Below are 1153433 nucleotides of genomic sequence, written 5' to 3'. Positions count from 1 at the left end.
TATTGGATGAGTTTGAGGAACCACCTGTACAATCTAGAGTAAGCCACCCTATAATAATAGTGAATATGTTGGGTATCAATGTATGTTGTCTCTTAGACAGTGGAAGTGAGGTGAGTGCAATATCTCAGTCCTTCTTTGATGCATTACCTGGTAAAGACAAGCTTACAGTAATGAGGGTATCAGGACTAAGAATAATTGGTGCTACTGGCAAGGTGTCAAAAATGGTAAAACAAGAAGCTTTGCTGCCCTTTAACATTAATGGTAATTTAATTGATCATCCATGCTTCATTGTAAACAATCTCAGTATTGAGGTTTTAATTGGCATAGATTTCTTGTCAAAATATCAGAGTGTTGTTGACTTTGAAAGAAGCCAGTTAAAAATGGTCTTGCCGATAACCGGAGTAATTACGGTACCTTTTATTGATAAACATGTAGTAACTAATGATGAAACTTGGGGACTGCCTATACAAGTTCTGAAAAATAGGAGATATTGGGATGAAGGTGTCAATCTTAGTAAAAGTAAGCTAAACACAGAAGAAGAAGAAGCAATTATTTTGGACAAAATAGAAGCTAAATTGCAGGAAATCGATAAATATCAGCTAATCAGAAGAAAGAACTGAGACAGGTTTTAAAAGGGCATCATAAGGTATTTTCAAATCGACCTGGCGTGGTCAAAGGTTATGAATGAATTCTGTAGGGAGGAGGTTGTTCTGTAACCTCTACACAGTGTGGCAGCTGTACAGTCCCAGCTGTGTTAGATCTTCTTTCCTTTTCAGGTCTCACACATTCTTCATCTTTCCTATCTACAAAAATTTCAATCCCTTCTTTCCAATACGAAAATTTTCTGAAACTAATGAGTTCTGTAGGGAGGAGGTTGTTCTGTAACCTCTACACAGTGTGGCAGCTGTGCAGTCCCAGCTGTGTGAGATCTTCTTTCCTTTTCAGGTCTCACTCACTCTTCATCTTTTCTACCCACCTAAAATTTCAACCTCTTCTTTCCAAAACATTAAATTTTCCATAATGGTTATTAAGCCAATAATAAACTAATGAATTCTGTAGGGAGGAGATTGTTCTGTAACCTCTACACAGTGTGGCAGCTGTGCAGTCCCAGCTGTGTGAGATCTTCTTTCCTTTTCAGGTCTCACTCATTCTTTCCTATCCACCAAAATTTCGGCTCTTACACTCAAATACTAAATTTTCCGTTATGGTTATCAAGCCATGAGTTCTGTAACCATTCTATCCACCAATTAGTGGAAAAAAAAAACCTAATGTGACAAACCTAACAGTGACATAAACAACAGAGAAGTATGACGTAATTAAGATACAAATGTATTTGAGTAACAATTATGTATAGAACCCTGGTAATATTGTAAGTACAAAGTGTTGTTTTAATGGAAATGGTCCAACAATAATATTTAAAAAAAAAAAAAAAAGATATACAAATTCATGTACAAGCAGGATCTGAAGTGGCAGTCAAACCTATTATATGCTGTAGAGCTAACTAATTAATAGTAAAAGAGAGTGCTTAGTGTTATGAAAAATATGCAGATAAGTTGTAAGAATGAATTCACCTTGTGTAGCAAGGAATGGCAGTGTAATAGAATTGAACAGTGTTTGTGGTTGAGACGTGAAGGACATGTCCTTGAAATATTTATAAGGTTGGAGCTGGCCGTTATTTGGCATAGTGTGTGACAGGACACACCTACATGTATTGAGGTTATGAGTTGGAGGCATGAATGCGACCGTAGGTACCCTTATGTTAGATGAGTCAGAGTAGCTCATGGTGTCCTATAGGTTTAAGGAATTTAGCATTACGCTCATCCATAATTACTTAATGCACTTTAGTGGTAGGTCGAGAGAGACTACCTGTGGTTTCAGCGTCCGATCGAGTGGAAATGGATTGCCACGTGAGCTAACTGATCAGCTGCAATACACTACAGATATGAAATAAATGTGCTATCCTGTGCTTTAACGCGCAACATAGGACAGTAAAAATATATAGGCACGCTGCAGCGGCTAAGTCAGTCGTAACTGAAAATGCCCACCCACCATCCCCACGCCTTAACCACCCTATGCAGTTGCCTCAGAAGCCTCTATAAGCCTATTTTATTCACCCTGAGTAGGAGACCTCACTTACCGTGAGGCCATTTTCTAGGATGGCCTACGGCTGTGCGTCTGAGAAGGACTTTGAGGTTTTTAATTCATTGAGGCTCTATTAAGATCTACCTTAAGTGCCTACTTAAGCCTAAAAATGATTTAAGTGCAACAGAGTCCTAGTAATACTAGGTCCTCTGTTGCTGCACTTGAATAAATGATATTCCTTGATACTCTCTTATCTATCAAGCACTTCCGGTAAAACTCCATAAGACTAATACAGCATTGCGCAATCAGCAACTTGATTTTCGTGCAACATAGGACAGTAAAAATATATAGGCACGCTGCAGCGGCTAAGTCAGTCGCTGCAGCGTGCCTATATATTTTTACTGTCCTATGTTGCGCGAAAATCAAGTTGCTGATTGCGCAATGCTGTATTAGTCTTATGGAGTTTTACCGGAAGTGCTTGATAGATAAGAGAGTATCAAGGAATATCATTTATTCAAGTGCAGCAACAGAGGACCTAGTATTACTAGGACTCTGTTGCACTTAAATCATTTTTAGGCTTAAGTAGGCACTTAAGGTAGATCTTAATAGAGCCTCAATGAATTAAAAACCTCAAAGTCCTTCTCAGACGCACAGCCATAGGCCATCCTAGAAAATGGCCTCACGGTAAGTGAGGTCTCCTACTCAGGGTGAATAAAATAGGCTTATAGAGGCTTCTGAGGCAACTGCATAGGGTGGTTAAGGCGTGGGGATGGTGGGTGGGCATTTTCAGTTACGACTGACTTAGCCGCTGCAGCGTGCCTATATATTTTTATATAAATGCCCCCTGCCGCCGTTGGATAAGCAGCTGCAGCAGCAAGTCGTATACTCCTAGCTCACTCATTTGTTACATAGTTTAATTCTTAATTTCTTTGCGTGTTTTTGGTACTTGCATTGTTTAATTCATAAATTTCGGGCGTATTATAGTATTTGAGAGTTGTAGCATCACGTTTTAGTACTCGAATAGTGTTAAATCGCGTAGTCTCCTTCCGCTGCCGAGCAGTGTGTCAGCAGTGCACAAGTGGCAGCATTACTGCATTTACTAGGCAATCTTGTATTTTAATAACCGCTTCAATTTTGTGTCGTTTTGTTTGCGCTCTCTGTAGATTAGTTCAGACGTTCTTTGCACAAGTTTTTAGCATGGATAGGGACTGCAACTGCTGTGTTCAGATGCAGGCTGAGTTGGCATCCCTTCGCTCCCAGCTTCAGGCAGTGTTGGCTTCGGTCACACAGCTTGAGGCTGTTGCCAATGGGCATCACTGTGGGGGTCCGGATGGGGGTTTGTCGGGGACGGCCAGCTCGTCCCACGCATCCCCCGATCGGACTACGACTGTGGTTGCCCGGGATACTGCCCGCATTGAGGCTGATCCCTCACCTGTGGTAGAGTGGGAGGTCGTCTCAAGGTGTGGCAGGGGGCGAAAGACATTCCGGAGGGCTGAACGGAAGGCCTCTCCAGTTTGTCTGACGAACCGGTTTCAGGCTCTGTCTCAGGCTGATACTGATCTTCAGCCTGACATGGCTGCTTGTCCTGTTCCAGAGGTTGCCCCTCAGTCTGCAAGATCCGGGCAGTCACAGAGGGTGGGCTTACTGGTAGTTGGGAGCTCCAACGTCAGGCGCGTAATGGGGCCCCTTAGGGATATGGCAGCAAGGGAGGGGAAGAAAACCAAAGTGCACTCCGTGTGCATACCGGGGGGAGTCATTCCAGATGTGGAAAGGGTCCTTCCGGATGCCATGAAGGGTACAGGGTGCACCCATCTGCAGGTGGTCGCTCATGTCGGCACCAATGATGTGTGTCGCTATGGATCGGAGGAAATCCTCTCTGGCTTCCGGCGGCTATCTGATTTGGTGAAGACTGCCAGTCTCGCTAGCGGGATGAAAGCAGAGCTCACCATCTGCAGCATCGTCGACAGGACTGACTGCGGACCTTTGGTACAGAGCCGAGTGGAGGGTCTGAATCAGAGGTTGAGACGGTTCTGCGACCATGTGGGCTGCAGATTCCTCGACTTGCGCCATAGGGTGGTGGGGTTTCGGGTTCCGCTGGATAGGTCAGGAGTCCACTACACGCAACAAGCGGCTACACGGGTAGCAGGGGTTGTGTGGCGTGGGCTGGGCGGTTTTTTAGGTTAGATGGCCTCGGGCAAGTGCAGAAAGGGCAACAGCCTCAACGGGTGCGGGGCAAAGTCAGGACATGCGGGGACCAAGCAGCAATCGGTATTGTAATTGTAAACTGTCGAAGCTGCATTGGTAAAGTACGGGAACTTCAAGCGCTGATAGAAAGCACCGAAGCTGAAATCGTTATAGGTACAGAAAGCTGGCTGAAGCCAGAGATAAATTCTGCCGAAATTTTTACAAAGGCACAGACGGTGTTTAGAAAGGATAGATTGCATGCAACCGGTGGTGGAGTGTTCGTCGCTGTTAGTAGTAGTTTATCCTGTAGTGAAGTAGAAGTGGATAGTTCCTGTGAATTATTATGGGTGGAGGTTACACTCAACAACCGAGCTAGGTTAATAATTGGCTCCTTTTACCGACCCCCCGACTCAGCAGCATTAGTGGCAGAACAACTGAGAGAAAATTTGGAATACATTTCACATAAATTTTCTCAGCATGTTATGGTCTTAGGTGGAGATTTCAATTTACCAGATATAGACTGGGACACTCAGATGTTTAGGACGGGTGGTAGGGACAGAGCATCGAGTGACATTATACTGAGTGCACTATCCAAAAATTACCTCGAGCAATTAAACAGAGAACCGACTCGTGGAGATAACATCTTGGACCTACTGATAACAAACAGACCCGAACTTTTCGACTCTGTAAGTGCAGAACAGGGAATCAGTGATCATAAGGCCGTTGCAGCATCCCTGAATATGGAAGTTAATAGGAATATAAAAAAAGGGAGGAAGGTTTATCTGTTTACCAAGAGTAATAGAAGGCAGATTTCAGACTACCTAACAGATCAAAACGAAAATTTCTGTTCCGACACTGACAATGTTGAGTGTTTATGGAAAAAGTTCAAGGCAATCGTAAAATGCGTTTTAGACAGGTACGTGCCGAGCAAATCTGTGAGGGACGGGAAAAACCCACCGTGGTACAACAACAAAGTTAGGAAACTACTGCGAAAGCAAAGAGAGCTTCACTCCAAGTTTAAACGAAGCCAAAACCTCTCAGACAAACAGAAGCTAAACGATGTCAAAGTTAGCGTAAGGAGGGCTATGCGTGAAGCGTTCAGTGAATTCGAAAGTAAAATACTAGGTACCGACTTCACAGAAAATCCTAGGAAGTTCTGGTCTTACGTTAAATCAGTAAGTGGCTCGAAACATCATGTCCAGACACTCCGGGATGATGATGGCATTGAAACAGAGGATGACAAGCGTAAAGCTGAAATACTAAACACCTTTTTCCAAAGCTGTTTCACAGAGGAAGACCGCACTGCAGTTCCTTCTCTAAATCCTCGCACCAACGAAAAAATGGCTGACATTGAAATAAGTGTCCAAGGAATAGAAAAGCAACTGGAATCACTCAACAGAGGAAAGTCCACTGGACCTGACGGGATACCAATTCGATTCTACACAGAGTACGCGAAAGAACTTGCCCCCCTTCTAACAGCCGTGTACCGCAAGTCTCTAGAGGAACAGAAGGTTCCAAATGATTGGAAAAGAGCACAGGTAGTCCCAGTCTTCAAGAAGGGTCGTCGAGCAGATGCGCAAAACTATAGACCTATCTCTCTGACGTCGATCTGTTGTAGAATTTTAGAACATGTCTTTTGCTCGAGTATCATGTCGTTTTTGGAAACTCAGAATCTACTATGTAGGAATCAACATGGATTCCGGAAACAGCGATTGTGTGAAACCCAACTCGCTTTATTTGTTCATGAGACCCAGAAAATATTAGATACAGGCTCCCAGGTAGATGCCATTTTCCTTGACTTCCGGAAAGCGTTCGATACAGTTCCGCACTGTCGCCTGATAAACAAAGTAAGAGCCTACGGAATATCAGACCAGCTGTGTGGCTGGATTGAAGAGTTTTTAGCAAACAGAACACAGCATGTTGTTCTCAATGGAGAGACATCTACAGACGTTAAAGTAACCTCTGGCGTGCCACAGGGGAGTGTTATGGGACCATTGCTTTTCACAATATATATAAATGACCTAGTAGATAGTGTCGGAAGTTCCATGCGGCTTTTCGCGGATGATGCTGTAGTATACAGAGAAGTTGCAGCATTAGAAAATTGTAGCGAAATGCAGGAAGATCTGCAGCGGATAGGCACTTGGTGCAGGGAGTGGCAACTGACCCTTAACAAAGACAAATGTAATGTATTGCGAATACATAGAAAGAAGGATCCTTTATTGTATGATTATATGATAGCGGAACAAACACTGGTAGCAGTTACTTCTGTAAAATATCTGGGAGTATGCGTGCGGAACGATTTGAAGTGGAATGATCATATAAAATTAATTGTTGGTAAGGCGGGTACCAGGTTGAGATTCATTGGGAGAGTCCTTAGAAAATGTAGTCCATCAACAAAGGAGGTGGCTTACAAAACACTCGTTCGACCTTTACTTGAGTATTGCTCATCAGTGTGGGATCCGTACCAGATCGGGTTGACGGAGGAGATAGAGAAGATCCAAAGAAGAGCGGCGCGTTTCGTCACAGGGTTATTTGGTAACCGTGATAGCGTTACGGAGATGTTTAACAAACTCAAGTGGCAGACTCTGCAAGAGAGGCGCTCTGCATCGCGGTGTAGCTTGCTCGCCAGGTTTCGAGAGGGTGCGTTTCTGGATGAGGTATCGAATATATTGCTTCCCCCTACTTATACCTCCCGAGGAGATCACGAATGTAAAATTAGAGAGATTAGAGCGCGCACAGAGGCTTTCAGACAGTCGTTCTTCCCGCGAACCATACGCGACTGGAACAGGAAAGGGAGATAATGACAGTGGCACGTAAAGTGCCCTCCGCCACACACCGTTGGGTGGCTTGCGGAGTATAAATGTAGATGTAGATGTAGATGTAATGGAGTGAGTATTACTTAAGTTCATACACTAGCAAAGTAAGTAAGTACATAATGGCAGACGTGAAACATTATTTAGAGCTCAGCATAAATACACTTCGATGAAGTAAGTACATAATTGCAGATGTGGAACTGACATAGCAGCAGAGGACCAATAAGTGGATTTTGTAGCCAACTAAACGTAGTGTGTTTTGAACACTCAGAACTGTACTATTATCACAAGTTACATGTACAAAGGAGCTGAGAAGACAACTACTAATCAAATATACTCATACTATCTCTAAGAATAAGGTAATCAAAGATGAGTCAGTTAAGTAAATAAAATACAGATTTGTCAGGAATGTACCGAGCATTGGTTCAGTGTTCCGGCCCAGAAATAATAAATTGAGATTAAATAGAATTCATGATTGTATGCCTAGAGCATAAATTTTCTCTAGTACGTGACTAACAGCGTTTTGAGCCATTTGTTTACCGATTTTATGACAGTTAAGTAACCGCGAGAGTAATATTGAAAAAGTTCTGTTAACTTTGTTCCAGCAACATATTGAAAGATAAAATGTGTATATCCCCATTTCATTGTGACCCACCTTTAGATATTAAGTGAACAGAGTCTGAGGCACACTTTTTGTTTGTTCTACAGGACAAACCAGATAATGGCAGCCTGGTAGCTGCGTGAAAGTGTGGAGTGACTTGGACACAACTCACTGTGACCCCTACCCTTTCCCCATGTAATTTAGAGTGAACATGAAGGATGCACACCATAGCAACTTCCCCTCCTCTACCCTTGTGAATGGAAGTGTAGAACGCCAGCCAAAGTGGCTACAACCACGTGTGTAAAAATGAAATTGTCATGATTTGTGATATTTTCTTTCAGGTTTAGAAAAGACTGCTAAGATATAATTATCTGTTTATGTATCATAAATAACTGTGTTATTTTCTTTGAATTTGTGTATGTAAAAATGTATTTAATGGATTTAAGATTTTCATAATTTTACATATTTTATGTGTTTGTCTGTCTACGGCAATATGGATGCCAAAGTGTTTCATTGATTCTGCTTAAATTTTAAGTGATAATGTTGCTTATTAAGCAGTAAACATGCCAGCAATTTAAATAATTGAAGTAGGTAATCAGTTTTCTTCTTAATATTTCTATATGTTTACATTAAATTTTTTTTTTCATAGGGAGTTAATCTGTACTCTTGCTTCCCTTTTGTAATTAAATTTTTTTTCCTTTCCCATGTACATTAAAAAAAAAAGAAAAATGTTAAGTAGAGGGTGATGTAGGGAAGCAGCCTACTCACGCCGTATAAAATTCACATCATCAGTCTTTCCATTGTGTGCCAGCCAGTCCACTGTAACTAGCTCTGACGTCATAAATGTTGCGCAATACTTTAAAAATCAAGTAAATAACCTGAAACGTTTCTAGCATGTCAGCAGTAATACTAAATCAATATGTGTTGAATATCAGTTCAATAACTTTAACCATTTACGAAATTTGGATGTTTTTCTGTAAAAATCATTGGCGCAACAGAAAAGAGCTAGAAACTTAAAAATTTATATTTAGATTCGTTTTGTATAATAATTTAGTAGAAACAGTATTCTGGATCTCACAAATTAAAAGTTTCGTTGAAATTCATGATTTTCTGGGTTTTGTCTTAAAAATTAAGGAAGCTATATAGATTAAGTAGGTGAATAAATAAGGCTAGGATGTTTAAATTTAAGTAGAAGGGAGATCCGCTATAATCATAACGATGTGAGAAGTTTCAATTGAATAACTATAAAACTATAGTGATAGCGTATCTCCAAAGGGCAAGTTCAGAGCTCGTCTACTGCGTGTAGTGTAATTAAATTAATTCTCTTGCTTAAAATATTTGACTTAGCCACGTCAGACTTTTATTATGATTACTTACCTATGTGCTGAATGCACACTTAAATTGAGAGCTTCATCGGCCATCAGCAATGGAAGTGATGATTTATTCAATAACTTAAAGTGGTGCATAACTAGCCCAGCGGCTAGTCGGGAGAGCGGAATTGATCAGGCGTTCCCTTAGCCGTCCACACCGCGGCTTTATATATAAGAATGCTGTGTGAGAGAAAAAAGGCCCCAGTTCTCTCCAGACGCTAAATAGCACACCACCTGTGCCGGGAGTCGCGTCGCATTGGTATCATTGCTATAAACAGCCTCGGATGCCGTAATAAGTTACTCGGGATACGCGTAACCATGAAATCGTTTTTGAGTGAAGTGTTACTTCGGGGATGACTTAAATGATCTATCTTCAGTTTCCGTATGTCGTATTTTCATGTGCCGTCGCAGGACAGACATTCTACCATTATTTAGCGTGGCGTTTGATGGACATTATCAGCAAATTATGGCGAGCATTCACTTAAACATTTATTTTGAACAGTTATAGTTGTATCAGCGCATTAGACTCTGAACTGCTCTGTTAGTTGGATTGTGTGAATTCTTTTTGGTCTGTGACTTTCAGAATATAGTGAACACTTTTAGAGAATCGTTTTTGATTATGAATCCCAGACAATCTCCTAATTCCTCAGAGCTATAAGCTGTAGCTATAAGTGTATTTCTAAGATGAAGTGGGCACTAGGAATTCTAATTATAGGCTTCACGTTTTGCTAATCACTTTCTGGTTGCCAATATTGTAGTTAGAGAGCCAGTGTTGAGAATGGCAAAAGACTGCATAAATAATAGGAACCTTTTTATAACAATTAATTCCACCCACTGCCCCACATATGGTGCTAATCGGCTGGGAAATGCATCTTTTCTACATTACATTCTATTTAAAAAGCCAAATAATTCCACCCACCGCCCCACAGGCTCTTTACTTGTCTCGTTTCAATTATGAAATTCATTTCCAGCCGACAGCTCAACATGCGAATGCTGATACACAGTCTTGCCTTCCCATGGGTCTTGATCTGGCATTTGATACGGACGAACTTTTGTGTTTCCACCTGGATGTTGTCGAGCAGCGGGTTGTGGATGGGTTCCCCATCACCATGGACTGGCTGGTGGCTGCTACGGGTTCTGACCCTACCCTCTCCCGGGTTTTACACTGTATTCAGAGGGGTTGGCCAGATCGTCCATCTGCTAAGACTTCTGATCCATTGCGGAACTACTACGCTTTGCGCTACGGCTAGGGATGGTGTTATCATCCTTTCCACCAACAATGCTTCAACGCGTGTTGTGGTACCTGCATCTTTGCGTGCATCAGTATTGCGCCTCCTTCACCAAGGGCACTGGGGTGTCTCTCACACTAAATCTCTGGCGTGCTGTCATGTGTACTGGCCCGGCATTGACTCTGAAATCGCACACTTGGTCGCTGTCTGCAGCCCTTGTGCGTCACAGGCCACCATCCCAAAGTCATCTTTGCCACCGTGGCCTTCACTTGAGAAGCCCTGGGAGCATATTCGTGCTGACTTTGCGGGACCTTTTTTAGGTACTTATTGGCTACTCATAATTGAAGCCTACTCTAATTTTCCTTTCATTGTCCATTGCACGTCGCCTACCACTGCGGCATCCACAAATGCTCTAGCTCACATTTTCTCTTTGGAAGGCCTTCCCTCTACTCTTGTCACTGATAATGGTCAGCAATTTGCCTCTTGCGAATTTGTAGATTTTTGTGCCTGTCACGGCTTCATGCTTGAAATGGCTCCTCTCTTCCATCCACAGGCCAATGGTGAGGCTGAACGACTGGTCCACACATTTAAGGCTCAGATGAGGAAACTCCTGACTTCTTCTGCTGCTGCTGATGATGATGCACTTCTCCAATTTCTGGCTTCATACCGTTTCACCCCCATGGGCGACCACAGCCCGGCTGAGCTCTTACATGGCCGACAGCCCCACATGCTACTTCACCTTCTGCGGCCTTCCACCTCACGGCCGCAGGTGCCTTCACTTGGCTGCTTCACCGCCGTCAACCTTGTATGGGTACGGGGATATAGCAGGCAGCCAAAATGGAGTCCTGGCTGCATCTTACAACACCGTGGCTGATGCCTGTATGAAATCCAGATGGACGCGGGTGTTGCAGTGCGTCATTCGGACCAGCTTCAGCCTTATGTGCTGGCATCGCTTTTTCCGAATCCTGCTACACCACCTTCAGCTCTACCTGACGCTCAGGATCTTGGCATCTCTCATTACTCACAAACCAGCTCTGTCACCATCATCTTGGTGGCAGTACAAGAACAGATGCCACCAGGAGACACGCCCATGCAGGAACCAGATGACCATCATCTGTCGGAGCAACTCTACTCGCCTCCTTCTCCTACGGACGCCGACACATCGCCCATGTCTCCCGTTATAACAACCGGACTTACTGCAGTGGACAGATTGGTGCACGGGGCCCCAGCAGACTCGACCCCTATGTCTCCTGTCATCTCAACCCATTATCATTGGGGACACTTCCGTCCGTATGGGAAGCCTCCTCCTCGAGACTTTATGGCTAGTCAAACAATGCCTATGGATGTTAGCAATCTACAGGCTACCTCCATCAAGACCAGTGCAAAAATTTCAAAGGGGGAAAAGTGTTGTGACTCGCTGATCATTCAAAATGCCGCCGCGCAATTACGCGTGTCCTCTGCATGCAGCGCTGTCTGCCAGCCATGCAGCAGCCATACCACCTAAGCGGCCAGCCAGCCAGCAGCCACTAGACTTGGACTCAGTGCTAATTTGAATGTTACTGTGTTCACATGATTTGCTTGGTCGACTTGCTCTGTGACTTACATGTGTTGTGTCATTTTGAAATATATGTGTTTAACTTGACGTTATAACAAGGTAATGGATCCCAAGCTATTGACCTTATGTAACATAACTGAATGTAAGTTTTATTGGTATAAATGCTAAATTCCGGTACAGAATAAATATAAGACCTAAGTACATTACACATGTGATATAAATATGTACCCATTTTATAGATTCTTATACATGTATCTCTTCTTATAAATGCCTAATATGTATCAAATGACCTGTCCTATATCATGATGTGCATTTCTGTACAATGTATGACTCAGAGGATCAAAACAAATAAATAAATAAAAGAAATAAATGGAGGGGAACTGCTTATGACAAGGTCAAAGATAAGACAAAGGTGTATCATATTACATATCCAGTGTTGGGTTACAACTAAGGCAATTTGGTGAGTAAAATTCCAGGTCACCTCCTCATCTCATACCTTTCCCCCCTGTCCCCTCCCCCTCCACTCCCCCCTTTTCTCTCTGGATAAATGAGAATATTCAAGAACAGTGGAAAACCCATGAACAAATAGGAGTCAAGTTCCCTCTCCCCTTCCCTTTTTTGTTATAAAAAAATCCAACTGTATGAGTGGCATCATTTCAGGTCTGACACAGTAATTAAAGGCTCATCATGAAGTGCTCGCAGAGATCAGCTACTGCCTCTAGCCAGAATAAGAAGACGCAGACAACCAGATTGAAAAGTAAGTGTTTGTCCATCAATTATTATTGAAATAATTGTTATTATTCATTTATTGATATAGTCATATTTACTCACTTTTTGTTATTTCCTTTTTTACCAGCAGCACAATGCACACCTAGTTAAGAGAGGATTATGACAGGGTGAAGTGCTCTCCACTATTCTGCTTAACATCACCTTGGAGAGGGTAATGCAAAAGACACAAAGTGGCAACCCTGGGGGAACACTGTTCAATGAAGTGCTGCAGGTTCTTCTATATGCAGATGATATTGATTTGTTATCCAGGAGGAAGCAGGACCTGGAAGAAAAGCTTGAGAAATTAGAAAGATATGGAATGGAGGTGGGACTGAAAATTAATCAGTCAAAGATGAAGTATATGTTAACATCTAGGAAAAGGTATAATAAAAGAGAAAGGAGCATGACTTTGGACAGGAAAGAATTTGAGTGCTGTGAGAGCTACAAATGTCTTGGTTCACTGGTAACTGCGAATAATGATATCAGAGAAGATTACAGCTGGTAACAGGAGCTAATTCACACTGATTAAAGTATTTAAAGCAAGAAGCCTAACTAGGACTCTCAAGCTGACAGTGTATTGTACAATAGTGAGACCTGTGGTGATGTATGGTTCAGAGACTTGGACAATGATGCAAAATGATGAGGAGTTGTTGCAGAGATGGAAAGGAAGATACTTAAAAAAAATCTTCGGGCTAGTGAATGATAGGAGATTTTGGCAAATGAGAAATAATAAGGAGATTAGAGAGTTGTACAACAAACCAGCTATCATGACAGAAATAAAGAGTAATAGACTACACTGGTTGCAGTATGTAGAAAGAATGGTGGAGAGCAGCACAGTCAACAAAGTTTCCAAAAGAAAACCAGGTGGAAACCATATAAGGGGGCAGACCAAGGACCAGATGGCTAGACAATATGGATAATGACTTGAGAAGAATAAGAATTAGAAGACTGAGAGCTAAGGTAGACAGCAGAGAAGAATGGGTGGAGATCGTCCAGGAGGTCAAGGCCCTACACAGGCTGTAGTGACAAGGAGTAAGTACAATGCTCACCTGAGCTGGCACTAGCAGAACTGCTGGACCAGGACAGTCGTGTGTTGGACATACTATTGTCTGTGCCACAACCAGCAGCAGCGTGGTGTTCCTGATTTATCAGAGCTGCCACTCTACTATGAATTGTAATGACAACTGCAACAGCTGCCAGAAATACTTCATCTCATTGAGCCTCAGTTAAGTGCCAGCAGAATACTACTGCCCACAAACACGTACAATTTGACTAATGGTGTATCTAAATGTGTGAATTTAAACCTAGTGCCCTGCAATGCCTCTGATCTAGTAACGTAAACAGAAAATGTTCAACACTTTGGGGCAGTATTTGTGGTACAAATGGGACCATCTGTGCATCATTATAACATACACAGAGAAGAAGATAACTACCCATCCCACATAGCAACTGACATCCATGTAGTTGGAAGGAAAGTTTAAACAGTCAATATGCATGGGAATACTGTGTTAGAATTAACCCCAGCAGATGTGTGGACCTGCATAAAACACTGCAGTGTTGTGAAGTAGTGTGATCTATACTGTGCACTGGTGGCTGGTACAGAATTACTGACTGTATGTCAGAGGTGCATCCTATGACATTGTGAGCTATTTGCATTAATATAGTGTAAATATGAAGCAATTAGAACTTTGTATAAATGCTTGTTTTCTCTCCGTGCCAAAGTGTAAAACTGTAGGTCATGAAGGTAACATGGCTTTAGAAGCTGAATTCATGGAAAGTATACCAATATATGGTGCTGCACTCTGTAATTCAGTAGAGACAATAATATAATAAGAAATGTAGGAAACCAATGTGTATCAATATTTTCAGTTTGACAAGAATAATTTTGATATGTACACATTCATAAAAACGAGTTATTCTGTACTTAAATATTTATATCCTGCACATTTAAATTAATGTTCAAGCATCTGATCTGAACTGATGTAAATCTGCATTATTAATTGTTTCAAAGTTGTACCAGTGATTATTATTGATAATGCTATAAACAAACTTCTTGGCAGATTAAAACTGTGTGCCAGATTAAGACTTGAACTTGGGACATTTGCAAAGTGAGGTGCAGAAACTTGGTAGGAATGTTTTGTCCAATGGATCCTCTTGGCAGAAGAGTTATTGAAAAAGAAAATTGATAAGAAAAGACAACGTTACAAATAAAATACCACTGTTTTTTCTTGTGGTCCATACATTATGATGGACAGTTGGACTGGTATAGTTTCCAGTTACTGAAGGACCTTTTGTTTCTCTTCTTCTTCTTCTTCTTCTTCTTGTCCTGCATTGTTGTCTATTTTGTAAATAACATGTGGTTGCTCATGACTATATTCAAGCATATTGCTTAACCACAAACCACTTTCATCACCCATGTACTTAAATAAATCTGTAACATATTTTTCTTTTTCTGGTTTCACTGGATTAACTCATTGTCTTGTATAGCCGGCTCACAGCCAGCTGCAGTTTTCCCACTGTGAGACAGACCAAGCAGCTATAGCTACTTCTTAATGTTTTTCTCTGTTAATAGATGGCATGACATTATATACCACTGGAAAGCTGAGAAATTGATCTGTTCAGTGGTGTATAACACACACTGTTTCTTTTGATATTTTGTAAGTTATAAGCAATTGTTTTCAGGTTTTGTGAGGTTTATCTCCCCTCAATCCCATCAAGAAAACACCATCCAGAAAGTGTGTAGTGTGCAAAGCAAGGAAGAAGAAAAAATGTTACATGGTATGACTGCACGAAATGTCTAGTGCTGTTGTACGTGCCTGTATTTCTCAGGTATACCACACTGACAAAAGGTTTTAAAACAGTATTATCTTCATTCCTCATCACTTCAATAAATAGTAAGGATAGATTTATGAAGAATTCATATCAAAAAAGTATATAATTTTGAGAAAAGTGTGTTAAGACAAAATATGCTTATTTTCCGAAATTCAAATAGTAAATATAGAGTCAATTATGAGGAAAAATATTAGTAAGTCAATGTGTTAAATACCACTGTCGATAATCTCAGGTTTTTCAGTACCTCATTAGTGTATTTCTGTTTCCAAATCCAGAATGATGTATATGGATCTTCACATGTCATAGCCTTGTACTGAACAATATGCTTCGTATTTCAGAACAAAATACTTCTGAAATTTAGATGTAGTTCCCTTGGCAACATGTTTCTTGAGGTTAACCTCCACACAAGCACTCACTACATTAAACTGAATGAGAAAAACTGCATGCACACACATCAAGAAAATGCTGCCCTGACTTCTAGCATTGAGATAATGGAACAAAACCTAGGTAGAATATTCTCCACAATCCGCTGATTAATTTTAAATAATTTCCCAAAAAAGGGCACACAGATCTATGGACCCTCCTTTTGGGAAATGTCTGAATTACATTGTACAAAGAAATTGCGATAACTTCAAGTTCTACAAATATATTTCAAGGAAGACGCAATACATGAAAGTCACAGATTAAGTAAACAGAGTAAGACATATGTACACTTTAATAGTCAAATCATAAGTGAGCCCAAGTCTAGCAGCCACTGGCTGGCTGGCCGCTTAGGTGGTGTTGCTACTGCACGGCTGGCAGACAGCGCTACATGTAGAGGATGCACGTAACTGCGCGGCGGCACTTTGAAAGATCAGCGAGTCACAGCACTTTTCTGCTTTGAATTTTTTTGCACAGGTCATGATGGAGGTGGCCTGTAGATTGCTAACGTCCATAGGTGTTGTTTCACTGGCCGTAAAGTCTCGAGGAGGAGGCTTCCCGTACAGACGGAAGTGTCCCCGATGATAACGGTTTGAGATGACAGGAGACGTGGGGGACGAATCTGCTGGGGCCCCATCCACCAATCTGCCCATTGTGGCAAGTCCGGTTGTTATAACAGGAGACATAGGTGATGTGTCCGCGTCCGTAGGAGAAGGATGCGAGTAGAGCTGCTCCGACAAATTATAGTCATCTGGTTCCTGCATGGGAACGTCTCCTGGTGGTGTCAGTTCTTGTGCTGGCACCAATATGATGGTGAGAGGACTGCGTTGTGAGTAATGAGAGATGCCAAGATCATGAGCATCTGGTAGAGTCGAAGGTGGTGTAGCAGCATCCGGAACAGGCGTTGCCGGCACAAGAGGATGAAGCTGGTCCAAATGATGCACCCGTGACCATCTGGATTTCATACAGGCATCGGCCACGGTGTCATAAGATGCGGCCAGGACTCCATTTTGGCTGCCTGCCATATCCCCATACCCATACAAGGTCGCCGGTGGTGAACCGAGCAAACGAAGGCACCCGCGGCCATGAGGTGGTAGGCCGCAGAAGATGAAGTAGCGTGCAGAGTTGTCGGCCATGTAAGAGCGATTTCAGAATTGGTGCTGGGCCAGTACACATGACGACACACCAGAGATTTTGTGTGAGAGACACCCCAGTGCCCTTGGTGAAGGAGGCGCAAGACTTAAGCACGCAAAGATGCAGTGAAGCATTGTCGGTGGAAAGGAGGATAACAGCATCCCTAGCCGTGAGGCGGTAACCCAAAGCATAGTAGTTCCGCAATGGATCAGAAGTCCTAGCAGATGGATGATCTGGCTAACCCTTTTGAATACAGCATAAAACCCGGGAGAGGGTAAGGTCAGAACTCGTAGCAACCGCCAGCCAGTCCACGGTGATGGGGAACCCATCCACAACCCGCTGCTCAGCAACATCCAGGTGGAAACACAAAAGTTCGTCCCTATCAAATGCCAGATCAGGACCCATGGGAAGACGAGACAGTGCATCAGCATTCGCATGTTGAGCCGTCGGCCGGAAATGAATCTCATAATTGAAACGAGACAAGTAAAGAGCCCAATGCTGGAAGTGGTGTGCAGTATTGTCGGGAAGTGACATTGATGGATGAAACAAGGAAACAAGTGGTTTGTGATCCGTAACAAGATGAAATTTGGATCCATAGAATAAAACACCAAACTTATGAAGATCATAAATAATGGCCAAAGCTTCTTTTTCAATTTGAGAATACTTTTGTTGGGCATCCATGTGCATTTTAGAGGCATTAGAAATGGGTTGTTCAGAACTCTCAGAAAAACGGTGAGCAAGGACTGCACCAACCCCGTATTGAGAGGTGTCAGTGGCAAGAACAAAACGTTGGCCAGGTCGATAAGTAGCCAGGCATGGGGCCTGTTTCAGCATAGTCTTCAATTTCTGGAAAGCCACCTCGCATGACGTGGACCAATGAAAAGGCATGTTTTTATGCAACAGGCGATGCAACGGCTGAGCCACTGAAGCAGCAGATGGTAAAAACTTGTGATAGTATGCTATTTTCCCCAAGAAGGCCTGCAGTTCCTTAACACATGTAGGGTGAGAAAGGGCATCAATGACAGTGACAGATTGCTGAAGCGTACGAATACCATCCCAAGAGATTTGAAACCCCAAGTACATGATACATGCCTGAAAAAATTTTGATTTCTGAAGATTACACTTAAGACCGGCAGTCTGTAAGACATGAAAAAGTGGGCGGAGATTCTGAAGATGTTCATCAGTGGTGGAGCTAGTGACAACAATGTCGTCCTGGTAATTTATACACCCAGGGGCAGTGAACAATAATTGTTCCAAGAATTGCTGAAAGAGAGCAGGGGCACTAGCAACCCCGAATGGCAATCGTTGGTAGTGATCGAGGCCGAAAGGCGTTTTAAGGACCAGAAACTGCCAGGAAGCAGCTTTGAGAGGAAGTTGATGATAAGCTTCTGACAGGTCAAGTTTAGAAAAATTCTGGCCTCCCTAAAGTTTAGTGAACAATAATTCTTCAGGTCGAGGCATAGGGTAAATTTCGATAAGGCATTGAACATTTACAGTGGATTTGAAACCGCTACAAAGATGAATATCACCATTTGGCTTAGCAATGATAATGGCAGGAGAGGACCACTCACTGGAAGTGACAGGAAACAAGACCCCTGAAGCAGTGAGACAATCCAGCTCCCGTTTGACCTGATCACGAAGGGCCACAGGAATGGGCCGAGCCCAAAAAAACTTCGCCCGAGCAGTGGGTTTGAGCATGATATGAGCTTCAAAGTCGTTTGCATGGCCTAACCCAGGAGAAAAAAAAGAGACGAAAATGTCGTCAACAAGGAATCCAGTTGAGCATAAGGAATAGCATCAGAGACGATATTGACAGTCATCTATGGAGAACCCAAAAATGTGAAAGGCATCAGAACCAAAAAGATTCTCTATGTTACTGTGGTCGACCACAAATATGGGAACAGTGCGAACGACAGATTTGTAAGATACCTCAGCATCAAATTGTCCCAACAGAGAAATCTTCTGTTTATCGTAAGTCCGTAATTGCCTAGTGACAGATGACAGGATTGGAGAACCCAAGTGAAGATACGTCTGAGAATCGATGATAGTGGCAGCAGAACCAGTATCCACATGCATGCGTACATCTTGACCAAGTATTTGGACAGTGAGGAATAACTTCTCTGAAAGGGAAGAAGTACAATTGACAGACAACACAGAATCAGAATCAACTCCATGTTCATCAACATCATGTATGCGGTTGGATTTGCAAACGGATGACACATGACCCTTTTTGTTGCATTTGTGACACACAGGCCAATGTTTTGGACAATCCTCTCATGAATGTTTCGTAAAACACCGTGGACATGAATGAAGTTGCCATGGGTTTTGCTGCAGTTTCTTAGAGGTTTCTTTACGGTTAGGCTGAGGCTGCGCTTGGAAGTGTACTCTGGCCACGTCGGCTGACAGGGACACACCTCATGCTTCGTCAACAGTGCACATAGGTTATATTTCACCAACGTTACCCCATGCCTCTATTTGCACTCCAGCGGCGCTAGAAATTTCAAAAGACTGAGCAATGGATAGGACTTCATCTAGAGTCGGATTTGCCAACTGAAGGGCACGTTGCCAAACTTCTTTGTCGGGTACCGATCAGATAATAGCATCCCGTACCATGGAATTGGCATAGAATTCTTTGTGAACTTCAGTAACAAATTGACACTTTCTACTGAGTCTGTGAAGTTGAGCAGCCCAAGTGCAATAGGATTGATTTGGTTGTTTTTGACAATAATAAAAGGCAACACAAGAGGCTACCACATGCGTTTGCTTTTGAAAATAGACAGACAGAAGTGGGCACATTTCAGCAAAGGACAAAGACACAGGATCTTTCAAAGGACCCAATTGCGACAACAACCAATACATTTGAGGTGAAATCCATGAAAGGAACAGAGACTTACATGTTTGGTTGTCCACGACATGAAATGCCAAGAAGTGCTGTCGAGGACGTTTTTTGTATTCAGACCAGTCTTCTGCCGTCTCATCGTAAGGAGAAAAAGGAGGTAGAGACAACGATGAGAGACGCCCCATATTTCATGCCGCAACGTAATCATGAATCGCATTTGTGAGAAGTGTTTGCTGTTCTATCAGATCTTGCAATAGTTTCTCGAAAGTAGCCATGGAAACATGTGGGTCAACAATGGAGAAGATAAATCCCATCCTCATTGCCACTTGTGATAACTTCAAGTTCAACAAACATATTTTAAGGATGACGCAATACATGAAAGTCACAGGTCAAATAAACAGAGTAAGACGGGTGTACACTTTAACAGTCAAATCATAACTGAGTCCAAGTCTAGCGGCCACTGGCTGGCTGGCCGCTTAGGTGGCACTGCTGCTGCATGGCTGGCAGACAGTGCCGCATGTAGAGGACGCGCGTAACTGCACGGCGGCACTTTGAAAGATCGGCAAGTCACAAAATAAATATTACCCAGACTTATTTTTGAGAAAAGTTAAATGTGGAGGGAAACTAAAATTTACCAAGAATGCAAAAGCCAAAGAAATAGAAAAGAAATGGAGGAACAGTCAAGACCTGTGAACAATAGGACTGGAGAATGAAGAACGTAATGGTCATACAGCACCAGAAGTTAAGTACACGATTCTAGCTTTTCCTTTAATCATCCTGGTAGAGAAAAGATTGTGACAGGTAAGTTATTATTTGTGACATTGGTTTCTTTGCATGTGAAGTAATTTGCTAACATACTTTCTTAGACACATTTTCAAAATGGCACTAAAGAAAGAGAAAAGTGGCTCAGTTCAGGGCATTGATGAGAAAGATGATTTAACGTTAGGAATTCAGGATCCAAGTTTGAAAGATTTGATAGATTCAAGAAACAAATCATCATTAGAATAATTCATGAGAGAATGACCACAGCTATAAAGGATTTAGCACAAAACAGTACCCCTCACAGCAAACAAAATTCTGATATCTGTGAGACATTGAACAATTTAATTTCTGAAACAAATAATTTATTGACAACAGTGAAGCTATGAAAATCAAGTTAAGAAATAACATTGATGAAAAAAAGAAAGTTTACACTCTGCAGTGGAGTGTGTGGTGGTGTGAAACTTTGTGGCAAACTAAAACTGCATGCCGGACTAAGACTCTAACTCAGGACCTTTGCCTTTTGCAGGCATGTGCTTTACTTATTGGGCTACGTAAGCATGAATCGTGACCCATCCTCACAGATTTACATCCACCAGTTCCTCATCTCACACCTCCCAAACAATAACAGAAAATTATTACTTGTGACATTATTTTTTTTGCATTTGATATTCTTGCAAGTTTTCAGGAGAGCTTCTGTGATGTTTGCAAGGTCTGAGATGAGAAATGGGTGGAAGTAAATCTGTGAGGTGGGTTGAGAGTCACGCTCATGTAGCTCAGTCAGTAGAGCACTTGCCTGTGAATGGCAAAGCTCCTGAGCTCACGTCTCAGCCCAGCACACCGTTTTAATCTGCCAGGGAGTTTCAAGATTGCTGAAAGTTGCGATTCTGTAATGGAGGTAGGAAATCATATTCTGGCATTCAGAGGCAAAATAAGTAGACAGATAGAAATTAAAAATTCAAAAATCATAGAATTAAATGTCAGAGTCACAAACACAGAATCCAGTGTTCAGTTTGTTAATCATAAAGTAACTGATCTGAAACTAAATTTGTGAGTTGAAATTTCAGAAGTAGAGTGTTATTTTAATAATGACATTTTAATAATGACAGAGACTTACATGTTTGGTTGTCCACGACATGAAATGCCAAGAAGTTCTGTCGAGGACGTTTTTTGTATTCGGACCAGTCTTCCGCCGTCTCATCGTAAGGAGGAAAAGGAGGTAGAGACAATGATGAGAGATGCGTTTGATGCATTTGATGAAGTTTACAGGAATATGCGTGTACAAAAACATTTTAACACAAATTGTAATAGATTTTTTTACTATGCCAGTAAAAAGTTTTCTTGGAGATAGTAGTTTGGATCTTTCTGATTTCTCACCAGGGCACTTCTCTTTATAGGTGTGGTGCAGCAGACACTCACTCTCATATTGTGTTCATACTTATTGTCAGCAACTGCTTGTATCAGTATCTGGATTGTTTTTATGTTTGTGTCTATGTTCTCAACTGTTGTTAACTTTTATGTGGAAAAACTTGGTTAATTGTTGCTATGGTGTTGTTTGTGTCTTACAGTAAGCTACACTAAAAACTTTAACTATGAGTTAGAGGAAGGTGATTTAGAAAACTTTTATGAAGTTGACACAGGAGAAAATCTGAATGAGACTGCTTGTGATAGTTTAAATATTTGTGTGACCTTTTCTGAATGAGAAAAAGTAGTAGAAAGTAGTAGACCATGAGCGGAGTAGAAACATATGGTAGATTAAAATGCAATTGATGTTTGTGATGTTGATGAGGGAGGAATTAAGGGCAATGAAAATTAAAATATTGCTTATTTTGTTGGATTTAAGGATTATTTGTTAGACGAGAAGGAATAAGAGTCTATATTATTTATCAAGTTGACTGAGGAATGACAAATTGCAAATTAAGAGTCTGAATCTGTTATATGTGTCATTATCAATTATGCTTATGACTTAGTCACTGAAAGCATCCAGAATAAATCTGTATGTGAGATGCCTAATGAGTTTAATTCTAAAACCTGAAGTTAGTGATAAAAATTTTCTGTGCACATTTTGGGTAAATGTTGTGGAAGAGATATTTAGTAACACACTTTGGAAAAAATTAGCAATGTTGTGCAGAAGATGCAGTAAAAATTATCCTGACTGGTGGGAAGTTAGCAGAGATATGTTCCAATCAACTGAAAAGGACTTATTGGATAAAGACACTGAAAGAAAGACAAGTGATGAAACAAATATTATTCTCGGGTTTCCCATTGGATCATATTGTCCCAATCACACAATTTTTATCAGTACAGCTATTGAACATCTTCCGGTGGTGGTAGCTGTTGCTGTCACTGCTAAAAGGCGTGACTGATAATAGGCATGCAGCGGCATTGAAATTCTGTGTGTGTGTGTGTGTGTGTGTGTGTGTGTGTGTGTGTGTGTATGTGTGTGTGTGTGTGTGTGTAAGTTGCTTGCAGTTGGAGGAAAGTGCCCCCTGTTGGGAATCATAGAAAGGCCTTTCATGCATTTGCTGTGGGCAGTGATTATGCTGTGAGATGCTTCTGTGTTTAAAAGCTGAATTAAATCTCAGCAGTACACTGCATTGAATCATGAATCAAAAGTTCTTGTTTCTTCTGTTTTGATTTAAAGGCAGCCAGTGCTGGATTCCAGGTGGCACTTAATTAGAAACTTGCCTCCCTGTTGCTAAGATTGTCTACTGTATGGATATGTATGGCCTCCTTAAAAACACAGTCCCAGAAATATGATAATGAGGATAAAACTTCAGTCTTCTCATAAAACATAAAATGCACCATGTCCAGCCACTGTTCTGCTACTGCTGATTTCTCAGGTTGAGCCAGGCTTGTATGTGTTCAACATAACATTCTTGCATGGTTCAACATGTCTGCCCAATATAAGATTTCCCACACTGGCATGGGGTCTTGTATAAGCCATGTTCCTTAAGGTTGAGGTCATATTTGACCAAGCACAATAAATTTCTCAATTTCATTTATGTGGTGTCCCTTCTTTTAGGCAAGTTTGAAAGGACAGACATCATTTCAATCCAGCAGACAGTATGAATTAAGAGACAAAGTAATTGCAGACAGTGGCTGCAAGTGTGCATTGATTTAAATCGATAGGAAAAGTCGAAAATTTGTTCTGGACTGGGATTCAAACTGAGGTCTCCTACTTACTAGGCAGATGCTCTGACCATTAATCTCTCCAGACACAGTGGTCATCACAACTGCACACCTCCCATCAGACCCAAATCCTCAACTTATCCACACATTACTAATGTAGCATCCCTTGCCCATTATCCTCATTACTCATGGCATTTCATTGATTTCCACGAGAGATCACTGGCCATCTTTGCCTTAATTATATGTATGTGGTGTCTGTTCATGTCCAAAAGAAGTCTTCCACTGTCTCAATATTCTTTATTGAGTTAACTTCTCACAAAAAACTGAACTGTTTTGTCTCCTGTACCCTGCCTCAGTTGATCAGAAGTTTCCACGTTACACTTCACCTCTCCTATCAAATGCAACTTTACAATCTGAAATAACTATTTGTCTGACCAATCACCTATGTCAGCTGATGACTGAAGATCCTCTACAAGCACTAACAATCACAGTTGCCCTTCAAGAGAAAGGAGAAACAAGGTTAGCAACAGCTGGGTTCACTCCTAAATTTTGTGATTGCAGTATCTCCAGTTCATTACATTTCTCTACCAAAATATTGTGTAAAGTTACTTAATCTGCTGTCAGCTGAAGTACTGGATTCACTAATAATTCCATAGCCTCATCCCTGTGTGCATCAGATTTTGCCATTACCTTGCCATTACTCATTTTTATAACTCATAAAAACCAGGGGAAATAACAAAAATTAGTACAGATAGTAGACTCTGCAGCCACTCGTTCTACTGTCCTACCTGCTCTGCCTGATCACGAGCCACCTGGGCTCTCAAAATGCCTAGCTGTGTGCCCAAAATGATTACAAGTACCGTAAAACAGTTCACTACTACTGATTCAGCACAAAGGGGAGAATGACAAAGTAAATTACACTGGGTACAATGCACAGTCACCAACCATTCATTCCTAGCATTACCCATAAACTGTAAAAAAAAATCTGCTGGTTCCTCTGGTTTCACAAAGGTAGCTGTTGTGACTCGCTGATCTTTCAATGTGCCGCCATGCAGTTACGCGTGTCCTCTACATGTGGCGCTGTCTGCCAGCCATGCCAGCTATGCAGCAGCAGCACCACGTAAGTGGCCAGCCAGCCAGTGGCCACGAGACTCAGGCACAGTTTATGACTTGACTGTTAAGGGGATACACGTCTTACTCTGTTTACTTGATCTGTGACCTTCATGTATTGTGTCGTCCTTGAAATATATTTGTTCAACTTCAAGTTATAACAATTGGCGACGAAGTAGTGAATTTTTCTTTTTCATCGTTGACCCACGTGTTTCCATGGCTACTTTAGAGCAACTATTGCAAGGTCTCATAGAACAGCAAATGCTTCTCACAAATGCGATTCGTGATTTTTCGTGGCATCAACTGTGGGGCGTCTCTCGTCATTGTCTCTACCTGCTTTTCCTCCTTACAACGAGACGGCAGAAGACTGGTCTGATTATAAAAAATGTCTTCGACAGCACTTATTGGCATTTCATGTCGCGGACAACCAAACATGTAAGTCTCTGTTCCTTTCATGTTGTCGCAATTGGCTCCTTTGAAAGATCCTGCGTCTTGGTCCTTTGCTGAAATGTGCTCACTTCTGTCCATCTATTTTCAAAAGCAAACGCATATGGTAGCCTCTCATGTTGCCTTTTATTGTTGTCAAAAACAACCAAATCAATCCTATCGCACTTGGGCTGGTCAACTTCACGGACTCAGTAGAAAGTGTCAATTTGCTACTGAAGTTCACAAAAAATCCTATGCCGATTCCATCATACGGGATGCTATTATCTGATTGGCGCCCAACAAAGAAGTTAGGCAACATGTCCTTCAGTTGGCAAATCTGACTCTAGATGAAGTCCTATCCATTGCTCAGTCTTTTGAAATTTCTCACATCGCTGGAGCACAAATAGAGGCATGGGGCAACGTCGGTGAAATACAACCTCTGTACGCTGTTGACGAAGCATGTGGTGTGTCCCCACCGGCCAGCGTGGCCGGAGCACACTTCCAAGCGCAGCCTCGGCCTAACTGTAAAGAAACCTCTAAGAAACTGCAGCAAAACCCATCGCAACTTCCTTCATGCCCGCGGTGTTTTACGAAACATTCACAAGAGGATTCTCCACAACATTGGGCCGTGTGTCACAAATGCAACAAAAAGGGTCATGCGTCATCCATTTGCAAATCTGACCGCATACATGATGTTCATGAACATGGAGTTGATTCTGATTCTGTGTTGTCTGTCAATTGTACTTCTTCCCTTTCAGAGAAGTTATTCCTCACTGTCCAAATACTTGGTCGAGATGTTCGCATGCAGGTGGATACTAGTTCTGCTGCCACTATCATCAATTCTCAGACGTATCTTCACTTGGGTTCTCCAATCCTGTCACCTGTCACTAGGCAATTACAGACTTATGATAAACAGAAGATTTCTCTGTTGGGACAATTTGATGCTAAGGTATGTTACAAATCTGTCGTTCGCACTGTTCCCATATTTGTGGTTGACCACAGTAACATGGAGAATCTTTTTGGTTCCGATGCATTTTGCATTTTTGGGTTCTCCATAGATGACTCAGTCAATATCGTCTCTGATGCTATTCCTTATGCTCAACTGGATTTCTTGTCAATGACATTTTCATCCCTTTTTCTCCTGGGTTAGGCCGTGCAAATGACTTTGAAGCTCATATCACTCTCAAAACCACTGCTCGGCCTAAGTTTTTTCGGGCTCGGCCCATTTCTGTGGCCCTTCGTGATCAGGTCAAACAGGAGCTGGATCGTCTCACTGCTTCAGGGGCCTTGCTTCCTGTCACTTCCAGTGAGTGGTCCTCTCCTGTCATTGTCGTTGCTAAGCCAAATGATGATATTCATCTCTGTAGCGATTTCAAAGCCACTGTAAATGCTCAATGCCTTATCGACACTTACCCTATGCTTCAACCTAAAGAATTGTTCATTAAACTTGCTGGAGGCCAGAATTTTTCTAAACTTGACCTGTCAGAAGCTTATCATCAACTTCCTCTCAACGCTGCTTCCTGGCAGTTTCTGGTCCTTAACACGCCTTTTGGCCTCAATCAATACCAATTATTGCCTTTCGGGGTTGCCAGCGCCCCTGTTGTCTTGCAGCAATTCTTGGAACAATTATTGCTCACTGTCCCTGGGTGTATAAATTACCAGGACGACATTGTTGTCACTTGCTCCACCACTGATGAACATCTTCAGAATCTCTGCACACTTTTTCATGTCTTACAGACTGCCGGTCTTAAGTGTAATCTTCAGAAATCAAAATTTTGTCAGGCATGTATCATGTACTTGGGGTTTCAACTCTCTCGGGTGGTAATTCGTCCACTTCAGCAAACCGTCGCTGCTATCGATGCCCTTCCTTGCCCTACACCTGTAAAGGAACTGCAGGCCTTCTTGGGGAAAATAGCATACTGTCACAGGTTTTTACCGTCTGCTGCTTCAGTGGCTCAGCCGTTGCATCGCCTGTTGCATAAAAATCTGCCTTTCTACTGGTCCGTGTCATGCGATGCGGCTTTCCAGAAATTGAAGACTATGCTGAAACAGGCCCCATGCTTGGCTACTTATCGACCTGGCCAACATCTTATTCTTGCCATGGACACCTCTCAATATGGGATTGGTGCAGTCCTTGTGCACCATTTTTCAGACGGTTCTGAAAAACCCATTGCTTATGCCTCCAAAACGCTCACGGATGCCCAACAAAAGTATTCTCAAATTGAAAAAGAAGCTTTGGTTGTTATTTATGCTCTTCATAAGTTTGGTGTTTTTCTCTGTGGATCCAAATTTCATCTTGTTATGGATCACAAACCACTTGTTTCCTTGTTTCATCCATCAACGTCACTACCCGACAATGCTGCACACCGCCTCCAGCATTGGGCCTTTTACTTGTCTCGTTTCAATTATGAGATTCATTTCCAGCCGACAGCTCAACATGTGAATGCTGATGCACTGTCTCGTCTTCCCATGGGTCCTGATCTGGCATTCGATAGGGACGAACTTTTGTGTTTCCACCTGGATGTTGCCGAGCTGCGGGTTGTGGATGGGTTCCCCATCACCGTGGACCGGCTGGCGGCTGCTACGTGTTCTGACCCTACCCTCTCCCGGGTTTTACGCTGTATTCAGAAGGGTTGGCCAGATAGTTTATCCTCTAAGACTTCTGATCTGTTGTGGAACTAGTATGCTTTGTGTTACCGCCTCATGGCTAGGGATGGTGTTATACTTCTTTCAACCGACAATGCATCGCCGCGTGTTGTGGTACCTGCGTCTTTGCATGCTTTGGTCTTGCGTCTCCTTTACCAAGGGCACTAGGGTGTCTCTCGCACAAATTCTCTGGCACACCGTCATGTGTACTGGCCCGGCACCAACTCTGAAATCACACACATGGTCGCTGCCTGCGACCCTTGTGCATCACAGGCTGCACCGTGACCTTCGCCTGAGAAGCCCTTGGAGTGTATTCGTGCTGACTTCGCGGGACCTTTGTTAGGTACTTATTGGCTTCTCGTTATTGACACCTACTCTAACTTTCCTTCCATTGTCCATTGCATGTCGCCTACCAGTGCGGCAACGACCAATGCTCTAGCTCGCATTTTCTCTTTGGAAGGCTTTCCCTCTGCTCTTGTTACTGATAATGGTCCACAATTTGCCTCTTCCAATTTTGCACATTTTTGTTCCCGTCACGGCGTCATGCATGTCACAGCCTCTCCGTTCCATCCACAGTCAAATGGCGAGGCTCAACGACTGGTCTGCATATCTAAGGAAACTCCTGTCTTCTGCTGCTGATGATGCGGTTCTCCAATTACTGGCTTCTTACCGTTTCACCCCCATGTGTGACCACAGCCCGGCTGAGCTCTTACATGGGCGACAGCCCTGCACGTTACTTCATCTTCTGCGGCCTTCCACCTCATGGCCGCAGGTGCCTTCACTTGTTCGGTTCACCGCCGGCGACCTTGTATGGGTACAGGGATATGGCAGGCAGCCAAAATGGAGTCCTGGCCATATCTAACGACACCGTGGCCTATGCCTGTATGAAATCCAGATGGACACGGGTGTTGCAGTGCGTCATTCGGACCAGCTTCAGCCTTTTGTGCCGGCAACGCCTGTTCCGGTTGCCGCTGCACCACCTACGGCTCTACCTGATGCTCGGGATCCTGGAATCTCTCATTACTCACAGCGCAGTCCTCTCACCATCATATCGGTGCCAGCACAAAATGTTTTTTGGATGCACTTGGAAATTATAAAGGTTTTGTGCCTATAGAGATCAAGGAAAGAACATACAAATAGACAAGTTTTAAAGACAAAAGGGTCCATTATGTAAAGAAAGTGATTTCACCAGAACTTTGGGATAATGTTGTGAATCACACTGAAAGTTTTGCAGTTGTTTAATCCCACTATTGTCATTCTGGGACAACAGAAAAATTTCTAAGTCCATCAATTAATATAACACTTGTGTACTCCCTGTACAAATCCCTACGTACAGAAAATGTGAAGTGGCTAAACCTCGTATTTACAGGAACATATTTTCACAGACTTACAATCAAGGTTTTCAGTATCTCAAAAATGGCCAGTGTCATCTCTTAATGACCTACGTTAACCCTGGTGTCAGAAAAGATGAATATACACCTAATTATCTCACCCTTAAACAAAATATGTGGCTTGAGAGGAGAAGAAACAAAAAAAAAAAAAAAAAAAAAAAAAAAAAAAAAAAAAAAAAAAAAAAAAAATGAGAGAGCGCAAAGCTCAGATGGGAATTTGGTAAGGTGCAACTTTAATCTCAAGCAAGTTTTGGCACCAACTGATCCCTCCAACATTGCTTGAAAATGTTTAATTTTACAGTGGTTGACATAAGATGAAATCGAGGAGATTGTTTCACATGGTCAGAAATAGAGGGAAAACAAGGAAGCTGTGGGATAGCAAGTTGTTTGTACGAATATTTCAAATCCCTCACTGAAATGATAAACCACATTTCCTGTTTTTGCAATCACTGTTGAGGACAGAATCTAAACTAATTTGTTGCTGCAATATCCTTGACCACTGTTAAGGAAATATATATCCTCGAAAACATTGATTTAAATGCTTGGTTTTCGTTCATAGTGAAATGAAATTGACATGGTGCATTAGACAATCACTACAGAAAGAAAAATAGTCAGAAAAGTGTACTGGCCTACAGATTTGAAGACTGTTTGATTTGATTTAATATTTTATTGGTCCAGTTTTATTATATAGCACAAATTGTACAATTGATATTGGACAGGTCAAAGATAAGTTACAATAATACATAGTATTAGCAAAATAGTAGGGAAATTAAAAATAGGTACGTATTACAATTAATTTTGTTATGTATTCAGATTTCTCTGACAGAATAGAAACAGTGCTTTATTAGAAATGCCTTTAGTTTAGCTTTAAATATTGGATAAGTAGCATTTTGTTATTTCCTCTGGTATCTTATCATGTAGTATTACACCAATGTTAATTATGCTCCTCTGATTGAATTTCCATATAATTTCCAAAATGTAATGTCTTATGTGTTTAAGTGTCAAAGTTTGCCAGTAACAACACATTTCAAGCATTGCCTCTGACCACAGACAACCTAGGGGTTGACGGCCTTCACTTAATGGCTAAGATCAGCAGTGTTTTCCGAGAGTTGTAAGTGCTAACAGATAAGCAGTGCTGCACGAAATAACAATAGAAGTCAGTGTGGGACAATACAATGAATGTATCCATTAGTACAGTGTGGTGAAATCTGGTGTTAATGGGGCGTGGCAGCGGATGACAGCTAACAGCATGACATTGCCTGTAGCACCTGTCCTGGGCTCATGACCATATCGGTTGGACCCTAGACAATTGGGAAACAATGGCCTGGTCAGACGAGTCCTGATTTCATTTGGTAAGAGCTAATAGTATGGTTTGAGTGTGGCACAGACCTCAGGGAGCTATGGACCCAAGTTGTCAACAAGGCACTCTGCGAGCTTGTGGTGGCTCCGTAATGGTGTGGGCTGTGTTTACATGGAATGGACTGGGTCCTCTGGTCAAACTGAACCAATCATTTACTAGAAATGGTTATGTTCAGCTACTTGGAGACCATTTTCAGCTATTTATAGACTTCATGTTCCCAAATGACAATGAAATTTTTATGGATGACAATTGCCATGTCACCAGGCCACAGCTGTTCACAATTGGTTTGAAAAACATTCTGGGCAGTATGAGTGAATGATTTGGCCACACAGATCCTCTGATGTGAATACCATTGAACATTTATGGGACATAATTGAGAGCTCAGTTTGTGTACAAAATTCCTGCAGTGGCAACACTTCCACAATTGTGGATGGCTATAAAGGTCACATGGCTCAGTATTTCTGCAGGGAACTTCCAAAGACTTGTTGAGTCCATGCTGTGTCTAGTTACTGAAGTGCAATAGGCAAAAGGAGGTCCAACACAATATGTGGAGGTACCCCATGACCTCAGTGTAAAGAACACTTTTTGAGGAGTTTAGAGCTCTGGACTATAAAAAGAAAAATCAGCAGTATCTCATTATCAGCCACTGAACCTTTGTACATATATGTCCTGTCTATAACAAAAGGAAGGTTCAATGATCTGATGTCCTATTCAAGTCAGTGCATTTCCCCCACTAAGATCAGAACATTGGCCATTTTACAAAAACCTACACATTGAGGAGATTCAGAAGGATGTGAATCACTGTCTAAAAATACAGTGAATGACTTCTGACAGTGACAATTGTTTCTGAAATGTTGTGGTATTTTTGGAGGTGAACAAGTGAATGAAAAACAGCATATTAATGAAGATATGACAGTATAGTGTATGATTAAAATACTTGTTATGTCTCTCAGTATTATTATGGATTTCTTTACAAATAAATATGTTTATAGCGGTCGGTTTATTTTGGAAACCATATGGACCAGTGCAGCAAATATATATCTTCTTTTTAGTAAAAAGAAATCAATTTTGGAAGGAAAGTTAGTACAAGTACAAATCTTAAACTACTGATCTTTGCAAACAATAAAAGAGCTTATCAGATCAGAATTATTTGTAACACCTTGTGTACAGTCAAACTTTACATGTCCTAGAAATTCTTGAATATGCTTCTTGTTGCATTTCATCCTAGATTTTCCATTGTTTGATTGCTCCTTGCAATAACATTTATTTTAAGTTATCTAATAGTTGTACTAAGGCGATAATGATGTTATCATTCAATTTGAGAGGAAGTTCACAGTATGAAAAAACTGGTCTGACTCCATAACAAGAAGCTGAGGTGACCTTTGGAATGCCACTCTTATGCCATGGAAGGAGGTTGTAGAAAATAAGTAATTTATCCATCATTTCACAGACTCAGTACTTTACAGAATACGGATGTCGTTAATGTCAAAGGTTAAGAAGATACTAAGGAGTCAAACATCCATGCACTGTGTCCTTTGAAAGCTCAATATATTCCCTGAAGTTTAAGTTTGTATCTACTATAGCTGAAAGAAGTTAATGTAGTAAAAATGCATAAAGTGTGATTTGAAACAACATTTTCCGTACTTCCTTCACCTGAAAGTTTGACTATGTGTACCAAGCTCCTGTATCACTGATTAGTTATCTGCATGTTTTATGGTCATTACCTCTTGCCGGGACTTAGAACAAATCAGTTTTTTTAACACATGTAGTGATTTATAGTTAAGTATGCCATAATATATTAGTGAATGAGAATAGAAAAAAAGTAAGTTAATTTTAATCTCCAAAATCTTATATCTCTAACACAAAAGTTACAGAGCTCAGACATTCAGGAAGATCTGTAACATGTGAGTTTCAGTTCATGTTCTCATCAATATAAACACTTAAGAATTTTGAATATTCTATTTCATTTATGGATTTTTCCCTCATGCATTATATCTAATGATGCTGTCAGGTCTTTTCAGTGTGGAACTGTATGTATGACAGTCCATTTGCAGAGAACCAGTTATTAATTTTCAGTAACTGTTATTTCCATTTTCAAGTGTTGAAATTACTCCATAGGGATATACAATCCTGGAAATTGAAATAAGAACACCGTGAATTCATTGTCCCAGGAAGGGGAAACTTTATTGACACATTCCTGGGGTCAGATACATCACATGATCACACTGACAGAACCACAGGCACATAGACACAGGCAACAGAGCATGCACAATGTCGGCACTAGTACAGTGTATATCCACCTTTCGCAGCAATGCAGGCTGCTATTCTCCCATGGAGACGATCGTAGAGATGCTGGATGTAGTCCTGTGGAACGGCTTGCCATGCCATTTCCACCTGGCGCCTCAGTTGGACCAGCGTTCGTGCTGGACGTGCAGACCGCGTGAGACGACGCTTCATCCAGTCCCAAACATGCTCAATGGGGGACAGATCCGGAGATCTTGCTGGCCAGGGTAGTTGACTTACACCTTCTAGAGCACGTTGGGTGGCACGGGATACATGTGGACGTGCATTGTCCTGTTGGAACAGCAAGTTCCCTTGCCAGTCTAGGAATGGTAGAACGATGGGTTCGATGACGGTTTGGATGTACCGTGCACTATTCAGTGTCCCCTCGACGATCACCAATGGTGTACGCCCAGTGTAGGAGATCGCTCCCCACACCATGATGCCGGGTGTTGGCCCTGTGTGCCTCGGTCGTATGCAGTCCTGATTGTGGCGCTCACCTGCACGGCGCCAAACACGCATATGACCATCATTGGCACCAAGGCAGAAGCGACTCTCATCGCTGAAGATGACACGTCTCCATTCGTCCCTCCATTCACGCCTGTCGCGACACCACTGGAGGCGGGCTGCACGATGTTGGGGTGTGAGCGGAAGACGGCCTAACGGTGTGCGGGACCGTAGCCCAGCTTCATGGAGACGGTTGCGAATGGTCCTCGCCGATACCCCAGGAGCAACAGTGTCCCTAATTTGCTGGGAAGTGGCGGTGCGGTCCCCTACGGCACTGCGTAGGATCCTACGGTCTTGGCGTGCCTCCACAGCCTCTCTGCAACACAGTTGGCTCTGGCTCTGATCGTACATTGAGCTTTCCATGGACTAGCACGTGTTTTCAAACTTTGAACTTTTTCTCATCTGTCGCCCCCACGTTGGCTCCAGTCGAGCTTCCACTACTGTTCTCAGCACATCTCAGTGCCTCATCCACGTCGGTCTTCCACGACATGTCAATCCAAACACACCCGAAATGTGTTGAACTTCCGCAACTGCAATCGACACATTATGGTGTCTCACCCACGTCACCCTTCAGTGTCGCGATGGATCCCACTCAACCACAACGTGTCACCTTCACGCTGCCACCCAAACAGCTGTCGTTGTCACATCCCTTGCAGGCACACTCTCCTGGAATACTACAGCAACAACAGCTCGATTCAGGCAGTGCACTGACAATCTCAACTCAACCTGCTCTTCCGAACATTCTACAATGCTTACTAACGCTGCCGCCGTTTAATCCCAACAGAGCAACAACCTGGTTCAAAATTGTGGACAAAGTGTTTGGTCATTACAAACTCGACGAGTCAGCCAGGTTTCTGTGCCTCATCACCTACCTGCACGACCAGGAGGACTTGATTGCTGACCTCGTCGATGCCCCGGACTCATCTACCCAGTATACTCTAGCCAAAAAGACAGTTCTACGTCAGCTTGCACGCTCAACTGAGGCAGCAGTATGCAAGTGCTCCACGTCGAGCAACTAGGCAATGACAAACCTTCCCAGCTCTGGAGACAGCTACATGCCCTGGTCAGCGCTGATCTATTCTCTGACACAGCTCGCTTCTCCATCTGGTCAGATAAACTATCTCCTCACATCCGCTTTACTCTGGCTCAGAGGTCTCCCGAACCTGTCGAGCAAAGATTGACTATTGCTGACAAGCTACACGATGCATCACTGCTCTATTTCACCAGCCACTGCCTACCTGACAAGTCTCAGGTTCAGGTTCATCGTCCTGTGGCCGGACGTGGCCGGGGCCACACTGTGCTGACCATTCTGCTCGGTCCGGGAAGCAGTAAACAAGCTACTGGGATGTCACCGGCTCTGTCCATGGTCATGCCCCCTCCTGCAACCAAGCCTGCTGTGGCCACCGAACCTCAGCCACCACCACTGGCAATGAACGTTCCACAGGAAATGCAACTGCACTACTCGTACTGTTACTTCCACACACACTTTGGTGAGGTGGCATGGAACTGCAGACCACCCTGCTACTTCCCAAACGCCTGTGCACAACATGACAGGCACCTGCCAGTGCTCCATTCTGTCCAGGAATGACCGGATAATTGCGGACGACTTTACATTAAAGACATTTCATCGGGATACCTTTTGCTAGTGGACACAGGCGCCGATGTTTTGCTGCTGCCTACCTCCTTATCGTTGTCGAACATCTGCCCTCATCATACTACACTGCAGGCCATGAATTCATCTAAACTCCAATGCTCAGATTCAACCTCCCACATCGTCTCACTCTCCACAAACTGCAAACTCGAATGGACTATTTTAGTGTGCAATATTGAGGAACCTATACTAGGCATTGACTTCCTGCAACACCACAAACTTTCACCGGACCTAGTGCAAAGCACTGTTTTTCATCACCCATCCAAGGCTCACTTCCCCTGTGCTCCATCAAGCAAACCCGCCTACCACCAGATCCCCATGGCACCTGAAGATATCGAGAAGACAGCAATCACCACCCCAATCGGGTAATTTCAGTTTCGATTCTTGCCCTTTGGTCTGAAAAACGCAACCCAGACCTGGCAACGCTTTATCAACAAAGTGCTATTCGACCTAAAATTCTGCTTTGCTTATCTTGATGACATTCTTGTGTTCAGCTCCTCTGTCAAGGACAGCATTCGACATGTGCAAACTGTGATGAACACTCTCGCGGCAGCAGGCATCGAGACCAACTAGGACAAATTGCAGCTACATCAACCCACTGTAACTTTTCTTGGTTTTCGGGTCTCTGGCAACGGCATTTCACAACCCCCTGAGAAAGTACAGACAATACTAAACCTACCCAGACCTGCGTCATTCAAAGAACTCTGGTGCTTTCTGAGGACGGTTAATTATTATTGTCGACATCTACCTCAGACTGCGGAGATTCAAGCTCCACCGATGGACACCTTGGCAGGCACCCACACTTCTGGATCTCGGCCTGTTCCATGGACCCCTGCTATGACTGACTCTTTCACCGTCCTCAATAATCTTCTTGCCGAGGCCTGCACCATCGTGCATCCTCATCCCAATGCACAGCTTTTCATCGCCACAGGCGTGAGCGATACTGCCACCGGCGCTGTCCTTAGACAGACTATCAACAGCCAGACTTTGCCTCTGAAGTTCTTCTCGCACAAGCTCACCAATGCACAATGGAAATATTGCGCGGTTGACAGGGAGTTGCTCGCGGTCTACAAAGCGATCAAGCATTTTAAGACTGATGTTGAGGGTCGCCCTTTCTATGTTTTAACGGACCACAAACCCCTGGCTGCAGCCATTATAAACCCGCCAGCGAACCCGCCTCCCTGCCGCTTCAGCTACGTGGACTTTATATCTCAGTTCACCACCGATGTCAGACACATAAAGTGTGCTGATAATATAGTTGCTGATTTCCTTTCACGAGTCCGACACCGTTCATTCGCTGTTAGACCTCTCTGAACTGCCTAACCTCCAACCCACCGACGAGGACACACAAAACCTAATTTCAGAGTCTACCTCTTCATCTGCACCACCTTCCCTGGTATTTCTGGTGAGATCTGGTGCGACGACAGTACGGGCACATTACGCCCCCTCATCCCAACCACACTCCGTCGAGCTGTCTTAAACTCATTGCATAATTTAGCCCATCCTGGTGTTCGTGCATCCGCCCACCTCGTAGTGGAGTGCTTTGTGTGGAGAAATGTCAACAAGGATTGCTAGCAATGGGCACGCTCCTGCACCGCGTGCCAAAGATGCAAAGTACACAAGCACACTTCATCCCCCCCCCCCCCCCCCTCAGCATCTTTTCGATCCCTCCTGGGCGTTTCCAGCACATTCATATTGACATTGTCGGCCCTCTAGCCCCCACTAATGACTCTCGTTATGTTCTCTCGTCTATCGACTGAACAACTCGCTGGGTTGAGGTTGTACCCCTCCCCAATATTATGTGTTGCTCAAGCTTTCGTCGAGTCATGGGTACCGCGTTTCGGATGTCCAGCTATCATCAGAACTGACCAGGGCAGACAATTTGAGTCGGCCCTGTTCAATGAGATTTGTAACATTTGTGGCATCCGGTGCAGCCATACCACAGCATATCACCCGCAAAGTAACAGGCTAGTTGAGCACTGGCACCGCACTTTCAAGGCAGCCCTTCGATGCCACGACTCTCTTTGGACAAAGGCCCTTCTCTTTATGCTACTCGGCATTCATGCGATCTATAAGGAAGACCTCAAAGGCACAACAGCCGAGTTCATATACGGCCAGAACATTGCTCTCCCTGCCGAACTCGTGAGCCCTTCTGCTTCTCTCCCTCAGTCTGACTTACCTTCCTTCATGGACAGCGTCAGACGCCACTTCATCAACCTCCACACCACTCCGCCCGCCAGCCACTCCCGCCCTAAGGTTCATGTCCCAAAATCTCTGGACAATTGCAAGTACGTCATGCTCCGAGATGACACTGTCCGTGCTCCCCTCCAACCTCCTTATACCGGCCCGTACCGAGTTCTCCGGCACTCAGCCAACACCTATGACATCCAGATGAAAGATTCAGCTGTCACAGTCTCTATCAACAGACTTAAGCCTGCACATGTTGAGCCTTCTTCTACCCCCCTTCAGGCCATGACCATGCCACTCACTGTCGTGGCTCACGACGCTCTCACCACTCCCTTCAATCGAGTGACTTCCAGCTCCAATTGTCGAGCTCTCCTCCAACCTCGCCCCCTACCCCAGTCTCATGCACTCTGTCGAGTGATCACATGCTCCCCATGTTGAGCTTACCTACGATCACGCCCTCACTGCCGGGCCCTTCGCCGGACCCTTCAGCCTCTCCCCCGTTGCCTGTCTCGCCCTATTGAGGTTTCTCACGCCGCCCCCCCCCCCCCCCATCTTGAACGTGCCCTCACTCAAGGTGTTTGTGCCTGTTCCCCTGGACATAATCCACGACATCTTTATAATACTCCGCAATTATATACTGTTCATCGTGTGTTTCCCCTCATCCGGTGCTCATGCCACAACCTCCGCCATTCCCTGCCATCTGGTGACATGTGTTCCCCTCTCGCCCAACGTCGACCTGGACATGCTTCGTGTGGTTGCCACGCCCACCGGAGACATCATCGTCGTCGCTCCATTCCTCCTGCAATCCACTGGCCTACCTGTCGCTGCTCGACCAGCACGCGCAGTACGACGGCTGGCGCGCTTCAACGACTTCCAGGTTCGGTGGCCAGTCCTTCCTTCATGACATCTACCCACTCAGCTCCCCAACGACGCTGTCGAGCTGACCATGGTCCAGCTCCCGCAGACCACCCCTGCCGATGCCATAGTCAACCCCGCCTCCCCCCCTGGCCTCTCAAGAGTATTCCGTACTGCGTGGGGGGGGGGGGCTATGTGGCGCCGATGAGGTCGACACCAGTATCAATCTGAGTATCGTCTTTTAACTAAGCTAAACATTACCTTTGTGCAGTCCCGCCATCCAGTTCTTTGTAAGCCTTGCTTGTGTAAAGAGGTGAATAAATGAACTACTGCAAAATGGGAGTGTTGTTTGGTGTAACTGACCCGAACATCCTCCTCAACCCTCTGCAACCTGAAATATCATTGGACATAAATAGTAAGTTCTAAATGTTTATATCACACATACACCAGTCAAACTGATTTCTCAGTCATTTCAACTTCATGAAATGACGTAGTGCTACAGAATTTCTTTAGAAACCAAAGGCTTTGCCAGCTCTGTGACAGTCTTGGTTACAGATTTCTGGACTCCATTACTGGGTGGATGGTTGTACAATTCTTTTTGATAGCTCAGAGATGCACTACACAAAGGAAACAGCTACTCAGGTAGCAGAATACTTGTTGAGAGGACATAAGGGTTCTTTAGGCAAAGCAGCAGTTTGAGGTACTTTGATGAAAACTCACCAGCTGACATGCAGGTAGTGAAATCAGACCATGTTCAGAGTAAAGACACTTCAACTGTCAATATTTTATCAGTAAATTAGCAAAGTATTTGTGACAAATTTCTTGAAATTACTGCCCTCCAGGAAATTTGTCCTGCTCAAATTACCTCAGCGAGTCATGGAATGTGTATCAGAAAGAGAGAATAAACACCATAGGAGGGGGAGTTTTCATTGCAGTTGACAAAAATATTGCCCCTATTGGGTTCCAATTTGAATGTGACTGGACATGTAGTATAGGTGAAAACAAGCTAATTGCTGGATGATTTTACCAGTCACTCGGTTCTTCCATGACAGTTTTTAAGTCATTCAAAGAAAGTCTGTTCACTAGCGCAGAAATATCCACATCATGCATTAGTCAGAGATGACTTTAACCTACCAAGTATAGACTGTAATGTCTATGGATTCACTGCAGGGGTTATGGACAGGCAGTCTTGTGAAGTATTTTTGAACATATTGTCCAAAGACTGTCTAGGGATTAGGAATCAAGATGTCATAATAGTGATGATGGTTACTAAAGTTAAATTGATCAAAAAGGCTGCAAGAGTGTTTTTGCTAGAAAGAGTAGTTATGGAGTTGCTATTATCCAACTTAGACAATGAATGGACACCATTCAGTTCTAATATGATGGACACAGAGGAAGTGTGGGCAAAGTTTAAACAGACTGTATATAGCACTCTGTAGAAGTATGTGCTGAGTAAGTCTATTAAGGATGGAAAAGACCCACCATGGCTTAATAACAAAATTTGGAAAATGATGAGGAAGCAAAAACTGATGAAATTGGGAACAAGCAGAGGAAGCAAAGACGGCTACATTCTCAATTCAAAAACATGCATCTGTTAAAAGGTCGATGTGCAAACCATGCAACTACCACCAACATACCTTAGCAAAAGATCTTGTCAAGAACCTGAGAAAATTCTGGTCACATGTCAAATCATTGAATGGGTTGAGAGCTTCAATCCAGTCACTCATTTGCCAGTTTAATGTGGCAACAGAAGATAGCAAAAAAATTAAGAAATTGTTCATGCATATGAAGGATTGTGCAAACATACTGTCATTTGACAATCAGACAGCCTCCATTTGGAGGACACAGAAATAGGCATCCTTGGTGTAGAGAAGCAACTGAAAGAGTTGAAAACAAATAACTCACCAGAGCCAGATGGAATCCCAGTTTACCAAAAGTACTCTGTGGCATTAGCCTATTACTTAGCTTGTATTTATCGCAAATCTTTCACCTAGTGCAAAGTCCCAAGTGACTGGAAATAAGCACAGGTGATGCTCAAGGATTCTGCAGTAAACCAATGTCAAGGATATTGGTCTGTAATTTTGCGGGTCAGTTCTCTTATGTTTCTGGTATACAGTACCAGTTGGGATATAATTAATTTCCATGAGTCAGATAAGCTTTTATTCACAAATCAGCACAGATTTATAAAGCATTGCTTGTGCTAAACTCAGTTAGCATTTTTGTCACGGTACGTACTATGAAATCATGGATGAAGGGCAAAAGGCAGATTCCATATTCCTAGATTTCTGAAGAGCATTTGACATGGTGCACCACTGCAGTCTGTTAATGAAGGTATGAGCATTGGAATGGGTTTCCAGATATGTGAGTGACTTGAAGACTTCTTAAGTAATAGAACCCAGTACGTTGTCCTTGATGGCGAGTGTCCACCTAAGACAAGGGTATCATCAGGAGTGCCCCAGGAAAGTGTGATAGGACTGCTCTTATTCTCTATATATAAAAATGATCTGATAGACAGGGTGAACAACAATCCACAACTGTTTATCTGATAATACTGCAGTGTACAGAAGGGTGTCAGCAATGAGTGACTGTAGGAGGATGCAAGATGACTTAAACAAAATTTGTAGTTGGTGTGATGAATGGCAGCTAGGTCTAAATGTAGAAAAAATGAGTAGGAAAAACAATCCTGTAATGTTTGAACACAATTTTAGCAATGAGCTATTTGACAGTGACATCAGTTAAATATCAAGCTGCAACACTGCAAAGAGATACGAAATGGAATGAGCATTTAAGGATTGTACTAGTGAAAGTGAAGAGTTAGCTAAGGTTTAGTGAGAGAATTTTAGGAGCATGTCGGTCGTCTGTAAAGGCGGTTGCATATAGAACACTAGTGCAGCCCATTCTTGAGTACTGGTCAAGTGTCTGGGATTGCCACCAGTTTAGATTAAAGGAAGACATCAAAGCAATTCAGAGGCAGGCTGCTAGATTTGCTATGGCTATGTTCATTCAACACACAAGTATTACAGAGATGATTTGTGAACTCAAATGGGAATCCCTGGAGGGAAGGCAATGTTCTTTTTGAGGAACACTATTGAGAAAATTTAGAGAACCAGCATTTGAAGCTGACTACAGAACAGTCCTACTGCCATTAATGTACAGTTCATATAAGGACTACAAAGATAAGATAAGAAAATTAGGGCTCACATGGAGGCATATAGGCAAATGTTTTTGCCTCACTCTATTTGTGAATGGAACAGGAAAGGAAACGACTAGTGGCAGTACAAGGTACCCTCCACCATGCACCATATGGTGGCTTCTGGAGGATGTATTTGGATTTAGACTACCACCACATGCAACATGTAAATGTTGTACTTTAGAGGCCATAATGCTATTACCGACATACACTACTGGCAATTAAAATTGCTACACCACGAAGAAATGAAGATGATAAACGGGTATTCATTGGACAAATATATTATACTAGAACTGACATGTGATTGCATTTTCACGCAATTTGGGTGCATAGATCCTGAGAAATCAGTACCCAGAACCACCACCTCTGGCCGTAATAACGGCCTTGATACGCCTGGGCGTTGAGTCAAACACAGCTTGGGTGGCATGTACAGGTACAGCGCCATTCAGCTTCAACACGATACCATGATTCATCAAGAGTAGTGACTGGCGTATTGTGACGAGCCAGTTGCTCGGCCATCATTGACCAGACGTTTTCAATTGGTGAGAGATCTGGAGAATGTGCTGGCCAGGGCAGCAGTCGAACATTTTCTGTATCCAGAAAGGCCCGTACAGGACCTGCAACATGCGGTCGTGCATTATCCTGCTGAAATGTAGGGTTTCGCAGGGATCGAATAAAGGGTAGAGCCACGGGTCGTAACACATCTGAAATGTAACGTCCACTGTTCAAAGTGCCGTCAATGTGAACAAGAGGTGACTGAGACGTGTAACCAACGGCACCCCATACAATCATGCTGGGTGATACGCCAGTATGGCGATGACGAATACACGCTTCCAATGTGCGTTCACCGCATGTCGCCAAACATGGATGCAAACATCATGATGCTGTAAACAGAACCTGGATTCATTCGAAAAAATGACGTTTTGCCGTTCGTGCACCCAGGTTTGTCATTGAGTACATCATCGCAGGTGCTCCTGTCTGTGATGCAGCGTCAAGGGTAACTGCAGCCATGGTCTCCGAGCTGATAGTCCATGCTGCTGCAAACGTCGTTGAACTGTTCATGCAGATTGTTGTTGTCTTGCAAACGTCCTCATCTATTGACTCAGGGATCGAGATGTGGCTGCACAATCTGTTACAGCCATGCAGATAAGATGCCTGTTATCTCGACTGCTAGTGATACGAGGTCATTGGGATCAAGCACGGCATTCCGTATTACCCTCCTGAACCCACCGATTCCATATTCTGCTAACAGTCATTGGATCTCAACCAATGTGAGCAGCAATGTCGTGATACAATAAACCACAATCGCAATAGGCTAGAATCCAACCTTTATCAAAGTCAGAAATGTGATGGTAGGCATTACTCCTCCTTACAAGAGGCATCACAACAACGTTTCACCAGGCAACACCGGTCAACTGCTGTTTGTGTATGAGAAATCGGTTGGAAACCTTCCTCATGTCAGCACCTTGTAGGTGTCGCCACTGGTGCCAACCTTGTGTGAATGCTCCGAAAAGCTAATCATTTGCATATCAAAGCATCTTCTTCCTGTTGGTTAAATTTCGTGTCTGTAGCATGTCATCTTTGTGGTGTAGCAATCTTAATGGCCAGTAGTGTAGCAGTGTATATGAATGCCACTGTAGCCCGATTCAGTTTGAACCAGTCACCATTATCACATTGACTACAATCAGGCTGCCACTGGCCATAGCAGAGCCTTACACATAATGACACATGCCTGCCAGCAGCCACAGCGAAGGCTTATTCCCCACACCCTGGCCTGGCCTGGTGGTGAAACATCCATCACTACACACACAGTTGTCAACACGTTAAATAACTTACAGTAGTGATTCAGATCCCTTAGCATCAGCACAAGGCATAGCAACTACTGCAGAACTTGGAGGCTTAAGGGGGGAAACCATATTTGGAGGTTCAAAAAATTCAATTTTTTATTGCATAAATCGTTAGCTTAACTATCCAAGAATACACTGTCAAAATTTCGAAGCGAAATTCGCATTTGTTTAGATTTCATGAGCATATAACCGAGTAACATCAGGCAAATCAATAATGGCGACATACTACCATATGATTTCCATGGATGAAAATTCTCGACATGAGTATTGCCCAGAGGGAGAACACAGCTGGTGTGAGTGGCAGAAACGAACAGCCTTTGGAATGGAACATAGACTGTGCACTACTCCATTGCACCCCGACATACAGAAGGAAATCCTTCCAATATATGAAGATTTATCAAGGGATGAATTACTGGAGAGATGTTTAGATGGCCACACACAAAATGAGAATGAAAGTTTTAATTCCACTATTTAGTGATTAGCTCTTAAATACTTGCACTCTGGACTAAAAGTTGCTGAATTGGCATTGTATTTAGCCGCGGGCTTATTCAATGAAGGAAATTTACCCCTTCTGATGGTCACGAACGAGGCAGGAATTGTAGCAGGCACACAAAGCTTCAATTATGCCGAACAAATGGATAACCAGTGCGTGAGCCAACAGAATTGACGTTCATTGAAATCGAAGGAAGGTGGGAGAGCTAGGAAAGCACTGCTGCAAGTGCAAAACAAAGCCTATGAGGAAGAAGAGGGATAACTATATGGTGCTGGAATCACAGATTAATTGGTAAGCATTTTACATTATTGTTAACTTCCTTGAATTTCTAGTTTCCGAGAATTTATTTTTCAAACACTTTTATCTCGAAATGACCTTTTTCACATTTGCATGCAGTCTAACTCAAAAAGTATAGAACTGGTCATTATGAAAATTGATAGTATGGTTCTTTATAAAATTACAAATTATATGAACCAACTTGTGAGATGATATGATTTTAAGGGTATTTTTCTTTGCATAATTAGAGAAAAAAATTGTAAAAATCGAAGTAAATTGTTTCAGCACCAGCAAAATTTTTAATTTTCATTATTTTCACCTGCACCGAGGTTCATATTCTTAGAAAATAAGTTACTAATGTAAAATCAAAACCTTTTCGATTTCAGCTGAAAGTCAGAATGGCTACACTGCACACAACTGGAGAACTATACTGACAACCTTCAGCAGACAGCACAGCATAACTTTTTTTTTATTTTTGGCTGAAATTATTTAAAAAAAATTCACAAAAACTGATCAAAATGTGAATGAAGTGATGTTAAAATTTGATTAAATTCTAATTAATTCTTCCCACCCAAAAAAATCGGTGTGAAACAGCCTCCTAATGTGGTTTCCCCCTTAAGTGTGGTCTAGTTTTTATGAATGCATGACCCAGTCTTGTACCTAATTCTTCTACTTTTTGTCTTTGAGAAGGACAAGGGCATGTGAGGATAAGGCTAGAGATTGCAGGCACTGTAATATTGTGATGGAGCAGGTTGCTGCTTGTGAAAAGCTGGAAGGCATGTTGACCACTATCTACTGGATTCATACAGCCACTGCAAATCATGTTAGTGATGAGGTGACATGACTGTCTCCTTTTGCTGTGGGATCAGAAACCTTGTCACCTACTCTTGCTGCTGATTTGGTCCACAGAGAGCCCCAACATGGCTGTTGGAACATGCTCATATCCGGAGATTTTTCATAAGAAATATTGGATATGGTGAATGGATGAAATGCTAGCTCCATGCTAGTACTGAAGAGCTATGAAGCATTGCTTCCCACCATTAATGACACAGAGTCAGCAGGCCTTGCCTCTCCTGTTTGTGCAGCCGTCTCTCCCCTATCAGTGTCTGGGCACCTACAAAGTGAAAAGAGGGATGCTGTTAATTAAGGAAATTCCAATGATAGCCACGAGATGGCTTCTCTTAGGGAAACAGCATTATGGGAGGGAAATAAACCAAATGCACACTGTGTGCATCTTGGGAGGAATTGCTGCCAAGTGGAAGAAGCTATCCTAGGAGCAAATGAGAGAAGATACAGTGGTCAGCTGCTTATCATATCTCATAAGCAGAGATAACTTCTCGTTACTGGATTCTGAGTCTGGTAAATGTAGTGAAGACAGCTATCCTCACTTGTTATTCACACATATTGGTAATAAGAGTCAATCAAAGATAGCCTAAGTTTGATACAATGGAAACACTGCAAACATTCAGTAGTGGGATGCTATTACACATTTAGCAAATGCAGTATAATTGTGGTTACTTCTGAAAGACAATATATGAGGTCTGTTAGAAATTCCAAAAATTCTGGAACATTTGTAATTTCGCATCAATGGTGGGTTGGTGCGAAATGTTTGTACATGCCTGTGTTTAATGTTTCATTATTGTATATCTGTTAGTTATTGTTCAGTACTGTATTGGGTAGAACACTGCATTGCATAGTTTGCAAATCTGGAGATGGTAGAGTTAGAGGAGCAATGTGCCTGCATTAAATTTTGTATGAAACTCGAGAAAATCTTTACAGAGAGACACCAAATGATGCAGAAAGCCTATGGCGATGAGTGCTGAAGTCGTACTCTGCGTTACAAATGGTTCCTCATTTAGGATGCTCTTTGACATCTACTGACAATGTTCAAGTCAGAAATGTCAATGACATTATGTGTGCCAATCAAAGACTGACTGTCCAAGAGATCCAGGAGCATGTAACATTTCAGTTGGATCATGTCATGAAATCTTAATACAGCATCTTGGAATGCATAAAGTTGCTGTCAAGTTCATCCCACAGTTAACAAGTTAAGACCAGAAAGATCTTCGCCTTGCAATCAGTGGATCACACAAATGAGAATGAGACCTGGTGATGTTTTTTTTATTTCTGAAGCTGAAAAACCACGTTGAAAGGATGAAGACTTGTAGCAATAGATGAGATAAAAGAAAATTTGCACACAGTGCTTCATGCAATCCAGCAAGAGGTGTACCAAGACTGCTTCTGGACGTGGAAATGGCACTGGGAGTGGTGTATCAATTGTGGAGGAGAATGTTTCAAAGGAGATCATTCACAATCACTAAAAGGTAAGCATAGAAAAATTTTGTAGACAGAGGTTCAGAATTTTTTGAACAGGCCTCATAATCCACAGTCAAGATAGCAAGTAAATTAATAAAAGTGGGCAAAGAGCCATCTTGATTTCACTTACAGTTCAAAGAAATTTTGGAAAAATAGGAAAACTACTACACTTCCACTGCAAAAGAGATTACAAGGAAATCGACAGAAAATAACTCTTCTGCATCAATAATAACGGACCATTTGTTAAAGAGTTCATTCTAGTTAAAATCAACCAAGCTACCATGCTGGAGCTCGACATAACCAGTGGCCACAATCTAACCGTGGCCAGTGATGATGGCAGGTTGCAGCATGATCACGTGGCTGATTTGAATGAGAATGAGCCCCTCAGAATGTGCTTGTGACCCTGAAAATAGCAGCAAAGAAAGATGTAATACAAAAGAATTAAGTGTAGCTGTGGAACTGTTATTTTCAAATAAATCAGCTACAGACTTCAACATAAATTTTTTTCAAAATAATGAAGATCATGCCATGTGGCTCTGTCTGGTGTTGAAACTGAAGACACCTAGACCTACAGGATAAATATTAATTATTTATAAATGCATGTATTTATGAGGACATTACCACATCAATGCTCAACTGCCCCACAGACTTGCAAATTAGACACACTTATATTAGCACCCTTGATATTGAAATACAATTAAAGCTATTTTGGGTGAACAAGATTCCAGGACCTGGCAGAATTTCAGTTACATTTGTATCTGTATTTTATTCAACTTATAATATACATATTACAGATCATCTGATCGTATTGTATAGGAGACAAGTCAATTTTTTGATTATGATACACATAGTTATATAATTTCCCAACAATAATTTCACAATCATAGGTTTATGTCAAACACAATAATATTATTAAATTGTTTTTGTCATGATGTGCCAGTACTTAGTGTCTATATTTTCCATACGTTATTTTGTACTTGCAATATTATACACAATTAAATCCATCCTTTCCGAGGCCCGTTCTATTTTTGAAAGCAGAAATCATAATCCACTACTGACTTGCTGGGCCTATCGTAGCTTCACCAGAGCCCCGTTAGCTGTCACTTTTCTGGGTTCCTGTAGGACCTTCACAGCTACCACAGTGGTCCCGGGGCATACACAGTCCCCACTGTACCTCACTCCTACAGGCAATCCCCAACTTCATGCCGTTGCCCGTCTCCTTCAACTTGGGCGAGGGGTTGGACTTGTGGGAGACAAGAGTGTCACAAGTCTGATATGGAGAAAGGATGTACCGCAAATCAGTAAAAAGGTTACATACCAGTCATACTATGTCCCAATCCTGACATATGCATCAGAAACCTGGGTTATGAAAGGAAGAGAGAAAAGCAAAGTACAAGCTAGTGAGGTGAAATTCTTGAGAAACAGTATTGGAGTGACGAAGATAGACAGGTTAAGAAATGAGGGGATCAGAGAGTTAATGAAGGTGGAACCATTACAGGAGGAGATAGAGAAATCAAGGCTGAGATGGTATGGACACATTAAGAGATGGAGGAGAAGAGGATACCCAGGAGGATACATGAGATGAAACTGGAAGGAAAGAGACCAAAAGGAAGACCGAGAGACATATGGCTGAAAGGAGTAGAGGAACGTGTCTAGAAGAAAGGAGAAGACTGGACCAAGGTGAAGACGGAAAGATGGTGGCAAGACAGAATATGATGGAGAGGCCTATGTTCCATACAGACCCGGCCAGAGGCTGGAAAATGTCCAAGATGATGATGATGATGATGATGATGATGATGACGACAATGAATATTATACACAATACTTTATATTAAATAGTTACACTGTTCAAATGATCGTCTCATCGTTTTTAAATTCCTCAACTGAGTAGTAGCATTTTTTTCACCACGAAACAATATAGTTTTCACGTCATTCTCATGTACTTGGGTGTCTGTTGGTAGAGTATAGGCAATGTGTTGGAAGCATGAAACTTTCTTTGTTTTTAGTATTGTACATATGTTTGAAATGGTTTTCTACAGTTAGCTCAGGATTATCTTGTAAAAAGATGGTAATTTCAAATATGTACAGCACAGGATGAGTAACAGTTTTAGGTTCTTGAATAGCGGGCAACAGGATGTTCTTGGAGGGGCAGCACACATTCTTCTAACAATTCCTTTCTGAAGGAGCAGGATTTGTGACATGTGGCTTGAATTCTCCCCAAAAATTAAACCATATCTAATTATGGATTCAAAGTAACTATGGTACATGACTTTCCTTGTGTTTATGTCCACATCCTAAGCATGTCACATCTATGTATTTGGGAGTAATACTAAGAAGCTATACAAAATTGGACAATCACATAAAATCATTATTAGAGAAGGTGACTCAAAAGACATTTATTGGAAGGGTGTCTAAAGGAAATCACATATAAGGTGTTAGTGGCACCCATTCTAGAGGTTTTTTTTTCCAGAGCTTGTAGCACTTATCAGTATATTGGAGTATAGTGTAAAAATCTGAAGAAAAATGATCAAGAACTTTTCTACATTTTCTCCCAACAACATTTCTCTTTTATATAGTATAAATATATCTATATATCCTAAATATTAAAGAAATACATAACCTATGTCTGTCTGAAAGTTTGTTACAGTATTGTTTAAAAATCTGAAGAAAAATGCTCAAGAACTTGAAGTTTTTTGCCAACATTTTTCTCATGATGTAGCAATGCTTAGTACCTAAATTTTTTAAACATTATTTTATACATACAATATTATACACAATACTATGATATTAAATATATACATTGTTCAATACAATGTTTATTACAGTGTTGTGTAAAAATCTTAAGTAAATTGGTCAAGGACATTTTGAGATTTTCTGTAACAACATTAAACTACACCTTGCCCTCATATAGTAAGTATGGATAAATATGTATGTAATACACGAAGAGCAAAAAGGCAAAAAGTCACGAGAACTGTCAAAAACTTCTTGACAGATACACTTCAGAGGTTTATGTGTTTGTCTAATGAACATTCCCACGGACACAGAATATACATTTTTAATATATATAAAATGTAAATATATCATACATAATAGGGACACGTTGTTAGGAAAAATATTGCAAAGTTACTGACTGATTTACTTCAAAATTTTACACATTACTCTAATAAGCATCAGATGCACATAGATGTTTTTTTTTAATATATACCTGACAACGCTTCTCAGTTGCTAAATACATATGGAAATTGGATGTATGTCCTAATCTCTGTCTCCTCACCCCTCTCTTTGTCTGTCTGTCTCCTCCTCCTCCTCCTCCTCCTCCCCCCACATTCTCTGTCCATCACCTCCTCCTCCCTAACTTTGTCATTCTCCTCCTTCCACCTCTCTATTTTCATTTCCTCTCCCCACTCTCTGTAACTTGGAGCCCTGTGTATCAGTGTTGCAAAGGAAACCTTGACTGGAAATTGAAATCGCTTAAAATGAATGGGTAAATCAGTTGGGATCATCTGTATACGGGGTTTGAAGAAGAATTCTCCAGCTGCTGGATTTAGAAGAATAATAGTAGTTTCAATGAGAGCAAAATTAAAATTTAAAACAGTCTTGATCGCAATCTTGTTAAAATATTTTTTTATTCGAGTGAGTGGCGTGTTTTGACAAAGAGTCGTTTACAGACTCTGGAACAATGGGTGGACACTGCTAGATGAGTTCCGTTGACCCTCGACGGAACTGATCTAGCAGTGTCCATCCACCGCTCCAGAGTCTGAAGATGACTCTTTCATAGAGTTGAAACCGGTCACTCACTCCAATAAAAAAAATATTGTAACAAGATTGTGATCAAGACTGTTTTAAATTTAAATTTTAACCACTTTTAAGATCACTGAATATGTTTTCAAAAATTCAATGAGAGCATTTCGCATGGTTTTAACTGGCAAACAGGTAGGAGTAGAAAGTATTGGGTGAGTCAGATTCCATAATAGCATTTTAATCATAAGCAGATAAGCTGTAAGTACATCATTCCTATTTTCTGTTAAAACTGAATGTGAGGAATGAAACAAAACACCACATTGCTGTGTATACAAATTTTGTTTACAATTTTATAATAGGGGAAAGAATATATATAAAGCAGAAAACGAATTCTCTGATTGTTTAAATGTTCTGATATGGCAATTAAAATTGCCTGCAAGACAGAAAACTAAACCACACATTTTCACAGCACAGCTCTTTTTTTCTCGCATTTGGTTTTAACAGACTCCCTTTACAGTGTTGTTTAAAAAAACTGAAGAAATTGCAAAAAGGTGGGAATTTAAGGAGATGGGACCTGGATAAACTGAAAGAACCAGAGGTTGCACAGAGTTTCAGGGACAGCATAAGGGAACAATTGACAGGAATGGGGGAAAGAAATACAGTAGAGGAAGAATGGGTAGCTCTGAGGGATGAAATAGTGAAGGCAGCAGAGGATCAAGTAGGTAAAAAGACGAGGGCTAGTAGAAATCCTTGGGTAACAGAAGAAATATTAAATTTAATTGATGAAAAGAGAAAATATAAAAATGCAGTAAATGAAGCAGGCAAAAAGGAATACAAACGTCTCAAAAATGAGATCAACAGGAAGTGCAAAATGGCTAAGCAGGCATGGCTAGAGGACAAATGTAAGGAAGTAAAGGCTTATCTCACTAGGGGTAAGATAGATACAGCCTACAGGAAAATTAGAGAGACCTTTGGAGAAAAGAGAGCCACTTGTATGAATATCAAGAGCTCAGACGGAAACCCAGTTCTAAGCAAAGAGGGGAAAGCAGAAAGGTAGAAGGAGTACGTAGAGGGTCTATACAAGGGTGATGTACTTGAGGACAATATTATGGAAATGGGAGAGGATGTAGATGAAGATGAAATGGGAGATACAATATTGCGTGAAGAGTTTGACAGAGCACTGAAAGACCTGAGTCGAAACAAGGCCCCGGGAGTAGACAACATTCCATTAGAACTACTGACGGCTTTGGGAGAGCCAGTCCTGACAAAACTCTACCATCTGGTGAGCAAGATGTACGAGACAGGCGAAATACCCTCCGACTACAAGAAGAATATAATAATTCCAATCCCAAAGAAAGCAGGTGTTGACAGATGTGAAAACTACCAAACTATCAGTTTAATAAGTCACAGCTGCAAAATACTAACACGAATTATTTAGAGACGAATGGAAAATTGCCATGTATGGAAGTGAAACGTGGACAATAAATAGTTTGGACAAGAACAGAATAGAAGCTTTCGAAATGTGGTGCTACAGAAGAATGTTGAAGATTAGGTGGGTAGATCATGTAACTAATGAGGAGGTATTGAATAGGATTGGGGAGAAGAGAAGTTTGTGGCACAACTTGACTAGAAGAAGGGATTGGTTGGTAGACATGTCCTGAGGCATCAAGGGATCACAAATTTAGCATTGGAGGGCAGCGTGGAGGGTAAAAATCGTAGAGGGAGACCAAGAGATGAATACACTAAGCAGATTCAGAAGGATGTAGGCTGCAGTAGGTACTGGGAAATGAAGAAGCTTGCACAGGATAGATTAGCATGGAGAGCTGCATCAAACCAGTCTCAGGACTGAAAACCACAACAACAACAATAGCCTACGTCCATCTGAATATACGAGGGGTGGAACTTTAATAGTGGCAACTATTTATTTACACCTCGTACAAAATAGATACATGTTTCAAAGTTTTACTGTCCCTTCAAAGCAGTCACCTGAATTGTGTATTAGCCATTGCCAGCGATGTGGAAGTTGTAGGATACTCTTAGCAGTGCCAGTTGTGTTGACAGTTCGAGCAGCGTGGTCTATTGCCTGACGAATTTTTAGCAGTTCCAAATCGAATACCGTGAAGTGTTTCCTTCAGTTTAGAAATCGAGTTGAACTTACGAGGGCTTAAGTCAGGGGAGTGCAGTAGGTGGTACAGCACTTACCAGTCCCATCATCAAACAAATCAGTAACAGCTTGCAATGTACGTGCTTGAGCATTGTCCTGAAAAATGATGGTCAGGTCTTGCAGAAAGTGTCATCACTTCTGTCTCTAAGTTGGTCGTAGGTTGTGTTCCAAAAATGAACAACATAGAGACAGAAGTGATGACACTTTCTGCAGGACCTGACCATCATTTTGCAGGACAATGCTCAAGCATGTACAGTGCAAGCTGTTACTGATTTATTTGACTGATGGTGCTGCTAAGCGCTATACCACCTACTGCACTCCCCTGACTGAAGCCCTCATGAGTTCATCTTGATTTCTAAACTGAAGGAAACACTTCACAGCATTTGCTTCAGAACTGCTACAAATTCGTCAGGCAATAGACCACGCCGCTTGAACTGTCAACAAACTGGCACTGCTAAGAGTATCCTGCGACTCCCACATCTCTGGCAACAGGTTATACACAATGCTGCTGACTGCTTTGAAGGCCAGTAAAACTTTGAAACACGTATCCGTTTTGTACGAGCTGTAAATAAATAGTTGCCACTATTAAAGATGAACAACATAGAGACAGAAGTGATGACACTTTCTGCAGGACCTGACCATCATTTTGCAGGACAATGCTCAAGCATGTACAGTGCAAGCTGTTACTGATTTATTTGAAATATTTATTTGGAAATAAATGAAAGGTGCAGAAAAGCAGGGCAGTTCTACAAATGCATTAGGGGGCTTATTTGGAGCAAGGAGGTGCCACAGAAATCCAAGGGAATTATATACCGAACCTACTTTGTCCCCATATTGGCATACGGAAGTGAGACATGGGTAATGCACAAAAGCGACAAAAGTAGAATACAGGCTAGCGAAATGAAGTTCCAAAGGAGCAGGTTGGGTGTAACAAGACGAGACAGATTGCGAAATGTGTATGTGAGGGAAAGACTAAAGGAGGAACCAGTACAGGACAGGATAGAAAAATCAAGACTGCAGTGGTATGGACACATGAAGAGAATGGATGAGGGAAGAATTCCAAAGAGGATGTTTGATCTGCAACTGGAGGGGAAGAGGCCCAGAGGAAGACCAAGAGATAGATGGGTGAAGGGAGTGAAGGAATGTGTGACGAGAAGAGGAGAGAACTGGACGAAGGTGGAAGAGGGGGAATGGTGGAAAGACAGAACACGATGGAGAGGCTTGTGTTCCCGACAGACCCAGCCAGTGGCGGGAAACTGTCCAAGATGATGATGATGATTAAAGATCCAACTCTCGTATATTAGAATATTGTGCAAATGTCTGATGTAAATCAGTAAAGCACTTTTTGCTAACAACGTTTCTCCACATACCTCCTAATATTCTGTCTGATGCCTTTTTGCCTGGTATAGTGTAGCAACTTGACATGGTCTCAACAAGTTGATGGACATTCCCTGCCGAAATATTGAGCCATTATGCCTCTACAGCCATCCATAATTACCAATCTGTTGCTGGTGCAGGATTTTGTTCACAAAATGACCTCTCAATTATGTACCATAAATGTTCGATGGGATTAATGTCAGGCAATCTGGATGGCCAATTAACACTTGAAATATCAGTAATGTTCTTCAAACAACAACTGTGGACTGTGACATGGCGCATTGTCATCCATAAAAATTCATAGTATTGCTTGTCTGTTAGCACTGACAACTCTACGTAAATGTCGCTGCTCTTGGTCATTAAGTGAACGCCATTGGCCACTGCATAGTCCATTGTGAGAGGTAAAGCCTCAACACACTTTCAGCACTGTGGATCTTGGAATACCAAATTCCCTAACAATTTCCACTATGGAATGTCCCATGTGTAAAGCTCAAACTACCATTCCGCATTCAAAATCTGTTAATTCCAGTCGTCTGGTCATAACGAAAATGGAAATCTTTCCACATGATTGATTTAAGTACAAATGACAGCACCACCAATGCACTGCCCTTTTACACCTTGTTTATACGATACTACCACCATCTGTATATGTGCATACCACTATCCAATTTTATACATATAACATGTAGCCTACGTCCATCCGAACGTTTGTCAGAACACTGAGTAAAAGTTTGAAGTAAATCAGTCAAGAACTTTGATATTTTCAGTAACAACATTGAACTACAACTTGTTTATGTAGTACTATAGATAATAAATATTGGGGAAATTTTAGCAAAGATCTCTACCTCAAATTTTTACATGATACTCTAGCATACATTCAGATGAACAAGGGCTCAATACTTTCTTAAACGCCAATGTACAGGTTCCCTGTTTAGACAGACAGAGAAAGACAATGCTGTGCTGCTTTGCTGTTAAAATGTGGAGTTTTGTTTTCTTTCTCACAGTTAACTTTAAATACAGTAGTGGAGCACTTAAATCATTAAACACATTGTTTCTCCAATATATATATTCTCATTATATTTAAAACTGTATACACAACAATGCCCATTTTGTTTTCTCCCTAACAGTCTGTTTTCAAAGAAAACAGGAAAGTTGTATTTCTGGTTTACTGGCTTATGATTAGAATACTATTACAAAATCTGAATTTGCAATGATGATGAACAAAGCTCAAGGTCGGGAGGAGTGGCAAGACAGACAGGGATAGAGGAAATGGAGATATGAGGGGGAGGAGACGGACAGAGAGAGAGAGAGAGAGAGAGAGAGAGAGAGAGAGAGAGAGGATGAGGTTAGGACATATATCCAATTCCCATACATGTTTAGCAACTGCAAAGCATTGCCAGGTTCACAAGTTGCTTTATAAATGCTTCCCAAACACTTAGTTTAAATTTCACAAATTAATATAATCTATGGTTTGGCACACCACCATACAGCACATCATTAGTTCCAACTACCAAACATGAAGTAGTAAAGGTGATTAAAAGCCTAAAATTCTTCTTCTAATCTGTAGTTTTACAAATTGCAAAGCACTTGGCTCAAGTTGTGAATTTATCACTCACTGAGGGAGTGTTCCCTTAAAGATTAGAAACACCAAAAGTGGTACCTTCATTAAGGATGGAAATAGGCATGACATTGAAAATTATCAACCTATTTCAGTCCTCTTGGCATTCTCTGAAGTAACTGAGAGATTAATGGAACAATGAATTGATGAGTACTTAAGACAACCCAACCTGCCAAATAATAATCAGCATGGCTTTGGAATAGGCAGAAGTACAGAAATGGTAATAAATGATTACACTGGCAGATCATACATTGTGGAGCTCACATCAGCTCGTGTATCATAAAATCAGATTAGTATCAGCCAGGAAGGTCAACATAGGTGTACTACACGATAGTGTGTTAGGCCCCTATCTGTTCCTTATTTATGTAAATCACACGTACACCTAACGAACTGCAGCCAAGCTCATCTTTGCAGATGACAGTGTAATAGCGAGATATTGTGAGGACACACTGACCCTTAATATCAAGAAAACAGACTATGTACAACTTTGAAAGATGAATAAAAATCAATATCTCTATCTGGCACTGGGCACAAATGAGTGAGTTAGAAAGAGTACACTCCACAAAGCTGTTAGGAATGTGTGTTGATCAACATTTAAACTGGAAAGACCATGTAACCCAACAGTCAGAGATTCAGTTCTACACATATTGCTCTGAGAATTATTTCTAGAGTTTTCTCCTCAGATTTTGGTTCTTTCCAATCCCTTGTAGGTTATGGAATAGTTTTCTGGGGTAAAATGAAATTTTTATGAACACCCAAAGGCTATTCGAATCTCATCACACAGCTCTACTACCGTCAACTGCCAGCCGCTACTTACAAAATTGTCTTTGCTTAATGTACCCTCCTTTTACATATACAAATGTATATTCAAAATAAGAGCAAGACTGATCTGCAAATCAATTCCGATTACCACAGTTATAATACATGCAACTGTGGGTCCCTCATATAGATCAAGTTAGAACAATGTGTACCCAATAGACTAGTGAGACACTTAGGTGTTATTCCATGTAAGTACTGCCAACATACATAATGATGGAAATGGAAACAGATTTTAGAGCAGAGTTAAAAATCTTTTCTTGTTGAGAAGTGTTCCAACACAACTGAATACATTAGTTTACAGGGCTCCTACACTCATTTAATGTCTAGTTCTTTTGATTGTTACCTTATGTATCATCTTTGCTGCATGTGTGTTTGCAAAAGTGTGTTTCTGCTGTTTGGTTCCCATTTCTTCAATTTCAGATGCAGTGCAATACACCACCTCTGAGAAGGGATATGGAGCTGCGTAGCTGTGATGGATAGTATTGGCAGGTTGTGTGTGTTTTACTTTTTAGCAGTATCATGATGTGTTTGTGTTTTTATTTTTTCACAAGGTGTTTTATATCTAAGTTTCATGATTCAGCAACAGCATTGATTTCTTATACATGCTGCAATTTAGACTGTATTTGTGATCACTTCCAATAGTGTACCAAACAAGGTCGCTGTGCCAATGTTAATGTACTGGACTCCCATCATTCGGGAAAACTGGTGTTTATTCCCTTTATGGCCAACCTGACTTGGGTTTTTCCATGGTAGTTCCTTCGATAAGGCCATGGCCAACTTCCTGCCCTGTCCACAGTTACTGATATACTTTGTCAGTGGCTTTTTTTTATATATATATTATTTCTGTGATGCAGCTGACATGTCTGATACTATTGTACTAAATGGTCTCCCAATTATCAACACTATTATATTGTGGTTGATACACACTTGCTTTCCTCTGGATGGAAATCTAGCTAGTTATAAGGGTATGTGCAGTTTATAGGGATATCAGAACCACTGGAACCTTGCTTCTTACATACAAAAAAACATACAATTTCATATACTAAACATATACCATCAGCAGAAGTGGGCTTATTTTGAATTTAACACTTACCGTGCAGAAATGCTTGCCCTTAAAGTACAACAAAAAATATGAACTACGCATAAAGAAATTTTCAAGTCTGTTTTTAAAGACAAAAAGCTTTATTGGACAAGTGAAATATTCCTCACTTTACAAGATAAATGACAAAAATTATATAATTTTAATCTACAGCAGCATCATTTTCCTTGCTTCCTTTAAATAAATACCAATACTTACACACTAAACATGCAAAATGTAAACACGTCCTCACCAACATTACACTGCAATTCTTTAATGTGTTTTTTAACAAACCCATTGGAGGAAATTACTGACTCTTGTATGAGATGCTGAGACAGATTTCTATGCATAGCTTTTAACCCCTTACAACATTCATCCATAATAATCTAGCATTCAGATTTGTGTCAAGAATTAAAAATACAAAACTTGTGCTCTAAGTCCATTTTACACATTTCTGTGAGTGTACTCTTAACAGTATGAATTATATGAAGACTACTGTTTTGACAGTGTGGAACAGGTCACTGCTGTATATAATTTGCAATGCAAACATACAAAAGCTATGTAAAAAGAGGCAAATAAACAGCACTTACAAACATTCTTGGGAATGAAGAAAAGCACCACAAATGGAAACTTAGCCTATTATTATTATTTTGAGTGTATGACCTCAGTACATTGAGGCAAATACTCTCACTTAAAAAATGACATTGACCAATGTACAAAAACTAATCCCTCCAACAACTCGCTGCGAAAAAACCTCAAACATTTTGTAAATAAGTTCGATGTGGATAGAAAACACACACAAAAAATCCTCAAAAGAGTCAGAACCGTTAGATGCTAGAAATTTGAGAAAACATGTCTCGCATAGAACAGCCCTGAGCCCTTTAATGGAAACAGATGGAAAATTTTTCCATTTTCAGTACAGACTGTTCTAAACAAGGCAATGGGAGGCATACTAGGCAGCACATCTACATTTTACCAGTCTAAGATTTTTTTTTTGATGTGCAAATGCTCAGTAATTGTGAATGAGAATTGCTGACATGAAGTATACCTGTAAAATTTCAGTCTCATCACGAAACAAAAGTCCACTTTCACTTAAGTCCTACTACATGAGAGCATTTAATATGTCATGGAGGCATTTTTGTGTGGTATGACAAGTACCAGATGTCATTAATATATAGTTATGTTTATCAGCATAGTATGTACAAATTAAAGATCTGCAAAGGCATATTTGAAATGGAATACTGAAGGATAGCAACTACATATACATAAGACATTTTCAGAACAGCGTACTTCAACGAATGTCAGTATGAAATACTTTACATACACCAGGCATACTGTTTTAAGGAAACCAAGTTACCATCTCGTAAATATTTTTTTCATTAACATTATGTATTTCAGCCTTGGGTCACAAAATGACACTGCTGATTTTGACTTTTAGCAAATCACTGTAAGTGAAGTGAACAAATTACTATGTAACTCTTCGAAGGACAACTGAAACGCCACTCCTGGTCCATTTAATTGTACTTTGATATTACACGACACGTTCTTATCATTTAAAGATATGCTACAAAGCTGAAACCAATAATGGCAATGTGTGTCGCCTACGGTTAAAAGCTATAGTAAAATACTTCAACCGCTCTTCAAGTTCTCTATTTCAGTACTGACAACAGCCAATTAAACACACAACTGTGTTTTACCGGAAAGCATAAAACTGTGTGTCTGTTATTGGTCACTCCATTAAGTAAATCAAGTTACAAAATTTTGGGGCTGACCAAATAAACCACCTTGAATGTAATGAATGTTCTTTGGAACAACGTACACCACTAGTTTCCATAATACTGTAGCATTGTATACAACATGAGAACTAATCCAACAAAGTATGTTGATCTTCAAGAAGTGTGTGTGTGTGTGTGTGTGTGTGTGAGAGAGAGAGAGAGAGAGGGGGGGGGGGGGGCAGGGGCGGGCAGCACTGCTTAAATCTTGTGAACACAAGTAATGAAAGTTCACAAGGTAACAAACATTTATTCAATTTAGTGTTAATGGCTGACACTTCTGCTGCACCGAATACCTAAGTATTGTTTTTCATTTTAAGACTTAATGAGAGCTGTTGAAATCTAAGAATTTTGTATCAATTGAATTACATATGCAAGCAAAATATGTAAGTCCATGTTATGTAAAATAACTTTCACACAATTGTAGACAATCTGACCTATTAGGGTACGCATTACAGCACTTAGCACGTTTCTACAAACAATTTGCGAGAAAGATGAAAATTATAGATTTACATATTAATTTGCTTCATATGTATGCTTCTCACATCATAACTGTTTATATTGATGTGTAGACTGCAAAACAACAAGTTGACATTCAACTCTGTCATGATTCAAGCAAATATGGAGAAACTGATAAATGATTCTGCAATGAACATGTTATCAAAGACAGATTTATGAGAAGAATGTTCTAGGAATCAACAATCTTGCCAGCAATCTCAAACGAACAGTCTGTAACTGTTACATAAATGTCACCTCCCACTAACACTTAGTTGTACTAAGATGAGGAAAAATGATTTGATTTAATTATTTCAATCCCATTAAATAAAAATATTGCATTAGGGACTCATTTATTATTAAATTGTTTCCAGTCATACTATCACAAGTATAATTATTTTTAATACATGTACTGTCTCCACCATCACTAAAAATTTGTTCCACATCCTCCCTACCTTCCTTCCCATTACAAACCCTTAATGCCAACTACATACATACTATTTCATCGACACTGGTAATAACATTTGGATTGGTACGGGTACAAAGTTTCTGTAAGTTATTGGAATCGTTAAGAGTGTAATTTCTGACTGTGTAAGGCTGAAAACAAATTTAACAAACTTTATACTGGTGATTATTTCCAATTACGATACACAATGCCCCTCTGTAAAGTGAAGTAAGTACCCACAATCCATTATGCAATATACAGAAAGTAATTGTCTTCTGTTTTGACCCTATCCAGTTAATGCATTAGCACATTACTTTCATTTTGTTAGATACATAATACTGTGACTAAGTAAAAAATTAAAAACTTGTTCAAAACTTTATTTCAGTTGTCGAGTACATATTATTCACAAGACTTAGATTATAATTCATTCATATCAGAACTTGTGCTTGGAACACAAATACATGACTGGAATCCATATGATATAGGTAAAGGAAATTTTACTATGTTCACCAACTGCAACATACTGCACCACACAAGAGTCCACACTTCAAAGTCACAACTGTGCTATGATAGAGATAGATAGAGATTCAGAGAGAGAGAGAGAGAGAGAGAGAGAGAGAGAGAGAGAGAGAGAGAGAGAGAGAGAGAGAGAGAGAGATTGGGTAAGTTCAGATGGCAACCTGACCACCAGAATATACTGTTCTCAGCAAAAGGCTGAAGAACTTTTAAATGCTTTCATGGCTCAAATTTAATGCAGGATATGGTCCACTTATTTCAATGTCATTTTTGTATTCAAGTGTCATACTACTAAACAACCCGACACCAAAGGATAATGAAACCTGAAATTAAAGTAAACACATAATCCTAAACTACGATTTTTGGGCAGTTACATTGTTGTGCAATAAATGTGCACATCCCTGAGCATGTGCTGCAGTGTTTACTTTGAATTCAAGTAGGATTAAATATACTGTCACACCGACCCACATTGTATTGTTAAAAAGCGTAGTAAACCAAAAATTTTGTATATGGTTATGAAAATATCTATGTTCAAAGACAACAATTAAATGAGCTTTGCATTAACTATCACAGTTATGGAAGCAAAATACTTTCCACAAAACACATCACAGATGCAAAGAAATTTGTTGCAGTTCATTGAAAATTAATCACTTCAGATTATAAGCTTCTATTCCTGTAATGAGATACCATGTAATTATTGTAATATAGAAAAATTTTAGTACAAGTTTGTGAGACAGAAGAAGGATGCAAAAGATTTAATATGCTGTAGTATCTTTGCTTCAAAAATTAGGGTTACAACAAGGAAGATTTCTGTCAAACAATTTGGCAATTCACCTTGTCATTTATTTCCTGACAAGCTGATTACCGACTAAAGATTTCACAAAATATTTAACACTACTACTAATCAAAAGAATGAGAACTTAATTAGCAATGTACTGGATATGCTATCCAGAAATTTGAAGAGGCGACTGTTACAATACCCAGCCAACTCACTGCTCAAAATTTTAACACTAACTATATTGGGTTTTAAAGATTTATGAATTTCATAATGCAAAAGTCACATTATGCAATTAAACTACAGTGAATCCAGACACATCCTTCACAACATTACACAGTCATTAAGACAAAGTCCACTGGGACAGTTACAGTATGCTAAGCGTATGACATATGGGAACAGCAACTTTTAGAACTTTTTGTATTTCATAACTCTTGACTGCACACAAGACAATCAGAATTCGTTTATTTCTGCAGTGTAACCTGAGTGCCTTAAACAACACTGGTGTTACAATAACCTGAATATTCATTGTGCAAATTTTAGAACAATATTCTATTAAGACAGACAATTTGAGGAACCACACTATCAAACTGACAGGCAATATCTGTTGCATGCCCACAGCTTGTTTAAATAGTGTTAAAATTTAAGGTAGAAATTGCACCTCGAAAATATAGTAAAACTTTAGAATCTATATCTTATGTAAATGAAACCCTTATTTGGTGTTTTGAATGTTTCATGTCATCACACAAAGGAAGGTATACAAGTTGCATTTAAGTTGTATGTAACTTCATGGCCTCAACAGATGTTACCTTCATACAATACCAACTTCTGAAATGACAGCTGCATGCACTGTAAGGGATGCTCATACACACTCCCACCTAAATTTACTTAAATAATTTTGTGCAAACATCCAGTTAAACACTGGTCATGTTTTTTGTGCTGATACAACTATAAACTGAGTTACCATTACAAGTTCTCTGATGTAATCATGGGCAAATTAACAAAAAATATCAGAAAATATAAATTAAACTGCATGAAATTTAAAAAAATCTTACAGACATCTGGAACTCTCATGTGATCATTTCTGTCATTTTAAGTGTCACATAATGCTAATAATATTAGCAGTGCAGACAATCTATTAACTAATTCAGTAAATATCTCCTGCATACACCAACTAACATGCAAAACCAAGGTGAAGCAGAAGAAGAAGAAGAAGAAGAAGAAGAAGAAGAAGAAGAAGAAGAAGGAGAGAGAGAGAGAGAGAGAGAGAGAGATGCTTCGCAAGGTAATGACTGCAGTTTTATTACTTAGGTTTGTACATGCTTTCAATAATAAAATTCCAGTGAATTACACAGTAGATGTTACAAGCAGAAAGCAAATTAAACCATAGCATTCCTTCAAGCAGTACAGTTCATACACAAGTTGCCTAACAGTAATTATTACGCTTTAACATTATTTCCAAAGCACAACTTAGTGCTTTGACTTGACTCTGGTACTACAGTGTGCAGCATGCTTTTGTCATTTTGCACTTGCTGGCACGGAAACTTCATTATAAAGCAATCAAATTAGCTGTGACATGATTAAATTTATGTTCAGAAATATATTTAGCGCTCTTCTACATGTTGCCATGTTAGTAGGCTAAGCGTATTTTATCTTGCTATCACCATGAGGTTAACATTTGTAAATGCAGCTCATCATAGCTTCCATGACTGATTCAAACATACGTATTTCACTAATGTGACTCTGTACTGACTATGACCTACCATTCATTAAAGGTATTTCCATATTCAATATTATATTTACAAATTATCATGAAGCACCAAACTGGCAGTACTTTTGTCGTCTTGTTACAATGAAAATTTAGAATATTTAATATTGCTAAGTACAGGAAGATAAAGAGCAAACCTCTGACATGTAATGAACATGACAAGCAGAGGACATAAACTATGAGAACCAGTGACATTTATTCACTGACAGTGGTATTAAATAGCTATCTATACAAAGGATTTCCTCTAAATATTGGAACAGATGATTTACAGTTCAAAACCATCCCTAGCTTGAAGATACAACATCCAATACATTTACAATCAATACTGAAATGAGGTACCACTAATTACACAGATAAATATTTTTTGAAGAAATTTTTGTGGGACATACTATGTTGAAAGAAAGTTCACACCTATCAAATGTGAAATGAACCACATGAAATTAAATTTGCAACAGCAAGCAATATTTTAAGTGTTGCTAATTGTGCAGCTCACATAATTAATGCCCTTCTGATAAAGAGTAGAAAATTTTTTGAAATCTGGTTTGCAAAATAAACCATATTTTTAATTTATACACATCTTACTGACAGACACATTCTACAATAGAAGCCGAACATTTACACACATGCTCTCCATAACACCAAAAATGGTCTGGAGCTACCTGCGGACTACATTAACCACAGTACAAACAAATGAACTAAACACGACAAGAGTTCACTACATGCACCTTTGGATATACAACAGATGTACCAAAAAATATACTACTGCAGTAATGCATACGATCATAGTGACCTTGACTTTATGATGTAGTGTCAAAAATTGTCAGACATTTATAAACTGGCAGCACATACCAAAAGCCTCATGATGTATGTTGGGGCTGAGAGGGTGGGAGGGGATGGGGCAGTCGCAAAGATTTTTTACTAACTGTTTACAAGCTTACAAGCACTTCCATATACAGGAAGAGCATGATTTTCAGAAAATACAAGTCATTTCCAGTGACACAAATTATACTTTTACATTTATGCCACCCATATAGTATCCTAATTTAGCCTAAAGAATTATTCATATCAAATCCTGATTTTAAATATCTTTACATTGCCACAAAGCTTTGAAAATTCACAAGCTGCTTCTGCCTAACAGTAAATAAAATGCAACCTATTATTCTAAGCATAAGGGATACAAAAATTATGACAACACTGATAGCATCACCTGCCTAATGTGGAAAAGCAGTCTATATAATGTTAGTACATACAACTACATGAAACACTGAATGCCACTTCGGCACACACTGTGAACACACACTGACAGGGGAGGAAAGCTTCAGTGAGAAAACTAACATTTACATTTGGAAATACATTCTTTCTTCAAAATTCTCTTTGGTATTCATTCAATGCAGTTGTCGATCCAAGCTCTCATACAAAGCTGCAACCAGAACGTATTAACAGATTTACCTTTATTCTATACTCTATTTCAGTTAAATAATAATAATAATAATAATAATAATAATAATAATAACAGCGGTAGTAGTAAATTCAAATACAAGTGTACACAGTTGTCATGCATACATTTAACACGCCTAACCAAAGAAATCTCCCAACACTGGAGTCCCTCAGAATATTAATACACTTAAATGAGATTATTTGAAAGTAACATTCACAAAACACAGAGAAGTTATTTAAATATGTGCAACTTGCAAGATGCAGTACAATGGTCACTTTACATTGGTATAACTTAAGTTTAACATCCTATAAACAGTGTGCGCTCCTTTCCACACACACACACACACACACACACACACACACACACACACACACACACACACACACACACACACACAGATATACATACACACAAACAAACAACAAAATGCATTATTTCTTGCTTCTAGCACTACAAATCAAAAGCTGGTTTCCTTCCTACATGATTCTGTTCTTTTTATAACTGTCCTCTTTCTCCATGCAATTAATTTAAAAATGAATTACATGCCAATAACACATTAGAATGATTTCTCAATTTCTGCAGTGCAGCTTTAATTCCAAATTCGTAGAAAACTGTCCCATGACCCTGTTGCCACTGCCATTCCATCTTCTGTTACTCCTAGACAGCTAACTCTGTTGTCATGGCCAGCAAGGATACCTATAAAATAATTTTACCATAAATTACATCAGTTAATTTTAGAAGTAGACAATCATTTTTACACTCTGCATAATTAGTAACTCCTGTCCACTTCATTTTAATGGTCTTTATATGTACACAACAGACAGACTGTTTGAAACACTGGCTAACAATTCTACACTGCATGCACATAATATCTGAATATCTTTATTTTAGTTACCGCACAGCACAAGTATTAACAGAAAATATATCCAAGTGTCACGTAATGGAACTTAGCATAAATTACTATGGATTTTCAGTGCCCTACACCATAAATAATAATTTGAGGTCTTCAATTTCATCACTTTTCACTGATGGCTACTGATAGCTGACACACTACGCACTATTCACTTGACCAATGTACGTAACTTCCACGATTTGCCTTTCAGTTTTTATTAGTGCAACAGTTTCCAGAATTGCATTTAGTATTTTTTTTTTTTGATAGAGGCAAAATTTCCATTGCAAAACATCTAGATTGCAAAAGATTTAGATTATACTTAAGTGGTTTCTCTTGACAATTGGAACATACAAAGAAGGCTGAGTATCTACATTTCATTTCACTGTGAGCATAGCAAATTCAATTAACATACATTAATTTTAAAAGTAGTTATGAATGAGTGTACAAAACTGGGGAAAGTCTATCAGTTATGGTACATTAATGATACTTCTAAAGGTAACAACTGTCAATCAGAAAGGAGGAAAATTTAAATCAAGAAAAGCCTTTTCAGTACATCATGTATGATGTTAGGGGGAAACGAGTGTTTAACAACTGACACGATTCATGCTGACAAAACGTGAATGTTAAGCAGGAACATGGATACCAGGAACACATTTTGAATTAATAATTTGAAATTACAGTTATGGTTAATTTTCTCTGTGCAGATGAAAAACACACAACAAATGCATGCAAATGAATCTTATGTCAACAGTGTGAAGAAAGAACTTTGAATACCAGTATGGCCTAATGATAAGCTGGAAGTGAAAAATGAAGTGAAATGTGTTCTAATTGAGGATGTGAACTAAACTAATGCCAACTGTGTTGTTGCAATCAATATGGAAGTGTAGCAGAATAATTAATTTGTATGAAGTGCAAATACATAAATGTTGAAATTCTGGGCATTGACAAACAGAAGTGCAAATGTGTTTATAGATAACTGATACTACTCCCTGTTGCAAGAAATGTGGAATATACACAAAGCTGCCCACCAGCTGTACTTTTGACAGTTTTCAGAATTTATCTGGGGATTTAATCTTTTCAGAGCTACCAATATGTAAACACGTCTTATTTGGTAATCAGTAGTTCATACGAATAAATTCGTTACTATCATAAAACTGTTTTTACAATCCTGGAGCTGACTATGGGAAAAAAATTGCAGCTCTTCAGAAGTCCGAAGTTCTTGGGACATAAGGCTTAACGGAAGTGCTTTTACAGTACCTACTACAGCCTAATAACAGTGAGCCATTTTTGTTACCTACAGACTTTTCTTTCAATGTGCTTACAAAAACTAAGGCACAGTTCATAATTTTATAGAACAATTTTGGTGCACTGCACCTATTTATAGAAAATTCCATTTTCTACATCAAATAATTTGTGCAACGAAACACTTAATGTAGTAGTTGTAATGTCTTCTCTTATGGTTATACAAAACTTAACAAAAGCTACTGGAATTTTTAACAAATAAATCCACAAGAACAAAGCATAAGGTAGCATCACAGTCCGATTACAGTTACTCAATAGTTGACATCGGTCACTTGCAGCTACGGAGCTGCCCCATCCACTGCCAGATACTGCTCAGTTATAGACAACCCAGAAACAAGGTAGGTCACTTAACAAATGCTGTTAATGTTTAACGTGGAGCAAAGTTGAGACCGGCCATGCCAGGTATGATGGAAATCTGAGAGACATGGTTGAAAACTGATGGTAAGTGATCAATGCCTGAACTGTGGCAGACAATGGGTTTTGTAGCCCTGAACTGAAACCCTTGCCACACATCCCAGGGATCTGTGAACAATAATCTGCAGCCAAACTAAAATCACGATCCCTTCCTCGACAGCATATAAGGCTAACCTCTACGAGCCAACTCTAGACCAAAATGTCAGTTTCACCGTTAAAAGCAAACTAATTTCTCTATGTCATTCGTTACCTGAAACTATCCTCACAATAGCTACACGAACTGCCATGTTACCGGACGATGGCGAGTCATGCATGCAGATTACAGGCGACATACAGATTCGAAACGAAATATGCATGATAGGAAGGAAAAAAAACCAGCAGATAGGAAAGTCAATATGATGATGAAAACAACACTGCAAAGTATTAGAAATAAAAAATATGTAGAAACCACTTAATTGATAAGCATAATGAACTCCTTTGATTAGATTAAAAACTAATAAATTTCACTGCAGTTGACCGGATTTGAACCTAAGACCTTCTACCCATCAGTTTACTATGCTAACCACTAAATTACGCTATTACTCTGCAGATATTTCTTGTATTTCCGACTCTTATGACAGTCCCCAAGAAAGAATGCTGGACAAGGAAACCAACTAATTGTTGTGGCAGCTTGACAACAGTGAATGGTTTGGACATCATGATGCATGCTCTGACTGGAGGGAATCAGCTCCAGTGCGTGAAGGTCAACTATCATTTAACTTTAATCAGATTATAGCAAATAAACCGAAAAGAATAGTTGCTACTCACCATATAATAAAGATGCTGACTCACAGATAGATGCAACAAAAAACTGAGAAATTTTCTAATGCATTACTACACTCAGTGTCCATCGTCCTTTCTCTTCTTTCCTGTGTCTCCTGTTGCCTTACGAAGCGCACTTTCTAATAGTATTTTTGTAGCACCTATCTGCAACTCAGCATCTCTGTCATATTGTCATTTGAAACTAATGAGTGGAGCCGTGGAAACTGGAAATTGGGTGCTGAGTGGAGAAATCTGAATTTTTGTTACATCTTTCTGTTTGAGTTCAATAGGCATGTGACAGCAGCAGAGGCAGCCAGAAACATTTGCACCATGTAGGGGAATTGGTACCATTGCACAGAGCATTGCAAGAAAATGGTTCTCTCGCTTTAAGGACAACTATTTTCACATTAGATACTCTCCACATCCAGGAAAGAACTTTGGGGTTTGATAATCACTTAAACGCATTAATCCACGACGATCCACATCAGTGTCCTCGAGAGCTGGCAAATGGTATGAACTGATAATTCCAGCATCATGCGACACTTGCATACATGGGGAAGTTGTATGGGCACCACATGCTCTAAACTATAATCACAAAAATCAGTGAGTGGCCACGTGTGCACCTCTGCTGGCTCATCATCAATTGGCTTGTGAATGACACCAATCTCCCACCCTGTATACTTACTGGCGACTAGAAATGGTGTCTCTATGCTATCATAAGGGAAAGGAAGGAATGGTTGTCCCAAATAAAGCAGCACATCCCAGTACAAAGACCTGCACCCATCCACAGAAGATAACATGACGCATCTGGTGGAACAGTGATAGTGTGGTGCACTGCAAATTGCTCCCCACAAGATGTAACTACCACTGCTGACATTTACTGTATATAACAGTCATTTTGGAGATGCACTCCAAGAACAATGACCAAGATGACTGCATGAAGTGACGCTACTCTACGGTAACTCCCACCTGTATTCTGCTAAACTGACAAAAACACTATACAGGAGTTTAGCTGGGAAGTCATTCTGCACTCACCTTATCTGATTTCGTGCTCTCAGATTTTCACATTTTCCACTAACAATTTTCAAACAACTTCCTTCCCAGATAAAAATGCATCCCAAACACAGCTTGTCAAACCACATGATTTCTACAGTTGCAAACTAAAAGCTATCCCAGCATTGGCTGACTGTTGTAAATAGCCAAGGAGAATATATTATTGGCAACTATAGCCTATGTTATGTGTATCTGTTGCATTTATTAAACTTACGGGGAGTCACTATGAACCTATGCACCAACCCAATATATTTTACCAGTCAAAATTGTGCTGTTGGTTTTTCCTACGTTTTGCTGAAACACTAATATATGAAATAATTTATTAGAATAACACTTCGCACCATGTTATTTGCCTCTACAACCACACTGTTCTTTCTATACTGCTGCTAACCATTTCTCCCCCATACTGCCAATTACTTGCATCTGCAAGAACTACAAAAGCATTTTAGATATTGTAGTAACAGAATTATCCCACTTAATTTTGTTAAATTATTTTCTATTGCAGGTACAGAGTATGTACATTTGGTGAATGCCATTATACAAGCTATGAAAACACTGGCTTAAGTTTATGGAAGTAAATTCTTTTCAAATTTTACAGCAACCAATACCACAACAGAATATACTCCACAAGGCAAAACTTTTCTCTCAATATCAAATCTTCAATGATTTCTTACCTGCACGTTCCGTTTTCATTGAGTCCCAAACATTACAATTGAAGTCATCGTAACCAGCCAACAGTAAGCGACCAGACTTTGAAAATGCAACAGATGTAATCCCACAAATAATATTATCATGAGAATACATTGCTAATTCTTGATCTGCTCGAATGTCGAATAGACGGCATGTCGCATCATCACTGCCTGTTGCAAAGGCATAGCCATTTGGAAAGAACTGCAAAAAATAAAATATAAAAATTAAATCAAGCCTTGAGAAAAACTTACTATTACGCTCTTTGAATTTTTTGAAGTGCACGTATGCCTTGAGCCCTGTTTTGCTAAATGCGAGAGGCATACAACTACACATTAAGTTGCGTTCACTGGAGTGCTGCTATATCTGTACAATTTCTATAATTATCCATAATGAAATATTTAGGAAATAACAGACTTCACGAATAGGGTGGATAGCTCCAAATTTCAAGTATAAAAAACTGACAAAAATTTTGACTGCAAAGAAAAATGTTTCTCACCTTCTCGAAGCTTTGTTCAGAATCTCTGTTTGAATGGTTATTAGTTTGGGGAACAAATTAACAATGTCTTCTAGTATAATTTTCCAGAGTAATTATTCTAGCAGAAAGTTTTGATCACATAAAAGTGAGAAGTGAGAGTTGTATGTGATGTACACCCACAGTCTTCTTGTAGAGACTACTACACAGAGAGATTTATTTTAATTGCACCCTCACAATGCACACATTCATTAATGACATTAATAATAAATAATTATTGTGATTTTGATAAAAATTGTGTTCACAGCTAAAACACTGGAAGAAAACATATTAGTTACTTATTACTAAATCTGTTAGGGGAACATAAAATAATTCAGAATGCAGCTACAAAAGCCTTTTAGCAATTTCCCAATACTATGAAATGTCTGACAAATACAATGTGAATTTTCAAATTGATTTTCAGTTAATTCTTCTGGCCACCTTTGATTCCACAGACATGTTTAGTGAAAAATTAGTTGCAGGTATACTATACTACAAAAACATTTTAACTTTATTATCAAATCCGTTTTCCACTTTTAACGTGAGCAGTGACATTGCTATTAAGTTTACACCACTGAGATATTTAGAGCCAACTGTACAAACATCACTACCTGGAGATCAATTTTCACCTCAGTTCAGAAAGTCTGCTTTGACACTTAACTCTGAACCACTGAATGAGGTTCAGTATTGGTCTACATCAGAAAGAAACACATTTGGCACCACCACTAAAATCAGCTACTTACACGATTATCATGCTTCGACCACAGATATTAATCATACAACACTATCTTTACCACTGAATGTATCTTGTCTAGTACAAGAAAAGTAAGCAGAAAACTGCACAGTCTTTTAACTTCTCCCCAGCCAAAGAATGTTTATTGCTGGATCTCTTATTGGGTCAGTATAGAGACACAACAGAGGGCAAAAACCTGATTAAGTTACAATGATCAATGAAGGGTAGGTGTGGAAAGAGGATGCTGTTACGTAATTCACAGAACATAGGGACAAATCTTGACTGGACAAGTTTTAAAATGTTTTGCAACAATATCAAGAAATGCACAAAGAAAGCATTCACGCATGCCAACATATAATTTCAGCACACAATTATTAAATTTCATCTTCATGTAATTAGAAGTGCTAAGTAACCTATAGCAAAATTGTGTCAATTTTTTGAAGCTGAAATGCTGGAGGTGGTAATTTTGTGAGGCCTACTGTTATGGTAAGGGGGCGAAAGCTAATTTCAGCACTGAAGCTAGACTATTTCCATTTCCAGCCCCTTACAATGATGCAGATTTTCATCTCTAAGTTACGCATGTTTGTTTGTATGTATTTTAAAATCATCTGATGAATGTTGTGAAATAAATTTGCCATGTAAAAGGCAGTCTACAATATTATTCATTATGTTCCTATTCATTTCTTGTTCTGATATACATTCACACAACACTGAAGGCTGCAGATGATTCACAGCAACAGTAAACGAGGAGAAGACTAACTTCAAACGAAAATATTGTTCTACTCTAAGACACTAACAGGAGAGGATGTTTAAATTGAGCTGATAAGAATAATAGTTTAAGTTAAACTCTGCAGCAGAACACTGCATGTTTTTAACTGAAAAATCTAATTCTACGCAGATATGCAACCTGCAGGTCAGGATTCTGTTACAGAACCTACAGTGTCAGAATAAAATCCTGAAAACAAAAATGCAGAAAACTTTCTCTATGTGAAATGCCAATTTTTACACAAGAAGTAGAGTTCCTTGAAGTTAAGCATAAAATGAAAGTACAGCGCTTGTTCGTGGAACGTGAAATAATGGTAATACTAAGAGTAGATAAAAGAAACCAAAATAAATGAAAAGAGAATCATGTTTTCAAAAAATTTATTCCAATTTTGTAACCATTTTTACGTAAACACATTGACTGTAAATTCTGCCCTCATTGCACCACAACTCCAGTTACTGTAATTTATTGTTGTTAATGGAATGTCTTTGTAGACCCTTCTCCAAACAAAAGCAGTGTCGTCTGTTTTAGGCTCCTTATATAATGCAGTGACAGCTATATCATACTGTGCCTTACAACTTAGTTTTACTGAGTCGTGAACTTTAACAACTAGACATTCTGGACATTAGTAAAGATTTACAGAGATGAAAAGTGGTATGTGGAAGAAAATAACTTCCAAGAACAAACCTGGCATCAAATCTGAGATCCTATCTACTATTCCAGGACAACCACTGAGCTGATAGTTACCAACTAACACATGTGCTTTGATTTGATCAATAAATTACATCACACATTAAAAGGGAGGGAGGGGTCAACAAAAGTGCATCATCATGTGACAAGGATGGGTGGGGGTGGGGGGGGGGGGGGGTGGGGGAGTTGTAAGCTTTGTGATATTCCAAGTATGAAGTTTTGTTTTGCATTATGCCTTAAAAACATTACCAATTCTATCATCATCATTTACTAAGGTTTAAATCTGTCTGTGTACTTGCAAAAGGATGGGTGATATGGGAAAATTCCAGTTAGATTACATCATGGTCAGACAGAGATTCCAAAATCAGATTCTGGCTTGTAAGGCATACCCAGGAGCACCATAAACTCAGATCCCAATATAGTAGCAATGAAGAGTAGGCTGAAGTTTGAGACATTAGTCAGAGTCAATATGCAAATAAGTATGATACAGAAGTGCTAAGGAATGGCAAGATACTGTTGAAGTTCTCTAAGGCTATCGATACAGCAATAAGGAATGGTTCAGTAGGCAATACAGTTGAAGAGGAATTGACACTTCTAAAAAGGGCCATCACAAAAGCTGGGAAGGAAAACATAGGTACAAAGAATGTAACTATGAAGAAACCATGGGAACAGAAGAAATACTTGATAGATGAAAAGAGGAAGTACAAAAATGTTCCAGGAAACTCAGGTATAGAGAAATACAAGTTGCTGAGGAATGAAATAAATAAGAAGTGCAGGGAAGCTAAGATGAAATGGCTGCAGCAAAAATGTGAAGACATCAAAAAAGAAATGATTGCTGGAAGGACAGACTCAGCAAACAGGAAAGTCAAAACCACCTTTGGTTACATTAAAAGCAAGGGTGATAACATTAAGAGTGCAACAGGAATTCCCCAGTAAATGCAGAGGAGAGAGCATATAGGTGGAAAGAATACATTGAAAGCCACTATGAGGGTGAAGATTTGTCTGATGTGATAGAAGAACAGACAGGAGCCAATTTAAAAGAGATGGGGGATCCAGTATTAGAATCAGAATTTAGGAGAGCTTTGGAGGACTTAAGGTCAAATAAGGCAGAAGGGATAGATAACATTCCGTTAGAATTTCTGAAATCATTGGGGGAAGTGGCAACAAAGACTATTCATGTTGATGTGTAGGATGTACGAGTCCGGCAACATTCCATCTGACTTTACGAGAAGAGTCATCCACACAATTCCGAAGATGGTAAGAGCTCACAAGTGCGAGAATTACCACACAGTCAGCATAACAGCTCATGCATCCAAGTTGCTTACAAGAATAATATACAGAAGAATGAAAAAGAAAATTGAGGATGCGCTAGATGACGATCAGTTTGGCTTTAGGAAAGGTAAAGGCACCAGAGAGGCAATTCTGACATTGTGGTTAATAAAGGAAGCAAGACTAAAGAAAAATCAAGAGACGTTCATAGTATTTGTTGACCTGGAGAAACTGTTCGACAATATAAAATGGTGCAAGGTGTTTGAAATTCTGCAAAAAGTAGGTGTAAGATATAGGGAGAGACGGGTCATATACAATGTGTATGACAGCCAAGAGGGAATAATCAGAGTGGACGACCAAGAATGAAGTGCTCATATTAAAAAGGGTGTAAGAAAAGGATGTAGCCTTTTGCCCCTACTGTTCAATCTGTACACCAAGGAAGCAATGATGGAAATAAAAGAAAGGTTCAGGAGTGGAATTAAAATTCAAGGTGAAAGGTCAATGAGACAATTCACCGATGACATTGCTATCCCGAGTGAAAGTGAAGAAGAATTACATGATCTGCTGAACAGAATGAACAGTCTAAGGAGTACAGAGAATGGATTGAGGGTAAATCGAAGAAAGACAAAGGTAATGAGAAGTATTAGAAATAAGGACAGTGAGAAACTTATCAGGATTGATGACCACGAAGTAGATGAAGTTAAGGCATTCTGCTACCTAGGCAGTAAAATAATCAATGATGGATGGAGCAAGGAAGACATCAAAATCAGTCTAGCAATGGCAAAAAGGGCATTCCTGGCCAAGGGAAGTCCACTAATATCAAATAACGGCCTTAATTCGAGGAAGAAATTTCTGAGAATGTATGTCTGGAGTACAGCATTGTATGGCAGTGAAACATGGACTGTGGGAAAGCAAGAATAAAAGAGAATGGTGGTGCTACAGACAAATATTGAAAATTAGGTGGACTGATAAAGTAAGGAATGAGGAGGTACTGCGCAGAATCGAAGGGGAACGGAATGTGTGGAAACACTGATAAGGAGAAGGGACAGGATGGTAGGAAATCTGTTAAGACATGGAGCAAAGACTTCCACGGTACTACAGTGTGTAAACTTTTAGATGGCAGACCTCTCCCTAGTCCTGGATCAGTAGAAGTCTGTAAACGTCGGGAGGCTTCAGTAGGCACGCAGTTTCGACTGCTGCCAACATTACGTAGCTTACTGTGTTGTACAAGGTAGCCATTGTCGTCTGCTTCGTTATTGTTTTGCGCTGTACTGTTCTGCGAGTTTTTATTGTGCAGTTGTGCTAAACATTATCAAAATGAGTGAAGAGGCAGTTGCTGGCCCACCTCAGAAGTCGCCAACAACCCCTACTAGTAGGCCAACGGTTAGAAGGAAACCGGTATTACGTAGCAATGCTCGCAAAATTATATTTCGTGTTATTGAATGCTGCGAAAGGGAAAGGGCGCAGAAAAAATTGCTTCACCCCATTTACAAATCTTCAGTGAGAGCTGCTACATACACAGGACAAAGCATGCATAGCATTCGAAGATTCAAACAGTTTTCCAAGAATCATCCTGGTGTATCACCACAAATGCCTGGCAAGAAAAGGCGAGTTTCCATTTCAAATATTTTGTTCGCGATCACTTTGAAGGAGCCCCTTTTTCGTCCAAATTACCTTATATTTCATTTTTCCTTGCTACCGTATTGCTTTGTATGGAAACACCACTGGTTACTGTGTTATTTCGAAACACATTCATATTACAGTACATTTCCAAATTTAAAAAAATACATGCAGTGCAGAAGGCATTTTCTTATAAATCTTTCTCTCTCTTTTAACTTAGGAAAACAAGTGGAGAAATCGAAGTAATGATCTATGATTTCAACCAGCGCGTCATTCGCGACACGATAGTGGAATTTTATTCAGTGCGGAAGATTGTGCCGAGCCTGCGAACACTGCTTCCAGTTTTGTACGACAAAATAGACTGGAAGTGGAGTATTGTCTCACTGAGAAAAGTACTTTTGTCTATGGGATTCATATGACGTAAGGTGGAAAACAAGAGGAATGTGTTCTTAGACCGACCAGACATTGTGCACTGGCAATCTCGTTTCATGGTTTGTGAGCGCATAGTAAAAGCGAGTTTTACATCCAAGCCTTTCGTGTAAGCATGACGCGCAATTTGTAGTGCCAGCACTGCGACCGGTAGGCGTGCCTTGTCCCCCAACGGCTCCTCTTCCCTCCCCTCGCCAGTCAATGCTTGCTTTCTCTCTCCCCACACTCCCCTCAACTCCGCCGTCTTACAGTTAACACACTGTAGAGGGCAAAAACCGTACAGAACGACAGTGATTGGAATACATCCAGCAAATAATGTAAGACTTAGGTTGCAAGTACTACTCTGAGATGAAGAGGTTAGCACAGGAGAGGAATTCGTGGCGGGCCGCATCAAACCAGTCTGAAGACTGACAACATAAAAAAATCACTTTTTGACAAGGCACCCATGAAATGTGATTCTTGTTCATGCTGACTGCACCTATGATGTCACACGTCAGACTTTCATATGAACTGCCACTGCTCTGATTTCATTTCTGTCGAACTGTTTATACCATTCCATCAAAATTCTACTTTTGCTGAGTAATGGACATGCTTCTTTGGTTCTACTTTTTTGTGATTGTGACTGATTTATCTAATAAATTTAAAATGAGTAGAAAATGATTTCAGTTTTCTTTAGCGCAAACTATATGAAGTTTGCAGTGAAGTTTATGCTGACAAAAATAAAATCTACAAGACAAAGTCAATACCTTGTAGAGATGTTTGAAAAAGTGACAATGTTGAAGGTGAAGTGGTTCCCAAAATCAAAGAATTGCAAATAAAACTGAAGAAAGAAAGGACACTTTTTTTTAATTTCCGAGTCGTCAAAACTGCCGAACAACTATTGCCCGTGGGTGTAAAAGCAAGAGAGTTTTATATTTAACATTTTGTTCTGCACCACAAAAAATATGTTGTGTGTTATGTGGCAAATTGAAAAACAGAATAAGCCCATCAATTATGTTCAGTAATTGTTCACTACTTATAAAGCAAAATCAGCCACCGCATCTTTCTGCATGCTGGACGCAATCTCTGAAGGTACAAGGTCGTGTGCAAGATGCCCATACTCAACATTTTACATGTTTACGTTTGACTGCTGGAAGGAACCAACCAGGACATACCAGGAGAGACTGAAGATATAGGTAACAGGAAGCCTGTTACCTCGAACAGTACCAAAATCAACTCCCTTGTCAGAACGGAATAAAATTGTAGGACTAGAATCTGAGCTCAATAGCTTGCTTTTAGAATGCAATTCTGGCATGGCGGCAACAGATGAAGCAACAAAAGAATAACAGCATTCAATAAAGCTTTTCAACAGGAAAGAAACGTACCTAAGAGAAAGATCAGCACAGCCAAACGACAGACTAAAGTTTTAGTTCTAAAAACAAATTCTACGAATTTGTACAAGTAATTCCAACTTAGCAGCAACTCTTAAAATTTGAAATACTGTTTGTCAGCCTAGAGTAGAAGAGAATAAATCTGGTTTACTTTAAGTCCCAAAAGAAATGGCTCTGAGCACTATGGGACTTAACATCTATGGTCATCAGTCCCCTAGAACTTAGAACTACTTAAATCTAACTAACCTAAGGACATCACACAACACCCAGTCATCACGAGGCAGAGAAAATCCCTGACCCCACCGGGAATCGAACCCGGGCGTGGGAAACGAGAACGCTATTGCCACACCACAAGCTGCTAAGTCCCAAAAGAGATTGCAGTTTTTGGTGGTGCAGCTGATGACCGATTCTGCACTGAGGTTAAAAGGTGCTGCAAAACACTACGATTTACAAGCCAAAGCATGTAAAGAAGGCTTCCTCCTCTGATGAAACAACATGGGGGGGAGGGGGGGGGGGGGAAGTGGTAACTGTTCCAGTTAAACTGTACAAATGACACTTTGCTTCATGTAATGCATAAAGATGACAAATTCTTTACAGCTACTACAAGAAACCTTGAACCTTTAGCTTCAGTTTTGGGCCAAGGTCAAGTATTATTTTTATCTTTGGATGACAAAGCAGATGTGCCATTAGCTATTACAACAGTAAATGCTCAAGAGCCAATATTAAGGCACCTTGACTACTGTATAAAATTACCTGACTATAACTTTGCGGTCATTGAAAAATAAACTTTTTCCCTCAGTTTATGCAGTTATCTTAATAAAGGAAAGATGGACACACATTGGGCTTACATTTGTACAGATTTGTAGTGGAAAACATTCTTCCTCTAATGAACTCAATGTTTGCTTCCACTTGTGATAATGGTCCCAACAAAAATATATGAGTTACAGTTTCAGCTGTGCAACATAAAATATTTTAACTTTGATGCAATATACACTGCTACAAATGCTCCAGGAAGAAGTGCATTGAACACAGCAGAGTGACAAATGGTGTCTCTTAGTTGAGAACTTATCGGTGTTCTGTGCCAACAGATACCAGACACTATATTATACAGGCTAGGACATTGACAAATGATTGTACGTAGTATGCAAATCACCCATGTGAATCACAATATTTTTCACAATTTATAAAATGTGAGGTTATGTGTTGCAGTCTGACAAACTAGCTTGTGGCAGTTATTGAGATATGGGGTTTTTTCTGCCACCTGTTTGTATTAAACATACTTCAGACATGTATGTGTCCTGTAGGAAATGATGACCCCAATGGTAAATTTACTCCATTGTTACTATGTATCACATCTGAAGCAAGTTCTGTACCAACACATGCAAGAGCCAACAAGAGGTATTGCTCAGATTCATCCTCAAAAAATTGCAGGTAGACATGGCAGGGGAGTTCTTTATTTGATGAACGATCACAATGCTGTATTGTTGGATGAAAATGATGTGAATACCTATAATGTTCCCAACATTAACCAAATCGAGAACACAGTTAACTGCTATGCCAACAGTAAGTAATATAAAGAAATGGGATCAAAGTTCTTGGACACAAAATGATTAAATTTTGTATGTTATGTTTTACGAATTTTCTAAAACTTTTGATATATTCTTGATTTTATGACAAATGATTTTATACAGAAATGCACAATTCCGGAAGTGTTTAAATTTAATTATTTCTAAATTTAAAACTGCAAAATGTTTCTTCATACAAGGGGGTGGGTGGGGCAATCACGTGGCCACCTGAAACAAGGAGACGGCCCCTCCAAAAATCATGATATTTATGCGAGGTAATTTATGGATGGCACCATACTACTAGTTTTGTTTCTAACAGCTTAATAGAAATTGAATATTTACTGATAGTCTAGCCAGGAAAACATTGTTGTAAGATGCGTTCAATCATTACTGGCTGTGGTAGAACGCGTTGTACATCGTCTTTCATTGCAAATTTTTCTGGTTTCCCATTCTCACCCAGCCACTGAGTGCCTAGATCTTAAATTAATGATAATTGTGAACCGTCACCTAGAATTGTTATGAATTCAGTTGTTATCTGCACTCATTAGTTACACAGCTGATAATCAAAGTCCAAGCTTCAGTAATGTGAATGTGGTGTATTCATGCATTTACTTAATGTATTTTGTGTTTGTAACTCCTTTTAACTCTTACTTGCACAAAAAATGGTGTTGTTTTGTAATGTCACTAGGTTGAGAACTGGCTACTGCAGCTGAACTTTACTTGACCCACTAAATTTCGCATCAAAAGAACTGGTACCCTTGTCTAATATGGTCTACAGCACACAAAAGTGCCGCAACAAGATGTGGGATGGACTAGACTAATGTCTGAAGTAGTGCTGGAGGGAACTGACACCATGAATCCTATAGGGCTGTCCATAAATCCGTAAGAATGTACAAATGTGTGTGAAATCTTATGGGACTGCTAAGGTAATCTGTAAGAGCACAGTGGGGTGGATATCTCTTCTGAGCAGCATGTTGCAAGGCATCCCAGATATGCTCAATGATGTTCATTTCTAAGGAGTTTGGCAAGCAGCAGAAATGTTTAAGGTAAGATGAGAGTTTCTGGAGCCACTCTGTAGAAATGTGTGGGGTGTCCCATTGTCCTGCTGGAGTTGCCCAAGTCCATCAAAATGCACAATGGACAAGAATGGATGCAGGCGATCAGACAGAATGCTTATGTATGTGTCCCCAGTCAGAGCCATATCTAGATATATCAAGGGTCCCATATAACTAACTGCACACACCCCACACCATTACAGAGCCTCCACCAATTTGCACAGTCCCCTACTGACATGCAGGGTCCATGGATTCATGAGGTTGTCTCCATACCTCTACACATCCAGCTGATTGATATAATTTGAAACGAGACTCTTCTCACCAGACAACATGTCCCTAGTCATCAATTGTCCAATGTTCGTGTTGACACACCCAGGCGAGGTGTAAAGCTTTGTGTCTTGCAAACATCAAGGGTATAAGAGTGGGCCTTCGGCTCCAAAAGCCCATATCAATGATGTTTCGTTGAATGGTTCGCACACTGACACTTGCTGATGACCCAGCACTGAAATCAGCAGCAATTTGCAGAAGGGTTGCACTTTGTCACGTTGAACGATTCTCGTTACTTATCGTTGGTCCCATTCTTGCAGGATCTTTTTCCAGCTGCAGCGATGTCAGAGATTTGATGTTTTACCACATTCCTGATATGCTGTTTCATTTTCCAGCTTGTTCACTTACAACGGCCTATGCAATGATCCTTTTCATATTAATTCAAATTGTTGCACCCCTGTTATTTATGTGAGTTGACTGATTCCAACTGCAATGCACTAACACAGTCATAGGTAGTATGTTTGCCATTCTGTTATATACAGTTTAACATTCTTGAGCGTTTAACATAAGCTGCCAATCAACACCACTTTTAAAGCTTATGAAACCAAACTAAATGTATGTGCAGCATTTTTTTTTCTTTCTTTTTCGAGCACTTCACTACAGGTAACTGCATCATCTAATGCACCCCAATCTTCTGATGACAATACAGATTCTCACTATCAGCCCAGTAGACACAGTTCTGAAAAAGGGGTTGGGTTGATAACAGTGGAGTAACTTTAGTTTTCAGGTACATTTATGTATTATCCTTAGCATGAAAACCAAAGTTCTAGACCCTTCCCCCTTGTGAATTATTTGCCATCTCAAAAAAAGTGCTAAGAAATGCTACTTTTTCCAGTTTTTGATCAGTACATCGCTTACAGAGCATTTTTGGTAAAAATATGTGCTTACCAATTTTGAAGTGCGTTAAGTTTCCTGCAAGTTTCATATATAACGTGTTGGAAAATTCTGAACCGCTACTGAGACTTTTTTTTAGTTCAATGTTGTGCAAAATGCATAACAGCTAATTTTGTAAAGGATTTAATTTCCTCCAAGAGTCATACAAAATGTTTGTAATTACTCCCTATACAAACCAATAATGTTGCGTAACAATTTTAGTGAAAGTGGACTTTAAAATGAATATACCATCCTCAGTAAAAATAGTATTCCTGAATGTAATATCTTTAAGTAATTATTCATGCAATATATAGACTTAGTTCATGAGATTCGTGTAATTTCTACGGAATACATTCTCAAAGGAACAAAATCCACATTTTACTCTACCTTCACGCCATTACCAAGTGAAACAAAAATGGGAAAGAGCAAAGCTGATGATGTAGATGGTGGCTACCTCCTACACAGAGTTCAATGGTATCCGAGCGAACATTTTTCTACTATTTTTGAAAGTCTTGCAACTATGTACAGTGACATGATCAAAATACTGTGGTAGTCTTCGATGGGTATGCCACAGAACAAAATAAAAGGGATACTGAAACAGCTCATTGTTCAAGGCTACAATCTTCTGCAAAATTTCTCTTTGACAGTACCATGTTTCCACAGATGCCAAAGGATAAATTGTTTAAAAAAATTCCCCACTTCATCTCACTGCTTTAGAAGGAATTTCTGCAAGCACAAATGGTCACCAAGCAGGCAGAAGATACAGATCTATGGTTAGGAGTCTGTGTACAGTGCTGCTCATCTGTGGATGATGTTGCCGTTTTCTTTTCCTCCAGCAGTGTTGCAAACCACTGCCCTGAGGTACCCCATTCTCCTGCTAAAAATGATCCAACAGCATATTACCACCTTGGGACCTAAAACAGGATGTCAACAGCAAGGACTGTATGAAGATAGAAATAAGCAGTGGAAGTAAGTTGATAGAGGAGCAGGAACGTAACCCTTCAGGTGCAGTTACAATGTGCAAAGAAAGGAACTAGATAGGTTTGGGAGGGAAAAGGGTGGTGGGGAATGGGAACTGGCAGTTGACAAGAAGGCAGCTAGGAAGAGGAGGTATCTAGACAGTTATGCTTTTCGTATATTCAATGGATTTGACCAACTGTCAGAGTTGAGTGGAGAGGATCCTCGTGTAGCTGTAGATGTACGGACATGCAGCAGTCCTCAGCAGTTAGGAGGCATATGTCAGTTGTAAAGTCTAACAGAAAGAAGAGAGCTCTGATGCTAGGTAGTCCGCACGGTAGGGGTGTGGGCCAGCAGTTGCTGGAAGTGTTGGGAGTGAGTACCAGGTCACCAGCACTGTGAAGCCTAGTGCAGGGTTGGCTCAAGTGACTGACAGCATAGGGGAGTTATGTAGGAATTTTACAGAGGAGGATCAGGTAGTGATAGTGGGTGGAGCAGGGAACAGTCTTGATTGGGACGGGGAATATGATGTAAGTGGTGACCTAGTAAAGATAGCTACTCAAATTGGTGGCACTAATGTGCATTTCGTGCAACTGTTTCAGCATCATGATCGGCCTCATCTTAATGCGATGTTAGGCACGTTAAGATAGGGCTGGAGAGGGCGCTGAGGGCTGGGGTTACATCTCAGTGGTGCCAGTTGGGTCTATCAGTAGATTGGAATTCACTAGGCATGGCCTGCACCTCTAAGTATGGGAAGGGGAGGCTGGCAAAGCTTATAGGTGACCGTGTAGTGGGTGGTGGTATCACTCATGGAAAAATTCCTGTAGTAGGCATTAGAGCTGCACCTGTTTTAGATTGTAGTCAGCTGATAGGTATACCAGCTTAAAGGAAGTCCCTCTAACTAAGGGCTCCCCTTCAGAGGATGTTATGTTTCCAAGTAGGGAAGGAATTAGTATATTTCATCAAAATATAAGAGGTATTATTTAACAATTCAGAGGCTTCCTTTACCAGGATACAGATTAGCTGGTTGTTTTTCAAGTTGGGGTGGGGGAGTGGCTATATATGTAAGAAACAGTATTCCATTTGAGTCCATAGACTTACCACAGCACTGCACTGAACAGATATTTGAATGTGGTGCAGGGGCAGTTGAATTTAGTGTAACTAAACTTCTAATTGTTGTTGTTTATAGGTCCCCTAACTCTGCCTACAGAGCATTTCTGGTGAAGCTAGAGAGGGTTCTTGATTCACTTTGTAGGAAGTACCAGAAATTAGTTGTATGTGGTGACCACAATATTAATTTTGTATATGATGGTGCAAGATGAAGGATGTTGGTATATCTCAAATTCAAATGATCTGATGCAGACAGTGTTTTTCCAACTAAAGTGGAGGGGAACAGTAGCACAGCCATAGACAATATTTTTATTCATTCTTCATTACTAGATGGGCATTCTGTTAGTAAAAGGGTTAATGGCCTTTCAGGCCATGATGCACAAATTTTAACACTGAAAAGGCTTTAGTACTCAAACAAATGTCATATTTAATTACAAACTATGTAGGAAAGTTAATCCAACAGCAATAGAGAGTTTTTTAAACATTGTCAAGGAACAAGAGTGGCAGGATGTTTATAGTGCCGATGACATAGTTGACAAATATAATGCTTTCCATAACACATTTCTAATGCTCTTTGAGAGTTTATTTCCATTAGAGCATTCTAAACAGGGCACTAGCAGTAATAGGCAGCCTGGGTAGCTGACTAGTGGGGTAAGGAGATCACGTAGAACGAAGTGGGAGTTCTATCAAAATGTTAGAAGTAGTCACAATCAAGCTAGAGTAGCCCATTACAAACAGTATTGTAATATGCTTAAAAATGTTATTAGGAAGGCAAAGAGTATGTGGTATGCAAATAGAATCGCTAATTCACAGGATAAAATTAAAACCATATTGTCAGTTGTGAAGGAAGTGTCTAGTCAGCAGCACAAGATTGATGATATAAAGTCAGTTCATAGTAAAAATGTTTCTGTTGCTGATAAATCAGATGAATATACAGTATTTAACAGTCATTTTCTGAGCTTTGCTGGTGAATTAAATAAAAATTTACTTTCTACTGGGAATCCTATTACTTACTTGGCAAATGCCTTTCTGAGATTGATGCCTGAAATACTCCTCTGTGATACAGATAAGGGGGATATTGTGTCAATAATTAAATCACTGAAGACTAAGGACTCTCATGGTTATGATGGAGTGTCCAGCAGAATATTAAAGTACTGTGCTGCACATGTTAGCCCTGAATTTAGCCATATTTGTAATTTTTCCTTTACAAATGGTCAGTTTCCTTAACAATTAAAGTACCCAGTAGTAAAGCCACTTTTTAAAAAGGGAGAAAGGGATAATGTGGATAATTTCAGACATATTTCTATGCCATCAGTGTTTGCGTAAGTTATTGAAAAGGCTGTGTATGCAAGGATAATTGATCATTTTATATCCACAGTTTGCTATCAAATATACAGTTCGGCTTTAGAAGTCATTTCACAACTGATAATGCTATATTCTCTTTTCTCTGTGAGGTACTGGATAAGGTAAACAAAATATTTCGGAAGCTAGGTATATTTTTTGATTTAACTAAGGCATTTGATTGTGTGTATCACAAAATATTGCTCCAGAAGTCTTACCATTACAGAATATATTGAGTAGCTCACAACTGGTTCACCTCTTACTTTTGCAACACACAGCGAAAGGTCATTATTCACAATGTTGAGAATGGCTGTCATGTGGGGGTCTGAGTGGGGTACGGTCAAATGGGTGGTGCCCCAGCGATCAGTGTTGGGGCCACTCCTGTTCCTTATTTATATAAATATGCCCTCTAGTATTACATGTAACTCTAAGATACTTCTGTTTGCTGATGACACTAGCTTGGTGGTAAAGGAGGTTGTGTGCAACACTGGCTCAGTTTCAAATGGTGTAGTTCATGACCCAAGTTCGTGGCTTGTAGAAAATAAACTAACGCTAAATCACAGTTAAGTCTCAGTTTTTACAGTTCCTAACACACAATTCAACAAAATCTAACGTTTTTATTTCACAGAATGGGCATATGATTACTAAAACTGAACAGTTCAAATTTCTAGGTGTTCAGATAGATAGTAAGCTGTCGTGGAAAGCCCACGTTCAGGATCTTGTTCGAAGACTTAATCCTGCCATTTTTACTATTCGAACAGTACTTTGCTTATTTTCATTCATTCATGTCATATGGTATTATACTTTGGGGTAACTCTTCCCATTCTAAAAGGATATTTTTGGCTCAATTTTTGGGCAATATGTGGTGTAAGTCGCGAACCTCTTGTCGACCCCTGTTCACGAGTCTGGGTATTTTGACATAGACCTCTCAATATATCTATATCTACATCTACATCCATACTCCGCAAGGCACCTGACAGTGTGTGGCGGAGGGTACCTTGAGTACCTTTATCGGTTGTCCCTTCTATTCCAGTCTCATATTGTTTGTGGAAAGAAGGATTGTTGGTATGCCTCTGTGTGGGCTCTAATCTCTCTGATTTTATCCTCATGGTCTCTTCGCGAGATATACGTAGGAGGGAGCAATATACTGCTTGACTCCTCGGTGAAGGTATGTTCTCGAAACTTCAACAAAAGCCCATACCGAGCCAGTGAGCGTCTCTCCTGCAAAGTCTTCCACTGGAGTTTATCTATCATCTCTGTAATGCTTTCGCGATTAGTAAATGATCCTGTAACGAAGCACGCAGCTCTCCGTTGGATCTTTTATATCTCTTCTATCAACCCCATCTCGTACAGATCCCACACTGGTGAGCAATATTCAAGCAGTGGGCAAACAAGTGTACTGTAACCTACTTCCTTTGTTTTCGGATTGCATTTCCTTAGGATTCTTCCAATAAATCTCAGTCTGGCATCTCCTTTACTGACGATCAACTTTATATGATCATTCCACTTTAAATCACTCCTAATGCCTACTCCCAGATAATTTATGGAATTAACTGCTTCCAGTTGCTGACTACTGCAGCTAAATGATAAAGGATCTTTCTTTCTATGTATATATTCCTTACTGTCATTTCTTCGTAACAATATTAGCTTATTCCCAAGAATAAGCAGCTTTCACTCAGTTAATACTTGGCAGAAATCAAACCTGCATTTGGATTGTACTTCCTTAACTCTTGTGCAGAATGGTGTGCAGTATACTGCTTTACTAATTTTCAGTAAGCTATCACCTGAATTCAAAAATCTTAGCAGTAATCCACACACTTTCAAACCGAAACTGAAGAGTTTCTTCATGGGTTTGAGGAGTTTCTTGAAAAATTAAGCTGATTCTTCTTGTATTGTTAACTGCGTTTAAGTAAACTTATGGAGTGACTTTTTCGGGTTCATAAACATTTACTTTTACCTGTTATTACTTTTATGTTGTAATTTCATATGCTGACACGTTCCATGATCTGAGGTTAGCTCCTCAATTTGGTCCTGCGGAACTTGAAGTGTATGTAAAAAAATAAAAATAAAACATGAGGAACTCCAAGTTGTATTGTACACCTTGCTGATATCAAAGAATATAGTGGGACAGTGTGTTTACATAAGATAGCCTGCGTAACAGCCACCTGTAGTAGGATCAAGCTGGTGACAGTGGACTAAAATCTCTGGAATCCACACTGTGAGTGGCTATGAAGTTGCCTGGTCTCTAACAACCAGACCACACGATGGTTAATCATTCACTCCAGCACCTGGCCTACACAGCTAGTAAAGGCGACACTCCAGTAACTACTGGGACATGGTAAGTCCTTGGCTAGTTTGGGCAGAGGTATCAGAATTGCCTCCCTCCACAAGTTGGGCAAGTTACCTGTTTGCCATGTAGGAGTAAAACTTTCAAGCATTATTTCCTTGGAAACTGCTGGCTAATGTCTAAGCATGCAGTACAAGATTTGGTTGTGACTGGATGCTGTTCATGAGTCTCAGACAGTGCCAACTGCAGCTCCCACATGGAGAAAGGGCAGCTGTAAGACTCAGAACTGTGGGATCTGAAGTTCAACTTGTTCCACCTTTGCAGCTGCACTGAAGTGGTGAGATGCCAGATCCTGGCTGGCATTGGCAGTAGTTTTTGCAAAATGCTCTGGCAGTGTGAGAGTGATGTCTCTCGGCATTGTTTGGAGACACCCCTGTTTCAACACTGCTACTACTGGTAAGAGACTGTTGACCAGAAATCCTCCTAATAGTTTCCCATACTTATTGTGGATCAAGTGGAAAGGTCGATAGAGTCTGGAAACACTTACCATGACCTTTTTCTTGTACTTCTTAATTGCACATCAAGCGTTGGATGCTTTTAACCCAAGATGCTGTCAGGTTCGCCACTGTTGGGCAGAACTTTAACCACTGAAGAGCCACATGCCTGACCCTTATGCTGAGTGGCACTCAATGGTTGTAAGAACAACTGGTTGCTTCTTAAGACGACCTGAGGACTTTCGGATTGGTAAGTCAGCAGCACGACGGATTACTCGTTTGATGTGGTCCACCCATTCCTGAACACTTATGTTCAAACACAGCCAACGGGCTGAACAGCATCCAGTTAGCCCTGCTTAGCATCCACTGTGGTGGTTTCTCTTAAGGTAATGCTCCATCCAGTAAGTGAATGCTGAGTCGGTAGTGATCACTAGATGAAGGTCATCAATGACTTCCACTGAACAGTCTATGGCGGCAGCAGCAGAGCAGAAAGAGAGGTTGATGGCAAAGAATGGCCCAATAGTAGAACAGAAATGGGTGGGAGTACCTGTGTTGAGCAAGCACAGCTCACGAGACATGATGAGGCTCTCTAAAACCAAATTGTTTTTTGAAGTTATTTCATTTTGTATGGCAAATCCATGAGGGAAAAAGGACTCACTGGAATTTATGTAGACCCTTTCGAAAAAAATATTTGAGAAATACGAAGTGTGTGTCATTTCTCTTAACCCACGAATGCCCCCTCCTCAACTGACAGACATTTCCCAGAAGTCACCGAATCAACGGAGAAAAAGATCAATCCAACACTAGTATGCATAGTTTGCTCCAAGAAGCAAGAAGCATGTGGGAAGTGTGTCTGGAGAGGAAAGCGATACTACTGCCCCAGTGTCATGTCCCCCTTGTGCATCACATCACACTTCAGAATCTGTAATACAAAAACAGATTTCCAATACCATTCTAGTGTGACTGCCATATGTGTATCTTATCTATCGCCTGATTTTTATCTTTAACTCAAAAATGTCTATGTAATAAACATTGTGTTTTAATTAACATCTGTAGAGACTTGTTATGAGCCCAAGTTATCTAGGATAATACCTTTTATGCACTTCCATCTACAATATCTTCTTAGATTTTCGAGATGAACATATGAATGAGTTTCCAAAGCAATGTATTTTCAAAAAAGTAAAATACACAGAAAAAAGTTACAGTTTTGAAAGTTTTGAGACAGCAAGAGGTATGTTAGGAGGTCAAGTTACAAGTTCACCTCATTACAAAATCAAGCTGATACATAGATGGAAGGAGATGATATAAAGTTACTTCTACAGCAAAACATGCCGTAGGGATGAAGATATCTGAAGTAAATAAACTCTCAATTTAAACTATTGGGATGTGGTTTGAGAATGCAGGCATGACAATTACAGAACTTTGTTCTTAAATCACTGCAAGGAGAACTCAGAAACACTACCAACTTACTTGAAAATGTGTGCTTAACAGCACATATAGACACCAAAGGTAATACATGGTGATGAAATTTCATTCACAACAGAAACAAAGCAGCTATTGAAGAGAAGACGTTTAAGCAGTGCACGCTGGCACTCAAGAATAGCACATCGGAAACACGAAGAGGTGATATATCCCACTTGCCCACATCGCACAAACTGTTCAGCCAAGTAGCTGATTCACTTGGAAGTGTCAGTGATGTTTAAATAAGATACAAGGGATATTCTAATATGTTTGCTATCTAGTATCAAGTCACCAATACAAGAAACTATCAATTATACTCACTGTTCACTTAGAGTACATCACAGTGTCACAAGTATGTCCAGTCAGACAATATACTACCCCATTGCTACCTGCCAGTCAGAATGATTTGAAGGAAGTAAGCAAGCAGAGTTTAATGTCCTGTTAACTGCAAAGTCATTAGAGATGGAGCACAAGCTCAGATTATGAAAGGATGGGGAAGAAAATAGGACGTGCCCTTTTCAAATGGATCATTCCTCCATTTGCCTGGAGCAATTTAGGGACAATGTGGAAAGGCTAAATCTTCATGGCCAGATGGGAGTTTGAACTGCAGTCCTCCCAAATTCAAGTCCAGTGTGCTAACCATTGCGGCAAGTCCCTTGGTGGAGAATGGTTTGAGGGATATTACATAGATATGAGAGTTCTTGTGCGACTCTCCATATCAGCTGACTGTGCCCATCTGCGACGACAATAATCAAGCAACATGTGCTTGTCATTTAGTTGTCTGTGGCGGCTGACTGATCAGAGAAAATCTCAACCCTTATGGACAGGTTTCAGGGTTTAAGAGTATGATGGCGTATTGAACATGAACCAGAATTTAAATCTTACAGCTGTGGTTGTGAACAGAAATGTGTGCAACCTTGACGGGATGTTGCTGGGGATGTCTAGAATCACACTGTGATGCCACAGTTAGCAGGGTATGATCACTCAAGTGAGGCCACCAAGTGCAAAATTACTAAGTTTCTTGTGAAAGAAGGCCCCAAAACATCTGGAAATTTTGATGAGGCTCTGTGCAGTTTGGGGAAGAACCACTTTGAAAACCGAAGTGTATGAATGGTATTAAACATCTGTGGCAGGATGGGTAGCTGTGGGTGACATAACCACTGAAGATGACCCTGTGCAAGCATCACAGTGGATGACGTTCATGCCACACAGGACTTTATTGCAGAAGGGGCCAGACAAATCTTTCTGAAATTGCTTCAGTGGTAGGAATAAGCAATGGAAGTACTCAAGCCATCGTCACTGGTGATTGTTTTGCATGACACTGCTAGGCTGCAGTGTACTACTACAATGAAGGGAAAAAATTGAGTGAAGTCACTGGCAACTAACATCCACCTTACAGTCCAGATTCATGACCCTGTTCCTACCACATGTTTGGTCTGCTGAAAGAAGATTTTCTTGACACCAGTTTCCATGACAATGCAGCTGTATAGGAATCCACACAGTAGTGCGCGCGCGCGCAAGCAACTCTAATTCCCCCCCCCCCCCCCGTGTGTGTGTGTGCGCGCGCGCGCGCGCAATTAGAGTTGCTTGCGTGTCAAGCTAGATTTGGTGGCCAGGGAGCTTTTAAACCTTGACTTTGACATGGCCTCCCTGGCAGATCAAGATTGGAACTGGGTACAAAATGCCTCTTTGTCCCCAGCAGAGTGCACCAGGAAAAATGCCTCAGTGTGCCAGTCTGCGGTGTTTCAATTTACATTTAAGGAAGCACAGCAGATGGTGGGAGGATGCTCACTTATTAATCCACGTGGCATGCAGTATGATGACACTACCCTACAGGTAGGAATGTGCCTATTTTAAGTTTCATCATCAGTGCAATGGTGCAAGTAGCCAAAACTTCCACTGGATGTGACAGAACACATCTATAGGCAGACCTGCAGGGCACTCAAGACAAAAGCTCCAATATCTGACATTTCCAGTGGTGAGATGCTGACACTTAAAAAGCTCTAGAAGACTGCAGCATTGTAGTTTTGCCAGCAGACAAAGGAAACTATGTTCATTTTGCAGCAGAGGGATTATGATGAGAAAGTTGATTAACTTCTGGAGGATGCAGCATACATATCTTCACAATATGACCCTACGGACAGGCTGGACAAGACAACCACAGCTCTGAGGCAACAGCCATGCCTGCACAATTATTTTCTAACAACTATGGTCTAGAGCACCAGTTCAACATTAACTGTATGGACTGCCAAAAGTACACGAACAGGGCACGCCAACACACCCAATTGTCACCAGTTTCTTCAAATACTTACCTGGTGGGTACATTGATGTGCCAATGTCACTGAGCCCATATGTGGGCAAGTGGATTCACCACATCCACAATTGAGGACTTCTTTAGTGTCTTGAGCAACTACGTATCACAGAATCTCATGTAATTGTCAGTTTTGATGTGGTCTCCCTGTTTACCAAAGTACCACAGAAAAAACTCACTGGAATAGATAAATTTGATAATGCTCTAGTAGACCTGCTCAGACATACAGGGTGTTTCAGAAGTGATGGTCAATAATTCACATGTTGAATGTACATGCTAAAAGTAGCTAGAAAGCTCCAATAAACATTGGTGCACAAATCAACTATTGTTGTGATACAACACTTTCCGTTTCAGTTCATTAGCTTCTAGGAACACATGACATTTCTAAACGTTAAATTAGGTGCTTGAAATGTTGTCCGTGCATCTGAATGCAACACTGAATTCTTGTCTGAAATGAGTTGCACATCCTCTCTGGCAGTTCTGGAGAATTCTCTAAACCCTGGAAGGCTGCTTTGATCCACAAGTATAATTTCTTAAGAGAGTTGACCTCAGTAGCATAGATCAGGCTTTTGACATGCCCCTCACAACGAAGTCCATGGACTTTTAATCCAGCCCTTTGAGGCCAATGCATAGGCCCTGCTCTACCTAACCAATGTTGACTGTAAGTCCAAGTTAGAAGCCAGCACACTCATAAATAAAAATGTGAGGGAGCACAGTCGTGCATGAACCACATGTTCAGGTGTGTGTTCAGTGAGCCATCATCACGTGCATCTGGAAGTACAGTCCACAGGAACTACATGTACTTCTGTCCGGTTACTTTCTGTGGTAGAAAGTGTGATCCGATTATGCAGTCTTTGAGCAGTCCTGCCCTGACGTTCAACAAATAACGCTGCTGTTGTCATGAAATGTGTTGCATTAGGATTGACACTCGACGAAATGTGACAGTTATGTTAGTTGAGAAATACCGTCATAAGTAAATCCAGCCTCATTCGTGAGCAGAATACTTCTTACAAACAGGTGATTCAGGGTACACTTCTTTTGTACCCATTGGGAGAAACCCTCTCTAGGAGGGAGGTCTGCATCATTGAAGGCTTGCACTCGCTGGAGATATGGACAGAGTACTTGCCAATGTTAATTCCACCACACATTGTTATGACTCAGTAGGACACACACTTGGGTAGCAATCCTCCTCGAAGCACTCCGACGCTCATGTAGGCCTACACCATTTCCTCAACATCTGGTTTTATGGATCTGGGTCAAATGGTTCTGAGCACTATGGGACTTAACATCTGAGGTCATCAGTCCCCGAGAACTTAGAACTACTTAAACCTAACTAACCTAAGGACATCACACACATCCATGCCCGAGGCAGGATTTGAACCTGCGACCGTAGAGGTCTCACAGTTCCAGACTGTAGCACCTAGAACTGCTCGGTCACCCCAGCCGGCTGATCTTGGCCACCATTCTCATACCTGGTGTGCAAAACTCCCAGTTTCTCTATGGCACTGGTGCCTGTCACATTGCCTGCAGAGAGGAAAAGCTTCTTCATACAATCGTGCAGCCTCAAGAGCACTGCCACTTGCTGTGTCATACATAAAGGGCAACCTCTGTCCATGGTGCCTTCCCATTCATAACAGTGAGGCTGGTACTGCACAGTGCATGGAGGGGGAAAGGGAACTAGTTGTGCATGCATAAACAAAAGTCTATCTCAAACCTTGTGATACCAATACAAATACCATGGTATCCAGGGGCATTTACAGTTAGGAACTAACTTGAATTAATGCAATACATCAGCAACGGCTGATTTGTGGACCCGTGTTTATTGGAGCTTTTTAGCTACTTTTGGCCTGTACTTTCCATGTGCGAGTTATTGACCATCACTTCCGAAACACACTGTATATGGACTAACATATTTCTGTGTGGGGCCAATATTACAAGCAGACAGTAATGGCCATGGGCAGCCCTCTGTCTCGAGTGGTTGCCAATCTGTTCTTGGAGACATTTGAGGAGGAAGCATAGAGACAGCTAGAAACAAACTCGCAGGCTTATTCGGGTAAAGGGCATGACCTCATGATAGCAAAAGGCTCAATTAGATTTTACAACATCTTAACTCATGCTACCTGAATATAAAGTTCGCCACAGAACTGGAAAGTTACGGCCATCTGTCATTTTTGCATGTACTGGTCAAAAGGAGAGCAGATGGGTCATTTGGCCTAGCGTGTTATCAGAAACCAAAGCACACTGATTTATACCTGCAAGCTACGAACTGTCTTCACATAGCACATAATAATGGAGTCCTAAGGCACTGGTCCAGAGGGCAAACACCTTGTCACACCAGACATCAGAAACAGAGTTCTAGGCTCAGTCTTCTGCAAAAATGGATGCACAATCAGACAGATTCAGAGGCCTTTCAACTAGCCACTACACACATTAGAGAAGATCAAGATGAAGCAAAGGCCATAATTTACCTGCCCCATGCGCCTGAATTTCTGACAATATTTGCAAGATTCTCAGAAGCATTAATATCATTATAATAAGACTTCTGGGCATGTGGAAGCTGACCTTGGTTTATGAAGATCAGAAATTTATGATACATCTTTCCAATGTGACGTGTCGTACGTCGGCAAAATCACTAGGGGAGTGGACATCAGATGCCAAGTAACTAAATCAGCCATTGTTCAGCACTGTCTGGAATTTAATTGTATCACAATGTACACAAACATGAGGGCTTTGGCACAAATTTCCATATACTGGGACAGTGTTCTAGGAGTCAGTAGAGATACAGGTGGCAAAAGTAACCTCATTAATTATGACACAGAGTACCAACTCCACAAAGCTTGGTATCCTGCACTGGAGCTGCTAAAAATGCAATTTTTGCCGCAGCAGAACTCAACAAAAGGAACTGTGAATGCAGACATAGGGAACAAACCCCTACACAGAGCCCAACTTGCAGGAGGAATGTAACCTAGTGACATCTTTGACAATCATCAGTATTTCGACATATGCATAAAAAAAGAGACATGTATATCCAGGGCACAAATAGAAACCTCAACCTGCAGAAACTAATTGGAACTAATATGAGCTTCACACACTCTGAGAATATGAATTTTGACAACTACTCTCTCTCTTTGCCTAATCTGAAGATCATTGAATTAACTTCCCATCACTTTTGTCAAGTAATATTGATGCAATATAACCACATGAAGTTTTTGCACTGAAAGATTTCAATGGAGTCTATGGTACCATATACTCACCGTTACAGCATTGATGTCAGACTCGTGGCCAGGAAAGGTTTGCTTGCATGAACCCTCTCTGATGTCCCACAACTGCAACAGAAATAAAAGTTTACTGATAAATATTAATAAAAGGTACAATTAGTTAAGATACTCTGTCACATTTACATGAAGAGTCATTCAAACAATATTTCTAACAAATACACCAACCATCCATAAATTTCAGACGTATTATTCCAGGAAAATAAGCAGCACCACTGCAGTGACTATGGTGGCAGTTTGAACTATCAAGTGTATACAACATGTGGGCAGTCAACCAGTCAGTTGTGAGCAAGGATAAACCTAACTACTGGGTGTGTGGCCCCAATGTGTCAATGTTTTAATGCCACAAATTATAATGGAGCAATGTCTCAAACAAGAGTTCAAGACATTATCCAGACTGTTTTGAGAAAGAGAAAAGTGTGCAAAGTTCATTCCGTAGACCTCGACTCATTAATAGAAACGACACATGGACACCAGCTGCAACTTGATTGTAATGAAAAATGCAGTTAATTTTTTTCTGTAAATAATAATCACAAGCGACAAGACTTCGTGAATAATCTTTAGTGACAAGACTTCGTGAATAATCTTTAGTGACAAGACTTCGTGAATAATCTTTAGTGACAAGACTTTGTGAATAATCTTTAGTGACAAGACTTACATCAATCTATCACAAAATGACAAACTGCATAATGGGATCTTATGTTCCGCCGAGACATAGAAGGCACAAATGTCATGTGCGAGTTAAGCAATATCCCAAAGAAGGATTTTTCTGACAGTTTAACAAGGTCACATGAACATAGTGTACACTGTATTGAATTGGGTGGAGGGGGATGTCGAACACCAAGCTTTAAAACCACTGACTTTTCTCTAGTTTTTATTAATCCAGCACGCAAACTTTAGACTGACATGGTCTATTTAGGCACCTGTAGTTTGTGGTGCAGGGTGCCCAGCGAAGAAGCACTGTTTTAAAAATTAAATATCTCTAAAACAAAGATCAGCAAACCAGTGCAACAGATGGTATGTTCATTGTAAAAACTATGAAGATTTTATACAGAACTTTTGCAGTAGTCCAAAAAACTTCTCACAGATGGCACTGTACACTGTGCAGCTCAAAGTATTAGTGAGCATAATTAAACTTGCCCTCCACAAGAAGTCTTTGCAATCACATCACGATCTTTTTAAATTATCCACTATCTGCAGTACAGAGGTGGTGCAAACGAACAATGAAATTTGCTATGAATGAACAGAAATGGCTTCAGATACCACACAGATCGTCAATTCAAGCTTGTATAGCATGGTGGGATGGTTTATGTGGATGGTGTCCCTCACTGCTCTCCCACAAAGTACTCTAAGGAAGTCAGATCGGGTGAATATCCCTGTGCCAGCAAATGTGCAATAATCCAATGCAATGGCTATTCCCAAAGTAGTCACCAAGAAAGTGAAACACCTGTTCAATGTGATGTAGTCTGGCTCCATTTTCCATGAACCACTTGGTGCTTGGACAATCCTCCAATACTAGCTGTGTAGCAAATAACAACTCCAAAATTTTAATTTAACATTCACTAGTTATCTTTTCTTGCATGAAATAGGGTCAATGATGCTCCTGCAGCAAACTGCAACCCTAAGAGTAACTTTGGGAGAATACAGTGGTTTCGCTTTACACAAACTGATATTTTTTGGAACTCCAAAACTGCCGATTTATTTATTCATGACACCATTCAGGTCGAACATACTTCATCTGTGAACGAGATGCGGTCAACATCAAATTCTTAATTATAAATAATTGTGAGAATCTGGTTCACAAAGCCATCCCTAAGTCTCTCAGCTCATACATGCAAGGCCTGGTAGCTTTGCATTTTGAATAGAAACATGTCTCAGTATTTTCCGTGTGCTTTAATGTTTCAAACCAGTCTCTGCTACAATTCTTCAGACAGATTTTCTTGGACTTTGCTGAATAATTCCATAAACAGTGACGACAGTTTCAGGAGTAACTACAGTTTGCCTGGGAGGGGCCACGTTCCCCAATGTATCATCTACACAGCCTTTCCATTGAAACTTGGCAAAGAGCTTGGGCATGGCTTTCATATTGGGTCATTTTGGAACATTAAATCAAATACAGACACTGCACCTTTTTGCCATATAACTGTGCATTTTTCTGTGTATTTCTGTACCATAAAAACTTTTTGTTCATTGAAATACATGATTTCAAGCCTTTCCTTTGGTACTAACCTTCCACATCTCAATAGTGGAACTGATAGCTCTAAAATGTGTGTCACTATTTTTGGCAGTATGTATTGTGACTAGAGTACCATCTGTTAGCAGCTTTTCTAACTATTCTGAAACTTCTGTGAAAGTCTTACAGACTTTACAATAAACATACCCTTTGTTAAACTCATCTATCAATCTTAGTTTTCAAGATATTTAATTTCGAAATCAGCATCTCCACTGGGCACCCTGTATCACAAACTGTAGGTGCCTAAGTAAATCTATCCTGCAGTTGTTTTCATGACCACACATGTTACCATGTGCTGCTTATCAAATTGGGTCTGCAATATGTTAACATACAAATGCAATAGCAGTCTAGTCCATAGAATTTTTAAGTCTACTTTATTTCACTACAAAATGTTTACAAATAGTCATCCCTGGGTACTCTTTTCAGCACAAGTAACACTGTTTACTTCAGATTAAGTTAATACTTTAAGCATGATGATGATGACGCCCTCATGCTCATACACAATCAAGAGCCATATTATCATATGACATTAATGAAGACACTAGCAGTCCCATTAACCAACAATATGATGATATTACTTTAAGACTGACAAATATTTGCTATAGCTGGTAACAAGAGACTGCAAGAAAGGAGGTACTACAGAATTAGTTATTACCCTTTGTATATGTACAGTGCACACTTTACATGATGATGAAACAGGTTTTTCTTCAGTTCATTCTAAAGTGTTACTACTACAGTCAATTTTTTCAACTTTTGTAATCAGGTAACAAATCAAATGAAACTTAGTCTACGTAAAGTGCTGTCAGCATTCTTTTGCCTATAAAAAGTGGTCTTTTTAATGCACCCACGTAACAGTCATTTAGAGTTTGAAAATCCAGATACTTATCCTTTTACCTGTAGTGCACAAGGTGGCTGAACACTTAAATGGATGGATTTATGTTTATTAGCACAGAACCCTTTCATCAAGTAATTATTGAGAAATGTTTGTGTGCTAAAAAAAGGTAGGATGATAACAGATTCCTCCTAATGTGGCAGTTTATTAAGTAACCACCATTCACCACACTAGGTAACTGCCATTCAAACATTAATCTCCTTCACCACATTCTTTTTCTGAATAAAATGTGTCACAATTGTGACATTCACCATTACCTTGCCACAGACTGGTGCACAGTTGCCACCACCAATCTCTCAAACTCCCTAACATAAATAAGTTTTTTTTCTTTCTTTTCAAAACTGTCCTCTTTGCAAACCAAGGTCAAATATCGTTATATTTTATTCAACAGAGTTAATGTTTCCATCACAAAGAGAAATTTTATTTCTCTATTGCAATGTGTGGCAATATTTGTGGTGAAATAGGACCTGTGTCAACAGTAACAGTGCTTTATATCTCCAACCATGTTCTTTTCTCAGTTACGTTTCATTGATTTGTTCAACTTTCTTACAGTTTCAGAAAGCAAAGTAGTGGTAAATTGGGGGTACGTGGAGGAAGACATGTTTGGATACTTTGACTTCTCATTTTGTAAATAAAATGAGGTGTTAGGGAAATTAAACCAGTTGACTGAGGACCTGAACCATTAAGCCAATGAAAGATAACTGCTTACCTACTACACAAGTGATGCACCCAAGCCATCTGAGGATTATTTTTGCAATCATCTCTTATTAAATTTCCATCTGAGAATACTCATTTTACAAACTGCTCACAACAAACTTAAAAAGATAAGAACTTCATTACGAATCACAGAACTCTTTGTAACATTTAATTTCATTTGAAGGTTAATCTAGTTCTAACTTTATAGCCATCAAAGCAACAATAAGAAAATAAAGGGATTTCCAATATCTTTATTTTGTTTTTCCTCTTGTACACTCCTGGAAATGGAAAAAAGAACACATTGACACCGGTGTGTCAGACCCACCATACTTGCTCCGGACACTGCGAGAGGGCTGTACAAGCAATGATCACACGCACGGCACAGCGGACACACCAGGAACCGCGGTGTTGGCCGTCGAATGGCGCTAGCTGCGCAGCATTTGTGCACCGCCGCCGTCAGTGTCAGCCAGTTTGCCATGGCATACGGAGCTCCATCGCAGTCTTTAACAATGGTAGCATGCCGCGACAGCGTGGACGTGAACCGTATGTGCAGTTGACGGACTTTGAGCGAGGGCGTATAGTGGGCATGCGGGAGGCCGGGTGGACGTACCGCCGAATTGCTCAACACGTGGGGCGTGAGGTCTCCACAGTACATCGATGTTGTCGCCAGTGGTCGGCGGAAGGTGCACGTGCCCGTCGACCTGGGACCGGACCGCAGTGACGCACGGATGCACGCCAAGACCGTAGGATCCTACGCAGTGCCGTAGGGGACCGCACCGCCACTTCCCAGCAAATTAGGGACACTGTTGCTCCTGGGGTATCGGCGAGGACCATTCGCAACCGTCTCCATGAAGCTGGACTACCGTCCCGCACACCGTTAGGCCGTCTTCCGCTCACGCCCCAACATCGTGCAGCCCGCCTCCAGTGGTGTCGCGACAGGTGTGAATGGAGGGACGAATGGAGACGTGTCGTCTTCAGCGATGAGAGTCGCTTCTGCCTTGGTGCCAATGATGGTCGTATGCGTGTTTGGCGCCGTGCAGGTGAGCGCCACAATCAGGACTGCATACGACCGAGGCACACAGGGCCAACACCCGGCATCATGGTGTGGGGAGCGATCTCCTACACTGGCCGTACACCACTGGTGATCGTCGAGGGGACACTGAATAGTGCACGGTACATCCAAACCGTCATCGAACCCATCGTTCTACCATTCCTAGACCGGCAAGGGAACTTGCTGTTCCAACAGGACAATGCACGTCCGCATGTATCCCGTGCCACCCAACGTGCTCTAGAAGGTGTAAGTCAACTACCCTGGCCAGCAAGATCTCCGGATCTGTCCCCCATTGAGCAAGTTTGGGACTGGATGAAGCGTCGTCTCACGCGGTCTGCACGTCCAGCACGAACGCTGGTCTAACTGAGGCGCCAGGTGGAAATGGCATGGCAAGCCGTTCCACAGGACTACATCCAGCATCTCTACGATCGTCTCCATGGGAGACTAGCAGCCTGCATTGCTGCGAAAGGTGGATATACACTGTACTAGTGCCGACATTGTGCATGCTCTGTTGCCTGTGTCTATGTGCATGTGGTTCTGTCAGTGTGATCATGTGATGTATCTGACCCCAGGAATGTGTCAATAAAGTTTCCCCTTCCTGGGACAATGAATTCACGGTGTTCTTATTTCAATTTCCAGGAGTGTATATTTAATACTGTCTATAGCTGGAACTAGTAATCATTTCAAGTGAAGTGATGAAGACTGCAGAATGAGATTTTAACTCTCCAGTGAAGTGTGCACTGATATGGAACTTCCTGGCAGATTGAAACTGTGTGCCCGACCGAGACTCGAACTCGGGACCTTTGCCTTTCGCAGGCAAGTGGTAGAGCACTTGCCCGCGAAAGGCAAAAGTCCCGAGTTCAAGTCTCGGTCCGGCACACAGTTTTAATCTGCCAGGAAGTTTGATGAAGACTGAATTATTTTCTTAGATATCAAGGTCTCACATCATAACCAAGACATTTCAAGAATTCCATGACTTTTAAACATGAAATAACTAAATTCCTGAATGTAGGGATAAGAATTAAATGGAACTGAACATATAACAAAATTAATTTATAGGCATCCATTACTTTCACACAACTGTGTACTTATTTTGCAGTCAACTTCCCACATGTACCTTTGCAGCAGCAAGGCGGAAATAAACTAAATGTATACAATAAATATTGCAATGAAACCACATACATTTTGCAAGCTTTATGAACAACAGATTATTGAGAAACTACATTCACATGAATACCATGGTAGGAAGGATCGATGGATGATTGGGTATAATGTCCCATCGACATGAGGTCATTAAAGACGAAACAAGCTCGGTTAGTGTCAGAGATAATGAAGGAAAATGGCCATGCCCTTTTGAAGCAACCATCCCGGCATGTGACTGAAGTCATTTAGGGAAATCACGGAAAACCTAAATCAGGATGGCCGGACGTGGGTTTGAACCATCGTCCTTCCGAATCAGAGTCCAGTGTGCTAACCATTGCGTGAATGTTGTAGGAAATATAAATTTTGTGACAACTAGGAATACTGCATTCATTTTACAAGGTCATTCTTTATAAAGTTTTGATTTATTATCACTTTTCCTGATCTGTCAGCACTGCATCACATCAGACTTCAGTTTATATGAAGTAATCAAGTCAATAACAGTTCAAACAAAGTAGAGCTAAGTGCTCAGAAACTGTTACAAAAACACACTGTTGTAGAATATTACAGAACGCTTATTGTACTGCGTGCTGAATACACAATGCAAGTTTCAACTTTGGTATACCATCCAATTACCGTTCAACTACTTTTCCATTTTTTTCTAAATTTTGTTCGCAAGTACATCATATACTAACAACAAAACCCCAGAGCCACAGAACACGAGTGACTTGGTTTAACCCCGAGTCCCAATAACATGAAAAAGTTTAACTTCCAAAATTTTTTCATAAAATTACATATTTATAATCTTAGTAAACAATGAAGACAAGAAGAAATAGGCAAAAGTACACTTTTTTTCGAAGTTGTGTCAGTTTGGAACTACTGGGACACAGCTTTTAACCACACAACATTTCATGAGATATAGTTGAAAGTATACTCACATTTTACCTTAACACAATACATCTCAACTTCCATGAACTAAGCACCTAAAACAATTTACTCTTAAGCAACAGGCAAAAATGGGCCTAAAACTCAATAAATTCTGTATCAAAGCTGCATACTGCCCCAGTGGCATCATTTTGAAACCACCCATAAAAGCAATCGTATGCACTCAAATTACATTACAGTAACTTTCGATATGCATATATTCAGTGTCAATGGCAACCTCAATATGATAAAGCGTCACAGTCTCCCAGAATCAGATAGCACAACCTCTGCATAAAATGGCTTTGAACGCTGCTACAATGCATTACTTTCATAAAAGTAATTCATGGTTTTACCATATGTCTGTCTTCCAACAGCACTGGTTGTTTCATGCTGAAGACACTGGTACTTCAAAACAAAATTTGTGAATTTGTGGTTTCAGGCACTAACACTGACCCTGATTAGTTTACTTTTTATGTTTTTCACTATACTTCCAAATTTGCTTCATTACATCAAGATGGGTTAATTATTTTCAGTGTTTTTAAGGTATGATACCAACTAGCAGAACGAACTGACCAGGATTTTCAGAGATCCCAGTCATCATGTAACAATCTTTGTTTGACTTATGTATAAATAGAAACCCCATTTGTTAACACTACTGATGTGCAGTGAGTTTCTTGAAAATGTGAGAGATTTTGCTTCATATCTTTCTTTACAGCCTGTAGCATTTTTCATGATGTATACCACTTTTCTCACACACAATCTTACCTATTTCAAAATAGATTAACAAAGTACTTTTAGAAATGAGTTCATATATCAACCACCACCTCATGTTTTTTTAGCACATTCCACCTTTAAGCTCAATTTCTGTTTAGTAGCAGAGTAGGTGAGCATCAAACAACAAATTCAAATGTCCAAGAACCCAAATTACAATTGGTTTTAAGGAATTTTCTACCAGTAAAGTTTCAACATGATTTAGATTCTACATTAATCTGGACATCTATTTTTAACAAACACACAAATGTTTGGAAGGTAAGAACTTATCGTGTTCACAATAAAGCACTTAGAACTCAACCTTGCACAAATTGTTCTAAATATTCTTAATGATAGCTTAAAAGTATTGTTTTGCATATTTCATTTCCATTTTACCTGTTTCCAACCAACACTGTGCACAAACACCTTTAATTCAACAGGGGCAATGAACTATAACTAAAAGTTTGATTCATGGGAAAGGCAACAAACCCTGGATTCAGCACTTGACAAACCACATTTAATATCTGGTAAGTTCAATTACACTAGCACAACTTTACAAATATGCTGCACTGAGTTGTTAGCAACTACCTGCACATGCAGGAGAAAATAGCAGTAACATTGTCTAATTAACAAGAACATTCCTTGTGTGTAGAGACCTAAGTGGATGTACATTTGTTGTGCTCCATGTTTCATGTCTTTTGTGAGATATACTGCAGCTAGTGTTCATCTATGGCATATTATTGTAAAACGGGATGCAACATCAACTGAGTTGCGAAATCCATGTAATTAATGTTTATTTACTTAATGTATATAAGCCGACTTCCAATATTTCCTTTGTCTTCAAGTAAAATCATGTCGATCACCAATTCATTTGGTACACTTATGGTACAATTGATACTAAATTTAAACCGTTTTTCATGTTAATTTTATCAAAACTTGTGCAGGTGTCGTGATAAAATATGTAGCATTAAATTGTCAAACATAAACATAACCTGTGCTGCTGAGAAATTTTGGCCACACTATCCTTGTTCACAACAATTCCCATGCATCATTATCTAATTACTTGAAAAAAGGACAAATATTTTCATGAATTAAAAGTGTTTTGCATAACTTATTTCTTAATAAACTGGTGTTTGTGATTTACAGTTACTGTAAGTGGAATAGTGTATCACATTACCTCCCTCTGTTAAAAGGGATGTGCACTGTCTACATTTATTGTAAATTTGCACAAATGTCAAATATTTTTAATGATCATAAGGTGAAATACTTTTCAGAGAAACGGCAGAACTGTTATAAAGTTTTAGGCTAGCTGTAATATATGTAGAGAGAATCAGCAAAGCTTAGTATCAAGATATTTGTTTACTATTCCGTGAAACACTACATCAGGCATAAGATATTTGCTCACTGTTCTGTAAAATACTGCAACAAGCATAATGAAACCCCACTGTCTTTCCTGTTCTCTGACAGGGACACACTGGTTGCTATTCGTAAGCAGGTGGAAATCATCCTGACTACTTTCAAGTAATTAGAAGCTGCTGTGGATGAGTGTTTAGGGAGGGCTACCAAGATTTGTGTACCAGACAAACCAAATGTTCCTCAACTACTATTCTCTCTTGCCAGACAGACATGAATCATCATTGCTTTTCCATTAGATAGTGAGTGGCATGTCAATAGTTCATCTAGGTGTTCTAGACAGGGGAGACAGACCATGGAGAATGTTGGAATTGACGCCACCCAGCTAACCGATCAGTTCAAGGTGTTGTCTCCCACTGAAACCAAAACTGAGCCTGAGCCACTGACACACACGTCACCTTTTGGGAAAGGTGCTGTGTCCTGTAACAAGGTGCAGCAAACAAAAGGGTAGAGCTCTATTCATGAAGGATAATGGTCTATTAATTATTGGCAGTTTAAACATACAGTACCCTTTAAGAAAACAGCAACATAGTATGGGAAGAAACGTCAGGTGCACTCAATGTAATTCTTCATGCTTTCCCGGCGATCTGTTGACATCTTGGATATTCGGGAATCCAGCCGGATGTTCGCGTCATTCTCGCACGATATTTCAACAGCGTGCCTCGCTGTCTTCTTCAGGTGCTACCTGAAACTGGTCCTTGGGTCGATCGAGTCCAGTATTTATGCCTGGGAGGAGCTGGGCATTCCCTAATCGGTCCGCGCAGGGTCGAGTGTTCCATCTGTGGTCCGCGCCCGCCAGACTGCTTCAACGGACCCCTCCAGTCGCAGATGTTCCGACTGCCGTCGGCGCCCGTTCTGGCCGTCCTCAACGGATGTGGTTATCATCTGAGGTGTGTCAGACCCAGCCCGAGATGTTGAGTACTCTATCTCCTGACTGTTACTACGATTTCCACTTCTGTTACGTGGAGACCGAGAGAACAGCTGTGAGACAAGGTGTCTGACATTGGAGACCAGATCAGGCACACCCCAGATCATGAACTCGACTTCAGAAGACGGCCAGGCCGGGCGCGGACGGCGGAGGGAACACCAGCGACCAGAGAGGGCCAATGTAGCCGCGTCTGGCGGGCGCGGACCTCAGACGGAACACACAACGCGGCGCGGACCGATTAGGGAGCGCCCAGCTCCTCCCAGGCATAAATACTGGACTCTATCGACCCAAGGACCAGTCTCAGGTAGCACCTGAAGAAGACAGCGAGGCACGCTGTTGAAATATCGTGCAAGAACGACGCGAACATCCGGCTGGATTTCCGAATATCCAAGGTGCACTCAATGTTTACTCCTGTGGGCCTCATCCAGCACACTGAAGAGGCTATTCCAGTGGCCATTGAGAAAACAGGGCGCAGACAACTGAAGACTGTGGCACACAATGAAGCAAACGATGCCTGTCTGGGCTCCCATGTCACTTTGATCATTCCAGTGATGAGCAGAGAAGGTTGACAATGCCAGCCTCGCTCATGTTTCAACGACGCTCACAATCTGTAGCACTGTACCCAGGACAGATAGTGGCCCCATGGTCCTAAGTCAAGTGGAAGGCTTGAAGCAGATACTATGAAGGTCATGTGCCTCCCTAAACTTGCGCCACATGGTTGAAAGTTGTAGGGTCCCTTACATAGGTCAGGTGTGCACTACATATCAGAGGCAGCTACCAAAGTAGCTGACTGTATTTGGGGCCAAACATAAGGGTTCTTTAGATTAGGCAATTCAATCCAGATAATAGTAGCTGTAGGAAACCCAAAATTATCAGTGTAAGATGCAAAGTTAGTATGACTGTCAGGAGTGTGTCACACAAGTGTGTAAAAGAAATGAACTGCCAACTCCAAGACAAGACTGAAACTATCCTGAAAAAGTCTAACAATGTTCCAAGACCCAGCTTTATAAGACGACTCTGAATATATTAGAACCCTTACGTATCACTCCCATATGGATCACAAGAACAAAATTACACCATGCACAGAGGAATTTATACTATCACTCCTCTCGCGCACTAGACGTTAATGGAATAAGATAAACCATAATAAATGGTACAATGGGAAAATTTTTTGCCAGGCACTTCATAATGGTTCGTGGAGTACATATGTGAATGTATTTAAGTTAAACGCCTAATTACGGGCTCTATTGGCCTGACAAATTTCAACACCCACAATTTTACTTACATAGTTTCATGGTAAAAAGTAATTGGAACTGCAGGGTTTACAATGCCCTCCCCACCTTCAATTACTTTGTCATTTTTAATGCATTTTATTTAATAAATTAAATTCACCACTAGCAACATCCTGTTTTGTCATATTAGTTTGGAAATATTTTCATGAAAATCATTAAGATATTGTGTAATTATGGAAGCAGATCTTAAAATGATTTGTTTTTCAATAATTAGAACTTTATTCCATTAATACCAGTCTAATTTGTCTCTATAGCAACTATGAGAGGAAATTCATTTTAAGAAGAATGAAATGAATTATCCTAACTGCTTTCAGTTTCATTCTAATAAATGAATGCGCAATTCACTCCTTGCAGAACACTTTCTCCAATTTCATCTATAATAATTTTCGAGTTTTGAACTATACACATTTCTTCCCCATAGTTGGAAATTCTATCAGTTCAAAATAAGCAGAAAGCTTATTGATCATTTTGTCTCCCTCAACACAGCACTTTCATGCTAAATCTATGCATCTTCCATTGATCACATCAGCCCTCGAACTGTTAACTGTTCCTTTTATTTGTAACTAAATAGTGTTTCTGAAAAGGAAAAAGTTGGATTCTCCAAACCTTGCCTGCCAAACGCATTTTCTTAAATAGTAGATAAAAACTTGACTGTGTTAGCACACTTAACATACATTGTAGGCAGAGCTAGTATTACTTTACTGGTATATTATTTCAATGAGTTACACCACCACGAAGTTTTTAGTTTTAACTATCTTCATTCATACCTTTTATCTCTTCATGATATTAGTAACAGAAACCAGCTGATGTGTGAAAGCTAATTAGAAGTTCAGTTTTAATATATATGCTCCTGTGAAAGTGTTAGCAGATGTGCATTTGCAGTAATGTTAACTAGGGAACATTATGTTAATAATTGTTTTGCTTATAGATAAAGTGAGATACAAATTCCTGAAACAGCAAACTTGTGCCATACACAAAATTCTATTTCACATAAAAATACATATTCCCACAATATTTTGTGAGATTAAGTGCTATAAATAGTTTTATTAAAAACACATTGCACATTTTTCTTTGTTACAGTTTTTAAATCTGTCAAAAATGTGGGGAATCAGTAAATTTAGACCAGTGATCTGAAGTCTTGAAGCATTTATCAGGCAGTAAACACAGAATGGCCACTTATGTGCAACTCCTAAACCATTTCTTCTAAGTAGAAGATCTTCCTCTTCACACATCGTAGTTTCAAAACGGTCCAAGTATTGTGCAGATTTATGACACTCTTCTTTTATGTGATATTCCTTTACATAAACTGGAAGTCCAGGGTACAGAAACTTTTTTACAAAATACAGAAACTTTGAAATCCCAGAAGAATCAACATTAAGAAAATTTTATGTGCCTGACTATTATGAAGAAATGCTAAGAAAGATCAGAGCAGAACTTGAAGATAAGGATTGTGTAAGCACTCTCAGAGGATCAGACTCTAGCCCTAGGAAAGTGGGTTATCATGTGATAGGTGTGCTAGAAAATGATAAAATAATTTCCAAGTATTGTTTTCTATTAGCATGTAAAGAAATGTCATGCATCAAATCATTTAATAATGGCTCCCTTATTCAATGAATCTCTGCAATTATGGCTGAATGAGGTGACATTTGGTAGTGCTTTACTCTTTCTTAAGGATGTTGCTCCATATACGAAGACGGCAGCTAAATGCCTTCCTGTAAGCTAACCACCACTTGTGTAGAGATGGTTTGCATGGACTACGCGAGCAGCTATGTACATTGTACCCTAAAGTGGACACATTAACCTCAAACGGCAAAAACGTGTTAGTAAAAGTAACGATTTGATTTGATCAGAGCCAAAAATCTTTATCTTGCACTTCCACCTAGACACAGTTACTTGTTGGGGACCATGGTTGGATGCAGTCGTGTACTACACAAACAATTTTGAAATTTTTAAATCTGTGATTGACCAACTACATAAAGATAACACTTCGATTCAAATTCTTCAGAATTTAACAGTACACTAAAAAATGCATTACCTTACATATCAAAAAATTTAGAAACATCAACCTGTGTCGTAGTGGCACCTTATCAGTTAGAGAGCCTGCACAACAGAAACTAGGCGGACTGCTGACCTCCCTTCAAGAGCTGATATCAAAACATTGCCAGTGGATGTAAACATCAGACTTTCTTCATAAACATAGCACTACTTTGTGAAAAGCCATTTGACAGAGATCCAACAATTGGAACTAATGTGACTAAGAGTAGCACTCCACAGAATCGGTGTTATTAGCACGCCAGTAGTCAGACCGGCAGTGCGTATCTACAGCTAGGACAGCTAAGGCCGATACCTACACCGGCTCTAGCCCAGAAGACAGTCGCCATAGTCTTCAGTAGAAAGTTTTATCTTGTTGGGCGTAATGCCACTTTGTAATTATGTAGCATAATGTTTGGTTATTTGTTTCCATTGTCTTGTACTCTTATCTGGCTTTTGTCACCACAAAAATCGTTACATTTCTTGTTCTAGTGTTTGGAAATTAGTGCATGCCAAGAAGGCATTTTAGTTAAAGTGTGTTCAAACTTTATCATTAGTTCTTTCCTGCCGACCGCAGAACACTACAACCAGCTTGTAAACTAAGACAGTTAATGAAATGCATGACACTGAGGAAAAAAATAATTCACTGTAAGGTATAGAAGTGGAAGCTATTGAACAGAAATTTAAAACTGTTCCACAAAATCGTGTATTTTATACTGTGTGTAAAATTGCCAAGGTTTTTGAAGGGGAAGAAGATGGCGGTGAAATTTCAAGACTATCATGTAATGTTCAAAGATCCTTCTCCCAGTATTTTGAGTTGTTTTGAGACAACACACATCACTTTGTGACAGAAAACTTTGATAAAGTTTTCAGGGTGAGCAAGTTGTTTTGATTCATCACTGCGTCAGCATGATTGGCGAGCGATTTTTTTAACATAACCATTTACAGTTTTTTAATATTTGAACTAAATATTTTTTATATTTTTCCTACATATAAAATATGTTCAAGTTTAACACAAAAATCTGTTCCATAGTGATGACAGATGATGAACAACATGAAGTATTGTACTATTGTAGTCAACAATATTAAACAGTTTACATGAACCACTTACAAATTTTCAGTATTGGGGTACAGAACTAATTGCCGTAGTATATTTCACTGCAAAGATTCAATTTTTTATACTTTTGTAGCAAACAGCTGTACCTTATCTCTGTTATAGTGCCAGTTGTACTAGTTTCGTAACAATAATTTTCATCAGACTGATACTAACTCTTCCATAAAGTAAATATCTTGTGTATCATTTTAGCTTAAGTACAACAATGAAGAGTAGTATAACACTAATCATCATTTAAGAACTAACACTAAATAATCTGCTTACACTAAAATATTGTCACAATTAGCATGTGTGGAAACATTTGCAGACTAGTGATAAATGATTGTCAGTGGGAAACCTGCCTACAAGCTTCTTCTTCTTCTTCTTCTTCTTCTTCTTCTTCTAGGATGCTGAGAGACAACCTGCTTGAAATGAGATGTGGTTGGGTTTTGGCACTGTAGTAATAGGGCTTATTACTCCACAGTAATGAGAAGGAGCAGCTGATATGAAAAATCCCAAGACCATGTGGTGGGTAACACTAGTAGAATCATGACAGCTAAGAGCTGCAGATGACAGCAGTAAGGTTAATAATAAGGGACATTATGGTATTGTGTGATCACGCCTGCCAAACTTGGCAAGAGGTTTGAGATGCTACAAGTCTACTAGCTTCAAACTTAATGTCTTCAAAAGACTCAGGGCTAAGGGTACTGATGATTAAAGCAAGCAGACAACCCACAGAGTTTAACAACAGTAACAAGATTGGAGAAAATGTGAAAGTTGATGGTAATAGTAGACAGAAGGTTAAAGTGGCCAAGGTCCTCCTGCAAGGGAGGTTTCATGGGAGAGGAACATCTTAATTAGTATAGTAATTCTGGGTAGTAAATACCAAGCAACAATTTTTTGTGGGGAGGGGCCACCATGAAGTACTTCACCCATAACCTGAAGTACACAATAGGCTATTTTCCTGTGTTAAAAATATGGTTCATATAGTTGTTATTCTGGTTTATTACAACATCCAAATAATATTTATACTCAATATTCTTACAAAGTCTTATTTTATGCATTTATTTATTTATTTATTGTTCAGCTAATTCAATCTACACAAGATGTAGCCTCTTTAAGTTATTAAATGCAATTTTAAGAGGTTTTTCCACGCATCTCTGTCCACTGCTGTCTTCTGCCGGTTGAAGCCCACAACTTTCCTGAGTTCCTTATCCCAGCATTCAGGGGGTCTCCCTGGTAATCTTCGTTTTTTTCTGGGAATCCACTCTAAAACTGATTTTGTCCCTCTTTCCTCCGTCATGCAACATGTCCTGCCCACTGCCATTTTAGAGTCTTAACCTGTTCTATAATATCTTTTACTACTGTCATTGCTCGAAGGTCTTCACTTTTCTGTCGATCTTTCTTAGTGATACCAAACATTGACCTTTCCATAGCACCCAGAGCAGTTCTAAGTTTCCTTTTGAAATTTCATTTAAATTCCAAGTTTCCCACCCATACCTTAAAACCGGTAGGACACAATGATCAAAAAATGTCTTCTTTAAGTAGACTGGCATGTTAGACTTGAAAACTGTTTCATTCCTTCCATAAGACCTCCAACCCAATTTAATTAGATGAAAAATTTCAGGTTTCAAATCCCCTTTTGTGTCTTAATTCCCACACAAACTTATTCTGTAACATTGTTTATGATGTTGCCATTCAGTGTTGCTTGTCCTGCAGCTACTCACTTATTACACCTAAACTTAGTTTTAGAGTGATTTATTTTAAGTCCAACTTCCTGACAACGATCTGTTAAGTCTTTTTATAGAGGACTGCATTTCCATCTTACTGTTAGCTAGGACCACTATATCATCATGAGCAAATCTCAGGATGGTGAGCCTTTTACCATTTATCCTTATTCCTCTGTTGTTCCAAATAATTTTGGACATAGCCATCTAGAGAACTGCTATAAATAACTTCTGGGATATAGGATTGCTCTGCTTTACTAATTTTCCAATGGGAAATTCGCACTTGTTTGTTCCAATGTTGATAGATGCTACAGACGTGTCAGAAATGTTTTATATGTTTTGTTTCCACTCCTTGTTCAGCCAGTGCTTGTAAGACTGCAGTATGGCTGACAGAATCAAAGGCTTTTTCGAAGTCAATGAAGGCTATGCATAGTGGCATTTCATATCCAGTGGCTTGACTGATTACCTCATGCAGTGTGTTTATATGGTCAATTGTACTGAAACCACTGCGGAATCCAGTTTGTTCTTTGAGCTGTGCAGTCCCCACTACTATTTTAGTGTGACTTATTAGGATTTTAGTGAACACTTTATATATAAACAGAAAGTAAGCTAATGGGGCGGTAGTTCTTCAGATCATGAATACTTCCCTCCTTATGTAGTATGATTATGTTTGTTTGGATTGGGATGCTGCTATTCTGTATACAGGGTTATTACAAATGATTGAAGCGATTTCACAGCTCTACAATAACTTTATTATTTGAGATATTTTCACAATGCTTTGCACACACATACAAAAACTCAAAGAAGTTTTTTTAGGCATTCACAAATGTTCGATATGTGCCCCTTTAGTGATTCGGCAGACATCAAGCTGATAATCAAGTTCCTCCTACACTCGGCGCAGCATGTCCCCGTCAATGAGTTCAAAAGCATTGTTGATGCGAGCTCGCTGTTCTGGCACGTTTCTTGGTAGAGGAGGTTTAAACACTGAATCTTTCGCATAACCCCACAGAAAGAAATTGCATGGGGTTAAGTCGGGAGAGCTTGGAGGCCATGACATGAATTGCTGATCATGATCTCCACCACGACCGATCCATCGGTTTTCCAATCTCCTGTTTAAGAAATGCCGAACATCATGATGGAAATGCGGTGGAGCACCATCCTGTTGAAAGATGAAGTCGGCGCTGTCGGTCTCCAGTTGTGGCACGAGCCAATTTTCCGCGGGCTACGCGTGAAACTTGCCCGCACGCGTTCAACCGTTTCTTCGCTCACTGCAAGCCGACCCGTTGATTTCCCCTTACAGAGGCATCCAGAAGCTTTAAACTGAGCATACCATCGCCGAATGGAGTTAGCAGTTGGTGGATCTTTGTTGAAATTCGTCCTGAAGTGTCGTCGCACTGTTATGACTGACTGATGTGAGTCCATTTCAAGCACGACATACGCTTTCTCGACTCCTGTCGCCATTTTGTCTCACTGTGCTCTCGAGCGCTCTGGCGGCAGAAACCTGAAGTGCGGCTTTAGTCGAACAAAACTTTATGAGTTTTTCTACGTATCTGTAGTGTGTCGTGACCATATGTCAATGAATGGAGCTACAGTGAATTTATGAAATTGCTTCAATCATTTGTAATAAAGACTTTAGCCAGATGTTTTTCTGTTTCCTCCCCCATAAGCTTCAGTATGGCAATTGTCAGACCATTATGACCCCCTGCTGTGTAAGGTTTTCCTAATGGTTCGTATGTTCTTTCATAGAATTTACTACAGAAATTCTTTACATGCTTTAGAATTTCTTCCTTTTTGTTATGCACATTATCACCATCAATTGCTATGATTTCGTTTTTACCAATCATAAGCTTTTGTTTAGCTTCCTTGCAGCTCCTTTTATTCTCCAACATTAATTTGATGGTGTTTTCATTGTATTTTAGTAAGTCAGCTTTCATACTCTTCCTTATACACTTACACAGTTCTGAATATTCTATCTTGTGACAAGTTTTAACTTTCATCTCTTTTATGAGTAAAGGTTCAGTTTCCGCCCTAAAATTTCCTGGTTGTTTAGTAATTGTTGTCACAGTCCACCTATTTGTTTTGCAGTTTCCACTATCACTTCAGCTAGATTTTCTACAGTTGACTCTTCTAATCTCACTCGAAGGGCATACTGAAAATCCTTTTTCCTTTCGTTCAATTTATCCATATCTATAATTTCTTTTTTTTGTGATATTGGTTTTCTTCGTTCTTGTTGAGTACTAATGTTTATTTTCACTCTTACCAGTTTATGGTCACTAGCAGTATTAAATTTATTCAAAATCTAAAGATCTTTGATTATTTTGGTGTGATTTGAGATGATAAAATCTTTCATTGTGGGTCTCATGATTTGGGCTTCTCAATGGTCATTTTCTATTATGGTGTTTCTTAAAAAAAGGTGTTCATGATGTATAATTTATTTTCTTCCGCAAAATGAACTAGCCTTCCACCCCTTTCGTTCCTCTCATCGATTCCATGGCAGCCTACTGAGAAATCACCCTGGTTTTTGATACCAACCATGTCATTTAAGTCCCCAATTGCCAGTTTAAAGTGGCAGTCTCGTCCTTTGTTATGTGCATTTTTTACTTCTTCATAAAATTCTTCTACTTCATCATCCTAAAAGCTTGCTGTAGGAGCATATACTTGGACCATTTGTAGTTTTGTATCTTTTTGATATTTTAATAACAAGCCTTGCTACTCTACTTGATGTTCCTTATATTATTGATACTTTGTCTTTTACATCTTTATTTATTAGGAAACCCACACCCTTTGTTCTACCATCATCTCCGAAGTGATGAACATTAATTATGTAATTAAAGCTTAAAAATCATTAAATATCATGATTTGGTCATGTGGTCAAAAACACTTATTGGCTGCAGCTCTGTTGATGTCACAGGCTAGGTGTAAGAAAGCTATACGCATGTTTGCTAAAGTTACTAGGTTTCTGCGTACTACTTCTGCAAATAGCTTAGCTATTTAGTGACCATAAGCACAATTACAGGTTTTAAGAAACAGCAGAATGCTAATAGTGGAAACCTTCCGAAAATTAAAGCATTTATGCTCCACCCATTTATTGTGGCGATGTGCAACAACGGACATTCTTTCCCCTGCCCCCTGTAACATCATTAAACTCACTCAAAACTAAGGAATTTTTTTAAATTTTGCAAATGGATCCACATTTTAGAACTAGATTGTCAACTACCAGTTATGAAATACGACCCAAAGCATAATGGAATTATTATTGGCAAATCTTGCAAACCTATTTCCTCTATACAAGACACTGGGCAGAGGCACCACTCTGAGCAGTTGTTCTGCAGTGCAATGGATAGCGCATCTGACTGTAGGTAAAGATGACACTGGTTCAAACCCTGACCCAGGGTCATTTGTGTTTAGAAAATTTACACAAAATACGAAAATAGCATTAGCAAGAACTCACTGTAGCAGTTGTTTAAATGGTGGAATGTAATATACATAGCTTCACATTAACCTAGTCTAGCAATGGACAACTGAGGATAAATGCATTTACTTTCCTTCGTACAAACAATTCACTTTTTTAGAAAGCATTGCTAGTAGTGAAGATGTCGCCACATACCCACAGTACAAGAAGGTGTAGGTTAATGAGGTTTTGTATACGGAGAGAGATAAAGCATGTACAACATGCAGGTAACACAAACTTAAGGGCTGTGATGTTTGTCAGTGTAAGCTAACATCAGTGCGTGAAGCAGACTTACTTCATCTTTATGTAAGATGATGAAACTTCAGAAGTTTCAACAATAAGGTTCCTAGCTGAACTTAAAGATAAACACTGTTCCCAAAAAATATGTGATTGCATTAACCATAAGATATCTTTTTGAACATGACTTGTGAGAACAGCAATTGCAAATTAAGCACATGTAGATGGCAAACGAAAAACAATAATGCTCTGTTTCTGATAGGTGTGGCGAAGTTTTGTAATTGTCATTTAGTTGACATACAAGAGGACTGTCGAGTCTTAATACTAGTTAAAATATTCTTTCTGGCTGGATTCAAAGCAGTGATATATGGAAACCATCTATAATTGAACCGTCTACTGCTCTAACAACTATCCTTCCTCAACAGTCGGAAAGCATATCTCAGAGGCAAATTAATGTTAACTTCAGAATGCACGATATTTTCAATTAATCTAGAGAACTTTTTCATTGATGTGGTTGCAATTACGACGTGGCGACAATTTGCCAGTAATGTTCAACCACATTTTAGGCATCTTCTCATTCTTTGGAACACTCAAAAACATTTTAGGGGTTTTTATAGATGTATTTGAACAGTGTTGTACTAGACACCATCTGTAAACCATTTTCCAAAACTTACATTCCGTAACAAGCTATCACTGTAAATGAGCTTTACAATATTAGGAGCATCTATGTAGCCAGTGATGTCATAGCCATCATATGACTTAAACACAGTGTTTTAGTGGGGTTTCAAATTATTTGAATTTCATTACTGGTTTTTATAAAAGAATACTGAAATTCAAAAGGAAGAAACATGTTATGACATAATTGACCATTTAAGAGGATTTCCAGAACAGTCAAATACCCTATCAATGAGGGTTAAATCAGCCATCTTGATAGGAATGGCTTCACACTAATGTAAAGATTATAGCTAGGGAGCAAAAAGATTAGCATTTCACGATAAATACAAATACAGATGCCAATCTGCATTTTGCAGACTGATGTCTCAAGCAATCCTTGGAAGAGAGTTTCATCTACATCCGTGTCAGTTGTTTGGGCAATCTTGTGTCACATACCTGTTAGTTTCATGTAACAGCTCCGCTATAGGGCCCAGAAATGCGAGTTGGCAATATACTTAGGCATTGTATAGATCTTCTCACTTCTACTAATGACAGATCTGGCCTATATGACCAAATGTGCTTTTCTGACACTTATTTCATACCAGTTTGATGTCTGTTGACATACAGTATAATTTTGTACTCAACAGCCCAAGGCCGAAATCTGGATTGTATAACAAAATAAAAACTGTTACTCTCAAATGGTGCCAGTATCATTCAAAAAATTGATGACTGTGCCTCCAGCCAAAATAAAAATTATCAGTAGACATGTACTCAGTTCACAGCAGGAAAATACCACTGCTTCAACAGAACGATAATTTGAAGAAAGCTTAAATGCAGCAGAAAGAACAAAACATAGGGTCTTTCAGGAGGGGGAGAACCTCTGATTTTTGCAACAAACATTCCAGTCAGAAGTTCCCTAATCCTCCCCCCCTCCTCTTAAATAGCAAATTTTGAATCACACATGTAGTGTGGCAACCTTTTAGACTTGTGCATCTAATCATTTACAATCTAAGAAAAGTAGATGCGAACTTTGCTGCCAACAGATACTACATTTTCCAGTCCCTAATTATAGCACAATGGCCAAAATCTTAAGCACTGGATAAAGCATTCTGCCCAATGTTTAAATGTTGAGCCTATGAGTCACAAAGTAGAGTAATCACACATGGATAACTGATTAGCTACATCTTACAGTCACACCACACACTAAAGCACCAACATTTGGCAGTTTCCAGCAAGATTACCTGTACAGTTAATTTACAGAAGTGTTCAGCATAATCAGAGCACTATACGTTCAATCCTCATGATTTTAAATATTTTTCATTAGCACTTTAAGAATAATGTTCCTAACACCTAGTAGAAACAATCTAAGGAGAAATTAAAATGGCAGCTTGGTGTGCACAAAGGGTTACATCTGGACTTTTTAGCAAAGGGTAGAACATTAAAAATGCTTAATAAAAATGATTGTCCCATACACTACAGGTAACTGAAAAATTAATTTTATCCTTGTTTTTGGAGCTGTTGATGTTACCATCTTCAATGAATGTGACTGTGTTCAATGCATAGGTAGTATGAATAAAAACACTTCCAGTCACAATCTGGTCCTGTTCTATTGAATTGCACAATGCATTTCAGACCCCAGAGGCATTTTTAATCATACTACCTGTGAAAATGTAAAGTTACTTTTACATATGTGCTATGCACAACAATTGTTTTGAGGTCATAGTAATTTAAGAGATGCACATAGACAGCTAAAGCTCAATTGAAGGCACAATATACAGAAATGGTGGTTGGCTATATTAGAATGGAATGAAATCTCAAGCAATTAGCAAAAATGAGTATTTCCTTTAACAACTCTGCTAGTGTTGTACTTCAGCTGTGAACTCTCGAAATAGTAGTTGTGAATGGTGTACTTCCCCACCCCCCTTCACCACAGCAAATGTTTTAATACTTCATTAAGCAATTAGAGAATACACTAATAAAACATTCTAGAAGCAAGTGTAAAATCCTTTCAAGTTTATTTCAATACCACAAAAATAATGTTACAATTCTATCAAGTCCCTTTTTTATTTACTCCTAGTGATCAGTTTTGTCTTCACCTGGCCATCAAACATGTAAAAAAATCATGCACAATGCACAAAAAATCAAATTGTTAATTTTGCAAATCTGACCTGTGTCTAAGGTGCGTTACTGCAACATAAACTCTTCACCGGGAATAAAGAGAAAAAAAAAAAGCAACTTTAGACTATTTCAAGCTTAGTGTTTCATGATCAGTCATTGCAATTCCTTAGAAGCGTTGCCTAAAATTTCTGATCACATTTGTTCTTAATTATGCTTAGTTAAAAGCATGTTTTAACTTTTAGCTTCATCTGATGGCTTCTCAGTTGTCTCTTCCCAAAATGTCGATCTGCTTAGTTGCTTCTTGCATTCTGCTGACCACTGTTTTCCAGTGGTGTTTTAGCTTCCTTTGCAAATGTGTGATTTGCAACCCCTGATGGTACCTTCTGTGGCATTCATTTCTCTCAAGTCCTGCTTTACTATTTGTAACCAAGTAATTTTTACCTTTGAGTTTATCAAGTTTTTTCTGTTAATCTAGCACTGTCCATTTTGTAGATGTGACCACAGAACTTCAAGTATCTTCTATTTACTGCATCAGTAAACTCTTCTAGTGCTGCGTACAGATCCGTAGTTTCTTTTAATCCATGTGTCATTATGGTATTATTTTTCTTAGAATTTCTCTCTCTTCCTTTGCAATTTCACCAATTTTCGAATGGCATCCTAAAGATTTGTTTGGAGCATATAGTGCTGTCTCGTAACGCTGAAGAGTTGCATTATGAGATATCACTTGTTTATTTTAGTGATTCCATGCTATTCTGTCCACTTTCTGGAGTTTAGTGGCTCTTTCTAAATTGGCTTTGCTGTTTAGTCCAGACAATTTTCCCCAACTATTAACAAGAAGACGTATGAAATTTTCCCATATTCCATTTGTAGTGGGGCTCTTCTGATATTTTTATGCAGATTTCCCAATCAAACAATTTCTCAAACGATATTTTAAGGTATGTCTTTCAATACTATCTTGTGTAGCTTCTCTATGGCATCCTTCACTTCCTCATTAGTTTTAGTGAAGATAGATAGCGCATCGAGAAACACTAGGCAGTTTAATTCTCTGTCCCGATTATGTACTTCAAAAGGTTCAGAAATTTCACCCAGAAACTTGAGATGATGATGTCTGCAAGGATCTGGCAGATTATCATCTGGTCTTCCTGTCTAAGCTGAGTTGTTCTGAAGTGTGTAAAAGTGTGTCAACAGTCATATAAACAAGGCAAAAGGAATATACTTATGTACAAAGTGCACAAATAGATGTTAGTTGCTTGTTTGTGATGTATGTGCTTCTATGCCTACATTTAGCTGATCCGCGACACTACAGGTGAAACAGGGCTGCACACTGCTTATGAACTGCCAGGTGATGGTTTGGGATTTACAGCAGTATCTTTTATGTTTTGTTGGTACACGAAAATGCAAACAAAATACCTCACAGTGGCAATCTGTACACAAAAAGAAATACACTGATTACAAAATTTGTACACGAGCCCCATGTGACAGGTCAGCAATGTAATGGGTAATTTGGAGTTCTATTTAATGCACAAAATAGTCAGGACCAAACCATGGCAATTTTTTTATTAATCAGGAAACGAAAACTACGTAGGGCAAATTAGGTTCAACTGTCTGGTGCCAGTAACCAAAAATAAATTCAAACCCACTACCAAATTTAGTTCATTCTTAAAATTAACTAAAAACACAGGTACAAACGTTGACTACTGAAAGCAGACCCATTAAAATTACATACTCTACCAGGAGACACATTCAGTTTTTCCATCCGAACTGTTAGATCATAAGAAACTATTAAATCACTGAAAAGCATTAACTCTTCTAATCATGTTAGTATTGGAACCAAACTATTAAATACCTGCTCCTCGGGTGGAGTGTGTTTTGATAAAGGTGAGGGTTGTCTAAGTACAGCTATCAGTTCTCTTGTGTAAATACTACACTAAATCTGTAGGGAACACTATTTGAAGAAATTATGATTGGCACATGCATACCAATTATTTCTCAATCTACAGAGCAACCTACATAGATCTGGGAGAAGAACAAGTAGAATCAACAGCATTAAATTCCTGGGGTTTCACCAACTTTAATGTTTCGCCTGTAACCCAGTAACACAGTAGGGCAGGAGATACATCATAGTGGTTTTTTTTTTTATGACAGAATAGAAGTGCAAGTATCCAGAGTACACAAGAGTTCTTTGAAAACTTTGGTGGCTGCCCACCCTTTTATTAAACAATCACTAGGCAGATGCCAGACATGCAGAAGAAAATTGAATATGAAGGTTGTTCCAGTATTCTATTAAGTTTAACACTGTAAATTATATTTTCATGGAAGTACGAACACAAAAAAGCCACTGTTACAAGCCAGATTTCAACATGATCTACTTTGTTCAGCAACAACAGGATAGTTTGTGCAGGCAATCCACTGATGACCCAGCCATAATTGAAAACAGTTGCACCATGATGTTTATAGAATTTTACAGGGTGGTCTGATCTGCTCACCGAGAGGTATTACCACAGTAACATACCAGGTCAATATCTGCTGAAGTAGTTGGTGAACAGATATGAACTGGGAAAAGTGCAAAATCTGGCAAAATGTATGCAGTAAACCAGAGTGACATGTAGCTGTTACAGGGCAAATATCAATGTAAAGCACTAATGACATCACGTCTTGCACGAGTCACAGTTCCATCTATTTCAGTGATAGTAAGCATGGTTCTTGAAACATATGTACTGTTTTCTTGTCTGCAAAGGCTGTTAAGGGGGTGTTCCAACTAACATGAAAAAAAAAGAGAGAAAGAAAAGGAGTATGAAGACTGACAAGTTGCCACAATCCCTATCGATGTAGTGTGTTTCTAGGACACAGTTCCTATCCATGTCAGAAGTCCAAGTGTACTGCAATAAGTTGGTTGTTGATGCATGAAGGCATCTGACTCCCAGATTCTAATCACAGAAGGTGACTAACAGTAGATCTGGCTCATTTAAATCTGCAATAAAGTAGCGAGAGCAAATGTCTAGATTACAATCACCAAGAAAATAATCTTAATGATCTGCTCCAGTAGTTTACACCAAGTTGCTGATAAACTGATCTGACCAGAACTGCTGTTTTCGTGTCGATCTTTGTCAATTCTGCAGAAGTACCTCTGCCTCAATGCCCAGTCAAAGAGGCATTTTATATCAATGTTTCTTTGTTCAGAAGAGGTATTACACTCTACCCAAGTTCATGAATGCTGATGCTTGCATTTCTGCATGATAGTATTCACTAACTTCATGGACATGGATGACAGCATTGATAATTCCAGAATTTTGACTGGGGAGAATAATCCATTTAAGCACCTCAACCTGGCCCACACTTGAGATGCTAGACATAAGCTACTGCATCGAGTTACTTCTATCCGTAGAGACACCTTAATCAGCTGTACCATTATGTGGGATAAGTTTGGATGATTTCATGTAAAAAATATCCACCTTTACAGTGTGTACTCTAGCAAGTAGTCTCCTAAGGGCAACACACAGCCATGTCCACCCATCACTAAGTGTCTACTCTGGTTCTCATCAGGAGGTAACAGCTTAGGCATCAACTAAGTAAGTCCTGCATTGCCTCAGAATACAATCCGTACATAATATGATAACCTCAGCACAATTAAGGCTACCACAAAGGCTTTTCAGCCAGAGTAATTGCCCATTTATGAAGAAGCTTATTATCATTGCTAGGGAGCCATCTGATATGTCCTACTCCAAATGATTTGCAGTACTATTAAAGTCTGGAAAATGGTGAGTAAAACTCTAGAGCAGGGACATGCTGCCAAAACATGATTTCAATGAAAATGTATGTCAGAACTTACAGAATAACCTGAGCAGCACACACATTTAATCAAGGTATCAACACGTCAGAGGTGAGCTAGATAATCTGAGTACGGGGCAGATAGCGAGAGGGGGAAGGGGAAGTGGAGGAGGAGTGCATCGGAAAGATAGAGAAATGATACAATGGTTTAGTGATCCACACATGTCATGCACATACCCATGGGAGTCAAACCACCTGGGCGCACTGCAGGCTTACCATTAAACTAACACTACATGTACATATTTTCAAACAAAGAATATAAAATTATTGTTATTTCCCTGAACAAACAGTTCAAGCCAGAGACACCATGTAGTGCACTCAGCTGCAGAACTGCATGTCTTATTTACTTTTCCTCTCTTCACACCACAGGATCTGTCGGGTATCTTTGTGAATGCTACACATAGTGCCAAAAAGCTGTTGTACTTGTGATTAGCAGAGTGCAGTGGCTCACAACTGTCTGAACAAATGTAACATTTGGAACTTTCAAATGCTGTCGGATGACAAGTGCACTACAAATGAGCAAAATGTCAACTTCCATTATGTCAAATGGACTAAGCATCAGTAGTATCTAATAACAAAAATATGTGGATCATAAGCCAAAGTGTAATTTCTGAAGGACACCGCTGTTGCACAGCTTGATGACACTAAATTTGACAGATTACTAACAGGCAGACGTGCTGTGTCATCGATAGGCACACAAACAGAAGGTGTATGAAGCTTGGCTATCTTTCAGAATGCACTTCCTTTCTCTAGCTGTAGAAAATACACCCCCCCCCCCCCACCACAGTGAGTGAGTGAGTGAGTGAGTGAGTGTGTGTCTGGTGACTCGACATTTCCATTATATGCTGAGTAGAAATCTATCCCTTTCAAAACAATATTATTCCAGGCCATATTTTCCACTGTGATTGGAAATTCATTCCTTCCACATTAAACTGCAGTTTTGGCTAAGAGTCATTTTCAAACATCAAACATACAGATCTGCATCACAAATACAGATGACAGAGGTATATTTCTGATGCGTACTTTAGGATGCTTGGAACTGGCTTCCTAGCCGAAAGTGCAGTTTAGTAAGGAATAAATAGATGTTACATTATCAGCCAGTCATGGAATAATATTATCCTTCAGAAACATAATTGATAATTATCAGGAAGTTTATTTTGAAGACATGGGTAATTCTCCATTACACTAAACTTGTCATAATAGTAAATTTGTGTTACAATTTAAAAAGAAAGTGGAGCAAGCATATCTGACAATTTAGAAGCAGCAGTGTTGCAGCAACCCACTGCAGCTGCTTTTTAAAATAAAATTTCTAACCAAGAAATATCTGCCCTTTACGCCATTGCCACGAACAACACAGAGAAATGGCCCTTAAATGGGAAGCACCATGACAGCACTTACATCTAGCCAAATAGATAAACACGAGTGTAAAAGCTACCTCGTTTGAAGCTAACAGATTAGCATTAATAAGCAATCAAAATGCAAGACAGCTACAGTTGACAAAGATCTTAAGAACATACCTTTGCTGATGCATCGCAAGCTCCAGATACAAATGTACGCATATCTGGAGAAAGAGAGAGAGACATCACATCACCAGTGTGTCCAATAAATGACGTGCACTGCTGTCCTGTTTCGATGTCCCATAACGCACTGCAAAAACATTTACATAGACAAATGATTGAACCAAGTGGTTTTATTAATTTTTGTGTTAATAGATTGATCAAAATTTGAAGCAAATGTCTAATTTGATGTGGAAAGTCTCACCATGACATGTCTCCTGAACTTGTGACAATCTGATTATCGTCAAGAAATCTGCAACAGGACAAGTAGCCGGTGTGTCCTGGCAGTTCCCGACTTACACGTACATTTCCTTCTCTCGTTTTGAGACTGAAATTAGACCAGGAATTAGTCATTTGTAATTGTCGAGTTTCTACTTTCATACCAAGTAACTACGATTAAAGACTAATAATGTTACATCAAATTTAAATAACCCACATAAGGAAAGGCAAAGAACAGATTTGTTTATCTGTAGCAAAACATTTTGAAAGTTACATTGTGAATCCTTTTAGAAGTTATCTGAAAGAAAGAACACAAAGTACAGAAGGTACACCATCGACATAGTGGTTGCCTAGTCGAAAAATATATATCTGGCAACCATAAACTCCTCTAGGACACCTGGACTTAAAATATATCAAGGTATCCTAGAATTGTTCATCTCTTCTAACATTTTCACATTCTATCACATCAGCTAATAAAAAACATAGGTTTCAGTTACTACGAACTACGCAAAATTCTGCCCTAAACTGAAATCAATACAAAATGTTAAAATTTAACTTTTTTAAGTTTATTTCTAAACGTAGTATCACATACCTGTAGATCGAACAAATGTTATCCAGGCCACCACAGGCCACGTAACTCCCTGAAGGAGCATAGGCACATGTCATAACCCAACTTGAACGCAAAGGAATGGCATGCACCTTGTTTGTTGTGTAACTATCCCAAACTATTAACTTGCCATCCTGAGACGCCGACACTAGGTTCCTGCAAATACTAAACATTGATTATATCTGTTACTTTTGGATATGGCTATGAAGGGCTAACTTTTCAATGAATATGCCAAAAGCAGTAATGGGTCAAAACTCATGCAACCATTTTAAAATAAAAAAAACTTACTACTACTCCTGGGACCTAAAACTACAAGTTCCATTTATGGACTGGGTGTTTTGTTATAATAATAATAATAATAATAATAATAATAATAATAATAATAATAATAATAATAAAGGTCCAGTTATACTGCCTACCTACAGACTTTACTGCCAACATATATTACCTGTCCTAAAAAAAAAAACTGAATGACAATTACATATTACAGCTATATAACATGCAGTTCTAGCTCAAGCAGTAATGTGTCTAAGGGAAACTCATTGAGCGTGCAAGGATGGGTACAGAAGTACATCCAAAATACACTTATTTTGATATTTCTGCTTTAAGTACTTGACATATTCACCAATTAACCCTCCATTTTCTGCTCAAACAGCAAAACAGTTACATCAGAAACAAGCTTAGAGGGAAAAAAAAAAACCACACACACACACACACACACACACACACACACACACACACACACACACACACACACAGAGACAGACAGACAGAAAACAGTTCTTACCTAGAATCTGAGCCCCAATGCATTGCATAAATCTTTGCAAGATGTCCCCTAAGTGTTCGACGTGTGCGCATTTGAATTCGTCCGATGGGTTCCATATTGCTCGTTGCCTGAACGAGGCTTGTATCGCACGCGGCTTTCCTTGCATCCTGAAAAAAAAAAATGAAGGGAAGAAAAATCTACCTGCTACCACAGCACCAATTATAATAATAAAGTATTCTTTATTATCTGATATCAAAGATAAAAGTTATGGTGGCAAAAGTTTGGGTCAACAGATATGTCCAATTGCGGACACACACTAGTGAGGGACTACGTACCTGAATTGTTTGCGAGTGATGTTGGAGTAGGACTGAACCTAGTGTTACTCGACATTTCGGGAGTTTGTTTTTGTCTTGACAGTGAATTATCTTCATGTAGGTAGTTATTGGCTACTACTATTTTATGGTTTAAAATTGTTTGTTCATGTTGTTAATGGTTTGAAAGATTCTTTTGTACCAGGTATGGGTCTTACAATGACATTTACTAGTTGTTCTGTAATTTCCACTGTGACAGTCTGCAGCTGTGGCGAATGTTTTGAATGATTTCGCGATGCCTTGAGCTGCCATTCTCTTTAATTGATGAATGATTGTACAATTTCAGCCTTAGGCCATTTTCAAGTATCAAACTTAAGCATTATACACTGGATACATTAGTGGCATTTGTTATTTTGACATAGGAGTAAGTTATATCTGTAGATATACTAGACGCACTGTAACTTACGTTATGGATGATTATTTAGTAGTATATTATACCATGTCCATCCTTGCTTCTGTGACAGCACGTAATGTTCATAAAATAAAGGTTTTTCGCTATTTTAGGAGCACGTTACACGTTACTTTCAAGTAATTGTTGTAAAGCTCTCTTTTATAAGGTCCTTTTTTAATATGCTTAGCACTAGGAAGATTACAATTATTTTACAGAAGTTTGTTAATTAATCTACATGTGTAAATGTTATCAATTATATTTAATTATCGTTCATCATTAGTGCAAATATGACTATGTAATTCCTTTGAAGTAACTTAATTATTTGTTCTCTTATTATGGGAGAACGTCATTTTTAAATAGTTGTTACGAAGATCTTCTATGTAAATCTATCACAGTACTCTAATGAAACAGTACAGTAAACCACGAGATTCGAGTAATAACTGCTTTATGTATGCCTGATGTTTTGCATCAGTCATTTATTACTGAGTGCAGCAATAATTTTACATTCTATGATTATTTAATGCTTTGTTGTAGAACTGGTAGGAAGTTGTCTAAGAATTTCCCATTTTGCAGGATTTAATGGAAGAAATTTAAATTTACATCCATCTAATAGACCAGTCAGTTTTAAACTAGCAAAAAGACCGCAAAAATGGGAAATTCCTAGGCAACTTTTTAGCAGTTCTATGACAAAGCATTACAGAACCACAAAATGTAAAGTTATCACTACACTCATTACTAAATACGACTAATGTGAAACATTACAACCATAAACCAGTTATTACTCTACTCTTAGTTTATATGAGACATATTCCCACAGTAAGAGAACAAATAATTACACGTTAATTCACGGAAATTACATAATCATATTTACACCAATGATCAACAGAAACAAAATATAATTTTAAAAAATGGCATATGTAGGTTAATTTACAGATTTCTATAAAATAATTATAATAGTGTTAGGTGCATTAAAATGTTGATGTGTATAACAGCTTTGCAACAAATGGTCAAAAGTAACATGCTCTTAAAACAGTGAAAAGCCTCTATTATATGAGCATTACATGCAGTCATCAGAGCAAGGACATAGATAGCATAATATACCACTAAGATTCATCCATAAAGTAAGCTGTGTGTCTAGTGTATCTATAGATATCACTTCTTCCTATGTCAAAACTACAAGAGTCACTAACGCCATTTATGAACACCATGAAACAGTACTCAGCATCACCCACTCTTAATCTTGCTTCAACAAAAATTGTTATTTCCTGCAGTTTCCTTAGCAGCAATATCAGCTGAATCAGCTCTAGCTCATAAATGTTGTGTGAATATTCACGTAGTGTGATGCCAATAGGAAAACCTACAGGCCCCCCGTAACGAGAACTCGTCAAGTTCACCCATCTCTCACTGCAGATTTGCAAACAAACCCATAAATGTACAAATAAAAAAGGTTTTCAGTTTAAACTGTGAGTATGAAGCAGATGCTATTCGCATACTGACAGCATACTGAGAATGGCCACAAAAAACAGATGAAACAGTACTGGCACTGACTTTGACAATGTATCTGAAGCAGGAAATCTAGATGCTGGTTCAAGGAATGGTTTAAAATGAGAGAACTGTTCACATGAAAACCTGTTAATGAAAATGTTACACTCACAAACTGATTATTACATGTACTTTCTGCAAATAGACAGTGAAACCCATTAGTAACTTGTTTACAGTTCCTTCACCCTCACATTGAAAACGAAGACACAAGAATGCAAAAATTTATTCTCTTCTACTTGGTCCTCTAATGACAGTTTATTAAAATACTGTAATATGAGAACATATAGACAACATTACCTGCAGAAGAACCGGAGAACTTAAAAGTTTTGTATTTCATCGCTGTCCAACTTTTATGTTATGCATAAAATAACTATGTAATTTGTTACATCTTCCTGCATTATATACGGCTCAAAGATGTAGCACCTCTACCAATTTGGTAAATGCCAGTGCTGTTTCTTTTTATCCTTCATCGTAGTTTCTATAGTTGTGGGAACCGATGATAGTGAGAGATAAGATTTAATAAAACCTATTTTTCACTAAACTTATGTCTTGGGGGGGGGGGGGGGGGGAACCACAAACAATGGCCACCATCTTGTCAGACTTTCCGTTAATCAAAATTTCTCACTAACACAAGGTATGCTTGACACTCGCGTCAAACAACACTGTACCTGGTCAAATGTTTGGCAAACATACTGACAAGTTGATCGTGAATGGGGGCCTTAAATAATGGTGGCCAGTTGGGATCTATGACCTAATTCTTTCAACACTACCAATGGCACAATTATAAGAAGGCCAATTCATCAGTACTCTCACAAGCTTTGCTTAGCTTATAAAATTTGCCACTAGATGGTGCTAATGGGGTTAGTATTCATGCTCAACAAATTGATACACTAATATTTTTTCTGTGCTATTTTACTTTGAGTTAGTGTTTGCAATTGTCATTTTTTTAGTTCAAAAGCTGACACAAATAGAGGACTTACTGACAATGAAATTCATAAATTATTGGAATATATGAGTGATACACAGTACTTTATGAAAGTAGCAGTAGTTTAGAAAGAGACAAAGTTCTTGCTCACATGCTGAATGAAAGTAGAGAGAATGGAAGATGCACAAAACAGTGAAGTAAGATACTCTACAGCTGCTACCACATGCATTTCACTTGCTGCCTGGACCAAAGCATATGCTGCCAGTGGGATCTTCTGCAACTGATTATTTCAATCTATTTTTCATTGCAGTGTTACTTCAGCTGATTGCCACAGAAACACACTGCTTAGCAGAGCAGTTTATATTGAAACATGCTACTTTGTCCAGCCCATATAAAAAAGAAGATAGTCATAATAGCTGAGATATGAGGTTTTACAGAATTCTTGCTATGTATTGGACTGAACAAAAGATTTATACTGTTCTGTACTGGAGCACAAATCATCCTAATGCATGTCCAGATTTTGATAAAGTGTGTTCTGCTTCTAAACACACGTCAGGTGATACAGAATTGCACAAATTGGGCAGACTAATACTGTTTATTACAATTAGGCTATTATCTCTCTAAAAAATTTAAAAAATTCATTTTCTTACGTCACAACTCAGAAATTTGTATAGATTTCATGGAGAAGTCTGGCTTTCTTTAAATTAAGTGTACAGTTAATCATGTAGAAAAGTAACCAAATTTATACTATTATTTCAAAATACTTTTTTTGGTTACTCAATTTAAAGCAACATCTGACACTCCGGATGTAGCATGATAAACTACACACTTTTGTGGGTACAAAGTACCACTCAAAATTGAATGCAAAACGGTTAAATGAATTTTGCTACCACCTCCTATTACTCTGAAGAAATAATGGTGGATTGGGGGTCAACATTACACTGATTACTAGGCCATTATTGTCAGGACAAAACTATATATTATGAGAAGTAAATCTGATACTTACTTGTTAAAACGGACTCCATCTGCAGTCATAACACATCAGAAGGAAATGACTGACAATCTAAATTTGATGATGAAATGCAATTCAGATACTACCACTCATGAATATGAGCTCAATGTTTTAACCACTTTACACCTCCACCCTCTTTGTTTACCACTTGCAAATTATCCTGGTAAATAAGGTAGTGCCCAAACAATGATCCATTTTATTCATGCCAACTTTGTCAAACTTTATGGGACTAATTCCTACTGAGCGCTTAGAACACATACTTGAAGGAAATAAAAATGTAAAACTGTGGACCAAGATCTGTAGCCAATTAGCTAGAACAGTAGTCCAACACTACCAAAGTGTGTACTTGCTTTCTCATAACAATTTGTAGCTGCAGTTCATTTAACAACTTAGCATATCAGCATCAACAAATTTTAAAGGCCCACATAACTATATAGTGATTTTACAAGAAAGGTTTAACACTGTAAAGCCATTTTATCTCTCAACAACACCTCTGGAAATTGCATACTTACTCTAATAGCATTTTTCAATGTTTCAGCTTCTTGTCGCAAACTGTCTAGCTCATTCATACTTGCTCAGAACACACTGGACACAAATCTGTAAACAAATAATGCTTGATACACCATCATAAGATATTGAGCAAATTAAGTACACTAAACCAGTATCACTATATATACTACCTCATACATTAAATAAAAACATCCACATGACTTCAGTAATATCTTACAACCCCACACACACACACACACACACACACACACACACACACACACACACACACACACAGAGAGAGAGAGAGAGAGAGAGAGAGAGAGAGAGAGAGAGAGAGAGAGAGAACCTGCACATATCAAAATATAAGCTCCATATCTTCACACTCCACTGGTTTTGCTGACATAGGAAGAAATGGCTTTTCTTAAACATTCTCTTAATTTCACAGGATTCCCTCAAATTTCACTAACTATCCTGGGCAGCAGATAAGATACTTTGCTTTCACACTGTGTATTGTACTGGATTTCCCTTCCACATAGCTTAAGCATACAAAAATTAGATTTTTTCCCCTTTCCTTTAAGCTTACAATTCCTTTCACAATTTTTCACCCAAAACCTATATTTTTAAGACCAGCTTTGATGAACATTTCTGTAAACATTAAAGGAATATCTGGACTCAACTGAAGTAGGTGATCCACGGGCAAATGAATTACTATAGGTTATTAACAAATCCAACAGCATGACAAGTCGTACAATGTCTAGTAGTCCATGCTGTCACAGTACCTACTTGAAAACACAGAACATCCAAATGAGATTTTCTGTTCTTTGAACACAATAGTGTTAATCATAGTATTATAAAATTTAAAAACTCGTGTCAATTTTTATAAACCCACCAAATTCTTGGCTACTCGAAGTTTGTCATCAAACCAGTTTCCTTCTACAATGTTTTTAATACCGCATCATAAATAAATCAATAAATTAGACAACAAGAACCACTTTTACCATTGCCATTTATACATAACACTATTTGAATAGCACGCTAGTACATAAATGGTGACAGCACTCAATACCCCACATACTCTGTGCAGCATTGCACTGAACTCACTTAGTATTTACATTTGTCTCAAACTTTATTCCAGTACCCAAAAACATGGACAAATAGAAATATTTTAGTAAACATGAGGGCAAATATTTAGTAATTTGTAAATTTTAGTTTAAACTGGAATGTGCATAGGCAAATATGCAATCACTGCAATGTGCTATGACAACTATGATCGTGACAAAATTTAAAACTACAATAGCCTATGATATCAAAACTGTAAACTAAAATATTTCCCTTTCTGTTGTCATTAGCAAACCATCGTAGAAGCGTCAAATACGCTAATCTCCACAGTTTTTAAGACTAGAATGATAGTGCTAGATTTTAGGAATCCTGAATAGAGGTACATGGGAGGGCAGGAAATCCCAAAAAAATTACAGTTCCGTCTGTAGTCAGTAGAGGACCAATACCAATACCTGAAGTGGGAGTGGTCGAACATTTCACAAATTTAGGAACGGGCGCTATAATTGCGCAAAGACCCGTTTACACAATTACAACAAAACATGTTTAACTCAATATGCTATTCCAATCACTTCTGCTGCGCTTAAAAAACATACGGATAACAATTATTTTGAAGTACATTTGTACAAACTTTTTTCACGAACACCTGTATCACGTAAGCACCGCACAATTCCCCTAACACACAATAATCCTATGACGTTATCTTACAAACTTCACTTCTACACGCACTACCAATTACGAAAGGGAAGGTGCGGTTTTTGACATGAACGGCCATGATGGTAGAGTTGTACTTATTCCTCGCGATCATGAATCAATATTCCCCTCCACCACGCAAGAAGATCATAATTCGCACTTCGAAACAACTTCTTATGAATTACTACAACATATAACAACTGCTCTTACACGTACTTCCACGAAATATTGTGCTGCCCGCACCTCGAGTTACTTATACTACGTAACGGATTACAAACACAAAACACCGTAACCAATTTTTTTCTGACGAATTACGATACATACTTACAACTTAAAATGCCCCTGACGATTTCTCGTGGGTCAGGGAAACATACAATTCGCGTTATATCCGTTTTCAGCCACAAAACTGTCCTGTTCACAACACTTACTACACCAGGAACACGGTAGGGTGCGGCTTCCCTCTGCTAAACTTTGAAAGCCCCGTAGCTACATGACGTCACTCAGTCGATTTCTGAAATGAAACATGAAAAGCGAACATGCAGGAAAGCCATACTCTGAAAACAGACAAACGGGAGTTTCGATAATGTGTAATGGTGTTTATTTTGCTGTAAGGAGACTACTTCTGTAATTCATTAAAGCACTGTATTCGTAAGCAGAGTTGTACCATTTTCAGTTCCAGTTGTATAGCCCAGTTGCGTTTACAATAAAATGATATAAAATCTGTTATAAAATGCGTTTTACGTTAAGTTGTAATACGAGAACGCTCCTTGTCGTAAAAACTGCCACTGTAGTTCATCACTAATACATAATAAATTATTATTACCATCTGCAGAGATAAGTATATTTAGAAAGTATGATGACGGGAAACATCACTCAGTATCACGGCTGCAAACAGCATGTCACAGGCGTCTACTTATCAAATATGCAATATGAAATATTTCAAAATTTCTCCAAATGAGCGACATGCGTTGAAGATTATTCTTTCGAAGCTTTAGATTCTTATTCATTTACGACTGAAATCCTCAATGACCAGAGAGGAGAACTTACTCAACCCTAGAGCACAACAGCCACATAGTGAGGTACTAAAATACATTAGTGATAACTTAGTGCTCATGAATATATACAGGACAATATTACACATTAATTATTTGTTTACGAGCAATGTCATACAAAACTAGGACGTTTCCAACATTTCAAATCCGTGCTCATTCTTTTGCTGCCGATGAAAAAATTATTAGTAGATCCAGATGGTTTGGCAAGTTCCAATGCATGTGAGAATCTTACATTTTTCCAAGTACTGGTATTTATCTTTTGTTTACATATTGTCAATAATGAACAGTACTTAACCATTCGTTAGGCGTAAACTGAAGCAGTGGCTGTTGTTTTGTATAAGACATTGCTAGTGTTAAACCACTTACCCTATTTCTGCCAAATATACGAGATTTGCAGATAACTTACTCATAACGAAATATCAAACAAACTTCATGGTTAAATGATTTATGTTGATTGATTATGCTCTTGGATTGACAATAACGTTTTATGAAATGCGTAACAACATGAAATGTACCGTGATGGGTGTTCGTAGTTCCAGGCTTCAAAATAACGTTACAGCCACCTTTGCTAACCGTACGGATTCTATAGTCCATTACCGATTTTGTAACACCCCTGTGTAATATGAAGGGCAAACCGAGGAAAGAGAACGGTAAGTTGTCGATTCCAACTAGTTCTCATTGTTCTCGAGAAATGACGTCGGTTCTCGCTTTTCAGTTCTTTGTTTGTGGTGTCAATTGTTGACACAAACGTCTGTACTCCTGCCAGTGTCGGAATTGCAGGTAATGTGACTCTTATTTACTTTTAGTATCAATACGGTAAAGTTGATGCTGTTGTCCAAAGTAGTTTCGTTGCGCGGTAATTTAGATACATTGCTGATATGTTAAAAGTCTTGAGTTTGAGTCTTGTGAAACGCTTTATCCCGTTATGGCCTGGCTTTTTGTTCCTCAGCGTTGCCAACTCCCAATTTTTTAATTTAATTGTGGCAGGATAGAATTTGCTTTAGTAGAAAGTAAACTGGAGAAATATCTTTTTTTTTTTTTTAAATGGGCTGTCGTAATGGTCCAGTCATCGACCTGAGAACTGCTTTTGATAGAAACAATTAAAGCGCTTGGGGCTTTACAATGGTAAACCAAATTAAGTAAATTTTACAGGAGACACATTTGAAAATTGATAAAATTCCATAAATTGCGTGAGGAATATGTTTATAGTATTATAAGATGCTACATACGTTAAAGTATCGTCTCGTACGAAACAGCATTTTTAACTATTGCACTTTGCGAAAAACAATATTAAGTATAGGGTAAAACATAATTTTGTGGCTTGTCGTTGTATATCACCAAAGTTTCAGTGCCAACCTTTGGCTTCACTGATATCACAATTGCCGTCACTTCCAGCGTTGTCTAAAGCTGTGACACTAACCAAAACGGCCTTGCTGTGCTGGTACTGTGAACGGCTAAAAGCAAGGGGAAACTACGGCCGTAATTTTTCCCGAGGGCATGCAGCTTTACTGTATGGTTAAATGATAATGGCATCCTCTTGGGTAAAATATTCCGGAGGTAAAATAGTCCCCCATTCGGATCTCTGGGCAAGGACTACTCAGGAGGACGTCGTTATCAGGAGAAAGAAAACAGGCGTTCTACAGGTCGGGGCGTGGAATGTCAGAGCCCTTAATCGGGTTTGTAGGTTAGAAAATTTAAAAAGGGAAATGGATAGGTTAAAGTTAGATATAGTGAGAATTAGTGAAGTTTGGTGGCAGGAGGAACAAGACTTTTGGTCAGGTGAATACAGGGTTATAAATACAAAATCAATGCAGGAGTAGGTTTAATAATGAATAGAAAAATAGGAGTGCTGGTAAGCTACTACAAACAGCATAGTGAACGTATTATTGTGGCCAAAATAGACACGAAGCCCACGCCTACTACAGTAGTACAAGTTTATATGCCAACTAGCTCTGCAGATGATGAAGAAATTAATGAATGTATGATGAGATAAAATAAATTATTCAGGTAGTGAAGGGAGACGAAAATTTAATAGTCATGGGTGACTGGAATTCGAGAGTAGGAAAAGGGAGAGAAGGAAACATAGTAGGTGAATATGGATTGAGGGTAAGAAATGAAAGAGGAAGCTGTCTGTTAGAATTTTGCACATAGCATAAATTAATCATTGCTAACACTTGGTTCAAGAATCATAAAAGAAGGTTGTATACATGGAAGAACCCTGGAGATACTAAAAGTTATCAGATAGATTATATAATGGTAAGACAGAGATTTAGGAATCAGGTTTTAAATTGTAAGACATTTCCAGGGGTAGATGTGGACTCTGACCACAATCTATTGGTTATAAACTGTAGATTAAAACTGAAGAAACTGCAAAAAGGTGGGAATTTAAGGAGATGGGACTTTGATAAACTGACTAAACCAGAGGTTGTAGAGAGTTTCAGGGAGAGCATAAGGGAACAATTGACAGGAATGTGGGAAAGAAATACGGTAGAAGAAGAATGGATAGCTCTGAGGGATGAAGTTGTGAAGGCAGCAAATGATCAAGTAGGTAAAAAGACGAGGGCTGGTAGAAATCCTTGGGTAACAGAAGAAATATTGAATTTAATTGATGAAAGGAGAAAATATAAAAATGCAGCAAATGAAGCAGGCAAAAAGGAGTACAAACGTCTCAAAAACGAGATCGTTAGGAAGTGCAAAACTGCTAATCAGGGATGGCTAGAGGACAAAAGTAAGGATGTAGAGGCTTATCTCTCTAGGGGTAAGATAGATACTGCCTACAGGAAAATTAAAGAGACCTTTGGAGAAAAGAGAACCACTTGTATGAATATCAAGAGCTCAGATGGAAACCCAGTTCTAAGCAAAGAAGGGAAAGCAGAAAGGTGGAAGGAGTATATGGAGGGTCTATACAAGGGCGATGTACTTGAGGACAATATTATGGAAAATGTACTTGAGGACAATATTATGGAAATGGAAGAGGATGTAGATGAAGATGAAATGGGAGATAGGATACTGCGTGAAGAGTTTGACAGAGCGCTGAAAGACCTGAGTCGAAACAAGGCCTCGGCAGTAGACAACATTCCATTAGAACTACTGACGGCCTTGGGAGAGCCAGTCATGACAAAACTCTACCATCTGGTGAGCAAGATGTATGAGACAGGCGAAGTACCCTCAGACTTCAAGAAGAATATAATAATTCCAATCCCAAAGAAAGCAGGTGTTGACAGATGTGAAAATTACCGAACTATCAGTTTAATAAGTCACAGCTGCAAAATACTAACGCAAATCCTTTATAGACGAATGGAAAAACTAGTAGAAGCCGACCTCGGGGAAGATCAGTTTGGATTCCATAGAAATGTTGGAACACGTGAGGCAATACTGACCTTAGGCCTTATCTTAGAAGAGAGATTACGGAAAGGCAAACCTACATTTCTAGCATTTGTAGACTTAGAGAAAACTTTTGACAATGTTGACTGGAATACTCTCTTTCAAATTCTAAAGGTGGCAGGGGTAAAATACAGGGAGCGAAAGGCTATTTACAAAGTGTACAGAAACCAGATGGCAGTTATAAGAGTCGAGGAGCATGAAAGGGAAGCAGTGGTTGGTAAGAGAGTGAGACAGGGTTGTAGCCTCTCCCCAATGTTATTCAATCTGTATATTTAGCAAGCAGTAAAGGAAACAAAAGAAAAAATCGGAGTAGGTATTAAAATCCATGGAGAAGAAATAAAAATCCTGAGGTTCGCCGATGACATTGTAATTCTCTCAGAGACAGCAAAGGACTTGGAAGAGCAGTTGAACGGAATGGACAGTGTCTTGAAAGGAGGATATAAGATAAACATCAACGAAAGCAAAACGAGGATCATGGAATGTAGTCGAATTAAGTCGGGTGATGCTGAGGGCATTAGATTAGGAAATGAGAAGCTTAAAGTAGTAAATGAGTTTCGCTATTTGGGGAGCAAAATAACTGATGATGGTCGAAGTAGAGAGTATATAAAATGTAGACTGGCAATGGCAAGGAAAGCGTTTCTGAAGAAGATGAATTTGTTAACATCGAGTATAGATTTAAGTGTCAGGATGTCATTTCTGAAAGTATTTGTATGGAGTGTAGTCATGTATGGAAGTGAAACATGGACGATAAATAGTTTGGACAGGAAGAGAATATAAGCTTTCGAAATGTGGTGCTACAGAAGAATGCTGAAGATTAGATGGGTAGAACACGTAACTAATGAGGAGGTATTGAATGGAATAGGGGAGAAGAGGAGTTTGTGGCACAACTTGAAAAGAAGAAGGGACTGGTTGGTAGGGCATGTTCTGAGGCATCGATGGATCACAAATTTAGCATTGGAGGGCAGCGTGGAGGGTAAAAATCGTATAGGGAGACCAAGAGATGAATGCATTAAGCAGATTCAGAAGGATGTAGGTTGCAGTAAAGACTGGGAGATGAAGAAGCTTGCACAGGATAGAGTAGCATGGATAGCTGCATCAAACCAGTCTCAGGACTGAAGACCACAACAACAACAAACAACCCTATTCATGGCTGAAATGAGCCAGTAGAAGCCCACCCACACCGTTTGCGTTGTGAGTGCAGACTCCATTCTGCTGTACGGTAATTACTGTGCAACAGTGGGCAGAAGCAGTTCAGAGTCACTTGCATCATTTGTCACTAATGCCAGTGACAATTAATATGTAAAGTTATTCATTTTGTAATAAAAAATTAAAATAAAATACCATCTTTCATTGAATACAAGTTCATTTCTGCTTTTAGAGTAAAATTTAAATTTTAACAATTTTAGAAATTTACATTGTCCTTCTGATTAGGTTTAACCCAGTCGTAAAACATTATTTTCCTATATGTAACGATTTGGGTAACTGCAGGCAGTACCAAAAGAAAAACGAGTGTTAATAATAAGTAAAGACATAGAGTATTATTTCAGCATTCAAGATTCGCTTTGAAATGTCAAGATATTTGCAATGAATGACCTGCACCTTTGCAGCTGAATTCACTGTCATCAAATAAAGTTACCAAATAAAGTAATGCAGTTGGGTACTACAACAACCATTTCATAAAGCAAAAGGTACAGAGGCAGCTGTCATCAAATGCTCATAAAATAAAATTATGCTGTTTGGTATGCCAAGAACCATTTGAAACAAAAACAAGATGTTCAGAGATAGCTGACTGATAAAAGGTTGCCATGACAGTACTGATGAAAAATAGTTTGCTAGCATATGAAATGTTTTCATTTCAAGTCCAAAAAACGTGCAGTAATTTGGCATGTAAAAGTACAAAAATATTTATAGAGTTGGGACTGTAAATGCTATGGGCTCTATAAGTAGTTAAGTTAAAGTGCACAAACCAAAAATACATTCAGTGGCCAGAGAAAAACTTAATAATGAGAAAACAGTGTTTCACTCTCCTTTAAGAAATTACTTTTGAGCGTCTCACAGATAGCATGGCAGGTTTCAGGCACTATGACACTTAGTGCCTGTGGTGAAATTACAGACGTGTATTTGAGGTCTTCATAACTCCTTCCAGTCGCGAGAAATCGTAATGTTGCTGTTAGGCTTTCGTGTGGTGTTATAGCCTCCCCCATGACTGTATCCAGCTTCTTAATCAAAGGCGTCGCGAGGGACAAAAGATTCAAATACGTTTCATCATTCATCCTGAGGTAATTACGCCAATCCGGAGGATATATCTTCAATTCACTCAGTAAATTTGTATGAGAATACGATTTTCGTTCTTTAAGCCACTCTTTACTCCACATATCGCATCTCCTCTTTTGTTTTTTTCCGTAAAACAAGCAAAAAGGCTGCAACAGCAAGCGCATCGTCGTCTGTGCTCACATTTTCCAATGTAAACAAACTGATGCTTGTACGTGCGTGCATGAGTCGTGTGGAGGCGCGAGAAATGTGTGCACGCTTGAGCAAGCACGCTTGTACATCCATAGTTTTCGCTTGTAAAAAGCTGGACCAGCAGTATGGTTTGGAACAAGGACAAGCTGCAAGTCAACTGAGATGACCACGATATTGGAGCTGGTCTTGCCTCAGGAAATACCTGCTGTCATAGTAACCTGCATTGCCTCTGTTTTCCGGTGATATACTTTCTTTTCTTCTGCAGTCACCGACTTTTTGTTGGGCACTGAGTAGGTTGCAAGATTTAATCTCAGTATCAAGCTCGTTGCATACTTTACAAGTGACAGAAAAAGGCATCTTGAAGCCTATGTTTTATTCTGTGCAGAAAATAAGTCTGTACTTATATTCTGTAACAATGGAAATTTTCTTTTCCTCACAGTAGGGCAGATAATGATCCCTGTATAAAAAACTGATTGTCATCTCGAAGTCAAAATAAATCTTTCTGGGATCCCTGTGCCGCTGTAGTGACTTTGGTTAGTGGGTATGCTTCGTATATGCTTGTGAACACCTTCTGTCACTTCAGGTGGATATTTCCGGTGATTTTTGTGGTATCCCCTTTGATCTTGCTTTAAAAACTCTTTCCCACTACCAACTTTCTGTACGATGTTTTCCACTCTTTCTCACTTGGGTAGTCCATGAATGAAGAGAAAGGCCTTCTTACATACGTCGATGACTTCGCCTTGAATCTTAACAGAGTATGCAGCAGTGATCTTTCGAGAAGACTGTTCCTTTTTCCTTTTGTTCGAGTAGGAGTGTTTTGGAGGTGCCGTTGAGAAGGATGAAAAGATGTAGTTGTTGAGTGAATCAAAATTCCCAAAGTCCCAGAAGCCACGGAATATTGTGGAAACGGCTTCTCCTGTCTTCGTCATGCATTTCCGACGGTAGTCACATGGCGGTCCCATTTCTCTGGAAGGTACTTTTTTCTTGGTTGCATCACTCGTACACTCTTGACCCTTAAAAATAACAATGATTCGATGTTATTACAACTTGTTTATCCCAAAGAAAATAGGTGTTGGCAGGTGTGAAAATTACCGTAGTATCAGTTTAATAAGTCACGGTTGTAAAATACTAACTCGAATTCTTTACAGGCGAATGGAAAAACTGGTAGAAGCCGATCTGAGGGAAGATCAGCTTGGATTCCATAGAAATGTTGGAACACACTAGGCAATACTGAACCTACAGCTTATCTTGGAAGATAGGATAAGGAAAGGCAAATCTACGTTTCTAGTACTTGTAGACTTAAAGAAAGCTTTTGACAATGTTGACTGGAATACCCTCTTTCAAATTCTGAAGGTGGCAGGGGTAAAATACAGAGAGTGAGAAACTATTTACAATTTGTACAGAAACCAAATGCCAGTTAAAAGATGCGGGGGGAACGAAAGGGAAGCATTGATTGAGATGGGAGTGAGACAGGCTTGTAGCTTTTCCCTGATGCTAGTCAATCTGTATATTAAGCATGCAGTAAAGGAAACAAAAGAAATATATGGTGCAGGAATTAAAATCCATAGAGAACAATTAAAAACTTTGAGGTTTGCTAAACAAAATTGTAATTCTGTCAGAGACAGCAAAGGACCTCTAAGAGCAATTGAACGGAATGGACTGTGTCTTGAAAGTAAAAAAAAAAAAATGAAAAAGTGTAGTCGAATTAAATCAGGTGATGCTGAGGGGATTAGATTAGGAAATGAGACACTTAACTGATGATGGTCGAAGTAGAGAGGATATAAAATGCACAATGGCTATGGCAACGAAAGCGTTTCTGTAGAAAAGAAATTTGTTAAGATCAAGTATATATTTAAGTGTCAGAAAGTCCTTTCTGAAAGTATTTGTATCGAGTGTAGCTATGTATGGATGTGAAACATGGACGATAAATAGTTTAGGCAAGCAGAGAGCCGCACAGGATAGCCGCGTGGTCTGGTGCCTTGCCATGGTTTGCGCGGCTCCCCCCATTGGAGGTTCGAGTGCTCTCTCGAGCATGGGTGTGTGTGTGTGTGTGTGTGTGTGTGTGTGTGTGTGTCGTAAGTTAGATTGAGTAGTGTGTAAGCCTAGGGATCGATAACCTCAGCAGTTTGGTTCCCAAGAATCTACCACAAATTTCAAATTTCCAAGAAGAGAATGGAAGCTTTCGAAATGTGGTGTTACAGAAGAATGCTGAAGATTAGATGGGTGGATCGCGTAACTAATGAGGAGGTACTGAACGGAAATGCATAGAAGAGGAATTTGTGGCACAACCTGACTAGAAGAAGGGATCGGTTGGTAGGACGTGTTCTGAGGCATCACCAGTCTAGTATTGGAGGGAAGCGTTGAGGGTAAAAATTGAAGAGGGAGACCAATAGATAAACACATTAAGCAGATTCGGAAAGATGTAAGTTGCAGTAGTTACTCGGAGATGAAGAGGCCTCCGCGGGATAGAGGAGCATGGAGTGCTGCATTAAACCAGTCTCTGGACTACAGACCACAACAACAACATGAAAAAATCGTGTTACTTACAATAATATTAGTATAATATTATTCTCTGCTGGCTCTCAGAAATAACCATGTAAATAATTGGTATTATTTAAGTAAAATTATATCATTTTTCTAATATTCTTTGATTCTGTTTAATAGCTGTGTACATATCAGATTATACCAACGTTTATGTTTTGCTGTTTCACTCAACTCCGATATCCGCTGCCACCATCGTTGCCTTCCATCCTTACGAGGGAGACGGGCACTTCTAACTACAGGTGTGAAGTCTCCCTCCTTACGGAAGACAAAAAAATGCAAAAATTACTAACAGCATGAACCTACGTATCTACACTGAACAATACTGCAATTTAACACCTGTATAGTGGTAAGCCACAATAACCCCTAGAACAATACAGAAACCTAACAACTATATAATCACAAACCACAGTAACCCTTATAGCGAGCTCCTAGGTATGCCCATTGCATGTATGACAATCGTTTATGGTTAATGGCCACCATATAAATATCTTAGAAAGTGTCCCATAGTTCATGGTACAAGTAATCATTACTGTTAAGAAAGTTCAGCACTGACATGATAAGCCACTTTCCCACATGAGATAATACGGCATGTCACATAATTACAATTTGTGATGCGTAATTTTAATGATGCTGATATCAAATGCATCTGGCTGATAACCCACATCTACATCACTATCAGACTATGAAGGTTCACTCTCAAAACCATCTGCTTCTCTGTAGGTTCCACAATGTATTTTGTCATCCGAACAAGTCACACTGTTTCCTCTGCAGGTCGCCGTCTTGGCTGTGGCATACCATACTAAAGAAAAAAAAATGCAGTACTGTGTCTTGGGGCAATACAAAATAACAGAGAGTGTGCTGCCATTTCTTGGTTTCTTCAAATACTACTCCACCAGTGGCTTGCCATCCTCTAACAGATACGAAAAACGTAAAAATCTCCATTTCGCCCCGTCTGTGGCTTATCATTATCTAGCCCTGAGCGCCTCAATTTTTTCTCTCATTGACACATAATAACATTTTACATTGGGAACACTTTGAATGGATACCTGATTCTGTACTGTAAATAACATAGGTCTCACATTTTCAAAGATTAGCAATAAAGTCTGACCATGAGCTCCAAGATCTTCTGTTCAAATTTCATATGACAGCGAAAATCCTTTCTTTCTTCCTTTGATCTGAAAATAATTGGGTAGATATTTTTTGTTATAACTACCATCTTAAACCTGACTTTCTTCAGATACTGGAGAATTACCTACTATCTCCTTATCTACCAGTTTTCTTGCTATGGTCTGTCATGCAAGGATACGAAGTTATAGACCTGAAAGGACTATGTACAAAACATTTTATAAGTATATTTTCTAAAAGTTTTCGATACTTTGTGCTTCAAACAGTTATTATTATCATAATTAGATTTACCACGAAATTGGGAAAAAGTATGAGGGTCAGATTATCACAATAAACACTCAAAACTAAGCACAGAATGACCCACACCCAACTATATGTAACCGAATAGCATGAGCACTGCAAGTGCTGAGATTCAAACTGCTCTGGAGCTACCAATCACACATCTGTAAAAGTTCTGTGATATGTTAACAGCGTATCAAACTAAGAATAAATGGGGCATAACAGTCGTAACAGGCTCCGAACTAAAGACAAAGTTTATGTTTGTTGTTGTTGTTGTTGTTGCTGTTGTTGAAGTGGGACAAAAAAATGGTTCAAATGGCTCTGAGCACTATGGGACCCAACTGCTGAGGTCATTAGTCCCCTAGAACTTAGAACTAGTTAAACCTAACTAACCTAAGGACATCACAAACATCCATGCCCGAGGCAGGATTCGAACCTGCGACCGTAGCGGTCTTGCGGTTCCAGACTGCAGCGCCTTTAACCGCACGGCCACTGCGGCCGGCGAAGTGGGGTACATCTGATCATAAAATTTTAAAACTTTCATTTTTAAATCTTTATCTCAATTACTTTTATTATTAATTTTCCTCAATCAACTGGTTTAAATGTAATTTATTTCATTTCTAATACTTTAATATGTCATTTTAATCATTGTGTTAACTATTTTATTTTCTCTCGTTTCTTGTTTCTATCTTTCTTCTTTCATTTTGAATCTTTGTCCATGTGACTTTAATTATTTTCTATGTATTAAATTCGATTTAATTTCTTCCATTTCATCATTTTATAAAGGGTGGCTAGAAGCAGTGTGAAAAGTTTTAAAGGGTTTTGCATGGTGGATTGTGTTGATAAGTAACTGTTAAGAAAAAAATTCGATATGTTGCTCCGTTTCCTGGTTAATTAACACTAAAGTTAACAAGTCGGGCTGTTGCGCACGCAAATTCAAGCGGCCCGCTAGACACAGTCAGCCCCGGATCTACAATATTTCCAAACCGTGGCAAAAACGTGATAGTGCTACCAGACCTCCTTCCCCCTTGGCCTTAAGTGTGCCAAAGTGCAGTGCCACGTCTCTTTACACAGCATTCTTCTATCGTACGTCACTGTATTTCGCTCTGTGGAAGTCAAATTTATATATTTTGTAACTTATATTCAGGGTAGTGTTGCCTCTCTTGTTCCCAGTCGGCCGATTTGATGTCGTACCTAACCCCCCTAGCAGTTATTACTGGGTGGGATTATTCGTGACCGGGAGAATAAGAACTCTTCAGAAAATTTGCAGTTTTTTGGCGTATTAGCTAATAACTTTCTCTTTTTTGTGACATCACATTAAATATAGGGAACATAAAAGCAATGAAGACAAGAGACAAGCAAGACAGTACACATTTCGTCAGTGCTTCGGTCCCAGACTTTTTTTTCTCTCTAAGCTTGCGACAGCTTTACAGGGCGTGCTTTCCTTTCTGCGAAAGACTCTATTACCTCATCAAAGTTCGTCAAACGTTCTGCTACTTGAAAAATCAAAATGACGTTGACTAGCACAGAAAAAGCTGTTAATACGAGTAATACCCAAGACTGAAGTGGTTTCTCGATCTAATTACGTCTGTTTTGTCGCTTTCTGCTGGATAAAGCGAAATAGGCCTTTCCAATATTGCAGCAACTGTAACACACGCCAAATAAGCCAGACTGTTTTGGCACAAATGGTCATTTTTATCTATCTCATTTACACAAATAACACGACAGAATATAATTCACGAATTACCAATATCAAATGCCTATTAGGCCTACTGCAAGCAAAAAGTTTTATGGTAGGGAATAGTTTCACATTTCATTCCCATGGCCCAGTTTCTCAAGCATGACACTGAAAAGCGGTAGTAGTAAGAAATTATTATGGAAATCTGGAATCGTCATATTCTTCAATATACACTCCTGGAAATTGAAATAAGAACACCGTGAATTCATTGTCCCAGGAAGGGGAAACTTTATTGACACATTCCTGGGGTCAGATACATCACATGATCACACTGACAGAACCACAGGCACATAGACACAGGCAACAGAGCATGCACAATGTCGGCACTAGTACAGTGTATATCCACCTTTCGCAGCAATGCAGGCTGCTGTTCTCCCATGGAGACGATCGTAGAGATGCTGGATGTAGTCCTGTGGAACGGCTTGCCATGCCATTTCCACCTGGCGCCTCAGTTGGACCAGCGTTCGTGCTGGACGTGCAGACCGCGTGAGACGACGCTTCATCCAGTCCCAAACATGCTCAATGGGGGACAGATCCGGAGATCTTGCTGGCCAGGGTAGTTGACTTACACCTTCTAGAGCACGTTGGGTGGCACGGGATACATGCGGACGTGCATTGTCCTGTTGGAACAGCAAGTTCCCTTGCTGGTCTAGGAATGGTAGAACGATGGGTTCGATGACGGTTTGGATGTACCGTGCACTATTCAGTGTCCCCTCGACGATCACCAGTGGTGTACGGCCAGTGTAGGAGATCGCTCCCCACACCATGATGCCGGGTGTTGGCCCTGTGTGCCTCGGTCGTATGCAGTCCTGATTGTGGCGCTCACCTGCACGGCGCCAAACACGCATACGACCATCATTGGCACCAAGGCAGAAGCGACTCTCATCGCTGAAGACGACACGTCTCCATTCGTCCCTCCATTCACGCCTGTCGCGACACCACTGGAGGCGGGCTGCACGATGTTGGGGCGTGAGCGGAAGACGGCCTAACGGTGTGCGGGACCGTAGCCCAGCTTCATGGAGACGGTTGCGAATGGTCCTCGCCGATACCCCAGGAGCAACAGTGTCCCTAATTTGCTGGGAAGTGGCGGTGCGGTCCCCTACGGCTCTGCGTAGGATCCTACGGTCTTGGCGTGCATCCGTGCGTCGCTGCGGTCCGGTCCCAGGTCGACGGGCACGTGCACCTTCCGCCGACCACTGGCGACAATATCGATGTACTGTGGAGACCTCACGCCCCACGTGTTGAGCAATTCGGCGGTACGTCCACCCGGCCTCCCGCATGCCCACTATACGCCCTCGCTCAAAGTCCGTCAACTGCACATACGGTTCACGTCCACGCTGTCGCGGCATGCTACCAGTGTTAAAGACTGCGATGGAGCTCCGTATGCCACGGCAAACTGGCTGACACTGACGGCGGCGGTGCACAAATGCTGCGCAGCTAGCGCCATTCGACGGCCAACACCGCGGTTCCTGGTGTGTCCGCTGTGCCGTGCGTGTGATCATTGCTTGTACTTGTACAGCCCTCTCGCAGTGTCCGGAGCAAGTATGGTGGGTCTGACACACCGGTGTCAATGTGTTCTTTTTTCCATTTCCAGGAGTGTAATTTGTGTGATGTACCCATTTCTTCTCCTTCTTCGTTCTCACAAACAATCTTGTCACCTCTAATTCTGTAACTATTCCCGCCATGATCAAAAGTTATTCTCTGGTTAACTCCACTAACCCTGTCAGAAATCACCAGTTTAGTTATCCCGCGTTTATTCTCCGGTTAGACGCTACTCCGTATTCGTACAGTACGTTTTCGACGCTATTCCTAGAATAGAATTAAGAGGCTGATAACCAGGAACTGTACAACTGGCCCTTAGTAGTGCAATGATGTGGCAAAAATTTTCTCTCAGAATTTCTTTTTCTTGAATACACCGAGAAGATAATATGTAATCTTTCTTACCTGTTATTACTGTTAGCCGTTTATTTCCACTCTGGTAGTCTGAATCTATGGATTTCGCTAATAATTATAACAATGCTTATCATTCGCACACCCAATCAACCACGTAAACAAACAGCGATTGGCATTCACCCGTTCGGGTTTTTTCGGCTCTGGTCGTATAGCCCCGTCCCCTTTTCGCTTGCGGGAATGAGACGTAAGTTTTCGATTCTCGGACTCTTATTTGTGCCTGCTGACTTTTATTATAGGAACTGAGAAAACGTCATTGGCTTCTTCGTTTGTTAAACAAATTAGAATGTTGAATTGATATATCTCTTAAAAGATGCAATATATTTGCAACATCAAAGTCATAGAATTTCGGAAGGAAATGTCTCATTAACTTTCAAAAATGATTGTTAATATGCAAGTGGGTAAAATATTTTGCAAATAAGTTGTGATGAAAATAATGAACCGGCAACAACCTCTGTGGGCATCCCACAAATACAAGTAAAAACCGCTGGTAAACGTCAATGCGGTTGTGTCTCTCTAAGCCCAGGTGTCGAAATGCGATGCTGAGCAGCCGTTTGTGGCCTCAGGGTAGTGTCAGAGCCTTGTGTAGTGGAGGCCTTGGTTTGCATCTTTCAGGGGTGTGGATTCTAATGTGATGTTGCTGAGAACATAGCTTGTATGGCTCAGAACGATTGAGTCAACGATTAGATTTCTAGTAGATGTGGTCTTCGTACATGAAAGCCAGTTCTAACGGAAATAACACACGTAACATGTGATACATATGATTGAAATAATGAGCAAATTCAATTTAATCTGTGGAAGTATATTTCTGCTATCTCTGGAAGGCTTAGAAAATATTTAACAAGACTATGTACCATCTGAACAAAAGTACTATAATATTGTCCTAGAGGAGTTACTGAGAGCGATGGACTGGGCTGGCAGTAGGAAAACGCTGACGTGTGTCTAAAACGAGCGATATTAATGTCAAATCCACAATTTTTGGGGTCTCTAGGCGTTTAAAATGTACCACAACGAATTCTTGTCCTCATGGCCGTACACATACCGAATGGAGATTGTAGTAATGTCGCTTACCTTATGCCATAGACCTGAGATCGACAACAAAGACTTGTTTTTGGCACGATAATGTCCCACTGAAGCTTGTTGCACACACAAGATTGGAAGTGACCAGTTCCAGAACAAGACAGTACTGTTTTGTGTGATACCGTTTGCTGTCACTTTACGTTTTCTGTGACATTTTGTTTGTTCATTTAACGTACAAATCCGAGACAGCAGTGACTCTGATACTGAAACATAAAGTTACAGAAAATGGCGACACAAGCGGTCATGGAAAATATAACAAACTACAAGGATTGTTTGTGTTCATAGCCGCCCAGCTCGGGGAGGGTGAAAAGTAAAAGTTTGTCATGTAACATTTATTTCAGAACTAAGAAATTAGAAAATTCACAACGAAGGCAGAACGAGCATAAAATATTGTTGCGAGCTACGCTTTGGCAGTGTGGGGTAATGATTATTTGTCGCTGGCTTGTGTGCTGTTTGTCGCCAGTCCAAACCTAACCACCAGTAATCATTTTTTATTTAGTTTTTATCATTTATGGAAGGTTCCTGAAATATCGTATGTTTGTAATGTTTGTATATTCTGAAATATTCGATGTCCATATAAATATCAGCATTCTGGAATATTTTATGTTTGAATAAGTAATTACACTTTCTGTCCAGGAGTTCAGTTATGTTCTGTCTGTACAGTGGTGTTCGTAATAAACGTCCTTTCAGTGCTAAGTGTTAAATTTCATTGACGATCCTGCTTTCAAATATGGACTTGAGTATGCATACAATGTGGTGTTGTTTGTTGGAGACGCCAGGTATTTCAAAACCTCTACATCGTTGTGGCTCCAATTAAGCTATGTAAAACCTCCAACTACACGGACAAGAACAAGGATAGAAGCAGTACATCTTTCCTAAGACCCATATATTCACGAGACCAACGGATTCCGAGCCAGCAGTAAATCAGCTGCCCATCAGGCATCCACCAGTGTTCTCCAGAGATACTGTTCAGGACCCGACAAAATGGCTGAAAGGATTCGACTAAATCACCAAATAGAAAATGTAGGATGACATGGTTTGTTTGGCAAATGTGCAATTTTACTTGGACAGCACAGTCCAGCAGCAGTTCGAGAACTACGAGACTAGCTCAATAGCTAGGACAAATTCCTGACCAAACTGAAGGAAACGTTCAGAGACAATCAGCAGTAAGTCTGCTTAGCGGAAGAACAGGGTCCAAAGTCATGGAAAATTGATATAGCGCTACATACATAATGTTTTGGCACTAGATCACATTGTAAATCCATGACAGAAGCTGACAAAATCTCACAATTGGTGAAAGGTTTTGTAGAAGACACGTACCAAGGGCTTCTGGTGAAGTGTTACAGTGTAGAGTCAGCGCCAGCACGCCAGTCGGGAACGACAGAGAAGAGATGGCTGTGAGAAGACATCAACCAATCGCATGCTGACTGACCCGCCTCCAGGACGACAACACGACAGCAGCGGCCCCTAGGTGAAGACGACATAACCACCGCTCCCGAGTAGTGCCAACCGACTTCGATAGCAGCTTCATCGTTAGTCACTTCGTTAGGCGGTATATCGTAAACTCTTTCTTTAGCAGTCTCTAACAAGGGAACCTCCCCATCGCACCACCCCCCCCCCCTCAGATTTAGTTATAAGTTGGCACAGTGGATAGGCCTTGAAAAACTGAACACAGATCATTAGAGAAAACAGGAAGAAGTTGTGTGGAACTATGAAAAAAATAAGCAAAATATACAAACTGAGTAGTCCATGTGCAAGATAGGCAACATCAAGGATAACATGAGATTAGGAGCGCCGTGGTCCCGTGGTTAGCGTGAGCAATTGCGAAGTGAGAGGTATTTGGTTCAAGTATTCCCTCGTGTGAAAGTTTTTCTTCCTTTATTTTCGCAAAGTTATGATCTGTCCGTTCGTTCATTGACGTCTCTGTTCACTGTAATAAGTTTAGTGTCTATGTTTTGCGACCGCACCGCAAACTTACAGTTCGGAAAATATTCATTGACCTTGTTATTGAAGTCGCGAGCTATATTTGCTGGATTCATATTGCCCATGGAATACATCTCACGTATTCAATGCACTCCCGTCCAAAGTAGCGAACAGTCAACTGCCAGCCAGGGAGCCTCGTTAGCAGAATACTCTCTCTTCCGTGCGCTGTTGTCGACTGACGTCGTGTGTTTCGATGTTTGTTTAGGTGTAGCATCCTCATGCTACGGCGCAGTTACCTCGCATCGGACGGACAGATAATAACTGTCTGAAAATAAAAAAAGTAAACTCTTCACTCGAGGGAAGACTTGAACCAAGGACCTGTTACTGCGCAGCTGCTCACGCTGACCACGGGACCATGACGCTCCTGAGCTCACGTTATCCTTGATGTTGCCTATCTTGCACATGTACTACTCAGTTTGTATATTTTGCTGTTTTTTTCATAGTTCCACACAACTTCTTCCTGTTTTCTCGATTGATCTGTGTTCAGTTTTTCAAGGCCTATCCACTGTGCCAACTTGTAACTAAATCTGAGGGGGGGGAGTGCGATGGGGAGGTTCCCTTGTAAGTAGCACAGACTTGTATTTATCTGTTTATTTTGTATGTCGCCCTTTGCTTGCGACACATCTATCCAAGTCAAGTATTTGTACTTATCTTGTTATAATAGAACTCATTAATAAAAGTTATTTGTTTGTCTAGCGAACCGAGTATGCAGTATTCCTAGACACAACATGGCAACGAGATCTCCGAATAACGGTGCCAATGATATAGGAGCCATACTATAGCGACAACCTGTTAATGTTTCAAACCCAGAGCCACCAGCTGCCATAGATTATCTCTGTTTTGTTTTGTTGTGGGCTTTTGTGTTTTGCTGGCGCCTTAATTCTACCTTGTCTTTTCTTTGCAGGGGTCTGTTTACATGTTTTAACAGTGTCTCTTACTGTGTTTTTTCTATTCAGTGTTTTCAGTTGGGCGTTGCAGAAATTTTCTTTGCTTTTTTGCTTATTTTTATTGCTTGCACTGTCTGGTTATTGCATTGGCCTATTCCAAAATGAGCTACCCACCTCTCCCACCCCCTGCTCAGGCGCCTCAGCTGCAAGCGATAGACGCAACGCAGCTGACACAGTTGTTTCAGTTTCAGACGTAGCAGATTGTAGCCCTTATAAACACGGTGCAGCAGTTACTGGCCAACCCAGCAACAAATGCAGCGCAACCAACCGACCAACATGCAACAACTGTAATTCAAAGTGCCATACCGCCTTTTCGCCAGTTTAACGAAAAAGAACAGGAATGGCTCGAGTGGTTGCAACAGTAGGAAGTGCAGTCTTTCGCCTCGTTCAGAAATCGTTCCCTAACGCCACTGCAAGTGAACTTTCCTAGGACCAGGTTGTAGGTTCTCTAACTGTTATGACCAACAAGTGGAAGTGGTGGCAGCTAGGTACCAATTCTTTCGTTGCAAGAAAAGGTCAGAACACACATATGGCAAGTGGGTAACAGATTTTCAGGGTAAGACGAGGAAATGAAAATTCAAATGCGCTTGTCGTGCTTCATATTCAGATGTTACATTGCGTGATGCGATTGTGTACAGTGTAACTGTTGTCAAACTTACAGAACAGATTCTGAACCAGTCAGATCCATCATTTCATCATGTAGTCCAAATTCTAGATGAGTATGATTCAGGTGCCATAGCAGTTGACAAATTTGAGCATCCGCCAATTTGCCGGATTGCGTCGTCCCTTGCTCCAGACTGGCTCAGTAGGCAGTAACAGCACGTGTGTGCCAAGTCACGTAAACGGTTCTCTAAACAGCCAGCTACATTAGTGAATAGTCCGCCCCCGGTAGCTGAGTGGTCAGCGCGACAGACTGTCAATCCTACGGGCCCGGGTTCGATTCCTGACTGGGTCGGAGATTTTCTCCACTCAGGGACTGGATGTTGTGTTGTCCAATCATCATTTCATCCCCATCGACGCGCAAGCGCCGAAGTGGCGTCAAATCGAAAGACTTGCACCAGGCGAGCGGTCTACCCGACTGGGGGCCCTCGTCACACGACATTTAATTTAATTAATGAATAGAATTAAATCATGCCTTTATTGCTATTCACGGCACAAACGCCACGATTTCCCATCCTGACAAGCACAGCGTTATGCTTGTGGCAAGAAAGGTTACGTACAATCTGTATGTGTGCAACAGAACGAACATAAGAATTCCACCCTCTCACAAAAATCTAGTCTCAAGGCCCATGTAATCAATGCAGTGTTTTCAAAGCCTGCTGCCAGCAATAGCAACGCTACGCCAGTCCAACAAAATTGTTCAAATGGCTCTGAGCACTATGGGACTTAACTTCTATGGTCATTAGTCCCCTAGAACTTACGACTACGTAAACCTAACTAACATAAGGACATCACATACATCCATGCCCGAGGCAGGATTCGAACCTGCGACCGTAGCGGTCGCGCAGTTCCAGACTGTAGCGCCTAGAACCGCTCGGCCACTGCGGCCGGCCTCCAGTCCAACAAACTTTTTGTTCATTTGCATCTTAGTGGGAAACGTGTGAAATTTCAGTTGGACACGGGCGCCTCTGTTACATTGCTGAATCGTAACACACATGAACTGTTAGGGTCCTCGCGGCTATCTAAAACTAGCACGCACTTGACGGCTTCTAATAGACAATACATTCCCATTCTTGGAAAATGTACTTTGCCTGCCATGCATCGCTCACGTACATGAACTGTGACTTGCACTGTGCTACAATCACACGATTATAGAGAACATTTTTGGCCTCAATACGTTTGATTTGTTTGGCTTTCAAATTCAGGACAAAGTATTATCAGCGACTGCATTCAATGCCAACGACAGTGTAACTAGCTTGCTGAAAGAATCCTCTGAACTCTTTTTCTGAAGGTTTAGGCAAGGCTAACAATTTTGTTGCACGTATTACTGAGAAAGACAGTACTCAGTCAGAACTTTTCGCATGGCATTCCGGAACAAAGTGGGTGCTGAACTTACAATGTTCCAAGATAGCGGAGCTATTGCACCCTAACAAACTAGTCAGTGGGGAAGTTGTAACGTCGCGAGTCAATACGCAATAGCATTTATTGCACTACTTTGCAGTACGGCTCGTAGCTTTGGAGCCGTTGGCGGTGATAGAAACAGCCGCTTGTATCTTAGGGTCTCATTAGCACCTGTCGCTAGCCTAGCCGTGGGAAGCGGTACCTGTGTCAATTCGAGCGGCAGAATATTCAAGTCCCTAGAATCTAAATAAACTATATCAAATATTACCCAATTTAGTTAAAAGTCAATATACTGCCCTTTGTTATTAAAAAAAGATTGTGTAAAAATCTCACTTTTTAGCTGGCATACTTTCAAAGTTAGAGAAATTTATCTAAAGTACCCCAAACAGACACTTATAAGATGAAATTCAGTTAGGATTAATAACAGTTTGTCTTTTAGTATTATTTGGAATCATTACTGGAGTTCACAAAATGGCAGAACACTTTATTTGAATTAATCATAATTAAAAACGTTAACTATTTTTCATTTTCGTAATATAAAATTCAGAAAAGACCAGTATTTATTGTGTTGTGTGAGTAAATGAGAATGAGTCAGTGTGTATGTGGGACATATGAAAAAATTCAATATTATCTTATGTTATACATTACGTAACTATGTCATGGGAAAGTGTTAAGCAAGCAAGTTGCAATGAAAAATGTAGTTTCCCCACCGTGCTGATGTTGTATGTCCAACGGTACTTGCTTTTGTAAGAAGGCAGCCAGAATAGCCATTTGCAGAGTAATAATTTTCTACTTATTTCAAGATTAGTTTTCTTTTCGCTTGGTTTTCTTAAACATTTTATTAACATTTGCATGATGAAGTGACGTAAATGCATCTGTGAATGTTGATTGGCGTAAGACAGTTTTAGCGTGAGAAAGAACTCGAATTATTTGATTGGTCATTTTGAACAGCCAATCAGAGTTAAGCATTTCCTGCGCTTTGCAAGTAGTTATAGGCCCTGGAAGGAACGGCAGGTAGAGGAGTCGCTGGTTAGCTATCGGTCATGCAGGCAATGTTGGACGTGTCCGTCTACATTATGAGTAAAATAAAGATATTGGTTTCTTGCGTGCGGATTGTATTTCCGTGGCCGGCCGCGGTGGTCTAGCGGTTCTAGGCGCTCAGTCCGGAACCGCGAGATTGCTACGGTCGCAGGTTCGAAACCTGCCTCGGGCATGGATGTGTGTGATGTCCTTAGGTTAGTTAGGTTTAAGCAGTTCTAAGTTCTAGGGGACTGACGACCACAGATGTTAAGTCCCATAGTGCTCAGAGCCATTTGAACCATTTTGTATTGCCGTGAAAACAGTTGCATTTACGGACAGATTGTACCCTTGGACATACATCATCAGCACGGTGGGGAAATTACATTTTTCATTGCAACTTGCTTGCTTAACACTTTGTTAGAGAGAGTAACACGTGTGAACTTTCGGCCTTTGTAAAATTCCGTGTGGCATGTTTCATATTCGTCTATGAAATATTTGGCGAGCAGTTTCTTTATTAGAAATCTAATGAAAAAAAAAACCGAATGTGAAACTCGTATATTGTAGCAGAAGAATGACTTTAAATCGCGTAATAATTCGTGTCCGAGTTAAGTACATTTCTGACTGCCTTGTGTGTGTGTTTAGCCGGCCGAAGTGGCCGTGCGGTTAAAGGCGCTGCAGTCTGGAACTGCAAGACCACTACGGTCGCAGGTTCGAATCCTGCCTCGGGCATGGATGTTTGTGATGTCCTTAGGTTAGTTAGGTTTAACTAGTTCTAAGTTCTAGGGGACTAATGACCTCAGCAGTTGAGTCCCATAGTGCTCAGAGCCATTTGAACCATTTTTGTGTGTGTGTTTACTGGGTTGTATGAACTGTGAGCTGAGGACAGTGCTATTATTCGTTAATTAAATACGGGCTGATGGCAAGTGTTTAATTTTGAACCTAAAGAAGTAAAAGAACTCGTTGCAGACTTTTGCCATTTTTCTAAAGAGATGAAGCTATCGCCCTCCACCCGAAATTTGTTAAGATATTACTTACAGGATAGCTTGCTACCAGAGTTTACGCGGACTTTGCAAACATAAGTATTGACGGTGTTTTTCTTTAATGCTGCTTTTAACATCGTGTGGACAGTATCCACGTATGCAGAGAAACGGGCTGGTGATCAGACGCCGTACTGAGGTAGGTGGAACTTCTGTAGTGCCCAAGCCGCGCGGGATTAGCCGAGCGGCTTAAGGGGCTGCAGTCATAGACTGTGCTGCTGGTCTCGGCGGAGGTTCGAGTCCTCCGTCGGGCATGCGTGTGTGTGTGTTTCTCCTTAGGATAATTTAGGTAAAGTAGTGTTTAAGCTTAGGGACTGATGACCTTAGCAGTTAAGTCCCATAAGATTTCACATGCATTTGAAAACTTTTTGAACATTTTTGTAGTGCACAGTAAGACCAGAAACAATGAACAAACATTCACGCCCGCAAAAACGACAAGCCGGCCCCGCCGCAAAGTCCACTGGTTTTGCTCCCCAAACCTTCAGGTCGCATTCGCCTCTGTGTTGACTAAGTCTACAGTCAACCCACAGACTGTCATTGATACTTATCCATTGCCACGCCCAGAGGATCTCATGAACAGGTTAGGCACTGGTCGCTACTTTTCAAAAATTGATTTGCGCAACGCATATCTTCAAATACCACGAAATGAAGAATCCCAAACCGTGTGTGTTGTGAACACTCATTTGGGCTTGTTTAAATATTGCCTTTTGCCTTTTGGCAGTGCTTCCGCAGCCGCCGTTTTCCAATGGTATTTGGAACAGTTGACTGCTCAAGTACGAAACTGTTCAAACTATTTTAACGATGTTGTCATAGCATGTCGTACACCTGAAAAATACATTGCAAATTTGTGTGCTTTGTTTCATGTGTTATCTGATGCAGGACTAAAGTGCGGATTGGACAAGTGTGATTTTTTAAACTTGAGTTGTAGTGTCTTGGTCATGTCATAAACATTCAAGGTGTACATCCTATTCAGTCAAATTTGTTAGTCATACGTGACCTGCCAGTTCCTTGCAATGTCACATTTTGCAGTCAGTCTTAGGGAAAATGAACTATTATATTCGGTTCATACCAAATGCTGCACAAATCGCAGCTCCATTGCGTCGCAAGAACGTCCGCTTTGTTTGGACACATGAATGCGAAGAAGCTTCTCAAAAACTTAGTGGCACAGCTCAGTGATCGATGCTTGGTTCTCCTTGATCCTGACAAACCAATTGTGTTGCAAGTTGATACCTCTTCTTATGGAATCGGTGCAGTGTTTTCGCATAGATTTAGTGATGAAAAGACATATTGCTTCCGCATCAAAAGTGTTGTCCAAAGCTCAGTGTAACTATTCACAAATAGAGAAATAGGCCTTGGCTATAGGGTATGATGTGTCCAAATTCCACCACTATTCGTATGGAAGAAAATTCTACGTAGTAACGGATCACAAGCCATTGCAGCACTTGTTTCATCCGATGAAGGCGGTTCCTGTACGAACTGACCGAAAAATTACAAAGATGGAGTTTGTTGTTCTCCCAATACCAGTACCAGGTTGTGTATCGTCCGACAGCTCAACATGGTAATGCGGACGCGCTTTCACGTCTTACGATTGGCCCTGATATAAACTTTGATGCTTCTGCTGCATCTTGTTATCACATCGATGCTCAGGATTCTATTGCTTCGATCCTTTCCTCTGAACTATAGGAAAATTGCACAGGCCACGGAAGCTGATTCAGATTTGCAGCAAAAAATACACTCGCACATATTGACCTCGCTCATTGCATAGCATAAAGAACTCTGTAGTGCGCCGATACTTTCCACGTCGGCATAGCCTCACTATACAGCGATATGTGATTCTTGTGCATAATGACATTGGCAATCACGCGTGTTGGTCCTCACAGCTTTGCAAAAGGAAGTCTTGCAGTTACTTCACCATGGACACTGGGGAATTGTTCATACGAAATAGTTAGCTCGTCGACACTGTACTTGGCAGTGTATACACTCAAATAGAACAGATGACGTCACAGTAGCAAGCATATGGGGAAAATCAGTCTGCTCCGCCACAAAAGTTATCTGCTTGGCCTAAGTCGCAATCACCATAGCAATGTGTGCACATAGACTCTGCCGGTCCATTTCGGAACATTCGTCGGTTGATGGTGGTAGACCCTTACAGCAAGTTTCGTTTTGCTGTGCCAATGAACTAGACAACGTCACGTAGCACAATTCAGGCGTTGTCCTCTATTTTTTGCCTCGAAGGTTTGCCTGAAGTCAGTGTCCGACAACGGCCTTCAGTTCACGTCAAATGAACGTGAAACATTCTATGAACGCAGTGGCATACAGCATCTAACTAGTGCATTGTACCGTCCACAGTCAAACAGCGAAGCGGAACTTTTTGTCAGAACCTTCAAGCAGTAGATGGCCAAACTTCGCACTGCACACACCAGGGATCTCGCCTCCTATGGTCCGCACCCACGAGTTGGACCATCGCTGGCGGAATTGCTTCACGGCCGCCGCCATCGGACACTGTTCCACCTGCTTCACTCTCCTCAGCATTCGGCGCCAAAGGAAGGTCGCAAGTATCGCATCGCGCTACATGATATTGTTTTTCAGGGTTTTTAGCGACAGCCTCGGTGGGCGCGAGGCGAGATACTTTGACGACTTGGCGTATGCATGTATCTCATTTCAGGCCCAGACGGCTTGCAGCGCCGACATCACAATCAGATTCGCCACAGTCATGTGCACGGTGATCCTTCTGTATCTCTACCCCCAGATTCACGGATCCTGAGGACAGTGCTGCCACAGCAGCCACCAGACGGTGTCATCACGACCCTGTGGGACGCCCCCATGAAGACAGAGCCTTCGCCTCCTCTGCAGCCTCTCGTCCTACCGATGGAGCTGTACCCGCCCACGCCGCAGCGACCGGCACCTTCTACATCTTGGTATGGTCCTCAGGAGGAGGAAGCATACCATTCTGGGCATTCTCCGGGGGAGGTTTCCACGAGAGCGAAGGCCGGATCGCGGGGCAGGACCGGAAGTCTGACGTCCCCTGTAGCCACAGCTCCTGGTGCAACAGAGCATCCACGCACCTGCCCCCCCCCCCCCTCCCTCGTTGTCGTGCTCCATATATGACGACGGTCCATCGCTTTGGGGCGGAGGAATGTTATGGCGTAGAGTCATCGCCGCACGTCAGTTGGGAACGACAGAGAAAAGGTCAGCCAATCGCATGCTGACCTGCCTCCCTCCAGGACGACAATGTGACAGCAGCGTCCCCTAGGGGAAGACGACATAAGTGCCGTGTGTGACTGGTGGCAGCCCACTTCGATAGCAGATTCAATGTTAGCCACTTCGTTAGCTGCCGCATTGTAGCCTCTATCTTTAGCAATCTCTACCTAGCACAGTCTTGTATTTGTCTATTCTGAAGAAGACTGATTATTTTGTATGTCGCCCTTTGCTTGTGACAGATCTATCCAAGTTAAGTATTTGTATTTGTCTCGTTATAAAAAAACTCATTAATACGAGTTGTTTGGTTGTTTATCTAGCAAACCGAGTATGCAGGATTCCTAGACACAACATAAAAAAGTCCCATCAACTGAGGAATTCATAAAGAGGTGCCAGTGCATTGAGGGAATGCAACAGAAAAAAGTGTATGAAAAAAGTCTGACCCACTCCCGAATGTGGGCCCTATGGTAGATGCAGAAGGCCACTGTGACCTCGCCTCTCTCATCCACCACATTATAAGAGAATAGATACAGCATTTTATGGCAACTAGAACTGTCAGACCATGCAAGCAAGATACAGCTGCCATGAATGTTGACCTGGTACTCCAGAAGTTAACTGAGATTGTTTAAGAAGAGGTGTATCAATATTTATCACTGCTTTCAATCACCATCTGAATGCCCCAGGAAGAATGGACTTGGCCAGCTCAGACCACGCAGTCATCAAATGACAACCCAATACTCGACCAATGCAGGTCCAATCAACTCCAACAGCAAGTGCAAGAAGACACATCTAGAGGACACAGGACAACATGCAAGAGTGTTTCCACTGTAAGATGCCCTGGACGCATTGTATGTTGGTGCAGATAAAGAAGGCATGTTTTAGAAAACTATTGCACTTCAGGACGTCAGCCATCACAACAGTTTTATTGACACAGGCAACAGCAGACGACTGTAGTCGACCTGTCTGACAAAGCCCATCCCTGTACCCCAGACAAAGTCGCTTCCCAACACGCCCTAACCATTCCCTGATGCTGTACAGAGATACCAGCCGCTAGCCTAGCTGCCAACATCAGGAAAACTGTGCAAGGCGATCATCTGTGGTGGTGAGGCTACCACAGATGAAAATCCTCCATGGACGACAGTAACAAAGATGTCAGGAAATCTCTCTGAGGTCATCATCGATGGTCTGTCTGGGTGCTAGTCGACTCGGGGAGACTTCCTTTTCTGCACATTTGTATGCTTATCGTTGTCACCTGAAGCAGACAATGTCCTGTGATACCGCAGAGATTGTGTTAAAGGTCGCAAATGGGAAATACATCCAGCCAACAGGAAAATGTTTTGAAAGAATAACTATCAATGAAATAACACAGCCATTCAGTGTTGTCTGCTTAACTGAGTGTTGTCATAATAGTATTCTCGGATGGGGCGTCTTGCATGCATCACAAGGAGTCAAAGATTGTGGAAGATTAGTGCTTCAGACTGACAACGTTATTCCAGCAAGCACAAATAACGAAGATTGATCTGGGCGGCTGTTTTCGATTGAAGGTACTGTTATCTCGCCATCAAAGGGCGAGTTCCAGTTGCCAGTCGAGATGCTCAGTTAAACTGTGAAGTTTTCGTTGACTGCAAAACGCTACTCAGGCTCACAAAAGAAATATACATGCCAGCGATGATCATGAGCATTATAGTTGGTCAAGGAGAACTTTGGATCACTGACATGAGCGGCCACAGCTCATCCTTAAACGTATGTGCTTAGGACAGGAAGGGCAGCTTAGTGTCGCTGATGAAGAATCATACTCTATTACTAAGGACAACATAAGGAGGGAAGCTCATACGGAACTGCCTATAGGATCTGGTCTGATCGAGGAACAACATTGTGGACTGATGCCATTCTGCGGCTATTTTCTTTGCTTTCAGATCCGGAGTGGAGGAAAAACAGACCAAGCAGCCCACAGTAAAACACTGTATCAACATCAGGGATCATTCATACATTATGCAGCACTTATATAGTACGCCCCAGGCTGAACGACGGATAATCAGGGAGGAAGTCGAGGAGATACTGAAAGATTAAATCACTTACATTCAGGGAGTCCTTGGTCTTCTCTTGTGGTCCTCGCAGTGAAGGGCACATGGCGTTTCTCTATCGATTACCGACTGAAAAAAGTCTGCACATTAGTGATGTGAGAAGTTTTCTTGAAATGTGCTTGCACTACTGGAGATTCTTAAAGGACTTGTGTACCAAGGCGAGTCCCTTGCAAGAACTACTGCAGGGAGACGCGACATTTTCCACGAAGGAAGTGCAAGAAAGATTTTTTTCTCCTCATTAAGAAGGCACTGACATCTTCTCCAGTCCTATTGTTGTATGACAAGAATGATGAGAGAGAACTGCACGTCTGCACTAGCGGTTATAGGACAGGTGTAAATTCAGGAAAGTTCCGAAACGGTGATAGTTTATGCTTCCAAACGACTGTTCAAGTCCGAGATGAGCTACTCTGAAACATAAAAAAAAGTTACGTATTTGGTAAAACATTCTCTGTTGTGACTGACCACCATTGTGTGTGGTGACTGATTAGCCTGAACGATCCGTCAGGTTAATTGGTGAGATGGGCACTGAGGTTTCAGGAGCATGAAGTGACAGTAGTATACAAATGAGAACGTAAGGACAAGGATGCTGACCACTTTTCAAGGAATCCTTTGGTGTAACACAGCAGTGTGGATGAAATGTTAGTCACAGATGCAATAAATGAAATTGCTGCTAACAAGGGAACCTTCCCATCGCACCCCCCTCAGATTTAGTTATAAGTTGGCACAGGGATAGGCCTTGAAAAACTGAACACAGATCAATCGAGAAAACAGGAGGAAGTTGTGTGGAACTATGAAAAAATAAACAAAATATACAAACTGAGTAGTCCATGTGCAAGGTAGGCAACATCAAGGAACGTCTGAGCTTACGAGCGCCATGGTCCCGTGGTTAGCGTGAGCAGTTGCCAAACGAGAGGTCCTTGGTTCAAATCTTCTCTCGAGTGACAAGTTTAATTTTGTATTTTCAGACAATTATCAAAGTTCAGGCACTCACACATAATCAACTTCGCTCTCCAAAATTCCAGGACATGTTCAAATTTGCTTGGACATATGCAGGATTTGACGGTCTACACACGGAAACATTTGAAAACGTAAAAAAACATATGTTTTGACAGAGCACAGGAAAAACTGTGCGACTGTGAAACTGTTGCATTCATTTGTTGCAGTTTATGTGACAAACTCTTTATGTTTTCATCACTTTTTTGGGAGTGATTATCACATCCACAAGAAAACCTTAATCGGGCAAGGTAGAAGAATCTTTTTATCCATTCGCCAAGTGTGCAAGTTAGATGGGTCGACAACATATTCCTGTCATGTGACGCACATGCCGTCACCAGTGTCGTATACAATATATCAGACGTGTTTTCCTGTGGAGGAATCGTTTGACCTATGACCTTGCGATCAAATGTTTTCGGTTCCTATTGGAGAGGCACGTCCTTTCGTCTACTAATCGCACGGTTTTGCGGTGCGGTCGCAAAACACAGACACTAAACTTATTACAGTGAACAGAGACGTCAATGAATGAACGGACAGATCGTAATTTTTCCAAAATAAAGAAAGTAAAATTTTCACTCGAGGGAATACTCGAACCAAGGACTTCACGTTCCGCAGCTACTCACGCTAACCACGGGACCACGGCGCTCCTCGGCTCAGATTGTCCTTGATGTTGCATATCTTGCGCGTGGACTACTCAGTTTGTATATTTTGGTTATTTTTACGTAGTTCCACACAATTTCTTCCCGTTTTCTCGATTGATCTGTGTTCAGTTTTTCAAGGCCTATCCCTGTGCCAACTTACAACTAAATCTGAGGGGTGTGCGATGGGGAGGTTCCCTTGTAAGAAGAGGGAAGATCCAGCAATTGTAAAAACCATAGAAGCCTTGAAGGAGGAGGAGTCAACCAAAGGAGATCTCTAATTAAACAAACCAACATTGATTAAGAAAAACTATGATCCAGGAGGGCAGCGATGATTGCTAACCATCCCAACTCATCTACGGCTTGTTCTCCTGAAGGGTTTTTTCCATGATGCACCACCATCTGTTCAGCTCGGATTCGTGAAAACTAGAAATGCGTTAGGCTGGAAACAAAAGATGAATTGTGCTTGTAGTGAAGTATCGTAAATATTTCATTTCCATGTATTCATGAAAACGCCTTTGAAACTAAGAAAAATATTCGTACAAAGAAATATGCATGATTTATAAATGAATAATAACAGTATCCACATTAAGAAACATGATCCCAGACAGTTTGTGTACGCTGGGCGGAGCTGCTTCGCGTCTCTACAACGCGATTTAGTGATTATGTAAACGTCTCTATGGCAACACCTCCTCATAGCTCTACAGACAGCTATCGTTTCCACCTACAACCGTTTATGCTTCGCAGTTGAAAACTGCCAAAAGTGCTGCAAGGTGTCAGGGAATTCCTTCAGATGACTAGACTATTGGAGTGTTTTCGTAGTAAAGAATACATGTATTAAAACTTCATGAAAGATGTGGCACCTTTTCGCGTGTCTCAGTATTTATGACGTCATATCCCTTGAACTATGAGTCATACAATAATATATTTTTGTAGATACATTCGGCGGCCTGTGTGGATACTGCCTGAAAATGTGTCGCCAATACATGTACAGATCATGGTATTATCGCGTATATAAGGTATTAAACGGCAATACCTTGGAGGAGCTATCATTTGTACTCAAGTGAGTCACGTGAAAAGGTTTTCGACGTGATTATGGTCGCATGAAGGGAATTAACAGGCTTTGAACTCGAAATGGTAGTTGGAGCTAGACACAGGGGACATTGCATTTCGGAAATTGTTAGGCAATTAAATATTCCGCGATGCACCACGTCAAGAGTGTGCGAGAGTACCACATTTCAGGCCTTACCTCTCAACAAGGACAGCGCAGTGGTTGATGATCTTCACTTAACGACCGAGAGCGTTTGCGTACGGTTGTCAGCGCTAATACACAACACCGCGTGAAATAACTACAGAAATCTGTGTGGAATCTATTTTTCTTGACTTCCGGAAGGCGTTCGATACAGTTCCGCACTGTCGCCTGATAAACAAAGTAAGAGCCTACGGAATATCAGGCCAGCTGTGTGGCTGGATTGAAGAGTTTTTAGCAAACAGAACACAGCATGTTGTTATCCTCGGAGAGACGTCTACAGACGTTAAAGTAACCTCTGGCGTGCCACAGGGGAGTGTTATGGGACCATTGCTTTTCACAATATATATAAATGACCTAGTAGATAGTGTGGGAAGTTCCATGCGGCTTTTCGCGGATGATGCTGTAGTATACAGAGAAGTTGTAGCATTAGAAAATTGTAGCGAAATGCAGGAAGATCTGCAGTGGATAGGCACTTGGTGCAGGGAGTGGCAACTGACCCTTAACATAGACAAATGTAATGTATTGAGAATACATAGAAAGAAGGATCCTTTATTGTATGATTATATGATAGCGGAACAAACACTGGTAGCAGTTACTTCTGTAAAATATCTGGGAGTATGCGTGCGGAACGATTTTAAGTGGAATGATCATATAAAATTAATTGTTGGTAAGGCGGGTACCAGGTTGAGATTCATTGGGAGAGTCCTTAGAAAATGTAGTCCATCAACCAAGGAGGTGGCTTACAAAACACTCGTTCGACCTATACTTGAGTATTGCTCATCAGTGTGGGATCCGCACCAGATCGGGTTGACGGAGGAGATAGAGAAGATCCAAAGAAGAGCGGCGCGTTTCGTCACAGGGTTATTTGGTAACCGTGATAGCGTTACGGAGATGTTTAACAAACTCAAGTGGCAGACTCTGCAAGAGAGGCGCTCTGCATCGCGGTGTAGCTTGCTCGCCAGGTTTCGAGAGGGTGCGTTTCTGGATGAGGTATCGAATATATTGCTTCCCCCTACTTATACCTCCCGAGGAGATCACGAATGTAAAATTAGAGAGATTAGAGCGCGCACAGAGGCTTTCAGACAGTCGTTCTTCCCGCGAACCATACGCGACTGGAACAGGAAAGGGAGGTAATGACAGTGGCACGTAAAGTGCCCTCCGCCACACACCGTTGGGTGGCTTGCGGAGTATAAATGTAGATGTAGATGTAGAACGCATCCGTTAGGGCAGTGTGGCCAAATGTGACGTTAATGGGCTATGGCAGCAGGCGACCGACGCGAGTGCCTTTGCTAGCAGCATGACATCGCTTGCAGATCCTATGTTAGTGTGTGACGATATCGGTTGGACCCTAAATGACTGGAAACCCGTAACCTGGTCAGATGAGTCTCGATTTCAGATGGTAACAGTTGGTGGTAGGGTTAGTGTGACGCAGATACCACGAAGCATATAGAGACAGCATGGTTCAATATTTATTCAGGGGACTTCCAGTGTCCTGTTGAGTCCATGCCACGTCGAGTTGCTGCACGACGCTGTGGAAAAGGAAATCCGGCACGATATTAGGATCTTAGATGACTTTTGTCGCCTCAGTGTAGAATTAGTAGAAAAGAAGTAATGAATTTAAATGTCATAGACTGTGGCAGTTTTCACACATCTGTTATTACGGCATGATATCTCCTGAACTATGTGCGGTACCATGATATACTTTTGCAGATACATTTAGCGGCATATGTGGATACTGTCTGCGAAATTTATCACGATTACAGTCAGTAATACATTTAAATGTCAGCGTGATGCGACAGTTTTTCACGCATCTCATTGTTTATTACGTCATATATGATGAACTGTGACAGGTAGGTGGTTCTTACCTCACAGCGACTATTGCGTGACAGTAAGAAATATGTGCACCAAGTTCGGTTGAAATAGATAGCGTAGTTCAGGAGGAGATGAGGAACACACACTTATATACATACATTACATACATACATACATACAGACAATGAGGTGACAAGTCATTGGACACCACCTAATATCCTGTCGGACATGCTTTTGCCCAGCGTAGTGCAGAAACTCGACGTGACATGGACTCAACAAGTTGTTGGAAGTCCCCTGCAGAAATATTGAGCCGCGTTGCCTCTATAGCCACCCATAATTGCGACAGTGTTGCTGGTGCTGGATTTTGTGCACAAACTGACGTCTCGACTGTGTCCCATAAACGTTCGATGGAATTCATGTCTGGTGATATGGGTGGCCAAATCATTCGCCCGAAAAAAAACAAACAAAAATGGCTCTGAGCACTATGGGACTTAACTTCTGAGGTCATCAGTCCCCTAGAACTTAGAACTACTTAAACCTAACTAACCTAAGGACATCACACACATCCATGCCCGAGGCAGGATTCGAACCTGCGACTGTAGCGGTCGCGCGGTCCCGGACTGTAGCGCCTAGAACGGCTCGGCCACCACGGCCGGCCATATTCGCTCGAATTGTCCAGAATGTTCTTCAAACCAATCACAAGCAGTTGTGGTCCATTGACACGGAGCATATCGTCATCCATAACATGAAGTTCATGAATGACTGTAAATTGTCTCCATGTAGCCGAACATGACCATTTCCAGTCAATGATCGGGTCAGTTGGAACAGAAGATCCAGTCCAGTCCAGTCCATTCCATGTAAACACAGCCCTCACCGTTATGGAGCCACCATCAGCTTGCACAGTGCCTCGTTGACATCCTGGGTCCATGGCTTCATGGGATCTGCGCCACATTCGAATTCTACCATCAGCTCTTACCAATTGAAATCGGGACTCATTTGACCAGCTCACGATTTTCCAGTCGTCTAGGTTTCAACCAACATGGTCACGAGCCCAGGAGAGGTGCTGCAGATGTTGTGCTGTGTGCAAAGACAGTCACGTCTATATCTGCTGCCATAGACCACTAAAGCCCAGTTTCGTCGCACTGTCCTAACGGATATGTTCGTTGTCCGTCCCACATTGATTTCTGCAGTTATATCACACAGTGCTGCTTCTCCGTTAGCACTGACAACTCTATGCAAAAGTTGCTGCTCTCGATCGTTAAGTGAAGGCCGTCGACCATCGCGTTGTCCGTCGTGAGAGATAATGCCTGAAGTTTGGAATTCTCGGCACACTTTTGACACTGCGGATCTCGGAATATTGAATTTCCTAACGATTTCCGAAATGCGTCTAGCTCCATCTACCATTCCGCGTTCAGAGTCTGTTAATTCTCGTCGTGCAGCCATAATCACTTCAGAAACTTTTTCAAATGAATCACCTGAGTACACATGACAGCTCCGCCAATGCACCGCTCTTTTATACCTTGTTTAGCCGATACCACCACCATATGTATCTGTGCATATCGCTATCCTGTGACTTTTGTCACCTCAGTGCACATACTTTTTAATAATATGTATAGATTCACTCATCAATCCTGCAATAATTACATATGACTTTTCTTTTCCTTGTTTAGAATCTGATTGTGATTCAGTTCACCCCCTAACCGAAGTATCGATAGAGAAAATATCAGATACTCAGGCTACATGCGACGGCGCGCATGAAGCGCTGCAGCCGCGGCCAGGTCATCTGCATGTGTGTGTGCCGCCAAGTACTGTACTTCGCCCCGACTCGCTCCAGCTAGTATCTCAGGCTCTGTTCACAGTGTACGGTTTTTTCTGTAAGGTAAAAAATCGAACGGTGACCGACTTTCAGTGGAACGAAGAAGAGCATGACCGCTTATATATTACGCGGTGACGGCAAAATACCGTAATCGTGCCTAATAGGAGCCGTCCACTGTCAATAGTCACAGCGACCGATAACGTAGTGGTGTACGTGACCAAATATACACTTTCACATTTGACGGTTTTAAATCGAACGGTCAGCGGTTAGTTGCCATCGAAAGCGTGTAGTTGCATTTTCGTTGTGTATTATCTATTGTAGCTGTTTAAATAATGGAAAATATAGATGTAGAAGTTTTGTTTAACCTTGTGGTAGCCCGACCTGGTGCTGTGGGACAAATTTCTTGACATCTACGGAGATAGAAATGCTACGAAAGATGCCTGCCATGAAGTCGGCGTGTACAACTACTCCCAGAATTTGACACTCTTGATGTCAAGGACAAAAATGCATTTGGTAAACTCCAAGATGCTACTCCAGGCGGATGTAAAATGAATGTGCACAACGGAAAATAATAAACGTTAAAATGATGATTTGGCCCTGTCTGACTACCCCCTGAAGCAGATCTTAGGGTCTCTTAATTTTGTAAATTGCAATCTAAACATAAATGAATGATGAAGGCAACTCATACTACTAAATGATAAACGTTGTTGTTGAATATATTTATTTGTTATAGATTAAAATCCACCCTTTAAGTACAATTGTCTATATTTCCTAACTAAAATTATTAATCAATTGCCCAACTGTGCCCCTTATTATAACTGCGGGATCTAATATAAATCACGCGAAATGACTGACATAATCTACGTACCAACACTAGAAGACACTAATTTCAAAGATGATTTACGGTGATGTGGAACCTCAGTGGAAATAACCTAACATGATCACAGCTGTTTAGCTTTATAGCCCTAATAAGCCGAAGCAAGTTGCGATATCACCATATGTACTGCGTCCGGTGTGTCGAAGTGTTGGTTCTCGTACTCGTCTGTGATGATGGAAGAACTCCAGCCACAAATAAACTCTTTCAAACACTAGGACGGAAGAATATACTCTAATACTGTCTTCTCCCCCTTTGTTCTCCAGACGATAAACGTGAACTCCCAGACACAAGGACGGAGTTTACTTAACGTCCCAACGTAAGTATAGGCAGAAGAAGTGCTCTCACTTACTGAACGCTGCATACTCAACGACGACTTCCAACCCGGAGGTAAAGTCCAGAATCGTATAGGTTCGCGACAGTACAGTGCCTAAATATTCTAACCGTAAACTCCCCGAAGAGCAAAGACAGCAGGTCCGTCTGTACCAACAAAGCTGATACTGAGCGACCGTCACACACAGGCGCTGACAACGGAAGACCTCATCTCTCCACTGCTGGCTTCCCAGCAAGGCTCCCCCCCCCCCCCTTGTAATTCCGAAAACGAAACATATTCCCAAAACCAAGGAATATTCTCCCTCTCTACAGATTCTTCCAAACACCGACTAACCATATTTTAGTCTTTTGTCGTCCAACGCGGAAAGTTTGCGAGGAAATACCTTTACTCATACAATGGTATGCTTCTGAGTAAAAATCTGTGGAAATAACCGAAACTGTGTGATTTCCAAGGTGACGCTTCCTCGTTCCTCTCAGCTGCGTCCAAGATTTTCGTAGTTTCCGAAGTATAATCCTTCCCGTCCGGCTAAAACACTGGCCGGTCGCGACTCTATTGTGCCCCAGCACTCAGGTGTCCCAACGTCCGTCTTGCTACTTCCTGTGTTTATGCAGGACCAACTCACCTGTATGGGCCTTCCACCCAGGGCTTGAGTTCTGCCAGCCGTTTCATTTCCACTATCGTTCCAACCTCTACTAGTATAGGTAATCATTAATTACACCATTCTGATAATAAAGATACTTCGTCACCTTTCATGAAATAAGCGTTAACAGTTATGTACAAGGGGTACGTGACAATATCAGTCTCCTTTATGTAATCATATATACGTCCCATTTGTCTCGCCACACTTCTGACGTCAGAAACGACATATCTACACTGCAATCAAAACTATCCGGACACCCCCAAAACAATGCGTTGTTCATATTACGTGCATAGTGCTGCCACCTACTGCCAGGTACTCCATATAAGTGACCTCAGTAGTCATTATACATCGTGAGAGAGCAGAATGTGGCGCTCCGCAGAACTCACGGACTCCGAACGTGGTCAGGTGATTGGGTGTCACTTGTGCCACAAGTATGTATGCGAGATTTCCACACTCCTAAACATCCCTAGGTCCACTTTATCCGACGTGATAGTGAAGTGGAAACGCGAAGGGGCACGTACAGCACAAAAGCGTACAGGCCGACCTCGTCTGTTGACTGACAGAGACCACCGACAGTTGAAGAGGGTCGTAATGTGTAATAGGCAGACATCTATCCAGACCTCACACAGGAATTCCAAATTGCATCAGGATCTACTGCAGATAGTATGACAGTTAGACGGGAGGGGAGAGAACTTGGACTTCATGGTCGAGCGGCCGCTCATAAGCCGCACACCACGCCGGTAAATGCCAAACGACGCCTCGCCTGGTGTAAGGAGTGTTAACATTGGACGATTGAACAGTGGAAAAACATCGTGTGGAGTGACGAATCACGGTACACCATGTTTCGATCCGATGGCAGGGTGCGCGTATGGCGAATGCCCGGTGAACGTCAGCTTCCAGCGTGTGTAGTGTCAACAGTAAAATTTGGAGGCGGTGGTGTTATGTTGTGATCGTGTTTTTCATTGAAGTGGCTTGCACCCCTTGTTATTTTGCGTGGCACTATCACAGCACAGGCCTACATTGATGTTTGAAGCCCTTTCTTGCTTCCTGCTGCTGAAGAGCATTTCATGGATGGCGATTGCGTCTTTCAACACGATCGAGCACAAGTTCATAATTCACTGCCTCTAGCGGAGTGATTACACGACAATAACATCCCTGTGATGGACTGGCCTGCACAAAGTCCTGACCTGAATCCTATAGAACACCTTTGGGATGTTTTGGAACGCCGATTTCGTGCCAGACCTCACCGACCGACATCGATACCTCTCCTCAGTGCGGCACTCCGTGAAGAATGGGCTGCCATTCACCAAGAAACCTTCCAGCATCTGATTGAACGTATGCCTGCGAGAGTGGAAGCTGTCATCTAGGCTAAGGGTGGGCAAACACCATACCGATTTAGGGTGCAACGAACTTGTATGTCATTTTCAGCCACGTTTCCGGATACTTTTGATCACATAGTGTACAAAAAACCTTTCTCACGTCATTTGCTCTCGGTCCTCCTCTTATGGTTCTGTCTAGTGGCAACTCTTTCAAACCTGTGACAGACATTGCATCTATATCGCTATATCCGTCTCTATCATGAACAGAATTATGGAATACAATGTAAGCATTTACAATAACGACAGCATAGTCTGGTTGTACATTAATGGCCCTGTGAAATATGCGCCAGTTATTAGTGACAATACCAAAGGCGCACTCGATATATCTTCTGCTCCGCACAGCCAATAATTAAATATTCTTTCCTCCACTGTTAGATTTGTTCCTCTAAAGGGTCTCAGGAAATGATTATGTTATCCAAAAGCTTCATCCCGAGGGAGAAGTTACATTCGGGTTTTCCGTTCCTGGCAAACGTTTTTTTTTTCTGGTAGTTCTTGCTCTCTATTTTCTGTTGACTGTCTCAAACTGGAATGCTTAAATATTGACGAGTCGCAGTCCTTACCAGAACTTCCCACATCAACATACATAAATCCATATCTGGAATCTGGAACTGCCATTAGATCTAATGAATTATATCTTTACAGTTAAAATACATTGACACGGCGTTAAACAGGCAGGTAAGATGGATATGTTTCCACAGATTGCTCCTATGCAATGTTGAAAATTAGCTCTTGTTTCAAATCCAGAAGCAGTAGAGTTCCACATCATTAGCTTTAGCGCTGGAATACAGTCCTCTCTCATTATGGACTAAGCTGCTCGATATACATCTTGTACTGTTTTACTTGTCGTTGAAACTCCGATTCTGTCACAATTGTAGTGTAGAGCGGTAAAAGTACAACCACTTGCATAATACCTAGAAAATAAAAATTATACACGTAACGTTGAATTTTCACCTACAGTTACATATACCGCTTTATTATTGTTGCGTTTCAGGTAAAGAAGTAATAAGGAGATGGATTAATCTTCGGGAATTTTTTTTTTCGAAGCACAAGATCAAGGTCAACAAGACAAGAGCTGGAAAGCTGGAAAGTTGAAGAAATACGTATATAATGATTATCTGCAGTCCTTAGCTGAAATCTATGACAAGGGCGAGACTGTTGATAGTTTGGAACAGAGCAAGGAACAACAAAATGAGGGGGAAGAGGACATGGCAAGCTTCTGCTGATATTTGGGGTGTTTCTGCTCCAGTGACTAAAAGATCAACAAGTATATCACCAGTTAAAAACACAGGAAATCTGATGAGGTTGAACTGAGAATTTTAAAAGCAATAGAAGAGAGAAACCTTGAAGTAAAATGGCTTTCTTACAAAGTCTCATGCCTCATCTGAAAAACTTTGATGATGAGCAATTACTACAGCTTCAAATGGTAGTTTTGCAAGTCATAGGAAACAAAAAACACTGCACCCGCATCCACCTTATTAATTACCAGTCCTCCAGTTATCCCCAATTGCTTTTTCTGTAACCTCTAACCACAACTCAGTTTCAGTTCAGCAGTTTCTCAACACCCCTAATCAATCTCCTTTTCTTTTTACCGCCAACAATTAAACATGCATGGCCAAACTCCTTGAACTTACGCGCAACTACCCAAACCTCACCAATCTCAGCAGCGAGATTGAATGTGCTCTGTCTGCAGGAGCTATACTACCCTGCTGGACAAATCGCTTTCATGGCCGCCTCATGGCAAATTATTAGCATTGGAGAAGAGTTAAAGACCGCGCTAATTTTGACCAACAGACCATGAAGAGTCGCGATTTTATCACAATTATCGAAGAGCCAGTGTAACTTCGTAGAACTTCAATCACCTCTGGATGTGCGTTACCTAGTAAATATGTACTTTCAGCATGGAGGGAACATAAAGGAGCACTTGGACCATCTTATTAGCGTCATCACAGCTATGTGGGGGCGAAAAGTTATTGCGACATCAATGCGAAATCCCGCTTATGGTGGCAGTGGTACTCGGGCTAAGGCGGAAGAAGCAATTATGGCCTTGAAATTTGTGGTGGCTAACAGGCTGCGTAACACCCCCCCCCCCAACCTCCCCCCCCCCCCCCCCCCCCCCACGTACACTGGCGGAGGGGAGCGAGGCCACGAATGTCGATGTCACTTTGAGGAGCCCAGTGTTGCAGATAATGTTAAGAACTAAATGGACATGGTACATGATAGGGTCACCACAGGTGATCATAATTTGATTACATTCATGTCGAGTGACAGCGAGTGCCACTGTGGCACAGCGTGGGAGATGCAGCTTAACAGCTTAACCGCAACAACACTGATTGGGAATGCCTGGCAAGGAAGTGTGACATTCCAACATTGCCAGAAGATGATGACGACGTAGATGAAGTTGCCAAGGAGCTGGTAAGAGCACTTACCAAGGCAGTGAAGGCAGCTGTACCAACCAGGAGGAGAGCTGTAGCGACCTCTCCATTGCCATGGTCTACTGAACTAGGGCAGATGCGTCAGCCTGTCAGGAGAGCGAGGAGGTACTACTAACAAAGTGCCATCTGGGAGGAAAAACAGTACTGTCTTCAGCGATACCGAGAGGCCAAGGAGCTCTTCCACAAAGAGCAAAGTATAGTTACACTCCACTGCTGGGAGTGGGATGGGGACTGGATAACAGGGTCTTAGTGAGAAACTGCTGAGGTATTCTCCAGTCCTTGTTGCCTGATGATGATGAGCGAATGAACACAGATGAGCAGCGCCATATGAGAGCAGAGGATTGGGCTGATTATACTAGAAATACGTTGATATACACGTTTTCAGAAGAGGAGGTAGCTACCCAGATAAAATCCTTGAAGAGAGTTAAAGCTCCAGGGCCAGATGACATTGTAGTGCAGGTGATGTAGTTCCTTGCTCCCCAGCAACTTGCACCTCTCACAAGACTTTATAATGAGTGCCTTAGGCTTCGAAAATTTCCCACCATTTGGAAGAAGGCCAATGTAGTAATAATGATGAAAGATCTAGATAAGGACCTGGCAGAGGCTAAATCGTATAATCCAATCTGTTTATTAGGCCTACTGGGGAAGTTACTCGAAAAGTTGCTGGCTGACAGACTGGCGGTACACAGAGTGCTGTGTGGGATGAGTGACAGGCAGTTTGGCTTTCAGCTGGGACGATCGTCATCTGACGCTAAAGCCCTGGCAGCTGAGGTCTGTGATTCAGCTCCGACAAGTACATAGTCGACATCATAGCAGACATCAATGGTGCCTTTGATCCCCCTGTGGTGGCCCCCACTCTTCTCCTGTTTACTGGAGAAAGAGTGTCCAGGGCCATTATGTGGTTGTCTTAAAAGCTGCTGTGTGGGTTTGGCTATTGTGCCTAGTGGGCCAGTTCGTAAGAAGATAACAATGGAGTGTCCACAGGGCTCTATCTTGGGGCTGCTCTTCAGGGATATCAACATGGAGCCTTTGTTGGGCAGCTTACAACACAGCGACGATTTGCTAGAGGTGGTAGCCTATGAAGACGACCTCCTCCTGTTGGTTGGTAACCGTAGCCATGAGGATCTGGAGCATAAGGTTGAATGGGCCATGAGTTTACTAACAGAATGGTGCCACAAATAAAAAATGAAAACTGCCCCCAAGAAATCCATATACTTACTCCTAAAAGGACAATTAGTTAGGAACATGAATGTGAGGATTGATGGCTCACCATTTCTTTGCCGTTGCGAGGCACAATACTTGGGAGTTGTCATAGATGAGAAATGGAACTTTGCCACACACATTGAGACGGTAATGCAGAGATCGTCAGATGTGCTCAACAACCTTATTGGAATTGGGCACAAAAGATTCCATCTAAGAACAAACGTAATTGAACCATATCATAATAGCATTCTTACTTCTATAGTGGGTTATGGTTAAGAAGTCTGGACACACACGATCACCTGGGTCATGCCTGTCATGACCGTAAGAATAATGCAACGAAACATGTTAGTACGTTCTGTGGGGGGTTACAGGGACATGTCTGGGCGGGGCCTTGTTGGTGTTAATGGGGCTTTGTCCCCTTGACATCAAGATAAGGGAGCAAGCAGCTTGAGATTGGGTAAAAAAGGGCAAAATTGAGAGGACAGCTGCAATTCTGGGTGTTCAGGTGGGGAAGAGCTGCGGAAGGAATCCTGAGAGCCTGAAGAAACAGGCCATACGACCTATCAACTGCTGCCCGGAATTCACTTTCTCACGAGACGTGGACCACGTACCATATATTTTTGCCGGCTTTGGGAACGGATTACACCTTCGTGCGACTGTGGAGCGATGGAGGACACGCCTGACCACGTGGTCTAAGAGTGTCCCATACATGATGATGTGGCAGCCGAACTCACAGCAATTACCCAACCTGATACGACAACAAGAGACCTTTCAGACACTTAGTAACCTGGTAAACGAGGTATAAACTAAGACTCTACGGGAATTCCTGAGGGATAACAACGAACCGTAGGATATAAAAGGTGAAGGGCGATTGCGCCCATCCTATGCCGCCAGGTCGTGGACTGGCCGACCGCCGTTACGGTCGGAATCCGCCATGCCACGGAACAGGGGCCGGAGGGGGGGGGGGGGGGGGGGGGGGCATGGCCACACTTTCTGCGCAACTCACTTAGTTTTAGTTATAGAATCAGACTAGTTAATAGTAGGGAGCAGTTAACTGGTGATAGTAAATGTAGTAACAGACTGCAAGCAAGGTAAAAGTTTTTGGGCCAGAACAGTGCCAGGGGCAGACCTACTGCCCTTGGAGGGCATGGTCAACTTAGTAGGCTCATACATCTCCGGCACAACCTATAACGCTTCAGATAATGTAGTGGCAGTAGAATTTAAGTAGCTTCAGTAGAGTACAATAGTAAAAGGTAAAAGTAACTTGGCCATTGCGGACTTAACTGTAACTTCACTACTTGTTGATTAGCTGCACGTAAAATTAAAATCATACGAGGGTTGGAACTTATAGTGGCAACTATTTATTCACAACCGATACAAACAGTTACATGTTTGCAACTGTTACTGTCCTTCAAAGTAGTCACCAGCGTTGTGTAGAACCCGTTGCCAGTGATGTGGAAGGCGTAGTATACCGTTAGCAGAGCCCGTTCTGTTGATGTTGCGAATGGAGCGGTCTACTGCCTGTCGAATCCCTGGAACAGTTCTGAAGCGAATGCCATGAAGTGGTTCCTTCATCTTCGGAATAAAATCGAAGTCACAAGGACTTAAGTCCGGGGAGTATGGTGGATGGTACAGTATGTCCCAGTCCCATCGACCGAACAGAGCAGCCACAGCTTGCGCTGTATGCGCCCTCGCAATTGTCGTGCAAAATGATGGGGTGGGTTGCGCAGGAAGTGTGGCCGCTTCTTTCGCAAAGCTGGTCGCAGGTGATGCTCCAAAAACGAACAGTGATACTGTGCATTGACCGTCTGCTATGGATGAACGTAACGCGTTAGGATAACACCATCACTATCGTACACGAGAATCACCATTAATTTAGACCGCTCCATTTGCACCATCAACAGAACAGGCTGTGCTAACGGTATACTACGCCTTCCACATCGCTGGCAACTGGTTCTACACAACGCTGGTGACTACTTTGAAGCACAATAACAGGTGCAACCATGTAACTCTTTTGTATCGGTTGTGAATAAATAGTTGCCACTATTTAAGTTTCAACTTTCGTATAAGTAGGACCCATTAATTACTTAGTTGTTGGGCTATTATTGTATGATTATTGATAATAAGAATAAAGAATTAAAAAAAAAAAACAAGCACCCTTACGTCAAGAAATTTCTTATAGTTAACCAATTTCAGCCATCTACAATTAGAAATAAGCGCGACCAACTGTAACCAGTATCTCGTTATTTCAGGGACTTCACTTCTGCAGAAAGTGAGGGGAACAGCCTTTCCATAATTTCGGTAGCATCTTCAGTTGCAGACAGTATTGATGTTGGTACAAGTAACTTTGCATCAGTTCATTATTTAAAAAAATTATATGTTCTCTGCTTTGTATATATTTTATTTTGCAATGTTATATAGTTCAACAAAGGCATATTGAGATCATTTCTGTCGCTTTTTCTTTCAGTATCCAGCAGCTTAATAGCATGTTTCAAGAGTTCTAGGTTTCTAGGCGCTCCAGTCCGGAGCCGCGCTGCTGCTACGGTCGCAGGTTCGAATCCTGCCTCGGGCATGGATGTGTGTGATGTCCTTAGGTTAGTTAGGTTTAATTAGTTCTAAGTTCTAGGGGACTGATGACCACAGCAGTTGAGTCCCATAGTGCTCAGAGCCATTTGAACCATTTGAACCAAGAGTTCTAGTAAATGCAACTATACACAAACAAAGCATTTATTTATATCTACCTTAATGTAATGACCAACATCTCAGTTGCTTGTACACAGTTCCTAGTTTGTGTATTTTGGGGCTGAATGGCATTCTTGAGTTTTTCATCTAGTTCATCAAATGACGCAATTGAAATTCGAAGACTCAAGTCGCTGCAGCTAGGTACGAGTTTAATCAATGTGTTAAACAACGTAAGCTACCCTACCCAGCCTGGGTTGGTGACTTACAAGACTGGGTATGCAAGTGCGGTTTTCCTGTAAACAGTATGGCCCACGTATACTGACTCCTTAAACCGTGATATTATTGTCTGTCTAGCTCCTCGTGGAAAAATTAAAGCGATGGCTTTAGAGTTATTTGATCCCACCCTGAATGATGTCTTCAAACTTGCCAAAACTTATGAATAAACTGCGTCAAAGGTATGTCTCACGTTCTTAGCAGTATTAGTCGCTATTGTGCTCTGTGATCAACTGATGACTTCCAATCAACGACATCATCTGAATTACCGAGCACCCGTTAGTCCGATAGTTCGGTGACATGGGATTCACTAGTTAGTGCAATACTTAGCGATCCCCCACCCTCATCGTCGGCAGATGCACACGAACAGAAGCTCTTTGTTCGCTGTCAGTGTGTCCCAAAGCGATCGGTGGCTCATGCGTTTTCCACATCGTCATTGTCAAACGATTCCAAAAAAGGTCGTGCCGCCAAATCATGTGCAGATTGCGGCTCACGGCGTCAACAACGTCGCTTCCCTTCCATCATGACGTCACCTGCTTTGCATGTCGCAATCCGGCTCACCTCACGAGTGGCTGCCTCGGCCAGCGTACGTAAGCATCGGCCGTCAGCGTGCCACACGCTACCTTGACGGTGCCCATGGCGGCAACAGGCGGGATGCAGCGTCTCATGTTGTAATTGGACATTAATGGAACAACGGCGGATCTCTAGTTGGACACAGTCTCGGATTAAGGGGGATACATACCAGAGCACTGGTTTCCCGCAACTGTGGCCACCGCAGTGCAAATTGGTAATGTACAACGGCAAATCGATCCCGTTGCGCGATCACATCGTCGTTCAAGCTGAGTATAAAAATTCAGTTTAGCAACCTAACTTGCTAGCAGTCAACTCTCGGGTGACAACTAACATTTTTGGCTTAGACGCTTTTGCACTTTGCTGATTTCAAATTCAGGACCAGGTTAATCTAGTTTCAACTGCAATCCCATCACGCTATTTGATACATTGTGTGCGACAGTTTAAGCAGCTGTTTGAACCTACATTAGGCTGTGCAACAGTTTTCCAGGCCCACGTATCCTTCCGCCATGTGTAAGCAAGTTAAAGCAGAACTAACCCCAGTATTGTCTAGCCATTGGGCTATGTCCATGGTCATAGTTAACCAAATGGTTCACTTTGAATTTATAGTGATTTTTAAGTGTACAGTTAATGCTCAAGCAAATGTCGATTTCTTGAGGGTATTTTCATTCTGTAGTTGCAACCACAAAGAATGCATGTTTTTTTCTCCATACGCGTTTCGCTTTATTGAGGAAAAGCATCATCAGCAGTCTGTAATTACGTTATTTACATTGTGATTTACTTACGATCGAAAAACAGTTCGTTAACAATACAAGTATGATTGTTTTTACTTACGGTGATATTCGCTTGATTTCTCGCCTACATCAAGAAATGCCGGCATTTCCCGATGTAGGCAAGAAATCAAGTGGAAATCACCGTAGTTAAAAACGAGCATATTGTTAACGAACTGTTTTTCGATCTTAAGGTAAGTCAAAATGTAATAACTAAATTACAGATCAATGATGCTGCATTACCTCAATAAACCAAAACAAATGGTTCAAATGGCTCTGAGCACTATGGGACTTAACTGCTGTGCTCATCAGTCCCTTAGAACTTAGAACTACTTGAACCTAACTAACCTAAGGACATCACACACATCCATGCCCGAGGCGGGATTCGAACCTGCGACCGTAGCGGTCACGCGGCTCCAGACTGTAGCGCCTAGAACCGCACGGCCACTCCGGCCGGCTAAACCAAAACACGTATGGTAAAAAAAACACGGATTTTTTTGAGGATGCAATGACAGAACAAAAATACCCTCAAGAATTGTAAGGCAACTATGGACAATCTGGCCATGCAAATGAAGAATTCGATGTCTATTTGCATACCTATTCTGGGCCAGAGGAATTGTTGACTAAATTAGCTGGGCGCCATTACTTCTCAAAGACATCGCTGACACCTACTTTCAGTTGGCTGTAGATGATCAGATGAAAGAGTTTTTGGTGATTAACACGCCGTTCAGTATGTATCGCTACAACATGTTGCCATTTGAGATTGCAAGTGGTCCCGTGATATTCCAAAAATACCTTGAGAAATTCATTGAATGTATCCCCAAGAGTGTTAATTACTTAGATGACGTGCTCGCAACTGGGGCCACTTGGGAGCAGCACATGCCCAACATGAAAAAGTTGTTTGAGCGGCTCCAGGTTCATGGTCTGCATCGTCACCTCGACAAATGTAGTTTCTTCGAGCCAAGTGTCAAGTACTTAGGTCATATATTAAGTAAAGATGGGCACACACCCACAGAATCATGTGGATGCCATCACTAACTTACCAGCTCCTAAAAAAGAAAAAGAATTATGGTCTTTGCTTTGAAAAGTAAACTGTTATGCCATGTTCATTCCCACTGTGGCCCACATTTCGCATCCACTCAATCAGTTATTTTTAAACAATGTGTTAAATCTGGGTGGTCAGAGCCATACCAGAAGGCTTCCGTGAAACTTAAAAAGTGCCTTAGGTCAAACCTTTGTTTAGCAATGTTCCATCCCCGCATGTGTTTAACACTTGCCACTGATGCATCTGATTGTGGCGTTAGTGCTGTTCTGTCCCACATTTGTAGTGAACAGCCAAAACATTATCTAGTGGGAACTTCAGCCACCGAATGTAACAGTAACACCAGATGTAGCGGGAAGAGGTAGAAAGGCACCGTATTAAGACTCGTCTGAGCTTTCCAAGTGATTTATTGATTCCAACTACAGTGCCCCTATTTTTCTCCTTCTGTGTTACTGGGTTCTACAATGCTAAGGACACCACCTCGCTGTCTGCGAAACGGCTTGGCGTGGAATGACTGCCTCAGAGACCTGTGCACACACTGCTGTGTGTCGGCCTTGTACGGCAGCGGGGTTGCGGCGTCGTTAGGATGCCAGCAGTTGACTCAGCGGTCTGCGACCCTTCCAACTCAGCGCCGCTCAGTGTTGAGCCGCACGTAGCCAGCTGTGTGCTTCTCGCCAGCGTGGCTAAGATCCTGGCGACAACAAGCGCCAGCGATCCGGAGTCCGAATCTGCGGCCCTCGCCTCAACATGCCTCCGGCATGTGTTGGAAGCCAGGACGACTGTCCACGGTAGCGAGCCGTGGAGTGGCACGCCACTGGCTAGCTATGGACCCCGCGTCAGACTCAGAGGTTCGAACCAGCGACCCACCATGGACTGGAAAGTTGGAGCCCCATCTGCTGCTGCGTGTAGCTGGTGGTGTGACACGCCCCACCATCCAGGAGAGCTGCCACACTTGAATGAATCTCGTTAGAAACCTGCACCTATTTATATGGGGCTGTGCACCTCTGTTTTGCCATATACGCCACTTCATGTCACATACTCATAACACGCTAGGTTGGTCAGTGGACCCTTCTGCCTGTGATATGCAACATGCAAAACCACTACATATACTCTTTCAGCAATTTGACGCCCCTGTGGCCTCTATTCTACTCCACAACTGTTGGTATGTGTAACTCACTGCAATCCGGCCCGCACCTGGCTGTAAATTGTGCTCAGAATATTGTACAAAACTAACTTTCCCTATCCTATACGGTGGTACCACTACAATTATGACCACTGCTCACTGTGAAGCTGGATGTCGCCTGGTGGCATTGCGGGCATGTGACATGGTAAGAAAGGTATCTAAGTGGAGCAGAGAAAGATGGGGGTTCACCCTAGTGAAAATGTGGGCTGCAATGGGGAAATCCATTGAGATAAGCGACTCTGATAAAGAGCAAATTATTGTTGTGTAGAGCCTGTGAACGAGTGTCTCTGAAGCGATGAAGCTGGTCGAATGCTCACCTGCTACTGTCGTGAGCATTTACGGAAAGTGGAAGAAGAGTTAAACTCCACTAGGTGCTAAGTCGTTAGACGTCCAAGGCTCTTCACAGAAATTGGAGTTCTGAGGCTTCTCTGCTCTGTAAAGTAGGGTAGATGGTGATCTGTGGCATCTCTGCCTAAAGAGCCCAATTCTGGTGCATCAGATGTGCTTCGGAGCACACCATTCATTGTACATTGTGGAACATGAAGCTTTGCAGCAAACTATTCCTACGTGTTCACATGTTGACCCAACTACGTCGATAACTACGACTACAGTGGGCACGGGACCATCAGTATTGACCATCAGGATTCGACTGTGGATCATTGGAAACGCATCGGTTCTTTAGATTAATCATGTTTCTTGTTGCACTTGGTTGTTGGTCGTCTACACAAGTGCCATCACTGAGGTGGACAGTGCCTTGAAATGTGTAGTACACCATCGATGCAAGATGATGGGTGCAGTATTATGCTATGGATAACATTCACCTGCGCTTGAATGGGACCTGTAGTAGAAATCGAAGACATCATTTCAGCTGCAGACCATTTGCATCCGTTCATGCTTGCAGTCTTTGATGATGGTAATGTCATCTTTCAGCAGTATAATTGTCTGTGTCTTGCAGCCAGAATCGTGGTACAGTGGTTTGAAGTGTATGATAGTGAAATCATGTTGATGTCTTCGCCACCAAATTCGCCTGATGTGAATCCGATGGAACCCTTCTGGGTCGCTATCGGGCGCTATCACCACATACACAAATCAGTGGCCTGCTATTTATGGGAACTACATGACTTGTGTGTAGACACCTGATACCACATACATCCACAAACCTGCGAACAAATAGTAAAATTTATGGTATGCAGAACTGGTGCTGTATTGAGTTCCAAAGATGGACCACCAAACTGTTAAGCAGATGGTCATATTGGATAGCTCGTCAATGTATTCCAACAGCATAGAAACACCCATTGCATTTGCATTTAAAACATTAAATGCGGTGCAGAGAAATTTTTCGCAAATTGGAAAAGAAGCATTGGCTATCTTATATAGCGTCCGGAAGTTTCACATATAGTTCTGTGGTTCTAAGTTTCACCTGATTGCTGATCACAAGCCACTTATTTTGATGTTTGGTCCCTATTCAAAACCTCCCGATAAAATGGCACAGTGGCTGCAGTTGTGGGTATCATTCCTAAGTAACTAGCATTCTAACGTTGTCACACTTTCTAGCTTACTATGCGGCCCAGATGCCAACTCTGCTACGCATGAAGTGTTGTGTTTAGCCTTAGACGGAAATAAGTGACACACCCTTGATGGATATCCAATTACGGAAATTGATTCAGCAGTAGAAACGGGCCATGATTCACTCCTCTGCAGGATGTTGTCTGCTGTATGGCCGGGTTATTCAGAGCTCTTTCCTAAGGACATCAACCCAGAACAGCGCACTTTTTTTTCCTTACGGCACAAGCTTATCTTCACTGAGGGGCTTATTTTGTTAGATACGGACAATTCTGAATGCAGTGTGATAACTCCTCCTATGCTCCACTGCTGCACACTGAAACTCTCCCACACCGTACACTGGGGGATGTGCAGAATGAAGGCAATAGTATGGTGTCATATGTGTTAGCCTGGATTGACACCACCATCGAATGCACTGTCCAGAACTGCCATGCTTGAACCCACAACCAGTCGGCCTCATCACAATGTATCTCCCTGACCACCCCTGGCAAAGCGTATATGTTGATTTCGCCATGCATTCTGGGAAGCAATGTAATTGCTAGTTGTCAACACCCTCTGTAATTTTCTGTACGTCGCACAGTTGGCTACAACTACTTGGCAGCTTCTAGCTGTGTCTCGTCTGACATATGTGCAATAGAGGGGGCAACTTCAACCCTAGTTTCTGGCAATGGCCCCCAATTCACGGCATCTATGTTTTAGGATTTTTCTCAGTGAAATGGCACTGAACATCTGACCACCACTCCTTTCAATCCTGTATTCAGTTCAGTCAGGACATTCAAGACACAGACGTGCAACCAACTGTGGGGTAGCGCTCATCAGCTTTCTCGCCACCTACTGGTCCACCCCTGTAAATGGACGTAGCCTGGTCGAAATTTTACGTGCTTGTAGACCATGCACCCTATTTTACCTGCTGCCCCCAACTCAGTGGACCCATCTCCCCCCTGCGCAACCGTATTACCACACAGGCTCCCACATTTGGGCTCATACTTTCGGATGTAGACTTGGGTGGACCAAGAATGGCATCATAGAGAATAGGGGATGGCAGATGTTTGAGGTTTTGGCTGGTCAGGAGCAACTGGTCTGGCATCGGAATCACCTCCAGATACAATGTGGAAGACTATCCCCATTTGCCCTCAAAAGCTGACAGAACATTATCTCGACAACCACTCTAGGGGCGAGCCAGTCCACCAGCGTCTTTCTTGCCACTACAAGCTTCATTTTCATGTTAGGCATTAACAGGAAGTCTAAAATGACATGCGATGGGAGCCAATGGAGATGGAACCGCTTCCGACCCCTACACCACTTGTGGCTCTTACCCCTACCACCGGTGGCCCTGAACACTTTTGGACTGTCATGTGTCTGGATGCCGAACCATTGGTCGCATCTCCGCCACGTCTGCCACTCATTCCCCTGCTGGCAGGCGCAATGTGTACCGGAGACTCTGCCAATTGGTCGGGACTCAAGCAAATGGCACTGCCTTCTGACCCAGCCGATCATGTTGAGGACCTTTCGTGTAGGCCTCTACGGGGATTCTTGCATCTTCTTCTCCCCTTTCGCTGCACAGTCGGTACAGACCTAGTCATTTCTGGCCCTGTGCGTTGACTGACAATAGGTGGGTTTTAGAAGCCAACAGTGATCCAGTTTGTCCATCTAGCGCGAGTATCGATAGAGTAAACATGTGAACGATACTCAGGCTACATAGGATGCCGTAGTTTCTGCTCACATGAGGCAGCACAGCCGCTGCAAGCGCGTTGGGCGGTGCCTCCTCCTGACGTGTGTGTACCATAAGTAGCACGTTCCGGCTCGCCGCAGTTAGTCTCTTGCCAGTCTCTGAAGCCTTTTGTTATGTGCCATTGAATAGTAGAGTCGACCTTACCTGATTTACGTTTGTGATTTGGATTGCTCCCTCGACTGTTTTATACGCTTAAAATGGCTTTGCTACACTCAGGACTTGTTTTGATTATCTTCTCACTTCGTGAACTCTGCTGTCATTGACCTCAGGAGCCATCTGTTTGTTTCGCTGGTCTCTGCGTTTCCACAGTGCGAGTAATTACAAACTGTCTTCTGCCTACGCAGAGTAGGATAGCAAAGTGGCAGTCAGAACTTTCTCACCGTGCAGTTATTCCAGTGAAGCATTGGATACCGCGTTCACAAATTTGTGGTAGCATTTAAATGGGACACAGATGATTGCAGAGGTCATAATATCCCTCTAATAATGTAATTCTGATTAATAATATATTCAGTGTGTATATTGTACTAGGCTGCTAAACTAGCAGACTCAGCAAGCCATTGCAGCAACGGGCGTCCTCTTAGCCAGAGGCTGAACATCCCTAGGGACAGACTTTCTCGTGCTCTAAGAGCTGTGCTGCGGGCACAGGGCAGCTTCTCCATCCTCTAGGCCCAGGCCCAGCGATAGGCCGCCGCTCCTGTGACCGTTGTGCACTGGACTCCACATTGACGGAGCAGGCTGGCTTTTTTGGGAGATGGGGACGGGCATCTATCGCATTCACCGCGCAAAGTAGCTCCCAGCGTTATGAATTGAAGAAATAGGTGGAACTGTGGGAGACCTCTGTCTTTCTTTACACTGTGTCCTATTCTACCAAACAGCTCCCTGTAGTGTTTACTGGCCACAGGCCAGATGCGCGTCATAAAGGAATAGAGTGTGGGCGGCTGGAATGGCAGATAACATTTTCCAGGTCTACGGGAGCGCAAAACGTGAGGAATGTTTGGCCAGCTTTTGAAAAAAAGGCCTGTGTGACCTTCTGTGGACATGGTGACTGTTAACCCTAGTACTGACTTAGACAGCGAGACACATACTGATTGGACAGGGCCTAAAAAGTGGACAGAGTGGGAGACTGGCTGCACTTTTTCAAGAAATGGGAGCGTGTACGAGCTCGCACTGGTGTGAGCTATAACCTTTTTCGAGAATGGGAGTTTGCTACCAGATTGTTAGTATTTTGATTAACCTGGAGAAATTAGAGAACGGCTAGCGGGTAAATAAACTTTTCAGAGGAGAGAGGGCAAGGATTGCAACGAAGCACACCATTGGAAGCTCGTCTAACAAACTCTCTGATTGACAAACCGATGCTTTTCTGTGAAACCTCCACAGAGAACTCAGAGCAGCGTCGTTTCTCAACATTTCTTCTTCGAGTCGTTTTGGTGGCACTTCGTTCCATACTTCATTGAGGACTTCTTCACAAGGCTTCTACGCAAACTCTTCCGTTTGGGCTCCTGCACGAGAACGCAGCTCGTTGTCTGCGGCTACTTAGGTTGAAGAGACCTCGTTGTTGGCTCTTCTAGACTTCACTTAGGCGCGTCTTCATCTACAGTGGTTGCAGCCTACCTTTTCATAACACAGAACTATGGTAAGCTCACGCAACTTAAGTGAGTGCGGGATGAGACTGACGAGACAGTGGTAGGCACAGTTCTTTCTAAAGCTAAGGGGGCTCGTTAGGACTTTGTGTTCGATAGCTTACTGATGATTCTGATACTTGGGGTTCGTCTATGTGCTTTTCTTTCCCCAGAAAGATTCATAGAATCATCATGTCTGATACGGAATCGTTTGTTTGAGTTCGATGGCGTGCAGCTTAATTACTAAATTTTTTTTCTCTACCTCTTCCCCGCGAGCTTTGCCACTCACAGGTTGTGTTTAATTAAAGGTGTTGCATGAATTTAATGTGTCATTTTTCTCTTGTCTCCGTTGGTCTGGAGGAGGTACTGTTCAATATGTAGGGTGATTCAGCATAACAGTTAAAAACTTTCAAGGGAGGTAGAGTGCCCTAGGCGATGGAAAATCACATATAAAGTCACGATCGGAAACGCTTTCATGGCGCGGTAGTGACGGTACAAAACACAAGAAAGGAAGCACAGACACAGAGTGAGAAAAAGTGTTTATTATGCTTAGTACAGCAGAAACCAAGAAATAGGAACAAAAACAGGCATCATCAAAGGAAGTGTCCGAAATTGCGACGCCAGACTATGAAGCTGGCCTCACATCGGCACACCCGGAGATCTGCTGTTCTGGAAAATACCGGGAGTGTCCCTGGGGAAACGTCAAAACGCTGATGTACGAAACTGCCGCCAACGGTACTGAAGAACTTGTTGCACGCATCGTGGAAGCTGCTGGGAAAGTCCAGAACATCGGATCTTCCATGAGACGGAGATGTGATCCTTACATCACGGGCTGGTGTCGTAATTTCGAACACCCTCTTTGATGACGACCGTTGTCTGATTTTATCCTTATTTATTGGCTGCTGCTGTGCCATGTGTAATAAACATGTTTTCTCACCCTGTTCGTGTCCCGTTTCCGACCATGTATTGCTATGTGGTAGGCACAGTTCTTTCTAAAGCTAAGGGGGCTCGTTAGGACTTTGTGTTAGATAGCTTACTGATGATTCTGATACTTGGGGTTCGTCTATGTGTTTTTCTTTCCCCAGAAAAACACCATCGTCTAGGTGTACTCTATCTCCTCTGAAAGTTTTTGACCGCTCTGCTGAAACATCCTACATAAATCATATATTTGTTTACCTTTTGCATTTTTATCACAATAAACTACGATCAAAGTAAAGATATCTTGGATTTCAGTAGACAGATTAACTCATAATTCTATTTATTACGATTTTTTTGGCATGAACCACACCAACGTCTCATTTGTCAAGGCCATTAATTTCCAAATAGTTTCGTTGTGCACAGATTGTCACATCACATCTGAGACAGAGGGGGAGGGGGGACAACCTGCATATCAGTAAGTTTCATTCGATACAGCTCAGAGGCAATGTTCCCATTTAGCCATGGCCCACTCCATCGTATTGTACCGCACGTCTCTGAATAGCACTGACTATTGAATGGGTCTGTCATTGATTCATAGCAGGTTTTGTCGTGGGATATGTAAGTACGATACAGCAGAGCCACCTTATGGACAAGTAAAACAAACAAAACCTGCATCATGACTTCCTGGTAATCAGGCTCGTCCTCTATGTTTCCTTCCAGGAAAAATGAGAATCTATGTAAATAAACAGCCCAGTACGTGTAAACTTGTGTGCATGTAATTCCAGACAAAGCTGCAGAGAAGTTTACTTCTCCGGCCGCAGGTTCCCTATCTTAAATTGTTCAGTGGAGCATTCTCTAGGTCCTGTTACGTTTTTGCACTTTCTTACGGAAACACCCTGTATAACTATCAATATACATACGAAGGGAAGGGGCTTAACTAATAAATGGTTTCATGTTTCCAATGGTACCTATCACCTTCTTTGTGCCAGTATTGGGGTACGCAAGTATGTATGAGTGAGCACCTAAGATCTTGGCCACTCGGCAACGGCCGTCATATAATAGATAGAATTTGCAGATTTTCTTCTGTATCAAGTCTGACCGCAGATGTCTTCGGACTAATTGTGGATTTCCCTTTATGACAAAAGGTTTCCAGAAGGTGTGATAGTGCCTGTCTTTCCTCAAAGCTTCCTGCATCCAGATCCTTCTCAGGGCAACTCTTAATTTTGTTTCCATGTTAGGCGTAGAGGAAGGGGGTAAGCTCACCGCTTCTCTTACTGGCGTCATTGTGGGCTTGTCTAATAATGCTCGATATTCGAGTATCTGATTCTTAATGCTAGGAAGCTGCGGTCACTTGACTGATCAGGGGCTGTATGTCGGAGTTTTCGTTTCATCTTTGCATCATTCTCTATGTTTTTGATCCTACAAATGTCAAATTCTTTGCTATCAGGACGGTCCCGATCCCCGTCGGATATTCCAAGTGGAAGGCGGGATAATGCGTCTGGATCCACGTTGTCTTGCCGGGCACATAATGGACGGGTGTCTGAGTTCTTGAGGGAATAGTGCCCATAGCAGAAACCTTGCATTGATGTGCCGACTGCTATTCAGGGACGTTAGCGCCCAGTGGACGGTCGCTTCTCAACCTGGTGGCCTAGAGCGTACCATCGGAACCTATTCAGACTATAGACAGTGGTCAATAGCCCATTCTGTCTCAAAATGCACCAGAAGGTCTTCCGCGGCTTCTGGTGAGGCCTGTTCTGTGTTGAGAATCTGGTTTAGCCGATGAGCATCCAGAATTAAATGATTGCCGGCCCCTGGTTTGTTTAAAGCTAGTCCGGCTTTGCTAAATGTACTGTTCGATCTGCACATCACAATGCATCATCTGGTCAATCTGCTCTTCCACTGCCTTCAGTAGATAGGGAATAGAATAGGGAGAAGAAAAAAATTGTTACCCTTCCTTCATCTACATCTACATCTACATTTATACTCCGCAAGCCACCCAACGGTGTGTGGCGGAGGGCACTTTACGTGCCACTGTCATTACCTCCCTTTCCTGTTCCAGTCGCGTATGGTTCGCGGGAAGAACGACTGTCTGAAAGCCTCTGTGCGCGCTCTAATCTCTCTAATTTTACATTCGTAATCTCCTCGGGAGGTATAAGTAGGGGGAAGCAATATATTCGATACCTCATCCAGAAACGCACCCTCTCGAAACCTGGCGAGCAAGCTACACCGCGATGCAGAGCGCCTCTCTTGCAGAGTCTGCCACTTGAGTTTGTTAAACATCTCCGTAAGGCTATCACGGTTACCAAATAACCCTGTGACGAAACGCGCCGCTCTTCTTTGGATCTTCTCTATCTCCTCCGTCAACCCGATCTGGTACGGATCCCACACTGATGAGCAATACTCAAGTATAGGTCGACGAGTGTTTTGTAAGCCACCTCCTTTGTTGATGGACTACATTTTCTAAGGACTCTCCCAATGAATCTCAACCTGGTACCCGCCTTACCAACAATTAATTTTATATGATCATTCCACTTCAAATCGTTCCGCACGCATACTCCCAGATATTTTACAGAAGTAACTGCTACCAGTGTTTGTTCCGCTATCATATAATCATACAATAAAGGATCCTTCTTTCTATGTATTCGCAATACATTACATTTGTCTATGTTAAGGTTCAGTTGCCACTCCCTGCACCAAGTGCCTATCCGCTGCAGATCTTCCTGCATTTCGCTACAATTTTCTAATGCTGCAACTTCTCTGTATACTACAGCATCATCCGCGAAAAGCCGCATGGAACTTCCGACACTATCTACTAGGTCATTTATATATATTGTGAAAAGCAATGGTCCCATAACACTCCCCTGTGGCACGCCAGAGGTTACTTTAATGTCTGTAGACGTCTCTCCGTTGATAACAACATGCTGTGTTCTGTTTGCTAAAAACTCTTCAATCCAGCCACACAGCTGGTCTGATATTCCGTAGGCTCTTACTTTGTTTATCAGGCGACAGTGCGGAACTGTATCGAACGCCTTCCGGAAGTCAAGAAAAATAGCATCTACCTGGGAGCCTGTATCTAATATTTTCTGGGTCTCATGAACAAATAAAGCGAGTTGGGTTTCACACGATCGCTGTTTCCGGAATCCATGTTGATTCCTACATAGTAGATTCTGAGTTTCCAAAAACGACATGATACTCGAGCAAAACACATGTTCTAAAATTCTACAACAGATCGACGTCAGAGATATAGGTCTATAGTTTTGCGCATCTGCTCGACGACCCTTCTTGAAGACTGGGACTACCTGTGCTCTTTTCCAATCATTTGGAACCTTCTGTTTCTCTAGGGACTTGCGGTACACGGCTGTTAGAAGGGGGGCAAGTTCTTTCGCGTACTCTGTGTAGAATCGAATTGGTATCCCGTCAGGTCCAGTGGACTTTCCTCTGTTGAGTGATTCCAGTTGCTTTTCTATTCCTTGGACACTTATTTCGATGTCAGCCATTTTTTCGTTGGTGCGAGGATTTAGAGAAGGAACTGCAGTGCGGTCTTCCTCTGTGAAACAGCTTTGGAAAAAGGTGTTTAGTATTTCAGCTTTACGCTTGTCATCCTCTGTTTCAATGCCATCATCATCCCAGAGTGTCTGGACATGATGTTTCGAGCCACTTACTGATTTAACGTAAGACCAGAACTTCCTAGGATTTTCTGTCAAGTCGGTACCTAGTATTTTACTTTCGAATTCACCGAACGCTTCACGCATAGCCCTCCTTACGCTAACTTTGACATCGTTTAGCTTCTGTTTGTCTGAGAGGTTTTGGCTGCGTTTAAAATGGCTCTGAGTACTATGGGACTCAACATCTTAGGTCATAAGTCCCCTAGAACTTAGAACTACTTAAACCTAACTAACCTAAGGACATCACACACACCCATGCCCCAGGCAGGATTCGAACCCGCGACCGTAGCAGCCCCGCGGTTCCGGACTGCAGCGCCAGAACCGCTAGACCACCGCGGCCGGCTTGGCTGCGTTTAAACTTGGAGTGAAGCTCTCTTTGCTTTCGCAGTAGTTTCCTAACTTTGTTGTTGTACCACGGTGGGTTTTTCCCGTCCCTCACAGTTTTACTCGGCACGTACCTGTCTAAAACGCATTTTACGATTGCCTTGAACTTTTTCCATAAACACTCAACATTGTCAGTGTCGGAACAGAAATTTTCGTTTTGATCTGTTAGGTAGTCTGAAATCTGCCTTCTATTACTCTTGCTAAACAGATAAACCTTCCTCCCTTTTTTTTATATTCCTATGAACTTCCATATTCAGGGATGCTGCAACGGCCTTATGATCACTGATTCCCTGTTCTGCGCTTACAGAGTTGAAAAGTTCGGGTCTGTTTGTTATCAGTAGGTCCAAGATGTTATCTCCACGAGTCGGTTCTCTGTTTAATTGCTCGAGGTAATTTTCGGATAGTGCACTCAGTATAATGTCACTCGATGCTCTGTCCCTACCACCCGTCCTAAACATCTGAGTGTCCCAGTCTATATCTGGTAAATTGAAATCTCCACCTAAGACCATAACATGCTGAGAAAATTTATGTGAAATGTATTCCAAATTTTCTCTCAGTTGTTCTGCCACTAATGCTGCTGAGTCGGGGGGTCGGTAAAAGGAGCCAATTATTAACCTAGCTCGGTTGTTCAGTGTAACCTCCACCCATAATAATTCACAGGAACTATCCACTTCTACTTCACTACAGGATATACTACTACTAACAGCGACGAACACTCCACCACCGGTTGCATGGAATCTATCCTTTCTAAACACCATCTGTGCCTTTGTAAAAATTTCGGCAGAATTTATCTCTGGCTTCAGCCAGCTTTCTGTACCTATAACGATTTCAGCTTCGGTGCTTTCTATCAGCGCTTGAAGTTCCGGTACTTTACCAACGCAGCTTCGACAGTTTACAATTACAATACCGATTGCTGCTTGGTCCCCGCATGTCCTGACTTTGCCCCGCACCCGTTGAGGCTGTTGCCCTTTCTGCACTTGCCCGAGGCCATCTAACCAAAAAAACCGCCCAGCCCACGCCACACAACCCCTGCTACCCGTGTAGCCGCTTGTTGCGTGTAGTGGACTCCTGACCTATCCAGCGGAACCCGAAACCCCACCACCCTATGGCGCAAGTCGAGGAATCTGCAGCCCACACGGTCGCAGAACCGTCTCAGCCTCTGATTCAGACCCTCCACTCGGCTCTGTACCAAAGGTCCGCAGTCAGTCCTGTCGACGATGCTGCAGATGGTGAGCTCTGCTTTCATCCCGCTAGCGAGACTGGCAGTCTTCACCAAATCAGATAGCCGCCGGAAGCCAGAGAGGATTTCCTCCGATCCATAGCGACACACATCATTGGTGCCGACATGAGCGACCACCTGCAGATGGGTGCACCCTGTACCCTTCATGGCATCCGGAAGGACCCTTTCCACATCTGGAATGACTCCCCCCGGTATGCACACGGAGTGCACTTTGGTTTTCTTCCCCTCCCTTGCTGCCATATCCCTAAGGGGCCCCATTACGCGCCTGACGTTGGAGCTCCCAACTACCAGTAAGCCCACCCTCTGCGACTGCCCGGATCTTGCAGACTGAGGGGCAACCTCTGGAACAGGACAAGCAGCCATGTCAGGCCGAAGATCAGTATCAGCCTGAGACAGAGCCTGAAACCATCTGGAGGTGACAAGGACAGTGGTGTACCGTAAGTATGTGGCGCCCCTGGCAAGAATTTAAAATGGCGCCCTCTAAAGAACCCCCCCCCCCCCAGGAAGCAAAGAATGCACCCCCTTATCAATACAGGGACATTGATATTTACCCTTGTCCCAAGAAAATGTGAAGGCGTTTCTTGGCAAGTATATATATGCAGTATTGTTAATTTACAGAAATTTAGGACAGAACGAAACTAATTTACAGCCCAGAATCAAAGATGTTACGAAGGATTAAGAAACAGAAACGCACATTTAAATACAAAAACTCGTTATATTTTACAAAGTTTATTTCAAAATATATTGAGTTGCTAGGAATACCTATATCAAATTTAACTTAACGTTGTTATTAAGCTCAGTTAATCTACTTAAATGCTACTTTCCTGGCTTTGATTTTAGCAAAATTATCAATTAATTCCTCTAAGTTAAGTTTCGCTACCTCTTCATGTGCAATCGATAAAATGGCTAAATTTGACAAACGTTCGTGTCCCATGGATGATCTTAAATAATTCTTGATGAGCTTTATTTTACTGAAGCTTCGCTCACACGAGGCCACTGTAACAGGAAGTGTTAAGTAAATTCTAAGAGCTATTTGGATGTTCGGATGTATATCTTCTAAAGAAAGCTCTAGAATCTTTTAAGAATGTCAAGTGGTGTTGCTTTATCAACATCGTTAATGAGTTCTTTAGCTTGCATACGAAAAATTTCCAAGTCTTGTGACAGCTCAACTACATCTACATCATGTGAATATTTAATCCAAAAATCTGCAGCATGTTTAAGAAGAACATCAATTGGCTCTTTTTTTAGAGCTTCTCCCGTTAGAAAAATTCTGAAGATATTGAAGCCATTGCCTCATACCTCTTAGTGAGTTCTGTCAGGATTTGATCATAAAACAAATTTGTTTCCCTCTCTAACTCCTGTTCTGAGTCGAGATAGTCGTCATGCATTTGTTTGTTTGAATCTGAAAGACGTTGAATTATGATCTTCCGTCTTTTTTCAGCAAAATTATCATCGATAACGATGTCTTGCGCTTGCTTTGTTGCATAGTCGATTGCTGGACCAATACCTTCATCTCGTATTTCCTGAATCGTATTTGACAATCCCTTTATCATTTTGCTAGCCTTGTTGTCTGCAACAGTCTCTTTCTGAAGTGACTTGCTGATTTTATCAATCGAGACTAGAATCCTTTCCCACAGATGCAAAAGACATAGGAATTTGAAGTCGATTTGCTTGATGAGTCCTTGACCCCCCACTGACGTTTACAGGTTCCATTTGTCTTGGTTAATATCACTCATTTCGTCCAGACTTGCATACCGTTCGTTCAGTGTTCTTTTTAAAGCGGTGACTGCTCTTCGTTTGGTTGACCACCTAGTGCCACAATGACCCTTCAACGTAATGTCGAAGTTACTTAACACAGCTTGCCACCTTTCTGTAGAGCCACTGAAGAAAGTAAATATCTTTTGAACTGTTCCAAAAAAGTAATCATTAGAGGCGAAACAGCGGCAGCATGCGATTCGATAAGGCTTAAACTATGTGCAGCACATGGTACAAACTGAGCACTATCATTTTCTTTGAGGATCTGAGCTTGCACAGCGATATATTTTCCAGCCATATTGCTGCAATTATCAATACTTAGCCCATCTTTTTGGGCTTTTTAAGAATGTGCACTGAAATGCCTTCACCTGTTTTCTCATTGGTGTTGCCAAAGTCAATGAAACTTTCTTTAACTTGACACTTCCCATCTGACAAGTCAGCAAATCTAACAACATGGCTCATTTGCTCAATATGAGCAGTGTCTGGTGTGCAGTCAAAGATGATCGAAAAGTATTTTCCATTTTTGATTTGATTCAAGATTTCCTGCCTCACGTTACTTCCAATTAAAGTTATGAGCTCATTTTGGACTTTAGGGGAAAACTAACTGAGTGCATTTTATTTGATTTAACGTCTGCCATATGTTCTGCTAGTTTAGGATGACAGTGACTTATTAGTTCTAATGTTCTAAAAAAAACTCCACTACTTGACTCGCCAATGATTTCTTTCTTTGCTGTTCCTCGAAGTGGTAGATTATTCTTAGCACAAAACATAATTACATCTATGACTACTTTCAGTATGTTCCTCCACTTCTCTACCTCCTTCTGAATACTTTCTTAAATTGCATTATCTAGAGTTTTCTTTTGTTTTGGTCGGTTTTGCAAATTTTCCACTGCATGCAACACAACCTGTGGCTGGATGAGTTTTCGTGATTGTAAATGAGAAGGTTTAAGTGTTTCCAGCCATTGAAGCCTTTATTAAAATCTGAAAATGAAGATGACTTTCCACGATGATCCTTCCCAAGAGGAGACAGGGAAAACATAACAGAGAATCTTCCGACTGACTATAAAGTAACCATTGTCTTCGCACACGTTCGCCATTTGTGAGCTTTTTGTAAAACCACTTGCATCTAAAGTTGATGGTTGTGGTTGGTTGTCATCCTTTGTGTGTGGATGTGTTTCCGTATCATCAGATTCAAAATCGGCATTACTCTCATCTTGATCTGTTGCAATGTTACATGTGTCCACCTCCTTGTTGGGTTTTAGCCAATTTTTCAAGTCTCCTGAAAGGAAAACTGCAGTTCTTTCCTTTTCTTTTCTTAGTTTTTTAAAATTCACTTCCAGATAGTCTTTTAGGTCCCATCTCTTTGTTGTATGCAATGAAATATTTTAACCTGGAATGAAATATAAATGAAAATAAAATGAACCTATACACATAATAATAACAATAACATATGAATAAGTTATAATGGGCCACACACAAAAGAACCCTCTGGGCTCAAGTACCACCAATTCGCTCAAGTACCGGGTGATCAAAAAGTCAGTATAAATTTGAAAACTTAATAAACCAGGGAATAATGTAGATAGAGAGGTAAAAGATGACACACATGCTTGGAATGACATGGGGTTTTATTCGAAAAAAAAGAAAAAAAACAAAGTTCACAAAATGTCCGACAGAAGGTGCTGGACAGCAAAACGTCAGTGATTGCGCATGACAATCGTGTATAAAAGGAGCTGTAATGAGAGAGAGAATCAGATGCGCCAGCAGTCGCAGCATGTTGACGTTACCTGAAAAGGCGCTTTTAGTGAAGCTGTATTATCAGAATGGGGAATGTGCTAGTTCAGCGTTACGATCCTATCGCCATAGGAAGGGGATTCGAACGGGTAAAGGTCCGTTGACAAATGCAGCTGTGGCGAGAATGATTTCGAAGTTCGAAGCCACGGGTTGTTTAGACGATAGACGCCGTAGTGGCCGACCGAGCACAAGGCGTAATGCTGATGAGACAGTTCAGGAAGAAATGGAGACTGTAGCGGGTTCGTCTATGCACGGGGAAGTCAGCGCTCGTGCAGTCGCACGGCGCATCGGCGTTCCATACACTATTGTTTGGTTGGCACTTAGGCGTACCCTCCGATGCTATCCGTACAATATCCTTCGGCATCATGAACTGTTAGGTGGCGATTTAGTGAAGAGGAGGGCATTTGCGGTGTGGGCGTTTCAAAAGATGGCTGAAGATGACGATTGGTTGAGTAACGTGTTGTTGACCAACGAAGATCATTTCACACTCCGAGCGTCTGTCAACGGCCACAACTGCAGAATTTGAGCTACCGAAAATCCTAGAACTGTCGTGGAAACTCCATTGCACGACGAGAAAGTCACGGTATGGGTTGGATATACCACATCTACCGTTATCGGGCCTTTTTTCATCGAGGAAATGCGTGATTCTGGTTTTGTAACTGCTACCGTGACGGGTGAGTGGTATGCCGATATGTTACAGAATCGCATCATCCCCAGCCTGGCTGATAAACACCTGCTGGAACGTACGATGTTTATGCAGGATGGCGCTCCACCCCATATTGCTAGACGCGTGAAAGATTGTAAGTGGCGTGAATATAAGTAGCGTGAATATAAGGACGCTATGTGCAAGAAGCATGAAGCGCCCTTTGAATGTATCCTGATAGCTAAAAGAGCCACGCGCACTTTGAATAAGAAAATGCTACTTGACACTGAAATCAATATAAAAGATAGGGTCGCCACCAACTCTAGCCACACGACAAAGAAGAAGTAGCACTGAGTCGGAAAATTACTTAATTTATTAATAAGAAAAACTCACAAAAGAACATTCATTGTAAAGTCATTGATAAAGAATGGGATGTAGTTATTAATATGATCCAGGCATTCTTCCCGTGAATCAAATATTGAGTAAAGTAAAAAGGGCGTGAACACCATGCGTAAGTGCAGCCTGCAGCAAGATTCGTGAAAACACGATCTATTCCAGAGCATTTGTTTCAGATAAAAAAAGGGACACTAATCACTACACCTGTGCACATGGAAACACTATAGGTGGGCCAACAAGGAAAACTACGAGGTAAATGGCGAAGGTAATGGCGACGTAACATCGGTACACAAGATAAGATTGAAGGCAAAATTATTTATTCCTTAAAACATTGATGTAGTGCATCTATAGCCTGCTGTTGCATGCTAACTATGTACAATTGCTTGTGAAATACGACACGTTTCATAACATACTCGCGTGCCCACTCGGTCCGCGGAGACAATTTCTATGGACCGTGGCCAAATTTTAATCACATGAGACAAAGAAAATTCACAAATACACAAAATTTACCAAGATCTGGAAAAGATTAGAAGCATACACACACAGTTGTAGGCACATAAACATTCACACTGAACCGAGGGCACTTCAACATATGCAACTCCCTTGTGCTGCGTTCCTCTCACGGATCAAAGTCAAGACTGCATTGGGAATCAAACTGAAAATCTACAAAAGCCTTGCATTCCCTGCTGCAACCCAGCAAGTAAATCTTTATAAGATGAAATTCGAGACCAAAAGCTAAAAGCTCTCCTCTCTATGTGACAACGCGCCACGCGGTCAGTCCAACTCACCCTTCTTCGACTGGAGCACAGCTGTGTACGCTTCCCGTACCGGCGGCAGACTGCCCTCCGCTTCTCCAGCCTCTTCCACGCTCCGCGTGGACCGGAAAACCCCAGGATGCCATTTCCGCCACCAACCTAACGCAGGTGGATTTCTCCCAAGTAGCGGAAACCTCTTTGCCGACTTGACCACTACGAGAGTTGGCAATGAAAGGTGGCTACAGGACCCTTTCATCACCCCAAACGTCCCGGAGAAGACTGTGCCGCGAATTTTCTCGCCATCCTAGGAGATTCGCCAACAGTCTTCGAAACAAACATACCCTAACGAGTAACAATTGCAACAGTAAACAGCAGCACAAAGGAGTTGATTAATCTCTTATATCCAAGTGAGCTTTATCTGACCTTAGTCTATAATATTGACCTCATGCGGTCCGCAAAGCAAACAGAACAAATTAAATTAAGCGTGATATACTACGCTAACATCATGTCATCTGACCTACTACGACCACAACCATGAGATATTATTTTAAAATTGCTTTAACCAACTATCAAAAGTTAACATAGAGACATAGGTGAACAGGTACATAATATATATAAATATATAAACAAATACAATGATGCAAAATCATTATCACGAACCAAAGCAGTATCATCTGGTGCTGACATATATAAAAACATGCAAGTGAAAGTGCAAAATACAATATTCACAACAAATACAGTGATACAAAATCATTAATGAACCCAGTGGTATGACAGCTGGTAAATAATCACCTATGGAAAATAAGACATGAGTACAAAAACACATCCAGAAATCAACTCGTTGACACGCTGTCATTTTTCAGTTTCGCCACATGGTTGTTTCACTGGGTATTCTCTTTAGGTGCTGGGGAGGGCGTCTCTTATAAAGGCGACTTGGAGGATAAGCTACTAGGGGACCACAACACTGAACTGGGTAGTTCGCAGCGGCGTTGATTGTAACGTCCGTTGTAACCCAGGTTGTTCATCCTAGACAGCACCCCGCGACGTTGCCTCGTGCCCGTTTCCACCCTCTGCGTCCATACTGTGGAATGGTTCGGCGTTGCAGATTTGCAGGACATCGCCATTTGTGGGCCCTGCCTCATCATCGAGAAGGCGGCTTGGCGGTCGTCGTCCGTGTGTTGTGGAGGAATGTGTTTTACCGACACACGCCCCCGTCTCCTGTCGTGTCAATGGGGAGACACGCGCTCTTCTGCGTCGCACGAGGTCGACGTAAACTCGTGCGGGTGTCGGGCATGAGACCCGCTTATCACCTCTTTGCACCGTCTCAGCTGATGCGTCAGTGGTGGGACCCGCGTCCCTCCGGGCAGTGGGCGTTACCTCACCGCAGCAGCCGTCTGGACTAGCGGCGCTCAGGGATCGGCGGCCTCGCCTGGTGTGCATCATACTTTCCCTTTCGCTTGTCAGATGACTAGCGCATGGGGTGGAACGCCGGCCATCAGCTGGCGCTGCCGTCGTGACACGCCTGCGGACTCCGGTGTGAGCCTGCCCCTGGGGGGAAGACCAGCGTCCCCTCCCCTCTGACGGGGAAACAGCTGTGACCGCTCGCCGCATCACTGCTTCGCCGTTGATACCAGGGTTCGGCAACGCCTGCCGGTGGACCAAGCCCTGTGCTTTCTGATGCGGAGGCTCCCTAGGCGGCCTTGCACCCACTTAAAAACTGCACTCACAGGGATCGTTACAAAATATCATGTGTACAGATTACCACAAAATCTTCGGAGTTTCTCACTCTTGATCAATACATGGAATAGTGCCCAAAATTAACTTGACAAAAAGGGCCTTCTTAACATTACTAATAAAAAAACAATGAAGAAAATTAAATAACCAATATTCAAACAAACAAAAGATCCTTTTTATAAAATATAGTTCCAGCATTACATCTGCTGTCAATCATTCAGGGTAGATCTTGTACAAGGTTTGGTCAGGATTTGGATAGGATTTGGCGCCGCTGCTAGCTACAGACACAAAACTCTACCTGCTCCTAACTACGCTCTCACACACAATCTACACATCTCGTACTAGTCACCATCACCATATAGCCTGACTACAATTCCCACATATAAACAAAATATTCCTTTCAACACCAATACCCATATCGTTGTTCATTGACTGCTCCTCCATGGTTTGCAGAACATGTTTGCTGATCTGTGAAAAATTTCCGAGACTTCTTTTCTATGGACATTGCATAATAAAAGTTATGATTAATGAGACACAGAAGGCTCATTCAAGTCACATCTGGAATGGTAACTGTTTCAACATCTATTCATCAGACTAATGCAAAAGGTCAGTGGGCATAAAAATGAAAATAAAAATCATCCTATCCTATTAGCAACACATAAACACTGCGTCCTATAAGTACATAAAAAAATACTGTCAAAAGAAATCCATTGTCCAGGGCCATGAGTACCCAACTTACTGCTATCATAAGATACTCATAATGATTACACACTTACTCACCACATGTCCCCAGGGGTCCTCACCTACCGTCATGTTATTTTAGCTTGGAGGTAGTCGTATTGATTCTCTATTAAATATCAAGCTGCTTGAGTTTATAAGCTGTTTCCATATACATCTTCTGGGGTTTCACACCCTGGTGTCTTCAACCGTACCTAGTAGTATGTGACGGCAAGTTACACTTTCCAAATATCTTATAAGATGGCAACTCTGAAAATCAAACACTATTAATCTCCCTTCATACACAAGTCCTTCACCTACAAGTCACCAAGTTGCTTCATTAACATCGCAGTACATTTGAAAAGCCTCACTGAATCTTGCTCACCTAAGGGGAATAAGAACACTAAAACTGTAATTTATCATCAAGAATTACCTTACGACCATTGACTCGCCACGCCAACACACCCGATACCTTTTTAGTCATCAAAGAACGAAAGAACACACCCGATACCTTTTTAGTCATCAAAGAACGAAAGCCATCTTCCTGTAATAGGAAACGCTTCATATGAGCCTCATAATCATTCACATTCAGATGTTTTGAAACTGCACAACACTACTCCTTTCTGCTTACAAGAAGAAATAACTACACACATATTGGGGGACCCTTTACAATTCATAGAAAATATAAACTTTAATTTCAATCACACCAGAGTGAATCAAAACATAGGAAAATATACACTGTAATTTTACGAAACAGAGGCGACTGGGTTTACCGCGGGCACACCAATACTGTGGCCCTCTCTCAACAAATCCTCCCTAATATCGTCTTCCTTTATTCAAATGCACATCAATATCATCAATAGCACCGGTCCTCATTAAGTTTGACGCCAACCGAGCCAGCCAACAGTCATTGATCCCTTTGATTAGAGGCATTTGTCGGATTGTGCCGCGGGTTTGCGGGACGAATTTCAACACCCACTGGCAGACCACCCGTACTGTTTACGGCACCCCTGTTGTTGCTTGTTCGATAATTATTCTGGGGTCGGTCACGACTACCGTTCCTAGGTCCGCTGTAATTGCGCCTAAATCTCTGCTCATTACCATATCTTCTAAACTCCCAGGGGTGTCTTTGATTTCCTCTAGGCGCATGATGACCATTGGCATAGTTCGTTCTGCCCGCGTTCCGTGAGGAGTCGCGACGCTGCCAACGCTCGCGCATTCTGTAACTCTCAGGCGAGTCATTACGTCTGTATTGCCACCTGTCTCTACGGCTGCGGCTTCGCTTGCGCGGCCGCTGCTCGTAGGCGCTCTGACAGTAATTCTGCGTGGTGCCATTCGCATCGCACTCAAGCTCTAAAAGGAGACTGCGAAACCCCTCTACGTCATCCTTACATCGTCCTGCAAGGATAACGTGCCGCAACTGCATTGGAAACTTTCCCAGGCAAATACGAATAATTTCTGCAGGTCCATAAGGATCGTCAAGATGTTCATTCGCCTGCAGCATGTGCTCGAACATCTGCACAGGGCTGGAGAATTCTGACCTGTTTAACTCTGGTAGCATAATGAGTCCATGTTTTACACGACTTTGCGCCGCCACTGACCAATATATCGACAGGAAGTGCTGACGAAACTCCCCAACAGTGTAGCAATTGCGTGCAATTGACCCCATGCGCGCCGCTGGCTCACCTTCGAGGTAGCCGCACATATACTCTATTTTGTGCGCACTGGGCCACGTAGGAGGGAGGGAGAACTCGAACTGCTGTAACCAGCCCCGCGGGTGAATCCCCATAGCCGAGTTACGGAAGACTTCAAACTTCCTCGCGGTCAGAAAATGTTTAAAGTCAAATTCGTGAGTTTCCCTTGGCGAACGTTCCTGAGGGGATCCGCGCCGTTCCCACCTGGTACGAGATCCGTGATCATGACGATGATCAAATTCGCCATAGTTCCCGGAATCATCGTCGGAATAATGGCCCTTTCGTTCATTTCTTTCAACTTCATCGGCCTTTAACCCTTTTAGGTGAAGTTCTAAACGGGCAATGCGCTCACATATTCCCTCGGTAACCCCTCCTTGTTGTATGTTTATTTCACACTGTCCACGCGGACATTTCCTTATCGACCGTATTTCGTCTGCATCCGCCGATGACGAGGTAATCGTTTCCCTATTATTGTCAGACTTACGCGCCACTGCGTCTGAGATCCTGGCTATTTCTTCTCGCATCTCTCGGTGGGCCCTGTCTTGTTTTGTTTGTGTAAGCCCTTGCTCTCACTCGAGAGCTATTATCGCCTGGCTGAGGGTTTCTACCTGCGCGCTAAGGTGGACCGGGCACTTAGCCGCAGTGTCCTCTATTCGAGACACAAGAGCCGCGTGGTCACTCCGGCATTGTTCTGCTAATGCGCAGAGATCCCTGGCCGAATTTCGTCCTACTCGGGACTCAAGAGCCGCTTGTTCACTCTGGCATTGTTCTGCTAGTATACGTATATTCCCAGCGAACCTTTCTTCTTGTTCCATCACCTGCTTGCTAATGACTTGGTGCCCCTCTTCTAAGGCGGAGATGCGTTGTTCAATGATCGCCAGTTTCTCCCCAACACCCTGTACTATTTCACTACTGAATCTTTTATTTGCTTCCTCGATATCCCTTTTATTACTGTCTAGTAATTGCCGTAGCATAGTCTGTAATGAATTTGCATCTATCGACTGATTCGAAAACACTACAGCGGGCTCAGGATGGACAACACTTGTGCTTGCGTTTTCTGCGTTTCGTTCCTGGTCGGACTCGACGTTCTGATCTCGTCCTTGTTCAGAGTTGTTGTCTGACTGGTTTTTCCGATCGCGGCTCCCTGAACAGCTACGCGTCTCCATCATAAGAATAGTACCAAAGTCTCCTAATGGACTCACAGTCCCCACAAGGCAGCCAAAATTTACTATATTACACCGATACACGACACAGGACAAGAATCAACCCACACTTGTAGCACAATGGAATACTAAATCACAATGTCTATACAGTAATACATAAACAAAATAAAACATGGAAGAAAATGCACACCTATATCCTAAATTCAAACAAATTCTGTGGTGCAGAAAGACAATATACCAATTAGCACCTCCAACCGAAAATAACTAATCCTCACTGCGCATCAGAAGATTCCTGGTTTACCGAAATCCTGGCAGGGTCGCCATGTGTAAGTGGCGTGAATATAAGTAGCGTGAATATAAGGACGCTATGTGCAAGAAGCATGAAGCGCCCTTTGAATGTATCCTGATAGCTAAAAGAGCCACGCGCACTTTGAATAAGAAAATGCTACTTGACACTGAAATCAATATAAAAGATAGGGTCGCCACCAACTCTAGCCACACGACAAAGAAGAAGTAGCACTGAGTCGGAAAATTACTTAATTTATTAATAAGAAAAACTCACAAAAGAACATTCATTGTAAAGTCATTGATAAAGAATGGGATGTAGTTATTAATATGATCCAGGCATTCTTCCCGTGAATCAAATATTGAGTAAAGTAAAAAGGGCGTGAACACCATGCGTAAGTGCAGCCTGCAGCAAGATTCGTGAAAACACGATCTATTCCAGAGCATTTGTTTCAGATAAAAAAAGGGACACTAATCACTACACCTGTGCACATGGAAACACTATAGGTGGGCCAACAAGGAAAACTACGAGGTAAATGGCGAAGGTAATGGCGACGTAACATCGGTACACAAGATAAGATTGAAGGCAAAATTATTTATTCCTTAAAACATTGATGTAGTGCATCTATAGCCTGCTGTTGCATGCTAACTATGTACAATTGCTTGTGAAATACGACACGTTTCATAACATACTCGCGTGCCCACTCGGTCCGCGGAGACAATTTCTATGGACCGTGGCCAAATTTTAATCACATGAGACAAAGAAAATTCACAAATACACAAAATTTACCAAGATCTGGAAAAGATTAGAAGCATACACACACAGTTGTAGGCAAATAAACATTCACACTGAACCGAGGGCACTTCAACATATGCAACTCCCTTGTGCTGCGTTCCTCTCACGGATCAAAGTCAAGACTGCATTGGGAATCAAACTGAAAATCTACAAAAGCCTTGCATTCCCTGCTGCAACCCAGCAAGTAAATCTTTATAAGATGAAATTCGAGACCAAAAGCTAAAAGCTCTCCTCTCTATGTGACAACGCACCACGCGGTCAGTCCAACTCACCCTTCTTCGACTGGAGCACAGCTGTGTACGCTTCCCGTACCGGCGGCAGACTGCCCTCCGCTTCTCCAGCCTCTTCCACGCTCCGCGTGGACCGGAAAACCCCAGGATGCCATTTCCGCCACCAACCTAACGCAGGTGGATTTCTCCCAAGTAGCGGAAACCTCTTTGCCGACTTGACCACTACGAGAGTTGGCAATGAAAGGTGGCTACAGGACCCTTTCAAGATCTCTTGCGCGCGTCGTTTGGTGATGATCATGTGCTCAGCCGCCACTTTCGTCATGCTTGGCCTCCCAGGTCCCCAGAGCTCATTCCGTGCGATTATTGACTTTGGGGTTACCTGAAGTCGCAAGTGTATCGTGATCGACCGACATCTCTAGGGATGCTGAAAGACAACATCCGACGCCAATGCCTCACCATAACTCCGGACATGCTTTACAGTGCTGTTCACAACATTATTCCTCGACTACAGCTATTGTTGAGGAATGATGGTGGACATATTGAGCATTTCATGTAAAGAACATCATCTTTGCTTTGTCTTACTTTGTTATGCTAATAACTGCTATTCTGATCAGATGAAGCGCCAGCTGTCGGAAATTTTTTTAGCTTTTCTATTTTTTTGCTTCGAATAAAACCCCATGTCATTCCAAGCATGTGTGTCAATTTGTACCTCTATACCTACATTATTCCGTGATTTATTCAGTTTTCAAATTTATACTGACTTTTCGATCACCCGGTACTCTCCCCAGGTCAGGCCGAATCTAGACGAGATAATCAGACTTGTCATGTCGAAATTTGCCTTGATTTCTGCCACTTGTAGTTGACGTCACTTAAACCCACATGCCAAATTTCAGCTGCTGAGACACAGTGGAAGTTACCTAAGAGAAATCACGAAAGAATTTATTTAGTGTGTTGGCGCTTACAAGGAAAGGCCGGCCCACACGTTACGATTTGTCTGCACAGATACCTGCGCAAATGTGTGTGCACGCAAAAGATCACCGCAAATCAGATATTAGATTGTAGAGCGTACCCAGGAGCCTATATAGACTCAGATCACAATTTAGTAATCATGAAGAGCAGGCTTAAGTTTAAGAGAACCGTCCGAAAGAACCTGTCGGAGATTAAATGGGATACCAAAGCTCTGAGGAATGATGAGACGCGTTTGAAGATAGCGAAGGCTGTGGATACTGCGCGGTCGTGAATACCAGAGTAGGAAGTTCAAGTGAAGAATTGTGGACAACTCTGTAAACAGCAGCCACAGATGTTGGAATGATAAACATAGGAACGAGGAAGGTAAAAACGAAGAAGCCATGGGTAACAGAGGAAATACTTCATCTGATCGATGAAAGAAGGAAGTATAAAAATGTTCAGGGAAATGCAGGAATACAGAAATACAAGTCACTTACAAATGAAATAAATAGGAAATGCAGGGAAGCTAAGGCAAAGTGGCTGCAGGAAAAATGCGAAGAAATTGAAAATGAAATGATCGTCTGTAAGACTGATTCAGCACATAGAAAAGTGAAAACAACAGTCGGGGAAATTAAAAGCAACGGTGGTACCATCAAGAGTGCAGTGGGAATTCCACTGCTGAACGCAAAGGAGAGGGCGGATAGATGGGAAGAATACATTGATGGACTCTATTAGGGGGAAGACGTGTCAGATGGAGTGCTAGAAAAAGAGACGAGAGTTGACATGGAAGACATAGGGGATCCAGTATTAGAGGCAGAATTTAAGAGGGCCTTGGACGACTTGAAATCAAATAAGGCTGAGGGGATAGATAATATTCCATCGGAATTTCCGAAGCCATTGGGAGAAATAGCAACCAAACGACTGTTCAACTAGGTGAGTAGAATCTATGAGACTGACGACGTACCATCAGACTTTTGGAAAAATATCATGCACACAATTCCGAAGATAGCAAGGGCAGATAGATGTGAGAACTACCGGACAATCAGATTAACATCTCATGCATCGAAGATACTGACGAGAATAATATATGTTTGTTGTTGTTGTGGTCTTCAGTCCTGAGACTGGTTTGATGCAGCTCTCCATGCTACTCTATCCTGTGCAAGCTTCTTCATCTCCCAGTACCTACTGCAACCTACATCCTTCTGAATCTGCTTAGTGTATTGATCTCTTGGTCTCCCTCTACGATTTTTACCCTCCACGCTGCCCTCCAATGCTAAATTTGTGATCCCTCGATGCCTCAGAACATGTCCTACCAACCGATCCCTTCTTCTAGTCAAGTTGTGCCACAAACTTCTCTTCTCCCCAATCCTATTCAATACCTCCTCATTAGTTACGTGATCTACCCACCTTATCTTCAGCATTCTTCTGTAGCACCACATTTCGAAAGCTTCTATTCTCTTCTTGTCCAAACTAGTTATCGTCCATGTCTCACTTCCATACATGGCTACACTCCATACAAATACTTTCAGAAACGACTTCCTGACACCTAAATCTATATTCGATGTTAACAAATTTCTCTTCTTGAGAAACGCTTTCCTTGCCATTGCCAGTCTACATTTTATATCCTCTCTACTTCGACCATCATCGGTTATTTTACTCCCTAAATAGCAAAACTCCTTTACTACTTTAAGTGTCTCATTTCCTAATCTAATTCCCTCAGCATCACCCGACTTAATTTGACTACATTCCATTATCCTCGTTTTGCTTTTGTTGATGTTCATCTTATATCCTCCTTTCAAGACACTGTCCATTCCGTTCAACTGCTCTTCCAAGTCCTTTGCTGTCTCTGACAGAATTACAATGTCATCGGCGAACCTCAAAGTTTTTACTTCTTCTCCATGAATTTTAATACCTACTCCGAATTTTTCTTTTGTTTCCTTTACTGCTTGCTCAGTATACAGATTGAATAACATCGGGGAGAGGCTACAACCCTGTCTCACTCCTTTCCCAACCACTGCTTCCCTTTCATGCCCCTCGACTCTTATAACTGCCATCTGGTTTCTGTACAAATTGTAAATAGCCTTTCGCTCCCTGTATTTTACCCCTGCCACCTTCAGAATTTGAAAGAGAGTATTCCAGTCAACATTGTCAAAAGCTTTCTCTAAGTCTACAAATGCTAGAAACGTAGGTTTGCCTTTTCTTAATCTTTCTTCCAAGATAAGTCGTAAGGTCAGTATTGCCTCACGTGTTCCAACATTTCTACGGAATCCAAACTGATCTTCCCCGAGGTCGGCTTCTACCAGTTTTTCCATTCGTCTGTAAAGAATTCGCGTTAGTATTTTCCAGCTGTGACTTATTAAACTGATAGTTCGGTAACTTTCACATCTGTCAACAACTGCTTTCTTTGGGATTGGAATTATTATATTCTTCTTAAAGTCTGAGGGTATTTCGCCTGTCTCATACATCGTGCTCACCAGATGGTAGAGTTTTGTCATGACTGGCTCTCCTGAGGCCATCAGTAGTTCTAATGGAATGTTGTCTACTCCCGGGGCCTTGTTTTGACTCAGGTCTTTCAGTGCTCTGTCAAACTCTTCACGCAGTATCTTATCTCCCATTTCATCTTCATCTACATCCTCTTCCATTTCCATAATATTGTCCTCAAGTACATCGCCCTTGTATAAACCCTCTATATACTCCTTCCACCTTTCTGCTTTCCCTTCTTTGCTTAGAACTGGGTTGCCATCTGAGCTTTTGATATTCATACAAGTGGTTCTCTTCTCTCCAAAGGTCTCTTTAATTTTCCTGTAGGCAGTATCTATCTTACCCCTAGTGAGACAAGCCTCTACATCCTTACATTTGTCCTCTAGCCATCCCTGCTTAGCCATTTTGCACTTCCTGCCGATTTCATTTTTGAGACGTTTGTATTCCTTTTTGTCTGCTTCATTTACTGCATTTTTATATTTTCTCCTTTCATCAATTAAATTCAATATTTCTTCTGTTACCCAAGGATTTCTATTAGCCCGCGTCTTTTTACCTACTTGATCGTCTGCTGCCTTCACCACTTCATCTCTCAGAGCTACCCATTCTTCTTCTACTGTATTTCTTTCCCCCATTCCTGTCAATTGTTCCCTAATGCTCTCCCTGAAACTCTCTACAACCTCTGGTTCTTTCAGTTTATACAGGTCCCATCTCCTTAAATTCCCACCTTTTTGCAGTTTCTTCAGTTTCAATCTGCAGTTCATAACCAATAGATTGTGGTCAGAATCTACATCTGCCCCAGGAAATGTCTTACAATTTAAAACCTGGTTCCTAAATCTCTGTCTTACCATTATATAATCTATCTGAAACCTGTCAGTATCTCCAGGCTTCTTCCATGTATACAGCCTCCTTTCATGATTCTTGAACCAAGTGTTAGCTATGATTAAGTTATGCTCTGTGCAAAATTCTACAAGGCGGCTTCCTCTTTCATTCCTTCCCCCCAATCCATATTCACCTACTATGTTTCCTTCTCTCCCTTTTCCTACTGACGAATTCCAGTCACCCATCACTATTAAATTTTCGTCTCCCTTCACTACCTGAATAATTTCTTTTATCTCGTCATACATTTCGTCTATTTCTTCATCATCTGCAGAGCTAGTTGGCATATAAACTTGTACTACTGTAGTAGGCATGGGCTTTGTGTCTATCTTCGCCACAATAATGCGTTCACTATGCTGTTTGTAGTAGCTAACCCGCACTCCTATTTTTTTATTCATTATTAAACCTACTCCTGCATTACCCCTATTTGATTTTGTATTTATAACCCTGTAATCACCTGACCAAAAATCTTGTTCCTCCTGCCACCGAACTTCACTAATTCCCATTATATCTAACTTTAACCTATCCATCTCCCTTTTTAAATTTTCTAACCTACCTGCCCGATTAAGTGATCTGACATTCCACGCTCCGATCCGTAGAACGCCAGTTTTCTTTCTCCTGATAACGACGCCCTCTTGAGTAGTCCCCGCCCGGAGATCCGAATGGGGGACTATTTTACCTCCGGAATATTTTACCCAAGAGGACGCCATCATCATTTAATCATACAGTAGAGCTGCATGTCCTCGGGAAAAATTACGGCTGTAGTTTCCCCCTGCTTTCAGCCGTTCGCAGTACCAGCACAGCAAGGCCGTTTTGGTTATTGTTACAAGGCCAGATCAGTCAATCATCCAGACTGTTGCCCCTGCAACTACTGAAAAGGCTGCTGCCCCTCTTCAGGAACCACATGTTTGTCTGGCCTCTCAACAGATACCCCTCCGTTGTGGTTGCACCTACGGTACGGCCATCTGTATCGCTGAGGCACGCAAGCCTCCCCACCAACGGCAAGGTCCATGGTTCATGGGGGGGATAATAATATATGTAAGTATGAAAAAGAAAACTGAGGATGTGTTAGGTGACGATCAGCTTGGCTTGAAGGAAGGAAATGCACCAGAAAGGCTGTCACGACACTGCGACTGATAATGGATGCAAGACTGAAGAAAAATCGAGACACTTTCATAGGATTTGTCGACCTAGAAAAAGCGATCGACAATGTAAAATGGCTCAAAATGTTCGAAATTCTGAAGGGAATAGGAGTAAGCTATAGAGAAAGCTTATCCAGCGACTCTTTGATTTGGTCTGAATGTCAAATATAAAGGTAAAAAACCAAAGCAGCAAAACAATGTAGAGGTATATAAAAAATAACGGTGACAATAAATGCGTGACTTTCTAATATTTCTTTGAATTCAAACAAATTTTATTGCCAGGGAAACCACATTGCGCACACGATTTTGCTTTAGAGTACACAATACTAACGAGGTAAGAGCTAGAGAATTTAGAGTTAGCCTATTTGTTTCAAAAAAATTTCCCATAGAGAGATACAATGTGTATCGAGAAACATATTGCAACCAGATATGACTGAAACTGAAATGCTCAGAGCTTGTTTTACGAATGCAAATTGACTAGTGCGGCATCGCCAGTTTTAGTGAACATTGAATGCACAATAAACGTAGATCTGATATTAAAAAGGGAATGAGCGTTAGGACACTTTCAATCAAAGGTGAAAAATACAAAGGTGACTTTGCATTCAACGTCTGCTATTGACACTTTTTTACACAATAATGCCCGTTATTAATCTGGATGGTTCATTGTTACCTGTGTGAATGGACAAGAAACTTTGGTTCACGCCTGAAAATACCAGCTTTACATTCAGAAAAAATTGTAAAGGGATCATCGATGTCTGGAGGGGAAAAAAACTGTAAGAGAGAGAGAAATAAACATCTAGCATTTTTCACACGTCAGGCTTTATTTCCGTTTTAAAGAAAGTTGTTGTCGTTCTGTGCTCTGTATTCCATGCAAACGCTTTGAGAAATGCAAGATAATTCTGTTGGATTTCATTAACCCGGAGAGTCACAGTGGAATGCACGAAGGGACACTTCGTGCCTCATGTGGCAAAACAGCAGATAGTAGTACAGTGGAAAAAATTCAGAGATACTATCAATATCTCGTTTCTACTTGGCACGTACATCAAAGTTGCTTGTTTAACACTGCTTGCTTTTATCAAAAACATTCAGCTGAGATTACAATGAAATTAGCGTCACTTTGATATTTATCGAATTTGATGACATTTAGGATAAAACAACTGATTTCATCTTCAATACTTTTAAATCTTATGTGTAATTTTAACTGGTACGTCTGTTATAAACAATATGGCAAACAGCCATATCCTCTTAGACAGCATATCAAATGTTACTGAAACAAACAATAAAGGTGCTACAATTATCAAACACGAGCATTTTCATCTTTATTAATTTTAGTAAACGAACTGTAGTTGTGAGAAAGAAAAATTGTATGACTGGCATTGTAGATGAATGAGTTCATATTATTTTAAATTATCAAAAGTTAAACTCTGTTTTTTTATGAACTCGTTAACAACAAGACTGATAACTTTAGTATCTTCCCTAGGGACGCTTTTGGCAACACCTATGTCGATTGAAACGTATAGTGACATATGCATGACTTTCCACAGATTTTGATATGTATATATTGTTATAATGTAGTTTTGCCTACTTCTACGAATTTCAAATCAAAAAAATTGACAGTGAAAAAAAAATCAGTCCATAAATTACGCAGATATACGTAAGAAGCGTCAAATCATAAATAGTGCTTTTCTACTGCGAGGAAAACGGGGAAAATGTTTAACTGCCTGCAAAAACAAAATAAGAGTTTCATTCAAACATGAATGAATCGTAGCTGCTTATGAACCATGAGCATGAGCACAGGAAACATATTGCTATTACAGAACACATGACTCACCTTCCTTGATGTACGACCGAGCACTTCCTCTTGCTACACAGGCTACAGATGAACTGGTAACTGTTGAGTTTTGCAGGGCCGTGTAACTGTGAATGCAGCTTCGGTGAGCCTTTGAGGGGGACAATCAGCCTCACGGTGGACAGGATTAGCGTCGGCACCGAGGTCCTTCTTCGAATTGGCGACAGACAACACGGGGGTGCGTGTCTCGCCTGGGTTCCTTTCGCTCGCCAGCTAACACAAACACCTACCACTACGAAGGTGGATGGCGATTTTGAAACCTGATGGAAAGCGACCAGGATGGGGAGGTAGGCGAGTCGTCACTGCCAATGAACTTTCAAGTGCTTAATTAATTCTCAGTATGATAACCAGGTAATGCCGAAAGTGTACATGGTGCGTTCAGCATTACTTGTTCTACGCCGCTCTCGTAAGGCCTCGTGCTTCAAAATCCTCACCCCCAAACGTTTGGGCAAGTCGTAATTGCCCTGTCCTGGCGAGAGTACAATTAAGCCAAAAGGATCTATGTTCCTTAAAAACCTCAAATCTGCTAATAAATTGTCGACTCAGCGGAGATAAAAGAATAAGGTAAAAAGATTTGATATGGCAATTACCATAGCAAAATTAATGAGACCAGTAATATTAACAACGAATCTTGTTTATAGGTGTATGTGATAATTGTTATTAAACAGGACTAATATGGCTTTCTGGGTACTTTGTTAAGGTAATATTTTGCAACTGTTGCCATAAGCTAATATAACAAGTAAATAATATTTGCTTACCGTGAATATAGAGTATAAGTTTACTTGCGCAATTAAACAAGAAATATGTCAACTGGATCTGACCACAATCGCACTTTATGTATTTGCAGGAAGATGAAGATGTCAAAACTGGTTTCCAAGGTTATGTGCTCTCGTGCTCTGATAAAAAAGTTCATGGATTAAGGAGGTTCAGCTTGGGTAATATACATCAGCTGAGCACTACCAAAAAATCAAGAATAAATTAGTAGTAGTAGTATTTTTCAAAAGTTTATCTGAAAAGATAATACCGGCCGCGGTGCATAGTGTGTTTTAGCAGACTGCACATCTACGCCATAATCTGCGTTTCTTGGACTGGTCACTTGGAGTGACATAAGGAAAGTACCTCCCAGTAAAGCGAAGAGGATTCTCATCAGAGCGTCTTCCTTTACTATCTCTTCTCCGTTCTGTAGCAAATTTTTCCACAATTTCTCGTACCAGACTGGCTGCGGCGCAGCGTTATTTCTTCAGAGGGCGGCGCGGCGCTCCGTCACGTCATCGTCGGCGGCCTTTGGAATTTGCGCCCCCCTTGCTCTTGTGCCCCTGCCAACCCCTAGGTACACCCCTGGACAAGGATAGGTCGTAAGTCTTCAAGGTCTTTTTTGGAAAGCTTCAGCAAGGCAGCAGTTCAGTAAACAAACTCGCCTGTTATTCCCGAAAGAAACATTTTCCCTCTCGTATTCTTCTCTCCAGCGCGACCTCTGGCGGGCATGGGGAGGGGAGCACTTGTCCTTGAGTAAAAAGGCTAGTACCTGTCTGATTTCACGCTTTTCCCTTGCACCCTCGACGTCCGAGAAAGGCGGCACATACTTAACTGTCACGGAACCCCTCCTCCCATGGACTGTCAATGGTTTGCAGGATGGTAAAATTATTCACACTCCGTTCACACAGCTGCTAATCTCTTCCCTTTGACAACAGATTATGGCATTCGTGCACCTCTGTCAGTCACCCCTAAAATTATAGGTACACACATTTGACTTGGTATAAGTGCCAGCTGGTACCATGTTACAGCGGATAATGGTAGCTCTGTCAAAATTTATTTATTAATTGGTCTTGACCTGCGATGGTAGTGCGCATAATTCTCACAGCCATTATGTGGAAAATCCCTATTTTGCTGAGGTCTTTGAGGACGTCAAAAAACTCCTCGGAGATAGCCGAGATAATCGCGTCGGTATCGATAAGAGTCTTCTAGGTCGCACCAAAGCAATTTAATTCACTTCTTGGGCTCTGGTATGTCTGTTCAGAGAACTGGTATTCCTCTGCTAACAGATCTTGTAAGAGATTCTAAGCGCGGTTGGCGTCCCTTCCCAGATCACTACAAATAGCCAGCGGGAGTAACTTAGTTGTGGTTTCTAGTTTTCCGACGAGACTTCTCAGACTGATACAAAGGCTGTGACTGGTGCTCTCTCCTGCACTATTGGCGGGGGCGTGAGATGCCAGCGGTTAGCCTTAGTTTCCTGCCTCTAGTGTTTACAAAATGCACTGACATGATGTTTCTTTCGTTTGATTTACTTGTCCGTAATTACTGTTCTGATTACGTCCCGACTTATTATTCGGCCGTCCAGATGTGTTCTCTCCATGACCATTTGAAGCTCGTGACACACTAGGGGAACAACCTTGTCCTTCGCTATTGCAATTTTGGCGACTTCGCTCTTCTTAGAAGTCGTCTAACGTGGCGTGGATCTTTAAGAACGGTTGTATCCCGACAATGGGGATGGTTAACAGCTGACAACACACTCACTCTGATATGCAGTGCTCAAAATAAATGTTGCATATTGCTTTGTTGTTAATACTGAACATAGTAGATACAGTCACAAGAAAACAAAAATAAGGGGGATAAACACATTTCCACTTGACAAAACAAACAAAAAAACTAAAACAAAACCTTACAAAAGATTCCACTGCAAACACTAAAGTTTCTTTTCACTGTCATCTTGCGTAACACACCATTTACGAACCAATTGGCGCTCCTCTTAATTGGAGGCACTTTTGAATATTGTTAGGCATACACTTTGCCACATTGTCCAGATAAGCCTGTGGAATATTCTCGAACAATCCACGTGTGCACTGCCGGTCCATAGTCTCCAACGGGCATAATATTTCGGCGATCAGACATGTCGCCATCGTCAGGTGTGCTGACGAACTGAGCTCCTGAGTGGGGGTGGCCGTCTTAAATCCCCTCCCCTCGTGAGGCATTTCCCTCTGCGGTCCGCGCCCTCGCGTCAGCGGTCGGCGAGACGCTCTAGGGGACTGATTACCTCAGATGTTAAGTCGCATAGTGCTCAGAGCCATTTGAACCATTTTTTGAACCAAGATCCTGGTATGTTGGTAGTCCATTTCGTGGTTTTCGGACAAACAGTGCTCTGCGACCGCCGACATGTTGGGGTACCCAAGTCGAGTGTGCCTCTGATGTTCTCTGCAACACTGACACAGAATCCGGTATATGCCAGCCTTCCGCATACCGAATCGTCTTTGACACTTCCCAATAATGCTCGCGCTTTTTTTTTGGTGGGCAAAAGACAGTTCCTACTCAGTGTTTCCTCAATACTCGTCCTATTTTCCCCGATAGTGCGCCAGTGTACGGTATACAGGCAGTGGCTATCTCTTTTTCCGCGACTTCGTCCGTCTCTACACGCTGTACTGTAGGGGTGGGGCAAAGAGCGCTTTTGATCTGCCATTCTGAGTACCCGTTTTTCCGGAATACAGTTTTGAGGTGTTCCAGCTCTTGGGGCAGACTCTCTGCGTCAGAGATGGTGCGCGCCCTGTGCACCAATGTTTTTACACCCCATTCCTCCGCGCAGGGTGGTGGCAGCTATCCACCTGCAAATACAGGTCGGTGTGCATTTTCTGCCCGTATACCCCGTGGCCCAGGGAGCCATCCGCTCTTCTTTTGACCATGACGTCCAGGAATGGTAATCTTCCTTCTGCTTCGGTCTCCATAGTCAATTTGATGTTCGGATGTATAGAGTTCAGGTGTGTAAGGAAGTCTAGGAGTTTGTCCCTTCCTTGGGGCCAGATCACGAACTTATCATCCTCATAATGTAGAAAACAAGTAGGTTTCCATTTGGATGACGCCAAAGTTTCCTCCTCGAAGTACTCCATATAGAAATTCGCGACCACAGGCGAGAGTGGGCACCCTATTGCGACTCCTTCTGTTTGTTCATAGTACTCTCCATTAAAGAGAAAATACGTGGAGATCAGAACGTGCTTGAAAAGGTTGGTCGTCTTCTCGTCAAATTTCTGTGCAATTAGCTCAACTGAATCTCGAAGAGGCACCCTGGTGAATAATGAAACAACGTCAAAACTCACCAGGATATCTGAGTCTTTCAGATTGAAGTTGTCGAGACGTTTTACGAAATACACGGAATTACGAACATGATGGGTGCATTTACCCACATAAAGGCTTAGTAATTCTGCCAGGTATTTGACAAGCAAATATGTAGGTGCCCTAATGTTGCTGACACACCTGAACTCCATACATCCGAAAATCAAATTCAATACGGAGACCGAAGCAGAAGGAAGATTAGCATTTCTGGACGTCATGGTCAAAACAAAAGTGGATGGCACCCTGGGCCACGGGGTATACAGGAAGAAAACGCACACCGACCTGTAGTTGGAAGCAGATAACTGCCACTACTCTGCGCACAGGAAAGGGGTGCTAAAAACACTGGTGCACAGGGCGTGCACCATCTCCGACGCAGAGATTCAGCCCCAAGAGCTGGAACACCTCAAAACTGTATTCCGGAAGAACGGGTACTCAGAATGGCAGATCAGACGCGTTCTCCGCCCCACCTCTACAGTACAGTGTGTAGATACGGAAGAAGTCACGGAGAAAGAGAGAGCCACTGTCAATGTGGGAAGACTTATACTGGACAGACAGTGCACACCATCGAAAATCGTTGCCGAGAAGATCAGAGGCACACTCGACTTGGATACCCCAACAAGTCGACGCTCGCAGAGCACTGTTTGTCCGAAAATCACGAAATGGATTACCAACATACCAGGGTCTTGGCACAGACATCTAAATGCTGGGACAGCGTCGTTAGAGAGGCTATCGAAATTCGTACCAGGGACCGACTCATCAACCGGGAATGCGGCTACAACCTCAGAAAGGCATGGGAAGCAGCATTGTATCTAATTAAAAAGACGCTCAGCAAAGGAAACGAACGGGCGACTAGGGCGGACGAGGCAACTACACCGACGCCACCACAGACGCCGACACCAGCGTCTCACCGACCTCTGACGCGTGGGTGCGGATCATGGAGAGAACGCCTCGCGAGGGGAGGGGACTTAAGACGGCCGCCCGCCCTCAAGAGCTCAGTTCGTCAGCGCACCTGACGATGGCGATATGTCTGATCGCCGAAATATTTTTCCCGTTGGACACTATGGGAGCGGCAGTACACCCGTGTACTGTTGGAGCAAGAAATACGCCGGGAGAAACTGAAGAATCACACTGTGGAATATTGTCCCATTCCTCCACAGTGGCCTCTTTAATGAACTGTAAGATCTTCGGTGGGACAGAACGGTTGCGTGCCGCTCGCTTTAGAATGGCCCATGCATTCTCAATCCAGTTGTGGTCTCGAGAATATGGTGGCAAGTCTATCCGACTGATTCCCTGTTCCACTAGGAAGGATTCACAAGATTGTGACGATGGGAGCGCGCTTTGCCGTCCATCAGCATGAATCTCACACCAAATGGAGTGACAATGCGTGCATTCATGTCGTCCTAATATTTCACACCAGTCATCGTCCCATGTATTGGCACAAGGGGTGTTCTGCGGCCGTAGATGATTCTACCCCAAAGTATGACTGAACAGCATTGCTGAGGATGGCGGTCTACGATTCAGCTAGAGTGTAAAGGTTGTCCTCGTCGCCTCTACACACGAATATCAGTATTGTCAGGGTGGAGACTTATATGGGTCTCATCAGAAGAAAACGTTGTGTCCCACTGTTGCCTACTCCACAAAGACAGGTTTCGTGCCCATGCGACACAAGTTCCTCTCCGAATCTGATTTTGTGGAGGAACCTTGAGAGGTCTCCTGGCACGTAATCCCTGCTCATGGTGCCTGTTTTGTATAGTATGTGTTGACATCTGCATTCCTGTAGTTGTTTGAAACTGCCGCCATAGATGTGTAGCATTGTGTTGATTTCTGCACACCTGCTGTTTTCCTCCCGTGGCCACTTCTGTGACGGTACTCAACTTCTCCTGTCGATAGAAACTTGTTCCAGATTCTAGAGATATCATTTTGACTAACAGCAACATTCACTGCGACGTCCACCTTTCTCATTTCCTGTTCCATTAGAGCGATTATTCGGAGCCTCTAGTAGTAAGTTATTCTAAAGCAAGACCAGTCCCTTGATGACACACATCACCAGTACTGCAATGTTTACAAGTGACACTGTTGCCATAAACTGTACATATTGCCACCTCACGGTAGAAACATGGACTGTTTCAGCTAGAATTACGTGACAAACAAAGCAGTGTACTGATATCACAACATATTTCCGGATCACAAGGTTCATTATTAAAGCTTAGGCAATATACAACATTTATTTAGACCTCTGTGCGATAGGAATCATTTCCTCTGCGTCTACTAGTGGGTCCAGATGTCGTACCGCCGAAAGTTCACACAAAAAGAACTTTATTAGATTCCTTCCACCCGGAGTGTGCTCCCTGCCGCCGTTGGATAAGCAGCTGCAGCAGCAAGTCGTATACTCCTAGCTCACTAATTTGTTACATAGTTTAATTCTTAATTTCTTTGCGTGTTTTTGTTACTTGCATTGTTTAATTCATAAATTTCGGGCGTATTATAGTATTTGAGAGTTGTAGCATCGCGTTTTAGTACCTGAATAGTGTAAATTCGCGTAGTCTCCTTCCGCCGCCGAGCAGTGTGTCAGCAGTGCACAAGTGGCAGCATTACTGCATTTACTAGGCAATCTCGTATTTTAATAACCGTTTAAATTTTGTGTCGATTTGTTTGCGCTCTCTGTAGATTAGTTCAGACGTTCTTTGCACAACAGTTTTTAGCATGGATAGGGACTGCAACTGCTGTGTTCGGATGCAGGCTGAGTTGGCATCCCTTCGCTCCCAGCTTCAGGCAGTGTTGGCTTCGGTCACACAGCTTGAGGCTGTTGCCAATGGGCATCACTGTGAGGGTCCGGATGGGGGTTTGTCGGGGACGGCCAGCTCGTCCCACGCATCCCCCGATCGGGCTACAACTGTGGTTGCCCGGGATACTGCCCGCATTGAGGCTGATCCCTCACCTGTGGTAGAGTGGGAGGTCGTCTCAATGTGTGGCAGAGGGCGAAAGACATTCCGGAGGGCTGAACGGAAGGCCTCTCCAGTTTGTCTGACGAACCGGTTTCAGGCTCTGTCTCAGGCTGATACTGATCTTCGGCCTGACATGGCTGCCTGTCCTGTTCCAGAGGTTGCCCCTCAGTCTGCAAGATCCGGGCGGTCGCAGAGGGTGGGCTTACTGGTAGTTGGGAGCTCCAACGTCAGGCGCGTAATGGGGCCCCTTAGGGATATGGCAGCAAGGGAGGGGAAGAAGACCAAAGTGCACTCCGTGTGCACACCGGGGGGAGTCATTCCAGATGTGGAAAGGGTCCTTCCGGATGCCATGAAGGGTACAGGGTGCACCCATCTGCAGATGGTCGCTCATGTTGGCACCAATGATGTGTGTCGCTATGGATCGGAGGAAATCCTCTCTGGCTTCCGACGGCTATCTGATTTGGTGAAGACTGCCAGTCTCACTAGCGGGATGAAAGCAGAGCTCACCATCTGCAGCATCGTCGACAGGACTGACTGCGGACCTTTGGTACAGAGCCGAGTGGAGGGTCTGAACCAGAGGCTGAGACGGTTCTGCGACCTTGTGGGCTGCAGATTCCTCGACTTGCGCCATAGGGTGGTGGGGTTTCGGGTTCCGCTGGATAGGTCAGGAGTCCACTACACGCAACAAGCGGTACACGGGTAGCAGGGGTTGTGTGGCGTGGGCTGGGCGGTTTTTTTGGTTAGATGGCCTCGGGCAAGTACAGAAAGGGCAACAGCCTCAACGGGTGCGGGGCAAAGTCAGAACATGCGGGGACCAAGCAGCAATCGGTATTGTAATTGTAAACTGTCGAAGCTGCGTTGGTAAAGTACCGGAACTTCAAGCGCTGATAGAAAGCACTGAAGCTGAAATCGTTATAGGTACAGAAAGCTGGCTGAAGCCAGAGATAAATTCTGCCGAAATTTTTACAAAGGTACAGACGGTGTTTAGAAAGGATAGATTGCATGCAACCGGTGGTGGAGTGCTCGTCGCTGTTAGTAGTAGTTTATCCTGTAGTGAAGTAGAATTGGATAGTTCCTGTGAATTATTATGGGTGGAGGTTACACTCAACAACCGAGCTAGGTTAATAATTGGCTCCTTTTACCGACCCCCAGACTCAGCAGCATTAGTGGCAGAACAACTGAGAGAAAACTTGGAATACATTTCACATAAATTTTCTCAGCATGTTATAGTATTAGGTGGAGATTTCAATTTACCAGATATAGACTGGGACACTCAGATGTTTAGGACGGGTGGTAGGGACAGAGCATCGAGTGACATTATACTGAGTGCACTATCCGAAAATTACCTCGAGCAATTAAACAGAGAACCGACTCGTGGAGATAACATCTTGGACCTACTGGTAACAAACAGACCCGAACTTTTCGACTCTGTAAGTGCAGAACAGGGAATCAGTGATCATAAGGCCGTTGCAGCATCCCTGAATTTGGAAGTTAATAGGAATATAAAAAAAGGGCGGAAGGTTTATCTGTTTAGCAAGAGTAATAGAAGGCAGATTTCAGACTGCCTAACAGATCAAAACGAAAATTTCTGTTCCGACACTGACAATGTTGAGTGTTTATGGAAAAAGTTCAAGGCAATCGTAAAATGCGTTTTAGACAGGTACGTGCCGAGTAAAACTGTGAGGGACGGGAAAAACCCACCGTGGTACAACAACAAAGTTAGGAAACTATTGCGAAAGCAAAGAGAGCTTCACTGCAAGTTTAAACGCAGCCAAAACCTCTCAGACAAACAGAAGCTAAACGATGTCAAAGTTAGCGTAAGGAGGGCTATACGTGAAGCGTTCAGTGAATTCGAAAGTAAAATTTTATGTACCGACTTGACAGAAAATCCTAGGAAGTTCTGGTCTTACGTTGAATCAGTAAGTGGCTCGAAACAGCATATCCAGACACTCCGGGATGATGATGGCATTGAAACAGAGGATGACAAGCGTAAAGCTGAAATACTAAACACCTTTTTCCAAAGCTGTTTCACAGAGGAAGACCGCACTGCAGTTCCTTCTCTAAATCCTCGCACAAACGAAAAAATGGCTGACATCGAAATAAGTGTCCAAGGAATAGAAAAGCAACTGGAATCACTCAACAGAGGAAAGTCCACTGGACCTGACGGGATACCAATTCGATTCTACACAGAGTACGCGAAAGAACTTGCCCCCCTTCTAACAGCCGTGTACCGCAAGTCTCTAGAGGAACGGAAGGTTCCAAATGATTGGAAAAGAGCACAGGTAGTCCCAGTCTTCAAGAAGGGTCGTCGAGCAGATGCGCAAAACTATTGACCTATATCTCTGACGTCGATCTGTTGTAGAATTTTAGAACATGTTTTTTGCTCGAATATCATGTCGTTTTTGGAAACTCAGAATCTACTATGTAGGAATCAACATGAATCCCGGCAACAGCGATCGTGTGAGACCCAACTCGCTTTATTTGTTCATGAGACCCAGAAAATATTAGATACAGGCTCCCAGGTAGATGCTATTTTTCTTGACTTCCGGAAGGCGTTCGATACAGTTCCGCACTGTCGCCTGATAAACAAAGTAAGAGCCTACGGAATATCAGACCAGCTGTGTGGCTGGATTGAAGAGTTTTTAGCAAACAGAACACAGCATGTTGTTATCAACGGAGAGACGTCTACAGACGTTAAAGTAACCTCTGGTGTGCCACAGGGGAGTGTTATGGGACCATTGCTTTTCACAATATATATAAATGACCTAGTAGATAGTGTCGGAAGCTCCATGCGGCTTTTCGCGGATGATGCTGTAGTATACAGAGAAGTTGCAGCATTAGAAAATTGTAACGAAATGCAGGAAGATCCGCAGCGGATAGGCACTTGGTGCAGGGAGTGGCAACTGACCCTTAACATAGACAAATGTAATGTATTGCGAATACATAGAAAGAAGGATCCTTTATTGTATGATTATATGTTAGCGGAACAAACACTGGTAGCAGTTACTTCTGTAAAATATCTGGGAGTATGCGTGCGGAACGATTTGAAGTGGAATGATCATATAAAATTAATTGTTGGTAAGGCGGGTACCAGGTTGAGATTCATTGGGAGAGTCCTTAGAAAATGTAGTCCATCAACAAAGGAGGTGGCTTACAAAACACTCGTTCGACCTGTACTTGAGTGTTGCTCATCAGTGTGGGATCCGTACCAGATCGGGTTGACGGAGGAGGTAGAGAAGATTCAAAGAAGAGCGGCGCGTTTCGTCACAGGGTTATTTGGTAACCGTGATAGCGTTACGGAGATGTTTAACAAACTCAAGTGGCGGACTCTGCAAGAGAGGCGCTCCGCATCGCGGTGTAGCTTGCTCGCCAGGTTTCGAGAGGGTGCGTTTCTGGATGAGGTATCGAATATATTGCTTCCCCCTACTTATACCTCCCGAGGAGATCACGAATGTAAAATTAGAGAGATTAGAGCGCGCACAGAGGCTTTCAGACAGTCGTTCTTACCGCGAACCATACGCGACTGGAACAGGAAAGGGAGGTAATGACAGTGGCACGTAAAGTGCCCTCCGCCACACACCGTTGGGTGGCTTGCGGAGTATAAATGTAGTAGATGTAGACTGTACTGTGGGCCGGTCATTAAAGATTGTCTGACTCTTTGCTGACGTGCCCGACTTCAGTACTGAGCGAGAAGCTCTCGGCCTAACTGTGACAAATGGAAGCAGTGCCGCCATTTAATTTACTACCGTAGACCTCATTCTGAAACCAAGTGCTGACCAAATGCACTCAACAGCTGCCGTGGACTAATGCGGACTGTGTAAAACCAGTCGTTGAAATTCTGCACTGAATCTACCGGATAGATATTTGACGACGTACCACTAAACCTTTGCCAGTCAAGAGGGGTAAACGGTACCGTTAGGTGACAGGGAAAGTAATCAGCAATTAATTACGCGTAAACGGGACGTGTCCTCGCGAGCCGAATTTTCAGTGCCTGCACCGGTCGGAATGGTCATGGTAGGCTCCGTCGATGTGTGAAAGATATTCTTCTGTTTGTACTTTCTACTTCAGTGACCACTATTTGAAGTGGACGAGAGTTCAGAGGAACCGCAGCTGATGACAGTTGCGGCGGCGCAGTGCGACCGCCGGCGCCCAGCTCAGCAAATGCTTGTTGCCACACCAAGACGAGCCCACTTGGTCTGTGGCGGTTCGACTTTGAATTGCTTCCTCGTCTACGGAGCTTGCCTGTGGTTCAGCCAACAGTGACATGACCACACTCCTTTGATTAATCCGTCGTTCAGCCGCGACATTCAAAACTCCACAACTTATTTGTTACATATTTTTTCTACTTCTAAGCACTGCTCAGCAATCTATTCTTCACACTCGCTTCGAGTTCTTTCAACTGTTTTTCAGTTAAGAAACAATATCACATAGCAATACGGTGTGACCAGATATTACAGATTTTGTTACCCCCACGCTTTCGTTTAGTGAGTACGTTGGACATCTGATCATCAACCTGACTAGCTTTTCCACTGTACTATTCTCTGAAAGAACTGTGTCACATATCTCACCCCACTCCTTAAAGGCTAAGATCTGGGCTTCAATTTGACGCGACTTGGTTACAGCGGGCTTGGAGAACCACAGAAAAAGAGTTACTAAATGGTCCAAATGGCTCTAAGCACTATGGGACTTAAAATCTGAGGTCATCAGTCTCCTAGACTTAGAACTACTTAAACCTAACTAACCTAAGGACATCACACACTTCCATGCCAGAGGCAGGATTCGAACCTGCGACGGTATCAGCAGCGCGGTTCCGGACTGAAGCGCCTAGAACCGCTCGGCCACAGCGGCTGGCTGAAAGGGGTTACTAACACCTTCCATTTTCTGCTCAATCTCTGTAATTAATCCTGCAATCAGTTTTACACTTTGCTCATCTGACATTGATAAGTTGACATTTTGAGCTTCTAAACCTCGCGACAGTTCTCCCCTTATTTCTGTCATCAAGCGCCCACAGACAGTTTGCATCTCGATAGCAGCAACAGCTGCTTGCAAATAGATACTCCACTTTCGATGACCTCCGACTGCATCTGAGGTGTTGGTGACCGGGCGGTGTTCACACGTTGTCAGCGTGCTGTGACTCGTCGTTGTCGTTGGTGGCGGCGGTAATGTCGTCGACGTTGTTGGCGAAGTCGTCGAGGTCGGTGTCGGCGGAGCAGCAAAGGCATCTGGGGTGGCGGGTTCGGCTCGTGTCTTAACCACAGCTGGTGTGCCGGCCGGCGCATTGACGCTTCGAAAGGAGGCTGGCGTCGGCGGCGGGACCAGTTCTTCCGTACGCGGCGGGTGTAGAGAGCACGCCTTGGGGGGGGGGGGGGGGGGGGGCGGGTATCTGTCCTCTCTGCCACGCTGTTTTTCGAGCTGCCTATCCGATTATGCAAGCACTTCCTCATGGCTAACTTGTTGCAACAAGTAACGACTGGAAATTACTCTCTCTAGCGTGATAGGATAACAACAGAAAAATGATCGCCACCCAGAGTAGAGGAAGAGATTAGTGCGAAATGGATTGTTATCCTGTCATCACTAAGGGGTTGGCCAAGCGTGTCTAAAGTCGCACTAGGGGTGATCTTTCCGAAGTCTACTGGAATGACTTGTGATCCGGATTGTATTGCGAGCCTGCAATTAACGAAATCACTATCGGTCGTATCACGTTTCGGCAAGTTTGTAGCTTGTTTGTTTCTTTTCTCTTTGGGTGGATTGAAATTATAGGAATAAATGAGTTCTGCCTGTCACTGTCTTCCCTACAATCAGTTTAGATAGACCTGACCTGATGATCTGCAGCTCTCTGGACCATGATGGCATTGGATTATTCTACATGTACTGCAGGGATTTCGATTGCTTATTGAAACTAATTCGTTAATGAAGACGACAGGGGAGCCCACAGACAAGTAACAGACAGGTAATTACATTATTGTAGTATTTATTTATTTATTGTATGGATATACATGTAAAATTCACAGAAATATTTTGAAAATAAAGTAGAAAAGGAATAGGCAAGACCTCTAGTCTCAGTTGATCTTATAGAGTGACATCAAGAGAGTCTGTCGAACCCAAAGTTGTTGGAGAGGCACGGATGGTATCTTTCATGTCTCCAGTGAAACAACTCTTGTGACATTCGTCTACAGTGTGGTCAATGGTCTGCTCTGAAGCTTCTCAGTCTCACGTTGGGGAACCTGACAGCCCCCATTTGGACATGAAGGACTTAGTCTTCTGTGTTGACATCGAATTCTGTTTAGTTGACACCAGTTTCTCCTAGGCTGCTGCAAGCCTGATAGAACTATGGGGCCCTCGAGGCCATGAAAAGATGTGCTGGTGCTGTCTCATGACAAACCTCTGCAATCTGGACTGGTTGGATCTCACGAGCTGTGCAGAATGGTTTCCTTGAGTTGATATACAGGCTGGATGGACTGAGCACAATTTTCTGGAGAGGTAGTCTTTGGAAAAATTGTTTTTCCACTCACAGGTCACTGCTGCTTGTCGTCTTAAGTGTGACAGAGCAATGTTACTGTAGCAGACCAACCATATTTCGTAATACAGCAAATTTGCAGAGTTAGAAAGAGAACTGTAGCATCACCAGCCACAGGCGAGCGCAGGTGTTGTGCTTCACAAAATGTAACAATGTGTCGCACTTCTGCGAAGCAGGCCAACATGGTGCTGTGTGGAAATAATTAACGCATAAGTAATGAAGCAACGAGGTGTCACAAGCCTTTCCACACTGGTGGCTGCCGAAATGTTTAATGTATGAACCAAAATGCATTGCGCATACCAAACACGTGTATATTGGAAGAGTATGTATACCCAAACCACCTTACTAAATTCACTTCTGTCAGCACTACAGCTCAACCATTATAGGGAGAAGTGTCGCCTAGCCACTGTATGGGATGCTGATTGAGGACCACATTTCACATCCATGCTGGGGCAGCCCACACTGAAGCTGTACGGTCCTGCAGCCATCGCTACAGTGGGAAACTCTGGACCAGAGTAGCAGCTCAGTGGCTCACTCCCCACTGCATCACCAGTCCGCCAGTAGCGGAGCAACCTGCACATCACCCCACTCTCCATTGTTGCCAGATGTATCCAAGACGGTGGCGATGACGTCATCCAAGATGGCGGCGTGTAGACTTGGCAACAGTGCATGGCATCACCCAAGCTGGTGGCCATGACGTCATTTAAGATGGCTGATTTTGGCAGGAAGGTAGGTCAATTGGGCTACCTCCACTAACCCAACCCCCCCCTCCCCCAGAAAACGGTGGACAGTTCAAATTCCATTAGGACAATGCAATGCACCTAAGAAAATGGCGGGAATATAGGTGACATGGACTACCTCCACTAACCTAAATCGTCCGACCACCACCTCTTCCTAGGGAAGTTTGAATTTTGGAGGGAAGATAGGTCAGTTGGGCTATCTCCACAAACCTAAGAAAATGGCGGGAATGAAAGGGCAATTGCACTAACCTAAGTCATCCAACCGCCACCTGCTGCTAGAAAATGGTGGGGAGAGGACTCGACCTGTGCTGGACATAAGTCTTTATTATTTTTCATGCACTATTTATTTAAATAATTTGATGCCGTACAGCCATCCAGTGCGTTCTTCATGAGGTCTGGACTCCAACTGACCTAGTACACAGTACCACCAGCAGAGAGTGCACTCATATGTGATGTAATCCAAGATGGCGGTCATGACATCAGCTGATGACACAAGTACCATTACCCAAGATGGCAGGAAACAGTGTGTTCACCATGAGGTCAGGACCTAGTACACAGTTCTTCCGCCTAAGGGTGCTGTCGTCCGTTCCATTACGTAATCCAAGATGGAGGCCATGATATCAGCTGACGACGCAAGTACCGTTATCCAGGATGGTGGGAAATAGTGTGTTCACCATGAGATCCGGACCTAGTACACAGTACCACCACCAGAGAGCGCTGTCATCCCTTCCATACGTTTGACCACTTACTCTCTTTTGCGATTCTAATGGGACATGTCTGATGTGTATAGCCCATGCGCATACTAACATCACACCGTCTCACCCACATGCGCATACTGATGTCACAGTGTCTAGCCTGCAAGCACATACTGACGTCACAGTTCATGTTCTAGAAATATGCTAGTGATTATAATGGAACACGTGCAACATCTAGCTGACACTTTGCACATCTAACAAAGTTCTCAAGTCACATCACTATGTAAAAACAAGCACCAAGTCGAAATCATGGAAATTCTATAGTGTCCCACAAATATTTAACTTTCGCTTTCTTGATATCTTCATAGAAAACTTCCTGCCCTAACATAAGCTGTTTACCAAAATAGCCCAGAATTTCATCTTTTCTGCTGTACACCATTCCTAAATACTAACAAAATTCTCTATTTTACACTATTGGCCATTAAAATTGCTACACCACGAAGATGACGTGTTACAGACCCGAAATTTAACTGACAGGAAGAAGATGCTGTGATATGCAAATGATTAGCTTTTCAGAGCATTCACACAAGGTTGGCGTCAGTGGCGACACCTACAACGTGCTGACATGAGGAAAGTTTCCAACCGATTTCTCATACACAAACAGCAGTTGACCGGCGTTGCCTGGTGAAACGTTGTTGTGATGCCTCGTGTAAGGAGGAGAAATGTGTACCATCATGTTTATGACTCTGACAAAGGTCAGATTGTAGCCTATTGCGATTGCGGTTTATCGTATTGTGACATTGCTGCTCGCGTTGGACGAGATCCAATGACTGTTAGCAGAATATGGAATCAGTGGGTTCAGGAGGGTAATACGGAATGCCGTGCTGGATCCCAATGGCCTAGTATCACTAGCAGTCGAGATGACAGGCATCTTATCTGCATGGCTGTAATGGATCATGCAGCCACATCTCGATCCCTGAGTCAACAGATGGGGACATTTGCAAGACAACGACCATCTGCACGAACAGTTCAAAGACGTTTGCGGCAGTATGGACTATCAGCTCGGAGACCATGGCTGCAGTTACCGTTGATGCTGTGTCACAGACAGGAGCAACTGCGATGGTGTACTCAGCGACGAACCTGGGTGCATGAATGGCTAAATGTAATTTTTTCAGATGAATCCAGGTTCTGTTTACTGCATCATGATGGTCGCATCCGACTTTGGCGACATCGTGGTGAATGCACATTGGGAGCGTGTATTCATCATCGCCATACTGACGTATCACCTGGCGTGATGGTATGGGGTGCCATTGGTTACACGTCTCGGTCACCTCTTGTTCACATTGACGACACTTTCAACAGTGGACGTTACATTTCAGATGTGTTACAACCCGTGGCTCTACCCTTCATTTGATCCCTGCAAAACCCTACATTTCAGCAGGATAATGCACGACCGCATGTTGCAGGTCCTGTACGGGCCTTTCTGGATACAGAAAATGTTCGACTGCTGCCCTGGCCAGCACATTCTCCAGATCTCTCACCAATTGAAAACGTCTGGTCAATGGTGGCCAAGCAACTGGCTCATCACAATACGCCAGTCACTACTCTTGATGAACTGTGGTATCGTGTTGAAGCTGCATGGGCAGCTGTACCTGTACACACCATCCAAGCTCTGCTTGACTCAATGCCCAGGCGTCTCAAGGCCGTTATTACGGCCAGAGGTGGTTGTTCTGGGTACTGATTTCTCAGGATCTATGCACCCTAACTGCGTGAAAATGTAATCACATGTCAGTTCTATTATAATATATTTGTCCAATGAATACCCGTTTATCATCTGCATTTCTTCTTGGTGTTGCAAGACTTTCTAAATGATTTTCTTCAGCGTCTATGAAGCTAAATTAAATCTAACAAACAGTAGTCTTAATACCAGCAACCTAGTATTACACATAAATAGCATTCACGTTCGAAAAAATCACTAAGCTCACAGACCTTGAGCGAGATGCAATAAATCCTTGATCAAGAATATATCTAATTGCATTCTCTTCAGATGAGTTCGTAATATACACATAATGACTTCAGATTCAAAGGTTGTATTCTGTATCATCCAGTGTGTGTTCCAAATAGCATCTTCACTCATAGTACGAATTCTTTCGCTGTAAATCGAAAAAATTATCATAGACTCAGTTCTCCTCGAGGTACTGGAAGCATCTGGCTAGTTCAGCTTCCAGTCACTAGGACCGCTAGTGAGCTCACCCCTCACCCCCACCCCCCCATAACATTCAACACCCATTGGTTCATGCTGAGATCACGTGATACTACGTCAACATATCTGTATAAGGAATCGCTCACCAACAGTCTTTCTCACTCGTCCGTTGTTCGTCGCATCGTTTGTTTGTTCGTGTGTGTGTTCGCTGTTTCTTTTATCCCTGCAAAGATGAAGAGAGTTAACTCCAACAACAACACATCAGAGACTAGTGAGAAGAGACTTAGAGTCGAGGATACGGGATTGCAAAGTGAGTAAATAATTTCTATTTTTAGTGGGAATTTTCGTGTTTATGTTAAATTCGCCTTATTAATTCTGTGTCCTTGTTATAGTACAACTCGCTGATTTTGTCCTCGAGTGTGAGGAGCGGGCTGGACCGCAACAGGCTCTGGAAGTCCAGGTTCCTGTGTTTGATGCACAGTCGGAATTGCCTTGTGAGTATAATTTTCATTCTAATTTGTACTTCTTCTTCTATATTAGCCATTCAATTTTTTTTATTTCATACTTCTTATTTTTTTGTTTCTAGATCATCTGAAATAAATTCAGATTCAGGCAGAGCTGGGGGATGTTCGACGTAGCAATGCTGCAGTAGATAATTGTTTCAGATCCCAGCTGTAGACAACCGAGAACAGCACTCACGTTAGTATAGAGAAAAATATCGATGTGTGTGATATTTCAGTGTAACTAGGCATTCAAAATAAATAAAATTATCTCTCATCCTATTACAGGAACAGCTCTGGACGATCTGGATTTACTGGACAAGCAGCTGGAGGCTGTTCATCGGCAGATATAGGAGCAGCCTCCAGCAAATAATAATGACATGGCCCAGCAGCATACTTGTAAGTGAAAAAAAAGATTACCTATCTCTAATAGTGTTGCTAGTAGTAGTATAGGAACTTTTTTTCTCTAACAAATCGATTTATATATCTTCTTTGTCCTAGTCGAGGACCGACGAGATCAATCATATCTCTCGCTCCTGTATGACAGTTATGATGATTTTTTTGACGGTGTGTTGGAGTCACCTGATGAATTGTTTATGCCCTGGAGACAGAGCGGATAAGGTAATTACTTATTACCATATGATCGTTATAATTCATCCTTTCACCGCACCAGCAGCGGTAAACAATGTACTTAACTATTATTGTTTATTTTATCTCTACTTGTTCTTCTACAGCGGTCGCACCTCGACTCGGCATTGCACGCATACCGGCGGCAGCTAAACCATCCTCGTTATCATCAAAGCAGCAAAGCAGTGTCCGGAAAGTCATGCATCTCCTATAAGGGCGCCGCTAGTCTCCGTGCGGGAAGTGCACGCCTCAGCGGCCACGGCTGCTGCGCCTGGGGGCGGCCCTGTTCCGGGCCGCTCTCACTGGGAAGCGACTACTGCAGCCTACCCCGCCACCATCGCTGCAGCTTCCGCTACCCTAGCCGCTACATCATCACTCTGCTCTCCACGGGCCGCCATCTCACAGTGGCTCGATTCATCATCAACGTCTCCTCCTGCACCGTCACATGAGGTACAGAGCTCACGCCTATCCACCTCACTAACTCCGTCGAATAGTTCTAGTTATAGAGTTATAGTATTAGTGAAGATCCTGTGGCTAGTGGCAGTCCCCTCCCCAGTCCTTTTAGTGAAGGACATCAGGTCAGTGATACCACACCTCAGTTGTAGTACTCGGTGATTGTCGACGCCTTTGAGGAGCGAATGTCGTTCACCAGGATCGAAAACCGGCAGGGGGGTACCGCAATTCTGTTGGATTTCTAACCGCGTGCCTTCCTGTCATGGAAACGGAACTCCTCAAGGTATTCAATGATTCACGGTATCCCGCAATTAAATGCAGTGCTACAGTGCTACGCTTTGCACTGAATTATCGCAACCCCCCTCTCAAAAGTTGAGTCTGGCGTTGGAGAGACGAGTATTCATTATCTTTGGGGGGGGGGGGGATATGGCATGATAACGCTGAGCACATCAATCGCCGAGTGGTTTCGTAAATCCACCAAGTCAGATGAGGAAGACAAGCACATCGTTGTCCGCCCTGCCAATTTCTCAAAATTTGCCGCTGAGAGTGAGTTGCATGTAAACGTGCTGCTCTTCTCTGACGGTGATAATTATCACCATGTTTGGATCAAAGACATGTCCTGACTCCTTTCCTACCAACTATCAAGTGATCGTCGTGTAAAGCATATTTGCTTAAGGTGCCTCAATTATTTCTCCTCAGGCAAGTTAGTAGCTGTGCGTCTAGCAGACTGCACTTTCAAGGATGCCGTACGTGTTATTATGCCTACTGAGGACAACAAATTCATAAATTTTAAGATTGCTCACCACCAGGACTGATGCCCGTTTTTAGTGTATGCTGACATTGAACATCTCCTCGCTCCTGTGACCCGCTGTGAAGGCGACCCTACAACTTCACATGCCACCTTTACAGAGAAACAAGTACCATATGCGGCAGTGTACCAAATTGTATCGTCATATAATTCCAGTCTTAACTACAACAAATCATATGCTGGGGACAGCCCTGCGGTTTGGTTGCTCTCTGAACTCTAAAAATTTTCTCCGGAGGTTGATAAGCTTTACAGCGGCAATGTTCCCATGAACAAATCGAAGGAGAATGAAGATTTGTGTAATAACGCCACTGATTGTCATATTTGTGGGCTGCCTTTAGACAGAAAAGTGGAAAATCCTCGTAGGGAGCACTGTCATCTTACAGGGAAGTTCCGTGGCACAGCTCACAATGAATGAAATTTGAAGTAGCAGCTACCTAGACACATACCCATTTTCTTCCACAATTTAAGTTGATATGACGCTCACTTTCTAGTTGAGCGCTTGACTGATTTCGGCTTGGAGAACCAACAGGACAGTGTCCTACCTTAGAGCGTCGAGAAGTACACTCCTGGAAATGGAAAAAAGAACACATTGACACCGGTGTGTCAGACCCACCATACTTGCTCCGGACACTGCCAGAGGGCTGTACAAGCAATGATCACACGCACGGCACAGCGGACACACCAGGAACCGCGGTGTTGGCCGTCGAATGGCGCTAGCTGCGCAGCATTTGTGCACCGCCGCCGTCAGTGTCAGCCAGTTTGCCGTGGCATACGGAGCTCCATCGCAGTCTTTAACACTGGTAGCATACCGCGACAGCGTGGACGTGAACTGTATGTGCAGTTGACGGACTTTGAGCGAGGGCGTATAGTGGGCATGCGGGAGGCCGGGTGGACGTACCGCCGAATTGCTCAACACGTGGGGCGTGAGGTCTCCACAGTACATCGATGTTGTCGCCAGTGGTCGGCAGAAGGTGCACGTGCCCGTCGACCTGGGACCGGACCGCAGCGACGCACGGATGCACGCCAAGACCGTAGGATCCTACGCAGTGCCGTAGGGGACCGCACCGCCACTTCCCAGCAAATTAGGGACACTGTTGCTCCTGGGGTATCGGCGAGGACCATTCGCAACCGTCTCCATGAAGCTGGGCTACGGTCCCGCACACCGTTAGACCGTCTTCCGCTCACGCCCCAACATCGTGCAGCCCGCCTCCAGTGGTGTCGCGACAGGCGTGAATGGAGGGACGAATGGAGACGTGTCGTCTTCAGCGATGAGAGTCGCTTCTGCCTTGGTGCCAATGATGGTCGTATGCGTGTTTGGCGCCGTGCAGGTGAGCGCCACAATCAGGACTGCATACGACCGAGGCACACAGGGCCAACACCCGGCATCATGGTGTGGGGAGCGATCTCCTACACTGGCCGTACACCACTGGTGATCGTCGAGGGGACACTGAATAGTGCACGGTACATCCAAACCGTCATCGAACCCATCGTTCTACCATTCCTAGACCGGCAAGGGAACTTGCTGTTCCAACAGGACAATGCACGTCCGCATGTATCCCGTGCCACCCAACGTGCTCTAGAAGGTGTAAGTCAACTACCCTGGCCAGCAAGATCTCCGGATCTGTCCCCCATTGAGCATGTTTGGGACTGGATGAAGCGTCGTCTCACGCGGTCTGCACGTCCAGCACGAACGCTGGTCCAACTGAGGCGCCAGGTGGAAATGGCATGGCAAGCCGTTCCACAGGACTACATCCAGCATCTCTACGATCGTCTCCATGGGCGAATAGCAGCCTGCATTGCTGCGAAAGGTGGATATACACTGTACTAGTGCCGACATTGTGCATGCTCTGTTGCCTGTGTCTATGTGCCTGTGGTTCTGTCAGTGTGATCATGTGATGTATCTGACCCCAGGAATGTGTCAATAAAGTTTCCCCTTCCTGGGACAATGAATTCACGGTGTTCTTATTTCAATTTCCAGGAGTGTATATTTCATTCTCCAAATGAACGATGCCAAGAATTACGATCCGCTTCCTTGATACGCTACGTTTTCTGCAGGCACCACTCCAGAAACTTGTTGAAACTCTACCTCAGAGGGGATATGCATATCACTCGAGCTGTATATCCCACCGAGGAAAAGTATCAACTTGTCACTAGGTAGGGGGTTTTCCCATATGAGTATGTGGGTGGTATGGCGAAACTCAACGAAACCAGGCTACCCGACATAACTGCATTCTCCAGCAACCTCGAAGGCGATGCCATAACGAATGCAGAGTATGAGCATGCTGTGAATGTCTGGCAGGAATTCAATATTTACTTTAGGAGAGTATGCGCGGGTTTACATGGACACAGACATGCACTTGCTTGCGGACGTTTTCGAGAAGTTACGGAATCTATCTATGACCACATATTCTCTGGATCCCACCTTTTATTACATGGCACCTGGTTTGTCTTGGTACGCAGTGCTCAAGAAAGCGAAGTGCAGCATCGAATTATTGACTGATCCTGACATGCTTCTTTTCTTTGAGCGAGGGATCCGTGGGGGACTTTGCCAATGTGTCCATAGGCATGCGAAGACAAATAATCCATGGATGGGTGACAGGTTCAATGCATCACTTGATTTGAGTTATATAATGTACCTCGACGTGAATAACTTATACGGGCACCCCATGCAGCAATCACTGCCGATTGGCGAGTTTCTATGGGTGTCCAAAGATGAATGCAAGGGATTAGGTGGAAAAATCATGGGGGTATGGCTGCTGATTCTGATGCATGGTATGTGGTCGAGGCAGAGCTCACATACCAAATTAGTTTGCATGATGCGCATACCGATTTGTCACTGTGTCTAGAGAAACTAGTTCTGCGAGGAGGCTCCACACCAAAACTGATGACAATGCTGGGGGATAAGAGGATATACACTCCTGGAAATTGAAATAAGAACACCGTGAATTCATTGTCCCAGGAAGGGGAAACTTTATTGACACATTCCTGGGGTCAGATACATCACATGATCACACTGACAGAACCACAGGCACATAGACACAGGCAACAGAGCATGCACAATGTCGGCACTAGTACAGTGTATATCCACCTTTCGCAGCAATGCAGGCTGCTATTCTCCCATGGAGACGATCGTAGAGATGCTGGATGTAGTCCTGTGGAACGGCTTGCCATGCCATTTCCACCTGGCGCCTCAGTTGGACCAGCGTTCGTGCTGGACGTGCAGACCGCGTGAGACGACGCTTCATCCAGTCCCAAACATGCTCAATGGGGGACAGATCCGGAGATCTTGCTGGCCAGGGTAGTTGACTTACACCTTCTAGAGCACGTTGGGTGGCACGGGATACATGCGGACGTGCATTGTCCTGTTGGAACAGCAAGTTCCCTTGCCGGTCTAGGAATGGTAGAACGATGGGTTCGATGATGGTTTGGATGTACCGTGCACTATTCAGTGTCCCCTCGACGATCACCAGTGGTGTACGGCCAGTGTAGGAGATCGCTCCCCACACCATGATTCCGGGTGTTGGCCCTGTGTGCCTCGGTCGTATGCAGTCCTGATTGTGGCGCTCACCTGCACGGCGCCAAACACGCATACGACCATCATTGGCACCAAGGCAGAAGCGACTCTCATCGCTGAAGACGACACGTCTCCATTCGTCCCTCCATTCACGCCTGTCGCGACATCACTGGAGGCGGGCTGCACAATGTTGGGGCGTGAGCGGAAGACGGCCTAACGGTGTGCGGAACCGTAGCCCAGCTTCATGGAGACGGTTGCGAATGGTCCTCGCCGATATCCCAGGAGTAACAGTGTCCCTAATTTGCTGGGAAGTGGCGGTGCGGTCCCCTACGGCACTGCGTAGGATCCTACGGTCTTGGCGTGCATCCGTGCGTCGCTGCGGTCCGGTCCCAGGTCGACGGGCACGTGCACCTTCCGCCGACCACTGGCGACAACATCGATGTACTGTGGAGACCTCACGCCCCACGTGTTGAGCAATTCGGCGGTACGTCCACCCGGCCTCCCGCATGCCCACTATACGCCCTCGCTTAAAGTCCGTCAACTGCACATACGGTTCACGTCCACGCTGTCGCGGCATGCTACCAGTGTTAAAGACTGCGATGGAGCTCCGTATGCCACGGCAAACTGGCTGACACTGACGGCGGCGGTGCACAAATGCTGCGCAGCTAGCGCCATTCGACGGCCAACACCGCGGTTCCTGGTGTGTCCGCTGTGCCGTGCGTGTGATCATTTCTTGTACAGCCCTCTGGCAGTGTCCGGAGCAAGTATGGTGGGTCTGACACACCGGTGTCAATGTGTTCTTTTTTCCATTTCCAGGAGTGTATTTTATTCATTATCACAACCTCCAGCAATGCCTCAACTTGGGTATGGAACTGGTTAGAATCACCCAGGATATCTTCTTCAAGCAGTCCCCCTGGTTGAAGGAGAATATTGATTTCAATACGAGACAGTGAGTGTCCGCGACATATGACTTTGAGAAAGATTTTTATAAATTAACGAATACTTCAATTTTCCGTAAAACAATGGAGAATTTGAGGGACGAATGGGATGGGCGTTATGGCGTAAGAAAATGCATTGTCAAACCAAATTTTAAGTGGGTCGCCATATTCAATAAGAACTTTGTTGCTGTGGAGATGGCGAAGACTGCAATAGAGTTTACTAAACCTGTTTATGTGGGGATGTTCATACTAGACCTATCCAAACTCCACTTGTACCGCTTTCATTATGAGTTTGCGAAAACTCATTTCGCAGATCCTAAATTACTTTATATAGATACAGATAGCTTCACCTATTGGGTGAAGAACTGTGATCCATTTGAAGTAATTAGGTGCCATGGTAATGAATTCGACACGTCCTCATATGCGGCCGATAATTCTTATGCTATTATTCTACAGAACAAGAAGGTTATTGGTCTTATGAAGGATGAGTCGAATGGATAGCCGATTGTGGAGTTTGTAGGTCTACGCACAAAAATGTATGCCTATTGCACATTGGAAGGCGCCACCCAGAGGCGGGCTAAGGGTGTGCATCGCATGGCATCAAGAGCCCTCTCTATCAAAGACTATTTGCAGTGACTGTGCAGTGGCGTTCGTGGTGCTGCACTGCAGCCACTGCAAATGGTACGACAGACCAGTATTCGATCGAGAGGATACAAGGTGTACACTGTACTACAGTCTAAAATTGGTCTGTGGCCTTATGATGAAAAAAGGGTCATTTGTGATGATGGGATTGAAACTCACCCATACTCACACTACTCACTTGTAGCGAGAGAAGGGGTGGGGGACTCTGATTGAGTGATAGTGAGAGAGAGTGTGTATGTGTGTGTGTGTGTGTGTGTGTGTGTGTGTGAGAGAGAGAGAGAGAGAGAGAGAGAGAGAGAGAGAGTCTATAGAGTAGTAGTATGACCCTTTTATCATAGTGTAAGTATGTGATCACCAATTTAGTACTGGAGGGCAGCATGGAGGGTAAAAATCGTAGAGGGAGACCAATAGATGAATACACTAAGCAGATTCAGAAGGATGTAGACTGCAGTATATACACTCCTGGAAATTGAAATAAGAACACCGTGAATTCATTGCCCCAGGAAGGGGAAACTTTATTGACACATTCCTGGGGTCAGATACATCACATGATCACACTGACAGAACCACAGGCACATAGACACAGGCAACAGAGCATGCACAATGTCGGCACTAGTACAGTGTATATCCACCTTTCGCAGCAATGCAGGCTGCTATTCTCCCATGGAGACGATCGTAGAGATGCTGGATGTAGTCCTGTGGAACGGCTTGCCATGCCATTTCCACCTGGCGCCTCAGCTGGACCAGCGTTCGTGCTGGACGTGCAGACCGCGTGAGACGACGCTTCATCCAGTCCCAAACATGCTCAATGGGGGACAGATCCGGAGATCTTGCTGGCCAGGGTAGTTGACTTACACCTTCTAGAGCACGTTGGGTGGCACGGGATACATGCGGACGTGCATTGTCCTGTTGGAACAGCAAGTTCCCTTGCCGGTCTAGGAATGGTAGAATGATGGGTTCGATGACGGTTTGGATGTACCGTGCACTATTCAGTGTCCCCTCGACGATCACCAGTGGTGTACGGCCAGTGTAGGAGATCGCTCCCCACACCATGATGCCGGGTGTTGGCCCTGTGTGCCTCGGTCGTATGCAGTCCTGATTGTGGCGCTCACCTGCACGGCGCCAAACACGCATACGACCATCATTGGCACCAAGGCAGAAGCGACTCTCATCGCTGAAGACGACACGTCTCCATTCGTCCCTCCATTCACGCCTGTCGCAACACCACTGGAGGCGGGCTGCACGATGTTGGGGCGTGAGCGGAAGACGGCCTAACGGTGTGCGGGACCGTAGCCCAGCTTCATGGAGACTGTTGCGAATGGTCCTCGCCGATACCCCAGGAGCAACAGTGTCCCTAATTTGCTGGGAAGTGGCAGTGCGTTCCCCTACGGCACTGCGTAGGATCCTACGGTCTTGGCGTGCATCCGTGCGTCGCTGCGGTCCGGTCCCAGGTCGACGGGCACGTGCACCTTCCGCCGACCACTGGCGACAACATCGATGTACTGTGGAGACCTCACGCCCCACGTGTTGAGCAATTCGGCGGTACGTCCACCCGGCCTCCCGCATGCCCACTATACGCCCTCGCTCAAAGTCCGTCAACTGCACATACGGTTCACGTCCACGCTGTCGCGGCATGCTACCAGTGGTTAAAGACTGCGATGGAGCTCCGTATGCCACGGCAAACTGGCTGACACTGATGGCGGCGGTGCACAAATGCTGCGCAGCTAGCGCCATTCGACGGCCAACACCGCGGTTCCTGGTGTGTCCGCTGTGCCGTGCGTGTGATCATTGCTTGTACAGCCCTCTCGCAGTGTCCGGAGCAAGTATGGTGGGTCTGACACACCGGTGTCAATGTGTTCTTTTTTCCATTTCCAGGAGTGTATATATACATAGAGAGAGAGAGAGAGAGAGAGAGAATGTGTGTAATATTTTTGTGTAGTATGTACACGTGTATCATAGAGAGAGAATGTGTGGAAAAGAAAGGGTAAAACGGAAAAAAGAATAAAATTTTATGTTTATACAGGGTTTTACAAAAAGGTACATTCCTCACACATAAAGAAGGAAAATATGTTATGTGGACATGTGTCCGGAAACGCTTACTTTCCATGTTAGAGCCCATTTTATTACTTCTCTTCAAATCACATTAATCATGGAATGGCCGGCCATTGTGGCCGAGCGGTTCTAGGCGCTTCAGTCTGGAACCGCGCGATCGCTACGGTCGCAGGTTCGAATCCTGCCTCGAGCATGGATGTTTGTGGTGTCCTTAGGTTAGTTAGGTTTAAGTAGTTCTAAGTTCTAGAGGACTGATGACCTCAGATGTTAAGTCCCATAGTGCTCAGAGCCATTTGAACCATTTTGAATCATGGAATGGAAAACACACAGCAACAGAACGTACCAGCGTGACTTCAAACACTTTGTTACAGGAAATGTTCAAAATGTCCTCCGTTAGCGAGGATGCATGCATCCACCCTCCGTCGCATGGAATCCCTGATGCGCTGATTCAGTCCTGGAGAATGGCGTATTGTATCACAGCCGTCCAAAATATGAGCACGAAGAGTCTCTACATTCGCTACCGGGGTTGCGTAGACAAGAGCTTTCAAATGCCCCCATAAATGAAAGTCAAGAGGGTTGAGGTCAGGAGGGCGTGGTGGCCATGGAATTGGTCCGCCTCTACCAATCCATCGGTCACCGAATCTGTTGTTGAGAAGCGTACGAACACTTCGACTGAAATGTGCAGGAGCTCCATCGTGCATGAACCACATGTTGTGTCGTACTTGTAAAGGCACATGTTCTAGCAGCACAGGTAGAGTATCACGTATGAAATCATGATAACGCGCTCCATTGAGCGTAGGTGGAAGAACATGGGGCCCAATCAAGACATAACCAACAATGCCTGCCCAAACGTTCACAGAAAATCTGTGTTGGTGACGTGATTGCACAATTGCGTGCGAATTCTCGTCAGCCCACATATGTTGATTGTGAAAATTTACAATTTGATCACGTTGGAATGAAGCCTCATCCGTAAAGAGAACATTTGCAATGAAATGAGGATTGACACATTGTTGGATGAACCATTCGCAGAAGTGTACCCGTGGAGGCCAATCAGCTGCTGATAGTGCCTGCACACGCTGTACATGGTACGGAAACAACTGGTTCTCCCGTAGCACTCTCCATACAGTGACGTGGTCAACGTTACCTTGTACAGCAGCAACTTCTCTGACGCTGACATTACGGTTATCGTCAACTGCACGAAGAATTGCCTCGTCCATTGCAGGTGTCCTCGTCGTTCTAGGTATTCCCCAGTCGCGAGTCATAGGCTGGAATGTTCCGTGCTCCCTAAGACGCCGATCAATTGCTTCGAACGTCTTCCTGTCGGGACACCTTCGTTCTGGAAATCTGTCTCGATACAAACGTACCGCGCCACGGCTATTGCCCCGTGCTAATCCATACATCAAATGGGCATCTGCCAACTCCGCATTTGTAAACACTGCGCTGACTGCAAAACCACGTTCGTGATGAACACTAACCTGTTGATGCTACGTACTGATGTGCTTGATGATAGTACTGTAGAGCAATGAGTCGCATGTCAACACAAGCACCGAAGTCAACATTACCTTCCTTCAATTGGGCCAACTGGCGGTGAATCGAGGAAGTACAGTACATACTGACGAAACTAAAATGAGCTCTAACATGGAAATTAAGCGTTTCCGGACACATGTCCACATAACATCTTTTCTTTATTTGTGTGTGAGGAATGTTTCCTAAAAGTTTGGCCGTACCTTTTTGTAACACCCTGTATATGCACACCATGTGTGTGAAAAGAAAGAAAAAAAAGGACAAAAATATAAAAAAAAACAAAAATGGAAATAAAATTATATATTTATTTATTTGTTGAAATACAAAGTATTTCTAAACTGTAAAAAAAATATATCTATGAGCCATGTGTGTGTTTTTTTTAAATAGGATAGCTTTTACGTTTTTCACCTGCTGCTAGCCATACAAGTCAGAATAGTTTTTAAGTCTATATACATACCTCACAGACCATCATGATTCTTATCGTAAAAAAAAAAAAAAAAAAAAAAAAACCTTTGCCGTTTGTGGACTGTTGAAATTAGATTCTACGTGTGTGCAATCCATCAGAATTATTGCAAAAGCTATGCTACTGGGGCTGTCGAATTTAGTTGTAGTAAAGAAAGTATCTCCGCTTTAGTTTTTAGCATAGGTTTATAAAATAAATTCATACCACTGTTACTGTTGTAGCGTTTAAGTGAAAAGTATTTCTGCATTGGAACAGCAGATTCAATTTGTACCTCAAGAATACTATATTTTAACTGAAGAATACTATATTGTACCTCAACAATACTATGTTGTATTTATGTGAACTGAATAAAGCAAGAAAAATATTTAGTTACCATAAATCTTTCTTGTTGTTATTTACAAAAACCCTAACCCTATTGCATTATGTATGTATATGTACATATATAAAGCCTGTGCATGTTTCAAATGACATTAGTTTTTCTGAAGATGAGTGCTGTTAAGCAGGTGAAGTTTAACATGGATGATAACAAATTATATAGAATGGTTACATGGAATTATGCTTATCATACAACATGAACTGTGTTATGGGAACAGAAGGCATGTGACTATGTTCGCTTCCAAAGATATATAGCAGACATATCTAAAATTATACATTCTGTGCTTGAAGAAAAGCACAGACATAGCATGTGGTTGAAAAACTGTACAGTGTCAAAGTTGGAACAGGGTTGGAAAAAAGAACACATTTATTTCTCAGCCAACTCAAAAGTAATTTTACATTTTCATAAGCAGATACAGCAACACTTTTTGATACATGTTCTTGAGTCGATGGAGAGAAGGACACCCGTAGAATTCCAGGACTTAAATAGCGGCAAACTTATAGATTCGACGCATCCATGAGATCTTCTCCTTCCTCTTCACGTAGACAATGGTAGCCGTGTGATCGAATAATTTAAGTGCAGTCACCCTATCTTTATAGGGTATGACAGGATCATCCCAGTGAATTCCATGGTAGAAACGTGTCAACCACTTCGCACTCTTCCGTGTCTTAGTACACTTCACATACTTAAAAGACCTTGGTGATGCAGTGATTGCTGAGAATGTCTCTCTTATACCAGCATCTTGTGTGTATACTACAAACGCAATATCTTTAAATACGAACTGTCTACTATCACCATCATAGAAACCCTGAGCGTCCGCAATGATGTCCACACCCTGAGACGTCATTGTGAAATGCTCTAGGTATCGTGCAGCACCTATTCATTTATACAGCTCGTTGTGCAACACCGGTGAGCGGTCAGTAGTTGATCACATGGCCATGTAGAACTAGAGCATACACGGCAGTGCGTTCTGGGAAATTTGTCGATGATTCAAATTTTATTCGCACATCTATAGGTCTAGATTTAATTAAAAATGGTTCAAGTGACTCTGAGCACTATGGGACTTAACTTCTAAGGTCATCAGTCCCCTAGAACTTAGAACTACTTAAACCTAACTAACCTAAGGACATCACACACATCCATGCCCGAGGCAGGATTCGAACCTGCGACCGTAGCGGCCGCGCGGTTCCAGGCTGTAGCGCCTTTAACCGCTTGGCCACCGCGGCCGACACCTCTAGATTTAATTATCTCGTTCTGTTTCAAGCAGTCTATTACAATTATCTGTCAAAGCTCCTTGAACTTATGTGGACTGAGTAGACACCCTCCACCCTCTCATTCGGCTATTTCATAGTAAGAAGCACGAAACCTTGCATAAATGTGATAAGCTAGACTGTATACATTTTGATTCCGCTGCAGATGTAAATTGTCATATGGGTAGAACTCTAAATTGAGGTAGACTTTGGCATTAGTTAACTTACAGTTGACGAACATGATGGAATCATTTGTTATATTAGCTCTTCTATCAGTCTGAAACGCAAGTATGATGAATCTAGGTGTCTCTAGCTGCGAAGAGGTTTTAATGGCCCATGTTTGTCTGCTCTCAGTAGGTAACACTGGGTACTCGTATGTCTCCCATGAGCGAAATGTCAGTGACAGAAATGTACCAGAATTCAGGACTTTTAAACGCTTCAAACGCTCCTTGTCGGATACACTGTTGTGAGGCATTTTCCATGTTATCTTGCTGATTGTGATCATATTCTGCTCTTGAGCTCCTTGAATGTATGAGTTATTGTCCGTCGCACTCCATACCAGAATGAGTTCCTGTTTAACGTTCTTAATAATCTGTCTCATGTCCTCAAAGCACCCCATAAGCATTTTTAGAGGTATGCATGCAGTAAATCGCTTGTACTCTGCAACTGTTCTATCCTCTGGATCGTCTATGAACCAACCCGCATTTTCTAAACTATGCAAATCTGCGAGTGATGGAGAGACGTATGTTTTAAGGGTTGATGTTATGCTGACATTGCGTGTACAGTCGATCTCAGATCCATTGAGTTCATAGCGCATCTCTTGGAACAGGAATGCTAAAGCATTACATGTCAGCTTGGATCCCACTGTATCGCTGCCGTCGGTTTTCTTGAATGAGCCCTCTAGATATATAAAACTCTTGCATGGAAGCGTGATCCTGATTTCATAGTTCTTGTTAAATGTGGTTGAAGCGTAACGTTTATGGGAGAAGTATTCCTGACGTATAATTCTCTCATAATACTCTACTGGACTGGTTATAATGAGTGAGGACGTCATTGCGCGGTTTCAGGCCAACTGATTTAAGAATCTCGTAGTTTGCACGGGTTATCTCTTTGCTGTTCGGTAGCAAAGTGGCATGCCATGGATTGCGTGCACTTGTTTTATACCGTATGCCCATCCTGCCTAAGATGTAATCGTACAATGATTTCCTCACCATGAACGTCAGCAAGTTGATTATTCTGGTCCACAATACGCAGCTCCATATAGTCCAATGTCTGAGCTGTCACTGGAAGGTATACTGCATTGGCAGGGGTCTCAACAATCTTACAACCCGTTGCAACTGAGGGGAAGAATCCGTAAATACGTAGTATGAATCAGACTATCGTTGAGATAGGAGTTCGTTGCAATGTTACACTCGACTCGGATTGTGCTGATGGGAAGTGTGTCCACAGTCTGATCTGACTTGTAAAATTTACTTGTATCCTTCTTCAAAACCTGCCATTTTGTGAAACACAGCAGGTGCCCTATTGAACCGTTATGGTTAAAGTCAGTCGCTGCATTTACAGACTTTATTTCAGATTTAAGTGTATTGATGTTTGCACATAGTGGTATGCTGTTGTACGTCCCCAGTCCGATCAATGAAATATTCCATTCATCAACGTTCAAATCAATAATTGGCGGGAAGTAATTTGCATGCAATACAGATGATCGTTCTTTTAACATCAAAGTGTAAGACATTGCATCTTAACCTCAACTGATGAAGGCTAACCTAACCTAACCTAACCTAACCTAACCTAACCGTATGTTTAAAGCTCCTCCTTATATAGCATGCCTCTTCTTTTTATTTATGAATAGACCAAGCCCTTTCCTGTATGGTTTCAAGCATAGTCCTTTTCCAATGGCTGCGGCTTCCGTCATGCGGTTATGTCTTCTTGCCTCTTGTAACTGTGCTTGCGAGTTTTGCGCGTTCTTGACCGTTCGAGCGATAGCTGCAGCACCACCAGCGAGGGAACCTACCGCCAAGAGCACGGAAAGCGTGGGAATGAGAAATGGAATAAAACCGCCAGATGTCTTGGGTATTTGCAGAACTCGAGGTGCTTTAACCGATCGTCTTCTTCTTCTTCTTCCCGCACCTCTGTGCTCCAGGGCGATTTTAGCTGCATACATCGCTGTCAGGATACAGTTCTTCAAACAGCCCTGCTTCCCGCCCTTGTCCTTCTTGATTAGTGCAGAACGTGCAGCATTCATAACTCGCTCTAAATTCATCACTACTAAACCCAACTTAATTTTTCCTCGCATAGTTTTATCAATTGCAAATGCTGCGATGCATTGACCTATACCAATATCCTTTCTTCTCCATATCGCCTTAGCCTTATCAGCTAAAATCCTGTCTGCAATGTGACGACTTCATAGATCTTTATTTGCAGCGTATGCAGTGTCGTGTTCTATACACGCTTCGTCGAGCAGATTAACCTCCTTATCACCTCGTGCCAAGCGTTTCTGAAGCTTTGTCCCACGTCCACAGTAATTATACCCAAGGACGTGTAATTCCACTGGCAGTTTGTCTAGAATACCACCACCTCCTCTAATGCATCTCCTAGCACGCATGTTATGCTACTGCGGTGGTTGTGGACTATTTGCCCCCATTATACAGCTTATCTATTATATAGCTTTTCGTCGGCATCAATCCAACTGTTTTGTGTAGCAGGAAAACCAAGCCATTTGACTAGTGCTTTATTTCCCCGACGTCTTATGACTCTTTCCACGAGAAAAACACCCGGTTCTGAGCTTTTCTGCAACTCCTCGGTGTAGAAGCAGCCTGCAATTTCTTCGCCTTTACTATCTTTCAGTATATAAGCTCTAGGATTCGTTTTTTGCACCTTTGAAACTGTAAATATCTCAGTTGACCAGTTCGGTAGGTATGATTTCTCAAATGCCGTCTTTTGTTTTGAGATGCGCACCAAATCACCTACATTAAATTTCTGTCTGCGTGGATCCATCATTTGAATGCGACAGTACACCGTATCCATGAGTTCATTATCGCGAAAAGCGATTGGTCTCATTTTCATTGTGGTATGTTTGGTTCGATTATATTGAGCAATTATTTCTGTGAGCGTATCTGTCCATTTGTACGGTCCGCGATGATTAAAATGCATCTACATTCGACCTTTTATTGTTCTGTTCAGATGCTTCACGATACTTGCCTTCAGGTGAGTGAACGTTGAGTAATGATGTATTCCGTACCGCTGCATCACGGTCTTGAAGTACCTATTATAGAACTCCCCACCGTGATCGGTTTGGAGGTTGTCTGGGCATCGATTCGTTCCTGTCTGTAGGAAATGCTCAAAAACATCCGCAACATTTCTATCCGTTTTTGTTTTGACAGGTAATGGGCAACCAAATTTGGAGTATGTATCAATAACCATTAAAATATATTTGAATCCGTTAGTCTCATGTGAATATTCCCTCATATCTACAAGTTCAGCTTGCCATAAGTCATCCAAACCCTTAATCATAACATGCCTACGAGGGTATGTTTGCGTGCCGGTTTGTGCAGTTCTCGAACTACTGTTTCCATACTTATTCGATGATACCTCTCTCTCTAAGCTCAGAGATTACTGGAACAACCTCATTCGAATGAGCTGTATTACCTGCAGCAGCTGATGCCATGAGCAGCCGTAGTCGATCTATTAGCTCGTTAGGATCGTCATAACATATATATTGCGAGATTCGATTGTTCACTGCTTTATGCTCAATGTCAATAACATCACCGCTGCTGCTGCTGTTGTTGTTTTCACCTTCCAGTATTAGTTTTATAATGGTTTTATATTTCTTCTTGCTCAGGCTTTTCGTGATCTTATGTACACCAGTCATGTGCAGTATTTCATGGTACATTTCCCTATAATTAACTGAATAATTTATAGGTCTTTTGGTAGGTCTTAGGAAAATAAGATTCATTATGGCAGGTGTTCTCTCAAGCCGCCTATCACCAATCTGTATTGTGTCATCAGTTACAGTTATATGATGTGAACCCAACATGTACGGTCTTCCCCTGCTAAGGTCGAATGTTGTGTCTATCTGACCAGGGGTGTGACGGATAACGAATTCGTCAATGGAAACAACACCCTCGTTGTCTTTTTTTCTGAGAGCTGTCGTAATTTCTCACGAACAGGTTTTCCGCAATTGAATCACATTCTGCTTCGTCGACAGCTCGGTGTATACTAATCAGACATCTCCGCAACGTGAGGCTTTATATATTCGGTCTTTTTCTTGTTCCTCTTACTATCTACCTGCTCCCCCTTCTCAACAACAAGGAAATCTACATCTGTTTTACCCTCAATAGCCTCGACCTTTTCAGTTAAGTAGGCTACTTTCTTACCGACTTCATTAACTAACTCATTTAACACATTCACCATTCTCAAAGAGTCTTGTAATACGTCTCTAGTTCCTTGCGCATACCTCCAACTTCATGCACAATAGCCTGAATCTTCGCATACATCTACAGGTCAATGTTCTGTCTGTGTACACCCATTCTCTCGGGTTGAGAGCTAGACACGCGCACGGATTTGTCCATGGTGCAGCGTATACTGATTTACTAACCTCTCTTACCGTGCTATATTTGCAAAAACACTTGAAAGTTTCGCCTGTATCTACCATCACTCAGTTTTCTTATTTTATCAATAACGAGCAACCCATACTGTGAATGATTCCAGCAATCAGCACATATCTTTACAAAATCATTGAACGACATGTCAGTTCCGACATATGCCTAGTAAATGTGTTTTAAATTCAGATTGTCTTGTTTGAAGGCTATAATGAGGTTTGCATTATCCCTAACCAACTGTTTCGGGCTTCTGGAAAATGTTTGGCTTAGATAAAATACATCAGCACCCATATGACGACCAAAAGAGAAATATTTTCAAATTTGGTCTTGGTTTTCCACAGCAACATCGTCAAATATGAAGACAGTGTTTGGCTTTGCTTTATCTGGTGGAGGGATATCACCGCTTTCACTGAATGTCGTGTATGTAACACCATCTACATCGCGCAATATCTTCTGCTATAGCTGATACTTGGGTTGAAACGGCGTTTTTGAGAATACACAAACATGCTCAAATCCGCCTCCATCTACATGTGTTAGCAGCGTCATGAGGACATTATACTTCCACAATTGGATGGAATGGACCTACAATAATTGCTCGTATATTATCAGGAAGGTGAATTCCATTCTTCTTTTTCTCCTTCAGGTCTTCTTTTGCATCTTCACAGGACCAGTTTTCTCTGCCTCGTGATGACTGGGTGTTGTGTGACGTCCTTAGGTTAGTTAGGTTTAAGTAGTTCTAAGTTCTAGGGGACTGATGCCCATAGGTGTTAAGTCCCATAGTGCTCAGAGCCATTTGAACCATTTTGAACAGGACCAGTCACCTATAACAAAGTCCTTGTGATGAGGGTGTTTCACCCACCCTGCCATGATACTAACTACGCCAGGTACCGACAAGTAGTTGACATAATAGAAAGATACACTTGAAAGGATAATAATAGTATGTGTAGCCACTCTAGCTCCATCGCTTAACTGACTGAGCTATACTGACTACACAGAGAATACACACATATATATACAGGGTGTCCCAGCTATCTTGTCCACCCTAAATATCTCTGGAGCAATAACAGCTATTGGAAAACGACTTTCACCGGTATCAATGTAGGGCTGGGGCCCATGAATGTACATATTTGGAAACATTCTAAAACGAAAGCATATGTGTTTTTTAACACAAACTTATGTTTTTTTAAATGGACCTCCTATATTTTTTCTTCAGCAATCCATAGCATGACAAAGCACATACACAGTGGCGTTGATTGCATCGCAATATTCCCATTACATCCCGAGATATTGAGACGCGAAGTTGACGCTTGAAACACCCGACATGCGCTGCTAGCGCACGTCCTGAGGCTCAGGCGTGAACCCCATGCTGCCCTAAATCGCGATGTGATTGACATGTGTAATCACACCTCCATACTTATCAAGAGGTCCGAAACGAATAATACGGTCTGCTGCCATCAACTCGCATAAGCACGTAATGGTTTCCCTCTTGCACGTTTTACGTATCTACGTACAAAATATGAACCAGTACCGATCGGTGTAGACCCGTCAGGTTGTCTTATTTATCCTGCACACCCAAAATAAGGTTTATCTAATGCGTTATATGACCCATTGTGCCTGTCGCGCAGGGTCTGGCTCTACCTAGTCAAGTGTCCAACGTAGTTCCCACTACTGCCACAGTTACCACTTCGCCTTGTTTATGATTTGCGACCCATGCAAACTCCTGTACTCCACCACCCTCCGAGCATTCCATTTGTTGTTGCTTTGGCGTGCAGTACACCGCTTGCCAGTGTAGTCGTGCATCAGAGTAATCTAGTGACGGCACGGAGGTAGTACACATTGTGAATAAACGTTGTGTTACGGAACTTATACTGTACAGTATTATGTACACACATGAAGATATGGTAGAAATGCTGCTGATCTATGGAGAATGTACGTTGACGGGAAATACGTTATGAGATTGCTTGTTTGTTGATAGTACTGTTAGCGAACATTATGATTATTAAGTTAATATGTCTGTTTCTACCCTACTCTACATACCTGTACTGTACCCTGTTGTAGGTGGACGAAATGCTGTTCAGGCAGAACGACTGTACAGAAGACGATTCCCTGACAAGCCATCGCCTTCGCGCCGGATGTTTGGTCGTCTCACATCTCGTCTACGTAAAACGGGAAGCTTAAATCCAAGACCTCGACATCGTCCTAGAACACGCACAGATGAACGTGCTGAAGTTGCTGTGCTCGCTACCATAGCTGTGAATCCTCAAATCAGCACACGTCTAATTGAACGTGAAGTTGGTGTGTCGAAATCAAGTGCACAGCGTATTCTTAAACGTCATAAATTTCATCCTTACCATGTTCATTTACACCAGGATCTTCATGGAAATGACTTCCGCAATAGGGTAACATTTTGTCGGTGGGCTCAGCAAAAACTTCTGACTAATCCCAATTTTTTTGCAGATGTTCTCTTTACCGACGATGCATCATTCTGCAACAAAGGAATTGTCAATATGAGGAATATGCATTATTGGTCCACAGACAATCCAAAATGGCTCCGTCAGGTAGAGGACCAACGACCGTGGAAAGTTAATGTTTGGTGTGGGATTATTGGAGATACCATTATCGGACCTTTCTTTATAAATGGCATCCAAAATGGCAGACAATACTCCAGATTTATACGACACAATCTTCCTGTTCTCTTGGACACCGTACCTCTGAACCGCAGAATGGTCATGTGGTATCAGCATGACGGATGCCCTCCACATAACGCCTTAAGAGCACGACGACTTCTGAACCGTAAGTTCCCTGGTAGGTGGATTGGATGAGGTGGCCCAGTTAGGTGGCTTGCCCGATCTCCGGACCTTACACCGCTGGATTATTTTCTTTGGGGAGCAGTGAAGGATGCTGTTTACCAACATGAACCAACAACACCAGAGGACATGAAGCAACGCATTATTGATGCTTGTATAGCCATCAAAGAGGAAACAGTAGCACGAAGTAGGGCATCCTTCATCCACAGAGTGACCCTATGTATGCAAGCCAATGGGCATCACTTTGAGCATGAGATGTGAACGCTATGTTTAGTATGTAGTGCTGGTATCACAGTGGAAGTTTCTACAAAGGGCCATTTTACCCAGTGATGTTAAGAAACATTTGTTTGCAACAATTTGTCATTTAACGCATTAGATAAACATAACATTGATAATTATGTGATCATATAACTAATTGGTTAAACATGTTTACATTCATCTTCTATGTCCTACCTGAACTTCCCATATCAAAACATTTTTACCTAAACAACGGTAAAACTTTTAGTCCACTTGCTCGTTTCACTAAAACCATCAACATGAATTTTACTATTACGAGAGAATGATTAACTGTCACTTGCGCTAGATCTACAGTAAAGTAAAGTTTTAACGTTGAATGGCATTACCTTTTTAGTAACGGATTAACAATAAGCGAAGTTAACTTGTGACTAACGTTGCGGTACACAGATATGTTACAGAATCGCATCACCCCTAGCCTATGGGATAAATACCTGCTGGAATGTACGACGTTAATGCAGGATGGCAGCAGACCGTATTATTCGTTTCGGACCTCTTGATAAGTATGGAAGTGTGATTACGCATGTCAGTCAAATGGTTCCAATGGCTCTGAGCACTATGGGACTTAACTTCTAAGGTCATCAGTCCCCTAGAACTTAGAACTACTTAAACCTAACTAACCTAAGGACATCACACACATCCATGCCCGAGGCAGGATTCGAACCTGCGACCGTAGCGGCCGCGCGGTTCCAGACTGTAGCGCCTTTAACCGCTTGGCCACCACGGCCGGCCACGTCAGTCACATCGCGATTACGGGCAGCATGGGGTTCACAACTGAGCCTCAGGACGTGCGCTAGCAGCGCATGTCGGGTGTTTCAAGCGTCAACTTCGCGTCTTAATACCTCGGGATGTAATGGGAATATTGCGATGCAATCAACGCCATTGTGTATGTGCTTTGTCATGCTATGGATTGCTGAAGAAAAAATATAGGAGGTCCATTTAAAAAAAAAACATAAGTTTGTGTTAAAAAACACATATGTTTTGTCTTAGAATGTTTCCAAATATGTACATTCATGGGCTCCAGCCCTACATTGATACCGGTGAAAGTCGTTTTCCAATAGCTGTTATTGTTCCAGAGATATTTTGCGTGGACAAGATAGCTGGGACACCCTATATACACTCCTGGAAATGGAAAAAAGAACACATTGACACCGGTGTGTCAGACCCACCATACTTGCTCCGGACACTGCGAGAGGGCTGTACAAGCAATGATCACACGCACGGCACAGCGGACACACCAGGAACCGCGGTGTTGGCCGTCGAATGGCGCTAGCTGCGCAGCATTTGTGCACCGCCGCCGTCAGTGTCAGCCAGTTTGCCGTGGCATACGGAGCTCCATCGCAGTCTTTAACACTGGTAGCATGCCGCGACAGCGTGGACGTGAACCGTATGTGCAGTGGACGGACTTTGAGCGAGGGCGTATAGTGGGCATGCGGGAGGCCGGGTGGACGTACCGCCGAATTGCTCAACACGTGGGGCGTGAGGTCTCCACAATACATCGATGTTGTCGCCAGTGGTCGGCGGAAGGTGCACGTGCCCGTCGACCTGGGACCGGACCGCAGCGATGTACGGATGCACGCCAAGACCGCAGGATCCTACGCAGTGCCGTAGGGGACCGCACCGCCACTTCCCAGCAAATTAGGGACACTGTTGCTCCTGGGGTATCGGCGAGGACCATTCGCAACCGTCTCCATGAAGCTGGGCTACGGCCCCGCACACCGTTAGGTCGTCTTCCGCTCACGCCCCAACATCGTGCAGCCCGCCTCCATTGGTGTCGCGACAGGCGTGAATGGAGGGACGAATGGAGACGTGTCGTCTTCAGCGATGAGAGTCGCTTCTGCCTTGGTGCCAATGATGGTCGTATGCGTGTTTGGCGCCGTGCAGGTGAGCGCCACAATCAGGACTGCATACGACCGAGGCACACAGGGCCAACACCCGGCATCATGGTGTGGGGAGCGATCTCCTACACTGGCCGTACACCACTGGCGATCGTCGAGGGGACACTGAATAGTGCACGGTACATCCAAACCGTCATCGAACCCATCATTCTACCATTCCTAGACCGGCAAGGGAACTTGCTGTTCCAACAGGACAATGCACGTCTGCATGTATCCCGTGCCACCCAACGTGCTCTAGAAGGTATAAGTCAACTACCCTGGCCAGCAAGATCTCCGGATCTGTCCCCCATTGAGGATGTTTGGGACTGGATGAAGCGTCGTCTCACGCGGTCTGCATGTCCAGCACGAACGCTGGTCCAACTGAGGCGCCAGGTGGAAATGGCATGGCAAGCCGTTCCACAGGACTACATCCAGCATCTCTACGATCGTCTCCATGGGAGAATAGCAGCCTGCATTGCTGCGAAAGGTGGATATACACTGTACTAGTGCCGACATTGTGCATGCTCTGTTGCCTGTGTCTATGTGCCTGTGGTTCTGTCAGTGTGATCATGTGATGTATCTGACCCCAGGAATGTGTCAATAAAGTTTCCCCTTCCTGGGACAATGAATTCACGGTGTTCTTATTTCAATTTCCAGGAGTGTATATATATATATATATATATATATATATATATATATATATATGTGTGTGTGTGTGTGTGTGTTTGTGTGTGTGTGCGTGTGTGTGTGTGTGTGTGTGTGTGTCTGTGTGTGTGTGTGTATGTGTGTGTCTGTGTGTGTGTGTATTACCCATGTAACTTTATCATTCATTATGTGAATAACTGATATAGCATTGATAAAAGTATTAATAATTGTAATACTTTGATTGTAATGAGAGAGGTATGAGATAAAACACAAACACAGTTTGAGATTATATATGTACATAAATTATTTATTTATTTAAATATCATACGTAGGGTGTAGTACTTAAGGAATATCATTACACATTGTATGTGTCTTCTTCTTCGCACCTGTACAGTATTTGCCAAATAAAGCTTTCTGTCATGCAATAAATTAAGCAGGTATCTCACTCAAGCCAATAGATATTTCACAGTACTCAGGTTTTTCACACACACATTTAATCTGTTTCTCTTTAGGTTCAGCGTTCATGTGCAAACAAAGCTGCTGCTTCAGATCATAAACATGTACACTATGCACATGTAGGGAGTTTATAACTTCATTGTATGCACAGTCTATGCTAGGCAGCCAACGATTCAGTCTCTCCAATGCAAGATATAGCACAGTGTTCCGATCGTATAACTTCATAACTGGGGCATGTCTTAGATAAACACAGTTGTCACTCAATTTCACACATAATGCACAGTCTTCATACACAGTTGTAATAGAAAGCGTCATACCAGTAAGGCAAATGTCTGGGGGAGAACGAGTTGGGTAATACTCTGTAGTCATCTGCTGATTGATGTAGCACTCTGCACAACATATTTCGTCCCAGTTGAAGTCGGGAATTGGCACTTTATCACCTCTCGATACATTTTCAATTTCCATTCTTGCATGCAAGCCCCAGACATGATGTGCTTCTATACCAACGTTTTCACGTTTCATTCCGCTGAGAGTTAAATCGTTGGTGGAAGTGAATGGCATGGGTACACGTGATGCCTTCTTATCCACAGCATCTGCACTCTGTGGTTGCACTATCACAGGTATGTTCTGCTGGGAAGGGTCGTATGTCGGTGACCAATACTGTCCTCCATCTTGATGTTGTTTAGGACCACTAGCAGCAGAGTTTGATGTGTGTGTGGGGGGGCGGGGGGCGTAGATCGTATGTCCTTATCACACAAATTGTTGAGTGGGATGGACAACAGCAGCTCCTTGTCCTCCTCCAGCAATTGAGCTAAGTGTGATACAGGATTCCACATGGCCGCTACAGGTTCAGACATTCTGGAAGTTGTTGCTCCTGCAGCTCTAGAGGCAGCTGCAGGTCTTGAAAGGATAGCAGCCGAGGTTGCTACAGGTCTGGAAGTGGCAGAGATTGGTATACTGGCACTCGACCCTGTTGGCTTGGATGCATCAAGGGCTACTGCTGAACAAAGACGAGGAAGTATTGGACATGGACCAATAAGAGGAAACAATGAAGAATAATAGTAATAATAATAATGCTAATCACAGAGAAAGATGTGATATGGGATACTTACTTTTCCATTTCCTCCTGCATGGCTATGTTGGATTGCGACTGCTGTTGACACTTCATGGTTCTTCTTCTTCTTTTTCTGATGCTGCTGACTGACTGAGCAAGACTGAGGTCCCAGAGCTGCCGAGCCTCCCCTATACCCCCTCCAATGACGTCACCAGAAATCAACATCCTACTGGCTGAAATCTAACACGTGACTGGATTAAGGTTTCCCATTAGTTCCCGCCATTTCCCCCACCCCAGACAATAATCTAGGATTATGTCATGGATGAGGGCACCCTCTGGTGGTGGTACTGTATACTAGGCCTGGACGTCGTGGCGAATACACTGTTCGCCACCATCTTGGATAACGGTACTTGCATCATCAGCTGACGTCATAGCCACCACCTTGGATTACGTCACAGATGAGGGTGCTCTCTGCTGGTGGTACTGTGTACTAGGTCAGTTGGAGTCTGGACTTCGTGGAGAACACACTGGATGGCTGTACTGCATCAAATTGTTTAAATAAATAGTGCATGCAAAATAATAAAGACTTATGTCCAGCACAGGTTGAGTCCTCTCCCCGCCATTTCCTAGGACAAGGTGGTGGTCGGGTACTAACACTACTGGCCATTAAAATTGCTACACCATGAAGATGACATGCTACTGACGCAAAATTTAAGCGACTGGAAGAAGATGCTGTGATATGCAAATGATTAGCTTTTCAGAGCATTCACACAAGGTTGGGTGCAAGATTGGCAAAACGTCATTTTTTCGGATGAATCCAGGTTCTGTTAACAGCATCATGATGGTCGCATCCGAGTTTGGCGACATCGCGGTGAACGCAAATTGGAAGCATGTATTCGTCATCGCCATACTGGCGTATCACCCGTGTGATGGTATGGGGTGCCATTGGTTATACGTCTCTGTCACCTCTTTGTTTGTATTTTCGACAATTTGAACAGTGGACATTACATTTCAAACAATGGCACTATGGGACTTAACTACTGAGAACTTAGAACTACTTAAACCTAACTAACCTAAGGACATGACACACATCCATGCCCGAGGCAGGATTCGAACCTGCGACCATAGCAGTCGTGCGGTTCCAGATTGTAGCGCCTAGAGCCACTTGGCCAATCTGGCCGGCATTACATTTCAGATGTGTTACGACCCGTGGCTCTACCCTTCATTTGATCCCTGCAAAACCCTACATTTGAGCAGGATAATGCACAACTGCATGTTGCAGGTCCTGTACGGACCTTTCTGGATACACAAAATGTTCGACTGCTGCTCTGGCCAGCACTTTCTCCAGACTGGTCACCAATTGAAAACGTCTGGTCAATGGTGGCCGAGAAACTGCCCCATCACAATATGCCAGTCACTTCTCTTGATGAACTGTGGTGTTGCTTTGAAGCTACATGGGCAGCTGTACCTTTACACACCATCCAAGATCTGTTTGACTCAATGCCCAGGCGTATCAAGGCTGTTATTAAGGCCAGAGGTGGTTGTTCTGGATACTGATTTCTCATGATCTAAGCACCCAAATTGCCTGAAAATGTAATCACATGTCAGTTCTAGTATAATATACTTGTCCAATGAATACCCGTTTATCATCTGCATTTCTTCTTGGTGTAGCAATTTTATTGGCCACTAGTGTAGTTTAGTGGAATTCCCCTATTACTCCTGCTCTTTTCTTAGGTTAGTGGAGATAGCCCAATTGACCTATCTTCCCTCCAAAATTCAAACTTCCCACCAATCCCTAAGAAGAGCTGGCGGTTGGATGACTTAAGTTTGTGGAGGTAGCCCAAGTGAGCAATTTTCCCAATATTTTCTTAGGTGTGTTGCATTGTTCTGATGGAATTTGAACTTCCTACCATTTCCTGGGGGGGGGGGGGGTTAGGTTAGTGGAGGTAGCCCAATTGACCTATCTTCCCACCAACATCAGCCATCTTGAATGACGTCATGGGCGCCATCTTGGATGCTGTCATGCACTGTTGCCAAGTCTACAAGCCTCCAACTTGGATGTCGCCATCACCGTCATCTTGGATACCTCAGGCAACAATGGAGAATGGGGTGATATGCAGGTTGCTCCATTATTTCCACCGTCTTCTGACAACGTGCAATGGCTGGGCGAGGAGCACGCTGCTGTAGCACGAGAGCCTTGCCGGTCCTGCAGAGCATGGAGAAGTGCTGCTGGCAGAGGAGTTTGCATCACGAAGGACATAGCTCGCTACAACTTCACTCTGTCAGGAATCCTAGTTATCAACAATACCTGAGGCAGTGGAATTGTTGCAATCCTCTACTGGGCTGCGGTAAGATGAAATAATAAAGAGTATTGAGTATTTTCCAGATTGTTTCTCTGGAAATGCCAACCACATCCTACAGTGACATTCACAAAGGGGTGCCAGTAGTTGGTGCCCTCCACAAGTGGTGTCAGTTGCTAGCGTTGCCTTTTGAGCGTGACGTTCGAACCTACAGGCCATGGTGCAGCTAGTCAAGATATTTGATTGTTTATCGTGGAGAGTGTAAGTGTGATCGAGAGAAGGCTTGACTACAGGCTATGTGGAAAGTTAGTTTCGTTGAGAGTAAGTAATCTGTGAATGTATCAGGCGTTAAAGGTAATAGAAAACAGAATTCGTCAGTACCTGTCCGATGTACACGGTGTAATTTGCTAGGTCATTCAGCACAGTGCACAGACTTGGTAGATGTGATGTGTATCACATGCAAGCATGACGTGTACATTGCTTGACAGTGCCAGGAGTCCACGTGGTTAATGGTTAGGCGTAGGAATTAAGATGATATGCTTTCTTCTGTTGTAGTTATAATTTTCTTTTGTGCCAAAATGAGTAAGAATAATGGCTATGATAGGGCAGAGCAGGGATGCAAGGAATGTCACAGCCAGAGGGAATACGTATATTGTCAGAAAAGGCAGCACAATTTGCTGCAGTTAATATGAAGTTGCGTGGTCTAAGTGCAGTCGCCACAGCTAGGTATAGGGCTGTCAGACACAGGTCTAGTTGCTTCTTTTTTTGGTAAATCGACTGAGATTGAGCATCTTAAGAATTTGACAGAGATGGCGAGTTGGATGTATATGGAGCTTTTAGCAGTGGCAAAGCTAAGGTTGACAGGAGAAGCAAAATCTTATGCGGGATATATCGAAGCTCGTAAGGGAGCAGAGACATTTGAGGAGTTGAGAAGGGGTTGATGCGCAAGTATAGAAAAAAGAACAGCGCCAGATATTTCCAGATGCATTTAGGTATGGTAGTGAATATACATGGAACGTCTGTGGAAGAATTTGCAGATAGGGTAAGAAAAAACAGTTGATGTACACATGAGTTGGGACAGGGTGCAATAGTGAATGGAGTAATATTGCAAGAGGCTGAACGCAGGTCAGTTGACGCATTTTTAAGGGGATTGCCTTCAAAAATGTCAAAAAGATTCGAACAGGAGTTCCAATTGATTTGTATGCAACTCTTAGGATGGCATTAGAATGTGAGGAAAATTATGTGTCGACCGGATTAAAAGGCAGACGAGGAATATTGTCGCCTAGTATAAGGTGTTTAGGGTGTGGGCAGGCCGGCCAATGTGGCCGAGCGGTTCTAGGAGCATCAGTCCGGAACCGCGCTGTTGCTACGGTCGCAGGTTCGAATCTTGCCTCGCGCATGGATGTGTGTGATGTCCTTAGGTTAGCCAGGTTTAAGTAGTTATAAGTCTATGGGACTGATGACTTCAGATGTTAAGTCCCACAGTGCTTAGAGCCATTTTAGGGTGTGGGCAGATGGGACTTTTGTGGAGGTTCAAATGATTCAAATGGATCTGAGCACTAAAGGACTTAGCTTCTGAGGTCATCAGTCCCCTAGAACTTAGAACTACTTAAATCTAACTAACCTAAGGACAGTACACACATCCATGCCCGAGGCAGGATTCGAACCTGCGACTGTAGCGGTCGCGCGGTTCCAGACTATAGCGCCTAGAACCGCTAGGCCACTCCGACCGGCTTGTGTGGAGGCAATGACGCCAACCACAAAACAATGGAAGTAAGGTCAGAGGTCAGTATAATGGTAGCAGTTGTTGTTGTTGTTGTTGTTGTCTTCAGTCCTGAGACTGGTTTGATGCAGCTCTCCATGCTACTCTATCCTGTGCAAGCTTCTTCATCTCCCAGTACTTACTGCAACCTACATCCTTCTGAATCTGCTTAGTGTACTCATCTCTTGGTCTCCCTCTACGATTTTTATCCTCCACGCTGCCCTCCAATGCTAAATTTGTGATCCCCTGATGCCTCAGTACATGTCCTACCAACCGGTCCCTTCTTCTTGTCAAGTTGTGACACAAACTCCTCTTCTCCCCAATTCTATTCAATACCTCCTCATTAGTTAAGTGATCTACCCATCTAATCTTCAGCATTCTTCTGTAGCACCACATTTCGATAGCTTCTATTCTCTTTTTGTCCAAACTATTTATCGTACAGCTTCACGGATAGTGGATCATGGAAAAAACGACGTCGAACACAGAAGGGAACTCAAGGTCCATCTAAAGACGATTCCAGCAAAATCAGATGCTACAAAGGTGTATGCGGAGTTGAACTGTGCAATCGAAGGAGCAGTATGAGAGAAGAATTGCAGCATAGTATTGGACACAGGCGTGCATGTGTCAGTTGCCAGTAGGGATTTGGTGAAGCAGAAACAGAGGAACCCACCACTGTACAGGCTATGTGGAGTGGAGAATAGTGACGTCAGGTAATTGAAGTCAGTGATCATACATTTTTGTTTGGGTGAGGTTCAGTTCAGTGAATGTGTCGACATTGTGGTACATGTAAGTGAGGGATAGGACATGGTTCTGTGGTTAGTTTTCTTGCATCAGCATTGTGTAAAAATCTACCTTCGGCAACACACAGTGGAGCTGGATGGAATGATGTTTCAGTCAGGAGAAATTGTTGCCAGTATAGGACTGTCTCGAGAGGAATCTATCATTTGTGACAAACCAATTAAACAGTGAACAACTGTACTAAGGCTCGACTCACACTATTGTGTAACAGAGGGTACCAGTAAGTTGCTATGGATTAATGTTGAGTCTAACTTACCTACAAGAATGTCGTCTGTAGTAGGACAATTAGAAGCAAATGAAGTATTAGATACAGCCGGTTGTTTTGTGAAAAGAAATACTATGTCCATTATGATTATCCGGGGTGTTATGCTGTGGTCGATTGATGAATTTTGTCTCAATTCCCAACGTGTCGTCTCCGTCTGCGGAAGACATCTTCAAGGGGACGAAACGTTGGGAATTGAGACAAAATTCATCAACCGACCACGGCATAACAGTCCGGATAATCATAATGGACATGACATTTCCGGCCGTGAAAGTCTGCATTTTAGTAAAAGAAATACTGTACGGGTGCAAGTACAGTATCGGGAAAACTGTTACCTGTAATCGTAGATAGTTTTAGCTCCAAAGTTTTGAGGTTGACAGAATGGCTGTTAATCCCTAGTGTGGATATCCCGGATGAGGAAGCACGAGAAGCGTCGGGTGTCGGCCACGGGAAACCACCAGACGCCACTGAAACTGCATTATGAGGAAAAGAGAAGCATCTAAAGGGGAATGATGAGAAGCAGATGGGGAAGTTACTGTTGGAGTTTAAAAATGTGGTTATTCCAAGGGCGCCAATGCCAGCGACACATATTACGCAGCACTGCACACCGGTGGGGAGTGAATCACCAGTATACCGCAAACCATCTACAGTACCAAGATACTTACAGCCAGTTCTGGAGTAGTTCATTCATCAGAAGCTGAGGGATGGAAATGTTGAGGAAAGTAATAGCCCATGGTGTGCAGGGATTGTTATTGTTTTAAGAAAATCAGGTGGTGGACCATGAAAATAGAGATTTTGCCGTGAATATCGATACCTGAATGTACAGACTGTAACAGATGACAGCCCTTTGCAACACACAGCGGAAACTACAGACTATTTGGGCCAGTGCAAATATTTTTCGATTATGGGCTGAAAATTGGCTACCATTAGCTAGAAGTGGTTCTGGAAAACTGGCCATGGGGTCATTATCAGTTCAAGAGGATGCCTTTCGGACTGAAAAATGTACCTATGACGTTTCAGTGATTGTTGTGAGTTGTAAGAGGTTTAAAACCACATTAGTGTATGGTATATCTGGATGATATAATCATGTTTGCGAGTGATATGGAGACATTCCTTAAGGGAGGTAGCATATCTCTGCCACGCAATTAGTAAAGATAGCGTTAATATCGACCCAAGGTTAGTGAACACGTGTGCGAAGTGCCTGAACCAGAATCAGTGAAGGGACTGCAACTGTTGCTTGAACTCACAAATTACTAGGGGAGGTTCATGAAAGGATTTGCAGATATTGGCAGACACTTAACATAGTTACTGAAACAAGATTTGAAGTTCGTGTGTATGGGGGATTGTCAGCATATATCCGGGAAAATGAAAGAAATTTTTACAGAAAATCCAGTTTTGGTGTTTCCTAATTTCAACAAGGAGTTTATTCTTTTATGCGATGCGTCCAAACCTGAATTTGGTTGTGTGTTGAGTCAAGAAGTTGAGGGCATGGATCGCCGGCCGCGGTGGCCGAGCGGTTCTAGGCGCTTCAGTCCGGAACCGCGCGACTGCTACGGTCGCAGATTCGAATCCCGCTTCGGGCATGGATGCGTGTGATGTCCTTAGGTTAGTTAGGTTTAAGTAGTTCTAAGTTCTAGGGGAGTGATGACCTCAGATGTTAAATCCCATAGTGCTCAGAGCCATTTGAACCATTGAGGGCATGGGCCATCCAGTAGCCTATGCATCGAGACAGATGAATTCAGCGGAGAATAGTTACGTCACACCAGGAAAAGAAATTTTGAGTCTTATTTATGGAATCATCTACTTCAAGTGTTATCTCTATGGGAGGAAGTTTCAAGTCGTAATGGATCATGCAGCACTGAAATAGTTGCTGGGTTTGAAGGATCCATCGAGTACATTATCAAGATGGGTGATATGGAGTGAGTTCGATTATGAGGTGATACCTAGACCTAGAAAAAAGCATGGAAATGTAGACAGGTTAAATAGTAAAGTAGCGGTATTGCAGGTGTGAGGTAATAAACTTAAGGAGTGGCAAGCAGCACAGAGAGTGGATAAGGAATGTAAACAGTTTCGTAAGCATTCACTGTTCTGTGTACATGACTGGTAGTTGTGCAGAGAAATTAAGTTTGGGGACATGAATAGTGGTGCCAGCAAAGTTTAGAGGAAATGTAATGAAGGAGACAAGTGGATCATGTGTTGGTCGGTCATGGGGGGTGTAGACGTACCAACAGAAGAGTAGGAGAGAGGTACTAGTGGAGGAACAGAGAGACACACATGGATCAATACGTATGGAGTTGTACACAGTGTGCACAGAGGGCGGATTTGTGTTGAAAGAGAGTACAATTACAGAGATTATATGAAGCATTAGCACCATTTCAGTTACTTTGGATCGGTACCTTCGGCCCTATCAGCAAAACATCTGCAGGTAACAAGTATGTGCTCACAATTATAAATAATTTTTAGGCATATGTAGAAATGCTCACTATGCCATCTAGAGGGTAATAAAGCAAGCACAAGCGCTAGTTAACAATTGGGTACTGACGTTTGGAGTACCTGAGATGATTTTGACTGATCAGGGAGCCAACTTTGTGTCAGATATGTTAAAAGAATTGTCTCGGCTGTTGTGCGTAAAGAAACTGAGAACTAGTCCCCTACAGCCGCCAGCTAATGGAAGAATGGAGAGGGTCCGTGGAACAATAGTTTAGAGTACTATGTGGATGCACACCATAGCAATTACGAAGTAAATAAACACGCTGGCGCAGCATAACCTTCACACAAATACTGGTTGTCCACTTATGATGTAGTGTGTGATCATAAGATGCCATCACTGCTCGACCTAATAAAAACTAAGAAGAGTTAAACGGGGGAATCAGTTAAAGAATTCACAAGGGTGATAACAGAATTATGGAATAGGCACTGGAAAAGGAAGAGGAAGCAGTGAGCCACTCAGAAAGAATGCCACAGTACAAAGTGGACCAATGGGTCATGTTGTCAATCCCAAGGCTCCAGACGGAGAGATGAAAAAATTCATTATGATGTGTTAGGAACCATATTAGGTTGCAGAAACTACGTGGCCAGTAAACGTCAAGATCCAGTTACGTACAAGGTCTACAATTTCACGTGTGGGACGGTTAAATCCCTTTTGGGAGAGTCCATAGGTTATTCCAGGAGTTACGGAACTGGGACGAAAGAAGAAGGGGAAGGAAAGATGCAGAGGATCCAGCAGGGAGATATGGACAAGAAGAGGCGAGGACGCTCGTGTGCTACAAATAATTCAATACCTTCTATTGCTGAAAGTACGGGTAATGTAACGGATGATGATAAACAGAAGGCCGAAATTCAAAAGCTAGCTTTCAAAAACTCGTTTACGGTAGAGGACTGCAGCACCATTCCCCCTTTCAATTATCGAACAGACGCAAGGATGGCTGACATAGTGGTTAGTTTATCTGGGATTGTAAAACAGTTAAGATACTTAGACGCCAGGAAGGCATCTTGCCCAGACGGTATCCCCGTAAGATTATATGTTGACTATGCTACAAATGGTTCAAATGGCTCTGAGCACTATGGGACTTAACTTCTAAGGTCATCAGTCCCCTAGAATTTAGAACTACTTAAACCTAACTAACCTAAGGACATCACACACATCCATGCCAAAGGCAGGATTCGAACCTGCGACCGTACCGGTCACGCGGTTCCAGACTGTAGCGCCTTTAACCGCTTGGCCACACCGGCCGGCATGCTACAAATATAGCACCATTCTTATCCATCATCTATCAGAGATCATTGGAACAGCGGAAAGTTCCAAGGGGCTGGAAGAAGGCCCAGGTAATTGAAATCTATAAAAATGGTAGAAAATCGGATACACATAATTACCGACCAATTTCACTGACGTCGATTTGTTGTAGAATCATGGAACTTATTTTGTGTTCAGACATAATGCCCTTTCCAGACTCTGAGAAGCTCATCTGCAGAAACTAGCACGGTTTTAGGAAACAGCGGTCATGCGAGACACAACTCGCCCTCTTTGTGCATGATATACAACAGGCTCTAGATACCGGCTCCCAGCTTGATGCCATGTTTCTCGAGTTTCGAAAGGCGTTCGACTCAGTCGCACGGTACAGGTGCGGGACACCAGTTGCAGGAAGTCTTGGGGAGTGAGTACCAGGTCACCAGCATTGTGAAGCCTAGTGCCCGTTTGGCTCAGGTGACTGACAGCATAGGAGAGTTATATAGGAATTTTACGAAGGAGCAGCAGGTAGTGATAGTGGGTGGAGCAGAGAACAGTCTTGATAGGGACGGGGAATGTGATGTAGGTGGTTACCTGGTAAAGATAGCTAGTTAAATTGGTGGCACTAATGTGCATTTCGTGCAGCTGTTTCAGCATCATGATCGGCTTTGTCTTAATGCGGCTGTTAGCTGCGTTAACATCGGGCTGGATAAGGCACTGATGGCAGTGGGCATGGGTCACATTGCAGTGGTGCCAGTTGAGTCTATCAGTAGATCGGGTTTCACTAGGCATGGCCTGCACCTCAATAGGTATGGGAAGAGGAGGCTGTCAAAGCTTATAGGTGACAGTGTAGTGTGTGGTGGTGGTGGGACCACTCATGGAAAAATTCCTGTAGTAGTTGGTGTTAGAGCTGCATCATTTTTAGATTGAAGTCAGCTGACAGATATATTTGCTTAAAGGAAGCCCCCCTAAGTAAGGAATCACCATCAGAGGACGTCATGTTTCCAAGTAGAGAAGGAATTAGCATACTTCATCAAAATATAAGAGGACTTAGATATAAAGTTGGGGAATGGCTTATAGATGTTGACTCTGAATTTATTGGTATATCGGAGCACAATATAAGTAATTTGACAATTCAGAGGCTTCCTTTACCAGGATACAGATTAGTTGGCTGTTTTCCAAGGAGTTCTTTGCAGGGTGGCGGAGTGGTCATGTATGTAAAAAACAATATTCCATTTGGTGCATAGACGTATCACGGCACTGCATTTAAGAGATATTTGAATGCTGTGCTGGGCAGTTGAATTTAATGAAACTAAACTTCTAATTTTTGTTGTTTATTGGTCCCCTAATTCTGACTTCAGAGCATTTCTCCTCAAGCTAGAGAGGATTCTTGATTCCCTTTATCCGAAGTACAAGAAGTTAGTTACATGTGGTGACTTCAGTATTAATTTTGTACATGATCTGTGCAAGAAAAATTCATATGATCTGATGCAGATTGTGTTTTTTCCAACTAGGGTGCAGGGTAACATTATTACAACCATAGACAATATTTTTATTCATTCTTCATTACTAGATGGGCATTCTGTTAGTAAAAGGGTGGCTAGCCTTTCAGACCATGATGCAAAAATTTTAACACTAAAAGGCTTTTGTACTCAAGCAAACGTCACATATAATAAGAAACTATGTAGGACAACTAATTCAATGGCAACAGAGAGTTTTTCTAAACTCATCAAGGAACAAGAGTGGCAGGATGATTATAGTGCCGATAACAGGTGAAATCTACAATGCTTCACTTACTTTGACAGTTGTTTTCCATTAGAAAGTTCTAAATTTGGTGCTAGCAGTAAAAGGCAGCCTGGGTGGCTGACTAGTGGGATAAGGGAATCATGTAGAACAAAGCGGGGATTATATCAAAATGTTAGAAGTAGTCACAATCAAGCTACAGTTGCCCATTACAAACAGTATTGTAAGGTGCTTGAAATGTTAATAGGAAAGCAAAGAGTATGTGGTGCACAAGTAGAATAGCTAATTCACCTATATTTGTGCATCTATTCATGTGGATTGCTAGTAGAGTCGCACGGCGGCTAGGCGCAAGACGCACGGGTGTGACCGATGTCCCCAGTTATATAATAACTACAGTCAAGGAAGTACTAGGTATTAACAAAGGCAAGCGAATGCCAGACAAAGACCCAACCTGGTGGAAGAGACACTTAAAAAACAGCTTGCAACATAGAAAAGTGTTTCAAAGAGTGGCATTCGTCAAAAGCAGAATCCGATCGCCTTGCTTACATACCAGCCAACAACAGGCCAGGAGGATATTTACTATCTTGAAAGCAACAACCAATAATAGTATGAATAACCCACTCAGAATATCTGAAAAAATGAGAAAATTTTCAAAGTTGCTGAATTTAGAAGAAATAAGTTCCAAGATGACAATAAATACATTAAAAGATGACAATAAATACATTAAAAAAACTTTTGCAACACTGTTAACTTTCAATAAAGATATTAATGGAAGGTGGCAAGAAAACTGTTACAGAATGTTAAATGAAGACTTCTCCTAAGAAGCATCATATAATTTCTCAGCAGTTTCAGGCCCATTAGAAGTTATAACTTTGGAAGAAGTAAAAATCTCCCTTAAAAATGCAAAAAACGGTGAAGCAACTGGTCCAGACGAAGTACCAGCTGAAACTCTAAATATGTGTGGGGATTCCAGTACATTCTGGTTCACCAAACTGTTTAATCTTATCTTAAAAGCAGGAAGAATGCCTTATAACTGGAGAGGAAGTAATCTAATCCTGTTCTACAAAAACAAAGGCGATGTAGCCGGTTGTGGAAACTGTCGTGCAATAAAAGTAACAACCAAACATTGACGTGGGAAGCAGCGCTTGCAAACGAATTAAACAAGATGAAAAAGAACTATGTCCAATCAATGTGGTGTTATCAGCGGGGCAGGCACTGTAGACTCTTTTCATACTGATAAAATCATAATGGAAAAATACAAAACACAAGAAAGACTTCCATCTTATGTTTATTGACATCAAAAAAGCTCTCGATCGACTGTCAAGAAAGCTTACGCGGCATGCTCTTTGAGTGCAGTGTTTCTCAGAGTACTACATATCTGTTGTCAAGGACAGTATAAGAACACCAAGGCAAAAGTTGTGAGCCTCAGCGACGTCAGCGAAGAATTCTAGGTAAAAGATGGAGTCTCTCCTTTGAATTCACTGCTATACTCGTCGTGAACGGTGTCACAGAACATCTACAGAGGCCAGGTCATTGGGCAGTTTTATATACTGAAGACTTAGATCTAATAGCAGAATTCCTGCCAAAAATTCAAGACGACCGTCATGCTTGGTACACGGTGGTAGAACGTAGAGGACTTAGAGCAAACAGGACTAAAATGGAGTATATGTATTGTAGCTTCTCAAGAACGGCTACCAGTTCGAAAATTAAACGACATCTGGACAATGCTCTTATAACGTCAGACGATCAGTTCAGGTACCTCGAATCAGTAATAATTACCAAAGCTTGCATGGATAAAGACATTGAAAACAATGTAACAACTGTGTAGTTGATATGGAGGCCACTAACTGGAGTCATCTGCGATGCAAAAACACCTATTTAAGTAATTGAGAATGGATACAAACCAGTGATGAGACTAGCTATAACGTATAGTTTAGAATACTACGCTACGTGCATATTAGAAGAGCAGAAGTTCCAGTTTACAGAGACAAGGACACTCTGCTGGTCTGGAGGAGTGATTCTGCAAGACAGAGTAAGAAATGATGATATTCAAAGTTCGTTGAAGGTGGCAATCACGGCAGATGTCTAAAGATAATCAGCTAAAGATTATCACCTAATTTGCTGGGAGCAAAGACAAGAACAGTACTCTGCAAAAAAAGAACTGAAAAAAGGCCCTGAACACTCACCAAATGCATGGCATATCACCACAAGAAACAACCTGAAAACGATGGGACTGCACCCTGAAATGGTGCAAATATCTTCAGAATTGCGTAACAAGATTAAGAGGGCTGAACTCAAGAAGTAATGCACGGAAAATGAAGAAGAAGAAGATGAAAATGAAGAACAGAAGGAGGAGATTATGTGCTCAGTAACTGTATAAAAAGCTGACTCAGTAGGGTGACCCTTTTCAAATTCAGACTGTGACTGGTTAAGTATCCCATTAGTACCCAGATGGTTGACAACCCTTGAATACATTATCTTCTCAAAAATTTTAGAAAATGATACTGGGAGTGATACTGGGTGGTAATTATTAACATCTGCAGAGTCATTCTTTTTTACAGAGAGGCTTAACGACAACATATTTCAACCTGTCTGAGACGACACCAAAATTTAATGATGCGTTTCACAGTGACTAAGAAATTTGCACATTATAGGACTACAGCTATTTAGTACTGTATTGGCTATATTATCCACCACATATGAAATTTTCCTTTTTAGAGTCATGAAGCTTTTTCCAACTTCAATTGAGGATATTAGATTAATTTTTATTTCACTAAATACCCTCTGTATTGCTTCTCTGGCGTACTCTCTTACTTTCTCTTCTGAATAATTTGTAACAGTTTTACACCTACTTCTTAAAACTAAATATTAAAAATACCTGATACACATGAACAGGTTTTTACAAGCTGCTGTTCCCTTTAACATACCATCTTATATGTATAGCATGGCACCCTCTTGTATGACTCCGAAGGGGCAGGACCACACTAATGGGACTTGGCTGGCCGAGGATGGAGCTGAGTGGCGTGCCAGTGGGGCCAATTGCTAGGTTGCTGGTTGATAAAAACGCTTCATTACGTTTCAGTTAGACATTTCTCCATTGTCAATGTGAAGCAGATGCGCCCAATCTGGTGCAACCAGCTAGAGAGGGTCAGCAGAAGGCTGCCTAAACACCAGTGGGATGGTTCTTGCATTGGCACACTGCAGTGCTGATGTTAGGCTGGACAGCAAGCCACCAGCGGTCCATCAGTGGACTAAGGCGTAGACATCAATGAGGAGCTCTTCTTCTTACTGCACCTGCATTATAATTACTTTCATGTTTCTTTTAACTTAATACTTTAATAATTTTCGTCTTATTCATGTGAATTGCAAGAATATTTTCATTTTATATTGTGCTTCCTATGATATTTGGTTTTGCTACGAGTTTTTCACATGTATTTGCAACTGAAACTAAAATAAAGGGCTATTACAAATGATTGAAGCGATTTCATAAATTCACTGTAGCTCCTTTCATTAACATATGGTCACGACACACTACAGATACATAGAAAAACTCATACAGTTTTGTTCGGCTGAAGCCGCACTTCAGGTTTCTGCCACCAGAGCGCTCGAGACCACAATGAGACAAAATGGCGACAGGAGCCGAGAAAGCGTATGTCGTGTTTGAAATGCACTCACATCAGTCAGTCATAACAGTGCAACGACACTTCAGGACGGAGTTCAACAAAGATCCACCAACTGCTAACTCCATTCGACGATGGTATGCGCAGTTTAAAGCTTCTGGATGCCTCTGTAAGGGGAAATCAACGGGTCGGCCTGCAGTGAGTGAAGAAACGGTTGAACGCGGGCGGGCAAGTTTCACGCGTAGCCCGCGGAAGTCGACGAATAAAGCAAGCAGAGAGCAAAACGTACCACAGCCGACGGTTTGGAAAATCTTACGGAAAAGGCTAAAGCAGAAGCCTTACCATTTACAATTGTTACAAGCCCTGACACCCGATGAAAAAGTCAAACGCTTTGAATTTTCGGCGCGGTTGCAACAGCTCATGGAAGAGGATGCGTTCAGTGCGAAACTTGTTTTCAGTGATGAAGCAACTTTTTTTCTTAACGGTGAAGTGAACAGACACAATGTGCGAATCTGGGCGGTAGAGAATCCTCACGCATTCGTGCAGTAAATTCGCAATTCACCAAAAGTTAACGTGTTTTGTGCAATCTCACGGTTTAAAGTTTACGGCCCCTTTTTCTTCTGCGAAAAAAAACGTTACAGGACACGTGTATCTGGACACGCTGGAAAATTGGCTCATGCCACAACTGGAGACCGACAGCGCTGACTTCATCTTTCAACAGGATGGTGGTCCACCGCACTTCCATCATGATGTTCGGCATTTCTTAAACAGGAGATTGGAAAACCGATGGATCGGTCGTGGTGGAGATCATGATCAGCAATTCATGTCATGGCCTCCACGCTCTCCCGACTTAACCCCATGCGATTTCTTTCTGTGGGGTTATGTGAAAGATTCAGTGTTTAAACCTCCTCTACCAAGAAACGTGCCAGAACTGCGAGCTCGCATCAACGATGCTTTCGAACTCATTGATGGGGACATGCTGCGCTGAGTGTGGGAGGAACTTGATTATCGGCTTGATGTCTGACGAATCACTAAAGGGGCACATATCGAACATTTGTGAATGCCTAAAAAAACTTTTTGAGTTTTTGTATGTGTGTGCAAAGCATTGTGAAAATATCTCAAATAATAATGTTATTGTAGAGCTGTGAAATCGCTTCAGTCATTTGTAATAACCCTGTAATATCCACTCTATTTGCAATATTTTGCATCGTTTTTCCAAATACTGAGGTATTCATGAGCATGAAAAAATACTTTACAAAATCATCTGTTCCTTTAGTTCTTATTTTCGTATTTATATCAACATATTTTTGTAGTTAATTAGGTTGTTTAAATTCTAGTGCTCTATATATTTCTATCCCCCCCCCCACCCCACCCCAAGAACCATGGACCTTGCTGTTGGTGGGGAGGCTTGCGTGCCTCAGCGATACAGATAGCCATACCGTAGGTGCAACCACAACGGAGGGGTATCTGTTGAGAGGCCAGACAAACGTGTGGTTCCTGAAGAGGGGAAGCAGCCTTTTCAGTAGTTGCAGGGGCAACAGTCTGGATGACTGACTGATCTGGCCTTGTAACACTAACCAAAACGGCCTTTCTGTGCTGGTACTGCGAACGGCTGAAAGCAAAGGGAAACTACAGCCGTAATTTTTCCCAAGGGCATTCAGCTTTACTGTACGGTTAAATGATGATAGCGTCATCTTGGGTAAAATATTCCGGAGGTAAAATAGTCCCCCGTTCGGATCTCCAGCCGGGGACTACCTAGGAGGACGTTGTTATGAGGAGAAAGAAAACTGGCGTTCTACGGGTTGAAGCGTGGAGTGTCAGATCCCTTAATCGAGCAGGTAGGTTAGAGAATTTAAAAAGGGGAATGGATGGGTTAAAGTTAGATATAGTGTGAATTAGTGAAGTTCAGTGGCAAGAGGAACAAGACTTTTGGTCAGGCGAATACAGGGTTATAAATACAAAATCAAATAGGGGTAATGCAGGAGTAGGTTTAATAATGAATAAAAACATAGGAATGCGAGTAAGCTACTACAAACAGCATAGTGAACGCATTATTGTGGCCAAGATAGATACAACTCCCACGCCTACCACAGCCATTCAAGTTTATATTCCAACTAGCTCCGCAGAAGATGAAGAGATTGATGAAATGTATGATGAAATAAAAGAAATTATTCAGATAGGGAAGTGAGACGAAAATTTAATAGTCATGGGTGACTGGAATTCCATAGTAGGAAAAGGAAGAGAAGGAAACGTAGTAGGTGAATATGGAATGGGGGTAAGAAATGGAAGAAGAAGCTGCCTGGTAGAATTTTGGACAGAGCATAACTTAATCATAGCTAACACTTGGGTCAAGAATCATGAAAGAAGGTTGTATACATGGAAGAAACCTGTAAGTACTGGAAGGTTTTAGACAGATTATATAATGGTAAGACAGAGATTTAGGAACCATGTTTCCAACTGCAAGATATTTCCAGGGGCAGATGTGGACTCTGGCCACAATCTATTGGTTATGAAATGTAGATTAAAACTGAAGAAACTGCAAAATGGTGGTAATTTAAGGAGATGGGCCCTGGACAAACTAACAGAACCAGAGGTTGTAGTGAGTTTCAGGGAGAGCATTAGGGAACGATTGACAAGAATGGATGAAACAAATGCAGTAGGAGACACATGGGTAGCTTTGAGAGATGAAATAGTGAAGGCAGCAGAGGATCAAGTAGGTAAAAACACGTGGGCTAATAGAAATCCTTGGGTAACAGAAGATATATTGAATTTAACTGAAGAGAGGAGAAAATACAAAAATGCAGTAAATGAAGCAGGCAAAAAGGAATACAAACATCTCAAAAATGAGATCGACAGGAAGTGCAAAATGGCTTAGCAGGGATGACTAGAGGACAAATGTAAGGATGTAGAGGCGTATATCACTAGGGGTAAGATAGGTACTGCCTACAGGAAAATTAAAGAGACCTTTGCATAAAAGAAAACCACTTGCATGAATATCAAGAGCTCAGATCGAAACCCAGATCTAAGCAAAGAATGGAAAGCAAAAAGGTGGAAAGAGTATACAGAGGGTCTATACAAGGGCGATGTTCTTGAGGAAAATATTATGGAAATGCAAGAGAATGTAGATGAAGATGAAATGGGAGATAGGATACTGCGTGAAGAGTTTAACAGACCACTGAAAGACCTAAGTCGAAACAAGGCCCCAGGACTAGACAACATTCCATTAGAACTACTGATAGCTTTGGGAGAGCCAGCCCTGACAAAACTCCACCACCTGGTGAGCAAGATGTATGGGACAGGCGAAATACCCCCAGACTTCAAGAAGAATATAATAATTCCAATCCCAAAGAAAGCGGGTGTTGACAGATGTGAGAATTACCGAACTATCAGTTTAATAAGCCACAGCTGCAAAATACTAACACGAATTCTTTACAGACGAAGGGAAAAACTGGTAGAAGCCGACCTAGGGGAAGATCAGTTTGGATTCCATAGAAATGTTGGAACACATGAGGCAATACTGACCCTACGACTTATCTTAGAAAATAGATTAGGGAAAGGCAAACCTACGTTTCTAGCATTTGTAGACTTAGAGAAAGCTTTTGACAATGTTGACTGGAATACTCTCTTTCAAATTCTGAAGGTGGCAGGGGTAAAATACAGGGAGCAAAAGGCTATTTACAATTTGTACAGAAACCAGATGGCAGTTATAAGAGTGGCGGGGCATGCAAGCAGTGGTTCTGAGGGGAGTGAGACCGGGTTGTGGCCAATCCCTGATATTATTCAATCTGTATATTGAGCAAGCAGCAAAGGAAAAAAAAAGAAAAATTCACAGTAGGAAAATCCATGGAGGAGAAATAAAACTTTGAGGTTCGCCGATGACATTGTAATTCTGTCAGAGACAGCAAATGTCCTGGAAGAGCAGCTGAACGGAGTGGACATTGTCTTGAAAGGAGGATACAAGATGAACATCAACAAAAGCAAAACGAGGATAATGGAATCCAGTGGAATTAAATCGGGTGATGCTGGGGGAACTAGGTTAGGAACTGAGACGCTTAAGGTAGTAAATGAGTTGTGCTATTTGGGGAGCAAAATAACTGATGATAAAGAAGAAGAGAATAGAAGCTTTCGAAATGTGGTGCTACAGAAGAAGCTGAAGATTAGATGGGTAGATCACATAACTAATGAGGATGTACTGAATAGAATTGGCGAGAAGAGAAATTTCTGGCACAATTTGTCTAGAAGAAGGGATCGTAGAGGGAGACCAACAGATGAATACATTAAACAGATTCAGAAGTATGTAGGTTGCAGTAGTACTGGGAGATGAAGAAGCATGGAGAGCTGCACCAAAGTGCAGTTTGGAGTGAAGACCACAACAACAACAAATATTTCTGTTATCTTTATTCCTAGAGATATACAGGGTCTCCCAGCTATCTTGTCCACCTAAAATATCTCTGGAACAATAACAGCTATTGGAAAACGACTTTCACTGGTATCAATGTAGGGCTGGGGCCCATGAATGTACATATTTGGAAACATTCTAAAACGAAAGCATATGTGTTTTTTTACACAAATTTATGTTTTTTTAAATGGACCTCCTATATTTTTTCTTCAGCAATCCATAGCATGACAAAGCACATACACAATGGCGTTGATTGCAGCGCAATATTCCTATGACATCCCGAGATATTAAGACGCGAAGTTGACGCTTGACACACCCGACATGCGCTGCTAGCGCACGTCCTGAAGCTCAGGCGTGAACCCCATGTTGCTCGTAATCGCGATGTGATTGACATGTGTAATCACACCTCCATACTTATCAAGAGGTCCGAAACGAATAATACGGTCTGCTGCCATCCTGCATTAACTTCGTACATTCCAGCAGGTATTTATCCCATAGGCTAGGGGTGATGCGATTCTGTAACATATCTTCGCTTATCGTTATTCCGTTACTAAAAAGGTAATGCCGTTCAATGTCAAAACTTTACTTTACTGTAGATCTAAGGCAAGTGACAGTTAATCATTCTCTCGTAATAGTAAAATTCATGTTGATGGTTTTAGTGAAACGAGCAAGTGGACTAAAAGTTTTACTGTTGTTTAGGTAAAAATGTTTTGATTTGGGAAGTTCAGGTAGGACATAGAAGATGAATGTAAACATGTTTAACCAATTAGTTATATGATCACATAATTATCAATGTTATGTTTATCTAATGCGTTAAATGACAAATTGTTGCAAACAAATGTTTCTTAACATCACTGGGTAAAATGGCCCTTTGTAGAAACTTCCACTGTGATACCAGCACTACATACTAAACATAGCGTTCACATCTCATGCTCAAAGTGATGCCCATTGGCTTGCATACATAGGGTCACTCTGCGGATGAAGGATGCCCTACTTCGTGCTACTGCTTCCTCTTTGATGGCTGTACAAGCATCAATAATGCGTTGCTTCATGTCTTCTGGTGTTGTTGGTTCATGTTGGCTCTGAGCACTATGGGACTCGACAACTTAGGTCGTAAGTCCCCTAGAACTTAGAACTACTTAAACCTAACTAACCTAAGGACATCACACACACCCATGCCCGAGGCAGGATTCGAACCTGTGACCGTAGCAGTCCCGCAGTTCCGGACTGAAGCGCCAGAGGTTCATGTTGGTAAACAGCATCCTTCACTGCTCCCCAAAGAAATTAATCCAGCGGTGTAAGGTCCGGAGATCGGGCAGGCCACCTGATTGGGCCACCTCGTCCAATCCACCTACCAGGGAACTTACGGTTCAGAAGTCGTTGTGCTCGTAAGGCGTTATGTGGAGGGCATACGTCATGCTGATACCACTTGACCATTCTCCGGTTCAGAGGTACGGTGTTCAAGAGAACAGGAAGATTGTGTCGTATAAATCTGGAGTATTGTCTGCCAGTTTGGATGCCATTTATAAAGAAAGGTCCGGTAAGGGTATCTCCAATTATCCCACACCAAACATTAACTTTCCACGGACGTTGATGCTCTACCTGACGTAATCATTTTGGATTGTCTGCGGACCAATAATGCATATTCCTCATATTGACAATTCCTTTGTTGGAGAACGATGCCTCGTCGGTAAAGAGAACATCTGCAAAAAAATTGGGATTAGTCAGAAGTTTTTGCTGAGCCCACCGACAAAATGTTACCCTATTGCGGAAGTCATTTCCATGAAGATCCTGGTGTAAATGAACATGGTAAGGATGAAATTTATGACGTTTAAGAATACGCTGTGCACTTGATTTCGACATACCAACTTCACGTTCAATTAGATGTGTGCTGATTTGAGGATTCACAGCTATGGTAGCGAGCACAGAAACTTCAGCACGTTCATCTGTGCGTGTTCTAGGACGATGTCGAGATCTTGGATTCAAGCTTCCCGTTTCACGTAGACGAGATGTGAGACGACCAAACATCCGGCGCGAAGGCGATGGCTTGTCAGGGAATCGTCTTCTGTACAGTTGTTCTGCCTGAACAGCATTTCGTCCATCTACAACAGGGTACAGTACAGTTATGAAGAGTAGGGTAGAAAACAGACGTCACTAGATTACTCTGATGCACGACTACACTGGCAAGCGGTGTACTGCACGCCAAAGCAACAACAAATGGAATGCTCGGAGGGTGGTGGAGTACAGGAGTTTGCATGGGTCGCAAATCATAAACAAGGCGAAGTGGTAACTGTGGCAGTAGTGGGAACTACGTTGGACACTTGACTAGGTAGAGCCAGGCCCTGCGCGACAGGCACAATGGGTCATATAACGCATTAGATAAACCTTATTTTGGGTGTGCAGGATAAATAAGACAACCTGATGGGTGTACACCGATCGGTACTGGTTCATATTGTGTACGTAGATACGTAAAACGTGCAAGAGGGAAACCATTACATGCTTTTGAGAGTTGATGGCAGCAGAGCGTATAATTCGTTTCGGACCTCTTGATAAGTATGGAGGTCTGATTACACATGTCAATCACATCGCGATTACGGGCAGCATGGGGTTCACGCCTGAGCCTCAAGACGTGCGCTAGCAGTGCATGTCGGGTGTTTCAAGCGTCAACTTCGCGTCTCAATATCTCGGGATGTAATGGGAATATTGCGATGCAATCAACGCCACTGTGTATGTGCTTTGTCATGCTATGGATTGCTGAAGAAAAAATATAGGAGGTCCATTCAAAAAAACGTAAGTTTATGTAAAAAAACACATATGCTTTCGTTTTAGAATGTTTCCAAATATGTACATTCATGGGCCCCAGCCCTACATTGATACCGGTGGAAGTCGTTTTCCAATAGCTGTTGTTCCAGAGATATTTTGGGTGGACAAGATAGCTGGGACACCCTGTATATAGTTTAAAATTTCTATAATGAACTATATATATTTTTGCTATTCAGTGTTTGTAGTAACTTTTTTCTTTAGTGCCAGGCACAAAATTATTTTGAGGAGCTAATAAGAAATTTTTATGTTCGTCATGTAAATTTTTTAGATATTCTAAATCTACTTCAAACATATATATCATTGTTCTGAATTACCAGCTGTTTTCATCACGTTAGTATCTAAATTGTTGTCCAACTCATATTTCCCAAATCATAATAATTGACTCACAGCCCAGTCATAAATTATTTGCTTCTAAATATATTAAATATTTTGGTTTCGTATTTGAACAATAATTTTTCAGATATATATTGTTTGTTTTGACATATCTTTAACAACATTGAGATATTGCCTCTAATTCAATTTTCAACCATTAATAGAATACTATAATCATCTAATAGTTGTAATTTAACTTCAGTCATTTCCAACATCGAAACATAACTTATATCTGGAGCTATAAAATACCAAGACTGATGTAAATCGTGAGCTTTTATACAATTTTTTCTAAAATTTTCAAAAACATCAGATAACAACAAAACATGTCTTAAGATATAAAACATGATTCCAAGATATTTTATATTAAACTTTTCCCAAATTAAATTTGGATGTTTATTCTTATCATCACTAATATCATTCATTCAATTTATTACAGAATTTTTGGTTTGCTCAAAAATCTGGTTCTTCAGATTTTTTTCTTCAGCTATCCATATAATCATATGGATAAACAGCATTTTTGGTTACTCAGTGTACTAGACATTGTGGCAAAAATTTTCTAAAGTTTGTAGTTTGATTATCTCTTAAATTTGGTAACAGTTTATCAAGTGAAGATGATATCAATGTAAATGCATCAATGAATCTGGTTTTCAAAGTTAGTGTTTTTCTATCAAAACAAATAGATCCATCTTCATTATTTCTTATTGAATCAGTTTCTTATTCATCATAACTGAGTTCTTTTATGAACAACTGAGAATCATATCATCAGAGATTGTGTACATGAATAGATACAAAACTTGAATGTTTTCTTGCAAGTTACTTTTATTATGCAATGGATTTATCTATTTTCCAGTTAAATGGCCACGATTACAAACTTTTTGTTTTTGTCAGTAATGATATGTTTTTGATTAATTATACCTTTCTTGTTCTTCACGTATTAATGGCGTCATTTTCTCATTTTCGTAATAGACATTACCTATATTTTCAATTTCTTTTTCCATACCATTGATAAATTTTTATAATAATTTGTTCTTCGATATACAACTGGATTTTTGTAATGTCAGTCAGTAGATTTAATGTAACAACAAAATCTATTTGCTTTTACTTTTTGATATTTCACTGTATATGAGTTTTCTTGATCAGGTTGACAGTTATTCGTTTTTAAAAGTAAACTTTCAAACTCGATATAAATCACAAGAAAAACTCTCTTTTGTATGTTTGTAATTGTAAACTAATGTATTATCATTTATCCGGTAATTCTACTTTGAAGCGTTTGTTAACTGAAAATGTGGAATGTGATTGAGTTCCCTTTATTATTCAAATTTATTAAATGTATTACGGAAATAAATTTCGATTCCATAACTATTGATGTCTAAGCTGAAAAAAAGTGGAGATGAATCTTTAATTCAACAATAATGTGAGATATTTTTTCTTTCAAAATTATCGATTAATGTGCTTATCACATTCACATTTAGTTATTTTCGTTGTATGTACTTGTTAATTATTATCCAATAAATAAAGATGATTAGATACATTAATTTTTGTGTCTAATTTTGGAACAACTTCAAATGGAACCAGAAAATAAATTTTGTGTTAATTTGTCAAGCTTCTGATGAATTCTTAGCCATCAGTTATATATTTTTTAACTTACTCTATGTTTCAATCTCCAGGATATAGTGCTGATTTTTTTAGATCAGAGAAAAAATTCTTGTTCATTATTTTTTACATTAACTCAATTTTTTATTTTTTTATTTTTCTAGTCATTATATGAAAGATTAATCTCTTGATAGAATACATTTATTGATTGCTAATTTTAATCATGAAAGAAGGTTGTATACATGGAAGAACCCTGGAGATACTAAAAGGTATCAGATAGATTATATAATATATAGAGATTTAGGAACCAGGTTTTAAACTGTAAGACATTTCCAGGAGCAGATGCGCACTCTGACCACAATCTATTGGTTATGACCTCTAGATTAAAACTGAAGAAACTGCAAAAAGGTGGGAACGTAAGGAGATGGGACCTGGATAAACTGAAAGAACCAGAGGGTGTACAGAGTTTCAGGGAGAGCATAAGGGAACAATTGACAGGAATGGGGGAAAGAAATACAGTAGAAGAAGAATGGGTAGCTTTGAGGGATGAAGTAGTGAAGGCAGCAGAGGATCAAACGCAAAGAAACGGGTAAAAGAAACAGACGTTACAGTTGTACCGGTTTACGTTGAAGTAGGGCGGCTTTTCAATCGAGGCTACGACTTAGTAGCACCGTTACCATCATACAGAAATGCGAAACAATTGTTACATCGAATTAGGCGAAAATATCTGGGAACTACACACGATCCCACCGATTCTGGAGGAATGTTCTTCAAGAAATTGTGATAGAATACTGATGTTTGCCAGCGAAAAGAGAAAAGCGTGTTTATCATTCGTTGTGGATGGAATGTTCAAGAGTTCGAGCAAGCAGTTTGGACAGTTGTTTATACTACACGCCGTCATTAACAGTTCTTGGGAGGAAACAAGCACCATTCCAGTTGTTTACGCTCTGCTGCCAAATAAGAAGCAAGAAACATATGAACGTTTTTTAAAGCTATTATGACTAACGTGCCTAGATGGAACTCTGCATCTATGATGATGCGCTTCAAAATTGCCATCGTTGAAGCAGCTAACAGTTTGTTTCCTGGAATAGAGATTACTGGTTGCAATTATCATTTTAATCAATGTATGTGGTAAAAAGTTCAGTGCTGTGGCGTCGGTCCATACTACAAGAAAAACGAGGAAATACGTTGTCACATAAGAATGAATTCTGCTCTATCACATCTTCCCCTGGAAATTTTGGATGATGGCTGGCTATATATTCAAGAGAGTGCGCCTGAAAACCAAAAGATTCAGGACTTTTATGTGTATTTTGTGGACTAGTGGCTCGATATCAGACATATGCAAAGAGAGATGTGAAGCTGCAGTGGAAGACGCCATCGCACTGATAACGTCTCAGAAGGATGGAAGCAAAGAATATCATAAGTTCATCCAACTGTTTACTCAGTAGTGAAAAATCTTTGAGAAGGTGCAGAGTACCATAGCCATCAGTCTGCCCAAATAATTTTAAACTTTGATGGGAAAAAGAAAGAAAAAGTCAACAATGAATACTGACGCAACGACTGCAAAGGAAACTCCAATCTGATGGGAACTGAAAATCATTTCTGACTCGTGTGGTCTATGCAGACAAATTACAATGCCAAAGCAAACGTCAGAATCACAGAAAAATTTGTAAATACTGATATATTTCTGATAAAAATGTTGGCACTAAGCATAGAAATACAAAATTACGGTAAAATGGATTTTAACCTTACATCCAAAAATGAATGTTAGTACAAGACTAAAAAAAAACTATGCCCGAACAGGCTATGAAGGCCCAACGGTACTGCGGACCGCCTTGTCAATCTCAGCCCACAGGTGTCACTGGATGCGGATATGGAGGGGCATGTGGTCAGCACACCGCTCTCCCGACCGTATGTCAGTTTACGAGACCGGAGCCACTACTTCTCGGTCAAGTTGCTCCTCAGTTTGCCTCATAAGGGCTGAGTGCACCCCTCTTGCCAACAGCGCTCGGCAGACCGGATGGTCACCCATCCAAGTGGTAGCCCAGCCCGACAGCGCTTAACTTTGATGATCTGACGGGAACCGGTGTTACCACTGCAGCAAAGCTGTTGGCTTACTACAAGACACATACCCATTAAAATTCACCGGCACCATAACGTTTTCCCTTCCTGCTTATATGATATTTCTTCCTGTAATTTCAAGATCAGGGTAGCCATTTTCTTGCGTTTTCTGAATAAAAACCTACCCACAGTCTTCTTGAGGAGGTGCAAGGGTACGGATATCTGATTGCAAGCCAGTGCCTATTTCCTTGGAACTTGTTGATTGTACTGAAAAGGACTTCAATGTGTTCCCTAAATTTATATTTGCTTTCGCTGCAGTTTTCCTGTAAATCTTGCAACTTGTATTTCACAGTTTGAGTTGATGCCAAGTTCGGAGTAAAGATGGTTCTGTTTGATGGTGATAGAAAGCAGAAATTGTCTGAAATTGTCTTTGGCAACTTTCAGCGTGCCATAGCACATTACGCAGTCCGTATTTCAAACATTTCTTAGATGTACTTGTAATTTGAATGCAGCGAAATCATTTTGGGATCTAAGAGTAAACATTCCAAAGACGTGAAGTAGCCATTACATTTTTTGAAAAAAAAAAATTGAAGTTCTAGGCTGGAGTCTGCCCTTAAAATGTGGGGTATCTGTTTCTAAAGGGATTAGAAGTAGTGTGATGTTTGAGTTAGAAACTTCAATGCGGTCAGACGCATCAGCATCAACGTATCAGTGCCAGATGCCTAGTCTATAGGTTTATTGTATGCAATGGTATGTTATCTTGATGCACTTAGTGTTCTACTAATGTGCTTCAAAGCTTTGAACACAACCAAAAAATCCAGTTTACACAACTTACAGTAGACTCCAATCAAAAGATTATGGACACCTGGAAGGCAACAGAGAGGCGCTGATGTGAAAAAAAATCCGCTTTTAAGTTATATGATTGAAGAAATTATTCATCACAGAGGAGCAGAGAAATAAACGTCTCAATAATTTTGACTATGACAATACAGTTTTGTTTTCGGGAGGAACATTCAACAAATGAATCTGCAGCTAGATCAAGTTACCATACTGCTTTTCAGCTTGCAAATTACTTCGCAGTTTCACTGATTATGGGTTATGTTGACAGTGAGGAAACTCGGCTACAGCTATAATTTTACACCTACAGTGTGACGTCTGCGTGATTAGTTTCATAGCAAAATTAGTCACATAGACTTCGTTTCTTCAATGTAAAGTTTCACGACTTTACAAGTCTGTAGCTATGATTATGTCGATGTTTAGACTTCCATGTACATACTCCTTTTTTACGCAGTGAAGAGAACGGAATCCACCCTCAGAAGCTCACTGGCAGATGTTAACTTAAGAGCTTGTCTTCGAATTAGCATTAGTCGAAAATGGTACCAGACACTAATCCCTTAGTGAATAGGGAGCTAACTAATATTAATTGACATTCTGTATTTTTATGTTTAACTTTTAAATGAAATGGTAACGAAATGTAAATTTTTCAGTTTAAACTTCGTCCTAAAACGACATTCTTCATAAGGCTGCAACAGTCGTAAGAAACACCTTGTTTCTCATTTAGCTGGCCTCCGTTCTTTGCATCATCAAAATATTAAAAGATATGTTGAATTTAATCGACAGTTCTCACTATGGTGAATTTCATTACCAGTTCTCATTAATACGTCTTTGCCACGAAACACATTAATGAACCACCCTGAAGCGATTCATGGTTCCTCATTGCTGTGGTGTGAGCGAGAGCTACTATGCTGAACTGTCAGAATTTTTAGTTCCCCTGTACCGGTGAAAAGTCGGTTAGCCCAGCAACAGCCCCAGGTTCCGTGCAAATGTCACTCCGTGCAAATGTCCCAACCCCGATTTCTTCGCGTCGAAATAGGGTAATTTCTACCGTAGAGACGCTGAACAGCTTGTTGAACGTTGGGAAGCAGCTGGGAACAATAATAAAATACAGATATTGATTGATTTGTTGTTCATTTCCTGTTTATTTTTGTGGATACCTAAAATTTAATAAAAAAACGGCAGAACTTACCGGCAAACCCAATACAATAAGGAATAATGGTGAAAACAATATTTATTTATGGATACGATCACGAGCATTTTAAAACGTTATTACAGCGAAAAATTTAATATTTATAGCTCCTTGACGTTATTGGGATACTGCCTGTATTGGGGTGATACTGTATCTATCACAAAGACATGAGAAACACAGTACATGAAGTCCTTTTTCCACCATGCACATTTAATCTTTAATAATATTGGTGGAAAACGGCTCTCTTTAACATTTAAAAGAATAATCGTTCAAAAATATTTTAAGGCAAACTACGCTAAAAGAGCATGAGCCTATTTGTGGAAAACTAGGAAAGAAAATGACAAGACTCGAACGCAGTACGTACAGATTTTTATTCTGCCGCCTTAGACAGTTCTCGTAAGACTTTAAATTTCAGTTTCTGGAAAATGCTTGAGGAGCACATCGAACATGAGAAGCACTTATTATATCTACGTATGTAGTTCTATCGTGCCGAAGTTGCTGGAAATTCGTGACGTGCTGGGGTATACTTCCCCTGTGTGTGGTAGCATAGGCGTCCGCAAGGGGGCCAGGGTGGAAGTTGCCCCCCACCCCTGGAATTTGGTGTACAGAGTTTTTATTCATTGCAGAATTCATATACGCTTCTAGAAGAGTGTAGGTAACTGTCAATCCGCTGGGATATAATACTTTTTTGTGTCTGCTATGAAATTTAGTTCTTGTGGCGTGACACGTCCCGAAACTGACCCACTCATTTATTTAAAAAATGGCGCTTTTAGGGTCTTGCCTTCCTGGATAAGCTTATGCGGACGCCCATGTGTGGAAGCACTAGCGCCGATAACGGCATAGCGTGTGGTGCCCCCTTGTCCGAGACACGCCATGTGTAAGGGCACCGTGATCCCTGCTTGCCACGCACCTGTGCGTGCTAGCGTGTGAGTTCTCCACTCCCTTCGTCCCCCCCCCCCCCCCCCCCCCAATCCCGCCCTACCAACCAAGCATCCGCCCGCACTTCCGCTGCACTGCAGCTAAGACAGGAACACCTGCTCGTCGGATTCAGAGGGATCTTGTTGGAATGCAGGCACATGGGCACAAGTTACCATTGTAGAAGGGCGACAGTAAGGCAGACGTATGAGTAAAGTTATAGGCAAGAGAAGAAAGAGTCAGGAAACAGATGTGATACACACTACAAGACAAAGCGAGGCTCCCTGCCTTACGTGTTGTGGAAATAAAAGAAAAGGGAAGGAAGGAGATACCAGTCGACCACAGTATCCGTTAGAGATGTATGTTAACAGAAACAGTAGTTTCCCTGACAAACTTCTATTTAAAGACGATTATCGCATAAACAGCATCAGCAGTTCGTACATCGGTACGAACACGGCGTGCTTAGCAACCTATAACTGTCGTTTGTGTTACGATCATTTCTGCGTTTCGATGTATCGTGGCACTCCGTATATTCACTTATAGTGTTGGGGTAAGAGTGATAATGCTCAGTCGTATTTCTTATCTACATCTACGTGGTTACTCTGCAGTTCACAGTTAAGGGCATGGCAGATGGTTCATCAACCCACATTTGAGCTGTTTCCCTATTGTTCCTCTTTAGAACAGCACGTGGGAAAAAGGAACACTTAAATCTTCCCGTGTTAGCTCTGATTTCTCTTATTTTATTGTGATGATAATTTCACCCCAGACAGGTGGGCGCCAACAAAATATGTTCATACCCTGGGGAGAAAGTTGGTGACTGAAATTTCATGAGAACGGAAAACTCCTTTGTTTTAATGATTGTCACCCCAATTCGCGTTCATATCCGTGGTACTCTCTCCCCTATTTCGCGATAATACAAAACGAGCTGTTCTTTGAACTTTGATGTCCTCCATGAGTCCTATCTGATGCGATTCCATACTGCACAGCAATACACCAGAAGAGGGCGGACAAGCGTAGCGTCAGCCGTCGCTTTGGTAGACCTGGTGCATTTTCTAAGTGTCCTGCCAATAAATCGCAGTATTTGGTTTGCTTTAACCAAAAAGTTATCAATGTGATGGTTACGGTTTAAGTTATTCGTAACTGCAATCCCTAAATATTTAGTTGAATTTACAGCCTTTAGATCTGTGTGATTTATCGTGTAACATAAATTTAGCGGATTCCATTTAGTACTCATGTGGAAAACTTCACACTTTTCATAATTTAGATTCAATTGCCACTTTTCGCTTTGTAATTGGTTTTCATCATCTGATGACTTTACAAGACGGTCTATGACAGAATCATCTGCGAACAGTCTAAGAGAGCTGCTCATATTGTCTCCTAAAACGTTTATGTAACCGAGGAACAGCAGAGGGCCTATAACACTTTCTCATACAAGTTTAATGAAAGGGAAAGAGGTGGAGGAAATGAAGAGCAGTTTTTTAAAGTAAAATACAAAACTATTGAAAAACTGATTTTATTCATTACCAGTCATACATAGGTCTTACAATAAATAATGCTGCACAATGTTTTTCTCAAAACATTTTTGTTCTTATGAGTTAGAATATGGTGAATGTGTCAGTCAACACTTATTCTACATTTACCAATTTTCTACATTGTTTACATCACGTGCTATGACCTTACACAAGCGTTGCTAGGATCCATGGATTTCTCCCATCATCTACAAAGGCTACATAGAGAATATTTCATTCGTCCGAACAAGTTCCCATGTTCTGTGACTTACGTGTGCTTGTACATTATCGTATTGGAGGAAGACTTCTTCTGGATTCTTGTCAGACCGAACACTTCGACAACGGTTTTTGAGCTTCTTGAGAGTCTTCACATATGCCTCTTAGTGAATGGTTAATCCTTTAGGAAGCACAGTCTCGAGAATGACACCATCACTATCCCAAAACACTGTCATCTGGAATATTCCAGCAGTGGAAGATGCCTTGAATTTATACTTTTTTGGTGATTGTGGATGGTGCCACTCGAGTGACTGCCTTTTTCTTACCGTCTCAAAATGATGCACCCAGGTTTCGTCACTGAAATTATCTGTGACAGAAAGGACTATCCAGTTGCTTCAGATTGCTCCAAGAGGTCATATGAAGCGGCATGTCTTTCAATCTTGTGGTCTTTTGTGAGCATTTGTAGAACGTATCTTGAAAAAACCTCTGAATATGCGAGAGTGTTAATACTTTATGTCTTCCAATGACGGAATCTCAGTCATTTCACATGCACTTCCAATGCTCACGGATAGCTGTAGAACCAAGTGTTAAGTTACGATGCACCAATATGCACTAATAATGGTATCCATTATGTCGGGCGCAATGGCTACGACAGAACGTCCCGATCGTGGTCGATCATGAAGCTCACTTTCTGCGCTTCCTTACGCTTTAACTCTCTTTACCCATCACCCAAGAGTAATCCTATCAACTCAAACTCTACCACACACAGTACACAACGTTTATGGATGTTCGTCATGGTTCCTATTCCCTCAACCAAGTATATTATTACAGCACATTGCCTATAACGAGTGTCTTGCGTAGACACCAATTTGACGGTTCACTACGACTCTGTCATCTGCCGGAGTCGTTCGACACTCCACACAAGTGCAGAAGAAACATCAAATTTGAAGCACCTTATACATAATTTGTTTCCAGAAAGTAATTAATATGTACACCAAGTATGGTTGAAATCACTCCAGGGGTTTAAGAGGAGCTTTTCATCAGCGGGTTTGCCAGAGTACAAATATGTCACACATATTCAACATATTTCACATATATTTGTACATATATTTCACCTGTATCTGTAGTTTTACTGCATGTCTACATCTACATCTACATGGATACTCTGCAAATCATATTTAAGTGCCCGGCAGAGGGTTCATCGAACCACCTTCACAATTCTCTATTATTCCAATCTCGTATAGCGCGCGGAAAGAATGAACACCGAAATGAACAGCGAAAATGTAATAAGCGATAAACTCTTTTCCAGTTATCATTTTGTGAGTGTTGTCAGCCAGAAAAAGTTTCATAAAGGTTTGAAATTGTATTTAAAGTTTGTTGTAGGTCACTAAGTGTTCTCATTCTCAAATACTGGAGGAAAATGTCTGGCTATTCGCGTGTCGTGGACTGCACAATTTTTTCAACCCAGCCCCCATTGCTTTGAGATGTAGGTGATTCTTACCACCACAGTGATTTTTCCCTGACAGTAAGTGATACGTGTACCAAGTTTGGTTGAAATCAGTCCACTGGTCTATAGGGAGATGAACATACAAACATACATTTTTATAATATGTATAGAGGTAATATATATACACATCAAGATAATCAGTTAAATCAGAGGAGGCACTCCCATAAACAACAGGAAAATGAAAATGCGTCTACGGTGAGCGCAGACAAGAAATATACCATTATCAATGTACACGCCCCCACGAATGGAAATAACAAAAAAGATCACAAATCAACAGAGAAATTCTGGATACTATTAGAGACATTGGTGGCCAAGATCCCCAAAGATGACATAAAAATTTCGCTTGGTGATTTCAACGTACAAATCGGGAGGCAAAAAAGTCACCAAAGAAATGTGGGAAGATTTCCCCGCACAAATTTACAAACAAAAATAGCACGAGACTCACCGAACTGTGCCAGCAGAACAACCTGAAGATTACGTCAACATCCCTCAGGAAATCTTCGTGAAAACAGAAAACATGGAAGATGAGATGGGAGAATTCCAAACTGACCGTGCAGCGATATCCTACACAGTCCAGAAACAGATCCATGACATTCATGTTCTCAGAGGTGCAAATGTTGATTCAGACCACTACTTAACTCCACACAAAATTAAATTTAGACCGAAGAAAATTCAACAGAAAAGAATACATGTAGAGTAGTTTGACGCGAGAAACATCATAGAACCCAACACAAATCAGAAGTGGGAAAGACAAAAAGCAAACACTTGGGAAGAATTCCTTAGAAAAATCACATAAAAAGCAAAAGAAGTGACACCAAGGAAAAGGAACACTAAACACCCATGGTGGGACTGAAAGTGTGAAGATGCACTGTAAAGAAGCAAACAAGCCTTCCAGGAACACAACAGTAAAAAATCTCCGGAAAGCCTATTTTGTCTTAACGGGATGCAAAACTCATTACGCAGACCAAGAGAAAGAACACGAAGAACGCTATACAGATATATTTTCGCAACCACAATACGAGAGAATTCTACAGGATTTCCGCAAGGAAGGTCCGCGGGTACACATCTCAAAACTTATGCTTCAGAATAAAAGAGGGAAAACTGGCAGTAACTAATCAATAGGACTGTCAGGAACTGGCACGGTATTTCTCTGGCCTCTTGAGATGCTCTGAGCCTGAAACAAGATTCCCAACACAGACGGCAACCACCGTCACCCGGAATCATTCCCACCAACATGTGAAGTGATCCACAAACATAAAATAAAAACAACACGACATCCGGCGATGACGTCATCACTGTAAAACTACTAAAGCACCTTGGGCCAAAGTCTCTTCAGGAACTTACACAAATAATCACAATCATGTGGCAAAGAGAAGAACTTCATGACGGCTGGAAAGTGCACTTATCCGTCCGCTGCACAGGAAAGGAGATAGGGCGACTGTGAATAACTACAGAGGGAGGAATCTAGCTGATACAAGTCATACACAAAATTTTCTCAGCGTGTTTAAGCAAGGACAGTTAGAACACAAAATTGATGAACAGCAGGCAGGCTTCCGCTCTGGCACTAAGAGTCTAAGCACTATGGGACTTAACATCTGAGGTCATCAGTCCCCTAGACTTAGAACTACGCAAACCTAACTAACCTAAGGACATCACACACATCCATGCCCGAGGCAGGGTTCGCACCTGCGACCGTAGCAGCAGCGCGGTTCCGGACTGAAGCGCCTAGAACCGCTCGGCCACAGAGGCCGGCCCAGGCTTCCGCCACGGTCGTGCATGCACAGAAGAAATCTTCAACATGAAAACAATTCTGAAACACAAGGCTATCAGGAATGCTCCAGTCATTTGCACTTACCATAGCTAGTTTGATTTCAATATTTCAAGAAGCCATACGATCCTGCTGACCGACAATCCTTGTTCAGCATCTTAGAAGATCAGGGACTCGACCCAAAAACACTACAACTAATAACAAAATCGAAAAAAAATATTGGTGAAATCTCTGACCCCCTTCATGAACCAAACTGGAATACGTGAAGACAACAGATTAACGCCAGTGAATATCCAAGGACGCTAGGACAATCCTAGGACAAGATAGAAATCTCAAACCTAGCTTTCGCAGACAACCTGGCCATACTCTCTGATAATGAAGCAACGGCACGAACAACATGAGACTGGAATAGAAGGGAGAACCGATAGAGGTACTCAAGGTACCCTCCGCCACACACCGTCAGGTGGCTTGCGGAGTATGGATGTAGATATAGATGTAGATGAATAAATACAAGCACTAAAAGAACATGCAGAAAATGTTGGCCTGCAAATCTCTTGCCAGAAGTCTGAATTCTTCTACTCAAAATTAAACATACAAAAATTTGACACAAAGTACGGCAAGATAAACAGAGTTACAAATTTCAGATATCTATCCGAAATCCTCGAGCCTACAGAAGGAGAAAAGATCTTACAGAAGACTAGACTACAAAAAATGAAGAGAACTTACAGTAAAACACAAGACATATACACTAATAAGCCAAAACATTATGACCACTGCCCACCGCGATGTTGGATGCCACCTGGTGGCGTTGCGGGAACATGACAGATGGGGGATCATTTTAGTGACGACACGGGAAGCAAATTGGGAAATTTAGTGACATAAGCGACTTTGACAAAGTTGATATTGTTCAAAGACAGAGGGGGGATCATTTTAGTGACGACACGGGAAGCAAATTGGGAAATTTAGTGACATAAGCGACTTTGACAAAGTTGATATTGTTCAATATTTTAAACATAGCTGCACAACAGCAACGGTTTCACGTAATAAAATTATAAACAGCCGACCAGTTGCAATGGATAAAGAAATTCTTTACCTAGGTTTCGACAAATATAAATTTGTCTTCTTCAGAAGGTAGCCTAAGGACAATGAACATCATAGCTTACATTAGAAAAGTATGAAACTTTTAAGCCAAGAATAAATTTTAACACAAATTAGAGAACTCTTTCATTACAGAAGTATGATAACGGCGACTGGTACTTACAATTTTACATTAGTAAGGACTAATGTACCATCGCCGTTTTTACAATTGTCGGCATAGATCCTTGTGTCAAAAATAAAATATAGCCCTAGAAGTAAGGTTTGTCATGTAAATATAAAATAGCTCATGGATCTTGCAGAGCTCACAACCGACTGAGTGTAATCGGCGAGCGTAGTTACTCTGAAAACAGGGCAGGTGACGTTCGTGCCGAGAAACATGTGCCAATTGGCGTACAAAGGCAACGTGTAAATTATCAGTACGTGACAAACCCTAATTCTAGGGCTATATTTTATTTTTGTCACATGGATCTATGCCGACCATTGTAAAAACGGCGATGGTACATCAGTCCTTACTAATGTAAAATTGTAAGCACCAGTCCTCGTTATCATTCTTCTGTAATGCAAGAGTTCTCTAATTTGGGTTAAAATTTATTCTTGGCTTAAAAGTTTCATACTTTTCTAATGTAAGCTATGATGTACATTGTCCTTAGGCTACCTTCTGAAGAAGACAAATTTATATTTGTCGAAACCTAGGTAAAAAATTTCTTTATCCATTGCAACTGGTCGGCTGTTTATAATTTTGTTGATATTGTTGTTACCCGCAGCCTGTGAACGAATATCTAGGAAATTGGCATAGCTGATCGAATGTACACGTGGTACTTAATGAGCATCTACGGAAAGAGGCAGAAGGACAGCGAAACTAAATTACCTCTAGGCACTAAATTGTTGGACGTCCACGACTCTTCACAGAACGTGGGGTTCAGAGGTTTGTCTATTCTGTAAAGTAGGACAGGTGTGGCAATCTGTGGCATCTCTGTCGAAAGAGCGCAATGCTGGTGCATACGTAAGTGTTTCGGAGTACACTGATCATCGTACATTCTTGAACATGGGTTTCCGCGACAGGCGAACCCTACATGTTCACATGTTGGCGCAAAGACACCGTCAATTACGATTGCATAGGCCACGGATCGCCGAGAGTGGACAGTAGATCAATAGAAACGTGTCGCCTCGTCGGATGAATCACGTTTTTGCTGCACCAGGTTGATGGTCGTCTCCACAAATGCTGCCATCCACGCGAACTGTGGTCCGGAATGTGCACCGCACCAAGGACACAGATTGATGGGAACAGTATTGTGGTATGCTTGATGTCTTCCCTGCTTGTGATGTCATCTTCCAGTACGATAACTGTCTGTTTCTCAAAGCCAGAAACGTGATACAGTGGTTTGAGGAACATGATAATGTACTCACGTTGATGTCCTGGCCACGAAATTGATTTGATGTGAATCTAATGGAACCCAGTTGTGTCACTATCAGGCGCCATCATCGTGTACACAAATCACCGGCCCACTGTTTAAGGAAATTACATGACCTGTGGGTGGACATCTGGTGGGACATATCGCCACAAATCTACAATAAACTGTCGAATCCATGATTCACAGAATCGGTGACATATTGCGTTCCATAGATGGACGAAGAAGTTATCAAGCAGTTTTTTTTTTTTTTTTTTTTTTTTGCTCCATGTATAATAAGAAATGCATGTCCATTCATACAGAGATCAGACACTACAACACGGTAGTCAAGCGTTAAAAGCCGTAAGAAAGTGAGACACTAACACTCCATACGAAAAGCGACATGAAAAGCACATTGAAGAAAGAACGCAAAATTATAAGAAAAATTCTCGGCCCAGAACTGAGAGAAGACGGATACAGATTGCACTCTAGGAAAACCAAGACAAGATGTCAAACCTAGCAGCAGATGTCAGAAAAAGAAGGATAAAGTTCTATGGGCGCATCAGCAGACTACCGCCAACAAGACTCACGAACAGAATTCTGACATACATACAAGGGGTAAACTTGACCTAGAAAAAGCACAAGTCGATCCAATTCAAACTGAGGACAGAAACATATACAGAGACAAGATATGTGAGCCTAATCCTAAAACATTGTTTCCAAAATTCGAAATATCCAAGCTAGTATTTGAAGCAGGAACGTTTGTCAAACAATGTGTTACGAACAAAAGGTTCACACAACGTTTATCAAGATCGGAGCTTGCAGTGAATTCTTTGGAGTTTCTTGCAATGCAGTAGTGCTCCAGTCGAACACCAACGAGCCGCTAGCAGCAACTGTACACACTTTGCTTACTTGCGACTGTAAATAATTGAACAGTAACAGTCTGTCTTTGTTGAGGAGGATTTATTAGTTTTTTTCTAGATTTTTGCTGTATATAGCATTCATTGGTGTTGAAAAGATGACAGGAGCGTAGTGCTCTAGTCATTGGCATTGAGCGAGGTGGTGCAGTGGTAAAACGGTGGTTTCGTTCTTGGGAGGACTTCAGTTCAGAACCCTGTCCTTGAATCCAAATTTATGTTTTCCGTGATTTCGCTTAAGATAAACTTCTGGATGGTTTCTTTGAAACGCCACGGCAGTTTTCCTTTGCCGCTTTTTTCCGCTACGACCTCCGCGCCAATGGGGCGCTAAGCCATAATCTTCTTTTAGTCTTTGTCATGAGCGGCAGCCAGCACCAGCACTACTGAGTTTTTGTAGAATGCATAATTTGGTTTCCAGAATGAATCGAGGCTTCGTGACAGAGTAAAACTATGTGTCAGACCAGAAGTCGAACTGGGACATTTGCCTAACACGGGCATGTGCTGTAATGGCTGAGCAGTCCAAGCACGACTCATGACCCGCCCTCACAGCTTTACTTCCGCCAGTACCTATCTCCCACTTTCCAAACTTCATAGAAGTTCTGCATACCTAGCGGGACTAGCACTCCTGGAAGAAGCGGCATTGCAGAGACATAGCTTAGCCGCAGCTTGGGAGGCTGTTTTCAGAATGAATAGTTTAGTTGTTTTATTACGTGCCTCAAACTGGAAGTGGTTAGTTGTTTAGTTATTGTGTGTTTTGTGCAGTGATTTTCATTTCTCTAATTGTTTACTTTTTAGTGTAGCGTTATCTGATTTTCTGGTGTAGTTTTACGATGCTGAAGTGTCAGAGTCTCCTGTTTCAATTTGTATTAGCGGCCGCTGTAAATAATAAGTAATGCTTCAGTCTGTGAGGAGCGAATGATAACCAAGAACAGCACACCAACAGTACTTAGATTTCTCTGGCTATTCATTTATTTCTTGTTGTATACTTGAATGCAGTAGTCTCAATTTGTAATAAGTAATGCTTCAGTCTGTGAGGAGCGAATGATGACCAAGAACAGCACACCAACAGTACTTAGATTTCTCTGGCTATTCATTTATTTCTTGTTGTATACTTGAATGCAGTAAAGATGGATAGCGACTGTGTCTGTTGTATACAAAGGCAGAGAGAGGAGGCTTCTCTCTACAAACAGTTGAAGGACAGTTGATCATTCTCGACAGACTTCAAGTTGCTGCCCTTGATTACTGTGGCGTTGAGGCAACTGTAACGAAGACTGTGGCACCTTTGGTGCTTTTAGCATCACCTGGGATACCCGATGTAAGAGCACCTGATGATATGCCTGACATGGCCCATTGACACTCATCTGAGGATGAACAGCTTACAATGGTGTTGTCACGAATCTCTGGGCGAAAAGTGAAAGTGTGTACTGGCGGCACAGCTGCCCTCTTGCGCCTTAAGAACAAATTTGATGTCTTGGCCATTGCTGAGATTACATTTAAGGCAGCGTGGCATGCCTCGTCTGCTGGGGCAATCTGCTTGAAAAATCTAGGCAAATGCAGAGGGTGGACCTGCTGGTAATTGGGAGCCCAAAGGCAGTTGATGTAGCCTCTGAGAGAAATAGCAGGCTCATCGAGAAGCAAGACCAGAGTCCACTCGGTACATTTACTGCCACTGCGTCAGCTGTGTATGAAGGCAGGGAGAGTAGATCACTGTCCAGAGACAGTTTGAAGCTGTGTTGATCGTGGTCAACAGACTTCAAGTAGCTGCCCTTGGTTTCAGTGGCGATGAGGCAACTGCAGCGAAAGTTGTAGCATCTCTGGTGCTTCTAGCATCACTCCGCAGGAGCGTCAGTGGGAAGGTCCAAGGATGAGTTTCACTTATTAACAATGTCTACGAAGTAACAGAAACAGATAGCTAGATGAAACTAGAAGTAAATAGCAATAAAATTTCAAATTCCAAGTTGAATGTATATGCCAGTGATTAAGGAGCGCTTACAGCCGTGAATTATAGAAGGTACGTCTGGAAAGATCGGTGAATAGTCTCATAAAAGAAAGGAAAGAAAAGTTATCAACAAAAAGTTGAAATTAATCACAATTAGCTGACAGTTTACAGCACTTTTCAAACCGATGCCGTAAGTGTCTTGCCGCTAATGGTGATTACTTTGAAGGCCAGTAAAGGTATTTTCCTTGTAACTCTAATTTCCAGCATTTTAGAAGACCATTCATCGAACTTCCCAGAAGCACATTTTACAATATCTAGTGAAGTTAGTACGGATTCCGAATGTAAAATAATTTGGGTGAAAATAAGTGTTAAAGATGGATCATTCAAGGGCTTTTATTGAGTCCGGTCTCAGGAGCCACTGTGGCACAACGTTTGACGAAAAATTTCCTTATCATGTTAAAGTACTTGGAAGGGGGGGGGGGGAGGTGGGGGGAGGGATTTTAGCTTTCCAGCTATAGAATGGATACTTACAGTATTGAACCAAAACATTATAATCACTGCCCATCGCGAGTTGTACATTGCCTGGTGGCACCGAGGACACGTGGCTCGGTAAGAGAAGTACATGAACGGAGCGGAGACGAATGGAGAAACATTCTAGCGACGATAGCCGGTCACTGTGGCAGAGCGGTTCTAGGCGCTTCAGTCCGGGACCGCGCAGCTGCTACAGTCACAGGTTCGAATCCTGCCTCGGGCATGGGTGTGTGTGATGTCCTTAGGTTAGTTAGGTTAAAGTAGTTCTAAGTCTAGGGGACTGATGACGTCAAATGTTAAGTCCCATAGTGCTTAGAGCCATTTGAACAATTTTCTAGCGACGATAAATGGCGCAAATGCGGAAATCCACCAACTTAAGCGACTTTAACAAAAGCCAAATTATTGTGGCTCAGTGCCTGGGAGCCAGCATTTCGGAAACGAAGCTGGTTGGCTGTTCGCGTGCTACTGTCGTGAGAATCTATGGAAAGTTGTTGAAGAATGCTGAAACCTCGAGTAAGCGACAAGAAGTTGGACGTTCACACCTAATCAGTCCAGTGCACAATGTTGAACATGGTGTTCTGAAACAGAGGTGTTCCCATACTGACCCAACAACATCATCAATTGTGATTATAGTGGATGCGTGATCTACAAGATTGGGCTGCAGACAAATGGAGTCGTGTCGCCTGGTTGGCTGAATCCTGTTTATTCTTCAACCCGGTCGATGGGCATGTCCAGATACGTCGTCACCCAAGTGAATGGCTGCTCGGAAGATGCAGTGGGCCACAGGCACAGGCCGATGGGAGCAGTGTTAAGTTATGGAGGACATTCACCTGGGCTTCCATGGGACCTGCGGTAGTAATCAAAGGCACCATGAGTAGTATTTCTGGAAAATTTGGTTTCTGCATCTTGAATACATTCAGGGCAAGCATACATTCAGGGGAAAATCTATTGCCGGCCGGTGTGGCCGTGCGGTTAAAGGCGCTTCAGTCTGGAACCGCGTGACCGCTACGGTCGCAGGTTCGAATCCTGCCTCGGGCATGGATGTGTGTGATGTCCTTAGGTTAGTTAGGTTTAATTAGTTCTAAGTTCTAGGTGACTGATGACCTCAGAAGTTAAGTCGCATAGTGCTCAGAGACATTTGAACCATTTGAAAATCTATTGTTCTGCTAAGTGGTTTTTGAACCTCTCGGGAGAGTCCATCCTTCTGAGAAACCCTCACCCCATCCCCCTCCTCCTCCTCCTCCTCTTCCTTCTCCCCACTCCTCTGAGAAATTCTCAACTCCCCTCCTCCTCACTGATACAAGCACACTTTTGATATCAAGTTAATTGACTAATTAATTAAACTGATAAATTAACTAACTCCTCCCCCTCTGGTAAACCCCCAGGCCTCCTCTCAATTCCCCACTTCCCGACCCCATCCCCATCCGGAAATTGGCGAAAAAAGACTCAATCTGTGATGGAGAGGAAGGATCTCACAAAACGAATTTCAAAGCAATTTCAGTAATAATAATAATATTTTTGATGCATATTTTTTGTTTAATCAGTTTGCAGGAAACAGGGCTTCTCCACTTGGGTAGAGCTCATTTCTGCCCCTACTTCCCATGGTGTAATATCTGTAAGCACTGAGGAATGGAGTGAAGTGCAGTATAGCAGCCGCCTTTTTCGGTCACCCGTGCATATGTCTGTCATCCAAGCAGCAGATGCATGCATCTGCACTCCACAGAGGTCGAGCCCCTACTGAGACCGCCAGGTGGCTAGATGGCAACAGCATTTCGGTTGGTCCCTACTAGTAAATCGCTCAGTCTGTGTTGAGCTGTCAGATAGGAAGTATCTCAATATGGAGTGCTCATGTGATGATGATGAAAAAAAGTGAGGTGTTTTGGTATAGTATACATTTTGCTGAATATTTTAGCTCCGTTGAGAACTATGTTACTACAATATCTCAGTATGTAGTCTCCTCCTGAGAAGGTACTGTCATAATGTGTTCAATTGACAAGATGTTGGTATTGGAGATAGAGAAGTTTATTACCTGTAAGCATGCAGTTGAGTACTAGTTCATAGCCTCTTACATGAGGAATGGAAGGAGGTGATAATGGATGAGCGTGGGGTCAGTACTTTCCAACAAGTAGTGGCGATGCTGCAGGATGGGCTGAAGATACATTTTGCAACTCATAGAGACTGCTACGTGTGTTGGAACTGTTCACGTTTTTTGCAATGTCCCGTCAATCCACAGTGCAGGATACAACTTTTTCCTATTCCACTACCCATGACAGAATGAACCAGACGTGTTTACCTTGGTGTGTGGGCCTTCACCATTCGCCCCTTCCCCCACCTGAAAATTGGTGGGAGCTAATAGCAATGCGGGAGCACTGCATTCGTTCATGTGATCGTGACATTGGGAGCAGAAGACAGACGTGTTCTTCGTGACAGTCAGTCAGTGGAAGAACCATGAAGAGTCAACAGCAGCTGAGATCGTCCAGCGCCTTCCAGCAGAATAGGACGAAGCAGAAGAGTAAGTATTCATTACATGTCTCTCTAACCATTACCACATGTAGTGGTTCTTTCTTTTCTTTGTCAAGTCTCATTTCTTTGTTCAAATTCATGTCTTTGTCAGTGGATGCTTATTGTTTTTTCTTCTTTGTTCAGCAACCGGACCGGGAGTGACCTCCAGCGTGTATGGACCAGCAGCAGTCACAACCGGCTCGTCAGGGCCTCTGTTAACTCTGGCATGTTGGGGCTAGCAGCAGCACCGTGGGATCCTGTAGCACTGTAGCACACCTGACCAGCATGTTGGAGCAAGACAACGAGCTGCTATAACCTATCCCGCTCACTGATTTTTGTAATGAAGACAGACAGACAGTCCCTAACCCCCAGAATAACTGTGCTGGGACCCTACACCACACAGTGCAGTTCAGTATTGGTGTCCATCATACACATCGAAGAACATTCCAGTGTTACTGCAAGGACAGAGTGTTGATATGGTGGACGAGAATCTTCCAATTTCTCCTAGTCCTCCACTGGTTTTCATTTCAGCTTATAATTTAACAGCTAGTGGTATAGAAGCCTCAGTGGATGGTGACTGGCATGTTGTGTTAGAGATTGAAAATGCAACAAGAAGTGTTAAAGTGCAGTTTATAGATTTAGAATGGGATGAACTTTGTAATACAGAACCATACATTATTCAACAGATGACCTCTGAGTATTCTCCATCTCCAGGCACTTACTGTGCTGACCTAACGCTATCTACAACATTATTGTATGACTTTTCAACACTCACGGTGAGATCTAGAGGTCGATCCATTTATCTGCAACGCTTCACCTTTGCAAACTCGTTCAGTTTATAGATGGTGCTACCCCTTGCGTTGGAAAGACTCAGTTGTGGGCTGCCATGTGTGGCAACTGTGTACAAAGACATTGTGAACTATATCTGTATGTATAGTTTGCATGCAGACCATTTAGAACACTGCATCAATATGGTGTAAAAGAAAAAGTTAAAGGAACACCAATCAGTTTGAGAAAATACAGGCTGAATTCTGTGCGTACAAGAAAGCTTTATTTGCTAAATACTTTACTGTTGTGAACAGTAAACTAGTGAATTCTTACTGAAGTATACCATTGCTGATAGGTAAATAAAAAAATATATTATCGCAAATTTTCGTTGTTTTTCTTATTCAACTACCCCGTCATTATACAATGTAAGGTGTAGCCATTGAAGCTCAGCCAGTGAGATGACTGCGCTATAGTGACTACACATATTATTGTTATAGGCGTTCATTTTTCTATAGTAATCCATTGCACACCAAAACTTGATGTCGTCGGTATCATGGTAGGGTGAGTGAAGCACGACGACTTTCTTGTGTGTCAAGACGTCAATTACGCATATGAACATCATTGCACGGAAGGCTGTTCGAGAGAAGTTACAGCTACTGAGATTAGGACATTTGAATTGAAGGCAGACACTGAGAGAAACTGTTAAACCAGTTACTGACTCTTTCGATGAAATCTCAGCGAAATTACACAATGACGTCGATGATGCTATTTCCGGTTTCACTAATCGTCACAGTGCTGCTAGGATAGACAAAACATTCGGTATCAGTGGTGAAAAACCGTACATGTTTAGCATGTAGCCTATAACTTTAGATGAAGCCGAGCGAGGGGCGCGGAGTTTCGCACACCGGACTCGCATTCGGGAGGATGACGGTTCAGATCCACGTCTGACCATCCATATTTAGATTTTCCGTAATTTCCCTAAACCGATTCAGGCAAATTCTGGGATGGTTCCTTTGAAAGAGCACGGCCGACTTCTTTCCCCATCCTTCCCTAGTCTGATGGGGCCGATGACCTCGCTCTTTGGTCGCCTCCTCCAACCAACCAACCTTTAAATGAAGAAACAATACAGATGGACGATAGGGCATTTCAAATAACACCAGGTATACTGAACCTCATTTTCATGCCTCAAAACAATAAAATTTCCTCCCAGAGATCTGGAGATGTATGGTGAAATAATACATCTTACCAGAGTACACAGAAAATCAGGAAACCAACGCAGTGCGAAATACAAAAACGTTATAAAACCGTTATTATTAGACAGTCGGTGCAGCAGTGGTTAAGGTACTGACATTCAGCATGAAGGAGTCAGCCCCCACAGTATATATACTACAACGACCCCAATGAGCTGACATATTGACTACGACTGCTCATGGCATCAGCTGTTGCTGGCAATACCAGTGATTCGAATGAAGTTGTCTCGGTAATTTCAGGCCTTACAGAGAAAGGTCTAATCGAATAAGCATGGAGACAGTAGTTCGAGAACTGCGCATACCAGCGTGTAAGGCATACCCTCGTAGGCATGTTACGATTACAGGTTTGGATGACTTATGGTAGGCTGGTCTTGTAGATATGAGGGAATATTCACATCAGAATAACGGATTCAAATATATTTTAATGGTTATTGATACATACTCCAAATTTGTTTTGCCATTACTTGTTAAAACAAATACAGGGGGAGATGTCATGGAGGTGTTTGAGCGTTTGCTGCAGACAGGGATGAATCGATACTCGAACAACCTCCAAACTGATCATGGTGGAGAGTTTTGCAATAGGTATTCAAGACCGTGATGAAGCGGTATGGAATTCATCACTACTCAACATTCACCCACTTGAAGGCAAGTATCGAGGAAAATATGAACAGAGCAATAAACGGTCAAATGTGGACACGTTTTTATCTTCACGGCTCATCGAAATGGACAGTATTCCTCCCAGACATAATTGCACAGCACAGTCGAACCAAACATGGCACAATAAAAATGAGTTCAATCTATGTTCGTGAAAATGTACTCATGGATATAGTGTACTGTCATATTAAAACGTTGGATCCGTGTGAACAGAAATTTAATATGGTTGGTATGCTGCATATCTCAAAACACAAGACAGCATTTGAAAAGTCATACTTCCCATACTGGTCGAGTGAGATATTCACGCTTTCCAAAATGCAGAGAACAAATCCCAGAACTTACAGTGACACTTAAATTTCAGGATACTTTTACAAAGAGGAAATGCAGAAGACGCTCAGAACCACATAGAGCGTGTCATAAGACGTCGAGGGAATAGAGCACTAGTTTAATGGCTTGGTTTTCCTGCAACACAAAACAGCTGCACTGACGCTGACAGTTTGCTATTTAGTAGGGAGCACACAGCGCAACCAGCACAGCAGCATAACATGTATGATAGGAGACAATTTGTAGGAGGTGCTGGTATTCTCGACTAACTTCCAGTCGAATTGCACGTTCCGGGGTATAATTACTATGGACCTGGCACAGAGCTTCAGAAACGTTTGGCTCTTAATGATAAAGGGATTAACCTGCTAGACAAGGCATCTTTGGAACACGACATTCCATACGCAAAACATTATTGTGCGTTCTTGACTGTTTTGGCAATAGCCGCAGCACCACCAGTCAGTGAACTCATCGCTGAGAGATCTGCGAGGGCAGGAATGCAGACGGGTATAATTCAGCCTGATGTCTCGGGTATCGGCCGAACACGGAGTGCCTGGACCCCTCACTGCAGGTCGAATTTTAGCTGATAAAGCCAAGGCAATACATGCGAGAAAGGATTTTGGTATAGGGCAGCGCATTGCTTGTGAATTCCAAGCAAGTTATTAACTCTGCACGTCGCGCACTGAAGAAGAAGAAGAAAACTATGGAGAAGAAGAAAAAGAAGAAGAAGCCAGGGCAAGGGTGTTTAAAAAGCTTTACCCTGAGGGCGATGTATGCAGCTAAAAGTGCTTTGATGCATAAAGGACCTGTTAAAGCACCCCGGGTTCGACCGATAGCCAACACATCAGGCGGAATTATCCCCGTATTCGTTCCTGCCTTCGCAGATCTCTCAGCGATGAGTTCACTGAATGGTGGTGCTGGGGGCATTGCCAGAACAGTCAAGAACGCACAGTACTCCCAGAAGCAGCTAGAGGAAACAAGAAGACGTAACCGATTGATAGAAGCAGCGGCCATCGGAAAAGGACTACACTTGAACCGTACAAGAAAAGACTAGGTTTCTTCATAAATAAAAGAAAAAAGACTTTTAGCTATCCAACCGGATAGACCGCTCTCAAATACAGATCTGCTCAAGTTTTTAGGAAAAAATTCAGCATTCCAAGATTCCATGGTGTTTTTGTGCGGGATACATTACTGAAGACCGTGTGGAAATCTGGAGAATGTGGGATTGTGAATTTTGATGTTGTTGGGGGACCAGGAAAGCAGTGGGTGGTAAAAGTTAAGAAAAATACAAATAACGTCTACTATTCCTATTCATTTGGAGATCTGCAGCCACCAGAAGAGTTACAACGATACTTCACCAACAAAAGATGTGTATTGTATAATTTTCATCGCTACCAAGACATTAATACCTACTTACAAGGTCATCTCTGCATCATATTCCTCCTAAGTTTACGAAGAAAGATATATATAAGGAGATGAATTAAGTATACACCCGTCACTTGAGGTTCAGGTGCAATGTCGTGTTATCTGACTTTAAAAGAACGATCGTCATTATTACATGTGAATTACTCCCCACCACCTGATTTAAGCAACGGATAATGGAGCATTGCACTGATTGGACTGGAGACATACAACAGCATTCCGAATATCACAGAGGCTAACAATAAACTTCATCTGGAAAATAATGGTCGAAAAGAAATAGGGGAAATAGAGCCTTTTGAATACGATATTGACGATTTAAATAGAGTTTTAAAATAGTCTGGAAAAAGGGCTGTGCTTAACATCAGTACACTTAAATTTGAAATAAAGACAATGAGAGCATTCATTAACTTTAACCAGGAAGATTCAATAGGACGGCTACAGGGGTTTCACAAAAGGACAGGTTTCGAAAAAGGATCCTAATAAATTTTACAGATCCGACCTGTCAGTTAATATACTTCCTGTCAGGGCAATCCGTGTCGAGTGTAGCATTGCAATAAACTCTTATTTCAACAGTAGATTGATTCATACACTTTACTTCCCATCAGTGGGAACAGGGTATAAGATCGCTGAGACCCCGACCAACTTTATTTACCTCCCAGTAACAGTTCAGACATTGGACTATCTGGAGCTGTGTGTTGTGGACCAGGATAATCAACTTGTCCACTTTCGTGACGATGAAATCATTGGACGACTACATCAAAAGTGGAACCTCGAACGTGCAGAGACCTGGAAGCAACGGCGGTGAACCTCAACCAGCCAGAACCTGTTGGAGGCAGAAGCGACAACTTTTAACTCGCCAGACCGCAAGTGTTGGCGGCGAGCTTCAACGAGTCAGGCATCGCAGCATCCCCCAGCGTCCCGTATTCTCAGCGAAGACAGGTTGGGCGTAAAGTATAAAACCAACATGAACAACGCACGGTGCGGCACTTCACGACAGAACACCAAAGTGAAACACGTGCAGACTACGAGTTTCTTAAATCACTGGGTCTGAAACCGCGCAATGACGTCGTTCGATATAACTAGCGCGGTGGAATATGATGAATTTATTATAAGCAAGGAATTCCTCTCATATAAACCTTATGCATTAACCACATTTAACAAAAACGACGAAATTAGGATTGTCATCCAACACCAAGACACTTTAACCCTCACATGCAAGAGTTTCATATATCTTGAGGGATCATTTACGAAAAGGGATGGTATTGCTGCAGTGTTATCGAACCTTACATTAATGCTTTAGCATTCCTGTTTCATGAGGTATAGTATTAACCTAACGGGGTCGAGACTAAGCGTGCGTGCAATGCAGGCATAATATCAACTCTTAAAATATATTTCTCTGCTTCTCCCTTGGATTTGAACGATTTAGAAAATACTGGATGGTTCATAGACGAGGCAGCGGATAGAATAGGGGAAGAGTACAAGAGAGTTTCTGCACGTATACCCTTAAAACTGCTTATGAGATGCTTTGAGGACATGTGGTGAACTGTTATGAATGCTAAACAAGAACTTATTCTGGTACAGAGTGCAACGGATTACTCACACATTCAAGGAGCTCAAGAGGAGTACGAGTTCACCATCCATAAAATAATTGGAAAATGCCACATATCACTGTATCGGATGAGCAGCGTTTGAAGCTTTTAAAAGTTCTAAATGCTGGTGTATTTCTACTGTGAGCATTCCATTCGCGGGAGATTTTCAAGTACCCAGTGCTACCGACTGCAAGCAGACAAACGTGGCCTATTAAAACCTCCACTCAATTGGAGACTCTCAGCTTCATCATACTTACGTTTCAAACCAACAGACAAGGAATATAGCAAATGATTCCACCAGATTCGACAGTTGCAAGTTAACTAATGTCAGAGTCTACCTGAACCCGTAATTTTACCCATATGATAATTTACACCTGCAGTGGAATGAAAGTGTATACAGTCTAGAGTATGACGTGTATGCGAGGTTCCGTCCTTCATACTATGAAGAGGAAGAGTGTCTACTCAGCCAACGGAAATTCAAGAAGCTGCGGCCAGTCATTCCAGTCACTGTAATAAACTGCTCAGAACAGGACAATATAATTAAATCTTGTTCTATAGAACTACAAATTGAATTTGAATCTTCGGCAAAAATTCCCAGAACACACTGCAGCGTATGCTCTAGTTCTACATGACTGTGTGATTAACTATTGCCCCCTCACTGGTGTTCTGCAACGAACTGTATAAGTGACAGTTGCTGCACGATACCCAGAGCATTTCACAACGGTATCTCAAGGTGTAAACATCATTGCAAACGCCCGGGGTTTCTATGACGATGAGCACAGGTAGTTCATATTTAAAGATGTTGCATTCATAGTATACACAGAAGATGCCGGGATAATGGAGACTTTCTCAGAAAACATTGCGTCACCAAGGTCTTTCAAGGATGTCAAGTGTGCTGAAACACGGAGGAGTGCAAAGTGGTTAACGTGTTTCTACCCTGGCATTCACTGGGATGACCCTGGTATACGCTATAAAGATATGGCGATGTCGCTTTGATTATTCGACCACACAGATAGCATCATTTGCATCAAAGGCGAGCAGAAGATCACACGGATGCGTCGAATCTTTAGATTTTCTACTATTCAGGACCTGGAATTCTATGAGTGTCCTGCTGTCTATCGACATAAGAGAAAGAAGAAGAAGGAGAAGATGTGTGAAAACAGTGTTGTGCCTGCTTATGAAAATGTAGAATTACTTTTAAGTTGGATGAAAAATAAATCACTTTTTACTTCACAATCGGTGTATGATTTCTCTTTACCCTGTTCCATATTTGATAGTAAACAGTTTTGCTCAGATACTATGTCTGTGGTTTTCTTCAATTACTGGTGATATCAGTTTAGATGTGTTTGCTATATGTCTTTGGAAGCAGACATGGTCACTTGCTCACGTGCCTCCTGCTACCATAAGCCAATTCATGCTGCACTATAGGTGTAATCCCATGCAATCATTCAATATACTTTATCTTCCATGTTAAATATGTTAAATTTCACCTTCATGTTCAAAACTAATGTCATTTGCGTCTTGGACATTCTTTATGTATACAATTGGGGTAGGTTTTTTTGTAAATAACAAGAAAGACGTATGGTGACGATTTTTTTTCATTTGCTCAGTTCTCACAGATACGATTTCGTTCTTGAGATACAGTTTGGTTCTTGGGGTACAATTTGTTTGTAATATTCAATACAGAGATACGTTTTTACTCAAAAAAAATAAAAAATCACATGTTGAAATATTTACAATTTTCAGATATACAAATCTATGCCAAAAGCTAATGTGGAGATACTTTTATTGTTACACTACAATAGTCCCATTAGTAGCAGTTGCATGGTTTTTATACAACAACAATTTCGATGGACTGTAATCACACTTGGACGACTAGTAACAGGTGGAACTTAGAAAAACTATTTTATTTTTTATTTATTTTTTAACCTTATGGGACTTAAATGCTACGGTCATCAGTCCCTAAGCTTACACACTACTTAACCTAAATTATCCTAAGTACAAACACACACACCCATGCCCGAGGGAGGACTCGAACCTCCGCCGGGACCAGCGGCACAGTCCATGACTGCAGCGCCTAAGACCGCTCGGCTAATCCCGCGCGGCAGAAAAAACTATTCTATTTACTAGAAGATATTTTTTACAAGTGCAATTTTTGTCGATGCACATAGTGCGCAGATATTTTACACTTCTTGTCGATGAACATGGTGAGTAGATTTTTTTTTTTACAAGGTACGTATATTTACAAGTGTAAACAGTACAAATTTCTCACACACATGGTGTGCATGAATAAATAAATATTTACATGACACACGGGAGGGTTTCAATCCCGTCATCACAATGGCCCTTTTTATCTTCATGGGGTGAGTGTCCGACTTCAGATTGCAGCTCAGTGAACACCTCGTGCCTTCTTGATTGAATATTAGATTGCTGCACCATATGCTGCAGCTGTGACGGAGCACCGTGAACACCACTGCACAGACACTGCAAACAGTCTTCAATAGAGATAGCTCTCGATGCCGCACAACGCACACCCTTAGCCCGTCTCTGGGTGGCATCTTCCAATGTGCTAAACACATTCATTTTTGCGCACAGACCTACAAACCCCACAATCGGTAACCCATGCATTTCATCTTTCATTAAGCCGATAAACTTCTAGCTCTGAGGAACAATACTCTAAGGATTATCGGCTGCGCATGAAGATGTGTCGAATTCTTCACCGTGTCACCTCACAGTTCTTCACCCAATAAAAGAGGCTATCTGTATCCATATAAAGTAATTTAGGATCAGCGAAATAAGGTTTCGTAAACTCATAATGAAAGCGGTACATGTGACGTTTGGATAATTATAGTATGTACATCCCCACATATATAGGTTTCGTAAACTGTACTGCAACTTTCGCCATCTCCATAACAACTAACTTCTCACTAAATATTGCGATCCGTTTAAAATTTCGTCTGGTGATGCAATTTCTTATGCCCCGACGCCCATTCCATTCCGGTTCTAATCAAAATTTCATGATGTTCCCTAAAATTTTTCATTGTTTTACCGAAAACCAAATTATTCATTAATTTAAAAAATCTTTCTCAAAGTCACGCATCTCAGAAGCCCCCGGTGTCGTATTCAAACCAATATACTCCATGAACCAGTGAAATTGCATGAAGGACATAGCTCAGGTGATTCTCAGCAGCCTCATCCCTGATCTGGGACATTGCTCCAGATTACGATAGTGAATAATGTATCTCCCGTTCTTCCCCAGCGTTGTCATCAGTTTTGGGCTGTGGACTCCCCGTGGAACTAGTTGTTCTGGACAAAGAGGCAAACTGACGTGTGCATCATGCAAAGTAATAGGGTATGTGAGTTCTGCCTCCACCACATACCTCAAATCAGAATTAGCCTCCACATCCTCGATATTTCCACCTAATCCCTTACATTCAGGTTCGGTCACCCATCGGAAATCTCCAGTCGGCAGTGATCGTTGTACAGCGTGTCTGTATAAGCTATTGACATCCAAGTACATGATGTATCTCGAGTCAAGGGATGCGATGAACCTCTCACCCAGCCTGGGTTATTTACCTTTGCAAGCCCACAGACACATTGACAGTGTTCCCCATGGATCCCTCGCACAATGATAGTTCGATGTGTTTATTGAGCATAGCGCCCCAGGACAACCTAGGTGGTGTGTAATAAAAGGCAGGATCCAAAGAATATGTGGTCATGCACAGACTTCGATATTTCTCGAAAACGGTCGCAAGCAAACGCCAATCTGTGTCCACGTAAAGCTGTGTACACTCTCCCAAAGTGGAGATTCTGAATTCCTGCCAGACATTCACGGCATGCCCATACTCTGCATTCATTATGGCATCACCTGTATGGTAGCTGGAGAATGCAGTTATGTTGGGTAGCCTTGTTTCGTTGAGTTTTGCCATGCTATTCATATACTCGTATGGGAAAACCCCATTCCTGGTCACGAACTGAAACTTATCCTCATGGGAAAATGTAGCCTGCGTGATGTGCATATCCCTTAGAGGTAGAGTTTCAACGAGTATCTGGAGTGGTACCTGCAGAAAATGCCTGCATAAAGGAAGTGGAGTGTAGTTCTTGGCGTGATTCATTTGCAGAATGAAATATATTTCTCAACACCCTCAGACAGGACATTAACCTGATTTTTCTCCCAGCTGAAATCAGGGAAGTGCTCTACAAGAAAGTGAGCGACGTACCCACTTAAATTATGAAAGAAGACTGGTGTGTGGCGTGGTAATTGATACTGCAAGTTGCATGTATTGTAAGCTGCGCCACAGAACTTCCCCGTAATCTGACAGTGGTCCCTACGAAAGTTTCTGCTTTTCTATCTAATGGCAGCCCACAAATATGGCAGCGAACTGTGTTATTATACAAGTCTTCATTCTCCTTCGATTTGGTCACGGCAACTTTGTCGCTGTAAAGCTTATCAACCTCCCACGAAAGTTGTTCAAGCTCAGTGAGGAGCCAAACCGCAGAACTATTCCCGATGTATCAATTAAGACTCAAATAATAGGATGATGCAACTTGTCACGCTGTCACATATGGTACGTATTTTTCTGTGAATGTAGTCACCTTCACAGTGAGTCACAGGAGCGAGGAGGCATTCAAAGTCAGCATACACAACAAACAGGCATCGCTCCTGATGGTGAGCATTCTTAAACTCTATGAATTTGTTTTCTCCAGTAGGCACAATATAAAGGTACTGGGTCCTTGGAAGTGCAATCTACTAGATGATTTGCTAATGTCTGACGAAACAACATTGAGACACCTGTTTATCATTGTGCATACTCAGTTGGGATGAAATCACTCGGAAAATGTCCTTGATCCAAACATACTGATGTCTGTCTCGATGAGAGAATAGCAGCATGTTCACATGCATGTTACACTCAACGGCAAATTTTGAGAAATGGAGGGGTCCGACGAGTATATGCTTGTTCTGCTCATCTGACTTCCATTTCTCCAGGCCATAAACATGAACTGATATTCCGGTATTCTGCCCCTCAAATTTAGGTATGTACAGGATCTTGATGGGGAACTCAATACTATCAAAGTTATAATGCTTATGAATGTCAAAGTATCTACCATATTGAGATGTGTGCTGCGAATTTTTTGCGTAATTTCTTTCCCAGCTAGGATGGAACATGCAAAACAAGCTTGATCAGTTTTACTTTCGACATTAATACATGACTTTTTGTCAACTATATCCTTAGGAAGCTTGACATAGCTTGACCCTCCATAAATGGAGGCATAGACATGCATATGGATGTCAAGGTGTAGTATTCGACTGAGTGCTTTAGCTGACCCTCTGACTTCCATCTCAGAAAACCGGTCCACTATAGCCTCAAGGTGGATTCATGAGATTGATTTACTCTCAATATCACGCCATCTTCACGCCAAAGATAGTGAAGGCTTTTCTCTTCAGTGCCAGAAGTCTGTTTGGGGGAGGGGGAGGGGGGGAGGGGGAGAGGGGGGAGGGGGGGGAGGGGAGGGGAAAGAGAAAGTTCGATGCGAACACCATGCTGTATTTAATGGCGGGATAGTGTGAATCATTAACAAGCTTGAGGAGTTCCATTCCCAGAAAAGGAAGGCATGCTCTTAGAAACCCTACATGGTCTCTGTCATCCCTGCTGCATTCTCTATCCTATGAATAAGATTCGCTCCTCAAAGGCATCTGAAATCATTGTGTATTTTAATTCTTGTGTTGTGTTACTAATCTGGTGCCTATTATTATCACTAAAAGAACAGGCGAGGGAACTGGCACTAGCTACAGGATTAGTACCACTACTACTACAACTTCAATTATTTGACGATGACTCCGTTGCTGCTGGCTGCATGGAGAAGCAGGGAGGTATGTGTTGTGGTTTAGGCAAGAACATTAGGGAAGGAGGAGATAGTGCAATGCCCAGTGTGAGCACCCTGGCTTTGGCTGCAGAGATGGTTGTTGGCACAACCCTGAGCCAGTTGCATGAGGGAGGGTAGACCATGAGCACACAAGGTCTGTCTTACAAGGTGTAGCGTGCCGCACAGGACCTTGTCTACACAGTTGTTTCTTCGCTGCCCCTGGTCCCTACACCATGGCTTACTGTGGTGACTGGGACTGTCCCACAGGTACAAGTGCTGGTAGAAGAATAACAAGAAATAAGTACAACATTCCAGACATCGCAGCTGCTGCTGCAAGGAAAGAACGAACACTAATTATTTTGTAGTGTAATAAATACCCTCCTGGAAATGGAAAAAAGAACACATTGACACCGGTGTGTCAGACCCACCATACTTGCTCCGGACACTGCGAGAGGGCTGTACAAGCAATGATCACACGCACGGCACAGCGGACACACCAGGAACCGCGGTGTTGGCCGTCGAATGGCGCTAGCTGCGCAGCATTTGTGCACCGCCGCCGTCAGTGTCAGCCAGTTTGCCGTGGCATACGGAGCTCCATCGCAGTCTTTAACACTGGTAGCATGCCGCGACAGCGTGGACGTGAACCGTATGTGCATTTGACGGACTTTGAGCGAGGGCGTATAGTGGGCATGCGGGAGGCCGGGTGGACGTACCGCCGAATTGCTCAACACGTGGGGCGTGAGGTCTCCACAGTACATCGATGTTGTCGCCAGTGGTCGGCGGAAGGTGCACGTGCCCGTCGACCTGGGACCGGACCGCAGCGACGCACGGATGCACGCCAAGACCGTAGGATCCTACGCAGTGCCGTAGGGGACCGCACCGCCACTTCCCAGCAAATTAGGGACACTGTTGCTCCTGGGGTATCGGCGAGGACCATTCGCAACCGTCTCCATGAAGCTGGGCTACGGTCCCGCACACCGTTAGGCCGTCTTCCGCTCACGCCCCAACATCGTGCAGCCCGCCTCCAGTGGTGTCGCGACAGGCGTGAATGGAGGGACGAATGGAGACGTGTCGTCTTCAGCGACGAGAGTCGCTTCTGCCTTGGTGCCAATGATGGTCGTATGCGTGTTCGGCGCCGTGCAGGTGAGCGCCACAATCAGGACTGCATCCGACCGAGGCACACAGGACCAACACCCGGCATCATGGTGTGGGGAGCGATCTCCTACACTGGCCGTACACCACTGGTGATCGTCGAGGGGACACTGAATAGTGCACGGTACATCCAAACCGTCATCGAACCCATCGTTCTACCATTCCTAGACCGGCAAGGGAACTTGCTGTTCCAACAGGACAATGCACGTCCGCATGTATCCCGTGCCACCCAACGTGCTCTAGAAGGTGTAAGTCAACTACCCTGGCCAGCAAGATCTCCGGATCTGTCCCCCATTGAGCATGTTTGGGACTGGATGAAGCGTCGTCTCACGCGGTCTGCACGTCCAGCACGAACGCTGGTCCAACTGAGGCGCCAGGTGGAAATGGCATGGCAAGCCGTTCCACAGGACTACATCCAGCATCTCTACGATCGTCTCCATGGGAGAATAGCAGCCTGCATTGCTGCGAAAGGTGGATATACACTGTACTAGTGCCGACATTGTGCATGCTCTGTTGCCTGTGTCTATGTGCCTGTGGTTCTGTCAGTGTGATCATGTGATGTATCTGACCCCAGGAATGTGTCAATAAAGTTTCCACTTCCTGGGACAATGAATTCACGGTGTTCTTATTTCAATTTCCAGGAGTGTATGTAATGTACTGAATCGACTGTGAGAAAGATGAATTCACGGTGTTCTTATTTCAATTTCCAGGAGTGTATGTAATGTACTGAATCGACTGTGAGAAAGCTAAGTGGCAAAGACGTTATCTGAGAGACTCTATGATAATTATATCGTTGACTCGGAATATTACTCTCTCTGTGGTTTATTCGTAACTAAGGGTAACTAGAGTTTTCTGTTCGCTTCTTTTGATGTTATGTGGAGAATTGTACAAGAGACACAATAAACCGTTATTCTTTCATGAGAACAAAGGTGAGCGTCACGACCTTTATTAGTATTTTTGGAAGTATTGTAACAGCAGAATTGTTTCAGATTGAATGCGACGTGTACGGGAAGAGACGTGGACAACAGCACTCGAACCTGCAACCTCATGTGTGAATAGTTGATAAAAATATCCAGCCGTCTCTCCCAAGACTCTTCATACGCGCAACAAACAGTAATTCTTTTAACAGCACTATCAGAGACAATTCACGTTGTTACGACCTTTTACTGCGAGCATAATACATCGACAACAGACAAACAAAAAATAGACAAACATATAAAAGAATCTACCACAATTTGTAAGTAGATTGAGTACAGGTATAAACTACCTACGTCTCTCTGGCTCCACGACATACCCCTCAGCTCGTCAGGCATCTCCTCATAGCAATTCAGATTCCTCTCTACCTACTCCACCCATTGAGGCATCTCCTTGCCCGAACCATTGTGGATCCATCCAGCGAGGTCCCCAAAATCACCTGCAACAGCAATATACACTGAAGAGCCAAAGAAACTGGTACACCTGCCCAATATCGTGCAGGGTCCCGCCAGCATGCAGAAGCGCCACAATATGTCGTGGCATGGACTCGACTAATGTCTGAAGCAGTGCTGGAGGGAATTGACACCATGAATCCTGCAGGGCTGTCCATAAATCCGTAAGAGTATGAGGGGGTTGAGATCTATTCTGAACAGCATGTTGCAAAGCATCCCAGATATGCTCAATAATATTCATGTCTGGGGAGTTCGGTGGCCAGCGTATTGTTCAAATTCAGACGCGTGTTCCTGGAGCCACTCACTAGCAATTCTGGATGTGGGAGGGGAGGGGAGGTTCGCGTTGTCCTGTTAGAATTACCCAAGTCCGTCGGAATGCACAATGGACATAAATGGGCGCAGGTGTTCAGGCAGGATGCTTATGGACGTGTCACCTGCCAGAGCCGCATCTAGACATATCAAGGGTCCCATATCACTCCAACTGCATATGCCCCACACAATTACAGAGCCTCCACCAGCTTGAACAGTCTTCTGCTGACATGCAGAGTCCATGGATTCATGAGGTTGTCTCCATACCCGTACACATCTATCCACTCCATGTAATTTGAAACGAGACTCGTCTGACCAGGCAACTTGTTTCCAGTCATCAACAGTCCAATGTCGGTGCTGACGGACCCAGACGAGGGGTGAAGTTTTGTGTCATGGAGTCATCAAGGGTACACGAGTGGGCCTTTGGCTCCAAAAGCCCATATCTATGATCTTCTGTTGAATGGTTCACACGCAGACACTTTTTGATGGCCCAGTATTGGAATCCATTTGAAGAAGGGTTGCCCTTCTGTCACGTTGAACGATTCTCTTCAGTCGTCCTTGGTCCTGTTCTAACAACAGGATCTTTTTCCGGCCGCAGCGATGTCGGATATTTGATGTTTTACCGGTTTCCTGATATTCACGGTGCACTCGTGAAATGGTCGTATGGGAAAATCCCCACATCATCGCTACCTCGAAGATGCTGTGTCCTATCGCTTGTGCGCCGACTATAATACCACGTTCAAACTCCCTTAAATCTTGATAACTTGCCATTGTAGCAGCGTTGCCGACCGCAGCGCCGATTCTGGCTGTTTACGTATCTCTGTATTTGAATATGCATGCCTATACCAGTTTCTTTGGCGCTTCAGTGTATTTATTTAATAAAAAAACGTACACACACAACTAAGAAATTTTTTTAGACGATACACTTACACGATAGCTGTGATGTGGATGGTATCACAACCTCTGCCGCTCCCTGCTCCTGATCTTCGATATCATCTACAGCAACAATGTGTATACATCAGACTCGTTGGCCGTGAAATTACAGCAACAATACTTTTTTTTAACGAAAAGAACATTTCTCTGACTCGTTTACCACTAAATAACAATACCATATTATACGTACACAGTATAGCAAAGAAGAAAATATATATGTACTTACGCTGTTGATGCTGCTGTTGCTGTTTCCTCTCAGCTTCCAGCTGATCCATGGTTTGATGGATGTATGCTGAAACAACAAGAAAACAATTGACACAGAAATCTGAACAAATGCTATGAAATCTGAACAAATGCTACGAAATTTACGAAATCTAAACAAACAGTGGTATGATACTATGACACTTTTTTAAGAAAATATACACTACGAAATCTGATCTCATGCTATGAAACCTAAATCTGAAAAATTACTACGATACTGAAATCTGAACACAGTGTGATTTGAAACTAAGAACATTGTTACGAAAATATACACTACGAAATCTGATCTCATGTTATGAAATTAAATATTTACTTACCTGGCAATTCTCTTCGCCTCTGGCAATTGGCACTTGGACTGGTGCTGTAGCTGCTTGAAAAACGCTTCATCTCTCAAGCAAACTAACACAGAAACAGGCAAACTGAGAATCAAACTGACGCAACTGTGCGAGGACGAGAGTGGAGGGGTAGGGTTCATATACACTTTGTGATCAAAAATATCCGTACAGCCCCATAAACATACGTTGTCATATAAGGTGCACTGTGCTGCCACCTACCACCAGGTACTCCCTGTGAGCGACCTCAGACATTGCGAAAGAGCAGAATGGGGCGCTCCGCAGAACTCACGGACTTCGAACATGGTCAGGTGATTGGGTGTCACTTGTGTCATATGTCTGTACGCGGAATTGCCACACTCCTAAACATCCCTAGGTTCACTGTTTCCAATATTATAGTGAAGTGGAAACGTGATGGAACACGTACATCACAAAAACGTACAGACCGACCTCGTCTGTTGACTGACAGAGACTGCCGATAGTTGAAGAGGGTCGTAATTTGTAATACACTGACATCTATCCAGACCATTACACAGGAACTCCAAACTGCATCAGGATCCACTGCAAGTACTACTACAGTTATGTGGGAGGTGAGAAAACTTGTATTTCATGTTCGAACGGCTGCTCATAAAGCCACACATCGCGCTGGTAAATGCCAAACAACGCCTCGCTTGGTGTAAGGAGCATAAACATTGGACGATTGAACAGTGTAAAAACGTTGTGTGGAATGATGAATCACGGTACATAATGTGGCGATCCGATAGCATGGTGTGAGTATGGCGAATCCCTGGTGAACGTCATCTGCCAGCGTGTGTAGTGCCAACAGTATAATTCGGAGGCGGTGATTGTATGGTGTGATCGCGTTTTTCATGGAGGGGGCTTGCACTCCTTGGTGTTTTGCGTGGCACTATCATAGTCACGCCCGGGTTCCCGCGTTCGATTCCCGGCGGGGTCAGGGATTTTCTTCGCCTCGTGATGACTGGGTGTTGTGTGATGTCCTTAGGTTAGTTAGGTTTAAGTAGTTCTAAGTTCTAGGGGACGGATGACCATAGCTGTTAAGTCCCATAGTGCTCAGAGCCATTTGAACCATTTGAACTATCATAGTACAGGTCTACATTGATGTTTGAAGCACCTTCATGCTTCCCACTGTTGAAGAGCAATTCGGGGATGGCGACTCCATCACGATCGAGCACCTGTTCATAGTGCACGGCCTGTGACGGAGTGGTTACACGACAATAACATTCCTGTAATGGATTGGGCTGCACAGAGTCCTGAACTGAATCCTACAGAACACCTTTGGGATGTTTTGGAACGCCGACTTCGTGCCAGGCCTCACCGACTGACATCGATACCCCTCCTCAGGGCAGCACTCCGTGAAGAATGGGCTGCTATTCCCCTAGAAACCTTCCAGCATCTAATTGAACGTATGCCTGCAAGAGTGGAAGCTGCCATCAAGGCTAAGGGTGGGCCAACACCATATTGATTTCCAGCATTAGCGATGGAGGGCGCCACGAACTTGTATGTCATTTTCAGCCAGGTGTCCGGATACTTTTAGTCACATAGTGTACCTTCACTGATTCAGCATTAACCAATAGGAACGTGGTATTCTGAGGAGGGATGAAAACCTCTGTCTGCGTGTTCTGGCGTGTTGGTTCACATACGAACAGGAAGTAACCACTTGAGAGAGAGTGGTGGTGATTACCCAGGTATCAAATATTAAAGGGTTGCTACCACCTGACGCTTTGGTCTATAGGAAGTAGCCGCTTGAGAGAGCAGTAGTGGTTTGATAGGAATTCCCCAGTTATCAAATATAAAAGGGCTGCCATCAGGAAGCGGCACTTGACAGGGGCTGACTGACACACGTGTGGGCCTCCAGCCTGCTTCAGCCAGTGGCAGCTGGCTGTGAGGCCTCCGACAATGGTTTCCCTGCGGTGGGTTGTGAATCACACTATGGGGGTTTTCTGTGTGCACAGTCGGCGTGGTTGATGGCCACCCTGCACATACCCAGTCTCACCGTAGATTTGTGGCGACAGTAGAGGCGTACACTAGAGCATATATGCTATTAGACTGCAGACTTCTACAGCAAATGGAAATATCAGTGCTCAGTGCTCCGCCTGGCATCTGGCAGCGCTCAGCCAGTAGACGTGTCACAGTCTCTGCAACATGGCGGTGTGTGCATCCACTACCCTGTCGACAGACATTTATGTGAGCAACCCAAAATGGGGCTACTGTACCACACTTCATTTCATTTCTCGGTGCTTACAGTTATTATATCATCGGAAGTGGGGGAAGACGTGAGCTCTATGTAAGTGGTGGAGACCTGTCTCCCGCAAAATAATTAAATGAAGAATATGCATCAACATATTATCATTATTATTGAATTTGATTTGAATTTCATGTTGTGAAATTATTCCTCTCCAGCACAGAGCGAGTCTTTTTCCCACTAATTTCCAGATGGGGAGGGGATGGAAAGTGGTAGAGGAGAGAGGATTTCCCAGAGAGGGAGGGGGTAATTAATTGATCAATTTAATTAATTATTCATTTAATTTGATATCAAAAGTGGCTTGTTCAGTGAGGGGGATGAGGAGTTGGGGATTTCCCAGAGGGATAGGAGAGGAGAAGGGCGGATTATCTCTCCAGGTTGTCATAAACCACTTAGCAGAACAATAGGTTAAGGGACCACTGGGTCGAGGAGAGGTGGAAGTTAAATCGCCGTCAAGGAAGGCGTCAAACATGAGGGGATGCAGATGGTTCGCAGCTGTCAGCGTATCTTTGATGATTACTACCACAGGTCCTATGGAAGCGCAGGAGAATGTCTCGCGTAGCACAGTACTGTTCCCAGAAGCCTGCGTCCGTGGCGCGCTGCACGTTACGAGCCGCCGTTTACAAAGATGACGGAGTTTGTGGACACGACCGTCGGCCTAGTGTAGCAAAAATGTAATTCACCCGAAGAACAGACACGTTTCCATTGATCGACGATCGAATCCCGATGATCTCGTGCCCACCGCAAGCGTAACTGACGATGTCGTCGGGTCAATATGTGAATACGTAGGAGTGGTCTGGTGCGAAACTCCGTGTTCAACAATGCACTATGAACCGTAGGCTCTGAAAGTCTTGTCCGTCCACCAGGAATTTGCTCTTTCGGTGGAGATATCACAGATCACCATCTGTCCTGGTTCACAGAGAAGACAAGCTTCCGAACCCCACGTTCTGTGAAAAGTCGTGGACGTGCAACCATTTAGCGCTTAGTCGTAGTTCAGTTTCACTATCCTTCTACCTCTTTGATGACAGTGGCAAATGAACATTTGACCAGCTTCGCTGTTTTCGAGATAATCGTTCACAGGCTCTGCGTAATATAAATCTGCTCTTTGGCAAAGGATTTCCCCATTTGCAGCCCATATCTTGGCTAGGGCGATCCCCCGTCCGTGTCTGCTCCGCTTACACACTTCTGTTACCGCGTCACGTGCCCGCAACGCCACCAGGCGGTATCGGACGTCGCGGTGGCAGTAGTCATAATGTTTTGACTTATCAGTGTATAAAGATGATACGTTATTTGACGTCGTCGCCCAAAATCTAGAAAAGTTATTGACAGATTTACTTCAGATTTTTACTTGATGCTCTAATAAATACTAAGATGGATATATATGTAAAGAGGAAGCGTGGTTAGGAAAAATCACGAAAACTTACTGATTGATTTACAACAAATTTTTACACGATATTCTAAGGTAAGAAACTTTCAGACAGGCAGAGGCCATATACTTTTTTAAACAACTACTGAAGAAAGAAAATGCTGTGATGTGAAAATGTGCAGCTTAATTTTTCTTTCTCGCAGTCAGTTTCACCTGTGAGATCAAGACTTTTAAACCTTTAGACAAACTGTTTCTGCCATATTCTTTCTCCTTATAAATAATTTTAAACAAAAATTGTATACATAACAGTGTGCTGTTTTGTTTTCTTGCTCACAGTCGACGACAAAACAAGAAAGTTTTATTTTTTGACTATCGACTTATGATTAGAATACTACTACGACATCTGATTCGTCCGAAGTTCCAATCTAACCCGTTCGCAGATTAAATCTATGCGAAATATTATCATTGAAGCCTCTATCCTCATAGGCCCGACAACTGGAGTTATCACTCTCATACCCTGTGTACCAACGATCCCAACCGATTGCCCCCTCATTTTAAGCGCTTTCAGTTCCTAATCAAGGTTTTGTTTGTAATGACCATAAACAAAAGTTAGTGTCATAGGGTGGGGTGGGGGGGAGAAGAGAGACAAACGAAGAGTGGGGGGGGGGGAGGAAATGAATACAGAGGAGAGGAAGGCTGAGAGAGACCGAGAGAGAGGGAGAGGAGGAGGTGGAGAGAGAGGGGAGAGAGAGAGAGAGAGAGAGAGAGAGAGAGAGAGAGAGAGAGAGAGAGGAGATGGAGAAGAGAACGTATATTCAATTCCGATATCTGTTTAGCAACTGCGGAGCGATGCAGGTTTCGGTAGTAGCTTATGAAAGAAAAGAACATGTAATGGGTCAATGCGTCTCAGAAGTGACAAGAAAGTTGATGGCGAGCTACTAGAAGGGTTAGGTATAGCTGCTTTGTTCACTTTCCTGAAGAATAATAATATTAACTACTACACACAACACGGAACACGAATCATTCCCACCGAGCGAGGTGGCGCAGTGGTTAGCACACTGGACTCGCATTCGAGAGGACGATGGTTCAATCCCGCGTCCGTCCATCCTGATTTAGGTTTTCCGTGATTTCCCTAAATCGCTCCAGGCAAATGCCGGTAGGATTCTTTTGAAAGGGCACGGCCGACTTCCTTAACCGTCCTTCCCTAATCCGATGAGACCGATGATCTCGCTGTCTGGTCTCCTCCCCCACAGCAACCCAACAACCCAACGAATCAAGCCTGCTTTCAGAATGGCTATGTTATTGATACGGTGCACAGTATTGTTACGTAGCCCAGGTTGACAAAGGGCGTGAGCACTCTACAGTGACCTGAAGCCACTTGAATTTCACCTACCAAAATACGGCCACCATAAAGTGTGCGACTAGAACCCTACATGCAACTGAGCCCATGTGATCATTCCATTTCATATATCTACAAATTGTTACACACAGGTATCTTTATGAGTTGACTGATTCCACATTAGATTCAATTTTGGTCATATAATACTACTTTTCTTCGTTTTGTGAAGAACATAGGATTACATTTCTGAACCTTTAAAGCAAGTTGCCAGTATTTTCTCCTAACTGTAGTCTTACCACGATCTGTCTATGCATTTGCACAACGTTTTCAGATAGTTCTCGATTATAGATAACTGTATCATCTGCAAAAAGTATGACGATATTGTTAGTATTGTCTGCCACGTCATTATTACACAACATGAAAAACAAGAGTTTTCACCAGTTTCCAAGTGCACGCCTGAAGTTACTTCTACCTGTGTCAACGCCTCTCCAGCCACGGTAATATGCTGCTTCCTCCCTACCAAGAAATGCTCAGCCAGGCACAAACTTTTTTTGATAACCCGTATAATCGCACTTCCTTTAATAAACGCTGGTGCGGTATCATATCAAATGATATTTGAAAGTCAAGAAATACTGCATCCAACTTATTGTCCGGCTCTCAGGATGTACGTGAAAAAAGCACAAGTTAAGTTTTGCATGACTGTTTTCGGAATCCATGATGGTTGGATTATAGGTGGTCGTTCTGTTCGAGATCCCTTTTTATGTTTGAACTCAGAAATAAGTATATATGTCCAAAGGAATACAAAAATATAACCATACCTAAGCAAACACAGAAGGATCTATTGGAAAGTTTTACTAGCACCAAAACTGCAGAGCATCAACATGGGAAGCAACAAAACAAAACAAATTTGGAAGGTAGTAAATAATAGAACCTTTTTGGAGTCATTAGTCTTATGACTGGTTTGATGCGGCACGTCACGAGTTTCTCTCCTGTGACAACTTCTACATCTCACAGTAGCACTTGCGCTGTATGTCCTCAATTACTTCTTGGATGTATTCCAACCTCCGTCTTCTTCTACAGTTCTTACTCTCTACAGCACCTTCTAGTACCATGGAAGTTATTCCCTGATATCTCAACAAATGTCCGATCATTCTGTCCTTTCTTGTCAGTGTTTTCCGTATGTTCCTATCTTCGGAAATTCTGCGGAGAACCCTCTCATTCCTCACCTTATCAATCAACCTAATTTTCAATACTTTTCTGTAGCACCACATCTAGATGCTCTACTGTTTCGGTTTATCTTAGGAGAATGAAAAACTGTGCTCCGTAGAATGCCAATACAGTTAATGAACATTACGTGAACATAGCACCAAATATAGTAAATATATATGCAGTTCAAATAATAAAAATGTAGAAGCACAAATTTGTAAAAAAAATCTGTAACCAGTAATAGATACTGAAATGAGAAATACTATTAATAAATTTAAAATAAATAGAATGTCTAGTGTTGTTCATAGGATTCCAAATAAGGTAATGAAACACAGTCCACCGGGATAGATTCTCAGCTTATTGATATCTTAAATATTTCATTCAGGACAGTGTATCTACATCAAAGCTAAAACTGTTGTTGTGGTCTTCAGTCCAGAGACTGGTTTGATGCAGGTCTCCATGTGCAAGCTTCTTCATCTCCCAGTACCTACTGCAACCTACATCCTTCTGAATCTGCTTAGTGTATTCATCTCTTGGTCTCCCTTTACGATTTTTACCCTCCACGCTGCCCTCCAATACTAAATTGGTGATCCCTTGATGCCTCAGAACATGTTCTACCAACCGATTCCTTCTTCTGGTCAAGATGTGCCACAAATTTCTCTTCTCCCTAATTCTATTCAATACCTCCTCATTAGTTATGTGGGCTACCCATCTAATCTTCAGTATTCTTCTGTAGCACCACATTTCGAAAGTTTCTATTCGCTTCTTGTCCAAACTAGTTATCGTCCATGTTTCACTTCCATATATGGCTACGCTCCACACAAATACTTTCAGAAACGACTTCCTGACACTTAAATCTATACTCGATGTTAACAAATTTCTCTTCTTCAGAAACGCTTTCCTTGCCATTGCCAGTCTACATTTTATATCCTCTCTACTTCGACCATCATCAGTTATTTTGCTCCCCAAATATCGAAACTCATTTACTACTTTAAGCGTCTCATTTCCTAATCTAATAACCTCAGCATCACCCGATTTAATTCGACTACATTCCATGATCCTCGTTTTGCTTTTGTTGATGTTCATCTTATATCCTCCTTTCAAGACACTGTCCATTCCGTTGAACTGCTCTTCCAAGTCCTTTGCTGTCTCTGACAGAATTACAATGTCATCGGCGAACCTCAGGATTTTTATTTCTTCTCCATGGATTTTAATACCTACTCCGATTTTTTCTTTTGTTTCCTTTACTGCTTGCTAAATATACAGATTGAATAACATTGGGGAGAGGCTACAACCCTGTCTCACTCTCTTACCAACCACTGCTTCCCTTTCATGCTCCTCGACTCTTATAACTGCCATCTGGTTTCTGTACACTTTGTAAATAGCCTTTCGCTCCCTGTATTTTACCCCTGCCACCTTTGGAATTTGAAAGAGAGTATTCCAGTGAACATTGTCAAAAGCTTTCTCTAAGTCTACAAATGCTAGAAACGTAGGTTTGCCTTTCCTTAATCTATTTTCTAAGATAAGTCGTAGGGTCAGTATTGCCTCACGTGTTCGAACATTTCTACGAAATCCAAACTGATCTTCCCCGATGTCGGCTTCTACCAGATTTTCCATTCTTCTGTAAATAATTCGTGTTAGTATTTTGCAGCCGTGGCTCATTAAACTGATAGTTCGGTAATTTTCACATCTGTCAACACCTGCTTTCTTTGGGATTGCAATTATTATGTTCTTCTTGAAGTCTTATCAGTAGTTCTAATGGAATGTTGTCTACTCCTGGGGCCTTGTTTCGCCTTAGGTCTTTCAGTGCTCTGTCAAACTCTTCACGAAGTATCATATCTCCCATTTCACCTTCATCTACATCTTCTTCCATTTCCATAATATTGTCCTCAAGTGCATCACCATTCTACGGACCCTCTATATACTCCTTCCACTTTTCTGCTTAGAACTGGGTTTCCATCTGAGCTCTTGATATTCATACAAGTGATTCTCTTTTCTCTAAAAGTCTCTTTAATCTTCCTGTAGGCAGTATCCATCTTACCCCTAGTGAGATATGCCTCTACACCTTTACATTTGTTTTCTAGCCATCCCTGCTTAGCCATTTTGCACTTCCTGTCGATCTCATTTTTGAGACGTTTGTATTCCTTTTTGCCTGCTTCGTTTACTGCATTTTCGTATTTTCTCTTTTCATCAATTAAATTCAATATATCTTCTGTTACCCAAGGATTTCTATTAGCCCTCGTCTTTTTACCTACTTGATCCTCTGCTGCCTTCACTATTTCATCTCTCAAAGCTACCCATCCTTCTTCTACTGTATTTATTTCTTCCGTTCTTGTCAATCGTTCCCTAATGCTCTCCCTGAAACTCTCTACAACCTCTGGTTCTGTCAGTTTATCCAGATCCCATCTCCTTAAATCCCCACCTTTTTGCTATACACACAATAAAGCAACTCTACAAAAATGGAAGTGTATCTGACTGAAATAATTATAGATTAATGTCACTATTGACAGGTTTTTCTGAAGTAATCGAAAGGGTACTGTATGAAAGGCTAACTTATTCCACGAATAAAAATAAAATATTGACTAATCCTCAGAATGGGTTTAAAAAGGAACAGATCGATAGAAACAGTAGTCTTTCATTTCATGAAAATGGTCCGAAATGCCCTGGACAGTAATGAATTAAGCAGTATGATATTGTTAGATTTGTTCAAAGCGTATGATGTAATCAGCCACGCCGGCCGCGGTGGCGGAGCGGTTCTAAGCGCTTCAGTCCGGAACCGCGCGACTGCTACGGTCGCAGGTTCTAATCGTGCCTCGGGCATGGATGTGTGTGATGTCCTTAGGTTGGTTAGGTTTAAGTAGTTCTAGGGGACTGATGACCTCAAATTTTAAGTTCCACAGTGTTCAGAACCATTTGAACCATTTATAATCAGCCACAACTTACCGCTTATGAAATTAGACTGTTATGGGGTCTGGGAATTTTCCTACGATTGATTATAGTCATATCTATCTAACAGCCAACAGACAGTACAAACATGTCATGAAGATAAGGAACGTGTTTAAAATTACAGAAAATTAAATACGTAGTGCCCCAGGGTTCCTTGTCAGGTCCTCCGTTATTCCTGATATACAGGGTGGTCAGAAATAGTCTGAAAAGCTTGTAAGGGTGTTGCAAGGTGGGCTGTGCTGAGTGAGAAGTGTTAAGAAAAAAATTCGATACGTTGTGTCGTTTCCGTGTTAATTAGCACAGAAGTTAGCCAATCAGGCCATTGCACGAGCAGATTCATTCGGCTCGCCAGGGACGGTGTCATCAACTGTGCTCTTCGTTTGATTTTCTAAAACCGAACAAGAGAGCGATAAAAAAAAATTGGACATGGGACGGGTAGTAAGGATCGAACCCAAGCCAAAGACTGTGTGCAGTCTCGTGCGCTATCATCTGCGCCGTAGCAACTGACTCTAAGGCCTCGTTCGCACGAGAGCTTTCTCAACGTCCGTTAAAAAAGCGTTGAAATGAAACAAATGGGTACCGAAGTATTTATTCACACGTCAGCGCTTTTAAAAAGCGACGCTTTATTGTCGAGTAGTGCTCTATTTTAAGCACTGGGCGTTTTTTAATGTACCATACGGCACTGCTAGGTTGCGTTCAGACGAGAGCTAAAAAAGCACGACACTGCGTTCAGTAAAACGCGCACTCACTTAGCATTCACTCGTGCCGCGTCTGTAAATATTGTGTACACGTTCACTATTCGCATCTATCTACGCTTTTAGCTTGATACGTACGAAACATTTGCCTGAGTACGATTATAAATCTTTAAGAAATGGTGCTTGGCAGCAGATAGCAGTAAAATTATCAAGGACTGGAAATCACTAACCAGAGAAGAAAAAATAATCGCTGAAAGTATATATCGCATTTTTACTTCAATGAAATAAAATAATTAAGAAAAATTATAAAAACACCTCTGATGTAGATAGTCTCAACAATTGATCTTATATTCTTCTTTCCTGCTTATTCGAGACGTACTGCCACGGGATGGCAGGTCCGCAACTGTTTAGTACTGGGGAAATTGGATAATTTTTACTGCCGGTAACCGGCAACCTCTACAGCTGAACTTTATATCAGTGCAACTGAGACGGACAAAATACGAACTATCCAATTCTTCTTTCTGTTTATTGATAGCTTTGTATTGCCACGTAAACGAACATTGCGACGATGGAAAATGTTTAGTAAAATAATCTAGTACTTCCAGACCCACGTAGTTACTTCTTAGGCCTGTTGGCTGTAAACGTTGTAATGCTCTATCAAATCAAATAATATTTCATCAGATTGAACTCCATCTTTAATTCTGACAAAATTGTGTAACACGCCACATGCTTTACTTACTGATATTCTGCGATCGTGTTGAAGACCTATGGTTCTAGTTAAAATTCGCCACTTGTTTTAAAGAATACCAAAAGTGCATTCAATCATTCTTCTTGCTCACGGAAGTCGGTAATTATAAATACGTTGCTGCACAGTTAAGATGCGATTCGGATATGTTTTAAAACGTCTTTAGGTAAGGCGAGGGCTTAATTACCAAACAATATCCGTTTGAATAATTAAGTAGTGTTCTCGTTTCTGGTAATCAATTTGCCCAATCTCCTGTTAAATGATATATGTTTAAATACGTTTGGGTCAGCGAAACCACCTTATGCCCCTATTTCACTGCAAGTAAAACAGTCGTTTGCATCACACATTGCCGTTAAAACAATAGAAAAGTAGTTCTTGTAACTGTAGTACTGGGAACCATCTTTATAGGGGATTGTTATTTCAATACGTTTGCATCGACAGCCCCGATCACATTAGGAAAATTAGTGCGACGATAAAATTGTTCTGAAATATTTTAAGGTCATCCTTTTCTTCTGGTATATACGTAGTCATTAAACAATGCCATATTGTCACGAACTTGCTTAACAGTGGTATATATGGTAAGCACTTCAAGTAGAAACTGATAATAAAAATCTTGAAACTTATTACCTGACGTCAGAATTCTGTTAACCAACGAAATTCAGGTACAAGGTGACAATTACTGAACTATACGAAAGAAACGTAAATTAGTTACAAACTACGGTGTACACACACTTTATACAACATGTAAACGTCACTACAGATATTCGGAATTAGGTTATGACATGTTTGATAGCAAAATTTTGCATGGCCTGCTGAAGTGTCAGAACATCGACGCTGTCGATGGCCTCTTGAATGGCTGTTTTCAGCTCAGTGATGGTTTTGGGGTTATTGCTGTACACATTGTCTTTAATATAGCCCCACAAAAAGGAGTCGCATCTGTTCAGATCCGGAGAATATGGCGGCCAATCGAGGCCCATACGAATGGCCTCTTGGTACCCAAGAGCAAGAATGCGGTCCCCAAAGTGCTCCTGCAGGACATCAAACACTCTCCTGCTTCGATGGCGTCGAGTTCCGTTGTGCATGAACCACATCTTGTCGAAATCAGGGTCACTTTGGATTATGGGGATGAAATCATCTTCCAAAACCTTCACGTTCCATTCAGTAGTCACCATCCTATCAAAGAATATCGCACCAATTTTCCATAACTGGATATTGCACACCAGACAGTCACCCGTTGAGGGTGAAGCGACTTCTCGCTGTGAAATGAGGATTTACAGTCTCCCCAAATGCGCCAATTTTGCTTATTGACGAACCCATCCAAATGAAAGTGGGCTTCGTCGCTAGACTAAACCGTGCATGCACATACTAGTTCCCATCATGTCCCACAGCCAACCGTGCACTTTGAACGTCCTAATGCAAACCGTTCAGAAATTATGACCATTTTATTTCATATAATTCAATAATTGTCACCCTGTACAAATAGATAAATAAATAGTATCATTTTTTATTCAGGCAAAGACTTCCAAGCAAAGTAGAAACATATAAGAGTCAATTTCGGCTTGAGTGTTAAGTCCAGAAAGATGAAATGAAATGATCATGTGGCATTGATGGCCTGGAGGCCTCTTCTGGGAAAGTTCAACCGCTGGGTGCAAGTCTTATTTCAGGTAATTCCACACTCAGAGACTTGTGCATGGGTGATAATGAAATGATGATGAAGACAGCACAACACCCAATCCACAAGAGTATAAAATCTCCAAGCCAATCTGGGAATCGAACCTGTGCCCGCTGCATGGTAGGTAAACACATTACCACTCAGCTAAGCAAACGGACTCCACAAGGATGTTACATCAGGACAAGGTGCAAAGAGGAGAGAGAGAGTGAGAAAAAGATATGGTTATTACGACGAATGCTATTTCTTGTTCCACATGTCAAAGATGCCAAAGCATTTGTTAACTACAGCACTCTGAGAAGGGAGTGAAAGTACTCAAAACGACATATCAGCATCACCAATTACTGAAAATTCACCGGCTTCGCCGCCTACTGCCTCTAGTAACGTGCAACGAACCGCAATAATAAGAAAAAAGAAAAGACATCTTTTGAGGCGAGATTTTTAAAAGCAGTAAGAACTGAGAGGACAGAATCTGATGAAGACAGAACATTTTGTCTCTCCTTCATCAAATCGCTGAGAAAGATGGATGATGACACCAAATTGTCAGCAAAAATTGAACTATTATATGTAATTCACACATTTTCAAACAGATCACACAGCAGTTCCCGTTCATTGTTTCATACTACAAACTCCGAACCATATTTCAATCAGACACAGTCAACACATGAGCAGCACTCACTGGGAGCGTCCGTCGCTCTACATCAACTACACACAGTTCTAGACAGATTCGGCACAAAGCTATTTCACCACTTTCGATTCTGTTGCTAGCCCACTTCCATCGGCTACCGACACATCAAGTTCAATAATGGTTCAAAGCCTACTGAATGTACGCTCACCTGAAAAATTATACAGTATGCCTCAAGATACCTATTGAATTCAATACCCATGTTGTAATGAATAAATAATGACTGATTGTAGAACTTTTCATTTGTTTAACCTACTTACCTCAGTGGTACAACTAATTGTTGTATAGGAGGTATCGCCAATCACATGTTGGTATCATGAAGTGTTATTCGAGATCCCACTATTGATAACAGTTAATTGAATGTGAGTAGCAGGGCAACAAGGGCATCACCCCACTCTGCATTGTTGCCAAATTTATTCAAGATGGCGTATCCAAGATGGTGGCCATAAATATGGCAATGTTGCAGTGACGTCATAGCGGGAAGTTCAAATTTTGGGGAAAATAGGTCAAGTAGGCTACCTCCACTTATGTAACCCCCCTCATCTCCACCTCCCCTCCCCTCCCTGCCCCAAGATAATGGCGGGGAAAGTTTGGCGGGAAAATAGGTTATTTGGGCTACCTCCTCTAACCTAAGTTATTCAACCTCTACCTTATCCTTGAAATTGACAGGAAAAGGACTCAGTCTGTTCTGGGCTGCTGGATAAGATGGACGCAAGTCTGTATTTTGCATGCTTGTTTATTGTCATAGGCAGTAGCTCCACCCAGTTTGTTCACAGTGAGGTCCAGAGACCACCTGACCTAGTACACAGTACCACCACCAGAGTGGCACTGTCACCCCCGACTCTCCCCTAAGCCAAGATGGCAGCCTGGGGACAAAAGGCCGAAGAGGATTCAGTCTGTGTCCAGCTGCTGGGGAGGAAGCAGTGTACATTATTTATTTTCAGTGGGAAGTTGGGGCAATTTATTTAGGGGATGGATTTCACGTAGTTTATTTTTTTATTATGCTGATACAAAACACTCACTGTGATGTGCTTGGGGCCACAATACATAGCCTACAAACCTGCAAACGGCTCGTAAATTAGTGAAATAATGCAGTACACTGATGTACAGGCAAGCAAACAACACGTAAATTGTAAAAATAATACATCTAAAATGCTCTGCAAACACACTCACTAATTCTAAACTGTCAAAATGATGCATTGCACAGCCTTCAGACATGTTTACAAAATAGTGCAGTACATAGATGTACAGACACATTTACTAGACCTAAAATTGTCAAAATAATGGACGTATAATGGTCCGCAAACACGCTCACAAAGCTTAAATAGCCGAAAATATTGCAGTGCACAAACACTCATTGCATGTAAAAACGCTTTCGAACTATGGCTAAGGAATTCAACCGTAACGTGTCAGTGGTCTGTTCCCTAGAGAGGTTCAAGGCGCACACGTCAGGGCGGTGTGCGCACGCCTGGTAATGTGTTTACCTGCCCAATATGACTGGTGTGCTAACACATCGACATGAGATGTTTGCCTAGTGACTCCCCCTCACAGATGCAGCCTTAAGGTTGTCAGTGCTATACTGACGTTTCATGTCTATGTAAATAACAACCAAGACTCCCTCTGGACCAACTACAGAAATCTTTTGCAATGCTTTCAGAAACTGTTTACGAAAATATCCCAGAATAACACAGGATGCATTCGTCCTAGTGATCCTAACAGGACAGCATATCCATTACATATCAACCGTTCCTGGAAATCGTGAAGTGCTGCGGAAATAGTTAGCGGTCGCTTTTGTTGTTGTAGGACCTTTCGTGATGTCTCAGGTTTTCTGCATGGAAATTCTTGTCGTAAAAGAACCTGTTTACGAAAATAGCCCAGAATAACACCGAATGCATTCTTCCTGATGGTCCTAATGAGACACCCCACCCATCATGTGTTACCCTTCCTGGAAATTGTAACGTCCTGCTTTCAACATACATCTCAGAAACGGTAAGTGTTCAAAAATGGTTCAAATGGCTCTGAGCACTATGGGACTCAACTGCTGTGGTCATAAGTCCCCTAGAACTTAGAACTACTTAAACCTAACTAACCTAAGGACAGCACACAACACCCGGCCATCACGAGGCAGAGAAAATCCCTGACCCCGCCGGGAATCGAACCCGGGAACCTGGGCGTGGGAAGCGAGAACGCTACCGCACGACCACGAGATGCGGGCGGTAAGTGTTCTCGCCGCTAAAAGCCTTCATCATGTCTGTACATGCTTGAAAATACACCTTTAATCATAACAGCATTCTTGTCATCTGGAAAGAGAAATGATGGTCGCATCAAGCCCTTCCAGTAAATAGTGACGATCCATAAACGTTTCTCATTGGCTGTCCATTCAAATGAAGCTCTTATCATTGGTCGCCTTGGTCTATATATAAACCCACAACCAACCTCCATTGTCCTTAGTCAGCTGCTGTCCGCCTTGTTGTGCGTACCTTCATCTCTGTGTGTGCATACGTTTTTCTCCCCAAGATGAAGAGAGGTAGCAGCAGCAACAACTCAGAGTATAGTGGCAAGAGGTGTAGAGTTCTGGAAGCAGGTTTACCAAGTGAGTAAATAATTAGTATTTTGAGTCTAAGCTTTCGTGTGTAAAAATGGTTCAAATGGCTCTGAGCACTATGGGACTCAACTGCTGTGGTCATAAGTCCCCTAGAACTTAGAACTACTTAAACCTAACTAACCTAAGGACAGCACACAACACCCAGCCATCACGAGGCAGAGAAAATCCCTGACCCCGCCGGGAATCGAACCCGGGTGTGGGAAGTGAGAACGCTACCGCACGACCACGAGATGCGGTTTCGTGTGTATGTTAAATTCACGTTATTAATTCCTTCTCCTTGTTATAGTACAACTCCAGGATTTTATCTTGGAGTCTGAGGAGAGATGGGAGGGTGCTGGACCATGGCAGACTCTCGAAGTCCAGCCTCCTGTAGTGGATTCACAGCCAGGATTACCTTGTGAGTATAATTTTCATTGTAATTTGTTCTTGTATAATAGTAATTCAAAATTTTCTTATTTCATACTTTTTTTCGGTTTATATATCTTGTTTTTTTTGTTGTTGTGGGTGAGACAACCAGTTGCCAGATGCCGATTCTGACGAGGACAATGACATGCCTGAATGGATCAGATAAAGGGCCACTGAATTAGAGAAGGAAAGGCGCCATGATCTGACCCTGTTAGATGATGATGATGACTTCTTTGAGGGTGTGGAGGAGTCGCCCAATGAAGTGTTAGCTCCTTGGAGCCATAGCGAAAAAAGTAAATACTCACTCTGCTTATAACCTTGTGGTCATCAGTATTCTTTCTTTCACTGTGCCAACAGTGGTAAGTAATGTACGTAACTATTATTTTTCTATCTCTTCTTCTACAGCGGTTGCATATCCGTAGCCACAACACAGTGTGGTGCACATACCAGTGGTGGCTAAACCTTCTTCCTCACCAAAGCGCTCCCGTTAAGGCAAGCATCGCCTATAAGGGGAAGACTGTTTAGCTTTCGCAGATTATCTGACACTTATAGCAAGCTCAGCTTCCCTGGGGGAAGCCTCCATCCCAACCGCCGCCATCAGCTCGGCACCGCCGCTCTGGCAGAGCAACGAGCTACCATCCCTCAAGTTACCAGGTTGGGTCTACAGCAGCAGCAACAACAGCATTGGGAACCATCACCACAGGCTTGATGTTCCCATTTGTCTGACGCGGTAGCACCACAGCATCCTCGTCCGTCATCATCATCATCTTATCCGCCTTGTCAGAATCAGCGTAAACGCAAGGTATTTGTGCCTCGGCGCATACCGATTTGCTCCTGCCCAGCACCATCATCAAAGGGGTGGATGCAGAATAGCATTTCTAGTAATAGGGAAGATCCTATGGCTGGTGGCAGTTCTCTCTCTCGTCCTTTTTGTGAAGGATATCAGGTCAGTGATATCACACCACAGTTAGAATACTCGGTGATTGCAGACACCTTCTAGGAGTGAATCTAGTTCACGAGGATCGAGAACTTGGCAGGAGGGTACCGCGACCCTGTTGGTCTTCTAAGGGTGTGCCTTCCTGTCATTGGAACGGAGCTTTTCAAAGTAGTCAATGATCCATGGTATCCTGACATTAAATGCAATGCGGTGCTCTGCATCGATCTATCGCAATCCCCCCCTCATGTTGATTCTGGTGTTGAAGAGACAACTCTTCATTATCTTTGGGGGGGGGGGGGGGGGCGGGGATGGCGTGATGACGCGGCGCACTTCAATCGCCGAGTGGTTTCGTAAATCCACTTGAGTGCTTTACTGGCCCAGTTTTCTGAGATGGAAGTCAGAGGGTTAGCTCAAGCACTAGGCCTAATACTATGCCTGGACACCCATACACATGTCTATGATTCGGTAAATGGATTGTCAAGCTATATCAAGCTCCCTGGAGATACAGCTTATAAGCAGGCATGCATTAATGTCGAAAATAAAACCGAACAGACTTGTTTTGTGTGGTCAGTCCCGGGTTGCGAGAGAAATTACAATTACAGAGATTATTGCAAGCGTCCCAGAACATACCATGTAGTTGATAATATTCATGAGTGTTATAACTTTGTATTGAGTTCCCTGCCAAGATCCAGAGCATGCCTAAATTTGAAGCGCAGGATACCAGAATATCAGCTCACGTTTATGGTCTGGAGAAGGAAAGCAAGTCAGATGAGCAAGACAAGCATATTGTTGTAGCGCTCCTCCATTTCTCAAAATCTGCTGGAGAGCGTGAGTGCTCCTCTCTGAAGGTGATAATTATCACTCTGTTCGGATTAAAGACAAGTCCCGACTCCTATTCTCTCAGTTGTGTAACTATAAGTGTAAAAAGCATATTTGCTTAAGGTGCCTCAGTTATTTCTCCTCAGACAAGCTATTAGCAGTGCATCTAGTGGATAGCGCTTCCAAGGGCCCGGTACGTGTTATTATGCTTACTGAGGAAAACAAATTCATAAAGCAAGTGATGCCCATTTGTAGTGTATGCCGACTTTGAATGCCTCCTTGCTCCTGTGACCCGCTGTGAAGGTGATCCCGCGGCCTCACACATCACGTTAAAAAAAAAAGTACCATATGTGGCAGCGTACCAAATTGTGCCGTCCTATGATTCCAGACGATTCCAGTCTTAACTGCTACAAATCTTATGTTGGGGATAATCCTGCAGTTTGGCTGCTCACTGAGCTCGAAAAACTTTTATCGGAGGTTGATAACCTTCACAGCGACAATGTTCTCATGACTAAAATCAAGGAGAATGAAGATTTGTATAATAATGCAGTTGATTTTCATATTTGTGGGGTGCTGTTAGACAGAACAGCGTAGACTCCTCGTAGGGAACATTGTCATCTAACAGGGAAGTTCCGTGGTGCAGCTCACAAACGTGAAATTTGAGGTATAAGCTACCAAGGTACATATCTGTTTTCTTACATAATTTAAGCCGGTATGACGCTCACTTTCTAGTTGAGCTCTTGACTGATTTCGGTTGAGAGGAAAATCAGGCTAGTGTCCTACCTGAGAGCATCGAGAAATACATTTCATTTTCCAAACGAATGACGCCAAGAATTTTGCTCTACTTTCTTGATACGCTAAATTTCATGCTGGCGCCACTCCAGAAACTCGTTGAAACTCTGTCTCAGGAGAATATGCATATCAATCGAGCTGCATTTCCCAACGAGGAAAATTTCAACTTGTAACTAGGAAGGGAGTTTTCCCATATGAGTATGTGCAATATGGCGAAACTCAACGAAACCACACTATCTCACATAATTGAATTTTCCAGCAACCTTACAGGCAATGCCATAATGGATGTATGAGCATGCCATGAATGTCTGGTGGGAATTCAAACTCTCTACTTTATGGGAGTATGTACGGCTTTACATGGACAGAGACGTGCACTTGCTTGTGGATATTTTCTTGAAATTCTGGAGTCTATGTTTGGCCACATATTCTCTGGATCCCATCTTTTATTACATGGAACCTGGGTTGTCTTGGGACGCAATGCTCAAGAAAACGTAGTTCAGCATTGAATTATTGACTGATGCTGACATGCTTCTTTTCTTTGAGCGAGGGATTCGTGGGCGACTTTGCCAAAGTGTCCATAGGCATGCGAAAGCAAATAACCTGTGGATGGGTGACAGGTTCAACCCATCCCTTGAATCGAATTACGCAATGTACCTAGATGTAAATAACATATTTGGGCACACCATGCAGCAATCACTGCCTATTGGTGAGTTTTGATGGATGCCCATAGATGAATGCAAGGGATTAGGTGGAAAAAATAATGGGGGGTATGGCAGCTGATTCTGATGTAGGGTATGTGGTGGAGGCAGAATTCACACACCCTATTGGTTTGCATGATGCACACACTGATTTGCCACTGTGTCCAGAGCAACTAGTTCAGCGAGGAGGCTCGATGCTGAAACTGTTGACAACGCTGGGGAATAAGCAGAGATACATTATTCATCATCGTAATCTCCACTAGTGTCTCAGCTTGGGTATGGACCTGGTTAGAATCACCCAGGCTATCTCCTTCATGCAGTACTCCTGGCTGAAACAGTATATTGATTTGAATACAAGACAGAGAGTTTCTGCGGCGTGTGACTTCGAGAAAGTTTTTTACAACTTAATGAATAATCCAATTTTCAGTAAAACAAAAGAGAATTTGAGGAAATGACATGAAATTTTAATTAGAGCTGAATGGGAAAGGGAGGTAAGGTGTAAGAAAATGCATTACGAGACCAAATTTTAAGTGGGTTGCTATATTCAATAAGAAGATGCTGTGGAGATGGCGAAGACTGCAATAGACTTTATGAAACCTATTTATGTGGGGATGTGCATACTAGACCTATCCAAACTCCACATGTACCGCTTTCATTATGAGTTTGCGAAAAGTCATTTAGCAAATCCTTAATTACATTGTATGAATACAGATAACTTCATCTATTGGGTGAAGAACTGTGATCCATAATGAAGTAATGAGGTACCACAGTAATGAATTTGACACGTCCTCATACACACCCAATAATTCTTATGGAATTATTCCACAGAACAAGAAGGTTATCGGCCTTATGAAGGATGAGGCTAATGGACTGCCAGTTGTGGAATTTGTAGGTCTGCGATCAAAACTATATAACACAGTGGAACGTGCCACACAGAGGCAGGCTAAGGGTGTGCATCTTATGACACTGAGAACACTTTATTTATTTTATTGAAAGTTCCATTGATCCTCATAGAAATGGAGTTGCAAAGATATGGAATGAGTCAGTATTTTTACAATATTAACAATACAGTAGCACACAATATGGCTAAGGATACAGGGCACTTTTCTGGCTCAGTATTATGTAAAAATCAACACCTATTTCTTTCAGGCACTTCTTCTTCTTCTTTCAAATGGGCCAGCTAAGGACCATGATATTCAACTTTTCAGCCTGTAGAGAGACTTGATGTTTACCCAGTAGTCCCACATTCTCTGGCTATGTTTCTCCTTCCTCTCCTTTGCTCACAGGGCACCAGTCGTTTTACAGAGTGTCCTGAAACCTCTTTTCTTTTAGTATCCTTCTGAGAAGTGTTTGGTTTCTAATGTTTCTTTCAGTTATGTTCAGTTCCTGAATGTCTTTCTTGACTCCTATCGGCCATGGTGTCATGGTCTTCCTGCTCTTCCAGTTGCTGAGAAGTGGGTTGGTTAGTCTTGTTTGGTCCATCCATGTGATATGTCCATAGAAAGCGAGACTTCTCTTCCTGGCTACATCTGTGATTTTCTCAGCATGATTAAATAGCTCCCGGTTTCATTGTCTTCTGTACTCACCATTTGTTTTGACTGGTCCCAGAATTTTTCTCAGGATCTTCCTCTCCTGAATCTCTAGTTTATCTGCCAAGCCTTTCCTGTTCAGATTCAAGCACTCTGAGACATATAGGGCTTCAGGGCGGATAACTGTTTGATAGTGTTTTAGTTTGGAAATGCAAGATAGGCATTTCTTATTATAGATGCTCTTGGTTAATTGATATCCTAATTCTAAATTATTAATCCGAGTTGTTAGTGCTGCTCCTTCTGATAGATTAGGTTCCAGCCATTCTCCTAGATACCTGAATCTGTCAACTTTCTCAATTTGACCTTGTTCCAACTGTAGTTCATTGGGAGTATCACTGATGTTGGTGAGGTATTTTGTCTTTTCTGGTGACAATTGAAGTCCTACCTTGGCAGTCTTAAGTTTGAGCATATTGAGCTGCTTTACTGCTACTTCCACTGAGCTTGCTATAAGTGTCAGATAATCTGCGAAAGCTGAACAGTCTACTACTAGTCCCTTCCACCTGTGTCAAAGGTAAATACTGCTTGGTATATTTTGTACTTCCATTTCTTTTTGCCGCTCTCTGATCACCTTGTCCAGTGCACAGTTGAAGAGAAGAGGTGAAAGCCCATCTCCCTGTCTAACTCCTGGGTTTATCTCAAAGCTTTCTGAAAGGGTTCCCCTGAACTTTACTTGTGAACCAGTGTTACTCAGAGTCTTTTGGGTAAGGCTCTGCGTTTTCTGGTCCAGGCCCATTTCCTGCAAAATTCTCATAAGAGTATGTCTGTTGATTGAATCATATGCTTTCTGGAAGTCAACGAAAGTAACTTCTTTCAGGCACTGTTTATAATGTAATGTTTTACAGATTTTTTGTTGATATCATAAAATGCAGTACACTTTCTAATCAAATTAGAAGTATTTTGAATATTTTTGAACTTGCTTAGAGTTATTAAAAAAGTTACAAGGAAATTGACGCACCTCAAATTGAGGTGCCATTTAATCCAATGTTATACATTTGAAGGAGACCAAATTTTTACCAGATATGCATGGCATGATGCCTGAGGTACTAGACCTATTTAATTCCATCTGTTATGTATATTACAAGGATAAAAAATATCACATCTTACATTTTAATTTTTATAATTTTTTCCTACTAAAATGTTATTTTTTCTATAATTTAGTTGATTCTGCAATAAAGCTTAGGTCTACTACATAAGTATGGACTATTTCAAGTTACAGAAAAAATTAGAGCAATGCTTTATAAACTTTAGGAAGTATTTGTACCTGAATTCTGAAAAATACAACTTGCATGAAATTGCAAATGAAGATATGAGTCCAATTAAACTGTGCCTCAGAACATTTTTGAAGCATAGTCTGCATCCTGCAGCATTTCTTCATCTTCAAGCTTCCTCTTAGCATTCCTTTTAGCACTTCTTGCTTCTTTGGTAGCTTGAAGAGAGAATCTTTCAGCTTAATACACCCGTTGTCTGTCACATGCAATCAGTTGATCTTCCATAACAGAGCCACATTTTATGCCTAAATTTCTCAAGACTTCCAACCTTTCTATCACTCCATCACTGAAACATATCACTGCATCTAGTACACCAACTTTTAATGTATTTAGTCTATGAAAACATTCTTGGGTAATCTTTCCCATATGCAATGGTTGTAACTTTCATTTGTAATCTGAGTGCCCCCATGAAGACATTTACTAAGGACAACAGGTCTCTAAAAATTGTTTTTATTTCATTCATAACAGGCTCAGGAAGAGGGTGCTTATGATGGTATATTTGACCACTTTCTTTTGCTTTTTGGTAACCACAGCAAGAATTGGCTTCTTTAGGGCAAAGTCCGTGAACAAGGTGGTCATCTGTGGACAACTTATGAAGGTAGGTGGCCCATGCAGGTTTTCTCTTTGCTGTAACTTCATTCAGAGTTGCAGTTTGTCTAATGGCCAGTCCATAATAACTCTTAAGAAAGTCTACTTCAGTTTCTGGCAATCTGCCTCAGCCAGAAAGAGATTTTCCATCAGACAGCAACTTTCTTTTCATTTCTCTTCGTAGCTTCCTGAATCTAGCACCCATCCTCTTTTTCACATGTCCACAACACTCCAGTATTGTTACCAATGTATCACCATAAACATTGAACTCATTAATTTTATTGAAAGCTTTAGAGACCCCAGCACCTAGGTACTTTGTATATCTAATGTTACAAATGGGCATCAACCTCTGAAATATTTGTAGAGCTCCATCACAATCCATACCTCCACTGTAACCATCATAATTCTTAGGACACTGATGTTCAATATGTCCTTCAGTGTTACCATGGCAGGTGTGAAAGTACTTAGATAAGCACTTAATATCAACAACTTTTCCATTCTCCAGAAAACTAGCACTTACAACACCATTCAGGTAATGATGTCCTCGACATTGTCATGTCCCATCAAGCGCAACAGCACTGTCCCTGTTTCCACTAATATTTACAGTTTCTTCCACTGCATGTTTCACAGATGCTTTAGACACAACTGTCAGGGCACATAAAATTATTTTTATGTACTTGCTGAACCTACTGGGAGGAGGAGGATGGTCCATCAAACCACAAAACATTTGAGCAGCCTTTTTTCCTTTTCCTATTGCATGCATTGCATACACTAACTTCAAATTCACATCATACAAATTATGCACAATGTTTGAAGTCATTTTTGAGGTAGATTTATTACAGGATCTACACATAACAACTAATTTTGATGCTAAACCTTCCTGGTACTTTGTTGTCCAGTTATTTCCAGACAGCCTACACCATCACATTGTTTACATTTCACCACTTCCTTTATCAAAGAAGATAAGACGCCCACATAAACATCACAAATCCACTACAAACAGCATCATTGTTAACACAAAAATTTGAATCACCAGGAGGTGTGCCATGTGGGAGTTTCTTCCCTGAAGAACTGATACATAGGTTACATTCAACAGTGTGGCTTGCTTTGTTTGTGAACTGGTTACCACGGAATTTCCTTTTATTGAATTTCTTGGTCCAAATGGCTCTGAGCACTACTTAACTTCTGAGGTCATCAGTCCCCTAGAACTTAGAACTACTTAAACCTAACTAACCTAAATACATCACACACATCCATGCCTGAGGCAGGATTCGAACCTGCGACCGTAGCGGTCGTGCGGTTCCAGAGTGTAGCGTCTAGAACCACTTGTTGAATTTCTTGATGGGTGGCATAGTTTGTATTTATTGTACACTAAAGCATATGTACTTCCATAAATATATGTAGCACTTGGGCAACAAACATTCAGTAACAGGTGAACAAACTGCTTTAGCAAAACAAAAGCAAGTACTAGCAAAGTTAATTATTTCCAGACACTAGAAACCTGCACTGTTACCAACATATACAATGTATCATACATATAATCACTGGAAATGGAAAGTTCACAGGCCTTTTGGAAACAATACTTTTTTCTGTAACAGAAATAAAGGGGGCGCAGTGGCATATATGACTGTAACTTTAAAATTTGGTACGTATAGGTCTTTTTCATTTGAAACCCTGTAATGTATATATCAATGTAATCAGGAAAGACTATAGAATTTAATAAAGTCACAAAAAATTTTCGATTTTTCCACCATTTATAAGTACCCTGTACCCTTAATTCGGGAAAAATTTTTCCCGAGGGCATGCAGCTTTACTGTATGATTAAATGATGATGGCGTCATCTTGGGTAAAATATTCCGGAGGTAAAATAGTCCCCCATTTGGATCTCCAGGTGAGGACTACTCAGGAGGACGTTGTTATCAGGAGAAAGAAAACTGGCGTTCTACGGATCGGAGAGTGGAATCTCAGATCCCTTAATCGGGGAGGTAGGTTAGAAAATTTAAAAAGGGAAATGGATACGTTAACGTTAGATATAGTGGGAATTAGTGAAGTTTGGTGGCAGGAGGAACAAGACTTTTGGTCAGGTGAATACAGGGTTATAAATACAAAATCAAATAGGGGTAATACAGGAGTAGGTTTAATGATGAATAAAAATATAGGAGTATGGGTAAGCTACTACAAACAGCATAGTGGACACATTATTGTGGCCAAGATAGACATGAAGCCCACGCCTACTACGGTAGTACAAGTTTATATGCCAACTAGCTCTGCAGATGACAAAGAAATTGTTGAAATGTATGAGGAGATAAAAGAAATTATTCAAATAGTGAAGGGAGACGAAAATTTAATAGTCATGGGTGACTGGAATTCAAGTGTAGGAAAAGGGAGAGAAGGAAACATAGTAGGTGAATATGGATTGGGGCTAAGAAATGAAAGAGGAAGCCGCCTGGTAGAATTTTGCACAGAGCATAACTTAATCATAGCTAACACTTGGTTTAAGAATCATGAAAGAAGGTTGTATACATGGAAGAACCCTGGAGATACTAAAAGGTATCAGATAGATTATATAATGGTAAGACAGAGATTTAGGAACCAGGTTTTAAATTGTAAGACATTTCCAGGGGCAGATTTGGACTCTGACCACAATCTATTGGTTATGAACTGTAGATTAAAACTGAAGAAACTGCAAAATGGTGGGAATTTAAGGAGATGGGACCTGGATAAACTGAAAGAACCAAAGGCTGTACAGAGTTTCAGGGAGAGCATAAGGGAACAACTGACAGGAATGGGGGAAAGAAATACAGTAGAAGAAGAATGGGTAGCTCTGAGGGATGAAATAGTGAAGGCAGCAGAGGATCAAATTGGTAAAAAGACGAGGGCTAGTAGAAACCCTTGGGTAACAGAAGAAATACTGAATTTAATTGATGAAAGGAGAAAATATAAAAATGCAGTAAATGGAGCAGCCAAAATGGAATACAAACGTCTCAAAAATGAGATCGACTGGAAGTACAAAATGGCTAAGCAGGGATGGCTAGAGGACAAATGTAAGGATGTAGAGGCTTATCTCACTAGGGGTAAGATAGATACTGCGTATAGGAAAATTAAAGAGACCTTTGGAGAAAGGAGAGCCACTTGTATGAATATCAAAAGCTTTGATGGAAACCCAGTTCTAAGCAAAGAAGGGAAAGCAGAAAGGTGGAAGGAGTATATAGAGGGTCTATACAAGAGTGATGTACTTGACGACAATATTATGGAAAATGTACTTGAGGACAATATTATGGAAATGGAAGAGGATGTAGATGTAGATGAAATGGGAGATATGATACTGCATGAAGAGTTTGACAGAGCACTGAAAGACCTGGGTTGAAACAAGGCCCCCGGAGTAGACAACATTCCATTAGAACTACTGACAGCCTTGGGAGAGCCAGTCATGACAGAACTCTACCATCTGGTGAGCAAGATGTATGAGACAGATGAAATACCCTCAGACTTCAAGAAGAATATAATAATTCCAATCCCAAAGAAAGCAGGTGTTGACAGATGTGAAAATTACTGAACTATCAGTTTAATAAGTCACAGCTGCAAAATACTAATGCGAATTCTTCACAGACGAATGGAAAAACTGATAGAAGCCGACCTCGGGGAAGATCAGTTTGGATTCCGTAGAAATGTTGGAACACGTGAGGCAATACTGACCCTACGACTTATCTTAGAAGAAAGATTAAGGAAAGGCAAACCTACGTTTCTAGCATTTGTAGACTTAGAGAAAGCTTTTGACAATGTTGATTGGAATACTCTCTTCCAAATTCTGAAGGTGGCAGGGGTAAAATACAGGGAGTGAAAGGCTATTTACAATTTGTACAGAAAGCAGATGGCAGTTATAAGAGTCGAGGGGTATGAAAGGGAAGCAGTGGTTGGGAAGGGAGTGAGACAGGGTTGTAGCCTATCCCCGATGTTATTCAATCTGTATATTGAGCAAGCAATAAAGGAAACAAAAGAAAAGTTCGAAGTAGGAATTAAAATCCATGGAGAAGAAATAAAAACTTTGAGGTTCGCCGATGACATTGTAATTCTGTCAGAGACAGCAAAGGGCTTAGAAGAGCAGTTGAACGGAATGGACAGTGTCTTGAAAGGAGGATATAAGATGAAGATCAATAAAAGCAAAACTAGGATAATGCAATGTAATCAAATTATGTCAGGTGATGCTGATGGAATTAGATTAGGAAATGAGACACTTAAAGTAGTAAAGGACTTTTGCTATTTGGGGAGCAAAATAACTGATGATGGTCGAAGTAGAGAGGATATAAAATGTGGACTGGCAATGGCAAGGAAAGCGTTTCTGAAGAAGAAAAATTTGTTAATATTGAGTGTAGATTTAAGTGTCAGGAAGTTGTTTCTGAAAGTATTTTTATGGAGTGTAGCCATGTATGGAAGTGAAACGTGGACAATAAATAGTTTAGAAAAGAAGAGAATAGCAGCTTTCAAAATGTGGTGCTACAGAAGAATGCTGAAGATTAGATGGGTAGACCACATAACTACTGAGGAGGTATTGAATAGAATTGGGGAGAAGAGGAGCTTGTGTCACAACTTGTCTCGAAGAAGGGATCGGTTGGTAGGACATGTTCTGAGACATCGAGGGATCACCAATTTAGTATTGGAGGGCAGCATGGAGGGTAAAAATCATAGAGGGAGACAAAGAGATGAATACACTAAGCAGATTCAGAAGGATGTAGCTTCCAGCAGGTACTGGGAGATGAAGAAGCTTGCACAGGATAGAGTAGCATGGAGAACTGCATCAAACCAGTCTCAGGACGGAAGACCACAACAACAACACCCTTAATTCATGACCAGACTCATAGCAACAATATGGAAAACTAGAAGAAATAAAAATGTATTACATACATCAGAATTAATACTTATGTGAACACTTTCATATTACCAGTGTTAGAGTATTTGAGCAATAATACACTATGTGATAAAAAGTATCTGGACACCTGGCTGAAAATGACTGACAAGTTGGTGGCGCCCTCCATCGGTAATGCTGGAATTCAATATGGTGCTGGCCCACCCTTAGCCTTGATGACAGCTTCCACTCCCGCAAACATATGTTCAATCAGGTGCTGGAAGGTTTTTAGGGGGATGGCAGCCCATTCTTCACAGAGTGCTGCACTGAGGAGGGGTATCGATGTCAGTCAGTGAGGCCTGGCATGAAGTCGGCATTCCAAAACATCCTAAAGGCATTTTATAGGATTCAGGTCAGGACTCTGTGTGGGGCAGTCCATTACAATGATGTTGTTGTGTAACTACTCTGCCACTGGCCTTCCATTATGATCAGGTGCTCGATCCTGTTGAAAGATGCAATTGCCATCCCTGAGTTGCTCTTCAACAGTGGGAAGCAAGGAGGTGCTTAAAACATCGATGTAGGCCTGTGCTGTGATAGTGCCACACAAAACAACAAAGTGTGCAAGCCACCTCCATGAAAAATACAACACCATAACACCACAACCTCTGAATTTTACTGTTGGCACTACACACGCTGGCAGATGACATTCACCAGGCATTCACCATACCCACACCCTGCCATCAGATTGCCACAATTGTACTGTGATTCGTCACTCCACACATGCTTTTCCACTGTTTTATCATCCAATGTTTACGCTCTTTACACCAAACGAGGCATTGTTTGGCATTTAACAGCGTGATGTGTGCCTTATGAGCAGCTGCTCGACCATGAAATCCAAGTTTTCTCACCTCCTGCCTAACAGTCATAAAACTACTTGGAGTGGATCCTGATGCAGTTTGGAATTCATGTGATGGTCTGGATAGAGATCTGCGTATTACACATTATGACCCTCTTCAACTGTTGGCAGTCTCTGTCAGTCAACAGATGAGATCTGCCTGTACGCTTTTGTGCTGTACGTGTCCCTTCACATTTCCACTTCACTATCACATTGGAAACAGTGGACCTAGGGATGTTTAGGAGTGTGGAAGTCTTGCATACAGATATATGACACAAGTGACACCCAATCACCTGACCAAGTTCGAAGTCCATGAGTTCCACGCAGTGCCCCATTCTGCTCTCTCATGATGTCTAATGACTACTGAGGTCACTGACATGGAGTACCTGGCAGTAGCTGAAAACACAATGGACCCAGTATGAAAAACTTATGCTTTTGGGGGTGTCTGGATACTTTTGATCACATAGTGTATAACACTGCAGCAACAAATAGTTTACATTTATGCTTACATTGAATGGCTAACTGAGTTGAATGATAAAAACTCGCTCCTATACATTAAAAAATTATCTAATTGTGTAGAATGACTTTTGCACTACGTATTCCTTCAGTTTGCTCTTGAACTTTGGTGTTTCAGGAGCAAGACTTTTGTAGGCACTGGGCAGAGCATTGTAAATTTTGATGCCTGTATAATTTACCCATTTCTGTACATGGGTATAGTTTGACTGGTTGTTATGAAAGTCCTCTTTTGACCTTGTGTTGTGATCATGACATTCACTACTGGTGTTGAAGAGAGAGTGGTTGTTATTAATGAAACATACAAGAAAGTATACATACTGAGATATCATTGTAAATACCTGCAGCTTCCTAAACATATTCCTGCATGAATGCCTTGGTTGCACACCACTCATTATGCATTTAGCTCTCTTCTGAGCAATAAAATCATTTTTTGCCAAGGCGTGGTTGCCCCAAAAGATGATTCCGTAAGACAAAAGTGCATGGAAATATCCGAAATAAGCATGTGTCGTAAGAGCTACCCTCTCTATCGAATACTATTTGCTGCCCCACAACTGCTGCATATGGTATGGCAGACCAGTATTCGATTGAGAGGAGGCGAGGTGTGCACTGTGCAGCAATCTATAATCGACCTCTCGCCTAATGATGATAAAAGGGTCATTTGTGATGACAGGATTGAAACTCTCCCCTACTCAAACTACTTACTTGCAGCGAGAGAGAAGGGGTGGGGGACTCTGATTGAGTGAGAATGAGAGAAAGAGAGAGAGGGAGGGAGGGAGAGAGAGAGAGAGAGAGAGAGAGATAGTCTGCAGAGAAATAGCATGACCCTTTTATCATAGTGCAAGTAATTTTGTGTGTGTGTGTGTGTGTGTGTATGTGTGTGTGTGTGTGTGTGTGTGTGTGTGTGGTATAAATATTTATGTGTACCATGTATGCACGTACATACATACACATAGACCATGTGTGGGAAAAAAGATAAAAAAAGAAATATATACACACACACACACACACACACACACACACACACACATCATGTGTGTGAAAGAAAAATGTTTAAAAAAATAAACAAAAGAATATTGAAAAAGCATAAACATAAAAAATTTGTATATTTATTTATACTCTATATATGTGTAGCCTCCTTGTACATCTTGCAAATAGAATAGTTTTTAAGTTTTTCACCTGCCGTGAGCCATCTAAGTCAGAATTATTTTTAAGTGTATACAGGGCAAGTCACTTAACTATTGCCACCTATAGGAACTCCGAAAGTATGATAGGAGCTGAAAAGTTTGTGGGACAAAAGTTGCATGGGACCACAGGGGCCATATTATGACGTTGGTTTTTTGTTGTTAGGTGGGGTCACTTCAGAGATATGAAGGTCACCTTTGTTTTTTTGAAATATGATGCTACAGTTTGGTACTTATTTTCTGATAGCAGTTGTTGGGACAAATCCAATGATGTGTAACAGTAAGGTGTTTGAAGGTCAACGAAGGTCACAAAGGTGGCATGAATGTCCATTCACAGAAGGTGTTCCAAGTGGTCCATTGGCATTAATGCAGTGCTGCAATCTTCTCATCATGGACTGAGTAGTATTTCTTATCACATCGGCACTTATCAAAGCACATGCTCTGACAATTCTCTCTCGTATATCTTCAGGTGTAGTTGGAACGTCTTTATAAACAGTGTTTTTTCTGAATCCCCACAAGAAAAAATCCAGAGGCGTCAAGTCTGGCAAACTAGCCAGCAATGACACATATCCTCTGCAACCAATCCAACGATTTGGGAATTGTCTCTGCAACCCATTTCTAGCCATCAGAGAAAAATGTGCTGGACACCCATCATGTTGATACGACATTCTGTTCCTTGTTGCAAAAGGTATTTCTTCCAATAACAGACCTAATGTTTCTTGCAGGAATGTGGTGTACTTCCTACCATTAAGATTTCCTTCAATTAAGTAGGGGCCTATGATTCCCACAGCATACATTCATCAACCACGGCTTTTGGTGTGCAACTTGCTGCAGCCAATATGAATTTTCAGTTGCCTAATAATGCATGTTATACAAGTTAACATTTCCATGGTTTGTGAATGTAGCAATATCAGTAAATAAAATCAAATTAATAAATGTGTCATCCCTCTGAATCTGAAGTTGACCCCATTGGCAGTTTTCAATGCAACGCATACAATCCATACCAGTTAATTCTTGGTAGAGACTGATGTGGTAAGGATGATATTTATGGCAGTGCAGAACATGAACAACACTACTCTGGCTTTCAATTTGGTGTGAACTAACACAAGAATCTCAGACCACAGTGGCAAGAGTACCAATTTCCGTTTTCTCGCTAGTAACTTTCCTTTGCCGCATATGTTTCCAATGTGTTAAAGGCCCAGTTGTTCTCAACTTATCATACACATATTTAAATGTATGACATGGATATCTTTCAGTGCATAATCAATGAATTTCATTGGCATTCTCTGTAACATTAAATGGATACACCATATTCGGCAAATATTTACTATTTGCACGATATACAAGAGAGAATTGTCAGAGAATGTGCTTTGATAAGTGTCAAAGTGGTAAGGGATACCACTCAATCCATTATGAGAAGATTGCAGCACTGCATTGATACCAATGGTCATCATTTCAAACACCTTCTGTAAATGGACATTCAGTACAAAGTCCCAAGTGACTGGAAAAAGTGCAGGTGCTTTCTGTATATAGGATGGGTAAAAGAAGAGACCCACAAAATTTGCAGACCAGTATCCATAACATTGGTTTGTTGCAGAATTCTTGTACATATTCTCAGTTCAAATATAATAAGTCTCCTTGAGATGGAAAAACTTCTGTCCATGAATCAGCATGGTTTTAGAAAGCATTGTTCATGCGAAACTTAGCTTGCCCTTTTCTCACACAATATCCTGCAAACCATGGATGAAAGGCAATAGGCACATTCCATATTCCTAGATTTTCAATAAGCATTTGACACCTTGTCCCACTGCAGATATGTGAGTAGCTCAAAGACTTCATAAGTAACAGAACACAGTACATTGTCCTTGATGGCTAGTGTTCATCGGAAACAAGGGTATCTTCAGGAGTGCTGCATGAAAGTTATAGGACTGCTGTTATTTCCTATTCACATAAATGGTCTGGGGGACAGTATGAGCAACAGTCTGCATCTGTTTGCTGATGATGTTGGGGTGTCATCATGAAGTGAGTGTAGGAGGATACAAGATGACTTACACAAAATTTCTAATTGGTGTGATGAATGGCAGCTAGCTCTAAATGTAGAAAAGTGTAAGATAATGCAGATGAGTAGGAAAGATAAACCCATAATTTTAAAATACATTATTAATAGTGTGCTGCTTGACAGAATCACATTGATTAAATATGTGGGCATAATGTTGCAAAACAAAATGAAATGGAATGAGCATGTAAGGGTTGTAGTAGGGATAGTAGAGAAGACAAATAGTTGGAAGAATTTTAGGAAAGTTTGGTTCATCTGTAAAGGAGACAGCATATTGGAAATTAGTGTGACCCATTCTTGAGTACTACTCAAGTGTTTGGGATCTGCACCAGGTCAGACTAAAGCAAAACATTCAGAGGAATGCTGCTAGATTTGTTACTGGTAGGTTCGAACGACATGCAAGTATTATGGAGATGCTTCAGGAACTCAAATGAGAATATCTGGAGGGAAGCAATGTCCATTTTAAGGAACACTATTAAGAAAATTTAGAGAACCAGCAGTTAAAGCTGACTACAGAACAATTCCACCCCTGCCAATGTTCATTTCACATAAGGACCATTAAGATAAGATAAATTAGGGCTCATACAGTGGCATGTAGGCAGTCACTTTTCCCCTTGCTGTATTTGTGAGTGGAGTGCTTTAAGCAGTTTGCAATAATATCTATTACTGTACAGTACATCAGTTACAAAATGTGTATTAAAGGTTTCATGCATGTTTCAGAATATGTGTATGAAAATTATTTTGATTATTACCTTCTTGGAATTACATAATAATCCAAAACAACCAATTCCAGATGTGACGGTGTTTTATTATCATTGCAGTGCAATGATACAGAAACAATATTATTTCAGATCAATAAATTCATCAATATTTATTTTTATTTCACTACATAATTTACGACTCACAGTAACTGTGTAATACTGACAGAATATATTACAATTAAAAATATTTTTAAGTCTTGATTAAATATTATTACAGGGAAATTTCCTTGGACAATATATGTACAACATTGCAAGAAGTCATTAATTAGCTCAGACTCAGACTAGTGACAGTGGATGCTGCTTGCATGGCAGAGCATACCACACAGCTGCTTATCATAAATTGACACAAACAACACAGGAAAGACAATTGTTTCCACAGCCTTACTACATATAGCCTTGGTGGCTTGTAAATAAAAGAGAAAAATACATTGGAGATAACAGCTGAAGAAGCAAGGGAGAGCTGCGATATAAAAAGGAAGGAAGAAAATGTAACTTGAGGATTTAGTGAGTATCATTCATTCCTAAGAAACCCCATAGCTCCCAAAAAATCATAAACTTTCCAGATAATACAACAGTTCAAGGAGGTGGTGCAAAATGATAGCAAATATTCAAAAGTTTCGGGAAGGATACGTTTCAAGAAACTGGACAAAACAACAGAAATTGAAAGGGGACAGAAGAGTGGAGGAAACCAAACAACTTGTCAACTTTAGGAGAAAGAATGAAATTTGCTTACATTCTCATAAAAGAAGGATTATGACACATGAAAAATAAAATATGTCATAAATTTATTATAAATATCTAAAACTTCTTCTGATTTCTCCCATTGGTACAATTGCTTAAATATGAAAACTAATTAATAGTTTCTGTGTTCATAAACACCATCACTCACTCACATGTAGGCCTACAGAAAAAGACAAAGACAAAGACAAAGACAAAGACACACACACTCACACACACACACACACACACACACACATTTATGTAGAACAAATTGCTTACACACATAACACAGGAAACAATTATGTTGCCTGCAACAGTTAAAAAGACTTAGCATAAGGTGATTTTCAAAACCTAACAGGTATTTTCAGAAGTATTTTGTTTTTGGTAAACCGTCCTAGTAATTTCTGTTGAAGATCCACCAAGACAGTGCACAGCCTCTCAGTATAAATTATTTCAACTATTATCCTGCACATAGAGCTGTGATATCTGCTCTACATCTGTGCAAGATGTTATAACATTCACACAATCATATTTGCTACACAAAGAATAACTTTCAATCTAATAGAGACAATAGTCATATGAAAAATGCACAATAAATTAGTAAATATCACATAATAAAATTACGAGGAAATGATCTTCTATGTAACCATAATACATTCAGCTACAATGTAATCTAAAATGCCCTTTATGAGGTCACATCAGTATTTGAATCACAAGTGCTGCACATTCAATGTTTTTCTGATGTGCATTTGGCTTTGGGATGTTTCCTGTTGTACTTAAATGAAGAGGTGTAGAGCCACTAATGTACTGAGGTATTGGAATTCTGCTCATTTCTTGAGTCTTCATAGTCACTTTCACTTCCTACAGTATTGTTGCTTGACACAGACTCTGTAGGAGCATTTAGTGGTTGCCCTTCGCTAAATTTTGGCACTTCTAGAAGGCTTCTGTTTGCTGCTGGCTGCTGCTGCTGCACAGGCAAGTTACCAGCATTTGCATCTTCAATAGCTTTCCGTAACTGAAAAATTATATCAATATTAATACAATATTGGTGGAAGTGACCACTACTAGAGTACATCAGCCTAAAAAATTAAACATGCTTTCATTTACTAAAAATCGAAAAGAATTTTCAAAACACATAAGAATTTATGAAATATACTAACATCACAAATAAATGTTTTGAACTGTTTGGTACAATTTGGTTTCAAGAGAAAGTGCTCATTGTTCTGATCTGAATCTTTATCTTTGCTGAAAGGAATTGTTATATATTTGTGTCTTTTAATATTGCATTAGTACAAATACAGGATTGTCGACATACAAGTTTTCTGGGTATGGTACTGCGTCATAATGTATAATACTACTGCTGCTGGTTTCCTCCACTCTTCTGTCCCCTTTCAAACATTTTTTTCTGTTGTTTTGTCTAGCTGCTGCAACCGTGGCTGAAACGTTGGTTTTTCTCCAGCAGCAGTAGTTTTATACATTATGATGCGGTACCATACCCAGAAAACTTTTATATCGACTGACTCTGGCTGCTGAAGCCTACGCAATTATATCAAGAGATTGCTTTGTCTTGTGTATTTTGATTCACAATTCTTTGTGTGTGTGTTGAGGTGGGGGGGGGGGGGGGGGGGAGAGGATGGGTAGGCGCAACTGCACTGGACTTACAGTAATAACGTTCTAGGGGAAAGATAATTAAATCTGGTGTTAGTTCGAAAACATCTGACAGAGACTATTCATAAAATTTCATACTTTCATAATTGCTTCATATATAAGCATTAATGTTCTCTGTCATAATCACTATTTGTCTTTTCTCAAAAAATTGTGGAAGTCATGTTTGCAATTCCTACATAATAATTAGCCTCAGAAAGACATCATGCATTTAACACTACAATAGAAAGGAGTTAAACACACGTGTATGCATGTATCCAACAACCTGTAAGAGCAAGATAAATGTCTTTTGGGTAATATAGTGGATGTTAATAAAGAAATTGGAAGAACCTTCTGTTGGGAAACTCCTCATATTCAGTTTCAGAGGATTTTTACAGGGAGTTTTAAAATTAATTTAAGTTATAGTATTATTAATATTAGCATTATAATAGAGGGTACACCAAATATATCTAGACAGAGCAAATATACTGAGGTGCAGGTTTTGCAAAGTTATAGTGAACAATGTGGCAAATTTTCTGTCGTATACCTGTGACTTTTAACATTTAATGCTGCTGAATTATGTCACTACCTTTGTTTTTTTTAAATGATACTCTTAAAATTTTTTCTGAGGCATTGGATAGAGCCTTTAGAGAGGACTTCAGTGACATAGCATGTGTGGAACTTGATTGTATAATAAAGTAAACTCTTGTGGTATTGTTGGCTGGGAGAACACAAAGTACAAATTCAGCTCCTAATTAAAAAGGTTTTTCTGTCCAGAATGGCACCCTTCCTTCACAAAGTATGAGAGTTGTGTTTGTAAATGTATCTGAAAAGTGTAGATGTGTGTGTGTGTGTGTGTCATGTTTGTGTTGGATGATGATGAGAGAAGGGAGAGGGCCAAAAATGACTGCCCTACTGTAAGAAATGTGATCAAACTTGCCACTCAGGTGTGGTTCATGTGTTTATTATTATGAAAGTCACATTAAGCGGTGAAAATGTTGACATTATTCATCGATACATGCAGTAAAACTTTCTGGACAGTCGTTACTGCATGTAGAATTTCATTTGAATTTTTTGCAGCACAGGCCCAGGTTATAAGGCTTTTCATGCTTTGGGAGGTACTGCTGTTTCCTTTTACATCTTTTGTTTTAGTATTTCCAACCCACAGTTGAAAGTCCAGAAGAGTTAAGTATGGTGAGCATGCACACTATTTCATGTTTCATGAATGACTGAACCAGTGACCTGCAAATGTTCTGTTAAGATCTTAACATGTGTGCAGCTAATTAGTCATGAGGATCACTATCAAATGGAGGACATGAGTTCAGTTCCCATTTTTGTCATATTTTATTGCCTGCCTTATTGCTGGGAGGGCATGGCTGTGGCACACTTAGCCTCATGAAGATATCAGAGAAGGTACTTTAATAAAATAGCAACTTCAGTTTTGGAGAGTTAACAGAACAGCTGGGAGAGTGGTATACTAACTACAGACTACCCCCTATTCTGATGGCCAGTAACCCGTTAAACACAGGATCTAACAGCAGTTTATCAAGATAGCTTAGTCCTCTTGGTTTGGTTGTAGTACGTTAAATCAGTTCTACTTCCAATCATATCTTGTTCAGTTTGAGAACACTTCTGTCTCAGTCAATGCCCCTTTGTTCTTCCGTAATATTTAAAAATTATTGTGAAATTGTGCTATACAAAACCAAGCTTTTTTCTATAGATGTTTGCAAATTTTAACACAACAAAAACATCTACACAATTGTACTCACTGCACAGAAACATTTACTTACCTCTTTCAGTCCTACTACTCCTATCAGTCTTCCAGTGGCAGTGACATAGGCATGATTAATTCCAACCATTGAGAAAAGTGAGTGGACCTTGAGGAGGGAAGTTCTTTCCACCAGCTGAAATGGAGCTGGATCAATGTGACACTTTTCAAAATTTGTGGCTTTCCTCATTTCTTCTTCTTCCCAGTGTTTCTGGTCCTCAGGAGACATGTCTATAACCCTTTCTCGAGGCTGTAAATGTGCAATAATTCATGACACACATGGCTAAGACATAAAATGATTTCTGTTGACTTTGACTAGCATATCTACAATATTTGGCAGTACTGTGAATTTAATTTTTCGCTTCCATAAGAATAATATTGAACATGCATGCAATTTATCTGTTACAGTTTATTGAAGAAAAATCACATGAAAACAAATCATTCACTTAGCAGTGTCAACACAGCAATAAAAAATTACCATTTATAGATGATACACAAATTTCATAAAAGTTAATATACACTTCATGAGTAATTATTTTTACATCATACAAGAAGTAAAATTCCTAACAGTTTACTTGCTTGGGGAGCTTGTCATTACAAACATGTCACTTGTCTGATTATAAAACTTGGTTTTTTCACAAATTTAGCACCCAAAAGTACTGTATCATATTATATTCACTGATCAAACTTGACAGTTTAAATTGTGAAATCACTAATACTGATATTAAAATAACAACACGTTGTTGTTTTGATTAGAAGTTCTTTTGCATTTTCTGTTATTTTTAGATTATCACTTAATATATTGACAATAGTGTTTTTGTAAATAATTACAGCATTCAGCTTTATTTCACTCTCAAAGCTTTAGGCACAAAAATTTTTGAAATTCATAACAGCTGTAAATCATAGCCGTGACTTTGTTGACATACATAAATATATTACATCTAAGGATCACCACTGATGCATGCAGCCAATACAACACTAACTTGATGGTTATTAATGATGTAGAGGTTATAACAACTGTGTAGCAGAAGGATAATTTGATACCACAGAAGGAAATTTTTATGGATAGCATCAGATTATAAATATATTAATGAAAAATGCAGAACATGTAAGAGAAATGTGCAGGAAAGGTTTCATCGAATGGAGCAGCAATGCTTCCCCATCACTCTAGAAACAAGCAGAATGAAGGCACTGGAAATGAAGAGGAAGTCTGAATTAACAGATGGTGCAGAGGATGATATAGATACTGTGGCTTATGTTACACACAAGAATTATTGTGAAATTTAAGTAAACTACACACATCATAAAAAATTTTGGATCACCCTGGTTCCCAGAACTCCTGAAGACAGACGTTGATTGTGGATATTGTTTCACAGACACAGTCCCTTTGACTGTTCAGAGATATTACTAAACCCACCCAAAGATGTAAGCAACCATGGATGAGCAGCGACTATTAGTCGGTGGGGGTCCGACAGCCGATCAGTTCCAGTCATTCCACCAGGATGGAGGTACATGGGTCGTGTTGTCTGTACTTCACCCATGCCTAGATGGTCAATACCGCAGTTTGATCATGTCCACATTGCTACTTTGTGCCAGGAAGGGCTCTCAACAAGGGAAGTGCCCAGGCATCTCGAAGTGAACCAAAGTGATGTTGGTTGGACTTGGAGTAGATACAGAGAGACACGAACTTTCGATGACATGCCTCGCTCATTCCGCCCAAGGGCTACTACTGCAGTGGATGACCACTACCTACGGATTAGGGCTCAGAGGAACCCTGACAGCAATGCCACCATGTTGGATAATGCTTTTTGTGCAGCCACAGGACGTCGTGTTACAATTCAAACTGCGGCAGTGTGGGATCCGTACCAGATAGGGTTGATAGAAGATATAGAGAAGATCCAACGGAGAGCAGCGCGCTTCGTTACGGGATAATCTAGTAATTGCGAAAGTGTTACGGAGATGATAGATAAACTCCAGTGAAAGACTCTGCAGGAGAGACGCTCAGTAGCTCGGTACGGGCTTTTGTCAAAGTTTCGAGAACATACCTTCACCGAAGAGTCAAGCAGTAGATTGCTCCCTCCTACGTATATCTCGTGAAGAGACCATGAGGATAAAATCAGAGAGATTAGAGCCCACACAGAGGCATACCGACAATCCTTCTTTCCACGAACAATACGAGACTGGAATAGAAGGGAGAACCGATAGAGGTACTCAAGGTACCCTCCGCCACACACCGCGGAGTATGGATGTAGATGTAGATGTAGATGTAGAAGGTGGAGGTTCCCAGATGTTTTGAGGTGGCATAATGTGGGGCTGACAAATTCTGCTGGTGGTCATGGAAGGCAGTGTACCAGCTCTACGATATGTGAATGCCATCCTCCAATCGATAGTGCAACCACATCGGCAGCATATTGGTGAGGCATTCGTCTTCATGGATGACCATTCACGCCTCTATCGTACACATCTTGTGAATGACTTACTTCAGGATAACGACATTGCTGGACTAGAGGGGCCAGCATGTTTTGCAAACATGAACCCTATCAAACATGCCTGGGGTAGACTGAAAAGGGCTGTTTATGGATGACGTGATCCACCAACCACTCTGAGGGACCTATGCCGAATCGCCGTTGAGGAGTGGAACAATCTGGACCAATAGTGCCTTGATGAACTTGTGGATAGTATGCTACGATGAATACAGGCATGCATCAATACAAGAGAACGTGCTACTTGGTATTACAAGTACTGATGTATACAGCAATCTGGACCACCACCTCTGAAGATCTCACTGTATGGTGATACAACATGCAATATGTGGTTTTCATGAGCAATAAAATGGATCAAAATGATGTTTATGTTGATCTCTATTCCAATTTTCTGTACAGGTTCCGGAACTCTTGGATACGAGGTGACGCAAAACTTTTTTTGATGTGTGTATTATCTAAACACCCATTGAGCCTGGTGGATTTGTCTCGTAGACAGCAGGAGTTTAGTGATCTTAATGTATCTAATAGGTGCATTACATTTGTAGTCCGATATCTAATGTCTATGTTAATATCGCCAAATATCAGATGTCTGCAATTTTTATATCTTAGGAGCATTATTATCAATTGTTTAAAGTGTTATATAAACTATTCTTTGTTATTATTAGAGGAGTGATACACTGATACAGATATTAGTTTCTGATTTGGTATCAATATGGCTGAAACTGCTTTTGTAGATAAAGAAGTTACATCTAACCTCAATATTCTACATTATGTGTTTCTTTGATAAAGATTGAAACACCACAATGCTTCAACTTGGAACTTGGAACCGAGGCGATGCAAAACTTTTTTTGGTGTGTGTATTTGTTTTTGCATTATTTTATCTTTTCAGTTATTAACATAATTTACTCAACAAATAATTGGCATAGCTCTACAACAGGTATTTTTTGAGGCTCAAAAAACAAGAATATTTGTAATTATGATTACGCACTATTTGTTAATGATAAGAAAAATCTTAGGAAGACTCTGTAAATTATGGCAGTTGTCTTATTTTCAGGATCACCAGGTAAATGTAGCATATTTGTAATGAGCAGTTGGAAGTAGTCAGCAAAGGTAAGGTATGTAAGTAACCATACTCATTCAACATAGTGACGTAGGTGGTTATTAACAATAAGAATAATGAGAGACAAGAAAAAAGTAGCCATATAATGGTAGCAAAGTGGAGAGCAGACATCAAGTGTAATATGCTATCATTCCTCTTAGGCCACAACTCCACTGATGTGAGTAGTTACAAGAGGCAATCAGTAAGTTTTTGTTTGAGGCTGTTGCTGCAGTGTATATGCAATGTAGCATAAATCCAATGTGGGTATATAATCCCCAATGTGTGGACAGGGGATTAGGATAGCATTCATGTCTTTCTGACATGCATGCGGTAAACATGGAAATGAGAACTTCAGCGACATTATTCCCAAATGAGTCCAAACAGGATCAGCATGCTGTTATTCTTTTCTTGGTTGCTGAAAGACAAACTCAGTAGAAATCCATCTGAGGATGAAGAATGTGTATGGAGTAGCTTGTCTGTCAAAAGCCACTGTTTTGTGGAATGCTGCACTAAGTTCCGGGATGGGATGCATGTCACCATATTGCAAATGTCGTAATGCAGAAGTTATGCCAACCAAAGAAGGAGACACTTGAGCACCTACCCTATAGTCCTGATCTCTCTCCATGCAATTATCACACCTTTGGTCTCTTAAAAAAGGCTTTGAAATGTCAATCATTGCATTCAGATAAGGATGTGTAGCAGGCAGTTACAGACTTCTTCATCGGGACATGGTGTTTTACCAAACAGGTATCTTCAACCTGGTGTATTGGTGAGATGATTTCCTCAATGGTCATGGCAATTTTGCCTGATTGGCATACCAAGTCTGGAATGCACAGCCTTTGAATGGAAACTTTTTGATTGCTCCTTATACATGCATCTAGTCATGCTTGACATAGCATTACAAGTGACAAGAAAGCTGTCAGTTTTGCAATAGTAGATGAAGAGACAGCAACTTTGATATTCCATAACATTCCTTTTTTAACATTTTATAATTTATCCTTTATTAAAGAGAAACTGATAATGCTTGTTACACACTGCATGCTTTGAAGTGATAACAACAGGTCTGTTACTTCACTCTACCATGATTTACAAAAAAAAAACTAAATAAGCTGGTCATATTTACAAGAATGAATGTGCCATCTATGACCACCTTTCAAACTTATAAGGGCTCAAATAGAAGGAACTTACACCAATTTCAATCTGAGCATATGAGCTGAAGAGAAATCCAGTCTCTTCTAGGTAGATAAGTATAAATATTTTCATTATATTTTGGTAGCATCAGGGAGAAAACACTAAAGCAATGTAATACAATATTTTGTTCATATGCATAAAAACTACATGCAGTCATTTACAGTGATGAGCCGAAGCTTTATGACCACTGCACACCAGAAGACTGATTGACATCTGCTGGTATTGTGGGCATCTGAAGCAACTTGCAAAATATATAAAAGGAGCAGAGACAAATGGGGAATCATTTTAGCAATGATGCAGGCTGTAGATATGGAAATCCACTGACATAAGTGACTCTGACAAAGGGCAAACTGTTATGACCTGGCATTGTTTTGAGCATCTATGGGAAGTGGTTCATGGACAGTGAAACCACAAGTAGGCAACTAGGTGTTGGACATCCATGCCCTATCAGAAAATGTGGAGGTTGGAGACTTATCCACTCTGCACAGCAGGACAGGAGGCAGTCTGTGGCAGATCTGATGACAAGAGTATATTGTTAGTGCAGGCACAAGTGTTTTGAGATCACACTGTTCAGTCCATGTTGTTGAACAGGGGGCTTTGCAGTAGATGACCCAATTACATCATAAATTATGATTGTAGTGGGCACAGTATCAACAAGAGTGGACTGTAGATCAATGGACATCTGTCATTTAGTTGGACATCATCAGTTTGATGGTAGTGTATGATTAAACTGTCATCTGGGAAAACAGCTGCTCAAAACAAGAAATATGATAAGAACACAGACTGTTAGGACCATTATTATGCTGTGGGGGGCATTCACTTGGGGCCTCTGGTAGTAATCAAAAGTACCATGACAGATGTGGACTACATGAGCACTATTGTGGACCTTCTGCATCCTGTCATGCTTGATGTCTTCCCTGATAGTGATTGCATCTTCCAGCAGGAGAACTGTCCATGCCATAAGGCCAGAATCATGCTACAGTCATTTGAGGAGCATTATGGCAAAGTCACACCGATGTCTTGGCCAGCAAATTTTTTCTGATCTGGATGTGAGAGACCACATCTGGGACACTATCAGGTGCCAGCTCCACACCCACAAACCACTGGCCCACAGTTTACAGGAACTGCACGACCTGTGTGCAGACATCTGGTGCTGTATACCTCTGGAAATCTACTGAGGGTCTGTCAAATCCATGACACACAGAATTGCTACTGTATTGCAATCCAAAGGTGGACCAACACATTATTAAGCACAAGGGCATAACAATGTGGCTCTCAGTGTAAATCACATAAGTCTATAAGAAGCATTAAAGAATTCAGTTATTCACATATGAATTGTTTAAAGCATTCTCATAATGACTTTTTCATTCTACATAAATGTAACCAATACAACACATTATTCAAAGAAGTAATTTCAAAATAAATGCATCTGTTCTGTTTTGTTTTGGGTTCAATGTTCAACATACAATGGCCACAGCAGAAAGTGTATTCCAACTGATAATCATTACCTTGCCAGGCCACATGTGGTAGTTTGTGCATTGCATTATAAATTTAAACTCACAGACATTGTGTGAGGTCCTTCAATATGCATGTGGTTAAGTTTACAAGTGTGAAGTATAAGTGGAGGAACAGCCTTGATGCTTATTAATAGCAGTAACATTCCTGCCAAGGCCTATTGCATGTTAGGGAAAAAGTCAGTTGTTTTCGAAACACTTCCTTGAATAATTCATTGTTCTTGGACTCTTGAAATAGTAAAATGCATTTGGTTATTTTGTACAGAACAAAAAATCACGTGTAAGTGTACATACAATGTGTTTATATTTGTTGTTCATGTTACAGTTAAACTTCTACAGGTTCTTAAATTATGCCTAAGAGTGCAGGTTTACAATTTACCAATGTAATTGTATTCTCCTGGTATTATGAAATGACAGGATATGTGTGTAATAGATTGTATATCCTGAATTTATACAGCTTAGCTAAGTCCTGCCACATACATGATACTATAATTTTCAAACAGTATAGAAATATGGCTGCAGCAATTCTGCAAAAACAACTTCTGCACAATTTATTTTCCATCATCTCAGGTCACTGCCAGCAACAGAACTGTACAGTGTCTGGTAGAAAAAGAAAAAGTTCTCAGCTACAGCCTTACATTTCCGTAAGTATGAACATGTTGCCAGCTATGAGAGTGTATTGGTGATCAAGATTTGCACCTTACAATTATGTCTTGGGAAACAGTATTATATTTAAGGTCAGAGCACTTACTGGAGTCAGTAAAAGATGAATCAAATTTTCTAGATAAAACACCAATAAACATGCCCAGTAGTTAAGTGTGTGTGTGTGTGTGTGTGTGTGTGTGTGTGTGTGCGCGCGCGTGAGTGTGAGAGTTTCACAATGTGATTACTAACCAGCTGAACCTTCTTCAAAGCTCTTGGGCTGGTAGGAACAGTGTTAACATGATTTGCTTCATCTGTGGCATCAGTTGCTTCCATTTCCACACCTTCAGGTTCTGGATTAACATCCTGAAGAGTTGCTGATTTTTTGAAAATGGCTTCAAAGGCTAATCGAATTCTGGAAACAAAATATATAAAAAAATATAATAGAAATTCAAGAAAATTTTTCAAGGAAAATTTTAATATATTTTTTTTTATGAACACATCAATTCACTGACAGGATAGGGAATAGTTACAAATATCTTGGCCTAATGATATTTTAACAAACTCCCTAAAAGTGCCCATTCAGTGCCATTGAACAACTTCAAATGTACACAGAGAAAATGGATACCATATATATGAAGTAAGCCATGATTTTCTGTTTCTGTTCAATCCCCACCAGTTTAGTGTAGTATATTGTGTCTTTAATAGTAACTCAGTCATTACCTTGGTATTAGGTTCAAACACCATACTGTTTTACCAACCTTATTTCTATTGAACATATCATACTCTCATATCAGAGTCAACTCACAAAGCCAGTTACAAGGGCACCCACAGCATAATGAGGCACCAAACCATGATGGGACTAGACACTTTTTACATTCACAGAACAGGACAAAAGTTTGCATGTTACTATAATTATAATATTATTGGCTTCTAGCAGATCTCATTACACGTTTTAAGTGAAAACTATGCTACAAGGAGATATTTAACTAGATTAGAAATTAGGTACGGCATATTGTCTTAACTATGATCATAGAGGAGTGGCACACATTGTCATGTAATTTTAAATGTTTTTCTCTATGTATAAATGTAAAATACAGTTTGACACAATGTTTGGTGAACACACAGTATTATAAATACTGTAGATTTTTTCAGAATCTGCATTGTTCAAGACAGAGGCTCAAAGTCATTAATTACACACACCTGAAATTCTTGTACCGGATAATATGCTTAAGTATTCACCCGTTTTCTCTGTATACATTAGAATTTATTTAATGGCACTGAAAGGGAACTTTTAGGGAGTTTCTTAAATATTGTTAGGCCATGATATTTATAACTATTCCCTATCCTGACATACTGCATGCCAATACCTTGTGTTATATTAGTGAATTGACATGTTCACATAAAAATTATTAAAATTTTCTTTGGAAGAAATGAGGCATAGTTATTCATGCGCAACAACTTGCAAGCAATTGATACAGATGAACAGGTAGATTTTGTCATCCTATTTTTCCATAGGGGGGTTGGCACAGTACGATATTATCAACTACTAACAAGGAATTGATCATATAAACTATCTTTGCTAATATCTTATTGGCTCCATGAATATTTGACTTATCAGAATCCAGTGCATTACACTGGACATTGCACATTTCACATAAACAAAAGTAACACTGCATATGCCTCAAGGAAGCACAATAGGATGTTTAATGTTTTCAGTATACATGGACAATTTATCATATAGGATCAGCAACAGTGTAAGATTGTTTTCCGTTATTGCAGTTGTTTTCAGGAAAGTATCATCAATACACAACTTTAAGGAATTCTGAAAGACTACATCAAGATTTCCACTTAGTGTAATAAATGCCAGCTCTCTTTAAATTTAGATAAATGTAAAATAATAACTATAAAAAGATTAGTGATAAACATCATGAGCACATCACAGTATATACATATTTAGTGATAATACTAAGAAGCAATATGAAATGGGGCAAGCACACAAAATCTGTACTGGCAACTGTGGATGGAAGATGTAGATTTGTTGAAAGGGTTCTGGGAAAATGTGGCATATATGTAAGGAAAAACACTTACAAGACACTCATGTGACCAATTCTCAAATATTGTTCAGATATTTGTAGTCTTTATCAAGTAGACATTGAACGAATTCAGAGATGCATTGCTAATACTATAAGAGGTTGCTACAGCCCGCACAAAAATTTAACAGTAATGCTTGGAAAACATAAATGGGAATCACTGGAAGAAAGTTGATGTAGTGCTCATGAAACCCTGCTAGGTAAATTCAGAGATGCTGTACTGAAAAAAGACTGTGTGACCATTATGATTGCCTTAATGTATGTCTCATGCAGGCATCATGAGCAAAAGATAAGGGAGATTAGAGTGTATACAGAGACATATAAATAATCATTTTTCCCTTACTCAGTCTGCAGCTCTTGGTCTTGTGGTTAGCATCATTGACACTCAATCGTGGAGCCCTGGGTATGATTTCTGGCTGGGTGGGGAATTTTCTCCGCTTGGGACTGTGTGTGTGTGTGTGTGTGTGTGTGTGTGTGTGTGTGTGTGTTTTGACCTCACTATCATTTCCTCATCATTGATGCACAAAAAGTGCCATCAAATAAAGAGACTTGCACCAGGCAGCCAAACTCCCCTGAGGGGGGTCTCCGACTCCGAATTTTACATGCATATTTCACTTTATTTCCTGACTCAATAACTGAACAGAATACAAAAGAAAATTGATAAGATTGGTATTATATACTGTACAATGGTTTGCAGGGTATTTATGTAGCTGCAGAAACATACCAACTATGGTCTGTCACAACATTAAATTCTATTTACCAGTGCAGTATCATTTTTCACTCAGAGGGTTTCCACCACACCAGAATTCTAAAACCAGAGGGGAACAGAGTAAGATAAAATGTCTATAGAGTGGGAGTGTGTTAGTAATGCAAACTGTTATCATATTTTTGCCAGAGTTGAAAGCCACATTATGTGAAAAAAAAGTAAGTAACTCAATATTAAACACCAAATCTTTGGCTTTGAATGTGAAACATACCCACTGACAGTAATATGTTATAGCAAACAATGTTAAACAACCACTATAGTAATTAAGATGCCAGTACTGATGATTTTCAGGTTTCTCATTTAGATCAACAAAGCTTTGGAGACTTACAGTTTTATTAACATCATCTACATTAAAAATAAAGCCTGTTGGTGTTGTTTTTTTTTAATTTTTATTGGAAACAAATAAGAATATGATTTATTTACAGATCATGCAGACTGCTGACTTCCCTCCACCACAGCAATAAATTAAAAGTAACATTCCTTTCTTGGAGAGTGGACCTGCATTCTTTTAAAATTTTTAAACTACCTCAAACAATGGAAAATCCAGGATGGAATGTAACAGTATTATGAAAACGAAAGTTGCTACTCACCATATACCAGAGATGCTGAGTTGCGGATAGGCACAATAAAAAGACTGTCAAAAATAAAGCTTTTGGCCAGTAAGGCCTTCGTCGAAAATAAATGACACACACACACTATGCAAATGCAACTCACACACACGACTGCAGTCTCGAGAAACTGTGTGTGTCTATCATCGATGTTTGACGCAGGCCTTACTGACCAAAAGCTTTATTTGTGACAGTCTTTTTATTGTCCCTATCTGCAACTCAGTATCTCCACAATATGGTGAGTAGCAACTTTTCTTTTCATAATACTGTAAACTACCTCAAATATTCACTCACTTCTACCCATGTTTCTTTCCTCATATCCCAAATATCTTTGGTTGTAGATTCTAATGGCTCTTTAAATGAGAATATAATTGGTACCTGCATTTGTGTCAAAACTGGATGGGTACTTAAATTACATCAAAGTCATTAGGTCGGTAAATTCACACAAAAAGGGGCGGGGATAGATAAACAGACAGAGGGAGAGAGAAAGAGATGTCCAATATCACCACTGGGTATGATTTCCAGCACTTGGCAGTGATGATGTGGGGCAGCATTATGTGCATAGAATTGACTGGCTCATTTTTCCTGGAAGATCGCACCATTGGGGAAACCTAGCTTGAGTCAATGTGGGATTCTGGCATCCCAGAACTTCGGAATAGACCAAACTTTGGTGAACTGTGGTGGCAGAAAGATGGTGCTCACCCTACTTCACCAACATTGTTTGGGTGTTCTTGCATGAAGTGTTCCCTGAGCGCAGGATTGGCTGTGGAGTGGCCAGCCAGATCTCCTGAATGCACCCCATCAGACTTTTCTTTGGGGTTATGTTAATTTCCTTATCAGTGAGCAACATCTGTGTAAGCTGGTTGTTCAGGAGTTCAACGGTGTTCCGGTGGATATGTGCAGGAAGGCATGTGAAAGCATCGCTGTGCATTTGGAAGCCTGTGCTGATGTAGAGTGTGTCCTGGTCACCCACTACCTTGAAAATTAATGATTATGTCATAAAAATTACTAACATGTAAGCATCATCCTATTTTTGTAATCCTTACTAGCATGTAATAATAAAAATAACATATAATCAAAATCTGTCTAAATAAGTATCTTGTACAGCAGTTGAGAAGCATAATGATCAGGCATCAAGAAAGCCTACAGATAAGTGAAGGAGGACAAAGGTTGATACAAGGATCATTCTTCCTCATCATTATGTGCTATTTGATTGAAAGTGAAATACTAACCTATAAGGACCTTCCCTAAGGGACGGAACCCACAGTAAGCACAAGATGATACACTTGTCCTGTAAGGCAAGTGATGAAACAACTTCCACCAGAAAGGACACAGTGTTTCCTGTTTTGTGTTAGCAGTGTGCAGCTTTGAATTATGATGAAGTAAAATCACATTTTGTGACAATTTGCATGGGCACTTACATCCAAAGGTTCTTTTAAGTGTTTAATAGCAATGAGCATTGATTGCAGTCCCAGCAACCATCCACTACACCTGCAGATAGTGAAGAACAGGCTTAACATTACTTTCCAGCCAGAGATGACTAGGCCTTCTTTGGCTTCGGTGACATTTGAGACTGCTTTTTGTGACTTTGAATTGCACATGGGAAATGGACACCCTGTTTCATCCATAGCCACAATGTGCTCAAATAATTTTGTTGTTTTCTTTTGGTATTGGAACAGATGTTCTCAGCCCATTCCCACATGCAAGTCTTTCTGCTCATTGCAAAGACAATGACAGTATTCATGCAGTACAAAATTTGCTCTCTGGGCAACTCCATGCATATTAATATTCACATCAACTGACACTGCTCATGAAGTTATGCAGCATTCTTCTTCACCAATATGCAAACTGAGATACTGTTCCAGAACTGATTAGAGGTTTCTCTTTAAGGGGACTTGTACGTGAATAACTGTCGAAAAATCAATTTTTTAATTTTTGTCTTAATAATTCTCTGTAGTTTTATGAATGAGAAAAAGTTTACTTCCATGAAAATGGACCACAGAATGTGCCAGAATTACAGGAATTTCAAAGTGAGTGCCTGCACCACGATGTCCCCATGCCACACCGTCAGCTCTGTTAAAAATAAAGTTTTCTCATTCATTTCGTTTCTATGATTATTTAGTCCCTTAATTTGGCTGGCCTGTGAAAGCTTTACATCTGCTTATCTTTTGATTATGCAGAGAGTTTAGTCATGGTTTGCTGTGATTTTGGTGCAAATATTTTTTTGTAGTGAAGTAATTGTGTGTGTGAATTTATTATTCCGTACATGAGTTTCTTATTCCACTTGAAAGCAATGAGAAGAATTAAGAAGTTTGGTGTTAAACAATGTAAATTTTATGGAAATTGGTTCACAAAATGGATCAAATGGATTAACTCTTCTAATACTGAAATACAATGTGATACGACACTTGAATCAGCTTCAACTACTCAAAGTGCTTCGAAGCTAAAACTGAAATATTTGAACAGTGGGCTTGACAGTATTAATGATGATAATACAGAGACACCAACTATTGATTCAGGTTGTGTTATTGTTGACCTCTCTGTTCTGTCTGAACATAATAAATAAAGCTTTTCAGTGTAAGGAATGTAGCAATAGAGGTGCAAAGGTAGTTGAACAGATATGTGCTAGAAGAGGTTGTGCATCAAAATTAAGCATTGTAATTTTTATGATTTAAGCAAATGAGGTTATACTTGTGGCATAAGTAAACAGGGAGTGTATAACACAAATATTAAACTTGCTTATGCTATGAGGTGTATAGGCAAAGGGTACAAAAGTGCACAAATTTTCTGTGCTCTTATGGACTTACCTCCCCCAACAAGGTCTGACAGGTACAATAAAATTATTCTACAGACTTTAGAAGAAGTAGCAAAGGATAGTAGGAAAAATGCTGTTCAGGAAAGTGTAGACACGAATGACAACAATACATGTGTGTCTGCACCCTGGATGCATCCTGGCAACAAAGAGGCCATAGTTCCCTAAATGGTGTAGTGACAGCTACCTCATTGGACAATGGTAAAGTCATTTATGTGGAATGTATTACCAAGTACTGTCATGACTGTACTAATTGAACTGAAAATCTTAAATGTTTGATTAATTTTAGTGGTTATAGTGGAGGGATGGAATATCAAGGTGTTGTGAAGATATTTCACAGGTCAGTGGAGAAATATGGTGTGATGTATAAGTCTTACCTAGGAGATGGAGACTCAAAAGGGCACCAAAAAGTTTGTGAATCCAAACCTTATGCTAACACAAAAATTGAAAAAAAATGGAATGTATTGGACTGCATCCAGAAAAGGTAGGGTACAAGATTGAGGAACTTGAAGAGTAATTTGAAGGGAAAGAAATTAGCTGATGGTAAGTTCACTAGTGGACGTGGTCGGCTTACAGATGAAGAAATGGAAAGGTTGAAGTATTATTATGGACAAGCCATAAGACAAAATAAACATGACCTTGAGGGAACGAAAAAGACAGTTTGGGCTACCTTCTTTCATAAATCCTCCACAGATGACAACCCATGCTATGCACTCTGCCCACATGGCAGTGATTCATGGTGTGTCCACCAGAGGGCTGTTACCAAAGGTGAGATCAAAGTGACAAGATTATTAGAGAAATATTTACATGGTAGGACTCAAAATCCAAATGAAAGTTTCAACAATTGTATTGGGAGCAGATACCAAAAACTGTTCTAGTAGGTTAAATACTTCAAAAATAGGTGTGCTAGATGCTGTTCTATGTTTCAATGACAGTGCAGTGTCAAGGCTTAATGTTATGGAACTGATGGGAGTACCTGGTGGACTAAATATGCATAGAGCTCTAATACCCATTGACTGAAGGAGACTCTTCAAAACCGAAAAATCAGTGTTGGAAGCCACCATAGAAGCAAGAATAAGAAGAAGACATGTGAAAAAGAGAAGGGAGAAGAACAACACAGGAAACAAGATGAATATGGACGTGGGATGCATTAGTGTCATTCAATTTTAATAGAAAATGCAAGTTTTAATTTTAACTTGAATTTCCCAAAAGTTAAATTATTTCATGTTCTGGTACACTTTGGGCTAAAAACTATTAAAGGTAGAGAGCTAAAATTTTGTGTACTGTCTTAAAACACGCTCTACTAAAAAGTAGACTACTCCTGTGACTTAACTTTGAAAAGAAAACACTGTTTTGAAGAAAAACTCTGAATTCAATTCCAAACTTTTGATAATCATACTTAAAATTTTTTGTACTCAAATTTATGACAGCACTATCTTTTCAAGAGTATTCTTTAAAGATAATACTTTAAGGAACTTACAAGAAAAAAGGTAAACATTCTACTTTGTTTGTATTCTGAGTAATGTGTAGTACCTATGATGTACATGAATAATCAGCATGGTTTATTTCACTTGCAACAAAAAAATACATTTAAAAAAGTGTGAGAGTAAAGCTGCAGTTCATACATAAAAATGTTCCCACAAGATGTCTTTAAAGATGGTAAGCATTATATGGGCATACAAATCTTATTCTTTGAGTTACACTGTTTAGAAAACTGACAATTTTTTCATTGTTTCCCCTGGTATTCACAGACCAGTCCCTCTAGGGTGAGGAAGATCCACAGTACTCCATTTGCCACTCTGAAACTGGATCAAACATCTGAATACAGTGCTATGTCCGGAGCATGTTTCATAATACATGGCATCTGTTGGATAATAAACTCCATTAGCTGTCACACTTTCTTTGTGTGAAAATTTAATAACTACATGTTGTACTTACTTGAAAGTATCCACTACACACCTCTGCTATGACAAATAATCATAGCACAGTGAGCTATTGTGTATGGAAGTGCACAAGTCCTGAACAATTGTGACATGACTAGTTTAGCTATATTGCCAGCTCATGGCTGAATGACAAGTATTCTCATTGTTGAGGACTTTCTCTATGTTTCACTTAAATGACCTTATATAAGGCTCAAGTGTTTTCACTCAGCCCTACTTTGACCACTCTATCACTATCAAAGTAAAGTCCTGAAAGGCATTCTTTAAGTTTTGGAAACAGATGAAAAGCAGAATGGGGCCAAATTGGGACTGCATGGAGGATGATCAATGACAGTGAACCCAAGGTGTCGGACTGTTGAAGATGTTGCAGTGCTTCAGTGTGGTCTGGCTCTATCATGATGAAGGAGAGGGTGGTCCATGTGTGGAGAAACTCTCCTAGTATGAAATTTGATTACAGAATGCTGTTTCTCACACTCTGACATAGTTACATTACCCACCACACTACCATTCAGATCCCTCTAGTGGCAGAGGGATGCAAATCTGCAGACATGAAGAATAAAGATGTAGAATATTACTAACATCTTGTTTTCTTGAAATACCTTTAAGAGCCTTCACATAAAAAAATTCAGAGGCATTACTTTTCAGCATGCCCTTGTACATTTCATTCCTTCACACACACACACACACACACACACACACACACACACACACACACAGTTACTATTGTGATAAATTATTAAATTTTGTTATCATTTGTACAAATATTTACCATTACATTGCAATCTGCCTGCTTTAATTCATGAGAGGTATAACAGTATTCCACAAATATAGTTGATAGTACTATTATATTGTTCAGATCCAATGAGTAACACTCTTCTAACTGAAAATTATTTGAATATAACTCACCTACTCTCAGCACCCGTCACAGTTGTGTATGGAGTTACACTTGGGCTTACGAGAGGGCTGAAGCTTCTTAGTGTAAATGAGTTTGTCTTCTTCAATATAGATTTCTTTGGCTGACTCCCAGAAACCGGAGAAAAATGGTTCTATAACGTAATTATAAAATTTTAAAAATCAGAAGTGAAGATTCACAGAAGAATTACATGCTTTCTGTGCACAATTTGTTCTATTAGGAAATCACTTATAATTTCAAGAGTATTTTATATTAAAAAAGGGCAGTAACCCATTTTTCTTATTCTATAAATTACATACAGACACAATGTTGTAATTTGTCTATCATAATGAAAAACATGTACAAGATTAACAAAATACTTGTCAATTATTTTATGGAAATGACAAATAGCCTCTTAGTATGATATGTAGTTGTAAACTTTACAAGAAACAAAAAAAGCAAGTTAGTATTTTTAAGTGCAATTATATTATGGGGAATCTTGAAAATATGCACAGGAACTAGCTATATTTTATCACTGCTGGTAATGATATATGCTGATGAGCCAAAACATTATGACCACCTGCTTAATAGCTTGTTCATCCACCTTTGGAATGAAATACATCACTGACTCTGTGTATCAGGGATTTGCCAGTTTGTTGGTGGTATATGGCATTAGATGTCTATGCACAGGTCAAGTAATTCACATAAATTATGAGCTGCTGATCTGCATACTCAATGATGGCACCCGACAGCGACCCAGATCGGTTCCATAGGACTTACATCAGGCAAATTCTGTCACCGAGACATCAACTTCAGTTCACTATAATGCTCCTCAAACCACTGTAGCACAGTTGTGGCTCTGAGACACAAACAATTATACTGCTGAAACATGACATCATCACTGGGGAAGACATCAAGCATGAATGGATGCAAGAGGTTTGCAACTATTAGCATATCTTTGATTACCACCACAGGTCTATGCAAGTGCAGGAAAATGTCTTCCATAGAATAAAACTGCTCCCACCAGCCAGTGTCCATGGTGCACTGCACATTCCAAGCTGCTGTTCACCTCAATGATGGACTTTGTGGAGATGACCACTGACCTCACGTTTTGTGAAGAGTTGTGAACATCCAAACATTTAGCACCTAGTGGTAGTTCCTCTGTCCTTCTACCTCTTTCCATAATTGCTTATGACAGCAGCATGTGATTATTCATCCAGCTTCACCGTTTTCAAGGTAATCATTCATAGGCATTATGTAACAATAATCTGCCCTCTGCCAGAGTCGCTTATCTCAATGTATTTCCCCATTTGCAGCCCATATCTCCACTAGGGTGATCCCCAATCCATGCCTGCTCCCCTTACATACTTTTCTTACTGCATCACATGCCTGAAACGTCACTAGGCAACATCCAGCGTCACAGTGGGCAGTGGTACTAATGTTTTGGCTGATCAGTGTATGTGCATACACACTAAATAACTTGCTGCTAAAATTGTTGAATCACTACATACTTTAACCAGTTCCCAGTTTAGCTGTTTTCTCTGTTTGATTTAAAATATCAGTACAGTACTGAAGAGATGAAATATGAAGTATTTTAACATCTGTCAGCACCTGTCAACCATTTGTATATCAGACAATTACCTTTCGGTTTCCTCCAAGCCTGCTAATACCCTCACTTACATCTGTGGAAGCTGTTCATTTCTCTGTCTTCCAGTCTAAATTACCTCATTTTCCTTCCAATCCATTTCCCTTCCCACTACTGTCTTTTTTCAACCTACCCCGTCTGAGACAACATGCTCTAATTTGATAGATGATCAATAATAATCTATAACATTTTATGTGCCTGCAAGCTGGTTGGTGTATTGTGAGTTGTTACCTGTCCTCACACTTTTTTCTATTGACACCTGTAGCCTGCAAATTACTGTAAGATGGATGGCAGAAGTTATTCTTTTACGTGATTTACTTATAGCTCTTCTAATTCTGTTCACAGGTAGGACACAGGCAGTCTTATTGCATTCTAGCCTCTGTACCAACTATTTCCTTAACATACATGCGACTTTCCCCCATAAGTCAAACTAGTTTGTGATTGAAACTTCTTGGCAGATTAAAACTGTGTGTCAGACCAAGACTCGAACTTGGGACCTTTGCCTTTCATGGGCAAGTGCTCTACCATCTGAGCTGCCCAAGCATAACTCACACCACGTCCTCACGGCTTTATTTCCACCAGTACTTCATCTCCTACCTTCCAAACTTCACAGACGCTCTCCTGCAAAACTTGCAGAACTAGCATTCCTGGAAGAAAGGACATTACGGAGACATGGCTTTGCCACAGCCTGGAGAATGTTTCCAGAATGAATTGTTCACTCTACAGTGGAGTGTCCACTGATAAGAAACTCTGCTGCAGAGGGAAAAATTCATTCTGAAAACACTCCCCAGGTTGTGGCAAAGCCATGTCTCCACAATATCCTTTCTTCCAGGAGTGCTAGTTCTGACAGCTTTGCAGAAGAACTTCTGTGAAGTTTGGAAAGTAGGAGGCAAGGTACTGGCAGAAGTAAAGCTGTGAGGATGGGACGTGGGTCATGCTTGGGTAGCTCAGATGGTAGGGCACTTGCCTGCGAAAGGCAAAGATCCCGAACTCGAGTCTCAGTCCCGCACACAGTTTTAATCTGCCAGGAAGTTTCATATTAGCGCACACTCCGCTGCAGAGTGAAAAATCCATTCTAGCTTGTGATTGTTTCTAGTATACATCACACAATAATTTTATAAGCAATCTCATTCATAGATAAATTGCAATGTGATACTGTTGTATCAAAACCTAACACCTGAAATCCACAAATGATTGTATGTGGTCCAGCCACTTTAATTTGACCACTGCCTATGTTCGACATCAGCATGTAATAACAATGCACAGATGCCAGGTGGCAGCACTATCAGTGGGGGGGGGGGGGTGCATTAAGTGTGTCGGGGTCGGGGATACAGAAAACAGCGCAGTCATTGTCACAATGCAGAAATAGAGCTATTTATCTGCTGTCCAAAAGAGTATCATCATTGGCTTTTGAGCCAAGGATGGAGGCATTTCCAAAATGGCTGAATCTGTTATCTGTTCACGTCCCAGCCACTATGGTTAAAGTATATCATGCATGGCAAAATGACACTATCAAAACCCTGCACCAGGGGAACTGTGGTGCACCATGGGCCACAGATGGCAAAGGTGTACAATAGCAGCAGAGATGTATACAGGTGAATAGATGTGCAACTGTTGAGCAACTGACCATCCAGATGATCCAAGGGGCTACCAACATTGTCTCCTCAATGATTCTTCAGCAAATGTTAATGCATATGGGGGTCTCCACAGAAGGTGCCTGATTCAGGCACCCATGCTGAATGCTGTTCATTTGTCATAAAAGCTGGTATCTTTTCAGATGAATCACATTTCATACTCCATCGGACAGATGGGCACTGATATGCACAGCACAAAATGTCTGAAAGCAAATACCCTGTAACAATAATGGAAAGGGCCAGGCCAGAGGAGGAAGTGTTATGGTCTGGGAATGTTTGCATGTCTAATCATTCTGGAAGGCACAGTGGATCAACACAAGTTTACATCTATCTCTGGGCTTCATATTTTTTCTCAGCATGATGGCATCTACCAGCAGGCTAATGCAATGTGTCACACAGCCCACAATGTACTTGTGCAGTACAAAGACTCCCTGGATTTGAATCCAGTCAAGAATCTGTGGGACAACCTCGGTTGGGCTGTTCACACCATTGATCCTCAGCCAGGACACCTAGTGCAGTTGGCTATGGCACTGGAGTCGGCATAGCTCCTCATCCCTGTCAGTACCTTCTAGACCCTCAGTGACTGTCTTAGTGTGCCTCTTGCAGTGGTTCACACTGCAAAAGGCAGTTATTCAGGCTTTTGACAGGTGGTCACATTAATGTGACTGAACAGTGTATGTGATAACTACAATTCACACTTCTGTTCACAGTTATTAACGTGAACTAACATGATTTCACAGTTTTTATTAAAAGTCATTAAACATGTTGTAAAATGATACTACAGTTTTACATTTTATGAGGCATGTAATTTCACATTTCTCTAGATATGGGATTGTTGCAATCTTTGTGCCAGTCTGATATTTTCTTGACATCTATCTCAATATTTGTGCTTTTTTTGTGAGGGGGAGGATTTTGTTTGTGTACAACACTTCTTCACTCTCACATAACTTTATAATATATGTATGTTTATTTATATTTTTTTCAATAGAATTATCTCACTGGTAGTTTTTCCAATCTCAAACAGTGCACAGGAAAAGTGTACAATTAAATTGTTCTATAGGTGCTATAATTTCTCTTATTTTACTACAATGATGATTTCTCCCTATGGAGTACTGTGTCAACAATATATTTTTGCATTTATAAAAGAATGTTGGTGACTGAAGTTTTGAGAAAGATTTTGCAGCACTGAAAAACACCTTTGTTTTAATGATTGCCACCCCAACTCACATACACTATGTGATCAAAAGTATCCAGACACCTGGCTGAAAATGACTTACAAGTTCGTGGCACCCTCCGTCAATAGCCTTGATGACAGCTTATGCTCTCACAGACCTACGTTCAGTCATGTGCTGGAAGGTTTCTTGGGGAATAGCAGCCCATTCTTCATGGAGTGCAGTACTGAGGAGGGGTATCGATGGCAGTCAGTGAGACTTGACATGAAGTCGGCATTCCAAAACATCCCAAAGGTGTTCTATATGATTCAGGTCAGGACTCTGTGCAGGCCTGTTCATTACAGGGATGTTATTGCCATGTAGCCACAGGCCGTGCATTATGAACAAGTGCTTGATCATGTTGAAAGATGCAATCACCATCCCTGAATTGCTCTTCAACAGTGGGAAGCAAGAAGGTGCCTAAAACATTGATGTAGGCCTGTGCTGTGATTGTGCCATGCAAAACAACAAGGGGTGCAAGCCACCTCCACGAAAAATACAACACCATAACACCACTGCCTCCAAATTTCACTGTTGGTGCTACACATGCTGGCAGATGACATTCACCGGGCATTCACCACACCCATACCCTGCCATTGGATCACCACATTGTGTACTGTGATTCGTCACTCCACACAACAGTTTTCCACTGTTCAATCATTCAATGTTTATGCTCCCTACACCAAGTGATGCATCGTTTGACATTTACTGGCATGATGTGTGGCTTAGGAGCAGCTGCTCAACATGAAATCAAAGTTTTCTCACATCCCGCCTAACTGTCACAGTGCTTGCACTTGATCCTGATGCAGTTTGGAATTACTGTGTGATGGTCTGGATACATGTCTGCCCATTACACATTATGACCCTCTTCAACTGTCGGTGGTCTCTGTCAGTCAATAGATGGGGTTGGCCTGTTTGCTTTTGCGCTGTACATGTCCCTTCACATTTCTACTTCACTATCACATTAGAAACAGTGGACCTAGAAATGTTTAGGAGTGTGGAAATCTCGGGCACAGATGTATGACACAAGTGACACCCAATCACCTGACCACATTCGAAGTCCGTGAGTTCCGCAGAGCACCCCATTATACTCTCTCATTATGTCTAATGACTACTGAGGTTGCTGATATGGAGTACCTGGCAGTAGGTGGCAGCACAATGCACCTGATGTTAAAAACATGTTTTTGGGGCTGTCTGGATACTTTTGATCACATAGTGTATCATATCCATGACATTCTCTCCCCTATTCTATGATAATACGAGGGCTATCCACAAAGTACATTTCGTTTTGGAACTAAAAATAAATAAAGTATTGGAAATTTTTTTTATTATATACAGATGAAAGCCACACTTAAATACTACTTTTCTACATAGTTGCCATTTAAATTAAGGCACTTATCGTAGCGATGGATGAGCTTGGAAATTCCTTCGTCATAAAATTCAGCTGCCTGCGCCTTCAACCACGTGGTTAATCAGTAACCCAGTAGGAATACGATTTTTGTGGATTTCCTGGAAAGAGGCACTACAATAAACTCTCAAACGTATTGCCAAACTCTGCACAACCTCAGAAGAGCAATACAAAACAAGCGCAGGGGAAGTTGGGCTCAAAGATCTTGCTGATTCACGACAATGCCCGGGCCCACACGGCAAATGCCACTCGTGAAGTTCTTGAATATTTTAAGTGGGAGTTGTTTCCTCATCCACCGTACAGTCCCGACCTGGCACCGAGTGACTTCCACTTATTCCCAGCAATGAAGAAGTGGTTGGCTATGCAGCGTTTTGATGATGATGCACAGCTTCAAGAAGAGGTAACCACGTGGTTGAAGGTGCAGGCGGCCGAATTTTACAACGAAGGAATTTCCAAGCTCGTCCATTGCTACGATAAGTGCCTTAATTTAAATGACAACTATGTAGAAAAGTAGTATTGAAGTGTGGCTTTCATCTGTATATAATAAAAAAAATTTCCAATACTTTATTTATTTTTAATTCCAAAACGTAATGTACTTGGTGGATAGCCCTCATTGCCATTCTTTGAACTTTTTCAGTATCCTTTGTCAATCTTATCTGGTACAGATTCCATAGCGCAAAGAAATACTCCAGGACAGAACGGAACAGTGCACTGTAGGCAGTCTACATCTACGTTAACATCTACATTTACATACTCCACATGCCACTACATGGTGTGTGGCAGACGGTGCACTGTACCACTACTGGTTGTTTCCTTTCCTGTTCCACTTGCAGATAGAGCAAGGGAAAAACAACTGTCTGTATGCCTCCATATGAGCCCTAATTTCTCATATCTAATCTTTGTGGTCACTATGTGAAATGTATATTGGCAGCAATAGGATTGTTCTACAATCAGCTTCAAATGCCAATCCTCAAAACTTTCTCAGTAGTGTTCTTTGAAATGAATGTCTTCTTCCCTCCAGGGATTCCAATTTGAGTTACTGAAGCACATCTGTAACACTTGTATGCTGATCGAACCTATCAGAAACAAATTTAGTAGCTCTCCTCTGAACTGCTTCGATGACTTCTTTTAACTGGACCTGGTGTGGATCCCATTCACTCAAGTAGTACTTAAGAACAGGTCACACTAGTGTCTTGCATGGAGTCTGCTTTACAGATAAACCACGCTTCCCAAAATTCTCCCAATAAACTGAGGTTGACAATTCACCTCCCCTACCACAATCCCCATATGCTCATTCTGTTTCATATTGCTTAGTCTCTTTAGCAGACCTGTTGCATTTTCTAAGTGTCCTACCAACAAAACACACTCTTTCATTCCTGCCCCACAACATTATCTCTGTGATCATTCCCATTTAGGTTGCTTGTAATAGTAATCCCTAGGTATTTAGTTGAATTGATAGCCTTCAGATTTATGTGATTTGTCATGTAACCAAAATCTAACAGATTCCTTAGTATTCATGTGGATGACCTCACACTGTTTGTTAATCAGAGTTAATTACCACTTTTTGCACCATACAGATCTCTTGTCTAAGTTATTTTAGAATTGGTTTGATCTACTTATGACTTTGTCTATGGAAAATGACAACATCATTTGCAAAAAATCCAATCTCATAACTGAGATGATACCCCATATGCACACAGTTTGATTACAAGTATCTTGAGAGAAATGGTGTCAAAAGCCTTTAGGAAATCTAAAAATATGGAATCAATTTCAGATCCCCTGTCGATATTCATTATTACTTTGCACGAATAAAGAGCTAGTTGTGCTTCATAAGAACAATATTTTCTCAATCCGAGCTATGTGTTAGTAGATTGTTTTGTTTGAGGTAATTCATAATGTTTGAATGTAGTACATGCTCCAAAATCCTACTGCAAATTGGTGTCCATGATTTCTTAAATATTGGTGTGGCCTATGCAACTTTCCAGTTCTTAGGTATGGATCTTTCATCAAGTGAGTGGTTATATATGATAGCTATGTATGGAGCTATTATATCAACATACTTTGAAAGGAACATAATTGGTATGTAATCTGGACTGGTAGACTTGATTTTATTAAGTGATTTATGCCACTTCAGAATGCTGAGGATATCTACTTCTAAGTTACTCACATTGGTAGCTGTTCTTGATTTGGATTCTGAAATGTTCACTGTGTCTTCTTTGAGGACGGTATTTCAGAAAACTGTGTTTATTAACTCAGTATTAGTGATGCAATCATTGGTAACATTATCATTGCTGTTGCACAGTGAATGTACTGATAAGGCACTGATAGTGTCTTGCCGCTGGTGTATTTTATATACAACCAGAGTCTCTTTTAGTTTCTACCAGATTTTGAGACAATGTATTCATTGTGAGAACTGTTAAAACATCTCACACTGAAGTCCACACTAAGTTTTGAGACCGAGTGAAACATCACCAATCTTTGAGATTTTTCATTTTTTTAAATTTGGCACGCTGTTTTTGTTGCTACTACAACAATGTTCTGGCCTGTTTTGAGTACCTTTGGGGATTAGTTTCACCTTTTATTAATTTATTTGGTATAAATGCCTCAATTGTCACTGATATTATTTCTTGAATCCAAGCAACATAGTTAGAGTGTAAGGAATGCAGACTGTCTTGTAGGTAAGCATCAAGTGAATTTTTATCCACTTTTTGAAAACAGATATATTTTGGATTTCTTTTCAGTGGATTTGGGTGTCACAGTATTCAGTCTCGCTACAATGACCTTTGTTCACTAAAACCATATCTATTATGATGCTCCCTATTAGCTAAGAATTATTTGTTAGTAAGATCTCAAGTATGTTTTCATAGCCATATACACGTAAGGTGGGCTCCTGAACTAATAGCTCAAAATAATTTTCAGAGAAAGCATTTAGTATGACTTTGGATGGTTTTATGCTGGGCACTGACTTTATAGACATATTTTTGTAATGAATCAAGGATATGTTGTAGTCACCACCAACTATATCTGCGTGAGTGGTGTATCTGAAATAAGACTCGTGTTTTATTTGGATCATTCAACAACTGTATCACCTAAGTCAGGGGTCTATAAAAGGAACCGATTATTAATTTAGTCCAGTTGCCAATTATAACCTCTATCCCTACTATAATACCAGAACTTTCTACTTGAGTTTCCCTACAATTTAAGCTACTTCTAATGACAACAAGCACACCACACCACCAAGTGTATTTAATTTATCCTTTCTGAACATCATTATGTCCATTGTAAAAATTTTATGTTAATTTATCTCCAATTTCAACCAGCTTTCAGTACCCATACTTATTTGAGCTTCAGTCCTTTCTTTTAATGCTTGGAGTTCAGGTTCTTTCCCAACACAGCTATGACAAATTACAACTACAACAACAACAGTTGTTTTAGGAGTAAAGGAGACCACTCACTGAACCAAAACTTTGCTAGCTTTTGGAAGAAATTCTTGAACGAGCTAGAGTTCAAATACAAAATCTACATCTTCTTACAAAATGGCTGCAACTATACAGTGCTTTCAGTAAGATATATAATAATATCATTAATAAAGAACAGATTTGACTTTCTACTCATTAACTGTTAATAGTGTACAAACTATTAATTATAAATAAAAGAAAAACAGCTATAATTAAGAGTTGAGAAAATATCCTTTTCCAGAAGTAGTAATGTCATTATAATTTCAATTTACATTTCCCTGTTTTGAGTGAAGCAGACTAGCATATTTACTTCAGCATATGCTTGCCAGTCTCTGACGTCCTATAATAGAGTAGCTAAGTAGCAGTGAGAACTTGACTACTGAACATGAGCAAGTACAGTAAAGTAAGAGTTTCTGGGATTTCTACTAGCCAGATCTTAGTGTGAACAGCCTAAGACTGTGCTAATATTAATAGCTAAGTCATTAACATGTAACATGAAGAGAAGGTATCCCAGCATACTTCCCCGGGCAAATCTGAAATTTTTTCTGTGCCTGTGGATGATGCTCCATACAGTATAAGAAAGCATGTCTTGCCTATGAAGAAGTCCTCAATCCATCCACCGTACTGGCTAGATATGCATTATTGTATCTTCTTCAGCAGGAACTAGCCCAGTGTCAAACTACAAGCTTCTCAAACATCGAGAAATGGTCAATCAACTTGGTTACCTCCATCAATGGCTATATCACATGTGAACTGTGAAAGTTGGATTTCACAGAACTAGTGTTTCAGAAATCATAATGATTCCCTTCTAGAAGGTGAATTAATGGCAGATGTGTTAACGTTAGATAGAATGAATTACATGATTTTGTTGCAAATGGAAATGAATAATATTGGGTGGTAGTTTTGTTGCCCTTTTTATAAATATCTGTTAGTTTCCAACAACTGAGATCATTTCTTTCTTCAGGGAATCTTCGGTAAGGCATGAATAAGAATAGAGTTATTTAATTAAAAATTTGTCATGGATGGATGAGCCTCAGGCCCCTGAAGAATTCAAGAAATTTCAGCCATTTTTGTGGATTACTGGTGCTGATTTCTGTACTGAGGACATTTCAGTTGTTACTGAGACTAAATGGAAGTATTATTTCTGGACCATTCTTTGCAAAGACATGTTTGAAAATGAAATTACATATTTCTACTTTTGTTTTTCAGTTGTCTATATTGGATCTTATGCTGTCAACAAGAACATGGACAAACATTTTTGTACCTCTAGCTAGGAACCCATTTTTTAGTGAATAAGCAACTAGCTTCCTGAACTTCAGGTATGAGTTCACATTTCTACTCAAAGTGAGGTACAAGTCCTTCTCATGACCAAAGGGAAAGAAGAATAGATTATGTTCTTAGAGATGTGGGAAGAAGAAATGTTTCTTCATGTATTTTTATTCATTTGCAGAATTCTGAACTCCCTGGCTTTTGATTAAGCACATCATCTTAAAAACTTCAATAACAATTCTCCTAAACTGAGTAAGTGCTTCTTCACACTGACCTTAGGTTACCTATCCTCTACAGTTTTCCCACCGTCTACACCTTATCCTTTATTCATTTTTATCTCTTGTTCCATAAGAAATTTGTGACCCATCACGCTGAAAATTCAGTGGATTTTTCCAGTCACAATACCATGATTTTTGGCCAAGCTGCTGTATGTGACTGGTTAATCTTTTATTAATGCATGTAAATTGTATTGATTTAGTTAGTATCAGTAATGTAAGAGACTTACTCCATCCCCTGCATGAATATTATTTGGTGAAAGTAGATCAGCTGCTGACTGTTGTCGAAGTTTGAGGATATCGGGTGCAGGAATGACTTCAAATCTAGATGGTCTCCTCTGCTTTTGCTGAAATTCTTCTATCATTTTTCTTTCCATTTCTTCCTTTGCTCTAAAAATACATAATGAAATAAATACATTATACCGGTACTCCATTTCTTGACTGATGTACATGTCTGTACAAGAATATAGTGAAGGAAAATCATGAGTGGAATACGAATATCTGTGAGTATAAAACCAAAACTTAAAAATTATTTACAAAATAAAAGTTTTATATGGTAATGGAATACCTGAATTAAAATGGGTTACTTAAATTAAGAAGTTCTGGATGGTAGAGGGAGACAGGTAGAGAGAAACCTTCTCTTATCCTGTAGTGTTTGAAGAGTGGGATGTTGTGTGAATGAGTGCCAGCTAGTAATAGTTATTTCCTATGCGCCTAAATGCTGCTATATGCCTCCACTACCTAGTGAAGGCATATATGTAAACTGAAATGTAAATATTTAGCATGACCCATCACATGGAAGAGAATTATTTTAGCAATAAGTAAACACTAATAGTTGATAGCTTGAAAATGATATTGCCTATAAAATAAATTTATTTGTCTACATCACCAGAAAACTGAAACATATCTATATTATTAAATGACTAAGTCAGCTGATGGCACCCCATTCCAGTTGCAGACTGCCTACATTACAGCTTCCAGAGGCAACAGAAATTTGATTTTCAATATTTAATATAATTATTTACAGAATTTACAAACTTAAAATGCTGTAATAATCTACTCATTAAGAGGTGTAATCTTATGTTAAGGTTTTAACAAAGTAATGTAAGTATTATTGTTTGAAACTGTATATATGTTTTGAGGCAGTCTAGCTTGTGGCACACAAATTAACCAGACTACAGTCATCACTTATTTGACAGTGAGACTACTTATTAACTTTCAACAAGCTTTACACATAATTTCAAAACTTTATGAAACTCTCTCTGACACTCCCCCACAAAATAATGAAAGGAAAAGTGTTTATCGATTACTAAATTTTTGCTGTTCATGCAGTAAAACTTAAGGATCAGGCATGATATTTCAATTTATTACTCCATTGCACTGACTATTCTGTCAGTTCTTGGTAGAATATTTTATTTGTTATGAATGAAGAAACACAGAACTGATGTAATGTTCTACAATATTTAATACTGTGGCTGTGAAATTTTTTTTTAGCGTCAAACATTTTTAAAATAGTGGAGCTACAGAGTATCTCAGTTGGTTTACAAAGATGACAATAGTTATAGTTGGATTTAGGAGTAAAACAAGGGATTGTATCAGTAAAAATATGATTAAAATCTGTTTAAGTTGGATAACATATGTGACACATTAAATAATGAATTACATGACAAATTACAAAAATTGTTCTGGGATGAAAAAAAAAGTTGAACTGTACATAGTGAAATTTGGTCACATGTTCCAATGGGGTGCCTGAACAAGATAATTTGGTCCTTAAAAGGTCCAATATTACAAAGAGGTACAACATAACACGTGAGACCGAAAGGGAAATGAAACATCTGTAAGTATACAAAGTAAATTTTTTAACAGGGAAATATAAATTACAGTAATTGAAATACAGGACAAAAATTAGGCATGTGAGTAGTAATGGTGATTAACAAAGTGGTTTGCATAGGATTATTAGTAGTATTTACAGTTAGAAGTGACAAGTAAGGGGACTTAGTCTGATCATTCAGTATTAAGCTTCAGCAGTGGACATATATTTATTAATTCCTTTTATTACGTAAAGTAAAGGTGGAAGAGGGAGAAGGAAAAGAAAGTAGAGGAGCTGATGGTACCAGCTACATTGGAACTTTATACAGAATGGGCGGCGATGAGTGAAAATGGGTGCCGGACTGGGACTCAAACCCAGGCTCTCCTGCTTACTAGGCAGTTGCGTTAACCAGTGCACCAAATGGGCATAGTGCCTACTGCGGTGTCACTGAGTATCAAGAGTGGTGCAAGAAGAACTGACAACTGCAGAGATACTGCACAGCAAAGCAGTATCATGAGATGCCAATGAGATGCTAGGAAGAGATCATGCCTTTCATAATTCCAAGGCACTCCCACTAAGCCTCTGCCCTGAAATAGCATCATCAGAGGTCAGGAGGGCAGTTTTGTTCAAGGTTGGATCCCACCCACTTCCAGGAATTTCCTGTTGGAGTTAAGACATCGTGCTGCCTACTCGCCAATGCAGCCTGTGTCAGCCATCAGGGATAGAAGAAACTTCCATCTGCTGTGAAATGTGCCTCCACACCAATGTTAGTAGAACAGCATCAACACAGGTTGATGAACTTGTGTTTTCTAGTGACTTTAGCGAAGCCACGATACAGCCGTTCTGAACATGTATCACCTCGTCACCTAGTAATCATTGCGCATTTACTGTGTTCTGAACCACAAGTCCACAATGTTCAGTTTCATAGCTACTGCTGAATCTGGTGAGCAAAGATAAGTTTTTCTGTAATTAATACAGCATTACTTATTTAGAGTGTTCTAATTAACAATATTATTACTATCCATCTCAGTGTCCACGAAGTCGGACACAACTTTTATCACAAATGTGAGGACTATCTCAATGCACCCCAGCTGACTCACATTCCCAACTGAAAACCACCTACCCACAGTACCCATCCCTGTCCTCCATGCTCACTGATTTTTAAATTTCCACTGGAGGCCGAAAGATAATGTGCATCCAGACTAAAGATTGTGAATTCACTGACTATCAAGGAGAGTAATTATATGAATGCATGGTGTCTGTTGTCTTGGACAAGTCTGAAAGAACAGACACTGCACATTTATATAATTCACATTCTTTCATCGTAGTTCCTTACTTTGTAGATGTTATGTAAGACTTTATGTTGCACCTTGTAATTGTGCCTTTCTTTAAACAGGTGGTCTGCAAAAGTAGAGTCTCCTTTTCTATGTTTCCAACTTCTATGGAATTCCTTCAAGCAGAATGATATTGACCTCCCAGACTGGTTTGTATAGAATCTGTCACAATTACAAGTGATTTTTCATATTCCACCCTTTTCCAAAGCTGTCTTTACCATTAGAAAAAAAGTGTCCAGTGGCACTGTGCTAATAAAATGATGTTGCACAGTGCCTAGATTTAAGCATTCTCGCTACATTCAGAGAGATTTTCCCTAAGTATGGAACCATGCACCATTTATTAATTTTACTATATACTCTTCAACTTTTTTCCTCTCAGAACAATTGTAATTTGTCATGTAGTTCATTATTTAATGTGTTACATATTTTACCTAATCTAAATATTTTTACATTACATTCTTTTCATTTCCATTTCCATTTTTATTATCACATAACATGCCTTATACAATCAAAGAATGTGACATAGGTGACTTTTCAGTTTTACATTATATATAATAATACTGAAAATAGACAATAAACTAATAATACATATGGTGTAACATCTTCAAAGAGGTATTTTAATTACAATTATAATGCATTGTTGCCATTCAAGAAATCTTCTACACTATAGTAACATTTATCTTTCAGATATTTTTCCAGGTCTCTTTTTGTACCTTTTACATTTAGGTCATCCATACCTTTCCTTATTTTATTTACAGATTTCATGCCCATATAGTATGGGTTTTTTTTTTAATATGATTTTAATCATTGGGTAGGTAACATGTAGCTTGTTCTATATCTAGTATCATACTGATGCAAGAAACAGTTGATCTCAAAAAGTTGTGGGTTTCTTTTCGTGAAAGTGAGAGTTTCATAGATGTATATGCTTGGAATGCTCGTTAGGTCTAGTTTTACAAATAAAGGTTTACAATGTTGCTTTGGTTTTGCTCCCACCATTGCTCGGATGATTCTTTTTTGTAGTCTAAAAGCTCTAAGTAAATTTGTTTTTTCAGACTCCCAGAAAATTATACTATACCTAATGACTGAAACAAAATATTCATTATATACAGTTTTTCTTACAGCTGAATCAGTAATACTATACAAGATATTCATAACATATACAAGGCTATTCAGTCGACCCAGTATGTTGTTAACATGGTGACTGCATAACAGGTTTTTATTGACTAATATGCCAAGGAATTTGACACAGCCTGCAGTCTCTAATTTTTTGTCCATATTCCTTACTTCACTTATAGACTGAGCAGATTGTTTTGTGGTGAAATGAATGATTTCTGTTTTTGTAAAATTTAATGTCAAGTTATTGTTTTTGACCCATGCCTCCACAATTTTACTGTTTTAGTCCTTAATCAAGCATTAACAATTGTCACCATTGGAAACAAACTGAAAAACTCTGTAGTTACTGTTTTAAAATCTTTGATCCTACAAAAAAATTCCACGGCTACATATATTTATCTTTGTACCTGACAATGTCATACACCTGAAAACTGGTTGGTAAAATAATAAATGTTGCAGAATATTACACCAGTCTCATGTGTTTTTTCATTCATAATATTACTTCTCTGCTGCTAATTCTATTCACAACACATTTTTCAGACAGTATTCACATATACCACTGGGTGTACCTGTGTAATTATGTCATTGTATTACACATAGTTCAGAAGATATGACATCGTAAATATCGAGGTTTACGGAAAACTACCTTTTGATTATAATGGAGTGGAAATTACTCAGACTATATTTATTCAGTGTTTCATAATGAGAGCACTTAGAGACTTCCAACAAACTTGACACATAATTTCAAACATTTTCTACACTTTTTCCTGCTTACATGCTTATTGTTGAGTATTTATCACATTGACTCACCTGTAAAGTAATAAGAAGTTTTAAGGTGTTTACTACATTGGAGTTTGATTCTTTACCGAACAAGACATTCACTTTCATATGCCTCATTTTCATTATGTTTGCAGAAGAATGAAGCTGATAATGTAGAATCATGAAAAATTTTTCAAGTAATCCTGACAGTATATATGTCCTATTCATGTAAATTTTCATCTGGACAGAGAAATCCCAATCAGAAAAATAACTGTTCTCTCATCTTCTGTGTGCAATATATGCAGTTTTCATATACTGTATATAGTAAAAAAAAAGTGGTATAGTGGTAAGGCATTATGCATTAATCAGAAAAGACCTCTGCTCCAATTATTCTGATTTATGTTCTCTACAACTTTCTTTAAATTTAGTATTCTTCTCAGAATTTTTGCTAGATCCCAAAGTACACTTGATATAATATTTCCATGATTCACCTATATATTGTCTTCAGATGAGATAATGTTGCTGTCTTGCTGAACGGCATTAGCACATTGCTGCAATGACCTTGCTCTTTGCAGGATTTTAAATTCAAATAAGAAAGCCTGTGTCACTTGTTTGTTTTTATTACATCTTGCCATCTGGCAGTGTTTTATGTCACAGTGTTCTAAAAGATAAGAAATATCTCACCTGATGACTCAATGCAGAGTATGCTGGATAACTGAGACTACAAAGGCTCATGCAGAAACAATTAGTGAGTGAGAAATAAAATATAAACACAAATAGTACCACATAAATCCCATTTACCTTTCTTGTGCCTCTTTCTGCCATTTGGCTGCCACTTGAAGTCTTCTTTCTCGACCAATATGTCTTTCAATGAGCTTTATCAACTCAAGTCGCTGAATAGACCCAAGCAAGATCATAGACTCTGAAAATATATTTCATAATCACATACTTCTGTATATTTATGTAAAATAACTAAAAAAAGCCTGTATAACAAATTTTACCAGGGCTGTCAACCAGAGGAAAGCCTTTTAGATTTCTGTTCTCTTTCAAGGTGTTCTTCAGGCTCTTGTAACTCATTCCATGCCATATGAACTTCACATCACGAACCATGAAGTCTTCTACATATATGTTGTACATTCCTGTAATGTAAATTATCATGTTCTTTATAACATGCAACTTAAGTAATAGTGTAAAACGCTAAATTGCAACAAAAGCAACATAAAATTATGCAAAGAAATTTGTATCTGAGCACATTATACCAAATAAACAGCAGTACACGTGTAGAATTAATATTTACCTGAACTAGAAGGCAAAAGGTCAGGAAGATATGGCAGTTTTTTAATGAGAATAATACTGTCATAAAGTGATGGTTGCAGAAATGATGCTATTGCATTTGAGATTAAAACAGCAATCTGAAAAATAATAGAACAAGATTACTTAAATTTTTGTTTCAATATTAGGATGTTGGTAAATGTAATCAATAAATTGAAATGCTATGATGCAAATAGATGAATAACTATATGTGACCCTGTACATCTGTGTCAACTGCTTATTGACACAAAGTGAAATGTCCTATGCTGAAAATATAGTAAAATAGATAGCCCAACAACTAACGCCACATACAAAGGAACTGCAAAGTAATTTGACCAGTGGTTTCTTATCAAACAAATGTCAGATAAACTGGCAAATGAGTGATAGATGTTGTTGAAAGAATTCTATGAAAAATGTAAGACCGACAGTCTGTCTATTTGAAAGTGAGGTCTATTATAAATTTTGTGTCCTGATCTACACAATATCAATCAGGCAGTTTTTTAATGTGCTATCTCTTGAGGAGAAAGTAATGATGTCCCCATATTTTATTACATAAAAATTCAATAAATGATTTAACGTACAGAAGATTCACAAAACACAAAGAGTAAACTGAATGTTGTGTTAATTTACAACACTTTTAATCATGCATCATATAGTTGAGAAACATTCTTAATAATTCGTGAAATCTTCTCGGGTGATCAGCCGAGTAAAGGCGTCGTCTTCTCGCAACGTTTCGAAGGGTTTCGTACCCATCATCGACTTCGCTTGAAGATGATGGGTACGAAACCCTTCGAAACGTTGCGAGAAGACGACGCCTTTACTCGGCTGATCACCCGAGAAGATTTCACGAATGGAATACGCCGAGAAAGTCTCAAATCACATTCTTAATAACCTTAAATACCTAAATTAATCTTTAATTTACAAGTGTCTGCATATGTTTTCCATATTCTTCTATGATAATATTACCATCAATGAAAAATTACATTGCAAAACACTATCATTTCTGCACAAAGATAAAGTTTAGTTTCTTGCTTTTAATTTGTTTTGAGGGATGGCTGTGATGCTGACCCAGAAGTGGATGACTGTAAGGCCAATGGCTGATTATTGTGAACAGTGAACAAACTACACTTCAAGCAAACAGTGCTTGATCAATGAAATGTAGAGTGACGATTACAGTGGAAACAGGTAATAAAATTTATTGCTTCTTACATGGTTTATAGAAGGCTCCAGTTTATCTTTCCAATATATATCACTTTTGATGAATGAAGTTTGAGTATAGAACTACAAGTTAATGATTAACAGCAAGAAGCTGTAACCATCAATGCAGTCGCATAGTGGTAAAAATACAGAGTAAAAAACATGCTGCAATTAATTACTTAAATTCTCTTCCTTAATATAATGATTGATTGTGTATGAATGGACATCACTTGTAAAAATAATGGCAGTTTCTATTAAGTACACTCTCCCCATCCCATGAATTGTTGTATTTATCATAAATGAATAAAATTGTGTTTTTTCTGCACTGTAGTAATTTCTAAATGTTGTATTCTACATTAGATATTACATAAAACACCATTATTGTAATGAATGTAATGTAAAATCTGCGGAGTGCCTGGTGGCTCTAGTCTTGTCAAATTAAATAAATAAGTAAACCAAACAAATAAATCTCTCCCCCTTTCCCAGCATTTAGAGTCTGAGACCAAACAAAAACTATGTTTAGAAATGTAGAAATGTCATTACTGTTCTGTAATCTGATACCTGTCATATGTTTATTAAGATGTGGCCTAGTGTAAATTATATGGCAAAATACTGCGCTCTTTTGGGTCACTGTGCTATAGTAAAAAGGCCCCTAACCTTAGATTAAATATATTAGCAGAAGTATGTCATGGTTATTTAATCCTACCTAAGGTACAGAAATGTGGCATGCCCCAAGTTGTTAATATTATCAACAACAGTTAATTACTTATCTGTAGTGAATTATCTTACTCTTGAGAAATGAACATCTGTCTGAGCAGTAATTTAATGGAAGACAGGAAGACATCATAGAGTCCTGCACAACATTCTTGCTACCTATTTTCGGCTTCCTCATTTTCCAGATTTCCTTTGTGTAATGCACATGTTAGAAGAATATTCTAGTATAACTTTGAAAAGAGACCAGACAGGTACATAAACAAGACTGGCTTGTAGCTAAGCTTTCTAACAAAGTGCTTTCTCAAAACTAACAAATTAACTAAAACATGCACACACACTCATTCTGCATTGTCTTAGCTTTGTAGCCATACTGAGATGATGGATGCATGAGGTGGAGTGGGTACAAGGAGAAGGAAGAAGCATAGTGATGCTTTCTAGAAATAATGTAGATTGACGGAACAGGGATATATGGTGAGCTGTTACTGTTAGTCTTTCTACTGTTTTTATAGCATCGTGGTCTTTGATATGTTGGCAAATGGCTCCTTTCCATCCTGTAACCATGTGTCACTCATTCTTTGTACCTGTTTTGTGTCCTATCTCTGTATTTTCTCTCCCTCATTGTCTGTCCATATTTCCACTTAAATTTTCCGTTTTGCCTTTCTTTTCACAAACCAATTATCATCCCACAATAGAGTGCTTGTACAGAACTATTGTTACCATTGCACCAGTCAAGCTATTTTTGTTACAGAACAGTTTTCTGATTACCTTCACTAACCCAGGACCTCAGTTAATCATTCTCTATTTGTGATGTTAATTCATTTTAATTTTTAACCTGCCAATTCCTCCTCTAATTTCTTGCTATTATTTCATGTTATATATCAGAACCAATGTTGCAAACTGCACCATGGTTACTCTGCATGCTATGATCATATATGCAAATGCAAAGGAGGAGGATATTAGTGTTTAACGTCCCGTCGACAACGAGGTCATTAGAGACGGAGTGCAAGCTTGGGTGAGGGAAGGATGGGGAAGGAAATCGGCCGTGCCCTTTCAAAGGAACCATCCCGGCATTTGCCTGAAGCGATTTAGGGAAATCACGGAAAACCTAAATCAGGATGGCCAGAGACGGGATTGAACCGTCGTCCTCCCGAATGCGAGTCCAGTGTGCTAACCACTGCGCCACCTCGCTCGGTGCAAATGCAAATGCACAGAACAAAGCTATCAAGCATTGTGAGAGTTCCCTCTCAAGTAACCCTATACTACTGAAAAACTGCCAAGGCTTTCATAGCCACTTGTTGACAAATTGCCTGTTGGCTTTTGTCTTGAGTTTTTCTGATGATTTTTCTGATATTTAACCAGCACAAGTGACTGGCATTCTCAAAGCTTCACCCTCTGTTGCTGTTGCCACCAGCAGTGGAGGGTGAAGCTTTAACAATGTTAGGCACTTGTGCCGATGAAACATCTGAAAAATCATAAAACAACTGTCGGCCAAAGAACCTGAGCCAGAAGCCAAAGGCAATTTGCTTATCATATAGAGTGAATAATTTTTCAAATGGAAACACCCAACAAACCTCAGTAAAACAGAGGTCACAGTGTTCCATCTCCATAATAAAGAGATACACTGATGAGCCAAAACATTATGACCACTGCCCACCTTGAGGTAGTATGCTGCCTGGTGGCACTGAGTGCACATGAAGTGACAAGAGAAATACATGAGCAGAGCAGAGATGAATGGGGAATCATTCTAGCAATGATAAGTGTTGCAAGTGCAGAAATCTGCTGACTTAAACAATGCTGACAAGAGCTACATTGTCATGGCCCAGTGCCTGGGAGTGAACGTCTCAGAAATGGCTAATCTGGTTGGCTGTTTGTGTGATACTGTTGTGAGCATCTATGAAAAGTGGCTGAAAAAAGCTGAAACCACGAGTAGGTGACAATGTGTTGGACATTCATAACTCATCACAGAACATAGGGATTGGAGACTTGCCTGCTCTCTAATGCAGGATAGACAGCAATCTGTAGCAGAAATGAAACTTCCTGGCAGATTAAAACTGTGTGCCAGAGTGAGACTCGAACTCGGGACCTTTGCCTTTCGCGGACAAGTGCTCTACGAACTGAGCTACCAAAGCATGACTCACGCCCCGTCCTCATAGCTTTATTTCTGCCAGTACCTCGTCTCCTACCTTCCAAACTTTACAGAAGCTCTCCTGCAAACCTTGCAGAACTAGCACTCCTGAAAGAAAGGATATTGCGGAGACATGGCTTAGCCACAGCCTGGGGGATGTTTCCAGTTGGTAGAGCACTTGCCTGCAAAAGGAAAAGGTCCTGAGTTCGAGTCTCGGTCCAGCACACAGTTTTAATCTGCCAGGAAGTTTAATATCAGTGCACACTCCACTGCAGAGTGAAAATCTCAATCTGTAGCAGATCGGACCACAGAGTACTGTGGTGGTGCAGGCACAATTGTTTTGGAGCACACCGTTCTGTGCACAGTGTTGAACATGCTGTTCCACAGCAGAGGATCCCTATGTGTTCCCATGTTTACCCAACAACATCATCAGTTATGCTTACAGAGGGCACGGGATCATTGAGAGTGGACCGCAGATCAATGGAATCATGTTGCTGGTCAGATGAGTCCCATTTATTGCTAAACCCTGTCAATGATTGTGTCCAGATATGCCGTCACCTGGGCTGCTTGAAACATGCAGTGCGCCACAGATGAAGGCCAGTGGGAGCAGTATTATGTTATGGAGGACATTCACCTGGGCTTGCATGGGACCTGCAGTAATAATCAAATGAACCATGACAGCTGTGGACTACGTGAACATTGTTAGGGACCACCTGTAACCCCTTATGCTCAATGTCTTCCCAGCAGTGGTGGCATCTTCCAGCAGGATTACTGTCCCTGTTACAATGCCAGAATTGTGTTGCAGTGGTTTGAGAAGCATGATGGTGAACTCACAGTGATGTCTTGCCCATCAAATTCAGCTTATCTGAATCTGATGAAACCTAGCTGGGACACTATTGGGCACCAGCTCCATGCCCACAAATCAGCTACCCATAAATTACAGGAAGTGTATAATCTGTGCATAGGCATTTGGTGCCACGAACCTCTAGAAACCTATCAAGTACTTGTTGAATCCATTGCTCTCAGAATTGTATTTCAGAGGTGGACCAACAGAGTTTTAACTAGGTGGTTATAATTTTTTGGCTGATCAGTATTCATAGTAAGATACATGTGTTATTTGATGGCACTAAAGTTTTCCCTTATGTACTTCCCAAAGTGTCTAGGTGTAAGCCTTGACTGGACACAGAAATTAACCAGCACTACACAGACCTGTCAAAGAAGCTTAGCACAAGAGTAAATTTACTCCACAAAATATCTGCAAACAACTGGGGAGCAAATGCAGATACACTACTCTGTTCACTAGTATTCTCAGCTGCTGAATATTATGCCCCTGTATGGAAAAATAATGCACATACAAACAACACAGACATACATCTGAAAGAGGCCATACAGACCATTGCTTGTATTGTCAGATTAACTCTCATATAATTCTTTAGATGACAGGTTACCATACAAAGTTAGTTCTAAATGGCTCTTTCCAGATTTCCCCAAAGTTTCACAAGCTACCTTGGTTTTATCTTCATACCACAGAAGTTTTCAGTGTGATCAATAAGTCAAAAGACCACTGAAATGATCTTCCAGCACAGAAGATGAATCACATTCGAATTTCCATGAGGGAAGTTGTAGAGTTCTATCAACCTAATCACGACTGGTCAAGATTTGACAAATCCAAACGAGACAAGGGAGATGTAGAAACATATTGAAGATGCATGTTTATTGTTAAAGTACAGCACGTGAATGTTGTCCAGAGAAACAGATAACAAGAGATACTGAGAAGAGTTGCCCATTCCATGTTTCTATAGGTGGTCTGAAAGACATAAATGAAGTGACACCAAGTGCTGCAATCTGGCTGTCAAACTCAATCTTTAATTTGTAAATAAATTATATGTGTATATGCATATGTTCTGTAATTCCAAATGACAATAGTATTAGTAGTACTAGTGATAATAATAATAATAATAATAATAATAATAATAATAATAATAATGGTAATAATAATCCATACCAGTTGCCATATAATTTCTATTTTCATTGTCATTCTCCAATCCCTTGAATAGTTTTCCGTGTTTTATGTACAGTCATTTCATGTTGTTATTCATCCACTATACATACTTGTTTTGCAGGTATTCTTCCATCATTTATCGAGAGTGTTTAACTCCATTATTGTCCTACAAGTGTCTACCTCAGTAACCATTCCCCAACATGCACTGATTTCTCTCACTAAAGCCACATCTCATTCCTAATGAATTACTGCTCCACATAACTATGTCAGTTCAGGAAAGCACCTCTGCCCCTTCCCACTCTTCCTCCCTGTTCCCCTCAGCCAGGCCACCTAACACAAACACTCACCCTGGTTGGGCTGCACCACCAGGATAATGTAGCTGCAAGTGTATATGTGTAAGGATATTTTCATCAGTTTATTATCAATCAGCAAGGACGTTATCTGAAAATTTAACCACAAGTCAGTCCTCTTTATATGACTGTCTATTGCTTAAAACCTCAACAAGAAGGTGAGTGATTGTAACATAACAGGTGAAACTGTGCACCTGAAACAGAGTCATCCACATATACATAAAGTTATTAATTTCTGCTTGGGTAATTTGTACTGACATTTCATTTTCTATGTTCATTTAATAATAAATTTCTATATTAATAACTGTAGAAGAATTTGAATAACATAATGCAAAATGGGCAAAAAAGAATAAAGTAGTTGTATTGATTAGTGATTTCTGGTACAGTTTGTGCAGTATATTAAAAATAAAAATAATTGCAATTAAAAAATTTGGTAGCTAGATATGCAAACCCACAGCCTGTTGGATCCATGGCCTTCACGAATTGTTTCATCAGGCCAAGTTTGATGTGAAGCTGTGGAAGTAGTATATATTCAGGAGCTACCGGACTTTCACATTGTACATTCTTTTCGCCAACTTTCCATCTTCGCCTAGGCCATTTCTTTTTCACGTAGTGAGAATTTTGGTCTCGACTATCCCACTCGCAAAGAAAACAGGCATGCTTTGTGTAGCCTTGTTGCATTCCCAGTACCATAGCAATTACCTTGAATCTGCACATATTTTCCATTTGTGTTCATTGTCTTTTAATGAATTTAGCATCCTTTGTACGAATTCGTAATTAAAGCTACTGGAACAGAGGGTATTTTATTTCCATTATGGAGCAAAACACCCTTCAGACTTGTTTTTGGTGCATCTATGAAAAGTCTCCACTCCTGTGAAATATAAGTGAAGTTCAGCATTTTCATCAGGCCAGCAACGTCACTGCAAAATGTCAGTGCTTTGTCAGTTGAAAAATAAGAAATAAAGGCATGTTCTCTGTGCCTGAACACACTGATTTTAGTACGTTGGTGCAGCAGATTACACTCTTGTAATCTTGAACCAAGCAGCTGCACCTTTTGTTTACTTAGCCCTAGATCACGTACTAGATCATTTAAATCTGCCTGTGTTAACAAATGTGGTGATGACTCACTTGTGCAGTAATATAAAGAATTATCATCTGTGATTTCTTCATTACTACTTATTTCACTGTCACTTGGAATTTGGCCTCGAGCTCTTGAAGGTACTGGAAGGTTGTCGGAATGCTGCACTGGCATTCTCACTGAAGGCAGTTCTGGGTAAACAATGTGCCTCTTTGACTTTTTGTTTGTAAAACCCTGAATTTTTGTTAGACAGAAATAACAATCAGTAACATGGTCCTTAGGCCCCCTTCACACCATTGGAACAGCAAACAATGCCACATTCTCTTTACCTTTCCATCACTGAATTAGTTAGCAGTAACATGTAGCACAACAGAAATGTGGTGCCCATTCTTTATCTTGGTCTCCTACCTCTACTCCAAAGTAATGTTTGTATGCTTTCTTTATGACTGAAGAAATGCTCTTCCTATTTCTGGCAAAAGTGAACTTCCCACAGATGTAGCAGAAGTTGTCTGGCTTATATCAACCTCCACGACGACGTGGCATTTCTGCAAATTTAAAAATACCACTTTGGTAATACACCTGTATTAAATTAATAGAAGGGAACTAGAGGAACGCTGATGTGTAAAAACAAGCAGTCATTTTACCTTCAGCACCAGGCTCAATCAGTTTACACACAGCAACTAAAATATTCAACCGTGTTCAGAAATATGACAGACAGTTACTTGTCAGCCAAAACACCCACTCGTTAAGACTGACACAACACCACTGTTGTAAACTCGATGCACCTGCTCCTAGGAGGCGTGAAGCTTTACTGCCGAGGCAGCGACTGGCTGTCGCCGTTCGAGTTAATGAGATGTTTCAGGTGGTCTTAATGACATAGGTGTGGCGGGGGATAACCTAATGATGTCTGATTCTTCCCACCTGCTGTTTCATAAGAAATTATCATGTTCTATCTCTATTGGATGTGGCAACATACCCGTATTTCTCTATAACATCTCTGTGTTTGCCATGAATTGTGAATATACATATATATGCACATTACATAAAAAGTATCCCTGACAATGATATTTTGTTTACATATTTGAATTTCCCACGGTAAAATGGTCTAGAAGCACATACTTTAATCTCAGAAATAGAACCCATGTCAAACAGTGTAATTAAATAAATAAAAAGTCTCAGCAATGGAAAATATCTGTAATTTGAAGAAAATGGTGATGGAATTATAACTAGAAATTATATGCAATGAACTGGTAATTACTGTTTTCTGGGTGAAGTAGCACATAATTTACCTCTTTAAGGTAATTGTTTATGGATTACGATGTCTGCAGGAGTGATTAGTTTCTGAGATTGATTCACAAGGAGTTTGCATTTATTTGAAGTTTATCTGTGCACTTTGTTCAGTGTTTCACGATCTTTCACTTGCGAACTTATACAGTGAACACATCATAAACCAATGAGGATTTCATTAGACTGATTGCTGGGGAGCCATGGGATCATAGTTTACAGGCAACTTTTGATTTTGGTCATTTGTTTGACATTTGCCACATTATGGCTTGGCTGATGAGAGGAGTACAATGCACTGGTGGCTGTACTATAATGTGAGACATATGGTGTGCTGATGCAGAGATGGAGATGGGACTCAAGGAGGAGGTCCTTGCTGTGGCAGCAACTGAACAACTGCAGTGAGTGCATACTCAGTGAAGTGATGTATAATGACAGGGAGAACTGAAGATAGGCAATTCAATTTAAATTGATTTCATTGATGCCTTTAGAGACCAATTATTGAAATTATTAATATGTTTAGAATCTAGAGATCACTTATGGTTTAGATGTATAGTTGCTTACACATGTCTTATTTCAATGCCAAAATCTTTGCCCCATGAAGTTACTATTAGCTATCACAGAGGTAATGTCTTCATGAAGTGGAAGTATGTAACATAACAGGTGAAACTGTGCACCTAAAACAGAATCATCCACGTATACATAAAGCTATTAGCTTCAGTGTGGGTAGTTTGTACCAATACTTTGTTTACTATGCTAATTTAATAATAAATTTCTGTATTAATAATTGTAGACGGATTTGAAGAACATAATGCAAAACAGGCAAGGAAGAATAAAGTAGTTGTTTTGACTAGCGATTGCTGGTACAGTTCGTGCAATATATTAAAAATAAAAATAATTGCAGTAAGAAAATATAATAGTATGGGATAGGATAAATAAACAGAATTGTGTACTGTATTTGGTTTAAGTAGTTGTATATTGTGAAAAGTGTTTGTTTGTAAACAAATGATGGTGAGGTATATTTGAGTAGAGTGGTGTTACAAGACAAATCGCAGGGCAGAGACGCAAGGCAGAGATTGTGGGCTTTGGTGTGCTGGGAGCCATGCAGGCAAGGTGGGCTAGAATGGCCTGGGACCACATGAGTTTTGAAACTGAGGCAGGATCAGGCCTATAGGACTGTTTAGAAGTTAGTCTTTGGTTTATAAGTTTGTGAGCTGTGAACATAGTGGAATTATGGTGACTGTGATGTAGTGAACTGTTAATTGCCTGCCACTGCTGTACTAAAACTATTTACAGATTCCATTGGACCATTGTGTATAGGACCATCATTCATAGCTAAGCAAGTTTCTATGAATAAAGCAACAACATAAGTCTAATGTGTGCTAAACATACATTAATATCCTTAATTCTCAATTGCATTGCTCAATTTACTCTTACATTCTGTACTTCACTGACTGAGCACATAGGCCACCTTAATAATTATTTATGTATGGGCATAAAGCAGTGGTGTGCAACAAAACCTCTGTGCAGACGAGCTGTTGAACAGGTTGTGCACTCACTCTCTGCTGGATTGCAAGCAGCATTAGTTACTGCTAACCATTAGTAACGTTGCATGATTACCTTTATTCTTCCCGTTACAATAGTTCAGGGAAAATGTGTTTGGTAGTGCTTGTGAATATTATATGTCATATGTGACAACTGAGAAATAAAATCTTTAAATTATATACAAATATGTTCACTCCAACTGTGGTACATTCATTTTTTTTTTTAAATCAATTTGTGTTAAGCACAATTTTGAAAACACTATTTGTCACAATAAATACTTCTTTATATTATACGCCTGAATTATATGTTAAATATATTTGATTGCATAGGATCTCATAACACTACATATTTTTATCAGTTGAACAATCCTCTCGTGCCACACTTGTTATCAACTTTGTTGTTTGTAATAACACTTAGAAATATACTGAGGGCTTAACAAATAAATATGTATACTCTTTCATCCCTACATTGTGTCAGTTATTCTATATCATGCAAAAGGATATAACAAGAGACTGCATGTGAAAAAATCAGAATTTGCCATTCAAAGGCTTACTTTGCTATGCTAAATCTTAGTCAGCAGCTTGCCATAATAGGTACTTAGATGTATCATCTGTAGATTTAAGCTGACTATTGTACATTTAAGTACAAATAAGAACATACAGATTCTTTATCACATAATGAAGCTGCTATTTTTTCCACTGTAAATTATTGAGAGAATCTTGAATGAGCATTTTATTTTTCTGAGTATATTTGTACTTATGTTTATCTCTCAGTTCAAAACAACCCTGGGTATTAGTGTGACAGATTTTCTGCCCTTACATTTTTATAAATTCCCTTCCCCCCATTTTTCCTGTTGCTTGCAGATACATATTTGCACAAATTTTCAGTTTACTTAATCATATTTTATTTGCCAGTTCATTTTAGTTCATCTTTTATTTTCATTTCAGAACCATAAAAGCATGTATGAAAATTGACATTATTCTAGAAGCAAAATTTCATTAGAATCCTTACCATGATCGGAATGATATGAGTTACTTGTCCTGTCAGTTCAAATACTATAACTGATACAGAAATTGTGTGAGTAACAGCACCAGAAAATGCTGCAGCTCCTACAGTGGCATAACCACCTGCAAATAAAACAATATTACATTAGTTGTGAGAATGTTCTTATTTCAACTTATATGAACACATTTCTTCAAGATCTCACCATGTCTAATGAGACTACTTGTGCATCAGCATTATATTAAACATTACATGTATTTTGGACAATGCAGACACAACAGTCATAGAAAGAAAGATAACAAATGTATAGGCCTATTAGGGCTTGAGCTGTTCTGGGGTCATGATCGGCCACACCTTGATGGAGCTGTGAGGCGAATAAATTTTGGGTTAGGGATGGCTCTGGGGCAGCCAACTTTGCTCGTGTTTCTCTGGTGCCTGTCAGGACTATCAACACATGGGGTTTCACTAGGCATGGCCTACACTTAAACAGGACTGGGAAGGGAAGATTGGTACAGCTGATTCATGAAAGTATAGGGGGTGGACCTCGGGCCACACATGGTCAAATACATCTTGCCATGGGTAGGAAAAGTAAGTCTTTTTTAGGATAAATCCAGACAACAGGTTCCCTTGCCTAAAGAATATCTCCAGCACTTTAAAAAATACTGAAACAATCACCCACAAGACAGATTTTAACGCTCCAAGTATCACACATACCAGATGTTACAAAGAAAGAGTAACATGGGGCATTTCACAGACTTAACAATCCTCCATCAAAACATGCAATCAATAAAACATAAAATACAACTATTAGATGTTGAGCTCCAATCTTTGAACTGCACGGTAGTTTGTGTTACTGAGCACTGGTGTAGGGAGACAGAAATACAACATGTAGTGCTATCATCATATGAAAGGGCAAACTCTTACTGCAGAACTGCTTCAAGGGGTGGAGGATCATGCATTTATATCAGAAAAGGAACACAATTTAAATCAAGTCATGACCTCAGTACAGCAAGTGAAGACAAACACTTTGAAATATCAGCTATTGAATTAACAGGGCTTGATATCACCATAAAATTAATCATTTTATGTGTGTATAGATCTCCCAGTGGTAGTCTGGACACTTTTTTCAATAAATTAACAGAAGTTCTAGATAATGTCCCAAGTACAAAGGTCAACATAATTCTGTGTAGGGACATTAACATCAACACTAATACCATAAATGAATCCAGCAGCACCTTCATAAATATCCTTCAGAGTTTTGGCATGTCCCTATTGGTCAATAGTGCAACAAGGGTTACTACAATGACTGCATCAGTAATTGACCAGGTGGCCACAAGTATGGACAGGGAAAAATGTGATGTAGCCATAAAAGATCTCAGACTATCAGACCATCTCTGTCAAATAACAACAGTAAAATCAGGCATCGAATCATTCCCTAAACTACAAGCCTACAAATGACATCTATCAGAAATCAAAATAAAAATTTTTTCAAAGAACTAGCAAAACAAAGCTGGGATGAAGTGTATAAGGAAACCAATGTGAATATGAAATTCTCTAAATTCTCCACATTATTTAAATTGAACTTTGAAAAGGCATTTCCAAAAGTGTGCATGTCTATATCAACACCTCACAAAACAGATGGATAACAGCAGGTATTAAGAAATCCTCCCAAACACTTAAATACCTCTGTTCCATGAAAAAGAGTTGCAATGATTCAGAATTCTTAAATTTCTATCATAGATACAAAAAGATCTATAGGAAGGTGCTGATTGCTGCAAAAAAGACATTTAATGAAAAAATAATATATAATACAGAGAATAAAAGCAAAGCAGTCTGGAATGTAATAAAAAAAGAAACAGGGAGAGGCAAGGAACCACAGAATAACATAGTGCTAAGGGAGGGGGACAACATAATAAATGATCCACAACACTTAGCAAACTATGTAAATGAGCATTTTTCAAGTATTGCAGAGAAGTTACAGCAAAAATTCCCCCCAAAAAATATAACACATGTAAATAATGTTGCACTAAATACAATGATGTTACCTCCAACCACAGAGAATCAAGTCAATAAAACTGTTCAAAAACTAAAAAATAAAAAGTCAGTAGGCTTATATGAAGTACCAATGTGTGTACTGAAACAGTGCATAGAAATTATACAAGACTCCTTAACAAATACAATGAATGAATCCTTCGCATCAGGACATTTCCAGAGCAGTTAAAACAGGCAAGAGTTGTACCTTTGCTTAAGAAAGGTAATGCAGAAGACGTAGAAAGTTACTGGCCCATTTCCCTGCTGTCACCATTCTCAAAAATAATAGAAGCAATTATGAAAGACAGATTAATGAATTACCTGAATAAATACAATCTTTTAAGCAAACCACAGTTTGGTTTCTGAAGTGGCAAAAATATGGAGTCAGCCATAGTAGAATTCACAAAGGTTGTACTTGATGCTCCTGACAAAGATGAGTGGATCTTTCTAAGGCCTTTGATACAGTTGACCACAAGATTCTATTAAATAAATTAGAGGCATTAGGAATAAGAGGGGTAGCTAATGACTGGTTTTGATCATACCTAACAGATAGGGTACAAAGAGGAGAGATAACACATACTTCAAATAGATCCAAACATTTAGTAAAACACTTATCAGAACCAAAATACATTAATATAGTGGTTCTCCAATGTAGCATATTGGGACAAATACTATTCCTGATATACATCATTGACTTTCCCAGTAGTGTTACTTATGGTGAAAAAATTCTCTTTGCTGATGACAGCAATATTATAGTCACTGAGAAAACAATGCCATGAACTTCAGTTTGGAGAGGGAAAATTACAATGTTAAATTAAGTATAGATGGCACATCTATAGACTGTGTAACAAATGCAGAATTTCTAGGAATGAATATTGATTCTCAGTTGAAGTGGTGTGAACACAAAAACGTACTTGCAATCAGAATGTCATAAGTATATTATGCCCTTAGAATCCTATCATCAGTGTGTAACATGCAGTGTTTTTTAGTTACATACTATTCATATGTAAACTCAATTCGTACCTATGGCAATCTATTTTGGGGAACAAATGCACAAAATATGAACACAATTTTCAAACTCCAGAAAAGAGCCATAAAAATCTAACCAAAAATGGTAGTCGAGCTCACTGTAAAGATCTGTTCAAAACACTGGGAATTTTAACTGCTCCATGTGAATATATTTATCAGTCAGTTGTACAAATCGAAATAATATTAGTAATTACTGCACAAACAGTTTGTCCATGACCATGGAACAAGAGCTATACTCAACTTACATTTGCCAAGAAAAAATAAACATAAAACTAAAAAAAAGGATTTTCTACCAAGTAATAAAACTGTACAATAAATTACCAAAAGAGATAAAATAAATTGCGAAAATACTCTTGTTTAAAAAGGCACCTAAAAAGTGCCTGTTATGCAATACATTTTATACATTGAAGGATTACTTTGATAAAACAGAGTAGGGGTTTGGTAAACAAAATGTCATACAAATAGATAATAATAATGATTATAAAACTTCCAACATTCCACATAACACCTTCACACTACGTTTTTTCTTCTTTTTTCCTTTTCTAGAAAAACTTACCCCCAAGCTATGCATTGTGCAATACTAACACCTCTTCCTCTTTCTGAGCTCAACATCTCACTCATAGAGGGATGCTGACTCAGTTTTTCAGGATAGCAAATGGGGAGTTGTGGTACAGAAAATGGCCCAGAGATCACCAGTGTGTGTGTGTGTGTGTGTGTGTGTGTGTGTGTAGTAAGTGGACTGTTATAAAACAATTTGTGATAAGTGTGTGCAGTGACTGATAGTGAAATATGAGTGAACAGTGTGGCATTACGTTATTTAGTAAAAAAAAAAAAAAAAAAAAAAAAAAAAAAAAAAAAAAAAAAAAAAAAAAAAAAAAAAAAAGGGTATTGTATACTGGAAGTGAATCTAATGGTTGTCTCTAACTAGAAGTCTGTAAATGTGTGTGTATATGAATTAGCTTATTTTAAATTGGTCTTAACTTGTAAATACTTTGACATGTCCTATATCCTTGTAATTCTTGGATATTCAAAAGTGTGTGCAAGATGGGTCTCATGGTGTCTAATGGTAGGTCACAAATTGCACAGAAAAAAAACATTTGTCTTGATTTGTTGCCACATTTTGAAGCTGTGGGGGAGGCCTTGTCATGGATCGTGACCGGTGACAAACCATGGGTTCGCTGTTTTGAGCTGGAAACAAAACAACAGTCGACGGAATGGTGACATTCCCACTCCCCACAGAAGAATAAATTCAAAGCAACTGCTTCCGTTGGTAAGATCATGATCACTGTGTTCTGGGACTGTGAAGGTGTGATTTTCACTGATGTGATGCCAAGAGGAGGTACCATTAATTCAGAAGCATGTGTCAAAACATTAACAAAACTCAAGATGCACTTCTGATGATTTCAATGCCACAGCAACCCAGGAGATGTTTTGCTGCAACACAATAACACTTGGCCCACACATGTCTGAGGACTGCTGAACAAAATGCAAAATAGGGTTGGACAGTGTTGCCCCATCCATCCTACAGCCCTGACCTAGCCCCTTGTTTGGGCCATTAAAGGATGCCATTAGTGGAATACATTTTTTGCCACCAGGGAAAGGACTGGTACTGACAGGGCATACATGCACTTGTTTCGTGCTGGAGAAAGGTCTTAGAATGGCATGGAGATTATGTGGAAAAATAGGGTGTGTAGATAAAATACCATTCTTTCGTGTGTGTAATTCTCATTATGTTCAATAAAGAATTGTTGAAGAAAAAAATGCAGTGAATTACTTTCTGGGCAACCTTGATATTAAAGATGTGCCAACAGTATACATAATCATCTTTACACTAATGGCATATGACATAACATGTATGTAGTGAATAAAAAGTATTGATGCCAATGTTTCAACTACTGAAAATTTGAGTTACTACTTCTTAAATATTATCATATTATAAGTTATTTTTGCACATTGCTCTCTGGTTCAAACAAAATGTTTTATAATATTAGTCACTTTCCCTCTTATGCTATAGAAAAACAATCCCTCTAGAAGAATACCATGACAAATACAGCTAAAAACCATGGAAATATCTAAAAAAAAAAAAACACTACAGAGTTTCTCCTCTTCTTCCAAAACCTTGATGACATGTATTATCAATAGCAGAGGGATTGTAGCATGTATGGATACATATAATACATTAGACATATATATCTAAAAACAAAGATGATGTGACTTACCAAACGAAAGCGCTGGCACGTCGATAGACACACAAACATACACACAAAATTCTAGCTTTCGCAACCAACGGTTGCTTCGTCAGGAAAAAGGGAAGGAGAGGGAAAGACAAAAGGATGTGGGTTTTAAGGGAGAGGGAAAGGAGTCATTCCAATCCCGGGAGCGGAAAGACTTACCTTAGGGGGAAAAAAGGACGGGTATACACTCGCACACACACATATATCCATCCACACATATACAGGCACAAGCAGACATATTCAGAGGCAGAGATGTCAGTCGAGGCGGAAGTGCAGAGGCAAAGATGTTGTTGAATGACAGGTGAGGTATGAGTGGCGGCAACTTGAAATTAGCGGAGATTGAGGCCTGGTGGATAACGGGAAGAGAGGATATATTGAAGAGCAATTTCCCATGTCCGGAGTTCGGATAGGTTGGTGTTAGTGGGGAGTATCCAGATAACCCGGACGGTGTAACATTGTGCCAAGATGTGCTGGCTGTGCACCAAGGCATGTTTAGCCACAGGGTGATCCTCATTACCAACAAACACTGTCTGCCTGTGTCCATTCATGCGAATGGACAGTTTGTTACTGGTCATTCCCACATAGAATGCACCACAGTGTAGGCAAGTCAGTTGGTAAATCACATGGGTGCTTTCACACGTGGCTCTGCCTTTGATCGTGTACACCTTCCGGGTTACAGGACTGGAGTAGGTGGTGGTGGGAGGGTGCATGGGACAGGTTTTAAACCGGGGGTGGTTACAAGGGTAGGAGCCTTCCACCTAACCTTCGTAACCTCTTAGTTCATCCCTATGAAATCCCCAAACCACCTTCCCTACCCTCTGGCTCCTACCCTTGTAACTGCCCCCGGTTTGCATGAATGGACACAGGCAGACAGTGTTTGTTGGTAATGAGGATCACCCTGTGGCTAAACATGCCTTGGTGCACGGCCAGCACATCTTGGCACAATGTTACACCATCCGGGTTATCTGGTACTTCCCACTAACACCAACCTATCCGAACTCCGGAGATGGGAACTTGCTCTTCAATATATCCTCTCTTCCCGTTATCCACCAGACCTCAATCTCCACTAATTTCAAGTTGCCACCACTCATACCTCACCTGTCATTCAATAACATCTTTGCCTCTGCACTTCCGCCTCGACTGACATCTCTGCCCAAACTCTTTGCCTCTGAATATGTCTGCTTGTGTCTGTATATGTGTGGATGGATATGTGTGTGTGTGCGAGTGTATACCCGTCCTTTTTTCCCCCTAAGGTAAGTCTTTCCACTCCCGGGATTGGAATGACTCCTTTCCCTCTCCCTTAAAACCCACATCCTTTCGTCTTTCCCTCTCCTTCCCTCTTTCCTGACTAAGCAACCGTTGGTTGCGAAAGCTAGAATTTTGTGTGTATGTTCGTGTTTGTTTGTGTGTCTATCTACGTGCCAGCACTTTCGTTTGGTAAGTCACATCATCTTTGTTTTTAGATATATTTTTCCCATGTGGAATGTTTCCCTCTATTATATGCATATCATTAGACATATATAGATACATATAATACAGTAGATTTTAAATGTTTATCTTTTCTAATAAATGAATAAGAGCCCATCCCATCAAATTTTGCACATAGCTGTAAAAAATGAGGCATTTTTTAGGAAAATAAAGTAGCTGCACAACGTTCTGGACATGGTCAGATATTTTTTTTATGAATACATGTGGATCCTTGCACTTTCCTACTTCTTGGAATGTTATTGAAAACAAGCATTCAGTACTGTTGAATGAAGGATGAAAATGGCAGACCATCAAAAATGAGCCCACTGAAGTTGTGTTACCATGACTACATGGTATTTTCCATGAGATGAATTGAGACTGTTGTGCAAGGAATTAGATGCTTTCTCTGTGTCAAAAATTTGCTTATGATTTGTAATGTAATGCTTGAGAGAAGAACATGCAAAACATTCAAAACAGTAGGTGTGAAACGGCTTAATGCAGAGAAAATAAAGAATCTGCATGCTCTCAAGCCTGCAAAAAATCTGTAAATATAAAAATTAAACGAGTAATTTAATCATGTTTTTCAGTTTGTTAATGACATATGTACTGCTTAGCATTTTATTAATAAATAACTTGGTATGAATTGCACATAACTTTCCAATAGTGATTCCACATGAGGCAACATTTTTATCAAAGACTCCATTCCATCTTGTAAATAACTTGAATAAGCAATTGGTCATAAGCTAACATTGAGAAATGTGACTCTTAATGAAAGCACTAAAGAAAACAGTATATTTACAAACATTTGTGCAGGTCTGTGCAGCTTAGTAGAATGTGAATAACGTTAGTAGCCATTACAAAATTTATCAGTCAGTCTTTAATTATAATGTCTATTGTTTTGGACAGGACAGATTTAAACAGGATGATTGTAACAGAAACTGTCTTATGCTATTAAACAGGAGAGAAAGAAAATTTTTATTATCAGCTTAAGAACTTGGCAGTGGTAAAAACACGTGTCAAAAGGTCTAGCACCAAAGTTTTCTTCTGGAACAGATAAGATGTTTGAGAGGCAATGAATCTGTATTTAAAGCTAAATTAAAGAAATATTTATTGGATATGGCTGTCTACTCAGTAGGAGAGTTTTATGTGTAAAAAAGGGACTTTTATTTAGAAATAACTAAATAATTTCCTATGACAAATTATTCAACCATAATAGACAATTTACTTTATTTATTATCAGATGATTGTCTTTTATAGTGTTAATCTAGTTTTTTTAATTTTTCAAAAAACAAGGATAAAGAACGTAAATCATGATTGTTTTGTAACTACCTTTGTGTTTGACTTGTTTCACATCTTGTGTGACATGCTCACAGTTTGAGAACAACAGAACATGAAATAAATGAAATAGTTTTTAGACTATAATTTCCTGGAACATTTCTTTCCCCTCCTGTAAATATTTACATAACCTTGCTCCTTTTAAACTATTTCAGAAATCCTCCCTCATTCATTACGAGAGTTATCACAAATATCATAGAATGTACAAAACATTTAGAGTAGTGTTTAACTATTTTTGCTGATATGCCACCTAATCCCTTTGTATTATTTTAGACTGATCCAATAATGTTTACAAATTACAATTCATCTGTCAGCAAGAGGAATAAACAGTTACTGACCTGACAAAAATAGAATGTTTCATGCTTTTTGATACTGCTGCATTTTGTTTTGGACGTTTCTCAGTTAGGTCTTTGTAGTGCTGATTGAAACTTTGAAAGGACCAGTAAATTGTTTCTCCTCTCTTTTCAGCATCATTTTGTCTCTCCTACAACGTGAGATCCTTTTCTGTTTGCATTATGAAGGTGTAGATTATCTTACAAAGAGACCACACATGCACCGAGCGAGGTGGCGCAGTGGTTAGCACACTGGACTCGCATTGGGGAGGACGACGGTTCAATCCCGTCTCCAGCCATCCTGATTTAGGTTTTCCGTGATTTCCCTAAACTGTTTCAGGAAAATGCCGGGATGGTTCCTTTGAAAGGGCACAGCCGATTTCCTTCCCCATCCTTCCCTAACCCGAGCTTGTGCTCCGTCTCTAATGACCTCGTTGTCAACGGGACGTTAAAAAACACTAACCTAACCTAACCTAGACCACACGCCAAATGGATTTTTGTAATTTTTTATATTTCCAGTATGTGAAATTCAGGACTCAAATATCAATCCTCCAGAGCATTTAGATGTAACTCTCAAAATTTCTGAAGAAAACTGGCTTTGATGTTTTCTGGCCAACTTTAATACACTAAAGTAAGGTCAGTTTTTCGATGTGGTGCATGGCACCTGCCACTTGGGGGGGGGGGGGGGGGGGCTAGTTTTATTCCATGGTGGGTTCCAAACTTATAAAGAAAGGTGAATGTTCTTCAAGCATTTCCATGAAATGCAAAATACACAAAGATGAAAAGAAAAATCAGTAGTGCTTGAGACTGGTAAGTGCTGGATTTAGTCTCATTTCAGTCTTTATTTACTTTTTCATTTTTTCACATTCATTTCTAATATTTACCTCATTTAAATCTAAAATTTAACAATATATGCTAATTAACACATATGTAACTGTTATTTTTATGAAAAATGAATGTCTTCTTATTTCTAATTATGCATCACACACAAAAATCCATTTTTCTTTGCAAACACAAATCTTAATTTCCAATCTATTACAAAAGCTCATTAACCATGTTTTTTTTTAAATTAAAAAGAACATTAAAAACCAATTTTTTTCCATCTACATGTATTTCATGCTCACAAAAATGTTTCTTTAAATATATTTATTTATTTATTTAGCCATCTGTGGACATTTTAAAATGTATGGATGTTTTCAGTTTGTGTACATTCATATATTTATACAGTTTGTTGTTACATGTGGTTAAACATTGTGACATATAAGTTATTTACAATCTTCTTTGCTCCTTATTGAAATGTTGCATATAGTTAAATATTGTGAAACAAAAGTTATTTACAATCATTTTGTACTAAGGAATTCTCTTACAGTGTAAAAGCAGTGTTCTTGGAAAAACAATTTATGATTTTTCCTAAAGTGGTACATGTAATCGGTTTCTTTTACTTTCTGTGGCAGTTTATTATACAGTTTTACACCTTCATACAAGAAGCTATTTCGAGTCTTATGTTTATTCTTCCTGTCTAGGTGAAGACAGTGACTTGTTCTTGTACTATAGTTATGAAAACTTCTATTTGTGCTATAATTTTCTATATTTTTCTTCATGTACACTATGGTTTTGAATATAAATTTACAAGGAGCAGTTAGAATTTCTAATGTTTTGAAAAGTTCTCTGCAGGGGGCCTGCTTACTGCTTTTTGTTATAATTCTTACTGCTCTCTTTTGCATTTTAAATACTGTTTGTAAATTTTGAGCACTGTTTCCCCAGAAAATAATACCATAACTGATTACTAAATTAGCATAACTTAAGTATACTGTTTGCAAACATTCATTACTGCATGTGGATACAAGGACTCTAAGTGCATAAGATGTTGTGGATATCTTTTTCGAGAGTTCCATAGCATGTTCATTCCACTTCATTTGGCTATCAATGTGCAACCCTAAGAATTTTGTTGTAGGTACATCATCTATGGAGATATTATCTAGTTTTAAATTAAACGTATTCTACAGGGCTATTACAAATGATTGAAGCGATTTCATAAATTCACCGTAGCTCCATTCATTGACATATGGTCACGACAAACTACAGATACGTAGAAAAACTCATAAAGTTTTGTTCGGCTGAAGCCGCACTTCAGGTTTCTGCTGTCAGAGCGCTCAAGAGCGCAGTGAGACAAAATAGCGACAGGAGCCGAGAAAGCGTATGTCGTGCTTGAAATGCACTCACATCAGTCAGTCATAATAGTGCAATGACACTTCAGGACGAAGTTCAACAAAGACCCACCAACTTCAAGTCCATTCGGTGATGGTATGCACAGTTTAAAGCTTCTGGATGCCTCTGTAAGGGGAAATCAACGAGTCGGCCTGCAGTGAGCGAAGAAACGGTTGAACGCGTGCGGGCAAGTTTCACGCGTAGCCCGTGGAAAATTGGCTTATGCCAGAACTGGAGACCGACAGCGCCGACTTCATCTTTCAACAGGATGGTGCTCCACCGCACTTCCATCATGATGTTCGGCATTTCTTAAACAGGAGATTGGAAAACCGATGGATCGGTCGTGGTGGAGATCATGATCAGCAATTCATGTCATGGCCTCCACGCTCTCCCGACTTAACCCCATGCGATTTCTTTGTGTGGGGTTATGTGAAAGATTCAGTGTTTAAACCTCCTCTACCAAGAAACGTGCCAGAACTGCGAGCTCGCATCAACGATGCTTTCGAACTCATTGATGGGGACATGCTGCGTCGAGTGTGAGAGGAACTTGATTATCGGCTTGATGTCTACCGAATCACTAAAGAGGCACATATTGAACATTTGTGAATGCCTAAAAAAACTTTTTGAGTTTTTGTATGTGTGTGCAAAGCATTGTGAAAATATCTCAAATAATAAAGTTACTGTAGAGCTGTGAAATCGCTTCAATCATTTGTAATAACCCTGTATTTTCTGTTGATTCTAAAGCATCTTGTATTTGTTTTCTTTATGTTGAGAGTTACTTTGTTTTCCTGAGACAATTTTTGAACATCCCTCAGCACTTCAGTAGAATTTTCCAGCATTTGTGCTGGTGTCTTACTGGTGATTACTATTTTGCTGTCATCAGCAAACAATATCTTCTCTCCATGGCTGATATGCTGTGGGAAATCATTTATATACACCAGAAACAATACTGGTCCCAGTACACTTCCTTGAGGGACTCCAATATTGATATATTGTGGATCAGATATATCTTTCTAAATGTACTTTGATCCACTGGAGACATGTGTGATCTCTACTGACTGTACTCTGTTTTCTAGATATAAACAAAATGACTCCCCTTTCTCCTAGTGCCTCTAACTTACGCGACAGCTTCTGGTGGTCAACTATATCAAATGTCTTAGATAGGCATAGGAAAAGGCCAGTTACATGGCTGTTCTCATCCAGTGCTTCTAAAACTGGTTTTGTAAATTGTGCTATTGCAGATTCTGTACCTCTACCACGCCTGAAACCATGCTGGCCATTGCAGAGGAGGTTGAATTTACTTAGATAGCTCATAAACAGTTTTTCATTATTGTTTCTATCACTTTGGAAAAGCATTGTCAGGGAAGCAACCAGATTTGAAGGATTCATTTACGATTTCTGTTAGTGGAGCTTCGATACCATTTAGGAATTTTTTCACCACACACATTGGGATTTCATCTAAACCTGCTGAGTTTTTGTTCTTTAATTGCCTTACAACATTGCATACTTCCTCCTCAGTAGTTGGAAACAATACCATTGAGTTTGCTATATGCTTAATTTGAATCTGTCAGGAAACAAACCCTGGGCCCCCCACAGGGCACACCAACCCTGTGGAGGGTCCTGGGTTTGATCCCTGACAGATTACTGAATGCATTCTAGCACACAGCTATGCTGCTTGCTGAATAAATAACCTAACTTTAGCCTCTTAGAGATCGTCAGAAAATTTCAAAGTTGATTTTCTCAAGAATTGTTGAGAGTTGCACCTGACTGCTTTGGTAAATGGTACTCGAGTACTGAACTTCACATACCATTAATAGTGAAAAAAATACAAAAATCAGATCAACTTGTTGACTTCTTGTTACAGATGTAAGAATGTCTAGTAATTGATGTCCAGCTTTAGCTTCTCTCAGTATTTTACTGTGTGCTTTTGACTTATGCCCAAAACTCTCTCTGATGAGCCACAGTTTCTCTCTCCATTAAATTTTTATACATTTCATTCACTTTTTCTCTAGTATTTATAATTTACAGTGTAATCCATTCCTTGTTGCATTTACCACTAATAGTCCTGTGTACCTCTGGGCAAACTACATTCACACTGGAACTTGAAATACCACCAAAGGTTTCTTATTTTTTCTTTGACTTGTCCCCACACATATATTGCTCAAGTTTTCTGATTCGAGTAACAAAGTTAAATTTCATGGTTTAGTTTATCCTAGATATACTTCTGTATTGTCCTATTTATTTATCTCAACTCATAACTCAATTATTAGGTGAAGGTGGCTCCCAACAGCAGAGTTTATATCCTGGACTTTTAGTCACTCAGTGAATATATTTGACAAAACATGCTCTGTTAATATGCTGGATGTACCACTATATTTGGTCACATTTTTACATGACAATGGAAATTATATGTTCCTAAAATGTCTGAAAAGTTTCTAGTTCAGCAACCATCTTTCATCACATCAATAATAAAGGTCTCAGTTTATTATTATACATGGAAACTGCCTCATGGCTTTATTCAGTAGCAAAACAAGTTCCAGGAAGATGCTTTTAGTTTACAAGCCTGGTGAGTGATAGCATATGCAGAATGTGCTTTTCACCTATGTATTTTATTTGTGTAGCAGCTACCTTGAATAACATTTCTGTACATTCATCATATGCTAAGGAGTATAATCCTCTAGCTTACTGTTAACATATATTGCTACTTTCCATGTTTATGGTTAGATCTACAATAACTGGGCATTGTGGTAGATCTATGTTACCACATCTACCATACCTGCACCATGTTGGTTATGAACATATCAAAATATGGAGGACAGACCCATCTGGTTACAATTCAACTTGCCCTTGTTGGTGCCTGGTGGTAGGGGTCTGGCCATCAAAGTGGCAGCACAGTCAAACAGCAATGACAGGATCAAAGTGAGGCTGGTGCATACAACCCAAGGGCAGCAACATCTCACCAATCAGAGTAGCAACCTTTCTATTACAATCCTGGAGTGGAGGGCTCTCTTCCTCATAATTTTATGATTCATTGGTCTGCTCCCTTGATTCTGATCTTGGGACACTGGTTACTTGTTTCAACTCAGCCTAGCTATGCACATTGATTTTATATGGGTTTCATGATTGGTGTCCCCATTAAAGTGATTTGGTTAATTTATATGTAATTATTTGTATGTGTTACATAACAAGTGGTAAAAAGTACGGTTCATTATTCCCATGTGTTTTTTTTTATGCAATTGCAGAGGCAACAGGAGCATTCTTGGACGTTGTTTTTCAGAGTATACTGCTACAGCAGCTGGAATGACAGAGGCAGTTGGAAATACAGCAACAGGAACCTACAGCCATGCTGGGTAGTGTTGACAGGATCTTTAATGTGGTTTCAATCCTGGCTGACCTATCCATCACCTTTCCCTGTCTACATCAAGTTGCCGAAGACAGGGAGTGTTATGAGAAATGCCTACAGCAACACTTCACAGACTTCAAGGTCAAAGACACTGACTCTCTTAAACCTATCTTTCCGTCATGAATCTCTCTCCAAACATACAACCTGTTAGGGAAGTTTGCTTCTCCCCCCTCCCCCTTTCAGGATCCTGCATCTCAGTCATTTGATGAAATGTGTCATTTTCTGACTTCATATTATTGCAGACATGCTCATGTGGTTTCCATGAGAGTGCAGTTTTATCAGTGCAGAAAACAACCTTGCCAATCTTATTGGACTTGGGATGTGGAGCTGCAAGGTTTAAGTCACAAGTGTCATTTTGTTTCTGCTCAGTCTAAAGAATCTTCTGTGGACACAATGGTTTGGCACCATATCATTAGAGCAGCCCCAAACCCCAATAAAGAGGTCTGCCATTGAACACTGCAGTTTGAAGACCTCCACCCCCTCCTTAGAAGAAATATTTAAGACAGCAGAAGCATTTGAAATTTCCTGGGCTGCAGGCCATCAGTTAGATTCCTGGGCTGACATGCCCCCTATCATCTGAGATGACAGTGAGCACTCATGTTCCAGCATGCCTTCAGAGACAGAATTCATGGCAGTGCAGTACACCCAGCTGGTGTGTTCCACAAACACACTCAGCCACAGCAGACAAACATCCACAAGCCCCTGCCTTTCTGCCCCATTGTTTTGTTTAATATGACCAGCTGCCTACCCTCAGTATTGGGCTTCTTGCCATCACTGACAAAAGTAAGGACGTGACTTCGAATCCTCAATCTGTGGACATTAATGCTGTTAACCATGCATGTTACAATTTTGCGACTGTTTGTAACAAACTGTTTATCTATGTGCATATCAATGGCACACCCCTTTGCTTGCAAATGGATATGGGTGCGGCAGCATCCCTTCTGAACTCTAACACTTACCTGCATCTCAGTTCCCCTCCACTGTCCCCTACTTTGTGCTGTCTTGCCAGTAATAACTGGCAATTAATTCCTATTCTGGGACACTTTATGGCAAATGGTTGTGTACTCACCGACAGTCCTTGTGGCATACAGTGCCTTTACAGAAAATATGTTTGACGCAGATATCACCAATTTGGTACATTTAGTGTCAGACCTTGTGCTCTATCAAGATTTTCCATCCTTTTTTTCCTGGGCTACGCAAGGCTACACATAATGTGGAACATATCACCATCAAACCCACTGCACAAACTTTTTTTCATGTCCAACATGTGCACTTGGCAGTTCATGATTAAATGAAAGAAGAACTAGATAGGCTGTCAGCATTGGGTGTCATGGAACCTATATCATCCAGTTGATGGGCTATGCCTTTGGTGATTATTAAGAAATCAACAGGCAAACTCTGCCTTTGGAGTGATTTTCAGGTGATTGTCAAATTGCAAACTGTAGTCGATACACAGCCCATTTTCCATCCAGAAGAACTCATGACAGAATTGTATTTTTCAACACTGGATTTGTCAGAAGCACATGTAAAGCTCCTGTTTGATGAAAACTCATGTCAGCTTCTTGTTCTCAATATACCATATGGCCTCTACCAGGAAAACCATTTGGTTTTCCGAGTTGCTAGCACTCCAGCTCTTTTTCAACATGATTTGGAGCAACTCAAACAATGAATCCCTTGTTGTCTCAACCACTTTGATGACATTGTTGTCACAGGTCCCACTAACAAAGACCATCTTCGCCAACTTTTGGCTTCCATTTCAGACATGGTGGGAAGTGGGTCTCAAGTGCAATTTGTTTGATGCATACTTCTTGCAACCCTGTACTGAATACCTGGGCCATGTCATACTGCAGCAATTGAGGCTGCCCCTTGTCCTACTAATGCAAAGGAGCTCCAGACATTTTTTTGGAAAAGTCAAGTATTACCACAAGTTCATGCCATAGGTAGCTGCAGTAGCATGTCCTCTCAATCAATTGCTCAAGAATGGCACATAGACTGTTTGGACACTTGCCTGTAAACAAAGCATTCCAGAAATGACAGACAGTCTTGATTCAGCTCTGTGCCTAGCCATCTACCAGCCAGGTAGGTAGTATTCATTCAGCCCCTACCCATCTTTGATGAGGATGAAGTTCTTTGTTTCTATCTTGATGATGAAACTCACTGGACAGTGGACAGGTTTCCTATTACTGGCCTCTGCATCACCCATGTGGTCAGCTCAGATCCTGTACTTCATCAGATGGGACAGTGTATTCATTGTTGGTGGCCATAATGGCCTTTAGTTCATGCATCAGATCTCGTTCACAATTTTTTGTGCTTCACCATAGATTAACTCCTGTTCATGGTGTTATTTTGCCATCTACAGAACATGCTGTGGAGGGCATGGGCATTCTGGCGTCCTTTAGGTGGAACATACTTCACCTACAGCACCATGGTCACTTGGACAGGTCATGCCTATTGACCAGATATTGATTCTGAGACTGTACATTTAATTGCCACTTATTCTAGGAGTGCAGATCTCTATGGCGAGAACCTCCACGGCCATGGGAGTGAGTCCACCTAGATTTTGCCAGCTCCTTTCTTGACACTTACTGGTTGGTGGTCATAGGTGCCTACTCTCAATTTCCATAGATAGTAAACTGCTGCTCAGCAGCAGTGAAATCAATGATGTGGACATTCACCCAAATCTTCTCCATCAAAGGTCTTACCCCACACCTTGGTGAGGGAAATGGCCCACAGTTTATCTCATAGACTTTTCATGGTTTTTGTTGGCAACATGGCATCCACCATATCAGGGCACCTTTGTTCACCATCAGATGAATGGGGAAGCAGAACATCTTATCTGGATTTTAAAGACAAAGTTGAAGTAGTACATAGGGGATGCCTTGGCTGAAGATGCAGGCACCCGTTTTCTCAGTTCTGATGCATCCACGGTGTTGGGTGAGAAGAGCTCAGCAGAAGTGCTGCACGGACGCTAGCTGTGCCAGGTCCTTAACCTCCTGCTAATTGCCCTGCATCCTTCTTTATGCCTCTGTTGCAGTGATACATGCTAGGGACCCCGCCTGGGCTTATGCTTTTCATCGCCCTAAGTGTTGGATCCTAGTGGTCATTCAAAGTCATTGGGGTCAAACAGACTCCATGCTATAGATGGAGGACACCATTAATGGATCCCCTTTCCCTGTTTCTGCTTCCATCTCCTACGCTTTGTGCAACTTGTCTACTTCACCCTTCTGCAATGTCTTTTCTAGCCCTCTGTGTGAGCATCAGGGACTGGGTTTGAACAAACCTCATCAGCAACAGGTGGCACCAGGTGTCAGTAGGTGCCTACCATCCAGTTCCTGCCCCTGCCCAAGAGACCCCAGATGCCCTCATGGATCCTGTTCTAGCATCAGCATGCCCTCCAGATGGTGTCTCGCCTGCAGGTGTCTCCATGTGGTGGAGCCATCACTGCCAGGATCATTTCCAGCCCTACTCTCCATGCCAGCCAATGGGAGACATTTGGCTTTTCCACAGGTGCCCACTGACAGTGCCCCAGAAGACACGGATGTCACTTTCCTGGGTGCCACATGCTGGCAGGAGAGGGACATCTCACAGTCACTCCACCAAGGAGAGAGGACTATGGCAACCCTATGTTACGACATCTGCTGTTGATGGCTGTGAACATAATAAGATGTGGGGCACTAGTTCATTTGGTTATGATGGCCTGCACTGGTGTATGGTGGCACAGGTCCAGCCACTAGACAGCAGAACAATGAAATAGCAACAGTAAAATTACAACAAGTTTGGCACATGCAGCCCGCAGACATCACCACCATGCAAATCAGACTAGTGACTTACCTATTATAATCATAGTGTGGAGGACTCTCTCTCTCTCATTCTATTATGTTTCATTTGTATGCTCACTTGATTCCACTCTTGGGATGCTTATCACCTGTTTGGGCTTGGTCTACCTATGTACACAGACTTTGTTTGGAACTTGTGATTGCTTTCTCAATGAAATGATTTGGTCACTCTATGTGTACTTATTTGTGTGTTTTACTATAGGCCTCTTTCTATATCAAATAAAGGTGGTGATTTTTAAATTATTTTCAATTAACCAGAGCACAGTAACTATAAATATATTGGGTACTTCATTAGCTAGTAGCTCTTCTAATTCCTCTTGCTTTTTACATAAAATATTGAACATTAAAATAAAACTCATTCAGACTTATTATTGTATTCATGATAGCACTTTTTCCCCTCCCCTGGAGGCCAAAATTTCTTATTCTTTAGGTGTGTGGTTCCTGGTGCTTCTTCCGATAGGTTCTAGCACTGTACCAGTAGTCAGCAAAGTATCTGATGCTGATATGCTACTACTGTTCACATTGTTGAAAATGATGTTGCTACTTATGCTGTTGCTAGTTTTGCTACTGCTACTGTTGTTGATGGCATTGCTGATGATACATCTGCTACTGCTGCTGATGCTGCATATGATACTGATGATACTATGGTTGTTGGTTTTATTTCTGCTGCTATTATTGTTGCTGGTTTGACTATTACTTTTGCTGCTACTACTGTTGTTAGTGATCTTACTGACATTGCATCTGCTACTGTTATTGGTTCTGCTGTCAGTACTATTATTGGGTCTATTGTTGCAGTAGACAATACAGATGATGCTGCTATTGTTGGTTCTGTATATGCTATTGCTGTTTCTGCCATTGTTGTAGCTACTTTTGCTGTTTTTGTTGGTATGGCTACTATTTTCACTGTTACTATTATTGTTTGCACAGCTGCTTCTTCTTATGGTGATACTGCTATTTGTGTTGTTATACCTACTGTTCTTGCTACAAATGCTGTTTTATTTCTATTTTTCCCAGTGTTGTGTTTAGCTATTTGTTTGATTCAACCTTTGTCGCAGCATTGGCTAATGATTGCCAATTTGTAGTCAGCTTCTTAGAAGCTTTTCTTTCTGAAACAATGATGGCTATATTTTTGGATATAATTTTTTTGCCTCATCTGTTCACAGGATGGCCACATCCAATATGAAATCTGTGACCAGTACATCTACATCTACATGAATGTTCTGTAATTCACACTTAAGAGCTTGGTCGAGAGTTCGTAGAACCACCTTCAGGCTATTTCTTGACTGTTCCACTCTTGAATAGCATATGGAAAAAATGAACATGTAAAGGATTCTGTGTGAGCTCTGATTCCTCTTATTTTATTATGATGATCATTTCTCTCAATGTAGGTGGGAGTACAATAATTTCCATTTGAAGGAGAAACTTGGTGATTGAAATTTTGTGAATAAATCTTGCTGCAATGAAAAACTGATTGCTACCCCAACTCATATATCATACTCAAGACATTTTCTCCCTTATTTCATGGTAAAACAGAACAAGGTGCTCTCCTTCAAACTTTTTCAGTGTGCTCTGTCAATCCCATCTGGCAAGGATATCACACTGCCCAGCAATACCCCAAAACAGAGTGGACAAGCATATCACAGGCATGGTTTTTAGTTGTTTTGTTTCATCTTCAAGGTGTTCTGTCAATAAAACACAGTCTTTAGTTGCAACATTTTCAATGTGATGACTCTAATTTATGTGAGGAACAATGTCAAAATCCTTCTGGACATCTAACAGTATGGTAGCAACTTGAGATCACCTGTTGATAGCACTCATTACTTCATGTGAATAAAAAGCCATTTGTGTTTCACAGGATTGATATTTTCTGAATATGTACTGGTCATGTGTCAATAGATCATTTTCTTTGAGTATTTCATAATATTCAAATACAAGCCATGTCCATAATATGGAATTTCTGAAGGGGCTGTAAATATCTCGGTAAAGTTTGTTTGCAACTTTGATTTCCATATTTACACATGATTATTTTTTAAATCATACCACTGTGGTATATTTCAGACAATGACATTTGTCATCACTTAACACTTGTGGGCTGAGATGCCGTGGACCATACATAGCACTGTCCCCTGATGTTTCGCCTTCAACTGCGGAAGGCATGCTCTGAGGACAATCGATGAACTGCAATGGGAGCGTGAGTGAGCGCTGTATATATAAACCGTCCAGAGGGCACCTCTGTCAATCACATGACATCAGCTGTGCTATGATCTCTGATAGTGCCATCTTTCTTAATTGAAATTAATCGACTGTCATGCTGTTGCTGCAATGTTGACATCCAAAGTTCCCCACTAGGATAGCCACTTGCTCACAAACAGCCATTGATAATATCTTTATAGAAAAGTCCAATGAACAAAATTATATTACAAAACCAATAGTCAATGGCCTCTCAGACCATGACATGCAGTTCCTTCTGTTAAATGTTAATACTGAACAGGATATAAAATCTGTTAAATATGGACTAAGAGGACTTCCCATAGCCATCCCGTCAATCTGTTCATAAAAAACATTATTATATTGAAAATAAGTTGTTGTAAGGCAATGTCTGAATAATGCCAAAATATCACTAGGAACAATGTCCGCTAAGCGATCACATGTATAGCGGACATTGTTCCTAGTGATATTTTGGCATTATTCAGACACTGCCTTACAACAACTTATTTTCAATATAATAATGTTTTTATGAACAGATTGATGGTGTGGCTATGGGGAGTCCTCTTAGTCCAGGTGTGGCTAACTTGTTCATGGAGAACTTTCAACAATGGGTGCTGCAAACAGCTAGAAAAAGACCAGCCAGATAGTATCGTTAGGTAGACGATACATTTGTTATATGGACCCATGGGAAATAGGAAATGGATGCCTTCCTGTCACATCTGAATAGTATTAATCCAATAATTCAATTCACTATGGAAAAGGGAATTGGTGGTCACCTGAACTTCTTAGATGTGACTGTAATCAAAAGAGAGGACAGATGATTGGGTCATAAGCCTTTCAGAAAAGACACACACACTGATCATTATCTGCAGGAAGATTCCAACCACCACCAAAGACATAAAAGAGGTATGATTAAAACATTAATAGACAGGGTACACAAAATATGTGAACTAGCTCACTTGGATGATGAGATTGAACATGTTAGAGTGACGTTCAAGAAGAATGGGTATTCCAACAGAGAGATAGATCGTGCAATACACCCTAGACTGACAACCAGGATGGACGAGGATCGACACCAACCCAAGGGGAAAGTGTTCCTACCATTTATCAGTAAGGTCACTGATCACATTGGAAAAATCTTAAGCAAGTACGATGTGGAAACTGTTATCAGACCCACCACGAAAATAAAAGAATGTTTAAGATCCATAAAAGATGAACGACATCCTCTAGCTACACCAGGTGTCTATAAAATTCCGTGTAGTTGTGGACAGGTCTATATAAGCACAACAAAAAGAAGTGCCAATACCCATCTGCATGAAAATAAAAGGAACTGCCACCTTGGACACACTGATAAATCGGCTGTAGCTGAACATGTGTTTCAGGAAAGTGTTCACGAAATAAAGTTTAGTGAGGCAAGCATCAAAGCAAAGATGTCACATTATTATGTGCGAATGTACAGAGAGGTCATTGAGATTGCCAAACACCGCAATAATTTTAATATAAGAGATGAAGACATTAAGCTGGATAAGATATGGATGTCAACAATGCAGCAACAGCGTGACAATCGATTAATTCAATTGAAAAAGTTGGCAATATCAGATATCATAGCACCGCAGACGTCATGTGACTGACAGCAGCTCCCTCTGGATGGATTATATATACAGTGCTCACTCATGCTCCCGTTGCAGTTTGCCGATTGTCCTCAGAGCATGCCTTCCTCAGTCGAAGGCGGAAGCACACTTTCAAATTTCTTGGAGCTATTTCTGTTTCATTTTTATAAATATCATTCAACTCATTTGTTAGGACTAAACAATTGTTTATATGTACATTACTACGATCAGCAAATAGTTCTAGGTCACTTATTACTGAAAATGGAGGACAAGATTTGATTAAATTGGTTTCTTTTTGCTTTGACAACTGACATGAGTTCTGCTGGTCCACAATGATGACTGTCTAGTAATATATTATTTTACTGTTTTTACTCATTGTCTGTCTATATTTGTGCTCAGAAACTTCCTCACTTAGATTGACTGATATATTTTCATTACTAGAAATCTGTTGTTCTATGTAACTGGTACAATGTCATAATTTACTCTTTTAGCAATCATTTTCTGAGAACAGTTTACGGGTTAAATCAATCATAATTATAGAGGATTTTTTGACTGTGTTCAATCTTTTGTGTGCAGATAGCTACACCATGACAAAATTACAGTTTGGAATTTTTATTGGAAGGTGATCAAGTTCATTCTTTTAAGATTTTCTATCTGTTGAATTCGAGATGCAGTTACTTAATATTTGTAATTCAGACCTATGATATTATTTCTCAAGGATCATTTTACATTCTTCACACTGTAATGATACTTCACTTAATATATAGTGCACAGCAGCTTCACTGCAGATTTCATGCAGCAGCAGAATATTGTGTTGAGTGCTTCAGCATTTGGATCAAACACTAATCCTAAAGATGTACCTTTAGCTGTATAGTAAATTGTGCTTTACATTCTGTTCCGATAAGTGGCATTGCACAATCTTTACTATATCGTACATGTTAATGCTGGAATGACTACAAAGTAATTACTTTCAAAAGTTAATTATATGCCCAAAGTTCTCTGTGTGGCAAACACTCACACTGTCTCAGGTTTATGAACACATTAATACTTACTTCAAAGACAACAATGACCTCTTACATTTTGAGTGTTTCGGTGTAGAATTTTGAAGTAATCTTTGCAGGGACCTCTTAAAAACATTTTCTTATACATATTATCTTCCTTCCTACCTCATAGAGCCATAAATTTACAAATATAAGATACAATAGACTACTTACACTCTCTCATGAAAGAGCATGAATAGTCAGCTGCCTATGAATATGACTTTAGACAAGCAAGAATTAAATTAAATCCTATATTATAATTCAAATGTTAATATGTTATAAAGAGGACTGAAAAGTATATGGTTTATGAATGGAACAAATATTAACAAACCTGGTATGATAGGTGTGATTAATCCTCCATAACGAACTCCATATGGAAACCACAGATGCATTAGTTCACCAACAATGCGGCCTAGAGCAGCACCAATTTTGAACACTGGGATGAAGCTGCCAGCTGGCACTGGTATTGTTGAGGCAATTATTGAGAATATGAACTGTTTGCAAAAAGAAAGGGAAATGTGAGCATTCAGTAAAAATAACTAACACACAATCAAATATTCTATTTCAGTGCACATCAAGAAATTCATTTTTTCATGTTTACATTGATCAGATAGTGTATTAGTCCACTGGTGGTCAAAAGCAATTTTATACACTTCAACTCCATGCAACAGCACATATTGTTTCTTTCATTTCAGGAGCAGGTTCAACACTTTATCACAAGCCATTGTATATTTTATGTTTCAGAATTTATTTCTTTGTAGAAGTAGTGTGTTCAAAATGGATGGGACTGTGACAAATCCCATGAAAAGAAAATTAGATATTCAAACAATCACACATTGGAATAGAAGACTTCAAGTCTACTATTCATTCTGGGAAAAATAATTTCCAGAATTACGGCCAGTTCCAGGAAATGTATATAAAGCAAGGTGTACCTTATGTGTTGGAAAAGCTGGTGAGGAATTTTCAATTTCACATGGCAGTGTAACTGATGTTAGGCATCATTTTAACAGTGTCAAACACAAACACACACGCTTAACATTAGTAAAAACGACACTGATGAAAAGTCTCTACAAGGTGACTCTGTTGAAGCAGACAATGTATATAGTAGGTGCATGCTAATTTTAACATTTGTGATTTTCAAGGTAATAATAGACCTGTTTAGGCAATTATAAAAAGATGCTAGTATTAGTGCTCCTTCCTTTGTTTCCAGATAATGGCATCTGAGGATACATTTGTGTTTCACACAGTTAAGCATCATCTTAGCTATGCCAGCACTGACTGCAATGTCAAAATATCTTCTCAATTATTCTTGGATTTCACAAAAGCAAATAAAATCATGTATGGTAAAACAAAATGTGAAGCATTAATTACTGGTGTTTTGGGACCAAATAGCATCAATAATTTAACTCAGAAGTTGGAGCATAACAAGTTTTTTGGTGTGGGGCTTGATTACAAAGGTAATCAAAAGTTTTATCTTATTTGCGTAATGTTCTTTGATGTGTTCTAAGCAGGTGTGTCCCACAAAATTCTAGATTTCCATGAGGACTCTGATGAATATGCATCTGCTGTGTCTGAACAGATCTTGAAAAGGATTGAAAAACATGAGTTGAATTTGTCCCAGGTTTCAAGTTTTATTGGAGCTAATACAAATGCAATCTATGTTTATGTTCACTTAAAAAAGGAAAATTGTGGTATAGTGAAATAAGACTGATGGGCACATATAGTCCACAATTGGTGAAAATCTGGTATGGACACTATGTCAGAAGATGTTGAAATGTTGGTAATTAAGACTTTCAACTATTTCTCAGAGTCAGCTAAGAGGGTATCTCAGTTGAAAGATTTCTTTCAGTTTGTTGATATAGAACACAATGCTTTGTTGAGACATGTACCTACAAGGCGGTTAAACCTAAAGGCTGCCATTGAAAGATTGTTGAAAAATCTTCCTGTTATTATGTCACACTTTTCTAGTGCAGATGATTGCTTCAGCTTCATTAACAACAATTTGATAGGTGTGTCTGGTTCAGGAAAACAGCTTATTTTAGTGGTATTATATCTATAATTTTCCGTGCACTTAACTGACATTTTTTTGAATGGTGTATGCAACTCAGAAAAAAATGAACTGACAATTTGTGAAGTATACTGTTTAATGAAGAAAGTAAAAATGGAGTTAGAACATAAGATAAATGATCTTTTTTTTTTTTTTTGTTATAAGGTGCAACAGTTACTAGACAAATTGGAGGACTTGATCCCAGGTGAAAAACACAACTGGAAGAATGCAGGCATATATATGAAGTTTGTCTGAAATATTTAAATAAATGATTTGATTTTGATGAGAGTAATGTTTTGTCCTTAATGGATTGCATATAACTTGATAAAAAAACCTGTGTTTCAAAATAGTTTGAAATTACCTGAATCACTTTGTATCGTTGATTTCCTTAGTGTAGGTAATATGTATTCAGAGGTCACTATGGTTTCTGATTTGTTTTGGGGGAAGGGAATGAGCATTTAAAAGCAAAGTTAGCTACTATGACAATACCACAGAGATGGGTCTACATCAAAATTGTGCAGTGTTGTACTGGAGAGGGACTAGATGGAACTATGAGAACATAGAATATGTGAGCAGTAAAGGTAAAGTGATTTACGAGGGGAAGATTCAGAGAGAGCACATGAAACAAATGCATCATAAATTAATGAACAAAAGAAAATCAGAATGTCACCGGATAGCAACAATGATTCCACTACAGACAGTACCAATACTTGAAATCAAGTTGGTTGCAGGCCATGGAAACTAATGACAGATTGCACTTCTGGTCGCTCTCTTGGTCCTGCCATCTGGAGAACATATACCCTTCACAAAACATGGTGAGGAGCAACATGAGGAGGACATTTGCTCAATGAACATTGCTTGCACCCTCTGCATGATGTGCTTCTAGAATCTGGCTGCTCTCTATGGGACATTAACTTTGCATTGATCTATAGACTCATAATTCCTTTACTACTAACAACTTTTGCAAGGACACACAGACTTTTTTGTATTATTCTTCCACAGTCTATCTTGCTAGATTATGCCAACTTAGCACATTCAAGATTTTGGGAATTTTTAATTTCTCCAGTGGTTGCCTTAATTCAGAGCTCATAAAGGCTGTGCATGCTGGTACACACATTACTAGTGTGTACAAAAGTGGCACAGGATTCTGGCCACAGTTCAGAGCACAGTACGTGAACCCATACTGCATTCAGTGAAGAAAAACATGAATCCTGCATTTATTAAACTTTGGCAGAAGCAATGAACACTGCATCAGCAACAAGTATATCAAAATCAACAGCAACCAGCCTGTTTGGAATAGTGGATGGAGACACTAGTCAAGCTGATACAACAACTTCTGGTACAAGCAGCAGAGCTGGTACACCAACTACCACAACTTGCACCTTTCCAGCCAGATGCAGAAGACTGAAACAGCTACTATCAATGCCTCTCCATTCCCTACTGAGCATGTAAAATTATGTCACTGCTTTGCAACAATTCTGTCTACTAATTCTAAGTTGATGAATTTCCTTAGCAAACTTAATGTGGTGTCACCACCAGACACCACACTTGCTAGGTGGTAGCCTTTAAATCGGCCACGGTCTGTTAGTATACATCGGACCTGCGTGTCGCCACTATCAGTGATTGCAGACCGAGTGCTGCCACACGGCAAGTCTAGAGAGACTTCCTAGCACTCGCCCCAGTTGTGCAACTGACTTTGCTAGTGATGGTTCACTGACGAAATACGCTCTCATTTGCCGAGACGATAGTTAGCATAGCCTTCAGCTACGTCATTTGCTACGACCTAGCAAGGCGCCATTACCAGTTACTATTGATATTATGAATCATGTACAGTCAAGAGCAACGCTCATCATTAATGGATTAAAGTTAAGTATTCCACCAGCTACATCCGTTTTTTCTAAATTCTAATTTCCTTGACCTGTTCTAGACCTCACGCCAGCCTGCATGAGCTAAAACGCGTGCCTTTTGGCTTCCTCTCATAACACAGTGTTGGCTCTCCTGCCAACCCACAACAATGGCGACGAGGCCACACTGCATTCTTAACTATACTGCCCTGATTTACTTGTGTAATGGCTTCGCCACCATCTCCAGATGTACTGTCCGAATTTTATCGCTTACAGAATCAGCAGACGCAGGCCTTACTGGATGCCCTTGGACAGCTCGTCCAGGGTCAATGTGCGATGCAAAACGATGTGGCAGCCGCCGCTCCACCACTAATGCAGCCACAAAACGCAGTTGCACCACCTTTTTGTCCTTTTGATGCTGCACTGGAAAGCTGGACGGAGTGGTCACGCGAATTTGGATTCCATCTCGCCGCCTACAGAATTCAAGGTAACGAGCGGCAGCCTTTTTTGTTGTCCTCCTTAGGGGTGCACACATACCGTGTGATAGTCAAATTATTTCCCCGACGCGACGTAGCAACTCTATACTACGACGAAATTTTGTCTGCATTAGACGCATATTTCAAAGAATCAGTCAATGTAGTTGCCAAACGGTATACCTTCTTTCGTACAAAACGTACTGCAGGTCAGACTAATAGGGAGTGGGTTGCAACCTTGCAAGGCCTTACTAGGGATTGTGCTTTTGAGTGTCAATGTGGACTCCCTTATTCAGATACTATGGTGAGTGATGCAATTGCACAGAACATTTCTGATGTTCGTATATGGGAACAGATTTTGAAACTAGTCAATCCCTCCCTTCAACAAGTGATGGACATATTGGATCGGCAGGACACACTTGACTTTGCTCAGGAATCATTTGAAACTTCGCCACCCATGTGTCAGGTTAACCGACCCGCCGGGCGAGCTGCACGGAACAGTAAACAGTCCTCGCGCCCGGCTGCGCTGCTGCTGCCAGGCTCTCAGCCACGTGTACCGCGCCGGCAAGCAAATGCAGTGCTAAAATCATGCCCGCGGTGTGCTACTAGACATTTGCGTGAGAATTGCCCGTCACGCCAAGCTATTTGCTTTTACTGTAATAAAAAAGGACATGTTCAAAGTGTTCGCCAGAAAAAGCTCAGATAGGAAGCTCAAAACCATTCCAGGCCCTTTGCTTCGTGCCGGAATCGGAATCGAACCAAGGATACTCAGGCTCGCGACACTTCACCCATGGAAATTCATATAGTTCATGCCACTCCATCCAGTGCCACTCTCTCTAACAGTGACTGTGTTCGTCCCACAAATAGTGTGCGTCGACATCGCAGGAACTCCCGTCAAGTCGCAAGTGATTTTGTACCAGTGTCAGTTCACGCTGCACGAGACAGTCGTTCTTGTTGTCAGCAGTGCAATAAACTTTTTGTGGACTTGGACATTAACGGCAAAGTGATACCATTCCAGCTCAATACCGGGGCTGCAGTTCCACTGATCAATCAAGACACTTACAAACTGCTGGGCACATCTCCGTTGCGTGCCGCAACCGTTAAGTTAACTACCTATTCAGGTCACAAGATCCCTGTGTTAGGACAGTGCAGCCTTGTTGCAACATACAAGGGACAAACAAAACTTGTGTCAGTTTACGTCCTTCGTTCTTCTTCTGCAGTGAACTTGTTTGGTTTCGATTTATTTCAGTTGTTTAACTTGTCTATAGTAAATCAGGTCCTATCAGTGAACCAGACTGTGCCTTCCGACAGTGTTTCTCGTCTATGTGAAGAATTTGCAGACATTTTTGCACCGGGCCTTGGTTGCGCTAAGAACTATGAAGCACATTTGGAAGTGAAAATAAACGCGCAGCCGAAATTTTTCAGAGCGCGCAATGTTCCCCACACGTTGCGTGATGAGGTCACAAAAACATTACATGATTTGGAATCACAAGGTGTAATTGAACGTGTGCAGGCTTCTCTCTTCTCACCCTTAGTAATTTTGCCAAAAAACTTCGGGAAAATTGAGACTTTGTGTGGACTTCAAGGCAACAGTGAATCCACAACTAGTGACTGCAACTTTTCCTTTACCCCGCCCGGCAGATCTTTTTGACAAACTGTGCCCGGGTAAATATTTTTCGAAGTTGGCCCTAGCAGATGCGTACTTGCAAATACCGGTGGACGAAGAATCCCAGCACGTTTTGGTGGTTAACATGCATCTTGGTTTGTATTGATTCAAACGACTGCCATTCGGGTGTGCATCCGCCCCTGCATTGTTTCAGCAATATCTACAAACTGTTTGTGCGTCGGTCCCTACTGCAGCAAACTATCTGGACGATATTGTGATCTCTGGAAAGACGGAAGAAGAACATTTAGCCAATCTCAGAACATTATTTCAGGCCTTGCGACAAAATGGTCTTCGCTTGCGGAAGGACAAATGTGTGTTTTTTGCTCGTGACTTGCCCTACCTGGGACATGTACTCAATGCCCAAGGCATACATCCCAGTCCAGAGCACCTCCGTGCCATACAAGACTTGCCTTCGCTGCATAATTTGAAGCAGCTACAGAGTGTGCTGGGAAAAATTAACTATTATCATCGCTATGTTCCACAGGCCTCTTCCATTTCAGCTCCGCTTCATCGCTTATGCTGTAAAGGTGTTCCGTTCGTCTGGACGACGGAATGCGAAGGCGCCTTTCGCCAGTTGAAATCAGCGTTGCTTTCCAATACTTGCCTTATGCCATTCGATCCCCGGAAGCCCCTTTTGTTGATGGTGGATGCATCGGATTTCGGGATCAGTGCTGTGCTTGTGCACAAACATGGATCGCACGATCGTCCTATTGCCTTTGTGTCCAAATTGCTCTCGTCTGCACAAAGAAATTATTCACAGATCAAGAAAGAAGCATTGGCTCTCGTATTTGGTGTTACAAAGTTTCATGATTTCTTGTATGGTCATCACTTTACCATCCTCACAGACCACAAACCTTTGACATCGCTTTTTCAACCGACCAAGCCTATACCTCCACGTACAGCGCAGAAATTCATTCGCTGGCCTATTTTCCTCTCGCAGTACCACTACGATATCTTGTATCGGTCCACTGCTCAGCACAGAAATGCCGATGCGTTGTCCCATTTGTCTGTTGCTGAGGATAGAGCATTTGATTCCTCCGAACCTGCTTGCATGTTCATTGATTCAGAAACCGATGACGTGGTCGAATTGTTTCCGATTGATTTTGGTCGTGTAGCTACAGCCACAGCTGCCGACCCTGTCCTTGCTACCGTTCTGCGTTTTGTTGCTATGCAATGGCCCTTGTCAAAGTCATGGATCGGGGATCCGTTGGTTCGCCGATTTTTTGCTCACCAGGAGAGACTTTTTGTACAACGTGGTGTTTTGCTGTTGCGTTCGGATAATGATCAGTCCAGGGTCGTGGTCCTACGTTCGTTACAGTCCTCTGTCTTACAGCTTCTCCACCAAGGACATTGGGGTATAGTGCAAACGAAACAACTTGCTTGTTAGCACTGTACTTGGTTCAGAATCGATGCCGCGATTACGAATATGTGCTCTTCTTGCAGGGTGTGTGCCGAACAACAGTCAGCACCACCGCAGAAATTCTTTGCATGGCCAAAAGCCACTTCCCCTTGGCAATGCTTACACATCGATTTTGCTGGTTCATTCTGGAATGCTCAATGGTTGGTTGTGGTAGATTCATTCAGTAATTTTCCTTTTGTTGTCCGGATGTCTTCCACGATGTGATCTGCCACCATCCAAGCGTTATCTGCTACCTTTTGCATTGAAGGTCTTCCACAGACTATTGTTTCTGACAATGGCCCACAATTCATGTACGCAGAATTTCAGTCATTCTGCAATGGTATTCAACATCTGACATCCACGCCGTTATTGCCACAGTCAAACGGTGCCGCAGAACGATTGGTCAGGACTTTCAAGTCACAGATGTTGAAGTTGAAAGAGTTGCATTCTCGGGAGGACGCGTTATTGCTCTTTTTGTCCTTGTATCTCTCTCAGCCCCGAGATGGTCGCTCGCCAGCTGAGTTGCTTCACAGTCGCCCTCATCGCACCTTCTGGTGAGGTGCGTCAGCATCTCAATCAGCTGCGCCTCTGTTGTCGCACGGGATCTGCCGCTCCCCATCTGCTTTCAGCAACGGTGCCGTCCGGTCAGCGCCCTGGGGACCCATCTACTGGCTCGCCTCAGCCCCAGGTGTTACCAATGCTGTCTTCCATTTTGCCCCATGGCGACGCGCCGCCGCCGCCTGTTCTCCCGCCGGCGACGCCCGCAGTGGACGCGTCACTGCAACCGCCGGGCGCCTCCCTGGGTCACGCGCCACCAATCGCTTCCCATGACCAGTTTTCCTCCGCCATGGAACTCTTGCCCCCTCTGGACCATATGTCATCTTCGCCTGTCGGGTGCCCCGGCCCGATGGAGGTCGATCCTTCGGCCCCTCCTGACTCTCTGCGGGCGCATACACCGCATTTGGCGTGCACCCTGGAGCGGGTTTTCAGGCGTTTCCTAGCTCCCCGCGGTCCGAATGGCAGGGTGCGGGTGGCACAGCCTCGCCTGTTGTTAGGCTCCCCACCTCGTCGCATACGTCAACATGGGGTCTTTCCCATGGCGGGTGGAAGCCTTATGCCACAACAGTCTGCCGATTTGCAGGGGAGGAATGTGGTGTCACCTCCAGACACCACACTTGCTAGGTGGTAGCCTTTAAATTGGCCGCGGTCTGTTAGTATACGTCGGACCCGCGTGTCGCCACTATCAGTGATTGCAGACCAAGCGCCGCCACACGGCAGGTCTAGAGAGACTTCCTAGCATTCGCCCCAGTTGTACAACTGACTTTGCTAGCGATGGTTCACTGACAAAATACGCTCTCATTTGCCGAGACGATAGTTAGCATAGCCTTCAGCTACGTCATTTGCTACGACCTAGCAAGGCGCCATTACCAGTTACTATTGATATTATGAATCATGTACAGTCAAGAGTGACGTTCATCATTAATGGATTAAAGTTAAGTATTCCACCAGCTATGTCCGTTTTTTCTAAATTCTAATTTGACCTGTTCTAGACCTCACGCCAGCCTGCGTGAGCTAAAACGCGTGCCTTTCGGCTTCCTCTCATAACACGGTGTTGACTCTCCTGCCAACCCACAACACTTAAGACATTAGTAGATTCAGGAACTTCAGAATTTTCAGAAATTTCTACACTGCTTTCTTCATACCATGAACGAAGTTGTTATTTAGTACAAGCCTGACTAAACTTTTTTCAGTGTCACAAATGTAATCATTTGGTTTTCTCCTGATCAGGAAGTCACAAGCAGCTTGTGACTGTGTATGTGTGGATGGATATGTGTGTGTGTGCGAGTGTATACCTGTCCTTTTTTCCCCCTAAGGTAAGTCCTTCCGCTCCCGGGATTGGAATGACTCCTATCCCTCTCCCTTAAAACCCACATCCTTTTGTCTTTCCATCTCCTTCCCTCTTTCCTGATGAAGCAACTGTTGGTTGCAAAAGCTTGAATTTTGTGTGTATGTTTGTGTTTGTTTGTGTGCCTATCAACCTGCCAGCGCTTTCGTTTGGAAAGTCATGTCATCTTTAATAATAGATGGTGCTTTAAAATATAAATGGGGTCAGCTACAGATGACAGAAGAATTGCAGTACAACAGCTATGGTTTGAGCTGCACATTACAACACCCATACTGTTCAATGAACATGATTGCACAAGTTTGGTAGTCAACAGTTGTGGCACTGTTAGGTGCCTATCCACCACAGCAGGGTCGTAGCACATCAGATGTTAAAAATTGGTTTTTAATTGGGCTGAAGCCAGAAACCACATAAAAACACAAATGAAATTTGTTTCAAATTGTAGTGAGAGTGGCACAAGACAGTCCAATATGCTGCCCACTGTTTTCTGCCACAAGCTGAAATCAAGAAACAGCATCTTCTACAACTGATCAAAGTGTCTCGGATGTTACATTCAGAATGTGTTCCTGAGTGCATGTCTTCAATTCAGCAACATTCATAACTGGAGCACTAAACATAACATCTTTCAGATAACCCCACAGCCAGAGGTCAGATGGATTAAGATCAGGTGATCTGGACAACCAGACTCTAAGGAAATGGTAGCTGATAATTTTAACATTTATGAAATGACCCTGCAGCAGCCACTTCATTGGCCATGCAATTTGCAAGGTCCACCATCTCAGACAAAAATGATACTTCCCACACATCCACACTGCTGGAGGGCTGGGATGACATTGGCATGCAGAAGTCTCTCACAGCATTTACCAGTAACAGTACAGGTAACAGGACCTGCAGTACTCATCTCATCCAAAAAGTATGACCCAATGATAAATGATGCCGTCAACCCTCTCCACATAGTCACCTTTGAAGAATGAAGCGGTACCAAATGATGTGCATGTGGATTTTCCATTGCCCATATTCTGTGTATTGACATCTCCTTTGAGATGGAAATGGGCACTATCTGTCCACAGAATGTTCAGTGACCATTCACTGTCCACTACTATGTGGGCAAGTGCACACATTTATCTTGCTGGCAAGCCAGCAGGAAGTAGCTTCTAAACAGGGCTGGAAAGTAGTACAGGTCACACCAATATTCAAGAAAGGAAATTGGAGTAACCCATTGAAATACAGACCCATATCACTGACCTCAATTTGTAGTAGGATCCTGGAGCATATACTGTACTCGAACATTATGAACCACCTTGAAGAAAATGACTTATTGGTACATAACCAACACGGATTCAGAAAATATCATTCTTGTGCAACACAGCTAGCTCTTTATTCCCATGAAGTAATGAGTGCTGTCGACAAGGGATCTCAGATCGATTCCATATTCCTAGATTTCCAGAAGGCTTTTGATACTGTTCCTCACAAGCGACTATTAATCAAACTGCATGCATATGGAGTATCGTCTCAGTTGTGTGACTGGATCTGTGATGTCCTCTCAGAAAGGTCACAGTTTGTAGTGATAGATGGTAAATCATTGAGTAGAACAGATGTGATATCTGGCATTCTGCAAGGTAGTGTCATAGGCCCTCTGCTGTTCCTGATTTACATAAATGATCTAGGTGATAATCTGAGCAGCCCCCTTAAATTGTTTGCAGATGATGCAGCAACTTACCATCTAGTAAAATCATCAGATGATCAATCCAATTAGCAAATGATCTAGAGAGAATTTGTGTATGGTGCGAAAAGTGGCAATTGGCTCTAAACAAAGAAAAGTGCAGGGTCATCCATATGGGTACTAAAAGAAATCTGATAAATTTTGGGTATACAATAAATCACACAAATCTAAGGGCTGTCAATTCGACTACATACCTAAGAAATACAGTTACAAGCAACTTAAATTGGAAAGACCACATAGATAATATTGTGGGGAAGGCGAAACAAAGGATGAGCTTTGTTGGCAGAACACTAAGAAGATGCGACAAACCCACTAAAGAGACAGCCTACATTACACTTGTCTGTCCTCTGCTGGAATACTGCTGCATGGTGTGGGAGCCTTACAAGGTAGGATTCACAGAGGACAGCGAAAAAATGCAAAGAAGGGCAGCCCATTTCGTCTTATCGCGCAATAGGGGTGAGAATGTCACTGATATGATATGTGAGTTGGGGTGGCAGTCACTGAAACAAAGGGGGTTTTCTTTGCGGTGAGATCTATTTACGAAATTTCAATCACCAACTTTCTCTTTTAAATGTGAAAATATTTTGTTGACACCCACCTACATAGGGACAAATGATCATCATAATAAAATAAGAGAAATCAGTGCTTCAACGGAAAGATTTAGGTGTTCCTTTCCCCCATGCGCCATTCAAGAGTGGAATGGTACAGAAGTAGTATGAAAATGGTTTGATGAACCCTCTGCTAGGCACTCAAGTGTGAATAGCAGAGTAACCATGTAGATGTAGATGTAGACTTTTTATCGACAGCAATGCTGAATGTTTTTTCAGATTTTATGCATCGTGCTTTCAGGTATATGTCCAAAGTATGGGCAATTCCCCATGCACTGCACGTTTCCACACCACCACACGACCACACTTGCAAGGCTGGGGCCATATCTCTGACTCCATTCCTCCCTCTGCCACATAGCACTTCAAAAGAATTTGTCTTTTCAAATTTTGTAATCATTTTCTCCAGCTCATTGACGAACAATGGACCAAATCCTTTTTTCATACCTTCAATGTCCAGAATGTCTGCAGGACTACTGGCAAACAATCACTGTTCTTGTAAAAGAGCTTTACTAGCAGTGTGTGGTCCTTCATGGAGACAGTCATGTTGGGTGTCTTGAACGCAAACTGAAGAACAGCCAAGTGTCACGTGTCTGCTAGTGTACACACTTATACTTGCAGTACTGTCTATTGGTCACATTTTCATTAATTTTTTTTGTTATGTGATGCTGTCCTCTGCATCAATAATGTGCTGTTCAAATCTGACATCTTTCTGAGAAGTGTTTCTTTTTCTGCAGCTTTTTGAATATTGGTCACATTTTCATTAATTTTTTTTGTTATGTGATGCTTTCCTCTGCATCAATAATATGCTGTTCAAATCTGACATCTTTCTGAGAAGTGTTTCATTTTCTGCAGCTTTTTGAAACTAGAACTTTAAATATGGACATCCTGTATTTGTCATCCCTAGCTGTTATTCCACTGATCTGAATTATATTGTTCTTCATGAGGCAGTCTCCGCTAACTGAAACTTCTTCCAAAGGCTATCAGACTATTGCAGAGCAGTGTGACAATAACCATGGCTGAAGTGATTAAAAAAACTATTTGCCACATGGCCTCACAAGGACTCCCTTGAATTTGAGGTTGTAAGTTCAAACCATAGTAAGGTTCATTTGAAAGTGTTGTGTTAATAATTATGAAAGGAAAAATATTAGCTGCTAATGATTCACCATGTGCATCAAGAAGGCAACAGAAAATGAGTGGTCAGGATGAGCAAAGATCAAGCTTCTACATTATGTATGTATTATACTTCACAAAATGGAGATTTTTGACATACAAGAAATGTTAAAAACAAACCATTAACTTGCACCATCAACACCAAATGAAAACTGGTGCACCGCAGTCATCACAAAGGATTGCACCATCAAAATTGAAGGTGAACTCTTTGTGAGTTACAAACGATGCAGGATATTCAGCTAGGTATCCACTCTTAAGGAATGCATACAGAATCATAATGGTGTAATGGGATGATGAGAACTGATGGAGTGTGATGGCATGCAACCAAATGCAAAACAGAGTGTCATGAAGCTTATCGTGTAACTGACTATACTTTAAGGTATAGCTGCAGATAGTGTGATAACATGTGTTATAGGCATGGAAGAAACAAACATCCAGAGACTGAACTTGTTCAGTGGTTCCAGATGGTGTGAATTGCAATGTCACACACATTTCAGTAGGGATAGTTTTCTCTAAGGGAGTATGATTTTCATATGCAGACCAGGAATCAAGCAGAATCAAGTTATTTTGACCAGCTATAGGTGAAAAGCAGTGCTTATACCATAGTTATAGTTCTCTTATACCCATTTTCTCACTCTTGCTTGCTGTGATGTAAATATTCCTTACTGCCCTTGCACGACCATGCACACAAGAAAGAATCATAGGAGGCAGAGCGCCGTCAACTTCTCGCAGCACAATAAATAACTTTCCAGCCAATTTACCAACCACATTAACAGTCAGCATAATTGTAATGAATGCATGAAGGCACTGATGTTAGCTGATCTCGATACAACTCTTTGTACCTCTTATTTCCAGAGTTCCTTTCAATTCATTTCCTCTTCAAATCCTGACTTGGTTGGAGTTGAAAACAAATTCCTTACTGAATGATGGGATAAGTTTGTTTACCTCACCTACAAATTTTTGGGCTGATTCCACAATTTGATGTGCATTGTAAGATTGACGCTTTGTTTGAAATTTCATTCTCTTAGTGTTCCAACTCTGTAGCACTGTTTGAAGTCATGTTACCATCCACTGCTTCCCTAGAAATCACTATAATCTATGCCATGTACAATATGATGTGTGTAATGCAGTAGGTCACTATCATGCACATCCTGTAAATTGTATCAAGCATACTTGAAACTTGCAAATACCAGGTTTTGTAGCAAGTGTGCCTTGTTCTCTCTCTAATAGCCATAGTTTTTCTTATCCACTACATGATCATATTGCTGCAGACCTATTCAAAGTGTTTTTTACTATGCTGTGGATAATCTTCCATGTACATAATTATGTTTAGAACCCTCTACTTGGGCAACAATTGTCTTATACTACATTTCACTGGAGATAGGATTTGTGGCTCCCTGTCCAACAAGGATGATGATCTACATGGCTCGACACCTGTTACAGTATTGCTTTCACTTGTTTAGCACGTATCGTCATCACTGTACTCCTCATGTACACTGTCCACACAGTCGAGCATATACAACACCACACATTCCACAGACTCATGTTGCAGAAACACTAATATTTCATCTGACACATCTTGCTCACTCGGTGAAATTCCTTGAGTTCTTTTCTGATTAAATGTCAACTCTGGCAACTGTTGTTGTAGATATAATGTAATGTTTTCTTTGTATATTGTTGTCTTTGTCTGCTTTGTATCAATACCACTAGCACTGTAGTGTTGTTGTGGATAACTTATTGACTAAGCAGTTCAACTACTCTCTGCAGCCTCCTGCTGTGCTCACCACTGGATACCTCCAACCCCACTCACTATTCCATTAGCAGCCAACATTATGGTTGCATGGTAAACAATGCATGGGGCACAAACATTATTGGCCTTTTGTGACCGCACACTCAAGGGGTTCCTTGTCAGGCCACCATCAACACTTATATGTTAATTTGTGGGCTGGAACTGTATAAAATCATATAAAAAGGGAATTTATTTGATTCCATCCTGTTTGAGAAATTACCTGATGTTCAATTGTGATGTACTACCACAGGTTAGGTTAGGTTAGGTTATTAATATCTGTGAGGACTTGAACATAAGAGACTCATCATATAGATATTTGTTGTTGGAAACAGAGGTCCTGTCCAATGACCAGAGTGAATGCTGATCCTCCCACACATGTATTTTTTTTCCAATGGGGATAAATGAAGCCATTGGTGCAGGAAACTCCAGTAGAAACTGAAGAGGATCTTGTTGGTAGGACTCTAGGTGCCTGTCTTGTTTTACAACACACAACATAGATATTTGAGACAGTGTAGAAAAATTTTATTTGCTTTTGTGATGCATCCATTGACATGTGGCCATTGCTTTGAACTGTTTCTATAAGCTTAAACTGTTAGTGTAGAGTGTGAGTTATTTATATCAATAAAAAAGTAAATATGACTTGCAAATATTACTTCCACATACCAAAATACTCTGTTTAGGATATTCTACCATGTGCATGTTATTGACCTAAAGATTTGGGAAACCTGAAAATGCCCACACAATACATTTTATCTCCAGATGGATGGATAAATAATTGAAAAATAAATGACAAAAGTGTTCTGTTTTAACTCAGGCACATTGTACTGTTCATTATATCACTCTATGTTTGTCCTGTTTCATTGATCCTATCATTCCAAATTTCTAAGTGTCTACATAATAAATGGAAAACTTACTCAAATATTTATATCCATGACAAATTGTATATACATAAAAGTGTTACCATTCTGTAAGTATAATACACACATAAAAAAAAGTTTTGCATCACCTCGGTTCCGATAGTTCCGGAACCTGTACAGAAAATTGGAACAGAGATCAACATAAACATCATTTCCGCCCTTTTTATTGCTTATGAAAACCACACATTACATGTTGTACCGCCATACAGAGAGACCTTCAGAGGTGCTGGTCCAGAATGTTGTACACAGTGGTAACTCTAATACCCAGTAACACATACTCTTGCATTGATGCATACCTGTATTCGTCATGGCATACTATCCACAAGTTCATCAAGGCACTGTTGGTCCAGATTGTCCCACTCCTCAATGGCGATTCGGCATAGATCCCTCAGAGTGGTTGGTGGGTCATGTCATCCATAAACAGCCCTTCTCAATCCATCCTAGGTATGTTCTGTAACAGTTCCTGTTACTAAATATAGCAATTCTGCTACTAAATGTAACTGGGTTTTCTCTTTTGATGCTGTCAATTGTCAGGATGAGCATTCTAAAGCATTCTGTCAGGGTGAAAGTATTAAATAAATTAACTTTTCTCTCTTAACAACATGTGGGCAGGGTGGGTTCTTCCTTGGCTCGGGTATGAGGTCGAATGAAACATCATTTTTACATAAGATAACTTTTATTGAAGATTTGTACAACTGTATCTTACGGGATGTTCTGGTTCGGAGAGCGGCAGCTGTGTCGTTTACGTAGCCTTCTGCTGCGGCAGCGGCGGCGGCGGCGGCATCTGATTACGCATAGCGGTGTTTATCTTGTGTCGCCGTCTCGCCCAGCTGACCGGAGACGCGCAGTGCGAGGTGGCCCGTTTAATTATTGCGAGCGACGTCGTGCATCGGATGGTGATACCTTGAATGTGGCGTCCCAGTGTTTCTCTTCTCTAAGCGGCCGCGTATGTTGTGCGTCGGCCAGCAGAGCGGCGCGGCGGGGGAAGGCCAGTGTCCCGGACTCGAACCATGGACTCCCACTTGCCAGTCTTCGGCTGTCAGGTCTTCATCTCAGCTCACAGGTGACTGCTGAAGTGAAGCCGTCTCCTTCCCGTCCTCACGAGTCACTCGGGTACGTAAAGATCAGACTTCAAGTACCTTTTAACTTCTGTCTTCTGGCGCCGAGGCTGCTGCTTGCTATTCCATTACAGCGGCGGACTTGGTGCGTCTGTGCATGATGTAGTCTCTTCTTGCATGACGGTCTTCAGCACCGAAACTAACTTAAAACAACTGCTACGCTTCTTCACTTCTTCGTCTTCTTCGTCGCTCGTCTCCGTCTTCGTCTCCGTCTTCGCCTTCGTCTTCCTCTCGTCTTCATCTCTCGGGCCCACTGCGTCTCGCGTATTTATTCACTTCAGTTTACTGGAGGTGAAAGACTTCACGGCCATTGCCTCTTCTGTCACGTTGAAAAGATTCTCGAAGATTCTTCTTAACGTCGGTCATTGGCTCTTGGAATGTAGGCGAGGGCCTTTGCTCACATGCGACAACTGAGAAACATGTGAGCCGGTCATTGTCTCTTCTGTCACGTTGAAAAGCTTCTCGAAGAATCTTCTTAACGTCGGTCATTGGCTCTTGGGATGTAGGCGAGGGCCTTTGCTCACATGCGACAACTGAGAAACACGTGAGCCGGTCGGGCGATGCCCTGACGGCTGAATCGACAGCGCCCGCTTATGTGGAACTTGCTGACTTCACGGTCATTGTCTCTGCTGTTCTGCCCGCTGAATGCCAGTATGTAACTCTCTAAACTAAACCAAGTTTTTCATTTATATTCTAATTTCTACTTCACTTTGATTTCACTAATTTATTTACGTAAGTACCACTCAACAGTTCGATAGGGTTCATGTCTGGAGAACATGCTGGCCACTCTAGTTGAATGATGTCATTATCCTGAATGAAGTCATTCACAAGATGTGCATGATGGGAGCATGAATTGTCATCCATGAAGACCAATGCCACTCCGATACGCTGCTGATATGGTTGCACTAAGGTCGCAGGATGGCATTCATGTAACATACAGCCATTACGGTGCCTTCCATGACCACCAGCGGCGTATGTCGGCCCCACATAATACCACACCAAAACAGCAGGGAACCTCCGCCTTGCTGCACTCACTGAACAGTGTGTCTGAGGCATTCAGCCTGACCAGGTTGCCTCCAAACACGTCTCCAACAATTGTCTGGTTGAAGGCATATGCAACACTCAGCAGTGAAGAGAACGTGATGCCAATCAGCATGTTGTTGGGCCCATCTGTACTGCACTGCATGGTGTCCTGGTTGCAAAGATGGACCTCGCCAGGGATGTTGGGAATGAAATTGCGCATCATGCAGCTTATTGTGCACAGTTTGAGTAGTAACACAATGTCCTATGGCGGTGCAAAAAGCATTATTCAACATTATGGCATTACTGTCAGAGTTCCTCCGAGCCATAATTCATAGGTAGAGGTCATCTACTGCATCCCCTGGGCGGCCTGAGCGAAGCTGTCATCAACAGTTCCTGTCTCTCTATATCTCCTCCATGTCTGAACGACATCGCTTCGGTTCACTCTGAGATGCCTGGACACTTCCCTTGTTGAGAGCCCTTCCTGGCACAAGGTAACAATGCAGACATGATCAAACCACGATACAGACTGTTGAGGCAAGGTTGAAGTGCAGACAACACGGGTCATATACCTCTTTCCTGGTGGAACCACTGGAACTGATCGGCTCTCAGACCCCCTCTGTCTAATAGGAACTGCTCATGCATGGTTTTTTATGTCTTTGGGCATGTTTAGCAACATCTCTGAACAGAGAAAGTGACTGTATCTGTAATACAATATCCACAGTCAATGTCTATCTTCAGGAGTTCTAGGAACCAGGGTGATGCAAAACTTTTTTTGGTGTGTGTATAATTGAATGGAAAGGTCCTGTTTCTCAAAGATATAAACTTAAGCTTTCATTACATGAGTCACATAACACAGAAATCCTTTCCACTATGCATTATCGTTTTCCTGTCTTTCATACTGTAAAATTCATTCACAAAATTCAGTCCATTCACTGCTTACCTGAAAGATTGTGAATCCAGCGAGGCTAACAAAAACACTTGTGTATGGCGTTCTCCAGTGATTAACAACTTCTTGCTCTTCAACTGATAGCCAGTCTTTTGTCCAAGTAAAATTGGTGAATAAGCCTGCAACCTGTTTATTTATAAAGAAGATCCATTAGTTCATATTTTTAACCGTAAAATGAATAACAAGAAAAAATATTTATGTTCATTGTGCCATTAACTATCATCATTTAATAAATGAACAATTCTACTGTTTTAGGCAATTGCAGCAAAAAGATGTCCTCTTTAACTGCATCCACTCATTCCAGTTTCTCTGAAAAACTGCTATACTCTTGCCCACTAAACCATCAAGAACACAAATGCCAAACACAGTGGTATATTCACACATTCACCTCAGCATAGTTCACATTAAATAAAACTGCAATACTGTAAGGAAATTATTGCATTACTTTTCTATTTTTGCTCAGCACTGGTGCATATATGTATTTTATTTTACATCAATTGGATGTGATTTTGAAGCGAGAGTGAGGAGGAAACAAAAGAAGCTACAATAACCTTTCCCCCTCACTCAAGAAAAGTCTGTTTAAGGGGATCATCAAGACTGAACGTTGTGTGAAATTCTATATGCTTTACTGGATAATTGATACAAATCAAATCTTAAATGTGTAAAGGAACTAAAAGCCAAGTGCTTAACATGCTCAAATATATGACCTCATACCCAAAAACAAACACACAGTGATAACAACAACAATGTTGAAATGTGTTTAAAGATTAGGCATTGTATTTCTTTCTGTGTCCTTTTACCTTGTACACTTCTGCTCCTAAGGCAAAGAGTGTTTCCAAATTTTAAAAAGCAGTTAGCCACTTTCCCCTTTATTGTTGGCTTGGCCTGGCCTAACTTTGTGCATATTATTGTAACCTATCGAAGACATCTCCTTGGTTGATTGAGTAAGACACTAGGAAATGTATATATGCCACTATGCTTAGATAGTTTCAGCAGTAAATTGCTTTACAAATAATATCAATGGCTTGGTACAGAGCTAAAGAGGTATGTGCAAGGCTCCTGTTAATAATTTTGTAACACTGTAATCTTGATATCCAATTAATTCAGCCTTAGTGGTGAACTTTCTTCTTGTTTGAAACTGGCACATTATGACTCCCTTCTTGTTCTATATTTTCAGTTAGTTACCAACAGAAACAATTAAAACAGAACACAGCAGTTCCAGCTTTCAGAAAAATTAATTCTAACCTCAGGGAGAAAAGAGTATGGGAAGATTGAAAGAGTGGAGAAGACAAGTGTCTCATACCTTAGGCTATGAGTCTTATTCTCAAAACAGTTCTTCTTTCCTACATCTTTACTCCCCACCCCCAATCAACAATGGACCTTGCTGCTAATGGGGAGGCTTGCATGACTAAGTCATACAGATAGCCATACTGTGGGTGCAACCACAATGGAGGGGTATCTGTTAAGAGGCCAGACTAATGTGTGGTTCTTGAAGAGGGTCAGCACCCTTTTCAGTGCTTACAGGGACAACATTCTGGTTGATTGACTGATGTGGCCTTGTAACATCAACCAAAACAGTCTTGCTGTGCTGGTACTCCCACTGGCTGAAAGCAAGGGTAAACCTGACACTACAACTTCTCATAGAAGATGGGCTAATGAAAGGCAAACCTACATGTTAATAGCATTTGTAGACTTAGAGAAAGCCTTTGACATGTTGACTGGAATACTCTCTTTCAAATTCTAAAGTTGGCAGCAGTAAAATACAAGGAGCGAAAGGCTATTTACAATCTGTACAGAAACCAGATGGCAGTTGTAAGAGTTGAGGTTCACAAAAGGGAAGCAGTGGTTGCGAAGGGAGCAAGACAGGGTTGTAGCCTACCCCCATGTTATTCAATAGGTATATTAAGCAAGCAGTAAAGGAAATAAAAGAAAAATTTGAAGTAGGAATTAAAGTCCAGGAAGAAGAAACGAAAACTTTGAGGTTCAACGATGACATTGCAATTTTGTCAGAGACAGCAAAGGACTTGGAAAAGCAGTTGAATGGAATGGACAATATCTTGAAAGGAGGACATAAGATGCAGACAGCAAAGGACTCGGGGAAAGCAGTTGAATGGAATGGACAATATCTTGAAAGGAGGACATAAGATGAACATAGACAAAAGCAAAATGAGGATAATGGAACGTAGCCAAATTAAATCAGGTCATGCTGAGGGAATTGTATTACGAAATGAGACACTTAAAGAAGTAAATGAGTTTTGTTATTTGGGAAGCAAAATAACTGATGATGGTCGAAGCAGGGAGGATATAAAATTTAGACTGGCAATGGCAAGAAAAGTGTTTCTAAAGAAGAGAAATTTGTTAGCATCAAATGTATCTACATCTACATCTACATACATACTCCACAATCCACCATATGGTGCATGGTGGAGGGTACCTCGTGCCACAACTAGCATCTTCTCTCCCTGTTCCACTCCCAAACAGAACGAGGGAAAAATGACTGCCTATATTCCTCTGTACGATCCCTAATCTCTCTTATCTTATCTTAGTGGCCTTTCTGCGAAATATAAGTTGGCGGCAGTAAAATACTACTGCAGTGCATATTATTGTAAGCTCAGAAGCCTAAATCTGTGAAACATATATGAGGTGTTCATTTTAACTTAAGACATTAAGTATAGATTTAAGTGTGAGGAAGTCCTTTCTGAAAGTATTTGTATGGAGTGTAGCAACATATGAAAGTGAAACATGGATGGTAAACTGTTTAAACAAAAAGAGAACAGAAGCTTTTGAAATGTGGTGCTATAGAAGAATACTGAAGATTAAATGGGTAGATGATGCAACTAATGAGGAGGTACTGAATAGAATTGGGGAGAAGAGAAATTTGTGGCACAACCTAACCAAAAGAAGGCATTAGTTTGTAGGACACATTCTGAGGCATCAAGGGATCACCAATTTAGTACTGGAGGGAAGTGTGGGGGGTAAAAATTATAGAGACCAAGAGATGAATACAGTCAGCAGATTCAAAGGAATGTAGGTTGCAGTAGTTACTCAAATATGAAGAGGCTTGCACAGGATAGAGTAGCATGGAGAACTGCATCAAACCAGTCTTTGGACTGAAGACCACAACAGCAACACACCTCTTTTTCTTTACACAGAGTCACAGGTGCTATAAAACAAAAGTGGCCTCCATATTAAGTTCAGCAGTTTTCTTTCCTTTTGTTTAATGTTTCTGTTCTATATGTGACATTTCTATTCTACATGTGACAAAATATGTGGTAATTCATTTTTGATCAACCAGCAGTGCAAGCAAAGCATACCTTTCTAAATGAGATATTCTCAGTACTATACCATCATTGATCCTGTTATAGTACTCATTTATAGCTGCCACTAGTTATCACAAGCACAGAAGCCTAAATCTGTGAAACATATACAAGGTGTTCATTTTAACTTAAGACATTAAAATATCTTGAAAATTACACATCAGATTAAAAAAAGTTGTAATTTCTTTCAATTTGTTTGTCTTGGAGGGGAACATCGAAAGATATCCCATTCAACCCCCCCCCCCTTTCCCCTTGCATGGGTGTTGTGTCACTGGCCACTTTGAAATCTTCAATGGAAACTCCCATTTTTTAATTGGAGATTATAATTATACACCAAAACCTACATATGTTTTGCCTGAAGCATTTTCTCCATTTTGACACAGATGGTGCTGTAATTGGAGGAATAGAAATGGATACATAATCATAATTTATGACATACTACTCAATGGCCCTTGAATATCTATGGCACCTGAGACCCCACCTTTATGATGCGAGGGTAGGACAGGCCAGTATTTCATACCTTCTAATTGGAAACCCCATTTGCAACATTGTATTCCTCCAACATATCGAACATGGGACTACGTGGCATGGTATACATAGGACAAAAGTATATCTCCAGGAATGTCAGCACAGGCATCCCTGGTGTGGTCAACCATGTCTTCATGGTCTGTTGGCACTTGCTGGTACACCCTATCTCTTAAATATCTCCACAGAAGGAAATCAGGTGATGTCAAATCCAGCAACCTAGCGGGCCAGGTAATAGGGCCACCTCCTTCAATCCACTGACCAGTGTAAACACAATCTATATCTGGTCCGCTGAAACATGTCACTTCAAGGTCACTCCCCCAGCGCAATAAAGTTGGTAATGTAACTGACAAACAAGTGAGGAATGTGATGCGCTGTATCTTCCGAACCAATAACAGCACCAAACAGAAGCCGGTTCCGGCACTTGCACTACCATGTTGCTGGCTTCCGTGAAAACATTGTATATTAATGCGCAAATGCCTACTTCTGTGTTGTGTTACCACCTCAACTACAGTTTTTGTTTATTAAACTATGTCACCAAAACAATGCCATTCACCAAGTGACAATCAGCTGAGCCAAGGAGTGCCATTAAATAGTCAGGCTTTGGAATTGCTATGGAGGATGCATGACTTTTACGAGCAAGAAAAGGGATTTGTTTTTGTTCATGGGCATGAATCGATTCCTGCTGATAAAGTTTTAGAGCATACCTTGAAAACTTTAGGACTCAGTCAATGAACAGTTATAAGGAAAGGGGTGCTACTTCAAGACTTACAAGACACTGAAGTAAAAAGTGTGGAAGAAAGCCCCTGTGGGAGAAACAGTGTGTTTTTAAGTACTCCAGGAAAGAAAAAAATGCAGCCTTGTCTTGTTACAGATATTGATTCTTTCCAGTCTGATGCAATTTGTCGGCACATATATGGAGAATACCCCACAATAGTGAAGTCGCTAATTTCTTTAAAAGAAAGTGAACTTTTCTCAGGGGGGAATATGTCACTCAAGATGGTATTAAAAAGTATGGGCTTCTGTTTTAAAAAGTCAGATGGGCAAAAACTATTACTTGAAAAAGTGCACATCATTGCAGCTCATACCATTTTCTTACACAAAGTTGTAGGAAAGGACATACACTCAGTCATATGGTTAGACAAAACCAGGGTCAATGCTGGAGAATCAGTTGAGAAATGCTGAACTGATGATACTCTGAACAGCAGCACTCATCAGCCAACAGGAAGAGGACCCTGATTAATTGTGGCCCATACAGGATCTTCAAACAGCTTTGTGCCTGAAGAACTTTTAGTTTTTCGACTGAGAAAAACAAGTGACTATCATGAAGATATGATCCACCCATGGTTTCTACAGTGGTTTAAAATTTGCTGCTCCAGTTTAGTGTTCAGACAGTGCTTGTGATGGACAATGCACCATACTATTCTGTGATTTTAGATAAAATTCTCACCAATAGTGACTGTAAAGAAACTATGGTGCAGTGGTTGCAGGCGAAAGACATTGCTGCGGACATGAGCATGACAAAGCTGTTGTTATACTCGCTCATAAAACAAAATAAGCCCGGGGTGCCTAAATATGTTGTAGATGAAACTGCAAGCAAACAGGGTCACTTGGTAATTAGGCTATCACCTTATCACTGCCATTTTAATCCAATTGAATTGGCTTGGAGTACTTCAGAAGTAACAACAAGACTTTTACTACAGAAGTGCAAAGACTGCTACATGAAGGTTTCGCTACTGTATACATTACCTCATGAAGGAAGAAAGTAGACCATGTTGCTAAACTCATAAGAGAAGCACAGACTATAGATGGAATTATAAATTAAAATGAACAATTAATAATTTCTTTAATGATGATGATGGAAATGGAAATTTGTGGTAAGGATTATGGGACCAAACTGCTGAGGTCATTGGTCCCTAGGCTTACTTAATCTAACTTAAACTAACTTAACCTAAGGACAACACACACACCCATGCCCGAGGGAGGGCTTGAACCTCTGACAGGAGAGCCGCGCCAACCACGACAAGATGCCTCAGACTGCATGGGGATGATGATGATGATGATGACGAAGACAATGGTTTTTGTGCCAATTCCGATGATAGTGAAGGAGAACTGGCTGGAACTGCGCCATTGACATTGTAAACTGGTGAGTGCAAATGTATACAGAATTAATTCTTTCTCTCTGCAATCGGGTAGGCTATGCATGTTTTGCTTTATTTCATTCTGTGAGTGGGAACAGCGTGTTCTTTGGTATGCTTAGGTTTACATTATTACATAATGTTTTACTTTCAGCTATTATGGTAACAATATGGAATTACTTTTCATAAAGTAACAATATGGAATTACTTTTCATAGATATTGTAATTAACTTCGGGTGTTTTTATTTCCCGGTTTCATATACTATCAAATGCTTAAGTCTCCAGCGTTGTTCTCTCCATTGTTAGAAAAATGTACTTTGTTGCACTTACATATAAGCATTGATTGTAGCTTACATTTACAAAACATACTTCAAAGTTGTGGGCTTCTGTGGTGGCAGCTATTGCAACCTCGCAATCGCAGTATAGCCAACTACATGCGAGCTGTCAAGTGACATGTTTCACCAGCCCGGGCATAATACCTCTTGTGCTTGAGTTGCATAATGCACTGGGTCCACATCTCATGGTCTAGAAGCTAGCATTGCTGTGCCTGGATCATGGAGTCCCCAGGTGCAATTCCCGATTGGGTTGTGGATTTCCTCTGCCTGCGGACTGGGTGTTTGTGTTGTCATCATTATTTAATCATCATCATCATCATCATCATCATTCATAACAGTGGCTAGATTGGACTGTGTAAAAATTGGACCTTGTAACAACTAGAAATTTGTACAGGTGCCCCACAAACTGAACATCATCGTCATCATCATCGTAATGCACTGGGCAGCTGTCATGCTGAAGCCACACTGATTGTCGAATGGCCAGGGCAATGTCCTGCAGTGGTACTGGTAGTTACTGTTCCAAAAATGTTTGATTTTTTGTGCCCATTCGATGTGCCATTGATAACATATAGACCAATGAGTCTGTTCTCCATGATGCCACACCATACGTTAACTGGTCAAGGATGTTGAAGGTCAACTTGCTATATCCAATGGAGATTATCTACACTCCAGTAATGCATGTTATGTCGGTTAATAATACCTTGGTTTGTGAATGTAGACTCATCAGAATATAGTAATTCAACAAAATATGTGAGGGTTGTTTGCATTTGTTGACATGCTCTTTCGCAAAACACTACCCCGTTATGGAAATTGGTGCCATGAAGTTCTTGATGCAATGACACGTGGTATGGATGATACTTATGATGATGCAGTATTGTGACAATACTACCTACTGACATACCAGAATTGTGGTGTAATTCCCTGGTATTTAGCTGAGGGTTGTGTTGCATTGCTGTTAGTACAGCTGTTTCATTAGTTTCTCCTGTAACATGTTTGCTTCATTTCCTCTTATCAGTCTGTACGCTGCCATCAGACATAAAGGCATTCACAACCTCATAAAAGAATGAACTATAGCAAGCTTTCTCTGGAAAATGCTCTGCATACAAGGCAAAGGCAACCTCACCATTTCTCCTACATTCTGAGGGAATCAGGATCTTTAGTTTTGTCTTCTGTGATTGCAACATTCATCATCCATTTACACATCTGTTCTCCAAATGATAGGTAGGTGAATGGACAATAAACACTGTATTATAATGTTTGGAGCCACTATCTGTTCTACATCTACACGATACTTGAGCTCTGGTCACAGTGTACTGCCTGTTACGATATGTAGTAGTTTGCTACATGGCCATGGTGGCACATCGAATAGTCCCCTTTTCAATATGTCAGAAGAATACAATGTTGAAAATGGGTTTTCCAAATAGAAGTTATGAAATACTGGCCTGCCCTACCCTTGCAGCATGAAGGTAGGATCCCACATGCCATTGGATATTCATGAGCCACTGAGTAGCATGTCATAAATTACGATTGTGTACTCATTTCTATTCCTGCAATTACAACACCATCTGTGGTGAAACAAGGAAAATGCAGCAACCAAAACATATGTAGATTTTGTCACAGACTCATAATGTCCAACAAAAAATGGGGGTTCCCCTTGAAGATGCCCAAGTTTCCTCCTCACCACCATTACATGGGATGGGGTGGTGGGTTGAGTGTGGTATTGTTGGAAGTCTCCTTCAAGAGAAATAAATTGGAATCATAACTTTTCTTGATCTGCTGTGTTGTATTTGAGATATTTCAATGTCTTCAGTTAAAATGAGCACCCTGTATATGCTTATTTAAGTGAAATTATTAACATTCTTCAATTTTAGTAAGTATTTTTCTGCATGATGAACATTTCATTGCTAATAATTCTTCATGAATTTGTGCGACATTGCAACACTTCATTGAAAATAATTTTACATGAACTTTTAAGATATTGTCTCCTAAAAATGTCTCAGAATTTGTGCAAAGCAAAAGTGTTACTTTTTAAGAGCACATTTCCTTTCATGAGAAAGAAAACATATGCTGTTCCAAGTATGAAAAAGCGTGAATGGATATGAATGGAAGGGAATGCATTTTCCTTATAATACAAATATAAGAAATGGCTAATGAAATAGCATATTACATGGCACAATATTCAGCTCTGGTTCTTCAGTGGTTCAGCCCTGATTGACTGACTTTTATTTGAATCACATTTGCTTACAGCATGTACAGAGTGTGCACTTGTAATATAGGACAGGTCAACTCATCCTAATATCTTCAAATATTTAGCCTGCATATTACAGTATAAAAGAAAATACTACAAGTTATTTACATACTACCTACTTCAACATTTTCAGTTGATTACACTACATGCATACTGGTAATAATGCCATTCCTCATTCTTTACAAATACACTTCTCTACACTATAATATTCTTTTTTCCATTAAGTAACTCTTTAGATGTTTCTGGAATGTTGTTTCACTCATACTGTCCTGTAGACTCTCTGAAAGATGTTTTACCAGTTGTACATCTGAATATCGAGGACCTTTCTGAGTAGCTCTCAGCCTGTCTGGTATGCTTCTCAGCTGACCTTTATTTAATGTGTCATATGAATGAACATCTGCATTTTCCCCAGTAATGTATTGTCTTTGATTGGTGAACTTACTGACCTGTATATGTACATAGATGGAAAAGTCAATATTTTTCTATTACCGAAGGCAGTTCTGCATGGCTCTGTTTGTTTTTATTCAGAATGGTCTAATGACCTTTTTTTACAGAACAATTTTTTTTCTTATTGATACTGCTGTAGTTTCCCCAAACAGTAATTCCATACTGTAAGTATGGCTCATACCTCAATGATGTTGGGAAGCACTTGTTAACTACCCCATGCAGAAGACATGCTTTGTTAGTACTACTCAGTTTTCACTGTCTTCAGTGGAATACATTGATGTTAAAGTGTTCATCCATGGCATGCTATTGTAGAAGGAGTCACTAGATCAGCTAAGTAGAACATTCATGCCGTTCACATGTTTATTTGCATATATAAGCTGAATTCCAGTTTTTCCTTTCTGTACAACCAATGTATCAAATGTATTTGATTCAAAACTCTAAATTCTAATACCTAACATAAAAAATAAATGTGCTGTTCATATCATTTCCCCATTATCTTTCACTGACTGTATAAAAACTTGCATGTCTCATGGTTTCTTATGTATTGTATGACATTTTTGTGTGCTTTGCAAAGCTGGTACTATAACATTAATTGCAAACTACAGTTCTGATTCCTACAAATACTGACTGTAAAACTGAAGTATCCTCATTCAGATAAGTGTTTAACCTTATTTTAGTATATATATATGATGTTCCTCCTAACTTTACCATCTCATACATATATATATATATATTTATTTATTTATTTTTTTTTTTTTTTTTTTTTTTTTTTTTTTTTTTTTTTTTTTTTTTTTTTTTTTTTTTTTTTTGTGAAAAATGCAATTGGCCAGGGGGCCAGGGATGCACCTATGCCAGGGGCTCACACAATGGGCAAGAATGCACAATTCATAAAAGTAAACAAACATCACTTTCAACACAAAGCTATGATTTTTCAAATAGCACATGTATGATTTTTCTACAGAAATGAAAATTTGAGGTACAGTTAGTGATGGCAGACTTATTTTCACTGCTTTAAACCTCATACCTTCTGAAATATGTAGACTTTAAATGATGTCAACAGTACCAAAGTTTCTGTCGTAATATGCAAAGCAAGGGTTGCCTACAGCAGGATTCAGGACAGTGCAGGCAACCCGCAATACAGCAGAAACTGTGGCATCATTTTCATTATCTAAATCTAAGTACTCCAGAAGGTGTAAGGTTCAGAACAGTGAAATCAAGTCTGCCATCTCTAACTGAATCTAGAGTTTTCATTTTGGCTGAAAAAACATACATGTGCAACTTAAAACACATAACTATGTGTTGATAGTGATTTCATACTAAACTGAAAATTTGAACTGCAGTTATCAATTCTGTAAATTTTGGCAGCAATATATTAATCAGAAAATCATTTCCCCTTAATTTCAATGTAGGTGATTATGTGGTTGGTGCAATATTTCCACCTTTTTCCTCATGTTTCCCAGGTTGTTCCATGGAATTGTTGAACAGTTTGTGAAACACTGGAACATCCAGGATGGAATAATGACAATATTATGAAAAGGATAGATCACTACCTGCATATAGTGAAGATTTTGAGTTTTAGTTAGGCACAACAAAAAGACTGTGAGCATTAGTGCATGATGGGAGAAGCAGGACTGGGTGGTGGAGGTAAGGAGGAGGCTGGGGCAGGGAGAGCAAGGGATAGCAGGGCAGGGCAGGGGTGGGGGATGGTAAAGTCATGCTTGTGGGAGCACACAGGGCCGAGGTAGAGAGAGGGTAGGGCAGCTAGGTGCAGGTGGGAGGTTAGAAGGTGGGTGTGGAAAAGGAGAGAGGACTGTGGCTGTTTGGGTGGAACAGAGGCATGTAACACTGGAGTGGGAACAGGGAAGGGGATAAGTGAGTGCAGGACAGTTACTAACCAAGGTTGAGCCCAAGAGGGTTATGGGGACACAGGATCCTCCCTACCAACACCAGCTTTTCTGAATTGCCCAGGTGGAGCTCTCCCTGCAATATATCCTACATTCCCATACCCCTCCTGGCCTCAACCTTTGTTAGTCATTATCCTAAACCCAGCTAACCCCTTCCCTATTCCCACTACAATACTACGCAGCCCTCTATTTCATGAAAGCACCCACAGCCTTTTTACTTCTCTACTTTTCCACTGCCCCCCCCCTTCCTCCCACCCTCTGTCTAGCCTCCTGAATGCACTAACTGTCCTACCCTCTCTCCACCTTGGCTGAAATGCTCCCACAAGCAGCACTTTACCACACACCACTCCTCTTCCTGTTGTTCCTCCCCCTCCCCACCCAACCTCCTCCTTACCCCACCACCTAGATTGCTTCTCCCATTATGCACTGCTGCTCACAGTCTGGTTTCGCCAGAGACTGTGGTCATGTGTGTGTGAATTGCATTTGTGTTTGTGTGTGTGTGTGTGTTCTGTCTAATTCTGATGAAGCCCTTTTTGGCCAAAAGCTTATTTGTTTGAGAGTCTTTTTGTTGTGCCTATTTACAACTCAACATCTCTGCTATATGGCGAGTAGCAATCTATCCTTTTCATAATATTGTCAAATGTTTATGACTGTGGCCTAATCATAGGTCATAGAATGTCCACTGCAGTGGTATAATATTATTTTCCATGCAGGTCATATTCATTTACAAGAAACATAATAGAAGTAATCCACAAAATACAATCCATATCACTCACAAGCACCTGGTGTAGAATTTTAGAAGATAATATGAGCTCAAATGTAATGAGCTTGCATTCTGAAAACCTCAGTCATGCAGAAAAGAAATCATATTTTTCTTATAGATTAAAGGCAATCTGGTAATTTTCACTGACTTCAAAAGTGCATTTCACTTAGTGCCACACCATGTCTTATCAAGGAAAATGTAATACTATGGTGTCAAATGAAATTTGTTGCTGGACTGAGGCTTTGTTGTTATGAAAGACCTGTTATACTGGGTGGAGAGTAACCAACAAACATAGAATTAATTTCACATGTTTCCAAGGAAAGTGTGTTGGGACCCCTTCTGTTCATGTTGTGTATTAACCCTTTAACTGATCCGGATGTGTTAATGAGTGCCTTTGTACCTGTCCCTGTGTGGTCTGAACGTGTTTATGCGAGCCACTAGTCCTTCCACCTGGTACTCTGAACATGTCTTGGCACACGTTAACATGTCCAGAGCAGTTAAAGGGTTAAATGACCTGCCCGATAAAATTTATAGTAACCTCAGATGTTTTGGAGATAATGCAGCTATCTATAATGAAGTGCTATCTTAAGAGAGCTGCACAAATACCTAATCGGATATTGATAAAATCTCAAAGTTGTGCGGCTGCTGCCAACTTACTTAAAATGATCAGGAATATAAAAGTGTACACTTCACGAAACTCAAAAATATGGTGTCCTATGATTACAGTATCAGTAAGCCACAACTGGAATCACTCGATTCGTACATATTCCATTATGAAGCTATGAAATGGAAAGAGCACATAGGTAAAGCAAGTGACAGACTATGGTTCATTGTCAGGACACTGGGCAAATGTAGTCAGCCTACAGATGAGACTGCTTACAAAACACTCATGCAACCCATCCACGAATATAGCTCAAGTTTGTGGAACCCGTACCAAACAAGACTACCAGAGGATATTGAATCTATACAAAGAAGAGCAGTATGAATGGTGACAGATTTTTTTTACTCATGGAAGAGCATCATAAAAATGCCATTAAACCTAAATTGACAGACACTTGAACAGGTGTTTACTATTCTGAGAAAGCTTTCTTACAAAGTTTCAAGGACCAATATTAATTCTTTTGTTGCTGTGAGCACGGATACACATCCTGCTACACCATTCCCCCAATGTTCCGTACATGTGTGCACATGCTGTTTGGGTTTTCCTACAGTACTATGGATGTCTGAATGCATTCTGCACTGCTGAACTCTCACAGCTGCAGACATGTTACTTCCATATCTCAGTAAATAAAAAAGTTTTGAGTATTTATAATACAACATATGTGCTTAAAAGTGTGTGCTACCATTTGCAAAAAAAACTCATTTCAATATTTTGAATTGTGTATGAGATATGACAATTGTTATAACTACATGATTCACAATGTGCAAGGATGCGAATGGGTACATCACCCATGATCATCCTTCGCATATAAAACCCAGTAACTTGAGAACAACATGAGATATCCTTATGCTCTCAATTTTAAATAAAATTTTGATATCTACATTTGATTCACTGCAGTGTATGAGCTAAAGTAAATGAAATGCAAAGTTTATGCAATGGATTTTTGCCCCAATCTTTACAATTTTGTACAATGTTTTACTTAATAATAATACTTTATTCAACATCAAATGATTCATTGCATATGCATAAGACAGGTTACAATTCTTGATACATACACATAACATCGACAGAGATCCTGGGTACAGTATAGAGTGTGACCTGATAAAGATTGCGTCGGCATCGAGACACACCAATGTTGAATTTGTATCTGTCCTGAGACGCCATGACCGGCCTCATTTGGACTCTTCTGTTGGGAGAGTTAATTTGGAGTTGGAACGGCTGCTTGGGTCAGGTGCGGGGGCTCATATTGGTGTGGTTCCTGTTGATTATCTCAGTAGGTGGGACTATACCAGGCACGGCCTACATCTCAACAGGAAAGGGAAGGGGAAACTGGCTGGGGTAATAGCAGGAAATTTAAGGGGGGGAGGCACTGCCATGAATGGTAAAATACCAGTGGTTACAGGTGTTGGAGCAGCACCTTTTTTAGGATAGGTAAGACAGAAAGATGTCAAGTTCTACGAGAGGTCAGGACTGAAACAAATCTTCAGTTTAGGAAAGAAATTAAACAGCACAATTCTAGCACATTAGATCACCAATCACAGCTACCAATTATAAATTTTCACCAATCACCAGAAATTTTATCTCCACCAAGTTGTATCTCAGTCCTAGGTAATTGCATTGATGAATTAAAGTCACCCAACCAAGTTGACATAATCTGCCTCTCTGAACACCATGTGACCACTGGTATAGGAACTAGGCCTAAGCACAATGAGAAACTCAGACAGGAGAGTACTGCAAATGTTAGAATAAGGAAAGGGTCTCATAAAAGTATAATTAAAAATAATGTAAGTATATTTCATCAAAATATTGGGAGTTTAAAGAATAAAGTAGATGAGCTTCTGGTTTGTTTAGAAGATTTAGAAGCTGAGAATGAAATAGATATACTATGCCTGTCTGAGCATCACATTGTTACTGATATAGATAAGGTAAATGTAAGTGGTTATAAGCTCTCTGCACATGTAATGAGAGAAAATATGGAGAAAGGAGGAGTTGCCATATATGTCAAAAGTTATCATTGTGCAAAAAGTATAGAAACAAAAAAGTTTTGTGTAGAGAAACATATAGAAGCATGTGCCTGTGAGCTTAAATTAAATAAAGGCACATTTATAATTGTAACTGTATATAGGTCCCCATCAGGAAATTTTCATCTATTTCTGAAAAATTTGGACTCCTTGTTGTGCTATCTGTCAGACAGGGGGAAGCAAATTATTATTTGTGGGGACTTCAATGTAGATTCTCTGAAAGAGGGTAATAGGAAAAATGACCTTGAAGTATTACTCGGTTCTTTCAATTTGACACCCGTTATTGATTTTCCTACTCGGGTGGTAAAGGATAGCAGCTCACTGATAGATAACTTCTTTGTAGACCAAGATAAGTTTAACCAGATAAATGCTCAGCCTGTTGAGAATGGTCTTTCTGATCATGGTGCACAGCTAGTTACAATATATGACATAGCTCCATTCAGCAATACTAAACAGTCCTCCAAAGTAGTACGTTCAGTCAACAATTTAACAATTGCAAATTTCAGGGAAAGCCTACAGCAGTTAGACTGGGATGAGGTGTACCGTGAACCTGATGCCAATTTAAAATATAATTTATTTCATGACATTTTTGTAAATGCATTTGAAAACTGCTTCCCCAAGAAAATAGTTAAATATACTCGTAAGAAACCTTGTAACAAACCATGGCTTACTAAGGGTATAAAAATATCTTGTAACCGGAAAAGGGAAATGTATCTGACAGCAAGAAAGAGTAGTGACCCAGAAACTATCAAAAATTATAAAAACTACTGTGTTATATTAAGAAAAGTTATTAAAAAATCCAGGAGTATGTGTATCATGTCTGAAATCAGCAACTCTGATAATAAAATTAAAACAATTTGGAATATTATTAAAAGAGAAACAGGTCAACCAAGAGCAGAGGAAGACAGTATTACCATCAAATTGAATGAAAGCTTTACGAACAAAAAGTCAGAAGTTGAAAATATTTTTAATAATCATTTTCTAAATGTTGTGGATATAGTAGGATCCAGGTGTTCATTAGAAGATGCTAGGCTGTTAATGGAAGAGGCCATACCTATGCAATTTGATACAATTGAAATCTCACCCACTTCTCCCTCTGAAATTAAGAAAATAATAAACTTGCTTAAAAGCAAAAACTCACATGGAATTGATGGCATTTCCAGCAAAATACTAAAAGCTTGTTCTCAACAGATAAGTAAGATTCTCAGCCACCTGTGTAATAGCTCTCTGGAACAGGGCATTTTCCCTGATAGACTGAAATATGCTATTGTTATACCTTTGCATAAAAAGGGGGATAGATCTGATGTCAACAATTACCGTCCAATCTCCCTTCTAACAGCTTTATCCAAAATTTTTGAGAAAGTAATGTATTCAAGAGTAGCTTCACATATCTGTAAAAATGAAGTACTAACAAAATGTCAGTTTGGTTTCCAGAAAGGTTTTTCAACAGAAAATGCCATATATGCTTTCACCAGTCAAATTTTGAATGATCTGAATAACCGAAAACCACCCATTGGGATTTTTTGTGATCTCTCAAAGGCTTTTGATTGTGTAAATCATGAAATTCTGCTAGACAAGCTCAAGTATTGTGGCATGAGTGGGACAGTGCACAAATGGTTTAATTCGTACCTAACTGGAAGAGTGCAGAAAGTTGAAATAAGTAGTTCTCGTAACATGCAAAGATCAGCACATTCCTCAAACTGGGGAACTATCAAGAATGGGGTTCCACAAGGGTCAGTCTTGGGTCCTTTATTGTTCTTATTATATATTAATGACTTGCCATTCTATATTCATGAAGAGGCAAAGTTAGTTCTCTTTGCTGATGATACAAGTATAGTAATCACACCTGAGAAACAAGAATTATCTGATGAAATTGTCAATACTGTCTTTCAGAAAATTACTAAGTGGTTCCTTGTAAACGGACTCTCACTGAATTTTGATAAGACACAGTACATACAGTTCCGTACAGTGAATGGTATGACGCCATTAATAAATATAGACCTTAATCAGAAGCATATAGCTAAGGTAGAACATTCCAAATTTTTAGGTATGTCCATTGATGAGAGATTAAACTGGAAGAAACACATTGATGATCTGCTGAAACGTTTGAGTTCAGCTACTTATGCAATAAGGGTCATTGCAAATTTTGGTGATAAACATCTTAGTAAATTAGCTTACTACGCCTATTTTCACTCATTGCTTTCATATGGCATCATATTTTGGGGTAATTCATCACTGAGGAATAAAGTATTTATTGCACAAAAGCGTGTAATCAGAATAATAGCTGGAGTCCACCCAAGATCATCCTGCAGACATTTATTTAAGGATCTAGGGATATTCACAGTAGCTTCTCAGTATATATACTCTCTTATGAAATTTGTGATTAACAACCAAACCCAATTCAAAAGTAATAGCAGTGTGCATAACTACAATACTAGGAGAAAGGATGATCTTCACTATTCAAGATTAAATCTAACTTTGGCACAGAAAGGGGTGAATTATACTGGCACTAAAGTCTTCGGTCACTTACCAAATAGTATCAAAAGTCTGACAGATAACCAACAAGTATTTAAGAAGAAATTAAAAGAATTTCTGAATGACAACTCCTTCTACTCCATAGAGGAATTTTTAGATATAAATTAAGAAAAAAATATTAAAAAATAAAAAATAAATAAAAATAAAAATAAAAAAAATAAAATAAAAAATAAAGAAAAATAAAAAAAACACACAAAAGAATAAAGTTGTTATATTAACTTAAGTATGTTGTTAAATTAACCTAATTATGTCATGTATTGGAAAACTCGACTCGTTCCACATCATTACGAAATATCGTATTCATGATCCATGGAACTAGGATTAATCTAATCTAATCTAATCTAATCTAATACAACTTTCTGAATATGTCATTGATCAACAAAATGATTAAATTACAAATAAAATGGTTTGCTTAGCACTATTTACATATTTTTTTCAGAGCACTTCTTATTCTGCATGTGAGTATGGTATTCTTCTAATGTGTAAAAGGGATTTTGTAACAGGAATTTCTTCAGCTGAAATTTAAGTTTCTTTGTGCATAGGGTCGAAACTTTACTGGGCTGTGTGTTGGCTAACTTTAAACCTGCATATTGTGGGCCCTTTTCATAGAGTGCTGTTCTGTAGCTGCTGATGTAGAATTTTTCTTTATTTCTGGTGTTGAACAGATGCAAATCAGAACAAATGTTGGGCTGCAGTCTTTTAACAAGTAATATGGCTTTTAGAATGTACATGTTTACAATGTGTAGCACACCAGGTTTTGGAAACAAGCCATGGCATGATTCCTTATATTTTTGCTCCTTTTTTGAAGTAGCAATAGCTTATTTAGACTTGCTTTGATTGTTTCTATCAAAATTTCTGTTCTGTAATTTAGGTGAGAGGAAAATAGAGCATGGTATGCAGTCTTCAGGTCACAGTGTCTTCGCAGAACTTACTAATCATATTAACTACAAATATATTCTTAGACAACTTAGATGCTAGAGTGTCAACATGTGTGTACCATTTTAGATTGCTTTGAATTGTTAAAATGAGGAATTTTACACTAAGCTCTTTTTTACTGATTCATTGCTTATGTATAGTTTAATTTCATCATTAAAATTATTGTTGATAAACTCCGTGAGACATTTTTTACTACTGCTTACATTTAAGTGGCTTTCAGTAAAGTATTGAACAATTTCATATGCCACATCATTACAGCATGTCTCTAGTTCATTAAATATCATCTGCATACAGAACTACTTTGGAACTTTGGGTGCAATTTTTATGTCATTTACATAAATCAATTTGATGCAACACGTAACTATGGCCTATAATGAAAAGAAATTCAGTCCTTTACCAAGCAAAGACATCAGACTGTAAGATGTGCAAAAATGAAACTTATTCACCTTATAGTTTTCATAGAAATGGATAATAAGTAATTCATAGAAGCCAGAAAGTCCACATGGATGGATCTGGGCGCATCACGCCTGCCCAACCATTGGATATAAAAACCAATAACTTGAGAATGAAATGAGATATCATTCTGCTTTCAATTTTAAATAAACTTTTGATAGCGTATCTAAATTTCATTCACCACAATGTATGTGCTAAAATCAACCATATGCAAAGTTTACCCAGTGTGCTTTTTACTTCTGCGAACTCTTTAAAATTTCGTGCAATGTTTTCATTACGTGATGCAGCACAATTATTATGATGGATAATGAAAAGAAATTCAGTTCTTTATTGAGTGAAGATATCAGACTGTAAGACGTGCAAAAATCAAATTTTTCACCAATAGTTTTTGAAAAATCAGATGATACATATTTCATATCGTCCCAAATGCCATGTCTCAGTGCCAACACGAGCCTTTGGTGAGCAGTACAGCCATAACAAAAGCTGTCTCAGCATGGAATGCAAAGATCATGTCTGTAGCAGCCAAAGAGTTCAGAGAGAAAGATAGGAATATAGTATAGCTTCCTGTGTATCACTCCTGTAGGGCCTAGGACAAGGTTAGACCAATTGCAGACCATGCAGAGGCATTTAATCAGTCATATTCTTGGAATCTATACAAAAATGTAATGGAAAGCAACCAAAATATGTGGTACAAAGGGAAGAATTATCTTCTATGCACTTCACGATGGTCTGCAGTGGATGCGTACAAGTGAAACTGCTGGTTTATTACCAACTAAGTAATTAATCTATGTTTCTGCCAGCTGTGGACATATAATGATCTGTGGTCTTTAGCAGTGAAAGCAGTTTCCCCTTCAAAACTACTTCACATTTACAATGAGTTAAAACTGTTGTTCCAGAATACAAATGTATCTCTAGAAATTTTCTTCATTTTACTGGCAAACTTAGGAAAACAATATTGCCATCCAAAATAATTCTAGAAAGTTTTAAAAAATGATGTCTCATTTATTCAAAACAACACTTGTAGGTAAAAACTAAAGGCAATAATGTAGCATATGTGACTACAGTGTCTTTCCAAAATTTGCTGCTAACCAGCACCCTTCTTTTGCATGCAAGCTGTGCACTGCTTAGCTTATGTTTGCAGAGGCGCTCACTGTATTTTAAGCACACTTCATATTCAGCATACAAAACAGAGGACTTGAATTAAGCTGTTTTTCTTACCTGATCATGAGTATTAAGATCTCCTGCCATGTATTGGCCAAGGCCCAGTGGGAATGATATTGATGAAACAACTAAAGCAACAATACCTGGATAAAGGAAACGGCTGAAAGAAAAGCAAATGTTAAGTCACATTTTCAAGATTCAACATCATGACTACACTAGCATTACATTTTAGAAAGAGAAAGTAAAAATACATCAATAATATTGCAATATTTGAGACCCACATCACTTCCATAACTTACTGCAAGGAGTAAAAGTACAGTACCATGGAGGTGTTGTGTGGTTGAAATTCATGTAAACAGGACTGCTAATGTTTCTAAGCCTTTGGATGATATCTTTATTCAGTGATAATTGTGAAACACAACACACCTGCACTATTACACCAATGTATATGTAGCTTCTGTACCAGCTCTCTGGTGCCACATTCCTATCTCATGTGTTTTCTGCCCTCTTTTCCTGTCATCAGACCCTCTTCCCTCCAAGCCTCTCTGCTCCTCCCCTCCTTCCTTACCTCATCAACTCCACGTAAAAGAACTTCTCACTCCAGCTGAGTTGCAGTTCTGATACAATATATACAGAATGAGTGGGAGCTCCACAGACAAACTTTCAGCACTGGCAGCACTGACCTAAACAAGAACAAATGTTCAGTAAACAAGGCTCTGACATGCACATCTTAAGAGGTATGGACACTTGTACAGCAGAAGAGATGTACTTTTCAGTAGTGAAGGTGAGCAATTGCTCGTAGCTCTTCTGGTATACACTTTAGAACCCACGTTTGCAGGTCTTTTTTCCTGGTATTGGTCCGTATTACCATGTCTCGAACTAGGAAAGCAAAAAGTTTTCAGTAAAGGAAATGTGTCTCACAGTAGTGAAGATTAACAAGAGCTCATAGCTCCTAAGATATGCATTTTAGAGCCCATGTTTACTAGGCACTTTTTTCTTATTTTGGTCTATAATACCACTTTCAAAAGCTTGTTGGTGGTTCTGAAAGCCTAGCAATTTTATTGGCCTTGTTTATGTGCCTACCAACAATTCAATGCCTCGCCTCTATGGTAAGTTGTTACCTTTGATCCTACCATTATTTATATTTCACGAAGTACTTTACATTACCTTATTTTCTTAATTTTTTATTATTTACTAGCAAATTTTTTCAATTATCATCTTCCCTCATATGTCTATTAAATCTTTAAAATTTTGAATGTGCAAAAAATGTAAATTTCTTCACCACAAATATTTAATAATGCTGACACAGAAGGAATTATCAGTTTCAATTTACCTCAATCTTCCATTTCCGTATATTAATTTTCCATGAAAATAATCAACTTTCTCTAATACATTTCTGCATGCAATGTCTTACATGTTGAATGTGGTACAGTGCAGGTGATGCTCCTACACTCTTTGAAACTGTTCTATGCACTTAGTAAGTGACCTATCATCATTAATATAAAAATTAGTGGCTCTGCTCTTGCATCACATAATAATATGCATATTAAAGAATGAATATGACACATCATCTTTTGAGAATGTGCCTAAGAGTATCTATCTCTTACTTCAATGGGTTACACTACAGGAAAGACATTGTGTATGATTGTTAGGGTTATTCTCAAAATTCTAATAGGTTGAAAACCAGGTAAAAATAGCATATTACCTGAGCCCCCCCTTTCAGCACACATTTGGACCACAGTCATAAAAATTAGAAAGAATATTCTACTCACCATACAGCGGAGATGCTGAGTCGCGATAGGCACAACAAAAAGATTCACACAATAATAGCTTTTGGGCATTAAGGCCTTTGTCAGCAATAGACACACATACACACACACATTCATGCAAACGCAACTTGTACACATGTCTGCAGTCTCAGATGTGTGGTTTCATTTAACTGAGATTGCAAGCAATAATTGTGTGAATCTCTTTTTTGTGCCTATTGCGACTCAGCATCTCTGCTGTATGGTGAGTAGCAACTTTCCTTCTCTAATATTGTTACATTCCATCCTGGATTTTCCATTGTATGAGAAAAAATATTCTGATATCTAATCTGAAGATAAAGCAGAGACATTAGTGTATCATGGTTCGCATCAACATCTTTTCAATCCTCTGCACATATGGCATGCTATAAAAATGTGATGGGCACATCCTCTTACAAACAACAAATAAATACTCAGGCATGGTTCACCAGCACTCACTGCAATGCACTGCATTAAGTATCCAGTAACAGGCCACTTATTTGTTTATTTAGTTAATTTTGTGTGTGCAGTCATCAGTGTGATGGCTTTTGCAAACATCAAATACTTACAGGTTATAATATTATTCATAGTAATTACAAGACTCAATAATGGTTATAAAAATACATTACAATCCTTATGCATATTAGTACAACAAGAATCATTAGTTTATAGCTTTCCATAAATTCTGTGTTTTATACAATAGTCTTGTTGAGTCATAAAAACACTTGAAATATGTCTAGCTTGCATATACATTATATTACAATACATGAGTGGACTTTTAAGTTTTCCATTTTTAAAGTTGTTAAATAAAACAGACACTTTTCAGTTAAAAAAAATTAGTTTTGATTCAAACTGTTTTTTGTTACTAGTTTTCAGAGACTATGGCAGCTTATTATACCCTATCAGTCCATCAATGTATGGGCTCTGGTCTGTCATTTTTGATGTAGGTCTTTGTTGGACCTGATAGTGTTGTTATGTGTATCACTATATTGAATTATTTCAATCTTCTGGGAGACAAAAGAGTAATTAATTTATAGAAGTGCAAAGAACTGATGATGAAATATTTATGTTGTATGGAAATTTCACAGCAAGAATCTTTATAGCCCAGTCCATGTATAATATTTAACCCTCTTTTTTGTAGGAGCAGAACTCTGTTAAGGTGTATGTGTACAGCACAACAGTAGCTATGATAGTGATAGGTTGTTCCATAGTACGCAATGTGCAGTGGGTGGGTGGGCAATATTTTGGACAGCTGGCTAAAATGATACAGGCCATTGCTGACTTTACTACACACAGCATTAATATGAGTCATCTATCAAAGCTTTGAGCCCTGATGGACACCTAGGAATTTACAGCATTTTGTGCCCTCTGCCCCATTACCCCATTATCCTGCATACATCAATTGTTGATGAGTGCTATGAGTTGCCAGCTGAAAACATTATCATCTGGCTTTTACTTACAGCAACCTTTAGTCCTTCAGCATGGAAATGTGTAATTAGTTCTGTTCCTCACACTCTTTGCCACAAAATAAAACTGAGGTGCCCACAGCATAATTTACAATGAGCAAGTTTAAGGGATGTACAGCGTCATTAATGTACATTAGCAAAAGAAAAGGGCAAAGAACTGAACCTTGAAGGATTCTTTGTATTAGTACATTGCTTGTGGATTTGAAAGTTAAAACCTTACTGTCAATTTGATATTTAAATTTGACATGCTGTCTCTGATTCAACAGCAACATAGATAGAAGTTTCATTGATACATCACTGATATCATATGCCTGTGGTTTTTTTTGGAAGAAGCTCATGGTTTTTTGATTCAAAAGCTTTTCTATGGTCTAGGAATGTTCCAGCAGTGCACACACCCAGTTCTTTGTTACTGTATACTTCATGGAAGAAACTGATAACAGCAGTGACCACTGTAAGATCTGTCCTAAATCCATGCTATGATTCAGTAAACGTTTGACATGTTGAGAACAGGTATGTATGTTGGGATAGGTTAAGAGTTTTAGATACTTTGCTGAATGTGCAGATTAATAACATCAGACTATAATTTGGTTGCTTCCCTTCTTATGGACTGTCTGAATTGCACTTATTTTTAAGGTACTTTGGTCTATATTTTTACAGGTACTATGATTAATAAAATAGGTAAGTGGTTCAGTGATTTCATTTGCACATTTCTTTAATGCTCAAGATACCTGCACATCAAGATGAGCAATTGCTCTTAAGCTTTTTTGTTGTGTTAAATACCTCCTGATAATTCCCCTATTCCCCTCCACCAATTTAAGCCCTACAAAGTGTGTGATATTATTTGGTGTCTCAGCCTATAGTTCAAAAATTGGAACTGGTTGGTCAAAAGGAGAGACAAAATGCTTATTGAACAAATTATGTTATGCGTTTGCATCTTTTGCTAGGTGGTCTTCATGTCTAATATTGACTGCTTCAATTCACACCTTGCTGGTTGTTTTACAATGTTTATTAATGTGTTGGCTGAATGCTCTATTGTATTGTTGTTTATCTCTTTCTTCAAGAGGAAAAGGTCTATGTTATAGATTTTTTGGTTTGATTGTACTTTTCCTCTTAATATATGTAGTTTTATTTCATAGTTTACCTTAACTTAATTAGAAAAGATGCAAGTCACAGTCTAGTAATACGTTCAACAAGGCAGTTTATTAGTACCCTGGACATTTATTGTGAATGGCAGCAGTAATCAAAATGCATCAACGCGCTTCTATACCAAGAAAGACTATTAACAAAGTTTCAAGAACAATTTTTAAATGGTGACTCTGTGTCTATTGCTCACATAGGGATCATGAGAATAAAATAAGAATAACTACTTTCAAACAATTACTCTCCACATTCTCCATATCTGAATGGAACAGGAAGAAACCGTGATAACTGGTACAATGGGACACACCCTCTGTCATGCACCTCATGGTGGCTTGCAGAGTATAGATGTAGATGTAAATGTAGATATAAAATTAATCCCAGTGAGTTTCTGATCCTTTAGCTTTGTAAATGGTGTCCCATATGTTGCCTGCTCATTTAGTTTTTAAGTTACTACTCAGAATCTACTCCCACTCAAGTATTTTAGCTGCTTTTGGTACAACAAAACTAAGTACTCTAACAACTTACAATAGTAATCTGAGCAATGAAAACAAGCTCTTCAACAATTAAGATTGTCTCTTACAATTTTTTTGACAACTGTATAATCTATTTTACTGGAGCTTGACTCTGTTGTCTGAGTGTCAGGGTTTACTGTATTTGTGAGATTATATGGGGACACAATCAATGGTCACAGATGTTTCTCTTCACAGTGTCCCCACAAATTTAATACATCCATCAGTTTCAAGTTGGTTATACTATGAAATTTTGTGTCAATATTTAGATCTCCAACTATACTACAGTCAGTGGTGCCTGTCTGCCTAATTAAGTGTATCAAGACATTATCACACATCAGTCTTTGGTGGGCAGTACATTACAGTAACTTTATTTTCAGCTAATCCCCTTGAATGAGCACTTCTGTGGACCACAACATCAGCTATTTCAGTTGTTCTTTCTCCTGTTGTCTTCTGTTCAAGAAATGAGAGTGTGTTAAATGTAAAATGATCACTAACAAATAGTGCTACCTCACTGTCCTTGTGCTGTTGCCTGCAGTAACTAGCTGCTAATACATAACAATCTAACCTGTGATACTCGGTTTCATAGACTTTCAGTTCATGTTCTGTTATTACTAATAGGTGTGGTCAATGCTCATTCATAAACATTTGCGGAAAATTGACCTTATTTCCAAGATATTGCACATTTGGGTGTATTATCCTAAGAGATACTAACCTTTTTTGTTTATCTTTCATTCTTTGTAAATCATAACATTTTGGGATAAGGGATTCTGAATCAGTGGAATTATTACACAGGTCTATCACACTGCACTGCAATGATAGTTTATTCACTTCTAAGCCTGTTCTGCAACATCTGAATGGGGTTTCTTTAGATCCAGAATGTTTATGTCAACACTTTTGTGTTGCTATTTGTGCTTAAAAAATTGTTGATTATAGTCTAGGATGATTGGCTCCATGGTTTTATGCCATTCATCACACTGTTCCACCATCTGGTTCCCTAACTTGAGCTTTCCATTTATATTTGAGTGAAGTCTGCACCTGGTATGTTCTTCATGCTTCATTTTCCTTATGTCTGGTAGGTGCACATGATTTAATTTTTTAAACAAATTCTGTAGCTCAATTTCTCTATTAACACACAACCACTGAGGGAGATCATGTTACAGTGATATATTTATTATTGTTACATTTGTGTTGTGTAGTTTTGGCAACAGCTTCCTGTACCCTCAGAGTGCTGACTTGCTTTCATTTTTGTAAATTTCATTTGGCACTGCCTATGATTACAGTGTTATTATACGGCTTGGTGACCACATTCCATTAATACTATCATAAATAACAATATAGTTGTGATGAGGAACGTTCCCTCTATGTAATGATGTTTTAAATATGGTTTGGATTTGTGAAAACAATGGTTGGACCTGTAATAGCAGAAGCTGTTGTGACTCGCTGATCTTTCAAAGTGCCACCATGCAGTTACGCGCATCCTCTACATGCGGCACTGTCTGCCAGCCATGCAGCAGTAACGCCACCTAAGCAGCCAGCCAGCCAGCGGTCGCTACACTCGGACTCAGTTATGATTTGACTGTTAAAGTGACACACATCTTACTCTGTTTACTTGATCTGTGACTTCCATGTCTTGTGTCATCCTTGAAATACATTTGTTCAACTTGAAGTTATAACAATTGGCGACGAGGTAGTGAATTTTTCTTTTTCATCGTTGACCCACTGCTCGGCCTAAGTTTTTTCGGGCTCGGCCCATTCCTGTGGCCCGTGATCAGGTCAAACAGGAGCTGGATTGTCTCACTGCATCAGGGGTCTTGCTTCCTGTCACTTCCAGTGAGTGGTCCTCTCCTGTCATTGTCATTGCTAAGCCAAATGGTGATATTCATCTCTGTGGCGATTTCAAAGCCACTGTAAATGCTCAATGCCTTATCGACACTTACCCTATGCCTCAACCTGAAGAATTGTTCACTAAACTTGCTGGAGGCCAGTATTTTTCTAAACTTGACCTGTCAGAAACTTATCATCAACTTCCTCTCGACACTGCTTCCCGGCAGTTTCTGGTCCTTAACATGCCTTTCGGTCTCTATCAATACCAACGCTTGCCATTCGGGGTTGCTAGCGCCCCTGCTCTCTTTCAGCGATTCTTGGAACAATTATTGCTCCCTGTCCCTGGGTGTATAAATTACATGGACGACATTGTTGTCGCTGGCTCCACCACTGAAGAACATCTTCAGAATCTCTGCACACTTTTTCATGTCTTACAGACTGCCGGTCTTAAGTGTAATCTTCAGATATCAAAATTTTTTCTGGCATCTATCATGTACTTGGGGTTTCAACTCTCTTGGGATGGTATTCGTCCACTTCAGCAAACTGTCGCTGTGATCGATGCCCCTCCTCGTCCTACATCTGTTAAGGAACTGCAGGCCTTCTTGGGGAAAATGGCATACTATCACAGGTTTTTACCATCTGCTGCTTCGATGGCTCAGCCGTTGCATCGCCTGTTGCATAAAAACGTGCCTTTTCACTGGTCCGTGTCATGCAATGCGGCTTTCCAGAAATTGAAGACCATGCTGAAACGGGCCTCGTGCCTGGCTACTTATCGACCTGGCCAACATCTTGTTCTTGCCATGGACCCCTCTCAATACGGGGTTGGTGCAGTCCTTGCACACTGTTTTTTTTATGGTTCTGAACAACACATTGCTTATGCCTCCAAAACGCTCAAGGATGCCCAACAAAAGTATTCTCAAATTGAAAAAGAAGCTTTGGCCATTTTTTATGCTCTTCATAAGTTTGGTGTTTTTATCTATGGATCCAAATTTCATCTTGCTACGGATCACAAACCACTTGTTTCCTTGTTTCATCCATCAACGTCACTTCCCGACTAGGCTGCACTAGGCTCAACATGCGAATGCTGATGCACTGTCTCGCCTTCCCATGGGTCCTGATCTGGCATTCGATAGGGATATACTTTTGTGTTTCCACCTGAATGTTACCAAGCAGTGGGTTGTGGACGGGTTCCCCATCACCGGGGACTGGCTGGCGGCTGTTACGGGGTCTGACCCTACCCTCTCCCAGGTTTTACACTGTATTCAGAAGGGTTGGCCAGATTGTCCATCCGCTAAGACTTCTGATCCGTTGCAGAACTACTATGCTTTTCGTTACCGCCTCATGGCTAGGGATGGTGTTCTCCTCCTTTCCACCAAAAATGTTTCACCGCGTGTTGTGATACCTGCGTCTTTGCATGCTTTGGTCTTGCGCCTCCTTCACCAAGGGCACTGGGGTGTCTCTCGCACAAAATCTCTGACGCGCTGTCATGTGTACTGGCCTGGCATCGACTCTGAAACCGCACACATGGTCGCTGCCTGCGGCCCTTGTGCGTCACATGCCGCTGCCCCAAAGTCATCTTTGTCACTGTGGCCTTTGCCTGAGAAGCCCTGGGAGCGTATTCATGCTGACTTCACGGGACCTTTTTAGGTACTTATTGGCTTCTCGTTATTGACGCCTACTCTAACTTTCCTTTCATTGTCCGTTGCCCATTGCCTACCACTGCGGCGACCACCAATGCTCTAGCTCACATTTTCTCTTTGGAAGGCCTTCCCTCTACCCTTGTTACTGATAATGGTCCGCAATTTGCCTCTTCTGATTTTGCGGATTTTTGTGCCCGTCACAGCGTCATGCATGTCACGGCCCCTCTGTTCCATCCACAGTCAAATGGTGAGGCTGAACAACTGGTCTGCACATTTAAGGCTCAGATGAGGAAACTCCTGACTTCTTCTGCTGCTGATGATGCGCTTCTCCAATTTCTGGCTTCTTACCATTTCACCCCCATGGCCGACTACAGCCCGGCTGAGCTCTTACATGGCCGACAGCCCTGATGCTACTTCATCTTCTGCGGCCTTCCACCTCACGGCCTTTGCTTGGCTGGTTCACTGCCGGCGACCTTGTATGGGTACGGGGATATGGCAGGCGGCCAAAATGGAGTCCTGGCCACATCTTACGACACCGTGGCCGATGCCTGTATGAAGTCCAGACGGACATGAGTGTTGCAGTGCATCATTCGGACCAGCTTTGGCCTCGTGTGCAGGCAACGTCTGTTCCGGATGCAACTACACCACCTTCGGCTATACCAGATGCTCGGGATCCTGGAATCTCTCACTACTCACAACGCAGTCCTCTCACCATCATATCGGTGCCAGCACAAGAACTGAGGCCGACAGGAGACGTGCCCAGATGACCATCATCTGTCGGAGCAACTCTACTCACCTCCTTTTCCTACAGACGCGGACACATCGCCCACGTCTTCTGTTATAGCAACCGGACTTGCCACAACGGACAGACTGGTGCACGGGGCCCCAGCAGATTCGACCCCCACGTCTCCTGTCATCTCGACCCGTTATCATCGGGAATAAAGTGCAACACTACATTCTAAAAGTTGACTGTAGCTTTTTGCAAATGGTTCTGGAAAGCTGCCAAATCACCATCTGAGAGGTTGTTGATGATGTTGGTACATCATTTGGCTCATGCCACGCCTTTTTTTTTGGGGGGGGGGAGGTGGAGGGGATGAAACATGCTTGTTGTGAACTGCTGAATTTCAACTAAAAATGATGTTGCATAGACATGTATAGACATCACTCAGGAATTGCTGAATGAAGTCAACAATGATCCGGAACTTCTAAATAAGGTTATACTAGGTGATGAAACATGGGTATACAGGTATGACATTGAAACCACAGCCCAATCACCCCAATGGATACTGCCTGAAGAGCCAAAAGAGCCAAAACTGAAAAAAAATTTGACAAGTTTGATCACATGTGAAGGGTCTTGTCAGTGTTTTCTTCAGTTACAATGGGATAATGCATCATGAGCTCCTGCCTTATGGTTGTACAGTCAATAAGGAATATTACATGGAAGCTACGTGCCATTTGCATGAAGCAATCTCACAAAAATGATCAGAATTGTGGCAGCACTACTTGTACAAACTGCAATGCAATAATGCTCGCACCCACACCTCAATGCTTGTTCATGATTTTTTGGCAAATAACAAAACTGTTATGTTGCTTCTGCCATCATATTTACCAGATATTGTCCCCTGTGACTTCTTTCTATTTCTGAGGCTGAAGAGAACCATGGGAGGATGTTGTTTTGCAACCATTGACAAGATAAAAATAAAATTGGTGAATGAGATGAAGTGCATTCTAGATGTGCTTCCAAGATTGGAAAAAGTGATGGCACAAGTGTATTATACCTGAGGGGGATTACAAAAAGGGGACAAATGTGATACTGAAGAATAAATAATGATTCTTTAAAAAAAAAACAGAAATTCCTATTACTTTTTGATCACATCTTGTAAGTGTATTGAATTTGAACTCTAATATTGCTTGTAGTTAAATCAAGAGCACCAACTAATATCCTCAGTTTAAACACATTTAAGTTGTTCAGTTTTTGAGTCAATGAGCAAAAATCCCCGGTATTAGCTGTGATTCTGTTTGTTGTTTCAGACAGGTTGTCTATCAAGTGCAAGCTATTTTTTGAACCTGGATGTAGGTGTACAAAAGATTTCCAGGTGTATATCTTGCTAAAATAATCAGTGTAACCATGTATTTGCCAAGCACAGCCAATGCTATTCATCATGCTTCAACATGAAATCAGAAGTTACAAAAGCTTGGTGTTAATACATCCATGTCAATTAACTAGTGGGCAACACTTACAGTGACAACAACAAAAAATCAAATGGAACTAATAGGATATGTTGAGATATCAAGTCAACAGTCAATGTCCAGCCTAACATAGATCCTAACCTGATACAGTGACCAGAGTAATAACTGGAATAATTAGACAGGGGCTAGTACTTTCAAAAATTTACCTTGCTATTGAATATTTGCTGCATTCTAAAAAATGATAAATCTTTAAGATTTCTTGTGCTGAAATCACTGTATGGGATGTATAACTAATTGCCACTGAGAGTGGTCATCACTTCCACAGTATCTCAAAGAAATCTCAAGCAGCAATCCAAAATACTTTCAATTGCATATATTATTTTGATGATATCAATGTAAATTAGTCTACTTGAGAACAGCATACAGTTAGACTTCAAGCACTGTATGCATACTTGCAAGAAAATGAGTTGCAGGTTCTTCAAGCCAAGCACTAACTACTTATGATACATTTAATATAAGAACTCACACAAACCTATATCAGAGGATGTAAAAGCTGTTCATAACGTAAGAGAAATAGTATTTCCTGGGAAAAATAAATTACTATGGCAGATTTATACCACAAGCAGCTCAGTTTGTGCAGCCTTAAAATCAGGTTTGACCAAAAAGCATACAATTCATACGGTCAAGTGCATGCCACCAAACATTTCTGCAACTAAAAAAGTGTATTTGATCTCTATGTCTAGCAGCATTAGTATCTGACAAGTATGTCACAGAAAACAACTGTCAAATAAATAGGCAGATGGCATGGGGCAGCCAATAATGTCTGCATCGAAAGAGCTTAGAGCAGCTGAGTGAAAATATTCACAAGTAGAAAAGAGGCATTCAGTTATCGAGTCTGGAAACTTCACAGGTACCTCTACATTACACAGTTTCAATTGATCATAGAACAGAAACCCCAGCTGATTACCCATTTTGGATCACTTTCCTAGGAAAAAACAGCTCAGTGGCTGCAAAAGTGACCTTATACTTTAGTAACCAACTATGAGATTAATTACTGGCCCTTGACACAGCATGTAAATGTAGATGTCCTATCCCATCTGCCTGTGGAGCTGATCAGAGCATTTATCAAAAATGAGGCAATGCATTTTGCACTTGACAGAAACCTACACCAAACCCTAGATGAGTGACCTATTACTATTTATGAGATAGTAACAGTTATCAAGCAGGACCCACTACTTCATGGAGTGTAGTCATCGATACATTGGGGCTGGACAGAGCAGCTACCAGACGAGACACCCCCATCTACAATGGACATTCATTTCATGGTAACAAGGAGAATAGCCAAGGAAGAATGTCAGGTTGCAATCTCACCCTCACCTTGCCCCTGGATCCTCCTGTTGCAATACATGCTGCTCTGAGGGATGACCAGAATGATGAGGCCAGAATGATACAGTCTTTACATGACAAAGTAGACTCTGTGATTGCACACACTGCCATGCTTGAGCCAAAGACCTACTGATCCTGTCACAATGTTTCTCTTCCTGGCCACAACATGAGCATTCTTGGAATTTGTTGCTCCATTGCCATGGCCTAGACGATTATTATAGTTGGATACACTCTCAAATTTCCCATATGTAGTATGGCTATCAAACATTATAGCTACACTCAAGATCTGTGCTATAGCCATTTATTTCATAATAATATGTGCTCCTCACCATTGTGACTGATAATAGACCTTAGTTTGTGGCCACCACGTTGAAGATGTTTTGTCAATGTAACAGCCAGAACACCACATCACCACCCAACTTCATGCAGTATTGAATTCTGAGACTGAGTAGTTGGTCAGGAGGTTTAATATGTAAATGCAGGAAACAATGCTACCAGTTCTGCCTGAGGAAGTATTCAGCAGCTTCGTTGATACAGACCACACCACTCCCGTTAAAGGGTATAGCCTGGGTAAAAATCTGGACAGGCACAGACACAGTGCAGTGCTTAATCTTCTATGCCCAACACGGCGAACATGGAGCCCCTGAATATATACATCAGCTTGTGCAGACCTACACCACCTGTCTGCACACCCACGATCTTGCAGCTGCAGCCTTACAGTCTGCATCCCTTCCATGAGCAGTAGGTACAATTGTAGGCCTATACAGAGATGAGATGATGTTAATGGAGACAGAACCCTGTCTGTCCTATGACATGTCCTGTACCCACCTTGCTGAACGTGGGCCCATATAGTTCAGCATATTCTGAAAATTCCATTTTCAGTGCAACTGGCTGGATGTGACACCTGCATGCTGGAGGAAATGGATGTGAAGGTTGGTACCATTCCTCCTTCCTCATGTCATTGATCCTAACACCACCCTGGCCACTTCTGTTCATGTGCACCAATTAAAAGGGGGAGGAATTTAATCTCAGGTGACTGATGAAAAGGCAGACATGTTAGCAGTATAGAAGTTGCGGTCTTTGAGCTCCATCTGTGTGAGATGCACTAGGCAAGTAAGATGGCCACAGCTTCTCACAAACAGTCAGTAAATAAGTGGATGGACACAGCTCACAGACAATCAGTGCAGTTGTCATGAATAAAGCCTGCAGTAATGCGACATTTGAGTACCTGTATTATGATGTGGCACTCTCTGACTTTTTACGTATAAGGATTTGTGTATTGGCATTGTGGATGTTGACTTGTGATTACTTTGGCTTCATCTTAGTTCACAATCAGGTTATCAATTCACTTTGTGAATATTCACACCATTTTAATGACTCTCTGTGTCCCTTTAGGGTTCTACATTAGCCCAGCTACAAAGAACAGTGACATCCAGGTTTTTGCAGTTATCAATAGTGGCCATGCCTGACAGCATAATTCCTATTCCTACAATTGTTCTTTGTGCACACCACCTGTAAATAGAATGGGAAGGAGGGAATATGATACTGAAACCCTTGCACCCTCTGTCACACACCACTCGGTGACCTATGGTGTAAAGACAAATATACAGCAAGGGAGCCATCAGAAAACACAGAAATTTGTTGTCAAAAGTTAAGATATTTCTAGCAAAATATTGTATTTTTGATGCACTTTTTTGTCTATATATTTAAGTGTCTGTACCATATAAAATGTGTAAGCCAGAAAGAAACTCATGTTTGTCATGAGCACTGAATAACATCAAGACTGATAGACAGCCAAGTCAAGGTCCAGAGCTTGGTCAGTATCAGTATAGAAGCTAGGCATGATTTGAAACAACACATACGGCATACTGTATGAGACAGAGCCACAGCAGCTTGCATAGCCCACCTCTGCTGGCACTCTTCCCTCATGAGCTGCAGCATCTCTGGTCATGTATTGATATCCTCCACTGGTGGGGATAGTAAAATCTTAACATGTTATTAAGGAACTATTAGAAATCTTTATATTTCTGAAATTATGTTGTGTCTATGGTTCCCTGCCAAAACACACTACAAAACTTTCTTACTTTTACATGAAATATAAAAAAACTAGAGTGGTAATTTTGTTAGTTTGGATTTAAAACATTGTAATATTTTGAACATGGCTACGCTTCAGCAGGTAGACATCAGTAAATGAATCTGAAGAAGCCAACCACTTGCAACAAATGGTGGTTTTATTCAACCTTTGTTCATGGTTTCAATGGATGTAAACCCATCTTCTTCAGGAATGCACGTAATCAGAAGATGATGTAACAGCAATAACTACAAACCTGGAAACATGCATGTCTGAACTGTGTTAAACAGAGACTAGACTCCCACAAAGGGATGGGAATATTACATATATCATAAAACATAACCAAAAGAATAAAAACTAGTACTTACTAAAATTTCACATTGGGAAAACACTGAATAATGAAGCATTCTTACATTTATCCAATGAAAATATGCTGTCAGTCATATCTACATCTACATCTACATCCATACTCCGCAAGCCACCTGACGGTGTGTTGCGGAGGGTACCTTCAGTACCTCTATCGGTTCTCCCTTCTATTCCAGTCTCGTATTGTTCGTGGAAAGAAGGATTGTCGGTATGCCTCTGTGTGGGCTCTAATCTCTCTGATTTTATCCTCATGGTCTCTTCGCGAGATATACGTAGGAGGGAGCAATATACTGCTTGACTCTTCGGTGAAGGTATGTTCTCGAAACTTTGACAAAAGCCCGTACCGAGCTAATGAGCGTCTCTCCTGCAGAGTCTTCCACTGGAGTTTATCTATCATCTCCGTAACGCTTTCGCGATTACTAAATGATCCTGTAACGAAGCGCGCTGCTCTCCGTTGGATCTTCTCTATGTCTTGTATCAACCCTATCTGGTACGGATCCCACACTGCTGAGCAGTATTCAAGCAGTGGGCGAACAAGCGTCCTGTAACCTACTTCCTTTGTTTTCGGATTGCATTTCCTTAGGATTCTTCCAATGAATCTCAGTCTGGCATCTGCTTTACCGACAATCAACATTATATGATCATTCCATTTTAAATCACTCCTAATGCGTACTCCCAGATAATTTATGGCATTAACTGCTTCCAGTTGCTGACCTGCTATTTTGTAGCTAAATGATAAAGGATCTATCTTTCTGTGTATCCGCAGCACATTACACTTGTCTACATTGAGATTCAGTTGCCATTCCCTGCACCATGCGTCAATTCGCTGCAGATCCTCCTGCATTTCAGTGCAATTTTCCATTGTTACAACCTCTCGATACACCACAGCATCATCTGCAAAAAGCCTCAGTGAACTTCCGATGTCATCCACCAGGTCATTTATGTATATTGTGAACAGCAACGGTCCTATGACACTCCCCTGCGGAACACCTGAAATTACTCTTACTTCGGAAGACTTCTCTCCATTGAGAATAACATGCTGCGTCCTGTTATCTAGGAACTCCTCAATCCAATCACACAATTGGTCTGATAGTCCATATGCTCTTACTTTGTTCAATAAACAACTGTGGGGAACTGTATCGAACACCTTGCGGAAGTCAAGAAACACGGCATCTACCTGTGAACCCATGTCTATGGCCCTCTGAGTCTCGTGGACGAATAGCACGAGCTGGGTTTCACATGACCGTCTTTTTCGAAACCCATGCTGATTCCTACAGAGTAGATTTCTAGTCTCCAGAAAAGTCATTATACTCGAACACAATACGTGTTCCAAAATTCTACAACTGATCGACGTTAGAGATATAGGTCTATAGGTCTGCACATCTGTTCGACGTCCCTTCTTGAAAACGGGGATGACCTGTGCCCTTTTCCAATCCTTTGGAACGCTACGCTCTTCTAGAGACCTACGGTACACCACTGCAAGAAGGGGGGCAAGTTCCTTCGCGTACTCTGTGTAAAATTGAACTGGTATCCCATCAGGTCCAGAGGCCTTTCCTCTTTTGAGCGATTTTAATTGTTTCTCTATCCCTCTGTCGTCTATTTCGATATCTACCATTTTGGCATCTGTGCGACAATCTAGAGAAGGAACTACAGTGCAATCTTCCTCTGTGAAACAACTTTGGAAAAATACATTTAGTATCTCGGCCTTTAGTCTGTCATCGTCTGTTTCAGTATCATTTTGGTCACAGAGTGTCTGGACATTTTGTTTTGATCCATCTACCGCTTTGACATAAGACCAAAATTTCTTAGGATTTTCTGCCAAGTCAGTACATAGAACTTTACTTTCGAATTCATTGAATGCCTCTCGCATAGCTCTCTTCACACTACATTTCGCTTCGCGTAATTTTTGTTTGTCTGCAAGGCTTTGGCTATGTTTATGTTTGCTGTGAAGTTCCCTTTGCTTCCGCAGCAGTTTTCTAACTCGGTTGTTGAACCACGGTGGCTCTTTTCCATCTCTTACGATCTTGCTTGGCACATACTCATCTAACGCATATTGTACGATGGTTTTGAACTTTGTCCACTGATCCTCAACACTATCAGTACGTGAGACAAAACTTTTGTGTTGAGCCAACAGGTACTCTGACATCTGCTTTTTGTCACTTTTTCTAAACAGAAAAATCTTCCTACCCTTTTTAATATTCCTATTTACGGCTGAAATCATCGATGCCGTAACCGCTTTATGATCACTGATTCCCTGTTCTGCGTTAACTTTTTCAAATAGTTCGGGTCTGTTTGTCACCAGAAGGTCTAATATGTTATTGCCACGAGTCGGTTCTCTGTTTAACTGCTCAAGGTAGTTTTCAGATAAAGCACTTAAAAAAATTTCACTGGATTCTTTGTCCCTGCCACCCGTTATGAACGTCTGAGTCTCCCAGTCTATATCCGGCAAATTAAAATCTCCACCCAGAACTATAACATGGTGGGGAAATCTACTCGAAATATTTTCCACATTATCCTTCAGGTGCTCAGCCACAACAGCTGCTGAGCCAGGGGGCCTATAGAGACATCCAATTACCATGTCTGAGCCTGCTTTAACCGCGACCTTCACCCAAATCATTTCACATTTCGGATCTCCGTCAATTTCCTTCGATACTATTGCACTTCTTACCGCTATAAACACGCCTCCCCCTTCACTGTTCAGCCTGTCTCTGTGGTATACATTCCAATCTGAGTTTAGGATTTCGTTACTGTTTACGTCTGGTTTCAGCCAACTTTCTGTCCCTAGTACTATATGGGCGTTGTGATCGTTTATTAATGAGAGCAGTTCTGGGACCTTTCTATAGACGCTCCTGCAGTTTACTATTAGCACATTAATATTGTTATTCCTTGTTGCATTTTGCCTACTCCTATCTTGCCGCGTCTCAGGAGGCGTCTTGTCGGGCCTAGGGAGGGGATTCTCTAACCTAAAAAACCCCCATGTGCACTCCACACGTACTCCGCTACCCTTGTAGCCGCTTCCGGCGTGTAGTGCACGCCTGACCTATTCAGGGGGACCCTACATTTCTCCACCCGATAGCGGAGGTCGAGAAATTTGCACCCCAGATCTCGGCAGAATCGTCTGAGCCTCTGGTTTAAGCCTTCCACTCGGCTCCAAACCAGAGGACCGCGATCAGTTCAGGGAACGATACTACAAATAGTTAGCTCTGATTCCACCCCGCGAGCGAGGCTTTCCACCTTCACCAATTCCGCCAACCGCCTGTACGAACTGAGGATGACCTCTGAACCCAGACGGCAGGAGTCATTGGTGCCGACATGAGCAACAATTTGCAGTCGGGTGCACCCAGTGCTCTCTATCGCCGCCGGTAGGGCCTCCTCCACATCTCGGATGAGACCCCCGGCAAGCAGACAGAGTGAACACTGGCCTTCTTCCCCGACCTTCTCGCTATTTCCCTAAGGGGCTCCATCACCCGCCTAACGTTGGAGCTCCCAATAACTAATAAACCCCTCCCCCCGTGTGCCTGCTCGGACCTTGCTGAAGGAGCAGCCACATGTCCCCTCACAGGCAGAGCGGGCGATGCCACACGGCCAGCCTCCACATTGACCTTCCGCCTCGTGCGCCGCGAACGCCGCTGAACCCGCCACTCCCCTTGGGGAGAGGGTGGCCCAACCGCGCCCGGTACCCACGAAGATGTCTCGACAGCAGGGACAGTGGGTGAAGCATGTAACACCTGGGGTGTACCTTGCGACGCACCAGACTCCCCACTGCCGCTACACTCCGAGGCAGCAGCCTGAAGACGGCTGACCGCGGCCATCAACACGCTCAGCTGTTCGCGAACAGTGGCCAGCTCCTCCTGCGTCCGTACACAGCAGTCACACATCCTATCCATCCTAAGGAAACACTGTATACATCATTAAATATGCTGGCTCCTATGATCAGGGCTTGTCAAGTAAGAATAGTTAAAATCCAGAAATAAAACCAATCAAATAAAATGTCAGCTCATGTAATGTGATGCACACTGATTGACAAGAAATGGAGAGTGTGAACACCAGAAAAAACAAGGTAGGTGGCACATGTGCTTCAAACCTATACTTGTATAAAATCTTCATATGATTGCCAGTAGTCTCTGTGAGTTGCTCATTCCTCACTACTCTAATATACATTATTTTCCATACATGTTCATTTGCCCCATTTTATATTTAGTGAAGACATTGGTTTTACCCAATCTTGTTACTGTATGTTTTGCTCTATGTGATGACCCAAGAACTAATCTCCTTCATCATCATGTACATTTATTACAGCATGTTCATGCACTAACTTTATTATTGTTCATATGATAATGTACTTGTGGTCTTATGAGAGTTTTAATGTAAGTCATCATATTTCTCAGTGTTCACTCACAGTCCCCTCCCCCAATGCATTTCCACTTATTGACCATTTATGCTGCAAGTGTATTTTGATCTCAACCTATCTTGTTTTCCTGGTGTCCACGCTCTCCATTTCTTGTCAGTCGGCATGCATCTCATAACATGACCTGACATTTTATTTGATTGGTTTTATTTTGAGGTTTTAAGTATTCTTACTTGACAAACCCTGATCATAGGGGCCAGCACATTTTATAATGTATACAATGATGTGCTCTGACAGCATATTTTTGTTAGACAAATGTCAAATCGCTTCATTATTTGGTGTTTTTCCATTGTGAAATTTTAGTAAGCTCTAGTTTTTAGTCTTTTGGTCATATTTTATTATTTACGTGATATTTACACCCCTTTGTGGGGCTCAAGACTCTATATGACACATAATTTTGACATGCATGTTTCCAGGTTTGTAGTTATTGCTGTTGCATTGTCTTCAACTTACGTGTATTTCATAAGATGACGGTTTTATATCTGTTGAAATCAGGATCAGAAGTTGAATACAACCACAATTTCTTGCAGCTGGTTGGCTGCTTTGGATTCATTTACTAAAACATTATAGGTTATATATTTAAACAAATCAGTAAGATTTACTGCAAATCTTGAAATGTCGATCAGTGTTAGCAAAACCAAATTAAAAATAAAAGAAAACTTTCAACTGCAAAGAGGAAGTCAAGAAACTACATTCACTGTTGATTTTCTGTATCCTAAAGCATCCTTAGATGGAAAATATGTTCAAAATCTGAATAGAATAATAATTACAGCTAGAAGACTTCCATCAAAGGAGACAAATATGGGTTCTTCAAACATAAATAAACATGAACTTACTTTCTCTGAAGAAAGGCTGTCATTTTTTTATTCCTTCTCATAAATAGAACATACTGTCTGTGGACCCAAACATAAGCTGCTCCTCCCAGACCACATAGTGCCCTGTCAATTAAACAGAAATATTTTATAGGATCAATGGCAAGAAAAATTAAATAAAAGCTCACATGTGGTTCTCATGAAGTGCAGTAAAGGATCTGCAATAATTTTAACAGTTGTTATGATGAACAGGGAAATATAATTAGATCAATTAATCTGCAAAAGACAAACCAATAAGAAACAGAATTAAATATATTATGTGGATATTAATGGATCAATCAATAAACCTTCAGCTGTGTTCACTGAAACATTTGGAGAATCCTTACAAGATATTATAAAAAACATTACAAGTGCAACCACGTATCTCAGTTAAACGTATTTAGCATCCTTGTATCTCATCATATAAAATGATATAAGATCCACTGTACATAATATTATATAGATAATAGTACATCAAAAAGTCTTACATTTACATGTTGACTAATAAAATATTCTTATGTGTAATTATGAAACCACATATGACATTATTGGGCTAATACATAAGTTTGTTTAATAGACATAACAGATACACATAACAGAGACTTTCATCATTAATTATGTATTCTCACTCATTATTTGCAACAGTCTGCCAATGCTAGCATAACTTTTCCATTCCCCAACTGTAGAAAACATGTGGTGCTGAGGTGAAGAACTCATCAAGCCATGTTTGGAGTGCATCTTCATCTGGAAAGGAAGTTGCTTGATGGTTGTTTGGTAGAGAGCAGAAAGGGTTAAAATCTGAGGGCACAAGATCTGGTGAATACAATGGGCATGAATTGACTTCTCAACCAAACTCCTGTAAAGTGTGTTTTGTCAGTCTCACAGAGCGTGGGTAGGCATTATCATGGAGTAGCAGCACTTCATGCTATCATCTTGGTCATTGTTCTTGAATTGCTTCTGCAAGATGTCTCAGATGATTGACAACAAATGCCAGCAGTGATGATTACACTTCGGGGAAACAATTCATAGTACATCACACCATCGCTGTTCCACCAGATGCATAGCATCATCTTTTGTGTATGCAGACAGGTCTTTGTACAGGAAGTTGCTGCTTTGTTTGAGGTCAACCATTTCTTTCTTTTCCTTATGTTAGCATAAAGACACCATTTCTCATCACCAGTAATGATAAGGATAGGAATGGTGAGTTTTGTTCATGAACCAATTGATGATGAGCAAGCAGAGATACACATTTGCCCACTTGCTGATTTTTGTAATTTAGGCTTAGAGCATGTGATACCTGTACACCTGATTTTTGAACCTCTCCATTGCAAGTAAATGTCATGCAAGGAATGATCACAGCTCATCACATTTGACAGTTCTCGAGTACACTAATGTGGATCGTTGCGGATAAATGTGTTTAAACAATATTAATAAAACCTCAAAGGTCTTCCTCAAAGCAGAGACTCACTAATGTCAAAACAATCCTCCTTAAAATGAGAAAACCTTTTTCTTGCCATGCTCCAACCAGTGGCATAATACCCACACACAGTGCAAATGTTTCTGGCTGACTTAACTGCTGTCACCCCTCTATTGAACTCAAGCAGAAGAATATTTCAGAAATGTTCCGATTTCACCATTTGGCAATCCATTTTCTAGTGTCCACAGCTCCACTCATTATCTTCAAATGACAAAATGACAATATATAAACTCAAATATCATCAGTGACCTACACTACTGGCCATTAAAACTGCTACACCAAGAAGAAATGTAGATGATAAACGGGTATTCATTGGACAAATATATTATACTAGAACTGACATGTGATTACATTTTCGCGCAATGTGGGTGCATAGATCCTGAGAAATCAGTACCCAGAACAACCACCTCTGGCCGTAATAACGGCCTTGATATGCCTGGGCATTGAGCCAAACAGAGCTTGGATGGCATGCACAGGTACAGCTGCCCATGCAGCTTCAACACGATACCACAGATCATCAAGAGTAGTGACTGACGTATTGTGATGAGCCAGTTGCTCGGCCACCATTGACCAAACGTTCTGAATTGATAAGAGATCTGGAGAATGTGCTGGCCAGGGCAGCAGTCGAACATTTTCTGTATCCAGAAAGGCCCGTACAGGACCTGCAACATGTGGTCGTGCGTTATCTTGCCGAAATGTAGGGTTTCGCAGGGATCAAATCAAGGGTAGAGCCATGGGTTGTAATACATCTGAAATGTACCATCCACTGTTCAAAGTGCCGTCAATGCGATCAAGAGGTGACTGAGACGTGGAACCAATGGCACCCCATACCATCACGCCGGGTGATATGCAAGTATGGTGATGACGAGTACATGCTTCCAATGTGCATTCACCACGATGTCACCAAACACGGATGCAACCATCATGATGCTGTAAACAAAACCTGGATTCATCCAAAAAAAATGATGTTTTGCCATTCGTGCACCCTGGTTCATCACTGAGTACAACATCGCAGGCGCTCCTGTCTGTGATGCAGCATCAAGGGTAACCGCAGGCATGGTCTCCAAGCTGATAGTCCATGCTGCTGCAAACATCGTTGAACTAATCGTGCAGATGGTTGTTGTCTTGCAAACGTCCCCATCTGTTGACTCAGGGATCGAGACATGGCTGCATGAGCCATTACAGCCATGCAGATAAGATGTCTGTCATCTCGACTGCTAGTGATACGAGGCCATTGGGATCCAGCACGGCGTTCCGTATTACCCTCCTGAACCCACGGATTCCATATTCTGCTAACAGTCATTGTATCTTGACCAACCCAAGCAGCAATCTTGCGATATGATAAACCGCAATTGCGATAGGCTAGAATCTGACCTTTATCAAAGTCGGAAATGTGATGGCATGCATTTCTCCTCTTTACACGTGGCATCGCAACAACGTTTCACCAGGCAATGCTGGTCAATTGCTGTTTGTGTATGAGAAATCAGTTGGAAACTTTCCTCATATCAGCACATTGTAGGTGTCGCCACCGGTGCCAACCTTGTGTGAATGCTCTGAAAAGGTAATCATTCGCATATCACAGCATCTTCTTCCTGTCGGTTAAATTTCGCGTCTGTAGCATGTCATCTTCATGGTGTGTGCAATTTTAATGGCCAGTAGTGTATAAATATAAAATGAAAATTGATAAATAAACTCACAACAACTGGAATTCTAACATGCAAAATAAAAATGCTATGAGCTTATGTTCCAACGTAATACACAGATAATAGTGCATGAAAAAAATTACAGTTAATGTTGGCTAATAAACTACTCGTAACCCTATGTATAACATTAAACCATACATATAACAAGTCAGAATATACTAAATTTGAATAATAAAAGGAGTTTTATTATGTCTGTGCAAATACAATTTATTTTCTTAAATGAGCACTTCAGTTCACTATAAAGAAATAAGATGCCCTACTACACCCAAGTACCTAAGAAACTGGTATAGGCATGTGTATACAAATACAGAGATATGTAAAAAGGCAAAATATGGTGCTGTGGTCAGCAATGCCAACATAAGACAACAAGTATCTGGTACAGCTACTGCTGCTACAATGGCAGATTATCAAGATTTAAGTGAGTTAGAACGTGGTGTTATGGTCAGCATATGAGTGATGGGACACAGCATCTCCAAGGTAGTGATGAAGTGGGGATTTTCCCATACAACCATACCACGAGTGTACTGTGAATATGAGAAATCTGGTAAAACATCAAATCTCCAACATCGCTGCTGCCAGAAAAAGACCCTGCAAGAAAGGAACCCATGACAACTGAATAGAATCATTCAACATGACAGAAGTGCAACCCTTCTTCAAATTGCTGCAGATTCCAATGCTCGGCCATCAACAAGTGTCAGCATATGAACCATTCAATGAAACATCATCAATATGGGCTTTCGGAACCGAAGGCCCACTCGTGTACTCGTGATGACAGCATGACACAAAGCTATATGCCTCACCTGGGCCTGTCAACACTGGCATTAGACTGTGGACGAGTGGAAACATGTTGCCTGGGTGGACAAGTCTCATTTCCAATTTATAGAGCTGATGGATGCATACGGGGATGGAGAAAACCTCACGAATCCACGGACGCTGTATGTCAGCATAGGACTGTTCAAGCTGGCAGAGGATCTGTAATGGTGGGCAGGGAGGGGGGGGGGGGGGGGGGCGGGTGCAGTTGGAGTGATATGGGACTCCTGATATGTCTAGATATGACTCTGACAGGTGACATGTACGTAAGCATCCTGTCTGATCCCCTGCATCCATTCATGTCCATTGTGCATTCTGAAGGACTTGGGCAGTTCCACAAGGACAATGTGACACCCCACATGTCCAGAATTGATACATAGAGGCTCTAGAAACACTCTTATGAGTCGTAACACTTCCACTTGCCATCAAACCCCCAGACATGAACATTATTGAGCATATCTTGGATGCCTTCAACGTGCTGTTCTGAAGAGATCTCCACCCCCTCGTACTCTTGCAGATTTATGGACAGCCTTGAAGGATTTATATTGTGAGTTCCCTTCAGCACTATTTCAGACATTAGTCGAATCCCTGCCACATCATGTTGCGGCACTTCTGGGTGCTTACGGGGGCCCTACACGATATTAGACAGGTGTACTAGTTGCTTTGGTTCTTCCTTGTATGATTGCTGATGATTAAAGTGTTCCTTGATACTATAACAGCTCTTGCTCATTAGCATTTTGAATTTGTTTTTATATATTAGGAATTCCAACATGTTTTTTTTAATTTCCTTTAGTAGTACACTAAGCATAATTTTTGGCTGACAAAGAGCACTTTTTTGACACATGACTTTTGTGTGCATTTCTCTATGAACGTCATCTCTATTTCTTGTTTTGCAGCTATTGACTTGACTGTTTAACATGGAAAGCTCCATTTGGTCCTTCAGGAAATATATACTTCCATAAATATAAATACATGGTAGGGGTTCGCTTTTATGTTCTTTAAAAAAATTCTTACATTTTTAACTATATGTCAAGCCTCTGACTATTCTTTTGCTCCCTTTCAAAGCATATTTGGGGAGACTAATATTCACCCAAAACATGATGTCCAATCTTAATGTGTTATACATAAGTGCACAGTTAGAACATAACACAGCATCAGTACTACAGGAATTTTTAAGCAGCCTAAGATATAAAAATATTAACTTAATTATTTGTTCAATAAGTCTGCACATTTCTCCAACCATAAATGTTCATCAAGCCATAGACCAAAAATTTTGTGTTTGGTGGGTGGGTGGGGGGAGGTGGGGGGAGAGTTGTTCTCTCTTAACTGCTGAAGTGAAGTTCTACTGTTAGGCTGGTTCCTAGTTTGTTTCCCATAAGGGTGATGTGTACCCAAATTGTTTTTCGTCATTTACAATTCATCTTTTATCTCTAAAACATGTGTTTGCTTTTCAGTAGCTGCTGTGACTCTCTTGTAGGTCAGCTTCATTCATAGCTATAGCAATCAGACATGTGATGGAAGATACATAGGTCAAACCAGGAGGACATTTGACATCAGATACAAGGAACATGTAAGAGCATGGAAGTATAGGACAAATCATTCAACTTTTGCAGAATACTTACACCAACACCAACAAAAAATTACAACCAGAGACACAGACATGGAAATCATAAGGATAAACAACAACAAAAAACACTTCCTCATCTTACAAGAGAACTACCACATCCAAAAAACCATAACTGGAAAGAAACAACTCAAAAATGATCAGATCAAATTGGCAAACCACACACTCTTTAAACTGGTTGGCCACTTAATATAACATTAAAAGTACACATATAACCACAGGCTCCATTTACCACTAGCATTTCCTCCCAGATCTATCCCATAATTACTGTCCAGGCCATCCCTGTTGTTCCTCCCCCATTTCATAGGTTGGAAACACTCACAACGTGAACAAGAACAAAGAAATAGGAATAAAAACTGTGGCAGTGATGAATGAAAAACAGTTAAAAAGTCAATTATAAATAGTGCAGGGCAGGAAATAATGCAAAATGCCAAAAACTGCAGATGTGAAATGAAGCCCGCCGACACCAACCACTGCTAGCAAGAGGGGAAGGAGCAGGTTATGTAAAGAAACACCTTAAGTAGCTTTCAGACCAACTTTATACAAAAAAATGCCGTTTTTAACCTAAATGAATCAAAAAATAAATGTACAAATGTGTGTATCCAATTTACAGAATACAACAGAAGATGCTTTGTAAATAAAAGTGAAACACGACAGGTGTAATTCTTTTTAGTTACACTGCAATCAGCTCAAGACAGATAACCCATAATAACAGAGAAAACATGCAAATCATGAAAGGCAAATGTTAGTAGAAATTTGTGCAGCTGTAAAAAGATTGATGGGTGAAGCATACAACTACCATCATCATACTTTAGCAAAAGATCTTGCTGAGAACTCAAGAAATTTCTGGTCCTACATAAATTCGCTAAGCGGGTCTAAGGGTTCTATCCAGTCACTTGTTGACCAGTCTAGCGAGGCAGTATAAGATAGCAAAAGGAAAGCTGAAGTTTTGAATCTTGCATTTAAGAAATTGTTCACACAGGAGAATTATACCAGCATAACATCATTTGATCATCACACACACTCCAGTATGAAGGACACAGTAATAAGCATCCATGCCATAGAGAAAAAAAAACTGAAAGAGTTGAAAGAAAATAATTTGCCAGGTTGGAATAGAATAACAATTTGGTTTTAAAAGGAGTACTCTATGGCATTGGCCTCTTACGTAGCTTGCATTTATCATGAATCATGCAGCACAGAGCTCCAAGTGACTTGGGAAAGGTGCAGTTGACTTCTGTATATAAGAAAGGTAAAAGAATGGAGCCACAAAATTACATACCAATATCCTTAATAGCAGATTGCTGCAGAATTATTGAACATATTCTCATTTCGAAAATAATAAATTTGCCTGCGACAGAAAAGCTGTCCATGAACTGGCATGGTTTTAGAAATCATCACTCATGTGAAACTCTGGTTGCCCTTTTTTCACATGATATCCTGTGAACCATTTAAGAAGGGCAAGAGGCAGATCCTATATTCCTAGATTTCAGAAAGGCATTTGACATGGTGCCCCACTGCAGACTGTTAATGAAGGTATGAGCAAACAGAGTAGGTTCCCAAATATGTGAGTGTTTGAAAACATCTTAAGTAACACAACCCCGTATGTTGTCATCAATAGTGTGTGCTTGTCAGAGACAAGGGTATTGTCAGGAGTGCCCCAGGTGACTGTGATAGAACTGCTGTTACTTTATATAAATGATCCAGTGGACAGGACGAGGAACAGTCTGCAACTGTTTGCTGATGATGCTGTGGTGTGTGGGAAGATGTCATCACTGGGTGACTGTAGAACAATACAAGACGACTAAGACAAAATTTCTAGTTGGTGTGATGAAGATGTAACTTAATGCAGATGAGTAGGAAAAACAAACCTGTCATGTTTGAATACCGCATTAGCAGTGTGCCGCTTGACACAGCCATATCAATTAAATATCTAAGCATAACATTGCAAAGCAATATGAAATAGAATGAGCATGTAAGGATTGTAGTAGAGAAAGTCAGTGGTTTACTGGGAGAATTTTAGAAACAGAGACTGCATATAGGACACTAGTGTGACCCATTCTTGAGCAGTGTTTGTGTGTTTGAGATCCATCCCTAGTTGGACTGGAGGGAGACATCAAACCAATTCAGAGGTGGGTTGCTAGATCTGTTACTGGTGGATTCCAACAACACACAAGTATTACAGAGATGCTTCAGGAACTCAAATGGCAAATGGGAAGCCATGGAGGGAAGACAACAATCTTTTCATGGAACACTGCTGAGGAAATTCAGAGAACTGGCATTTGAAGCTGACTGCATAGTGAAACTACTGCTGCCAGTGTGCATGTTGCATAAGGATCACAAAGATAAGAGAAATTAAGGTTTTTATGGAGGCACATAGATAGTCATTTTTCCCTTTCTCTGTTTGCAAGTGGAACAGGAAATCAAATGTATAGTAGTGATACATGGTACACTCCACCATGCATCTTACAAAGGCTTATGGTGTGTGTAGATAGATGTAGATATTTTTCAAACATGAGAATACTTTTCTGCACATGGTATCATTAGATCAGATTAAGTTTTTGTTTTATAGACCCAAAAAATTAGAAGATTCTCATTGGTGTGGAACATGTCCGAAAGTATAACATAATAAACATAAAACATTTGAATATAATACTCACTACCCTGATCATTTGTCTGGAGAAGGTGAATGCATTACAATAAACTGGAACTGCTGTTGTTTATAGAATTAATACACTGTCAGAATGGAACATAGTTATGTACTTACACCTAGCCTTTACTGTTGTGACCAAGTGCTGCCAAAACTGAAATCTAACAGATACTTTTACTTAAGCTGGTCTAACAGTTCATGTTAAGATATTTATATATAGAGTAGGAGCTGCCTAGCAAAAAGTCTTTCAAACTCTGTTTAAACTGTGCTTTATCTGAAATCAAATTTTTAATGGCAGCTGGAAATTTATTGAAAATGTGTGTTCTTGAATATTGGACACCTTTTTGGACAGCCTGCATTATGTTGCTGTAGCCATACGGCTGGTGTGATCCTTCAACTTGCTCTCATACAACAGTTGTTATGTCAGTTAGGATGTTGACTCAGACGTGGTACTTATACCCAGAATATTAAGAAGCACCTGCAGCAGCCATGGGGCTACTTGTGTCAAGGAATGTCACTTCATGTGAAATTGCAATTACTATCTAATATCATATAATTTATGAACACATAGAGCTTCATTTCAGTTTCATCACCACCACCATCACCATCACTACTACTTCTACTTCTTGGTGCTTCACATTTCTGTCACCATGTGAACATCTATATTCATAATATACAGTGCTTTTTTTTTTTGGTAAGTGTAACATATTTTCAACAGAAAACATTACATGGTTCTACACATTAATTCATGTGTACATCTCAAGAGTATGTAAGTAACTTAGCTGAACTGCATATGATACACATAAGAAGTAAATATATCTAACTTTTTTCCCCTAACACTTTTCTATTTATTTGACGCAGCCAGTGAAGTCTTTCTACCATGATAATACATTTCTATGCATGTCATACTTTGACACCTTAAGACATCCTGCTATTAACTTTATTTAACCAAATAAAACTAATAAAAAAAGGTTATAAATGTATTTTCACAAGCTCTGCAGAACATGCACATAGTTAATTTCTTTATTACAAAAATAAATCTAAAATAAATACAGACAATACATACCCAATCATAGCAAAAATTATAAGCTCTTGTGGATCAAAGGGAAAATCCATTGTGAAGTTTGTTCCAAACACTGCTGTTACAGTATCTGCATTTCAAAAGAAAAATCCATATATCACAAATTTATGAAATTCCACAAAGTTACTGCAAATAAGCCTTTACAAAATAATGCTTATAACAACTATACTAGAAGGTATTCATATTGTGGTCAGAGCTCACTTTTTGCCATGTTTGCTTAAAATATAATTATGGAAGTAGGTTTCTGTCTTGACCAAACACAATTTTCTTGTTTAATATCCATACATGTTACACTTAAGTTTCATCATTGTCATTGGGTTCATTTCACTTTCTATTGAATAACTGATTCCTTCTCATCCCGTCTGGAAAGTCTCCCCTGCCAAAGTGCTCTGGGTGACTTTTTTAAAATTTAACTTTTTGATAGACCTCTTCAGTCCTATTCCTTCACCTCTCTTCTTTCCCCTTCAACCTGTCTGCCCAAAGAAGGAGCCACTGGCTCTGAAAGCTTGTTTAATTATAACCTTCTTTTATGTGTGTGTTCTGCCACCAGTTAGTGAGTAGATTTTTCATCTACCCTAATACATTATACTGTCAGATAAAAGTTTTTGTATGATTATATATACAGCTTTGGGATTCTGGTATTTATCAACACTGATTTGAGCGGTTCTAGGCACTTCAGTCCGGAACCGCGCGACCGCTACGGTCGCATCCTGCCTCGGTCATGGATGTGTGTGATGTCCTTAGGTTAGTTAGGTTTAAGTAGTTCTAAGTTCTAGGGGACTGATGACCTCAGATGTTAAGTCCCATAGTACTCAGAGCCATTTGAACCATTTTTGAACACTGATTTACTACTAAATTTTTAAATGTTGTTTGCTACATTAAAAAACAGGTCGCAAATCAGTGTTGACAGCAGAATGAAACACGAATGAAGAAGAGCCACTCAACATTAACAAGGAAACTGAGTATCTAGTGTAACATTACTATCATCTTCCGTGATGCCACATCTCAGATGACACTGATCCTCAGACATATTCTCTAACAAGATCACATCAAACTTAGTATATAAGCCAGCCCAGGGCCACCTAAGCAGTTATAATCTGAGGAGTGGAGTGCACACCATGAGAGTTATCTTATTTCCTACAGTGTACCTCATGTGGATTATGGCTGTAAATACATAACTCTGATACAGTGTACTGTTATTTGTACGAACAGACTGTATTTTTACAAAAACCAGAAAATTAAGAACAACATACAGTTATATAAAATTTCATTAAGGATACAGGGGTACTTATAAATGGTGGAAAAATCGAAATTTTTAATGACTTCATTAAATTCTATAGTCTTTCCTGATTACATTGATATATACATTCCAAATGAAAAATGACCTATATATACCACATTTTAAAGTTATGGTCATGCATGCCACCACGCCCTCATTATTTCTGTATTATTTTGAAAAGAACTGTGAACTTTCTGTTTCCCTCGATTACACATATGATACATTGTATATGTTGGCAACAGTGCAGGTTTCTAGTGTCTGTAAATGATTATCTTTCCTAACAATTGCTTTTAATTACACTGAAGCAGTTTGTTCACATGTGACTGAATGTTTGTTGCCCAAGTGCTACATATATTTGGGAAGTACATATCCTTTAGTGTGCAATAAATGAGAACTGTGCCATGCATAAAGAAATTCAGTACAAGGAAATTCCATCGTAACCGGTTCACAAACAAAGCAAGCCACACTGCTGAAAGTAACCTATGAGTTCTTCAGGGAAGAAACTCCCACATGGCATGCCTCCTGGTGATTCAAATTTTTGAGTTAACAATGACGCTGTTTGTAGTGGATTTGTTGTTGTTGATGTGGGCATCCTATCTTCTTTGATAAAGGAAGTGGTGAAATGTAAACAATGTGATGGTGTAGGCTGTCTGGAAATAACTGAACAACAAAGCAGCAGGAAAGATTTAGCATCAAAATTAGTTTTAAGCTGCAATAAATCTACCTCAAAAATTATGTCGAACATTGTGCATAATTCATTTGATGTGAATTTGAAGTTAGTGTATGCAATGCGTGCAATAGGAAAAGGAAAAAGGACTGCTCAAACGTTTTGTGGTTTGATGGACCTTCCTCCTCCTCCCACTAAGTTCAGCAAGTACATAAAAATACTTTTAGGTGCCTTGATGGTTGTGTCTCAAGCATCTATGAAACATGCAGTAGAAGAAACTGTAAATACTACTGGAACCAGAGAGATTGCTGTTGCACTTTATGGGACATGGCAATGTCAAGGACATCATTCCTTGAATGGTGTTGTAAGTCTACTTCTCTCAAGAATGGTAAAGTTGTTGATGTTGAGTGCTTATCTAACTACTGCCACACCTGCCATGCTAACACTGAAGGACATATTGAACACAGATTGAGGAAGCTACGAAGAGAAATGAAAGAAGCTATCTGATGGAAAATCTCTGTCTGGTCAAGGCAGATTGACAGAAACTGAAATAGACCTTCTTCAGAGTTATTATGGACTGGCCATTAGATGAACTGCATCTCTGAATGATGTTACAGCAATGAGAAAAGCTGTATGGACCACTTACTTTCATAAGTTGTCCACAGATGGCCACCCTGTTCATGGACTTTGCCCTAAAGGAGCAGATTCTTGGTGTGGTTACCAAAAAGCAAAAGAAAGTGGTTAAATATACCATCATAAGCATTCTCTTCCTGAGCCTGTTATGAATGAAATAAAAACAATTTTAAGAGACCTGAGTAACCCTGTTTTGCTTAGTAAATGTCTTCATGGGGGCACTCAGAATACAAATGAAAGTTTCAACCATTGCATATGGGAAAGATTACCCAAGAATGTTTTTGTGGGACTAAATACATTAAAAGTTGGTGTAATAGATGCAGTGATGTTTCATTGATGGAGTGATAGGGAGGTTGCAAGTCTTGAGAAATTTAGACATAAAATGCGGCTTTAATATGGAAGATCAACTGCTTGCATGTGACAGACAACAGGTGCATGAAGCTTAAAGATTCACTCTTCAAGTTACCAAAGAAGCAAGAAGTGCTAAAAGGAATGCATAGAGGAAGCTTCAAAATGAAGAAATGCTGCAGGGTGAAGACTATGCTACAGGAATGTGCTGAGGCAATTTTTAATTGGACTCATACCTTCATTTTCAATTTCGTAAAAGTTGTATTTTTCAGAATTCACGTACAAATATTTCCTAAAGTTTATAAAGCATTGCTCTAATTTTTTTCTGTAACTTGCAATAGTCCATACTTATGTAGTAGACCTAAGCTTTATTGTAGAATCAAATAAATCATAGAAAAAATAACATTTTTATCAGGAAAAAATTATTAAAATTAAAATGTAAGATGTGATATTTTTTTTTATCCTTGTAATATACATGATAGGTGGAATTAAATAGGTCTAGTACCTCAGGCATCATGCCATGCACATCTGGTAAAAATTTGGTCTCCTTCAAATGTATAGGTGAACCCGGGGTAGAACGGGGTGCTGGGGCAGAATGAAGATGTACATATTTTCGTTTCAAGTAGGAGCTGCCAACAATCAGCAGTAAGTAGAACTAGTTCAGAGAGTTACTGCTCAACTTTGGCAACCATATTTGTTTGGTTTTCATAAGCATTGGATCGTGAAGTTTTCGTTGTGGTAATTTTTGCTCCTGCCTTGTAACTTCTGGCAAATCAGAAGCAAGAAAAGGTTTACCTACTTATTTACAATATGACTATTGTTAGTAGATGCTTAAAATATGTTTAATAATCTTTAAATTCATGTGGTTAAATGTTTGTTTTCATATCTTTGTTTAGTGGCCTTACCTCCATAACCTATACCATGTACCTGGGGTAGAATGGGAAAGTACCCCATTCTGCCACGCTACATTTTTATCAAAGAGATCACTTTTATTAGGCTCCAAATCTATTTTGCTTTTGATTTCAGATGGTTCAGGTATATAACAGAAAAACAAATAGGCAGTCATGGTCTACTGAGACCCTCAACAATGCTGTGGAGGCAGTTAATTCTGGCCATTGTGGGTATTTGAAGGCTTCAAACCAATTTGACATTCCCCAGACTACTCTGGAAAGATACATTAAAAAAAGAAGGGAAAACCCTGACTACAAAATTGATAAAATGGCTGGAAAGTTTAAAAACGTATTTACAGAGCTCATTAAGTACTTAACTAGTTTATTCAGCTTAACAATCAAAGACTTGTGTAACCTAGATTATCAGTTGGCTGTAAGGAATTGCATTGTTCATAGATTTAGAAATGAAATTGCAGGCAAAGATTGGACCACTGGATTCCTTAAAAGACATTCTACTTTATCTGTTCGCAAACCCGAAGCAACATCTGGTGCAAGAGCCATGGGTTTTAATAAAGTAGCTGTCCATAGGTTTTTTTTCATTACTAACAAATGTAACCAACAAACACAAACTAATGGTTTCTCAAATATTTAATTGTGATGAAGCAGTCATTTCGGTTAACAGTAAAAACCAGTCAAAGATCATAGCTATCAAGGGGAAACATGAAGTAGAGTCATTAACATCTGCAGAAAGGGGCAAAACTGTAACCTGGCTCATTCATATGTCAGCAAGAGGAGCTTACATGCCTCCAATGCTTATTTTTCCATGAAAGAAAAAGCAGAAAGAATTTGAGTTAGGACTGCCACCAGGAGGTTGGGCTGAGGTCCACAGCACCGGATGGATGACCACAGAGTCATTCTTTGTATGGTTTCAAAAATTTGTGGAATTTTCTGAGGCATCAAAAGACTTCCCACTGCTTCTTATATTAGATGGCCACTCAACACATACCAAGAACATTGACATTATAGACTACGCAAGGGAGAGTGGTGTTTCATTGCTATATTTACCACTACATTGCTATCACAGACATCAGCCACTTGATGTTTCTTTTATGAAGCCTTTAAGTCTTCATTATAGTGATGAGCTATGAAAATGGCTATGAAGCAACCCAGGGAAAGTCATAACTCTCTTTCAAATTTCAACACTTTTTGGTTCAGCTTTCATCAAAAGTGCAACAATGAAAACTGCTATTAAAGGTTTGCAAGCTTCTGTAATATGGCCCATGGACCCATCCATATTCACCAATGCATATTTCCTCCTGGCAGACACAACTGACACTGGACTTGACAGGCCATCAGATAAAGAGGTTATTATATCTGGAGCTGAACAATTGGAATTGCCTTCACCTAGCGCACTAGCTAAAAAAGACAACGACATCGGGTTGGATGATCAAGCTGGTGAGGTTTCACCGAATTGTAACAATGAACTGCCGCCTAAGAATGACAAAGTTATTGGAGCTAATTGTTCTATTCCTGGATGCTCTTGGATGACAACTGACATCACGGCCTCCTCATTTCATATTTCACCTGAAATTCTGATGCCCTTGCCAAAAGTTAACAAAAGCATGAAAAGGGCGAAACAGAAGAGGGGGAAGACCATTGCTTTAACTGATTCACCGTACGAAAAAGAGTTAGAAGCCATTATTAAGGAAAAAGAGGGAAACAACTTTGCCAAAGAATAAAGAGCACAGAAAAAACTATTTGTGAAAGAGAATAAAGTTAAGAATACAAAAAAGAAAGAAAAGGGCCTGAAGATAAATGGAAAAAAAGAAGGAGAGAGCATCCAATACTAACAAGAGTGATTATGAGGAAAGTTCTGACTGTGAATGTTTATATTGTGGTGAGTTTTATTCAAAATCAGTTGAAGGTTGGGTTGCTTGTTCCATGTGCAAAAAATGGGCACACGATTCTTGTGTAGGAATAGATAGCGAAGACGACGAGTCTCTCCTCATGTGTGAATTTTGTAAATAGCCTTAAGAAAAGAATACAATACATGAAAACTGTAGTTTGATATTAACATTCACTTTAAACTAAATAAATACTGAGAAAGCCACTATTTTCTGCATTTCCGATAATTTTATACGTTTTTATAATCACTTGTACTTACCACCCCAATCTGTTCTGTGCATGGGGCAGAATGGGGCAAGTGACATACCTTTCTGTTTTTGAGTGACAAAAATATCGTTCTTTTACTTTATGGCAATGTTCTTGTATTTTTGTGATTAGTACATCATAATGTGTTCATATAAAAATTGGTAACTCTCTTATTTAACACTTTTGTACGTTTAATCAATGTTTTCAACTTTGTACCCTGTTCTACCCCGGGTTCCCCTAACATTGGATTAAATGGTACCTCAATTTGAGGAAGCATTTAGGAAAAAAAATTCCATCAATTTCTTTGTAATTTTTTTAACAACCCTAAGCAGGTTCAAAAATATTTAAAATACTTCTAATTTTTTTAGAAAGTGTACTGCATTACCTTATATCAACAAAAAATCTGTAAAACAAATACATTATAGACAGTGCTGGAAAGAAATAGGTGTTGATTTTTACATAATATTGAGCCAGAAAAGTACCCTGTATCCTTAAATATGTGTAACATACTATAAAGACTCCTGATTAGTTGCAGATGATCAGCTGTACTGCAGACAAGAGACACCTATGTAAATGTGAGTGTGATAGTAAAGTGCATATTTTTGTTAGTAATGTAATGAATATAAATGTCATAATCCTGAAACTGTACATATTATCATGCAAAATGTTTACCTTCACTGCATAACAAAAAAAGGCCAAGCAACCAGAAGACGAGGAGGAAACAAAATGAAGCACCTAATATTGTGTTGGGAAGATGTGGACCACTGGCAATACACTTAATTCTATGAGATGACAAAATGAAACTTCATGGGTTTAAAGGGTATGACATTATTTCAGTGATTTCAAAATCAAGACAAATTTGCAAATAAATTGGCCTCTTTATCAGCATGATTTTGCACCCTCTCTGATCGGGATACACACACTGATTTGTTTGGGGAGCGTGTTACAAACTAGTTGTATCTTCTCCTTAAGCAGGCTGGTTCACAATTGTTATAACTGATCCTTGATATCATGAATACAGGTACTGGGACGAAGCTAATGTCCAAGCTAGTCTCACATGTTTTACTGAGGGCAAATCTGGCAATTTTGCTGGCCATGGGACTACCTCAGCATCACGCAGACAGTTCATAAGACACATGTGGAATTTGTGAATCATGTTCCTACTGAAAAATTGTGCCATAATGAGGGGTAATACATGAGAATGTGTGATGTTTGTGACATAGCATTTTGCCATCAAAGTTCTCTCAATCACTACCAACCAAAACCTGAAGTCATATCCAATGACTCCCCACACCATGACACCAGAAGTTACACTGCTGTGCCTCTTCAAAACACTGGAAGAATGGGTTCTCTCTCAAGTTGCCACCATAGCCACCTATGTGCAGTGATTGTCATCTGCAGTAGTGCTGATCTGTGATTCATTGGCGAACACAATGTGATGCCTTTCATCAGCAACTGTGCTTTCTAGTCATGGCACCACTCCAACTGCAGCTATTTGTGTTGTGGTGTTAACCACAGCCTATGCTTGGGACGGTAATTCACTGATATGGCTGCTGCTAATCTCTGATCAATGGTGTAGGATAACACAAATTGTTATAGTGAGTCCATTACTTTTGACAGTCAGTTGCCTGACCTCACATTCCCACATAGTCTCACACTGGGTCACTTTCACATCTGAATGTCCCAAAACCTTAATACTGCACAATTTCACCAGCCAGTCACAATGAGTCCAGTAATTGGACACATTTAAAACTCTGTCAGGTGCTGATAACACACTCACATGTGTATGTGGAGTCACCATGTTGTTCACTTAACATATGAAGCTGGCAACACTCTTTATACATCCAACCAGGCCTGGTATTAATACTAAGAATATTAATGCAACCTGGTGGCCTTTCTACCTGCCACAGAGAACTGCAACTCTAATCATTCACATAGTCTCTGATGGTGTGTATGTGTGTGAAGCTTCATTGACATCAGACCATATCTTCTAGATGCTTCACTTTTTTTGTTAAGCAGTGTATTATTTGACAGAAAAGAACCAACTAATGATGGTGAAACTTCATTGAAAGAAGTTTGTACATTAAATAATAAAATTGTATTTGCTCAAGGTGGAACACTATGTCTCTAATGTTTTTGAAAAAGGTAAAATGACATTTATTACACTTCATTAAATTTTATGTTAGCTCTTACAGTGGTGAATAAAACTGCTAGAAAAAACTATGATCAGTTATCTAATGATATGAAATTCCTTACAGATAACAAAACTAAATTTGAAAGCAAGCCAAAATATTTCTTTGTGGGCAACTTTTCTATTTTGGGAGAAGGAAGTTGTTAAATAAAGGTAAATGATTAAGTACAAAGTTGATTTTCATGAATTCCACCTGCAACTCTTTTGCACCTTCATATTTACTTGACAACATCATGTATTGCTCTACTGAGGTTGTCTTGGCATTATTTTATGGGGAGACACTATTTGTAAATGATCAAATGATGAATTTGTTGTCTATGTTTATTTCTGTATATAGAAGTAGTGGTTGGCCAATCAACCAACAAAATATTCCAGCAGCAAATAACATGAACATTTTTGTGAAAATTACAGAATGTATAATCTCGTGACCTACAGATGAACCAGGAGTCATAAATGTAATTAGATCATTAAACATAAAAATTCTGAGAGGGTAGGTGGTCTATGTCCTAAAATAGTTAAAGTGTGTTAGTAAATATCTAATAAAACCTCTGACACCTCTAATAAATCCAGTGCTGGAAGTAAGGATATTCCTAAACTGCCTGCAAATGATTAAAGTAATTCCCATCTACATGGCTAAAGTCAAAGGGAATCTTACAAATTACAAACTTATTAGCATCAAACCTAAACTAATGAAAGTTTTGAATATAGGCATAAAGGACACAATAGTAAATTTAACAATTACAGAAAGGATAGATTGTGTTACTCACGGTAAAGATGACACATTGATTTGTAGACAGGGACAATGAAAATACTGTAATCACTAAGCTTTCAGGAAAAGCCATCTTCAGAAAAGATAGGAAACACACACACACATTCACTTAAGCAGGCACACTGTTAGCTCCAGCCACTGAGGCTCCATAAATTTCCAAGGAAAAACAACTTCATAAATGGTTCACTATATGGTTTCTGAAAAGACTGATCTACAGGGTAGCTGTTGCATATGTAATCAATGGACTGAAATATTAGGGACAAGCCTTTGGTTTATTCCTGGACCTAAACAATACTTTTGATTGATGGTGTCACAGGTTTCTATTAGAGAGACTATGTAGCATAGCACAAAAAAGAAAGCAATAAATATTTCTAGAGGATCATGAGTCATAATATACCCCTGTCTGCATCATCAATACAATAGATCATTTAGAAACATGATTCCTGCGCAATTGATTAATTCAAACAGAAAAGAAGTCAGCAGTTTCCATGATTCAATTTGTATTTAATTGCAGATGTATATTTCAGCTACAGTATTGTTGCAACTTGGACACACAGCACAAGCAAGAATGTTAGTACAACTTTATTAGATGTGGCCTGTATGCAAACCACCATAACATACACTGAACACAATAAGATAAGGCAAATGTACATAAGCAGTAACAACATGATACTGAGTATGAACATAGCTCAGAAGGGTTTAAATAGGCACTCATCCATGGCAGGCTCTATTAGAAGGTCACAGTATATCTCTTTTGCAGCGAACTCTCACGGATGACAATACACTGCCAATGTACGCAACTTTCAAGTGTGTGCACATTACTTCATTCCCCTTCCCTTGGTAACAGTGCAGATTCACGAGATGTTCATGGAATCTTTCTCCATGAGGCTCTGACTGAGATGACGTTCTCATACTGGGAAGTCTGATCAGAAATACTTGGAGCACAGACAGTGTTGAGTCTACCTTCTTGTGTCAACCCATACAGTAGGATGGATGACGTTGGCACAAGCTCTATGTCCACATCAGGTCCAGGGAATTGTGGTGGTGGTGCCCCCACAGTTGGCAGCTGAGACAGAGGAGATGGCTCCTGTATGGATGGTAGATGTATTGGTACTGGTAACAGTATTGGAGAAGCTGCACCAGGTTCATTCATCAGTGATTGGGGATCCCTCATATGTCATGGTAGGGACCCTGCCACATCAGGTGATCTGTCAAGCAATGCAGACTGGTGTGGTGACATCAGAGTCCCGGTCAGGGTTGTCCAGCTATCCACAGGCTAGTGCAACAGGTTGCAATGATGTGCACAGAGGCCCTCCTCCATATGGATGTTGCAGAGATGGTGGCCGCAGCATTGGGAGATGACAGTGGGAATTCATTTTGGGCAATGACCAAACTTGTGTGCCCAGACAGCCACCTCAGGATGGAAACAGAACAATGGCTGCACAAGTTGGAATCCTTGGCCAGGCTGCAGGAGATGCAGTAACATCCAGAGTTGACACTTGTGGAGCAGTTCAGTGATGCCGTTGTCGCCAAATGGTGTGAACCAAGAGGAAGATGGGAACTGATCCAAGGCAATATTGGATGGGGAGTGAGGCACATTCTAACTAACCCTTTGGTCTCATCATTGGACTGTGGGTGGAAGGGCAGTGTGAAAATGTGGCGAATCCCATGGGCATTGCAATAGAAGGCAAACCCATGCAACACTAACTTAGGGCCATTACCAGAGGCCAAAGTTGCCGGAAGTCCTTCAATGGGAAGAAAATCAACAGGGCTGCCATGGTGGCAGAGGCTGTAATCAATGTGCAATGAACAACATATGGGAATTGAGAGAATGCATCAGTTAGTATGTATGATGGAAACAGCTGGCGAAATTGATGTAGAGACAGTTCCTGGCCTGCAAATGTTGGAGCCATTGAGACAATGTTGCCCGCAGTGCAGTTTGCTGCAATGCACATTGAGAACATGCCATAACCAGACAAGTGATGTCACCATCCAAACCAGACCAAAAAACATGATGGCAGTCCAACACCTTGGTGTATGACACCCCCAGTGATCAGCATGCAGCAATTGCAGGACCTCTGAATGGAGAGCCAAGGGAACCACTACACGAGGAGCTGAATAGTCTGTACCAAGGAACAGAACACCATCAATGACAGAGAAGTGATGCTGAAACACACAGCAGTTATGGAGGGGGTCAGATGCCCATGATGGAGGCACCTCAGGCCAGCCATGTTGTACACAATGTATACTTTCCATAAAATTGGATCGGTGGCACTAGCCTGCGCGACCCAAGCACTAGTGATTAGAAAACCATCAACAGTTTGTTAAGCACATTCATCAATTTAGAATCAGAGTAACAGATCAGCTGGAAGATGGAAGAGTGCATCACCATTCACATGTTTAGCCACGGGGTAGAAGTGAATCTCATAGTGGTACCGAGAGAGAAACAGCACCCAACACTGAGGGCGATCTGCTGCTTTGTCTGGCAATGATGCTGAGGGGGTTAAGCAGTGAAACTAACTGTCTGTGATCCATGATGAGATGGAATTTTCTTCTTTCTCTATTTGTCAATATCTAGCCTGAGACGAATTAAGCGTCTTCGACATCTATGCAATAGGGCACTCGGAGCGAACAGAATATTTATGAGCTAATGCCACCCCCAGCCCATGCTGGGATGCATCTGTTGCTAACACTGAATTTGAAGCCGGTTATTAGGTTATGAGGCAAGGTGCAGATTGTAACATAGACTTCAGTTTGGATAACGCCGTTTCACACACCTGCAACGAGTGGAAAGACAACCCCTTATGCAGCAAGGCATGTAACAGTTGTTCAACTGACCCTGCCTCTGGGTAAAAAGGGATGATAATAAGCAATCTTACCTAAAAAAACCTAGAGTTCTGTGACTGATGTACGAGATGAAAGAGCCACAATGACAGAGACATCTGAAGAAGGAGTTAGATACCAGCACTAGAGACTTCAAACCCAAGGGAAACAATAGAAGGCTGAAAGAAGCTGCACATTTCCAAATTGCACTTTAACCTGGTGGTCTGTAACATCAAATAGAACATGTGCAAATTGTTCACATGTTGAGCAGTGGAGGAGCCATAGACCACAGTATCCTCAAGATAGTTGGCACAGCCATCACAGACCTCATGAGTTGTTCGAGAAGCCATTGAAAAATCACTGAGACACTAGCCAGTCAAAATGGTAACCACAAGTATTGACATAAACCTGAAGGTGTGCAACAACAGAGAACTGTTGACACTCAACATCAATGAGAAGTTGCAAATATGCATCAGAGAGGTTGATCTTGGAAAAATACTGACCACCAGTGAGTTTAGAAAAAAGTTCATCAGAGCACAGCCAGGGATACATGTCAGTGATAGACTGAGCATTGACAGAAGCTTTTAAATCACCACAAAGGCATAACAATCCTGATGGCTTCTTGACAATGACTAAGGGGATAGCCCATCAGATGCAATCAGTTGGATGATCCCGGAGGCCATGAGGTGGTTGAGCTCCACCTTGACTTGGTCACGGAGCACCATCAGCACAGGAAGAGTTCAAAAGAAACAGGGTCTGGTGGAAGGTTTTATGGTGATGTGGGCTCTGAAATTATTGGCACAAGTCAAATGTGCAGAAAACAGGGTGGAAAATTCAGAGCATAAAGAGTCAAGTTGTGTATAACGCACTCTATCAGAAATCAGATTAACTTCATTGGAAATAGTTAACCCAAAAAGGTTAAAGGTGTACAAACCAAACAGATTTTTGGTGCATACATTGTTCACCACTAGAAAAATCAGTGGATGAACTACAGATTTATATGTACTGGAACTGGGAAGCTACCTTATATCAGAATGCTTTGTTTATTGTAGGTGACTAATATACGTGACACTGGCACTAAAAAGGGAGAACCAAGTCCATGTATGTTTGCAAGTTGAGTAATGACATGGCAGCACCAGTGTCAACTTGCATGTGCAAAACCTTCTGATAAACCTTGACATCAATAAAAAGCTTATCAGATGCAATGGAGATTCTGAAAAACAATTGACACCCATGGCAGCATCTGCAATAAGCTTTCATTACAAACAGGAGCAACATGGCACATTTGGTTGCACTGGTGGCAAACAGCCCACCACTTAGGACAATCCAGCCTATTATGAGTGACAAAACATGATGGACAAAAGGGAAGCATGAAACACTTGTGCTGTTGTTCATTACCAGACTGGCTGGACTACTGCTGCATTGAGGTGGGCTGGCTGACATGATTTTTTGCTCACACATGGACCATTGCAAGCATATCAACCCCTGTGAACTGTCCGACAAGTGGCAGAGGGAAGTAGGTTGATCTTCTGCAACCTCACACCCCAATAAAATTTGGGTACCCATAGCCTTTGAAATCTCAAAAGATTGTGCAGTTGTCAGAACATCAGAGAGAGAGAGAGGGGTTTTCACACTAAAAGGCCCACTGTCAAACCTCATAATTGGGGACCAACTGAATGATTGCATCATGAACCATTTGGTTGGCATATGACTCTTTCTGGGTGTACATCAGTGACAAAGTGACAAAAAAGCTTAAACTGTGAAGCTCAGCTGCTCAAGTCTCATAGGAATGTTCCAGTTTTTTGCAACATCAATACAACTCAACTTGAGTTGAAGTGACATGTGTACATTTTCAGTAGCATTTCGAAAGAAGGTCAGACATGTTATCAAAAGAGAGTAAAGACAGATCCTGCAATGGGGCCAGTTGGCAAAGGAGTTGATACATGAGAGGCGATAAACAACACAAAAAGAAAGCACAGCATAAGATAACATCAGTCAATCCAAACACATGAAAATACAGCTACAATCATTTTTTGTAGGCTTTCCATTCTTTGACAGACTCATTGTAAGCCAGAAAAACAGAGGATAAATAACTGGGGCAGTGACAGGCAAAACAGGATGTGCAAGCAGCAATGCAGCAGGAAATATAGATTGAGCCAGACCTGAATTGGCCAAAACAGAGGTAACTGCTTGCAATACCTGGGTTTGATTGAGTTGCACTATAGCAAATGCTTCCTGAGATTCTGCAATGCTGCAGTAAGAATCCCTTGCTTATCAATCAGTCAGCACAAAAAATCATCAGTAGCACCATCAGACATCATAGATGCAGTGGAGAACCAACCAGAGACTCAAAACCATGCGGAGAACAATCCCATCCTCATTGTCACATGTATTGTAACTTGGACACACAACACAACCAAGAATGTTAGTAGAACTTTATTACTCTGTGGCCTGTATGCCAATCACCACAACACACACAGAACACAACAAGATAAGGCAAATATTTGCAAGAAATAATAACATGATAACTGAATGTGAGTGTAGCTCAGTAGTGTTTAAATAGGCACTCGCACTTGGTGGGCTCTATCGAAAGTTCACACTATTTCTCTTTCGGGGAACACTCTTGCAGATGACAACACACTGCTTTCAAGTGTGCATGCATTACTTGAAGTACAGCTATGATCAGTGTGAGAAAATATAGGAAACATAAAGGAATCATACAATGAATTGCATAAAACAAAATCTATATCACAGTTGTACAGAGCTAAAAGCCAAGAACTGTATAACTGTTAAGTGTCAAAAAATATAGTAAATATAAAGGAATCACACAATGAATTGCATAAAACAAAATGTATATCACAGTTATACAGCCCTAAAAGCCAAGAATTGTATAAGTGTGATACAGATTTCATTTTGTGCCAGTGAATGAAGTCCTTTGTATTTCTTATATTTGCTAGCACTGATGACATCCATACTGTAGCTGAAATGTAGATCTGCAATAAAGTACAGATTGAATTGTGACTGACTGCTGACTTCCTTCCTGTTTCAATTACATCACAGTCACTGTGGACAATGGTTCTAGTGGAATTCAAGTTGATCACTGGATTAACCCCGAACATATCAAAAATCCATGTGATCCAATTCAGAACAAAACAGTCAGCATCCCAGAAAATTAAAATAAATCATAAAAATAAAGATCTAAAAGACATGGATTCTCTGTAATTTTTAGGATTAAACCTAGACAAGAATTTAAATTGCAGTAAACATGTTGAATATCTAGTAAACAAATTATGCAGCTTTGCATTTGCAATTCAAATATTACCAAATGCATCTAACATGAACACGAGTAAAACTTCATACCATAGCTATTTCCAATTAGTTACAAGGTACAGTACCACTTTAGGGAAGTTCTAGCAACACAATGTGCATACTGAAACTACAGAAAAGGATCACTAAAAATATATGTGCTGGGCATCCAAGGAAAACATATCACCCATTATTTAAAAATCTGAAATTATTAACAGTTTCTCCCTGTATATTTATGATATTATCATCTTTGTACATAGCAATTTAGAATTATGCAAAGAAAACTATTCTGATCAGTCATATGGTAAGAAAAATAAAAATAATTTAATGCTCCCTGACCATCTTTTAAACTAATACGTTCAGACTTCCCGGTATACAGGAATGAAAATTTACAGCAAACTAAAAGCTGAGTACATTCTAAGTTTGAACCTAGATTCACTGAAAAATATGCTGCATGGTACTCTGTTCCAGTGATGCTACTACTCAGTTGAAGATTTCATGAAGGATGAACAGAATATTTGAGCAGGACATAGTCTATCAGTTGTCTTTTTGTGTATCTATAAATGAATTATAGCTTTATATCATTTTTGACATGCCTTCTGTATTCTAAGAAATGGTTAGCACATGTAAGTCATGTGATAAATAAATCACAGTTCACAAAGAGACAAAATCTAACAATGCCAACAGAGTGGAATACGTACATTCAACTTTCAAAGAGGTGCAGTATGGAAAACCACATGGTTTGATATTGGGGCAAAGACTTTTTATCCTTTATGGTATACAGATCACATACTAAAAGCTTAATGAGTAACTGATAATGAATGTTAGTAACACATCTCTAGCAGTAACGGGTAAATGAGGATATGCACAAAAATGGAAAGAGTAAGCAAATACTTTGATAAGAAATACCTTTTGACATATGGAAGTAAGACAAAATATGTTAGGATACCAACAAAAGAGGCATCAAGACATATGATCTGAATATGAAGCTTGGGGACTTCAGTATTTCTGAAGTTCATTATAGCAAGTTTCTGGGTCTGATGATGAATGACTCTGTCTTATGACAACTTTGCTCATAACAAAACCTGTTCAGAAATAAGCACAAATATTTTACTTCTCCCAAGTATGTAGTAAGACAACGGTCTTATTTCTCCACAGTTTTCATATTGTAAACCAGTAGTAGGCAGGAAAGGCATATACAGGGTGTTACAAAAAGGTATGGCCAAACTTTCAGGAAACATTCCTCACACACAAATAAAGAAAAGATGTTATGTGGGCATGTGTCTGGAAACGCTTAATTTCCATGTTAGAGTTCATTTTAGTTTCATCAGTATGTACTGTACCTCCTCGATTCACCGCCAGTTGGCCCTATTGAAGGAAGGTAATGTTGACTTCGGTGCTTGTGTTGACATGCGACTCATTGCTCTACAGTACTATCATCAAGCACATCAGTACTAGCATCAACAGGTTAGTGTTCATCACGAACGTGGCTTTGCAGTCAGTGAAATGTTTACAAATGCGGAGTTGGCAGATGCCCATTTGATGTATGGATTAGCACGGGGCAATAGCCGTGGCACTGTACGTTTGTATTGAGACAGATTTCCAGAACGAAGGTGTCCTGACAGGAAGACGTTCGAAGCAATTGATCGGCGTCTTAGGGAGCACGGAACATTCCAGCCTATGACTCACGACTGGGGAAGACCTAGAACAATGAGGACACCTGCAATGGACGAGGCAATTCTTCGTGCAGTTGACGATAACCCTAATGTCGCGTCAGAGAAGTTGCTGCTGTACAAGGTAACGTTGACCACGTCACTGTATGGAGAATGCTACGGGAGAACCAGTTGCTTCCGTACCATGTACAGTGTGTGCAGGCACTATCAGCAGCTGATTGGCCTCCACGGGTACACTTCTGCCAATGGTTCATCCAACAATGTGTCAATACTCATTTCAGTGCAAATGTTCTCTTTACGGATGAGGCTTCATTCCAACGTGATCAAATTGTAAATTTTCACAATCAACATGTGTGGGCTGACGAGAATCCGCACGCAATTGTGCAATCATGTCATCAACACAGATTTTCTGTGAACGTTTGGGCAGGCATTGTTGGTGATGTCTTGATTGGGCCCCATGTTCTTCCACCTACGCTCAATGGGGCATGTTATCATGATTTCATACGGGATACTCTACCTGTGCTGCTAGAACATGTGCCTTTACAAGTATGACACAACATGTGGTTCATGCATGATGGAGCTCCTGCACATTTCAGTCGAAGTGTTCGTACGCTTCTCAACAACAGATTCGGTGACAGATGGATTGGTAGAGGCGGACCAATTCCATGGCCTCCACGCTCTCCTGACCTCAACCCTCTTGACTTTCATTTATGGGGGCATTTGAAAGCTCTTGTCTACGCAACCCCGGTGCCAAATGTAGAGACTCTTCGTGCTTGTATTGTGGACGGCTGTGATACAATACGCCATTCTCCAGGGCTGCATCAGCGCATCAGGGATTCCATGCGACAGAGGGTGGATGCATGTATCCTCGCTAACAGAGGACATTTTGAACATTTCCTGTAACAAAGTGTTTGAAGTCATGCTGGTACGTTCTGTTGCTGTGTGTTTCCGTTCCATGATTAATGTGATTTGAAGAGAAGTAATAAAATGAGCTCTAACATGGAAAGTAAGCGTTTCCGGACACATGTCCACATAACATATTTTCTTTCTTTGTGCATGAGGAATGTTTCCTGAAAGTTTGGCCATACCTTTTCGTAACACCCCGTATACAAATGTATGTTTCTGAGATTGCAGAAGAAACCTGTTAGGTGCTTCGGAAATATGGCACAAACACAATACTGTAGAAATAGACTTAATGAACTGCAGTTACATTTATAATAGTGAACTGTTCAGTTTTTCTGCACAGAGATGTACAAATTCCAGCATTACATGTGATGATGACTTCTCATGTACACTGAAATAGCAACAAAAATACTGAAACAGCTGGATGCATATTTTGTTATAAATTTCCATGAACCCAAGAACTTAGAAACCATGTCTACATTCAAGCAAAAATTATGATGTCACTTGAAAGATTTCCACAGAATTTAAATAAGGGAAAGGAATTCAAAGGCATTTATCCCTTATTTCTTTTTATCCAAAAGTAAAATATCATCTAAAAATAACCCATTCATTTGTACAACTTGGTATTGTAAACTTCATCTGAAACTTGAAATTTGTGTAAATCAAAAAAACTGCCTGTAAACCCCTTAGATCACTACACATTTTTGTCATAAGGTGGCATCAATAGGAAAGTGTAGGGATACTTCACTGTCATTAAAAAGGCAAAAAATAAACTGTTATTTGTGTAGGGAATGCAAAAATCAAGTGATGAAACGTGTTTTATGCATAAAGTGCAACTTATAGTTAACAAAAAGTGCATGAATGCAAATCTGAAATTCATCAGTGATGATTTTCCATCGACATGCCATGGCTGTTGATGAAGAAATTATGAAGGTACTACAAAGTGACACTGAAAAAGTAAAAAAACAGAAGTGATGACTGTAAAGAAAGACCACAAAGACACATGTGCACTTACAAATCTTTAAAATAACAACACATCCAGCATTTCCGATGCCATGATAAACTCAGCAAGCCAGAAAGCTGTAGACAAATATAAATGGAAGATGGTGACATACAATAAAAGAAAATGAGTTTCTAATAACTGGTGACTCAATGCCGAAAAATATCCCTGTCTCCACCTGCAAAATCAATTTCAGACAGGGAATTACAATGCAACAACTTGGCAAATATTTTAAAATATAGTAAATTCAAAACATATTAATACAAAACCAGATTCTGAACCCAAGACTAATAACAGTAGCGTCTTTATACACATTTGAACAAATCCATTAAGAAGCAGCAGCAAAGAAGACATTAATAATGAAATAAGAAATATGATTTGTTCAGCAAGAAGTATCTTTGTGTGACCCCAGCTGATCCTCAGCAAAATCATGCAAAGGAGGTCAGTGAGTGATAAATATATCTCCAAAATAAATTATGCTGTCAAAGAACAGTGTGATCATCTTGGGGCAGTTTTCATTGACCCAAACAAATTTCTATGTGAAAACAGCCTTGGAAAAGATGGCATGCATTTAAATGGATTAGGGTCTGTGACACTCGGCAGAATGTTTACAGATGTCTGCAGAGTAATCATAAGCAAGGAAAATTGTTGCATCTGAAAACGCAAAATATAAGCACTGCACAAAAAAGGGGGGACTACAGAATATGCTCTCAGAATGCAGCCCACAAGGAGTAAGTCAGCAAAGGAAAAGTTACATAAAGGTACTTCATCATGATATTCAATGCATTGGTAACAAGAAATTAGAAGCAGATGTAGTCCTAAGTGGAATACAACAAGACATACTAGGTATCAGTGAACATGGTCCAACTGAAAGTCAGAGAGCTAATTTTACAATAAAGGACTGTACCTTGTCCAGCTACTTCTGTACATCTTAACATAAGGTGTTGGAGTTTCAGTATGTATATAAACTGCAAAGCCCCTAAAGACTGTAAACAGTAAAGGTGTGAGATTACCCATAGCTAGAGAAAAAGACATTGAACCTACAAATGTAATTACTGATGACCTTAGACTGTTTATGTGTGTACAGATCACCAAATGGCAAGATTATCATCTTTCTGAGAAAAAAATTACCAACTTACTAACAATGAATACGAAGAAAAACGTCATTACATGTGGAGACTTCAACACTGATATGGGAAAAGACAATATTTTGAAGAATTGTTAACATAATACAATATGGAGGCAACAATAACTTCACTGACAACAGTGACTTCCCGAAGTCAGAGTGTTATTGACAACATTGTTACTAATATTAAGAGGTTTAACTATGAGTCACATATAGTCCAAACAGAAATATCTGATCATCACGGACAGCTGATCTGCTTCTGCAGAAGTACGGATATAATATCAGGACCAAAACAAACAACCAAAGATATCAGGAACATCAGTGATCAAAATAGTAACATCTTTAGAATAATATTAAGCATGGAAACCTGGAATTAAACCCTACAGGTGCAGAATGTAAACGAAAAGTAGGATTCATTTATTACAACAATTAAACATTTTGATGTGGCAGTCCCCAAAGTAAAGAAATAACAAAAGCTGCACGATCAGGCAAAGCAGATTACTAGTGAAATAATAGAAATGTGAACAGAGCTGCAGGATCTGACACAGAGGGGTACAGCTGAAAATTATGAAATAAATATAGAAAAATAATAAGAGAGGTAAAAGAAAGAGCAATTTGTGCCACCATAATGAACTCAAAAAGCAAGGTAAAGGCAGCATGCATTGCAATTAATGTTGAAAGAAAGAAAAAAGCTGAATTGAACAAAGAAACAGGTATCAGGTTGGTGAAATAGACAACACAGTGGTTAGAGATGGTAGACAATACTCAATGACAACTGTATAAAAGTGGTACAGAACTTAAAATGGAAAGAAATAGTCCACAAAATAAGGTTACTAAGTTATCAAAAAAATCAAGCAGAAACATATTCTTGAAACATGTCACAGAAGATGAACTGAGGAAAACTATTCAAAACCTTAAGTCGAAGAAATCAGCTAATTATGATGACATATCAAATCATATAATAAAGCAAGTAAGTGAGCAAATAATCTCACCATTGCTGGACATAGCAAACAGCTCTTTCAGCAATGGAATATTTCAACAAAACTGAAGATAAACAGGGTGGTACCTGTATGCAAGAAAGGGGATAAGGATGGCCGCAACACCTATAGGTCAGTTTCATAGATTTAAGATTTCTCAAAAATCCTGGAAATGCTAATGTCTAATAGATTAGTTGATTATCTGGACAAATACAACATTTTTATACCATCACAGAAAGAGTAAATCTATGGAATCATCAACTGCCAGTATGACAGAATACATTATACAGACCTTAGATGAAAAACAAGTTCTATCTGCAATGCTTCTCGATCTCTCCAAAACATTTTACATAACTGACTATGAAAAATTCACAAGATATTGGAAAACTATGGTATTCAAGGGCAATCAGGCAAGTCGATACAATTATACTTATGTAACAGGAAACAATATGTATCAACAGGGAACGCATATCAGTCAGAAACCAAAGCCATCAAATAAGTCAGGTGAGCACTACATGCAGGAAGTGACTACAAGGGTAGCGGAGTACATGTGGAGTGCACATGTGGGTTTTTTAGGTTAGAGAATTCCCTCCCAAGGCCCGACAAGACACCTCCTGAGACACAGCAAGGTAGGAGTAGGCAAAATGCAACAGGAAATAACAATATTAATGTGCTAATAGTAAACTGCAGGAGCATCTATAGAAAGGTCCCAGAACTGCTCTCATTAATAAACGGTCACAATGCCCACATACTACTAGGGACAGAAAGTTGGCTGAAACCAGATGTAAACAGTAATGAAATCCTAAACTCAGATTGGAAAGCATACCGCAGAGACAGGCTGGACAGTGAAGGGGGAGGCATGTTTATAGCGATAAGAAGTGCAATAGTATCAAAGGAAATTGACGGAGATCCGAAACGTGAAATAATTTGGGTGAAGGTCACGGTTAAAGCAGGCTCAGACATGGTAATTGGATGTCTCTCCAGGCCCCCTGGCTCAGCAGCTGTTGTGGCTGAGCACCTGAAGGATAATTTGGAAAATATTTCGAGTAGATTTCCCCACCATGTTATAGTTCTGGGTGGAGATTTTAATTTGCCGGATATAGACTGGGAGACTCAAACGTTGATAACGGGTGGCAGGGACAAAAAATCCAGTGAAATTATTTACGTGCTTTATCTGAAAACTACCTTGAGCAGTTAAACAGAGAACCGACTCGTGGCAATAACATATTAGACTTTCTGGTGACAAACAGACCCGAACTATTTGAAACAGTTAACGCAGAACAGGGAATCAGTGATCATAAAGCGGTTACTGCATCGATGATTTCATCTGTAAATAGAAGTATTAAAAAAGGTAGGAAGATTTTTCTGTTTAGCAAGAGTAACAAAAAGCAGATTTCAGAGTACCTGACAGCTCAACACAAAAGTTTTGTCTCAAGTACAGATAGCGTTGAGGATCAGTGGACAAAGTTCAAAACCATCGTACAATATGCGTTAGATGAGTATGTGCCAAGCAAGATCATAAGAGATGGAAAAGAGCCACCGTGGTATAACAACCGAGTTAGAAAACTGCTGTGGAAGCAAAGGGAACTTCACAGCAAACATAAACATAGCCAAAGCCTTGCAGACAAACAAAAATTACGTGAAGTGAAATGTAGTGTGAGGAGGGCCATGCGAGAGGCGTTCAATGAATTCAAAAGTAAAGTTCTATGTACTGACTTGGCAGAAAATTCTAAGAAATTTTGGTCATATGTCAAAGCGGTAGGTGGATCAAAACAAAATGTCCAGACTCTCTGTGACCAAAATGGTACTGAAACAGGGGATGACAGACTAAAGGCCGAAATACTAAATGTCTTTTTCCAAAGCTATTTCACAGAGGAAGACTGCACTGTAGTTCCTTCTCTAGATTGTCGCACGGATGACAAAATGGTAGATATCGAAATAGATGACAGAGGGATAGAGAAACAATAAAAATCACTCAAAAGAGGAAAGGCCGCTGGACCTGATGGGATACCAGTTCGATTTTACACAGAGTACGCGAAGGAACTTGCCCCCCTTCTTGCAGTGGTGTACCGTAGGTCTCTAGAAGAGTGTAGCATTCCAAAGGATTGGAAAAGGGCTCAGGTCATCCCCATTTTCAAGAAGGGACGTCGAAAAGATGTGCAGAACTATAGACCTATATCTCTAACATTGATCAGTTGTAGAATTTTGGAACACGTATTATGTTCAAGTATAATGACTTTTCTGGAGACTAGAAATCTACTCTGTAGGAATTAGCATGGGTTTCGAAAAAGACGGTCGTCTGAAACCCAGCTCGCGCTATTCGTCCACGAGACTCAGAGGGCCATAGACACGGGTTCACAGATAGATGCCGTGTTTCTTGACTTCCGCAAGGCGTTCGATACAGTTCCCCACAGTCGTTTAATGAACAAAGTAAGAGCATATGGACTATCAGACCAATTGTGTGATTGGATTGAAGAGTTCCTAGATAACAGAACGCAGCATGTCATTCTCAATGGAAAGAAGTCTTCTGAAGTAAGAGTGATTTCAGGTGTGCCGCAGGGGAGTGTCGTAGGACCATTTATATTCACAATATACATAAATGACCTTGTGGATGACATCAGAAGTTCACTGAAGCTTTTTGCGGATGATGCTGTGGTATATCGAGAGGTTGTAACAATGGAAAATATCACTGAAATGCAGGAGGATCTGCAACGAATTGACGCATGGTGCAGGGAATGGCAATTGAATCTCAATGTAGATAAGTGTAATGTGCTGCAAATACATAGAAAGAAAGATCCCTTATCATTTAGCTACAATGTAGCAGGTCAGCAACTGGAAGCAGTTAATGCCATAAATTATTTGGGAGTACACATTAGGAGTGATTTAAAATGGAATGATCATATAAAGTTGATCGTCGGTAAAGCAGATGCCAGACTGAGATTCATTGGAAGAAACCTAAGGAAATGCAGTCCGAAAACTAAGGGAGTAGGTTGCAGTACACTTGTTCGCCCGCTGCTCAAGCTCAGCAGTGTGGGAGCCGTTCCAGATAGGGTTGATAGAAGAGATAGAGAAGATCCAACGGAGAGCATCGCGCTTCGTTACAGGATCTTTTAGTAATCGCGAAAGTGTTACGGAGTTGATAGATAAACTCCAGTGGAAGACTCTGCGGGAGAGACGTTCAGTAGCTCGGTACGGGCTTTTGTTGAAGTTTTGAGAACATACCTTCACTGAACAGTCAAGCAGTATATTGCTCCCTCCTACATATATCTCGCGAAGAGACCATGAGGATAAAATCAGAGAGATTAGAGCCCACACAGAGGCATACCGACAATCCTTCTTTCTACGAACAATACGAGACTGGAATAGAAGGGAGAACCGATAGAGGTACTCAAGGTACCCTCCGCCACACACCGTCAGGTGGCTTGCGGAGTATGGATGTAGATGTAGATATGGAGCGCCACAGGAATCCATAATGGGGCCATTGCTATTTAATCTGTTTGTTAATAATAAAGATCATGAAGAGAAGGAGAAGGAAATATTGTATGCAATACTATACAATGACCACAGCTCTGAGCTGTGGTTTTAGCAGATATGTATGCTGGAAAATGGACTTGTTATAAACCTAAAAAAGACTATGTACGCAGTGTTCAGAAATAGAGAGAAGGCTGTGCACATGGGTTTAGAGGTGTATGAAATGAGAATGGAAGAAGTCAAATCCACTAGATTCTTCGGTATTACTGTGGATAATGAGCTGAAATGAAAACAACATATTAATTCTGTTCATAAGAAGCTGAGCTTCATCATATTCATAATAAGGCAGCTGCCATGGTATGCAGACAAACAGCTTTTGTGCACGATATACCATGGACTCTTCAAACCATACCTGCAGTATGGAGTGGTAGTGTGGGGAAACTCAAACATTCCTAGAAATAAAAAGGGTGTTCACAAAAAAAAGCAATCTGGATCATATTAAGAAGAAAGACTTCTGAAACTACTTCAAAAAACTAGGCATCTTAACTTTTACATCCTTGTACACATATAAAACTATAACATATGTCACAAAAGATAGTGCAGAGTGGACTACAAATGCTTTGAATTGAATTGAATTGAATTTATTTGATCCTGTAAGATTACATTGTGTACAGTAAATGTACGTGTAATATAGGACATGTCAAAGTATTAACATTCTTTATCACTTATTTTTCTACACCTTTAGCTTACATTTTTACATCACTGATAATGAGTAACAATATATACAAATTTAATGGCATAAGTATTCTGCAACACTGTAAAACTGTTTTTCAATGAGATAGTCTTTAAGTTTCTTTGGAAAGTCGTTGTGAAGTACACTATCTTGCAGGTTTTTGGGCAGACTTCTTAGTAGTCTGATACCAGAGTACTGGGGTCCTTTTTCTAGCATTGCCAGTCGATGGGGTATGCTCCGTACTTCATTCTTTCTTCTTGTATTGTGGGTGTGTACACTAACATTTGTAATCCAGTCCTCACTAACTTTTGTGATGTACATTATTGTTTTGTATATGTACAATGATGAAAAAGTTAAGATACCTAAATTCTTGAAACAGTTTCTGCACGTTTCAGAGGTCTTTCTTCTTAAAATGGTCCTAATTGCTTTTTTTTTGTAATGTGAACACTCGTTTTGTCTCTTGTTTGTTTGAGTTTCCCCACACAGTCACTCCATACTGTAAGTATGGTTCGAAAAGTCCATGATACACTGTACACAGAAGGTTCTTGTCTGAATACTGTGATAGCTGCATCATTAAGAATATGACAGAGCTCAGTTTCTTACAGACATTATTAATATGTTTTTTCCATTTCAGTTCATTATCCACAAGAATACCTACGAATCTAGCAGTTTCTACTTCTTCCAGCCTTGTTCCATCAACCTCTAAATCCATGTCTACAGCCTTTTCCTTGTTTTTAAACACTGCATACATAGTCTTTTTTTAGATTTATGACCAGTTCATTTTCCAACAGCCATTGAGCTGTGACATTTGCAGATATGTATGCTCTTCCCTCAAGCTGTTCCATATTTTGGTCACTATTTAGTATTGTCATGTCATCAGCATACAATATTTTCTTTTCTTCCTCCGCAACGCCTAAATCATTGACAAATACATTAAATAACAATGGCCCCATTACTGAACCCTGCGGCACTTCATATTTGATGAATTTGGTTTCCGATTGGTATGAGTTTCCTAATGATACATACTGCTTGTGGTTGCACAAGTATGATTTTATCCATTCACCTGGTTGCCCCCGAATGCCATAGTTGCTTAATTTTTGTATCAGCATTTCATGGTCAATGGTGTCAAATGCCTTTGAAAGATCCACAAACATTGCAGAGACAACCTTTTTCTCATCTAAGGACTGTAAAATGTATTCTGTTAGACTGACAATTGCTGATTCTGTAGATTTACCCTTTCTGAAACCACGTTGTGAGGGTATGAGAATGTTATGTTTGTCCAAATAGTTAACTAATCTGGTATACATAAGCATTTCTAGGATTTTTGAGAAACCTGATATCAGTGAAACTGGTCTGTAGTTGTTGGGATCATCCTTACACCCTTTCTTGTACACTGGCACTACCTTCGTTGTCTTCAGTTTTTCTGGAAAAATTGCATCTCTGAAAGAACAGTTTGCTATGTTCAGCAGTGGTGTTATTATCTCCTCACATACCAGCTTTATTACATGATTTGATATTTCATCATCACCAGCTGATTTCTTGGACTTCAGTTTCTGTATAGTTTTCCACAATTCATCTTCCGTGACTGGTCTTAAGAACATAGTACTGTATGATCTTTTTGGTACCTTAATACACTTCTGTTTTTGACTATTTCTTTCCAATTTTAAATTTTGTGCTACTCTGATATAGTTATTATTCAGTATGTTTGCTATTTCCATACCATCTGTGACCACTGTGTTGTCTATTTTAATTGACCTAATACCTTCTTTTGTGTTTGACCCATCTTTTCCTTTCTTTCAGCATTGATTGCATTCCAAGCTGCCTTTGCCTTGTTTTTTGAGTTCGCTATAGTGGTGTCAATTGCTCTTGCTTTGGCTTCTCTTATTGTTTTTCTATACTTCTTTTTTAACATTTTATAGTTTTCAGCTTCGTCCATCCATCTCACATCCTGAAGCTTCCTTCACTGTTCTGCTATTTCGCTGGTAATCCACTGTGTTTGATCTTGCTGCCTTTCTTGTCTCTTTACTTTGGGAAATGCTACATTAAAATGGTACTTAATTGTTGAAATAAATGCGTCATATTTTTCATTTACACTCTGGGACTGTAGGGTTTCATTCCAGGTTTCCTTACTTAACATTGTTCTAAAGATGTTGATATTTTGTTCACTGATTATCCTAATTTCTTTGGTTGTTTGTTTTGGTTCTGATACTGTGTCATTACTTCTGCAAAAGCTGATTAGTTGTCCATGATGATTAGATATTTCTGTCTGAACTACATGTGACTCATAGTTACACATATTAGTAATTATGTTGTCAATAACTGTCTCACCTTGTGAAGTCACTCTTGTTGGTGCAGTTATTGTCACTTTCACGTTATGCTGTATTAACAATTCTTCAAAATCCTGTCTTATTTTTGTGTCTTTTCCCATGTCAATGTTGAAATCTCCACGTATAATAAGATTTCTCTTCATATTCATTCTCAGTAAGCAAGCAATTTTTTTTAGAAAGATGCTAATATTGCCACATGGTGACCTGTACACACAAAACACTCTAAAATCCTCTGCCACTATACCAGTAACTGCAAAGTCTTTTTCTCTAGCTATGGGTAATGTAGCAGCTTCACTGTTTACATTCTTTGATAGAGTACCTGTTTTAATATATATACAAACGCCACCACCCTTATATTTAGATCTGCAGAAGTAACTAGCTAGTTTGTAGTCCTTTATTGCAACATTATGTATTTTACTTTCAGTTAGTCCATGTTCACTTATGCATAATATGTCTGGTCTTACTTCACTCAGGAGTACTTCTGCTTCTAATTTTTTGTTACCAAAGTATTGAATATTTTGATGAAGTACTTTTATGTAATTTTTCTTTTGTTGGTTTACATGTTGTGAGCTGTATTCTGGGGCAAATTCTTTAGAATCGTCTTTTTTTGTATGGTGCTTATATTTTTATTTCCCAGCTGGAGTGTATGATTTTTCACCCCCTTCAGGCCATATTAGTTTCCCTTGCATCTAATGATTTTGCAGACATCTGCAAACATTCTGCTGAACGTTACAGACCCCAATCTATTTAAATGCAAGCCATCCTTCGCTAGTGAGTTTTCACATAGGAATTTGTTTGGGTCTATAAAAATTGCCCCAAGACGATCACATTGTTCTTTAAGAGCACAGTTTATTTTGGCGATATATTTTTCACTCACCGACCTTCTGTTTATGATTCCGCTAAGTATCAGATGAGATCCTGCATACATATTTCTTGCAGAACAAATCATGTTTCTTGTTTCGCTTGCCATTTCTTCCTCACTGCTGCTCCTTAACGAATTCGTTCCAACATGTATAAACACCCCATTATAGTTATGTCTGGTTTCAGAATCTGGTTCTGTAGTATTTTGTCTTGCATTTACCATATTTTTAAAATGTTTACCGAGTTGATGCGTTCTAATTCCAGGTCGTACATCAATCTTGCAATTGGGGACAGCGATATTCTTCAGCAGCGAATCGCCAATTATTAAAAAGTCATTTTCCTTTTGTTGTGTATCCGTCGCCTTGTTTTTCCTTTTGCTGTACGTCACCACCTCCCATTTATATATATCTTCCGGTTTTTGGCTTACTGACTTTACCGAGACATCAACGGGAACACTTGAAATGTTGTTTTTAAAGTACGATCGGTCACTCGTATTTTCGCGATCTTCTTGCTTTTCCATTTGATGGCTTTTACACACACAGGACTTCTTTTCTTGTAATAATGTATCGTTTTCTTCCTTGATGGTCGAAAGTTCGGTTTTTAATGCCTCAATGTCACTTCGTAGTAACTTTATAATTTCGTTTTTTGTATCAACTGCACTTACAAGATCGGCCGTTTCGTCACGTAAACAACCGTGACATGTCCACGGAAAATCATTGCTGACGAACTTTAGATTTACTTTCACACACTTTTCATGTAACCAGAAGTTGCATTTGATACACAGAATACCATTCATCACACGCTTTTTACATTCTCTACACGAAGAACTGTTCATTTTTTGCCTTTTTAGCGAGAGAAAAGCATCACTACACTTTCTTATAGGCGCCATCTTGCTAGTGTACACACCCATAACACACAGAGGAAGAATGACATATGAAGCATGCTCCACTGACTGACAATGCTTGAAAAAGGACCCCAGTACTCAGGTATAAAATTACTAAGAACTCTGCCCAAAAAATTGCACTAACTTTTCATAGAACCTCAAAGACTAGATGGGAAAGGAATTTTACAACATTGAAGAGTAGTTATCACATTAAATTTGGATATATTGTTACTTATAATCAATAATGTTAAAATTTAAGAAAAATTGTTATGAAGTATGTGACAATGAAAGTTTTCTATTTTTGACATGTCCTACATTACACATACATTCAGTGTACACCATGTAATCCAACAAGACCAAAGTAAGTTCAATTCCATGACATAACAGTTTTTGTTTGTATAAACACTATATGTTTACTAACTCATTTATCTATGTTCTGACATACAAAAGTGATAAGAAGATGGATTTGTGATTTCCTGTCCAAAAGGTCACATTTCACAGCAATCAATGGAAAGTTGCCAAGTAAAACATGAGTGATATGTGACATTCTCCAGGAAGTGTTATAGGCCCTCCACAGTTCCTAATTTATATAAATACTTTAGGAGACAGTCTGTGGAGCCCTCTTAGGTTATCTGCAGATGATACTGTCATTTACTGTCTAGTATACTCACCAGAATATCTAAACCAATTGCTTAGACACAAAATCTATATGGTGTGACAAGTGGCAATTGACTCTACATAAGAAAAAGTGTGAGTTGTCCACACAAATACTAAATAGAATTTGTTACATTTCAGTTACACAATAAATCACACAAATCTAAAGGCTTTCATTTCATCTAAATAACTAGGAATTATGATTACAAACAACTTAAATCCGAACAATCACATGGATAACATTGTGGGGATGGCAAACCAAAGACTGTATTATATTGCCAGAATACTTAGAAGATGCAACAGACATACTAAAGAGACTGTTTTCACCACATGGGTATGTCCTCTGCTAGAGTATACATGTGTGGAATTGGATCCTTAGCAGATAGGACTGATGGAGGACATGGAAAAAGTTCAAAGAAGGGCTGGTTATTTTGTATTATTGTGAAACAGGGGAGAGAGTGTCACAGATATGATATGTGATTTGAGGTGGCAATCATTAAAACAAAGGCATTTTTTCAGTGCAGTGAGATTTTTCACATAATTTCAATCACCAACTTTCTCCTCTGAGTGTGAAAATACTTTGTTGATGCCAACCTACAGAGGAAGAAATGATCAGCATAACAAACTAAGATAAATCAGAGCTCTTGGGGAAAGCTTTAAATGTTCATTTTTCCAATGCACTATTCGAGAGAGGAATGGTAAGAAATAGTCTGAAGCTGGCATTTATGTGTTAATTGCAGAGTAGTCACATATATGTAGCTGTAGAAATAAAATAACCCACAGAATGCTTTAATAATTAATAAACAGGGCACATTATTTCAAACCCAGAATCAAGACTGGGCCACAAGATGAAAAATTTGGTAATGCAGGAGTTGCCCCACAAATACACCTAGTAGCTTCTGAGACTGCCTCAAGTCATGGTTTTGAGCTAGTACTTACAGTTTTACAGAGTCAAAGCCTATTTAAGACTCTGTGCCTGCTAACTAGTAATGGAAATCAAAACCTTGTGGGAGTATGCATGAATGTTTTTTTTTTTTTATTTTGCATTAGCAGGATAATATTATTTTAAGATTTTGATAGGGTATGCAATCTACACATATGGGCCATGATGTCTGTTTATGGGCCTAAACTATGTTTATAAGGTTCAGAAGTACCTTGTATTTTGATGAAACTTGTAACACATGGAGCCAATATGAAAGTAAATTTATATTCTGTTAGGACCAAAGATATACAGGAGAGATCTCTTGGCACATAACGGATATGGACTGTATAGTGGAGATACTTGTGTTGCTTGGTAATACTAGTGGAGGCAGAATATCTTACATGTGATTATGCAGGTCTGAGTTAGTCAAATAAGCAGAGTTGAAAAGAAACACTAAAATGTGAAAAACATTTTTCTCATACAGTTTCACATTATTCAAAAATTCCAGTCACTAGAGTTTTTTGTAACTGATTCACCATTTGGTCCACTGTATTAGTGTGTGTGTGTGTGTGTGTGTGTGTGTGTGTGTGTATGTGTGTGGTGGGGTGTTTACAAGCAAGAATATGCATATTGTAAATGTTTCATCTTTTAAAGAATACTAGTTCAAAAGGTAAGCTACATTGTTCAGTACATTCATTATATGCCTGCACATTTCTCAAGAGTCCCTACTATGCCTAATACTATTCCAAACATTATTTCAGCCTGTAAATCACTATGATTCATGTGACACCTCATTCACTTAATCTTTAACTGACCCATTATACAGTTCATACTCTAGTTTCAAGCATGTAGAGTGATCTGTAGTGATTGTACATGTCAAGCACACATTACTATATAAAAGTAGTTCCAACATATTGTCTATATATACTACACTATATTCAGTGGTTTGTTAATAATGTGATATTAATCATGAGAATGGCCTTAGCTCTGTTTATGCTTGAATTTATTCAGATGAATATCTCAATCATTATACACAAAATATATTGCTATAAAAGAGCTGTCCTCTCTTTGGTGATACAAAACTCTGCAGTTCAGCCCCTAGTTTGTTCTTCATGTCCCAGTTTATTATAACTCTGTAAATAATTCCCAAGATCTCTGAAAACAATTTTCAGACAGTTATTTCATACTAGCTGTACTTTTATCCCAAGTTCTAAGTTATTTGCCTTTCATGTCATTAATAGAAAAACTGAAAGACATTGTGTCATTAAATAGCTTCTGATTTTCTCAAATTGTGAGCTTTTTTTCATAGCGGTAGTTTACCACTTACCACTTATATCATGTTTGAAGCAGAGACTGTTAAGATGCAGCAGCAGCTTTAGTAGTTAGTAGTAATAGTGAGTTAAATTTGGGAAAAGCTCCTGAAACCTATGACATATCATTAGTTCTAATTAATGTTAACTTTTTTTCAGATGTAGAAAACTTTTTACGCTGAAGAAGTGTTAACCTTCATCAGTCAGAGTCTATTCACTGATACACCTCTACTGCAAAAATTAGCAGCAACACTGTAGCTCATAAGACCACTTGGCCCAGATCAGGGGAACAGTTTAGTTATACTGTTAATTTCTTGAAGTATGATACTTCAAGAATAAATTAAGTTTTGTGGCATGGAAAAAACAGAACTAGTCAACTATAAAATGATTCTTGCTTTTTTCCTATAACTCAAGTATCTATTAGTCAAATCACTGAGTATATTGTTACTTGCAACACGTAATTAAGCTCACCTTCTTTTTGCATCCAGACAGCAAGAAGCCTGAAAACAGTAGCTCCACATACTGCAGCAAAGAAACCACGCCAATAATTTCGAACTGCAAAGTAGACTGTTGTTACTTCTATGCTGAACAACACTCCTGCAAAACATGAAATGAAATAAATATAAAACATTTGAATATTTAGTAATTACTAATAATGATTTGTATTATACTTATGTAACAGACAATAAATTGCATAAACATTATAATGCAAAAAAAAGGACATTGATTAAAGATGTAAAAGAACTTAAATATTTCTGCATAACGTTTTTGACAGTGACTTCTATGCAAATATCTTAGTGATTCCCCATCCAAAATTCTATATTTCACATTACGGCTTAAATTGTGTTACCTTCTCCTATATGCTTGAGAGACATATAAAATCCATAAGTACTTGCAACACCAGGTACTGAGGAGATTCTCGTGTTTTCATTAATTACTGAGGCCAACTTTCTACTTCAATACATTTTTTGCATAATTTTCTCACAGAAACTTCCTTTACCACTGCCAAACAGTCCTCAAGAAATGTATGTCAATTCTGAAGAATTAATATGGTAGTTTGCTTTTTGATGAATATTTGACTCTGACATGAAACAAATTTTATTCGAGATGCTCACCAGCTACCAACATCCCCGCTTTTGTAACTCCTTTTGTTAGTTCCAAATAGAGATGGGTCATTCGCGAACTAACAGGTCCAAAGGAACGGTTCATCAAGATGAACGGAATGAGCGCAGAACGAATTCTAAGGAACAGTCTTTCATAGTTCACTTTGGTTGCAGATTTCTACTCATAGTTCCCAGGAATGGGAAATAGTTGGTCTCGTTCCCGCAACAGCACACTGGCTGGTCTAGTTCCAGCCTCAGTCCCTTTCCCATCTGTCTCGGTCTCAGTCGTGGCTTTCTACATATAGTTCCGGGGAGCAGGAAATGGTTGATTTGCTTCCCGCAACAGCACATCAGTCTATCTCATTCCAGCCTTGGTACCGTTCCCGTCCTTCTTCGCGTGGCCACTTGTCGCAGTTCCACTGCCGACTGCTCATAGTTAGTTCAGTGTTGAGTTGTTATTTGTTTTGTTCACTGTGCACACCCATTCTAGATCTGCTTCAAATCTTTTTTGAACTCTGAACTTCTCGTTCTTTTCGTATTTTATTCAGCATCCATGACCGGTAATTAAAATGTATTTTATAATTATGTAAATAACATAAAATTACGTAGTATGTAATACATACACCTTTTCAGGTAACAAAATGGTATATCAACTTACTTCACTATTTTGATAAAAAGCAGAAGAAATACTTGTAAAAAGGCAAGATTCTTTTGTTATTACACATGCAAAGAAGTCGGCACGGCACATGTGAGAAGCCATTTTCCATCTTTTTTGATACAATGTAAAAGAGCATGTTCATTAGTATGGAAGGCAAACCGACTTACAATAGAATGAAGCCTGTGCTCCATAATTGAATGTCTGGTATCACATTTTATAAAGAGAATATGGTAAATTCTACAGTATCGCTTCAGTGGTACAGGGTGGCGCACGAAAAATCAGCCCCAAGTACTAGACTGCTCATTGTCGCCCACCAATCATTGACTATTGCTTCAAAGTTGTTGTTTGCATTAGCTTATTTGTTATTTATTCACTGCCTGATTATTACATGTTTACCTATTCTGCTCATAGAGGTCAACAAATTGTGCGCAATTGGTGAGCAGTCTGTACTCGGGGCCAGTTTTTCGTGCGCCACCTTGTATTATTTCACTGCGATCAGCCACATAATGCTACAGTTGGCTGATTGAGAGGTTTTGTGGAATCATGAAAATTACAAGCGTGTGAGAATTCTGTTATGAATAAAAACTCTGTGCCCTGGGGAGGGGGGGGGGGGGGGGGGGGGGCAAGCCTTCCCTCTTCAATCACCTATGTTATTAATTTTCAATTTTTCATAAGAACCATATACCAAGCACAAATGAACGGTGAACGAGTAAGAATGAACAGTTCCCAAAAAAGAGTGATCACCAGTGAACTAGTTCCCAAGGATGAAAGAGTTTGCCCATCTCTAGTTCCAAACTACCATCTGATCAAAGTATAAGCTACCTTTTTATCTAGTCCCAAAATAGTCCCATATGATCAAAGTTTAAGCTACCTATTTATCTAGTCCAAAATGATCATATCAGTTTAGCACCCTCTCCCCCCTCTTTCTCGAGTTCTTTATACGTTAGGATATTTGTTACTAAACCAATGCAGTTATTTGGTGGAGGAAATTGACTGTAGCAGTGACATAACAGCACCAGAGCAGCAGAGTTGCAGCTTCTGCAGGTGGCCTGCACTAGAGCAAAATTTACTGTGATGACACCATGCCTGAAGACTTTTATACAAGCTGAATCACCTAAAACTTGCACATCAGATATTGTGGAAATGGAATATGCTATTCATGTGCGGTTTTCACAGCATCTTACTGTTAGCCAATAAACAGGTTATAATAGTACATAGGAAGTGTATTTTTTATGTGAACATAAATTTTTTTAAATGAAACAATGCCTATTGACATAAACAAATTGAAAGTAGGATAAATTAGAATGTCAGTGGTGTTTGCATCAGGATTCTAGCGCGAGTTGTTTATGAGATACCATATTTTGAAAAGTTTCCACACTGACATTTATTTATGCCATTCAACCTGTGTAGTTGCTAGGTACAATGTTGTTCTGTTGGCTTACGGTGTGCTTCTGTGCTCCTTGAGTGCATTGTGATTTGCTAGTCAGTTAGTGTATGTCAGACAAAACAGTAGATCATGAATAGATGATGGGATTTATCAATGCAGAAAAAGCCAACATGCTCATGGTGTATATAGAGCATAGGAGAAATGCAGTTTGTCTTGTATGGCATATGGAGCAAGATATCCCAATAGACGCCAACCATCTCGGCAATTATTTATGATATGATAGTGTAGCATCTAGGCAATATACTAGAAGGAAACCAGTGATGACAGAAGAGGAGAAAATCAATGTTCTTGCTGCTGTTGCAGTTGATTTGAACGTTTTCTCCCTTTCAGTTGCATAAGGAAATGACATTAGTCAAGCAAGTGTACTATGCATTCTCCATCGACATAGGTTCCATCTCTATCACATTTCTCTCCATCAATAGCTGCACGGAACTGGTTATGAGAATCATGTTAACTTCTGTACATCGGCATTAAGACAGGATACTCCATGTGTATCATGTATCTAGTATAATGATGAAGTCACATTTATCAATCATGGCCAGATAAACAACTGAAACATGCACTGCTGGTCTGTCGACAATCACCGTTGGCTTTGTCAGATGGAATGTCAGCATCTATGGAGTGCAAACATGTGGTGTGGGATACTGACCATTAGCTCATTGGCCTGTTTTTCATAGCTGCAACACAGAACATGCACAAGTATCGCAGTCTCCTAACAGACCATCTTCCATGGATACTAGCGGATGTTCCTCTGCAGACTGGGAGGAACCTGTGGTACCAACATGATGGTTGTCCAGCACATAGTGCATGAAGTACTACACTATTTCTTCATGAATTGTTTCTAAATTGTTGCAGAGGATGTAGAGGAACAGTACCTTGGCTGGGCCATTCCCCGGATTTGATGTTGGTAGACTTTTTTTCTGTGGAGAAAGCTGAAACATGCTGTCTACAAGGACATATCAACTACCCTGTGATATGCAATGATGTATTACTCCAGCCTGCTCAAACATCTCTGCTGAAATACTGGCACATGTGCAGCAGTCATTCCATAGCAGACTGGAAGTGTGTATTGCCACTGCCAGAGATGCAACCTGTGATGGTGAGTTGTCTTTTTAGTGGTCAGAATCTACATAACTTGTGTATGCATTTGTGTTGTTCTTTAGTGTGTGCTACCACAGGTATTATACAAATGTTGGTGTGGCAACTTTTTGAAATACAGTATCTCATAAATGACTAGCACTAGAATCCCACAACAAACATCACTGACATTATAATTTACCCTACTTTTAGTTTTTTTAATGTCAGTAGGCATTGTTCCATTTAAAATAGTGTATGTTTGTGCAAAAAATACATTTTATAAATATTATTACAATCTGTTGATTGGCTAACAATATGAGCCTCTGACTACAATTCCATTCTGTGAAAGCCACACATAATAGCATTTTCCACTTCCACAATATTTACAGTGTAAGTTTTAGATGAATGACCTCATATACCTTAGCAAAATATTCCTTGCATTCTGTGATAATAATATATCAACTGACAAAGATCAGACTTTTCCATTACAGTGGCCAATAGAGTTTTTCAAATCAAGAATGTACATGATGCTGGTAGCTTAGTTATGGGTCCTAAATTGGAAAATGAAATTTGTCTTTGCCTATCAGGCCCAGTTACTTATGACACACTACCCTCTATCTACCAACATCCTTGGAAACAATGCACTTTGGTTACTTGCTGTGTATTTATTTATCTTGGCAATATTATGGCCATCAGGATATGATAGTCATTATGTCATGTGTGTCATAAGAGGACTCACATCTTATACAAAATCCATCACTTTGAAATAATTATGACTTAAACTGTGGAAATATTAGTAGGCGTAGCAGAAAAATACACAGCTTTTGTTCATTCATGAAAATCAGAACAAGAAAGACCAGTTATAGGCAGTTAGATTTACACTATGGGCACTGGCAGCAATGGAACTGAAAGATGAAATGGAATGGGGAGAGAAAGATGAATGTGACAGAACATAAGTGAAGAAGGAGGAAGAAAGAGGTGTGACTGACTAGTAAACTATAAGAGAAACAAGCATTAATGAGAGAATATGGGAGCATTTGCTTTACTTTTTGATGGAGAAAACTTGATGAACATGTTAATATTTCAGGGGAACATTATAAAGCTTATGAAAGGAAGTGTTTCATATTTTTCTTAAAGTTCAGAACTGCATTGTACATCTTCAGAGGGTCTCAAGGATATGCTGAGTATTGCCGATTCAGATATCGGGCTTCAGAGCGCAACATAAATATTGTGAAAAGTGGGTGTGATTGGCAGAGATAATCCTTGTCAAAGATAAATTTTAACTATTGACTGTTGTCTATCAAAGATAAAACTTCACTATCAACTCTGTATGATAATCACAGAAGCTGGATGGACAAACATATGTACAAGGGAGAAAACTGTGAAGAAACCTTGGATAAAAGAAGAAATACTTCAACTGATTGGCAAAAGGAGGTACAAAAACATTCAAGGAAAGATAGGAATACTGCAGTATAGCTTAATTAGGAATGGAATAAATAGGAAATGCATGGAAGCCAGAGAAAACGGCTGCAAGAAGATTGTGAAGAAATCAAAAAAGAAATAGCTGTCAGCAGAACTAATTCAGCACATGGAAAAATCAAAGCCATCAGTGAAATTAAAAGCAAGGGCATTGACATTGAGAATGCAATCATAATTCCACAGTTATAAATGTAGGAGAGAGTGGATAGGTGGATAGATTACATTGGAGGCCTCTTACAAGGGAGAGCAGTTGTCTGATGACATGATGGAGGGTGGAATAGGAGTTGAGATGGTAAATATAGGGAATCTAGTACTACAATCACAGTTTAAAAGAGCTTTGGAGACTTGTAATCAAATACAATGGAAAGAATAGACAAGATTTGTTTTGGATTTCTAAAATCATTGAAGGAGGCAGCAACCAAATGACTCTTCAAGTTGTTGTGTAGAATCTATGAGACTGGACACATACTATCACACTTTTGGAACATATCATCCACATGATCCTGAAAATACCAAGGGCAGATAGGAGTGAGAACTATCATTCAATCAGCTTAACACTTCATGCATCTAAATTGGTGACATAAATAATATACAGGAGAATGGAAAAGAAAACTGAGGATCTAAAAATGGGAAGTCATGGTTGGAACATCAAAAATATTATGAAAAGGATAGATTGCTACTCACAATAAAGATCAGTGAGTAGCAGTCTACCCTTTTCATAATATTGTTAAAATTGAGGATCTGCTAGATGATGATCAGTATGGTTTTAGGAAAGGTAAAGGCACCAGAGAGGCTATTCTGACACTGTGTCTTATATTGCAAGCAGAACATAAGAAATATCAGGACAACTTCATAGGGCATGTCAACATGGAAAAAGCATTTGACAGAGTAAAATGGTGTAAGATGTTCAAAATTCTGAGGATTATAGGAGTAAGCTATAAGGAAAGCCAGGTAATACACATCATACAGAAGAAACAAAGTGAACACCAAGAATGGAAGCACAAGAAATCAGTGCTCAGATTAAAAAGAGTTTAGGTAGGACAGGGATGCAATCTTTTGTCCCTAATGTTCAGTCTATACACTTAAGAAGCAATGACAAAAATAAAAGAATGGATTTACAATTCAGGTTGAACTGTAACAAATGAGAAGATTCACTTATGATATTGCGATCAGTGGAAGTGAAGAGGTACTACAGGACCTTTTTATTCGAATGAACAGTAAAATGAGTAGAGAATAAAGATTAATGATAAATTTAAAAATATCAAAAGTAATGAGAAGTAGCAGAATTGAGATTACTGATAAACCATAAATTTAAAAAATACAAAAGTAATGAGAAGTAGCAGAATTGAGATTACTGATAAACTTAACACCAAAACTCGAACTCTGCTACTTTGGAAGCAAAATAACACAAGACAGATTAAGCAAGGATGTAAAAAGCAGATCAGCAGAGACAGAAGAAGTCTACTAATATCAAACTTAGGCCTTAATTTGAGGAAGAAATTTCTGAGAATGTATGTCTGGAGCACAGCAGTGCATGGCACTGAATCATGGTTTGTGGGGAAACTGGAAAGGAAGAGAATTGATGCATCTGTGATGTGGTGCTATAGAAGAATGATGAGAATTAAGTGGAATGGAAAAATAATGAATGAGTAGGCTCTGCACATAGCCAGCAAATAAAAGAACATACTACCTACACTAGGCTTGTCCATCATCTTCTGGAGTATTGCTGTGCAGTATGGGAAATGTATCAGACAGCATTAATTGAGGAAACCAAAAAAGTTCACAGAAGAGCAGTTCATTTTGAAATATCATGAAATAGGAGAGAGGGTGTCACTGATGTGATATGTGAGTTGGGATAGGAGTCATTAAAACAAAGGTGTTTTTCATTGCAGTATGATGATTTGAAAAAATTTCAGTCACAAACTTTCTCCTCCAAATGTGAAAATATTTTGGTGGTGTCCACTTACATAGGGAGAAATGATTACAAAAATAAAATAAGGGACATCAGAGCTCCCATGGAAAGATTTAAGCATTTTTTTCCTGATTTGCTGTTTGAGAGTAGAACAGTAGAGGAATAGCTTGAAAGATTGAAGGTGGTTTGATGAGCCCTCTGCCAAGCACTTAATTATTAATTTCAGAGCAGTGATGTAGATGTAGACATAGAAAACACTGACAAGAAGAAGGAACAGAATTATAGGACATTTGTTAAGACATCAGAAAGTAACTTCCATTGTGCTAGAATGAGATCTAGAGGGTAAAAACTGCAGGAAAAGACAAGAGATGGGAATAGATCCAATAAATAACTGTGGATATATGGTGTAAGTGTTACTGTGAGATGAAGAGGTTAGCACAAGAGAGGAACTTGTGTTGGGCCACATCAAACCAGTCAGAAGACTGATTCACCTCCCCACCCCCCCCCCCACCCCCTCCCCTCCCCACTCAAAAAAAGAAAAAAATACCATGTTCATGCTTTGGTGTTTACAGAAACTTGACTTACATACATCATATAAGTTGAATGTTCATAAGTATTCAGCCAAGCCTGATTGGTAGAGAATCACATGGTGGCCATCTATTTCTTTCTTAGGGCTAGGTTTGATTGTACTTCTTTCCCACTGAATGGTATTTAAGCTGGCTTAGTCTTTTTGATTCAGGATTGTACTCAAAAATCTATATCTTGGTGCCTGTCATTACTCTGTCCAAAAAATCAGTGTTACTTCCATAGCATTCCAATGGCTCATGACACTTCAGCACACAGATTTCCTTCTGTTCATCTATCAGCACTTTTGGGGCTTTCTATGCATTAACTTTTCTTATCCCTAATTTGTTTCTCAAAATGTAATAAACATTCAATTTTGGAACATCGAAATCTTCTGCTATCATTCTTATGCTCTGGCATTGATCCCTATTCAAAACTTTCTGCAATTTATCCACATGTTCATGCATTTGAGATGCTTTAGGCATTCATTGTCGTTTATGTTTTCTTGGTCCTGCCAGAACATCTTGTGCCACTCATGAATTCTTGACTGGAAGCTTCTTGATCCAGGTCCACCCTCTCAGAGCCTAATTACCATACCATACTCCTTAAGAAGCTAGCAAATAAAGGTATAAGAGGAATTGCAAACAAATGGTTAGAATCTTACCTGTCAAACAGACTACAAAGAGTTGAAATTAATTTGGAAAAAAAGGAATACAACCACCCATCAATGTACTGTCCACTCCTCTGACACAATGCCTATTAGATATGGTGTGCCACAAGGCTCAATCCTGGGACCCATACTGTTTCTGCTTTACACTGATTACATAAGCACAAAGCTTGCTACAGGACATACCACACTATTTGCCAGTGACATGAGTATACTAATAACAGGTACTGATACAGAGGACCACAACCAAAAAATTAAACCGCTTATATAGTCACTCAGCAAATGGTTCAACGAGAACAAACTGATTATAAATATACAGAAAACAACGTACATCAACTTCAGACTCTCACCCCCAAAACAAGAAATGCCCAATGTGGTTCTAAATAACCAAGAGCTTATGCGTGTGGACTTTGCCAAGTTTCTTGGCATATGGCTTGAAGAAAATCTTAAGTGGGAGACACACACAAATAATATCTCAAAAAAGCTATTAACTGTGTGTTACATGTTAAGGATACTCAAAAAATCAGTCACAAAATCTGTTCTCATACATGTATATTATGCTTATCATATTTTGGGGGAACTCACCTGGGTAGATATATTTTCAAAATGCAAAAAAAGGCAATACGCATAATATGTAACCTAAGACATAACGAATCACGCAGACAACATTTCAAAACAAATGGCATTATGACACTGCCCTCTGCTTACATTTATAATATCGTCTCATTTTTCAAGTCATACCTGTTAAACAATGACTACACATTAAAATTCAATGGAGATATTCATAACTGTGCAACAAGGCAGCAATCTGACCTATATGTGACTCAGTCCAGAACTGCCAGCTAACAAAAAAGTGTTTTAAATGTTGGGATACAAATGAATAATAATTTACCAAATGAAATCAAAGCAACAAAGAACCCAAGAGCCTTCACACATAAATTTAAAAAAAATCTCTTGGACCAATGCTTTTATGCAGTTGATAATTTTTTTGAAAGAAGTTAAAATTGTAAACAGTTTTATAATAAATGTTCAATTAGATCTGAAAATTATATACTGTGCATGTCCATGAAATATACTGGATTATTATATACTGTGCATGTCTATGAAATATACTGGATTATTTTACTATTACATTTGTATTGGCTGTTTGTATTTTACTATACAACATTTGTATTTACTGTTTTGTTAAAGATAGATAATTTCCTCATTACAAAATAATCTAAAATCAATTTATTAAAAATTACTTGCAAATATGTTCTCTTGATGTGTCCAATATTGTATGTACAACCATACAGTTCTATGATTTGTATTGACTGTTTTGTTTAAAATAGATAATTTCCTAACTACAAAATAATGTAAAAATCAATTTGTAAAAATTACTTGTAAATATGCTTTCTTGACCTGTCCAATATCATTTGAACAACTGTACAATACTATGATTGCCTGGATCAATAAAATACAACACAATAAAAATTTTTTTGTTTAATGCCAAATTAAATTGCATATTGCTGCTCAATTAACTTTTGCATCTTGAATCTTGATGCATCACCAAAACACACTATGCACCAAACATTATCTTCACTCTTTCACTGCTGTATGTGACTGATACAAATCCCATTCATTAGCTGAGACCCTTCATCACCATTCCCACTGAAAATCTCATAGCTCTAGTCCTTCTAGTCACTAGTAAATTTTATTTTGGAAACTTTTGCAAGAAATTCTGAATAAGTGCTGATGTCCCCCATCCGGTTTATCTTTTCTAACAGCTATAAGAAATGTATGGCTCATAAGATGAACAGATGCAGAGTAATATTTCAGACAAGAGATTTGTGAGAAAGATTAGTTGATGGAAAGTAAGGCTCAGTTCTTTGTAACAGATGGCCAAGGACTGGACATTACAATGTACTATTAATAGTTCTGTCACATCAGTCTGGGTGATTTGCTGCAGACAACAATGGATTACACTCCAGACCGCTATTTGTCTCACAAAAATAATCTGAATCACTTCAGAATCTAAATGAAAGTTACGCCATATCCCAATTCCCCTTTCACCATAAAACCCGTTTGTAACAATGAAGAATTGTGAGTACAAGTGACTCCTGGGAATGTAACAATGAGTGAACATGTATACAGTGATGAACACACAGAAGGAAGAGAAACAAATAAGTATTCTGATCCAATATTTCAAAGCTCCTGCTGTCTGCAGAGACAGGGATGACCACAACTGTGGAAGAAAATAGACTGCTAAGAATAGACTATTGCTTGGGACAGTAAAATTAAGAATATAAACTGTAATAGTAAAGGGACAATCATTGAGAGGTGGACTTATTTATATGGTAGATGTTAGGACTCATATCAGAAAATATAGTGGCCAACTTACAAGATTACCAGTTTGTTTTTTGACTGCATAACATAAATTTACGAAGACACCTGTACAAAGAAAAGGGAGATCAGAATGGCCTGTGATCATTGTACTTTGATTTGCAAGTTCATTAACCACATCAAAGAGAGAATATGAATTATTTTGAATATGTAGCCCCAAAAACTCACTGGGTACTTTCTGTCAACACCTTAAATTATTATTCCACCACTTAGTAGCCAGCTGAACTGATCCAATATAGACGATGCAAATAAAAGAATCAGTCCTATACGTTACCATCTTTTAATGTCACTAACAAAAGTACAAACCACTTTCCCTTTTGTGATTAAACAATGCATGTATTAACATCATTAAACAAGCCTCTACTTAATTTTATTAACACTGATGTTAACACACTACTACAACAAACTGTTGCTAGATGTTATTTTATGAATAAAGCTTTGAAACTGCAGACAACAACTATGCAATACCTGCTGCATAGATAAATATGCTGCTCAGTATGTGATAGTTGGAACAAATCTGTACCATAGTGTCACCTCCATTCATATTCTGAGAATGTTTCTCTGAAAATCATGTATCTTATGTACCAGGCAGTCATAATTAAACTGATGGTGTTCTGAGTGCTACAGTGTGTGCTGTATACATCACAGGAAATTGAAACAGCGTAGATATGTTCTTTAATTGGTGTGCTCACACAGTATGCTGAAAAAAAAATAGTTTCACTTTCTGTCACCAGGAGAAAAAGTGGGGCTGTAAGCAGTCAAACTGTGAACTGTTTCCTGTTTCGATGTCAGTATGCTGTTTTTCACTTGGCGACATGTGTAGATTTCTTTTGTGAAGTGACGGTAGCTGTAAAGAGTTAAATAGGTTGAAGTTTTCCATATGAAATGGAATGGATATTGAGAAGCAAGGCCGTGCACTGCTGGTAAAGTTGTTTTAACAGAATGTCAGTAATAGCAGTGCTGCATTTCAGTAATACCACTGACAGAACCTATCACTGGCAGAACCAGCTGTGAAGAGGCTAAAGAATATGATCAAAAAATTTGAAGAAACAGGTGAATTAGGGGTGCAGAAGGGAGAGGGAGGCAGCCCATTCCCATGACAATTGTTAATAAAATTGCTGCAGCTATAGCCAACTGTGCAGTAATGCCTCAAATTCTGCAGCAGCGCTCAAGCAGTGTCATGGGGATTGTATCTCCCCTGGTCAACAGCACAAAATATTTTGTGGTGCATTTTACACTGATATCCCTACAAGATTCAGAATGTGCACCAAATGAAGCCTCAAAATAGGCTACAATGCTGTGACTTTGCCCTTCACTTTTTGCCATGGATGGTAATGGATGACATGTGGCCAGTGGATTATTCTTTGAAGAGACAAGGTGCATCTCATTTTGCATGGTGTCGTGAAAGTGCAGAACTCTTGCCTATGGGGTTCTGCTCCACCACATAAGTGTGCAGGAACATTCATAGCACTCAGCCTTTGTGAATAAACTCCTCCATTCTCGGTATGTTTTTCTTTGAGGATAAGATACCTCATTAGGTCTACAATGACATCTGCACTTTATAAGAACCTCCTTTGCAACAAATGATTCCAGCTTCACAAGAATTCAGCTATGTCCATAGAACTATTTTCATGCAAGATGGGGCGACATCACATGACATTTGCCAAGTAAATGTCATGTGACTAGGGCCTTCAGTCAGGTAGACCATTCGCTGGATGCAAGTCATCCAATTTGACGCCACTTTGGCAACTTGCATGTCGATGGGGATGAAATGATGATGATTAGGACAACACAACACCCAGTCCCTAAGCAGAGGAAATCTCCGACCCAGCCGGGAATCGAACCCGGGCCCCTTAGGAATGACATTCTGTCGCGCTGACCACTCAACTACCGGGTACGGACATTTGCTAGGTGAAAGATTTTCTTTGAGAAACCATCAATAACAACCACATCATCTCTAGGCAATCACTTCTGGTTGTGGTGATATTTGAAAGATCTTGTGTATCAGGGATGTATCTGGACTCTTCCTGATCTGAATGATAGCATATGAGAATATATCACGCCAATTAGACTGATTATGCTGCGAGCAACTGTCGACCATGCCATGTTAGGGATGCAGCATACTGCTGGGTCAGGAGACCATATTGAACACATGTAACTTGTGACTATATTCTAACAAACATGCCAGAACCACCATTGTCATGTGTTTGATCATTCCTCCCTTTTTTCTGCCCCCACACCACAATGTGACTGCTTACAGTACCATATTTTCACCTAGTGGCAGAAAGTGGAACTATTATTTTTTTAGAATACTCCATTAATGCACCAGTTAATGAACATACCTACAATGTTTCAGCATCCTACAATGTATACAGCTCACACTGCAGGAAACAGAACACTGTCAGTTTAATTACAGCCATGTAGTACCTTATGGGGACCTTTGGGATTTCTATGTTGTTTGGGATCATTTATTTGACATTTATTTCTATTTTTTTAATTTTCTATAATATATTGGAAATGCATTTTTTTTATTTTCAAACTTTTAAAAATGTTAAATATCCTACAAAATTATATCTCCTTCGTCTGTTAGTAACTGGCAGATATTTAAGCATTTAACATTATTCAGATACCAAAACTTCATTACAAAATTATACACAAGCTTGTTTAATTGAATTATTACTATAAAATATTTTTTGTGTCTTGAATATAATATTTTTTGGCAAATGCAAACTTAAAAATTCTGTAAATATTGATTGCTGACTCATTGCACTGAGTCATGCTATCTTTGGTTACTGTGTGAGTGTAGTAGTATTTGGGGACAGAGGCGGCAGGGCAAGTCTGTGACTTGCTTGCATGTAATATGGAGTGTAATTTTTATCTTGTGAACTGAATACTGTCAAAAATGTGTGTATTTAAAAAGTAACTAACTGTTGATATGAGGGGTTGGGTTGTTTGGGAAAGGAGACCAGACAGTGAGGTCATCAGTCTCATCGTATTAGGGAAGGATGGGGAAGGAAGTCGGCCGTGCCCTTTCAAAGGAACCATCCCGGCATTTTCCTGGTGTGATTTAGGGAAATCACGGGAAACCTAAATCAGGATGGCCGGACGCGGGATTGAACCGTTGTCCTCCCGAATGCGAGTCCAATGTCTAACCACTGCGCCACCTTGCTCTGTGTGTATTGAAAATGTTATTTTTGTACATCATCAATTATGTGAAAGAATATAAATACATCTGTTTGGAAACCACTGTTTAATTTTAAGAGTGACCATCTATGTCAAATCTATTGTATGATAATAATGAGAAATGAATTATTGGCTGCAAAGAAGCTATCAGAAATACTATGACAATTTATTCTTTAACAACACAGTATCTAAACAAAAACTGCAAGTTGATCAGAACAAACCACCATAGTTTCTGTGATATGAATGAGTCACTGATTTATTCAAGACGGAATCACAAAACACATCAGAATCAAACAGTTAACATGAAGGGTGTTCTATAATAGCTTACAGAATAATTTTTAAGCACTGTGTTCCACACTAGCTACCTGAAGATAAAGATCCAAGAAATAGTTGTCAGCTAGTCCCCATTTCCTACCGCCCTCTCCGCAACAGCCTCCCAATGCTCCCCTGGCAGGCTTGCCCTATTGCCTTCTAGTCCCTGCATGCTCCACCAGACAGTGCTCTTCTCTCCTCAAACCCATATAATGCTACTCCTTCCCTGCCCCACTCAGGATTGCTGCTTTCATTCAATGCGACAGTTTCAGTCTTAGCACAGTGGCCAGAGATGGTGATCATGTGTGGGTGAGGTGTACCTGCTTGTGTGAATGTGTATTTTCCTTTTTTTCTGAAGAAGTCTGTGGCTGAAAGCTCAGTACATTTTTTTGTTGAGTCTGTCTGCAGCTCACTGCGTCATCTTTATGGAGTGTAGCAATCTATCCTTTTCATAATTGTTTATGTTCAAACCTGGACTTTCCATTGTAAGATAGCAAATAATTAGATGCACTTTTGGTGTAGGGCATTGTTTCATTTCCTTTCCTCTCATAAGATGGTCTATGAAGAGATTCATACTGTTTGCAGTACAAATCCATGCAGATACAGCAATGGTTGTCAAAACAATGAGGGAAACTGAGAGGGCAAATAATAAACAGAACTAAACATAAAAGCTTGAGGAAATAACTAAACAATGTAAGAGGAAGTATCAATAAGTTTGGAATTAAATGCAGAAATCACATCTGAGGTATTACACACTAAAAGTAACTATAAATTCTAAAAGTGGTCAGTTTTCAAAGAATTGCTAGAAACATAATGTTAAATAAGTAAATATATTCAAAAATATTAGGATGTAAGTACAAAATAATTCAGGAAAGATCTAAATGGAACAGAGAAGAAAATGGAATAACTGCAGATAAACAGAGATAGAGATGGGGAAGAGTTCTTCTCGTGAAGAAGGAATGAGGCTCAATTTTAACATATGAGAAGAAGCAGGTATTGTATAAAAATATTTCAAAATATTCAGTTCATAGCTCTGATTTTACAATAGTATTTGCAAGTGAAATAAAGTATCAGTAAAGGCAAGGAACTAACGTGCACAAAATCATTGATTAATGATCTGTCACATGATCTGTTTAAAATGTTGTTTGTAGGTTATCACAGTAGAAATTTACTTTAATCTGTGGATTATGTTCTCATAACTCTTCAAACGAAGAACACATAAACAATTTAAAGTACTTATGCTTTGATGAAAAGCAATAACACACAACAAGAATAGTAAAAAGAACATGAACCACAACAATACCAGCTACTTAGCTAATATGCAAATTACATCCACATCTGCCAAATGCCCAAATGTACGAAAAACAAGTACTTTGGAAATGTAATGAAGAATCAAATGTTACCAACTGAATTTGCTATAATGGAGGGAACAAAATTTCTTGTTTTCAATACTGTTTTATCATCTTGGACTCAGTGTTTCTCAGAGAGTATACCATCACAAACAACTCCCAGAGTGTTACTACAGAGTATATGGATACAAAGTATTCTTCTCCAAATACAGTGAAAATAGTGCATAACAGACTAATATTACATGCTAAGAACAGAGAAAAAAATGAAGGTCAAGTCAAATATCTACACTTGGCAGGAAAGGAAATTCCTCATGCATCACAGATATGAAGCAGTGAGCAACAAACAAGCAAACTGATAAAATTCAGCACACATGAGCTTTTGTATTCACCAGTTATTTTCTTAAAGTGTTGAACAGTGGTTCCAGAGTAAGATGATTCCACAAGCAAGGGAATCTGGATGGTTATGCAGACTAGTAATTCTGCATGCTCTGATCATCATTTATTATATCATCTGTAATTAGAATGGGAGCATTTTGCAAAGAATATTTCCCACTTTTCACAGTTTTATACAGACTTCTGTTATTAGTCACATAATTTATGAATCATTTCTGAGAACTTACCACCAATGGGGGCAGCAAAACAGCTAGCAACACCAACAGCACAAGCTGCTGCCAACATCTCACAGTTGCGTGATTCATTTTCATAAATACCCTGGAATGATGTCACCAGCTTCGATAACAGCTGAGCAGTAATACTTGCTATGTGTACAAAAGGACCCTGTGTGAAATCAAATGTCTTTGTTAGCATATAGTTTTAATTTAAACAAATTTTAATGTGAGGACAAATTTCAGGTGTTTGTTACACAGAGAAAAACAGTAAACGATATGGATACTAATAAATAATGGAAGGAGTAAAGGTGACAACTCGCTGTATAGCTGAGACATTGAATGGTTGACAGGCAAATAAGACCATAAACACTGCTAAGCTTTTAGTCAATGTCCTTCTCCAGAGTTAACTATTACAGAATACTTATACCAGGTGTGCAAGTACAAAATATGGATTTCAGACAACAGGTGTCGCACCAGTGCAGTTTGTGCTATAAAGATTTGACACTGCACCATTTTTTTGTGTCATCAACAAGTATCAGACATGCACAAGTGATAAATTGGAAAAGTGTGTGTGTAGCGCTGTGTTCAATATGTTGAAATTTATACTGAAGAAAGAGCATTCACGGACAGCCTTAATTTTTTGTTTTCATTAGAAGAAAACTGCTGCTGTATCATACCGATCACTTTGAGAATCTTATGGTGAACATGCCCCATCACGTGATATGTGTGAACAATGGTTTCAGCATTTCAAAAATGGTGACTTTAATGTTGCAGACAAGGAAAGTGGAAAACTGCAAAAAAATACAAAGATGTGGAACTGGAAGAATTGTTGAACGAAGATAATTTGCAAACACAAAAGCAACTCACCAAGCAATTGAGTGTTAGTCAACAAGCTATTTCCAATTAGCTTCAAGACCGATAGATAGGTACCACATAAATTGAATGACAGGCAAATGGAAAAAGTGTGAAACCACATGTGAGATTTTGGTCACTTGGTACAAAAGGAAGTCATTTTTGTGTTATATAGTTACAGGGGATGAAAAGTGGATTTATTTTGAGAATCTCAAGTGCAAAAAATCATTGGTAGACCAAGGCATACCATCCACATCAACCATAAGAGCAAATCGCTTTGGCAGAAAGACAATGCCCTGTGTTTGGTGGGACAAGAGGGTGTGGTCTAGTATGAGCTGTTAAAATCTGAAGAAATGGTTAATAATAAATATTACCATCAAAAATTGACCAAAATGAACCATTTGCTGCTTGAAAAAAGGTCACAATACCGAAAGAGGCAGCAGAAAGTCATTTTTCTTCATGACAATGCTCCTTCACATACGGCAAAATCGGTTCGCGGTACGTTGGAAGCACTCGGATGGAAAGTTCTACCCCAGGCGGCTTACTCACCACTCTTGGCTCCTTCCAATTACCACTTGGCTGCATTGATGGGTCATGCACTTTCTGAGCACTAGTTTGATTAATATGAAGATGTGAAAAAATGACTTGCTCAATGGTTTGCAGCAAAAGGGGACATTTTTACTGGTGTGGTATTCACAAATTGCCCAAAAGTTTGGAAAATTGTACATCAAATGATGGAGCATTCTTTGAATAAAGCATTATTCATCATTCTTCTGGATTTAACATTTTTTTAGACAAAAATATCTGCATTTCATACATGTACACCTGGTATACACATGGCTACATTGCCTTAGTCACATTGCACCAACATAACAGCTTGGCTGAGATGAGTGGTTGTATCAGTTGGGGTGTGTGGCAGAGAAGGGAGATGGACAGGAGTAATAAATGTTGGAGGTAAGGGTAGCTGATGACTATGAAGGAGAGGTAGCAAGCAGATGGAATACGAATGTCACACCAATGATAAGCCCTACCACAGGCAGAGGGAGTTGTGTGTGGCACACAATGAGGAGGAGTGGATCGGGAGAGAGGTGCAAGTGAAGAAAGTATGAAGCGGAAGTCTTGGCCACAGAAGTGATGTGGAGGTGGGTGAGGGACAGGGGCTAGTGGAGACTGAGGCCATGAAGATTGTTGTACTCAAAGATGCGTTGTAATTCAGAGATTCTGGCTTGTGGGGACGGGAGGAGGGGGGATAAGAATACATTTGGTATCTGCCATGCAGCAGCCACTGAAGTTGAGCATGTAGTGCTCAGCTGCATTTTATGCCAGTGGGTGATCAATTGTCTGTTCTGATCTTGGTCACAATTTTGCAGTGACCATACATTCAGTTGGAGAGTTGATTGGGGATCATTCCCACATAAAAGGCTGCACAAAAGTTGGTATGTAATGTGACTGCTGTCACCAATAGCCTCACCTCTGACAGTGTAGGGTATGTCTGTGACGGGACTTGAATAGGATTTGCTAGTTGTGTGCATAGAATCAGTCTTGCACCTGGGTCTTCCAAGGGGTGTGACTCATGTGTCAAGGGGTTGGGTGTGGGTGTGGCATAAGGATGGGTGAGGATATTTCTTAGATTGGGATGCCAGAGTACCTCTTTGGGATATATGGGAAGGATTGTGGGTAAGATGTTCCTCATTTCCAAGCTTGACAGTACATAGTCAATGAACTAGAAAAAGATGTAGCTGAATTGTTCCAGTCTGAGGTGATACTGGACAAGGAGGGAGCTGCTCCTTTCCAGGTGTATAAGAAGGGAGCTGCTCCTTTTCACAAATTTCATAGGGATGGTTGGTGGATTAGGGGCATGTGCGGATATGACACAGAGTATCTAGTATCAAGGGTAATGCTAGCCTGTGTAGCCCTTAGCAAGACCTTCAGCTCATCACTGGAGATGTGCTATCCCTGGGTGGCCAGCCCAAGTGGGAGACATTTTTTAGAGTTGAAGGGATAATTTCTATAAAAATGGAAACTGTTTATGGTTAGTGGGCTTGATTTGGATAAAGGTTGCTACTGCGTTAGAGTGCAGGTAGAAGTCAACATCCAGAACATAGGCACACTGGACTGAAGAGGCCAACATGAAGTGGATAGGAGGAGGGTGTTGGGGCTGAGAAGGAAGAAGGATAAAGTGTCATAGGCCTCGGCCACATCATGAAGATATCATCACTGAACCTGAATCAGATGAGGGGTTAAGGATATTAGAGAGCCAGAAAGATTTCCTCTAGAAGACCTATAAATAGGCTAGTGTAAGAGGTGCCATGTGGGTACCCATGGCTGGCTGTCTTGCAAATTTATTTATACATCTTTCCCTAAAAGAAGTAGCTGTGGGGAAGGATGTACTTTTTTTCAGATGTGTAAGGAATGTAGCAGTGGATTTGGAGTGAATAGGAGATTGGGAGAGGTAGTGTTTGATTATGAAAATGTCACTGGCATGGGGAATGTTGTGAAGGGAGGTGGCATCAGTATTGACAAGTAGGCTTTTTTAGCCATCATCATAGAAGATAAAAACTTCTGTGTTGTTATGCTACGTCATGTTCCTATTCAAACTTCTTCAGCAGTATTCAATGTCTAAGCCAACTGTGAACATCTGAATGGCCCTGAAGGCCCCAACAGAGGGCTAAAAATGTTGAATAATGAAGAAGTTTGAAGAAGAACATTATGCGGCCTACCAACTGAAACAATTTAACCTTCAGTGGACAAAGTCATTTCTGTGTTTGTGAGTCTGGTATGGGAAGCTATGCTTGGGGCAATGGGTTGAAGGTGTTGGTCGGTAAGAGTTGAAATTTTTCTTTTTGAGTATAGTAGCTAGCTACAGTTTATGCATTTTGGGAAGCATGTAGTTGGTGGGTTTTTTGGATTTAACTATTGTGAGGAGGGAGATAGATTCAAGTGAGAGTTTCTGGGATGAGCCTAAAAATTTGAGTGGGGATTGGTTTTCATGCTGGTCTTCTGGGAGGGAATTATTCTGATAGGGCTTGTACGTGGAAGAGTCAGGCAGTTGGGAGTCATCTTCTGTGGACCATTACAACACTGATGGAGACTTAGTCTGCAGAGAGGATGTTCAGATCAGTGTCTTCCTTAAGGCTGTAGTTGGCTGCATTTTTCTCTGCCAAAAGGCTTGTGTTTTGGGAAAGGTACCTAAGAAAAGGGGGTGAGACCAAGTTGCTGATAAGGAATTCTCAGAAGAAAATGGGGAAGTGACTGGATGGGAATGGGTGAGGGCCATAGTTGGATGAGGTACGAATTGGGAGAGGAAGAAGGTTCAACAATGGCTTTGTTGCTTTTGGTCATAAGGGTTGTTGGCAAAATAATGTTGCAATAGGGGTTAGGATAAGGAGAGGTCTCTGAGAAGTTCAGTATTATTGAAATTGTGTGGGTGGCATTTGGATAGGATTGAAATTTATATGGGACTGAAATTTTTGTTAGATCAATTGACAGTATTGTTTTGGGTTTGTTTGCATTCTGGGATTTATGGGATGTTAGGAGGTGGAGTTGGAGAATGCAGCAGATGGCAGATGGAAGAGGTCAAAAAGGCAGGGTCTGAATATTGATAATAAGATGAACAAGCCAATTAAAACAGAATGCATTAAACACTTACTGTCATCTCTGAAGATATTAAAGAGATTTTTAGAACAAAAGAGGTTTTTAGATCATTAAAGCATGCTGGTAAAAAAAAAAAATACAGACAGCTGGGACAATATGAGACTAAACTTTATGCTGTTGTTTATAAACATCAAAACATGGTAAATGAATCCCACATCTGAACAGTTGAAAAAATCTTTTCAATTAAATTTCTGTTTTAGGACTATGTTCAAATAAATGTGCTCAATGAAGCTACGTAAGTGTGACAAGAAAATATTGGGCATTTTTATGCACAATATCTGAATTTCAATTGTGTTTTTAATGAGTACCTCAGGGCTCTTGTTTTTAATTGACTTGAGAGCTCAGTCCTACAGACAGCTCACTAATAATCTTGAAGACTGAGTTATTATACCTACTACCATCACATACACATTTTAATCTGTCATTTTTTATAATTATTCCTACTGCCATCATATACATATTTTAATCTTGCAAGTATAAAGCACATTTTAAATGAACATCTGTGCCTGAATGTTGGACACTTATTTATGGCCTCCTTCTCACAAAGTATTAGAAATAACCTGAGACTACAGTGATTGGTTAATCATATCTTTGATCAGGCTCTGTATGAACATCGTTTCATTGCAAATTAATGAACACAGGGTAAACAGCATTAAATGATACCTGCTTCACTAAATAATGCACTCTTTTACACCAATACTAATGAGATGTACTATAAGCTTTGTCAAACCACTGATTTCACACTAACTGTGTCTAAAGATAAACAAATTTTGGCAGTCTTACAGAGAGTGCAGATACTGTTTTGACATATTGTGCTATTGAAGAATATTGGTGGATTTAATACTCAATTCATAGCCAAGGGCACAAATGCAAGTATGTATGGTGGTGCTTTACTCTCGGGGTAGTCAGTTTTAATCCTGATGATGGGACATAGTTTCATCTTCTCACTATATTATTTGCTGATGTCTTGGATGGAATTACAAATCCATTTGCAAGGTATCATGGATGGGGTCATGTGACACTGTTGATGGTGATACATTCATCAGACAGGGAGATTTTGCTTAGTAATCCCCTTAGTGTTATTCAGTAGGAGTAAGTTATGTGCCAGCACAAAGTCTGACCTTCTCCCTTCTCTTTCGACTTCATCGTTTTACACACATAAAAAAAAGTTTTGCATTACTGCAGTTCCCGGAACTCCTCAAGATAGAAGTTGACTGTGGATACTGTATCACAGACACAGTCCCTTTCACTGTTCAGAGATGTCACTAAGCCTGCCCAAAGATGTAAATAACCATGCATGAGCAGCACCTATTAGACAGTGGGCGAGCCGATCAGTTCCAGTCATTCCATCAAGAAGGAAGTACACGGCTCATGTTGTCTATAGTTAAACCATGCCTAGACGGTCAATACTGCAGTTTAATTGTGTCTTCATTGTTACTTTGTGCCAGGAAGGGCTCTCAATAAGGGAAGTGTTCAGGTGTCTCAGAGTGAACCAAACCGATGTTGTTCGGACATGGAGGAGATACAAAGAGACAGGAACTGTTGATGACATGCTACTACTGCAGTGGATGATGGCTACCTATGGATTATGGCTCAGAGAAACCCTGACAGCAACGCCACGATATTGAATAGTGCTTTTCTTGCAGCCACAGGATGTCATGTTATGACTCAAACTGAGCGCAATAGGCTGCATGATATGCAACTTCACTCCCGACGTCAATGGTGAGGTCCATCTTTGCAACCACGACAACATGCAGTGCGCTAAAGATGGGCCCAACAACATACCGAATGGACCACTCAGAATTGGCATCATGTTCTCTTCACTGATGGGTGTCACATATGCCTTTAACCAGACAATCATCAGAGACGTGTTTGGGGGCAACCCAGTCAGGCTGAACGCCTTAGACGCACTGTCCAGGGAGTGCAGCAAGGTTGAGGTTCCCTGATATTTTGGGGTGGCACTATGTGTGGCTGACGTACGCCACTGGTGGTGGTCACGGAAGGTGTTGTAACAGCTGTATGATACATGAATGCCATCCTCCGACCAATAGTGCAACCATATCGGCAGTATATTGGCAAGGCATTCATCTCATGGACGACAATTTGTGCTCCCATTGTGCACATCTTGTGAATGACTTCCTTCAGGATAACGACATCGCCCGACTAGTGTGGCCAGTATGTTCTCCAGACATGAACCCTATCGAACATGCCCGGGATAGACTGAAAAGGGCTGTTTATGGACGACATTAACCACCATCTACTCTGAGGACAAACAGTGCCTTGATGAACTTGTGAATAGTATGCCACGATGAATACAGGCATGTATCAGTGCAAGAGGATGTACTACTGGTTATTAGAGGTACCGGTGTGTACAGCAATCTGGACCACCACCTCTGAAGGTCTCGCTGTATGGTGGTACAACATGCAATGTGTGGTTTTCATGAGCATTAAAAAGGGCAGAAATGTTGTTTATGTTGATCTCTCTTACAATTTTCTGTACAGGTTCTGGAACCGAGGCGATGAAAAACTTTTTTTGATGTGTGTATCATCCTCATCATTATCAACCACAACAGCACCAACATAACACTAAACTCTGTATGCACTCACCACAGTCACCTACACTTAATGTGCACATCTACAACTTAACAATGATCCATTTTCAAACAAAAGGTGCCTAATTGGTACACAAACAGAAAACTTTATCAATTTACATGGTTGAATCCTTTGGGGTTATACCAGGCAAAAATTCCATAAGACATTAACATTTTACAAAATTTAACATGGCACTGTTTTTGCCACCTGCATAGACATTACTGGAAGAATGGTTTATCCTACAGCATATACTTGTTTTATGTACTGAAGTTGACAGTTTTCATGTTGATCAGGGATGAGATTCTACATTATTTTTCATTTTAGACGGAGACTGAAGAACAATAAATGTAAGCCACATTGCAATACATACAGATGTTTACTTCTCCTAACAAATTACAAAAAAATGCTGCATAAAGTTGGAGAGATAGGTTTCTGTTATTCTTGCCTTCTATTTTATTTCCCTAGGATACAAAAGAGGTTTGTCAATAGCAACTGAAATTTTTGTAATCATTAACACTGTTTCAGAGATAATACAATTTAACATACAAGCTGATCAAAGGAAAAAAAAAAAAAACTCATCTTTAGAATAACTATCACATTCCTGGAGTGCAAAATACATTTATATGAGATCAATGAATGCGAAAGAGTTACCGTGAGTGCACAGGAAAATCACAGCTTCCATAGACACACATATTTTTAAAATTGCTTCAATATATCACCTATTTTTCTGTCCCAATAGCGTATTTTGCAGTATGACTAGTTTCAGTCTCCTTGGATTATCTTCAGATCTATGTAGTTGCATCAGAACCACACATCAGAGTACTGATTACATATAATTACATGTTTCTTTGTTTCAATGAAATAATAATTATTATTTATTATATGTTTATGTGTTATACATGCATAAATGTATAATACACTTGTGTGCTGGACTTAAAATTTAGAAATGTGCTGGCTACTTTCCAGTGCTTGTTAGACTGTGTGGTATGGAATCTGAAAATTCATGGAGCACCTAGCTATATCATTGTTTTCTCCAAGGACATCAAGGAGCATATGGTACATCTACAAAAGGTATTTGGAAAGTTACGTGTGGCACAGCTGACCCTTAGTGTAGAAAAGTGCAATTTGATATTACTGGAGATCCATTACTTAGGTCACATTATCGGGCAAGATGGTGTGTGAACTGACCCATGACTGGTACAATCTATAGAGGGTATCCCAATGTCAAGCACAGCAATTGCAGTCATATCTCGAGATCACCAATTTCTATAGAGGAACATCATCAAGACACTTGACACATTTGTTAAAGAAGAGAGTAAAGTTTAGCTGGACTCCAGATCGAGAAGCAGCATTTGAGTGTTTGAAAGAGTGATGAACAACTGGTTCCACATCCTTGCTTTTCCTATCAAAAAACAGTTTATACTGTTGTGCGACTTGAGTAGCAATACTCTAGGCCAGGGGTGGGCAGGAATCCTGCACGTGTGCGATGCACTTGCACGCGTGCTGTTAACAGGTGTTGTGCATGCACACAGGGGCAAGCTGGCCACCCGCTTCTCTCCACTCCCCACCATACCGTCTCTCCGCTTCTTCCTCTGTAATGCGTTTTGTTTCCTGGCCTGTTTTATTGAATGAAGGAATAAGGTTAGTAGGAGTGCTTGAAAGAAATCGAGGTTTGAAAGACTACCTATTACCTACGATACGTTTTATTTAATTATCACAGGTGGAGTTTACAATACATTTAATGTCTGGAACAAAATTTCTACATACAGACAAACGCAAACAGTTACGTTAATAATCATTACTGATGTTTGCTCTTAACCGAGACTTATTAATTTTCATAACAGAAAAAGTCTCTCACAAACGTATGTCGAGCCAGACATTGACATTATCTTTGCGACTTCATGATGGAGACGAGGAAACTCTTGCTGTGGAAAGTCGTGATAAAAATCTATTACATGTCTTGCCAAAAGGAACTTGTCTCTCAGACAGTGCAGATCTATTAATTTTCATTTGCAAACAGGGATGAATATCATCTACAGAAACAGCAAATTGTCTCGAGAACTATTCAAAACCTTGGGATAAGTGTGATATATCCCCAAATCGCTTGAGAAATTCCTCTTTTATTGCACTAAGTACGGGAACATATTGAAATTTATTATAATGGCATTCAATATTAAACTTCCGCTGACCAGCGAGAATACTGTCACATATTGTACATTTTGAATTTTCACGTTTTTGCACAAAGAAAAATGATTCTCCCATTCCTTTTTAAAAGACAGCAAATCTCCACTTCTCCGTTTCCTTGATTCACTCTGCATTTTCCGGTTCTTGAAATACAACATTCACTACGTAGTGGTCACTTCGCTTCAACATCCGCAGCTTAGCCTGGTACTACACTGCCGCAACCTGCCGGCTGTCGTCACTGTCCCGTTTGACGATTGCACGCGAGCAGCACACGTGCAGTGCCGTGTGCTCATGAGCCGCATGCAACGTTTGCCCGCCCCTGCTCTAGGCTGTTCTAAGTCATGAGATGGGGGGACAGAACACCCAATTGCATAACCTTGTAGGGAGCTCAATAAGGAGAGAAAAGAAAACTATTCAGTCACTGAAAATAAAATGTTCACACAAATTTTTGGCATCACGTATTTCCATTGTTACCTGCATGGCTGACTTTTTAAGGTAATAACAGGTCATGCTGCATGGAAAAGGCTTGTGGGAATAAAAGTCATTTGACCCACTGGGCCTTACAGCTACGCAAATTTGATTTTTAGGTTGTAGACTACCCAGGAAAATATCATGAGAATGCAGATTGATTGAGCTGCAAAGTACATGCTGATGGAGTCCTGTGCAAGCAAACATGTTGTGGCTGGTGAATAGCTATCCCAGCAAGCGTGCAAAACAAGATATTGATCAAGCTCATGATTCCATATTAGCAAGACAAAGTGGCTGATGTGCCACAGGCCTTGTGGAAAAGTTCTTGTGGCCAAAAAGGAACAAGGCATAGAGCATTACATTACAGAACAGCATTCCTTTATGAAATTTTCACTCTGCAGCATAGTGTTCACTGTTTTGAAACTTTTGGGAGTCATTCTTTGTTGCCCGCATAAGGTGCAGGTCCCTAGGTCAACTCTCGATCCAGCACACAGTTTTAATCTGCCTGGAAGTTTCAACTGTGTTTCTTGTGTTCAAAGAGCCAAAATGAGACATCAGTGAAACCCATTATAAAGGTTACCTGAGGTGGATAGACCATTTAAAATGATTGGACTGTATGTCTATGGCCACTTTGCACAAACAGCAGCAGGGAATCCATATGTCCTAACTAATTGTTCATATCTCATATTACTTTGTCGTGATTGCCATACCAAATCAACAGGTAGAAATGGTGGTTCAGACTATGGCAAATCAATTGAGAACACCAGAGACTGTAATAAGTGATGAAGGCACTAACTTTAGGTTTCAGTTATTGAAGCGATTATGCTGACTATTATGCATAAAGAAGTTATGAATCAGCACACCACAACCACAAGTGAAGAGCAGAACTGTAAGAGTTTTCAGGACATAGAGGAACATGTTAAGTTATTATTTAAATAGTAGCCACAATAATTAGATACCTTTCCACAATTTGTCATGGCTGAGTAAAACTTGGGAGTCTCCCTATGGGTCTGTTTTTGGCCAAAAAAGTGATCTCCATTTGAATTATGCTGCACTATCCCAGGAGAAGATATAACCTCCATTCAAGATTTTGCTAAAAGTTAAAAACATATTGGTGATATGTTAAAAGAGGAATGCAAAGGCTCTAGAAAGACAGGAAAGCACCTACAACAAAAAGCAGAATTACCTTAGTACTACATTGGGCAGTGAATAATGTTATCTAACCCTTACGTCCTGGAAAGAAAAACTAAAAAGTTCAGCTCAAATTACCAATGATCTTATCAGATAGTCAAGATGACATCTCCAGTTAATGTCAAACTACAACTTCCAACCAAAAGCACAGTGGTGCATGCAGGAAGAGTTTGTCAATTTCAGGGTGAACTGGAAGCACTGCGGGAGAACCAGGCAACTCAAGTGGGATGTAACTGTGATTGTTCCCACCCATCCCTATGCTCTTAGGACTCAAAGGGGACTAGCAAACTAACAGGAAATTTCCTCTTCACATAGGATGCATTCTGGACCCGGTCAAGGAGCAAAATACAGAGAACAGGAGGTAGCAACGCCAGCTCCAGTCATCAAGTTCAAGACAAAGAGGAACATGAAAGCAAGAGGCATTATTGTTGGGGTGTACCTGAGTCTGCTGGATGGATAAAAACTGGGATTAACCCTCAAGGTATATCCTTTGGATGCTGAGGCACTATTTACACAGGAGATGGATATAGTAATGTTGGAACATCGGTGGTCATTAAGTACAGATTTCAATACATGGGTAGTATAAAATGAAATTCAGTAACTGAAAATACCTACAGGAAATTGCAACTCATGATGCAAGGCAGGATGCAGCTGGATTATACCTGATAGGAATATCAACTATTACAATCAGCTTTTGTATATTTGCAGGAGCAGCTGCACCAGACCACAGAATTGGTCCTGTGGTTTCAACAAAGAAGGGGCTGGTTGGATGTATATAGCAGAATCTTAAAGACAGTATCCAGCACTGCCAATGCAAAAGACTTAGGGGTGATAAACACGGTGTTGCAACAGGTACAAGCAGCTGTCTTTTGGAATCAGGAGACTCTTGAAATGCACACAACACAGCTTGAAGTGTGCCACACTCAAGACTCACATACAGGAATCAGCAGGTGCAGAAAATTGTAACTCAGGCATTTTCAAGGAGCAGTCGGATAATGTTGACAGACAGTTGACCATCGCAAGACTTTTATGGACTCACACTGAAAGTATTGCCGACATGCGCATTGAAGCCACAGAGCTGCAGGAAGCTCTCCTCTGTATTGTCTGTGGCCACTTGGCACCAATAGTTCTTGGAAAAACTATGTAAACTCCAAGCAGAATTACCAGTGCCCTTAGGAATGTTAGGAGCAGTAGACCTTCCAGTGTCTTCAGGTCTCTTTCACATATACAACCCTCTTTCATGATTCTTAAATCAAGTGTTAGCAATGATTAAGTTATACTCTGTGTAAAATTCTACCAGGCATCTTCCTCTTTCATTCCTTACCCCCACTCCATATTCACCTACTATTTTTCCTTTTCTTCCTTCTTTTATTATTGAATTCCAGTCCCCCATGGTTATTAAATTTTCGTCTCCCTTAACTATTTGAACAATTTCTTTTATCTCATCATACATTTCCTACATCCCTACCACTACACTACCGTACGGTCAGTGTAGCCAGCACGCAACAAGAAACCAGAGCATGACTCCAGTTGCAGTTCCCACGAACATGTAAAGATTGCCAGTTTGAGTGCTTTGCCATTCATACCTGCCCAATAGCAAGAGGAGCCCTGCAGAAATTTGTGCACTTACAGGGTCATGAAAAATTATTGGTGTTGCTGGACGAAAAGTCACATGTGCTGTTCTTCAATGTATAGTTACTGCAGTGTCAAACCAGGAAGTCACTGTCTGCTCCACAAAATAAATATACAGCCCCTGAATCACTTGAGTAAACACTGTTTCACTTTGGGAGCCTGCAGCCGAGTGTCCCAGGAAGGTTATTACACGTGAAAACAAATTCTTTCAGAAGATAGGGTCCAACAGTCTATTCTCAGTACGAAAACTGATAGATGTAATTTGTACCAGTAATGAACATGGTCATTTTGGCAGAGCACAGAGAACAGAACTGGAGGGGCAGGGATTGCTGATAAGCAACATCTCAAGACCTACTTTCCCATTACCTGCCACCATCACTTAACCACCACCCTAAGCACCAATTCCTCATTAATCTACCTACCAAACCTACCCAATGGGATCTTGCCCAAGGAAAATCTAACCTCCTTAAGTAGCATTCTAGACCCAACCCTTCTCACTTTCTTGGACCAGATGATAGTAGCACAGAATAGTTGCATGATGATGGAACACCTGCTTGATCATGTGAAAAAACATAGGGCCAAACATCACCCTCAACTTATCACCATAGGGACTAGCACATCTGCTGCCTACATAATTTTGATAACAGTAAGCATTTTGTTCTGCCACCTCAGATGTAGAATTATCCAAATCCCGCCTTTACCATCATTGAACATACAGATCCATAGTTATCATGTCAGCAGCTGCGAAGAAGTGAATCAATGACAGTGAGTGAAGTTAAAAGTGTATCTAGAAACTCTGTGCCTAAGCATCATGAGACTGAGATAGGGTACTAATGTAACATAAAAAGTGAAGAAGGACAACCAAAGGAGGAAAAATGATGAAAAAAGAATATTTCACTCTGATTTCATGCAGTAGAATGTAAAGTATAGAAATGGTGATGGAAAAATCAGTGTCTCCATTGCAGTCAGACTCTTGCGCTGTAATCCAGAGCCCCTGATTAATCTATGGAGTGAGGAAAAGAAGCAGTCTAAAGCTCTAGTAGCATGGAAAACAGCACAGAACCACAAGCAGGTCAGAGCCACTGTCTGCCTGCCAGACATTACCCCTACCGATGCTGTAATTCAGCAAACATTGACACTTCCATGTGGCCGTGCTTGTGTTCCAATGAGTAGGGAGTGGGACAGCCTTCAGGATGATACAGCAGTTTGACCGACTGTAGCATACAAACAGCTGGACCCTGATCATTCGCCTCCACTCCAGAAGCACACAACACATGGCTCAGCACTGGGTCATGGTACTTAAACTGCCTTGTCCAGCCCATTGTCATCAGCACAGCTTGTCATTACAATGGTGAACAGCCCACGCCATTTCTTACCATACTTATGACACAGTTATATTTGACATCTCCAGGTCACGAAGCAGTGACCATCCTCTGACTGGCTGAGCCCGTAGCCACGAGCACCAGCCACTGTCTCCATGTTTTAGGCTGAGCCATGAGTTTCAGACAGCCCAACAATGGCTACTGCTGCCACCACTACTCTTCAGCCTGCAGATCTGTTTTCATCACCTGAGTAGTCGTGCTAGGCTCACCTGCCAAGACCTGGCTTTCACCTGGCTCATTGCCAACCAGCATTTACTCTCTGCCTGCTGCAGATGCACTGACCTATGTTCATGTATGATTGCTAATAAAGAGTTTTGTCAACAGACTGCTCTGACTACATTCTCAGCACACCTCTACCCACCTCCAGCAGAGAACCACTCTCCCACACTGTCCATAATAACAGTCTGTTGCACAACAGTTGCTATGAATGTATGTTGTTGCCATATGAGGGAACATATTAAAATCGACAAAAAATTAAATATTGATTTCTAACTATTAGTTCCTTATCTCAAAGTACTCAGTTGAGGATCCTCTATCATCTGCATAATTTTGACCTTAAAAGTTTTGGACATCATGTACACAAGTTAGGTATGACATCATCATTATTATTATTATTAGGGCCTAAATAGAGGGAGTAACATTTAAAAACCATGCATCTGTTCAGTGGTAAAATGTGACAAAGAAATAAATGCACCTGTCTGACTGAATCTGTATTTTCTTTTTAATATTCCTCGAAAGAAGGATACAACAGACTGAGGGAATATTCTTATACACACATGCAAAATAAATGTTGCCTTCGTTCACTTTAAATGCTGTTTTAATTACTAAAAGAGATGTTAATAGAATTCATAAGTGTAGTTCACTGGACTGTTACTGGAAAAATCAAGTGCTTAATTGGTATGATGTAATTAGATGTAATCAACTGTTTCTGCAATGAGCAATGGTTTTCTAAATAATGTAATAATACTTCCCCATTTCAGTGTTGAATAAGGAAGAGTAATTTCTGCAGATATTTCTGACATTTTATGCTAATGTGCAATACATATAGTGTGGTAATATGTAGGTCTACTGACTCTGAATTGTTCTTAAGCATTTAAAACAATGATGCTATGGTTATACATCTGGAAATTATATGTAGCTAAACAAAAAATTACAACAAACACTATGCCCACTAGAAACTATACTTTTCAGACTCAATAGAGATATTTTGGAACATATCTTAGTTTATAAATATAGGTTTTCCTCAGGTGATACTTCGTATTTTGCAATTTTAAAAATTCCCACATAATTACAATCAACTTTAATGAAAGATAATAGGAATAGTTTACCTCTTTCCCTAATGGCAGACCACTTCCCAGAGTGGCTGTCAGTCCTATCACTTTAGCAATCAGTGTTCTGAATGTCAGGTATTCCTTCAGAGCAACACCCCGTAAAATAGTTTTCATTTCAGGAATCCCAGAACCTGAAAAGAAGTGAAATGCAATTGAAAATTTATTAGACAAGTGTTGAATATTAAGCATCACATTAAAAATCACTATACTATTTTAGAATGTTTTGCTACAAATATTGCACTGAACACATGGTAAGGCCACTACTTACAGCACCCTTGCTAACATTAAACTAAATAATGTTTCCTAGAACAAGAACTAATGCCTTCAGTACATGTTAGGGGATGGCATAAAATTTATCCATGATGCTTCTTGGTGATGGTGAAGAGAGAACGAAATGAAGATTAAGTTACTAATCATGGATACAGCAACCAATGATATAAACATGGAATGTCAATGTAGCTTCTGGTGATTTGGTGTCTGTGTGACGTTGCACTAGAAAAATGAGGGAGGGTACTGAAACCTACAGAACTGTCTGTGCCATATGTGTTTCTATGCATCACAAATTAACACTCATAATCTGTAGGTGGCTGGTTACCTTTCCCCTCTTTTTGTTTATTAGTGGACCACACAGAAGTTACATTTGTATAATTTGATAATTCTTGGTTCAGAATAAAGGTCTGTATTGCTTTTATCTGCTCATCTCAATATGTTCTGATGTCACTTGAATATCTAATAAATTTCTGTTAGGCATTAAAGTATATTCAATTAGATATTAGAAAAATGGAACACATTCCAACTTATTAACAAAATTAATTGGTGACTAATTATAAAATCTGGTCTAAGAGCCAAAAACAAAAAATTTCATTTTATTGTCAAAATATGGGCTACGTGCTTAAGCTTCTTCAGTAAAAACTGGGCTATTCCATAATTAGTGTGGAAGTGTTTTAAAACATTGCCACCAGAATGCACCAGGTGCTAAGTGCCACCTGCTCTGAAACAAAATCTGGGCTATGTGCCTGTGCTGTTGTATTTAGTTTGAGATTCAAATGTGTTCAAGTTGAAGTAATTAGTCCTGTCTGTTGTGTTTACTATTGTGGTTTATGTGATGGATGAAACAACAAAATGTCAGAAAAGGGGTGAAGGTAGTGTTTCCCAAATAAATAAAATGCTAAGAGCAGAGGGAAAACCATATGAGAACAATAAGAAAGTTACTGCACCACAAAAACAACCTCCACCAGATGAGGTAAGTGTATATGATAACTTTAACACCTTAGGACTAAGGCTTTCATGAAGAACTTCACTTGATTATGATTTTTCTGTGGCATTTACCACACAACATTTCCGTCAGTTTTGAGAAGCACACGTGGTTCCGCACGCGGCGCACGGCTACTGCGAGCCGTACAGGTAGCGTGTTGCGTGACACGACACGCACATCGAAAGACATGCAGTCTAGTCGGTAATGATCCTTCTGCAGGTTCATAAGTGTATATGATAACTTTAACACCTTAGGACTAAGGCTTTGATGAAGAACTTCACTTGATTATGATTTTTCTGTGGCATTTAATTGAAAACCAGGAGCCAGAAAACATCCCTCTCTACATAATAAACACAATGAACAAACTAGAAACATGGTTCCAACTGAATGGATTAAGATTGAACATCCCCAAAACCCACATGGTCCAATTCAGAACAAAACCGTCAAAGTCCCAAGAAATTAAAATAACTCATAAAAATCAGCATATAGAAGAAGTGGATTCTGTGAAGTTTTTAGGGTTAAACCTAGATAAAAATTTTAATTGGAATAAACATGTTGATTACCTGTTAAACAAATTATGTAGCTTTGCATTTGCTATGCAAATATTAGCTGGTGCAGCAGACATGAATACAAGGAAAATTGCATACCACAGCTACTTTCAATCAGTTGTAAGGTCTGGTATTATTTTTTGGGGAAATTCAAGCAATATATTGTGCATACTAAAGTTACAGAAAAGAATAATAAGGAACATGTGTACTGCCCATCCAAGGACATCATGTCGCCCACTATTTGAAAAACAACAGTTATTAACAGTTCCCTCCTTATACATCTATGATATTATCATCTTTCTACATAGCAATTTAGAGTTATTTGAGAAAAACTGTTTCAATCATGCTTATAACATGAGAAACAAAGACAATTTTATGCTTCCCACTCATCGCTTAAACCTATATGCGCAGTCTCCTCAGTATATGGCAATGAAAATTCATAACAAGTTAAAAGGAAAGAATGTTTTGAGTATGAACCTAGAGACACTGAAAACAAAGCTATATGATATACAGGGCTATTACAAATGATTGAAGCGATTTCATAAATTCACTGTAGCTCCATTCATTGACATATGGTCACAACACATTACAGATACGTAGAAAAACTCATAAAGTTTTGTTCGGCTGAAGCCGCACTTCAGGTTTCTGCCACCAGAGCACTCGAGAGCGCAGTGAGACAAAATAGGGACAGGAGTCGAGAAAGCGTATGTCGTGCTTGAAATGCACTCACATCAGTCAGTCATAACAGTGCAACGACACTTCAGGACGAAGTTCAACGAAGATCCACCAACTCCTAACTCCATTCGGCGATGGTATGCGCAGTTTAAAGCTTCTGGATGCCTCTGTAAGGGGAAATCAACGGGTCGGCCTGCAGTGAGCGAAGAAACGGTTGAACGCGTGCGGGCACGTTTCACGCGTAGCCCGCGGAAGTCGACGAATAAAGCAAGCAGGGAGCTAAACGAACCACAGGATGGTGCTCCACCGCACTTCCATCATGATGTTCGGCATTTCTTAAACAGGAGATTGGAAAACCGATGGATCGGTCGTGGTGGAGATCATGATCAGCAATTCATGTCATGGCCTCCACGCTCTCCCGACTTAACCCCATGCGATTTCTTTCTGTGGGGTTATGTGAAAGAATCAGTGTTTAAACCTCCTTTACCAAGAAACGTGCCAGAACTGCGAGCTCGCATCAACGATGCTTTCGAACTCATTGATGGGGACATGCTGTGCCGAGTGTGGTAGGAACTTGATTATCGGCTTGATGTCTGCCGAATCACTAAAGGGGCACATATCGAACATTTGTGAATGCCTAAAAAAACTCTTTGAGTTTTTGTATGTGTGTGCAATGCATTGTGAAAATATCTCAAATAATAAAGTTATTGTAGAGCTGTGAAATCGCTTCAATCATTTGTAATAACCCTGTACTTGTCAAACGCTGCTACTACAGTGTTGAGGAGTTCATGAAGGACAAACTGAACATTTGAGCAGGATAAATTTACATATAGGCTTGTGTGTAAATGTAGCTGTCCTTCACAAAAGGGAGGAAAGAAAAATAAAAGTTTATATTAATGTTAAAATTCTTTGTACCAATTACGCTCAAGTTGTGTTATCCATTTTTTTGACGTGTCTCCTGTACACTAATCATATGATTAGAAATTGTATGTTATGAGACGAATAAAACACTATTCACTATTCATTAGGTTATGTTTGACTTGGTTCCTGGACTATAGCAGACCTGCTAACTATGCATGGTAATAAACAAACAGGTTATTCATGGCAGTCATAAATTATTTAATGCCTCAATTCCTGTGTTTGTTTGCTGTAGGTTTCATGTCAGTGCCACTATCAATGTACAGACACTGCATTGAAACACAAATTAAACATATTTAATCAGTTCTATGAACTAGGTGATATTGTTAAGCAAAACTCTTGTTTGCTGGGAAACATAAGTGTATGCAATTTCAGAAGAAGGCGTCATGGTTCTTATGAAGAATCCAAGGTGAGTCGCAGACAGGCTAGTGTTTTTTATTCAGTGCCTGATGATGAAGGCAGACATTTTCAAGTTTGGAAAAAAACCTTTCTGAAATACACAAAATTACCAGGCGAAGACGGGAAACCTCGGTAAAAGCAAAAAAGAGTGATGATGTTACCTACATTGAACACAGGGGAAATAAAAACAAAGAAACTAAATATACAGCTGGTTTATGTAAAACGCATTGTTGAACACATAAAAAGTTTCCCCAAGGCTGAAAGCCATTACACAAGGGCTAAAAGCTCCTTTCTATTTTTAAGCCAAGATTTAAATTACAGCAGAATATATGAGGCTTTTGTTATGCTTTATCCAAACACAAACATTAGATATTTGTACTACAAAAAGTATTGAAAGAATTTTTTCCCAAAATGAGATTTCACCGTCCAAGGAAAGGTATCTGTAACACATGTGATCTGCTAAAAAGTAAAATGTTAAATGACTCAAAGAATAGAGCTGTACATCATACTTCACTAGAATTTCATCACAGACATGCTGAAAAAGCTATAAAAGACATGAAGCACGATCATGTATATTCTACCACTCCTACAAGTGACACATTCACAGTATCTATAGATTTACAACAGGTTTTCTCTTTGCCAACATTGTCACACTGCCAAATGTATTATTTATGTCAACTTTCTTGTTACAATTTGGGATTGCATATGGCAGATAATAATAAAGGTTTTATGCTTCTTTGACATGAGGGCATGAGTGGCAAGGGAGGCAACAAAATAGTGAGCTGTGTGTTAAGGAGGATTAAAAGTAAAATTACCCAGAAAAAAGTTAATAGTACGGTCTGACAACAGCTGTGGCCAAAACAAAAATCAAATGGTATTGTTCCTATGGATATACTTGGTCTGCAATGATTTCTTTGACGAAGTTCACCACAAGTATATCGTCTCTGGACACTCATACTTAATCTGTGACCGAGTCTTTGCTATAATTGAAAAAAGAAAAATAGTAGAAAAATGTGAAGTTCCTTTGGATCTTGTGAGATTTTTGGGTAATGCCAATAGCAAGACTCCTTTTCTATGATGAATGATGATGATTTTTATGACTTCTCCAATGTAGCTAAAGAACACCTCATAACAAAAAATTTAGAAATTTCCAAGACCATTTGGCTCAAAGTTTCCAAAACCAACCCAGGAAAAGTGTTAAAAAAAAAAAAACAAAAAAAAAACAAAAAAAAACATTCAATGAAGTTGAAATGTGGGCGCAAATGAATGTATTCAAAAAAGGTGTGAAGATGGAAACCATAAAAGGTTTGAAAACTGAGAATGAGGAGGACTTAAAAAAGATTATACCTTATCTCAAACAAGAAAACAAAATCTGACTGAGTAAACACAGCAGTTGTTTATAAGCTGCAACACTGTAATATTTTGTTTATACAATAGTGGTAGATTAATAGAAAATGTAATTTTTTAAACTTTGTAAAAGGCATTTATTTTGAAATAAAACTTGTAAGAACACAGTATTGTACTTGATTTTGTCTTTGTTCTTTAACTAGTTTGTTTGTTAACACAGAAATTCTGTAGGCCTTACTGGCTTTTCATAATAATATAGTTATTATAGAAAAACTGTAAGCAGTAGTTTCCAGATTTTTTGTAATAGTAAAATTATTATTTTTAGCCTTCCCACACCCCTCTATTTGCAGATATGAGTGGTAAACTTAGCCCAGTTTTTATGTTAGAGAGGTTGGCACTGTTCTTGTTTTGTTCCATCAACAAGTCTTTGTTGTTGTTGTTAAATGTTTTACCGTAACTTTACTCTAAAAAATGTTTGTAGATTAACTGTCTTCATTTGTTTAGGCTATAAAAAAATAAGGATATCAAAAAGGAATGCTTTCTGGAAGTTTTTCGCAATTTCCACAAAACAGCAGTTGTGGCACTTACCACGGATTTCATGATTAGTCAACAGTTGTTTATATCACATAAATAGTTTGAGTGTCCAATCACCATAACCCATTTTCCGCTTGAGAGTTCTACTGTAAAATATAACAGGGAGCAAAGATAATTCAGTTTCAAGTTCTGTGTTGAATGCAGCTGTAAGGTAATTAGGACTCAGTATCTTGCTAAATTTACATATTTCAGGTCTTTTCTATAAATATTCAGGAAAAGTTCATTTAAAATTCCAACCCATACTTCCATAATCTGATTTTACTTGGTTTCCATCAGTCATTTAAGGACAATGTTGGTGATTTCTTAAATGAGGATTGTACATATTTCCTTCTAGTGTTTTTACACTGGAAACATCTTTATGTGTATAGTGTCACTGATCTTAACAGTGCATAAAACACTGACATACCTTCCCTTGTTTTTATGTTACACAAGTTTTTGTCCAACATTTCTTTAAAACAGTGTTGCAGAGTTAGGCTTCCATTTTGCTCATGGTAACTGCACTTTTTCTGTCCTCAAGGTTTTGGTACTGAAAACTTTGCACATTGTGTTTTCATTGCCAGCACATTTCATTACCAGTCTATGCTTTGCTTTAGAATTAGTGTGCAGTATTTCTAAATCCACTGCGAGGGTCAATAAAGCACACTGCTCATAAAATTTATAGAATGTGTACACCATTTAATTCCTTTAATAGTCTGTAAAACCTTGTTGACCATTGTTATTAAAACTGAAACATTGCTGTTGATAGCAATGTCAGTGTGGCATTCAGGGAGAAAAAAAGAGGGTTGCTCATGTCAAACTCATGATCCCATTGCAAGTGAGTTTTTGAATCATCTACAGGATGAGTCACAAACTATTGCCAACAAGAATAACTTCAAAAGTATGATAGGGGCTGAAAAGTTTGAGGGACAAATGTTGCATGGGACAATGGAGGCCATAATAGGATGTTGGTTTTTTGTTGCTGTGTGGGATCACTTTAGAAATATGAAGGTCAACTTTGTTTTTTTAAATGGGATGCTATAGTTTTGTACTTATTTTCTGATAGTGGCTATCAAGACAAATCCAATGATGTGTAATAGTAAGGTCTTTGAAGGTCAATGAAGGACAAAAAGGTGGCATGAATGTCCATTTAGAGAAGGTGTTCAAAGTGATGGCCATTGGTATCAATGCAGTGCTGCAATCTTTTCATCATGGATTGAGTGGTATTCCTTATCACATTGGCACTTATCAAAGCACATGCTCTGACAATTCTCTCCCACATATCTCCAGGTATAATTGGAAAATCTTTATAAACAATGTTTTTTATGAATCCCCACAAGAAACAAACAAAGTTGACCTTCATATTTCTGAAGCGACCCCACATAGCAACAAAAAACCAATGTCATATTATGGCCTCCATTGTCCCACACAACTTTTGTCCCACAAACTTTTCAGCCCCTATCATACTTTTGAAGTTATTCTTGTTGGCAATAGTTAGTGACTCACTCTGTATAACATGCAATTACTGAACACTTTTTGCTGTTGTTGTAAATGGTCCATGTTTGCATCATACTACAGGACTTTTAGGTCTGTCTAGATGAGAAACACTTTATCCACCTTATCCAAATATGTTTTGGCAGAATTTTGTTACAATCAGTGCTTTTTTAAAATTATTTTCTTGTCAGAATTTGCAAAAACCAGAAGTTTGTGATACATAGGAAAGGCTAAGAATTAAAAATCAATTGATGATGACAGAATTTCATCAAAAATCTTTGGAAACACAATGAATACTGATTCTTAAGATGTCACAAGTCTGCATATCATTTCACACATATACATACATTGGCACATTCTGAGATATACTGATTCTGCAGTGTTAATCTTTTGCATGCTAGTGTTAAAGGCAACAAGAACAAGATAAGTGGAAAACACATGCAGTTTGCACATTTATTTACATATATTTATGCATATGAGCCAATTTCCAGTACTTTCCTTGAGTATGTGTAAAATCACATGTCTCAGATAAAATTGCCTTGAAAATTTAGATCTAAAAAGTTGACTTAAAATTTAAACATGTTTTCCATGTTGGTTGAATCAAAACTAATGTGTGTGTCATGATGTATCACAGACCTTGTAAAAAAAACTAGACTGCCTGAGGGCACTGCAGGTGCAAGATATTTTGAAGCTTCAGCTGGACGCCATTGTGGTGATAAGAGTCTGGCAGTCTAAAGTGTATTGTTGCTTGTAAGGACCAGTTTGAACCTCTATATATTTATTGATGCAGACATACAGTATTTGTTAGTTGTAATTGTGCTGTTTATACATTCCAGTGTACGCAAAAAAAAATGGTGAAGAGTTGTGCAGCATTTAATTGCATGAACAAATCTGGGAAAGGAACCAATATTACCTTCCACATATATGTAGATATGTTTAAATGACTTTCAGTCATAGCACTTACATTTCCAAAAGGCAAAATCAAACTGTGGAAAATCCAGGATAGAATAATGAACATTTTATGAAAGGGATAGATTGTCACTCACCGTATAGTGGAAATGTTGAATTGCAAACAGGCACAACAAAAAGACTACTTAACAAGCAAGCTTTCGGCCAGAAGACCTTCTTCTGAATTAGTCAGCATACACAAACACATTCACAAAAATGCAGTTCACACACATGTGACCACATTCTCTGGCAACTGAGGCCAGAAATTTTCAGAAGGGATGAAATGATGATTTTACATTCTTTCTTTAACAGTAGCTGCTTTTTCTGGCAGTACTAGTGGACATGAGACTTGAAAATAAATACATTTCAGTCCAAAAATTTGGAGCACTAAACAATGACATGGTAAATTCGCATTCATGCTAACATGATAAGCTGCATTTGGTTGTGAAGAACAGTTATGGCACATTTCTTCTAGTATGTAAAAAAATGGTAAACAAGTGTCTGGTTGCCATTTGTTCATACATTAAAGTGCTATCTTGTAATTACATACTTAAATTAGACATCGTTTGGTACATAAACCAATGGAAGATCTTTTATAACTAACCCTTTTGTGGCTACAGGCGTAAATGTATGCCCACCAGATAGAAAGGCCAGATGGCTATGGGCGTAGATATATGCCCAGCATGCAGGAAGTCCATATGGTTACGGGCATTCATGTACGTCCGGCACGTGGAAAGTCCAGAAGGCTAATGGCATTCATATATGCCCAAGCTCAGGTGCAGGTAAACATATAATATAGAATGGCTACTCGCTGACAACAGTGTTATTATCTGGTCTTCTTTGTAATGTAGGAAAGCACTTTAGTTTTCACCTCCCATGGACCCTTTCTGCATACAAAACATTTGGCCAATCCTCTTTTTGTGTCTGGTGTGATGAGAGCATTCACGTGTGTAGCCTTTGCTATTTCAGGACAAGGAAATCATGGATATTCTTATGAATAGTAGCAACAAAGATTGTAGTAGTATTTCGGAGAGTTGGATGTATCTGGACATATTGCTGAACCTTCGACATCACGAACAGAAGATTCTTCCTCTGAGAATGGAAAAGAAGATGAAGAAAGTGGAATTTTGTCAGGAAAAAAAGGTATGTGACTGGATGGAGAATCATTTTTATTTATTATTATTAATTTTTTTTCTTGATGTCTGTGGAATTCATTTCTGCCATCTGTTCACAGATCAGTAATTATAACAAATTTATCACTGAAAAAATGATGACAGTACCCAGGAGATTAGCATGCTGGAAGCATATACAGCCAGCAGAATTTTATTGCTTCCTAGCATGTTCTCTGCTACATCCTGGAGGACCTCCTCACTATGGATGAATTGGAATGAAAGTAAATCTAATCTCATCTAATCTAATCTAAGCCTAGAAGTAAAAAGTTAGAAGTGGATGAATATTGTTTGAGAGATTCTTTGCTTCAAACACCAATATTTTGTAACATAATGGCCAGGGACCAGTACAAGTTGATACTGCATTTATTGCACTTCAGTGACAATTCCACCGCATCTCAAGATATTCTTCTAAAAATACATCTCATTGTAGATCACACAAAAACTAAATTCCGTGAGGCAGTAGTACCCTTTGAAAAACTAGTGATTGATGAAAGTCTGCTACTTTTCAAAGGAAGGCTCTAATTTAAGCAGTACATACCAAATAAATGTAGCCATTTTGGCATTACAATTTTCGTCCTTTGTGACATACAAACCAATTATATTTTGCTGCACTGGTGCCGCCATGGAAATAGAATCTGGAAATCTTTATTGTTGTTAGTTTGTTATTGCCATACCTCAAAAAATCTCATACCATTTATTTGGACAACTTGTATTTAAGCTCCAAATTATTCCTGTGTCTCCATGATAAATATACAAACACTGTCAGAACAGTACGCAAAAACAGGAAACATTACCACCATTGCCAGACAAGCTGAAAAATAGGTAAAAACAGTTCAAGTGCTGTGGAGCATTAATGGCACTAAAATGTATGGACAAGAAAGAATTCCGGATGCTTTCCATCATAAATGGATGAGAGTTTGTGGAGACAGAAAAAAATAACATAGAACAGGCTAAAACAAACTGAAACCTACCTGTGTTGTCAGCTATAATAAGTCAATGGGTGCAGCTGATAAGACAGACATGCTGTTATCTTTTGCACAGTGTATCCGAAAGACAATGAAGTGGTACAAGAAAGTATTCTTTCATTTGACTGACTTGTGTGTGCTTAATGCAAAAACTATTTCTGAAATACAAAAGCAACAGAAGATACTACTAGTGAAATACTACTTGGAAATGTCCTTCAGTTGGTTGATGAATTTCATAGTCAAACGTGTAAAAGTGCAATCCCACAGAGAACCAAACAAGAAAGCCCTTTCCAACTGCAGAATAATGTACTGCTCATTCACAATGAAAAATGACACGCATAAGGCGCAAAAAGTGTGATGTGGCTCTCTGCATGGTGCCATGTACTGAAAAATATCACACACTAAAGCAATATTAGGATGTTTTAGTAACTGTGTGTGTTTCATGTAAAGGAAAGTAAAAAACAAAAAAGTAAACAAAAGTAAAAAAAATGGTTTTTAACTCAGCTAGCAGCAGTCCAAAGCATGCATCAAAAATGAGGATGGCAGACCACTAAAGTCAACTGTACTGAATGTGATGAGCTGAAAAAGAAAACAGTGAGCAAGAAGAAGGTAGACATTTACTATCCGATTTCTTACAGTGGAGAATTGACTTTAGGCTTTAACACAAGCAAACGAAGCCGTGGGCCTATTGCAAAATGAGTTACCCAGATATACTCTTTGTTTAACTCTGAGTCCAGATACATGATGCTATTTGGTTTTAAATTTCTGTAATTATTTTTTAAGATAGTAGCAAGAATTGTCCGAGATTTGGGCATTTTTGCTACACAGTACTCACTTTAAAACTATATATCTTGAAACACATTTGTTCAATGTTAATGAAATTTTAATATGTTGTAGACACATACATCAATGATATAAGTCTCAAGTTACAGGAATTACTATTGAAAAAGATCTCATCATTGCTCTAAACCAACTGTTTTTCAGCCCATAATAAACATATAATTGAAAGTGTTGGTTGGTTTCGATGCTCTCTTTCATGGTTATCAGAAACTATAGCCATTGTGACCATTCAGGGTATACTGTTTTTAGGAAGAACAATGGTTCTGTGTGAATCGAGAACACGCGGGAAGCCTGCTGTGGCCGTACCCTACAGCGACCACAGGGCTGAGTCCTCTCCCCGCAGACCAGGTGCACACTGTGTTCCTCCCGTCAGCAGGCCAGGCAGCCAGGACGCTTAGTCCTTGTTGCCACAAAAGGGCTAAAGGTGCATAAGTTTACTACCACAATGGCCACCTATCAAATTATCCACTGTTCACAGTAGACCAGTTATGAGCTTGTGGAGCCTTGTGATATATTGGTATTTTCTTACAGTGTGTACCATGAAAAACATATTCCGTGCTATAGCATGTGTCATAATCATTACCTGTGCTTCATGAAATTTTAGCAGTAGTATCCTAGTTCAAAGTATTATTCACCCAGAATTTAAGAGTATATCAATGTGAATTAATGAACATTTTTGAGAATTTTCAGAAATTACGAGTACTGTTTGCAGATGCCTGCAAATGTATATCTTCAAGATTCTTCATAAGTTACAAGTGTAGTGCATCCTATTTTGGAATAAATTGGTGTTTGTGATTTACAGTTACTGTAATAAGTAACAAAATATGTCACATTAGTTTTCTATTTTAACGGGAGTGTATATTGACTCCATTAATTGTAAATTGTCAAAATTATTAGTGACCATAACCTGAAAAACGTTTCAGAAAAACAGTAAATTTTGTACCCAGTATTTCTGTTCTTGAATACATATAGTTTTCACTATAAATCACTTCAGTTCTAAAAGGCTACTGGTATATCTGTAGCTTATCAAACCTGTAAGTTTTGGCTATAAATTGCTTCAGTTCTAAAAGGCTACTGGTATATTTGTAGCTTATCAGACTCATAAATTAAATAAAAAGAGACTCAGCCGTCTTGATTTAAAGTTATGTGTTTACTGTACTGTAAAATATTGCACCAGCCCCACTGTGTATGCTGTTCTTGGGGTCAAGATGAGTCAGCTGCTGGAAATTGCCCTAACTACTATTAAGTGACTGCAAGCTATTGTAAATGGCTGTGTTGGGAGAGCTACCAAGAGTAATGTTCCAGAGGTACCAAAGGTACCTCAAGTACTGCCCTCTCCTGTGGATACTGTTTCTTCTGCAGGAAATACAGGATCTATCACTACTCATTCACTTGACTGTGAGTGGCGCATCAATAGTATGTCTAGGCATCCTCTAAAAGGGAGACACAGACCAGTGATGACTCAGGACGTAATGCCCATCCTCCTAACCAATAAGTTCAAGGTGATATCTTCCACTGAAACAGAAATTGAGTGAGTGACACTCACTCCACCTGTGTCAATGGGAGGCAAGCACAAAGGGGTATGGGTCTATTAATCATCAGGAGTTCAAACTGAATAATGGTAACTCCTTTGGAAATGGCAGCAAGAGACAGTAAGGAACACCATGCGCACTCAGTATGTGTGCCTGGGGGCCTCATTTAACATGATGAAGATGCTATTCCAGCAGCCACTGAGGGAACAGGGTGTAACCTACTACACATTGTAGCACTTGTTGGGATAAATTATGCCTTTCCTCTGGGCTCTGAGGTAATACTTGGATAACTTCAATGACTGGCAGAGAAAGTTGACAATACCAGCAAAGCTCACAATTTGCAGAACTGTCCCAAGAACAGACCATGGCCCCTTGGTTCTGAGTAAGTGCAAGGCATGAATCAGACGCTGCAAAGGCTCTATGACAAACTAGGCTGTGATTTCCTGGACTTGCGCCATAGGGTTGAGAAGATACAGACCAGAAGTGTGCACCAAGCCTGTTTGGTCCACCCGGGACCATAATGTTGACTACCAGGTGAGCCTCGACATGTGCTGCCCAATCAGCTGGTCAAATTGCACCAAGGCCCATTGGGCCACGTGGTGCACTCCCAGAAACGGAGTCCACTCGGGCACTCGTGTGACTCTGCTGCTTGTCGAGTCGCGCACCCGTCAGGCAGCACAGTGTTGCGGGCATGAAATGAAATCTCTTTTGCAAGCAGTTTTTTAGTTTGCACACTATTTACCAACACAGTACTTCACCTCTGGTTCTATATTGAAATAAGTGATGACTGTGACATAAGCAACAAATCAAATTATCATTATGTACATGTGAAAAACCTCTGCATCTTATAATTTAGTAAAAATCATTAATTTTATTAATGGTAATCCTACTGATTAGTGGAGGAGGAGAAGGAGATTAGTGTTTAATGTCCCGTTGACAATGAGGTCATTAGAGACGGAGTGCAAGCTCGGGTGAGGGAAGGATGGGGAAGGAAATCGGTTGTGCCCTTTCAAAGGAACCATCCCGGCATTTGACTGAAGCGATTTTAGGAAAATCACAGAAAACCTAAATCAGGATGGCCGGAGACGGGATTGAACCGTCGTCCTCCCAAATGCGAGTCCAGTGTGCTACCCACTGTGCCACCTCGCTCGGTACTGATTAGTGAATTTTTGTAATATTAACCTAAGTATTTAAAAGTTTTTATTGACTAACACAGATGTAAAATGGTTATATCACAGTAGAACTGTTCTCATATTGTATGACATTTATCTTTTTCTCACCAGGCATACATTACTCCAGGCAAAGTCTGGCTTACAACTGTAGCCTATTTGTAACGTGCAAGACCATATTGAATCACTCATTAAAATCCTTGGAGTAGGGAAAACTATCTAAGTTTAAATTCGATTGAGTGCTTCAATACCATTCACTATTTCCTAGTAGAAGTTCATCTTTCTTCAGATGAAGATATCAAGGCTAAAATTAAGAAACATTTGGAGGGATTTGGAAAAGTTTTAAATGCTGTATACCTCCTCTATCTAGTAATAACAAATGGATTTGCAATTGCTTGAAAAAGACAATAATTTTGGAATCCACATGAAGTGTAAATTGAAACAAGCAGTTACTCAAAACTTCCAGTCACTAAGTTTCAGAAAATAAATCTTTGTCATGGATAAATTTCTGTTTAAGCTTAAATATGGAGTTTCCAGTGCTAGCAAATAAAGCAGTAACAAGTTTATTACCTGTCTCGTCCACATATATGTGTGAAAAGGCTTTTCCTTCTTCCACATATATTAAAAATAAATCCAGAAAAAAACTTCACAGTGAAAGTAATTTGAACTGTCTTTATCTTCTGTGGATGCTGATTTCAAAGTTATGTCACATGCAAAGCAGGCAGATCTTCCTCAACGAATTCTGAGGAAGCATTGAGCCAGTTAATTCCATAATGAAAACCCTTAGACCAACAGAAATGTAAAATACTTTAGTATAGCATACTAGACCTACCCATTGTGCAAAAGATTCATCAGCCCTTTCGATATGATACAGGCAAAATGTAAAGCATTATAAATGCATTAGGCTATTAAATGATTTGGTTTGAATTCAATTACTTCTATGTTTCTATGTTACCATACATACTTTTTTTGTGTTACAGCCACCACATTATGCATTATTTTTCTTTGTAGAGGCTCAGGAACACCCTGTTCCTAGCATATCAAACCTTCATGATTCTCAAAGGATTCTGCAAGTGTGTGGCCACTCATCCATGCCTTCCCATTGCTGCCTGTTTCCCAGTTGCACCGAGCCCCATTGACACCCAGGCTCGGCTGGGTACCTGAATGAGAAATGGGCCTTGACGCCGCATCGTGGCTCACATACTCCATTGCCAGTACACTGCCCACAGTATGGGCAACAGGAGGGAGCTGTTAGCCACAGGTAGGCTCAGGTGGGTAAACGTGATGCAATGTATGACTTTGTTATGGACCACTAAATGGATTAGGTGCACATTACGCATGAGAGACTCCTACCCAGGTAGCTGACTGTGCATGGGGTGCACATGAGGGCTTTTTAGCTTAGTTTTCTCTCCATCCAGTCCAGACAACAGCAGCTGTAGGACACCCAGAAGTACCAGTTTAAGATCCCAAGGAAAGCCACCCATGAGTGAGTGTTTAGATACTAGTGCTTAACTACCAAAAAAAATTGCAACGAAGTCCCAGGGATTGAAGCACTCTTAAAAAGCAGTGAAGCTCACAGAATGCTAGGTACAGGAAGATGGTTAAAACATGACATTGGCAGCAGTGCAATTTTTGGCTAAAATTTAAGTGTATATTGAAAAGACAACCTAAAGGGAAATGGAGGTGGTATATTTGTCACAGTAGACAAGAAACTCAAGTCCATCAAGTTCAAAATTGAAGCTGCATGAAAGACTGTTTGGGCAAGACTCAGTATCAGGGGTGAGCATAAAATAGCCTGCTATCGATCATCAGACTCACCTCCTGATGTAACTGAAAATTGTAGAGAAAATCTCAGTCACTTGTACATAAGTTCCTGAATCATACTGTAGTCATCAGGGGATACTTTAATACAGTTTTATTAGTGGTGCTTATGACAAGACACAAGAAATATTAAGAAAGGCATTCCCTGAAAACAATGAAGAACAGATAGGCAGAACCCAGCTCATGACAGAAATATATTAAATCTAATGACAACAACTGGACCTGGTCTCTACTTAATAACTGGTATCAGTGACCATGAGGCACTTATAGCAACAATGGTAACCAAAGTACAAAGAGCAACTAAAACTAGTAGAAAGATTTATATGTTCAACAAAGTACATAAAGAAGTTGTAGTGTCATATTTCAATGACGGACTTGAAGCTTTTAGCTCAGGACAGAGCATTTAGAAGAACTGTGACTCAAATTTAAAAGATAGATATTTGCTCAGTAGAACAGTTCATGATGGGAGGGACTCTCCATGGCATACAGACAAAGGAAAGGAACATTGATTACTGTATAATAAATGTAAAACTCAGCATAGGGCTATAGACGTAGAGATGCTGAATGAAATATGTTTGGCTGACAAGAGAGAAATACATGAAACTTTCAATGACTTCTGTAGCAGGATATTGTCAAATGATCTTTCACAAAACTCAGAAAAAATCTGTTCATATGTAAGGACTGTTAGTGACATCAAGGTTAGTGATCAGTCACTCACAGATAATACAGGAACTGAAACTGAACATAGCCAAGCAAATGTAGAAATGTTTTACTCCTTTTTCAAATGTTCCTTCATGAAGAAAAACTCATGAGAATTGCCCCAATTTATTCCTCATGCCAGTGGAGCAATGAGTGAAATAGGTATTAATGTCAGTGGCAATGAGAAACAGTTGAAATCATTAAAACTGAACGAAGTTCCAGAGCCGGATTGAACCCTTAGCAGATTCTATACTGAATTTGTGTCTGAGTTAGCCCCTATTTTAACTATAATCTACTCTAGAGTCCTCAAACCTTTTTTGCCCAGAAGGTGGAAGAAGGCATGTATGCAAAGGTATACAAGAAGAGTAGCAGAAGTGATCCACAAAACTACTGTTCAGTATCCTTGATACTTATTTGTTGCAGAATCTTAGAAGGTATTCTGACAAGGAGACGGCACGAGCATGGGGTCGGGGATTTGTCCAAAATTTTGTGTGGTGAAAGAGGACCCCTAACACCTCACATGATTAAAATATTAGGACGCACTACCTGGAAAATCCCGGGAAAAATCGATCCAAAGTTTCTTGGTTGCCTTATGAGTATATAATGTTCGTCCATTGCCGAGCTGCCGTCTGGCCTACATGATTAGTGGTCAGACCCTTATGCTAGAGGTCTCGGGTTTGATTCCTCCTCTGGCACTTTTTTTTCCTTCTGTTTCATTTTCTTTTGTTATTCAACCAATTATTCAGAAAGTTTCCCAAACCTACATTATCTTTAACAAATTAGTTACATTGTTGAATAAAAATTATTTTCTTTTTGTCCAACAACACAATTCATAGCGGTGGGTTTTCCATTTTTCATCGTAAAGTATATAAGGAGAATCATTGGGTTTTTAATCAGAATAACAAATTTGACTGGGGGACATTCAATTTTTATACATATAATAATTATAAACAAGAACTGCCGTGGTAATTATTGTAAAAACAAACAAAGCAATAATTTTTGCGTCATCTTGCGCAACATATAAAAGCTGATTTTTTACAATCACAGGGTGTTTGCAATAAGTCTGTACAAAAATATGCCCCATTAACATTTACAAAAATGTTTTGAGTTTCTGATAATTTTGAGGCAAACGAGGCATACTGAATCATGTCTCGGAATATTGGTGACAATAACTGATGGTGAATTATAGAATGTATTTTTATACAGTCTTCCCGGGAATTAATTTCACGATTCTCTTGTAACAATGTGCTGCAATTTTGTAAGCAACAGAAGGAAAAAAAAAAAAAAATTGCCAGAGGAGTAATCGAACCCGAGACCTCTAGCGTAAGGGTCTCACCGCTAATCATGTAGGCCAGGCAGCGGCTTGGCAATGGACTAACAGTATATACTCATAAGGCACCTAAGAAACTTTGGATCGATTTTTCTCAGGATTTTCCAAGTAGTGCATCCTAATATTTTAACTACGTGAGGTGTTAGGGGTCCTCTTTCACCACACAAATTTTCGGACAAATCCCGGACCCCACGGTCATGCCGTCTCCTTGTGAGCTCAAACATAAGAAGGTATCTTGAACAGAATGACATTCTCCATGTCAACCAACATGGATTCTGATAACATCAATAATGTGAAATCCAATTCACACTTTTTTTATGTGATGTACTGAAAGTGTTGGATCCAGGCAGTCATGTAGATGCAGTATTTCTCGATTTCCAAAAAAACATTTGACTCACTACCACATCTACACTTATTATAAAAAGTATGATCATATAGGGTATCAAGCAAAATTTGTGATTGAACTGAGGACTTTTTGGTAAGGTAGTTGTAGCAAATTATCTTAGAAAGACAGTCACAGACAGATGTAGAACTTCAGGTGTGCCCCAGGAAGTGTGTTGGTGTCCTTGCTGTTCATGTTGTATGTTATTGGCCTTGTGGACAATATTAATAGTAGCCTCAGATCTTTTGCAGATGATGCAGTTATCTACAATGAAGTACTAGGTGACTGAAGATGCACAAATACTTAGGCAAATCTTGATAAGATTTCAAAGTGGTGCAAAGATTGGCAACTTGCTTTAAATGTTCAGAAATTTAAAACTGTGTACTTCACTAAATGAAAAAATATAATGTACTATGACTATAATATCAATGAGTCACAGCTGGAGTCAGTCAACTCATATAAATACCAATGTGTAAGACATTGCAGGGATATGAAATGGAATGACTACATAGGCTCAGTCATAGCTGGAGCAGGTAGCAGACTTTGGTTTATTGGTATAATACTAAGGAAAGGAAATGAAATCACACTACAGAGAAGATTGCTTACAAATCACTCATGCAAGCCATCCTATAATATTACTCAAGTATGAAGGACCTGTTCCAAGCAGTTCTTTACACTCCATTTGGACCACAGGAAAGGTTATGTGAAATTTGGAATTGAAGAAAACTAGAAGAGTGAAACTCTCGGTGTGTCTCTCATATAAGTCAGTATCATTGTTATCATTTGCAGTGAATTTGTATACCTCTGCATCATTCCTAAACAGAATAATTTGAGTCAGGTGCATCAATTCAGATACTGTATGTACTTTATGTGGTACTGACTGCTAGATATCATGAGAAGCGTACCCACCAATATGAAAAGATTTGGGGAGAAATGTGTTATCAGTACAGAAGCAGTAACAGCAGAATGGGTCTGTTAGAAGTGCTCAGTGACTTCGAACATGGACTAGTCATTGAATGTCACCTGAGTAACAAATCCATCAGAGACATTCCAACCCTTCTAAAAGTGCCAAAGTGGCCTGTTGGTAATGTGATTGAAAAGTGGAAATGTGAAGAAATGACCACAGATAAACCAAGACCAGGTCAACATTATGCTTCTATCATCAGCTAACACATTTGGAGAATCATCCCATGTCCCAGGTAACCATTTAGGTACATAAATCAACAACAAGAAAGGGCCAAATATCGAGCCTTGTAGGACACCATATTTAATATTTCACCACTTAAAAGTTAGGCTTATTCCTGTCTCATCATTTGTGATGGTAATTTTTGTTGTTATTAAGACATGACTCAGTCTATGCAAGGTGAATGCCTTTAATGACACACCATTTCAGATTCCATAGCAGAATATAATTACCTACTCAAGATCACAGAAAATGCCTACAGGGTAATTTTTTCTTGGTTAGCTCTACCAGAAACAAGTTTGTGAGGGCATTATATTTCTTTCTCAGTAAAAAATTCTTTATAGAAGACGAAATGAGCTGTTATTAAAAGACTGTTATCAGAAATGTAGCTCGGTATTGTGTTGTGAACTACCTTCTCAAAAAATTTTGACAACAAGTTTGATCTATGATTGGAGTTCCCCTGCTTTTCTCCAGTTTTATAGATCTGTGTTATTACCACATATTTTAATCTTGGCAAAGGATATGTCACATTGTACCAGTTATTAGGCCTCCTCCCTATTCCATTCGCATATGAAGCATGGGAAGAATGACTGTTTAAATTCCTTTGTGTTTGTTTCATTAGTTTAATCTTGTTCTCACAGTCCCTATGAGTGCAGTACATAGGGGGTTGTAGTATATTCCTAGTGTCATCATTTAATGTTGGTTCTTGAAACTTCATAAGTAGGCTTTTATGGGATAATTTATGTCTGTCTTCAAGAGTCAGGCAGTTCAGTTCTTTCAACATCTCTGTGGCACTCTCACGTGGGTCATACAAGCTTGTGACCATTTGAGCTGTCCTTCTGTGTATATGTACAATAATCCATGTTAGTCCTGCTTGGAACAGGTCCCTCACACTTCAGTAATAATAAATATTCACATACAATCCATACGTTACTGTATGGGAGATAGGATTGGCCACCAGGATTATATAATGGCTGAATCATTCTTTGGCATATATCTTCTCCAAATAATGGTAGGCCTTTCCAATGTATGGCTCATTAGGGAACCTTTGTGGTGCATAAAACAACAGGAAAGAAAATGAAAATGTAGTACTACAGGTGTGGTCAACTTTATGTATAGGCCACGGAACTGGAATCAGAAAAAATATGGAAACCCTGAGAACTGCTTTCTTGAATATAAATGCAGATGCAAGCCAAGTCTGCAGGTTGTGCTATTGTATTTAACCATAAATGGTGTTACAGCGTAAAGTTAAGTCTCAGCATGCCAGTCGTGAAGAAGGGGTGGCTGTGAGAAGAGATCAGCAAATCGCACGCTGACCAGATCTCCCTCCAGAACAACAACACAACAGCAGTGGCCCCTATGTGAAGAGGACATAAGGGCCACAACTGACTGGTGATTCCTCAGTTCAATAACAGTTTCAAGATTAGTGACTTCAATAGCAGTGTCAATGCTAGTCACTTCGCTGGTACTCTCTATGCAGCACATACTAGGGATTGTCTATACTGAAGAAGAGTGATTATTTTGTATGTCACCCTTTGCTTGTGACACATCTGTGTAATTGCCAAAGTTAAGTATTGTAATAAAACTCATTAAAATGACTATCTGATTGTTTGTTTAGCGAACCGAGTATGCAGGTTTCCTAGACACTACAAATGGCATCTCTGCAGTGTCCTCAATATGTTGTAAGTGTCAGTTCTGGTCAGAACAGTGTTCTGGGTAGTTGTGAGTGCATTACACTGGAGCTACATGACTTCACACATGGGCAAATTGTTACTGCTCGTATGGTGGATGTTTCCATAACCAAGGTAGATGAAGTGTTTGGTGTTTCAAGAGACACCATTTCGAAGATTCATACCGCATACAAGGAAAGCGGAAAAACATCATCCACTAAGTCACAACATAGATGAAAGTATGTGTTGAATGATCATGACAGACCATCATTGAAGAAGATTGTGACAAAAAAGTCACTGCGGAGCTGAATGTCAACACATGAACTCTGACACCATCAAAACAACAAGAAGGGTGCTCCATAAGCAGGGAATTGCAGGGCAAACTGGAATTCCAAAACCACTCATCACTGATGCAAATGCCCCTATCAGGAAAACATGGTGCCAAAGCCATAAAACCTGGACTATGGAGCAATGGAAGAATGTTATTTGGTTGAATGAATCTTGTTTCACACTTTTTCCAGCTTCTGGCTGAGACTATGTCCCAGGAGTGGAAGTAGCAGGAAAAAATGGTTCAAATGACTCTCAGCACTATGGGACTTAACTGCTAACGTCATCAGTCCCCTAGAACTTAGAACTACTTAAACCTAACTAACCTAAGGACATCACACACATCCATGCCCGAGGCAGGATTCGAACCTGCGACCGTAGCGGTCGCGCGGTTCCAGACTGTAGCGCCTAGAACCGCTCGGCCACCCCGGCCGCCGAAATAGCAGGAGTTGGTGACGATATGGGCAGTCATATCATGGTACTTCATGGGCTCCATGGTTCCTCTGCAATGTCGCATTACCGCTAAGGATAACATGGCCACTTTGGCTAGTCAGATCCATCGCGTGGTACAATTTCCCCAGTGGTGGTGCTGTGCTCCAAAACGACAGTGCCCCTTTTCACACAGCTCACATCATGCAGGATTGGTTTTGTGAGCACGAGGATGAATTGTCGCATCTCCCTTGGCTACCTCAGTCCACAGAACTCAATATTACACAGCCTTTGTAGTCTACTTTTGAGAAAAGGGTATGTAATTGCTATACAGTTTCATCATCGTTATCTGAACTTGTCATTATTTTGCATTAAGAATGGTACAAAATTCCCTTAAAATCCGTACAGAACCTGATTTTATTCATTCCGGTTTTCCTACATTGTATCAGATATGGTAGTGTGTGTTTGTGGTGTTTCCACATTTTTGTCCACCTCCCGTATGCCCAGACTAGGGCCCTGGGAAGAAAGGGGACAGCGAGAGATTCGACCGGCGTTTGTGTTTGCTGTAGACTTATACACACACACAAAAAGAAGACCTGCATGTAATTTGAAAATATGGAAGGCCAGCCAGCAGCACTGTAACTAGCATAGACTTTGGTCCTTTGTTAAGTTGAAGAGCAATGTTAATGTCTCTGGTTGCAAATGCTATACTATTGGACTTCACATCAATTCATGTAGTAGTTTTGGTTAAAGTTGTCATAACTGTGCGTGTTAGCTATTATTTCTATTTAAAAAGCAGTCTGGCTGACGCAATGAGCCGCATTAAGCTAAGAAGTGCTCACAAAGGGAAACGAACTATTGAACAAAAAAGCTATTGGAACCTAAAAGATTTTTTTCGAATTTTTTTTCTAAGCGTGAAAATGCGAATTTGAACTGCCCAATACTAGCAGTAACAACAAAATTTTACTGTTGTTGATGTTGATGCAGAAGAGACATTAAAAACGGGGCATGTCATGTGGTAGCACGGAGCTTCGAACATTTGGACTCTAGGAATTGTAGGACAGAGCCGGTGATAAGTAAAGTCATGAAGAGTGTCATTACAGTCAGAAACAAACCATAGGTAAGGGATGTGAGGCGCCTAGGACGTCATCGCCTGAACTCTGACCATAGCTATGGAAGGTGTTAGGGAAGAAAGTTGAGCAGTTCGCGGCAAAGTCCTAGCTGCAGAAGTGACACTCAGCCCAAAAAACTCAATTTAACACTACGACCAGTTCGTATCAAACACAGAATTTTTGGCACAACCAGAAGCACAAGCTCCACTTGGGTGAGACTTTCGTTGCGGCATACTGTTTTCCACTATGGTGGCTAGAGAATCTAAACAAAACGAGCAATGAGGTCAGTTTTATAAGCTACCCGTAAGCAGTCACTGATAACAATTCAGTCACTCTCAATCTTGAAATGATACATTTGTGTTTGTTTGAATAGTATTATTGGAGACAGCAAAATTAGACTATTTTTGCACTCTTACCTATGGATTGCGGTGCTACTATATGTACGAAGCCAGCTGAAAAGAGGATGAGGACGACAGGCAAGCTGATCCATGCGAAGAAGCGGGCAGCGGGATGAGTCGTCAGGTCTGCATACAGCCAAATCCGAGCTGAAACACAGAGCGGTTAAGTTAAATCATATGCTGCTTTGCGAACTGCAGCGGACACCCATCACCTACCTGCAGGCCAAAAGTAAATTCACTTCTAACAAAATTGTTAAGCAGAGTTTATTAGTCTCTATCCAGTAAAGTCGGAAGAGACTGGCGAGTGATATCCCCAAATAACTTAACAATGGCTCGCTACTGGACAGGTGTGAACACAGTCTATTTAGCAGGGTCTGTTCGTAGTTCGTCTTCGTCCCGCTGCTCTCTCTCCTATAAATCATCTCTGTGTCCTGTGCATAGGCAACATGTCTAGCTGTAGTGATAACAGGCTGGTCGAATTTCTTTTGCTTACTTGGAACAAAATTTCTCGTAGGATGAAATGACTGTACTATATATATAAAGACGAAGAAAAGTTGCCACGGTAGCCACTATCAGTGAGTTGGAAAAGGCAACGGGAATATCAAGGTTCCGTGAGAAGATGCAATAGAAAGTTGAAACCACCAATTTACTATCCTGTTTAATGCTTGATTTCCCTACAGAAAGTTATGTAATGCTGTTCTTAATCTGCATCCTGCATCCAGTAGCAGTAGTATATAACACTGCAACCAGTTTTGTTTTTTTCGATGCAGCTTTTCTCAGGTGAAAGTCAGTACATTGTATTTTAGCCTATATAATTTCTAATTTGATACAGAAATAACTTTCTCTCATTTACAGCATGGTCTTCAGATATGAGGTGTCTACGAGCCACATAGAACGCTCCATCCATGTTTTTAAATCAGCCTATTTTCTGATTTTTAATAGTTAATCTTTACTTCCACGTCATCCAGAATAAGCCGTGCTGTAGTATTTATTGTTTCATTCGCCCTCATTCAGGTGATTACCTTGGACTGAACACACCACAGGAGTCAACACTTGAGCACCAATTGAACCGTGTCTGAACCTTGTTCTTTTCTAGTTTAGAAGAGATGCTAAATCACTTGCCAATGAACTACATTACTCGTCTAGTGTGAACCGGATTAAGTAACCCAACCGCTACCAGAGCTCCAACAGCCTCAAGCCACACGTACGTTGCTTCATACCCGTCGACATGTGCCAAATATTTGATACTTCTGCTTAAATCCTTTGTTATAAAGTGGAAGAGTGATGGAGAAAAGCGTTAACCACGTCGGGAAGTAGAAGTCGATAGGCCTATTATCTACATATCTTTCGGACAGATTTCAACAGATAATACAGCAGATGTAAAACAAATCAAAAAAAGAAAATGTGCTAAAATTTAAGCTGTTTGTAACTGTGTCTACAGCTTCACGATTAAAGAAAATACTGAAAAGCAGTTTCCTGTAAGCACATTTTTAGGGGCTTTATAAAGCTCATCTGTTCTTTGTGTGAATTGGTCGTACGGAAAATGTATGCTCCATTAATTTCCTATTTTACTACTGCACTCCAGTTCCAAAAATATACACTGCACTTGTTACCTAATATTAACGATCTTCAGTGCAAAGTGCTCCCTTCCTGCGACAGAAAACCACTTCAAACAGTACTCTCTGCATTTACAGTGTTGCAGAAACAAGTATAAACAGTAAAATAATAAAAATGTTTCTTCTAGACTCTAGATTTTTAATTTATTAATGGACATATATTTCCCAAAGAATGAAATGCGGTGACTTGATGATAGTCTTCAGTGTCCATCACCTCACTGACTCTGTGCCAGCAAGAGGCTAAGAAAAATTCATAACAATACTGATCTTATTCGTACGTACACTAAGAGAAGCAGAATCGGACACGGCGTCTCAAATGTTTGAGCGCTCGCCTAGACATGGAATTCCTAAACAGGGACTCTACATGATTAAGATATATCGAAATGTAAATGATACATTACACTGTATTTGTGCTCTAAGTAGTGAACAAACTGATGTCCTTTCAGAATTGGAATACATATCGAACCATGTTACATCAGGTTGGATTCCATTAGGAACTGTTGCTCTCAGCGATTGTGAAAGTGTAATAATAGGGAACGACCACAGTAACCGGACACGTACAAATCTGTATTTTATTGCAGATCTAGCTAGGTTTCAGCTAAAGTAGAGCCATCATGAGCGCTGAAAGGAATAAGAAACACAGGGATCAGGCATTTGAACTGGATATATCAAGAAGCTTCTTTCTTATTCTCTTCAGCACTGATGCTGGGTATACTGTAACTAAAGTATAGCTAGACTTGCAATAAAATACAGATTTATATGCGACTGATTGTTGTGTTTATTCTTGGTTAGAACTATGTTGTTATTATTAGGAGCCATAGAAAAATTTCCGTTCGTAGGCTGTACAGTCCAGAATAGATCCACCAATCAGGGAAAATCGTGAGCATTGAGGCAACCATCCAACCGATGCCCCAGGCTGAAGATACTTTTTAAGGGACCGAAGGAGTGACAATCGCATGGGAAGAGATCAGGACTATAGGGTGGGTGCTCGAATGTTTCCCCCTTGAGATGTCGTTAATTTCTGCTGGCCTCCCTGATCGACCGACGTCTTGTCGTATCGCGACCAGCAAGGAACTTGGCGCACCTTTCCACAACGGTGGTTTTCAGGAAACATGCTGCCTCATACACATTCTTCATTCTCCGATGAATGTCTACCGATACGCTTCCTTCGGCAGCCAAGAAAAGAGCAACAGCACGTTGACCCTGTTTGGACGCATATGGTATCCAGAATGAAAAATGCTCCTATCATAGCACAAAAAGGCGAACACGTCCCGGGCAGATTTAAGAATGTAAAAGAAGAGAACTACCTTTTCGACTAATCTGGCAGCTTCAAAGACATTTAAATCACAACATCTTGACGTATTCGCGCTTTCACTTGGCAGTGTTAGTACCCTTGTCATGTAATTTAATGCACAGTGTCAAGTAAAGTAATATGATACATAACGTCATTCGTATAATATGACACGTACCATCATGTCATCCAAAATGGCACTTGTCATGTCGTGCAATATGATACAATGTGTAATTAAAGTTTGGCATGCATGCTTACTCACTCTGGGATACTTTCTATTACAGGTTCACCTCCACTCTCAGATACTTCCTATTGTAGATGCATCCCACTCTCTAGACGCACATAAATTTGTGTCTATTTATTCTTGGACCCCTCAGCATACATGTAACGGGGGTGGGTTTGGGAGAGAAATGGTCCCTTTGAGGAAAAAAACAATCTACCCCCCCATAAATCAAAAAATTGTTTTGGCGTCCACCCACAGAAACTTTATCCCTCCAGAGAAAAACATTTTTTAGCTATTACATGTATGCTCTTCAGCCATATGACATTTTATGTTGTTCACTATGACTGGCGAGCCTTGAAGATTGTGGGCACAGGATCGGAGACTTCAGCCTATAAATTGCAAGATGTAGGTGTGCCAATACCTTGCAGCTAAGAGAGCTCACTGCGTTCTGGAAGTAGGGATAACTCGTAAAAAAGCGTGAGTAGGTCAAATATTTCGATTTAAATGCCTTTTAAACTGCCAGATAAATCGAGAAGCTAGTTCCCTTGCACTATGAAAGGAGTATTTTTCATTCTGGTTCTTAGCTCCTACTCTACCGTAATATTCACATTAGACCGCCGTAGCCTATAGCTTGGCGACCGATGTAGGTTATTGCTGACTCGGGCGACGACTAATCGGGAATAAGTTTTTTTTATCGTCTTTCGAACCTCGTTGATTGAGTTGGGCATAATTTGTCTGGTTCCTCTACTATTACCTGCGTGATATGGTTGAACCTGTCCAGCGAAGCTTACCATGTCCTCCAGAGCACACAAGTCTCACCACCACGTCAAGGTAATATGTCCTTTTTTTTAAAATATTTTATTTTTCATTATTTTTATTACTCGGTTATTGTGTTTCATATGTTTTAATTTCGTTTAACTTTACATTGCTTTTTATATTTTTTGTTTTATAGTTACACACATTTTATTTATATACGAATGAGACTCTATACGCAAACATATGAAAAATAACCACAAATTCTTAATACAATGCACAGAATAACACCAAACATAAATACTATACCGAACGAAATATTAAATACTGTGCTAAGTTTCTCATAACAACAAATGAAAGTAGTTTATATTACGGAGATAAACTTACGAAACGACCATATTACACAAATAAACTTATTTGAAAGCTTACTATATCGCAAGCTGAACGATTCACGCAACAAATCATACACTCTTGAAAAGCATTCATCTTGTTGTTATTTCTTATCTTAAAATTCTCGTAATTGTTTATTTAAAGTATGCAATAATAAAAAATGAAAATTAAGAAACCACCGCTAGAAAAAACTCACGTGAATAATTTTGGAGTGAAATGTTATAACCATTAATCCGAATTAAATATGGACACGACTCGCTGAAATACGCAGAACTGTGAAACAATGTATGCGCGACAGAATACTATCAACTTCTCATCCTTGTACAAAAATTGACGAATTTAAGCTTTTTTTGTCCGAAAATAAATTTTCTGCAAGACAGCACAGTGGTTTTTGAAGAAAACTCAGGAAAACATTTTCTACTGGTTCGAAAGAAGATGTTCTTTTTTCTGTCAATTATTTTATAGTAGTTTCTGATGGTCATCGATTAAGATTTAAATGCTCGATGAAATAGAATATTATTTTGTAGAGGGCTGGACATAATTCTGGTTTGGTACATGCATTGTTTTGCACGTCCAAAGATTTTTCGATGTTTTTAAGGCACTGGTGCATAAAATCTTTCATGTATAAGCTACGAAACGATTATCAGCTGTAATAAGCAGTTTTAATTATATCCAAATACAGCGCTTAAAATGCAATGTATTTTTACGAAACACACTTTCACGTGAAAACGTGTGGTTTTTCACACGTTGAATCCGAATGATGAAAGGTTTTTGCAAACGCTTCTAAAATTACCGTAAGAATATATTTTTTATTGTCATCTGTATTACTTTAAACGATCCCAGCATTTGCGATTCAAGTAAAACCGGATTTTATGAGCAACTTTAGACCGCTATATCCTGGCAATGGTTAAAGCTTTCACAAAACAACAGGACGACCTTTAATTACGTGTACTTGTCTACCTTTTTACAAAATTTGAACTGATTACCATACTTCTGAAACATAGAAGTGGCACGCGTAAAATACCTCACAAAAATGTATTTTTTGCACACAAAATCCGAATGAAGCTAGATTTTTGAAAGTTAGTTTTCAGCTTCGTTGTAAGAATGCGTTATTTATTTATTTGATTGACTTTAAACCATTTCCGCGCATTCAGTTCACATAAGAACGAATTTTACGTGTTGCATTTAGCTCGATTTTAAACCAACTTATGTCGAGAAAGGATAAAGATTATTCGATTAAAAAAATTCTTTTCGACTTCATCCATTTATCTACCTTCAGTCAAAGTTTGAACCAATTCGTACAAGTTTAAAGTACAGGAGTCGCAGAATTCAAAAACCACCCCGGAAAACATTTTTTTGCACGTAAAATCCAAACGAAGCAAGATTTTTTTCAAATGGTTAAAATTTACCTCAGACCAAAGTCCGATACACCGGTATGCCAAACATGAGCCATCAGTGTCGCTCCTGTCCAGAGTTACTTAACGGTGCCTGTTCCTACCCGTACAATCCGAACGGTCCACAAACAAATGGTGTCATTTGCTGAGTGTTAATTTCAGCCAACTTCAAAAATTTTGCAAATCGAATTACTCGATTTGCACAGTTTGTCTTGGCCCCAGCTCGGTTCGTCGTTCAAACATTGCTTAATATACCGCAACGTAGCTACAGTAAGACAGATGTTCGAATAGTTATACAAATGGCTGCTGGTCCTGGCTAAACCAAAGCTTTTTACCCTATGTTCCTAGGTCAAATAGGAACCCAGCAACAGGAGCCCCCAAACCGCAATTCTGCACGCGGCTTCCGCGCTGTAACGATAACGTCTCCATTGTTCTCGTTTCCGCATTTACAGCACGCGAAAGATACAAATACCTCACTAATCCCTTGCCTACATGTCGGTGCTTGTATATCCGCATCGGGGACGCGCTGCGTTGCATATACGCTGCAGCAACGCCCTCAAATGGGAACTTTTTGATCGGCCCTTATATCATTGGTATTACACAGGTGAAAAGTAAGCTGTCATCATGCTTAAAGTTGATCTGAAGACCACAGAGCTTTACTGGACTTGTTCTTGATGGTGGCGGTATGCCGTTGCCTTCTTCCGATCTTTGAACTGACTTAACCAGTGAGTTATCGGTGGACGCACTGTTTAATGTGGACTCACACACACGGTGTAACTTGGCATTTTTCATATTAGCATACATTTCCGGAGATGAAATAAGTGATAAGTGACTCATGAAATTCCTAGCTCTAACCGGGGAATGCACACGATCCTTAATCTGGCTTATTACCACTGAGATCATGTACTTCAGTCAAAGAACTATGGCGATGGCTACAACGAATACTTGCTATCATATTACGAATGAAGATACAGCACATATGTATATAGAATATTTGCTATGGCCAGATGCAAAGCGGTCCCCAGTCCAAAAACACAATATGGTTATCTGGTTAGTTTGTCCATTATGTAATGAGTGTGGACATACGAGAGCTCTTGAAATTCAAATAGATAATCGCTACACAGGAAGACGAATTGCGGAAGACAATAAAATATAAAGATATATTTGCTAACTATACAGAGGCGTGGTATCCTTGTACATAATACTGTAACCATTTGCTTTCTTGTTATCTCGATGTCTTCAAGAACCTTAACATTTAGCTCAAACAATGAGTGAGGATACATTTATATGTAAGCCCACTGTAACTGTGAGACAGAATGACAAGAGTGTTTATTCCCTGAGGCATAAAGTTTCACCTCAAGAGAGAAGTTTTCTTCATTTTCTTAAATGACTGCATTTTATTATGTATTAATTGTGCTGTAACTATTTGACCAAAAAAGGAACATTCAGCTCAATCAGGAATTGATCTTTATTTCTCTCTTTCTAAGTGTGTAAACTTGGTTTACACACTTCCGTTTTTTACTTTAACTGTCTCATTAACACGTTAACATATAAATAAGGAAGGCAGAGAAACTATTTTATTTACAATTATCCATCAATTGTTTTTCAACAGTAACGATGAAATCAATTACGTGAGAAGATTACACAAACATAGCACCTAACTGCTACAGAAAATATTTTCAGCTCTTTACTGAGAAGGATATTTATGTTGCAAACAACATCATATTTGTGACCAAGAGGACTGCATCATACTTCATTTCAAAATAACAAAGCTCAAGAAGCTAGCCGAATAAGACAGATATGGAGAGCGCAAAAATGGTCCACAAGGGGTGGTTGGAGGCTCATGGAGGTAACCATATTTGGATCAAATAGCCACGGCAAATAAAAATTTGTGTCAGGCCGTGATTTGAGACCGAATCTTCTACTTATCGCAAGCAGTCACCTTTAGGACAATCATGCACGCCTTCAGGACCGACTCTAATTTTCAGTGTCACTGAGGTTTTCTTCTATCCCTTCCGAACAGTGGAACACTGGCCCAGAGGTTTCCCCGCCAGGTATTTCATTCGTGGATTCAAAGGGGACCTCTTGACCCCTAACCACAAAAAAGTTAGTAAAAGCATTTATATATCTTTTTAACTTATTCGAGCCACATGTGCACCACAGACTTGGCCCGTGTGTTTTTATGCTGTGCTGTTGTTGTCTGCCAATTCCACTGCTCTTGGTGAAGTTTAGTGCCTTTCTGTTAGCACAGTATTCCTTCATTTTCCTGCTGGACATTCCCTTCGGTTTCTCAGACCATTTCCTGATCTCATTGTGGTTAACTTCTCTAAGAGATATTTGGAAGGGTCTGGTTTCATTGGCTAAATGATAGTCACCGCTCTCAGCTATTATGTCTTGCCTAATACGAAGTCCTGTAACGTCTTTCTATACTTGCTTGATCCACAGGGATGTGGTGGCTTTACCCTTGTTGGCTACTTTGAAGATATTATACGCCAACCTATGTGGATCCACTTCCTCATGTGGCCACAGAAAGCTAGTCATATTCTTCTGACGGCACTGACAAGGTGTTGGTAGAGTTCGCGATTAGGTTTGTACAACCGTTTGGCATCTGGTAAGATCCTTGGTCTCACTACCTTTGCAGGAATTTCCTTTCTTGTACTTCCAGGACTCTTATTGGGTTATTGATTAGGGTAGGTGCTCTGGTGGTCAAACTGCTGTGTTATATTATCTTACTTTGATAATCATCTACAGATATTTCGAGGCGTAGAGTTATCTGCAAGTATGCCCTGCATAGTATGCCCTATCTAATTCGATTTTCCTTTGTCTGAGAGCTAATGTTTGAATGAGATCATCTGAGTTCCACTACCCAAGTTACTTTACGGTTTGGGCTCTCAGATATGCTTGGTAGTGCTGAAATTCGTCGTCCTAGGGACATTTTTAATATTGTTAAGGAATTCGGTCTTTCCTATGTTGGTCAATAGACCTGTTTTCTCCGCTACTATGAGGCTCATTCAAATGAAACCTGGTCAGTGCGTCTACCTTTCCATTACACGTAAGGTGGCACCACGTAACTGCGGGTATGGTGGCGCCATCTATTGACAGAGAGACTGACGCGTGCGCACCGTTTGATGTTGCATAGCGCCAGTGTGGTTTCACGCCGAAGAGAAGGTGGTCACACAAGTTATAGTCTACTACCGAACATGCTGGCGAGTAAGCAGGAACAAAAGTGTGCACAAGAAAGAGATTCCATAATGTCATCAGATTACGTCGAAGCAGTAGGGCAGCTCTTCAATCGAGGTTATGACATAGTAACATCGATACCATCCCACAAAAGAGTGAAACTCGCTGCAGCACAATATGTGAAAATATATGAGAACTACGCAAGATCCGACTGATTCTGGAGGAATATTTTTTCAAGAAAATACACGGTCCAGTCACATTAACGTGACCACCGCGTATGTTCGACGTCAACGTTCAATAACCCCTCACAGACAGCATGTGGCAGCACTAGCGGTGAATGTTATACAGGGTGAAAAGTATTTAAACAGACAAATTCTGGGAGGTTGTAGGGGACATCAAAACAAATATTTTTCCCTAATATCATTTTTTTCTATGAGGAATATTTAAACCGGTAGAGGAAGATTTCTCTGGTCGCAAATTAAATAAACCAGCAAACAATTTTCCAATTTTTTATGACCAAGAGACAACACATTATCACAACCCAATTTCAGTTACATTAGATTTTCAAAAATGCCTCCATTGACACGTAAACAAAGGTTACACCGTCGGATCATGTTCTGTCTGACACGGGCAAAAACCCCAGGAGTATCCTGAATTGTTCCTGTTGCTGATACTATGCAGGCAACCAGATACTCTTCTGATGCAACAGGAGTTGCGTAAACAGGGTTGCGCATCTAGCCCCACACAAAAAAGTCCAGAGGGGACATATCTGGGGATCGAGCAGGCAATGGTACAGGACCACCTCTGCCAATACACGTTTCTGGGAACCGTCGGTCCAGGAATCGACGCACGCGACGACCGAAATGTGCCGGCGCCCCGTCATGTTGGAACCACATCCGTTGTCCTGTAGGGAGCGGGACGTCTTCCAGCAATTCTGGCAATGCTCTGGCGAGAAAATTGTAATAGTGCCTGCCATTTAATGGCCTAGGTAGCAGATACGGCCCAATTAAACAGTCCCCAACAACACCGACCCACAAATTAACGAAGAAACGCTCTGATTGAAGGATCCCGCTCCACATGCTGCAGGACAGCTTCCTCAAATTGCAGCGTTCTTACCGTGCGACGGCGTCCCTGTCCAGGTAATCTGCTAAAGGTCGTATGATGCTGGATACGGCGATTGTTGTTGATAAACCCGCTGTGCAGCTCGTCCGTTGTGGTGCACTACGTAGTACGCACCAACCATATCAGTGTACTCACTCCAGGTGTATCGCTCCATTAGTAAACAGAGACAGTAATACGCCCTCTAACAACTGAAGGTCGGAATACGGCGTCTAACAACTGACGAGCGTAATACGGCCTCCACCGGTTTAAATAATCCTCATAGAAAAAAATGACATTAGGGAAAAATATTTGTTTTGATGTCCCCTACAACCTCCCAGAGTTTGTCGGTTTAAATAATTTTCACCCTGTACAAAACACGTACAAGAGTGCAGTCGTTGTAATGTGGGAACGGTGAGATTTATGTGACGTCCAAAAGCGCACGATAATTGGCTTTCGCGCCAAGGGTGGAAGCATTTCGGAAACGCTGAGTTTGTAAACTGTTCGCGTGCCGCCATGGTTGAAGGATACCGTGTTCGGGCGAACAGATGTGCAGCTGTTGCGCAACTGAAAGCCCAGATGAACCAAGGCATTACCAACAGTCCCACCTTCTAAACGACCGCCCAGCGAATGATGCTGCGTATGGGCCTCCGCAGCAGACGCTTGTTTCATGCGCCCATGCTGACTGCTGTCCATCTGCGACAAAGGCTGGAATTTGGACATCAGTATCGCAACTGGACGTCCACTGAGTGTCAACAGGTGGGCTTTTCATATGACTCACGTTTAATGCTCCATCGGACAGATAGCCGTTGGCGCGTTCGGTGTGAAACGTCTGATAGCTAACACTTCGCAACAATCGTCAGAAGGGCCCAGGCCGGAGGAGGCAGCGTTATGGTCTGGGAAATGTTTTCAGGGCATTCCCTGGTTGATCTCGTCGTTTTGAAGGCGCAGTGGATCAACACAAGCATGCATCTATCCCTGGGGACTATGTACACCCGTACATGCAGTTTGTTTTTTCTCGGCACGATGGCATCTACCAGCAGGACAATGCAACGTGCCACACAGCTCACAGTGAATGTGCATGGCTCGATGAGTATCAGGATGACTTTAGTGTACTCCCCTGGCCACAAAATTCCCCGGATTTTAACCCAATCGGTAATGCATGGGACCACCTCGATCGGGCTGTTGGCGCCATGGATCCTCAACCGAGAAACCTAGCGTAGCTGACCACGACAGTGGAGTCAGCATGGCTCGACATCCCTACCGGTATCTTCCAGAAACCTCATAGATTCTGTTCCTGCACGTCTCCCAGCGGTCCGCTCTGCAAAAGTTGATTATTCAGGCTTTTGACAGGTGGTCACCTTACTGTGATTGTACAGTGTAACTTACTGATAATGATGGCAGCGATTTTTTTACTTGCAGATTATAACAGGGGACCGGATGAGTCTATATTGATGTTTGACAGCAAAAGGGAGAAAATTATGTTCATTAAGCTGTGAATCATTCTTTGTGGACGGAACGCTCAAGAATTCGAGCTAGTAGCTTGGACAGTTGTTTATAGTCCACACCAGTCTCACAAATTCTTGGGAGGGAACAAACACTATTCAAGCTGTTTACGCTTTACTACCGAACAAAATACGAGAAACATATGATCTTTTTTAATCTATTAAAACTAACGTGCCTGAATGGAACACTGCATCACTCGTGACAGACTTCGAAATTGCTATCGTCCACCCAGTTAGAATTTTGTTTCCTGAAACAGAGGTTATGGGTTGTAATTATCATTTTAATCAATATTTGTGGAAAGAAGTCTAGTACTGCGGTCTTGTTCCTTCCTGCCTATAAGGAAAACGAAGAAAATACGCTGTCACATAAGAATGTGTTTAGCTCTAGCACATCTCCCCATAGAAATGTTGGGCAGTTGTTGGATGTGTATTCAGGAGAGCACGCTTGTAAACCAAAAGCTTCAGTTTCAGGAAACTCGTGACACGTGGCTGCACTAAAACAATTTATTAATTTGCTGCCGGTTTCGGTCAACGATCATTATCTGGCAACTGAATTAACGTTAAAAAATAGAAATGACAACAAAACCTCAATGTACAAAACGTCATAAGGACACAAAAAAGGAGACATAAGTTATGAAAAATTGGCTAATGCAAGTCACATTTCATTCTTCTTGAAATTTAGAATCGTATCAGCTGTCAAATATATGAATAATAATATAGAAGAACAATACTTTTCCCACACCAGCAACCTTCGTCATACCTGTACAACAATAAACTGAACATATGTAATCTAGACATAGCATGAGTAGCAAAAGTACTTGTAGCCTCAAAGATAAACCACAAATATATAAATGATGACACACAATGATAATTTCTTAAGACAAAAGCAGCCATAATTACAATGACTATAGTAGAGTCATAAGCAATATTTGTTCAAAAATTACAAGCATCAATTATCGAAAACATTTTCATTTTTTTGGATCAGTTAATGTATATGCACATCACAATGTGCTATCTGTTTAATAAGCACTACATGACCATAATATGAGTAATGTGACCTGTGACAAAAATCTTTGAAACATAATTAACACAGAATTTCCAGATTTTGAGTATAATGAGCAATTCAGTGTATCACAAAACACGTATTGCACTGTTTCACACGCTGCGACATTGTCGCGAAAAAACAGTGACCCCTATATGTAATAAGTTTCCTTTAATTTACGTCTATGGTCATAAACATTTTCTTGACAGATTACCGGTTTCGGTCTTTAATGACCATCATCAGATCTGCAGCAAAAATTGGAAAAACATAAATACACTCGCAGACTGTCTACAGCTTAAAAACAAGACATAGACCATAATGAAAAGTAGTACTGACAAAATTTAGATTTGTGCGCTTTGAATATGAAGAAGCATACCTGTTTCATAAAAACAAAGTCCTAATGTACTGCAGCCATAGTGGCATTGTCAAATGTTAAATACGGAATCAGCACCAGGATCGTCAAATACATATAAATAACATCATGTGCACGAGTCATGTTGACAGTAGCACTACTGTTTAAAACAAGCTGCCGTACAGTAGCCACAAGATGTTTGTGTTGTAAGTTCACCAGATGTCGCTAATGTCGGCATACACTAGTTTTCAATAATTAATTGAAACAACGAAAATAAAGGGGGATACAATAATTGAAGCCTGTAATAAGCTTATAACGTATAAAAGGTATTACAGTAATAAAAATCAATAAAAAGAAAAACACGACAAAAGTAGGATTGTTAAAAGAGGAAGAGTTACGAAACAGTGGTTGAAATGTGCTCTAGTGTCAATATTCTAAACAATGACATAAATATTAAACACCGTTGATAGTGCACCGGGTAATATTAAACAACCATAAATCAAATCGCTAAAGGAGCCACAGATGGAAGAAAACATAGTGTTGTACATAATCAGCGCCCTCTGTTAGCGCTACGGCCAGAATTCCGCACAGGCGGGCAGTCGAGTTCGCGATGCCGACGAGCGAGGACGACGCGCGCGCGGCCGGGGCGGGGCAGCAGCCTCGGACGCGCTGGAGTCGGCCGCTGGTCGGTCCCTTGGGCCTGGCTCGCCGGACGCTCCAGCGGCCGCTCCACACAGGACGGATCCCAGGTTGACGACCCAGGCTACGGCACCGGTTCATGACAGGATAGAACGACGATCGACAGGCGCTATTCGACCGCAGAAGACTACACACCACACGACGAAACCGTATTCGGACGTCGGCCATACATCACATCACGATGGACGCAGCAATGAAGACGACCGCCAGGACTACGCCAGAAGACTCGATATATGTCGGGAGGAGGTCAAAGAAACGCTGAAGGACATACAACGCCTTATCCGCTATTCACGGGAAACGCAAGAGCAGGATAACGACACCTGTCTGGCATCTCCATCTATGGACTCAGATGTCGAATCACAGCACTCCCACCAAACGGTCGACGACACGGAGATGGCAGCGGCCTTTCCAGCAGAAAACGACAACGACTCCCCACATGCAGAGGGGGACTTTACGCTCGTACACAACAAACGGCGCAGAAGCAACGCATTAGCCAAGTACTTAGCCAACCCGGCTAAGAGACGAACGGAGACCATCCCGACAACGAACCGATTCGCCCCACTGACACCTCAAGCTGCGCCTCCATCAACCACCAACAAGCCACAGGCACAAACTTCTAATGCCGCAGAAGCCGTGGACAGAGACAAGAATGTGCTTCGCAAAGTGCCCCCAGTCACAATTTATTACACAAAGGATTATGTTCACCTCAATGAAACGCTCAACGGACTTCTAGAGGGCAACCTTAAAGCTATATACCAAAAGGACCGCATCAAATACCACTTTGAGTCCTTCGAAGACCAAAGACGTGCAATAAAATTCTTCACGAACCACAGCTTCTCTTATTTTACGCATCAAGCACCAGACGACAGGGAACTGAAAGTAGTTGTCAAACGCCTTCCGGCGGAATTTACCGAAGGGCAACTTTACTGTGCCCTCAAGGAAAAAGGCTTCAAAGTGCTACAAGTCTACCAATTTAAGGAACGCGACGAGAAGACGAAACAATTGATACCGCAACCTGTGTACCGAGTCACCCTCCCATCCGGAAAAGACAGTGACAAGATATATGATGTCAAATACCTGCTCTACGCACGAGTGATAATATAAACCTATAATAGTAAAAAAGTACCAGTCCAGTGCCGACATTGGCAACGTTTCGAGCATACAGCGAACTACTGCAGCATGCCAGCACGCTGCGTCCGCTGCGGTGGATCCCATAAATCATCGAATTGTACCCATCCTAGGACGGCAACCCCAAAGTGCGCCAATTGTGAACAAGAACATCCAGCGACCTTCCGTGGCTGCCCCAAATTTCAAGAACTCCTACGGAAATATACTAGAAGGACACCAAATAAGTCGACCCCACAACGGCCTATAATTGTTAAGAACTCGGCCATGGCAGCGATTCCGGCCACCCAACAACAAGCGGCACCTCTCCCTGTGGAAACAATCGCCTCTCGACCACAACCGGCACCCAGAGTGACTCTACGACAGACAAGACAACAGCGCTCTTACTCCGAAGCAATACATGCCCATCCACCGACGCCAACACCAGCGGAGACATTATCTGCCTGGTCGACCACCTTTACACCAGCGTTAACAGATATTCTTCAACTACTCACCGCCCTCCAGCAGAAGCTGGCGCGTACCCTCTCGCTTGTAGAAAGCGTGCTGACAGCTTTTCAAACACCCTAAATGGATAGACGGCATCACACGAGGAATCTTAACTTCTGCATTTGGAATGCCAACGGCCTGAAACTGAAGAAAATAGAATTCACGGACTTCTTACATCGCCACAAGATAGACGTAGCATTTGTCTCCGAAACACATCTCCGCAAGTCAACCGACCTCCGCTTGACGAACATGCACATCTACCGGACGGACAGACGGGACCAACGGGGTGGAGGGACCGCAGTTCTGATCAAAAACTGTATTCGTCACCACCAAGAACGTTTACCCTAACTCCAGACTTTAGAGGCCACGGCAGTAACAATCCACACGACGTTCGGAAACATTACCTGTATTGCGGCTTACCTTAGCCCAAAGAAGCCTCTCCACCCAGAAGATCTTTACGCCGTTACAGAGGGTTACGACAAAATCCTCCTTGGAGGGGATCTTAATAGTAAACATGTTGCCTGGAATTCCCGTAAGACTAACCCAAAAGGACATATGTTGTTTGCACTGGCTGAGAATTTACATGTTTCCGTCCGTGGACCACGGGAACCGACGAGGATACCTTACGTCCACACACAAGACCCTGATGTTCTAGACATCGCCATAATCAAGAACATCAACCCGAATCTCCATCCGCGGACGCTGGATGATCTTTCGTCGGACCACAGACCGGTGTTAGGACTCACAGAGAGGGCTACTTTGCAACTCCCACTGCCGACAACAAGAACTTTACGTCTGGCGTGAGGTCAGTCGCTTGACGGCGCGTTTCGGCGCGGGCCCGCCCGTTGCCGGCGCGCCGTAAGGCACGGAAGCTCGCACTGGGGCGTATCGCTTTCAGTCGAGCGCGCCGCGGCAGTCCTCACTCGGGGAAGTGATGCGTCTCTTACAGCCTCTCCTTCCCAAGTGGCTCTTTCCGCCTTCCCGTGGTGCCAGACGTTAAGCTCGGCATTCTGCCTTGCGTCAAAAGGGAGAGCTGCGACCCAACCCGATGCGAAAGCGAAGGGTGCGTGGCACAGGGGGAGCTGTGTCGAGGGACCGAACATCTGTCCCTTCTGTTCGCAGGGCCCAGAACAACAGGTGCTCTGCATGCCGGCGACTTCGTTTGTCGGCGTGGGATCGCGGCGCGAGTCCGCAAGGGTGCTTCGCCGCGCCCCTGGGTAACCGGGGCGTGTTCTGCCAAACCCAGGAGGTGGTGACATCGCCTGGACCAGGTTAGATGGGTCCAGACCGCCGAACGACTGGGGGACCGACCCGCCACCTGAGTAGGAGTGGGTCCTTGGCCGAGAGGTGGAAACTCGGGCAAGTAGGCGGCGAAGGACGAGAGGTGCATCCGCCTCTCCGGAGTGCAGGGTGCACTTGCCGAGGAGCGTCGCGTGAAATCGTCGATGACGGGGCCACCGAGGGGGACCAGTACGCTGGCAACGGCGCGTTGAACCCAGCAGCTCGGGAGTGCCCTTGACCTAGGGGCGAGGTCGGTGGGCGAGCTGCAGTAGTCCCCCCCCCCCCCCCCATGCCAGAGGAGCCGGTCCGGGGCAAGAGACGGGCTCCCACATCTTTTATCACTCGTTACCTATAATGGCTGAAACCGAAGCGAGTGATACGAATGCGCCTTTACGGGCTTCTATGATGTCTGCTCCCTCACCACAGGACGGGATGGGACAGGCAGACGATGAGAGCGTCGTGCAGAGACATACAAGAATAACTATTCTCTTACAGCAAAACGTAAAAAATGGTAAATTAAGTCAAGCGGCTCTTAATACAATTAAAAATGTGCTATCGGCCTGGGCCATAGCTCATGCAAGACTGGAAGGCCGCGTTATGGAGTTAACAAAGAAAAATGAAAGGTTATGAAAACAACCCACTAAGACTTGGGCGGCTGTGGCTGCACAGGCGCCAACTAAACAAATTTCAACAAAAGATACTATTGAAAAAGTTGTTAAACGGTCAGACACAGCAGTCTTCTTGAGGACCCTGCCTGGCCAAGATACTAGCGTAAAGAGAATACAAGAGCTGTTAACAACAACGATAGACCCAGTCAAGGACAAAATCAAAATTAAAAAGGTTAAACCCAGTAGAAATTCTGTTATTGTGGAAGTTGCCAGTGAGGAGGATAAAGAGAAACTTCTAGATAATCAAAAATTAAATGCAGTCGTAAAGTGTGAACCACCCAGAAAGAGAAACCCACTAATAATATTGTATGATGTACCCACAGTTATGACGAATGAGGAGCTACATGAGACAATCAGATCACAAAATTTCGATGATGTCGATGAACAAGAATTCAAAAACTCTTTCAAGTTGAAATTTAAAACAGGGCCTCGAGATCGTGATGTGGTACACCACGTGGCCGAGGTCTCTGCGCAATTATGGAAAAGAATAAGATCAATGGGCAGACTATATGTAGGCTTTCACGCCATTAACACCAGGGACTATATCGTGGTACCTCGCTGCCATAACTGTGGCGACCTGGACCACATTCTGAGGCACTGCACCAGGGGGTCGGCTTGCTCCAGGTGCGGTGAGAGTGGTCACAACCGCAAGGAATGTAAAACAACAGGGGTCTGCATTCCGTGTAAAAATCGTGGGAAGAAATCCTGTGGTGCCACGGGACGGAATTGCCCCACTTACCGGATGCTAGAACAACGTCTCATCTCAAGAATCGACTATGGCTGAGCAGAGCTCAGCTAACAGGATGCTTAAACACAAATCCCCGAGTAAAAGAAGGAGGGATGCTGTGAGGGCTAATAGATTTAAGGAATTTTTAAGGTCGCTTTCGGGCACCTTAAAAATCACGACAGTCGAGAAAGAAATTCAAACAGATCCCTTTATGGTGGACAGATGCATTCAAACTGATTCTCCGGACAGGAACACAGCTCCCCCTTCCCTAAACCGGGGAGAAAGGCCGAATGAAAACCTTCAACGGCAGAAGCATGGCAGAAGTGGCGGCGGCCTCCCTGGCCCCTACTCACGAAACTGAACAAAGTAAACAACCACTCCAAGAAAGTACAGTTACTAGCACCAGCGCAAACCCAACTGTGGCAGATACCCCAGTAATCAGGCTACCGCCTGTAGATCCGATTAGGGTGTATCCCAACATTGAATTCACAATGCAACTGGCGAGATTGGAGCAGCCGGCTATCCTGACAACTGCCTTACGACATGTGGTGCGGGTAGGACACGAGGACGGAAGAAAGGTCACCTTCTCGGTAATGGAGGCTGTGGATAGAATACAATTAAAGTCAGTGAACCTTCCAACCGACTTCGGGGCCCTGCGAGACTTACTTAAGAAAGTGTTTGACAGACGTGGGGAGAAATTTGACTTAAATGACATGTACACTCAATCAGTCCTAACTCATGGTCGAATCGCATTTGATTGGAGCAAGACTTGGCCTGACGATAGAATGCACACTTACTTCCCATAATGACAAAATTAACTGTTGGACAACTAAACACGCATAACAGCAGACTTGTGATGCAGGAGCTCCGAAGAGAGGTGGAGGAGAAGAGGCTTGACGTACTCTGCTTGCAGGAGCCGTACTCTCAAGCTGGGAAACTTTCATTTGCAGCCGCTACATGGCAAATAGCTAGTAGTGGGGAAGCCCCCAAAGCGGCAATTGTCATCACAAACCAGTCTCTACGTGTAACAACACTTGCACAATTTTCCACCAGTCACTGCAATGTCGTGGAGGTACAGGTTCCCATGGGAATTATAACCTTTATAAATATGTATTTTCAATACGGAGATAACATTGAACAACATCTGGATCATTTAACCAGAGTAGCCACGGCGTTGCGGGGACGCAAACTGGTTATAACAGCCGATATAAATGCAAAATCCCCCCTGTGGTACAGTGGCACAAGAGATGAAAATGGCGAAAAAGTGGAGGATATGATTATGGCTTTACAACTTGTGGTTGCAAATAGACCTGGCAACCCTCCCACTTACGCAGCGGGAGGGGGGCGCGGCACCAATATAGATGTAACGTTAGTTACACCAAATTCTGCCAACATCATTCAGAATTGGGAAGTCAGAGAGAACGCAACAACAAGCGACCATAATCTTAGGAAATGGAGGCTGTCATTGGGCCGCAGGGTGGGAGTTGCAACTGAACTTCAGGAGAGCTGACTGGGAGAGACTAGCGAGAGAGTGCGACATTCCTCCATTGCCAGAAGGTGACGCACAACAGGACCTGGACATAGACAAGCGGGCCGAAGAACTGGTGAGCGCAGTAACCAGAGCGGTTAAGGCAGCTGTTCCAACCAGGAGGAGGGCCATGGCGGCCTCCCCGTCACCATGGTCAGCTGAACTTGAGGAAATGCGTCAGTCTGTCAGAAGGCTGAGGAGGCACTACCAGCGCAGTGTCGTCTGGTGGGAAAAGCAAAGATGGTTACTGCTAACCGGGAGGCAAAAGACAAATTTAAAAAAGAACTGAAAGAAGTCAGAATACGTAGTTGGGAAAGATTTGTGCTGGACCAGCTGGCCTTGGATCCATGGGGAATACCTTACAAACTAGTAAGGGAAAAGATCCGGTCCCCAATGATGCTATCAACGGTCAGGCGCGGGGATGGGATGACGGAGTCCTGGCAGGAGACTGCCGAGGTCCTTCTCCGGTCCCTGCTCCCTGATGACGATGAGGCCAGCGACACGGAGGGACAGTCCCAGTTACGAAATCTAGATCTGGATAGAGTAGCTAACAACAGGGCAGTCTACCCCTTCTCTGAAGAGGAGGTGGCTGGTCACATTAAAGCACTAAAAACAGGAAAAGCCCCCGCCCAGACGGCATTGTGGCGGAGGTGGTGCAGTTCCTGGCACCTCAACTGGTGGCACCACTAACCCAGTTATACAATGAATGCCTAAGACAGGAAAAATTCCCGAAAATCTGGAAAGAGGCAAACGTTGTAATAATCAAAAAGGGACCCAACAAGGACCCAGCGGATGTCAAGTCCTATAGGCCGATTTGCCTATTGAACATCCTTGGGAAATTATTTGAAAAACTGCTAGCTGACAGACTGACTGCACACCGAGTGCTGTATGGGATGAGTGGCAGGCAGTTCGGCTTCAGGCCGGGGCGATCGGCAACTGATGCGATCGCTCTGGCGGCTGAGGTCTGCGACTCTACCCCATACAAGTACGTTGTTGGCATCATGGTTGACAGCAGTGGCGCCTTTGACAACCTGTGGTGGCCTTCGCTTTTCTCCTGCTTGCGGGAGAAGGAGTGTCCAGGGTCGCTATATGGTTGCCTGAGGAGCTATTGTGAAGGGCGGGAGGTCTGACTATCATCCCCTAGCGGTAGAGTAGGAAAATCTATAACTAAGGGATGTCCCCAGGGCTCCGTCTTAGGTCCCCTGTTCTGGGACATCCATATGGAACCGCTTTTAGATAGTTTGGAACAGAGTGAAGAAGTGCTAGATGTGATAGCCTACGCGGATGACCTCCTTCTGCTGGTCAGCGGCCGAAGCCGCGAGGACATCGAGCCAAAAATAGACAGAGCAATGACCAAATTACAACTGTGGTGCACAAATACCAAGATGACGATCTCACCGACAAAATCGACGTACTTATTACTGAAGGGACAGCTGGTGAGGAACCCTACAGTCAGAATCGGAGGCTCACCAGTAATAAGACGACAAGAGACTCGCTACCTGGGCGTCATCATCGATGAAAGGTGGAACTTTGGAAGGCACATTGAGTCCGTAACCCAAAAAGCATTACAATTATTAAACAACTTTACCTCAATAGGCCATAAACGATTTCATCTTGCACCACACCTAATCAAGTTGTACCATAATAGCATATTAACGTCAGTAGTGGGTTACGGATCGGGAGTCTGGGCACATAGGCTCACGAGGGTGGTGCCTGCCATGGCAGTGAGAAGAGTACAAAGAAACATGCTTTTAAGATCCATAGGGGCGTACAGAACTTCTCCAGGAAGTGCACTCTTAATAATAATGGGGCTCTGTCCTTTAGATATCAAAATTCGAGAACAAGCAGCTTGGTACTGGGTCAAGAAAGGGAACAACGCGAAAATAGAGAACATCCTGGGAACACTGGTAAGGGACAAGGGAGAAATACGTAGAAGGGGCGAGGACTTATGGCAGCAGTCTTGGGAAATAGAAGAAACTGGCAGAAGAACCTTCGGGTTCTTGCCAAATGTAAAAGAAAGGCTAGGGATGAAGTACTTCGAGCCAACGCGGGGTCTAATACATTTTCTCACTGGTCATGGGCCCTACCCGACATACTTGTGTCGGTTTGGGAAAAAGGCTACACCCGAGTGTGACTGTGGTGCTTCGGAGGGCACTCCCGACCATGTGGTTTACGAGTGCCCCCTTTTCGATGATATAGCAATGACACTAAGACAACAGCTTCCACATAATAACACATATGACTTATTAAGACACGAAGGAACTTTCGACACACTAAACAAACTGGCAAACGAGGTGTCACGAAAAGTATTGACGGCATACTTGAGTGACTTTCACGATTAACGACATATACCAAATGTGTCCAATTACGGGATACATGAGGGTCTTTCATGATTAACGACATTTACCGAATGTGTCCAATTACCCTCATCCTATACCGCCTGTGCGTGGACAGGTCGACTTTTCAGTTGCAATCCGCCACGTGCAGGACTAGGGGGATCAGGGTACACCAATGAAGACTAAAGCACCGGAATTGATGTAGGTTAGCATAGTAGTTGTAGCTTTAGATATAGATATTAAGTTAGGAACCTGCAGCGACAAACAATCTTGGCCAGCCCAGTGTCAGGGGCACGCTCATCGGGATTAGCTCGATGAGCAGGGCCTAAAGCAGTAGATTTATATCTATGCTGACACTCCTGTAACGCTGCAGGCAGTTATGAATTAACAAGTAGGAAGATACTAACAATTAGCAAGTAGAATAGAATAATAGCTGTAGTCTGCCTATTATCCTGTAGTATCCTGTCTGTAGCTTACAATAATTAACATAGTACCATATAATAAGAAATAGAAATAGCTGCTGAATATCTAATATTGTACCTCAACAACAATGTGCGACCAACCCAGGTTGTTACTACCAGAGAAGCGATTGATGTGGCAGTCGCAGTACTCACGAAGAAGATTAACAGTGCGAAACAACGAGCACTCACGAAGCACCTGCAACCAGAAGTCAATTATGACGAGTTTCCACCACCACTGCAGGAACGTAAGACAAGGCGCAATCGATTTCGGAAACGATGGGTCCGTTACCGCCATCCGGATGATAGACGGGAGACTCACAGACTAACCCGAGAACTCCAGCGGAAGGTTCAGGACTGGAAGCAACACACGTGGGATCTCAAAATGGACAACTTTCTATTACGCACCAAAGATGAATGGCGAATAGTTAAAAGCCTCAGACAGCAACGGCCCCCCAAAAGGGCAATTCGAGGACCCCCTGGCCTCTTGTACGACTCACTGGCGCAGGCGGAGCTGTATGCGGATACATACCAACAACAGATGACTACGCCCCCCACGGAGGATGGAGATGATCCACCGTGCGGAGGAGGACACAGCGGCGGAATGGGAAGCTATTCGGGACGCCCCGACTACCACTATGCCCCGGCTGACAACGCCGGAGGAAATTCGGAGGATTATCAAGTATAGCAAACACACCTCACCTGGAACAGATAGAATCAGCAATACAGAATTGAAACACCTACCGAGAAAGCCTGTTGTGCTTCTCACCCGGATAGTGAACAGCTGCCTCAGGACTGGATACTTCCCAGAGGCATGGAAGATTGCCAGAATAGTGCCAATACCAAAACCGGACAAGGATCTCTCACACCCTGACAGCTACAGACCCATAAGTTTACTGCCGACGCTGGGAAAGGTACTGGAACGTGTCCTACTCAAACGCATGCTGGACATCCTCGTGGCACACAACATCATCCGACCGGAGCAGTTTGGCTTCCAGGCGAAGCTATCGGTTGAGTTACAACTACTGCGCATCACGGAATCTATCCAAGACAATTTCACCAAACGACATACTATTGGAGTCTTTCTCGATATAGAGAAGGCTTACGATAAAATATGGCGACGCAACTTAATCGTAAAGCTCCGGCGTACCACTCCCCTACCAGACTGCCATTTAAAAGTTCTCGACAATTTTCTTCAGGATCGCAGATTATATGTTCGCATTGATGACAAGAATTCAACAACACGGCCTGTCCTTGAAGGACTTCCACAAGGATCGGTCATATCTCCACTGCTGTTTAATTTATACACTCCTGGAAATGGAAAAAAAAACACATTGACACCGGTGTGTCAGACCCACCATACTTGCTCCGGACACTGCGAGAGGGCTGTACAAGCAATGATCACACGCACGGCACAGCGGACACACCAGGAACCGCGGTGTTGGCCGTCGAATGGCGCTAGCTGCGCAGCATTTGTGCACCGCCGCCGTCAGTGTCAGCCAGTTTGCCGTGGCATACGGAGCTCCACCGCAGTCTTTAACACTGGTAGCATGCCGCGACAGCGTGGACGTGAACCGTATGTGCAGTTGACGGACTTTGAGCGAGGGCGTATAGTGGGCATGCGGGAGGCCGGGTGGACGTACCGCCGAATTGCTCAACACGTGGGGCGTGAGGTCTCCACAGTACATCGATGTTGTCGCCAGTGGTCGGCGGAAGGTGCACGTGGCCGTCGACCTGGGACCGGACCGCAGCGACGCACGGATGCACGCCAAGACCGTAGGATCCTACGCAGTGCCGTAGGGGACCGCACCGCCACTTCCCAGCAAATTAGGGACACTGTTGCTCCTGGGGTATCGGCGAGGACCATTCGCAACCGTCTCCATGAAGCTGGGCTACGGTCCGGCACACCGTTAGGCCGTCTTCCGCTCACGCCCCAACATCGTGCAGCCCGCCTCCAGTGGTGTCGCGACAGTCGTGAATGGAGGGACGAATGGAGACGTGTCGTCTTCAGCGATGAGAGTCGCTTCTGCCTTGGTGCCAGTGATGGTCGTATGCGTGTTTGGCGCCGTGCAGGTGAGCGCCACAATCAGGACTGCATACGACCGAGGCACACAGGGCCAACACCCGGCATCATGGTGTGGGGAGCGATCTCCTACACTGGCCGTACACCACTGGTGATCGTCGAGGGGACACTGAATAGTGCACGGTACATCCAAACCGTCATCGAACCCATCGTTCTACCATTCCTAGACCGGCAAGGGAACTTGCTGTTCCAACAGGACAATGCACGTCCGCATGTATCCCGTGCCACCCAACGTGCTCTAGAAGGTGTAAGTCAACTACCCTGGCCAGCAAGATCTCCGGATCTGTCCCCCATTGAGCGTGTTTGGGACTGGATGAAGCGTCGTCTCACGCGGTCTGCACGTCCAGCACGAACGCTGGTCCAACTGAGGCGCCAGGTGGAAATGGCATGGCAAGCCGTTCCACAGGACTACATCCAGCATCTCTACGATCGTCCCCATGGGAGAATAGCAGCCTGCATTGCTGCGAAAGGTGGATATACACTGTACTAGTGCCGACATTGTGCATGCTCTGTTGCCTGTGTCTATGTGCCTGTGGTTCTGTCAGTGTGATCATGTGATCTATCTGACTCCAGGAATGTGTCAATAAAGTTTCCCCTTCCTGGGACAATGAATTCACGGTGTTCTTATTTCAATTTCCAGGAGTGTATATTAACGACCTCCCGACGGTGCCACATGTTACTGCCAGTTTCCATGCCGACGACACAGCGCTCCTGACTGCAGGCACCAGAATGGACCACCTCGTCACGCGGATGCAGCGCCAACTAGATTTAGTGGACCACTGGACCCACAGGAACAAAATAACGGTCAATGCAGAGAAAACCAAAGTTATTGTCTTCACACGTCGGAGACCCTTCGTCAGTGAACGCCTACGGATATCAGACCAGCCACTCCCCTGGGCAACAACTGTAAAATACCTGGGAGTGCATCTGGACGCCAAACTGCTGTATAGTCATCACATTATGGAGAAGAAGACGTCTGACCTCAAAATGCTGGGAGCTCTCCTCCCATTTCTGAAGAGCTCATACCTCAGCCAACGCACGAAACTCCAGTTGTACCATGCCACAGTCGAACCATCTATTTTGTATGGATCGACCTCTTGGGGTACTACGTGTGCCACTAACTACAAGAAGTTACAGGTTGTACAAAGCAGATGCCTACGATGGATCACTGGAGCCCAATGGTGGATCCGGAATCATGACATTCATCGAGCCTTAAGCGAATCTTACCTCTCAGACAAGGTCAAGGAGAAGGCACGAACCTTATTTCGGAAGTTGGACATGATACGTGACAGTACACCACAACTCACCACAGTAGGTACGGTAGAACCCTTACGCAACCACAAATATAAAGAACCGAAGGCGATAGTATTTGAGCCTCCGTAAATGTTATCCCTACGTAATGCTCCATAATTTAAGGACATATAGTCCTTTAGCACTTCTACACACATGTTTTCAAACACGCACCAAAAGCAGTGAGTTAAAGGACCCTTCTATGTGCCCAAACTAAATCTGAAAGAAGAATAAATAAATAAAGAGAAAATTTTTACCCTTTCCATTCCCTACAGAAGTAAAAATCAACGAAGTTGATCAGACTTCAGCACCACCAACAAAAAAAAAAAAAAAAAAAAAAAAAAAAAAAAAAAGTAAAGCACAGGCGGGAAGTGGTTGGAGGAACGTGACCGGCAGAGGGCCTCTCGTACCCTGCGGAACTCCGTTGAAAGAAAAGAATGATAAAATTCCGTAACAGTGGATGACCCATATTATCTGATTAATGTAGTCTACGAAAATAAATCGCTTAAAATGATGAATGTCAAACTTCCCCAGCTCAGATCTCAAGTTAAGATCCACAAAGATGGAAATCCGGTTCGTCCGATTGTGAACAATATGTCATCACCATGCTGTAAGGTTCCTTACCAATAAAACGAAGTCTGTAGGTTGAAGAGCGGTATACTAAGCTGCTACTAGTCCGCCAACTAAAAGATAAAACGATTTATTATTGATAGAAGGTGACACCAGTGAGGTCAACACATTTGCCCTAGCAATAGGTAGCATGAACCCAAAAATAACTTTTACCAGTGAAATAGAAGAAGATGGCTCCATTAACTACCTTGATCTCATTATTAGGAAAGTTAATAACAGACGTAAGTTTTCAATTTTTAGAAATCCAACTCGTACAGACAGAATCATCAATGCCAGTTCATGCCATCCTCCCCGATACAAAAAAGCTTTCTTCACTTCCATGGTTCACCGGCTCCTTCGTCTACCTTTGGACAAAAACGAAATACGTAAAGAACTTAGCATTTTAAAGCAGATTGCAGTAGCTAACGGATAGTAGGCTAAAGAAACGTTTAACAAACAGCAGGCGCACACACAAACCCACACACACCCACACACAAAAGAGAACCGGCAAAGATAGAATGAAAACCATTCCTATGAAATTTAACGCAAAATGTCCCTGCAAATAGAAAAATGTTTTAAAAAGTCTCACGTAAGCTGTGGCTTTCAGGTTAATGACATCCTAAAACTGCGAATAAAACATAAACTGAAAGGGAACTATGATAAATTTGATGGCTCTGGAGTATACAGGATTGACTGCAGTAACTGTGACAAATATTATATCGGTCAAACACGCCGTTCTTTTAAATTAAGGTTTAAGGAACACTCACAACCACGAAACGAAACGGCTTTGGGACAGCATTTATCTGATGCTGGTCATTCCATAGGGAGCATTGAAAATTGCATGAGTATTCTTCACAAAGTGGAAAAGAGCCATGCTCTTGATTAATTGGATGAGCTCGAAATTTATAAAGCGAAAAATAAAGAACCAACTACAGTACTTAACTTGCAAAATGTCTTTGTACCCAATGCCTACATTGCCCTATCTGACAAGGTTTTACTCTAATCACTGCACGCCTCTGTTATATATAGTGTGTTGATAATTTCACCTAGTATTGAGTGCCTCACATATTTACTTCGTTTCCATATGTTTTACGCATGACTCTGGTATGTTCTTGTTTTTTTTTTTTTTTCTTATTGTAATTTTCATACCTATACAGATACATAGGTAGGCTGGCAGCAGCATTGTACGCTGCTCTTCAGCCTTCGATTTTCCAATGATAAAAAAACAGTAAGAAGATACATAATACAGTAGTTAGAGTGACGGGTAAAAAACAGTAGACATACAAAAATACAAAACACGTAGCCGTTCACACTCTATGAAAATTACATGAAACACGTTGGTACGGCGCACAAACACTGATGATTCGATGGCACAGTTGAACGTGTGAGTGTGACGGTGAACACTAACACAAACACGACGGCACACACACGAGAAGCTGATGGCGATGTTCTCCGGCGCGCGAATGTCCAGGTAACGTGGGCGAGTCCGGGGACCTGCCAAGAGGGGAAGAGGGGTGAGGGGGAGGGAGAGGGGAGAGCAGAGATGCCAATGGCAGAGGAGATGGGTGGAGGAATAGAGGGACGGGGGTAGGGGAAGCCCGGGGGAGGAGTCGGGATAAAGGGAAGAGGGAGGGAAGGGGGAGAGAAGGGAGAGAGGGTGCCCAAAGGAAAACAAACAGAGGAAGAGGGAGGGAGGATCAAAGTTGGTAGGAGGAGTAGATGGAGGGGAGGAGGGCATCATCAGGGAGGGTGAGCTGGCGGAAGCCATCTTGGGAGAGGGTGTGGAGAGTGAAGAGATGGAGAGCAGGTGGGACATGGAAGTACAGGCGTGGCAGCGGACGGGGGCGGGAGAGGATGGGAGAGTCCAGCGGGTGAGGAGGATCGAGTTTGCGAAAGGTGTAGAGGAGCCGTATCCGTTCGAGGAAAAGGAGGAGGTGGGGGAAGGGAATTAGGTCGTACAGGATCCGCGTGGGGGAGGGGAGACGGATGCGATAGGCGAGGTGAAGAGCATGGCGTTCCAGGATCTGAAGGGATTTGTAAAAGGTAGGGGGAGCGGAGATCCAGGCAGTGTGGGTGTAGCAAAGGATAGGGCGAATGACGGATTTATAGGTATGGAGGATGGTAGAGGGGTCCAGACCCCAAGTTCGGCCGGAGAGGAGTTTGAGGAGACAGAGGCGGGAGCGTGCCTTGGCTCGGATCGTCTGGAGGTGGGGGGTCCAGGAGAGGCGACAGTCAAGGGTGACACCAAGGTACTCAAGGATGGGGGTGAGAGCGATAGAGCGGCCATAGATGGTGATTTAGAAGTCGAGGAGGCGGAAGGAAGGAGTGGTTTTGCCTACTATGATCGCCTGGGATTTGGCAGGATTGACCTTAAGCAACCACTGGTTGCACCAAGTGGTGAACCGGTCACGATGGGATTGGAGAAGGTGTTGGGAGCGCTGCAGGATGGAGGCAAGGGCAAGGAAGGCAGTGTCATCGGCGTACTGGAGAAGGTGAATGGGGGGTGAATATGTTCTTGTTCCTTCTCTATTCATTTCAGTGGGTCATCCACTGTTACGGAATTTTATATATTCATTCTTGGAATGACATGATATTGATATAATTGTACAAAAAATGACGATGTCCAAGACTGTAAAGTTAACATGGACAAATAAACATTATTATTATTATTATTATCATTCTTTTCTTGCAACGGAGTGCCGCAGCGTACGAGAGGCCCTCTGCCGGTCACGTTCCTACAACCACTTCCTGCCTGTGCGGAATTCTGGCCGTAGCGCTAACAGAGGGCGCTGATTATGTGCAGCACTATGTTTTCTTTCATCTGTGGCTCCTTTAGCGATTTGTTTTATGGTTGTTTAATATTACTCGGTGCACTATCAACGGTGTTTAATATTTATGTCATTGTCTAGAATATTGGCACTAGAGCACATGTCAACCACTGTTTCGTAACTCTTCCTCTTTTAACAATCTTACTTTTGTCGTTTTCTTCTTTTTATTGTTTTTATTACTGTAATGCCTTTTATACGTTATAAGCTTATTACAGACTTCAATTATTGTATCCGCCTTTATTTTCGCTGTTTCAGTTAATTATTGAAAACTAGTGTATGCCGACATTAGCGACATCTGGTGAACTTACAACACAAACGTCTTGTGACAACTGTACGGCAGCTTGTTTTAAACAGTAGTGCTACTGACAACATGACTCGTGCATATGATGTTATTTATATGTATTTGACGATCCTGGTGCTGATTCCGCACTTAACATTTGACGATGCCATTATGGCTGCAGTACTTTGTTTTTATGAAACAGGTATGTCTCTTCATATTTAAAGTGCACAAATGTAAATTTTGTCAGTACTACTTTTCATTATGGTCTATGTATTGTTTTTAAGCTGTAGACAGTGTGCGAGTGTATTTACGTTTTTCCCATTTTTGCTGCAGATCTGATGATGGTCATTAAAGACCGAAACCGGTAATCTGTTAAGAAAAAGTTTGTGACCATAGACGTAAATTAAAGGAAACGTATTGCGTTGTTTTGATCCTTTTACATACTTGCTAAGTTTCAACAGTATCATCTATTTGCATCTGGGAATGTTCTCTTGTAAATGGTCTAAAGTACCCCTGCCATGCATTAGATGTAGTGGGATTACAAAATTAATAAAGAAAAATAATTATATGACTTGCACCAAATAGTGTTTTTCCTAAATAAACTCAGTTACACTTACAAAGATTACACAGAAAAAAAACTTACAGTCTTTTTGACAATTTATTGATAAAAAGGAAGTTGTGGGTCCAAAAGACCCCTATTATGCAGACGATAGTTAATCTGCCAGGAACTTCCAAAACAGAGCAAACTCAAATGCAGAGAGAGAGAGAGAGATTAATTCTGTTAACAGTCCCCTACGCTGTGGATGTCATTTCTGGGCAATATTGTTTCTCTCAGGAGCGCTGGCCCTGCACGATTTGCAGGAGAGCATCTGCAATGATTGGAAAGTAGGAAGAAGGTACCGGCAGAAGAGTATCAGCGAGAGTGGATCATCAGTCGTGTCCACATAGCTGAATCAGTGAGAGAATTGTTCATGAATAGGCGAAGTTCCAGGTTTGAGTTCTGGTCCGCATCAAGATTTTAATATGCCAGCAAATTTCAAAGCAGTGCACGCTCCGCAGAAGGGCTAAATACTGATTCTGCCATCATGACTTGTTTACATAGTTTTAGCCAAGGCAAGAGTCGGCTTTGTATTAAGATGTACACGATAAGTCTTCTCGTAGAGTGTAAGGACCCTGTATGAAATGCAATCGTCGGATACATCACATAATGGACAACTCAAAGATTATTTTATAACAGATCTCTGTACGGGATGATGCACATTTTTGCCTTCTAGTAGTGCATAAGCTATAATGAATGATTGTTACAAGTTAAAACGTGTGAATTAGACCAGGGCTCAAACACATACGTACCGATTGCGTTATCCGAGCACGTCTCACCCTCCGATTCAGGACCACTTGTTCCTCCACATACATTCATCTACATACATTCCAAATCCCACGTAGGGCCTTGCAGATGCTGCATCGGAGACAGGGGTTTCGTCAGGAGTAGCCCCGGGAAATGTGATAAGACCTGACTGCCAGGATGACCAGCTATCTCAGACAATTTTCTGATGACGCTGTATTGTACGGGAAAGTGTCGTCGTTGAGTCACTGGAGGACGATACAAGATGACGTAGACAGAAATTCTATTTGGTGTGATAAATAGCAGCTTGCTTTAAATGTAGAAATATGTAATTTAATACAATAGAGTAGGAAAAACAATAATGTAGTATTCAAATACAGCATTAATTTGTGTTCAGTGGTCTGCTGCTTGACAGTCACAGCGATTAAATATCTAGGCGTAACGTTACAAAGCGATATGAAATGGAACGAGCATGTAAGGTTGGTAACAGGAAAGGCGAATGGTCCACTTCGGTTTGTTGGAAGAGTTCTATAGAAGTGTAGCTCATCTATAAAGGAGACCGCGACAGAACAATAATGCGTCCCATTGTTGAGCACTGCTGTGCTTGGGATCCTCACCTAAAATATTCAGAGGCGTGCAGTTAGATTTGTTACCGGTAGATTCGATCAACGTGCGAGTATTGCGGAGATGATTCGTGAACTCAAATGCCAATCCCTGTAGGAAAGACCTCTTCGCGAAACACTATTGAGAAAATGTAAAGAACGGGCATTTGCTGCGGGCTGCAGGACGATTCTATAGCCGCCAACATACATTTCGCGAAAGCAAAAAGTTCAAAGAAGGGCATCTCGTTTTGTATTATAGCGAAATAGGGGAGAGGGGAGAGAGTGTCACCGATATGATACGCGAGCTGGGGTGGTAGTGATTAAAATAAAGGCTTTTTCCGTTGTGGCCAGATCTTTTCAAAAAATTTCAGTCACTAACTGTCTTCTCTAAATAATAAAATATTTTGTTGACGCCTGCCTATGTAGGGAGAAATGATCATCGTAATAATGTAAGAGAAATCAGAGCTCGCACGGAAAGATTTAGGTGTTCAGTTTCCCACGTGCTGTTCGAGAGTGGAACACTCGACAAATAATCTGAAAGTGGTTCTATGACCCCTTTACCAAGCACTTGAACATGAGTTGCAGAGTAGTGGTGTAGATGCGGAAGACAAGATAAGAGAAATTTGGGCTCGTTTGGAGTCGTATACACGGTCGTTTTTCCCTCGCTCCATATAGCTGTGGAGAAGGAAAGGGAATACCTAGTAGTGGTATAAGGTACTCTCTGTCATGCATCGCACGGTGGCTTGCAGAGTATAATAAGTGGCAGTCAAATGAGTATGAGACATACGGGAAAAAGTAACTAAACTATATATTATTCCAAAAGTAATCGTCATAACAGTTAATAAATTTATCCCACTCTGAAACAAAAATGTCATTGCCTTCACGGAAAAATGTTTGTTTCTTCCGAAGAAACCGACGGCCTCTAATGTTTTTCTTCAGGGCTTCAAACATTTGCAAATCGTTGGGGGAGAGATCGCGACTGTATGATGGATGTGTAAGGGCTTCCCAGCGAAATTTCTGCTTCATAGTCGAACGACCTTGGCAAATGGAAGCAACTTGCAAGCTCGCACCCTGTACGCTGAAAAATATCTTCGTCTCAGAGTACCGCTGTTCGACCGAATCTTTCAGCGTCTTGACATGGCTTTCTGGCACCCCAGATGATGAACAGTGGAAGTCTTCGCTCAGTCCACACGCCTGAGGTGGACGAGGGTGCGCTACATTTAGTGGACGAACATCAAGAAACAAGTCTGCGATGATTAACAGAAGTGGATGGCAACAGTCATCCTCCTGTCTGGGTGCTATTTCACAAACAAATGCTGTATCCATACCATCTTCAGTGCCTCCACGTCCTAAGGCCACAAGTCCACCATGGCAGATTGCAGTTCTCTCAATGGCTTTTGCAGTAATGTGATGAAGATCTATTGTTTACGTCTAAGATTATATTTACTGGCGAGGCGGTGTACACAAGAGACTGTGTTGTGAATTTTCGTAATCAGCATGTGCGGACTGACGAAAATCATCATGTAACTGCAGACAGAAGGTATCATCACCATTTGTCAATCAACGTATGGACAGACGCCCTTGGGGATGAGTAGAGTGGTCATTCATGCTACCACAGAGATTAAATTGGACTCATTGTTGGAACTCCCCATTAACGTACTGTTTTCCTTGATGACGAATGTGACATGTCAGCAAATAATACAGATGCGGTTCATGCACGATCCTGAGGCCAGCATACTTTCTCGGCAATGTGCGTTAACATTGACGCTGACATTTCAGGTACGCTGGACTGGTTAGGAAGACATTACAACTTGGCCTCTTAGTTTTCCAGAGCTCAATCCCCTAGACTTTTTATTATGCGATCATTTCAAGAAACTGGTCTATACCACTCCAGTCAACGATACGCTGACAATACAAGATCGCGTCTTTAATGCGTGGCTGCTATACAACAACAACCAGGTCAACTTCAAAGAGAAACAAAGATGTCACATTGAGCACTTGCTATGAACAAGTGTCGCGATGGCCTTCACGTTGAGCCCTTCTATGACTAAGAGTTCACAACGTATGCATTTTTAGATCTTAACTGCTGCCAGAAAATATGTAATAATCACAGTTAGGGACTGAAACGGACACAATCACAGTTCCTTCAGGATAGTGTTACTTCGCAAGTCGTTCGCATTGAAAACAGTCATGAAAATGGAAGTACCTTTGCGTTTTGTTACGGATCTCCACTAAGAGAAATATTTCTTTACTTGTTGGTACCTGTAGCTGCCGATTACAGAACGAATCCTTGAAGTGCGAAAATCTCAGGCACATGTAAGGAAAAAAAAAAAAAAAAAAAAAAAAAAAAAAATGGCTCTGAGCACTATGGGACTTAACATCTATGGTCATCAGTCCCCTAGAACTTAGAACTACTTAAACCTAACTAACCTAAGGACAGCACACAACACCCAGCCATCACGAGGCAGAGAAAAATCCCTGACCCCGCCGGGATCCAACCCGGGAAGCCGGGCGTGGGAAGCGAGAACGCTACCGCACGACCACGAGATGCGGGCACATGTAAGCAACTCATTATGGTTTGCGAGTCAGTACTTGGGTGTTGTTGCAACTTCCGTCGAAACTGTGGGCTGTTTTCGATGGCTATCAGCACCATCACTGAAAACATATTGTGTGACAAGTTCTTATCAAAGCTAAATTTTTAATGACCTGCTTCAATAATATAGGAAATAAGCCGACAGGCTGCCCTGGTTGTTTCAACTACGCTGAAGAAATTTCACTGGGAAGCCCTTACACATCCTCCATACACGTCCGATCCCTCTGCTTGCGATTTCCATATTTTTCGAGTGCTGAAGAAAGACATTCATGTCTATCGATTTGCTGTGGACGGAGAGGTGCAAGCCTGGATCATGTTTCCTTAGGTAACTGTGGACATTTTTCTATGAAGGCATTGACCGTCTTGTCTCACAGTGTGATAAGTGTATTAACAGTTATGGTGACTGCTATTGAAATAATTGACTGTGTACTTACTTTTTTCCATATGTCTCATTTTCATTTGACTGTCCCTTATAAACGGTGATTCAAAAGTCATGTTCCATAGGACTAACAGGGTGAACCAGAATTCCACCGATAAACTTCCAGAGGCGGTAGTATAGACCAAAACAATGAAAAAAAGTCTAGTAAACATGGGCTCTTATGCATACCTTGAGAGCTATGAGCACTTCCTTATCTTCGACACAGTGAAACAAATCTATTCTACTGCAAGATCTTTGCTTTCTATATTTTGAGAGGTGGTAGTATGGACCAAAACTAGCAAAAACGTCCAGTAAACAAGGGCTCTAAAGTCCATACCTTAAGAGCTATGAGCTCTTGTTGAGTAGATGAGAGCCGGGCGGGATTAGCCGAGCGGTCTCAAGCGCTGCAGTCATGGACTGTGCGGCTGGTCCCGGCGGAGGTTCGAGTCCTCCCTCGGGCATGGGTGTGTGTGTTTGTCCATAGGATAATTTAGGTTAAGTAGTGTGTAAGCTTAGGGACTGATGACCTTAGCAGTTAAGTCCCATAAGATTTCACACACATTTGAACATTTTTTGAGTAGATGAGATGTGTGTCGCAGTAGCAGAGATAAAGAAGCGCTCATAGTTCTTAAGGTACACATTTTAGAGCCGATGTTTACTAGGCTTTTTTTCTTGTATTGGTCCATACTAACACTTCTCTAAGTTTGTCAGTGGAGTCCTGGTTTACCCTATTTCTCCTATGGGACATGATTTTTGAAACACCCTGTATAGAAGTTTAGTGTTATTAACCTGCTCTATATATTGTAAAAGTAATAAAACTGTTGAAATATTTTTGTACAAATTCCACAAGTTTCTTGGCAAAACTTACGTGTAGTTCAACAGTGCAAAATCGTGCAAAATATTTAAACAATATTTCGAAACTAACAAATGTTTCAGATAATTATCGCTCTTTTTAATGCCTCGAAACTCTAATATTTCGCAGATATCCGTGTTTTCCTTCCAATATATCGTCAGCCTTATTCGAGAGCGGAACGCTAGAGAAATGATTTGAAGGTAGAGACATAGTCTGAAGGTGGTTCGATGACTAGGAGCTTAACTGTGAACTGCAGAGTAGAAATGTAGATATAAATGTAAATAATTCAGACGATTTATAGAAAAGTCGATACATCGATTCTTCATCACATTTTTCCATATCTAGTACAACATTCTTCAACAGGGCTAATTGCGTATAGTGTGTCACAGAGCAAAAATTGTTAAAAAACATACATGACACTATGTGAATTGATTTGAAACAAACTAAGCTGCAAAGCAAGGTGGTGGGTATTTGAAGTATAAGGCGTACATGCGTATTCAAGATAAGAAAAAAAGGAAAAAGTACGCCTTCTGAAACTAAAAGCAACGTCATGTTAACTGTGAAATTAAAACAAAACAATAAAAAAATGAACGTCTATTCGAAAGTTCACGTAAATCCATGAAATCAAAAGCTGCTACTGGGTAAGAATAAAATTTGTATTTCCGCTTTTCCGCACCCCACGCTTGGATCGTCCTTGGCATGCTGTCCACACGGTGGCAGACATGTTGCTTCTCAAGCGTGTCCCACACTTTGTATCCCGTCTAGTGTGTCCGAAGGCTTCCAGCGATGACGCCTGTGAGGTTCAGGTGGTACCAAGCGTATTCAGTCGGGTTCATGTCACAAGATACCACAGGTTGATACCTACCTTCTGGAGAATATGTTTACGAGGTGGGTTCAAATGGTTCAAATGGCTCTGAGCACTATAGGACTCAACTGCTGTGGTCATCAGTCCCCTAGAACTTAGATGGTTCAAATGGCTCTGAGCACTATGGGACTTAACAGCTGTGGTCATCAGTCCCCTAGAACTCAGAACTACTTAAACCTAACTAACCTAAGGACATCACACACATCCATGCCCGAGGCAAGATTCGAACCTGCGACCGTAGCAGTCGCGCGGTTCCGGACTGCGCGCCTAGAACCGCGAGACCACCGCGGCCGGCAGAACTTAGAACTACTTAAACCTAACTAACCTAAGGACATCACACACATCCATGCTCGAGGCAGGATTCGAACCTGCGACCGTAGCAGCAGCGCGGCTCCGGACTGGAGCGCCTAGAACCGTACGAGGTGGGTTCGAACTCACAGTCGCATGTTGACAGTGGAGTCGGACATGTTGGAGGATCTCGTCCCAATACAGAGCAGTCCTCAAATTGCCATCGATGACAATGACGGACATCAAATATTCGTAAACGACAGCAGCTCAATCCCTGCTGGAACTGTGGGACTGCATGCCTGACATGTGCATTGGCATCTGGCCTCTTCCACACCCTTCTACGACGATCGTAAGACGTCAAAAACTCTTGCACACATCGATGAAAACTCATTGAAGCTGATCCAGATTCCATTCCAGATGCTACATTGCCTTCCTTCTTCGCTCACCACAATGCTGGGAGGTTTGTACTGTGGTTCACTGTGGATGCCTAGAAGCAATTTGATCGGATTGAGATGTTACTGCATTGTCTGGGTCGAACATCCATCCCAATTGCCTCCAAAAAGGCTGCGCATGGTTCTGTTGCATTTCCGTTGCATTTTCCTATAAGCTGTAATTTGGAGGTAGCAGACATGAGGTGGTGTTGCTGAGTGCGGGCGCCCACTGCACAGCAGATCTTCATTCTTTTGGTCTTCTCATGACGACTAAATGTTCAAATGAGGTCACTGTGGTGTACACTAATTCGGTAGGTGGCTTTCCATTCTGAGTACCCATCTTGCCGTAAAGAGACAATGTGCGAATGCCCTAACCATGAAATGACATGTTGACAGAATGAACAGAACTCACAAGCCAAATTGTCCCGTTCACGCTCTGTCTAACTGAATGGAGAATGCATGTTTACTTTTACCCCCATTATGCTGAGGTGGCTCTACCTAGCGATGTGGTTAGTTAGTTGCAGAGATCACGGACGACCCCCGTTGAACACCACATATTATTCTTTGTGATCACTTTTGTGCGATCAGTACTTTCTTTCTCAGTGATGTGTTACCCAAAAGTTATACAACAAGACCTTATTATGTGGAAATATGAAAAATATGTCAGAAGGTTGAGTCATTTGATTACAAGCCAAGCAATTACATGAAGGGCAAAAGTAGCTGCACTTATTGTGTGAGCAGCTCTGTAAATGCTTCTTCCAGTTCAAGTTTTCATCAATATGTACTCTCAAAAATTTGGAGCACTCTAACTTGAACAGCAGTCAGTGAACGTATTGACTCCTGTTGATGTGCTACATTAACTGTTGGTATGACAATTTCTTGTAGAGAACTAGATATAATGTGTTTTCTCAAAATTTAGGGAGATTCTGTTTTCGAAGAACATAATAATTCCATGATAAACATTTCTGACCCAACCTTTTGTTGGTTTATCTCTAATGGGATAAAATGTAACATTATAACTGTTTGCAAAAAAATACCACTTCTGCTTGTTGAATGCTAAATGGAAGATCATTCGCATATACAGGGTGTTACAAAAAGGTACGGCCAAAATTTCAGGAAACATTCCTCACATACAAATAAAGAAAAGATTTTATGTGGACATGTGTCCGGAAACGCTTAATTTCCATGTTAGAGCTCATTTTAGTTTCGTCAGTATGTACTGTACTTCCTCGATTCACCGCCAGTTGGCCCAATTGAAGGAAGGTAATGTTGACTTCGGTGCTTGTGTTGACATGCGACTCATTGCTCTACGGTACTATCATCAAGCACATCAGTACGTAGCATCAACAGGTTAGTGTTCATCACGAACGTGGTTTTGCAGTCAGTGCAATGTTTACAAATGCGGAGTTGGCAGATGCCCATTTGATGTATGGATTAGCACGGGGAAATAGCCGTGGCGCAGTACGTTTTTATCGAGACAGATTTCCAGAACGAAGGTGTCCCGACAGGAAGACGTTCGAAGCAATTGATCGGCGTCTTAGGGAGCACGGAACATTTCAGCCTATGACTCGCGACTGGGGAAGACCTAGAACGACGAGGATACCTGCAATGGACGAGGCAATTCTTCGTGCAGTTGACGATAACCCTAATGTCAGCGTCAGAGAAGTTGCTGTTGTACAAGGTAACGTTGACCACGTCACTGTATGGAGAGTGCTACGGGGAACCAGTTGTTTCCGTACCATGTACAGCGTGTGCAGGCACTATCAGCAGCTGATTGGCCTCCACGGGTACACTTCTGCGAATGGTTCATCCAACAATGAGTCAATCCTCATTTCAGTGCAAATGTTCTCTTTACGGATGAGGCTTCATTCCAACGTGATCAAATTGTAAATTTTCACAATCAATATGTGTGGGCTGACGAGAATCCGCACGCAATTGTGCAATCACGTCATCAACACAGATTTTCTGTGAACGTTTGGGAAGGCATTGTTGGTGATGTTTTGATTGGGTCCCATGTTCTTCCACCTACGCTCAGTGGAGCACGTCATCATGATTTCATACGGGATACCCTTCCTGTGCTGCTAGAACATGTGCCTTTACAAGTACGACACAACATGTGGTTCATGTACCATGGAGTTACTGCACATTTCAGTCGAAGTGTTCGTACGCTTGTCAACAACAGATTCGGTGACCGATGGATTGGTAGAGACGGACCAATGCCATGGCCTTCACGCTCTCGTGACCTCAACCCTCTTGACTTTCATTTATGGGGGCATTTGAAAGCTCTTGTCTACGCAACCCCGGTACCAAATGTAGAGACTCTTCGTGCTCGTATTGTGGCCGGCTGTGATACAATACGCCATTCTCCAGGGCTGCATCAGCGCATCAGGGGCCGGCCGAAGTGGCCGTGCGGTTAAAGGCGCTGCAGTCTGGAACCGCAAGACCGCTACGGTCGCAGGTTCGAATCCTGCCTCGGGCATGGATGTTTGTGATGTCCTTAGGTTAGTTCGGTTTCACTGGTTCTAAGTTCTAGGGGACTAATGACCTCAGCAATTGAGTCCCATAGTGCTCAGAGCCATTTGAACCATTTTGAAGCGCATCAGGGATTCCATGCGACGGAGGGTGGATGCATGTATCCTCGCTAACGGAGGACATTTTGAACATTTCCTGTAACAAAGTGTTTGAAGTCATGCTGTTACGTTCTGTTGCTGTGTGTTTCCATTCCGTGATTAAGGTGATTTGAAGAGAAGTAATAAAATGAGCTCTAACATGGAAAGTAAGCGTTTCCGGACACATGTCCACATAACATATTTTCTTTCTTCGTGTGTGAGGAATGTTTCCTGAAAGTTTGGCCGTACCTTTTTGTAACATCCTGTATAAGGAATAGGAGTTGACCAAAAATTGAATCCTGTGGGACTTCCTTTGTGATTTCTCCCACACACTAAAATTTTCTCTCCTTCCCACACTGTTTGCATTATTCAGCACAACGTTCTGCATTCTGTTTGTTTTTATATTATGCTACACCACCCAGTACTACGATCAGTTACAGTTCGGAGAATAAGGGGTCTGGGTAACGTTTCAAATCTTTGGTCACGGTCTTTAAAGATCTTAGAAATTTTCTGCCTCCTGGGAAATGTCATATGCACTTATCGCACCAGTTTCCACAGGTTAAAGAAAAATACAACCGCCAGTAACTCAGGAAACGTAATTAAACATTTGAAAATTAAGTATGCCTTTGTCACAGAACTACACGAGACCAGTTCCTTCTTAACTGCTCGCCTCGAAATATTGACTCGTTCAGGATATGTTTTGGACGACTTGTCTTAGTTTCCTCATCATGATACTATATGACACGTCGGCATTATAAATAATAGATAAAAATACAGTAACAAAAATTAGTCCGTACAAACACATACTCTAGAGCCTAACTTGAACGGCAATGACAGAGCATGGCTTCTGGAAAACCAATATCACATAATAAACACGCAAGCATGCAATAATAACCATTGTATACAGTGGTGAAGGACCTTCTATATTTTCACTGGCAGAACAGCCAGTGTCAACACTGGTTAAAGTAACACTAGAATAGACTTGGTTGTATGACTTTGACTTGACATTTTTTGTTCTTTGACTTCAACTTGTCATTGTCTAATCTCTGACTGCCATTACAATAACAGTGAATACTGTGAAAACGTGTTTTTAGTGGAAGGAAGACGCATTTTGGAGGTTAGCAAGCATTCTTTAACACTTTCGCTGCGGCTGACGCTTATAAGCGTCACAAGCCATGAGCCAGTGTGGCTGACGCGATAAGCGTCAAAACAAGCCACGAGCCAGCGCGGCTGACGCTTATAAGCGTCCGCGCTCACTGTCGGATTACTCAGTCTAGTTGCAGCGTCTAAGCTAGCATCAAAGAGTGTAAACTTTTGTTTTGTTTGGTCAGTTGTCGAACGTATACTGTTCCTAATGGCGGCTAATGAACCGACACCTGGACCTTCCAATGTGAAAAGGAGCAGGAAAAGTGTTAAACTGACAGAGGAATAGTTACACAGTGTACTAGACGACAGTGATTTTCTGTGAACTGAGGATGAGACATATCACGGAGATTATCACTTAGAGGCTGCAGAAGAATTGCAGAGTGATGAAAGCGTGGAAGCACAGCTTCCGAATCTGTTTCGTGACAGTTCCGAATCTGACGATACGGATCACGACGATTGTGTGGAAATCGACGACGAAAAAGAGCCCGACCTGTCACACGGAGATATTCTAGGTGAGTCCTGGCATAAAGAGCCACATAATATGCAGTATCGCCCATTTACGAAGGAAGAAGTTTTGCAAATTCACCCTGCTGGCAATTCTCCTAAGGATTTCTTCAGATTATTCGCAACAGACGAATTGTTGCAACTTGTAGTTGACGAAACGGACGATAACACAGTTAACATATTGCTGAGCGAAAATACAAAAGAGGGACCTAGGATCCGTAAATGGAAACCTCTAAGTATAGGCGAATTACTGGTTTTCCTGGGTGTTTCGTTACATATGGGTAATGTTAAATATCCGCGATTACAAGACTACTGGAAGAAAGAACCGCTATAGGAGTATAGAGGAATAGCGATGAGTATAAGCAGAGACTGGTATTTGATCATATTACGCTCTCTGCATTTTGCAAAACATCCACTTCCAGGAAACCCGAAACCAGACTTGGTCATCACATTTACTTGGACAATTATTATAACAGTTTTCATTTAGCTACAACTCTGTTGAACCTAAAAACACTTTCCACAGGTACTCTGAAATAAATATATTGGACTATTTTAACACGAGAATGTCTCAAGCGTATTACCCGGGAAGATATTTATCAATAGATGAATCAATGATTGTTTGGAGGGGAAGACTGTCATTTAGACAATAGATAAAAAGCAAACGTAATAAATATGGCATTAAGATGTACATGGTCAACAATCCAGACGGTTTCATAAATAAGTGCGCTGTGTACACGGGAAGTAGTGGAGATATGGGGGAAAAGGTCACGCTGAAAAGGTCGTTCTGCATTTTATGGCAGAAAAGCTGCATGTTGGTCATCACATTTACTTGGACAATTATTATAACAGTTTTCATTTAGCTACAACTCTGTTGAACCTAAAAACACTTTCCACAGGTACTCTGAAATAAAATAGGAAATATACCTCCGTCGAATGGAGCTATGATTGGAAAATGGAAGGATCAACGAGAGGTTTCCTACTTTTCCACAGAACATCTAAATGTTCTGGTGCATGTGACGAATGCGCTCCAGCAAATATTCACGAAACCTTTGCCTATTATTAGGTACAATGCGTGTATGTTTGGTTCAAAATGGCTCTGAGCACTATGCGACTTAACTTGTGAGGTCATCAGGCGCCTAGAACTTAGAACTACTTAAACCTAACTAACCTAAGGACATCACACACATCCATGCCCGAGGCAGGATTCGAACCTGCGACCGTAGCGGTCGCTCGGCTCCAGACTGTAGCACCTAGAACCGCACGGCTACTCCGGCCGGCTGTATGTTTGGCACTGATAAACAAGATACGATGTTATCGTATTATTTATGTGAACGAAAGACAATCCGCTGGCCGACAAAACTATTCTTTCATGTCATTGACATTGCTAGTTTTCTGTACAACAAATACTCAGGAAATAAAATGACGTTGTACGATTGCAGAATGAACATTATAAAGGGCTTCCTTCCACCAATGGACGTTCCACGAAATGTGAGAAAGAAACATCACAAACAAACACACATTGTGCAAAAGCGGGAAGCTACTGCAGGGAAGAAGCAAGTTATGAGGAAGCGGTGTAAGAAGTGCGCGGAACATGGCAACCGCACTGATACACCATACGAGTGCACAAACCTGGATACTGCTTGAACTGCTGTATAATTTCCCATAAGTGGCAAAAACGCGATAATATCGGGGAAATTCCGATTATCAAAGACAACTTCTTTCATTTATTTTGACATTGCATGATTTCTTTTTATGACGTGAAAGGTTAGAACTTTTTTCCACGAGTACTCAGAAAGTGAGGTTTTCTTTTGTTTTAAGTCGACTTATTTCTTACTACGTTGTAAAGTGTTCACATAATTTTTTTGCGAAAGAATTTGTTGTGCTAAATTTGTTTTAATAGCACCGCAATTGAAGTGATGGGGACACGAGAGGAGGCTCCGCGTATGGTGTGTTTCGCTTACTAATTTCTACACATCCCGGCGTCCCCTGGGCGTCTATAATAAATGTAGACCGCTAATTCTCTCATACCAAATGCAAACATGCTACTAAATTGACGACCTCTATCAGAGTCAATCTTAAAAATGCGCATTTGAAGTAAATATAACTCCAAATGAATCCAGTTTCCTTTTTCCTTTTTTTCCTTCTTAAGAATTTGCGTTTTGGAATCCAAATTTTTCCTGAATGCAGTGGATTTGTGGCTTGTTTGAATCGTATTTTTTTGTTACATAATCAACAAATCACGAACAGTTCAATGACACCTGTGACGTCTATAGGTGTCAGACAACAAACAGACTTTAAAACATAACCACAATACAGTCGAAGCTTATTTGAAGTAATGCATCTAAGGTGTCATCATTAAATCAGTATAGAAGATGATCCTACATATCTTACACGGTCTTGAAGTCAGCCTGTAGCGCAGTGTGCTTAGGAGCGTCGGCTCCGAGCGGTACCTGCCGTTTCAGAATGTTACCGGCCCGCACTCGAGCATTACCTGCCCGCACTCGCACGTTGCCGGGCCGCACTGGAGAGTTGCGCGCCTGCACCGATGCCGCAGCGAAAGTGTTAAGCAAATAATGTGGTTATTACTAAATTTTCTATTTTTAAAAGGAAAATTATGTGTGTTGTGAGTTAGACTAATATAATCTCAAAAGCTGTGTCTTCGTTCAATTCAGTTTTACTAGGTTCGGATCAGTATTAAAAATCACTTGTTGTTTCGAAGGTGTTGATGTTTCCGGCAATGATTTCTATGTACACTCCTTACATAAAACTGCCAATGTTGTCACGTTTACACCCTCTACGTCTGGACGCGATGCAACTAATTTAACAAAAGGAAAGGAATTCAAGTCTCTGTCAAATACAAACATCTGCACGACAAAACTGCGTCTGAAACTACTAGTTCTGCACGTTCATTGTTTTCAGACATTGAGTCTGAATGTATTCCGACAGCAAGTTACAATTATTCTGATTTTGCGATTTTAGCATGCAACAATAAACAAGGTTAAGTGAAAACGGCGTGTTACTGAAATTAATGACAATGCTACGTGTATTAATCGATATGTAGAGTACCTACCGGGTGAAACTAATGATGAATAATGTTACAGCGTGAAAATTACAATTTATTTGAGTTTTGAAGAGTTTTCTCGTGTCTTTCTACAAGCTAATGAAACAGAAGGGTAAAATTATAAAGGGAAGAAGTGTACAAGAATGCGAACATCTGACCCAGCGAAATGGGCTCGTAATATCTGAAAAAATGCAAGATACAAGGAAAGCAATACATTTCGAGAACAAGAGTACAACAGCTGGGTAAGTGTTGGAGAAACCGCTTTGAGAAATGGAGCTTTATAAACTATCGAGCGAGGTACAAAATCAACAAATAGTATGTTCTGTGCGGGAATACCCTAAGAAAATTGTTCATTTAAGAGAAGGGAATACAGCAGGTTCACTCAGATGTCACTTTTCAAGAAAATTTTTCTTGCAACAATCTAGTCTGGAAACAATCCGGGTGTGCCAGACAATGTATCCAAAGACATATGGTTCGATCTCAATGAAAGTTCGAGTCCTTGTTGAAAAGAAACGTACTGGTAACGTGGGATTTGTCATGAAGGCGGTAGAGTAATACAATGCAAACAAATCGTACACCATTAGACGCAAAACAAAGAATTATGAATCACATAGCCATGTTTCCTGCTTGTTGCAGTCATTATTCATTATTATATAGAAAAGGAAAAAACAAACAATGGCGGAAGAAATTCTAGTTAAGAAAAGTGGTAGAGAACTTTTAGATAATAGCATTTATAATCATGTTTATCAGAGCCATACCGGCTGCCCGAGAATTCTTCTAGGACAGGTGGGGCACATCATAAGAATTGAGAACCTCATAACAGCCCATGGCCGCAGATGTTAGGGGTAAGTGGTAGCAGAGGTCGTAGATTGGAAAGGGAACAAAAGAAGGAAGCATTTGAAACATTCATTGAACATAATGAGTAAACATGGCGTATGAGACGAATACAGCTCTAATGTTAGAACAGATGCTCGCAGTTCGCATCATCAGACGCCACGCTTGCCTGGTACCGACGGATCATTGATTGCCAGACTCTGTCAAACACACCTGTAGCAGCTGCGCAGACGATTCTTGCGACGAGATCCATTTCATACTCCACAGGATCGCGATACATGGCAGATTCCATGACTCTCCACAGCAAGAAATCAAAACTCGATAAATCCGGTGAGCGCGGGGCCAGAGAACCGGTCCACGACACGCAATCCATCGATGCGGGAATGATCTGTTCAAATGCCTACGAATAGCCTCTTCAAAATGAGCAGGCGTCCTATCATGTTGGAACCACATGCTGAGCCTCACATTTGCTGGAACATATTCAAGGAGATCGACAAGAACCTGTTCCAGAAAGGTTTTATGACTCGCGGGATGGTAAAAGTACGGCCTGACTAAGCAGTCGCTAGCCAAACCCGCCCGCACATTTACTATAAGGCGATGTTGTTCCACGTGGTGCCGCATGCCGTGGGGGTTACCTGGTGCCCATAAACGCTCATTGCGGTCATTGAGTACTCCATTCCTAGTAGATGTGGCCTCATCAGTGAACAAAACGTGAGCTAGGAAATGCCTATCTCGGCCACTTTGTTGGAGAAACCACTGCGCGAAAGGTACACGTGCAGAATGATCATCGGGGTGCACTAACTGTACCCTTTGGAGATGAAAGGCGTGTAATGACTCGGCGTTCAAAACACGCTGGACACTGCTACGAGACATTCTTACGTCCGAGACAACGGTATTCAACACACTTTCTTCGCTAACGACGCTTAGCCGCGCGGTCTCAGGCGACTTGCCACGGTTCGAGCGGCTCTCCCCGTCGGAGGTTCGAGTCCGCCCTCGGGCATGGGTTTGCGTGTTGTCCTTAGCGGAAATTAGTTTCAGTTAGATTAAGTAGTGTGTAAGCCTAGGGGCCGATGATTTCAGCAGTTTGGTCCCATAGGAACTTACCACAAATTCCCTAACGACAGAACGTGCCGATCGTGACCTGCTCTCACTAACCCTGCCACTCCTTAACCCTCGCAATATCGAGGGCGGGTGGTACCCTATGCCTAACTTTTGAAAGTATTGTAATCTAGTCACGTACTTACTATTTTTAAATTATGAAAAAAAACTTATTGTTTTAATGACTTGTTATACCAGATTTCGTAATTTGTTTTTAATGTTTCAGTAAACGTAATCCAAAAATTTAATCCTTGGTAGTCAAAGTGACTTTCCACAATATTCATATTCGCTGGTTTAGGACAGTTCATACACATCTACATATCTTTAAAAAATATGTTGCTAATAAAACTCAAAAACAGTTGACGAAATATGTGTTTTTAAAAAATTTTTGTTGTGGTCATAAAGCTCCCTTTCTCTCTGTGTACTCATTACGGAAAATGCGTTGATATTGCTAAGATAGTGCTGAAAAATATTTTCAGGATGTGGACCCTATTAATAGATCAGCACCTATATAAAAAGGATATATATAAATAGAATATTGTTAACAAAAGTTAACAACAATTAACGATTTTTGTGGTGGGCATAAAAAAATAACCCCCCCCCCCTTTGGTAGTACGTGTTGTGAAAATGTATTTTTATTGATAGGGTTAATGACTCGTACTCGCAAAAATTTCGATGCAGTCGTGCAAACAAACCGTGGTGCGGCTAATGTCTGCCTGGGAACCGTTCTCGAAAAGTGCTCGCTCATTGTACTCAGCTATTTCATACATCACGCGCATGTCTGCAAGGTCACCGTTCGTATACCGATCCATGCTCCTCTTACGCTGGCTAGCGCTCGAATGAGGAAATCCTGACGTTCCCCTCCAATACTCTCGTGTACATCACCACCTAGTGGCGTTCCCCTCCAGTACTCTCACGTATAGTACCACACAGCGGCGTACGACGTCTGCTGCCATGGATTTCTGTGCAGTTCTCAAACCTTACGATGTGCCCCGCATCCCCTAGAAGTTTGTCGCAACATACCTTGTATATGAAATTGCAGAATGAAGTATTAACGGTATTAATGACACTGAAACTTCTATCTAAATTTCGATGCTCGACTCGCACAAACGAAGTTTTTTTGGCATTTGTTGTTCTTGCATTAAATGCTTCAAAGTCTTTGAGAGATACGTCTAGTGGTGACGTATCACGTCATGGGGACCAAGTTTTGTTAGAGAGAAGATGTTCGTTGACGGTTCCCGACAACGCTAGGCGTCCTTTTGTATTGGATATACCCCTGAGAGGTGGCAGGGCGCAGTAAGTCTGTGACTGCTCCTGCGCAGTGTATGTTGCCTACAATCCAGTCAACTGCTCCACATGAAAGACGGTAGTCCGACCCAATTAAACTTTCCGATTCGCTGATAGCTATCTTTCTCCGCTTAGAGACACGCATTCTTATGGTTTTCTTGATGAAAATCACTCTGTCAATTTATTGGGGTAAATAGTATGTTGCATACCTGGTTAGTAGCTCCAGCCAGTTTGGTGAAAACAAGTCGTCCCAGGGCCGACGATTACTGAAGGATGCCTGGCGTCCCTGGGAAGCGTCATGGATCATTTTGTCTCTGTCGGAGATTGTAGGACGTTATATATCACCCGCAAACGTATGTCGCAAGGACTTTGAAACACCCTGTATATATTTGAGTTCGTAGGGTTTCCCGTAGTATTAAGTCTCGAAAATCTCCTAGGATTTTTTGTCGGATCCTAAAATCAACATGATCAATTTTTTCGGCGATCCAAATGCCCGTCATCTTTAATAGAACGCTGCTGCTGAGTCCCGCTGAAAACTCATGCCAAGGCGGTAGATCGTCGTCCTATACAGGTCTCCGTACCGTACTAGGCACTTGCGCCGCCCATCACAGTTGCTGCGCTGGAAGACAGGGCAGGTGGCGCCGTCCTTAGTAGAACACCGGCGGCAACGTTACATCGCACTCAAAGACTATTTTCAAACACTCCGAGATTGGACCACCCTCGGCGGTGCATTAAGGCGAGCATAGTATCATCCCTTATGGTGGGAACACGCAGTTTAAAACTGGAAAAATTTTAAGGAGTTTTAACATTAAGAGTATGTTCCATCTACGTTCCAAGATTAGGCCACTACTCGGCTCTGTTAAAGATGATTTGGGACTTACGAAGCCGGGCATATATAAAATTCCGTGTCAGTGAGGAAAGGCTCATATCGGCCGTTGGATACGCACAGTTCAGGACAGGAGCGTGGAACATGCTCGTCATACGAGGCCACAATAGCCGGAAAAATCGTGGGTAGCGGAACACTGGTTAAACGAGATACACAGGATGAAATCTGACGAGACTGTGATAGTTGCCAACACTTCTGGTTTTAGCCGGCCGCGGTGGTCATGCGGTTCTAGGCGCTGCAGTCCGGAACCGCAGGACTGCTACGGTCGCAGGTTCGAATCCTGCCTCGGGCATGGATGTGTGTGCTGTCCTTAGGTTAGTTAGGTTTAAGTAGTTCTAAGTTCTAGGGGACTGATGACCTAAGATGTTAAGTCCCATAGTGCTCAGAGCCATTTGAACTTCTGGTTTTTGGAACAGTGTTTATAAAGAGACAGTTGAAATTAGTTTGGCAGACAATTTGATTAATAGAGATAATGGTCTTACTCTCAGCAGGACGTGGAACATTGTACTATCCTGCATCAAAACAGAACGTTCTTCGGTGCGGCAAGCCCGAGAGTTTTAAAATAGCCTTTGAGTGCGATGTATCGTTGCCGCCGGTATTCAACTAAGGGCGGTGCCACCGGCCCAGTCCTGGAGGGCAATAACTGTTATGGAGGGCGCAAGTGCCGTGTACGATAGAGAGACCTACACTATGTAATCAAAAATATCCGGACACCCACAAAAACATACGTTATCATATTAGGTGTATTGTGCTGCCACCTACTGCCGCGACCTCAGTAGTCATTAGACATCGTGAGAGAGCAGAATGGGGCGCTCCGCGGAACTCACGGACTTCGAAAATGGTCAGGCGACTGAGTGTCACTTGTGTAATACGTCTGTACGCGAGATTTCCACACCCATAAACATCCCTAGGTCCACTGTTTCCGCTGTTATAATGAAATGGAAAAGTGAAGGAACACGTAAAGCACAAAATCGTACAGGTCGACCTCATCTGTTGACAGACAGAGACCGCCTACAGTTGAAGAGGGTCGTAATGTGTAATATGCAGACGTCTATCCAGGCTATCACACAGGAATTCCAAACGGCATCAGTATCCACTGCAAGTAATATGACAGTTAGGCGGGAGGTGAGAAAACTTGGATTTCGTGGTCGAACAGCTGCTCATAAGCCACACATCAAGCCGCCGAAAACCAAACGACGCCTCCCTTGGTGTAAGGAGCGTAAGCATTGGACGATTGAACAGTGGAAAAACATTGTGTGGAGTGACGAATCACTGTACACAATGTGACGATCCGATGGCGGGGTGTGGGTATGGCGAATCCCCGGCGAACGTCATCTGCCAGCGTGTGTAGTGCCAACAGTAAAATTCGGAGGCGGTGGTGTTATGGTGTGGTCGTGTTTTTCATGGAGGGAGCTTGCACCCTTCGTTGTTTTGCGTGGCACTATCAAAGCACAGTCCTACATCGATGTTTTAAGAATCTTCTTGCTTCCCACTGTTGAAGAGCAATTCGGGGATGGCGGTTGCACCTTTCAGCACGATCGAGCACCTGTTCATAATGCACGGCCTGTGGCGGAATGGTTACACGACAGTAACATCCCTGTAATGGACTCGCCTGCACAGAGTCCTGACTTCAATCCTATAGAACACTTTTGGGATGTTTTGGAACGCCGACTTCGTGCCAGGCCTCACCGACCGACATCAGTACCCCACCCCAGCGCAGCACTCCGTGAAGAATGGGCTGATATTCCCCAAGAAATCTTCCAGCACCTGATTGAACGTATGCCTGCGAGAGTAGAAGCCGTCATCAAGGCTAAGGGTGGGCCAAAACCATGCTGAATTCCAGCATTACCAATGGAGGGCGCCACGAGCTTGCACGACATTTTCAGCCAGGTGTCCGGATACTTTTGATCACATAGTGTATGTAGGACGACGTACTGCGGCCTTGGCATTGGTTTTCAGAGGGGCGCAGCAGCAGAAGTGTTCTCCTGAAGATGGCTGACAGTTAGATAGCCGAAATATTTAATCACGCTGATTTTAGGATCTGGCACCAAATCCGAGGAGATTTCCAAGACTTCAAGAATCCATCATGTCCGTCGGAATACGCCAGTATAAAAGGACGCAGGGAGTATTGCGTTATCAGTAGAAAAGCAGCAATTGCACAATGGGTCGGTTTGCAGAGGTCAGTGACTTCAAACGTGAATTAGCCATTGGATGAGATTTTAATTTGCCGGATATAGACTGGGAGACTCAGACGTTCATAACGGGTGGCAGGGACAAAGAATCCAGTGAAATTTTTTTAAGTGCTTTATCTGAAAACTACCTTGAGCAGTTAAACAGAGAACCGACTCGTGGCGATAACATATTAGACCTTCTGGTGACAAACAGACCCGAACTATTTGAAAAAGTTAACGCAGAACAGGGAATCAGCGATCATAAAGCGGTTAGGGCATCGATGATTTCAGCCGTAAATAGGAATATTAAAAAGGGTAGGAAGATTTTTCTGTTTAGAAAAAGTGACAAAAAGCAGATTTCAGAGTACCTGTTGGCTCAACACAAAAGTTTTGTCTCAAGTACTGATAGTGTTGAGGATCAGTGGACAAAGTTCAAAACCATCGTACAATATGCGTTAGATGAGTATGTGCCAAGCAAGATCGTAAGAGATGGAAAAGAGCCACCGTGGTTCAACAACCGAGTTAGAAAACTGCTGCGGAAGCAAAGGGAACATCACAGCAAACATAAACATAGCCAAAGCCTTGCAGACAAACAAAAATTACGCGAAGCGAAATGTAGTGTGAAGAGAGCTATGCGAGAGGCGTTCAATGAATTCGAAAGTAAAGTTCTATGTACTGACTTGGCAGAAAATCCTAAGAAATTTTGGTCTTATGTCAAAGCGGTAGGTGGATCAAAACAAAATGTCCAGACACTCTGTGACCAAAATGGTACTGAAACAGAGGATGACAGACTAAAGGCCGAAATACTAAATGTCTTTTTCCAAAGTTGTTTCACAGAGGAAGATTGCACTGTAGTTCCTTCTCTAGATTGTCGCACAGATGACAAAATGGTAGATATCGAAATAGACGACAGAGGGATAGAGAAACAATTAAAATCGCTCAAAATAGGAAAGGCCTCTGGACCTGATGGGATACCAGTTCAATTTTACACAGAGTACGCGAAGGAACTTGCCCCCCTTCTTGCAGCGGTGTACCGTAGGTCTCTAGAAGAGCGTAGCGTTCCAAAGGATTGGAAAAGGGCACAGGTCATCCCCGTTTTCAAGAAGGGACGTCGAACAGATGTGCAGAACTATAGACCTATATCTTTAACGTCGATCAGTTGTAGAATTTTGGAACACGTATTGTGTTCGAGTATAATGACTTTTCTGGAGACTAGAAATCTACTCTGTAGGAATCAGCATGGGTTTCGAAAAAGACGGTCATGTGAAACCCAGCTTGCGCTATTCGTCCACGAGACTCAGAGGGCCATAGACACGGGTTCACAGGTAGATGCCGTGTTTCTTGACTTCCGCAAGGCATTCGATACAGTTCCCCACAGTCGTTTATTGAACAAAGTAAGAGCATATGGACTATCAGACCAATTGTGTGATTGGATTGAGGAGTTCCTAGATAACAGGACGCAGCATGTTATTCTCAATGGAGAGAAGTCTTCCGAAGTAAGAGTAATTTCAGGTGTGCCGCAGGGGAGTGTCATAGGACCGTTGCTATTCACAATATACATAAATGACCTGGTGGATGACATCGGAAGTTCACTGAGGCTTTTTGCAGATGATGCTGTGGTGTATCGAGAGGTTGTAACAATGGAAAATTGTACTGAAATGCAGGAGGATCTGCAGCGAATTGACGTATGGTGCAGGGAATGGCAATTGAATCTCAATGTAGACAAGTGTAATGTGCTGCGAATACACAGAAAGATAGATCCTTTATCATTTAGCTACAAAATAGCAGGTCAGCAACTGGAAGCAGTTAATACCATAAATTATCTGGGAGTACGCATTAGGAGTGATTTAAAATGGAATGATCATATAATGTTGATTGTCGGTAAAGCAGATGCCAGACTGAGATTCATTGGAAGAATCCTAAGGAAATGCAACCCGAAAACAAAGGAAGTAGGTTACAGTACGATTGTTCGCCCACTGCTTGAATACTGCTCAGCAGTGTGGGATCCGTACCAGATAGGGTTGATACAAGACATAGAGAAGATCCAACGGAGAGCAGCGCGCTTCGTTACAGGATCATTTAGTAATCGCGAAAGCGTTACGGAGATGATAGATAAACTCCAGTGGAAGACTCTGCAGGAAAGACGCTCAGTAGCTCGGTACGGGCTTTTGTCAAAGTTTCGAGAGCATACCTTCACCGAAGAGTCAAGCAGTATATTGCTCCCTCCTACGTATATCTCGCGAAGAGACCATGAGGATAAAATCAGAGAGATTAGAGCCCACACAGAGGCATACCGACAATCCTTCTTTCCACGAACAATACGAGACTGGAATAGAAGGGAGAACCGATAGAGGTACTGAAGGTACCCTCCGCCACACACCGTCAGGTGGATTGCGGAGTATGGATGTAGATGTAGATGTAGATGTCACCTGACAAGGGAACCTCCCCAACGCACCCCCCTCAGATTTAATTATAAGTTGGCACAGTGGATAGGCCTTGAAAAACTGAACACATATCAATCGAGAAAACAGGAAGAAGTTGTGTGGAACTATGAAAAAAAAAAAGCAAAATGTACAAACTGAGTAGTCCATGTGTAAGATAGGCAACATCAAGGAGAGTGTGAGCTCTGGAGCACCGTGGTCCCGTGGTTAGTGTGAGCAGCTGCGGAATGAAAGGTCCTTGGTTCAAGTCTTCCCTCGAGTGAAAAAGGCAAATTTTTTGTTTTCAGACAACTATTATCTGTCCGTCCGTCCGTCCGATGCGATCACTTTTTTGGGAGTTATTATCACATCCACAAGAAAACCTAAATCGGGCAAGGTAGAAGAATCTTTTTACCCATTCGCCAAGTGTACAAGTTAGGTGGGTCGACAACATATTCCTGTCATGTGACGCACATGCCGTCACCAGTGTCGTATAGAATATATCAGACGTGTTTTTCTGTGGAGGAATCGGTTGACCTATGACCTTGCGATCAAATGTTTTCGGTTCCCATTGGAGAGGCACGTTCTTTCGTCTACTAATCGCACGGTTTTGCGGTGCACTCGCAAAACATAGACACTAAACTTATTACAGTGAACAGAGGCGTCAATGAACGAACGGACAGATCATAACTTTGCGAAAATAAAATTTTCACTCGAGGGAAGACTTGAACCAAGAACGTCTCGTTCCGCATCTGCTCACGCTAAGCACGGGACCACGGCGCTCCTGCAGTGAGACTAACCTTGATGTTGCCTATCTTACACATGGACTACTCAGTTTGTATAATTTGCTTATTTTTTTCATAGTTCCACACAACTCCTTCCTGTTTTCTCGATTGATCTGTGTTCAGTTTTTCAAGGCCTATCCACTGTGCCAATTTATAACTGCACGGCTAAATTAAGAGCAGGCAGACCTCATGCACTGGTGGACAGGGGCAATTTTAGCATTGTGGAGGGTTATTCTAAGAAACCGCATGAAATCAGCGGAAGGAATCAGTCATGAGTTACAAACTGCTAGCAGCGGCCCAGATAGCACAATGAGCTTGCATAGATGGTTAAAAAGAAAGGAGTACAATGGTCGAGCAACTCCTCATAAGCCACACATTTCGGTAGCGAATGATAAGCAACTCCTGAGGTGATGTAAAGAGTACCGCAATTGGACAGTACATTACTGGAAACGAGTGATTTGGTGTGATGTATCACCATACACTCTGAGAAATCGGGTGGAAGGGTTTGGGTTTGGCGAATTCCTGGAGAACGTTACCTGTCATCATGCGTAGCGCCATCAGTGAAGTACAAAGGAGATGGCGTTACACTGTGGGGATGTTTTTCGTGGATAGGGTGTGGTCCCCATATTGCGCTTCAGAAATCGCTAAATGCGAGAGTATACAAACACATTTTACGGTATTTTGTACTGCGTAATATAGGGGAACTGTTGGGAGACGATGACTGTATGAGACAGTGCACAGTGTCATGTAGCAGCATCTGTGAGGCAATGGTTTGTGGACAATGGAACATTTCTGAAATGGATTGGCCTGCTTATAGTCCCGACCTAAACTCAACAGAATACTTTTGGGATAAGTTAGAACGCCGACTTCACGCCAGACCGCAGCGTGCAACACCACAACATTCTCTGGTTTAGGCTTTGGAGGGAGAATGGGCTGCCATTCCTCCGCAGACATCCAGACACATCACTGAAAATGTCTCCCGCAGCGTTCAAGTCGCAATAATGACGGAAGGTGGACTCACCCCATACTGATGTCCGCTAATAACTGTCCGGATGTTTTTGATCGCACAGTGTATTTTATCTACCTTTTTTAATGCTACATATCAGCTAGTATGATTATAAAATCATCAAAAGGACAAGTGAAGTATTACTACTGCTACCACTACTATGTTGGTTTCTTAGCTGACATCCTTCAGGTTTCCATGCAACACCTGCACCTTTATCTAAAAGAGGGTGGACTGGACTTGGATTTTCAAAAAATGCGCGGCACTTCTCATAAACAAAACAAATTGATTAATAGAAAGATGTCCTGACGCATCAGTTGCAATACTATTCAACACATATCGCATCGAATCTGAGCTTCCGATGATTAATATCGCCAATATTTCTTACACACTAAATTTCATGTGGTACAGTTATTTAAATAAACGTTGCATGTCATAGAAATGCCTACAGGAAAGAACAATAAAATAATCGAAATTCTTAAAAAAACTCAACTGAAAATAACTGGGAAGTCTGAATGAGACAGCAAGACTGTATTTACATGAGGGAAAACTTAGCGGCGAAAGTAATACCAGAAAATGTGATACCACTATGGCTAAATGTAGCAAGGTGGACAATAGTGGCCAGTCAAATGTTCAAATATGTGTGAAATCTTATAGGACTTAACTGCTGAGGTCATCAGTCCCAAAGCTTACACACTACTTAACCTAAATTATCCTAAGGACAAACACACACACCCATGCCCGAGGGAGGACTCGAACCTCCGCCGGGACCAGCCGCACAGTCCATGAAGTGGCCAGTCCCTAGCTTTACTATATTCAGTTAACTTCGTCCTGTCCATGCGTAATATTTACTACGGAGGACACCATCGAACACAGTTTTATATGCCCTAAATTTATCACGGTATGGGACACAAGAAGAAACATGCTACAGTTAACCAATAAAACAGATAAGGGCAAAATACAGGTTTCTAACGCCATAAATCCGGAGAGGAAATCCTTCCAAAACATAAAAATGTACCAATAGGTATCTTAACGCATATACACCGACGGTAAAAAAAAAATCGCAACACCAAGAAGGAGTTATGCGATATAAACGAAGGTTTGTAGACGAGTTTCTACATCTGAAAGATGATTTCTACCCATATTTCTCGCCAGTCGCATAAAAGTGGCGCTATGAGGATGCACATCAGGTTTGTTTTAAATCATGCTGGAAAATTCATGAGCGTTAGTTACCCTTGAGATTCGACTTGGTGAGTTGATGTTGGTCAAGAATGTCTTTAAGGCGACAAAGACTCCCTTATCAGAACCTCACTGAGTTTGAACGAAGTCGTGTGACAGGGCTACAAGAAGCTGGATCTTCCTTCTACGATATTACAAAAAGACTTGGCAGAAACGTAGCCACTGTACATGATTGCTGGCAGCGGTGGTTACGAGAGTGTACAGTCGCAATAAGACCGGGCTCCAGTGGCCACGAAGCACTACCGACAGCGAAGATCATCGTGATCGGCGTATGGTGCTGGCGCATAGTACTGCATCTGCAGCAGCAAACTGAGCAGCAATTGGCACCACAGTGACACAACGATCTGTTGCAAATCGGTTACTTCAAGGACAGCTCCGAGCCAGGTGGCCTATAGCGAGGACCCCACCGCCATTTGTAGCTGAAGTGGTGTCAAGCGAGAGCTCATTGGAGGGCAGGGTGCAGGTCTGTTGAGTTTTCTGATGAAAGCTGATTCTGCCTCAGTGCCAGTGATGGCTGTGTGTTGGTTAGGAGGAGGCCAGTTGAGAACCCGCAACCAACTTGTCTGCACGCTACACACTGGACCTGCTCCTGGAATTATGATCTGGTGTGCGATTTTATGTGACAGCAGGAGCACTTCTGTCGTTATCCCACGCACCCCGACTCCAAATCTGTACATCAACCAGATGATTCGACCTGTTGTACTGCTATTCATGAACAGCATTCTAAGGGGTGTTTTCCAACAGGATAACGCTCGCCTACATACCGCTGTTGTAACCCAACACGCTGTAGAGAGTGTCGATATTTTGCCATGACCTGCTCGATCACCAGATCTGTCTCTAATGGAGCACATAATGGGACATCTTCTGGAGACAACTTCAGTGTCATTCACAAACAGCATTAACCGTCCCTGTATTGACCGACCATGTGCAACAGACATGGAACTCCATCCCACAAACAGGCATCCGGCACCTGAACAACACAATGCATGCACATTTGCATGCTTGCATTCAACATTCTATTAATGTACCATCATTTTACGTTTGCAACGGCTTATCTTGCTCTTAGATTAACCTGTGATCTTGCAATGTTAATCGCTTAAATATAATACCTAGATAAATGTAATTTCGAAACTTTATTACTCTACATTAATTATATTTTGGTGTTGCGATTTTTTTACGTCAGTGTATGACACACACTGTTTGCTGTAAAAGTAGCACACAAAATACTACGTCTGACTTATACAGGGTGACCCGAGCACCATCGAAAAGATTTCGAATATTTTTCTGGGATATTTTCTGTGTATATTGTTAAAAGGGACCCGAGGTCTCCATTGACTAATTGCATTTAGGTTGATTTTTTACCCCATGTATCTTTGGATCTGTACTGGACTCAAAAGATCTGCACAACACTGTAGATATTTTGTCGACAATATGTGCCGTATGTCTTGTTTGTTTCCAAACTTGTTCCATTTACTCACGGTACTTGTTCCTAACAACAGTAATGCCCACTTTACTCCACGACTCAAGCGCACACATTCAGTAATGCTTAGCGTCCGTCTCGGATTTGTTTTGCCATCACTGTTAGTTATATGTCAACAGTGACACACACAGGCATGAACACTTCTACTCGCGAGTAGTTTGCCGATATGTACGTCGTGTAGGGGTTCAATGACACCAATGGAAGAACGCATAACGCGTTAAGCAGAGCTGCTCCCGCAGCGACGACAGCCATATCACAGTACTTTGGGTTGTAACACTACTCTGTGTTCTATGCTGTACGTGTTGGTGTTTGCACCTCACAAGCTTTTTCACTGTTCTTAAGGTATTTTCACAGAAACAAATTATACTGACGCGAATGCACTGTTAACGCCATCGGACAACACGGGTCTTTTATACTAAAATATTTAAAAATTATCCCTGAAAAACTGCCGAAATTCTGTTTGTGGAGTTTTGGTTCATGGTGTATATATGAGGTGAATATGCAAAAGAAAAAAAGTCTATCATAATACAGGACACTGTATGCCAATTTCCTGAAAATTCCTATAATATTCCAATATAAGAGGAAGGGAAGTCAGATGTTAATGTCCTGTCGTCAATGAGCTCATTAAAGAAGCACATGATCGGCTTGTGGACGAAAATCGGCCGTCTCCTTTTCAAAGGAACCATCCTAGAATTTGTCTTGAACGATTTATGGGAGCCACGGGAAGCCTAAACCTGGAAGGCCAACGGACATGTTAAGCGCCATTCACCTGAATGTGATTCGAGTTTTCTGGCCACTGCACCGTCTCGCTCGGTTATACAGGAACAAAATCAGGATTTAGAAACACAGGCTCACCATAAAAACGCAAATCTGCTTGATTGGACTTTTGAGACATCAAGGAGGCACTTTCTTTTTTAATTTACTAATATTTGAGAACGAACTTGTTTACTTCTCTTGGGAAATGAATTTCATTTAATGCACTTGCTAAAGTCTTAAGAAAAACTTATAGTCAGCACGGCGTTTATTTTAATCATGTCCGACGCGAAGACACCTTTACCCCTATCGTTTGTGAAGTGTCAGACATTTATCTCATAATATGTAATTTAAATGACAAGATTTTTTCACTTTTTAACCCTTTTACTTTTTATGTCTATCCCCCTACAAATGGCTTTCATATCTTGAGAACAGAAACGGAACGAACTTCCGTAAATTTTTCTTAGCGGTTAATGTAAAACGAAAACGATAAAGACGAGCAGAAGAAAAAGAAGAAGAAATAGTATGCATTAATTTATTTATTATTTTATTTAAATACTACTTCTTCTAAAATCGAATAATTTATTCTGCCAGAATAATTATTTAATTTCGTAAAAAGAAGAGGTTTTTCGTAACTTTGAATCACAGAAAAGAAAAGAGAATGAAATAGCAGCTAGGCCATAAAGGCATAATTTGGGGATTGTACATTACAAAAATAGAGAGACATAAAAAAGAAAACCTACACGCTGTATACTGGAGTTCGATTTACAATAGTGCTGAAAGCTTTTCGTTGTTGAGAGGGTTGGGGAGGGGGAGGGGAGTGTTGCACTTTCCTTCGTTAAGACAAATTAAGAGCAACCTGAATTAGTTACATAGATTATTTATACGACTTTTATACTTTGTCTGTTTTGAATATGACAAAATGATGGGCAAACTGACTTAAATCGAATAAGAGTGGTTATATTAGTCTTGAATAATACATACCTAAGTAGTTTCGTATATTTCAATTTTTTTTTTTTTTAGCTGCTCTTGGCCACGCTACAAGTTAATAAAAAAATCGTCTATCAAACTGAAGAAGTTTCGCGGAAGAAATTATTTTAGGCTAGATTTAAAATTTGCTTTGCTAACTGCCAGACATTTTATGTTATTGAACAAATGATGAAAGATATTTATAGGTGCATATTGAACTCATATCTGAGATCTTGGCAGCTAATGTAATGAGTAATAAGTATTGTTTGCGAGTGTAACAGAAAAAGAAATGACTAGTAGTGGTACAAGGTGCCCTTTGCCACGCACCATACGGGGATTGCGGAACATGTATGTAAATGTAAATGGAGATAGACAAGTAGATTTCTCTCATCTAGTGTTGTAGCTGAGGACATCAGTATCAGTGAGAAGTGTAGTGGCTCTGGTTTGATAAAGTTATAATTAATGGTCTCTAGAGCAGTAGAGCACTATGTTGTCCACATGTGCTACACACCGTTGACAGCTTATACAGCAACCAGCCATCGGTTAGCAGGTTGTGATCCATACGGCCTGATCGCACAGTCCTAAATATGGAGTTTGTGCACGAACTGACCTCTCGATAATGTCCAATAAATGTTGGGTGGGATTCATGTATGGCGATCTGGGTGGTCAAATCATTCACCCGAACTGTCCAAAATGTTTTTCCACCCAAAAGGGAACAACTGTAGCCCGATGACATGGCACATTGTCATCCATAAAAATTCCATAGTTTTTTGGGGAACATGAAGTCCATGAATGACTTCAAATGGTCTCCTAGTAGCCAAACACAATAAGGACCCAGCCCATTCCATGTAAATACAGCCCACACCAATATGGAGCCCCCACCATCTTGCACAGTGCGTCATTGACAACTGGGGCCCATGGCTTGGTGGGGCCTGCGCCACACTCGAACCCTACTAGCAGCTCTTACCAACTGAAAGTGGGACTCATCTGACCAGGCCAGGGTTTTCCAGTTGCCTAGGGTCCGATAGATGTAATCACGGGCCCAGGATAGACGCTGCAGGCGATTTCCGTGCTTTTAGCAAAGATCGTCTGTTACCATAGCTCTTTAACGCCAGATTTCGCCGTACTATCCTGACGGATAGGTTCGTCGTACGTCCCACATTGATTTCTGCGGTTATTTCACGCAGTGCTGCTGATCTACGCAAAAAGCGCTGCTATCGGTCGTTAAGTGAAGGCCCTCGGCCACTACATTGTTCTTGGTGAGTGGTAATACCTGAAATTTGGTATTCTCGGCACACTATTGACACTGTAGATCTCGGAATATTGAATTCCCTAACGATTTCCAAAATGAAATGTCTCATGCGTCTAGTTCCAGCTACTACTCCGCGTTCCAAGTCTACTAATGCCCGTTATGCGGCCATACTCTCGTCGGAAACCTTTTCATATGAATCACGTGAGTACAAATGACAGGTCCACCGATGCACTGCCCTTTTATACCTTGTGTACCCGATACTACCGCCACTTGTATATATGCATATCGCCATCCCTTAACTTTTGTCTCCTTGTCGCCTCCCTGTATATCGACAGCACGGTAAATCCAAAATTTCTTTCCTTCTTTTAAAGTCTGTACACAGAGGCCATTACCCACTTATCAATCTAATCTTATCTTATGGAAGGAGATAGTGCTGCCCGTCTCTCTTACCGAAAAGCTATGTACTTTGCGAAAGTTGACATTTTTTGACTGTTGTCAAGGAACTGAGAGCTCACTTTGCAAAAAATAAATAAATAAATAAATAAATAAAATAAAATAAAATAAAAAAATAAATAAATAATTAAATAAAAAACTATTCAGGTTCGCAGCTGGAATCACACAGACATCATGCGAAAACTAAATGATACTAGTTTATGCAGTCAGTGAGAACATTTCATGTTCGTTCTCCGCGAAACATCTAACTTATTAAAGTTTCAGTCAGAAAAGTTTGATTACTACGCATATTGAGTTTATACTGAAAAATGATGTCTCTATAAGAATGAATTTAATGTCAATTTATGGTTTTAATTTCTTGTGAACTCATCCTTCAGAATTTGGAAAATATGTCTTAATGGAGCGAGTTGTGTATTTTAGTTCATTCACTGAAAATAATTTTATGCATTTTATTTTTAATGGTTCAAATGGTTCAAATGTCTCTGAGCACTATGGGACTTAACATCTGAGGTCATCAGTCCCCTAGAAGTTAGGACTACTTAAACCTAACTAACCTAAGGACATCACACACATTCATGCCCAAGGCAGGATTCGAACCTGCGACAGTAGCAGTCGCGCTGTTCCGTACTGAAGCGCCTAGAACCGCTCTGCCACCGCGACCTGCTTTATTTTCAATATAAGAGAATCAATATAACGTGCTATTGCAAATGCACAAATATGACGACGATAAGATCTTATTGTGCCAAATGTCATTAATTAAAGTAACAACATTTGTGGTTCTCGGACATGCGGTCCTCTGGTCTGGAGGGCTTCAAACCAGTGGATCAGACAATTCTGTGACACTCTTGGATACGGATTTCTCGACCTCCAGTATGCCATGGCGTATTGTAGCACCCACATTAACAGGTCAGTCGTCCACTACACATAGGAAGTGGCTGCTAGTGTAGCAAAGTACATGCAGCATGCAAATCTATTTTTTTTTTTAAATAGAGAAACCTCTCTACAGGACTGATAATCTGTGTATCAATTTCGGTAAGGCGGTAATATGAGAAACATTAATTACAAAGGGTAGCATTCGTCATTTCGGATTCGAGAAATTAAACATTAATGTAGTATTATAAGGGATGATCAATAAGTTTTCGTTTGAGGGCGTTGCTGCAGCGTGTACGCAACCCATTGCGACTCCGATGCGGCTGTATAACCACGGACATGGAGGCAAGAGGTTAGTGTAGCCTACAAACAAAAACTTTTTGACCGCCTCTAGTAGTTAACCACAGGAGCGTACTGGAAAGTTCCTAGTACAATTCTCGCTTATAAACTGTAACAATGTGCACGTAGTATTTTGAACAGAAAGCTGACTGAAACGAGAAATGAAATTTTAAATTCCAATTAGAATGTACGGGGCTAGGTTTTACTTTTGTTTTTCAATCTCCGATCGGTCGTGCCCGTTCTCGTGTCACGTCGCATTTTTCAATTCTGAGCGCACAGTGAGCAATTAAAGATGCGTAGAACAATGGTGTCTCCTGCCAAGTGTAAGGGTGCCTGCTGAGGGGTTTCGCCTGATTTCACGCAGGCTATACAACGTAACTGACTTGCGATTCCTTCTTCGTGACAGTTCTCGGTCGTACACCACAGGTGAAGCGAAGACCCTCCTGCAGTATTTTCGATGAGAAATGTTTGATCACCTATCATACAGCCTGGACTTGACACCCTCTGAATTTCATCTTCTCGCTCACATGAACCGCTCGCTATGAGGACAAAATTTTGGTACAGACAACGAGCTACAGACCAGCGTAGGGAATTGTCGGAAGTCGCAGGCTACTGCCTTCTACGATGAGGGTACTAGGAATTTGTGCCACGCTTGGACATTTGTCTAAGCGGAAGTGGCGACAGCGTAGTGTAGCAGCTGAAAGGTATAGCTAATTGTTGAAAATAAAACATTTTTGACTTTCACTGTGGTTTCCATTTCGCGACCGATCGGAAGTTGAAATATATATACAGATTCCGACAGCGAAATAATTTGACTGAACGTGGCTCAAACATGGTAATTAGGTACTTTTATGGACCACCTGCCTCAAGAGCAGTTGTGGCGAAACATTTCAGGGAAATCTTGGAGGAGGTCACACGTAAATTTCCTAATCACGTTATGCTATCGGAAGATGATTTCCACTAACAAGTTATCGAATGGAAGACTCGAGTGATTAGAATGGGTGACGAAGAAACTACTTGAATCTGGTTTATTTGGCAAACAACTGCTGAGGTTCTAGAAAGTTAGCCAGTGCGTCTGTTCACGTGTTCTTTTCCTTATGCCGCGTTGGAGGTCATTATGCGAGACCTACTAGAAAAGTAAGGTTCGATCGATCGCGAAATGGAAACCACGGTGAAACTCAAAAATGTTTATTTGCAAAGTTAACTACATCTTCCACCTACTTCTCTATATAGTCGCCGCTCCGACTGAGACATTTGTCGTAGCATTGTACCAACTTTCCAATACTCTTGTCATAGAGCGCAGCTGCCTGAGCTGTCTGCCAATTCTCTGCGTTGGTCTGCAACTTGTCGTCTGTACCAAAATATTGTCTTCATTATTAGCGGTTCATGTGAGCAAGCTAAATCCGGACTGTATGGTTAGTTTTCAAACACTTCCATTCGAAAATGTGGCAGGAGAGGCATTGCCCCACAGTAAGCGATCGAGAAATGTCATGAAGAAGGAAACGCATGACAGTTATGTTGTGTGGGCTGCATGAGGAGAATTCTCTCACAGGCACTCATACTAGGCGTGATACACTATTTCGTAGGCATCTTTACGTGCTCACCGTGAACTCAGATCTGGAAAGAGCGACGTGACGCAATCGACAGGTATACTAGAGAGACTGTCCAGCACATCTACGCAAAGCTTCATCGAATTTTCACTGTGGTTTCCATTTTGCGACAGATTGGACCTTACTTCCCGATTTGCCCTAGTAGACTACATGAGATAGAATAGCGTATCTTCTACTAGTTAATCTGGGGACAGAAGAGTCTCCATGGAGCAGTTTGATTTAGAAGTGACCGAGTAGCTACAAAAGTTAGGTTGACAATATGACAAAGGATAGTAGCAAACAGTATCGGAACACGAACTTCTGTCTTCGATTATGGACTCTAATACAAGCTTTTTACTTGGTTAAAATTAATCTCTCCTGCGGCGTCTACAGAGAGGAAAAATACTTTCATTTCTTCTGTATGAAAATACGAAACTGTATTATGAGAGGCTATACATCACAGTTTGTAAAGATGAATTTATTGGAAAATAGTTTTTCTTAATCTGTGCAGAGTATCCGCTGCGTTGGTTGTGTATGTCACAACTTAAAATTGTGTGTCGTACTGGGACCCGAGCTTTGACCCTGCCTTTTGTGTGCTGCAGATTATCAGAGATTGGGGAGAAGTCCGTGACAATTAAGTTAAAGCGAAAATTCTGTCCGTGAGACGTGCTTGGATCCCCAGCGCAATGCTGGTTAAAGGCAGAGATCATTATCCGATTCCCTGTCTAATTTGGAGTTTTAATTTGTCTCGCACATTCAGTTAACTTCTTTTTTCTTTTGCAGCTTCAAGCTAATTCCAAAAAAATGTTCAAATGTGTGTGAGATCTTATGGGACTTAACTGCTAAGGTCATCAGTCCCTAAGCTTACACACTACTTAACCTAAAGTATCCTAAGGACAAACACACACGCCCCTGCCCGAGGAAGGACTCGAACCTCCGCCGGGACCAGCCGCACAGCCGGCCGGTGTGGCCGAGCGGTTCTAGGCGATTCAGTCTGGAACCGCGCGACCGCTACGGTCGCAGGTTCGAATCCTGCCTGGGGCATGGATGTGTGTGATGTCCTTAGGTTAGTTAGGTTTAAGTAGTTCTAAGTTCTAGGGGACTGATGACCTCTGATGTTAAGTCCCATAGTGCTCAGAGCCATTTAAACCATTTTGAACCAGCCGCACAGTCCATGACTGCAGCGCCTCAGACCGCTCGGCTAATCCCGCGCGGCCAAGCTAATTTACGCTAAATAAAACAGAATGCACTGGTGGCTTACCTTTATTGCACATGCTGATGCCCCTGTCCATAAAATAACTTAATAATGCCATAATGACACCTAGAAGTGCCAAGAACACCCAGTCTTCACCCAGTTTGGCGAAGGTATGGCGCCACACGAACACTATGCCAGCTATGACCTTGCTAGTGCATTTGCCGCGGTATTTTTGAAGTTCTTGATTCCTTAACCTATCTTCCTTCTTTCTCTTCTTTTCCAGTGCTTTGAGCCGGCGTGCTTCTTCTTTTGCAAATTCTCCTAGGTCTTTGGTATACCGGCCATACATCTGAAAAAGTAAGTACTCAGTTAAAGAAATTAAGACACAGTATAATGAGGAATTTTCATTGACACTAACTGAAAAGGTAGCCTTTTTATAGGAGATATAATATCATCAAATACGTAATATTATAAATCTGTAACGTATCAGCTCTAAAGAAAAGTTTTCACTCACTACTTGTAACTTTTATCTTTTAAGTGCCTGACTATTAACTCCGTCGAAGTTCTCACACAATGTTTCAATGATTTAAGGGAACAGTGTGGTAAAATATTTTTTGAAAAAATTATGGATCGTTTATCTCGGATTTCATCTTTTGTAAATTTCTCAGGTATTATACACAGGTCTAACGTTAATCCATCATGAACTTTAACTATTGACAATCACCTTTAATTTTTCATGAAATATAACGAGCAACTCTCAAATGGCATATTAAAAAGTGGCATACGCCAGCACACCATTGCGGGAATTTCGGTAAATTATTCGTCAATACAATCGCTCTGTTTTGAGGAGAAGCTAACAGGTGCTTCAGGTTTCATTCAGAAACTAGCCATTTCAGCGAAAACCGCAAGGTATGTTAGGGTGCTCCGTCAGGACTAGCTAACTTGCAGAGACTATGGAAAATCATAAATTGCTTCAATCAAACGTTACAAGCCGAATTATTTACCGGTAGCCAGAAGATGTATGTTTTACCGGAGGTACGCAAACATAATTTTTTTCTTCATTTGTGTGTCTACCGTGCCTGTCGTTGTTTTACAGTGATTAAAGGCATTTCGAATACGCCTTTGTAACTACAAAAAATAGGCTTCGTTGTACGTGTTACATTTTATTCACTTTTTGCAATTTCTGTTCAGTGCTCTGCACGTGCACGAGAGGACCATAAAGGAAATTCTGGTGAACGGAGGGAGTAACTGCGATACTATCGTTGTTTTTTCCGCTGTCATTGCCGAAATTTTCGCTTATAACTTCTGACTGCACAGTTTCCGATTTCAGTTTCGTTGTGTTATTTTGCTACTTTTGTGCTTCCCCATCTTTGATAGGTTGCCACTGAACCACCCTGTAAGCGATATATCTTTGTTTGAAGCATTTTGCTAACAAACAAATAAGAAAAAATTACTCGCAGTTTCCCGTTACTGAAAGCAGCCGCACATGTTACGCACTGAAATAAGTACGAACACTGGCTCAGTTTTCCAATGTGACACTTTGCAATCGCGTACCAATAAACAATCACTGCAGTCGTCTATATAGCTCTCTTACTCTCTCTCTCCCTCTCTCTCTCTCACTGTATATCATCTCTTTTTTTTTCTCTCTCTTCAAAACCGAAACCAAAAGTATCGAGTTTTTGTTAGCGAAACGCATATATGTTACATAATATTTCAGCATAATTTCTATACATGTTAAATAAGGTTATTTATTTGACCATCGCATGCATTCTATTGAAGCATTGAATTGGGTAACAAGTTTACATCTAATCTATCTGCAGTGCTTGGATTTAGTTTTCGTAAGTTAAGGACCACTTTTGACTCGACCGTGTGTCAGCAATTCGGAGACATGAAATAGAGAATTTTTGAAATTCCATTTTTCATCAAACATCACTGTTTAAAAGCAAAAACCGAAACACAGTGAAATAAAAATACTATCTCCAGTATACAGTTATCAACAGCAAAATAGAAATATAAAAAAAACAAGATAGTGTTTATAGATCGTGCAGAGGGAGCTGAACTAAGTAAAACAGGCTCTGCTCATTCTGGAGTGTCGGACTCCTGTACGGAAACTCACCACTGTGTGGACATAATCGAAGTCCTCCATTAATTCGGCAGGCTGGGGTGCGGGACACGGGTAGAACGCCTGCTGGTGCATTTTCCTATTACGCTGCTTCATGTCCTTCATCGTAGAGTCTTCCAAGTTGTGCCTCCGCATTTTGTTCACGAGACGATCGAAGTCTTCCCATTCAGAGTCAATGTCGTCCTCTTCCCCGTACTCCTCCGGCACAGTCGGTAAATGCGACATCATGTCAGTTTCCTTTCTTTCTTCCGTGAACTGTCACTTGTCTTTACTTTTCCTTTTCTAGTGTCAGCTTCTATACACGCGTGGGAGGCGCTGCAGACATCTTAAATTACAACTCCACCGCTCATCCACTGCCGACTCCGATCAGCCACGGCGTCCGAACGCAGTGGCCAGGTCGTATCCGCTCAAGCCCGTCTAGCGCCAGCTACTGCCTGACTAAGCGTGCGACGTGCGCTACTTGCCCAATCTACTCCGCCGACTTAATTGGGTGTCATTTCAACCTCAATCAAATTCAATCTAACGCCGTACCACTCGCAAAGAACTTCGCAAGAAAGAAACTGGCGTATCTGCCAGCCTCGCGCACTTCTTATCGCAGCGCCAATATCGAATGTAACAAAAAGTTGCACTGAGTACCCCTACACAAAAGGGAAAGTTACTTGTGTGTCCGAAAATAAGTTAAGTGTATTTTTATTATGTAATTTTACTTACATCTGTTGGCTGCGCAAAATGCATATACGTGTAAAGGATGCAAATTAACTGAGTGAAGTTAACACACAGCCCTTATTAAAAATTGTGACGTGTTATGCACCATACCTTTTAAAATACTCTGAATGATCTTAATAAAATAGTTAACATTTTAATTTACATCAGACTTCTTCTTACTGTGATGGTAACAGAAGTCTCTTCATACAAACAACGTTAATAATATTGCGTATTTTAGAAAATGGAACATTGTACACTGTATTTTGTTGTATATGACAAGAGACGTCGTATCTATAAGTGTTGTGAACCACAGGTTAATGATATGTGCTGTTGGTTACTCGTGTTACAGAAATAGATGTTATTCGCTGTGATATCCTGTGATGTTGTGAAAATAACAAATATTTTAAGGGATGACCTTTCCTTTTCCGTAAATATCATAGCTACTGTATATGGAAGTACAAATATGTTTCAGATTCGCGACACGAACACAACAAATGAAAGCGAATACTATTAGTATAGAATAAATTCTTTTTTTCTCATCCAGCCTAAACTTAAGTTATATTTACTCTCTCATGGATTTATTGCTCCTCATTAAAATGACATGTCAGAAAATTATGTGAAAATATGTTATTAAAGCACAGAGAGGGCCGGCTATTAATTCTGGACTACAGTAAACAAGTAATTATCTTCTTATGCTTGTGTTCCTAAGATATTCCGGAAAATTGAACCAGTCTGTATTAACAAGATACGGAATTGATCGAGCTGCTAGTTTCCGACTAAAACACTAGGGTAAGTGTTATTTTCTTACTGTGCCAGTAAGAATCTTCAACAAATTGTAGTAAACTGTAAACACAACGAAAAACTGGCAGATGTATTACTTTCATTCTAAAATAAAACAGTAATAGCTCTCTTTTTATTTTCTACGTTTATCTGCTGTCGTCTATAATGAAGGCAGAAGTGGAACTTGGGTTGGATTTCAGTGTTAATTCAATGTTACGTATGTATTGCATCGCTCACCATAATCCATTTCATACGTCGTCTAAAAGGAATGGTCTTCTGCTTTATAAAAACTTTGCGACGATCAAAGCTAGACGCGTTTAAAGACGTGAAGCTGGAAACAAAATGGTTTTCTATGTTGCGGAAAGGCTACAGACGTCCACCGAATCGAGGAGACGTATAGAGCAATGTGAAAGTAAATTTCAACGTTTTACAATGCAAGCATTCATGCAGGTCTGTTGCACCTAACGCTGGGGGATGTGATGAGAAAGGAGGTGGGAATCGCAAGCTCACTTCACGTTTACGGAGAAGTATTGCTAAAGAAGATCAATTAGTGGCACAAAAGTACCCTCCGCCACATACCGTCAAGTGGCTTGCGGCTTATTGATGCAGATAGAAAAATTAGCGTTTTGGTCTGTATGAGTAACAGTGAACCGCCTTCTTGCCGCATTAGTAATTAAAGTTCATTAAGGCCAACAGGATTAATGACTTCATTTTTCCTTGGAGAACGTTAAGGGACGAGAGGGCTAAGTGGAATGTCATGATATAGCATAAAAAAATGTGGTGAAAATTTGAGATGACAACAGCAATAGTCTGCCTGACTCACAGCCAAGGGCAATTTTGAGAAATCAGAGGTGAACAGCGCGCCGCGATGGACGAAGTTATTTGGCTGTTACAGGAAAAGTGGTTTATTCTCCCAAGAACTGAAGTTTATAGGAACGCAGATACGCAAAATGTACTGAGCTTCTAGCTTAGAATCACTCACATTAAAGCTGCAAATTACCTACAAAACAAAACCAGAATTTACAGGCATTCCATTGTACAATATGAAGGTAATGATGTAGACTGACACTATCTGTGCTAAGTTTGAAGATAAGGTAAGATTTACAGAAATGACGGAATGTCCAGCGCTGTAGTAAAACAAAAAAGGGGATTAATAATGTATGAAAAACACAGGGAGAGGAAAGCATAAGAATTTCCATGACTGAAAAAAAGCAAAATTCGCAATAAAATTGTACGCCTATGTAGATAACAGTATACTGATGCAGTCTCATATATTTTGTAGCTAGAAGGATATTTTTTCTAAACAGAACAAAGTATGGTAATTATGAGCAACGGAGAGCACAAGAAAATAATTTGGTTGGGTTATATAAACCTATTTGTTTTGTAAATAAAAGCTGCCTTCTCTTGGTACACTGTATTTTATTTCTCCCAGACGCGTTTTGCCTTTTTCACTGTAAGGCATCATCAGTGCGATCTCGAATGATACAGTTTGGTTTTGATATATGATATTTATAGAGTATAAAACAGTTCGCGTCTCGTTTTTATGTAAATTAGTGATTACTTACAGTTCTTCGCGTTTTTCGTTGGCATCTGCGTTTCCTCTTATCTGGTCAATGAGAGGAAACGCAATGCCGACAAAAACGCTAAGAACTATTAAGTAGTCACCTATTTACCAAAAAAAAAAAAAAAAAAAAAAAAGATGTAAACTGTTTTACAGCCCACTAATAACACATTTCAAAACGAAACTGTATCATTCTAGATCCCATTCATGATGCCTTACAGTGAAGAAGGCAAAACGCGTCTGGGAGATATAAGATACAGTGCAGCAAGAAAAGGCGGTTTTTATTTATAAAACAAATATTTCTGTGCTTGCTGCGGAGGATGGCCACGCAATTAATATGGACCCAGTTTCATCAATAAATGACTTTAAAGTGAAAGACAAAACTTGGGAGAGACATAAATTTCCACAAGAACTAAAGAAAGTTCTACAGAAGGAAAGAAATACGAGACGGATGAGCGTTGTTTGATGCATTACCCGCAACTTAAATTTCGAATTCAGTAAAATCAGAAAAGCATATCATTCATATTTGGTCTGATTCAAGCTCTCTGGAGGAAGCGCTTCGAATTATAGGAAATCTAAAAATAAAATAACACAAAATTCTTTTCACGTGGTGCAAGGTGACGACAGAGGGATGTACCACTGTGGAAAATTTGGATTGCAACCAGCACGTCGAAATTAAGAAACTGGTGTGCAAAAGAGCAGACAGTCTGATGACATGACAACAACAATAGCTCCGTGATCGCTGCAGAATGCGTTACACCAATTGGAGTAAGTCGAAAAGTCGAAATAAATTATGTACTGATAAAATTTGCTACACAGAACCAGTACAGGAAGTAAAATCCATATCCATTGTAGTATCTTTCATTCATCATAAAATGCGGTGTAATATTTCCAAAGTTACTGAATTCCTATCAGCGTCTATCCAAAATGGTTAAATAAATTTGTCCATGCGTCTCTTCTCTATATAGGGAGAATTCCAAACAGTTCAACAACATATTTTTCCGTTTGCAGCCAATGTTATGAAACTTGTTGAGATGTTTTGCTTCCAGGCACTATGACAGTTATTTGGCCGCCGTATCTCGAAATGCTTTAATGATCTATAATTTTCCGCTTGTTACCTTTACTACTGTATCATACAAAACACAACATTATTTACGCAAGTTCTTATAACTGAGAAGTCCCCATACACCACGCGCCACGTCTCCTCTTTGCTTTTCCACTTAACCTGTTTTACCTAATGTATTTTTCACTAACATATAATTAAAATAGACCAAAAGTACAACCATAAAGAAAGGAAGAGGGACTAATTTCAAATAATGGAAATTAATAAATTCATTTCCATTTGTGCAAGCTTAGTACTGAACGACCAGGCACAGTTCCCTTATTTGCCACTTGTAACGCACACAAGGTAAGATCGGAGAAATTAGGGCTCGTACGGATGTTTATAGGCGATCGTTTTTCCCTCCCTCTATTTGCGAGTGGAACAGGAAAGGAAATGACTAGCAGTGGTGTGTGGTACCCTCCGCCATGCACCGTATGGCGGCTTGCTGATTATCGATGTAGATGTAGCTGCAGATACTACTCATGATCCCATCCAGGCCATGTGAATTACCCCTCTTACTCACATGGTCCATTTTTCCTTTATTTCACTTACTATAATTTTTCTTGCCCTTTTTAAAAATTACTTTGTATATTTACAGCTGTTTCACTTACCTGTTTAATCTCACTAGTATACCTTATCTGTTTGTAATTTAGGACCTATTAAAGACAAGATTATTTTGTTCGGCCACTCTCTTGCAACATGTCACCAAAGTTTATTGTTGAGTTTATTTTCTTCTACGAACAACTGTCGTAATTTATTGTATAGTTCATTAGTTAATGTGTGACACATTTTATCTTAGTTAAATATTCTCACATCACATTTCCACTGGGATAATTCCTCTTGTTTTTATCCAAAACCAAACATTAACAGCTTTCATATTTGGAAACCGAGATACTCTGTCGATGCCTTAGTTTAAAATCTTTGATCCTGCAAAAATTTCACTACAGCACATATTTATCTTTGTACTTGATGATGGCGTATCAGCCAAAAACCAGTTTGTGAAATAAATAATAAATATTGTAGAGTGTTACACCAGTGTCGTGCGTATTGTCATTCATAATGTACCAACGTAAAAATGCTCCTATCGGAGCACAAAAAAGGCAAATATACTACTGTTTATTTAAAAGCCTCTGACTGGAATGTAGGGTACCAGCTGTCTCACTCTATCTTCCTCAACATCTTTAACAAATTGTCAAAAATTGTGGCGAACGTATTTGCGCTCTTTTTAAAATCTCTCATTCCCACAAGCTCCCATAACTGTAACAAGCTCACATCCAACAGTCCATCGCTGTAAGTTGCTCACACCCATCCATTCCCAGCTTGCCCATTCTTACTCACTCATTCATCCCGATACATTGTCATTATTTTGTTGTGTCAGTCTCCTGTCTCACAGGCACAGTCTCCTTCTTTCTGTCGTACTTCCTCCTCCCATTGTCACTGTCTCCCTCCTGCTCTCTCTTACTGCTACTATCTCTTCCATGACTTCCCATTGCTGCCTTCTCTTCTTACTGTCACAATCTTTCTTCGCTGCGTTGTCATAGACCCTGTCTCTCATTCTCAGTGGCTCTCACCCACGTTCACTTTGTTCTTCTCGTTATTCCTCTCCCACTGGCACTGTCTCCTTCACTCTTTTCCTACCACTGTTCTATCTTCCAGTAATTATTACTTTTCCGTCTCTTTCACACTGCCACTGTCTCCCTCACTCTCAGCATCGCGAAAATGGTCGCATGCCAAAACTTTTGGGTAATATTTACAGATCCTGAGGAAGGTAGAGTGAGGCAGGTGATACCCCACTTTTCATTCAGTCTTTTATAAGACAGGGGCATATTCGCCTTGTTTGCGCTCTGATAGGAGCATTTTTGCGCTGGTCCCCTTCTTTTGCCCACTACAGCAGGCCATGCCACTCATATGAAAAGAACTTTATGGGTCCTTAAAATTTTTCATTTATTTAAGTACTACAACAAGGGGTTCCCAGAACTCTTCTGCTAATAACAGAGACACTGTAAACGTATGTAACGATAATCTGTTGTCATTTAAGGTGAGCACAGTTGCACAAGAATGCTGGCTTATTTATTGATGAACAAACTATTATTTATATTTGTTGTAAATGTCTCAGTGTGGCCAAATTTTTATAACTTTTCTTCATTTAAATATTGTTGTTATATATTAGTTTAGTCTGAAAAGTGCTCACATAAGGTCAGATCATGTATGCAAAACATAAGAACGATGTGTTTTTGGTGGAGATGGCCTTCAACCAATGGAAAAGGAGACAGTGATGGAACACCAGTGGAATCAAGTACAGAGAAATTTTTTTTTTAGTGGTTCGCTCAAGGGAGGTATTTGGGGAATTCTCCGTTATACCTCGGAGAAGGAGGACACTTTTATATTCGTTCTGGAAGACGGCAGACCCACCTGTGGTAAGGTGCGCATTTGATCGTATCGGTGATTGATTCTAGGTGGTGAACAGCTGCTACAGAAATCTAAATTTTCCCCGTGGCATTACGGAATTGAGAATAGACGAGTATGAGTTTCTGCTCGTCATTTCAGGTGAGTTAATTTGTAAATCATCATGTTGGAATATGAAGTATTTTGAACTGGCGAATATTTCTTGTATTCTGATCACGAAATGAATTTAGTTTTTGCGCATCTTAGCTGACTATTTAGTTTGGGGATTCCGCGACAATTCTTGCAACCACCTCAACAAAACTTTATTACATTTGATAAGGTTATTTTCTGCCTGTATTTTAAATCGGATATCGTAGGACCACTTTTCGGTTATTTGAGATGTACTTTCTTGAAAAAACATTTTTTAACTTAATTCTCTGTCATTTAGATCAATTACAAACGTTAGAATATAACCTTTTTTATTAAATTATTCATTTAACTTTTATTAATATTCCTGTGTATTTTATTAATTCGCAATTCTAGCTAGTGCATAGACTATCTGGCTGCAGGATCACGGCTACAGGTTATTGTTTGCAGCGCGTTAGCTGCCAGAGGTGCATGCAGACGTGCACGGCTTGAACCTATGAATATATTGCGCTATTCCTTTTAAACAGAGCCGTGAAGAGCCCACTTATCTAAGATGCGAGTAACATCTGTTAAAGACGCAGCTGGTTTTCTCGCGTGGGATGCTGTTTAGAGAACAACTACTCAGCAGTAAACTGTTAGCTAATGTCGCAAGATCACTGGTACTTACTTTAGTACCTACGGGTTTGTCTCGGCGCTGTGCCTGTAGGTAATCCAGTGGGTTAGAATGAGAAAGTAGAATGAATTACCGTAAAGACTCACCAAATTTACGCTTTTTGCACCTGCACTTTGATGCTACTATTGTAATGCACCATTGCTCGTATGATTATACTACCAAAATAATCAACTTGACAACCGAATCCACGTCTGCATCCGTACTCTGCAAACCATCTTACAGTGTGTCACAGCGGGTATTTCGTGTACCACTATCACTTATCCCTTTCCTGCTCCATTCGCGAACGGTGAGCGGGAAGAACAATTCCTATCCAGTTTCTTTGATTTTATCGTCATGGTCATTTCCTGAGATATATGTAGGTGTAAGTAATAGGCCCTATATTGCTTGACACTTCTTTGAAAGTTCGCTCTCAGAATTTTAATACCAAAACTCTTCTTGATGCAGGCGCCTCCGTTGCAATGTCTACCATTGGAGATGTATGAACGTCTGTGTGACGCTCTGAGGCTTAGTAAAAAACGCGAAACGCGCTGAGATTTTTTGAGATTCTCCGTATCCTGCATTAATCCTAATGGTCAGGGTCCTATGACGATGTTCAAGAACCGGTCGATCGAGTGTTTTGTAAGGTACTTCACTCATCGGTGAATTACATTTCTTTAGGAGTCTTCCAATGACTCAACCTGACGTCAGCCTTTCCTACAACTAGTTTTATCCAGTCGTCGCACTCTAATTCGTTCCAGATATGTATACCTAGACGTCAAACCGTTGTGACTGAGTAAGAAAGTTGCAAGTGATGACTCTGATATTTCAAACCGTTTTGCAGAACGACATCAACGTAAAAATTCCAGACCATAACAACGTCATGTGAAAGAAGAGGGTTGTACTAAACATCGACTCCCTCATAAGCACTGTGACAGAAATACCTTAGCACAAATATTACAGGGGGTGAACCAAAAATACAACGCATTACCGTGCCTAATACGGCGCAGGAAATCCGTTGGCGTTCAGAACGGCTTCCAATCGTCCCGGAATGGATAAATACAGGTCCCGCATAGTGTTCAAGGCAATTTTATACCATTGTTCCTGCAAAATAGTGGCACGTCAGGTAACAATGATGCAAGTGGATAGCGATCACACACACTTCTCTCCAAAGTAGACAACAAAAGCTCAATTAATATTAGGACATGCTAACTGTGATGGTCAGAGGCGATACGACAGTTCAGCCTCGTGCTCACAAAACCAGTCCTGGACGATGCGAGCTGCGTGAACCAGGGCTGTGTCGTCTTGGAATACAGCATCACTGTTGGGGAACAATCACTGTAGTATGGGATGGGACTGGTCAGCCAAAATGGTCACATAATCCTTGGCAATAATATGGCCTTGTAGAGTAGGTATGGGGCCCATGGAATACCACGATATGACTGCCCAAATTATCACCAAACCTCCTCCGTGCTTCCATTTTGGGACTTAAAGCCGTCCTGAAGTTGGAAATACTGTGGAGAAAGAGTCATCCGATCAGATGACATTCTTCCATTGTTCCACAGTCCATTTTTTATGGCTTCGGCACCACGCTTCCACGTAACGAAAATTTGCAGCTCTGATGAGTGGTTTCTGAATTCCACTTCGCCCTGAAATTTCCTGTCTCGTGTTGTTTCGGTGCTGCCAGGGTTCGCGAGTGCGATATTCAGTTCTGCAGTGATTTCTACAACTGGCGTCCACTTCAGTGACCGCCTGCCAAGATCACTCAGCACACACTTTGGTCCACGCTGTTAGTCAGTGGACGGTGTTTTACACTTTCCTGGTATGCGGTGCACATCTTCGATACGGTGCCTCTTGTAACACCCAACACTTCGGTTACCTTGGCTACGGTAACACCCACCATACGAGCTCCAACCATTTACCCGCGTTCGAATTCACTTAGCTCCGACATACCTCACAACTACACAGAACACTGTTCTAATCGCGACTGACACTTGCAACACATTGAGGACACTGCACAGGTGCCGTTCGTAGTCACGTACAATACCACAACCTGCAGGGTTGTCTATCATCTCCATTTATGTTCAAGCATGGATTTCTCGCGATGTTTCCACGTTTTTGTCCAATACCTGTACTTAGCAGGACAATTTATCGATTACAAGCATCGTTGCATCACGTAGAAAAAGGACGTTGATGTACTTGAATAACATAACAAGTACACCAATTAAATGTACATCCTTTTGAATGGTGCCAATGCAGGACATAAAGCATCTCATAATTCACCCCTGTTAGCGTGATTAAATTTTGCAGTTTGTAATATTTACTAAAAGAAACTTACACGACTCTTTGTCGCGGCTGACGGACGGATTTCTATGGTCCGATACTTGGTATCATATAGCTGGGAGTGCAACCGTGTTGAGCGTAGGTCCATCGCAGAAGCACTAACGCTGCGAGCCGAAAAGAAGCTAGCGCAGTAATCATTGATGCTAATCCTCCGTATCCCTTAAACCGAACGTAAACTTACTCGCACAACAAACTGCGTCACGAGATACGACGCTGGTTCCGCATGAGTATTTCCGTTGTGCAAACAACTAAGTCTGCAACCAAAACTTATTGCAGTGTTATCTTATAACGCTTTTTTCCATAATAAATAACGGGAAGAAACCTGGGGCGTGCTTAGCACACACAGAACTGTTGGGATTGTTTTAAAGTTTAAGTGACAATGGAAGCTAACGTTTGTTATATTATACCTGAAGTTGCAGCATTTAAGCTTCTATAGTAATACTATTGTAGTGGAAGAACGAATATACGATTTAAACTGAGAAGAAAAATTATTAAAAGTGTTCACATTTCGAATTGTTAAACGAGATATTGCTTGAAAGTTTTGCCTCCGAAACATTCGAACAAGTCGTTGGACAGCGACATGCACGTGTACAGACGATGACAGGATCGCGTACACAACGTATAAAAGGGCAGTCCATTGGCGGAGTTATCGTTTGTGCTCTGGTGATTCATATGAAAAAGTTTCCCACGTGATATGGCTGCACGACGGGAATTAACAGACTCTGAATGCAGAACGGTAGTTGGAGCTAAACTCATGAGACATTCCGTTTCGGAAATTGTTAAGGAATTCAGTATTCCGAGATCCACAGTGTCAAGAGTGTACAGAGAATATAAAACTTCAGGCATTGCCTATCACCGCGGACTACGCAGTGGCCGATGATCTTCATTTAACGGCCGGCCGGGGTGGCCGAGCGGTTCTAGACGCTACAGTCTGGAGCTGCGCGACCGCTACGGTCGCAGGTTCGAATCCTGCCTCGGGCATGGATGTGTGTGATGTCCTTAGGTTAGTTAGGTTTAAATAGTTCTAAGTTCTAGGGGACTGATGACCTCAGCAGTTAAGTCCCATAGTGCTCAGAGCCATTTGAACCATTTCTTCATTTAACGACCGAGAGCAGGAGCGTTTGCGTAAGAGTTGTCAGTACTAACAGACAAGCAATACTGCGTTGTCTAACCGCAGAAATCAATGTGGGACGTACGATGAACTACCCGTTTTGACGATGGGGCGAAATTTGGCGTTAATGGGTTTTGGCAGCAGACGACCTACATGGGTGTCTTTGCTAACATCACGACATCGCCTGCATTGCCTTTCCTGGGCTCGTGACGATATCAACTGGACCCTAGCCGAGTAGAAAACCATGGCCTGGTCAAACACCGAGTGAGGTGGCGCAGTGGTTAGCACAATGGACTAGCATTTGGACGACGACGGTTCAAACCCGCATCCGGGTATCCTGATTTAGGTTTTCCATGATTTCCCTAAATCGCTGCAGGTAAAGGGCGGGATGGTTCCTTCGGCCGACTTCCTTATCTATCCTTCCCTAATCCGATGGGACTGATGACCTCAGTGTCTGGTCCTCTCCCCCGAATCAATCAACCCTGGTCAGATGAGTCCGCATTTCAGTTGGTAAGAGCTGATGGTAGGGTGCGAGTGTGGCACAGAACCCAGGATGCCATGGACTCAAGTTATCAACAAGGCACTGCTAGTTATTGCTCCATAATGGTGTGGATAGTGTTTACATGGGGTGGACTGGTTTCTCTGGCCCAACTGAACCGATCATTGACTGGAAATGGTTATGTTGAGCTACTTGCAGACCATTTGCAGCAATTTGTGGACTTCATGTTCGCAGAGAACGATGGAACTGTCACTAGGCCACAATTGCTCGCAGCTGGTTTGAAGAACATTCTGGGAAATTCGAGCGAATGGTTTGACCACTCAGATCTCCTGGCATGAATCCCATCGAACATTTATGGGACATAATCGAGAGGTCAGTTCGAGCACAAAATCCTACCATGGCGACACGTTCGCAATTATGGACGGCTACAGAGGCAACATGGGTCAAAATTTCTCCAGGGGATTCCCAAAGACCTGTTGACACCATGTCACGTCGAAGTGCTGCATTATGCCGAGCTAAAGGAGGTCTGACACAATGTTAGGAGTTATCCCATGACTTCTGTCACATCACTGTATCCTCTCCATAATGTTGTTGTTATTCGGCATCTAAAGTTGCATACAAATCTCGATCGCTGATACAACGATATGTGGTGGTAATAACTTAGAAAACTATCTATAAAACGTTTTGAGAGTGTTAAGAAATACAAAACGAGTAAGTTAGCACATCTAACTTTAATTATCTACGGCGGGTGCACTATGGTCGCGAATGAGTAATTCACTAAAGGGCAGACACTTCTCAAGGTAAGTTTGTTGCTGATTCAGTATTGCATCCTTCTTTTTGTCTGAGCAGAATTCTCATAACTTGGTCAGCGAGTATGTATTCTGAAGCTAAGCAGAATAAACAGTTGCACGAAAGAGGCTGATGGGGCTCGAGTAAACTGAATCCGACCTGCGAGACGATCGAGGAAGTTACAGTTGTTTAGGTAAGAATTGTGAACACTAGGGTGAAAGTTATACTCGTACAAAGTTTCTTATTATACGACTGACTCAAGTGCGCTCATAGAGGATCTGGAGAACTGGAAGCGTCCTTCACATTTTCTCAATAAAACTGGAACGTATTAATCGCAGTTCATTCTAGAAATGATTCACCAACACATCGCCGCCTCGTCACTCTTTTCCTTGGGCGACTGAATATATGGTTAAATATTGGTTCAAAGGGTTCAAATGGCTCTGAGCACTATGGGACTTAACATCTGTGGTCATCAGTCCCCTAGAACTTAGAACTACTTAAACCTAACTAACCTAAGGACATCACACACAGCCATGCCCGAGGCAGGATTCGAACCTGCGACCGCAGCAGTCGCGCGGTTCCGGACTGCGCGCCTAGAACCGCTAGGGTTAAATATTACCAGGTGGCACAGTTACAGATTATCCATTGTGTCTACCAGTTATTTACGTGTTCTCTCTATGAGTTGTGATCTAGTTCCTGAAGTGTAGGTATTCCAGTGTCGCCAGATTCCTGCAAGAAATTTCACGTCTGCTGCTTGTATCTTCCGTTTTTCTTTTGCTTCAGTTACACATTATTCACTTCCCCAAAGCATACCGGGTGCTGCCGTAATTTTGCAGAATTTCGGTGATGTCCCCACTATCAAGTTATTTTTGTAGTACTGCAGAGAAATCTATACATCCTTTCATTCGTGGTGAAAGATATCCATCATAACTGAATAGATATGTAAAGTCAATTATTTCGACATCATCTAACAATATTCCTAACGTGGAGCAGCATTTTTTCTGTTTCCGTTTGAATCCAGTTGATACTTTCATTCCACACCAGACCCGATTAGGACAAAGCGAGGGTCGAGTAAAGATACTTAACACCCCAGTTTAATGAAGGTCAAAAAGAAGGCAAACAGTCAGATAGCATACTCGGATTCATTGACGACCTGAAAGACTCATTTTACTTTGTCAAAGTGCACGTGAAGACTGACGTATTACGTTACTTGCTTATAATCTTAACAGAGTTAACCACTTAACAATATCTTTGGCTTGGCTTGTATTAAATAATACTATCAGTTTTGTAAGAAAGTTCTTGTAGAATGTAACTACGTCAGGATTAAAGGAGACCAATCACCGAAAACCACAAGCGTTATTTGTTAATAGGCACAAACAAAAGAAAGAAAACTTCCTAGCTTTCAGAGTTGTCCTTTGACGAGCTAGAGGAAAATACACGAGCGCGCACGTGAGCGCGCATGTATTTTTCTCTAGCTCGTCAAAGGATAACTCCGGGAGCTAGCAAGTTTTCCTTCTTTTGTGTGTGCCTATCGACAGCTCAACGCTTCTGCTTTTCGGTTTCTATTAAAAACTTAGCTCCGTTCGAACAGGCCTCGGAAGGCCCAACGGTACCTACCGACCACCGGGTCATCCTCAGACATTAGACGTCACTTGATGTGGATATGGAGAGGCATGTGGTCAGCACACCGCTCATCCGGCCGTTGTCAGTTTTCGCGACCGGAGCCGCTACTTCTCAGTCAAGTAGCCGCAGAAGCGTTGAATGCAGCCAGCTTGCCAACAGCGCTCTACAGGCCCGAACGGTTCATCCGACGGGAACGAGTGTTACCACTGTGGCAAAGCCATTGGCTTTTCGGTATATGGTCTCCTTTAAACCTAAAATTTTATCAGTTATCTGTTTCGCAAAGTTGCAGCTGTCGAGTATTGAAGAAGTCCGAATGAGCGTCTACCCTCAAGGACACACAGCGTGCATACCCGTATTTGTCAGTGGAGAAAGCCTGAACATTCGGAAGAAAATCTGCTGTATGGTACGTGCAACAGTTACAACGTTGAAGATAAGCAACTTATTACGAAAAGTTCTGTTCGTTGAGCTAAATTTGTTGTCAGCTAGTTGGGATACAAATGTACGTCTGTACCGTTCATCCTCAGTTTATTATTGTACTTCACTTCCAACATACAAATAAAATATGTAAAAAGCTTATAAATTTACAGACATAATTGATAACAAGTGCTGTAGGGTCGAAGAAGTCCGAAGGTTTCCAGGGTACAAATTTAGAGGGCATTCTGCAACAATAAATGTCTGACAGTCTGTCTTGGAAAATCACAGGTGCACTCCGCAATGGTAATCTTTCCGCATGTGCATAATACGCCACCGCATCTTCCATGATTAGTCCGGGTCCTGTGAAATGTACTTCATGTCCTATTGGGCAGCTCAAATTCCCATGGTGTTGTTGACTTGGAGAAAGCTATGAAGCAGTGGTGGAGTGTTGTTATACAATTCTTGCGTCCAAACGTCGTGGAGACTGAAGTTATAGTTTACCGAATTGCTAGCTGTTCTGAGTGGCCTATGTCTGGAGCGAAGTCTGTAAATTCGGGTAGCAGGCATATCCTCATGAACTAGTAACTGCTGGTTGTTGCAGATTTTTTTATATTCCCTCAGAAGGATAATCTTTGGCTTGGCTCTGAGCACTATGGGACTTAACATCTATGGTCATCAGTCCCCTAGAACTTAGAACTACTTAAACCTAACTAACCTAAGGACATCACACAACACCCAGCCATCACGAGGCAGAGAAAAATCCCTGACCCCGCCGGGAATCGAACCCGGGAACCCGGGCGTGGGAAGCGAGAACGCTACCGCACGACCACGAGATGCGGGCAGGATATTCTTTCTTCGCAGATTAGGTGGTGGAATGCGGCTCAGGGCAGGTGACCAGAATGCTGGATTAAACTTAATTATGCCAGTAACAATCCGAATCGTTCGATTTAGTTGCGAATCTACCAGCTTCTAGTGGCTACTGGTTATCCACAAAGGTCTGCAATATTCTGCCATTGAGAAGACAAGACCACGGACAGATGACTGTGATGTCGAAGCTGCAGAACCTCATGTTCTACCACATAATTTTTGCAGAATATTATTTCTTTATCTCAGTTTAGCTGCAGTCTATGTTAGATGTTGTTTAAATCACTGCGTTCTGTCAAGCATAACTCCATGGTACTGTGAATATTTGCTATCAGCCAGCAGATTATCCTCGAAATATGTGTCCAGCTTGTAGGCTCAGTTTTGTTAGGGTTGGTTGAAGTCCACATTTAGGTAAATGTTGTCCCCTTATGCTTAGCTATTTTGTTGATAAAACATCAGTGATCTCGATTTGTTTATGCTATGTTGCTATCACCCAGTCAACAGTATAACCAAACTTACCGGACTGAGTGTGTAGAATATGTGCAATATACGAGCTAAATACAGTAGTAGCGGTGTCAGGGCTCAGCCTTGCGCTAGGCCGTTGTTAAGGGTCTGTGGGCACTAATGGGATTGCCATACTGCTAAGAGGTTGTGATGTTCATCTATAGATTATTACACGGAGCAGCTGATAGACGCCAACCTAGCTCCACACGTATTCATCTTGGGGTATTTAATACGTAGTATGTTTTCTACCTCTAATAGTATTATCACTTAAATAATGAATAATCGTTTGTGAAATAAGGTCGTATCATAATGTAAAAACAATATAAAATAAGAAAAGACCTTGCGAGAAAGAATTTTATCCAAATTAACAAAGTGACAAGCTGCGGAAGTCTATGCACTTTGTACTTACATCTTTGTTTAAAATTAACGTGGTTCTAGAGAAATGAAATTGTCAAGCGACGTTTAAGATCACGATAAACAATTACAGTTTTATAATTGTCTTGTTCACCAACTTATGCGAAAATACTATACAACTAGAAAAACGTAAGAGAAAAAGACATAAAAACGTGTAAACGAAATGGGAAGAGGATTGTCGAGGAGCATAGGGAAGAGAAACAACAATGGAAGTACGAGATCTGATACTTCGCTGCACACTTTTCAAAGAGCGATTGAAGACAGTCACTGCAGTGGCTTGCGAACGGCTACACTAGAGAACATGTAGTTCGCTGCCAAACAGGTAAGAGAAGGACACATGAGAAATCTACAGTAATATCAGCTTAAGATTATAAATGAATTATCGAATGAATTATCTCCTGCCGGCCGGAGTGGCCGAGCGGTTCTAGACGCTACAGTCTGGAACCGGGCGACCTGCCTCGGGCATGGATGTGTGTGATGTCCTTAGGTTAGTTAGGTTTAAGTAGTTCTAAGTTCTAGGGGACTGATGACTTCAGAAGTTAAGACCGATAGTGCTCAGAGCCATTTTAACCATTTGAATTATCTCCCAGAAATCGCCAAAACTTTGGTTCGTTGTAATGAATTACAAGTTGATGCTCATTCCGTGTAGATTTTATTAGAAGAAGTTGTACATTCTTCTTTTCGTGATAGACCGTCTAAACACGACCTTTTTTAATGTATACAGTGGATCTGCATCTTTTGTCTTGAGTCAATGCACAACTGACACCCTTAATTAGTACTTTTATCTCGACAATGATCTAGCATTAAGGCGCATAACAAGACCATTCAGTAACAGTGGCAACAGGTTCAGATATTTGCTTTCGTTTTACTTTCTTTGTAAATACAAGGGTTATTAGGAAAGTAAGGAACGATCGTTCGAGAAATGGAAAATACAGTGAAAATCTGATGAAGCTTTGCACAGATGCATTGGGCACTGTGTATAGTACGCCCGTCAATCGCATCATGTCTCTCTTTTCAGTTCTGAGCTCACAGTGAGAACGTAAAGATGGCTAGAAATTAGCGTCTCCCGCCAAGTATGAAGGCCCCGAAGCTATGCAGTCCACATAACATAACTGTCGTGTGGTTCCTTCTACACGACAACTCTCGGCCGCACTCTGCAGGGGCAATGAAGATGCTCCTGCAGCGTTTTCGATGGGAAGTGTTTGGTCACCCACAACAGAGCCTATAATTGGCTATCCCTGAGCTTCATATCTGCTCAAATGATCCGCTGGCTATGACGACAATATTTTGACACAGAAAACGAGCTACAGTCCAGAGTAGAAAATTGTCGAAAAGCACTGGCGGCTGTCTTCTGTAACGAGGGAATTGAGAAGTTGGTACAACGCTACGACAGATGTATAAGTCTGAGCGGCGACTGTGTAGAGAAGTAGCTGGAATATATAGCTAACCGTTTTGATTTTCTCTGTGGTTTCTATTTCGCGACCTATCGTTCCTTACTTTCCGAATATCCCTCGTATTTAACTGCTTACTTCTGTCTCTAAGAGCCTTTGCGTTGTAAATTGACGGGCCCAATGGATGTGCGTTTTGACGACACATGACATCCTGTCTCAAGTCTCGTATTCAGCCTCAACAAATTATTGCCCACACTGAATGCAACATTCGGTTAATCTCTGTAAAAGTCATGGCGTGAATCACATATCTCTCAGTCAGTCACGATGATTAAGTGTACCAGGTGTAGAAATAGGAAACCGGAGCCGTCAGTGATTGGCCCGTGACACCGCGTCTGCTGCTCCATCTGCTTCCTATAGCGGCTGACGACGAATGGCAACACACAGTAACCCAAGTTCCATACATTGGTATCTGTTTCAAACCCGTAAACATGTCGAGTTTTGTGCCTACGAACTACGATTTGCGGACAGCATAGCTTTTCTGTTTTCAGTTGAAGAAAATTTCTGTAGTATAGCATTGAATGCTTGCCGAAGCTTTCAGCGAACATGCTCTACGGATAACACAGTGTATCGAGTGGTTCAAAAAATTCAAAAGTGGTGATTTTGACGTGGGAAACGATGAGCATGGGGAACCATCCGAAAAAGTTAGAGGACAACGAATTGCAGGCCTTACTGGATGAAGATGATACTGAAGCTCAACAGGAATTCGCAGAACAATTGAATGTGATGCAGAAATCCGTTTCTTTTCGGTTGAAATGGGAAAATGGGTTCCGCATGAACTGAATGAAAGACAGCAAGCAAATCGAGAGACCACTTGTGAAATGTTGCTCGCAAGATACAAAAAAAGTCGTTTCTCCATCGAATAGCGACAGGTGATGAAAAATGGATATATTTTGAGAATCCTAAGCGTCGTAAATCATGGGTGAATTCAGGCAAACCATCGACATCCACTGCAAGACTAAATTGCTTTGGAAAGAAGGCAATGCTCTGTGTTTGGTGGGGTTATGAGCTGCTAAAACCTGGTGAAACCGTTAACACTGTTCGCTACCCACAGCAAATGATCGATTTAAATCGAGCATTAGGTGAAAAACAACCGGAATATGGAAAAAGGCAACACAAAGTCATATTGCTCCATGATAACGCCCCATCACACACAGCAAAATGAGTCAGGGAAATGATCGAGGCGTTCAGTTGGAAAATACTAGGGCATGACGCTGTCCCATTATTGTCTATCCCATCACTAGGATACGCTCTCGCTGTACAACGCTTCGATTCGCATGAAAATGTACGAAAATGGCTTGCTGACTGGTTTGCTTCATAGGAAGAACTGTTTTTTTGGCGTGGCATTCATAGCCTGCCGAAGAGGTGAGAGAAATGTATAAATAGCAATTGAGTTTATTTTGAATACAATATTGTTTATCAGTTTCAAACAAACGACGTGTAATTATTGCAACCAAATTCCAGATTCATACTTCTGCTGTGTATCCGAGTTGGAACTGAAAAACATCATTCAGTGACTTACCTTTTTAACAAGCGTCTCGAACGAGGTGAGACAGAGGGCACAACACTGGATTGCTTTTCAGGAGGAATGAAGTTCAAATTAACATCTAGCCAGCCTCATAAGGTTTTACGTGGTTTCCCTTTGCCACTTCAAGTGAATGCAGGAATGATTCCTTTGAACAGGCGAGGGCTGATTCTCCCATCATTGCCTTTCCAACTTAAATAGTGATCTGTCTTTAGCTAATTTGATGTAGACGGGGTATTAAACGCTAAGCTGTATTGTTTCAGCAGTTTTCGGGCATACAGTCGAGACTTGATATTGAAACTCATCCAGTCACCATAAAGTGGTACCTGAGTTTATTTCTGAGGGTAAGTACCTACTTATTTATTCTTTTAAACGCTAGCAACGCGTGACAATGACTTCCTTCTAACGGGGAAGGAAATTTCCATAAAAAAATATGGAGGTTGTCTGGTGAATCAGGGTATCCGTTGTCAGCCGCACCGTCAATGTCTATTCTATAGTTTGGTCACATGCGGTACTATTTTTGACAATGTTTTCCATTAGATCTGACTACTTTGTTGTTTCAAAATCGAAAACATCTTTGCAGGCTAATGCCTACAGCGATATGTAGCAAGCTGATCCTGTACAACATGAGCTCTTGCCCCGTACAACCATCTTGAACGAAGTTTGCTGCATAAAACTCTGACATTATTAATTTTGAATAATGGTTCAATTTCAACGTAAAAGGAATTACAATCCCTGTAGCATTTATCTGGTTTTAATAGTATTTGTCTAGACACTAGTGTCACGATGATCCAGTTCCGAACATTTCAAATTTTCAATTTTTGTTTCCATGTCTTCAGTTTTTTCATTGCAAAGTCGCTGGAACTGTAAGACCACCAGAAAACCGCTATGTTACCGCAAGGAATGAATATGTTTCCAAGGAACGAAAACGACGAAAGAGATACACACTACTCAGTTGATGTCCTATTTGATCAAACACATGGGTTAAATCTGCAAGATACTGACAGCAAAAATGTTAATTGCGGTCAATCCACATTACTGAGGAACTTTATTAATCAATTATAAACACAGAACTGTTTTTAATGGTGTCGAGTTCGTAGAATCGTTACCGAATGCGCAACCATCGCACCGTTCTATACACCATGCCAACAGTGTGTAGCTCTGCTCAACAGATGGCGGGCAAAGACAGTGCGGGGCTTCGAGTTCAGGTTCGTAGCGGCGGTTATTACGGGCTGGGACCGCTAGCCACTATTCTGAATTTAAATCACTCAAACTTTCTTATTTGTCCGAAAAATACACATCCTGCTGTGATAATTGATAGTTTTCAGAGCCTGATGTGCGAAGAACTACAATCTGTTTTCATATCACTGCAAGAAACTAAATTCCGTTTAGAGGCAATCAACAATGCCTATTCCGTGGGAACCCAGGAAAACCATATCCACGAATAAGATGGACACAACGGAGAGTTGCGCCATTCCACAATCTCGGGATGCATGCCATTTGCGCATTTTAAACACTTGTTTTTACCTGTGTGTGGCCTTCTATTTAATTATCTTATACTAACTGCCAATCTCAAGATATGGTGCGTACGAAAATAGACATACGAGCTCAAGGAAACCGTTCTAGGGAAATTGCTGCTGCATGTGCACCCTTGTAGATGACAACACTCTTTGAGGGTTTTTTTTTTACCACCGACCATTCTGGGCAGCAGTTTCCTGAACCCGATCCAACCACAACGCAGGTGGCTTTGACCTAGAAACAAGTACGCTCTGGGCGATGTGCCACACATCGCAACCGAATCACTAAACAGTGTAGAATGTCACGAAACCGTGAACTTGTCCACGACCTTCTTAAATCAGCGCAATGTACTGCCGGTATGAAAACATTTTAAATTATAATTACTTCTGTTCGCATTACTTCTGTTCGCGTTATATATTTACTGATGCAGCAGGATTGTTTTGATTATTTATGTTACACAAAAATACTACTCCTTTTAAGCTGTTCTATATGTTTTACCAGCAGGGATGGCATGGGGGAGTTTTATTGTCGCTTTATTTGACGCTCCAATCGCTTGACATCTCTAGAAAATTGTTTTCTGCTGGCCGTCTTAGCCCGCGAAAGGCAAGATAGGGAAACAATAAAAATAGAAAACTGAAGTTGAACACGAAAACGTTTCCACAAAACCTGTCATCTTCATCACAAAGGATGGAGTCGTAATATCAAAATAAAAATTAATGGAATTGTAACATACTGAAATGTATAGTAGATACTTATAGGAGACTATTGTTTTAGAAAACTGGTGTTTGAAATGACTGTTTTAAACAACTCTGCAGTGGTGAGGAGGTCAGGAGGAGATTAGTGTTTAACGTCCGGTCGAGAACGAGGTCCTTAGAGACGGAGCACAAGCTCGGATTCGACAAGGAAGTGGAGGGAAATCGGCAATGCCGTTTGTCAAAGGAACCATCCCCGCATTTGCCTGGAGCGATTTGGGGAAAACACGGAAAATCCAAATCAGTATGGCCGGACGCAGGCTTGAACCGAAGCCCTCCTGAATGCAAGTCCAGTGTGTGCAATGATGAATCAAAGGATCGAGTAACAGTTTAAAAGTCGGCATTCTTATGGTTAACATGAGTTTATTTTTCCTCTTTTTGATTTCCGTAGTGTTTCATTTACTCACATTTACGCATTCAGTACTATTAATAACTTTTTAATCGCTGATTATCGATTCTGTCACTCCATGAATTTTCAACTTATTTATTCGAAATCAGTATTTTAGAGAAATGTTGATGTAAATTTTCTCTTCGAAACAATGTGTAAGAGGGGTTTATACATATTATCATATGAAGTCGAGAAGAGTGCAGTAATACAAAACGATTAAATGATTAAATTCGATGTGTGGAGTGCAAACAAGGCTCCCTCGGATACCTTCTCGGATTCGAGATGGATATATGAACTAGTATTTCTTGAACAAAAATTAAACCATATCCCACCCAGCCACAAATATCCTATTTTTTCCTTTCCATTTTGCCCCCTAACAAAGATTTAATAATTTCGTCGACTACTTGATTATTGTGATCAAGATGTCTGCATCTACTCATCTTAACGATTGTAAACGCTGTCGAGAAAAGAAAGATTTAGTGCTACGATATGACACCTACAAGTACTAGACCTTACAAAATGAAAGAGAATAGTATTTCAAAAGGAAGCGAGGGCCAAGAGTCTGCAAGAAACGGGTTCTAGAGACAGTTCATTTCCCGTGGAAATAACGCCCGACGACGCTCGGATGAACGATGGCGTGCGTGAAGAGTTGTGCGTTGAGGAGGCCACAATCACGGTGGGGTCTTTATTAAACCAGACTCACGGGTATTGCCCACCGGAAGACGCTGTCATGACCTTAAGGGGAGACACTTCACGCACGCGTTGCGTGTGTCGTGCTCCCGCCGGAACTAACAGCTGCAGCCGGCGAGCTCGCGCCACGCCATTCGCTTTCCAAAGCGCACAAGAAAGACGTGCCACTGCAAGAGGGTCTAAAAAATGACTCTAATATACACTTTATGAATGTTTCTTTCTCGGTTAGAATAAGAGTGTACCCAATATCTGAGATAGGGGCAGGAGGAACTCGTATTAGTTTGACGGCAAATGGCGAAATAGTTTTCAGATTTCACAGCAAATTGTTCTGGATACACTTAATCGGTATCTGTCACATGTTCTGCTTCTTTTCAAATCGTTACTGAGTTGATCCGTCTTTCTGCGTGGCGGGCAGGACGCCTGGGCGTCAGTTTTTCCGGGGTAAGGGAGCGAGGGGGACGGTGAGGCTCTAAAATTACCAGTTTTGATAAAAACAACTCCGTCATTTTCGAGATAGTCATGACATAAGAACTAAATTTTAAACGGGACACCAAAAACTTTATTACATCCCAGAGAACTGATGATTATTCATTCGACATATAAATAAAAACTCTGTACTACATATTCGGTGAGAAGGGGATGAGAGGGAGGGGGGGGGGGGGTAGGGTGAGGGTGAAGGGTGGAAAGTGCCCCTCCTTGTGGACGCCTATGGTGGGACTCGAGTTCGGTTCGTGAAAATCACACTTTTCTTGGCAGTAGCGGTAGGGGGATGCAGAACATAGCACGAAATTGTAAAAAATAAAAATGGATGAGAAAAACTGAAACCACTCGACCTACATATTGGGGTACCGGTTACCTTCTCCCAACTGGCGCCTCTTCTGGCAGCACCGAGAGAGTTGGCACAGTGATAAGAAGACTGGACTGTGCTGGACTAGTAGGAGCGATCTTGAACCCGATACGGTCATCCAGATTTAGGCAGTCTGTGGGTTTCCTGAACTAATTAAGGCGAATATCGCGATGGTCCCTTTGAAACGGCCACGTCCGCTGATATACCTTATTCTTGACCTAAATGAACCTGTTACCCGTGTCTAGTCACCTCTCCGGCCGGAGTGGCTGAGCAGCTCTAGGCGCTACAGTCTGGAACCGCGCGACCGCTACGGTCGCAGGTTCGAATCCTGCCTCGGGCGTGAATGTGTGTGATGTCCTTAGGTTAGCTAGGTTCAAGTAGTTCTAAATTGTAGGGGACTAATGACCTCTGATGTTAAGTCCCATAGTGCTCAGAGCCGCGTATGAAACAGCTGAAGCCACTGGCATATCAGAAGAAATAATCCGGCACACCGTAAAGGAAAATTTAATCATGAGAAAGCGAACGTGGAAGATAAAGCTGTAAATGTTGAACACTTACTAAAAATAAAAGGGAAAATGAATGTTTGGATCGTTTTCAAAAGAATACAACGGAAGCTGAAATCTGATTTGTTTCTGTGAATGACAGTAAAGAAACAAGTAATCAAAGAATGGATCTGTAACAAAAAACTGCGAATTCAGTTTCTTCTTCTCGAAAGGTGATGAACAGTATTTTCTGGGATGCAAAAGGCATTTTTTATGTTGATTACGTTGCAGCATAGAGTAGAGCAATATAGTACCATGCAAATCTTATGAACTAACTTGATGAAAAAGGTACGTGAGTGGTAGCCTGAACTGCTGAAGCAAAAAATCATCTTCCGAGAATACAATGCATCTGCCCAAAAACGTACTTTAGCAATAGGAAAACAGTAATTTATAGTACGAATGGTTGGAAGAGCCATGTATTCCCCAATTTTGCGCCCTTGTGCTTTTACGTGGTCTCATATCTAAAGGACTTAGTGCGTGGGAAACGTTTTGAATCCAATGAAGATACTGGAGCGCCAATAGGTAAGTATTCTGCAGATCTTCAGACACCCATTTCAAGGAAGGAATGGGTTCATTAGCTTTTTTTTCTAAAAGGGGCAAACGTTGAGAAAAAAAACTTTTGTCGCAGAAAATACGGCCTTACACTGAAAGGCTGAGAATTTTCTACATAGCCCCAGTATCTGGCAATGCGTAAGTCACAATCTTATATTGCGGATGTTCCAAAACTGTTGAGCAAAACTGGAAAGCTCTAGCATTTGGAAGATTTTTTTTTTTTTTAAATTTCGATCTGCGCATTCTGGTTCGAGCTTTCTGTAGTTTCATGCAGTCGCTTTGGTCTAATGCTGTGCTTGTTCCATCAACAAGGCGTCGTGTCTCATCTTTGTCAGACACAAAAATGATGCTGTGCGTCTTGTGATTTCGCATGTACCGGCATGGGGCACTGTATGTAAAATAAGTTCATTTATAGTAAATGCTTTATTGTGAAAATGGAACAACTAGACTCGAGCGAACTTTTTGCAGGTTAACAAAATGACCAAAATAATACATGATTCAGCAACACCGCAAATAAATGTGTATCCCACTAACAGCGAAAAATAAAAACACCGTTAGCAACTCACTAGAAAACGTGCACCTGTCAAATTCACTGACCACACGGATTTTTAAAAAATTAAAAAATCATTGGATCTTTAAAGATTCTATGCAATCACACATAGATATATGCTATTTCCATAAAATTTAATTCTGACTCCATAGGGACACACACTAGGCACAGTACTGGCCATTAAGCACCCACATGCACTCATAGACTACGGAGACCGACGAATCAGAAAAGCAAACATGCAGAGAACTGGTAGACAGTATGATGCTTGCTATTTTATTTTAGTATATAAGATTATTTCGGCTTCATTGCTTCATCAGTGTATCTGCAAACAATCGAATTTATTTATAATTTACAGAATATATAAGGTTTTTTTACATTTGACGTTGTACTCACGTGCTGACGTTGTAGACCCGCAGCAACATAAGTATCTTTGAGTAAACAACTAGCTGTCAAACTTGAATTTCTACAACTTTCAAAAAATGAAAAACGTATTATAATATACGTGCAACCGCAAATTACTGAACAACTTTAAAGCGTCACTGAAAAAAGAAGTTGCAAATGGTTCAAATGGCTCTGAGCACTATGGGACTCAACTGCTGAGGTCATTAGTCCCCTAGAACTTAGAACTAGTTAAACCTAACTAACCTAAGGACATCACAAACATCCATGCCCGAGGCAGGATTCGAACCTGCGACCGTAGCGGTCTTGCGGTTCCAGACTGCAGCGCCTTTAACCGCACGGCCACTTCGGCCGGCAAGAAGTTGCATTCAACAAATACAGACAGCAATAATAATTTACTCAAAGTTGACATACATCCATCTACAACGTCAGGACGTGAGTACAACATCATATGTAAAAAATCTGTATAAACTATATAATATGTAAATTATAAACAAATGTGGTTGTTTGCAGATGTGGTGATGAAGACAATAAAGCAGAAGTAAGCTTATATACTAAAATAAAATATCAAGCAGCATATTGTCTATCAATTCGCTGCATAATGTCCTACTGTGACATAATATATGCGGCAGGTCCCACAATAAAGAAACTAATGGCAGTGTTGTCTCAAACGATGTTTTCGATAACGAAACGCATTAAACTTGCAATAAATTATTTGACCTAACAGGGCTCAAAAGGGTTGAACGGTGGAATAGTTTCTCTAGAACATATATTGTGTGTGAACGAACATATTTCAGGAAACTGGAAGCGAATGACCAACTCACAAACTATAGTGCAAGGAGTCGCGTAGTATACGTACTTCCAGTTATTAACACCACCAATAAACACTGGTATTTGTACTTTGAACGACAATTTTCCGTCTGCAGTAAAAAGTGTAAAGCGTCAAGAAATACAAAACGTCGTTGTCTGCCATTATCCCTGCAGGTGGAGACAATAACATCGTAGTTTTACTGAGAATACATTTCAATAGAGTCCGTTACTGCGCTACAGGCATTAGCTGCATCAGTGTATGTGAAAATTTCACAGGAAGACGGGATTCCAGTGCATCTAAGACGTGGGTGGTGTACAGAGAAGCAATTCTAACTTTCTGATTTTCAGACAACTGTCACACCGTCTGCTCAGGTACGCCGACAGTGTGATACACAAGTCATGAACGAATATATATATATATATATATATATATATATATATATATATATATATATGTGTGTGTGTGTGTGTGTGTGTCTTATTGTAAACGAACTGAATGTCAATTCCCATACTAGCCCCGTCAGTCGTTGAAGTTCGTGTATCATATGTCGTCCAACTATTCTTGTTGCTCACGGAAGATTCGGTGTCGGACTGCATGTTCCCTTCTAGAGATTGTATGGATAATACACACGAAGCGATTACCATAGTACGTCGTATGTGATTCGCCTTCACGTGAAAGTGTAGCCATTTACATAATTAGTTACCGTCGACCTAGCCACTTATCACATTCCGCAGCTACGGAATGCACGAATGATTATGGCGGTGAGTCTATTATCGCAGCTTCTCGCAGGAACGTGACGCTGGTACTTATCGCTGTCGTTAAGCATAAAACGTTTTGATCATATCACAGCGGGAAACCTGTTGCAGCAATGCGATTCAATCACTGGGGCATAAAATCTGTTGTGCTCTGTCTCCTTCTCCCCCCTCTTCCCGCCCCCTCTCTCTCTCTGTCTTTACACACACACACGCACACACACACACACACACACACACACACACACACACACATATATACAAACGCGCGCACACACACACACACACACACACACATTTATTCACTTATTTATGTATAAATATCTACTCCACGAGCTGTTTTATTACACTTGACAGGTATGTCTATTAATTTCACTATTTATCAATTTCGAATAAGAAGGGCGAGCAGAGCAACAAATGTCGTTAGCATCTTAAATCACTCCTATAGTAAGAAAATTATGCCAGTACTTAATCATGGTATTCAATTTGTTGAAATTTCATGTTTATAGTAACCACTCACATTTAGTCTGCTACAGTCGTGACTAGTACAGTACAGCGCAAGTTGTGTAGCTTTAGCAACGTGCCTTCTGCTACTGTGCCGCCTGAGAAATATATTATTTCTCTTTGGGTTACCTCCGATGGTTAAAAGTCGGAAAAACTGTTTGGAAAACGTATGCATTACTAAATGACAGGCAAGAAAAGTCAGAACAGCCGCGTACAGTGGGCGCGGGGTTTGAGGCGCCCTGACACGGATTGCGCGACCCCTCCCGCCGGAGGTTCGAGTCCTCCCTCGGGCATGGGTGTGTGTGTTGTTCCTAGCATAATTTAGTTTAAGTAGTGTGTAAGTCTAGGGACCGCTGACCTCAGCAGTTTGGTCCCATAGAAATTCACACACATCTGATCATTTGAAACGTCAGAACTTCCAACTTCCGTAAAATACGGTTTTCACCTCTGCGATCCTTTTGTTGTATGATTTTACATAAAAACCCACGCTAGACCAGTGCAAGATACATGAGTAGTGTGTTCATACATTATGACTGCGCGCTAAATTTTGGCTCAGTAATCTCGTATAATTCCGTTTGAAGACAGTCGTAGGTACCCGAAATCGGGCATGGGTTCAATGAAGAACCGAATATCGTAAAATAATTACTGGTGGCACTTTTCTTCATCATATAATGTGCGATCAAGAAGTTTCCGTTTCAGGGTGTTGTTAGAGCGTATACAAGCATCGACACATACGAAAGGGATTAGTGTGGCATTCGTGTCTTTCCGACGTGCGTGCCGTAACGCTGAAACGTGAACTATGGTGAGGTCATTTATTAGCAGTTAGGTCCAAACAGGACCAAAGAGCTGTTATTCTTTTCTTGGTGGCCGAAGGAACGCCTGCAGACATTCAGCGGACAATGAAGAATGTGCATGAGGCAGCATGTCTGTCAAAAACAACCAATGTTGAAAGGTGCACCGAGTTCCGTGCTGGTCGCGATTCGGCACAAGACGCAACACGTTACTTAAGCGCATTGTTGCAGGCGACGAAAGCTGGTGGGAGACATTCGAGTTCCCGCCCTGTAGTCCTGATCTCTCCTCATGCGATTAGCACACCTGCGGTCCCTTAAAAAATGCCTTGAAGTGACGATGATTCCTGTCGGACGAAGATGTGCACAAGCTATTACGGATTTCTTCTCGCAACAGGACGCGGTGTTCTACCAAATGTGTATCTTCGACCCGGTGTGCGTCGGTGGGATGATTGCCTCAATGCTCACGGCGATTTTTCGTGACTGGACTACCGATTCTGGACTGTACGGCCTTCGAACAAAAATTTTTTCATCGTCCCTTATAGTTCGCCTAAGGATTGTTTCGCCTGATTTAATTATTACGCAAACAAATGAAGAACAAAGCACGTATTGTTGCGAAACAGTCAATGAGTTGTATTATCTTTTTTGAATCTTGTGCTTCCTTCTGTAAATCTACGGAAACAACGAGAAACACACCTTCATTAAGTCTCTGTTGCGCTCAGTCAAGTCATTTGTAACATCTCATTCTGTGCTGTCATTGTCCCTTAGTATGTCAGTTGGTAGGAGCTGTCCCTAGCATTTGGCAGTAGCGGAGCTGGAGAGTAAACAATAGGAACAGACAGTATAAAGTTTTGAGTTTTTTGATCTTCAGGTACTGTTGACTGCATGCTTCCTTGTAGAACGTACCTGCCCGGAAACATGTGTGTGTGTTGCAATATCTGACGAGTCGTCAGAGTTAATTTTGCGAAAGATGGCAATCGTGACATTGCCAATGAAATGTACTGCGTACTAGTTCGAGTTTTGCGTGAAACTATTTTTAGTACGTTGCAGGCTACTTGAGGTCACTGCATCATTCCCATATCATTTCTGGATTTATTGCTAAGAACACAAGCATTTTGATCGTGACGATCTGATACGGCTGTGGTATCAGCTTTGTCATATACCTCTATCATTTATCATCCAGTTACATATCGCGTACTTACTCGATTTTTCTTCACTTTTGGGACGTTTTTCACGTGAGTCGCCTTCAAGAGATGTACGCCCACGTCTGAATTTACCGATAGAGGTGGCGCCCGGGTTAAGACACTAGTCTCACATTCGGGAGGAGAGGATCCCCAATTTAGATTTACATTTTCTGTTGTTTCCGTAAGTTAATTACGCCGAAAGAGGGGATGATTTCTTTGAAGTTCAAGCGCCAGATCTTCTTCGTCATGCAGGTCCTGTCGGAGCTTATGCTCCATCTCCAATGATCGCATATCAATAGTAGCCTACGTTAATTCCTTCTATCAACCAACGGGCGATTGTATTCAGCCGCTCATCTCTTAACTGTCGGAAATAAAGGAAGATTGTTCATAAAAGTTTATCATCTTTAGATAAATTTCTTTGCGGAAAAACTTTTTAAAATAATGAATTATTTGAATGATGGCATTCAACTTTATATATTAGAACAAAACGCATGCAACACGACTACTTAAATATGCCGTGCAAATAAAATAATACTGTCTGAAGTGAATTTTATGTGTGTATTCTATCCGAGCTGCAGTTTATTCTTCTTTACGTTATTTCATTTTCCCGCTAACAGTTTCGGGTATGGCTCATTTTCAGCTGGCACCAGCATAAAATCAATCTATTACAAACATACATTTGTTAGTTGTATTGACACTATTTACTTACATCGACTGAGGTCACGCAGTGGTTAGCACACTTTAGTCGATTCGGGAGGACGGCGGTTGAAATCCGCTTCCAGTGGTCCTGACTTAAGTTTCCCGTCATTTCGCTAGTTTGCTTATGGTAAATGCCTTTTGCAACCCTTCCCTACACCGAGCTTGTACTCTGTCTCTTATGATCTCGTTGACGGCAGGAAGTTAAACACTAATCTCCCTCCAGTATCTAGTTAAGTTAAAGGGGGTCTTTAACGTTATTCATCAACTATAACATTATTTTGCTTTGTCTTATTTGTGACGTACGTAGGGGCTTCAGGAAGTTAGTTACACATGTCGTCCCACGCTAAGACCATGACGCAAAAGAGTGGCGCATTGCCAGAAGGGAGAAAATGTTCCGGGTTTCCAGCAGAGACAGTTCTGGTGCGGTACGGGTAACAGGTGCATCACGTGGACAAAATGTCGAAACTGCACACAGATTCGCCCTGATATTCTGGCGATGTATGGACCAAATGCAGTGTTCCGTCCAGCCGCAGTGAAATGGTTCCCACAATTTGACCAAGGCTGCCCAGATGTGGGTGATGTTGATACGGCAGTCCAGATCTTGCACCATGTGATTTCCATCTTTTCGGCAAAGTGAAAAGAACGTCTGGGGAAAGAGATTTTCCAATGAAGAGGATATATACACAGCGGTTCTCGTATAGCTCCGTGACCATGGAGCGGTTTACATCGACGAGGAATTGAACAATTGGGAGAACCTTCCCCACCGTTCTTACAGAAACTTGGTGACTATCTTGAAAAATAGTGTTATGTATATGTGGCACTTTGAAGTGCAGCGTCCAATAATAACTACTTGGTCTACCATAATAATGTTAATTTACTTTTTGAATTGTTTTCGTAACTGCGTAATTACCATATTATCGAACTATTTTATGACAGTGTATATAGTCTTCGATTACATTTAATTATCTTTGATGAAAGTGGGTTTTTAACTGAATCTAAAATTTCGGGCTGTCCCTTGTTTGAATTGTCTGTCCCTCGAGAAGAATTTTGTCGAAGTTTTTATTTCGAAGTTCGAGATCTTCGAGTTAATGTTACATCGATTTTTTGTCAGCTATGAGTCAATATCTATGTCCTCTAGAATTTTCATATACTTCCCCTTTTCGGCTCTATAAAGAATTAAAACATTACTGCTTTTGTGTACTGTGGAGTCCTGTTTCTTTAAATGTCGAGAGGTTGATTTAGTTTTTGTTTACATATTCTTAGTATCTTGTAGTAAATGTTCGTCCCGTTTGTCCGATATAAAACATTGTAGAAGCGCTTCATTTGATTTTATATGTACCTGACTGGTCGTATATTTGAGTTTTGCCTATTCTGTGTACTATGTTCATTCGTACGTAATTTTAAGGTTAGTAATACAAAATGTGTAACATCAGAAGAATAATTGGCGGATACACAGATACACAGATAAAAAACGAATTTCTTGCAATTTATTGAACCTGTAGAACACCATTTACAAGAAATATTCAAAATAAAATTGTTCCGCATGGTTATAATTGAAGTGCAGCTACTCTCGGAGGTCCAGTGTAGGCTGTAATTATGGCATGAGAGAGAAACTAGGTAGATATTCTAACGCATTAATGCGGAAACAATTTACGCCGGAGAAATTAGTTTCAAGTTTGGCCACCAGGCGCAAATCTGGCGCTTTACAGCATCTCGTCGAATTTTCCGGTGCTGATGTTGAACATATAACAAAATCAACAGTATGCCTTTCTCACTTGTCTGACCTTTCCGGCCCAAGCCCCGTGCCTAATCCATTACATATGGAAACATTTCTACAAGTCTTTCTTGCATTCACAGCGCCAGATTCGAACCTCGTGGATCAAAACTAGAACTAGCTTTTAAGAGCGGAAATCGATTTCGCATTAACCCATTAGAATACTTACCAAGTTTCACTGCCATACGTTAATTACAGCCCACACTGGACGTTAATGAGTAGCTGCATTTTAATTACACCTACTCGCTATTTCGCAGGACATGTTGACAGTCAAATCACATTATTACTCAAATGTGTCAACATGAAAAATGTAAATTTCATTGGCATCAACGCTAATTCGCTACAAGTCCGGGAAATGTTCGAGTAGCCACGTTACAACAGGCAAGACAAGGTGAATGTGTCAGCAGTTTGTTGAGGAAGCTGGTGGTGCAGCCATCGTGGGCTGGGAGGCTGCGCCCGCCTTGGCTCTTGACCCTGATCCGCCAAGGCTGGCGTGTTATGACGCCGCCGCAGGGCGCCCGCTGGCCGGCGCATCGCATCAAGGACGGCCGATGCCCGCGCTGCATTCCTGCCTGCCACTCCTTTTCTTTCCTCTTCTGTCTTACTTATCTTTCTCCTCCTTTTTGCTCTATTATTATACTTTCTGTCTAGTGAGGATAGTTACTGAACTTGGCCTACCATAAGAAATAAGTACGAGGATATAACAGACATACGAGGGTTGCCCAGAAAGTATTGCACCACATTTTTTTCTTCAACAATTCTTTATTGAACATAATGAGAATTACACACATGAAAGAATGGTGTTTTATCTAAACACCCTATTTTTTCACGTAATTACCATCCCGTTCTATGGCCTTCCTCCAGCGTGAAATAAGGGCGTGTATGCCCTGTCGGCACCAATCCTTGTCCTGATTAGGGAGCCAGTGCTTCACTGTGTGAATCACCTCCTCATCGTCCTCAAAATGTCTTTCACGAATGGCATCCTTTAATGGTCCAAACAAGTGGAAGTCCGAGGGGGCTACGACAGGTGTGTCAGGTGTGACAGCCGTGAATGCCAGGATACAGGAGAGCTTCTGTAAAGTTTGGAAGGTAGGAGACGAGGTACTGGCAGAAGTAAAGCTGTGAGGACGGGGCGTGAGTCGTGCTTGGGTAGCTCAGATGGTGGAGCTCTCGCCCGCGAATGGCAAAGGTCCCGAGTTCGAGTCTCGGTCCGGCACACAGTTTTAATCTGCCAGGAAGTTTCAGCCGTAAATGGTCTCCCTGACCGCTGCAAATCGTGGAGCTCCGCCGAACCCCCTTCTGATGACCTCACCCTCCGTGCCCAACGTCATACTGTACTTCTGTCCACAGCAGATGCATCATATACTTTGCACAAGCGTTTGTGAAGATTCCCCATATAATCTTTCTCTGCAGTGAGACATTCAACGAAAGCCCGTTGCTAGTAACGTACATCACCTACAGATGCCATTTTGAAACTGTCCTGCAGCTACACTATATGTCGGAAGTGACGGAAACGTGGCGCGTTCACTCAGAAGACTACTTTCTGGGCAACCAGAGAGGGTCGCGTTGTGTACACAATGGCAACCCGTACCACCACACCGGCTGCTGGGCCAGTACGACGGTGGCAAATATAGTCTAGCAATGTTCTTTGTCCTGGGACCTTCCACACACGGATATCCATCGTGGTACTGTATGTAGAACAATGTGTTCCTGTTCCTATGTCCAGTGTTGCTTGGCGGTCTACTGTAGACACGCCTCTCTCCTGCCGCGTCAAGGATAGACGCAACATTGGTCGTCGCGCTGAAAATCCGTAGTGCAGTGTCCGTCGTCGCAGTGTCCGTCTGAGGCCTTGCTGCAAACAAGTGGTTTTTCTGAGTCAAGGTACCTTACGTGTCTGTACGATCCTGCACGGCCGAGCGAATAATATGTCTGCCTTCTCGGGCACAAGTGGGGTGATGCCGTTGAAAGCTTATATGGCACTGAATGTGGCGTTCCTCAACCCATCGATTCCATATCCACATGACAGTTGTGGGATCCCACCCACGGTAAGCAGCAACATCGCACAACTATAAAGTGCAGTCTCGATAGGACACAATCTTCCCACTGCCATATGAACGTGCTGGTAGACGTTCTCCTTTTTACACGAAACATAACACGATATTCTCACAAACAACCATTATTCAACTGCTATTTCAGAATGGGAAATCCGCTGCGTAATCGTTTCTCATACACATAACTAACTGAATACCCAGCGTTGCTAGGATATGTATTTATTCCAGTATTTTATTAGTCTGTCTCCCCCCCTCCCCCCCCTGCCCGCCTGACCATTTCTGTCTCCCCCTCTCCCTGTCCACCTCCTTCACCTCTTCTCTGTCCATCTGCTCTTCACCCTTCTGCCCGTCTGCTCCTTCTGCCTTCTGTCCGTCTCCTCCTCTGCATCTCTCTGTCCACCACCTCCTCCCCCCCCCCCCCCTCTCTCAGTCGATCTCTCTCTATCTCCTTCTCTTCCCATTCTCTGTCTGTCCGTTGCCTCCTACCCCTCTTTCTGTCCATCTCCTCCTCCACCATATCTGTGACCATCTCCTCCTCCACCTGTCTGTCTGTCCATCTCTTCCTCCCCTTTCTCTTTCTACGTTGTGACACCCATCTCAATATGACGCTGGTGGTTCTTACCCACATTGAACATGAAATGGTAGTTAGAGCTGGATGCATGGGACATTCCATTTCGGAAATTGTTAGGGATATCAATATTCCGCGATCCATAGTGTCAAATGCGTACCGAGCATATCACATTTCAGGCACTCCCTCCCAGCATGGACAACGCTATGGCCGACGGCCTTCACTGAACGACCGAGAGCAGTTGCGTTTGCTTAAATTTGTCAGTGTTAACAGATAAGCAACACTGAAATAACCTCATAAATCAATGTGGGACGTACGAGAAACGTATCCGTTAGGACAGTGCGGTGAAATTAGACGATAATGGGCTATGGTATCAGGCGACCGACGCGAGTGGCTTTGCTAACGGCTCGACATCACCTGCAGTGCCTCTACTGGGCTCATGACCATATCGGTAGGATCCTAGACGACTGGAAAATCGTGGCCTGGTCAGATGAGTCTCAATTTCAGTCGGTAAGAGCTGATGGTAGTGTTCGAGTGTAACGCAGACCACACGAAACATGAACCCAAGTTGTCAACAAGGCACTGTGCAAGCTGGTGGTGGCTCCATGATGGTGTAGGCTGTGTTTCCATGGAATGGACTGCGTCCTCTGGATGTTCGGCTACTTGGAGACCATTTGCAGCCATTCATGGACGTCATGTCCCCAAATAAGTATGGAATTTTTATGGATGACCACGCGCCAAGTCGCTGGGTCGCAACTGTTCGCAACTGGTCTCAAGAACGTTCTGGACAGTCCGAGAGAATGATTTGGCCACTCAAATTGCCCGACATGAATCCCACTGAACATTTATGGTCAGTCAGTGCACAGAATCCTGCTCGGGCAACACTTTCGCAATAATGGACGGCTATAGAAGCAGCATGGCTCAATATTTCTGCAGGGGACTTCCAACGACTTGATGAGTCGACTCAAGGTCGAGCTGCTGCACTATGCCAGGAAAAAGGAGGTCCAACACCATATTACGAGGTATCCGATGAGTTTTGTCACCTCAATGCAGATACATACCTACTGTATATCCATACATTTTTATAATATGTATGGGTAAAATGGATGTTGATGGCTTTACACGTACCTTGCACTGAAATGCTTAATCATTTGCATAGTAGCACACGTAGTACGCTTCACACCAGTATGACATCTATTGCATGTTGCCGTCATGGTGTTGCAATTTCAATGGTCAGAAGTAAAGTTGCCGCTCTCACTTAAAATTTTGTAAAAGATTGTGTTAAACAGGTAGGCAGGATTCAATCTCTCCTGTATCTTACTAAATCTAAAATTACTCGGAACCTCTTCAGTAATTAGGTTGGCAGTCGTTTTGTAGCCTTGGGTTTTGATTGGCACTTGCTCCACACTAAATGTTTCTAGTTGGTGCTTAACGTGGTTTTCAAATGGCTTCACTGCTTTCGGAAATTTTGAGGAAATTAGTTCCATAGTATGGTGATCAAAGGTTTTGCACGCTGGTGAATTTGGAACAGCAATTATCTTACATGCCTAACGCACCACGAGGAGTTGCTGTCGGATGGTAAGTCGTGTCCCCCCAGCATTAGCACAGATTGGGTATGGAGCTGGTCCAGTAAGCACCTGTGGCCAGCCTGAGAGACTCATAGCGGATGGCGTCAGCGATCTTGCACGTCTCACTAATCCACGCTTTAGGCGCTCTAGCCAAGATCTCATGAAACCCTTATAAAACTAGAACAGACACGCCCTGGCCTGCTCTCCAAGACGCGAAACTAAAGCACTTCAATATCTTCAAAGCCTTCATGGTCTTTACCTTCACGTGCTTTCGGTGTGGTAACCATCAACCAAATATGTTTCAGAAATCTAACTGAATCTTTAAAATGTAGAATAGCGTCGCTCAAATGCAGAGTAAGTAATTTAAAAATACCAATAGAACGGATAAAATCAAAAGACACAAACTTAAATTAAAAACCTGTCTCTGCACCCTTTATCTCCAACCTCTTAAAACCAGTTTCAACTGATGGGTTGCTCTTGGAGGGTTGGAAAAGGAATAAAAACCTGCCAATTGGTCCACAAGTAAGAAGCATTCCACAGGACTCCTTACCGTGGACGTTGTAATATTTACGGCTGTGGCAAAGAGGGTAACACTTAAAACACTTCCTTGAGGGACTTTATTCTCCTGCTTAGAACTATCATACCGAACTTCACCACCCTGATACCCAAAAAGGCATCGAAACGAAAAGGACCGAATGAATACAGAGAGGTGGCTAAATTGATGGAACTGTCCTAGAATCTTGTACCTCAAAACAGTGTAAAAAAAAAAAAAAAGATATTCCTACACAATTCTGTCTACAAACGAACATCTGCTCTGTAGCCGCCTCCAGTAGGGTCATGCTGCCCACAATAGGTCGACACCTTCTGAACACACACTGAGAGCAGCTAAAGAAGTGTTGGGTCTCTAACGTCCGCACTAGGGGACGGTTGATTTCCAGGGTGATTCATGCACAGCTCGTTAATGTACGCTTCACGTTCCGTCCTTTCTTGATTTGAAAAGTGGTATGAAACTCGCTTTCCTCCGCGAACTGTGAAACTCCTTCTGTCATCTCGAAAAATAACATTCAAGGAGGCTTACGTTTGATTGCTTTAGCAAATGTCATAGCGTGCAGTATTGGATACGGTCATAACCTGACGCGGTATCAAAAGCCTCCGACAATACCGGTTCCAGATCCCACACTGAAAAGGAACAGGTATATGACTTGAATTGTTAAATCTGAAGTCCGCAGTCACACGGTAATAGAGGAATGCAGCATTCTGGCTGGCAGTGACAGTAGCCATCGCAAAATGCTCTGCGATTGTTTGGGAGTTGTCACACGGTGTTGTCTGGATACACCCCTGCCTCAGGACCGCAGCAACAGCCACCATGACAAATTTTTATTCTCTTTTTTTATACGTGCAGCTTTAGACCTTGCTGCTCGAAAGGCTGCGGCGTTTCTGTCATTGTTTGGTATTTAAATTGTAGCAGACCCAGATTGTTGACTAGTATTCATCACTCCGCCAATATTCATTATGTAGGGCTGTACTTTTAAGCGAATACATCCTGCCGTAATATATACAATGAAGAACATGCGCTTTAAAAGTAAAAATAAATGCAGCTCCCTTGTGCAGTTCTCCACCGACTTTTCTTCATGATGTTACGTACATCAGTCACTCCCTCAGCCTCCCAATCTTCATTTAATTCGCTAATGACTAGGTCTGTGATGTCCTTACAAGTCACAACACATTTGCTAAAATTAAAGATGTTGAACAGCTACGTCTCGACATGATACTTACTAAGTCGTTTCGCATTCTGCAGCAGTATTTCTGGACTTTTAGTGGCAGTTTCACAAGTAGTCTCTCATTTCGCAGTCGTTTCACCAAATTTAGGCTTTCTGTTATACCGTACAATGCCTTCTGAATACAGAAAGGCTACAACTTCCTAAATGTGCCCTCCTTTCTCTATAATTAAAAACACATTTTAGCGGATGATGTGTGTTCTGTTACTGTCAGCTACTTCCATCTGAAGTTGAGCGTTCCCGTAGGCTGGACTCCCGACATGTACAATGGGTTGGATGTTAGTACCCCAGATCATGTGATCTGGGTCAGTTCTGTTCAATGGCCCACTTGAACCGCCCGAAGTGTTCTTACTTGATGAAGTAAGATTCATGGATGTTCGAAGAGCAGCTAGAGAAAAGGGTCCACCCAGACAGAGCCCCGCTTGCCTGGGTAAGCTTTATACGACTAGGGTGCGGCAGGTTCCCCAGAGGTTGCCTGCTAACGACTGTTCCATCTCAACAGCCATCCACGCAATTCCCGTGTAGCACACCTTAAGGTTTTGTTTTTTTTTTTTTTTTAGAGGTTTGTACCATCCACGCGATCCAGGCGGTTAAACTAAGCTCTTCCTTCCCTATGAAACACAATGTTCCACTGCCGATGAACCGTTTGCAGAGATCTTGTTAAAGAAAACTAGTGGTACTCACAAGCTCCCAGCTCAGAAAATCCGGCTTCGCTAAATCTTAATTCAGCCAGTGAAGACCGGGCTACCAGAGTTGTGCGCCACTTGCAACGATCCTGGAGGCACGAGTCACTCGTGAAAATCTTACAAGCTCTAAGATACTCAACAAGCTGTAGGAGCCTCAAAACTCATGGCCAGGTAACGTCTTCGGAGGGTGCATGTCACATCTGTCATTTCCAGTATAGTTTAATTCACCACCCGCTCTCGCTTCATTACAAACTTCCCAAAGTACTTGACGTATACTTGTTATTAATCATCGTTTAGGCTTTAGATCCTAGTCACGTCCACTGATAAAGTGGCAGAGTATGAAAGAAGCGCTTACTCGCTTTTGGATTCTACTTTAATAATGGTTATTTTGTTCGCATCTTTGCTGTCCTTTAGGTTCCAATAAGATAAAACAAATACCTAAAACTACGGTTTTTCAGAACTAAAGTACCGGTATCGGTTTGAACCGATCGGTTTTTCCCTGCCCCATAATGCACAGTAACGCCCGCCTACACACTCCAATCGGACGAAGGCTGCGCTTCAGCGATCTGTATGGTAAATACTGCCTCATCGTCCGTACAATCCCGGATGTTTCACAGGGTGATTTTCATGAGGAAATACAGGAGTGGGTGCGGCTCTGGATCCGTCAGCGGCCGACCGCGTTCTACGAAACAGGAATTAATCGTCTCGTCTCCCAGTGGGATAAACGTCTTAAAGAGTGTGTTGATTATTTTTAAATCTAACCAGTCAATGGTCTCATTGCGGCTGGTGTTCAGTTTTCATTTGACAGCACCTTACACGAAAGATACAGGCACAAAATACAGGGTGTATCAAAAACAATCATCCGATCTGGCGCGTCTATATTACTTAAACTAATAAATATATACAATTAATTTTGTTTTTTGATGGACGGGAAACTCAAAAAGTTTTTTTTTCATACATTTCCATAGGTGTTCAATACGCTCCCCTTGAGAAGCACGGCATATGTCAATGCGGTATTCAAATTGTTCCCACACTGCAGCGAGCATGTCTTGAGTTACAGCTTCCACAGTTGCTGTTATGCGATGTCTCAATACATTCATTGTTGTTGGTAACGGAGCGCATAAACAGAGTCTTTTATAAACCCCCACAAGAAAATCACATACCTTCATGTCCGGTGACCTTGGAGGCCAGTAATTAAGGCTGAATCATCTGGTCCAGTGCGACCGATCCATCGTTCAGTAATTCTTTGATTTGAAAATTCCCAGCACTTACAGATACCAGTGTGGCGGTGGCTCATCTTGTTGGTAAATGAAGTCGTTTGAATCGGTCTTCAACCGTAGGAAAAGAAAGTTCTCAAGCATCTCGAAATATGTGCTCCCTGTAACAGTATTCTCGGCAAAGAAGAAAGAGCCATACACCTTTTCCCGTGAAACGGCACAAAACATATTACATTTTGGAGAGACCCTCTCATGTTGTACAACTTCATGTGGTTGTTCCGCACCCCATATTCTAATATTATGGCGATTCATCTTTCCATTTAAATGAAATGTTGTCTCATCACTAAAGACTAAGCGTGGAAGAAAACTGTCATCCTCCATCTTGCCACGAACGAAATTATAGGATCAACACGTTGTTGTTTGTCACCTTCACGAAGAGCTTGCAGTAGCTGAATTTCGTATGGTTGTGTGTGTAAACGTCGACGAAACACACGCAAGACGAACATCGGGAGCATGTTGAGCTCTCGAGCTGCACGACGAACGGGCTTTTGCGGACTCCTTGTGAAACTCTGTTGGAGTGTCAGACACTCGGGGACGCCCCGGCGATTTGCCTTTACACAAACAACCTGTTTCTCGGAACTTTTCATGCCATCGTCTGATGCTCTGTTCTGTAGGAGGATCCACATCATACCAAGCACGAGTCACAGTGAACAGTTATTACTGACCCGCACAACGCAAAACGTAGGACACAAAATGCTTTCTGTTGTCCCGAAACCAATTCAACTAGAACGGAAGCGGGCGCACACTGCTACTACCTATCAGGAACCATGTAAAACTCTAGAGTTTGCTCTTTCTAACAGTACATTGTTCGCGCACGTATCTCAAATAACATAACAGTTATTATTTATTTAAAATCGGATGATTCTTTTTGATATGCACTGTATTATCAAGGGTAGTGTCAAAGCATTATTCTCGAATATTTGTGTGAACAGAAAATCTGGTCCAGATTTGAGAGACACAAATTTATTGATGAGCTGACGGCAACACTGATGAAAACCGATGGAGAATTAAGCATCTTCGTAAACCATAACCACACAGGATAACATCTAGTTGGACAAATTGGCTCTAGAGGTGGGGAAGCAATCATAATAAACGCAGCACCGAGATATTTGTATCGTACAATCAAAAATATGTGACGACTATGCTTCAGTCTGTGTCAAAGCAAGCATAAGCTATCAATTTGCTGCACCTTTATATTAGGCCTGCCTAAAAGCATCCGACCTTATATTTTCCCCGCGCACTTTTATATTAGCAGGATTCCGTCACTTTCCACATAGGATGTATACCATCACACTGTGCAGTCTGACTTCAATTATCGATGCGTTTTCAATAGTTCTAATGAAAACTGAAACACTTTTAATCTCCGTTGAACTTTCTCAGCTACTGTCTTGTAAAGTACGCCGGAACTTTATATCGCAAAGCACATTTTTTCATTTATCAAATACAATAGTTCTAGACCGAAACATTTGTGTTAAAATCATAGAGGTTCATTTTGAATGTTTCCATTACCGCAGGCGTGCCCTTGCCTTCTACCTAAATGTTTCAATCAGTTTAATGAGTAGGACTGATTACTTAAAGTTTAATTTATAATTTAAATTATAGCGTAACCTGAAATCCTTCCACTTTACACATTGAACATTATGTTTGCAGTGGGCATTTATCGCAACTCGTAAAATAAATGCATCTTAATGTTGGACATTGCTGTAAAAAAGTTACTGCTGGCCGCGGTTTCGTTGACATCCGCTTCATGGATTTCCCACTTGCAGCCGCTGTTCTGTAATAGATCCACTTCAACTTTGTCTAACATCAATATATTTTCAGAAGGTTGTGACGACAGCTTGCAAATATTTGATTTCTGTTTATTCGTTTTCGGGACGTGTCCATACAGCCATATCAAGAGTGGAATGTCATTTGTCACGATGCGAACGTAAAAACAGCACAACAGCCAGTCTCCAAAAGAGAAAATCTCTGAACGCACCAGGAATCAAACCCAGGCCCCTTCTGTTACGAAACCACCGCGCTGACCGAGCAGCTACCGAGGCGGACATTGTAAATATTTCAAGAACGTCACGATTTCCGGCTAAGAGGTAATAAAATTTCTTTATTGAACAACCAGTTTCGGTTCACGGACCACCATCAGGCTCAGAAAAGCATTTGTAACATCACACTAGCCGATATAAAATAAATGCCATTAGATTATAAAATCCATGAATTCGTCACCGATGTCACATAGTAATATAAATTAAATCGTCAGTCATATCATAGCTACGTACTGAACGTAGAATCCCTGCGTTCGTAGCTAGTTGTTCAATAACGAAATTTTACTAGCCGCTCTTGGCGTTAAACCATGACGTTTTCAAAATTTTCTAATCTGTCTCTGATACGAATCAACATACTTCAAATCGAAGGAATCTGAAAGGATTCGAAACGAGGGATTGTTATGCTACATACAGGAAATTAACGTCGTCATAACTGTTGCCCATTGATATCCCTAGATAAATATGTTTTTATTTAAGAAATACACCCCAGCAAGCACCAGTAGAATTTCATATTTCAAGATTATGGCCCGTTTCCTGCCTCGTAGTTGTCCAAATGAGTTAAAGCTATGTTTTTCTATGACAAAAAAATTCTTACTCGCTTACTTTCTTTCTTTCTGTCTTTCACATTTATTAAACACACTTCACGGTAATTCTCAAGTAAAATAGCAATTGCTGGCACAAAACTAGCAACTTCAGAGTTCTTCACGTTGTTCCACAACTGATCAATTAAGAATCAAAATTCTTACAAAGACTAGACAGTCTCCATGGTGTAGTGATTGCTGGCGCGTGGGTCGCAGCTTCGTGTGTCCTACAGATCACCTTATTGTTTTTTAGTGGGAGGTATGGAACAGGGTCCATTCACTCTCACTGGAGTAAACGTGATGCCGTTTCAGTAAAATAAGCAGCAAAATTGACACTAAACGCCGCGCGGAATGGCCACGCGGTCTGTGACGCCATGTCACGGAATGCGCGGCCCATCCCGCCAGAGATTCGAGTCTTCCCTCGGACATGAGTGTGTGTGTGTTGTTCTTAGCATAATTTAGTTTAAGTAGTTTTTAAGTCTAGGGACCGATGACCTTAGCAGTTTGGTCCCTCGGGAATTTACACACAATAGACACTAAACTACCGATATGGTTTAAAATCGGAAGACTAGCTTCAGGCTGGGAAGACATTAATTTCCTAAAAGAAAAACCATTAACGCTGTCGCTAAAAATGGTCTCACTCTGCACTTAGTGATGCGGCCCTATTGGGAGCGTTCTCAGAGCCGCGAGGCAGGTGACGGCACAGTGGGAGTTGCCCCACGCTGGCCCCACGTGTCCAATTACAACTTGATTGAAACTTAGCTGCCCCTTATCTTCCGAGATGCTGGAGGAAGTGCCACGTGGTAAGAAGCGGCGCCACAGCTGCACCTAGCGCTCTGCCTTTGCCACCTCAATAACTTGTATGCTTTAAGCTGTAGCTCATAGGATGTCGCATTTGGGATATGATGCACATCAGGAGCTCCTGAATACTACGGGACGATGTAGAATGATGAAGTCTCATCTCTGTACTGAGTAACAACGTAGGTGTGATTGTAGAGACGAAACAGATTAAATCCGAGATCGCGGAAAAAAGTTCTCGCCCTGCTACAGATATGCCGTTCATACATTAATGAAAATTTGTTTTGTGCTGGAACATGTTGTCCAATAACGTAAGTAATAAAAAACTAAATATTTTGACTAGTTTTGTTTATAGGGGTCTTTAAATAGCTGTGTTGCGTGAGTTTCCCTTGGAGAAATAAACTGTGACACTGTACCACCAGTAAATACCTTATTTTGGCCAGTATGTAGCTAATGGAAACTTTAAAAATATTGGTGAGTCTGTTCATGCGTTTACAACGGTTACGAAGAGGCTGGCTGACCTCTAACGCGGCAGAACTTAACTTGCTTGAAAGGAGTGCCGAAAGTGCAACAACAGCTGAAAACGTCGAACAAGTGCACAATATTGTACTGAACGATGTGTGGTTATAGCTGTGTGAGATAACTGACACCATAGACATATAAGAAGAATGAATACGGTACATTTTACTTGCAGACTGCCCATTTGTAGCTTTTTGCAAGGCGGATAGCGCATTTATTGAATCCCGACCAAAAACAAAAGCAAAAACGAATCTGTTCAGTGGAAGAATGTATGTGAAGTGCACTGATATCCAAGGCGTCAAGTCGAAAAATAAATGAACTATCGACGTCACTAATTTTCGATGGCATACTGGAAGGTTCTCACTTTACCCTCCTACGACTACTTTCCTGTTAGTTCTCTAAGGCTGATCTGAGTGTAAGAGTTGCAGCCAGGGAAGATCAACGGAGCATTTAGGGCTGCGGCTATAAACTAATGACGTAATTTAAACATTCTAATGCAGTTTGATAATGACCAAAGAGACACGTTAGGTCGTGGATTATCAGTTAACGTCAGTGCTGACTCGGAGCCTTATTGGAGTAAGATTGGATGTACATTACTCCACGGCTTCACTACTTTCGCAGGATCGTATACAGTGCGAGAAACTGAGTAAGCTGGTTTCCCATCAGTAACACACTAGCTGTCGACCGAGTCTAGGTTCTTGTGACGCGGTAAGGAAAGTATATAAGTGGGGCAAAGGCGATCAGGGAATCAGTCTGGCGACGATACAGGCCGCAAATGTGGAAAGCCACTGGCACAAGCGACTTTGAAAAGGGCGGACTACTATTCCCAGCGCCTGACACGAGCATCTCGGAAACGGCGAAGCTGATCGTCTGTCGTGTGTCACTGTCGCGGGTATCTATGAAAACTGGTTGAAAGACGGTGACGTCACCAGTAGGCAAGGGATTGAAGATACGCGCTTTATCACAGAAAGTGGAGATCCGAGGCTTACCGGCTCTTTAAAGTGGGACAGACGGCGATCTGTGCCAGGTCAGACGACAGAGTACAATCCTAGTGCAGGAATTAATGTATTAGAGTACACCTCACGGTGAATATTGTTGAAAATGGGGCTCTGCAGCAGATGACACATAGTCACTGATGAGCCAAAACATTATGAACACCTGCTTAATAGCTTGTTTGTCCGTCTTTGGAACGAAATAAATCTCTGTTTTTGCGAATCATGGGTCCAACAGTTTGATGGTGGGTTTGTGGAAGTTATGTGGCATTAACTATCTGCGCGCAGGTCATGTAATTCGCGTAAATAATGGGCGGCTGATTTGCGTACGCGGCGATGGCGACCGATAACGATCCAGATGATTGCCATACAATTTACATCAGGCGAAGTTGGTCGCTGAGACATCAACGTGAATTCACCATAATGCTCCTCGAACAACTGTAACATTGTTCTGTCTCAGAGTTACGGGCAATTATAATGCTGAAAGATGACATCGCCGTCGGGGAAGACATCCAGGATGAAAGTATAAAGGTGGTTCGCAGCTTTCAGCGCGTCTTCGATAACTACCACAGGTCCCATACAAGCGCAGGAGAATGTCTCCCATAGTATAACATTGCTTCTACTTGCCTACTTACGTGGTGCGGTGCATGTTTTGAGCAGCCGTTCACCTCGATAACATCATTTGTGGAGACGACCAGTTACCTAGTGTAGCAAAAATGTGATTCACCCGAAGAGCCGACACGTTTCCATTGATCGACGGTCGAATTCCGATGTCCTATACCCACTGAAATCGTAATTGACGATGTCGTTGGGTCAACATGTGAACACGTAGCGGTGGTCTGTTGAGGAGCTCCATGTTCAACAATGTACGATGAACAGCGTGGTGCGAAACACTTGCGTGTGCACGATCATTGTGCTATTTCGGCAGAGATGCCAAAGATCACCAACTGTCCTACTTCACAGAGCAGGCAAGCCTCCGAACCCCACGTTCTGTGAAGAGTCGTGGACTTCCAACCATTTAATAAAAAGTGCGAAACGAAGAATTTTATGATGCTACAGTATTGTTGTTCATACAGTTGAACGAAACAAAGATGACATAACCATTTTTAAAAGAAAATAAATGAAAGTTATTCGCGTAGCAAAAACGAAATTTCTGTACTATCAATTCCATAGCTGTGCTAGGCCAAGAACTTCTCTCCTTGCATTCGTATGATACAGACTTCATCCCGAATAACTCAGTTGTCTTCACTTTCTGTCTCCGTTCTGATCCCTACTTATTCGTCTTGAGATTGAAGCACTTGTGTCCGTATTTGTTTACAAATAAATTTGTTTTAGGATGGAATACATCTTGAGCAAAATCATTTTTTCCCTTCTCGGTCTCCTCCTTCCATCCTTTCCCTTTCCATCTCTTCCACCCTTTTTCTCTGCTCACCTCCAACACTCCCCACGCTGTGTCCATCCCCTCTTGCTCCTCTCTCAGTCAATGTGCTCCTCCCCCCTCTCTCCATCTGCTCCTCCTCCCTCTGTCCGTCTGCTCCATCTCCCTCTGTGCATATCCTCCATCCCCCTCTCTTTGTACACTTCCTCCTCCGCCACTTTCTGTCCATCGACTCCTCTCATCTCTCTCTGTCCTGCTCGTCCTCCCCCTCTACTAGTTCATCTCCTCCTCTTTCCTTTCTCTGTCAACTTCCTCCTCTCCCCTCTCTTTGTCCATCTGCACCTCTTCCATTTTTCTGTCCATTTCCTCCTCCCCTCTGTCTCCTCCCCTTCTCTCTGTTTGTGTCTTCCTCCACTTGTCCCTGTCCACATCCTCCTCTTTCCTTTCTCTCTCCATCCACTCCTCTTCCCTTTATCTGCCCATTCTCCCTCCCCTCTTTCTGTTCATCCCCTCCTCCCCGTGTGTGACCATCTCCTCCTTCCCCTTCACTGTCTGTCCAGCTCCTCTTCCCCTTTCTCCCTCTACGTTATCACGCTCGTCCCAATAGCAGGCTGGTCATTCTTATCCCCACACTATTCCTTTCCAAATTGTAAATAATATGTGTACTTTGGATGAAATCCTTCCAGGAGCTTCGGATAAGCTTTTTCCCCGTGTCTTTGCCCATGTGCGCACATTTCAAATATATTTCACATATGTTTATCATATTTCATACGTATTTCTACACATATTTCACCTGTAGTGGATTTCGCCCAGCAATTTCAATCTGGCGCAACTCAATATTTATGACGTCATATCTCCTTAACTCTATGTCGTACAATGATATATTGTGGACACTGTCTGCGAAATGTGTTACGATTAGAGTTAGTGGTAAAGAAGTATTAAATTAAAACGTCATATATGATGCCGCAGTTTTTATGCATCTCGGTATTTAACGTCATATTTCCTGAGCTGCAGGTTGTACAATGATATATTTTCGTAGGTGCATTCGGCGGCAGGTGTAAATACCGTCTGTGATAAGCATTGCGAACAGAGTGAGTAGCAACGAAGTACTAAATTTAAACGTCTTGCACGATGTGGCAGTTTTTCACGCATCTCAGTATTTGTGACCTCGTATCTCCTGAACTATGCGTTGTACAATGATATACTTTTTCAGGTGCATTCAGTGGTATATATGAATATTGTCTGCAAAGCTTGTTGCGAATACAGTTAGTAGTAAAGAAGTAATAATTTAAATTGTCACGCTTCATGAGGCAGTTTTACTGCACGAACAGTGAAAATGTAGTAAACGATGAATATTTTTCCTTTAATCATTTTGTGGGGCTCATCAGCGAGGAAAAGTTTCATAAAGGATTGAAATTGTGTGTAAAGTTTATTGCAAGTGTCCTAAGTGCTCTTTTCCTCAAATACTGGTTGACTAAAGGATGGGAATTCGCGCTTCCGGGGCTACAGTACTTTTTCACTCCTATCCCAACCCTTTAATGGGTAGGTACTTCTTACTTCCACAGCGATTCCTTCCAGACAGTAAGTGATATGTATACCAAGTTTGGTTGAAATCGGTCCAGTCGTTTAAGAGGCGACGTAGAACACCGGTACGTACATATATACGTACATCCATTTTTATTATATGTATGGATTCATGTTTAGAGTCCTTATTATTCTAGTAGGGCTGTCTAAGTTTGTGCTGAGAATTGGTTCACAGGTGCCTGAAGAAGAACAAAGCCCGGGCTGGCAGCGGGAGGCGGTGACAGCTGGGAGCTGAATGTCCGGCCAGGCAGGCAGGCGGCCGCCTTGGCCTTGGCGAGAGGCGCGCAGCTGTTCCGCCTTGCCGGCGGTCAATGTTAGCAGCAACCTGGCTGCTCCCGCCTGACCAACAGACCCCTGCTTGCTCTCCAGCAGACGTTGCTTACCTGTTTCAGTTGCGGGGCGCTAAGTCAAAATATTGTTCTATCTTATGTATCTGAAACGGTTCCTGTCATGTCATCGAAGTTAAGCACCGTCGGGCATGATTGGCACTGGGACGGGTGACCATCCTGGGCTGACATCCGCTGTTGACTACTGGGTTACAGTTAGTCTCGTGATGCCAACCTAGGAGCTACTTGACCGATGCTGACTCCAAGCCCCAACCGAAGACGCCAGTAGGCTGAGGATGACACGGCGTTTTATTTATTTATTCATTCGTCAGTCGGATGGTACCACTGGGCCTTCCGAGGCCTATTTGGACGGAGAGTTAATGCAGTTTAAGTGCGCAGTTGATGTGGCTATTTTACCAAAAATATGTAATAACTACTGGAGTTCGTTTTTTAAAAAAAAATTGCAGACAATTTATTGAAAAGCTTTATCACTAATATACTTAGTGGGATGGATGAGCCGCTTATTCTGCAAATGACTTTTCAGATCTCGGAATCAAATTGTATACAGATATCCTAATTTCATATTGCACGTTAATTTTCAAGTGATATTTGATCATTATTACACCTTCCCACAAATACGGCATTGCAAGTGGAACTGATGTTCGTTCAGCTTTACTACTAAAGAATGGATATTCACATTTTACCGATATTCAAAAATCTTCAAGTTATGTACTACCAGACTTTGTCTTCAGTGTACTGTCACAGTCAAATCAATAAGATTTTGCTTCTAAGGAAGTAAGTTGAGATACAGAGTTGGTCCTAAATGGTTCTTGAAAAGTCGAAAATTTATCGATATTATCTGTTTGAAAGTATTCTTCGAACTGTTTGATAAACGTTGGAAGGTGGTCTTCAAACACAAATTAACATATCTGTAAAATACATCTTCGATAATTTTTATATTCTATACCTGTTGTTTTTCTGCAAGCTGAAATCTTCGTTATTAATTTTAAAAAGTGCGTGTTCCGTTGTAGGGAGAGATTCAACTCATTTAACTTTCCAAAAATATATCATACATATGCTGTCTGTGCCCACGTACTCGTGGTTTCCTGCTTCAAGAAAAGTATAGATTTCTTATTGTAACTGGAACGAACAAGACAATTCATTGCTACAAGATACCCATTGTGAGTAGTAGTATAAGAACCACAACATCACAAACTTGTTTTGGAAAACTTTGCTTTCAATAGTCGAGTTTTTTTGTATAATTTACGATATTCATCAACAGGTATAGACTAGATACAGTGGAGGACTCAAATACTTTGATGTGAGTGCTTCTCTATTAATGATGCCTTAGGTCCACTTTGAATCCAGATTTTTGTTTCTAATAATAAGCTGCAATCCCCCATACCATCCGGACATAGAACGAATATCTTCAGTACAAACACCAACGCACTTTGTCCCTTCCAAATTATTTTCATACATAAATGTGACTGCATCTTGAACTAGTCCTGAGCCGTTTTACTTGTACTGATACTTTTACAAAAGAGGAGGTCCCCCGTAGAGGGATTACCATATAAGAATCGTACGTAACAATGCAAGGGAAATCCCTTATTGCTGTCTGTGGCCTCAAAGAGCTGGAACTCAAAACAATTTCCTTTTAATATTTCAGTTAATTGTACATTTACATCCTCAAATGTGTGCTGAATTCTGCGGCTGATGACATTGTTATACAAATGCACATTTGACAGCAGTTTAGCTGGCGACGCGCTGGCCATAATAATCACCAAGTCTACAACAGCCAGTAAAATTAGTTAATCTGCGATGCTGTGGAACATTTTAAGATGCTTAGCTCTGTATGCAACCTTGTGTGGGGCTTTTTACACTTCGCTACTCTATATGTAGCCGTGTATGGTGCAAGCAAATCATTATTTTCTATTGATAAATGCTTCGAAAAGGTACATCTTTCTTCTTTTAATTCTCATAACTTTCTGGTAAACTGGTTGCAAAGTTTACCAACAAAGTCTGAAGACATAAACTTTTAGACATAATACACACTGTGATCTCTTTTCACCATTGTCATTTGTTGATATAAAGCCAAAATGCAAATAACTTTTCGCTTCCTCAAATTCCTGTCACTGGTTTGTCGTGTGCTCTCTTCATTTTTAGATATGTCTTCCTTACTCCAGCTAAACAAAAGATTGCTACTTTTTGTGAGTTTAGAACGACAACTATTAGAAATTAACTTAATCGCCACACTGTTACAGTGTGGAGCAGTGGTATCTGAGAGCGCAACGTAAGCTCTCCCACCCCTAGCGTTTCCTTCCTATATAATTACCATAAGGCCCTAGGCCAGGTTTCCATATGTAGTTTTCCATGTGGTCCGGTCATTTGATACCCTCTTCTTCTCATTTAATGCCTCCTTGGCAATTGCTATACGCGTTTTCACCTCCTCATTGGTCTCATGTCTTCCGTAATTTTGATTCTCAGATATCTGAAAGAACTAACTTGTTCTGTAGCTTCCTGACATAACTTTATAGTTGTTTTTATTTCTCTTGTACTTATCAACTTATATTTTGTCTTTTTTTATTAACTCTCATTCCGAATTCTTCACAGGTCGTACTTAATTCTTTTAACATCCCAATCATATTTCTTTCGCTCTCTGCCAATAACACCGTATCATCCGCAAATCGAATACATTCTCTCCTCTTACCACCCGCTCGCGCTCCTCTTTTTTTGTTTCAAATACTGTATTTCTGAATAATATGCTCCAAATTTATGTTAAACAGTATTGGGGCGAGACCGCAGCCTTGCCTCACTCCCATTTTCAGTTGCGATTCCCTCCGTCGACTAATCCCCAATTTGTACTCGTATTTTCTGTTGTCTGTATACATTCTTAATCAACCTTCTATCCCTCCAGTCGACTCCATTCTTCTTTAGCGTATCCATTAATTTATTCCACTATACTCTATTACAGGCTTTCTCAAGGTCAATGAAAACAGTATAAACTTTTCTTCCTCTTTCAATGTATTTCTCACATACACTGAAGAGCCAAAGAAACTGGTACATCTGACTAATATCGTGTAGGGCCCCCGCGAGCACGCAGATGTGCCGCAACACGACGTGGCATTGACTCATCTGAAGTAGTGCTGGAAGGAGCTGACACCATGAATCCTGCAGGGCTGACCATAAATCCGTAAGAGAGGGGTTTGAGATCTCTTCTGAACAGCGCGTTGCAAGGCATCCCAGATATACTCTAATGTTCATGTCTGAGGAGTCTGGTGGCCAGCGGAAGAGTTCAAACTCAGAAGGGTGTTCCTGTAGCCACTCTGAAGCAATTCTGGACGTGTGGGGTGTCGGTATTGTCCTGCTGGAATTGCCCAAGTCCTTCGGAATGCACAATAGACATGAACGGATGAAGGTGATCTGACAGGATGCTTACGTACGCGTCACCTGTCAGAGTCGTATCTGGAAGTATCAGGGGTCCCATATCACTCCAACTGCACACGCCCAGCCGGCCGAAGTGGCCGTGCGGTTAAAGGCGCTGCAGCCTGGAACCGCAAGACCGCTACGGTCGCAAGTTCGAATCCTGCCTCGGGCATGGATGTTTGTGATGTCCTTAGGTTAGTTAGGTTTAACTAGTTCTAAGTTCTAGGGGACTAATGACCTCAGCAGTTGAGTCACATAGTGCTCAGAACCATTTGAACCATTTTTTGCACACGCCCCTCACCATTACAGAGTCTCCACCAGCTCGAAAATTTCCCTCCTGACATGCAGGGTCCATGGATTCATGAGGTTGTCTCCGTACCCATACAGGTCCACCCGCTCAATACAATTTGAAATGAGACTCGTCCGACCAGGCAACATGTTCCCAGTCATCAACAGTCCAATGTCGATGTTGATGGACCCAGGTGGGGCGTAAAGCTTTGTGTCGCGCAGTCATCAAGGGCACACGAGTGGGCCTTCGGCTCCGAAAGCCAATATCGATGATGTTTCGTTGACCGGTTCGCACACTGACACATTTTGATGGCCCAGCATTGAAATCTGCAGCTATTTGCAAAAGGGTTGCACTTCTGTCACGTTGAAAGACTCGCTTCAGACGTCGTTGGTCCCATTCTTGCAGTATCTTTTTCCGGCCGCAGCGATGTCGGAGATTTGATGTTTTACCGGATTCCTGATACGGGAATCATCGCTGCCTCAAAGATTCTGTGTCCCATCGCCCGTGCACCAGCTATAACACCACGTTCCTACCCACTTAAATACTGATAACCTGCCATTGTAGCAGCAGAAACCGATCTAACAACTGCGCCAGACACTTGTCCTATATAGCGTCGCCGACCGCAGCGCCGAATTCTGATCGTTTATATATCTCTGTATTTGAATATGCATACCTATACCAGTTTCTTTGGCTCTTCAGTGTATAATTCTCAACAGTCCAATTGCATCTTTAGTGCCTTTCCCGGAGTAGCCGCGCTGTCTGACGGCGCCTTGCCACGGTTCGCGCGGCTCCCCCAGTCGGAGGTTCGAGTTCTCCCTCGGACATGGGTGTGTGTGTTGTCCTTAGCGTAAGTTAGTTTAAGTTAGATTATGTAGTGTGTAGCCCTAGGACCGATGGCCTCAGCAGTTTGGTCCCATAGGACTTACCACCAATTTCCAAAAAAATCGCCCTTAGTGGAACTTTGGCTGCATGGCAAATCAAACCTAAGGTCCTAAAATCCCCAAATTTCTTGGCCTTGCTTTTCTTATCAATCGCAGTCATTACTATCGAGAGAAAGTCATCCGGCCAGTCACCTTTTCAAGTACCTAGTTACATAGATAACTCTTTCCTCCGTCCGAGACTACAAATGTAAACTGTCATCGCAGTGTAATTTCCTTCTCAGCCGCCGTGTAACTAGCGTTAGACAAGTAATCGAAACGCGCGCACATCAAAAACAGACGTGTGTCGCGTGGCACCTTTCTGCTGCTACCAACAATAACGTTCATCTGCCTCAAGAAGCTAAATAAACGGTGTAATGATGTCTTGGTACACAGAAATGTTCACTGTACTTTCAAAGAAAATTTTCTGACAGTACGAGATGTTTTCATGAAAGACTTGTGCATTTTCAGTTGGTCGCATTCTGGTATTTTGATTATTCACGTACCCACTGAGGTGAAAACACGTCTCATGAGTGATGGAAATATGGTCCAGTTCTGCGATTCCATAAATGTCAACAAATGATCGAAACAATCTAGCCCACAGTATGCTACACGCTTTTTTTATCTGGCGCCTTCAGTTGCTGCACATCTGCACGAAATTTTAACATCTGGATAGCTTTCTGAGCGCTACCACACGCAATATGAGATTACATAGTTAGTCCAGCTTTTCGAAGGCGAACACAATGTCACATCACTCACCTTAGCAAGTTTAGCGTCCATCAGACTGACCCATCAACTGGTTCTATCCTTGGATGCAATTGAAACGTATCCCCCGATATGGGCGATTAGTACCGTTATTGTTGAATTTTTCAGCATTTCGGCATTTGGATATTTCCCGCGAAATGCGTCTACAACATGTGCATGCGAACGACTGTCACAGTACTGTTCAGGAATGGAAACGCGTTGCTCATGCGGATACGACATGTTTACTAAGTAATGAACTGCGCAGTATTACAGACATCATGTGACATGTACCAGTTACATTGGCATTTTCGTTTGTTGTCGGCAATGCCTGCGGAGTTATCTTGAATCGGACGAATGCAATGCAACTCAAATTTACAGACACATGTATATTTATGTGCGCGACTTTTCGGTCGCACTGTTGCGAACCAAACATTTCCAAACAAACGCTTATCTTTGACAAGGTTTATGTGATAACACTGCGCTTGATTTACACAGCTGCCACCAGCACAGTTCGTTCGCTTTCAACAACGGAGCTATGGCTGCTGCTTCGCTACAATATTGTTGGGTCGGGTCGCAATAGCTGGAAGGTGGGAGACGTAAGGTTTCGCCAAGGCGCCGCGGACGGAGAACGGCGCTCACATCGCTTTCGACGTCACGTTCTACACTTGGTTAGTCAATGACAAGCTACGGTGCAGGCGAAGGTAAACGTAGGAATGCAACCAGCGCTCCATTACACACACATTCCTTATTACGTCGCTCGGACCTGTATGCCGCGTGCCTCGAAACGGGTCGAGAATATACGCTAATACTTTATCTGTCCTCTCTGTATCGGTTACTATTGCGGAAGGTGTCTAATATTGGAATAATTTCACAGCGTTTGTATAGAATTTCACAGCGTGAGTGCAGTGCAGCCACGTCGCACCATTTCTTCAACTCTCGGTCAGACTCGTACCTTGCCTCGTCACAGATTCCAAATACTCAAGATTAAAAGAAGAGAACGTATACACGAAATATTTGTCGATGGAAAACAGAAGAAGATTTTGCTAATGGTCGTCGTGAAAGTGTAAGTTTTATTGCTATGAGTGTCTTTACATACGATGTGGGTGACTCGATTCATATCTTAATGACAACATGAGTTAAAATACGTTTATGTGCAAGCACGTGTGCACGTGGAATAGCATCTCATATCATCATACACATTAAGCTGAAGTGGATTTGTCAGATGCGGCCAGTAAAACGTTATGAATGAACGTCAAGACATATTCTTGTGCTGTGGAGCTACGCAGACAAAAGAGATTTCATCAGTTTAGTAGATGGCAACTGCTTCCCAGATTTTCGCCAACAACCCATATGTCACAGGGTTATCACCGACGAAAATCAGTTCTTGTTATAATATGATAATATCGCTGTTTTTGAGTAGCTTATTCCACAATTAAAAAGAGCTGCAGTGAAATAGTTAACAGGAAGCTATGAATAGACTCAGAAAACGTTGCCAGAAAACTAATTGCCTGTACAAGCGCTTTGGAAATACCCTGTTTGGATGCTTTGATATTTCGTACTGGGCTAGATGGCGCAGGAGGTTTAACGTTCAAATATACATCTAGCCACAACGATTTAGGTAATTAGAGCCTTTTTAGGCAAATGCGTGAATGGCTACTTCAAACAGGCTGCAGGAAATTCGAAGCACCATTCTAGACCACCCTAATTCTGCTTGAACTGCAATGATCTTGGTTTCCGTGGGGTGGTAAACTCTACGTCGATATTCATGGTGCCAAATTCCAGAAAATCTAATTTACCTTGCCAGGACGCACTCTAGCGAAAAATATTCAATTTGTTTGCATGCTTCCTCAGTGAAGAGTAGTTATACATGTATAATGCTAATTTATTCTCAACCAACGGGGTGGATGAAGTAGACTACATTGTCTTAAAAGATATCACTCCGAAGGAAGATTCTTACCAAATTCTTCTTCTGACACCTGTTACTGCTGGTTTTGGGAGATCTGCAGTCTCTCACGATGTTTGGATGTTTGCATCACAGCGTGACTTTGAAGACTTTCAATAAACAAAACCTCAGTAGGAATCGTTAAGGCTGTACCATACTGTAGTTACAGTTGGATTCCAAACATAGAATACTGAAATGAAACAAAGTACCCACCAACGAAAATAAAACAAGAATTAGAAGGTCTAGTATAAAAAATGAGGATAAAAAGAGCTTTGGGGCAAAATGGAGCAAACGAGCGATAATACTGAGTGGGCTCGAGGTGAGAGACATGGTAGGAAGAGCACGTGAGACAAGAAAATTTGTGGGAGGTGAACTACTTATTTGCAAAGGCAGTGGAGAAAATTGCAGCGTGGGTAGCAGTAGGATGAAGAAGAAATGTTGAAGGTAATAGAGAAATGATAAAAAAGGGAGGAGGACGGAAGAATAAGTACACTGCTAGCCATTAAAGTTTCAACACCAGGACGAACAGAAAACAACAGCGAATTTTATTTGTTGTTCATAGAGTACGAAAAATACATGATTAAACTTGTAGGCCTGGAGGTATACAGGGTGTGAAATTTGTATCCATAACTGCTATTTCTGGCAGAAACATGGCTCTAACCCGGCTGTGTATGGAGTCGACATGAGATCAGATGACTGATTCAAGTATGTCATTCCATGCTGCGTCGACTTTATGCCAGGTTTCATCAAGCGTAGTGGCTGGCGAATAGAGGCCTGCCAGTCTAACTGCAACCCATTAGCAGATGTTTTCAATGGATTGAGAGATGGGAGAACGTACTGGCCAGGGCAACAGCCGAGGTAGGCTACGACAGCAAGGGCAACAAACGGTCTTGCGTTATCTTGTTGAAAGAGATCATCACTGAAACCTCGAAGACAGGGTATAGCCACTAGCCTAAATACGTCTGAAGGGTAACGGATGCTGTCCAAATTACCGGCTAGGCGAACCTGGGGTGATCGTGCTGTGTACACAATGGCACGTCATACCAACACGCCAGGTACTGGGCTGATACACTATGCGATCAAAAGTATCCGGAGACATGGCTGAAAATGACTCACAAGTTCGTGGCGCCCTCCATCGGTAATACTGGAATTCAATATGGTGTTGGCCCACCCTTGGCCTTGATGACAGCTTCCACTCTCGCAGGCATACGTTCGGTCAGGTGCTTGGAGAGTGGCAGCCCATTCTTCACGGAATGCTGCACTGAGGAGAGGTATCGATGTCGGTCGGTGAGGCCTCGCACGAAGTCGGCGTTCCAAAACATCCCAAAGATGTTCAAATGTGTGTGGAATCTTATGGGACAACTGCTAAGGTCATCAGTCCCTAAGCTTACACACTACTTAAACTAAATTATCCTAAGGACAAACACACACACCCATGCCAGAGGGAGGGCTCGAACCTCCGCCGGGATCCCCAAAGATGTTCTATAGGATTCAGGTAAGGACTCTGTGCAGGCCAGTCCATTACAGGGATGTTATTGTCGTGTAACCACTCCGCCACAGGTCGTGCATTGTGAACAGGTGCTCGATCGTGTTTAAAGATGCAATCGCCATCCCCGAACTGCTCTTCAACAGTGGGAGGCAAGAAGGTTCGTAAAATATCAACGTAGGCCTGTGCTGTGATAGTGCCACGCAAAATAATAAGGGGTACAAGCCCCCTCCATGACAAACGCGACCACACTATAACACCACCGCCTCCGAATTTTACTGTTGGCATTGCATACGCTGGCAGATGACGTTCACTGCGCATTCGCCATACGCACACCCTGTCATCGGATCGAAGCATGGTGTACCGTGATTCGTCACTCCACACAATGTTTTTCCACTGTTCAATCGTCCAATGTTTACGCTCCTTTCACCAAGGGAGGCGTCGTTTGACATTTACCGGCGTGATGTGTGACTTAGGAACAGCCGTTCGACCATGAAATCCAAGTTTTCTCACCTCACGCCTAAGTGTCATAGTACTTGCAGTGGATCCTGATGGAGTTTAGAATTCCTATGTAATGGTCTCGATAGGTGTCTGCCTATTACCCATTACGACCCCGTTCAACTGTCGGCGGTCTCTGTCAGTCAACAACGAGGTTGACCTGTACGCTTTTGTGCTGTACGTGTCCCTTCGCTTTTCCACTTCACTATCACATCGGAAACAGTGGAACTAGGGTTGTTTAGGAGTGTGGAAATCTCGCGTACAGACGTATGACACAAGTGACACCCAATCACCTTACCACGTTCGAAGTCCTTGAATTCCGCGGAGCGCCCTATTCTGTTCTCTCACGATGACTAATGACTACTGAGATCGCTGATAGGGAGTACCTGGCAGTAGGTGGCAGCTCAATGCATCTAATATGAAAAACGTATGTTTTTGTGGGTGTCCGCATACTTTTGATCACATAGTGCATGACGATGAAGAACGCAAACTGAAGTTCGTTCTCTGAGCCTCTACACACGGATACGTCCACCGATGTATTGCAAGGAGAGACAGAACTTGTCTAAAGGTATGACGTGGCGCCTCTCGTGTGCCCAGTGTTATCGTTGGCCATTCTCCTGTCGGCATGTCTCGGCTGGCAGAAGTTTCTCGTTCTTACAAAATACATAACACAATATTCTCACAAACTACTAACAGTCAACTGCCGCTTCTGAATGAAAACCCACTGCGGAATGTTTCCACAATGTAGAAGGAGCCAAAATGACGATTTTTGGATGCTGCCTTCACTGTGTTTCTGTTTTACTGCTCAAAAGTGTATTTATAATTAGAAGGGGGGCGGGAGGAAAAAATGAGGGCATTGGTGAAAGTAAACGACAGTGAAATTAAAACTGTGGGTATTATGAGGAAGACGACAATAATGTGGACGATACGTGCATCTTTAAATTTAATAATATCTGGAAGTTAGGCCTCTACTTTGAGAACATAAGAATTTTAGTAAAGGCTAAGGCGGTACACGTCATAATCACGTATTCAGTCCAAAGCAAGAAATATTTGGGGATTGAGAATGGTGTTTTAAAATCGCTGCAGTAAGAATCCTAGACCGTGTAGACATCGGTACGATGCAGCTACTGAGATTACGTGTAGTTACAGCCATTTTTATATACCCGTTAATATCGCTGACGACGACGTGGCGCTGAATGTCAGGAAACAACAGCAGAACAGCTGAAGGGCGAGTATCCAAGTCGGTGTCTTGAGCGACCAGAGATGCGTTTGACGACAAAAGCTGCTGCGGATGACCATGGATCGGTCAGAAATGTCCAGAAGGTGCGAAGCTGCTGCTTCCGCGTCGCTTGGCGACAAGGCCGCGGGTTCATTGCCAGCGGCGGCCACTCGCCGCCCACCTGGGCCCGTGACGTCCACTCTGGCCGATCCTGCTGCCTCACGCCTTTCTTCTTACCGTAACACTCACCACGGGAAATTCCAGGTCTGTGAGGAACTCCTTGGCCCTAAGTCCCGCTATAGCCAAACTTTTTGGCCAAATGTTTGAGCAAAGCGAGAACGAGACCCCCTAGGAATTACACAATGGGCTTTTATCTGAATTTGCGCTGCCAAACGAAGGGTGGGAAATGGAGAAATGGGCTACCAAATTTACCAGCGTGTAGTTAAACTTTATAAGAAAATTCAATTGCTCGAAAATAATCAGGGCATTCAAGAAAAACTTAATTAGTGAACTGACTGAAAATTTAAACATTTCACTGACAGCTGCATTTAGCTATGTAAATGAAATGTCAAAAAGTTCATCTTTTCAAAGTATATGTAATTTTGCACACAAGAAGTTACAATGATGTGATATTTAGCTGTGAAAATGGCTTCCTTTTAATCAGGTACTAAATTCGGGACATAGCGGAAACAAAAGGCGTTAGGGAAGCAAACGAGTTGTCAAAAAGGTCATGCTTTCTGAGCAAAACTTGAATAAACAAAAATTTAAAAAGACTGCCAAATGTTTTGTCTAAAAATAAGAAATAAAACATTCCTGGCAGATTAAAACTGTGTGCCCGACCGAGACTCGAACTCGGCACCTTTGCCTTTCGCGGGCAAAGGTCCCGAGTTCGAGTCTCGGTCGGGCACACAGTTTTAATCTGCCAGGAACGTTTCATATCAGCGCACACTCCGCTGCAGAGTCAAAATCTCATTCTGGAAACATCCCCCAGGCTGTGGCTAAGCCATGTCTCCGCAATATCCTTTCTTTCAGGAGTGCTAGTTCTGCAAGGTTCGCAGGAGAGCTTCTGTAAAGTTTGGAAGGTAGGAGACGAGATACTGGCAGAAGTGAAGCTGTGAGACCGGGCGTGAGTCGTGCTTCGGTAGCTCAGTTGGTAGAGCACTTGCCCGCGAAAGGCAAAGGTCCCGAGTTCGAGTCTCGGTCGGGCACACAGTTTTAATCTGCCAGGAACGTTTCATATCAGCGCACACTCCGCTGCAGAGTGAAAATCTCATTCTGGAAACATCCCCCAGGCTGTGGCTAAGCCATGTCTCCGCAATATCCTTTCTTTCAGGAGTGCCAGTTCTGCAAGGTTCGCAGGAGAGCTTCTGTAAAGTTTGGAAGGTAGGAGACGAGATACTGGCAGAAGTGAAGCTGTGAGACCGGGCGTGAGTCGTGCTTCGGTAGCTCAGTTGGTAGAGCACTTGCCCGCGAAAGGCAAAGGTCCCGAGTTCGAGTCTCGGTCGGGCACACAGTTTTAATCTGCCAGGAACGTTTCATATCAGCGCACACTCCGCTGCAGAGTGAAAATCTCATTCTGGAAACATCCCCCAGGCTGTGGCTAAGCCATGTCTCCGCAATATCCTTTCTTTCAGGAGTGCTAGTTCTGCAAGGTTCGCAGGAGAGCTTCTGTAAAGTTTGGAAGGTAGGAGACGAGATACTGGCAGAAGTGAAGCTGTGAGACCGGGCGTGAGTCGTGCTTCGGTAGCTCAGTTGGTAGAGCACTTGCCCGCGAAAGGCAAAGGTCCCGAGTTCGAGTCTCGGTCGGGCACACAGTTTTAATCTGCCAGGAACGTTTCATATCAGCGCACTCTCCGCTGCAGAGTGAAAATCTCATTCTGGAAACATCCCCCAGGCTGTGGCTAAGCCATGTCTCCGCAATATCCTTTCTTTCAGGAGTGCTAGTTCTGCAAGGTTCGCAGGAGAGCTTCTGTAAAGTTTGGAAGGTAGGAGACGAGATACTGGCAGAAGTGAAGCTGTGAGACCGGGCGTGAGTCGTGCTTCGGTAGCTCAGTTGGTAGAGCACTTGCCCGCGAAAGGCAAAGGTCCCGAGTTCGAGTCTCGGTCGGGCACACAGTTTTAATCTGCCAGGAACGTTTCATATCAGCGCACACTCCGCTGCAGAGTGAAAATCTCATTCTGGAAACATCCCCCAGGCTGTGGCTAAGCCATGTCTCCGCAATATCCTTTCTTTCAGGAGTGCTAGTTCTGCAAGGTTCGCAGGAGTGCTTCTGTAAAGTTTGGAAGGTAGGAGACGAGATACTGGCAGAAGTGAAGCTGTGAGACCGGGCGTGAGTCGTGCTTCGGTAGCTCAGTGGTAGAGCACTTGCCCGCGAAAGGCAAAGGTCCCGAGTTCGAGTCTCGGTCGAGCACACAGTTTTAATCTGCCAGGAACGTTTCATATCAGCGCACACTCCGCTCCAGAGTGAAAATCTCATTCTAGAAATAAAACAGGTTAAAGAAACATTTGATGCGCTTTTGAATGATGCTCGAAATCACATACAACTAATGAGGTGCCGATTGACAATTTAACGTTCAGTTTATTTATTTACTTACTGCGAACGGCTGAAAGCAAGGGGAAACTATAGCCGTAATTTTTCCCGAGGGCATGCAGCTTTACTGTATGGTTAAATGATGATGGCGTCCTCTTGGGTAAAATATTCCGGAGGTAAAATAGTCCCCCATTCGGATCTCCGGGCGGGTACTACTCAAGAGGACGTCGTTATCAGGAGAAAGAAAACTGGCGTTCTATGGATCGGAGCGTGGAATGTCAGATCCCTTAATCGGGCAGGTAGGTAAGAAAATTTAAAAAGGGAAATGGATAGGTTGACGTTAGATATAGTGGGAATAATGAAGTTCGGTGGCAGGAGCAACAAGACTTTTGGTCAGGTGAATACAGGGTTATAAATACAAAATCAAATAGGGGTATTGCAGGAGTAGGTTTAATAATGAATAAAAAGATAGGAGTGCGGGTAAGCTACTACAAACAGCATAGTGAACGCATTATTGTGGCCAAGATAGACACAAAGCCCATGCCTACTACAATAGTAGAAGTTTATTGCCAACTGGCTCTGCAGATGATGAAGAAATTGATGAAATGTATGATGAAATAAAAGAAATTATTCAGGTAGTGAAGGGAGACGAAAATTTAATAGTCATTGGTGACTGGAATTCGGGAGTAGGAAAAGGGAGTGAAGGAAATATAGTGGGTGAATATGGATTGGGGGAGAGAAATGAAAGGGGAAGCCATCTGGTAGAATTTTGCACAGAGCATAACTTAATCATAGTTAACACTTGGTTCAAGAATCATAAAAGAAGGTTGTATACATGGAAGAATCATGGCGATACTAGAAGGTATCAGATAGATTATATAATGGTAAGACAGAGATTTAGGAACCAGATTTTAAATTGTAAGACATTTCCAGGGGCAGATGTGGACTCTGACCACAATCTATTGGTTATGAACTGTAGATTAAAACTGAAGAAACTGCAAAAAGGTGGGAAGTTAAGGAGATGGGACCTGGATAAACTGAAAGAACCAGAGGTTGTACAGAGTTTCAGGGAGAGCATAAGGGAACAATTGACAGGAATGGGGGAAAGAAATACAGTAGAAGAAGAATGGGTAGCTTTGAGGGATGAAGTAGTGACGGCAGCAGAGGATCAAGTAGGTAAAAAGACGAGGGCTATTAGAAATCCTTGGGTAACAGAAGAAATATTGAATTTAATTGATGAAAGGAGAAAATATAAAAACGCAGTAAATGAAGAAGGCAAAAAGGAATACAAACGTCTGACCAATAAGATCGACAGGAAGTGCAAAATGGCTAAGCAGGGATGGCTAGAGGACAAATGTAAGGATGTAGAGGCTTATCTCACTAGGGTAAGATAGATACTGCCTACAGGAAAATTAAAGAGACCTTTGGAGAAAAGAACCAACCACTTGTATGAATATCAAGAGCTGAGATGGAAACCCAGTTCTAAGCAAGGAAGGGAAAGCAGAAAGGTGGAAGGAGTATATAGAGGATCTATACAAGGGCGATGTACTTGAGGACAATATTATGGAAATGGGAGAGGATGTAGATGAAGATGAAATGGGAGATACGATACTGCGTGAAGAGTTTGACAGAGCACTGAAAGACCTGAGTCGAAACAAGGCCCCGGGAGTAGACGACATTTCATTGGAACTACTGACGGCCTTGGGAGAGCCAGTCCTGACAAAACTCTACCATCTGGTGAGCAAGATGTATGAGACAGGCGAAATACCCTCAGACTTCAAGAAAAATATAATAATTCCAATCCCAAAGAAAGCAGGTGTTAACAGATGTGAAAATTACCGAACTATCAGTTTAATAAGTCACAGCTGCAAAATACTAACGCGAATTCTTTACAGACGAATGGAAAAACTGGTAGAAGCCGACCTCGGGGAAGATCAGTTTGGATTCCGCAGAAATGTTGGAACACGTGAGGCAATACTGACCCTACGACTTATCTTAGAAAATAGATTAAGGAAAGACAAACCTACGTTTCTAGCATTTGTAGACTTAGAGAAAGCTTTCGACAATGTTGACTGGAATACTCTCTTTCAAATTCTGAAGGTGGCAGGGGTAAAATACACGGAGCGAAAGGCTATTTACAATTTGTACAGAAACCAGATGGCAGTTATAAGAGTCGAGGGGCATGAAAGGGAAGCAGCGGTTGGGAAGGGAGTGAGACAGGGTTGTAGCCTCTCGCCGATGTTATTCAATCTGTATGATGAGCAAGCAGTAAAGGAAACAAAAGAAAAATTCGGAGTAGGTATTAAAATCCACGGAGAAGAAATAAAAACTTTGAGGTTTGCCGATGACATTGTAATTCTGTCAGAGACAGCAGAGGACTTGGAAGAGCAGTTGAACGGAATGGACAGTGTCTTGAAAGGAGGATATAAGATGAACATCAACAAAAGCAAAACGAGGATAATGGAATGTAGCCGAATTAAGTCGGGTGATGCTGAGGGAATTAGATTAGGAAATGAGACACTTAAAGTAGTAAAGGAGTTTTGCTATTTGGGGAGCAAAATAACTGATGATGGTCGAAGTAGAGAGGATATAAAATATAGACTGGCAATGGCAAGCAAAGCGTTTCTGAAGAACAGAACTTTGTTAACATCGAGTATAGATTTAAGTATCAGGAAGTCGTTTCTGAAAGTATTTGTATGGAGCGTAGCCATGTATGGAAGTGAAACGTGGACGATAAATAGTTTGGATAAGAAGAGAATAGAAGCTTTTGAAATGTGGTGCTACAGAAGAATGCTGAAAATTAGATGGGTAGATCACGCAACTAATGAGGAGGTATTGAATAGAATTGGGGAGAAGAGGTGTTTGTGGCACAACTTGACAAGACGAAGGGACCGGTTGGTAGGACATGTTCTGAGGCATCAAGGGATCACAAATTTAGCATTGGAGGGCAGCGTGGAGGGTAAAAATCGTAGAGGGAAACCAAGAGATGTATACACGAAGCAGATTCAAAAGGATGTAGGTTGCAGTAGGTACTGTGAGATGAAGAAGCTTGCACAGGATAGAGTAGCATGGAGAGCTGCATCAAACCAGTCTCAGGACTGAAGACAACAACAACACATACTCGTTTAGCTTTTGAGGCTTTCATCACATAATACATTAACTAAAACGTTCTGATCGCTGTACACTGAGTTCAGTATTCATTACATATTTTCTTATAAAACTATATAACAATATAAATATTCTTGAGACACTCTGTGGCTGAGTCGGAGAGTCTGTGTATGTCCTCCAGATCACCCTGATAGCCATGCAGTTCACACACAAATCGTTTGGATTTTTCCGCTCTCACATTCAGAACTGTCCGATAGGCCGCATTTGTTCATTAGCTGCTTACATCTACCACCACTCGTCCTGAAACTGTTCGAGGAGAGGCTGTATCTGTGAATCGTCTTGTTGGGGTCGTCCACCAAGTTCCGGTTCTTATGTCCATTTACAGTCCAGTTCTCAAGCTGTCTTCGAGTCGAAGTTTTGCAGTTCTCCGCCAATTTTTCATAAACGTGACCTGGATTTAATTTTAATATTGAACTCATAATCTTAAAATTTTAAGGAGCAGCGTAGGATACTTGTCTGTTGGATTATGTAGACTGTGGAGTTTGCTGTTGTGTGGCCCTAACATATTTCTATCATCTATGCCAGAAGATTTAAAAAAGTTTCAACAACCTTTCAGTCTAAAAAAATTTTCAGTAGGGGATCCAAATATCAGGAAGTAAATGCACATTCTGATCCTGCACTTTCTTTGCTGCAGATGAATTCGATCATCATTCATAAGCGCCTCAAATGTTTCTCTAACTTATTTTATTTCTCACTTTTACAAAAAACATTTCACAAAACATTTGACCTTTTTTCAATTTTTTAAAAATTTCCTTCTCATTTGATTAGCACTTCTTGACATGTTAACATCTTTGCAAGATGGGTCCAAAAGTTTCGGGTAACGTACCAATATTTAGCTGGTAAGAGCGTTGAAAGCAAGTGTACGTTTTGTTAATGGAGAGAGGCGTAAGTAGGACAGTACATGCCGTCTACTGTATTAAGCTGATGCAGGGTTTGCTTCATACTGCATTGGAGCAGTGCATTAACGGCAATATTGGAAAAAATCACCATGGAAACGCATTAAATGTTGGAATATCATTGAAAAAGGTTGTGGTAAAACAAAAAACGTGTTTCCTATTTTTGCCGTACAAACTGACTGACGAGCTGACGGCAACAAAGGCGGAGATTTCATTGCCACGTGTGCCCGACGATTGCAGTTGCAGTAAATCAAACTATGAGTGTCCTTTCTACGGGGCCTTTTTGAAATGGTTGCAACTGTGTGTCCAGATTATTCGACCAGAGTCGTACAGGACTAGAAAGTGAAGTCTGCAAAGCGACAGTGGCCGGTCGCACCCTGCGATGCAACAGACCGCCTCTTTGATTAAGCACTGCATTAGCTTGGTTCAAATGGCTCTGAGCACTATGGGACTTAACATCTGTGGTCATCAGTCCCATAGAACTTAGAACTACTTAAACCTAACTAACCTAAGGACATCACACACATCCATGCCCGAGGCAGGATTCGAACCTGCGACCGACGGCATTAGCTGTTCAGAAACTTATGCTGTAGCCCGAGAGCTAGTATCTGTTGACTGTTTTCATTCTCTCATGGCAAGAGAATCCTCACAGATGTACATTTTGCAGACATCTGACTATTGATTCGGTAAGAATCTTTCGTTGGCAGTTTTCAGCATACTTTCAGGCGTTCTCGAAAGTGCAGTGTTGCCAATGACGATTACTTTGAAAATGAATAAATTTCATTTTTGCATCTTCTATGTTCATTTCCTTTTGTACTATTCAATGCATAATGTGCCACCTTGAATATTCAGTGGGTTTTATTTTGTGAAATGCTGACCTGAACTGCTCGAAGACGCTAATTTGTCCATGATACTGGTGGTTGAGATCCGCAGTTGAGGTTCAAATTACTTGAAGATATTTCAGTTCAAGATCACATGCCTCAACACACTCCGGGAGATGTGTGCCGCAGTATTTGAGATGAGCCTCCCCACCGAGATGGATAGAACATGGAGGTCAATCGCGTTTAATGGCCTTAAGATTCGCTTCGTGGCACTCTTCTTTTTTTCTCTCTCTCTCTCTTTCTGACCGCACGAACCAACAGCTTTTTGTCACTGCGGCTTACAATGTGAAAGAGCTAATAGCTCAGATCCATTGTGTATCTGCAACGATGGACGGAGCCGCGTTTCGAAGAACAATACGGGACTGCCAAGCGTTATAAAGCACTCCAGAAATGTCGTTGCACTTCCAATATAAGGAATAAATTACGGAAACAGATAGCTCTGCTGAGTACATCAAAATTAAGAAGCATCTGAAAACCAGAATGAAGTGTAAATTAAAAATGTTTGGAAAAATTGTGAGTAGATGCACTGATGCTTGCCAGTGGTATTTGACAATTCTGGCCACTTAAAGCTCTCACAATGCACAGCAGCTGCATCTGCGCGTACGGTGCTAAGTATCAAACATGGCTGCAGTATTGCCAGCTAGTTTTCTTTATGATGGTACTTCATTAACAAAGATCAACATTTTGACACACAAATATTAAATTAAATAGCCAAAGAATCACATGATGCACTCCGTGTGACTAACTGTGTGATCCGAATACTGAATGCAGGAAAAAGCGATTGAATTTCTTAATGTAGTGGCTTTCGGATGTAGGTCTATTTTTGCAAAGGAGTTGTTAAAACCTGAACTAAAGCTAAAAAATTTCAACATAAATTTGCTCCACGATCCTGCAGCTTGTCATCATCAGCAAAACACCTCTGCAATTCTGCGCGTCCGTCTCGCCATCATTTTGTTTAAATTACGGTGACTTCCGCTCTCCCCAGTTCAGTTACTCTAGGGCGACCCGTTATTTTAAATATGGCAAAGAACAATCAGAAATGTGATTATTTTTGTCAAGTATGTATTATAAAGAGTTATTATGAACAATGGGGGTAAACTGCTGGAGACGACTTTGAGAGGACAAGAAAGAAGTAAGGTTTAATGACCATACATTCACGTTCAGAAAAAACAGAACACCTTGAACGACTAGAGATAGGACGTTCATGTTACAGGACATGTACATTAGTACGTTCTGCAGAAATGATTAGCATTTGAACCATGTCGGCCCCCGGATTCAAGGTCAACATCGATATCGCGGCGCAACACCACCTACTGGTAAAATGTGCCTGCGGCTCTCGTTGTCGCTGTAAACTGAAGATAGTGGATCAGTGTGACTTGAGCAGACGTGCAGAATGCCTCGCAGACATATGCGGGATGTCGCTATAAACCGAAGGCAATGGATCTGTGTGTTTTGAGCAGACGTGCAGGATGCCTCGCAGACCTATGCGTGAACTGTACCGTCAAATCAGTGAGCTTGAAAGAGGGCGCATTTATTGGCATGAGAGAATGTGATGCATCCATTCGGGAAGCTGCTCTTGTGGGATGAAATGAAAATGAAATGTCGTGTGGCTAGGGCCTCCCGTCCGGTAGACCGTTCGCCTGGTGCAGGTCTTTCAAGTTGACGCCACTTCGGCGACCTGCGAGTCGACGGTGATGAAATGATAATGATTAGGACAACACAACACCCAGTCCCTGAGCGGAGAAAATCTCCGACCCAGCCGGGAATCTAACCCGGGACCTTAGGATTGACATTCCGTCACGCTGACCACTCAGCTACCGGGGCCGGACTCTTGTGGGATGAAGTGTTTCGACGGTGAAACCGGTGTGTGCCGAATGGTTCACGGAAGGCCGTAGAACACGACGAGATGGGTCAGGTCGCACTACCTAGACAACCCTCCGAGATGATTGACACTTCATCCGAATGGCATTGCAGGACAGATCGGCGTCCTTCTCGGCATTGACGCAACAGTGCAACAGTCTAACACGTCATACACTATCAGGGGCGACGTCCGTCGCCGTTTTTTACAGCATGGGTTACGTGCGCGCCGTCCACTTCTCTGCCTATCTTTGACAAATGTGCAGAAACATCTAGACAGCAATGATGTACGGAACGACGTTCATGGGGACAGGAATAGCATCAGATAGTGTTTTCGGACGAATCCAGGTTCTGTTTGTTTGAAAATGAGGGCCGCATTTTGGTTCGCAGCAGACAGGGGGAGCGACATCACAAAGATTCCACCATTGGCACAAGACATACAGCGCCAACTCAAGGCCTTATCGTGTGGCGTGCTGTTGGGTCAACCACAAATCATAGTTGGTGCGTGTCCACGGACTTTGACCACTGTGACCAACGTGACTGACATCCTGCGACCCGTAGCCATACCCTTTCTGAACAACACCCCAGACGCCATTTTTCAGCAAGACAATGCACGACCACATGTTGCTTCACGACCAATTGCCCTCTTGTTGTCACAAGATGTCAGCCTTTTGCCCTGGCCCGTCAGATCAGCAGACTTGTCGCCAATAGAAAATGTGTGGAATGTGGTGAAACGACGGGTGCAGCAGTGTGGCCCAGTGCCAACCACCACAGACGAACTTTGGAACCAGGTGAATGCAACATGGATGGCTATACTACAGGACACCACTTGCGCCTTATATGGGTCGATGCCATCCCGCTTGGAACAATTTATCAGGGACCATGGCGGACCCTATGCCTACTAGGCAATAGAACTCATGCTGAACCGAGGTGACTGAATGCTAATCATTTCTGCAGAACATACTAATGTTCACGTCTTGTGAATATTAATCTATCTCTAGTCGTTCAAGATGTTCTGTTTTCCCTGAACAGGAGTGTATTTCTGAAAATATATAGCCTCCATGATAGACGACATTTTATTCATACTATGAATCACCCTACACAGTCAATCCCAGTGGACATACACGTTTGCCGTTGTCGAATTTATTATAGAGGGTGTTACACTGTATGAAGAAACTGCCTTTAGCATAGAGATCATGCATTACGAACATATGTTCATGAGATTTGATACGTTCCTTGTCCTCCCAGGGATTTTTTCCAACAATTTGCCCCATTCATTACCACCCAGAATATTGTTACTAAATTTCTGGCCACCTACGAAATAATAAAGGTGAGAACACTTGAACATGACACCATTTTTTATTACTTTTCAAATTTTTGATAAGGTTTTATCCTTACATTTATTTCACTTTGCATGAACCTTTCTAGAGATTGAAATGTATCAAAAACAACATAGCATTCTTGGTTACGTACGTAGCCTCATTGCTGGTGCTTTGTCGCCTTGGAACACAGATCTTTCCGCCTGAAACATTTAATATCTGGCAGGAATCAACATCTACTCCTCATGATATAAGTAACTTCGTAGCATATTTACATGTCGCCTGCAGTAATTCGTCCACTGGAACAATTATTGGGCCAGATGAATACCATGTAAGTGCTGTCCAAACAATTACCAATCTTCCAACGCAATACATGACTAGCAGCTCGGAATATCCGTTTCTTTGGACATTAATCGGTTCGGTTATCTCATCAAACCTATTCATGTATATCTGCTGGGATTGACTGTATAGAATGATCCATGGTACAAATAAAATTTCATCTAGCATAGAGGCCATCTATTCATGTTATCTGCCAGCTTTTCTTTTTATACTCTCCGCATCAAAGTCTTGTCCGTAGGGCGTCGTCTATTATAATAAAAGGTTTCGACAAGGCATACATTACGCTTTTGAAGTCTTCTTCGGGCTGTTAGTTTGGATACTGGTTATAGAGGGTGTAACCTGTATACGTGCAGTTATTTTTGTTGGTGACTGAGGACGGTGTACTGAACTGCATTAAGTCAGTATTTACGTCATTTGCATACTAGTAATTATAGTTATTACAAGTGGTATGTTTTTAGGCTGGGTAGCACCTCCAAGTACACGTGGCATATATTCCCATGGTCAGGTGTTGGAGCGTAGACGTGTGGACGCAAAATTGTTAACATATATAGACAAGGGTAGTCCACTTGGTGATACAGTAACGACAACCAACACACTGGTGTATGTACATATTAAGATATTACATATAAAAAATCTGCACTTACAAAAGTTGTTAAAATGGCTCTAACCACTATGGGGCATAACATCTGAGGTCATCGGTCCCCTACACTTAGAACTACTTAAACCTAACAAACCTAAGGACATCACACACATCCATGCCCGAGGCAGGATTCGAACCAGCGGCCGTAGCAGCGGCGTGGTTCCGGGCGGAAACGGCTAGAACCGCTCGGCCACAGTGGCCGGCTATCTGCACTTACATCCGTTACACCCTGTATAGGATGTTCATTGGCTTCTGCTATATCTTGAATAGCAGTAACTGAACGGCCCCTTGCAACATTTATTCTGTTACGTGAAGTTGTACGGGCAATACTTTTTTCCCCTGGCAGTTCCTTCTTTAGGCTCTACGCTCTCGCATAGCCAACAGGTGAGTGAAGCGTTTCATTAAGAATTAAAGGCACGCAATCAGGGTTCACGGCGCTCCACGATGTTTTGGGGTGCCCTTCCTTCGAGTAAGAGACTAATTCATATTGCGAGTTCTTATCGGAACTGGGATCTTGCTTCAGCCAATCTGTTGGATGGTAGAAATTCTAAATATAGCATCTAATGGTGAAAAGTATGTATGCAGAGAATTTTCTTTAAGCAGTCATGTAGCAAGGTTTGTTGCACAGCTCGTGGTTGAAAGTATAGGTGCGCCGGCCGCGGTGGTCTAGCGGTTCTGGCGCTGCAGTCCGGAACCGCGGGATTGCTACGGTCGCAGGTTCGAATCCTGCCTCGGGCATGGGTGTGTGTGATGTCCTTAGGTTAGTTAGGTTTAAGTAGTTCTAAGTTCTAGGGGACTTATGACCTAAGATGTTGAGTCCCATAGTGCTCAGAGCCATTTGAACCATTTTGAAAGTATAGGATAAGAACAATCCGTTGGTTGAGTCTGACCTGCATCTGGAGAAATTGAGTTGGATGTCAGCTGTTGGGGTAGGAGTCATGCAAGAGAAAGATAATGATTGAACGTGATAATTATCGCAGGCGTATTCACAAGAACGTACGAAATTTTTGGATAAATGAGCCCAGAACCCTGCAAGAACCGCATGACGGTACAAATCAGAACGAATGCACAATATTGCGCACTTTATAGATGTTTTCATAGGTAGTTTCAGTTTTCTTCAGTCTTTCACGTGGATTACCCGCGGGAACAGTATGTCCATAACTCAGTTCAGCCACCTTATCCGTGTTGTTGAAAATACAGTCTTCCACCGACTTTATATGAATTTCCTCTGGCGGTGAACTAACATTAAAATATAAAAAGACAAGTCACGTGTATGCAAAGTGATAGAGCGAAAGCAGAGCACATTCTTTAGCTCGCTGGGCTGGACCGGGCCTTGAACTCACAATACTTTCTGCCAAAAACTTTAAGTACACTGCCAGGGCAAAGTTTTGAGAAAAGCACCTTCAGAGATGGAAAACAAAGTGCAACCATGAAGGTTTTCATGCTTTTGAGTCCAGAACTTCCGGCGTTTGCTGGACGCTTAGCCAATGATACGCAATCATTTAAATACTGTGCCACTGGGTACGGACAGTTAGTAACGTTGTATTTACAGTATAGCGCGAGTGGAAGCTGTGCTGTCAGTAGTCAGCATCCAAAAGAATCAAAGACGGCTGCCAACTCGCAAGCATTAAATAACGAAAGTCCGTCTTCCACAGTCTTCGCTCTATCAGTAACCGCCTGCCTAAAGATTGCTCCGTGGAATAATCTCTGCACTTAGTCAGACCTTTTTTCAGTAGTTGTACTTCACACAGAATAAACCCTCTGTGCAGCAGACTGGAGTCTGACTCCCGTTTTTTCTCTCCGAAATTTCCTAATCCGTCGAGATCCGCTAACCTTAAAGTATTACTGCTAGGTACCATATCTCATTTTGCCACTGGTAACCGCCATTCTGTTTATAGACCACTTGCTAGATACGACAGACAGCACAGTATTCCAGTTCAGCAATGTTGATGAAATATACAACACGTGACTGTTTTACAAGGCTGTGTTATGGAAAGTATTTTGCGGATTGCTGTGCAAAATGTATGAACAGAACAAAACAAAATTTCGTTATCACCAGCATTATATCTCACACAGGACGAGTGATTTTCTCCAAAGTTTTCAGCTTGTGAAAAAAGAAGTTTAGCAGAGTGCGCAGGTGTGTGAAGTATTACTTGCTTGCTTTAGCAGTAGCTGGGTTAATATTAAACAAGGTATTCCACATGTTGTGGTTCGTCACGGAAAATCAATCACTTGCAAAGGCGATGCTTTAGCACTTCTCTTTGCGGGTGACAGAGTACCGCTTCGGCGGCGGAGTATGGACCGAAAGAGAGGCAAGGGAACACCGGAAGAGTGTCAGCGGTATGCGGCTGTCTCCCTGCGCTGAAAAGCGCGTACTCACCCGCAGTGTGTGCTGCGCTCGCCTCTGCACGAGAAACCCGGCCTGCAAATGGCCGAAGATGCCGATGCATGTCGTCTATTTAGGGAGCCAGCTTACTTGGCGACGGTATTTTTAGCGCCCGGGAGCCGTCAGTGGGACAAAGAGAAAATGCAAGTTTGTTGACCAAATCTCTGTCACAAATTTACCCCATGCATTAGCGCTGATATTTCGGGCATTACAGTGGTTCTCAGACAAAGGGACTCGCGCGGAAGTTCAACGGACGGTGATATTTACACTCCCTTGTTTCTGCGACGCCTGTGTATTGACAGAGATCGTTTGGCCCAAACGAGAGTGCAACACCGTCACTGGGAAAAAGGACAACGTTACAAAAGTAAGCTTTAACATCCTAAAATCGAGGTCATCACAGGCGAACAAAAACTCGGATTACATAAGGATGTAAGTAGTTTAAAGGATCACACTTGCGTTTGCCTGATGTAATATAGGAAAATCCTGGACAGCTTACATCAGAAAGACAGGAAAAGGGTTGAGAGAGAGAGAGAGAGAGAGAGCAATACGCCACCTCATACGCCTCATGCATTTTGGCTCATTTAATGAGTGTCCTAGATGTCTCACGCATATATACATTTCTACTACTTCACAAACTGTTGAGACATTGAAACAGATTTTACACGTTCGCCCCAAACTTTTAGCTCAGAAAGAGAGCGAATGTTTCCAGCGCAACGGAATTTAGGCCCTGTTAAACAATGTCTGCGAGAAAATGGAGGACACACTTCATTGTGCTCATAGATTACGACGAAACGTTTAACACGTTCCGCGCCTGTTTGTACGAAAAGTTTAAATGGGAACAATGATATACACAATCTGCTCAAAAGTATCTGAACACATATTAGTGGACATTAGTATGAAGTGTGTCCATTCTTCGCCTTTATGACGGCTTCGACTCTACAACAATTTTAATGAGGTATCTGAATGTCTGAGAGGAACGGTAGCCCGTTCTTCCTCAAGAGAAGAAACCAGAGAAGGTAGTGATGTTGCTGTTGGCAGCTGGGGTCTGGAGCGAAGTCGACCTTCTAACTCGTCCCAAAGGTGTTCTGCTGGGCCGAGATCGGGACTCTGAGCAGGCTAGTCTATTTCACGTATATTATTGTCCTCAAACTATTGCCTCGCAGATGCTGATTTATGGCAGAATGCACAAACCGATACAATCGATCATCATCTCCGGACAGTACCTCTACAACACGCAGTACACTGTCTTAAGGATAATATGATCACATCTTAATTTCGAAAAACACCCTCATACCGGAACACCACCCCCTCCGTACTTCATTGTTGGCGCTACACATGGTGGAAGGCAACGTTTTCGAGGCATTAGCCAAACCCAAACCATTTGATCGGATTTCCACAGGGCATAGCGTGATACATCACTCCAAATGACTCTTTTACAGCCATCCACAGCTCAGTGGCGTCGCCCTTTACACCACCTCAAGCGTATCTTAGCACTGACTCTAGAAATTTGAGGCTTATGAGAAGCTGCTGGACCATTGCACCCCATTCTTTTTAACAACCTACGAGCAGTCACTGTGCTAAATGGGTTTCTGCCTGCGCTTTGAAACTCACTAGCGATTCCTTCGGCTAATTTCATGCAACATCCGCAACGCTCGACGATCCTTGTCCGACAGTACTTGCCTGGCCCTGGTTTAGCTGTGGTTGTTGCGTTTCCATTTCACAGTCACATCACCAACAGTTGATCTGGGCAGCTTTAAGAAGGACTGAAATACCCCTGATGTACAGGGCTATTACAAATGATTGAAGCGATTTCATAAATTCACTGTAGCTCCATTCATTGACATATGGTCACGACACACTACAGATACGTAGAAAAACTCATAAAGTTTTGTTCGGCTGAAGCCGCACTTCAGGTTTCTGCCGCCAGAGTACTCGAGAGCGCAGTGAGACAAAATGGCGACAGGAGCCGAGAAAGCGTATGTCGTGCTTGAAATGCACTCACATCAGACAGTCATAACAGTGCAACGACACTTCAGGACGAAGTTCAACAAAGATCCACCAACTGCTAACTCCATTCGGCGATGGTATGCGCAGTTTAAAGCTTCTGGATTCCTCTGTAAGGGGAAATCAACGGGTCGGCCTGCAGTGAGCGAAGAAACGGTTGAACGCGTGCGGGCAAGTTTCACGCGTGGCTCATGCCACAACTGCAGACCGACAGCGCCGACTTCATCTTTCAACAGGATGGTGCTCCACCGCACTTTCATCATGATGTTCGGCATTTCTTAAACATGAGATTGGAAAACCGATGGATCGGTCGTGGTGGAGATCATGATCAGCAATTCATGTCATGGCCTCCACGCTCTCCCGACTTAACCCCGTGCGATTTCTTTCTGTGGGGTTATGTGAAAGATTCAGTGTTTAAACCTCCTCTACCAAGAAACGTGCCAGAACAGCGAGCTCGCATCAATGATGCTTTCGAACTCATTGATGGGGACATGCTGCGCCGAGTGTGGGAGGAACTTGATTATCGGCTTGATGTCTGCCGAATCACTAAAGGGGCACATATCGAACATTTGTGAATGCCTAAAAAACCTTTTTGAGTTTTTGTATGTGTGTGCAAAGCATTGTGAAAATATCTCAAATAATAAAGTTGTTGTAGAGCTGTGAAATCGCTTCAATCATTTGTAATAACCCTGTATTTGTTACTCAGGTGACACCCAATGACTAGCCAACGTTCAAAGTCACTGAGCTCACCTGATCCACACATCCTGCTGTTACTGCCTCACTACTGACAACACAGTACTCCCTGCCTCCTTTTATAGTGACAGGTCCGCCTTCCGCGACGTCTAGTGGTCTATTCAGCTTTACATTGCGGTATCCGGATACTTTTGATCAGATAGCGTATTCTCTATCATTGTCAAAAAAAGTTTATCGATTCATTTTTCGTACAAACAGCAATTTGTCATTTGCCCAAAGCCTCGTCTTGGTAACTTCATCAATCTGTGAAATATTCAAAGACTCCACGTTACGTGTGTCTCTTTATGTATTGCATCTTTCCTTCCGCTCTCCGTGGAAAAGACATCTCTGCATCTGCTATAGGAACACTGTCGAGATTATTACGTGTATCATTTAGTATCAAAGACAACAAAAACTACAATTTATTTGTTTCTTATTTTGTCTGTGTTTGTTCTGTCTGTTTCCTGTACCTTCGGATAGGTTGCAAACTTCCGACACGAATGTTGTAAAGAGCAAACACTGAATTTGTATAGGGACGTTCTATAATTGAGAGTAGTATAAACATTAAGTAGGCTAATAAAAAAAGTATCGATACGACCTGCATGTCTGGAAACGTGTGTGGGCTTTGAGTCAAGCGGAACAGGGAATGTAGGAATAACCCTTAGAAAACTACATTAAAAATATTAGTGTGACATAAAAATGTACTCTTTTCGAATGTGCATATCTTTGCACACCTGTGAAAACAAATTCTGTTGCTGGGTAATATTCAACATCGTGTTGTTCCATTCCGTTTATTGTAACATGCATCTCCCTGGTATGTTGTCTCCAAGATAGTAGATATTGCTGCTCAACCTAGTCCCACGCATCGACATCATTCAGTGTGTGACAACGGTTCCTGGGAAGACGCATTGAGAGTTTCAACTCGTACCAAGCATGCTCAGTCGAGTTCGTGTCACCAGATACCACAGGACGTTCCATGCCGTGGATTCCTGCCTCTTGAAGGAAGGTGTTCACAGAGGGGAAGCGGTGTGTTCGTGCGGTTTACTCATAAAAGAACATTTCGCCGCCAATGTTAACTGTTACATAAACCTGTTCCCATGCTGCACAGCCCTCAAATTACCCTCGACATTGCTGACAGGCGTCCAACATCCGTACATGATACCGTCCGAAAACGTGACAGACCCACTTCGTGCTGAACTCGTGGAACTGCATGCCATCGATGGGCACTAGTATTTGGCCACTTCCACGCTTTTCTAAGACGATCATAAGACGTCAGATAAATTCTGCACACACATCTCTTGATTCTCGTGCAGGTTTAAGAATCAAGACAACGAGAATCAATAATTTTTGAGAACAGTACTTGTGAAGAATAGCGGTTACCCTTAGTACTTTAAAATGAGCATAAACAGTCTCGACCGCAAGAAATCTTTATTTTTGTGATTATCGGTTTCTGTCAGTTACTGACCATCTTCAGATCTCATACCATGTTGGTAGGCTGTGACCGTGAACGGAGCAAGCGTTACGAACTGCTCAGGCAACTCAGCGGTTGACGTTCGTAGAGTTCGTAACACCTGCTCCGTTCACCGCCACTGCCTACCAACACGGTACGACGTCTGAAGATGGTCAGTAGCTGGCCGAAACCGATAACCACAAAAGTAAAGGCTTCTTGCGGTCGAGACAGTTTATGTTCATTTTAAACGACAACGAGAAGTGATAAAATATCGTTGCCATTTTCGTCACAGGCCCGGTCCGCCTTCGCCTTATATATATCTGTATTTGTTACGTTGACTTCCAGGAATAAATTTCAGTATTTGAAACTGTCGTTCGTCTTCAAATATAAATATAATAAAATTATTGTCACCTTGGAAAACGGGAGTGTCCCACAGCACACTTACATTAAGATGTAGAAGAAAGAGCAAGTCACCGAAAAAATGGTTCAAATGGCTCTGAGCACTATGCAACTTAACTTCTGAGGTCATCAGTCGCCTAGAACTTAGAACTAATTAAACCTAACTAACCTAAGGACATCACACACATCCATGCCCGAGGCAACATTCGAACCTGCGACCGTAGCGGTCACGCGGTTCCGGACTGAAGCGCCTAGAACCGCACGGCCACACCGGCCGGCGTCACCGAAAATGTTATAATAACAAGATTTGCGAATGTGGGTAAATGAATTAATAATAATGTATGAGAAGAAATAGATAGGTGCGTGAAATATGGAAGTTTGGGAGAGTCCAGGGAGCGTGCTCGGATGCCTAAGTGGTAAGGCGACCGCTCGCGATAATCGGGCAATCTGGGTTCGAGTCCCGATTCGACACAAATTTTCGTATGTCTATACCTATTACAGTCAAGTTGAATTTTAGGAATAAATTTCAACAATTTTGTTCTCAGGGCTGCATGCTTATGATTCTGATTTGACAAAAACTCAGGCCCGGTAAATCATGCAATCTTAATCCCATAGAAAATATGTGGGATTATTTGCAGCAGCTCGTGAAACGTAGCCGTCAATACCCCACAGTTTCGTTGCACTGTGGGGTCTAATGGTGAATGAGTGACTTCACCTTCACTTGTTAACTGCCTTCCTGCCGAATCGAGCCCGTCAAGGCCAGAGACGGTGTTACACATTATTAGCGTGATATCTCCTTAGAGTGACTAATATCTTGTGCGGTTTCCTCACAAACTTTTGTAGCATGTGTTATTGTTCTCTCAGGAGGACGAATCCAAATGGTTAAGCAACAAAGACATCTTGGCCATACTGAAACGCAAAGAATTCCTATACACACCGCTGTTCTTCACGCAGATACTTTGATCGCGTTGTGAAACGTTTGCAGTTCATGTTGGACGCCGACGTGGAATCGTTAGTGGACGTTTTAGGAAGAGCGCTGTGTGCCGTATTGTCGCAATGGGTCCTTACTACACGTCAGAGCATTAAAAAGGAACTACTGTTACACATAAACTGAACTCTTCCGTACTTTCCACAAGTTGTTAGTAGCGACGATGTTAGCACAAGACAATGGGCCACTGTCTTGCGTGCACACTGGGAACGGTGCGTGCAGTGCGAAGGCTATTGCGAACACGAAGCAGCGTGTCTCTGTCCGTCATTCACCATTCTCTATGCGAAACAGACACGTTGACAATAATGGTCTACGGCTTAGGGACACAGAAAATTTTTAATTGCACGACTCACAATTTGCGAGGAAAATATTATAAAACTTTAAATGAAAAGTATTTCCCTCAGGGCCGTTAAAGAATATGTCGACCTAAGATGCCGGTGTTTGAAGATAATATTGCTAATTAAATGAAACTTATTTGTATTCATTGCTGGGACAACACTTGTGCAGTTGTAGACAGGATGGTCAGAAATAGTCTGAAAAGCCTGTACGGGTGTTGCAGAGTACGTTGTGCTGAGAGATAATTATTAACAAAAAATTCGATACCTTGCGCTGTTTTCGAGTTCATTAGCATTTAAGTTAGCCAATCGGGAGGGTTGCACACGCAAATTCAAGCAGTCCACCAGGGACGAAGTCTCCAAACGTGTGCTTCGTTTGGTTTTCTAAAACCGAACAAGAGAGCGATACAAAAATTGGACATGAGACGATAGTAAGGATGGAACCCGAGCCAAAGGCTGAGCTCTCTCGTGCGCTATCATCTACACTACGAGAGCAACTGACACTAATCTTATCCGGCGTGGCGCTTGAATTTGTGCGCGCAACGGCCTGATTGGCTATCTTCAATGCTAATTAAGTCGGCAACGGCCCAAAGTATTGAATTATTTCTCAACACAACCTATTATGCAACATCCTTACAAGTTTTCAGACTGTTTCTGATCGCCCTGTAAACAGTGTTAAGTTTATACCGCATGTTACATACATGACAACACACAGTTGGTTAGGCATAAAGAACTGTACGTATGACGAAGTAGTTCACCGGCTAACTGCCGGATGTGAGTGTCCTGTGGACGCAATATTTCGGCAAGCGAACTCGTTGCCATCATCAGGTGCGCTGATGAACATTTCATCAGCTCGATTGATGATGCAACGTGCTCACTTGTCGAAATATTATGTCCATTGGACAGTGATATACTATTCACCCGTTAACTATCTCGTAATGAAGCACGCCGGGAGAATCTGAAGAATAACAACTATACTTACCTTTGATTTTGAGAATTCTGTATCATGTGAAGCAGTCGTGTGTCGCAATCAGAGTACCTAAGCGTGGTGGCATGGAACCAAAGAAGTCCTGGATATAGGCAACTTGTACTAGAGCCCAAAAAGCACTAAAGGGGGCCGCTGACGGACTGGGAGGAACATTTTACACGATCAATCACATTAATAGTGTTTGATGGATGAAATATCAGGCGAACGTGAAAAATAGGGATACAGTGGTACCAATCCTTCTTTGAGGAAGGCTTGTACTTTCTTCGCCTCCTGTGACTGGGCATCTTGCTGCTGAAATACGGCAATGTGGGTTTCCTGAAGAAGGTACAGTACGTTGTGTGAAAAACCTCGCTGAAGTAGCAGGTATTTTTCAGATAGGCTCAATACGCAGAGGTCGAGATCGCATTTTGTATCTAATCACGATCCAAACAGTCACTCTAAGCGTCTCTTAACGGCTTTACTGAACAATCCACGCTGCCAATTTTCGGACAACACTGTAGAATCTAGCACATATGCAATCGTCATTGTAGGGCAGTATGAAACACTATGTTACAGATTTCCAATTAGTACGCCACTGATGTCATTATGGATCCACAGCCCTCTGAGGAGCTTGTGGTTTCTTGACTTTTTGCAGTCAGAGCCAACATAACGCCATAAGTGACACCAGTCCTACCATTCTCAGATGCGTCGACTCGTCGTCACGATGTGTGTGTGTGTGTGTTTGTATGTGAGTGTGTGTGTGTGTGTTTGGAGCTTACGGGCGCCCAACACCGAAGTCATCAGCGTCCTTACGCATATTAAAACAAACGAATATGGAGAATATGACTAAAACTGTTGTTGCACAGTAAAGAGGAAGCACGTAAAATGAAAAAAATTCACTCACTCCCACCTTACTCGGATTCACTCACACAGTCACTCATCTCACACGCCTTAAGACAACGGACAAAGGGTGAACGGTGCTATACATGGGGTTAAAACGTAAGTGAAACGAGAGAAGAACTAAAAGAAAGACACAAGGAAATATGACTGGCTGACCACTTATAAAAAACGTGGGTGAACCAGCCACCCCGTTAGCACATTAACATCAACTCCCGAAAATTTGCGGAAACAAGTTGGACAGGTCACAAAATCTTAAAACTCTAACCACATTCGTTTTAGTGTCATTTAAAATAGAAAGCAAGTCTGCCGGCAAATCCGCCGCTGCCCTCTGGTCAGAAAATAAAACAGTCTAGTAAAATGTGGCGCGCAGTGATCTGTGCATCACAATCACCAAATATTGGAGGGTCATCACGCCGGAGCAAGAAGCCATGCATCATAGGGCTGTAGCATATGCAGAGACGAGTAAGGAGGACCTCATCCCGTCGACGTGGCTGGAAGGAGGTACGCCACGGCCGCGAGTGGGCTTTACGAGACGGAGCTTATTGTCTGTCACTTCCAGCCACTCATCCTCCCATCGATGCAAGACTCTGTACCTCAACAGCGAGGCTACAGCATGCATGGGGATGGCGCACTGAAACAACTGAAGATCATGGCACGCCTCCTTGGCTGTTACATCCGCCCTTTCATTCCCCGCAATACCCATGTGTCACAGTACTCAGCAGAAGGTCATTTCCTTCCCCAGCCGTTGTAGTTGGAGGAAGGCGTCCTGGATATTCTGGGCTACTTTATCTGCTACATACAGACGCTGTAGAGAATGAATTTCACTCAAAGAATCGGAACAGAGGAGGAATTTAGCAGTTGAAGAACGTGCCCGCAAAATCGCATATAATTCCACGTCGAAAACAGTAAAGTCTCGAGGCAGTCAGCCTTGAGGACATGATCAGGGAAAACAACAAAGCAACCAACGGAATCCCCCTGTTTCGAACCATCCGTAAAGACAGCTGTAGTATTGTGATGTTCAGTCAAAATTGCAGAAAATAAAGTGTTAAAACGTATGCAGGAGTGAAATTTCTCCTGTATTGCATTAAATCTAAAATCACCCTGGGCCTTTTGCAGTAACCATGGTGGCAGGCAATTAAAACCTTGGATTTGGGGCTGTACGTGGTCCTCACCAAGTGACTCCAGCACATGTCGCACGTAGATCCCAAATGGCAGTGTTGCTAGTGGACGATTGGCGAAAAGGCGTTCCAGAGGTGAACGAGCTACAGCATGGTATGCAGGTGAAGTCGGAGCAGCGAAGAACTTACATGTTTGATGCACCATAAGGAGCTGCCGCCAAATGGTTAGTGGTGATTCTCCAGCCTCAGCACAGAGACTGGGTATGGGACTGGTCCAGTAAGCACCTGTGGCTAGCCTAACCCCCTCATGGTGGATAGCGTCAGTCTTCGGGTAAGACGGCCTCACTGGCCTTACACTGAACAACCTTAGTCTAGCTGTGAACGCACAAAAGCCCTATAAACTTAAGCAGATGCGTGCCTTCAGGGTTCTGGCTTTAATGTCTCTCGGGTGCGGTAGCCACAACAGTTTGACACCAAAAATAAGCCCAGAGACCTCATTGAGTCTTTAAAATGTAGAATCGTGTTTTTCATATGTAAATCAGGCAAATTAAAAATACGGCGAGAACGATTAAAATGAACACATATACACTTTTCTGCAGAAAACTGAAAACCCATCTTTCCAGCCCACTCCTCCAACCGTTGCACTGTAAGTTGCAACTGACGGGTCGCTGTTGCAACGCTGGAGGAGGAACAGGTAACAGCAAAATCGTCCACAAATAAGAAGCACTTCACTGGACTCTTTACCGTCAACCTGATACTGTTTGTGGTTATGGGAAAGAGGGTAACACTTAAAACACTGCCCTGAGGGACACCATTCTCCTGTTCAAACCGATATGAAGACGTGTCACCAACTAGGGTCCTATAAACCGCTGAGACAGGAAAGACAGTGTGAAGAAGGGTAGTTGGCCACGAAAGCGCCACTGATGTAGTTGTGCGGGAATACTGTGTCTTCAAGTAGAGTCATACGCCGCCGGCCGGGGTGGCCGAGCGGTTCTAAGCGCTACAGTCTGGAACCACGCTACCGCTACGGTCGCACGTTCGAATCCTGCCTCGGGCATGGATGTGTGTGATGTCCTTAGGTTAGTTAGGTTTAAGTAGTTCTACGTTCTAGGGGACTGATGACCTTAGAAGTTAAGTCCCATAGTGCTCAGAGCCATTTGAACCAGAGTCATATGTCTTATTGATATCAAAGAACATGCCACCACAGTGAAGTTTACGTAGGAAACACTGCTAAACAGCCGCCTCTAGCAGGGTCAAGCGCGGTCTAAGGCGCCTTGTCACGGTCCGTGCGGCTCCTCCCCGTCGCAGATTCGAGTCCTTCCTCGGGCATGGGTGTGTGTGTTGTCCATAGCGTAAGTTAGTTTAAGTTAGATTAAGTAGTGCGTAGGCTTAGGGACCGATGACCTAAATAGTTTGGTCCCATAAGACCTTACCACAAATTTCCAGGGTCAAGTTGTCGATAGTAGACTGAAATCTCCGGAATCCGCACTGAGAACGGCTAATAAAGAATTGCCTGGTCTCTAACAACCAGACCAAACGACAGTTAACCATTCGTTCCAGGGTCTTTCCTACACAGCTCGTTAAGGCGATACTCCGGTAGCTATTGGGACACATGCGGTCCTTTCCTGGTTTGAGGAGAGTTATCAAAATTGCCTCTGTCCACGAGTTGAAAAAGTGACCTGTCTGCCATATCAAATTAAAACATTCGAGGAGGATTTCCTTTGATACTGCTGGCTAATGTCGAAGCATGCAGTACCGGATTTTGTCGTGGCAGGGTGCAGTGTCACGAGTCTCAGAGAGGGTCAATTCCCGCTCCCACATGGAGAAACAGTAGTTGTAGGACTCAGAACTGCTGGACCTGAAGTCCAACTCGTCCCTTTCTACAATCGCACAGTAGCGGCGAAACCTTAGATCCTGGCTGGAACTGGCAATAGTTTTTGCAAAATGCTCTACCAGCAACTGAGCAATGTCTCTCGACGTTGTTTGGAGACACCCCTGTTTCAGCACTGCTGCTATTGGTAAGCGAAAGTCTTTACCAGAAATCCTCCAGGTGGTTTCCCATACTTTCGTAGAACAAGTGTAACGGATGATAAGAGTCCAGGAACGCTTGCTATGACCTTTTATTGCTCTCCTTAGTTACATGTCGAGCCTTGGCTCTCGTAACTCGAAGGGCTATGAGGTTGTCTGGTATTGGGCGGCATTTAAATAGTCCAAGAGCTGCACGCCTGTCCTAAAATGCTTAACAGCACTCACCTGTTCACCGAGGTACAGGTCACCTCCTAAGATGACCTGAGGACTTTGGGATGGATAAGTCAGCGCCATGATGAATCACTTTTGTGATGTAGTCCACCAATTCCAGCCATTCCTGGACGCTGTCACGGTGTTCAAACACAGCCAGCTGGCTGAACATCGTCCAGTTAGCCTTGTTGACCATCCAGTTCAGATTTTGGTGGCTTCTCTTCAGGGAATGCTTCATCCAGTTGGGGAATGCGGAGTGTAAAGTGGTCACTAGAATGAAGGTCGTCAGTGAACTCTCATTGAACAGTGTCTGCGAGGGCTAGAGCAGAAAGAGAGGTCGATGGCTGAGAATGACCCAATAGCAGTACAGAAATGACTGTGAGTATCTGTGTTGAGGATTCACAGTTTGTGAGACATCATAAGGCTTTCCAAAACCTGACCACGAGGACAAGTAGAGGTCGAGCTCCACAAGACATGATGGGCATTGCAGTCTCTTAGTAGGAAAAATGGTCATGGGAGTTGTTGCACAAGATCTATTAGAGCCTTAGAGTCTATTGCATCTTGCAGAAGTACAGATAGCGAGCAAATAGTGATCCTCCAACACACATGAATTTCAACAGCAACTGCTTCCAGGTTAGTAGCCTGGGGGAGAGCAGAGGAGTGATGTGCCTTATTGACAAACACAGCAACCCTTCCCTTGTCCCTGTCCCAGTCAGGTCATTATTTTGATGAGGGTATAGCCCCATAGCACAGAGGCATCAGTGGCTTTAAAATGTGTTTCTTGAAAACACAGGCACAGGGGGTGCTCCTTTGCTACAGTTCCTCCACATGTGTCCTGTAACCATTAATGTTCCACTGTATTATGGGAGCCACCTATCAAAGGGCTTGCACTTTCACCCTGTCATTCGCCAGGGAGGAAAGTTAATAGTGGATGGGGGTTCAGTCTTGTGGTGTGAAGATTGCCCCAGTCCGACATCCAGGTCCATTATCAGAAGAGTCAAGAGACACGTCAGAGAGGATGACGTCGACTCTGTCGGACTGTTTACTTCTTGACTCCATCAGTATTGGACGCTTGGCTTTGGATTTTATGCCCTGGGTAGCCTTCGGAGCCAGGACCATGGCAGTGGTAGTGGCAGTGCTGGATGGTGGACTAGACTGATCTTTGGAGGAGTAGGGAGCTCCACAACGTTAGCAACCACAGACTTGTCTGATGGTGTGGGGGGAAGTGCAGGCTGAGAAGTAACTAGAGTAGCACAAGTACACTGACAAACGCAGGGACTTGTGCTAACACTTGCAACCTCCGTTTGTGTAGCAGCATCGGTTTTCTGTACTGACTGTTCAACAATTGAAGCAAAGGAGGTAATGAATGACGAGTGTTGCATGGTCTTATAAATCATTTGGGCTCATCGTAGCGGATCCATCTTGTGGTTTTGATCTCCTGTATCTTCTATTCTTCAAGGAATATTCAGCAGTCCCTACTCCAGACAGGGTGAGCCCCAGAGTAATTCACACAATTTGGAGGGGATGAGCATCCGTCTCCTTCATGAGCAACATTACCCCATTTGCCACAAGTGACTTCTTCCTTATGCCCAAGAGAGATGTACGCAAAGCACTGGTATTTAAAAAAGGGCATTGCGGCGGGGACATAGGATCACAGGGTTTAGCGAAGGAAATCCACTTTAACTTGTTCTGGGAGTTTATCGCTATTCAACGCGAGTATGAACAACTCGAACTGAATCAAATCACCTTCCACCCTTTTCATAATATTCTGCACATCTACAATGCATTCTTGGGTCCATTCAGCTTTCAGATCTTTTTTGGAGACGCCCACCAGTTTCCTGCATGTCACAGCACCTTTACTGTAGTTTAATGTGGTATAGAGCCCAGTCTCAATGGCATATTCTCCAAATGTTTTGGACTTCTGCAGGTTTGTCATTTGTTGTCAAATTGATGTTTCCACCAACAGTGTCCCATATCGTAACCGTTTAACAGATATTAAAGTACCTGTAATCCCCTCTAAACCCTTTTGAATCCAAGGAGGTGACACATTTTCAAAATTTCCCTCTTTCCTTTCAACCAATAAAAATACACTCTGACCAGCAGCATGCATTCTGTTACTAAAGACGCTAGAATTCTTAAATATCCCTGAGTATGGAGGACTGGCTGCACGAGCCCTCTTATCTGATTGGTACTACCAGCGACCCATCCATTCCACAGGGAGCTGGAAGAGAAAACTTCGAATGATCCATCTCGGTCCCAGGAGCAGCTAGGGACATAACAGTCCACATAGACAGAGCCCTGTGCCTTGGTAATTCTTATACAACTTGCCCAGAGGTTGCTCGCTAACGACAGCCACGCATCTCATCGGCGCGCAGCACATCGTGAGACTGAGGGGTTCTTTATAGAGGTTTTCACTATCCTCGCGATCCGGGCGGTCAAGCCAAGATCCCCGTTCCCTGTCAGATACAACATTCCACTGCTGCACCGTATAGGGGTCAGTGAAGCATGCCCAGGACTTAGGATGACGCGGGAACGGCGGCGCTTACCACTCTCTAGCTCAGGATCCCCAGGGTTGCCAAGCCTGTACTCAGCAAATGAATGCTGAGCCCCGGAGGGCCCGTCGCCACGAAGAGGTCCAGGCCCATCACGCAAACACTGGACGCTAGAGTACGAACCGTTATTACCGTGTGGACAAGATGGCACTCATCCTGTGCTATTGTCATACTGCTCGTTTCTGCATCTGATGTGCTCTGGATCCACACGCATCACTGCTGTAGCAGCGTGCTGTTCACAGGACGAATTATCATGGTATAAGAAACCCATTTCTCTAAAAGCAACATTATGCCCCACACTAACTCACTCGCCTGCTAATATACTAGAGCGCTAAACTTAAGGATGAAAATGACTTCCGCATGATGTGTCACTGACAAGCAACGTAGTTCGATGAAACTTGAATCATACGTAAAAAGAACTGCTATAGTATAGTACAGAAGATAACTGTAAGAAACGCGCAATGAGACGAACATAAAAGACACTTTTATTCAAAGTCAATAATTACAGTGGAGTCGCCGCGATTTATGATGGTCCCCTCAACATTACAAAAGGGATACATGTTAATAGGTTTTATGATCACCGCGGACAGCAATGTATGCGCTGCAACGCGCTCACATGGTGGTCACGAGGTTGGTACGGAGTTCGTGTGGTAGGGCTTCCCATTCCTCCACCAATAAGGTTGACGACTGTCAGTGGTCGTTGGTGCACGTGGACGTACTGCGATGCGCCTCACCAAAGCATCTCACAGGTGCTCGATGCGATTTAAGTCCAGGGAACTGGCAAGGCAATCCATTCACAGAATATTCTCTCCTTACAAGAACTTCTCCTCCTGCTTCAATGCGGTCATGCATTGCCATACGTAAAAATGAAGTCAGGGCCAAATGTATCCCTGAAAAGGAGAACATGGAGAAGGAGTACAGTGTCGCCATGACGTTGACCGGTAAGTATACCGTTTTCAAAGGTTGGAGGTCAGTACATCCATTCAGAATTATGTCTAGCTACACCTCAACACCTGGACTACCAAAACGATTATGTTGCCTTACACGTTGGCACCTGTCACCGTATGAGTGTACATGCAGAATCACTACTCAGACTCAGTCTGCTCCCATCTGAGAAGAGCAGGTGGCCCCACTCGTCGTTGTTCCAGTCCTTGTGCTCTTGGCACCATCGCAAACTGTGCCGTCGACGTGCAGGTGTCAACGGAACACAATGCGCTGGTCATCGGGCAAAGTCACCGTGCCACAGTGGAATGTGAGATTGCGTGGCTTGCATTTCTCTTAATTTTGGTTGCAATTACATCCAGTGTGTGACGTGGATCCCTTCTTGCGTGTTGCACAATGTAGCGGTCATCTGCTGTTGTAATTGACCGTGGGGACCGCCTCCTCTCCTACGGGCAGCAGTTCCTATGGTTTACAATGCACCCCAAGCACGTGAAACAATGTTGTGAGCAACACCGAAATCTTGGACTGCATTCGTCACATTTCTTCCCTCCTCTACTTTCCCGATGACCCTTCCCCCCGTGTGTAGTCATCCAAACGTTGTCTCCGGCAATATTGCAATGAAGAACTCTACCGGAGTGCACTGTAACTGCTCGCCGATTGACACACACACACACACACACACACACACACACACGCACGCACGCACGCGCGCGTACAGAGTCTTTTCCAATTCCTTCAACAGTCTCGTATTGCAGAGCCAGCCCCATTTGGTGCTACAGTCACGCTCACCTCACGCCACGTGACGTCCAACTTTCAGTGCACGACTGGGAGACCTCTGGCAACATGCCGCCGCACCTTTATTCATTTCCACGAAGTAGTTAACGTGTTATGTTACTTTATCTATCTCGTCCTCAATTTTTGCAGAGCAGTATATTCCCGTTGACGTCGACGAAGCATAGTGCTGCTTGCTTTTACGTATTCACTTCACATAGCGGCTCTTCTGTGAATGAATTTGACATAATCACCTTTTCAGTCACACAAGAGCAATGGCTGCTGAGCTTCGGTGTACGCCATCTCTTCATATTTATTATCATTTTGTGGTACAGTGCTCTACACATCCTCACCGTTTGCATTCATTCGGCAAATATTGCTGGTTGTTACTTTGACTATGAGTGCTGTAGTTTTTCCCTTGCTGTGTTTTATTTTTGTGACATAATCTACTTTTCTCCACTATTACTGCAAGTGTGATAGCTGAAAGGTTAAGGACGGGAAGCTTTTGTCTGATTTGTGCTGGGCGTGGCATAAATAACACTGTTGGTTACAGAGGCCGCCCTCACTAGAAACCAGAACAAGAAATTACGTACGTGAAGTGTTTGTATACATTTCTGCGATCTCAGTGAGACACTGTAGAAGCTTTATGACTTATCGCAGGCACAATGGCAGCGGTTTTTACTGCGACATTACATGTGCTCTATTGATAAAATAAAGCATCTCAACACAAATGTGTAGTGCCACATTTTTCATTTAGGACGCACTGAATAGTGTTGCTTTATAATCACATAATTCGAAGTACCGCTGTCAGTTGCTAACGGTGTTTTTGCTTCACTTAGCATGCAGACAAAAGATCACTGGTCACGCCACAGCGAACAGTAAACTCTGTGGTTTGACAGCAATGCTGTGGTGGCTGAGCGTACACCAAACGGACGACGTGGTTATCTAATATGAAATATGATTGTACTGGCAGTTCAGCGCCTCTTAAAAAGATAACTGACATTGTATTTTGAACATTGTACAGTTAACACTAGGGCCTCCGACAACTACCGCATCTGTCAACTACACTATGTGATCAAAAGTATCCCGACACCCCCAGAGCCGGCCGTGGTGGCCATGCGGTTCTAGGCGCTTCAGTCTGGAACCGCGCGACTGCCACGGCCGCAGGTTCGAATCCTGCTTCGGGCATGGATGGGTGTGATGTCCTTAGGTTAGTTAGGTTTAATTAGTTCTAAGTTCTAGGGGACTGATGACCTGAGATGTCAAGTCCCATAGTGCTCAGAGCCATTTGAACCATTTGAACACACCCAAAAACATACGTTTTTCATATTAGGTGAATTGTGCTGCCACCTACTGCCAGGTACTCCATATCAGTGACCTCAGTAGTCATAAGATCTCCTCAGAGAGCAGAATGGGGCGCTTCGCGGAACTCACGGACTTCGAACGTGGTCAGTTAGTTTGGTGTCACTTGTGTCGTACGTGTGTACGCGTGATTACCACACTCCTAAACATCCCTAGGTCCACTGTTTCCGATGTGATACCGAAGTGGAAACGTGAAGGGACACGTAGAGCACAAAAGCGTACAGGCCGACCTCGTCTGTTGACTGGCAGAAATTGCCGACAGTTGAAGAGGGCCGGCCGCTGTGACCGAGCGGCTCTAGGCACTTCAGTCCGGAACCGCGCAGCTGCTACGGTCGCAGGCTCCAATCCTGCCTCGGGCATGGAAGTGTGTGATGTCCTTAGGTTAGTTAGGTTGAAGCAGTGCTAAGTCTAGGGGACTGATAACCTCAGATGTTAAGTCCCATAGTGTTTAGAGTCATTTGAACCATTTGAAGAGGGTCGTAATGTGTAATAGGCAGACATCTGTCGAGACCATCACATAGGAATTCCAAACTGCATCGGGATCAACTGCAAATACTATGACAGTTAGGTGGAAGGTGAGAAAACAGATTTCGTGGTCTAGCGGCTGCTCATAAGCTACACATCACGCCGGTAAATGCCAAACGACGCCTCCCTTGGTGTAAGGAGAGTAAACATTGGACGATTGAACAGTGGAAAAACGTTGTGTGGTGTGACAAATCACGGTTCACAATGTGGCGATCCGATGGCAGGGTGTGGGTACGGCGAATGCCCGGTGAACGTCATCTGCCAGCGTGTGTAGTGCAAACTGTACAATCCGGAGGCGGTGGTGTTATGGTGTGGCCATGTTTTTCATGGGAGGGGCTTGCACCCCTTGCTGTTTTGCGTGGCACTATTACAGCACAGCCCTACATCGATGTTTTAAGCACCTTCTTGCTTCCCAGTGTTGAAGAGTAATTCGGGGATGGCGATTTATCTTTCAACACGATCGAGCACCTGTTCATCATGCACGGCTTGTGGCTGAGTGTAATGGACTGGCCTGCACAGAGTCCTATAGAACACTTTTGGGATGTTTTGGAACGCTAACTTCGTGCGAGGCCTCAGCGACCGACATCGATACCTCTCCTCAGTGCAGCACTTCGTGAAGAATGGGCTGCCATTCCCCAAGAAACTTTCCAGCTCCTGACTGAACGTATGCCTGCGAGAGTGAAAGCTGTGATCAAGGCTGAGGGTGGGCCAACACCATATTGAATTCCAGTATTACCGATGGAGGGCGCCAGGAACTTGTAAGTCATTTTCAGTCAGGTGACCGTATACTTTGATCACATAGTGTATCTGTGAGTCCTATGTCCGTAGCGGTGTATTTTGTAGCACATTGATTTAGTTCACATATCGTTAGTATCATGATGCGACGATAGATATCGTGAACTATCTTCACCTCGTCAGTCTTGTGTGCGTCTAGATATCTATGTTAATTACATATCGTAGATCTCATGGAACTGATATACGACGTTCGCTGTCATATGGGCATGTGCGTTGTTATGACATACACTGATGAGCCAAAACATTAGGACCACCTACTTAAAAGCGTGTTGGTCCACCTGTGGAAAGCAAGCTAGCAGTGGTTCTGTGTACCATGGATTCGACAAGTACTTGATAGGTTTCCAGAGGTTCGTGGCACAAGACGCCTACGCACAGGTTACACAATTCCCATAATTTATGGGCGGTTGGTTTTTGGGCGCGGAGCTGGTGACCGATAATGTCCAAGTTGGGTTTCATCGGATTTAGATAAGATGAATTTGATGGCCAAGACATTAACATCAGTTCATTATCATGCTCCTCAAACCATTGCAGCACTATTCTGGCTTTGTGAGACAGACAGTTATCCTAATGGAAGGTTCCATCACTGGTGAGGAAGACATCAAGCATAAGGGAGCACAGGGGTGCCTAATAATGTTCACGTAGTCCGCAGCTGTCATGGTTCCTTCGATTACTTCGACAGGTCCCATGGAAGCCTAGGTGAACGTCCCCCATTAACATAATACTGCTCCCACCGGCCTGTATCCGTTGCTCGCTGCATGTTTGGACCAGCCGTTTGCCAGGATAACAGCATATCTCAACACGACCAGCGACCTAGTTTAACAATAAACGGGATTCATCCTACCAGGTGACACGATTCCATTGATCCGCGGTCGAATCTCGATGTTCACGTGCCCACTGTAATCGTAACTGACGATGTTGTTGGGTCAACATGGCAAGACGTAGGGGTTCACTGTAGCGAAACACAAAATTCAAGACTGTGTACTGAACGGTGTGCTCCAAAACACTTGTGCCTGCGCCAGCACTGTACCCTGTCGGCAGATCTGCCACAGATCGCGGCCTATCTTTCGTTAGAGAGCTGACAAGACTCCGATCTCTCTGTTCTGTGATGAGGTATGGACGTTTCAACTTCTTGTCGCCAACTCGTGATTTCAGCATTCTTCAACCAATTTCTATAGATGCTCACGACAGCAGGACGCGAACAACCGACCAGTTTCACCGTTTCCGAGATGCTCGCTCACAGGCACTGGGCTACAATAATATGGCTTTTGTCAAATTCGCTTAAGCTGGCAGATTTTCGCATTTGCGCCACTTTTCATCGCTAAAATGATTCTCCATTCGTCTCTGCTCCGCTCATATACTTTTCTTACCGCGTCACGTGCCCTCAGTGTCACCCGGCAGCACACAACCACACGGTGGGCTGTGGTTCAAATAGTTCAAATGGCTCTGAGCACTATGGGACTTAATAGCTGAGGTCATCAGTCCCCTAGAACTTAGAACTACTTAAACCTAACTAACCTAAGGACATCACACACATCCATGCCCGAGGCAGGATTCGAATCTGCGACCGTAGCAGTCACGCGGTTCCGGACTGAAGCGCCTAGAACCGCTCGGCCACCGCGGCCGGCTGGGCGGTGGTGATAATGTTTTGACTCATCAGTGTATACAGGATGGTCAGAAACAGCATGAAAAGCTACTAAGGGTGTTGCAGGGTAGGGTGTGCTGGGCAATAACTGTTAAGAAAAAAATCCGATACGTTTCACGCGTCACAGTTAATTAGCATTGACGTTAGCCAATAAGGCCGTTGCACTCGCAAATTCAAGCGCTGCCAGATACAACTGGTGTCAGTTGTTCTCATAGTGTAGATGATGGCACATCAGACTGCTCAGCCTTTCGCTCGGGTTTGATTCCCACTACAATCCCATGTCGAAGTTTTGTTTCGCTCTCTTGTTCGGTTTAAAAAAGAAAAAAAAACGTAATGATTATAAAGAATCCGCCTCGATTGCAAATAGAAACCGGATGATGACCTACGTTTCGGCGCGGATAACAACGCCTTCTTCGGAACACATTAAAACTGCAAACTGCCTAAAAAAAGTCTCCGGCGGGCTGCTTGAATTTGCGAGCGCAACGGCCTGATTGTCTAACTTCAATGCTAATTAACACGGAAACGCAGCAACGTGTCGAATTTTTTTTTAACAATTATTTCTCACACAACCTACCCTGCAACACCCTTACAAGCTCTTCAGACTATTTCTGACTACCCTGTATGTTACAGATCCGCCCCAACTTCGCACGGGCAGCATTAAGTATCTACGGTCAGACGAGGAAATAAAGGTATATTTTGAAGAGAGGCAGCTGGGGCATAATAGGAATAAATATTATTTAGTGGTCATTCTCGACAGGACGCTCAGCTTGGTGATAACTGCCGCTAAGATGAAGGCAGGAAACAATATCTTACAGAAACTTCGTGATACGATATAGGCTTCATCAACTCCAGCACTAAGAATATCTGCTCTTGGACTGGTGTAATATTGCGCTGCAGTGTAGATCATCAGCTCATACACCAGATTCCTCGACATGCAGCGCAATCTGACTACGTGTATCATCATAGGAACGACCAGAAACATTCCAACTTCTTGATTGGTTATTATCCGCCGTATATAGATCCTGAGTTTTGCGGAGAGAATCAGCTCTCAAAGCACAGTTTACAAACGTAGCTGGTAACCTTTATCTCCCTGTACATGAGGACACTCCTGCACTAAATAGAAACAGACTTAGGTCCCATCATCCATCTCTACAAGATGCTAATTTTTTTGTAGGACAACGGAGAAACAATAACGACCGATGGGCAGAAATATGGCAGAACAATGCTACCCCAGAATAGCCGAAGTTGCACTGCATCTCGTCCAGGCCACCATGTTCTGAAGAGCTCCGCAAGATTTGGTCTAGCTTAACGAAATAAGGACAGATAGTGGAAGATGTCCTTGAATCAATATACAAATGGGCTAACAACGTTTTCCAGCTGTGATTGTGGCGCAGAACGACAAACTATTCGGCATATTGTACATACGTGCGTGTCCAAAACGATTATTTCCCGGCAGTCCGGGAGGAGTTACTGATAACAACAAAGAAATCAGCTGAATGTATTCAGCAGCTGGATAAATGTCTGTGAACTCCAGTGCTTTGTAAATACGGCAAAATTAATTAACTTATAATTATGAATTTTTCTGTATGTTAAATATATGTGTATGTATTAAAAATAATTTTCTTGTGTGGTGTGATACTAGCCATTTACTAAATAAATAAGTGTATGGTCACTTACGAAAAGTTTTGTCGTCAAAGTCCTCCCGCCAATGACAGTGGTGTACAAGCCAATCTAAAGGCGTCATTTCCCGTAGGTCACCCAGTACTTCGATGCTCTCCTGTTTCACAACTGTGATGCTGAACTGTAATAACTGCTGGTCTTATTTTACTTTGACGTGTTCCGTTCTTCAGTATTACAGAATTGCCAGCACGGTACGGATACAAACCGTTTACTATGAAATCTTTGAAGACATTCTGATAAAAGGTCAGGTTTGTACTCCGCATCAATCATACGATGGCAAAACAGGACCAAAGGAATGATTTTTGTCTTGCAGTTCATTATACACTTTTTATCAGTCTGAAGTTGACTTCCTGTCGTTTTGTTGGCGATCAGTCAGCATACTGTAAACCGTCGTCAGGACACGCTTATGTAATGCACTAGCTGAAACTTTCCTAGAGGCATGTGTCGAAACTATTACGTATTCCAAAACTTTCATAAAAAATACTGTTTTCTGGATCAGAGGGGGGAGCAGCAGAGAGAGGAACATCAGTTATGTGAATTGCGCAGAGCAGATTCTATGAGACCCATTGACCAAAATCCATCTAGCATATAGGTACACAAGTTTTAATGACTGGTAAAAGATTTACGAAATTTGGATATCGTTATAACATAAGTATGCATTACAATTGGAAGATAATAAAGCACCGAAGCTAATCTGGTACCCATTGCTTTATTGTGATGCACATTTCACGCCGGTAGAGATGGAACATACAAATTTGGATAATCAATATTAATCTATGTGGTGAAGTGAATATGACGAAAAGAGTCTATGTCTAAGCTTGAATGATGTCTTACCTAGAAACAATGCGAATGATGTTTGCCCAGAGATTGTCAGTAGTTTATGGTTTCCTGGCATAAATGAGGGACGTAATATGACTTGTTATGATAAAGATTCTCAGTGTCAGGTTACCAAATTCTAATGGTCAACTGAGGGCTGCGTGTTTCTGTATGATGATTTTACAAAAAGAGTATACAAATAAAACGAATGTACCAACTAAGCTGAGAACTGTAGCAGTATTCCACAGTCAAATCAGGTCTGCGCAGTTCACACCAAATATGCGCTCGTAACTACCGATTAAAATATCGCGTTTTCCTTATATTTTAGAAAGCAGTCTCTTTAACCCTTTATCGACACTAGTCACTTCTTGCGGAATTCTCGATCGACTACCGAATGTAAAACTGAATCTCTCAGTTCCGGTATTTTTTTTTTAAATCAAGAAGAGACTTTATCCCCATACGTACTTAGTCGTGAGATATAAATTTAACTGGGAAAAATCATCATAAAATTGTGAAAAAAATTGTGTCAATTCAGTACTGAAGCAACTAATCGATAATGACTGATCCATCTTGTGTATCTTTCCGCCGGCCGGTGTGGCCGTGCGGTTCTAAGCGCTTCAGTTTGGAACCGCGTGTCCGCTACGGTCGCAGGTTCGAATCCTGCCTCGCGCATGGATGTGTTTGATGTCCTTAGGTTAGTTAGGTTTAAGTAGTTCTAAGTTCTAGGGGACTGATGACCTCAGAAGTTAAGTCCCATAGTGCTCAGAGCCATTTGAACCATTTTTTTGTATCTTTCCAAGTTAAAATAAACAGAGGAAACGCGACCATACAGACATAGCAGGCATGGCAAATGAAAGTGCTAATAGTTTCACTAGAAACGCTTTAATTTGTAGCAATACACTGACATGAACGATACTTGAGAATCAACGCAGTGTTCGCTCGGAAGAGTATGTCAATGCGCAAAAGTCACTCTCTGTGTAGCTTTTCAAAAGTTTTTCCTTGGTCCGGAACAGTTCTTTATTGTAGAGAAAATGAAACAGCTGCAATTTTTATAAAATTTATTGGCAGGTTGTTTTCAAAACTTTATATCTCCCTTATCACTGACTTAAAATCCAAAAAACGTAAAATAAATTTTCTCAATGTTGTACACTGCATTTATAATGGGGCTAAAAATCTTTCAAAGAGGTTTGCTAATAAATTTTGTAAAAATTTTTGGCGCTTTGAAGATTTGCTTCCTCTACAAAATGAACTGCGCAAATGCGACTCACTTCAATTGAGCACAACATGAAAATGGATCAAGAAACATTCTTTATACGTTTCTTGTAATAGAAGTAGGCCGCGTTAAATACAGACGTCGAATCTTCTGCTCTCACGTATACAAATCTATACACAAATGTTTATATAGTATCTTGCAAAAATTTACTGGAGCTGTCTGAAAAATAGCACAGACGTAAGGAACCGCAGATGTTGGCGCCACTTTTATTTTCGTATTTGGAACGCTCATGAATATAAGCCCAAATATGATAAAATTTAAGGAAATCTGTTACAATGACAACAATCCATCGTCACTCACCGATAATGCAAGAGGCTTATACTGTGACGATGCCCTTAAATGGCGATTAATTTTAAATTACGTAAATGAAAATAGTTTAAAATTAAATTTACGCTCTGGAACATCAGATGATTTCCATCTTCTCCTTTGAAGCAATCAGGTCACATAACTTTATTTCTAAGTGGAACAAATCTGAGGTTCAGGAACTCCGCTGTAGTTTTCTATTACTTTTTTTGTTAAACTGTGTTAAGATAAAGTATATAGGGAGCTTTAACTTATCATCCATTTCATTATAAAGCAAACACACGTATGTTGGTTGTTTCTTCTAACAGATTTTTCGAGACTCTGAGAAAGTTTCGAAAGTCAGTTTTTAATTGTAATACTTATGTCTGTCTACTAGACAGGCAAAATTCAATAATTACTTGCCTTTGTGTTCCGTAATGTTGTCTTTCTTTTTTTCCTTCTCCCCAGAAATGTGTTAGTACCGCGACAGGGTCACTGGCCCTGTGCCAAGCAAGGCAAAGATTTCATAACCATTAAGTGTCTACCTTTGACATGCCAAGGCTATCTGCTTCCTCCCTGATTGTGAATGGACAACAGGTAGTATGATAGGCATTTAAATGTAACGTCTTTCCCGCCTCCTGTGAGGACTCTAATTCTATGGGCGATCAGCGACGCGATGAACAATGGTTGAGTATTGACCTGAATACTTGATAGGGGATTGTGCCACTAGATTGGAGAAGCGGGTCGTGTAGTCAAAGCGCCGAATACTGCCGCTTTCCATACATGATGCCACAGATGCCTTGGCACACGAGCGTGTCCGACGTGCCAACGAACTAATTCTTTGCTTTGTTGCGGAATAGTAAACAATATATTATTCCCAGGACTATGAGTGAAGAAGTCAGCACTTCACTAAGGCGCTTAATATTTGTGAAATTTGAGCTTCTCGTGCTCTTTCGAATATTCAAATAACTCACGGGATTGCAGACGGATAACGTCCTCCACAACCGCCGATATTTCGACAGGTGAATACATCATTTTCAAGGCGCAAAGGAAACGAGAAATCGCTCTACATGACAATTTAAACCCTCGGTGGGCCCGGCTACAACCAGGAAACACGTCTACAACCAGGACACACAATACGACGTATGCAGAAAATTAACACCAATGAGTGTAAATATCTGTGGAGTAAGCAGTCGGATTTGCGGAACAAGAGTTTTTTCCTCAACATCTACTGCAGCTCAAGCCACGTGATTTTGTGACGGTGCATTTTAACCCGCATACCGTTTAGCTTATATTGAGTGTTATTACTTCGTTGCTACAGAGAGATCACCTACAGATGTACCGTGAAAACGTCTGCATACGAGTTTTACAGACACCTTAACAATTTCAGTCTACGAACTGAAGTCGGCTTACAGATGTGAACAGCAATTGTAATGTGCCTTTTCGGCACAGTATGACAGCTCAGATTCCTCTGTATTTACGTTTTTCGGTAACGGGATAGGAAGAGAAAGCCAACAACACTTTTTGCGTTTTCTATTGCACTTGTTCATATTGTCGAACCTCTGTTCTAATTAATTACATCGAGCGAGGTGACGCAGTGGTTAGCACACTGAACTCGCATTCGGGAGGACGACGGTTCAAATCCGCGTCCGACCATCCTGGTTTAAGATTTTCGTGTTTTCCCTAAATCGCTCCAGGCAAATGCCGGGATGGTTCCTTTGAAAGGGAACAGCCGACTTACTTCCCCGTCTTTCCCTAATCCGATGGGACCGATGACCTCGCTGTTTGGTCCCCTCCCATCAAATCAACCAACCAATCAATTACATTACAATGGCACCGTAGACGGCGACGAAGTGTCACGAGAAAATAACACATTTGGGACTATGAAACTGTTAATAATAAATAGGGTAAGAGATTTGCTCCATCTGCTTGTCCATTATTATCGATTGTGAAGAATTAATTAACAAGTAATGAACAAGCAGCAGTTTTAATTCATGAATCTAGGAGAATACTACAACTCCCTAAGTATCACTCCCGTAAGGATTACTAGGACAAGATTAGACTAATTACAACGCGCAAAGAATTGTTTAAGCAATTATTCTTTCTGTGCTCTATACGTGAAAGAGAAGGGATAAGCCGTTACAACTGGTACAATGGAAGGTACTTCCCGCCATGCACCTTACTTCGTTTTACGGAGTATGGCTGTATGTGTAGAGGTATGATATGGTATGGCATGTCAGAATCGGTCAGATAAACCTGTTTCTTCAGAGCGGTTGGAGACGAAATTTTTAGAGAAGTTACCAGTTTCTCTTCCTTTCGTATTTATTACGCTTTCAGTCAGAAATCCAATGACAGAGTTATGCCCTCAAATTAACAATACCAATAGTGATATTGGAAAATGAGTGTCCAAATCCGTGTCTCTTCCTTTCATATTTATTTCGCTTGCAGTCAGAAATCCAATGACAGAGTTATGCCCTCAGATTAACAATACCAATAGTGCTAATGGAAAATTGGTGTCCATAATACTTATCAACATTATTGTACTCCTTACTGAGAGCACTGGCTTCAAATGTATTTTTGCAGTGCGTGTGTTGAGCGAGGAGATCAACACGACATTTCAGCCACGGATACACTACTCCTAGCTATTCGAGGAACTGGTGTCATCACAAATAGCTAGTTGTATGCTAATATACATATGGACATGATTCAGAGGTTACAGAATAGCTGGAAAATATTTAACTGCAATATGTCAAAGCAGTAATGTAATAAGTGTACCCAAAAAAGTTTGTTTCTATAAAAGTTGGTTTATATGTTCCAGAACAACAAAACCTTGTACTCACAACATTTTTTCTAAGCAGGCCAAACAAGTTTTCTGCTTCCACACTTGTGTTGTATGTCTGTTATAGTCCACTTTTAGTAAAAGAAAGAAAGAAATCCTAATAAATTTTATTTTTAAATTAGTATTATTTTCATAAATAAACAAGGGCCCCAATAAATTTATCCCTTGTGCGTTCCCCTTTTCTCCGTTTGACAGGAGTGTTTTTGAATAACCCTCTAAATTCTCTCCTTTTCGTGACTTTAACTTACGAATGTTTCATTTACTTAAGATAAGCTTTCTCCGCTGCATCCTTGTTTGTAGAATACGCTTAATAAATAGCTTGTGACTTGTGGGCTCAGATGTATTGACACATTATCAGATAGTTCGTAAAGTGTCACGCACCTAATTAGGGCTATCTGTAAATTATTTGAGTTTAGTTTTCTATTATACCTCATATCGGTCGCGGGTAAACACACAGTGACACATTAGGTGCTATACTGCATCATTCCACATTATAATAGGACCATCCTATCATTGATTTTTTTGGCATCAGATACTCGCGAAGAAATACTAAATTTAATAGTCTTACAAGTCGATCGAAACTAAAGGTAAACAATACTGTGTATTTATATGCCACGCACATTCCCGTTCGTCCCCTTCCGGAATCATGCCACTGTTTCGAGTTCTTGTCCGTACCGCTACAAATTATTAACGGCGAGCCATCAACGTATCAGAGGTTAAATGATGACACTGATTGATTTTCTGTTAAAAAAGACCCCAGGCCTCCTTTACACGTCTTTGGTCTAAACCACAAACTGCAGATTTACACTTATGCAAAAGTAGCAGTCTGTGGGGGGGGCTGACCCGAGACCTCACGGACGATGGCCTGGCACGATAACCAGCATCGGCTGTCGTAGGTCAAGAACTACGGCAGTATGCGTTACAGGCGACTCAGTTTTTGATCCCACACTCTGTGGCCTCACGATTTAAACATGTCAAAAATCAGAGGTCCAGAAAATTCTGAGGAGCATAATTTAGAGGGAAGTTAAAAAGTAGAAACTATACTTATATAAACAAATTCATACATTTAGCATGTGATTAGTATGAAACATGACTCATCCGACTAAATGACTCTCTTCCATTGTTCCATAGTCCAAGTTTCATGGTTTCCATATGTGGATTCATATACGGAAGGAACGGGGTTTAATCGTTATCTAACCATTTAAGTATAAATTTTCCATGATTTTCCCAAAATACTTAACTCAAAAGCAGGAATGGATCCACAGAAAGGGACACGTCAATTTCCTTGCCCATCCTTGCCCGACTAGAGCTTGTGCTCCATCTCAAATGACCCTATTGTCAACGAAATGTTCAACCCTAATCTTCTTTCCTTCCTTACCTCATTCTGGAAGGAAGCTGGAACCACGGTGACATCCGTGTGACATCCGTGCTCTGCCATTTGTCATCGTACAGTATGACAAGCGAAATGAATTTTTCGAAGTTTCTTTTCTTTCCATCGTAAGGGTGTTAATCGCATCTTCGTGTCTGTGTTCTCTCTATGAGATAAAATAGCACCTTAGGTTTAACTTTTGTTAATCGTTAATGTATTAAAACTTTGAAATTTTTACGCACGATCCCTTCCTGGATTACAGTAGATGATTTTCAGCCCACTGACCCCTGGTGAAAGGAAAACGTGACTCCCTTGCTTCATGATATCTCCAATACCTCAGGCTCATAAACCAGCGAAGACCGTACCTAGACAGTCATGGGAAATGATCCTTTCCACAGATTCGACTCATTCTAAATCAGAGGCTGCATGTAAACGATGCTGGTAGCCTCTCAGCATCAATTTGGCGGCCGCGGTGGTCGAGCTTTTCTACGCGCTTCAGTCTGGTTCTAAGTTCTGGGGGAATGACCTCAAATGTTAAGTCCCATAGTGCTCAGAGCCATTTGAACCATTTTTGAGTATCAATTTGTTGCTAGTGACATTTACAGTGGAAACAGTTTTCAGATTTAAAATTCTGTCCAAGTTAAGTTTCTCCTCTTGTGAACCGAATTACATCGTGTAGGGGATGGAGAAAAAAATGGAAAAACCGAAGACACAATACATTACCATGCCAGATACGGCGAATGAAAACTGTTGGCATTCATAACATCTTCCAGTCGTCTCGGAATGGATAAATCGTCTCGGAGTGGATAAATACAGATCGTGTATGGTTTTCAAGGGAATCTTATACTATTCTTCCCGCAAAATAGTGGCAAGTTAAGGTAAAGATGACCGAGGTGGATAGTGACGATGCATCCTTCCCTCCAAAGAAGACCACAAAGGCTCAATAATGTTGAGACCTGGTCACTGTAGTGGGCAGGGGCGATGGGACAATTCATCTTCGTGCTCACAACACCAGTCCTGGACGATCTGAGGTGTGTGAACAGGGGCCCTGTCGTCTTGCGACACACCGTAACCATCGGGAAACAAACATTGTATCATGGGATGTCCCTGATCAGCCAAATTGGTCATATAATCATTGGCTGTAGTGTGACCTTGCAGAGTAACCACGAGGATCATGGAATACCACGATATGGGTGCCCAAAATCATCACCGATCCACCGCCACGTTTCACTCAGGGGACGTAAACTGGGCCAGAAGTTGAAAAGAGTATGAAACATGACTCATCCGACCAAATGCTTCGGCACCATGTTTTCCTGTTACGAAAATTTGCGACATGGATGAGTGGTTTTGGAATTCCAGCTTGCCCTGTAGTTCCCAGCTTATGCAGCTCCCTTCTTGTAGTTTTGGCGTGGTCTAGCGGTTCTAGGCGCGCAGTCCGGAACCGCGCGACTGCTCCGGTCGCAGGTTCGAATCCTGCCTCGGGCATGGATGTGTGTGATGTCCTTAGGTTAGTTAGGTTTAAGTAGTTCTAAGTTCTAGGAGACTGATGACCACAGATTTTAAGTCCCATAGTGCTCAGAACCATTTGAACAATTTTTTTGTAGTTTTGGCGCTAAAAGGGTTCCTGAGTGCGTCATTCAGTTCTGCAGAGACTTTTGCAGTTGTCGCCCAGTTATTTTTCGTCGCAATCCTCTTCAATGACAGTCTGCCATGATTACTCAACACACACACGCGTTGTGACGTAGCGGATGATGTTTTCCCACTTTCCTTGTATGCTGTATAAATCATATATACGATGCATTTTGAAATACCGAATACTTCGGGTCACTTCGTTACGGAACCACACACAACACGCACGATCGCCACCAATTTGCCCACGTTCGAATTTACTTAGCTCCGACTTACTGCACTCACAAATACACAGAAAACTATTCTAACCACAACTGACTGTTGCAACGTATTTAGGACATTGCGCAGGTACCGTCTGTGGTCAGACACAACAGATCAACCTTCAGGTTTGACTAGGATCAAGATATATCGAAAAAGGAGTAAGGCAATTCCCCCAAAATATTCCCAGGCGCCCTTGCGCACCTTGACGTCACTTTGAGGACTGTTCAGCATAACGCAGAAGTTGTGGTGTGTATCCAAAGAAAATAACTCGCCTTGTGTCAACCATTAGCAAAGATCACTGTGATTGCGGAGTGGCACAATCTTTTAGTACTGCTCGACAGAAGGTAAACGTTATTTATCATAGTTTTCTGGAACGTGAGCACCTGCAACGTGAATAAATAATTCGATGCAAACGCGTCGAAAAAGTGAATGTGACAACTGTACTTATGTGTTCAGTTCATTTTCAGCCTGAAGATTATGAACGAGATTCGAGAAACGAACTTCTAGGATTACGTTCGATAAAGAAGCTTTCTCGGACCAGAAGCATTTAAGTCTGAGCTGGCAGTGATGACGGTCATGTGCGCTCGAGGTGTCCTTGCTTGTGCTTTCTCATGAAAGCTAATGCGTAAATGTCTTCTAATTGTGCCTGTCTGCAACTTAACGTGCCATCTTTACGGTAAGTAGTAATATGTCTGTCCCTCGCAATTTTGATATTCCAACCTGGAATTACGACTGTTTGAAATAAATAAATAAGAAAGTATGTTGCTCAGGTTTATAAGTTTTTGGCTCCTGGATATTATAGCTTCATTTTTCGAGGAAACAGCCCTTCTTTTTTTCGTATTCTCAAGATGTATTAACTTTTAAAATGTGAAATACTAGCTCTGTGTAAACGTTTATGAATCGCCAGTACGAGAACTCCCAGAAGCTGTGAATGTCGAAGAAAATCTATTAACAGATTTCATAACAATGTGTGATGACTCTAATCTCTAATGTTCTTCCGGGTGCGGTGAAATACACTGCAAGCTGGATTGCATTGATAAGTCAATAGGTTTCCCAGCAGCAAAAATGAAAGTTGGAGAGCCTAAAGTAAACTTGACCTTGGTTATCTCTCGTGGTGGTCTTTACTCTCCAATGCCAGCATGGACAAACAAAATGATGCAAATTGAAGAATAATTTGCTGCTCTTCATGGAAATGGTGTGTGGAAACAAAAAAATCTCGTAAAGTCTGTGTGCTCTATGTCGAAACAAAAGTGTCCCGAGGATCACGACAATTAGGTTCTTTTTGTAAGAACAAGAACGTTTATAAGGATTAGGTAACTGAATCAATAAGCGAAGTTGCAAACCATGAAGAAATATGCCACAAGGAGGAAACAGCTATGGATTGCATCTTCGCCTGATAGATGGCAACAGGAGACAGGAACGCGCTACGGTAACACCTGCTTCTTCATAAAACGAGTCGTATTTCTCAGCTTAATTATCATTGTTTAGTCCTAATGTGTAAGATATCTGCCATGCCACTTGTTTTGATTTGTCGAATTGTATATTGAACCAACCCGAAAATAAAATAAACGAGTAAAACTCCACAGCGTTTGTAGTGCAGCGTATTTGGGGAATCACACTGCTACGCTGCGCTACGAAGCCTTATCGTGACGTCAGGAGCCTCCAGCCAATAGCTAGCTTTGTTGCCGGAATGGGGCCCCCTGGCTAGCGTCTGCATTTATTCTAAGCATGCATTTCTAGCGATGTTTCCATTATTTTGTCCAGCCGCTGTATACATCACAAGACATCGCTAGACCGCAAGATTCGCGTATCGACTGTATCAGAAACAAAAGCTGAAGTACATCTGGCAAGATATCTGATTAGTGATTGCGTACAGCCGAGAGTTTGTAAATTTGGTTCAGTTCTAGTTAACAGTTCAAACATTTTACATAGGAGTTTCTTATTTAATTAACAAAATAGAGACGAAATTAAGTCGTAATTGTAGATTGTTTGTCTGCGTTGGTCTCGGAGCGTACTCATTCTGTCCCTCGAAGTACACGGACGAAACAGCTGACGTTCGTGCATGTCGAGCGGCGGGGCGTTGCACCGCCGGACCGCTACGCAGATAGGGGACGCCGCACAAGGAATTTGGGATGGCTACTAGCACAGCGAGAGTGTGTCACGCCTCTTAGCGTAACCGCGTGGTCCGCTCCTCTGGTGGGACTGCTGTTTATTCCTGGCACGAGGAGCGAGACGCGACAGCGGAAAGTGCAACCGCGCCGCCGGCCGCATTACAAAGGCGCGCCACGGAACACCTACGTCGTTTAACGCCAATTTTGCTGCTGACCGCTCTTCGTTTCGCGGTCGGTTGCTTCTTGCGAATGCTTGAAATGATAGGCGTTTAGTTGATGGCGTCTTTGACTTGTAAGGCCTTTTTTATTAGCTTTCCTTTCATGGTTATACAGCCGCCCACACGTAGCACATTTCAACAGTTATCGATGTTAGAATACTGTCTATATACAATGATGCAAGAGCAGTAACGGTAAATATACCGGGTGGTTATAATTAAAGTGCAGCTTCTCACAGAGACCCAGTGTGGGCTGTAATTACCATACAACAGCGAAACTTGGTAGATACGCTAATGCGTTAACGAGGAACCAATTTACGCTCGAAAAAAATTAGTTCCCATTTTGGCCACTAGACCCAAATCTGGCACTGTGAATGCAACAAAGACGTACAGAAATGTTTCCATATGTAATGGATTACGAACGGGACTTGGGCAGAAAAGAGGTCAGACAAGTGAGAAAGGCGTAATGATGATTTTATTATTAACCGCCTCTCACACAATGTGTTCAGTATGAGCACCGGGGACGACGAGATGCTGCATCTATAAAACGACGTCATCAGTAGTTGCTCGCAGCAGTTCTGAGCAACATGTTCCTGTATACTGTCCTTTAGATCAGGTAGAGACCGAACATGTCCTTGTTAAACGCTTTCTTTTAGATATCTCCAGAGCCAAAAAACACAAGGATTCGGATCGCGTGATCTTGCAGGCCATGCATCTGGGAAACTTCTGGAGATAACACGTTCTTGGAAGGTTGCATTAACCAGACCTTTCACTGGACGAGTGACATGAGGTATCGCCCTATCTTGCACGAAAAGATGGTTTACGCGCACTTGCGCTGTTCCAAAGAAAGAATGACATACTGTACAAGGTGGTCTCGATAACGTGCAGACGCCAAGATACACCTGACAGACCCTCTGAGTGTATTGTCTTCGAAGAAGAACGGACCGAGAATAAGGTGCTTGTGAATCCACACCACAGAGTCATAGAAGGCGAGAGCAATAGCTCTTCGTGCACACCACGAGGCTTAACAGTGCCCCAAATTCGGCATTTCTGTGTATTCACTACACCGTGTAGTTTAAAGTGTGCCTCGTCACTCCATACAATATTGCCTGGTCACATGTCATCAACTTCTATTCTTGCCAGAAACCAAAGAACAAATTCAGAACGTTGCTGCGAGCCATGAGGTTTCAGTTGTTGCACCATCTGGATCTTGTACCGGTGCAAGTTCAAGACAGACCGCAAAACTTTCCTTACTGTTGAGATGAGATGGACAATTCTCGCGAGACAGCACGAGCACTGGCACTATCCAGGCAATGTGCTGCATGGTCAGTTACAGCAACAGCAGCCTCGTCAGTAACCTCCACCGGGACAGAACGCCTTCCTCTTCCAGGTGGTGCCACACCAAGTTCACCCCAGTTTTCGAATTTCATAATCATCATCTTGAAATAATTTAATGACATCGGGCCTCTCCTCACACCTTTCAGTCGGAGATACTCCACTAATGCAGCCCTGTAATTGTTGCCGTGCACATACAACAGTTTCACTAACAGTGCACGGCCTCTCTTCTCGACAGCCGTACTGTTCACTTACGTTATGGCTTGTCAAATGACAGCGTGATTGTCATACGATCACACAAACAAAACACAGCACCAGATTTGTACCTGGTGGAACTAATTAGAACTAATTTTTCCTGCATCAATCGGTTCGCCGGCTAGAGTGGCCGAGCGGTTCTAGGCGCTACAGTCTGGAAGCGCGCGACCGCTACGGTCGCAGTTTCGAATCCTGCCTCTGGCATGGATATGTGTGATGTTCTTACGTTTGTTAGGTTTAAGTAGTTTTAAGTTCTAGGGGACTGATGACATCAGATGTTAAGTCCCAAGGTGCTTAGAACCATTTGAACCATAAGTCGGTTCCGCATAAACACATTAGCATATCGACCACTTTTCGTTGGCATATGATAATTACAGCACACTCTGGACCTCCGTGAGTAGCAGCACTTTAATTACAACCACACAGTACTACTAAGACAAAGAAGTAAACGTACAAAATATGTTACGGAACAGGGAGTGTACTTATTCACGAACTGCACAGACAGAAATAGAAAGGGTTATACCAGAACGACTACACCACGAGAAGATCGTAGGATTCTGCGACTGACTCTGACGAACAGACAGGTGACAACATCTGAAATCCGGGCAGACGTTACAAGCAGATGGTCACCACGAAACGTCGTGAACAGATGGCTAGAAGCTGGGTTGAGATCTCTAGCTGCCAAGCGCCGTTTACTGCTGACGCCACACCACACACAACAGTGACTTGTATGGTGGAGAGCCAGAGTCAATGGCACTCCGTGATGTTCAGCGATGATTCTCGCTTTTGTTTGTGACTATCAAAAAAATGGTTCAAATGGCTCTGAGCACTATGGGACTTAACATCTGTGGTCATCAGTCCCCTAGAACTTAGAACTACTTAAACCTAACTAACCTAAGGACATCGCACACATCCATGCCCGAGACAGCATTCGAACCTGCGACCGTAGCAGTCGCGCGGTTGTGACTATCATATCGATGCCAATGTGTCAGTAGAAGATCTGGTGAAAGGTCACAAGAAGCAGCTATTCTCGACAACCATATCACTCAAATCCCCGGAATCATTGTGTGGGGGAGCTATTGGGTGTGACAACAGAACTTACGTGGTAATTGTTAAAGTAAGCTGACTGCTCGCCAGTATGTGGCAAGAATGGTAAACCCTGTCGTTATACCCTTCATGAACGGGATTCCAAATGACATTTTCCAGCAGGATAATTCAAGACCTCACACTGCAGTTCACACAACAAACGTCTTGAGGAATTTATGGATCCGCCATAGTCATGTCCAGTTCCCTGATTTGTCACCCACAGAGCATGTCGGGGATGCGATAGGACGGGGTTACTTTCAGGACAGTCTCCAGCTACGAGTTTTCGTAAAATGACACAGTGTATGTTTCAGGCATGGCAAGAAATTCCTTAATATGACGTTCGGAAACTGGAGTGTCACGGGCGTGATACAGGATTTGGGGTGAACATCATAAAAACAAAGGCGTTTCTCGTTGCGGCGGGAACTTCATACAAAATTTCAATCGCCAACTTTCTCCTCCGAATGCAAAAAAGTGTTGTTGGCGCTGACCTGCGAAGGGAGAAACAAACATTACAATAAAATAAGGGAAATCAGCGCTCGCATTGAAAAATATAGGTCTTCGTTTTTTCTGTGCTCTGTTCGAGAGTGGAATATACAGAATTATTGTGACGGTGGTTCGATGAACTCTCTGCCAGGCAGTGTATCAATGTAGATGCAGGTGTAGATTTGCTTCCATGCCGCAACAAATACTCCATGGGAGTCACGCCTCATACTGATGTTGATGCCGAACGACGGTTCTGAATAAAATGGAAGTCTCATGATTCAGTACCTTTTATGCGATGGAAGTCTCCGCAAATTTTGCTACATATCGGACTGGTCCTCCGTGATATAATACTTTTCATTTTCGCTAGCGTATTAGTAACATCATGTCATATAAATTAACCTTGCAATGAGTATGACCGATTTGCATCAGTTTGGCTGGAACTGTACACAGATGTTAATAAAGACTGTCGTTTCGTATTCCTTACTAACACAGTGGTGCCTTTATTTCCTTCAGGACATAATCGTGTTGAAGTTCGATTTGTTGCTGCTTTCTTGTCCAAACATCATAACGTTGCGCGATTCACATATTCTTCGTCTCCACATCCACACACCAAGGATTATTACGACTGTCGTTGTATTTCATTCGTGACGTCGTTGTATAAAATTCCCTTGATACCACCTGTTCGGCACACCAGTAAAGTGTTGGAATTACTGGGTCCACGTCACCACTATATTTCTCTCTTTTATAGTGCTCTTACTTTGTTCTTCCTCTCACCTCATTCTAGTTATCATTTTTAGTTGCTGTAGGAAATCAGTATGCGGTAACTTTGTATGCTATGCTGCACACGAAGGCCTTCCGTAGTCCGTTTTTACCATGAACGCCGCAGTACTCTATGAGCAAAATTAGTATGGTTCCTTCGTGTTAATTTCGCGATCGCCTGACAGTTTTTCATAATATTATTGACCACGAGATTGCTATATATTTACACAGTATGATTTTTCAGCATGATGACTGCTGCAATGGAACCGGATAACATAATAATTTTGTCATCAATACAGTTTTTTGGGCACTGTAGTGGCTCTAAAGTGGCTACAAACCCTGTCGTGATCACAGAGAAATAAACTGTGAATTTATAGCAGCCTCAAAGTTACGCTGTCTGGTGTCTTCTTTTCGGGCTTATCCCGTGTCGTCACGGGATCGGCATGTTATTTTGGATTTGACAATTTATCGATGAAGGGTGCAGGGTGGCCAGATGCCCTTACATCTGTTTACGACATAATGTAATCTATATTTGTAGATTTCGAAGTGTAACTGTGAAGACAAAGGTGCACATAGCGATCAGTCCATCCTGATACAGTCTGTTTTGTATTTCATACAACTCAGGTGGAAGCCGAGATGCCCCCTGCAGTAACTGTTATAACAAAAGACCAATTTCTTTTCACATAAAATTAATTTTTTTTGTAAGTGCTTAAAAGGTCCATTGACAATGTGTTGACAACATGTCATTAAAAATGGTACCGTAGTTCGGTTACATAAGAATAAGAAAAGCAATGCTCAATAGATTTCTTACGGCACTCAACCGTGCTTCGGTCAGGAGGAATTCAGGGAAAGGCGAAAAAATCTGAATGAAGGTTTGCCAGGCTGGAATTGGAACTGAGATTCCCTCGAAAACATAAAATAAAAAATGTAGCGGAAACTGTCTCCATCGGCGCCCTTGTCTCAGGAATATTCTTTTTAGTGTGTTGTATTCAGTATTAACGATTCTTCGCAGTCCACTTACTGGTGGAGAGACGTGTCGACTTATACGTCTAACTTCATTTTTACAGACCTTACGTAAGCAGTATGCAGGAATTGAAGAAACAAACGCTTAACCTTTCGCTCTTTCTTGTTCTATTGACATAACAAAACTTTTGTGGGGAGAGAACAAGCATTTTGAAGGTAGCAAATTTATGTCTCCATAGACGCCGACTCGGCTAGAAATTAAATGTAACCACAATTCACATAAAAATGGAGCAATAAGTAGGCCGCGTTTTTTTAGTTAAACAATTCTGGTTATCGTTTTGGCTGCAGCGGAAAAACTCTGGGTGCGAATTCAGATACGAACCATGGCATTCTCAGTTAATGCAGAATTTTTATTCCTGTGCACGGAATTCCAAGAAATACCTTGTTTTACGGACAATGGCTAGCCAGGATCAGCCTGATGAATGTAACTATAGCACGATGCGAATCACGAGATAGTTAGACTGATGATCTTCGACGGCTGTTACAGAGCTAAATGTTTCAGCCCGTCGGTAAATGGTTACACGTGCTCGACAAAGTAAGCTCACTTGTTAACACATGCTATAGCCAGTTCTAACTGGTACATCGTGATTCTTTACTTGTTTTGCTTTTTATGGTATCCAAACTTATGGTGGTAAGTTCCTATGGGATAAACTGTTGAGGTTATCGGTCCCTAGGCTTACACACTACTTAATCTAACTTAAACTAACTCGACACGCACATCCAAGCTCTGTTTTTTTTCGTTTGTATTTTATCGAAGTCATTAGAGCCCATTGTTACCGAGCAAGGTGGCGCAGTGGTTAGCACATTGGACTCGCTTTCGTGAGGACGACGGTTTAAATCCGTGTCCGGCCTTCCAGATTTAGGTTTTCCGTGATTTCCCTAAATCACACCAGGCAAATGTTGGAACGGTTCCTTCGAAAGGGAACGGCCGATTTCTTTCCTCATCCTTGACACAATCCGAGCTTGTGTTCCGCCTTTAATGACCTCGATGTCGATAGGATGTTTAACCCCAATATTCCTTCTTCCTTTTTATCAGGTTTGTTAAAGAAATTTTAAAATGAAACAAGAAGAGAACCAGCGACAGACTCGTTTAAGGAGCCACTGGAATTCCCCTACGCTAATTTTAAGATATAGATGAAAATGCTCCATCACAATCTGTATCTGGTTTAAATAAGGCATTTAAGGTGATGCGGATACCGAATTGTGTTGTATCTGTTGTATAGTTCATAAATCTGACCATTCTATATGAAATCGTTGCAGCTGAATTACTTCCGTGACCTTGCTAAAAAATTCATTCCTTCGCTGACATACTTCTAACTAATAAGCACTTACGAAAGGCGTGCTAAACACAACTCGAAAGAACGTACGGAAGATTATCTCAAAGAAACATACATATCATCAATGACACATTGCAGTATTCGCAATTGCGCGGATAATCAGTTTTAAATTATGACGTTTGGAGTGAATATATGCAAGCTTAGTAAATGACAGCTTTCACATATTAAGTTCATGCTATTAGAGTGTTTATGGAGCAAATGAATTGCACTTGTGCATTATTAATTCTGCAATGTTCCTTAACATCATCTGAACTAAAACAATACTAACACAATTTTCAGTTCTAATTCCGTAACCATGTGTTATGACCTGGCCCCAAAAGTCAAGTTTTTAAATTTTAAAACGTAACTGTGTGAAGCTACATTATAATGACAGTACTTTTAACGTATTTTGAAGCTAAAGTAATAGAAATTTTTGTAGAGAGGGATAGAAGTATTGAAAACAGTTCTTCGCCATACGGACAGAGGTCACCGTGTAGTTACAAATACATGAAAGCCTCGCGTGGACTGTAGCGTCTTACACAAATCGTTACTCTGGCCCTGTGCCTCATCATACTATGAAGCGTAAGAAGCGTGGCGTTCGAGTACCGGCTATGTCACGCGCATTTGGGTCTTCAGTGGTTAACGCATAGTAGTTTAAGCAAATTCAGAGATGTTTGCTTCTTAAATTCAATAGCAGTTTTTATTTCTTTATATTCCCTGTCATTACTAAGTTAACTTATGCTCTGGCACTAATAAACTCTATGTCAGTAGAACGTTGAACTCCAATTTTTCTTTCCTTTTGCGAGTTTCTGGCATGTTATGTCGTTGGTGATAACGGGAGTGTTTTTCCATTCACAGTGTTCCCTAGACAGGCAACCACAAACATGTGTTTGCTACCGAGATAAGGAGTTACGTATTTAGTCTGTCTGAAGCTGCACACTGTAGGCAGTAGAAGCTGTGTGCTGCTCATTCGTCACTAAAATGTGATACAGGTATCTCTTTTTTGTTTGCTATTTAGGAATAAGGCTAGTACCGATGGAGCCGATAAAGTCCTACAAGGATGTGAGGAACAACCGACTATCTTTTGATTTATTTTTATTTTATTTTTCGGGTCCAGGCCATAGATAATACAAAATAATAATAATAACAAAATTCTGACAGAAACTGCTGATTTTCTGTTAGATGGACCTTAAGCTCCAGAATTCCGCTGTCTTGAAGGTCATATTACTTGCTACATACACACACATCAAAAAAAGTTTTGCATCACCCCGGTTCCCAGAACTCCTGAAGAAAGACGTTGACTCTGGATATTGTATCACAGACACAGTCCCTTTGACTGTTCAGAGATGTCTCTAAACCCGCCCAAAGATGTAAACAACCATGCATGAGCAGCGCCTATTAGACGGATGGCGTCCGACAGCCGATCAGTTCCCGTCATTCCACCAGGAAGGAGGTACACGGCTCGTGTTATTTGTAGTTCAATACCGCGGCTCGATCTCGTCCGCATTGTTACTTTGTGCCAGGAAGGGCTCTCAACAAGGGAAGTGTCCAGGTGTCTTGGAGTGAACCAAAGCGATTGTATTCACACATGGAGAAGATACAGAGAGACAGGAACTGTCGAAGACTTGCCTCGCTCAGGCCGTCCAAGGGCGACTACTGCAGTGGATGACCAGTACCTACGGATTTTGACTCGGAGGAACCCTGACACAAACGTCATCATGTTGAATAATGCTTTTCGTGCAGCCACAGCACATCGTGTTACGATTCAAACTGTGCGCAATAGGCTGCATGATGCGCAACTTCACTCCCGACGCCCCTGGCGAGGTCAATCTTTGCAACCACGACACCATGCAGCGCGGTACTGATGGACCCAACAACATGCCAAATGGACCGCTCAGGATAGGCGTCGCATTTTCTTCACCGATGAGTGTCGCATATGCCTTCAACCAGCAATCGTCGGAGACGTGTTTGGAGGCAACCCGGTCAAGTTGAACGCCTTAGACACATTGTCCAGAGAGTGCAGCAAGGTGGAGGCCGCTGGTGGTCATGGAAGGTGCCGTAACGGCTGTACGATACGTGAATGCCATCCTCCGACCTACAGTGCAACCATATCGGCAGCATATTGGCGAGGCATTCGTCTTCATGGACGACAGTTCGCGCCCCCATCGTGCTCATCTTGTGAATGACTTCCTTCAGGATAACGACATCGCTCGACTAGAGTGGCCAGCATGTTCTCCAGACATGAACCCTATCGAACATACCTGGGATATATTGAAAAGGGCTGTTTATGGACGACGTGACCCACTAACCACTCTGAGGGATCTACGCAGAATCGCCGTTGAGGAGTGGGACAATCTGGATAGTATGCCACGACGAATACAGGCATGCATCAATGCAAGAGTACGTGCTACTGGGTATTAGAGGTACCGGTGTGTACAGCAATGTGGACCACCACCTCTGAAGGTCTCGCTGTATTGTGGTACAACATGCAATGTGTGGTTTTCATGAGCAATAAAAAAGACGGAAATTATGTTTATGTTTATATCTATTCCAATTATCTGTACAGGTTCCGGAACTCTCGGAACCGAGGTGATGCAAAACTTTTATTGATTTGTGTAGATCTTCTATGGTGCAAGGATCGGGCAGGTTTCTGCAGACCTGGAGATGTCGTGGGTCTTGCAGGTCACCACACGCATAGGACTCGTCTTCTGTCATGAAGCACCACTTCCTGAGGTTCGCCTTGCACTGCGACACTTCTGTCCTCAATCGGTTTAGTGCCTTCCGCATCACATAGGGCAGAGAGCCATTTTTTTAGTTCAGCCGATTACTGGGATGCAAGCGAGAAGTCTTTACCTTTTATGGCTGTCCTTACTATTAATGGTATTGTTTATCTCAACTCTCACAGTGTTGTTCCAAGATTCGACTAATACGTAACTAATATTGTCTAACTTTTACCCCTTCTCTGATGACCCCGCTCCACTCGTAATCTCTCCGCCAATGCGCACACACAACAATGGTATTTAGTACAACTAGCTTTCCTTCAACGCCTCTCCCTAGCCGAAGTTCGTTTTCATGCGGCATCGTTCAGTCGGGAATAGTTCTGCCGACTTATAGTCAAGAGAAAAGTTTTAATTGACGGGATTTTGCTTTTGCAAAAAGCAAGGCTGGATACCGTGGAGTTCCTAGTTATAAGCTGTGCGTCAACGTTCTGATTTTTAAGTCTTGGCTTCCACATAACATTCCAAGAGCGATTTACTCAAAGTTGTCATCTATCCATCCTTTTACATACTTTCAGCAGACATGTGTCCGCCCCGATAGATGAGTGGTCAGCGCGACGGACTGTCATGCCAAGGGGCCCGGTTGCGATTCCCGGCTGGGTCGGAGATTTTATCCGCTTAGGGACTGGTGTTGTGTTGTCCTCATCAGTGTCATCTCATCCCCATCGACGCGCAAGTCACCGAAGTGGCGTCAACTCAAAAGACTTGCACCAGGCGTCTGGTCTACACAGAGGGAGGTCCTAGCCACACGACATTTCCATTTCCAGTAGTCATGTGAGTTAAAACTGCGACCAAGTACGGTGATGCAGTCGGGAGGAGCAGATTTTCTGCCATTTTCCTTAACCTTATAATGAAAGTATCGATTTCCTTACTCATCCTCGTCCCTTCCGAACTTCAGCTCCGACTCTAATTACCGTTTAAACACTGATTTTCCTTTTTTCTTTTTTCAGACTTGACCCTCTGCCTAACGAGGCTACCTGACGACAGGGGCCAGCATATTACACTTCAAATCTCTCGCAGTGAGGCGTGAATTAATGCGGATATTCTCTCTTTATCGGAAGAGGGTATTAATGGATGTTACTCATCGAGTGACGTGCGCTGTGTGCCAGTATCGCACAGGAGTTTACCTTCTCATTTCCTTTCCTCTCAACACCATGTGCTTGACACTTTAGCTGCACCCATTGCACTCACCCATGCGATGTGCCTCGATCTAGTGAAGTGTGTGCCTGGAAGGTCAATCGTGGATTTCGGAACTAACTGAGGTACAGTGTACCAAAGGCATTAACAATTTATATTCTCTTGTACTCTGCCTGCAGATGGGGAACAAAACGATGAGTAAAACATTATAGTTACTGGTACGTTTTTCCCTCTTCCTCTGAATCACAACACAATGGAGTGCTGACTTCACCACGACGCTTCTCATTTCTCTTATTCGGGCTGTATCATTACATGTCTGATACGTCATATACTATTCATAGGCAGACGACCTTGATTGTGAGAGCAAGGTAAGGCACCCTGCCTTATTACTGACCGCGTGAACCTAATCTCTGCCATCTTCTTTTTGAAGCTTGCATATTAAATGCAATCCATGATAGTGACTCTGTAAGGAAGAGTGCGATGTAGGACAACCTTAGAAGGCTGCCTATGAGCTATGTTATTATTCATAGTTGCGGAATAGGAAACTCGGCTGAAAAGCTGGAAATAATCCTAAAGACCACACTGACCGACTGAATGTCGATGCCATAATTCTGACAGAAACATTTCTCTCAGGTTAACGTTATAATTGTGAACAGAATGACGCTGTCAATTATATTAAGCGTGAAACACATTTGCGAGTTCATTTTACATGTATGTGAAGTAGATACGCACATATTAAACATTTGAAGATTTTCTGACTGATGTTACTAGCGAGCACGTTATTAATTTGCTGAGATGTTCGAAATAAACTCTTAGCGGATACCAGTGCGCTAGCGATGAAAATTGAAAATCTTCTGCTTAAAACCGGCACAGAGCAAGCATTGGTCAATTATGATTTAATAAATGTTTCCAATGAAAACGCCACAACTCAGCCAGAGAAGGGATGGTAGTGGGAAAAACAGGAAAGTGTAATATAAAGGAAAACACTTTAAGACGTTTTTAAGGCCACTGGAAGTATGAGTAGCGAAACACAGCAACATTGTACGTGATAAAGGAGACAAGATCTAGGAAGAAAACTACTCCATACTCTTGGAGAAGAACAGAGTACCGACGCAGTGAAACTCTATAAGTTACCTAAATCGGTTCAGATGAACGCCGCTTCTTATTTTTTTTTAATTTAAAACCGCTGAATTTGACCCCCACAGTTAGTTATTGTTTGCTCTCCGTCTCTGAGAATTTGGGTATCGATGACCATTAAGCATTAACGTTTCTTCTGGTAGACTCATGGTGTGTTAGTTGTAACTGCCACTTTAACAACATCTTGTCTCAACATTAAGTCTGTCGATCTAGCAACTTGTACTTACTGTGAAAAAAATACTGTGAACTAACGGTATGATGGCCGGGAAAAACAGACATGGGTCATTTTTTGAGGAAAAGTGATAAATTATATCCTCTGGTGAAAAAAAAAAAAACACTGTGAAACGGTTTTCGGTGGAGCAACACATTTAAAAACAACAAATGAAACGTAAAAAATATTTTTCATAGTAAATTCAACTCCGATCAGATTTGAACCGTTACCGAGGGAGCAATCTAAAGTTAAGTGACATTTTCCCCCGACAGCCTTGTCAGTGGCGCAGTCTAGACTGACACGTGTAATGGCAGTCGCAGACTAATCCAGGTACGAAGTGTCGATTATGTTAGACTAATGTTTGCTTTAGAATCGCTTAACAGTCGGAACGAAAACTCGCAATTCAAGGCGTCGTCAGCAATAATGTTACGTGCTTTATGTTGATTTAGAAATATTCGTAAAAATGTTTAACCACCTATCAACGGAATATTTTGTTCATTTTCGTACACTTGACTTTTGGTAGTGCAACAGAAAATTTATGTCTGTTGTCTACCCTGTTGCTTAGATTTAGAGAACATGTATTTGAAGAAAATTGTGTGATCATTATGCTGTCACCAGTGTATATTACAGGTTATGGGTTATTGGTTCTGAGTTACGGGTTGTGTGTTTTGGGTTACAGGTTATGGGTTATGAGTTACAGGTCATGGGCTACAGGTTATGGCTTATGGGTCTCAGGTTACGGCTTATTGGTTACAGGTTATGGGTTACAGTTTATAGGTTACAGGTTCTGGGTTAAATTATCATTAACCACACATCATCATCAGGGACCCATGTTGCAGTAGTACTGTAATTAGTGTAACAATTAACCCTCCTATTTAAGATTTATTAGCTGACACCCCAACAGCCAACACCTCCAGTAGTTGACACCTCCAGTAACGGACACATCCGGTAGCTGACACCCCACTGCAGATACACACTGATTATAATGAGTTGTACAGTATTCCCTCTGTCTGTAATGCTTACTTTAATGAGGCAAAAACATCATAATACAGTATACAAAATTGGAGTACTTGTTTTAGAGTTGACTGTCATTTTTAGGCACTAATTTGACGAATATGTGGGTATGTGGAAAATGATATTGCAATATTTGATGTAAAAATTGCGCTTTCTGTGTTGCAGACGTATTTTTGCACAGACTTTAGACGCGGAAAGAACGTTGTGACACTTGACAGGCATCACAGATGTGGGAAATAATCGATATGAGCTTCTGCTGTGCTTTAAACTAAGTGTAGTACTCAGAACGTTGATCGTAATACCGTTGCAGCCATCTGTTGAAGAAGACAAACATCAGTAAATTGAATGTATGTGTGTGTGTGTGTGTGTGTGTGTGTGTGTGTGTGTGGGTGGGTGGGTGGGTGAGTGGGTGGGTGTTTAAATTGACCGCCCACTGCAGTTTTTAATTTCTTAAAATTTTCCACCAACTTTTCTATTTTCCCCACATTCATCTCCTGATGATGTCATAAAGAAAATGGGTGTAACTTGTGATGTCATCATTATGATATCATCAAAAAGGGCCATGGCTTGATGATGTCATCCCAAGTTCACTGACCCAGGTCACAAATATAAACAAACTGCTCAGACCTAAGTCAAGGTCATTGACCTAGGTCATAAATGTAAGCAAAACCATACTGTTTCCGATTACAAACTTTAAAGCCTAACTGGCGCTGCACACACCAGACATATAGCGATATGCATCTGCAAGATATGAGCTGAAGAAAATAGATCTCAGTGGAATCCAACCACTTTTTGGGCATCTATCCTATCCAAAAGACACCTGCCCAGGACAGATATCATCCGTATTTTCAGTTCCCTGGATAAACCGATGGTGAAAGCGCATCGATACATTTGGTGAGCCAGAGAAAGTCCCTCCAGTCATTAGCCGCATGAAAAAGTTGAGGAACCCGAATCGTTTGAAAAGTAGTGTTGGCAAATCTAGGAAGAACTTCAACTAATGGGGTTAACTGGAAGACCAATCGGAAGGAAATGAGTTTGAGGAACTATAAAGTACCTGATATACTTATCAGTGTCAACTCTGCTCTATCTAATGACAACTCACGCCTTGACACAAACTAATGTTGCTGTTTGCTCGTTTCTGCTCAGACTCTGTATGAGTTGCTGACGTCCTTTATTTTTTTCAGGGGACAGGAAGAAGGAGAGCGGAAGGGAACGCACATGTTGCTTTATCTTTCTAAACTTTTATTTTACAACGTGTAATATTCAGCAGTCTGAAACGAAATATTAATGATTACCATGGATAAAACAAGAGCACGCAACTCTCCTCTGCAAAGACGTAATGTTGAACAAGAAACCGTCTGCAGACAATGCAAAGAAGAAGCCGCGACAAACAATAAGTGCTTGCTAAACTGGTGTTAAATTTTCTACGCATGAAGACGTCAACAAGCTACAGATAAGGAACCATTTGAGTTCAAATCTCTATTACACATTTAACGACTTTTCTTGATTTGTTTCTCAGAAGATAATAAGTAGGATCTCTTGAAACACAACATTATTTCCGCCAAAGCCGTATTCTGCGCAAGACGTTGTTTATTTAAATCACTATTGGCCATTTTTAGGAACACAGCCATTTTCATATATAATTCATACGTCGTCCAAACAACAACCGGGGCCGGCCGCGGTGGTATAGCGGTTCTCGGCACGCAGTCCGGAACCGCGCGGCTGCTACGGTCGCAGGTTCGAATCCTGCCTCGGGCATGGATGTGTGTGTGATGTCCTTAGGTTAGTTAGGTTTAAGTAGTTCTAAGTTCTAGGGGACTGATGACCACAGATGTTAAGTCCCATAGTGCTCAGAGCCATTTGAACCATTTGAACCAACAACCGGGACATCTAATCAGGCGACGTAATTTTATATAAATATACACAATAATCGACACAGGATTATGCGCATGTCAGATCATGCATTAATAGTTACCACTAAATTGTTAAAACTGGCAGCACGGGTCCAGCATAACTAAATGATCGATAGAGGTTTAAATAATCACTGTTATATGCAGATATGCAGTCTCGGCGGAAATAATAGTGTCTTTGAAGAGCTTTCAAATTACTGTAGAACCATGCACGAAGAAAGTAATAATCACTCGCAAGTAAGAACACAAAGCTCATCAAAATGCGTTTTCGTTATATGATAATTTTCTGAATCAAGAGAAGCTCTGATCACAAATATTCTGTTTTTACAGGCACCGTGTCACAATCAGATTTCTGCATGGCAGTGCTCCAGAACTGCCGTATGAAATTCATATGGGAATAGGAAAAGCGAAATCAATCCTGTGCCAAGATAAACCGTCAATCGGATGAAAGGATGAGCACGTGCATAAACATATTGCTGTTTAGATAACGACCCATTCCTTGACGTCGGCACAGAGTTAAAAATACAAAAATTAAAATGAATTGTTACCATAAATCATTCGCTGCAGATCTAATTTGATGCAGTGATGCATATACCACTACTGCCGATGCGCCATCCTAGACGGGTACTGCGCACTAATATATACACTTCTGAACGGTATCAGACCCTTCACTGCATAGTATATCGTAATTGTTAATTAAACAAACACAGATTAAAAAGTTTTAAACTAATGAAGAATATTCGTATGTTTTGTTTATCTTTCATAATCACATTCTTCTACAAAAATTCTGAGTTCAATTTTCTAATAATTTGTAACATTAACAATGTAACGAATGAAGTAAGGAAAAAAAACAGAGTTTTAAACTCAAAGACATAGATAGTTCCCGTACTTTCCCTCTGCTGGTCATACGTTCTTCGCTATTTTCCATTCCGGTAAGAAACGTCGGACATATCGAAATGCACTGATATAGAATCAGACCTGTGGGATCCAGACCATTTTACTGCCAGTGGCCAGCTGTGAATCATCGTGGAATACTGTGTGGAAACGGTTTGTCTTCTTATCTTCAGATAATTTTTATACAAACTGTACAGAGTTTTGGACAAAGGAATGTTCACATTTGACGTCTCGTCGACATTGAGATCAAGAGAGGAGAAGCACGAGACGATAGAGGATGAAAGCAGATTTGGTCCCGTTGAAGGAACCACGTACTTACTCATTAGTAGTGATATAGTGAAACTGTGAAAAACTACATCACGATAGTTGGTGGCATATTCTTTACTCTTTGCGTTGCATTTAATTTCTGTTATGATACTTCCTAAAAAAAATCAGAAATGTACGTCGACCTCGTAACCTTGCCTTTTATCGACTGTTATACCCAGGCATAATCAACGACTTGTTTCATGGCTTTTGCACTGCTACTTTCAAAAGGCAACAGAAGCATTACACATTATTGGGTTAGCACTACTGAGGAAAGGATATGGCGGATAATACAGCCGCAACTTAGGCTTTGATTCAAAAGCTCTGTGGCAGAGTGTACTCTGTAGTGAAACTTTGTGGCAGATTAAAAAAGTTTTCAGGACCAAAACTTGAACCCAGACCCTTGCATTTTAGTTGGCAATAACTAAGAACTCTGACTGCCAAAGGCAAGTATCTTATTTTGAGTAGCCCAGCACATTGCTTTAATCTCTAAGTAAGTTTAAAATGACAGGTACTTTTCTATAAAGTGTAACGCATTCAACGACTAGTACTTTCGAATTGTGACACACACAAGATTAAATGAAAACATTAACTGCGAAGTTCGTACAACAAGGCTTCCACAGGGATTTACACGCATGTCGCAAACAGCATTTGCGTAATAAGCAGAGGGGAAGAATCCTTGCAGATAACGGAAAACACGATTAATCAACTTTATTCTACTATTAAATTCCTGTAATCCTAAAGGGAATTACATAGCTCCACTATTGCACCGTAACTATTGACATAAGATAACGCTGACTCTACAGAAGAACAGTCAGCAACGGCGGCAGAAACTTATTGGATCTCACGCCACACGATACGTGACATTATCTTCTGCGGCGCTGCTTACGCAGTGAGCTGCCTAATCACTGTCGTCCGTCTTATCGAAAAATTTGTGGTATTTAGCTGTTCCTTGTCATTAGTTTGAATGGTAAAGAAAGGAAGATCAGTGTTTAACGTCCCGTCGACGACAATAACTTTAAGGATGAAGAACGAGCGGGGTTGGGAAAGGATAGGATACGAATTAGTCTAAACTCTTTCAAGGGAACCATCCCGGAATTAAGCGATTTTGAGCAATCACAGAAAACTTAAATGTGGATGGACGGGTGGAGATTTGAACCGCCCGCCTCCCAAGTATGAGTCCAGTTTATTAACACACAAGTTCGAAGCAGAATATAGTGAACTAACTCCAAGGATGTCCTTGAGACGTATAGGTAGGGACCATCTTCTCGTCGCTGTTTCTAGTGAGATCCGTGTCGTGTGGATGACTCCGATGAATTCTTGTGTTTGTGATTCCAAGCAGTTTATAAAAGTAGACGGAAGCAAAAGGATGACTTCCGAAACCTCTTCTTCTCGACTAGCGAAGAGGGGACAGCGAATTAAACATCCTTATCTGGTAAATCGAGGTACTGAACATTTATTCCATGATCAGAATTTTGTACGTATTCCTCTGGGTCGAAAACGATCACAGTTTGTGCTTGGTTATTCGGCAGTGTCTCGTAATAAAAGAGTCAGTTAGAAACATCAAAGGATATCAATATCAGTTTTGGTCGTGGCAGGCATAGCTCCACTTGGTTTTGGACGCCAAGTAGCACGGGGAAATTAGAATATAAGGCAGATGACGGATGAGTGGAACCTCTTCTCCTCCTTCAAGTATGATCGATATATTTTCAATCAATTACTCCATTTACTACCATGTTTGAAGAGCCTCGTATCGATATATACAGGAAGTCAAGAGGTCACACTGAATTCAGTAGTGAGCTGGATGCAGGCAAAAGACTGCTACACCTTACGTGGAAAGCCTTGGTTCGGCTACGAACAGGAGTGCCACGATGCAAAAGCAACACCGTAAGCCGGCGGCCGTGCGGTTCTAGGCGCAACAAACTGGAGCCGAGCAACCGCTGCGGTCGCAGGTTCGAATCCTGCCTCGGGCATGGATGTGTGTGATGTCCTTAGGTTCGTTAGGTTTAATTAGTTCTAAGTTCTAGACGACTGATGACCTCAGAAGTTAAGTCGCATAGTGCTCAGAGCCATTTGAACCATTTGAGCCAACACCGTAAAGTGGGGTCACATAAATGATAATTATAGTAAAGGTGATGCAGAACATCTTCTTACTTGCCTCAAAATGTACGGAGGGGTCTGCAAGTGAGAATGAAACTGCCAAGTTAGCAAATACTAGAGCAGTTTCATTCGTTTTCGGAATCAAAAGAGGATTTAATATTTTCAGAACTACAACTACACTTATTTATCTGTTAATAATCGGTATCACACAACATTTTCCTGGAGCCATACTATTTGACCGTATCTGTGGAAGAGAAATTCTCGCCGAGAAAGCAACTTTTCCCCCAAGTATTTTATTAGTTCAAATAAAAGCTGCCTTTAATTTTAACAAAGAGCAATGCGAGATCGGAATACTAAGTAGCCCTGGAGAAACGCTCAGTCCGCGTTAAATTCTAAGACACTAATACAACGTCAATTACGAGCCCAAATCATCAGAGTGATCTCTGAAGCCTAAATTTTAAGCGATTTTGTATCAGTACAGAATGGAACATACGTCTTTTGTGCCGGTTGGCAAAGATACAGACAATGATTCTTCCAATTATCAACTGACAACATGCAATATAACACGCAAAGTATACAGTGGCGTCTGTCATTATGACGGATACCATATTTAGAGACCTGCAGAATTGACACTAACACATAAAATGCAGGACACGCCACCATGACATCAAACCAGTGAATCTAAAAGTGGTTTTGGTACCACAGAGATAATTTTACCATGTTGATTATGTTAGCGGAGTGAAAATGTAGAGAAAAAAATTACGGAAGTATTCACAAGTGATTAATAACTGCACATTGTATTGTTGTTTGCCTGTTGTATCATATACTCAGTGTCACTGCATGTGAGCATTAAGACTACGACTATACGGTAGTGGCCTACTTTATGAGGCTATAATCGTCACTGGCAGGAGTCACGACCATTATAGTTGATGACGTGTGTCTAGTCTACTGGGATGCTACGTCAGGTGCTGGCGTCCGTGATGCGCTATTACACACTTCGCCGTCTTCATCGTCCTCGATATTTCTCTACTTAATCCGTAGATATTTCGTGTAACACTTCTATTGTACGTTCAGAAGATTTTTTTTTTATCAGTCGTGCGTATTTGTCAGTTGTTCTTCGCATCATAAGAGACATATATGTTCTATTTGAAGACACATACGTATCCTACATCAAGCCACATGAACCACGTCTCAGGTATTAATGTCAGATTAATCATTAATGGCCGCGCAGGGTAGCCGCATGGTGTAAGGCACCTTATCACAGTCCGCGCGGCTTCCCCCTTCGGAGGTTTGAGTCCTCCCTCGGGCATGGGTGTGTGTGTGTGTTGTCCTTAGCGTAAGTTAGTTTAAGCTGGATTAAGTAGTGTGTAAGCCTAGGGACCTATGACCTCGGCGCTTTGGTCCCGTAGTCCTTACCACAAATTTTCCAATCATTAATGAACTGACTGACTTCCTGTGATCTTCGCATTGTTACTGCATTCCCCTTAGAGTTTGTTGGTGTTCAAAAAAACCTCTGATGCTGCCTTCTTTCTTTTTTTTTTGGTATGATTTTTGCTCACTATCTTCTTTCATTTTCTCTTTTTCCTGCTTTGACTGTGTGCTTGTTATGTGCCCAAGATTGTCACACTGAGACTGTGATCTCATTATATCCTGACTCGGATAACACTCACGAACAATCGCTAAAAGCAAGTCAGCTTCACTCAGTATGTTCAATTTATAATCAAGGACTTTAGGTTTTTCATGAGAAGTTGACCGTACCTATCGGGAGATAACCATTGTCGTCTCACCCAAATAGCAATAGACTCACACTTAGGAAGGAAGTACTCGTCGACGAACTATTATTACGAATTGGAATGGCTAGGACGGTGAAATCGGAGGACATTGGAGGACAGTGCGACTGCTCTGGAGACAATAGAGCTAACCCAAGCAGTTCATGTAAAGTGTTTCAAATTTCGTTTTCTTACAGTTTCCTCAAAACTGCTTCAGAAGCATTTGGAGACAGTTGCCTCAACAAGCCTTGAAGAGATTTCTTCCCCCAACTGAAGTAATTTAGGTGAACTACAGTAAACTTCTATCTGGCCGGACAGACGAGGATTTCAGCCATGCCCCTCCAGAATACGAGAATAGTGTCGTAACCTGTGCGTCCGCTCGTTTTCTGCATGAGTGTATTTGTGTCAACACTCCCTTCCTTTCATTTTCATAGTCATACTTAAGTCATACTTTACTAGACCACATAATCGATCACCACATCATCCCACACTTCATAAAGACACTAACAGAGAAGAGGGAAGTGACTCTCATGATCACCTCTGAAAATATGTCATAAAATTCTAAACTACAAATGAGCAAAACCATAATCTATGCGTTTTAGTATATGTACTCCAATGACAGATGAAATGCCGTTTCACATGAATAAGAAACTTAAAAATTTTAACCTAATGGCATCGCTAGAGATTACATGTCTGTTTCTTAGTGTCTTCGTTCGAGCTTAGTGGCTTCGCTAGAGTGAGCACTTTCCTTGAAGCTGAAATTTCTTGGTTTACGAATATTCCGCGACACTGAAAGGCACAATATTACCTTACTACTTCTCTCTAATTAGCTACATATATTCGACATCTTAGGCTAATATCAAAACTACATTGTTTTGCTGCTAATCTGGTCTGAGGGAAAAATATAAGAAGAGTTATGTACAAAAGCAACATTCAGCAACTAAATAGGTTATAGTTTTAATTTCAAAATTCACGTCAGGTATAGTAAAAGAAGAAGTGGATCATACAGTCTTTTTGTATTAGGTACTAGGAATTTTACCAGAATCTACTCTGTTGTTTCATAGTTATTCTTTTCAATTTTTATACAGAACGGCAAGAGGCAGTTGCGTCTTGGAATACATTTCAGAAATTCGCCTCTAGCCAGCCCTGTTATAGAAGTTTAACATATTTTTTTACTCCATTTTTAAATGGTGGCATTTACTTTTGTGTGCTGCATTCTTTTTCTGAAATTACAAAAATTACTCCTGAAAACTAAAGTTTTTCCAAATGTGATAAAACGTTCAAAGGTGCAACATGATCGTGTGTCTAAGAACCAATATTCTATCAAAATTTAAAAGTGTTGCAGTCGAGTAAATCTTGTCAGTATTGTATTTAATCGTCTGTCTGTTACATTATTATTCTACTGCACACCAATAATCAGAGAGGGAAATAAAATTAAGTAAAACATTTTAAAAAACATTTACAAGTTAAATACATTTTAAAATATAAGCTATTGAAAAAAAAAACAAGTTTCCATTTTCAAGACAGGAAAAATCGTGGTGGTCTTAAGGAAACTCAGTTAATTTGCAAATTTCACATTTTTTCATTGAAGAAGATCTCGTTCCGTATCAGCGTACAAGATAGTGTACGACCGATGACGTGTGGCTTAATCGCAAATATCAACTAGTTTCAAAAATATTTAGAATTTTGCTCACCATAAAATTCTGTAACTGGAGTATTAACAATATCTTCCCAACAGCTTTTATATATTACACAGCACTTGAATGTGGACTGTCTGACAACAACAAAAACAGCAGAAACTGCCGCAAACTGCTCATAGCGATCTCTCGCGCACATTCCGTCATGTGATTCTAAAATCGGTCACTAAATTCAGACACTGACCAGGAAATAGCATGTGTTCCTTGGTACACTATCCCCAAGGCACAACACTCTCCGGTAATGTCAATAGCAACAAATGATAAAATGTTTCAAAAATATGCCAGGAATTGGTGGTTGGTAGCTTTTGTAAAACGTATTGTAAAAGTTTCATTTCCTATTTAAATGTTTAAAAATTCTCTCAAAGACCGCTACAAAAGGACGGTGTTACATGAAACATCAAGTCTGTCTTGCTTGAGTATCTCGCCAGATAAATATGTTACGTTAGTCATACTGCAGAATACTCGTTCATTTCCATACATTCGCTTGTTTGAAACTTTTTTTCGGTACTTTTACACTTGTATTATGTATTAAGCGTGTACATTCACTCTAGGGTTAAGAACCAATGAAGCTATAAAGCAATTTCAAATTTTACTTTGCAGCATTTTTTGCACAGTGTTTGCTTGTGTGTAGTCTTCTCGCTACTGGCGGTGTGGAAGTTAGGGTGTCACGGTTGTGTGATCACGCCCGAAAACTCCTCATGCGCATCTGCATATTGCGCTGAGTTCCCAGGCCACATAGAAAACAGTCGCACAGTTATAGCCCTCTGTAAACGAGGAATGGTAGTGTTGCACATATTCTAAGCATTTCAAGGGAGAGACACTGTGTGTCGCTGAGGCCGCAGACTGGCACTGTGAACAATAACAGCCCGAATTACGAACACTTAGTTGTTATGTACACCTGCCTCAGCGCCACAAACATCAAACACCCACCTGGGAATCGAGAAAGCTGAAACGGACCCGGCAGTTGGTTTATTTTACCTTTTTGGACTCCCTCACCTCCGTATGTTTGGATAATTCGATTGGTGTCCATCAGACACTGTGAATACTGTGAATAAAAGTCAGGTGCGAAGCATCATAAATCTCACTGGTGGAGCTCTGCGTATGCATTACCGACAGTTGTTGGAATTACGAATGTACACGTTCTTCTCATCCGCATTTAAGTCAGCGACAGCGATTGTATAACATTATATCATGAAATTATTGCGTTACTTAAGAGATTTTGTACTAACTTGCTAACATCCGTAACGATTGGTTAAACACATGTAATAAAAAGTGTTAGCTGCTTGGTGATTATCAAGTTTACTGGGGTATTAAGTGCCTTGTAGTTGCCGGCGACACTTCGGTGTACGTCTATTTCTAATGGGAAATCAGGTCGAAAAAGGCCAATTTATCAGGTGTGTTGAACAAACGTCGACTGAATGTAACAAATTTCTCGAGCTCTCCAGTTGTCGAAAGTATCCAAAGAGTTTGTAAACAATTGCTGAGACTGATTTTTTTTATCGCACTGCCGCAGATAGTGTTTCAAGACAGGGGACTCTCAGAGCAAGGTCCTCACCGTAATCTCAACAGCTTACATCACGTCTACTCAACAGCTGCCAGATAACTCGCTGGTGGCACGTTCCGTTCCTCAGAGGGACATGTTTGGCTGTGCTCCAATATTTGCTTTTACTCTTAGAGTTGATGTCACGTGATAATTTTTTTTCAGTTCTTCCATGATCTGAAGCTTGTACGGACGAAAATTTAAATTAGCATGGAGGAATCGGTGGAAACCATCCCGTCATTACCTCACGACAGCCTTTGGCTTTCGAACTGAACTTCGTAGGCTCGGTAAGACTGAAGTGTCTACAGGTTCGATACTCTGTGAAGTACACGCACTTGTTGCACCCGCCTCCACTGATGTCATTATCAGAGGCAGTTCAATGTAGTCAGTGACTGTAACTCACATGTTTTGAGGCAACCCTAACGTAACACACTCGCTTATTATTTTTTATAACATTTTAGGGTGATAGCATGGTGTCGTACCAGAGCAAATCGAGATGTTTTCGAGATCATTTAGCATGTCAGAATATGCTACAACATGATTATATTTATTTTCCGCAATGAACTTCATTGTTAGCCAATGTGATAGCGACATATTGACATAGTACTGTGTATAAATAACCTTCGAGCAACAACTGCTTTCACCCCCAATAACGCAATGAACCATTGAAATTTGGATGTCATTTTCCAAGAAATTTGGTTCTGGACTCTTCATCGCCATACACCCCATAGAGCACAGGCTTTTCTTCTGGTCTTAAAGTGAAACGGATTGTCACCAGAGATAAGAACCCCATCTAGCTACACGGATTTATACTTTCCGTGATATCTCTAAATTGCTTAATGTCGAATCTTACGCAATCTGAGCTTCTGATTCGTTTCTATAGACCTCGTCGTCGATCGGGCGATAAACCCTAATCTTCCATGTTTCCTTTCAAACCTCTCAATAAGCTCTAAGTCCCATTATAAATTGATTTTTAGTATTATCTTGTCACATGCTTTCTTAATTTAGTTCTTCCTCGTGGTGGTCAATTGCTTCAGACTGTAATAAGAACCACCTCGATGTGGTTAGTTGTATGTCTATGGCAGCAAGCTTCAGATGGCACCGGGTGCGTTTCAGAGGATCCGCTTTTCAGTCACCCTGTACTGTTTCTGAAAAGAATAAGCAGAGGGAAGGGAGGACGAGAGGAGGAAAAGTAATGCTCGTTGAACAACACGGAACAGTTAGCGGGCGGGCTCGTTCACACTCCAGGGTTATCCGCAGCGAACCCCTGGGACATCCCGCCCCAGGGAGAGCATCGAGATTTACCAACGCAGAATGAAGTTTGTGCAGTGTGCGCTGCAGAGAGAAAATTTTATTCTGTAAACATTACCCAGGCTCTGGATAAGGCATGTTTCCGCAATATGCTTTTTTCCAGGAGTGCTTGTTCTGAAAGTTTAGCAGGAAAGCTTCTGTGAAGTTTGGAAAGTAAGAAATGAGATACTGGTGGAAGTATAGCTGTAAGAACGGGTCGTGACTTGTACTTGGGTAGCCGGTAGAGCACCTGCCTGTGAAAGGCAAAAGTCCCAAGTTCGACTCTCGGTCCGGCACACGGTTTTAATCTTCCAGGAAGTTTTACCAATGCAGCTTTAGATGCAAGTTGATTCGGTAATAATGTTACAAACTTTCATTAATAATGGAAAAGAGTAAATGGATCAGTTTGAGGTAAGGGACCCTGGTCTGGAAACGACCGAGTCGAATGTTGTAAGAAAAATCTTTCTGATATCTCTGACATTGAAATACATGTATCGGTACTGTTGTTACAAATACGGCAGGGTAGGTAACTTTTATAGGTGGTAGCATGGCCCAACACAATAAAAATGTCTAGTAAACACGAGCTGTAAATTGCATGCCGTAAGAGCTATGAACACTTGTTCATCTTCGATACTGGGAAACACCTCTCTTCAACTGCAGGATAATTGGTTTCCAAATTTCTGGAGGAGGTAGTAAAGAAACATCCAATAAAATTGAAGTCTAAAATGCCTTCATTAAGAGCTATGGACGCTTATTCAATAGAAGAGATGTGCTCCACAGATGAACTGGTGCTCATAGCTCTTAAGGCACACATTTTAGAACCCATGTTTAGTACACAGTTTTTTTTTGTTTCGGTCCATACCACCACCTCTGAAAGTCGCCTATGACACAGTCTTAGCAACAACAGTACCGTTACTTGTATTCCACTGTTGGAGGTATCAGAAAGATTTTCGTTTATAGCTTTCGACTCGTTCGTTTTGGCCACAGTTCCTCTCCTCAAATTGATAATTTACTTTTCTCCATCAACTCTGAAAGTTTTCAACATCATCACGGAATCTTCCTGTATAATATTAACAAATATATCAATGAAGGCGAGTCTAAGTAATGGACACATCATACTTCGGTTCTAACGATCACAATATTGACGAAATGCTACACCCTCCCCCAAACATAATCATCATTAGTCCTGCTAGATTAGTCCTCCTGTAGACATTCCATGCATAGCAGTATTCAGCTACACGCATCCACGTTGGTAGCCGGCCGCGGTGGTCTAGCGGTTCTAGGCGCTCAGTCCGGAACCGTGCGACTGCTACGGTCGCAGGTTCGAATCCTGCCTCGGGCATGGATGTGTGTGATGTCCTTAGGTTAGTTAGGTTTAAGTAGTTCTAAGTTCTAGGGGACTGATGGCCACAGATGTTTAGTCCCATAGTACTCAGAGCCATTTGAACCTAGACTTACACACTACTTCAACCTAACTTATGCTAAGAACAACAGACACACCCCCATGCCCGAGTGAGGACTCGAACCTCCGGCGGAGGGGGGGGGGGGGGGGGGGGTGTCAGTCCGTGGCATGGCGCCTCTAACCGCGCGGCAACTCCGATCGGCGAAATAAACTGAAAGTTAAATGAAAATTTCATAGAAAATCTTAAACTGACGTATGTTATTCACCAAAGCATATTACAGATCAGTTAAATATTGCCGCGATCTTTGTTACATGCAACGTGCAACGGTTAGCGTCGCTGGCCGGCCTGCGGCAGGTCGCCACTTCAAAACCAATCACTAGCAGTTATTTGTTATTTAGCATTTGTCATTTCTCATTTCTGGAATGTTCTTGAAATTTTTTGTGTTTGTAATGTTTGTATATTCTGGAATATTCGGTGTTTGTATAAACGGCAGCGATCTCCGTCCATGAGTGCAGTTCCGTGCTTTAGTGTTCGTTATAAACGTGATTTCAGTGCTAAGTGTTGCACTTCATGAACGACTTTTCGATCTGAAATGGATCGCGGTTATGACGTGACGATATCGAAGGGCATTCACCGTGACTTTAATTCGATGGAAACGTGTGACCTGTGACTAGCGTGATGTTTCTTTGCACATAAGAGTATTGCAGTCTATCGTTTGATAAAGAAAACTGCCGTCATAGCCGAAGCGGAACTTAACCCACCTCAAATCAGCGATCGCTATATCCTCGTAGTGCAAGCGAGAAGGTGATTAAGCTTTAAATTTTTTTGGTGATGAGCGATAATTATATCTAGAGTATTTAATTTTATACGACGCCTATTAAACGACTGATAGTCTATGAACAGCAATACACACTTCCTTGGAGGGTATACTATTTTAGATTTTTACCACAATACGGAGCATGCAAATTCTAGTAGTCAGCGGTTTATTTTTGCGGGACTAGGATTCGGACTCACTGCAATGCGAATAAATTCTGGCAAGCGACATTGTGCGATGTGTATTGTCGAACAAATGTGCTGATCGATATTTAAGTGTCACTAGGCTTTGATGCGTGGTAGCCTTCCACTTGTAAGGTTACACTGCTTGCTGTCTTCGTCATCTGCTCCTCGGTCGGAAGCCTGTCTACGTTTGTCACTCTAACTGTGACTTCATCTCATGTTGTCGAATAATAGTTCACTATAATGGAACTTGAATCTCATAAAGTACAGGCGTACCTCATTAAAATGTCATCTGTAAATAAGCAGCATACTATTCACTTAAACTCGTTTGCAAAATGCGGACATCGTGATGAAGTCCTTCAGGAGTATGCTGAAGCTCTTAAGGTGAAACTACTCTACAAAATGTTCACCGACGTATACCATCTTCCATTACGAGACAAAAGGTTTTGTTATTTAACTTTCCAAGGACACTGTGGGATAAGATTTGGATGCGGTGGGGACTGGAGGAAAGAGGGGTAATTTGGTTATCGACCAAGTGATCATCAGGATAACTGAACAGCAGAATGCACGAAATAGAATTGTATATTTAAGTAGAAAATCGGTGCCAAAGTTTATGTCTCACCTCCCAACTTTAAGAAACAAAAGCTGTCGGTGTCTCCACAACAGCGAGCAGATGTATAGGATTACAATATGTACAGCACATCCACTCCACGCACTATATTGTGTTCTGTACAGTAGTGACACTCTCCAGAAAGTAAAGATCAGCTGCAGAACTTTGGCTGAATTTGATGATCGTTTTCTTAAAATTTGAGTGCAATAATTCAGTGAGAGCATACTAATGAATACTGATAACTACAGGCTTTTTGGTGGAAGGCAGACGCCATAACGAGATCACATTTCAAATACTTTTAGGAACGTGGCGCTTGTCAAGTCATTGCCTTAACGATATCGTTATAGTTATGCACAAATAGTGTGAAAACTTTGTCCTGTAACTACGTCACGAAACAGCAAAACGCGACAGGAGCTTCTCGTCAAAGGTAATTCAATGACTTAAGAAAGTTTGACGGTACCGATGATTCTGAATACATTAACCCAGTGAGGTGACACTTTTGTTCGAATCCAGGTGAGGCAGATTTAAATAATCATCCGATCATATAGATTCAGGGTGTCGTGGTTTCCTTAAATCACTTCAGGCGAATTCCAGGACAGTTCCTTTACAAAGGTTGCGGTCTTTTTCCTTCTCCATCCATGTCGATTTCGATGCTCTAACAATTTCGACATCGGTGTGGCATTAAAGCCCCTTATATTTATGACCCAGTGAAGAATATACGTATATATCTGAAGTTGGTCAAATACGACGAAGATATACGCAGAGAGGTCACATCATTAGAAAATTGCGAAGTGCCACAAAACCTGCAGGTGGTCTACGTTTGGTTGAAAGACTGACAGCTGATCCTCGACGTAAGTCAATGTAACGTCACACACGTAAATAGTCGAAAGTACTAGACACTGTGATATTACATCAATGTGATGCAATCACTGACATAAGTCGAAACTGGATATCTAGGGATAAAAAACCAAAGTGAGTGAATGTACAACGACCACATACATCTAATTTAGGATATCCGAGTATTCCCTGCGTCATTCGAGCCAAGTGCTCCGTTTCTAATTATCTCGAGGTCAGAGAGAAGTTAAGGTATAGACTTCCTGTAGGAGCATATCTAGAAGAGCTTTGTGGTGGTCTGTACGTCTTAGAGCTTGTGCTTGCGTTGCATGCCTAGATGAGTATTTAACTAGTGCTCTCGAAATACGTGTCTAACGTAAACCCAACTGACTTTTCAGAATGTTAGCGACAGTACGGTGAAGCTGGAACAGATGAGAGAACCACACGGAACTCTTTGATGGTGGACGCTCCGACGTCCGTGACCGCGTGAGCAGAGGAAGCTGCGCACAGCGTAAACATCCGGACCTCGCCATTGCGTAGCGATGGACGCTCTGCTGCCAGCCGTGCAATGTTCCATTCACAGATCGGTTTTTCGGTCATGAGTTACGTAACTATAGTCCTAGTAACTGTTCCTCGTTCATTTCTTTGCATTTGATTAGAGCTGTATTCCAATGGGCACTATTTAATTTTAGCCGTTACTCATGTCTTTTTAGGTATTTCGTGATTTTGACAAAATCAGTAAACGTTAGTGAATGGTTTTGTTAGAATACAAGACTCTTAAACTTGATTTATTGATTGTAGAAGGACTAGATGTTAACTGGAAAGAAAAGTACAATTTGTATGGAATTATTAATATCTGATTCATTCTACGTTTCTGAGATATTTTGTGATAACTACACATAGTAGTTGTGAATACATCCTTCCTTGCAAGTAAAGGCAGGTGACACTCTCGGAAGGAAATGAGTCTGGATCTTTCAATTGAACAACCCAGTGTTTTCGTTTGATCTCATTTCAGGTAGTTTGAGAGGACGGAAAGCAGATTTCCCTGGACTTCTCCAAGGGGACTGGCAGCTGCGAGATGAAACAACATTGCGGAACTGTTAACCGTTATCTCTTAAGGACTTCAGGAAGCTTCCAAATTATCAAACTACTTTTATGCTATTTCATATCTAAAACATGAACATCCTGTAGAAAAGTGAGAACTCTTCTTCATGAACTTAATACGCTAAAACCGCTAAGCGTTGAACAGGAACCTGTGATGCCGACATAATTACGAGCTCGTGCTGAAAAGTAATGCCTCCGAAAATTGTATGTGAAAACTCTTAAAGCTTTTTAAATAAAAGAAGCGTTATTAACTTTCTACATACATATCCTTTATGTCTACATATTTATTTCTCTACATAGTCATCGTGGCGACGAACACATTTCTCACAATGACAAATCAGTTTGTTGTTACTGTCACTATAGAATATTTAACTTTGATGACGGATCTGATTGTACCGCTTCTTCACTATCAAAGTGAAGTCCTTTAAGGTGTTCTTTAAGTTTTGGAAAGAGATGAAAATCAAATGGAGCCAAGTCGGGACTTTATGAAGGAAGATCGATGACAGCGAACCCAGTGCGTCGAATTGTTGCAGATGGGTGTGGTCTGGCATTGTCGTGCTGAGGGAGAGGATGTTCCATGAGTGGATGAACTCTTCGAGCTCACAACGCGATTACAACACGCGATTTCTCGCGCACCGACAACGTTACGTTACACACTGCCGTGTTACACGCTACAATTTGGAGCCCTCTAGCGTCACCAGGGCTGCAGATATGTAGACAAGAAGAATAAAAACGTTGAATGTTAATAACATTTGTTTTCTTCATGAGTGGATGAACTCTTCGAGCTCACAACGCGATTACAACACGCGATTTCTCGCGCACCGACAACGTTACGTTACACACTGCCGTGTTACACGCTACAATTCGGAGCCCTCTAGCGTCACCAGGGCTGCAGATATGTAGACAAGAAGAATAAAAACGTTGAATGTTAATAACATTTGTTTTCTTAAGTTTTAAGAGTTGTACATAAAAAAATTCGGATGCATTCGTTTTTAGCACGCCCTCGTATAAGTTGATACGAACTCCCAGCACAAAACTAACTTTAAGAGTTAGTTGTATTCAAAGAATAGACGAGAAGAGACTATACACTGCTGGGCCAAAGCATTATGACCGCTACCTACTGTGAGATTAAACACCGCCTGGTAGTGTTTCAGGGACAACACGCGCTAAGGAATCTATAGGAACAGAGCAGAGATGAATAGAGAATCGTTCTAGGAACGATAGGGGCCGCAAATGAGGAAATCCACTAACATAAATGTCTGTGGGAAAAGGCAGATGGTTACGTTCCGACGACTGAGAACCAGCATCTCGGAACCGGTGAAGCTAGCTGGTTGTTCACGTGCTACTGTCGTGAGCATCACTGGAAAGTGATTGGAGGACGTGAAACCAAGACTGGGCGACAAGAAGTTAGAAGTTCACACCTCACCAGTGATCATGGTGGGCTGAAGCTTGCTCGCTCTGTAAAATAGAATAGGTGGCGACCTGTGGCAGGAATAAGTGTTTCGGAGCACGGCGTTCAGAGCATGTTGTTGGAGACGAGGCTCTGCAGCAAGACTTAGCTTGTCTAAATCATTTTACAATTGGTTTTGATCTTCTGATGATTTTACTAGGAGTAAGCGACAGCATCATCTGCAAACAATCTATGAGAGCTACGCAAATTATCTCCTAAGTCGTTTATCCATGCAGATCAGGAACAGAAGAGGCCGTATAGCACGTCCCCGGGGAAGGCCAGAAATCACTTCCGTTTTACTCGATGATTTTCTGTCAGTTACTATGAACTGCGATACGACTTTGGCAGGAAATCACGAATCCAGTCGCCAACTGAGACGATAATCAATAGGCATGCAATTTCATTTGAAGCCCTTCTGAGGAACGGTGTCAAAAGCCTTTTGTAAATCTAGAAATATGGAATCAGTTTGTCGATAGCACTCATTACTTCGTGTGAACAAAGAGCTAACTGTGTTGCGCAAGAACTAATTCTCTGAATCAGTGCTGACTATGTGAAGATAGGTCGTTTTCTTCAGGGTGATTCATAATGTTCGAATACAGTGTACTATTATAACATTCTTGGACAGTCCGTTTCCCTTAGTCTTCTGAAGAAATACCGATACCATAAATTATTCTAGTCTCCACATATATTTATTATTATATCTATTACATATTTTATGTTCGCAGTGCACGTTAATTTTGTCGCCTCATTAATTGCATTATCCATACGTTTACCTTTTCTAAATCTATAGAGAGTATAATTTTGATACCCTTAGAATCCCGTGACTTTCAATCTATTGACTACCTCTTTTTGGAAAATCTTACCCAGTACGTTTATTAGGCAGATGGACCAATATGATTTCAGGAGACGGCCGTGTCTATCTTCTCCCTGCTTCTGCGTTTCCAGCATTTTGGAAAACCCCTTGGCTCATGCATTCATTGAATAATCTGCTCATGTGAGGAACTACATAAAAGTTAACTGGGAACAAGCAAGCCGTTAGAACGATATCCTTAAGTTTTTGTAGTCAGAGAAAGTGAATCGCTGTTGCAAGAATAGCCAGTGCCGCCTCGAAACGATTCCGCGAAGTGTGTCAGACATCGCACTTCGAAATTAACTATATACACACAAGTACCGTAATCAGAATTCTTCATCGCCGTTGTACTTTTCAATAAATACGACGCTGGTAGCAGCCCTATGTCTCAGTTGCACAGCCTGCATGAAATTCATAACGATACATCAAGTTCTTTCTTCTCACCTATCACTGGTCTTTTCACATAATTCATTGAGGTATTTTCCTCCGACATTCAGAAATATTTTCTAATACATAATTTGAGGTATTTTTTCCATCTTATTTGTTATTTCCATAAAGTTCGGACTGATTAAAATAAAATAAATAGCATCTAGCATTCGGGTTTGCTATCTCTAAACCAATGCATCGCGTCGCCCGGCGAACTGAAGGTAGCTTCGAGTGGCACAGCTCAGTACACACGCAGGGTGTCTGCTTGAGATAATGTTGCCTGCTGCTAGCCGAGATTACTGCTTTCAGATTTTCCAAGCTGTAATTTATCATAAAAGTTGATAGCCTCACTTGTCATTTAATCCTCGTGGAAACATTACCTCGCAGTCATTAAAACGAGATTTGTGCAAATCCTTTAAGAAGTGTCACAGTGATTGACGTTTCGATATCTGTGTACTTTAGTGCGATATGACGAAGTCAAGCCTCTGGAGCTAAGTCAGCCTGCTGATAGCGTATCTGACGAGCACAAAGCTCAGTATCTTATGCTCACAGACTTAAGCGTAGAAACTCCAGTGCAGTGATCCGTGTTAACGACGCTAAGGAATCCGACCGTTATTATGCGTTTTTATCTCGACTAACCAGAGATCAAAATGTAAAGTAATAAAACTTGTGAGCACCGACTGAGAAAACATCATAAAATTATGCTTGCTACTTGACCAAACTTATTTTCAACACTGATAGAAATGAAGGAAGAGAAGACAGGTATACGAAAAAAGTGGAAAAAATGTTCAGATTTTATTTCAAATTCACTGCCGTTATTTCCATTCGTCTTTCAGTACCAGCAGAAAATATTTCCGAATTTTCCAAGTTATTTATCACTGGGAAAGGAAGTAATCTCAAATGATTTTCGTACACACTTCATTTCGTTCTCATTGCAAATAAAAAAGAGCTACTTTTGCGTTAGAAAAATTACATAATTATGAATGTAAGGGAACATAATATACCTCGAACTTAAACGGAATATCGTAAATTTAAAGCAGTTTTAATACTGCACGAAAACTGGTCTGGCAATTTTTATTGCTTGTTATTAAAGGTGGTTAAAATCCGTCTGCGCATCTGCTAGAAAATGCGTGTTCAAATCACCATACACATTTCGTTTTATTGATATAAAACGTCGTCAGTGGTTCGCAGTGAAGCATATTTACTGTTTAATTTACTTTCTAGATCTAAAAATAGTTCGTTACAAAAGACACTGACGTTTGACTTTTACTTGCAGCATTTTATGTCTCATTCTCGCTTACATCAGGAAGTGTCGCCTGCTTGGACACTTTTGAGGTAGTCCCTGTTTGACATTGTTATTTTTTGCACAGTCTCGCGTTGCTTTTAAGCACTACACATTTTCTGAAGAGACGACACAATACAGCACCACTAGTATTCGTTTGTATACTCCTGGCTAAATGTTTCTGCACACAAAAATACGTTGCCTCGACCTGGAAACAAGTACTTACTGAGATTGTCATTACGGTAGTGTGTTCTACATAAATTACATCTCCCTGTACCTTCTGGTATACGTTCAGTCATACAGGGTGTCCCATGAGGAATGGTCAGTATTGAGTGATGTGTGAGGAACGGTCATTCGAAGCAAAAAAGTTAAGTAAACATGGGCTCTAAAATGCATAAAGGTATGACACGAGACCTTCCTGCGTTGACCGCGATTTCTAAAGGAATAACATTCAGGGTTTATTAGTTTAAGAAAACAGTAAACTGTGGTTAAGGTCACAAATTTACTTTATTGCCTGTGTCATCAGTTGACAATTCCCTTAACTGATTTTCCTCACGATCATGTACACTACTTGAAAAAAAAATATATAGCACCCAGAAGACATGGTCCTATGTCAATGTAATCCCACACATTTACACACCTTTGGCGGCTACGTAAGCCGCGCGGTCTAGGGCGTCTTGTCACGGTCCACGCACCCCCCGCCGGAGGTTCGAGTCCTCCCTCGGGGATGGGTGTGTGTGTGTTGTTCATAAGTCAGATGTCAGATTAAGTGGTGTGTAAGCTTAGGGACCGATGACCTCAGCAGTTTGGTCCCATAAGATCTTACCACAAATTTACAAATTTATATTTGCGGCTATGTAAACTATTAGAGTTGTAATTTCTGCAGAACAGGTAGAATAGCCACCAGAGTTCATTAGTACTACTCGTGTCTAGTGTTATTACCAGACCTGTCAGTGTATATAAGGGGAGTGAAACAGCGTCAGATGCTGGGAGATCAGTGTGAAGGATACAGTGATGCCATCTACTCGTGTGATACAGAGTTATCAGCAACTAATAAAGTTTGAAGGGAGTCTTATTGTGGATCTCCATTTGCGCGGCTGGTCGAATTGTGGAGTATCCAGATTTTTGAGGCATGCGGATGTGACAGAAGCCTATTGTTGGTCTGAATGAGAACGTGAGAGCAGGGACACTCGTCGTCAATGTTCCATTCGACCACGTCTGACCGCTACAAGGGAAGATAGTCGTATTGGGCACCAAGCACATCATAACCCTTTCACACCTGCGCCTGCCATGTGAGAACAAGTAATGGACTCCTTGCAACATCCGCCCTCACAATTTCACTTTCGGCAGTACCTGAAGTGGTATTTTCACTATCCCGTCGACATCATGGAAAATGCAGGTAATGAAGTTAGATGTCTATATCTGTGGCAAATAAAAGTATGATGTTGGCAGTTTTCGCTCCTTAGTGTTTAACTTAGTATTCAGCCGAATATAAGAGATTCTTGGACGAATAAAGCTCTAACTGTCACATGTCGTTCTCCCAACCTTACTGCATCTAAACTCAGAGTAATAAATTATGGCCCCATTCACAAGCTGTCACAAAAATTGTATTACTTCATCTGAGAGAAACGTCACGCACTTAATTTATCAAACCATTTTAACAGCAATAAATCTGATACATAATTTTGGTTTGTAAGGTATATGTAGCTATTTAGAGAGATCCACCTTGTAATATGATAGAGATGTAAAGAAGGGTACACAGGAGAGTCGCGCATATATTTTGCTGCTGAAGAGGAAAGGAAACAGAGAGCTGTATTGTTTCAAATAATCCACAGGAGGGAGCTAAACGGCTTTGAATCGCATGTAGTACCTTACCTTAGGCTGTTATTGGAAAAGAAAAATAATGAATTTTCAGTGGCACTGTAGTTTTGGTAGACATCGCGTTTTTGTCTATGACACGTTGACTCAATTCTCTGACATTTTTGTTGTTTTGTTCGTAATTATTGATAACGAAATGCATAGTGCTCTCTAGGGGATACCACCTAAACGAAGCTCTGTCCGTGCGGGCGGAGAGATTTGCGTGCTCCAGTGAGACAGGGGGCTATGTCGGTGGTAGCTTAGCTGGTGGTAGGGCCACCGCTGCCGAAAAGGCCTTGGCTAAGGAGCTAGACGAAGTGCGTCCTGCAACGACCTTTCCTTATCCTCAAGAGCCGATGATTGAACGGAGTAACTCTGAGTCTCTCGCTATCCTTAGTTATACCTTCTTCATCTTTTCCTGGCGAAGGTATGGTAACGCCGATAGACGAGTACACGGTCACCAAGGTTGGGTGCATTCTTAGGGTTTACAATCATCTCACACAAAAACAAATTGTTACGAACCTCTCACTTATGACTCCGAATGATTTAAGAAACAACCATCTACGACGATTTGGCAAAGCAAAAATGGATTTACGAATTGGTACATGGAATGCAAGGAGTCTCTGGAATCCTGGGTATATGCAAGGATTGCAACACCAGTTACAGAAATACAATGTAAAAATTGCTGCAATACAAGAGACAATATTTCCTGGAGAACACATGCAGAACCTTGGACAATACAGTATGTGTAACAGGTGTGTGCAAACTGAAACGCAAGAATTTCGAACATAATTTCTAATTTCCATCGAGTTAGTTGAAACAGTCATCTGGTTTGAGCCAATTAATGAAAGAATATGTTACGTTCGAGTGAAAGGTCGATTGATGAACAGCTCTATTGTCAATGCTGGTGCACCTACAAACGACAGAGGAGATGTTGTGAGAGACAGTTTCTATGAACTCCTTGAGAATGTGTATTATAGCCTACCATAACACAACATCAAAATCGTACTGTGAGACTTTAATGCCAAGATAGGAAGAGAGAGACATTTTGAAACAGACGATAGGTAATGAAAGCCTTCACGAGAAAACCAATGAGAATGAACTAAGAATTTCCTTATTCACTGAATCAAAAAGCATGAATGTTAGAAGTACAAGCTTTCCACACAAAGATACACACAGACACGTGGTATTCGGCAGATAGAAAGACAGGAAACCAACTTGATCTTACATCATTCTCAAACAGACATAGGAGTGCCATCAGCAATACTTGCACTTAACGGGGAGCAGACATACGCTCTTAGCACAACTTAGTGGTTATATCTATGGAAGTCAGATTAAAAACAAATCACAAAAGAACATGGATGCACAGTGGAGTTTGAAGTTGAACCACTGAGGAACAGCACTTAAACTTGTAATTATCAAGTGGAAGTGAGCAACAAATTTGAATTACTTGACAAAACAACAGACGAAATGATTAAAGTGAAACTAAAAGGCATAAATGAGCTCTAGACGGACTTGAAGGAAGTGATTCAAACGTCAATCGAAAACACGATACCAAAGTAGAAGAAGAAGAAATTGTTAAACGAGACATGCAAAACAGTAGTCAAAGCTAGCATCACAGCCACGAGGGCATGGTTACAGGACAGAAAAGACGAAGAATTAGGACAGGGCTACAAGGAGAAACATGCAATATCCTACGAAAAGAAAAAAGGCTGTGCCTGAAGCACACCGTCCAGAATATTGGAAATGAGCAGAAAGAAAAAAATATCTGCAAAGTATATGGCACCATAAATAATATTAGGAAGGAGTATCAATCGTCGACAGCTGCTCTTCACGACGTCGATGGAAATTTTATCGCTGGATCAGATAATATATTACAGGCTAGGAAAGAATGTTCTGACGATTTATTGACTTGCCCTGAATCAGAAAACAAACTAGAGAATACTTGCCCTACAACACCTCAACCTCTTGTAAACGCTACAAGACACGAAGAGGTAACTAGCTGTTTGAAAAAAAAAAAACTGAAAAACAGCAAAGCGACTGGAAATGGCGGAATACCAGTGGAATTGCTGAAATATGGCAATCTTCATGATAAATTATTTCACCTTATTCTTAAAATGTGCCGAGATGAAAAAACACCGGATGAAAAAAGGAATCAGTACATAACGAGGAACAGATGGAAGGATCACAGATAAACAACCAAACATACTGGACTATTTACATGACGCAGTTTTAATAGGATATAAGAATAGCGAAATTCAAACCCTATTCAGGAAACTAAATGAAACCGTCATGAAAATAGGGTAAAAAATTAATGAAGAAAAGACAATATATTATCATACGAAGCGAAAACATGACTACGGAACAACGTGACAACCTTCACACAGGAAACTACACTTTCAAGAACACTCCCAACTTCAAAAACTTTTGTGTAAATATAAATGACTGAATTAGAAGACAAGGCGAATACTAAACTAGACTGCGGAATGCAAACAAAGTTTACTTTCCCCTCCAAACTCTTGACCAGAAAATCCAAACTGAAAGTGTACAACACATTCTTCAGGCCAGTACTGCTATATAGAGCAAAACAGGGAGTATGACGAAAAGAGAAGAGAACCTACTCTCAGTCTTCGAAAATTAAGTGTACAGAAAAGTCTTTGGACCAAAATTTGACGAAACAACATAAAGATGGGTTAGGAAATTCAATGAAGAACTAGCTACGCTAGCTGGTCAACCTCGGTTGGCATTTGCATTGGGCAGGCCATGTAGGCAGGCCATCTCTGGCAGAATAGTCCGTCAGATATACGACAAGAAGATGGAAAGGCCAAGATCCCTTGGACGACGGAGAAGCAGATGGCAAGATGAGATGACTTCAGACTGCAAAGTGTAGGACGTCACAGAATGGAAGGAAACGCCGCAAGGCAGAAAGAGCTGGAGGCAGATAGAGAAAATGGCGCGGTATCGTCACGTACCAAAGTAGGCAACGGACTAAGTGAGTGAAAATGTATAGTAACCATTCAGGTGAGATGGAGTTTTTCCACCCTTTTGTCCGGTATGCACTGTGTAGATTATATGTAACAATTCTAAAATGTATTCCGCATGGGACTCGAACGCAGGTTCCTGAATTTTGCTGGTGGTTCTCTAGTAGCTGCTGCGCTCGGTCAGGCCTCTGACAATAAATCAATAAACCGTTGCTTCCAAACGTTGCAGAAGATTGCGAAGAAACCCGGAGTATGTTGAAGATTTGAGGCACTAACGGAGAGGTGCTTTCGTCGAGCAGTAAGTGTGGACGTCTGATGATTCAAGCGCAGTATCACGTGTCCAGCAGACTTTCACTGCTAGCAGTTAGTACCACACAGTCTGTGAAACTCAGGCTTCTGTTTTCGGTGCAATACTCACCTGGTCACATGTAATCAACACAGCGTACACTCTGCTAAAGATTAAACTCTATATCGTTTCGGTAACAGAATTTGTAGCACCCTGCTTATGGAACGCAGGGATCTCATAGGATGCGCTTTTAACTGGTCACATGTAAATAACTGTTGGGTTCTATAGTGTCTGCGGAATCAGTTTCGTACTCAAAGCTACCCCTCTCAGTTCTTTGTTATAAAATGGAATTCCACCATTGAGCTTCAGTAATGTCAAAGATGCTATCAACATATCATCCTAGTCCCAGTCGACTGCATTCCATTGTTTTTTTTTCTCTTGTAATTTTAGACTAAAGTCGAAAATAATGTCAGAGCCTCCGGATATAATGTTAGACTCGGCATGGGCGCTGTACAGTAGCATCAGGCATGATAGTACTTGTGTTGGATGCACATCGTCTTACAAAGAGAACGATTCCCTTTCTGAATAGTATATTCGTTCTACAACGCTGAAACGTTACACGCAGCCGTTTGACGTGCAAAACAGACATGGTATAAGTATTCATCGTCATCCAACAATGATATCAGTCACACATAAAATATCACAGTCCTTTTCTGTTTTGATCGAACGATTTCTGAAGAAAACACTTTTTGTGATCTCATTTCCAGGCCAACAGACAGATAATATCTGTGAAAATGCAAGTTGCGATTCTGTTTCCGTATTGGCAGTAAGTACCAGTTGAAACAAGTTCGGAGTTCCTAGACGTCCGTATACAGTGAGTGATTCTGTGAGAGTTCATGTTGATGATGAATTTCTCTTCGAAGCGATTAAAGAAACCAACTATTGTCGAATGTTTTAATGATGGAGCAGTATGTAAAACACGATTTTGATTTGCGTAAATAGCTAAATTAATTTCTTGAATATCTTTTAATTAATTTTCTTTTTTAGCAATATAATCGATAGAGACTGGCATGATTATCCTTAGAAACATAATTTTTCAGCGTTTTTTGTTAAAAAATGTACCTTTACTCTTCTCTATGCTGAATTAGCTATTTCTTATCTATGGCTTTTAGCCAGAAGACGACTGAAAATAAAGCGCTTGAGCTGCCAAAAGAATGCTATTAACGTCTCCTCGTATTGCATTCGCGTGTAATTCAGCTGTAACTTATACGAAGATTGTTGCCCATTACTTTGGTTTTGAAACATAGTGGGACAACAAGCTTCACATTGCGTCGTATAAGCAATTTTTAATTTGTGTGTGAAAGAGGCACAGCCACGCTTAACTCGATAATGGAAGTGTAATAAGTGGAGTATTACGTAGACATACAGTACAACAAATCAAAAAACAATCCACGCACAATAATCTCTTCGCCAGGGACTACATAACAGATTCATATTGATTTTTTTTTTCAAAACATAATCATTGACTCAGAGAACATAACAGTTCAGTTACTTTGAAATCGAAACTCTCGATCAGAAGGAACAGTATCCAAAATAGGTCTAAGATAGAATTCTGACTGGCGACAGAAAGCTAAGAAAGCGTACAAACATAGTTCGTGTGGGCTTTTCGGAAAGTAGGCGTCACGGTCTGCATGAGAGAAGAGTAAGAAACATGAAGACAAATATTTAGTTCAGCCACAAGGCAAGGCTGAATAATATACAGAGCAGTTTGGCAAGGGCGACAAGTAAGAAGAAACCCATTGTTGTAGAAATCAAACAAGATACCCGGTCGCTGTATTTGTAATTAAAGGATAATGCATAATATAAATGCAATATCTTTATTCACGAGATAAATTGCTGATAATGTTTGTAAAATGGATCATATTACCGGTTGCAAAGTACACTGAAGCTGACGCTGTGGAACATTTCTTACAACCCAGAGTGTCCCCGAGCCCACTTTTACTTCCAGCATTTTTTTTTTTTTAATCGATCGCAAAATTTACAAAGAGATAAGCCATGACATGGCCACAAATCGGACCATGCATGAACTTAGTGTAAATGAAACTGCTCTTAAATCTGCAACGGAACAGTCTAAAACATTACTTGTGTCTCAGATGTAAGCTTTCAGTGTACCAGCATACGGATAGTCATTGTCTTTGTAAAACTAAGGCTTCAAACACATATTTAAAGTCTGTCATCACCAAAACTTTCAGTCGCTGTATAGCTGATGAACTCTGATGGAAACGCGGAAGACCGTTCCACTCGTGTTGTTCATCGGTTTAATGAGAAAATACACATTTAGAGATGATGATGTTGCATCAAACTTACTGCCCGACAGTGAAAAACATAGCGTAGAGGAAGAATCAGTAACTTCAACAAAAGCAGTGGACAAACAGGTGTGTCAGAGAGATGATACTATACTCGACGAGATAAAAAAAATGGCCTTGAAACAGATAGACAGCAATGAGGAAAACTGCAAGGCCTGATGACATCAACGTATAACTGCTTATATGTGGAGAATTAAAGCGACAGCTGAGGTTACTATGGAATCGTGGAAGACAGAAATGAATAAAAAAATGCTTACAAGAACTATAGAGGAATAAACTTTCTAAATGTTTCTTATGAACATTATGCATAAATTATTGACACCAGAATGAGAAAAGTAGCTGACTACTTTATAATGAAGGGGAAAAGTTATATGATAAAGGTACGACCTTTTAGCGACAGTGACACTACAGTGTGACAGTTAATCGAAAAATGACGAGAATACAACCTGGAGATTCACACCGCGTTCATTGATTACGAATATCCCTTCATTATAGGGAACAGAAGTAAACTTGGGTACATCTTAGAAGAACGACGACCTCCCAGACATTGATGGAAGTAATACGGGTTTTATACTGCCACACATAAATTATAATAAATAATACAACAAAAATTTCAATGAAAGGCAAAAATTAATGTCCTTCAAAAATTACCAGTATATTTCAAAACAGAAATAGACGAACAACCAACGGAAGAGGTGTCACGCTTTTAGCTGTCAGGCTGCGATACTAGTTATGCACAGAGAAACAAGACCAATAAACATCAACAGGGGAGAACGGCAAGGGTTGGTCTTTCACCTACTTATTTCAGTGTAAGGCAGATTTGAAGTTAGCGTACCATCAACGAAGAACAAGAGGGAAGGATGGGGAAGGAAACTACCTGTGTCTTTTGCAAAGGAATCATCCCGGCATTTGCCTTAAAATGTTTAGGGAAACCACGGGAAACCTAAATCTGAATGGCAGCACTGGATCTGAATCATCACCCTTCCGATAAAAATACTAAATTAATCACCTACGAAAGGTAAATTTCCAGTGCGTTCCAAAATAGTGAAAGACGAACAACCAATAGAACAGATGTCGCACTTTCAGCTGTTAGACTGGAAACGACGTCACTAACAAATTAAATAAGTTTCAAATAATATGTAGCATTATACACAGTGCACAAGGTGACAACACAAACAAAAATACAAAGCTATTTTTTATTATGTTATGGTTACCCCTACAATAAAACATGTAAATAAAACAGGGAAGCGAATCTTGGACATTGAAAAACAACGACAAAAGGAGAATACAGTCGGCTGAAACGAAAATGAAGGAAAATAGCAGGATACATTCTCAGAGATCAAATACGCAACAACATAATAAGAGAACTTAATCCATATAGCATTAGTGAAAAAACTAGAGCTTGGATGTATTTAGCCGAAAAAATAAACAAAATGGGGTGACAGAATGGTTAAGCGAGCAATCAGTTATAAGCCAACAGGAAAGAGACATGTATATCGACCGAGAAATGTATAGCTTCACTGAAGGCAAAAGAGGTTGTAAACCCCCTTCATGAAGCGAAAAATAAGAAAAACAGATGGACATTCTAAATTAAGTTTTGCTTTCGCGTACACCGACTTATTACAACAAAATGGTTTATAATAGCATTGCGAATTGTTCCTCACTTGCACGAAAACTTAACGGTAAATAACAGACAGTGTTTCACAGGAAACATACATCGTTTGCCCCCTATGCAGATTTTACTATCAATTAAATATCAATCATCTAGAAGTTAGCTGAAGACCTGAGCTTGAAATAATAATAATGGACGTGGGAGATGTATGTAGTTGACACTTGATCCGAGACAAATTATTCATTTAAAGGCTATCGATTGTAAGAACCAGGAATACTCTGCTTTAATTTTGGGAAGAGCAAGTGAGGTATATCGAACAATAACTTACTGAAGCGGAATGTGGACGTTGTTGCTAATCACATCAGGCGCTCCCATGATATTCAGATATACCACAGTGGCGGGAGAAATTTTCGAAGAAGCTGAACGTCTCCAGAGTCGCTGTTTTACTTTCACGTAACTCTCAATATCCTAACAAGTGTGAAAGGAAATCGATGGTAACCCTCTAACATCAGCAAAAAAATTAGAGAGACGAGAAATCGAATCCGGGTTTTCTTTGCCGCATTCGTACACGTAGCCGCTCAAACCCAGAGGTAAAAGAGACACTTGTAGGGGAAAAAAGGAGTAAACGTAAAGACGTTGTAGCATGTTCGTACAGTTTGTTTCCTGCTGTCGACGAGCCGTGGACGTGTAGCGAATCTAATTCGTGCGGCCGAATACACTGGCCAGCTTGAGTGTAGATTTAGGCGGATTCCAATACCCACATAGGAAAATGATAGGCTGGGTTTCCAGCATTCGCTTCAGACCAAAATACAAAACAGTTAAGGCACATTTTTTTTTTATACGTGATACACAAACAGATGGGTTATACGGCCGTTCCTCCCATCCCAGATTTTAAAAACTTTGCGTCCACTTAAACACAGTAGTAATAAATCAAGGCTGCCATAGTACTCACCACGTACAGAGCCCAAAATGGAATAACGCCAGGAGATATAGAGAGAGGGGGTGGAGGGGGGGGGGGACACACGCAGAATACGCCCTGTACCGGTATTTCTCGCTACATGATGGTAATCGAAGAGCACTCGCATATACGTACGGAATCCTAACGTGCAATGAGAAAAGGGTCTAACAACTGGTGACGCACTCATGTACAGGCATACGCACTACGTCAGTAATGTAAACGAGTCGTCGAAGAAAAAATAATAATTCTGCGGACGATGTTCATGTGCGAGCGGAAAGGCGAGCTGGCGCAACTTACGTGATCGCGTGGCGGTTGTCCTGCCGGTGAATAGTGGCGCAGGAGGGACGCCCGATGCTGGCCTGCAATTGTCCCGTCGCGCTCTGGCGGGGGAAGGACGAATACCGGCTGCTCGACCACGGTCAGTTGCAATCACGTGTTCACATACGGAAAAAAACTCTTTTGCTCTTGTTACAGTTATGAGTCTTAGATGGAAGCCAACCCAGTTCTTTAATTCCAACAAGATCCCAGTTACATCAGTTTCTGAGGAAAACGGAAGGGCCACACAGGGTTATGCCGTCATAATATTAAAAAGCTGTAGCACTATCAGAACAAAGATAAAATTTCTCAAACTAGCACAGAGATGGCGTTGATACCAACGAAATCTTCTTTCTTTATGTTGATGCATAGTGTGCAGTAACGAAGTCGAGCGTCAGATTGATCTGCGGGATAGGTTTCTTCAGGCGGACCTTGTTTGTGTGTATGATTTGTTCAAATGGTCAATCTGGAATTCTATACTACCATTTAATTTCCTCAAGGAAAATCCATTTAAAGTTCGAGAAAGTTTAAGACAAACCCGCTCTTTCTTTTTCAATAATTACTATTAAAAACAGTCTTGATCACGATTTATTTAACAAGTTACCGGTTTCGACCACTACTGTGGTCATCTTCAGACCATTGAGTAGGAACCTCTTTCTGTTGGAGAATCACTACTCAGCTTTTTCAGTTGTTAAGAAATACGTGACAAATCCAAACATGACTGTACATATCATGAAGATGATTTACGCGAAAGACGTCCCAAAACTGCAACAGCATTTGAAATGTTCTGAAATGTTCGAGCAAATACACAATATGGTTTCGGACGATCGACGGTTAACGTTGTAGGGCATAATCCCTAGACATACCACAAGGAAGAGTATGGTACATATTACATGAAGAATTAGCAATGAGAAAGCTTTGCGCCAGACGAACTTCTCAGCAAGGTCTGGACTGTTTTAAAAATAATCTGAGTTTGTGTGTCGATTTGTGATATGTGGATCCACCTCTTCACGCCAAAAGATTTCCAGCATTTAAGATAATAGATGGAAGTCTGTGACCATCCACAGAAAAATGGAAGTCATTTTCATCCGCGAGAAATTTATAGCCAATGTCCTCTGGGGTGCTAGGAGGTGTCTGGATTGCAAAAGAAAATCCATCATTCTGCCAGGGTAATCGCTTTGCGGGATTTGAAATACGATTTGTGGGAGCAACAACTTTATTAATTGGATTTAGCACACCTTGTCTGCTATTTATCCCCACATCGAAGCAAATATCTGGCTGTGAAATGTATTGATCCAATGAAGAAATTATTGCAGTCGTAGCTGGGTTCATTGTTAATCTTCCAATATCGCACTTTGGGGATGAAATCAACTCACGGTAAATACGTCGGATAAAGAGTATTGATTCAAATGGGTACTATATCGAAAAAGACTTTCATTTTTAACTTAACAAAAGTCTTATACTGCTAAGCCGAGAAATTTTGTCCTTATCTACACAACTATTGATCGAGGCTATAAAGCCGTAGCGTAGAATTTCTCTTCTGTTTTCCCCACGCCCAAATGCTGCATAAAGTAATCAGTTGGAGCAATCATTTGGTTTTGGGTTAATATGGTCTCTCCTAATTTTAACGTCTGATATATGCAGAGTTAAAGACAACACTATCTGATCAAAAGCATTCGGAAACCTATTAGTAGACGCTAACATGGAGAGTTTCCACCCTTCACCTTTACGATGCCTTCAGCTCGGTTGAGGACACTTTCAAAGAGGTATCTGAATGTCTGTGGAGAAATGGCAGCCCATTTTTTCCTCAGAAACCGAAGCCAAAGTGCGTATTGATGGTAGATGCTGTGGTCTGGGCGTAGTCGACGTTCTAACTCAACCCACAGGTGGTGGCTCTGGAGAGGCCAGTCCATTTCAGGAATGGTATTGTCCACAAACCATTGCCTCACAGATGCTGTTTGATAGCAGAATGTATTGTCATGGTAATACAATTATCATCTCCGAACTGTTCCTCTACTGTACACAGTGCTGCAAAATGTGTTTCTATCCTTCAGCATTTAGCGTTTGCTTAATTGCAGTTATGGGACTATACCCTAACCACGAAAAACTTCCGCTTACCGTAGTAACAATACTTCCTCCGTGCTTCACTGTAGGCGCTATAAATGGTGGCAGGTAAAATTCTACAAGTACTCGCCAAACCCAAACCCTTGCATCTGATTTTAACAGTGTACAGCAAGATACATAGATCTAGATCACTCGTATAAAGTCACCCACTGTCCGTGGCGTCACTTTTTACACCACCACGAGCGTAGCTTAGCACCGATTACACAAATGTGTGGCTTATGAGGAGCTGCTCGACCACTGTATCCTACTCTTTTTTACTCCTCACCCACTGTCATGGTGCTGGCTGGACTGCTGGTTACACTTTGAAAGTCATGAGTGATTTCTTCTGCTGATTCCGTGCGATTTTGTATAATCACTCTCCGGAATGCTCGACGGTCCCTCTCGGTCAGTACACGAGGTCTGGGACTGGGTATAGCTTTGGCTGTTCGTTCGCGTTTCCACACCACAATCACATCACTAAAGGACGACCCGAACAGCTTTGGAACGGTTGAAATATCCCTGATGGATTTGTTAAGCAGGTGACATCGAATGACTAGTCCACGTCCGAAGTAACTGAGCTGTCCTGACCGACCCATTCGCGTGTGCTGCCTTTCTGCAGACAACACGATGCACTCCGCCTCCTTTTGTATTGGCAAGTCCACCTCTCGCGACATCTAGTGGTCAATTCCATATTGTATAGGGATGGCTGGATACGTTAGATTAGATAGTGTACCTCTACGAATTTCACTGTACTGTTACAAGAAATAACAATTCACTGCATTAGCGCTGGTAACTTCTCGGTCTGTTTGGAAGACGTAAATGATAATTTTTATGGACCTAGGAGTAAATATTGAAGGGTATTATGTATTCATTGTATTATTGCTGATACCAGTGCTCATTTTTTGAAAGCTGCACAGTAACAGAGCTATTATTGCAGTGCCAAAGAAATATGAGTTCACTCTTCGGGGGAACTCATGTGATAAATATGATGTGCTAATAGTTACCTGTTCTCAGCCTGCTGTCGGGAGAGATGAGAGTCAGTGACTAAAAAACTGATATATCTGCGTCTACACAGAATACGTACTTACCAAGTCACTCTACAGAGTACAGAGTACCACAGAAAATAAGCTTTTGTGCACTTCAAACAGTACAACACAATATAATTTACTCTTGCAGTTGTCCAAATATTCGAAATATCTTAGGTAAAATGAGTAGGTCTATCTCAATCACTTACAGATTACTCTGTAGTTATTTTTAGTGGCTACGCAGATTGTGAAGTGAGATTCATGAGAAGAGGATCGTAAATCCTGTTAATCTCTGGCCAGTACTTTCTGGAAAACAAAGTAATTTCGGAGAAGAGCAAACCAAATCTCGTGATTTTTGGAGGTAAAGCAATGGAGATACTACTTAAGCCTCGGATTTAGGTCTGGTTGTGACTGCAGTATCCAGACGATACCGCGTAAAAAAACATTTATACCACACTTGAGATGCATACAATACCTCGTTTTGTAAAACACAATATACTGTTTCGTGTATTAGCATATGAGTTTTTAGTGCATCACTGTAGTGTACCATATCTTTTATCTTCTGTTGACAAGGAATGACACAGAAAGGGACCTTCATTCCTAAAACATTGCATGGAGAGCTGCCTCAAATCTCGCATGTGACCATTCATCTGTTGACAGAACGACAAAATGCCAGCCTGATAACACGACTAGTTATCTCTAGTAGATTACCGCGTGTATCAGTGGAATCGAAGCACGTAAAAACACGTAATTTCTAATCGTTACGAAAAATTTACAATAAATCTGAACAAAGAGAAAGGTTCCACTACAACGCAGCATCGAAAGAATAAGTCACGAAATACGTAGATGACGTGAAAAAGGTACAATTCTGTCTGAGAAGCGGTTTCAGTTCACGTTTACTGGAGACCTAACGCATCAAAGCAACGTAAGCGCGCGCTTTTTGCGAAAGCGTGACGTCACGGCGACAAGGCTTACTGGGAAACATTCATTCTTCGAAGTGGCCTCGCATCTCGCTTATTCTTGCGCTTCGACGTTCGATTATTTCTGCGTAAGTTCGTTCCACCTTCAAGGACAGCAGCCTCCTGTGAGTTTTCTGCATCCTCAATCAAAAAAAAATTGCATAAGTTGGATGCAGCAAAGGCCGACTACGTTATTTCCCATACTGTGTTCTCGGTATGCTCCCTCGTTTGTTCCTTATAGCGAACCTTACCAGGTTCCTTGTTTCATACGTGTAATTCCACTTGGGATGAAGTTGTAGCTGATTAATCCGAGAAGAGTCTAAAATGTCGTTCGGAGAACACAGTCTACATACGAAAAACGTATGGAAATTGTTAAGTGGTATCTGATGCGATATTACTGTATCAAATTACAACACAATCCACAGTGGCAGACATTTAACCTTTTTACTGACGACTTATTGGAGTTCCGATGTACAATGCATGAAGAAGAATGCGTGTACAGATTTTACGTTCCGGTGGAAGTAATTGTGGAATTCAGAAAGAGAAAGAGAGGGGACTCACGCCACCACATAGGGAAAGGTAGACTAGGGTGTAACGTCCAATCGACGACGAGGTCATTAGGAACAGAGAATAAGTACGAGTTGGACAACAATGGGGAAGAAGATCGGTAGTGTCATTTCAAAGGAATCAACACGGTATTGCCCTTAATCGGTCTAGGAATACCACGGAAAATAAACCTAGATAGCCAGAAGACTATTTGAACACCGTTCTTCCCGAATGCAAGTCCAATGCGTAACCTCTGCGGCAGCTCGCTAGTTACTCGTCACACAAATACTGTTCTTTAATGGCACCAAGACCACCAGAACTAACTTTCGCATATTTTAGCCCGTAAGACACTGTAAATAGTGACAATGCACTGCGATAAATTTCGAGATTTTGCCATTTCTCTAAAGACACTGTAGAGAATTTCGGTATTCCACAGTAAATTGACGCACAATCTGCTGACCGGGAGCTGCCATTTCTCATACCTTCGCCAGTGAATTGCGGCCCTAGAGAGGGAGAGATGTTCACTCCAAGAGCAGTACTGTAGTGTCACAGCTGCTACGAGCGCAGAGGCGACACCTGTGTAATTTACCATTTAGTAATCGTCTTTTCTGCTCAGAGCTTCCGATTTCTGTTTAAGTTTTTTAAATGATACTTTTTTAGTGTTGACTCACTTGCCAGATGACAGGAAATGAAATGATCGTATGGCATTGTAGACAATACCTTTTCTTTCACTATCTTGATTCTAAGCATGTGTAGTGCATGTTTATACATCGTCACACGTTCTCTCCGCTACAGTGTCGAAGTTTTTGTTTAGAAATTATTTCGGTCATTCTTTTACTAGGTTCAGTATCTAGAATGTTGTGTCTCACACGCCACAGACCAGTTTCTGGATTGTCATAACTGTTGAAAAATTTTAAGTGAAGTAATGTCACTGTAAACTTCCAGACAGTACACATAAAGATAGCAATATGATTAATTATTAGACATTGAATAACAGCATCACCCTTAATCTCGAGCATTAGATCCTCTGCGTCAGACGAAAGATAAAATAGCGACCCGGAGGTTGGGGGCTTCATACATACACTGCAATCACATTCATCTTCGTTTAAGTGGAAGGGAAGTACTGAGATCAGCAAACGACTTCTAAGTTGCTATGATATGATATGTTAACGATAATATGAGAATTATTACTATCTTTGAAATCATGATATGTACAAAGAAATATAAAATGTGCCAGACCGGGTAGCACTGACGCCCCGTGCTACATTGCTGCTGTTTATATCAAGTTTGTATTTTCTCCCTTTCTGTCAACATTATCTTATCTGTTCGGGAAAAAAGTCTATGAATGAGATTTAGAACGGGAAAAGAACAATACCCCTAACGCAAGAAATCCAGTCCTGCAGCTCTGTATGATAACTCAGTCAGAAAATTTGAAAATAATGACAGAGGTAGTGGCCCATGGAAGTTGAGATCCAGGATACTTTCAGACGGAAGAAAGGAAGTTTAGGGTTCAGTGTCCCGTCGACAACAAACTCATTAGAGGCGGAGCACAAGCTCGGATTTGGGAAGAATAGGAAAGGAAATCGGCCGCGACCTTTCAAAGGGACCATCACAGAATTTGCCTTAAGTGATTCAGGGAGAACATGGAAAACCTAAGTCTGGATCACCAAAGACTGATTTTAACCTTTGTCCTCCCGAATGCGAGTCTAGTGTGCTGATGACGGCGCCACCTCACTCGGTAATTTAAGTGGAATGCATGCACTCATTCGGCTGGGAAGGGTGTCGTAAAGCTTTTGTATCCTCTCCTGATGTAAGCTGGCCTACAACTGTTGTAACTGGTCCTCGATGTCTTGGATACTGGCACAGCGACAGAGTTAACATCCGAACTGGTCCCACACATGTTCTGTCGCGCACTGATCCGAGGATCTTTCTGGCCACGTGAATACCTCAACATTACGTAGATAGTTCATGCAGACATGTGTCCTGTATGGACGAGCATTGTCCTGTTGAAAAATAGCAGCACAATATTGTTACATCAAAGATAATACACACATAAAAATAGTTTTTCATCACCCCGGTTCCCAGAACTCCTGAAGTTAGACGTTGACTGTGGACATTGTATCACAGACGCAGTCCCTTTGACTGTTCAGAGACGTCACTAAACCCGCCCAAAGATGTAAACAACCATGCATGAGCAGCGCCTATTACACGCAGGGGTTCCGACAGCTGATCAGTTCCAGTCATTCCACCAGGAAAGAGGTACAAGGCTCGTGTTGTCTGTAGTTCAACCACGCCTAGACGGTCATTACAGGTGTTCGATCGCGTCCGCATTGTTACTTTGCGCCAGGAAGGGCTCTCAACAAGGGAAGTGTCCAGAGGTCTCGAAGTGAATTAAAACGATGTTGCTCGGACATTGAGAAGATACAGAGAGACAGGCACTGTCGATGACAAGCCTCGTTCAGGCCGCCCAAGGGCGACTACTGCAGTGGATGACCGCTAACTACGGATTATGGCTCGGAGGAACCCTGACAGCAACGCCAACATGTTGGATAATGCTTTTCGTGCAGCCACAGGACGTCGTCTTACGACTCAAACTGTGCGCAGTAGGCTGCATGATGCGCAACTTCACTCCCGGCGTCCATTGCAAGGTCCATCTTTGCAACCACGACACCATGCAGCGGGGTACAGATGGGCCCAACAACATGCTGAACGGACCGCTCAGGTTTGGCATCAAGTTCTCTTCACCGCTGAGTGTCGCATATGCCTTCAACTAGACAATCGGAGACGTGTTTGGAGGCAACCCGGTCAGGTTGAGCGCCTTAGACACACTGTCCAGCGAGTGCAGCAAGGTGGAGGTTCGCTGCTGTTTTGGGGTAGCATTATGTGTGGCCGACGTACGCCGCTGGTTGTCATGTAAGGCGCCGTAACGGTTGTACGATACGTGAATGCCATCCTCCGACCGATAGCGCAACCATATCGGCAGCATATTGGCGAGGCATTCGTCTTCATGGACGACAACTCGCGCCCCCATCGAGCACATCTCGTGAATGACTTTCTTCACGATAACGACACGGCTCGACTAGAGTGGACAGCATGTTCTCCAGAAATGAATCCTATCGAACATGCCTGGGATGGTGTGAAAAGGGGTGTTTATGGACGACGTGACCCTCCAATCACTCTGAGGGATCTACGCCGAATCGCCGTTGAGGAGTGGGATAATATTGACCAACAGTGCCTTGATGAACTTGTGGATAGTATGCCACGACGAATACAGGCATGCATCAATGCAAGATGACGTGCTACTGGATATTAGAGGTACCAGTGTGTACAGCAATTTGAACCACCACTACTGAAGGTCTCGCTGTATGGTAGTACAACATGCAATGTGTGGTTTTTACGAGCAATAAAAAGAGCGGAAATGATACTTATATTGATCTTTATTCCAATTTTCCGTACAGGTTCCGGTACTCTCGAAACCAAGGTGGTGAAAAACTTTTTTTGATGTGTGTATGTGAAGGCAGAAAAAACGTGACGTACCGTTGTACCGTTTGAGTGCACTCAGTCACTATCAAACGTGACCTGAAATCATACACGATAGCTCCCCACAGCATGACGCCAGGAGTAACAACGCTCTGTCTCTCCGATATATTGGAAGAATGGGGCCAAACTCGCCGACGTTGGTTGCTTGGGGTAGCGTCGAACTGCGATCAATCGCTGCACACATTGCAACGCCATTCATCAGCAGCCCATGCTTCCCAGTCAAGGCAGCTCTCCCAGTACAGCCGTTTCTGTTGTGGCGTTAACGGTAGCCTACGCATGGGATGGTAATTCCCTGGTCTGGCTGCACCTATTCTACAACCAATGGTGTGGGATTACACAGAATGTTGCAGGGAACCCACTACTCGTTCTCGGATGGCAGGCGAACATGTGAAGGAGTTACGATGTGGTTGGCGCAGAGAATGGCGAGGGTCTCTCGTAGTAGTCAGACGTGGTCGATCGGACCTTTGACGACTATTACGCGTGTCCTCGCTTTCCCTTGCAGTCCATCGTCAGGCCACTGTCACCTCCAAACGTCCCACAAATCTGGATATTACACGATTCGACCAGCCGGCCAAATGGAGACTCACATGAGGCTCCTTTCAAACTCTGTTCGGTCCTGATAACGCCGTCTCACACGAGTTCGCGGCTTCTCCGTGTCTTTCTTAGTGACCACTCAGCATCCGATGCTGTTCACGCCTCTTATATAACTTAGTGGGCATGGTACCAACACTAAACACGAATAACACTTCTGCAATCTGGTGGCTGTTCTACCTGTCACAGAGAACTGCAACTCCTAATCATTTACGTACCCTCAGATGTTATGTAGGTGTACAAAGTCATACTGACATCCAACAATATATAGCGTGTAAACGATAACTGTTTACAATGTACCACAGTGATGTAAGGTAAGTAGAGACAAACAATTTAATACAGGACGCTTATATACAGTTACAGTTTACACTCCTATGTACTGTTCTGCAAAACGTAAGGACGAGATAGATAAAGTAACACAACACATTAACAACTTGGTGGAAATGTATGAAAACGGGGGAGAATGTTGCCAAGGATCTCCTAATCTTGCACAGAAAGGTAAACATCTCATGGACTGAGGTAAACATGACTATATCTCCAAGTAGGGCAGACTCCGTAACGAGAGACAGTACAAGGAAGGGGAAAGGACAGCGTGTGTCAATAACCGAGCAGTTATGATGCACTGTTGTGGTGTTCTACATTACAAAATGGCCCGGAGACAACATTTGGATGGCTTCACATACAGAAGAATCACTGGGGAACAGGAGGAAGGACGAAGTATGGCGAGTGCAGCCCAGGTATTGCTCACAGCATTGTTTCATGTTCATGGGGAGCGTTTCGAACCACAGGCACTGCTCCCGTAGGAGGTGATGTGGTCAACTACGATGAACTACAGCAGCAGATGATCGGTACATTGTGCAACAGGCATGAAGTGACACAGTTCGAACAGCGGTTGCAATTTGCAACCACATTTAACATTACTGGAAGGCACGCAACCTCACGCTCCACAGTGGCACAGCGGCTGCATGAGGGATGTTTCTTCGCCCGACGACCAGTACGCAGAGTTCCGTTGACACGTGCATATCGGCGGCACCGTTCGCTATGGCTCCAAGATCATAAGGACTGGACCGACAAGGAATGGATGACGTGCTCTTCTCGGATGAGAGCAGATTCATTCTGAATAGTGATTCTGGACGTATCGTCACATGATGAGAGGTGGAGACAAGTGATTCACCGATTAATATTGTAGAAATTGATCGTTTTGTTGTGGTGTGGGGAAGCATAATGTTGCATAGATGTACTGACCTCCAATTCTTTGAACACAGTACACTAACCAGACAACATTATCGTGACACTGTACTTTTTTCCCATGTTCGTTTTTTCAGGGGTGTATTCGTCGCTGACTTCATTTTTATGGATGACAGTGCGTGACCTAATCGGACAGCGTAGGTGGAGGAGCTCTTGGAACGAGAGGATATTCGGCGGATGGACTGGCCTGTCTGCTCCCTCTACTTAAATCCCATCGAGCACGTGTGGGATGCTTTGGGGAGACGTATGGCAGCGCGTCCACATGCACGAACGACCATTGAGTAATTGTCAAGCGCGCTGGTGGAGGAATGGAAAGCCCTACCGCAAGAACTCCTTACCAGCTTTGTGGCCAGCACGAGAGCATCTTGCAGAACATACATTGCTCTCCGTGGTGGTCACACATAAGAACCATGTCCCGCAGTTTGTAATGTCTAGGGGATCATCGTAAATCGCGGTGACTGCAATGTAATTATTGTCTTTGAATTAAAGTTTCATTTCTGTTCGTCCCATTTCATAGGTCTTTCAATTACCATCTGTGCTATACTGTTGCAGTCTTTTCTATTTACGGTATAATTTTCATCGAACTTATTGGCAGTGACACATCATGCTAAAGTTACTTTCGTCTTTAAGTTCTGCACGCCAGTACACATCATGGTAAGACGATGGCACATCATGATAAATAGCATATCGTGTAGAGAGTGGCAGTGGTAAGTGTAGCTTTAAAGGGTATTCTTCATGTTGAATATAATCGGCCGGGAAGAATATACAGATCATTGTTAATTATTTCGCGTGTAGACACTACGCTAGGCGGAAGAAAGAGAGAGAGAGAGAAAGGGGGGGGGGGGGAACGAGGGAGAGGGGCGGGGGAGGGAGAATTTTAAGAAGAAGAATATGTGATACTGTGACACAAGGCTGCGTAAAACTTAGTAACAGATTCAGTTGGCAACAAGTACAAGTTAGCCACATTTTAGCGTAAGGAAATTCCGTGTGTTACTACACTACTGGCCATTAAAATTGCTACACCAAGAAGAAATGCAGATGATAAACGGGTATTCATTGGACAAATATATTATACTAGGACTGACGTGTGATTACATTTTCACGCAATTTGGGTGCATAGATCCTGAGAAATCAGTACCCAGAACAACCACCTCTGGCCGTAATAACGGCCTTGATACGACTGGGCATTGAGTCAAACAGAGCTTGGATGGCGTGTACAGGTACAGCTGCCCATGCAGCTTCAACACGATACCACAGTTCATCAAGAGTAGTGACTGGCGTATTGTGATGAGCCAGTTGCTCGGCCACCATTGACCAGACGTTTTCATTTGGTGAGAGATCTGGAGAATGTGCTGGCCAGGGCAGCAGTCAAACATTTTCTGTATCCAGAAAGGCCCGTACAGGACCTGCACCATGCGGTAGTGCATTATCCCGCTGAAATGTAGGTTTTCGCAGGGATCGAATGAACGGTAGAGCCACGGGTCGTAACACATCTGAAATGTAACGTCCACTGTTCAAAGTGCCGTCAATGCGAACAACAGGTGACCGAGACGTGTAACCAATGGCACCCCATATCATCACGCCGGGTGATACGCCAGTATGGCGATGATGAATACACGCTTCCAATGTGCGTTCACCGCGATGTCGCCAAACACGGATGCGACCATCATGATGACGCTGTAAACAGAACCTGGATTCATCCGAAAAAATGACGATTTGCCATTCGTGCACCCAGGTTCGTCGTTGAGTACACCATCGCAGGTGCTCCTGTCTGTGATGCAGCGTCACGGGTAACCGCAGCCATGGTCTCCGGAGCTGATAGTCCATGCTGCTGCAAACGTCGTCGAACTGTTCGTGCAGATGGTTGTTGTCTTGCAAACGTCCCCATCTGTTGACTCAGGGATCGAGATGTGGCTGCACGATCCGTTACAGCCATGTGGATAAGATGCCTGTCATCTCGACTGCTAGTGATACGAGGCCGTTGGGATCCATCACGGCGTTCCGTATTACCCTCCTGAACCCAACAATTCCATATTCGCGATGCGATAAACAGCAATCTCGATAGGCTACAATCCGACCTTCATCAAAGTCGGAAACGTTTGGTACGCATTTCTCCTCCTTACACGAGGCATCACAACAACGTTTCACCAGGCAACACCGGTCAACTGCTGTTTGTGTATGAGAAATCGGTTGGAAACTTTCCTCATGTCAGCACGTTGTAGGTGTCGCCACCGGCGCCAACCTTGTGTGAATACTCTGAAAAGCTAATCATTTGCATATCACAGCATCTTGTTCCTGTCGGTTAAATTTCGCGTCTGTAGCACGTCATCTTCGTGGTGTAGCAATTTTAATGGCCAGCACTGTAATAGAAAGATTCTGAGCCGTCATTATCTTTGTTTCGCATAAGGTAAAAGATGAGACTCTTGCTCGCAGTTTAATTTTAGGTTTTGTGTAGAAATGTCTGAAGTAACATTTCAATAGAAATCGAATCGTAGAAGGGCGCCCTCACTGACCTTGTTCGCTTCTCGTATTACCGCACGATGATTCGGCCGTCAAAGCAGCTTTAGGAATGTTTAGCGGTCTCCAGTAAATGCACTAGGCAGGTCAGCATACAACTCTGTAATCATGCGGCTTAGCCGTCCTTGTCCCAGATGGAAGATTTTCGACATCGACAAACCGAAAACGTTTCGCACAACACACCGTATACTCTCTCACAGAAACGATGTCAGAGCTGATCGCTAAATTTTTTGAAGTATTCACACTGACTTCGTAACAGCAAAAAAAAAAAAAATCTTTAAGGCACACGGCTTTTATAAGAACAACGAAAATTAAAGGTTAAAGTTTTTAACTTAAAAGCGCACACTGCGTTCTTAATTTTATTTCACGTTTTAATATAGATATTTCAGCATCTGTAATAAATGACCAGCAATATAAATATGTGATCAAAATTATGGGATGATACTACAATTATTCTAGTAGTATCTCGTAATGTCGACAAAATACTGAATAGCCCTCTGTTATCTCCAGCTGCGGATCAGACATTAGCATTTCATTAACCGTTTTATTATTTCTTCTTTGCCAATTGTTCTCTAGTTCATTACATGGCTAGCTATTGAGTTGCAGTTTCTGGTCACGTTTTGACTTAGCCACTTTCAATTACTCTTAGCCATCAAGAACGGGAAACACTTTCTTCTGTCATTCCCACACTACAGGTACTATACGCAGTATCTATACACTAGTGTTTGTAAATATTACTAAATCACGAAGGGAATATTTAACTGACATAAAATTTTCACGAGGTTATAAGCAGGACATAACGTATTAATTATTTGAATTACTAGACTTACAACACTGAGAACAGAACGACTGTTTCAGATGTACACATGAAGAGCAGTAGTAGCGTTATACCTTAACGGTAAATGTTACCCGAGAGGCTACTGTGGCAGTGATGTGCGTGTGGATTGCGTGCTCTGAAGGAAACTGGACGAATTACAAACCAAACTAATGACTTCGAGAAGTAAGGCACAAACAAATTTCTGAACTTCACAATGATTCAGGAAAAATTTTGGAGCACTCCTGCAGGTTAGTAATTGTTGTTTCGGTATGTAGTTGGTGTCTGCTATAACGCGGGCTGCATGCATGTATTTGTGTAACATATCGCTCACGTAGAACGAAAAACGTCGATTTATGCAACAATTTCGATCGTTGAAACACAGCTTGATACAATGAGTTCGTCTACATAGATAGTAGAGCGCCGACAGCGACAGAAGTGTCTTTGCTGGTATGTCTCATTACAGTCTCGACACAGTGATGGCCAAATACCTATGAGACACTGTAGAGATCCTATCCCAAATGCTTTATTCAGCGTTACATCAGGTGAAGGTCAGGCTTGACGATCTAAGTCGCCACTCGGTGTAACGAGCGTTTCCAATCGCTCCGTATTATTAGTGTGCTACACTCAAGGCAATAATAAGCCATATAGTCTGTACAGCCCTCATTCAGTATGCTTTTGTAGCTGATTCCACAGGAAAATGTTCCTTCACCTGTTTGCAAAGGATTTTCAAAACTTCTTATCTTCAGGACGGCTGGACCCGTTAGTTTGCCTGTTCATTTACCTGATATTTCTTCTCCTTCACATGTTGGCAATTTCACTGGTCGGTGACTCGCTTGAAACGATCGACTGCTAACGATAAAACTGATTTTCGACTCGCTATATGAAGTGTCCTTCCTCAACGGCACGTTAGAATCTCTCTTCTTGATTGCTATCGCAGGTAAGGGCTCATGATGCTGCGCGTCTCCGCTTTATCAACACTGGGCATAAATATACTTTAACTACTCCATTCTTTTATCTATTGCTGTTACGTTATAGGCTATATGATCCAGACTTCGCTGGTCTGTTTTAGGTTCTTCTGCGTGTTGCAATTTTCACCAGCAGGAGTCCACCGTGTGCAGATGTTTACCAAACGACGTTAAAGACTCAAATTTAAAAGTTTGCTTTGACACCAGACGTTTGGTATGGTTAAAAACCATTTTCTCCGGCTGTCATTTTCTTTAAATTCTCTTTTACACTTAGTAATGCTTCCGAGTTCGGATAGAGAAAACATTCACCAACGTAGTAAATGTGTATTTTATCTTTCCAATACAAATCGATCATTTCTCTTACAAATTCCGTTGCTTTATTTTTCTATTACAGAATGGGATAAAAATTGAGAGCCCCTATCAGTAAATGCTTGTAAAGCGTTTCAGATTGAGTCAGTCAGTAAAATAAAACATTTATATTCGAATGAGAAAGTTCTCTAAAAATGACAGTAAATTAGGAAAATTTATTTTGTGATTTGGCTGATAAAACAAAGAAACTAGATCAATCTTCGATTAAACTATTGACTATATCTACATCTATATTTGTATTCAGACGAGAAAGTACTGTAAAAAGTGTTGAAGTCCTGAAAATTTATTATGAGGTTTGATCGATAAAACAGAAAAACTAGACCAACCCTAATCCGAGCTTGTGATCCGTCTCTAATGATCTCGTTGTCGAGGGGGCGTTAAACACTAATCTACTCGTCCTCGAAAAACGACTGTTGATATGCCTCCGTACGAGCTCTAATTTCTCTTCTCTTACCTTTCTAGTCCTTACGCAAAATGTACGTTGGCGGCAGTAGAATCGGTCAGCAATCAGTTTCAAAAGCTGGCTCTCTAAATCTTCGCAAAGTTGTCTTCCCTCCAGAGATTCCCACTTAAGTTAACGAAGCACCTCCGTAATAATCTCGTGTTGGTCGACCATACCGACAAGAAATCAAGCAGCCCGCCTATGAATTGCTTCGATGCTTTCCCTCAGTCCGACCTGATGAGGATTCCAAACACTCGAGCAGTACTCAAGACTGGGCCGCACTAGTGTGCTATACGCGGTCTCCTTTACAGATGAGCCACACTTTCGTTAAATTCTCCCAATAAATCGAAGTCGAGGATTCGCCTACCCTACTGCAGTCCTTACGTGCTTGTTCCATTTCATCAAGGCTAGATATTTAAACGACGTGACTGTGCGGAGCAGTAAACTACTAATGCTGTATTCGAACATTTTCCTACTTACCTGCATTAACTTTAATTTTTCTATATTTAGAGCAAGATGCCATTCATTAGACTAATTAGAAATTTTGTCTAAGTCGTCTTGTATCCTCCTACAGTCACACTACGGCGACACCCTACCATACACCACAGCATCATCAGCAAATAGCTGTGGATTGCTGCTCAGCCTGTACTTCAGATTATTTATGTATACAGAGAGCGATCCTGTCACACTTCCCTGGGGCACCCCTGACTATATCCTTGTATCTGATGAACACCCGCCGTCGAGGACAATGTACTGGGTTGTATTACTTGAGAAGTCTTCGAGCCACTCACATATCTGCAAACCTATTTCGTATGATCTTACGTTCGTTAACACTCTGCTATGGGGTGCCGGAAATCTAGAATTATGGAAACTGCCTGTTGTCCTTCATCCATGGTTCACAGGACACCATGGGAGAAAAAAGCAAGTTGAGTTTCGCACGAACAATGCTGTCTAAATCCTTGCTGATTTGTATACAGAAGCTCTTCCGTATCAGTCAAATTCATTATATTCGAAATAAGAATATGTTCAAGACTTCTTCATCAAACCGATGTCAAGGACACTACAAATAGCGTTTATAGGGCTTAACATTGTGTTTTATCTTAAATTGATCAAGTGACCCCAAGAATTCCGCATTTTTGTGAGGCTATTTTACAATGATAGCATGTTTATTCAAACAGAAGACACTATATTATTGGGACTGACAGCAGACGGAAAACTGTCACGGAAAACACATATTCACAGCCTCCTGCAGATACTCATTGCAGCCACATTTACCAATAGAATATTCTCTACAGACAGCTTCAGTGATACAATTAATTTTGTTTACATCACATCCTTTCAGTCCTTGAGGTCATAGAGGATAATATTTTGGGGCAATGCAGTTCAGACAGAATGAAAGTGTTTCTGTGTCCCAAAATTATGTCACCCGGTTACACGATGTTAAAGCACAAATCCCATGTAGGCCTCTGTTTAACGAGCTGGAGATTCTTACACTGACATTGCAGTACATCTGTTTGCTTATAAGCATTGTGGTTGTACAGAAGAAACAGCAGAATCCGTTCAGTACACACTGGTCAGTACATTGATATTTATGTAGCAAACATTTCCTTAAATACAGTTCAAACAAATACGCAGCGTTTATAAATGAAAAGCACAATCTGTGGAGGTGTGCAGAATTAATTAATTTTTTGGAGCGGTACTCGATTTACAATTATTATCTGAAGACGATCTTATAAGACGAAGACAGGTTAACAAAATAAAATAATACTGTAGAACATTCACTTTGTGTTTTTCATACACATTCTAGGAAGCGGAAATGGAAGATTGCATTAATATGGAATATACAGCTCTCTGCGATATAAACCCGAAGCAGTATTTCTTTTTTCTTTCAGGGATGGAATGCTGTAAGTGACAAAGCGCAGGCCGGCCGCGGTGGTCTAGCGGTTCTGGCGCTGCAGTCCGGAACCGCGGGACTGCTACGGTCGCAGGTTCGAATCCTGCCTCGGGCATGGGTGTGTGTGATGTCCTTAGGTTAGTTAGGTTTAAGTAGTTCTAAGTTCTAGGGGACTTATGACCTAAGATGTTGAGTCCCATAGTGCTCAGAGCCATTTGACAAAGCGCAGGCTTTCAAATTAAGTCGAAAACCTTTCTTCTAGCAAAAAACTTTTAATCTCTGTAGGAATGCTTCAGAGAGTATACGTTCCTAAAAGAGCCAACCAATATATTGCTTCCGCCTACGTGCATCTACCTCGCGAAAAGACCATGACGATAAAATTGGAGAGCTTCGAGCCCACACGGAGGCTTACCAGCAATCGCTCGTCCCAACAACCATATGTGACTGGAACACGAAAATGGGGAAGTGACAGTAATACGCAAAATACCCTCCGCGGAGTATGGATGTAGATGTAGTAGGTGTAGATCTACAGAAGAAAATATATGGCGGAAAAGAAACTACAGGTATTCCGATTTGCGTTTTCCATTATGCTTCAATTCATTCCAATCGTACACACGCCTTCTTTCTCTAAATCGTTCTCTATAGCCTATAGTGTCACTCATTTAATAGTGGGGTGATTTCTGTTAATAGGCTCTAGCCGCCATATTTTCCTTTCCATTGCCGTTATTAAAGATATGTTAAATGAACTACCTACATTTTTATACCATGTGCTGTTTACAGCTTTTTAGCCAACTGAGGAGCGCGATTGAGCTTATTTAGCTGATAAATGTGCTTTCATCTTCTCTCCAGATAAATTTATCTTCATGCTGAAATTTTTCTTCCGATCTTCTGTCAACATTTTGTTGGTTCCAGTTCTAGATTTGTCTGCAAACCGACAGTTCTCGAAAAGGGGTCTGAAAACAGATCTCTTTAGTATCTTGTCGCATGTGATTCCAAATTCCTGAAGATTTCTTTCCGTTTCAAGCAACCAATTGTTCTTAACTTTCACTGAGGTGACAAAAATGAGAATTCTTTTAGTAAGCCTATCGCAATTCATTCTGAGAAAGTGTCTGTAAATTTTTAATTATCTCTTCCTGAAAGTGTAAGAGGTTTGTCTCAATATGTTGATATAATTCCTGAAATTTCCTTCTTGCCCTGTTTCCACATATGCACACTGGGCCAAACCCTTTCCCTGATATTTTTATTGTTTGTTTTTCTGCGTTTTTAATTAGCTATGTGCCTCCAGTTATCAAGGTACCGATCCGAATAATGCTTTCAGTTTGATTACTATGTTGTATTGTCGATGTTTTGTGTTTTGAGGTACAGATTTTTTGTTATATCTGTCACTGGTGTTTCTGGAGGCTTTCTATAATTTACAGATTCTGTAATTGTTGCATCACGATTTAATACTATTGATTGTCAGATTTCCCCTAAGAATCTAAACTCAGGTACCTGAGGCATTTTGCCCATTTGAGGTACCCTAGGTTACACATCAAAGTTCCGAGAAGTTACGTCTGTTTACTGAGTTTTTACATACGATATTTGTGATATTTGGAGCAAATGTTTTGGCTGCAGTTTCGTGAAGCTTTTCCCACCTAGTTTGCTAATAATTATTGCTTTTACTTTTTCCAATGTCCTGATACTTTTTCAAATACGAGACTGAAAAATAGGAGGCGGCCGGCGTGGCCGAGCGGTTCTAGGCGCTACAGTCTGGAACCGCGCAACCACTACGGTCGCAGGTTCGAATCCTGCCTCGGGTATGGATGTGTGTGATGTCCTTAGGTTAGTTAGGTTTAAGTAGTTCTAGTTCTAGGGGACTGATGACCTAAGAAGTTAAGTCCCATAGTGCTCAGAGCCATTTGAACCATTTTTGAAAAGTAGGAGCACATAGTTCGTCTCCTTATCGGACACCTGTTTTAAAATCAAATGCTTAGGTATTTTACCTAAGGAGTTAACTTTTGAATTGGTGTTGAATAATGCTAACACCAATGCTTGTTTGATCAGTTCTGTGGTTTTTATATCTACTTTTGGATATGTTGCAAAGTGTATGCCTATCTATCGAATCATATCCTAAAATCTAAAAAGGTGGTCACCGTTTTTCGACTTTATGGATTTGTAGGATGGTTTTGAGGCTGAAAATTTCTGCGAAAGATGTCCTTTTCCTGAATCAAACTAACATTGACTGATTATGTGGTCTATCTATGCTTCAAATGTATTGAGTAACACTTTTGAAACAATGTCGTAAGGAAGTGGTAGCAGGTAATTACAGATATCTCTCTTACCTTCTTTCTTATGAAAACGGCGGATTGCCCGCAGCTCGTGGTCGTGCGGTAGCGTTCTCACTTCCCCCGCCCGGGTTCCCGGGTTCGATTCCCGGCGGGGTCAGAGGTTTTCTCTGCCTCGTGATGACTGGGTGTTGTGTGATGTCCTTAGGTTAGTTAGGTTTAATTAGTTCTAAGTTCTAGGGGACTGATGACCATAGATGTTAAGTCCCATAGTGCTCAGAGCCATTTGAACCAAAACGGCGGATCAGGCACACTGCCATTCATCAGGATATTTTTCCCTGAGTCAAATATCTTTTTTATTAGAACAATTGTTACTATCTATGTGCATTCTTTATTATTACCATTATTGTTACCAAAGTTTTCCATTATGTTCTCATTCTGAAATTTCATTATTCCATGTTTTGTCCAAATATATTAACTTCATAGACAACATTCCCGTATTTTAAGACATATTGAGTCATTCACATGGATATCCGGTTGAATAACAATTAAATAAATAAGAAAAAACAGTTATTCAAGATGTTCAGAACGTATTTTAAACTAGGGTTCCTTTTTATTCTTTTTTTAAAACAGTATCAACCTTTTATCATGGTCTCATTCTGTATGACCCAACGGAGAGGTTTGGAAACGAAAAGGAGACTTACGCGGAGTTTGGTAATCAGGAAGTGCACGAGTGCCAACAAACCGGCCAAATTCTGGAAATACCAGTAATCTCAACGGCAGCAACTACGTCGAGAGCTCGTTAACGACCTACGCCACTGAGGTGCTTATCAGGTCCCGGTTCTACGTAGTTCTAAGATACTTTAGGGAGATGGCTGACAGGAAGTGGAACGTTACAGCTCTTTGTTGAGTAATCCCACTGCTGATAAAGTTGCCTGTCGACCGCGACTATAGTCACTGCATGATCACCTACTGATTTTAGCTCTCGGGCATACCTCGTAGCGAAACTGTGCATGTTATCTATCCACACACACATGTAAAACACTGCTATTGCTATTCATACCGCCGGCCGGTGTGGCCGTGCGGTTCTAGGCGCTTCAGTCTGGAACCGCGTGACCGCTACGGTCGCAGGTTCGAATGCTGCCTCGGGCTTGGATGTGTGTGATGTCCTTAGGTTAGTTAGGTTTAAGTAGTTCTAAGTTCTAGGGGACTGATGACCACAGATGTTAAGTCCCATAGTGCTCAGAGCCATTTTTTTTACTATTCATACCAGTTGCGTTGCAAATACTGATCTCTTCCTGACACAGCATTTCTTTCCTGTCTATTAATACGTTCTAAATCTCGATGTTCTGCCATTATATTTCAAAACGAAATTCTACTGGTCTCAAAACGTACGGGCTTCAAACATTCCGAATTTGAAGATAGTATGAAATATTGGAGAACTTGACCCAAGTAACTGTGTCATGAAATTTATTTCCTGTGAAGTGTGCAAAAATTGTGAAATTGTCGGCAAAATCCATGCACGCAGTACCCTAAAACCGCGAAGTGTCAATACTAACTCTAAAAAATTTTTCTTGTTATATTAACAGATTTATTCATTGCTACTGTGTTTCTTTTTGGTTCATCAGATTCCTGACTCATAGGCTTGATACAATCAGTTATATTCTTTCACACACATTGTAACGAATAAAATATAAACTGATAAAGTAGCGAGTTATTTGCCTGTGGAATTAAAAATGTAACGAACATATTATGGACAATTTGCAAATAATGCTATGCATTCATTTCAAGTAACTGGTATGGCATAAAAGACAACGTAGCATACAAAGCTTTCTTGAAAACACTTTTGATATCATGTACAGAGACAAAGCAACCTACATAATTAACACAAAACAACCATGTAGACCCAGTATTTCTGAATTCATTGACAGAAAAATATGCACTGTCTTTGCTCCATTAATGTATCAGCTATAAAAAGGCATGGAAAAATGACAGTATGGGGGTTCTGCCGATTGTGGACTAGCCAGTGCCTCAATACGCAACTTAGATGACCTACCTTATGTCGCTCCCCCTTGTCAATCTGTCATGATCTATCCCTCCCCTCTCTCGTAATTTATAACTTCCACCACCACCCCTGTGGGTGGCAAAGGATAAAGTAGGGTCCCTGCTAATTTATCGCCCTGCTGCAACCCGCTCCTTGACACAGGCCCTGCCACACAGCTGTACCTGACACCGTGATATACATGGTGTCCATAAAGTCCCTTTACAGCTTCAAAATTTTATTACAACAGCAGCTGTTGAAATATTTTAACAAAATTTCTTTTATTGTAATCACTGTTTACTAAAGTATTTATATATACTAAAATTCTGTGTTTTAGATACTCTGTTGATGGAAGGAACTGAACCTCTATAAAACGGTATTCGTCAAGAGTGTGTCCTGGTTTATTGAGAAAAAAATCGGATGTTCAGGCTCAACGAAACATCAGAATGAATTATGGAATAGATCCACCATTCACCCTTCAATCTGCGCATGGCACAAAAATTTATGGAGGCAGGGACAGTGTTGGATAAACGGAGGAGCGGGTGACCATGAACAACCGAGGAAAACATCGATCGCGTTTTAAACGTCCTCACTCGTTCACCTACGAAGTCCATCCGCACTGCTGCCAGACAGTTGCAACTACCACGTTCAGCCGTGCATAAGGTCCTCCACAAGAACTTACGGTTGTACGCTTACAAAGTGCAACAGTTACAGACACCTGAGCCAAATGAAAAGCCAAAACGGACAGAATTTGCACTCAAGATGCTGGAACGAATTTCGGAGGATGAAGCATTCCTCAAGCGAGTTTGTTTCAGTGACGAGGCAACTTTTCATGTTTCTGGGACATTAAACATACACAGTGTGAGAATCTGGGGAGCTGAACACCCCCATGTGACGAGGGAGCTTCACCGGCATAGTCCAAAAGTGAATGTGTGGTGTGGAATCATGTGCAACAGAGTAATTGGTCCATTTTTCTACAACAACAATCAATCTTCTTCAGTATAAAGTGCTACAAAGAGAATACCAGCGAAGTGACTAGCGTTGACGCTGCTATCGAAGTCGCTAACCTTGAAGCTGCTATGGAACTGGGCCTATGTCCTCTTCACATAGAGACTGCTGCTGTCGCGTTGTCGCCCTGGAGGGACGTGCGGTTAGCTGACTTCTTCTAACAGCCGTTTCTTCACTTTCGACTGGCATGCCAGCGCTTGAGTTTACGCCGTAACAATTATTACATGATACAATAGGGCGAGGATATTTCGCACGCCTGTGGTTTGTACAGGATTATTTGACCAAGGATAAAGAAGATGGGGCATCCAGCGCATTTGTTTGTATGAGAGACGATGTTATTCATAGTTTTTAATGGAGCACGTGTTCACTTCCCACAGAACATTAGCATTATGGGGAATGCGGAATATACAGTTTGGGAAACCCTAGTCTATACAAACTCTGTACCAAAAATCAGATTAATAATACAGGTTTCATCTATCAGTTGTGGGTTGTGTTGTAAATTCCGTCATTTCAGTTAGGAATAATTATGGATTACTTAGTATATTTTTATTCTAATTAACATAAACTTTTTAAACAACTACGACACAAAGATAGGAAACATACCACTCAGTTCCTGTCACAATGCAATAGTACCATTCCAGTAGATGTATCTGCCTCAACGCCTCATTAACCACGTAGGCCACTATCACAATGAGAAAATAAACCACTAAACTACATTCTGAATTCAAAGCCAAACCAGATATCCCATCACAGGTTCATAAACGCAAGGCACACACACACGCTACTTAAATGGACTACACGAAAACCGTAGGTAAATGTGTTCTTGTAAATTCACCATTAACTCTATGTAAAGATCAATTATTAGTTACAAATTTGCATGTGTTTATAACCTAAAGTATAGGCAACAGAACAAAGTAGCACATCACACATCGAAAACATCATGTATAAACGGAATAATACACAAAAAAACGCTCTTGAAAACTGGAATCATTTCCCAAAATGTTTCGTGCAAGGGATAAATAAAAAGAAATTCTTAATTGGCAGTAGAAAAAAGTTATTTTGTAAACAAACCCATTACTTCGTTCCGAAGACAGAACAAAGTCTCACTGATTTACGAATTGTAGATTAAAGCTTCTTGGATGTAGCCAAATTCTGACTAAGCCTTAATATGGTAACTTGCTGAGAGGAGGTAATGCAGGGACTAGAGTGTCGTAGTTCAATGATTAGCTCTACGACCAAGGCAACTGCAAAGAGAAGAAGCTCATAAAATGCATATATTTGACAAATGGTATGTGCTCGAGTAACCCTGGGAAGTCGCAGGTGATACCAGAAATAACAAACGCTTCTCTTGGAAAACTTCTAGCGTGCCATGCTCTCCCTTCGTAAAAAAGGAATAAATTGTCACTCAGTCCCCTGTTTGACTAGAAGACTTCCACTTATCGTCGGAAGCTGCTAACGACGCTTCTTTGCGGTACTTGAAGAACAAGCACACAATACGTGATGACATTTGCATGTCTGCAACATTATCGTCCACACAGAAGAGTATACTCCAACAAAGAAACGGATTTGCACTAATAAGGACGTTATTTACTGAGTCAACAATCTGAGATTTCGGGGCGTCATCGCTCGAGACTTTACTCATCCTTGAGCGTCATAAACCAGTTAGCACTCTCTTCGTCACACGCAGTGAAGTTTGCTGTGTCCTACAGATCATACGCTGTTACTGCACTCATTCACATCGAAATTATTAATGCCATTTCGATCAGGCACATACACTCGCGTCGACAAGTTAATCGATATTCGAGAGTCTCGAAAATACAATGCGTTATTCGATACTGTGCGAACTAAATGACGTCAGGGCAATACGAAATCATGTAACACTCATCGGTAATAAGTTATTATTAATTATTTGCCATGTGGCAAAATAAGATCTACGAGCTACAAATTACAAATTTTTGAGAAGAAAAAAATTGCAATTTGTGTAAGTGGTCGTTGACTGCTGTAAGATATTTGAGGAAGTTCACTGTCTGTAAAACAGTTTCAATTGCTTTTTATTTGTTATTTAGCAACCGATTTCTGTCTATATTGGACTGTCTTCAGGCTATGTTAAAAGTTTTATATAGCCTAAATATGGTCCGATATAGACCAAAATCGGTTACTCAATAACAAGTAAAAAACAACTGCAGCGGTTGTACATTCAATGAAATTTCTCAAAAACATTGCAAATCATAAATTTTAAAAAGAAGAATAACATCAGAAATTCAACAAAAAATTTACAAAATACGGAACCGTATTCCATATATATTAATATTCCATAGCCAGGTAACACCTTCAGCTATAGATCCAGGACATTATCCCATTTTCCCCGAGTAGCTTATTTAAGAGCGATATTGGACAACGTGCTACACGGTCAACTGTGATGCTGTACAGTCACATTCAGGGCTATCCTTGAGACGCCTTCTGTGTAGGGTAGGCCAAGCTCTCAGGGGGCCTGTCCGGACGCTGTTTAGGCGGCACAACGTCTTCCCGGGTAGTTGGGACACTGCTTCTGACACAGTCGTGTCTTTGTAACAATTACGGTGGAAACCTTTGTTAGTCTTCCACGCTTTTTCTAGCCGAAAGGATTGACACAGAAACTGGACTTCTTCCCCAGAAGTCTGCGGGACTTCAGGCGGGAGTGTGGAGCGTTATCCAGTGCGGTGTGGACTGGAAGTACTTTTAGCAATATGGGAGCATGCAGTGTGTGCCCTTCGTAAATGCAGTTTGTTGTTGTCTCAAAGCTGGCGGAGCGATGTCTACATGAAGCCAAACTATCGGTGGGGGGATTTCAGCGGTACAGTTATAATGAGTACTGACCCATTTAGTTGTTGTTGTTGTTGTGGTCTTCAGTTCTGAGACTGGTTTGATGCAGCTCTCCATGCTACTCTATCCTGTGCAAGCTTCTTTATCTCCCAGTAACTACTGCAACCTACGTCCTTCTGAATCTGCTTAGTGTATTCATCTCTTCGTCTCCCTCTACAATTTTTACCTTCCACGCTGCCCTCCAATACTAAATTGGTGATCCCTTGATGCCTCAGAACATGTCCTACCAACCGATCCCTTCTTCTAGTCAAGTTGTGCCACAAACTTCTCTTCTCCCCAATCCTATTCACTACCTCCACCCACCCATCTAATCTTCAGCATTCTTCTGTAGCACCACATTTCGAAAGCTTCTATTCTCTTCTTGTCCAAACTATTTATCGTCCATGTTTCACTTCCATACATGGCTACACTCCATACAAATACTTTCAGAAACGACTTCCTGACACTTAAATCTATACTCGATGTTAACAAATTTCTCTTCTTCAGAAATACTTTCCTTGCCATTACCAGTCTACATTTTATATCCTCTCTACTTCGACCATCATCAGTTATTTTGCTCCCCAAATAGCAAAATTCCTTTACTACTTTAAGTGTCTCATTTCCTAATCTAATTCCCTCAGCATCACCCGACTTAATTTGACTACATTCCATTATCCTCGTTTTGCTTTTGTTGATGTTCATCTTATATCCTCCTTTCAAGACACTATCCATTCCGTTCAACTGCTCTTCCAAGTCCTTTGCTGTCTCTGACAGAATTACAATGTCATCGGCGAACCTCAAAGTTTTTACTTCTTCTCCATGAATGTTAATACCTACTCCGAATTTTTCTTTTGTTTCCTTTACTGCTTGCTCAATATACAGATTGAATAACATCGGGGAGAGGCTACAACCCTGTCTTACTCCTTTCCCAACCACTGCTTCCCTTTCATGCCCCTCGACTCTTATAACTGCCATCTGGTTTCTGTACAAACAGTAAATAGCCTTTCGCTCCCTGTATTTTACCCCTGCCACCTTCAGAATTTGAAAGAGAGTATTCCAGTTAACATTGTCAAAAGCTTTCTCTAAGTCTACAAATGCTAGAAACGTAGGTTTGCCTTTTCTTAATCTTTCTTCTAAGATAAGTCGTAAGGTCAGTATTGCCTCATGTGTTCCAACATTTCTACGGAATCCAAACTGATCTTCCCCGAGGTCGGCTTCTACCAGTTTTTCCATTCGTCTGTAAAGAATTCGCGTTAGTATTTTGCAGCTGTGACTTATTAAACTGATAGTTCGGTAATTTTCACATCTGTTAACACCTGCTTTCTTTGGGATTGGAATTATTATATTCTTCTTGAAGTCTGAGGGTATTTCGCCTGTCTCATACATCGTTCTCACCAGATGGTTGAGTTTTGTCATGACTGGCTCTCCCGAGGCCATCAGTAGTTCAAATGGAATGTTGTCTACTCCCGGGGCCTTGATTCGACTCAGGTCTTTCAGTGCTCTGTCAAACTCTTCACGCAGTATCTTATCTCCCATTTCGTCTTCATCTACGTCCTCTTCCATTTCCATAATATTGTCCTCAAGTACATCGCCCTTGTATAAACCCTCTATATACTCCTTCCACCTTTCTGCCTTCCCTTCTTTGCATAGAACTGGGTTGCCATCTGAACTCTTGATATTCATACAAGTGGTTCTCTTCTCTCCAAAGGTCTCTTTAATTTTCCTGTAGGCAGTATCTATCTTATCCCTAGTGTGATAAGCCGCTACATCCTTACATTTGTCCTCTAGCCATCCCTGCTTAGCCATTTTGCACTTCCTGTCGATCTCATTTCTGAGACGTTTGTATTCCTTTTTGCCTGCTTCATTTACTGCACTTTTATATTTTCTTCTTTCATCAATTAAATTCAATATTTCTTCTGTTACCCAAGGATTTCTACTAGCCCTCGTCTTTTTACCTACTTGATCCTCTGCTGCCTTCACTATTTCATCCCTCAAAGCTACCCATTCTTCTTCTACTGTATTTCTTTCCCCCATTCCTGTCAATTGTTCCCTTATGCTCTCCCTGAAACTCTCTACAACCTCTGGTTCTTTCAGTTTATCCAGATCCCATCTCCTTAAATACCCACCTTTTTGCAGTTTCTTCAGTTTCAATCTGCAGTTCATAACCAATAGATTGTGGTCAGAATCCACATCTGCCCCAGGAAATGTCTTACAATTTAAAACCTGGTTCCTAAATCTCTGTCTTACCATTATATAATCTATCTGATACCTTTTAGTATCTCCAGGATTCTTCCAGGTATATAACCTTCTGTTATGATTCTTGAACCAAGTGTTGGCTATGATTAAGTTATGCTCTGTGCAAAATTCTACAAGGCGGCTTCCTCTTTCATTCCTTCCCCCCAATCCATATTCACCTACTATGTTTCCTTCTCTCCATTTTCCTACTGACGAATTCCAGTCACCCATGACTATTAAATTTTCGTCTCCCTTCACTACCTGAATAATTTCTTTTATGTCGTCATACATTTCATCTATTTCTTCATCATCTGCAGAGGTAGTTGGCATATAAACTTGTACTACTGTAGTAGGCATGGGCCTTGTGTCTATCTTGGCCACAATAATGCGTTCACTATGCTGTTTGTAGTAGCTAACCCGCACTCCTATTTTTTTATTCATTATTAAACCTACTCCTGCATTACCCCTATTTGATTTTGTATTTATAACCCTGTAATCACCTGACCAAAAGTCTTGTTCCTCCTGCCACCGAACTTCACTAAGTCCCACTATATCTAACTTTAACCTATCCATTTCACTTTTTAAATGTTGTAACCTACCTGCCCGATTAAGGGATCTGACATTCCACGCTCCGATCCGTAGAACGCCAGTTTTCTTTCCCCTGATAACGACGTCCTCCTGAGTAGTCCCCGCCCGGAGATCCGAATGGGGGACTATTTTACCTCCGGAATATTTTACCCAAGAGGACGCCATCATCATTTAATCATACAGTAGAGCCGCATGTCCTCGGGAAAAATTACGGCTGTAGTTTCCCCTTGCTTTCAGCCGTTCGCAGTACCAGCACAGCAAGGCCGTTTTGGTTAATGTTACAAGGCCAGATCAGTCAATCATCCAGACTGTTGCCCCTGCAACTACTGAAAAGGCTGCTGCCCCTCTTCAGGAACAAAGTTTGTCTGGCGTCTTAACAGATACCCCTCCGTTGTGGTTGCACCTACGGTACGGCCATCTGTATCGCTGAGGCACGCAAGCCTCCCCACCAACGGCAAGGTCCATGGTTCATGGGGGGGGGGGGCTGATATAGACCCTCTATATACTCCTTCCACCTTTCTGCTTTCCCTTCTTTGCTTAGAACTGGGTTTCCATCTGAGCTCTTGATATTCGTACAAGTGGTTCTCCTTTCGCCAAAGGTCTCTTTCATTTTCCTGTAGGCAGTATCTATCTTACCCCTGGTGAGATAAGCCTCTACATTTGTCCTCTAGCCATCCCTGCTTAGCCATTTTGGACCTCCTGTCGATCTCATTTTTGAGACGTTTGTATTCCTCTTTGCCTGCTTCATTTACTGCACTTTTATATTTTCTCCTTTCATCAATTAAGTTCAATATTTCTTCTGTTACCCAAGGATTTCTAGTAGCCCTCATCTTTTTACCTACTTTATCCTCTGCTGCCTTCACTAGTTCATCCCTCAAAGCTACCCATTCCTCTTATACTGTATTTCGTTCCCCCATTCCTGTCAATTGTTCCCTTATGCTGTCCCTGGAACTCTGTACAACCCCTGGTTTAGTCAGTTTATCCAAGTCCCATCTCCTTAAATTCCCACCTTTTTTGTAGTTTCTTCAGTTTTAATCTACAGTTCATAACCAATAGATTGTGGTCAGAGTCCACATCTGCCCCTGGAAATGTCTTACAATTTAAAACCTGGTTCCTAAATCTCTGTCTTACCATTATATAATCTATCTGATACCTTTTAGTGTCTCCAGGGTTCTTCCATGTATACAACCTTCTATCATGATTCTTAAACCAAGTGTTAGCTATGATTAAGTTGTGCTCTGTGCAAAATTCTACCAGGCGGCTTCCTCTTTCATTTCTTAGCCCCAATCCATATTCACCTACTACGTTTCCTTCTCTCCCTTTTCCTACACTCGAATTCCAGTCACCAATGACTATTAAATTTTCGTCTCCCTTCAGTGTCTGAATAATTTCTTTTATTTCATCATACATTTCTTCAATTTCTTCGTCATCTGCAGAGCTAGTTGGCATATAAACTTGTACTACTGTAGTAGGCGTGGGCTTCGTGTCCGTCTTGGCCACAATAATGCGTTCACTATGTGTTTGTAGTAGCTTACCCGCATTCCTATTTTTTATACCTTATTAAACCTACTCCTGCATTACCCCTATTTGATTTTGTATTTATAACCGTGTATTCACCTGGCCAAAAGTCTTGTTCCTCCTGCCACCGAACTTCACAATTCCCACTATATCTAAATTTAACCTATCCATTTCCCTTTTTAAATTTTGTAACCTACCTGCCCGATTAAGGGATCTGACATTCCACGCTCCGATCCGTATAACGCCAGTTTTCTTTCTTCTGATAAAGACGTCCTCTTGAGTAGTCCCCGCCCGGAGATCCGAATGGGGGACTATTTTACCTCCGGAATATTTTACCCAAAAGGACATCATCGCCATTTAACCATACAGTAAAGCTGCATGCCCTCGGGAAAAGTTACGGCTCTAGTTTCCACTTGCTTTCAGCCGTTCGCAGTACCAGCACAGCAAGGCCGTTTTGGTTAGTGTTACAAGTCCAGGGCAGTCAATCATCCAGACTGTTGCCCCTGCAACTACTGAAAAGGCTGCTGCCCCTCTTCAGGAACCACAAGTTTGTCTGGCCTCTCAGCAGATACCCCTCCGTTGTGGTTGCACCTACGGTACGGCTATCTGTATCGCTGAGGCACGTAAGCCTCCCAACCAACGGCAAGGTCCATGGTTCGATGTACATCTAATTTGTTGATGTGCTTGCGCCTGCACCATACTGCTGCGCAGTATTTTCAGTAGAGTACACTACGGATTTTGCAAGGGTGTGTAGAATATCTGCTGGCGCTCCCCAGACTGTTCCTGCCACTACCCTTATTCTGTTGTTCCTGACCTTTAATTTTTATCTAGTAAGCTATAAGTATGAAACCACTTCGTACGCCCATTAGTTTCCATCTAGGAAGAGCTCTTGGGTGTTGAGGTTCAGTTTCAGGAGGATGTGAAAACTAAACTATAAACTGTCCAATCACCTTAATGTGACGACCTGTCAAAATACTGAATAGCCATTTTATGTAACGCGGACTACTGCGAGACGTGCAGAAAGGGAGTCAACGAGTTTCTGGAAGGTACCGAAAGGGATGTGAAGCCATGCGGACTCCAGTGCCGTGGGCAGCTGCGCGAGGTTTCTCGATTGATGATCCATGGCGCGAACAGCCCGAATGAAGCGGGCTACAGATCCTCGATCTGATTTAAATCTGGGGAGTTCGGTGGCCATAAGAGTAAGATAAACTCATCTTGGTGCTCTTTGAACAACGCCCGTACACTGCGAGCTGTGTAACACATTGCATTGTCCTACTGGTAGACGCCATCGTGCCGAGGAAAAACAAAGCCCGTGAAGGGGTGGACATGGTCTCCAAGGATAGATGCATACTTGTGTTGACCCATTGTGCCTTCCAGAATGAGATCACCCAGAGAATGCAACGAAACATACCCCAAACCGTAACGCTCCCTCCTCCCGTCTGGACCCTCCCGGCTATTGTTGCACGGTGTTAGCTTAGAGACGTTTCACGTCGTAAACGCATAAAACGTGATTTATCTAAAAAAAGCCACGGGTCGCCACTCAGTGGACGTCCAGTTGCGGTACTGGTGTGAAAATTCCAACCTTCGTCACCGATGAGAAGCAATCAGCATGGCTGCATGAACTGGACGCCTGCTGCGAAAACCCATAAGCAGAAAAGTTCGCTGAACGGTCGTTAAGGAGACACTATTGGTAGCCTCTTGGTTCATCTGGACAGTCTGTTGCTCAACAGTTGCATGTGTATTCGCCGGTATACATCTCCGCAGCCGTCGTTGTCTGCGGCCAGTGGTGTACCACAGTTGCCTTGGCTTCGGTTTCGGATGGTGCCATTTTGCCAAGCGCGGTATACTTTACCCACGGCGACATATGAACAATTTGTAAGGTTTGCCGTTTCGGAATTTTTTTTCCAACCTTGGCCCAAAAGCCTATGATAATGCCCTTTTGGACGTCAGATAAATCGTTCCGTTTTCGCATCACGCAACAACTGCAATGTTTTTCGCGTACCCCCGACATGCTTTTTATACCCTCCACTGCGAGTGGCGCCAGCTGCCGTCTGTGAGTGGTTATTACACGTTGACGTCGAACACAGGCGGTGGTCACACTAATGTGACTGGACCGTGTATCATGGAGAAGATAGGCCACGTGCTGAAAACCAGATCAAGGGTTATTACGAGGGCGTGCTGAAAACTAATGCCTCCGAATTTTTATATAAAAACCCTTAAAGCTTTTTAATTAAAACAAACCTTATTATTATTCTGGCAACGGCCTTGGCACAGTGGATACACCGGTTCGCGTGAGATCACCGAAGTTAAGCGCTGTCGGGCGTGGCCGGCACCTGGGTGGGTGACCATCCAAGCCGCCATGCGCTGTTGCCATTTTTCGGGGTGCACTCAGCTTCGTCATGCCAACTGAGGAGCTACTCGACCGGTTAGTAGAGGCTCCGGTCAAAGAAAACCATCATGACGATCGGGAGAGCGGTGTGCTGACCACACGCCCCTCCTATCTGCATCCTCATCTGAGAATGACACGGCGGTCGGATGGTCCCGATGGGCCACTTGTGGCCTGAAGACGGAGTGCTTTATTATGATTCTAATGTGTACTCTTCATGTCTTCATATTTATTACTCAACATAACCGCCCTGGCGACGAACACATTTCTGCGAACGAGAGACCAGTTTGTTAATATTGTCGCTGTAGAATGTTTGACTTTGGTGGTGAAGCACAACCTCACCTAAGCTTCCACCGCTTCATCACTATCAAAGTGAAGTCCTAGAATATGTTCTTTAAGTTTTGCAAACAGCTGAAAATCGGATCGAACCAAGTCAGGGTTGTGTGGAGGATGATCGATGACAGAACCCAAGGTGTCGGTTCGTTGCAGATGTCGTAGCGCCCGTGTGTTGTCTGGCATCGAGATGTTGAAGGAGAGGGCGTCTCATGTGTGGACGAGCTCTTCGAATTCGACACTCGATTACAGCACGTTCTTTCTCACACGCCGACATAGTTACTTCTACAAATGGCCACGCTACCCACTACAATTCGGAGCCCTATTGCGGCAGAGGGCTGGAAATATGTAAACATAAAGAATAAAGATGTAACATATTAACAATATTTGTTTCATTTAAAAAGCTTTACGAGGTTTCGCATGAAAAATTCTGTGGCATTACTTTTCAGCACGCTCTGGTATCTTGCTTTAAGCGGCCCTAGCCGTACAAGCAGGTTTCCGAACTAGGGACCTCACGACGTCTTGGGTTGTATCTCTTCCGTCGATCTGTATGTCATTGCCTTCGAGAGGTTCTATGCTTCTATGCTTTCACTTTACACTTAAGTACTTCATGGTTCGGGGAGTGTGATGCCTTGCCCACCGTATGTAGACCCAGTAAAAGTGGCGTTCGCGGCTAAATTACGGCTCATCCTGTTGGTAATTGAAGTCATCAGCTCATCTGGTGCACTCCTATGACTTTCTTCAACGCTACCAATTTAGTGTTTTCTTGTGTTCTTCCCAGTATAAACATTCAGTTACTGTGATAAATATGTCTCTCAGCCTAGACACACAGCGTTTTAAACACATTAAATTGTTTCATTAAGGGTCACGACTGCAGTGTAATTTCATCGGGCACTTCACGGAAAAACAGAACTTCACGTCAGTGCTTCCCTTCTGGTTTCGCGAACTGCCGGCCAGCATGAGAGTGAAAATTCAGAATATCGAAAAAGACCTCGATATCTACTGTCACACTCCAACGGACTGTAGGTGCCGTGCACCTAGTACACATTTTTGTGCATATTTTCTACTATTACGTCTAAATTTTACTTATTAACGCGATTTTTGCACCATCAGGAAGATTCCATTATTTTTTAAATATATCCACGAGAATATGATGTTCCGTACTATATTCTTGAACGCAAACAGAAACTAATTTTAAAATGGGTTAATTATTGAAAACTTTCCCCGTCACTCTAATTACCCGAGAACAAATCCTATCTGTTAATCACTTGGCCGCTCACGAGGTAGCATGTGTTTAGTAGTACCCGCTAGCAAATATGAGTAACGGAATTATTACTGAGGCTATTACAGGAATTATATTATGCCCCAACTTCAGCTGAGTAAATGTCACGTTCAAAAGCTTTGATTACACCAGCTGTTTCTGTGTTACAAAAGGGAGATTAGAGTGAGAATCAATGCACGTCTTGCAGTACTGTCCTAACACAAAAATCATGGGGCTTGCTGGTAGCTGTTGGCATTAATTTGCTATTGCTGGCCTGTTACTGCTGCAATCTCTTGCTGAAAGGTCAAGAAAGGTACTTACACAGCGCTCCGCCGAGTATCTGAGATATCGAGGGTAATTACTTAAATACATCGACTGACCGTCTCTAGAGGACAATTTTAGCTGCAGAGCATGAAATTACTTCACAGTTAGTGCTACGATGTCATGATCAAACAAGCCGGTATATTCTTTGTAATCAGAGTTAGTTTACATCACAATATACTCTCGCATGGTTTCCACAACCACGCGTTAAAGTTTCGCTTAAGACAAACTGCGTAAACCAAGGTATTAAAAGCAGATGAAAACACAGAGACTTCGTATATTTTTGTAATGCTGAAACATATGATTTTTCTCGACTTTAACACGCTCAGATTTTTACAAGTGTGAATGCTTCTGCCAAATGAAAGAGCATTACTCTTCAACATTTCATTTTATTTCCTTTTTTACGTTGAATATCGAGCCGACAAGAAGGACATCATTGCAAACTAAATATAATTTTTTACCGGTAGATCACATTATTATGACTAAATGGTACAACGCCTTGCCCATGAAGAAGCCCATGTGTCAATAGTTGGCGTCTTGTCTTGCATGTATGACGCTTTGCAGCTTGCAAATATTGAAAATGTGAGGCTTCTTATATATAAGGGTTTCTTAACGCATGCCAAACGCGTTTGCTGATAACATTCAAATAATTATCTAATTGTATTACAGTGTAATAAGCATATACATTTTCATATTGCGTAATTACCATTTTTTGTTTGCTTATTTATTTAATTTTTATTCCAATGGTCATCGCTGTCAGTGCCGTCAATAACAGTTATTATTATTATTATTATTATAACTGTACAGCACAAGAATATGAGCGACAGTCGTGTGCACAAGGACCACTCTTTTCTGTCCCGCGTAATAGCGGCTATTTATCAGAACTACAAAAAAAAAAGGGGGACAACTGAAGGCTCTCGAGACAGTTACGACAGCATTTGTGATGTCACTTGTTTGTGTTTCGAGATTGAGAAAACGGCACCATGACGAATAATCGACGCGTGCGCTGTCGAACACGGAGTGCTACTGATGTAAGAGGTGAACGTCACCTACGAACGTACGTGAGGACACGCTACGCGTACAGCGTAACAACAGACCGTCGAAAGAAACCAAGAGGCTACCACTGGCGTGCACCTCAAACGACAGCTACGATGCTTCCTGCATATCGGTCTCCAGCCAAATGCACATAATCTTAATCTCTGTTAGACGGTAAAACCGCAATTGGTACTCCGATGACTGGTAGGAAACTGCCCCATTCAAAAGTTCAAGTTGTACGTCGTCGGACCGTTGGACTTTGGCGTGTATGTGAGAAACATTGTAGGAAAAATACTTTTTAGCTTATGCTGCAGCAACACAACATCGTAAACTTACCTTCCATTTTTACGAATGTTTGTAAATAAGGTCCTGCTATTCAAAAAATTCATTATTTAAATTGTACTCCAACACACGCCAAAACTTTAAAAAATGTGATATATACATATCATCACTTACGTAGGTTGGGTGTTTTACGTTTATATTTGTTTGTCTACTACAATGTATGATGTTACTTAATATGTTATCAGGGTTATCAGAGAGTAGACAGGTTACTGTCCTGCGGTGGTCGTAGACTCTTTTCTGTGCGGGCCCAGTAGATTTTTGCCATCAGACGATTTCATTTCGTTTTTATCGGCTGGTCGTTCAGGTATTTGAATACACTTGTTTTTTGACGAGTGAGTTCACTGAATGTCACTTTTTACTGGCATCGCGCAGTCTTTTGCGCACACGCAACCACTGACTGTTTCATATGCGGTAAGTACGACATGTGCAACAGGAACACCAGCAGCAAAACACTAACACAACTGGAACGCCCGGTGTGAGTTGAACGTTGACCGACATGAGTGAACGATTGGTATATTACTCATCTCAGGAACGAGTCCCTCGGATACAAACACAGTGCGGCCCTTCCTTGACACAACATGAGGTGTCAGGGCAGCTAGTCAAAGTCTACGTCTAGGACGTCGCAACAAGACTCGTACTAGAAAGCGCGGTCTACTAACTTTCGTGTAAAAAGAAAGGAAGGAAGATTAGTATTCAAACACCTCGTCGACATCGAGGTCATTAGAGACGGAGCACAAGCTCGGAATGTTTCATGGATGGGGAAGGAAATCGGCCATGCCCTTTAGAAGGTATCATCCCGGTATTTGCCTGGAGCGATTTAGGGATCATGGAAAACCTAAATGTGGATGGCCGGACTAAGACTTGAACCGTCATCCTTCCGTTTGCGAGTCCAGTGCGCTAAGCACTGTGTCACCTCGCTAACTCCTGTGTAGTCGTTCTAATTCCAGGATTCCTCGGTGTCTATGAATCACTGCTATCGAATTTTGTCATGGCTTCATCAAGAAGGCCATTGCCTTTTCTTTTCCATAATTATTTCGAGCCGGCCGGAGTGGCCGTGCGGTTCTAGGCGCTACAGTCTGGAACCGCGTGACCGCTACGGTCGCAGGTTCGAATCCTGCCTCGGGCATGGATGTGTGTGATGTCCTTAGGTTAGTTAGGTTTAAGTAGTTCTAAGTTCTAGCGGACTGATGACCACAGCAGTTAAGTCCCATAGTGCTCAGAGCCATTTGAACCATTTTTTTTTTTACCCAATTATTTCGATGCTGACAGGATGTAGACTTTACTATGGTCTCTCTTCGTCATCCTTACAGACTCGATTCTAGTATTATCTGGGACTGTCCGTGGTGTTAGATTGTATACGATTATGAAAAACGAAAGTTTTAGAAACTGGACTCAAATTTCATAGAGACCAGCTTCAAATTTTGGTCCGACTCTTTTCATTTGGTTAAATCATCACTTCCGTACACCATTCTGGGTGAATATTTCAAAACTAAGGCTCTAGCTGTTTCCTGTGGTAATGCTTCATATTTGATGAACTCATGCCGGCGTGTCTTGAAATAAAAGTCAAAAGCAAAATGTAGTAAATCTCATGAGTTTACTTTCAAGTTTTGGCTTTCGAGGGAACAACAACCAACAAAGTATAAATGTTTGGTAAATCTGACGCAACAGCATGGTCGCGTCATCTAAACGCACTTCTGTTACTACGGCTGTTGCGAATCAGTAGTTAGTATTCGGAAGGGAACACACTCTTACAAAAGGCTTGTGGCAATGGTCCTGCCGACCTGAAAAAGCTTCTCACTGAATATGCATTACGGTGCTCGGTTAAATATTCTCGACGTTCATTACAAGAAAAGTGGCTGCTAGTCTCTAAGCTCTTTAGACTGTAATAAACACCGTAACAGAAACTATATTACTATAACGAAAAATCGATTTTCGTCTTGCATGAGTGAAATTTTTCTAAATATGACAGATCGTTTGGTATATTTTTGGAACGCCGTGAATTCGAACAAACTACATGCACGAGGTTACTACTGCTGCAAGAGATTCCAAATTTACAGGCCGGCCGGTGTGGCCGTGCGGTTCTAGGCGCTACAGTCTGGAGCCGAGTGACCGCTACGGTCGCAGGTTCGAATCCTGCCTCGGGCATGGGTGTGTGTGCTGTCCTTAGGTTAGTTAGGTTTAATTAGTTCTAAGTTCTAGGCGACTGATGACCTCAGAAGTTAAGTCGCATAGTGCTCAGAACCATTTGAACCAAATTTACATGCCGACAACGCAGAAAATATTGTATCCTAAAAACTATGTGTATTTTAAAGATGCCCGGACAAGATCTGTCTTCTTAGAGTGAAATACGGATATGCCGAAGCTATACAGAATTTATCATCTAGTGACACAGTTTGAGATTAATCTCGTCGTGCTTAAACCAAACTAAATGAAACATCTTGAGGTTTCCCCTGTGCTAAACAAATATGGATAAATAAATCGTGTTAAACAATAAACCCAGAAAGTAAGAAGCATCAGTATCCGCTGCTTTAAGAAATCTATGTCAAAACCACAATTTACAAACAATTTGTACGTAGGAAAGGTTCGGACTGACGCTTTTGGTGACGTTCTTGCAGAGAAACACAAAAGCACGACTTATTTAAATACTGAATTATCTGGTTTTTGTATGTATGTAAGTGATTGTGTGTGTGTGTGGGTGTGTCCGTGTTTCTTCCCCCTGCCGAGGACATCCTAAAGAAAGGGCAGAGGAGGTGGGGGCGAGGGAGTCAGCACATATCCTAAATATATCCTCCGCTGAAGGGGGACGAAAAGTTGATGTTTTCAGTGCATGGGACCACGCCATAATAGTCTGAAAATTTTAATACGATTAGCTGTTCCGGCGGTGAGAGTCAGTATCTTATAGTTTTGTCTCAGTAAAGTATTTTTCAGATATAGCGGATTGTTATGCTCCGTCCTCTGTAGTAACATCTGCTCGTACTTGACAGCGTGCATTCTTAAACAGAAACTAATTTCTATTGATAAAAGTACCAGTCTTTAATGGAGAGCAGTAATTTAATTTATTTCATCGAAATAACTTATGCAATGAAAGAAAAACATTTTAAAAATGGTTGCCTTCCCGATAGCTTGCTTACATCTGAATGTGTTGGTAGCATGAACATTGGCTAGTATTGTCGCCTCCTCTTGACGGCTGAGGGTATTTCACCTGTCTCTTATATGAGGCAGTCAAATGTAAACGAGGCAGATGGTAAAAAGAAAGTAAACTCTTTATTATCTACGATAATGATCGAAGCAGACGAAATGAATTAAAATTTGTGCTGCGGTCGGGACTCGAACCCGGATCTTCTTGCTTACTTGCAAGAAGACCCGGGTTCGAGTCTCGGCCGCAGCACAAATTTTAGTTCATTTCGTCTGCTTCGATCATTATCGTAGATAATAAAAAGAGAAACATTTAATTACAAGATCTTTAAAAAAACTCTTTACTATTTGAAAAGTAATAAAGTAATCGCCAGAAATGTTAATAAAATTATGCCACTGTGAGACCAATATATTTATCTTACTGTGAGACAAGATGGTCAAAGCCTTCCTGGAAAAATGTTTGCGATTGCCTGCGTAACCATGATTGTACCCAGGCGTACACCTCTTCATCTGAAGCAAATCGACGGCCACGAATGTCTTTCTTCAGGGCACCAAAAATACGGAAATCGCATGGTGCCAAGGTTCTTTCGACTACGCTGCAGAAGTCTCTCTGGGAAGCCGTTACACATTCTCCAACAGTGCTGATCTCGCCCCATGCGATTTCCATATTTTAGATACCCCGAAGAAAGACATTCGTGGCCATCGATATGCTTCGGACGAAGAGGTGCACACCTGGGTACAATCGTGGTTCCGTAGGCAACTGCAAATATTTTTCCATGATGGCACTGGCCGTCTTGTTCCACAGTGGGATATATGCATTAACAGTTATGATGATTACTTTTCAAATACTTAACAGTTTACTTACATTTTTCCCATATGTTTCCTTTTCATTTAACTGCCCCTTATATACATCTCTTTTGCATCAGGTGTAATACACGTCTTTATAATTTTATAATTGTGGTCCTAAAGTTTAGGCTCTACGGTTTTCGGACACGATAAATACACTCACGTAAATCACACTGATTCTGTCTCGGATGTGAGTGACGCCACATTTGAATTTGCACGCATGTCCGAGACGGAACTCGAAATTGTAACCCATGCCTCCGCTTTAAAAGGCAGCAACGCTACTGAGAGAGTACATTCGTGTTTTCAATCCAAATTTTCGCTTCTAGTGAGGCGACATTGGTAATGAACTGCTGACTACTGCCTTGAATTCAGGTAGAAGACTTCTGGTCTGTTCGCAGCCAGTCACAAACAAAGCAAGTGGTCGCCACAGCAAAAAAGCACGAATACCAGCCCGGTGGCATCGGCTCTGCCACAAAGCCTGTGAAAGGCAAAAAACTGGCATCCGTTGTAACCGCAGTGCTGCTCTACTGTTTTGCCACTGAAACCGTTTTGTGTCTTGTGTAACAGATGGACAAAGTAAACGGTTTCTTTCAGAGATCTATACACCAGTTTAAATCCTATTTAGGACGCAATTCTTACTTCGTGAATTGAGGACTGGAAAGTAAATACCAAGTACTTTCCTTACACAAAAAGCATGATTCACTTGATATGAGGTATTTTGACTTGCGTATGATGCATTGTTCTCGTTATCATTATGCACGCTTGAGACTGTTTACAGATACCAGCCAGCGATACGCTATAAATGGCAAGAAAGTTTTCCAGTTGTATGAAATAACATGTAAATAACAAGTCTTATGTCAGGCAGGCTAATCATATTCACATGAAAAATTAGGACGTAACAGTAACAGAACTACAGGTAAATACACATATGCTTTTTAACTCTCTTCCCTTTATGAGAGTGAAGTGCAAATTAGTAGAAGTAGCATTCAATTACACGACACTATTCATTTTAAATTTCTCGCTTTAGGAATGGTATGTTGACAGATTGGACAATTTATACACACTCGGTGACATAATATGGTCGCTGTTTAAAAGTAGTGATCCTGCTGCTACAATTTTCTAACAGAGATAAATAATCATTCACAACGTGTTTCATCAGAAAATATACTTAGTCCTCGTATTTTCAGAAAACAAATTATAACACTTTAAGGACACAATTTTTGTTCAAAACGGTTCGTGAATCATTATTTATCTAGATTTAAGGTATTATCAACTTTTAATCGTCACTGAAGTTTGTTGTTTTTACATTAATTGTGGTACGACAGGACAATCTCAGTACAGCAAAGCATATATTTATTGTTTCAATTCTGTAGATAGTGCTTGTGCGTTCATACACCATGTTCCACCTGCGACATATTTTTTTTTATTTTACATGTAATATTTTTGATATTGTAACAGTAAAAACACATAAGATGCTCAAAAAGGTCTTCGAGGCATTTTAGGGGCGGTAAGAGGGTATAAAATGAGAGTAAGATTCGACTAGGAACCAGTGTCTCAAAATATGATCCTGACCTCAACAAAGGTCTATTGCAAAGACATAATCTACATTTTTGACTACGTGCCAAATGTTATTACCCAGTACACAATATACGCACAGGGTACAGTTATTTGTTTGCGTAAACACAAGTTCTTGGAACAGAAAGCCACCTCAGGCACCGCATTATCGAAAATAACATTGGCGAATTCATCCAAATAATGCACGCGTTCGAGAAAGCACGTCAGATGCTGTGCGTGTTGTGGCTACTAATGTATCCGCATCGTCCACTGGTGCCTCATATATTAAAGATTTTGTACGCCCTCAAAAGAAGCAGTCAAATCTGACGAACAGCGTTGCCACGTAAATGGACCTCATATCATGTATACAAACGAAGCAATGAAATGAAATGCACATCTACTACGTGGAGCAACATCGAGGTCTCAGTCAAAGATATTACTATGGACATGCCAATCACAGTGTATAGTCGGTCATTGAAGTCAACCTCATGATCACGACGGGGAATGCTAAGTTCATAATCCAATAGTGCTCTGCCTCCTTTCATCTTTTCATCCCTCGAGTTTGCCGGTTATATTCTGATACACCATGAATAAATAAATAAGTATAATGTCTTGCACTGTAGAGTTTTCGGTTACTGTTATTTGTATGCCAATCGAGATAAAACTCGTGTCTGAATAATATTTACGCTTCTATAAGGGAGTCTGATTACACAGATACCGTCTGTTTCAGAATATGATAAGTTGGCTGAAGACACTAAATAACAAATCCGCATATAAAGCCGTACAATTTATTTACGAGTACTGTCATTATATTGATGAACACTGAGTTACAGATAAATTCCATATCGGAGGGGCAGAACTCCTATCTTTTGACGCATGTAACTCCCTAGCATGGAATGTAACAGTGTTGTCGTTAGGCTTCGTATTCGTCTTCAGAGTGGCTGTGGTACCTTTGGCTGGCAATTCAGGGGATTTCTGTGAATTTGTTCCCATTCTGATCGTCGGCGCCAGACGAACGGGCGACTCCATCTCCAAACTAGAACAGCATTTGTGTTTTCAATGGATATTCCGTGACTACTTGTATGTAGTGTAAATCGCCTCCATCGGCTCAGCTACGGTATTCAGCATCATGTGAACGCTAAGAGTCGACAGTAACTAACTTAGATTTATAACAGCAGATCGTCTGTCCACAGTGCAGCAACCACTGACCACTTCAGTGCTGGAGCACAACAACGCTTGGAAGCCATGTCATGCAGGAAAAACTGCTCGCTGTGAAATACAGAAACAGCCGGCCCACAGGAGTTCCTCGTTTAACCGCACGTATCAGGACACAAAAATTACCAAGAACGCAGAAACATCGGCAGTTGGCTGCTGTAGCTACAGAAGCAGGTGTACTCGACAGACGAGTAGTGTACGAATATGTTTAAAAGCTGGGTTCGATTTGAGCGGTGGTGCTATCGACCATGCACGGATCCAAAAGGGAGAGGATAGATGGGTGAAGGGGGTGGGGCAATGAGATGATGACCCCGCTTCCAAAAAGAAAGGACACGTCAGTCAAAGCGTTTATATTTTCATATACATGAATTTCCAAAGTTCTCAGAAAGCATTCGGGGGATAAGTACTAGAAAAATGTTAGCTAATTCCAGATAATTACACGATCAGATCAAAAGTATCCAGACACTCTTAGTTATTTCTGAACTGAGCAGTAGACAGCACAAGAGACGGACCCACCAGTATCAAATGGGGCGTATAGTATGGTATCGTCAGTAAAGAAGAAGTAACAGCAGAATCGGTCGGTCAGAAGTGTTCACAGACTTCTAACGTAGGCTAGTCAATGGATATCATCTGCCCGAATCGACTCGTGGTGATGCGATGATGAAGTGGAAACGCGAAGGAAAACAATGACTAAACCAAGACCAGGTGGACCTCATGCACTGACAGACAGGGACCGTCAAGCATAGCGAAGATTGGTTCTAAAAAAATGCGTGAGTGGTGAGTTAAAAAGAATGGAATATAATGGTCGAGCAGCTCCTCATAGGACACACATATCAGTAGTAAATGGGAAGCGACGCCGTAGGTGGTGTAAATACTTACGCCACTGGAGTATGGACGACGGTAAACCAATGAGTTGGAGTGATGAATGGGAATCCGATGGAAGTGTTTGTATTTGCCGAATGCCTGAAGAACGTTTCCTGTCATCACGTGTAGTGGCAACAATAAAGTACGGGATGGATGGTGTTGCGGTATGGAGTGTTTTCCAACGACGTCGTCCCGTTATTGGCCTTAAGAAATGGCTAAACACGGAAAGATATGAACACATTTTACTGCATAGTGTACTGCGTACAGAAGAGGAATAGTTCGGAGACGACGACTGTGTCAACATGACAATGCACCCTGTCATAAAACAGCGTCCCTGAAATGGACTGGTCTGCCCATAGTCCCGACCTGAACGCAGCGGAACACTTTTGGAATGAGTTAGATTGTCAACTACGCTTCAGACCCCAGCATCACTACCTTCCCTGGTTCGGCTCTTGAGAAAAATTCCGTAGCATATCTCAGGTCTAGCCCATGTAACAGAGTTTGCGGTTGCAAAAAACGTTCCAAACAGGTATAGATGCCAATTGATTGGCTGAGCTTTCCTGCTGCTCCTTCCCGCCTTCCTCCAAAAAAATAAAAAAAAAGTAAACTTGAGTCTACAGGTAGCGCCGCCAAACTACAGGAAGCTGAATAAGGCAAGGCAGAAAGGGACAGACCATCCTCTAAAAAGGCTGACTTCCCGAACGTTGGCGGAAATGACTGAAAAAAACACGCCCCCCCCCCCCCCCCCCATTTACATTCTCGCATAGCCGTCATCTGCAACTTGTGTTCAAAATCGCAGTGCTCAGTGAAAAACTGACAGTGGCAAGTGCATCCTTCTATTTTATAAGGGACAATCAAAAGGTTTCCGTTTGAGGACATTGCTGCAGCCTATATACAACGTAGCGCGACTCCGATGCGAATATGTAAACACCCTTATGTAGGCAAGAGATTTGCGTGGCATTCGTGTCTTTCCGACGTGTGTGCGGTAACTACGGAAACGTGGACTACCTTATCGTGACTTGCGTCCAAACAGGACCCACGTCCTGACATTCTATTCTTAGCTGCCTTGGACAAACACAGGTAGACATCCACTGGAGAATGAAAAATGTGTATGGGGCAACATGTCCGTCGAAAACCACTATTGTATAATGGTGGTCCAAGTTCCGTGCTGGTCGTGATTCGACCCCATATTGCGAATGTGGTAATGCAGAAGTTCCGTCAAATCAAGTAGGTGACACTCGAGCACCCGCCACAGAGGCCTGATCTCGCCCAGTACGATTATCACGCCTTCGTTCCTTTAAAAGAAGGCCTCGACAGGTCGACAACTCCTGTCGGCCGAGGATGTGCGGCAGGCAGCTACGGGTAACTCCACGGAAGTAGACAGTGCTTTAGTAAACTGCCGGCCGGAGTGGCCGAGCGGTTCTAGGCGCTACCGTCTGGAACCGCGTGACCGCTACGGTCGCAGGTTCGAATCCTGCCTCGGGCATGGATGTGTGTGATGTCCTTAGGTTATTTAGGTTTAAGTAGTTCTAAGTTCTAGGGGACTGATGACCTCAGAAGTTAAGTCCCATAGTGCTCAGAGCCATTTGAACCATTTTTAGTAAACGATTATCTTCAGTCTGGTGCGTTGGTGATTTTGATTTGGGGGCACACCGATTCTGGACTGTATGCCATTCGAACATAAAATTTTTGATCGTCTCTTATATATTGCATATATTATGACACTGGCAAAATTTTGGAGATTAGTGCTAGTATAGTTCTTAAATCAGTTGCACAACATATTTATTTCTAAAATATTCGCACGAATGGTTTTCAGATGTTGTATTTCATTGAATTTCAATTTCTGGGAAGCCATACCAAAGCAAAGTGTCAAGCACTGACGTAAACAAATTATTATCACCGCAATTATGGTAAACATTTTGTATTTTTTATTGTAAATACAGTGTTTATTAGTATTATTTCATACATTACTGTTATTATATTTAAAATCGTAGGCATGTGTGACACATTAAAAATGGGAGTGACGGGAAGCCATATTCGGTGTTAGTGATGAGGGAGGACGTTTGATACTAGCAAACTACAACACCCGCAGAACCGATATCTGGGTCTGTGCCAGCTATCGACGCATTGTATTTAACGCTAACGTAGAGTGAAATCAGACGCCTAGCATATTTTGCCTTCTCCCTTTTTATCGAACGATACCGTGACATGCTGTCATATCACGTGTGCATCGCTGTCATATCATGTCTGCACCTACAGCAACACACTGGAAATCTATATTTTTATCAAGATAATCAACTAAGATATTGCTTAAAACCTGTAACACAGTTTTCGACGAACTCACCAACATACGACGATCCCCTTCTGGTCCACAGTCAGCTGACCACTATCCTGTAGACCAATTTGGCGATGCTACAATACGTATTTAAAAGGAAATCAATAGAAGACCACGCCTGTAAATGTTTCCCGTTACAGTGGCGAGGTGTTGACAAGTTTTCTACTGATGGCGATACGGCACGATCACCTGAAATGTTTTAACTTAAATGTCAACGACTTTTACAACAAACTCAGTTATTTAAGACACAAAGGAATTACAGACATTGGTTGCGAGTGGGCACTGATTAAAATAAATGGGGAAAGATGAAATCTGTGCCAGACCGGGATTCGAACACACTTACTAGGCAGATGCCCTGACCACTAATCAATCTGAACCCGAGTGGTCATTGCAACTGCACTGATTGCCTTGGCACGCCTCCCATCAGACCAAAATTCTCAATTTATCCGCACACTACTCATGTGGTGCCCCTTGAGCATATCCTCATTACTCGCGGCATTTCGCCGATTCTCACCGTAAGAGTTCGAACCTGGTATGCATCTGCACTAGAGACATCGTTGGCCGTCTCGCCGTCTCGTCTTATATATATATATATATATATATATATATATATATATATATATTCTTTAACTTTGGTAGTTTCGATCAACTATTTCGTATTCCTCCGTTTCAGAGGAAGAAATGCTACAAACTGCTCTCAGGACGCGGGAATATTGAAGAATTTGACAGTAATTTATGAAATGAAAAAACGCATTGAAGAAATATGCAACCTTTTGTCTGAAGCGGCTACTCGGCAATTATTGGCAATTTCCAAAGACAGCAGCATCCGGTCACGAGACTGTTAGCTCCACAGGGAACACACAAGCGAAGGCGAACGCTCTGGATACCGAAGCTGACGCGTTGCAGCGTTCGCTTGCATATAGGCCTACACCTCGTGCATGCTCGTTTCAGTAGGTATTAGTTTTACAGAATACCACGCGTGTATGGTTAACGTTACAATTAATAGTGTTTTTGTTGTGGTCTGCAGTCCAAAGACTGGTTTTCTGCAGCTCTCCAAGCTAGTCTATCCTGTGCAAGGCTCTGCATCCCTGCGTAGCTACTGCAACGTACATCTGTTCGAAACTGATTACTGTACTCAAGCCTTGGTCTCCCTCTACAACTGTTACCCCCCATTCTTACGTTCATTAAGAACTGACGATTCCTTGGTGCCTCAGGATGTGTCCTATCAACCGACCCTTCCTCTTAGTCAACTTGTGGCATGATATTTATTTTCTCCCAAATTCGATTCAGTATCTCTTGACTAGTTACTCGAGATACCCATCCAATCTTCATCATCTTCAGTAGCAGCTCATTTAAAAGTTCCTGTCTGAACTGTTCATCGCCCACGTATCACTTGCGCACAACGCTGCACTCCAGATAGCTACCTTCAGGAAATACTTCTTAACTCTTGATATTAGATATTAAAGAATTCTTCATTTCCATGATTGTTTTTCTTTCCCTTCCACCCTGTTTCTGCGATCGTCAGTAACTTCGATGCGTAGATAGCAAAATCCTTCCTCTACTTTTAGTGTCTCATTTCCTCACCTACTTACCTCAGCGTCGCCTGATTTCATTCGATTGCACGCCATTATTCTTGTTTGATACTCATCCTATAACTGCTCATCTAAGCCTTTTGCCGTCCCTGACATCTATGTCACTGGCAAATCTCAGAGTTTTTATCTCTTCGCCTGCCATGAGGCCGAGCGGTTCTAGGCGCTTCAGTCCGGAACCGCGCTGCTGCTACGGTCGCAGATTCGAATCCTGCCTGGGGCATGGATGTGTGTGATTTCCTTAGGTTAGTTAGGTTTAAGTAGTTGTAAGTCCAGGGGACTGATGACATCAGATGTTCAGTCCCATAGTGCTCAGAACCATTTGAGCCATTTTTTTATCTCTTCTCTCTGAACTTTAATTCCCCTACCAAATTTCTCATTGGTTTCCCTTACTTCTTCCTTAGCGTATACACCAGGGAGCAGCTACAGCCATCTCTCGACTAGGCGAGGCATCCCAGATATCGTCAATAATGTTCATATCTGGTGAGTTTGTTGGCCAGAGGAAGTGTTTAAACTCAGAAGAGTGTTCCTGGAGCCACTCTGTAGCAATTCTGGACGTGTAGAATGTCGCATTGCTCTTCTGGAATTGCCCAAGTCCGACGGAATACACAATGGACGTGAATGGATGCAGGTTATCAGACAGGAAGCTTACGTACATGTCACCTGTCAGAGTAGTATCTAGAAGTATCAGGGGTCCCATATCACTCCAACTGCACATGCCCCACACAGTTACAGAGCCTCCACCAGCTTCAGCAGTCCCCTACTGTCATGCAGGGTCCATGGATTCATGAGGTTGCCTCCATACCCCTACAAGTCCATCCGTTCAATACAATTCGAAACGAGACTCGTCTCACCAGGCAACATGTTTCTAGTTATCAACAGGCGAAGTTCAAAAAAAGGTTCAAATGGCTCTGAGCACTATGGGACTTAACATCTTAGGTCATCAGTCCCCTAGAACTTAGAACTACTTAAACCTAACTAACCTAAGGACATCACACACATCCATGCCCGAGGCAGGTTTCGAACCTGCGACCGTAGCAGTCCCGCGGTTCCGGACTGAAGCGCCTAGAACCGCACGGCCACCGCGGGCGGCCCCAGGCGAAGTGTAAAGCTTTGTGCCATGCAGTCATCAAGGGTACACGAGTGCGCTTTCGGCTTCTAAAGCCTATATAAATGATGTTTCGTTGAATGTTTCGCACGCTGACACTTTTTGATGGCACTGAAATCTGCAGCAAATTGCGGAAGGGTTACACTTCTGTCATATTGAACGATTCTCTTAAGTCGTCTTGCAGAGTCTTTTTCCGGCCGCGGCTATGTCGGAAATTTGATGTTTTACCGGATCCCTGATAGTCACTATACACTCGAGAAACATCATCGTTACCACGGAGATGCTATGTCCCATCGCTCATGCGCCGACTATAAAACCACATTCAAACTCACTTAAATCGTGATAATCTGCCATTGTAGCAGCAGTAACCAATCTAACAACTGCGTCAGACACTTGTCTTATATAGACGATGCCGACCGGAACGCCGTATTCTGCGTGTTTAGGTATCTCTGTATTTGAAAGCGAATGCCTAAACCAGTTTCTTTGTCGCTTTAGTGCAAATAATCTGTGTCAGAGTTTTACAACAATTACTTTGGAACTGAATTATTAATAATATACAATAGATTCCACAATCGGAATGAGTTCGTCTTATGATCGTTAAGTCAATGTACCGCCAAAGAAGTCACGACGACACACCACGGTTTGTGTTCCTGGACGAGTTTTCCAGGCCTGTAATGAGTACTCTAACGAGCAGCATCGCCCAGTTTTCGGGACAGCCTGAGTGTTGTAATAAGTCAACTTGCCGAAATACCAAAAAATTTGGCCTTAACCATTTGTGTCACCGTAGAGTTGTCTCTTACAGCTATTTTGTGAAGGTTTGCATACCTAAGATCCTATTGGTCATTCCTTCAATCCGTGAAATATATACAGTGTCGTCCAGTGATAGTGACCGGGCCAAATATCTCACGAAATAAGCATCAAACGAAAAAACTACAAACAACGAAACTCGTCTAGCTTGAAGGGGGGAACCAGATGGCGCTATGGTTGGCCCACTAGGTGGCGCTACCATAGGTCAAACGGATATCAACTGCGTTTTTTTTTAAATAGGAACCCCCATTTTTTTATTACACATTCGTGTAGTACGTAAAGAAATATGAATGTTTTAGCTAGACTACTATTTTCGCTTTGTGACAGATGGCGCTGTAATAGTCACAGACGTATAAGTAGCTGGTATCACGTAACATTCCGCCAGTGCGGACGGTATTTGCTTCGTGATACATTACCCGTATTAAAATGGACCGTTTACCAACTGCGGAAAAGGTCGACATCGTGTTGATGTATGGCTATTGTGATCAAAATGCCCAACGGGCGTGTGATATGTAAGCTGCTCGGTATCCTGGACGACATCATCCAAGTGTCCGGACCGTTCGCCGGGTAGTTACGTTATTTAAGGAAACAGGAAGTGTTCAGCCACATGTGAAACATCAACCACGACCCGCAACAAATGATGATGCCCAAGTAGGTGTTTAAGCTGCTGTCGCGGCTAATCCGCACATCAGTAGCAGACAAATTGCGCGAGAATCGGGATTCTCAAAAACGTCGGTGTTGAGAATGCTACATCAACATCGATTGCACCCGTACCATATTTCTATGCACCAGGAATTGCTATGGCGACGACTTTCAACGTCGTGTACAATTCTGCCACTGGGCACAAGAGAAAGTACGGGACGATGACAGATTTTTTTGCACTCGTTCTATTTAGCGACGAAGCGTCATTCACCAACAGCGGTAAAGTATACCGGCATAATATGCACTATTGAGCGACGGAAAATCCACGATGGCTGCTACAAGTGGAACATCAGCGACCTTGGCGGGATAATGTATGGTGCGGCATTATGGGAGGAAGGATAATTGGCCCCCATTTTATCGGTGGCAATGTATGCTGATTTCCTACTTAGTGTTCTACCCATGTTACTACATGATGTTTCACTGCATGACAGAACGGCGATGTACTTCCAACATCATGGATGTCCGGCACATAGCTCGCGTGCGGTTGAAGCGGTATTGAATAGCATATATCATGACAGGTGGATTGGTCGTCGAAGCACCATACTATGGCCCGCACGTTCACCGGATCTGACGTCCCCGAATTTCTTTCTGTGGGGAAATTTGAAGGCTATTTGCTATCGTGATCCACCGACCACGCCTGCAACATGTGTCAGCGCATTGTCAATGCATGTGCGCACATTACGGAAGGCGAACTACTGGCTGTTGAGAGGAATGTTGTTACACGTATTGCCAAATGCACTGAGGTTGACGGACATCATTTTGAGCATTTATTGCATTAATGTGGTATTTACAGGTAATCACGCTGTAACAGCATGCGTTCTCAGAAATGATAAGTTCACAAAGGTACATATATCACTTTGGAACAACCGAAATAAAATGTTCAAACGTACCTACGTTCTGTATTTTAATTTAAAAAATATACCTGTTACCAACTGTTCGCCTAAAATTATGAGCCATATGTTTGTGACTATCACAGCGCCATCTCTCACAAAGCGAGAAAAGTGGTCCAACTAAAACATTCATATTTCTTTACGTACTACACGAATATGTAGTAAAAAATTGGGGTTCCTACTTAAAAAAAAAACGCAGTTGATATCCGTTTGACCTATGGCAGCGCCATCTAGCGCGCCAGCCATAGCGCCATCTGATTTCCCCCCTTCAAACTACACAAGTTTCGTTCTTTGTAGTTTTTTCGTTTGACGCTTATTTCGTGAAATATTTGGCCCGGTCACGATCAATGGACCACCCTGTATATATATGCTGTAAGGTGTTGATGCTTCTACATACTTATTTACATTCTAAGACAATATGGACGGAAAACATTCTTTCTATACAACTATATCTATAGTGTGGACTGCAATTTAACAGCTGTTAATATTATTCTTACTGCAACGAGTGCACCAGCTCAGTTTCCCAAAAATTTCAATATATACTTAGGATATACTCGACCACTTCGCAACTGTTCATTTCGACCTAAAGGCACATCTGGGTGTCTAGTATTATATGAGCACCGCTGTTTTCCATCTGGGCTTCAACTCAGGTAAATATGTTCCGCGGCCACTCCCGCCGGAGATTCAAGTCCTCCCTCGGGCATGAGTTTGTGTGTGTGTGTGTGTGTGTGTGTGTGTGTGTGTGTGTGTGTGTTGTCCTTAGCATAAGTTACTTTAAGTAGTGTGTAAGTCTAGGCAGCAGTTTGGTCCCGTAGGAATTCACACATTTTTTAGGTTTATGAAAGCGAATATTCCATACCATCACGTCGAGTTTTAATTTATACAATGGGATCTGACGAAGACCAGTATCTCTCTATAGTATTTAAATTGTCTGCAGCGTTGCAAGTTAAGTGTCCCGACCAGTTCCCAGTTTACACTAACGGGTCAAAATCTAAAGCTGGAAACCATGTAAGATGCCCCTTTTTGCTGTCGGCTGAAAACAGTATGCAGATTTTTCCAGCTTCATGGGCTATATTTACGCCCTTAAGTATTACGGTAAACGTTTATTAAGGCATTTCTCACCGCAAAAATTTTGATCTTGACAATCTCGATGTTTGTGGTGAAAGCTTTCGTAGTGAGTAACTGGGGTTGAAAGGCGATTCTGTGTTATAAAAATTAAAAATGGTACAGGTGATTACAAAACGTAGGGTTTGCAATAAAGAAATAGAATTGGTTTGGGTCAAAGGCTATTGTGAAACACTTAATAAAGAGAAGTTCCCCGATAAAGATGATCCAGAACTGTTGTAACTGGTCCTTGATACCCCGGATTCCAGCATTGGAACGGAGATGAAGTCCGAGCTGTTTCCACACTTTCTCTATAGGCGACAGATTTAGGAATCTTGCTAGAAGTAGCTCAACATCACGCAGACAGTACACACAGATACATATCATGCGTGGGCGAGCATTGCACTGTTGATAAATGACACCACTATACCTCTCGCCAGGTTGCCGCAATACTTGCTGACGATGGTCATCCGGAGCGGGGCAGAACAGGGATTCATCAGTGAACCCATTGCGACGCCACTCATCAGCAGTCATTGCACCATTCCAAACCCAGCCGTTCGTGCTGTGGTGTTGACGGCAGTCTACGCGTGGAACAGTACTTCCCTAGTTCGGATGGTGCTAGTCTACAACGATCGGTGCGGTGTGACCCAGAATATTGCAGAGAGTCCGTTATTTATTCTCGGATGGCAGGCGCAGATGTGAAGGTGTTACGATTTGTTTGGTGCTCAATAGGGCGATCCTCCCTGTTGTGGTCAGACGCTGTCGACCTGCACTTTGAGGACGAGTATGCCTGCCCCCACGTTCCCATGCCGTCCAACATTGGGCCACTGTTACGTATGAATATTACATAAACCTGGATACTGCACTATTCGACCACTCGGCCAAATAGAAACCCCTACAATGAGGATGGTTTCAAACTCTGTCAGGTCCTGATAACGCTGTCTCATACGTGTACGCGGCATCTGCGTGTCCTTCACGGTGATTACTCACCATCTGACATAGTTAATGCTCCTTACGTATTCTACCAGGCTTAGTAACAACACGAAACACGAACCGTACTAACGCACTCTCGTGGATGCTCCACATGTCACAGAAAACTGCAACTCTAAATCATTTACATACCCGCCAGTCATGTGTACATGTACGAAGTTACATCGATATCCGACCATGTCCTCTGGGTGCATCACTTTTTTTGCCAGGCACTGTAAATAATTTTGTATCTGTCAGAACGGAGGATTGTTGATAAGTGGCAAGAGCAATAGAACACGTCAAAACGTGTTCGGGTAAAACATTTCACGAAGGAGCAACCTGTCGTGGTATCTCCAAGACCTAGTTTAAGCAAACCAATTTTCCACGTTGAACTATCACGTCAGGATGAACCACCACACGATTTGCGCAGTGAGATTTGGTCATGGATTCTTCTTGTCACATCTACGTAGATTTAAAATGAACGAAAGCCGTTCTTAGGCGTTGACATTGTGACTGTGGATGATGTAAACTAAATCTTCTTCTCAACTACAATGTTGCCAATCAAAAATACATGCAACAACTGAGTCGCCATTTTCAACATTGACAGACCGAATCGTTTTAGGCCATTTCTTGACTTCATATTAACATTTTACCTTGTGAATTAGTTTTCATATAATATAATGGTTTTAATTCCGCGTGAGATGTCATCTGCTAAAGTTCTAAGTGGTTTACTTAACGAAGTGTTCAGGTTAGTTGTGTATCTTAACTGGCTTATTGAAAAATGAAAAGTTTTGGTGGTACGTTTCAGAAGTTTTATGTTATTCGTTTGAGTAACGTGCTAGTGTCAGTTTACAAATGGGATTGCAGTAAGGTTTTAGTAGACCGAAATTAGAATAAAATAATCTCTGGTAATTTGAAATCAGACAGAAACTTCCCTTTCACATAATCGTATCGCAGTCTGGTTTTCATGGGTGCAGACATGGAAAATATAACCAAAGTAAGGCAACATCATGAGTAGCAGTAGGCTTTACTCGCCCTATAAAGCCGCCGTGGTCCTTTCCCAACAACAAGTTAGGTTATCCTTCAACTTACGAGAAATGCCTTCCCCCACTCCACGGCACCGGTTACTTCACCGGAATAATTCAGAATCACGTACAATTACCACTATTACGCTCGGGGAAAGGAAAATCAATCCGCAGTGCGGCACAAGCTTGACAATAATTAGACCAACGAACTTGACACAATTTCCGAGGAGAGCAAGTCAAGCGGCCGGCACATTCGCAGTCTGAATACAAAATACACGTTCTTCAGAAAATCCACACGTCCACGTAGCTCTTTCCAAACACGCAGAGAATACAGACCACAGTAAGCTGGCACGGATTGCCTGAGCAGGGAGCTTCTGACGTAACGTTAAGCTGCTCCTTGCATGCTGAAGAAGCTCGCCGCGAACGCGTTACGTCAGTTTCTACTTTTTCGGTCGTTTAGTAGATATGCATTATTATGGACACGTCGAGAATGCCTTGCATCTCTTGCACAAAAACATTTCTTATATATGTTTTACTGCGTGGGGTTTAACCTATGAGGTCCGTATTACATTACTGTCTGAGGGCGAAAATATGCACTTATAACAGTCATCTACTATATTTAATTTGTTGTGAAACAGTACATACTAAATTCAATACTTCGTAAGTCATTCAGATAATTCTGAAATAATTACCACAAAGACCTGTTGTTTTTCTTTAATTGCATATTGCTTTCTGCAATAATGTGGATGATGATTTTAAAAAAGTATAGCTCTTACGTCATTCATATGAGCATAATGCTAATATAAAATAAAATACACTACTCAGCTGAGTATCGTGTAACCAATCAGACATTAAAAGTAGGACGTCACTCTTAGACATATATAACTACTATTTCTCTCAAGTGGTAAAAATAAACAAAATGTATCACCGCCACATTGGAGCATTTAAAAAGTATTAACCAAAAAACTAAAGAAAAGTTGTTACTTGAAAACGTATTTACCAGAAAATTAAAAAAAATTAACAGATTGTTACTTCTTCTCCACAAATTCGCCCACATCTGACTGAGACTAACAGTATGGTTCTATAATAACAAGGCAAAACATTATGAGCATTGCCCACCGCGAGGTTGAATGCCACCTGGTGGCGTTGCGGGCACGTGACGCAGTAACAGAAGTGTGTAAGGGGAGCAGACACGGACGGAGGATCACCGTAGCGAAGATATGGACTGCAAATGTGGAAATCCATTGAGATAAGCGATTTTGACAAAGGGCAGATTGCTATTACGCAGAGACTCTGAACGACTATCTCGAAAACGGCGAAGCTGGTCGAATGTTCACGTGTTACGGGCGTGAGTATCTACGGACAGAGGTAGAAGGGACAGTGAAACCACTAGGCGCTAAATGGTTGGACTTCCACGCCTCTTCACAGAACGTGAGGAAAGTGGTCTGTAGAATCTCTGCCGAAAGATCACAATGCTGTTGCACGCACAAGTGTTTCGGAGCATGAGGTTCGTCGTAGATTGTTTAACATGGAGCTCCGCAGCACACCACCCCTACGATTTCACATGCTGGTCCGCAGCTCGTGGTCGTGCGGTAGCGTTCTCGCTTCCCGCGCCCGGGTTCCCGGGTTCGATTCCCGGCGGGGTCAGGGATTTTCTCTGCCTCGTGATGACTGGGTGTTGTGTGCTGTCCTTAGGTTAGTTAGGTTTAAGTAGTTCTAAGTTCTAGGGGACTGATGACCATAGATATTAAGTCCCATAGTGCTCAGAGCCATTTGAACCATTTCACATGCTGACCCAACAACAGTATCAATTACGATTGCAGTGGGCACGGGTACATCGATATTCGACCGTCGATCAATGGAAACGTGACGGCTCTTCGGGAGAATTATATTTTTACTACACTAGGTCTATGGTCGTCTCCACAAACGCCGTCATCGAGGTGAACGGCGGCTCGAAACGTGTAGCGCGCCACCGACGTAGGACGGTGGGGGCATTGTTATGCTATGGGAGACATTCTCCTGTGCTTGCATGGGACCCGTGGTAGCCATCGAAGACACGCTGACAGCCGCGAACCACCTGTATCCCTTCACGCTTGATGTCTTCCCCGACGGCGACGTCATCTTTCAGCATTATAATTGTACGTTTCTCGGAGACAGAATCGTGCTACAGTGGTTCGAGAAGCATTATAGTGAGCTCAGGTTGATGTCTCGGAGACCATTATCGCCCGGTGTAAAATCTACGGAACCCATCTGTGTCGCTATCGGGCGCTATCACCGCGTACGCAGATCAGCAAACCATTACTTATGCAAACTGTGTGACCCTTGCGCGGACATCTAATGCCACATACCTCCACAAACGCCACCAAACTGTTAGAAACCGGATACGCAGAATCAGTGATGTATTTCGTTTCATAGACGGAAAAACAAGGTATTAAGCACGTAAATGTCGTGTGACTGGGGCCACCCGTAAGGTAGACCGTTCGCCGGGTACAAGTCTTTCGATTTGACTCTACTCCGGCGACTTGCACGTCCATGGGGATGAAATGAGGATGTTTAGGACAACACAACACCCAGTCCCTGAGCGGAGAAAAATCTCCGACCTAGGCGGGAATCGAACCCGGGCCCTTAGGATTGACATTCTATCGCGCTGACCACTCAGCTACCGGGGGCGTACATTAAGCAGCTGAGCATAATGTTTTAGCTCATCAGAGTACAGCAATCTCTCATCTGGTATCAATACGGGCTAAATTAGGTAAAACTGAAATGAAACTTCCTGGCAGATTAAAACTGTGTGCCGGACCGAGACCCGAACACGGGACCCTTGACTTTCGCAAGCAAGTGCTCCACCATCTGAGCCACCCAAGCACGACTCACGCCCCGCCCTCACAGCTTTACTTCTGCCAGTTCGAGTCTCCTACCTTGCAAACTTTACCGAAGCTCTACTGCGAACCTTGCAGAACTACCACTCCTGAAAGTAAGGATATTGCGGAGACATGGCTTAGTCACAGCCTGGGGGATGTTTCCAGGATGAGATTTTCTCCCTGCAGCGGAGTGTGCGCTGATATGAAACTTCCTGGCAGATTAAAACTGTGTGCCGCACCGAGACCCGAACTCGGGACCCTTGCCTCATTTACGTAAAACTGATTGATAGAAGAGTGTTATCCAGTTTTTCAGGACTGAAGCTGTGAAGAGGCTAACGTGTTTGTCAGGATAAAGGAGAAGAAATATGGAGAGGAAGGATGGTATTTTTGTTAAAGTGATCGAGAGTTGAAAAGAGTCAGGGAATAGAATCTTGCATAAGAAAACTAATATGCATTTCCCTGATACAATTCAACAGAACATTATTTTGTCTATTATATTGGTGGCTGCACCCCCTTACTGTGGATTAAGACGGTTGAAGAAATATAGCTACCAAGAGCAGTTATAGGATTTTATTTATGCCGGGAAGCTAAGACAAACGAAAATTACCATTTTATTCAGGTATCGTTTCAGACCACAACAAATTTGTGCGTAGGCACATAGCGAATGTTACGCGGCAATTGTATATTGCGAGTACGTCACCGTGTGCAAAAGTTTATATAATATGTGTTCAATATTAGAATAGGAACATACTGATTGGAGTACCAAAGTAGGCACACCCCAACTGCGACTTTGAAAACTGATTGGCTAAATAAATAGTTTTTTCTTCATAAAAGCTGCGGTTTTCGAAATTCATTTCCGACAAATCAATTGAAGATGGTCCCACGCGCGGTTGTGGTATTTCTTCCGAAAAATTAATTTATGGTCTCTCCAGGACACATAAATTTGGGTGATGGACTAAACCTAAGTCATTAAGACCCCTAATAGAAGATTGTCTCATATTTACATTTTCGCCTCCGTGGTTGGATGGCAGATGTTAAGGGTTATGCTAATACTAATCTGGTAGCGTGGACTTCCAGTTACATACGGCTGTAAGTTTTCGCAAATTTCGTCAACGTTGATGGATTTCCTTTGGTCGCTGTAACATGTCGTATACAACTTTGAGCAACATGAAAGCGATTAGTTCTCTTGCGCTGCTCTACCCGAGTACTGGATACGATAAATCATATTTTTTTCTTGATAGTTTGAAAGGAGCGTAACGCCTTTAGGAGGATTGGAGCAACTGTTCGTCAAGAAGGTCGTCTAACTGCTAATTAGTGGCGTCCAACTTTCGTTCAGCGTGGTGTCTCAACCCAGAGAACACGCATTTCGCCACTGGCATTCTGGAAACATCGCAGATGTTTGCACTGCGGCCCGCTCTTAAGCAGAACAAAGTTGTGCTCCGTTTCTACTGACCTTTCCGTAGATCAGATACAAAGCCAAAGGCTACCACATTCTTCGTGCCAGGTGTGTGACACAGAAATTACACGTGCGGAAAAATTAGCGAACGCGTGTTGGTAGTTTTTGTTCTACAACTAACTTGCCATTAATCCTAAAGAGAACTGCCACCCATTATATATTGTTACATTACATTGTGCATGATGTCACTGACTTTTCTACTATTATGCCATATGCGTTTTAAGATTCGACTTCTCCTCGCTGACTCATGTCAGATGATCTAAAAGAATATTCTTAACACACCGCAAACCAACATGAAATTAAATCATCTTTATTTTGCAAGAGTACATTTCTAGAATAATTACATTTTCTTTTTGCTGGATTTGGTATAGTACATGCGTAATCTGTACATTATAAATTCAGAATTCTGTCCGTTGGTCAGGTATTTACGAGGGTTTATTTACGTTAGCATGCCTCCAGTAATAACTGCGGTGCCTTGACACAAGGCTGGGTGCAGACACGCCCACACAGGTGTTGCTCGCTAGTTTCCGTCTTATATGTACTAAATATCAGATGTTTGACATAATAGAGGGCTGAGCGTGGCCGGTCTTAGAACGGCTACTATGACCGCGCGAATTATTACGGATTCGCATCCCGAAGTATGTTAATTTGAAGCCTCTCACTGCCGGATGAGCATCTCCAGTTCCGACCTCTCGTGCAAATGTGGATACGGATCTCCTGTAAGCTCTTCCCAAAGAGTTCTCGGTTTGTTTAAAATAATCAGCAGCTTGGGGTTCGAATGAAGCGCAAAATCTTTTATGATGCAGTGAAAAGCACGTCAAATATCACCGATTATTTATTTCAATAGAAAGAAAGAAAGAGTCGCATGGTGTTTCTGGTTGGTAGACCCAGAACGATAGGATATTTTTCCTCCGCGATTAATGACTCCTTTCCTCGGTGTGAGTGAGAATCGTGTCTTAAGTGTACCCGTTGCTGTGGTTGCAGTGGATATTAATATTGAATGCAAGCACGCAAACGTGCTGGTGATCGCTCACGCCAAGGAAGAATGTCGATATTCTGCAGAGCGTGTTGTATCACAACAGCGCTATGTGGGCGACCGTTATCCTGTTGGAAAACACCCCCTGCAGTGCTGTTCATGAATGGGTGCACTGACGTACAAATTTGTAGTCATGGTGCGTGGGATAAGTCACTGGCACCGAGGCAGAACCAGCTTTCATCAGGAAACACGACAGACTTCCACCCTGCCCTCCATCGTGTTCGGCGTATAGTTCTGGCGCATCGTAACTTAATCTGCACCAGCAATTTGAACTGCAGTTGGCACTACAGTGACACAAGGAACTGTTCCAAATGGGTTACTTCAAGGGTAGCTCCGAGCTAGACACCCTGTAGCGTGCATTCCACTGACCACAAACCACCGCATTTTTTACTCACAAGGGAACCTCCCCATCGCACCCCCCTCAGATTTAGTTGTAAGTTGGCACAGTGGATAGGCCTTGAAAAACTGAACACAGAACAATCGAGAAAACAGGAAGAAGTTGTCTGGAACTATGAAAAAATAAGCAAAATATAGAAAGTGAGTATTGCATGCGAAGATAAGCACCATCAAGGCTGATCTGAACTCAGGAGCGCCGTGGTCCCGTGGTTAGAGTGAGCAACTGTGAAACGAGAGGTCCTTGGTTCGAGTCTCCCCTAAATTGAAAAATTTTTCTTTATTTTCGCAAAGTTATGATCTGTCCATTCGTTCATTGACGTCTCAGTTCACTGTAATAAGTTTAGTGTCTGTGCTTTGCGACCGCACCGCAAAGCCGTGCGATTAGTAGACGAAAGGACGTGCCTCTCCAATGGGAACCGAAAACATTTGATCGCAAGGTCATAGGTCAACCGATTCCTCCACAGGAAAATACGTCTGATATATTCTAAACGACACTGGTGAGGGCATGTGCGTCACATGACAGGAATATGTTGTCGACCCACCTAACTTGTACACTTGTCGAATCGGTAAAAAGATTCTTCTACATTGCCCGATTTAGGTTTTCTTGTGGATGTGAGAATTACTCCCAAAAAAGTGATGAAAACATAAGAGTTTGTCACATAAACTGCAACAAATGAATCCAACAGTTTCACAGTCGCACACTTATCCCTGTGCTCTGTCAAAACATATGCTTTTAACGTTTTCAAATTTTTCCATGTGTAGACCGTCAAATCCTGCATATGTCCAAGCAAATCTGAACATGTCCTGGAATTTTGGAGAGCGAAGTTGATTATGTGTGAGTGCCTGAACTTTGATAATTGTCTGAAAATAAAAAAATAAAATTTTACGCTCAAAGGAAGACTTGAACGAAGGATCTCTCGTTCCGCAGCTGCTCATGCTAACCACGGGACCACAGCGCTCCTGAGCTCAGATGATCCTTGATGTTGCATATCTTCGCATGGACTACTCAGTTTGTATATTTTGCTTATTTTTTTCATAGTTCCACACAACTTCTTCCTGTTTTCTCGATTGATCTGTGTTCAGTTTTTCAAGGCCTATCCGCTGTGCCAACTTACAACTAAATCTGAGGGGGGTGCGATGGGGAGGTTCCCTTGTGAGTAAAAAATGCGGTGGTTTGTGGTCAGTGGAATGCACGCTACAGGGTGTCTAGCTCGGAGCTACCCTTGAAGTAACCCATTTGGAACAGTTCCTTGTGTCACTGTAGTGCCAACTGCAGTTCAAATTGCTGGTGCAGATTAAGTTACGATGCGCCAGAACTATACGCCGAACACGATGGTCTTCCCACTCAGTAGCACTACGAGGTCGTCCAGAGCCTCGTCTTCTTGCGTGCGTACGTTCTTGTGACCACCGCTGCCTGCAATCACGTGCAGTGGCTACATTTCTGCCAAGTCTTTCTGCAAGATCGCAGAAGGAACATCCATCTTCACGTAGCTCCATTACAGGACCTCGTTAAAACACAGTGAGGTGTTGATAATGGTGTCTCTGTCGCCTTAAAGGCATTCTTGACTAACATCAGCTCACCCTCACCACGTCCAACCTCAAAGGGAACTAACGCTCACGATTGTTACAGCGTGTATTTAAAGCAAACGTGATTTGCATCCTCATAGTGGCGCTACCAACGGCACTCTTATGCAGCTGGCGTGAAATTTAAATAGACATCATCTTTCAGATGTAGAAACACGTCTACCAACTTTCGTTTATGTCGCACAATTCCTTCTTGGTGCTGCGATTTTTTTTTCCGTCGGTGTATTTCAGCCGAGTTCAGTAATTCTCGACTGCGCGTTTAAATGCGTACAAGTTCTCGATAGCACATGAAGAAATTACGACCTTTAGTGGGTAACTTTTCAATTCCGTACTAATCTCCCATTGGCTCTGAACGGAGGCGAGGATTCGCGAAGTGTGACTGACAAGCCGACTAGCGTGATGTCACAAGTTCGTTGCGGGGCCCGTATTTCTTGTGGGTCCCAGTGTCTATAGCGTGATATCGTGTTTGTGTTGTGTGATGACAGGAGAAGGGAGAGGGTGAAATGCGATGACAGCACATAGCATATTCCTCTCGAATAGTAACATGAGGGTCGCCGAGCTTCGATGCAACACACAAAATAAGAAACCAATTTAGAGGCAGTAAAGTACTAATTCGCTGGTTGATGGTCAGATCTCAACCCTGTTCTATTCATACTGGGAATCATTATTACCCCAGCCTACTTACCTTTCCTTCTTCTGTCGATATTGCTTCGTAGCTGTCCAGGTATTATTTCATCTAATTCTATTCATAAAAAGGGCTCATGGTCTATGTTATTGTGCCCCTCTGAAGTGCCGTCAGGTGCATCGTCTCCGGCGTTTCGGCAGATATTTGCAATTTCATTTTTGCAATGTGTAGCTGGAATCAGCCCAAACAAATGGTGCTCAACACATCTTTTATGCGACGACCAGTGTCGACGGAAAGCTTCTATTTGTTTCAAACAAAATGGTTTCCACAGCAGAATTTTACGTGTCATTCGATAGAACGGTCCCAAATTAGTCTAGTGCGATGTTTGTCTTGTCAATATGTATTAATAGGAACAGCAAAACACAGAGAATAGCGAGTACTCCAGCAGCGAATGAGCAGCGCTGCTTGGTACCGGTAGCAGTCAGCGCAGTCCAGTGTGGTGCTGTCGCGGCTGGAGTGCTGGTTACTCTTCGTATTTTGCTGACCATGTTAATACATATCGATCCACCGCATTCTAAAGGTTGTATGAAATATCCTTCTGCTCGTCTATTAACCATCGATCAAAAACGCATTAACATGGATACTGTTCAAAAACGTGTATACTTATTTAAACAGAATTTCATGGAGTTTCTCCGATGCTCATAGCAGTAGCTGAAATGTGGGTACACCACTACACAGAGGCAAAAAAAATTTGCAAAAGTTGGAAGAACACTGGAGAAATGATTTGCAGGTTATGTCGTGAGTAGCGATTGGTCGGACTCTCATAGCGTGGTCCTCACAGGGCAGAAACATCGACGGAGACTATTAAGCTTAGTGCTGAACAAAATGAAGCACACTATTTAAGTTCAACATCCACACCTTGCAATTTAGTAAATACTCTCGCAAAGGATTACACACCCTCAGGCACATCTGCTGCACAAGTGTGTAATGTTCGTTACGAAGAGCTCCCACAAATCTGAAAATTGCTTTTTCAAAGGTAATCAGAAGACATACACTATCCGATCAAAAGTATCCGGACACCCATATTTCCTGTAGAAGTGACCACTGAAAGTCACGAGAGATGGACCCGCGAGTGTGAAAGGAGCGCGGAGCACTGTGTTGTCAGTAGAGAAGCAGTTACAGCAAAATCGGTTGTGGCCCCGAACATGGACTGATCACTGGGTGTCACCCATCAACGAGCCTTGTTAAGCTGCCCAAGTGGGCTGTTTATTATGTGATTGTGAAGAGAGTACGTGAAGGAACAACCACAGCTAAACCAAGACCCAGTGGGCTTCACGCACTGAGGCACAGGGACCGTCGAGCATGGCGGAGGGTAGTTGTAAAAACTCGCATGCAATCAGCCGAAGGACTCACTTGTGAGTTCCAAAGTACTGACAGCAGTCCAGCTAGCACAGTGATTGGTTAGGAGTTAAAAAGAGGGGGAGCAATAATCGAGCCACACATTTCTATAGTCATTGGTATGCGACGGTTGGGTTGATGTACAGAAAGACGCCACTGGACGACTGGAAACGAGAAATTTGGAGTGATGAATCTGGCTGTACTCTGTGGCAATCTGACGGAATGATCTGAAATTGGCGAATTCCTAGAGAACGTTACCCGCCGTCGTGTGACGCGCCGCCAGTGAAGTAGGGAGGAGGCGATGTTACAGTATGAGGGTATTTTCCATCAGGGTGTGGCCCCGATTGTGCTTAAGAAAAGCTAAAGGCGGAAAGATATGAGCACTTTTTATTGCACTGTGTATTTCGTACAGTAGGGGAACAGTACCAGCATGACCATGCACCCTGTCATAAAGCAGCATCTCTTGGGCAATAGTTTGCAGAGAGTAACATTCCTGAAATTGGCTGGGATGCCCAGGGTCCTGATCTGAACCCAACGGACCTCATTTGGGACGACTTAAAACGTCGACTTTGCTCAAGACTCCAGCGTCCAGCATCAATATTTTCCCTGGTTTCGGCTCTTGAGGAAGAATGGGCTGGCATTCCTCCACAAACGTTCAGACACATTATTGTCAGCGTCCCTGGCACAGTTTAAGATGTCATAACGGCCAAAGGGCAACACACTCGTTATTCATGTCCACTAACAAGTGTCCCGATACTTTCCACCAGATGGTGTATCTGGAAGAATATTGACATCAAATCCTGAGGTTGAAACTGCGCAGTTCAACAAATCTTATTTTACTGAGGATGTGTAAAATTTGGAACGAATTAAAAGCATTAACTTACAAGGACTCCCCATCACACCTTCATCAGTGGTGGTAAAATGGCCCGTCAAAAACTGAAAACCGATGAATCATGAAAACAGAAAGAAGGTGTACGTAACTGTGTAAAAGGAAGCAAAATAGAAACAGTCAACGATTGAAGCTCAAGATGTGCAACATCAAGCGAATTCTAATAGCTGCGGCGTTGTAGTTATGTCGCCACTGTGTTGGAGTGGAAAGCGGGAGATTTGTGTTCAAATGTTGGTCATGCCAATACTTTCTTTTCCATAAAATTATGAACTTTTTGTCCGATTATTCACGTGTCTGTTCTCCTTCCATAGCCTTGGCAATTGTCAAACTATGCGTTGGTTATAGAATATGAGTAATTTGGTAAGCATATATTACCACCGCAAGTAAATGTGATGAACAGTGAGAGTGGGCGAGACACCGCATGGACCTGTCACAGAAATGAAAACAACAAATAAACGGGTGTGAACTATGTTTCAACAAAGGAATTCAAGAGTCAAAACTTCCAAAACGTATTGCAAGAGATGTAACACGTGGTACTTTTATAGAACAAATAGGAAATACGTACGTCTGGATGTCCCTTACTTTCATTTCGCTCTTGCAAATGGACATTACTCCACAACAAAGACACACATCTGAATACAGCGAACAGACAAGTCAATGACCGGACGGAAAGTTCATCATTGCGTGGATATATGTATATGCGGGCAAGAGGGAGATTTGAATACGGATCTCCCTCCTCGTAATTCAATGCCGTGACCACATAACCACGACGCCGTGGCTATTCAGATTCGCTCGATGTTGCAAGATCTTGAGCGTGGGCCGTTCACTGTTTCTATTTGCTTCTTTTTTCACAGTTCAGTACGCCTTCTTCCCGTTTTCATGCTTGATCTGTGCCCAGTTTTTGAAGGGCTGTCCACTGGGCCATTTTACGACTAAATCTAAGGAGGCTGCGATGGGGAGTTTCCTTTGTTAGAAGGAGATGGGCTTAATGAAAAGAAAAAGACCGCGTATATCTCGTGTTTTCTAAGTCAGGCAGAAACCTTTGGAACGGTCTCCGTATGGTTTCCCATGCACATTCGCTGCTGTCGTTTTTGCAAGTGAATTTACAGATAGAAAATATCTGGATAACACCAAAAATTTTAAACAAAGACGATAAAGTTTGTATGAGGTTCTTCAGGGTGAAATTGTAACTGAATTTTAAGTTAGCGGACAGACACACTCGTTGCGCCGACGACTACGACAGAGGAGCTAAGCACGGTCGTAGCATCCGCGAATTAGCATCTGGTCGTCAGTGACGCCGGCTCGTAACACCACTAACGAGACCCGTGGAAGAAGTGTCAGATCCAAATTATCTCGTATTAGGTGCTCATTCGCGATGTTCGACGAAACGGATGCTCTAAATAAGCTTGCTTATGCAGCCGGTAAGTCACAGTACTCTGCCAGACAAAAAGTGAGAGCACAAGCTTAGCGAATTTCCCTAGTATAAGGCGCACAGAAGGCTGCCACGTGCACTCTTCGATACTGCAGTACAAAGCATGTCTTCCCCTGCAATACCTCCCTGATCTGTATATCACTGATTATCATCTCTTTCTCCATCAGGAAAAATTACTGGGAAAGCTGACGAAGAATGAAGGAAGGTCAGGGTTTAATGTATCGTTAGCGACGAAGCCATTCGAGATGTAGCACAATCCAGGATTGGACGAGAATGAGAAAGGAAACCAGCTGTGACTTTTTCAAGGAATTTGTCCTGATCTTTATTTCAAACAATTTAGGGAAACCAAGGAAACTAAAATTCGAATGGCCGGATCGGCATCAGAGTATCGCTCTGCCTGAATACGATTGCACTACCTAAACCACTGCTCCATGCTCTCTGTGAAAGACTCTTGACTACTTCTGATTTTTTTATTTGCTTCAGGAACTACATTGACTGATAAAAAAGCACCCCCTCTGGCCTCATTGCATGCAATGAGTTGGTTGGGAAAGGTATCATAAAATCGTTGTATTCTCTCCTGAGGCGAGGTGGCCCACAAGTGTTGTAACTCCATGCTAGCCATGCACTGGGACAGATTTGACGTCCTGGCTCGTCCCACACATGCTCTATTGGGAACAGAACTGCAGATCTTGCTAGCCACGAGAATACCTCAAAATCGCACCTACAGTTCACAGAGACAAGTCCCATGTGAGGACGAGCGTTGTCCTGATGGAAAAAAGGCAAACGATACCGTCACATGAGAGGTAACACATGAGGAAACACGGTGTCTGGATGTACCGTTGTACTATGAGAGTTCCCTCAGTCACTATCAGTCCCGACCTGAAGTCGCACCCGATAGCTCCACACACAATGACGCCAGCAGTAACACATCTGAGGCTCTCTACAAAATATTGGAAAAATGGTACTTCTCCCTAGGTCGCTCCTTACAGGCCGACGATGGTCATCCAGGGTAGTGCGGAACCGCGATTCATCGCTGAACACAATCAGACGCCATTCAGCAGCAGTTCATGCTTCTTGGTCAAGGCACTATTCCAAACGCAGCCGTTTGTGTAGTGGTGTTAATGGCAGTCTACGCATGGGACGGTATAAAAATCTATTTGCTCCGACCAGTGCTGCAGCACGCCACAGAATATTGCAGGGAGCCCATTACATGGTCTCGGATATCAGGCACATGTGATGCGATTACTACGTGCATGGTACTCAATACGACGATCCTTGCTTGTGACAGTCTCACATGGCCGACTGGGATCTTAACTACGAGTATGCCTACTCTCACTTCCCCGTGCAGTCCATCAATGGGACACTGTCACATGCGAACGCACCACAGACCTGGATATTATACAGTTCGACCAGCCAACCATTGGAGACGCTCGGTGAAGTCCCTTTCAAACTGTCAGATGCTGGGAAATCTGTTTCACACGAGTACGCGGCACCTCCATGTCCTTCACAGTGATCATTCAATATCTGATGCTTTTCACGCTCCTTATATACCATACCTGGACTTGTAACAACACTAAACACGAGCTATGCTAATGCACTTCTGGTGGCCGTTCTACCTGTCACAGGGATTTTAAACCTAATCATTTACGAATACAATTCCGCCGATGGTGTGTACTTGTGCGAAGGTGCTTTGACGTCCACCTATGTCATCTGAGTGAGTGCTTCACTTTTTTTGGTCAGGCTGCGTGTATAACAATGATACATGTCGGTATTAAAAAATCCTTGCTCCGAGCAGCTTCATTTCACTACATGATTCTTTAATGCACAGACATATGTCTGAAACTGCCAATTTTTACACACAGTCACATAGTCGTGTCGGTTGGCTCTATGGAATTCCCCAAATTCGTGACGTTTTCCCCGGTTCTTCAAACGCGAGATTCTAGTCATCTGAGTGACGTCCAGTTTGATCAATCGGTCTGCGCAAAGGTGAAAGGCTTGTATTTTTTTTTGTTTCATTCGTTCTTCTAGATGACCAGTCCTCTGTTACAGAAAGGTGTTGTGTGGTGAAATGCTAGGAACTAATTGTAAGCCGAGGAAATTTCTTCGGAATTCAGTCCAGTCATGCACAAGTGCCGTTGATTTGCCTCAGACCGTGTCCCATCTGCAGCCGAAGCTATCCTTCCTATCCTTCGGCCAGTATTGATAGAAAATACAATTAGTCTCCACAAAGGATCAGTCATAATGAAATAATGAACGTGAATGACTCTTGAACTCTTATGACATTAATTTTAATCATCTCAAGAACAATGTTGATGTGGAAGTGGCAGAGGATATGACGGCGGACTATTGTTAAGGGGAATCTGGTTCAAATCTCTATTTAACTATTCTGATTTGGGTATTCCATGATTTTGCCAGATAATTCCGACTGAACTGTCATATAATACCTTCAGATGTGGCTACACTCGCACCTTTTTTCGATAACAGTCAAAACTGAGATCTGTTCAGATGCCTAAACCGGATCGTTGACAAGACATTCAAATAACAAGAAAACAGTAAGCTCAGAAACGATTAAATGCGGCGGGCATCACATCGACAAAACGGTTATAAGCGTTTTCATTTAAGTTACTTTCAGAGGTGGCATACCTGTATCGAACATTTGAATTGTATCATCCCAGAAAATATTTTCAACTGTCGAGTTTATTGCTTGGTTACAGATAATAATAGAGTGGTACTTAAGAAATAATGAGATTAATTTGATGACCTCGTTAATATTTTTGACTAAGGAAACATAGAAAACTGGTTTATTGGCAGCCTTTGACATTTATTTACAACCATGTGCAAAAAACGGTTATATTAACTTTGCTTGTGATCTTCCGCTGAGCATTCTTCCCTTACGACCTTGAAACTAAAAAACTGGCTCCAGAAGACAGCTACTCTGGAAAGATTACGTCAGATCTGTGGAGAGATGCGCCTTTTGCAGTTACCAGCAATAGCAATAGCTTTTTTTTTTTTTTTGAGTTAATGTCTTCACTAATGTTTGCATACTTTTTGCTCTTCTTCTGACTGGTCTGCGTCTACAGAAAACACTTTTGTATGTCTGGGCCTGCCTTGATGCCAAAAATTGTATTAGTTTCATTAACAGTAGTTTCAGCAAAGTGTTCCAATCGTAAACTGGATTTTAGTTCCATAAATTCGTGAAGTACGGGAAGACATACAGGGTGCTTTCGTGATGATGTTACCAGCATTCGGGGATGACGGAGAACTGTGTGCGTGGCCTTGGAGTAACTAAGTTATGCCAGCGCTGCTTACGAACCGTTTCACAAGCCTTTTTTTTTCTGTAGCGATCTCCTGCCTCTGCTGAACCCAGAGAGGTGCACGCACCGCCAAGCAGAAATTCGGTGTCGCTCCGCGAGACACGCTGTCGTTGCGCAGATGGTACTCGATTAAGCTTATGACAATTTTGGTGTGTCTAGAACATTTTTTCGTGGTAAATTCTGGCGCATAATGAAGGATTCCGTTGCGGACTTGAACCTATCTCTATCTTCTCCCAAAGAATGCACTTTTTAAGAGCGCCTAGCGCAGTGTAACGACGGCCGGCTTACACCACACAACGGTACTGCGCCTATGTGAGCCGCCTCGTGCACTGACACTGCTTAGCGCCTGGTAGGCCTATGTTTGCTTGCGTGCTCTCCGCTGTCGCCTCTACCTCGCTAAATACTTGGCGGCGGATCGCACCAGTCTCTCTGCTATCACAAGCGGTAGCTATATGTTGCTGCGCTCTCTCACTAAAGTTACACCGTAGATTATCTTGCACATCTTCCCGACTGACGACACAATATTCGTTCTTTCATTTCGAAAAATGCTACTTACATAGCAATATGCACTGGGCGACGTAACCATATAGGACTTGAGAGAGGTACAAATCACCGAGCTGCCATAGTGATTTATGTCTATGCAATTTTATCGATGACTTTGTAACATTCTCATTCGTTTTGACGAGTTAAATAATTTATGGCTTTTGAAATGTAAACTGTTCACAAAACGTTTTCGTCGTACTAATGATCTTTTTTTAAAAAATCGAAAACCTGCATTCTCAGTGCAGTACAGTAGAGCATGATGTGTCCCCAATCATTAACGGGACATTGCGGCTTATGTGGATTGTATTGTTCGTCAGCCGGCCGCGGTGGTCTAGCGGTTCTGGCGCTGCAGTCCGGAACCGCGGGACTGCTACGGTCGCAGGTTCGAATCCTGCCTCGGGCATGGGTGTGTGTGATGTCCTTAGGTTAGTTAGGTTTAAGAAGTTCTAAGTTCTAGGGGACTTATGACCTAAGATGTTGAGTCCCATAGTGCTCAGAACCATTTGAACCATTTTTATTGTTCGTCAACATGCCTCAAAGGCACTTTTGAAACTTAGCCCGTGAGCGTATTGTCACTTTACTGCAGGAAGGCAGGATAGTTCCTTCAACAACGCTTCGGAATTTTCCATCTGTAATAATCTTGCTTTTTATAAGACGTCTAAATTTAATCTTACTTCTTTTACTAAATAATGTCTTTTATTTAGTAGGGAAACAGCAAAAGTAGGAAGTGAAGAGAGGGCTTAACGTGCTGTCGAAAACGAGCTCATTACGTGTGGAACTAGATGGGGATGGGCAAGGATGGGGAAATAAATCAGCCGCGAGCTCTTCAGGGATATCGTCCCGTCATTTGCCTCACGCGATTAGGGAAACCACTTAAATCGTAAATCTCGATGGCTAGACGAGAATCTGAACCGCTGTCCTCCCGAAAGCAAGTCCAGCCTCTATGACCGAGGGCGCCATATCACTGTAATGAATTGACTGGCGCTCGCCAAGAAAGTCTAAATCCTTTTCATCGCAAAAAGGTTGGCTGACAGGGGTAGGAGAAATAATGCCGAACTACATTTTCTGATTTTTGAACTGAGAGCCGATATCTCGGCGCAATTAAAAACTTGATCACAGTGTCTTACAGAATGTAGATATAGAAATTATTAACGGTGATCTCTCTGTTGAATGGGAACAAGAATTTTGATATCCTCCTGGTGGGATGGTATTTGAGAGGAAGAGGTTATATGTTGGTACCAGGTATCGCCCCTTCTTTTGATACAAAATCATCCATAACAACATAAAATCTGTATAGTGTACAAGCATTCATCACAGACATAACACAACAGAGTTTCAGAACTGACTCATTATCCACAGAACAAAGGAATGGACTGTTAAACCACATTTACTACGACCTCACTAAGAACCAAATGGTGCTTGTCTTCAAATCTCATTATTGTATGTGAAGGTTTACATCTGAGGTGGAACGATCTCAACATAACATTAAGAAACTGGAAGTGTTCAAAGAGAAACGAATTTTATGCCAGCGCGAGAAACCTTCTGGATAATTTGCTTTCCACCCTTCAGAATTCAATTTGGTGATTATTTTAACACTTCCCACACAATAACGCCCACCTTTTCCAGTCTGGAGGCATCATATCCAACTACTGTTCAAGAGTTTGCAAAGACAAATATTGGAGCTGATCGTGAACAGAACTGATCAGTAATGAAACTGAATCCCTTGCCGACAGAATAATTTAAAGAAAAACCGGTGATGTGGACGTCTGTACAATTTACAGCATTCTTCATCTATGAAAATACAATACATTCTCTCGAGGGACTCTTTTGTAGGATTTTCACGACGGCCGTGCGGGCTAGCCGCGCGGTCTCAGGCGTCTTGTCACGGTCCGGGCGGCTCCCCCTGTCGGAGGTTCGAGTCCTCCCTCGGGCATGGGTGTGTAATTACGTAGTGCGTAAGATTAGGGACCGATGACCTCAGCAGCTTGGTCCCATAAGACCTTACCACAAATTTCCAAAAAAATGGTTCAAATGGCTCTGAGCACTATGGGACTTAACATCTGAGGTCATCAGTCCCCTAGAACTTAGAACTACTTAAACCTAACTAACCTAAGGACAACACACACATCCATGCCCGAGGCAGGATTTGAACCTGCGACCGAAGTGGTCGCGCGGTTCCAGACTGAAGCGTCTAGAACCGCTCGGTCACGACGGCCGGCACAAATTTCCAATTTTTCACGATGCACACGACTACTACAAGTAGATGCTGTTGTGGAAACTTTGTCACCTCGTCAGACATTTACGATCTGAACATCGAACAAATGTGATATTTATTTCGCTATTTTATAGCGAATGCAGTTATAGTTACACGAGGTTTCTTACAAGTGGAATAATCAGATTTTGCAACGGATAACGTAACGTAGAACATCACTGCGTTTTCCCATTTTGAACCCATAAATTTACGTAAATCATAAGTTCACTGAAAGCGAGACAGGTATTTTTGCAATAATTCTCGAAATTTCTGCTCAGCTCAATTGATGTTCCGTTCCATGTCCGTTTATGTAAATGCAGTACTGATTTACCGATTTCCCCTCTAGTAAGGTTCTTATTGCATAGGCAAACAGCAAGCAGTTTCTCACGAGAATATATTGCACAACGCCTTTTGCATCACAGCTTCCCTTCGTTTAGTTAGGTAACGTTAGTGTGTCTCTAATAAACCCGTTGTTTACAGGACGTTCCGTTAGAAGACGAGAGAAGAGGGGAGGTACAACTTCTCAGTCCTTCCGGTCGGTTTCGTAAAAGGTGTGAATCGTTTCCTGCCTCCGTTCGTGATAATCTGGGTTCCTGGGGTTTCCTTTCGCAATAACGAACTTTAAAACCTACTGCGAATTATTTTTTCGGCCTCTGTACTACCAGACAAACTTGGTTTAGAAATTACGCTGTGTTTCAATTTGTAATGTTGTTATAGTACGGATGGTCATATTCGCATTAGTACGCCCTTATTACTTTCTAACCTTATGGGGACACAGTCAAATGTGGAAATCGAGATGCGATACTTGACATCTTTCACACGTACGAAGAATAATGTGAAGATCATTTGATCTTAGCCTTTTTGGTCGTTTTTTAACGCAGTGACCGATGACTATGAACAAATTCTTATCTCGAAATATTTACAGTCACAGCAGGTTCATCAACAGATGACAACCTTTACCTAAATATTAAATATTATTTTGCGAAGCACACGTAGAACGTTGATCAAACTGTAGTGGTCTTGTAGAATCCAGAATGCTTTAGCTTGTTGTAGTTTTCACTCCGCAAAGTGGTTTGGTGCATAAGTCCACGCTAGTCTACCCTGTGCAAGTCTCCTCATTTCTTTAACAACTGAAATCTGCAGCCACTTGAACCTATTTAATGTAGTCAGACCTTAGTCTCACTCTACACTTCTTAGCTCACACTCTTCCCTCTATTACCAAACACACTATTCCTTGATGCCTCCGAAAGAATCTCATCAACTGACCCCTTTCGTTCGTCAAGTCGAGCTACAAATTTCTTCTCTTCCCCAACTACTTTGATATCTCTTCATTAGTTAACTGATGTATCAGTCTGATCATCAGCACTGTTCAGTAGCGTTACATTTCAAAAGCTTCTATTCTCCTCTTGTCTGGACTGAACATCGTACACGATTCACTTCCGTACGAGGCTACACTCTAGAAAAATATAGTCCGAGAAGACTTCTCAATACCTAAATTTGTATTAGATGTTAAAATATTTCTCTTTTTCAGGAAAGCTCTTCTCGCTTTCTTTACTGTACATTTGCTTTACTTCTGTCGTTCTCAGTTACTATATGCGTCTGAAAATTCCGCTGAATTGTCACAGAATATGAAAAAAACAAGAGTTACATACAAAATACCTCTATTGGCCTTTAAAGCAATCACCATCGCACTCGTCTCATTGCGAAATGGAGCAACGCGTTAAAATTAGGTCTCGCTTAAAATTAGGGAAACGGCAACGGGGACTCGGGGAATGTTAGTGCAAGTATATGGTGTTGAAGCAGCGAGTAGACGCTTTAGAGACGGAAAGGATGGAATCGATGACGAGCCGCATTCGGGTGAAGACTCACTATCCCTGAGAACATCGAAAGAGTGCGACGGATGCTTGCGTATGATCGGCGGCTGTCTTCGAAAATGAGAGCAATAGAGCTGAAGATATGCAAAGATTGTGCAAGAACTGCTGTTCAAGAACATTCGCAGACGTTGCGTATGTCCAAAAGCGCGTGACCATGGCGCTTCGAGCAATCCACGAGAAGCGTTCGCTGATGGTTTCCAAAAGCTTTACAACCGACGTCAGAAGAGTGTTGCATCTAATAGTGATTACTTTGAAGGCCAGTAAAGACATATAGTATGTAACTCCTGTTTTCTTTACTTTCTGAGACCATTAACCGAATTTTTCAGAAGCGCTTTGTATTCTGATGCCCACATAGCAATTTCTATCTACTTCTTTCAGCGTCTCGTTTTCTAATTTAATCGCTAGAGCATTACCTAATGTCATTCAGCAAAACTAAACTATTCTTGTAGTGCTTCTGTTTATGTTAACCTTATGAGCTCTTTTGAAGACACTGTCTATACTGTATTGTTAAACTGACGTTCAAAGTCCTCTGCTGTCTGTGAGAGAATGACAATCCGATTGTCAAATATCAAAGTTTTATTTCTTCTTTGACAATGGGCTACGATTCTGTCTCACTCCCTTCTTAACTACTGTCTATCTTGTATTTTCTTCGACTCTTATAAACGCAGTCAGGTTTCCGTGCAAGTTGTAGATAAACTTTCGCTCCTTATGTTTTTTCCTTGATAACTTGAGAATTTCAAAGAGTATATTCCAGTCAACACTGTCGGTTTTTTTTTAGAGGTACACAATTACTGTTAACGTAGATTCGTCATTCTTAAGTCTGTTTCCTAAGTCGGAGGGTCACTATTGCCTCAGGTGAGGCTGCATTGCTTCGGAACCTAAACTGGTCCAGTCGGCTTCTACCAACGGTTCCAATATTCTATGGATAATTCGTATTAGCATATAGCAAAGCAATGTAAACTCTAATACAAAGAAAAGACGCATACGAAGAAGTTACGCAAATAGGACACAAATTCATATTCAGTGGAAAATGCGAAATTGTAAACTTTGGTGGCAGATGTATGAATGTGCGTTGCTGCAGCGCAATGTCACCGCGCAGCTGACAACGATCGTAAACAGGGGACATGTCGATAGCAGGGCCTATTCATTACGTGTACTCAGCTGGACAGTGACTATGCCTCGTAAACAGGCGAGTGAACAGTATACGGCGTTATCAGCTTTTGGAAGAGGACGTGTAGTTGGGTTGAAATAAGCCGGTTCGAGAAATCGGCGAATCGCTCGACGTTTGAATAGGAGCGATGCCACCATTCGACTATGTTGACAAAAACGGGTGAACCATGGCCGAACACAGCGTCAAGATGGAAGCGGTCGAGCTACAGAGACGGAGAACGGAGCAGTCGTGAGAGGGGTACTCACCGCCCCGGATTCATAATTATCATAGACCCGAAGTGCAAATGATGCTTCAGTGATCACAACGACCAATAATAGGGGGCTTACAGAAAGGGGGTGCCCTCTGCGTCAGGTGCCATTGACATCCGTACATCAACAAGCCCGTTCGCAGTGGTGTCGGGCACATTCGAAGTGGAATCTTACTGACTGGTGTAGAACTGCCTTCAGTGAAGAATCCCGCTTCGAATTGGGCCCTGTTGACCAGCGAAGACGTGTCTAGAGACGCCCCGACAGCGGTGGGATAGCAAGTAGGCTGTCGCCCGCCACACGGTCCGACAACCAGGAGTGATGGTGTGGGGTGCCATTTCATTTCCTAGAGCACCCCTTTGGTTGTCATCTGCGGCCCCGTTGCACCACAGAGGTACTCGACAATATTCTATGCTCCGTTTCGTTTTCCTACACGGTAAGCCATCCTGGCTTACATTTCAGCGAGATAATGCCCGCCTGCAGACGCCGATAGTTTCTACTGACGGTCTTCGTGCTTGCCAGACTCTACCTTGGCCAGCAAGGTCGCCGGAGCTGCCCCCAACTGTGAAGGTTTGGAGCATTACGGGCAGGAACCGAGCCAGCTTGGTATTTTGACGATGTAACGCGCCAATTTGACAGAATTTGGGACGATATCCCTCAGGAGGACATCTAAAAACCCTATTAGTAAATGCCAAGCCGAATAACTGCTTGCATGAGGGCCATAGGTGGACCAAGGCGTTGCTGATCTGCTCAGTTTCTGGAGCTCTTTCTCTTGAGTAACTCATCCAATGTTTTCTGAAAGCCGAGCAGTTCTAGGCGCTTCAGTCTGGAACCGCGCAACCGCTACGGTCGCAGGTTCGAATCATGCCTCGGGCATGGATGTGTGAGATGTCCTTAGGTTAGTTAGGTTTAAGTAGTTCTGAGTTCTAGAGCACTGATGAAAAAAATGGTTCAAATGGCTCTGAGCACTATGGGACTTAACATCTGAGGTCATCAGTCCGCTAGAACTTAGAACTATTTGAACCTCACTAACCTAAGGACATCACACACATCCGTGCCCAAGGCAGGATTCGAACCTGCGACCGTAGCGGTTGCGTGGTTCCAGACTGAAGCCCCAAGAACCGCTCGGCCACGCCGGCCGGCTGTAAATACATCTAACGATTTCTGCTCCACTCGTATAATTCCTTCTTAGTGCTTAGTTTTTTTCTTTTGGTGTATATTCACTGGTGGCAACGGCGTTGCCGCAGTGGATACACCGGTTCCCGTGAGATCACCGAAGTTAAGTGCTGTCGGGCGTGGTCGGCACTTGGATGGGCAACCATCCAGGCCGCCATGCGCTATTGCCATTTTTCGGGGTGCACTCAGCCCCGTGATGCCAATTGAGGAGCTACTCGACCGAATAGTAGCGGCTTCGGTCAAGAATACCACCTTACGACCGGGAGAGCGGTGTGCTGACCCCATGCCCCTCATATCCGCATCCTCCACCGGGGATGACACGGCGGTCAGATGGTCCCAGTAGGCCACTCGTGGCCTGAAGACGGAGTGCTTTTTTTTATTCACTGGTGCATAAAGGATATTGACATTGTGCTAGCACATAAAAAAATACATGAAAAAATTTTCACACAACTTTCTGGATTCTACGACATACAGCTTTGGCGAGTTGCATTGTGATGCTTGAAATAATGGTCCTGTAAATATCGCTACTCACTGATGAGCGTTTAGTAGCTTTAAGCTACCTCAAGGGGAATATATACTTCAGTGCAGTAACTCGCTATAGCTTGTTGTTTATATCTGAACTGTTTTCTGAAATTTGTAGGCTTGAACGCTGTGTTAAGTGCAAGAGAAAAAACGTACAGAACAACACGGCATCGTTCCAGAACCTTTGGAATCATACTCATAGTACGACACCTACACAACGAATGAAGCTATTAGCCGCAGGTTTAATCGACGCAGGTTGGTTGGTTCATTGGTTGTTTTGGGGAAGGAGACCAGACACTCGAGGTCATCGGTCTCATCGGATTAGGGAAGGACGGGGAAGGAAGTCGGCCGTGCCCTTTGAAAGGAACCATCCCGGCATTTGCCTGGAGTGATTTAGGGAAATCACGGAAAACCTAAATCAGGATGGCCGGACGCGGGAGTGAACCGTCGTCCTCCCGAATGCGAGTTCAGTGTCTAACCACTGCGCCACCTCGCTCGGTTCGACGCAGGTAAAATATTATTAGTGGCGATGGTCAGGTAAAGGATTAATCGAAATACAAGTCGTCAAATATTCTTTCTGCAGCGGTAGGAGTACAAACCACAATTTTTGGTAGTTTGAGACGTTTTGAAACGTGGGCCGCTCTATTTCGAGGACCCAGATGCAAGATTGAATGAGAGAAAAGTCGTGACAATGTAATACAAGACACTGTAATGTTGTCAGGTGGAGAAAATAGCGATATTCAGTTTTGATACATTCCTTCTTTTCGCAGATCTGGAGACATCGGTGATTGTAATGCTTAAGATTTTTCTCGCACTTTCATTTGATTTATTGTGATTTAAATCTACTTCGAGGTTATTACAAGCTGAAGATCATCTTTCTTGATGGAAGGAATTTGTGTCTCGCTGCCTCTGAAGCATAAAGATTGGACCTAGCTAATATTGCATGTTACTGAGTGTTCAATTGGCACGTTCCACATCATCTTATATAGTGAATGTTATCTATGGAACGTGGAATTAACTAACTAACCAACTAACTAGTTAGCACGCAAAATGTGGAGCTCAGGACTCATGCAAATGATCACGTATTATATTGACAAACAACAAAGCTCGAATCGGCCCGAATTTCTGTTCTCACTGTCCTGCAAGACATGTAATAGAATTCAGTATTCAACATTCTTTCCAGTTTTTTTACTTTAATTGAATAGTTATCCTACACATGATGCGTGCTTAATGTTAGTAATTATTACACAAGATTTTGTTAAAGCTAGTGACTGCCATTGTAACGGGTAATATTATTAACAAATGAGTGGCTATTTTCACACCTAGGATAGATTTTTTTGTGCACAGTAGCAATATGATGTGGTAAACCTCTATCACTGAGTGAAATTCGACCATAGCTATCAGCTATTACGCTGTAGGTAATATTGAATTTCCTCTTAAATTATTTCAAAGCCAGATATCGCAGCCCTTTACCCAGACCTCTGTTAACAACACTGAGTCATTACGCCCTCTATACGATATCCCCAGACTGGTTAAGCGAGACAATTTCAAATTCTGTTGTTTCCAGACAATCCTAGAAGCAAGCACATTGGTACAGCAAACAGTGCTGCTGCTCTCTGCGCGTAAATGGTTTAGTTACTAGAATTTAAGATTATCGATAAATTCTTGTATATAGAAAAACTGTTCCTCTTAACTTTGATCAATGTGTTTACTGTAGTTCTCTATCAATGTGTAGTGCTAATAAGGTCTTCGAACCCACTGGTGGATCGATGGAAGTTGATTTCTCTTAAACGATTACATATTCAGTAAAAAGTACGCGTGCTATTAACGTTACGTGATGATACTCTCGAGAAAGAGTAAGAGAAGGCTTGGCGTTATGTATCACAAGCGTGGCGGATGTGCAAGCACTTCACCGTACTTATCAGCCATGAAATACTAACAGGAAGATAGCCCACTCCCGTACATTCTCGCTCCACGCGGGTTGCTGGGTACACGCAGTATTTGCGATAGGAGACAATTTCTCGTCCTGGTACACAGAGCGCGTTGATATCAATCCATTTTTAAAATGTTGGTACATGCTGAGAAAATGTTAATTCGATGAACTCAATAATTCTGTTTATACGCCTTTTAAAGTAGTCTTGTTCTGCGCGTTTCTTTCAAATGGTTACATTGCATTACACTGTTATCTTATCAGCAACAGAATTCCATCCAAAGGTGATGAAGGTTTATAATGAGTTTGCTTCTTCATATTCAAAAGTTAAAAAATGGCTCACTGGTTTCAAACGTGGCTATACTTCTCTTGAAGATTCTCCCTGTCACGGACGTTCCGCAACTGCATCGATAGATGAAAGTGTGGAAAATGTGCACAACACGGTACTGGATGAGTAGGGATCAAAGGTGTTACCAGACAGCTAACACTAAAGGCATATTTTAGATTCTTTAAATTAGGGAAAGCTTCGTACATTAGGGACGCCAAATTTATTGAACGCTGACCAAACGCAAACGTGCAAATGAATTTTCAACAACGTTCCGACCGTTTTAGGAAGAACACAACAGAGTTTATGGCCATATTTGTTACCGAGCGTGAGGTATGTGTCCACGATGTCACATCGAAAACGAGACTGTGGTCGAAATAGATAGTGGAAACTACTATTCGTGCAACAAAAATGACGACTTTTTTCCGGTTTCTGTAACACATTCTTCTTATGAAATGCCTAGCATAATGGGTAATAATAACTGACGCACGCAATGTGGGTTTTCTTGACAAATGTGGAATACGTGGGAAGAGGCTTGGATGCTAAAACGAAGACTTGTCCACGAAATTGCTTTGGCAATGAGAAAACTGAAGCATCTGAAGTAAACATTCAGCATCTATGTATTGTCTAGATGTTACACCCTTTTAATTCCGTTTAATCTCACGTCTGCAGAAATTTGCGGCTGGAATTCGTTTCTGTACAATGAAGTCGTCATGACTTTATTAGATGTGTAGTCTGCAGGATTTTCCTAATTGTACTTCTAGGCTGGAATCACCTCACTACAAAAACTTTGAATGAAATGCATTGATCTAAAACAGGACTGCATCAAAAAGTATTGCCAGGCCAAAAATTTATCTTCTTGTCCTCGGATGTATTTGAATGGGTATTGCTGGACGTCTCAAACTACTCTAAGTAATTACACATTGCATTCTCTAAGAAGAAAACCGTGTTATTAATTTATTCCATTCTTGAAGAACAAAATGGGATGTATTTATACAAAATTCAAAATTTCTTAAGAGAAAAATAACTTCTTAGTCGCGATCGCTGTAAAAAAATATTCATTGTACACAGCTGGTTTCGACAAAGCTAAGTTACCATCTTCACGTGTTAGTCTTGCGGCGCCCTGGTAAGCATGGCAGACATGTTCTGTTAGAGGAACGATGATTTAGCTAATTGTGATGTACACAGTAATTTTAATTTTGACTTGCCAACGCATCACTCATTTCATGTTTTATGTACCTGGAAATTCGATGGAAAGATTTTGTGTGTAGACGGCACAGCATGTTTGTAACAAGTTTTGCGGAAACAGATTATCTACGATAACGTTTCTTTACAGCGATCTCGGCTAAGAAGTTCTTCTCCTAAGTAATCACTACAGATCGCCCCTTACAAACTCAACATGAGCAAACTAATTCATAATTTCGATACTGCATTTATATTTGTTTTTCTGTTTGGGACCTGTTCTCCAGTCGAGGGCAGATTATGTGGAAAAGATTAGTCTGATGGAGGATTAGTGCAATATGTTATTGGAAGCATTGTTTATGTATGAAAAACACTACATCTTTCATGTATGTAAGTGGTGAAATTGAACTGGAAGGGGTATGTTAGGTCACAGTGGAGAACTGCTTGAAAAAGATATTCAAGTTTTCCTCTTATACACATACTCCACCTACGAATCCAAGCTCATACAACACCTTCTAGCGATCGGCAAACGTTAGCACTCAACACGCACAGATCATCACGAGACCAAACTAGAAGGAGAGATAGAATGAATTCAAAGGCGTGCTGTTAAAGATATAAATGGCCAGTTGAAGAAAGCTTCGAGTTACGTTATTACTAATCTAAATATGCAGATATGATTGCTCGAGAGAGTCTCGTCAGAGTTTTCACTAGTTGCTTCATGGAATGAATGATATAATTCCTCCCGCACCTCCCGCCGATGATTCAGTAACAAAATACGCCAGGCACGAACCACGCAGCGCTGATTGTGTCTTACACTTCTCCAACAATTCGATGTTTAGGGGCCACGCCCAAAACCTGTAGCAAAAGAAAATTCCAGAGCGGATGAGTTCGTATGCTCCGTTTCTCAGGTGAGACACACAGTCGTTCGTTGTTTATGTACTCATTCATAGATTACTGTGGTCGTGGTCATCTCCTTTACTCACCACAGTGAACAAATAACATAAGATCTTTAATGCCGCTCATTCTTGTCACTGGTTTCGTACTGTTGTTACCTTCGAAAGTATCTTGACATTGTACAACTAGTAGCTAATGCTTGCGCACTGAAATAGTTTTATATACTTCTTCCAAGGGCGTCGCAAAACATTCTCTTTCTTCGAATATCTTTATAAATAATGTTATCGTCCTCAGATATCTTGAAGTTGTTTGCTGTGTCCTGTATGTAAATTTCGAATAGCACTGGTCATAAAATACTTCCTTGATGTGCGTCGGACGTCAAATTGTAACGTGCAAAACTCACTGGATTGATGAAACGAAGGGTGTTTTCTGCGAAAGAAGGTAACAACATGACGCTTGGAACGATATTCCATCAGGTAAAATCCAAGCTTTGTTGAAGTAACAGAGAGTATTCAACGAAACATCACACACTGGACCGAACTTTAACGTCTGGTGCTTAGTGATTCACTTCCATAACACCTTGAATGGTAGAGTCACGCTCATATAAATTCGCCACATTTTTCTTGAATACAATTTAGTCAATGCATATAGCTGACAAAAGCGGACCGAGAAGCCCCAGGAAACAAAAGGAAGCAAAACAACTTGTAATTTAATTTATTATAAAAATGAGTGACGGCGCTGGAGATATGCAAAGTTCTGGGCAAAGAGAGCTTGTTGACTGTCTTCGAATACTTTCAGTATTAATTGTTTCATTAACTGATAGCACTCCCAAAGAGTGCGTGATAAAGTAGCAACAGTCATTGTCTGGAACTGTGATAACGACAATCTGAGTTCGTGATTTCACATCTAATTCGAAAAATACCTTCAGCTCTGACACTTTCGTTTGTTCAAGGACAAACCACTTCGCAACAAACGATAATTTTTGGTTTGCCGGCGAGCAAAGCAATGGTAATCAAGAAACGCGTTGCCAGTTCCGCAACATACAGTTTCGAAAGCATTCAGTATGCACTCTGTCATGGCCTTTCCTTTCAGTCAGGCTTTAGCTACTAAGCAAGAAATCTCAGCAGCTGCGCGAAAACAAGACTTTCGTTCGTGACTCTCTAATCTGTCGGCCCATGTTGAATTTTAACTGCTCTCATTGTAAACGATCGATCGAAGAGGCTTAACTAATAAGTTGTGTAGATCAAGAAGCCATTTCTTTAAAAACTTAATTGTCAGTGATTTATAAATATTTCAACTTGGAATTAAAATATTGTTGACTGTAATGTTCAACGAAATTAAAATCATTGTTGATACTCTTCTTAATTTGCTCATCACGATTTAAATGAGTGTTATTTTTCTTTAGATACATAATGAATCATTTCAGTGTTGTTATTCACGCATGTTCGATGACTTTTAAAGTGACAAGTTACAAAAACATTTTCCAAACCGAGAACTTGTATACTAAAAGCAGTAAAGCAAATATATCAATAGTCATGGGAAAATGGAGAGCTGCACCTAAAAACGCATCATTTAGAAATACTGCTGTAGCGAAGACAAACTGAGATCAATTTGTGACGAATCTGAATATCATGCTTCGTTTGTCGTGATTATTATCTGAAATGGACATCATGTTAACTCAAAGAGTGAACAAATAATACACGCCGGTGGTCGCGGTCGAGTCAGTGGTGAATTTCTTTGTAGTAAGACAGATGCCGAGCCATTCATCATTATAATTGGTTAGTGTCTTCATAGACCGAAAAATAAATGCAAACAATGTAGCTGCTCAATTTTTACCAGCGATACATATTATACTAACAAATGTACAGAGACACTGCCTGCAGAAAGATGTTTGTAGGATCAAAGCATTTTTAGCGTCGTCGGAATTGGAATTTTTAAATAACACTATTGTTTATCTCGAGTTTTTTTTTCCTCTAATATACGCATCCTCGTATATGAGCCCAACCAAAGCGTGTAAATGACAAATTTGTCATCGAATCTTACACTGCTGTCAATATGATGGAGTTATGCCCTCTGATCGTGTTCTGACTATTCTAAATACTGCGATCGGAGCGTAATGGAGAACATGAACTGACTGTTGCCACTTGGGTGATACATAGTATTTGAGTTTTTAAATCTTAATTTCCGTTTTGTTTGTGCAAGCCAGATGCAGACACAAAATCTGCACAACCAGTTTTTTACAAGTCAGCGAAATACTTCGAATATTTTTACTCGGGGATAAAACAAGAGAAAAATTACTGCAACCCTCGAAAGTGGGAATCCTATTAAAGAGCAACCTTTGGAGACACTGAATCTGGCAAATCGCAATATACTGGAATGTCATTCACGAGGACATATACGACCAGACATGACTGAATGAATAACTTTATCAACAAGTTAAGGTAAAGGAGTTCGCTGGGTCGTCTCATAAGATCACAGACAGAAACAGGTTTTCAAACAAGGGAGGCATCTCAAATAATTTTCTCCTCCAGGCTACATTATCGGGATTAACATATAGCGAAACACTTTGGATCTATAAAAGAGTCCTGCAATAGTCTTAAAAGCTCTTACGTGAATTTCGTAAGTAAATATATCGATAATTGCTCACTTTTTCATTCATTTGGGACAGGAAGTATTTGGCAACATACCCTGACAATTAAATAATTGCATTAATTACTCCTTGTTGCTATTTTTTCCGTCTGTGTAGATCAAGAAATGCTTGGCTGAACAACAACAGAGCTGTCATATCTTTCCCTGAGGAACGAACCAATACAGCGTAATATGTAGTCTTCTCTTTTCCTTTAGATATATCTTTTTATGCTGCTGTTGCTCATAGTGGTAAATGAATAACTGTTTCAACAGAAATCATCTGCTCAAATCGATGTAAATACAGTAATAACACCGATATCTAAATGTTTCAGTCATTTTCGCTGCCGCACCACGTGCAGCAACAAAGACCGCTAGATACTCAGTGAGCGCACGCGCGAGTTCTTGACGCGCGGCAGCCTACAAAATTCAAATGCACGAGACTTACACAGTTTTATATGGCTCAAACAAGACATCTGATTATGTGTGGCAAACCCTTCGTGCTAATTTCTCGCTCTCATACAAATACACACTGATAATGACAAGAAAGGAATTGATTTAATGCAGAAAACGTCGGCTGATATATCATTAGAAAGGAAATATTTTTACTTACCAACGTGTGCTGGAAGCCCAGCTCATTTGGGACGTGTAGCCTGTCAACCTGACCCATTTTGGGTGCTTTGTGATATTCAGCTCAAGCGAGGAACACTAGGAAGCAAGCACTGGGCACAGCGATGTGCACGGCATTGTAGTGCGTCGGCGACTGAGGTGGGGAGAGCAGCGCGACCGCCACCTGTTGACGGCACGCTAAACTACCGACGAAGTCAAATCAGCGTCCAATTTTTGTATCCTTTTCCTTTACGCGACATAACAGTCAAGAAACTGAGTGAGCGGCAATGTTATGCACCGAGACTAAATAGTATTCATTGCTGCGGCAGCATCTAATGCTCCAATTAAAATGTTTTAAAATAACAGAGTTGTAAAATGCCCCATTTGTGAACCATGTTTCAGCTATTGTTGGGCACCTCATTTCCAAACAACAAACATGTGTAACAATTGTACTGACAACTGGGTTAAGGCATATGCATTTCAGAAAAATTAATAGTACAAATATTATTAAAATACCGTGGAACTGTATAGTTCTATCTTTACAATATCTGTCTGCTTTTTTTGCTACGAATGAAGACCATTCATACCTACCTAAAGCACCAACTTCGCGAGGGGTGGGGACGACGGGTTGAAGGTGAAGAAGCATCGATGGTGACGGGATATGTAAATGCAGTCCATTCGCGTGAAATATCTGCCGACAATAAACTGTGTGATGTGATTGTCTCATTTCTAACGACGCAGTGAAATCAATTTACTTGTAAAAACTGCAACCAGGCAACGCCTGAAGGAGCAATGCAGATCCTCATTGATGGTTCTTCCCAATAAAAGCGAAATGTGTTGAACACAATATTATGAACATGCAGTAACGATAACAATATATTGTTAAGTACACCGTAGAAACTGAGAGAGCCAATACAACAACAAAAATAATAGTTTAGTAAAATGTATGATGAAAACCATTCCTCCGTGTTTTTAATAAGTGGCTCTGATACGTGAACACGCGTGCTCTGGTAAACGAACACGCAGAAACCGAAGTTCTTAAACAGTGACACGTTTTTATTTTCAGTTGCTGCCGCTACCGAGTCTTGCGCTGTTAAAGGCAGTCGGAGGATGTTACATGGTACTATTGCTCCACTCTCCTGCAACATTCCTGTCGCCTTTTCTTTTTGTCTTTATGTACCGTTCGGTTCCTCTCCGAGTCGAGGTCGCAGTGTTACTCGGAACACACAGAATCAGAAAATTTCTAAAGGTAACTTCTATCACTTCTTTGAAGCATGGGTCCGCAGCTGTTTCTGAACACCGATTACAATATTCACTGGAGTCGTTTTCGGTACCCGGTAAATATTTAGGCCGTTAATCGAGTGTAGGATTTCAGGAAGTGGAACATAAGACACAAAGATGCTTCGCTGCGTTATGGGTGCGGCGCTTAGAAATTCATAGACTGTAACTTCTGGTACAGTGTTCAACCAAATCGGTGCTGTGTGTAAATAAACCATTGTCACTGAACCGTAGCTGATCTCCGCTGCAAGTCTTACCCAAGTGTTTTACAAATATATGGAGCAAATGACAAAAACAAATATCATACATGATTAGATTCTAAAAGTGCATCGCCTCAGAATTTTTTAAGAAAATTTGCTTATTTGTACTCATTTTAATGGATCAGTGGGAGCTGATTCGTTGTCGTCAGAACCCCAACTCATATATGTCACAAATCTTGGAAAGGGGGGAATGAAGCCAGAAATCTGAAGTCCCATCCACATAGAACATAGATTTACAAATATGGGAAAGAAAAGAGGCAATGACCTAATGAAAGGATTAATTTAGGGCAACTACAGGAAATGGGAATCTGAAGAGATAGACATAGAAAGCCATGGAGTATGTTAGCATAAAAAATTTTTTAAAATTAGCAAGGCGGGGATATCAAACTGTGGACAACTTAAGGCAGCTTGGTCGGAAAGATATGGAGCACAGATCCCTTTGGTAGTGGGTACAACGCCCTGCTACTGGACATTTAGAGACGCGGACGTCCGCAGAAATTTTTTATGGGGATGCATTACTTTACAGCTACCATGTTTTATATAAATTGACTGGACAATTTCGTGACTTTTCATGAGACGAGAGTTTCATAGGTGACAAAATATTTATTATATCCCAGAGAACTGATTTTTTTATGGGTAGAATACTTCGATACTTAAAATGTAATTGTGATTTCATGATTATCTTCAAAGTAATTCTTCACGTATTTTTTAAACGATTATGGATGTTGCACACTTGTGAAGTTGGTTATCTAAAATTATATCCTTGTATGATTAAATCTCACATGTATTCAACAAAATGATCAATAAGTTAGAAAATAAAGCAGAAAAATATTTAGAAAAGCAATTTAAAAGCAAAAGCTAATTTATACTCGTATACCGACAATGTTGTATTGATACTGAACGTGAAAAATCTGACGTAGGAAAAAATCGGAAATGAGAAAACTGTTGGTTACAAACAAAAATAACCAGTTACAAATAGCCTTTGATTAATCTTCCTAAAAAGCGAAAATACCGAGAACAGACTTAAAAATGCTTATACATTGTCATCTTTAACTTTGCTTTCAAAAAATATATCTAATCACATTCACAAAATATGCTGTTTCAGTCATGTAAAGTGAAAGCTTACTAATTATAGCTCGAAATAACAAAATAATAAATTTTTCTCAACAGGAGCTGACAAAGGAAAGAATAAACATGAAGTACTACATGTGATATGGAAATACACAAAATGTAATATTACAGCCGAAACTCTTTGAAGGTGAATAATAATCCTCGATGCAGTTGCGCAAACTTATCAATGATTAAGTTAGTAATACCAGATTTTTCAATCACTTTTGTTCCGTGAACACTTGGCATTCACAACCTACACAACTTGTTTTCACTCACTGTAGAAGAAAGTCACATTTTTACTCTTCGTTGAGTCATGAAGGATTGTTCAACATGTAGTTGCAAGCACAGAAAGAGCAGTTAATAGAGCCTTTTTTGTAGCAGGGAAAAACTGTATGTTATCACTAATATGAATGACTGACACATCGGTACGTAACTGTGACCAAAACTCATACCACAGTGTTGTTTCAGATAAGAAGTTATCAATACTTTAATAGCTTTAATATTCGTTGCTGTTTTGTCAAATTCTTTTTTTTTCAGTTTTCATTTGCTGAGGATGTAATTAAAATAAACTAAATGTTTCTGTATGCTCATCTGAAACTCGGGTTCGCAAAGCGAAAATTAAAGAATCAGTATACAGGATGAAAATTGGTCGTCTATAATACTCATTTAGAGAGAGTTACATATAAGATTTATCTGTAAGTCTGCTACTTAGTTTGTCTTGGTATGGAAAGGTCCACATTTACCTTCTCTGTCATATTTTTAGCTGTTGTAAATATATCTTCATAAACTGAAACTGAATTTTCGTTATGCTGTTTCAAGATATTTATTATTTCTTGTTCATAGATCTGAAGTTTGCATAAATCCAGTTCAACAGCGTGAAAAAGACTGATACTATGATTGTAGCACTGAAGAATATTTGCTTATCACTAGAAGTGACACAAAACCTTTGCAGTAAGTGAAAGCTTGTACAAGTGCTATGCCATCTGTCTTGATTTAGCATTGCCATCCTGAGAGATATTTTCCAGCTGGTTTACAATTATTGTAAAATTAACTGTAAATATTCGAATGTTCTATATTCTGACCGAACTTTCTCGAAAAAACTGAAGTACGGCTTTTACTGTACTGGCTACATTATAGATGCCACTTAATTCAACCAAGTCATGCACCACTAAATTAAGGTGGTGAGAGGAATAGTGTACAAATATTGCTTCTGGGTACTCATTTCCATTTTCACTTACTCACCTCTTTCCTTTCCTGTCCTCACAGAGTAACTACCATGCCCTTGGCCACGTGAAGTTTTCCATTTTCAGTTTACAATTTGAACAAGCCTTATAAATTTCAGTGGACATACCATCTGCTCTACCATTTATGAATGGCACAATTCGAAAAAAATCTTCTCTGATATTTGTTTCTCCATTAATGTCTTCGGGAGATTTTATTCCTGGAGATAATTGCTCTATCCCGGCAATATCAGACGTTTCATCAGCCTAAATTGAGAAACCAACAGAAGAATTAACATAATAATATTTCCACAGGTACTAGTAATTTCATTATCGGTTCGTGTAGAACAAGAGTTGGCATTTTTCCTGCTCATTTCCACCTGTTTTCTTAAAACTTCTTATCTTGCTTCATCTCTAAAATGTGACAAATGCTGGAAGTTTCCAGTTCTGCTTAATTTACCTCGAAGGATATTGTCATTTGTTCCTCAAAAATCTATCGTCGATACCAATGAAAGGAATTTTTTTTCTGTTTTCTTCAATGGTGATATCAACAGCGTTATGTACTTGTAAATTTACTAGAAGTTGTTTACCTCCTGTTTCTGATATGAAGTTGTTGGCTTCAATATCAGAAAATTTATGCCACTTAGAATTTGCATGAGTTCGTACAGCTCCATGAAAATCTTTATGTTTTACAAATGCAGTGGTAATAAATGCCCCTTATTATCTCTCTTCACTTTTTGTGAAAACAATCGTAAAATTTACATAGCACTCCTTTCAAATGTGCTGAATACGCAAGCCAAGGTTTATACTGAAATAACCAGGCATGGCGAAAGACCCGGTTTTTGTAGAAATTGTCCTTTTCAAAACTGTAGTTATTTGATTTCTCCAGGAGTTTCCCAATATTTCAGTTTTTTGTTGGAAAGAAATTATATGACTATGAGCATATACATCAGTATCAAAATTTCGTTCTGCTCTTGACTTAGTTATCCTACTGAAGCGAATGATTTCTCTATGACTTCAGTTCCAGAAATTTCCGTTGGTACTGCATTGTTATCTTCCTCTTGCTCCATGTCACTACTGGTTGAGTCTGGCTCGATTTTTAATTTTTTTTATTTTTTGAAAAATACCTAATATTCATTCTTACCGCAAAAGGGGGCGGAGAAACTGAGTTTAGGATGCAGTGTATTACCCGACAAAGCCAAATGTTTCCATGACCATTGGGAACTGGATTCATGTTACAAGGCACAACTGCGTTGCAGCATGGTAAGAACTTAATAATTGTTTAATGACTGTCTGAGTGTATTTCAGCACATGAATGTTTACGAGTCTGTAGGAATACCGGGGTATAGCTTGTTATATTCCATTTCCTGGGATGTGTTTATGTGAATATATGACAATCGAGCAGCTTATGCACAAGCAGCACTCAGGTTTGTCGATTTGTAAACTATCAAATACATATGTCACAGCATACTAAATTTCTTATTAGGAGTTTCTGTAAGAGAAATACTGGAAGGCAATAAGAGCACATCCAGATGTCAGATACGAGTAGAAAATTGCAGAGTGAACCTAACTGGTATTACGATTCGAAAAAATCTGCAAAACACAACTTACGATATTAGTAGCTACCTACACACACTTCATCACCTGGAATCAAATCGATAAAATCAGAAGATATGTGCCAGGAGTGTGTGTTTTTACGAAAGTAGAAGAACTTCTGGAGTGCTCTCTAGAGAGTGTAAAGCTGATTGCACTGCCGTCTTCTCACGCTATGGGTACGCATCCATCTCCCCCAAACGTCCGAATTCGGAGGGGGATTTGATTCCACAACAGTTAGGATATGCTTACCTGCCAGGTTAGCCGAGAGCGCTAATACGCTGCTTCCTGGACTCGGGTTGGCGCGCCGGCCACGAATCGAATCCGCCCGGCGGATTAACGACGAGAACTGGTGTGCCGGCCAGACTGGATGTGGTTTTTAGGCGGTTTTCCACATCCCACTAGATGAATACCGGGATGGTCCCCACGTTCCGCCTCAGTTACACGACTCGCAGACATCTGAACACGTTCACACTATTCCATGGATTACACTAGACGCAGACAGCTGGGGTACACTAATTCCGTCCCAGGGGGTACAGGGCGGCGGCAGGAAGGGCATCCGGCCACCCCTTAACATTAACCTTGCCAAATCCGATCCTACCCTTGCCGACCCTGCGAAACCGCGGGATAAAGACACAAGTAAAAGAAGAAGAACAGTTGGGGTATGCCTTGAAGCCAACTTGACAACAATACCTCGAAGAAGGCAATGATGGACGTTGGCACGGCACACAAGAGCAGTTGATTTTCTGTCTTCGTTTGATTCCTGGTACAGCAGACTGCTCGTTATTATGGAAGGGAGAAACGAATAAAGTACGCGCTCTACAATCGATTGCCGGGTTTTACATTTTCTGATGGGAAGATGGTAACTACCATCGTACCATCGTATTGTCTCACTACAATCAGTGCATAATGCTACAATTGGCTAAACAGACGGTTCTGTCTATCACAGGAATTAATTTTAAAAAAGTATGACATTTCTGTAATGAATAAAATCTCGGTACTCTAGATACAAGGGCGACGGATGGGCGGGCAGTGCCCTTTTTTGCCTCCCTTATGCGTCAGTGTTCAGACGCCACATATTTAGCTATGCACATGTTCAAAGCAGCAACCAAAGGTGCTGACATGTCATTGACTAGAAGAACAACACATTTTAAAACAGAGCACTTCATGGATTTCCAGTTTTTAATTAATAAAGATGTTTGATTAATGAATTCAAAACTAAAATCGTTAAGTCTTCCATGGGAAGAAAGATGTAATGGATAATGAGTTTACATGTCGTCGAAGACGAGATCGCTGAACGGAGTGGCCGCGCCGTTTGAGGCGCTATATCATGGATTGCGTTGCCTCTCCCCGCCCGCGGTTCGAGTCCTCCCTCGGGCATGGGTGTGTGTGTCGTTCTTAGGATAAGTTAGTTTAAGTTACTTTAAGTAGTGTGTAAGTCTAGGGACCGATGACCTCATCAGTTTGGTCCCTTACGAATTCACACTTTTTTTTTCTTTTTTAAGGCGAGAACATTACGGATGAAGCACAACCTCAAAAACATTGGGATTGGGGGACGGAGGGGGTTGAACACAGATCGGCAGTGCCTTTTTCAAAAAAACCACCACAGCATTATCTTTAATGGGTTTAAGAAAGTCACAGAAAGAGGAAAATCAGTATGGTCATATCGGGACTTGACAACCGCTCATTCTGAATACGAGTTCAACGACTTAAACATTTGGAAACTTCACTCGTGCTCAAACTAACGCTGTCTCTGCATGATGCATGTAGATACAGGCGCGAATTCAGAGTGGGAGGGGAACATGGTGGTCATAATGCCTCCTTCTCCATAAGAACATTTTTGTAAAAGCATGTATACGACGGGCTTCTAAAAGTAAGTTACGCATTCTTATGAGAGGCCACGCAAATTTTATTAAATGCTGCACTACATTTCAAAGTGAAACAGATACGTTACTCTATTTTCGAACACAGTCATTTTTAATTTCTAAAAGTGTACCGCCTATGTTCGACGTCAACGTGCAACACCCACTCACAGACGACAGATGGCGGCACTATCAGTGGAGGGTATAAAAGTCGTGTCGGGGGCATACAGAAAACAGTGCAGTCGCAATGTGGAAACGGAGCAAGTTATCTATCGTCCAAAGGGGCATCATCAAGGTTGGAAGCATTTCCGAAACGGCTAAGTTTGTTAATTGTTCACGTGCTGCCGTGGTTAAAGTGTACTGTGCATGGCAAAATGGCTCTACCCAAAACCGGCGCTAAGGCAACTGTGGTGCACTCCGGGTCATAGATGACAGGGGTGAATGACGGCTGCGGAGAAGTGTACGGGCGAATAGCCGTGCAACGTTTGAGCAACTAACCGTCCAGATGAAGCAAGGGGCTACCAACAGTGTCTCCTCAATGACCATTCAGCGAACGTTGCTGCATATGGGCCTCCGCAGCAGGCTGACTGCATCCATACTGACTGCTGTTCAAATGGCTCTGAGCACTATGGGACTTAACATCTGAAGTCAGCAGTCCCCTAGAACTTAGAACTACTTAAACATAACTAACCTAAGGACAGCACACACATCCATGGCCGAGGCAGTATTCGAACCTGCGACCGTAGCGGTCGGGCGGTTCCTGACTGAAGCGCCTAGAACCGCTCGGCCACTCTGGCCGGCCGCAGGTTCGAATCCTGCCTCGGTCATGTATGTGTGTGATGTCCTTAGGTTAGTTAGGTTTAAGTAGTTCTAAGTTCTAGGGAACTGATGCCCTCAGATGTTAAGTCCCATAGTGCTCAGAGCCAATTTGAACCATTTGAACTGTGTCTGTAGGAAACCCGAAACATGTATTATGTTCTGGAAATGGGCCACACTTGTTGCACAACGGTTTTAGTGTGGCACGACACATATAACTTACTTCTTGAACTCCCTACGCGGTTTAACAGGCACGGCCCAGCGACATTAAGGTGACCACCCGTCAGAAGCCTGAAGAACCACTTTTTGCAGCGCCGACCGCCGCGAGATGTGCAGGAAGAGAGTCTATGAGGTTTCTGGAAGGTTACGACCGGGATGTCAGGCCATGTCGACTCCAGTGCCGTGGCCAGCTGCGCTAGGTTTCTCGATCGAGGCTCCATGGTGCGAAAAGGTCGAATGAGGTGGTCCCATAGATTGTCCATTGGGCTTAAATCTGAGGAGTTTGGTGGCCAGGGGAGTACGGTAAACTCGTCCTGGTACTCTTCGAACGTTGTATCTTGTGACCTGTGTGACACGTCGTATTATCCTGGACCGAGCGAAGTGGTGCAGTGGTTAGCACACTGGAGTCGCATTCGGGAGGATGACGGTTCAGACCCGCTTCCTGTCATCCTCATTTAGGTTTTCCATGATTTCCCTAAATCGCTTCAGGCAAATGCGGGATGGTTCCTTTGAAAGGACACAGCCGACTTCCTTCCCCATCCTTCCATAATCAGATAGGACCGATGACCGCGCTGTTTGGCCGCCTCTCCCATATCAACCAACCAACCAACCAAAGTATTGGCCTACTGGTAGATGCCATCGTGCCGAGAAAAAACAAACTGCATGCAGGGATGGACATCGTCCCAATGGATAAATGTGTGCTTATGTAGATCCATTGACCATTACAGAATGAAGAGACCAGCCATGAAATGCCACGACAACATTCCCCAGACCATAACGCTCCCTGCTCCGGCCTTGACCCCTTTGCTTTCGAACGTTTCAAGCTGTACACGGCAACGTCCATCTGTCCATTGGAGCATATACCCTCCACCGATAGTGCTGCCATATGCCGTCTGTGAGTGGTTGTTGAACGTTGATGTCGAACACAGGCGGTAGTCAGATCAATGTGACTGGACCGTGTATAGTCTGTCAGTTTCCAAATTTCTCAACTAGCTTTCGGATAATAAAATATTTTGAAAACAGAGTCTCGAAAATTGTAAGGAATTCTAGGTATTAAAAGTTATGTTAAACACAGGATACTTCTCAATTTCTTGTATGATGGTTAGCCTGCTAGGATGGGCTTGAGGCCTGACCTGTTGGAAACAACATTCCTGTCAGGAAAAGGCCCCCATTCACAGAGTGATGGTGCCTGCTGTCGAAAACAAATCCGACACATTTCGTCATTCACAAGCAGAAACGGCAAACTAGAGGAAGTTAAGTAAGGCAAGCCAGAAAAGAAAAGACTCTATACTAAGAAAACCATGTGGGAAGACTGACTTTCCGTAGAAAGGCAAACCGACTAAACGAAACAATATATATTATTTATTTATTTATTGGTCATTTAGCCTGCTTGCATGGCCGTAGTCTGCAGACCTATATGCACAACAGTAGTGCTAAGTTGAACACTGATAATGGCGTGTGCACACTTCGATGTTATATTGTGTGAATGATGTTGACAAAGTAGGGACAGTTTGTTGATATTACCGTTCTTAAATCAATTTCATGACTACTTCATAAATATCTGGACCAATGCTTTGCATATGACGTATATCGCTGAGCTAGAATTTCTTTGTAGGTATGTTAAAGCTATGTAGCAGAAGCTAAGGTAAAGTGCCCAATCAAAGGGAAACTGAATTTTCACTAAATCACGATTATTGATGGAAGCTTCCCGTTTACACCTTTCTAATCTACGTATTGTATGGAATTGCACCAAATATTTTCAAGTAAAAAGAAAATAATCTCTAGCAACTATACTAATTTTTCTGAAGGCTTACATAATGACCACTTTTCCCTACCTTACGGGGTAATGTGGCATGTTACAACGCAAGAGGATTATGCGTTTCGTGCTATATTTTCCAGGCTTACTGATGCTCTAGTGTTTGAAACAATAGCACGTTGCTGCAAGAGGCCATTTTTAATCGAACTTTTGTGTTAGGTCAGGTAGAAAGGTAGAATAGAAACGCGTTTAAGTATAATAAATAAATAAATTCAAAATCGTTACAAAGTGATAGACTGGCGTATGATAGTTTTATATGTAAAATGGTTTAGAACTCAGTCCGTGGTGTAGTATTGTGCATGACCTACTGAAGTAACAACACTTATTGGGGTAAACTTCTTGGCCACTAATCCCGACGAGTAGGTAGTCGCTTTTGTCGACTGGACGTCATGTAAGCAGGCTGTTTATGTTTTCTTATTGGCAACGTTACGTAGCGCTCTGTATGAAAATCACTGGCTGTGCTGTGTGCAGTCTGTGGCTAGTTTGCATTGTTGTCTGCCATTGTAGTGTTGGGCAGCGGCAGCTGGATGTGAACAGCGCGTAGCGTTGCGCAGTTGGAGGTGAGCCGCCAGCAGTGGTGGATGTGGGGAGAAAGATGGCGGAGTTTTGAAAGTTTGTAAAAATGGATGTCATGAACTGCTGTATATACGTATTATGAGTTTTGATGACTATTAAGGTAAATACATTGTTTGTTCTCTACTAAAATCTTTCATTTGCTAACTATGCCTACTAGTAGTTAGTGCCTTCCGTAGTTTGAATCTGTTATTTAGCTGGCAGTAGTGGCGCTCGCTGTATTGCTGTAGCTTGAGTAACGAAGATTTTTGTGAGGTAAGTGATTTGTGAAAGGTATAGGTTAATGTCAGTCAGGGCCATTCTTTTGTAGGGATTTTTGAAAGTCAGATTGCGTTGCGCTAAAAATATTGTGTGTCAGTTTAAGCACAGTCATGTATAATTATTCCAAGGGGACGTTTCATATGTCGACCCTTAGCCGAGGATACCTCACTGGAATCTTCTGATTTTTTCTTGTAGTTTGTGTAATTAGTGTAGCTATTGTTTATTGCTAGCGCGTAATTGTAGAGAGAATCTCCTTTGTAGTCGCAGTCTTTCATTGTTGTACAGTAAAACAGTTGTGGCATGCATGTAGATTTGCACCAAGTATTTCGCAGCTGCGCTTGCAATTAACTAGATATTATTTTCAGTGTTATGTTAATGTGTTCTCTTATTTTTGCTCTTCAAATTGTGCTTTTCTGTGTTATCGTGTGAAATATTGTGACAATAATTGCGTGTGAAAAACGTAACACTAGGCTCCAAAGTAAACTGATAAATAATAGTGACGACGAGCGTAGCTTATCAGCACCACTGTGTAGTGAATTAACAGACATTCGAAGTAGTAATTTGGTAATTGTGCATAGGGAAATGGAGCGGGCGGCAAATAATGGTGTAGACAGTGAAACAGGTTGTGAACAGGGAAGCATTATCGATCGATCGGTCGGCAACAGCTCGCCTCAGGAATTCGAAATGACAGAACACAATACTGCAAATATTGTAGACTTAGGTTTTGGGTCCTCACCGTTTTCTCAAATGTGTCAAGACACATTTTCTGCTCGTCAAAATGTGAATGTTGCCGGTGAAAATGCACTGCCAAAAAGCATAGAGAAACAGATTCCAGACACTAATACATTATTATTGCAATTAATGAAACAAATGGGACAAAATCAGAGACAAATGGGACAAAATCTTCAAAAGTTAGACACAATGGAACAAAATCTTCAAAAGTTAGACACAATGGAACAACACCAGAGACAAACACAGCAAAAGTTAGACACAGTGGAACAAAATCTTACAAAGTTAGACACAGTGGAATAAAATCTTAAAAAGTTAGACATAGTGGAACAAAATCTTAAAAAGTTAGACACAATGGAACAAAATCTTCAAAAGTTAGACACCACACTTGAACAAACACGTGAAGATTTTATTGAAAGATAATCTGCCTTTTAACTTTGTCTTTGCCATATAACTTTTCACTTTACATTGCTAGTATGCTTTGTCAGACTTAGAATCTGTTTGCGGTGTTTCTGTTTCGTATCTGCACAGTTTTTCTGTATTATTCTGGAAAGTAAAACATGTTTTAGTAGTAACTTTTGTGGTATAGCTACAATGACACAGCCTTTTCCGTAGCACAACAATACGTTACAGCACAGTACTTTCTTCATCACGGCAATAAGCATAATAAATAAGATATCTATACGCAATGCATTTCACTTTTGTTTATCATGAGGTAAGTACATTGACTTCTGCAGAACTTAGCTTTTGGAGGACGATAACTACGACACTTCCACAGAAATTATCTTACAACAAGACACACAGATTAGCGCTACAGTACACGTATTTGAGTGATTAATTTTATACTTAAAACATTTATTTTTAAAGACATTTGAAGTACAATTACACAAAGGTTTTCCGTTATACATTTCATTCCATTGCTGTAATCTGTAACACCTGAGGGTATAATTACATTAATCCTCAGGGGGGTACACACTTACTTTGTGTACCATGTGTTTGGCAAGCACAAGGAGCCCTAGCTAATATGGTATTTGCTTATACAATTTTACACATCGGTACCATATTCCTCTAACACACAAATTACACAGCTATCTGATCATTTAACTGAGAGATAAACTTTTTTTTACATCAGTGACACATGTTTACACAATTACACAGTTGGATAACTTCGAAACTGTATTTTGTCTGTACTGTGTGAATTGTTCATATTTTTTCGGAACCATTGTGATACTATGAGAGCTTTGAATGATGTATTTGGTATGAGATCATGATTTTTAAAGTACGTTTGAGGTAGATGACACTACTGAAATGAGCAGAGAATTTTCTTTAGGTTTTGAAATTATTGCCGAAAGCTACGACGTTTTTGAGATTTGACTGAGGTGTTATGATGTTATTTTTACGACGACGATGTGTATTATGCTGCTGAGGTATGTTTATGATCAATAAGCCGATGTTATATGAGGAATTTGATTATGCTACATATTTATTAAGATGAAATATTGAAGAAGTGTCGACGAATATGTATATGTGTAGTAAGGTAAGGAATAAGGAGTAGTGGTTAGGGACTCTGATTTATGAGAAGGATTTTGGAAACCAAGAATCGTACTTTAAGAGTTATGAAATGTATGTAAATGCGTGAATGTATTACAATACTGACGAAAATTTTTTGGACAATGTTACATTCATAGGATTTTGTTTCTACACATTTGCAACACAAATTCTTGACCTGTGAAATATTTTTATATGAGACTGTCACTGTAGCGGAAACTGCTGTCGTAAATATTTCCGTAAGAAAGTTAAGTGACCACCTGCACGTAATGCGTCGTGGGCACCCAGCTGTGTCAGACGCCTGGAGAACAAGCCATTAGTGTGTGTCTTTTCAGAGGCACAGGGAGATAAAAAGAAAGGGGAGGCCATTATCCTCGCTATTGACATTTCCTTGTTGAAAGCATACTGTGGAGCTCATAATTTATGATATTTACTAAAATGCCTAATGAAATGATGAGAAACATTTTACATCTATTGTCTTTGTAGTTGAGAGATTGCTCATTTTGTTTAATATCTGGTTTCCAGCTGTGTTGCACCATTAGTTTTATAAAATAAACTTAGATGCATTTGCTAATGTGAACACTTTCTGTCAACAGATCTATTAAATAATTATTTTATGATCCACATTCTTCGAAAAATGAGCTCTTGGAATGGAAAGAACAAGAAGAAGGGACTGATAACAATAACTGCATATATAATTTTCTTTTCAAGTACTTGGTAATTTTTTGTAGAATTAGTTTTTGTGGTGCACCACTTTAATTACATAGACATTAAGATGTGAATATACATTTCCCTTGTCTGCACTGTTGTCTTTAGTGTAATGTTTTTTTCTACTTGAGCTATGTCATGTTTAGATATAAGTTATTTCATTAGCTGCTGCTGTTTGCCAGGCATAGTACTACTAAATTTCACTTTGTATTACTCTGTTAAGCTAGTTTACTACTGATTTATTTTTCTTGTTTGCTGGGCATTGCCTTATATTAGTTGTAATATTGCAATTGCTTTGCTAATTTCTATAATGCTGCTTACTTTGCAAATTTGAATTTTTTTGTCATTGCTGTTTGTGTTAATTGTTTTGTGCTGCTGCATTGTCTCATCCCTTAGTTTAGCATCTGAGCTCAGTAGATTTAAGTTAGCTTAAGAGGGGGTAGCCTATAAGAGAATGAGTTGCGATGAATTTGAAGAAATGCACTGAGAGGTTATAAGAGAAAAATACAGAAAGCATGCTTGGATAGGATTTTTTTTTTTGGTGGAAGCAAAGGTTGAAATAAGACGAAAGATCTATGGAATGAAGTTTTGGGTTGGACTGCAGTACCAAATGTTACACTGAAAACGAACCCTGTCCTTTCCTTTTGTGTTATTCTGTTGTGTGTTTGTGTACCCTTGTTTATTTGTCTTTTTCCTGTGTTTATATGTTTAGCTAATAAGATTTATGTTGTAGAATTTTTCAAATACTATATTATTTTCTTTGTAAAGATGTTTAGACATTATTTATTCTGTTTTATTTTAATGCTCATGTGTAAAGTTGATGTTTCAAAAGTTATTCTGATCTTTTATGTATGTACTCATGTCATAATTCCTGTAACACTGATGTATATGTTATTTCGATTCTTTTGTAAAGCTTGTACTACAAATGTTATCTGTATTGTTATGTTCTGTAATGATGTTTTCTGTATTTCTGTAATTGTATTCTCATGTTATAAAATTGTAATTGACACCGGTTTATCACATTAAGTAACTTGTAAGCATTCATTTCACTGCACACATTTCTGTTGGTCATAGTATATGGACAATATGTGAGAAGTAGGGAGTGATAGTGTTTGCACGTATGTTAATAATTCAGCAAGGGACTGGATAACAGCATTGCTGGTTCTAAGGACAATTCCAAAAACATTGTGAGTGCACAAGTGGTGGTTTATGGACTTGCTATATTCTCCGCAAGACTCTTCGATGGTGAATGTGCACCTGCAAAGTCGCAGCAGATGACTGCTGGCCGTCTCTACATGGACTACAGTGGGTCTGCATCTTTGATGACTCACCAATATCATTATTTCTACAAGGACTGCAGTGGGTCTGCACCTCTGGTGGCCCACCAATACCGTAATTTCTACCAGGACTACAGTGGGTCTACTCTGTGATGACCTACCTACCAATATTCTTCAAAACGTCGAATGACTCTGCTGTGGGTTTGCTCTGTTGTGGCCCATTACCTGTCAGCATGTCAAGAGTCAGCACTATCTTTCCGTTGGAAGGACAACACTACTTCTTCAAGACTGCATGGAAATCCACTACTTCCGTGTGCATTGTCTTTTACTGCTCAGACTTTGAGAAAAGAAACGGCAGTTTTACTGTGATGAAAGATCAGAACTGTCTTTATGGACTGTGAGAAAATTTTAGCTTTTGACCAACATTGTATTAATAAGTGTGTGCATTTGATTTCTTTGTTATTGTAATTATGAAAAATTTTATCAAATCATTATTGGCCACTGCCCAAAACAATTCGTAAAATTTTTTGTGGGGAGCATGGGGGCTATGTAAGTAGGCTGTTTAGGTTTTCTTATTGGCAACGTTACGTAGCGCTCTGTGTGCAGTCTGTGGCTAGTTTGCATTGTTGTCTGCCATTGTAGTGTTGGACAGCGGCAGCTGGATGTGAACAGCGCGTAGCGTTGCGCAGTTGGAGGTGAGCCGCCAGCAGTGGTGGATGTGGGGAGAGAGATGGCGCAGTTTTGAAAGTTTGTAAAAATGGATGTCATGAACTGCTGTATATATTATGACTTTTGATGACTATTAAGGTAAATACATTGTTTGTTCTCTACTAAAATCTTTCATTTGCTAACTATGCCTACTAGTAGTTAGTGCCTTCCGTAGTTTGAATCTGTTATTTAGCTGGCAGTAGTGGCGCTCGCTGTATTGCTGTAGATTGAGTAACGAAGATTTTTGTGAGGTAAGTGATTTGTGAAAGGTATAGGTTAATGTTAGTCAGGGCCATTCTTTTGTAGGGATTTTTGAAAGTCAGGTTGCGTTGCGCTAAAAATATTGTGTGTCAGTTTAAGCACAGTCATGTATAATTGTTCTAAGGGGACGTTTCAGTCAGACCGAGATTAGCGGTTCACAGAGGAAACTGTCAGACCGAACGAAACAACAAGGAACTATTTTTGTAGGCCAAAGAACGTTGTTTACACTTTCATAGTGTAAAAAGGTATTTCTCTACGCACCAGATGCTTATAATTAAAGTGCAGATAATCACAGAGGTCCAGTAACGACTGTAACTATCGTATGACAGCGAAAAGTGGTAGATATTCTACTGCGTTAATCCGGAACCGATTTAGGCCTGGAAGTAGTCAGATCCACTTTTGACCACCAATTGCAAATCTGTCGCTGTGAATGCAAGGAAGACGTATATAAATGTTTCCATATGCAGTGGATTAGGAATGGGACTAGGACTGAAAAGACAAAACTAGTGAGAAACGCAAAATGATGATTTTATTATTGACGCCGCTTTCACAGTCTGTTCAGTATGAGCGCCGCAGACGTCGATGAGATGCTGCACCCATAAAACGACGTGATCAACACTTGCTCGTAGTAGTGCCAGTGGAATAGGAGCAAAGTGTGCTTGTATACTGGCCTTCAGATCAGGTGGAGGCAAAACGTGTCCCTGGTAAACGCGTCAGATATCTCCAAAGCCAAAAGACACGTGGATTTAGATCAGGCCATGCACCTGCAAAGCCTCTGGGGATAAAACGTTCTTGGAAGGTTGAATTAAGCAGATCTTTCATTGGGCTAGCGACATGAGGGACTGGTCCATCTTGCATGAAGCCAATGGTTTCCACACAGTTGCGCTCTTCAAAAGCAGAAATCACATGCTGTACGAGGAGGTCTCGATAACGTGCAGACGTCACGGTACACTTGATAGGCCCACTGGGTGTATTCTCTTCAAAGAACAACGGATCGAAAATAAATGTGCTTGTAAACCCACAACACATAGTCAAGTACAAAGAGTGCAAGGGCTCTTCATGCATAACACTCCGTTTAACAGTCCTCCAGATTCGACAGTTCTGTGTTTTCACTGCATCCTGTAGTTTAAAATGTGCCTCGTCACTACACAGTATATTGTTCAGCCACATGTCATCAACTTCGATTCGTACCAGAAACCGAAGAGCAAATGCATAACGTTGCTGTGCATCATGGGGTCTCAGTTGCTACACCGTCTGGATCTTGTACGGGTACCAGTGTAAAACAGACCGCAAAACTTTCCGTACTGTTGGTCATGGGATGGACTATTCTCGTGACATTGCACTACCCGGGGCACGTTCTGCGTGGTCAGTTACAGCAACAGCAACCTTGTCAATAACTTCCACCAGTATAGGACGCCTTCCTCTTCCATGTGCCACACCAAACTCACTCGTGTTTTCGAATTTCATTATCATCTTCTTTGAGCCACGTGACCTCTCCTCAGACGTTTCAGTCGATGACACTCTTTCAATGCAGTACCGTAATTACTGTCGTTCGCGTAAAACAGTTTCACTAGCAGCGCACGGTCTGTCTTCTCGATAGCCATACTGTTCACTCACGTTATGGCTTGTCAAATTACATCGTGGATGTTATACCGTCATAGAAGCGGTGTACAGCGCCAGATTTGCACCTGGTGTCCACAACTGGGACTATGTATTTTTTCAGCGTAAATCGGTTCCGAATTTACGCAGTAGCATATTTACCAAGTTTCGCTGTCATACGTTAATTAAAGCCCACACAGGATATCCGTGAGTAGCTGCACTTCAGTTGTAACCACGCAGTGCGAGTGAAGTAAGAATAATAACACATTAGGATGCCAAAGGCATGGGATAGCGATATGCACATATACAGCTGGCAGTACTATCGCGTACTCAGGCTATAAAAGGGCAGTGCATCGGCGGAGGACACCTTTTCACACGAATCAGCTGAGTACAAATGACAGCTCCTGCACTGCAGTAATTGTGACCGTGGCCGTACGACGGTAATTAATAGACTTTGACCGTGGAATGGGAGTTGGAGCTAGATGCATAGGACATTCCAGTTCGGAAAAAAAAGTAGGGAATTCAATATTTTCAGACCCACAGTGTCAAGAGTGTGCCGAGAATGCCAAATTTCGGGCATTCCTCTCACCAAAAGGTAACGCAGTGGCCGACGCCATCACTTAACTACCGAGAGCAGCGACGTTCGCGTAGAGTTCTCAGTGCTAACAGACGAGCAACACCGCGTGAAACAACCGCAGAAACCAATGTGGGACGTACGACGAACGTATCTGTTAAGACAGGGCGGTGAAACTTGGCGTTAGCGGGCTATGGCAGTGCCTTCGCTAACAGCACGACTTCGCCTACAGCGCCTCTCGTGTGTTCGTAACCACAGAGGCTGGACCCTAGACGACTGGAAAACCGTAGTCTGGTCAGATGAGTCCCGATTTCAGTTGTTAAGAGCTGATGGCAGGGTACGAGTGTGGCGCATAGCCCACGAAGCCGTGGACCCAAACTGTCAAAAAGGGACTGTGCAATCTGGTTTTGGCTCTATAATGGTGTAGGCTGTGTTTACACGGTATAGACTGGATGCTCTGGTCCAATTGAACTGACCATTGACTGCAGATGGTTATGTTGGGCTACTTGAAGAACATTTGCAGCCATTCATGGAAGTCACGTTTGCAAACAACAATGGAGTTCTTATGGATGACAATGCGCTATGTAATCAGGCCACAACTGTTCGCGATTGTTTTGAGTAAAAATTTGAACAGTTCGAGCGAATGATATGACCTCTCAGATCGCCCGAGATGAATCCCATCGAACATTAAAGTTTATGGGACTTTCGCAATTATGGACGGTTATAGAGATTGCACGGCCCAGTATTTCTGCAGGGGACTTCAAACCACTAGTTGATTCCATTCCACCACGAATTGCTGCACCAACCGGGAAAAGGAGGTCCTACAGGTTATGAGGAGGTATCCCATGACATTTGTCACTTTAGTGTATAAATGACTTACATCAGATGACTGAAAATCAGAAAAATTGTTACCAAAACCATCTAAAAAAATCTGAACAAGCTTCCTCAGCCAAACTCACTGACAACAATGATGGTGTATATTAGTACCAGTTCGACCAGTTCTCGACAGGAAGCAGCACCGTTCAGGCAAAAAATGCAACGGCTACTTCTCTCGTTTTGGCTACCCCAACTTCTCTTACTAAGTACGGATATAAACAAATTATTGTTATTATATTAAAATATTTGATGCATTTTTTTGTATTTAAACTATTGTTATTATATTAAAACATTTATATATTATTATTATTATTATTATGAAAATTGTAAGTATACATGACATGTCAAAAGTGGGCTTGACTGCAAGTGACGAACTGTGACCTCCCCCCCCCCCCCTCCTTAAAACACATACACAGAACCTAACCCTTGATCCGAGCCTACGTAGATACAGGACGACGTTCAATAATTTGGCTCCAGCCCTGTGATGGAACATTCCCGCTTATATAATCAAGTGAGAAACCACGCGGCTTTAGAGCGTGGCACAACAAATACCGAAATGGCAGCTATTTTGTGGACTACCGCTGGAGCTCGCTGGAAAAAGGAAGGCATTGTCAAGGTCTATCCACGGTTCGATTACTCTTTCCTAGGAAAAAAGTAATCTTTTTAACTTGCGGGAATCAGGTGACCGTCATGGCGTTGATCATACCACAAAATAAAAAAAGTAGACAAGAATGACAGCACGGACTGTGACTTTAGGATTTCAAAATCCGTCGAAGTTCACTGAGCCGTGATGACTCCTGCAGATTCTCCGTCACTAGCTGATGTGTTTGTATGTCTTTATTCCAGAGAGACAATAGTACTGCAGTCATTCATTAAAGATGTAAATCATTCATTAAAGATGTAAATCTTGCAAATGAGTCTAATTACTTCTGCACGTAGGCGTAGAGTAATCACGAAAAATAAAATAATTAATGAGTTCTCTGCTGCTGCATCTTTGCTTTCAAGGTCACATAAAAAATTACTGAAAACAGCTGTATACGCACACAAATTTCTTATAGTCGAATATTGTATTTTGAATGTTAGGCCGGCTTAAAGTAAAACACAGCTTCGTTTGTTCCGCAACCGCTGCGCCTTGGTCAGTGAGTTTTTGCTACTCATCCTTTAATTCGAAACATTTGTTAAAACTGTTTTTTATTGTTTTCTTATTTATTCTTATTTTTTATTGTTTTCTTTCAAACTGGCACATTTGCTCTTTTTGTCTCACATTAGGACATGGTGATAATTTCTCTATTTGGCACAGAGATGACGTTGAATATGTTGAAATTTTTTTGTTTATTATATTGGTGAACTTGCAAAATAGCACAAGCCAACCGTCAGTTTGATCAGCGGAATAATTTTGTTTATACAGTTTTTATAATTAGCCGTGCTTTGTGTCTCTTTGAAACTGATAAACTGAAATATCGCACCTTAATACAATTATTTATCTTATGCGAATCACTGCCAAAGGAAGCCGGTAGCTCTGCACGAAACTGGGTGAATGCGTTTTCGACTGCCGGAAAGATCAGTTTTTGTTGTGCTGCGACAGGACATCGTACTTTTTACATCAGTAAATTGCACTGATCGTAACCCTTTGTAAGGTAAAGTAAATACTAACGAACAGGCAGCTTGTCACCAGGAACAAATGGATAAAAAAAGTGTGGCCTTACCTAGAAAAAAAAGCAAAAACTTCGGTACATATCATGTGCCGAGTGAGGTATTTTGCCAATTTAAAACATGAGGAACTTTATGTACGAATTGATGGAACGTACACTCTCTTTGCAAGATTCGGTTCCCTCTTTCTTTCACCTGCTCTCTCATCTAAAGATAAGTAATGGTCGCTAGAGACGCGTATTTCGACCAACCGGACCACACTTCCGGACTGGATTCTACTCACTCGAAAAATAATGGACAAAATGCTTCATTTAATGGAACTACGTCGGAAACGAAAGTGCGACTTTGACTGTGAAATACAGTATTCAGCTGTAACTTAACCGCTTGTCTGCTTATCTCAGTCAGAGTGAATGTTCCTAAAACTGTCTACCAAAACTTCTCAAAAACTGTTACCAAACAAACTAATTTCTAACTTAGACTCGTGTCCTGTGCAAAACTCTGAGTGTACTGAATCGTACAAAGACTTAATATGACTTGCACGTCACTGTCTACAAACTTAAGATGTTTTTATAAAAATAAGCTCTACCCTGAATGTAACCTGACTTCTGAAACAAACGCGCAACCGAACTTACATACAAATTCCTGGTCCAAAATTGTATCTTCAGTTACCTTGTGCGTTAAAAAACATTTCTGCAGGTTTCTAGAAAGCAGCGCACAGCATACAGCAGCTAAGTAACATTAAAAACGACGCCTGAAAGACTGATGACCATAGATGTTAAGTCCCATAGTGCTCAGAGCCATTTGAACCATTTTTGACGCCTGAAAATTCTGTGCCAAAAGTGCAATGTGCGTACTTACATAATGAACTGAATGAAGGATGGGAATTTTAACTGTTAAGAAATAACTTCTAACAAAATCCAAATAATGCTCTACATTCAAAAGTAATGTTTTAAAAAATCAACTTAATGTTCACAATAGTATATACATAATATGACTTTAAGAAATAAGTTGAAGCAAAGTGAATCTCATCTTCCTAGCAAAGCAATCCATATAACAGACCTACTATCTGAACGTCGTTAATACAATGTCAATAACATACTTATTTCAATATTTTAACTCACAAATAATCCTCCTTAGCTTCCCTCTCTATGATTGCATCAAAAATATTCATACTCCACTTCCATCAACCCCATATCATGCTGATAAAGAAAATTTCCTGATCATTCTTCAAAATACATTTCAACACTGCTCAACTTAGAATGCTACGTATAACCTTGCAAGTACTCTCAGGCAGAGGCGGTGTAGCAACACAAAGATATTTTAACAATAGTCACAGATTACTCAGCTCCATGGCTTTACTCTGTGTAATCTATACATATCGATATTTAAATAAGAAACAGAGTTTACAGAGGGACGAAAATAATGTCTAACCGTAAAATTTTCACCTTTCCCTCGTATAAATCCTACAGAGTTCTTTTATTAATGTAACAATAATTTTTAAATGGAATTTTTTTCTATGCTATGATGAAAGACACCTTACGTAATACAAGTAACCAGCCATGGTAGATAAACTGTGTGTTTAAAATCTTTGTTCGAAGTATATGTCACAAACACTTAACCGATTGTCTGTGCTAACACGGTATTTTCGTGAAAACTGGTCCTATTGATTACAGACCTTGGCTGATATTGCTGTGGTCAAAACTCTACCGAGCTTAGGCACTGTTCATGTGTCTTTCGTGTCCTGGCAGACTATTATAAGTTGTCCGGGTTGTCAGAGACCCTGGAGGCACATGTACGTTCATGGGACGTTGCTATTCTGGCCCGGATGAAAGAACAACGATAGTGCATCTGAGAGAACTTCAGTAGTGCTCTTAGACTACGGGTGACGATCAGCTACTTCTGCGCCCGGACCCTGCTTCACGAAGCGTGGTTGTATGAACAGTAATAAGGAACTTAGGACCCCAACTGTTTCTGTAAATTTTTATTTAGAAAAAATAAATTACGGAACTTAAGGATCTGAAGATAGGTACATAGACTACAACAAGAGTTAAATAATGCCAATGAGATGTATCACAGTGATTAGAAATCCCGGCGAATAAACGAAAACCAAATAGAATTATGTCAAGATTTGTGTTTTGCAACAGAGGAACAGAGCTGGCAGTAAATTCAAGTAACCCTTACTGAAAACGAGAAACATCAAAAAATAATATTGGAAATATTGAAACAATCTCAGACAGAATAGCAAGAGTTATTGTAAAAATAAGCAAAATACATCATTCAGATTGATACACCAACGTGCTCGCATTCTGATCAGACACGACATCTACAAAGGGTTCCAGAAATTGATAAATGAAACAAAATCCCACCACAAGATGATGAAGGGTTATTTTAATGCATTAGAAGCACAAAACTAAAAAACGATTCTCCATGGCAAATCAAGAATTGCAATTTTTCATGTGCTTCTTTATGAATAGCCGTTGGCTGTCCCGCCTGGTATTTTTCGCCGTCTCCACTGATCCCGTGTGGCCTTTCCCACATCACAAGATGGACGGCATTATAGATCTTCAGTGCCATTCCTAACGTGATAGTATCAGATACGTTTCTTGATTGGCGAACGTCGGTCACTGTTGGTGAAATACACTCCTGGAAATTGAAATAAGAACACCGTGAATTCATTGTCCCAGGAAGGGGAAACTTTATTGACACATTCCTGGGGTCAGATACATCACATGATCACACTGACAGAACCACAGGCACGTAGACACAGGCAACAGAGCATGCACAATGTCGGCACTAGTACAGTGTATATCCACCTTTCGCAGCAATGCAGGCTGCTATTCTCCCATGGAGACGATCGTAGAGATGCTGGATGTAGTCCTGTGGAACGGCTTGCCATGCCATTTCCACCTGGCGCCTCAGTTGGACCAGCGTTCGTGCTGGACGTGCAGACCGCGTGAGACGACGCTTCATCCAGTCCCAAACATGCTCAATGGGGGACAGATCCGGAGATCTTGCTGGCCAGGGTAGTTGACTTACACCTTCTAGAGCACGTTGGGTGGCACGGGATACATGCGGACGTGCATTGTCCTGTTGGAACAGCAAGTTCCCTTGCCGGTCTAGGAACGGTAGAACGATGGGTTCGATGACGGTTTGGATGTACCGTGCACTATTCAGTGTCCCCTCGACGATCACCAGTGGTGTACGGCCAGTGTAGGAGATCGCTCCCCACACCATGATGCCGGGTGTTGGCCCTGTGTGCCTCGGTCGTATGCAGTCCTGATTGTGGCGCTCACCTGCACGGCGCCAAACACGCATACGGCCATCATTGGCACCAAGGCAGAAGCGACTCTCATCGCTGAAGACGACACGTCTCCATTCGTCCCTCCATTCACGCCTGTCGCGACACCACTGGAGGCGGGCTGCACGATGTTGGGGCGTGAGCGGAAGACGGCCTAACGGTGTGCGGGACCGTAGCCCAGCTTCATGGAGACGGTTGCGAATGGTCCTCGCCGATACCCCAGGAGCAACAGTGTCCCTAATTTGCTGGGAAGTGGCGGTGCGGTCCCCTACGGCACTGCGTAGGATCCTACGGTCTTGGCGTGCATCCGTGCGTCGCTGCGGTCCGGTCCCAGGTCGACGGGCACGTGCACCTTCCGCCGACCACTGGCGACAACATCGATGTACTGTGGAGACCTCACGCCCCACGTGTTGAGCAATTCGGCGGTACGTCCACCCGGCCTCCCGCATGCCCACTATACGCCCTCGCTCAAAGTCCGTCAACTGCACATACGGTTCACGTCCACGCTGTCGCGGCATGCTACCAGTGTTAAAGACTGCGATGGAGCTCCGTATGCCACGGCAAACTGGCTGACACTGACGGCGGCGGTGCACAAATGCTGCGCAGCTAGCGCCATTCGACGGCCAACACCGCGGTTCCTGGTGTGTCCGCTGTGCCGTGCGTGTGATCATTGCTTGTACAGCCCTCTCGCAGTGTCCGGAGCAAGTATGGTGGGTCTGACACACCGGTGTCAATGTGTTCTTTTTTCCATTTCCAGGAGTGTACCTCCCTTATGGTGCTCGACTGGACCTCCTGTCTGAAGTACTGTAATTTGCGTGAATAATTCGGCTAACTGGGGTTGTAATGTGCCAACAGAATGTACCGTTTGCGTGGACACAGTCACAACGCTTGTGAAGGGATACATCTCCTAGATCCGATCTGTTGTTTGCGTCAGTGCGTCAAGGCCTCCTGCAAACACCGTGAAGATTTTCTGAACTTTGCTGGCAAGTATGAAAGGCACAGTACTTTGACCACTGGGTTACTTACATGAGTTTCAGGACGATGTAGCGGACTGAGACAGATTTTTTTAGTTTGCAGGACCTTTTACAGGCACTTACCCTAAGATTAGGAGAAACGACTGACCAACGCGTGCCTAATCGCATTGTATTTTTACACATAATCTTTTTTTCTACGCTATTTCCGTGACAGTATGTTTAAACTATAAATAAATAAACGCAACGCAACAAGTTACTAAACTCGAATTCTTCAATAAAGACTCGTTCCAGAGGCCCGACTCTATACTATCACCAAAGACAAATGGTTCAAATGGCTCTGAGCACTATGGGACTCAACTTCTGAGGTCATTAGTCCCCTAGAACTTAGAACTAGTTAAACCTAACTAACCTAAGGACATCACACACATCCATGCCCGAGGCAGGATTCGAACCTGCGACCGTAGCGGTCTCGCGGTTCCAGACTGCAGCGCCTAGAACCGCACGGCCACTTCGGCCGGCCACCAAAGACAGTTTCCATTTTTATTTGGGCAGCATTGTTCTCGGGACAGCAACGATGTCGAAGTTGCTAGAAATATTTTTACATTATCACTTTGATTAGAACTTCATTTCTTGGAGTAATGCATTGAAATACTTTTAGAAATGATTCATATTCGCACTCCGGTGAACCTGCGTTATATGTTCTCATAGCTCTGCATTTAAGCTTTACACACCCACTGTTTACAGTACCAAAGACGATACGGGTATTTAGCGTCTTCTGGATAACAAAGATGTTGTAATTCTTTGGATCTGATGGTATGAAGAGGTTATCACAAAATTGAACATCAGTGGACATGGCTTTTACATATTTTAACAAACTGTATTTCTGCATAAACGAGATCTGTAGTGAAATGATTTCATAAATAGAATCCACAGTATTTCAAAAATAATGTAAATTCATTCGTTTGTGTTCAGAATTTTATGATATATTCAATAGCTTGTTAATTTGTTATCTGTTTTTATACCTAAGAAACTGATCTACAATAAAAGCTGGTTGGATCAACAACATGTGAGATGGCTTTAGGGAAGACGAATGTCTTATTTAAGTTCCTAAATACCTTTCAGCGTTCATTTTCTGTATAGCTTTGTGAATTACATTGGCTGTAGGTTTTTGCCTCTGTAGATTTTCTGTAGATCTCTAGGACATACAGTTTTATGTCTTTTGGCTGCAGACGCTGAATGATCAGTGCTTTATTCACGTCTGCTATTTTGTGTCCTGTTTCGTGCGGATGAATTGCGGCAGCTGATGTGCTGTAAGTATTCAGTTCAAAGCTTGCCATATGTTCACAATATACATATTAGAAGCCGTTCCAAACTATCCGATATGGAACGTAACATGAATAGTACAGATCGCTTCACGGCAATAGAAGCAGTTGAGTGGCGGATGAAACGTTCTCACGTAACCAAGCGGATTCCGTGACATACTATGTTTACTGCGCAGTTGCAGCAGAAAAGTTTGGGTGGCATTCCGGGGTGGTTCTCAGGACCTGCTCGGCGTGTTCTGCAGTTGCGGTTTCCGGGAGTTACTGCCTCACGCACGGCATCCAAGGGTGCCGTAGCCCGCAAGTGCCCACTTGAGATGTATAGTAAATACCCATTCAGTATGGAGGTCAACAAGTATATCGCCTTCCCGTTCCCATGAAAAGTGAGAAATTTTGCACCATCTCAATAGCATTCCTGTTCTTCTCATCCTACGTTTTGCTTCCCCTGCTAGACACTGTGTATGTTACGTCAACCGATGGTAAAGACCATTCAAACACGGTAACAACCTAGCAAATTGATTTTACGTTTTTGTACGGTATGTCAGGGAAACTTTGGCAGCGTTCCCCTCTATTTTCACGCTTGAAGAAACATTCTCATTCGTCACACTGGCTACAAGAACGCTGTCGCCCCTCCAACAGAGTCTGGGCTGAAAACAGAAAACTGAATTCCGATCATTTCGCTTTCTGGCTGTAGTCCCGTGCTCAATATGCAGTTTAAAGATGTATGTGTCACTTTTTCCTAAGCGTGAGGTGTTAATTTCATATTTCAGAGTCCATACTCCGAACAGCTCACACTTATCTGGTTATTTGTGCATTTTGGAAGCGAAGTTCACTGTTATTTCTGTTGCTAATTTGAAAACGCGAGTTGTATAGACGAGGAAATCCGTTTTTGTTCTTCTTTCAGTCTTCCCAAGTATGTCAATCGAAATCCCACTTAACTGACTTACGTATGTCGTGTTAGTTTTTCGGGTTTTCGTTTTTCAGGAGACATATTGCAATAAAATTCCCTGTCGGTTTTGAATTTGAATAAATGTTTGCAGCCAGCCGTTGTGGCGGAGCGGTTCTACAGTCTGGAACCGCGCGACCGCTAGGGTCGCAGTTTCGAATCCTGGCTTGGGCATGGATGTGTGCGATGTCCTTAGGTTAGTTAGGTTTAAGTAGTTCTAAGTTCTAGGGGACTGATGACCTCAGAAACTGCGTCCCATAGTGCTCAGAGCCATTTGAACCATTTTTTAAAATGTTTGCAATTGTTATATCGACTTCCGTTTATGAATCCTACTTCGTGCACTGTATTCCGTGATTACCATTATGCACAGTGGCCAAATTACTAACGAAATGTCACACAGCATGCACAGCTGTTTATTGTGGTCACGAGTGTGCAGCGCTCACAGATTTTTATTTCGAAGCTCAAACCGTTACTAATGCATATTACCTTCAAGATGCTTGCATCAGTACTGTACACTGAATTTTATACGCTAGAGTTTTCACCAGATTTACCTAAATTGTTTACTGTATGTGTCAGTTCTTAGCAGCTCCGCATTCCGGCCGTGATGGGACGTACAGTGCTGACTAGCCGCCATCTCATTACCTGCCCTATGGTTTCATTTGGATGCAGTATAGAGGGCATGATGTCACCACACTGCTCTCCCGGCCGTCGTCGGCTTCGCAGATTTTGGATTCGCTACTTCTGCCAAATAACTCCTCAGTTGAATCCAAGAGGCTAAGTGCACCCCGTTCCAGTTCTTCCACCAGGGAAAAATCCCTGGCAGTATCGAGAACTGAACCCATGTCTTCTGGATGACCGACCAGTAAGAAAACTTACTTTTAGTTGAGAAGTTCATGTTGATCACATGTTACTCCAGAGCTCTTGCTATCCGTTCTGAAATGTTACCAGTAAGTGGTATGCTGAGGAATGGGATGCCCTTGCATTTTTCAAATTCTTCTTGATTAGCTTCGCCTCTCTCTATCCTCTTAATTAATTACATTTTTATTATTCTGTTGTAGTTTCAGTTTTGTGACATTTTTTTGTTGCTCGATGTTCCATGAAACGCATTTCGCCGGCAAGCACATTTTCCAGCAGGGCACGAGTTACTGCTCTGTGACTCAAACCCCTAAAAACTACCAATTTCTGTGATGCGGGGTAATATGGATTACTGTGAATTGTTATCCCTGTATTACTTCAACGTTTTTCAAGAGACCAAAAGCAACAGTACCAGTTTTAACACTGTTAAAAGTTACTGCAAGAAATTTCGATGTCGTTCCCTTTCTGGAAGCCCTGTGGTTGCGATAAAAATCAGAACTGTGATTTGACGGTGGATCGAAGCATCCAGTACGTGGCATAATTGAAGAATTAATATTCGGTAACTGGTTACGTTGTTTTAATTTATTTACAGATGTTATATCTGTTTACGCTGGAGCTGCTCGGTTAGCTACGCTTGTTAATATGCCACTTCCTGGAATCGCAGAGACGCGCCAGCCTCGCATGGAATTCGACCGACGGATTAACGACTAGGGCCGATGGGCCGACCAGCCTAGATGTGGTTTTTAGGGAGTTACCTGCATCAGACTATGTGAATACCGGGCTGGTACCCACGTCCCACCGGAGTTATACGGTCCACAAACTCTTCGAAAGTATTCTAACGCTTTTACATGGGATAACACAAGAGATAGACAAACGGAATACACAAATTCCGTATCAGTGGGGAAGGGGTGGCAAAAGGAAGGGCATCCGGCCACCCTTTAACCCTTTACGACTAACATTGCCAAGCACAGATTAACATGACAACCTCATGCAGATACGGGACAAGGTCAGAGAATAGAAGAAGATGTTTACGATGGGCGGTGAGCCTATCCTGTACTTCCGTGAGGGCAGCAAACACATAACAGTATTTTGTCCTTCAGATTTGCTCTTGGCCAGGACGAACTGGCTCTCTGATTGTGTGAAACCACTGTTTTGGGTTGTCCTCCCCGAATGGCAGAGGCTTCGCAGTTATGGTACTGAGCTTGACCTCTGTGATCAGGGCATCAGAACTTGCCAAAGGACTCAGTGTGTTGTATCATGTTGATTGATGAGTTGCACATTATAGCCAATGTTGGACCCATGAAATAGTTTAGAATCGCTTAATATGTTGCATTAATCATTTAAAATTCTCTCAGCATGTCCGACGTTTTAATTACGGTTTCAACATTCCAAACTTCGTATACCCACTGGAGCTACCATTCCATACTGCATGAGTATGGCGGCATGATGGGAATTAACAGACTTTGAACGCGGAATGGTAGTTGGAACTAGATGCATGGGACATTCCATTTCGGAAATCGTTTGGGAATTGAATATTCCGAGATCCACAGTCAAGAGTGTGCCGAGAATACCAAATTTCAGGCATTACCTCTCACCATGGACAACACAGTGGCCGACGGCCTTCACTTAACGACCGAGGCAATGGAGTGTTAGTACTAACAGACAAGCAACACCGCGTGAAATAACCGTAGAAATCAATTTGGGACGTACGACGAACGTCTCCGTTAGGACATGGCGGTGAAATTCCGCGTTAATGGGCTATGGCAGCAGACGACCGACGCGAGTGCCTTAGCTAACAGCACGACATTGCCTGCAGCACCTCTCCTGGCTCGTAACTATAACGATTGGACCCTAGACGACTTGAAAACCATGACCTGGTAAGATGCGTCTTCATTTCATTTGGTAAGAACAGTCTGTAGGGTTCGAGGGTGGCGCATAACCCACGAGGCTATGGACCCAAGTTGTCAATAAGGCACTGTGCAAGCTGGTGGTGGCTCTATAATGGAGTGGACTGTATTTACATAGAATGGACTGGGTCCTCTGGTCCAACTGAACCGATGATTGATTGCAAATGGTTATGTTCGGCTACTTGGAGATCATTTGCAGCCATTCATGGATTTCATGTTCCCAAACAACGATGGAATTTTTATGGATGACAATGCGCCATGTCATGTTCGCGATTGGTTTGAAAAACATTCTGGACAGTTCGAACGAATGATTTGGCCATCCAGATAGCCTGCCTTGAATCTCATCGAACGTTTTTTATGGAGAGGCCAGTTCGTGCACAAAATCCAGCACAGGCACTACTTTCGCACCGAGCGGGGTGGCGCAGTGCTTAGACACTGGACACGCATTCGGGAGGACGACGGTTCAATCCCGCGTCCGGCCATCCTGATTTAGGTATTCCGTGATTTCCCTAAACCACTCCAGGCAAATGCCGGGATGGTTCCTCTGAAAGGGCACGGCCGACTTCCTTCCCAATCCTTCCCTAATCCGATGAGACCTATGACCACGCTGTCTGGTCTCCTTCCCCAAACCAACCAACCAACTACTTTCGCAACTGTGGACGGATACAGAAGCAGCATGGCTCAGTGTTCCTGCAGGGGACTTCCAACGGTTTGTTCGAATCCATTACACATCAAACTGCTGGTGTACGCCGGGCAAAAGGAGGTCCTACACGATATTAGGAGGTATACCATGACTTTCGACACTTTACTGTATAAGGACAGAGCAGCTAGCTGCCAAGTCAAAGGAATTTCGCTGCTGAAATTGATTTGTTTCCTCTGTACCAGCACAGCAGATGGCGCCTAGTATAAGTTATAAATTCAGAAATCTGCAAATAAAGTTAATAAGTCTCTGATAAAGTGTCTGATTTCCATAAGATACGACATATATTGAGTATTTCGTGTTCTATTATTAAAGAATCACCGAAATAACCGCGGCAAAAACAGAAGAACAGCGCAGGTCACATTCAGCAAAGAATCAGAAAATCTGCGCAACAGATCAATTTCAGATTGTACTGAACCACTTACAGATAGCAAAAAATTAAACGTTAGTGGTGTAGTAATGTGCTCCATCAGTAATTCCCACCGTCTAAGAATGTGTTTGTGTTGTCTGCAGTCCGAAGACCGGTTTGATGCAGTGCTTCACGTTACTATATTCCGTGCAAGCCTTTTTCTCTCCTAAGAACTGCTGCAGCGTACATCATTTTCAACTCGTGGAGGTATGTACCGTCTATGCAACTAAATGAAGGCTGTTTGTTTGTTGCCACACGCGTTTCGCTTCATTTATTTGGGAAGCATCATCAATGGCGATTTCTAGCGCCTAGAACCGATCGCGGTCCTCTGGTTTGGAGCCGAGTAGAAGGCTTAAACCAGAGTCTCAGACGATTCTGCGGAGATCTGGGGTGCAAATTTCTCGACCTCCGCTATCGGGTGGAGAAATGTAGGGTCCCCCTGAATAGGTCAGGCGTGCACTACACGCCGGAAGCGGCTACAAGGGTAGCGGAGTACGTGTGGAGTGCACATGTGGGTTTTTTAGGTTAGAGAATTCCCTCCCTAGGCCCGACAAGACGCCTCCTGAGACGCGGCAAGATAGGAGTAGGCAAAATGCAACAGGGAATAACAGTATCAATGTGCTAATAGTAAACTGCAGGAGCGTCTATAGAAAGGTCCCAGAACTGTTCTCATTAATAAACGGTCACAATGCCCATATAGTACTAGGGACAGAAAGTTGGCTGAAACCATACGTAAACAGTAATGAAATCCTGAACTCAAATTGGAATGTATACCGCAGAGACAGGCTGGACAGTGAAGGGGGAGGCATGTTTATAGCGATAAGAAGTGCAATAGTATCGAAGGAAATTGACGGAGATCCGAAATGTGAAATAATTTGGGTGAAGGTCACGGTTAAAGCAGGCTCAGACATGGTAATTGGATGTCTCTATAGGCCCCCTGGCTCAGCAGCTGCTGTGGCTGAGCACCTGAAGGATAATTTGGAAAATATTTCGAGTAGATTTCCCCACCATGTTATAGTTCTGGGTGGAGATTTTAATTTGCCAGATATAGACTCGGAGACTCAAACGCTCATAACGGGTGGCAGGGACAAAGAATCCAATGAAATTTTTTAAGTGCTTTATCTGAAAACTACCTTGAGCAGTTAAACAGAGAACGGACTCGTGGCGATAACATATTAGACCTTCTGGTGACAAACAGACCCGAACAATTTGAAACAGTTAACGCAGAACAGGGAATCAGCGATCATAAAGCGGTTACTGCATCGATGATTTCAGCCGTAAATAGAAATATTAAAAAAAGGCAGGAAGATTTTTCTGTTTAGCAAAAGTGACAAAAAGCAGATTACAGAGTACCTGACGGCTCAACACAAAAGTTGTGTCTCAAGTACAGATAGTGTTGAGGAACAGTGGACAAAGTTCAAAACCATCGTACAATATGCGTTAGATGAGTATGTGCCAAGCAAGATCGTAAGAGATGGAAAAGAGCCACCGTGGTACAACAACCGAATTAGAAAACTGCCGCGGAAGCAAAGGGAACTTCACAGCAAACATACGAGTAAACATAGCCAAAGCCTTGCAGACAAACAAAAATTACGCGAAGCGAAATGTAGTGTGATGAGGGCTATGCGAGAGGCGTTCAATGAATTCGAAAGTAAAGTTCTATGTACTGACTTGGCAGAAAATCCTAAGAAATTTTAGTCTTATGTCAAAGCGGTAGGTGGATAAAAAAAAATGTCCAGACACTCTGTGAACAAAATGGTACTGAAACAGAGGATGACAGACTAAAGGCCGAAATACTAAATGTCTTTTTCCAAAGCTGTTTCACAGAGGAAGACTGCACTGTAGTTCCTTCTCTAGATTGTCGTACAGATGACAAAATGGTAGATATCGAAATAGACGACAGAGGTATAGAGAAACAATTAAAATCGCTCAAAAGAGGAAAGGCCGCTGGACCTGATGGGATACCAGTTCGATTGTACACAGAGTACGCGAAGGAACTTGCCCCCCTTCTTGCAGCGGTGTACCGTAGGTCTCTAGAAGAGCGTAGCGTTCCAAAGGATTGGAAAAGGGCACAGGTCATCCCCGTTTTCAAGAAGGGATGTCGAACAGATGTGCAAAACTATAGACCTATATCTCTAACGTTGATCAGTTGTAGAATTTTGGAACACGTATTATGTTCGAGTATAATGACTTTTCTGGAGACTAGAAATCTACTCTGTAGGAATCAGCATGGGTTTCGAAAAAGACGGTCGTGTGAAACCCAGCTCGCGCTATTCGTCCACGAGACTCAGAGGGCCATAGACACGGGTTCACAGGTAGATGCCGTGTTTCTTGACTTCCGAAAGGCGTTCGATACAGTTCCCCACAGTCGTTTAATGAACAAAGTAAGAGCATATGGACTATCAGACCAATTGTGTGATTGGATTGAGGAGTTCCTAGATAACAGGACGCAGCATGTCATTCTCAATGGAGAGAAGTCTTCCGAAGTAAGAGTGATTTCAGGTGTGCCGCAGGGGAGTGTCATAGGACCGTGGCTATTCACAATATACATAAATGACCTTGTGGATGACATCGGAAGTTCACTGAGGCTTTTTGCAGATGATGCTGTGGTGTCTCGAGAGGTTGTAACAATGTAAAATTGTACTGGAATGCAGGAGGATCTGCAGCGAATTGACGCATGGTGCAGGGAATGGCAATTGAATCTCAATGTAGATAAGTGTAATGTGCTGCGAATACATAGAAAGAAAGATCCCTTATCATTTAGCTACAATATAGCAGGTCAGCAACTGGAAGCAGTTAATGCCATAAATTATTTGGGAGTACGCATTAGGAGTGATTTAAAATGGAATGATCATATAAAGTTGATCGTTGGTAAAGCAGATGCCAGACTGAGGTTCATTAGAAGAACCTAAGGAAATGCAATCTGAAAACAAAGGAAGTAGGTTACAGTACGCTTGTTCGCCCGCTGCTTGAATACTGCTCAGCAGTGTGGGATCCGTACCAGATAGGGTTGATAGAAGAGATAGAGAAGATCCAACGGAGAGCAGCGCGCTTCGTTACAGGATCATTTAGTAATCGCGAAAGCGTTACGGAGATGACAGATAAACTCCAGTGGAAGACTCTGCAGGAGAGACGCTCAGTAGCTCGGTACGGGCTTTTGTTAGTTTCGAGAACATACCTTCACCGAAGAGTCAAGCAGTATATTGCTCCCTCCTACGTATATCTCGCGAAGAGACCATGAGGATAAAATCAGAAAGATTAGAGCCCACACAGAAGCATATCGACAATCCTTCTTTCCACGAACAATACGAGACTGGAATAGAAGGGAGAACCGATAGAGGTACTGAAGGTTCCCTCCGCCACACACCGTCAGGTGGCTTGCGGAGTATGGATGTAGATGTAGATTTAGATGTGTGTGTTCCTGGAGATGTATTTGTTGTTCTTCATACTCCAGCTGGCCGATTTATGGCGTCATTTTAAACGTTTTTATTGTATTCATCCTCGATTTCCCTCTAGAACTTGTATCCAGCACACTTCCCTCCAGTACCAAACTACAGATTTCATCATACTTCAGGATGTGTCCTATCAACTGAGCCCTTATTTAATCATGTTCTACCGTAGATTTCTTTTTTCCCCGATTAGCTGCTCTATCTACCAATCTAATCTTCAGCATTCCTCTGTAGCACCACATTCAAAAACTTCTTTTCGTTTATTATTTGAAATGCTAATTGTAAAAGTTTCATTTCTGTATGACGCTACATTCCAAACAAATACCTCCAGAATAACTTCCTAACACTTAAATATATATTAGAGGTTCACAAATACTTGTTTCTAAGAAATTCTTTTCGTGCTTTAGCCAGTCTGAATATTATATACTCATTACTTTGGTCATCGTTAGCTACTTTGCTGCGCAAGTAGCAATCTCATGTACTGCTTTTAGTATCTCATTTCTCTAATATAATTTCTTCAGCTTCACCTGATTTAATTCTACTACATTCCATTACCCTTGTTATACTTTTGCTGATGTTCATTTTATAACCTATTTTCAAGACACTGTCCATTACATTCAACTGCGCTTTCAAAGTCTTTTGCTGTCTCTGACAGAATTACGATGCCGTCGACAAACTTCAAAGTGTCTTGTCTTTCTCCAAAGGTCTCCTTAATTTTGCTATGTGCATTATCTATCTTTCCCCTAGTCATGCGTGCGTCTGCAGCCTTGCGTTTTTCGTCTAGCCATTCTTGTTTTGCCATTACGCACTTCTTGTCAATCTCATTTTAAACGTCTGCATTACCTTTCGCCTGCTTCATTTGCTGTATTTTTATAATTTCTCCTCTCGTCAGTTGAATTCAGTATCTCCTGTTGCATTCAAGGTTTTTTACTGAGACTTGCCTTTTCCTCTATTGAGCCCTCAGCTGTCTTCAGTATTTCATCTCTCAAGGTTGTTCATTCGTCTTCAATTGTGTTCGTCACCCCTGTTTCATTGCGTCGTTACACCATGCTCTCTTCGAAATTCTCAACGACCTTGGGTTCTTTCAACTTATCCAGGTCCCATCACCTTAATTTTCTACCTTTCTGCAATTTCTTCAGTTTTATTCTGCAGTCCATAACCAATATATTATGGTCAGAATCCACATTAGCCCCTGGGTATGCTTTCCAGTTTATAATCTGGTTTAAAAATTTATAATCTGGTTTACAAATCTCAGACCAGTTGTCATGTAACTATTTGAAACCTTCCATTTTCTGTAGGTCTCTTCCATGTATACAGCCTTCTTTCATGAGTTCCATACAGAGTATTAGCGATGATGAAATTATGCTATGTGCAGTATATTACCAGGAGGCTCTCTCTTTTATTCCTTTTCCTCAGTCCGTGTTCTCATACTGCATTTCTTTCTCTTCCTGTTTCTACTACCGAATTCCACTCCCCTATCACAATTCTATTTTCATCTCCCTTAACTAGTTGGCATGTAAACTTGTGCTATTATGGAAGGTGTTGTTTTCATGTCGATATTGGCTACGATAATGCGTTCACCATGCTGTTCATGGAAACTTACCTGCATGCCTATTTTATTATTGATTATGAGACTGACTTTTGCGTCATTCCTATTTGATTTTGTGTTTAGAGCCCTTTACTACCCTGATCACAACTCACGTTTCTACCTGCCACCACATTTGACTAATTCCCACTCTGTCTAACTTTAACCTACCCACCTCCCTATTTAAATTCTCTAACCTGCTACCCGATTAAGGGATCTAACATTTCACGCTCGGACCTGTAGAGTGCCAGTCTTGTTTTTCCTGATGGCATGCTCTAGTGTAGCCGTCGCCTGGATTCTGGATGGGGGACTATTCTACTTGAAGAATATTTTACCCAAGGGGATGCCATCGTTATTTAATCATGCAGTAGAACTCCATGCTCTCGAGAAAAATAACGGCTGTAGTTCCCGCTAGCATTCAACCGTTTGCATTACCAGCTTAGCAAGGCCCTGTTGGTTAATGTTACAAGACCAGATCTATCGGTCATTCAGATTGTTGCCTCTGCAACTACTGAAAAAGGTGTTGCCCCTCTTCGAGAACCGTAGGTGAGTGGCCTCTTCACAGATATCTCTTGTTTGTGGTTGTACCTGCAGTACGGCTATCTGTGTCGTTGGGGCACGCAAGCCATCCTACCACGACAAAGTCTACGGTTCATGTGCTAATTTAAGTCTTAATGGCAAATCCACACGTAATTGTGGAATAGAGAACACATAAAATTAAGATACAAGTGAAAAAGTCTATGTAGAACCACAGACCACGAAGAGAGAAAAAAAATTCAGAACAACTCACAACACTAAATTCTTCACTGTTAGTTTCAGGAGACGAATAACAACCGAACAGAAGACACTGGTCGCTATAGGTCGCCAAAAAACAAGAGGAATAGTGACATCAGGAGCTATGCTCTGTCAAACTGTGAGCAGTGCCCAATCCATCGTTCGAGATCGTCCGCGGTATCGGAAACTGCTTACGCTGAGTTCTGCGCTCTCTGTCACGTTGCATAAAAACTCCATCGGAACAGATCTTGGAAGCCCCAACGGTACCGACCGACCGCCGTGTCATCCTCGACCCACAGGTGTCCGTGGATGCGGATGTGGAGGGCATGTGGTCAGCACACCGCTACCGCTGTCGTTATTAGTTTTCGTGATCGGAGTCACTACTTCTCAGTCAGGTAGCTTCTCAACTGGCCTCTCAATGGCTGAGTGCACCCGGCTTGCCAACAGCGCTCGGTAAGCGCGGTCTCCCATCCAAGTGCAAGCAAGGCCAGACAGCGCTTAACTTCGGTGTTCCCACTGTGACTCTGCATGAAGGTGCAAGCCTTATGGTCGTCTCTGGACTTTCTTGAGCATTAATTCGTGAAAAGAAATGATTTCCTAAAAAATGGTTCAAATGGCTCTGAGCACTATGGGACTCAACATCTTAGGTCATAAGTCCCCTAGAACTTAGAACTACTTAAACCAACATCTTAGGTCATAAGTCCCCTAGAACTTAGAACTACTTAAACCTAACTAACCCAAGGACATCACACACACCCATGCCCGAGGCAGGATTCGAACCTGCGACCGTAGCAGTCCCGCGGTTCCGGACTGCATCGCCAGAACCGCTAGACCACCGCGGCCGGCAATGATTTCCTAAGCCGCACCATTACGGGCGATGAGACATGGGTCCATTATTTCACACCTAGGACAAAGAGAGTGTGTATGGATTGCAGACACTCCTCGCTTCCACGGAAGTAATGTAAAGTTGCTCCATCAACAGGGAAGTCACGGTCACCGTTTTCTTCGACTGTCAAGGAGTTGTGTACCCAGAGTTTATGACAAAGGGCACAGCCATTAACGTCTATTCGTACTGTTCAACATTGGCATCACTGCGGAACGCCATAAAGAACAAGAGGCGTAGAAAATTAAGCAAAGGCATTGTTCTCCTGCTTGACAATGCAACACCCCACACGGCGCGCACTACACAAGTTTTACTTCAGCGTTTTCGAAGGAAGGTTTTGAAGCATCCGCCTTAAACTCTAGAGCTTGCACCATGCTATTTACAAATTATTGGCAAACTGAAAAAACATCTGGGGGAAAGAGATTTTTTCATGATTAGGTCATCCGCATAGGAGCTCTCCAATGACTCCTTGACTAAGCACCGAATTTCTATCGTCGAGGAATTATACGACTGGTACAAAAGTTGCGACTGTTGGTCACAGAGACTTGCCGATTATGTCCAAAAATAGTATCATGTATCCGAGCCAGTTTCAACTGTAGTGCAGCATACAATCAAAATTATTTGGCCTGTCATAACAATGTGTAACAAACTTTTTGAAGTCCCTCGTGGTACTGCGGCAGAAATGGGCAATTCGGCGGATGAATGGATTCGAGTACTGTCGGTACTGTCGTTTGTAAAATATAAATTTCTAACGACCCTTTTCTTGCATTTGTATCAACTGAAAATATTTTTAGTACAAAATCAAAGGGGAACAGACGAATTAATGATGACTATAACGCTAGAAGTACGGAAAATTACTTCAGGTATAGAGCTAAATCAAGAATAACATACCTGATGGAATATGGTTTACAAGCTTCTAGCCACCAAAAGAGCATAGGGAGGAAAAATACTAACAACAAAATTTAAATTCTTTCTGTTAAGAAAGTTTGTATTCACTTAATGAATTTTAACCAACAGGACTGTTAATTCATTCAGGCTGTGAAACTAATATTTTAGTACACAGTTAGTTTCTAAAAATTTGCTATAATGTTTAGTTGTGTAAGACAGCTTTATTATTATTTCTCTTTCTATCGTTAGCAATATGACATTCAGTATACTACAGTTACACAATTGTTAATCTCAAATAATTTGTGAGACTATTACTATCACCATTATGCCCTATATAGTGCTTTCAGGTCATTTTACAAACATGTACAAGTACAATGTTTACAGAAGTCAACAGTCTACTGAATGAATGCAAAAGAAAACAGAAAAAAGTGTAAATGAATGAACATTCACAGTGCTACAGCAAGTAGCGGGCGCTTAGTTTTCTACCGGATATCAACTATCGATTTTGTCAGTATCGAGACTTGTGATAACAATAGCCTAACAGATATTTGTTTACCACCTACACATCTTACATCTATTGGACTAAGCTTGACTTAAAGCTATTGAAGAATTTTGTATATCTAAATCACTTAATTGTGATTACTCTGCTATTCACAGTTAAGTGTTTGGTAGGGGGGTTCAATGAACCACCTTCAAACTGCCTCTACCGTTCCACTCTCAAACGGCGCGCGGAAAGAACGAGCACTTAAATTTTTCTGTGTGAGCCCTGATTTCTATTATTTTATCGTGATGATCATTTCTCCCTATGTAGTTAGGTGCCAACAGAATGCTTTCGCAATGGGAGGAGAAAACTGGTGATTGAAATTTCATGAGAAGATCCCGTCGCAACGAGAAACGCCTTTGTTTTAATGATTGCCACTCCATTTCACGTATCATATATGTGGCACTATCTCCCCTATTTCGTGACAATACAAAACGAGCCGCCCTTCTTTGAACTTTTTCGATGTCATCCGTCAGTCCCTCCTGATGCGAATCCCACATCGCACAGCAATACTCCAGAAGAGAGCGGTCAAGTGTGGAGTAAGCAGTCTCTTTAGTAGATCTGTAGCATCTTCTAAGTGTTTTGCCAATGAATCGCAGCTTTGATTTGCTTTACCCACAACACTATCTATATGATCGTTCCAATTTATGTTACTTGTAATTGTAATCCCTATTGTGTTGTATTGTATATTAATCGGGGGCCTAGAAACGACGGAGAGGCTCTGTCCCCGCCGCAGCCGCAGTGGTCCACAACCCCACGACGACTACCGCAGTACACTTCACCCCTCCGCCGCCCCAAACCGAACCACTCTTTCACGGTTATTGTGCGGTTCGGTCCCCGGTGGAACCCCCCTCCCCCCCCGCCCCCCCCGCCCCAATGGAACGTCTCACACCAGACGAGTGTAATTACAGTTTTTTTTTCACAAAGTCTCATTAGTAAAAGAAATTTCACACAGAAGTAGTGGATTTCCATGCAGTCTTGAAGAAGTAGTGTTGTCCTTCCAACGGAAAGACAGTGCTGACTCTTGAGATGCTGACAGGTAATGGGCTACAACAGAGCAAACCCACAGCTGAGTCATTCGAAGTTTTGAAGAATATTGGTAGGTAGGTCATCACAGAGTAGACCCACTGTAGTCCTGGTAGAGATTACGGTATTGGTGGGCCACCAGAGGAGCAGACCCACTGCAGTCCTAGTAGAAATAATGGTATTGGTCAGTCAGCAAAGGTATAGACCCACTGTAGTCCTTGTAGAAATAATGGTATTGGTGAGTCAGCAAAGGTGTAGACCCACTGTAGTCCTTGTAGAAATAATGGTATTGGTGGGTCATCAAAGATGCAGACCCACTGTAGTCCTTGTAGAGACGGCCAGCAGCCATCTGTTGCTGTGTTTGTCTCTGGTGTTGTTCCATTGTGTCTAACTTTTGAAGATTTTGTTCCATTGTGTCTAACTGTTGCTGTGTTTGTCTCTGGTGTTGTTCCATTGTGTCTAACTTTTGAAGATTTTGTTCCATTGTGTCTAACTTTTGAAGCTTTTGTCCCATTTGTAGCATTAATTGTAATAACAATGCACTGGTGTCTGAAACATGTTCCTCAGTGCTATTCGGCAATGCATTTGAACCGACAATATTCGCAGTTTGAAAAGCAGAAAATGTGTCTTGACTTATTTGAGAAAAGGGTGAGGACGCAAAACCTGAATCTACAATATTTGCAAGATTGTGTCCTGTCATTTCGGATTCCTGAGGCAAGCTGTTGCCGACCGATCGATCGATAATGCTTCCCTGTTCACTAATTGTTTCACTGTCTACACCATTGTTTGCAGCCCGCTCCATTTCCCTATGTACAATTACCAAATTACTACTTTGAGGCCGGCCGGTGTGGCCGTGCGGTTAAAGGCGCTTCAGTCTGGAATCGCGTGACCGCTATGGTCGCAGGTTCGAATCCTGCCTCGGGCATGGATGTGTGTGATGTCCTTAGGTTAGTTAGGTTTAATTAGTTCTAAGTTCTAGGCGACTGATGACCTCAGAAGTTAAGTCGCATAGTGCTCAGAGCCATTTGAACCAGCCAACTACTTTGAACATTAGTTAATTCATTACCCGGTGGCGCTAACACACTGCTTTCGTCTTCACTGTCATTTCTCAGTTTACTTTGGAGCCTAGTATTACGGTTTTCACACGCCATTATTGTCACAATATTTCACACGATAACACAGAAAAACACAATTTGAAGAGGAAAAATAGGGGAACACATTAACATAGCACTGAAAATAATATCTAGTTAATTGCAGCTACGAAATACTTGGTGCAAATCTACATACATGCCACAACTGTTTTACTGTACGACAATGAAAGACTGCAACTACAAAGGAGATTTTCTCTACAATTACGCGCTAGCAATAAACAAAAGCTACACTAATTACACAAACTACAAGAAAAAATCAGAAGATTCCAGTGAGGTATCCTCGGCTAAGGGTCGACATATGAAACGTCCCCTTGGAACAATTATGCATGACTGTGCTTAAACTGACACACAATATTTTTAGCGCAACGCAATCTGACTATCAAAGATCCCTGCAAAAGAATGGCCCTGAGTAACATTAAACTATACCTTTCAGAAATCACTTACCTCACAAAAATCTTCATTACTCGAACTACTGCAATACAGCGAGCGCCACTACTGCCAGCTAAATAAAAGATTCAAACTACGGAAGGCACAAACTACTGATAGGGATAGTTAGCAAATGAAAGACATTAATAGAGAACAAACAATGTATTTACCTTAATAGTCATAATATATATAGCAGTTCATGACAAATTACAAAACTCCGCCATCTCTCTCCCCACATCCACCACTGCTGGCGGCTCACCTCCAACTGCCAACGCTACGCGCTGTTCACATCCAGCTGCCGCTGCACAACACTACAATGGCAGACAACAATGCAAACTAGCCACAGACTGCACACAGCACAGTCAGTGATTTTCATATAGAGCGCTACGTAACGTTGCCAATAAGAAAACCTAAACAGCCTACTTACAAGTTGTGTTTCACAAGGACGATGTTTCCTAAATCCGTGCTGATGATGTGTCAATAAATCGTTTTCTTCGAGGTAATTCATAATGTTCGAATACAGTATATGTTCCAAAACAATACTGCAAATCGACGTTAGTGATATGGGCCTGTAGTTCAGCGGATTACTCCTATTTCCCTTTTTGGGTATTGGTGTGACATGAGCAATTTTCCAGTCTTTAGGCACGGAACTTTCTGTGAACGAGCGATTTATGTAATTGCTAAATATGGAGCTATCGCATCAGCATACTGTGAAAGGAACCTGACTGGTATACAATCTGGACCGGAGGCCTTGCCTTTATCAAGTGATTTAAGCTGCTTTGCTACACCGAGGACATCTACTTCTATGTTTCTCATCTTCGCAGTTGTTCTTAATTGAAATTCAGGAATATTTACTTCGTCTTCTTTGGTGAAGGAGTTTAATAACTCTACTTTAGTGGCACTGTTATTAGTGACTTTACCGTTGTTATCGCGCTGTGAAGGTATTGATTGCGTCTTGCCACTGGTGTGCTTTATATATGACCAGAATCTCTTGGGTTTTCTGCCAGATTCCGAGATGTAGGTGTAGATGCATTTGGAGTAATGTTTCCATCCACTGGATTATGAATGAAATTTCCCATCTTCCTTGATATCCGTCCTTTTACTCTTTTCGATTTTGTATAAAATTTTCAGACTGTCTTCAGTTTGGAAAACGTGGCCTGTGTCTTTACAGTGTGCTACTATTACTGGTTTGTGTGACATTGTATTAGTTAGTGAGGGGTAAGATCCATTGTTCATAGTAGTACATTCTATGATGTGTATTTCTTGTTCGAAAATTGTGTGATTACTGGAAATTTTTGGACTCTATATAGCAATGATCTGTCTGATGCTTTCTTGTTATTTCTGGGGTATGTGGAACAGTTGTTATTCTTATTCTAACTTAGAATCTTAGCGTGGAGTCGAGAGGGACGTCATGCCTTCACTCCATGAGACTCTGCCGAGATGTTATAAATTTTAATCATATCTGCAGAATACAGTCTTCTCGTCAAGAACTGTACACCGTCACACGTCGTTCACTTGTAGGCAAGTTCTGACGTTGAACTTTTCTTTGAGAACCATGATTCAAGCCAATAATTCCCCTTAGAACAGTGCCATTTGTGCGTGCGGAAGGGATCTCGATTGCGGAAGGATATCACACAGACCTGATGGCGAGTCTTTACTGGATGACTCAGCGAAACTTTAAAACAGATATTTCTGAATTTAGTATTGTGCGTTGATCTTCCATAAATATGCATGTCAAACAACTACGTACTGCTAGTTTTTAAAAAGACAGATAGCGATACTGGTTTTATAAGACATGCACGGTTTAGAATTCCTACTCGTCATTTCTGATTCCTCTTTTTCTTCGTCGTCTTGCGTCATTCGAAGGAAGGCTCATCTCTTTCCTTAACAGCTAATAGCTGTGAATATTTTTCTCAAACTACTAAAGAGCAGGCGTCCTCGCTAGTATCGTCTGTACCAGCTGCACGTTAACAGCATCTCCAAACACGACCAAGTACGTACGTACTCGTTGTTACGCATTTTCTCCAGACAGCACGTCTGAGTCACTGGCCTTGTTGGAGTCGTTTGCTCGGCCCAAACGCGGATGAATCGGAGTCGTGTACATATCGTTCACCTACAGTAACGGCCTTATGTAGTGAGACTAACAACCCTAACGGTGATGCTATTAAGGTATCTGCGTGTATCGAAGAGAGGAACTGGTACGAGTAATAGCGCGCGATCTCCGGATAGGAACGCGCTTGCAGCCGTGACTCGACCGAGAATCATTGCCGTTAGCCTCATTTCGCTTCATGTCGGTGCGGCGCACAGAAAATGACACTATAATCGAGTAGCCAGCCCATTTATAGTATCCAACGTAACCAACGTTCTCCGTAGTCTTATTTTTTCCCAGAAGAAAAAATGCCTTCAGCGTGACAGGAGGAGGAGGAGGACATTAGTGTTTAACGTCCCGTCGACAACGAGGTCATTAGAGACGGAGCGCAAGCTCGGGTGAGGGAAGGATGGGGAAGGAAATCGGCCGTGCCCTTCCAAAGGAACCATCCCGGCATTTGCCTGAAGCGATTTAGGGAAATCACGGAAAACCTAAATCAGGATGGCCCGAGACGGGATTGAACCGTCGTCCTCCCGAATGCGAGTCCAGTGTGCTAACCACTGCGCCACCTCGCTCGGTCTTCGGCGTGACAGGTTTGCTAACTGCAAGACTACGTTATGCTTTCGCAAACCTGTGTACCAAGTGTTCCATAAACAACTATACTAGCATCTTCTAAATTATTATTAATGTACAGGGTGGCCAAAACAGTATGAAACGCTTGTAAAAGGGTTGCTGTGTTGGTTGTGCTGAGACATAATATTTCAGAAAAAATTCTATAAATTGCGTCATTTTCGAGTTAATTAGCATCGAATTTAGCCACTCAGGCCGTTGCGCGAGCAGATGCAAGTGGTTTTCCAGTTACAATTGGTGTCAGTTGTTCTTATAGCGTAGCCGCTATCACACCTTGGCCTTGGGCTCGATGCTCACTACAGTCCAGCATCCAATTTCTGTTTCGCTCTCTTGTTCTGTTTTAGGAAATCAAACGAAGCCCACGTTTGGCGGTATCGTTTCTGACGGGCCGCTTGAATTTGCAGCGCAACTGCCTGATTGGCTATTTCAAAGCTAATTAACTCGGAACGGGAGCAATGTATCAAATTTTTTATGTTATGTCTATTTTTCTCAACGGTTATTTATCAGCACAACCTACCCTGCTTTTCTGACTGTTTCTCTCCACGACGTATGGCTGCACATGAGTCGTAGGTTAATTCTCAAATGTTCTCTGCTAATGACACTACAGGAATATAACGCGCCACAGACACGTCAGAGAGATTATTTGTAGAGAATTTCGAACACCCACTGGATATACACTGACCGAAAAAAAGCCGAAACACGAAGAAAGAGTTGTGTGACGTAAAAAAGTTAGTAGGCGTGTTTCTACATATGAAAGATGACGTCTATTCAGATTTTGTTCCAGTCGCATAAGAGTGGCCCTAGCAGCGCCACTATAAGGATGAAAATCAGGTTTGCTTCAAATACACTTTGTAAAGGTCGCGAGCGTTAGTTACCTTTGAGATTGGCCGTGGTTAGATTAGATTAGATTAGATTTACCTTCATTCCATTTGATCCGTAGTGAGGAGGTCCTCCAGGATGTAGAATATATCATAAAAACAATAATACATGACAAATATTTACAACTGAAACAAATAAGATAATGTAACTTCCACAGGTCCCAAGTGGAATGAACGTAATTTTTTTAATGAACGCTATATGAAAGAATCACTTTACAAACACTAATACACTGAATTTCAAATAAAAAAGTTTTATTTATTTATAAGGTAATAAACATATAATGGAACTACTGTAATACTTATTTACAATGAACAAATTACTGCACTAAAATGGTGCAGAAGTTAGATTCTACTTACAACACACACACACACACACACACACACACACACACACACACTCATTTACAATGAACACATTACTGCACTGAAATTGTGCAGAAGCTATACATATATATCAGTTGGTTCTACTGACAAATTCATAACTCATCAATGGAGTAGAAGGAGTTGGCCACCAATAAATCCTTTAGGCTTCTCTTAAACTGGTTGTTAAGCTTGATTGGTTGTTAAGCTTTTTATGGCTGCTGGCAAGTTATTGAAAATGTGTGTTCCTGAATAATGTACACCTTTTTGTACAAGAGTAAATGACTTTAAATCCTTGTGAAGATTATTCTTATTTCTAGTATTGATTCCATGAATTGAGCTGTTGGTTTCAAAAAGTGATATATTTTTAACGACAAATTTCATTAAGGAATAAATATATTGGGAAGCAGTAGTTAGTATCCCTAGTTCCCTAAACAGGCTTCTGCAGGATGTTCTTGGGTTCACACCACATATAACTCTTACTGCACGTTTTTGTGCCTGGAAAACTTTAGCTTGATTTAATGAATTACCCCAAAAAATAATCCCATATGACATTATGAAATGAAAGTAAGAATAATATGCCAGCTTTTTCATTTTTATATCCCATATGTCTGACACAATTCGCATTGCAAATAGGGATTTGTTAAGACGCTTCAGCAGTTCTGTGGTGTGTTCCGCCCAGTTGAATTTATTATCTAGCTGTAATCCCAAGAATTTAACACTGTCCACTTCTTCCATCTGCTTGTCATCGTATGTTAGGCATATACTCGTGGGACACCCCTTACAAGTTCTGAGCTGCATGTAGTGTGCTTTTTCAAAGTTTAGTGACAAAGAATTGGCTAGGAACCAATGATTAATGTCCACAAATATTTTATCGGCCGATCTTTCTAAGACTACACTTGATTTGCTATTTATTGCAATGTTTTTATCATTGGCAAACAAAATGAACTTGGCATCTGGTAATGTTACTGATGATAGGTCACTGATATACACAAGAAAAAGTAAGGGCCCTGAAATGGATCCTTGTGGGACCCCACATGTAATTAGTTCCGAGTTGGATGATGCCTGATAACTTAAGACATGTCTCTTTCCTAATAACACTCTTTGTTTCCTGCCAGAGATATAAGATTTACACCATTTTGCAGCATTTCATGTTACACTATATTATTGCAATTTACTTAAAACGATATTGTGATTTACACAGTCAAATGCCTTTGCAAGATCACAAAATATACCAGTTGCCTGCAATTTTTTGTCTAATGAATTAAGCACATTTTCACTTTAAGTGTAGAGAGCCTTCTCAATATCAGAACCTTTTAGAAATCCGAACTGCGACTTTGACAGTATGTTATTTGAGATAAGATGGTTATAAAGCCGATTGTACATAACTTTTTCTAAAATTTTTGAGAATGCTGGCAAAAGTGAAATTGGACAGAAATTTCATGCCATTTCTTTATCTCCCTTCTTAAACAGTGGCTTGACTTCAGCATATTTCAACCATTCAGGAAATATTCCACTGATAAACGACTGGTTAATGTGTTACTTAACTCAGAATCACATTCTTTAATTAACTTTGTTGCTATTTCATCATACCCACTAGATTTTTTTGATTTTAAAGATTTTATGATGGACATTATCTCTGCTGGGGTAGTGAGGGTCAAATTCATATTATGGAAGTTACCTGAAATGTCTGGTCTGAGGTATTCCATAGCAGCATCTACAGAACCTGACAACTCCATCTTTTCAGTAACAGTTACAAAATGTTTGTTAAAAAGTTCTGCAACACTATACACATGTGTCATCAATGTATCATTTACTCTTAATGCTATTTGTCCCTCTTCATGTCTGGTTCTAACGGTCTTCTCCTTCACTATATCCCATATTGTCTTTATTTTGTTATCTGGTATGACTATCGTTTCCTTGTAATATCTTTACTTTGATGTCCGCATTATAGTCTTTAATATTTTGCAGTATTTCTTGCAATGTCCTATAGCACTAACATCAGAACTGTTTCGGATTGACAGATACAGTTTTCTTTTTGTTTTACAAGAAACCGCTAATCCTTGAGTAGACTTTGCTCTAACCTTGGTTAGTTTTGGGGGAAAACAGTGTTCAGATAAGGTAAGCACTTTATTAGCAAAAGTGTTATATTTTTCATTCATGCCATGAGCACTGTAAACATCAGTCCGGTGAATGTCTCTGAGGAGTGTCCTAAAATAATCAATTTTTGGCTTATTGATTACCCTCTTGAACTCAGATGTAACAGATTTTATATCCTGTTCAGTATTAAAATTTAACAGAAGGAACTGCATGTCATGATCTGAGAGGCCATTGACTGTTGTAATATAATTTTGTTCATTGGACTTTTCTAGAAAGATATTATCAATGGCTGTTTGTGAGCAGTTGGCTACCCTAGTGGGGAACTTTACAGTGGGAATGAAGTTGAATGATAGTGTTACTAACTCAAGTAAGTTCTTATTGGGAGAGTCTTTAAGGAAATCTACATTTAAATCATCAGTAACCACTATTTCTTTGATTTTGGTTGTTAAATGGGCCAGTACAGCTGCAAAGGGGTTTATGAATAGATTAAAGTTACCTGCAGGTGCTCGATATACACTTAATATTATGAGGGATTTTTTGTGAAATTCTACTTCTGTTGCACATGCTTCCATATGCTGTTCTAGGCAAAATATATGAATGTCTATGTTCTTAAATTTATGACCGTTCCTGATGAATGTGGCAACTCCTCCTTTCTCCATTTCTCCTACAAAAGTGAGATGCTAACCTAAACCCTGTAACACTTAAAAGTTCCATACCAGTAGCCACATGATGTTCAGTGTTAGTTGTGAGTTGATGTTAGTCAAGAATGTCTTTAAGGCGACAAAGGTGCCAATATCAACACCTCACTGAGTTTGAACGAGGTCATGTAACAGGGGAGTAAGAAGCTCGGTGTCTCTTCTGCGATACTGCGTAAAAGCTTGACAGGAATGTGGGATCTTGCCCACTCGTCTAACATACAGTGCCTAAGAAACTGTTTTGTCGGATAGCTAGACAACATTAAAGCAAATCTTATTAATGGAGTTTATTACAATAAGTTAAATTGACAATACTTAACTTTGCGTTTCTACAAAGATGGGTTTCAAGCAAATGGTGACATGGAAATAATCAATGTCCTTCGATGTATACAATTTACATGCAAGCAATTAATATAGATCCCAAGTCTCTCCCGAGGCTAGCTGGAACGGCGCTTATATTCTCTTCGTATAGAGGTATAGAGGCCGCTCCTGTCGTAGTGTGGTGCTAGTCAGCGTACTATTGGCTGACGTTGTCCCACAGCCTTCTCTGCTGTTGCGTTCTAGGCCGACGTGCCGGCGCTTGATGTTACCCCGGAACAAGAAACGTAGCCGCTGTACTTGACTGCTGGCGCCAGTGTCACAGGAATGTACTGTCGCAAGAATGCCGGGCTCCGGACGGCAACGTGGCACTACCGGGAGGGCAGACCATAGTGTTCGGCATATGGTTCTGGCGCATCATACTTTATCTGCAGCAGTAATTTGAACAGAAGTTGGCACCACAGTGACACAACGAAGTGCTACAAATCGGTTACTTCAAGGACAGCTCCGAGCCAGACGCCCTGTGGCGTGCATTGCACTGTCCGAAAGCAACCAACATTTGCGACTTCAGCGACTTCTGTGGTACCATGCGAGAGCTCGTTGAATGGTAAGGTGGTCTGCTGTGTTTTCTAATGAAAGCTGGTTCTGACTCGGTGCCAGTGATGACCGTGTGTTGGTTAGAAGGAGGCCAGTTGAGGGCCTGCAAGCAACCTGTCTGAGTACTAGGCACACTGGACCTACACCTGGAGTTATGGTCTGGGGTACGGTTTCGTATGACAGCAGGAGCTCTCTCGTGGTTACGCCACACGCTCTGACTGCAAATTTATACATCAGTCTGGAGGTTCGACCTGTTGTGCAGCCATTCAGAACTACCTTCCAGGAGGTGTTTTCCAACAGGATAACGCTCGAGCACATGCTCTACGGGTTATCGACATGTGGCCTTGGCCTACTTGATCACCAGGTCTGTCTCCAATCGAGCACGTGTGGGACATCGTCGGACGACATCTCCAGTACCATCTACAACCAGCATTAATCGTCCCTATACTGACTGACCAAGTGCATCAGGCACGTAACTCCATCCCACAAGCTGACATCCGACACCTGTCTGCGTGCTTGCATTCGACATTCTGGCGGTTACAGCGGTTATTAATGTACCAGCATTCCGATTTGCAATGGCTTATTTCGCGCTTACATTAACCTGTGATCTTGCAATGTTAATCACCAAAATATGTTACCGGTATTTAGACAAATCTACTCCCGAAATTTCATTACTCTACATAACTTTTTTTGATGTTGTAGTTTTTTCTGTCATTTTATTTACATAAATAACTGAAGCATAGCGCCTTAACATTCACTATCAGGCGAATATTTTGTATACTGTGTCTTAATGATATGGAGAGTTGAAAAATCTGTACTCCGTTACACGGAAAAATACGGTAACTGAAAACCGTCCAGGTGATAAGTGCAGGTTATATAGTACTGTCCTCATAAAAGGTTAACACAGGAATGCAATATAACAATCAGCCAATAAACAAAATATAAATTACATAAATAGAATAATTTTAAAATCTGCACCAGGAGTAAAACTTGAATCTACACATCCTACTGCCCAGTGCGAATTCACACTGTTTCTCCAATGTTCCTTCGTAAATACCCAACATATATGCAGAGAAATTTCTTGGCAGATTAAAACTCTGTGCCGGATTGGGACTCGAACCAGTTTTAATCTACCAGAAAGTTTCATGACAGTACATAAACCGCCACGAGTGAAAGATTATGCTAGAAACGTGCGCAGAGATGCTCGCATCATGAGAATGTCGCCTCAGCAAAGCATCTACGACAAATATTTTCCAAGCTATAAGAACGCGGTTTGATTATCATCCCATTTGGAGCAGCGTCGCTGCATTTCTGGATTATGCCATTAGTTCAAAACGAATTGAGGGGCCACTATAACGGACTGAATTTCTCTTGTCTCACAGTTCAACATTAAGTACGAATTTCGCCGATTCTTAAATTTAACGAATTTTCGCCGATGTGTCGCTCTAAAAATGCACTTTTGGCCGTAACGTTCTACGAAATTCTCCTGGGTCCACCCAAACCAATGGGACGCATTAGTGGGCAGATGTGACGAAAATTGATTAGCATAGGCTGAATTTCTGGCATATGCAGTACCTCAACCATCTCTCACATTAATGATGGACGCGTCCTCATCCGTTAAAGGAACTCTACCACTGCAATACACCGATCAGCACTGGCAGCGTTAAGTATTTTTAAGTCAGAAGTTAGCTCCAGAGAACGTAAACTGATCTTACAAGCGCGAGCTTAACGTCTCTTACGCTGCAGTGAAGAAGTTTAAACACATCCATATATCTTTTATTGAGAAGGATCAGATATTTAAGATTACACTGTCCAGTTATATTAATGCGACCACCAGTCAAAAGACTGCGTAACCACCTTTCGGATTGCAGAACGCCGCGCGACGTGCAGGAAGAGAGTAAGTGTGTGGTAGCGCCAGGAATGTGCAGCTATTCCGACTCCAGCGTCATGGTCAGCTGCGCTGTTTCTCAGTTGAGAATCCATGGCCCAAAGAGCCCTAGCGAGGTAGTCCTACAGATTCTCGATTGGGTTTTAATCTGGGGAGTTTGGCTGCCAGAGGAATAAGAGAAACTCATCTTGGTGCGCTTCGAACCACGCACGTACTCTGCGAGCTGTGTGACACTTTGCGTTGTCCTGTTGGTAGATGCCATCGTGCCGAGGAAAAACAAACTGCATCTAGGAGTGAACACGGTCTCCAAGGACATATGCGTACTTCTATTGATCCACTGCGCCTTTCAGAATAACGAGATAACCCTGAGAATGCCACAAAAACAATCCCCAGACCATAACGCTCCCTCCTCCAGCCTGGACACTTATAAAATGTGATTCATCTGAAACAGCCACCCGTCACCACGCAGCGGACGTCCAGCTGTGGTACTGGCGTGCAAATTCCAGCCTTCGTCGCCGATGAGCAGCAGTTAGCGTAGGTGCATGAGCCAGGCGCCTTCTGCGGAAGCCCATATGCAGCAACGTTCGCTGAAAGGTTGTTGAGGAGGCGCTGTTCATAGGTCCTTGGTTCATCTGGGCGGTCAGTTGCTTAACACTTGCATATCTGTTCACCTGTACACATCTCCGTAGCCGTCGTTAATTCCTGTTATCTATGGCCCGTGGAGCACCTCGGCGCCGTTTTGGATAGTGTCATTTTGCCACGGTAGCATGCGAACATTTCACAGATTTAGTCGTTTCCGAATTGCTTCCACTCTTGGCACGCAAGCTATCCTCCCCCCGCTCCACGACACGCTTTACGAACATAGGCGATGGTCACATTTATATGATTGGACCCTGGTTTACAGTAACAAATTTTATAAAGCATACTGTTGTGGTGGCATATCTTACAATTGGTTTCATTCAAAATTATGTTACAGACTCTATCTTTCTAATTAAATAAATGTCTTTTCAACGAGAAGTGACTTTCTGTGTATTGCCTGTTAACTGTGTCTATTATCCAGATGATGATGATGTTTGCTTTGTGGGGCGTCAACTGCGCGGTTATGAACGCCCGTACAAATTCCCAGTCTTTACACAGTCCAGTCTCGCCGCTTGCACGAATGGTGATAAAATGATGAGGACAACACAAACACCCAATCCTCGGGCGGAAAAAATCTCTAACCCGACCGGTTTTGTTTTCCAGAAACCATACCGTCTGGTTCTTAGGACGCAACCTTTATGGGCCCAAAGAGATTCAGTTCCTCTTTAATGTGTGACATATTTCTGCTATTTAATATTCAATTAATATAAATGAACAGACACGCGGGATGTTAAGTCCTTCCTCACTGACCCATCAAGTTTGCTTTGACGGCTCACACAACCAATTTCAAATGCAGAGTTGCACATTTTCGCGTCTTCGATCGTTCGTACCGCCAGAATTTCATGAGCATTATTTCATACTGCAGTAAGAGTTATTAGACTTCTAGTCAGGGACTCATTCTACTCGCCAGGTTTGGGAGGGACTGCAAGATATTTCTTCGCCAATGCAACGTTCATTCAGCTCCACTGCAGCTGTTACAGCTAGTGAAAACGATTACTGGTGGCTATAATGATTCTAGAACCACGACAGTCATATATCTGGACATTGCTCAAGCCTTCGTTATGGTATGGCATAAAGGTTTTTGTACAAGTTAATGGCAAAATACTAACACAGGTTGTCTACATAAGGGTGGAGGTGCAATTACGGGTCAACGGGAAGATCATTTTGGGTTCCAGAGATATTTGGGAACATGTAGAACAGTACTGATATTACGGCTTTCTTAGAAGATAGTTCAAAAATAGAAAAAAAACACATTTATAGCGTATGAAAATTTAGAAACAGCTTTTTATCATTTTGAATAGAATACACTCTTTAAAATTATGAAGGTAGCAGGGATAAAATATACGGCCTGTAAGTTTACCTACAACATGTACAAGAACCACAGTGCAGTTGTAAATGTCTACAGAATTGAAAGAGAGATATTATTTGAGGAGGGCGTGGGACAGATTTGCAGCCAGTCTCCCATGATACTCAGTCTGTATGTTGAGCAAGCAGTGAAGGAAAATAAAAAGAAATTTTAGAAGGGAGCTTAAGTTCAGAAAGAACAAATAAAAATTTTAGAGTTCGTCGATGACATTTTACTTCTGTCATAGACGGCAAAGGACTTCTAAGATAATTTGAACGTAATGGATAGTTGCTCGAAAAGTAGTTATCAGATGAACCTCAACAAAAGTAGAACATGGCTAATGGAGAAAAGTCCAAGTAAATAAGGCGTTGCTGGGGGAATTAGATAAGAAAATGAAATATTAACAGTAGCAGACGAGTTAAGCAAATGGGGCTGCAAAATAAGTAACGACAGCCAAAGTAGAAACCGTACACACTGATGTAACAAAAGTCATGGGATGCATCCTAATATCATGAAGGACCTCATTCTACCCGGAGAAGTGCAGCGACTCGACGTGGCATGAACTTAACAAGTCGTTGGAAGTCCCCTGGAGAAATATTGAGCCCAGACTTGCGAAATTTTTGTCGGTGCAGGATTTTGTGCACGAAATGACCTCTAGATTATGTGCCATAAATGTTCGATGAGTTAATGTCAGGAGATCTGTGTGGCCAAACCATTAACTCGAAATGTCCAGAATGTTCTTCAAACCAACTGCGAAGAACTATGGCCTAGGGACATGGCGCATTGTCAGCCATAAAAATTCCGTCGTTGTTTGGGAATATGAAGTCCATGAATGGCTGCAAACGGTCTCCAAGTAACCGAAATTACTATTTCCAGCCAATGATGGGTTCATTTGGACCAGAGGACCTAAGCCATTCCAGATAAACACTGCCCACATCATTATGGAGCCCACCACCAGCTTGCAAAGCGCCCTGTTGACAACTTGGGTCCATGGCTTCGTGGAGTCTGCACCACACTGGAATCCTACCATCTGCCCCTAACAACTGAAATCCAGACTCATCTGACCAGGCCACGGTTCTCCGGTCGTCTAGGGTCCAACCAGTATGGTCACGAATCCAGGAGCGGCGCTATAGCCGATGTTGTGCTGTTAGCTAAGGCACTCGCGTCGATCGTCTGCTCCCATAGACCATTAACACCAAATTTCGCCGTAATGTCCTAATGGATACGTTCGTCGTACGTCCCATATTGATTTTTGAGGTTATTTCACGCAGTGTTGCTTGTCTGTTAGCACTGACAACTCTACGCAAAGGCCGCTGCTCTTGGTCTTTAAGTGAGTGCCTTCGGCTACTGCGTTGTCCGTGGCAAGAGGTAATGGCTGAAATTTTGTATTCTCGGAACATTCTTGATACTGTGGATCTCGGATACTGAATTCCGTAACGATTTCCGAAATGGAATGTCCCAGTCCTCTAGCTCCAACTACCATTCCTCGTTCAAAGTCTGTCAGTTCCCGCTGTGCGGCCACAATCACGTCGGTAACCTTTCCGCATGAATCACTTGAGTACAAATGACAGCTCTGTCAATGCACTGCCCTTCTATAGCATGTAGACGCGATGTACCCCATTTGCATATACACTCCTGGAAATGGAAAAAAGAACACATTGACACCAGTGTGTCAGACCCACCATACTTGCTCCGGACACTGCGAGAGGGCTGTACAAGCAATGATCACACGCACGGCACAGCGGACACACCAGGAACCGCGGTGTTGGCCGTCGAATGGCGCTAGCTGCGCAGCATTTGTCCACCGCCGCCGTCAGTGTCAGCCAGTTTGCCATGGCATACAGAGCTCCATCACAGTCTTTAACACTGGTAGCATGCCGCGACAGCGTGGACGTGAACCATATGTGCAGTTGACGGACTTTGAGCGAGGGCGTATAGTGGGCATGCGGGAGGCCGGGTAGACGTACCGCCGAATTGCTCAACACGTGGGGCGTGAGGTCTCCACAGTACATCGATGTTGTCGCCAGTGGTCGGCGGAAGGTGCACGTGCCCGTCGACCTGGGACCGGACCGCAGCGACGCACGGATGCACGCCAAGACCGTAGGATCCTACGCAGTGCCGTAGGGGACCGCACCGCCACTTCCCAGCAAATTAGGGACACTGTTGCTCCTGGGGTATCAGCGAGGACCATTCGCAACCGTCTCCATGAAGCTGGGCTACGGTCCCGCACACCGTTAGGCCGTCTTCCGCTCACGCCCCAACATCGTGCAGCCCGCCTCCAGTGGTGTCGCGACAGGCGTGAATGGAGGGACGAATGGAGACGTGTCGTCTTCAGCGATGAGAGTCGCTTCTGCCTTGGTGCCAATGATGGTCGTATGCGTGTTTGGCGCCGTGCAGGTGAGCGCCACAATCAGGACTGCATACGACCGAGGCACACAGGGCCAACACCCGGCATCATGGTGTTGGGAGCGATCTCCTACACTGGCCGTACACCACTGGTGATCGTCGAGGGGACACTGAATAGTGCACGGTACATCCAAACCGTCATCGAACCCATCGTTCTACCATTCCTAGACCGGCAAGGGAACTTGCTGTTCCAACAGGACAATGCACGTCCGCATGCATCCCGTGCCACCCAACGTGCTCTAGAAGGTGTAAGTCAACTACCCTGGCCAGCAAGATCTCCGGATCTGTCCCCCATTGAGCATGTTTGGGACTGGATGAAGCGTCGTCTCACGCGGTCTGCACGTCCAGCACGAACGCTGGTCCAACTGAGGCGCCAGGTGGAAATGGCATGGCAAGCCGTTCCACAGGACTACATCCAGCATCTCTACGATCGTCTCCATGGGAGAATAGCAGCCTGCATTGCTGCGAAAGGTGGATATACACTGTACTAGTGCCGACATTGTGCATGCTCTGTTGCCTGTGTCTATGTGCCTGTGGTTCTGTCAGTGTGATCATGTGATGTATCTGACCCCAGGAATGTGTCAATAAAGTTTCCCCTTCCTGGGACAATGAATTCACGGTGTTCTTATTTCAATTTCCAGGAGTGTATGTTTATTGCTATCACATGACTTTTGTCACCCCAGTGTAAAATGCAGACTGGCAATAGCAAGAATAATATTTTATAAATGTTGAAGTGAGAGTAACTCTTTCCAGAAAGCGTTAGTCTGGACTGTAAGCTTTTACAGAACTGAAAATGGACAATAAGCAGTTCATATAAGAAGCGGACATAAGGTTTTTAAATATAGTATTACAGTGGAAAGCTGTAGTTCAGATGGGCATCTCTAATAGTGAATCAGTGAATCGAAGTAAAGGAAAAAGTTTTTTATCGTATAACATGACAAAAATCATGTATAGATTGATAGCAGCCATCCTGAGGCATGAAGGAACAGTGAATCTGGTATAGGGGTAAGCGTGTGTGTGTGGGGGGGAGAGGGGTGATAACAATTATGGAGGGAGATCAAGAGTTGTCTACAATAAGCAAATTCATGTGGCTCTGGATTGCAGTAGTTATGCACATATAAAGAGATTTGCACGGAACAGACAAGCGTTGAAAGCTACATCAAACTAGTCTTCGGAAAAATAGAGGAACCCACAACTGCAGTGTTTCCTGGCATTCTGATATCATTTTTTTGAGTAATTGCTTTAGAGTTACTTAACTTCTGAGTATTTGCAGTTCCATTCCGTTTCTATAACTTATTGCGTCTACGATTTCAAGGAATGGGTACATTATTGTTAGTATGTTCATATATACAGGGTGGTCCATTGATAGTGACCGGGCCAAATATCTCGCGAAATAAGCATCAAACGAAAAAACTACAACGAACGAAACTCGTCTAGCTTGAAGGCGGGAACCAGATGCCGCTATGGTTGGCCCACTAAATGGCGCTGCCATAGGTCAAACGGATATCAACTGCTTTTTTTTTAATGGGAAGCCCCATTTTTTATTCCATATTCGCATATTACGTAAAGAAATATGAATGTTTTAGTTGGACCACTGTTTTCGCTTTGTGTTAGATGGCGCTGTAATAGTCACAAACATAAGTACGTGGTATCACGTAACATTCCGCCAGTGCGGACGGTATTTGCTTCGTGATACATTACCCGTGTTAAAATGGATCGTTTACCAATTGCGGAAAAGATCGATATCGTGTTGATGTATGGCTATTGTGATCAAAACGCCCAACGGGCGTGTGCTATGTATGCTGCTCGGTATCCTGGACGACATCATCCAAGTGTCCGGACCGTTCGCCGGATAGTTACGTTATTTAAGGAAGTGTTCAGCCATATGTGAAACGTCAACCACGACCTGCAACAAATGATGATGCCCAAGTACGTACTTTAGCTGCTGTCGCGGCTAATCCGCACATCAGTAGCAGACAAACTGCGCGAGAATCGGGAATCTCACAAACGTCGGTGTTGAGAATGCTGCATCAACATCGATTGCACCCGTATCATATTTCTATGCACCAGGAATTGCATGGCGACGACTTTGAACGTCGTGTACAGTTCTGCCACTGGGCACAAGAGAAAGTACGGGACGATGACAGATTTTTTGCACGCGTTCTATTTAGCGACGAAGCGTCATTCACCAACAGCGGTAACGTAAACCGGCGTAATATACACTATTGGGCAACGGAAAATCCACGATGGCTGCGACAAGTGGAACATCAGCGACCTTGACGGGTTAATGTGTGGTTCGGCATTATGGGAGGAAGGATAATTGGCCGCCGCGCGGGATTAGCCGATCGGTCTCAGGCGCTGCACTCATGGACTGTGCGGCTGGTCCTGGCGGAGGTTCAAGTCCTCCCCCAGGCGTGGGTGTGTGTGTTTGTCCTTAGGACAATTTAGGTTAAGTAGTGTGTAAGCTTAGGGGCTGATGGCCTTAGCAGTTAAGTGCCATAAGATTTCACGTACATTTTTTTGATAATTGGCCCCCATTTTATCGATGGCAATCTAAATGGTGCAATGTATGCTGATTTCCTACGTAATGTTCTACCGATGTTACTACAAGATGTTTCACTGCATGACAGAATGGCGACGTACTTCCAACATGATGGATATCCGGCACATAGCTCGCGTGCGGTTAAAGCGCTATTGAACAGCATATTTCATGACAGGTGGAGTGGTCGTCGAAGCACCATACCATGGCCCGCATGTTCACCGGATCAATCGTCCCCGGATTTCTTTCTGTGGGGTAAGTTGAAGGATATTTGCTATCGTGATCCACCGACAACGCCTGACAACATGCGTCAGCGCATTGTCACTGCATGTGCGAACATTACGGAAGGCGAACTACTCGCTATTGAGAGGAATGTCGTTACACGTATTGCCAAATACATTGAGGTTGACGGACATCAAAGAAATGGTTCAAATGGCTCTGAGCGCTATGGGACTTAACATCTGTAGTCATCAGTCCCCTAGAACTTAGAACTACTTAAGCCTAACTAACCTAAGGACATCACACAACACCCAGTCATCACGAGGCAGAGAAAATCCCTGACCCGCCGGGAATCGAACCCGGACCGGGAAGCGAGAACGCTACCGCACGACCACGAGCTGCGCACTGACGGACATCATTTTGAGCATTTATTGCATTAATGTGGTATTTACAGGTAATCACGCTATACCAGCATGCGTTCTCAGAAATGAGAAGTTCACAAAGGTACATGTATCACATTGGAAGAACCGAAATAAAATGTTCAAACGTACCTGCGTTCTGTATTTTAATTTAAAAAAACCTTCCTGTTACCAACTGTTCGTCTAAAATTGTGAGCCTTATGTTTGTGACTATTACAGCGCCATCTATCACAAAGCGAAAAAAGTGGTCTAACTAAAACATTCATATTTCTTCACGTACTACACGAATATGTAATAAAAAATGGGGCTTCCTACACTCCTGGAAATGGAAAAAAGAACACATTGACACCGGTGTGTCAGACCCACCATACTTGCTCCGGACACTGCGATAGGGCTGTACAAGCAATGATCACACGCACGGCACAGCGGACACACCAGGAACCGCGGTGTTGGCCGTCGAATGGCGCTAGCTGCGCAGCATTTGTGCACCGCCGCCGTCAGTGTCAGCCAGTTTGCCGTGGCATACGGAGCTCCATCGCAGTCTTTAACACTGGTAGCATGCCGCGACAGCGTGGACGTGAACCGTATGTACAGTTGACGGACTTTGAGCGATGGCGTATAGTGGGCATGCGGGAGGCCGGGTGGACGTACCGCCGAATTGCTCAACACGTGGGGCCTGAGGTCTCCACAGTACATCGATGTTGTCGCCAGTGGTCGGCGGAAGGTGCACGTGCCCGTCGACCTGGGACCGGACCACAGCGACGCACAGATGCGCGCCAAGACCGTAGGATCCTACGCAGTGCCGTAGGGGACCGCACCGCCACTTCCCAGCAAATTAGGGACACTGTTGCTCCTGGGGTATCGGCGAGGACCATTCACAACCGTCTCCATGAAGCTGGGCTACGGTCCCGCACACCGTTAGGCCGTCTTCCGCGCACGCCCCAACATCGTGCAGCCCGCCTCCAGTGGTGTCGCGACAGGCGTGAATGGAGGGACGAATGGAGACGTGTCGTCTTCAGCGATGAGAGTCGCTTCTGCCTTGGTGCCAATGATGGTCGTATGCGTGTTTGGCGCCGTGCAGGTGAGCGCCACAATCAGGACTGCATACGACCGAGGCACACAGGGCCAACACCCGGCATCATGGTGTGGGGAGCGATCTCCTACACTGGCCGTACACCACTGGTGATCGTCGAGGGGACACTGAATAGTGCACGGTACATCCAAACCGTCATCGAACCCATCGTTCTACCATTCCTAGACCGGCAAGGGAACTTGCTGTTTCAACAGGACAATGCATGTCCGCATGTATCCCGTGCCTCCCAACGTGCTCTAGAAGGTGTAAGTCAACTACCCTGGCCAGCAAGATCTCCGGATCTGTCCCCCATTGAGCATGTTTGGGACTGGATGAAGCGTCGTCTCACGCGGTCTGCACGTCCAGCACGAACGCTGGTCCAACCGAGGCGCCAGGTGGAAATAGCATGGCAAGCCGTTCCACAGGACTACATCCAGCATCTCTACGATCGTCTCCATGGGAGAATAGCAGCCTGCATTGCTGCGAAAGGTGGATATACACTGTACTAGTGCCGACATTGTGCATGCTCTGTTGCCTGTGTCTATGTGCCTATGGTTCTGTCAGTGTGATCATGTGATGTATCTGACCCCAGGAATGTGTCAATAAAGTTTCCCCTTCCTGGGACAATGAATTCACGGTGTTCTTATTTCAATTTCCAGGAGTGTATTTAAAAAAACGCAGTTGATATCCGTTTGACCTATAGCAGTGCCATCTAGCTGGCCAGCCATAGCGCCATCTGGTTTCCCCCTTCAAGCTAGACAAGTTCCATTCTTTGTAGTTTTTTCGTTTGACGCTTATTTCATGAGATATTTGGCCCGGTCACGATCAATGGACCACCCTGTATATATATATATATATATATATATATATATATATATATATATATATATATCACTCCATCTTCAGGCCACAAGTCTCCCATCGGGACCATCCAACAGACGTGTCATTCTCAGCTAAGGATACGGATAGGAGGGGCATGTGGTCATCACACCGCTCTCCCAGTCGTCATCTCCGGCGGTAATCCGCAAGCATACCGCCCTTCGATTGGCCTTTCGGTTCTAATCGAAGTGTTAGGTGTATTGCAGGTGCCAGCACTCTGCAGCAGTCCAGCCAGCAGCCAGCAGCCAGCAGCCAGCAGCGATCCCAGCCAGCGGTGGTCCCAGCCAGCAGCCAGCAGCGGTTCCTGCCAGCAGCCAGCGCAGTTCCTGCCAGCAGCCAGCAGCCTGCAGCCAGCGTCCAGCGTCCAGCAGCGGTCCCAGCTAGCGTCCAACTGCCTGCCGCGGTCCAGCCAGCAGCCACCAGCGGTTCCTGCCAGCAGCCAGCGGCGGTTCCAGCCAGCAGCCAGCAGCCAGCGTCCAGCGTCCAGCAGCGGTCCCAGCCAGCAGCCAGCAGCAGTCCCACCCAGCCTCCAGCAGCAGCAGCAGCGCTCCCACCGGCCAGCCAGCCAGGTCGCCTCCCCCGCCAGGAGCAGCAGAGTGGGGCTTCGGCCCCAGTCTCCTTCTGCGGCCCCCGCTAGGGTGGTCGCCCGAGGGCTACGGCCCATGCTCAACTCTCCCCTTCGCCTTCATCATCATCGTCTTCCCCGTCGCCTTCGCAATCGCCCTCACGATCTCCGGTGCCGACTCCAACACCGGGACCTGCCACTCCCCGTCATATTCTGGTCGCTCCCATCCCCTGCACCTCCTCCTCCGCCATCAAGTGCCCCAGTGGCACCCCTGCCTCCTCTACTCCCAAAAAGGCTCGGCCTCGTCCCCCTTCCCCAGCCCATGATGCCATGGATGTCTTCCCGCCTATCCCTGCCCCCTCCTCCTCCTCCTCCACCCCCTCCTCCTACCGCTACCTCCTCTCTCGTCCTGATCCCTCCCTTCTTGAGGCCCAGAACCTCACCCTCTTCCTTCGCCAGAATTTTCCTGGTGCCCCCATCTCCCTCCTCACTCCTCGCCATGATTCGGTGCTCATCTCCTCCCCCAGCCCTACCCTCCACACAGATCTCCTTTCCCACATTCCTGTCACCTGCTTTGGCCCTAATGCCTCCCTCACCCCTGCTCCTTCCTTGCCTCCCTCCCGCCAACCCCAACCCCCGCATCGCCCGCCGACCCTCACCACCGTGATCGCTCGGCTTAGTCCGGCGATCACGGAGGAGGAGGTGTTGGTGGAGCTCAAGGCGCAGCCCCATCTGGAGGTGCATGCGGTTCGCCACATACACAACTCAGCAGGCCCTACGTGCCTTATGCGGGTCTTTCCCGAACACGCCCCCTCCATAGACCGTCTCCTGAAGGAGGGTGCCCTTCTTTTTCACCAACCCTACCCTGTTGACCCTTCCCGTTCCCTCCCCAATCCCTCTGCTGCCAGAGGTGCTTGCAGTATAATGCACACACGACATCTGAGTGCCACGAGGCCCCCACCTGCCCACACTGTAGACAAGCCCACTTCTTACGGCAGTGCCCCAATCTCCAGTCCCCCCCCCCCTCCTGTAATACCTGTAACCTCCCTCATCCTACTTACTCCCAGAAATGTAAGGCCCGACCCCCTCCTACCACTCCTGAACTCACCATTCCTGTCCGCCCTCTGGACCCCCCCCCACCCCTCCCAGCAATTCCCTTCACCCACCCCCTACCGCTGAGGACATCATCAGATTCCTCACCATCATCCTTCAGAATGTTTATCCTTTTCAGCGCCCCCACACCCTCCAACAGATATCCCTCGCCGCCCGTTCCGTTTTCCACCTAAAAATGTACGCCACCTACTCCAACAACCAGGCCCATTTCACCTTCTCCCGTCTTGACACCCTCGTCTAAATCCCTGTCATGGCGCGACAGCACCATATCCTTTTCAACAACATCCGCTCCCTTCCTGCCAACAAGAAACTCTTCCTGCACACCCCTGCCACCCACCGCGTGGATGCCTTCCTCCTCAATGAAACCTTCCTCCAACCCCACCACACCGTCCACACTTCGCCCTACCTCCTTCACCGCTCCGATAATCCCTTCCCGATTGCGCGTGGCGGAGTGGCCATTGGTCACCACTATCAGATCCCCGTTCGGCTCCAACCTCTCCTTCCCGACCCCACCGATCACCTGATCCTTAGTCTCTTCTTCCCCGGCCTTACTGTCACCTGCGCCACCATCTATGTCCGCCCTAACGCCCCTCTTCCCTTCGACTTCCTCTCCCACATTGACCATACCTTATCCTCCTACGTGATCGCCGCCGACCTCAACATCCATAGTCGTTCCGGCGCCCAGGTACGGTGGTGGCATTGGTTCCTCTCCTCCCTTCAAGGCGACCTCATCCCCATCCCCCCAGCACACCCATCCCAAATCCAACTCCACTCCCGATGTTATTCTTTCCTCCCATAACCTCCTTGGCCGCATAATGGTGGATGTCCTGGAGCCTATTGGTAGCAACCATCTCCCTGTCCTCCTCACCGTTTCAGACGGTCGTCGCCCTCGCCCCGACCCTCGTAATGACCCTCCCCCCAAATACATCCATGACTATTCCTGTGGCAACTGGACTGCCTACCGGGATACCCTCTACACCCAGGTCGATAGCCACCCCTTCACCTACCACCACCCTAACGATGTAGCCCATGCCGCCTCCTTTCTCCAGCAGACCTTGTCTGAGGCCGTCGAGGCCAACGTCCCTACTGTCGCCATCCACCCCCACCGTCCTACCCTACCCCCACAGGCCGTCCTCCTCCTCCGTGAATCCCGTCGTCTCTACCGTGCCTTTCTTCACACGCGTGACCCTGACACACTACGACGCCACCGGCAACTACAGCGACACATTCGTAATTTGCTCGTGGCTAAAAAACGCCAGGACTGGCGACAGACATGCACCCGTTTAAATACTACCCTACCTATCAACTCGTCAAAGTTCTGGTCAGCCTTCTGTCGCCTTACCGGAACTAAACCCTCTCCCTACTATCCTCTTCTCCATGATGATCACCCCTTCCCTGACACCTTTAGTGAGGCCAATCACTTTGCCTCCTACCTCTCCGACGTGTTTTCCATCCCCGATGATCCCCAGTTCGATTACTCCCTCTTCTCGGATGTCTGCGATCGAACTGACACCTCTCTCCCTCCCCTCGCACCTGGTTTCCAGTACTTGGACAACATTGCACACACGGAACTCAATGCCCTTATCACTACACAGGATCTCATTGCTACACTCCACACAAAACGCAACACCGCTCCTGGTCACCTACCGTCACCTTCGTGAAGCTCCTGTCTCTTTCCTCTCCACCCTGGCCAGGCTCTACAGTGTAGTACTGTCCACCGGTTACTACCCCAACCTGTGGAAAACCTCCCGTATCCTGATGTTCCTTAAACCTGGCAAACCGCCATCCGCCATCTCCTCCTACCGTCCCATCAGCCTTACCTCGGTCTTCAGCTAGGTCCTGGAATCTATCCTCACCCGACGCATCCACCAGCATCTCCGCCAGCACCGCTTCCTTCCCGTTACCCAGTGTGGCTTTCGGCCGTCCTCTTCTGATGACCTTCTCCTTCACCTCACTCATCTCCTTTCCGAACAGCTTAATTCCCGTTGCTCTGCGATCTTCCTCTCCCTGGACCTTGAACATGCTTATGACCGCGTATGGCATTCCAGTCTCCTCTTCAAGATCCAAACCTTCGCCCTTCCCATTAACTAAGTACTTCTGATCGGCTCCTTTCTCTCCCACCATCCTTCCTACATCACCATCCATAACACGGATTCCTACACCTTTTTTCCCTCCGCCAGTGTGCCCCAAGGCTCTGTCCTCTCCCCCCTTCTGTACATTTTGTATACGGCGGACATGCCGCCGCCGTCACCCCCTGTCCACCTTCTCCAGTTTGCCGATGACCCCGCCTTCCTTGCCCTTGCCCCCACCCTGCAGCGCTCCCAACACCTTCTCCAATCCCATCTTGACCATATCACCGCTTGGTGCAACCAGTGGTTGCTCAAGGTCAAGCCCTCCAAAACCCAGGCTATCATTGTAGGCAAAACCACCCCTTCCTTACGCCTCCTTGATTTCTACCTCACCATCTATTGCCGTCCTATCGCCCTCACCCCCACCCTCAAGTGCCTTGGCGTCACCCTCAACCGTCGCCTCTCCTGGACCCCCCATCTCCGGACAATCCAAGCCAAGGCACGCTCCCGACTCCGTCTCCTCAAGCTCTTTTCTGGCCGTACGTGGGGTCTGGACCCCTCCACCATCCTCCACACCTATAAATCACCCATCTGCCCTATCCTTTGTTACACCCATCCGGCCTGGATCTCCGCCCCCCCCCCTACCTTTTATAAATCCCTTCAAATCCTTGAACGCCATGCTCTCCACCTCACTTATCGCATCCGTCTCCCCTCCCCCAGGCAGATCCTGTACGATCTCATTCCGTTCCCCCACCTCCTCCTTTTCGTTGAAAGGATATGGGTCCTGTACACCTCCCGCAAACTCGATCCTCCTCACCCACTTGTCTCGCCCATCCTCTCCCACCCCGGCCCGCTGCCGCGCCTGTATTCCCACGTCCCACCCGGTCTCCATCTCTCCACCCTCCTTACCCTCTCCCAAGGTGGCTTCCGCCAGCTCCCCCTCCCTGATGATGTCCTCCTCCCCTCCATCTATCCCTCCTATCAACTTTGATCCTCCGCACCCCCACTTCCTGTGCCCTTTCCTTTAGGCACCCTCCCTCCCTTCTCTTTCCTTTTCCCCCGTCCCCTTCCTCCACCCCTCTTTCCCCGGGCTTCCCCTCCCCCTTCCTCCCTTCCCCCTATCTCCCCTGCCCATGGCATATGCTCTCCCCTCTCCCTCTCCCACCCCCCATCCTCCTCTCTTGGCAGGTCCCCGGAGTCGTACACAGTTAGTGAACATTCGCGTGCCGGAGATCAACGCCTCATGTTTCTGTGTGTGCCGTCGTTTTGTGCTTAAGTGGTTCAGTGTTATTCGTTTTGGGCACCTACGTTCACGCGTGACACTTTTCGACTATGTATGAGTCCAAATGTCTGAACAACTCTACGCCTGTGAACGGCTCCATATATTTTAAAAAGTGTTTGTCTCCGTTTCTATGTCCACCATATTTTTCTCTCTCTAATTGTCTTCATTTGTCTCTTTTGTGTTTCTCTGCGGCCAAAGAGCGGCGTAGTATGCTGCTGCTGGCCTGCCTGTAAACAGGTTTAAAAATAACAATAATGGAAAAAAAAAATCTCCCAGTCGTTACCATGGTTTTCTTTGACTGGAGCTGCTACTATTCGGTCGAGTAGCTCCTCAATTGGCATCACGAGGCTGAGTGCATCCCGAAAAATGGCAACAGTGCATGGCGGCTCGGATGGTCACCCATACAAGTGCCGGCCGCGCCCGACAGCGCTTAACTTCGGTGATCTGACGGGAACCGGTGTATACTCTGCGGCAAGGCCGTTGCCTCAGTTAATTGATAGTGTATGCTAAATTATGTCCAATAAATTTACCCAGAGAGCCCTTCCTACAATCACAAAAGACACGATAAAAAAATGAAATCCGAATGATAGGGGTTCATATGAACTGAATGATAATGATGACTATTTGAGAGGTATATCGGTAAGGTCTGTGTGTAAGAACTAAGTTTAAACGACATTTAAGTGGAAAAGGGCAATAGCACATGTCACCCAAGCCACAAGAAAGTATAAGAGTAAGATAACTGGAGGCATTACTATCGATTAAGAAAAGTCAAGACGAGAGCATTCATGCTGAAACAGATTTTTCTCTATTGGGAGTAAGTAAGCAAGGAGAGAATGAGTGTGCTCTGCATTGTTGCCAGATTTATGATGATGTCATTATTGATGATGTAATGCACTGTTGCCAGATTTCTGACAAAGGCCAGTTGCCCTGTGTATAAGTTTGTGAGTGATTCAAAACTGGTGGAAATTTCAAAAAATTGTGAGAAATTAAAAGAAATTGTCCAATTGCGTTACTGGGTTTCCCCCCCCCCCCACTCCTATGATGTCACTGTGGAAGTAGGGCTATTGATCCTAAACTGGTGGGTAATTCAAAAATCCAAGATGCTGCAGTGTCATGTTGGAATTCAAGATGTCTGACCTTGAATACTGGTTCAAATGGTTCAAATGGATCTGAGTACTATGGGACTTAACTTCTGAGGTCATCAGTACCCTCGAACCTGCGACCGTAGCGGTTGCGCGGTTCCAGACTGAAGCGCCTAGAACTGCTTTGCCACTCCGTCCGGCTTGAATACTGGCATAGCCTCTATGTTGTCAGATTTCCTTTAAGACAAAGGATGTTTGTTGACCCTACAGGCCCAACCCTCCGATTCTGGAACAAATGGCAATGTCACCTCCCTTCCCCCTGTACCAGTTCTAGGACAAAAGTTGTTTATTCCCTTTCAGGTCCTAGCCTGTCTGTTAGACAATGGATATCAGTCTGCTGACCTTCTTAACGTGTTTTCTCTGAGCTATTAGTCACTCAGAGGCTTATGGTTACTTATCCAATTCCTCTAACTTTGGGTATCTGCATTTTATTTCTTTAAGACCACAGTGGGGTGGGAAATGGTCTACTTAATGGCCTAAGTTAAAGTCAAAACTTTATAACTGTGTGCTATGTTGTAGAAACAAATGTATCTTAATTTATTTAAACAACCACTAGGATGAAAGCCACCAACTCAGTCTATGGTGAAGGTATTTTAGACCATCCTTTGATGCTACTACTAGTCTTGAATGAACTGTGACAGTAGTCTGAACAACAGGGAGCTGACGTATAAGGACATGTATTGAAACTATGAAATAGTGTAATGATAATGGCTAGGCATTAGCTTAATTAATAAATCCTGAAAGAAAAGAACGACTTATTGCTGTGCTCAAACATTTTGAAAGTCGTACCGCAGTCATTGAGTGCATCTTTACATACACTCCAAAATGCATGAAGACAACACCTCCTGTGGCAGATGGTCAACCCTATATATAACCATCTGATGTATACCCTATATCATGTGATATGATGATCAAAATCATGGGGGTGGGGATAGGGGTGGTGTGGTAGGTCTGCAAAGGACTCTTCATACTGGTGCTTGTTTAAATAAATAAAGCACACAGTTTTAAAGTTCCAACTTTAACTTAGGGGATGGTAGACCCTTTCCGACCCCAGTGTGGTGTAAAAGATATAAAGTGCAAACATCCAGAGTTAAATGAATTGGAATTAGGAGAAACAGTATGCAGAAATTCGATAAGTAACTCTACACCTCTGAGTGAATGATAGCTCAGGGAAAACGTGTTACGTAGGTCAGCAGGCTGATATCTGCTGTCTAACAGAAAGGCCTGGACCTGCAAGAGAACTACTTTTGTCCCAGAGCTGGTAAAGGGGGAAGGGGGATGACATTGCCATTTGTTCCAGAATGATGGGCTTGAATCTGTAGGGTGAACAAATATCCTGACACCATAGAGACTGTGCCGGTATTCCTGGTCAGACACATTTAATTCCAACATGACAAAATGCAATCTTAGATTTTTGAATTTCCCACCAGTTTATACATAGTCAACAGCCATAATTCTATAATGATGTCATAGGAGTGGGAAGAAAATTCATTAATGCAACTGAGCTACTTTTTGAATTTCCTATCAATTTTCAATTTCCTGCCAGTTTTTGAATTCTACGGATCGAAGCGTGGAATGTCAGATCCCTTAATCGGGCAGGTAGGTTACAAAATTTAAAAAGGGAAATGGATAGGTTAATGTTAGATGTAGTGGGAATTAGTGAAGTTCGGTGGCAGGAGGAACAAGACTTCTGGTCAGGTGACTACAGGGTTATAAACACAAAATCAAATAGGGGTAATGCAGGAGTAGGTTTAATAATGAATAGGAAAATAGGAATGCGGGTAAGCTACTACAAACAGCACAGCGAACGCATTGTTGTGGCCAAGATAGATACGAAGCCCACACCTACTACAGTAGTACAAGTTTATATGCCAACTAGCTCTGCAGATGACGAAGAAATTGAAGAAATGTATGATGAAATAAAAGAAATTATTCAGATAGTGAAGGGAGACGAAAATTTAATAGTCATGGGTGACTGGAATTCGAGTGTAGGAAAAGGGAGAGAAGGAAACGTAGTAGGTGAATATGGATTGGGGCTAAGAAATGAAAGAGGAAGCCGCCTGGTAGAATATTGCACACAGCACAACATAATCATAGCTAACACTTGGTTTAAGAATCATGAAAGAAGGTTGTATACATGGAAAAACCCTGGAGATACTAAAAGGTATCAGATAAATTATATAATGGCAAGACAGAGATTTAGGAACCAGGTTTTAAATTGTAAGACATTTTCAGGGGCAGATGTGGACTCTGACCACAATCTATTGGTTATGAACTGTAGATTAAAACTGAAGAAACTGCAAAAAGGTGGGAATTTAAGGAGATGGGACCTGGATAAACTGAAAGAACCAGAGGTTGTGCAGAGTTTCAGGGAGAGCATAAGGGAACAATTGACAGGAATGGGGGAAAGAAATACAGTAGAAGAAGAATGGGTAGCTTTGAGGGATGAAATAGTGAAGGCAGCAGAGGATCAAGTAGGTAAAAAGACGAGGGCTAGTAGAAATCCTTGGGTAACAGAAGAAATATTGAATTTAATTGATGAAAGGAGAAAATATAAAAGTGCAGTAAATGAAGCAGGCAATAAGGAATACAAACGTCTCAGAAATGAGATCGACAGGAAGTGCAAAATGGCTAAGCAGGGATGGCTAGAGGACAAATGTAAGGATGTAGAGGCTTATCACACTAGGGATAAGATAGATACTGCCTACAGGAAAATTAAAGAGACCTTTGGAGATAAGAGAACCACTTGTATGAACATCAAGAGCTCAGATGGAAACCCAGTTCTATGCAAAGAAGGGAAAGCAGAAAGGTGGAAGGAGTATATAGAGGGTCTATACAAGGGCGATGTACTTGAGGACAATATTATGGAAATGGGAGAGGATGTAGATGAAGATGAAATGGGAGATATGATACTGCGTGAAGAGTTTGACAAAGCACTGAAAGACCTGAGGCGGAACAAGGCCCCCGGAGTATACATTTCATTGGAACTACTGACGGCCTTGGGAGAGCCATTCCTGTCAAAACTCTACCATCTGGTGAGCAAGATGTATGAGACAGGCGAAATACCCTCAGACTTCAAGAAAAATATAATAATTCCAATCCCAAAGAAAGCAGGTGTTGACAGATGTGATAATTACCGAACAATCCGTTTAATAAGCCACAGCTGCAAAATACTAACACAAATTCTTTACAGACGAATGGAAAAACTAGTAGAAGCCGACCTCGGGGAAGATCAGTTTGGATTCCATAGAAACACTGGAACACGTGAGGCAATACCGACGCTACGACTTATCTTAGAAGAAAGATTAAGGAAAGGCAAATCTACGTTTCTAGCATTTGTAGACTTAGAGAAAGCTTTTGACAATGTTGACTGGAATACTCTCTTTCAAATGCTAAAGGTGGCAGGGGTAAAATACAGGGAGCGAAAGGCTATTTACAATTTGTACAGAAACCAGATGGCAGGTATAAGAGTCAAGAGACATGAAAGGGAAGCAGTGGTTGCGAAGGGAGTAAGACAGGGTTGTAGCCTCTCCCCGATGTTATTCAATCTGTATATTGAGCAAGCAGTAAAGGAAACAAAAGAAAAATTCGGAGTAGGTATTAAAATCCATGGAGAAGAAATAAAAACTTTGAGGTTCGCCGATGACATTGTAATTCTGTCAGAGACAGCAAAGGACTTGGAAGAGCAGTTGAATGGAATGGACAGTGTCTTGAAAGGAGGATATAAGATGAACTTCAACAAAAGCAAAACGAGGATAATGGCCCGGGTTCCCGGGTTCGATTCCCGGCGGGGTCAGGGATTTTCTCTGCCTCGTAATGGCTGGGTGTTGTGTGCTGTCCTTAGGTTAGTTAGGTTTAAGTAGTTCTAAGTTCTAGGGGACTGATGACCATAGATGTTAAGTCCCATAGTGCTCAGAGCCATTTTTCGAGGATAATGGAATGTAGTCGAATTAAGTCGGGTGATGCTGAGGGAATTAGATTAGGAAATGAGACACTTAAAGTAGTAATGGAGTTTTGCTCTTTGGGGAGCAAAATAACTGATGATGGTCGAAGTAGAGAGGATATAAAATATGGACTGGCAATGGCAATGAAACCGTTTCTTATGAATAGAAATTTGTTAACATCGAGTATAGATTTAAGTGTCAGGAAGTCATTTCTGAAAGTATTCGTATGGAGTGTAGCCATGTATGGAAGTGAAACATGGTCGATAAATAGTTTGGACAAGAAGAGAATAGAAGCTTTCGAAATGTGGTGCTACAGAAGAATGCTGAAGATTAGATGGGTAGATCACATAACTAATGAGGAAGTATTGAATAGGATTGGGGAGAAGAGAAGTTTGTGGCACAACTTAACCAGAAGAAGGGATCGGTTGTTAAGACATGTTCTGAGGCATCAAGGGATCACCAATTTAGTATTGGAGGGCAGCGTGGAGGGTAAAAATCGTAGAGGGAGACGAAGAGATGAATACACTAAGCAGATTCAGAAGGATGTAGGTTGCAGTAGGTACTGGGAGATGAAGAAGCTTGCACAGGATAGAGTAGCATGGAGAGCTGCATCAAACCAGTCTCAGGACTGAAGACCACAACAACAACAACCGATTTTTGAGTTTCTCACAATCTTATACATAGGGCAGTTGACCTACGTAAGAAACCTGGCAAGCATGATATAACAGATTCCAAATCATCCTTCTATTTTACAAAGTCAACTAAGGTGCTTCTCATGTCTTCCACCCGTCTTTCACCATGTAGATGCAGAAAACACACACCACAATCGATGATCTCGCAACCATATAATGATGGGAAATGCTTAGAAGCAATCAATCAGGCAGCTTACATGAGAGGGAATAATGGTTCCATGCAAATACATGCCCATATTGAATGTTCTCAAATTTCCACAGAGAATGTATGCGATCACGAAGGCTGCCCAACACATACTGAGTTGTAGTTCACTATTCACCTGCCTAGAGGGTGTGGTGTCACCGCCAGACACCACACGTGCTAGGTGGTAGCCTTTAAATCGGCCGCGGTCCGGTGGTATACGTCGGACCCGCGTGTCGCCACTATCAGTGATTGCAGACCGAGCGCCGCCACACGGCAGGTCTAGAGAGACTTCCTAGTACTAGCTCCAGTTGTACAGCCGACTTTGCTAGCGATGGTTCACTGCCTACTTACATTCTCATTTGCCGAGTCGATAGTTTAGCATAGCCTTCAGGTACGTCATTTGCTACGACCTAGCAAGGCGCCATTATCAGTTACTATTGATATTGTGAATCATGTACCGTCAAGACCGACGTTCATCATTAATGGATTAAAGTTAAGTATTCCACCAGCTACGTCCGTTTTTCTAAATTCTAATTTTCTTGTCATGTTCCAGACCTCACGCCAGCCTGCGTGAGCTAAAACTCGTGCATTTCGGCCTCCTTTAGTAAAACGGTGTTGGCTCTCTTGCCAACCACAACAGAGGGTGACATAGTTAGGTCAGCTACAATCCTGTACCCCAGCCAGCTTCTCCAGTCCGGAAGGCCCCACCGTAAGCCATAAAACATAAATCGTTCCAGCAACAGACCACTGCAGCCGCGCGCCCCTTATACTTGCGTTCGATCCTATGAGAATTACAGCCACTAGTGAATCATATTCGTGGCACTCTCATATCTTGAAACGATTCACCCTTTTTGAACCTATCTGCTACAGTAAAATTCCAATGTGGTTTTAGACAGTCCCTGTGCGTCTTATAACTGTTCCTGAGACTCTGCCCCGTCATCCCTGCAGCTGTGTGCAAGTGATTGTTCCAATTTAAATCAGAACTGAGCAGAAGCCAGAGAGCGCTATGTCTACCACCTGCAGCAACATGTTCAGAAACGAAGTGAGGTGAGTTAATGTGACAGAACCGTCTTTTTTGACTACTCGGTGGAAATGGGGACAGGTTCAAATGGTTCAAATGGCTCTGAGCACTATGGGACTTAACATCGATGGTCATCAGTCCCCTAGAACTTAGAACTATTTAAACCTAACTAACCTAAGGACATCACACACATCCATGCCCGAGGCAGGATTCGAACCTGCGACCGTAGCAGTCGCGCGGTTCCGGACTGAGCGCCTAGAACCGCTAGACCACAGCGGCCGGCCTGGGGACAGGTCTAAGGCGCTGCAGTCATGGACTGTGCGGCTGGTTCTGGCGGAGGTTCGAGTCCTCCCTCGGCCGTGGGTGTGTGTGTTGGTCCTTAGGATAATTTAGGTTAAATAGTGAGTAAGGTTAGGGACTGATGACCTTAGCAGTTAAGTCCCATAAGATTTCACACACATTCATTTTTTGAAATGGGGACATTTTGTCGTAGCTCCGCCAACTGTGTACGATGTGTAAAGTCAGCACCAAACGAAGCTTGCTCCTGCAACATGAGGCAGTATAAAGACAGTACAAGCAGTTACGGGAACTGGGAGAAGGACAAGGATTTTGCTACTGCATTGCAGTGCATCTCCAAACTACAAACAGGTACTGCAGTCTGAAGGAGATCTGCGCCCTTCAGGGTACATCCACATCTGTCAGCCAAACATTCTCTCTACCGTGTACCACCCAACAGAGAATAAAACACTACGAACTATAAAAGCTCCGATAACTTCGGCCAACAAAGAACTCGATATATATATATATATATATATATCGAAAACAAATACCATCTGTGTGCTGGCATCGAGCATATGCGCCGACCGCAATGAAATATACAGGTATTGATCCACTTAGTTGCCTGCATAGACCAGTGTAAAATGTCATCGGCCGTGCTGTAGATGGAGGACCATATCCCATAGGCAGTACTAGCAGTCGCAAAAGAAGATCCCTGTGTTGTTGTTAGAAACATTGTCTTTTGCTCCTGTAACACATCCAAGCAGTCTATGACACAGCTTTCTACACCCCCATTCATGTTCTTTTTTCCACCATGACTTCGAGGTTTGGTCGGGTTCTAAACTGACAGCACATTTCGAGCCATTGGCTTTCACAGAAAACTAGACATCGCATGAGTAAATTATGTTGCTGCTGCTCCCACCACACACACACACTGGATGATTTTAAATAAAAGATAGTCACAACATATGGCGACTGGAAGAGTCTAGCTGCGTTTTGGAGAATTTTCAAACAGCTGATTGATGGTCTCTACATTTAAACTCATCTTTCACAGTGACGAAATAGCTGATGGGTCGGTTTTCCATTTCGATTGATTCCTCGTTTTGCAGTCATGTACACAATCACCGTTTCAGTGCTAGCCATCCCTGGAAGGTGTTGCCCCTCCACCAAGCCTCTTTCTCCATCTCAAACAAGTGATGTCAGTCAATCGTTATATCTTAATCAACAGCGTACCAGTGGAGAGGTGGGATGGAAAAAGACACCGTCGACGTACTGTAATAATAAGCGTCACAGTTGATAGTGCGATCAATTTTAGAAATTTTACCTTAAGTTCCACACTGACCAATGACGCGGCAGCGTGCTTCCAATTTCTGTATCATTGCTAAACCGGCCCTCCACTACTTTGCGAGGTCCATATACTTGACTGCAAATGTAGATAGATGACTGTGCAGTGTGTCCATTCATTATTAACTCTCGAACATATACACCAAAGTGTACTGGACAGCGATCTACATATTTCTACTACTTCGATCATAGTGCGTAATTTACAATTTTTCCCTATGTGGGTGGAGGTCACACAGCATTCTCGCATTCTTAGAATAAAGTTAGAGATTGAAAAATCTCCTCACATTGTCTTTGACAAACCCTCCCTGCAGCACTGTTACTGATTTAATCTGCTGCTGACCAGAAGTAGACTGCTACATTCCACGTCCATGAAGGGACAGAGCGAGCCGACTCTGTAACTGCTGTTCCGCACCAATCTTGCTCACGGTACCCATACAAGTACACAAGATTTCTCCAGATGCGCTCATGTCGAGAAGGTTAGCACCCGTTATCAGTGTATAGTAGTAGATGTGAATGTTTTGTGATGTAATAGCAGACGGTTAAGAAGAAGAAGGAACGAGTGATTTTTATGCATGATGGAGCTCCGTACGGACGGAGTTTGAAGCATTTTACGTAAATCAACTGCGTTATCAATGCTAAAGTATTGTTATAGTGTCTGGGATCAGTACCAAGAAGGTATTGGTAAGAGATAACATAAACACAGGTACTCCTAAAGTTACATGGTTATGCATTAAAACACGCTATAATGTTAGAGCGGTGCGGTTCCTGAGCTATTAGTCGTGCGGAATGCAACGCTGTTAGTATTCCAATGTAAAAAAAAATATATTTCCAGCGCATGACATACATTCTCCTTGCAGGTTTCTCTACGGTAAACTAGGGTGACAAACTGTAAAACTGGAAAAACTACATCCCTAAAACATCGATTGTTTGTGATACATGCACAATATAGCTTTGCAGAGATGTACTGTTCCCATCCGATCACGGTTCAGAATTTGTACTATACTCGCATCAGTCCTATAAAGTGATCGTTAGTAACGTAGAATGCCTCCTACAAGGAAGTAGAAAAACGCAGCGGTGTTTGACATGTGAAATTACACGTTATGCCGTCACAAACTCTGGAAACTGGAGATTTGTGAAGCAGATGTATACAGGGAGCTTGCAGCACCACACAAACACCTGTCACTAACTTAGAATCACCGTAGTTATGAAAGTAAAGACTCGATTTTATGCCCAAGATGAGTCAGGGAAATTTGGAAATTTGTGGTAAGGTCTTATGGGACCAAACTGCTGAAGTCATCGGTTCCTAAGCTTACACTCTACTTAATCTAACTCAAACTAACTTACGCTAAGGACGACACACACACTCATGCCCGAAGGAGGACTCGAACCTCAGACTGAGGCAGGGGAATGGAGTTCGCATTGACGACACCTTGAACAGTGGGCGTTACATTTCAGGTGTGTTACGACCCGTGGCTCTACCCTTCATTCGATCCTTGCGAAATCCTACATTTCAGCAGGATAATGCACGACCGCATGTTTTAGGTCCTGTACGGGCCTTTATGGATACAGAAAATGTTCGACTGCTGCCCTGGCCAGCACATTCTTCATATCTCTCACCAATTGAAAACGTCTGGTCAATGGTAGCCGAGCAACTAGCTCGTCACAATACGCCAATCACTACTCTTGATGAACTGTGGTATCGTGTTGAAGATGCATGGGCAGCTGTACCTGTACACGCCATCCAAGCTCTGTTTGACTCAATGCCCAGGCGTATCAAGGCTGTTAGTATGGCCAGAGGTGGTTGTTCTGGGTACTGATTTCTCAGGATCTATGAACCCAAATTGCATGAAAATGTAATCACATGTCAGTTCTAGTATAATATATTTGTCCAATGAATATCCGTTTATTATCTGCATTTCTTCTTGGTGTAGCAATTTTAATGGCCAGTAGTGTAAAAACTAAGCCCACTCACCGTTTCAGAAAAGTGACGAACACCAAAGCAGCTGTAGGGCTCAGAAATTTTTCCTCGTTTTGGCGTGTAAAATCAGATATTGCAGCTGGTACCGGTTTCGGGATCTGTTTCACACAAAAGCATGTGAAGTGTCTCAGGGAATTTTCACAAGTGTCTTTTTAGAGTCCATGTTCGAGTGCGGTGGTATACATCGCAAAACTGAGGCAATCCATTGTGCCGCGATCCTTATTGAAGGTGTATTTACAGACATTGTCAGTTTGATTTAGTAACTTCTGAAGCAGCTCGTGCTCGAAGACAAGAGTACTGCCCACAAAAGTGCGCAAAGTGTCTCTGGGACGGTTTCACAACTGTGTCGCTATCTTTTTCTTTTAGAGTCTGTGCTCAAGTGTGGCGGTGGTGCTGTTCCTCTGAACGTGTAATTATTTAAATATTCTTGCGTCATCTGCAAAGATTTCTCTCTCTCTTTGTGCAGTGGTACATTTAGTTCCTGTGGTATCTTCCTCCGCAACACCAGAAAAACAAAACTTTCGCACTTTGTTTACAACGCAAAACATTTTCTGTGTATGAAACTAGCTGGAAGATGAAATTGCAGATGATATGATGTATGCGGAGAAAAACGGCAACAGAAAAAGCACTAAAATATGCCGCAAACTGCAACAAAGGTTCTTAAAACCATATTGCGACGTACAATAAATACGATTTAAAGAACTCGCTGATGATGACGATATTTGTAGCTGAAACTAGTTTGGGGAATAAATGAGTAAATAAATAACAAAAGGTGTTTTGCACCAAGTCGGATTGACTATTCCCAGCTGCGCGGGGTAGCCGCGTGGTCTGTTGCGCCTTGCCACAGTTCGTGCGGCTCTCCCCATCGAAGGTTCGAGCCCTCTCTCGGGCATGGGTGTGTGCCTTGCCCTTATCCTAAGTTAGTTTAAGTTAGGTTAAGTAGTGTGTAAGCCTAGGGACCGATGACATCAGCAGTTTGGTCCCATAAGAACTTACCACAAAATTCCAAATTCCGTAATTCCCATATTGTTGTTTTGCTATGTAAGCGTGGACCAAATGGATGACGTCCAAGATAAAGTTACTGATAGTGTTATAAGCAGAGAAGTCGCAACTCTAGGAACTGTAGACAAAAACAGGAAGACTTGAGAGGATCAACGCTTGGTGCAAGCATTGGCAGTTAAGTGGCTCTGAGTACTATGCGACTCAACTTCTGAGGTCATTAGTCGCCTAGAACTTAGAACTAATTAAACCTAACTAACCTAAGGACATCACACACATACATGCCCGAGGCAGGATTCGAACCTGCGACCGTAGCGGTGGCTCGGCTCCAGACTGTAGCGCCCAGAACCGCACGGCCACTCCGGCCGGCGGCAATTAAGTCTCTACCAAAACAAATGTAACGGACCCATTACTGTATGATTATATGATTGCATAAAAATGACTGTACGCACTCACATCCATAAAATATCTAGGAGAATGCGAACAGAACAATTTAAAGTGGAACGACCACATGAAGGCAATCGTGAATAAGGCAGGTCCACGCTGAAATTTATTGAGAAAATCCTCAGGAACTGCAGTTAACCCACAAAGCAGGTAACTTACAAAACCCTCTTACGTCAGTCTGGGATCCACACCAGACAGGATTGATAGAGGAAAGAGAAAGGGTCTATTGGTGGGCGTCGCGTTTCGTTACAGCTTCATTTAGTCAGCGCCAAAGAATCGCGGAGATGCTCAGTCCGTGCCAGACAGTACAAGAGAGGTGTTCTGCATCACGGTGAGGTTCACTGTTAAGATTCCGAGAGCGTACATTCCTAGAAGAGACAAACAATATGTTGTTTCCTCATATGCATAACTCGTGAAAAGACAATTAATGTAAAATTAGGGAGATTCGAACTCACATGGAGGCTTACCAGACAACTTTTTCCCGTAGACCATTAGTGACTAGAACAGGAAAGGGGGTTAGCGACAGTGGCAGACTCAGTTCCTTCCGCCATACATCACAAGATGAGTCACAGACTATAGATGTAGATGTAGATATAGATGTGTCTTCGCTACACCATCGAAATTGGGCAACAAGGCGCTGAGTAAGCCTGGCTAGCGATGTTTATCTCATAACCTTAATTCCAGGATACACTTCCTGATGGTCATAGCTGATGTGATACACCACTGGCCGTGCGCTCACCGTTGCACCGGTAATGACTGCTCGAGTAATGTGACGTCCGGGAGAAGCTAGCTTCACCCGAACCTCACTGGAAAGTGACGACAAAATGAGCTATCTTCCATAAAACTCTGTGCGTGCTGGATATCTGATGGAAGTCGGCAAATGAAGAATTTTAGAGACGTCATATAAGATTTTGTCTTTGTTGTTTTCATATTATCACTTCCGTGTTAAGACAGTATGCAGTTTCAAGGCAACGGCGCTTTGAAGCTTTATACCATACGCATCACTCCTGGTACGATTTGTTGTAATTAAGTATCAGTTGATGACATATCGGGGGAAAAAGTCTTCAGGAGATCTTAAGATGAAATAAACTATCAGACGCTCTATGAGTTCACTGTAGTGTAGGAGTTAGAAACATGGAGCTCTGAAGTTGTAAGGAATAGGCTCCCGTCCTACTACATGCAGTATTTTCTTACTATAACTTTATGTTTGTAAAAGATCGTGGAACTTTCTTGTTAACTTCTCATGAGCGAGTTTGTTCGCTTTTATAAGTACAACAACAACACGGTATATGGACGATAATGATTCAAGAATGGTCATCTGGACCACATCCACATTAACTGCAAAAATTGTGGAGATAACGTGGTAATAAATGTTATAATTGAGTTGCTGATAGAAGTAGTTTCATATATTTACTAGCAAATATAGGTAAAATACTAGAGTTGTAAGACAACTATCGTTTCTTAATCATACCGAAGTGTATACTTTACATCAAATTACGTTCTTTCTTTTTCTGCGAAAGCAATCGCATGTGTTTCTGAATTCAAAATGCACTGCTTCTGGCGTATTTGTACCAATATTGCATTTAATTACTCAGGCACAGAGGGCACGTAATATTCCGTAAATATAACAGGAAAATGTATACATGTATATATATATAATGAATAATGTAACACGAATGAATCAGCAGACGCAGTATAGTTAATTGGAATACGACAACAGAAGTGTTTGTGATTCACCCACGTATAAACTACATGTTTCTCTTTCTGAACTGACGTCAGAATAAACGCGTGTAATTGCTTTGCCAGAAAAAGAAACAATCAATTTGTTGAAAAGTAAACATTTCAGTTTGAGTAAAAAACGAAAGAGACGACTTATTCTCTGGTACGTAACCTATAAATACGTTTCCACTTCTTTGTTGGAGTGATTCTTAGGGAGTCAACTACGTAACTTTTACTGTTATTATTAAAAACGGTACAATGCAACAGATATACCGGACGCAACATTACATTCACAGCAGGTATACCAGACGGAACATTACCTTCACACTACGGTGGGACTAAACGATCCTAAGGTGGTGACGTTGTATTAACACGATTGTGATGCCGTATCATTAAAGGTGAGACATCAGGTCATCACTACCGAGTACTGAGTAAAGTTCGAGTGAAACTCCTCTCTCACACACCTAACAGCTGTAAAACTCGATGCGACCACGAAACTCTATGCTAATCTTCTAATGTGGAACAAGCATACGTGTTTCGACGCCACTTCTCATTATGCTTCGACCTGCTGTAATCTCATTGACTGCCGTAGAATTGTCTTCAGTGATGAGTCTCGCTTCGAACTGAGTCCCTATGTCCTGCGAAGACGTTTCTGGAGACGCCCCGGACAGTGGTGGGATAGCAACGCGACTGTCGTCCACCATACGGACCGACAACCAGAACTGATGGTCTGGGGTGCCATTTCTTTTCAAAGGAGGACCCTTTGGTTGTCACCGAGCGAGGTGGCGCAGTGGTTAGACACTGGACTCGCATTCGGAAGGACGACGGTTCAATCCCGCGTCCGGCCATCCTGATTTAGGTTTTCCGTGATTTCCCTAAATCACTCCAGGCAAATGCCGGGATGGTTCCTCTGAAAGGGCACGGCCGACTTCCTTCCCCATCCTTCCCTAATCCGATGAGACCGATGACCACGCTGTCTGGTCTCCTTCCCCAAACCAACCAACCTTTGGTTGTCGTCCTCGGCATCCTTACAACACAGCGGTACGTCGACGATATTCTACGACTCGTCCGCCGCTCGTGGTCTCGCGGTAGCGTTCTCGCTTCCCGAGCACGGGGTCCCGGGTTCGATTCCCGGCGGGGTCAGGGATTTTTCACCTGCCTCGAGATGACTGGGTGTTTGTGTTGTCCTCATCATTTCATCATCATCCAGGAAAGTGGCGAAATTGGACTGAGCAAAGATTGGGTAATTGTACGGGCGCTGATAACCACGCAGTTGAGCGCCCCACAAACCAAACATCATCATCTTCTACGACTCGTTTTGTTACCCTCATGGCAAGCCAGCCTGGGCTTACATTTCAGCAAGATATTGCCCGCCCGCATACGGCGAGAGTTTCTGTAGCTTGTCTTCGTGCTTGCCAAATCCTACCATGGCCAGCAAGGTCGCCGGATCTCTCCCCAACTGAGAACGTTTTAGGGACAGAGTCCATCAATCATCTCGAGATTTTGACGGTCTAACGCGCCAATTGGATGGAATTTGGCACGATATCCCTCATAAGGACATCCAACAACTCTGTAAATCAGTGCCGAGGCTTGCATGACGGCTACAGACGGAACAATACGTTATGGATTTGCTCAGTTTGTGAAACTCTTTCTCTTGAGTAAATCATCCAATTTTTTTTCTGAAATAGTTTGTTTGTCTGTACATGTACATCACATCTACCGATTACCATCCCATTCGGATAATTCCTTCGAGGTGATTTTTTTTTTTTTTTCTTCTTTGAATGTGGTGAAATGAGGGCGAGCTGAAAATTAATGCTTCCGAATTTTGTATGTGAAAACTCAAAGCTTTTTAAATAATACGAACGTCATTAACGTTCTGCACCCTTATTGTTCATGTCTACGAATTGACAACTCTCTGCGTTAGAGGGCTTCGAAATGTAGCGTGTAACATCGTGGTGTGTAACGTAACTATCCCGGTGGGCGAGAAACAGCGTGCTGTAATCGATTTTCAAAGCCCCGTCCGATTTTCATGTGTTTCCAAAAATTGAGGAACACCCTCGAGGACTTTCACTTTGATAGTGACGATGCGGTGCAAGCAGAGGTGAGGTTTGGGCTCCGTCAACAAAGTCAAACATCCTACAGTGAAGGTATCAACAAATTGGTCTCTCGTTGGGAGACATGTGTTCGTCTTCAGGGTAAATATGTTGAGAAATAAATACACTATGTGATCAAAAGTATCCGGACACCTGGCTGAAAATGACTTAAAAGTTCGTGGCACCCTCCATCGGTTATGCTGGAATTCAGTACATTGTTGGCCCACCCTTAGCCTTGATGACAGCTTCCGCTCTCGCAGGCATACGTTCAATCAGGTGCTGGAAGGTTTCTTGGGGAATGGCAGCCGATTCTTCACGGAGTGCTGCACTGAGGAGAGGTATTGCTGTCGGTCGGTGAGGCCTGGCACGAAGTCTGCGTTCCAAAACATGCCTAGGATGTTCTATAGGGTTCAGGTCAGGACTCTGTCAGGCCAGTCCATTACAGGGATGTTATTATCGTGCAACCATTCCGCTACAGGCCGTGCATTATGAACAGGTGCGATCGGACCGTGTACCGTGCTTCGTCACTACACACAATGTTTTTCCACTGTTCAATCGTCCAATGTTTAGACTCCTTACACCAAGTGAGGCGTCGTTTGGCATTTACCGCCGTGATGTGTGACTCACGAGCAGCCGCTCGACCATGAAATCCAAGTTTTCTCACCTCCCGCCTGTCATAGTACTTGCAATGGATCCTGATGCAGTTTGGAATTCTTGGGCGATGGTCTGGATAGATATCTGCCTATTACACATTACGACCCTCTTCAACTGTCGGCGGTCTCTTTCAGTCAATAGACGAGGTCGGCCTGTACGCTTTCGTACTGTACGTGTCCCTTCACGTTTCCACTTCACTATTACATCGGAAACAGTGCACATAGGGATGTTTAGGAATGTGGAAATCTCGCGTACAGACGTATGACACAAGTGACACGCAATTACCTGACCACGTGGCGAAGTCCGTGAGTTCCGCGGAGCGACCCATTCTGCTCTCTCACGATCTCTTATGACTGCTGGTGTCGCTGATATGGAGTACCTGGCAGTAGGTGTTAACACAATGCACCTTATATGAAAAACGTATGTTTTTGGGAGTGTCCGGATACTTTTGATCACATAGTGTAGTTGAAAGATGTGGTAGTTTTTGGAGGCCCTAGTGTTAACTGTACAATGTTTAAAATACAATGCCAGCTATCCTTTTAAGAGGCACTAAACTGCCAGTACAATCACATTTCATATTAGATAACCACGCCGTCCGTTCGGTGTACGCTCAGCCGCCACAGCATTGCTGTCGAACCACAGAGACACTTGAGATACCTCCAACATCTTCAGAGGCGCATTAATAGTCTTCGGAATGGTCACCATCTCTACGAGCTTCTTGGCAGCGAATGGCGTCATCTTCTGTAACAACTCGTTTGTGATGAGATCAGCACTCCAGTCTTACTCATACTTACAAGGGAACCTCCCCATCGCACCCCCTTCAGATTTAGTTATAAGTTGGCACAGTGGATAGGCCATGAAAAACTGAACACAGATCAATCGAGAAAACAGGAAGAAGTTTTGTGGAACTACGAAAAAATAAGCAAAATATACGAACTGAGTAGTCCATGTCCAAGATAGGCAACATCAAGAGTAGCCTGAGCTCATGAGCGCCGTGGTCCCGTGGTTAGCGTGAGCAGCTGCGGAACAAGAGGTGCTTGGTTCAAGTCTTCCCTCGAGTGAAAAGTTCGCTTTTTTTATTTTCGCAAAGTTACGATCTGTCCGTTCGTTCATTGACGATCTCTGTTCACTGTAATAAGTTTAGTGTCTGTGTTTTGTGACCGCACCGCAAAACCGTGCGATAAGTAGACGAAAGGACGTGCCTCTCCAATGGGAACCGAAAACATTTGATCGCAGGGCCATAGGTCAACCGATTCCTCCACAGGTAAACACGTCTGATATATTCTATACGACACTGGTGACGGCATGTGCGTCAGATGACAGGAATATCTAACTTGTACACCTGGCGAATGGGTAAAAAGATTCTTCTACTTTGCCCGATTTAGGTTTTCTTGTGGATGTGATAATCACTCCCAAAAAAGTGATGAAAACATAAGACTTTGTCAGATAATAATTCTCTGAAAATAAAAAAATTAAACTTTTCACTCGACGGAAGAGTTGAACCAAGGACCTCTCGTTCCGCAGCTGCTCACGCTAACCACAGGACCCTGGCGCTCCTGACCTCAGACAATCCTTGATGTTGCTTATCTTGCGCATGGACTACTCAGTTTGTATATTTTGCTTATTTTTTTCATAGTTCCACACAACTTCTTCCTGTTTTCTCGATTGATCTGTGTTCAGTTTTTCAAGGCCTATCCACTGAGACAACTTATAACTAAATCTGAGTGGGGGTGCGATGGGGAGGTTCCCTTGTTAGTCACTGGAGGTGCATTTACTCTTCCTAGATGGTGATGGGCCTAATGTGGTCGTTCTCTTCCTGAATGGTCAAGAATCGTAGAGGTTATTCGCTGACCGTCTACTGCGATTGTCGATTTACCGCTGCGGTATCCGCTGTTCCATCCGCAAGAAATGATCACTTTCCTTGCCAATCTGCTGCCTGTCCATAGCACAGCCACAGTGCCTGTCCCAGATAGATTGCAATGAGCACCTGTGCCTTTATGTTTCACTACACCCTGTTTAAGAGCATCTTCGTTGCGAAGGTGCATGTTTATTGCTATTTACGGAAGACGTGGTTTTTTTCCCCGTGACGGCAGCCAATAAGTGCAGAGGTACTAGGGATTTGTCTGCATTACTGGTTGCTGTTATATACTTAGTGATAGACGTTACATGATTTCCATGTGATAGCGATGTGTTCGTCACCAACACAGTGATCATCGTTTTTTTAATAACAAATATATGAACGATTTTTAAAGTAGTTCATCAGTCTCCTCTAACGCATGCCAGAATGTTGCATAGCTTTTGTTGCTGATTTTGCATGAAGCAGACACACTTACGGTCACAGCAACAACGACCAATAACAGTGTCATCTTCATCCATTGCATCGGTTTAAAAGGTCTCCAATGACTTCAATGAGAAAAGCAAAGTAAGCTCGTATGTATCTCACACAGGCATTTGACACTGAAATTAGATTAACTCATGACACTAGAAAGTTTTTGTCACATACATGTTTTCTTAAAAGCATGAACACAGTCACTTATGCAAATTCACAGATGATTGCAAACATCAGTCCTTCGAATACCCCTGAGCTACAAATTTGGAAATGTAACTCTTCAGAAAACATTCAACAAAAATAAAACTTGTACTCACGCAACCACATAGAAGGCGGCTGCTAAGTCGAAAATCATTCTCTTCACTCATTTTCTTGCCGAATTTCAGTCCGAGAAACATTTCTTTCAGAAGACACCGAGCAAATAATCTTCAAAAGTCGTCTTTATCAGCCCGCACCAGTTTTAGTTGGAAAACTCATTTGTTACGGAACTGTAAATATGTTGCACTGCTGATAAACGTTCCCACGATACACTGAGAGCTCAAGTCTTGTGTGACCGACGCACATAATTACTTATCGTATCACGATTTCACGCCGCACTTTGACATACAAAGTAAGTATATATAATGAGATTTGGGTGTCACAAGAATTTTAATTTTTCCTGTGACACAGTTATCCACCCAAGATACACTGAATCCAGATGTCTCCTTAATACCGATAGCAAATGGAAATTGATGGCGTGTTTCACCGTAAACCGGTGATAGGGCACTCACGCAGCTGTCATCTACAGCCCACCTCTAATCCAGCTCTGAAGGTTAGATTGCAAGTTCTACAGCATTTCTTGACTACTCCATCACACATCTCTTACAGCCACGTAAATTCTGCGTGTTGTGGTGTCGCTTCGTTGTCGCCGGTCGTGCCGTAGCTTCTTACTTGTTATATTTTATCTTCTCCAAATCAGTAGAACACTACATAACTATTCAGACAGCAAAGAATAGCAAAGCGTAACAAAAGTCTTAACTGACTGATAATGTCACTTTCCATTCGTACGTAGCTTCGGCTTTCTACAACGTGAAAAGGAAATAGTAACAGGGTGCGTAATGCAGGAATAGCGACTTTTGATAAACTTGATGCCTGTCTGTCGTCAATAGCATTCATTAAATCGATGCCGAGCGGCACAGAATTTCTTGTTGAGTAGAAGGGATGTGCTTCACAATAGCAAAAACGAACAATTGCTCACAGATCTTGCGGCCAAGCGGGGTGGCGCAGTGGTTAGCACACTGGACTCTTATTCGGGAGGACGACAGTTCAAACCCGCGTCCGGCCATCCTGGTTTAGGTTTTCCGTGATTTCCCTAAATCAATTCATGCAAATGCTGGGATGTTTCCATTGAAAGGGCACGCCAGGTTTATTTACCTATCCTTCCCTAACCCGAACTTGTGCGCCGTCTCTAATGACCTCGTTGTCGACGGGACGTTAAACACTAGTTTCCTCCACCAACTCCTCCTCCTCCTCATAGATCTTAGGTTATGTACGTTAGAGCCCATGTTTACTGGCCTTCTCTTTTCTTGTTTTGGTCCATTTTACCTCCTCCAAAAATATGGAGAGCAAAGAGCTGCAGTACAACAGGTCCGCTGTCACAAGTATCAGAATGGTTTTCGCTTATAACTTTCTACTCGCTCGTTCCCGGACAGGGTTCCTTTATCTCAGATTAATACATTTACGCTTCTCCATCATGCCAGTAAGTGTGTAGCAGCAGTGTGGAATCATCCTGTATAATTTGATGTAAGTAATCATTGGCAAATCTCGCTAAACGTCATTGCTTGGTGTACCTACAACACTCTGTGTATGCAGAGATCTTGAGTATAGTGAATCTGTTAAAATTTATGTGCATTTGACACACAATAATGAGTCGTAGGAATGCATGAGGGCAAAGCAAACACATCTGGATGGCATTACGCATGGCCAGATTAGTGGCGTTTTGGAGGTCATTCACAGTTCAAAATGGTTCAAATGGCTCTGAGCACTATGGGACTCAACTGCTGTGGTCATAAGTCCCCTAGAACTTAGAATTACTTAAACCTAACTAACCTAAGGACATCACACACATCCATGCCCGAAGCAGGATTCGAACGTGTGACCGTAGCGGTCGCGCGGTTCCAGACTGTAGCGCCTAGAACCGCTCGGCCACTCCGGCTGCCTCATTCACAGTCAGTGCAAGGTTAGCTGAGAGTTGAATGTCGCCTGTTGTGTGATTTCACAGCTATGGCGAAAAATGAAGGAGAGAGAAAACATTACTTATGCAATTAATACAACCCTTAAGAGGTCCTGACATGCTACTACTCTTTATAGTTAACTAAGATTGTATAGTAGCTGTAGCCCAGGTAAAACTGGTATGCGTTAATATAATGATGATGATGAGGTCCCATAATCCGGAAGACACACACCGCTGACTAGTCAAGGTTCTAGCGGAGGTGGTTTGCCATTGCCTCTGACCGTATTGAAGATGAATGATAATGAAGACGACACAACACCCACTCATCTCGAGGCAAGGAAAATCCCTGACCCTGCCGGGAATCGAACCGGCGACCTCGTGCGCGGGAATAGAGAGCGCTACCGCAATGACCTGCAGTGAAAGCGCTTGGAAATTGACAAAAAACGTGGTGTCCAATGGAACTCAGTTCTAGAGCGCTCATCCACTGGCTTGGTGTCGTTATCAAGCAGACATGGTAGCATCCATCGAACGAATGTAGAGACTGGATACTAGGATCATAACAGGTCAACATGCCCATATGAAAGTGTATCAGAGATGCTCTGAGAACACAAATTTATACTTACAGGGGAAGTACGCCACCTTGAACGTTTCCACGGAATTTGTGAATCATTTCTGACGAATTCCTGTATGGTTCCTTTAAGAAGGCCGCTTCTGATTTATACCGAAGTCGGTGTGAGATAGCATTTTGTCTCTAATGTTCTAGATGTAGACTGTATGTTAAACTTCGATCCTCACTCCTATTAAGAGAAAGAGATCTAGTCTTCGGGATAGCATTGCATATTTAAATGACTGCTCACAAAAATGTTAATGAATGACTCGGTTTATGTCCAAGCTGATTGCACGTATATCAGATGCACAGATAAGATTTTTTTAGGAATCTGATACAGTTTTTCACATTCGTAAATTCCCTGAAAGTCTTTTCTGTCACACACGACTGTTGCAAGGCAGGACATTCACAAATCAAAAGGGCAACTTTGACATATCTAGAACTATTTACAATACTGGTAGGTATGAGGCTTTTATACTACTTCTGCCATGCTCGTACAGGCTGTGATCTTAGAAATGCGACTACATGGACTACGATTGCTTTAGGTTGCATCCAGTGCGATACAGACAGATGGAAAATCTTTTATAGCACAAAATTCCTTGATTTCGATACAAGAATTCGCAACCAAGTTGCATGGTCTGTTGACACTGGAGTTTATCAAACGAAGAAGTAAATGTACGGTGTGAAGTACACCGTTTGTAAGTAGGCTGTTTAGGTTTTTATATTGGTAACGCCACGTAGCGATCTGTATGAAAATCACTGGCTGTGCCGTGTGCAGTCTGTGGCTGGGTGGCATTGTTGTAATATTCGCTATTGTAGTGTTGGGTAGTTGGATGTGAACGGCGCGTAGCGTTGCCCAGTTGGAGGTGAGCCGCCAGCAGTGGTGGATGTGGGGAGAGAGATGGCGGAGTTTTGAGAGTGGATGATCTGGAGGTGTGTCCATCAGAGAGAGTAAATTTGTAAGACTGGATGTCATGAACTTTGAACACTGTTAAGGTAAATACATTGTTTGTTCTCTATCAAAATCTCTCATTTGCTAACTATGCCTATCAGTAGTTAGTGCGTTCAGTAGTCAGAATCCCTTATTTAGATGGCAGTATTGGCGCTCACTGTATTGCAGTAGTTCGAGTAACGAAGATTTTTGTGAAGTAAGTGATTCATGAAAGGTATAGGTTAATGTTAGTCAGGGCCATTCTTTTGTAGGGCTTATTGAAAGTCAGATTGCGTTGCGCTAAAAATATTGTGTGTCAGTTTAGTGTTGATCAGAATAGGTAAAGAGCGAAATGTCTGAGTACGTTCAGTTCTGCTCAGCTGTTTGAAAATCAAATAACGAAAGAGGTTTACCAGCACAGTGATTCATAAATTTTTCTAAGGGACGTTTCATACGTTTTCCTTTTGCACCTTACTAAGTTTAACAAAGTGTCATGATATGCGTCTCTGCTAGTGCTATGCCACATTTTTCTAGCCACTTGCTTGTCAGTTATCGCAAGAGAGATATCAGGATGCACTAGTGTTTTGTTCTATTCTCGTTTATGACGATAGTACAATATCCGCTAAATACTTTTTAAGTTCAGACCTCGCGCGCTGCTGCAATGCCTACGTTTATTTCTCTCAATGAGCCCACATTCATTATGTCAGCTAGTGTGAAGTGTACTGATAAAAGCTAATTTTGGGAGCTCTCAATGTAAAACTGTACAATATCACTGGAATTACAAATGAAAAACAATAAAATTCACTGTATATCACACTATCCTTCCACCAGGATAGGTGTCGTTATACAAGATCCAAGTGCTACATTTTTTTGACGTTTTGCATAGTTTACTGTAATGGCAGCGTAATACACGCAGTCATAACTCTCCTGCTACCTGCCACATTAACGAGGTACCGTCGGATATAGGGTGCAGCACTTACGTATAGATGAAGAGACTTGTGGAGAATGCACGAATGTGAAAAACTGCACCGAATTCCTAAAAGAATATGCACTTTCACATCTGGTATACTTGTCAACTTGGACATCAACCGATTCGTCCATTATTCTTTTTGTGAGGGATCACTTAGAATTTCAGTGTTATCCCCAAGACTAGAACTATTTCTGTTTATAGGAGTGAGGGCTGGAGTTTAACATGTGGTATGCAGCTAGATCATTAGAGGCAATGACATGGGTCTAAATCAGTTACGACCCTGTTAAAAGAACCATACTGACATTCATCAGAAATGATTTAGAAATCCTGTGGAAACGTTCAAGGTGGTAGGTATCCTTCCCTTGTAAGCACAAACTAGAATTCTCGAAGTATCTCTGTTACACTTTCATATGAGCGTACTCACCTCTTATGATGCTAGTAGCCGATCTCTAAATTCATGCGATAGATGTAATCATGTCTGCTTGTAAACAAAACCGAGCCAGTGGATGAGTACTCTAGAATTGAGTTGTAGTGGAAACTGTTGTCTTGGACGTCACATTTTGTCCTAGGCCCTTGTATCACAGAACTCCATTTCAAATTTTACATGGGTCACAGGTACTATATACTCTTAGTTAACTATAAAAAGTAGTAGCACGTCAGGGTATCTTAAGGTCTGCACATATCTGCACAAGTAACCAGGGCCTTTGCTAGGTGTTTTGCGCCCCTAGGCGAGAACTGGGAAATTTCTCACCCTCTTTTTTACTACCATCGGCATCCCTGATATCCCCCTCCACCATCACCGACATCCAACGGCACAACAATGCAGTTCTCCTACTATACTTTTAATCTTAAAATCAAGATGAGCAGAAGTCTTGATTTTCTGCGGGCAGTCCTCAGTTTTCATGCTTTTTCCTTAGTTCTTTTAACACTGATTGAGGACAACACAAGTCCTCAATTTATTGTTTTTTGTCCTCAGTTTTTGAAAGTTCTCAGAATATTTGAACTAGGAAAAATGCGGTGAACATTTTAAACTAGAACTCGACTGAATACACCAGAGCAACGAAATTTGGCATCAATTACTTATTTTACTTAATTGTAAGGAAACGGACTAATAAAGGTGTGGATCTATTTTCTAGCGCGACAGAATTTTCCCTTGAATTTAAGAATGATGCTATACTGATGGGAGACATGCGAAGCATCAAACTAGGTCATTTGGGTAATCGTGGTATTATTTCGTTTCTGGTTTTGTGGAAATATTTTTAGAATGAGGAATAAAACTCATATTTTTTATTATCCACTTTCTTGTGTAAATAAATAGATGACACCTTGTTTTCATTTTCTATTGAGTGTTCTACAACTTTTATTAGCAGCCCTAGTGGTGCAGTGGTCTAAGCGACTGGTCTCTGAACAATCGTCCGAGATGGGTCAGGATTCGAATCCCGGTGAGGCATGGATGTTGTGTTTGTTTAAAGGCACTGTCTCCGTCCCTTCCCTGGAGTCAGTGGCCCTAAATTAGGGACAGGCTATTGCTTATAGCCCATTGAGTTTCTCATGGCGATCGTTAAACCCTAAATAAAAAAAAAATTAAGCTGTTTCTTCAAGCGAAGTTACTGGGCTGGGAATATTGCTTCTTCTGCCCGGTTAATTTTTGGCTTCATACGTATTTCTTGTACAGAATCACAATGACATTTCAGTTCGAAACCAAAATGTAGCTTCCTTTGTATGTGCTGAACCCCTATGAGCAACATTTAAAATTTATCGGAAATAATGATAGTACTTTATTCTTATTTTGTACTTATTTCACATGACAAGTATCACCCAGATTCATCTTACGTTTACTGGACAATCATGACGCAGTTCATACATTCTTTACTAAACTTAGATTTCACGATAATACGTCAGACGTCGTCATCGATTACGTCCTCATTTTGGAACGTAATTGTTCCCAACGTTTCATTGAAATGGAGGACAAATGTCATTTTGTCTTCAATTTCGTGCTCAAAAATCTGGTCAGCTTACATTAAACCAATTAGTTATTTATATTTTAACAGTTACATAAGTAACTTTTAATATTAGGGTATTCGGAATAGTACAACGATCTCTACATGGTATAATATTTTAATTGCATTTTTTTTTTAATTTCTGAAACATGAGACTTTAAGATGTAATATTTCAAAATACAACACTGTATCATCCCTGCTGACGTTAGAAAGCGTAAATTCATTGTGTATAAAAGAACTTACATTGAAAATTAAACAATAAAACACATCAAACCTTAAATAACTAAATAATTACTGTTTATGACATTTTATGTGGTTTTTTTAATTTCTCTCTTCCAACTTCAATGGTGTTTTGCATTCTTCTTCTAAATACAGTAGTATCTTCTTAGCTTTATTTTAGCGAAGTCTTTAATAAGGTCTCTAATGTGAAGCTGGTAAACAATATCTTTTTCTACTGAAATCGTGGCTAGCCCCACAAGTCTAAAATGGTTCAAATGGCTCTGAGCACTATGAGACTAAACTTCTGAGGTCAGCAGTCCCCTAGAACTTAGAACTACTTAAACCTAACTAACCTAAGGACACCACACACATCCATGCCTGAGGCAGGATTCGAACCTGCGACCGTAGCGGGCGCGCGGTCCCAGACTGAAGCGCCTAGTACCGCTCGGCCACCACACATATCTCTCTTGGCTTATAGAACTGTGCAGATAGGTTTTATTAATTTGAGTTTTGAGGAACTCCTCTCTTCACTTGCCACCATATCGGTAACGTGAAAAGGATACGAAGAGCTACGACCAAATTAGGAAATCTATTTTCCAATTGGATTTGTTACAGATAGTTCAGCACGTTAATTACGCTTATCCATTACACATATTTTAGATCTCGTGACTGTTAATTGAATGTAAATACATAAAACTGCAACCAATCTCTTTTTTGAATAGCTACACTCCTGGAAATTGAAATAAGAACACCGTGAATTCATTGTCCCAGGAAGGGGAAACTTTATTGGCACATTCCTGGGGTCAGATACATCACATGATCACACTGACAGAACCACAGGCACATAGACACAGGCAACAGAGCATGCACAATGTCGGCACTAGTACAGTGTATATCCACCTTTCGCAGCAATGCAGGCTGCTATTCTCCCATGGAGACGATCGTAGAGATGCTGGATGTAGTCCTGTGGAACGGCTTGCCATGCCATTTCCACCTGGCGCCTCAGTTGGACCAGCGTTCGTGCTGGACGTGCAGACCGCGTGAGACGACGCTTCATCCAGTCCCAAACATGCTCAATGGGGGACAGATCCGGAGATCTTGCTGGCCAGGGTAGTTGACTTACACCTTCTAGAGAACGTTGGGTGGCACGGGATACATGCGGACGTGCATTGTCCTGTTGGAACAGCAAGTTCCCTTGCCGGTCTAGGAATGGTAGAACGATGGGTTCGATGACGGTTTGGATGTACCGTGCACTATTCAGTGTCCCCTCGACGATCACCAGTGGTGTACGGCCAGTGTAGGAGATCGCTCCCCACACCATGATGCCGGGTGTTGGCCCTGTGTGCCTCGGTCGTATGCAGTCCTGATTGTGGCGCTCACCTGCACGGCGCCAAACACGCATACGACCATCATTGGCACCAAGGCAGAAGCGACTCTCATCGCTGAAGACGACACGTCTCCATTCGTCCCTCCATTCACGCCTGTCGCGACACCACTGGAGGCGGGCTGCACGATGTTGGGGCGTGAGCGGAAGACGGCCTAACGGTGTGCGGGACCGTAGCCCAGCTTCATGGAGACGGTTGCGAATGGTCCTCGCCGATACCCCAGGAGGAACAGTGTCCCTAATTTGCTGGGAAGTGGCGGTGCGGTCCCCTACGGCACTGCGTAGGATCCTACGGTCTTGGCGTGCATCCGTGCGTCGCTGCGGTCCGGTCCCAGGTCGACGGGCACGTGCACCTTCCGCCGACCACTGGCGACAACATCGATGTACTGTGGAGACCTCACGCCCCACGTGTTGAGCAACTCGGCGGTACGTCCACCCGGCCTCCCGCATGCCCACTATACGCCCTCGCTCAAAGTCCGTCAACTGCACATACGGTTCACGTCCACGCTGTCGCGGCATGCTACCAGTGTTAAAGACTGCGATGGAGCTCCGTATGCCACGGCAAACTGGCTGACACTGACGGCGGCGGTGCACAAATGCTGCGCAGCTAGCGCCATTCGACGGCCAACACCGCGGTTCCTGGTGTGTCCGCTGTGCCGTGCGTGTGATCATTGCTTGTACAGACCTCTCGCAGTGTCCGGAGCAAGTATGGTGGGTCTGACACACCGGTGTCAATGTGTTCTTTTTTCCATTTCCAGGAGTGTATTTATTATTGCATGAACCAGTTTTCGAACCTTTTCAGGTTCATCTTCAGATGGTTTTCTGGAAGTTACATCACTATTTCTAGCATAATGATGGATGCTGGCTTGCGACAGTGTGGGCGGCTTTGTTCGTTAGTGTCCATCTGTCTGCTTTCATTTTGATGGACCGTTGGTACATGACTTTACACACTTTTACACAATCTGTACAATCTGTATTCATTTACACTTTGACAGCGAAACTTTGCCAGCATCCAGCATGTGCTATACAACTGTTGTTTATTACAATTACAACCAACAACCTCCCCCCCCCCCCTCTCTCTCTCTCTCTCTCTCACTCACACACACACATATTAATTTTTGGTGATGAATTTGAGAAGTATAGCACCTGATTCTTTTGCGTCCTGAGCCACTGCGTAAGTCCTCATGAGAGAACGAATGTCCTTTGATTTTTAAATTCCCCTGCTGAATGGATGTGTAGGACATGTTACAACTGGTGTCTTTTTAACGTGGAACGATTAGGTTTTCCCGCCATTTTTCAGTATAGGTAAAGCAGAAGTGTGTTTCTTGCGTTTTCAATTCCCCCCCCCCCCCCCCGGTCCCATTTAACTTAGATCAGATGGCGTATGATGTCAGAATGGTTGTATGGGAGACTCTAGTGCCACCATAAAACAACATAGTAGTGATAGACTTGTAACTGTCTTGTATTGTTATATTTTAACCGCAGAAGATGTACTCTGTGGTCGCGTGGGAGATCACCTATCATGATTTTCACTTCATGTCATGCAGCCGATTCGGCACTATGCATTCAGTGTCCTGCAGTGGTCCTGTGTGTGGAACTGCCACCAACCAATGGTGGAGTGACACGAACACAAGTACGTGCTTCGCTCGGACTTCTCTGTTAACACAGACTGTGGAAACCCTCTCTGGTGCTGTATTTGTTTACATAATGACACAAGTGTTACTACCTTCTTTAAATATTTAAACAAAACACTATTTTAAGCTAAGGGCAAATGGGGTAGGTTTGGCCCAGTTTGCTCGTGTATCAATGCCAACCGTCCAGTGTGTCTACAAGGAAGGATCAGCGATCATAACAATATACTGACTGACAGGGACTGGAGACGAATATCACGTCTTGTCCAGTACACTCAGTATTAAAGTAGTCAGAAAATGCTGTTATTAGTGAATGTAAGTACATTTTTATCAGTTCCCAAGCGAAAATTTCTGAAGAGACCTGCATGCAATGTCCGTTTGGAGTTGGGGTACGTCGCAGATGGCCATGGTCACAGACGCACATAAAGCTACACGCCTCCAGTAAACCAAGCAACACAGAAACTGGACTGCAGCTGAGTGTTTTGTGGTCCAGAGAATGCAATTTTACCTATGTCTAGGTATAACAAAGGCGTTGAGTCAGAGACTGTCCAATGAGGCGTTTAGCTCACAGTGTGTGGTTTTAGTGGAGACCGGAAGCGGTCTCTGATACTCTGGGGGTGTTTTTCGTACTAAGACTTGGATCCACTTATTCAGATTACCATAAACACGGACCAGAACGTCTGTTTCGATTTCTCGGTGACGAAGTGATAACCTTTCTCTTACATCTTCATGATGAATATACTGTGGAAATTCCCCACTTCCAAGATGACAACAGCTGTGCTCACGGGTTGGCATGCATAATTTACTGATTTGACGAACATCAACGCACCGTATCGTATCTCGACTGTCCCGCTAAATCATACGATCTTAATCTGTTAGAAAATACCTGGGTCTATTTGGCGCAGCGGGTGAAACGTAGCGATCAGTCTCCCCACAACTTGTTACAGTATCTCCGCGAGCCCCTCCCCTCAACTCCCCCCCCCCCCCCCCATGAACCATGAACTTTCGTCGGTGAGTGAAACAAATGTGGCATTCCATGGATCGCAGCTGGAATGTTAGATACCTTAATCTTATTTTGGAAACGTGTCAGACCATATAACTTTATGTTGACGAGAGCGCAAGCTCGCGCAGTTCGAGAAAGACAGGGGTTAGTTAGAGGGTCGGAGATGGCGGAAGAACGGAGATTATCGCAGATAGGGCAAACTGAAGATCTTGACAGGACAGAGATTTATGTACAACAAAAAGTATCGAGTGCGAGTCACGGAACGGATCGTAGTGATAGTGCAGAGGGAATGGTGGTAGTTTCGCGATTGGTAGCACAGTCTGAGAATTAACAAAAACAAACAAGCTAGTGGGTCGGGAGCAGAATCAGAGGACCAACAACTTCAGTACGTTGAACCAAATATCGTGATTCTAAATCATACGGGACAGTTTCCAATGGAAAGAATGTGTGTGCGTCCGCACTATGTACGGAAGTCGGTGAGACGCCACGTGAAAGACGCGAACGGCAAAATTTACATCAGATAGTGAGAGGTGACGATGGCGAAGAATCAGATAGCGTGTTCATAATGTTGAAGCAACTCACGATAGTCGTACAGCAAACGTGTGAAACAACAAATGCAGGGTTAGCAGATTTGAAAACCGAGAAAAATGTTGGCTTAAATAGTCTCAAATTTGAAATCTGTGCTGGGTTCGAAAAGGTCCGCGAAGATCAACAAAAACGACGAACAGAAGTCAATGAACAGTTTACCGAAATCCGGAGAGAGGCGAGAGACTCGCGCGAGCTTATACGATCGTTATGGCTGACCAGAAAAAGGTGCGTTCTGACTTTGACCAGGTGCAGGATGCAGCGTCTAATGTTAATCAAAGAGTGGATAAGTTAGCACGTAAGACGTATGGTAAGGCGCAACAAATTGTGGAAGAGCTCAATGTCAGAAAACGTGTCACGTGAGCCGCATTAAAAAGATTCGACACGCGCATTGAAAACATAGTCTCGAAAAATCAGAAACAGTATGAACAGCTTCGAACAGAACTGAAACAGGGGTATCAGAAAGTAGTAGTGATGCAACGGAATCGGTAGTATCATCCGACATATTGATGGACAGAAATCCAGAAGTGAACAAGTCAGTTGTGCAGTCTTCCGTAGCAGTAGCGGAAACACAAACACGTCATGAAATTCCAGTGGTATATCCACAAGAGGTTGCGTCAATAATTATCGAAACGAAACAGGAGCAAATGGGAAGAGAACAGTTAACACAGGTGAGCGGACCAGGTAACGTACGGTCACAGCTGACAATGGAGCGAGACACGGTAAACGCGCGCATTCCTACTGAGCGGCAGCTCCGAAAGCACGCGAGTGACGCGAGAACGGAGCAAGTTACGGCGGCACATGTACCAATTCCGCAATATCCAAGTTGCAGTACAACAGGTTATAGACCGCAAGTCAATATGAATGAAATAGGAAGGCAAAACACTGAACCAGTAACGGGAAATGCAAACGAATCTTTCAGTCAGATACTCGAGGAACGGTACGGTTTAGATAACTGCACACCACTGAGTAGATACGATGCAAAATGGGACGCAAATCTGTCATCTCAGGACCCAAATATGGTAGAACGAACATGAGGAAACATGACACAGTTGAAGGGAGCGGATAATGTTGAGAAAACACAAACGCTGTATGGTGGAATAGAAAAATTTGACAATGATCACTTTTTGACAGTCAAAAAACTTCTATATTGCAAAGAAAGCGGGAATGACTTCCACCCACGCACGTTTATAAATCAATTTCAGATCGGTTTACCAGAGAATTGGCCACTTAGACATAAACTTGACTTTATTTGTGGGCATATGAACGGCGCAATAGCGGAATCCATGCAAAGAGTAGCTGCAAACTGTCAATCATATGAGCAATTTAAATCCACATTCTTGGAGCGATATTGGTCCATGGAAACCCAAAATATAACAAAGTATGAATTGTTACAGAAAGAGTTATTCGAAAATTCAGGAGAAAAGAAACAAGTTAGATTTTTCGAAGAATTGACAAAGAGGAATCACTCTTTAGATAATCCGTATAGTGATGGGTTGGTTCAAATGGCTCTGAGCACTATGGGACTTAACATCTATGGTCATCAGTCCCCTAGAACTAGTTAAACCTGAGGACATCACACAGCACCCAGTCATCACGAGGCAGAGAAAATACCTGACCCGCCGGGAATCGAACCCGAGAACCCGGGCGCGGGAAGCGAGAACGCTACCGCACGACCACGAGCTGCGGACTACAGTGATGGGGAACTGATACGAATGTGCATAATGAAGTTACCGTTACGTTATCAGCGGTCATTGGTTGGTAGGACAGGAGGTAATATACAAGCATTTAAAGGGATGTTAAGAGAACTTGAATTCATTTTCAGTGAAGATGACGCGAAGAAACAACGTGCAGTCAGAGAAAACAATGGTAGGGGGAGTAAAAGCAACCGATCAGGCTTTAATAGTAATTACAATGGCAATGATAACGTAGGAAAAGGTAATCGTTTTGGGAGGAGTGCCAATCGCCCATGGGAGAACAATAATAACTATGGTTTTGGAAACGCACAGAGGACGAACAATAATTATGGTTTTGGTGGGCCGCGGAATTACAATAGGGGATTTGGTCCTGGAAACTACCGTGATAACTATGATCCGAGACATAATCCCCGTGCAGACGAAGTCGGAAGATTTAGATGTTTTCAACAAAAAAATCCAAGTTATTCACGTGAAAATGGAATGGCCAGAACGCAGAAAGGTTGGGAAAATCAAGCTTCAGCAGGACAAAACACGCGAAATGAACCGGTATGGGAAGTCGAGTTGAGGCCATCAAACCCAGCTAAAAGACAGAATTGATGAGATGAACGGTACGAAGACCAGTCACAAGTGATTCAATCGAATAATGAGGTTAGTTATGTAATTAAACATGTAAATAGACTTAGTTCTTTTCAGCAAGATTCAGAAGTAGGTTTAGGGGGAGATGGTATACAAACACCAGCATGCTGGGATTCAGTTGATTGGGAATCGACCGATGATGAGGAACAGGAGTTAGTAACAGTGAATATAGACAGTAGCACAAAAACTGATGATAACCAAATTGTAGAAGATATAGCTCATTTATATGAAACGGAGAGAGAAATAGTATGCCGAGAGGATAATGTACCATAGGTTTGCACCATGTGAATCACTTAAAATTATATAAATGCTAGACAGACGGAAAAAGAGTAACTCCACACGAGAATTTAGTTGTATTAAAGGTCCAGAAATTAAAGAAAGATGACAAAATGCACACAGATAAAACTTTTAACTTGTACTTAACTAAATAAAAATTAATTTGGTAGGAAGGTAAAAGGAGAATGATGAAGAAATGACAGCAAAATAAGAACTAAAGTAACTCTCCTGCTAACGAAATGTGTTCTGGGGAAAGAATAGAAAGCAAGGAGGAAGATAGAGATCAGCATGTGGATAGTTTGACAAAATAGTAGTAGATTCTCTCGTAAAGATGTAGTGTGAAGGAGGAGGAAGTTGATTTTTGTGGACGAAAGGAAGTGAAGAAGTAGGAAGGGAACAGATAATTAGGTAAGAAGGAGATCATTATTTCTGATTTGTTCCGTAGAGGACGGTGAACAAATAATTGAGATATTTTGGGGAAATATGTGAAGCATAGATGATTTGTGGACGGTACCACAAATTGATATTGAAATAAAGATATGAGGGAAGTAAAATTAAGAAGTTGTTAGGAGGAAATAATTAGGAAAGAGAACTGAATTATTAAACTTAGCAAGAAACATGTTATTTCGTGGAAGGAGGTAAAAGGTAGGAAGTAAGATTGACCCAGAAAAGATTTCAGTAAGGAAGAGTATGATGAGGGAAGAAAGGAATATAAAAGTTTACTAGCGATAAAAAGGAGAAAGGGATAAGTACAACTGGGAAAAGAAATTTTTAAACTTTAAAAGCAATAGAACAATAGAGAAAATTTTGGAAAGGGAAAGAATAGAGAAAGAAGATAAACTGTGTTTTTGAAGTTCTGTTACAGCTAGCGCCAAAGTGAAGAGATTGCTGAGAAAAAGGCACTGAATCGGAGTCAAGGTGCGAAGTTTTCAAAATAACATAATATACTTGTAGTAGAAAAATAATAAGCGCTAATGGGAAAAATTCACTAACGTACCAACAGTCATCACTCTTACTATCCATCGGGATGAAGATGAAGAAACCATGACCTTTATCTTAAGGAAGAATTAAACAAAATAGGGAGAAAAAAGGATAAATAAGTAAAAATAGTGATAAGAAAAACAATTTTTGGATGGAATTAATGATACATTCTGTAAAGTTATAAAAAATTTAATATTCGTAAAGTTTGTAACGTAACTTAAGGGAGTAAGGTTATAATAAAATAAATTCTGATATCAAAGGAAAAATAGAATAGGTGCGGATGTAAAGAAAGTAAGAAAATGTAGTCGGAAACAAGCATTGTATTAGATAATGAAGTCAGCAGACAAGGTGCACCATCATTGCGGCCAGATCGACGACAGGACTGAGGAGAGCGGTTAGGCGTGGGAGGAAGGGACCTTGAGCGTGAGTGCCTAGTACGTCACCTAACGAGATGACGAAAGAAGAGGCCTTGGTGAAAGCAACGTTCCTAGAGGATAACACCTCTGTGGAAAAGTTTGGAGAGCTACAACTGATCCTGGATAAAATCAACATGTACCATTAAGTTAGCTTTACTCATATGTAAGCCACCTACTAGCTTCATAACAACGGTTTTGCGAAAGTGTTAGATACCTGACACTTCTATCGCGAACTGTTCAAAGCAGCACATGGAGAGATGAGGGATGCCCATCAAACCGGAACGGAGGCGGACGTAGTACAGCGAGGAAGAGCGGGTGTTTAAATTCACCACAGGAAGAAGAGACGCGTTTCTGTCAAATGAAGAAGAAAAGTTCATGCTGCCAAGAACAGATTCCCAATACAACGTCGTCGCCACCGACACATGCGAAATGGAACAAAGACAACCATGCATTCACGACACTCTCAGACCTTCAGTAACCTTTCTCCCCGCCGACCGTCATTCCATGCTCAGCGGAGACGCGGCGAGGCGCCAACCGTCATACCCTGTTCGACGGAGGCCCGTCGAAACACACGAGAAACCAGGAGACGATTTCAATGTAGCGTGTTTAAGATGTAGGAGAAAGAACTGTCTGTGACGGACTAGTGTCCGAATAAAGGGAAATAAGAAAATTTTTGCAATTGTGTTTGAAAACATTTGCATTTAAAGACTTTTATGTGTTAGCAACTGACTCTCATTGGCGATGCGTGTAATAATTATTGTCTTGACACAACGATAATATTTCTTAGTAGTTCATATTTTTTAACATGTTTTAATTAAGAAAACCTAAAGTTAACATTTTTGGAAAGATTAAGATTCTACTGTGTGATAGGTTTTTCAAAAAGAGAGGATAGATAAATATAAATAGGTTTAGGTATCCCATGATGTTTGTTTAAGCTTTGTGAAGTAATTAATAGGATCAGAAATTTAATATGATTGTATAAGTCAAATTTGAAATTTTTTGTAAAGTTATAATGCATAGATTTAAGATTTTGGGGGATATAAACATGTTCATGAATAGGATTATGCCTGTAAAGTGATGGGAATCATTTGGTTGAGTTTAAAATAAGTCATACAGCTGTATTATAAGAAATGAAACTTTCTTAGATTATGATTGATATAAAAGCTGGAGATTATGGAAAAGGGGAGGATAATGTTATATGATGGTTTCCTCAACTTCAATATATATCCATCAAGATTTAAATAAATTAGATAATATTAAAAATATTAAAAAAAGATCAGTTTCAAAACTAAAATTTTTAGAGATAATACAAATTTAAAGATAAGCTCCAATTGTTTGTATTTACATTGAAATTAAAATGTAGGCAACTATATTGAAAGAAAAGGAGCTTAGATGAGTTAAATAGAATTGCATAAAAATCAGAAAATTAGACAGAATGTTAAATTTTGAAAGAAAAAAGTACATAACTGAAGAGCTAAATTCTATAGACGTTAAATCAAGCACAACGTGAAACAGAAGGATAAGAAGACTAGATCGAAACACTGTCTAAGGTATACAAAATATTAAAATAGGAAGTTCGTCAGTAAACAGGTCAATTGCTACAGTCAGCAGTTGCAGAGAATTTTGCACTGTCAGTTTCTCAGCCATTGATTGACCCAGCTCAAAATTGAACACAGAAGGAGGAGGATATCTAAGGTGGCAGTATCAATGAAGGTCAATTTTTCACCTTACATGTGAGTTTTATACATCGTAATGGGAAGTTGAATATGACACCTAACTTAACTTTGCGCGGTAATGAGCAAATTTGCCTATAAGAATGTAATGCAAAAGGGATGACACTCAATCGACAGTGTTAACTCACCACTCCTACATAATGCACCTCAATGAGCAGAAGGTGAAACAAGCAGCGAGAGAAACCATTTTGTGTGGAAGTCAGTGCAGGCAGACGCAGAGGCTGCACTCTGGGAGGCACTATGGAAAGCTCTTAAGAGGGGGTGTCCTACTGCGGGTCAGCGACCGGACAGCTGACGCATACTGCAGGACGAGTAACGGGTCCACCAGAAGCAGGACAGAAAGATGCTTTAGAAAACTGCGTTTCGGAATTCCAAATGGATACGAAGAAAACCAGTGAGGCATTCAATCATGTGAACTGCAAGTGGTACACACATGATAGACACATGTAACTTTTTAGGCGTCTGGAGCAGGCACAAAACGTCCGATTGGCGGAAACGCACCGGGAAGGATAAAGTGCCGAAATTTCGACGCTGTTTAATGGTAGGGCCCTTGCGATTGGTAGAGAGAGTTTCTACAAAATAAGAGGAACGCTCCTATTGGTCGAAAAAAGATGTGACATGGAGAACGAAAGAATCCAGGTGAGGAGAGAGTTTGGCTACGAGAAAGATGAGAGCGAAATTTTTGGGGACTCTTCTCTGAACTGGCGTCAAATGCAGAATGGAGCGCATAACTCTCTCTATTTCGCAGAGGAGAAATTGTGTGAACACTGCGTTCACAGCGGCTGGCCTCCCGCTAGAAATTAGCTGTAGCATTGTTGAGCTCCACCTGTGGAGAAACGAACCAGCCAGTTAGTTAATTCTTCTTATGAGCATTGAAAGGGCATTATAATATGCATGCTGCTCCAGCCATGCGTGTGTATATCGCCATAGTCTGAGACTAAGGTTGAGTTAATGTTTTATCACATGTCGAGACACATAGGAGGATTTCTGCTGGAAAATTCAGCAAAGATCTAATTAGATTTTATAGGAATTCCGGTGAGAAAGAGCAGCCATGCAGACGACAACTCATCGCAGCTAAGGTAAATACTGTTCACTCGAGCGACCTTTGGTAATCTTTTGCTCAACTTGTCACAAAACTAACCATCCTCTGTAGACTTGGTTGTCACCCTAAAAATAGTACCGAACATTGAACTGATATCAGATTATTTATCTTAGTACTGGCCAACATCATAACATAATTGTAAGAATAATTTTGCAAAGAAACTTCTAGTTAAAATTTAATATTGTTGTGTTTATAATTATTTAACTTTCTAAGAGTTACAATTTAATATTGTTGTGTTTAGGCTCAGTTCACTTTCAGAGGCCGAGATGCATCATTTTGACAACTGTCTTAACATTGTCACATAGTAAACTGTGTAAAAGCGTGTATTTCCGTGACAAAAGTGCAATATTAAACAATGTCATTACAGTTTACACAGTTGTGTTCAGTCATAGAATAAGAAGCCACCTAACCATAAAATTACACTGGTGGTGGTGCTAAGAGAAAACAGACCAGGTAAACAATGCAGAAAGATTTATTAAAGAGCACATAAACGTATAGCTCCTTCTTGGAGTGAGTCATTTACAAGAACTGTTTGTAGTCGATTGTGATTTTCACTGATTTGAAACAAGTGCATAATTTGTCAGAGGGCCCCAATAAAATACAAAGTCAGAGCTTGCATTCACTTTGCAGTACAAAAGTTACAGCACGATGTAACGGCGACAGCCAGAACCAAAGTTCACTGGAGCCTCCCACGTAGAGACAACTTCCTGACGATACCTGATGTAGTCACTGGCAAATCCACGTGCGGTGACGACTAATCATAGCGTCGGAGATTCCGATGTTTTCCTTAACGGGAGCTCTGATTGATGGACCCCTGCTGTGGTCGGCACCTGGCACAGAGGACTCGAAGGAAAGAACTGGCCTGGCCCAGCTTCGCACTGACCTAACTATCCTGACAATATCAGGAGAGAGATGGATCTATTTGCGGCCATGTGACCACGTGGAAGCAAGCAGGTCCACAGGGCCAGCGCCCTCTGCTCACATTCACACTGGTGCTCGTCGGCCCTGTGAGCACGTGAGGGCTCTGTCTGCCAACCGCAGATGTGGCCCTGTGGCTTCGCCGGGTAGGCCATTGACATGATACTGATGTGAGAGGCGTTGCTGGTAGAGAGGGTGAACGGCCCATACACAGCAGTTTCCTTTAAATTTATTTTGTTCCTCAGTGAGGGAAATGTTCATTCTTTTCTATGGACTCTGTATATGTTTTGAAGATCCTTTAATGTTTTTACGTTCACCATTCTTATGTAAATGCTTGTGAGCACAGTCAGTGGTTTTACTGTTAAGATGATGGACCAGTGGTGAAGCATATCGAGAAACATGTTCATTCTCAAGCCTTGTCAGGTACTTGGAGAAAAATGTGATAACTCAAGAGCTGCTGTTTTATTTTCTTCTAAAAAATCATTTTTAGAGCTGGTAATACCATGTCACTCATTTGGGTTCACTTCAGGATTGTCATCACTGTAAATCTCAATCTCACAGAGCTCATCATCACTCCCAGAAGATAAATCTAATAGCTGTCTTACATACTCTATAGCAGCGTCTTTCTTCAAAAAACTCCTGTGATTGAATAATGGATCAACAATCTGAAAGTCAACTTTAAATAACAACAATTTACTACCGAAGCACATATAGCACCTTAGAAAATAACAAACAACACAAAAACAGACCATTAAATAAGGGTATTTATGCAGAAATCGTGAAAAAATCTCACCTTTGTTGTGCGTCAGTATTCATATAACGTTGCACATATGTAACATAAAGAAACTGTCATGTACTATCCGAAGTTGAATGATTTGAACAGCTTTTCCTGTTGAATATGGTTCTACATACTTTCTATAGTTTGTGTAATTTTTTATCTTCTCCCTAAACCGGCTCTTCAAAGGGCGAACACAATGAAACTAAACAAAATTGACACTCTATGTCAGTCCCTGCACTCATTCAAAGAGGTTACCGTAAGTCTGCAATGCAGCCAACCATTACCAAGGCAGTTTTTCTGAAATCCTTGACTACCATGTAAGACCTTCACTGCTTCTGTGAAAACTGGGTTAGTTCACTAAAATTCCCATTACAGAGGTACAAAACAATTTCAAAATGCATGCTGCAGATAAGCAAGACTACTCGTTTAAGGGTTAGAGTCCCCAACTTATGGATGAAGGTCCATCAGTAGTGTCATATGCCCCAACTCCACTATACACTGAAGTTTAAACTGAGACACTAGCCTCCAATTTTGTGCTCAAGTATTGTAGATCACCATCTCTCCTCTCCTTACTGGCCAAATACTGGTGTAGGTAATTTCGTTTGTAGGTATGTACTTGATTATTTTACTGACTCCATTTCTAAGCATTCTTCGAAAATTTTTCATTAAAAGTAAACAGTTACAATTAAAAAATAGTTATTGTTTTCGAACTTTTATCTTGGGATCCTAACAAAACTGGTCAATCAACGAAGACAATGAGAATTTTAACTTAAGAAACGTGTTGCCTCTCGCCGTTTCCACAAGCGAGACAACAGTAAAACACATTTCCTTCCGTAAGTGATGTGAGGTAATGGGCTAGTTGTGGCACCCTGAAAATATTCTAAGTTCGGAGTTGGCGTGGCCGCACTGGCCGCTCCGCAGGCCGGGGCTCGTCAGCAACCGCATGGTGCCGAACATTAGCCAGAGCAAGAGGCTCTGGCTCTGAGGACTATCGGACTTAACATCTGAGGTCATCAGTCCCCTAGAACTTAGAACTACTTAAACCTAACTAACCTAAGGACATCACACTCATCCATGCCCCAGGCAGGATTCGAACCTGCGACCGTAGCGGTCGCGCGGTTCCAGAATGTAGCGCCTAGAACCGCTCTGCCAAACCGGCCGGCCCAGAACCAAAAGGGATAGCCCCAGTGCGTGGTCCAGGCCGACCGCGTGGCTGGGAATTCCATGTTGACGCTGTGTCGAGGACTGTGCTTTGTGTTGATGAAGGAGATTTGTATGCCGGAATTGCCGAAGATGGCGGACTTTTTGAAACCATAATAGCAAACATTTCGCAGTTCATGTAGAAATTAATAATAGCCAAAGCAATCATGATACCTTAAAAAGAAACATGTACATTACCATTATTTACATGACGATTCTGATGTGTAATCAGATTTTCAACATCTTTATTAGTTTAAAGTTTAGTATCTGACTGTAAATTATACAAGGAACACCCAGCAACGGAACTCCAAAATCTAAACGGTTCATCCGATTTTACCGATTGACGCTTCTTTAGAAAGCTATTAGTGTAAACCTAAATTGATATGAATTACAGACATGTAACTTGAATAGTACATGAGTTATTGGAGGTCAAAGTGGCCAATTACTATTGATCACGTCAGGCCATAAGCACTCCACAGTTACAAGAAAAAACGGTAGCAGCATGCTTATAAATACACTCCTGGAAATGGAAAAAAGAACACATTGACACCGGTGTGTCAGACCCACCATACTTGCTCCGGACACTGCGAGAGGGCTGTACAAGCAATGATCACACGCACGGCACAGCGGACACACCAGGAACCGCGGTGTTGGCCGTCGAATGGCGCTAGCTGCGCAGCATTTGTGCACCGCCGCCGTCAGTGTCAGACAGTTTGCCGTGGCATACGGAGCTCCATTGCAGTCTCTAACACTGGTAGCATGCCGCGACAGCGTGGACGTGAACCGTATGTGCAGTTGACGGACTTTGAGCGAGGGCGTATAGTGGGCATGCGGGAGGCCGGGTGGACGTACCGCCGAATTGCTCAACACGTGGGGCGTGAGGTCTCCACAGTACATCGATGTTGTCGCCAGTGGTCGGCGGAAGGTGCACGTGCCCGTCGACCTGGGACCGGACCGCAGCGACGCACGGATGCACGCCAAGACCGTAGGATCCTACGCAGTGCCGTAGGGGACCGCATCACCACTTCCCAGCAAATTAGGGACACTGTTGCTCCTGGGGTATCGGCGAGGACCATTCGCAACCGTCTCCATGAAGCTGGGCTACGGTCCCGCACACCGTTAGGCCGTCTTCCGCTCACGCCCCAACATCGTGCAGCCCGCCTCCAGTGGTGTCGCGACAGGCGTGAATGGAGGGACGAATGGAGACGTGTCGTCTTCAGCGATGAGAGTCGCTTCTGCCTTGGTGCCAATGATGGTCGTATGCGTGTTTGGCGCCGTGCAGGTGAGCGCCACAATCAGGACTGCATACGACCGAGGCACACAGGGCCAACACCCGGCATCATGGTGTTGGGAGCGATCTCCTACACTGGCCGTACACCACTGGTGATCGTCGAGGGGACACTGAATAGTGCACGGTACATCCAAACCGTCATCGAACCCAACGTTCAACCATTCCTAGACCGGCAAGGGAACTTGCTGTTCCAACAGGACAATGCACGTCCGCATGTATCCCGTGCCACCCAACGTGCTCTAGAAGGTGTAAGTCAACTACCCTGGCCAGCAAGATCTCCGGATCTGTCCCCCATTGAGCATGTTTGGGACTGGATGAAGCGTCGTCTCACGCGGTCTGCACGTCCAGCATGAACGCTGGTCCAACTGAGGCGCCAGGTGGAAATGGCATGGCAAGCCGTTCCACAGGACTACATCCAGCATCTCTACGATCGTCTCCATGGGAGAATAGCAGCCTACATTGCTGCGAAATGTGGATATACACTGTACTAGTGCCGACATTGTGCATGCTCTGTTGCCTGTGTCTATGTGCCTGTGGTTCTGTCAGTGTGATCATGTGATGTATCTGACCCCAGGAATGTGTCAATAAAGTTTCCCCTTCCTGGGACAATGAATTCACGGTGTTCTTATTTCAATTTCCAGGAGTGTATATTTATTCGTCTATGTCTTTGTTTATATCCGATATATACTATTCATGAAGAAATTGGTCAAATATTTACTGTGTTTTAGAAAGCAAAGTGACATTAGGCTACCGGCCTACTTTTGTTTATATTCCTTTGATATATGTTTATTTTATTTGTTTGTTGTTGTTGTTGTGGTCCTCAGTCCTGAGACTGGTTTGATGCAGCTCTCCACGCTACTCTATCCTGTGCAAGTTTCTTCATCTCCCAGTACCTACTGCAACCTACATCCTTCTGAATCTGCTTAGTGTGTTCATCTCTTGGTCTCCCTCTGCGATTTTTACCCTCCACGCTGCCCTCCAATACTAAACTGGTGATCCCTTGATGCCTCAGAACATGTCCTACCAACCGATCCCTTCTTCTAGTCAAGTTGTGCCACAAACTTCTCTTCTCCCCAATCCTATTCAATACTTCCTCATTGGTTATGTGATCTACCCATCTAATCTTCAGCATTCTTCTGTAGCACCACATTTCGAAAGCTTCTATTCTCTTCTTGTCTTTATTTGTCCTGATAACGACATCCTCTTGAGTAGTCCCCGCTCGGAGATCCGAATGGAGGACTATTTTACCTGGAGACATCACGGGAGCGCTCTAGCCAATCACAGCGCTCGTTACTACGGTAGGCAACTACCAAAGTCAATGGAGAGACTGAATGGTAGTGGGTGGGGGGGGGGGGGCGGAGGAGCATTGGCTGCGAACAGGACACAGGGAGTGCTGGATGGGAAGGCGCGACGGACGGTCGCAGGAAATACTTGGAGAGTGTTGAGTAGTTTGCTCGTGGTCGAGGAGATAGAAATATTTCGTAGTGCCGACTTGTGCACTTGTGAGATTTCCATGGCTTCTGCAGTGAAGACGTAGTATGCGTTTAGAAGTAAATATCTCACGGGCTATGTTGTTGTTCATAATTAATTACGCGAAGTAGGAACTATTGTTTCCCTGTTATTCAACTTATATTTTATTTAATTGCCGGACCATCGACCCCAATAAGTGTTTTGCAGTAATAAACGGCGTTCTTAAAGGTATTTCTGCTATTGTACTCATCATTTAAAGTCGTTAAAAATAGTACTTGCAGATTTTATTTAATCGCAATCATTCATTTATAAATTTCTATGTTACATTCAAAATTAGCAATTGCATTGTGATAGGAACCTTCGACCATTCGATTCATGTGTATATTCATATTGTATACTGTAGAAATGCGGCAACTACGTATTCCACCCCCTAGACAACGAAACCAGCCAAAACTTTTAATATTTCAACTCTGAGTCTGAGGGTACGTATTTGAGGGCCACATTTATATTTGAAAGCCCGCAGTGCGTTGTCTTGCGGATACAGGGCGGAAGCGGCTGTCGTCGTTCCGTTCTCGAGGTGACTGTGAACTTTTTTTCCTTGGAAAGACAACAGGATGTCGTAGTTTTGCGTGCCACCAAATTTCCGCGAAGGCTTGCGTTGTCTTTCATCAGCGCTGTCGAATGAATCAGTGAATGCTACTGTTTTCTCTCCGAAAAAAGTGGTCTATTATTTATTGTTGATAGAATCAGAGATGATAAAACCATATTTTATGACGGGAAGAATAGTAATATTGAGGACTTTTACTTCCAATATTTTCTTAAATCCGACAGGGAGCCAGAGAAGACGAAAGAGACTACGATCTTTATCCCATTAGAAGTATAAACTACTCTGGTTGAAAATCTGTACTTAGAATTCTCTTTTGAAATGACGGATGATCGGCTCGTAATTGTGTTACTAATGAAACAAAGAAAAATTAGGTAGGGAAATTTTACAGAATCTAAAGAAGATGTAGGCCTAGACAATAGAATTTTCTTTATGATATATGTTTTACCTGCAGGCTTCAGTACAGGTACACCAACCATCATAAGCTTCACATAATCACTACGAATCTGCAAAACATTAGACTAATAATCGGGAAATCCATGGTCGTTACCTTTCTCTGGCCATCCTGATTTCGATGACCCATAGAACACGTATAGTCAGAGAGTAAGATTTTAGAACGATCAATGTCTCACTTGATTTGTTTCAGGATTTAGTATTGTAAGGGGGCGTTATTTTATAACTTACAACCGCGTTTTACATCCAATACGACATAAGTAAGCCTCATCAATGACAGAAAAGACACTTTTGTGCTTGTTCATTAAAAACATGGAGGCTATGTAATTGATATCGTCTAGTACTCTTAATTTATTGTATAATGTCTGCATCTTGGGTGACTGGAGAACAAGCAGAGGTGTGAAACTCGTGGTAGAACGGAAGGACACAGGAAGCTCACACATTCCTTCGGACAATAAGACGCCACAGCCGCTTCCGGCGCTAATCACGGGATCCGCCCGAGAGCTGAACCACCTGCAAAACGGGAACACATGGCGTGAGAAAACGGCTTGGTCAGCCGAAAACACATGGCAGCAGGTATTACTACGGACATAGAAATAACTTCCAGAAACTTCGATCTGGATTCTAAACTGTGATTGTTCGGCGTTCAGAAACGAGCGCCTTCCGGAAAGATGATTCGCCTTCCAAATTTAAGGGGGTGAAAAGACTTTGAGCAGCGAAAAGAGGAGAGAAGTAAAAAGGGGAGTCGTTGCGGGGTCATGGAGCAGGAGAGTCGTCTTGGAGGCCCACGGCAGTCGACGGACATATTCGGCTGTAATTTTGGTGAAGTACAATTTTGCTATTATCTCACTGAGGCGAGAAGTTCTGCGGTTATAGCTTCTGATCATTACGGTGATCTTGCTTATGCACCAGCGTGTAGGAAAGTGAATTTACATCGGTGAATCACCCTGCACTGACGTTACACACTGCTCGTTGAGATAGTAGTTCCTTCTTGCTATTTAGTACAATAGGGGATGTCAGTTACTCCGCGTCTAATCCCAGATCGCGAGTACATTATAGGGGAGAGCCAGACAGTTTAAGGACCAGTATTAATGCAGGGAGAACCTGAGATTTTTAATCATTATTTAGTTTCTTTAAATTCTTTTTATGGTGAATAAATGTGTTAAAATCGCGGCATTTACCTATTAGTAGATAGTATTTTCCTGTACCAATTAATCTTGTCTCTTGTGTATATTTTATAACTTATTCGTTAAAAGGTGGACTGGACTTTGTCGGCTTATCCGGACTTTGTATCGTATCCACAGGATAAGATTAGGAAACAGGTAGGTTATCACATGACAATTTACGCAGTTAATGAGAATAGCGTATTCCTGCTGGGGGACATATAAGTGTCAGGGCGACTTCAGTAGCGCTAAAATATCCAATGCGCAAATTACCGCTTGTACGTACGCATGGCAAGTCTCCATCAATAGACAGTAGAAGAAGTGGAGGTACGTTAGATTATAGGCAGTTGTCTTTTACGCAGACCGTATACTGACGAAAAAAATCCTAACTCAAATGGTTGAATTGTGCAACAATATATTTTTTACTATCACAAATTTTGTTAATTTATCTAGAGATAATTTATTAAGAGTTGTCAGTATTCAGCCTCAGGTTGTGCCTAATCTAGTCAAACCTAGCCTAGCCCTGCGTGGCCTAGCCTATCTTTGCTTAACCCAGCGTAGTCTAGCCTAGCCTAGCCTAGCCTAGCCTAGCCTAACCTCACCTCACTAAACCAAACCTAATCTAAGCAGTTCATTCTATCGACACACGTTCTCTTCTTCCACTTCACAAGACTCTGCTCCTAAAACTTATTTTTTACATTTGCTTAGGCCATCAAACCCGAGCAAGTTTGCAAATGAGGTATATCGTCCAGTCGACTACGAGATGATCAAAAGGACTGGAATATGCTTCCGTGGGAAACTGGGAGAAGGAATTTGAAATTTCATTCCCGTTTATTGAGCTAGAGAACTACAGAAAAACCGAAAGTGGCTGGATGGTTAGAGATTTGAACCATGCTCCTCTCGAATGCGAGTCCAGTGTTTTAATCACTGCGCCACTTCTCTCAGTCCTAACCATTTTATAATGCATGGCACCATTATTAGATGGGCCCATTGTTTTAGGTCCCTTTACTGTTGCAGTCGTGCACTGATCGTGGAAAATATTACCGACTGAATCGCTTCCTTCTCTCTTACATAGCCCTTATGCAAAGGTACAGTGTTGATGTGTTTTAGACTATATATGAGACACTGCTTTTGAAATGCACACAACAGGGTTTCGCAAGATGAGTGATGTCTTTCTTTTAGCGATTCCGATTTATGTTCGCTAAGTATCTTTGCACCACTTTCATATGGACTTCTAAATCAGTGATTGCTCATCCAGTACAAACAGTTTCGTAGCATTAGCCAAAGAGAACGAGTCAGTAGGTTTGTTACTAATTCTATTGTTGATATTGTCTTCAGGTCAGAAATTGGTCTGATGCTAATCTTAATGATAGCCTATCCTATGCAACTCTCATCATTTCTGCATAACCTTTTCAGTCTACATCCATCTGAACTAGTCTACTACACTCAAGCCGTGGCCTCCTTCTACAACTTACACCCCTCCACCCACCACCTTGTCCCTTCCTCTCATCCGCTTCCTCCACTATCAAATTGATGCCTGACAATGTGTTGCATCAACCGGTCCCTTCTTTTAGTCAAGTTTTGCCATACATTTATTTCACCCTTGATCAATTCAGTACTTCTTCAAAAGTCATCCGATCAATTTATTTCTTCAGAGTTCTTCTGTCACACCAATTTTCAAAACCTTCAAAGTTTCTATTCTCTTCTTCTATTGCACTATTATCGTCCACGTTTCACTTCCGTATAAAGAAGAAAAATTCATTGAAAATACCTCCAAACGCTTAAATTTATATCAGATGATAAAATATTTATCTTTTCTAGAAGTACTTTTCGTGGCCGAGCGGTTCTAGGCGCATCAGTCTCGAACCGCGCGACCGCTACGGTCGCAGGTTCGAATCCTTCCTAGGGCATGGATGTGTGTGATGTCCTTAGGAAGTGCTTTTCTTTCAACTGCCAGTTTACATTTCATATCCTCTCTATCTTGACCACCGATAGTTATTTTCCGACTCAAATAGCTGAACTCGTCTATTAGTTTCAGTGTCTCATTGACTAACATAATCCCCTTAGCATCGCTTTAGTTAATTCGATGACACTTCATTACACTCGTTTTATTTTGTGTAGGTTCTTCGTTTGTCTTTTCCAGGCACTATCTACTCCGTTCAACTCATCTTTAAAGTCATTTGCCGTCTTTCACAGAATTACATTGTGGTCGGCACATCTCAACATTTTTCTGTCTTTTCCCCAAACTTCAATTCCCTTTCCAGAATTTTCCTTGGTTCCCTTTACTGCTTTGTCAATGTACAGATTCAGTAACACTGGGGACAGACTACAACACTGTCTCATTTCCGACTAACTAATCGCGAACAACTGTGACCTATAGACATAGTGCACTGTCATCCATAAAAATTCCATCGTTGTTTGGGAAAAAGAATTCCATGAATGGCTGCAAATGGTATCCAAGTAGTCGAATATAATCATTTCCAACCAATGATCGGTTCAATTGGACCAGGGGACCCCGCCCATTCCATGTAAACATAGCCCACACCGTTGTGGAGCCACCGCCAGCTTGCACACTGCTTTGTTGATAACTAGTGTCCGTGGCTTCGTGGGGTCTGCACCACACTCGAACGCTACAGTCAGATCTTACCAACTGAAATCTGGACTCATCTGATCAGGCCACGATTTTCCAGTCGTTTAGGGTCCAACTGATATGGCCACGAGCCCAGGAGAGGTCCTACTGGTGATGTGTTGTTAGCAAAGGCACTTGTGTCACTCGTCTGCTGCCATTGCCCATTCACGCCAACTTTTGCCACACTGTCCTGATGGATACGTTCGTCGTACGTCTCTCATTGATTTCTGCGGTTATTTGGCTTAGTGTTGCTTGTCTGTTGGAACTGGCAACACCGCTGCTCTCGGTCGTTAACTGAAGGCCGTCGGCCATTGCGTTGTCAGTGGTGAGAAGTAATAATGCCTGAAATTTGGTATTCTTGGCACATGCTTGACACTGTGGATCTCGGAATATTGAATTCCATAACGATATCCGAAACGGAATGACCTATTAGTCTAGCTCCAACTATCATTCCGTGTTCAGAGTCTGTTAATAATGTCGGAAACCTTTTCACATTAATCACCTGAGTACAAATCACACTTCCATCAATGCACTGCCCTTTTATACCTTGCATACACGATACTAACGCCATCTGTATATGTTGATATCGCTATCCCATGCCTTCTGTCACCTCAGTGCATGTCCATCGTGATGCTGTACACAGAACCACGACTTACCTGAATAGACCGTGTAGCGTCACTCTTGTGTCCAGTGTTAATGTTGGGTGCACCACTGTCAGCGCCCCTCTCCCTGCGGCCAAATCAAGGGAAGCTATGATTTAACACATATGCTGGCGAGCTGGCCGAGGCAGGCGGATCGTCACAGCTGTCGGCGAGAGGCAAGCGGAAACGGTAAGTGCCCCTGGGGACAGGTTTTGCTCTAATCCTGGGGAGGAGGGGGGTAAGAATGTTGGCTTGGAGACCAGACTGTGAAAATGGGATGGAAAAATTTGGTGGATTACGCAATACGGAAGAAATGGCAACTAAGACTTGGCAATGAGTGTATGGGACATCAGACCTCTCGTGTGATTGGATTGAAGAGTTTCTATCAAACGGAACACCATGTCATTCTCGGCAGAGAGTACTCTTCCGATGTAAAAGTAACTTTGGGTGCACCCCAGTGGAGTGCTTACCTTTACTTTTCACTATATGTATAAATGGCCTAGTATATAACGTCGGAAGTTCCATTTCGCAAATGATACTGTTGTATACATAGAAGTCGCAACGCTAGAAAACTGTAGCAATACGCAGGAAGACCCGCAGAGAATCGACGCTTGGTGCAGGGAGTGGAAATTAACCCTCAACGTAAACAAATGTAACATAATACGTATACATAGACAGAAAGACTCATTATTGTATGATTGCATGATTGCACAAGAGTCACTGATAGCAGTTATTTTTATAAAATGTTAGGAGTGTGAATACGGAGCGATTTGAAGTGGAATGGACACACAAAATTAACTGCAGATAAGGCTGACGTCAGACTGAGACTCGTTGGAAGAACCCTCTGGAAATGTTGTCCATAGTAAAGGAGGCAGTTCACAAAAGACTCGCTCAACTAATGTTTGAATAATGCTCGTAACTCTGGCGTACATACCAGATAGGATCGGCAGAGGAAACAGAGAAGATCCAAAAAAGAGCAGCGCGTTTTGTTAAGGGTTCATTTAGTATTCGTTAAAGCGTCATTGGCATGTCCAGTCAGTTCCAATGACAGATGCTGCAAGGGAGGCGTTGTGCATGACGGTGTGGTTTACTCTTATAGTTCCAAGAGCGTACATTCCTTGAAGATTCAGCCAATATGTTGCTTCCTCCTACGTATATCTTACGAAAAAACATGAAGATGAAATTAGATTCGAACCCAGACAGAGGCTTACCAGCAATCGTTCTTCCTGCAAACCACTTGCGAGTGAAACAAGAAAAGTGGGAATACATATAGCGTGGTGTTTAGTCGAAATATGTTGATAAAACGGTGAAAACGGGACGTCTTGGGAACAGGACGCAGACCCATTAAGTACAACTCCAGGACGGCACATATGCACTAATAAGATTACAAATCACCACTGAAGATATTTTACAAATAAAAAGAACCGAAATGCATATGGCTCAATAGAAACAGCTTTCCATGTACTTATTTTAGATGAACCATATCTCCAAGAATATAGAAGCAACTAAGGAACAATAGAAAACATAAAAACTTAGACAGTTTAGATCGCAGTATCACAAGTTATTTTAATTTGCAGGTAGTTTGACAGCTTGGGCATAAAGAAGGTGGTGTACAGCTCGACTCTAAGACAACAACGAGGTACTACTTCAAACAAGGTCGCGCATTTGCCCAACTGAGTGTCTTGAACATTGCAGTTGCTTGTTCTTATCAGAGATTAAATTAATTGTTTCATCACACCAGTACAGTGAAAAATAGGGTTTTCTCGTCCGGGATATGAATTCAGTCCCTTTGCAAAATTAATAGTGTCTGAGTTTTCTTGTCTGGAATTGAATTTTTGTCAGGTTATTCATTCGGAAACTCATAATTGGTGTTGCTAACATTTGTGACCCAGGTTCTAGTGGAACTGGTCAGTTGATCTTCTTTTGTCATGTTCTGGAGTAGTCGATACACGCAATAAATTCACGATACAAGGAGCTCACAGAGTTAAAATTGTGATCTCGCACTTTTGCGTAGTTTTAAAGATGTTAATGAGACCGTTTTGTAGACTTACATCGAAAGTCTGTATTCGAATATTGCTCAGGAATAAATGATAACGATATTGTTATTTGTTATTATTTTTAGAAGAATCTGATTACTTACTATATATTATTTTTTTCAAAGTTTAATTGTTGAATGTTAAGATCGTTTGAAGTTATCAAGGTTAAAATTGTTAACTATAATTTTTCAAATCATATTCAAGGAAAATATAATTAACACGTAAGTAATTTGTTATGTGAAAGAATCACTGGTATGTATAATAATCTTTCTTTTTGTTGGTTGGTTGATTGGTTGTGTGAGGTGGTTGATGTGTGAGGCCAACGGGAAATGGATGATGTGAATGTTGGTTTTGTAACCCACATTCACAACATTGTGTCTGTAATTAGCTTGTCTGAAGGATAATTACTTGAAAGTGTGGAATAAATATGATTTTTGTTAATGTCAACAACTGAGATTTTTCGTACTGGTGTTAAGGAGTTCTAAGATTAAAGAACCTAATATCTCTGTGCATTCATTATGGATCTAAAGTACCTATAGACCACGGTGCCATATTGCACCTACAATGAGAAGGAAATGTGTAAACCTTTGAGGACACAAAATAAGTAAAAATTAATTATTTTCAATTTTCTCATTTGAAATAATATAAAAAACTCTAATGTGTCATCTACCCTTCAGTTGTTTAAAACGCTGAGGAATAATTTCACCTAAGCCAGATCGTTGTGTAAAATGAGGTCTGAAAAGACATGTTGAATTTTTGATGATTTGTTTTTGTTCTGAGATGTGGTGCATATCAGAAGGTCCAGGATCAAAGATGTAATAGGCAGTTCTGTGTGGGGCCTCCGATCTAATGATTTTGTGGCCACTGCGTATGTATCAAGTATAGCAGCAGATGTTGGGCAGCATGCGTACGTTAAACTCGTAGTGGAATTTCGGATGATGAAGATGATGGCGGATGGCGGCGCGGAAGTTGGGCAAGCATGTAGAATCGATAGCAGCAGGGGAGACTTCAACGGCGGCTGAGGCATCGGCTGCAGCACCAGGGTCTTCAGCAACAGCAGTGGAAGCATGGAGCAGCAGGGCGGCTTCAACTTAGGCAGCAGCATCACAGGAGAGGCAGCCAGCACAACCAATAAGGTAAGTACTGACTCTGAAAGTGTAAATGTATGTGAATTCGTAGGTTTGTTATCAGAAATGGAGGGTGGTATGCTTAAGTGATCACAGAGTTTATGTTGGTCGGACAATGTTAGTGGGTCAGATAGGCAGAATCAGCATGGGGCAATGCTTCTACAGATGGTCGTATGACAAATACAAGCTCTTTCAGGTATTGCATCAAAAATGACTAAGAATCTGAAATAAAGTGCAGAATTTTTTTAATCTGAAGGGGAAGTGCAGAATCTGCAATCAAATCTAATGTTGAAAACGTAAAAATTTATAATCCGGAAACGATAGACAAAGAGGGTGGTGATGTAAAAGTTGGAGTGGGAGACTTATTGGAACAAATCTGCAATGTTAACAACAGAACTCAAACGCGAGGGAAATAGGTAGGAAAATAAATACAATGACGGAAAAAAGGGCAACACCAAAAATTAATTAACGTAGAGTAATGAAATTTCGGGAATACATTTTGTGAAATTCTGGTACACTAATAATCGGCGTAACTGCCAGAATGTTGAATACAAACATGCAAGCGTGCATGCATTGTGTTGTACAGGTGTCAGATATCAGTTTGTGGTATGGAGTTCCATGCCTGTTGCATTTGATGGTCAATATAGCGACGATTGATACTGGTTGTGGATGATACTGAAGTCGTCATCTAATGATGACCCAAATGTGGTCGATTGGAGATAGATCTGGTGATCCAGCAGCCCAAGACAGCATGTCGGCACTCTGTACAACACGTTGGGTTACAACATCGGTATGTATGCGAGTGTTATCCTGCTGGAAAACACACCCTAGAACGCTGTTCATGAATGGCAGAGCAACAGATCGAATCACCAGATTGACATTCAGATTTGGAGTCAGGGTGCGTGGGATAATCACGAGAGTACTCCTACTGTCACACACAATCGCACCCAAGACCATAACTCAGGAGCAGGTCAAATGTGCCTAGCATACAGACAAGTTGATTGTGGATCCTCAGCTGGCCTCCTTCTAACCAACACACGGCCCTCACTGGCACTGAGGCGGAACCAGCTTTCATCAGAGAACACAACAGAACTCCACCCTGCCCTCCAGTGAGCCCTTGCTTGACACCACTGAAGTCGCAGATGTCCGTGGTTTGGGGTCAATGGAACACACGCTACAGGGCGTCTGGCTTGGAGCTGTTCTTGATGTAACCGACTTGTAAAAATTGTTGCGCTGGTGCCAACTGCTGCACTGATTACTGCTGTAGATGCAGAACGATGCGACAGAACCATACACTGAACACGATGGTCTTCCCTTTGGTAGTGCCAAATGACCATCCTGAGCTGCCAGCAATCATGTGCAGTGGCTACATTCTTGCCAAGCGTTTCTGCAATATCGTAGAAGGAGCATCCAGCTTCTCGTTGCTCTATTACACAACCTCGTTCACACTCAGTGAGATGTTGATAATTCTTGACAAACATCAACTCATCATGCACAATATCGAAGGTAACTAATGCTCACGACCGTTACAGCACGTATTTAAAGCAAACAGGATATGCATCCTCATAGTGGCGCTACTAGCCCCACTCCTACGCGACTGATGCGAAATTTGAATAGACATTATCTTTCAGAAATAGAAACACACCTACCAACTTTCGTTTAATTCTCACTACTCCTTCTTGGTGTTCCGATTTTTTTTTTTTTTTTTTTTTTTTTTACGTCAGTGGTTACAAGATGCGGAATAAGATATGTAGTGACATGGTGATCCTGCTGGCCAGGGCTGTTGTTGTACACTATGAAGAGTATGTTGCACCACAGCAATCATATGTGGACATGCAGTGTCCTGCTGAGAAAGCACATCACATTCCTGTCAAAGAAATAGCAGTAGGACGGGGATGGTAACTTGTGCACTGTAATGAGCAGTGGTTACTTTACAATGCAGATACTCCAAATGTGACTGTGAGTCGTAACTGTTGGCCGTCCACACCAGGAAGTCTGGGGTGGGACCTGTGTGTCTTGGGTGAATGCACTCTGTAATAGGCAGCTTACCAAGTCTACAAAACACATGTACAGGGTGACAATTATTGAACTATATGAAAAAATACAAAAATTTGTTACAAACTACTGTGTGTACACTTTATTCAACATGTGAACATCACTACAGATATTCGTATTTTGGTTATGACATGTTCGATATGCCTGCCATCGTTGGTGATTATGTAGCGCAGGCCAATAGCGAAATTTTGCATAACCTCTTGATGTGTCAGAACATCAATACTGGCGATGACCTCCTGAATGGCTGTTTCCAACTCGGCAATGGTTTTGAGATTATTGATGTGAACCTTGTCTTTAATACAGCCCCACAAAAAGGAGTCATATGTGTTCAGGTCCGGAGAACATGGTGGCCAATTGAAGCCCATGCCATTAACCTCTGGGTTCCCCAGAGCCAGAATGCGGTCCCCAAAGTGCTCCTCCAGGATATCAAACACTCTCCTGCTTTGATGGGGTTGAGCTTGTCTTACATGAACCACATCTGGTTGAAATGAGGGTCACTTTGGATAATGGGGATGAAATCATCTTCCAAAACCTTCACGTACCATTCAGTTGTCACTGTGCTGTCAAGGAATATCACACCAGGTATTCCATGACTGGACACTGAACACCACACAGTCACACATTAAGGGTGAAGAGACTTATTTATTATGAAATGTGGATTCTCAGTCCCCTAAATGCACCAATTTTGCTTATTGACGAACCCATCCAAATAAAAGTGGGCTTCATCGCTAAACCAAACCATACATGCACAAACTAATTCCCATCATGCCCTGTGGCCAACCTTGCAGTTTGAACGTCCTAACGCAAACTGTTCAGAGGTTATGATGATTGTATTTCATAGAGTTCAATAATTGTCACCCTGTACATCCCCAACACTCATGCACAGACAGAACCTACTCTCATCACTGAAGGCATTCCACTCTCCAGTCAACTGTTTCACAGCACCAGGATAGCCATGCTTGATGGCCTTGTGGTGTCAGTGGTAGCCTGGGCAAAGTCACATGTGATCTTAATCCTGCTACAAGCAGATGGTATCCAATGGTCCCTGATGACAATGAAAGTTCAATATGTACCTGGATTTTCTCCATGGATAATTTTTGCTCAGCCACGATTGCTGGCACAATGTGTCATTCTTGACGTGCGTCTGTACTATACAGACAAAAGAACCTGATCTATAGGTGTGAGAACATTCCGCAGACCACTGTTGAAAGCAGTGACACACTGCCAATACAATGTGCCCAACGTGTGTGTGAGTGTGACAAATGAATCACTAACAGTACAGACCTTCAGTATGCACACTGGTGCTACAGAACACATTCCTTGAGGGCATTGCATTTTTTTATGGTAGTGTATTTATGTGCTTAGTAATTTATTTTTGGGTATCTATGCAAGATGATGAGAGTTGTGTATAATAAATTTCATATTAAATTAACAATTGTGACCTATAGTCATCTATTCTACAGGTTTAGTAGTAGTATCTTGTTTCTGGTACTTGTTTGCTCTTAACTGTAGTAATTAGCACAAATATTTTCACATTTCATTGCTCTCTGACCACTCAAAGGTGTAAAATGTGTTAGATTTTGTTGAACACATTCAAAATCTGGATGTCTCATGCAATTGTAGTTTACTTAGTGACTGTATCTTGTTTCACCAATACACCTCTTATTATTCAATGGATTCTACTCTACATGGTATCATATATTTTGGATTTTATCTGTTGTTGTTGATGCTATTGCAGACTTTCATTTTTTTCCAGTTTCTCTATGTGAGTTTTTGTATTCAGGATAATGTTGGCACAAAAATTCATTGATTTTAATTAGAATGGAACCTCATTGTAGTTGCTCTTTTCTAGCTTGTAATGAGTTGGTAGAAGTAAGTATATTGTTGAAAGCTACCTTGACTATTACTGAGCAACTGGAAGATTCTAGAAGTGGGTGTTTTGGTACAGCAACCCTAAAAAATGCATGTCACAATGCACCTCAAGTAGTATCTCCTCCCACAGATGCTGTACCTTCCTTCAGAAAAGTTTGGCTTTGAAACTACATACCCACTTGATTATAAGTCGTGTACCAGTGACAGAACTAGATTCCCTGTGCTGAAGAATCTATTGGAAGGCACATGGTACTAAACTTTGCCCCATTATCTAGTGTTGTGAAGTGGGTCTGAAAATGACAGGAAAACCAAACCAAGCCACCAAGTTGCCCTGTTTGGGAATCCTGCAACATTCTGGATAACTATTATGTAAATTGAAGGAGGAGTGTGGAGAAAGGAAAGAAACAGGAAGGAACTCATGTTATCAGCTGCATCAGGACTTAATGTGTAGTCAGTGACACTGAGTAAAAATATGTGCCAGGCCAGTATTCGAAACTGGGATCTCCTGCTTACTAGGCTGCTGCATTACCACTGCACCATCCAGATATAGTGTTTATCACAGTTGTGTGGACTGTCTCAGTATGCCCCTTGGCCAACACACATTCCTGTCTAGTGCCACTTATCCACAGGCCCTATCCATATTCTTCATGCTTCTTACTCCAAGATTCCCCCAAGAGGTCAAACATGATTGTGCATTCACAGCTGCTGATTCTGCATGATGTTTGTTCTTTTGGGGATGTTCAAAAGAACAGACATCACAAATTCATATCCTGGATAGCATTGAAGTAAGTGCGTAATCTGAGGGATCTGTTGACCATTGACGGTCCCATCATGTGGTGAGTAATGCTATATCTTAGATAATGGCTGCAAAGGATGGCAAGGAGAAGCATATGCACTTAATGTGCTGATGAGGACATTCCAGCAACTATATACTGTACTGGTTCCAGTGAGTTGCAAATTGAGGAACAAGTTGGAACAAACAATATCTGCTGCTTGGGTTCTGAAGTTTTGCATGATTCCTTGTCATGACTGACAGAGTAAGTATGGCTAAAGAACATTCAGTTATTATTTTGGTAATATTTAGCATTAATGAAAAATCCTTATGACCTGTGACTAAAGTCAATGATTTCCTTTTGAGTTTGTACATTTTAACTTATTCTGTTTATCATTTATGACACTATTTTTTTGTCTGGTATGTTTACCACATGTCTTTTTACATTGCAAAATAAAATAAAATCATGCTACACTTCTGATTGGTACTACCTTGTGGCCATTTCCATTTCCTATTTCACTCAGTGATGCCACTGTCCTGTTGTGATTTCATTTTGTGGGATGAAAGTTTATGTAATTGACACACATCTTTATTTATATGACTGTAAGTTGTGGCAGGTGAGATTGCTCTTTACCTTATGTTTGTAATATGCTTCTGAGTCATTCCTGTTGCTGTATCCCGATACAGTGAACATGTATAATTAAACAGCATGCACTTCCGTAACTGGTCTAAACAGACTGCCTCACATCAGCACAGATTGAGCAGCAAGTGCTGCACCTTATGCAGAGCAGGTGTATGTAAGCTGGCATTCTGGGCCCCTCAGCCACTCTGCCGGCCGATGTGGCCGAGCGGTTCTAAGCGCTTCAGTCTGGAACCGTACGACCGCTACGGCCGCAGGTTCGAATCCTGCCTCGGGCATGGATGTGTGTGATGTCCTTAGGTTAGTTAGGTTTAAGTAGTTGGTTGGTTGTTTTGGGGAAGGAGACCAGACAGCGAGGTCATCGGTCTCATCGGATTAGGGAAGGACGCGGAAGGAAGTCGGCCGTGCCCTTTGAAAGGAACCATCCCGGCATTTGCCTGGAGCGATTTAGGAAAATCACGGAAAACCTAAATCAGGATGGCCGGACGCGGGATTGAACCGTCGTCCTCCCGAATGCGAGTCCAGTGTCTAACCACTGCGCCACCTCGCTCGGTATTTAAGTAGTTCTAAGTTCTAGGGGACTAATGACCTCAGATGTTAAGTCCCATAGCGCTCAGAGCCATTTGAACCAACCTCAGCCACTCTGTTGTTTGCGACACTTAATGTTGTGTTTGTACTGTTTATTACATCATACATGTGAAAGCGAATTAAAAGTTGGTTAGTGAGAAATATGATATTGTGTTTGTGCAACATTACAATATTTTTGGCGATGAGTGTGGTATTCTACTCTATGCGTTTCATTTGGCAATTCACTATGGCCAGTGTCAGTAGACGAAATTCTTGAATCTCTCATGGATCAGCAGTGGGCTCTCACCAACCAGTGGCAGGCTTTCTCTGTAATACTAGACAGTCTGGCACCATCATTGCTACAACCACTACTATTTTCTCCATATAATGATACTACAGAAGATTGGGACACATATGAAAAATGCCTTCGGCATAATTTCCGAGCTCAAGTTTTTGGTGTCTCTGACCCAGGACTGTGTAAAGTTTTCTTTTTGTCATGGATTTATCCTTGTGTTTATCTCTTTTTGCATCTGTTTGCTCCTCTGCAGGAACTTGCCAGTCTCTCTTTTGGTGAACTGCATCAGTTGCTTTCTAACTATCACTGCACATGTACTCATGTTACAGCAGGTCGTGCTGAGTTCTACCATTTTCAAAAATGGCCACAACAGTCATACAGAACATGGATAGTGGTACTTCATGGGCTTAGCTGTGACTGTCAGTTTGTTACTGACACTCACAGTGGCTCATGTGCTGATTTGATTGTTTGTGTTGCTACAATATGCTTGGCCTGTGATAGAGAAGTTTGAGAATGTGCCTTTCAATGTGAAAATCCCCCTCTCACAGAGGTTTTGCACATTGCCCAGTCTTTTAAAGTATTTAGGGAATCAGGAAATCAAATTGAAGCTTGATATGAAGTAGCCACTGTTGCTTCTCCTTGTCGGGCACCATCAGTTAGCTCACAGGGAGGGAGAGGGCGTGAGCCATGCAACTGTGGCCTCCGCATCACATGAGGTGATGCCATGCTAAATAAGAACAGCAGTCCGTGTCACAACAGCAGCAGGAAGTGCCTCTCCCGTCACACCTTATTGCTTTGTTCAAAACAAGTGGACAGCATACCCAAAGCAACGTGCAACCATTTAAAAAAATAAACGGACATATTGTGTCTGTGTGCATCTGTCAGACCCATTCATCAGACATGAACATGGACATGAACAATGTTTCCCAAGTGATGAAAGCCCCAGACAAACTTTACATTGAAATACATATTATGGAAAAATGTTAAAAATGCAAGTGGACACGAGTGTAGCAGTGACTTTGTTAAATTCTCAAAACCGTGTGGATTTTAGATAACCAGCATTGTCTCCTGCCTCTTGTCATTTAAAAAGTTATAACAAACAACCAATATCCATATTGGGACAGTTTGCTACTCCCATAGTGTATGGAGCAGTGGTTTGGCCTTTGACTTTTCTAGTGGCAGATAACGGCAATACTGAAACCTTGTTTGGGTTGGAGGCCTTCAAAATTTTTGGGTTCCTTATTCTGATGACATGTATTTGGTATCAGACCAAGTTCTGAACCAACAACTGGATGTGCCCTGCTCAGAATTTTTCTTGCTGTTTTTGGAAGGTGTAGTAGGGTGTGCTACCAATTTCATGGGCCACCTCACAAGGAACCCTACAACATGCCCCAGATTTTTTGTGCCTGCTCAATCCTGCTCGCTTCATGTGAGCAAGTCAAAGATGAACTCAGTTGAATTATATCCTTGGGTGTTGTCACACCTGTCTCCTCTAGTGAACAGTCTACTCTGTTGGTAACTGTCACAATACATAATGGCAATTTTTGGCTCTGTGGTTATTTTAAAAAGTCTGTAAATTCGTGGCCTATTATTGATATCTGTTCCTTGCCCCACCAGCATGAACTCTCAGCTTGGCTTTCCTGGGGCCAGTATTTTTCCAAAATAGAATTGTTGGAGGCCTACTTGCAACTGCCTCTACACGATGATTCCAAACATATCCTCATAGTGAATACCCCCTTCAGTTTATACTGATACCAGAACTGATATTCAATGTAGCTAGTGCCCCTGGTATTTTCCAATGACTTTTGGAGCACCTCATCACTTCTGTGCCAGCCTGCATTAACTACCTGGATGATACTGTTGTCTCTGGTTCCTCAACAGATGAACACTTGCAGAAACTTCATGCCTTGTTCACCATACTGTAGGCCACCAGTTTGAAATGTAACTTGGAAAAATCACAAATTTTTCAGCCATCTTTTGTCTCTCTCAGTTTTGAATTCTCATGTCCTGGTGTCAGGTCTTTATGCCAGCATGTCAATGCAGTTACAGCTTTACCACATCCTATGAATGTCATGGAAAGATAATGTACTGCCATAAATTTCTTCGTGATGCAGCCACAATGATTCAGCCACTTCATGCTCACTTACGTAAAGGTGTTCCTTTTCATTTGCCACCTGCCTGCAAGAAGCTTTTACCAAACTGTGGTCAAAATTACACTCAACTTTTGCATGCTTACCTTCCAACTGGGCCAACACCTTGTTTTGGTCACAGATGTCTCCCAGTATGGCCTTGCAACCATTCTGGGGCACAAATACACAGATGTTCCAAACGCTCTATTGCATATTCTTCCAAACCTCTGAATCAGGTGCAACTGTGCTGCCCACAGATAGAAAAAGAAGCCCTTCCTGTTGCGTATGCACTCAAAAAATTTCATGTTTTCCTTTACAGTTCTAAATTTCATTTGATTATAGATCATAAACTTCTGATTTCTCTTTTCCATCCTTCAGCATCTTGACCAGACAAAGCGACCCATTGTCTGCAATGTTGGGCTCTGTTTTTGTCATGCTATAACTATGAGATTCATTTCCAACCTACAGAACAACACGCTAATGTGGATGCTCTTTCGTGATTGCAATTGGCCCTGATTCGATAGTTGATCAGGATGAATTGTTGTGTTACTATTTAGATGTTGAAGCCCAAAACACTGTAGATAATTATTCCATTAACCAGGTCCCACATTTTGGTGGCTATCATGACCAATCCTGTCTTGCTTCATGATGTCCAATTTCTCCAACATGTTTGGCCAGACAAACAGCCAGGCCAGGCATCAGATACCTTGCATGATTATTATGCTCTCTGCCACCATCTCTCCATTCTTGATAATGTGTATTGTTGGTTATCAAAGAGTTGGTGCCCAATGTTGTGATCCTGTCTGTGTTGTGGTGGGATGCCATGTGCCTTCTCCACCTGGACCATTGGGGTGTTTCTCATATGAAATTGCTGGCCCACTGCCATGTGTTTTGACTGGGTACTGACAATGAGGTCACCCATGTTGTGTCAGCCTACCCACAGGATGCCATCCATTAGGCGGCACCACAGGTCTCTCTTTCCCTGAGACCTGCCCCCCAGCACCCCTGGGAGCATATTTATGTTGATTTTACAAGTTCCTTCCTTAACTTCTATTGGCTTGTGGTAGTTGATGTTTTCTCAAAATTTCATTATGTCGTTCATTGCCCATCCACATCCATAGCAGCTGTGGTCAAGACCCTCACAAAAATCTTTTCCTTGGATGGATTACCATATGCACTTGTGAAGGACAATGGCCCACAATTTGTCTCTCAGGATTTTGAAGATTTTTGCACAAAGAGTGGCATCCTGCATGTTATGACCCCTCCATTTCAACCACATTCAAATGGTGAAGTGGAGCAGCTGGTCCATATTCTCAAAACTCAGATGAAAAAATACATGATGCTATCTTGTCTTGAGGAAGCACTTGATAGGTTCCTGAGCTCATATAGACACCCGGCTGTCTGCTAGTGACCACTTCGTAGTGGTTCCATCCGGGCTTCACTGTCTGGGCAAGTGGGTTTGGCCAGTACCGTACGTGGATACCTGCGATCATCCATCCCATTTGAGGCCACCACCACTGCATCATGTGCACATCTGATGGCTTGGTTGTCATGACACTATGACCAGCTCCTACCTTGCATGACTGACCAAGTGCTGGAGAGACCGCCACCACTACAGCTCCCTCCGCAGACCACACCAGCCCCCTTAACACAGTCCATGCCCCCTCCTGCTCCTGTGCTGTCTTCATTCTGGGTGCCACCACTTCTGGGCAGGGCGGTTAGTGCTGCGCTGCCTCCAGCTCCTGTCCCTGCTGCCACCTCCATTGCCACTGCTGCCTTTGTTGTCTCTGATGTCTCTGTTGCTGAGTGCCTACCCGAAGGTGGACATGGATCCATTATGGTCTCTTGTGGCAGAATGGACCCCACACCTGTCCATGCCAGTGCCATTTCAGACCATATTTTCCAGTGACAGCATGACATCCGCTCCAGCAGTCACCCCCTTCCAATGACGAAATGAACATTTTTGTGGTGAACAATTTTCCCCAAGAGGAGGAGTTATTTAACCCTATACAGTGAGTACACATAATTAAAGAGAGCGTTTGTCTGTATCTAACCTAAAGAGACTGCCTCATGTCAGCACAGACAGTGCAGCAAGTGCTGCTCCATGCACAGAGCAGCTGTATATAAGCTGGCGCATCGTGCACCTCAGCCACACTAAAGTTTATGGGACTTAAATGAATTATTTCACTGTCAGATTGGGTCTCTATGTTGTGTGTGTGTGTGAGTGTGTGTGGTGTTTATTACATCATCCAGTGTATCAGTATTTTCCTGTATGTGGAAGTGAATTAAAAGTTGGTTGGTGGGAATTCTGATATTGTGTTTGTGTAATGCTACAATACCTTTTATATTTATTGCAGTATATCAATATAACTATGCCACATTACATGATAAATAAAATCTGAGCAATCTAGACAGGAAACTCTCTTTGAAGCTATAACTAAGTATGACAGAGCTGTAGAAACATTTGTCACAAAGATACAAAGGGCTACAAAAGCAAGCTGGTAAATCTACAGATTTCTGGAAGACTGATAAGGAGGAACTTACCTCACTTCCCAGACAGAAGCTAGAATAATTTAGTATAGTTAATGAACATGTTCAGAAACTGTGGCTCAAGTTCAAACAAATAGTTGACTACGCACTAGAAAAATATGCAGTAGCAGAACAATTAAAGATATAATAGCATATGAACAGTATTAGGAAATTTCTTACAAATATACTGCTTACTAAAGCAATGCATTATTTCACAAAGGTATACAAACAGTATTAGGAAGCTATTTGACAGATAGTTTACACTACCCAAAAGGAAAAAACGAAAGCATAAACTCACAGATAGGGTGATGTTAACTGAAATATGTTATTGCGAGAGAAATATACAATGCATTCTCAGCTATTGAGGCAAAATATTATTGCTGAATCTCTTGCAATACCCAAGAAATTTTTTCTCTGTGTTAAAAGCATCATTGGTACAAAATTTCAGCCCAGACTTCTAATGACAAATCATTGACCAAAATAGATATTGGCAAAATGCAGGCCCAAATGCTGAATTCTATCATCAAATGATCACTGGTAAAGGAAAATCAAGGGAGGTCATCACACCCATATTCTACACTGCTGTAAAGATGTGAGGCATAATAATCAGTACTAGCAGTGTTAAAAAGAATGAATATTGCAGGAATTCAGGAATATCACAGGGATTGACAGAATCCCTGTCAGATTCTGTGCAGAGTTTACTAGTCAGTTAGCTCCACTCTTGAACATAATTTACAGAAGATACTTTGTGTATGTAATGTTACTTAACTACAAGATTTGTCTGAAGTCACCTTCAGCCTCAAATGATAATATAATGGATGATGGTAGGAATTTTCACTGAACAAGTCAACACTCCCAGTATTTAATGACAGCCAATATACATTTATTTTAACAACTACTCAGAAATGATGATCAACTTGCAGTTTTAAATTGTCCAATACTTGTCAAAAGAAAAAAAAAACGGGGGCATTTCAGTTACATACTTAGATTCATGCGGAGACTAATGTAGTTCCATGAGTGGCATTACCAACACAAATTCTTCACATTCCTACATCTACCACTACATGATTACTCTGCAATTTACAGTTAAGTTCCTGGCAGAGGGTTCATCAAACCATGTTCAAGCTATTTCTCTACTGTTCCACTCTCAAACAGTGCGCAGGAAAAACGAACACTTAAATCTTTCTGTGCGAGCTCTTATTTCTTGTATTTCATTATGATGATTATTTCTCCCTATGTAGGTGGCCGCCAACAAAGTGTTTTCACACTTTGAGGAAAAAGTTGGTGATTTAAATTTCATGAGATGATTGTGCCGCAAAGAAAAGCCCCTTTGTTTCAATGATTGCTACTCCAATTTAAATATCATATCCATGGCACTCTCTCCCCTATTTCATGATAGTACAAACTGAGGTGCCATTCTTTGAACTTTTTTTATGTCCTCTGTCAGTCCCATCTAATGCAGATCCCACACTGCACAGCAATACTCCAGATGAGGGCAGACAAGCATAGTGTAATGTTAATAACAATTCTGTTCTTTTATAGCATGTACTGTATCGTATTATGTGTATGACTTTGTCTATTGCTGTAATGGCTTCAAGACAATAAAATTATTATTATTACTATTATTATTATTATGTAAGCAGACTCTTTAGCAGACCTGCTGCAGTTTCCAAGTGTTCTGCCAATAAATTGCAGTTTTTGGTTTGATTTCCCCATAATATTATCTACGTGATGATTCCAATTTAAGATATTTGTCACTGCAATTCCTGCATATTTAGTTGAATTAACAACCTTTAGATTTCTGTGTTTTATCCTGTAACTGAAATTTACATTTTCGAAAATGTCTGCTTGTGTCTGTGTATATGCGGATGGATATGTGTGTGTGTGCGCGAGTGTATACCTGTCCTTTTTTCCCCCTCAGGTAAGTCTTTCCGCTCCCGGGATTGGAATGACTCCTTACCCTCTCCCTTAAAACCCAAATCCTTTCGTCTTTCCCTCTCCTTCCCTCTTTCCTGATGAGGCAACCGTTGGTTGCGAAAGCTTGAATTTTGTGTGTCTGTTTGTGTTTGTTTGTGTGTCTATCGACCTGCCAGCGCTTTTGTTTGGTAAGTCTCATCATCTTTCTTTATATATATGCCCAATTAGCAGTGACTACCTCATCATGAATAACTGCAACATTCTTCACCAGACCTATTTATGGACTCACATAGCAAACTTTCTACAAGTTATCTATAAAATTTTACACCACAACTCAGTTACACTTCCAATAATAACAGAAATTACAGGCAACATCTACACACATTCAGGAAAAAGTTATTTTGCTTAGCTATTGCATCAATATTTTTTAATCAGCTGTTGTAACTGTTTCTTTTTTTATAGGTGGCTTTTTAGAAATGCAAATTTCTCCTATGTTTTATATTCAAGACTGCCAATATTGTTTCAGAAACTAAATCTTATACTTCAGATATTTCATTCATTAACATACTTTTTCCAATAATGATTTACATTTTTAGTAATCCAAAAATCAGAGATTCAGAATTACAATAATGTATTTTTCAAGAACCAAGTTTTACAGGTTGTACAACAACAATTTTGAATTGTAACATTTCCAAAACAACAGAATTCTGAAAGAAGGTAAAATGCTCATAATACAGACAAAAACAGGTCTTTAGAATGAGGTATATTAATTCTGCAACAGACACTACTTGGCAGGGGTCCAAATTTTGACTGAACAAAGTCCTATTGAATCCTAAATAATGAACATTTATTTCAGTATTATTTGTACTGAATGTTTGTATTGTGTTAAATAACAAAATGTAAGTTATTTTTAAACAGTAAGGATTAGGAAAATATATCTTGTAAAAGTATTTTGGTATTTGAGGTCACAAATATACATAGGATGTTTCAGGAAATATTTTAGTAGTTGGTAGGCTTAGTTGGACTACTTAAAATAAAATAGGCCATATAATGAGTCTTTAATTTTATTCATTTCAGAGATACAGATGATTAAAAAGGTAAGTTTTCATTTCATATGTGGGCGCAAAAGCTGCTAAGGGTTCACTTTTTTTTTTTTTTTTTTTTTTTTTTTTTTTTTTTTTTTTTTTTTTTTTTAAACATTGCGAAATTGTGCTGGAGTTTACGTAATTGAATTTTTGAACTGTGATTGTGATTCTGATATGTTGACCAGTTCTACTGTATTGTTTAAGCATGCAGCATATAAATACAAATGCCGACTATTCTGATATGGTGTTTGCGTATGTCTTTTGTACTGGAAATTCTACTACTGCTTGCAGAGAATACAGTAGATCAGGGGTGCTCAAACCATCGATCGTGATCAGCCAGTTAACTGCCATGGCTTTATGAGATGACCTTCCAAATCCTTTGTCTGCAATGTGTTTAAATGAGCTATTTTTGTAAAATACCAGTTTGTTGCCAAAGACTGTTTCACACTCTTATTTTTGTAAAATACCAGTTTGTTGCCAAAGACTGTTTCACACTCTATTTGCTGGCAGTAAATCTGATAACACTATTTCTGCTTCTTTCATCTCCATTGTCATTGCACCATCTTTAATGCTCACATCTTTCCTCCTACATGGTGAGGTAACGTGTTTGTGAAAAATAAGTCCAACACATGAAAACATACCACTCCCATGGTGAGTGGAAAGAACAGCTTTTTGTTACAATGCATAAAGATAGGTGTATATGTTTTATGTGTATTTCTACTTCAGTTATACCTAAAAAAAGGTCACTATTGAATACAATTTTAGAAAAGTTCACAAAGACATTGAATCAGAAGCATCTGTTGATAGATAGATGAGGAGGGAGAAATTTTCTAACCTTAAAAGTAATTTACAGTCACAGCAGCCATTTCTTGTTAAGTGCACACAAAAATGTTTTTCTTCAAACATAGCATCATTTCACGTATCAGAAGTACTGATGAAACATGGAAAAGCATTTTATGATGGCACTGATGTCTTTTTGGAGGCTAGTGAGTCTTTATTTTCCACATTTAAAAACAAGTGAGGGATAACATCAGCCATCAGAGACATGCCTCTGTCAAGAACTACTATGACAAGAAAACTGGAATTAATGGCAGAGAATATAAAAATCCAACTGATAACAGGTTTCAAACCTGCTTGTATTTCTCAATACAGTTAGGTGAGTGAGTAAAGGGAATCGATTCACCTTAAGTTATGATTTTTGTAAGATTGATATTTTCAGATTTTGGTGTAACAGAAGACTTGTTTACAACTTTGACCTTGAAAGACACCACACAAAGAGAATATGTTTACAATGCATTCAGATCTCTCATGCAGAATACAATTTCATGATTCAGAAACTTGTGTCTATTATTGCTGACAGAGCAACTTGCATGGTAGGCAAACACGAAGGACTTTTTTCCATATGTGCAAATGTTGAATCATTCCTTGTGTTGCGCATCAGGAAGTGCTTTATGGACATATTTTGAAAATGGTACCATGTTGTGAGTATTGCCACAAAAACTGTGAATTCAGAATCACTACAGAGAAGAAAGTTTGAAGTGCAATTAGAAGAACTCAGTAGCCAGTATTGAGACCTGCTATTGCACACCACAGTTTGATAGCTGAGTAGAGGCATGGTTCTAAACAGATTTAGAGAACTTCTGCCACTGATAAAATCTTTTATGTCTCAAAGAGAGGAAGATCACTCACAACTGTATGATTTGAGTTGGTTTTTGCATTTGGCATTTGTAACTGACACGGCAGTTAAACTAAATGAGTGAAATAAAGAACTTGAATGGAAAAACCAAACTGTCATAACTTTTATGTCTTCTATAAAGTGTTTCTTGCAAAAACTTGACCTTCAGATAGCACAGTTACAGAAATTAAATGTGAAACACTTTCCTCAAATTCAGTTGAACTATTGAATCAGCAAGGATCATTGGACCAAGAAGCTGCAAAGAAGTAGAAAGCCAAACTGACAGCCTTGAAGACAGAATTTGAAAACCGATTTTCAGATTTCAAGGCAGTGTAACCTGTTCTAGCTTACATGGCTCAACCCTTCTAAAAGTTGGATGTGAAAAGTATTTTAAGTAAAATGAGTACTCTTTGCTCTCATAGTAAGACTAATCTTGATGAGGAAATAGCTGAATTTCAAAATAAAATTTCTTTAAAGTAATAATACAATAAAGATAACTTTTGGATATTAGTGAGTGTAAAAACCTACCTTAACATTGTAAAAGTGGCATCATATGTTTTATTATTTTTTGGATCAACTTCTATGAGGCAGCTTTTTTGACAATGAACATAGTGAAATCAAACTTTGAAATGAACCAACTGAATCTCATCTTTCAGACTGTGTAAGGTTGGCTCTGAAAATTATTCAGTAGATTATAATAAACTTACCAACAATATGCAAAGCCAAGTATCTAACTAAACCTTTTCAACATTTATGATGGTGTACATTTTAATTTTTTTCATATATGTAATGTCTCAAAAATTGGGTAGTAGGCCCACAACTTTTGATGGAGAGAATGGTGCCTTTTACATATTTTGTGTAATTAAAATTGTTAATTTTGGCAATGGTGTTGTTTTGTGCTTAAATCTTTATGAATTTTTAAGTCAGTAGATTTCTAAATGGACCAGATTACATGTAGTAGATCTCAAGCCTTAAAAATTGAACATCCGTGCAGTAGATGATTTCCTAACTGCAGAGTACGAGATTAAAGAGTGTTTGCATATGAAACTTCCTGGCAGATTAAAACTGTGTGCCCGACCGAGACTCGAACTCGGGACCTTTGCCTTTCGCGGGCAGGTGCTCTACCATCTACCATATCAGCGCACACTCCGCTGCAGAGTGAAAATCTCATTCTGTTTGCATATGTTTTTACTACACAGTGTAAGACATGTGCAGTGTGTAGCAGTCATTTCTCAGTTGAACATGCAAGCTGACCAGAGCATAGATAAAAAGAAGACATATTCAGTTTGTAGAATGTAATCCTTGAACAAGCACACACAAAATTCTGTTTGTATACATGTTTCACATACAAGAAAGTGGCAGACATTATATATGCATGGCCCCTATCCTTTTTGTTGATAGTGAATTAGAAGCTATCAAAAAGGATATGAAGGTAGACAACTGAAACCTGTTCTTTGGCCAGTCACAAATTGCAAAGTAATCTCATTAGTCATGTTTAATGATGAAGCCACTTTTACTGTGTTGGTATAACAACATCCATAACTCACATTGGTGGTTTGATGAAAACCCATATGCCTTTTTTGGAGACATATTTTCAAGAACACTTCACTATAAATTTGTGATGTGCTATGGTGCAGGATCAGGTGATTGGACCTGTTGGGTTCCGGAATCATGTTTCAGGGTCTCATTATCTAGACTTTCTTGAAAACTAGCTTTCTGCATTACTGGAAGAGATTGCTTTGTCTTCAAGGTTAGGTATGTTCTTCCAGCAAAATGGGGCCCCTGCTCATTCTAGTTTTCAGCGGACACATCATCTAAACCTAAAATTCTCATGAAGATCGATCAGCAGAAATGGTAACATTTCTTAGCTACCATCATCTCCAGGCTTTATGCCTCCAAATTTTTGCTTATGGAGGTGGGTGAAAGGCAAAGTCTAAATAGAAAAAGTAAAAAGTAGTATCAAATTGATTATTCAGGTAATGTAGAGTGCTGTACTCATGAAAGAATGCCAAGATGATCGCAGGAGAGTGTCAGGTGGTGCTCTCAAGTGAATTCAAAAGTTTGTTGAAGTTGTAGGTGGAATTTATGAAAATCAACTTTGAAATTTATTATTCAGCTTTCCTAACACTTCTTCAAGTATTTATTTATGTTACATTCTAACAGCTTTATCTCTGTAACCAATAAGACATGGACATTTGTTATATAGAATGTTTTATTTGAATTAGCCTATACTACTACCTCCTCAAGAACTAAAGCTAAAGGAACCTCTTACAATGATGCTGGGAACTTGTTTTCAAGAAAGTCTAGGTAAAGGAACCTTAGAAGACAATTCGGTAATACAGCTGTTCAAGTCATCTGACTGTCTGTCATACAACACCACACATACACAGTGAAGCATTCTTGAAACTGTGTTTCCCCAATGCACAGGGGATGTGATTCTGTCACACCATCAATGTGAGTTACAAGTCTTGTTGACAACATCATGACTGAAAGTTGCTTTACCAGTAAACAGTATTACTGGGATTACTCAATTATTTGCAGTTAGCCAACAATAAAATTCCAGATTACTCAATTATTTGCAGTTAGCCAACAATAAGATTCCAGTCATCTACTTTCAACATCTTTTTGAAGGTGTTAAATTTGCTGTGAATGGTAAGGATAGAGGCCACATATACATAATGTCCACCATATGCTTGTATGTTAAATACCAATATGAACATAAATTCTGTATTTGCTTGTTGTAGTACTTCTTTCAACAGACTGAATATTATTTTCTACTTCATATGCAGTCTGTTCATTTGCATGTTCAGTTGAGATATGACTGCTAGGCATTGCACCAGTCTCACACAGTGTTGTAAAAATACAAGTAACTGTTAAGATCCTTGAGAGAACCAACCATGATAAAACTATTCCATCTTTTATGCAAGAAATAGAAAGAGGTAATACATCTTCAGACTTTAAGAAGAATGTAATAATCCCACTTCCACAGAAAGCATGTGCTGACAGGTGCAAATGTTACTGAACTGTTAATTTAATAAGTCATGGCGGAAATAGTGTGTAGTAGCAGAAGACAGTACCATAGGTAACCTAAAAGGTACACACATAACTCATAAATGTCTTATTAATTTACATACATCCACCTGATGATGGAAGTTTAAACCACTGCAGTGCATAGTGGAAGTAAATAAACTGGGAATAGTAACAGTAAACTTGTGCTTTCAGTTAATATTATTGATAGTCACTGTAAACCCTACCTTGAAATATTTGCGTGTGAAGTCAAGACTGAAACTTATCTATTAAAACTTGAGAATTAAATCTTTCCGCTCCTGGGGTTGGAAAACTTGAGAATTTATTTACATAACTTTCTTTTACTTATGCATACAATAACATTTATTATTTGTTTACTGTTTCTGGCAACTTGGAAGTGAAGGCACATGCTGAAATCAAAGAATTTGCTAAATCATTTATAAGTCCCTATTTTGCAGTCACTGGAGTGAAGTTGCAGACTGTCAGGTAGAAAAGACAACACACTGTAGACTCACACAGTTACAATTCTGCAGTCAGAGGACACTGTCCAGTACCTGCAGCCAGCTCAGTTCCTCCACTTACACTAAGGAGGACAGTTCTATAAGTTCCATTTTGAAGACTACATTCTGACTTAGCAATATTTTATTTATGGAGAACTAGAACAGTCAAATGAGTGTCTGTATAAATACTTTCAGTCATAGTGGAAATAAGCTGCATGACTGAGGTGACACCAAATACTCGATTTCAAAATAATGTAAGTTGTACTGATAGTGCCAGTTGCAAGAACCTGCATATAGATGTAAACACTGAAACTGCAGAGAGACATGAAATGAAGAATACTGCACAAGGTGAATTCATAACCCAAGTAAATAAGTTTCAGCAATACGGTAAACTTACATGAACAGCTGTTTATTATGACAGTCATGGATGCAGCCTTGCAGAAATCTTGTTGTTGTTGTTGTGGTCTCCAGTCCTGAGACTGGTTTGATGCAGCTCTCCACACTACTCTATCCTGTGCAAGCTTCTTCACCTCCCAGTACCTACTGCAGCCTACATCCCTCTGAATCTGCTTAGTGTATTCATCTCTTGGTCTCCCTCTACGATTTTTACCCTCCACGCTGCCCTCCAATACTAAATTGGTGATCCCTCGATGTCTCAGAACATGTCCTACCAACCGATCCCTTCTTCTAGTCAAGTTGTGCCACAAGCTCCTCTTCTCCCCAGTTCTATTCAATACTTCCTCATTAGTTATGTGATCTACCCATCTTATCTTCAGTATTCTTCTGTAGCACCACATTTCGAAAGCTTCTATTCTCTTCTTGTCTAAGCTATTTATCGTCCATGTTTCACTTCCATACATGGCTACACTCCATACGTATACTTTCAGAAACAACTTCCTGACACTTAAATCTATACTCGATGTTAACAAATTTCTCTTTCCTTGCCATTGCCAGTCTACATTTTATATCCTCTCTACTTCGACCATCATCAGTTATTTTGCTCCCCAAATAGCAAAACTCCTTTACTACTTTAAGTGTCTCATTTCCTAATCTAATTCCTGCAGCATCACCCGACGTAATTTGACTACATTCCATTATCCTCGTTTTTGTTGATGTTCATCTTATATCCTCCTTTCAAGACACTGTCCATGCCGTTCAGCTGCTCTTCCAAGTCCTTTGCTGTCACTGATAGAATTACAATGTCATCGGCGAACCTTAAAGTTTTTATTTCTTCTCCATGGATTTTAATACTTACTCCGAATTTTTCTTTTGTTTCCTTTACTGCTTGCTCAATACACAGATTGAACAACATCAGGGAGAGGTTACAACCCTGTCTCACTCCCATCCCAACCACTGCTTCCCTATCATGTCCCTTGACTCTTATAACTGCCATCTGGTTTCTGTACAAATTGTAAATAGCCTTTCGCTCCCTGTATTTTACCCCTGCCGCCTTTAGAATTTGAAGGAGAGTATTCCAGTCAACACTGTCAAACACTTTCTCTAAGTCTACAAATGCTAGAAACGTAGGTTTGCCGTTTCTTAATCTAGCTTCTAAAATAAGTCGTAGGGTCAGTATTGCCTTACGTGTTCCCATATTTCTACGGAATCCAAACTGACCTTCCCCAAGGTCAGCTTCTACCAGTTTTTCCATTTGTCTGTAAAGAATTCGCATTAGTATTTTGCAGCCGTGACTTATTAAACTGATAGTTCAGTAATTTTCACACCTGTCAACGAGTGCTTTATTTGGGATTGGAATTATTATATTCATCTTGAAGTCTGAGGGTATTTGGCCTGTCTCATACATTTTGCTCACCAGATGGTAGAGTTTTGTCTGGACTGGCTCTTCCAAGGCTGTCAGTAGTTCTAATGGAATGTTGTCTACTCCTGGCGCCTTGTTTCGACTTAGGTATTTCAATGCTCTATCAAACTCTTCACGCAGTATCATATCTCCCATTTCATCTTCATCTACATCGTCTTCCATTTCTATAACATTGCCCTCAAGTACATCTCCCTTGTATAGACCCTCTATATACTCCTTCCACCTTTCTACTTTCCCTTCTTTGCTTAGAATTGGGTTTCCATCTGAGCTCTTGATATTCGTGCAAGTAGTTCTCATTTCTCCAAAGGTCTCTTTAATTTTCCTGTAGGCAGTATCTATCTTACCCCTACCTTCTTGCCTGCTTCATTTACTGCATTTTTATATTTTCTACTTCCGTCAATTAAGTTCAATATTTCTTGTCACCCAAGGATTTCTACTAGCCCTCATCTTTTTACCTACTTGATCCTCTGCTGCCTTCACTACTTCATCCCTCAAAGCTACCCATTCTTCTCCTACTGTATTGCTTTCCCCCATTCTAGTCAATTTTTCTCTTATGCTCTCCCTGAAACTCTGTACAACCTCTGGTTTAGTCAGTTTATCCATGTCCCATCTCCTTAAATTCCCACCTTTTTGCAGTTTCTTCAGTTTTAATCTACAGTTCATAACCAATAGATTGTGGTCAGAGTCCACATCGGCCCATGGAAATGTCTTACAATTTAAAACCTGGTTCCTAAATCTCTGTCTTACCATTATATAATCTATCTGAAACCTGTCAGTATCTCCAGGCTTCTTCCATTTATACAACCTTCTTTTATGATTCTTGAACCAAGTGTTAGCTATGATTAAGTTGTGCTCTGTGCAAAATTCCACCAGGTGGCTTCCTCTTTCATTTCTTATCCTCAATCCATATTCACCTACTACGTTTCCTTCTCTCCCTTTTCCTACTACTGAATTCCATTCACCTATGACTATTAAATTTTCATCGCCCTTCACTATCTGAATAATTTCTTTTATTTCATCATACATTTCTTCAATTTCTTCGTCATCTGCAGAGCTAGTTGGCATATAGACTTGTACTCCTGTCGTAGACGTGGGCTTCATGCCTATCTTGGCCACAACAGTGCGTTCGCTGTGCTGTTTGTAGTAGCTTACCCGCATTCCTATTGTTTTATTCATTATTAAACCTACTCCTGCATTACCCCTATTTGATTTTGTATTTATAGCCCTGTATTCACCTGACCAAAAGTCTCGTTCCTCCTGCCACCGAACTTCACTAATTCCCACTATATCTAACTTTAACCTATCCATTTCCCTTTTTAAATTTTCTAAACTACCTGCCCGATTAAGGGATCTGACTTTCCATGCTCTGATCCGTAGAACGCAAGTTTTCTTTCTCTCGATAACAATGTCCTCCTGAGTAGTCCCCACCCAGAGATCCAAATGGGGGACTATTTTACCTCCGAAATATTTTACCCAAGAGGATGCCATCATCATTTATCCATACAGTAAAGCTGCATGCCCTCGGGAAAAATTACGGCCATAGTTTCCCCTTGCTTTTAGCCGTTCGCAGTACCAGCACAGCAAGGCCGTTTTGGTTAGTGTTACAAGGCCAGATCAGTCAATCATCCAGACTGTTGCCCCTGCAACTACTGAAAAGGCTGCTGCCCCTCTTCAGGAACCATACATTTGTCTGGCCTCTCAACAGATACCCCTCCGTTGTGGTTGCACCTACGGTACTGCTATCTGTATCGCTGAAGCATGCAAGCCTCCCCACCAATGGCAAGGTCTATGGTTCATGGGGGGGGGGAGGTGAGGGGGGGGAGGCGGGGGGAGGAGGCAGGGTGGGGGGGGGGGGCAGAAATCTTATGTACATGAATTCATTGTGTAAGCATGTGGCTATGTTAAGTCCTGTGGCACCCATACATGAAGTTGTCAAAACCATTGAGGAGGACACCGTTGAAAGCAAAAATAGAAGTATTGTGTCGATTGGTGGTGCAAATGATGTTTATAGCAATGAATTGGTGAGTGCAGTCCATAACCTAAGGCAAGTTCTCCATTGTGCAATAAAGGACATCATAATTGTAACTTGAATACCACACAGACACAATCTCATGCCGACATCCTGTGTAAATTTTGAAATGGAAAAGGCAAACAGGCAGTTCCATAAGATGTGCAAAAGGTTCTCAAATGCACATTTTCTTAGTGTAGATGTTCTCTAAAGATGCAACTATACAAAACTTGGGCCATATCTGAACAGAAGTGGCAAAAGACTACTCCATCCTCATCACTGAACTACCATTCTAAAAGCTATGACACAGAAAATGCAATCCCAGCTGACATGATGACAGAAAATAAAACAGCAGAAATATTTAGTCTACATGCAGCAGTGAAACTGGCAGAAACTACAATAACAGAAGGAGCATTGATCCCAATCTCTACAGAAGGACAAGTGTCAACAGTAACTACAAAAGCTATAATTTCAGCATCACCCACAGCAATACCAGTACCAGCAAAAGGAGAGAAGATGTTCAAAGCAGAAGAAACAGGGTCAAGTAATGTGTGCATGGGGAAAGTAGTGCCATGCCAGTTTGAATGATTTTTTAATCAGAGGCAGATGGAAGGGGAAACATACAAGATAAGCAGTACATGTGAAAATAATACATTAAATAACATAATAATGTAAATGTAGATATAATGAGACATTTAATGCAGTTGACAGAAAAATAGCTGATAAGGGTTCTAAAATTAAAGTACTTCACCAAAATGTGCAATATGATTCAATAAATAAGATGAAACCAATGAATTATTAGCTACTGAAATGCTAAATATTTTTATTATGGTGGAGTATGGGATAAAGGAAAATGTAATCATGTCATATAATCTAAAAGGATATAAAAATGGTACATTATTGTACAAGTTAACACAAAAGTGGTGGTGTGACTATATGTGTTGATGGTAATGTAACTGACTGTACTGTATATCATGTACCTAACCGTGCAGGAGTGGTAATTGAAGCAGTGGCCATTCAAATATGGCTCCCAGGAAAAAAAAAATGTCTTGTGCTGGGTATATACCATTCACCAGGCTCAAGAGTGGATAGCTTCCTATTAGAATTTCAGTTATTACTAGGCAGACTCTTCAGAGAATTCACTTTTTTAATGATACCAGATGACTTTAATATTAATACAGTGAAACATAATGTTTGTTCAAGAAGTTTCATTGATATCTTAAGCTCATCTAACTTTCTGACTCACATAAAGAACCAAGTAAGATTTACATATATAGTAGACACTAGCACAGATCATGTAAGATTAGATTTACTTTCATTCCAATTGATCCGTAATGAGGAGGTCCTCCAGGATGTAGAACATGTCAGAAAAACAACAAGACAGTGCACTATGGACACACAAAAAGTTCCAGTCCTGCAGTTACATGACATAATCTGGCACCTGCAGCCAGCTCAATCAGCTCAATCACCAGGTCCAGATGGAATCCCAGTTTGATTTTATAAAGAGTACTCTATGACACTGGCCTCTTACCTCAACTGCAATTGTTGTGAATCCCTCAACCAGCACAAAGTCCAAATTACTGCAAAAAAGTGCAGGTGACTCCAGTATATACAAAGGGTAAAAGAATGGACCCACAAAATTACAGACCAATATTCCTAGCTTTAATTTGGCGTAGACTCCTGGAACATATTCTCAGTTCAAATATATTAAATTTTCTTGAGACTGAGAAGCTTATGTCCATGAATCAGTATGGTTTTAGAAAGTATCTCTTGTGTGAATCTCAGCTTGCCCTTTTTTTACATGATATTCTGTGAACAATGGATGAAGAGCAACAGGCAGATTCCATATTTCTAGATTTTCAGAAAGCATTTGATATGGTGTCTCATTCCAGGTTGTTAACAAAGTACGAACATATGTGGGAGTGGCTTGAAGACTTTAGAAGTAATAGAACCCAGTATGTTGTTCTCAACAGCGAGCACTCATCAGAGATGGGAGTATCGTAAGGAGTGCCACTGGGAAGTGTGGCAGGACCACTGTTGTTCTCTATGTACACGTACATCAATGATTTGTAGGACAGGGTGGGTAGCAACCTGCTGTTATTTGCTGAAGATGCTGTGGTGTAATGGAAGGTGTCAAAACTGAGTGACTTTGGAAGATATAAGATGAACTACATTCATGCTCATAAATTAAGGATGATGCTGATACATGGTGAAACAACACTCTGGTGGGCAGTTTGCGGGTTTAAATCACCTCAGGGTATGACTATGCGTTCGTCACACGGTGGTGCTGGCAGCAGTCCACATACGCAGAGGTGTGTTGGTGCATGTCAGAGTACGGTGCAGCGAGTAAGTTTGCAGACATTTTCACATGTGTTAATGGTGACTGCGTGTTGAAAATGGCTCAAAGAACACATATTGATGACGTTAGGAGGGGTAGAATGCTAGGGCGACTGGAGGCTGGTCAAAAACAGCAGGTCACAGCACAGGCCCTCTGTGTGCCACAAAGTGTGATGTCAAGATTATGGTAACAGTTCCAGCAGAAAGGAATCATGTCCAGTCACTACAGTACAGGACGTCCACAGTGAACAACACCACAAGAAGACCGATATCTCACCGTCAGTGCATACAGACGGCCATGGAGTACTGCAGGTAGCCTTGCTCGGGACCTTACCACAGCCACTGGAACAGTTGTCTCCAGTTACACAGTCCACAGATGACTGAACAGACATCATTTATTCACCTAGAGACCTGCAAAGTGCATTCCACTGACCCCTGGTCACAGGAGAGCCCATAAAGCCTGGTGTCAAGAACACAGTACATGGTCATTGGAGCAGTGGTCCCAGGTTATGTTCATGGACGAGTCCAGTATAGTCTGCACAGTGATTCTCGCCGGGTTTTCATCTGGTGTGAACGAAGAACCAGATATCAACCCCTTGATGTCCTTGAAAGGGACCTCTATGGAGGTCGTGGTTTGATGGTGTGGGGTGGGATTATGATTGGTGCACGTACACTCCTGCATGTGTTTGACAAAGGAACTGGAACAGGTCAGGTGTATTGGGACGTCATTTTGCACCAGTATGTCTGCCTTTTCAGGGGTGCAGTGGGTCCCACCTTCCTCCTGATGGATGATAACGCATGGCCCCACTGAGCTGTCATCATGGAGGAGTACCTTGAAACAGAAGATAAATGGCAAATGGCGTGGCCTGCCCGTTCCCCAGACCTAAACCCCATCAACCACGTCTGGGATTCTCTCGTTCGACGTATCGCTGCACATCTTCAAACCCCTACAATACTTCAGGAGCTCCGACAGGCACTGGCGCAAGAATGGGAGGCTATACCGCAGCAGCTGCTCGACCACCTGATCCAGAGTAAGCCAACTCGTTGTGCAGCCTGTGTATGTGTGCATGGTGATCATATCCCATAGTGATGCCAGGGTACATGCGCAGGGAACAGTGGCATTTTCTAGCACATGTGTTTCGGGACGGTTTTCTCAACTTATCACCTATACTGTGGACTTACAGATCTGTATCGTGTGTGTTCCCTATGTGCCTATGCTATTAACACCAGTTTTGTGTAGTGCCACGTTGTGTGGCACCACATTTTGTAGTTATCCTTAATTTATGAGCATGAGTGTAGATAAAATTTCCAGTTGGTCTGATGAATGGCAGCTACCTCTAAAAGTGGAAAAACGTAAGTCAATGTGGATGAGTAGGAAGGTCAAACCAGTAATTTTTGGATACTGTATTATTAGTGTCCTGCTTGACACAGTAAAGTCATTTAAATAACTAGGCATAACATTGCAAAGCAGTATGAAAAGGAATGACAATGTGAGAACTGTGGTAGAGAAGTCGAATGTTCAACTTCTGTTTATTGGAAGAATTTTAGGAAAGAGTGCTTCACTGGTAAAGGAGATTGCATATAGGATGCTGGAGTGACCTATTCTTGGGTACTGATTGAGTGTTTGGGATCCATACTAAGTCAGATTGAAGAAAGTTGTTGAAGCAATTCAGAGGCTGGCTACTAGACTTATTGCCAGTAGGCTCAAACAACACGTAAGTGTTACCGAAACGCTTCAGGAACTGTAAAGAGAATCCCTGTGGGGAAGGCAACATTCTTTTCAAGAAACAGTATTGAGGAAATTTAGAGAACTGGCATTTGAAACTGACTGCCAAATGATTCTACTGCTGCCAACATACCTTGCACGTAAGGATCATGAAGATAAGATACGAGAAATTAGGGCTTGTATGGAGGCATATAGGCAGTCATTTTCTCCTCCCTCTATTTGCAAGTGTAACAGGAAGGGAAATGAATAGTAGTAGTACAGGGTACCTTCTTCCACACAACATACTGTGGTTTGTGGAGTATCTATGTAGATATAGATGTATAACACAGTTCCAGCAATTATGCTAATGAGTACAGCTCCATGAGTTCAATTCTGAAGACAACATTCTGTCTTAGTAGTCATTATCTATGGAAAACTACAGGAATCAAATGAGTGTCTGCTTAATTACTTTTAGTTATAGTAACAATATCATTAGCTACCAAGAGACAGCAAAGTTATTTAGATTTAATTGTATCAGGAATAGGACATCAAGTGTCACACAGAAAACTATCAAAAGTTAAATAAAGTTTGCTTCATAGCAAATGTTATTGATTATTTCTTATTTTGTTACCACATGTCTGTTCTAGTGCTACCCTGTCAAGCAAGTATATAAATTGACAGTACAGTAGTGCATCGATTATTTGAACATCTGTCAGCTGAATGACGACTTAACCAAACTCACTCACTCCATTCTGCCACCGGTGCATTGTGCTATGGTCTTACCCTCTGCCTTCCTGGCTGACGTAGCTGCTCGTTAAGTGGGTAGGCTCAATTAGACAGACCAACATTAAGGATTTTTTAAAGTGTTAAATCTAAACATATGTACTGTGCATTCAAACTACATAGTTATATATTACATATTTTTTGTTTAGTAAGCTATACTACATCATTCCCACTGTACTTTCCTTTTTTATAATGAAATAGATTTATTTTATTATAAATATATGTTGCTTTTATTCGTAAACTAGTAAATAAAATTATGTAGTTCGAGTATCTGACTAAAACAGTTTTCCAAACACCCATGGAGGTTAGATTAGATTCAGTTTTCGTTTATAAACTCAAAAATGAGATGAATCCCATGGGTGTGGAACATGTCAGAAAATATAACATAAAACATTTGAATATAATACTTACTACCCTGATCATGTGTCAGGAAATTGTTAAAATGGTGAATACATTACAGTAAACTGAAACTGCTAATATTTACAGAATTAATACTCTGTCAGAATGAAACATTGTTATACACTTTTAATAAATTTATCATACACAATTCGTTCCAATAATCAACACTCTAGAGCACTAGCATACAACCTGCCACCCATTTAATGAACTACAGGAGCAAAGAAGTTTTCTGCTACTGTGGATATTCTGACTCAATTAGTAGCAAAATTCAGCTGCAACATCCCAACATTTTGGTTCCTCTGGCACATGCTGTGGTGTGGAGATTTCAGTGCATACCAGGACTGCAGACATGAATCTTTTAACAAAAAAGAAAACCATATATTATTATGTTTTGAGGTGATAATTAACTTTTTATGGCTATCCTCTTTGTTTATACTGGCTCATCCTGTGTTCTAGCTTTCTAGAAGCAACTACTCCACCTTTTGCTCCATTTCATAACAATGTGTTTATTTGCCTATAGGTGTCTAACTGCTTTCCATTTTACTCAAATAAATCTGACCACATTTAATCTTACTCTATCTCATTTCTTTAGAGTAAACATAACAACCCATTGGTTAGTAGAGGAGCTGAGTCTCCAAAAGGAACATAAACAAGACAGAAAACTTTTCTAGCTTTCAGACAAATCCTTTTTTGAGCTATAGAGTGCACCTGCATTCTCTACAGCTAAAAAAAAGAGATTTTGCCAGTAGCTAGAAAGCTCTCAGTGTTGTTACTGTGCCTTTCAATAATTCAGTGTCTGTACTATTCAGTGAGTTGTTACTGTTACTCCTTAAATTATGTATTTTTCAATTGTACTTTCCATTGCAATGTAATCAGCCTGTCTTTCTTTTTTAGTTATGTGTCTTAATAGATCCCATCTGAAGATCTGATTGATTTATTTGTTGATCATCATAATGGTTTTTTAAATGAAAAAAAGATGAAGAACCCAGAACCAGTTGAATGGAGGGAATAAAGTGATGAGTTGAATGCTTGAGTTGGTCCATGAGCTGCTCCTGGGTGTCTCAACTGATAAACAGTCCTAAAAACAAAATATGGCAAAATGTGTTGAGTCCCTTTCTGGAACACTGTTTTAACAATTATGGCAATAAGCAGAAGTAAGGTAAAGGCACCGGTAGTTGACAGAACACCAGTAGTTGACGCTTTCAAAAAAAAGTTCTTAAATTAAGAAAATCGCTTTATTCAGAGATAGAGTTTTAACTATTGTTATATGGTGCTGCGATCTACAGTGTAATTTGATAACTGTCATATTTTTGTGGCAGCCATCTTGAAGTGGGTTCTTCTGTTTGTAACAGTGTGTTTGCTTCTGTTTGTAACAGTGTGTTTGTGTTTCTCTGCTTTCATTGATTTTCTTCTCGAAATCGATAAGGAGGTAAGTTTTTTGATGTGGCAAAGCAAAGATAAGATATTATTATTTTTTGTGTATCGTTTTTAGATGGTTCCAGTATTAAACAAAGTAAGCAAATTTGTGAAATATTTGTGAATTTAGGTTATGGTATGGTCAGGGGTCAGGTGTCAAGTACTGGTGCTAATATGTTCCTTTTTTTTTTTTTAGTAGTTGACACATCTGTCAACTACTGAGTCCAACAACTTTTTTAATACCTTTTTCATTTCCTGTATCCTCATAAGCTTAGCTCTGTGGAGCTTGTGTTAAATTTATCGTTGCATGAATAGATCCAGTAGTTGACACCGTATGTCAACCACTAGCTCATACCATGTTAACTACTGGCATTCAAGTAATGTGAATTTTTGACATTATGTTTTATATTATTTAGGTCATTATAATACCACCAGTAAAAGGGAAGATGCTCAGTTCTCCAGAGGAACAAATGCAGCTTGCCATCGATGCAGTACTTAACGGAATGCCTGTTTCTACAGCAGCAAAAATTTTCTCGGTTCCTCGAATTACTTTAATGTACAAAGCCAGAGGGAAGACGCCTAGAAATTACCGCATGGGTCCTAATACAGTTCTTACCAAAGAAGAGGAGGATTTATTAGTACACTGGATTTGTACTATGGCTAAGGCCGAAATCCCCATAACAAAACTCGAACTCCTGGACAGGGTGCAACACCTGACTGAACAACTGAAACATCAAAATCCATAACCGCCCAGGTAAAACTTGGTACAATGCTTTTTTGAAGCGCCATCCCAATATCGGGATTAGAATGTCACAAAATCTGACATCAAGCAGGGAAGGAGTAAAGCCGGAAGCTATAAGAAACTGGTTTGATGAGATAGATAAATATTTAACAGAGAACAATTTTAAGTCAATTCTTCAAAGTCCTGAAAGAGTTTTTAATTTAGATGAAACTGCTTTCTTTCTGAACCCCAAAGAAAACAAAGTGTTGCCCCTGAAAGGAGAAAAAAATGTGTACCAGCAAGTGAGTAGTGACGAGGAAGAATGTCTAATGGTTTTGTTGACTGGAAATGCAAATAGTGATTTAGCACCTCCATTGGCTGTGTTTAAATACGCTAGAATACCACAGGAACTAGCAGAGAGTGTACCAAAACATTGGGGAATAGGTAAATCTGAAACAGGTTGGATGACAGGTCCATTATTCTTTGAATTTGTAATGAATATTTTCCATCCTTACCTTCCAGAAAAGAAAATACCACTGCCAGTCATTGTGTTTATTGACAGCCATGTGTCACATCTCACCTTACACACTAGTAAGTTTTGTAATGAGCTTGGGATAATACTCGTAGCTTTGCTTCCAAATTCTACACATCTTCTTCAGCTTATGGAGGTTGCTGTCTTTCATTTGTTAAAGGAAAGTTGGAAAACCAAGGTACATCAGTGGAGACTGGAACATTTGGATCAATCAGTGCTTAAGAAGATCTATGCTATGCCAATAATAAAATATTTCATCTTACCACCAGCTGACTGGAAGACACTCATGATCAATTTTAAAGTTGCAAAAAAGAATCATTTGCAACATGTGATCTGCACGCTCGACGGCATCATGTCAACCATTATTTAAAGGCTTAAAAATATTAACTGTCCCCTCCTTATACTCTTTAGGTGGTTCTTTTCCTATGCAGCAGAGCTGATCTATTTAAAAAAATCATTTTGAACACTCGTACGACACAAGACATAAAGAAAACCTTATGCTCACCTCTCATCACTTAAAACTGCATACTCAGACTCCTCAGTATATAGCCATGAAAATTCACAACACAACAAAAGGGTGTGACATAATGAATATGAAGATAAATATTTTAAAAAGGAGGTTACATGATTTTCTAATTAAATGATGCTACTACTCTGCAGAAGATTTCATGAAGGACAAAGTGATAGTTTGTACTGGATCCCTAAAATGGAATAAAAATTTCTGATAGTTATAGTAGATGTAAATACTGTAATTTTGACAAATCTTAAGCAAGTAAATTCTCCTCAAAGTATTACTGTAAGTGTGACAAAATTTTAAACAAACAAATTCTAACCTTGACCTGTCTCTTGTACTTCAAACATATGTTCTGAAATTATGTACATTATGAGATGAATAAAACACATTGCATTACATTACAAATCAAACCCAGGCACAGAGATTTGTGCAACTATTCTAAACCTCTTTTTTGCTTACTGATTTGAGCAGTTAGAGAACTCCAGAATGAGATTTTCACTCTGCAGCATAGTGTGTGCTGATATGAAACTTTCCTGATAGATTAAAACTGTGTGCCAGACTGAGACTCAAACTCGGGACCTTTGCCTTTCACAGGCAAGTGCTCTAGCCACTTGCCCGCGAAAGTCAAAGGTCCTGAGTTTGAGTCTCGGTCCAGCACACAGTTTTAATCCACCACAAAAGTTTCAGTTAGAGAACTGATTTGCAAGGTAACATCTTAGATCCCCTGATGATGAACAGACCCGAACTAAATTCAGTAAATGTACAGGAGAAATTGTGACCATGAGGCTGCGACATCAATTACTACATGTACGTTAAGAGACATAGGAAAATATTTCTGCATAAAAAGTGCAACAGGAAGCAGATTGCCTAAACAGTCAACATTGATGTATCATCTGAAGGCTGAAAATGAGTGTGAGTGGTTAAACTTCAAGAGTATTGCTTAATACGCTTTAAAAATATAAACTACTCAAAAAAAGTTTTGACCTTCAGCATGTCTCTTAACACATTGGGGAGCAGATTTGATGTGAGCAAGAAATGTCAGAATAAGCTTCATGTCTTAAATGAAATTAATTAAAAACTTTATTGTAAGGGCTCTGAGGAATATGAAAGTCTTTTGACTATGACATAATGAATATGAAGATAAAGAAGGCCTCTCCAGTTTGTCTGCCCAACCAGTTTAAGGCTCTGTCTCTGGCTGATACTGATATTCGGCCAGACATGGCTGCTTGCCCTATTCCAGAGGTTGCCCCTCAGTCTGCAAGATCTGGGCGGCTGTACATGGTGGGCTTACTGGTAGTTGGGAGCTCCAACGTCAGGCACATAATGGGGCCCCTTAGAGATATGGCTGCAAGGGAGGGGAAGAAAACAAATGTGCTCTCCGTGTGCATACCGGGGGGGGAGGGGGGGGGGGGAGTCATTCCAGTCGTGGAAAGGGTCCTTCCGGATGCCATGAAGGGTACAGGGTGCACCCATCTGCAGGTGGTCACTCATGTCGGCAACAATGATGTGTGTCGCTATGAATCAGAGGAAATCCTCTCTGGCTTCCGGTGGCTATCTGATTTGGTGAAGATTGCCAGTCTCGCTAGCGGGATGAAAGCAGAGCTCACCATCTGCAGCATCGTCGACAGGACTGACTGCAGACCTTTCATACAGAACCAAGTGGAGGGTCTAATCAGAGGCTGAGATGGTTCTGCAACCGTGTGGGCTTAAGATTCCTCAACTTGCGCCATAGGGTGGTGGGGTTTCGGGTTTCGCTGGATGGGTCAGGAATCCACTACACACAGTAGGTGGCTACATGGGTAGCAGGGGTTGTGTGGCGTGGACTGGGCAGTTTTTTAGGTTAGATGGCCTTGTCCAAGTACAGAAAGGGCAGCAGCCTCAAAGGGTGTGGGGCATGTGGTGACCAAGCAGCAATCGGTATTGTAATTGTAAACTGTTGAAGCTGCATTGGTAAAGTACCGGAATTTCAAGCGCTGATAGAAAGCACCAAAGCTAAAATCATTATAGGTACAGAAAGTTGGCTGAAGCCAGAGATAAATTCTGCCGAAATTTTTACAGAGGCACATACGGTGTTTATAAAGGATAGATTGCATGCAACCAGTGGTGGGGTGTTTGTCGCTGTTAGTAGTAGGTTATCCTGTAGTGAAATAGCAGTGGATAGTTCCTGTGAATTATTATGGGTGGAGGTTATACTCAACAGCCGAGCTAGGTTAATAATTGGCTCCTTTTACCAACCTCCCGACTCAGCAGCATTAGTGGCAGAACAACTGAGAGAAAATCTGGAATACATTTCACATAAATTTCCTCAGCATGTTATAGTCCTAGGTGGAGATTTCAATTTACCAGATATAGACTGGGACACTCAGATGTTTAGGACGGGTGGTAGGGACAGAGCATCGAGTGACATTATACTGCGTGCACTATCCGAAAATTACCTCATCTTGGACCTACTGATAACAAACAGACCCGAACTTTTCGACTCTGTAAGTGCAGAACAGGGAATCAGTGATCATAAGGCCGTTGCAGCATCTCTGAATATGGAAGTTAATAGGAATATAAAAAAAGGGAGGAAGGTTTATCTGTTTAGTGAGTGTAATAGGAGGCAGATTTCAGACTACCAGCAGATCAAAACAAAAATTTCTGTTCCGATACTGACAATGTTGAGTGTTTATGGAAAAAGTTCAAGCCAATCAGAAAATGCGTTCTAGACAGGTACGTGCTGAGTAAAACTGTCAGGGATGTTTCAAAAACCCACCGTGGTTCAACAACAAATTTAGGAAACTACTGCAAAAGCAAAGAGAGCTTCACTGCAAATTTAAACACAGCCAAAACCTCTCAGACAAACAGAAGCTAAGCATTGTCAAAGTTAGCGTAAGGGCCATGCATGAAACGTTCAGTGAATTTGAAAGTAAAATTCTATGTACCGACTTGACAGAAAATCCTGGTCTTAGGTTAAATCAGTAAGTGGATCGAAACAGCATATCCAGACACTCTGGGATGATAATGGCATTGAAACAGAGAATGGCACGCGTAAATCTGAAATACTTAACACCTTTTTCCAAAGCTGTTTCACACAGGAAGACTGCACTGCAGTTCCTTCTCTAAATCCTCGCATGAACGAAAAAATGGTTGACAAAGAATAAGTGTTCAAGGAATAGAAAAGCAACTGAACTCACTCAACAGAGCAAAGTCCACTGGACCTGATGGGATACCAATTTGATTCTACACAGAGTACGCGAAAGAACTTGCTCCCCTTCTAACAGCCATGTATCGCAAGTCTCTAGAGAAACGGAAGGTTCCAAATGATTGGAAAAGAGCACAAGCAGTTCCAGTTTTCAGGAAGGGTTGCCAAGCAGATGCACAAAACTATAGGCCTATATCTCTGACATCGATATGTTGTAGAATTTTAGAACATGTTTTTTGCTCGCGTATCATGTCATTTCTGGAAACCCAGAATCTACTCTGTAGGAATCAACATGGATTCAGGAAACAGTGATCGTGTGAGACCCAACTCGCTTTATTTGTTCATGAGACCCAGAAAATATTAGATACAGGCTACCAGGTAGGTGCCATTTTCCTTGACTACCAGAAGGTGTTCGATACAGTTGCGCACTGTCGCCTGATAAACAAAGTAAGAGCCTACAGAATATCAGACCAGCTGTGTGGCTGGATTGAAGAGTTTTTAGCAAACAGAACGTAGCATGTTGTTCTCAATGGAAAGACATCTACAGACGTTAAAGTAACCTCTGGTGTGCCACAGGGGAGTGTTATGGGACCATTGCTTTTCACAGTAAACAGGGTGAGTCACCTAACGTTACCACTGGATATATTTTGTAAACCACATAAAATACTGACGAACCGATTCCACTGACCGAACGTGAGGAGGGGGGCTAGTGTAATTGTTTAATACAAACCATACAAAAATGCACGGAAGTATATTTTTTAACACAAACCTACATTTTTTAAAATGGAACCACGTTAGTTTTGTTAGCACATCTGAACATATAAACAAATACATAATCAGTGCCGTTTATTGCACTGTAAAATGTTAATTACATCCAGAGATATTGTAACCTAAAGTTGACGCTTGAAACCTCCGACGTTCAGTTGCGTGTTGTAACAAACAGCTGCAACATACATCATTTTTCTACAGAATGATCTGCCAACGTTGCTCGGAAATGTCCCACTGGAAACGCGTCGAAGTATGTGGTATCAGCATGATGGTGCACCTGCACATTCCGCAATTAACACTAGGCTGACCCTTGACAGTATGTTAGACGGGCGTTTCATAGGACGTGGAGAACACATAAATTGGCCAGCTCGTTCTCCTGATCTTACACCTCTGGACTTCTTTCTGTGGGGTACGTTAAAGGAGAATGTGTACCGTGTTGTGCCTACAACCCAACAGGATATGAAACAACGCATTGTGGCAGCCTGTGGCGACATTACACCAGATGTACTGCGGCGTGTATGACATTCATTACGCCAGAGATTGCAATTGTGTGCAGCAAATGATGGCCACCACATTGAACATCTATTGGCCTGACATGTCGGGACACACTCTATTCCACTCCGTAATTGAAAACGGAAACCACGTGTGTACGAGTACCTCACCCCTCATGGTAATGTACGTGTGCGTCAGTAAAAAAGACCAATAAAAAGGTGTTAGCATGTGGACGTAATGTGCTGTTCCATTCTCTTCTGTACCTAAGGTCCATCACCGTTCCCTTTGGATCCCTAAGTAATTCGGTGCTCTCCGATACACATGATCGAACAGCGGAGGAGTGGTACTCAAGCGTCAACTTTAGGTTACAGTATCTCCGGATGTAATTAACATTTTACAATGCAACAAATGGCACTGATTACGTATTTGTTTATATGTTCAGATGTGCTAACAAAACTAACGGAGTTCCATTTAAAAAAAACGTAGGTTTGTGTTAAAAAAATACTTCCGTGCATTTTTTTTACAGTTTGTATTAACAAATTACACTAGCCCCTCTCCTCACGTTCGGTCTGTGGAATCGATTCATCAGTATTTGATGTGGTTCACGAAATATATCCAGCGGTAATGTTCGGTGACTCACCCTATATATAAATGACCTAGTAGACAGTGTTGGAAGTTCCATGCAGCTTTTCTTGGATGATGATGTAGTATACAGAGAAGTTGCAGCATTAGAAAATTGCAGTGAAATGCAGGAAGATCTGCAGCAGATAGGCACTTGGTGCAGAGAGTGGCAACTGACCCTTAACATAGACAAATGTAATGTGTTGCAAATACGTAGATAGAAGGATCCTTTATTGTATGATTATATGATAGCGGAACAAACACTGGTAGCAGTTACTTCTCTAAAATATCTGGGAGTATGCATATGGAACGATTCAAAGTGGAGTGATCATATAACATTAATTGTCGGTAAGGCAGGTGGCAGGTTGAGATTCATTGGGAGAGTCCTTAGAAAATGTAGTCCATCAACAAAGGAGGTGGCTTACAAATCACTCATTCGACCTATACTTGAGTATTACTCATCAGTGTGGGATCCATACCAGATCAGGTTGACAGAGAAGATAGAGAAGATCCAAAGAAGAGTGGTGCGGTTCATCACAGGGTTATTTAGTAAGCGTCATAGCGTTACGGAGATGTGTAGCAAACTCAAGTGGCAGACTCTGCAAGAGAGACACTCTGCATCACGGTGTAGCTTGCTGTCCAGGTTTCAAGAGGGTGAGTTTCTAGATGAGGTATCAAATATATTGCTTCCCCCTACTTATACCTCCCGAGGAGATCATGAATGTAAAATTAGAGAGATTTGAGCGCGCACTGTAATGTAACGAACTACTGAAACTACCGATACCAATGGCTGGCCTGGTGTGCGGTGCTGTCAATCAATTTGAAGGAGCAAGTGAACTTTAACTATGTTAACACAAACTGAAATATTATTATTTTGTTACAAAACTGTTAATATGAGGACAATCATGAGGTATATTGCCACAGAACTATATTATAAACACTTTTCATTTTTCGTACTGTTTTTTTCATATATGTATCCGTGCGATGTGTAAAATATCAATATACAACCAAGGTTGGCAGTACTGCACAGTTTGTAAGCTCTGTGAATAGGAGCCAGTGGTTGGCGGGTGTAGAGACAATAGACAGTTGGTGTCGAGATGTCTGGTAATATGCACACTTTGAGAAGGTCAAGGATAGAGGGAACAAATTGATGTATTGGAAAAGCTGTTACATTGAAAATTATTGAATATCATCATGATCAGCATTTATAAAATGAAAGTTGGAGGTTTAACTATGTGTCAGTTCTTACGCAGCAAAATATACAATACTTCAAATTGATTTAACAAACAGCGAATGACGAGATTCATCACTGGACGACGAGCATGCAACAACGGCCAATAAAGGTAAGAAAGTTATATTACTCTAAATTGAAATTGTGATGTTACCTATCTGTCTCCATGTCTTCAACCCTGTATGTACTATATTGTTAGAGTGAACAGCGTGACGGGGACTAGTGGTCAACTAGGCACACCAGGGAGACCACACAGGTTTAAGATGATGATTTGTAATTTAATATACTACTACTGATAATAATTAATATTTGTCCCCTGGAGAAAGAGGTGCATTACTGCACGGAGGCTTTCCGGCAGTCGTTCTTCCCACGCATCATACACAACTGGAACAGGAAAGGGAGGTAATGACAGTGGCATGTAAAATGCCCTCAGCCACACACTGTTGGGTGGTTTGCGGAGTATAAATGTAGATGTAGTTGTAGAGTAACAAGCTAAACTAATTAGCTGTTCTTTATCCCTTGTGTTGAGAAATGCCTACTCAAAACTCTTTTCAACTTCATTGAAAGCACTTGATTGTCAGTATCCCAGATTATTGAGAAAATAGAAGATGTATGTTTAAACTATCACTATATATCCCATCTCCCTAAACTATTTTTACTGTAAATATCTTCTCTTGGTGTTTGAAAATAATACATTTCTTTCCTTTATTTGCAGTAAAATGTTGATGTTACTTAGCTTTTGAAATGCATGTGTCAGATGGGCAATAAAAAGTCAGATTCCTTTATTTTTTCTGGCAGAGGGTGGCAATATGTCCAGTCTCAGAAAGGTATTGTTAAATAATATCTCTAATACCTTGCCATCTGTTGCTTATACCAGTGTGAAATAACAAATGGATGGGTCTGGCTCCCATTTCTGCACACAGAATGTACAATTTCTAGACCTGAGTATTTGACTATGTTAACATTTTCTGATACAATCCATAACACTTCACAATGAGATTAATTTCAATGAGAAGTGTTCCTGCTAAATCTTACAGTGAATCTGTAGGTGTTCTGGAGTAACAGCTTTGGCTTATTGTTATAACTCATCATGGACTCACACACTGCATAACACATATCATTAGATACTCCAAGATATTCCACTGTAAATATTTATGATAGTAAGAAAACTTGCGGCAGTTGTTATTTCTGCAACAAGTTCAGAGAATAGAAAACCCACCTTGCATTTTGTTCTCATCAGCAAAATGAATATTAGCTCTCAGTTACTTCATCTACTTGAGGGGCAAAACAATTGTTTCCCAACATCTTGATTAACTGTTGACACAGATGTTATGAGATAAGAAAAACAGCCTTCATATTCCTTCTTGCTTTTTCCATGTGCTGTCTCTTTCCAGGCTTGACATTTTCATTACCATCACTGAGTAGGTACTATTTAATGGAAATTGCTCATAGGAAACTCAGCACTGAAATATAAATAAATACCACCACATACAAAATTCAAAACTGAACTGAAAATTTAAAAGAATGCAAGAACCTCTTGACATTTTGAAAGGTGAAGAGGTTGGCTCTGCAGAAGGAGAGAGATTGGCTGCAGAGAGCAGTTACTTTAGCAAAGAAGCTCTGAGTTATTAAGACAAGAGGACCTCGTGAGAATGCCAGAAACATGGACAAAAAACTGGCTGTCAGAACAGATGGCCAAAGATGGAGTGAAATGTGGCTATCCATGTGTTGCACCATGATGTTTAAGGCAGAATTTTACATTTTCAAATGCAGCCAGATATTAGATTTTAAAGATAATTTTTCAATGAGTTTTATGGAAATAAAGGGTACTTTCAAGAGTAATTAATTCAGGAGATTTGAGTGTCAGAAGACAGGTGAATAGAGCAAACTGTAAAGTTCACTGCTTTCAAATGCAGTTAGTTACAAAGATCAGTACACTAAATTATAGTACCTGAGAAGCACTATCAAATTACATACAAAAGTACTTGAATTATCACTCATTCCTCCAGTCTCTTATCATCATTTGCACTTTAGAAGTGGGGGTTGTGATGTTGGAGGATGCACAGAAGGGCTCCATTTTGTACATATAACACCGAATCATAATGGTGAATGACCTTTTCTTTAAAACACTCCCTTTGGGACCTCATTCTCCTGTTTAAGGCATTCAGGTGGAGATTCCTGACTCAGTATATAAAAAAATCTTTTTGAAAGAAAGGACAATATGAAGATGAGAAGAATTCCACAGCAACACAACTTGTGGAGCTGACACAGAATTTTATACCTGTAGGTAGTATTGTAAACTTCTTGTAGATGAAAAAAATTCACCTAAAAAGGCATTGCTTCCACAGAAAAAGATATTGAGTTTCCAGTAGTCATGTTACTAAGTGCAGAGTGATGCTTTCTGAACTCACACTGGAAACGACTTAGCAGTGATAGTTTTCAGACCCCACACTAGATACCAGGTGACCATGAACTATGGGATCTTTCCTATACAGCTCACTGATAACCTTTGCACTGAGTGCCCATAAGCTCCTTCATTCCTATAGAGCAAGTGAGAACAACACTACAATATTTACCAGCCAAATAGGGTCCTTTCCTAACTTTTTAATTGAAAATGGCTTCCTTACAGTAATCTGAAAATATTCCTTTCAGCTAAATTCTGTTTCAAATCTGACAGAATATTTCCTGTGACCACTGATTCAGCTGTTTTAGTGTGCTGTACATGTTCACAAGATTGGCTGATGTAACTCCTCCAAGGACATGATCAGGTGGGTGGCACCACCTGCAGGAACTTTGTCTCCATACATTCCAGTAAGCTATCTCAGTCTCTTTCATGCTGGGACACAAGAATATAACAATATAAAGATATTCTTTCACTGGAAGTGAAAGTCATTTATTCAAAGATATGTACACCTTATTTACCAAAACTCAAGGTGCTAGTATGATGAAACATTCACAAAAATTATCTGAGCCTGAGTTAAGTGTAGTGTGCAGCTGAATAGAGTGTAGGAAGGACATAATCAAGAACGGAAGATAAAGTGCTGTTGGGATTTCAAGTAACTGTCACTGAGTCTGATTTGAAATGGAAAGTAATTGCAAATGGAACCTCTCCATAAATGGGCTCTTCCCAGTAGACCAACTTTAAAATGTTCCAATGTCCTTTTCTTTCTGTCCTTAAAGAAATAGAAATTTGCAGTCATTGAAAAATTTAATGTGTTTAAAACCAAATTTACTGCTGGTTTCCAAAAAAGGATAACATCAAAAATATGTAACAATATGTTTCTTGGAAAAATCTGTAAGCAGAGTGATGAAATGTATAATATCATGTAAATTAAAGGTGGGAGGAGGAGAAAGGAAAGAAAGGAACTATTGATGTCAGCTACATTGGGACTTTATGCGGAATTAGTGGCGATGAGCAAAATTGTGTTCCAGACCAGGGTCCGGACCCATGATCTCTTGCTTATTAGGCACTTGCATAAACCACAGCACCACCCAGATACAGTGTTTATCACTGTTGCGTGGACTATATCTGCATGTTCCCATCTGAACCACATTCCCACCTAGCACCATCAATCTGCAGTCCCTGTCCATGTCCTCCATGCTCACTGCTTTGAGATTTCTGCAAGAGATTGAATGTAAGAGTGCATCCACACTAAAAGTGGTGGATTCATTGCCCAGTGAGGTGAATCAATTACATGAGTACATGATGTCCGACAGGACAGACACCACGCATTTGTATCATAGAAATGTATAATTGTATAATCATTGTTTGGTATTGAAATAATTAATACAGAAATCATATGGCTCTGCAAAGTACTTATGCCCCAAATTCAGGAAGATAATTTTCTCATGGCAAAAGGAATAATAAAATAATATACTGGCCATTGACAGTGTAGAGCCCTTGACTCTATGACAACTTTCTATAGTGGCAGTGATTTACCTCTAAAAAAGTTATGTTGACTTTCTTAAGACTGGTAAATAGAATACCTTAAGTAATAATTCTTATGAAAGATGTGAAGAAATACACATTAAAAAGAAAAGTTGATGTACACTGCTTTGTTACCCCTTTTAGTAATTTAATTCAAAGTACTACAGCCAATCGATATAGCATCTAGTGCCCTACAAGCAGCATATGGATTTGCAGTTGACCATCACTTAAGAACCTTGCTATTGCCAATAACTATAATAAAAAGATCGTTCAACAAACTGTTCAGTAATGCCTTCATCATCCTTGAAAGAAGATAGCATTGAATGTGAGATCGATTAACTAATAATGGTTTTTACGAAATGTCTCAACAATTTTTGAGCACAAGTAGCTGCCAGTAGTGAAACAGACATAGAGTTACACTCTTTTGCACAATAACTGGTACCACTAATCTAGAATTAAATATGCAATTTCATGACATGAAGTAAGTTTTACTTGAATAGAAGCATACCACCTCTGTTTATACCCACTGCTACTGCTAATGTATTTGATATTTCCTGATGATGTTCATCTTGTTTGCAGCACTACTGATCTGAATGAAAACTTTTATTTCCACTACATATATCCAAACTGTTGACTGACTCAAATTAGCAGAGGTGTTACTAGCAGTGAGTTATTCTGACATATGCATGGGTGACATGACATATCTAACATTTATTTTGAGTGTTTGAAATGCGTAAAATTTCTTTTTTCCAAGCTGGAAGAAATAAACTACTTACATTCTACAATGAGCCAGAGTTTTTTTATCCATTTTAGCAATACTGCCAATAGAAAATGACATTTGTTTGGATGGGCACCACCTGCAGCAGCCTTTACATACACGACTTGCTTTGTCTTAAGCATACTGCAGTTTAAGGGACTATTACATCAGACTCTTTACACTTTCACTGACAAGGCATCATTAGTGTTAGTTGGTATTGTGGCACACAATACAAATGAACACTGGACATTTAACTTGTTTATTGAACCAAACACGAGAGCACAGAATACAATAACAGGAAAATACCAGCCTAAGGCAGTACCAAGTCTGTTGCACAGTTCTTCTCCAGCATAGCACTAGACATCTGTAATGTAACTGAAAGTTCAAATAGCATAGCACTAGACATCTGTAATGTAACTGAAAGTCCAAATAGCATAGCATATCCAAATCTCGAGTGCAACATGAAATCATGACACTGAACAACATGATGAAGAACGAGCCTAGGAAGCTTGTGTTGGCATAAATATAGGCCAGCAGTGGTCATTGGCATTGTATGTGCTGGTGTTGAATCAAACCGGTGCACCACGCATCCCGTTTTGTACACTTGCACTGGGCGGGGGGTGGGGTGGAGGGGGGGGGGGTGGGCAATGGTGGAGCCTCTGGTACTGGCTCCAAATCCATAGCTAGCAGCTAGCAAGCCTTAGCTCAGTACGAAGAACCATGACTGTGGCCATGCCAGAGCAATGAACTGCTTGCATGGTCAGCACAGCATATCTCTCTGGAAGTGCAGCAGATGGTGAATGATGCTGGTAAATATGGATGGTGGGGTCATAGTGATTCCAAAGATTGGACTGGCCTGTTGCCGAGAATACAGTGAGGTGTGTGAGACACATCTCATCAGTAGCCCAGCTGAGGCTCAAGGCGAAGCTAATCTGCTGGCACCTGAGTGCAGGGCTAATAGTGGCCCGGGTGGTGATGGCGGCACTGGGTGGGCGACTGCAGGAACCAGGTATTGTGGCTAGCTGATGCTGGAGGCAACATCACTATAACATCTTGGCTCCCAAGTTGTGGCCACCCTTGTTGCTGTTCCTGGCTGTGGATATCTCCATCCGAAGCTGCAAGCTGTCCCACAATGGAGAAGTTGGAGTCGAGGCCAGATTCTCCTCCTGTTGTTGTGGTGGCCTTTAACAGCTAACTGTGGGATGAGAAGGGGCTGAGTGGAGGATGGGCTTGTTGGGCTTCATTGTCCAGGAAGAAGCAAAGGATTTCTTCCTGAAAAAAATTGTAGTCCAGTCCCGTGGGTAAGTGGGAAAGGGTGTTTGCAATAACATACTGTAATATCTTTCTGAAATGGATATCATAGTTATATCTAGTGGAAAATTGCAGGGGTACTGGAGACCCTGAAGACCAACTGCTTAAATTTGTATAAGCTGTACACTGTTTTAATTACTAAAATATGTTGATAATTTTGCAATGGGAGCTGTAAGTATGCTTTGAAAAGGTCAGCTTTGAAGAAGAAGCATCTGCCTGCCAACTTTGCATAAAGTTAATCAGGCTTTGGGATCAGGTATATGTCCATTTGTCGCATCCCATGCATGGATTTGCAAGGGATTGAGCGACATGGTCCGTGAAAGGGATTTAGCTGGTTGACCTTAATGAGAGGGAGACTTTTTATCTGGCTAAGATGTTGAAATCCTTGGTGTGGTTCAAATGGTTCAAATGGCTCTGAGCACTATGGGACTCAACATCTTCGGTCATAAGTCCCCTAGAACTTAGAACTACTTAAACCTGACTAACCTAAGGACACCACACACACCCATGCCCGAGGCAGGATTCGAACCTGCGACCGTAGCAGTCCCGCGGTTCCGGACTGCAGCGCCAGAACCGCTAGACCACCGCGGCCGGCTCCTTGGTGTGAAGCTACCAGGATAGGAAGTGGGTAGAAGTAAACTCTCCTGAATGTTATACAAGTTCTAGTTTATTCAGAAATAACACAGATTGCCCTAACTGTGTAGTGATTGTACCTACAGGATGGCCAAGCCTATTACAAAAATGGTGACTAACTTCCACCATTCCGACTGCCTGATAGAAGCTCTTCAGTACCTTATGTTCATACTAGCACCCTACGTCAGAGTCCCACAGCCACTGTCCAAAATGCTCATCGGCGACTATCTCCGGCTGCCTGCCAACAACCCTTTCCTCAGGCCAAGTCGGCTGCCGCCATCCTCACTGACTATTGTTGTTACCGGAAGCCTAACCTTGAGAGAGACCCGGAGAAGCATGTTCCCGAGTTTTTTTAACTTTTCCCCTTCGACCCCGCCAGCACTTGGCATGATGTAGCATCGAGTACAACTTGTCCTTATTGGGTATTGTTTAAGAATTAATTTCACTACTTTTCTTCAGAAGCTGGGTGGAGGGTTAGAGGGGCCTCTCCCTATATGGTCACGCACTGTATCCTGAGACCTTCAATGGCTCCTCATGATGTAGTGTGGTCCCCACCAGGGGCCCTCTTTCTTTCTCTCTTCTCTCCCAGATTTCTCTCTCCAAGCAGAAATGCTTTCTGTCGATACTCTAAGTGATTGCTTATTAGCGGGTCTCTGCACAGAGCTACTTTGTATCTATAACTTGGTGGCTGTTTGCTTTCTTATCTCGCGCAGCTGCCCAGCAGGCAGTTTGGACTGCTGCCTCGGCTCTCCAGCTGCGTCGTGTTTCTTTTATGACCCCTCTGCCACGCCTTGTGTCCAGCACTCCATTTTTAATTCACTTACTACATACTATTTCTGGCATACAGTCTGAGAACAACTGTAATTAGACTTGGCTTTTTCCTGTGGTTACAACACATTTCACCTTTAACACTCACCATGACATTGAAATTCCCACAAAGCTGGAGTTTTCCAGATGGCTTCTTTACAATAATTGGGGGAGTAAACCACTGGTTTGGTGAGACAGGTTTGATGACACCAAATTCCTGCAGCCTGTCTAATTTGTCCTTGACCTGGTCATGGAGTGCCGGAGAAACAAGCCTGGGATGAAAAAATCAAGGTCATGCCACTGGTTTAGTGAAATATGAGATTAGAAATTCTTCTCCTTTCTCAGACCGGAAGAGAAAATTGTTGAGGAATTGTGTGCAGATCTCTTCCAGTTGGTGGTAACGTACATTCATGTGCACCAGACTGACTGTATGGTTGATGGAAAATCCAAAAGACATAAACCAATCCAGGCCAAAAATGTTCTCCGCATCGGCACTGTTGGCAACTAAGAAAGTGATTTATCTTGTCATATATCTGTATGTGGTTTCTGTGGTAAACTGATCTATCAGCAACACTTGTTGCTTGCTGTAAAAGACTAACTATTGAGCCAACAGAGTGAGTGCATACACCCCTAATTGTAAATATGTTTGGAAATTGATGAGACTTGAGCTTGAAAGTTCACTGCCAGCTACTCACAGTGAAATGAGTTAATGCAGGATCTAACCTGTGTTGATGGGGCAGAACTGATAACATTAATGTCCATTTGCTCTTGTGATAATGAAGATGGAATATGCATTTAGCATACTCCACTGACCTGTTTGGACACTTTTCTCTAAAGATTAGATTAGACTCAGTTTTCTTTCTATAGACCCAAAAACAAGATGATTCTAATGAGTGTAGAACATGTTAGAAAGTGTGACATAAAAACATAGAACATTTGACTATACTATTCACTTCCCTGATCATTTGTCAGGAGAACGTCAAAATATGTGACTATATTACAGTAAACCAGAAATGCTAATATTTACAGAATTTATTATACACTGTCCGAATGAAACATAGTTGTGCATTTTCATAAATTTAATACCTAATCTTGACTATTGTGGCCAAGTCATGTCTAAACTGAAATCTAACAGACATTTTCACTTAAGTTGGTCTAACAGTCCCTGTTAAGATATTCATCTACAGAGTATAAGGAGTTGCCTGCCAAAAAATCCTTCAGACTCTGGTAAAAATTTGCTTTATCTGAAACTAAGTTTTTAATGGTTGTTGACAAATTATTGAAAATTTGCATTCCTGATTATTGGGCCTCTTTTTGGACCAAGGTAAGTCATTTTAAGTCTTTGTGTTGATCACTCTTATTCCTAGTACTGATACTATGTATTCAGCTTCTGGCTGAAAACAGAGAAATATTATTTGCAACAAATTTCGTCATCGAATAAATATACTGAGAAGCAGTGGCTAGAGTACTCAACTCCTTGAACAGGTTTCTACATTATGTTCTTTAATTTACACCACAAATGAGTCTTATTACATGCTTTTGCACTCTAAAAACTTTTTCTCGGGTTTGATGAGTTACCCCAAAATATGATCCCATATGACATGATAGAATGAAAGTAAGCAAAGTATGCAAGCTTTTTTATATTTGTATCTCCTACCACTGACATCATTCACATAGCAAAGTGTTTAGGCACTTCAGTAATTCTGTTGTATGCCCTTCTCAACTGAATTTGTTATTGAATTGTAACCCGAAAAATTTAACGCTGTTGATCTCTTCTATCTGTACATCTTAATTTGTTATATACACTCCTGGAAATGGAAAGAACACATTGACACCGGTGTGTCAGACCCACCATACTTGCTCCGGACACTGTGAGAGGGCTGTACAAGCAACGATCACACGCACGGCACAGCGGACACACCAGGAACCGCGGTGTTGGCCGTCGAATGGCGCTAGCTGCGCAGCATTTGTGCACTGCCGCCGTCAGTGTCAGCCAGTTTGCCATGGCATACGGAGCTCCATCGCAGTCTTTAACACTGGTAGCATGCCGCGACAGCGTGGACGTGAACCGTATGTGCAGTTGACGGACTTTGAGCGAGGGCATATAGTGGGCATGCGGGAGGCCGGGTGGACGTACCGCCGAATTGCTCACCACGTGGGGCGTGAGGTCTCCACAGTACATCGATGTTGTCGCCAGTGGTCGGCGGAAGGTGCACGTGCCCGTCGACCTGGGACCGGACCGCAGTGACGCACGGATACACGCCACGACCGTAGGATCCTACGCAGTGCCGTAGGGGACCGCACCGCCACTTCCCAGCAAATTAGGGACACTGTTGCTCCTGGGGTATCGGCGAGGACCATTCGCAACCGTCTCCATGAAGCTGGGCTACGGTCCCGCACACCATTAGGCCGCCTTCCGCTCACGCCCCAACATCGTGCAGCCCGCCTCCAGTGGTGTCGCGACAGGCGTGAATGGAGGGACGAATGGAGACGTGTCGTCTTCAGCGATGAGAGTCGCTTCTGCCTTGGTGCCAATGATGGTCGTATGCGTGTTTGGCGCCGTGCAGGTGAGCGCCACAATCAGGACTGCATACGACCGAGGCACACAGGGCCAACACCCGGCAACATGGTGTGGGGAGCGATCTCCTACACTGGCCGTACACCACTGGTGATCGTCGAGGGGACACTGAATAGTGCACGGTACATCCAAACCGTCATCGAACCCATCGTTCTACCATTCCTAGACCGGCAAGGGAACTTGCTGTTCCAACAGGACAATGCGCGTCCGCATGTATCCCATGCCACCCAACGTTCTCTAGAAGGTGTAAGTCAACTACCCTGGCCAGCAAGATCTCCGGATCTGTCCCCCATTGAGCATGTTTGGGACTGGATGAAGCGTTGTCTCACGCGGTGTGCACGTCCAGCACGAACGCTGGTCCAACTGAGGCGCCAGGTGGAAATGGCATGACAAGCCGTTCCACAGGACTACATCCAGCATCTCTACGATCGTCTCCATGGGAGAATAGCAGCCTGCATTGCTGCGAAAGGTGGATATACACTGTACTAGTGCCGACATTGTGCATGCTCTGTTGCCTGTGTCTATGTGCCTGTGGTTCTGTCAGTGTGATCATGTGATGTATCTGACCCCGGGAATGTGTCAATAAAGTTTCCCCTTCCTGGGACAATGAATTCACGGTGTTCTTATTTCAATTTCCAGGAGTGTACATGCTGCAAAGAAATCTCTTACAGGTTCTGAACTGCATATAGTTGGCCTTTTCAGAGTTTCAGGACAGTGAATTAGCTTTACACCATTTATTAATCTCAGTGAAAATTTGATTAGTAACCATTGCTAAATCTGTACTTGACTTACTATTTATTGAAATGTTTGTGTCATCTGCAAAGAAAAAAACTTAGCATCTAGCAATGCAACACACAACATGTCATTAATGCACACAAGATGGAATCTTGAGGGACACCACATGTAATTAATTCCCAATCAGATGAAGAGTGATTGCTTACTCCACAGGTATTTCACAACAAAACACTTTGTTTCCTGTTAGTTAGGTATGACTTGAACCATTTTGCAGCACTGCCAGTAACACAACAATATTCCAATTTACTTAAGACAAAGCTGTGATTCCCAGCTTTGGCAGGTCACAGAAAATGCCAAAAGCCTCTAATTTGTTATCTAATGAGTGAAGTACATTCTCACTGCAAGTGTAAATAGCCTACTGTATATCAAAACCCTTCAGGAACTCAAACTGTGCCTTGGACAACATATTATTTGCAGTCTGATGCTTAAGAAGATGCTTGAACACAACATTTTCAAATATTTTTGAAAAAGGTTGCAAAAGTGAAGTTGGTCAACAGTTTGATGCCATCTCTTTAACCCCCTTTTGTAAAGAGCATGCTTATGAAAACAGTCTGTGCAGGAAGGATATGGCTGTTAAAATCAGGAGCATCTTGGGACTCTCTGTTTACTTGCAAAGGGACAAGCTCATAGGTGTTTGTGTGCCACTGCTGTTTTCCCACTAGCTGTCAAAGCATAAAACTTTGCTGGGCTCACCGCTTACCAAGGCAATATTGTCCCAAGAATCTAAGTGTTGGCCCCCTGCTTGTGTGACCTTGTACGACTGTGCTAAATGCAACATGTTGTCTAAAGCAGGGTCATCAAACTCTAAATCCTTTAAGCAGAACCCTTTTATCAGGTGCTGCATAGATGAGTGAGTCCCTAATCATGGTCTCTCCATAGGATTCCTTATTTTTTGATGTGAGAAACCTGCATCCCTGACTTAGCCCCTAGAGTTCTACTGCCCTAGCTAGATAGGATTGATCTGCTTGAGACATTGGTAAAACGCAAAGTGAGTAGAAATCACATGACAATGTCACTGGTAACGGGCACTCACTAGAGAACATATGTCCTCAATTGCCTGTTTATTGGGCTAGGTCAGAGGGGATAATCTGCACAGTAAATGATAATTTTGCAGCTAAATCCAGTATAAAAAAGAGATGTAGCAGTATCATTACCCTTTACTTTAAATGCCATAAAGTGTTGCCAGAGTCATTTTTCGTATAAGACTCAGTCCTCTGAATTCTCCTTGTACAGTGGGAAGGGGGAAGGATTCACTGTCTGTTGCTGAATCAGTAGCCTGCCCACGAGTTCCTATACATGCTTTTGACTTACCACCTGCTGAGCCATCAGCTTCTGCAGAATGGCCACCAAAGATAGTTCTTCTGTGGTGAATGGAAAGAGAAAAAACACACACACATTTTGCCATTCAAAGCACAGAGGACCAAGTTCACAGAAAAGGTCACAGTCCACATCGCAATGCACAAAATAAGTCACAGTCCTAGTGCACGAGCAAAGTTCACAGTTCTGAAATCGCACAAAAACTGGCACAATCTGAGTGATGGAACACATGCAAAGTTCAAAGTTCTGTAAGTGGTGCACATGAAAGCTCAGTCTGTAGTTGCCAGTTGTGTTGTGGCACACAATACATATGAACTCTAGACAGTTAAGTTGTGTACTGAACCAAACATAAGATGGCACAGAATACAGTAACAGGAAAATGTCAGTGAAAAGCGATACAAAGTCCATACTATAGTTCTTGTCTAGCATAGTGTTGCAGATACATAGTATAACCAAAAGCAAAGTCCAAACAGAGCAAGAGAGTAATATATCCAAATCATTGGTGTGGCATAATATGATGACAGTCAACAGCATGATGAAGAATGAGTCAAGAAAGCTAGTGTCAGCCTAGATATAGGCCAGTGGTCATCAGCATTGTTGGCACTAATATTGAAGCGGCGTGTGCATCTGGTGTTATAGACTCACATCACTTGCTGATAGTGTAGCCACTGATGTTGGTCCAAATCCATGGCTAGTGGGCCTTAGCTGAGTGCAAGGAGCCACGACTGCAATGTGTTGGCGCGATGTGCTGCTTGCGCAACTGGCACAGCGTACCTCTCTGGAAGTGCAGTGGACATTGAATGGTAGTGGTAAATGTGAGTTTACCACAGTTGGCATTTATTGTTCCTTTATTACATGTTTTCAAGATAAGAGTGTTTTTTCTCACTGCTAGTAGAGGCTGTAGGTGAAACTGACTGGTTATGCTTTCACTGTTTGCATTCTTTCAGTTTTTAAGAATACATGTTTCATTTTGCTGCTGTTGGTTGCTTTCTACTTCACTTTACTTTTGTAAATATTCCTTCACAAAGGTTTTACTGGGACTTCACATATCAGCAATGCATTTTGCCATTTTCATTTATTTTCCTAATGATATTATGAACATTCAGTAACAAATATTGTATAATACAAATTTCAGGAATATGTAAATCCTTCATTTCAAAAATAACTGAACTGTAAACATTAATATAAATCTGTCTTGCTAAATACATATGTCCTGTGCCCTCACACTCTCTCACAAATACTCTGTAAACTTCTACTGTGAAACAAAAATGTGCACCAACTGCGAGCAGCATATTTGTTTGTGTCTTTATATTTCACTGCATAATGTTCCATTGCAAAGGTATAATTGTTGTTTAAAAAAGTGGAAAAAGTTGAAATCAGAGCCAGTATAATTTGGTACAACAAATAGGATATGTTCCTTGCAAACGGCCAAGAACTCTATGCCCTGTAAATGTGAAGACTAACAACACTCTAATAGCCCACGTTCTAAAAAATATCTTTTTTTTGTGAAACATACAAACTCCCTCTTATAATATATAGTAGATTAATTGATTAGCATCAAATATGGTAATACAATCATTTTAAACTATTTTATCACATCATTTACATCCGTATAATTCAATGATTGAGGAAATATGAGTTTAGGAACATTGAAGTTTCACATTTAATATTGACAGCAAAAGCTTTTATATAAAATTAAACATCCAAATCATAAAGCTATAGATTAAATAAATTTTATAACTTTCAAAGGTGAAAATTAACATGTTTAGAAATTCATATTTCCTCCCATTCCATCTAAAAATACATACACATATAAAATTTGCAACCCATATTAAAACCTGATCCTATATATAAAGACATTTTATTAAAAATAGCAACTTCAACAATTGTATGAATAGTCCTGTAAAGAACTGTAAGATAATCAAATATTTACATGTGTGTGTGTGTGTGTGCGTGTGTGAGAGAGAGAAAGACTGCACCACCACAGTTACACAAGAGAGACTGTTACAAAACTTGCGATGAAATTACCATACTATACCCGGAAATTACCATACTATACCCAGCAAAAATATAACGCACACACACACACACATACACATACTTACTGAATAGAAAAATGGATACCACCATGAGCACAACTGGAGGACTGCCATGGCATTGTGTGGGTATCCACTTAAAGCTACAACTGATGTCACAGCATAACCCATGTTAATCATGCTAGATTGTCATGAAGAAGACAGGGATAATCAGCATAATTGGTATGGATGACAAAGTGTTCCGTTTCAGTGATAAAGCAGTACACTTTAGCTTCATTAAGCATCAGCACAAACCAATTTAATATTTTAAATACATTAACAGATATATTTGTGTGTGTGTGTGTGTGTGTGTGTGTGTAGGTAGGCGCATCCACAACAACCATTTCACCCAGGAACTTGAGTCCATCTCAGGTCAACTTGTGAACATGTCTTCTGGAAAGAAAGAGGAAAAAATATCAGGACATATGTAATAACTGTCAACCTGCAACAGCAGAAACTTAAATAGTTAGTTTCAGTAATCATAGTGAAGTGAAGGTAGGGGGTTATGAACACAATGAAGCAAAGTAGACTTGTTAAAAACCTCATAGTAGTGAATAATTCACAGAACAATTGTCTTTTTAACATTATAAATTTAACGCTGTTAGGTTAAAAACTATAACATTGGCAGTTACAGTTGCTCAATAGCCATAAATATATTTTCTATCTATCTATCTATCATTATCATTATTATTAGTAGTAGTACTACTATTAGCAGTTCTTAGCACTGATACTCCACATGACATTAGACATATTCATACCCTGGTTCATATTATTTTTCTGTTCTATTACTGACACTTATTTGTATTCTTCATACCAAAATTATCATCATTCCCTAAGAAAAAACTGTTTTGATGTAAAGAAGGTCTTAAAGACCCTCATCTAATCAGGTTAAATAAATGAATAAACAAATTAGAGGAAGACTGTTCAAAGCAGCATGGCATGAGATTTTAAGAAATGTAGTTAAAGAAGAAAAAAATTAAATTTGTGCAGTGCAATCTGAATTAACACTGTATAAACTGAGGTTAATTCTAGAAGCAAAATGATCATGTAGTGATGGTGTTCCCAGTTTGTAGAGGACAATATCAGAGCTAAATAACCTAAACCTCATAACAATTTTAATACTAAGGCAAAAACATGTGGCTGAAATGAAATTTATATCACACCTTATGTGACGACACTGTGATGTTTCATTTTTTTGTCCATGTCGATTGAAATCAGTTTCTTCATGCCGAGTAGTTAAGTAGCCCCTCAAGTTTGCAAATAACTTTGTGCGCACATTGGCAGCCAGTCAAGAAATATTTTAGGGATTGTGTTGATTTTTTTAAAGTTTCAAACTGTCATTTTTCTTTAAGACTTTCAAGCACAATCCCAGCAGCAGTATCTACAGAGCCTGCATGATAAGAACTGCAGAGCACATTTCATGTTGAATGTTGATGTTAGCATCATCTTTCTGCTAAATGCACTGGCTAGCTAATGAGGTGATGTCAGAGGAAGTCATGTGTATGGTCACTGAGCAGTCAGGGAGAGCAGAGTACTGCTACAGCACTCTCTTAGTACCCAGCTTTCAGGCAGAACAGACATCTCTCTTGGGAGAGAGAGACTCTGGTTCTGTACTCCATGGTTGGTCCTCAGCAGGACTTGATGTGTAATGCTGCCTCTCCATCTTCTCATTCAACGGCATTTTGGTTCAGACAGACCTTCAACCTATAATTTCCTCACCAGTGTGAGCCCATGCACCCTATATTCAGGATTCAAATACACCATATTATTCTCCACTCTTTTGATTACAAAACCCTATATTTCAACATAACCTCCGTTCAATGCAGTGGCCTTATGCCACCTTACAGGGATGGCTTGTATACCCACACAGTACCACTCTACTGGTCGACACTGGAGCCAACGTCTTGCTGCATCAATAACCTTGCCATCATGAAGATACTGCTGCCCGTGCAGTGCATCCTTCATTGGGCCAAACAGAAGGAAATCAGAAGTGAGATGGGTGATGGATGGGGAAGAACAGTCCATTGGAGTTTGTGAGCTCATTTCAGTTGTGTACACTTGTGTGAGGCCTTGCACTGTCATGGAGAAGGAGAAGTTTGTTTGCATTTTTGTGGTGATAAACATTCTGAAGTCGTTTCATCAATTTCCTGAGGGTAGCACAATAAACTTCAATGTATATCATTGTACCATGAGTTAGGACATCAAGCAGAACACCACCCTGAATTTACCACCAGCAGAGAGTGCAGGTTAGAATTACCCCCACCCCCCACCCCAGAGTAGAGGTGGTGTGGTGTGGTGCCACTCCATGGATTGCTGTTTTGTTTCCAGTTTGAAGTGATGAACTAATGTTTCATCACCTGTAATGAGCATGAAATTCTGCACAGATGGTCCTTCATTGCTCTTTATAGTTTTCTGTTAGACAGTGAGAAACCCAGCAGGCACACACCTTAGAGTACTACAACTGGAGGATGCTTATGTAAGCACTACCAACAGCAACATCCACTTGAGCAGCAAGGCATTTCAGTGTGATGCACTATCACCTAAAATGAGAGTCTTAGTGTGTCCAACACTGCAGGAGTTCCTGCTGTGCATGGGCGGCTAGCACACAGGAGATTGGACAGGATTCCATGGCCATGTTATGACGATGACAGATGCCTCACCCAACAACTCACCATACTTTTACTCACTGCCAGGTCTGTGTAGACATTCTGCAAGTGCCTAGAAATATCTGTGATGCTCTGGTTTTCCAACAAAAGAAACACAGTGATAGCTCTCTGTTACAGACACAATTTTGAAGACTACATATAGCACCGCCATCTATCATAACTTCATGAAACAATAAAGGATGAAGTGGGAATATCCTGCAATCTACATCTACATTTATACTCCGCAAGCCACCCAACGGTGTGTGGCGGAGGGCACTTCACATGCCACTGTCATTACCTCCCTTTTCTGTTCCAGTCGCGTATGGTTCGCGGGAAGAACGACTGTCTGAAAGCCTCCGTGCGCACTCGAATCTCTCTAATTTTACATTCGTGATCTCCTCGGTAGGCAATATATTCGATACCTCATCCAATAACGCGATGCGGAGAGCCTCTCTTGCAGACTCTGCCACTTGAGTTTGCTAAACATCTCCGTAACGCTATCACGGTTACCAAATAACCCTGTGACGAAACGCGCCGCTCTTTTTTGGATCTTCTCTATCTCCTCCGTCAACCCGATCTGGTACGGATCCCACACTGATGAGCAACACTCAAGTATAGGTCGAACGAGTGTTTTGTAAGCCACCTCCTTTGTTGATGGACTACATTTTCTAAGGACTCTCCCAATGAATCTCAACCTGGTACCCGCCTTACCAATAATTAATTTTATATGATCATTCCACTTCAAATCGTTCCGCACTCATACTCCCAGATATTTTACAGAAGTAACTGCTACCAGTGTTTGTTCTGCTATCATATAATCATACAATAAAGGATCCTTCTTTCTATGTATTCGCAACACATTACATTTGTCTATGTTAAGGGTCAGTTGCCACTCCCTGCACCAAGTGCCTATCCGTTGCAGATCTTCCTGCATTTCGCTACAATTTTCTACTGCTGCAACATCTCTGTATACTACAGCATCATCCGCGAAAAGCCGCATGGAACTTACGACACTATCTACTAGGTCATTTATATATATTGTGATAAGCAATGGTCCCATAACACTGCCCTGTGGCACGCCAGAGGTTACTTTAACGTCTGTAGACGTCTCTCCATTGATAACAACATGCTGTGTTCTGTTTGCTGAAACCTCTTCAATCCAGCCACACAGCTGGTCTGATGTTCTGTAGGCTCTTACTTTGTTTATCAGGCGACAGTGCGCAACTGTATCGAACGCCTTCCGGAGGTCAAGGAAAATAGCATCTACCTGGGAGCCAGTATCTAATATTTTCTGGGTCTCATGAACAAATAAAGCGAACTGGGTCTCACACGATCGCTGTTTCCGGAATCCATGTTGATTCCTACAGAGTAGATTCTGGGTTTCCAAAAACGACATGATACTCGAGCAAAAACATGTTCTATAATTCTACAACAGATCGACGTCAGAGATATGGGTCTATAGTTTTGCGCATCTGCTCGACGACCCTTCTCGAAGACTGGGACTACCTGTGCTCTTTTCCAATCATTTGGAACCTTCCCTTCCTCTAGAGACTTGCGGTGCACGGCTGTTAGAAGGGGGGCAAGTTCTTTCGTGTACTCTGTGTGGAATCGAATTGGTGTCCCGTCAGGTCCAGTGGACTTTCCGCTGTTGAGTGATTCCAGTTGCTTTTCTATTCCTTGGACACTTATTTCGATGTCAGCCATTTTTCCGTTTGTGCGAGGATTTAGAGAAGGAACTGCAGTGCGGTCCTCCTCTGTGTAACAGCTTTGGAAAAAGGTGTTTAGTATTTCAGCTTTGCGCGTGTCATCCTCTGTTTCAATGCCATCATCATCCCGGGGTGTCTGGATATGCTGTTTCGAGCCACTTACTGATTTAACGTAAGACCAGAACTTCCTAGGATTTTCTGTCAAGTCGGTACATAGAATTTTACTTTCTAATTCACTGAACGCTTCACGCATAGCCCTCCTTACGCTAACTTTGACATCGTTTAGCTTCTGTTTGTCTGAGAGGTTTTGGCTGCGTTTAAACTTGGAGTGAAGCTCTCTTTGCTTTCGCAGTAGTTTCCTAACTTTGTTGTTGAACCACGGTGGGTTTTTCCCATCCCTCACAGTTTTACTCGGCACGTACCTGTCTAAAACGCATTTTATGATTGCCTTGAACTTTTTCCATAAACACTCAACATTGTCAATGTCGGAACAGAAATTTTCGTTTTGATCTGTTAGGTAGTCTGAAATCTGCCTTCTATTACTCTTGCTAAACAGATAAACCTTCCTCCCTTTTTTTATATTCCTATTAACTTCCATATTCAGAGATGCTGCAACGGCCTTATGATCACTGATTCCCTATTCTGCACTTACAGAGTCGAAAAGTTCGGGTCTGTTTGTTATCAGTAGGTCAAAGATGTTATCACCATGAGTCGGTTCTCTGTTTAATTGCTCGAGGTAATTTTCGGATAGTGCACTCAGTATAATGTCACTCGATGCTCCGTCCCTACCACCCATCCTAAACATCTGAGTGTCCCAGTCTATATCTGGTAAATTAAAATCTCCACCTAAGATTATAACATGCTGAGGAAATTTATGTGAAATGTATTCCAAATTTTCTCTCAGTTGTTCTGCCACCAATGCTGCTGAGTCGGGAGGTCGGTAAAATGAGCCAATTATTAACCTAGCTCGGTTGTTGAGTGTAACCTCCACCCATAATAATTCACAGGAGCTATCCACTTCTACTTCACTACAGGATAAACTACTACTAACAGCGACAAACACGCCACCACCGGTTGCATGCAATCTATCCTTTCTAAACACCGTCTGTGCCTTTGTAAAAATTTCGGCAGAATTTATCTCTGGCTTCAGCCAGCTTTCTGTACCTATAACGATTTCAGGTTCGGTGCTTTCTACCATCACTGGAAGTTCCGGTACTTTACCAGTGTAGCTTTGACAGTTTACAATTACAATACCGATTGCTGCTTGGTTCCCACATGTCCTGACTTTGCCCCGCACCCTTTGAGGCTGTTGCCCTTTCCGTACTTGCCCGAGGCCATCTAACCTAAAAAACCGCCAGCCCACGCCACACAACCCCTGCTACCCATGTAGCCGCTTGCTGCGTGTAGTGGACTCCTGACCTATCCGTCGGAACCTGAAACCCCACCACCACCCTATGGTGCAAGTCGAGGAATCTGCAGCCCACACGGTCGCAGAACCGTCTCAGCCTCTGATTCAGACCCTCCACTCGGCTCTGTACCAAAGGTCCGCAGTCAGTCCTGTCGACGATGCTGCAGATGGTGAGCTCTGCTTTCATCCCGCTAGCGAGACTGGCAGTCTTCACCAAATCAGATAGCCACCGGAAGCCAGAGAGGATTTCCTCCGATACATAGCGACACACATCATTGGTGCCGACATGAGCGACCGCCTGCAGATGGGTGCACCCTGTACCCTTCATGGCATCCGGAAGGACCCTTTCCACATCTGGAATGACTCCCCCCGGCATGCACACGGAGAGCACATTGGTTTTCTTCCCCTCTCTTGCTGCCATATCCCTAAGGGGCCCCATTACGCGCCTGACGTTGGAGCTCCCAGGTACCAGTAAGCCCACCCTCTGCGACTGCCCGGATCTTGCAGACTGAGGGGCAACCTCTGGAACAGGACAAGCAGCCATGTGTGGCCGAAGATCAGTATCAGCCTAAGACAGAGCCTGAAACTGGTTCATCAGACAAACTGGAGAGGCCTTCCGTTCAGCCCTCCGGAATGTCTTTTGCCACTTGCCACACCTCGAGACGACCTCCCACTCTACCACAGGTGAGGGATCAGCCTCAATGTGGACAGTATCCCGAGCAGCCACAGTCATAGTCCGATCACGGGGTGTGTGGGTCGAGCTGGCCGTCCCCGACAAACCACCATCGAACCCCCACAGTGATGCCCATTGGCATCAGCCTCAAGCTGTGTGACCGAAGCCAACACTGCCTGAAGCTGGGAGCGAAGGGATGCCAACTCAGCCTGCATCCCAACACAGCAGTTCTTGTCCCTATCCATGCTAAAAACTGTTGTGCAAAGAACGTCTGAACTAATCTACAGAGAGCACAAACAAATCGACACAAAATTTTAACGTTTATTAAAATACAAGGTTGCCAAGTAAATGCAGTAATGCTGTTACTTAGGCACTGCTGACACACTGCTCGGCGGCGGAAGGAGACTACGCGATTTTGCACTATTCAGGTATTAAAACGCGATGCTACAATTCTCAAATACTATAATACGCCCGAAATTTATGAATTAAACAATGCAAGTACCAAAAACACGCAAAGAAATTAAGAAGTAAACTATGTAACAAATAAGTGAGCTAGGAGTATACGACTTTCTGATGGCAGCTGCTTATCCAACGGCAGCAGAGAGCACAATGTCCAACGACAAATTATACCCTTTTTTCAAACAAAATTGGCTGAGAAATACGGGTTGCACTACTTATGTGTCCTGGTATACGTGAAAAAATACATGACTGGTGCTGTGTTTAAGTCAAAAATTTGATTTTAAGTAAATAAATGGGACTGCCATGGTATAAGAGAAAAAGCTGCAGATATTATGAATACCTTTGTTGGGAACAGGCAAAAGCATGTTGAAATAAAACATAAATCGGGAAATACAAAGAAAAATGTCTACTCTGATTTTCTGCAGTTAAAATAGGGAGTAGCTGAGGGTCAGTACTAGGACCTCTGTTCTTTACCTTGTTCATAAATGATATGTCCACTGCAGTAAATAAAAAACACAACTTTACTAGTGTTTAGACTTAGAAAAGAGAGCAAATAAGAGCATTCAAATTAGAGAAAGATCTTTTGGAGAAAAATAACCTATTGATCAACGGGAAGAAAACAACATGTACGAAGTTTGAAACTAATAGAACTAACAGCTCAGTAGATTTTATTCTGAGCATTGTGCATGCAGACTTAGAAGAAGACAGTAACAAGTTTCTGGGAATAAAGGTGAACAAATTTCTGACATGAGAAAACTACACTGATAAGTACAAATATGTTCTTAATGAGGAAAATGTCGTATACAGTGGACAGAGAAATCTTGATAAAATATACCATGGACTTAACTTCTCAGATATGTTTTCCTGTATATCAATACAGGGAGGAGCAGCAGATGTACACATTGAGAGAATTTTAAAACTTCAAAAGAAAGCCAGCAGGTGCATAGTGAAACTAACACAATGAGAATCCTCCAAAAATAAATTTAAAGCATTTAACATGTTAAATATACAAAGTTTGTACATACCTGAAATAATAGGCCTACTCCTTTAGTAAACTTTACTGCACCTCTGAAAAGAGATTTTAATTACCACAACAGAAGACCTAGCAAAAATTTCTGTATCTGCAGCAAAGGGCTGAAATGACAAACAGGGACCCTGAAAATTCAGGAAGCTTATTTTATAATCTCACATAAAAGAACTGAGCACCTTCAAAAGAAAAATAAAGGAACATTGCACGTCTGGATGCTGGTATAAGGTAAAGTAGCAGGCAAGTTCATAAAAGAAAGGTAAGTATAAAATTGGGAATGGAGTAAAACACTTCCTTTTTCACATGGAAACAAACTTCCTGAAAGAAGGAAAGTCTAGTGCTGAAAATACGGATGGAAACATATAGACTAAGTGGAAAACTGTGTTTCTGGATTCTATGTATTAGTGTAAATATTATTTTAGAGCTTACAGTATGTGTAAATGTCCAAGTATTTCCTGCAGTGTGGCTTACATATATGATTTAAGTTTTCAGTTTCAGTGAGTGTATTAGTATTTTCTGCAGTATGACATTAATAATTAACTTAATTGACTTCCCTTGTTGTGTAAATTAATGCATTTTATGTTTCAATGATAAATCTGTAAAAAAATTTTGTTTGTACTGTATAAAACTGGCAACACAATGTGTCTAATACGATTGTGATATATGATCTAAGGATAACAATAAACTAAACTCTTTTTCTCATTTCAGACAACTTTTAAGATTTTTATTCTTTTCTAATGTTTGTGAAACTAATGTTCTTTTCTCTATTTACTTTTAATGATTTGCTCTTTGCTGTGATGTAATAGCACCATAATAGTGACTACACAATGTATTTTTGTTTTTTAATATGTATGCTTTGATTCAATACAGGGCATATGCTCTTGTGAATACTGCACTAATAGACCCTCTTGCACAATAAAATGGGTGGAGAAAATCTAAAATTTCAAAGAAAAGTTGAATGATCAGAAGTGTTATTTGATCTGCTGAGAATACTGTACTAAAAGTGTGTTGTTTTAGATTGTATTTAAATACTAAGGACCTTGCATCAGACAATTATGAGCATTTTAAATACAAGTGTGATATGTATATGTTATAACTCCAAGTTGAACAAATATATTTCAAGGACAATGCAATGCATGAAAGTCACAGATCAAGTAAACAGAGTAAGACATGTGTCACTTTAACAGTCAAATCACAACTGAGTCCGAGTCTAGCGGCCACTGACTGGCTGGCCGCTTAGGTGGCGCTGCTGCTGCATGAATGGCAGACAGCGCTGCATGTAGAGGATGCGCGTAACTGCACGGCGGCACTTTGAAAGATCGGCGAATCACAACACTTTTCCCCCCTTTGAAGTTTTTGCACAGGTCTTGATGGAGGTGGCCTGTAGATTGCTAATGTCCATAGGTGTTGTTTGACTGGCCGTAAAGTCTCAAGGAGGAGGCTTCCCGTACAGACTGAAGTGTCCCCGATGATAACGGGTCGAGATGACAGGAGCCATGGGGGTCGAATCTGCTGGAGCCCCGTGCACCAATCTGCCCATTGCGGCAAGTCCGGTTGTTATAACAGGAGACATGGGTGATGTGTCCGTGTCCATAGGAGAAGGACGCGAGTAGAGTTGCTCCGAGAGATGGTGGTAAACTGGTTCTTGCATGGGCACGTCTCCTGTTGGCGTCAGTTCTTGTGCTGGCACCGATATGATGGTGAGAGGACTGTGTTGTGAGTAATGAGAGATTCCAGGATCCCGAGCGTCAGGTAGAGCCGAAAGTGGTGTAGCGGCATCCGGAACAGGTGTTGCCGGCACACGAGGCCGAAGCTGGTCGGAATGACGCACTGCAACACCCGTGTCCATCTGGATTTCATACAGGCGTCGGCCACGGTGTCGTAAGATGCGGCCAGGACTCCATTTTGGCCGCCTGCCATATCCCCGTACCCATACAATGAAAGGAAAGGTAGAGTATGCGTCAATAATGAGAAGCCAATAAGTACCTAGAAAAGGTTCCGTGAAGTCAGCATGAATACGCTCCCAGGGCTTCTCAGGCGAAGGTCACGGTGACAAAGATGACTTTGGGGTGGCGGCCTGTGACGCACAAGGACTGCAGGCAGCGACCATGTGTGCTATTTCAGAGTCGATGCCGGGCCAGTACACATGACGGCGTGCCAGAGATTTTGTGCGAGAGACACCCCAGTGCCCCTGGTGAAGGAGGCGCAAGACCGAAGCACGCAAAGACGCAGGTACCACAACACTCGGCGAAGCATTTTCAGTGGAAAGGAGGATAACACCATCCCTAGCCGTGAGGCGGTAACGCAAAGCGTAGTAGTTCCGCAACGGATCAGAAGTCTTAGCAGACAGATGATCTGGCCAACCCTTCTGAATACAGCGTAAAACCCGGGAGAGGGTAGGGTCAGAACCCGTAGCAGCCGCCAGCCGGTCCCCGGTGATGGGGAACCTGTCCACAACCCGCTGTTCGGCAACATCCAGGTGGTTCAAATGGTTCAAATGGCTCTGAGCACTGTGGGACTTAACATCTGAAGTCATCTGCCCCTAGAACTTAGAACTACTTAAACTTAACTAACCTAAGGACATCACACACATCCATGCCCGAGGCAGGATTTGAACCTACGACCGTAGCGGTCGTGCGGTTCCAGACTGTAGCGCCTAGAACCGCTCGGCCACTCCGGCTGGCCATCCAGGTGGAAACACAAAAGTTCGTCCCTATCGAATGCCAGATCAGGACCCATGGGAAGGCGAGGCAGTGCATCAGCATTCGCATGTTGAGCCGTCGGCCAGAAATGAATCTCATAATTGAAACGGGACAAGTAAAGAGCTCAACACTGGAGGCGGTCTGCAGCCTTGTCGGGAAGTGACGTTGATGGATGAAACAAGGAAACAAGTGGTTTGTAATCCGTAACAAGATGAAATTTGGATCCATAGAGAAAAACACCAAACTTATGAAGAGCGTAAATAATGGCCAAAGCTTCTTTTTCAATTTGAGAATACTTTTGTTGGACAGCCGTGAGCGTTTTGGAGGCATAAGCAATGGGTTCTTCAGAACTGTCAGAAAAATGGTGCGCAAGGACTGCACCGACCCCGTATTGACAAGCGTCCATGGCAAGAACAAGATGTTGGCCAGATCAATAAGTAGCCAGGCACGGGGCCTGTTTCAGCATAGTTTTCAGTTTCTGGAAAGCCGCATCGCATGACGCGGACCAGTGAAAAGGCACGTTTTTATGCAGCAGGCGATGCAACGGCTGAGCCACCGAAGCAGCAGACGGTAAAAACCTGTGATAGTATGCTATTTTCCCCAAGAAGGCCTGCAGTTCCTTTACAGATGTAGCACGAGGAAGGGCATCGATAGCAGCGACAGTGTGCTGAAGAGGACGAATACCATCGCGAGAGAGTTGAAACCCCAAGTACGTGATAGATGCCTGAAAAAAATTTGATTTCTGAAAATTACACTTAAGACTGGCAGTCTGTAAGACATGAAAAAGTGTGCAGAGATTCTGAAGATGTTTTTCAGTGGTGCAGCCAGTGACAACAATGTCGTCCATGCAATTTATACACCCAGGGACAGGGAGCAATAATTGTTCCAAGAAGCGCTGAAAGAGAGCAGGGGTGCTGGCAACCCTGAATGGCAATCGTTGGTATTGACAGAGGCCAAAAGGCGTGTTAAGGACCAGAAACTGCCGGGAAGCAGCGTCGAGAGGAATTTGATGATAAGCTTCTGACAGGTCAAGTTGAGAAAAATACTGGCCTCCAGCAAGTTTAGTGAACAATTCTTCAGGTTGAGGCAGAGGGTAAGTGTCGATAAGACATTGAGCATTTACAGTGGCCTTGAAATCACCACAGAGACGAATAGCACCATTTGGCTTAGCAACGACGACAGGAGAGGACCACTCACTGGAAGTGACAGGAAGCAAGACCCCTGAAGCAGTGAGACGATCCAACTCCCGTTTGACCTGATCACGAAGGGCCACAGGAATGGGCCGAGCCCGAATAAACTTAGGCCGAGCAGTGGGTTTGAGAGTGATATGAGCTTCAAAGTCGTCTGCACGGCCTAGCCCAGGAGAAAAAAAGGGACGAAAATGTCATCGACAAGGAATCCAATTGAGCATAAGGAATAGCATCAGAGACGATATTGACAGAGTCATCTATGGAGAACACGAAAACGCGTAGGCATCAAAACCATAAAGATTCTCCACGTTAGGTCGACCACAAATTTGGGAACAGTGCGAACGACAGATTTGTAAGATACCTCAGCATCAAATTGTCCCAAGAGAGAAATCATCTGTTTATTGTGAGTCCGTAATTGGCTAGTGACAGGTGACAAGACTGGAGAACCCAACTGAAGATACGTCTGAGAATTGATGATAGGTGGCAGCAGAACCAGTATCCACCTGCATGTGAACATCTTGACCAAGTATTTGGACAGTGAGGAATAACTTCTCTGAAAGGGAAGAAGTACACTTGACAGACAACACAGAATCAGAATCAGCGTCATGTTCATGAACATCATGTCACCAATAAAAAAGACACAAAAAGTCATATTGCTTGCATCAACTACTGTAACTAAAATGTTACACTATATCTGAAGTAGTCGAATGAAATTTGTTGCCATGAATCTACCTCAGACAAGACTTCTTAACATACACCTTGCTTATGTGAAAAGGTATGAGTTAAATTGGTCAGCAAAAGTCTATGCTACCACGTGTCAACTTTGACCCATGATGTAGCTGTGTTGTTTACGTGATGTCCTGTTCCTGTAATGTATTTGGAATGAATCATGTCTGAAGATGGTGTTTTGTCATCTGTGATGGCACTCTCTAGGGTTGAATGTTGTCGTTCATGAGATGTATGTGAGCGATGTTAGTGAGTCATGGGACTTAGAGCTATACGTTACTCTGTTGTGAGAGTTTTTTCCAGTCAATTTTAATGTTGTTAGTTAATGGATAATCATTTGTTTCCAGATTTAGAACTGTTTGTTCATCTTGTTGTTGACATTTGGAAATTTAATTTTGTGCATTTCATTTGTTTCTAGTTATGGATCTTACAATGAAGATTATGAGTTTTACATTGTTTATTACTATGGGTGATAATGTGCCCCTACAAATAAATTTGTGCAGATATATGCCCTCATGGTGGAATGTGTGAAGTGCATTGAATTAATGAAACTGACCAGAGCGACTGCATCTCAGACCAGAGGTTTGGAGGAATATGTAGATGGGTTAGAATTAGGGTTGTGTTAGAGTGTTTGGTTTGTGTTGTATTTTCTGAAGTTGTGAATTTAAAAAAAATATTATTTTGGGTGTGTTGTAGTCATTTTTGTCAGGTTAGATTTTCCATAACAGATCTATGAGTTGTGGTTTGTTGTCCAACACACTGTAATTCCCAAAGTAGTCCCATTAGAATGAAATTTCCACTCTGCAGCGGAGTGTGCGTTGATATGAAACTTCCTGGCAGATTAAAACTGTGTGCCCGACCGAGACCCGAACTCGGGACCTTTGCCTTTCGCGGGCAAGTGCTCTACCATCTGAGCTACCGAAGCATGACTCACGCCCGGTACTCACAGCTTTACTTCTGCCAGTATCTCGTCTCCTACCTTCCAAACTTTACAGAAGCTCTCTTGCGAACCTTGCAGAACTAGCACTCCTGAAAGAAAGGATATTGCGGAGACATGGCTTAGCCACAGCCTGAGGGATGTTTCCAGAATGAAATTTCCACTCTGCAGCAGAGTGTGCGCTGATATGAAACTTCCTGGCAGATTAAAACTGTGTGCCCGACCGAGACTCGAACTTGGGACCTTTGCCTTTCGCGGGCAAGTGCTCTACCATCTGAGCTACCGAAGCACGACTCACGCCCGGTACTCACAGCTTTACTTCTGCCAGTATCTCGTCTCCTACCTTCCAAACTTTACAGAAGCTCTCCTGCGAACCTTGCAGAACTAGCACTCCTGAAAGAAAGGATATTGCGGAGACATGGCTTAGCCACAGCCTGAGGGATGTTTCCAGAATGAAATTTCCACTCTGCAGCGGAGTGTGCGCTGATATGAAACTTCCTGGCAGATTAAAACTGTGTGCCCGACCGAGACTCGAACTCGGGACCTTTGCCTTTCGCGGGCAAGTGCTCTACCATCTGAGCTACCGAAGCACGACTCACGCCCGGTACTCACAGCTTTACTTCTGCCAGTATCTTGTCTCCTACCTTCCAAACTTTACAGAAGCTCTCCTTCGAACCTTGCAGAACTAGTACTCCTGAGAGAAAGGATATTGCGGAGACATGGCTTAGCCACAGCCTGAGGGATGTTTCCAGAATGAAATTTCCACTCTGCAGCGGAGTGTGCGCTGATATGAAACTTCCTGGCAGATTAAAACTGTGTGCCCGACCGAGACTCGAACTCGGGACCTTTGCCTTTCGCGGGCAAGTGCTCTACCATCTGAGCTACCGAAGCACGACTCACGCCCGGTACTCACAGCTTTACTTCTGCCAGTATCTTGTCTCCTACCTTCCAAACTTTACAGAAGCTCTCCTTCGAACCTTGCAGAACTAGCACTCCTGAAAGAAAGGATATTGCGGATATTGCGGAGACATGGCTTAGCCACAGCCTGAGAGATGTTTCCAGAATGAAATTTCCACTCTGCAGCGGAGTGTGCACTGATATGAAACTTCCATTTAGTCCCATTAGTTTCATTGTATATTTGCAATTTAATATTTCTTGTATTATTTGTGCTTCTTCATGTGTGTAATAAATAATGTTATGGTCACCATACCGTATGTGCTTGAAACAGGGGTGACCAATAGCTTGATGATATCATGAATCAAACCTGATGAGTGATAGTGCAATCTTTAGAAAGCACTGAAGGGGAAATTTCTCCATTTAGATAATAATAAAGCACTGAAGGGGAAATTTCTCCATTTAGATAATAATGAAATTATCATTACATATTCTATGGCTTGCTGCTACTGCTATGTTAGTTCCCAGCTGACAGTGTCATCACAGTTTTATCAGTAGTTTTCTCTAGTGAAAAAACAATGATTTCTCCATATCCCTACCACCTGTCATATACCTACAGTATCATACAATGTTTCATGACATTTACGTGTTAATGCATGCTGTTCACTAGAGGATATAATGTTCTTATTATTTACACTCTACATGTAAAAAGAGCAGTACTACAGTTCATAAAACTATGCTGTAACAAGTAGCAATTCATGCTGTGCCCCATTTTGTGATCCCACATATTTTACCAATAAGCAAACTGAAATATTTCAGTAATATTTTTTAAAATTTTATGTGTACCTGCAATAAAATAAAGTGACAATAGTTTTATTCATTCCTCAAGTGATTTTAATTCAACTTGGAGAAAAGATGTGACAGGTTTAGCGTAAATATGGGAATGCATTCTTTACAAATTCTTATGACACTGCTTTCAATTTGAGGCCTGTCACTTCTTTGCCAGTTTCTATGTGTCTGCTATTTATTGTTACATAGAAAATTCTGTTAACTCTTTCTTGTAAAACTCATTACCTGTAAAACACCAGATACCTGTAGAATGAGATATTCTTCCATTAAAACAAGGAATCTTCATTCATTTTGCACTGTTAAGAGATTTTGTTCAGAGATAATGTCTTCTGAAGTACATCTGTGTATCTAACAAGTAGTGGAAATAATGGAGCTCAGCTTTGAAAAAATCTTGGAGTGTGAGCAGAAGTTCTCTGTATTGGACGACCGATCACGTAAGGTATTGTAAAGTAAGTTTTTTGAGCAATTTCTCAATTTTCATGTGGAGTAAGTTTGTTTGTACAGTAAACGGTGGTAAAAAGGTTTAGTTGCTAAAGTCTGAGGTTTTGATTTCTTATGAACATTTGATGAGATTGAGATTGTGGTAGAATGTGTTGCCTAGCAACATGAAATTGTTTTTGTATTTGTTGGCGCAGTACCACCAGCTACAATCCACTGTTTTCATTGGTATTTCATTTCTGATATGAAGTGGTGAACTCATCTTTCCTTCATTGTAACAAATAGATACAGAAAGGTAGTTCAAATCTTTTTAAACTGTATCAAGGAATGCAAGTTACATAGTTTTCATGTTTACTACTGGTCTGCCTTTTATTAAAGGCACCCATCATTCACAGTGCTTTTTCATAGTTAATTCTGCATTTAAAGTACATCTTACAATTTTTTCTGGTGTGTGAGCTACTTACACCTTCAAGTGCTCTCCAAACTAATGTGACACATACCATGCTGCGACTGTCTCAGCATTTAAAATCACACTTGAATTTTGTAACATGGCTAAACTGGGTGCCCACACTGACATAGCTGTCAACCACATGGTGCCAAGGTACTATGTCGTTTACTGCCATCAGATTGCCTGGTCCCCAATTTCTGGCCCGGTCCCCAATTTCTGACATGCAGCTTAAGCCACCTCATTCTACATGTGTTCTTGACGCAGGCAGGGGAACTAAACGTTTCTCAATTTTTCTTGAGTAAATGGTGTGGTTAAAAAAAGCCAAAATTTCACAACTTACAGTCTTACATCAGTACTTCACAGTGATCTAGTTATGTTTCTATTATTAGTCATAGTTATTATGATGTTTTGAGTTTCATTAACCCATTGCTAGCTACTTTACAACTAGCGCACTTCAGGTCATACACTGCCATGTAAGAACACTATTGGCGGTAAGCCACACTATGCTCCAGGCTGCAGCCACAGATTATCAGATATTCAGTGATATATGTAACTATACAAGAAGTTTTCATTCAGTATTTGTGTCTACAGATTGAAAGCTTTATTCACAAAACATCAAGTAATTATTACTGCTAGTAACATATTAACATCAAATTAAAGAAAGAGTGAGGACAAGAGAGTCTAGATAGTTCATGTATTTAACATTATTAATCTGAAAGGGAAAAGTGGTATTATAGATAGGAAAATGTAGGTCTGTTTTTTCCTTTAATTAATGTTGGTTTCATAGAGTCCATTCAATCTTTGATGAAGTGATAGAAGAGAAATTCAAGTTAATGTAAGGTAATTGTCAATGATTTTTTCTATTGATTCACAATAATACATATTATGTTTTCAACATAGTTAACAATTTTCTAAATTGGAATAAAGTAATCTCACCTCATTCTAAAGTAAACATAAAATCATTTCTTATCTAAATAAAACTGCACTGTGGACATACGTTTTTATTGCCTGTAATAGTCTCTCTATTCTTTCTTAGTACAGTAAATAATATTAATTCTTCTGTACAGGTTGTAATTCAATACTGGTAGGTCATTATTTCACACAATCATGATCTTCCAGAATGAAATTTCACTCTGCAGTGAAGTGCGAGCTGATTTGAAACTCAGTGCGAGTAAAGTTTTGAGGGCAGGTTGTGTGTTGTTCTTGGGTAACTCAGCCAGTAGCACAATTGTCCCACTGAGGGCAAAGGTCCCAGGTTTGAGTTCTGGTGTCTGTACCAGGTGAACATTCCAGGTTGTACTTATTTTTCACATTATTTTTAAATTTTAAATACCTATAATTGATTTGATTTTAATTGATTTCAGAAACTCTGCCGTGTATTGTTGTACATGGATATGGGACAAGTCACAATTACAGTTTGCATATACAGAAATTTTAAAAATGGGGCTACAGCAGATTCTGTGGGAGAAATGCTACTATTTAGTAGAAGAATTCTTAGAGGATTAAATGATAATTTGAGCAAGGGGGTAATTAAGTGTTAGATTTTATTGTATGTATATATAGCAAAATTGTATTATTATTTTTATTATTATTATTATGCTGTTTGTTAATGTCAGCTGTTCTTATTTTATGGTGAAATTTTACTGCAATTTTGATGTCTCTCCTGTGACTGAATCAAATGATTTATATTATATACACATTATGAGACAAATATAATAATTCACAAAAGAGTATTATAATTAACTCATCAGAAAAGCTAGTCAAATCTGTAGAATGATTTAAACCAGTCGAAACTTATGGAGTATTAGAAAACATTTAACTTGGTTATTTTAGACTGGCAATCTTAAATTTTTCTACTGTACAGAAACAGTTCTTCTGAAGTAACATTTTCATTCTTGCTTTGAATCATCCCTGTTTGACTTTATTTCCAGGTAGCTTGCTGTTTAGAAATATGCACATGTGCGTTATACTGCTGTGCCCTTTACGCAGCTATTGACTAACCACAAATACATCATTGAAATGACAAGACTGATGATGGTAGATGTCTTAATTTTTTGCAGTAATATGTAAATTTTGTTGTTTTGATGCCACAGATTTTACTCACAACATTAACTGCATCACATGAACTACTCAGTTTATTTACTAACGTTTTTCATGTATGTACCATGATGTGTCATCCATTAACTCTCCAGGGAATTTAGAGGTTACCTCTCGATATATAGGCAGATTTTTAAATCTGACATTATCTGTCTTTGATTAAACTACCTGTGATGAGCAAAAATTTGTGTACACAGTTTTGTCTTTATTCAGTAACAGTTTCTTTGTGTTTAACCATTTTACGAGCTTCGAGGCCATAACAGAAATCATGTGACATAGTTCATTAGGATATTTTTTGAATATAGTATGTTGATATAACTAGCAAACATTACTGGTAGACCTTTCTGAATTATTTAGGGAAAACCATTAATAAATAAAATAAATGTAAGTGGACCAGGTGTGGAACCTGGTGGAATGCCTTGTCCTAGAATTTGCTCCTTTGACTCTATGCTTCCCCAATTCTTTGAGTTGATTACACCACATTCATACTTTGAAGGACATGATCTAAATCAGTAGTTATGTTTTCCACTAATTCCATTCTGTAGCACTGTTTTTGTAAATAATTCATGCTTGGCAGTTCCAAAGGAATACTCCTGTTGTATACTTTCTGTCTCTTAGTGACTATAAACTTCATTTACAAATGTGTATAGTGTCCCACTTACTGATCTTTTATGAAAGCTTGTTTCATGTAGGCTCAATAACAGTTACTTTCAGGAGCTTAATAACGGTCATATACTGCTCTCTCAAGAACTCTTGAGAGGACTGAGATGGTCTGTAGTTATTAACATCACTCCTTTCACCTTTTTTTAAAAGAGAGGAACCATTTTTGCTGCTATGAAAATTTTAGAGAATTGGCCAGACAGCAAAGAACAGTACATCATATCTGGCAGAGAGTAAAATGCATGATTGCAGATCTGTTTGAGAAGGTAATCTGATATGCCTTCGAAACCACTTGTGTGTAAGTTTGGTTTCTGCGCTGTAATATAGCAGATTTCATCTGGTGTGACTGGATTGAGGCACATTGTTTTGGGGGGCAACTCTAGATCTGAACAGAGAAAGGTCACGAGAACACCAGTTAAGGAAGAAAATTTGTTACTAACATTTATGAAGTCATTATTGAATATCTCACATATTTCTTTAAGGCCATTCTGTATGCATGTCATTGAGTGACCTTTGTTTTTCTTATGAACTGTCTCACTGGTAACTTCCCACATAGCTTTTGATTTATTCCTTGAGCTGATTATAAATTGCCAGTTGTACAATTACTTCACTTTGTGATTTATTCTTCACAATTGCAGCTTACTATCTGAAAAGCTAAAATGGGCCATACACATCACATTTTCTTGGATAATAATAAATTTATATTAACTGTTTATTTTTGAAACTTATTTTTAAAAAAAACTACTTCTACTTCTATAAATGTACAATGAAACCCTTACCATGTTTTACAGACTATAAGACACACTTTTTTCTTTGAAAAATTGCCCCCAAAATTTAGGTACATCTTATACTCAAAATTAATATAAAAATGCCCAGTGGTTGATTTAAAATCCCCACCAGTCTTAAAAATGGTCATATATTTGATGCCATGGAAAACCTGTTTCTACCTGGCAACATTAGATTCAACTGGCAAACTGGCAGCAGCAGTGCACCGATGTGACAAACATGAGTTGAGGGGATTCACAAGCTTGCTAACACTGTCTCCCTCCTGCCCTGTCACCATAAACCCAGAACACTCTCTTGTCTATGATGCATCATTGCAGTCTACAGTGCATCATTGCAGTCTACAGTGCCAGTGAACTTGAACTGAAAGTGATTTGTGTTTATCAGTAACAGTACAATATTATTGTTAGCAGCTACTTTCATAATGGAAAAAAAAAAAATAAAATGATGACTAACTGACAACCTCAGCTGCCGACTGGTGTTGTTGATATACCTCGATGTGGACAGCTGAAAATGTGTGCCCCGACCGGGGCAAGCTGTTCCTGATTTGCTTGACTGACGGGCCTGCTAAGTGCTATACCACCTACTGCACTCCACTGACTTGAGCCCTCGTGAGCTGCCACACTCCTGATACTAACTGCTGGAGTACAGCTCCCACAGCCGACTGGCTGACATCAACAGAAAAATCCATCTGTGCACCGGAAATGGAGTGGTGGACCAATAAGAAAGCCTTCTCTAAAGACAGTTTCACCAACTTGAAAGTCTCCTTGGCTGGACCCGTCCAAGGGCTTTTGCAACACAAGAAGTGTGTTTGCCCTTTAGCAGGTCATTGATAGGTTCTATAGTTTCTGTAATCTTCGGCAGGTGTCGTAGGTAATAATTGACCATATCTGCAAACCTGTGTAACTCTTTGAATGTGATGGGAACGGGCATCTGCAAAATATCTGAGACTCCTGAGGAATAGGCGAAATACTTCCCCATGATACAAGATAACCCAAGAATTGCACTTTGTCCTTAGCAAATACACACTTGGTCTTGCTAATTTTGATGCCGTTCATGTCAAGACAAGAGAAAAGCACTTAAAAAAAATGGTTCAAATGGCTCTGAGCACTATGGGACTTAACTTCTAAGGTCATCAGTCCCCTAGAACTTAGAACTACTTAAACCTAACTAACCTAAAGACATCACACACATCCATGCCCGAGGCAGGATTCGAACCTGCGACCGTAGCGGTCGCGCGGTTCCAGACTGTAGCGTCTAGAACCGCTCAGCCACCCCAGCTGGCAAAACCACTTTCAAATTGGAACTATGGTCACTCATATTATCATGAGAAACCAAACACATCATCCACTCCAGATCAAAGGGTTGTGTACTCAGATCATATTGGAGTCACCACTGTTGGTGACTAGTTTACACAATATGCACTTTAATGAGTTCTTCATCATTTACCACAATCTACCAGTACTTCCCAACAAAAGAGCACTACACTGACGCGTAATACAAAGAAGATGCAAAGAATAATCAAACAAAAGATATAACACACAATATAATGTTCGACTTCTCAGTCGTTGACTACTGCACTCGCCACAAGAGCTTTAGACTAAACAATTCATTTCTCAAAGCAATCTCATTACTAATGATCTTGTTGTCGACGAGACATTAAACTCTAATCTTTCTTCCTTCAGCAAAGCAATCACGGTCACATACTAACTACTAAGATGTATCCCACACAACAAGCAACTACATATAAATAAGTCTCTTGTACTTGGACTGATGACCATAGCTGTTAAGTCCCACAGTGCTCAGAGCCATCTTGTACTTGGACTTATATTTTCACTAACAGATAACAGCAGTTATAAAACCGAACAACAAACACGTTTGCGCTTGACACACACACACTGTTTCCTTCTACACTGAGTGATGACAGTGATGTCACGTTGTTACTCTTTTTTAATTTTAATTTTTGGACAGCCACACCTTGCAGGTGGTCACTGCTGTTAGGACGTTAATGTCCTTATCAATATGGGGTTGTTTTCTTCTCTTTTTGGCTCTATTTCATTCGCTGTGTACTTGCACAGGGGCGTGGCGGTGATTTAAATGGTTCATATGGCTCTGAGCACTATGGAACTTAACATCTGAGGTCATCAGTCCCCTAGAACTCAGAACTAAGTAAACCTAACTAACCTAAGGACATCACATGCATCCATGCCCAAGGTAGGATTCGAACCTGCGACCGTAGCGGCCGCGCAGTTCCATATTGAATCGCCTAGAACCGCTCGGCCACATCGGCCGGCGGCGGTGATGTAAGTACCGAAATTTGCCTTAATGCCAGGGAGAACCTCCACATAAACTCTGCCTGAAATTGACTGTGCGCCTTCGGCTTGATATGTGTCGTACTGAGGTAAGTTATCATGTCTTGGTACATTGCCTCTACAGTGCAGGTGACATGGCATCCCTTACGATAGTGAGTAGCTCGCTGGTGGCCGCCCTCATTTCTTCTCGTAGCTCTGCGGCTTCGTCCGCAATTTACAGCAGCTGTGACGTGTCGTCACTTGGTGGGAATGACGTTGGCGATTTGTCTCTGTATTTCTTGACCTCCTTCTGCTTCCGCTGGTCAGGCAGCATTTGGCGCGCAGTGCTCTGGCACTTGAGGCTCGAGTCAGTGAAGAGCAAACTGGGCCGGCCGCGGGATCTCTCAGGAACGCTCGGTTCGAGATAGGCAGTGAAGTGAGGAGCAGCTCAGCGCGGCTGAATAGGAAAGCATCGCCGCACGCTGCCGGCGCCTTGTCGACTTAGCGTCAAATTGTAAATACTGTCACTATTGACACCACTGCCGACGTTATACAATTTTACATGCCACTTTACAAACTCAGCGAAGAAAATAATAACACCAACACATCTACTTCTAAACTCCGCTAGTCAACTTACGGTGTTTGTCGGACGGTACTACTAGTACGACAACCTTTTGCCCCCTTTCCTGTTCCCTTCATAAATGGTGCCTGGCAAGAACAACTGTCAGCTGATCTCCGTATGGTATCTAATTTCTCTAACTTTCTCGTGATCATTTTGCGAGGCGTCCGCGGGAGAAGATATCATGTGGCCCGACTCGTCTTGGAACGTGAGCTCTCGAAATTTCGACAGTAAACTTCTCCGTGATGAATAACGCCCCCCCCCCCCCCCCCCGCCCCCTTGTAGCGTCGGCAATTTTTTTGAGCATCTCCGTGACGATCTCCCGCCGAGTAAACGATCTCCTGGCCAAACGGGTAGATCTTTGTTGGATTTTATCCATCTCTCCTATTAATATTACTTGGTAAAGGTCCCAGACTGATGAAGAGTATTCAAGAATTGGTTGAAGGTGTGTTTTGTAAGCCACCTCTTTTGTCGATGGATTATGTTTCCCTACAATTCTTCCAACGAATCTTAATCTGTCATCTGCTTTTCCTATTTGTCTTTGCGCTCGTTCCACGACGTAGTCAGGATATTGTCAAAAAAGATATACGATTTGTTAAAGAGGACCTTAAAAAGGCACATGTTTTTAATTTTATTCTGAAAACACAATTATTTATTTTTTAAATATTATGTAGATAATTTGTTTTCTGGAAGCCTTCATAAAAATAATATTTGGTCTATAAAATTAAGCAAGAGAAGCTTTTCTTAACCGTCGCAATAACAATGGAGGGGGTACTTTATGTTCACCTTTTCAAAATATTGTTACCTTGACATGTAGGGTATATTTTAAAAGTTTGAAAAAATATTTATTGTTTTTGATGATTTCTTATACCAGAATCCGTGACTGTTTTAAATTTTTCAGTAAAACGTAACCCAAAAATTTAAGTCCTCACAGTAAATGTGACTTCTGGGAACAAATAACGTATTCACCCTTTCAAAGTTCAGGGCCCTTCTTCCACATCAATATTCATATAAAAATCGCGTTGCGAGTACAAATCATACACAATTAACGAAATCCGTGTTTACTTTTTATTTATTTTTTGTGATGGCCATAATTGGACGGAAGTGTGTGGTAAGTCGTGCATGGATGTCAAGAATGTTCGTAAATGGTGTAGAGAGTTTGCAGCTGGTCGGACCGAAATTCACGACGAACAAAGGAGCGGGAGACGGTCAATTTTTGAGGAGACAGTGTTGAAGGTTGAGGAAAGCATGCGCTGAAGATCGGCGGATCACCCTGGATGATCTCTGCACGGTGGTTCCTGAGGATTCCCGAAGCACCGCTCACAGAATTTTAACGGAAACATTGAACTACCGGAAGGTGTGCGCAAGATGGGTGCCACGCATGCTGACTGAGGACCACATGCGGCAACGAGTTGATGCTTCCCACGCATTTCTTCACCGCCTTGCAGCCGAACAGGATAACTTTCTGGACTCATTTGTTACGGGTGACGAAACCTGGGCATACCACTTTACGCCTGAGACCAAGCAACAATCACGCCAGTGGCGGCATCCTTCTTCGCCAAAGCCGCGGAAATTCAAACAAACACAGTCTGCCGGTAAAGTCATGACAGCCGTTTTTTGGGATCGGAAAGGGGTATTGTTGGTCGACTTTATGCCCACTGGGACCACAATTAACGCTGACAGGTACTGTGAGACTCTGAAAAAACTCAAACGGGCAATTCAGAACCGGAGAAGAGGAATGTTGAACAAAGGGCGTACACATTCTCCATGACAACGCTTGCCTACACATCGCTCAGCAAACCGTTGCTCTCGTGCAACAGTTTCAGCGGAACATAATCACCCATCCACCCTATAGTCCTGACTTGGCACCCAGTGACTATCACCTGTTCCCTAAGTTAAAAGAACATTTGGCAGGAAAGCGATTCAGCTTCGACGACGAGGTGAAAGAAGAGGTTCCTAACTTTCTGAACAGCATGGCGGCGAGCTGGTATGACATGGGCATACAAAAACTGCCACAGCGTCTACAACAATGCATCGACATAAATGGCGATTATGTCGAAAAATAGCTAAATGTTCAAGCTGTAAACTTATGTAAACCATTGTAGAAATAAACAGGTCTATGTAGTCATAAAAAAATAGGAGACCTTACTTTTGGGATTACCCTCGTATATGAATCACTTGTAGGAAAAATGGGTTCAAATGGCTCTGAGCACTATGGGACTTAACATCTGTGGTCATCAGTCCCCTAGAACTTAGAACTACTTAAACCTAACTAACCTAAGGACATCAGACACATCCATGCCCGAGGCAGGATTCGAACCTGCGACGTAGCGGTCGCGCGGTTCCAGACTGACGCGCCTAGAACCGCTCGGCCACACGGCCGGCACTTGTAGGATTTATTTCATCTATTCGTAGCATGTTCGACTACTATGAAAATAATTCCTTGGAAATTGTGACTAATATAGACTATGAATGCACTTATAAAAAATCACGAAAACGCAAACTTCATGATGACGAAGAAGCGGACTCTGAAGAAGTTTTTCTGACCGGAAAGAAAAAAATTTAGAGTCAAAACATTTCTTCCAGTACTCGACAACTTGTACGCCGAATTAGTGAGGAGGAAGAAAAATTGTGGAGCACTGTTGGACTCCTTCACGGTTTTCAGTAGCCTTAAGAACAGTTCACCTGACGATATTGCTGAAAAGTGCAGCAAAACTCCAAGCGTCGTATGACACAGATTCAGAGCCTTCCTTCCCTAGTGAATGTGTACATTTCGCAGAACTTTCGTAATCTTTTGAGATTAGTGATATACCAGCCGAAATGACTAAATTTTTAAGAAAAGAGAGGTTACAGACCGTGTTTCGGAATGATGACATTGCTCTTAGAATATTTCCATGTATGACACTTAAAAAGTATTCAGCAGAACGCTCGTTTTCGTCTCTTAAAAGACTGAAATCGTACCCACGTTCCACGTTGTCTGAGGAGAGGTTGAACGACTTGTCCAATCTTCATATCGAAGCCAGCTTCCTAACTGATAACCGTCTGAACTATGAAGATATGATCAACGAGTTTCTTGCCGTCAAAGGCAGACGCAAACTTTGCTGACGGGTGAGTTTGTTTTTTATTCATATTAGTTTTAAAAATTTAAGACTATAATGTGATTTTATCATAACTTAGAGCACATTCATTGAATTTACATGCTACGTATTACCTGTTTACAATTGCCGATGGGAGAGCGCGGGTCACATTTCACCAGCATATGTAAAATTGTCCTGGCTGCGTGCAGACAAACGCAGAGATTTCCATACACTCTGTCTCATCTACTGCCTTATAAATGTACACTGTCCCTCATATCTCTCCTCGTCCTTAACGCTTATGTCGGAACAACATGACAGAAACATACGTTCCCATCATAATAAAATCCTCTCTGTTCCACTGCATCGCTCAGTCACCTTCTCCAAGTCCTTTACAGTGGCGGGAACCCGACTCTGGAATAACCTCCCTCGTTATGTTAGAGAACTTAAAAACACGTCCGGCTTCAAAAAAACAGTTAATGACGTATCTACTTAAGCAACAGTAATGCCTTCCTCTGTACATGAATGCACTTCACCTCATTACTTCCCTCTTTCCCCCTCCTTAAATCTCCCTGCCCCAAAGCTCGTTATACTAGTAAACATCTACTTTACACACCAAGATATTAATGTACATCTGCACAAATCTTCATTACCATTGCCAATTCTTCTCATGTTTATCATTATCATTTGATTTTTTTTTACTGTTATCATATTGCTTTTATCATAATTTGTATGTATAGCACCTGTTGTAAAAATACTGCCAGCATTTACTTCATTAGGTCTTAGTCCTTGCTTTTTATTCATATTGTCACTAGAGTAATCTACATCTACATCTACATCCATACTCCGCAAGCCACCTGACGGTGTGTGGCAGAGGGTACCTTGAGTACCTCTATCGGTTCTCCCTTCTATTCCAGTCTCGTATTGTTCGTGGAAAGAAGGATTGTCGGTATGCTTCTGTGTGGGCTCTAATCTCTCTGATTTTATCCTCATGGTCTCTTCGCGAGATATACGTAGGAGGGAGCAATATACTGCTTGACTCTTCGGGGGAAGGTATGTTCTCGAAACTTTAACAAAAGCCCGTACCGAGCTACTGAGCGTCTCTCCTGCAGAGTCTTCCACTGGAGTTTATCTATCATCTCAGTAACGCTTTCGCGATTACTAAATGATCCTGTAACGAAGCGCGCTGCTCTCCGTTGGATCTTCTCTATCTCTTCTATCAACCCTATCTGGTACGGATCCCACACTGCCGAGCAGTATTCAAGCAGTGGGCGAACAAGCGTACTGTAACCTACTTCCTTTGTTTTCGGATTGCATTTCCTTAGGATTCTTCCAATGAATCTCAGTCTGGCATCTGCTTTACCAACGCTCAACTTTATATGATCATTCCATTTTAAATCACTCCTAATGCGTACTCCCAGATAATTTATGGAATTAACTGCTTCCAGTTGCTGACCTGCTATTTTGTAGCTAAATCTAACTTTCTATGTATTCGCAGCACATTACACTTGTCTACATTGAGATTCAATTGCCATTCCCTGCACCATGCGTCAATTCGCTGCAGATCCTCCTGCATTTCAGTACAATTTTCCATTGTTACAACCTCTCGATACACCACAGCAACATCCGCAAAAAGCCTCAGTGAACTTCCGATGTCATCCACAAGGTCATTTATGTATATTGTGAATAGCAACGGTCCTATGACACTCCCCTGCGGCACACCTGAAATCACTCTTACTGCGTTCTGTTATCTAGGAACTCTTCAATCAAATCACACAACTGGTCTGATAGTCTATATGCTCTTACTTTGTTCATTAAGCGACTGTGGGGAACTGTATCGAACGCCTTGCGGAAGTCAAGAAACACGGCATCTACCTGTGAACCCGTGTCTATGGCCCTCTGAGTCTCATGGACGAATAGCGCGAGCTGGGATTCACATGACTGTCTTTTTCGAAACCCATGCTGATTCCTACAGAGTAGATTTCTAGTCTTCAGAAAAGTCATTATACTCGAACATAATACGTGTTCCAAAATTCTACAACTGATCGACGTTAGAGATATAGGTCTATAGTTCTGCACATCTGTTCGACGTCCCTTCTTGAAAACGGGGATGACCTGTGCCCTTTTCCAATCCTTCGGAACGCTACGCTCTTCTAGAGACCTACGGTACACCGCTGCAAGAAGGGGGGCAAGTTTCTTCGCGTACTCTGTGTAAAATCGAACTGGTATCCCATCAGGTCCAGCGGCCTTTCCTCTTTTGAGCGATTGTAATTGTTTCTCTATCCCTCTGTCGTCTATTTCGATATCTACCATTTTGTCATCTGTGCGACAATCTAGAGAAGGAACTACAGTGCAATCTTCCTCTATGAAACAACTTTGGAAAAAGACATTTAGTATTTCGGCCTTTAGTCTGTCATCCTCTGTTTCAGTACCATTTTGGTCACAGAGTGTCTGGACATTTTGTTTTGATCCACCTACCGCTTTGACATAAGACCAAAATTTCTTAGGATTTTCTGTCAAGTCTGTACATAGAACTTTATACTTTCGAATTCATTGAACGCCTCTCGCATAGCCCTCCTCACACTACGTTTCGCTTCGCGTAATTTTTGTTTGTCTGCAAGGCTTTGGCTATGTTTATGTTTGTTGTGAAGTTCCCTTTGCTTCCGTAGCAGTTTCCTAACTCGGTTGTTGTACCACGGTGGCTCTTTTCCATTTCTTACGATCTTGTTTGGCACATACTCATCTAACGCATATTGTACGATGGTTTTGAACTTTGTCCACTGATCCTCAACACTATCTGTACTTGAGACAAAACTTTTGTGTTGAGGCGTCAGGTACTCTGTAATCTGTTTTTTGTCACTTTTGCTAAACAGAAAAATCTTCCTACCTTTTTTAATATTTCTATTTACGGCTGAAATCATCGGTGCAGTAACTGACTCTGGAATAACCTCCCTCGCTATGTTAGAGAACTTAAAAACATGTCCAGCTTAAAAAAAAAAAAACAGTTAATGACGTAGCTACTTAAGCAACAGTAATGCCTTCCTCTGTACATCTAATTTTCTTATTTAAACTATTGTCATGATGTAACTCTGAAGTGTGAAATGCTGCATGTGTGGAACACTGGTAACAGAGGGCCTGATGGCCCTAATCTGATCAGGTTAAATAAATAAATAAATAAGCCTCGTTTACGTGACCGAAGGCGCCCGACAATACTAGACAATACCCGAATGACCATTGCCACTCGGCACTGTACAGTCAAGTCATACTGATATTGTAGTATATTACAATTGATACTTATTCTTGACGTCTGCTGAAACGTATAGTTATCGCGGAAATATACGTTATCGGGGAGTACGCTCAGATGAAAAAGCGTTAATAAATAACGTAGTTCAGTTCTGTCTATAAACACGTAAAAGCTTTGCTAATGCCGTTAGAAAGAGCTATGGTGAAAGCAGTAGCTGCACTACAAAGCTGTTCAGCCCTTACATGGATGGAAGGTATTGTGTACACTTATTATGCAGCATCTAGCTACACAGACCCTAAAGCTTTACACATTAACTATTAGATTATAAAACAAATTTGATTTTTCCACACTAGTCTGTAAAATTATGTAATAGCAAATCCAGTTCTGTGTTCGTTCGTCTGTATTTAGTTATTAGTTCGTGCACCGAAATCTTCGTTTCATTTCCATTCCTTACGCTTTCCTATAGATTCACGTATTAATACCGAACGTGTTTTTTAAATCTGCAACACATTCAAGTTATTAGGATCCTATCACAACTTTTTCATTTTCATTTCCAACGGTTTCGTGTAAATGAACATATTAAAAGTGAGTGTATAACAAAAATCCGTTGTCTCCTACACACTCTGCTGAATTTTAGGCCATAAAAAAAATTATTTTCCTTGTGTTCTCTGTTAACAAAATGCAGTTGTAAGTCTGCTTTTTCCGCTGCCGTACACCAAGTACAGTTCAGGAACCATGCTACATTTGAGTTAAGCGCGACTAGACCCCTGGCGCGTCCTTCAGAACAACGAATAGCAGAGTACGGAAACAGCTCACAGCGCTCCCATCAAAAACGGCAATAGTGAAGTGATCGGATAATAGTTATTATTTAAAACATGTCTCTTTTTGGGGGGGGGGGTGCATATAATATGGTGTGCCTAGGGGCGCAAAATTTTTAAATCCGCCACTGCTTGGGTAGCTCAGTTGGTAGAGCACTTGCTCGCGAAAGGCAACGGTCCCGAGTTCGAGTCTCGGTCCGGCACACAGTTTTAATCTGCCAGGAAGTTCCACATCAGCATACACTCCGTTGCAGAGTGAAAATCTCATTCTGGGAACAATCAAATAGATTTTGGTGTAGGATGCCATGAAATAGATCCGAAAAAGAAGAATTCAAGACTTTTTTCCAGCACAAAAAATGCATTGAAGAGTGGTGCAGTCACGGTGTGTAGCACCATGTGCTGCTTGCTGCTTCACGGTAGAAAGTCTTCACACCAGTCAACGCTGTAGGAGGCCAAAAGCGTAAGTCAACGTACGGCTGGATTATTTTTTTTTTTTTTTATGAAGGTGGAGCCCCTCCACGCCCACACCGGCATGATGGCCAACACAATAGGTCTACTGCCATCTCTGCATAAGTGTTAGTATTCACTAATGTGAGGTGTCGCAGGATGTGGGTACTGCGATGTTTGCGTACTTCTGGTTAAGGTTAACCATTTAACGCTCTCATCTGGAGATAGATTGGGTCGAAATCGAACGAAGGGTAGCAGTTTGAAGGGCAGAGGAAAAAAAGTGCCAAGGCAAGAGCCAAGGGAAAGAAACCTCTGCGATAGCTAGGTCTGGTGGTAAGAGCAGTAGCAGTTGTCTTGCTGCCTGCGATAGGTCGTGCAAGGATAGGCTTTGTTAGTAGCGGGTATCATGCATGTCGATACCTTGACGTTGTGCGGTTGTGCTGCTCGGAGGCTGGCGCTGGGTGCTGGTGCAGAGTCCTCGTTCAGCGTCAGCAACCTGCAACAGTTAGTTTTATTATCGTTCTTCTGTCCGATAGGTCATTTACCGAAAGCACAGTGTGAGGGAATGTTGGCGGATTGTGTGTGTGTGTGTGTGTGTGTGTGTGTGTGTGTGTGTGTGTGTGTGTGGGCCAGCTCGTCGGTGTCCCTGCTGTGGCCTGTTGGTCGGCTCTAATAGCAGCTGGTAGTTACCAGTCAGTGTTGCTGATATGCAGGGGCTTGCCGACGTTTGTCGCTTGTTTTCGTGTGTTAGTTTGCCATAGGTGGCTATGCCCTAGCTAGCAGTGTCTTCGGGAGCTTGTGCTTCCACCTGTGGTTGTGATCGTAGTTTCCCAGAGTGAGGATGAAAGGATTGTTCGAGTGTCTCGAGTTCCTGTATAGTCGTGTGGCGTGTTTTTTGAACACTTCCTTGAGGGTATCAAGGCGGTATTCATGGTGAAGATCCACGGTGCGTGTGTAGCGTGGAGCGTTGCTAATGATTCGTAGCACTTTGTTCTGTATGATCTGCAGGCGGCGCAGTCGTGAAGGAGCTGCATATCCCCAGACGGGAGCTGCGTACGTCATCAGAGGTCTAATCAGTGTCATGTATATAGACCTCGACATCCTCCTATTCAGTGTGCTTTCCCTGTTGAGCATTGGGTAGAGCTGTTTGAGCCTCGCGTGCTCTCGGTTGGCAACGTACTCGATGTGGTCCCCCCATGTAAGTTTCCGGTCCAGCCAGACACCAAGGTATCTGACTTTCTCTCGGAAACGTATTGGGAGTGTATGTAGTGTTAACGGTCTACAGTGTTGATGTTTGCGCAGTAGTTTCGGTCTACGTGTGAACAGAACTGCTTCGCACTTGTCGACGTTTACTTTAATACGCCATCGCTCCAACCAAGACTCAGCTGTTCTGTATTCGTGAATTGATGTTCGACGGTTTCCAATCTTGCGCAAGGATGGCGGTGTCATCCGCGTAGATGGCTGACGTCGTGTTTTGTGTTGCTGGGAAGTCATTAATGTACAGGTTAAACAAGATGGGCCCTAGGCTGCTTCCTTGGGTACTCCAGCTTGGATACCGTGTTGTGTTGATTGTAGTGTTGAAACACCTGTTCGTGAGATATGAGTGTATGAGACGTACGAGTCAGTCCGGGAAACCAGCTTCGCTTAGTTTGCGTATGAGTCCGTTGTGCAAGAGACGGTCGAAAGTCTCTTCGATGTCCAGGAACATGGCCCCTGTGGCTCTGTTCATGTTGTAGCCGTGTGTTATATGTTCGACTACGCGGAGGAGTTTTTGTGTTGTCGAGTGGTGATTCCTAAAGCCGAATTGCTCCGGTCTTAGGGTGTCATTGGCGATGCAATGCCTAGTGATACGTTTTAATATTACCTTCTCAACAATCTTGCTGAGCGAACACAGCAGACTGATGGGTCGGTAATTTTGTGGGAGGGAGTGGTCTTTCCCTGGCTTCCTGAATATAAGGATTTTGGCCGCCTTCCAAAAGTCAGGGAAGTGTTGGTGTTTCAGGATACCGTTCATTAAGTGTGTAAGATATTCTACGGCTTTATTCGTGAATTCCTGGAGAACACGATTTTGAATGCCATCAGGCCCAGGGGCTTTTCTGGCGTTGGTGTGCTTGATAGCCCATGTGATTTCATTTGTGCTAGTACGTCTAATTTCGTTGCGCGAGGGCTGGGCTACAAGTCGTGTAACCTCCTGGTCCGTTTCAAGTGTGAATACTGGGTCTGAGGGAACCAGTTTCGGCATGAAAGACGCTGCAAGTGTTGTGGCCACAAGTTCTGCCTTCTCCGTCGCGGAGTAGGCTGAGCCGTCTGGTCCTTGTAACGTGGGAATGTAATGTTTCTCCCTGGTAAAGTGTCTGGCCAGCTGCCACACGCCAGGACGTGCGGTATCTAGCCCAGCGAGTTTCTGTCCCCATTGCTCGTTTCTCAATGTTTGTATTCATCATACGGCTGGAGGGCGAATGGGTCCGCGTAACTCCCTCAATGACAGATGGACAGAGCTTGTAAAATACAGTTCGCTAGTCTGATCTTATCTTTTTTAAAAGCCCAAAAGCATAGTGTGGCACAGTGCCACACCGCAGCACATTGAAACGGCATGCATCTTTAGGCTAACACTGGGCTCGCATTCGGGAGGACGACGGTTCAATCCCGCGTCCGGCCATCCTGATTTAGATTTTCCGTGATTTCCCTAAATCACTCCAGGCAAATGCCAGGATGGTTCCTTTCAAAGGGCACGGCCGACTTCCTTCCCCGTCCTTCCCTAATCCGATGAGACCGATGACCTCGCTGTTTGGTCTCTTTCCCCAAACAGCCCAACCCAACCCTCTTTAGGCTAACAAGTAGCAAATAGATTTTTAGCTAAAAATACAATAACAATAAGAAATTCACGGTATGAAGGAATAGGGAAATATGTTGCTCTTCTCATGGAAGTGAGGATGATGATGAACTTCGGTCAGAATGACATGGCAAACTGCCCATAATGAAAGTTTGTCAATGCAAGACATTCCAGATGTCACCAAAGACACTTCTCAGGTGACAATTGCACAAGTGCATTCACTTGACCAGGGGTTAGAATTAAGAGTAGCAGGTGAAAGTCTATATCGGCAGAGTACACTGTACCTATCGACAGTGATGCTTAGAATTTGATTCGAAGTCTCAGTATGCTACTCAAGTGGAGTCTGAAATAAAGCAAAGGCTTGAAGCTTTTATGAGCAGGAAAAACAGAAAGATAAAAATAAAAATTGTGTAATATTCTTGTGAAAAAAAAAACAACAACAAAGAACTGATGATCCTTTTAAAAGTATTACTTAATACGCTGTCTGCCGTGAGGCCTACGGCCGACATAACAGAGATTCACGCCTGATACCACGTCCCCACCGGCGACAACACGTTCCACTGTGTTTAGTACAGTGTATAATGCAGTACTTTGTATTAATCATTAGTTTGTATTTCCTGATTCAGTTGATGCCGGTGTACAGGAAATTAGATACAGTATCTTGTCCAACATTTGCAACTTTGTTTTTTGTAATTTTATGCACCATCCAAAGAAATATATACTTTCTGTTTAGTACAATGTGAAGAGAGGTAAAATTTAGTAATTGAGACTTAATCAGGCACACTGAAGAGTGAGGAATTGTTTGAAAACATGAGCCTCGAATAACATGTTTAAAATTTAATGTTGTATGATCAAAAAGAAGCTAATGAGATTTTTGAAATGGCTCATACGCAGCAGGCTACCACAGTAGAAAAGGGACATGTTGATTTGTTTAATACAGTAGAAGTTGTCCAAGAAGAAATGTGGTACGAATGGAGGTGTGCTTTATTCAGAACTGAAAAAATTCTCGACAAAACTGCAGTAGACCCCATATATAGAATCAGTCAGAGGCTCAGTATCCTACTCAGCTGGAGTCTGAAATAAAGCAAAAGCTTGAAGCTTGTATGAACAGCGAAAACAGAAAGATAAAAACAAAAATTACGTAATACCGGATGGCGAGTTTCATAGCTTTTCTGTCAGAGAAATCATACATTTTGCTGCATTCACACACAAAAAAAAGAATGGTTCAAATGGCTCTGAGCACTATGGGACTTAACTTCTGAGGTCATCAGTCAACTAGAACTTAGAACTACTTAAACCTAACTAACCTAAGGACATTACACACATCCATGCCCGAGGCAGGATTCGAACCTGCGACCGTAGTGGTCGCGTGGCTCCAGACGGTAGCGCCTAGAAGCGCTTGGCCACTCCGGCCGGCTTCAAACAACAGTTCGCGGGTCTATTTCCTACTATGGGTACACTGGGAGCTCTATGAATGAATTGCAGGTGGTGCAGATAGGCAGTCTTCTGAAGTACTTTTGGACACGTTTTCTGAAAAATGTCTTGAGCAGCTAGTTCAACACCCCATACGCGATGGAAACATAGTAGTCATTGTAGCTTCAAACAGGCCTGACTTTATCTACGTTGCTAGTATAGAGATAGGGATTAGTAATCATATTGTCATCATAGAGACGATGGTCACTAAAGTTAATAAATCAATCAAGAAGGCTATGGGAGTAGTTTTGCAAGAAATAACAGATAAGCAGTTATAAGCATTCCACTTTGAAAATGTGTAGATATCGTTTAATTCCAGTATGCTGGACCTAAATGTATTATGGGCAAAATTTAAATAGATTGTAAATCACGCCCTAGAGAAGTATGTGACGAACAATTGGATCAAGGCTGGAACAGACTCACCATTGTTCAATAACAAAATTCGGAAATTGCTGAAGAAACAGAGACTGCTGCACACTCGGTGCAAGAAAAAACGTGCAGATGACGATATGCAAAAGTTAGTAGAAATTCGTATGTCTGTAGAAAGATCGATGCGTGAAGCATACAACAATCACCGTCATACCTCAGTAAAAGATTTATCTGAGAACACGAGGAAATTCTGGTCCTAAGTAAAACTGATAACCGGGTTCAAGGCTTCTACCTAGTGAATAGTTGACCAATCTGGTGTGGCAGTAGAAGACAGCAAAAGTAAAGCTGAAGTTTTAAATAGGGAATTTAAGAAATCATTCACGTGGGAGGGTCATATATACAGGGTTATTACAAATGATTGAAGCGATTTCACAGCTCTACAATAACTTTATTATTTGAGATATTTTCACAATGCTTTGCACACACATACAAAAACTCAAAAAGTTTTTTTAGGCATTCACAAATGTTCGATATGTGCCCCTTTAGTGATTTGGCAGACATCAAGCCGATAATCAAGTTCCTCCCACACTCGGCGCAGCATGTCCCCATCAATGAGTTCGAAAGCATCGTTGATGCGAGCTCGCAGTTCTGGCACGTTTCTTGGTAGAGGAGGTTTAAACACTGAATCTTTCACATAACCCCACAGAAAGAAATCGCATGGGGTTAAGTCGGGAGAGCGAGGAGGTTCAACCGTTTCTTCGTTCGCTGCAGGCCGACCCATTGATTTCCCCTTACAGAGGCATCCAGAAGCTTTAAACTGCGCATATCATCGCCGAATGGAGTTAGCAGTTGGTGGATCTTTGTTGGACTTCGTCCTGAAGTGTCGTTGCACTGTTATGACTGACTGATGTGAGTGCATTTCAAGCACGACATACGCTTTCTCGGCTCCTGTCGCCATTTTGTCTTACTACGCTCTCGAGCGCTCTGGCGGCAGAAACCTGAAGTGCGGCTTCAGCCGAACAAAACTTTATGAGTTTTTCTACGTATCAGTAGTGTGTCGCGACCATATGTCAACGAATGGAGCTACAGTGAATTTATGAAATCGCTTCAATCATTTGTAATAGCCCTGTACATACCGTCATAGGACCGATGTACAAACCTCCATATGGAGGACATAGTAATACTCATTCCTGGCGTAGAGAAGCAACTGAAAGAGTTGAAAAGTCGCCAGGTCCAGATAGAATCCCATTTCGGTTTAACAGAGAGTACTCTGTTGTATTGGCCCCATACCTAGCTTGCATTTATCGTGAATCTCTTGCTATCCCTCCCCCCTCCCCGCCCCCCCTCCCGCGCCCCAAATAAAAAAGTGCATCACACGGTTTCGCACCGATACAACTGATACAAAACTATCTGCATCCTACACAGGCTGTGGTTCAAGCTTAATAAATTATGAGATACAGCTCCACACCAGCAGAAGTCATCATCATTCAACACCAATATCTGGCCAGCCTCTGCCACCCCCCCCCCCCCTCTTCAACTACTCAAACAGCCACACCGGCAGCGAACAGTAAACAATAAGTCCTTTAATTTAATTTAAGACATTTTGTTTTTAAGTAACAATTTTCTGTGTGTATGAACACCTAAAGAATAGCAGAACAAGCTCGAAACGCGCTGAATACGTTAAATTAAACATAAAACAAATAAGTAATTATCCCACACAGTCGCGGTACCCAGATGGCCACAAGTTAATGAAGATTGTCAGCGAGTTGTTTGAAAAGTGAAAGCTTGCAAGAAGTGACAATACGCATAGTAAACGACAATGAAGTGTTCTGCACTTATACTCTACTGGCCATTAAAATTGCTACACCACGAAGGTGAAGTACTACAGACGCGAACTTTAACCGACAGGAAGAAGATGCTATGATATGCAAATGATTAGCTTTTCAGAGCATTCACACAAGGTTGGCGCCGGTGGTGACACCTACAACGTGCTGGCATAAGGAAAGTTTCCAATCGATTTCTCATACACAAACAGCAGTTGACCGGCGTTGCCTGGTGAAACGTTGTTGTGATGCCTCGTCTAAGGAGGAGAAATGCGTACCATCACGTTTCCGACTTTGATAAAGGTCGGATTGTAGCCTATCGCGATTGCGGTTTATCGTATCGCGACATTGCTGCTCGCGTTGTTCGAGAGCCAATGACTGTTAGCAGAATATGGAATCGGTGGGTTCAGGAGGGTAATACGGAACGCATTGCTGGATCCCAACGGCTTCGTATCACAAGCAGTCGAGATGACAGGCATCTTATCCGCATGGCTGTAACGGATCGTGCAGCCACGTCTCGATACCTGAGTCAACAGATGGGTTTGCAAGACAACAACCATCTGCACAAACAGTTCGACGACGTCTGCAGCAGCATGGATTATCAGCTCGGGGACCATGGCTGTGGTTACCCTTGATGCTGCATCACAGACTGGAGCGCCTGCCTTGGTGTACTCAACGACGAAACTGGACACACGAATGGCAAAACGTCATTTTTTTCGGATGAATCCAGGTTCTGTACAGCATCATGATGGTGGCATCCGTGTTTGGCGACATCGCGGTGAACGCACATTGGAAGCGCGTATTCGTCATCACCATACTGGCGTATCACCCGGCGTGATGGTATGGGGTGCCATTGGTTACACGTCTCGGTCACCTGTTGTTCGCATTGACGGAACTTTGAACAATGGACGTCACATTTCAGATGTGTTACGACCCGTGGCTCTACCCTTCATTCGATCCCTTCGAAACCCTACATTTCAGCAGGATAATGCACGACCGCATGTTGCAGGTCCTGTACGGGCCTTTCTGGATACAGAAAATGTTCGATTGCTGCCCTGGCCAGCACATTCTCCAGATCCCTCACCAACTGAAAACGTCTGGTCAATGGTGGCCGAGCAACTGTCTCGTCACAATATGCCAGTCACTACTCTTGATGAACTGTGGTATCGTGGTGAGGCTGCATGGGCAGCTGTACCTGTACACGCCATCCAAGCTCTGTTTGACTCAATGCCCAGGCGTATCAAGGCCGTTATTACGGCCAGAGGTGGTTGTTCTGGGTACTGATTTCTCAGGATCTATGCACCCAAATTGCGTGAAAGTGTAATCACATGTCAGTTCTAGTATAATATATTTGTCCAATGAATACCCGTTTATCATCTGCATTTCTTCTTAGTGTAGCAATTTTAATGGCCAGTAGTCTATTAGGGAACGCACTGCTGCCACAAGGATAGGGAACGCACGGCTGCCACAAGGACAACTCAAGCTTGTAATGGTCGCCTAGTCGTAGATATTCCTAATTGCTATAATCGCAGTATTTCACTCCCATTTACGGAACTTGTTAGCACTTGATGTTAGGTTGGCAACATTAAAATGCATTGTGGTAATCACTGCTGCTTGCTGGATCGCTGCTGTGTCTCGATGCTGATGCTGGCTCTAAATCTGGTTGTCTAGGGTTAAAAACATGAGGTCCCGTATTTTTTATGTGCTTTTGATGATAAAGAACGAGCGAAACCAACAAATATGTAAACGTCAAATATTTATTACTCTGGTGGCCATCTTAATTCCACTGTCCACCAAAGACCATGACACAACACAAAGTAGTACTTCCTTTACATGTTCTTTGCATTGTTTATCCACCTCAAACAATAACATACAAACACACTTTACCAAAGTGACATTCCGACTGCCTCCCGACCCTTCTTGCTGCTTGTATTTATAACATTGTCAAAGAACTACTAAAAAGAGATATAGTTTATAAGTCACATGTACATCTGTTATCATAATTTGTGCAGAAAAGTTATTAATTTGCATCGAGTGACATAATTTAACATGTTATTAAAATGACAGACAGATTTGTTGACTTGACAGAATAATTCTTTGTTACAAAAAGGCCGTTTTTTAGAAGTTTGTCAATTGACTTCTCTAATTTGCATAAATAAGTAAATAACATGAATTATTAAGAATTACATTGGTTTTCGTCTAAAATAGGATTGATTACATGAATACTGAGTAAAAACACTCCTAGTGAAGAAATAGGTTTCACTAGGTGATTTTTATTTATGGAGATCCAAAATACCTAAGTTGGCCACTATTTTTCGTACTTCATATTAATTATTTAAGATGGACTTACTTGTAAAACTGGTTGAATTTGGAGGGTATCGCATACTTCGGTACAGTAAAGCCTTTAATATGTTCCATTACAATACCCCCCCTCGGGTAATATCATTTACAGAATGTTAATGATATTAGCCGACTAGGACAAATGTGTCAAATGGTTAAAATTTGGGAAAGTACTACTTTAATAATTTTTTTTGTTTTACTATGCATAATGTGTATGTATACAAGGACCGTTACACCGTTTCAAAATGACTTTTTCCTGCAAATATTTTAGTTGTGTTGTTTCAAATGCACTTTCTGTTATGGCTCTCAGTATGACAGCATAATAAAAATATTTAGTAATATATGAAAGTAAAAAAAATGTTAATCTTTGCTCCCAGTGAGCCACATAGAAAATGATCAAAAACAGACACAAATATATCACATGCGATTTTAAGATATATAAAAAATATATGTAAATTATTTCAAAGTCAGTTCTCATTGAGTCACAGATTATTCAAGATAATAGAAGGAACATAAATATATTACATAGATGGACAGGTCATATGTCCATAGGAAAAGATTGCAACTGTCTGCTCTTTTTGAGCCACATAAAGGAAATGAAAACAAAGAACATAATTATAAATACGGACATGATATACATCCACAAACACTAGAGAAGTCACATGTATGAATATAATATGCATTTGAAAAAAAGATAAGTTTTTTTTATATTGTCTCCCATTGCGACACGTAGTCAAGACAGTGCAAGAACATATTAATACTAAAATTGGACACTTAAATTGGCCACAAGATAACACAAACATCAAACTTGGTGAACATCTGATTAGTTGTAGAAAATTGTACACAAATCTTATGCCTAAGAACACAATAGTAACAAAATGATGGGTCTTGCACAACAATTTTTACACTGTCTTTTATTTGGTGCAAGTATGTCCCATATTCAACAATACAAAAGGAAAGTAATAAATGTTTGTCACCTTCTTGCCCATTGCAAGTAAAGAAGATGTCTCAAAATTTAATATTCTATAGTGACAATAAAAATATAAAAACATTCTCTCAGAGATCTGGAACTCGTCCATGGTCTGTAGGATGAGCGGTAGTTGCTATTTGACACGTCCAGTAAAAATCTTTGCTGATAACACGCTTTATGGAAAATGGGTAACTAACTGTATTCAAACAGGGAAATGTGCTTAATCATGTTTATATGGTTTCAATTCAGTAATGTTTCTTAATCCAAATAACCTTCTTGATCTGGGAAGGATAAGTCTATACGCATTAGGATGTGGGCTTTCTTTTATTTCAAATGGACAAATGTCAATGTTTACTTTAACATATGGACAACCTAGCTCAACATCTTTGTCTATTTCAGTATTTTCAAACAATAGATCATTTTCAATTTATTTAGTTCCTAAGTCTAATGTCTCTTTCCTACACATCCCTCTCTGTTTGCATAGCATTGACATTTAAACATAAACCTTTGTTTTCATCTGTTCCTTTTAACACTGTGTTGTCACTTAACAAACTACTGTTTTCACCCCATTTTTTATAAAGTCCACTACAGATTCTTGTCCACCATGTAGGATACAAGGTTGCACTTACCTTTGCTAATTCTTTCCAAAAGGCATCTTTGTTTATACAGTTTCTATAGATGTTCCACAAAACTTCTAAAAACTTTTTCCCTTTTTCTTGAAAACACACATTTACATTCCATCCCTTTATATTTTCTTTAATATTATTATTATTACCATTCTCATAGATTAGTGTTTCATAGTTCCCAATCGGCAATAGCTTGTCCTCAGATACACATTCCCTAGTCTGCATTTCACTTAAATTAACCTCATTATTACCCATGTTTGTCACATCACTTACCTTTACCACATTATCACTTTTCAATTCTACAAATGCTTTTATTTCTTCCTCCACACTCTCATCAATAACATCACTTGATTTCGGATCATTATTTAAATGTCCCTCTATTACTTCTTCCTCCTCCTCCACAATAACCCCATCTTCAGTTCCCCCCCCCCCCCCCCCCATGTATCTGAATCTCAGCAGTTGAGTCTTTGGCTCCATTAAACACTTCGTCATCCCCCTTCTTATCAAATAAACCCCCAAAAATAGATTCTATTTGTGGTGTGTCTGACTTGTTATTAACATCAGTATCTTTTTCAGCCCAACTATGGAACTCTGCAATACCTTCAACACTTTCACTAACTACCTGTGCTTGAACACTGTTTTTATTAACTGTATCACTTTTACTCATAGTATCCCAAAACCTTTTATTAAATTCTAATTTATTCATTCTAACAACATCAGTATTTTCATGGTACTTATTCTTTACATTGTATCTTCTCCTTTTCCATTTTCGGTTGTGTTGTCCTGTCATAATATTGTCTAGCCCCAAAACTACGGACATCTAGTGGGACTGTCCACCGTTTCCCGGCTGGTTCCCTTGGTCTGTCCGTTCGTAGTTGTCGTTTTGTTCACTAGTTTCAACAAACCCCCTTCTATCTTGTTCTCTCCCCCAATACCTATTTCTATCATTTCTGTAATCTCTCCTCCATCCTCCCTCCTGTGTATTGTTTCTGAAATCATTTTCATATCTCCTATCTCCCCTATTTGGAGCATTATTTCCAGAATTTTCAAAGTCTCTCCTCCCATAATAATCTCTATTTACATTCCTGTTCCACCCCCCATACTGGTTGTTGCCAGAGCCAAAACTTTGGTTATTTTCTCTTTCCAAGGCCCTATCTAATCTATCTACAAATTTCAGGAACTCTTCCATTGAATCGTCTGGTCCATGGACCAATTCCCACTGCAGTCTCTCTGGTAACCTTCTTTTTAAAACATCAATTTGTGTCATAATATCAAAAGAGTTATTCAAGCGAGCAAGTTTTTTCAATTGATCTCTGCAAAATTTTTGCATTCCCCCTACTTTGCCTCTATACAGTGTGTAATATCTCTTTATATTTGATGAATTATTCTGATACAATTCTACCCTTGAATGACGTTTACTAATTTTCTATCTTCATACTCGCAGAATCCATGCAAAAAGTAGTTCATACAATAGCTATGCCATGAGCGCATAAGTATTCTTTGTAGTACTCTCTCTGGTGGTTGTTAGAAAAAAAAAAAGAGCTTCCGGGATTGTCTTCGTGCCGATTAGCCTGAGCTTGGTTTGGAAGAACTGTAATCTGATTATTGAGATTTATAACAGAAGATAACTGATACGAACTGTACGATTAAAAAGGAAATATATATATATTGTTCCTTCAAAAAAAAAAAAGGTGTGTATGTGACATTTGGGAATTAATGATATTTATCGATATATTGCGTAGTTGTTAATCAGAAGGGACTTCCGAAAGACTGGATACGAACCTGCATTTAATAATCCAAGAGCTCCATTACTTCTTCGGAAGGTTAAACTTCATCAAAGCCAAGTATCCGCTTGATCTGAGGTTTCCCGACTGATTATACAACGCTCCCAAAATTACGAGGCATTTTATTTGTACAGATTAGCAGACTGCCGCAAAGCACGAGCCTGCGGAGAAGAAGAATCATCGCCTGATTTCATTCTAACAAGTAAAATTTCAGAATCATTTTGAGTGACTGAGCTATGTATGCGTTTCCTATCATGAATGATTGATTGCTCGAACGAATTGAGAGCTACAGAATTATGTAGATAGGAGAAAAAAAATTACAAGTGGTCCATTTAGAAATTCTGACTTTAATCTGGCTTGTATGGATTGTGACTTAAATTTGCAAATAAATTTAGCTTCAAACTCTTCAAAAGTATTCCAAGAATCATTATTCTCATTTGCCCAGGATAGGGCCTCCCCTTCTAGAAACCGTTTTACTAACTTAATTTTTATGTTATCTGACATTCCTACAACAAACATATCCTTACATTGGTGGTGCAGATTTTCACCAGGAAAGCATTTCACTTGGATGTGCCCATACATTGTATTTTGATTGTAAATCGTTTGTTTGGACATCAATGTGTCCTCCAAATGTGTATATTTAGTGTGTATATTTTCTACTTTTGTATCTACATTAGTGGTATAAAGGTTGTATTCTTCTTTAAGGTTTTCTGATGTTTTGTCTATTCTCTGATCTAATAGTTCAACTTCAATGTCTACTCTGTTGTAGATGACAGCAATGCTGTCTGTGTTAGTTTGTATGTTTTCATTTAAACTTTCAACTTTAACTTGAAATTCTTTTCTGAAGTGTATCAACTGTTCTCTAGTGTCCTTACTGAGGGTAGTTTTAATTTCCTCACACTTCTCATTGAGATGAGTACTTAATAGCTCAAAATTCAAAATTACTTGTTCACTCGATTGTTTAAGTTGCGAGCTTATTTGAGTTGCAAAGTCTGCTAGCCACTCTGTTAAGTTTAATTGTTCACCATCCCCTGGGTCAATTTTTACATTTCCTACGATCTCATCCCTCTCAGGTAGAGACATGTTAACAATTAATTATTTTAAATGACAACAACAACAAAATACCTTGCTTTATGTAGCTATGCTATGATGTTGTGGTCGGTGTTCTTGTTGGCTTTCTTCACTTTTATTCGGTTTTATCAAAGCTGAAGTCTTGATTGATGAATTCCATTGACATAATCCAGACGTTAATCTTGTGAGCGGTGTGATGATAGTTTTTCGTAGTCGCACAAACACACTTTATTTTTATTTATTATTTTTTTTGACATATTTTTCACTGTTGCCGCACTGCACAAATAAACTTTTTTGGAGTGCTAAGCACATACGAAATTTATTGCTGCACTATTATCATCGATGCATTTAAAGATCCCGGACGAGCCCCCACTTTTGTAATGGTCGCCTAGTCGTAGATATTCCTAATTCCTATAATCGCAGTATTTCACTCCCATTTACGGAGCTTGTTAGCACTTGATGTTAGGTTGGCAACATTAAAATGCATTGTGGTAATCGCTGCTGCTTGCTGGATCGCTGCTGTGTCTCGATGCTGATGCTGGCTCTAAATCTGGTTGTCTAGGGTTAAAAACATGAGGTCCCGTGTTTTTTATGTGCTTTTGATGATAAAGAACGAGCGAAACCAACAAATATGTAAACTTCAAATATTTATTACTCTGGTGGCCATCTTAATTCCACTGTCCACCAAAGAACATGACACAACACAAAAGTAGTACTTCCTTTACATGTTCTTTGCATTGTTTATCCACCTCAAACAATAACATACAAACACACTTTACCAAAGTGACATTCCGATTACCTCCCGACCCTTCTTGCTGCTGGTATTTATAACATTGTCAAAGAACTACTAAAAAGAGATATAGTTTATAAGTCACATGTACATCTGTTATCATAATTTGTGCAGAAAAGTTATTAATTTGCATCGAGTGACATAATTTAACATGTTATTAAAATGACAGACAGATTTGTTGACTTGACAGAATAATTCTTTGTTACAAAAAGGCCGTTTTTTAGAAGTTTGTCAATTGACTTCTCTAATCTGCATAAATAAGTAAATAACATGAATTATTAAGAATTACATTGGTTTTCGTCTAAAATAGGATTGATTACATGAATACTGAGTAAAAACGCTCCTAGTGAAGAAATAGGTTTCACTGGGTGATTTTTATTTAAGGAGATCCAAAATACCTAAGTTGGCCACTATTTTTGTACTTCATATTAATTATTTAAGATGGACTTAGTGTTTTTACATGATGACATTTGCTGTATCAGTGATCAAGTGATATTAACTTTTGTGTGGGTCAGTTATTCAGTATAATTTAATGGGTTGACTGTTTATGGAGACATGTTATGCAATCATTGTTAACATTCACAATAACTTTTCTATAATCATAAATACTCGTTAAACTGGTTGAATTTGGAGGGTATCGCATACTTCGGTACAGTAAAGCCTTAAATATGTTCCGTTACAAGCTACACTAAAAAGGATGTTAAAAGATAACGTCATCCCCCAGTCGACTCTGACCATCATAAAACAATTGCCCGCACTTCATACCGGGCTGCCGCACAACACCAGTTACCACTTTCCTACTACGTCAGAGCCACCTATAACTTTTAAATCTTCCAAGTTGGCATCTGAAAACTGTACTGAAGCAAAGAAAGGAAAAACATTATTCGGTGCTCAAACACCCCATGGGCGTCGCCCTCCTACCTTTCAGTGTAGATGGAAGACAGTTCCTGGCGTCCTTGAGAGGACTTTCGCAGTGTGAATACAGAGACAGATGAAGATTGTTACCCTGTTCCATACCAAAACAGGACTACCCAACTCGAGGTCCTCCCTTCTTACTACAAGACAAGAATAACGAAATCACCATGGTTTCTTTGGAACGTTTGCTCCAGGCAGATGACAATGCGGGTCGCGCAACCCATCATTGCACGACACCTACATCACAGCACATAGTTTAGGTTAGATTAGATTAGATTCAGTTTTCGTTCCAGAGACCCAAAAATGAGTTGATTCTCGTGGGTGTGGAACATGACAGAAAGTATAACATAAAAAACATAAAACATTTGAATATAATACTCACTACCATTATCATTTGTCTGGAGATTGTCAAAATAGGTGGATACATTACAGTAAACTGGAGTTGCTAATGTTTACAGAATTAGTACACTGTCAGAATGAAACATAGTTTTGCACTTTTAATACATACACAAAATACCTAATCTTACAGACATTTTTACTTAAGCTGGTCTAACAGTCCCTGTTAAGATATTCATCTATAGAGTAAAAGGTGTTGTCTATTAAAAAGTCTTTCAAACTCTGTTTTAACCGTGCTTTATCAGAAACCAAGTTTTTGATGGTTGCTGGCAATTTATTAAAAATGCGTGTTCCTGAATAACTGACCCACACAAAAGTTAATATCACTTGATCACTGATACAGCAAATGTCATCATGTAAAAACACTAAGTTCATCTTAAATAATTAATATGAAGTCCGAAAAATAGTGGCCAACTTAGGTATTTTGGATCTCCTTAATAAAAATCACCCAGTGAAACCTATTTGTTCACTAGGAGCGTTTTCACTCAGTATTCACGTAATCAATCCTATTTTAGACGAAAACCAATGTAATTCTTAATAATTCATGTTATTTACTTATTTATGCAAATTAGAGAAGTCAATTGACAAACTTCTAAAAAACGGCCTTTTTGTAACAAAGAATTATTCTGTCAAGTCAACAAATCTGTTTGTCATTTTAATAACATGTTAAATTATGTCACTCGATGCAAATTAATAACTTTTCTGCACAAATTATGATAACAGATGTACATGTGACTTATAAACTATATCTCTTTTTAGTAGTTCTTTGACAATGTTACAAATACCAGCAGCGAGAAGGGTCAGGGGCGCAGTCGGAATGTCACTATGGTAAAGTGTGTTTGTGTGTTATTGTTTGAGGTGGATAAACAATGCAAAGAACATGTAAAGGAAATACTACTACCATTACAAGCTCTCCATGCTACTCTATCCTGTGCAAGCTTCTTCATCTCCCAGTACCTTCTGCAACCTACATCCTTCTGAATCTGCGTAGTGTATTCACCTCTTGGTCTCCTTCTACGATTTTTACCCTCCACACTGCCCTCCAATACTAAATTGGTGATCCCTTGATGTCTCAGAACATGTCCTACCAACCAAGCCCTTCTTCTAGTTAAGTTGTCCCACAAATTTCTCTTCTCCCCAACTCTATTCAATTCCTCCTCATTAGTTATGTGATCTATCCATCTAATCTTCAGCATTCTTCTGTAGCACCACATTTCGAAAGCTTCTATTCTCTTCTTGTCCAAACTATTTATCGTCCATGTTTCATTTCCATACATGACTACACTCCATACAAATACTTTCAGAAACGACTTCCTGACACTTAAATCTATACTCGATGTTAACAAATTTCTCTTCTTCAGAAACGCTTTCCTTGCGATTGCCAGTCTACATTTTATATCCACTCTACTTCTACCATCATCAGTTATTTTGCTCTCCAAATAGCAAAACTCATTTACTACTTTAAGTGTCTCATTTCCTAATCTAATACCATCAGCATCACCTGACTTTATTCGACTACATTCCATTATCCTCGTTTTCCTTTTGTCGATGTTCATCTTATATCCTCATTTAAAGACACTGGCCATTCCGTTCAACTGCTCTTCCAAGTCCTTTGCTGTCTCTGACAGAATTACAATGTCATGGCGAACCTCAAAGCGTTTATTTGTTCTCCATGGATTTTAATACCTACTCTGAATTTTTCTTTTGTTTCCTTTACTGCTTGCTCAATATACAGATTGAATAACCTTGGGGATAGGCTACAACCCTGTCTCACTCCCTTCCCAGCCACTGCTTCCCTTTCATGCCCTTCGACACTTATAACTGCCATCTGGTTTCTGTACATATTGTAAATAGCCTTTCGCTCCCTGTATTTTACCCCTGCCACCTTCATAATTTGAAAGAGAGTATTCCAGTTCAAATTGCCAAAAAAAGGTTTCTCTAAGTCTACAAATGCTAGAAACGTAGGTTTGCCTTTCCTTAATCTATCTTCTAAGATAAGTCGTAGGGTCAGTATTGCCTCACGTGTTCCAATATTTCTATGGAATCCAAACTGATCTTCCTCGAGGTAGGCTTCTACAAGGTTTCCATTCGCCTGTCAAGAATTCGCGTTAGTATTTTGCAGCTATGACTTATTAAACTGATAGTTCGGTAATTTTCACATCTGTCAACACCTGATTTCTTTGGGAAAGGAATTATTATATTCTTCTTGAGGTCTGAAGGTATTTCACCTGTCTCATGCATCTTGCTCACCAGATGGTAGAGTTTTGCCAGAGCTGGCTCTCCCAAGGCTGTCAGTAGTTCTAATGGAATATTGTCTACTCCTGGGGCCTTGTTTCGACTTAGGTCTTTCAGTGCTCTGTCAAACTCTTCACGCAGTATCCTATTTCCCATTTCGTCTTCATCTACATCCTCTTCCATTTCCAAAATATTGTCATCAAGTACATCGCCCTTGTATAGGCTCTCTATATACTCCTTCCACATTTCTGCTTTCGCTTCTTTGCTTAGAAATGGGTTTCCATCTGAGTTCTTGACATTCATACAAGTGGTTCTCTTTTCTGCAAAGGTCTCTTTAATTTTCCTGTAGGCAGTATCTATCTGACCCCTAGTGATAATATATGCCTCTACATCCTTACATTTGTTCTCTAGCCATCCCTGCTTAGCCATTTTGCTCTTCCTGCCGATCTCATTTTTGAGACGTTTGTATTCCATTTTGCCTGCTTCATTAATTGCATTTTTATATTTTCTCCTTTCATCAATTAAATTCAATATTTCTTCTGTTACCCAAGGATTTCCACTATCCCTCGTCTTTTTACCTATTTGATCATCTGCTGCCTTCACTATTTCATCCCTCAAAGCTGCCCATTCTTCTTCTACTGTATTTCTTTCCCCTATTCCTCTCAATCGTTCCCTTATGCTCTCCCTGAAACTCTGTACAACCTCTGGTTCTGTCAGTTTATCTAGGTCCCATCTCCTTAAATTTCCACCTTTTTGCAGTTTCTTCAGGTTTTATCTACAGTTCATAACCAATAGATTGTGGTCAGAGTCCACCTCGGCCCCTGGAAATGTCTTACAATTTAAAACCTGGTTCCTAAATCTCTGTCTTACCATTATATAATCTATCTGATACCTTTTAGTATCTCCAGGGTTCTTCCATGTATACAACCTTCTTTTATGATTCTTGAACCAAGTGTTAGCTATGATTAAGTTATGCTCTGTGCAAAATTCTACTAGGCGGCTTCCTCTTTCATTTCTTACCCCCATTCCATATTCACCTACTACGTTACCTTCTCTTCTTTTTCCTACTATCGAATTCCAGTCACCCATGACTATTAAATTTTAGTCTTCCTTCACTATCTGAAAAATTTCTTTTATCTCATCATACATTTCACCAATATCTTTGTCATCTGCAGAGTTAGTTGGCATATAAACTTGTACTACTGTCGTAGGCGTGGGCTTCGTGTCTATCTTGGCCACAATAATGCGTTCACTATGCTATTTGTAGTAGCTTACCCGCACTCCTATTTTTTATTCATTATTAAACCTACTCCAGCATTACCCCTATTTGATTTTGTATTTATAACCCTGTCTTCATCTGACCGGAAGTCTGTTCTTCCTGCCACCGAACTTCTCTAATTCCCGCTATATCTAACTTTAACCTGGATCACTTCTAAGCGCCAACCGTTTCAAGAATTTGTGATCAGCGCATACTATAAATTTCCCTCCGTAGACATAAGGTCGATAGTGCTTCTCTACGCAGACTATGGCTAAATGTGGAAGAGGCTGACGAGGAAGAACAAGACGACCAACAACCAGCGACCTGTGAAGAAGAGGCTCAAATGATTGAAATGGCTCTGACCACTATGGGACTTAACATCTCAGGTCATCAGCGCCATAGGATTGAGAGTTGTAGGGCACCCCTATATATGTCAAGTGTGCACTGCACAGCAACCCAAGTAGCTGACTGCATGTGGGTTGAACACAGTTTTTTTTTAGATTAGGCGACTCTCCATCCAATCCAGGTAACAATAGCTGTGGGAATTCAGAAGCATCAGTGTAAGATCCAAAAAATGCCTCCCACAGATGAGAATATCAAACTCCTAGTAGTCGACTGGCAAAGCATTCACAGCAAAGTGCCAGAGCATGAATGGCTCCCAAAAAATCACTGAAGCTCACATAATATTAGGCACAGGAAGCTGGTTAAAGCCTAAAGTTGACAGTTGTGAGATCTTTGGGGAAAATTTAAACCTATATCGAAAGGGTAGGGAAATGGAGGTGGCGTATTTGTTGCAGTAGACAAGAAACTCAAATCCACCGAGACAGAAGTTGAAGCTGCATGTGTGGTTGCTTGGGCAAGACTCAGTATCATGCGTGGGCAAAAAATTGTAATAGGGTCCTTCTATCGATCACCAGATTGTTCTCCTTAGCCGAAACTTTAGAGAAAACATCGGTTCACTTGCAAGTAACATCCCCAAAGATACTGCAATCATTGCAGACAAATTTTATCATCCAACAATCGACAGGGATAGTTATAGTTTTGTTAGTGGTGGACGTGACAAGACATCCTGTGAAACGTTAGTAAATGCCTTCTCTGAAAACTACTTAGAACAGATAGTTCAGAACCCCACTCATGATAGGAAGATATTAGATCTAAGGACAACGAACAAACCTGACGTCTTTCAGGAAGTCCACAGTGAAACTGATATCAGTGGACACACGGCAGTCACAGCAATAATGAATACCAAAACACAAAGGGCAACTAAAATAAGCAGTAAGATTTATATGTTCAGCAAAATAGACAGAGAAACAAGTGTCATACCTCAATGAGGAACTTGAAAGTTTTACCTCAAGATAGGTGCATGTAGAAGCACTATGGCTCAAGTTTAACAGAATAGTTGACCATGCACAGGATAGAAATGGTCCCAGTAGCACAGTTTATAATGGGAGAGATCCTGTACGGTATAAAGTAACTATAAAGAAACTTCTAAAGAAACAGGAACTGCTGCAAAGTAACTATAAAACAAAGCATAGGACACTAGATAGAGAGATGCTAAACGAAACGCGTCTGGCAGTCAAGAGAGTAATGTGTGACGCCTTCAGTGGCAACTGTAGCAGAATACAGTCAAATGATCTTTCACAATACCCAAAGATATTCTGGTCAAATGTAAAGGCTGTTAGTAGCACCGAAGTTAGTATCCAGTCACTCGTGGACAAGATTGGAACTGAAGGTGAGAGCAGCAAAGCAACAGCAGATGTGCTCAACTCTGTTTTCAAATGTTCCTTTCCAAACGAAATACCAGGACATTGCCACATCTCAATTCTCATACCACTGAAAGGATGAGTGAAACAGATAATAGTGTCAGTGGCGTTGAGAAACAGCTCAAATAATTAAAATTGAACAAAGTCCTAGTGCCCAATGGAATCCCTATCAGATTCTGTACCCAGTTCATAGCTGAGTTAGCTCCTCCATTAACTACAATCTATCTTACATCCTTTGAACAAAAAACTGTGCCCTGTAGTTGGAAGAAAGCATAGGTCACACCTGTGTATAAAAAGGGTAGCAGAAGTGATACACAAAATTACTGTCCACTATCCTTGATGTCCATTTGTTGTAGAATCTTAGGACATACTCTGAACTCAAACATAAAGACGTATTCGAACGGAATAACCTCCTCAATGCCAGCCAGCATGGATTTCGAAAACATAGATCAAGTGAAATCCAATTCGCATTTTTCTCACATGACATCCTTGAAAGCCATGGATCAAAGCAATCAGGTAGATGCCGTATTTATCGATTTCTGAAAAACATTTCACTCAGTATCACACGTACGCTTATTATAAAAAATACGATGATATGGAATATCAGACGAAATATGTTACTGGTTTGAGGATTTTTTGGTAGGGAGGACACAGAATGTTATCTTGGATGGAGAGTCGTCGACGGATGTAGAGATAACTTCCGTTGTACCCCAGGGAATCGTGTTGGGTCCCTTGCTGTTCATGTTGTATATTAGTGGACTTGTGGACAACATTAAATAAACCATCAGACTTTTTGCAGATGGTGCAATTGTCTACAACGAAATACAGTCTGTACGAAGCAGTACAAAAATTAAATCAGACATTAATAAGATTTCAAAGTTGTGCAATAATTGGCAGCTTGCTTTAAATGTTCGAAAATTTAAAATAAAAATAACATAGCATCCTATGAAAATAATATTACTGGCTCCCAGTTGGAATCTATAGACTCATACAAATACTTGAGTGTAACACTTAGCAGGGACATGAGGTGGAACGACCACAGTGGCTCAGTCGTGGATAAAGTGGGTGCTAGATTTCGGTTTATTAGTTGAATACTAGGGAAATGCAATCAGTCTACAAAGGAGATTGCTACCAAATCAATCATGCAACTCATCCTAGAATATTGCTCCAGTGTGTGAGACCTGTACCAAATAGAAATGGCATGGGATATCGAACATATGCAGGGAAGGGCAACAAGAATGTTCACAAGTTTGTGTGACCTGTAGGAAAGTATCGCAGAGATGCTGAAAGAATTGACCTGGCGGACTCTTGAAGACAGACAGGAACTATCTGAGGAAGTCCAAGATCAAAGTTTCAAGAAATTGCTTTAAATGATGACTTCAGGAATATACTACAATCTCCAACGTATCGCTGCCATAGGGATGGTGAGGATAAGACTATATTAATTACAGCACTCACAGAGTCATTTAAACAATCGCCTATTCCATGCTCCATACGTGAATGGAATAGGAAAAGCCCCTAATAACCGGTACAATGGGACATACCCTCTGCCATGCACTTCACAGTGGTTCACAGAGTATAACTGTTGTAGGCAGGCTGCTAGTAAATTCTGCCCTAATTGCCATGGCTCAGTAAGGCACCGGTCGCTTCCTAGCTGCCTGTCTGTTCTGATTGCGTACTGCTTCGTAAAATCAGGATCTGTAAGATCGGAGAGATAATAATTTTTTTTCTTTTATTTCTTGAAACTGTTTTCTGCTGGGATGACCACCCGTAGTTTGCTCCCTTCTTCAGTAACTGATGTAACATTTTCACTTTCTGACTGAACTCCTTGATAAACCTGTAAGATCGGAGAGATAATAATTTTTTTTCTTTTATTTCTTGAAACTGTTTTCTGCTGGGATGACCACCCGTAGTTTGCTCCCTTCTTCAGTAACTGATGTAACATTTTCACTTTCTGACTGAACTCCTTGATAAACCTTCGATAAAGTGACGCTACACTTAAAAATTCTTCAGCTGCTTCACAGTATTGGGTCTCGGATATTGTTTTATCGCGTTTACCTTCTGTAGGTCGGGTTTTAAAATTTGTGTCCTAATTATGTGCCTTAATAAGTTACTTTCCTCCGTAGCAACTCACACTCGTCAACCTGCAATTTTATGTTGTGCAACCAGAACCTCTGAAATACCTCTCCAAGGCTGGCATTATGTTCTTCTAACATAGCTGCGAACACAACCACATCATCTAAATACATGAACATTTTGTGTCCTTGAAGTCCGGTTAGAAATATGTTTATTAGTCTATGAAAAGTGCCTTCAGTATCTATTGTTACAATTGGCAATCTCTTGTATTTGTAAGGTCATTCTGGAGTAGAGAAGGCTGTTTTTTCTCTGTGATCCTCATTCAATGGTATCTGATGGTAACTCTTTACACAGTCTAAAGTGGTGAACTACTTGGCTTTTCCTAAGCTATCTAAAATCTTATCAATATTGGGTAGGAGAAATACAGTGCTAATGCAACTGTCATTTAGCTTCCCTTAACAATGCATCGATCTCGTTTGCACCTCTGGTAGTCAGTAAAGCCGGATATTTATCACTTTTCCTTGTGCCCCTGGTTCTAAATAAATTTTGTGCTTCACCATCTCGTTGTATGTTAATCTAGCTCGAGACAAGTGAAATACCTTGTGATATGCAATATATAGTTCAATAATCACAGCCCTTTCTTCTTCATTTAAATGATCCACTCGAACCATTCCCTTTAACCTGCTAACTGGTGACTTTTTCTATTGATGCACCGAAACTACACTACGGGTGCAGCATTCCTCGCCTTCTCCTATGACAGGCTTAGGGTCTCTCATCACCTTGGGGCATTCCAGTTTAGTTTCTTGTTCCATGGTATGCAAAATATTCGTGACACAAGTGCCTCTCTGCACGGTCATCAATGCTGCGGGTAAATACACGTCTGTTTGCAACTGCTGCCTGTAATTCCTTCAAATGGGACATCCTCTACTGTATGGAATTTGGGTTCCAGGCACACGTCGTCACCAATAATCAACACTGACATTGCTGCTCCGCACATCTCTGTTGTTTCTTTCGTGATTCTTTCTATTCTTTCCTCAGAGCTAATGCTCATCATACTCTTTAATGCTGACTCTTTTTATTACACTAACCTGGGCGGAACTATCTACTACGAAACTCGCTATTCTAATGATTCCCTGCGCGCATCGCGTATCAACAAAATCCTTCTTGCCCTTGCAACCTACTGAGTACAGTTCTGTGGCACAGATCGACTGCATACTCATGTCATCCTTTTATGTGTCTTGGTACTTGCATTGGCATTACACTGTCTGTCTAAGTTTCCTGGTTCTTTACTAACGTATCGTGAGTCTCGTCTTATAGCACAGTTCTGAAAGCCCTTAAAACTACATCGACGATACATAGTCGGTTGAATGTTTCCAATTTCTCAGTGATGACGTCCGCATAGTGTTTCATCTAATCTTGGCCGTGGCTGAGTATTGTGTGTCTGTTTCTCTGCTCTCATACAGCTCCACTGTGTGGCTTCTATTCTCCTGATTTGTCTCTCCATAGTGCAGTTCCTTGCATGATGGACTCCTGGTTCACATTTGAAGCAATAATCTCTTGGGCTGCTGGATTCACTGAACGTTACAAGACGCAATTGAGGCCGCTTCTATTAATGCTAGATACACCACTTGGGCTAACGTTAAATCCTCTCCTCTTGTTCTCACAACTGTTTTAATCCTTTCATCCTTGATTCCCTGTACGAATGCTGCTCACACCAGCTTCCCGATTGGAACTTGGTTCCCCGAAATGTCCGATTATCTCATTATTTCCTGGGCAGCTTTCCGGAATTGGTGCTGCGATGTGTCAATGCGACTTGCTCATGCGACCATACTTACGGCCCTACTCTGTCTACCTGTCTACTTGAGAATAATAGAGGTGCATAGTAAGCCAAAGTTCATTTTGGCTCATGGTTCTCCTATAGAATTCCCTGCACATTTGCCCAAGTTATGGTCAAATCACGTATGAGTAGCTTACTTCGTGCTGCTCTATGATCCTAAGTTTAAAAAATATTAATAACACACAATAACTATGGCTTGCAGTTAGTTCGAATACTATATCGCAATCGTCAACAAACTCTCTAATTTCATCTCTGTACCCACCGAAAGCTCTCGGGATTAGCTTAAATGCATCAGACAAGGCTATTTGATGGGCGGAGGCCTCACTACCTTCCAGATTCCTATTAGGGGATTTTATATCCACTCTCAGAGCCATAGATCTTTTTTCGATGCTATGTTGAATACACTCACTACGTTTGACGTTCAAGTGAGTGGCTCTGTGTTAATGTCTTACGAAGATGTAACTTCGGAAATCTGTGCAGACAGCACGCTCGTGCCGCTGATTCAGCTGTCAGCAACCCTCACCTTGGCTGGCGCAACTGCTGCGAACGTGTCATCCGTAGTTTACTGCAGCAAGCTGTTTGCAGCAGTCTCGTAATTCTGCGATGCGGGATGGCGGATGATCTTCCTAATTCTTCTTCTTCTTCTTCTTCTTTCTTCTTCCATCTTCTTGCTTTGTTCCTCCTCTACACTAAAAAGGATTGTTCTGCCTGTTCACTGTACATGATCTATCTTGAAAGTTCAAGCCGATTTCTCCTAAGACTGGGCGAGCTACTTCTCCTCGGAGAAAATCGTATCTTCTGTACTGTAACGCAATTTCTTCCTACACTGTGCAAAACAATTCAAGAACAACTTTTTCGAAACTCAATAGCTGTCTTCCATCGCGACGTATATGTTTCAAATTGCCTCAAAGGCGCCTTCAGCCTCCCTCTGTCATAGTGCAAAAATTGGTGCCCTACAACGTCACCCTTGGGCTCGACAACGCTTCAAACACCAAGGTGTCGACACATGCGAAAATATAAAGGCCAGAGCTCAGAAGTTCATGCGACACTGAAGAAAAAAGCCTGGTTTACAAAGCGCCTAGCATCCAGCCAGTGGAGGCACTACGCGAAAACTGAACGTCAGCGCCGTATTAGCTTTGCGAGGTCCCTTTCACTTTCGAGTCAGAAAGAAAATGTTAAATTAAACGAGCTTAATTATACGCTAATAATAACTATGCACAAATTTTACTATTATAATATACAAGGATTATTGCAATGAGAAAAATTACATTAAACACATTAAAATAAACGAAACTTCCGACTTTTCGCCTCACTGAATTTTTTTAAGTTTACGTCGTAGGTAATACCAGCCGCTATTTCCGCTTCAGCTGACAGTACTGACAACGCAGATAGTCTTTCTTGACACATTGTGCTTCTTAAGTATGTTTTAATCAATTTTAACTTTGAGAAACTTCTCTCGGCAGACGCTGTACTGACCGGAGCGGTGAGCATGATTTCTGATTGTTATGTAAAGATTTGGAAATATTTCGTCCAAATTACTTTCTAATATGTACTGATTAAGTTGTTTTGCGTCTTTGATAGAGTCCTGCAGGTTGGATTTTGAAAATCGGAGTTCCTCATAAAGTTCGAAAGGCTGAATGTCAGTATTTTCGCCTTCTCGAAATGTACCTAAATGATTACAATGTCGTCCTTGGATATCGATTTCAAATAATTCATATCGCAAATAAAACCAAATTGTTCAAAATATACGTTGAGCTCTTTGAACAGACATTCAGTGTCAATCATTTTGTTCAAAAAGCTAACTCAGTACTGCATTTCAGAAGATCGTATAGGTTCATCAGTTTGTTCATAACCGAACATTCGCTTTTTCTGTGCTATTCTTTTTTTTTTAACTGAGACTCAATTTCGTAACTACTTTTTTATGCAAACAATCGAGCTTCTGCAACGCTTATTTCAAATCCTGTGTTACGGAATTCTTGAATCGAGTCACGAGATGAAAGTAAAGTATCAATAGCGACTTGCAAGTTCACTTGAACTGATTGCCATAGTTTACTTATATTGTTGACCCGTAGTAAAAACTCATACCACACGTGTGTTGCAACAATAAACTCAAAAGTTAACATTTCCTTCAAGACTGGTTCGCAGTCGCTAAGAGTTTCGGAATCATCAGTTCTATTTTTCAGGCTCTCACACTCTCGATGAAATTACCAAATTGCAAAAATATTGATTTTACAACTCCGATTCTACTTTCCCATCGTGTTTCAGACAGAGGTTTCAGTGTCTGTTTCAATTTAGTTTTTATAAGTTCCCAACGCTTGGATTTTGTAAAAAGCACATAACTTTATTCATGAACTCGAAAAACGTTTTAGCTGTTGTAGAAGTGTTAGCAGTATCTAGCAAAAGCAAATTCCAACGGCATCCGCACAGCGTGAACAAAGCTCGTGGGTTAATATTGAGTATTCTTGTTCTAACACCTTTATTAAAGCCAACCACATTGGCACTATTATCATATCCCTGTCCTCGACAGTTTTGGATGTCTAGGCCATTATTTTCTAGTTCCTTTGAAATGGCATTTGCTAAATACTCACCCGTTGTTTCTGCGACGGCAATAAACCCAACGAAATGTTCCTCTCTCTCTCCAGTTGAGAAATTACAAAATCTTAATATTATTGACATTTGCTCCACATGGCTCGAATCCCTGGTACGATCGATCATGAGGGCATAATATTTTGCTTGTTTGACTCTGTTTATAATTTTGTTGGCAACATATTTGGACATTAATGTAATTAGTTCATTTTTTATGTCAGATAATGCTGACAAAGTTGCTTTTCGTTAATACGTTGCAAGTGCTCTTTTAGTGTTAGATCATATTTGGATAAGAATTCAAATAGGTCTATAAAATTTCCATTCTTTCCGCTATCGTTCAGGTTAAGGGATTCTCGATGCCCTCTAAACACCATATTGCGTGGAACAAAGTATTTCATAATATCGATCAATCCTTTCAAACAAGCTATACTAATACTTTTGTGATTCCCTAATCAGTCTCTCGTTTTCCTTACCTATTGTTTTTCCGCATTTTATTCCTTTACAGAGGTCCATCCATCTAATCATGCATTCCATGTGTCCTTGACGTTGTTCACGCCTTCGCAATATCTTGCTCAGATCTTTCCAGTCACAACATTCTTCTTTTACCATCTGTCTCTGCAAATGTGAAAAAAAAAATCGACATGGAAAGTGTTGTGTCCTGCCCACTCGTCTAATGTAGGATGCCTAGGAAACCTGCTTTCTCGGATCGCTAGACAACAATTCAAGCAAACCGTATTAATGAATTTTATCTACAGAAAATAAATGACAGTACTTAACTTCGTATTTATACAGATGGTGTGTCGCAAGCAATGGGCGACAGACAAATGGGAAGTCTCTTCACTGATGTAGTGATCGTAGAACTGCTCTTCTTCAACCGTGCAGCGGCCATGCGCAAGGCGCTTATGTCGTCTTCATGTAGATGGCGCTCCTGTCTCGCCGTCTTCCTAGGGAGGGTTCGGTCAGCGTTCTACTGGCTGACGCCTCAACAGCCCACTCTGCTTTGACATTCCTGACCGCCGTGCTGGCGCTTACCGTTACGCCGGAACACAAAGCAATAAACTTTGGCTTGAGATATGGAGTAAGCTAACCATCTGCGATGTTGCTTTTCGCCGTTACTCAGTTTTCTAGTAAAACGAAATTTAGTAAAATTTCTTTTATTTGCATCTTTGAGGTAACTTTCATCAGGTTTCTCAAGGTTTTGTTGGGAACAATTTTGAATTAAATCATGACGCTGCGAATCTGTTACTGGGAATACCCACTTTCCCGGATTTAATTCTATAAATGACACTCTTATATGAACGGTTTGCTCTTGATTATCACTTTTAAAGTCTTTATTCAGCTCACAGTCTCTGATCAGAGCAGTTTCACCCAACTCTGATGCTGTATCAGAAAGGGTAACAGATTCATTCGACCCTGAAGCTGGTTCCGTTTCAGAAACTAAAGACACTTGGATAAAAGCATCAGAGGTCTTACACCTGAAATTTTCGTAAGAAATTTCACCATACTCGAACTCATAGCTCGGTTGCATATAATCATCTCAGCCTTTCTTTTTCTTTTTGATGCACCGAATTCCCATTTTCTCCCTATGTCTATATCTCTATCTCTTAAGGGTCCTCCAAACACGATGATCTAAAAAGCATTTTATGCTAAGCACGTTGATAAGTACAGTAGGGTACTTAACGTATTCAGTGTCGTAGTATAGAGTGCATACGCTGTGCGATTTTCATACATGGCAGAATACTTTTTTTAAAAGTCACGTATGATAGCAGCCAAATAAACACGCCAAGAAATGTATTTGTATACTGACTTACCAAAGGACGGGGTTCATTTAGTATGTATGGCTGAAATTGGTACAACCACACCTTCAGAGATAAAAGACTTGTTCACCTGCACCAGTTCAATAACATGAAAAAAGTGTCACTTGGTAGGCTGGCTCTGAGCACTATGGGACTTAACTGCTAAGGTCATCAGTCCCCTAGAATTTAGAACTACTTAAACCTAACTAACCTAAGGACATCACACACATCCATGCCCGAGGCAGGATTCGAACCTGCGACCGCAGCGGTCGCGGGGTTCCAGACTGTAGCGCCTAGAACCTGTCACTTGGTAGGATTGATTTCAGAGAGCCGGCATTACTGGTCAAGACAATGCTCCTGCCTGTATTGTCTCTTCCACAGTGCATTGTTGCATTTGCTTGATGTTGGGTCGAAGGGTCAATTCTGAAAAACTGTGCATACCAAGCGGGCTGTGAATATAGTGTAAAGAAAAGTAAGTGTATTTTCCGTTTAAAATGCAATTTTCTTTAATATGGCGATTATTCTTCTCTCTAAGTATATAATTTAATAATTTATTTTACAAAATTTTTTTAGTCTGTATGAACGACTTTACAACAAAGTCTCCGTGGCGCGCTGCTACATAGGTGTACACTTAGATGCATCTTGTAATGGGGCTCAACTGTCATAATGTTGCCAGACGGCCCTAGATAAATACTACAACATTCGTATGAAAATAGAGACGGACTACTAAGTAGCTGAAATTTTAACAGCTTCCACGACTTTTTTGCGAGGCCCACCACAGGCGCGAGGCCGCCAGCGGTCGTCGACGCCTAATGCCGCCACTGCATCCAGCGCATGTTGGTCTATCAATGATTCATATGATTTTCAAACGCATAACTTTTGGTTTTTGAAACCATACGAAGTTTATTTCGGAACGAATCAGAAGTCGCTATTTCAATGAGTGCATAGTCTACGTGATGTCTGTGCCAGGGAATCCCCGTTGCATCTAGAAATAAAAAAACTTTCCCGCAAACGAAAGGGGACGGGCCTGTAGGAGCCGAGCCGAACAAACCCGAGCTGGTGAATGCCAATCGCTTTTTGTGTATGCGGTTGATTAGGTGTGTGAATGATCAGCGCCTTTATGATTACTAGTGAAATTCAGAATACCAGAGTCGAAATAAACGACTAACAGGAATAACAGGTAAGAAAGATTAATATGTAATCTTCTCGGTGTATCCAAGAAAATGAAATTTTGACAGAAAATTTTTGCCAGACCACTGCACTACTAAGGGCCAGTCCCAGGTTAGCAGAAGATTAAGTTCTATTCTCGGAATAGGGCGGAAACCGCATTGGACGAACACGTAATAACACCTATCCGGAGAATAAACGCCGGATAACTGAACCAGTGATTCTGCCAGAGTTAGCGAAGAGACCGGAGAACATATTTTGACAATGGCAGGAATAGTTACAGAGTTAATGATGACAAGATTGTTTGTTAGAACGAAGAAAGAGAAGGGGGCATTACACAAATTATGTGGAAGAATATGACGACTCAAAATTTATATAAAACCTTCGTACTATTGCTTTTCGATCTCACGCTTGAGAGCAACTGTAGCTTATGAATGAAATGTGAGACTATTTCCTTAGATAAAACTTGTTGCTTGTAGTAGGCCTAATAGGCATTTGATATTGACACTTCGTGAATAATATTCTGTCGTGTTATTTATGTAAATGAGGTAGATAAAAATGACCATTTGTGCCAAAACAGTCTCGCTTATTAGCGTGTGTTGCAATTAGTGCTATTTCGTTTTATCTAGCAGACGGTTGGTTGATTGATTTGGGGGAGGTACCAAATAGCAGACAGTGGCAAAATATACGTACCGTAATCAAATCGAGAAATGTCGTGGGTACTATTCGTATTTACGGCTTTTTCAGTATTAGAGGACGACATTTTGATTTTTCATGTAACAAAACGATTGAGGAACTTTGATGAGGTAATAGATTTTTCGCAGAAAGGAAAGCACGCCGTGTTAAGTTGAAGCAAGATTAGGGAGACAAAAATGCTGGGACCTAAGGATTGAAGAAATGTGTACTGTCAAGCTTGTCTTACTGGTTTTATGTTTCCTATATTTAATTTTATGTCACACTAAAGAGAAAGTTATTAGCTAATAGGCAACAAACAGTGCAAATTTCCTGAAGAGTTCTTATTCTCCCGGTTACAAATAATCTGATCCAGTATTAAATTGTGAGGGTTTTTTATTTTTTATCTTTTAAGAAAAGGAGGAGTGTAATGTCGAACCGGTCGATTGGTAACAGAATAGGCACCACAGGACATTTTAATTTCCACTGTCCAGAATACAGGGTTGATGGTTTCCATTAAAAATATACACGTTTGAATTCCACACAGTGACGTGCAATAGAATGCTGTATAAAGAGGCATGGCACTTCACTTTCGCACACTTAAGACCAAATAAGTCTTATATTTCCTCGAACACATCTTTGAAAAATCCATTCTTTTTTTAATTTTTTACATTCTATCACAAATGCTTGAAGCGGGGGGGGGGGGGGGGGGGGGGAAGAGCGCACTATCAAGTTTTTGCTCCGGTTCGGAAATACCGTAGATCTCGGGTTGCCCAACGTCACTGTGGACATGTCACACGATGGGAAGATTGTCAAACACACTCTTATCGCACATTTCACCCTTTATTTTGAAGGTGCTTCGATGGAGGTCCTAACAGTGACGCTCAATATTAAAATTATGCAATTTTCTTATGAACTGAAAAAGCATAAGCACCCTTCGCTGCTTCATATCACAAATACAGTTGAATGGTTTTGAACGGTGCCTAGTGGTTCCAACCTGTACACGAGAGCAAAAATTGCGGTCGCACTGCACTTCAACTGGGGTGCAGTCACGTTCAAAGGGGACGCGGCCTCACAATGTCCTTAAGATTGGGTTGAAACCTCTGGGGTTGTCAGTACCGCCAAAGGTTGTCAAGGTCATCATCTTGTTGCTCATCACACTGGTAACTGTCATTCTCGACCGCGAAATGTGCGGGAATTAACGCCCCAAGGAGACGGGTGGTTTCATTTGTTGCCCTTTATGCCATATACGGATTCTGAGCAGCAATGAGTGTGAAATTGTCACAACGCTCATGTAGTACTAGGGACAGAAAGTTGGCTGAAACCAGACGTAAACAGTAATGAAATCCTAAACTCAGATTGGAATGTATACCGCAGAGACAGGCTGGACAGTGAAGGGGGAGGCGTGTTTATAGCGATAAGAAGTGCAATAGTATCGAAGGAAATTGACGGAGATCCGAAATGTGAAATGATTTGGGTGAAGGTCACGGTTAAAGCAGGCTCAGACATGGTAATTGGATGTCTCTATAGGCCCCCTGGCTCAGCAGCTGTTGTGGCTGAGCACCTGAAGGCATAATTTGGAAAATATTTCGAGTAGATTTCCCCACCATGTTATAGTTCTGGGTGGAGATTTTAATTTGCCGGATATAGACTGGGAGACTCAGACGTTCATAACAGGTGGCAGGGACAAATAATCCAGTGAAATTTTTTTAAGTGTTTTATCTGAAAACTACCTTGAGCAGTTAAACAGAGAACCGACTCGAGAACCGACTCGTGGCGATAACATATTAGACCTTCTGGTGACAAACAGACCCGAACTATTTGAAAAAGTTAACGCAGAACAGGGAATCAGCGATCATAAAGCGGTTACGGCATCGATGATTTCAGCCGTAAATAGGAATATTAAAAAGGGTAGGAAGATTTTTCTGTTTAGAAAAAGTGACAAAAAGCAGATTTCAGAGTACTTGTTGGCTACATCTACATCTACATTTATACTCCGCAAGCCACCCAACGGAGTGTGGCGGAGGGCACTTTACGTGCCACTGTCATTACCTCCCTTTCCTGTTCCAGTCGCGTATGGTTCGCGGGAAGAACGACTGTCTGAAAGCCTCTGTGCGCGCTCTAATCTCTCTAATTTTACATTCGTGATCTCCTCGGGAGGTATAAGTAGGGGAAAGCAATATATTCGATACCTCATCCAGAAACGCACCCTCTCGAAACCTGGCGAGCAAGCTACACCGCGATGCAGAGCGCCTCTCTTGCAGAGTCTGCCACTTGAGTTTGTTAAACATCTCCGTAACGCTATCACGGTTACCAAATAACCCTGTGACGAAACGCGCCGCTCTTCTTTGGATCTTCTCTATCTCCTCCGTCAACCTGATCTGGTGCGGATCCCACACTGATGAGCAATACTCAAGTATAGGTCGAACGAGTGTTTTGTAAGCCACCTCCTCTGTTGATGGACTACATTTTCTAAGGACTCTCCCAATGAATCTCAACCTGGTACCCGCCTTACCAACAATTAATTTTATATGATCATTCCACTTCAAATCGTTCCGCACGCATACTCCCAGATATTTTACAGAAGTAACTGCTACCAGTGTTTGTTCCGCTATCATATAATCATACAATAAAGGATCCTTCTTTCTATGTATTCGCAATACATTACATTTCATCATCAACAAAGTAACAATGAACTACATCAAGGAGGTAGTAAATTTGTCTATGTTAAGGGTCAGTTGCCACTCCCTGCACCAAGTGCCTATCCGCTGCAGATCTTCCTGCATTTCGCTACAATTTTCTAATGCTGCAACTTCTCTGTATACTACAGCATCATCCGCGAAAAGCCGCATGGAACTTCCGACACTATCTACTAGGTCATTTATATATATTGTGAAAAGCAATGGTCCCATAACACTCCCCTGTGGCACGCCAGAGTTTACTTTAACGTCTGTAGACGTCTCTCCATTGATAACAACATGCTGTGTTCTGTTTGCTAAAAACTCTTCAATCCAGCCACACAGCTGGTATGATATTCCGTAGGCTCTTACTTTGTTTATCAGGCGACAGTGCGGAACTGTATCGAACGCCTTCCGGAAGTCAAGAAAAATAGCATCTACCTGGGAGCCTGTATCTAATATTTTCTGGGTCTCATGAACAAATAGAGCGAGTTGGGTCTCACACGATCGCTGTTTCCGGAATCCATGTTGATTCCTACATAGTAGATTCTGAGTTTCCAAAAACGACATGATACTCGAGCAAAAAACATGTTCTAAAATTCTACAACAGATCGACGTCAGAGATATAAGTCTATAGTTTTGCGCATCTGCTCAACACAGAAGTTTTGTCTCAAGTACAGATAGTGTTGAGGATCAGTGGACAAAGTTCAAAACCGTCGTACATAATGCGTTAGATGAGTATGTGCCAAGCAAGATCGTAAGAGATGGAAAAAAGCCACCGTGGTACAACAACCGAGTTAGAAAACTGCTGCGGAAGCAAAGGGAACTTCACAGCAAACATAAACATAGCCAAAGCCTTGCAGAAAAACAAGAAATACGCGAAGCGAAATGTAGTGTGAGGAGGGCTATGCGAGAGGCATTCAATGAATTCGAAAGTAAAGTTCTATGTACTGACTTGGCAGAAAATCCTAAGAAATTTTGGTCTTATGTCAAAGCGGTAGGTGGATCAAAACAAAATGTCCAGACACTCTGTGACCAAAATGGTACTGAAACAGAGGATGACAGACTAAAGGCCGAAATACTAAATGTCTTTTTCCAAAGTTGTTTCACAGAGGAAGATTGCACTGTAGTTCCTTCTCTAGATTGTCGCACAGATGACAAAATGGTAGATATCGAAATAGACGACAGAGGGATAGAGAAACAATTAAAATCGCTCAAAAGAGGAAAGGCCTCTGGACCTGATGGGATACCAGTTCAATTTTACACAGAGTACGCGAAGGAACTTGCCCCCCTTCTTGCAGCGGTGTACCGTAGGTCTCTAGAAGAGCGTAGCGTTCCAAAGGATTGGAAAAGGGCACAGGTCATCCCCGTTTTCAAGAAGGGACGTCGAACAGATGTGCAGAACTATAGACCTATGTCTCTAACGTCGATCAGTTGTAGAATTTTGGAACACGTATTGTGTTCGAGTATAATGACTTTTATGGAGACTAGAAATCTACTCTGTAGGAATCAGCATGAGTTTCGAAAAAGACGGTCATGTGAAACCCAGCTCGCGCTATTCGTCCACGAGACTCAGAGGGCCATAGACACGGGTTCACAGGTAGATGCCGTGTTTCTTGACTTCCGCAAGGCGTTCGATACAGTTCCCCACAGTCGTTTAATGAACAAGAGCATATGGACTATGAGACCAATTGTGTGATTGGATTGAGGAGTTCATAGATAACAGAACGCAGCATGTCATTCTCAATGGAGAGAAGTCTTCCGAAGTAAGAGTGATTTCAGGTGTGCCGCAGGGGAGTGTCATAGAACCGTTGCTATTCACAATATACATAAATGACCTTGTGGATGACGTCGGAAGTTCACTGAGGCTTTTTGCAGATGATGCTGTGGTGTATCGAGAGGTTGTAACAATGGAAAATTGTACTGAAATGCAGGAGGATCTGCAGCGAATTGACGCATGGTGCAGGGAATGGCAACTGAATCTCAATGTAGACAAGTGTAATGTGCTGCGAATACACAGAAAGATAGATCCTTTATCATTTAGCTACAAAATAGCAGGTCAGCAACTGGAAGCAGTTAATACCATAAATTATCTGGGAGTACGCATTAGGAGTGATTTAAAATGGAATGGTCATATAATGTTGATCGTCGGTAAAGCAGATGCCAGACTGAGATTCATTGGAAGAATCCTAAGGAAATGTAATCCGAAAACAAAGGAAGTAGGTTACAGTACGCTTGTTCGCTCACTGCTTGAATACTGCTCAGCAGTGTGGGATCCGTACCAGATAGGGTTCATAGAAGAGATAGAGAAGATCCAACGGAGAGCAGCGCGCTTCGTTACAGGATCATTTAGTAATCGCGAAAGCGTTACGGAGATGATAGATAAACTCCAGTGGAAGACTCTGCAGGAGAGACGCTCAGTAGCTCGGTACGGGCTTTTGTCAAAGTTTCGAGAACATACCTTCACCGAAGAGTCAAGCAGTATATTGCTCCCTCCTACGTATATCTCGCGAAGAGACCATGAGGATAAAATCAGAGAGATTAGAGCCCACACAGAGGCATACCGACAATCCTTCTTTCCACGAACAATACGAGACTGGAATAGAAGGGAGAACCGATAGAGGTACTCAAGGTACCCTCCGCCACACACCGTCAGGTGGCTTGCGGAGTATGGATGTAGATGTAGATGTAAAATCCTTTCCCCAGCTGCCCATAAGACAACCGCGTGATTTCAACACTGGGTGTCGCCGTTTTAACCTTTCTCGGAGAGGCGTCAAATGAACGTGGTTCAATATGCGTAATAGCGGGAGGGGGGGGGGGGGGGGACTGACGACCTTCTCATCGTGTGATACGACATCGGGTAGCATTTGGATTCAGGAGACAGTTATAGGGTTCCAAAAATGTGGTTCTTTAATTGTGTTGTTCAATGTAGTTAAAGTACTCAGGCAAGTATTGAAGCCTAGACCCCACATCTGCCGAGTTTGTAAGTCGTAAGCCGACATGGGTTGCAACATACATTGTATTTCACAATCAGACTGGAGGTAACGTTGGACTTGAGGTTGCGCTTCTTGGACACAAGTGTCTACGTGCAGGAGTGAGATGGGGGTGGAGAGTCGAGCCGAGATTTTTTCAGGTCTCTGTGGTCGGAGACAGCACAATATTTGAATATCGGGCTAAGGAGGTAAATGTAAGTGTTAATAAGGAAATAAGACTGGGTGGTTTTTTTGTCGGCTTTTAATGCTTTTTAGGTGGTTACACAGACATCCTGAAGAATGCAGACACTGGCTTATCACTTGAGTTTGAAGTCCCACGTTATGTATGCGCAAAACGCAGAAGGGGCTTGTAACGACATGCTAGCATTAGGTGCTTCATCCAATTACTAGAACAAATGGCCATGCCAACCTAACACTATCAGCAATAACAGACATCTAATGATGGTATTCCATACCACAAATCATGAAATGACGCAGTTTCTATTACTCTAATCAAACCCCCAAGTAGGCAAGTTTTGCAAGTCCTTTTTAGTGTAGAAGCTGAACTGAGAGTAATTCTCCAACTGAACAGCTTTAGCTTTATTACTGTGACAGAATCGTTATAATTATGAAGTTAGGCTCTTGGCTTATCACCTGAATGGAAGAGTCACTTTTACCTCTATTATTAATAAGCAATATATTAGAAAGGATTACTCTTTTTTTTTTAACATGGTGGTATAGGTCACTAAGTCACAGTTGATTTGTTGAGGATATTTCTATACAATCCCAATCTGATGCCTGTGTGATGTAATGACTGTTTTATTGAGTGTGGCACTTGCTATATTGTCTGTGATCATCATTTGCTATATTTATGGCCTTATACGTAGTGTGTAATATTTCATTATTTGTTGTTTTGATACATTAATGTACTTTCAATCCATTCATGGGTGCCTTATGTGCCCCTCTACTAGCAGATATCATCCATTGTGAACTCACCTGCTAGCTCACTGCAATGTTCTTATGCAGAGAACTGTCTTGCTCTTCATACTGCCTGCTGCCCGTGTGTCCTCCAAGTGCCACTGCGCTGATAAGCAATCCTTGTGTCACAATTGGGGATGAACTCCTTTTGTGTGTAATAGCACAAATGACCAGTTCTGCCATCTTGTTGCTAAAAATACTGCACCTTGACTGTCAACTCTTTTTGTAATGAATTAATCTGACTTGTGTTTCATTGTTGTGAATACATCTGCCACTGTTTCCAGTTTATGGCATGAGAACAAACCTTCACACCTCATGTATTCACTGTGCCTTAACAAAACATCACTGTCTACCTGTTACATCCTCTACATCCAAACTTGTAACTCAGTAATTTATCTTGGTCTAAGCCTAGCACCAACCAAAAGTTGCGCCTCAGACACTAGCTTCATACTTAATTTTCTTTCACAACAGCCAACAGCACTGAAAAACTAGCTCTGTCCAATAAGAGTTTCAGATTATGTATGGGTCTTCACAACTACCAGAAGTTATTGTTCACGTATTGCTTAGATGTCACTGAAATCGAGTGTCCTTTTACAACCAACACTCTACAATAAAACCCAAGAGCCAGTACTCTTCTGCAATTTCAAGCTGGCAACACACCTTCTCCAACCCCTCCTCCCCCTGAAAGGATGCTGTGTTCAGGCGCAGCTGAATTGAAGGCACACACTGTGCAATGCATTCTGAACATGACCCCAAGACACTACGATCTGTTGTTAAACATGCTTCTTCTCAATTTCAACTTGTGGCAGAAAATGGTGGACAGCATATTGAACATGTCTTGTGTCAGTCTCACAACAGTTAGAAACTGATGTTTTGCTTTTTGTGTGATATTTGGCTCCAGAATAAAAATATTGATTTTTGCCATCCACTGTGGTACGAACTTTGCAGGGTGATTGTGTTGACTAACTAACAATTCCACAACTGTTAACTACTGAACTTGTGCAGTCATGCATAGTGAACAGTATGGAAGGGTGTAATGTGCAACTCATCACCATCATATTGCAATTCATCTGTCATTTGTGGCTAACCCAATTTAGATTAAGATGCCTTACAGTGGCATATATTGTAAGATTTTTGTTAAATCTTTTCGTTCCGTGACACTAATAATATGCCCTTCAAATTTGATGTCATTCTGAGCAGTGGTTCTCTTTCTACAGCATTTTCAAACTGAAACTTTAATCATGGACACCCCGTAGTTATCTGAAATACCCTCGGAGGTACATTCTCATGACAGTTGATCGATGCCACTGAACCTTACTGATGACCATTTCCTGCAATCAACTGACACAATCATTCCTCACAAAAAGGGCAGACCAGTATGGATCCATATTAATGACTGCCACTATCAAGGATAAAGATTAACCGTAACACTGCCTGGCTCTAATTATTCTTGGGACTGCCACATGGAGCCTATAATGAAATCATTACTGTGAGTGACTTGGTAGGTCACCAAGCAAATTTTACTGGAGCCTCAGACCCAAGTCACTACAACAAGTGAAGGGCCAGTAGAGGCATGAACCCTCCCTTAAGTTTTATGTTTAATTGTAAGAATTATTTATGTAAACCCTGACCAAAGGAAATGTTTAAATTTAATAAATGAGTATGAAGTGAGGTGACGCATTGTCAATGTGAATAGCAAAGCATTTTTGTATGTTATTGAGGTATTTAGGTGAACTTTATGAATGTGAAGCAGCACATGTATTCAACTGAAGAGAAATATGGGATGGTGAGAACTGTTAGCGGCATAGTGGACTAATTTTTCCACCAAGTTCTTCGCAACCAATTTTATTATTTGTTGTTTTAATGGGTGTCATGTGAGAATCATGTTTAGAACAGTAGAAGGGATTCTTACCATTGTTTATAATTTACTTGCTGAGCTGTGTGTCCAAGCCTCACCCCACTGTATATGAACTGCAGCTCTTAGTGTTCATATCTAAAATCATTACAGTTTCTTGTATCTTGGAGTACAGATATATACCCAATTTTGTTGTATGTTAAGAAACTTCTAAGTTTGACTGAGTTTGGTATGGGCAGGTAACAGAGAGATTCTGGTGGCAATGAGTTTATGAATGCACCCTCTATGAAACTAAGAATGTATACTAGTATCTGCAGATCACGGCAAACTATTCTCTGTTGGACCAACACCACATATATCAAAAATATTGTACATAGAACATAAGTTTTAGTTTGCAGAGTAACTGCTTCTCTCTTTTGAGTAACTTGGCCTTCAACAACTAAAATTCTAGTTCCTACAGAACACCAATAGTAGACGTGGACTTTAAGACATGTAGTTGCACTGCTTGCTGCACAAATTTCTTTGAAAATCTGTAACTACAGTTTAACTTACTTGTCAGGGTTTCCAGCACTTTGAGCACCTGTGAGTAGATTACGCACTGTGTGAATTTTTCTAGATGAATGAAGGACTAGAGAGGGGGGAGGGGTTGGTTTAAAAGAGAGAGAGAGAGAGAGGGGGGGGGGGGGACCAAACTGCGAGGTCATCAGTCCCTTGTTCCCAGTAAAATATTACACAATGGAAAGAAGAAAAGAAAGGAGACGTACAGCACAATAACAAGAAAAAGGATGAACCAGAAGAATGACAGAAAGACAACCAACACCACTATGGACAAAAACAGGAAAAGAAACCCATAGAGAGAAGCAAGAAACAGGTAGAAGGAGTAAAAACAAGAGAGCTGATGACCATGGCTGGCTGACCACAAGAATAAAAAGGAAAAGCCAGCCACTCTGCGACACATTAAAACATCCACCCTAAAAGCATTAGTGTGAAGAACACAAAGGGACGAAGGACATGCGCTAGAACTTATATAGAATGATAGAACCCAGCGTCGCGTATAAAACTTAAAACTAAATTAGCTGATGATGCGTTGTCAGTTAAAATTAATGGCAACAAGAACAGTAAATGAAGAGTCCGTGGCAGGGCAGCCAAAGAAGGACAGCTCACCAAGATATGGGCCACTGTCAGCCGGGTGCCACACCAACACTGAGGTGGGTCATCACGGCGCAGGAGATAGCCGTGTGTCACCCAAGTGACGCAGATCTGGCAGAGAACCACAGAGTTCCTGCGAGAGGCCCTATAACTGAAGCCAATCTCCATAAGCGGTTTCCGCATAGCCTCTTGGCAAGTTCATTGCCTGTGATTCCAACGTGACCTGGGATCCGAACAAATACCACTGAATGGCCGGACCTTTAGAGGGCATAGATGGACTCCTGGATGGTCGCTATCTAAGGATGACAAGGGTAGCACTGGTTGAGAGCTTGTAGGCTGCTCAAGGAGTCAGTACACAGAAGAAATGCCTCCCCAGGGCATGAACGGATATGCTCAAGAGCACGAGATATAGCCACCAGCTCAGCAGTGAAAACACTGCAGCCATCAGGCAAGGAATGCTGTTCAATATGTCCTCCATGGGCATACGCAAAGCCGACATGACCATCAACCATCGAGCCATTGGTGTAATCCACTTCATGGCCTCAGTACTTGTCAAGAATCGAGAGGAAGTGGCAGCGGAGAGCCGTGGGGTTAACCGAGTCCTTCGGGCCATGTGAAAGGTCCAGGCGAAGCTGCGGCCTAGGTGTACACCTCGGAGGTGTGTGTCAATGGACCTCAAGTATAGGTGGTAAAGGCAAGGACTCCAGTTCAGAAACAAGGGATCACACATGAACTGCAATTGGAAGCCCTGACTTGGGCCACCGATGTGGGACATGAACTGCCATGGGTGTGAAAAGGAGACAGTGATTCAGTTGCGCAGGAGAACTATGACGTGTGCTACGTAACTGGCCAGCAGTTGTGCATGCCGAACTTGCAATGGACGCAATCCGTCTTCAACAAGGACACTGGTCACCGGACTCATCCTAAAAGCTCCTGTCACTAGGTGAATGCCACAGTGGTGCACTGGATTGAGTAAACACAACACTAAGGATGCTGCCGAACCATAAACCAGACTGCCATAGTCAAGGCGGGATTGAACAAGGGCTCTGTAGAGCTGCAGCAGCGTAGAGCGATCTACACCCCAGTTGGTGTTGCTCATGCAGCGGACGGTATTGAGGTGCTGCCAGCACTTCCGCTTAAGCAGACAAAGGTGAGGAAGCGAAGTCAATCGGTCAACAAAAACCAGACCTAAGAATCGATATGTCTCCACTATAGTGAGTGGATCATCATTAAGGTAAAGTTCTGGTTCTGGATGAACGGTAAGACACCGACAGAAGTGCGTAACACATGACTTTACGGCTGAAAACTGGAAACCGTGAGCTAGAACCCGTGACTGCACCTTGTGTATGGCTCCCTGTAGGCACCACTCAGCAACACCAGTACTAGTGGAGCTGTATGAAATGCATAAGTTGTCTGCATATGGAGGTGAGATGGATGGACCTACAGCTGCTGCTAGACCATTAATGGCCACTAAAAATACACACACACTCAATACAGAGCCCTGCAGGACCCCATTCTCCTGGATATGGGGGGAACTATGGGAGGCACCAACTTGGACATGAAAGTACGAAGCAAAAGGAAATTCTGGATAAAATTCGAGAGTGGGCCTCAGAGACCCCACTCGTATAATGTGGCAAGGATATGATGTCGCCAGGTCATGTCATACACTTTTCGTAAATCAGAAAAGATGATAACCAGGTATTGGCGTCTGGCAAAGGCAGTTCAGATGGTAGACTCTACGGACACAAGCTTATCAGTAGTAGAGCAACCCTGGCGGAAGCCATCCTGGCATGGAGTCAGTAGGTCACGTGACTCCAGGACCTGACCCAACCGCCAACACCATATGTTCCAGCAGCTTACAAAGAACATTCGTGAGGCTGATGGGTCGACAGTTATCCACATCAAGTGGGTTTTTACCGGGTTTGAGCACTGGAATGACGGTGCTCTGCCATTGCGATGGAAAGATGGCATCGCACCAGATCCGGTTGAATATGACGAGGGAATGTCGCTTGTAGGCAGATGAGAGATGTTTAATCATCTGACTGTGGATCCAATCTAGTCCAGGAGCTGTGTTGGGGCAATGTGCACTGAGGAGCTCTCACTCTGTAAATGGTGCGTTATAGGATTCACTGTGGTGTGTAGTAAATAAGAGGACCTTACCTTCCAGCCGGTTTGAGAGTGCGAAAGGATGGGGGTTAATTCTCCGACACAGAGGCTCGAGCATAGTGCTCAGTAAAGTGCTTGGCAATCGCATTTGCGTCGGTAGATAACACGCCATTTATGTTAACACCAGGAACACCTGTTGGGGTCTGGTACCTGAAAACACTATCTTTGCTCAGACTTGGGAAGGTGACATATGGCACCCAATGGTTGAGACATATCTCTCCCAATGGCCGAGTAACTACCCTGAGCCCGACTGAAATGTGTGGCAGCCCCAGTATTTAAGAGGCAGAGGTTGAACAGTGACAGTAAAGTTTCAACGTCTCTGCCTCGGCCAGTAAGCACGGTGCCACCCCACAAGGTGTTATGGGCCTTAAAATCTCCCAAAAGTAGGGAAGGTTAAGGGAGCTGATCAATCGGTGCAGCTACTGTATTTACTCGAATCTAAGCCGCACTTTTTTTCCGCTTTTTGTAATCCAAAAAACCGCCTGCGGCTTAGAATCAAGTGCTGAGTAAACAGAAGTTCTGAAAAATATTGGTAGGTGCCGCCACAACTAACTTCTGCCATCGAATATATGTAGCGCTACACAGGCATGCTTGTGCAGACTCGAAGACAAATACTGGCACCAAAACCTCTGCGCCAGTAAATAAATTAAAAGAAAAGGTAGAAGAAGGTAAACATTATGCTATGCATTCTTTCGTGTTTGCTGCTATCTCATTTAAATCATGTCTGCCTAATAACTACGAAACTAGAGTGAGACAACACAAGTGCGGAAGAATATACGTATCATGTCAGGTTTATATTCATACTATTCTTATGGTGAATAGTAATACAGTCAGAAATGAAGCATGGCAACTGATTAGATTTTTAAATCTAATATGACTAATTTCTGTGCAGAATGTTATGTACTAAAGAGGCGTCTGCAAGGATTTTCAAACGGAGAAAAATTTTTGCTAAACTCTCGTTCAGAACATCTATCATACGCAGTCTATTATTTGGTTCTTGTTGATCATTATCAAAGAAAGCAGCAGTTTAAGTAACAACAAATAACAGTCTCTTGTCATTGTTTCACTTATGAGAGAATTCCTCTCTTCTTTTTATTGTAAGTGGCGGTAGCGCGCACAAAAGCGAGCCATGCCTCAAGCGGCGACAGGTCGTAATCACTCATTATCAGAATGCGACAAACAATGCATGACAGTACAATAATGCATTTTCAGCTTAGAGTGATGTAAACACCTATAACAAAGAGAACGGCACTTAACAGATTAAAGCAAAAAAGCAATCGATTCAAACCAGACAAAATGTGAAAAAGGGAGGGGACCCGTATAAATATGGACTGAGCACCTCACACACAGCAATGGCTACTTGGTAAAGCTTAAATGTTAAACTTACGACTAGAACCAAACTACTGAAGCTGTACCTTCATCCATTCAACCTAAATTGTGTCTCATGTTACAATGGACCAACTTTGTTTCGATTTGGAGGGGTGGTCTAAAACTTTTCTCTCTCCTTGAATTTCGAGTCTCAAATTTCAGGTGCGGCTTAGACTCGGGAAATTTTTTTTTCCTTGCTTTCCAGTCTCATTTTTCAGGTGCTGCTTAGATACGAGTGCAGCTTAGATTCGAGTAAATACGGTAATACATTAAGGGGTACTGCACCATCTGGAGGCAGATATACACTGCAGACGGTTATTTCCTTGGTCGTCCTCTTGACAGCCACAGCTTTAAGAGAGGTTTGACGGAGCATAGTTTCACTACAAACTGAGTTTAGGACATAAACACAAACTCCACCTGACACTCACTCACAGTCGCCATGGTTCCTGTAGTATCCCTTATGGCCACAGAGGGCAGGGGTCCGCATTGCCGGGAACCAGGTTTCCTGGAGGGCAATGCAGAAAGCAGGTGTAAAGCTTAACAGTTGCCATAGCTCAGTCAAGTGGTGGAAAAAACTACTGCAGTTCCACTGAAGGATGACGTCATTGTGAGACTGGGAAGGCATGGAACATTCAATGAGGCAGTTTACGCCTCAGGGTTACCTGCTGTCACCGACTTTTTGCCTGAGCAGTCTATATCCATTTTGAAACTTCCTGGCAGAGTAAAACTGAGTGCCGGACCGAGACTCGAACTCTGGACCTTTGCCTTTCGCGGGCAAAGGTTCACAGGAGAGCTTCTGTAAAGTTTGGAAGGTAGAATACGAGGTACTGGCAGAAATAAAGCTGTGAGGACGGGGCGTGAGTCGTGCTTGGGTAGCTCAGATGGTAGAGCACTTGCCCGCGAAAGGCAAAGGTCCAGAGTTCGAGTCTCGGTCCTGCACACAGTTTTAATCTGCCAGGAAGTTTCATATCAGCGCACACTCCGCTGCAGAGTGAAAATCTCATTCTATATCCATCTTGTTTGAGGGTCCTGCGAGATATAGGTCCTCAGCGGACACCAGAATCTCTACCTCATCCGCAGAGCTTTGAGGTAGCGGTGGTGTGAGTGCCACTGCAATTCCCTTGGTCTTTGGGACCTTCTTTTTTAATTTCTCTTGCTGTTCCTTGGGTTTCCTTGGCTGGGAATTCACTGATTCAGTCTCTGGGACTGAGGGTGAGCGTGAAGCCCAGTGACCAGCTGATTTTGGGCTCTTCAGCCACTGGCGGGTATCATCTTTCCCACTAGCAGAAACCTGGGAAAGGAGTGACCCAAGGGACACCTTCCTAGCAAGAGCAGGCAAAGAAGTTGTATGTTTCTCCAGCTTAGAAGTGGGGATGGACATCCCCGATGGTTGGGGGCGTGATGCTCCTGAAATGGGTGGTGCAGGAGCAACAGGGAGGGAAGTGCCCACCACCATCAAGGGGGCCGGTGTAGTCTTCTGGCTCTGGGGTTGGCAGAGCTGATGGGGCTAGAACTGTTGTAATGACAGTGTAAGACTATGTCATGCGTACAGGGTGTAGGCGTTCACATTTCATCTTAGCCTCAATTTAGGTCAGTCAGTCCAGGGTCTTGTACTCCACGATTTTCCTTTCTTTCTGTACAATCCTGCAGTCTGGCGAGCAAAGCGAATAGTGCTCTCCACAGTTGACACAGATGGGAGGTGATGGGCATCTGCAATGTTGACATGTGACGCTGAAAGGACAGCGGGAAGACATATGACCGAACTTCCAACATTTAAAGCACTGCATTGGGGAGGATACAGGGTTTTACGTCACAGCAGTAGACCATCACCTTGACCTTCTCGGGTAATGTGCCACCCTTGAAGGCCAAGATGAAGGCACAAGTGAGAACCTAAATATCCTTCGGACCCTGGTGGACATGCAGAATGAAATTTACACCTCCCCATTCTAAAATGGTGCGCAGCTCATTGTCTGACTGCAAAAGCCCTTATGGGGCGTAATGGTTACAGAAACATTCCCCAGCTTGTCACATGCGAGTAACACCTGTGACTGGGCAGATGATGCTGTTTTGATCAAGACTGACCCAGATCTCATTTCGGACAAGCCGTCCACCTCCCCAAACTTGTTCCCAAAAAGCTCAACAAAAAACTAAGGCTTCATCATCATGAAAGATTCCCTATCATCTCTCGAACATATGAGGTACCGGAGAGAATAAGAGCCGCTGCCACCCTTAACTTGCTAACTTGCTGTTCCTCCCATTGTGTGGCCAAGGAGGAGAATGATTTGAGGGCGTACTTCTGTGCACTGAATTGAGCCCATGAACGCTTAGAGACTGCTGGTTTTTGACCACAAGCAAGAGATGTACTACACTTCATCACGTGTCATGCACCCTGATGCCACCCACTCCAACCAGGGGTCCTCCCCACGGGTGCCACCCACGCGTAGTTAAGGCCACCTGGTAAGATGACCATTGCCGGGAGTCTCGATGCCCCAAGGGGATGGGCATCTACCCCTTGGCATATGTGGGGAGTTAGCAGCGCACGCATCAGCAGAGCAATCCCTGTGTGGTTAGGGGGCTACAACCAACAGGGTACATGGCGGCCCCACCACAACAGACTGGCTACCATGCTGGATATCAGGTGCAACCAAGGAAACAACTCCATTATCGTTGTCAGCTTAGAAAATAATACTGCACAGTTGATGGAAAAATATCCACCCAGGATGGTGACCTCATCCAACAGTTGGAGAATGAGCGTAAGTGCAGATCCATGTTGACGAAGGATGTGATAAGTCTCAGTGCATGATGCACCGCGTAAGGCCCCCTTCCCCAATTGGCTTGCCCTTCGGGAAAAGTTTGAAAAACGGAGGTAAAACCCTACAGGGGACCCTCACAAAGGCCGAAACGTGTGACTCCTTTAGTCACCTCTTATGACAGGCAGAATACATCAAGCCTATTCTAACCCCAGTACCTACAGGGGGGGGCGACTAGAGAGTCTTACACTGCAAAACTGTGGTTTATTAAGGAACGATGTAATACCCAAGTAACAGTTAATACAATATACATTAGTCATATTTGCTGAGACTAACTAAAGATCAAATCCTAATTAAGCCAGCCTTCAGCCCTATTATGAGTCAGTGAAATGTGCAGGATATAAAAATTGCACTACTTTTAAGTCCTGAACCCTCAATGTTCCTGGACTATCAGAATTAAGCCATTTGGTGATGGTACAAGAACTTTTTCTAAATTAAAACCCTTTTCACTGTTTAAATGGATCCTAACTAATGCCCAGTGACCAGAGTGGTTCAGTTCTGGTTTTTGCTAGTTCGTGGGGCAAGGGCAGTTTGAGAAGCAGCATCTACCGCCAGCAGCTGTGCAGAAGCCTCACCACTGCGACTGCAACACACCGCAGCCATCCGCCATTCCCCTGGTCCATCAGAACAGAAAAATAAATACAATTTGTTAGGCAAGAAAAAACAAGCAAAATTTCCCTTCTAACCGCAACCATCCTCAAAACATTGCATTCAGTATTTAAAGGCCCCTTTTTATGGCACCATCCATCCTACAGCGTATTCAGTGGTTTCAATCAATTACCACTTTATAACAGTTAATGCTCCACTCCTGTAGAAGGGGGAAGGATGAGCAAGAGCTACTTGTTTAGGAAGCAGTATGGAAAAATATTTTTAACATTTTATTTTCCAAGTGCACCAGTGTACATCAAATTGATTGCTGCAAAAACTGTTCATAGCCTGCTCCTGGCTCCTGTATGTGATGCTGGCCTCAGCATGAATCTTTCTGTGTGCTGACACAAAGACACCCTGGGTAAGTGTCAGTTGCAAATTTTGACCTCTAGGGGTGTAGGGAGGAGTCTTGTGGGAACCTGAATGTGGATTGCCGAGTGCCATGGTAGACACACTGCACTCACTGTTTCTGGCTTGCAATTCACAAAAATGCTCCTACCCTGTCATTCCACTGGGGACTATGGCATAACCTTCAAACAGATGGCAAGTTTAGGAAGTGTGCCTTCTGAATCCCTTTTACTCTGAATAAATCATGCCATGGACAGATTTTTATCATGGCAACTGACCTGCATGCCCGCCCCCTATACCTCTCCTGATAATTCCTGTACACATTTATTTGAAATTAAATATGCAATTTCACCAAGTGAAATATGTTTTACTTGAATGGAGGCATATACCATTTGTTTATACATACCTGATGATCACCATCTTGTTTCCAGTATAGCTAATCTCAATGAAAACTTTTTTCGGCTACATACATCCACAAAACTGTTGACTACAAGTTAGAGTCCTTATTAGTAAAACATAGCTGAATAGCAGTGAGTTATCCTGACGCATCCGTGGGTGGCCCAGTGTACCTTAACATTCATGTTGGACCGATTGAAATATGTAAGCTTTCTATTTCAAAGCTACTACACTGCTTAAAGTCTACAAGGAGTCTCAAATTGTTAACTATTTTGACAATACTATCAACAAAAAAATGTCCTGTCGCGTTTGGATGGCCATCACCTACAGCAGCTTTTACATAAAGGACTTTGTCTTAAGCATGCTGCAGTTTTGAGGACTTATCAGATTCTTTCACTGACAACACATCAGTGGTGGATTTTTTTTTTTTTAAGATAACTTCAAGGTAACAAGTTTTTCTGTCACTGCTAGCAAATACTATGGATGAAACTGCTTGGTTTCACTTTCACCGTTTGCATTCTTGTGTGTTTTAGGAACCAATTTTTCAATTTGCTTAATTTCATTTCTTCCTAATTCACTTTACTTTTTTAAATCTTTCCCCCATAAAAATTTTACTGGGACTTCACTTGTGAACAATGCATTTTGCCATTTTTATTTATTTTTCTGGTGATATTATGTAATATTAAGGGGATTCATTAATACATATTGTTTAATACAAGAAAAACAAATTTCATAAATACGTAAATACTTTATTCCAACAACAACGGAATTGTAAACATTAATACAAATATGTCTTGTTAAATACATACATCTTGTGCTCTTGCGCTCTCTCATAAATACTCTGTAAACTTTTTCTGTGAAACAAAAAAGCAACCAACTGCAAGCAGCATATTTTTGTGTGGCTTCATATTTGGCTCAGTAATGTTTCATTCTGAAGCCATTGTTTAAAAAAAATAAGTGGAAAAAGCCAACATCAGAGCCAGTACAATTAGCTGCAAGAAATAGGATACGTTCCCTACAAAATGCCAAGAGCACTATGCCCTGTGAATGTAAAGGCAAACAACATGATAACAGCCCACATTTTGAAAACTTTTTGTGGAACGTACAAAATCCCTCTTAAAATATATATAGTAAATTAAATGAGTAGTATCAAAGATGGTAATACAAATATTTTTAACTATTGTATCACAGCTTTTATATCCATTTAATTCAATGATTCTGGAAATCTGAGTTTAGGAACTTTGAAGTTTCACATTTAATATTGACAACAAAAGCCCCTTATATGAACTGAAACATCCAAATTATAAAGCCAAAGGTTAAGTATATTTCAGAACTTCCAAAGGAAAAAACACATTTAGAAACATACATTTCCTCCCACCCCATGTCTAAAAGTGTGATCATCCATTCATACACACACATATAAAATTTGCAAAATAATATTTAATTCTACTTCTATATATAAACATTTTTTATAAAAAAGCAACTTCAGTGACTTTATGAATACTCCCATAAGGAAATAAAATAAGATAAATATTTACGCATGTGTATGAGAGACTACACCACCACTGTTACACAAGAGACTGTTACAAAACTTGCTACAAAATTAGCATACTATACCCAGAGAAAATATATTACATAAATATATGTATATAGAAGTATTAAGTGCACTTTCCAAATAGAAAAATGGACATCACCAAGATTTTCAGAGCACAGCAACTAGAGGAGTGCTATGGCATTGTGTGGGTATCCACAAAAAGCAGCAACTTATGTCACAGTATAACCTGTGTTAATCATGCTGGAGTGTCATGGAAAACACGGAGCTAATCAACATAATTGGCATGGATGACAAAATGTTCAGTTTTCAGTGATAAAGCAGTACACTTTAGTTTCACTAAGCATCAGCAACAACCAATTTAATATTTTAAATATATTAACAGTGGATACTGTGTGTGTGTGTGTGTGTGTGTGTGTGTGTGTGTGTGTGTGTGTGTGTGTCGGCGCATCCACAACATCCAATTCATCCAGCAATTTGACTCCATCCCAGGTCGGCTTTCAAACATGTCTTCTGGAAAGAAAGAGGAAAGCATCAGGACATATGTAATAATTGTCAACCTGCAACAGCAGAAACTTTAATATTTAGTGATCACAGTAAAGTGAAGGTAAATGAGCAGTCAAGCATGCACTGCTGCATTTAAGTTCCCATGATTGTTGGTAACCACAGAGCACAGTGGGAGTCAAGATAAAGTAGGTACTATTCCATCAGCCAATAACAGTTTTGCACCAGTTTCCTGGGTTAAATAATGTGATGAGTGTACTGAAAGTGTTCATTGCTCTGTTAAAAATGTCTAATTTTATCCAAAAGCATTGAGTGACAGCTTGTTCTCAATTATGAGGCCACAGGTGCTGACTGCAGCTACTGCATCATATCTGAAGTGGTAATATGTCAGTATTGTTTAACTTCAGACAACTTGTTCATGATCTAAGCACTCAATTAAAATCGACCAATCTGACTGGCAACTAAACTTCAGTTAAAACAATTTCTTTAAACATTTTACTTTGACCATGCTAATTAGAATCAGGTTCTCTGTGCTGAGTAATTAAGTAACCCCTACAGTTTGCAAACCACCACCACCTATGTCCTTGCAGGACAGTACCTTTGTTCATGTTGCACTGCACCGAGGATGTGCGTGTGAATGCACTATTGGTGTGCTGATATGTTTATGTAAGAATGGATTTCTTTTGTTTCCATTCACTGCTTTGGAGGTGGTGTGACTAGTATGTTGTATGATCTGACTAAATTGCTACTGAACAACCTATTACAGTGTCCAGTGATTACTTTTCCATTTATTGCAATGGTGTTCTAATTCATACACAATTTAGGGAGGCATTATTTCATACTTCCCTGAGAAAAAGAAGGCCAACAACATGATTGCTTAGATGCAGGCTTAACTTCAAAGTGTGTGTCTTAAGATTATTTATTATGATCTGACACCATATTTTACCGAGACATTCTGTACCTTACATACTAACTACACGTAAATACACGGAGCCATTCTGTTCTAACACTTTCACATTATCAGAATTACAAATTAACACGAGTTCTGAGATGAGTAACAAAAAGGTCCTGGATATGTTGCTACGGAAAAATTGTTGAAAGTCTTCAAAACATCTGTAGTAGTTGGCTGAGGACAGATGAGCTAATGACTATCTACATCGAAGATACCTTTGTTGGGCATGACGACAACTTCAACTTCAGCTGCCAGGTAAGGCACCCACGTGTGTGGGCATTGTATTAGTGAAGTGTGTTCTGTGGAGTTGCCTGAGAAAATGGCAGAACTTTCCTGATTTAGCAGTTATGGTTCAGAGAGGTCTCAACAATAGAGTATCTAGCCTGCAAGCTGCATTCAATATGATCTCAAACAGTTACACTTGACATTTACCATTATTACTCAATAATGTAGACTGCCAGATTGCCCTCAACATGGCACCATCTAACACATATGTGACCATTATTGGAAGTAAGGCTGAATCTGGAATTGTGCTGATTGGAAATACGTTGTATGCTTGGATATCAGTGATGGCACTAATGTGTCCATTTAAATCTGAAGGTTATGGTTTCTGGACCATATCAGCAAGTGCAAAAGCATGCATACCACCAATCCAACTCACAGCAGGTGGTACCAAGCCATTGATAAGTAGTTCCGCACTCATTGCAGTGCTCGTGTACTGACCAAAAACTGGACATGATGGAAGTTAACTTGTGCTGTTTCAGTGTATTACAGCATCACCAGTCATTGTACAACAAATTCACTTCTAGCAGAGCAATCATGCTGTTTAATCCTAAGTTACTGAAACGTTGATATTGTGCCCTCAGAGAATTATGAGGAATACTGGCACTTGCTTTCATGTCCCCACTTCATTTTACAGGTGTTCACTGGTTGACCTAGGCTTAACTCCAACCTTTGCAGTTTTGTGACAGAGCAGTGCTATCAACACACACTAGTATCTGATGCATTGTTTCACACATCATCCCTGTTCACTCATTTAGGTCACTGTTTCTGGGTGCTGCAATTTCCACATTGTTTTAATTTGATTTTCCACATAGGAAATCTGAAGTGTTCTAAGGTTTGCTGCTGTTCATGACATGTGTAACTGAGCTGGTGAATGACGCTAGAAAAAATGAGGTGGTTTGTGAATGATGCTGTTATAGTTTGGAAGGCACATTGCCAGTAAATAATAAAATATTGGAAGTAGTGCAGAAGACTAATGCTTTGATCAGAGAATAGCAGGTGGTCCTCAACAGATACGTGTGTTGCATTGTCTGTAACTACACAGAACAACAAACTGTTGTTATATACATAACTTGTGATCAGACAATGTAAACAGCAACAACTGTAAATTATCTGGAGTAACCTAAAGCAATTACAAGATATTGTTGCGAGGAGAGCAGATGCAACCCCGAAGAACCACTGGAAGAACTTTAGGTAATTTTAATTCACTGACGAATGAGGTAATTTACAAGGCCTTATTTACACGAGTCTTTAGTGTTTCTTGTCACTCAGAAATTCTTACCATGAGGTGGTATTAACAGAGAAAACAGAAGATTCAAAAGAAGAGTGGCGCATTTTGTCACATCCTTAGTCAAGTGTGAGATGGAAATTCTCATCAAATTCCAGTGGCAGCCACAAGGGAATGATGGTGTGTCACACAGAAGTTTACTGTTAAAACACCAAGGGGGAGTGTTCCAAGAAGAGAGGCACAGTAGTGTTTCATAAAGACCCAATTCTATTGTGAACCCTTTATTTACTCTTGTGCTGTGTGTGTTCTATACTGGAAATAAAGTTTCTGCAGTAAAGTTCTGTCATGATGAGCTATACCATAATTCACAGCGAACTGCATATGCTGATTCTAGCCAAGCACCTAACGTTGACTATGCAAGGTAGTAGTTGGACATCAGTTGTTCCACAAGTACATCGCCACAAGTGTGAAGGGGATGTGGAGTGGCTTGTTTGGAGACAAACTTGTAGGAATTCATAACCTACAACGAATCAAAAGCAATCCCCTTTATAACTCTTTCCTTACATAAATCACTAATATTATAACTACATAAAAGTTTTCTTCATGTTGGTTGAAAATTTCACCAGAATTCAATGAAATTTGATGGACAACTGCTCCCAGGTCTGTTTTGAATATATCACCCCAGGAACTCACCAATGAGATACGGCAGTGGAAGAGGGGAGGGGAGACAGAGAAATTTTGTAAGGGTTATCCCAGATACAAGGGCACAGTGACTCAGACATACACTGAGGTGACAGAAGTTATGGGATAGGTATGCACAATTACAAATGGTGATAGCATTGGGTAGAGCACTGCGTCTGCATAGCTAATTTGCACACGTAGCGTTAGTCTATTTCACTTGCTATGTACACGCACGTGGAAACGTGTGGCTGGCAGTTCACTCACTTAGTATCACACAGTTCTTACTCCACTTGTACAGCTTCAACACAATGTAGTGGCACTAACAGTGCTGCTTGAGTTCAGATGCATGTAGAATTAGAATTTCTTTTTAGCTGTCAATTTTCCATTTTTTGTGTGGAGAAGGTGTATGCTGTATACATTAGATTCACTACGTGTTACTACAGAATAATGAAAATTAAAGTGATAACTGAATATTGAATGTTATTCCAGATCACTGTTGCCATTGTGGAACTGTATATTTCCACAAAACAGCTGATGAATTAATGCTCACTTTTAGTCAGCTGCTAAAACTGCGCTGACTGACATATATTGAACAGAATAAATGAAGATTTACGTCGAGGAGTGTGACGACAGACTACAACCGTCAACTTTGTTTATAATTAACTGAACTTCAAACCCATTACTCTGCAGGCTTTTGTGACTAAATCAAGCAAATGAACCAGTAGGGCTCACTATATTTGATAACACGAACAGAAAGAGAAAGGAAGCACAAGATGTAGTGGTGAAAGAGATGGGTATTATTTGAACAAATTTCTAACTACATAATTATTCAAATACATAGATTATACAAATTTATTTGCCAATAAATTGTCTGTAATTTGAATGACAAACAACACATAATGCCACGCTATTTTCTTTGTGTACTACTTCTACAAAATTAGAACTTTCACCCACGGCACAGCACAGTTTCTGTTTGATAAGTAACTTATTAATAGTTCATCCAGAAATGTGCCTTAGTGGCTCAGTGCAATAAGTTCCAGACTACAAAACTGAGGCTTAGAGTTAGACCCCCTGTTGGTCCTACAATTCTCTCTGTTACTTATCACTTCTTTCACCTACAGCAATGATGATAATACCACGTCAAGTTGCTCCGTATTTTAGAGTACATGTTGAAATGCAGATCCCCAACTGGCTGTGTAAGTCTGTGTGGAGGTGGAAGGAAGTCAAGGGCACACCACCATGCCTAGTAAAGCATTCCAGTAGTGAAACCAACCTTCCCAGTTGAGCAGAGCTTTACTCTATTTGCAGCGTAACAAATGAAACACAAAAACTCTTCTAGGCAGAGGGCCTCAGCAATTTGAGCTGTAACGTACTAGGCAGCCGCAATGTTCAGCAGCCAATCAATTTAGCCAGCCAGTTGGTCAACCATAACTGATCAGCTGAGTGAGATGGATGTGGAATATATTATACCTTTTTTCTCATGGCACATGTACAAGACTATAATTACACAAATTACTTTTCCATTGTTTTATTTGCTTTATGCACTGTGGATTACAAGTTCACTTACACAGATTTTGGAGCATACGGAAACTATAGTGACTCGCCTATTTTTAAGCAATCAATTTTGCATGAAAATCTCATTAATAAAAATTTATGAATGCTGATGCTGTGTGTCATGTCAGAGACGAGGCATTTGGCATGACTGAAAATTTAATGCACCCTTATGGAGAAATGAGTTTAATATACAATAAAGGAACCTTCAACTACCGACAATCTCGCGACTATGCAGTTTATGGAATGCACTTTTGGCACTCTGGCAAATAAATGGAGAATTTTTCTATCACTCAATGGATGTTCTAGAGAATTTAACAAAATTATTTGTCAGATGCCTATGAATTTGAAGACATATGGTAAGTCCCTCCAGAGCTGGAAATTCTCCAGATCCTACAAGCTGCCTAAACTCATTGTGCAATCTGTTTCAGGATCCAAGGATGGTCTGGCTGCTTAGACAAGTGCACAGAGACTGAGGTCAGTCACATGTTCTTCACGTGACAGCCTGGTCATGACTGGTAGTGTGGAGCCACGAAATCACAGCTGCCCAGTGCACAGGCAACAATACATGTCATTGTTTTATTGCCTGCTGCAGCCTGGCTGTTTCATGCTTAACAGCCCTTACACTACTGACTTGGCTCCATTCCACTTCCTCTGCGTCTGCCAATGTGTCTCCCTGTCCCACTGTTAACACTGTACAAAACTCTCACTCTTCAACAACTTTTTAGATTGCAAACACTATCAGATATTCGTGTCTCCTCAATATAATTACACAATTTGTCTGTGTTATGCTATAAAATAACTGAACCAAGCAAGAACTCAGTGGGTCCTAATGATTACCACCACCACCACCACCACCACCACCACCACCACCACCACCACCACCACCATTATTTCAATTTAAAGTATCCTAAAACGTTTATGGAATGCTGCTGGATGTCAAAAGTCATCCACAGTGTTTTAGGATTAACTCTGAGAAAGCTTGTCATTAGAACATGGAATAGTTTTTCAATCAGACATCTGTCTATGCAGTTACATACAGCTTTGAGATTCAAAAATTTTGGAAGAGACACTGGGTTCGAGTATCTGGAAGGTTTCATAATATTGCAGCACACTTGCAACTTTTGTACTGTTAAAGTGTCAAGATACAATTGGAAGAATTTTGCCTTTCTACACCAACTGCAAATAGTGCAGCACAATCTGACCCATGATTTAAAAATTAGTTCACTTCTATCGCTATCTATGACCAGAGGAGGCCTAAAAACAACTTCAGACATAACAGCTGAAGAAACACCAAAGAAATCTGGTTAAGAGTTTTGAATGACATTATGTTGTGAAAATATTTTACTAGGAATGCAATTTGACAAGTGAAGTGGAATGACAACTAATTATTTGCTGAATACTACAGTGGAATTGACGAGTTCTCAAGTTTTTGATGAAGAACATTGTGAGCTGAAAGTCATATCAAAGTGGATGCATTCAGGAGTGCACCACATGAGCTGAATGTATTTTGTTTAGGTTTACAATATTAAATCTCTGTAAATCTAATACTGTCTCTGATCAAGCATTTCAAAAAAAGAAGCAGTTGTTCTCTAAACTAATTTAAAACATACAAGAAGTTCATTAGTTTAATAAATGACAAATAATTGGAGTTGGATTTCAAATTTACCTATTATTCTAAGACTATTCCAGGATGAAACAAGTGTGTTTATTCTTGTAACTGAATAATGTTTTGAGTATTTGTTATTCATGAATAAAGAATAATAATTTATATCTGTATTCATTATTCGCCATTTGTATAAATTTCACCCAAGTCTAGTGCCAAGTCAAGCTCATCGCACATGTGCAAATGAGCATGTACATGCACTCATGCTTCTGTCATTAGCATCAGTAATCTATGACAACTTCTGCAATCATTCACGAAGCGTATTCACACTTTCACTCGCACACTGCAGACGTGCGAACCATGTGGATACTCCACACCCTTACAGGGCTCTAGTATTGGACACCCAATGTATGAAAGGGCAGTAAATTGTCAGTCATCATTTGTACACAGCTAATTCATATGTAAAGGTTTTTTATGTGATCATGGCCTCATGACAGGAATTAACAGACTTTAAATGCAGAATGGTAGTTGGAGCTAGACGCACGAGACGTTCCATTTCAAAAATTGTTACGGAATTCAGTATTCCAAGAGTCACAGTGTCAAGATTGTGCCATGGATACCAAATTTCAAACATTAGATGTAACCATGGACAACCCAGTGGCAGATGGCCTTCACTTAATGACAGAGCAGTGGCATTTGCGTGGAGGTGTCAGTGCTAACAGACTAGTAACACTGTGTGAAATAACCACATAAATCAATGTGGGATATATTATTAATATATCTGTTAGCACAGAGAGACAAAATTTGGTGTTAACTGCCTACGGCAGCAGATAACCGACACGAGAGCCTTTGCTACCAGCACATCACCTGCAGCACCTCTCCTAGGCTTGTGACCATATTGGTTAATCCCTACATGACTAGATAAGAACAGCCTGGTCAGATGAGTCCCAATTTCAGTTGGTAAGAGGTGGTGGCAGGTTTCGAGTGTGGTGCAGATCCCACAATGCCATGGACCCTAGTTGTCAACAAGGTACTGAGCAAGCTGGTGGTGGCTCCATAATGGTGTGGGCTGTTTTTACAGGGACTGGATCAGGTCCTCTGGTCTAACTGAACCGATCACTGATTGGAAATGGTTATGGTCGGCTACTAGGAGACAATTCGCACCCATTTGTAGACTTCATGTTCCCAAACAACAACAATGGAATGCTTACGAATGACTACACGCCATGTCACCAGGCCGCAACTGTTTGCAATTGGTTTGAAGAACAGTCTGGACAATTCGAGCAAAGGATCTGGCCACCAAGACCACCCAACATGGGACATGATCACATCAGTTTATGCACAGAAATTTGCACTCTCAACACTTTCACAATTATGGACAGCTATAGAGGCAGCATGGTTCAATAATTCTTCAAGGGGCTTTCAACAACTTGTTCAGTCTGTGCCACGCCTGAAATGAAACTCCTGCAGCGAATGTAAAGGTTACGTTTTACTGTATGGAGGGGGGTTTGAAGTTTAGGCTGCAACTTATAAAATGCAGCACTGTGGACATAAAGGGGGGGGGGGAGAACATTTAGAGCAAGTAAATGACAGATTGCCTTAAAAAGTAATGAAATGCCATGAAAAATGTAAGGAGTTGTTAAGCCGAAGCAGGAAGTCTCTTATTCCCTGTAGTGCAGAAGGACAATATAAACAAAACAAATGCAATAGTTCCTAAAACATACATGAAACACAAAGACCAACTATGATCTAATTTACCAAATCAACAATGGAAAATATGAAACATACTGAAAAACATACCACCTACACTAATATTCTATGGTAGACGATAAATTTATGGAAAGTGGCATTTGGGTTATGAATCTGTTAAACTGAGAGAGGAAGACAAAAATCAGCTTTTGGAAGAAAACAAATGAAAGGTAAAACATTTCCAATTTCACCAATTCTTCCAGCTTAGTCATAGTCGTATCTGTTATACCACTAGTTTTATTTATTTCAATCACTTGCTTAGTGTTGTCATCCCTTTCCTCAACAATTACAGTGCTCAACAGAATGTTTAAAATAATTTTTCCATTGTGCACAAGCACTCCGTCTTCAGGCCACAAGTGGCCCATCGGGACCATCCGACCTCCTTGTTATCCTCAGTTGAGGATGCGGATAGGAGGGGCGTGTGGTCAGCACACCGCTCTCCCGGTCGTTATGATGGTTTTCTTTGACCAGGGCCGCTACTATTCGGTCAAGTAGCTCCTCAATTGGCATCACGAGGCTGAGTGCACCCCGAAAAATGGCAACAGCACATGGCGGCCGGGATGGTGACCCATCCAAGTGACGGCCACGCCCGACAGCGCTTAACTTCGGTTATCTCACGAGAATCTGTGTATCCCCTGCGGCAAGGCCGTTGCCAACTTTTCCATTGTGACAAGCTTTCTTCTGTTTCCTTTGTCAGTGTCCTCACACTTGCCTCATATGATTCTGCACTTTCCACAATACCCTTGTTCAGTTGCTCCTTTCTAACATTCAAGGTGCTGTCCCTCCATTATATTGGATGTTGCTACTTAGTTATGACCTTTGCTTTCCTTAGATTTATTCTGTACATCTTGGAAGCCCTTCCATCCATGGTCAGGTGTGACACATTAAGCACTGATATAAGGCTGTCAGCAGTTCTCCGAAAACAGAAGAATGCTACAGATTAGATGGATAGATCAGATAATAAATGACAAGGTACTGAATGGAACAGGGGAAAAAAATTATGGCACAACTTGACTGAAAGAAGGTATAGGACAGATCCTGAGGCATCAAAGAACTGTCAGTTTGGTAATGAAAGGAAGTGAAGGGGATAAAAATTGTAGAGGGAGACAAAGTCCTGAATACAGTAAACAAGTTTAAGTGTAATTGACTGCAGTAGTTATGCAGATACAGATAGGAAGATGCTTGCACAGAGTAGGCAAGCATGGAAAGCTGCACTGAACTAGTCTTCAGCACTGATTTAGACAATCACAAGCAAACTTACTTCAATAATTACACAGAGTAAATCAAACTTTAAAATAGTGATAAACACATTCATATATTAAAATCAGGAGCCAGTAACTCCTGCAAGTTCATTATTGTTATCTCACTTAGATTTCTATTTATTTCAGTAAAAAATGATAAGAAAGGCACCAACAAATAGTGACTTCACTAGTAGTCACACTAAGAATAATGAACATGGTTACTGACTATACATACAAAATTAATTAGAAATTTTATTTGCAGTGATACATACCTGACACGATGACTTTATTGTGATAGGTTCTGTGGGGCAGCAGTTGTGACAGCAGCTGACTCTCCTCCTCCGGAAACTGAACTCCATATAGAAGCTGAGATTAGATAACCATCAATCAGTTACAAACTTAACTACAAATATTTTCTAAAATAGTACTCCATACAGGGGTGCATTGAGACTTTAGTCGAATATTTTTACTTATTATTTGTCACTTATTTTGAAGTTTACTCAACAGAAAGTTTGTTGTAGGAACACTTACTAGAAGTTTAGCACTATGAATAAAACATAGCTGACTGGATAAAGCAGCTTGGAGAGAAAACTAATTTTGCAGGAGCAATAAAGAATTTCATACAGTCTTAGTATTAGAAACCAATTTAAGTTTTGTATAAATTACTTGTCTAATTCTTTTTTTAGGCTACCATCATTATAGTTGTGCCATTTGTCTTTTGCTTACTGCTCTAACCTTACTCTTCCCTACTACTTTTCACTGCACTGGAGTCTTCAGCTGTATGCATTCATACTGCTCCAATTCATTTTACCTTGTATACACAACTACCATGCAGCTACCACCTCAGTAATTTCTTTTCTTTCGGAATCCAGCAAACAAACATCATTGTCTACCACGCATTCACCTACACCCACTGTCATGCTCACCTACAATTCGTTTTCTGTAGTCTTAACTACGTTTTCCACTTCGGTCTGTTCACTGATCCCATGAAAAGTGTTTCTGAAGCAGTGAAAACCCACTTCACATTGTGTCTGCAGACTATAATAACCACAAATTTTGATGATTGTGTTTTAACTGTCAATTCACCAAATTCACATACACCAGTAACTCACTTTATGATGAAAGTGAGGTCAAACACCAAACAGGCACTACAAACAAATTTAGTGCTCAGAGACTCACTGAAGAGGATGCGGTCTCTCATACTGGCCAGCACATATGGATTAGTCAGTGCAGGAAGGGCCTCAATTTTTGGAGAAAATGCTCGAATTGCCACAATAATACTTCCAGAGACTAACCTAGCATGCTTTGATGAACTATCCTGTGCCTTAACTAATGAACTGGAGACATTTATATACTCTTTTCACAACTCCACAAAGAGAAGGAGTCAGTTGCTGACTGTGTACCGGTTACAATACTGAAGACAGTGGTCTTTTATTTAGTTTGATCTCTCTAAACTGTTTTTTTGCCTTAGTCATTGAGAAGAAAATTACTGCCATTTGACGCATATTGTTATGAAAAGGCAGACTGCCGGTTAGTGGTGGAAGAAAGTGATATCAATTCTGTAAAAGAGATTTCATTGTGGGGAAGGAACAAGAGATTATGCGCATATGAGTGAAGAACGACTTTTATACCAATTACTAGGGCTTTGTAGCTGGTGATTATTCTTTCGCTCCTTGTGGTACAGATTTTGATCTTGTACAACTGTTGCTAAAGAGGCATGGCCAAATCTATAGTATACGTCACATATCAGGGATAATTGTGAAGTACAGCAAAAGTAAGTTTCCCCTTAAGGGAAGTAATAAAATCAAATATTTCTCACTTTAAAAGTCTCAGCAAATCATACATAAAAAAGACTTCCTATCAGAAAGAAACTGGGAAGAGAAACATTCACAGTGTCTGGGTCCTCACTGCTAGCATGTTCATACACGCTTTTTGAATGGCTCAACCAAGCTAACCTGCACCCAGATAACTCACAAATCTACCATATCTAACACTAGGTCCCAATAAAATATGCTTGCTAAATTAAGAGAAAGGAAGACGTTTCTTGTATACCTGAGGAGTACAAACAATTTTATGATGTACTATGTTTGCCATTTCATCCACAATTGCTATTCAGATTATCGCAGCAGGTCAGACATGACCGAAGGAACAGATATATACTATGTATGTACATATATCATGTCTTGTCAGTAGGTGAAAACAAAACTAAAGATTTTCTGCAAAATGTCTAAATTATTACAGCTGATAGGTACAGCAACTAAGAATCTTGAAAACCATGTAAATATTGGAGAGAGTTATTAGTAATATTTTAAAATTAAGTTTGTACTTAAAGTGTACTTAAAGTGAACAGCACTTATTTCCTTCATACTTATCGTCAATGAATGTTTCCCACCATTCCTGAATTTTTGTGGTTTTTATGTGTATTCTATCAGAAATATGGGCAAAATCTAGTAATCTGCATCGAAATACATAATTATGTAGAAGGAGCCACAGTCCATCTTTATTTAATCATCCAAAGTAATGATACAAAATAATATGAAGCAAACCTGTGACTATTACATTGGGCAGTTTTTTTCTACATTAAACACTGTTCATTTTACTCTAAAGTTACTTAACTGAACTGAGGCCCTGTCAAACAACATTCGGTGTCTTAACTGGTGATAAAAAGAATGTCTATCAATTTAACTAATAAATAAAATAAAAATTTTTATTGACCTTTTATGCAGAATGCAGTTAAAAAATATTCCTTAGCGATCTTCTCATGGAAGCGCACAGACATTTTAGTTAAGCTATTTGGAAAGATGCATCCACATAAAGGAGAGTGCTTGGAGAATGTTATCTTTTTCAAGAAATACTTGGTGGAAACACATATAGCAATGAAACTCCCTCTCGAAGAGGTCACAGATCACACCTGCCAGCATCAGATAAACATTACCGATTCTGCACCGTTTGAGAGTCAGATGTTCATATCACCAACATTCCTAAAATACTGACTGCTTCCTCTTAATGTTACAAAGGAAACAACATGATGCCTCTCAGTGACAAGTTGCATCCCAAAATCTCCAAGTGAAAATATGAAGTTGTACTCTACATGTGTGGCGTTTATCAGACTCCTAATTATTCATCTTAAGTTAATGTTGTCTCTCGGACTTTCACAATGTTTTTTGCACTTATCAATTTTCATTTTCCCCCCTCAATAATTTATTAACAACACATTAAACAGAAGGTTATTTCACAAGGAAACTTTGACAGCAAAAGACGCTGCAGGTAAGAAGACAAAAATAAAATACACTCGCTGCAGAGAGAACATTTCATTCTGGGTACACAAAAAAGGAGGATGTTTAAGATAAAATGAACATTTGGTACGTGGAAAAAAATTAAACAATGGAAGCATGAAGAAAAAACTGAAGATTATGATCCATAGACAGCACATTTCATCAATTTGGAGGCAGAAGGCACAGTAACCAACAACAGGAAATTTTCTAAACAATTTGAATTTCCTTTAAATGTTTCTTACACAAGTTAACACAACATATTTATGAAAATTATCACCAGCTACATAGAAAGAAACAAGGGGTTGTAATTCATTAGAAGAATGAAGAAGACTGCAAACTTGTCTAAAAGCCTAAAATTGTGAGAGTTTTTAACACACTGTCAACAAAATCTACAGTAACTGCCCTCAAGAAAGAAGGCAATGCCTGATATAAGTTAGTGTTGTAAGTGCTTGCCTCTGGTGCAGGTAAGTTTCAACAGGGCGAAAGAACTATATAGAGCAACTTTGTAAGTAAGCACAAAAATCATGTACTATCCAACTAAATTTTAAACTTGCATATCAATATGAAAATAGTAAAAATTCAAAAGATCATTGACACTGCGCGCACGCGGGTCCAAACATATTTTCCAAACATACACAAAGTGTAAAAGATATCATAGAATTACCTATTGGGAACGATCTATTTGAATATATTAGCAACGGAACCAACAAGTACTACAGTCAAAATTGCAACAGAAGGTAACTAGATAAAAACATGCTAAATTTGTTGACTTTAAGAGACCTGAACTTGGATAATGGTTTGGGCTTGCTATCCTTATGAGAACTGTAAAAAAAAAGGAGCTAAGACCAATGATTAGTGGTTAATGAATCCGTTGATACACACACCAACATTTTGCAAAACGATGTTCCGCAACCGATTCAGACAAATATTATGTTTTCCACATTTTTCCGACGACAACAACAATAAAGCAGATAATGCCGAGCGCTTTTCAAAGTGAAATTCATAATTTATTATTTTTCCAAAAGTTTCAAGACACATTTAATCTAAGCCAGAACATCTCTATTGATGAAGGAATGGTACTGTGGCATGAACAGTTATATTTTAAAGTTTACAATCTGTTGAAAACCACAAAATATGGCATACTCATTCGGACACTGCGTGATTGAAGTACGGGACATATTTCATCATTCAAGATACATTCCAGCAATGGACAGCCTTCAGCAAAAACAGTTATGGAACTACTCACACCTTCTTATGGAAAGTGTCAGCACCTCTACATGGGTAATAATTATAACAGCGTAGAACTTGCAGAGAAGTTACTTGAAAAGAAAATTCGTGTTTGTGGAATGATATGGCAAAATAGAGGATTTCCAGAAAAATTAAAGTGCGCAGAACTCCATGTGTTTGAAGCTTGTCATCAATGGAAAGGTGACAAGCAGCTGGCGACAAGCCAAACAATCTGAATTAGCCCCCAGAATGAGATTTTCACTCTGCAGCGGAGTGTGCGCTGATATGAAACTTCCTGGCAGATTAAAACTGTGTGCCCGACCGAGACTCGAACTCGGGACCTTTGCCTTTCGCGGGCAAGTGCTCTACCAACTGAGCTACCGAAGCACGACTCGTGCCCGGTACTCACAGCTTTACTTCTGCCAGTACCTCGTCTCCTACCTTCCAAACTTTACAGAAGCTCTCCTGCGCAGGAGAGCTTCTGTAAAGTTTGGAAGGTAGGAGACGAGGTACTGGCAGAAGTAAAGCTGTGAGTACCGGACGTGAGTCGTGCTTCGGTAGCTCAGTTGGTAGAGCACTTGCCCGCGAAAGGCAAAGGTCCCGAGTTCGAGTCTCGGTCGGGCACACAGTTTTAATCTGCCAGGAAGTTTCAATCTGAATTAGCATTGCTGGTGCCAAGTAAATAAATTTGTATGAGACTTGCAGACAGCAAAGTGTTAAGAACTGATGAAATCCATTACCACAAATAACTGTACAAACATTGTACTGTACATTTAATTTCCTTCACTCTGAAAGATTTTATACAAAGTATTGGTGAGGACTGCGATCCTTAATCATGTATGCCAAGTACACCCCTTTTTGCTCATATTTTGGGGGTTTTAACATTTTCCTCAATTTTGCATTTTTTAGGTCTGGACCACATGAAAATGTAAAATACGAGTTTCACTGTGAATAGAAAGTGCAGAAGCATACTCAAAAAATTAAATTCCAATGTGTCAAATGGAAAGTGTAAAACCAATATCTACTAGCATTTTGTCTTAAAATGGTGACACAAGACTTTTAATGCAAAAGCTATCTAAAAATCAGAAGATTCTTCAGCAAACAATCCATAGATCCATGTTGGAAATTAACAGAAGAGATAATGAAATATACAAATGTAACAGGGTACAGACTGTAATGGAAGATTTAATTACCACTGTAATGAAAACAAAATGACAATGGACAGTGTGGGAAGCTAGGCGAAGAATGGAAAATGAGGAAGGAGCTCTTTGCCAGTTTCCAAAGGAGAATGGAAGGCTGAGACAATAATCTGATGGGAAATGGCTGGACAGCATTGAAGAACATGTAGGATAATTATTGAAATATAAACATTTCATTAGAAACTAATATAGCTATTTTCAAGCAATCCAACTAATCTGTTATTTATGCACTTGTTAAGTGGAGTTTTTATAAATATGAGAGTTCATGTTTCACTGCTATTGTAATAATAGATAGTGAGGTTGATATCCCGTGATGTCTGCTATCAGTGATTCCTCTGGCGGCTAGCAAGAAATGCCAGAGGGCCATCACATGGGCCTGACCAACGACACAAGCTGGAAATAAATCCCAGCTGCTGGAACACATGTCAAATCCAGCTGTGCTAATGTCTACCCCCATATATACTTTACTTTTATGGCCTTGCTGCTTTATGGATTTCAACGACTATTTTTTTCACTGCTGTTCAACAGATTGGCATATTTGCTGGACCCTGGGCTATTCACTTCATCTGTTCTACAATTTATGATGACATGGCTTGGACTGGAATTGTGAACTATCAAGTGATTACAGCTTATCTGTATTTTCTGTATAATACATTTTGTGCTGTTCCATAACAGGTGTAACAAGAACACTGTGTTAAGATTTCTTTATAGGAAATAGAAGTTTGTTCTTAAAAATCCAATTTTCTTTTCACAGTTCTGTAATTAGCAGATTTTATCTCAACAATTTATATTACTAACAGTATTTGAATTTCTATTCTTTACATGCAAGGAGTGCATAAAGAAGACATTACTAATCTGCAAACCAGTTTTTTACACCATGTTTCAACTTCAGTTCCAATGTCCTGCATGTGGTATTCATCAACCAATGCCGACAGAGAATATATTAATAGGTTGAATTTATATTGATTGCTTGAACATTTATTATTTTTCCTCTAAATGCAGGTTTGATTCCCTACAAACTAGTTCATTTGGAAGTAGAAACCAAATCACAATTGAGACTCATCACTCACAATGTGATAGATGTTATGCCAATATGAACTATGACACCAGAAACATCAAAGTAAAAAGATTTCATAAATAATTATCTGTTAACACGACCATGTCAATGAGAATTAGTATGTCAAGGATACACACAGTGAAAATTGCAGGAAGAGGGAAAAGTCAGGATATATCATTAGCCAGTTGACATTAAAGACTTATTAAAAGTGATGGTAATTTTATCACTATGGCACACTGAAATGTACTGATATGCTTATGTCAGGATATAAAACTACATATCCTACCACGTTATTGATATACATACCTATTATTATTATAAGGACAACTGTACAAACGATACCAATGATGATCATCATCTGAAACCAAGACAAATTAATCATTTCTTTTATTCTGTAGATAAAGAACAACTTAATAAACAAACATTATTACAATTTTTCAGTAGAATTACAACAAGCATATTGAAACAGGTGCATCAACTATGAAAAATGTTGAACTACAGCAGAACATATTTAATACTGAACACAACATTACATTTTTCCTTAAACCTAATGGACAAGAATGATATTAAATTAGTCAGAAATTACCTTTATGTTCTTCCACCAATACTTTCGTTTCAACTTTCCAGCCTGTTGCTCAAATTGTGATGCACCATGTCTCAGAGCATCTACTCAGAAACAGCAAAATAAATTACATATTAGACAAATTACAAAATTCACTTGCAGGAAAATCAATTCTTGAAAGGAAAGGATTTCTAAACAAAACCTAGATTAATTAGTAAATGTGAATAAGATCATTAGAGCATTCTTTTACAATATCACAACTTCACTGCACATAGTCAGAAACTCTTCTTACTTAAATATAAATATCTCATCACTGTTTCTTACATCTTCTGCATTAAAAGCTTCCGTACATAGGTAAGGAAGATTATGGTTTTTTGACAGTACTTTAATTGAAGAGGGCGGAACATTAGATTGGATAAAAATGGGGAAATAAGTTTGCCATTGCAAAAGGTAAATTAGTATGACTGGTGAAAATCATAACTACTGCATCACCACGTGAATATAAACAACAATTTTCCATCACTATGCCAAGTCATAGTCATCCAATTAGTTTCTAACATGACTCAAAGAAATAAAGAGAAGGAGAAATACAAGTCAAAACTCTTCCTCTTCTTCTAGCGCTTGCAAAATACACTTTTCAAAATATGTTACATTAATTTCATAAAGGCAAGTTTATTCCCATAAGCTTAGTTACTGCTTTTGAGAACCAAATGACTGCAAAAATTTGCAGAAATGTGTCTTAAGAAGAGAAGGAATAAGAACAACTTAGATTAATGAAACGCAAACACCTCTGTTCAAAGAAAGCTGCCTGGTTTGACAAGCAGGAAGTACATCCTACAGCTGTATCATCATGATGATCTTGCTTTAACTGCAGCGACATCTTGCACTTCAAATATTTGCTCAATTTGCAATGCCAACTACTTAGTTTTAAATTAAAGACATGTTCTTACATGGTAATGACACCACACAGGTCACAGTACCAAGCACCAATTTGGTGTACAATAGTAAACAAAAAAACCACCATACACATATTTAACAACACTCATCAAATGTCTTTCACTTAAAATATTTTGTAAGTACCAGTATTAGCTCTTGCAGTTAACAACTGTCTTATTCTTCTGTAACTACCATAAACAACCGATTAATGATGAGTGTCTAAAAATGTGATAAATACAATCTAGTTCATAATTTTCTTCATGTTTTAGAGAGAACTTTGAAACATATCTGATAACATTTCCAGAAGTAATTCTTCCACAGCAACCTTTTTCTTCTAGTTCATAATTAACTTCAATGCCAAAATCCTAGTGTAAGCCTCAAATTCATTGAAGCCACACAAACTATTCACACGGAAACTGGAACACACAACAGTCAGGTCACATTGAACATGTTTCTCCTTACTTGTCAACAGTCTGATAACAAAGAAAAAAGTGTAGCTGTGGAAAGGCTATGCCTGAAAACCTTTATAGGCCGCTGATTTTCACCTGCATACAGTTATTGCTGGCAGATAGCAACAACTGCCCAATTTTGTTATTAAAGTTAATAAATATTTTCATTATTACTATGCTGCATAACTTGGCACAACAATAAGAGTAATGCAAGAAGAGGTTTTCATGAAAGGTGTACCCACTGCAGCAAAATCAGCAATATAAGAAAACAAACTCATGTGACAGCAACAAAATTACAACTGACTACATAGTTAACCACATCTTTCTCTAGTTTTCTTGAGAAAGAAAAGGTTTTCGTGGTGAACTGGCACCAATGACTGATTTCCGCTTCACCATACTTTTCTTTCCCTTATACACGATTACATAAAGGATACTTTTTTCGTCTTGGCAGTTAAGGTGAAGTGTGACCTGATTTTGTTCTTTGCTGGTTTCACTTTTACTAAAAATTCCACGTTATACATTTAACCAAGTTCTGACAAGGTAAGTGTTTATTTTCTGATGTATTAATATGTCAACAGAAAAATCAGAAGGGTGATTTGCCAAGAATTCCAGGTCTTTCAATCATTGTACTGCACGGTTAGCAATACCCTTTCACTTAGTTGTAAGTCTTTATTGATATTTAATTTCACTTGGTTTTTAATACAGAGTGTTCACAAATGAGTCATTGGGTATTGAAACCCAAGCTTCAAATACATGATGCTCACGACTGTGTGCTAATAGTCAGTAAAGAGTACATTTTAATGATTTTTTTTTTTTAAGCCATTAAAGGTTTTGCTGTGATGTAACTATGAACTGTTCTGAGAAAAATGGAAAATGAAATTACACACCAACTCTTGTGCAGTGATGTATTGACATTGCACATACAAGGTCAAGTGTCATCACAACAAATCTTAGTGCTGCGGTAGAGACAGAAAGATATAATTCTCCACAGGTTCATGTCTCCTGTGCTGTTTCACATAGCTAAGTGTATGGCTCTACCTGCTCCTGAAAAAGTTGTGACAGGTATAATGTACCTGAAAATGTTGCAAAACTAGTTGTTTCATGAACTGATAGCTGTTACTCCTAACTTCAAATTCCAAAAGGATTGAGCTCCACCTCATTAGAATGAGGTAGTGCACCACTATCTGAACAAGGAACTTCCAAATTGGTGGATTGGGCATTGTGCTCCAGAGGATTTGGCACTCAGGGCCCCTGAGGTCTCCTGCCCTTCTAGTACTCTTCTTCAGGGATATGTTACGGAATGTTTACGTATCACATATGCTGGCAACACTGACTGAAATCCAGGATCATATCACTGCTGCACTCGCAAACACTGACTGGGTCATGTTTGAATGTGTGTAAGTTGAACTTTACCACCACATACATGTTCCTAGGGTAACACGAGATGTGTAAGAAACTTCAAAATTTACTTTTCCATACAGTGTATCCTTGCCTACTTTGCATGTAATATTTTGTAGAATACATTTATCCAAAAGCTGAAATCATTTTTAAACATCCTGCATTATGTTTATAAACTGAAGAGCAAACCTTGTTGAAGTTTGATTGTCAATGTGTGTATTTCCCTAGCTGTGAAACTACTTACATTTTATGTCATCTGACTGCAGTTTATCTTCTCAGAACACCCCCAAGATTGTATGTGTGACCACTTTGCTGCACACTGGCCTTTCTGTCAGCTTTTAATATTATCGTAAAACTGAAAAATGCGGCCAATAGTACCAATAGACAACAAAAGGGTTTGCTTCATCATGGAAACTACATAATGGTGCTAGTCAATCATACTACTGATTACTGACTAACTCACTAGTCAAGGACAAATGTTGTGTATGTTTAATATAGAACAGGTAAGTCAACCTAATATTCCCCACATGGTACACCAAAGAGAAATCTTTGAAGCTGAAACACCCACAGGAATATGAAATTTATTGTGAATTTGGTAAATGAGCACAATTCTGCCAATGGGAAATCAGAATTCAGTACTCAATACATTTGCCACACATTTAAAAAAATACATCACTGTGCCACATCTGTTTACTACAATAAACATTGAACTATCATGTACTATACGTACAATTTCAATGGAAAACTGGAAATGGTATGGAGGCTTTTAATACAAAATATGAAGTGTTACTCTGCAAGCAATACAGAGATGCGCAACATAAGGTACTGAGACCATGGACTCATGGAAGATGGATAGATATCATTAGAAACATGCAGGAGCAGAAATGCATGGATAAGTCTGGTGGATATCTTTTCTCAATGGTGAATGTTAAAATGGTGAATGAACGAGCTGTAATACTTTTTAGCCACATTATATCTGGCAAATGAATCATACAGAAATGGCAAATATGTATAATATTACTTCAGTACGTGACAGAAAGGAAAAGTGGAGATTAGGGTACACAGAGGCAGCCTCAGATGTTTACACACACTTTGTAAACAAGAATGATTTAAGCATTACTCTGAAAAATAGAATATTTTTAAATTCTAAACTCTTATGGACACCAGAACTAACGTCCACAACCTATGGATGTTAGTTCATAACAAGAACACACAATATCTTAGGTAGCAAAGGCAAATAATGTAATTAAACTCACTATTTTAAAAGTTTTGACACTCAGAATCTGTAGTTATCAAGTACTGCCAAACCTCAATATATCTAAGACCTGTCTGTATCGAATTTTTCCTTCATTCCCTTCCCTTGGAAGCCCAAAACCTTGATATTTTTGAAGAAAACCCGCCTTTTGAAAGGCTCAAGAAGGACAGATTTAACCTCTACATATCTAAGATCAGAGGACAAAAACACTAAATTGAAACCACCACTAGATATCTAAGCCTTTCATATGGTGAGTTTGCACAAATAAGGGAATCCCAGTCCTGCCCCCTCCCTGTATCAACGCAACAGTGATATCTGCATCGCATTGCAGCTCCCGCAACCTCCATGCTGGTGTGATTTTTGGCAGTGCAGTTTGACTGAGTGTGACAAGCGTGAGGCACGGGCTTTAAGCAGAACTGTCTGACAACCGCCAAAAGCAAAAGTCAACTGACAAAGTCAAAGCAGGAGTGAAGAAAAAGAAATATATAGCTGCACAGTTTGAGGTTCTGGCAAGAACACCATTGACCCTCCGCCACACACTGTCAGGTGGCTTGCGGAGTATGGATGTAGATGTAGACAGTAACCAAAAATGAAGACCGCCTGATTACCATGGATGAAGGGACAGATCGGAAATGATAACAAAAGGTTCCGACAACAGAGGAACAATATTTGGTTGACTTCTTTTGAAAGAAAATTCAGATTACTTTGCAGCAACATTGAAATATAATACATTTAATACAAGTAATGGGTGGTTAGAAAATTTAAGGAAAAGACATGGTACTGTTTTCCAAAAAGTGAATGGTGAAAGTGCCACTGTACATAACAAAATTTGTTATGTTTGAAAGTTAGAATTGCAAAGATCCTTCAAGATGACAAACAGAATGATGTTTTTAACACAGACAAACTTCGACTTTTTATAAATGTCTTCCAGACAAACCTACAGGAACAAGCTAAGCAAAGATAGTGTTACTGTTCCATTAGCACAGAAAAACTAAAGCCACTTGTGGTTGGGAAACCTAAGAAACTCCGATGTTTTTCTGGGCAAAAATCGTTCCCTGTCGAGTAAACTGAATAAGAAAGCATAGATGATGTCAGAATCGTTTTCCAACTGATTAACAGATTTTGATAGAAAAACAACTCCTGACAATTAAAAAAAGGTGGTGTTTGTGGATAATTGGAGTATGCACAATGCTATCAGTCTGTTAAAATCAATGACAAAGCAATTTTTACCATGTAACTACATTGAGATTGCAGCACTTAGATCAATGAATAATCAAGAGTGCCAAAGGAAACAACAGGCATGTGCCAAAGGAAACAACAGGCATGAAGTGGTCCGAATGAAACGTCACTGATGATGACTTCCTTACAACTATCAACATCTTAGATGCTGTGAAAATGCTGGATAAAGCAAGGAGAAACGTGAAGGGACAAATGATCGTCAATTATTTCCAAACATGTGGATTTTTGAGGACACATGGAAATGAGCAGCTGGTGGGGTTAATACTCAAGCACGTAAAATTTGTTTGATTCTGACACCGGTTTATGGGAATTCTGATTTTTTTTTATACAATACTTATAGGAAACATCTCATCACTATGCTCAAGTCCAAATGGACAAAAGTGGTGACTCACTGTAACACCACTCGTGTTCATTATGAAGATTCTGTGGATGTGGACAACGATGTCACTTTAGTAGGATCACTAACAGAAGCCGAAATTATTAACTCCGTTAAGACAGCGAATGAGAAAGAAGGTGACAACAATGATGAAGGGGAAGGAGAGGAGGTCAAAGAAGCACCACCCATGACGGCCAGGCAGGCCAAAGCAGCTCAACACCATCAGAATGTATGTGGAGAAGTGTGAGGAGGGAGAGGATAGTGTGTTCTCAACCGTCATAATCATAGACAATGATATTGACTCACAGGTGATCAAAAGCTTAGCTCACACTAAAATTACAGATTACTTTTAAAGCCAATGATTTCTGGAAATGGGCATGTACATACTGTGTATTCTTTTACTGAATTTAATTTTTCTTAGGATGAACGTGTTTTATTGTGAATCTTTTTGAACTTATAAATTATTGTCTATTTCTGAAGAAAAAGTAACATGCATAACAATCCATCTCGAGTTCTCTTATTTCCAATACTAAACATACACCTACATCACAGTACAGAAATTGAAAAACTGTGGATTGTAAACTTACTCCCTACCCAGCCCCCCAAAACCTTGTTATGCCGAACCCTTGATATAGCTAACATATTTTGCCTTCCCTACAGATTCAATATATTGGGCTTGACTTTAATCAATAACAGTAACAGTGCAATCATTAAAGACAGGAAATCCACAGGCTTCAAGGATTTTTGTAGATTTGCTCTGTGTACTTAAGCACTGGCTCCCCCCCCCCCCCCCTTTTCCAGGCTAACATTGTGTTAATATCTTTTAAAGGCCATTATTTTCACCATTAACTGTAGAAATTATTTATTTCATTGCTGCAGTTGCAACCTGTGGGACATTTTCAAATGGTACAGCCAAAGATTTTGCTTCAACACATGTCAAACTTTAAAATCCTATTACAAGCATACGTGTCATTGTCAAAATAGGACATTTCACTGTAGATATACAATAACACCAGATGAGTCTGAAGCTCTTTATGTCATGAAATGAGGTACATTACATGCAATATTCATATCATCCACATGAATCATTTCAAATCTATCTAGTCTACATCATTTCACCGGGTACACAGCTTCATACTCTTCTGATGGCCTATTTTGACTACAACATGTAAACATGTTGGAGAATTTTGAAGTTTGAGTTGTACTGAAACAATAACTTTTGCAGTACCACTTGAAAATGGTCCAAAGGCTAAAATTGCAATAGTGAAGTAAATAATTTCTACAGTCAAAGGCAAATCTGCTGTTTTAAAATTTATTTGCATTACCATCAACCCCAACCATGAGAAGTTAATCAATTGTGTTAATAATTTTTGCAGACAGAGTTCGATGCCTAATTCCAGTAATTGTTAAAACTAAATAAATTAACCATGAGAAAAATGTTGAACATGTAGCAGTACAGATCAAATTCGTAAAGCTTTTAGCTGTATGCTTCTGCTGATTGCCTCTTGGCAGTACATCACTAATCACTTCTTAACTAGACACAGAGCTACAACTCTACAGTACAAAGAACCACAATATTTTGCTGTGTGGGGAGCTTAACACAGATGTCTGAAGAGTTACCAGCTTGGCAAGAACTAGTGAAGAAATTTAATGATGTAATGGGGATAACCTGAACAACAGACCTATAAGAATAATGTTTTCTAGTTCCCCTGCTATTGACAGTATCTCTGTTAATACCAAAATATTATCATTATGAATATCACACAACATTTTGCTGGTGTACCAAATTATACCTAATATTAAGTAGCAATGGAAACATTCCAACATATGTACAAACAAGCATCGATGAGCAATGAGAAACATCATTCCAACTGTCACACATTTGCTCCATCAAAGTTACTGGAGGGATATTTACAGTACATATTATAATATTGTCAGTATGTCAGATGAACTGATGATTACTCCACACTATTGTTGTAAACCTGATAGGAAATGCTAGATCACATTTACAAAACACGAATGCAATGCAAACAAACTATAGTAAGAATTGGTTATTATTCGGCTAGGCTAACTAGCTACCTGGGCAGGGTGGCAGCACAGTCGTGTTTATGCCCAAGAAGCTGGGTGAGGAGGCAGTAGTACCACACACTTCACTACTATTACAAGGGGAGCAATGTCACATGCTACATGTCTTTATCTGCTGCTGAATGAAGTGTTCATTTACAACAAGAGCAGAAACAGGACACACACTATATCCCACTTTGGCTGCTTATGACACTTTGCTGGCAGTATCCACAAAACTACCTTCAGCAGTGACAATTGTGTGCATTTGTCATTTGCCATTTCAATCACAGATGATAACACCAACTCTTTGTTTCAATCTGTGCCAAACAGTTGTTATAGTTTCAGTGACCACCCGAATTTTTTTCCCCCTGGAGGATAGGTGTGGGAGGAGGTTCAAATAGAGAATCCAACTGAAAAAGCTACTTTATATAAAGCAATGAAACTAATGCGCAACTCACTAAAGCATCATTAAGTCAAAAGGCTTGCAGCAGGCAAGGTGTCATTTTATTTAATAGCAGCGGTTATTTTTTTCAGATTAGAGAGAGATACTTGTCATATTACAACCATGGCTCTTGTGAGGTTTCAGATCACTTACATAGGGTTCAGATCTAGACAGTACTGCCACAGTAGGAAGGGCTCCACCATTTGTCTAAATAAAACACTAAGAGACTAAACAGGCCATAAAGTCCCAATGGTACAGATTGGCTGCAGTGTCATCCCCAGCCCACATCACTGGATGTGGATATGGAGGGGCATGTGGTCAGCACATCACTCTCCCAGCCATATGGCAGTTTACGAGACCAGAGCTGCTACTTCAGAAATTGCTGCTTAGCAACACTTATATTCAATGAAATATTTATTGTGTGCATTCTACTTACTCTGCTTTGGGGCAGATACTTGAATCCTGCTCCACTCAGCATTGTGTCCCATATTCCGTAATTTGCACACCACTGACTTGAATGCTACTTGCCAAAGTTTGCTTGCCCCTTCTGCTGGTGTCACTGTTGGAATTAGTCAATCTTTCTCATTCTCACTGTCAGTTCAATTTACAATGCTACTTGTATTTTCTGCCATCATTTTTCATGGTCGCACTTCAAGGTAACACTGTGCCCTACTTTGAATTGGAATGTGACTGTACCTTATCATCACATGACTAAGATAGTTCCATAGTACACCTTGCTAAGTAATGACATTAGGGAATATTTGTTGTAGCAGCCCATGGAATTTATCTAGAGTGTCACACAAAAGTAAACCTGCCACAGAGGCACCAAAGTTTGAAGACTTTTTCACATCATAGCACAATGTCTTCTGCAGACAGTCTTAATCGTACATCATCCGACAAAGACCAGGCTCTTATATTATACTGTGTAACATCAGTTCTGTCACAAATAATGGCAGTAATTTCTTAAGTGCAGTTGTGTGTCTTGTCATCTAAAATTAAATCAGTTTCTGTGTATCTACCGCAGTTTTCTTGTGACATTACCTGCAAAATTCTTGGAAACCCTGCACTTTCATTTCATTTGTACTACGAATCCTCACAAAAGACTACTCGCACTCCGGAAAATCAATCTCTTGATAATGGTAGATGTTTAACAACATTACTGGCCACTTGTGCTCAGATGTCTTGTATTTCTGTACGTACGTCAACTTTTTTCGTATTTGTTAAGAGCAATGAAAAGCAATGGGCTCCCAATGCATGCTATTTCACATCTGTTACCATACTGACAGGCCAGGTAAGAGGATCAAATCTCCTGTTCTTCAATGTTTCCACGATTAGAAGGTAACAAACTGAACACACAGAGCTTTTTTTTCTCTCACAAATAGTTAGAATCACCTCAAAAACAAAACAAAAAGTGTGTAATATCACAATTCCCTATGAGCTACAAGGCCTGTTCATTGCACTTAATTATCAGTACCAGCGACTCCCAAGACTGTGACAGTGAGTGAAAATGAATATGGAGACTGGAAGACAATTTGAAACTTTCTAGCTGATTAAAACTACCCAACTTGCAATTTGTGGTGCATTTATTTGCTACAAGACAAGAGTCCACAACTTCACATCTGAAATGAAATATCCATCAAGACAGTAGGTTGTAGCTTGTGGTCCTCTCCCAACAAATGCAGACTCAATTTAATCTTGCTAGGCAATGCATTCTATCACAATCTCCCCAATGTTAATACAAAATCCAAAATTCAGACTCAAGAAACTAAAACCTTTTACCACTATTTTACTGTACAAACAAATTTATAATGATGAAAGCTGGGAAATGCTCACAAAACTTATTTTACATTACCTTACCTGCACGATTATCCAATTCAGACAATTTCTGGTCACGTTCCAATACTTTTTCAACGTTGACTCTCATTATCCCCACTACCTGTAAGAAACACAGATGTACTTCAGAAGACATTAGTTCTGATCAGAATATCTGTCTGAAAGGAATCAACATTCTTTGTTTTAATGTAAGAATATCTCATTCTAGAAGTATTTGGCATTTCACATGCAATGAGCTTTGCAAGACAGATGTAATAGAATTTTCTATGTACTAGGTGCACAGAAACTAACAAAAAAATGTCAGGCCATAAATTGAGAGAGATACCTTAACAATTCATAGGAATACATTCCAATATTTATGTCGAACCTGCCTCAAAGTCGATTGAAGTCTCTGAGGAACAGGTGTATGACACGTGGCAGGGATATGGAGAAATAATTTTTTTGAACTGCAGAAACCTACTGATACAACTGATGGCACTGTCATAAGGGAATGAGCTTCGCACTAGCACCAGGCCTCAGAATATGAAATTCCACTTTCATTATTACCAAAGTGGAGAAATTTCCCCTTCACTGGCTGCTATATTTAAATGCACTACATGTAACACATACCATTTTGCATCAGCAAGGTGTACGTCATTACCACATGGGATTTCCCATTGTTTATGTTACGATGTCTTGAAAGGTCTAGATTCTTAGCAGCAACTTTCATTCAACAACTTCAGACACTGTTTGACCATTTAATTACAGTAGTTGGTTCTTGCATATGATTGTAGTGTCATCTGTGTTATTGGTGAGAATGAGGAAGAAGAAAGCTGAAACAATACTGCAATATAGCTTACAACTACTGAACAGAACCAAGGGGACTGTCAAGCCTGACCTCTTTAGACATTTCACCATCAACATCGTCATAATGTGGCCTCGTTCCATTAAACGATGTTATTAGTCTCCTGATTAAAGTAAGGTACAATAATGATCACGAACTGCCAACAACTCTACTCTATTACTGGACATTAAATGTTAATGGAAAATGCTTTTGCTACCAATATTTAAATAAGTTAACTTCCACATACAACACTAAAATATCCTCCTCTAGTGAATTCTGCTTTGAAAGTGGGTAGCTCTTAATATGATCACTACACATAAAAGTAGAGTCAACTTAACGGCCACTCAATAATGTCACTAGGCCTATTTGGAAGTGGGACTCTACTATTCGTTTATTAACTGCAAGCCAAAAGGATCTCAATGGGAGGCGTTACTAGAGATATTCGATAACTTTTCCATTCCTGCTCTATTTATGACACTCCAGAAATTTAAGTGCTCAATTGTTTACCAGTATTCCCTAGTACCCAGTCTTTTCAACACAGACTTTGTATTATACTATAAGTGCACACTTGTCTTAGTATTCTAAGAACTATGTGAAGCAAAGCTCTCAGAATTTAAATACAATCTACAAACAACACCCTTTTAGTACATTATTCTAAGCAAATCACAAAACACTTTTCATAATTCAATTTTCTTTGAAACTTTATGACTTTCACCACCCATTTTATTGAGCAAGAGGGTGCACTAGTGCAGCATTCACAAGACTGATCTGGCACATTCCAAAAACAAATTACCTCCTCAACTTTAGCCTGTGTTTGCTGAAGACGTTTCTGTGCTGCCTGCTGTTGAGGTGTGTGGGGACCACCGGTTCCCGATGTCCCCTCGACACCTCCAGAGTAAGGTCCAACATCTGCCCTGTATTGAATGAAAGCGTACACATTAAAAACAAATATCATGTACTAATTATTATTGGAGCTGTTACACCACAGCTTCCCAGAACAGCAAATTAGTAAAAGAAAATACAGAAATGATCATTAGTGTCACGAACATTAGAAGACAATAATAATTTAAAAAGTTCTCTGAAATGAAAAGTATCTTAGTGAATTCCATGCACATTTGAGGTATGAACTCAGAACCTTTGATCAAAAGAACTTTCAACTGGATTGCCTTGTGCCTGATCACATTTTGAATGCAAGGTTTTGGTATTGTATAACATGTAGAAACTACTCTCTATGCAGTTGAACAGATACTCTCCCAATCAACTGACTCAAGTATATCCTCCAGTCTTTCTACTGGATTAGATTTTTACACCCTACGAGTAACACACTCGATTAGCTAACTTTTAACTTCGTTTGATGGCAAACTATAGCTTACATAGACGGTATTTTGTAATCAACGTCCTGAAGACACTCACTCATTGCACAAACCATGAAAAAATTTCCAGTCACATACAAACTCAAAAGTTTGTTTAATTTTCTCTACTTCGATCAGCTACACAGCCGTAAAAACTGAATTAACTTCAGTAGGCGTAACATATCACTTCCAAAACTGTTTAACCTCTGGACCATCCAGTTCTACGAAATTGCGGTACCAGTATCTGACACTGTACTGTATTAAATTCATACAGTTCCAATTTCACAAAATTGGGGAGTAAATAATTTGACATTGTACCAAAGAAATTTACAATGTCAAATACTTCACACAAATGAATTCTTTACCTACAGGTGGGTGACAGGCGTTTTTTCCGTTTTTATAAGTTAGTCATATCACGTGACATTTAGCCCGACAGCATCGTTCATGGCAATCCAAAGTGTGGTTAAGTAATGAGACATACGAGCGTTTCGACATACAAATACTCTTTCTCCAAATTTGTCAAGTAAGGCATATTGTATTACAATACCAAATGAAAAATAGCACATCATAACAATTCCAATATTTCCACACATTCGGCAGCAACACGTAAGTATAAATATTCTTTTAAGCACCACAAAAAATTAGCTTTACGCCAAGCAGTTCACTTCTTGAAGTTACAGCTCTCACATACGACCGACTTCGTAATGTAACTACGATCTTTTACAAACAGGAAGCTACATATAAATAAATACCGTGCTTGGACTTACATTTTCAATAACAGTTAACGGCCAACAATTATTACAAAAACTGAACAACACACTTGTTTGCGCTTGACAGGCACACAACTTCCTCCCACACTGAGTGATGGCAATGACGTCACGTAGTTACTCAGACAAGAAGCACAGAAAGCAGACGATTATGAAGGACAGGGCGTGCTCAGAAAGACGCAGTGTAGCCAGAGATCACATTTATGTTCACTGGTTCTGTATCAATTTCTATCGGGTACAGAATTCAAATATGTTAAACAGGTGACGAAAAGATAACAGAAAAAGATAGCGACTATAGGTAAAGAAGTCTCTAAACAACTGAGATACGAGAAATACAAAGTGACAACGTTCTGTTTGCAAATTTCAGATGGAGGCCACAGCAAGATTTTATATTTTCTGATTGGGATACTGCAGCGATAAGGGTGACAATAATATTTCGTTATCCACTGACCGGCGACTTATATACCGTAAACATTTTAAACTATTTATTTCGTACCGTATTTAAAAAAAAAAGTTTCAGAGCTTAATCCTGAAACTGAGAAACACTCAAGTAAGGTTCTTAGTCTTTATGTGAAGGTAAATGAAATTTCAAAGGATCATTCGTATTTCATTTGGAAAAAAGTTGTTTATTCAACTTTAATTATGAAAGATTATTTGCATATCAACATCTTTAGACTCGACAAATTTGGGAATTTTGTAGATCTCATAATCATCTAGAATGGAGGTTATATTTACTAATTTTATGTATTTTGCGTCATCAGCGCCTTTCATATGTATTTCTAGTAGTTTGCTGAGGAGGTACGTACACACCATCATTCTTTTGTTCAGATATCAGGCTCCTCAGTTCTTGTACTATTAAGTCGCCATAGTAGGAATATTCTTCCACAGTTTTCGTATACACTTTTCATAAATTTCTGGCTTATTCTTCTCTGTTTTCCTACGTCGAAATTTACGGTATCTTATTCTATAGAGTAATATGATCAGAGACTCTTACCCAATACTTGACGCTCAGAGCACCACACCTGAAATTTTTGTACAAATAATCTTTAGAAGTGTCATTCCATGTGACTTTTCATTGTCTGTAATCGCCTATAAATTTAAGCGCACTTCCTTTGGAGTCAGCAGAAATTATTGCACCTATATCGGTTCACAGCATAACCTCGGTTCACTATACGGTCAAATACACATGGGCCCCACCTGCCTGTTGTCTGCTAAAAAGCGCAAAGATTCCCATCGAAACCGGGAAGCAATGAATAAAGCTTGTTTATCTCATGTTTACGTCATGTCAAGTCAAAACATTCCAAAATGGATGTCAAACGACAGAATTCACACAGGCCTCATTGTCATGTCACGTCGCCATTAAGGATACTGTGGAGGGAAGTTTTGGCGTTAGTGTTGGTGAGAGAACTGTGTCGTCGGAAGATAACCTATTTTTGCCGCACCCACTCATGTTATAGTACTGGATTTTATGCTTTTAGGTTTCTTAAGGCCAGTTCCCACTGGCCATCACGGCGCCATCACGTCAGAGTACTCACACTGTCAGTTGCGTCACATCATTTTTAAGTTACCTAATCTCTACTGTTATGACGCGAGTCTTCTGGTCCTCGCGAGATCATTCTCAGCAGTTTTTATGCACAAAGTGCACATACACAGTATGATAACATACATACATTGGTGTTGGAATCCACATTGGTCGAAAATGGCATTCATTGGACTCAAACGGTCAGCAGCTAGCAAGGGTAGCTTTTATATTAGAAAAGGAAGACAGTTGGGAAACAACGCAAAAAACGAGTCTGAGTCCGAAAAATGTCATTACATAGCACAGAATGGGAATTTCACACACTACATGAGGAGTTCAGGAAAGAGAAATCTGCATTTTGTAGATATTTTAGAAAGTCGAACCATCATTTTTTTTCATTTGTTACATCAAATTATAACCAGAATCACTAAAAGGAACACCTCACGAAAAATTTCTTTGCTTAAGATGAAATTTAGTTACATCTTTCTCAGCACCTTTCCCTTCAAGATTTATAAGTTTTCTTTACATCTCGTATTTGGCCTTTAATCGTTCAAATTCCTTATTTATACTGGACTATGGGGATTAGCTAGTGCAACCAAGTAAGTATTGATCACTCATGCTCGCAAAATTGTTTCATACACAATCCTGAGAACTATTTAAAAATAAAGAAGCCTGCCACAGACAAACTTTTAAACAAACAATTCTAGTACATTACTTGATGTGTACTTCACACAAAAAGCATTATGGCACTGTTGTATTGTCTGAAGATTTCAGTCCATTTGTTTATCAAATGTTACAAATGCCCGACAACACGCAAATACGTTCCACTTCATAATCTGTGATTCTGCCCACAGTAATTTTTGCACTTCAAGTTGCAGTCATACTGCAATCCATTTCATTGTAAAATATTAAATACACTACCAGTATGTAAAAAAAGTCCACATTACACATACTGTAGGGGGTAAGCAATTTAGTCCACTCATGACATAGAATTCAGACTGCTGCCTCACTGCTTCAATTAATGTGTCATCAATCATTATAGGTTAATAAATTTTAATAAAAGAAATAACGAAATGAAACAATACATAACAAATAACAAAGACTTAGAATAACAACTGATACAGACCGCGAAAAGCGCAATGAAATGAATGTGGAGATCAGCACATGGCTGTGTATTGGAAGGAAATGAGCTTTGGGGTGATGTGATCAAAAATGGATGATGACGTCAGCCAACAAAACTTTCTTCCCAAGAAACCTTCGAGGTGCCACGACATAGCAAGATGCGATGGGATGGCCAGTGTGAATGCCACCATTTGAAACGCATTATGGAATATTTTGATGGGATGTGACATGATAGGCAGTGTGAATTGCCCTTTAGTATTTATTTTATTATTTTGAATTTTTTTGTTCCTGATTGCAAATATTCCATGCCCAGCTGGATATTTTTTTCCATTGAGTGTTCTTCCATAAGAGGCCAGATATCTGAAAGTGGAAAATGGTCTTGGTTTTACAATTACAGAACAGATATGACACTTACAACAATCTATAAATAAGAACATGAACTGCTGGAGCTGTTTTCATTAAATAACCTTTTTAAAGCTCTATTGAAAGAGAAAAATACGGTTGTTTCTGACGTTATTTGCTACATGGGAAAGTAAATGGATAAGGTAAAGAGGTTTTATACATTTACTTATAAATATAGTTTGACATATTTGCATGTATATATATTCGCTAATAAATGTCGAAGTTTTGAAATGTTGTTTCACTTCACATCAGTGCACCATATAAAATTGCTCCAGAATATCCGTTATGAAGTTTGCTTTGGCCATTAATAAATTTTGTCGTTGTTAGTTCCTTAACTGCAATACAATACCTCAACTTTTTGTATCAGTGGTGGTATTTCATAAGCTCAGTTTCACCATTCGGTGCTGGTCTAAGCAAATTGATGTGACACCACATGTGAATACACCCTGGTGTTGACATCATGTGACATGATGTGGTGTCCTATCCCATTGACATTTAGTATGAGACGACCTACAGACATACAGCCAGTTAACCTTACCCACTATTTTTTCCATAGGTAGCAGATAACATAATAAAGAACTGTATTAATTTCCTTCAGTAGAGCTGACCTTTTCACTTAGTAGAAAGTCATTAAATGCAGATTGGTTCATCAATTTATGATCTTACTAACACAACTCCATTCTGTTATTGTAAAACCTAAATCATTTTTTGCTTTCAGATATCTGGCCTCTGTTATGGAAGAACAAGCACTGGAAGAATAGATCCAATCTATCATAGAACATTTTCAGTTTGTCACAAAAACAAAGCAAAATAATAAAATAAAGATTAGCGATACATAAAATACGAAATCCACTATCATTACCTGAGTGCGGCGAAAGGTTAACTTCTGAATTAGCAGACGACGACACAGTTCCGCCCACCAAGATCAATGTCGAAACTTTTTCACGAGAAATCTTAATGGTGATATGAGGTGATGTGATGTGACATGATACTGACAGCCTGTGTGAATACCATTCATTGAAACTGATTGTGGAATGTTTTGATGTGATGTACCATTTCGTTCCATCACGTGTCAATCGGTCTTAGTGCTTTTATTAAGAAAAGTTCACCCTTTAGGTGACTTAAAAAAACATATCCTCATTTATTTCAGTGAGGTATGTTTAAAAATTCTCACATTATTTTTTTCTGTTTTGGGTTTTAATGTAAAATGCATAGGCGTCACTGCTGTACTGCAGTTACACTTCCAAATGGTACACATTTATTCAACCCATCTGATCGGAAATGGCTCATGTCATAATAATGATGGTGGAGATCAGACCTCAGGACAACTCAGTCACATGACATATTTAAGTATTCCATACATTGTGGACATCATGCGAGGGCACTACATCCAACACAACGCATCTCTAATACAGTTGGTTTCATACATATATGGGGTGCTGAAAATTAATGCCTCCAAATTTTTTATTCTGTTTTCAATCTCAGTTGAGGTATTACAGTCATGCATATTACTCAGTCGATTTTCTGACTTCGCTGGCACAAGTTGAAACCCTCTGATGCTAGAGGGTTGTTAATCGTAGTGTGCAATGTGGTGGTGTGTAATGGAACTATGTTGGTGTGTGAGAGACACTCAGAAAACTGAAAGCACAAATTCGTAGAGTTCCTCCACACATAGAGCGCTCTCTCCTTCGGTATGACAATGTCAGACCAAACATGAGAGCTGCAACATCTGCAACAATTTGACACCTTGGGTTCATTGTCATTGATTATCCTCCATAAAGCACCAACTTGGCCTCACCCGATTTTCGTCTGTTTTCAAAACCTATAGAACACCTCTGAGCACTTCAGTTTGATAGTGATGAAGCAGTACAAGTAGAGGTGAGATTGTGGTTCCATCAACTAAGTCAAACATTCTACAGTGATGGTATCAACAAATTAGTCTCTTGTTGGAAGAAATGTGCTCATCACCAAGTTGACTGTGTTAATAAACAAATATGTAGATGTGAAGAGTAAGGATGTAGAATGTTAATAACGTTTATATTATTTAAAAAGCTTCGTGTTTTCACATAAAAATTTCTGAGGTATTACTATTCAGCATGCCCTGCCCTCATACACACACACACACACACACACACACACACACACACACACACACACACACACAAGGAATGTTTTTTAAGTAAGTGCCATTTTGAAACAAAAGTAAAACAAGTAGACTTTTCTTAGCATTTTTATTTTTACATCAAAAACCTGTTCGTTAAACTACTTCTCTATGTAATCCTCACCAATATTAAGGCACTTATCATATCTTACAGCCAGCTTTTTAATATCATTCTTGTAGACATCTGTCATCTTATGACACAACCATTGCAACATGGCAGTTTCGATATCTTCATCATCATCATGGCATTGACCACCCAGATGCTTCTTCAAATGCAGGAACATGTGATAGTCACTGGCCACTAGACTGAGGCAGCACAGAATGTGATCAAGTTGTTCCCAGGCAAATGATCCAATGAGCTCTTGAATTCGATTGGCTGTATGTGATTGGGCACTGTCATGAAGCACAATGATCCCCTTACTCAGTATGCCACACCTTTGGCTTGGGTATCACATCACAGTTTTTAAGGTCTCACAATAATTCGTTAAATTTATGGTGTCAAAATGAGGCAAGAAAATCCACAAGCAACACTCCCTTCCTATCCCACAAAAATAGTACACCTAGTTCACCCAGGCCGAAATTGTTTGCCTGATATTCACTTTCCTGGATGATGTTGAATGCAGCCATTCTGTTGATTGCTGCTTTGATTCAGGTGTAACGTAAGCCATCCATGTTTCGTCACCTGTGACAATTTCGCTTATAAACTCATTACCTCCCTCACTGTACCACTCTAGGAGAGTCAAAGAACTTGCAGAATGTTTGATTTTGTGCAGCTTAGTCAGCATTTTCAGCTCCCATCGCGAGCATAACTTTCTATAATTTAAACGTTCTGTAACAATTTCATTAAGTACACTTCTTGAAACTTAGGAAACTCATCGCATAACGACGAAATCGTAAAGCATCTGTTCTCTCTGTTTTATTCATCAACTTTCTGTACCAAATCGTCAGTAATGTTTGTAGGTCGCCTACTTCGTTCCACATCATGCACATTCCTATGGCCATCTTCAAATGCTCTCACCCATTTCCATACCATCCTATCGCCCATAATGTTTTCTCCATACACTTCACTGACCTGACGATGAATTTCAGCCACTGTCACGCCTTCAGCACTAAGAAAACGAATCACAACATGCATCTCACAGATGGAGGGATTCTCAATCAGAGGAGGCACTTCAGATACTCACAAACAAACGTAAACACGACGAATGATTCCGCAATGGAGTCTGTGGCTTGCCAACTGAGTGTGGTACACAGCATGAATGCGCCAAATGCCAACGGAGGTGCTGCAGTGGCGGAATATCAAAACAGCACTTTCTTTAAAAACGCACCTCATGTATACATATCAAGCCACCGTAGCGTTTAGGACTAGAGGGCTTCTTAGCATTATTTGTTACCTATCTTCTTCCAGCGTTTGTGAAATGATCTTGGAAAAAGTTACTGTCTCTATGCCTCCATTTGCGCACATATATCAATTCTCTTGTTCATTTTGTCATTCCGTGAACTGTAGGATGCCGACAGTAGAAATTTATGCATTCTAAATCATTTGTTCGCTATCTTATATTATCCAACAGCGATTTTCGGTAATAAAGGTGTCTTTTTTCCTAAGATGCCACCATCTTGAGTATCTTGACAATGCTCTCATAGTGACTGAACCCACGATTACAAAATGTAGAAGTACATGTCTGAACTCCATCTATTTTGTTTTTTAAAGGGATTGAGGATGGATCAAAAACATTTTAGCAGCGCTCAAGAGAAGCTTGCATAAGAAACTTGTAAATGGACTCTCTTTAAAAATTATTTTATACATTTTTTAACTTCACACTGTTACGTAACTTTAATACAGGGTTCCATTTTGATTTGTTTAACTCCAGTCGCACGTTTCTGATTCTGTACTCGAAAGCTATTGGGTATTTGTCTACTACTCGATAATGTTGTCCACGAAAATGTAAGGTGCAGAGTTGAGCACCAGGTAGAAGACAGCATGGAATTATTTTGCCTGATCATCAGAATAAAGAATAATAGTCACCAACTATAAATTTATCAGACACATACTAAAACATAGACTACCATTCACAACACCTCTTGTCTCCCTCCAGCCCACAAAATGGCAGCATCCGGTATTTGATCACAGAGCAATACGATTATCACTTTCTGAAGTCAAATGCAAGTAAGAATTGAAAATAATAACACAAACAGCCAGTGTAAATGGTTATAGCAGCTCCACACTAGACATAGTGAAATATTCAATAATGATGAAACAATCACAGCACAAAAACACAAAAAGAATAAGATTTTCCACGCAATCCTATTCGTAGACAATATTTCATATCAGATGAAAGGGCATAGACCCATCTTTCACCAACTAAAGGAAGACTGGGCAGAAATTACCTCATAGCAGCAACACAAGGAACCCTCTATACTACATGGGTGAATACAAAGTTGAATATTTGGACTGTGATTGTTTTGACATAGATCAGGCAGCCATATCATTTAAGATTAGATTCAAGGAATGTATGGCAGTATTAAGGATTAAACAGTACCACACATCGAGAGTAGCTACCCAGCTGCATGAGATGCAACACCAAGTTAATAACACATCCATCAGTATTCTATACATGCAACCTAAAGACAAAAAAATACACATCCTTGAAAAACTCCAGATATACAAATACAAAAAAAGCAACCTGAGTCTAGCCCAACTGACAAAAACGACATCTGCAACAGTGTCATCTCTTTCCTTAACAGCAGCCTGCATTATTAAATTTGCATCACACACACACGCACGCACACACACACACACACACACACACACACACACACAAATTGCCCATTCATACTTACCAATAATTAGTTAATCATTTCCATGTTTACATCATATTTTCTATATGAACAACTGATTGGATTGACTACAAACCCCAAAAGAACTACCATCATACAAACAGTTTGTACCTCTGTCAGCTTGAGAGTATATACATCTGTTTATATTGTCATGTCGAAACCACAATCAAGTCTAAATCCTACGGGGTGTCGTCAGTGAAGTGCAACACTTAACAGCTGAAAGTATGTTTATTACTGCCATCAATGTAGAGATAGAACAGAACTGAAAGAATGTTTATCACTGCCATCAATGTACAGACAGAACAGAACTGAAAGAATGTTTATCACTGCCATCACTGATCGGTGCTTGTTATTATAGTGCTATCAGTAACTTTCATGGGTGTCGAGAGTGCTTACACGAGCCAGCTGCGTTGCTTCTGTGGTCTTGGTGATGAGGTGTTTCGTGTAGTAATCCTAAGTATCGTCCAGTTGAAACAAGCACAGCGTATCCATTGCCGTTGCGGCTTAGCGACCGTTGAGTAGAAAGAATGGTGTGAAGCCTGTAGTGTCTTGCTTCGCAGTGTTGTATGCAAATATTATGACAGGCAGAACTGTAACCCAGTCTCCCTCTTTGACATCAGTGTACATCAAGAGCATATCTGCCAACTTCTTATTAAAGCGTTCTATGAGGCCATTTGTCTGTGGATGGTAGTTAGTTGTTATTGTATGTGTGGTGCTATGACATGAAATTACCCCTGATACTAGTGTCTACTGCAAAACTTATCCACGATCAGAGATGATCACACAGGGGACTCTGTGTTTCAGATGGTCTCTTTCACAAGGAACTTGCAATGTAGGGGACTTCAGCAGTCGGTATAGCTTTTGTGACAGGTAGTCACTGCATAATATTATCCATCGATTCTTATTTGTAGACTTCAGGAACTTCTCCAAGAGGTCGATTCTTGTTTGGTGGAATGACACTGCTGCAAGTGCCATTGTCCTGGAGGTAATTACGGCATGTGTTTCCATTGTTGGACTTCCTTACAGTGGCTCACATAATGTCTAACTTCTCGGTAGAATCCTGTCAG

General features: G+C 41.4%; 3 protein-coding genes and 1 pseudogene across 10 annotated transcripts; all 4 read right to left on the bottom strand.

Moving 5' to 3' along the window:
* Positions 1-60123: 60123 nt before the first annotated feature.
* Positions 60124-130425, bottom strand: LOC126184894 (guanine nucleotide-binding protein G(I)/G(S)/G(T) subunit beta-1). Of its 3 annotated transcripts, none has more exons than XM_049927525.1 (9): positions 130269-130425; positions 128212-128296; positions 123480-123625; positions 122678-122857; positions 122072-122194; positions 121828-121957; positions 93832-93903; positions 69396-69612; positions 60124-64955 (listed from the first exon to the last, which is right to left on the bottom strand). In XM_049927525.1, exons 2-9 carry the CDS (start codon positions 128266-128268, stop codon positions 64849-64851), a joined length of 1032 nt encoding a protein of 343 aa, XP_049783482.1. In that variant the 5' UTR covers positions 128269-128296; positions 130269-130425; the 3' UTR covers positions 60124-64848. The 3 variants fall into 3 exon arrangements, with proteins under 3 accessions (XP_049783482.1, XP_049783484.1, XP_049783483.1); XM_049927527.1 differs by having other exon boundaries at positions 122678-122848; XM_049927526.1 differs by having other exon boundaries at positions 130265-130421.
* A 210840-nt stretch (positions 130426-341265) lies between these two features.
* LOC126183885 (chloride channel protein 2) lies at positions 341266-865105 on the bottom strand. 3 transcript variants are annotated; one of them, XM_049926191.1, is made up of 20 exons: positions 864969-865105; positions 631385-631667; positions 566760-566888; positions 543556-543689; positions 528285-528441; positions 512003-512128; positions 479620-479704; positions 470278-470379; positions 450712-450814; positions 431205-431336; positions 412916-413078; positions 389861-389976; positions 378544-378658; positions 378248-378385; positions 378048-378168; positions 372461-372620; positions 361345-361484; positions 352472-352634; positions 345313-345540; positions 341266-342893 (listed from the first exon to the last, which is right to left on the bottom strand). In XM_049926191.1, exons 1-20 carry the CDS (start codon positions 865023-865025, stop codon positions 342678-342680), a joined length of 2868 nt encoding a protein of 955 aa, XP_049782148.1. In that variant the 5' UTR covers positions 865026-865105; the 3' UTR covers positions 341266-342677. The 3 variants fall into 3 exon arrangements, with proteins under 3 accessions (XP_049782148.1, XP_049782150.1, XP_049782147.1); XM_049926193.1 differs by lacking the exon at positions 864969-865105 and adding an exon at positions 705728-705762; XM_049926190.1 differs by lacking the exon at positions 864969-865105 and adding an exon at positions 633435-633873.
* Positions 865106-931502: 66397 nt separating this feature from the next.
* LOC126185963 (5S ribosomal RNA) lies at positions 931503-931620 on the bottom strand (annotated as a pseudogene).
* Positions 931621-1113452: 181832 nt separating this feature from the next.
* On the bottom strand, positions 1113453-1144481 carry LOC126183624 (vesicle-associated membrane protein 2). Of its 4 annotated transcripts, none has more exons than XM_049925743.1 (7): positions 1144325-1144481; positions 1142999-1143119; positions 1141407-1141485; positions 1131415-1131494; positions 1131135-1131186; positions 1124343-1124436; positions 1113453-1114789 (listed from the first exon to the last, which is right to left on the bottom strand). In XM_049925743.1, coding segments are annotated over exons 1-6 (414 nt in total). In that variant the 5' UTR covers positions 1144327-1144481; the 3' UTR covers positions 1113453-1114789; positions 1124343-1124356. The 4 variants fall into 4 exon arrangements, with proteins under 4 accessions (XP_049781700.1, XP_049781701.1, XP_049781702.1 ...); XM_049925744.1 differs by having other exon boundaries at positions 1113453-1114786; XM_049925745.1 differs by having other exon boundaries at positions 1124343-1124418.
* Between the last annotated feature and the right edge of the window lie 8952 nt (positions 1144482-1153433).

This window comes from Schistocerca cancellata, chromosome 4 (genome assembly GCF_023864275.1).
Source record: "Schistocerca cancellata isolate TAMUIC-IGC-003103 chromosome 4, iqSchCanc2.1, whole genome shotgun sequence".
In the NCBI taxonomy this organism is placed as follows: domain Eukaryota; kingdom Metazoa; phylum Arthropoda; class Insecta; order Orthoptera; family Acrididae; genus Schistocerca; species Schistocerca cancellata.
This window is presented reverse-complemented; position numbering and strand designations above follow the sequence as displayed.

Bases quoted from the DNA above. Each gene is read 5' to 3' on its own strand.
- LOC126184894 (XM_049927525.1), bottom strand. From the start codon at position 128,268: ATGAATGAGCTAGACAGTTTGCGACAAGAAGCTGAAACATTGAAAAAT. The intron at 121,958-122,071 runs GTGAGACTTTCC...ATGTTTTTGCAG, and splicing joins AGTTCAGGAGACATGTCATG to TGCGTTATGGGACATCGAAA. The intron at 93,904-121,827 runs GTATGTTCTTAA...TTTCTGTTGCAG, and splicing joins CTTGCGATGCATCAGCAAAG to TTGTGGGACATCAGAGAGGG.
- LOC126183885 (XM_049926190.1), bottom strand. From the start codon at position 633,668: ATGATGTCGCATTTACCGACTGTGCCGGAGGAGTACGGGGAAGAGGAC. The intron at 528,442-543,555 runs GTAAACTATTCC...GATTTCACACAG, and splicing joins GTCTGCCATTAGGGAAAGAG to GGTCCTTTTGTACACATAGC. The intron at 345,541-352,471 runs GTTAGTAATCAC...GCACATTTACAG, and splicing joins CTTTGAAGAAGGTTCAGCTG to CCTCGAGAAAGGGTTATAGA.
- LOC126183624 (XM_049925743.1), bottom strand. The intron at 1,141,486-1,142,998 runs GTAATTTGTTTT...TGTTTCTTACAG, and splicing joins CACAGGCTAAAGTTGAGGAG to GTAGTGGGGATAATGAGAGT. The intron at 1,131,495-1,141,406 runs GTAAGGTAATGT...GTTTCTGAGTAG, and splicing joins TGAATTGGATAATCGTGCAG to ATGCTCTGAGACATGGTGCA.